A 903413-nucleotide genomic window follows, 5' to 3' on the forward strand; every position below is an offset into this window, starting at 1 on the left:
GCCCGAATTTTCCCATGTCAAAAGCTTTCGAAGACAGACATTAATGCACTTTCCAAATAACGAAGCACTACACGACCCCCCAAAATTAATCAACACGGACATAAATGGAATAACCTACACTTTCTACTTATCCTCCTCATCACAGTGCTTCTTCTGTCATGAAGATGGTCACATTAGGAAACATTGTCCCTATATTACCAACAGTTCATCAACAAACATCCCAGCCCAAAATAGCAAACCAGTTGAACAGAATAACAACGTACATGAAGAAAATCAAAGCATAGGAAAAAGTAAACCAAAAATTCTCTCCCCATCACGAACTTCGGAGGAAAGAAAATCCCGAACTGGAAAAGACAGCGCTCATGTCGCTCTTGAACATCAGCCAAGTATTGAGATCCAAGGCTCTGATAACGAAGTCTCACAGCACGAAAACACCGATCCTCCCAACAGAGATGACAAGGACGAACAAATTAAAAGTAATCCCCAGACCCAGCAATCAGAATCACCAACCCAGCCTCCCATAAATTTAAAACTTCACCCTATAGAAGAAACTACTCAAAATGGCCTTTCATCACCTGCAGCCAGCCAAGGAGGAACAGAGCTCACAGACGATGAGGAAACGGTATTTCCACATGACGACCTAGAAGAAGAGGAAGCTGAGGGCGAACTTCCCCACACTGAGGGTCCCCTACCCATGAAGCAGCTGTCATCCTTCATACAGAAAGTGCGAGGCTCTCCTCACAAACTAACTATAGCCATTAAATACACCACAAGAATCCCGGAACTAATATCTCAACTTCAGGACCTACACTCGAAACTGAAATGTAAAAAGAGCAGAGAAGAGGTCAACAGGAGTAAGCGAATCTACTACCTAATTAACGGGCTACAAACACAGTACCAGGATCAATATTAGATTAAACTTACAATCAAACTTTCATAAATCATAATGTCTATAAGCCTTTTCTCTCTCAATGCAAGAGGATGTGCCTCTGCTCTACGAAACAGAATAGTCCTTGACCAGGTACAAAAATATCATATAGACCTAATACTTCTGCAAGAAACAAACACCAACTCCTCAACCAATTTATCCAGAAGATGGGCAGAGTGGCCTTATGATTTACAGCACTCTGCAACCCAACAACATCATGGAGCAGGAGTTAGCTCAGGTGTACATCATAGATCTCCCTACAAACTAAAAATGATTGCTGAGATACCAGGATATGCCTTGTATGCTCACATAATAGCACCCAACCATTATACCCTGAATGTGTTCAACATCTATATAACACAACAGGATGTTCTGGCATTACAAATCCTGGATTTCATTCAAAACCATCTTTCCAGTATAGACCAAGAACAAATCATAATAGCTGGAGACTTTAATTGCACTCTTGACCAAGAAAAAGACAGACTTCAGTGTGGTGAACATCGTAGCCAATTAATAAACAAACTTCAAACACTGGTAAACGATAATGAACTCATCGACGTCTTTCGGCATCAACATCCTGATAAGAAATCCTACACATGGAGGTCAGCAATCACAGCGACAAATAGGCCACTCTACCAAGCACGACTGGACAGATACTATATTTCCAAACACACCTTGCCTCTAGTTAGAAACATCTCACACATCCCTTCCTACATTTCAGATCATTGCTTCGTCAAGCTGCAACTTTCATTATCTTGGGAAGCATCCAAATCAGGAAGTGCCTATTGGATCTTCAACAATACTCTCCTGAAAGATCCAGCTTATATAACAAACACTCAGGCTTTAATAACCAACCTCACTGACTCGAAAGTGGATACAGAACTAATGAAAACATTGTGGCCCCACTTAAAATCACGAATAAAATCCTTTACGCAGATCCACAGTCACAGATGAACAAAAATTCAACAAAGGAACATTAGAATCCGACAACTTGAAGAACAGCTCAAGTATCTCCCAGAAGAAAGCCCTGAACATCATTCTGCCTTCCAAGCCATGCAAAGACAGGCAGAATTATCGGCAAAAGGTGCCCTACTTATATCGCAGCATACACAAATAAATCTTTCAGAAGCCCCACAAAATATTTTTTCTCTTTGGAAAAAAATGCCAGGCAGTAAATTCCATCTCTGCTATCAGACTTCAAGATGACAGCATCACATAAGATCCTAGCAAAATCACCTCTGAAATCCTACAATACTACAAGAATGCATACAGCACTGCAGGAACATCCCATCATGCCATTCACGAAATACTGAAAGAAACAAAAAAAAAATCTCTGCAACAGATCGGAACCACTTAGAAAAGAAAATCACGCTAGATGAACTGAAAACCACATGCACATCCTTGCCAAAGAACAAATCTCCTGGCCTTGATGGTCTCACGTCAGAGTTTTTTCAAGTCTTCTGGAATCAACTCGGACCACTTCTCCTCAAAACACTACAAGAAGCCTATATCAATGGCCTCCCAAATCCGTCACGATACGTACGATATTTTATTTTTTTATTTTTTTATTATTATTTAACTTGTTAAAATAAACATTACACGATTGGTAACGAGGACTATTTACATATTGTATATATTATAAGTTTTTAAGTATATATATTTCAGAGAAAGAAACATTTTCCTTTCGGGTGTACAATAGTGAATGCAATAAATGAATTAAAAATTTACAGTTCAGTTTCAGTCTGAGTTATCTTTCAGATGAAGCACATTGTTGTCGTCAATCCAGAAGAGGGTACCAGTCGGATTCCACGCCTCTATGAATTTCGCGACAGTTCTTGTTTCTTTGAAGTACTCAAGTTCCAGTGAAAGCCTGCTTTTTAGTTTCCGACGGAGGATATACATGAGGGTTTGTGCCGTTTCAGTGATGGATGGGTGCTGGTTACTTCTTGTCTGTTTTAGGTAGAAGCTGTAGATGACGGCCTTAGCGCAGATGAAGAGGAAATTGCATGTTCTGTGTCTGCTTTCTTCTGTGTGGACTAAATTCCAGTAGTCTTCTTGGCTGTGTGCGTAGTTACAGGTGCTCGAGGCAGTATTCAGGGCATAGGTGATTATCATTTTGTTTGCGGGACAGGTCAGATATGTGTGTTCCAAGGTACCTGAAACGTCACAGAATAGACACAGATCCGTTTCTCTTAGCTGAAATTTGTAGAGCTTAGAAGGAGTTGGCAAGATGTTGTGCCATAGTCTCCACTGTATATCGGAATCTGGTTTGGCACATCTTGATTTATATGGCAGGTCCCACTGAAAACTGTGTGGTATATGCAGCCTTGTAGATGAGAGTGTTAAGGCTGAGAATAAGAAGGGCGAGGATGGGGACACTGACATGAGGACGTGGTATATTTTCTTGTAGTTGGAGGGAAGAATTGGAAGTGAGGCTTCAGATTGTACAAGATGAAATATTGGCCCCGAGCAGTTTCTAGGAGGAATACGGATTTCCTGAGGTGTAGCGATATCTGGATAGGCTTTTATAATGGAGGCTTGCAGCTGTTGATATTGCTTTTCAGTTTTTGGGTTCTTCATTGGTAGGCTTGTGAATGCTTTCCACTTTAGGGTGTGGGTTAGGAGGTCTCCTATGATTCTTATTACTGCCCAGTTCCATGTAGGGAAACGAAAAGCCTGGCCCGTTGTGAGACTTGTGATGTTTCTGTTCGCAAATAGTGGTTCTGTAAATACAGCTCATTCTGTTGATCCTGTGAGTGTGTGATGAAGTCCTGTGTTTTTCCATTGCTGTAGAGCGTCTTTGTAAAAAAGAGGTAGCTTAGGAGGAGATGGTGCAGGACTGGCCATTCGGAGGACTGTGGAAAGTGTAAGTCCTATGGTGGATGATTTCGTGATGTAATCGAAGGTGGTTACATAAGTGTGATTGCATTGAAGTGTCTTTAGGAGGAGGATTATCCTGAAAGATCTAATCTTGTTTTCAAGGGAAATCAGGCCTTGACCTCCCTTGCTGACTGGCTTGCAGAGTTGAGGGTATGTTGTCCAGTGAGTTTTGTTCCAGAGGAAACGTTTGATTTCCTTTTGAATGTGGTGGAGAAATTCTTCAGGAGGTGTGAGTACTTTGAGGGTATGCCATAAGATACTCGCAGCCATCTGGTTAAATATTAGTACTCTTCCTCTAAGTGAAGACATGGAACGAACGCTGTTCCATTTACCTAGCACCTGTTTAAAACGATTGTGCAGCTGTGTCCAGTTCAATGTGTTATATATTTTGGTGTTGCCAAGGTGTACACCTAAGTATCTTTGTCCTTCGCTTGACCAGGTACATTCGATCGGAGAGTGATTTCTAGACTTCCATCTGCCTGACCACAAGCCCGTGGTTTTGCAGAATTTAATTTGGCCCCTGAGGCTTGTGCATATAGTCTGTGTGCGTCTTCGGTTACTGTCATTTCTTCTTCATTTCGTACTATTGCAGTGACGTCATCGGCATATGCTGATAAGTTAATTTTTTGATGTGGCTCTATTATTCTGGTTCATTTGGAGATGATGGTGTCGTGTACTCTTGTTACGAAGGGTTCTATGGCTAGTGTGTATAATTGACCGGAGAGGGGACATCCTTGCTTGATCCCTCGAGAGTATGACAAAGTGCGAGTGAGCCTGTTGTTGATTTTTAAGCAGAAATGTGCATCTCTGTAAAGCAACTGCAGTGTTTCAATGATGAGAGGACCATACCCAAACGCCTTTAGAACTTCATAAACGTACTTGTGCTCTACCCTGTCGAAAGCCTTCTCCTGATCAAGGCTGACGAGAGCTAGGTCTTCATGTTAGCTGTTTGCGATGTGGATGAGATCTCTTATTAAATAGAGGTTATCATGTATTGATCTTCCTGGGACAGAGTATGTTTGATGTTGGCCAATAACTTCGGACAATGTTGGCTTTATTCGGTTTGCTATAACTTTGGAAATTATTTTGCAATCGGTATTAATTAGGGAGATTGGACGCCAGTTCCGGATATCCGTGTGGTCTCCCTTCTTTGGTATCAATCATGCTACTGAGGTCGTGACGGATTGTGGGAGGCCATTGATGTAGGCTTCTTGTAGTGTTTTGAGGAGAAGTGGTCTGAGTTGATTCCAGAAGACTTGAAAAAACTCTGACGTGAGACCATCAAGGCCAGGAGATTTGTTCTTTTGCAAAGATATGCATGCAGTTTTCAGTTCGTCTAGCGTGATTTTCTTTTCTAAGTGGTTCCGATCTGTTGCAGAGATTTTTTTTGTTTCTTTCAGTATTTCGTGAATGGCATGATGGGATGTTCCTGTAGTACTGTATGCATTCTTGTAGTATTGTAGGATTTCAGAGGTGATTTTGCTAGGATCTTCTGTGATGCTGTCATCTTGAAGTCTGATAGCAGAGATGGAATTTACTGCCTGGCATTTTTTTTCCAAAGAGAAAAAATATTTTGTTGGGGGCGTCTGAAAGATTTATTTGTGTATGCTGCGATCTAAGTAGGGCACCTTTCGCCGATAATTCTGCCTGTTCTTGCATGGCTTGGAAGGCAGAATGATGTTCAGGGCTTTCTTCTGGGAGATACTTAAGCTGTTCTTCAAGCTGTCGGAGTCTAATGTTCCTCTGTTGATTTTTCTGGTGACTGTAGATCTGCGTAAAGGATTTTATTCGTTATTTTAAGTGGGGTCACCATGTTTTCATTGGTTCTTTATCCACTTTCGAGTGGATACAGATTTGAATGCTTCCCAAGATAATGAAAGTTGCAGCTTGACGAAGCAATGATCTGAAATGTAGGAAGGGATGTGTGAGATGTTTCTAACTAGAGGCAGGGTGTGTTTGGAAATGTAGTATCTGTCCAGTCGTGCTTGGTAGAGTGGCCTATTTGTCGCTGTGATTGCTGACCTCCATGTGTAGGATTTCTTATCAGGATGTTGATGCCGAAAGACGTCGATGAGTTTATTATCGTTTACCAGTGTTTGAAGTTTGTTTATTAATTGGCTACGATGTTCACCACACTGAAGTCTGTCTTTTTCTTGGTCAAGAGTGCAATTAAAGTCTCCAGCTATTATGATATGTTCTTGGTCTATACTAGAAAGGTGGTTTTGAATGAGATCCAGGATACGTACGATATTTTTTTTTTTTTTTTTTTTTCCCTGTTTAATTTTATTTATTTAATTCTGATATACATTCATACATTTTGTTATACTTAATTTTGGCATTATTCTCTAGATTTATGGATCCTTTGCTAAATTATAATAAATATAAAAATTAAAAATAATCGTCTTTTGCTCCGATATGTTCAAAGACAAAAATACTTTATATATATATATATATATATATATATATATATATATAGATAGATAGATAGATAGATAGATAGATAGATATAGATATATATATATAGATATATATATATATATATATTATTTTTTTTTTATTGTAAACATAACAATCTTATATACAGGATTAACCGGTTTTTGGTTCTCTGCAGTCAGACAGAGAGGTTACATACTCTTGTTGAGGTATGTTACATCGAAGTCACTTATAAGGCTAATTATATATATATATATTTTTTTTTTTTTTTTTTTTTAAATAAATTAAAGCCATTAAGAGTTATTTTAACATGATAACATAAGATCTTGTTTTAACATAAGAACATAAATGTGGAAGAACATAGAAGTTACTATTGCACAATATTATCTATTAACATGAGAGTGCCAGCTGATTAACTTTCGCACTGTTAAGCACAACAATCCTTCTTTCTTCCCCCTTTCTTTTTTTTTGGGGGGGGGGGGTAAAGGTGTCACTTCTATGCTGGAAATTGGATTATAATGCAGTCGCCCTGCTCAGCCAGGAGTTGATTCCGTGGATTCCATTCTTGGTGGAAAAGATCTAAGGTGTTGTTTTGCCTATGGTAGTGATGTTCGTGTAGGATCCGACATCTCACCTTTTGTTGGAAGGCTGCAGTGAGTTGGTCAGTTGCCTCTCTCTGTGAAGTTGCTGTGCTGTCTGGTCTTGTATGTCTGAGGTAGAAGTTGTATATTACCGCTTTTGCGGTGATGAAAAGGTAATTGCAGAATGAATGGTTATTTGGCTCCACATGGACGAGATTGAAATATTCCTCTTCTGTATGAAGATTACCACAGGTAAGAGCTGCCATTTCCCGAGTCAAACTGATTAATTTAGTGTTGACTGGGCATTCCAAGTAGACATGCCGGACCGTTCCTAATTGGTAGCAGAAGAGGCAGTTATCTGAGACGTTTGAGTTAAATTTTCGTAATATAGTAGGAGTAGGTAATATATTATGCCACATTCTCCACTGAATATCTGCGTCAGGTTTGATGGCTCTTGTGCGATATGGTAGATCCCATTGAAATAGTGTTTGATCAGATGATGCAGGATTTTCCATCAAAGTGCTTTGGTTTGACTGTTGTGTTAGGGTGCTGTAGATCTTGATGGTGTTGCTGGGTGTAAGTTTCTCCCATGAGTTATTGGTTTTTATCAGAAAGATAGGCGCCAAAACTTCTGAGTTTGGAGGAGTAAGCCCCACTTCTGTTATGCTATCAGGCATAGCGGCTTGAAAAGCGGCCTTTACGGTGTCTATCTGCTCAGACTGATTCCCATATTCCAGGTTTTCGAGCGAATTTGGAAAGCGCCAGGTGAGGCTTGGAGAAAGAATGTCACCCAAGATCCTCACGTTTCGCCAGCTCCATGGAGGAAAGAAAAATTCTTTCTGAGTGAACGGGCTTCTTACCATCGTGTTGTGAAAGATGGGTTCCATGAGGATTTCAGGTAGGGATGCTGTCTTCACTGTGTGCTGGAGGTTTAGCTTCTTCCATCGTCGAAGGGCGTCTTTGTAGAAGTTTGTTAAACTTACAGGCACTTGAGCTGTTGTCATTCTTAAGGTGGTGGAGAGAGAGAGACCTCTAGTGGCAGAAGTGAAAATATACTCAGTGGTGCACTTGTGTGATATTTCCTGTTGTAGGGCATTTATGAGAAATCGAGCGCGGAACGTTGTTATCCTGTTGTCAATGGAGACCAACTTTTGTCCTCCATCTTTGAGAGAAGTACATAGCTGGGAGTAGGAAAGCCAGTTTGTTTTATTCCATATGAATCGATATATGGTTGACTTTATTTGTTTGATGAATTGAACTGGTGGCGTAAGGATCTTTAGTGTATGCCAAAGGACACTGGTGGCTATTTGGTTAACGATTATTGTTCTCCCTCTTGTGGAGGCAGAGGCTCGTATTGCTGCCCACTTTCCTAGAACTTGCTTGAAACGCTTGTTTAGTGTTTTCCAGTTCTTATCCACATAAGAGGGTGTGTTTCCTAGGTAAATCCCCAGGTATTTGTTTCCCTCTGTGGACCAGGTACCAGACATTGGGGAATCGGTTCGGTTTTTCCATTTGCCACACCACAGTCCTATGGTTTTATGTGTGTTTAGTTTTGCTCCTGAGGCTGCCTGATATTGTTGGTATGCCACTTGTATGTTATGAAAGTCCTCTTCTTTGCGGGCTATGATTGTAACATCATCAGCATATGCTGTCAGGGTTATGGTTTGGTAGGGAAGTTTAGGGCGTCATGCTTTGAGCAGCATGCTGAGTCTACACAGAAAGGGTTCGATGGCAATTGTGTAAAGAGGACCGGAGAGTGGACAGCCTTGTTTAATATCTCTGCTGTATGGTGCAGTTATGGTAAGCCTGTTGTTTATTTTCATGCAAAACTGTGCCTTGGCATACAACATTTTAATAGAGTGAATGATGCCTGAGCCAAAGCCAAATGCTTTCAAGCAGTTGAAGAGGTAAAGGTGTTCAACGCGGTCGAAAGCTTTTTCTTGATCTAGTGTTACAAGACCCATTGTTTCACTGGGTTTGTTTCACATTATGCTTATGAGATCCCTTATGAGATGTAAGTTTTCGTGGATAGATCTTCCAGGGATGGAATAGCTCTGATGCCTATTTATTATTTCGCTCAGAGCGGGTTTAAGTTTGTTGGCAATGGCTTTGGATATAATTTTGCAGTCGGTGTTTGTGATAGAGATGGGTCTCCAGTTTCCTAGTTTCGTCGCGTCTCCTTTCTTTGGAATGAGTTTAATAACTGATGTTGTTATATTGAGTGGAAAGCCATTGGTATTCGCTTCGACAAATACTCTGTAGAGGATAGGTCCAAGCTGTTCCCAGAAGGACTGATAAAATTCAGTGGTGAGCCCGTCTATGCCAGGAGATTTATCTTTAGGTAAGGAGGTGCAGGCAGTTTTCAGATCGTGTAACGTGATAGGGAGTTCTGTGTTACTCCTTGTTGTTGGTGAGAGTCTTTTCACATCGGAGAGAATTTTATTCGTGGCCTCCATAGATGTTGGGTTGGCTTGGTACAAATTTTTGTAGTACTGCAAGGTATATAAGAGGATTTCGTCATTATTTTCTATGATGTTTCCATTATCTGTTTTAATAGCAGATATAGTGGTGCACTCTTGTTGGCGTTTTTCTAGTGAAAAGAAATACTTTGTAGGGGCATCTGCGAAGTTAATATGTTTGCGTCGTGCTCTTATTAGTGCTCCTCTTGCAGAGTGCTCTAGGTGTGAGCGTATGGTGGCTTCTAGGGACTGGTATTCCTCAGATTCTGGATGATGCAATTGCTGTTGTTGTTGCAAATTTTTAAGGGCTGAATGCTTGTTCAAATTTCTTCGGTGACTATATTTTTGGGTGAATACCTTAACTTTGGATTTAAAAAGTGACCACCACTCGGAAATTGATTGTGAAGTAGGTATATCTCTGATGAGAGTTTCGATATAGATTTTAGAGGTTCTGAGATATTCTGTATCCTTTAGTAGGCTGTTGTTAAATATCCAGTATGCTCCTCCTTTGTATCTGGTGTGTCCAGGACAGCAAATGTTAAGAAGGATGGAATCATGGTCTGATGCATGAGATGGATGGTATGTGACTCTCCTGATGTAGGGTATTGTGTGCATCGATGTGTAGTATCTGTCGAGCCGTGCCTGGTATAAGACACTGGTAGGACCACCTTTGGCTCTCCAGGAGAACACTTTCTCATGTGGGTGCAAGTGTCTGAAGGTGTCAGTCAGCTCGAAGTCATTTATTACATCCTGGAGAAGCTGAACTAGTGAGCGTCGATGTTCTTGGCATTGCTGTCTGTCCATTGCAGGATCCAGAGTGCAGTTGAAATCCCCTGCCAGTATGATGTGGTCATTGACCTTGCTGAGGTGGTTTCACACAAACTCCAGTACCTGCACTGCAAGCTGGTCATTTTGTGGGATGTATATGTTAATGATATATATTTTCTTTCCTGTCTGAGTTGTAATGAGTGCATATATTGCACACCCAGGAAAGGTATCGATTATTTCTACTTTTAGAGCGCTGTTTTGGTGAATTCCAATGCTGATTCCCGATCCATGAAGTTGTATGGCAGGACAGTGGTGCATGGTATAAGGCCAGTTCTTCCAGTGTTGATATGAAGCTTTGCTATTGCAATGGAAGTTTGTTTCCTGCAGCATAACTATTTCTGGCCGTTGGGCAAGGATATGCTGCGGGACCAGCCTGTTTCGCAGTGGTGTGGCACATCCTCTAGCGTTTAGTGAGAGAAGGTTTATTGAGGTGCTCATTATTTTTATGGTTTAGTTTTATTTGGTGCGGTAATCCTCACTTCCTTTATGGATAGTTACGCTGCCGCTGGGATTCAAGCCCGTTTATCAGGTAGTATATCCTTTTCCTGAGATTGGTGGTTTTTCTCCCTCTTTTTCCTGCCAGAATAGTTCTTAACTCTTCCAGCTGGGTGATAAGACCACTGATGTCAGCGGTGTAGTCATAGGCTGTCAGCAGTTTTTGTGAAGAGCCTCGAACTTTTTTAAGAAAGCTCTGAAGCTGCTCACTTGTGAGTGGGCCTTCAGTGTGAGGAAGACTTGCATTTCCAGTTTCCTCTTCATCATCTGAGGACTCAAGAAGCTCGATCTCTTCATCCCCCTCTACAGGCTGCTGGGAGGGTTCCAGAGTGCTTGGAGGCAAAGGTTCCCTGCTGCAGCTGCGCTGGTTTGTCTTTGGCTTTTTTTCCGTTTTTGTTTCTTGCTCCTCTTCGTTATTTGTATCTTTATCAGAGTTAGTTAGTTGTCTGTGTTCCGTTTCCTTTTCTCTAGGATTGCTTTTAATCGATGTTGGTGGAGGTTCTTTCGAAAGTTGGGTTTCTTTAGTGCTACCACTTGATTTTGTCTCCTCGGTACTGGGCTGAGAGCTGTTTCCTTGAGATCTTTGTTGTTTGTTAGGGATGCTCTGTTTTTTGGGGTTGGCTGCTTGCTGCTTCTGATTCTCTGATTCGCTAGGGTTAGTAGTGTTGTTAACCGGTTTCTCATTTCTGGGTATATACGGGCATAACTTCCTTACATGGCCTTCTTCGTGGCAGTAAAAGCACTGAGCAGCAACAGTAATATAAAAGGTGTAGGGTACTCCATCTATTTCTGTGTTGATTATTTTGGGTATGGAGCCGATTGTATTGTCGCCAAAGTGCATTAGAGCCTGTCTTCTAAGCTCTTGATGTGAGCGAATTCAGGCCTAGTTGTAGAGGCGCGTAGCGTTCGGATTTTACCTGTCACTGCGCCGTATTTTGATAGTAATCCGCGAAGCATTTGATGGCTTATTTCCGGTGGAACATTTGACACTGTTACTTTTGTGGGAGCAATTGCGATTGGTGAGATATTCACGTGGCATGCTCCGATGTCTATTCCCTTTTCAATTAATGTCTCAGACCAAGATGCGTTGTTAAAGTACATTTGTACGGTTCCGGCAACTCTTGATATGTGAGTTATATTTTTGGGGGGAACATGTTGAGCTACTGCATCTAGATACTTTTCCAGTGGGGTATTTTCGATTGCGAAAATTACAATTCCGTTATCTCGGGAAAAGCGGTTGGCTGGGTGAACGTTTGTACGCGTTGTGGCAGTGGTATTAATTCGCGCTGAAGTATTAGCTACAATGTTAGCATAGGAGACAGAGAGTACTGACCTTTGTCCGTTGTTGTCCGGGGGGGCTGAGACTGATGTCTTTTTCTTCTCTGGCGATGTGGCTGGCGTCTTTTCCTTGATCGGAATTCTGCGACCTTTGACCGATTCCTGCTGAGCTCGGGCGTGGACCGGCTGCTGCTGGTGGTGATATGCTGTGGTTTATACTGGCCATTGCTTCGGGCGAATAAGGGGAAACGCAAGCTATCACAAATTCCCGGTACTCGAAGGCATACCGTTGTAACAATAAGCACACGAACAAAGAAGATTTTAAAATTTTAAAATTAATATAACTTTTCCTAGCTTCACAAATTTAGAAAACTAATTTTTTAACGCGATAGATTAGGTGCTTACGATTATGTAGATATAAATCTTGAAGTTGATTGACGCATTCGACCGCACAAAACACAACTTTAGGCAAGAGCGACCTTGGACACGTCTGCACACTTCAGCGACAAGACAGATAAAAAACTTTTTTAAGAAAGCTCTGAAGCTGCTCACTTGTGAGTGGGCCTTCTGTGTGAGGAAGACTTGCATTTCCAGTTTCCTCTTCATCATCTGAGGACTCAAGAAGCTCGATCTCTTCATCCCCCTCTACAGGCTGCTGGGAGGGTTCCAGAGTGCTTGGAGGCAAAGGTTCCCTGCTGCAGCTGCGCTGGTTTGTCTTTGGCTTTTTTTCCGTTTTTGTTTCTTGCTCCTCTTCGTTATTTGTATCTTTATCAGAGTTAGTTAGTTGTCTGTGTTCCGTTTCCTTTTCTCTAGGATTGCTTTTAATCGATGTTGGTGGAGGTTCTTTCGAAAGTTGGGTTTCTTTAGTGCTACCACTTGATTTTGTCTCCTCGGTACTGGGCTGAGAGCTGTTTCCTTGAGATCTTTGTTGTTTGTTAGGGATGCTCTGTTTTTTGGGGTTGGCTGCTTGCTGCTTCTGATTCTCTGATTCGCTAGGGTTAGTAGTGTTGTTAACCGGTTTCTCATTTCTGGGTATATACGGGCATAACTTCCTTACATGGCCTTCTTCGTGGCAGTAAAAGCACTGAGCAGCAACAGTAATATAAAAGGTGTAGGGTACTCCATCTATTTCTGTGTTGATTATTTTGGGTATGGAGCCGATTGTATTGTCGCCAAAGTGCATTAGAGCCTGTCTTCTAAAGCTCTTGATGTGAGCGAATTCAGGCCTAGTTGTAGAGGCGCGTAGCGTTCGGATTTTACCTGTCACTGCGCCGTATTTTGATAGTAATCCGCGAAGCATTTGATGGCTTATTTCCGGTGGAACATTTGACACTGTTACTTTTGTGGGAGCAATTGCGATTGGTGAGATATTCACGTGGCATGCTCCGATGTCTATTCCCTTTTCAATTAATGTCTCAGACCAAGATGCGTTGTTAAAGTACATTTGTACGGTTCCGGCAACTCTTGATATGTGAGTTATATTTTTGGGGGGAACATGTTGAGCTACTGCATCTAGATACTTTTCCAGTGGGGTATTTTCGATTGCGAAAATTACAATTCCGTTATCTCGGGAAAAGCGGTTGGCTGGGTGAACGTTTGTACGCGTTGTGGCAGTGGTATTAATTCGCGCTGAAGTATTAGCTACAATGTTAGCATAGGAGACAGAGAGTACTGACCTTTGTCCGTTGTTGTCCGGGGGGGCTGAGACTGATGTCTTTTTCTTCTCTGGCGATGTGGCTGGTGTCTTTTCCTTGATCGGAATTCTGCGACCTTTGACCGATTCCTGCTGAGCTCGGGCGTGGACCGGCTGCTGCTGGTGGTGATATGCTGTGGTTTATACTGGCCATTGCTTCGGGCGAATAAGGGGAAACGCAAGCTATCACAAATTCCCGGTACTCGAAGGCATACCGTTGTAACAATAAGCACAGGAACAAAGAAGATTTTAAAATTTTAAAATTAATATAACTTTTCCTAGCTTCACAAATTTAGAAAACTAATTTTTTAACGCGATAGATTAGGTGCTTACGATTATGTAGATATAAATCTTGAAGTTGATTGACGCATTCGACCGCACAAAACACAACTTTAGGCAAGAGCGACCTTGGACACGTCTGCACACTTCGTACGATAGATAGATAGATAGATAGATAGATTTTTTTTTTTATTTTTTTTTTTTTTATTTAACTTGTTAAAATAAACATTACACGATAGGCAACAATGACTATTTACATATTATAAGTATATACAGAGAAAGAAAAACATTTTCCTTTCGGGTGTACAATAGAGATATAAATGAATATTCAAAATTAACAGTTCAGTTTCATTCTGAGTTAACATTCAGATGGAGCACATTGTCGTCGTCAATCCAGAAGAGGGTACCAGTTGGATTCCACTCCTCTAGGAATTTCGCGACAGTTCTTGTTTCTTTGAAGTGCTCAAGTTCCAATAGAAGCCTGCTTTTTAGTTTCCGACGGAGGATGTGCATGAGGGTTTGTGCAGCTTCAGTGATCGATGGGTGCTGGTTACTTCTTGTCTGTTTTAGGTAAAAGCTGTAGATGACGGCCTTAGCGCAGATGAAGATGAAATTGCATGTTCTGTGTCTGTTTTCTTCTGTGTGGACTAAATTCCAGTAGTCTTCTTGGCTGTGTGTGTAGTTACAGGTGCTAGAGGCGGTATTCAGGGCATAGGTGATTATCACTTTGTTTGCAGGGCAGGTCAGATATGTGTGTTCCAGGGTGCCTGAAACGTCACAGAATGGACACAGATCCGTTTCTCTTAGCTTAAATTTGTAGAGCTTTGAAGGAGTTGGTAAGATGTTATGCCATAATCTCCACTGTATTTCGGAATCTGGTTTGGCACATTTTGATTTATATGGCAGATCCCACCGAAAACTGTGTGGTATATGCAGCCTTGTAGATGAGAGTGTTAAGGCTGAATATAAGAATGGTGAGGATGGGGACACTGACATGAGGAAGCGGTATATTTTCTTGTAGTTGGAGGGATGAATTGGAAGTGAGGCTTCAGATTGTACAAGATGAAATATTGTCCCCGACCAGTTTCTAGAAGGAATACGGATTTCCTGAGGTGTCCACCCCCCCCCCCCCCCACCCCCCCCCCCCCCCACCCCCCCCCCCCCCCACCCCCCCCCCCCCCCACCCCCCCCCCCCCCCACCCCCCCCCCCCCCCACCCCCCCCCCCCCCCACCCCCCCCCCCCCCCACCCCCCCCCCCCCCCACCCCCCCCCCCCCCCACCCCCCCCCCCCCCCACCCCCCCCCCCCCCCACCCCCCCCCCCCCCCACCCCCCCCCCCCCCCACCCCCCCCCCCCCCCACCCCCCCCCCCCCCCACCCCCCCCCCCCCCCACCCCCCCCCCCCCCCACCCCCCCCCCCCCCCACCCCCCCCCCCCCCCACCCCCCCCCCCCCCCACCCCCCCCCCCCCCCACCCCCCCCCCCCCCCACCCCCCCCCCCCCCCACCCCCCCCCCCCCCCACCCCCCCCCCCCCCCACCCCCCCCCCCCCCCACCCCCCCCCCCCCCCACCCCCCCCCCCCCCCACCCCCCCCCCCCCCCACCCCCCCCCCCCCCCAAATTTAAGTTTCAGTCCGCGCGGTTAGCCTCGTGGCTGTGGCTTCCCAACCCTATGCCTGGGGAAGGAGTGTCCTAAGTTCGATTTCCGTCGACGACGTGAGGAGCTCAAAGAACTTCCTCAGCCATAGCCAAGTTAGCCAGTCTTCGGCGTGTGGACGGGCAGGGTGTTTTTCGCCAGTTTATTTTGGGTTTTTCATCCCGCAAGCAGGCAAACCGGTCCCCTGAACACACAAGGATTACAGTCAGAAATACTGACTCGGCCTGATTCGTCAGTTATGCCGGTTCTGAGCCCGGATAAAATCTGAGATGGTTCCGTACCTCCCCCGTAAAGAAAGGGGGACTCACGGCTGTGTATCATCATACGATAATAATAATAATAATTTAAGTTTCAATTATGGTAGACGTGTTCATAAATCTCACCTAACTCCGACTGAACATTATATTGAGACTGAGAAACGCCTCATTAAGCCTTTCCGTCTGGCCCAGTTAAAAATATGGTCTGGATCTTCATTTGTGACATTGCTAATAGAGAGAGAAATGATAATCTGACATCAGGCTCCAGAGATTATGACCGTAAACGCAACATATCTTTGAATGCGACTCTGGCCTTTGCCATGTTGTTTTGCGCACATTTTAATTCGTCCAAACATGCAATCTTTAAAAGGAACAAGTCCATTTAACACGGTCTAATATAGAAAAATAACATTAGAAAGGATCAATGAAATGACCAGGATAATTCTTGCTTGGGACATGTAGATTGACAGAAAATTGCTTCTTAAAGTCTAGAAAAATTTAAAATCTGGCTTAGGTTCTACTCCAAGGAAAAATTACATTCTGCTGCCCACTTCTAAAAGGTGTATAAAATTTATAAATTCCCGGAAATATGACACAGACCTAAAAGAATTGAACAACAGAATTGTTTTATTAGTAAGTAAACGTTGTATAATGCACAATATCTTCGCTACTATGAAAAGAGATTCCGGTTGGAAAGTGGAAGTGCCCAACACGCTCCAACTTCCGCTTCGAATACTGGGAAAAAGTGACGTTTCCTACGTGCAGAGCAAAACACAATCGAGTTTTGTTTTTCTCCGCACACTGAAATTGCGATTTTCGTTTGATGTTCCATTCCATTCGTCCGGGGGTTGTTAATAGACCCCCCCCTGTGGGAGGTGAAACCGGTGTTGCGTGTCACTTGGCACTGCTCCAGAAGAAATTCCTCTGATTACGAGCCCAATTTTCCACGCTCGGCGTAGAAAACGAAGACTCGTCGATCATGTACAATCGCTACGGAAACGTTTATAAATTAAGCGACATTAAGAGTCGGTGACCTATAACCTTTTTGTATGTCGACAGTCTGCTTGTCGCAATGTTTTATATGTCTCAGTGCTCCTATGGGAGTTTTCAGAAGGAAAATCTTCTCCGGATGTAACATTTTATGCCTGACCTCGCTTCTGACTGCAGATGAAGGTGACATTTCGAATCCCAATGCGGAATTAGACGCCGCTATCTGATGAACGTAAACCTCATGAATCAGCTAAGAAAGTGACTGCAAACTTACAATGCGCAATACTTCTTTCAAGGTTAGAGTGTGAGGTTGTTTTTTAATGCCTTGAAGAGTTAATTCTGCTACAAGCCATATGAATATCAAAGAAACTACAAATGTCTTCAAATAGCACACGTGAGCCCCAACTGTTTTACTTATTTTGAGGTCTCATGAACTACCATGAAAAAGTTCCACATTTGTTTTTAGAGAAGTGTTGTTGTCGTCGGACTTGCACCAGAAAATTTATGTCTATTTAGGGTAGCAATAGCATGAAATATCAAGCCATTGCTGGCATGGCATGATATTTCCAGGACATGGAAATAAAATAGATGTAATTAAAATCAAATTACTTTCAATGCAGTTTTATGTTTGTGAGGGGAACACCCAGTGGAAAATCAACCACAAATCCACAGTTTGAGACAGACTAACCCATTAGCTACGGGTAGCTCGATAACGGGCGAAGTAGCACAGTTATAAGATATTCGTGGCTTATACTTGTAAACAAGTCAGTCTTTTTAGGCTGTTTTCTTTTTAATATTTGGAGAGGAATAAATGCGAAATTCTGCAGAGTGCCACCTTCCTTCTTCCCCTCTTGATCTTTTAAAAATAGCAGAGTTGGTGACTCCTGGTTCGGTTTCTTCTTCTAGCGATTGTATCGCCATTATTCATCCTCCATCTTTAGAACCTATTAAACTTAGGCAGCAGCAGACAATCTCATACCGATTTTAGTCAAACTCTTGTTAATTCATCTTAGTCGATCTTGAAATCGCTCTTCCTTTATGACAATTCGAATATCAATGGACATATCCAACTTTGAACTCAAAAGTGTAAAGTAGAATTATGATATCACGATACTGAAAGTATCTTTCAAGAGTTTATTCAACCCTAGCACTCAAACATTTAGAATCAAACTAATAGAACACAAGCAAGCACTCCTAATGGGTCGATTATTCTCCTTTTATTATTATTGAACATATGAAGTTCCACCATCCGCCAGCACTGGCACTGTTTTAAAGTATTGATTCTCCAAGGCGGCAGGAACCAACAGGCTCCTGCCGGTAGTTGGAAGCAGTGCTATCTGGTAGCGGTTGTTAAAATGGACGATTATTTTTTAAGTTTTAAACTGCAAATTAAATTTTTAAGTCTGCAGTAATTATTCGCATTCGGATTCTATGGAAATTCTATTTAGGCAATTCATTGGCGATTGCAATTAAAGATGGTATTTCTAGGGTCGACGAAAAGGACAGGCTATGCCTTTTACGAAGTCACGTGATTCATTGAGCCTTTGGACTCTCCACCAATTTCATCAGTCTATTACTTTGGACTGATAAAAATAATTTTACACAAGTTAAAGTACATACATTTTTGAAATTAAAAAGCAATTAGAAAACTTCCATTTAAAAATTCCTTGGCTAATATATTGGACACAAAGTTTTATAAATAACCATTTTATCTAAAAAATTGAAAAACGATTAATTAAATAACTGTTAATTTTTGTGCATTGGTTTTAATCAGTGGTTCTTAACCTTTTCAAAGTCACGGACACTTTTGATTATAAGAAAAATGCGGGGAACACTAACAGCATTACGGTCATAAAACTAACAATAAACATATGCATGGACTTGCCTTTTATAAAAATGGAACTTATTTTAATGCGATTCTTGAGCTTATCGGCTTTTGCAGGCTTCAGCAAAATCAGGTCTAATATGTGATATAGCTACCCTCATCTCTTTGCCTATATTAGTAAGTCTTTCACGCTTTTTAGTTTTTATACTGGTTAATATTGAGAACCCGAGCTCACACAAATATGATGTTGAAAACTGTAATAAAATTTTCAGTGCTCTTGTGGAGAGAGCTGGGTGTTCGACTTGGACAAAAATCCAAAATTCCTCAAGAGGTATTTCGAAGAATTTCATTTTTCGAGTACGATCCGTTGCTAATTAAAATTAAGGGGATAAAAATCCCTTGTTTTACAGCCAGTAAGCGAAACTCTAAGATCGAGAACTACGATCTATGAGTTTCACGCCGAAGAACTATCGGCGAATCCAATCGTAAGTGACCACTTAGAGTTTAGATCTTGAGTTTCGCTTATTGGCTGTTAAGCAACAAGGGGTTTTTATCCCCTTAATTTTAATTAAGGGGAAAAATTGCCGTTTGGCTTTTCATCTAAGGTAACTAATTGTTCTTCTTGTAACGAAAATTCACAATTGGGTGTATTAACTGTGCCAAATGCAGTCCTAATTGTGTGTATTTAAGAATGGAAAGTAACTTGAAATCTTTTCTTTGAATATTTTTATTGTTCTGTTATAACAGAAATAATTCCTTGGACAGTATTATTCAGAGCAGCCAATTACACTCAGAACTGTGACATGTGACATCTTTCACTGACGTAACACTAGTAACCAGTTCGCGGAACACCCGTTAAAACCACTGGTTTAAATCATTTCTTTTTGAGTTAGCAATTAATGTATTAAATAATAATGGCTATTATTCTAGAAGTTATAAATTACCACGAAAATAATTAGACTATAGCATGCTTTTTTTCGGTAATAAACTCTTTATTTTCCATCGCGGCTGCAGATATACGCTGTTAATGTATTATTTATAGATTTACACCCTTTCGTTGAGAATGACATCGAAAGAAAAAGAAATTCTAAATTGTTCATTTTTATGTATTTAAATAGAAGATGTGTTCTTTATAATGTTCTTAATGTTTTCTCGGGTTTTGTGCCGCTTTCATTCTGGATACCAATTTACTTCCATCTCTGTGATATTTAATATTTTAAAAAAGTGAAACCTCTTCTATATTTAGATTTCAAATAATAGCGAAGATGCTTGTCCAGCAAATACCGATGAATGATCTTGACTGCTACAGATGATAAAGCATTGCAATAATCTTGTTATTGCAGCACTACAAAAGTTGTTTTAACAAGAAACGAAGATCGGTGGCATCACATTTCGCAAAATGATCACTTTCTTTCCGATTTTGTACGCAAAACGATTCATTTTTAGAGAATAAATGCTGCTTTTTTAAATGGATCATAATATCCTCTCACTGCGACCAATTACTAATACCCACGAGTTTTGAAAGATACACAAGTCCATTATGATAGAACATTAGCTTCCATCCCTCAGAGAATCCACTGCTTTCAGATCTAAGCCATTCGGTATCGAGAAGTTTCTCTCCCAATGCGATTTTATTACTGGAATTCACATCACCGGAGTGTCGAAATACGACCCAAATAAATCTTCCCGACTCCGCACACGCACGACTACAGCTGTTTATGTACTGTTTGCGGCAGCTTCACGAGCTATAAAAATACCCAATCATCCCTTCTGGATTAAAACTCATCACTCGATGCAATTAGAACGCCATCGACCCCTCATTTCTCTCATCAGCAGTTGCGAAATGTTGCTATAATAGCGAAGGTTAGCGAACGGCTTATTACTCCTCAGATGGGCGAGGATCGCACAAACACGCACATAAAACAAACCAAAGGACCCTTTTACAACGCATTTTCATCCAGCCCACATCGTTCAAACAGGGATCCCCCCAGTTGCCATAATTCTTTGAATGGATTAAAATATTTAGACACGGAGACCGCAGTCTTAGACAACAGCGTAATATTTCACTAACTCATTCTTCACTCACCATTTGGGGAACACAATACGATACAAGCTTATGCATTCAACATGCGCAGGTTTGCACAATCCTTGCTCTTTCTGGAACTGAAAGGCCAGTCACTTATGTTTCAACATCACTAAAAACACACGTATACCGCAGTGATTAGTTTGTTTTAATACGTAAATATTTTATCGCAAGTATCTTGGGACATCATCAGTACAGTGTTTCAAACAATACTAGGAATAACATACAGTTAGGGCGCATGATTACAATGGAATCTCAATACGCGTGCAGTAACGTGTTATAGAAAAAAATTAAAATATAACTGAAAAAACAACAACATATAAATAGACTATTTTACCCAATTTTGTATGACAATTTCCCATACATTAGAAATAGTAAGAACGTCGTTGCGGTTTAAATTTGGTCTGTGTAGTAGGTCTTCAGCACTTTCTTTATATAGACGTTCGTGTTTATATAAAGATCTATGTAAAAGTTTCGACTTTTCCCAATGGATCCTATGGTTTGGGTTTCAACTCCATGTTGAGACAGACCAGATTTCTGCGGTTTGAAAAGACGAATGTGGTCTTGATGTTCCGAGATGCGTTTCTGAACAGACCTACCTGTCTGTCCAAAGTAAGACAATTTGCAGGAGCATGGGATCTCATAAACGCCAGGTAGCATCAGAGGTGAGAGATTGTCCTTAGGAGAAGGTAACAAGTTATAGATCTGGTTGATGGGCTGGTAAGTAGTGACAAAATTGTATTTCTTCATAATTTTTGAAAGACCTTCGGAGATGCCTTTGACATAAGGTATGGGACTCCTATGGGCTTCTTCTTGTCTAGGTTGATGTGTGGGGAAGTGACTGATGATTTTTGAGTTGTTTCAAGATTATATCCAGTTCAAGTTTCTACTCATGCGCGCCAATTGGACGAAAACCTTCGTTTACATTCATGAATCGTCCATACAATTTAGCTTTGCTTTCTAAAACTAATTAAAGAAATCAGTTTACAAAGACCTTCTTAGGCACTACTTAGGGAACCACCAAGCTGTTGAAATTCCTTTTGAAATAAATGGACATATCCGAACTTCAGAGTGAAACCTCTAGTGCAAAAACTGGAGAATAACTTAATCCGATCTAAGGTCCAAATATCAGTTATGGAGCGAAAAAAATGTAATTCCTTTAGCATATAGTTGTCCCCTGATTTTTGACCCACATATCTGGACCTTTTAGCGATAGATCTTGCATTCAGGTTAGAAGAGCACTGCCCTTTACATGATGTGCATTAGAATTTACCACCATGCCTCTCCCAACTCTTTGGCTCTATGGACAGCGGTGTTACGGCCTCGTGGGAAGGAATGATTCCACTGTATATAGTCAGAGAGAAGTGGGTTTCTGACTATTGTGTATCCAAATTCACATGGTAGTCTTCAGAACTGGCCCAATACTCATTCTGGATTAGCAACAATTTTAAGTGGTCGAAACTGCGGCTCAACACAACTTTAGACTCCATTTTCCGATGCAGCCAAAGATAAAAGGTTCTCGAACAGGCACACAGCCATAAATGTTCTTCTATTTAGGGTTTCAACTCGTCTTTGTTACTGAAAGGGCTTGTACCTTTTATGAAATCAATTGGAGGTGATGTCGGCCGCAGTGTCATATGACGGTCCCGTCTTATTACCTGATTGTTCTTGTTATTTTTAGCTGAGAAAACGTCCAGACAACACGATCTTCATTTTCTTCTGTTATGGATATTTGAGATACGCAAGCATTCCAAGAAGTGTCTTCTTTGAAAGTCCAATTTTTTCTCTTATGGTGTTTGTGGTACGATGACGGATTTCCTCAACGAAAGTGTTTTCAACTCAAAGGGAAGCGCGCATCCTGCAAATATTCGAGTATAAACACTCAACTTCCAGTATGCAGTTTTTAACAAATTGTCTAATAAAAACTTCTTAAGTGGCGAAACAATTGATAAGAGAGTTTCATTGACAGAAAAAGGGTTCAACATTATGATTACGTTCCACTTCACCAAACCATCAACGAAGATTCGTAATTGATGCCTATGAAATGTCTCAGTAATGCAACCAATCGTAAATGATCATAAAAAAAAGATCAGGGTACACGAAAAAACTTCACCATAACAACACATCCGCTCACTCATTTATTCTGATTTTTCCTAAGTTTTAACCCTAGACACTATTCCCTAGTGCAATATCAGCATATACTTTCAAACATACTCTCTCTTCTTCTTCGTCTTCTTCTTCTTCTTCTGCAGCTTTTCCCACTTAAGTAGGGTCGCTGTTTGTAGTGAGTCTCCTCCACAACCTCCTGTCTTGGACTGTAACCACATCCAAGTTCTTAATCCTCAAGTCCTCCTCCACCAGCTCTCTCCATCTCTTCTTTGGCCGCCCGCGCTTCCTCCTCCCCTGCACATCCATCTGCATGATCTTTCTTCCGACATACTCTTTCTCCCTCCTCATCACATGACCAACCATCTCAACCTTGTCTTCTGTATATTTTCCCCTAAGTTCGTAACTTTCACCGTCCCCCTTACATAATCATTTCTCAGAAGATCCTTTCTGGTCACACCGCACATCCACCTAAGCATTCTCATCTCCGCTACCTCCATCCTGCTGATGTTATATTTCCTCATGGCCACAGTTTCCATAGCATATGTCATAGCTGGTCTCACTACTGTCCTGTAGATTTTGTCTTTTAGATTAATCGGCACCCTCTTATTGCATAACACTCCAGCCATCTCTCTCTCCAGTTCCTACATCCTACTTGTATCCTGCATCCCACTTCCTTCTCAGCCTCATCATCCTCTTTCATTGTTGAACCTAAGTATCTAAAGTCACTGACCTTCCTGATGACATTTCCTTCCAGATCTGTCTCCTGGCTGCCATCTACTTTGCAGCACATATACTCGGTCTTACTTCTGCTCAGTCTCATACTTCTCTCTTCCAGTACTTTCCTCCAAATTTCCAGTTTAGCTGCCACTTCTTCTCTTGATTCTGCACACAGCACGATGTCATCTGTATACAACATTGTCCAAGGCGCGTCTTCTCTCACCTCCTCCATCACCACCTCCATCACAATATTAAACAGGAACGGACTTAATGCTGCCCCTTGATGCAAGTCAACTGCCACTGGAAAACTTTCTCTCTCCCAGATGGATGTTTGTTTCCAAACATGCTCTATATAAGTTCTTATCTCTTCCCTCCATTTACTCAGGAACAAAATATTTGTTCTTAATATAAGTAAAGAAAATGCGAACATTAGGCTTAAGTTTATCAACTGGTTTGAAGTTGTTTTCAACAGCCTAGTTTTTATAGCTTCAATTTACATGTTTTTTTAATTAGTATCCGGACATGTTTTTGTCCTAATACTAATTAAAGACTTCGTATTTGTAACTGAATTAGTATGAGGACAAACTTCTTTGTGTGACGATCCAGTCTGTTGCGTTGAAAGACAATCCAGTTTGTTACTAAATAAGAACTGTGTCCCTGTTCCAATCGTTTAAGCATGTAAACTGGAATTGAAAGAATCCATAATCGATATTTCGTTGCTATTGCATAATCTCAACAGAAATATTCCTGGAAGAAAAGAAGGTTTTCAATTCTTTTTAGGAAAACGAAAACAAAAATGCGGCTAATATTTGTTTACGAGAGAAGTAGATCGAGTTCGAATAGACAAAAAGCACTTGAAGTTGTTTGTGACGGAAAGAAGATTGTTTTTCTGAAAGCAGCAGCGTAAAAAGATTGCGTCAAACTTGCATCACACGATGCCGTAATGACGCTGAGGAGACGGAAAACTCGATCGTCTTGATCGTTACTCACTATCATTTTGCATCGTAGTTTAAAGTGGGAATTTCCATCAACCTTCTCACGGATACACGTAACTGTTACGCGAAAACTTAAGCGCTACTTCAGATGAGCTTTTTGTCTCCATCTTTCACGTAATCAAAAATGGGGGGAAGAGTAACAGTTGCTGAAATGACATCACAGCCAATGATGTCATCACAAAATAAGGAATTACTTAATATTTCTCTTTTATGAAGCGGGATTTATAATCAAGGCAAGAGCCGAAATATTCCACGAACTATGATTAAAGTTTCATCGATTTCAGTAACTCCCAAACTGAACTGAATTCCACGTTGTAAAATTTGACTTACCACCGTGTACAAAGAATACCTGTTACTAAAATTGTTTATTTGTAGACATCCGAGCAGCAGCCTAGTACGGAATGAGAGGGGAAAAAAAGAAAACTTCGTAATTTTAACATGAAATCTCGATGTTGTCACAATATCATTTCACAGCAGATGAGAGAGTTCGAGAATATCTAATCCGAAAGAATATTAAGAAATTTTGTGGACTATTTTAAAATGTCAATGGAGAGAGCGATGGAGCCATCTTGGTGAACAACTTGAGTTTAAAAAAGAAAAGAAAAGAAGCAAAAGTGAGCGATAGTTGCTGGCCATAGTGACATATTCTATCGGCGATGCTCTTGAGGAATAGTTGACTATCTTTACTCCACTACTGGTCATATCAGGAGGCTATCATCAAAACTACTTACGTTTGGTCTCAAAGAACAAAATGAACCATCTCTCTTTCGTCTTTCCAAACAAAAAAGAAAGGCGAATAAATTCTGTGTGCACAGTAATCAATGCATGTTCTCTATGTCAGCAGAAAAATTGCATCAATAAAGTTTATTTGTCTTCTTAGGGACAATTAAATAGCGACATGTACTGATGAGTTTAGTTTTAGTATGATATGCGCACCAAAGACGTTAAGCAGTGTTAGTGCGCAGCGACCGCTGAAGAATGTGGTTCCCGTGTAAGCAAGATTCATTATCTGGGATTCGTTAAAGGTTTTTTCTCACTCGCTTGGGCTCCACTAACTATTTTTAGTGGAGCCCAAGAAGTGAGAAAAGACGTTTAACGAATCCCAGATAATGAATCTTCTGCAATCTGCAATCCACCGCAACGGTCCTAAAAACAATTTACATTTTCTCATACACCTTCGCGGATACACCAGAAATGGCTTACAAATTCAATCTGTCGCTCGTAACATCTCTAGATTTGATCGGATGGCGTAATGCCGAGTAAAAGATGAAATTTTTCTACTATTTTGAGTCATTAGTGGAGATACCAAATGACTAAAATGTTACTTTTGTGCATATCAATGATATACACAATATATCATATATATTGTGTATATCAATTATATCTCAGTCTACTAGAGGCAGAGGCTAAACTTATTGGTCTGCAGATCAACATCCAATAGTCCAACGTATTCTCAATAGGTTGTGAAAACTTTATACTTCATATCAACAATAAACCCTTAGAAAGAGTAAAGAACTTTCAGTACCTTGGATCGTACATCAGCAATACAGAAAATTATATCAGAAAACGTAAACACCTGGCTCTAGTCTTCCATAACAAACTCTGTCCCATCTGGAAATCATCATTAGTATCATTAAAGACAAAATTAAGTTGAGAACCATACAAGACGATGGGTCCAGTAGACCCATCGTCTTGTATGGTTCTCAAACCTGGACAATAAACACCAAAAAAACTACAGATCTAATTAACTCCATTGAAACTCCATGTCTCAGACTGATCCTTGGATACACCTGGACGGACTGCGTCACTAACTCTGCTGTGCTAAATCTGGCTAAGCAAGAACCTCTTGTCAGTAGAGTCAAAAAACTACAACTCAAATGGCTTGGACATCAACAGAGACATCCTGAAGTCTCGCCTTTTTTGGAATCCCTCATCCTGTACAAACCAGAAGATGGCGAACGCAGTAGAGGAAGACCATGGAAGCAATTTTGGCAATACATATGTGAAACTATCAGTAGGCTGAACTGCAAAACTCCATCTAATATCTACCAGTTAGCTCAAGATAGAGAGATTTGGAAGACCATAATTTGCAATATTTCATTTTTAATTTAAATCTCTTCCCTTTTTCACATTACATCATATTGTGAATAAACTATGTAAATATCAATTATAATACCAATTATAAATCGAACTGCTAGATCAGAGCATTATTCTTAAATGGAGATTCACGCATTGGAAATTATTTTTCCAATGACAGAAATATAATTCAATCGTCAATCACTTGAGTTACCAATTCATGCCTAAATATAACAAAACTACTTCACTTTGTCTGTTTCAATAGTAAGGCAGGTGCTCAAACCATCTGTCTTGAAATAAAAATAAAAAGAGCTTTTCTTTGCATAAATATATCACAGATAGAATTGCCTCGGCATCCAAAATATCTGAAATTTCTCACTGGCATTACATGCATGAATATATTTCGTCAAAAAGTGCTTCATTTGATTAAGTTCCGAATACGTCTATATTTGGAGAGCCTGTCTTCTAGAAATTCCCTCTGCGTTGAATTTTTAGAGGTGTCTCAACTAACGAGATTCAATACAGAGCAATAAGATTAGTCCATTGATTACTGCGGCTTTAATGATTTCCTGTACTATTTTTAGTATCAAAAACGTATTGAAAAACTCAAGCACTCAGCCAGCATCTATGCGGTCTTTAAAGTTGTCGTAATAATTAATTTTTCTTATTCACCCCTGCTGACTCAGACCAATGGAACTAATTCCATCTTTTAGTGTCTTCCAGAAACAACCAGCATATATCCGGTGGTCCTCCTTTCATGTAGTTAGCAGGGGTACTCCGCAAAGAAGCAAGCATAAAGGCTCTCTGTGTTTTTCCTTTATAATAATAAAGAATTCTTTTAACAGTACCGCTAAATGTTCCAGTTCAGCTAAGGAGTGAATATCATAATTCGTTGAGGATCGAATCTTAAAGTCAAATAATTTCTGTATTTATCTTAAAGGCACTTAGTATTACAAAAACAAAGCCTCCAGCGTTTGGCTGGCGTATGCCTCCGTGTGAGTGTGTGTGCGTGCGCGTGCAATTTATGAATTATTTATGAAATAAATTGATTTTGAACTTTGGACGCATCCGCGTGGGTAGAATTATGCCTATGGCTAATTTAATAGCATCCGTTTGTAAAACAAGGCCGTAGGAGACCTCAGATAACCTGCGGGTAGTTGAATTCATAATACGAGAATTAACGTCAACAAGGACAAAAGAAATTTTTAAAAATGTTTTTTTTTTCTACATAAATTATTATTCCTTGTTCCACTGGCAAGAACGAACTCCGTTGCTATGGAAACGGTAGCGTTACAGTTTTATTGGGCTTGCTTATCGGTAACCATGGAAATGGCCTTCCCATCAATCTGCGATCATGTAGTAGCACTTTTTTTTCAAGCAACGAATTCCTTTAGCAACTAGTTTCACATTCCTACAGATGTCTTTTAGGATTTTTTTAAATTCTTTTGCGATAGCTGGCTGGATAAGCCAGCGTGCAGTAGATGTTGAACTGTTATAGAGGATACTGTGCGAAAGTTAAGCCAATCTCCCACTGGTGTGATCTTCCGTCCACTCCCGTTGAATTATTCAATCTGGCATTAATTCAAAGTAACGAATGACCTCACCAACATGACCATCTTTGGTCTCAAGACGGGTTAAATGGCGCGTAAATCATCTGTGAATCATGACTGACGAGGATGATGCCGCCTAAACTAGTCTCTGATGCAAATGGTTCAACTGGGATTCAAGTCTTGCAGGCGCCAGTCTGTTGGTCTTTATGGAGCTCTTCATTCTCCCCTCGTAGGCCTCGTTTCAATGAGTGCTGATTAAATTAAATTCCACACAGATGTAGTTTCTACCCACGTGAGCTCTCTTAAGATTTACAATGATGATGGAATATTAAGTAAGAGCATTTTAATCAGAATTTATTAAAAATTCTCTCATAAAGCAGCATGCGAAGAACATCTTCATTTTAGAAAACCTTTGGAAATCAATTTAGAATTTAAAATAATGATTGAAATTTGTTGTATAATGATTAGCCATTAATGGTGCTTGCTTCTTTATACAACAGTGGATTTCAAAAGTACTATTGACGCCCCAGTTCGACTGTGGTTAGCACACCCACCACTCTCCAACTAGCAAACTTCGGATTCGAATCTTGTCCTGTTCATGGATGTTTGTGCGTGGGAGACGAAGTCCATCATCCAGTATGAGACTGCCTCCCCGCTTACCGTAGGTCTGAAGTGGCTTGAAAAAAAAGTTGTATGTTTGGTCAGTATAGCAACATTCCCGGATATAAATCCTTATAAAAGATATAAATATAAATCCTTAGCCCACTCACAGTAGTAATATGCTATAAGTTCACAAAAACGTTTCGTGGGTGGAGTTACATAAAAAATCAAATTTTTTTGACAAGTGTAAGTTAATTGAAGAAGCACCCTACACTCAGGTAAGAAAGCATTTTTCACCAGACGTTATCCATGCCAGGAACGCCCATTACAGTATGGAAGAATGGGTCTCGTTGATTGGTTTACCTTAATCTGCAATTTGCATTCAAGTTGTTGACAAAGGCTTGTGATAAGCAGAGCATTAAGCGTTGTGGAAAGACTTACAGGATTGCTTGTGGGTGTAGAACAAACAGCGCATACATACTTTTATTCTCAAATGACATCCAGCTGTAATTTCCTGCAGAAACGTCTCTTTCCGTGTACTAATTTCGCCCTACAAAATCAAAATGACTTCAGCGGAAGCCTTGATTTCCTTCGTTAGCTGCAAACCTTATATGTTTATATGTTAGTCGCATATAAGTGCTTGTTCGTTGGTCGAATCAGTGCGTAGACAACTAAAACAAACACGTACCAGTTTTATGCATGCAGTGCGAAGGTTCTCTGTGAAAAATCGTAGGAAATGTTTTGACATCTTTCGCAGGATTCAAACCATCTTAAATTGAAAAGAATACCGCCTGTTAAACGTTACAGGAATGTCTGTGAACTCGGAAAAAAACTTTGTTCAACGAACCGCAGCATGACCACAGTTTGCGCACATTGTGTATGCACCGGATGGTCCATTCTGACAAGAGCAAGTGAGGTACGAAACTCGTCTTTGCCTGTTGTGAAGTTTTAATGTTGAATTCCCATTTGGTCGGGTTAATGAAGTCGATGCCTCATTTCATGCAGTGCTTAATGGAGAGAATTAAAATCGCTTTCTTAAATAGAGTAATCAACTGAAAGATGTGAAAGATGGACGAAAAGTGAAACTGAAAAAGAAACTAAATCCCACCGCTTTAGGTTAATGTTTCTTTGGACATAAAAAATCTTGTTCACTAATGTTCCAAGAGACGAAACAATCTGAATTTTAGAAGATATTTTCCCACCTGATACTATTAATCTTTTCAAAAATTGCCTAGAGAATCTTTCTTCAAATTCCAAGTCCCTCTTGAACAATCCGAAAGCCATGCCGTAGGTGCAGCAATTTCTCCACATACAGCGAACTTACACATGGAAAAGTTTGATGAACAATCAACGCTTAATAAATAATAAATGTTCGTTCCTTCGGACAGACGGGACGTTCTGGAGAAATCTGTCAAGAAGAACATGTCAGAAATTTGGAGAAAAACCACCAAGTCAATTGGCAAATCACCAAAATTCAATAACACCTAGTAGGCAAATTTAAAGAGATCAGTGAGATGGTCCGACCCAGTGGGATAAAAACGAAGGCCTAATTTTAGGTGATTTCTGGGCAGCATACATAGGAGGTGTGGATGAATTAGGCTATGAGAAAAAATGTTATAACCTGTAACAATGGACCACGCTCATGATGTCTCGTTCCTGCATCCAACCAACGTCTGTCGCGTGTTGAATGAATTTAAAAAAAAAAGGATTTGTTATTTAGAAATTCCCATGTTGATAGCTCTTTTTATTTGAATTTATTGTATCAATCTGAAGTTTCGTACGCAATATTGTTGTACGAAACTATTAATTGTTTTGTTAAATTATCTTACTTTATACATGGTGCTTTACTAGTACAGTATTAATTTCATGGGAATATATTATGCTTACGGAGAAGATACATTTACAGGGGAATACAGGAAACACCAATGAATTAATATTTTGGTATTATCATTAATATTACACTGACTCCTCCAGGGAATAAAGGATTCATTGATGAAGGACTTTTCCCAGATCACACAGTGCCTAAACACCTATTGTATCTTGCTTTTAAATCATTCGTTGAAAACGAATTCGCATCACTAAGCTGTAGCCCATCCCCACACTCACCATACGCATGGCCGCATCCTTACTCAGCTTCCAGGGATAAACCAACATGACTTTATTCTTGTTATTTTTGTGGTTGTTGTTTTTCAGAACGTATAGAACATATTCTAAACTATAATCTGACTATACCAGCAGCAGAAAACACGGTTTTTAAACTCCATTCGAGCCATTCAAAAGCATTTTGTCAAAATGCCTCTGCAATTCAAGTGGTCTACAAATCTGAGCTGAGATGGATAAAGAAAAGTGGTTAATGATCGTAGGAAGTAATTTTCATCAAAATTCGTACACTCAAAGGAAACGTTCTTGTGGAATTTCAAACAGAAGAATTTCGGTAAATTCCATCCATTAACTCTCTCTCTCTCTCTCTCTCTTGAACTAAACATGGCTGGTTTGTTTTCGTCATCTGATTTTGGTTGGTATTTGGTATTATGGAGATAAAATCTATCACCATGATGCCAGTGTACGCGTGGTTAGCCCAGTGGCAATGCGCTTCGTAACCATATGCCTGGTGAAGGAGTGTCCTAGGTTCGATTCCCGTCGTCCACGTGAGGAGCTGAAGGATCTTCTCAGTCATAGCCAAGTTAGCCGGTCTGGGGCGTGGACAGCAGGGTTTTTTCCACCTGTTTATCTGAGGTTTTTCATCCCACAAGCAGCAAACCTGACCAGTGAACCCACAGTATATAGCCATAGGATATAGTACGTCAAGGAAGGCAACGGGAAACCACCTTGCTCATAGTCACTTCCCTAGTATGGTAGCATGCAGCTACCCCCCACCAGCCGTAGGCTGAGGAAATAGGATAGGGTGAAGCCTGTGAATTATTCTCAATTAACTGCGTGTATTTCTTTGCCATTTTGCTATACTGTGGGATAGAAAAGACGTTTCCGTGAGCAAAAAAATATGAGCTTTTCAACTGGAACTCTTTCTAACCGAAGTATATTTTATGGATGCAATAAAGCAAAGCGAATTATAAACGGACAAATTTAATTTCTTATAAGATGGAGTTTAAGATAAGCAGGTACTCCTTCTGACTTATCCTCCCGACCCAAGCATCCCACATGTCTTCGGTAGGATTCAGGTCAGGGCATGTTGCTGTTCAGCATGGTTATCAGACATTGATATATTAATCACGTGCCAGGTAAATGTTTTACAGCAAAAAAGAAAGAGGATGTGAAAGATGGAATGTTTCTGATGACGATCTTGTCAAGAATATTTTGTTGATGGAAGTCCTGAGTCGTGGTGATCTCAGTGGAATGGATCCCTTAATGAAATATTTAGCAGAAATCTTTATTATATAGTCTCAATTTTATAATTGGATTAGAACATACAGTAAATGAAAACTACTCCTCTTTATCTTTCTATTTGAATTGTTTATACTGTATCGGATCCATCAGATTCAACTGCTTGGAAGTCCAAGTAAATCCTGCTTCTCTCTTGCTTTTGGGATTTACCGGCAGATGGCTTCTGTAAGATGCTCGTGAACAAGGAGCTGAAATGACTTTCTGAAAAACATCAAATACGAAGAACACTGCACATCTCTTTAGAGAAGTTTTAAAAAGGCTTTTCTTTTTTTAAATTGGATGCTTTTTGGGATTTTTGTTCATCAACCACAGGATTCGTATTGTTCCGAAACCAGTTTTCTGCAGACTCCGGTAGATAGACAAAAAAATTTCAGTTCTTGTATTACTTTCCTATCATGTATCCTTTAAGAGCAGGATATCGTGTGTAAATATAAACAAGCGATTTCGTTGACAAACCAGAATTGCTGAAGAGCCATATTGACCAATAAAATTTCAACACAATCAGTGCCCAACCAGATAAATAATTCATTTTTGCATTTCTCTCCGATTTCCTCCACTTGCTCTAACTAGCAGGAATTGGTTTTGTGTGTTATAACAGTCTGCGAGAATAATAATGTTTATATTGCATTTGAAGGTGTAAAATAAATCATTCTGCTTACAGAGCCCCTTGACATGCGGCCATCTATTTCAAATTTATAATAGAATAATTAGCCAAGACTGTAGGGAGTTAAAAAACTAAAGAGTATAACAAATTTTTATAAGCCTCCGAGGCAAAAAGACGTTCAAAATAATTTGATTGACAAAATATTCTCAATAATATGAAGTCGGAAGCCATCAACGCACGACTAAGTAAAATTAAGTGATTATCGATGAGGCAATTATGAGATCAGGCAGCTCCATCAGCACTCTCGATGGGGTCATTACCATAATTACTCTCGTGCTCAACGTAATCTATAGCGAAAATCAAAAATTATTTGAAGTGATCGATCCATTTGAAAACTCAACTCATGCAGAGGAAACTGTCTTCCTTGATGTATGCTCGAAACGTAATCATCGAAGAGAAATTTGATGTTTCGTTTTCTGTTTTTTAACCGGATTATGTTGCCTCGTTCTGTACAAGAAGTTTTTGCAGTCCTTAATTAAAATGCCAAAATTTGGCTAAATTGCTCCGATAATACGAAGTTATATAAATAGTTGTATGAAGTGGGAATCATAAATTAGTGCAAAAAATGCAATTACTTCAGTTACCTCCCGTTGAGGATCGCCTGCTAACCCAATCAATAACGAAAGCAGATAAGTGAGCGAGGAAGGAGATGATCTAAGCTAATATGAATCCAGACACCATGAAAGGTCATAAGTCACAGGTGGTTAACATTTGCAATCCGCTAAGTGGCAAACGCACAGACAACAGCAGATCATTTGTCTGAATTTTTTTCTCAAAACAAACACACTGGATGGTGTTTGTGCCGTTTTTCATGCCCTGTCGATGCAAGCCTGATTGGCTCTCCGTAACAAGCTAACCGAACAATCGTTCTCCTGGCGAGCGATAAGTGGATGTCACAAAAGAGGAAAAATGAAAAAAGAAAGTAAAACTGATTCGACCACCCACGCAGTAACTCTTTGGTTGTTAGGCAACGCTACGAGAGAAAGCAAATTAGCAAAAGTGTAATTGCATCATTTCTGTAGAATAAACCGTTGCTAGTAGCAACCCATCTTTGCAATTGCCTCGCGTGAAAAACGAGTAGGCTGCAAGGAGGTGGACGGAGATGGAGGCATTCGCAGTGATTCATTGAAAAGGCTTTTCTCTTGATGAGTAAAGGATTTTAAGGAAAGAGCTGCTTCCCACGGTTACTGAGCGAAGCATTCACAAACATCTAGTTTAAAAATAAAGTGCCAGAAATTCCGAGAAGCGAGGAGAAGTCATTCATATTTAATTATCAACAAAGCTTTTCATTAATGAAAAATCTGTGCATGCTCGCTGCAGAAATTCCTGGAAGCGATCATTTTTTATTAAACAAAAAAACATGTTTACAATTTCATCAGGTGTGTTAGCTCACAGACAAGAGCGCCCCCTCAACAAATTCCGAAAGAAAAAAAAATTAATTAATGACTTGAAATAAACTGCAAAACTAGATTTTTTTTTTGGCATTGGCAGAAAAGATAGACGTGAAAATTTAAAACAAACACACGTATTTAAAATATAAATAATAAAAATACTTAGATTTCTACACGCTGAAAGGTTTCACATGCTTTTAGACTGAAGCTAACACAATCTAACGAACACAAAGCCAATAATAACTAGGCTACGATAAGGCTCGCATTTTTATGAGTGATGAAAGCAGCAGCTTGCAGGTAAACAACTCGCTGCGAATGACCTACGATGTTTACTCCGAGCGGAGAATTCCTTTCTCCGAGATAAACACGATCAATCAAGATGCTGGCTAACAACACAGGCTAAGCTATTGGCACTTGGGATAACATCATCGGGTATTCGGCGTGCACGAGAAGCGGAGACTCTGCGTGGTCGACAGGATTTCATTGCGAGTGAAGTATATGGCGATTACAAAGCTGTGGCTGGTCGAGGTAGTAAGTAGCTTGCACAGACAATGATTTAAATAATAAGCAACAGAATGCGGTGATTGCCAAGGGAATGTTGATAGTGAAGACGCGCTTGGAGTCAACAGATTTTGATTATTATAAAATTTTGAATGAAACTGGTATTCGAAATGTTTCCAGGTATGCAATGCAGCGAATAGAATCAGATTGAGGGTGTTTTGTGACCCCTTTGAATAAATTAGTTCTATCCTGTCTTATTATTTACGTTCTCTGTTCTTACTTTTTGCTTGTCCAAAAATTTATATTTGTTTTTTGTATATTTCGTTAACTTTTGCAATAAAAGTAAACACGAGATAGAAAACTCTGTGTGTGTGTGTGTGTGTGAAATTTAGGCAACACAAATCACGAAGCTAAATTGGCAGTAACCATTGGACTACAAGAATCTAATATTCCTCTTCTGATAAATATTAAAATTTCTTGCCTGAGAGATATATTTTTCTATCGTCCTGAATCGGTACTCTGCTGTTTCAAGATAAGTAAAGTGCACCCAAGCCAGTTTCAATTATCACAGCACTGTATATGCATCCGGTAATGGACATGCGCAGCCCTGAAGTAAAAACCGTTCATTATTGTTGACAACGGAAGAACATTAATACAATCAGTTAAGGACCAACATTAAAAGCCTCCATGAAGCCATCAGCTGTGGAGTTATACCGACACACCTTCAATTAACGAATGGACTGCCACTGAAACTTTTGTTGAAGACAGACACGTGTACAACACAGCACTTGGCTTAGTAAAACATGATTTATTGTAAGAACCTCTCGAGAACTCTCTGGTGATCTTCGAGAGAATATTCGGAGCAAGCTATGCAAAGGCCTACTTCCTCCACCGATAATGGCATCTCGCTGTTGTGTACCGTGCATTTTGATGGCTTTCTAGGCGTGCTAGTCTCAGCATGTTTCATACAGTAAGTGCTTGGAAGATTTCAGAAATGGGAAAGTGTTGTCTGCATCCCTAAATGGCTCCGGTCTCCACACGGAAATGAAAAATTAATGCAAGAAAGTATAGAGCGAAAAGGAAGCAGTTCTAACTCGATTTTTATAAACTAGTTATCACTGTTTCGTGTCTGCATACGGAATTTTACGACTACTGGATGAAGAAACTTTTTGCAATGTCCAGAAGTTGGACGGAAAGATCTAATTTAAGAAATCTACAGACTTTTCTATCTGATAAGAAAGTCACTAGCGTTAAAGTTGGATGTGCCTAAAGAGGGAAAGAGGGTGCATACGACAACAAAACACAAAGTTGTTCTCATGTCTACCCTCAAAAACATCTCTAGAATAAGAATTGTCCTTAAGCAGGAATATACCTCATCCCCCTGAAAAGAACATCGTCTGCACTTGGCTATCAATGGTTTAATTTTAATTTGAAATCATCTTGAAAAATATCGAAAGGGAAAAAAAGTTATAACTGTGAAAGAACCAATCTTACACTCTTTATAAACAGGTAAGCTTATTATGCATGCGCGCATTTGCCTTTTCGTACGGTTCATTGAAGTCTCGGTAAGGTGCGTTTCACGACTATTGCCACGAACAGCGTTTAGCACTCCAAATATCTTTGGTGTTTACAAAGATTAGAAAGAGATCTCAGACCGCACGGATGGAGAAGTATTTTGTAAATGAAGATATAAACATGTGATTTCTTTCAAAACAATACAATCAAAATTAAATTTATGTTATTGTTCTTGGAACAGGAATTCAAGGAATTAATTTGATCTTAATAATCTCCAAAACACAAGTGTTAAACATGAATAGGTAAAGATTCGTTTTTCAGTTAGAAGAGACATATTTCTGTTGCACACTTATAAGAATAGGAGACGACGTTGCACTGCAGTAAATGTGTGGGTGAAGAGATCAATAATTACAGGGTTTTGGTGCATTGGTATAGGTGGATACACCGGCGAATACTCAGCTGAACAGCAGGCTAAACACGGATGCAAATGATGATGAGATGTATTTGAGTAAATCTTTTATGAAGATTTTCTTCATTTGAAATTAAAATGACAAATCCATATGAATAGTGGATTTTCGCATTTTTATTCTATGGGTGTGTGTGTGTAGTGCAAATTGAGTTCTTACTGTCTGATCAGATATATGCAGTGGCAGAAAGAAACTTGAAAAAAAAAATAGAAACTTACTTTGCAGAAAAATGCTAAAGGTTGTAATAATGAGGTGTTGGGAAAATTTAACTCAAAGCCTCCTTGAATAAGGCTCTGCTGGTATTGCACCCAAAATAACAATAATAGACAAAATCCAAGAAAGAAGACTGCGATGGTTTGGCCATGTGACCAGAATGGAAACAGAATCTAAAGCCCTGAATACAACTATGGAAGGTAAAAGATCCAAAGGACGGCCCAGAATTAGATGGATGGACAAAATAAACGAGGACCTGAAAACCAAATCCAACAAACGACACCAAACTGGACAGAATTGTTCGGACTCTCCTGGGACAGACAGAAGTGGAAAGAGTTTCTTCGGCCTCATCATCATCCACATAGATGATGGAAGAGAGAAAAAAAAGAAGAAGGTATTGCGCCAACACGAGTCTTTCCTGACTTCCATGAAGGACTCGTTGTTGGTGCAACAGCAGCAGATGGAAGAATTATGAAAATCACTCATTAACAAAACTTCTGGCAAGAGGAACTGTAGAAGAAACAAAATACTGCAGAATCGGATCACAGAGAACTCGTCTTTTATTTCAACAACTTACCAATATCTTCAGTTTAGGCTGATATCAACTCAAGCCGTTTGTGTAAATCAATTGTAACATTCCTGGATTTTCGTAACCCTATTAATAAACGGTTTTAGGCGGAAATGAGAAACATCAACCTCAGTGTCATCTGGAACGATGTGAGTGCACCATTGAAGTTATTTGGAAAGGGCATGTTATGGTCCGATTTACCAGCCTTGATAGCAAACATCTCTGTTTCGCCATGCACACTGTATTCATTAGAATCCTGTTATGGCATACATTTATTTAACTATATTCTTCCAGGATTAGATAACAGATCTTATGTATAATTGCAGGTTAATTTCTGTAATTATGCATACCCTTTGCTAAAAACCATTTTACAATAGCTTCTTTCTTAAAACCTTTGCGACTCTCTCTCTCTCTCTCTCTCTACGAAATAGTAAACGCGAAAAAATGTTAATTAAATGAAAGGGGAAAAGTGAATTTCTTAGTTTCTAAGAAACCCATTCCATTTAAATGTGTTTCACGTTAAATTATTGCAGTCTGGTCTGAGAATATGTAAAATCAAGGAAGGAATGTAATAGTGCACAGAAGGGAGCCACTTTAATGAATTTTAAAACATGAAAATCTGAACTAAATACTGTCAAGCAGAAAATTCATGTGAGAAACTTTAACTTCGATAACGAGGGCGAAGCAAGACATGAACACATCAATCTGCCTTAATTAAAATCGAAAATGGACGAACACAGATTAAAACAACTGAGGATTAGTTTTTAAAAGTACATACACAGAATGAAATGAAATAAAAAAAAATAATAATCAAGCCTTAAGATAAAACAATCTTGTTGCTAAAAGGAAAAAAATTTTCTATAATGAGAAACACTGCGATAGTTGACGCCATCTTTTTTTTTATCATGCTCTAAACGCCACCTCTAAATGAATAAAAACCCGTAGGGTGGAAAGAGCCTACTTATCCCATTTGTCCTCTGGAAAAGAAGATCCTCAATTCCCTGTGCCTAACCACGGAAAGGAACGAATACAGGAATACTTGCTTATCATTTTCCCAAACTATTTCGTGAAACTCAAGGAATTAAGATGTAAATGATGATAGCCTATCGTACGGACACTAGCACGTGACAGCAGAAGACTACTAGATATTTAAGTGACGACAAATTACTTCAGAAGAAACAAAACACAATATGGAAGTAGTAGAGCGTCAGTAACTACGGTGGTATCTACGTAGCTCTCGTCTTGGTTCAAATCCCTTGTAAGACGAGAAGGACCTTTATCAGTACTATTTAGATGGTAGTGAGTTTGCCGCTGTCTCATACGAGATAGTCGGGCGAGGAGCAAACACTCAGTTTACACAGAAGAGTTTATTATAATATTCAGGAATAAGCCAAACCTAAAACCTTACCTAAAATTATAGTAAGAAATGCAGATTTGGACAGTCGTAGGCGCTTACGGGTCTCCGTAAGTACCCACCTCACATTATTATTATTATATGAAGATGGACTTCACATTATTCGGCAAAAGATAAACGAAGAATTCTGATGAGTTTGCATAAGTTTCGAGTCTGACTATTTGCTTTGGAAGAACGATGACTTCGATGCATCAGTTAAGCCTGGAATATAAAAGGCAGGCGAGCTTAACTCCATGCATGCGGTAAGGTCGACCGCCTTTCATATTGAAATGAGGACTTCGTATTAAGTATTCTTTCATATTAAAATTCGTTCCAAAATGAAGAGTTTTGGTCTGCTTTTTGCATTGCAGAAAGGTCAAACGTTTTTGTATAATCACGCTATAATTAGAATCGAATCGGTTTTAATCAGAACAAGAAATGCCGCTGAATTGCGAAACATAACGAAAGCTTCCGATGAATTGAGGAAAATATTAAAAATTGCATTTACTATGAAAGAATAACGTTCTTGCATTCTATTAACGAAAGTCAGTACCTCACACTACACTCGGTTGCCAAAAGTATTGGAACACCCGATACTTTTGGGTGTGTTTGGAACAGAGAGAGAGAGAGAGAGAGGGGGGGGATATCTTTCTAGGAAGATAGGCCTCGTAATTAAAATAACATGAAATAATAATACATTGAAGAAGAAACAAGTTCATCAATAATTATAATCAAGAACGAATTCTCTCGAAAAACATAAAAGTAAATTAAGACGAGGAATACTAAAGACAAAAGTGTAGTTTTGTTGATTTAGAATTTAAAGAGCGAATAACTCATTCAACATTCTCTACTAGTGAATGTTCCAGAGTGTATGACACACGCCACTTCCTGGAAGAATTCGCAGAGTGGAAAGAAAAGGATAAATTACGTAGAAAAATATTTTTTCTTCAATTTACTTCTGCGAGTATAATTCGTATTAGGTAAAATGGACCCGACATGCTCAGAAATTTAAAATCAAACTGTAAATTGGATTTATTTCCACTATTCGTTTATGTAATCTGTTTTCCGGCAGCTCATTATAAAATTCCAAATAGGAAAAGTTACTGATGCATTTAGAGGCCAAATTCTCCGGAGATGCGCTGTACCGTCGGTTTCTATGGTAACAGAGTGCATCTGCTTTATACAGATTTCCACACATACACACACACACACAAACAAACACCGGTTTTCCTATTGATGATCATTCTTTAGTGTCGCTTTCCTCAAATTTATTTGCGTGTTTCTGCTGAACTATTAATTTCTGCTCATTCCCAGAAAACCGTCAGTGTCGAAACCTGTAGGTTTGCTTTCGTTCATTAGAATATCAAAATCTCTTCACAACGCGAGTGCAGCCTCTCCTTTATCGCCAACAGGTATTCTCAGAAGTAGCTTCTTTCCGAAGGTAACTGGTAATCCCACAGCTCGCTTTTGAAGAATGATGGGGATGTTGTTTAAATCCCTAGAGGAAGGACCGATTTCCAGAAATGATGTAGACCTGCATCGTGCAACGAATCGCACGAAAGTTGGCAGAAATGTTCACAGACCCGTCAATGGTCAAACATTACGAGGTCTTAAATGCATTTTATAAAACTCCACTGCTGATAACGAAATGCTGTAGCTCAGTGCCATCTAAAGCAGTTAGAGTTCTTGATTAAAAAAATTTCTCGGTGAGAGCACAAATGTCTTGGGATGGGATGCTATCAGTTAAACCTTTAAGAACTCGGATTTGTTCTCTTTCAGTTTCTTGTGCGATCGTCGGTGTCATTCCGCACTGCTGCAGTCAGTTTGGCACTGATTCAAAGCTGATCCTGCATCTTTTTTTCTTCTTTTTCTTTTGGCTTTTTTCTTTCGGTGTTTTGAGACAAACATATCGATGTGTCATTACCTGACCTCATTATCGGAGTTCTTAAGTACAAACGAGCCCACCGTAGAAGTGCAATTTATAGTCTCCGACATTAAATTGCCCAATAAAATAAGCTCATGGGTGTGTGTAGAACGCATGACCCCACGTCTGAAGCTCTTGATTAGTCCAGCGAAACCGGTTCATTTCTAGGGGAAACAGAAAATTCCAGTTGAACTGTGGGACACTAAAAGTCTCAACTCACCCCCTGTTTAAATTAGAATTCCCGACTTTCCTAAGAAGTATTTTGCATTTATTGTTCATTATGTTAAACAGTAGACAATAACGAAAACAGCAAAATTATTAGAACACTACAATCAGAAAGAGAAAAAATAAATAAAAACAATAAAGCGATGAAGATGTAAGATCGATCAGTTTCTGAAGAGAAATTGTGATCATTCTGCTATTCGACATGTTTCCATGACAACGACTGCATTTGCTCTATGATTATCTCTATACTTAAAAACGGTTATACGAGGCACAAGCAACAACCCATAAATGGACATCAGATATAAATTTTGAAGCAAAAAAATACCCTCTCTATACGACCCACGCTTCGAGGTTGAAACTTCTCCCTCCCACTCTGGTTTTTCTCGAAACAAATTAGGAAATCAAAGAGAAGATCTCTTCTCATAATATATGTATCATTCCCACGCATAAAAAGTAAAAGAGCCCTGAAGCCCTCTACTGCCTGGTTGAGTAATATTGCCATTAAGTTATTTCTGGCTTTAGTTGTTTTCCAATTACGGCAATGCATCTATTCTATAGTTATCTGGAGTAATTAATTTGTGAGGCCTTACTTGCCATTGGTGATACTTTTGTATGAAATGTGTCTCACTTATGAACAGCGATGTATATGAGAGGAAGACACCACTCAAAAAGATTTTCAACTTAATTCAAAAAAAAAAAATAAATAAATAAATAAAACTTATTCCACAAATGAAGGCTCAGCAGACGTTTATTGAAATGAAATAAACTGAAATAATCAAAGTTTAATTTTTATGAATGTAACGAGAATACATTATCGAAACATATTTCTAACAAAAAAAAAATCTACTTATAATTTTTATTTATAAGCTGCTCAGAAAAGTAGAGTCCTGATTTACGCTCATGCGTGGACCCGCACTTCACGTGCAGGCATTCGAAACAGAAAATCCTACGGAATACACCCTCTGTCCAAAAAGAAACCGAAACGTTTCGAAAATAGAAGAAATCAGTGGCGCCACCTGTTGTATCTTTTTGTTGTCGAAAGCAGCAACCTTCGTTAGTGTTGTGTCAACTGTTTATGACATTTGTTTCATTAGAAGCCGAGTTACAGTGCCAAGTTATAGTGACAGTGTGTTTTGACGAATGGTAGGTCGTCACGATATTCATGCCGTACGCGACGAATTCTCGCTGTCAATTACTTCAAAACGGTCAGATAAAACTCACCATTGGCCGTTTGGCCAGGCGGAATGAATACTTTGTGGATGATGTCCTTGGAATCGTAGAAACAAATCAGCATTGTCTTTACTTTTGACTTCTCCGAGCGACTTTTTTTCGGATGTCCCTCTTCTGGTGGTCTCCACTCAGCACTCTGCCTGAGTGGAGACTCACTCAAAACATCACGTTTCGTCACCAGTAACGATCGTTTCAAGGAAGTTTGAGTCCTTACGAGCAGTTTTAATAGGTCCTTGCAGTGTTCAATTTGATACATTTTTTGGTCGTCGGTCAACTTGTGGGGAACAAATCGCGAATTCAATTTACGAAGGGCCAAACTCTCAGTCAAAATGTTGTGCACACTTGATTCTGGAATCCCCAATTCATCTTCAATCAATCTCAAGGACGATTTCTGGTTTTCTTTGATGAAATAAAACACCTTTTGGATGTTAACTTCGCTCAGTTCAGTTTTTGGAGACGGTCCAGCTTTTCGTCGTCCTCAAGCGTCTCACGACCACTTTGAAATCGCTTGAACCACTCGTAAACTTGAGTACGGGATAAGCATTTGATGGGTTTGGTAAAACTTTTACCAAGTTTAACACAAAAGTCAATCGCAGCTTTCTGTTTGAAACTCATTTTCCGACCGTCCGTCAAAACACACTGTCACTCTTGGCACTATAACTCGGCTTCTAAGGAAACAAATGTCATAAACAATTGACACAACACTAATGAAGGTCGCCGCTTTCGACAACATGAAGATACAACAGGTGGCGCCACTAGTTTCTTCTATTTTCTAAAAGTTCGGTTTCTTTTTGGACAGAGGGTGAGGTCAGTCAATCCTTATTCCAGGAGTGTCCTATGTTTGTAGATGGGTGTGTTCACCGGGCCCGTTTGTCTGTTCTGAAGGACGAAAAACCCGAGTTTCCGGGTGAAAAAAAAAACCCTCCGCATGATACTGGTTAACTCACCTTTCATCGAAAGTGACCAGATAAAGGTTCCTCACGTCATGGACGGGAATCTGACCCAGTTCTTTCAGACAAAAGGGCTTCATCTATACCGACTGAGCTAAGGAGGCTCATAAAGTGGCGTCACTAGTTTCGTTTGCCATACTTCCAGTAATAATCAACTCTCGATGTAAACCATTTTGTTACAAGCAGCTTTGGGAGATTCGAGGACAGCAACGTTGCCATCTCTCACAATCCTATACTGCAAGTGCGTTATGCTCAAGCTGAGTCCTTCGTGATCTGAGTTGTGGCAAGCACGTTTTATTTATTTCGTTAACCTACAGATTGGGTAAGAAAAACCTTACATTTAAGAAATAACGACACTCACCTCATAACCTACATGCAGTTACGTCCTACCGATAAAAATTGTAACGTAGAATTGAACAAACATTCCAAACCGCGTGACTGCATTAAGAAGCGTATTCCGTTTTTAAAAAATGCTGCTCATTCTGGTGAGATACGTCACTGTTAAAACATGCCTGCAATAATTATGCGTACCTCGTGGAGTTAACATTCCGAAATCGATTGGGTACATTGATCATCAACAGGCCAAACAAACCTATATTAAGCAAGATCCACTGACCTCTTCTGACAGGAACATCTGTCCGGACTCCACAAACATCGATTTTAAGGAATGGAAGTTCCACGAACATCTCTCAAGATTCTGCTGAATTACTGAGTTATTATTGCATTTGTCTTCTCTGTTGACGGCGAGAATAATAAGGGTGTTTTAAGCACGTTTATGACTCTTACAATATTGTTTACGATAACACACACAATTAATGGCCTATGCAGACACAAAAAAGTAGAAGCTTAATTCGTAAGTGAGGCGATCTGGCAACTTCCATATGAAACAGTCAACATTGCTATAGTTCCAAGTGCATGATTCAATACTGTTTAAATATTTCTTAATGTTATTCTTTCCATTTTCTTTTTTCTTAATGTTATTCTTTCCATTTCAAAATAATTAACTTTTTTTTTTACATGTAAAAAAAAAAGTTAATTAATTTTAATTCGGATAAACAACACCCAGCAACATAACGAACATTATCCCCGCAGATTAGGGGGCGAACTACGTTTCGACATATCTTGTGTTTCAAAGGAATACGCTTTATTGAATATGTGCGCAGTTTGAAAGACTTAAAACCTTAATACCGTTTCTATGACAACCCTCAGATAGCGCTCTGGGAGAAAAAAAAAAGGTTGCACACTTCTAATACAACGTTCCATACGAAAATGAATAAAAGTAATCACACGAAAGCAAGCAAAATGCACTCCTCGTATACAGCACGCGATGACTTCCAACAAAATACGATTCTTTGAGAACTCAATTCCCCGAATTGAAATTGAATTGGCGACTTTTTTTTCGTCTAAACTAACACTTTCACAATCAAGAAAAAACGCTTATGGAGAATGAAATTATACTTCGCTGATGGTTTTTAAAGTATTCTCCGACTCGCGTGTTTGTACATTTAAACATTTCTGTAATTTGTAGACGAAAAAAAAAGCAGTTGATATTGTAAGAAAAATAGGAAATGGAAGAACAAAAAAAACAAAAGAGAAAAACAAAAGGGAAAAAGAAGGAAGAGAGAAGTGTACCAATTTATGATAAACCTTCTGTTTTGCACAAGGAGAGAAAGCGATGATAGGAAATGCAACTGAAATAAAAGTCGTAGCCGGAACTAATTCTCGTGCCCAATAAAACCACTTTTGTAGACAGACTTTGGTAGATGTCGGACATGTAGGACACGGTCTGCTGCTGTTCTTTCTTGCGGCAATAAGCAATAATGGGCTCCCCCCTATGATATACCACCCCGTAAAGTATCAATCAATTCCTTAAAGGACGCCCCGCAGTTGTTGTCATTGTGCAAATGTATTCGCCATCAAATTAGGGCTCTTTTGAAGGACTACAGAAATCAATAAACCAAAGAAAGACCCCCATTAAGATTTCACGACCTCCAGCTAAAAAAAAAGGTAAATTTATGTCCCAGTTTTAGAGTTGCAGAAAGAATCTGCGCTTACCGGGAATATAACAGAAAGACGAAAACATCAGTGTTTTAGCAATTTATTTATCTCTTATCCAAACACAAGTCGTCCATTAATAAATGATTGGTACAACATTATTTACAGCTATTTAGGATATATTACAAATGAGAACAGCTTAAATTTAGTAAGTAAATTATAAAGGAAATAACAAGTAAAATATAAAGGAAATGGTAAACTATATACGAGTTAACAATAAACAGAATCAAATGTTCCTCCAGTATCTTGCGTAACCAACTGCTCTTTCTGTGCAAGATGTAAGGTCCTCTTTGGTGCAAGGTGGCTGAAGAAGGGGACAAGAAAGAAGGTGTTCCATGACTGGGTTTCTCGCACTCACAGTTATCAGGTCCAGTGAGGAAGTTCCATTTGATGAGATTTTGTTTGCAACGTCCTATCGTTCGTAGTCTGTTAAGGCTTTTCCAGGTGTTCCAGTCCAGATGTAAGATGTTCGACTATTGGAATACTAGTATTGTTCTCAGGGTATGGTTCTAACCATTGGTGAAGCCTTGTCTCTGGAGGGTTTATTGTGGTTCAACAGCTGCTAGAAAGCTATTTCGAGATCTTTGGGGCACTGGAGTCTGGCCAAATAGTGGGTGGTACTCATTATTCATTTGACTGCTTCTTTCGTCAGCTGAGAATGCATATCCTGTTGAAGGGGGGGGGGGGAATACCGGCCAAAGTATGCAGGTCTCTTAATGATGCTGGATTCACCAAACGCAAGCGATCAGAGGTGCACAGCAGCTAGGTTCTCGTTCCCGCACCCTGTAAGAACTCATTAGGTTCTTACAGGGTACGGGTTCTAAAGCTGCTACCAGCCAAACGCAAGTGTTTTTACAATGATTCGAAGGAAGTGAGAACAGATACGGCCGATCCCCTAAGCCACTAGAAAATTCTCCCTAAATTTTGATTGTTGCACAGCATGAGCCACATAGTTTTAATTGTAGTTTCAGCCGTATGTGTTGACAGTTCTGAGAAAATAAATAAAATGAAAGGGAGTTGAGGTACGCAGAAGGAACGTAAGTGTGCTTATTTTGGTAATCACACTTGCGTTTAAATATTTCCACATTTTTTCTAATTCTTTTTCTCTCGAGTGCCACTTTGTCTTATAATTCGAACACAACCTTTTATGATTCTGTTTTGTTAAATAGTTTGATACTTCAGTTTTCGATTGGTTAAAAAATTCTATAAATTTGAAATATATTTTAATATTGAAATCAAATATTTCTATTTGAATCTCACAGATCATCTTCGATGAGTAGAAAATTCAAAAGATTGAATGACAAAAATGCATGTCAAAAGCTACTAGGATAGAAAGCGTTAGTGTAAAAAAAAATTGAAAAATATTTAAAAAGAAATATTTGATTTAATAAATTATTATCAAACTTCTTGTGTCTACTTGTATCAGATTTTGTTTTCTATTTTTACACAAGTTCAACTAAAAATTAAATTTTGTTGGTGTAGTTTCGTTAAAAGATTTTGAAGATAAAATGGATGTCTGACTTGTTTGATTGGAGGTGAACCCATTTTACAACACATTCAGCCCCTGTGGGAGAACGCCGAACATTTCTTATTTGAATTCAATAAGAAAGGGCAACGCTACCTCAGGTTTATACGTTGAACTAAAGTGATATTTAAGCATTTAAATAAATAAAACAATGAAAACGTTTGGTGATGCTGGTAAGAAACCTGGTCTATGATAGAGATTAACAAAATGCTTTCAAGTGACCAAAAGGCTCTTTTGTTATATTATTATTATTTGTGTTTTTTGTTATAGTGCTTGTATTATACCCTATCGTATGCAGTATCGTCATAAGAATAAAAATGTCGTAGATATTAGAATATTACGACATGATACAAAAGAACTGTAGGCAATGCTCCCCGTCCATACGATGTTTTCAGCGTGAAGAATTTAAAAGAACAGTTAGAAAATAGAACGTCTTGAAGATGATGCCACTACGTATTGCTAGTCGCCATCAAGTCACCCACAATGGTCCGTGTTCAAACATCCGCCGTACTGGCCAGCTCTTTGACTTCTCCATCAATGGAAATCCAAGGTTAGAAGTAATCAGATTTATAAAATCGAAGCAGCTGAAATATAAATCATGATGACAATATTTACCATTGTTAATTGCGACTGTTTACAAGTGACTTTGTCTATTTTGCGGAACGATAGACGGATTTTTTTCTGAAAGGCCTTCACCAACTTTATTTGAAACGAATAACTCTACTTCAGCTGAGAAATCCTAGGAAATGTACTTCATCGTGGAAGGATTCGAAGAGATATTTTAAAGTAAAGGAACACCTGGTGTCAGTAAACAGAGCATACACACTTGGGATTGATATCAAATGAGATTAATAACTTTATTGGTTGGTCGAATGGTTAACCTACCCGCTCTCGAACCAACTTGCTGCATGTTCGAAGCTCGACATGGGCACGTCGAGCTTCAGGACCACCGCTGTTTATTGGAAGCATAAAGTAGCTTAAAATTCCTTGTGTAGTCTCTAGAATATCCAGTTTCATATACGGCTGGATGTTAGACTATCAAAAGCCTTCAAGACATCTGCATAATCAGAGATACTCGCCCCAGAGATTCCTGAAACACTCCAGTGTCCTCGGGGACGATGACGTTTGTTGTAGTTTTGTTGAGTGTATATCAATCCTTGGATGATACGTACTCTGTGAAATCTCGCGTTATCCTATTGGAAGCGTCCATCCCTTCACGGCCTTCAAATGTTCAGTGGCCAATCACAAGGAGTTCATGGAAATAAGAGGAAATGAGAATTTTTCTCCATTGAAAGTGTTGGTGGTTCATTCGGCAATGACGCTGATGCTCTTTAGTTGGAAAGACGTCAGCTTGAATCCCTGATGCGAAGAGGACTTTTCAAACAAAGGCGAGTTTCATCTATAAGAGAGTTACCCACCTTTAGGTGAAAAAGTTTTTCTTCAAAGGAAAAGTCGGTTTTTTTTCATCCCTCAAGTCGCCTCATAGCCTTGCCTCTTTCTATCAGAATTCAAAACAACTGAACACAATTCTCACTCCACGCGACTTTGCTCCAGTCCTCTGATGTTCATCGCTGATGCTCTTTCCAATAACCATCTGCTGTTCTGTCGCGTTCCGAATTGTATCCGACGCATGCGCACTCAAATAAAACTGCATCGAAGCCCCTAGTTACGCCATGCGAATACGCAGTCAAACGTAGAACTCCGCCATCTTCAGTCGAACTCTATCAACCTGTTGCTATTTGGCTTGTTGTCACATCGATCAGCTGTCTCCGAACCAAGCTCGGCATTGCTGCACGTGGTCATCCCCGCAGAAGAGCAAAGGCTACGGAGATAGTCTAGAGGGCTAGTCTGGCTCCTACTATTATCCTCTATCCAACGTCACGACATTTGTCTGTTTATCACACACCCACACACACACACGCTTTTTTAGATTGTGTCCGAGAAACATCTACAGTCTATTTATAACTCGTTCTCGCACGTGTCGCTAGTTACAAGTGAATAATGCGTAGTATTGAAACAAGTTTAATGGAAACATAATTCCTATTTAACTTTGGTAAAGTCCACTGAACTTATTATAAAGAATTAAAAATAAAACAAAAAAAAAGTTAAACCGTGGAATTTATTTAGACGTCCCATCATTCAAGCGGAGGACTGTTCGTGTTGATACTAAATACGCAGCTATCACGTGCCATTTGTAGCTGCAAAGACTGTTCAACGAGTGCGGATCGCCTCGAATGTTGGTGGTGCTCTTGATGACCAATTACGGAACACTTCAGGGAAGCGGGGGAGGTCGAAAAAATTGAATAATATTCAATGTGGCATTCAAAGGGTTAAAGAACCACGGTATCTTATTTCGACCCCTTCATTCCTTCCTCCCGAATATTCACCTTCGGGCCAAACGGGGTCATTCTGGGGGGCTTTTCCTGCAGCGATTGGACGCTTGCTTTGCCAGCAACGAAATCTTATTTCGCCCATTTTCTGGCTCGCAGCGAGTCCACTACAAATCGATGACAACCTAATTTGCCGAACTCAACCCACCTGCGATTCTCAGAAAACGAAGCTTAAAACTTTCCTTCCTTTTTCGCTCTTCGTTTCTTTCATCTTTTCCCGCAGAAGAAACCTTCTGGCAAATAATTACCGAGCGCTTCGATTAGACTCCTCGTCGCTTCTGTGCAGCCTCTGCTCTCTGACATCAACTTTCCTGCCACGCAACAAGCGTGTATTCCATTTACGAGTTGCCATGGTGACACGTGCTTATCAAACTCTTGTTGTGTCCTCGCCTAATAGCAAACCTAAATTGCTTTTTTTTTTATATGTATAATATATAATGAAACACTTCTGTTATTAACTGTGCTGCCATCTATCGTATGGATGCGGAACTGTTATCGGGGGAAATATTTTAGTTAAGTCCTTGACCCATTTTGAGAAAGAAAAATATCAGATCTCTTAAGGAGGGGGAAAATTTAAAAGATTAATGATAAGTAAACACTTAACGAAATGGAAATAAAAAATATACGAATATAAATCCATGAAGTACTTTTATTAAAGATTTCATCGTTAGCTTTAGCTTTTTAAAATCAACTATTAGATCGCAGTAAACTTTTACTTTTTCTCTCGATGTATTTAGGTCAACTAATGACATGAAGAATGAGATGAATGTGGAAAGATAATCTGTGTCGGGAGAGATTTGTAAACAAAAAAACGACCTCTTTGTGTGGCAGTCGTAACTGTCCTTGACCTCAACGTAACAGAACTCATGGAATTTGATTTACCCTGTCGGGTTTAAAATAAGAGCAGCTGGGGATATTCATACTCAGAATAGCGTAGGATCTCAAACGAAAAAAAGCTTGGTAATTATTGTAACATTACGCTTTTCCTATTATTATTATTATTATTATTATTATTATTATTATTATTATTATTATTATTATTATTATTATTAAGTTATAGCTTTTCATGAAAGTGGTCTCACTATTCATAGTATTTTCTTTGATGAGCGGTTAATTGGTATATCCCAAAGTGTTTAACGTTACTAAAATATTTAAGCAAAAGAAGGCAAAGTGTAAGTTTAGAATTTACGGTTTGAATTAAAAATTTGTTCTAAATTATTATATTAAAAAATCAAAAGGGAAAAGTGCAGAAAGATGTTCCAGAAATTGGATGGAAACGAATAGAAATGCATGAGAGCTGACAAAGAACAGTTTGCTACACGAAGTGTAACAAGAGAGATGGAAAGAAAAGACAACTGGGGTTCAAGGGATGGCTAAGATTTTGGGGTGAAAGGAAATTACGATTTATAAACGCCCTGCAGGGTAAATCGACGGGTATACATTAGTCACAAACCTGAAAAAAAAAAAAGCTTCGTTGGAGATAATAAACCAATGTTTGAAACTTGGCTTAGTGATTGGGTTCTTCAGTTTGTGAGTGGAATTGCAATGTTCCAGAAGAGAATGATTAGCAATGAGAAGAGGTTATTTGTGCTCATAAGAAAGGACCTACGCGATAAAACCCCACGATTCATTAGATTCATACATCGAGAAGGAGCGTAAGACAGTGAGCGTTCCATCGTCTTGAGGAAAACTTCATATTGAAAGTCAAAGTGTTATTGGATATTGCGTTGTCCAGTCAATTGCCATCTCCATCTGAGGGGTTGACTGTTATGGATCTCTGCCTGACATTCATAATGTGCAGTAGAAAGGTAAGATGAGGGAGCTTTAATCTCTTCCATCTCGCACTTAGCATCTTATGTCTGTAGATATGTGTGTGTGTGTGTGTGTGTGTTCATGGAGCTAGTTTCTAGGATAACCCCCCCCCCCTCTCCGTATGTGACAGGCTAACTCACCTTACACTGAAGTCTTCTGAAAATGGCTCCTTGCGCCGTAGACATCCAACTGAGCTACGGAGACTCGGTACTGACGATACGGATCATTTATCAGTGAGTCAGGAAAAAGCAAAATACAAAAACCTTTTTATGAATTAATTCGTAATAGCTTCTTAAAGCAACAAGTACGAGAACCAACTAAGCTCTTGAATTTCATAAACACATCGGATGAATAAGAAAGAAAAAATCTCATCATCTACCTGGAGCCACGATGTGCAATTAAATCATTTATCCTTGATGGGGGAAGGGTTAAGATGGAAGAGGTGGTGATAAGAAAGCAACGAGATTTGAATTATCAGAAAATGATTGGGAGGATAGGGTTAGAATACCCCACAGCATAATTTAGGAGTTGTAATTGAATAGAAGGAACATTTACAATTAATGGGAGTTATTCGAATAATAAGAGATTATTCCTGGAAGTAAATTCTTTCGGATGAGTAGTCAACTTGTCAGAGAAATATCCATACGAACGTATGTTGGAAAGAATATCCTGAAAAATCATTTGATGTGAGTAATAATTATAAACAGCGTTTATTCACATCAAATTGTTAATTAAGAGATTGTAAAATCAATCTCTTAATTAATCTCTGTTTTGCGCTTAGCTATGAAAGCAAATATTAATTCTAAACGTCAATATAAATATAATGTTTTTAAAGTAAGCAATACAGCCTGAGCTGAGAGCGCCACAGATGTGACAGACTCCGCTAGGATATTTTGTAAATATTGGGCAGATGATAAGGATGAAGTCCAAGAAGATAATGAGATTCGCGTCATAATATGACAAATCGAAGACTAGCTGCAGCCTTCGTTGCTTTGAAAGACCTGGGTTCGAACCGTCTAATGTTCATAACAAGAGTGGCTACAATTATTCAAGTTACAATTAAGTAAACAAATGTGTCATCGTTATTATTATGAAGCTTTCATATTACTTGTATTTAATACTTTTATATCATTCAAAATAATGTTTACAACTCGACTTCAATTTATTTCGGTTTTAATTTTTTTTTCAGTTATATAATCTGGAAATTAAGTTTAAGGATTCTCGTTGGCATATTCTTTACGAAATCGAAATGTTCGCTTAAATCTCTTAAATTTAAATTCCACTCATAAACAAATAAAGGCTAGATAGTGAAAATAACGCACTGTACCAACCAACGCAGTAGTTGCAGGGTTAGAAGCAGGGGCGGCTCGTGCATAGGCACTGCGGAACTGCAGCACCTCCAATTTTTCTCTATCTATAAATGTATTCATTTATTTACATTTGCTTGTAATATTTAGTTTTATCATCGACGATCCTATACACTTCTCTTATTTTGTATAAAAAAAAATAAAACTCCATGTTGTAGCACTTAGGAGGGCGAAGGATGGTAGCAGCACAGTGTCATATTGCTACGCGCGCAAGCATATGCACGTCATAGTGAGATGCGAGCTATTAGCGTAATGCGGCACTGTCCGTAGCGCACATTACAATTAAAGGATTTAATTGCAATGTCCAAAAATTGTAAATCCATTCCTTTAATTACAATTAAAGGAATGGATTTTGAATTATACTAAACTATATAATTTTATCAATAATAAACAATATTTTTTCTTGTTTAATTTTTTTTTTAATTTTTACCATAATTTTGATATTTTATCCAAACACGTCTACACTGTCCTTACAGTGTGTATGCATATTTCGAAAGTTGCAGCACCCCACGATTTCAAGCCAAGCGTCGCCACTGGTTACAAGCAAATGTGATTGGAGATATTTGGATGTCTTCTTACGAAATAGAAATCGCTGTTGGAAGTTGCAAGAAGGACGAGACGTATCTAGACCTTAACTTTCTTAAATCACCAGATGATAATAGGATTTCATGTTTTTTTTTTTTTTTTTTTGTTGTTGAAAAATGGTTAATAACTGCAGACGTTTGCACTTGATTCTTTCAAGGGATAGGGATACGTATTTCAGTTCATCGTGAATTTAATTAGTGAACAAGTCAAAGAAGATGCGACTCTTTTAGTATTGAAATTTTACAGACTAACTATAATAATAATAATCGGTGGTATACTCATGGAATCTACGATCTCTTGAGACTGGCTTTCATAACCACATTTTTAGGACAGGTCTTGTGCCTAAAATACGGTTTCCCTCAAGCACAGTTTCCTTGAGGGAAACCTGCCACCTTCCGAACGAATCTGGATAACTTACCTACCCTCAGTTGAAAAGGCCTTAAAAAGGTTCTTCTGGTCCTAGACGAGATTTGAACCCAAGTTTCTTCCCCCTCAACAAAGGAGCTTTGTTTAAACCAAATGAGTGACAGTCGCACTAATAAATGAATTTATCATATTAAAAAAAGTTTGAAGGCCCATAACAATTTCGGAAATGGATATTCAATTCTCTGCACAAGAAGTGTTTTAATCTCCACTCAAGCTGGGGGTGGTGCAAGCAGTTAAACGACTGCGACAGAAGTTATTTATTTTAGGAAGTAATATTTTGTTACAGTGATTGGCTTAGTTAATACAACTGGTTACAATTGTTACATGTCTGTTGTTAAGGTCAACATTATGACCTCTGTGCACGTATTAACTCAGTTGGAATACCCGATTTGTGTTAAACGCTATTTAAAGGCAGAAATCGAAATAGCTTTGGACGCGCACTTTACCTATAATGAGACTCCGCTCTCTCACTGACAACACTAAATGGCGAAGCGCCTTTTCTCCTTTGTCATTAATCAAATCCTCTCTCGTATCTTCCACTGCGAGCAGTCAAATCTCCTTAGTGTCTGTGTCAGGTGCAATCGCGCTGCGAATCAGTCTGCTGCCGCTTTCCTCATTAAGTTATCGCAACTGCCTTCGGTTGGCCAAGTGCAGCTATCTGCCTCTTACATGTTGCCGGCCTGTTGAAACTGTGTTTTCGTGCTAAAGGTGTGGATTAAATATCGTCATATGAATTACGCATCGTATAAAGCGAACGCTAAGAGCAACAGTGCAATATTTAACACCATAATCAGCAATAATAGTGCTTGCTTTTCTCAAACATAGAAAATAGTAGAGTTGGATTTTCTTTCAACCACTTTAATGTTTGCATTTCTTTTCAATTCCTAAAAATTCATCTGAAACGTGATCAGTTTCAAATATCAGAGGCATACTCAACACAAGTTTCACGTCCGGCGGAACAAATAAAATGAAAGCATTGTTGCAATATGTTTATGAATAATATTAACTGTTAACCTCTTTGATGGATGGACTGAGTCCTTGACTCTTAATCCCTTTATCTGTACTAGCAGTTATGAGTGGGTGGTGAGGATGGGCTCTCGACCCTCTCCTTGTCAGCTTGTAATGTTGATTTCGGTCTTCGCTATTTAGAGTAATCTCCAGGACTGCAGTTGGCAGCTTCATGGATTACTTGGTTGGGATGGTTGTCGATAATCGTTAAAAACTGCCGGCGGTAGTGTTAGGAATGATCACATGTCTGGTCTCGTGGCATCGCGATGCAAATGATGGTTCTTCGTATACACCCTCTGTCCAAAAAGAAACCGAAACTATTGGCGCCACCTGTTGTATATTTTTGTTGACGAAAGCGACAACCTTCATTAGTGTTGTTTCAGTTGTTTATGACATTTGTTTCATTAGAAGCTGAGTTATAATGCCAAGAGTGACAGTGTGTTTTGACGAACGGTCAGAAAATGAGTTTCAAACAGAGATGCGATTGACTTTTGTATTAAACTTGGTAAAAGTTTCCCCGAAAGGCATCGAATACTTCAAAAAGCATACAGTGATGAATGCGTATCCCGAACTCAAGTTTAAGCGATTTCAAAGTGGTCGTGAAACGCTTGAGGGCGACGAAAAGCCCGGTCGTCCATAAACTGGACTGAGCAAAGTTAACATCCAAAAATTTCGTGATTTTATCAAAGAAAACCCGAAATCGTCCGTGAAATTAATTGAAGATGAATTGGGGATTCCAGAATCAACTATGCACAACATTTCGACCGAGAGTTTGGGCCTTCGTAAATTGAATTCGCGATTTCTTTCCCACAAGTTGACCAACGACCAAAAAATGTATCTAATTGAACACTTCAAGGATCTCATTAAAATCACTCGTAAGAACTCAAACTTCCTTGAAACGATCGTTACCGGTGAGGAAACGTGGTGCTTTGAGTATGAGCCCGAAACAGAGTGCTGAGTGGATACCACCAGAAGAGGGGCATCCGAAAAAAAAGTCGCTTGGACAAGTCAAAAGTAAAGACAATACTGATTTGGTTCTACGATTCCAAGAGCATTATCCACAAAGAATTCGTTCCGCCTGGCCAAACGGTCAATGGTGAGTTTTATCTCGAAGTTTTGAAGCGATTGATAGCGAAAATTCGTCGTTTACGGCATGAATATCGTGATGCAGGAAGCTAGTCACTTTTGCAAGATAATGCAACATCTCATCGTTCGAACATTGTGAGACAGTGTTTGAGTAAAATCCAAGTTTGCGTGTTGGATCACTCGCCGTATTTACCTGATTTAGCACCCTGTGACTTCTTTTTCTTCCTTAGACTTCATTTGCCGATGAAAGGAAAGCGAAACGACACCATTGAAAACGTTCAAGGCGGCAGTAACCACGACCCTCAACAGTATCCAAAAAATCGATATAAAAAACTCCTTTAACGAATTAACTGACTTTGCCAAACGCTGTATCGAAACTGAGGGAGAGTATATTGATTGAAATAAATGATTTGAATAATTATAATTGGCTGTGTTTTATTTTCTATCACACGTTCGGTTTCTTTTTGGACAGAGGGTGTACCAGCGAGGGTTGAGTACAGTTCTCTGGCAATTATTTTGTACTGCTTGTAGCTTCTTGCTATTTCTTTCAGTGGCATATCCCCAGGCTGGTGATGCGTTCATTAGGAGAGGTCTTATCATTGTTTTGAAGAGAAGGATCTTGGTGTTTATGTTTAGAGGACTATTCTTTTTAGAAGGGATAGAGTTGGACAGTAGCTTAGTTGGCTCTCGTGGAGATGACAGCTGTGTGCATCCTGAAGTGCCGGCCTTTATCCAGTTGTAAGTCTAAGCGGCGGAGGTTTGCCACGACATAAGTTTTCTGAACATGTGTACAGCTTCTATCGGGTTTGCACGTCATCTAGTGAAGGGAACTACGGCAATGATGGCGGTTTGCCACCTACCAAGCCACTTGTGGTCTGCATTTGTAGTCTCTTGGTGACTAGTTCCGGACAAAGTGACCTGCATATAATGATTGCATCATCAGCGCAGAGAGGCAGTCGGTAATGGTTGGGTCCATTTTAGGAAGATCTTCCATGTAGATGGAGAATAGCACAGGGAATAAAAGAGCCTTGGGAGAAAATTTGATGGATTCTTCTTTTTGTGGATCTGATTTCGCTTATTTCTGCCCTGAATCTGCTGCAGATTGGATTTGATGAATAGGGTGAGGGACGTTGGGAATTTTGCTTGGAGAAATTCAATATATTAGACTGGTGTAGTTTCAGATTTTGTCAAATGCTTAGCGACGTCCAAGAAGATCGCATTTGGAATACTTTCTCCATTTAAATTGGTGATTTGTTCAGCAATTCTGTAGATTTATTGCGTTGTAGAATTTTCTTTCCTGAATCGGAAACGCTTATCCGGGAGGATCTGGTTGTTTTCTGTTGCCTTTCGAAACCATGAGAGGATTGCGCGTTCAGCTACTTTGTCTCTGCCAGAGAGTAGGCTAATGAGACGATAGTTTTGTGGGAATCGCATTTTTTTCTGGCTTGGGAATTAGAAAAACGTCGGAAAGTTTTCAGTGCGAAGGAAAGTGCCGAATCGTAGTATTTATAAGATGCACCTTTTCTGGAGAAGAATGTTTCAGGTGATTTCGCGAAAGTTATGTCAAAATTATTCTTCTTATATCATTTTTCTTTCAATTTATGTTTCTAAAATACATATAATCAATGTCTTAATTTAATTGGAGTAAAAATGCCAATGATTTAATACAAGGGAGATTCATCTTTTGAAAATAGACAAAATAAGCCACAAGTATTGATGTCAATTTAGAGGAGTAACATGGAAAACGTTTTCCGGGAAAATAATACTTTATTATTATTATTTGAAGATCAGTGGCGATTTCAAATTGACTCTATCACTAGTCGGAGTACTCCTTTGAGCTTTTTTATTTCTTTTAAGATCGAGGGTATGATAGGACAAGTTATTATCCAGGAATTTGGTAAGCTCCAGATGGTTTGTATCTGTTTCAGGTACAAGGCGTATTCCTTCAACTGTATTTGTGGTCTTTGTGAAGGCGACTTTTTGGGTATTGATAGATATAGCTGGAGCCGTCCAGTGTTCATTTGCAAGGAAGACGATTGGAGGTTTTCTTCCTTTACGACTTGTGTTGGCGTCGATTTCCATTGTGTTGGAGATATCTCTGGAGAGAGAAATCCCCCCCCCCTCATCCCTTGTTCCTTAGAATTCATTATGATCTGCATCTTGCTCTTCAGGAGTGTCCGGGAGGGGATGGATTACTGGCGGGGGTGGGGATCTTGTGGAGTCGTCTAGATTCAAGGTGGATGAAAAAAACAGTTACCAGTTAGCGATTGATGCAGCAGATGAGTGGTTAGTGTAAGCCATCTTCTTTGGCATCAGCAGGAGGAAATTTTTCGTAAATTCTGACCATGCCGTACCAGCTGACGTCTAGGACTTTTCCGAGTCACATAAATCATTAAAAACTTGGTCGAAGTTCGTCCATCAGTGTTCTTTCAGTGGTTCCCAACCTTTTCCCACTTGTGCACCCCTTTTAAATCCATTTCTATAAATTGTGCCCCTTGTTTTTAAAATAGCCGTTTTTCAATACTGACACTTTTGTTCAGTGCCTATCTTAATGTAAATAGTGGAAATGAAGTAATGAGTTGGGAAACGAAAATTACTGCACTAAAAGTACAAACCACAGATTTAAATTTACAATATTCGTAACACAGAAATAAGTAGAGCTTCATGTTAAATATTGATAATGATGATCAAGTATTTAACAAACTTTTGATTTATTATTATTAATAATATGTATTTGTGTTATCTAAAAAGTCTGTAATAATTGGTATACAGATCACTAGCCGATTGAAACATTGCTGGTGAGATCGTTGAGCTTGCTTTGATGCACTTAGTTTCTTGAAATCAGGCTCAAAAGATGCAAGATAGTCTTGAATCCGGACTTGCATTAAGCTTGTTGGGTACTCATTTTTTATGAAGGTGTAAGAAAAAGCTCTCTCCATTAGTTCAGTATTAGCAAATGGCAAGAGGTATTTGAGTACCTTCTCAGTGAACTGTTCGTACTTTCCTCACTGACATCTACCCACAATGTAATAAGATGCTTTCTTTTTAAATCAGAATTTAAAGAAGAATCGGCTGAAAGTTCGATTAACTGCTCTTTTTCATTGATTGATAGTTTAGTTTCTTTGAAGAATTCTTCATTGAATGGATCTGCAATCCAATTGTTTTCTTTTCCACGTTGAGGGAAGTACTTATAAAAGGACACGTTGAGACATTCCAAATGACTTAAAATATTCTCTTTCACGTTTTGGGACAGGTTTAAGTTATTCATTAAAAAACTACTTGAAAAGAATCACAATTAAAGACAACGCACTTATACTTAGTCAATAACTGAACTGATCACACAGTCTGGCTACGGATGTATTTATATTTTTGGAGAAGTTCTAGAAACGTCGCAAATGGAAGTCAGTGGAAGGTTCGTTATCGCAAAGGTCGTTTCTTAGTAACACGCGATTGTTCTGAAAGGAGGATGGGTGACAAAAGTGACGCATGAACTGTGCGTGCGTAATGACTGGCAGAAGACTGGTTTGTCGGAGGGGTTCCTAGCCACGCCCTCGCCAATCAACGTTCGCTAATGTGAGCTAGTTTTGAAGTGTCCCCATTAGCGGTGATTCAAACTTAACATATATTGTTCCATTACTGACGTTTTGCATTTTGTTTACTTTACTTGTTTTTCCGCCTTTACTGATTATTTGTCGTGTACCCCTGAACTGCCCAGCACGTAACCTCTGGGGTATTCGTACCACCAGTTGGGAACCGATGTTCTAAGACAACGTTGATGCCATTCTGACACTCTGATCAATACAAACAAATTGACCTCTCTGTGAAATGCTCGTCACTCCGCATTATTCGTTGATGAAAACTCGTTCAGCGATTATGAGACACGAATTTAACAAACGCCAATATCTCAAAAAAAAAAAAAAAATCCTTCTTTAAGTTACTAAGATAACCATTTGTGAAAGGAATAATATTAACAACCTTAGGTACAATTTTTTTATATATTTATGTGTGGTTCCCACTCACGAAAGGCTATTGGTAAACCTATGGTACATATTGTATCGCTGTATCGCGGGTGGTTAAGAAATTTTTTGCGATTTTTATCAATTTAAAATATCTCTTTTGTTATTTATTCTGACCGGGGAGGTGGTCTCACATGGGGGATGAAATTCATCCCCCACCTAAACGCAATTACAAACATCCATGGCCTCGGCGGTATTCGAGTCCGCGACCTGTTGGTTGGAGAGCGGAAATATTAACCACTTGGCTAATATGGCCGGCAAGTAAATTTGCCGGCCAGATTGGCCAAGATTCTACTGTCAGATTTATGTTTTAAACTGGTGTTACACACACAAAAATTGACAATATACCCATCCTTAAAAATAATAATTTGTATTATTATTATTTATTTATTTTTTATTTTTGGCTAGACGGGTGAATCAAAAATGCTTTTCATATTCCCCGTTATCTGTAGAAGAAAATGTATGCATAGGGCTATAAGCTCTAATCATGGCAGGAGGGTAACAGCAATAGCCGAGCCTCAGTTAGAACTTCATTGGCTATGCATTGTCATCTATTACCCTCCCTGGGTACCCATTTTAGTCGCCTCGTACGACTTGCATGGGCTACAGTGGAGCTAATCTTATCCCAGCCACCACATGGTAAAAATGATAAGCTAAAGGCTCTAGTCATGGCTGGGTAACGGCAATAGCCGAGCCTCAGTTAAAACTTCATTGGCTACAGCAGTGTTTCCCAAATGGTGGGTCACGACCCTGCAGCGGGTCACGAAAGCTAAATGCTGGGTCGCGATAAAATTTCTAATGCCTTTTGCCACAACCTATAAGTGTGAAACAGACTTTTCAACACTGGTTTCTCTAAAAAATAAATAAAGAAACCGATTGAAAGTCGAACCGGATTTAAGAATAAAGTTATCAACTTTTCATCCGAACCTGAAGTCAACGAACAACAGCATCACACTACTCATTAATAAATTATTTCGCTTTAGTTTAATATCTTTATATTTTTGTAAGAGTAAATGCTCTTTCATTATAATAATAATAATAAATGACAACTCTATGAACGTTCAAATCTGTTTTCTTTTACTTATTGGCCATAAAAATTTTGTGGAGCACGAAGATGAAGTATTAAAATAACACGGAAAAAAAGTTTGGGAAACCTTGGGCTACAGCATTGCCATCCGTTACCGCTTTCCCTGAAAATGATAATCCTCAAAAGGACTGGCTTAAAGGGGCGAAGTAGAGGACAGTGTTGGGATAAGGTGTTATTGAGCTATTAAAGCTCTGACCATGGCAGGAGGGTAACAGCAATAGCCGAGCCTCAGTTAGAACTTCATTGGCTACAGAATTGTCATCCATTACCCTCCCTGGGTACCCATTTTAGTCGCCTCTTACGACATGCTTGGATTTGCATCGGCTATTCTTATCCCGGCCATTACACGGGAAAATGATAATAATAAACAATCTCAAATTTATATTTAAATTGTTGTATGTGCTATCAATGCCTCAAAAAGCAAAAGACTTCTATTTGAAGAGAACTTCATTAAAGAAAATGGATTCAGATATCGAAATCCAACAGGAGAAGAGTTTGAACTAAGCAAATCACTGGGAGTAAGAAATTCCTTCTTCAAGATAAAACCCAAAACAGCACAGACAGGATTTTCTCCAAATAACTCGACAACTGAAGCCGAGTACAAACTAGTTCAAAATGGGAAAACTACCCACGCATGAGAAATATCAGTAGCGTATTTTTCCTTGTATAAGACGATACTTTTTAACCGGTTGAGAAATCCGCGGTTGCCGTGGCGAAACTGCTGGTATCTTGTCTCAGCGAACAAACTTCTACCAATCACTAGCGTTTGCTAAATCTGTTTGTTGACGTCATGACGGCTGATTCTGAATAAAGCAATTAGAACTCTGAAATCATTCACACGTCTGCAGCTCGTTGGCGGGGTAAGTTGATGCATTAACAATATTTTGAGCCCATAAAAATGTCCGAAAATAAAAAACAACATGCCGAACTGAGAGTGATGCATCATTTCTTAGTATGTATTTTTAAAATATTACTAATTACTAAATATACTTTGAATCTTTTAAAAAAATATATCAAAAGTGTTCTGTTTTATGTTTAAAATATTGATTTCTGAATTTTGGCTTCGAAAAAGTAGGGTTCGTCTCATACATGGGGGCGTCTTATACACGGAAAAATACGGTAATTTTAACTTTAATATATATCACAGATTACTTAGAAGAATCAGTCACACCCTCACTCCTGAACAAAAACAGAAAAAATGGTTTCAGAAAAAATATGATCATAGTAATTCAGAATAATATTATGCCATAGAAAACTAATCGCATCAAGGAATAACAGATTACAACTGCAGAAATAGACACAACGAAAGCCTCATCTAATCACGTATTAACAAATATTCAAGATTTTTACTAGAAATACTGAAGAACTATTACGAAAAAAATTTAATGTTCAAAAGTAGGAATGTTTCACCAAGAAATAAAATTAAATATTCAGAATTGAACAAACTCGTAAAGAGAAAAATCAGAAAGGAGATGTGGAACTGCATTAATAAGGAATGCTTTGGAAGAATGAAAAAAAGAATCCACAAGCAACAGGAGAACTTTTAAAAATAATAAATAACTGTATTCTAAGTCGGCCACACCTATTATTGTTGTTATTATTATTATTATTGTTATTATTACGTTACACCTCCAGGGAGTTCAAAGACTCATCGAGAGAGGGCACCTACTCCACAACTCTCTGTGTCCACCACTCAATCCACCAACTACAGCGAACAGCATCATCTACACCAACGCCATCTACTGCCCACCACCACTAGTACTTTCACAGACAATCACAAACATCCATGCCCACGGTGGGATTGGAATCCGCAGCCACTTGGCTGGAGAGTGGATAACCTGACCACTCGGCCAACCAGGCAATTACTGGACAATGCAGAGTCAGTCATGTAAATCAGCAGAAATAAACGATGAATTATTAAGATTTGGGCTTGAACTGTTATCTAGTTTGGTGAAAAGTAACAAACTAACCGAAAATACAACCCACGTCAAGCAGCTGTTTAAACAGAAAGAATGGAAGTGACTTCCCAGTCAATTCTGAAAATACAAACAGCAACTAATCTACTGGACATGTAGTGAAATGAGGTGCATTGAATATCCTGCTCCATGTTATTATGACATTGAAAGAAAGATAATAGACTCCTCCACAGAAATAACGCTTAACTGTAGCCATCTTCAATGTAAACCCTTAGCTACAACTTATCCTTGTACGATAATCATTCAACTATGGCGAAAACGACCACACAGACTCAACAGCCCCAAATACAAAATAATTTAAAACTACAGCAATCCATTTTTTAAAAAATACAGTTATTGTATTTCTAATATTTTGGTGTGTGTGTCACTGGATCTTTTCTTCTGTATATTTGCATCCAAGAAAGCTCTGGAGAAGAGAACGCAACCAACTAGTCGTGCTAATTTTTAAAACAAATGCATAGTTCCTTAGTCACATTTTCTGTGTTTCCTTCTGTTTAGTTAGCCATAGAAAATTATTATACATGTCTCAGCCGAAAAATCCTCCATCAAGAATGTACACTGGAACTGTTCAAGATGGTTTGGAATTATTACAGCTTAGAAAGTAGAATATGCGATTTTATTTAACAGCAAGAATAGATATTAAGAAAATATGTACAAAATGGTGGACATTTTAGTAAGCAGGGAAAGAATATCTGGGGGAAAAACTTAAAAGAAAAATTCAACATCTTTTTCATAAAGTACACGTTAAGAGTGAAATGCTAATTGATTTTTTAATTACCATTAACATTACTGACAGGATGGGTGAAGCACTAGTGCTTTTCATATTCCCCTTTATCTGTGCTGAGAGTTGTTTGGGAATGGGAGGTTTGTGAGCAGTTAAGCTCGCCCTCTGAGGGCAGTTGTGTTAGCTATGATCGGTTGAGAGAATGCTAATTGATAATATGATATGATACGAATATGATGCAAATATATAGCATTTTTAAAGGTATATGATATTATTTTTATTATACTAAAACTTTTCAGAAATTCAAAATTAATATTTTTTTTTAAATAATATAAAAAGATCTGTAAAAATTGTGAGGCATTTTGTTTAATGTTGTTTCATTTCTGATCGTGCGAATTTCAAGTATGACTCGATGAATTTTAGAAGTTCAGTCTACATCTGTCCAACAATCAATATATCACAGTTCTGCAAATCATTCTTGACTGAGATTAACAAAAAATATATATCAATTAAAAATAAAGTAATTTCTATTCCTGGAAAATACCTATAATATTGTATACCGATTTTTCTTTCATCTTTTTTATTATTTATTATTATTTTTTATTTACTTTAGATAAATGTTGGAGAATGTATCATTCATCATATGAGAATTTTTCTCATATATTACACCTTTCTAGAAATCATAAGAAAAAACTATCCCCAAAATTTTTGAAAATTCAATTTGAAGAATCTATTTCCTAACTTTCTCTTTATTTTCTTCCCGCCAAGGATGTACACGTAGAAGCAGAAATATTTAAACAACTCCAACGTATTTTGATAACTGACAATTGACATTTATGTCTTTAGGGGTGAAGCAAGATGGGTTTCATATTCCCTGCTATCTGTTGTGGTTACAGAGAGGGTAAAATTTACGAGCAGTTTGGTAGCCCTGATTGGGCATGGAGATTATGCATCGCAACAGCAAGTTAAAATGACTTTTGATCTTTTATATTTGAATATGTCCGTTGCCTTGTATGCAGCTTGCTGAACCAAATCGTTGGGATGTGTGGACGTCTTTAGCAAGAACTTGGATGCTAATGATTGCAGGAAAAAGAAAATATAGGGAATATTTGTATCTCTATGAAGTTGATCGTTTCTAACATAGCATGGGACGTTCAGAATCATTCTCAAGCACTTGCTCTGCACTCGTTGTATCTTGATAATGTTAGTATTAGAGGTGTGGCTCCAGGCCGGAGAGGCTTAAGTGATTAAAGGACGAATCGTCATCTGGTATAGCTGCAATTTGATTCTGTTACTTAGCTTGCTATTTCTATTAATTAGCGAATAAAGCTGAGCAATGGCTTTAGATGCTTTTGCGCACGCAGATTTGATGTGTTGGTTGAAAGTTAGCTTTTTGTCGAGAATTACACCCAGGTAATTTGTTTCTGTCTGCCAGGGAATTTTAGTATTGAATAGTAATACATCTCCTGCAGGAGATATTGGCCTTTTCGAGAAAAGAATGACTGAGCTTTTTGGGGGGTTGACTTCCACTCTCCATTTGGAGAACCAACCCTCCAACTTTAGAAGATTTTCTTGAAGCCTTCTGGTAATGAAATGTGGTCGGAGAAATCTGGTTAGCATTGCTGTATCGTCCGCATACAGGGCCATGATGGAAGACATCGGATTGTGCGGGATGTCCGACATGTATATAGAAAACAGCAATGGAGCTAGTAGGGATCGCTGCAGCACTCCAGCTAAAATATGGCGTTGGGATGAGTTAGAACCATTGATTTTGACTTGTATTGATCTATTCTGAAGATATGAACGGATTAGATGAACCATTTGTAGTGGGATACCGGCTGAGATAAGTTTGTGTAGGGGTCCGAAATGCCAAATTTTGTCAAATGCTTTGGATAGGTCTAGAAAAACAGCTCCAGTGCACTGGCGCCAGTTATATCTCGTGGTGATGTATTCCACAATTCTTTGGATTTGCTGGATAGTACTATGGTGTTGCCGAAAACCGAACTGTTCTTTAGGGAGGATGTTTAGGTTATTTATTGTGGTTTGGAGACCTGAGAGGATGATCTTCACCGCAACCATACCCAGGTTCGAGATAAGACTGATTGGACGATAATTTTGCGGTAGGTGTGGATCTTTGTCTGCTTTATGTATTGGAATTACATCAGCCAGTTTCTAGGTGGAAGGAAAATACTGAAATCTTAAGATTGCATTTATTATAATGGTCAGGTGCACTGCAGCTTTTCGAAGCAGCAGCTTGATCACTCTGTTTGAAATGCCGTCTGGTCCAGGAGCTTTTTTGTTCTTTAAATTTTTATTAATACATATTTCATCAGGTGATGTGGGTGCAATGTGGTCAGTACTGGTATCATGAAGTTTGAGTGAGTGTCTGACCTGTCTGTGTATTTTGTATATGTGATTGAAGTCTAGATTTCCGTATGCAGGTTTGCACTGCTCTTCTAAATTTCTTGCCATGGCCTCCACCTTGTCCGCATCAGTGTGTACAAGGCCATGGTCAGAGAGTATTGGGGGAAGAGATTTGCTTTTGTTTTTGATATTTCTTAGTAATCCCCAGACAGAGTGATCAGTAGGTGAGATAGAGGCTAACGTTTCTTCCCATAGATGGTCTCTGTGAGCCTTGGCATCTCTCACAGCCCTAGTAAGTCTATTTAGATTTGTTTTATCTTGTGGCGCACGAGTGTTACGAAATCTTTTCCTGGCTCTGTTTTTTTCCCTGATCAAGTTCATAATGTCTTCAGACAAACGACCAGGCTTGTGGACAGATTTGTAAAAGGTGGCTACCGTTACGGTGGATTTAATTAGTTGGGAGAGGCTTGTAACTGCAGATTCTATGTCTTCTTTTGTACGCATGTGTGGAATAGGGCCAATACTATCCCTGAGCACTTCCGACAAGCTTTCCCACGATATATATGAGTGAGGGGGAGGATATAGGTAATCTTGTCTTCCAATCTGAAGTAGTATTGGGTTGTGATCAGATGACAACACTTTAATGATCTTAGGTTGTACTGAAGATTAATATCCCGCAGGATAGCTATATCCAGGATGTCCGCAGTTCCAAACGTACTAAGATGAGTTGGTTCGGTGGGGGCTGCCACAACAGCATTGTGTGATCCTGTGAAGTTGGAAAGGATACAACCATTCTTGTTGGTGGATCTGCAATTCCATGCAGGGTGCTTGGAGTTCAGATCCCCGGCTATGATGGTGGGTTCTCTGAGGCAGAAGATGGCATTTAGGTCAGAGTATGGTAGAGTTTTTAGGGGTGGGTTTTAAACCACCACGCCCGTGATCTCAAGATTAGTGGTTGGAGGGTTTTTCACAGAATTGTGCTTGATGTAATTTTTAATGAAGATGGCAGTGCCGCCACCTCTGTATACCAATCAGTCATTTCTGTATAGGTGGTAACCCCTTATTGTAGAGTTATCTGAGGATCTTAGGTGTGATTCACTGATTAATATAACATCTGGTCGATATCTGTTAGTGAAGTCTTGGAGCTCCAGAATTTTGTTTCTTATGCCATTTGCATTCCATGCAATGATCTGCAAAGAGGCTGGAATAAGTGTTTCTACTCCTCAATTAACGCTGTGAGGAAGACCTGTGTTTCACGGAGAAATCTTTTAGCGGAGGTTGCTGAAGGGTTGGACAAGCTGAATTCTTGTAGCATGTTGGCTAGAGAGGCTGTAATAACAGCTGTTAGGTTTGTAGGTGCTGATTTGTTTGTACGGGCCACGTCAGCATAACTTCTTGTTTGCTTTTGGCTTAGTCTATCTTTGAGGGTCTCTGACTGTGGACGCTGAGCCTCTGGCTGTGGTGCAGGGGCCTCTGGAGTTCTTGTACTAGAGGAAGAGGACTGATTGTCTTATTCCGTCTATTTTTTGAGTGCCGAAGCATTCCTTGTAGTTGGCAAGATGGGGGCTACGGCAGTTGGCACATTTAGCCGGGGTTAGTTTTGTCTTTGTGAAGAATATTGGTTGGGTGGCTGTCCCCGCATTTCAAATATTTAAATTCAGCTTTACATAATTTCTGGGCATGGCCAAATTGACACCTGTGGCACTGCCCAGAAGATGCTCTTTTTCGGAGTGGCTCTGGTGTAGCAATGAGCCCGTAGATTGTTTTTAAGTTGTAATTTTTTTTATACATGTTATGGATCTCTACGAGGACTAACGGCATGGGAGATGTGTTGGATCTATACATTCTGCTGACCTTAACTGGAGGTAGATCCTGTAAATTAAGATCAGCGACTATATCTTCTGTATCAATGTCTTCACAGACGCCACGGAGGACCACTTTTAAATTTTTCTCCGAGCTGAGCTGAAAGGTATGATATTGAATACCTCTATTGTGACATTTCTTTTGTTAGTCGCCTGTAGTCTATCACCGTTGTAGGATATATCTTTATTCGTTCATCCACATTTTTCGCCTTTACATAGCCAATGTGTAGGTTGGACATTGTTGATGTTAAAGCTTCCCATCTCTGCTTCGCTCTTAATATAATCGTGGGCACTTTTTCTTGGGGAGAAGCAGTGGAGTTCGATACTTGATCGTGTTGTTCCATTATATTGTCTTTGAGTGGTTCATCTGTTGTTCTCCGCGTTTTAAGTACGCGGACTTCTTGAAAATCAGAAGCATTGGGGTTTGCCGATTCTGACTGATCTTCCATAATCTCGGCGTCAACGTCTGTGACACTTGTCGGGGGAAACGTATCATAAGGTTTCACCTTTTCTGGCCAATTTTTGTTGAGTAGTTCGCCTAGTCTGAAATATTCCCGATATACTTCTTCAAACGTTGTCTCGTTTGGCTGCTGTTCCATGTTTGTCAATGTTGACCAAAAACAAAACGCGCTTACCGTGCAGTTGTAGCCTTACCGGCACTTCTGCGGACTCAGAACAGTTTTGGTAAGAGCGCTGATTCAAAATTGCATATTCTTCAAGACACATAATAAACGCAAACACATCTAAACGAGATTTCAATTTTGCTCGCCCATTGAGGGTAGTGAAGTTAGCTGTGTTCAGCTGAACTTAAGATAGACTTTGGTTTTTATATTTGTTAATTTCTGCTTCATTATATTCCGAGGCTTCCTTGATTAACGGATTTGGATGGTTACTTGTCTTGGTAAAGAACTTCTCAGCTAGATTTATGAGAAAGGAAGAGATATAAGGGATATTAACTTCTCTATGGATCTGGGTGTTTCTTATGTACCAGGGGGCATCCAGAATCATCCTCATGCACTTATTCTGTAATCTTTGAAGTTTTAAAATGTTTGAATTTACGGTGTGGCTCCACGCTGGGGATGCGTAAGTGATGACCGGTCGAATTACCATCTTGTAAATTGTTAATTTTGTTTGCGTGTCCAGTTTACTTTGTCTGTTGATCATAAGGTAGAGCTGTGCTAAGACTTTGGATGTCTTTGAGGTAATGTGACTAATATGTTTGCTGAATAGGAGTTTACTATCAAGAATCATTCCAAGATATTTAACTTCAGTCTGCCATGGAATCTTTACTCTCGTAAATAAATATCCTCCATGGTATGGATTTTCTTTCTAGTAAACAATATAGCTGAGCTTTTCTATGGGTTAACTTGGATCCTCCAGTCTGCCATCCACTTTTCTAAAGTGTGTATGCTAGTTTGTAGTCTTTTAGTTGCCAGTTTTGGGCTCAGTGATCTTGCGATCAGTGCAGTAGCATCTGCATATAATGCAGCGAATGTTGTTCTTGGGTTCAGAGGGATGTCCGCTACATCGATTGAGAACAGGAGAGGTGCCAGAAGAGATCCCTGAGGTACGCCTGCCGAGATCCTGCGTCTGGTCGAAACCGTTTCGCCGACCCTGACTTGCATATATCTGTCTTTCAGGTAAGAATGTATTATTTTTATTAACTTGACTGGAAAGTTAAATTTTATCAGTTTGTAGAAAAGGCCTTGATGTCATACTTTGTCAAACGCCTTCTCTGCGTCGATGAAGATGGCAGCTGTATTAAGTTTCCAGTTAAAACCTTTAGTAATGATTTCTACCAGCCGGTGCACTTGTTGAGCTGTACTATGGGGCTTACGGAAGCCGAACTGTTCATTAGGCAAAATTCTTAACTTATCTGTTTCTGCTTGAAATCTTGAGAGGATCACTTTCTCTGTCACCTTTCCGAGGCTGGACAATAGGCTTATGGGTCTGTAGCTTTCGGGAAGGTGAGGAGTTTTTCCTGGCTTCTTCAGTGGCATGATTGTGGCTGTTTTCCATGTAGTAGGGAAATGCTGGAAACTAAAGATAGCATTTGTAATGTTGACGAGATGGACTATGGACTTTCTTGGAAGTAGTTTTACTATTCTGTTAGTTATGCTATGCGGTCCTGGAGCTTTTTTACTGTTTAGATGGGAGATGATATTTATCATTTCTGCCGGATTTGTAGGAGTGATATGTTCGGAGTTAACAGTATTCTGTCTTAGGTTGTCCTAACATGAATGAATCTTGTACATAAAGTTGATAAGTAGATTTGTATAAGATGGATTCCAACGTATTTTGACAATTGACATTTATGACTTTAGGGGTGAAGCAAGATGCTTTTCATATTCCCCGCTATCTGTTGTGGTTACAGTGAAGGTAAAATTTATGAGCAGAATGCTCGCCCTGATTGGGCATGGAGATTATGCATCACTGAAGGAGGCCAATATAGCTTTGGGTCTTCTATATTTGAATATGTCCGTTGGATCGTATGCTGTAGCTTGTTGAACCAAATCGTTGGGATGTGTGGACGTCTTTAGGAAAAACTTGGTGGCTAAGGATCGTAGAAAAGAGAAAATATAAGGAATATTTGTGTCTCTGTGGAGTTGAATGTTTCTAACATACCACGGGGCGTTCAAAATCATTCTCAGGCACTTGTTCTGCACTCGCTGTATTGTGATGATGTTAGCATTAGAGGTGTGGCTCCAGGCCGGAGAGGCATAGGTGATTATAGGACGAATTGTCATCTGGTATAGTTGCAATTTGATTCTGTTGCTGAGCTTGCTATTTCTATTAATTAGCGGATAGATCTGTGCTATGGCTTTAGATGCCTTTGTGCATGCAGACTTGGTATGTTGATTGAAAGATAGCTTTTTGTCGAGAATCACACCCAGGTAATTTGTTTCTGATTGCCAGGGAATTTTAGTATTGAATAGTAACAAATCTCCTACAGGAGACATTGGCCTTTTTGAGAAAAGAACAGCTGAGCTTTTCTGGGGGTTGACTTCCAATCTCCACTTAGAGAACCAACCCTCCAGCTTTAGAATGTTTTCTTGAAGCTTTCTGGTAATGAAAAGGGGTCTGAGCGATCTGGTTAGTATTGCCGTATCGTCCGCATATAGGGCCAAAATGGAAATCATCGGATTGTGCGGAATGTCTGACATGTATATAGAGAACAGCAATGGAGCCAATAGAGATCCCTGCGGCACTCCAGCAGAGATGTGGCGCTGGGAGGATGTAGAACCGTTGATTTTTACTTGCATTGAACTGTTTTGAAGATATGAGTGGATTAAATGAACCATTTTAGGTGAGATGCCGGCTGAGATAAGCTTGTGCAGGAGTCCAAAATGCCAGATTTTGTCAAATGCTTTGGATAAGTCTAAGAAAACAGCGCCTGTGCACTGGTGCCAGTTGTAGCTGGTAGTGATGTATTCAACAATTCTGTGGATTTGCTGGGTAGTACTATGGTGTTGCCTAAAACCAAACTGTTCTTTTGGAAGGATGTTTAGGTTATTTACTGAGGTCTGAAGTCGTGAAAGGATGACCTTCTCTGCAACCTTACCCAGATTTGAGATGAGACTGATTGGACGATAATTTTGGTTAGGTGTGAGTCTTTGCCTGGCTTATGTATGGGAATTACGTCAGCCAGTTTCCAGGTGGAAGGAAAATAGTGAAATCTTAAAATTGCATTTATTATACTGGTCAGGTACACTACTGCCCTCCGGGGCAGAAGTTTAATCACACGATTAGTAATGCCATCTGGTCCAGGAGCTTTTTTGTTCTTTAAATTTTTAATACTGTCATATATCTCAGCAGGTGATGTTGATGCAATATGGTCAGTGCTGGTGATAGGAAGTTTGAGTGAGTGTCTGACCTTGCTGTGAATCTTATGTATGTGGACAAAGTCAAGGTTTCCATACGAAGGCCTGCATTGCTCTTCCAAGCTGTGCGCTATAACCTCTGCTTTGTCCACATCTGTGTGAGCAAGGCCCTGATCAGTTAATATTGGGGGAAGGGATCTGCCTTTGTTTTTGGTATTTTTCAGTAGTCCCCAGATAGAGTGATCACTAGGTGAAATGGAGGATAACTTTTCATCCCATACATAGTCTCGATGAGCTTTCAGTGCATCTCTTACTGCCCCATTTAGTCTGTTTAGATTTGTTTTATCTTGTGGTGCACACGTGTTACGGAATCTTTTTCGAGCTCTGTTTTTGTCTCTGATTAAGTTCATGATGTCTTCAGGCAAACGATCTGGTTTGTGGGCAGATTTGTAGGAGGAAGCTACCTTTATAGCAGAATTAATTTGTTGTGTGAGATTTGTAACTGCAGTTTCTACTTCTTCTTTTGTGCGTATGTGAGGAACAGGTCCAATATAATCCTTGAGTGCTGCTGACAGTCTTTCCCATACAATGTAGGAATGAGAAGGAGGACACAGAAATTCCTGATTTCCCAGCTGTAATAGAATTGGATTGTGATCGGATGATAGTTCATCCATAGTTATGATACTGTACTGAAGTTTAATATCCTGCAGGATAGCTATATCCAGGATGTCAGCAGTGCCGAACGTACTGAGATGAGTTGGTTCGGTGGGGCCTGCCACAACAGCGTTGCTTGATCCTAAGTAATTGAAAAGGATGCAACCATTCTTGTTTGTGATTGAGCAATTCCACGTAGGATGCTTGGAATTCAGATCCCCGGCAATAATGGTGGGCCCTCTAATGCCTAAGATGGCATTTAGATCAGAGTGAAGGAGAGATTTTTGGGGAGGGTTGTAAGCTGAGTAGATTTTCAGTTTGCCATTGGAGCTGGTGACTACTTCCACTCCTGTGATCTCAAGGTTAGTGGTTGAAGGGATGCTCACAGAGTGGTGCTTAATATAGTTTTTAATGAAGATGGCAGTGCCACCGCCTCTGTAGAGTAGTCTGTCATTTCTGTATAGGTGATAGCCCCTTATTGTAGGGTTGTCTGAGGGTCTTAGATGAGTTTCGCTGATTAGAATAACATCTGGCTGATACCTAGATGTGAAGGCACGGAGTTCCAGGATTTTGTTTTTGAGGCCATTTGCGTTCCAAGCAACTATTTGAAGAGATGCTGGAATGAGTTTGTTTCTATTCATTTATGAGAGCTGTGAGGATGACCTGTGTTTCACGAAGAAATCTTTTAGTGGAGGTTTCAGTAGGGTTTGATAGGCTGAAATTTTGTAGCATATTAGCTAGTGAGGCCGTGATAATAGCTGTTAGGTTTTTAGGTGCTCTTGGTTGATTTGGTTCTGGAATTGGCCTGATTGTACGGGTCACATCGGCATAACTTTTTGTTTGATTTTGGTTGGAGGTCTCCGACTGTGGCCGCTGAGTCTCCGGTTTTGATGTCTGGGCCGCTGGTGTTCTTGTACTGTAGGAGGAGGGCTGACTGATTGCCTCCATCCGTCTGTTCTTTGGGTGTTGAGTACATCCTTTATAATTTGCCGGATGAGGGCCACTGCAGTTGGCACATTTGGCCGAGGTGGTCCTTGGTTTAGTGCAAGTATTGGTTGGGTGGCTGTCTCCACATTTTAAACATCTATATTCTGCTCGGCATAGATTCTGGGCATGGCCAAACTTTTGGCACCTGTGGCACTGCCCAGAAGATGATCTTTTACGGAGTGGTTCCGGTGTGACGATGAGACCACAGACTGTTTTTAAGTTGTAGATATCCTTATATATTTTGTGAATCTCAACTAGGACTAATGGCATGGGAGTTTTGTCTGTTTTGTACATTCTGCTGACCTTGACTGGTGGCAGATCCTGAGAATTTTGGTCAGCAGCGATTTCTGCTGTGTCAATGTCTTCACAGACACCACGAAGGACTACTTTTAAATTTTTTTCCGAACTGAGCGCAAAGGTATGATACTGGATGCCTCTGTCGTCCAGTTCCTTGGTCAACCTTCTATAGTCTGTCACTGTTGCTGGCTGAATCTTTATGCCTTCATCTATGTTTTTGGCCTTAATGAAGCCAATATGCAGATTGGACATTGTGGATAGTAAAGCTGCCCACTTTTGTTTTTCTCTAAGGATGACCGGAGGCACCTTTTCTTTGGGAGAGGTAGCGGCGTCCGAACCCTGAGAATCCTGTTCCATTACAGTGTTGTCATTGTGGGGTTCTTCTGTTGTTCTTCGCTTTTTGCGAGCACGCACTTCTACAAAGTCTGAAGGAGTAGAAGGCGTCGACTCTAAATGATCTTCAGCGGCAGCGTCTGAGACACATTCGGGGGGAAACGTGTCATACAGTTTAACTTTTACCGGTCAATTATCACTCAGTAGCTTTCCCAGTCTGAGGAATTCCCTGTAAACTTCTTCGAATTTGGTCTCATTCAGAAGATTTGCCATTTCAATGTTGAGACACAGATGGAGAAAGAGTAGAGATCCCTCAGGTGCCCCGAGCAGGCAAAGACAATCCTGTGGACTTTTGAGGGTCCACTAGCAAATCCCGTAGACACTCTTAGGTGTCTACCAGCAATAAAATGTTACTCTATATTTATATATTTATATATCCCGTAGATCAAATCGATCTACCAGCATCAGTAGCAAATATTTCACTCTAGTGATCTTTAAATGCTTTTTCCAGTGATGAATCAGAGTAAAGAAATCGTTCCCAACGTATTTTAGTCCTTATAAGGACTGGCTTAAAGGGGCGAAGCAAGAATGCTTTTCATATTCCCCGTTATCTGTAGAGGACAGTGTAGGGATAAGGTGTTATTAAGCTATTAAAGCTCTGATCATGGCAGGAGGGTAACAGCAATAGCCGAGCCTCAGTTAGAACTTCATTGGCTACAGCATTGCCATCCATTACCCTCCAAGGGTATTGGATTGAATGAATCAATCACCGCATCTCACGGTCGATTGATTCCTTCAATCCCCAACGTATTTTCAATCATGGCATTTGCTTTTCAAGAAATTTTATATAAAATATAATTGGTGTACTAGGAAATTTTAATTAACCTAAGTAGTTTCAATAATTTCTTAAAAAGTTTTTATAAATTTAAAAGAATATTACAATTTACAATAAATTTTATTCCGAATTTTATTTATATCTGAATATAAATAAAAAAATAAGTACTGACAACACTCTCCATCTCTTAAGAGTAATAATCAGGTGTCAAATATTGAAGTAACAGACATCAATCAAAAAGTTTCATTTCCGCTTTCTTGTAGGCTGAATATACACACATTTCTTTTATAGATATTTCGTTTTGGGAATAGGCGCTTGTTCGTATTCTTACTTAATATTTTATCAGTTCAATTACTTTATTTTTCCTACTTTTTTCTATTTTGAAGTTTCTTTTTGTTATCAGTTCGATTTCGTTCATTTTTTCGCATCGTGTGTTAAGCATACATTTTCAATATAAGATTGCTTCGTATGTTATGTAACAGAAATCATATAAATACGTCCATTTTACTGGAAAAAGTTTTATTTATTTATCAATGTGTTCTGATCGTAAAAAATCGATTCCTTATTAAGAGCAGCGATATATAGATACTTTTATCCAGTTTTAATTTTTCGATGTTAGAAATACTGAAATTGATATAATTAGAACACTTAGAATATTTTCCTGTCGCTTGCAATCAATATTTTCAACTGTGCAGCATTTTTAATAAGATGAATTTTTTGTTGTTGTTGGATAAAACGATTAGCATTAAATAAACATGGAAAAACTCGAGGTGCAAAAAAAATGTCTTAAAAGGTAAATACTGCTCTATACAAAAAAAAAAAAAAAAATTAAAGATCAGCTACTTCTGAATGAAGACAAAACAAACCTATTAGATTTTTTTGTCCTTTCTCTTGTACAGATATAAAACCCCTCTGTGGCTAGAGTTAATTTTATTAAAATATGTCACCAGGATCTTTACTATTTGTTTTATTTTAAATTGTTGAAGATTTTTTTCTTTCTTTGCAAAAACATTCGAAATAATCTACAAATATATGCTGCAAACAACGACAACTAAACGCTCTAACTTGGGGATAATAAATGACACCGGTAGACAAAAATGCCATTTGTAAACACCTTTTCTCACATTCTCTAATTATTATTATTATTATTATTATTATTATTATTATTATTATTATTATTATTATTATTACTTATGTCGTTACAGTACAAAATGATAAAACTGATCTTTTTTGGACCAAAGAGACAATAACGACTTTATACACACTGCAATGTCAGAACACAAAATACTGACAGCAAAACATTTATGTCACTATGCAGCTTTGCTAAAACATTATTTCGATGCCAACTACAGGACAGTCAGAAACACATACCGTATAACAAGACCTCAGACAACTAATTATATCACATATAAATACAATAATCACTACGGAAAGGCCACGCGAAACTTCTACATCCCAGACATGATAAACAAATTACCTTTTGAATACAGAAACCTTACAAACTACAATAGCCTGAAAAGAGCTCTAAGGATATACTACGAACAAGAAACACGCACCCAAAATACCATACAAACTTAATGAAACACAATATATTAGTTAATAACGCGCGCGCGCGCGCGTGTGTGTGTGTGTGTGTGTGTGTGTGGTGTGTGTGTGTGGTGTGTGTGTGTGTGTGTGAATTTCTCAACCTACAACTGTAGTGGAAATCAGACCTATCAAACATCAGCCTACTTCCCAACACAGCAAACAAACCAATAAATAATAACTAACTTATGTCATCTTCAGATAAGCTTAATAATTATGCTTCGTAGATGAAAGCTGAGAAATTACATCTCAATTATGATCAACAATATATATATATATATATATATATATATATATATATATATATATATATATATATATATATATATATATATATATATATATATATATATATATATATATATATATGTGTGTGTGTGTGTGTGTGTGTGTGTGTGTGTGTGTGTGTGTTATGATTAAAGTGATAAATCCGGTTATTATTAATAATTACCGGTTAAAGTGAATAATTTACGAGAATTAATCACTTTTAACCGGTTGAAGTGAATAATTCCTAGAGGAGTCTGGTAAATGTAATAAAAATATGTTTATAGGTTTTCATTCTCAATAGAAATTATAACAGGTTAGGTAAGTTTATAATGAAAAAAGTAAGGAAAGTACTTCTTTTGCACTCAATGAAATCAGAAATCATTATAAACTAACCTAACCTAACCTGGATGTCGCATGTCAAACCAGAGTGTAGTTGTAGTTTGTCGTGGGCAGATTAATGGGGATGAAAGATAAACGTTGTTGAGGGCTGAGCTTAATGATTGAGGTTAGATAAATGGAATAACAAATAAAAGTTGTTGTGGGCAGATGAATGGGGATAATACATGAACGCCGTTGCTGTACCTCTTTCCTCATCAATGGAGAAAAACACTTATCAGTTGCTCTCTGATTTATCAATTATCCCCATTCATCTGCCCGCAATCATTAAGCTCGGCCCATAACAACGTTTATCTTTTATTCCCATTAATCTGCCCATGACAAACTACCACTACACTCTGGTTAGACATGCGACATCCACGTTAGTTTAGGTTAAACTAACGTGGATTAAACTAACTCAAACTGATAACCAATGAGATGAATGATCTCGCCATTTGCGGATGTCTGAAATATTTGGGATGGGAAAAAAAATAGCTTTACGTGGCGGAGGTGAAAGGGTAGTCGAGAGGTTGATGGTGGCCTTCCCTGCCAGGCTCCCCCAGCCTACACCCCCACCCTCCCTCTCCTCCAGAAGATGTCTACTCATCTAAGGGGAGATGAGCGAGCTCGCCGTTTTCGAATTTCTTTTAGTCATGTCACCTCCAACTGATGCTGATAATTTAGGAGCAAAAAAAAAAAGTTTTTTTTTTCTCCTAAATTAACAGCATAAGTTACAGGTGACACTATTTCTTTTTTCCATCCCAACAATTTCGGATATCCGCAAATGGTGAGATCGTTCATCTCGTTGGTTATCAGTTTGAGGTGACATCACTAAAAGATATCCTCAAATGGCGAGCTCGCTCATCTTCCTTTGGATGAATTTGAGCATGTTTATGGGGAATAAAATGTAACTCCAATCGCACTGAATTATAGTATTTTATTGCCTTTCTGTTTAATTAACAATATGATTCTAAGGAATCAGTAAGTGTTGAGTGGTTCCTCACAAATAGTCTATTTCATGATCAATAGAACTTACGCGATACTACCATCTGCCTCTCTTTTCGTCTTCATCGCGTGTTGCATTGGTTTTATGCTGCCAGGTTTTGAAATCTTTGGAAAATGTTAAGAGTGCAAACTAAATATTGTGAAATATTTTTAGGTAATTACAAGTTTCGAATTTTTTTTCTTTTAAATAATATTTCAGCAAAATAAAATATGCATTTTTAAAACTTAAATGAACAAAGATGTGTGTTGTTGTCGTTTTTTCCACAGTGAAATTTTTACTCAGTTATTCAGTTTAGAATTTGATATTTAAATCCATAACTTTATACCTTAATGCAATTCTGTTTAATTATTGTGAAAAAAAATCACTATTGTGAAATTAATGCTACCTATTGACATTGTTTGAGTTATCTGTAAACATTTCGTTCACATACTCAACCGACCTGTTAGAATTTGGTGGTTTTACAGAGAGACAGCAGATAATTTAACCCAAAATGTGACTTAAACTCTTAAACTTTGGTATACAAAAAAGGTTTGTACTCTCAAGATAACACAAATACAAATTTTACCTTTCCTCACACAAAGTAAGATAAGAATTTGGTTATTTTACAGAGACTGCAGATATTTTAACCCATCACGTTACCAAACTCTTACAAAAGCTTGGTGTAGAAAAGAAGGTACATTTTTCTTTTCTTTTCAATCATTTGTACATGACAGAAGTTTAAAAACATATGACTGGCAGTCGAAAGTTTTTTTTTTCAAAACTTGACAAAGCATACTATTCCATTAGGAGAACGAAAAATGAAAAAAAAAAGACAGATGTGATAGCTAATAATGTAATTGTGTCTTTTGAAACGAATAAAGTACAAATGAATTTTTTTTCTTGTGAAATTTCTGTTGGTGGTTTTATAGAGTGACAGCAGATAATTTAATGCAAAACGTTACTTAAACTTTTAAAGTTTGGTATAGAAGAAGGGTTTGTACTCTCCAAATAACACAAATAATAATTTTACCTTTCCCCACACAAATTAAGATAAGAATTTTACAGACAGACTGCAGATATTTTGTTCACATACTCGAAAATCCAACCTGTTAAAATTTAGTTATTTTACAGAGAGACATTAGATATTAAAAACAAACACATTACTAAAACTCTTAAAAAGATTGCTATAGAAAAAAAAGTATCGTAGAGTGCAGATAAGAAGTGAATCAACATGCATATATCAAATAATACTCGTCATTGGAAGAGAAAAATAAAAAATAAAAAAACATTAACGAACCTAATAGCCAGATCCGTTCTTCATTTAAATGATACCAAATGATGAAAACAATATTTGCATGAATTTCAAAACTTTGAAAAAGCTGATGAATTTCTTGTTTGCTGTGATCATAAATATTTATTTGAGGGTAAACATTTTTTTTTCTTTACAATTTTTCTTTCTTTCTGAGCTAATTTTCATTTGAAATAAGAATAAATAATTATTTATTTGTATTGGAAAGAATATCTAATATAATAATTGTGTTAAAATATATATATAAATATCCCTACTGTGATATAAATATCTGGCTGAGAGGACAACAGTCAATTGGGACTAACGGAAATGAGTTTTACATAGTTGAACTGTGTAAAAACCATAGCTCAACTTGTTTTGAAATGTCACATGGAGAAAAATCACGTGAACTACATGTAAGCTAGTGGCAAATTCTACACTATGAACATCAGCACAAATGGTAAATCAGAAGAATAATAATAAAGAAGACTGCCTTTTTCAGATTATTTAATTTCTGTATGTTAGATTCAGTAAGTACAATTTGTTAATAATATTAGAGGCAAATAAAAGGTAACATAGAAATTAACAAATTATATGTTACAGAGGTAATATTCATTTGAAATAATAAGAAATAACTATTTATTTGTTTGCTGGCAAAAGACGTTTCTAAAAGAAAAAGCTACGGCAGAACCTTGTTTGTCTCATATCCATTACTTAAAATTACTAATGCTAAAGAAAAAATAAATAAATAAAATAAATTTCAGTTACAGAAATAGGTTAAGAGCACAAGGAATCGAAGGTAAAATTAATAGTCATATTGGTTTTTTAAAAAAAATAAATGTAAGCATTAATTTACTACAGCAATTATTTCAAAAAGGAATGAAGAGTTCCAACCTAAACACACGATTTCTCATGTGTGAGAAATCACACGATTTCTACGTGCAACAAAATTGGCGACCGAATAACAGAGACATCTTTAAGATAAGACTTAATGAGAAATCTACAGTTGTGGAAAATAAATTCACATATATTTTATTTATTTATTAACTTGCTCAGTTTTTCTGTTAGAATATGTAGTTAAACTGAATTTTAAAAGTAAAATAGAAAAAATAACCAATCAATTTGAAAAAAAAAAATCATTTCACTTGTCAGAATTCCATACTCTATCAGCACACTGAATTCGCAACCGGAAATAACACTTACCCTAAACAAAACGGCGCACCAAGCTTGGGAAAACATAGAATGTGCAACTGTGGGAAGGAATTAATACAGGGAACCAATCGGATAGTAATCTAAATTAAGTAGTCAACTAGCTTTTCTGGTTATTTACAGAAATATCTTTCAACTGCTATGTTGTGTGTGTTTTTGTGCTGTGAATATATGTTAGCCCCAGTAACCTATAATAAAAAAGGCAACTGCATTTTCAGACTTGTGTTTGTGTTCTGTGCTGTTAGTATATGTTAAAAATCAACAATTTGGAATATTCAAAAAACCTAGATAGTACCAAGATGTTCTCATTCTGGAAAGAAATGTAAGTTATTTTTTTTTAACTTAAACATAACAATTGATAATTGTAATTTCAAAAATCACTGTTCGTATGTTTTGGTAAGCGTAATTCTAATACTGAATAGTTTTTTATTTCATAAGAATAATCATAGGGTACATATTAGATTATCAACATGGATACATTAGCAACTTTTCATGTCTAATCTGTGCGTGTGTGTGTGTGCATATAATTAAATTGTTCAGAAAAGCCACTGCTGCCATCACGACCCTACTCTAAGAATTCCCACCCTTTAACAGGAAAGAAATACCCCAAAATGTATTGGAAAATTAGTACAGCCATCTATAGACAACCAAAGACAAAACATAATGACAATGACGGATGTGTGTCACCCTGGGAAAATTTTAAGATATCTTATCTCAAAAACATCTCCCACAATTCCATAGGCAAACCAAAACACCATGTGATATCACAGAAAGACATATGTTCCCCAGAAAATTCCAAACACATAACGTTACGATTGCTTATCTCTAAATATCACCCACAATGCTTTTGGCGAACACAATACACCACATGATGACCCTGACAGAAGGGGGCCCAGTGAAATTCCAAACATTCCAAAATTCATCTTATCGCTATTCATCACCCATAATGCCATACGCAAACTATTTACTTATCTACAACTCATAACAATACACATCCGAGACACTGACGTCGCTTCCCCCCCACATTCACCCTACCTCTATTTTGTTCATAGTATCCCACCATCACGTCACGAATCCTTATCCACTAATATTCCATTCAAAATAATACGTCACTTATCTACATCCGAAAACAACGCACACCCATGTCACGATTACTTATCTTATCTTGATCTTGTCAGAAGTGTCCCACCAATCACGACACGAATCCTTATCCACTAATATATCTCCCGTTTCCATTCAAAACAAAAACGTCACTTATTTACAACTAACAAATTACGTCACTTATTTACAACTAACAAATAACTTATCTACATCTGATAATAACAAATAATCACGTCACGATTCCTTATCTTATCTTGATCTTGTTCAGAGTGACCATCATTCTACTGACACAGATTTCGTGCGAAGAATTCACATTAAAAATTATTTTTATTAAGATAGCGGCATATGATTTAAGAATATTTTTTATTTCCACCTGTATTTTCGTTATCTGTAACTTCAATGCTGATTTTTTGATTTTCAACAGGGATTTCTTAGTTCCTGCTGATAATTTGGAAATTTTGAATTTTCCATGTCTGCTTGATTGGACTTTCATTGCCATGATGATGGAATCTGTTTGAATAATAGTGAAATGTTTTTGTTCAAATTAAGTGGATATTGAATCCAACAATCTTTGCCATGATGACGGAATCTGTTTGAATAATGATAGTGAAATGTTTTTGTTCAAATTAAATGGATATCGAATTCAACAATATTTTATTCTAGATGTTGATAATGAAATTATTCCTGTACAACCCTCATCTAGAATAGGAAAGTAAAGCACTCCTTATAGTCCTTATATAAGGACTGGCTTAAAGGGGCGAAGCAAGAATGCTTTTCATCTTCCCCGTTATCTGTAGAGGAGAGTGTAGGGATAAGGTGTTATTGAGCTATTAAAGCTCTGATCATGGCCAGTTAGAACTTCATTGTCTACAGCATTACCATCCGTTACCCTCCAAGGATACTCGCTTCTACAATACCAAAAAAAAAAAAAAAAATTCCCCACTCCGTAAAGCACTGATAACTGATAACTGATGTGGCATGATGGATATCAGTCCCAAGGACTCCAATCCCTTTGTCTCTATGAAATAGTCTTGCATTAAAGATTAGCGAGCACTTGGCTCACCCTATTTAGAGCTGTATGGAGGCACCTGAACCGATAAGCAGAGCTGTTTTCGGGCGCTTATGTTTCCACCTGCCGTGTTCGTCATAGTTAGAAGACTCTCGAATGAGTTGATTTGGATGAACAGCTGCTTTGGCAAAATAAGCAGCAGCAGCACTGTTATGGAGGAACGTGGGAATATCTGGAATATCGGCATCACGGTGCAAAAGAGCATTTCTGACAAACCACGGAGCGTTAAAAATCATACGGAGGCACTTGTAGCTTGTTGATGTTGGTGGGGGAAGTGTGACCCCAGGCTGGAGATCAGTAAGTTAACGATGGTCTGATAATTGTTTTATAGATCCGTAGTTTGTTTTCAGTGCTAACTTGACTTCTTCTATTGAGGAGAGAATAGAGTTGTACAATTGCAGAGTTTGCTTTTTTGCATGCATAAACTATGTGGGAGTTAAAGTTTAAATGGTTATCAAGCTGAATGCCTAGATATTTGGTACTAGATCTCCATGGGATGGCTGTGTTAAAAAGTTTAACTTCTCCAGAGTGAGATGCTTGTCTTCTTGTGAAGAGAATGGCAGTGCTTTTATCGGCATTTACAGATATTCTCCATTTTCTGAACCAGTCCTCCAATTTTCTTGCTGCAGTTTGTAATAGCTGAGTAGCTATATTAGGCCTGAGAGATCTGCTAAGAATTGCCATATCATCCGCATAACTAGCTATAGTGGTTAGTGATGTGCTAGGAACATCAGAAACAAAGATGTTAAAAAGCAGCGGTGAGAGCAGCGAGCCTTGAGGGACACCAGCAGTGATTTTTTTCAGTGAGGATCGAATTCAGCGCAACTTGACCTGGATTTTACGGTCCTGTAGAAAGGAGTTAATAATTTTAATAAGGTAAAGAGGGATGTTGGCTGTAATTAATTTATAGATGAGACCTTTGTGCCACACCTTATCAAATGCTTTTGCAACATCTAAAAAGATAGCTCCTGTATGCTGTTTCCAGTTAAAGCCTGTAGTGATGAATTCAGTCAGTCTGTGAATTTGCTGTGTAGTGCTATGGCCGGTACGGAAACCAAATTGTTCATTTGGAATTATGTTATTTTTATTCACCTCCTCATTAAGTCGGTTGAGAATGACTCTTTCTGCGATTTTTCCTAAGCATGATAAAAGACTGATAGGTCTATAGCTCTGTGTCATTTGAGGTGCCTTACCAGGCTTGAGAATAAGGAATATATCAGCTTGTTTCCATCTTGAGGGGAAATAATTTAATCTCAGAATTGCATTAATAATGGCTACTAGATGCATGACAGCTTTGTGTGGGAGGGCTTTAATTGTTTTGTTGGTAATTTCATCTGGACCAGGGGCTTTTTTGTTTTTAAGCTTCCTAATGATTGAATAGACCTCTTTAGGTGAGGCGGGACAGATATTTTCACAGCTACATGGTTTTTGAAGGGCAGAACGTTCACGACGGTGTATCCCGTAAAGCACTCTTTCAAAGTATTGTTAAATCTAATTTTCATATGTAAAAAAGAAAATGGTGTACCGTCTCCAAAAGATAATTAATTTCTCTGCTAAAATTTGTTAAAGTGGAAATATTTGCAACGTTTGAGGAGTATTAGGTTTACTATAATGCTATATATATATAATAATATATTATTACAGTATTAAAAATATATAATAATGTAGTATTGCAGTATTAATCAAAATAAAAAATGTTTATCAAAATAAAAATTGTTTCGTGTTGCAAAGTGGGGACCTCAGTGGCATTTTATCATTCAGTTAAAATTAAAATAAAATACTTTTAAATGAAGCTAAAATGTATATTCTTTAATTCAAATTAAGTGGATATTGAATCCTACATTATTTCAAAGCCGAATAGAGAAATTGCAAGAGTTTCGTGGAGAATATAGAAACTATAAAAGTATTGGCGGATCCAAGAGTAAGCAAACCTTTCATCATCATCATCATCACCATCATGCGTATCAAGGATTTAGGCCTAGTATGGCCTGTTCCGGCCTTAGAAGTCATCGTTGAATCGTTTAAGAGGACGTCCTGGTTTTCTTTTTCCTAATGGCTTGTACTTTAAAGCTTGTTTTGGTAAAATCTTTCTGTTTTCATTCTTTGAACGTGTTCCATCCATTTATGCTTATATTTTTTAATTTTTTCTATTACTGGTTCTTGGTTTAATTCTTTCATAATTTCTTCGTTTCTTTTGTGATCAAACAGTGTATACTTTTCAGTTTTTCTCACAAACTTCATTTCTGCTGTTGTTAATCTTTGTTTGTCTTTTTGTTTTATTGTCCAGATTTCACTTCCATACATTAAGACCGGTAGGGCTAATGTATTGTATACTTTTAGCCTGGTTTGTTTTTGAACTAGGTTTGGTTTAAATATAGAGTTAATTACACCTGTTATTTTTAAATATTTTGCACTTTTTACGTTTATATCTTTTTCATTTTCATATGTGATCATACATCCTAGGTAGTTAAATGAATTCACCTGTTCTAAGATCTTGTTATCTATTACTATTTTAGTTCTTGCTGGATCTTGTCCTTTAAAGCCCATATGTTTTGATTTTTCCGTTGATATTATCATACCATAATCTTTGTCTATCTCATTTAGATCTAAAATGGCTTTCTGTAAGTTATCTTCAGAATTTGTAATTATTATTTGGTCGTCTGCAAAGAGGAGAGTGTTTAAGTTAACTGTAGGTGAAAATTTAAGTCCTTGATGTAAATTTTTATTCCATTTTATTATTATTTCATTAGTAAATATTAAAACGTGTTGCTGAGAGGAGACATCCCTGTCGGACCCCTTGGTTTATCTCTCTCGTATATGATAGCTTGTGATTTAATCTTATTTGTATTTGATTATTTTCATATATACTTGTGACAGCTTTTAGGATATTATTTGGTATTTATCTTTATTTTAATATGTTCAATAATATGTTTCTTTTAACTTTGTCAAATGCTTTTACAAAGTCAATAAATGAATTATGTGTGTTTCTAAATTGTATTCTCTTTTTTTCTCAATTATTAATTTTAGGCAAAAGGCCGGGTCTATACATAATCGTCCTTTTCTAAATCCATTCTGTACTTCTAAAATAAAGTTTTCGGAATATTTCGTTAGTTTGCTATTTAAAATTCCGCTATATATTTTGTAACAGGAATTCAGTATACTGATACCTCTATAGTTTTTAGGGTCATCTCTATTACCTTTTTTTAAAGATAGGAATCACAATTGCTTTTTTCCATTCTATTGGGGGGATACCAGTTGAATAAATTTTATTTAAAAATAATAAGTCTTTCTTTCTTTGAATCTTGTTCCTGCGTATTTATATAGTTCTGAATCTAGCTTATCTTCTCCAGGTGATTTTCCGTTTCTTGTTTCTTTCAGGCTGATTTCTAATTCTTCTTTAGTTATTTCCTTTTCATTTTCGTTAATTGTTTGCCAGTTGTCTTTTTTAAAATATTTGTCTGTCCATAATTCTGTGTAGTAATTTAGAAATTCTTCTAATTTCAATTCAGTGTTTAATTTTATGTTTTCTTTGGTATCTGCATTTAGGTGTTTCAAAATCTTATATACACTGGGTCTTATTTTATATAAATCATGTTCTAAATTAGAAACAAAATTATTCCATGATTCTCTATGTCTTTTTCTGACTTCTCTTTTAGCTATGGCTCTTATTCTTTTATATTCTATTTCATATTCTAATCTTTTACTGCTTAACCATTTTTGTGATAGGCTTTTTTTTTCTTTTTGATTATTTCTTTGATTGTATGATCCCAGATCTTCAGTTTTTTTCTTTTATTGAATTTTTTGGTCTTTTCTAAGCTTTCATTTGCTGCTGCATTTAGTATCGTTTTTATATTAAGCCATTCTATTTCTATTTCTTCATTTTGTTTTATTTTATCTAGATACTGGTTAATTCTTTGTTCACATAGCCATTGTACATTTGTGTCATTCAATAGTCTAGTTTTGTAAACAAATGTTTCAATTTTTCTTTCTGTTCTTGTTACTTGTAGCCATTTAGGTGGTAATCTTAATTTTATTTTAACAAGGAAGTGGTCACTGCTTATTTCATATCCTCTGTGAACTCTAACATGTAGTGAAAATTTTGATGTCTTTTCATTTAATATAAAATAATCCAATATTGATTTTCATCCTCTTGCTGCCCAAGTATATTTATGTATGTCTTTATGTTTATAGAAGGAATTCGTTATTTTTAGGTTATTATAAACCAAACCTTTCATGACAGGGGCAACTCGTAGTAAAGGTGGGGTAAGATCTGATCACTATTCTTAGTATTTCCTATAATGTAAAACACATCTCCTAGCGGACATATATGATGTTGTACAATATGGGACTTGGGGGTCACTACCCAGACCGGCTTCGACCTTCGTTGAGGTCTCGTCAGCGGGATCCAGACCCATATGTAAATACACAGTTTGTAGTGATGCAGATGGCAGATGTAGTGAACCTGTAGTATTTACAACCTGTAAATACACAAGTCATAGTGCTACAGAACTTATACTTTACCATACGAGTTGCGAAAAAAGGTGTCACATCACCAAAGGCACCAAGAATTACTGAAATAAGAGAGCTAAAAGGCTTCACTTCGGCCATGCACAATTATTCAAATTAAATGGATATTTGTAGTTTTGTAGAAGGCAACTTTTGTTGTTTCTCTCTTCGACTTTGAAATAATGTTGGATTCAATATCCACTTAATTTGAATAATTGTGCATCGCCGAAGTGAAGCCTTTTGGCTCTCTTATTTCAGAAATTTTCTTAGTTCTAATTACAATGCTCATATCACCTTTTTCCCCATTCGCTACTCTATTTCATAAAATATATTTCTTGACTTTATATCTTACTGTTGGGAAGAATTACGCAGAAATTCTATTTACGTGGATATACAGGTGGATTGGTGTGTACGTTCACTCTTCTCCTTCCTGGCCAACCCGCAAAAGAGATTTGAAGTCATTATGTAAAACTTTCATTTCGACACTCAGTTTTATAGAAAATGCTCAGAATTTAAGCAATAACTGTTCTCTTCTCCTTCTACGACGCACTGCATAATTTTTATGATAATCTTTTCTATCAACGCTTGTAATCAACAACATTTAGATGCATTGGCTGTTATATAATCCAAAAACACCGCTCTAATTCTAGACCCAAGTATGAAACTTTTCAATATCATTTCAGGTTTCAGGCTGGTGGTCTCACATAATCTGAATGAAATCTATTACGAAAGAAAATTTTCTATATTGTTATTACTGGGGAGAAAAAATTCGTTACTAGTCATCTGAAACTAGTAAGGATATGATGTGCTTATGCAAAGTGGTTGTCACCGGGTGATGAAGGTCATCTACCCATTAAAAGACTCGTCAGATATTTGGTCTCATCCAGAGTACGAATTCTTACTTCAATCTCCACACTTCGTTCCCCTTATTTTTTTTCTACGCAGCATATATTGTATAGATTGAAAACTTCTCTTGAAGATTGATTTTCTGCAGTCCAATTAGGTACAGCGAGGCCATCTGCCTAGCGACCTCCAAATCCACAGGTCCAATTCACTTTCTCTTTTTATTTTTCATTTCAACGACCAAGATGGAAGTGATGCTGAAGTTTTGCTGTAATCTATAAAACTCATTTATCCAACTATAGCACCCCCACAGATGCTAGACTCTTCGACATTTCTGCGCATGTCAAAGGAAGGAGAATCCATTCCGATTATAGGGTAATCAATCCGTATTGTGGGATGAGTGTTTATTATTACACGTCGGAAAATTAACTTCTCTTTTATGATCATTGTAATTTTTAAAGTGATAAAGCACGTGATTTCACGTGTTGGTGACTAATTCGTACATCGCCTTATTTCTTTCTCTCCTTCAACATGAATTGACTCTTCCTGACAGCCTGCCAACGACGGCTCTCGCTTCTGCGGTCGGACTATGTCACTGAGAATACTGCATAACCGTCTTCATTCCGTGAACATTCTTTATCGTTTTTCAATTAGTTCTTCCTTCAGATATCATACAGGTCATCTCTCAGGGTAACTGAAGAGCTTCTCACACTGTTTTCCTTTTTAAGGAACGAGATCTACAACTATTTAAGAACTCCTCAATTGTAAGAATACAGGCTCCTCAACAGCCTGTATTCTTACGCATACAGCACGCGGCATTCACGAGCTGTAGGTTTGCAGTATCTCTCATGTGCATGTGATTGCCTTAAAGCAAGTAATGTATTACGAAGGATAAACCTAGAACGAATAAATGGACCCTGTAATCAATACCTGTCTTCGTTCCCTTAAGGGAAGTAGAAATATCCCCTAAAACAGAGAGGAATGGTCTAGTAGGAGAAAAGGGCTATTTCCAGCAATTATCCATGCGAAATAAATTTCCTACCTCTTGTAAAAGTTCTCTTAGAAATATTTGGACAACAAGGTGCATCTGTCTCAGCTAAATTTTTTCTTTGTGTTGCTAAATTATAACAATTTATGAAATTTATGAAAATGTATGAAGTTAAGAAAGACGTATACTATGGATAAGAGGTTAGAATATTATCAGGCGATCAGTGGTTCTGTCACTGACTATTTGTTCACTTCGACATTTTTCTCAGAAGTATTCATATCTGATGTTTTTCCAGTAAAAGTAGATTTATTTTTTAGGGGATTCCTTAGGTAACTCCTGTTACCTAAGGTGATTTCTGTGTCTTCGTGCAGTTTCACTGTAAAGAATTTCTGCACATGCTTCTGGTGGATCAATCGGTTCCAGATTTTGGCATTGAATTACACTATTTCACTTTTATCACAATAATATCTGTTAGTCTATATTTAAATCTACACTTTCTATCTAAATGATGAGCGACTTGGTTCCTTTATAAGCTTTCACTAACAAATATTTTATTATCAATTCATTGACCCTCATAAACAGTTGGAGATGGTCGCTTTCTATTGTACACTCTCCTGCATTTGGACAACCAGCCCAAACGAATCATAACTATCTTAGGATCATTTTAGCTGTTAGTTTATTCTCCTTAAAGTAATTCATGGCGAGACATTCACACTTCTTCCTTCACTCACTCACTGTTATATAAAGACAATCTGCTCCTCATCCCCTTTCTAATTGCATTCCTACTCACTTTCAGAGACGGGCCCTCACTTGTTCCTCTCCTGTAGCGTGTCAGAAACATTTATCATTAATAACTATCTATCATTGTCCACTTATCATTTATTTCTCAGTATGCAACACACAATCTCTTAAGGTGTGCTGAGAATTAGAATCCCATATCATTCATCCTTCTCGACCTGTCTCGGTACCTTCTCCACTCCAATGTTTCCACATGTTCCAGAAACAGATTTCTTTGCGTAGAAATCTAGACGTGATTCTTCAGAAATGTATAGATTTTATCGATATATAATGCGCACTTTTTGCAAGTCCGGAGACTGCTCTGGCTACTAGTTTCTACTTAAATTGAGTTAAGGAAGCCGGAATGTGTGTAGGCCTGTCCTCGTTGCCATATACTCTTGCCAAAAGCAGCTACTACGACTGCTTTATTAAAATGTTCGACTACCAGATTTCTAGATGACATTTTACTTCCTACTGGATTACGTAACTTCCTTATGTAATCCAACAGGAAGTAAAATAACAGAAAAGAAAGAAATCTTACAATCTTCCCTTTTATTGGAAAGCGCTTTGTTGATCAGACTGAACATCTCTAGAAGGAAACTAAAGAAAGTCCAATCTTCGTTCCATAAACATGGTTGAATTCACACCGAAATGATTTTCACGCTCCAAACAAATCAAATTCTGTTTTCAGGAAATACATTTGATTTGTATCGGATATTGATTGACTGGTAGATGGCGCTGCTATAATAAAAGTAATACAGTGCGACCTCTCTCTCTCTGCAGAAAGTAATAAGCGTTAGATTAACGACTATTTCTTCGGCTGCGTTTCAGCTACAAGGTGTTTCTAAAAATAGTTTTTTCTTTCCAACCAGATCTGCGTGATCGCAATGTATCGAAGAGTAGCTGTTCGTTTGTAACACTGTCAAACTGCATGTGAATTCGTCGCAATGAGAAATCCATTTTCTCTTTTCTATGGCTGGTTTGAAATAATATTTTGATAAACAAAGAATTCGCTGCCAATATCAAAACTTTTTACGAAGGTGAAAGCACGAGAGATTTATGAAGAATCAACCTTCTTTCAAAAGTTTTGATGTTTTCGTAAAATTGCAGATCAGCTTATTAATGCTATTTTATTTTGTAATCTTGTATTTCGTTTGCTAATATTTGATGATAAAACGAAATCCAAATACCCATATTAATGCTTTTGTTATGTCAGAGTTTTAGCGTTTATTGAAGAATTGTTATTCGTCATCATCGTTGGAAAATTTATTTCCAAACGGTGCAAACGGGAAGAGATAATTCTAATCTATCCGTCTCAAACGTTCACCACTACAATAAACAAAAAACAAACTTGCTTATGAAAATAATTTCCGCGTATTACTCGACAAAATTTATCTAAAAACAAAATAAAATCCGCGCTGCAAGCAGAAAATTTTAAGAAGCAAGTTTTCATTTTCTTATACCCCAAGCGTCGAATCATTTGCATTTGAAAGGTCATCATGTCACTTACACACATTGTCATTCGCACGAACCTTAAAAATAATCGGAAACATTTCTCTTTAAAATGAATTTGAGGTCTAAGCTGAAGTCCTCGCTAATTATTTTATTCAGAATTCCTTGTTTATGCACGAGATTCCTGCATGCACAAATGTTTGCTATTCGGGCTTTTTTTCTGAAACGTCTCTGGATTACTGATTACCATACATGGATTCATGATTTATTTATGGGACAAAACGCTATTTTGGTTTACGAATATATTTGGCTAGATGGGTGAAGCAAGAATGCTTTTCATATTCCCCGTTGTCTATAGAAGAAAATGTATGGATAGGGTATTGAGCTATAAGCTCTGATCATGGCAGGAGGGTAACAGGTTCAAGTTTAATACCAATTTTCTGCCATTTATATATTTCTGCTTTTACTTTAAGCGTTATTACAGGGTGTTATTACAGGGATAGCAAAAAAATGTATCCACACTTTGAATGATCATAAAGTTGGTATTTATTATAATACAGTTAACTTTCACATTGTAAAGCACACTCCATAAATGTAGTTTTCATCCCTCAACGTCTGTATTCAAACTGATGACCTTTCTGGTTCAGGCACAGCTGATAACGTGCAGCAATGGAATTGCAAACACTGAGAATCATTTCGTCTTGTAGCTGGGCGCATTCTCTTCCGAATGCTGCTTTCAAGTCGTCGACTGTTGCCAGTTTTGAAGTGTAAACTTTATCCTTGATAAATCCCCATAAGAAGAAGTCCATTGGCGTGAGGTCTGGTGAACGCGCGGGTATTCTACAGAACCTCTTCTTCCAATCCATCTGTTGGGTAGAGTTCTCATCAAGATAGGCCCTCACATCTCGATGGTAGTGTGAGGGTGCCCTATCTTGTTTAAAATAAAAGTACTCATCCTCAAAGTCTTCTTCAATACGTGGCATGACGGCTTCATGCAGCAAGGTCAAGTAATTGGCACCACTTACAGTACCGTCGAAAAAGAATGGTCCAATTAATCCGTGTACTGATAAGCCGCACCATACCTTCACTCTTGGTAAATTTACATGATGTTCCTCCATCACATGCGGATTCTCAGGTGCCCATTAAGTGCAACTGTGCAGGTTAATTGACCCATTGAATTTAAATGTGGCCTCATCACTCCACACAATTCGTCTTGGAAATCGTGAGTCCTCTTCACATTCTTCCAAGTACCACTCACGAAACTGCACTCTCCTATCCGGATCATCTTCGTTGAGAGCGTGTACTCTTCTTGGAATGTAACATTTCCAATGACTGCGCTTCAACATGCGATGGACACTTGATTTGATACTCCTCTCTTACGAGACGCTTGTCGCACAGATTTTCTTGAACTTTGAAGATACGTTTCAATCAACCTTTCTTCCGTTGCGGGCCTCTTAGCTGTTCGTGGCCTTCCTGAACGATGCTTATGGACGTTGTGAACAGTTCTATCTTCTTCAAATTTATCTCTGTTTTGAGTGAGAGTAAGTCTCGTAGGTGGATCTCGTTGAAATTCTCTTCTAAACTGTCTTTGCACTTCCACTGCGTTTTCATACTTTCAGTAGCATTTTAGGATAAATTTTCTTTCCTCAAAGCTTAGTCTGGTTTCAGCCATTATTTGAAATCCGTTAAACCTGCAAAACAACGAAAATTAAGTGAGTTATCAGCTGTTAAAATGTGTATACATTTTTGAGACACCCTGTATATATATTAGAGTTTAAATTCACTTGATTGCTACGTTCTTAACTAAGTGTGATGTGTTAGCTTATATAAAAAAAATTAATAAGTATTAATAACTTAGTAATCTGTCAGAAATTATGAGTAAATTGTTATAAAAAAGTGACGACTAAATGTTTGGTAAACAGCTTGCAAATAGCACATCTAAAATGCACCATTTTATGGCTGCATTAACAATCTCACGTTGGCAAATAAGATTGCCAAACTACACGTTCATACTTTTCCAGTAGACAAATTTGTGCCAAATAATTCCCATTTCACTTGTCAAAAACAAATTACAGACAATTTTCATCTTCACCAACTAGAAATGAAAGCAGTCCTTTCGCTAGAGGAGTCGCAAAGCTTTCTTTCATCACCGGTTGGTACTGTTTCTTATCTTTCAAAGAAATAAACGAAGGAGGACTAGAATTTAGGGGTGTTATAAGGGGTTCCTCTTTCTTTTGCAGGCAAACTTCGTTCAACTCTGATCAAATCTAGAATATAATTATTTCTTACCCGATTGCGACAATTTATGATCGCATCCGTGCAGTCATAAGTGACTATTTTACAGTAACCAAAGAACTGTGCGATGCATCAACTGTTTAGGGTTAAAGGAGAAAAAGAAACTCGACAATTACAGCAAGATATCGGCATACCTGATTTCATTATTCGGGTGAATTAGTTCGGAATGTCCGAGGCAAAAGAAAACCGCTGGTTAATGCTCACGACAACATAAGCTTTGCTTGATTGCGTGGAAAGATACCAGCTATTGGGGGACGGGGGGGGCGGGGGTGATGTAAAAAAAGAAAGCCATTTACGGATATGGAAAAGAGTAATTAATTACTGAAGAACATCAGAATGCCATTTACACGAAACATCGCATTTCTCTTAAAATGATTCGCTTCGCTAACCGCGCTTAACCGATTTAACTGCTGTTCGCCGCTTGCTAATCAAATCGCCGACACGACAAACACGTCGTGGCCACCGAAAGCTGATTTGTAAAGTAACGAGTGCAGGTGTTTCGCAGATACGAGTTCGTGTGGTCGATACGACTCGCCATGCTGGCACATTACCAAGAAATCTGAATCGAACACTGTTCTTAAATAAAGCAATTTCAGCACATCATTTTGGGGAATTAAAAAGCTGTCCGCAGCGCCCCCTTGAAAATCTGCATTAATCAAGACGCAAACACCTCACTGCAAGAAAGATACTGAGATAAAAGCATCCACATTTTCTACGGAAAGTTAATCTCTACATTTATAGGCGTTTCGCTCTGGTTCTTCACCAATATATCCTGTTCTGTGTAGGTAGAAGAAGAAAGAGAAAGAAATAAAAATATGTATATCATACCATCAACAGGCACAAGTGATCCTGGACCGTCATGTGTAAAACAACATCAGAACATCTTTTTAGCAGGAGAAGATGAATGGGAGAAGTCTTCTCAGCCGCTGATTTGCGGACACAAGGTACTCGTTCTCCTTGGACAAAGAAATGGCACTCATATGAGAATAGGACCTTCTTCTACGTCTCAATAACAATATATATGTTAAAGATTCCAAGAAATTTTTATACTTGGTTTTATTCCTTTTCTCAAGTAAGCAAAACAAAGTTTTGCGCGTGAAATATATTCACGTCTGAACTACTTGTATATAGAGGCTGATGACTTCATATCACTTGCATTAAGGTATCCCATAATGCAAAGCACACCCCCTTTCAGGCGTGTATAATGCAATGCATTCTTGATACCTTTAACGTATATTACACCCAAGGTAAAAAACTTTCTACATCTTTCTCTCATCCAGAGATTTTTATTAAGAAGGTCAAGCTCCTTTTGTCTACTTGTATATGAGATATATATGACTTCTGCATACCTTAGTATCTCTCCCGGATCTAGCTCCCACTGAAGAGATCTCAGTAAAGGTTGAAACCTGACGAAAATTCGACTTGTTCGGATTAATTTGTTCGCTACTGCAGTAGTAGTGGAAAAGCTCTCAAATGCAGCCCATGTGTATATCACAGACGAGCGTTACCCAGCAACTTCTCGATCATTCAACAAATGATAACGTCAACCAGATGAACTCAGTGCTGGTCCTTATTATTCGAATCTCGGATCTTTCCAACCAAAGATCATTTATCTATCCAGACTGAGCTACCGAAGCTCAAGTGAAACGAACTCGTCTTCGTACGACACTAAATTCCTCAAGTGAATAAATATCTGGAAGTAACTGAAAGCAAAGACTGCATTAATGATAATGCTCTTACATGCAAATTAATTCGGTAAAATCTCCTTACGTTAGGAACGTTTAACAAGGGGTAAATACCACTTGACAATGTGAGACGACATGACCACCGCATACATTCGTTTTAGTTTTATGAACCAAATTAATTCTTGCTAATTAGCGTATTTCGTTTTGCTTAACTGAGATGCCACTTTCTGGCTGAAGTACTCGGATAATAAAATTTCTCATGAAGTATTAATTAACCTTAACATGAAAAGAGCCCTTTTTTTTTTCATGAATGTTGTCTGATTCATTTTTCATTGCAGTGGAATTTATTCGACTGTCTTAATTCCTGTTTTTATAGAAGCTTCCTTTCAAATGAATTAATTCACATACTGTACACAGTGGAAAATAAATATAAATTAAAAATCTAATTTCGGAATGAAAAGAAAGTCGTAAACTATGCCAGTAATGAAACTTTGGAACCACTTTATTATAAGACTTCTTATATTGTGCGTCGTTTATAGAGGAAAAGCTGCACAAATTAACTGAATCATTAAGTCAAAATTAAGACAAGCAAGAAAAGGAAAGTGATATCATTATCGTGGAAGGCAAAAATATTGCTGATAAAAAACAAAATATAACTGCCAAGAAGGTCCGACTTGAATTTGTTTTCCAGATAAAAGACAAAAGCGCTCCATAAATGAAATGTGTAAGCCTGTTGTTAATCATTAATGTCGACAATATGACGTCATCATCCGCTTGAATGTTTTTAATGCAGTATTGCAGCATACAGTTTCGTATATATTGATGAGCCCTCGGACAACACCATGGGAAAATCATGAAGAAATGATAATAATAATAATAATAATAATAATATTTTTGACAAAGTTTATTATCCTCTTCCAACATACAGATTATTTACAAATGTACAATTGAAGTATTTTTCTTCACTACAAATATTCAGTACATAATATTAATTGCATATCTTATTTAAATTGAAGTAATACTAACAACGTGTATATATATTTATTTTTCACCTACATATTTACAGTGATTCATTTAATGTGTTAAGAGAGAGAGAGAGATTTTTCATATAAACGACATTGGTTGTGGAATAATTTTATATAAATATACATAAGTATTTTCTGCATTTTGTCGTTTGCATTTATATTCCAATCTGCAGTTTATTTTAATTCACAAATTATATTTACACTTTTTTTGTGCGTGTGTGTGTGTGTGTAAGAGAGAGAGAGAGAGAGGAATTTTTTTTTGTAGACTTTGAAGGCTGTGACTTTCTCAAGAATATTTTGCCGTCTTTGATCCACAAAAGATGATACTTTTTTCTGTTTTTACTTTTCTTGCTTGGTACAAATGATTCTGATTGAAAGGTGTTAAATACTCAGATAGAAAGATTGGCGTATTGTCTTGCGATGCATTTAAATTCTTGACAACTGGATTTTTCAGTCTGCTGGCTTTTATGAGATTGTCTCTTGTCGGCTTGCTTGTCAGACGGACTATGACTGGTGAGGGTCGTCGTGGCAAGCGCTGTTTATTGTTCTTCCTGGAATCCGATTTATGGTCTGAATATCATTATGCTGTAGGGGGATGTCAATTGCATGGCTTAACTTTAAAACTACGTCTCTGAGATTTTCTGTGGTAATGGTAATAATAATAATAATAATAATATTAATAATAATAATAATAATAATGACAACACTGGCCAACAAAAAAAAAAAAAAATTTCTGCTGATTATGATCTGACACTTGTTTTTTTTTTACTAATTTGGGTGCGCTGATTTCAAATATCAAACCCATTTTTCTCTATCACGTCAGGTTTTTCCTCTATGCCATTTTCTTTTTGCTAATTTGTAAGTTTTTGTTTTTTGATAGTTTTAAGGAGGCAGTACTATTTAGAAGATCAAAAATTTTTTAATATTATTTTCTGAACGTATGTACTTTTAAAAATCTGTTCCTAACTTTTTATCAAGAAATTCGAAAAATTCCCGAAGATATAGCCTAAGAAGATATATTCAAAGCGGTGCGCAGATCAGAATCGGAGCGCTCACCGCTCTCGCTTGTTAGTAAACGAATAAATGCGTAAGCACCTGCAACGGTACGTACTGGCGCTTTGAATGCGAGAGAGGCCGATAACCGACCTAATACATTTAGGTGATGAAAAGTAGGCGATGAAAACTGCCTAAAACAAATCAATGCTATATGCGTCATAGCGGACAAAGAACGATCGAAATCAGTCAATCGTTAATCGATCGTGAAAGTATGATGAGCGCTTATAACGTTTCAATAAAGCCTATGGTGGTTTTTGTCTTGTTAATTGCATGTTAGTCGGTAGTGAAGAAAATACATCATGTCTACTACTCGAAAATGTGTCAATAGTGTAGATTCCTTCTGCTACATTTGTGGCAGCTTTACTCTTCCCGTCAAAGGACAAATATCATCACTGATTTCGTTAAGAAAGTGTACTTTGCATACTTTGTCGTAAAACTTGCAGATCAGGACAATTCATGGGCTCCAAATAAAGTGTGTAAGTCATGTGTAGAAAATTTACGATAGTGGAGCAAGGGAAAACGCCAAAAATTAGCTTTTGGCATTCCAATGATTTGGCGTGAACCGAAAAATCACGTAGATGATTGCCATTTTTGTTTAGTTCAGACTTCTGGTTATAATAAGAAGAATAAGAAAAAAATTGTGTATCCAAATCTCAACTCAGCAATTCGGCCAGTTGCTCATTCCAATGAAACAGCCGTGCCAATTTATAAAGGACTTCCTTTACTTGAGAACGAGCATGATCGGGATATGCCAGATGTTCTAATTTAGAATTTAAAATTTCTAAATTAACAATGAAAATTTAATTTCTAATTCTGGACCGTAACGTTTTACTTAAGCGGAATTGAATGACTTAGTAAGAGATTTGGGCCTATCAAAGGAATTGTTAGCTTCAAGATTAAATGAAAAAAACTTACTGGAGCAAGATACGAAGATAACTTTTTATCGTAGCAGGGAAAGTAATCTTGTACAATATTTTAAACACGAGTGTGGGTTTGTTTACTGTAACAATGTGTCAGGTTTACTAACTGAAATGAGTGTTGTACAATATCATCCAAATGAGTGGCGTTTATTTATCGACAGTTCAAGCAGAAGTCTCAAGTGTGTCTTACTACACAATGGGAATGTATATGGCTCAATTCCTATTGGCTATTCAGTCCACTTAAAGGAAACATATGAGGACATTAAAAAGGTTCTGAAGTTATTAAAATATACAGACCATAACTGGATCATCTGTGTGGATCTTAAAATGGTGAACTTTTTACTTGGCTTTCAAAGAGGATATACAAAGTTTCCATGTTTTCTATGCTTCTGGGATAGTCGAGCTAGAAACCAACACTGGAGTCAGAAACATTGGCCTCTTAGAATATCCTTAAATGTTGGAGAACAGAATGTTATAAATCAACCTTTAATCGACAAAGAAAAAATCATTTTTCCACCTCTACACATCAAACTAGGTCTTATGAAGCAGTATGTTAAAGCTTTAGATTTACAAGGTGACTGTTTCCAATACATGTGTGAAAAATTTCCACGACTTAGTTATGAAAAAATTAAAGCCGGTGTATTTGATGGACCGCAAATTAGAACTTTAATGAGAGAACCAAATTTCATCAACTCTATGAACGACATTGAGAAAGTGGCCTGGACTTCATTTTCAATGGTTGCGAATAATTTTCTTGGAAACAAAAAAGCGTGCAATTACAAAGATCTAGTGGAAACAATGATTGAAAATTTCCAGCGCCTAGGTTGCAACATGAGCATAAAACTTCATTTCCTATACAGTCATCTTGGTAGATTTCCCGAGAATTTAGGTGCTGTAAGCGTAATAAGGCGAAAGATTTCATCAAGACTTAAAAACTATGGAACATCGGTACCAAGGAAGATGGGATTCTCACATGATGGCCGACTACTGTTGACGTATTCAAAGGGATTGCCAAAACAGAACACACAGCAGAAATTGCTACAAACAAAATTTATTCCCTGAAACTCATGTGTAAGTAAAATTGTTATTTTTTTATAAAGATTCTTGTAATTTTTAATGAATATTGTTAAGTAGTTATGTATCTAATTATCGGCCTCTCTCGCATTCAAAGCGCCAGTACGTGCCGTTGCTGGTTCTTACGCATTTATTCGTTTACTAACAAGCGAGTGCGGTGAGCGCTCCGATTCTGATCTGCGCACCGCTTTGAATAATAGACTATATCTTCGGTAATTTTTAGAATTTCTTGATAAAAAGTTAGGAACAGATTTTTAAAGGTACATACTTTCAGAAAATAATATTAAAAAATCGATTTTTTGATCCTCTAAATAGTACTGCCTCCTTAAAACTATCAAAAACTTACAAATTAGCAAAAAGAAAATGCCATAGAGGAAAAACCTGACGTGATAGATAAAAATGGATTTGATATTTGAAATCAGCGCACCCAAATTAGTAAAAAACAAGTCTCATATAAAAGTCAGCAAAAATTGTGTTGGACTGTGTAATAATTGTTTACAGTGTATATTATTATAATACTAACAAAGATGATTATACACTTTTTTACATTTTCATAGTATATATACAATAACAATAGGTATAATTTCTGTATGCATCGCCCAGATCTATCTGCTAATTAATAGAAACAGCAAGCTAAACAACAGATTTAAATTGCAGCTATACCAGATGAATTCGTTCCATAATCACCCAGGCCTCTCCAGCCTGAAGCCACACCTCTAATACTAACATCCTCAAACTACAACGAGTATAAAACAAGTGCTTGAGAATGATTCTGAACGCCCCATGGTATGTTAGAAACAATCAGCTTCATCGGGATACAAACATTCCTTACATCTTCTCTTTCCTACAATATTTAGTAACTAAGTTCTTCCTAAAGGCGTCCATACACCCCAATGGTCTAGTTCAGCAAGTTGTATGCATACGAGGCAACGGACATATTCAAATATAAAAGACCAAAAGCCATTTTAACTTCCTGTAGCAATGCATAATCTCCATGCCCATTCAGGGCGAGCAAACTGCTCATAAATTCTACCCTCACTGTAGCCGTAACATATAGCGGGGAATATGAAAAGCATCTTGCTTCACTCCTAAAGACATAAATGTCAATTGTCAATTTCTGTATGTAATATTTTTTAATAATAATATTTTTATTATTATCATACAGGGTATTTACATATCTACAATTAAGACATCTTACGTTTTCTGCTCAGTACAAAATTCTGTACTAAGTTTAGAGTACCTTAATTTATTTTTTAATATTTTTTCTTTGAATATAAATACACATCATTCTTTTATATCAGTATAATCATTTATTATTATACACCGTATTTATACATTGCAATAATTTGCAGTATAGGGTTATGAGGATTAGTTGAATGAGATGGGCTAATCCATTACTTCGAAGCTAGGGTGTTAGCTTTCATGAAGAGAGTGGGATTAGCCTTCACTATATATGTTGTTTGGCACTGTATGTGGATGGAATGTAGGCGTTTGATGCTGATGATTTGTCATGTGTACATAAGTGTTAATGATATATTAACTTTGTTGGTATATTTTCCAGAGTTCGTGTTTTAATGTTCTGTAGTTATCTACGTGCTTTAGATTTCTTGGTAGGTTGTTGAGTAGCATGCGTATCAGATGTGTTCTCACAAAAGAGCGTATAGTTGTTGAAGGGTCTTGGGATATAAAGAGTTGTTGTGGGTCGTGTTATACGATATATATCACTGTTGTTACGATAGGTGTTGTTGAAGTAATTCCTCAGTAACATTATGTAGTGTTTCAGATTTTTAATGCTCAGGATTTTGTGTATCGCCAAAAGCGATTCGGATATTGGCAGTTGTGTATAAGGTGTCTAAATCACTGTTGACACAATTTTCGTATGTAATATTTCTAATTTTGTTAGGTTGTGTTTGATGTGTTTGCATAGACTGCTATTTCGTATCTGAGTAGGGATTCGCAGATACCGTGATATAGGAGTATTTTTAGTTAGATCAAATAATGTCGTTTACTTGGAAAAGTTTTGCTGCGATGATGCGGAGTTTGGTATGTAGGTATTCTATATGTTTTGTCCATTTAAGGTGACAATATATGTGAAGACCAAGGTAGTTTGCACGTGTTACAGGTTCGATTTCTAGACATTGGTAGCTATTTTTGTTGTTAATGCAGCGGTATGTGTGACAGTGTATCGATAGTGGTGCGGGCCGCATGATGCTCGAGTATGTGTATTAACATCTGTGTTTTGGTGCTGTTGATTAGAATTGCGTTTTGGTGGAAGTATGTTGTGATTTCGTTTAGGTCTTGTTGTGCTTTGGAAAGAGCCGTGTTTATGACTGTGTGGGTTGCTAGTAGAGCAGTGTCATCTGCGTCCTGAAATATTTGACTTCTTATGGATATGTTATGAACATCGTTCATGCTGAATAGAGTGGGTGATAATATGGCATCTTGAGGTACACCGTGTTTTACCTGTATATTTCGACTGTGACATGTACCTATTTTTGTTACTTGTGTTCTGTTTGAGAGATAGTTCTTGATGTGTTTGCATATGTATGCAGTGTTCCTCTTATACCTATGGAGTATAGTTTGGTGAGTAGTATGTCATGTTCAAGTGTATCAAATGCTTTGGATAAGTCAAGCAGTATAAGGACAGTGTACTCGTTTTTATCGAGGGCTTTGTTTATGGCATCGGCGATGTCTTCTAATAAAGTGATGGTGCTTTTTGTTTTCTGAAAGCCGTATTGGTTTTGTGAGATGATGTTGTACCTCTGTAAATACTTCTGCAGTCTGGTGTGTGTTATTTTTTCTAGATGTATAATAATAATAATAATAATATAATAAGTCGGCGCGGTTAGCCTAGTGGCTTAGCGCTTCGCAACCATATGCCTGGGGAAGGAGTGTCCTAGGTTCGATTCCCGTCGGTGACGTGAGGAGCTGAAGGATCTTCCTCAGCCATAGCCAAGTTAACCAGTCTTGGGCGTGGACAGCAGGGTTTTTTCCCCAGTTTATTCTGGGGGTTTTCATCCCGCAATGCAGGCAAACTGGCCTTGAGAACTCAACACTACAGGCCATAGGATACATCGGGGCATAAGGCTGTCCACCTTATCCTGTAAACGGAGTGAGGTCCGATGATCAATGGACCCTCGACACTGCAAGGTAAAAGAGGGTATAAGGAATAATAATAATAATACAGGTGGTACAAAAATTTTCCGATTAAACTAACAGAGGAATAGCGGAAGCAATTTTAGCAATCCCAAAAACGAAAAGCGACGTCCGTTTGTAAATAAGCGTTTATTTACAAATTTACAGCGCCACCTACACAAATACATGCCCCTAAAAAAACAGTCGTAATAAGGAAAACACAGTTCCAAATTTAAGAAGTTATCTTATATCAAAAATTTCATGAGCCTCTTTAATATTTTATAATTAATTGTTGAAAGAAACAGCAAAAATTATACTTTTTCTAGCGAAAACTCTAGTTTTTCATCCCGTAGAACAGGAAAACTGGTAAAATAATGCACAGACAGAATAGATTGGCTTCAAAATCTTAATTGTTCCGGCCGCATTTCCAAATAACAATAACATTCGAATTGTTTTAATGGTTTTGACCTTTTCAATTTTAAAGTAGGTGGCGCCACAGAATGCATGTGTCATATTTCCTAAACCTGCATGTGTCAAATTTCCTAGCACACGGAAACAAACGAAGTAATGACTTTTACCCTGTTTTCACTTTCTGCAATTAAAAAGCAGGATGCGTACAAGCAGCAAAAGTGCTACAATTGGGAAAAGTCAACATTCTGTGCTTTACAAACTGGCCAGTTTCTGTGAGAGAAACAAAGGTTTCAAGTTCGATCTTTCTCTTACAGAGAAGATAAAACTATTTTCGCTAATTAGAGATCTTCAATAATACCTGAAGATCATAATTAAGTTAATTCTTTTCTTACAATTCCCAAGAAAAAAGGCAATCAAATCTAGTGCAGAGTATACGAAATAATCAATAGTTGCTTTGAAAATATTCGCATGTCTTTTTCTAGGGTAAAATTGACACCTTTTGATATTTGTAGCACTCCAAAGTACTCTCTGACATGATAGCGGACAATCCTGGTATTTCATTTCCATTTTGTTTATTTGTTAGTTTTCTTTCATCTTTTTTCCTGACTATAATGCTGATTTATTTGTTACGTGGTGTGTTTTTGAAATGTAGAAAACATTTCTGAAACGTCATGGAAAATATAGTTGTTTGTGCGCATATGAGGAACACCTACTTGCGTTGTTTGGCGGTCGCATTTTAGCATCAGAAATTTTGTGTTATCAGAAGAGAGCTTTGCAGTAATTGGCGGTGTCTTTTTTTATTAAATAATCATCAATATATCTACCATTTATTAAAATAAGAAACACACTCTTGTTTCTTATGAAAAATGTTTATATATTATTTATAATTCATATAAATATATATTATATATTTATAATATATATTTATATGAATAAAAATATTCATCATAATTCATTTTACTCGGTGGGAGATATTATTAAAAAGTTTTAATGACTGATACTGAGAGATAAAGAGATGGCATGGTATATTTGAAAAGATACTACTAGTTTACTAGTTTCGTTGAATTGATCAACATCTTCAGGTATCACAATCAAAAAAGCATATAAAAATTACAGAGACTTAAAATTCTAATAAAAATACAAAAAGACAGCAGCGTGTTTGAAAACAAAATGCGAGCTTGAGTTCCAAACAAACGTATACTTCGCGCTGTCGTGAGTGCGTCAGAGAGATTGAAACTTAGGCTGTTATTGATATGAGAAGAATCTAGAAAAATTTCTCTAGATTCGGCAATATTTCTCTCGAGTTCATCATAGCACACATGAATGTTAGAAGTTTGAGTCCAGTTCACAATGGCGGCCTTCGTCTGAGTTAACTCAAAAGAGAACGTGATTAGAGAGAGCGCTAGCTCTAGTCCTGTTATAGGAGATATCGCTACGGTGTTCTTCCAAACGTAAAAGGATGGATTTAGCAGTCTGGCCATAGTATGGCTTGCCACAATCACACAAAATCTTGTACACCCCTGGAAACGGAGTGGGAAGATGTTTCTCTTTAGGTTTACTAAGTATTGAACGAAGTTTTGGGAGCGTAGTGAAGCAAGTTCGGAAGTAAACTTCTTGAGAATGTTTGCCAGTTTTGGTGAAAGAGAACTGATGTAAGGCAAAGAGATGAAGGCTCTGGGGGAAGAGGGATCTTCAGAAGTGGTTGAGTGACCGAGAGAAAGAAATTTGCCAATTTTCTTAGGAGAGAAACCATTATTAATAAAAGTTTTTTTAAGAAAAAGGAGTTCATTTTCAATTTCTGCTTCTTCTGTAAGTAAAGACTTGGCTCGGTGAGCTAAGGTGGAAATAATACCAAATTTTTGTTGAGGGTAGTGATGAGAAAGCATGAAAGTATCTATCAGTATGAGTAGATTTTCTAAAAATTGAGATTTTAATACTCTCCGTTTATTTGGAACTCAAGCTCGCATTTTGTTTTCAAACACGCTGCTGTCTTTTGTACTTGTTCTGTTAATGCAATTTTAAGTCTCTGTAATTCTTTATATATTTCTTTGATTGTGATACCTGAAGATGTTGATCAATTCAACGAAAGTAAACTAGCACTATCTTTTCAAATATACCATGTCATCTTTTTCTCTCGGTATCAGTCATTAAAACTTTTTCATATATATATATATACAGTATATATATATATATATATATATATATATATATATATATATATGCGAATATATTCTATCACAGCAACGAAATATTACTATAATGAACAAAATCATTGTAATAGTGAGGCAACAAGAATGCCTTGAAATGTTGTAATAATGTTGTGATCCAATTACCGAAAATAATAGTGTACTGATTTCCAGTGTTTTTCAGTCCAAGTGGTTGGCGTATCCGCTCTCCAACCAACAGGCAGCGGGTTCGAATCCCGCCGAGGGCATGAATGTTTGTGATTGTCTGTGGAAATACTAGTGGTGGACGGTAGATGGCGTTGGTGCAGTTGGTGGAATGAGTGGTGGAGACAGAGAGTTGTAGAGTGGGTGCCCTCCCTCAATGAAGGGACTCCAAATAATAATTATTATTATTATATTATAATACAGGTTAGATAGGGCTAAATGGCCTCGCCTACTCCCGTACGGGATTAAAAAGGCGTTAGCTGATTTTTTATTTATTTTTTATTTTTATAATACAGGTAACCCTCTTATAACACGATACTTATACAACGCAGTTTCGATAAAAACACGGTCTACAAAAGCAACCCTTTATCTATTCATGCATTTTTCACCGGAGAGGACTTAAAAATCAAATTTTATCTTCGTTAAATTTGTGTCTTCCCGTATCGCGAATGTAGTTATAAGTAGCGAATTTATATTAGGGGGAAATACCCTTTAGCACGCATGTACGCCAGTTGTTTACCGTATAAAGTATTTATTGTTGAAAATTGTCTTCGTATTCTGCCAGGAAAGCGCATTAAAAATCATAAGTGTGTTAATCTCAAGCCGAGCACTTTATTTTCTGGTGAGTTACATACATAATTAATATGTAATGCTCTTTTTTATGGAAAAAATTATTTATGGAAAAAAGTATTTAAAAAATTATGTAAAACTGCAACGAAAATGAATAACCAATATTGAAAAGAAAATTCATCTCTCTCGAAGGAAAAAAATTAAAATCATGGATCGGTTGAAAAATGGAGAGAAAGCAGGAGTTGTTGCAGGACTTTGAATTTAAATGAATCAACAATTCGAACACTCAAACAAAATTAACATAAAATCCGAGAAAGTGTTTATTGCTGGGTCAGTGGTGATTGCAAAGCGCGTTGCTCGATATTCTAATGTAAAAAAAAAAAAATGGAGAAATCTCTAATGATTTGGATAGAAGATTGCACTCAAAAGAAAATTCCTTTGGATGGAAATCTTATTAAACAAAAAGCTATCAAAGTTTATAAACATTTATAATGCAGACCAGGTGCTCGATGCGGATGAATCCGGGTTATATTGGGAAAAAATGCCAAAAGCACCTATATTTCGAAAAATGAAAGATCAGCTCCTGGATTCAAAGTTTCCAATGGCAGAATTACTCTACTGTTTTGTAGTAATGCACAAGGTGATTACATGAAAAAACCAATGTTTATTTACCGATCCTCAAATCCTCGTGCTACGAAAGATTGAAATATGCACTTTATTTTATTTTGCTTAAAACATTTATGCATGATGCGCAATGAAGTTTACGTACAATTTGTATTTTTTTATAAATTTATACTACCTATTTGTTTCATAGTATATGTTTTCTTGACTTACATGAATTACCTGAATTAAATAAAAAAATATTTTTGTTGGATATGTCATTGTTTATATATATATATATAAATATATATATATATATATATATATATATATATATATATATATATATATATATTAAATAAAAACTGATTTCGGAATATAATCCTACTTTTTCTATGTGATCTGAGTCTCGCATAAAGCGATTTATATAACGTGACATTTCAATGGAACCTACATCTGCGTTATATGAAGGTTACCTGCAATAATAATGATAATTATTATTAAGACGAGCTTCAATTGGTCCGCAGTAACCAACTCCTCTGTTTATACCTTTACCTCGATAGGCTCGCTTATGTCATTGAATATTTTTTCACTAGCTAACAGTTTAATCATAAGAATGGAGAAAACTATCTCGGGGTGAATTAATTTAGGAAAGCAGGGGTCCGGGTGTAGCTTGTATGTGTGTGTGTGTGTGTGTGGCGTGTATACACACACACACTCTCTCTCTCTCTTTCTCTCAAAATGTGCTAATTAGGTGTTTACTCTTTTGTTCAGAGCGTTACTTTACCGTCGAACTGTCGATAAGTTACATAAGTTGAAAATTCGCCCAAGTATTGATTGTTATTGTGACAGTTGGTGTTGTACTCCTATAAGCTTCCTAAAAACATTGATTCATTGCAGAAGACAGCAATTAGGTTGATGAAGGATCCGTTTCTATTCAATTCACTCTTTCATACAGATATTCAGATGACGCTGCTTGCATGCCCTGCAAATGTTTCTATGGTCTCTTTTTTTATCAGAATTAGAATTTCTAATTCGCTTCTCTGGTCTTCTCTAAATCTGCTACCGATTAAACTTTTTTCTCCACTTCATTCATTCCTTCTACGCGACATTTCCAAGAACACATATCCAAGAATCAATAGGCTGACTTTTGGTCTCCATAAATGCTTCATAACCCCCACCAGATGGTTGTAGCGCTTCCGTTACTGGTATGAGAAAAAAAAAAAAAAAATAAACGATCTCGTACATGTTCGATGCGCTCGCTAAACCGAATGGGACATTACGAAAACGTGAGGACACTTCCTTCAGACCTTAGATTTCAATCAAAACTGTTTTTGTTATTTATTGAACAAACTTTAGGGTTCGACGTTTCCAGACATAGCTACCAGCATCAGATTGTGTTGAGGTATGTTGTGGATCCCGTAGTTCACAAAATGTGCGCATTCCCTTGTTTATGTTAGTTGATGACACGTCTACTAATATAATTTATTACTCAGATTTGGTCGTTGTACTCCCTTCAAAAAGAAACAACTAAGGAATTATTTTAGGCTATTTTGTTGCGCATATTCAATAAAAGGGATTATCACTCTTTCAGTTATTAACAAAAACTTGGAGTTCCCAAAGTTTTTATCTTCCGACTCCATTACTTATAAGAAAAGTTTATTAACATTTATTTATTTATTAAAATATAAAATAGTTATAATATATAAGTAACAATCGGCTCTTAATAAAACAATTAGGTTAGTTTCGTAAAGAATTGTTACATGTTTGATTTAATGGGCCAGATGTCTCAAAATCGAAGCCTCACAATGTCCATAATGGTATTTTTAAATATTTCATTTTTTTTTTATTTTTTATACTTATTATTATCATATATAATCTAATTTCTCCAACTACGTAGTTCAAGGCATATATCAATCCCTCTTACAAGTCGATTGACCTCAAGATGAGGGGGGGGCGTTGGGAATTCCTTAAACGAACGATTCGGTTTCTTCGTGCGTTTTAATTAAAGACAAGTAATTTAAAATGAAAATAGATTATTTTAATTTTAATTTTTACAGTTTCCTTTAATTGTCAGTTATGTAGAACCACTGTATATATCTCAAAATAAATAAATAAATAAATAAAATAAAATAAAATAAAAAATAAAATCCCTCGATCGTTTTGATGCCAACGACGTTTTCGTGGCAGCTAACCACTTCTAAATAAATATTCGTATGCAACTTGTATTTACTTCGAAGCAGAGGTCTCTGTTTAATAATTTAATGCCTCTCGCAAAACATTTATTAAATATTTCTTAGTTCAGTTTATGGAGAGAGAGAGAGAGAGAATATGTGAGACTTTTCCTTCATTATTCGTAACCTTTTCAACATCAAGTTCGACTCTTTTTTTTTTTTTTTTTTGGCGATCTTAAACCAAACGAATATTCATTTCCGAATCGCGCGCACAGTGCTGCCACCTCATATTGGCAGCTATAAATAAATGGCGAGGATGTCACTTTCCTTATTGGTGTTCGTCACGTGACACTCGAAGAGGGGAGACGCGTGAGGCGTGATATTGGCAGTCATTGAGTGGTCTGTGTTTGTGTGTGCGTGCATCTTCCTTGACGACTCATTACCGATTCCGGGAGGTTCCGCTGCAATCCGCACTTTCCCTAGACAAGGACGCCGGCGTTCAACAGGTGAGCTCCGTTTCAATGACGATCTCTTGCTTTACAGTCGCTTCCGGAGACTGTGCGAATGTCCCCGACACATGGCGCTGTGTGGGTGTTTCCGCCGACGTCGCATGATCTTTCGAAATTAGCACGACTGAAAGAGAATGTTTAGAAGGGCGAAGAACTTTCCTCGGACCTAATCGGAGAGAAGAAATACCAAGAAACGCAGTTAGCCGAAAGATATTAAACAAAACTTTGAATGGTGTCATCTTTCGGAGCGATACCGTGTCGACAAACACTGTTATTACTGGCGTAGAGGAATCCGCTACTGGTGTAGGGAACAACCCAAGAAAACTTTAAGCCGAAGACTCGAACCAAGATGGCGCAGAGAGCAGAAGATAAGGTACCGATAGCTGAACACAGAAAAGAAGGGCTGAACGGGTTTGGCATAGCAGAAAGAAAGAATGACGAAGTCTTCACCGACAATGAAATCGACAAGAAGCAGTCGCGGGTGCACCTGCATCCGGTGATCCGGGCCATGTGCAGCACCTCCTCCACTGGAGAGGATGCCGTAGTCAGGGTTCCAGGCAGCCGTCTTCTCGCGATCATCTTGCGTCTTAGGGTGACTCAGATCGTGTCTGGAATTGTGATCATCCTTCTAGGGGCCGTAGCATGTTTGGAGCCCTCCACCAGGTTCACTCTGGTGTTAGGAATGCCGACAGGGGTGTTGATCGTTGCGATCGCGGTGATTCACATCCACGCTCATCGCAGGAGGTTTTTCATGAATGTCATGAATAATCCCGGTCAACCCACCAGCAGTCTCATTTGGGCCACTCCACTTCCCGAAAGCCGCATGGGAACTTTCCTGACCTTTCTTCCGACCTTGACGTGCAACTTGGCGTCGATGCCTCTTCTGGGACTTTCCTGTCTGGCCATGTTCAACCCGGAGACCAACAGCGTCATATTGGGAGCTTGCATTGCCACCTGTTCTGGCATTGTCATCATCACCGATGCTACTGTTTGGCTCATTCGCTGGCACTCGGCCAGAAAATCTTCAGAGCAAGAATGAGCATCAAATCACTCAACAATCTATTTATCCAGCGTAATCCAGACGAAGGTGGGTTGAATGATGTGCTATTATTATTATTATTTCTGTTGAAGTTCATTGTTCGTTCTTCGTTGAAGTTGATGAACACTGATGTCAACTGAACGCGATCTTTAATGGTTTCAAACATATTTCTTATTCTTCTTCAACCAATAGATTTGCCTTCGCCTGGAAGCCCATAATCAAAGAAAACAAAAGCTACTTCCTTTGTTCTTGGATTTTGAACTCTTCCTTTACGTTTCAGTTCTTGTTTAGCCTTTTGGTTTCTTGTGGTTATCTTCTTTACAATTTTGTTCTCAATTGAACTTCCAATATCGATATTCACTTTTAATTTTCTTACCAGTATCCATTCTTTGGCTGTTTGCGTATAACCACAAATAGGGATGTCTTCATTATTTATTTCATATAGACTGACTTCATTTTGTAATGCCTGGTCTTGCTACTGTTGAGTAGTTTGACTGATAACCGACTTATATATTTGAACTTGAGTTTCAGTAAATGTATTTTCCCTTTTTGAACATCTTTATTTCTACTTGTCTTTCTTTTCCTGCATTACGATCGGAATGTAATGTAAAGTCCACTTCTGTAATTTTATTTCGCGAACGTGTTCCCAACAAAATGCACGATGACGATCTCTCTAGAATCCATAGAATGTAAAATCATTAAATTCCAATTGCACCCAACAGGTTACGAAATTCCGATTCGATATTCAAGTACGATGGGAATGCAGAAATAACTGGGACAACCATAAACGTAAATAAGATAGTAAGCAACGTAAGTTGTTACTTTTTTCGAGTTTAGTATGTTTTTAACTGTTCATCGATTTTTCTTGTTATATAGAAAACAATCATATTAAATGGTACAGGAATAGATGAGCTATCCTCCATCATTTCTTTTTCCATTATAACTCGATCGTTACACAGAAAAAGGGGCGTTGAAAAGCAAGGCCTGTTTTGAATAAAATTGCGATAATGTTAAAGTTTAAGAATTAAATTTTATTCTATATACGAATATTAAAGGATATTGATTCCTCATTCTCACTGATTCTGGATCCAATTTTCCCAATATTTTTCCTAGTCTTCGGGAACATGTAAGGTCATTTGGGACTTTCTTTTAACAAGCCTTTGATTTCTTTTTCATTTTTTTTTTAATTCCTTACCATTGATAAAGTGTTGGCTACGGAGGCGGTAGTTGATCAGGGGACCAAATAAATAAGCTCACTTGGACCTCAGTTTGGACTATAAGCTAAATGTGCCCTGAAATTTTAGTCATTAATAATTGGTATAATTACTTCTTCATCTTATTTAAACGTTCCACATTTTAGTATAAAGTCAGCATTTTTAACATTTATTCATACATTTATTCTATCAAATATCGTTTCAGTTTACTAAATATTACCGATATGATTCTAATGTCATGCACATTCTGATGTCAAATAAAATTAATTAAATATTATGAAATTATAGAATTAAGATCTCATTTGCAGAAAGTTAAAGTCTTACACAAGGGCATCGACAAATTCGTGATATATTTAAGAAGCTAAATGTTTAAAATCATTGCGTATATTCAAATTAAGAATAGAACAAAAGAAACAGCATCTCTCAACATTTACGTTGATTCGAGTTTTGAGAAGTTCGAACTTCGGATGGATTGAGAGATCCAATTTCTTGGTCTCCTTGAAATCTATTCACTTTTTCTTGTGGTGTTGCCTTTATGTAAAAGCAATTGTTCGGACAAACTAGTCAGATGAATGTAGTGAGAAAGCTAAAATACAAATCAGTGCACATGACAAGACGCTGCATTCAAAGATGCTGATCGGTGGGCGGAATGAGACCCATTGTCCTGAGCCATTATCTCCCCTCATTTCCAAGTTAACTGACATGAATTCTGTATAGGATTTCCCAAATTCCAGCAACAATTTGAGAATTTAAAAATAACAATTCATCCAAATTAATCTAATGATTGTAACAGTTCTCCGTGTTTATTTATTTATTTTTTTTTTTGATTGATGAGCGGGTTATATGCGCTATTTCCAAAACCATGTTTCGATTGAGAACCTGGATCATCGTCTTTGCTACGAGTGCCTGCATTAAAGTGATGCATACCGAGGCAACTCGTGCCAAAGGTGATTCAAAGAACATGTGTAATTCGGTTGGGGAAGAAATCCACCTTAACCTCAAAAATAAAACCTTAAAGAAAACTTTTACTGCAGATTACTTTTTGTAAATTATAATGAAAAGTACGCGAAATTGGCAATTTGACAATTGACATTAATGGCTTTAGGGGAAGCAAGATGCTTTTCATATTCCTCGCTATCTGTTACGGCTACAATGAGGGTAAAATTTTATTAGCAGTTTGCTCGCCCTGAATGGGCATGGAGATTATGCATCGCTACAGGAAGTTAAATTGGCCAAACTGCTAATTTTATTAGCAGTTTGCTCGCCCTGAATGGGCATGGAGATTATGCATCGCTACAGGAAGTTAAATTGGCTTTTGTTCTTTTATATTTGAATATATCCGTTGCCGCGTAGGCTACAGCTTGCTGAACCAGATCGTTGAGGTATATGGACGCTTTTAGGAAAAAATTTGTTGCTAAAGATTCTAGGCAATCAGAATGTGTGAACTATGGGGTTAGCTCTGTTCTGCTAAGAGTTTCCTTGAGTCTTATGTTCGTGATAGTCGCGCTCACTGTAACTGGAAGCTTGTCTGATTAGTAGGTTGGGATGAAAGTGTGCCGTGTTGAATAACTTTCCGCATGGTCGTGAAGGAGGGAATGGATGTCTGAGGTTCCGGTTTCTCTGTGGATCTGCGTGTTTCTGACGAACCATGGGGTGTCCAGGATCATCCGCAGGCACTTGTTTTGTATCCTCTGTAGTTGTGATTACTGGTCGTATTACCATCTGATATAGTAGCAGCTTGTTGCGTGTATCCAATTTGCTGTTGCGGTTGATCAGGAGGTAGAGTTGAGCTATGGCTCTGGATATCTTTGTGCCTATGACCTTCATGTGGTTGTTGAAATTTAGTTTTTTTGTCTAGCTGAACTCCAAGGTATCTGGTTTCTGTCCGCTATGATATCTTTTGTTTTTCCGAGGAGTTGAATGTCATCTTGGATGAAGGCTTTGCATTTGGTGAATAGTATAGCTGAGCTTTTGTGTGTGGGGGGTTACTTGTATCTTCCAGTCCGAGAACCATTTTTCTAGCTTTGTGATGGTGTCCTGGAGACGACTGATAACCAGGTGTAGGCGGAGAGATCTTGTCATTATGACAGTGTCATCCGCGTATAGGACTGTGATGGTAGTCCTCGAGTTCTGTGGGATGTCGTCCACGTAGATTGTGAAAAGTAGGGGAGCCAGCAGGGATCTCTGTGGTACTCCTGCTAGGATTTTGCGCCTAGTTGAGATTGTGCCATTTATTTTTATCTGCATGGATCTGTCAGTGAAGTATGATTTTATTAGCTGGATGAGGTTGGTTGGTATGTTAGCCTGTATGCGTTTGTAGAGTAGGCCTTGATGCCATGCCTTGTCAAAGGCCTTGGCAACATCCAGAAAGACCGCAGCTGTGTGCAGGTTCCAGTTGTATCCCTGTGTGATGTGTTCCACTAGTCGGTGTATTTGTTGCACTGTGCTGTGTACACGGCGGAAGTTAAATTGTTCGTTTGGTATTATTCCTAATTTGTCTAATTTTTCTTGTAGTCTTGAGCGGATGATTTTTTTCAGTAATCTTTCCTAGGTTGGATAACAGGCTGATGGGATAGTAGCTTTGCGAGAGTTGTGAATAGTTTCCTGGCTTTTTTATTGGTATGATGTCGGCAGCTTTCCATGCAGTGGGGAAGTGTTGTATCCTTAGTATTGCATTGGTTATGTTGATCAGATGCACAATAGCCTTTCGAGGAAGCAGTTTGATGATTCTGTTTGTAATTCCATCTGGACCTGGAGCTTTTTTGTTGTTGTTGTTGTTGTTTAGATGTATTATGATGTTGGTTATTTCCATTGGAGTAGTGGGGGGGGGGTTATGCTCTCTGGATTGTCCGTGGTCAGTCTATAAGACAGTCCTTATAGTCCTTATAAGGACTGTCTTAAAGGGGCAAAGCAAGAATGCTTTTTATTCTTGCTTCGCCCGTTGTCTGTAGAGGACAGTGTAAGGATAAAGTGTTGTGGAGCTATAAAGCTCTGATCATGGCAAGAGGGAAATAGCAATAGCCGAGCCTCAGTTAGAACTTCATTGGCTACAGCATTATCATCTATTACCCTCCCTGGGTACCCATTTTAGTCGCCTCGTACGACATGCATGAGCTACATTGGTGCTATTCTTATCCCGGCAACCACACGGTCAGTCTTAAGTCCTTATAAGGACTGGCTTAAAGGGGAGAAGCAAGAATGCTTTTCATCTTCCCCGTTATCTGTAGAGAATAGTGTATGGATAAGGTGTTATTGAGATATTAAGGCTCTGATCATGGCAGGAAGGTAAGAGCAATAGCCGAGCCTCAGTTAAAACTTCATTGGCTACAGCATTGCTATCCATTACCCTCATTGACCGGTCAGTCTTAAGCATGATGCAAGACGTTGCTGACTATAACGGTGAAGCAAAATGCTTTTATAATCCCTGCTATCTGAAAAGGTTGCTGTGTGAGGAAAAGTTTATGAGCTAAGTGCTCTGCATGAGTGGGTACGAGTTAAAGAACTTCATTTGGAAGTAGGATGGCCTTGGGTCTCCTATATTTTGAGAAGTCTGTTTCATCATAATTTGCTGCTTGTTGCACTAATTCATTTGGATGTGAAGAGGATGCTGAGAAGAACTTTACTGCTGAAGACTGCAGGAAAGAATAGATGTAGGGGATATTTGTATCCCAGTGGAGTTATACATTTCTGATATACCATCGTGCGTTTAAGATCATGCGGAGACATTTGTTTTGCACTCTCTGTAGTTTGAGGATATTTGTACTTGAGGTGTGGCTCCAGGCTGGGGACGCATAAGTAATGATGAGTCGAATCATCAACTGATAAAGGAGCAGTTTTATTTTGGTATCCAGCTTGCTATTGATAAGAGGGTAAAGCTGTGCAATGAATCTTGATGCTTTTGTACATGAGGCTTTTATATGTGAACTGAAGGTTAGTTTTCTGTCCAGCAGTACACCCAGATATTTGGCTTCTGCTTTCCAGGGAATCTTGGTATTAAATAGGAAGATGTCATCTTTGAGAGATTTTGAGTTTTTAGTGAAGAGCATTCTGAGGGTTTACTTGCAATCTCCATTCCGAGAACCAGTGCTCTAATCTCTGCAGGTTTTCTTGCAGTTTCTTGGTGACAAGGTGCGTTTTAATAGATCTGGTTAGTATAGCTGTGTAGTCTGCGTATAGGGCAATAATGATGGATGACATTGGATTGTGCGGAATGTCCGCAATGTAAATCGTGAAAAGTATCGGTGCCAGTAGGAACCCTTGAGGAACTCCTGCCAAGATGCGTCGCTGGAAGATAATATATCATTTAGTTTGACTTGCATTCGTCTGTCACTAAGAGATGACTTTATCATTTGGACTAGATCTAATGGAATGCCAGCTAAAATCAACTTGTATAGTAGTCCAAAGTGCCATAATTTGTCGAACTCCTTTTCTAAGTCAAGAAAAACTGCTCCGGTGAATTGGTGCCAATTGTAATTTGTGATAATGAATTCGATTAGTCTATGAATTTGTTGTGTGGTACTGTGAAATTGGCGAAAACCAAACTGTTCTGAAGGAAGGATGTTTTAATTTTTTTTACTGAAAGTTGAATTCTGGAAAGGATAGCTTTTTCTGCTATTTTTCCCAAATTAGAAATCAGACTTATGGGACAATAACTTTGAGGATCCTTTGCCAGGCTTACATATAGGAACTACGTCTGCCAACCTCCATGCCGAGGGAAAGTACTTAAACCTGAACATGGCATTTATTATTGTTGTAAGATATACGATGGCCTTTCGGGGTAGCAGTTTAATAACTTTGTTGGATATGCCGTCAGGCCCTGGACCTTTTTTATTCTTTAAGTTCTTTATAATGTCATAAATTTCAGCTGGGGAAGTAGGTGTGAGTTGGCAGGTACAGGTATTAGGCTGTTTTAACACGTGTGTGACGTGGCGGTGGACTTTGTAAATTTGATTGACATTTAGATTATTGTATGAAGGGCTATACTGTTTTTGTAAATTTTTAGCTATACTTTCGGCTTTTTCTGCATCTGTGTAAACAATGTTCAGGTCAGATTTGAGAGGAGGAAGAGATTTGTTTTTGTTTTTGATGTTTCTCAGGAACTTCCAGACGGTTTAATCACCAGGTGATATGGAGGCTAATTTGTCTTTCCATAGTTTGTTTCTGTGGACTTTAAGTGCATCTCTCACTGCACTGTTCATTTTGTTGAGATATTTTTTGTCTTGGGGTGCTCTGGTGTTGTGGTATCTTTTTCTTACTTTATTTTTTTCCCTGATTAAGTTCATTATGCCATCTGGTAGTCGTTTATGCTTGAAAGCAATTGAATCTGAAGTGATAGATGCTATGGCTGTGTTGATTTGATCAGTAAGTTTATTGACTGCAGAATCAATTTCTGCAGTCAGTAAATTGAACAGTCAATAATTGGGGTGGGGGTCACCACAATTATCGCACTTAGCCGGGGGGGGTTTGGTTTGGATCAGGTATGTGTGGGGTGGGTGTCACCACATTTTAAACATCTGTATTGAGCTTTGCACAACTTCTGGGCATAACCAAATTTTTGGCATCTATGGCACTGCCCAGAAGAGGACCTCTTCCTAAGTGGCTCCGGTGAGACCTTAAGCCCACAGATTGTCTTCAAGTTATAAATATTTTTATAGATATTGTGTATTTCCACCAAAACCAGAGGCATAGGGGTCTTGTTTGATCTGTACATTATTCTGACCTTTATTGGAGGCAGATCTTGCATGTTGAGGTCAGCCGCTATTTCAGCTGTTTCAATGTCTTCAGATACTCCTCGGAGTACCACTTTTAAATTTTTCTCCGAAGTAAGTGTGAAGGTATGGTATTGTATACCTCTTACATCCAACTCCTTGGTTAAATTTCTATAGTCAGTCACTGTAGTGGGCTGAATTTTGATGCCCTGCTCTGTGCTCTTGGCAGTGGAGTAATGTATCTGCAGGTTGGCCATGGTGGTTCTTAGGGCTGTCCATCTCTGCTTTTCCCTAAGAATGACTGGAGGCACCTTTTCATTGGTGGAGGCAGAGGAATCTGTGTTGTTAACTCCGAGGCGAGAGTTTTGCGTTTTTTTTGCGTGCGTGCCTCTCTCCTTGATCTGAATGAGTAGAGTCCGAGATTTCTAGATTTAATTTTTCCTCCATTTGAGGTGCGTCATCATTTTGATCTTCATCAGTCTCGGGTAAAGAGTAAAAATTTAGGAAGCCAGGCCATTCAAGCTCGAACTTCTTAAGGAGTTTCTTTATGAAGCTGAAAGCCAGTCCTTTATCTAGAGAGTCTATAATGATGTCAGGGTCTATCATGTTTGATGGCCATTTGAGCTTAAACTTCTTTTGAAGTTTATTTACAAGAATAAGCGTTGGCTCTTCATCCAGAGAATCTGTGAGGGCGCCCAAATCTAACACATTCATCATTAACGATTTGTGTATAAACGCAAGTAAATCCTGCAAGTATATGGATCTAAAATAGATATACTAACAATGGCGATTCTAACGGCTCTTAGGCCTAACGAATCGCCCTCGTTGCAATTACAGTCCAGTTACCTTTGCTGCTGTTTTTAAATACAGTATAATCCGTAATTTAATAACTTTAATCATGTATCTGCTAGTTAATCTAGCTGCTACACTACAAAACCAAAGTTTCTCATATTTTATTAACACGTTCTGCCTAGAAGAAAATCCACAACCGTATAAAAGTAAACTTAACCAAGTGAACGAGCGGACAAGTCAAAACTCACTCTCAGTCTTAAGGCATAACGCATAACGGTACTGACTTGATGGGTGAAGCATAAACGCTTTTCATATTCTCCTCCATCTGAAAAGGAAAGTTCTTTGGGTAGAGAATTATTGAGCTTTAAGCTCGCCCTGAAAGGGCAGTGAGATTAACTGTGTTCAGCTGAGCATAGAATTGACTTGGGTCTCTTGTACTTGCAGAAATCTGCTTCATTATAGTCTGATGCTTGTTTGATCAGTGGGTTCGGATGATTAATTGTCTTATTGAAGAACTTTTCAGCTAGGTCATGAAGAAGAAGAGATGTGATGATGGGAAAGCTGACGTCTCTGTGAATGTGGGAGTTTCTATGAACCACCGAGCATCCAAACTCATTCTCAGACATTTGGTTTGTATTCTCTGCAGCTTTTGAATATTTATTTTAGAAGTATGACTCCAAGCAGGAGATGCATAAGTTATGACTGGGCGTATTACCATCTTGTATATGAGCAGTTTGTTCTGAGTATCGAATTTACTTTTTCTGTTGATCATGGGGTAGAGCTGCGCTATTGCTTTGGATGTCTTTGAACTTATGTGTTGTATATGGTTGGTGAAGTGTAGTTTTTTTATCCAGAATTACTCCAAGATATTTGACTGTATTCTGCCATGGGACTTTAACACCTAGTAAACGTATATCTTCCTTGATTTAAGGCTTTTTTCTAGTGAACAGAATGGCTAAGCTCTCCTGTGGATTGGTTTGAATTCTCCAGTCCATAAATAAACCATCTTTCCAGAGTGTGAATGCTGCTTTGAAGTCTCTTAATAGCTAGTTTGGGGCTGAGAGATCTTGCTAATAATGCAATGTCATCAGCATATAATGCAGTGATTGTTGAGCTTGGGTTTTGAGGGATATCAGCGATATAGATAGAAAACAGCAAGGGGACCAAGAGTGAGCCCTGCGGCACTCCAGCCAGAACCTTGCGTCTGGTTGATACAGTTTCATTTATTTTGACTTGCATGCATTTGCCTTTGAGGTATGAGTGAATTATTTTAACTAGATTAATAGGCATATTGAATATGATGAGTTCGTAGAGAAGACCTTGGTGCCACACCTTATCAAAAGCCTTTGCGGCATCTAAAAAGACTGCAGCTGTATGAAGGTTCCGGTTGAAGCCTTCGGAAATGTATTCGATCAGCCTGTGAATCTGCTGAACGGTGCAATGGTTTTTTCTAAATCCAAATTGCACATTTGGGATTATATCTAGTTTATCCGTTTATAATTGAAGTCTTGTGAGGATTACTTTTTCTGCGATCTTTTCACGGTTAGACAGATGACTGATAGGTCTATAGTTTTCGGGGAGTTGAGCGTTTTTTCCCATTTTTTTGATTGGTGTGACATCTGCTATTTTCCATATTAAAGGGAAATACTGGAGTCTGAGGATAGCATTAATTATGTTGACTCGATGTACAATTGCTTTTCTGGGGAGTAGTTTAATTATTTTGTTTGTAATTCCATCTGAGCCCGGAGCTTTATTGTTGTTCAGGTGGGTTATAATGTTTATAACTTCTGTTGGAGAAGTAGGTGTGAGAGGTTCTAGATCATCTTTTTGTTGTGTTATGGCCTGCCTAACTCGGCGGTGAATCTTGTAGATGAGATTGATGTTCAAAATTTCATATGAGGGGTTGCATTGACTTTCCAAGCTGTCAGTCAGAGCCTCCACCTTTTCCCCATCAGTGTGAGCTATACCATTCGAGGTTTGAATTGGAGGTAAAAGTTGTCTTTTGGTGCGGAAGGTTCTCAGAAACTTCCATATGGAGTTGTCCTCAGGGTTTAATTTTGTTAGCTTAGATTCCCATTCTTGGTTTCGATGCTTTTGGAGGGCTTCACGTACATATCTGTTTAATTGATTCAAGTTTGCTTTATCTTGAGGAGCTCTTGTGTTATGATACCTCTTTCTGGCCTTGTTTTTCAGTCTAATCAAATCCATAATCTCCTCGGGGATCCGTCCACTAGGGTGAAAGACTGTAGTTTGGGTAATTGACTTTATTGCATTTTTGATTTGACTGGTAAGGTTGTTTGCAGCCATTTCTATCTCCTCTTTAGTGTGAATAGTAGGGACTGGGCCATCAGTCTTAAGGACAGGACAGGACGCAGGACATATATGGCGCAGAGGGTGAAGCTTGACGCTTTTCATATTCCCTGTTGTCTGTTTCGGGAGCAGTGATGGGAGTGATTTGTGAGCTATTTTAGCTCGCCCTGAGTGGGCAGAAGTGGTTATTCGTCGTTGGGTGTTAGGATGGCTTTCGGTCTTTTATGTTTCCAGTAGTCATTACCGTCATAGTTTCCGGCTTGTTGTATCAGTTGGTTTGGATGGATAGATGTCTTCATAAAGAATTTTTCTGCTAAGGAGCGTAGTAGTGGAGAGATGTAGGGGATATTTATGTCCCGGTGGATCTGGGCGTTCCTGATGAACCACGGGGCGTCCAGAATCATTCGCAGGCATTTGTTCTGCAGTCTTTGTAGCTTGAGGATGTTTGTCTTGGAGGTATGGCTCCAGGCTGGGGAGGTGTATATGACTGTGGGACGGATCACTGTCTTGTATAGTAGTATTTTATTTGTTGAGCTTAGTTTGCTGTGTCTGTTGATCAAGGGGTATAGCTGGGCGATAACTTTTGAAGCTTTGGTGCATATACTCTGGATGTGGCTGTTGAAGCATAATCGCTTATCGAGAAGTATTCCTAGGTATTTTGCTTCAGTTTTCCAGGGAATTTTAGAGTTGAACAGGGTGATGTCTCCTTTGGGGGATGCTTGTCTTCTTGTGAAGAGTATCGTTGTACTTTTCTGGGGGTTAAATTGTAGTCGCCAGTCTTTAAACCATTTTACTAGATTCAGATGGTGTCTTGTAGTTTTTTGGTGACGAGAAGTGGTTGACGAGATCTGGCTAGAATAGCCGTGTCATCAGCATAAAGGGCGATGGTGGATGTGAGAGAATTTTGAGGGATGTCTGCCATATAGATGTTGAACAGGATCGGGGCTAGCAGTGATCCTTGAGGAACTCCAGCGAGGATTTTCCGTTGGGTTGAGACTGTTTCATTGATTTTGACATCATTCTTAAGTCCTTATATAAGGACTGGCTTAAAGGGGAGAAGCAAGAATGCTTTTCATCTTCCCCGTTATCTGTAGAGGAGAGTGTATGGATAAGGTGTTATTGAGCATTTAAAGCTCTGATCATGGCAGGAGGGTAACAGCAATAGCCAAGTCTCAATTAGAACTTCATTGGCTACAGCACTGTCATCATTACATTACCCTCCAAGGGTGTTGGATTGAATGTATCAATCACCCTCTCCCCACTTCTTCCTCAATTAAGTAATTTGCACTAAAAGGATAAGTAAACATTATATAATATTTTAATAAGATTCTAAATAAAAATAGCAATAATTTCTAAACACTTATTTTTATCTTCTTAACAATAAAAATATTTTTCCTAGCATTTAACATACAATAAAGTTTTTAAGATTAAAATAACTTGTTTTAAATATTATTCTTGTATAGTATGTTTCTTACTTGCACCTCATATATTATCACTGCAAGTACAGGTTCCATACGCTGGATAAATAGAATTTTATTCTACTCGAATTCTGAAATTATCATGCAGTAAGTTGTAGTCGTTTAAATTATTTGGCACCCTTCGAGTTTCTTGTAATTTATAAACCTTACTTAACCTTTTTTTGTCTTTTTAATGTAATTATACCGATGCTAACTTTACAAAGTAAAGTAAAGTGAAAGACTATTTCTTCAAATAAACTGCACATTTGCTAGAAATACTTTAATGCACGTCATCAATCGCACGTAATTCAGGACATGCTAAATAAGTGAACATCAAATTTTTTTTGTATGTTATTGCAATATTTAATTCATACTGCGCACCATAATTTCGCTTCAGCACAACTTTTAATAAATATTTCATTAATCTAATTTGATGTCTTTACTAATGTAAAGAATGATGTAAAACAGTGGATCTTCAGCCATTTTTTTCTTTCCCTTTTAATCATGGCCCGATTCTCATTTTTTTATTAAGGATTAAATGACGTTTTAGAATGCTGAAGGATAGGTGGCGCTATTATCGATTTTGGAAAAATTCTCAAAAAATTAAAGCAAATTAACATTTAATCCTTGTAACAGAATTAGGTAATTCATATGGATTACAAAACGCTACTTATATATATATATATATATATATATATATATATATATATTAAATGCCAATTCTTATGTTATTTTAATCTTCCAATACCATGCTTAAATTGAGAATATTAATCATCGCCTTTGGATTACTTTACTGCACTGAAGTAATGTATACCGAAGGCAACTCGTAGCAAAGGTGGATCAAGTTACAAGCGCAATTCACCATTTTTTTTTTTTAAACTTCATTCCGTTTTCCTAACGCAAACGCAATGCTACAGAAGTTTTAGAAGTACTGTGTGTGTGTGTGTGTGTGTGTGTGTGTGTGTGTGTGTGTGTGTGTGTGTGTGTGTGTGTGTGTGTGTGTGTGTGTGTGTGTGTGTGTGTGTGTGTGTGTGTGTGTGTGTGTGTGTGTGTGTGTGTGTGTGTGTGTGTGTGTGTGTGTGTGATCTTTTGTAGCAATGATAAACCTCATGGTCATGATAGATTGTAGTATCTGTTCTTGGCATTAAACACGATATAGCACGGCAAATGTGCACAAGAGTGGACTGCCGGCTGAAGATCCCCTGCTATGTATAGAGATTTATAATTGCATGATTTCTTTTCACTTTAACAGGTGCTTCTTGTTACAGAGATTCTCATTTTTCATTATAATTGTTCTTTGTGACTATCACATAATCTTCATATGGCATCAGCACCGAAATTTAAATAATCATTCAACTTTTAAGTGGTAAAATGAAAAGCTAGTAGAAATCTTTGTTATACGATGTTTTCTGGTCTGTCCAGATAATCAAATAAATCCTGACACAGCAAGTCGTCACCATATTTTAAATATTTTTAAACCAATATCATATCAAATATTTTGTATGAAGTATATTTATTGGTTTCAAGCATGTTGGCCAAATTTAAACTGTAAATAGTACATGCACATAATAATAATAATAATAATAAAACTTTTTGAATACTCACGTTGTAATTATTTCTGCCTGCATTTTACATCGAATCATGATTTGTGCGATGGATCAAAAGTCTTCCGAATCACCTATGAAATCAATTCTTTTTCCGAAGAACAAATGTTTTTATTTGTGGATTTTAAAAAAATTGCGCACACGCTTAATTACATATTACAATGGAATAAGTATGAAATTTTATTACATATACTCGTACTCGAATTTCAAATCAGTCTTAATATTCATGGAAAATATATATATTGTTTCTCACTTAATGGTGTGTATATATTTTATTATTATTTCTTTTTCAAATTTCAATTCAATTTTAATATTTGTAGCTGAAATGTGAATGCATCTCACGGTCGATCTTCAAGTTCAAGATCGACCGTGAGATGCATTCACATTTCAGCTACAAATATTAAAATTGAATTGAAATTTGAAAAAGAAATAATATGCATTTCAAATTACATATATAAATATTATCGAAATTTCTAGTAGGTTTATAAGAAAACTCATCGATTTTTATAAAGTTATTTAAAAAAATCAAATCTACAAGATATATTAGAAGAAAGAAATTCACTTCTTATAAAAATGTAGAGAAAATTTTAGATATAAATTATTCATGATTCCTGAGATGAGAATTCCTAACGCCACTGCCAATTTTCTTTAAGTCCTGTCAAATATCAGTTGCAGCATACACGAAAGCGTACGAGATTTACTGTTTCGGCCTTGACTAAGTTGCCGTACTCTGCGCAGGTGCGCTGTTTGTTTACTTCAGGTGGTTATGTTAATTCCATGCAGTGTTATGAGTAATCGCTCTCGCTTCACTGCATTTTAATTAAAGCGCCCATTCATCGGTGTAATAGGTCGCAATAGCCTTTCACAAACAAATCAGAAGTTTTCAGTTTTGCATATAAATAAAATGAGTAAATCTAATGCCTTTTAAGCCACGCAGCGGGCAAAGTTTCTTTAGACCAAACTAGCTTTTTGAAGAGCGGTGTGCAGCCAGTCTCCATCCTTCAAGCATTCATTGGTGGTGAGCCTAGATCATCTATGAATCAAAGCTTTTCAGAAAATAAAGTATTGCAGACAACTGCCGCCATCTCGTGGCCCTAAACTCTAAAATCATATTATTTTCTGTCATAGAATGAGTTCTATCGATGAGGGATTAAAAACCTGTTTTCCAAAGGGGAGAAACCCCACTTGCTCATGAAAAGATCGATTGACACACAAACTGATCGATGAAAGGCTTAGAAAGGAGTTCTCTGTTCGCCGACTAGAATCGAATCATTCTAATAATTATAACGATCATTCTTCGCAAGGCCTAGCACTATGGATTAAAACGCCATTTCCACAGGGCTAAACACGCACCTTCGCGTACAATATATATATTTATTTATGCTAATCATGCCCATGAAGGGCTGTAAACCTATAGTACTCTGGATGCACAGGATTAGCTGGACACAAAATTCCACGTCTGCAGAGTAAATGCGCAATCTGCTCGACAAGCTTATGAACTAGATCGATCCATTTGACCAACCATGGACATGACAGACAGCATGGGGACATCAGTTCGGCGTTCCTCTGTAGTTAATTTCTTCGATAGGTCACGTGGTCAGAGTGTTTCTTTCTCTTGGTATGAAAGATTACAACTGTGTGCTGATTTCTTGAAGGAATTTCTGCCCTATTAGTAGAATACATTCTTGGAACCGCCGCACTGAAAACTGCGCATTTCTTTGTGGACGGGAGTGAACATTTTATGTCAATAAAAGAAAAAATATAAGTTTGATAGACGCTTAGTTATACTATAAGTTAAAGATACCAAGAAATTATATACTCGATTATCTTGGTATCTTTAATTTATAGTATAACCAAGTGGAAAAACTTCTAACATCTGTCTCTAATCCAGAGAATAATAAGGTGTGACACCTTTTGGCTACTCGTATATAAAAGTATGACTTCTGCATTACTTCAACTTTAGTATCACTTCTGGGTCTGGCTCCCACTGATGAGACCTCAGTGAAGGTCGAAACCGGTTGGTGGTTTGATTCCCGAGGGAGTAGAGTTTTTGCTCCTTTAAGATTTTTGCTTTAGGGATCTTTTGGTCCCCAACAGGCCACCCCAACGGATCCAGGGATTTGGATCCGTTGGGGTGGCCTGTATTAGGGCTTCCTTGGCTGATGCTTTTCCTGGAATATGAGCGGTTCTGGTTGGGGGTAGGGGAGCTTGTCACTGAGCAGTCCCCGCTGAGTTAAATGATCACTCAGGTCGCTCATTGTTGGGTGATCTGAGTGATCGCACGAGTTTCTGGAGAGGTAAACCTGCACTTAAACAGGAACACCGGTCTGGGTAGTGACCCTTCCCATAATGCATAGCATTATACATGTCCGCAAGGAGATGTACTTTGCATTATGGGATACTAAGGCGAGTGATGTGAAATCTTAGCTTCCTTATACAAGTTGCAATAGTCCTGAAAATACTTCATCGCAAACTTTGTTTGCTTACACTTGAATAAAGGATTAAACCAAGAATATAATTTCTTGGTATCTTTAATTTAAATCTAAGTTTGTTCATGAATCTGCTAAGAGTTGGAAGATTTCGGTAGCATATGAAAAGCCACTTAAAATAGAGATTGCAGTTGTGAGAGTGTTGGGGGACATTTGGAAATGAACAAATAACAACTTCAACTTAAATAAATACCTTCAATTGCGAAATCATATTAAAAAGAAACGCACATACTAGAAAACAAGCTGCGAGGCCTGATGTAAACAATATTTCAATTTTTCTTAGGGTAGTTTTTTAGATCAGAAGGAAGTGACTGATCTTCCTACGCAATTCCCAAGACAGTGAAAGCAAAATAGCAGATTGGAGAAGAACATCAACAACGATATTCTTATTCGTCTAGAGAATCTCATTCTCATAGTATTCGAAGAGCCTCATAATCAATGTGAAATCTCTCTCTCTCTCTCTCTCTCTCTCTCTCACACACACACACACACAACACGCACAAGAATGATGTTTATTTATCTACAAAAAAATTCCGAGATCTTTTAGATCTCACGATTTCTCACATGTATTTGGAATTAGTAAAATATCTTGAAAAAATAAATAAAATAAAACATAACCCTCTCTGTCTCTCTCTCTCTCTCTCTCTCTCTCTCTCTCTCTCTCTCTCTCTCTCTCTCTCTCTCTCTCTCTCTCTCTCTCTCTCTCTCTCTTTCTCATGGTCGAGCGTTAGCTACTCATATCGAGTACCGAATGGTATAGGAATCTATGGATAACAAAGTAAAAAAATAAAAAAAAAAGCAAGAAGGGATAAAAAAAATTTGAAAGGATAGACTAAAATATTCGTTGCTGGTTGTGTTAGTTATGGCTCGTAATAGATAGATTAGGATAGATATAGTTTGGAAACCTTTATTTTTATTAACGACCTTTATTTGGAGACAGTATATGAATATGTCAAGCCATTATCCTCAACTGTATAATGTAATTATGGCACTAATAATGGACGATGTGCGTACTTGTGGACAGAGTTTTGTGCCTTTTATACTGAGGCGGTTCAAGTCAGTGTTGTTGTATGGGCAGGATTCAGGCGCATATATATATATATATATATATATATATATATATATATATATATATATATATATATTGATAGAATGTGTATATATATATATATATATATATATATATATATATATATATATATATATATATATATATATATATATATATATATATATATATAAAAATATATATAAATATATATATATATATATAAAGTATGTATATGTAGAAAGTTTTTTATATTGGGTGTATACTATGTTAAAGATACCAAGCAATTTTATAAGGTAGGTTTTTTTAATCCTTTTTCCCAAGTAAGAAAACAGACAAGTAAGTCAAGTTTGCGCCTTCACGTAGTGCAAGTCTGAGACAACTCGTGGTAAACTTGGAGTAAGCTCCGATCATTTCCCTTAGTATTTTCCCCCAATGCAAAGCACATCCCCTTGCAGAGATGTATGATGCTATGAATTAAAGGCAAGGGCCACTACCCAGACTGGTTTCGACCTTTATATAGGTGAAGCGGGCTCTAAAAATAAGACGATCCCGAAAGATCGCCCAACTCAGCGTTGTTCCACTCAGTGACGGGCTCACCCCGACACCGAGAAGAACTTCTCAGCATTGGCTCTACCCAGTGTCAGGCTCACCCACCACCAAGCAGAGCATAATCACAGCCGTGGCCCCACTCAGAGACAGTCAAAAACCTACCCACAAGCAGAACCTTTCAGAGCCAGATCCGCACCGGTTTCGACTTTTATTGAGGTCTCGTCATTGGGAGCCAGACCTAAAAATGCCAAGGTTGAAGTAATGCAGAAATTATAAATATTTTACCAAAACAAGTTGCCACAAGGTGCGTTGACCTTATTAAATAAAATTCTCAGGATGAGAGTAATATGTATGAAGTTTTTTACCTTGGGTATGTATTATATTAAAGATAGCAAGCAATTTTATAAGCTAGGTTTTAATCCTTTTTCCCAAGTAAGCAAACATTCACGTAAGTCAAGTTTGCGCCTGCAAGTAGTGCAAATCTGAGACAACTCGTGGTAAAAGTGGAGTAAGACCGATCACTTTCCTTGGTGTTTTCCCCTAATGCAAAGACTAAGGAAAGTGATCGGATCTTACGCCACCTTTACCACGAGTTGCCTCAAACTTGCACTACGTGCAGGCGCAAACTTGACTTACTTGTCTGTTTACTTAATTGGGAAAAAGGATTAAAACCTAGCTTATAAAATTAATTTTATAAGCTTGGTTATTTAATTCCTAATCCCAAGTAAGCAAATAGTTAAGTTTGCGCCTGTAACAGGCGCAAACTTATATGTTAAAGGATCCTCCTAGGCAGTGTACTACGGAAACTACTGATTTCAAAGGTAGCATCTCAATACCTTACATTAGTTCAGGACTATAGCCAATAAATTGGCTAAAGTCCTTAAAAAATACAACATCAGGACGTTTTTCGCTACGCTCCCTAAAGTCCGTTCTCTTATAAGCCATCTGAAGCCTTTTCATCACAACATGAAATATCCAGGTGTTTACAAGTTATGGTGCGACTGTAATATTCCTTATTTTGGACAGAGTAACAAATCTGTTGAACTGCGTATTGAGGAGCATAAGAGAGACATCTCCTATAAAAGATCACATGCATCTGCGCTATCCAGTCATGTTCTTTTCTCTAATAACCCTCATGACGATCTACAGAGTCACTCAGTTTGCTTGGATAATTCCGAAAACATTTTTCGCTGTAGTGATGAGTTTGAAAGAAAAATCGTGAAGTCCAGAGAAATCCTTCTTAATCCTGAACATTTGAACAGCAATTTGAGTTACAACATCCCTGATAGCCATGCTGCAGTTGTTCAATACTGGCGCTCACGAGAATCTGGAAGCAAGCATGCAACAAACAATAGCACGTTAGATAGAACGACTTGAAAAATACAACGTTTTTTTGTCAATCATGTATTGTATTTTTTGCCTGTAATTCTCAGTTTTTTGTAACTTCAATTTTTATTACTGTCTTCTACCTTTAGTGGATACCTGGAGAAGGCTGTAAAAGGCTGAAACTAGTTATATCATTTCCATTAAAACTTCATAATTTATCTGGTTTAAGTCATTAAATATTTATTCTCTAAAATGCATCATTACAACCGAGTAGAAGATCAAAAATGCACACACACACACACATATATATATTCAAGATCGATGGAAATCTCTGAAATCCTGAATATTGTATTTTTGTAACTATTATTGCATTAAAATAAAAATAACTACATTAGTTAGTGTTTTTTTTTATTTCATGAAATACAACTTTTCTATTTTCATTTTATTTTTAAATTTCGAAATAAAAACTGCAAAAGTTGACATAAGCAGGGATGGATTAACAAAAGCGTTTGATTTGGGTTAGAGAAAGCTTACAGCGGTTTCTGGTTGTGTTTGTTAAGAATTATGACCAAAACGATCCAAAAATATGCCCAATATGTTCTATCTAGTCACTGCATGTTCCTCAGCAGAAGGTTAGGTTTCCTATACTACCTAAATGATCGAATTTCTCAGTAGATGAGAGAACTTACTTGCCAAGCCTGACGTAAACAATGTTTCAATTTTTTTTTCTTTCTTTCTTTTTTTTTTTTTTTTTTTTTTTTTTGAAATGAAGCACTTAGCTTTGAAAAGGAAGTGCCTTGTCTTCCTACACAAAACCAGGCAGTGAAAGCAAAGGAACCATAAGGGAGACGTGCACGTATTCTCCCCCGCCGCCTTTTTTTTTTCATTTTCTTTCTTTCTTTCTTTGATCTTTGATTCCATCCACTTCTCTCATCCTTGCCTTTGTCGGCGCCTTTTCATCACAGACGATTTAAAAATATCGCTAAATTAATATGAAAAAATTCAGTTTTTTTATTTTTTTTGCATATCCTTGTAATATTTTAAAGGCATAATTACCTGAAGATAAAAAAATTCAGAAAACTTGCGCACGCAGAAATGTCACAATAACATAAGAAAATTCAGCAAAAAGTGAAGGATTTTTTTTTCATGCATACGATTTGTTCTTAGACACAAAATGGACCCAATATGCATTTGCCTGCTTGCAAAGCTAGGAAAGATATATTTAATTATTATGATGACAATACAGTACTTATCGATTTCAAAAATTCCAAAAATATCTTAAAATTCACTTTGTTATAACCATAAATAAATTTTAAAATTACAGTACTTAGATATAGTTCGCCCACCGATTTGAGGTCCCTCGACACTTCTGCGCATCTCAGAAAAAGAAGAATCCATTCCGATAATAGGGTAATCAGTTCGTATAGTGGGATGAGTTGTTTATTATTACCGGTCGGAAAATTAACTTCTCTTTTATGATTATTGTAGTTAACTATGTTGCTTGTATAACAGTTGGAAAATTTTACCTATAAAGCACGTGATTTCGCGTGTTGGCGACCAATTCGGACGTCCTTCATTTTTTTCTCCCCTTCAGCATGAATCGACTATTCTTGGAAAGACGCGAAGCAGGGACCTGGAAACGGTGGGCGAACTATAGCTTTCCTAATGGATTATATAAATAATTACACAAATCAGTCTCTAAGATTTTAGAATTGTTTTGTAACTGTTCTAACCACACTACTAAACACATTGTAGATTTATAACCTTCTAAGTGTCATTTGTACAAAATGTAAGCGACATCGCTAATTGAGAAAGCAACTATCAGGGCATTCGTTCCACTGAACTGAGGAGCATTGGCCACAGTGTGATCAGAAATCTGTAGCGATTTCTCATGATTGGCGCAAAAGTGTGTTACAGACCCAACGACACTCTGCAGTAAAATCTTTCTAGATGAGCCTCCAGATATGCAGAGATTCAAATCAGGACAAGTCTGAAAAATGTTCCTAGAATCCTTCTTTTGTTAATCGCGTGCTTTGAGTTATATCTTTAATACGCAACAGTTGTCCTATTGAAATCTGTTGCGAGAATTTTTTTTTCTTTTCTTGTGGACAAAGTTATTTTTCTAGCGGCAGAGTGATTTTGCATATTTTCTTCTGTGATTCACGTTTTCAAATACAAGCAACACCCTGAGATGTTTAAGTTCCATTAAAATGTAGTCTGTGTGTTCACGGGTCCGGTTTGCCTGCTTGCGGGATGAAAAACCCTAGATAAACGGGCGGAAAAAACCTGCTCTCCACGCCCAAGATCGGCTAACTTGCTATGGCTGAGGAAGATCCTTAAGCTCCTCACGTCGTCGACGAGAATCGAACCTGGGACCCTCCTTCCCCAGGCATATGGTTGGGAAGCGCACAACCACTACGCTAACCGCGCTGACGCTAGTAAGATCAACAAGCCTTTTATAGAAATAAATAATAAGACTATCCCCAGTTTGGAAGTATTTCTTCTCTGTAAGACATCATCAGTCAGCGATCACATAAATGCGAGCTAACAATGTACGAACAATGGTGATCACTTACACGTGATGAGAACGAAGTGCAAACAATTGATAGTTTGTGCTGGAATCGTCCTTGTTTGCAATTCATTATTTCTAAGTGCTACCAAGTAGTCGCTGGAGCAGCTGCGTTCAGAATTTTACGATCTGATCGATGGTTTTCACACGCCATGTACTTAAATTCTCGATTCCTGTTCAGTATTGAATAGTTTCGTACAACATTAGCCTTCATAGCGCAAATGGTATCGGTGATGTCCTTTAGATGGCAAGACCTGCGTTAGAATATCTTAATGATTATGTATGAGAAAGTTTCTTTTGAATTTATAAGTGGACCATAGTTCTTCATAAATATATACAATCGTCGACAAGTTTCGCCAACTTAAGTCTTAAATTTATTAAGCTTTTGTCTGGATTCTTCAGGACAAGAAATGGGCAGGCTAACGTTAAATGCAAAAAAGAATGAAGCAACAACAGTTAAATTAAAATTGAAATGACGCGTACCATCAAGAGCATGGAGCGTGGAGTCTTAGTCATTGTTTGTTGATCGCGTTTTATAGTTTTTCGCAAAGTTGAGTTCTTCTAAATATAGTGCATTTATTAAGCTTTTCCAAATGCCTTTTAGCATCATGCTTTGATTTCTGTTGAGATTGTCTCCTGTCCGAAGTACCACTGCAGCTTCTTTAAAGTTTCTACATCTGAAATCTTCTTCAATGTACGGCATGGAGCTGTTGTCCCAATCGATGGAGTGGTTCGAAATGAGAAATGATGGGCTAATCCCGAGGTATCTGTTTTGTTGTTGTTTTCCGGATCTAATCCCGAGGTATCTGTTTTCCGGATTTCTAGGCTTCGTGATGTTTGGCCTATGTAATTCAGTCCACAGAAACATGGGATGTTATATACACCTGCGTACTTGTAGAAAGCGATGCTTCCCGTAGGAGATCTTAACATGTGTCGTGTAGTTTCAATACTGTAGGTGTGAAGGCAACTCTGATAGACCTCATGATTTTTGCTATTTTTGTTGAAACTGAGCCGGCATAAGGTATGACAATGGACGACGTATACGGCGTGATTGGAGGTTGTCGCTGTGGGTTGTTTCTATTGAGAACCTTTTGGATTATATTTTTTGGGGAACCATTTCTGACTAGAGTTTGAGATATGAGAGAGAGTTCATCAAGCAGATCTTTTTCTTCTGTGATGATATTTGTTGCTCTATTTTAACAGTTATAATGAATAATCTTAATGATTATGATTAACAATCATAATACACAGACCTCATAGCTTTAGTTGTTTCATGCGTAACCACCCAACAACAACAACAGCATTGCGTAGCCTCAATATTCCTAAAGAATGCCTATCCGGAAGGTTCTGTTCTAAGTGAATCATAGATATAACTATCAAATCGTAGTGTGTCTTACTCTGCTCTTCAGCCAACAGACTTTGAGCTGCAGTATCAGTCAGGGCATCGATGTTTTGTGAATGCTTCAGATGGGAGATAAATTTCACTGCTGGTTTGAGACAAATTCCCTGCTTATTGGGGACCTGAAATGGATTGAAAAGATTTAAACTTGGTCTAGATCTAAAGCGAGTTTCCCGATTAGCTAACTCTCAGCCTATTAACCCAAGGGCATAATATTACCCGAGTACTACAGGCTCATAACCTTTCGTGGGAGCAATTCATGTAAGAAAGTTAATTTATTTGTAATGCTGTTTGTATGTTTCACATCTTCGCATATTACAAAAGAAAAAAAATCTAAGTTAAATATAAGAGTCATAGGAGTTATACAGCCATCGTTGTACTTTACTCATCAAAGAACTATTATAGTTGCGTAGGCTTCTACGGTATCATTTGCGAGACCGAACTTAATATTAATTTTGAATAATGTCTTATATAGACAGCATGAATTGAAATTTATCAAATATTATCTCAAAATCTTTAATCCTCAACCGATCTACGATATTTACGTAAAGGCTCCGATTTTTTCGCTGCAGCACTTTTACTATATAAATATTCAGTACGAACTATTTACACGAAAAGCCATTTTTGTTTTAATTTGATGTGACCTTTAGTGAAAAGGTGATTGCTGGGGGTTTGAGAATGCTGATAATTTTCAGATTTTTATGTTTACGATGGTGACAAGAATGCACAGAGTTTTCGGGTCCGTGTGAAGGAGCTCTTTGTGCATTTCTAATGTTGGTTCTGATAATCCTCTGTAATAGAGAGCTCCGATTTTGTGGTTACAATCTGTAACGTTGCACTTTCGTAGTGAGCTGCTCACGCGCATTTAAAAGGATTGAATGTTTGCTTCCTCTCCATCCTGAGGGCATTCTTATCCATAGTGGTTGACTTTTCGTGATGGTTGCGTCCAGTGATGATAATAGGCACTTCTAGACGCCATCGTTTAACTTATTAAATAACAATTTTTTTTTTTACACGGAGCGAACATTCTGCTGTCTAATGTTACTTACATGCACGGCAATCCTATTTTTAGACGCGCTAAAGGTTAATATTAACAACTGTTGCAAAATAGAATATAATACGAAAATAAAATATGCACAGAAATAGAATAGCACAAGCAAAAAAAAAAAAAAAGCACTTAACAAGAAAAAGACACTATTAACATCAAAGAGTATGTCTTCGAGACAAAGAAGCACTTTATTAAAAGCTTTGTCTGGAGTGTGGTCCTCTACAGATCAGAGATGGACTCTCCCAAAAGAATAGAGAGAGAAATCAAGGCTTCTAGCATTCGAGATGTGATGTTGGCGCGAATGCTGAAGATCGCATGGACAGAAAGAGTTACAAATGAAGAAACATTAAGAAAGGCAGAAGAAAAAAAAGATATATGCTACATACGTTAGAGAAAAAAGGAGAAATAACATGATAGGACATCTATTAAGACACTCAGACTGGACTACAAATTTGATTGGGAGGATGACAGACAGAAGAACTGGTAGAGGGAGACCAAGAACCCAATACATGAGTGATATCGAAAATGGACGACGCTACCAAACAGTGAAACTAACATCACAAAAATGAAGACCACTCTCAGCAGTCCCTTGCTACCCACCAATCAATAGATTGAGGAGATAAGAAGAAAACTGATGCAAATATATGAATCCAAGAAAATTCAAAAATAGAATGTGCCTCTCAGATTGACTGCATGCAGATGAATTTGCCTACATATATGCTATCAAAATTGCCCTACAGAATATAAAGAATGTGCAGAAGTAAAACAGACGTCTTCAACAAGAGACACACTGTCAGCCTGTATGTTGCGCAATGGTAGCTAAAGAAGAAAACTTCTCTCCTTTAGACACAATATAGTGTGCAAGAATTGTCCGCGTTAATATTTTAGTGGAAATGACAAATATTTAACAGGCAAAATAGATTGGTCGTTATCTCTAACCTAGAACGAGCTGTATGTGGAAAGTTTGAAGAAACAATTTTATTTCCAAATGAATTAAAATCCAGGAAATAGCGATGCTATGTTGATGGTAGTCTGGTCATCGGAGCACAGAACTCAGAGGAATTGTTTGACTTTCAAGACAAGAAAAACCCCACCAGAGAACAGTTAATATGCCTAAATTATACACAATACATCCGATCAAATCCCTGCACTCAATGTGGAACGCCACCTAATAATATAGTAAGTGCGATGTGCACGAAATCCAGATTAGGGATCTACCAAATTTAGGGTGGACCTGTTGATAACAAGCAGCTTGCATGAGCACATTAGCAAGCAGTCGTGATGAGATATAACAAGAAGCTGACTTGACTGCTCAGGAATAATAATGTTCCACTTCCTGCTTATTGTCATTTCTATTCGAAATTCGGCTCCAGGACTAGTTGCTGCATTGTAAGGTTAGCTTAATCGATCGCTAGCTAGTGTACGAGCATGCTGCTCTTTGAATACTGACATAGACACTGCTTGTGATAAACAAGGTCGCACTCTGTTGAGAATAAAGCCAACTGGTGTGAGTAAACAAGGCCATTCTTCGGATAGCAAATTACGTGACAAACAAATCAATATTGAATGGTCGTGGGTCATTTACGATGAAATTCATTTATATAAATTTATTTTAATATTGTTTAACTTTTAAAAAACCGAACAGAGAACACAAGCAATCGACAGAACTAGGACAATCTATAGGTAAGATTATCTGCCCAGTGACAGCATTATTAGGATTTTTGACGCCAATTATTTGGCCGTTGAAGATGAAAAATTTTAGTAACAAAACTAACTTATCATCTGCTTTCAATACTGATCGCTTTTAGAGCAGAATTAATTACTAAAACGAAACAAAGTAATGACAACTGGTTGGCATAACTTTTAGAAAAGCATTTACTACAATGAACACCTAATAAACTCTTCCATTCCTTGTAAAACTTCAAATGTCGCCTTTGTGCTTCGTGACAGCCTCCCTTTTCACCCGTAAGAGTTTCTTCACAAGTAAAATAACGAGCGACATTACATTTCCAGACAGTTCCTTAGAGCACTTCTTGATGTGACTCCACTTTGTTAGCGCGAATCTGTCGCTCGACTGAGAGCAGCGTCAAAGTTAAACCGAAAGAGAACATGCCCCGAAAGCAGAAATCAAAAAACAACAAAAAAGAAACAAGAACAATGTACATCTACCTTAAAAAATCCAATCTCACCCAGAACGCACAGCCACAAAGACAACAAACCATTTAGATGTTTTCATACTAAAAAAAGGAAAACATATTTTCCTACCAACCCTACTCAGAACACCTCACAGATCTTCCAGACGAGTTCCTTAATAGTTTCAACACAAGCTCCAGTTTATTACTTTCAGGCCTTCTAAGTTCTCAAAATCACCGCAGAGCGGCGTGCGGTGCCATGGTTATTATCATATGATAATGAACCAATCATATCGAACTATTGCTTTCCAATAATGCTCAGGTTCATTAACCTACCGATCCAACATAGCTATCTTGTCTGCATAAGATCGGAAATGTCCCAATGTTTTACCATCGCAATGTCTTGCGAATGCTTAACCCAATTAGCGCATTATTTTCGTGAAATATTTTGTATATTGTCGATAGTCAGTTGTAATATTTTTATACTTTTCTTTTCAACTTTTTCTGTAAATAATTGTTATTAATATATTTCATGTGCGTCTGGGATTTTCGATGTTTCAAAGCATATAATATGTATAGTGCTGCCAACTCTGTCATCAAATTCAATAAATGGTATAGTTCTCTTGACAGAAGACCTAGAAATAAACTTAAAGAAACTAGTTCAAGTGTACAGTCAAACCGGGTTGAATATAAACCCAAGAGATACAAAACGAATGATCCATGACAACAAATGTGTTTGTGTTAAAAGGACCAGGAAGAGAAGAGGGTTGGATTCATATGTTTATTGGAGACAGTTCGTGAAAAATCAAAGACAGACAAATGTGAGAATTAAAAAGAAGGATACAACTCATAGGTTGTGTGCCGCTTGAGAAAATAATATTCCAATTAGTCTGAAGAGGAAATCGTTTGTCCATTATGCCTTTTTTGTATTAGCATATTAACTCATGAAATTCGAGTAACCCAAAGAAGAATGAAGAGAAATGTGCTTGGCAGGACACTTACAGAGGATACTCTGAATAGAATTAGATCAGGAATCCAGAATATTATCCAATGCATTCAAAAAGGAGATGGGTAGGACATATTTCAAGACCTAGCAACTTAAAGATGACCTACATTATTAACAGATTGGAAACCTATGGATAGAGAGTTCTTATCTTATCTCATCATTTGGAGATGATGAGATAAGATGAGAGCAACTATTCTTAAAGCACAAGAGCTTTGAAAGAAGTTGTTCCACTGCATTTCTTTGCATAATGGACGAATCTGCGCATTCAAAGTCAAACCGCAAATCATATAAGAAACAGGAATGTAACTCCAAACTGTTGCTGAAGGTCTCCCGAGGTCTGCGTCTAACATACCAAATTTCATCTAAGTCAGCTGTAGATGCCCAGTGAACATAGAGAGAGAGAGAGAGAGAGAGAGAGAGAGAGAACCATATATATATATATATATATATTTACTTTAGCCATTAACTTTGAACTGAATATGCAGTGTCAGCACTACTACTGCTAAGAGATGCAGCATCTTCAACTGATAAATTAAGCTGAGAGAAAAGTTTTCCATTTGCTTGTGGTTGCACAAGCAAATGGAAAACTTTTTTGTTTATTTATTTTATTTTAATATACAGACAAAAAAATACTATTTGTAGTGGTGGGTGGTGGTGTTGTACATCAATGATAGTACTGTCGTAGGATCAAGCAGGGAATACAGTAAGTTGGGTGTAATGGAGTAGTGTATCCCACGATGAGTCCTTGAATTCCTTGGAGATGTCACATAATAATAATAATAATAATAATAATAATAATAATAATAATAATAATAATACAGGTCGAACTTACAGTCATTAAAAAATATTTCATTTCTCCATCATTTCAACGACGTAAGGCATGCTTTAGGCAAAATGATTTCTTGGAGGGATCTGTAGTTTTCAGGACTGTCGTCCTAACCGACGTTTAGTAGTGGCGCCAACTGACGTGACCCCTACACCAACATTTCACTAACGTTTCCCCTCATTTGCTACAGCATTCGATTTTGAGGGAGTGCAGAAAGTAAAACACACGTCTTTCACAAGAGACACACTAACAGCCTGTATGTTGCAGCGTTTTTTACCAATTTTTTTACCTTCGTACTAAAGAAAACTTCTCTTCTTTGGACACAATACAGTATGCAAGAATAGCTTCAATCGGTAGTCTGGCTTCATCTCAGTAGATAGTTTTTTCCTTTCCAATTTGCAGTTTCTTCTTCACATTATCCGTATCTGATCTGATCTGATTTTCCCTTTCGGTCGTTTCCGACCGTAGCTGACTTTGTAGGCATTTCTCACTCCTGGTGAGAATTTCAAAGGAATAGTTCACCATTTCTTTCCCCCTCCCCCTCCCAGTTTTTATCCGGACTCGGGAGCCGGCATGTGGCTGTGACGTATTCATGACTGTAATCCATGTGTGTTCACGGGGACGGTTTGCTTGTTCTGAGGGACGAAAACCCCTAGTTTCCGGGTGAAAAACCCACCTACCTCCGTATGAGAGCGGTTAACTCACCTTTTGTCCAAAGAGACCAGATAAAGACCTCACGTCACTGACGGGAATCGAACCCAGGTCTTCCCGACCAAAGGGCTTCGTCTATACTGACTGAGCTGCGGAGGCTCCATTATCTGTATCCCTTTTTTGTTCTTGAAGAAAAGCGATACCGTTAAAAGATGGCAATCTAAATTTTGTGCCAACATCTGGCAGTGAATATTCTTCTTTCTCGCGAAGAGCAAGCTCAACACTCCTTACACTTGGTGTTAATGACGACGTCGTACCCAAAGCGTATGCTCCATCTGAATCTGCAGCCTTTATGCTTTTGAATGATGCAACGATGTTTGTAGATGATGCAACATCAGAGGCATAATGCAGTCAACGGTTCTTATTGCATCATGGTAGTGATAATCATTGTCGTCAGATGTCATTTGTTTTCTTTTTTATGATCTACTCGATGGTTTTTAGCACTATATATAAGAAAAGCTGTTAGAAATGCCACGTGACGTTGTCATCTGTGTTGCACTTATAACATTTGTCCCAACATTTTGTGTTTTTTTTTTAAAGCAGGAGATTCTGTATACAAAGCCTACAAGATATTGTTAACTCGAGCTAGCAGATTCTCCCATTCTAGACGCGTCAGCAAACACTGCCTGAATTGGTATTCCCTTTAAATTAGCCCCTGGAAATGTCGCGCTAATTTCATTGTGAGAAACAAAAGGCGGGTGCAATGAATGGCTTCGTTGCATTGTTTTTATCTCGACGAGTAAAGATCGCTGTTGGTATCCGAAACGAAAGGTGGAATGACGCGAAGGCAAACATTCGGGCACTAACGAACTGAAGGTGCATTGAAGCGTGGGTTCGTCATCGGAAAGCTTCCTTTCCTGTACGACAGCGTCTGCTTTACTTCAAGGGAAAACAAAAAGCTCTTCTGACTGCCCGTAGAACGCTACAAGCTGCTAACAGGATGTTGTCATGTCGCGTTGTGTGTTTGCAAAGTGTTTCTGCTTATTTGCACGACAACAGAACTAAGAGATAATATTAGAAGTTCTGACGACTGCCCGGAAATCTGGTTCACGATGCCATGCATGCGATCTTGCATAATCAGAATTTAGTCCCCTGTTTCGATAAAAGTGAACTTCATCGGGTGTGCTTTCCTTGTCATGCAAATAGTTAATTTTCTGAATCCCCCTAAAGAATTGCTTTGAAATATTTCAAACTTTATATTAGTTTTCTTTTCCTTACGAGTGTGTTAAATGTGGATGCGTGTTTAAGAAATAAAGCCTGAAGTCTCAGCAAGAAACTGATTGGTTTCTTCCCGCATCGTTCGTTCCCACATTCTGTTCTGATGAGAGGAATTTTGTGTTTAATAAAATGCAAATTACTTAATGTGAAAAAAAAATCGATATTCTTTCACATGTATTTTCATCTGCTTACTTCACACAGTTTAACATTTTTATGAATCTCGTTGTGTTTGTGCGCTGAAGTAAGCAAACGTAAGTCAGGCTAATACCCGGATTAGTCAAGTGACGAATATTGGCCTCCTTATAAGATGATACCAAAATATCCAGAATTCTTATAGGCAGCAACTCTTTCTAAAGCCAATTTGTCAATTTAACATTGACCTTCGTTGCATGCGCAGATTTCTTCTTCTTCTTCTGCCATTTTCTCTGCCAGTTCATTGGATTGAATTTGTTAGAACGGATTCCAGCGCCAAAATGAGTCGTTTCATAACTGTTAAGATGTGAATGTGAGTTTTCGAAAAATGGAATGAGAAAATACAGTACACTAAAATTACTGGTGTGTATTTCTTTTATATTTCTGCCGTTTCCTTCAGAGCTCAATTCTTTCAACTGTACAAAAAAAAAAAAAAAAAGAAGTTACTCGTTCTGAACCGGTGTTTGGATTAGAAGAGCGAGACCAACGGTCAGGCCATGGAAAGAAAGAAAAGAAATTCCTGAGGTCCTCCCACTTAGTATCTTAGTAGTTCCAAAGGACATCAGGTTGGGAGTGGTTGGTGGAAGCGCGTAGACTTTCTGAGAATGAGAGGAGACATGCAAAAGATTATGATCTGAGTTATCAACAGGAGAGATGATTTAGACGGTCTGAAAGGAGAACTGGCTGAAAAGAAATTAAGTGTATGATGAGAGTGAAGCGTACAGGAATTCGGGTAGGCAAATATACAATTTGCATTAGCAACTGCTTATAGCACAAACTTCCTCATCTCGTCCCACTTTGTCAGTGGTGTCTGGGAACACACTTGGAGTTGGAGACGTTAAGATCACCTTGAAAGATGGCCTCACTATTTCGATTGTTTCGCGGAGAGAAAAGTAAAAAGGTCAGCGTGGTCCTATTAATATAGTCGTTGCAGTGAGTTACCATCAACATTAAAATAAACTAGAAATGAATTTCATTTCGGTATGAACATGTTTGTATCATTTGCAAAAAATGCAAACAAAATAAAGACGCCATCTCAGTGCTGCTTCAGAAATGGTATCTGATGAACGAAATTCGTTTAATCATAGAGTTCATCTCAAGTGTTGTGAGCCAAAAGGCTAAGGATTAAATAGTAACTCAAGAAATCAAATAAAATTAAACAACCTGAAGATTTATTCTAATAGGATTACGTTTTTGAACGCAGTCTCTTAGTTTGAGAAGTTTTGACTTTTGACTCTTAGTTTTGACTTGAACGCGTAAAAGTCAAAGAAAACGTAAAATGAATTGCAAAGCAACTTTTTCGGTAATTAAGAATTTCTGCTGTTTATTTACATCCGCCATGCAAAATACAAATCCTCTGCTGCTAACACTAACAAGTCTGTTATGAGCATCTCTGCGCCCTCTGGTGTGTGCATCAGAATTACGTAAACAGAGAAAACAAGGAACAATCGGCAGCTCCTTCAAGGACGTGGATTGCAGACTAATTAAAAAGGAAGGCGCGTGGCAAGACAGACTGACAAGCGGAAAGTTCAGACTGACTTGTGTCCTTTAAGTGTGTAAATATATCTACTCGCGCGCACACTCAGAAGGCCAAGCGTCGCTCTGAGGATCGTAAAAGAGAAGATATTGATTAGTGTTGAGGAGTGATAAGGGCTTCTGTTAACAGTTCCCATTGCCATCTGTTGAAAAAAAAAAGCCTTTGAAAGAAATATAAAACAAAAAGGAAGGGAAAGTACGGTTAAATCCTACCTAGAATTTTTAATTGAAGCCATTGATAACAGGTTTGCATCGATGATGTAACTGCCTCGGCTTGCTTAATCCCCTCTCATGATCGCAAACGAATTGCGAAGTCCTGCTGAGACTCTGTTTTACAGAAGTGATGAGACGCACCACACGGGAAAGAAAAAAAAAAAAAAATGAATGCTTCAAGGCAGCATTGTTGAACGCAGAATAAACCCAGATTTGATCGTCATTATAGCCTACGTGACAGATCATCTCTCTCTCTCTCTCTCTCTCTCTCTTTCTCTCTCTCTCTCGCACACACACCACTCAAATGAGAATAGAACTTTGGCATTTTCTTTTAAGCAGGTCAATAGAAACACAATTCGATTTTTTCTACAAAGATAAAACAGAATTTCACAAATGAAATTTGTTATATTACCCCATCTATACATTTTCTTCTACAGACAACGGGGAATATGAAAAGCATTCTTGCTTCACCCATCTAGCCAAAAAAAAAAAAAAAAAATTAACTTTATAGCAAAAGCTTTTGACAAGATACGCCATTTGGATTACTACATAAACTTATCTCAGCTGGCATGCTGTTGGAAATAGTACACCTAATTAAATAATATCTTCATGATAGAAACATGCAAGTCAAGATAAATGGGACGACTTGCCCAGCTCCGTATCTTGGCTGGAGTTCCACAAGGATCCTTACTGGCTCCGATTCTGTTCTCAATATGTACGTCAGATATTCCGCACAACCCAATGTCGTCCATCATGGCCCTCTATGCAAACGACACATCAATACTAGCCATATCAGATCTCTTCGGTCACATCTTGTTCCCAAAAAACTTGATTTCTAGAGCAATGGTTCTCCAAATGGAAATTACAGGTAAACCTCCAAAACAGGCCATGCTCTTCACTAGAAGATCGGAATCTCCTAAAGGGGACGTCTTCCTGTTTAATACCAAAATTCCTTGACAGACAAAATATCTCGGTGTAATGCTGGACAAAAGATTAACTTTTAATCATCATACCAAGACCTCGTGTGTAAAGGCATCTAAAGCCATTGCCCAGCTCTATCCCTTAATTAACAGGAACAGCAAGTTAAACATCAGAATTATAGTGCTTCTATACCAGCTGATGATTCTTACTATAATCATTTACGCCTCGCCAGCCTGGACCCATACCTCCAATACTGATATTCTCAAATTGCAGCGTGTGCAATGCAAATGTCTACGAATGATTCTAAACGCTCCATGGTTTGTCAGAGACTTTCAACTTCATCGAGACACAAATATCCCTTATATCTACTCTTTCCTAAACTCTCTAGCAACAAAGTTCTTCCTAAAGACGTCCACACACCCCAGTGAACTGTAAATTACGACGAAACGGTCTATTCTAACACAAAAGACCGAAGCCATATTAATTTCCAATAATGATGCATAATCTCCGTAGCCCTTCAGGGCGAGCAAATAGCTCATAAATTTTTTTCCCTCACTTTATCCCCATCAGATTGCGAGGAGTATAAAAAGCATTAGCTTTACCCTTGGTAATGATGGGTTTTAATATATTTACAGTCAAATATACAAAGAAACTCGTGAAAGTTGCGAAATTTCCCAAAGAGCTTATGAATATAACTTTCGGTATCGGATTTACCTTTGGTTTGCACTACTCAAAAGACAAGCTCAGTCCGCTCGTGTGTGCGCCTTTTATTGGTGCTTAAATTAGATCTCACTGGCCTTGCAGCTGTTTCGATTTGTTGGTGCTCGTCAGAGGCCACGCAAAAACCTGAAGAACAAAAACTCTCTGTTCAATACCACGGCAATCTTATGTCAGAAAGTTTTGCTGAATTTCGGGGTTATTTTGTGCTGTTTAACTTGATGAAAGGCTGCGTTAATATTTGTGAATTAATATGTATGAATGTGTACGTAAAATTTCTTAATTTCTTCAGAGGACTTTTTGAATTCCTTTTTCCCCTTTCGTGTCTAACTGGATTGAAACTGTATCTCGTATACTGAATTCCTTCGTATGTGTTTGTACGTGTGTCTATTAAATGCTGAAAGATCGACTTGAAATTCGTCATGGACGCGAGAAACTTTGGCTTTTATAAGAAAGGCTCAGACGGAAGTAGGATTTTTATCTTCGGAAAACTAAATCCGGAAATCCAAATCCCCGATCTCCACCTCTGCTCATCTCAGAAGTTGAATGCAGGATATTCCCGTGGAGTGCGAGACAATCGTCGATGCCAACTTCAATTTGGATTGAAGTCGGCATCGGTTCGGTATTTATTTACACGCACTCCTGATCGTAGATTTTGTGGAGCGGTCTTTCCCCTCTTTATTTAATTGCAAAAATCTAACTTTTTAGACAGTTCGGTACCGTAGCTGATCAAGCGATGGCATTGCACTCTACCGACGGCAACACGTGCATTTGCACGAGGCAACAAGTTTTGAGGGGTGGCAAAATTGGCCTAAAGTATACGAAAAATAAATAATGAAAAAGTCATTTATTCCTTCTCTGTTGAAACCAGACTTCGGGATGTCGTCGGTTAAACTTTTACATAACAAAACTTCGTTGTAATGAATATTTTTTAAAATTCACAATCGTTTAAAATAATGTAGCGTTATGTTGCGTTTAATATCGCACTGTCAATCTTTATATCATACGGCGTGACAATAGCAGAACGCCTTCAATCTTGCGTTTATTTCGGATTGCATTGTTGACCTTGACCTGAGTTAAATCTCATTTAACTAAAGAGACCAAACGATCATAAGGAGATAGTTGGTTAAGATTGAACCAGTTGAAGAAATAAAATCAAAATACATAACTACAGTTGAGTAGTGTTTGTTAACAATACTTTTTTTGATACAGTTATTAGGATTTGACTTTTAAAATAATTTTAACATTCCAATATGGCTGATAAAAGAAGAAAAAAAAAGGAGAAAAAAAAAACTATCAGGCGCATAAGCATGCGTAGTACAAGAGAAAATAAGCGAAAGGACCGAAACCAAAAATTCTGCGCTCGTGGCAAGTACTTCTAATTGCGATCCCAGTAATGGCGATATTAGTAGCAAATGATTTTAATTTCCCACGCAGATGCACTCTTTCAGAACAAAATTCCACCGTTAAAGGGTTAATTCTCTCTTTCTTTCTGTAAAGAAATATAGTTAATGATCATTTTTCATTAACTTATGAATTTTTATTAGCTAATGCTGCTATTCAGGATTAATGATCAGACAGGTTGAAGCCTAGCTTAACATGACTTTTAAGACGTCATTAAAATAACTTTTTTAGGGGCGGCAAAATTCCTAGGGCTGACACTGCTTGTACTTCCAATAAATCTTGCTTACCTATATTCAAGTGAACGTTCGAGGCATATGAAGACGGCATTCTCTCTCTCTCTCTCTCTCTCTCTCTCTCTCTTTCACACACAAGAAAGAAAGAACCTGAAAATCAGCCTGATTCTTAGAAACGCCTTCCTCATGAAGTTCAGAAACGCGTCTACTTTTGTGTTTTCAGAATGCAGAATTATCATCTAAGTAGAATATTCAGAAGAGGACGAGGATTTTATTTCTTTTGAACAATCACCCGCGATCAAGGAAGCTTCCTGATATTGAAATGAATAAGCTTCTGCTTTCTAATATATTATTTTCATGGATTTCCTTAAGTGCAGAAGCGCAATTTGCACGATTAAAAACAAACCGTATTATGGCAACATTATTTTCGTACTTGTGGATCGAGGGGTGTACAAATAAGTCACAAGAAGGAGGTTACTTTAACAGCGTTTCTCATTATTTCACTTCCGGGGTGCCAGAATTAGCTCTCGTAAGTGTATCCTCCCCTAGTCTCCAATAGAATTGTTTAGGTTACCATCTCCACGTGTCTGCACCTGTTTTTTTTTTTTTTTTCATAACTCAAATGAAATCTTTTACAACTACTTTTTATTATTCAGCATGTTTGGCTTTTATCCTGTTACTATCGTAACAGGTATTCTGTTCTAGTTCAATAAACAAACTTCGTTGTAACCTTTTCTGTAAACAGAAAACAATAATTTCTGTTTTGCATGGCTCTCTTTTGAGAGCCACTGATCTAATTTCAGTTAAAAATATTTACTCACTTGATGGCGCTGCGATATGCTTTCATTTTTCAGCTTGGAGTCTGACCTTTGTTTATCGTCTGCGTTTAGCAGAAAGCACAAAAAATATTTCCAAGTGAAACATTTTCAAGTTTGTAGCGAGTTAAGAATAAAGCAGGGAAGTATATCGAAAAATTATGCAAAGAGGGGATAATCAGTGGCGGTTCGTGGCTTGAACTCATGGGGGTGCTGCAACTTTCGAAATATGCATACACACTGTAAGTGCAGTGTATACGTGTTTGGATAAAATATCAAAATGATGGTAAAAATTAAAAAAAAATTAAACATGAAAAAATATTGTTTATTATCGATAAAATTATACAGTTTGGTATAATTTAAAATTACTTAAAAATAAAATCCATTATCATAACCGCAATAATGTTCTAAAATAAAAACTATAACAAATGTCATGTCGTTAATTGTAATGTCCAAATATTTAAAGAGATGGAGTAAACACGATAAGCACTACGAACCTCTACTACTGGCGCAAACTGCATATAAACAACGGTGGAACTGCGCAACGGACAGTGCCGCATTATGCCAATAGCTCGCATCTCACTATGACGTACATATGTTTGCGCGCGTAGCAATATGACACTGTGGTAAACACAGTGCTGCTAGCGCCCTCCTAAGTGTTATAAGATGGGTTCTTATTATTTTTTATACAAAATAAGAGAATGGTATAGGATTGTTGATGATAAAACTAAATATTACAAGCAAATTTAAATAAATTAATAAATATATTTATATATCGAGAAAAATTGGGGGTGCTGCATTACCGCAGTGCCTATGCACGAGCCGCCCCTGGGATAATATAGCGAGGTTTGGAGGAAAATTATCTAAATTTATGAAATGTATCAGAAAAAAAATTATGCGAAGAGAATACAACTACTTTGAGGGACAAATTTTGCAATATTATAAAAATTATTTGAAAATATTATGTAAATACAGGTTTTAGCGGTAGGAAAGGTGAAAATAGTTAGAAGAGAGGGAGGGAAATGACAGAAGATATCACTATATTAACTGGGACAGTATGTTGTTAAAACTGACGTATCTATGGGGTATTAAAAATATACGATCTGGCATTAATTAATTTTATTCATCTAAATCTCGCCTAGAATAGTGTTTAGATATTTGAAGGCATGAAAGTAGAACAAATTTCTATTGAATACAGGGGTAGGTACTATAAATATGCTACTTTCAACAGGCGAAAAAAAGCATCATAAAAACTGAGTTTTGACAATAAATATAGCTTACGAGTTTGATATACAAAAGAAAATCCGTTGACACGGATGCAAGTCATCAATTATTTGTTGATAAATGGATTTTAGATCTCTCTTTTTCTCGCGTTAAAAAAAAAAAAAAAGATATCGCGATGAGCTTAATTTAAAAATTCAAGGAGTGAAAGGTGCATTACTGGTTGACATGCCTTCGGCTATTACAACCTTTAAAGTAGAAATAAAATTGCTGCAGCAATGTGTGAATGAACAAAATCTCAACTCTTTATTTATTTATTTATTTATTTTCAAAATACCTTTAGAATCTTCAATCTTACAAGTCGATTTATTATCTCTAAAATTTCGTTAGCATCATTCCACATCTGAGAAGTGAAATTTCACCAAGGGTCGCTAATTTTCTCAAACTGTCAGTTAGAAATTGAGATTCCAAACGCTTTTGAACTACAAAAGAACGAAAAGAAAGAAAAAAAAAAAAAACTTCGTATTTATGCTTGAAAACTTCACTACCACCATCCAGATGTTCGAAAGAAAAAATAAACTGCAGAAAAAAGAAAGTAAATTCTGTTCCCAGCTTGCAAAAGAGCACAACACTTCGCTATGTTACATGTTTTTACATCGATAACAGCTTCTCTGTCAGTTAGTAAACTATTTCATGACAGATTTTTGTTAGCAACACAGAAGGAGAGTGGAGTAATCCACTTGGACCAGGGGTGGGTAACATTTAGGCATTGGAAGGCCGTTTATCACTTCGCCGATTCCTCATAAGCCCGCCTACTTCATGAATAATAAATTTTGCTAAAATTATAAATAATGTTAATGTTATTATCTTCGTATCTGTCATATTATATTATTATTTAATAATAATAATAATAATAAACAAATTAAATAAAAACCCTGCTTGTTCAGTTTTGTTACCAAACGACAATACATACGATAGCATCACAATCTAGCGACACAAGTGCAAAGCTAAACCGTCATTTTCGTATTAAGCTGACATGGAGCACTCGTAGTGGCCTCTAGTGAGAAATGAATATAATATGATACCATTGAACAAGGACGAAAACCCCAACCATAGCACAACGGATAGATCGACAAGTGGTTGATCTATTAACATTGTGTTTAAAAATGACGATTTTTTTTAAATATAATTACTTAAAATACACGCCATTTGATTTGAGAATGCATAATTCTTAAACGATGAAGATATATAATTAACAAAATATACGAAAAATCTTCACCGAACATCTCAAAAGGTCGCAGATTCCCAATCCTAACTTGGAGAATACTTTCTATGTTAATAAGATTGTTGTGTGTGTGTGTGTGTGTGTGTGTGTGTGTGTGTGTGTGTGTGTGTGTGTGTGTGTGTGTGTGTGTGTGTGTGTGTGTGTGTGTGTGTGTGTGTGTGTGTGTGTGTGTGTGTGTGTGTGTTTAAAAAGAATTGAATGATAGTAGTAGTATGGGTCCCACTAGTGACAAGATCAAGATCAAGATAAGATAAGGAATTGTGACGTGTTGGTTGATGACGTCATTGTGTGTGACGTCATGAGTATGGGATGTTTGGAATTTCCCTGTGGGCATATGTGTCAATGGCTTCAGTTCTTGTGTTTTGGTTCGCACATGGAATTATGGGTGATGGTAGAGATAAGGATTCGTGTTGTGATTGGTGGTGCACTAGTGACAAGATGAAGATCAAGATAAGATAAGGAATCGTGACATGAATGTTTGTTGTTATGAGATGTAGATAAGTGACGTCATTTGTTATTTGTAAATAAGTGACGTCATTTGTTATTTGTAAATAAGTGACGTTGTTATTTTGAATGGAAAGGATGATATTAGTGGTTAAGGATTCGTGTTGTGATTGGTGGTGCACTAGTGACAAGATGAAGATCAAGATAAGATAAGAATCGTGACGTGAATGTTTGTTGTTATGAGATGTAGATAAGTGACGTCATTTGTTATTTGTAAATAAGTGACGTCATTTGTTATTTGTAAATAAGTGACGTTGTTGTTTTGAATGGAAAGGATGATATATTAGTGTATAAGTAATCGTGTTGTCATTTGTGGACACTTCTGACAAGATCAAGATAAGATAAGGAATCGTGACGCGAATGTTTGTTGTTGTTATTGATTTTGGAATTTCGCTGGGGGGCTTGTCTGTCAGAAATATCACGTGATGTTTTTGGTTCGTTTATTGCCTTGTGGGTGATATTTAGAGATAAGAATCATGACTTTATGTTTGGAAATTCACAGTTTCGAGTCCCCCCCCCCCCCACCCCCCCCCCCCCCCACCCCCCCCCCCCCCCACCCCCCCCCCCCCCCACCCCCCCCCCCCCCCACCCCCCCCCCCCCCCACCCCCCCCCCCCCCCACCCCCCCCCCCCCCCACCCCCCCCCCCCCCCACCCCCCCCCCCCCCCACCCCCCCCCCCCCCCACCCCCCCCCCCCCCCACCCCCCCCCCCCCCCACCCCCCCCCCCCCCCACCCCCCCCCCCCCCCACCCCCCCCCCCCCCCACCCCCCCCCCCCCCCACCCCCCCCCCCCCCCACCCCCCCCCCCCCCCACCCCCCCCCCCCCCCACCCCCCCCCCCCCCCACCCCCCCCCCCCCCCACCCCCCCCCCCCCCCACCCCCCCCCCCCCCCACCCCCCCCCCCCCCCACCCCCCCCCCCCCCCACCCCCCCCCCCCCCCACCCCCCCCCCCCCCCACCCCCCCCCCCCCCCACCCCCCCCCCCCCCCACCCCCCCCCCCCCCCACCCCCAGCGTTCTTCATTTTGTGAAATATCAAGGTAAGACTTTGATTAGATGCAATTTAATTGCTATTGATTCCTTTAGCCTACGCTTGGTATTGCTGGCAGTCCTTTGCGGCTGCGGGATATTCTATAAAAAAATTTCTGCTGGCAGGTCTTTAGACCTGCGGGATTTTTACTAACGCTCATACACAGTTAAAACGATATGAGCGTACCTGACCTAGACGTATTCACTGATTTGCTCGATACTTACAGGGTGTTCGGGATAAATTTGACATATTTATAATTAATTATATTTTTCCGTAAGTTACATGTATTAACACACACTTCTCTTCATTTAAAAGTTTGGACCCTTCTTCATTCACATACAAGATGTCAGAAAGGATGGATAGCTGGAACCCACCTGAATCATGGAAGAGAATAACTTGTATCATGATGATTCGTGCCCGCCATCAAAATAAGGATATTACGACTGCTGCCCAATGCTCCCTGAATACAGTAAAAACAATCAGGCATGAACTAGAGACTTGCAATGGTGACTACGAGGATGTAGCAAGAAGAAAGATCCCTAGCAGACGATCTGATTGCGTTCGTACAGCAGAATTCCTCGCAAATCTGCAGGAACAGGTGTTGAAGAACCCTGGCATTGGAATTCGGGCTTTGTTCGTAGAGTTGCTAACTGTAGTCAAGCCCTGGATAACAAGGGTAGGCAATGGTAGGCCGTATGTATGGCAGCAGGATTTGGCCCTTTGCCACACCTCTGGGAAAAGTCAAAAATGGTTGTCTGAAAATTTCTACGACTTCACCAGTCCAAATGTTTGGCCTCCAAACTCCCCAGACCTTAACCCCATGGATTATTTTGTATGGGGAGCAGTTGAAAAAGACACCAATCGCACTTCCAGTAATACAAAAGCCCAGTTAATGGATAAAATTAAAACAGTTTTTGCGGCCCTTCCCAGGGAGACTGTAGCATCAGCTTGTTCGAGGTTCCGAAGCAGAATTGAAGCTGTGATCGATGCTAATGGTGGTTATTTTGAGTAAATCTTGTTGATAGTATTGTAATTAACTCTGCCTGTAATGTTTTTTTGTCAATTCATTAAATTTAATAGATACAAAGAAGATTTTCTTTTTCCTTACGAAACTGTCAAATTTATCCCGAACACCCTGTATTGTACTTATATGTATTGTCCTTGTACTTACTGATAAACTCCAAAAGAAGTTCAAGCTGACATGGCCTACTAGCATGATCGACCCTGACACCATTATCGAGGCACTCGATAAAAAGCTAGCACTCACTTTTATTATAAAACTTCTCAAAAAGTTTGAACGGGATTGGCCCGACTACTTAAACTTATATTCTTCACCTGAAGTCAACGTTGAGGAAAATGAAGACTCTCCTCAAATGGAGGAAAAACTCAATCTAGTTGTCTCTACCTCTAATCCTTCTGATCAAGGAGAAATTCACGCTCGTAAGAAGAGAAAAACTCTCGCTGCTGAGCCAACAAATGATGTTGGTATGGATGAGGACGTTCCCACTACAGATCCCTATGCCTCCCCCCATAAAAAGGTGCCATCGATTATACTAAGGAAAAAGCAGAGATGGACAACACTTAGAGCCATCATGGCTAACTTACAAATAAGTTATAGATCTGCTAAAAATGTAGACGAAGTCATAAAAATTCATCCCACCATGGTGGCTGATTATAGAAATCTTATAAAGGAACTGAACGCAAGAGGAACTCAATATCACACATTTTCACTTGCCTCTGAAAAAAATCTGAAAGTGGTCCTACAAGGATTCTCCGAGGATATTGACACGAATGAAAGTTACTGACCTTAACTTACATGATTTACCTCCCATAAAGGTCATTAGAATGTTTAGATCAAATAAGACACCTAAGCCTTTAGTCTTAGTTGAAATTCATAACATTTACAAAGACATCTATAATCTAAAATCAATCTGTGGACTCAAAATAACCCAATAACCATTGAGAAAGAAAACATCTTCTGGGCAGTGCCACAGATGCCAAAAATTTGGCTATGCCCAGAAGCTATGCAAAGCTCAGTTCAGATGCCGAAAATGTGGCGAGAATCACCCCACAAACACCTGCGCCAAGCCAAAATCCACCCCGGCTAAGTACTCTAATTGTGGGGGGGTCCTCACCCTGCTAATTATAGAGGGTGTATACATCACCCCAAAAATAGATGGAGCGATCCAAATCATCGGTCTACCTCGTCATCTAGTGCGAGAGTTCCTGAAGCTCAGGCTCCTCAGTCCTCCAAGAATGAGATCACGACAACAGGTGCTCGCCCATCATTAACTGAGCCCCTTAAGAATCTGAATCTTCAACATCAAGCGAGAACATATGCTGATGTGGTCTGCTCAAAACAAATAGTACAAACCCAGAACCTGGATAATTCACATTCGAATCTATCAGCTATTATCACCTCTTCTCTTGCAAACATGCTGCAGGATTTCAGCAACTCAAATCCATCACTAAGTGTTACAAAAATATTCTTACAGCAAACCCAATCCATATTATCTGCACTCTCTGATGCATAGGGAAAAAATCGCCACAAATTCTCTTAGGATTATTGCTTAGAATGCCAATGGTATCAAAAATAAACTGTCAGAAATCCAGGAATTCAATAATAGATACAACCCAGATATATTTCTAATCAATGAAACTTACCTGAGGCCTGCTGACACCCTAAACATCAGAGGGTATCAAATTTACAGAAACGAGAGACTTGGGTATAGAGGTGGAGGTACAGCTATCCTTATCAAAAACTATATCAGTCATCATTCAATAACCAACCCTACAACCACTAACCTCGAAATCACAGGAATTAATGTCCTCACAAACTCAATTGGAAACCTAAAAATTTTTTCCGCTTACAACCCTCCATTAAAGACATTATTAACCTCAGATCTGGATGCCATCCTTGGAGTAAAAGGACCGGTCGTCATCGCTGGAGACTTCAATGCAAAACATCACTGCTTGGAACAGTAAAACTACCAATAACAATGGTCGCATCCTTTCTAGCTACACAGGATCAAACTATGCTGTTGTGGCTGGACCTACCGAACCAACTCATCTCAGTACGTCTGGCACTGCTGACATCCTGGATATAGCTATCCTGCAAGACATTAAAGTACAGCACAGCCTTAAATCACTAAAAGAGCTGTCGTCGGATCACAACCCAATTCTACTGCAATTGGGAGAACAAGAATGCCTGTCTCCTCCCTCTCATTCAGGCATATCGTGGGAGAGACTGCCTAAAGCACTTAGGGATCAAATTGGACCCGTCCCTCACATATGCACACCAGAAGATGAAGAATCTGCAGTCACTAGCCTCATTCAACAGATTAAGTCCGCCATAGCAGTTCCCAAGCCTGGTCGTTTACCTGAGGATATTATGGACCTGATCAGAGAGAGAAGAACAGAGCTAGGAAGAGATTTCGTAACACTCGCACTCCTCAGCGCAAGACAGTGCTTAATAGACTGAATGGAGCAGTAAGAGATGCACTTAAAACTCACAGAAACTAAGTTTGGGATAAAAGGTTAGCCTCACCTATTGATCACTCTATCTGGGGGTTACTGAGAAACATCAAAAATGAAAACAGATCCCTCCCCCATAATCTCAAACCAGGGCCTAGTCCACACAGATACAGATAAGGCAGAAGCTATACTAAAAAATCTTGAGGAGCAGTGCAAACCTTCTTATAAGAACTTAAACTTCAATCACTTGTACAAAATCCACAGACAGGTCAGGCATGCATTAAATCTCCCAGATACCAGTGCTGACCATATTGCACCCGCATCACCTGTTGAATTATATGATATTATTAAAAAACTTAAGAACAATAAAGCTGCTGGACCAGACGGCATCTCAAACAGGGTGATCAAGCTGCTGCCTCGAAAAGCTGTAGTGCACCTGACCAGTATAATAAATGCAACCTTAAGACTTCACTATTATCCTTCCACCTGGAAACTGGCTGATGTAATTCCTATACATAAGCCAGGCAAAGATCCACACCTACCGCAAAATTATCGTCCAATCAGTCTCATCTCAAATCTGTGTAAGGTTGCCGAGAAGGTCATCCTCTCACGACTCCAAACCTCAGTAAATGACCTAGACATCCTCTCTAAAGAACAGTTTGGTTTTCGGCAACGCCATAGTACTACCCAGCAAATCCACAGAATTGTCCAATACATCACCATCAGTTACAACTGGCGCCAGTGCACAGCAGCTGTTTTCCTAGACCTATCCAAAGCATTTGACAAAATCTGGCATTTTGGACTCCTGCACAAACTGATCTCAGCCGGTACCTCACTAAAAATGGTTCATCTAATCCATTCATTTCTTCAGAATAAATCAATGCGAGTTAAAATCAGCGGTTCTACATCGTCCCAGCGCCATATCTTTGCTGGAGTGCCGCAAGGATCTCAACTGGCTCCATTGCTGTTTTCTGTATACATGTCAGACATCTCACACAATCCGATGACTTCCATTTTGGCCCTGTATGCGGACGATACGGCAATACTAACCAGATCTCTCACACCCCATTTCATTACCAGAAAGCTTCAGGAAAACCTTCTAAAGCTAGAGGGTTAGTTCTCCAAGTGGAGATTAGAAGTCAACCCCCTGAAAAGATCAGCCGTTCTTTTCTCAAAAAGGCCAATGTTTCCTGCAGGAGATGTGTTACTATTCAATACTAAAATTCCCTGGCAGACTGAAACAAATTACCTGGGTGTGATTCTCGAGAAAAAGCTATCTTTCAACCAACACATCAAGTCTTCGTGCGCAAAGGCATCTAAAGCCATAGCTCAGATCTATCCACTAATTAATAGAAATAGCAAGCTCAGTAACAGAATCAAATTGCAACTATACCAGATGACGATTCGTCCTATAATCACCTATGCCTCTCCAGCTTGGAGCCACACCTCTAATACTAACATTATCAAGATGCAACGAGTGCAGAACAAGTGCTTGATAATGATTCTGAACGCCCCGTAGTATGTTAGAAATAATCAACTCCATAGAGACACAAATATTCCCTATATTTTCTCTTTTCTACAATCCTTAGCATCCAAGTTTTTCCTAAAGACGTCCACACATCCCAACGATTTGGTTCAACAAGCTACAGCATACGAGGCAGCGGACATTTTCAAATATAGAACACCAAAAGCTATATTAGCCTCCTATAGCGATACATAATCTCCATGCCCATTCAGGGCGAGCAAACTGCTCGTAAATTTTATCCTCACTGTAACCACAACAGATTAGCTTCACCCCTAAAGACATAAATGTCAATTGTCAATTGTCAATCTTAGCATTCTTAGGTTTGCCTCCCACTGACGAGACCTCAATAAAGGTCGAAACCAGTCTGGGTAGTGACCCTTGCCTTTAATGCATAGCATCATACATCTTCGCAAGGGGATGTGCTTTGCATTAGGGAAAATACTAAGGAAAATGATCGGAACTTAATCCACCTTTGCTAGGAGTTGCCTCAGACTTGAACTATATTCAAGCGCAAACTTGACTTGTCTGTTTGCTTACTTGGGAAAAAGGATTGAAACCAAGTTTGTAAAATTGCTTGGTATCTTTAATGCATATATATATATATATATATATATATGTAATAAATTTTTTAACTTCGGGATATTGTATATTAGGATAACCAAGTAATTTTATAAACTTGGTTATTTTAACTCCTAATCCCAAGTATGCAAACAATTAAGTTTGCGCTTGAAACAAAGTTCAAGTCTAAAGATGGTACAACACCAGGGCAACGCATTGTAAAGGTGGGTAAAGCTCTGATCACTATTCTTAGTATTTTCCCATAATGTAAAGCACATCTCACTAGAAAAAATTTATTACATCTATATCTCCTCCAGAGATTTTTATTAAAAATTAAAACACCTTGTTGCGACTTCTATAGGTAAAGTTGATAAGGCTCCGTATTACTATAACTTTGGTATTTAGGGTCTAGCTACTCACTGAGGAGACCTCAAAAAAGGTTGAAACCGGTCTGGGTAGTGACCCCACCCATAATGCATTGCAGTAAACATATTCTAGTGAGATGTGCTTTGCATTATGTGAAAATACTAAGAATAGTGATCAGTGCTTTATCCACCTTTACAATGAGTTTCCCTGGTGTTGTAACATCTTTAAACTTGAACTTTGTTTCAGGCGCAAACTTAATTGTTTGCATACTTGGGATTAGGAGTTAAAATAACCAAGTTTATAAAATTACTTGGTTATCCTAATATATATATATATATATACTTTTCACTAAATGTTGAATGATTAAAAAGGATGTTGTGTCCCATTTTGTTAACAAAGGGGCATTCAATTCCTCTAATAAAGACATGAACGTGTGGATATCTTCCAACTCTCCTCACAGTACCAACATAGTATCGAATCTGTATGTATCTAACCTTCGTACTCACATTTCCTCTCTCTCTGCTGTGTGGCATCAACTGCACAGAACCTTCACCCTGTAGGCGCTGCACGATTATCCACAGTGTCACGGCAATATTGTTCTCATTTGTCTGGGCATTACGAAAAGGGCTTTTTAGTCGAAACTAGACGCTTCCTCGCACCAAAACAATAAAGAATGTTCTTTTAGCAGTTCTTCGTGCCCGAACATATCCATCGTATTTGATGAGGGTTGTCATGATTCGTTGCTCACTACCACAGTTTTCCAATAGTCTACTGTACAATTACGGCAGGCTCCACTTCATGAAAGTCGAAGCAGGACATTCTTTGGGCTTTAATTAGTGATCTGCATGCAATCATTCTTCCATGGAAACGGAATCCATCCATGCCGTGACGTATTGAGGAGTTCACACCAATTTCTCTACAGATGTGAACTCCTGAGTTGAGAGAATCAACTAATGAAAAGAAAGAACGAACAATCCTTCTCAGAATTCTTATGTCGGTTTTCATCAGTTTGAGTGATCACCTTATCTGTTTCTTTTCACGCCCATCTTTTCATTTTGAATGATTTGATGTTGGATGCCCTAATTTGGACGAATTGCAAAACTGATTGATGGCGAATGTATCTGCCAAATCAGACTGCTGCGTACCAAGTCCGATTTAGCGGTGCTGTGTAGTTATTTTGTATTCATTCTCTTGCCTCTACGCACTAGTGTGCCATCTGATTTGTCGCTGATACTCCGTATTATAAAAAATGAGTGTTCATATATATTTTGCAGAGCAGTGTGCATTTTACTATAAATGTGTGGTTTGAGTGTGTCTGTTATCGGATGTGCCATTAAGAAGATATTAATGCAGCTTAATAAATGCTTATTGAAGAACCCGTGATTTGATTCTTCCCCAAGTAAATGATCTGGTCCTAACCGATAACATTATTTAGTTTACAAACTGTTTTTATCTGCGCCAATCGTTTTTTTTTTTTTTTCTCTCGCTGCTGGCACAGATCGTCTCAAGGCTCGTGATAATCGCAACCTGAAACCACTCAATGATTCCGGCAGCGTCTTTCCAATTGGGAATCAACAAGCGTCTTCGCGTCTATGCCTTCAAAGGCTGCCTTTCCATTCTTCGCAAAGTAGCACAGGAAATTGCAGGACGCCGTTACTTCCGCTAAAATAATTACGGAAGAAAGCGGCACATGTTTACCGACGGATCTCCCTTAAGTCGGTTTAAAAAAGCCTTCTGGAGACGCGTCCCTGCGAGACGTGCAAGCAATAAGGAGATGCGAGGGTTGCCACATTCGGAGCTGCAAATCGGAAAAGGAGCTCGCGAGAGAGGAAACTCTGCATGCACAAGCACGGAATAAACGTCGCCAACGCGTTTGATTTTTAATACCCCGGCAGTTGCCGAAGAAGTCTACAAAGACGACAGAAATTTTCCGATTTGGTGGTGTTTGTCGCAAGCAGCGGCCACATCATTAAAGAAGTTGTGCTGCGTAGCATGTTGACGCGCTCGTGCAAACACATACGCACACACGAGTGAAGCTGCGAATTCCGTAAGAAATTTCAAGAAACTCTCATCGTAGTAAGGAAATTCAAAACAGTCGCTGCTTCTTTGTTATATGTTTATACACTTACGAAATTTTCCCTTCTAGCAAACAAAGAAAAGTAACGAAGCTCAGAGAAGTCTCACTGGCGAGCAGGGGAGGCTCGTGCGTAGGCACTGCGGAACTGCAGCACCCCCAATTTTTCTCGATATATAAATATATTTATTAATTTATTTATATTTGCTTGTAATATTTAATTTTATCGTCAACAATCCTATGCAACTCTCTTATTTTGTATAAAAATAATAAAAATCCATCTTGCAGCACTTAGGAGGGCGCTAGCAGCACTGCGTTTACCACAGTGTCATATTGCTACGCGCGCAAGCATACATAGTGAGATGCGAGCTATTAGCGTAATGGCACTGTCTATCGCGCAGTTCCACTAGTGTTTAAATGCAGTTTGTACCAGTAATGGTGTTCGTAGTGCTTATCGTGTTTACTCCGTCTCCTTTAAATATTTGGACATTACAATTTAAGGATTTAATTGTAATGTTCAAAAATTGTAAATCCATTCCTTTAATTACAATTAAAGGAATGGATTTTATTTTTAAGTAATTTTGAATTATACCAAACTGTATAATTTTATCGATTATAAACAATATTTTTTCATATTTAATTTTTTTTTAATTTTTACCATAATTTTGATATTTTATCCAAACACGTATACACTATACTATAGTGTGTATGCATATTTCGAAAGTTGCAGCACTCCAACGATTTCAAGCCACGAGCCGCCACTGTTGGTGAGCTTCAAGAGGATGCGACATGTCTCGATCTCCTTTAACAAAGTATCAGCAGAACAGGCGGAAATGTCCAGCATGCATCCACGCAAACGCACACATTAACAGCACTCTTAAGTGCGAATTGGATTCAGAGTTTAAGTGTTATATTTGTCATTGTGGATGCAAGTAAAATTAGCTTAATTAGCAGAAAGAAAGACATGAAAGACTCTTTCTCCACCTGTTCCAATAGAAGTGTGTAAAGAGCCTCCTTAGTTCAGGTCAGTACAGACGAAGCCCTATGGATGGAAAGACCTTGGTTCCAATTCTGTCTAGGATGCAAAGTAGGCTTTTTACTGGAGGTGAGTTAATCGGTCTCATACACAGGTGGCAGTGTATCCCCCGCCCCCAGAGACTCAGTTTTTTTTCATCCCGCAAACCGGCCATCAGATTTACAGACAAAGAATACTTATAGGCAAAGGACTAACCACCATCTTACCCTCGAATTACGAAATCGAGGGATACTTGGAGGGTCATAGAGCTTCAGTGCCTGTTAGAAATTATGATGATTAAAAAAATATAAATAATAATAATAGGCTTGCAGAAATTAACTTTTTTATATGGTTTCCACAGCTTGCAATATCAAAATGTTGATATTGCAAGCTGCTTATGCTGCTGCACCCATGAAAATTCAATGTTGCTGCTGTTATTGTCGTGCAAAGTTAATGGGATTAGCAGGTGGCAGTTTCGGTGACCTAACATTAACACAGTCGGCACTGGACTAATTGACAACTACCTCCAGTACAAATATTGTGCACGGTTTATTTATTCTCGCTTATAATATATAGTGATGTATGACGTCAATGTTGAGCTTATGTTTCAAATATCATGAAATCCGTCAAGAAGGGTGGTTTGTTTTTTATGAGTGTGGATAGATTTAGTTAGAATTATGGCCGATGCCTCTTAATTGCACGCTTACATTTTTATCGCCGGTTTATCTATTTTTGCGCGATGAAAAGACGGAGTTTTAGGGAGATAAAAATCCTTCTCACCGTATGAGACTGAATAACTCATCATCACTTAAAAAGCCCTGCGAATGGTTCCTGGCGTCCTGGACAGGATTCGAATTCTTGTCTTTCGAAGGAGGGTCAAATATACAAAAAGAGTCTGATGGTTGCTTACGCATTCGAAGTAATGCACCAAACAGACAGACTTATCCGCTGAAAGTACATAGCATCTTCAGAGATAACGACATTCATACATGAAACAAATTCTTACTCTCTTTCTCTGTCTTCTTCTCTTCAGTCCCCAAGACGAGTTGAGTCCCACATGGATAACAGCCTTCCACGGTTCTCTGTCCAAAGCAAGTTCTTTCACTTGCCACCAGCTGTGAAAATCCAATGCAGTTCTAAGGAACTTTATGCCATGTTAAACTTGGTCTTCCACTGGGTCTTGTACCCTTCCTGGTGCCCTCAAATACCAAGCGAGGAAGTCTGTCCGGTTTCATTTGTACAGTGTAACCAAACTAAGGCAGCTTTTTAACTGTGTTGAGAATTGCTGAGTTAGGGATATTCAAATCTCGCAGCATTTGTTCTGCGTTTGTAGATTATTACTACTTCCCTAAAAATTGCTGTTCAGTTTCATTAAACGTTTGCATCCATGGAAAAGTATGCGCACTTATTCCAGTATATATTCATCAATTTCAGCCAGTAGAAAAATATGCATCCCATGGTGATATTTTGTCAGGGTAATCAACGCCTGCGTTTAAGGCTCGTTTTCTTCATATCTTCTCCCGATTTTAGATTCCAAGAAAGTCTTTCAACCTCTGTATATACACTGAATTCAACCCTGGCCTTTCAAATAGTTCGGAGATACAATATGAAGCCTTTGAAGTGCAAATTTCTTCCCCATCGGTTGATCAAGTACTTGAGCAACACACTGATGAGAAGAGTCTGTTCGTTCACTTCAAAATCCGCTTCCATCGCCATCATCATCATGTGCTTTCTTATTCCAATTCAAAACAAATTTCCGTTTGTAATCAGCTATTCGCTCCATCCAGTTAATACACAATCCATCTTTTGTTTGCTTACCTTCCATCGGACTATTCGTTTATTGCTTCGTTTATGCATTTGTACCATCTTTGCGCTACCGAATGAAAACCCAATTAAAAGGTCTACAGATTTCTTGTTGTGTAAAACGATCTCATAAAACGATACGTGATTTCATGGGTAGAAGGATTTGCTGTCGGTTGAGAACACCAAATGCTTCAATTAATATTTTAAAAGCTGTCTGCATTCTAGACAGCTTTTACAAATACATTTATTTTAATTACTGTTTTTTTCTCGAAATTCTCTTTTTATATATGTGTAGTAAGAGTGCTGCTGATTACCTATTCCACATGGTTTCTCACTTCTGTCCTAGTGCATCAGACACAGCAACAACAGACACAACGATCAACCATCCATAAGTTGGGGAAGCAGCTGCTCGGCCATGACTACAAGGCGCTGTTGAATACGTTAGAATCATTAAACGTAAGTTTTAGAAAGGGGAAAAATTGGCAATAAACAGCTTATTGAGTTTTTTTCGTTGGTTAAATTTAGATTTAAGCAAAGCTGTTTAATCGGGCTCGGTCTCCACTCAGATACATGCTTTGAGATGCGTAGACTAGGAGAGACCTGGACATCGCTTCAATATTTTTTTAATTACTGAAGCATGGTCATTTTTTACAGAACACTCCATAAATATTTCAGGATTTTAATAACGAAACCAGCTAATCTAACAATGAATTATACTTTTTCTTTTTGTGCAGAGTGATCCCAAGCTCCGCACATCATAAAGCAAACTTTATGTTTTCAAAATTACTGACAAACTTTATAGAACTAAATGGCTAAACACAAAGTTTATAACCGTATCTTTACAAGGGCAAAAATAAATAACATTACTAAAGCAAATGTTCAAAATGGCCGCCACGTTCTTGAACGCAGGCACGTGATGTTTTTATCAAAATGGAAGCCACTCTTCCAAATGGAATTACTGACTGCTTCAGTGATGTTTGTCATCAAGAAAAACAGGCAAAATAACAATTCTTCTCCTGGAAAAGAACCGTTTTGCATTCCTCATAAACAAAATTATGCAATGTGCCCCCAATACCCGACATTTGAAGAATAGATTACCCGATAGTGGCCAATAGTTCTAGGGTGCCATCTATAGGCGAAACGAATAATTAGAATTGAAACACCGATGCCGCTCAGTAACGTTGATGTTTGCGACATTTGAATCACTCTGTAATTAATATAATATATAATATATTAATGATACTTCGTTTTCTAGTCTGCCCATGCGCACACTTCATGATCTTGGTATTGTCATAATAATAATCTCGTCTTTCTTTCATTGAGATATTTTATTCGTTGTTATGACAGTAATTTGAAGAAATTTTGCTGTGTCACTCTATAATTCATATCCTTTTGTGTATTAAACTTTTCCGATTTAAAGTACAGTAGATTGGCACCATAATTTTAGTAAAGATCCCCAAAATATCAGATTTCATCTAAATCTGTCTTTTATACCCACTAGATGAATAAACTACTGCATTGCACTGGAATCGTCTGCCAAAGTTCTTTCTTAGAACAGAAAGTACGCATGCGTTTCTGTGTCGCATTGGATGAAATTCAGTTTTTGAATTTCATCCAATTAGAATAGTCAAGAATTCTTTCAAACTGAAAGAATTCTGGACTATTCTAATGGCAGGAAAATAAAATAAATAATAATTAAAGCGCAACAACAGAAATGCGTCCTTTCCTCCTTAGACACAACGTTTCGCTCTTACCTAAAAGCTTTTTTTTTTTTTTTTACCTAAGAACGGTATTTTTTTCAACGATATTGTTGAAAGAATTACCTCCGTAATTCTTTCAACAATTTTCCATTTCTGTGTTTTCATTGTGTTGTTTAGCTTCAACTTTCTATCGCTTGGTGATCACTTCATTATGTTCTTGCCAGGTTCTTTTTCTAGTATCGCGCGTGTTCTGCTCTATTATTCATTCCTTCCCTTATCCAATCATCTCACTGAATACAGACGACATAATCTTCCTTTTTTTGGTTCTCTCTCTCTCTCTCTCTTTCTCTGCTTTAAAATTCCAGCCTTCAGTTATCGCATTTCCCCAGATAGATACTCGAGCAAATTCTCTCCGTTTATTTTAAGCTCCTCGATTTTCCTAGCACATGATTAAAATCCACTTTGCAAGAAACATCGGCAACAAAACTAACGAAAACAAATCCCTTTAACATTCTTACGAAACCATCAACACATTCTCAATTAAAATATGGCAGGCAGGCATTCGTTCTTTCGTGTACTATAATTGATTGAACTGTAAGTCAGCACGTTTTTTACGGAGTTTTATCACCAGGGATAGCGAGTGTAAGAAGTGAGAGCGTTTATGTGTGTGTGTGTGAGAGAGAGAGAGAGAGAGAGAGAGAGAGAACTACAATAATACAGAAAAACTTCTACGTAAACAATTCTACTACTTAAATGAATAGAATATTAAAAATAACATTTTTTAAAAATCTTTTTATCAAGAACTGATGTGTTTCTTCGGTGGTTGAAGCAACTGATCTTCCTTAGCTCTGAATAGGAAACTACATTCTTGACTCTCACGCAGAACATCTAGCGTACATTAGTATGTCGGCGCGTGGGTGGATTACATCATCCAATTCCTCCGCTCTGAAGACCAAATCATCTCTCGCTCCAAAGACTTTTCACGCTCACTAGGATTTAAACCACATCTTTTAGCTTGAAAATCAGAGACGCTTGTGGGTCATCAGCTAAAAGCGGATTTTAATTAATTAGGGAATTAATTTTTTCCTTTTTCTCACATCACATCTGATTTTTGTAGTGAAGTTATGGAAGGTGATTTGGAATTTTATCTGATTTTCTTCTTGATTCACATTCCATGCATTTAATGTAATTCAATTTTTACAGCCATCCCACAACCAGTTGCAAATATCGTGCAATCTCTCACGATGGATTCTTCCTATTTCTTATTCTTTCCGCTTTAAGCTTCATCTTCAGTCTTTCAGGAAGCCTGTTCATTATTTTGGTAGACCAAACCAAATGGTTATTTTGCTTTTGGTCACTTCAGACAGTTTTTGAGTCATCGTGTTGATTCCCTTCCGAATTTGTCTTTTTTGTGTCGCTGCGTTGATACGTTGTAGTGAGCATCTTCATAAAACTTTCCAATTTTGCTCTACTAAATTTATTTTCTTGACTATTTTTAATATCCTTTCATTCCACGTATTTCTAAATTGTATTTTTGATGTTTTATTCTTGTTTCATATGCATGTCACAATACTGGTCAGATTACTGATTTATATGTTCTGACTTTTCTTTTTTTTCTTTTTTTTCTTCGGTTAGATCTTTAGTTTTCCATATAGTTGAATTTAGACATCCGGATATTTTATTAGCCTTCAGAGATTATTGTTTTACTTCATCCTGTCATATATTTTCACTCTTCATTCACAGTTATTCTAAAACATTCATCACTTGTTCCAATATTTTCCCATTTAGTTCTAATCTGCATCTGATTTGATCTTTTGCAATTACCAGTTTTTCATTTCTCTGTTTTTTCCAGAAAAAGTTTTATAAATTTATTGATTCAACTTTGTCATTTAATCAATAATATAGTAACTCTTTTCGTTGAAACTGCTGCATATCTGCTAGAATGTGAAGAATAGATGTCGAGATAATCTTCGTTTCCTGCAACCACTAGTACGTCATCTGTGGTGATATCGCATGATGCAGATGATGCAGATGTAGTATTTCTTGATAAAAATTTAACAACTGAACTTAATTTTTTTATTCCATTAACGAAATTCTGTTTCTTAAATCCTGTTATTATTTTCTCCGTACTTACAATAAAAGAACATCATGGACTTAATTGCTTTGCTTAATCCCTTTGGCTTAATTTTTAGAAATCCATTTAGTAGTTTCGAAAAATTTAAATCAAACAGAAGAGCGCATTTATTTATTTATTTATTCGTTTGGGGTTTCCTTCCTTTTCTCCCCCGTCCCTACTGGGGTGAGTTCAGCCCCCTCCTGGGGGGTTAAATATTTATGGCTGTAAATCCGTGTGTTCACAGGGCCAGTTTGCCTGCTTGCGGGATGAAAAAAACCCCAGATAAACTGGGGGAAAACCCTGCTGTCCACACCCAAGACCGGCTAACTTGGCTATGGCTGAGGAAGATCCTTAAGCTCCTCACGTCGGCGACGGGAATCGAATCCAGGACACTCTTTCCCCAGGCATATAGTTGGGAAGCGCAAGCCACTAGGATAACAGCGCGGAATAACGCATTGATATAGGTATGATAACGAAAAGAGTTAGTATATGATTACATTAAATGACAAAGGTAAATCAATAAATTTTCAAAAAATTTTCTGGAAAAAAGCATGCATATCTCCTTCAGTAAATCACACGTATCATAAATGCTAAAGAAATTTGATTTATTAAATTAAAGAAAAAATATGAGTAATTACTAAAGATGGCGTCTCAAATATAACTTTTTGGCTACACTAACAATGGCTGAATTAAGTTACTAAGTTCGTTTTTTTCCCTAAATGCTTCCTAAAAGAATATCACTGACGTTTTTATAATGCTCGACGAGTGTTAAGACTTAAATATATAAATATGAAATATCTGCCAACAGCACAGTCCATCTCCGCCCCCTAGTGGCAAATTTAGTTTTTCATACGAGAATGTTATTGGTTAACTAAATTATAATTTTTTTATTATTATTAAAAGCAAAATAATGTAACTTACATATTAGACTATTAATGAAAAAAAAATTAAATGCACGTGAAATATTTGTGATAAATGTACATCGTTATACAATTAACCACTCAAATGTTAAAATACAAATAAACAATGCATGAATTAAAAGTTTAGATTTGATTTTAATTTAGATAATTAACAAGAATTTTTCCCTTTTAGATAATATTCAACTGGTCAACGTTCTTTTCCAGGAAGAGGACTCATCTAAAAATATACAGAGCCCCTGAAATATCATATCATCAAGTTTATAACTGAGAATATTTCTCTTTTACCAGGGGTGTTAACCCCGAAGGTATTGCTGTTCGGTTAATGTCTGTTTCCTTTCCAAATGAATGCTTTCCGTCTCTTTGTGAAGTTGCATCATCTGATCAATCCAATCTTCGGCAATTTTCAGCTGCCACCTGAAACATTAAGCAACCGATTAAACAAACGAGTTGTTATAATAATCAACAAATTAACATCTAACATGAAATATCATCTTATCTTAAGAATTTTCCATATTTATGTGATTATTCAATTTCAAACACCGTTTCAGAATTAATATTAAATTACTCTAATAAAAATTCATTATAAGTGGCAACCGATGAAGAGACGGACAAACAAGTGCTATCATCTCTTGTTACACTGTAACGTAATCTTAACAGGATACGCTGCAGTCTGAAATAATGTAGGTTCTACGCCGATTTTCTTGAGTTTGTGGGATGGAAAATCCGAATTTCCGGAGAAAAAGCCATTTTCCAGTGCCAGAGATCGATTAACTGGGGAACCGGTTGAAGATAAGCTTATAAAAAGTTACTCCAGTCGCTAACTAGACTTGAACTTACGTCTACCTTAGGACAACCTAGCGCACAGGATGCAAGCGCCACTTCCACTGAGCTACAAGTCTAATCCTCCGCAAATCAACTTCACAGTTTTTGGCAGAGGCCAGAGTTTGCACACGTCTTTCTCATTTACACACAATCAAACAAAACCTCTGTCATCCTTGGGATCTATCTTCAGGTGCAACTCACTTTTTTTCGATCATGTCTTATTAACGCAAAGCAGATTATGATCCCTTCTCCCACACACTGAATTCCATTAAATCGTATTATATTTGAGTAAAATAGTATTAGAATCCCTTCTCAGCATCTGATCTTGCTTCTGGATAACTTCAACCCCCAGTTTTTCCAGCACAAATATACAACAAGCATTAACTCCTTCCTTGGCATCATTCTGTGTTTTTTTCTTTCTTCCCAGGAGTTGCTGTTCTTTCAACTATGAATTCTGGAAAAATAGATGCAAATGTTCTCGTCATAGCGTGATGTGATCGCTTTGGGTTAATGCATCTGAGAGCTCACCGAAAATTCTTGATTCAACAGAAAAGAAGATAGGGGGATGACTGATCCATCTCATCGATTCAGTCCACTGTTTTTCACAATGCCTATCTGTCTATTGATATTGAATAATAACTGATTATTATTTCCTAAAGTCGAAAGATTTAGATCCCATATGATGATTAATCTGCTGAATGAACCAAGTGTATGCTCTGAATTGTGTAGCGTGGCTGAAACCATCACCAGCTGTTGCCAGATTAGGACTCGGGTGAACGAATGATCAAAGGACAACTCGAAGCGAACCATTTTTTTCCAAGAAGAATGCCTTAGGAACAACTGTTGGACACATGCTACATTATAGCACGAGCAGTGTCTGCAGTCTTATTAACAGTGAATGCTGAACAGAGAAAAAAAAATTAAGGCTCTCATTAATGCTATTAGTTTGAGAAAACGATGGAAAATTTGTCATTGGGTGGATATTCCAGGGTTTGAACACCTTCTAGGAAGCGAAAAGCATTTCTAAACCTTTTTAAACTGAAAGTGAGTTAGATAATCTCATGCTGTAGCAGCAGGGATTTTGTTTGTTTGTTTTTTGAGAATAAGATGTAAAACAACTCATTCTCAAAAAAACACGTGATATTCTCTAGGTACAGCACCGATATGGAAGACAAATGAGATGATGGAAGACTGGAGGTTTAATAGAAACACCGAATAATCTTTTTTACTGCTTCCATCTAGCACTGACCATGTCAAAAATGATCACGGAAACGTTTCTCGTAATGGAGCTTTCCAGAAATCTGGTAATAAATTTGATCCCTTTGCTCAATAAGACAAATAAGCCAAGGTTGTGTTGAATTTGCCCTCGTGAACTTTTATATATTCAATATTTTTTAAAAAAACATAGCTGAAGGCAACGTTTCTATTGAGTTGATGGTGACCAGTTGATTTTATCCAGAATCCTAAGTACTTTTTCAATCAAAGCATTTGTTACCTTCATGGATGTGACTGAATTCTACAGTCTAATTGATCGTAGACAGGTTTTGGTTGAATGATTCTTACATTCAAACATAATCACTTGAAAGTAATCTTTATCGACTTTGGCTTGAATGACTTCCCATCATTTTTATCATGATTTAAGTCTCTGACAACATGACATGAGTTTGTTGAACAGATCGAAAAGAAGTTTCCAGTCCAAATTCAGTTTAAAATTAAATCGAATTCTATAAAGCAACAGTAAATCCATCATTCAAAGGAGAATGGGTGAAGTCAAATCTTTTATTAAGATTTTTTATTATGGCAAAATTGTTAACATGCTCCATTGATATGACAACATGCTTGTAATTTTCTTGTAACATTCTTGCAATTACATTTAAAAATGCTCCGAGAATTTACATCACTTTTAAAAGAAGATGAATTATTTAATGTTTCCGCAAATTAGAATGTAGCACTCCATGATTTTCCATTTGCAGCTTGTTATTTAATTAGATTCGCTTTCTTTGAAAATGCAGCACAGCATTTTTTTCTAATAAAGATTTACTTAATGATATCTAAAGAGAACTTCATCAAAGAGGAAAGAAATATCTTCTAAAACCCATTAAGGAATTTTCTAAAAGCTAATTTCAATTTGCAGTGCCCTTCTGCAGTTTTTCTTTTTGACATTTTTTCTTAAGTGAAATGTAAATTATGCAACCGTTTATGAAAAGTTTTCTATAATAGCATTTTTCAAAAAGGAAAAAAGATGGATTTTTTTGAAAGAATAAAAAAATAATGTCCGCTTGTCTGAGTGAATTAGCAATGTACTTTTATGTGCCGAGGGTGGGTGCTAATTAAACATTGATTGCGCTGTTTCTCATTACGCGATATTCACAATCAGTGTAATAATTCTCTTCTAATATACATGCATACAGATATATTTGTTAAACAAATATACACAATAATTGTATATACGTCACGTATTTGTCATGACTGCACGCTGCTTTCCAAAATTAATCTCCTCTCTCCATCATAAGGAAGCTATGCTTCACGCTCAAAGAAGTAAACGACAGTTACAATAATCCTGTAGGTTAATAACAAGTCTTTGTCTTCGAATCGAGTTAAGCAAGCGAAGCACTAATTATTAACTCCAGATCGTGATCAGGTTTAAGCTCCGGACATGAAAATTCGGGGTAAGTGAAACGGTAAGCACGATTCTTAATGCATCAGCGATCGTGAAGGAAGCTTTCGATGTGAATAAGCCGAGCATTTCCTGGAACGTCAATCAAGCCCGATGACAAAAGGGAGTTCATGTTTTAAATATTGTTAATGATCCGATAATACTACACATCAGATCTTTTCGTTCACTTCCATCCATCCTGGAGATCCAATAAATGAACTTCGCAAATTTATGCCCCACTTTTTTTATTGCTTATATTCTGCACCTTTTTGACAACTCGTATAGCAGAGTATATAAGTTCTTTTCGCTATACCCTTTGGTATTAATTTGGTCTAGCTACTCACTGATGAAGCCTCAAAAAAGGCTGAAACCGGTCTGGGTAGTGACCTCCCACCATAATGTAATAACAGCATACATTTCCTAGGAAACGTGTTTTTACATTATGGAAAATACCACGAATAGCTATCAGAACTTTACCACCTTTGCTGCGAGTTGCCCGAGATTGTACTACGTACTAGGACTACTTGCATTAGCTCACGCTAGTAACCGCCGATACTTTTATAGTTTACTATATTCGGCATGAAACTCTCTGATTCCAATCCTTGAGTTTCTTATTCTGTTTTAAAACAATGTGGGATTAAATATCCCCTTAATTTAAATAATGCTTATATTCTATTCTTAAAAAAAATAGACTAAGTGGAAATAAAAAGTACAACTTTCAAGAAATTCTCAAGGTGGGTTTAAAAACGCTTTGTTCATTACAAGTAAAAATTAAAAAAAAAGAAGAAAAAAAAAAAGACATCCAGGATGTGTTGGTCTGTTGAAAAATGCATCGACTGAAACCAAGCACGATGAGTACTTTTTTCCTAAAATTGTTTTGTTTTTCTTTTTCTTCTACTAAAATTAAAGAAAGTATTTATTATGATAGCAAAAGAAAATACATAACATTAGGAAATGGCACACACTGATAAGAATAATGGAAATTGTTCTTTCAGTCTCCACTGGGAATCATGTTTAAATTTCTACCATCGTCACTTGTCGTCTTCTGTCATGGGATCTTCTGCAATTTTTCTTAATGATCCAGTATCTTCGTAGGTGACCGACCAGAGCGTCCATTTTGTTTGAGAAAATTTCTTTCAGATATTGTAACGAGTAGATTCTAAATAGTACCAGTTGAACACGGATGGATTCTGGAAGAAACAAACCAAAGATTGAAGAATAGTAACAATAATTTAGAAGTCAAGTGGAATGATTAATATTAAATAACAGATAAATTAACATACCATCCTGATCATTATTATTATTACAGTTTAATAATCGCATTAATTATTAATGGTAATAACTTCTTTTGTCTATTCCTGGTCTTCAAGGCCAATGACCAATGAATAAAGAAATCTGACTTATTTTATCTAATCCTTCGATCCTGGATTCGATGTAAGATTTATCGAACCCAGGCTTTCAAACAAGCACTGTCAATACCGACTTAATGACAGAGGTCTCTCATTTTGCCAAATGTAACTCAACAAATGTTTTGACGATTCTGAACCCCAAGAATCATTGCATTCCTTCCAAAATTAATTTTTTCTAGGAATTAAAATGGAATGGGACGGAACTATCTAGAGCCTGTTTGTTTGTTTGTTTTGCAAAACGACACAGTTTAACTGGCATAGTTATACTAGTTATAATTCATCAATTAAAAACAACCATGTTTTTTAAAAAAAGAGCTCGTAAACCTCCGTGTAAGTAATCACATAGCCAACATTTGAAAGCGTGTTATCCATTATTCATAAATTGAAATACTCATCTTCAGCCTCCATGCTATGTTGCCAATTTTTAGCAGTAGAGCATCAATCCCCCAAGACAGTCTCCAAATTAGGCGTCGCCTGTTTTCTCAAGAGAGAGACCCCGGAAAAAGCAAATATCGCAGTTTCCAAAACACGCCCATGTTAGAGACAAGAATTACTTCAAATCATGCTTAGACTGAGAGTTTTCGGATTGCTTTTTACATTCATCCTACCACATGTTTGATGTAATCAAACATGTTATTCAACGACTGCGACACACTCTGTGGTTAAGAGCCATGCATTTTCCTGATTCGAAGCAGTAAAAAAGGTGTCAGCAGGCAAATCATGGTACAAAACCAAATATTGTTATATCTGTTTCTATTCTCTTGACCAGGTCAAAATTGGAGGTTGGGAAGGCTTCCCAATCTCCAGCCTTTTAAGAAAAATATCGACAGGCTCCTTTTCTCTGTTTAACCCTGTGTACCCACGGTCCCTACGAGATTTTGGTTCTGTAAATTCATGTGGGAAAGATTTATTCAAAAGTTACCACCTCGATCGGATATTCTGAAGAATGTCAAACTTGGAAAGAAGCCGATTATAACTCTTTTGGTGATGAATGAAAAAATGAAAAAATGAATATTTGGTTATGCCTGTATTTACCTCCAGCATAACCAAATATCGTAGGCCCCTACAGTATAAAGGCCTGCATTGCTGACCCAACCCGATATTAAATTTACTCTTTTTAAAAACCGTAGTTCATCTTTGTAATGAAGTGTATTTGGTAATCTGGAAAACCATATGTGTGCTTTGATTATTATCTCATAATTACGAAAAAATTGTGATAAGAAACTTGATTTTTATTTTAATAGCCATAATCTTCAACATGTTTCCCCTTCATATTAAATTCTCATATCAGCAGGAAAATCGTTGTCCATTTACACACTGTCGCTTGCTAGTTTTTACTATAATCCTATAAGCGTTTGTCTTTCTGGACGATTAAAGTATCTTACTCTTTCAATATCGCAAGTTTGGGTCTACGAATTATAGCTGCGTGTATCTCCACCTATTTCATATTTCTTTAAACTGCTTGAACCACTCAAAAGAGACTCACTCCTGGGATGACTTGATCTTGACCACTTCGATTCAACATTTTAACTTGGCAAACTTCCTAAACATCACATAATCTCGTTAAGGAGAAAGTGTGATTATGTGACATTTGATATGGCTTATCAGAACAAAGTCTCTGACATCATAAGAAGAGTGAAACATCTGAAGTGACAACGGGCTGGGCACATTGCTCGAAGACAAGATCACCGATGGACAAAGGAAGTACTGGATTGGATTCCACAAGAAGAAAAACGACCACGACGGAGACCTAAATCACGGTGGATTGATGATAGCATCAGATTTTCAGGAGTGACATGGGAAAGGAGAGCGATGGACAGACAATTTTGGAGTAATCTTGGAAAGTCTTTCATCCAGCAACGGATCGATAATGGCTGATACTGATGATGATATGGTTTATCAATGAAATTTATTCTGTTTCTTTTAGAAATCGTAATGTAACATATTTTATTTACATTTGATAATGCACTGTTTTAACACGTTGACTGCCCTATGCAACAAGTGTGCCTCACACATACACTTTCCGCTAGCGCCATGTGATACATATCTGTTTCACATGTTAACTTGTCATTATTCACAGTGGCCTGTGAAGGTAGAAACAAAATTAGTATCGTGGCAGTTAACGTGTTAAGGAGATTAAGATATTATTTTTAGAATTCTGAAAACCTAACATGATAACCCTGCCTTTTCCTTGATGTAGTCTGACATGACTTAACTACGCTTCATATAAACTCACTTAACATTATGTTTTGGCGGTTAATCATAATCTGTTATAACTGTCAACGGATGTATTCTCTACCTGGTTTGTTTGTTTTTCGGGATTAAATCGAGTTATGATCCTTATATCTTTATTAGACAGGACAACTCCAACCAAAAAGCTCTTATAAAGTTTCCTGTCATCCTGGACTGGTACATGTAAGCAGAGGGCACTAATCGCTCCATTTTTCAGACTGACTATGAAGGCATTGCCATATTATAGTAATATGAAAGGTGTATTTAGGCAAAGCATTGTTAGGACAGAAATATCAATTAGTGCTTCGCATGCGCCGAAGGATATAAAAAAAAAAAAACAGCTACAGCTTTATGACAATAGCACAGAAGAACATGCATAATTTTCCCTACGCTATCAATTGAAACATTTGTATAGGCGCCAGTTGGTCGTGCAATGGAATTCGTGTTGAAGAATATATCCCTAACCGAAATCACCTACAATAAAGCATATACAAAGTAAACTTAATAACTCAACAAATCAAAATACACAGAATTTGACGCTTCGCAAAATTTTGCAACCTTATTATCAAGAATATATATGCACAACACATACACCATTATAATAACAACCAGAGGAGCGTGGTGTGATCACCCTATTATAGCCGTGTGAATTCTACATGTTCTGCGTTCTGTGTTGTGTACCTTTTGTAGAATCAGGGACTCGTTTCTTTTGAGTGTGTGAGTGGTGAACCAGAGGAAAATGATTCTGGACCAAGCCCTTCGCATATCTATCCTATCCGTCTCATCGGTCTAGGACGGGTTGAGTCCCCTCCTAATGAAGGGTTATTTGCGTATTAATGCAGCCGGTTCGCCACTCCTCTGCTGCATCCCCTAAGGGCGATATTCATGAGTGTAATCCGTGTGTGTGTGTTCACGGGGCAAGTTTGCCTACTTGCGGGATGAAAAGCCTAAGGTAAACCCTGCTGTCCACCCCCAAGACCGGCTAACTTGGCTATGGCTGAGGAAGATCCTGAAGCTCCTCATGTCGTCGAGTCGACGAGAATCGAGCCTAGGACACTCCTTCCCCAGACATATGGTTGCGAAGCACATAACCACTAGGCGAACCGCGCAGACCTTTCACATATACATATGTAATATTATTTATATACTGGATAGTCCCCATTCTTTCTTTCCTTTATCTTCTTTCATCCTTCTTCATTCCTTCAATCATGTTCGAATGCTTGGGAAGATACGTATTCGGAGACCAGGGTTCATCTTTCCTGTCTTACTAAACTTTGCTCTTCACTGCAGTGGAAATCCACTCTCTTCAATCTATTTGGATTGAAGAGAGTGGATTCTTGTCTAAGTGGGCTGGCCTTCTATGGTTGGCCCTTCTGACTGTAGAAGTCAGTAAGAAAAATGAACAACTCCTTAACTGATAGGAAATAAGTATAATGAAAGCGTACAGCAAAAGAAGAAAAGCGACATTTGAAAATCATAAATGGGACTGTCTCCGAGGTAATGACGGGATTTAAATCCTCACGAAATTTATTTTTGATCAGAAATTTCAGAAACCCACCGCCAAACCGCAACCCTTCAATGCTGTCAACAAGATAATGAAAACAAACGAATTACTCGATTTTGTTATTCTGATCAAATACAATATTACAAACAAATTTGCCAAGTTCTTTCTTAGAATAAGCGAAACGCCAGCGCAGAGGAAGGAAGGAAGGAAGGCACAGATGCATTTTATGAAACAATAAAGCAGACGCTAAATGACGATGCTACCAAACAGGAGAAAGTAACTCGCATCGGACAGCAATTGGAAAATATGGACAAAGGAATAAAATTAGATAAAGAATGATAGAAGCAGAAGACGATACATAATAAACAACTTCTTCAAAAAAGAAGAATCGCAAATGGATGAAGAGGCTCATTTGGAGAGTTTCGTGAAGTCGATTATCTACTAACAGAATATAAATTGTCCATGACTCGGGTTTAATAAAGTTTTAGAACAACTACAGACTACAGACTACATTGGAAAGTGATACCAACAAAAGGATACTGGTTAAAAATAAAAGTACTAAATCCGGAAGAAGAAAGGAAAACAAAGCAAGAAAATAAAACAAAGGAAAAGTTAAGAAAAAAGTCTGTTGATATCAACGAGGACTACTAAGAAATTACCAAATATTAACAGAAAGCCCAATGAACAATGGCAGACAGAGATAGACTGGTCTGACTAAAATCACAGAAAGAGAATTAAATAAAAAAGACTCCTCGATGAGTATAATAGCAATCTCTAAGCTATGCAAAACAATAAGAAAGAGAATTATATAAAACTTTGAAATTTAACAACAACAGAAATCTGGCTTACAACAGAAAACAAAATTGTCTCAAGGTCTGAGAGAAGGGGGTTTGAGTGGAGACAAAAAGACGAAAACAGGGCATTGTTAAAGACGAAGGACAATCCTTAAAACAATTGAAATTTTTCACGCTAAATTATATGATAACCTTTAAAATATACGTTTATTTGGAGAAGAAAGGAAACAAAGCAAGAAAAGAAAACAAAGAAAAGATAAGAAAAAAGTTCATGAAAAACTCTCCAAATGAGCCTCTTCATCCATTTGCGATTCCTATTTTTTGAAGAAGATTGTTTATTGTGTATTGTCTTCTGTTTCTATCAGAAAGACCTAGATTCGAATATCTCCTATTATGAGAACTTTCCAACCGAAGGTGAGTTTTGTACGGATGTAGAAGGGTTCAAGTCAATGGAAAATGACAAATTACTGACGAATTTCTGATGAGGTTCTTTTAGTCATCTCAGCAAAAGAACTATAAGCCAATAAATTGACTGACAAGCTGGGGACTATCAAGACACGAAAGAGCACCGTTTGGCATCACCGTGTGCTACTTGGGGTTGGAGCTTAGATCAAGGTAAAAGACATACCACAAGGCCATTTAAAGATCTAAGTGATAATGCATCGGTTGTATGGCATGAAATAATATCTGAAAATGGACAAAGAAATATCTAAATGGTTTACCTTAAAGAGGGAAAGAGAGTTGCAGAAAGTTGAAGGACGAGATTACAGAGATGGTTGAAACTGAATGGTAGGGAAGCACAAGATAAAGAAAAGTGGAAGAATTTGCCAGTCTGGTTGGCTGAATGGTTAGCATATTTGCTCTGCAATCAAAAACGGGGCGCGGTTCGGATCTTGCTCTCGTTCATGAATGTTTTGGGAATGTATTCAAGTAGTAGATGAGTTCAATCAGCCGGTGTAATATATATATATTAATAAAAATAGAAAGTGTTCCTTAGCCTATACATTTGTATACTAATGTACTGAATGTTTCCATCCTTTCGTGGGTGAGAATGGAAAGAAAAAAAAATGAGAAGACCATCCTTAACCTGTGGAGAGAAGATAAAAGGGCCTGATGATGAAGAAAGTGCTTCTAGAAGCAGAGAGAAAGCCACTGATGACGAAGAACATCACGTATATTATGAATTAATAAGTTATTAAAAGAAATTTATAAACTTCATTTATGCCTAAAAGATTCCATTTCGGATTGGATGTATTTGTCAATATAAATATTCCTAAAGTCATGACAGTTTAAACCAGCATCGCTTATACAAGAGAAAAAAACATATCGGCGTGGCACCCCCCCCCATCGAGGCCATTCAGTAAAAGCAAATTATTTCATAACCCCGAAGCATAGAGTAGCACTGAGAGATGAATAATTCCCTTGCAAAGCTTTTTATGTTTCTTCTGCTTATAAAATACAATCGAGTTTTCAGAAACAAATTTTCCTCTGATGATAAGGTGCGTGGCATCAATCAACTTAGCATCCCACGCATTGTTTTGCTAATCCCCTTTTATTTTATTTTTTTTTCTTCTATCTACGATCTGAAGATATGTCAAATTATGCACACTTGCGTGTAACATTCACAATCCGATAAAAAAAAAAGTCGTATTACACAAAGGTGTTGAGCAATAACGGTTGCTTTGGGAGCAACCTTCCCTTTATTTCCCTAGTGCATCGTTAGCTTCGCCCCAAAATTGCTAACGCCAACGGTTCCGAATATGGCATCCTTTAGAACAAGCAGCCCTTTTATTCTCTTCAGAAGCTGCTCTTAAGAGAATATTCTTGATCCTTAATTGAACTTTATGTTCTTCTGTTCTTTTTCTGCGGCACTGGAAGATGGTTGGGAAATCAATTAGACTAATGAGGGACAACGAAAGCCTTCTTGCAATCAGCACTTCATTAGTGTGCGTTATGTAGTCAATGAGAAGGAACTAAAGCGCTCCAGCAAGGGACCGAGGAAACCATGATAATGGGGCGACATCATCGGCATGTTTTAGTGCTTAAGAATATTTTAAGAAACTTCAAAATGTTACGTAATGTCTTTCTCAAATTTAAACTGACCTCTTCAGCAGCCAATGTCGTCTTCCGATTGGCTGCATGAAGGAAAGGTATATTGTCAGCTACACGGGCCTGTAGAGTCTAGATTGCTGTGAATAATGCTCTCTGGAAAGTAATTCAAGAATAAACATCCCACATCACTGGAATTAGTGGGTTGACAAGACAATTAATCATTAAGGAAAGAAAGTTGGAATGTTAGTGAGTTTTAATTGCTAAAGTTTGGAACTATTACAAGCTTCTCGCGGAGAACTACCAGAAATTTCATAGATTCTTTATAAACAAATAAACAAACCTATTTATCCTCTACTACGCACAGTGTAAACAAATAATCTACACAACAACGAAACTCAAATCAACAAAATTAAAATAGCAGATTGTGCAATGCACAAAACATTGAACCCACTACAAAAAATCGAATTCTGTTCATACAAATGCAAGAGACAACATAAACAGGATACGCGAATTTCACTCTTTTCATAAAATCTTATTCTAAATCGAAAATTGCTGAATATACTCAGATCAGTTTACCTACGGTGTTTTAAGATGTATAAATATATACAGAGGTTTCACAAAATATTGGAAGCACTGAGGTATTTAGGAATAAAATTTCTTTGTGTTGACTACATGAAAAACTTGTGGTGGAAGCATTTTGTTTGGTTTATTTCTCGCTTTGTTTAATTCTCATCCTATGGTACTGACTGTTAATTTGTGTTAAAAAATCAGAAAATGGGAGACGTTTCGGACTTTGAAAGAGAACAAATCGTTAGTGCATATTTATCTGAAGCATCAGTGACAAAACCTTCCACATTATTAGGTATATTGAGATCGACAGTTTCTAAAGTTATGTCGGCATACATAGATCGGGGCAAGACAGCATCAACGAAGAGAAACAGTAGGTGAAAATCAAAGACAGAAAGACATTGAGGACAGGTTCGAAAAATCACGGAACTACTGCAGCACAGGTAACAGCCAGCAGAACCGAATATTCATTTTGCTGAAGCTTCCACAAAACTGTCCGACGTGAGCTTCATAAATCCAACATTCAAAGTAGAGCCGAAATTTCTATATCTCTGATTAGAAATCAATGCTCAGATCTTAAACGATAATGTAACGGCCGTCAAACCTGGACATTAGAAAACTGGAAACGTGCGATATTTAGATGAGTCTATCTCCATGCTGTTTCCTACATCAGGAAGAGTTTACGTTTGGAGAACACCCAAGGAGAGACTACAATCGGAATGCTGCTTTCCAACAGTAAAGCATGAGAGCGGTTCTGTGATAATCTGGACATCAATATCGTGGTATTCTGTTGGATTCTTCATGGAAGAATTACTGCAAGTGATTATTTAGATATTTTGAAGAATAAGTCATAAAAAATGGTTATAAATTATATGCACGAATATTAATTTCAAAACGTAAATCATGTAGAAGATAAACTTTGCGAAGAACAAAATAGCTTCCGAAAAGGACGATCGTGCATTGACCCATCTTTTACATTAAAATTCTTCATGGAAAAATATGACAAATACAACATAGAAACGCACATAGCATGTGTAGACTACAAGAAAGCCTTTGACAGAGTCTTAAGGAACAACCTGTGGACCGTACTCAATAATGTAAACATTCCAAATCAGATGTGTGCTGCAATAACTAACATTGATCAAAAAAACCAAATAGCTGTAAGAATCGATGAAAAAGTTACAGACTGCTGCAAATCAATAAAAAGAGGGTTCGTGAAGGATGCCCAATGCCCCTACTCTTATTTAATATATATATAGATGAAATAGTAACGAAAAGTAAGAAAAATATAAAACCGGCATTTAAATTGAATCGTGCAACTATAATTAATATACTTTTGTTTGTAGATGACCAAATAATCTTCTTCTTGCTGTGATTATTTGATTATTAAACTCCAAAGATCAATGTACGCCTTAAACCAGCGTTTCCCAACGTTTTTCAGATCAGGCCCCTCCTCAACGCCTGAATGAATTTGATGCCCCGTCCCTTAGCATAATAGTCAGCCAAGTTCTGAAAAAGTATAATATAAATAGATACTTTGAATTTAAAAAAAAAAGAACATAGGCAAAACTGTTTTTAATTTGACTTTCTTCAATGAATATAAATTTTATATTCCACTTTGTGTATTATAAAACATAAATCGAACTGAACTCGGGAAAATAAAATCCAAGTTAATGCGATCCTTGAGCTTGATGTCTGCTGCAAAGAGTTTTTATTTGAGGTACTAATTTAGTCATTTTCAATCTCAAATCTCCATGGTTTGTGATATCCAGGTGATTTCTTTTTTTCAGTAGCAAGTCATTGACAGCACTAAAGCCACATTCAACTAAATATGACGACGGGAAGGGCGGCAGTATTTTTTTGCAAAACTAGTTGAATTTAGGTATTTCGTTTCTGTCTCGTCAGAAAGCCATTGCTCCTTTTATGTTGAATAAAGTTCTAATGGACTCACCAGTTTTCTTTTCTGAGAGTTCTTCTTGATACTGTATTTATGTTGACTGCTGTACTAGTGATGTCAGCTTTTTTTCTCGGAAAGTCAGGGTTGCAACATCGACAATTTATCGCCGACAATAGTGAATTTTTTGAGTATATCGGTGATGATGATGATGATGAATGCAACATCATTTTCTAATTGCCCCCAAATTATTCAAATTTCCACCCTTGGGGGGCGTACGCCCCACATTGGGAAACACTGCCTTAAACATAAGTGCAAAAAAATTTGGAATGCAAATATCAACAGACAAAACAAAAATCATGGCTTTTAGAGGACCATTTCCAGTCAGAAGTAAAACCATAATTGAAAATAAAATTTTAGAAAAATTAACTGCTTCAGATACCTTTGATGTGATGTATTATATGCAAACGAAGCTGACATTGGTGTCGAAATTTCAAATTTTCTAAAGATAACAGGAATGATCACTAATGTTTTCAAACCTAACCAAGTTCAAAAGCGTACAAGAATAACAGTTTATAAAGTTTTGGCAAGACCTTCTCGCTGTGTGGAAGTGCATTACGGACCATAAAAACTGCCGAAAAAAGAAGAATAAAAACTGGAGAAATTAAATTTCTGCGGAGAAGAGTAGGGTATAATCTCTAGGACAACAGACTCATCATTGGACAAAAATGACAAAGTATACGAATAATAAAAGAAGTGGTGGGGAGATTGAACATATCAAAGGAATGAACAGTTTAAGACTACCCAAACAAATACTCCGATACCACCCAGCTAGAGGAGATAGAAGTCCGGGACGATCAAGGAAAAGATTGAATGAGACCGGTCCCTGTATTATATCTATGAAAATACAACCGCACTTGAACAAATGCAAATATTATTGCACATCTCCAAATACTGTTCTGTAATTCATGTCATATACACTTACCACAAGATTTCGAAGTGTATTTCTTAAATATTCTAGTAAAAAATCAATAAAGAAAAATTATTATTATTATTATTGAGTGAATATTTTAGTCCTCGTAAATGAATATTCTCCGTGGCCTACTCGGAAAAAGACAATTTCAGACCAGGTGCTGTTTTGATCCAACGCTTAAACTGTGAGTTGAGGGCGAGCATTATGAAAAGTATTCCTTTGACGGGGCTATCACATTCATCCCTAATAATCAAGTACAGCAACAAAAGTTAAAGGACATTTTAATTGAGTAGTTCTATCTCGCTTTATGCATATACGAAAATGGCTTCCTTTGCTCGACAACAATGTTACGTTGTACTTCCATGTTTCCATGGTAACAATAATTTCTGGTTGCATACACCCGCTGGAAAAGTATCTCGCTTGTCAGCGATATTAGTGATTTTTGGACTGTAGAAGCGGTTGTTTACTTGACAGTCATTTACATGTTATAGAGCCACTTGTGAGGAACCTGGGACATTAATCATGTGATCATTCCGTATTCTTTGAAGGATAACGCGCAGATGATCGATGCGTGCAACGCCTAAAAAGTATGTTTACGATGTACTGATGTGGAAAAAAATTCGTCTGCTTTTCCAATTCATGTGGACATTAAAAAAAAAGGTAAAGTTGTTCCATTTCACTATTTTTCTAAAGCAAATTAGACTGTGTAATGTCATTAACTGTTTTGATAGGAAAGAATGCAGTTCTTGCCCTGTCATCAACATACTCATCAACATACTAAATCCAAAATGACAGTTTGCGATTTAAGGATTTTTTCTGGGATCCTAATAGTCTAATAGTTTACAACCTTATCAGTTTGCAACCATTGCATATTAATAAGCTAATCATTTTTATAGCAAGTCATTTCGATTAGTTTTATTCGAATCTTTTATTCTTGGAAAATGGAAATCGAATCAAACTATGTAATCACTTTCATTTATTCCACTGTTAATGATTATAACCTCCTTCCCATAATTTCATCAGCCCATCGCTATATACGAGGGTGGTCTGAAAGGTTCTCGGCTAACAATGAAAAAACGAATTTATAATATCAAACTTATTTTTATTTTTCAACATAATCTCCCTTAAGACTAATACATTTATTCCAGCGATGCTCCAGTGCCATTATCCCGTCCCTGTAGTGGTTCTCAGTAAGATCTGCAAAATACCCCTCTACAGCTGCAATCACCTTTTGATTCGAAGAAAAACGCTGACCAGCGAGGAAGAGTTTTAGTTTTGGAAGAGATAGAAGTCAGAGGGAGCGAAATCTGGGAAATAGGGTGGATGTTCCAACAATTCATAGTGCAGATCCCTTAATTTTCCCATTGTCAAAACACTTTTTTTTTGGTGGTGGGGGGGGGGGTGCATTGTCCTGATGAAAGATGATTTTTTTTCTTCTGCAAACCGGATCTTATGTGACGAATTCTTTAGTTTAATTTGGTTCACATATCGGAATAATATTCCCTGGTTATTGTTTTACCCTTTTCAAGATAACAAAAAATGCCTTTAGCATCCCAAAACACCGATGCCATGACCTTTCCTGCTGATGGAACCGACTTTGTCTTCTTTGGTGCTGAGCTTCTGTCCACTGTTTTGACTGCTGTTTGGATTCTGGTGTGTAATGGTGAATCCAAGTCTCATCCATAATAAATCGACACACAAAATCAGTTTTATTTTTGTTAAAATGCTCCAAGTACTGTTCAGAGATTTTCATGCGAGTGCGTTTTTGATCTGCTGTGAGCAAGCGTGGTGGCACCCATCTTGCGCAAAGCTTTTTCATTTGCAATTTTCATGAAAAATATATCCTACACGTTCTTTTGAAATGCCTAGTCTCAGCAGTTTCACTCCCTTTGACTCGCCGGTCATCCAATACCGTATCGTGCACTTGATGAATGATTTTGGTGTTGTTACACTTTTCGGACGTCCTTCACGTGGATCATCTTCAAGGCAGTACCGTCATGTTTAAACTCGGTAGCCCATTTCTTAATTGTTGAAAACGAAGGAGAAGAGTGTCCATAAACTTTTATGAACTTCAAATGAATTTCTTTTGCGTTAAACCTTCTTTTACAAAGAATTTTATAACCGCATGATACTCAATTGTATCCGTTACAAGGGATACAGAAAACCCTTTTGCTTCACACAGCTGTATAAAACAAACTGCTTGATAGAATGACTTGCAATTTCACATGGATGCTTACGATAGATGTACCAACGTAGAAAAAAAATCTTGCCGATATTATTGCCATCTATGGTCGAGGTTAAGAACTTTTCAGACCACCCTCGTATACGACGGACAAAAGTGGCAATTTGCATAATCGAGAAATTTAAAAATCGAGAAATTTAAAAATTCTTCTGGAGTTGAACTTACCCCCAGTGTTGTATATCCAACCTACAAAGTTCTCCTTCTAGCTCGAGAAGACATTCACTCCGGTAGGTTGCACAATCGTTGCTTCATCGAGGGATGTTCGTTTCCAACTAGAGTCGCCTATGCAAGATTGTCCTTTATAGCAGTGAAAAAAAAGTCTATGAGTTCAGTAATTAGAAAAATATCTAAGATAATCAAACTGAAGCAGAATTCAAAATACATAATTAGTTAAGAATAAAAGCCAAATTTGAAATCTAGACGTATAACATTTATTGGATATGTTCAAATTTATTATTATTATTATTATTGTTGTTGTTGTTATGTGCAGTTTAATATACACTTCTCAAAATAGCAAATAACTGATGCAAAAAATAACACAGACAACTAAATTATTATTTTCTGCGAAAGTGTAAATTTGTGCTAGTGTCTCCAGATGTCGCCTTCAGCATAGTACCTGTACATTTTATTCTTTTATAAGCTATTCGGAAAATACCTATCGTAAGCATTTTGAGAAGTTTTCTGTTGCAAATGATTTTATTGAGAAATTCATAAATTATGTAGAAACCTACATATAATTATGCAGAGTCATTCATAATGTTGGACACCATTTCATAAATTTATTACTGAAATATAAGACTTTGATTTGGCCACACATGGACTATTGTGCCCAGATTTGGTCACCTGGTTTTCATAAGGATGAAGAGATGTTGGAAAGGGTCCAAAGGCGACTGACTAAGGTAGTTTCTGACCTCTGAAATGTCGAGTATGAGGAAATATTGAGGAGATGCAATTTGCAGAGTCTGGTGGAGAGAAGGAAGAGGGGAGATATGATAGAGACTACAAGTTGGTAAGGGGTTGTTATAGGATCAATTCTGGAGAAGTTCTACAGAAAATAGTGGGAGATCGGGGGAGAACCAGAGGTCATCCCTGGAAACTGTATAAAGAAGGTGTGAGTAGGGGAGTGAGAGGCGGTTTTTTTTGTGCAGAGTTGTAAATGATTGGAATGCCTTGCCTGAGAGTGTGGTGTCTGCCGAGAGTCTGAATGTGTTCAAAGCATATCATGATCTGTGTGTGTAATAAAAGGACCTCCCAGATGAGTCTTTGACTCCATGAGGTATTGGGTAATAATAATAATAAATATTAAAAGTAACAAAACAGATAAAACCGTAAAAGTTTAGATCAAAGTAATTTTATAATAGCTAGTCTTAGTTGGTGCCGCAGTGCTAGTAATGTCTTAACATTAAACTAGTGCTATGTGTTACGAAATGGCTACCCAGATCGAGAAAGCAAAGGTCTGATCTCTGATTTTCTACGACAAGTTTAGCATAACAAAGATCCAACAGAGATGAAAAACATTGGCAATGGGTGCATGTCAGCCGTAAACCACAAATATTACAGCATACAGTGAATGAAGATTAACAGTAAAGCCGTGCAAGTTCATATAAGGCAACACATTACCAATGATGACAAGATGCAATGGATTTTTTTGCATATTTTTTTGCATGGATGGTCAGTTTCTGCAGTTTTTTTGCAGCTAAGTATTTTGCATTGTCGTTCTTTTGCGTTTTTATAGTGTTTGTATTGGGTGTCTTTAGTTGATTTCTTAATCTCTTCTAGAGACTATTTAAAGAACAGTCTCAATACGCTGTTTTCGTAGTCTTGAAGATGATACTGTTTAAGATGACGATATTTATTCAGATTATTAACATCTTTTCAGATGTTTTGTCGACTTTTTATATATTTCTGTAAAAATGGAGTGGAATGTTTTCCTATAAAGTTATTGGATCAAAAAAATTAGAGTAGCTTCTTCTAGTCCGTGCTTTTTTTTATGTAGACTCTTCTTTTACAATAGTTATTGAGTGTGCTGAATTTGAAGGGTTTTTGTGTGGAAAATAGTAGCTCTTAAGTACTGGTCGCAATTATGGTGGTTGTTGTTACTGATCATGGGTATGAGTTGGTGGGCACTCTCAAGTTTATATCATCGAAACATCATTTTGAGAGTTCCTAAATATTCCTTATTAGGCAACTTGTAAGCAAGTTAATATTATACTGACATAGTATATAACAAAGTAGATATTTATGGTTGAGGAGGCGAAGTCCAGCGTATTTATATTGAAATCTCCAATGAACCTTTGCTTGTTGCAATGAGTTTAAACGCCTCAGTCGAGATTTAGACATCGCGCTCTTACTGAACGAAGCCTCTCATGATTCTCTCCTCTCTGTTTTGTGGCGTCTACACCAGCCACAGTGACGAAAATTTTTGATATTATATGAATGCGATTCTGTATCAGTCATGAGAAGGCCTAAGTCACTCAAGGTGTTATAATATAATAACAATAACCATTTTACTGAATAAACGAAATATATAATGCAGTATTTAATAAAATGTCTATATACCCAATTTATATTCAGAATATTTCAGTATATATTTACATATTACACTGAATAATTCAATGCATAATACAATAAATTCACCTAATATAATATGATTTAAGTACTGAACCTCACCAGAGTGGCCTTATTTAGCGAATGAGTAAAACAAAAGGTATTGTAGTCGTATTTTATGCTTTCTGAATAAATTGATTTATGATAAAATTTGCTTGTTCATTGCTCTCTCTCTCTCTCTCTCTCTCTCTCTCTCTCTCTCACACACACACACACACACACACACACAGTGAGTTCTCTAATTTCGATGATTCAAATAAGAGTTCTTCTAACTGAATGGAAATTGCAAAAACTCTAACCGTCAAATGGTTTATTTGTTAAATACAAAATATATCAAAAGCGATATTTGTACAAACAACATCTAGCAAATACTGTTGGCTAAATTAATGGTACTAAAATTGCAGAACACAAATAACGTAAAGAATAGAGTAATCAGCAAATTAGTCGTTTCTAGAACTTTAAAGAGAAAAAAAAATGGTTGAATGAAAGCCATTAGTGAAGCCAATGTCAATATCGCGATCTTGTCGCTTTCTTCGGCATTTTTCTGAGAAAAGAAAGGGGGGGGGGGGTTCATTGCAGAAAGTGCAAATAAAATGTGATTTGCCGAAAGCGGGATCGTCGCAACCTGCATGGCGCATGAGAAATGCTTTTCCTCTTAAATGTCAGCTAAAAAAGTGATGACGGCAGCTGCACTCGGCATTTCTCTATAAAGAAACAAAACTCGCCACACTTCAACTTTCCAAAATGTTATTATCGGTTTTCATAGAGATTTGTACTCCAAATAGAGAGAAGAAAACGTTTTTCTCTTATCTGTTTATTCATTTCTGTTTCTCGCCTAAGAAAAATGTGAAAGATAATTTATGCTAAACTTCTAATCGTCTTTAATTAGAAAGAAAATTGGTGAATAATATAAATAATTCTGTCCCTTTAAATCTACAGGAAATGTATAATATGAATGAGAAGATAGCGAATGATTCGCCCTAATCTAGGCTGCTAATAGTAAGGAATTGAACTTTATCATGTACTGTAGAACCTCACCAGAGTGGCCATACTGGCCGAAGACGAAGATCTAAAAGTTATTAGTTCGCTTCCTTTTCTTGATGCAAAACGTACTCGTTCATTTGGAAAAACTAAAAATCTCCATCGACAGAAAACCTACACCTACCAACTTCACGCTCATCCTCGTCATTATCCATAGCGTTGAGGAAGAGATTGCCAGAGAATTAAATCTGCTTTTATCAATTTTAAACGAGAATGGTTATCGTAAACAGCCGATTTCTAAACTCTCGTTTAATCCTCCTGCACACCTTGCCGAAGACCGTAATCATGTGAAAGGTTATATCACCATTCCGTACATCAGCTCTATTTCTAACAAAATTGGCAAAATCAGCAAGAAATATAAAACTCGGACTTTATTCACTCCCTTAAAAAAGCTTCGATCAGCAAAACCTAAACATAACAATCTGAAATATCCTGGTGATTACCGTCTTTGGTGTGGCTGTAATTCCCCATATTATGGAAGAACAGAAAAATGAATCGAGCTTCGTATCGAAGATCATCTCAGAAATATGCTGATTGTCTGTGAAAATACTAGTGGAGATAGTGGACAGTAGATGGAATTAGTGTAGAATCAGGGGTCTCGAACTCAAACGCAGCAAAGGGCCAGTCAATTAGATGTATATCTGACGCGGGCCGTGTTCAATATTATTCTGTGAACCAAAACATAAACTAAAAAAAAAACTAAACTTAAATGGTGGTGTAACTGTTTACGTGTAAACAGTTACACCACCATTCAAATTTTTAATTTGTAACCATTTTTATTTTTGAATTTTAAAAATATAACAAGTTTAGAAAATATAAGTTCAATTACGTTTTATTCATACTTTAAGAAAATTATTTAAATATATAATTTTGACTTACAAAAATAAAGATTTTTATCTATGACTCCTTTTTTTTAATTTGAATTTGATCCAGAAACCTGTCATATTTTCCTCTGTACTAACATGTCAATATCTGCTTTTTCGTTTAGCTGCGCAATATGAAGTATTGCATTTAATCTAGAATATTTTATTCGTGAGCGGATCTTTGACTTATTAAGTTTCATAATTGAAAATAATTGCTCACATACATAGGTGCGTCCAAAGATTGACAACGTTTTTGGCACAATAAATTTTATATTTTGGATATTTACTGCCGAGGTATTTATAAAAGTTTAGTATGCCAACTTCGTTATATTTATTTTTTAATCCAGTATTGCACTGGAGTTCAATTACTTCCATTTGTAATTCTTCGTCAACATTTTCAATATTAATTAAAAAATGTGAACTGAATAATAATAATTCATTTTGAAACTGGTTGAAATCAGAAAATCTTTATTCAAATTTTCAATTCTTCAGTTTGAGGAATGTACTTTTCAGCATCATTATTATTTCGAGAAATCGATTTAAGTGTAGGAAAGTGTGCTAAATTATTCTTTGCCAACTGGGTTTGCCAAAGATAGTGTTTTGCCAGAAATGACTTAATTGAATCATACATGTGACATATCAACTGTTCACGTCCTTGCAGAGCAGTATTCAAAGTGTTTAAGTGGCTTGTTATGTCAACTAAACAGGCCAAGTCTTTGCACCAATCTTCATCATCGGTGAGCTGAGGAATCAATTTTCCTTTGGATGAAGTAAACATGTCAATTTCTTTTAAGAGTTCAAAAAATCTTTTTAAAACGACGCCACGACTAAGCCACCTAACCTCCGTATAATATAGCAAACTGCTGTATTGTGAATCCAATTCATCTAACAAAGCTTTCAATTGTGACAGAAGCATGGTACAAAGAAGAATTATAGTAATATTTTTACTTTTGTTAAAGCTGTAATAAAACATTTAGAAAATTGAATTTTTTTATGTTTTAATCCCCGCAGGATGTTAGAAACATTGATTTTTAGAAAAGAAACATTAAGGTCGCGGGTCGGATACGAAGCTTCGCGGGCCGTTTCCGGCCCGCGGGCGACCAGTTTGCGAACCCTGGTGTAGATGATGATGATGACAGTTGCAGTTCGCTGTAGCTGGTGGTGGAAACAGAGTTGTAAAGTAGCTGTCCCCGCTCGATGATCTTTGGACTCTCTGGAGGTGTCACGTAATAATAATAATAATAACACCTATGGTAGAACCTAGGCCACGGCCTTATCCAGTCGTGCTTAATTCTTCTGATTCCAATCACCATCGATCCACTATACACTCAGAAAACTGAGATAGATCTGAAATTACTTACAAATGCTATGATGAACTTCAAAAAAAGAAAAAAAAATCTTAGAATCAACAGAAATTGCACCAAATTCTGTTCGCCTTAATGTCAACCTCAGCCACAATCTTTTTGATTGTTACTCTGCTCTCTCGAGACAACGTTCTCTTGCATGAGAACCACAACGCAGATATCCTGCGAATTCATTCTAATATGAGCAATATATTTAATAATTTAGAACTTTGGTTCACATTAGTGTGGATTCACCAGCTTTTCGCTTAACATGTTATCATTCATATAATGGTAGACATAACTGCACAAAAATTCTGTTTACTATTAAAATAGTAACAGTAACAGTTTTTATAATATTAAACAGCATTAAAATTTTAACTGTAATTAAAAATATTATCATCTTAAGAAACTGTATGACCAATGTTGACGGTTAAAACAAGCCAATTTCAAGAATGAAAAAAAAAAAAACATTAAAATTTGATAGTAGGTTGCTATTTTACTAAGGTCATTCCACCGTGAAATATTGGAAGCCTATCCTCACGTTACTGACGAGAATCGAACCCCAGGTCTTTCCGACCAAAGGGTTTCGTCTATACTGATTGAGTTACGGAGGCTCATGTCGAGCCTACGTAGCTCAATCTTCTAAGCAACATCTTAGAAGTAGCTCCTTCTAAGAAATATCATGTCGATGTTTCTTAGAAGCGGATATTTTCTATAAAAGGTTCAAATTGTAGACGATAAAGTACTGAAGCAATACAGATGAATCTTATCTTGCGTAGAATGGATAGATGAAGAATATAAAGACAGAGCGGTGGCTCCAAAGGAAGATGCGACTTGATCAATAAGTTCAACAGAATGTTTGCTCCTAAAATCCAAGAAGACAGAGGCGATAGCATCAGAAGCTCCTTGGATCACGTGGGAAAGAGAGAGCACAGGTTCTTGTCTACTTAATTTCACCATTTGCTCTGCAATGGCGTAGTTGGCTTTGTACCAAAGACGTTCGCTTCAACTCTGTCTCTCATTATCCTGGTGGGAAAATAGAAACAAAGAGAGTAAATACAATAAAGAAACAATAGAGTAAATACATAAATGCCATTTCAACATTGACATTTTTGTTCACTTCTGAAATAACTTTCATACTGAGAAGAATGATCAACTTCGTCAGGTCAGAATATGTAATTTTTTAAAATTTTAATTTTATTTTATGCAGAACTTAATGGAGTATTTCCTTTCAGCTTGGTTTTCCTTCCGTAGAGAAATCAGAAGTTCATGAACTACTCAAAACTACACACGCACACACTGACTAACTAGTGGTCGGCCCATCTCCACCCTTATCGCAGATACATCACGCATAGCTGGCTTGAAACTATCAATGATTTTAACTGGCAGCCAGGAAGGAGGGTACAACAGAGACAACTGCCATCATCTTGTATATGAGTTTGAAATTAACGAAAAGGTACAACGCATACTCACTGAAAAGGAGAAAAAAAAAAGAAAGAAAGAAAACTAGACCTCGAAAACCAGACTTGTTGAAAATCCCTCTTTTTCCTCCAATGCATATTTTTATTGCTTTTTTTATTATTGAGTTAAAAGTTTATTTAATATTCGGTTTCATAATTTCTTATTTGCTTTTACTTCAGAGTGGTAAGTTTCCTTTTTTTAGATTTAATGTAGTGACGAAAATGGCGTTAAAAAGAAGAAATGAAAATTCTTTAATTTTTCTTAAAATTTCATTAATATTTAAATGCATGTTATTTAGAAATGGGGAGGAAGGAAAATCAAAAAACGAACACCAACTTCCCTGATAACCAATGCCCTCTAGTAGACAAATCATGAATCAACGACCTTTTAGCAGTAGCTGTGTTTTAAAATCTGGTTATCTGAGAATTCGCTACGCACTTGGAGTATGTATAAAAAGGGGTGGGAGAGAATAGCATACAATGGGGTATTTATTATGATCTTGTAATTTATCTGTACGCTTTTATTAATCAGATGATAATAGCACGTTAACTGTATAGGAAATACAATAAAGATTGCAAATATATCATAGCATACTTTGAACCATTAAAAAATGACATTTTTACTTTTGAAATATGTAAATATCAGTTGTATAATTTCCGATTTAAATGTTAAAAGGCAACTACATCAAGGCAAATGTCACTGCACATCCCTGCGACTCATGTTTATATGTAATCACTGCATGTTTCGTAATGTAAAGTTCTAGTGTTTAGACTTATACTTGATTCTCCAGCATCGTATACGTTTAAGGAAATTAACGTGTTTTTCACAAATAAAATTATTCTATATTTCGCCGAAGTCAAATCAGCATCATCAGGGATTAATACACTTGTATTAGACACGTGCACACTCTTCAGTAACCGGAGAGATTCAAGATTACCTAAAGTCCTGCAATTACGCCACATTGACTTCGGTTGAGTATTCGTGGTAGTTGAGCTGACTGTTTGCGGATGAGGGTTTCCCATGAGAGGGAGTCTGATACCTCCGGTTGGGACAGTTGTTAAGAGCTGCAGCTGCTTCGAGGAAAAGCCTCTCGAACTTGAATTTGTTTCGGCCGAGTAAGGTGGCTTTTTTTTTCTTTCCGATTAATCCTGAGCGGCCGTAGTAGTTGAATCGTACGTAATTCTGGTGCTCTGATATACGGCTGTTGGCTGTACTACCTGTATGTTCATAATAAGAAAGATTGCCACTGCAGGGTACCTGGTGAACTCAAAGTAAAAACAAAGGTCGTAGCTGTCTTTGGGGGAGGAGATAAGGGCTGCTAGCTTTCTGTGTAGTTTATAGGTGGTCACAAAAATGTGCTTTTTTAATATCTTTGCCACCTTTTCTGAGACGCCAGGAATACAGTAGATGGTGTTAGATTTGCTCTAATCTGTATTTGGGAGGGAGGGTAGGTGGTGTTGAAATTCGTTGCATTTGGTGGGAGGTGTAGCCGTTGGCCAAAAAAGTGTTTTTATGGGGTAAGTTCTATGTTGAAAGCACTGTTATCTGAGAAAATTAATTTTGCTTCGTGGACTAAGGTTTTATAATCCCAAATCGTATGACAAAAACACTATCCTTTAGTAACGATGACCCTAAATGCAATGCATCAGTACAACCGATGCATCCCATTTCCCACGCTCCCCCCCCCCGAGTCGACCTGCACAGTATGAATTCCGCATAAACAGAAATTCTGCAGAGATGCAGAAAAGAAAAGCCCCTGCAGTGCCAAGTAGTACAACTTTGTACAAGCTACCCCCAGCACATCCTACCCACTACCCGTCACTATTCTTGTGTTGACTCAACCACAAGAAAATGACCTGAGCATCACTTTTTAACCTTCACCTGACGCATGTTAATTAAGACACACACTAGTAGTAGTGTAGGCACTTCTGACAAGATCAAGATCAAGATAAGATAAGGAATCGTGAAGTGATTAGTTGAATCGTACCTAATTGTTGAGATGATGACGTCACTGTGTGCATGACGTCATGAGTTTGGAATGTTTGGAATTTCCCTAGGGGCATATGTGTCAATGGCTTCAGTTCTTGTGTTTTGTTCGCGTATGGAATTATGGTAGGAGATAAGGATCGAGATTCGCGTATGGAGATAAGGATTTGTGTCGTGATTGGTGGGACACTTCTGACAAGATTAAGATCAAGATAAGATAAGGGATCGTGTCGTGGGTGGGTGTTATTATCAGAAGTAGATAAGTGATGTCATTTGTTAGTTGTAAATAAGTGACATCATTTGTTAGTTGTAAATAAGTGACGTTATTGTTTTAAATGGAAAGGGGGATATATTAGTGTATAAGGCTTCGTATTGTGATTGGTGGGACCAGATCAAGATCAAGATAAGATAAGGTATTGTGACGTTTTGTGTTTGGAAATTTCTGGGGAACATGTCTCTGTGACATCACATGGTGTTTTGGTTTGCCTATGGAATTGTGGGCGATCTTTTTGAGATAAGATATCTTGGAATTTCCCAGGGTCACAAACATCCATCATTGTTGTCCAGTTTTGTGTTTTGTTGTCTATAGATGACTACTAATTTTCCAATACATTTTGGTGTATTTCTTTCCTGTTAAAGGGTGGGGATTCTTAGAGTAGAATCGTGATGGCGCAGAGATTAGGCTTTTCTGAATAATTTAATTATATGCTGGTGTCCCTCTCTCTCTCTCACACACACACACACACACACACACACACACACACACACACACACACACACACACACACACACACACACACACACACACATTAGACATGAAAAGTCACTAATGTATCCATGCTGATACTCGATGTACCCTATGATTATTCTTATGGAAAAAACTATTCGGCATTAGAATTTCGGTAACCAAAACATACGAGTAGCGATTATTGAAATTACAGTTATCAATTGTTATGTGTAAGTTAAAAAAAAATTAACTTACATTTCTTTCCAGAATGGGAACATCTTGACACTATCTGGGTTTTCTGAATATTCTGTTGATGTTTTCTGTTGATGTTTAACATATATTCACAGCACAGAACACAAACACAAGTCTGAAAATGCAGTTGCCTTTTTCATCATAGGTTACTGTGGCTAACATATATTCACAGCACAAAAACACGCAAAACATAGGAGTTGAAAGATATTTCTGTAAATAACCAGAAAGGCTAGTTGACTACTTAATTTAGATTAAAATCCGATTGGTTCTCTGTATTAATTCTTTCCCACAGTTGCTCATGCTATGTTTTCCCAAGCTTGGTGGGAAAGTCTATGCCTGTTTTCTTTAGGATAAGTGTTATTTCCGGTTTCGAATTCAGTGTGCTGTTCGAGTAGGAATTCTGACAAGTGAAATGATTTTTTTTTTCAAATTGATTGATTGGTTATTTCCTCTATTTTACTTTTAAAATTCTGTTTAACTACATATTCTAACAGAATAACTGAGCAAAATTAATAAATAAATAAAATGTATGTGAATTTATTTTCCAACACTGTAGATTTCTCTTTATCTTAAAGATATCTCTCTTATCCCATCGCCAATTTGTTGTACATAGGTGAGAAATCATGTGTTTAGGTTGGAACTCTTTGTTCCAGTGGGAAATTATTGCTGTAGTAAATGAATGCTTACATTTACTTTTTTTTAAAACCAATATGACTATTAATTTTACCTTCGATTCTTTGTGCTCTTAACCTATTTTTGTAATTGAAATTTATTTCTTTTTTTTCTTTAGCATTAGTAATTTTAAGTAATGGATATTAGACAAACAAGGTTTTCAACTGGCTGTAGCATTTTCTTTTAGAAACTTCTTTTGCCAGTACAACAAATAAATAGTTGTTTCTTATTATTTCAAATAAATATTAGCTCTGTAATATATACTTTGTTAATTTCTATGTTACCTTTTATTTGCCCTCTAATATTATTAACAAATTGTATTTACTGAATCTAACATACAGAAATTAAATAGAGTGAAAAAGACAGCATTTTTTTCTTCTTATTCTCCTGCTTTAACGTTTGAGCTGATGTTCATGGTGTATGATTTGCTACTGGTGCTTACGTGTAATTCATGCGATTTTTCTCCATGTAACATTTCAAAACAAGTTCAACTATGGTTTTTACACAGTTCAACTATGTAAAACTCATTTCTGTGAGTCCCAGTTGACTGTTGTCCTCTCATCCCGACATTTATTTCACAGTAAGGATATTTATATATAAATTTTAACACAATCATTATATTAGATATTCTTTCCAATACAGATAAATAATTATTTATTCTTATTTCAAATGAAAATTAGTTCAGAAAGAAAGAAAGAAATAAAGAAAAATTGTAAAAAAAATGTTTACCCTCAAATAAATATTTATGATCACAGCAAACAAGAAATTCATCAGCTTTTTCAAAGTTTTGAAATTCATGCACATATTGTTTTCATCATTTGGTAACTTTTAAATGAAGGATGGGTCTGGCTATTAAGTTCGTTAATGTTTTTTGATTTTTCTCTTCCAATGGCAAGTATTTTTTGATATATGCATGTTGATTCACTTGTTATCTGCATGCTACGATAACTTTTAATTTTTTTGTCACTTTTCATGCGAAATATTCTCAACTAAAATTCTGCCTATTAATTTAATACCCATTTCCTTTTTCTTACAAGAGTTGACACAGTTTCACTGAGTGGATTTTCAAAAAAAAAAGTCTCTGGTTCGTTTGTGGCATGAAATTTCACACAAGGGAATATATATATATATATATATATATTATGGTCTTACTTAAATTTGTATAACACATCAACGACACCCAATTTGTTCATTTAAATTTACAGATTTTATTTGAGTGAAATATTATTTACAAATTGTATTTACTGAATCTACCATAGAGAAAATAAATAAAGTGAAAAATACAATCTATATTTTTGTTCCTTAATCTTCTTATTGTTAAATTTGCACTATTGTTCATAGGTTCTTCCCAAGCTTGTGGAATTGCCATCATGTGGTTTTTGACAATGTGATATTTTTTGAAACCAATACATAGATTTCTGAGCATTATTAAAAGCACAGAATCTTTCGTTGTTTCCAAAAGCATTTAAAAGTACACGTTATATGTTTTCACGTTTTGGGCATCCAATTTCGTTTAAATCCAGAACAGGCCTCCCTATTATCCTCATTAATGTTTTTGATTTTGCTCTTCCTTTGGTGAGTAATATTTAATATTTGTATGTTGATTCTATCATCCAATTTCTTAGTTTGTCCAGAGATAGTGAACCAATTTCCCGCTTCAGCTGATGGTTATATTTTATTAACCAAGAATTCTGTTTTTTAACTCTTTCAGGTAATTCTTTCCAATTACAAGGTGATTTTGTCGATGCATATCTTACAATAATTCCATCAGAAATACAAATTTCTTTAGGAAATAAATTTGAAGTTTTATTCAAAAGACATTGTACATCAATTATAGCAATGATAATCGAAAATTCGTATTTTTCACCCACTGTCGATTTTGCATATTCGTTTTCCTTCATTCTTCTTCTTCATTTGTCACCACAAATAAATAGTTATTTATTATGATTACTATTATTATTTCACTGATTATTAGCTCTGATCTTATATTTTATGTTAACTTTCTGTTACAAAATTCTGAACAATTAGAACTTTTCGCAAAGAAACTTTCAAAGAATTTTGTGGCTCACCCATTATTTTTACATTACCAAACACAAAATTCCACAACACAAAACAGCAGCTGCAGTGGGTGAACGATTACCTTAAGTTCAAAGTCACTCAACTCCATAGTTTTTTCTTATAGTACTGTTTACACTTACTATGACCTACTCTGACTGTTCCTTCAAAAATGAACCTCTTGACTCGGTGACATGTTTTCGCATGCTTTTGGATATACTGTTGCTGTGTTAAAATGTGTTAAAAGGTGAAATTTGTATGTGTGTTATCTGGAGAGTACAAACATTTTTTCTATACCAAACTTTAAGAGTTTAAGTCATGTTTTTGGGTTAATTATCTGCTCTCTCTCTGTAAAACAATCAAATTGTAACAGTTTGGATTTTCGATTATGTGAACGAATTGTTTTCAGATAACTCAAACAATTATACAATTTCTAAAATAATCAATTACATGGATATATAGGTCATAATGGAATAAGAATCGTGTCAGAATTGAAAACCTACAGTGACGATGAGTATGCGAATGTCGTCACGTGGTAGATTATTTGGTCGTTTGGTGTGAAATCACCCCCCCCCCCCTGCTTACGGAAGGATGGAAATTCTTTGAGATTGTTGTAACTTCATTATCAGACATTTATTGTAATATGATAGTGCAGGAAATTGGGCTGGTGTCATAGTTTAATTTCTTATCCTCCCCTCTATTTTTTTATTTATATTTTTTTTTTGAAAGAAACAAATAAGCAATGACAAACCGAATGATTTTTATGTATATTTCTAAAATAATTCAACCAAGTCCTTCTTTTGTTCTTACTATTATTTGCTTATTTTCCTTAAAATAGGGGCAAGAATGTATGGAAATAATGTGATGATATCATGAATGTAATAATTGATCGAAACATTTTTTGACGAATTAATGTTATCCAAATAACATTTTGCCATAACAGTGCACCACTCATAAATTCTTTGTTCGAAAAACAATAATTCGTAATAATAGTGGGTCAAAATTACTCTTCCACATGATTGTGAAGCCTCGAACTATAGGGAATAAAAGCACAGTTGATCTCCTTTCTGTGGGTTTGCTTATAGTGCAGAGATTTGGCAAAATAGGGTGGGAGGGCTGTTGGTTGCGAAAGCAGATCAGACCATAAAACAGTTTGTGAAGGACCCCACAGTATGGTACTTGAGTTCACATGCAGTGAGTTGGACGGAAATAGGTCTGAACTCTCGCAGTGTGCATTTCAGGTTAAGTACACCAGACAGAGATACCCGAGGAGGTTTGTGGCGAGGAAATAGTATACCGGATATTATGAGGTGGAGAGGCAAGGAGAGCTATCTCGTTAATCCGTTAATATGGGAAACTTTTTTTTTACACAATGTAGATGTTTCCCCATTTGGGGATTAGTTTGGTTTAGGCACATAAAGATGTGCCTATTTAAGTCTGAGTAGTAAGGTAGGGACTTCTGACTAGATCAAGATAAGATAAGGAATCGTGACGTGATTGGTTTTTGAGATGATGACGTCATTGTGTGTATGATGTCATCATCTCAACATTGGTTGTTTGGTTGATTGGTTGTTGAGATGATGATAAACTAAACTAAGGGTCTCTGAATTTAGGCATTTGAAAGTGTCTTTATGTAGCCTGTTTCCATACACTGTGAGCATTTCTGCTATAAAAAAGGATGTTTTCATATTTGGTGGAAATACTAGCGAGATTCACTAGGTGGATCTCGCTAGTATTTATATATATATATATATATATATATAATTGAAGTTACAAAAAACTGAGAATTACAGGCAAAAAATGCAATACATAATTGACACAAAAACATTGTATTTTTCAAGTCATTCTATCTAACGTGCTATTGTTTGTTGTATGCGTGCTTGCAGGTTCTCGTGAGCGTCAGTATTGAACAACTGCAGCATGGCTATCAGGGATGTTGTAACTCAAATTGCTGTTCAAATGTTCAGGATTCAGAAGGATTTCTCTGGACTCCACGATTTTCCTTTCAAACTCATCACTACAGCGAAAAATGTTTTCGGATTTATTCCAGCAAACTGAGTGACTCTGTAGATCGTGATGAGGGTTATTAGAGAAAAGAACATGACTGGATAGCGCATGAATGTGATCTTTTATAGGAGATGTCTCTCTTATGCTCCTCAATACACAGTTCAACAGATTTGTTAGTCTGTCCAAAATAAGGAATATTGCAGTCGCACCATAACTTTTAAACACCTGTATATTTCAGGTGTCATGAAAAGGCTTCAGGTGGCTTATAAGAGAACGGACTTTAGGGAGTGTAGTGAAAAACGTCCTGATGTTGTATTTTTAACGGACTTTAGCCAATTTATTGGAGACTGAACTAATGTAAGGTATTGAGATGCTACCTTTAAAATCAGTAGTTTTCGTAGTACGCTGCCTAGGAGGATCCAGAAGAAATTTCTTACTTGTTTTTTCAGAATATCCATTTAAATCCGAAATTTTTTTAGAATATCCGAAAGTCATTTAAAATGTATTCTCTCTCTCTCTCTCTCTCTCTCTCTATATATATATATATATACGAAGTGAAACAGATTTGTCTGTCTGGCCAAAATAAGGTCGACCACAGTTGCACACAACTTTATAAACACCAGGAAAATGCAGATGGTTGTGTTTTGGTTTTGGTCGACTCAGAAAAGAACGAAGTTTTGGCAGCGTAGTATAGCAACTGTGGTCGACCTTATTTTGGCCAGACAGACAAATCTGTTTCACTTCGTCTTGAGGAACATAGAGGTGACATCTCCTACAGTAGAGCACGAACGAGCGCCCTTTCCAGTCATGTCCTTTTCTCGGCAAACTCTAACCTTGAAGAACAGTCACATCAAGTTGATTGGGAACGCACTACTTATTTATATATTTGCAAGGATGAATTCGAAAGAAGAATTATCGAATCAAAAGAAATAGTTCTGGACCCTTCACATTTAAACAATAATCTTAGCTACAATTTGCCTGATTCCCATAGCGCAGTAATCCAGTACTGGCGCTCAAAAATTAGCTGTCGCACACATTCTACTCATGCCAACGGTAGCACGCGGTCACCTATTCAAATATGACTGTTATTATTCTGCTTTTTATTAAGCTGTAAAGTTCAATTTTTACCGTGTTATTTTATATCTTATGTTTTTATTTCTCAGCTGAAGAAGTCGGAGCACCGATGAAACTAGTTGTGATGTATTAAAGGTTTTTGTTATACTTTCTCGGGTTCTAGTCAGTTAAATTTATATATATTTATATATATATATATATATTCTGCAGTAGTTGCTGCGCTTAAATACACTAAATCAAAAATTTAAATATATATTATATATATATATATATATATATATAACTCATGTATAAATGCTGTAAAAAAGCAACATTATTCAACCGCAGAAACAATAAATTACCAACTACACTAACTATTATTAACACATTATACAGAAGAAAAAAAAGAAAAATCTGTACGAATTTCATTGGTAAAAAAAAAGACTAAACCTGTTGTAAATATGTAATCATAATTTTAATAATAAAAATGGATTGAATAATTTTAATAAAAATATAATCAATATGTGTATCATATGTAATCAAATGTATATATGCAATGTATGTATCACATGTAATTTAAATATGTAATCATAGTCCGGGCGGTTAGCCTAGTGGCTATGCGCTTCGCAACCTCGCGTCGTCGATTCCCGTCGACGATGCGAGAAGCTTAAGGATCTTCCTCAGCCATAGCCAAGTTAGTCGGTCTTGGGCTAGGACAGCAGGGTTTTTTCCACCAATTTATCTGGGGTTTTTCATCCCGCAAGCAGGCAAACCGGTCCAGTGAACACACACGGATTACAGTCAGGAATACTGACCCAGCCATAGGTCTGATTCGTCAGCTATGCCGGTTTCGGAGCCGGGATAAAATTTGAGGAGACTGAGATGGTGCCGTAACTCCCCGTAAAGGGGCTCACGGCCGTGTATCATCATACGATTATTATTATTATTATGTAATCATAATTTTAATTTTAAAAAAATATTATTAAGATACAACTCCAAGGAGTCAGAGACTCATCGAGGGAGGCCCCATACTACACAGACCAACTATCATGCTTATTTTTGAATTCCTTCACACTGTTTGCAATCACAGCATCCACTGGCAATCCATTCCAATCACGCACCACCCTATGCAAAAAAAATCTTGCCCTCAACCCCTTTTTAGCGACATTCATTCGCTGCTTCCAAGGATGCCGTCTTGTCTTTTCGCCACCCTTCATAAACTGAAAACTTCCATCAGCTGAAATCCTGTATGACCCTTTCAGATGTTCATAAGTCTCAATCATATCTCCCCTTTTTCTCCTGTTTGCTAGTGTCTGCAGTCTACAAATGAACAGCAGTCGCAGCGTAACACTCCAAGGTTCCTAGCTTCATCAGTTTCTTCAAGCCTAATCTCAAAAATATAATACGACATTCGATATCTAATCGTGCCGAAGTGCATGACTTGACATTTACTGACATTGAACTGGTATCCATTTTCCCATGTGCACAATTCCAGCCTATTTAAATCATTCTGCGAGTACTGCATGTCAGCAGCATTCCTGATTACCCTAGCCTATCTTTGCATCATCAGCAAATAGCTGCATGTTGCTTGTGAAATCCTTCCCAATATCATCACTGTACAGATTTAATAACAGTAGGCCAACAACTGATCTTCGTGGTACACCTTACCTTAAATCTTGCAGACTCACATCCTCCGTATACCACTTTTTGATGTCTGTCAGTCAGCCATCCTCTTATCCACGATAATATTCTATAATCAAAACCAATATTCTCCAATATATGTAACGGTCTACCATGCTGTATTCTGTCAAAAGTCTTAGCAAAATCCGAAAGTATCATGGTGTATCCATTCCCATTGTCTAGTTCAATGGTAACATTGTTATAGAATGTGAGCAAGTTACTAAAACACGGCCTTCCTTCAGTAAACCCATGTTGTTCATTGCAAAGTAGAGATGCACTGTCAACTCATTTATGAGTGCGATCCCTAACAAATTTTCCAAAATCTTCACCACCACTCCGGAGATACTAATTGGTCAATAGCTGGATACATCGGTCTTTGCACCACCCCACTCCCCACTGCAGTGGAATTACCATACATTTTTTCCATTCCTGCGGAATCTTTCCTGTTATGAGACTCATATTAATCTGCTGAGTCAAAGGAATAGCCAGGTTAGCTGAACACTCTTTTAGCACACGTGATGATATCCCATCAGTCTCTATTGCTGAATTCTTATTCACTTTGTGCAACGGCTCTAATACCTCGTTTCTTCAGTGAGGAGGTAGCAGTGAGTTCAATGTCGCGAACACCAGGTTGATAGCTTTTAACAAAATGGGTCCTCATTAGATGAACAACCTCTTCTGCATCTGTAACTCTGAAGCCATCTGCATTTAGAAGAGTCATTCTTTCATATTCAGTCTTTCTTTTACTTGTAGCATATCGATAGAATTCTTGTGAGTTGTCTTTAGCACGTAGAGCCAGTTTCTTCTCATACTCAGACTTTGGTTTCCGTACAACAGATGTGACTATTCTAGTCAGCTGCTTATAACGTCCATAATGCACATCACAGTATTCCTTCCACATAATCCTTTTCTTACGAATCTCTTGCTTAATAAGATTCTTAAACTATTCTTCGAACTCACTTGGGACACATTCTGATATCGCATCATATAAGTGTTGTTTAAATGCTTCCCATGCATTGTCAATATTCTTCCCATCCATCAACCGATCCCATTCCATTGAACTAATTATACTCCTCAGTTGGTCATAATTTCCTGCTTTGTAGTTCAGCATGAAACCTTTTCTGAATGGGACATTCATAAACTTAGTATACTTCCGAAGTGACAACAGCAGAACTTCAAACATATATCACCCATATTGTCATATAGGTATATCACCCATATGCCATACATATGTCACCAAAATCTCACGGAGAGGTTTGACGAATCTCAAGTGATTGCACTTGATATCTCTAAAGCTTTTGACCTGGTCTGGCACAAAGGCTTACAAAGCAAACTGCCATCGTTTGGTCTGTCTCAGAACTTCTGTAGTTGGACTGCCAGCTTTCTGTCTGGACGCACACTACATGTGATGGTGGATAGTTCCTTATCCTCTCACCATTCAACTAATGCCAGGGATCCACAAGGTTCAGTACTCTCACCAGTCCTCTTCCTTCTGTATATCAATGACCTACTTGAGTTGACCTCCAACCAATACTTGAGTTGACCTCCAATACACAGTTTTGCAGATGACAGCACATTGCACTCCGCCCTTTCATTTGATAAACTGATTCTACACAATTTGCCTCGACCTGCAGACCGTCAACCACCACTGCCCTCAATTCTGATCTCCAAGCCATCCTCCAATGAGGTTCAGGTAAACTCATCAATTTCAGTGCGAATAAAACACAGTTCTGATTTATTTTTCACAAAAAAATAATAATTTTCTCCAATTATTACTTTTGACAAAACCCAAATTCCCACACAAGATGAGATTTCTCTTCTTGGAATTGCCCTGACATCAGGTCTCTCCTGACATAAACACATCACAATCATTGCATCCTCAGCTTCCAAAAAAACAAGGATTTCGTTTTTACTCAAGACGTATCTTCACCTCTGAACAACGCTGTTATGCAAATCACAAATCCGCCCAATTATTTGGAGTGTGACACCTGAAGCTTCCTCAAAATGCTTGAGTCAATACAAAGGAGAGCAATTAGATTTGTTAATGACCCATCTCTTACCAACTCACTCCTCCCATTAATGTGCATCTAAAATCATCTGAAATAGCATACAAAATTCCCCACTCTGTACTAAGCCCATTTGAACACGTACAGCTGCTGCCCAACATCCTTTCTCAGTACACCTTGAAATCCACAGAACAAGTTTCTTTTCCTCCTCCTTCATCCCTGCTACTGCGGTACTGTGGAAGAGTCTTCCCCCTAACTTGTTTTCCAACGAATATAATATTTTTTTTTTAAATCAGATGTACACAAGTTATTCCTTTACCAACCCATTACTTACATACAATACAAATGTACTACAGGGTGATCAACCAACCTCTCGCGTATGGGTTCAACATAAGAAAAAAATTAAATGCTTGTAATTTATTTGAATCTCATCTAAAAGACTGTAAATCTATAGTGATCAGTAATATGGTTCGATTAATTAACAGTTAGGTGATCCGCAATCCCTGTTCAAGAAATCATACATAGAGCTTCAACTTCAGGCATCTAATATGCGGTGAGGCGGTCTGGATCTAGTAATGAAAATCACCTACCAGTTTAAAGAAATTCAAAACACCCATGTAGTGGTGGGATTTAACCCCATGGCCTACTCAACTGCAGAGGCAATCCATTCAGTTTAGCTTAGGTGGTCGAATGGATAGCAAATTATTTTGGTTTTGTCTTTATAAATATTTCACGCTCTCTGGAAAACAAAAACAAAAATAAAAAAACTTTTTTGTAGATCTTCATAAAATGAATTTCTGTTTGCGCAAAACATATTCCAATATTCAAATCATAACGAGTGATGTAGTATTTACTTAATAAGTTCCATTCTGGGCTTTATAGGCTTCAAATCTGGGAGAAAAGAAGAAATAATTTTACTTTATTGAATTTCTGTATACCATTTCAGCTTTCTGTATTTTTTGCGAGAAAAATAAATTCACGATGGACTATCTTAATGTTTGTAGATTGAATTGCACAATTTTAAAGTCCACTAACGGATAAATATCTTCGAGGTTTATTACGAGTCTAATTCTTGGGAAGAAAGAGGAATTTATGGAGTCAAACATTAGTTCCTGGCTTTCTTTTTAAGATTACCCAAACTAAAGAAGGCTATGAATCACATTTGTTATTGCATGCGTGTTCTCTGGTCGGTGTGCATCTTATGCAAAGTGAACTGGCGGCTGTTCCCTTTGGAAATACGCTGCCGCCACTGTGTACGAGAGCGGCTATCATACATTTAGTTGAAAAAGCCTTAAAAATGTTCCTCTGGAACTCTTACTGGAATCGATCAAGATCTGAAATTATTAGGTTATCTCACTTAGTTTTAATATCCTAAAGATGGAAGACTGGAATTTGATATCTTAATGACATAAAAGGCATTTGGAATCCTTTTTCACAAGATTCACTATCTACATTTCTTGTTTCTCTCTACCAATTTCAGATTTAAACGAAATTGCGCCCCCATAACTAATTGGTGAACATGGACTTTGAATTTCCACAAGAAACTTTCAGCAAAGATAGTTGATGGACGTTGCCGTTTGAAAACACTCGATTTTGGCCAGCTAGTCTTCTTTTGCGACACGAAATCTCCTACATGAGATGATTTTAAGGCTTTCTTACTCCGTTTTTAAATGTTCATGCCAATTAAAGACAATTGTGAAGAAGAGAGTGTCATATCTGCACACCTTTCTTCTTAATTTCACATTCCGTTAGTGACACTATAATCTCTCTCTCTCTCTCTCTCTCTCTCTCTCTCTCTCTCTCTCTCTCTCTCTCTCTCTCTCTCTCTCTCTCTCTCTCTCTCTCTCTCTCTCTCTCTCTTCAATTTCTGCTTCAATTTCAATGGGAAATGAGTTACCAATACGAAGCTATAAGTATTTGCCTTCAAGAAAGAAAATTTTATGGAGGGAAACCCTTCCCTGCACCCGCGAAAGTGGAATTCTACCTGCGAACCCAAGCAACCGAGAGATTACGGAAGGAATTCGCTTTGTAGCCTGAAGTAGTTGAGCTTTAGATAACTCTGAAAAATCACTTGTGTAATGTTTTAAGATAAACTTTACCCGGAGAATTAAAACAGCCCACAGACATTTCAATAGGCCATAAGAGATACAGTTTTACATTATCTGAAGTGTATCAGAATACACAGCACTACTTACAAAGCATTTTATTGCTTTGTGCAATCCACTGGTTGTCCGAGGCGTTAATCTGCGCTTTCCAACCAAACAGCTGTAAGTTTGAATGATATTGTGGGTGTCTTCAGGTGTGCAGAACGTTTTCATAGTCCGGTATCATTATTATCCTTTTTAACGGACGTTTGAATTGGTTTAAAACACGCAATATATCTTCACTACAGATTAATCAGCATGCACCATCTTTCGTTCATAAGATTGTTAAAACAAACAAACAACAACAGAGATTTGTTTTCATTTTTATGTAAGCTTCGTATCGTAGCATTAAATCTAGAAATGTATACTTAAGGCTCAATTTAATTGTTCTCGTCATGCTTTTTAGATAGATACATATTTTTTATATTGTAAGCTTCATATTCTAGTACAAAATTTTGACAATCCTATGTGTAACCTAAGAGCAACAACTCGTCCAGATTACGATATGCATAAAGTTACAAAAAGTTGCGTAATGATTAAACCATTATATACACCTATATACATCCATATAATACACATATTGTATATTATTATAACATTATAAAATAATAAAATACCAAGAGACATGCTTCTATGTACAGAAAAATTTGCTAAACTTTATTTATGTTTTTTGGATCTTTGAATACAAATATGCAAACGGCAATCACTTATACAATGATCTTGAACAGAGCGCCCTCATTTCTGTAGGAAAATAAATACTCTTTCATTGGAGTTTGGTCAGTTCCATTTCTTATTGTGAACGGTAGTATGTTGAATATTTTTGACACTAAATAAGTATAATGTTTGTGTGTTGCTTCTTTATTTGCTTTTGGAACTATACATTTTAGGCCCTTATGTCTACTAAGGAAAGTATCTTGTTTGATATTTACATATTCGTTATCGTTTTTCATGAATAGCAGTACCCTATAAGAGTGTAAATATCTTAGGGGTAGTATTATTATTGTTGTTATTATTGTTATTTGACATCTCCAGGGAGTTTAAAGACTCATCGAGGGAGAGTGTGCCAACAGCATCGAACGATTGACCCCCTTCCAACTACTGTTTAGTATGGTGTATTTATTACAGATTGCAGTATCCTTACATTTGTTTCTAGTTTACATTTGAACTACTTTATTCTTAAAGAAACTAAAGGTTTAAGCGCAGTACGACAGATTCCTCCCAACTTAATGTACCATTGTTCTGAATCCAGTCAGAACATAATATTTTTAGCATATTTAAATTTAAGAATCTTTTTAGGTAGTAAAGTCTGTTTACCATAATCCTGACTTTATTTACGACATCGGTGATATGCGGTTCCCAGCTTAAATTCCTATCAATTTTTAATCCCAAGTAAGTTATTACACTGACTTTTTCTATTTTCTCGCAGTTGTAATTTGAATTTGTCCTGCAATTTTAATCATGCAAAAGTAACTGTGCAGCGAAGTTAATTTTACTTGTTGTATTTCGCAAATTAAAATTTCCATATTTAATGTTTGAGACATTTAGACGGAGTTTATTTGACTGGAACCAATTTGTACTTTTAAAAGATCAGCATTCACTGCGGTTGGCATTTGCTCGGCTGTGTCCGTAGAGAAAATTAGTACTGTATCATCTGCAAAAGCGTTTATTTTACTGTTTAGTTTAAGATTGCAGAAGTCATTGATATAAATACTAATTAAAACTTCTCCTAAGACAGATTCTTGTGGTACACCCCACTTCGTATCACTAAATAGTTTTCGCAAGAATTATATCTTCTCTCCACCTTTCCATCCTCTCCTCTGATGGTGTCTAAATTAAGAAGAAATACATCATTCAGTGGCCAAATTTTCTCAAAGAACTACGTAATAGCACCTAACAACATCAGATGAAGCGCAGTATTTTCGGAGTAAGTGGGAAAACGGCAATTCTTTGTGGTCCTATTAATGCATCGCTCAGATTTTGTAATACGCGAGCAGGCTGTGCTCTCCCGAGGCATGAGAGAGAAATTGAAAAATTTCTCTCTCATGCGAGATGAGAGAGAAATTGAAATCAATGAGATCAATGAGAGAGAAATTGAAAAATTGAAAAAAGACTTTGAAAAATTGGATTATTACAAACGATTAAAAGGTTGCCTAAGTATTAGCATTGGATATGTAGGAAAGGAAGGAAAGCTTATTTCTATTCTAATCTTCTGTTTAGAATAGAAACTGCTGTTTGGATTTTAATTCGAGTGCAGGAACAGCCAGGAGGTCATTACTCATCAGTATACCTGTTGTGCGCGCACATGGGACTGTGTATGTACTCAATAAACGGAGAGAAATTTAATAAGTTTAATAATAATTCTCTGCCAGGGTAACCGAAAATAAAAATTTTCGGTTACCCTGGCAATGATGATTATCTCCCCTAGAATAGAATTTGGCGTCACGAAATATAAATTCACACGATTTAAAATATTCCGATGTGAAAGTGCAGAAATAATTTATTCTTAATTTCATGAAATGTCCTCCTTCGATTCTTGTATGGTTTAGAATCGGATCACTTTTCCATTTCGCGCAAACTCCACAGCTCAGTAGATATTGACGATGCTGTATGGTTGGAATTCCGCGAAGAACTTTTAAGGGCTTTTAAGATGAAGCCGGCTTCACAATCAGGTGGAAGGATTTTACTGTCCAGCCAGTTCTGTAGTCCGCAAAATAGCCAAACGCCAGAGAAGACACACACACATTATTAATTATAACAGACATAATGATTGCTTATTTAGTCACCAAAAGCTAAATAGGATTAAAAGGTTGCCTAATCCCGATAAAGAAATAAAAGGCTTTAGATGATTTTTTGGCCATGATTCCAGAACAACATATCGCCTGTGCGCGCGTGTGTGCGTGTGTGTGCGTGCGTGCGTGCGTCGCTGAGAGAGAGAGAGAGAGAGATAATGCCACATGACCACTTGATTCATAGAACATACTCCCCTCCCAAAAGAAAAAAGCAGTTATAACGCGTTTGAGATTTTCGTCGGCCAAGAAAAAAAAGGACCCACACTCTTGAATGACAGAATTGTTCTAAATATTCCGAAACACTAATAAACTGGGAGTGGTAAATGTATAAGGATTTCAATGTGAGATGATCAAATTAGATCGCTATCCTCTAAGATATTTTTATTTGACAGCACTTCTTTTATGTCAACACAACACGCATCTTAGCTTTTTTTTATTTTCCATTAAAAATGGCTACATCTTGCGATATTTATACTTTGCGATATTTCGATATTTTACTCGAAAACCTTTTCAGGTGAATTTTGAATCTGGAAGACGTCACTGTGGACAAAAGGAAGTCAACGGAAAGACAAAGGGAGGGTTGATCCAGTTTGGACGGTGGTATAGAGCAAGAGCATTGACGTGTGGATTCAGACATTATTTTATTGATAGAACGCATCTTCTCAACTTTCCTTTTTTTTCTGTTCGATTTTAATCTTCAGCGTGAGAAATAATGATGTCATCGTAACTCGGTGCAAAATAGACTCGACAAAAAATTTATAATTCATCAGCGTTATCAGGGTTATTGTATATAGTGTTGAAATTCGAACAGTAAAAAAAAAAAAAAAAGATCAGTAAAGATGAAAGCACGTGGAATGAAATTTACGAAGACTGGAAACTAATAATAGAGAAAGTTAATAAAATATAAGTAAAACTGAATATATATCGTGTTAAAAGGATGCAATCGAAAAGTCTAACTGAGCTGTGTTCTATTGTACATTATAAACCATCATGAAAAAGAAGACGCGTCTTCCATTTGAAGAGATGGATGATGGCTTCTGAGGCCAGAACAAACACCATAATACGCCTAAATTATTAAAGTGAATGATGTCATAGTATCATCTTGTTATAAGTAATAATGATAATAATAAAATTTTCGTCCCAAACAGAGAGAATACTTCGGTTTGGTTGGTTGGTTTATAGTTTATTTGGCACAAAAACTAGAAAGATCATATTGTGCCATACTAAAGGTTACAACATTAGTATTTACAGAAAATTATAAACAATATGTCTGTACAAGAATCTAGATTCACAAAGTAGCATCTCTAGGTAAACAGAACTGTTGCAGTGGGCACAGCAACACACACGGTCAGAGGTTATTACAGTAGTGCAAAAATAGTTAACAGTATAAGTTAATACATAATATATGAAACACTAACCCAAGGAATGCAGTATCTACATAGATGTAAAATTATAATAGATGCCTTTGCAGCAGTACAAAAATAGGCAAAAAGGGATTATTATACAATATGCATGGATGAAAATTAAATTTAGCAATGCAGTAGAAACAGAATTTAGAATACATATAAACAGAATTACTAGAAGGTACACAAATAGGTCAAATGTCCTACAACACTACATGATTATTCGAAAAATAAAGTAGTAAATAAGATGCGTACACAAAATGTATGTTAAGTGATGCAGTATCTACATATAAACAAAATTAATTACTGCAGAGGTTTCAGCAGTACATAAATATATAACTATGGGTTGACATATGCATATACAAAACAAGTCAAGGAAAGCAGTGTCTACATCTAGTAAGATTACAACAAACATTATTATACTAATACTTAAAGAGTCAAAAGGAATTATTATACAGCATTGATGCATAAAATTTAAGTTAACATTACGGTATTTACATATTAACAAAATTACAGCAGGGTGATACAAATATACGCGATCGTGGTAACACATAATTGGTCAGATTTAACCTAATGAATAACATATATGTATAAAAGTTAAGTTAAGCACAAAAAAAGTATTTACATATAAACAAATTTATGGTCAAATGTATTTGTACAAATGAATTCTTTCTAAAAAATTAAAAACATCATGAAATTTGCCTGAGTCTGCTAGCATTTCCCTGAGTGTATATGCCTTGGTTAGATAGGTGAAAATTTCATTCCTCTCTCGTGTAAACTTTTGACAATCTACCAGAATATGATGAATAGTGAGATGTGTGCTGCATTTTTCATATATGGGAGGGTCATCAGTTCTCAGTAAATGAGAATACGTAAGGTGACTGTGACCTATGCGGAGCCTAGCAAGCACAACCTCCTCCGTTCTCTCTGTACGTTGACTAGAATGCCAGTGTTTAATTTCAGGTATAATGTTATATAATTTGTTTGTTGATACTTCTTGCCATGTTAACTCCCACTGAGCAATCAGCTTTGATCTTATAAGTTGTCTGTAGTCTGTATATGGAACTGTCAAACAGTATGTGGAGAAGGTATGGGCTGATTTAGCAGCTGCATCTGCAGCCTCATTTCCTTTGATTCCGATGTGGCTGGGAATCCAGCAGAACTGAACATCAAAATTAAGGATTTTCATTTTGTGAAGCAGGTGTAGCACTTCATAAAGTACTGGATGAGGATTATATATAGGAGAAGAGATAGCCTGTAAAGAGCTCAATGAGGGTGTATAAATTATACACTTTTGGTAGCAGTTTTCTTTTATATGCACAAGTGCAAGCTGAATGGCATGTAACTCTGCTGTATAATTACTGCAGTCTGGTGGGATCTGATTTGAGATAATAATGTCAGGAAACGCAGCAGCACAGCCAACAGAGGTGTTAGTTCTTGAACCATCAGTATAGATGGGTAAGAAATCAGCATGTGCTGCTCTGGGCGCATTAAACAATTGCAAGTAGATGGATGATGGGGTATAAGATTTCTGTAGTTGACAAAGTGAGAGGTTGCAGGATGGTGTGCAAACCTGCCATGAAGGAGTGCTGTTATGTTTAGTGTAGCTAATGTTGTCAACATTTATAGTAATAGCTTGCACAGGTTCTTTAATACGCATACCAGAAGGATGTATAGCAGTTTGATGTGTGTGATATTGAACTTCCCAATGCAGAGAGAAGATACTATTCCATGTAGGGTGATCTGGGAGAGATTTTATTTTTAGGACATAATTAAGTGACAACTGTTTCCGTCGAAGTGATAGAGCCGATTCATTTGCTTCTACATAGAGACTTGAAGTGGGTGAGGTGCGAAAGGCACCAGTAGCTATCCATATACCCTGATGATGGATGGAATCCAACCATCGTAGGTTACTCTGTCTTTCCGAACCATAGACTTGGGACCCATAATCCAGCATTGAACGTATAAGTGCACGATAAAGATGGAGCAATGAAGCTCGATCAGCACCCCACCCAGTAGAGGATAGAGTGCGAAGGAGGTTCAGAGTTTGCACTTTTCTCTTGGTTGACGAATGTGTGCTAGAAATGTGACTTTTCTGTCAAAGATGAGTCCCAAGAACTTGGTTTCTGTAGTTACTGGAATAACAGTAGGTCCCTCAGGATTTAGGTGATGAGTGCGTTTTCGACAGAAGTGTACACAGACACTTTTTTCTGTTGAAAAAGAGCCCACAGAGAGACATGATCAATTGCTTGCTGAAGTTGTCTTTCAATTACCCTCAGTAAATTGTGAAATCATAAACATATAGAGCATTGTCTACAGTGGGAGGAAGCTGTTCAATGATTGAGTTGATTTTAATAGCAAAAAGGGTTACACTTAGCCTTGGGGAAAACCTTGTTCTTGAAGATATGGTCGAGATAGCATACTTCCCACTCTGACTTGGAAAGTTCGCCTGGACAGAATATTTTTAATAAATATAGGGAGATGTCCTTGGAGTCCTAGGTTATAGAAGTCTTTTAATATGCCATATCTCCAACTTGTTTCATAAGCTTTTTCCATGTAAAAAAAAACCGAGACAAGGTGTTTCCGCTTCAGAAATGCATCTCTTATACAAGTTTCTAACCGAACTAAATGGTCTGAAGTTGATCAATGTCTACGGAAACCACATTGTGTATTGGAAAGAAGACTGTTGCTTTCTAAATACCAGAGAAGTCTGACATTAACCATTTTCTCTAGTATCTTACAAAGACAGCTGGTCAGAGCAATGGGTCGATAATTAGCTACTTGTGTTGGATCTTTTCCTGGTTTTGGGATAGCAATGACAATTGACTTATGCCAAGAATTTGGAAATTCTTCCTCTGCAAGTATTCTATTGTATAATAAGAGAAGAAGATTCATAGAAGATGATGGTAGATGTTTTATCTTTTCATAATCGATGTCATCAGGTCCTACTGCACTAGGGTGAGATTGTAGGAGAGCTCGTTTTAGTTCCTCCTTGACAAATGGCTGATTATATATCTGAAGAATGTTGGTAGAAAAATTAAGCCTTTGTTTCTCTTGCTGCTCTTTCAGTATTAAAAATTCCGGAGAATATGAAGCTGTTGCTGAAATTTTAGCAAACGTTTCTCCCAAAGTATCTGCAACAGCTTTGGGATCAGCAAGAACACTTCCGTTATAGTCTAAGGTGGACAAACAATGTGTACTATATCTGCCTTTCATTTTCCGGATTTTATCCCATACAATTTTTGGACTGGTCGTTTGATTAATTGATATAATAAATTGGATCCGTGATTGTTTATGAATCTGACGTCTTGCAAAACGTGCTTTGGCTCGAGCACTCTTGAAAGGTATTAAGTTTGATGTGGTGGGGTATGTACGAAATATGCTCCATGGTTTGTGTTGATCTTTTTTGGCTGCCTGACATTCTGGGTTCCACCAAGGATTTGGATAGACTGTAAATCGAGACGATGTTTTTGGGATGAAGGTTGTTGCTGCTTGGACAATGCATTCTGTTATATATTTTACAGCTTCGTTGATAGGTGTTTGACTGATGACATCATCATTAAATTTTGCAAGATGAGAGAAAGTATTCCAGTCAGCCTGATCCATTTTCCATATAGATATTCGTGTGGTGGAAAATGGTTCCTGTGAAGACATTGTACAAAGAACAGGAAGGTGATCACGTCCATATATGTTCTCTTCAACGTCCCACATGAGCAGTGGAAGAATGGAAGGGGAACATATTGTAAGATCAATTGCAGAATATGAGCGGGTAGGCATATAGAAGAAAGTATTGAGTTTATTATTTAGAAGGGAAAAGTTATTATTATCAAGAATTTTTTCAATGATTCGACCTCGTCTATTAGTATTGGAACTACCCCATAGAGTCTTGTGACCGTTAAAGTCACCCATCAAAAGTATGGGTTCAGGCAGTTGCGAGATAAGGTTATCAAGATCAATTTCATTTAACTCAGCATTTGGTGGTAAATAAATTGAACATACTGTAATAAGGAATCCCACAGAGAAGCGAATCGCTACTGCTTCCAGAGAAGTATTAAACTGGACCTGATGGAAAGGAGTATGACTGCCCACCAGGATAACTACTTCTCCATGAGCAGGACCATCACCAGTTCTATCCGTACGTACAACAGTGAAATTCCTAAAGGTACTGTTCTCATTGGGTCTTAAGTAAGTTTCCTGTAGACAGAAACAGAAAAGTTTGTGTTTCTGCAACAACATCTTTCTTGATATCGTCAATATTCTGGCGGATCCCACGACAGTTTCATTTAAAAATTTTCCTATTGTTTTGATTTTATTGACTTGTCTGGTTTTCGAGAGGTTGAGGGCTTACCTTTGTCAGATTTATATTTATCCACTGTTTTAGGGAAGTATGGACGGCCAGTGTCCATCTCTTCCTCTAGTAGAGTGTTCAGAACATCAAATGTGTTAGGGTCAGTTGGTATACTTAGTTTGCTTTCAGTGGGTATCGAGGTATCCATTTTTTCTGTGCGAGTGTCTGGTGGTTTATCTTTGAGTGAAGTCTCCACCATAATTTTTTGACAGATGAATTTTCATTGAATGGGACCATTTGTGAAGTTGTCTCTGGAGTAAGGAGAAATTTGATAATTTCATCATACCTGAACAAAAAATCAAACGTCGCTGTGGGTGTTTCTTAGATTTAAAAAATTTAATATTTAAGGAGAAGAAGGAGAACATGTTTCAATACTCTGTGTTTAATCACTCACAAAATATTTCTGTGAATAAATATTAACTGCATATTTTCAGAGAAACTAATCTTAATTCATTAAAAGGTCAATTGCATTAAATGTTCGATCGGTGCTGTTCTATGGGGAAATATCCAAAAACTATGAAAATATATATTCTGTTCCTATTTCAGTTTAATGTATGTTAGGTAACAGACATCAAACTATGTCTGCATCTATAATGAATGTAAAGCCATATACAGTTAAGTCATACCTGCTGTAGGATTCTTTTTGTCAGAGCTTTCTGTGTAAACAGCCTGATCAGCGCCCTCTTTATGCTGTTATGTATTATAGACTGAATGTCTCAATTCTCTGTGTGTGTGTGTGTGTGTGTGTGTGTGTGTGTGTGTGTGTGTGTGTGTGTGTGTGTGTGTGTGTGGTATGCAGAAGATGATCGTCCGTTTAATAGCATAAAGAGTTTTCATTTTTGAGATTAGCGTATGTGGTTATGTAAAAAAAGAAGCGTTGTGGGAGAGATTGGATTCCCCTTTCTGAGAGTGAGAACCTACATTGGCAAAAGCGTGTTTGTGTTAATCCCACCCACGACAGCCGAAAACCTATAGTACACATTTCTAATCTGTAGGAGGGCAGAGGGTTAATTATCCAGAAACAGAATCTAGAGACAAAATTTTTCCAAGCCACTTCATACCTCCACTAAGTAGAGTAGTGCCCTGATCTAAAAGACTTTCCTAGGTTACACAAATTTTTTTATGTCTAATACGTGTCGCATTGTTATGCCAGGAAGACCATGTCCTGGAGATTCAAGTTTCAAGTAAGAAAAACTCCTCTCCTCCAAAAATTTGAAGATAAGCTAAGAGAATTGTCTTTTGTTGTTGTTGTTGTTGTTGTTGTTCGGCGGATTTACATGAATCACTACCACTGACGATCAGTTTTTGCGGTATTTTTTCTTTCACATATATACTCTTTATCTGAAGTTCATCTTTAATTCTCCTAGTTATTTTACTCTATCTTTCTTATGTGTATTTAATTTATCTACACAATTATCTGTTGTGTAGATAATATTTAAATAAATAAATAAATAAATAAATATATATATATATATATATATATATATATATATATATGTGTGTCGATTCAGGGAGACAAAAAATCATACTCAGATTTAGTTTAAACATAGAACTTTATTTAAACCATTTCATTCCTTCAATAAGTGTGGAGGTGGTCTCACACTAAGCGATCAAAGTCATCTCCCACACAATGATGATTACAAACATCTGTGCTCTCGGTGGTTTTCGTAACATTCGCTGTATCTTCAATCTAATGTGAGGTGGTGGTGCTCCATCTTGCATGAATATGGCCGAGTCAAGGCATCTTCGCTGCTGAAGTTGCGAAACAACGAAGTTGCGCAGCATCTCTCGATACCTAATAGCAAACACGGTATACGTCACTGGTCCTGGTGGGCGAGGTTCTTCGAAAAAGTACGGACCGATAATAAACGATGAAGTGACACACCACACTGTGACTTTCAGTAGGAATAAAGGAGTCTGATCGAATACAGAGTATGTGGCAACTGTGTTAGTTAACACTACCGTTTAGATAACAAATGTGCCTCGTCACTCCATAAGATCTTCCATGCATCATCCACTATTCGAGCTAAGAACGTCGGAACAAACTGCAGTCAAGTTTCCTCATCACCATCAAGCAAAGTTTGAGTATGGGAGATTTGGAGGAGGAAAACCTCAGTATTTGACTATGTGGAAAATCCTGAGAAAGGATTTTCCACATAGTTAAGTATAGCATGTGCAGTTGCCTTGATATTACCCGAGCACTGCTGGACCCGTGTGCGTTATTCATTCCGTGTTCCACGATGGCAGCTGCAACTTCGTCAACTGTTGGGGAATAATCCGTTTGCGCCTTTGTCCTGGCCTCACTGTTAAAGATCCTCTATTTTCAAATCGTGTAATCATTTATCTAAGATTTGTTTTTGTAACTGGACCTTTTCTCCTATCCTTCAAACCCCGGAATTCTCGAAGCCCGGCATGAGCGTTACCGCACTATTGATAATAAAGCTTGACTAGCAACGCACGTTTCGGTAAGATGAGATCCACAGCACTTCAGTGTTATCAGAAATCGTTTCGGTCTTCCTTATATCCACCAACTCTTCAGTAGAAACAGTGAGATTATGCAAATATTCTAGAGCCAAATGTCCTCATATACCCTCCACAACATTTGCTATTTTTGTATCTCCTATATATATATATATATATATATATTTTTTTAGGCTACTCATCTATCCAACTGAGTCCTGATGGGTATACATTCTGATATTCCTACCTTCACCATCTCTCATGCAATGCTAACATCCTTCTCTTGAAGATATTTATGCCACTCTACTGCTTCAATCTGCTTTCTAAACATATTATAGTCATATGGCCTGTAGTTCCATATTAATATACCTCTTCTTACTTCTTAACATAAACTCCCACGTTTTGCAACCTCGCAACTCAAGACCGCATGATCACTCTCTCCATTGGAGCAATGTAGCACATTCGTCTTCATTTTCTAATGCACGTGTGCCGATCCATTGTGGCCATTGGAATACAACAGCAAGTCAGTGCACATTTTGTCCTAATTGGTATATATACGTTAGGTCACCATCGCACATCAGATTGCTTAAAATGCTTTAAGCATTTTAAGCAATCTAAGACGCCTGTCTTAGTACTTTAGACGCCTGTCTTAGTACTGCCATGCTTGCCCTTTTTTTTTCTTTTTTAAGAACGAACATTAGAATTATTTTACTGTTGTTGATAATACTGTTTATTAAGAAAATAGTAAACAAGCATCTTTGTCTAATTTTATCTCAGCGTTGTTTATGATATCTTTCTATGTGACGTTTTTAGAAGGAATTGTGCAATTAAGACTTTTGTTTAAGCCTATGACTGAAGTTGTTAAATAATGTATGACAGCTTCATTCATAGACTACATTTTAATAGAATATAATTACTATTATTATTATCACTTTACATTTCCAAAGAGGTCAAGGACTCATCGAGGAAAGGCTCTCTACTCCAATACAAAAACCTCATTGTCATTCCTACTTAATCCTCCAACTACACACAAATACTACATTCAGCACACAACACCATATTGCTCTCACCTCATTACTAGAGTAGTATTTTTGTCTGCAAATTGCGTGTGTTCGCGTAGCCTATTTCCCTGTATGTGGGATGAATTATCTGTTTCCTGGAGAAAAAATATACTATCCCCGTATTTCATTTTACACAAAGCAAAATCAAATCATTAAAGCAGCACCAAAATTTATCATAAACCTTCTAACGTCGGGAATTTTACTTCATATTCATATGCTTGTAAATATTTTTCGTCCACTATAGCATCACCAAAATTATGTTTCTGAAGCACGTTTTTCAAAATTAACAGTATTCAAAACTATTAATAAAAAGAAAAAAAAAAGAAAAAAAAGAAAAATCCGCTAACTCCTTTTATTCCCTTAAAGAGATATGCGATTTTAGCTCTTTCTAACTTTCTGGAGATTGAGTGAGCAGATCAACCTTCACCAGTACCTAGCCAGAGATAGCTGGCACAAGAATATCACTAATTTTAAGTTGCATCCACTGAAGAGACTGGCAAACAAGTGCTACCATCTCGTGGTCCGTAACCCTAACATGAGTGTACTGTATGAAAAAGTGTCGGTTATACAGTATATTTTATTGAATTTTCGGGAAGAACCACTAGAGTTTCGAGGAGAGAGAGGGGGGGGGGAAAGCAGCTTTTCAGTGCCAGAGATGAATTAACTCCGGAACCGGTCGAAAAAAGGCTTAGAAAAAGTTCCTCTTTTTGACGACTAAAATCGAACTTAAGTCATTCTTCGGATGACCTAGCACTACCACTCAGCTACACAGGCCTTAGAATTATTAGTTGATTATACAATATATTCAAGAGCCTGTGTACCACAGTGGAAGTGGTGTTTGAACTCCTCAGTGATAAACTTCCTGAAGAGAGAACAGGTTCGTTAGTTTGATTCTGGTCTCTGACTAGAGGAACTTTTTCTAAGCCGTTTTTCTACCGGTTCCTGGGTTAGTCGATATCTGGCACGGGCAAGCGGTTTTTCCTCCTGGTAACTTGCGTTAGCGGTTGGGAACCACAAAATGGCGGCACGTGTTAAGCCATCTCTTCTCTGCGGGCCGCTTAATTTTTCATAATTAAGCCAAATATTCCATTATCCAAAAGATATAAAAATTTCCATATGTTGACAATATTTATAAATTATGTATTAATACATTCTGGCAACAAAGTTGAAAACAACTTTAATTTGCAAAATCTCTTCAATAGCAAAACAATATTAATATTAACAAAATCAGACATTTATCAATGCAATAAATATCTTTGCAAAAATAAGTAACTAGGATTCAAAGCTGCCTGGATATGTTTTTCTGAATATAAATCAATGGATTTTAAATCTAGCTTTATCCAAAGCCGAAGGCAGAAACTATGTAAGTTTCGTACGAAATCTGACCAGAGAGCTTACGGGAATACACTCGCTGGCATTTACGAGTTGCCCTAGCGGGGACCTTGTAGGAGACACGATCGCTAGCCCAAGCGTCCATACATTCGACTTCTATTAGTCCATTTCGATAAAGTCCATTTCACTGGCCTGACAGCTGTTTCGAACTTGCTGATTCTTCCCAGAGATCAGCAAGTTTTTCCCAGACCACTCCCTACGAGTGACCGAAATATCGTCCAACTCAGTGACAGGCTCACCCTACCACTGAGCAGAACCGCTCATATTCCAGGGAAAAGCATCCACCGACAAGGCACCTACTGGATATGTCGGAAAACACACTCACAGGAGAATCAAAATACTTTCTCAAGGCAAAATTTTTAAGCCCCCTCAGCGGAGCCAGATTTCGAAGAAGCCTTAAGCGAGCAAAAACTCTCGTTCAGTACTAGGGAACTCGAAGTGTCGAAGAGATGTATTTTTCATAAGCAAACTCTTGGTCGGAGCGTAAAGCATTTACTGAAATAAAGAGCCAAAAGGCTTCATTTCTGCGATAGAAAAATTATATAAATCAAGTAGATATTAAATCCAGCATTATTTCAGATCGAAAGTCAGAAAATATGAAAGTTGAGTACGAAATTTGACCAGGGAGGTTAGTTTACGGGAATACACTCGCTGTCATTTACAAAAAAATCAGTGGAACCTTATCAAAATGGACCAATAGAAGGCGAGAATATGGACGCTTGGGCTAGCGATCATGTATCCTATAAGGTCCGTCTCTGGCAACTCATAAAGCCGACGAGTGTATTCCCGTAAGCTCTCTAGTCAGATTTCGTGCGAATCTTTCCTAGTTTCTGCATTCGGATTTCAAATAATGCTGGATTTAATATCCACTTGATTTATATGATTAAACATAAGGATATCAATCAACAAATTCAACCCCATAAAGAAATAGCTTTATTTGCAAAAACATTATCAATGCTTTGTGAAAATAGAAAATACAGTACTCTTAAAACAGCCTTCCAACAGACAGATAAAACTATAATTTTCAGAAATTATATAGTTCTATAACTATTATAATGAATCCTAGTACAATAACCGCTTTTGAAACTACATAAATTTGCCAATCTGCCAGTTAAAGAAAATAAAATACTAGTCCATGAACGAATCAAAATTGTTTCTCTGTGATACTGCTTATAAGAATAGTAGCACTCTCTCACGCAATATTACACCTCATTCTGTTCACATCTGAGAATAGCTATCTAATTGGCCTACACACTGCAATGAGATCAGGTTTATTTCATACTTTTTTTCTATTATCTAAATGATTTTTAAATGCAAAATGCATGCCATTTCATATTAAACATCAACTTTAGAATTATAAAATTCAAAGGATATTGAACAAAATTTAAATTTTTGTTTAGATTTAACATTTATTCTTCTGCTTTGAGCCTACTTCTAAATTTTCCTTTTGTAGCGATGGGTAGTACAATGAAAACGACTTTTTATTTTCGCTTCTTTCAATAAGTCTTTCATAAACCAAACTCAAAGGGCGGGAAGAAAACCCCACGACGATAGTTTGCTGAGAATGCCTCGCTAACAGATATTAACTTTCTTCTGAGAAAAATCTGTGAAATCGCATTCAGCATTGCATAATCATTACTGTACTCACTCATTTAACCCAGGGGTGGCCAGACGAATGCTTGATCACATCCCCCTAATTTCTTTGTTTTTGCTCTTCCAAATTCTCAGTAAACAATTCTCCAAACTCCTAAATCCAAACCCAATCAAATCTAGTCCATCAGGCATATAAGTACTTCATCCATCAAATTCATTCCATACATCTATACACTGCACAAAATTCGACCTGCACAATCTTCGTAAGGACTCATTAACAATCATGGCCCTTTTTCTCAACTCTGTTTTCTCAGACTGAAGTGGCAAACACAATCTTTAATTCCTAACTTTTTATTTCACTTATTTCCATAGCTCTTTAATATTCTCTCTCTCATTGCATATTTCTCCCTTTTCAAATCATTTGTTCCTGCCAAAACAACAAACACCCATTCTGTTCCGTCTTCAGGCTAACAGCTTCACTATCATTAACATCCTTCATCTTCAAACCCTGGAAACATGCTTTTTCACTTTCTCATTAAGGATACCTCATATAATTGAATCTCAATTAAAGTACTTTCTGCTTATTCACAGTTTCGCGCACGTTCATACTTTCCCTGTTCACTTTTCCTTCCATTCTCAGGCCTGTCATACCACACAACAATAGTTTCTCCAGTTTATCCCCGTTTTGTCCTATGAAGGATGCCACGTAAGTGCTATTTCACTCCTTGCTTTCACCTCATCATACACATTACTTTCAGACTTATTTCATTCTAACATTCGTATTTATCGCAATATCATTCACTACTTCCACATATTCCTGAACTTTTGCTATCTTTCCTTGCATCGATTTTATTCGTCACTTCCTGTACTCAAAAACGAAACATTTAGGACACACTCTAACACCACTCTTGCTTTCACATCATAACCACTTCAAACAGTTTTGGTAATGAATACATAGGACATGCACCACATTGAACAAAATCCTTCATGATATATTCAGTGGACAAGGAAATCTCGGCCACCATTTTCCTTGTACACTTCGGTGCCATGTGAAAACGCTTTCTAAACGATATTCCATGATAAATTTCTGAAACACACACACACACACACACACACACACACACACACACACACACACACACACACACACACACTAGTTTCTCCAGTCTATCCCCGTTTTACACTCAACTTTACATTATAATAATTAACCTGCTAACGGCTTTTATTTTCTTTTAAGGAGCACGCGAGGACTCTTTGTTAACTATATCTAGCTTTTGGAGACAGAGTGGGCAGTTCAATATCCACCGGTAGCCAATCAGCGATAGCCGGACCATGACTATCATTTATTATAAGTGGCAATCGACGAAGAGATGGGCAAATAAGTGCTGCCATTTCTCGGGTACCTAATTGTAACAGGATGTGTTACTGTTTGAAACAATATAAGTTCTACAGCCGATTTTGTGAGGTTAGGAGACGAAAAAACCGAGTTTCCAGGAGAAAAAAAAAAAAAAAAACCTTCTTGCCCCTGCCAGTGATTGGTTAATCTGGTACCAGTCAAAGAAAGGCTTAGAATACGTTCCTCCAGTCGTAGACTAACTTGAGCTTAAGTATATCTTCGGGCGGCCTAGAGCAGAGGATGCATGCGTCACTTCTACCTCAGCTTCACAGACTCAACTTTACAGTTTGAAATAAATAGGAAATAACAAAAAATCATTACTAAAGAAATAATTACAAAAATTACTAACATGCACTAAAATAAAAGACATCTGTAGAACACGTGCAACACTGCTACTACTATTCTGCCATGCTAGTACCAGTATCAATTATATTTATCAATGAATGCAATTATTGAATTAAAAACTGGTACTGGAAGATTATAATTCACCTATTCTTTATAAACTTTTAAAAAGCATTGAACACAGTAACTATAAAAAAATTAATAAAAATATTAAAAGATATTAAATTGATACAAAAAACCTCGGAATGTAAAATGGGAATATTCTGGAATCAGAAGGCACAAATTAAAATGAAATAATTTTTTTTTAAATTAAATAATAGATATTAATAAAGAGTTGGGCATCGATAAATTAGATCTCTTGCAGATTTTAATCTACGCAGTGAAATGATAATGAAAGAATATGAAGAAATTGAAATGGGATTAAAATAAATTTCAATAGAATTAACAATATTAGATTTGTTGATGGTCTGGATGGTGTTGTTAGCTAATTCAAAAATAGAATTACAAAATATGGTTTAAATATTAATCAAAAAGAGTCAGAATTAAGTATTCGTGTTAGATACAGCTAAAACCAAATATATGATGATAAGTAAAAAAAAACAGCAACAAATTTCAGAGTATCAAAAGAATCCATGCAAAATGATAAGGCTTATAATTAGGTTCATGTAATGATTACAGAAAATTGAAAAACAATCAGGTGAATGAAATAAAAAAACGTTTATTCTCGTGTAAACACGTTTACTCTCATATAGGGAGTAGTTGAGACCCTTTTAGCTCTATAAATTATGAAGACAGAATGGGCAGTTCAATCTCCACAAGTAGTTCATCAGAGATAACTGACCCAAAACTATCACTAATATTAGTGGCATCCCATGAAGTGAGGGCAAACAAGTGCCCTCTTCTCATGTTCTTGTTTATGGGAGGAAAAATACGAGATTCCGGGGAAAATATCCACTTCCCATTACCAGGGATCGAATAACTCGGGAAAAGGCCGAAGAAAAGCTTAGAAAACATTCCTCTAACCGGCAGATAATATTAATGTTAAGTCCTTCTTCGGGCGGCTTAGGGGCTGTAGATGCGCACGCCTCTTCCACTGAGCTACACAGGCCCATAAATAAAAGCAAGTATAGCTAAAACAAAGGAAACATTTCGGAATAAAAAAATTTAAAACAAAATCCTTGCATTTTAGTCCTGTTGAAGTGGAGTTTACGTCCATAGCACTAGGATGCCTGAAGAAATTCACTCTTGGTTTGAAATTGGTCATTAACTCTTCTTCTTCTTCTTCTTCTCTTCCGTCTAAGATGGGTTGAGTCTTCTCTTGAGCAGGATCTTCCAGTCTTCTCTATTCTTTGCTGTTCAAAAAAGTTCCTTATATGTTCTGCATTCAGAGATGTTCTTTATTAATTTCAGCCAGGTAATTCTTGGTCTTCCAGGTCTTCTTTTTTCAGTTGGAAAAGTATTGACTAGGACGTTGGGAAGTCTGTCTGCATCCATGCGTACAGTGTGTCCAAACCATCTCAGTTGTTGTTTTCTAATTTTTTCTATTATTGTCTTTTTATATAATAGTTCTTGTCTGACTGTGATGTTTGTTTTCTTTTCTATCCAACTTGTTCTATTTATTTTTCTTAAGCATTTCATTTCAAATGCCAGCAGTTTTTTCTCCGCTCTTTTTTTAACTGTCCACGCTTCTGCTCCATAGATGACTGTTGGTATAATTATTGCTTCATATACTGTAATTTGATTTTGGCTGGTTTAAATATCTTGTTTGTTTTCCAGATTTTCTGTAATTTTCCCATGGTGGTCCATCCTCTCTCGCTATTCTGTGTTTGATTGTTTTGAGTTCATCTATTGTTTCTGTTAGTTTTGATCCAAGGTATATGAAGTTGTCTACTTGTTTTATTTGTTCTCCGTTTAGGGTGGCTGAGATGGTAGTTCTGTTCCTCCCTATTTTCATCACTTTTGTCTTTTGTATATTTATTGTATGTCATATGTTTTACAGGTTTTTCGTTTAGCTTGTTGATCAACTTTTGTAGTTCATTTGGGTTCTTGCAAGAAGGACGAGATCATTTGCATATTTGATATTATTTATGTTTAAACCGTTGACATTGATTCCAGGCTCATTGTCTATTGCTTTCTTTACAACTTCTAGATATATGTTGAATAGGCATGGGGATAATGGGCATCCTTGCATTACTCCTTTTTGGATCTCTATGGGTTCTGTTGTGAGTGTGTCCTTTTTAATTATTGCATTTTTCTTAGAGTAATATTTTATCAGAAACTGTATTATATATTTATCTATTGCTTTTTCTAGTAGAATTTTGAGAAGGATTTCTCTGTTGATGTTATCGAAAGCTTGTTTAAAGTCCACAAAACAACAATATAGTTCTTTATGGTCTTCCCAGCTGAGCTCTGCTAGTTGGTGCAATGTGAAAATTTGGTCTATTGTTGAATAGTTTCCTCGGAAACCAGCTTGTTCTATGCCTATCATTTCTTCGTAGGTGTTTTTTAATCTATTTTGTATAATTCTCATGAATATTTTATAGGTGTGAGGGAGTAAATTGATTGGTCTGTAATTTCTGCAGTCTCTTTTGTCTCCTTTCTTGTATATTGGGATTATCTTTCCAGTTCTCCAGTCATCTGGGATCTCTCCTGTTTGTAGTATTTTATTGAATAGAGTTGTTAAATATTCTATTGATATGCTGCCTCCATATGACCACAGTTCAGTAGGGATAGTATCAATGCCTGGTGCTTTATTGTTTTTCATCTGTTTTATTGAGTATCTAACTTCTTTTTGTAAAATTTTTGGGTGATCATTATTTTCTTCTATTGTTGGCATTGTAGTTTTGTTTCCTTGGTGGAAGATAGTCTTAAAATGGTTTGACCAGATTTTTCTTATATATTCAATATTCCCGGTTTCAGTCATCTTGTTGTTTATCATTGTTACTGCTTTTGCTGAGAATTCCTTTGTAATTTCTCCTACAGTATCATGGACGACTTTTAGGTTGTTTTGTTGGTATGCTTCTTGGCATTTCTTAGCTTTTTCTTCTAACCATTTTTCTTTGGCTTTTTTGCATAGGTTATCAACTTTATTTTTTAGTGCTCTGTATTTTTCTCTATTCTCTTCATTGTTTTGTTGGTTTACAAGTATCTTGGCCTCTCTTTTCTCTTCTATGGTAGCTATGATTTCTTGGGTTATCCACTGTTTGTTTATTTTGGGTTTGGAACCTAGAGTGTCTTTTGCAATTGATAACACTGTTTCTTTACCTTATTCCCAGTATTTTCCGCTGTTCTGTAAGATGGAGGGTTTTAATTTCAAGCACATCTGTTCTAAAAATCGACTTCTGCTTGAGCTATCTTTTAGTTTTGATAGGTTGATGTTTTCTTCTTTTCTGATATTATTTTTCCTGTTGAATTTTATCTTCGCTTTGGCAGTTAATATTTCGTGGTCAGTGTCAAAATCAAAACTTCTTAATGTTCGTACATTATTTACTGATCTTTTCCATTGTTTGTTTATGATGATATAGTTCTTTATATAGTAATATAAAGAACTATGCAGTTCTTTATATTACCATCTGGGGATGTCCATGTATATTTATTATTAGGGCGTTGATAGAACAATGTGTTTGTAATCATTAGATCGTTTGCTTTACAGAAGTGGAGTAATTGTTCTCCTCTGTCGTTAAGCTCTCCGTATCCAAATTTCCCCTTCACGTCTTTTTTGTCTGCTGTGAACTGTCCTATTTTAGCATTAAAATCTCCCATCACTATCATGAGTTCTCTATTTTTGTGATTATCTATTTCCTGTTGTAGTTCTTCATAGAAATTTTCTATTTCTTCCTCTGAATGGTTACTGTCTGGTGCATATATTTGGATTATTTTAATTGTTTGACCTTTTTCTATTGCTTTAAGTTTGGCTGTTATTATTCTAGGAGACACTGGGTTTATTTCAATTACTGAGTGTGTAAGTTTCTTTTCAATTAGTAATGCAACTACTTTTCTGTATATGTTATCTTTTCTTCCTGAGAAGTACAGTCTTCCTTCTGGTAAATCCATGAATCCATCTCCGCACCAATGTGTCTCTGATAAACCTAAAATACTCCATTTCAGTATTTTAAATTTTCCTGGACTAATTGTAATTTTCCAGGTCGGTATAGTGATCTTATGTTGAGGGTGGCTACATGTTTCACATCCTTGGCTGACCACATTGCTGATTTCTCACCTACTCTATGTAGTCTTTGAATATGCGCGTCGGTTGTCCCGTACGCAGTAGCACTATCTCGGTTTGTAGACTTTCTCCTGCTCATGAAAGTTACTGGCATAATAATGTAGCCAGCTTACCATGCCTCTGCTACATCCTTTGGTCCACGGCTCTTTATTCTTTATTCAGAGCAACCCATTTGGGTTTCCCCCATCCGCCACCCGGGGGACGCACCTGGTAGGAGTGTGGTCTCCCCCAAGGGTCATTAACTGCAGAAACTTTTTCGAACTGTACTTAGAAAGAAATACGTGTAGCTCAGTAAAAGTAACGTTTGCATTCTGCAGCGCTAAGCTGCCCGAAGGTAACCTTATGGTTCAAGTCTAGTCGCCGACTGCAGAAACTTATTCTAAGCCTTTCTTCGACCCGTTCCCGAGTTACTCGATCTCTGGCACGGGCAACCAAGTTTTTTGTCCCGTAAACTCAAGAAAATCGACTGTCGAACCCACACCATTCTGAGACAAACATTATCTGTTAGGGACCACGATGTATCAGTCCACCTATATCTTGATCTTCCTCTGGGTCTTTTTACTGCCAACCTGGCAGAGAACACTTGTTTTGCTAATAATTTCTTTCCCCTTCTGTTTAAGTAACCATAAGATTAGCTTTGCTAACGCATTACTGGATACTGAGAATGTCAAGTTCATTCCTAATATCCTCGTTTTTTATATGATATTGCCGTTTATGCCATCTATTCATGCCCCTAATCTTTCTCAGGACGCTCATATCTGCAGTCTCTAGTCTTTGGTCAAGTGTTTTACTTCTGACCCAGCTCTCAGATCCATAAGTTAAAACTGGTTTGAGCACTGTCTTGTATATAGCTAATTTAGTGTTTTGACTAATTTCTCTCTTATTCCATATAAATTTATCCAATTGACTTCCTACCATACCAGCTTTGTTGATTATGTTGTCTATTTCCATATTTAATTTACCGTCTTCACGAAAATGAAAATGAAAGAGATATAAACCTAAAAATTGCAAAATATTTAAAAATAACAGCTATAATTAACCCTATATTTAAACCAAACCTAGTACAATAACAAACCAGATTAAAAGTATACAATACGAAATACATTAGCCCTACCAGTCAGTGGCGTATTTAGGTATAGGCCGTATAGACCCGGGCCTGGAACGGCAAATTTTGAAGGGCGGCGGAAATTTCCAGGCTGTCATTTTTGTAATATATGCCGCATCTGCTCACAAGTAGAGAAATATTTTTCTTTTCCTCATTGTAAATTTAGTCTGCAAGCATACTGGCATGTAATCAGATTCTGCATAACTATACGGACCGAGTCACCTGCACGAAAAGCTACTGCATTGCGGTAACTAGACACAAAGGCAATAGGGATCGAGGTCGGGAGAGATTGATGCTAATTAATTTTGTGTCGGTATTATTCTTACTAGCTGTAACAACTTTTCCTTCTTTATTATTTTGAATTCAAATTAAGATTGTTAATTGTTGTCCTTCCTTCAACTCCTTAGTTCACTATCCTGATATCTTTGTGCAGTTAAGATGTGCTAAATCTGAAATTATTTTTAGAGGGTTCAGTGCCCTTGTCATATATTGTCAGCAGAGTGGAGGTAATACTGGTTTATGGTTTTGCTTTTAAAGAGTTATAAATTGTGTAAATCATTCCGATACTTCCTGCGTGTTTTAAATTACTATTTAAATTACATGAGTGACGGTAGAAAGCGAATTGGTGGTAGTGAATATAAGAAGAAGAGAAAAGAAAAGGAAGCGAAAATTAACGAAGCAGTATCAAAGACAAGAAAATTGGACTGTTTTTTTTTTTTTTTGCGTCCGTATCTGCTGAATAGTAATTGTGATTTGTAAAAAGAACAAGACGTAGTTGAGGAGACGGAAATTGTTTCAAATGACGTGCCTACAACAAATCCTACCAATTTGGCAGCACAGGAGATAGTGAGTAATGACCCAGCTGAGTGGATTCTAAATGACGTAACACACGAGTTTATCGCAGTTAACGGGCTTTCACAAAATTTAGACAGTGATCTTTCAAAATCACACAGAGCTTATCCCGACAAAGTAAGACATGTTTCTAAGAAACTCATTGAGATGAATCTGATTAATGACAAAAAAATAATAAGAGCTTTTCTTGTTTACCCTCCTAGTACCGCAAAGATCCTCTGTGCACTTTGTTGCCTTTTTGGTGAAGGGGGAGCTGAGGATAGTCACTTTGTCAGTAGATTTAATGACTGGAAAAATGCAGAAGCACTAGTGAGTCATCAGAGAAAGCAACTAATCATATGAACTGTCTGATAGCTCTGAAACAAAGAGCAAATCTTGCAGGGAGAATTGACTTACAAATAACGCAGCAATTGGAAGAAGAAATTAAGTACTGGAAGGCGGTGTTAAAACGAGTAGTTACAGTTGTAAAAACATTGGACAGTAGAGGACTTGCTTTGAGGGGAAAGGATGACATTTTCGGTTCTGTGCATAATGGAAATGTAATGATGTGTCTAGAGTTAATTAGTGAAATTGATCTTTTTCTTGCTGAGCACATTGACAAAAGCGTGAAAAAAAGAGAAAGGTTAATTGGCGAGAAAGTAATCAAATTTATTGTGGGAGAACTTAAAATAGCTAAGTACTATTCTATAAGTGTTCACGCAACACCAGACTTGTCTCGTGTTGGTCAGGTGTCCTTCATTGTACGATATGTGAAAGAACATGGAACTCCTGTCGAGCGTTTCTTGCGTTTCATTCCTAACGTAAATCACAAATCTGAAGAGTTACAAGAGGCAGTTTTGACTTCACTAAACGAGCTTGGAATTGATGCAGCAAATAGCAGAGGGCAGGCATATGATAATGCTAGTAACATGTCATGCAGGTACACAGGACTGCAAGCAAGAATTCTTGAGATAAATCCATTGGCAGAATTCACACCTTGCGCTGGACATTCTCTGTATCTAATTGGTACTTGCGCTGCCGAATCCTCTCGGGAGCTTTCCGCAATTTTTGATGTCCTTCAGAAACTGAACATATTTTTCACATCTTCAACACACGGTGGAGTGTTCTAAGAAAACACTGGAAACTTCTGCAAAAGTAATCAAATGTCCTTTGCCTACTCGTTGGTCAGCTCGTGATGATGCCTATCGGAGTCTTCGTAAGGGATGAAAGGAAATAACTTCCACTTTGTCCAGAATTGAAAATGACACCACCCAAAAGAAAGTTACGCGATGAGAAGCAAGTGGGATTCTACGGCAACTTCCAGAGGCTAGGATCATGACCTGCCTATTGGGCGATATTCTGGGAAGAATAAATGCCACAAGCAAGAAATTACAAAGTGTAAACAGTAAACATTGATATAGTAACTGTGTGTGAACTTTACGGGTCACTCGAAGAATATTTCAAAAGCCTAGAGTTACTCTATGAATCCTATGAAGAACAGGGCAAGGAACGTAGTGGAGCTGACTTGAATTAGGAAGAGAAAAAGAGGAAAAAAAGCCCACCAGGTTTCTTGATGACTGCGCAGATGAAATTAACGAAAATGAAGACGAGTACAATCCATCAGTCGGTTTCAAAACTGATACTTATAATAACATTTTGCACAGTCTCTCATTCGAAATAAATCGAAGAAAAGTATCGTATGAAAACCTCTCGAAGGAGTTCCGGTTTCTCACAACAATGCATGTGATATGTGAAAAGGACGTCATAAAAGAGACAAAAAAACTTCTAGAACAGTTTTCGATTGATATTGAACCTAAACGAATTTCTACACTTCAGAGCGCACCTGAAATCAAGTGACCTAGAAATAAATACATTCTTACAACTTTTACAGAAAATTCGGCAGGAAGCTCTACAGTGTATATATCCCAATCTGGACACTGCTGTTGCGATTTTTCATAACAGCAGTGTCCCTCAAAAGGTTGAAGGACTAACATAGAACAACCATGACAGAAGAAAGGCTCAGCAACTTGGTAGTTCTACAAATTGAGAGCGATATTACAAGGGCACTGGACTACGGGACTACGAGGACGTGATAAATGCCTTCGCCGAGCGAGCGGCAAGACGTAGAATATTCTGGATATATATATATATATATATATATACAGGGTTAGCTGATTTTTTTTAAAGGGTGGTTCAAAAAAAATCAGCTAACCCTGTATGTATATATATATATATATATATACAGGGTTAGCTGATTTTTTTTTAAAGGGTGGTTCAAACTTCCATGTACAAACTTTGGAGAAGAGGTAGAGAACATCAAATTCAACCATATTCACAAAGGAAAGCATGATCGGAAACGTCACCCAAAAGTGATAGGTGGCACTGTTCGCCAGCGCTCCAGGTGAGCAATTAGGGCTTCCTGATTCAAGCTTTCGACCTCGTAAGAAGAACATGCTTCGTTTTACGAACGCTGATATGGCAGACATGCACCTCGTTTACGGGTTAGCTGACGGTAATGGACGAGCTTCTGTACGAATGTATCGCGAAAGGTACCCAAACAGATGTATACCGCATCAGCAAATGTTTGCGCATTTGCATCAGAATTTGTGTGGATCTGTCATTATGATCACTATGGTTCATTCAGGGATCGCAGGCTTCATAGTGGGTGGCCACGATCGACGCGAAATTCCGCCATGGAAGAGGAGGCGTTTCATGCAATGGACAATAATCCAGAGATAAGCACAGGTGCCGTTGCCTCTACTATAGGAGAATCTCGATCCAGTGTATTGCTCGTTTTGCACTCTGAGTCCTTACATCCATTTCATCTGCAACGGGTCTAATTATTGATGGCCGACGATTATCCTGGACTTGAGGAATTCGCGCTTTCTGCAAAAAAGTGCCGTAGACCCGGATTTTCCAACTTTTTTTTTTGTTTACAGATGAAGCTTAATTTACCAACGAAGGGGGTCTTCAATCACCACAATGCTCATGTGTGGGCCCACACATGAGAACCCACACGCTGTGCGATCACATGCTGCACAACAACGCTTCACCATTAATGTATGGGCAGGTATCATCGCTGACTGTTTAGTCGGCCCATACCTTTTACCACCCCGACTGGACTCCCAGAAGTATCGGACCTTTCTGGAAGAAGTTCTGCGGGATTTACTGAACAGTGTTCCAATAACTGTGCGTAGACAGATGTGGTTCCAAAATGACAGGGATTCAGCCGCCCATTTTGGCATTTCTGTGCGTCAGTATTTAGACAGGTCCTTTGGGACTCGATGGATTGGGGCGTGGTGGATCGTCGCATGACCCCCGCGCTCACCTGGTTTACTGAGCATTGATTTCTTTCTGTGGGGGATCCTTAAAGCCATGGTGTACGAAACGCCTGTTGCCTCTGACATGGACCTCGTGGCAAGAATCGCCATCGCCGCTGCCAGTATCCGGGAAACTCCAGGTATTTTCGAAAGTGTACGGCAATCAATGCAACGTCGGTGTCAGGCATGCATCACTGCTAATGGTGGTAACTTTGAGCACCTGATGTAAAACCATATTATGTATCCAACTACTATTGAATTATTCAGTTACGCATAATAAAGTGTTTTACACTACTTATTGCCTTGTGTTATTTCTGTATTTTATGTCCCTGCTAGTACATTCCGGTGGCGTTTCTGGTCATGCTTTCCTATGTGAATATGGTTGATTTTGATGTTATCTACCTCCCCTCAACGTTTGTACGTGGAAGTTTGAACCACCCTGTATATCACGGGCGAATATTCCGTGTGTGCTAGGTGTGCGGTGCTCATCCATGAAATATCAGTATCACTGATATTATATTTTTGCATTTTATTCCCGTTAAAGACTCACCTAATTGTTTACAGACTTCGCGCGCGATTCCTAAAATTGAACACAATATACTGTACTAATGCTTCATTGTCCTCTTCACAAGGATAATAAAGTATTAGTGCTTCATGAAGAAGGCGCTTTTCACCGCGTAAACATTGCATAACAGTTTCAGTAATAGCCCTGGTGTAAGCTCTAAATAGAAAGTACGCTTACTTGTCGCCATTTTGGATCTAGGGTCGCCCACAGTGCCATTCGTTCGAGCTCTTGATTTTTTCGACTTTATAGTGAAATGGGAGGTTGTTCTGCTCCAAATTGTATGTATGTATGTATGTATGTATGTATATATGTATCTACATATATATATGTAAACATAAATAAGTTATAAATTATCATTGACCTGCTTGCATTTTAACAGTTCATATTTAAATATAAGAAACCTCTTATGAACTGTTAAAATGCAAGCAGGTCAATGATAATTTATAATAATACTGTTATTCTATTATTCTGTTATTTATGATAATACTGTTATTCTATTACACAGATCCCCCTCATACTTGCCGCCATTTTGGAGCTATCTTGGCTCCTTCCCGAAAGTGTGGATAATTTTCATAATGATCGGATGTTATGTATACTGAGTCGCAGTAAACAATATAAAATTCTTGGAAAACGGAGCAAAATATACACAAACCAGAGAAATAAACATAACATGTGCAACAAATTTTATGAGATGATTTGCTGCTCCATCAAACGATATTTATTCCTGCAATACTTTCTCTCTCTCTCTCTCTCATAAGTTTTTATTTTTAATTATGCCATCGTAAATTCACTTATTCATGTTTATTATTTATAGGATCGTGCTATTCGCTCTACCCAGTAACTTATAGGACACACATATTAAAAATGATAATTATTCGTTTACCATTAATGAAAGTGTTTCTACTCACATTTATTCCTTCTTATTCTCAGATGTCTTATAAATGATGGTTCACATATTTTCATCTTTGAGTATTTCAAATATACCAACTAAATATAGCATTCTCCTTTATTGTTGTTTCCTAATCAATCCTAAAACAGATTGTTTCCCCACCCTACGCAAAAGTATTCAAAGTGTTATCCTGCAATTAATTGCACTGGACCAATTAAGAAGAGTGCTGATGCACTATGCCCTCTCAAAACTTTCATATATCTATAAAATGTAATCCCACCGTCATGGGCGTCAGCAGGGGTGGAAATGGGGCACTTCACCCCATTCCACCCCTGGATGGATTAAAAAATTCCACAAATTATAATCGTAAAATTGATTGAGATATGTAATCTTACACCCTCGACCCTGGGAACGCTTTGTCTGTCTTAAAATTTTATTATGGGTTGGCTTGTTGCGGGGTAGCCACAGAACACGTGTTTTATTACTGCAATAAAACACTTGATCCTGTTTTTGGTTCGTCTTTTTCTAATTTGTGAATAGTGACAGGATAATTTGCCCTCTGTCTAGTAAGTTTCAGAGTGAAGTGTAATTTGTAAATTTATAGTGAAACAAATTTAAACAAAAAAATACATTTTTAAAAGGTAAGTGTATGTAATTTAATATTATTTTACTTGTAGTTTTATGATTTTTTTGCTTTTAAACTGAAATAATTTAATTTAGGATTAATTAATTAGTTGATTTTTAATAAAATATGCTGGTCAATTTTTAATATATGAAATTATGCTAAAAACTATTAATTCTGAATACCTCCCCCCCCCCAAGAATTAAAGATCATTAAAATCGATGCAAAATGAAAATAATCTACAGGTAACCTCATATAACGCGGATGTTAGGTTCCACAAAAATGCCGCGTTATGCGAGTCTCAGATCACATACAAACAGTAGGGTTATGTTCCGAAATCGTTTTTTTTAATTATATAAAGAACAATGATATATCCAACAAAAAATAATTTTATATGATTCAGGTAATTCATGTAAGTTAAGAAAGCATATAAACTATGAAACAAAATACATACTATAAACATATAAAAATACAAATTGTACGTAAACTTTATTGCCCATAATGCATAAATGTTTTAGGCAAAATAAAATAAAGTGCATAATTTAATCGTAATCACTATCTTCAAAACGAACATTTCTTAGATGTTTTTGATTTACGAGTGGCCAGACGTTGTCATCATTTGAAATCTCTTGGACATCATTTGTATAATTCTCATTGCATACTTCAGCTGGTTTAGTTATCAAGAAGTCAGTAATGAGACCTTACTTACCACTATGCTGCAAATTTTTATTAAGTTCATAATATGGAGTAAAACAAATAACCAATTGTCTGGTGAATTTTCTGGAGCGCTCCATTGAGGGATCGTTATCCATAAAATAACTTCCTAACTTTCTTGCCAAGTCCAATCCTTCTGCGAATTTCTTTAAACTGAATTCTTTAACGGATTCATCACAATCAGAATCTTCGGCAGAACTTTCCCCACCATTTGGTTCGACGTCATCTATTAATTGTAAACGTTCCTCCTATAAGTCTATTTCCCCATCCATTAATTCACTAATTTCGTTTTCAACAATGTCGCAAAAAACCCTCTATGTGGCTATTACTATAAAAATTTTAATAACCCTTTATATGGTAAAAAACTGACGAACATGCGTGCTAGAGGATATTTCTCCTAATATGAATTCGCTACTTATAACTACATGCGCGATACAGGCAGACGCAAATTTAACGAAGATAAAATTTGATTTTTAAGTCACTCGGCGAAAAATATATAAAAACATAAAGGGTTACTGCAATTTGTAGACCACGTTGTATAAGTATCGCGTTATACGAGGGTTACCTGTAATTATAGTTTACATCGACAAATAATTACATAAAAAATGCTAAAAGACGCTTATTGATGTAATTATTTAAAAAAAAAAAAAAAAAAAAAATCAATAATTATAAAAATTTATTTATGTAAATTTTTGTCTCGAAGCCTGTGTAGCTCATTGGATGTGGCGTTTGGACACCATGGTGCTTGGCCGCACGAAAGAAGATTTGGTTTCGAGTCTAGTCGGCAACTAGAGGAAATTTTTCTAAGCCTTTTTTCGACCAGTTCCCGAGTTAGTCGATCTTTGGCACAGGCAAGTGGGTTTTTTCTTTCAGAAACTTGGGTTTTTTGTCCTGTAAACTCAAGAAAATCGACCGTAGAACTCACATTATTTCAGACATCAAATACGAGTGTTAGGGTTAGGGACCACGAGATGGCAGCAGATGTAGGGCCTTCTCTCTTCACTGCGTGTCGCTTAATTAGTGATAGCCTTGGGCAAGCTATCTCTGATTGGGTACCAGTGGAGATTGAACTGCCCACTCAGTCTCCAAAAGGTTAGATAGGGCTAAAATGGCCTCGCCTACTTCTTATACGGGAATAAAAAGGCGTTAGCTGATTTTTTTTGTCTTCAAGCTCCCCCCCCTTCCTGGAAAACATAACAGCACACCTAACCGAAATGATCACGCGATGCTACTGATATATACATTTACATATTATATTACAAATTTACGATATAAATAGGTTATGCATTTAAATCAACATGTTCATTAAATATGAGGGGCGGCACCTTCTACAGGCCTACGGGCGGGAATTACCTAAATATGCCACTACTATCAGTCCTATTGTATGGATGTGAAATCTGGACAGTAAAACAAAATGACAAACAAAGGTTAATAACAGCTGAAATGCAGTTTATGAGAAAAACTGAGAAGTATACTCTATTTGATCACAGAAGAAGCCAAGAAATTATGAAAGAATTAAACTAGGAATCAGTAAGAAAAAAAATTAAAAATATAAACACAAATGGATGGACCACGTTGAAAGAATGAAAACAGAAAGATTACCAAAACAAGCCTTAAATTACAAACCCTTATGAAAAAGAAAACCAGGACATCCTCTTAAGAGATTCAACGATGATTTCGAATGCCAGAACGGCCACCCTAGGCGTAAATCCTTAACAGGCATGATGATGATAAATTTGCCATCTTCACTAAAACTCGTGCCTAAGTAGCGAAAAATGTTTCACTTGTTCTATGGGTTCTCCATTCACAATAATGCAGTTGATATTTTGAATGCATCTGCCTATTTTCATTGTCTTTGTTGTTATTGCTGATTTTCATACAAAATTTATCACAACAATTATTCAATTTAGTAAGGGGATCTTGGAGCTTTACTAGTCAAACAACATCTCCAATTTTGAAATCAGGTTTAATACGGCTTTCCTTGGCTTCAAATGGATCATAATGTGAACCATATAGATAATGAATAACAGAGAGGATAATGTACATCCTTGTCTGACACCAGCTTTAACATAAAACCATCTTTCTTTACTTACTTCAATTCTAACTGCTGACTTACAACTCAAATAAAGACTAAGTATTGCTTGATATAATACCCTACTGATACCACACAACTGTAGCGTTTTGAATAACTTTTCTATTAGGAACTTGTGATATGCCTTTTTCAGGTTTACATGCAAAATTTCAGGTTTCAACTTAAATGCAAATCTTGGTTGTATTCCCACGATTTCTCAACTGTTTTTCATAAAGTATAAATGTGATCCTGACAGCCTCTATTTGGCCACAATCCAGCTTGTTTTTCACTAATCTCCCCTTCCACAATCCTTCTCAAAGGTTTTTCAAGAATTCTTGCATAAATCTTACCTGGAACACCCAGTAGGAAAAACTTCTGTAAATCTCACATTCAGTTTTATTTCTCTCTTTATATATGGGCACGATGAGAGCTCTACTCCAATCATCTGGAATTCGTTCCTTTGTCCAGGCCTTCTGAACTATGCAGTGCAGCCTTTTTGAAGACTTTTATACTGCCATACTTGAGCATTTCTGGTCGAATATCATCTACTAGTATTCTTGCTGCCTTTCCATATTTCAGGCAGCATGTGATGGCTTTTTTTACTTCAGTGTGGATATGTATTCCTGACTGTATGCCTGTTGAGTGTTTTTTTACTACTGTGCTGTTACTGCTTGTTTCATTAGCAATTTTTCGATATAATTACTCCATACATCAAGGATATATTTTCCTCCATTATTTATGTCACCTTCATCACCTCTGATTCATTTTACAGCACTCTTTATTTTATTTCTAGGCTTTTTCAACAGCCTCGAGAATATTTTGCCATCTTTTTGATATTTATTTTCTATGTTCTTGACAAAGTCTGCCAATCATGTGGAACCTTTGCTTAGTTAGTTTTACACAGTATTTAGCTTTCAGACATTTTCTTCTGTATTATTATTATTATTATTTGACACCTCCAGGGAGTCCTAAGACTCATCGAGGGAGGGCACCTACTTTACAACTCTCCGTCTCCACCACTCAACCTCAACCAAAAACTGCCTCATCTACACCAACGCCATCTACTATCCACCATCACCACTATTATTTTCACAGACAATCAAAAACATCCATGCCCACGGCGGGATTCGAATCCGCAGCCTTTTGGCTGAAGAGCGGATACGCTAACCACTCGGCCAACCAGGCTGGCTATATTTTCTGTAATCAGGTATTCTCTAACTGCACAAGCTGATTTATTCGCCAGGAACTTTCGATATTCTTGTTTTTCGTCACTGCCTCTTTAACTTCCTGCATTCACCATGGAGTTCTGATTTTTCTTCCTTGCAGACAACCTCACCACATGCCTCTCTGGCTCAGTCAATCAATGTTTTTTTCTGGGCTTGCCACTGAATCTCTTAGGTTTGGTTCATGTTCTCAAATTCTTTCATTTTTTCATGAATAATGTTTGTGTATTTTAGTCTAGAATTTACATCTGAGAGATGCTCACGTTTTATTCGCTTTAAAAGTTCTTACATGTTCTTCTTTTCAATATGAAATTCAATTTTATCCTGCTCAAGACTAAATGGTGATTACTTTCAATTTCAAATCCTCTGTATATTCTGGTGTCCTGCCCCAGTGAGAAAACTTCACTATAACAATAACATAGTCAATGAGTCTTTTCTCATTCCTTAGCTCTTCTCTCCATGTGAATTTATGCATATTTGGACCTCATGCATATATTTATGCATGAGGTCTTGTTTTAATAATAATAATATTTTTATGTTGGAACATTGTGTTAGTAAATAATGATAATAATAACAACACATTGAGGTGTAGATATAATAATGTACAGTACCCGTGATTATTTTTTCAAATCACAGACGTCGCTGTCAGATGTACTATTGTATGAACGGTAGCAATTTCGGAGTGTTGTAAGTAGTAATTAATGTTTGGGAATTTACGTGATTTTAAAAATATTTTCTTTCGTTCAGAAAGTTTTCACAATTATGCGGATTTATTATAAAAAATGACCAGTTGAAAAGTAACGCGTTTGTCGTGGATGCCCACAACTTTTGAGAAAGGGTTATCAAATGCGGTAATTTGAATAATATCGTCTTTAAATTTCCAGTTTCCATTGCAAATAATATATTCATTATTTTATCCATTTACTAAATATTAAAGATCCTGTAATGAATGCGTTTTATAAAAAGAAGTACGAAAATGGACATGGCAATCGCCCGATGGTTGTTAAAAAAAATGAAATAGACTGAATAACAGAAAATAATTAATAGAGGACACATGAGTAATAAATGAGAGATTTTGATAGTGACCATAGAATGTCAGAGCTAAAATCAAATTAAACAAAAAATAGGACAAACAAAAAGAACTGGTGTTAAAATAGATAATAAAATTATTAGAACACGGCACAGCACAAACTTTTTGAAAAGATTTTGACAGAAAAACTTATTTTAAACGAACAAGAGCATCCAATCATTACACAAAGAATGGAAATCATATCGTCAATAGAGAAATCTTATATGGAAATGGGAAAAACATGGCAAAACAGTAAAGTAAAATCTAATAGATTAATCAGAATACTAAAGACTTAAAAGAAGAATTGAGAAGGAAAAGAGATAAATGTACTAAGGAAGAAATAGTTTATTGAATTTAGAAAACTAGTGAGAAGAGAAATAAATAATGTTAGAAGCCATAATATCAATAAAGTAAAATAAATTACAGAAAAGAAATCATTGAAAGAAGCAAGAAAGGAAACTAATAAGGAAAAGAACTGGATTACATGTCTCAAAAATAAAAACGAGGATGAAAGAAATGAAATAATGAAAATATGTGAAGACTTTTATATCAAGATGTATGAAGATATCTATCTTGGACCCACTGAAAATGAAGAATTTGAATAAGTTGGGATTATACCAGAAATAATGGTGGAAGAAGTGGAGAAAGTAATTGCAGAAATGAAATTAAACAAAAGCCCAGGCAAAGATGGAATACTGGCTGAATGTATAAAGACAGGAGGAAGGAACTGAATTTGTTATTTAATGACATCATCAAACAAAGAAAAAAACGCAAAAAAACCAGCTTGGTCTTTTTTTAGACCAAGCTGGTTAAAAAAAAAAAATTGTACAATAGGCCATATTCATACTATAAACCAGTTAATAGAAAAAACTAATGAACACCAAACAGACCTTTATATGAGGTTTATCGATTACACAAAAGCTCTTGACTTCATGTTTCAAGATGAAATGATAGAAACATTGGAAAAAAAAAAAAAAAAACAGAACATAGAAAAGAAATATATTATATTTCCTTTTTTGATAAGGATCTGGGTGAAGAGTGCATTTATGGTAGAAGTGTACACAGACGCTTTTTCTGCTTTAAACTTGAACCCATGGAGAGAGATTATCAGCTACCCTCAGGTTACAAGACTGACAGTAAATTGTGAAATCATCAATGTATAAAGCACTGCCTACACTGAGAGGAAGCTGTTCTCAGTGATGGAGTTAACTTTGGCAATAAACTGTGCCACACTTAAGATCCCTTGGGGAACACCCTGCTGTTGATAATATGGCTGAGATATCGTACTTCCCACTCAGATTTTACCTTTCAGACTTTTAAGACTCAGCTAGATAAAGTTTTTAATAAATACAGGAAGTGCCCTTGAAGAACTAGGTTATATAGGTGTTTTAATATTCCACATCTCCATGCTGTTATAAGCTTTTTCCATGTCAAAGAACATTCAATTTCAGTGTTCATGTTTCAGGAATGTGTCTCGTGTACATGTTTCTAAATGGACCAAATGGTCCAAAGTTGAATGATGTCTACTAAAGCCACATTGTGTATTGGAGAGAGAGATCATACTTTCTAAATACCATACATACCAGAGAAGTGTGGCATTGACAATTTTTTTCCCAGTATCTTACAGACAGCTGGTCCGAGCAATAGAATGATAATTGTTTGTTGTTGGATCCTTTCCTGGTTTCAGGATGGCAGCGACAATTGACTTATGCCAAGAATTTGGAAATTTCATCTGTAAGTATTTTGTTGTATAGTAAGAGGAGGAGATCCATAGAAGATGTTTTATCATCTTATAATGGGCATTATCAGAACCTTCTTCACTGGGATGAGACAGTAAAAGAGCTCTTTTTAGGTCCTCCTGAACAAATGGCTGATTGTGTAGCACTAACTCATTGGTACAAAAAGCCCAGCTGCCCTTTTTTTTGTTGTTCTTTCAATATTAAAAGAAGCTGTTAAATTTTCTCCCAAAGTGTTTGCAAAAGCATTGGGATCAGCAACAACACATCTGTCTACTTTCATTTTCCAGATTTTATCCCATACAGTTTTTGCACTGGCTGGCTGATTAATCAGTGATGTAAATTGGATCCCAGATTATAGTCTACTTTTGCCTGAGCACATTTAAAAGCTATTAGTCATGGTAGGGTATATATCTATGAAATAAGCCCTATGCTCTGACTTGATCTCTTTTGGCTGCACTCTGTTCCACTAAGACTTTGGATAGAGTGAAAATCAAGATAATGTTTTTGGAATTGCAGCTGTTGCTGAATGGATACTACAGTCTGTTACATATTTCAGTGCTTCATTGATAGTTGTTGGGTTGACTGCTTCAACATTAACTTTTGCAAGATAGGAAACCATCCAGTCAGCCTGGTTCATTTTTCACGTGGGCATCCATTTAGAAGATGTTTCCTATGAAGACATAGTGCAAATAACAGGAAAATGATTGCTTATATAGATGTTCTGTTTGACAATGCATAATACGAGCAAGTAGGCATATGGAAGAAGGTAATGACTCAGTTATTAATAAGGGAGAGGTCGTGATTGTCAAGCATTCACCCAATGATATGATCTTGTTTATTCGTGTTGGCACTACCCCAAAGTGTTGTCTTAAAGTCATCCATGAGAAGTGTGGACTGAAGCAGTTGCAATATAAAATTATCAAGTTCCATCTCATTTAACTCGTAATCCAGTGGTAAATATAGTGAATAATACTGTGAAGGAATACTGTGTGTATAAAGGATATCAGTTATGAAAATTATAATTATTAGGCCAGAGGAATTACAACTAAAAACAACCAAAAAAAATTCATAATGCTGCAAGTTCATAATAAATAATAATAATAATGAGTTTGAAAGAATAACTCCACTTTGTGACAGATGCAGAAGAGATGCAGATTCAGCTAATGGGTCCCCATTTCTTTAAAAGCCACCAGCCTGATGTATTTAACATTTAGCTTGCTGGTACCTCTCCGCTAGATGAAGAACCTCGAGTGTATATGGAGGAGGTATTAAAGCTGTTATACAAACTAATATAGGAATTCAGGAATAGAGGCTGATGGGACATCAACTCAGCTAAAAAGACTGATTAGCTGAACTGGCTGTTCCTTTAACCAAACTATAATTTGAACCTCAGAACAGGGAAGATTCCATAAGAATAGAAAAGAATGTATGATAATCCCATTGCACCAGGGTGGTGCAAATACCAATGTGTCTAATTATCACTCTATCACTATCTCTGGAATGGTGGTTAAGATTTTAGAAAATTTAGTATGCATTTGCCTGTAGAAATCGTTTGACAGAGAATCTATACTTTGCAATAAATAACATGGGTTTACTAAGGGAAGGTCATGTTTCAGCAACTTGCTTGCATTTTATAAAGTTACTAATGAGTTAGAAGTGTGTGTGTGTGGGGGGGGGGGGGAGGTGAATGCACCATGATACTTTTAGACTTTGCAAAGACTTGACAGGAGGCAACATGGAACACTATTGCACACTCAAGATACCAAGTAATTTTATATAAACTTGGTTTTTAATCCTTTTTCCTGAGTATTGGATCGTCCTTCCTGTCTTTTGATCCGCCATCTTGCTTTAACGTTGTTCTTATTAAGGTTAATTAATTGTGTGTTTATTACTAATCCAAATATAGGGAAATTTCTATTATACTGCGCCACCTTATATTCAGATTAGTCTATGCAAAATAGTGTAATCAAATATTAATTAACTTTAGCAGTCTAATGTTTATATATAGGCCGAATTTTACATTAACATTTTAGGTTCCCGCTAGGTCCGATAATTTTATGAACGGTGCAGTGGAAAAGAATCAGGCTAACAACAAATTGAAATCAATAAAACAAAACATTTAATGCAAGGTTATATAATATATACATAAGCATACTTTGGATACAAGATAATGCAAAAATAACATTTTAACAATAGTATTCTTTATCTATTCCTTAGTCAGAAATTACATAGCTCAGTCAAGAGATAGCTATCATCTTAAGGGGGGAAGACTATTAACCTTCTAGCTTCAGCTAATTTCAGCATAAACACCACAGTTAACGTTAGGATTTAACAGAAGGAGATAATTTCTTATAACTTCACTCTAAAATGCTATAAAGTACAACTGTTCTTACCGGAATAAATCTTTGCACATATTATTCACTGAGGCACACTTAAAACTTTAGATAATTATCACACTGGAGCTAAACATTTCAAAAGGAATCTTCTTTAAATTAACTTAATCTTTAACTTCAGCATCACAAATGCAGACACACTTGCACTAGAAAATTCACTTATTCCTCATATACTACTTTACAATAGAATCAGCTTTCATTTATCTTCCTTGAAAGCTCTGGAATACAACATTAACTTCAGAATTCCATATCAATATTCTGAGATGCCAATTTACATCTTGATCCTTCGTAATCTGATTACAGCACTTAATTCTTTGTACTACAGCCTCTTACTTAACTCCTTGCTGCTAATAAATTATTTCCTGATCTCTATTGTACTCTTCTCAGTGCCATTACTGTGCTGAGTGCTCCAATTGTACTAGGTCCCCAGTTCCCTAGTTCTAGTGCTGACTCTGCTGACCCACTGCTCTTGTTTACTCTCGCCTTCCGTTTATATATTTTCACTCCGTTTTCCCACCAAAACTTGTTCTCACCGTCTAGCTCATATCAATTCCATCTCACATCCATAACTCACGCGCTTTCTATTTTTAACTCCATCTCCATGACAACAAGCAGTACATAAGCATAAGCAGTACATAACATTATATCTTTACATACAGAAACTAAATAAAAGGATATTTTTAAATTCAAATAATATATAATTAAATATGATGAATATAAATTCTTCTACTATTAATATAGGAATAAATAAAATAATCTGAACATTATTTTTATACAAGTCCTTTCCATTATTAATACATAATCTAGATTAATTAATTAAATAAAAAAAACTCGATGGTAATTATATGAATAATAGTTTATAATAAGAGATTTACATTAAATAATATCTACAAATGTAGCCTTTGACATGGTGGATTATGTTGGATTCGAAAAGGAGTATTAATAATTTTAATTTCTCTTCATTCAGAATCCAACAAAGGCTCACTCTTCCTTTGAAAAATTTTTCACACTAGACTCTTGAGTGGAGAAAATTGACTTCTTATCTCCCTTCCGAGATCTTAAAGTAGCACTTAGTTTGAACATGATTAAATTTCTCATCACAGTCTATGTATTTACCTCTTTGCATTTCTCCACTTGAGTTCTTATTGTTTTTATCATAGGGAGAATTTTGATTCCTACATTGGAGAATATGGAATTGTGTTATAAAATATTAGTGCACATAAGATGATCACTAACTGAGAAATATCACAAAGTGGTATATGAAAGATGAGTCTGCAAGATTTAAGGTGACCTCTGGTGTACTATAGGGATCAATTCTTGGTCTAGTGTTATTCAGTCTTTACATTAATGACTCGTGGACCAACAGGGCCATAAGGGGCAATCATCTTGATTGTAAGGGAAGCGGCACTCCCATGGACCCCTAGCTGGATCTATCCTCTCCTTCTTCTACTTTGAGTAAGATCCACTTACTTTAATCTTTCCTATAAGGCCTTATCAGCCAACTCTTCTTATTTTATGACCCCTATGCTATTAGAGTACTTGAGGGCCATGGGGTCTTTTCATTTCTGGCCTTACAACTATGCCCTATCTATAAACCTTACTATATTTCTTCTATAATCTACTCTATCCCCTTCAATACATCCTATTCCTCCTATGGGTTTAAATTCAGAAGAAGGCTAGTTCAGAAGCCTTAAGTTGGCAGCCCTACCACTGAACTATTCCATCGTCAGGCTAGTCCCCTGACATGGAGAACATAATCCTACTTGTAAGCTGACCGAAAAAGATAATCGGATTGAATCTATGGGAAACGACCCTGGAATGGAAAAGGTAAAACGAAAATGGAAACGACAAAATATAATACACATAGCAAACTGGAATGTAAGAGGAATAGCATATAAAGAAATAGAATTAGACCATTTATTAAATGAAAGAAATTTTAAAATAGCAGTAATCACTGAAACAAAAAATAAATTAAGAGGAACTATGAGAACTGAAAATTTTAATGTGATATACAGTGGAGTTGACAGAGACCAAAGAGCACAAGCAGGAGTCATGATTTGGATTCATAACTCCCTTTCAAAACAGTTAAAACATTATAAATTATGGAATGAAAGAATAATAGAAGTTAGAATAAAAATAGCTAGAGGCTATTTAACAATAATTGGTTTATATGCCAATATTGATAATATTGGCATATATAATATTGATTTTTATAATCAGCTACAAAACATATATAATAAAATAAATAAAAATGATTATATAATTTTAGCAGGAGACTTAAATACAAGAATTGGAAACACGAAAATTAATAACAATATAGGAATGCATGGAGAACACACTCTAAACAGAAATGGTAAAAAATTGATTGACTTTGTAGTTTATAATAACCTAAAAATAATGAATTCCTTCTATAAACATAAAGACATACATAAATAGACTTGGGCAGCAAGAGGATGGAAATCAATATTAGATTACTTCATATTAAATGAAAAGACATCAAAATTGTTACTAGATGTTAGAGTTCACAGAGGATATGAAATAAACAGTGACCACTTCCTTGTTAAAATAAAATTAAGATTACCACCTAAATGGCTACAAGTAACAAGAACAGAAAGAAAAATTGAAACATTTGTTTATAAAACTAGACTATTGAATGACACAAATGTGCAATGGCTATATGAACAAAGAATTAACCAATATCTAGATAAAATAAAACAAAATGAAGAAATGGAAATAGAATGGCTTAATATTAAAATGATACTAAATGCAGCAGCAAATGAAAGCTTAGGAAAGACCAAAAAATTCAATAAAAGAAAAAAACTGAAGATCTGGGATGATACAATCAAAGAAATAATCAAAAAGAAAAAACAAGCCCATCACAAATGGTTAAGCTGTAAAAGATTAGAAGATGAAATGGAATATAAAAGAATAAGAGCCATAGCTAAAAGAGAAGTCAGAAAAAGATATAGAGAATCATGGAATAAATTTGTTTCTAATTTAGAACATGATTTATATAAAATAAGACCCAATGTATATAAGATTTTGAAACACTTAAATGCAGATACCAAAGAAAACATAAAATTAAACACTGAATTGAAATTAGAAGAATTTCTGAATTACTACACAGAACTGTGGACTGACAAATATTTTAAAAAAGACAACTGGCAAACAATTAACGAAAATGAAAAGGAAATAACTGAAGAAGAATTAGAAATCAGCCTGAAAGAAACAAGAAACGGAAGATCACCTGGAGAAGATAAGCTAGGTTCAGAACTATATAAATACGCAGGAACAAGATTCAAACAAAGACTCTTATTATATTTAAATAAAATTTACTCAACTGGTATCCCCCCAATAGAATGGAAAAAAGCAATTGTGATTCCTATCTTTAAGAAAGGTAATAGAGATGACCCTAAAACTATAGAGGTATCAGTATACTAAATTCCTGTTACAAAATATTTGGCAGAATCTTAAATAACAAACTAATGAAATATTCCAAAAACTTTATTCTAGAAGTACAGAATGGATTTAGAAAAGGACGATCATGTATAGACCCAGCCTTTTGCCTAAAATTAATAATAGAGAAAAGAAGAGAATATAATTTAGAAACATATATTGCATTTATTGACTTTGAAAAAGCATTTGACAAAGTTAAAAGAAACATATTATTTAACATATTAAAAGAAAGACAAATACCAAATAATATCCTAATAGCTATCACAAGTATATATGAAAATAATCAAATACGAATAAGATTAAATCACGAGCTATCATATACAAGAGAGAGAAACCAAGGATGTCCCCTCTCAGCAACTCTTTTTAATATCTACTTAAATGAAATAATAATAAAATGGAGTAAAAATTTACATCAAGGAATTAAACTTTCACCTACAGTTAACTTAAATACTTCTCTTTACCGACGACCAAATAATAATTACAAATTCTGAAGATAACTTGCAGAAAGCTATTTTAAATCTAAATGAGATACCCGAAGATTATGATATGATAATATCAACGGAAAAATCAAAAACTATGGCCTTTAAAGGACAAGATCCAGCAAGAACTAAAGTAGTAATAGATAACAAGATCTTAGAACAGGTGAATTCATTTAACTACCTAGGATGTATGATCACACATGAAAATGAAAAAGATATAAATGTAAAAATTGCAAAAAATTTAAAAATAACAGGTGTAATTAACTCTATATTTAAACCAAACCTAGTTCAAAAACAAACCAGGCTAAAAGTATACAATACATTAGCCCTACCAGTCTTAATGTATGGAAGCGAAATCTGAAACAATAAAACAAAAAGACAAACAAAGATTAACAACAGCAGAAATGAAGTTTATGAGAAAAACTGCAAAGTATACCCTATTTGATCACAAAAGAAACGAAGATATTATGAAAGAATTAAACCAAGAACCAGTAATAGAAAAAATTAAAAAATATAAGCATAAATGGATAGAACACGCTCAAAGAATGAAAACAGAAAGATTTTACCAAAACAAGCTTTAAAGTACAAGCCATTAGGAAAAAGAAAACCAGGATGTCCTCTTAAACGATTCAACGATGACTTCTAAGGCTGGAACAGGCCATGCTAGGTCCTTGATACGTATGATGATGATGACATTAATGACTTTGGGAAAAATTTGCCAGATGACATACAGCTGTTTCCTGAAGATGCAGAGATAGGCAAAGTAATCAGTAATGCAGCTGATGTACAGTATTTGCAAAATGATTTGAACATTCTGGAATTGTGGACATCTGAAGGCTGCCGGTTAAATGTTAACAAATGTGACTTTATGCACTTGGGTATAATGAGATATCCAATGTCATACAATGGTATCCAAAAGCTAAGGACAAACTACATTTTTACATATATATATATATGAAAATATTTTTATGAATACAGTCAAATGTGGATATAAATTTATTGGCAGCATATCAGTAAATTATATTACACAAAAAATGTGTTCTAAATTTCATACAAACTAAATTGCAATATGTTTCTGGCAAAAGTTACAAATTTCCCAAGGTTAAGAAATTAAGCTACAGTGCTTATGGTAAACTCTGCAGAAAGACATTTCAGTATGGAATATGTCCACCCCAAACTTCGATGCAGATCTCACAACATCATACCATGCTTAGCACCAAGTGATTCAGGAGTTCTTGAGACAAACTGGCCCACTCCTCCTACAGAGCAAGGATAAGGTCTTGTTTGATGTTTTAACAGTCTTGTTTGTTTTCTGGAGGGGACTTTTGAGCAGCAGTGCATCTCCCTGTTGCATCCTAAACTTGTTCTGTGGGGTTCAGATCTAGGGAACTGCTAGTCACTTGATTCGATTAATATCTTCGATTTCTGGACATATCTTCATTGCTCATGTATGATCTAGTATGGCATTTTTATCCATAAAAATAAATTGTTCATCTACAGCACCATGGAACAATCAAACATGACATTGAAAAACTTCGTTGCAATATCATTCACCAGTCATTGTCCCTTTTTTCACCACTTGTAACTTGGTTCATCCATAAAGCATAATCCCCCCCACACACACCATGACCCATAAACAGTGTCTCTCTTCCTTTCAAGAACATTCTCACACTGGTAAGCAGTACCACTTTCACCATAGGTCAAATATCATCTAGAATCACAGGAAGATTAAAATGACTCTTCTGTAAAGACTACATTAAGCCATTGGTATCCTGTCCAATTTTTATGAATACAACACCACTGAAAACGTGCTCTGCCATGAGCTGTGAATAAAGGGATACACACTACAGGCCTTCGTACATATAGATTTACCTGTCACAAATGTCTTGCCATTTTGTCGAGATATTCATGTACCTGAATGGAGCCAACTTGCAAGTTTACATGCGATGGTGTGTCAGTTATGTTTTGCTGTTATAACCAAATGTCTGTCTTCATGCTCCATGACAGTGCAAAGGTGCCTCTTAGCAAATGTCTGGAACACATTCCATTGGTTTGAAATGCTGCCTAGGCCTGGATGATGATTCCCACATGAAATCATCAAATCATGTCTCCGAGACATTAAGACATCCAAGTTTGCAACTTTCTTTCCTCACGAAAACAGCTTCCTTCAAACACAATTCACTTAGTGCAGCCTTTTGTGTTTTATCCTGTCGAGTGCTACCACTTGACCCCTCCTCATGCAATTTGAAAATTTGAATGTGTATCCACTTTCTACTCAAAATCATCACTTATACAACTTGCGACAAGCTTATTTGTCTGAATTTGCAGTTGTGATCTTCAGAAATAATTTTCCTCCTTAGGTTTTGGACACAGTGCATTAATGGGATTATTATTATCAGCAGACCTCCATGAAGCCAAGAGACTCATCCCACTCTCACATGCACAGCTCATCTTACCTCGACTTAAATACATTCACTGTCTTTGCCCTCTCCACACTCTCAAGCAATGCATTCCAATCACCCGCCCCTCTCCATGCAAAAAACTTATGCCTCACATATACAGCTTCCAGGAATGGCATTTCATTCTCTTCCTGTCTCCAGATATTCTATGAAATGAATATCGGGATGAGATGATTGTGATGGTAGGAACGAATGACTTGAGTGGTAATATAAGTCGGGCAGCGAGAGATATGAGATTTTTGCTTGAGACTGTACGGAAGAAGACAGAGAGAGAGAGGGGGAAAATAGTGTGCATGTTGCCTAGGTATGATGATAATGATGAGCTGAGCAGAAGAGCGGTGATATTGAATGGCATAATAGCGAGAATGTGTGACAAGAGAGAGGACTGGTATATATGGATGTTGGAGTGCGTTTGAGGAAAGAGAGGAATTGTATGCGAGAGACCATTTACATTTGAATGAGGGCGGATGTAGGCATCTGGAGAGATTGCTGTTCTGAACGAGTCAGTGTGTCCCAGGGAGGATGATAGCAGGGGTGGCCTCTTGTGGGAATGGATACTTGAGAGAAGGGAGATGATGTCAGGTAACACTGAGCCCAGTGGAGTCTAGAAGGGATAATGCTGGGTATAGAAACAATGGCATTTATATGCTTTATACTAATGCCAGGAGTATCCGGAATAAGGGAGAGGAATTGGTGGTGCAGATAGCATCAGCCTGGCCAAAAATTATTGTGATTGCTGAGACGTGGTTGACAGAAGGGGATATGACAACAGGAATAGAAGTCGCTGGGTATAGCATTCTTCGTCAGGATAGGAGGGGAAAGTGTGGTGGTGGGGTACTTCTTATGATAAGTGATGACCTATGTCCTCTAAGAGTGGAGGCTTTGGAAGGAAGTGAGACAAATGATTTTGAGAGCGTATGGTGTGAGGTAGAGGTAGGCAAGACAGGATATTCAGTGAGGCATTGCTACAGACCCAGGAGCACAGAGGATGGGGACCAGGAGATGTTTAGACAGCTGTTTGGCAAGTGCAAGAAGAATGATTGTTATGGGAGATTTTAACTACAGTAGTATAAATTGGAGAGAGGAAGATGCATGTAGCAATAGGGGAATGGAATTTCTAGAATTCTTGAGGGTCAAATGTCTTAGGCAACATGTAACAGAGGGAACAAGAGGTTCAAGAGTTTTGGATTTGGTTATAGCATCAGAAGAGTTGATAATAACTGAGTTGACATCTCTCCCACCAGTTGGAGAAAGTGACCATATGGTTTTGACTTTTCCAAGTCAAAACCATATGGTCACTCTCTTTGGAATTGGAAGGCCGGGATATCATTAGTGCATGGGAAATTGTGAAAGAATATTTGATAGCAGCAATGGTAAGTTATATACCATGAGTGAAGCAGAGGACACGATTTGGAGTAAAGTGGATGACAAACAATATTAAACAGGAATTGCATGCGAAAAAGAGGCTATGGAAGAGATATAAGAAGAACAGGTGAAGAGAAGATGCATGAAGAATATAAGACACAGGCCAGAAGAGTGACTAGTGTGGTAAGGAAAGCGAAACTGGAATATGAGAGGAGATTGGCCCTAAGATCCAAAGAAAATCCTAGGGAATTTTTTAGCTATGTGGCCTGTAGGAGGAGAAATGACTGTGGAAGAATGATATTGTGGGATAAAAATGGGAATAGAGTGACTGATGCAGAGGACATAGTAGAATTGTTCAATGAACACTTTATTGGAGTATTTCATCCTAGAGGAGTTTTAATGCTAGAGGGATAGGGCTGGTTCAAGGTTTAGAGGTACAGGAGGAGAGTGTGTTTCAGATACTGAGTACTCTGGATGTCAGTAAAGCTGTGGGATTGGATGGTATTTCACCATGAGTTTTGAGAGAATGTGCTAGGGAACTGACAGTGCCTTTAACCTGGCTTTTCAATGAGAGTCTGGCTTCGGCAAAGGTGCCCAGGGAATGGAAGGAAGGCAAGATAGTGCCATTGCATAAGGGTGGTAATAGACTGGAAGTGTCTAATTATAGGCCAGTCTGTGTGTCATCAGTAGTTAAGATCTTGGAGAAAGTAGTGAGGGACCGTATACAGCATTGGGCAGATGAGGGTAATGTTATCTGTGAGAGTCAACATGGATTTGTGAAAGGGCACCCTTGTTTTAGCAATATGCTAGCCTTTTATAATAAAGTTACAAGAACTTTAGATGAGGGGAAAGGCATATACTGCAATTTTCTTAGACTTAGCGAAGGCATTTGACAGGGTGCCACATGATAAGCTGATATTTAAGTTGCAGCACATGGGTCTGGATGTCAGATGGTCAACTGGATTCAGGATTGGCTGCCTGATAGGTATCAGAGAGTTGTGTATGGTGGAGCAGTTTCAAGGAGGCACAGGGTTACAAGTTGGGTCCCACAGAGCTCAGTACTAGGACCTATATTGTTTAACCTTTATATCAATGACATTGCCAGTTGATTGCAATGGGATATTCAGTTGTTTGTGGATGATGCGAAGCTGGGAAGGATTATTAGTAATAGTGCAGATGTGGTAGCCCTGCAAGAGGATTTAAGTAAGCTAGATAGATGGGCAAATGAATGGGGGTTTCAGTTTAATGCAGCAAAATGTAAGGTCTTGAGGTTTGGGAAACATCGATGGGATGCTGCATCCTCTATGGGAGGAGTTATACTGGAGGAAGTAGGGGAGACAAGAGACCTGGGGTTGATGATTGATAGAAACCTGAAGTTTAGAGGACATATTGCAAAGGTGGTGAAGGTAACACAGAGGATTGCTGCAATTATGAGAAGGACACTGACCTGCAGAGATAAGAGGGTTATCATTCCGTTGTATAAGTCTCTGTCAGACCACACTTTGACTATTGTTCTCAGATTTGGTCCCCAGGATTTGAAGGGGATAAATTAACTGTGGAAAGGATACAAAGACGGATGATAAAGATGGTTTCAGGACTGCATGAGCATAGTTATGAGGATTGGCTAAGGGAATGTGGACTGCAGAGTGTGGATAGAAGAAGGAGAGGTGATATGATTGAGACTTTTAAACTGTTGAGAGGTGGTTACAGGATTGACACTGGGGAGTTCTTTCGCTTGGTTGAACAGCGGGAAGGAATGATGACAAGAGGCCATCCCTGGAAGTTACGAAAGGAAACTGTGAGCAAGAGGGTAAGGAGTCGTTTCTTTGCGTGGAGGGTGGTTGAACCGTGGAATGCATTGCCTGATGGAGTGATGGGAGTGAGAATGGTCATTGAGCTTAAAGAGTGGTATGATAGACTTTGTGTTTCTTAGGAAAGACCTCCCACGATGAGTCTTTTGGCTCCATGGAGGCCTGAATAATAATAATAATAAATACTAATCTGGTAATTACCTCATACCAACTTATACATCTTGATCGTGTCTTCCCTCTTCCTTCTATCCACTACGATCTGTAATTTGCATTCTCTCAATCTGTCCTCATATTCAACATTCCAAAATCCAGTAACCAACTAAGACATCTCTGAATCCTCTCCAACTATCATCCTTTTGAAAATCTGGTGACCAAATATGTGCACAGTAATCCATATGCGGCTTGATCAAAGCCTTGTACAATGGAATCAAAATGTCCTTACTTCTACATATCGGCGTTCTCTGCATCATTCTTCTAATCTGCTGTGTTGTCCTCACAATTTTAGCAAAATATCCACAAAATTTCGAGTCCCTATCCACCATCATCCCTAAATCTTTTATTCCTCTACCTCCTCTAAAATATCCCTACCAATCCTAAGGTATTTCCAAAATACCTTACACTTTGTAACATTAACCCCCCCCCCCAAAGAAACTAACTGCAACAGAACTTGAGCTAGTTTTCAATCACACCTGATCATGCCTTAAAAAAATTTGTTTGATGCTGATCCTGATAAGGAACGAAGCTTCAAAGTCCACAGAAATCTTGATAAAGCGACCACCAGCAATCGCAAATTGCATAACAAGATGAAAAAGTCTAGCACTATTCAAACATCTTTACTTAATTTTGTTTGTAAAAAAGTAGCCCAATCAAATGTTTAGACATTAAATAAAAATTGAAGCAATTGATTTTTATTAATTTTGATGATTTTATCCCGAAATAAATTTCTCACTGTAAATTACACTGTAATTTTTTTTTCAGATATACACTAACTGATGGATGAATTATAATTATTCGGACTGTTTATTGCATTCGCTTAGCTCGCAATAATTGATGGATTAATTAATCGCATTAAGCAAGGTTTTCCTGTACTTATTTGAAGGCTCTAGCTGGAGGGGGGGGGGTGCAAAAATTTGTGCCAATTTAAGACCCCCCCAAATAATGAGATGAGGCTCCCGGAGCACTCCAGCACCTTAGGCTCTGCCTGCCTCGGGAAAAGTGTAGTCCTGGATGTTGTAGCTTTGCAAGAGGACACAAACATAGACTGTCTGAAAAGCTACAACATCCAGGGCTACACTTTTCCCGAGGCAGTCAGAGCCTAAGGTGCTGGAGTGCTCTGGGAGCCTCATCTCATTATTTGAGGGGCCCTTAAATTGACACTAATTTTTTGCCCCCTCCAGATAGAGCCTTCAAATAAGTACGGGAAAACGTAATGAAGGTTTATTTTCTTGATCCTGAGAATTAGTAATAATATTTTTGGTTTACAGATCAAGTGTTGATCAATTTTATACTACCACAATTTGTTTTTTGATTAAGATGTCTAAAAATGGTAGCTGCTTTTCTCTTTCAAGTTCCAGAGTAAATTTAATAGAATGATGGAAGGAGTTGATCTTTTTGAAAAAATCATATAGGTCATCTTTGTTGTTGTTCTACACGATGAAGATATCATCCACATATCTGAACCAAATTTTAGGTTTGGTAATAATTTGGGGTAGGATTTTATTTTCTAAGTCTTCCATAAAGAGATCAGCACATGAAGGTGAGAGTGCGCTCCCCATCGCCAAGCCTGTTGGTAGATCTTTTTCCACAAAAAGTAGTTAAAAAATTTTATGGAAAAGCTAAAAAAACATCAACATATCGGATAATGATCTTCTAGCCAGCCTAGATGTCACCTCTCTCTTTACAAACATTCCTGTAGTGGAGGTCATTGACATCTTAAGTACCTTGTTCTCACAAGATATAACCTCATTGTTTGTCACTGCCTAAATTCTAACTACTTTTTGTGGACGATGTCCTCATCGTGTGGAACAACAACAAAAATGACCTATATGATTTTCTCAAAAAGATCAACCCCTTCCATCATTCCATTAAATTTACTCTGGAACTTGAAAGAGAAAAACAACTACCATTTTTAGACATTTTAATCAAAAAATAAATTGATGGCAGTATAAATCTATTGGTATACAGAAAACCAACCAATACAAGTCGCTACCTACATTTCAGCTCCTCTCACCGAATGATATAATCACGTAATCACAAGAAAGATATTTATTTAACCAAATATTTCGGTCTGGAAATAGCAGACCATTGTCAGTGGTATTACAAGAACAGTTTAAAAAATACAAGCTAGAATACTAACAATAGATCGTTAAAATTAGAACACGCCGCGTGATGTTATATCACTAAGTACGAAACTTAATATTTTGAAGACATGATTGAATATGCTATTAAAAAAAAAAAAATTAATTAATGAGTAATCTTGATTAGACTTTACCAGATTTTTGATATAGATATACAGTCATTACGATTCAGGTTGGGGCAATGGAGCAAGGCCTCCACGCTTTCCTTGAACAAATGTTCGAACCTATAACAGGATCTATGTAAGAGGCGAGTCCTGGACCAAAGGATGCTGTGGTCAGTTTCAATCCCGTGTTGAGCCAATCCAGACTTTTCAGATTTGTTGTGAAGAATGGATGATCGATGTTCTTGGATTTTTTTTTCAAGAGAACGTCCAGTTTGTCCAAAATAAGAGAGATCACAGCTGCACGGAATTTGATAAACTCCAGGAAGAGATAAAGTTGAGCGTTTGTCTTTAGGAGAAGGAAAATGAGAAGACAATTTGTTAATAGGTGAATAGTTGTTAAATCATATTTCTTAAAAATTCTTGCGATAGGTTCTGAAATACCGGATATATAAGGAATAGGCACTCGACGCATTGAAACTTTGTTGTTTTGTGGAGGATTATAAGAATTGAGAAGACGAGTACTTTTTTCAGAAAAGCCATTGAGTTTCATGTGTTGTTGGATAGTAGAAAGTCCTTTCTGTAGATAATCAAAAGTAGAACAATTAGTTTTGGCTCTTCTGATGAGGCATTTTATAATTACTGTTTTTTGACATGGATGATGGGCTGATTCTTTAAGAATATAACGACCTGTGAATGTTGGTTTCCTGTATACTGTAGTTGTAAGAATATTTGAAGGTGATCGGATGAGGAGAATGTCTAAAAAAAAGATAACTGGTTGTTTTCTTCTAATTCCTTAGTAAACTTTATGCAATGAAGCAAGGAATTAATACTGTTTAAAAAGGAAGGTAAAGCGTTTTTGCTGTGAGGCCAAATAGTAAATATGTCATCTATATATCTTACCCAAAAAGATGGTTGAGGGAAAATAGATACGAAGAGGACTTTTTCTAAATGTTCTAAATAAAAGTTGGCTAAAGCCGGAGAAAGAGGACTTCCCATGGCCGTTCCTTCTACTTGGCTATAAAATTTGTTTTGACATACGAAATATCCAAAAATGGATGCTTGTGTAGCTCAGTGGATGTGGCGTTTGCACACCACCACGCTTGGCCGCACGAAGGAAGGCTTGGTTTCGAGTCTAGTTGGCGACTAGAGGAAATTTTTCTAAGCCTTTTTTCGACCGGTTCCCGAGTTAGTCGATCTCTGCCACTGGCAAGCAGGTTTTTCCTCCCGGAAACTCGGGTTTTTCGTCCTGTAAACTCAAGAAAATCGACCGTAGAACCCACATTATTTCAGACATTAAATATATTGTGTTAGGGACCACGAGATGGCGGCACATTTGAGCCGTCTCTCTTCACTGCGTACCGCTTAATTAGTGATAGCCTTGGGCCATCTGTCTCTGATTGGGTACCAGTGGAGATTGAACTGCCCACTCAGTCTCCAAAAGTTAGATAGGGCTAAATGGCCTCGCCTACGTATACGGGAATAAAAAGGCGTTAGCTGATTTTTTTTTTTTTTGAATATCCAGAATGTATTACGAAATCGAATAGTTTTATAATATCTCGAGGAAAGATGCCAGCAAGTAATTTTAAAGTTTCCTTGAGAGGTACACTGGTATATAAAGATTCTATATCAAAACTAACCATAAGATCTGTAGGTTGTAATGAGACATTTTTTAATTTTTCTAAGAAATCTGAGGAGTTTTTTAAAAAAGAATTAGAGTTGCCAATGTAAGATTTCAATAATTTAGCTAGATATTTGGCTATATGGTAAGTAGGAGAATCAATACAATCTGCTATTGGACGAAGAGGATAGTCAATCTTATGGATATTTGGAGGGCCATAAAATCTAGGAGGTCTTGCAAAATGAGTTTTAAGTCTTTCAATTGTGTCTTTATCCAAACTGATGACTTCATCAAGGAGAGAATTTAATTTCTTTAGTTATCTGCTGGTTGGATTATAATCAATTTCTTGATATGTGGAGTGATCTCGAAGCAAAAGAGAAAGTTTTCTTCTGTAATTTGTCGAGTCCATAACTACTGTTGCTTTTCCCTTGTCAGCTTTAGTGATAATGAAGTGATTATTTTTTCTCAAGGACTGTAAAGATTTCATTTCAGAATTAGATATGTTGGAAGGAGGAAGTTTAGCCTTAAGTAGAGACGAAGCGACTTCTAGGCGAAGATTATTAGCTTTATCACTGGTTAGATGATTAAGATTCCTTTCAATATTAACTAGGAAATCTAGATATGGTATTTTATTTGGAACAATAGAAAAATCATCTCCTTTTGACAGGATGAGGGTTTCGCTTTTAGTCAAAGGACGTCCGGATATATTTACAATCCAATTATCTGGAGTTATGAATGGCTTTGATTGTCTAGACGAAAGAGCTTCATATTTACGGTTAAGATGTTGATAACCATTGTTGATAACAGCCATTCATAACTCCATATAATTGGATTGTAAATATATCCGGACGTCCTTTGACTAAAAGCAAAACACTCATCCTCTCAAAAGGACATGATTTTTCTATTGTTCCAAATAAAATACCATATCTAGATTTCCTAGTTAATATTGAAAGGAATCGTAATCATCTAACCAGTAATAAAACTAATGCTTTTCGCCTAGAAGTCGCTTCATCTCTACTTAAGGCTAAACTTCCTCCTTCCAACATATCTCCTTCTGAAATGAAATCTTTACAGTCCTTGAGAAAAAATAATCACTTCATTATCACTAAAGCTGACAAGGGAAAAGCAACAGTAGTTATGGACTCGGCAAATTACAGAAGAAATCTTTCTCTTTTGCTTCGAGATCGCTCCACATATCAAGAAATTGATTATAATCCAACCAACAAACAACTAAAGAAATTAAATTCTCTCCTTGATGAAGTCATCAGTTTGGATAAAGACACAATTGAAAGACTTAAAACTCATTTTGCAAGACCTCCTAGATTTTATGGCCTTCCAAAAATCCATAAGATTGACTATCCTCTTCGTCCAATAGTAGATTGTATTGATTCTCCTACTTACCGTATAGCCAAATATCTAGCTAAATTATTGAAATCTTACATTGGCAACTCTAATTCTTTTTTAAAAAACTCCTCAGATTTCTTAGAAAAATTAAAAAATGTCTCATTACAACCTACAGATCTTATGGTTAGTTTTGATATAGAATCTTTATATACCAGTGTACCTCTCAAGGAAACTTTAAAATTACTTGCTGGCATCTTTCCTCAAGATATTATAAAACTATTCGATTTCGTAATACATTCTGGATATTTCGTATGTCAAAACAAATTTTATAGCCAAGTAGAAGGAACGGCCATGGAAAGTTCTCTTTCTCCGGCTTTAGCCAACTTTTATTTAGAACATTTAGAAAAAGTCCTCTTCGCATCTATTTTCCCTCAACCATCTTTTTGGGTAAGATATATAGATGACATATTTACTATTTGGCCTCACAGCAAAAACACTTTACCTTCCTTTTTAAACAGTATTAATTCCTTGCATCATCGCATAAAGTTTACTATGGAATTAGAAGAAAACAACCAGTTATCTTTTTTAGTCATTCTCCTCATCCGATCACCTTCAAATATTCTTACAATTACAGTATACAGGAAACCAACATTCACAGGTCGTTATATTCTTAAAGAATCAGCCCATCATCCATGTCAAAAAACAGGAATTATAAAATGCCTCATCAGAAGAGCCAAAACTAATTGTTCTACTTTTGATTATCTATAGAAAGAACTTTCTACTATCCAACAACACATGAAACTCAATGGCTTTTCTGAAAAAAGTACTCAACGTCTTCTCAATTCTTATAATCCTCCACAAAACAACAAAGTTTCAATACGTCGAGTGCCTATTCCTTATATCTCCGGTATTTCAGAACCTATCGCAAGAATTTTAAAGAAATATGATTTAACAACTATTCACCTATTAACAAATTGTCTTCTCATTTTCCTTCTCCTAAAGACAAACGCTCAACTTTATCTCTTCCTGGAGTTTATCAAATTCCGTGCAGCTGTGATCTCTCTTATTTTGGACAAACTGGACGTTCTCTTGAAAAAAAAATCCAAGAACATCGATCATCCATTCTTCACAACAAATCTGAAAAGTCTGGATTGGCTCAACACGGGATTGAAACTGACTACAGCATCCTTTGGTCCAGGACTCGCCTCTTACATAGATCCTGTTATAGGTTCGAACGTTTGTTCAAGGAAAGCGTGGAGGCCTTGCTCCATCGCCCCAACCTGAATCGTAATGACTGTATATCTATATCAAAAATCTGGGAAAGTCTAATCAAGATTACTCATTAATTAATTTTTTTTTTTTTTTTTAATAGCAAATTCAATCATGTTTCGACTTCAAAATATTCCGTTTCATACTTAGTGATATAACATCACGCGACGTGTTCTAATTTTAACGATCTATTGTTAGTATTCTAGCTTGTATTTTTTAAACTGTTTTTGTAATACCACTGACAATGGTCTGCTATTTCCAGACCGAAATATTTGGTTAAATAAATATCTTTCTTGTGATTACGTGATTATATCATTCAGTCTTATGTCGCAAGTATCCTTGAAACAACAGCTCCTCTCACCACATCTCACATAAACTCAGCATTGTACACATGTTAAAGAAGAGAGCGATTCGCATCACAACAGACAACGAGATCCTTCAAGATGAGTTAACATTAATTTCCAACAATCTGTACTTGAACAGCTATCCAAGAAGACTAATCAATAAAGTCCTTTTCTCTGAACCACCGCAAAAAGAACAAGAAGATATTCAATTTATAAAAGCTATTGCAATTCCGTTTGTAAGTGGCATCTCCTATAAGCTCACCAGCCTCCTCAAACAACACAAAATAAGAGTAACATTTAAACCAACAGAATCTATTCGTAAACTACTAAGATCTCCAAAAGACAACCACCCTTTCTATAAATATGCTGGAGTTTATAATATTTCATGCTCGTGTGGCTCTAGTTACATTGGACGGATTTCGAGAAGCCTTGAAATCAGATAAGTTCTGTTGCAGTTAGTTTCTTAGTTGTAACATTTTCTTCTTGTTCACACTCTTTATCTTCTTCTTCATATGCACGCTATTCTTCTAGTTGTAAGAGATCATTCTTGCTTAACTCTTCTGAATGGGAATCGAGCAAGTTTTTCACATCTTCATTTTCCAGTTCATTAAATCCAAGTTCTTTTCAAATTATGCTGATTTCTTCAGTAATGTTAGATCTTGGATTTTTTATTCCTGACACCTCCAAGGAGTCCGAAGACTCATCGCGGGAGGACACCTACAACTGTCTCAACCACTACACCGAACTTTTACTACAAATCATCTCCATCAACACCATCTACCATCCACCTCTACCACAACTAGTATTTTTTTGTCTGTAAGTTGCGTGTGTTCTGAAGGGCCAATTTGTCTGTATGCGGGAGAAAAAACCCTGCTACCTCCGTATGAGATCGGCTAACTCACCTTCGAATGAAATCGTCCAGATAAAGATGCCTCCCATCGCAACGAGAATCAAACGTAGGCCTATTCCAATCGAAGGGCGCAATGTACCGTCGTTCTTCCAATTGCGCTATGGAGGCGCTTAATTTTGCACACAATAAACTAACATAGGCTTGATTTCAAAGTCGCCTTCAGCATTGCCTCCTAATAAAAGCATAAGACAATCTTTAGATACTTTGTATCCTATCTGAGATGCTTCAGGTTTTAGCTAGGAAAGACTTTGTTGATATACGCTTCCAAAAGAGACCAGTTTCGTTGGCACTGAATATTTGCCAATTGTCATAATCATCCTCCTGAATTATCCTTTGCAATTCTTCAGGAAACTTGGGTGCAGAATCTTTATCAGTACTAGCAGATTCTCCAGCCCAGCTCGATTTTTAAACAGTCACACCATCCTGAACTCACAGTAAATCTTTCATATTCTTTTCAAAATTTGGCCTCTTTCAATGATGTAAAAATATTGAAAGCTTTTGCCTGAATATTCCTTGTACTTGTAGCAGTAGGAGCTTTTCCTTGTTCTTTGTATTCTTTGCTCTTATTTAATATAATCCAAACTACAGACTTGCTGTATCCTAGGTCTCACACAATCGTTATATTACTAGCACCACTTTCATATCTCTTAATGACCTCCAGCTTTTCCTTTAACATAATTACTTTTCTTCTCTTTTTATTACTGCCACTTTCTTTAGCAGTCTTTCTCTTTCCATATCAGGGGTTGAATATGATAAAGCTTTATAAGTATCTAAATTAAAGCAAAATTAAGGAAAGTGATTGAGCAAGAGAACAGAGTTTGCACATGCGCTCGCGATGATAGCTTTGAGTCAACTGCCAAGTGTTGTTGGCCACCACTCGCGGCACCCACTGGCTGCTACATTGACAAGTGCCGCTGCTCGCTGCAGATTAGTGACAAAAATGTTAAAAAATCGCATTAACTGATTAATCACTCGCTTAAAGCGGGAAATAGTATTATTTCACTCAATCGCGCATATTGAATTTGTGTTAAGCAAGGTTTTCCTGTACAGCCCTGACAACATTACTCTACTTCTCATAACTCTCCCCAGCTTTTCATTAAATTCAATAAATCACAATTTAAACCCTTTCTAATGTCATTTACATACAAATTAAACAATAATGGCCCCAAAACAGAACTCCTGGGGTACATCACTAGCAAAGTTCCTCTTCTGGGATATCACTCCCTGATACACAATCTGCTAATACCTCTCAGAGAACCAGTCTCCAATCCAGTGAACTAATCTATTATCCATCCCAATCTGCTCCAATTTAACTACTAGTTTGTAAAGGCTTTCGATAGATTGCCACATGACAATCTAAATATATTATGTATGCATCCCCCTTGTCCAATGTATTCATCTCTTGTTATAATAAATAACAGATTGCTAAAACATGATCTTCCTTTAGCAAACCCATGCTGTCCATTAAAAAGAATTCCACTGCTCTTCGCTCAGTTCTGAATACTTGTCTTCGTTGGCTTCTCCAGCACCTTAACCACAACTTCAGACAAGTAGATTGGCCTATAGTTGGAAGCCTTAGTCTTATCACCTCCTTTATGAAGCAGAACAATTTTAACATCTTTCCACTCCTTTGAGACCTGGGCTAATTTAAGACTCATGTTAAAAATGTATGTTAAAGCTGTTAACTCCCTGGAACATTCTCTCAAGATGGCCTTGTCAGCATCAAGTTTACTCAATTCGTCATATACCTCCTGCTCATTGCTCACCATCACTGGTTCTTCCTCCATTCCCATTGCTCTCAAGCTCTGCATTGTGTTACAATCACAAGGATGGAATACTTTAATGAACTGCTCATTAAACACCTTTGCTGTATCCTCCTCACTGTTTATCATTCTCCCATTATCAGTGACCAACATCATCCTCCCATAATCATTCTTTCTTCTACTCACCACATTTCAAAAAAACTCCCTAGGATTGCTTTTAGCATCATTCACTCACTGCTAATCATACAGCACTTTTGCTACCCTTGTGAGTCACCTTCCTAGCTTGCTCTTTGTGCTCCTCATGTAACTGATTATCTCCACTCATCTTGTGCTGCCTCCACAATGCCTTTTTCTTTCCAAAAATTCTCACAAAAGTCCTGATTGCACACTTTGATACCTTTTTTTTTTATTGATACCTCTTCAGTTATCCATTTTACACCTACCTTATTTAATCTCCTGACCTTTGGAATACACTCAGTCATTGCCTCTGCCAGATACTTCCTGAGTAGAGACCAAGCAGCATTGATTTCCTTCCTGTGCAATTCCTCATTCCATGATATTACTGCAAGTTGCCTCCTGAGTTTGCCATAATCACCTGCCTTATAGTTCTACATATAGTTCTTTCTTACCAAAGTCCTGATATGACTGGCCACCACTCAAGTGGTTACTTCATGCTCACTTTCACTAACTGGAGGAAGATTTAACACTTCATTGACAACAATATCTTCTGATGATATAATCAAATCCAAAACCCTCTATCCACATGTGGCCTCTGTTCACTATTATGCTAGAAGAAATTAATCGATATAGGGATCGTGGAATTTTAGTAGATAATAGGAAGGAGAAGTTCATGGGCCATATTAGCAAAGATGGCAATTCAACTCAGATGATAATTGTAGTGCTGAAATAAGCCTTGACATATAAGGGAATTGTTATGCCTCTTTACAAGGTCTTGATATCACCTCACTTGGACAATTGTGCACAGGTCTGGTCTGGTTTCCTTGGTGATGCTGATGCAGTGGAGAGACAGTGTGTGTATATTAAAGGATGATTATCGAGATTATGGAATACAGATTATGAAGATAGATTGAGAATTTGTGACTTTTTTATATCTGATCCACACACGAGACCTATAGCACATTAGTGCCATATGTGGGCAAGAGGAATAGAAGAAAGGAGGAATCTGTTCACAATTTGCTTGACCAGCTGAGGGTTGTAATCTTTGAGGAAGACAGAGTGGGGGAGACTGTTCCCATGGACAGAAGTAGATGAGATGAAGGGAGGAGTCAGTGAAGTTGGTTCAGTGAGTTTCATGATGGACTGTAAAAGCATGTTAAGTGGCTCTTGTTTTAATGATTTTGGAGGAGAGTGGAGGAATAATAGTGGCCAATTCGGCAGAACACTGTCCAAATGTGATTGTTCCAGGAAAGATCAGAGAGGGGGTGCAGGTTGGTCTGAGTAGAGAAGTCTGATTGTGTGTGGATATCTCAGTATTACTGAATGTAGGGGGGGGGGAGAGATGCGAGCTCTTTCTTGTGAGAGATCAGACAGAAATGGGTTTTTGGTGGCATTGAAGTTTACAAGGTTGTCCTTGCCCTGCTGAGATATAGCTAAGAGATCTGAGTTCAGGTCCCTGGTTGTGGTAGATCTTGAGGATTCTAATATTTGAGCACTAACAGGTTTGTCAAATGAAAAGCAGGAATGGAGTATACTGTCATTGGCAAAGTTATTTAGGATTAGGGTAGGATTAAAAGTCTGTGAGAGCAGGTCATTTATATACAAGAGGAAGAGAGTGGGTGAAAGAACAGAACCCTGGAGTACTCCTGCATTGGTGGAAAAATCTGAGGAGAGTAAGCCATCCACCATGATACATAATGAGTGACCAGTGAGAAAGTTGGCAATCCAGTTGCAGAATGAGGAAGGCAGACCATAAGGATGGTAGTTTAAGTAGGTCCCTGTGCAAACCCGATCAAATGTCTTTGAAATGTCATGGGCAACCATGTGAGTTTCTCCAAATTTCTTCATGACATGCAGATAACAGCAAACAGGAGAAAGAAGGATGATATGATTGAGACTTACAAACTTCTGAAAGGGTTATATACAGGATTCAGTAGATGGAATTTCATCATATACTTTGAAGGGAGGACAAGGGAGAATTATATTTCACAATTTTTCCTAAGGACTACAACCTCCCATTCAAAAAAACACATCAGCAAATTCCTTTTGCATGTGTGTGTGTGTGTGGGGGGGGGTTGATATTTAAAAAGACTATATACATATAATGAGTTTCATCACATCTAATCTTTTCAGAGTCCAATGCAGAAATTAATAATTTCACTGTCATTTGTAGTTTTGTGGCTATTTAAATGTTGATTCCCTACCTAATATCTAAAATGTCTGAAAAATCAATCATTATAATGCCTGTTATTTGTAGTTTTACCAGTTATGTATAATTGAACCATAGAAAAGTGAAAAGTGAATATTTATGTCCTTTGTTTTCAGCTTTAACAATTATTTCAGAATCATATCTCAACCTTAGATCAGACAAGTCAAAAACTCGGTTATGCCAATTCTTACTATTTGCAGTTTTGCTGATTATTTGAACACCAGTCCTATTTCCTCCCACCCACACTTGAATTTGAACATACTGCAATTTCCATTACATCAGATGTAATGGAACTTGCAGTATGTGTGTTCATGTGCATACATATAGTTACATAAGTTTATATATATATATATATATATATATGTGTGTGTGTGTCATTTAAAGTATATTTACAATATATCAGATGAAGAAAGTTGATTGATTACAGATATAATTTTCATTCTTTTACTTCATGCTAGATGGCCAAGTTTCAGCATGAATTGCATTCAGCAGTTAAAAATCCACCTGAACCTTCCATAATAAAAGAATTAATACTCCAGAAATTGAACTTTCCTACAGTTTTTAAAGATATGTTACTTTCATGGGTTGGTGTTCCCAGAACTATTAGTGAGTGGGCTGAAAGTTGTGGTGATTTATCATTGAAGTTTCATATAGATCATATAAATCATGCTGGAGGTATGTAGACTTCATTGCTAATGTTCTTTTAGAATTAAGATGAAGTATGAAAGTGTTGTAAATGTAGATTCTTAGCTGAATTATGTTCTAGCATGATTGAGCATAATCTTTGCATCAAAAAACACTTAAAATGAGAAACTGATTCTCATTTTATGTAAACATCAAAAATAGTTTTAATACTAATAAATAATATGGCCAGGTTTCAGCATCAATTGCATTCAGCAGTTAAAAATCCACCTGAACCTTCTATAATAAAAGAATTAATACTCCAGAAAAAGAAAAAAAGTACAAGCCATTAAGAAAAAGAAAACCAGGATATCCTCTTAAATGATTCAACGATGACTTCTAAGGCCGGAACAGGCCACGCTAGGCCTAAATCCTTGATATGCATGATGATGAAATAATATCCTATAAGTAATCCTGTACTGAAAATAACAGTACATCATCAGTGTGTGGAAACAGTAAGCAAATCATAGAACAGGAATACAAGGTATATACCACAATCGGTTTACCTACATCATGACTTATTATTAACACCAAAAATAGTTTTGATGTTAATAAGTCATAATATGAATAATTAATATTAAAACTATTTTTGATGTTAATATTCATTTCTGGACCTGTGTAGCTCAGTAGAAATGGCGTTTGTACTCTACGGCGCTCGGCCGCACGACAAAAGAGACTTTGGTTCAAATCTAGTCAATGAGTAGAGGAACATTTTCTAAGCCTTTTCTTGACCGATTCCTGAGTTAGTCAATCTCTGGCACGGTCAAGCAGGTTTTTTCTCTCAGAAACTCAAGTTTTTTGTCCTTTAAACTCAAGAAAATTGACCGTCGAACTCACTATTTTCAGACATGAAAAATATTGTGTTAGGGATCACAAGATGGTGGCACTTGCTAGCCGCATTCTTCAGTGTATGCTGATTAATTAGTGATAGCCTTGGGCCAGCTATCTCTGAATGGCTACCAGTGGAGATTGATCTGCCCACTGTCTCCAAAAGTTAGGACTAAAACTACTCCCTATACGGGAACAAAAAAAAAAGGCATTAGCTGATATTAATTTCTTGCATGCAGCAACTGCTTTTACTTGTAAACTGATTGTTCTTTGATTCCACACACTGATGATGCTGTTATTTTCAGTATGAAATATTTGTACCTTCCTTAAAGTTTTTCAGTATTTTTATTATGTAATTTTGTTATTTTTTAATTATGCCACAGGTACAGTTAAAGATCATGCATAAATCAATATTAATTGGACTGCTGATTTATAGGTTCTTAGATTAATGCATAATCTAAATCTTCCAACTGTCATATAGGATTCCATTTTTTTTTTTTTTTACTTTCATTATACCTGTTTGTTTGTTTGGGTTTTTTTTGATCCAGTTAATGACTGTGTTAAAAAGTAGTCCAGACATGCAACCCTCTCTCACATTATTCTTATCTAAAACCATTCTGATGGTGGTGTTTGCTGTACAATAACTCAACTTGATGCATTTTTATTATTCTCACATATTTATCAGGAATTCCTTAGTTTATAATAATTATCCATAATGTCTACTGTCAAAAGCTTTGCAAAATCTACACATATAGGTATAAGGAGGTTCTAAATCGTATACTTTTGTTCATTAATATTCCTTCAAGTAAATATGTGATATACATTATTTCCACTTTCTTTTAAGGTTACATGGTGGTCAGCATTCATAGTGAAGAATTTATGGAGACAACACATGTTAGAATAACATTAAGCAAGTAACAGTCGACATTTCGACCTTTGTATTGAGGTCGTCATCATCAGGAAACCATACATATGTGCAAAATACAAGCTACATGATGCTGCACATACAAAAGTAAGATGAATCTAAATGTTTGTTAATTATTTATCCTAGCCTGACCCTGGTGGTGGTGGGGGGAAATGATGTTTCAGCATTTCACAAGCTTCTTTGAATTTTCTTTCAAACCAGGTTTTAGTGTGGTGCAGGGACTTAGTGCCTTTCCAATCAATTCTGTGGCATGTTTGGAGTGCATGGTCTGATAGGCCTGGTTTACCATAGTGGAGGTATTTAATGTGGTGTTTGTGTTCATCTTTTTCTGATTGAGGTGTGTCTGTAAGTTAGGTTACAGGTACATTGAATTTTGTAAACCCCTGTGTGGTCAAGGTATAGAAGAGGATCTTTGGAGGAGCTAAGTAAATTTCTTAATTTTGCGGGGGGGGGGGGGGTTGAAGGTTGTCTTAACATTGTATTTAAGTAATGTTCTATTTTTTTCAAAATGTCCCTAACGTAGGGTATGGCTATGACATTCTTGTAATCTTTTTTGCTTTTAATGGAATTTTTATAGAGGATTTTGTGAACTTTTTTTTTTTTTTTTTTTGCAGCCATTTGTTACAAATGTTTGGTTAATAATTTCAAATTCTTAGTTCAGAGCTCTTGTTCATTGGAGTAAATTGTTAGGGCTCTATGTTTGAGGGTGCTGATGAGTCCTAATTTTTGTGTTGTATGGTGGTATGAATTTTTATGTATGTATATGTAAGTTTGCAGTACTTAATGTTAATTAGAATAATTATGTCATACTAAAATAATTATTCTAGTATGGATTACCTCCACTCATTTGAAAAACAGCTGGCTCATGTCTTAATATCTTTTCTATTTCACTTTTATTCCTGTTTATCAAAATTTTACAAAAAAATGTTTATGAACACTAACAGTAGACTGATTCACCTCCAACTTTCACATTTAGTGAGTTTTTCCCCTTTGAAATTATGGTTATCATTGCATGGGTTTCTTTTCATTCTCCAATACATTATTAATAGTCACTTGCAATTTATCATCAGCAGTTTCTTTAGTTGTCTTAATCATTTCTATATTGCATTTCTACCACCTTTTATCTTCTGTATTATGTTTGTTGTTTCATTTTTAAATATTGGTTCTAACGTAACATTTAAATCTATACTTACTGGAGATTTCTCCATTACCGAACTTCTTATCATGTCAGTTACGTTATTTTATGAATTTAAAATCTCATCAAAGCTTCTCTCCTTTCAACAATCTTATTCTCTTCAGTTAGCAGCACACCATTTGTATCCCTTATAGCATCAGCTTGCTTCCTTTTAAATAAGACCATTTGCAGAAGAAAAATTAGGAAAAATATTTCAGAAGAACACGTAAGGTTTTGCACTCTATTCAAGGCCACGATATGAACAGATGCAATTTATAGACAAAAAATTACCATTGATGATGGACAGTAGATGGTGGATTAAGTAAGTAGTGAAGATGGTGAGTTGTGTGCAGGTAAAACTCTCCCTTGATGAGCCGTTGGACTCCTTGGAGGTGGGACATGATAGTAATAATAGTAACAGTAATAGTGTAATTATTGTAACTTATAGAAGTCACTGGACAAGAATGCTGTTATGAAATCATTTTCGAGATTGCTGTTGAAAAAAATCATTTTCATACTTCACATGGAAATCATGTTACATCGCCATTTTTTTTTATAATCTGTTATTTTTTCATAATCATTCACTGTACTTTATACTACATGTGTGATGATTCACTGTACTTAATTTTCATATTTACTAATAGGTCCAAGGTGGGAAGGAGATGCAAACTATATTACTACTACTGTGGCAGAGTTCTTAGATTGGTTGAATGGGGATAGAAGAAGAGAAGAAACATCAAATTCTTTACATCAGTATTCTTGTACAGAATATTGGTGTTATTCCAGTTATAATTATATGTCTGACACATTGATTGACAAACCTAAAATATTAAAGGTAAATGTAACAAACTACGGTTGGAATTTTTCTTATAATTATTAACTTCAATTATAATGTTGCAATGACTGTAGAACTGTAATAACATGATTTTAATATGAGAGATATTAACTGGAATAATGAAACAGCTAATTGTAGAATAGATAGTACATTATACAAAGAATTCATAACACCATTAGACATAAGAGAAAAGTTAGTCATGGGTCATTACTCACATATAATGGCTACATAATAATGATCCTTTGCCTTTAGAAAAGGGGAATTGAGACTAGAGAAAGGGGAAAAAATGGGGAGGGTTGTGACTCCTCACTCAGTGATTATCATATCATTGAGGGAGTCACTTCTCACTGCATACAGGAAGAGTGTATGGGGGGGACAGAAACTGGAACCCTTGCTCTAGTTACCAAATATGGCTGCAGCCACATCAGGCCTCCCATAAGCAAGATAGTAGTATTTCACTGGATGGTGAAAGACATCTACCAGCTACAGGTCTAGTCAGCATTTCCTCCAACTATGGAAGATATACATTTGTGGCATCACTACTCACCACTGTCCCATTTGAAGAAACAGGCTATACCACAGGTAGGTGAGACTTGACTGTGAAAAGCTGTATATTGTGCCATTAACAGCCATTTAGTAGCTCAGATTATTAATTTTATAATATAACTAGGGGGGGGGGAATGCCCCCTTGGCACCTATAGTGCCCAACACCCGTGTCCCAGACTGGTAGGCTGGTTCTCCTTGAATTTTGAAGACTCGAAAGGGGGGTATGCCCCTACAGCGCCCAACCCTCTGAGTTCTGGACTGGTAGGCTGGTTTTTGAATTCTGATGACTCGAAAGGGGGTTCCACCCACTGACGCCTAGTGTATCCCCTGAGTGTCGAGTCTTCAAAAGGGGAACTCTGCCCCCGGCACCTACACCTTCCAACCCCCCCCCCCCCAAGTTCTGGACTGGTAGGCCGGTTCTCCTTGAATTCTGATGACTTGAAAGGAGGGGGTTCTGTCCCCCTGGTGCCTACACCTTCCAACCCCACGAGTTCCGGACTGGTAGGCCGGTTCTCCTTGAATTCTGATGACTCGAATTTTGAAGACCTGACACTCAGGGTAGCCCTGAGTTTCAAAATGTTTCAAAAAACGTGACATAAAAAGCTTATCATTTTATATATATAGGGTAGATAATATAATTATTATAATTATATTCAGAATTGGATTGATATATAGGTTGAATGGAGTGGCTTTTGAATGAGTTACTGTTTGCTGGTAGTTATCTTATCCATTCTCCAACGAACAGTCTGCCACTTCCTTACTTATTAGAAGTGTTGAAAAAGTTCCAGGTTTGGTCTCTAGAACCATGGTTTTCAGATTATGTAAAATAATAAATATAACAATGTAAAAACTATTTATAAAATTTAACAAAAATAAATAAAATAGATCCTTGTCTCACCCATGGTACTAATGGACTATATATTTATTACCTTGGGTGGATGGGTGCAACATCCTGGCAGTTTGGGAAGTGCATGTCTGCAGAAAAGGTAGGATATTTTCTGGAAAGAACTTTGAAATTTAGAAATTAGCATAACAGACCTCGGCAGCTTTTTGTCAGAAATAGGTGAATACCAACCAAGAGAGACGAGTAGTGTGATCAAGGGCAAGAAAATACAAACAGAATGTGAATGAAAAAATAAAAGTAGGGAGTGTAGTGGGTTTGAAACATTGTGAAGTATTCAAAGATGTTGTTAATTGGGAGGATGAATGTCAGGCAAGAGTAGGTAACTTGCAGAGGGAGAGAGAGAGATGTGCTGAAAGAAGTACAATATATCAGGAATGAGTTGAGAAACATGAAAGATGAGATTAGGTGACTGGAAACAACGAATGAAAAAATAATCAGAGTAGGTGTGAGAGAGAGTCATGGGAAGGATGGAAGGGAAGAGAATAGAAGAACCAGTAAAAGAAGGAATGAGAGAAAGGTGAGAGTGCTGGAATCAGGGATGGAGAGGTGACAGGAGACAAGTGGGAACAAAGAAAGAAAGTGTTAGAGGAGAGAAAGAGAGAGGGATGCAGGTGAGCAAGGAAAGCAGAGTGGTAAGAGGTGTGATGTAAGGAGACTCGATGATTCATAGTGTACAAGATAGAATGCCAGAGGAGTGTTTTCCTGGAGGAATGATAGATAAATTGCATATGACTATACGAGGCAAAAAAAGGGTGGATGAGATGAGTGTGATGTCAGCACAAATGTCTTGAGAGGCAGTGTAAATTGGGTGGCAAGAAATCTGAAGTTCATGCTTGCAGTTGTATAGAAGAAGACTAAGAAGGGAAAGATAATGAGGGTGTTGTCCAGGTACGATAATGCAGAGCTGTGGAGAAGAGCATCAATAATGAATACTGTAATAGCCAGAATGTGTTGAAAGAGAGGCTTGGATTACGTGGATGCTTGGAGGGCATTTGAGGACAGAAAGGAACTATATGTGAGAGATGGCTTGCATTTGAATGAGGAAGGACGGCATCTGGAGAGAATGTTGTTCTCTGAACAATTCAGGTTGTCAATGCAGGGAAACTGGAATCATCAGGGTGGATGGTAGCAGGGGTGGCCTCTTGTGGGAATAGACATTTGGTAGAAGGGGAAATACATTGGGTAATGCTGAATCCATTGCAGTGGGGAGGATGATAAGCATAGAAACAGTGACAATGTCTTGATTCTTTATACTAATGCCAGGCATATCTGAAATAAAGGAGATGAATTGGTGACTGATAGCATCAGCCTGTCCAAAGATTATTAGGATCTCTGAATCATGGTTGACAGAAGATGATATACTGACAGGAATAGAAGTAGCAGGGTATAGCATTTTTTGACAGGATAGGAAAGGCAAACACGATGGTGGAGTACAGCTTATGATAGTTGACTTTTGTCCTCTCCGAGTGGAGGATTTGGAGGGCAATGGCACTAATGGTGTGAGGTAGATGTGGGTAGGATAGAATATTTAGTGCATTGTTGCTATAAGCCAGGGAGCATAGAGGATGAAGAGCATGAGATGTTTAGACAGTTAAAGAATGATTGTTATGCTAGATTTTAACTACAGTAGTATAAATTGGGGAGAGAAAACTGCATGTAGTAAGCGATCCATGTTATTTCAATTCTTTTTCCATGTTATTTCAATTCTTGAGAAACAAATGTCTTAGACAACATGAAGTTCAAGAGTTTTAGATTTGGTCATAGCATCAAAAGGAATCTCTGTCTCCAATTGGAAAGAGTGACCTTGTGATTTTGACTTGGAAGATGAATAGATATTGCAGGAGTATCAAAGAGAAAGGAATGAATGTGTGGAATTATAAGATAGGTGATTATAATAGTGTTAGATATCAGCTTGTAGTGGTTCCATGGATGGAGGAATTGGAAGGGCGAGATATCATCAGTGCTTGGGAACTTGTGAAGGAATATTTATTAGCAACAATAGCCAATTAGTATTCAGGAATGTGTTAACAGAACTAATCTAAGATAGTATGATCACTTAGCAGCTACCAGCCATAATATGTTTTCATGTTACCAAATTATGGAGATGAATCATATGATAGAATTGAAATAACATGGATAAAGCCATCAATTAGTGAATTACCAGAAATGCAAAATCTAATTTCTCATTTCTGGTAACAAAATTGAATGGGGATGTCAGTACATGCTGCAGGGGTGGTTGTGGAATGAAGAGGGATACTGCAACTTATGTATACTAATGTCAGTAGTCAGTAATAAGAGGGACGAGTTTTTGGCATTGTTGGTGCAACCTTGCCAAAAGTTCGAGGCATTAGTGCAGTATAGTTTATATTGGATGATGTGAAGATGTGAGAAAATACTATACCTTCACATTCTCCTGCGAAAAACATGAGAGTATAGTAAAGTATTTTCAAGGGAGTTAGGATAGGATTTGCTGATGACAGCAGATAAATTACAAAAATGATAGGAAGTTACCAGGAAGACAGATGTGGAAGGTGATGTATTTGAGGCAATCTTGTGTGAGATAGAGATCAGCAAGACCAAATAGATTGTTGACTGCTTCTATAGGCAGTGGAGGGGGGGGGGCAATACAAGGGAAGATGTGGATGGTATACATTGACAAATTGGCAAGAGTGTTGGCTAAGTTATTATTATGAGGATTTTCAGCTATGGAGGGAGGAGTGCACATGATTGGAAGGGAAAAAGATCATAATGGTTGAAAAGAAATGGAATTTATTTGAGTGCTAAGAGATAATTACTTAAAACAGCATTTGATGGAGGGAACTTGGGGAGAGGGATTATGTGGTCTTGACTAGGGAAATGTAGCATTTTCAGCTGAAGAATTGGGTATATGTGAAACTGCAGGCAGGTGATTATGAGAAGCTGAGGAAACAGTTTAAGCCATGCTGGCATAAGAATCTGCAAAAAGAGAATGTTACCAGAGTATGGGATGGGATATCTGAAGGAAAGCAATGTCAGATTGTGTACCCAAGGTCAGGTGGATAAATCATGTAAGAGTTAATAGATGAATGGTCTTATTATTATGAGGTTTTTCAGCTATGGGGGAAGGGGTGCTTAAGGGTCAAAGCTGTATAACTGAGAGGAGACCTCCACATAGCCTTTAAAGGAATGTGGAGAACCGACCAGGGCTTCTGACCTAATGTCCAATCCTCACCTTCTCGTGGTGCACCCTGTTGGGTATTTACTTTGATACTGAACGAACAAGGATGGGCTGGCAATTTGGAATTTAGCCGACCAAATTGTATTCTTATTGGTTAAACCAAAATAAAAAATGATGGTACAACACGACAAAATTTCATGCCGGCTGGGGCGTCGCCCAGTTAAACAAGGCCCCCTTTGTTTTTGCCAGAGAACCAGGGCGAACAGCGAAAAGTCAGCTACTGGAACAAATCTGAAAACAAACCCCAACTCAACATCACCAGAGTTAAAGATCGGTACTATCAACGTAAGAAGCCTGAATGGCAAAGAAATGGAGCTAGCTGAGGAATTAGATAAGTACCACATCGACATAATAGGGGTGACTGAAACAAAAAAGACCAAAACTGGTGAGATCTTTCTAAACAATAAATACAAAATGTTATATTCAGGCAATGACAATCAAGGAAAAGAAGGAGTAGCCATAGTATTCAACACAAAATACGAGGCTAATCTTCTTGATTGGCAGTCAGTCTCAAGTATGAGAATGGGGAACTGGACAATGAGACTTATTTGTGCCTATGGTCCCACAGAAGGTTCTACTAAGGTAGAAGTGGAGGAATTTTTTGATGCTATAGAAAAAGCAACTGACACAATGAAAAAGGAAAAGTTGGTCCTTGTTGGGGATCTAAATAGCAGAGTAGGAAATGATTGTGAGACATACAAAAATATTTTGGGAAAATTTCGAGAAAAGAGCAAAGCTAATAATAATGGCAAATATCTGTTGGATTTCTGCTCAGGACATGGACTGGTTATTACTAACACCATGTTCCAACATAAAAATGTGCACAAATTCACATGGAGAGAAGAGGCAAGGAATAAGAAAAGTCTCATTGACTATGTTATTGTTGATAGTGATGTTTTCTCCCTGATGCAGGACACCAGACTGTACAGAGGATTTGAAATTGGAAGTGATCACTATTTAGTCTTGAGCAGGATAAAATTGAATTTCATATTGAAAAGAATGACATGTAAGAAAGTTTTAAAGCGAATAAAAGTTGAGCAGCTTTCAGATGTGAACTGTAGACTAAAATACAGAAAGATTATTGAAAAGAAAATGAAAGAGTTTGAGAACAGGAATCAAACCTTGGAGATTCATTGGCAAACTCTGAAGAAAACATTGATTGATTCTGCCAGAGAGGCATGTGGTGAGGTTGTGTGCAAGGATAAAAAAATCAGAACTCCCTGATGGACACAGGAAGTTAAAGAGGTAGTGAAGGAAAAGAAGAAAGCATATCAAACGTTCCTGGCAAATAAGTCAGCTTGTGCTCTTAGAGAATACAGAGACAAATGGAAGAAAGCTAAACAGTGTGTAAAACTAGCTAAACAAAAGTCATGGGAGGACTTTGGCAAGAATATAGAAAATAAATATCAAGAAGGTGGCAAAATATTCTGATATTTCCATGCCACCATTCAAGCAGAATTAGCATTCATAATTTCCCCCACCACCACCACTATTCTTCTAAACTTACAGGAACATGAGCAGCATCAACTCAACATCTTTTTTTATTTTTATTTTTTTTTTTTTACAGTTGAACTGCAGATTCACTAAAGGTATTCTGAAGTTGAGGTAGAGATGGAATAAAAGAGAGCTGGGAACAGTATTAGGTTTTTATTCCATCTCTACCTCAATTCTGAGGAACAGCCTCAGAATTGAGGTAGAGAGACCTCTAGTATGTATGTGAAAGTGATATAAAAACATTTCCTCTCATAATCTAATTTTGCTTACTCACCAAGTGTCTTGCCTGTGCCTTGACCTGCTTGTGAGCTTGCTCGGTATCACCTTTCTCCTTATATATACTCAGCATCATTTTCTTTTTATGCAGCTGATGCTTAATAAGACCATCATCATCAAATTCCTGCTATGTACCCTCAAGGGGTGTCCAGGATATGACAGTACTACATGAAAAAATTACATCATTACTAACTTCCTATCTACAATTTTCCTCCAAATTAGTCTGTTACTTATCAAGACTCCAACATTATTAGATCTTATATTTCTATCGTCTAAGGCACTTTGTACCGTATCAATCCACCTATATCTTGGTCTTCCTCTGGGTCATTTTCATGCCAACCTGGCAGAGAACACTTGTTTTGCTAATCTTTCCTCTCCCATTCTATTTAAGTGACCATACCACCTGAGATTAGCTCTGCTAATGCATTCCTGAATGCTGATAATGTCAAGTTCTTTCCTAATATCCTCATTTTTAATATGATATTGCCATTGATGCCATCTGTTCACACCTCTAATCTTTCTCAGGACCTCATATCTGCAGTCTCTAGTCTTTGGTCAAGTGTTTTACTTCTGACCCAGCTCTCAGATCCATAAGTTAAAACTGGTTTGAACACTGTCTTGTATACAGCTAATTTAGTGTTCCGACTAATTTCTCTCTTATTCCATATGAATTTATTCACTTGACTTCCCACCATACCAGCTTTGCTGATTCTGTTGTCTATTTCTATATTTAATTTACCATCTTCAGTAAAAATCGTGCCAAGTAGCTGATTTGTTTTACTTGTTCCACAGGTTCTCCATTCACAACACAGTTGACATTTTCAATGATTCTGCCTATTTTCATTGGCTTTGTCTTTTTATTGCTGACCTTCATACCATATCTATTACAACAGCTATTCAATTTAGTCAGAGAATCTTGCAGACTTGTAGCGGATTTAATTAGAAGTATAACATCATGCGCATAAAGCAAAGAGCTGACATTAACATCTCCAATTTTGATATCAGGTTTAATACCACTTTCCTTCATAATGTGATCCATATAGATAATGAATAACAGAGGGGATAATGTACATCCTTGTCTCACACCAGATTTAACATTAAACCATCTTCCTGTACTTCCTTCAATTCTAACTGCTGACTTACAACTCAAATAAAGACTAAGTATTGCTTGATATAATGCCCCATTGACACCATATAACTGCAGCGTATTGAATAGCTTCTCTCTTGGCACCTTGTCATATGCCTTTTCCAAATCGACAAAACTTAAATACAGATCTTTGTTATATTCCCATGCTTTCTCGACTACTTGTCGTAAAGTGAAGATCTGATCCTGACAGCCTCTATTTGGCCTGAATCCAGCTTGTTCTTCACCAAGCTTTTCTTCCACAATTCTTCTCAACCATTTCTCAAGTATACTTGCATAGATCTTGCCAGGAACACTCAGTAGGGAAATACCTCTGTAATTCTCGTAGTCAGTTTTATTTTCCTTTTTATATATGGTTACTATTAGAGCTCTACTCCAATCATCTGGAATTCGTCCCTCTGTCCAGGCTTTCTGAACTATGAGTGCAGCCACTGTAAGACTCTTATACCACCATACTTCAGCATTTCTGGTCGAATATCATCTACTCCTGCTGCCTTTCCACATTTCAAGCCTTTGATGGCTTTTTCTACTTCAAGTATGGATATGTATTCCTGACTTCATGCCTGGTCAGTGTTTTTTATCAGTGTGCTGTCATCACTGCTTGTTTCATTTAGCAGTTTTTCAAAGTAATTACTCCATACTTCAAGGATATCTTTTTCTCCTGTTTTCATGTCAACTTTATCATCTCTAATTCCTTTTACAGCACTCTTTCCTCCATTCCTAAGTTTCTTCAACAACCTCCAGAATATTTTGCCACTTTCTTGATATTTATTTTGTATATTCTTGCCAAAGTCCTCCCATGACTTTTGTTTAGCTAGTTTTACACACTGTTTAGCTTTCTTACAGTTGTCTCTGTATTCTGTAAGAGTAAAAGTTGACTTATTTGGCAGGAACTCTTGATATGCTTTCTTCTTTTCCTTCACTGCCTCTTTAACTTCCTGTGTCCACCAGGGAGTTCTGATTTTTTTTATCCTTGCACACAACCTCACCACATGCTTCTCTGGCAGAATCAATTAATGTTTTCTTCAGAGTTTGCCACTGAATCTCCAAGGTTTGATTCCTGTTCTCAAACCCTTTCATTTTCTTTTCAATAATCTTTCTGTATTTTAGTCTACAGTTCACATCTGAGAGCTGCTCAACTTTTATTTGCTTTAAAACTTTCTTACATGTTATTCTTTTCAATATGAAATTCAATTTTATCCTGCTCAAGACTAAATAGTGATCACTTCCAATTTCAAATCCTCTGTGCACTCTGGTGTCCTGCACCAGGGAGAAAAACTCACTATCAACAATAACATAGTCAATGAGACTTTTCTTATTCCTTGCCTCTCTCTCCATGTGAATTTGTGCACATTTTTATGTTGGAACACGGTGTTAGTAATAACCAGTCCATGTCCCGAGCAGAAATCCAACAGATATTTGCCATTATTATTAGCTTTGCTCTTTTCTCCAAATTTTCCCAAAATATTTTTGTATGTCTCACAATCATTTCCTACTCTGCTATTTAGATCCCCAACAAGGACTAACTTTTCCTTTTTCATTGTGTCAGTTGCTTTTTCTAGAGCGTCAAAAAATTCCTCCACTTCTACCTTAGTAGAACCTTCTGTGGGACCATAGGCACAAATAAGTCTCATTGTCCAGTTCCCCATTCTCATATTTGCCCACATTACTGTACTTGAGACCGACTGCCATTCAAGAAGATTAGCCTCGTATTTTGTGTTGAATATTATGGCTACTCCTTCTTTTCCTTGATTGTCATTGCCTGAATATAACATTTTGTATTTATTGCTCAGAAAGATCTCACCAGTTTTGGTCTTTTTTGTTTCAGTCACCCCTATTATGTCGATCTGGTACTTATCTAATTCCTCAGCTAGCTCCATTTCTTTGCCATTCAGGCTTCTTACGTTGATAGTACCGATCTTTAAATCTGCTGATGTTGAGTTGGGGTTTGTTTTCAGATTTGTTCCAGTAGCTGACTTTTCGCTGTTCGCCCTGGTTCCCTGGCGAAAACAACAGGGGCCTTGTTTAACCGGGCAACGCCCCAGCCAGCATGAAATTTTGTCATGTTGTACGATCATTTTTTTATTTTGATTTAACCAATAAGAATACAATTTGGTCGGCTAAATCCCAGATTGCCAGCCCATCCTCGTTCATTCAGTATCAAAGTAAATACCCAACAGGGTGCACCACGAGAAGGTGAGGATTGGACATTAGGTCAGAAGCCCTGGTCGGTTCTTCACATTCCTTTAAAGGCTATGTGGAGGTCTCCTCTCAGTTATACAGCTTTAACCCTTAAGCACCCTGAGAGTAAATCAAGTGAGGATTAAATGGATGAATATCACTATTAAGCTGGAGGTGTCAAAAAATGAAAATACTGTGGAGGCAATACAAGAAGAATGATGACCAGCAGGCACATGAAAACGGTACAAAACACAGGCTAGAAGGGTAACCAGTGTCATAAGAAATTCAAAAGTAGAGTATGAAAGAAAATTTGCATTGCAGGCCAAAGATAATGCCTAACAATTCTTTTGATATGCTGCAAGTAAAAGAATGTTTATGGACAAGAAAAAAAGCACTGCCCAAGCAAAACTTTCATGGTTTCTACATTTGGCTTTGAAATAATGCTGGATTTTAATATCCACTTTACTTACATAATCTTCAATAGTAGTTGATATATAATTTTGAGTTGCGGAGGTCATGTTCTTATTCAACAGTTCTTGGAAATATCTCTTCATCTGTTTTTACTTTTTCTTTGTCCATCTGGGCATATATCCAGCATAGGCTTATAGTCTCCTTTAATTTGTACTATAAGCATGTTTAAGATAGCTCTTGTTCTTCATTTCTTGTTCTATGGTGCATTTCATTAAGAGCTTGTCTTTTTTACCTTATATTTTCTTCTTTAATCTTAGTTGGTTTTGCAGTAAATTCTTTGTATGCTTTATTTCTTTTTATTACTGCTTGAGCACATTCATCATCAAACCAGTCCTTCTTTTCCTTTCTTATTTTCATATCCCAGAATTTCTTCTACAGTAATCAGAATCCATTGTTTAATGTACTACTAGCTTCTTTTTATATCCTGTTCTATAGTTCTATTTTTGGCCTTTATTTTATCTTTAATTTTGTTCTGGAAGTTAGTTTTAACTTCAATTTCTTTAAGTTAAATATTAGTGCTCCTTCTCTTCTTTCTTTTTTCATCACTGGGATTCTGCACCTATATTTAATTTTGAATAGATAATGATCTGAATTGCAGCATGTTCCTCTGATCTTACATCCATAATATTTGATGCTGATCTTATATCTATAAACACCTGATCAGTTTGATTAAATACTGTATCATCTGGGGATATCCATGTCCTTTTATGGTTATCTTTATGAGAAAAGCATGTAGAGGATATAACCATATTTTTATTTATAGAAAAATCTATCAGTTTTTCTCCATTATCATTAGTGTATAATGTAAACTGTGTTTTCTAATTATTCCTAGAAATATTTTCCTGTCCAAGCTTGGCATTGAAATCTCCAATAATCATTTTTATGTTGGTAGATGGTGTGAAATCATACATCTCCGTTTTGCAGAAGAAATCCCATTTTTCCACATATTCCTTTTCTTTTGTTGGTACATAAGCATTTATAATTCATAAATTAAAAAAATTTTTTCTGATTGTTATTGCACATAATCTTTCATGTCTCTGTCTACTATAAATGCTACTCCAAATTCACGTTTCCTTGATTCTTTCAAAAGAAAATGTATATGTTCCAAAATTTTTGATTTCTGTTACAGTCCATCTTGTTTCTTGTACTGCCACTAATTTTAATTTGTTTCAATGAATTTCTGATATGAGTGCTTTAAGTGCTCTTGTCTTATACAATGTACTCATATTCCAACCCAAAATCATAATTCAGTATTCATTTCTTGAGTCGTACCCATTTGGTCTGTCCAATTGGAGGCTTTTTCTTTCCAGGTTCCTTAACAAGTAGTAGTTTTCTGGGAATAGGTTATCAACCTATTGTCCAATCCCCAACCTGGAGGACCTAATTTCTGTATTTGAACCTCTTAGAAATAGGGTGGCTCAGTTATATTCTGGGACACTGGAGTTACATGGTCCATGACTCCTTATTCAGTATATTTGGAGCAGCCCTGGCAGGAACAAGTTCCTTTTAGGTCTAAAGAAAGGTCTAAACAAGAGAAGAGATTATTTTAAAAAAAAGTTACTTTGTTTGTAACATGATATGAAATATGAATTTATTTTTTTTTTTATTTTGTTATTATTATCTTAAAATTTCATTAAAATAGAAGTACAGACAGTTCTTACTTTACTAGTTCTTTTTTTTTTTTCTCAAATATCAAGCATCATCAAAAAATTGAAATTATTATTATTATACAGCCATCTCCATAGAGGAAGAAGATTCATCATGGGGGAATCCATTATTTACACAATACCTGTCATATCTCTCCTTAAATGCATTCACTGATGAAGCATCCACAACCACCTCTGGCAACCCATTCACCACCCTCCAAGCAAAAAATGTACTCCTTAATACCCTTTCTAACCACACTCTTGCACAACTTCCATTGGTGATCTCTTGTTCTCTCCCTTCTTGCCATGTACAGAAACAAAAAAGTCTTCAGTGTCAATTCTATAAAATCCCTTTAATATACCTTAAATACTTCTATTGTGTCTCCTCTTTTTTGCCTTCAGCTAGTTTTTGAAGCTGTGAATCTATTCTCATAAGGAGCATTCCACAGACAGACCTACTACAATCTTTGTTATTTGCCTTTGGATCCTCTCCACAACTTCTTCATCCCCATGCAGTCCAAATGTAGCCTTATTAAATCCTTATATAAGGAACAATAACTTCTCTACCTCTACTCGTTTTCTTCAACAGCCATGTAATGTGATGCAATATGACTTCTAAACTTCAGCTCCCTGTCCACCAGCATATCCTACGTCCCTGGCCTCATCAGTTCTTGTAGTTCAGTTCCATTAATGTAGTACACAGCTTCTGATCTCTTTTCCCATAGTGCATCACCTTATGCTTGGCCGCATTAAACTGGCAACCATTTACCTTTTCTCATACTGCTAGTCTGTTGAAGTCTTCTCAAGATCTCTGCATCACCTTCATTTACAGCTGCTCTTCCAAGTTTAGCATCATCAGCAAACAACTGAATATTTCCTGTCAAATAATTTCCTTCATTGATATACAAATTAAATAACAGAGTACCATGTACTATGTTATTTAATGTGGCACACCACTACCCACCTCTTGGACTCAACTCCTCAATAAACCAATCTTTTTTTATCTGTCCATCAGCCACCCTCTAATCCAGATCATCAAATTCATATCATCCCCCATTTGCTCTGATTTATGCAATGGAATTCTATGTGGAATCTTGTATAATACTTTTGTGAAGTCTTGCAATATCAAGCCATTTCCCTTATCCCATTCCATTGTCAGTTGATTATAAAAAGTAAGCAGATCACTGGGGCAAGACCTACCCTTCAGAAAACCACGTTGTCTATTATAGAGTATCATATTACTATCCACCCAGTCCTGAATTCTGTCTTTTGTTAATTTCTTCACATTAATTTGCTACTTCTGTCTGGAGTCTGGCACTTTTTTTGGTAAGATGACAATGGAGTTTCCACTCCATTGTCACCTTACCAGTCTTCTTCTTATTGTGCTATCTACTATCGAAGGTCAGCGACCATCTTGGCAAACAAACTGCACTCTTGTGCTAATCTGAGCAGTTGTGCACTGCTCTTTCCTGTCCATGTCTTGATGTTGTCAAACCATGATATTCTTTTTCTTCCTCTAGTTCCTTTGCCATCAATTCTTCCTCTCAAAACAGTTTGTAGAAGTTGGTATTTGCTGTTTCTCATGATGTGGTCAAGATATGATGTTTTTCGTTTCTTGATTATTTGTACAAGATGTTTAGCTTTGCCACCTTACCAGTAATGAAGCTTAAATTAAACAGCTTGTTCAGAGGAGATGATAATTCCCTTGCATATTTTCATAATACATGGGCCGATATGCCATCTAATTCCATGGCTATTGAGGCATTACAATATTTTAAGCACCTCCATTTCTTCAACCTCTATTCTCCTATCAGGCAGTCAATGTACCACTAGATGGTACACTGCAAAATGTTCACTCTGTAATTCAACTATTTTGTTTGGTTCTGCTACCTACCCAGCATCAGAACTTTCTAAGGTCATCCTTCCAGAATCATTTCTCATTTTACTTGTCACATAGCAAAGAAAAGAACTCTTGGGTTTCTTTTGGCCTCATCAGCTAGCTTTCTCTCATAATTAGCCTTGCTTACCATACCAGTCATCCTTCTTGCCTGCACCTTATACTGCTCATGAGCATACTGATCACTTTCTTTATAATCCTCTGCAATGTTTTCTTTTGTGCATCTCCCACTTAATGAAGCTATTCATCCATCTATCTAACTCCTACCTGATTTAATCTTCTAACCCTAGGTATAAGTTCAGATACTGCTTTCTTTAAATATCCCTTCACTACCTCTCATGCACCACTAACATCTCCCCTACTCTAAATTCTTATCCCATGGCTCTGCTGAAAGCTGATTCCTCAGCTTGTCATAATTACTTGCTTTGTAATTCCATGTATATCTCTTCTTAATAGAAAATTCTACATATCTGACAATCTCCCAGGTCAAAACTACATGATCATTTTCTCCAAGCAGATGTAGCCTAGCTAGATTGGTTAGTGTTAAGTTCTCTGATGCAGTGATCAGATCCAGCACTCTTGAACCTTGTGTCTCCTCTGTTACATGTTGCCTCAGGTAATTATCTCTCAGTAGGTGTATATATTTCATTTCATTCCTTGCCTGTGACCCTTCTTCATCCCCATGATTGAAACTCCCATAATAATTACTTGGCCTGTATGCATTGCTAATTTGTGAGTGCATGTTGTATACATTCTCCCTTATACCCCTTTGATTATAGCAGCAACCAGTTACATATTTAGTCTTATGGTCATAGGAATAAATGCAAGGAATTCCTCTACTATCATTTGCAAAACCCACATCTTAAGGGTCAAAGCTGTATAACTGAGAGGAGACCTCCACATAGCCTTTAAAGGAATGCGGAGAACCGACCAGGGCTTCTGACCTAATGTCCAATCCTCACCTTCTCGTGGTGCACCCTGTTGGGTATCTACTTTGATACTGAACGAACGAGGATGGGCTGGCAATTTGGGATTTAGCCGACCAAATTGTATTCTTATTGGTTAAACCAAAATAAAAAATGATGGTACAACATGACAAAATTTCATGCCGGCTGGGGCGTCGCCCGGTTAAACAAGGCCCCCGTTGTTTTCGCCAGGGAACCAGGGCGAACAGCGAAAAGTCAGCTACTGGAACAAATCTGAAAACAAACCCCAACTCAACATCACCAGAGTTAAAGATCGGTACTATCAACGTAAGAAGCCTGAATGGCAAAGAAATGGAGCTAGCTGAGGAATTAGATAAGTACCAGATCGACATAATAGGGGTGACTGAAACAAAAAAGACCAAAACTGGTGAGATCTTTCTGAGCAATAAATACAAAATGTTATATTCAGGCAATGACAATCAAGGAAAAGAAGGAGTAGCCATAGTATTCAACACAAAATACGAGGCTAATCTTCTTGAATGGCAGGCAGTCTCAAGTAGAGTAATGTGGGCAAATATGAGAATGGGGAACTGGACAATGAGACTTATTTGTGCCTATGGTCCCACAGAAGGTTCTACTAAGGTAGAAGTGGAGGAATTTTTTGAGGCTTTAGAAAAAGCAACTGACACAATGAAAAAGGAAAAGTTGGTCCTTGTTGGGGATCTAAATAGTAGAGTAGGAAATGATTGTGAGACATACAAAAATATTTTGGGAAAATTTGGAGAAAAGAGCAAAGCTAATAATAATGGCAAATATCTGTTGGATTTCTGCTCAGGACATGGACTGGTTATTACTAACACCATGTTCCAACATAAAAATGTGCACAAATTCACATGGAGAGAAGAGGCTAGGAATAAGAAAAGTCTCATTGACTATGTTATTGTTGATAGTGATGTTTTCTCCCTGGTGCAGGACACCAGAGTGTACAGAGGATTTGAAATTGGAAGTGATCACTATTTAGTCTTGAGCAGGATAAAATTGAATTTCATATTGAAAAGAATAACATGTAAGAAAGTTTTAAAGCGAATAAAAGTTGAGCAGCTCTCAGATGTGAACTGTAGACTAAAATACAGAAATATTATTGAAAAGAAAATGAAAGAGTTTGAGAACAGGAATCAAACCTTGGAGATTCAGTGGCAAACTCTGAAGGAAACATTGATTGATTCTGCCAGAGAGGCATGTGGTGAGGTTGTGTGCAAGGATAAAAAAAATCAGAACTCCCTGGTGGACACAGGAAGTTAAAGAGGCAGTGAAGGAAAAGAAGAAAGCATATCAAAAGTTCCTGGCAAATAAGTCAGCTTTTACTCTTACAGAATACAGAGACAAATGTAAGAAAGCTAAACAGTGTGTAAAACTAGCTAAACAAAAGTCATGGGAGGACTTTGGCAAGAATATAGAAAATAAATATCAAGAAGGTGGCAAAATATTCTGGAGGTTGTTGAAGAAGCTTAGGAATGGAGGAAAGAGTGCTGTAAAAGGAATTAGAGATGATAAAGGTGAAATGAAAACAGGAGAAAAAGATATCCTTGAAGTATGGAGTAATTACTTTGAAAAACTGCTAAATGAAACAAGCAGTGATGACAGCACAGTGATAAAAAACACTGACCAGGCATGCAGTCAGGAATACATATCCATACTCGAAGTAGAAAAAGCCATCAAAGGTTTGAAATGTGGAAAGGCAGCAGGAGTAGATGATATTCGACCAGAAATGCTGAAGTATGGTGGTATAAGAGTCTTGCAGTGGCTGCACTGCATAGTTCAGAAAGCCTGGACAGAGGGACGAATTCCCGATGATTGGAGTAGATCTCTCATAGTACCCATATATAAAAAGGGAAATAAAACTGAATGTGAGAATTACAGAGGTATTTCCCTACTGAGTGTTCCTGGCAAGATCTATGCAAGTATACTTGAGAAACGGTTGAGAGGAATTGTGGAAGAAAAGCTTGGTGAAGAACAAGCTGGATTCAGGCCAAATAGAGGCTGTCAGGATCAGATCTTCACTTTACGACAAATAGTCGAGAAAGCATGGGAATATAACAAAGATCTGTATTTAAGTTTTGTCGATTTGGAAAAGGCATATGACAAGGTGCCAAGAGAGAAGCTATTCAATACACTGCAGTTATATGGTGTCGATGGGGCATTATATCAAGCAATACTTAGTCTTTATTTGAGTTGTGAGTCAGCAGTTAGAATTGAAGGAAGTACAGGAAGATGGTTTAATGTTAAATCTGGTGTGAGACAAGGATGTACGTTATCCCCTCTGTTATTCATTATATATATGGATCACATTATGAAGGAATGTGGCATTAAACCTGATATCAAAATTGGAGATGTTAATGTCAGCTCTTTGCTTTATGCGGATGATGTTATACTTCTAAATAAATCCGCTACAAGTCTGCAAGATTCTCTGACTAAATTGAATAGCTGTTGTAATAGATATGGTATGAAGGTCAGCAATAAAAAGACAAAGACAATGAAAATAGGCAGAATCATTGAAAATGTCAACTGTGTTGTGAATGGAGAACCGGTGGAACAAGTAAAACATTTCAGCTACTTAGGCACAATTTTTACTGAAGATGGTAAACTAAATATAGAAATAGACAACAGAATCAGCAAAGCTGGTATGGTGGGAAGTCAATTGAATAAATTCATATGGAATAAGAAAGAAATTAGTCGGAACACTAAATTAGCTGTATACAAGACTGTGTTCAAACCAATTTTAACTTATGGATCTGAAAGCTGGGTCAGAAGTAAAACACTTGACCAAAGACTAGAGACCGCAGATATGAGAGTCCTGAGAAAGATTAGAGGCGTGAACAGATGGCATCAATGGCAATATCATATTAAAAATGAGGATATTAGGAAAGAACTTGACATTGTCAGCATCCAGGAATGCGTTAGCAGAGCTAATCTCAGATGGTATGGTCACTTAAATAGAATGGGAGAGGAAAGATTAGCAAAACAAGTGTTCTCTGCCAGGTTGGCAGGAAAATGACCCAGAGGAAGACCAAGATATAGGTGGATTGATACGGTACAAAGTGCCTTAGACGATAGAAATATAAGATCTGATAATGTTGGAGTCTTGACAAGTAACAGACTGATTTGGAGGAAAATTGTGGATAGGAAGTTAGTAATGATGTAATTTTTTCATGTAGTACTGTCATATCCTGTACACCCCTTGAGGGTACATGGCAGGAATTTGATGATGATGATGACATCTTGTTCCTTCTGTCCTCTCTGAAGATACTATACTCCTTGCATTTATTCTTATGATTATATCATTCTCATTCAACATGTCTCACTAATGCATGTAACTTTTGGCCAAGTTGTGCTAACCAATGCCCAAAACTCCTCGACCTTATTTTGAATACTTCTGCATTAGTATACATAAGCTACAATATCCCTTCATCCTACACCTCCTTCTTACACTTTGTATTACTTAGCCCACTAAAGTTAATCTGGAGTGCTGCATTTTGCATCATGTGATCAGTCTCCCACTTTCTAACCTCTAGATTGCCTGGACCCACATTCACCTGCATCCCCCCTGAAATATTTCAGTTTCCCTGACTTTGTACTTCAAAGCTTTCACCGAACAACACTCTCTCTCAAGACTACTGACACCAAATCCATTTAGATGAAAGTCATCCACCTTTTATAAAGCCTTCTTTCCATCAGACTCACTCCACAAACTCCACACCCATTCCTCCTATATAATCTGCATGCACTCTCATTCATGATCATAGCTCTCTGTCTCAACTCACCTCTATCATACCGTGGCAACATACACCTTTTACTTCCTCATTCTTCTTTTTCTCATGCACTTGCAACTCTTTCATGTCTTCTCGCATACCATACTTGGCACCTGCTCTGTACTAGCCAAAATAAACATATTTCACCTTAACTCTCTGCATCCTTACAGCATAACTGACATCCTTTATCTTAGCTCCAGAAAAACATGATTTCGTCACACTCTCCTCTAGGAATCCTTGTATCAATGAATCACCATTATCATCTTGTTATTCTCTTCATTTTCCACCATGTGATTTGTACAGTCAGTCAGTCATACCTCTTCAACACTAAGTATGCCAATCTCATTATCATTCATTTTGTCTTTCATTTCACTGCTATCACTCTTCTTGCTCTTTTCACACTTCTGGCATTCGCTCTCAAAACACTTTCAACAAACACGTTCTCTAGTTTCATTCTCCTTCCAGAAATCTCTCATTCTGCAAAGGCCGTACATTTCACACATTCTGGAGTGAATGTAATCACACATATTAAAATCGCCCACCATTGTTTTATACATCAACATTATGTTACACAAAGTAAACAAATATTAATCCTTTAAAAATCAGAAAATTAAACGCATTACCCTTATAGTTAATCACACGAACACTCATAAATATAATGATGAAAAAAAAATCTTAATTCATGCTAAAGATTTCCAAAAGAACTTATCTTTTGGTACCAAATTTCACCATTTGCACTATTTATTAAATAGGAAAAATGGGCTATTATACCTCCTTACACCAAATTAATGACTAAATGAAAAAAGACATTTTATGATCATCCAAAAAAATTATAAATTATCCCATGACATCAGTGCAAAACTGACTAAATACAAAACAGTTATAACCTCTGATATGCTTGTTTTGATAGGTTAAAATATACAGTTGACTCTCACTATAGCAAATACCATGACAAATGCACCCACTATAACAAACTTCCAAATGTCTCAACCAAAATCTCCTCGGTTACAATGCTATTCTAAAAGAAATATATTATAACAGATTATCCACTGTAACAAACTATTGTTAGAGTCCATACAAGTTTGCAAAGTTTTGTTTCAATCCTTAATTCAAATCTTAATCCCATAAACAGAACACACAATCAGTTATCTCTAATTAATTCTCCCATGGATGCAAAGTACCTAAATCAGAAGTAAGGTATATATTTATCTTATTTAAACAGCTAGGCAGTAGACTGGAGTTCCTTTGGGTTTCCAGGACGAAGTGGACTTGATAGCACTCTGTGGATAGGAAGTAAAGGTGCGTGTACCCCTTGCCATCAGGACAGTTATGGATGCAATTTGGTTGCTCAATTATCTGGAAGGTTTGTAGTATTTAAATTCATTATGTATATGATTAATTGGATAAATTTACAAATATCCCCATTTCACTAACCACCATCACATTCTTCTATCATTTGAAATCCTATCCATTGAGTTTTTTAATAATTCTGGTAATTAACCTATGTTATTAGCAGACTTTTTAGGTATCAAATTTGCATAGTGGTTAGCATATCTGTTCTCCAAACAAGAAGCTATGGGGTTCAAATCCCACTATGGTCATGGATAAATGTTTGAGATCATCGTCTTTAGGTGGAAGATGAATTTCATCACCTGGTGTGAGACCACTGTCCCACTTATTGGAGGCCTGAAGTGGCTTGAAAAAGTTCCATGTTTTGTTTCTAGAATAGGGTTTCAAGACTATGTAACAAAGAAGTAAAAAATACAAAATATATATAATTAATAAAATTGAAAAAAATAAAAATCCTTATTTTTAAGTTTCAACATTTTGTGGGTGGGACCCACATAATAAAAAAAAAAACTCATAAACTACTTTTTGTTTATTATACATACAGGCTATGTTTCAGATTGAGGCTTCTGATATCATAGCTATTTTTTTTTTATGTGACCATATTTAAATGGCCAAACCTGATACTTATAATGATTGGTGACAAGCAATGTTCCCTCCAAGCTATACATGCACACATAAAATTTTTGCTTTCAAAATTTCTAATTTGCAGTCACTAATTTTGTCAGGTGGTGCTTAAGGGTCAAAGGGGCTTAAGGGGGGTGCTTAAGGGTCAAAGCTGTATAACTGAGAGGAGACCTCCACATAGCCTTTAAAGGAATGTGGAGAACCGACCAGGGCTTCTGATCTAATGTCCAATCCTCGCCTTCTCGTGGTGCACCCTGTTGGGTATCTACTTGGATACTGAACGAACGAGGATGGTCTGGCAATTTGGGATTTAGCCGACCAAATTGTATTCTTATTGGTTAAACCAAAATAAAAAATGATGGTACAACATGACAAAAATTCATGCCGACTGGGGCGTCGCCCGGTTAAACAAGGGCCCCTGTTGTTTTCATAAAAGTCAGCTACTGGAACAAATCTGAAAACAAACCCCAAATCAAAATCACCAGAGTTAAAGATCGGTACTATCAACGTAAGAAGCCTGAATGGCAAAGAAATGGAGCTAGCTGAGGAATTAGATAAGTACCAGATCGACATAATAGGGGTAACTGAAACAAAAAAGACAAAAACTAGTGAGATCTTTCTGAGCAATAAATACAAAATGTTATATTCAGACAATGACAATCAAGGAAAAGAAGGAGTAGCCATAGTATTCAACACAAAATATGAGGCTAATCTTCTTGAATGGTAGTCAGTCTCAAGTACAGTAATGTGGGCAAATATGAGAATGAGGAACTGGACAATGAGACTTATTTGTGCCTATGGTCCCACAGAAGGTTCTACTAAGGTAGAAGTGGAGGAATTTTTTGATGCTTTAGAAAAAGCAACTGACACAATGAAAAAGGAAAAGTTGGTCCTTGTTGGGGATCTGAATAGCAGAGTAGGAAATGATTGTGAGACGTACAAAAATATTTTGGGAAAATTTAGAGAAAAGAGCAAAGCTAATAATAATGGCAAATATCTGTTGGATTTCTGCTCAGGACATGGACAGGTTATTACTAACACCATGTTCCAACATAAAAATGTGCACAAATTCACATGGAGAGAAGAGGCTAGGAATAAGAAAAGTCTCATTCACTTGATAGTGATGTTTTCTCTCTATTGCAGGTCACCAGAGTGTACAGAGGATTTGAAATTGGAAGTGATCACTATTTAGTCTTGAGCAGGATAGAATTGAATTTCATATTGAAAAAAATAACATGTAAGAAAGTTTTAAAGCGAATAAAAGTTGAGCAGCTCTCAGATGTGAACTGTAGACTAAAATACACAAAGATTATTGAAGAAAAAATGAAAGAGTTTGAGAACAGGAATCAAACCTTGGAGATTCAGTGGCAAACTGTAAAGAAAACATTGATTCTGCCAGAGAAGCATGTGGTGAAGTTGTGTGCAAGGATAAAAAAATCAGAACTCCGTGGTGGACACAGGAAGTTAAAGAGGCAGTGAAGGAAAAGAAGAAAGCATATCAAAAGTTCCTGTCAAATAAGTCAGCTTGTGCTCTTAGAGAATTACTATTATTATTACTATTACTATTATTACGGGCAACTCCAGGGAGTCATTAGACTCATCGAGGGAGGCCCCAAATCATATTCATCACAACTATTTGACATTCATACAGTATCTATCATACCTCGCCTTAAACTCATTCACTATCACAGCATCCACCACAGACTCAGGGAGCGCATTCCACTCATTCACTACTCTGAAAGTAAAGAACCCAGCTCTAACACCTTTACTAACCACACTTTTGCCCAGTTTCCATGGATGTCCCCTAGTCCTCCCACAACCAGCCCTGTTCTCAAAAATATCTTCTGAATTAATTTTATAGAAACCCTTCAGTAATTTGAATGTCTCAATCATATCTCCCCTCCTCCGCCTATCAACCAATTTTTGCAACCCACAAATCCTCAACCTGTTCTCATACGGTTCATTCCACAGACCTGCTATCATCTTGGTCACTCGCCTCTGGATCCTCTCCACCTTCTCCCCATCAAGAAGAAACCTAGGTGACCAGATGCCGTCACTGTGTTATAATACGTGAGCAAGTTACTGAGGCATGACCTACCCTTCACAAAACCATGCTGTCCCCGATACAGTATCCCATTTTCTTCTATCCAATCTTGTATTTTCCTCTTGACTATTTTCTCTAAGACCTTGACAATGATTCCTGATATGCTAATCGGTCGGTAATTTACAACAGCAGTCCTGGAACCACCTTTATGCAGTGGAACTATTTTCCCCTCTTTCCACCCGCTCGGGACTAACCCAGACCCGAGACTCAAATTAAACAAAATGGTCAAGGGTACTGACAATTCTTTAGCTGCTTCTCGTACAACACGAGCTGGTATACCATCCAATCCCACAGATGTATTGACATTGAGGTTATGCAATAGACTACTCACCTCCACTTTATTAACCACAATTCCCATATAATCTACTGGTTTATTCATTTCTGCAATGTCACCACCTGGATGATATACTTTTGCAAAGTGCTCACTCAGTAACTCAACTATCTCAACTGATTCAGTTACCTCCCTACCATCGGCATTCTTTAAAATCAATCTGCCATGTACATTTTTCCTTTTACTTGCTACATATCTAAAAAACTGTTTAGGATTCTCTTTAGCCTGCATGGCCAATGTTCTTTCATAATCCTTTTTTGCTTTTCTTACCACACTCGTCACCCTTCTGGCCTGCGCTTTATACCGTTCATGTGCCTGCCGGTCACCCTTCTCCTTAAATTCCCTCCATAGTTGTTTCTTTTTTTGCAACTCAAGCTTAATGGTGTTATTCATCCATTTAACCCCTACTTGATTTATTATTCGGACTCTAGGTATACAGTCAGCCATTGCTTCATGCAAGCACTTCTTAACTACCTCCCATGCACTATCAACTTCTAGTCCTTGCAGTTGTACATACAATGGCACTGAACCAATCAAACTCCTAAGCTTGTCATACTTTCCAGCCCGATAATTCCACATGTACCCTGTCTTAATTGAAAATTCTACACCTTTAGCCACCTCCCAAGTTGAGACCCTATGATCACTCTCACTGATTGGTGGCAATGTGGTCATATTTGTTACAGCCAAATCCTCAGATGTAATTACTAGGTCAAGCACTCTCCATTACATGCTGTCGCAGATAGTTATCCCTTAATAACCGCATAAAATCCAGTTCCTTCCTCCCGTGTGTCCTCTCCTCACTCCAATCAATGCGACCATAGTTGAAATCTCCCATAATAATCACCCTCCTTCCACCCATTTCTTCTATTTGCTTGTGCATACTGTCACCACCATCTTTTCCATCACCTGGTCTATAGCAGCACCCAATTGTATATTTAGTTCTGCTATCCACAATCTCACACCAAATGGCCTCAAATGTGCTCTTTTCTCTATCCTGCAATTCAACTTCTATTCTCCTTGGCTGGAGTTCATCAGCTATCATCAACGATACTCCTCCCCCCGTTTTATTCTCTCTGTCATTCCTGAACACACTATACCCATCACATTCAATCCCACTAGTTATATCATCTACAGTCAGCCATGTTTCACTAATACCTATAACCTGTGGTCTGGAAGTGCCAACCATGGCCAAAAACTCTTCCTTCTTGTTCCTAATACTCCTAGTATTAGTGTACATGAATTTAAGACCCCCATTAGCCCCAACCCTACCTTGATGCCTTATATTAACTATCCCACTCAGATTTGTTGTCCTTATTTGCTCTGGCATATTATATTCATTCTTACATTCAACTGCCTCCATAAGGACTGTATCTCTACTCCCCTCCCCTAACAAATCTAGTTTCCCTGAATTTGCACATCCACTACATTCAGCAATACTTTCTCAAGTCTTCTTACACCGTAACCATTCAAATGCAAGCCATCCATCTTATATAGATCCTTTCGCCCATCAAACTCACTCCACACATCCACAAATTCCACACCACTCGTCATACATAACCCACGCATAAAGTCATTTGCAATTATAGCCCTCCTTTTAAACATTTCACTGTCATACCGTGGCAAAAGACTAATCATTCTAACTCTCTCACTCTTTTCTTTTGCTACCTCAAACAATTCATTCAGGTCTTCTATCATTTCCATTTTATCTCCTTTCAAATCATTCGTACCTGCCACAACAATAATTTCTTTCACCCTTTCCTTTTGCTCTCTAATAGACGCAGTTACGTCCTTTATAGTCGCACCAGGTTGGTACGATTTTGTCAAATCCTCTACTAACACACCTCGTACTAACGAGTCTCCATACAGCACTCTATCCTTCATTTTGTTCATGTTCACATTCATACGTCTATTTTTCCTGTCATACCTTTTATTATTGGTTGGTTGGTTCATTCAGTCTACTTTTGTTCATGCACTCTAGCTGCCGTTTTGCTCTTTCTATCGCACTATTCAACAACGCGATCTCACTCAATGCATCTAACTCATCTTTTTTGTTCTCTGAGAAACCATTTATACTATCATTCACACTTTCTACATTCACACTCTCACAATTTTCATGTACAACCTTGCTGTTTCTTGTCATATCCCTATTTCCTTCATTCTGAAGGTTGACAAAAATATCACACTCACGATCCGAAATACACTTCAATTCCTCATTCTCCCTACATTTTCTACACACATTCAATCCTTTATTATCATCTAACCACACTCAGACCGCACTCCGCAAAGCGTACATTTCACAGCTAGTACACTGACTCATTTCTTTTATGCTACCGTTCTTTGATAACGATGGCAAACCTTCATTACTGGCCGCCATTTTCCTTCGCACAGGTGCCATACTTATCTGTAACGTGTTTTGTCAAATTATACGTTATAACACACCAAAATAGACGCACTAAAATACGCAAGGCAAACAAAACAAAACAGAATATAGAGACAAATGCATGAATGCCAAACACTGTGTAAAACTAGCTAAACAAGAGTCATGGGAAGACTTTGGCAAGAATATAGAAAATAAATATCAAGAAGGTGGTAAAATATTCTGGAGGTTGTTGAAGAAGCTTAGGAATGGAGGAAAGAGTGCTGTAAAAGAAGTTAGAGATGATAAAGGTGACATGAAAATGGGAGAAAAAGATATCCTTGAAGTATGGAGTAATTACTTTGAAAAACTGCTAAATGAAACAAGCAGTGATGACAGCACAGTGGTAAAATACACTGACCAGGCATGCAGTCAGGAATACATATCCATACTTGAAGTAGAAAAAGCCATCAAAGGCTTGAAATGCTGAAAGGCAGCAGAAGTAGATGATATTCGACCAGAAATGCTGAAGTATGGTGGTATGAGAGTCTTCCAGTGGCTGCACTGCATAGTTCAGAAAGCCTGGACAGAGTGACGAATTCCCAATGATTGGAGTAGAGCTCTCATAGTACCCATATATAAAAAGGGAAATAAAATTGAATGTGAGAATTACAGAGGTATTTCCCTACTGAGTGTTCCTGGTGAGATCTATGCAAGTATGCTTGAGAAACGGTTGAAAAGAATTGTGGAAGAAAAGCTTGGTGAAGAACAACTGGATTCAGGCCAAATAGAGGCTGTCAGGATCAGATCTTCACTTTACGACAAATAGTCGAGAAAGCATGGGAATATAACAAAGATCTGTATTTAAGTTTTGTCGATTTGGAAAAGGCATATGACAAGGTGCAAAGAGAGAAGCTATTCAATACACTGCAATTATATGGTGTCAATGGGTCATTATATCAAGCAATACTTAGTCTTTATTTGAGTTGTAAGTCAGCAGTTGGAAATGAAGGAAGTACAGGAAGATGGTTTAATGTTAAATCTGGTGTGAGACAAGGATGTACATTATCCCCTCTGTTATTCATTATCTATATGGATCACATTATGAAGGAAAGTGGTATTAAACATGATATCAAAATTGGAGATGTTAATGTCAGCTCTTTGCTTTATGCAGATGATGTTATACTTCTAAATAAATCCGCTACAAGTCTGCAAGATTCTCTGACTAAATTGAATAGCTGTTGTAATAGATAGGGTATGACGGTCAGCAATAAAAAGACAAAGCCAATGAAAATAGGCAGAATCATTGAAAATGTCAACTGTGTTGTGAATGGAGAACCTGTGGAACAAGTAAAACATTTCAGCTACTTAGGCATGATTTTTAGTGAAGATGGTAAATTCAATATAGAAATAGACAACAGAATCAGCAAAGCTGGTATTTTGGGAAGTCAATTGAATAAATTCATATGGAATAAAAGAGAAATTAGTCAGAACACTAAATTAATTAGCTGTATACAAGACAGTGTTCAAACCAATTTTAACTTATGGATCTGAGAGCTGGGTCAGAAGTAAAACACTTGACCAAAGACTAGAGACCGCAGATATGAGAATCCTGAGAAAGATTAGAGGCGTGAACAGATGGCATCAATGGCAATATCATATTAAAAACGAGGATATTAGGAAAGAACTTGACATTGTCAGCATCCAGGAATGCGTTAGCCAAGCTAATCTCAGGTGGTATGGTCACTTAAACAGAATGGGCAAAGAAAGATTAGCAAAACAAGTGTTCTCGGCCAGGTTGGCAGGAAAACATCCCAGAGGAAGACAAAGATATAGGTGGATTGATACGGTACAAAGTGCCTTAGATGATGATAGAAATATAAGATCTGATAATGTTGGAGCCTTGACAAGTAACAGACTGATTTGGAGGAAAATTGTAGATAGGAAGTTAGTAATGATGTAATTTTTTTTTCATGTAGTACTATCATATCCTGTACACCCCTTGAGGGTACATGGCAGGAATTTGATGATGATGATGATAATAATTTTGTCATTTATTTTATTTAGTAATTTCTCCAGTCTCCACCAAGTATTACATTAACCCATTCCAACTTAATACACTCTAGACAGGCTTATACGTTGGTTAAAAATCACATCCTCAACACTTTCTCAGCCAATGGCTACCCCCCCCCCCCAAAAAAAAAATCCAAAAAATATTAAAACCTACAAACCACAGCCCCCCTCCTCCCCCTCCACAAAAAAGATTACTCTAAATCCATCACCATTCCCTACATCCGAGGCACCTCAGAAAAAATTACCAAAATTCTAAAAAAACATGACCTCACCTCCTGTTACAGGCCTTACAGAAAATTGGCATCCTTTATCCGCTCTACCAAAGACCAACCACTTCCCCTAGACCTACCTGGTGTATACCAGGTCCCTTGCAGTTGTAAACTGTCGTACTTTGGCCAAACAGGCAGGACAGTGAATATCAGAATTTCTGAACACAAGGACTACATCCGGTTTTACAAGTATAGCCATTCTAGTCTTGCAGACCATGCTCTGAATACTCGCCACAGAATACGGTGGAAGAAAGCAACCATAATACACCGGAGCAAATATAAATTCGAAAGATTATTTATGGAATCAGCCTCTGCCCTAAGAAACTCTCCAAACCTCAACAAATTTGGTTGTATGCGACTGCCCCAAATTTGGAAGGCATACATCAGCAGACCTTCAGCCCAACGGCCAAGAACGCCTACTTAGCCTGCCAGAGGGCACCATCAGGACTTCTAGGAGAATGATAGCTTCAAATCTTCATTCTCAGTTACTGTATTGTTATTGCCTGTGTGCACCTGCCTTTTTGTAAGTTCCTTTAGAAAATGGCAATGTGACATTGCCGAAATATCGGAAATATCTATTAAAGTATAATTTAATTTATATTCGGATCTATGTTGTTTCAATTCCCTAAGTTATTTAGAAAATAAATTAATACACTCTAATTAGTTACTTTTTTTACTCTGTTATTCATTATCTATATGGATCACATTATGAAGGAAAGTGGTATTAAACATGATATCAAAATTGGAGATGTTAATGTCAGCTCTTTGCTTTATGCAGATGATGTTATACTTCTAAATAAATCCGCTACAAGTCTGCAAGATTCTCTGACTAAATTCAATAGTTGTTGTAATAGATATGGTATGAAGGTCAGCAATAAAAAGACAAAGACAATGAAAATAGGCAGAATCATCGAAAATGTTAACTGTGTTGTGAATGGAGAACCTGTGGAACAAGTAAAACATTTCAGCTATTTAGGCACGATTTTTACTGAAGATGGTAAATTAAATATAGAAATAGACAACAGAATCAGCAAAGCTGGTATGGTGGGAAGTCTATTGATTAAATTCATATGGAATAAGAGAGAAATTAGTCGGAACACTAAATTAGCTGTATACAAGACCGTGTTCAAACCAGTTTTAACTTATGGATCTGAGAGCTGGGTCAGAAGTAAAACACTTGACCAAAGACTAGAGACCACAGATATGAGAGTCCTGAGAAAGATTATAGGCGTGAATGGATGGCATCAATGGCAGTATCATATTAAAAACGAGGATATTAGGAAAGAACTTGACATTGTCAGCATTCAGGAATGCGTTAGCAGTGCTAATCTCAGGTGGTATGGTTACTTAAACCGAATGGGCGAAGAAAGATTAGCAAAACAAGTGTTCTCTGCCAGGTTGGCAGCAAAACGACCCAGAGGAAGACCAAGATATAGGTGGATTGATAAGGTACAAAGTGCTTTAGACGATAGAAATATAAGATCTGATAATGTTGGAGTGTTGACAAGTAACAGACTGATTTGGAGGAAAATTGTAGATAGGAAATTAATAGTGATGTAATTTTTTTCATGTGGTACAGTCATATCCTGTACACCCCTTGAGGGTACATGGCAGGAATTTGATGATGGTGATGATGAATTAGTTACTTTGACTTGTGCTGTGTCGGTAAACTGACACTGACATCAGCAAGTTGCAGAGGTATATTTGTTTAGATTGTCTGCTGTCTAGTCAGTTCAGTCACTTGAATTCATGCAAATTGTGATGTTTTGTAACTATGCAGATTTAAGCAAATTAATTTAGGAGTTGCTGTTTGTGAGCACAGGCTGCATAAAGAAAAATATTTTCCATATGCACATTGGGCTGGCAAAAATTAAAAGGAATATTGGTGACAAATGAATGTTTTTCATTTGGAAGTGTAAAATAAATAAAGAAAGAAGTTAAATATTACAATGGAGTATAATACTTAATATAATAATAATATTTGGTTTCCAGATCAAGTGTTGATCAATTTTTATTAAACTGAACCAACTAGTTTCGCCACACTTTAACTGTTGGCATCTTCAGGGTACTTATAAGTTTAAACAATCTCACAATTATGCGTAACTGCAAAACTGACAAAAATTAACTGTAAAAAACTGACTAGAATAATTACAAATAGAATAGTATTGAAAGTGAGTGAAACACGTATCACATGTACAAGGTTAGCTAGCTATTTCTAAGGAACTTTCTGTAGTTTGTATTAAAGTTCATTTCTTCTGTTTTTAAAGTTCTGATTAGGGTTTTCCATATCTCTGGGAGTATTAGTCCTTTATTTCTGTTAAGGTTAAAGTGTGGCAAAACTAGTTGGTTCAGTTTAATAAAAATTGATCAACACTTGATCTGGAAACCAAATATTATTATTATACTAATTTATGATCAAGAAAATACCTTCATGAGGAGTATAGCACTTATTTTATATTATATTTTTTATCTGCTTTTCTGGTAGGCTGGGTTCAAATCCTGTGATGACATGGACATTTATGGATTGTCTTTAGTGAGAGATAATTTCATCACCTGGGGTGAGACCACAGTCCCATTTATTGGAGATCTGAAGTGGCTTGATAAATTTTATTTTGGTCTCCAGATTGGAATTTCCAGATTATGTAAGAAAAATAAAAGAATATTCTAAAAATTATAAAATTAAAAAATAAAAATTATTAAAATCTACAGTACTAATTCACTATAGGTTTACAAACTTTTTATTGAATGGGAATCACATAAATAAATAAAAATAAAAAAAAAGCCAATTTATTACTGAAATCACCAGGGGAATGATAAATCACTTGAAATACTAAAAACTTTCATTTTCTGGTGGTACCTATTAGGGGTTGTACTACCAAAGATTTCATGATTAATTTCTGATCAGCTCTTATGTTGTGATCTTTGCAATCCTAACTGCATCTATTCCACCTATAACTTGTTCTTCCTCTAAGAACTTTACATACTGTTTTTTTTTAAATATTTATTCTGTTAATTTATCATTTTCCATTTTGTTTTGAGCTCTGCTTACACATTTCTTGAGTATTAATAATGTCAGGTTCTTTTCTGAAGATATCAGAAAAAAAGTCGCTTTTGGAGACTTTTTTTCATGGGATCAAGGCAACTTTGAGGTTGTACTCTATTTTTAATACACTAGTTATTTATTGGTGATGTCATCAATGAATAACTAGTAAAAGTGAAGTGACAGCACTCTTGTTGCAATGTTTCAGATGCACTTATTGTTTTTTGTAGAATGTTTGTTAATAGTTTTCAGATTGTAGCCATTCATTACGAGAACATCTCTTAGATAAACCATTTATTGTTGTCACTAGATATAGTGCATGTTTTGTCTTTTGGCTTTTTGATACAGTTTCAGAATAGTATCATAGAGTGATGGTGAGACGTAGTAAATCTACCAGTGTTGTTGTTATTATTTTTTTACTGCATGCGGAGAAAATTTGTTTTGTTCAACGATTGTGGCATTAATTTCTGCACTAATGTGGATTGTTGGGTTCAGGGTGACCACTCAGCAAAAATATTTCGTACTAACTTATGCAGGAAAAAGGTGCTAGATCTCAACAAAAAGTACTAAATTTTTATTTACTTTCATTGCATTCACTCTATTTAGGGCATTTTACGGTATTATTACCTTATTATCATAGATGAACTCGATGTAAAACTGCTGAATTAACACATGTATAACAAATATGAAAATAAAAAAAAAAGTCAAAACGCACTTCACTGTAGTCATCTATGAGTCCAAGAGCTGCAGTTGTCAGTCATCATAATAGAAGTATCAATTGTAACTCTAGCACTTCACATGTGTATTAATTTACCATATAATTTTTACTCTCATTTTAGTGTTTAAAATAATGCAACATTAAATTTTCAGTTATTAGAGCCTGTGTAGCTCAGTGGATGTGGTGTTTGCATACTACAGCGCTTGGCCGCACGAAGGAAGACTTGGTTTCGAGTCTAGTCGGCGACTAGAGGAAATTTTTCTAAGCCTTTTTTCGACTGGTTCCCGAGTTAGTCGATCTTTGGCAGGCAAGCAGGTTTTTCCTCACGGAAACTCGGGTTTTTCGTCCTGTAAACTCAAGAAAATCGACCGTAGAACCCACATTATTTCAGACATTAAATATATTGTGTTAGGGTTAGGGACCACGAGATGGCGGCACATTTGAGCCGTCTCTCTTCACTGTGTACCGCATAATTAGTGATAGCTTTGGGCCATCTATCTCTGATTGCTACCAGTGGAAATTGAACTGTCCACTCAATCTCCAAAAGTTAGATAGGGCTAAAATGGCCTCGCCTACTCCCCGTATACGGGAATAAAAAGGCGTTAGCTAATTTTTTTATTTTTTTTTGATTAAATTTTCAGTTATTTATTATGCTATTTACATATATACAGGGATTCCCACCCACAAAAAAAACACCGGAAGTATTTATTCATTATTTTTATCAGATTTTTCTAAATTAATTAACTCTTCAGAAATAGTAAAATCTGTGGCTGACGTATATTTTAATTTTTCTTTTGTCAAAAGGAGTCCATTCATCAAAGGGTTTTTTTTTTGAGATTTCATTGCGTGGTGAATCTATAGCCAACGCATTTTTTTTATAAGATAGTTACATTTAGTGCATCCACTGTATTTTCTTAACAATTTCACTATCAGGAGCAATTGTTTTCAGTAGAGTTGGAAGAGTATCCATAAGCCACAAAAGCAAATTGTGTAAAGCATCCATGGGCATTCCATTGGTTTGTGACTCCTGAGTGCAAAATTTTTGTGCCCCCCCCCCTCCATCAAAAATTAAAGGATGCCGAAATACAATGACACGTTATGAATCATTTTATTATACTGCACATTAAGAGGAATGTATATTAAAATAAAGAAAAAACACAAATTCTAAAAAAAAAGTTATTTTTATATAAGAAACAAACATACTCCTGTAATGTAACATGGAACACGACAAGAAAAGAAGAAGAGACTCTCAGAATAACTCAGCATGCAATGGAACGTAGGATTTGTAACATCAACAAAATGGAACATGTTAGAATCACGGAACTAAGAGATCAGGCATAAAAGATATGGTAACTGCAGTATATGAAAGCAGGATGAGAAAGGTAGGTCACATCGCCAGACTCAGGAATAACAGAGGGACACATAGAATATTCAACTGGCAACAAGAATAAAGAGAAAACCAGGAAGACCACCTACAAGATGAGAAGATCCACTAGTGAAAGCTATGGGGATAACATGGAAGAGAGAGAGGCTCAAGATCGCGATCGTTGGAGGCATCTTTGTGACCTGCACTCATGGAGAAATCCTGAGTGAAACACAAGTCCATCAAGAAGAAAACTTAAAAAATTCCTCTAGAATGTTTGTTTACTGTGCTGAGAGCGGTGGTTAAAGTAAGTTGTGTTGAAGCTCGTACCATTTATTTAACTACCCAGCGATTCAGCCCCTCATTGAAATCTCTCATATTCAAAGGTGACAAATATGCACAAACAGTTCAGTGTATTATTTATTCCCTATTTTTTTATGAACGTGTTCGATTATATTGCCCCTAAATTGTGCCGCCAAGGTTCTTTGCACCCCTGTATGGAAGGGACCTGTCTGCATCATATGCACATAATCTTAATTCTGCCTCTTTAATTTATTTTTCCGACTGATATTTGGAACTGTATTTAAACAACATTATACCTGGTGAGCTTCTTTTAGATTCTACATTCTGCTAGTGTTTGCATAACGAATCAATAGACATTTGCTACCATTAATGCTTATATCACAAAATTTACAATAAGCAGTGTGTTCTTTACTTTTACCTGAATAAATCCAGGATTTAAGAAAAGGATCCTCCAACATTCTTCTTTGCATTTTTGCTTATATGATTTTTTTCATCTTTTTAGATGAACCTTGTAAACCTGAATTTGAATCATAACTAGCATCACTTTCTCTTTTTATCTGAATTATCTGTGTGAGAAGTGGTTTCTTGTGAGTGGGAAGGGCTGGCATTGATATCTTCACTTTCAATAGCTCGTTTATGTACTTTACTGACTCATGCACTACACATTTTCTCCTGAGATTTAGAATCAAATTTAAATTTAGGACGTTTTGCTTGTCACTTGTCCATGTTTAAAAGTAAAATCTAAATAATAATCTTTTGATGAAGAATTAAAGAAGTTTTTGTTAATAAAATTGATAAAAACACTGGACTTTTGATAACACGAGAAGTGTTTGAACTTTGAACAGCGAAGAATATATTTTCATTGGCTAATGCCAGTCGTATTGCCTGAGTTCGGGATTATGTGGCGGGGGGGGGGGGGAAAGACTAGTAACAGTGAGAGGGGTAGTAAAAAAAGAGAAATCATATTCTTGTGTCACTATTAAATGTGACATATGGGGAGGTGGGAGAAGAGAAAAATATTCAACTCATATGTCAAACTCTCATGTTGTTATTATTATTCGGAAGGGAAAAAGTACTAGATCTGTTGGTGAATGTACTAGAACACTAAAAATTTATAAAACATACTAGATCTAGTACAAAAGTACTAGATGTGGTCACCCTGGTTGGGTTTAAACTATTCAAGAAGTTGCTGAAGTATTGTTAAAGAGATCTTAGCCAGACAAGGAAAACAATCATTCAATGTCCATTTGATTTTCTTCCAGGAAAGAATCAGAAGATTCTTTCCAAAACTGGATGTGAATGTATCCTGATCATGGTGCCATTTCTGGCATCATGATCTAGGAGTTGATATTCTATATAGTGCATGATTTGTTGATTTCTAGTGTGTGGTTTGTCAGATAAAGGAGCAGTGTAGTTTACTGTCATCAACTGTGAAGCACAAACTCCTATTCTGTGTCTCATTTTTATTCTCTGTATTTTAATGGTATCTGTGTTGCAACCTGGTCAGCTTATTCATAAGACAGGCAACAAATCTCCCATCATATTAGTATCCCATTTCACTTTGCTGGAGAAAACTACTAACACTCAACCTTTGGACTATGAAGTCTCAACAAATAAATGATAACCAGTATGGATTCTGCCACTGTCAATCAACAGAGGACCTTCTTTCTTATGCTACCTGTCTTTGGACAAATGGCATGCAATATTTTGGAAAATATCTCAAATAAGACTCAACTTAGAATATTAACTTCAATCCAGTTTTTTTTTTCCTCTCTTTCTCAAAAAAAAAAAGAAAGAAAAGAAATCCTTTATTCCAATCTTGCTCATTACTCTAATCTCAAATCTCTTAGTATAAACATTTAAAATATCGCCTGCTCCTCAAGATCCAAATAATTAGGTTTTCTCTATTACTCAGTGTTACTTTCTTTTAAACAGCTGTTAAATCTGTGCAAATCACAAATCCATCTAACCATTGAATACTATTGAATAATATAATATACAACATTTTGGATGGACCCTAAGTGGTTAAAAATACTTGACTTCTTAAAGAAAGCAGTTAGGTTTAAAAATGACAAATCTCTCATTTCACACCATTCTCTTTCACACATGTTATTGATGCTCATTTTCCACTGCTTGCATTTTCTACAAATATTTCATGGTTATAATTCATTAGAGTTGGCATTGATAATTTTCCCACAATCAAAACTTCTTTACAGTTCAGTCCAAACTCACAAAACTAATTTTCTTGCTTTTCATTTATTCATTCTTTCTATGGCCATTTCCTGATAGTCCTTCCTCTTATGTATTTTGTAAAGAGTAAATGCTTCAGTCCAGTTTTAACAAGAATTTTTTTCATTCTCATCAACTTTATGTCAATCAATAGGCTGTCAAAAGTAAGACTAGATAAAAGCAATTCTTTATTAAAAAGAAGACAGGATTAAGGTTTACTAGCATTGAAATTAAAATGGTTAAATAGAACCTCATTGAAGAATGGTTTGGAAATCAAATGATGTTCTAGGGGTTGATATTCTGTATAGTGCATGGTTTGTTGATTTGTCAGATAAAGGAACAGTGTAGTTTACTATCATCAGTAAAATTGTGAATTGGATTTGTAGTCATCTGGTTGATGGTTGCTGTTGTATAGCATCAAGAGAGTAGTTGAAAGAGTAGTCTTGTGGAATCTCAGCATTAGTTGCAGAAATTTGAGGATAAGATACATTCACCATCACAAGTAATGGATGACCAGGGAGAAAGCTGCACATTCCAGTTGCAGAAGACAGACCACATGATGAGAACTTACTTAATAGGCTCTTGTGCCAAACCCAATTAAATGCCTTATAGCTATCAAAAAACTGCTTGAATTTCAACTTTCCATGGTAGTTTTGCAGGTAGATGGGGGGGGGGGGGGACAAAATCAAAATCTCCTGTTGATCAACGGTGTTGGCATCCATACTAATGGTGATTTATTAGGTGTGGGTAAGGAGCATAAAGTTGACTGTTAGTTTTTAAAGAATTCGAAGAAAAATTGAATGGTAATTTGAAGGGTAATTTCCAAGCTATAAGAGAAGATATTTTAGATGAGGAGAAAAAAAAGAAAGGAACATAAAACAGTTGGCAACCCTGGGATATAGACTTCTTTTAGGACATTCAGAGAAATGCGATCTCGACCAAAAAACTTTTTAGTATCCAGTTTAGAAAAGATTCTTGTGATCTTGCAAAAAATCATTGAAGACATTGAATGTTAGAATTATAGAAGGATATTTACCAAGATTGTAAATGCAAGAAAGTCGAGTAAGGGAAGCTTTCAAGGAAATTAAGAAAGCATATCAAAAGTTTCTGGCTAGTAAGTCAGCTTGTGCCCTGAGAGAATACAGAAAAAATGTAAGAATGCAAAGGGCACATAGAAAATTCATTGCAGAGTGTGGGAAAATTGAAATAATAATGTAACAATACACACAATACTGAACGAACGAGAATGGGGTGGCAATTTGGAATTTAGCCGATCAAACTGTATTCTTATTGGCTTAAACCAGAATAAAAAATGATGGTAAAACATGCCAGAATTTCATGCCGGCTGGGGCATCACCCTGTTAAATAAGGCCCCTGTTGTTTTTGCCAGGGAACCAGGTCAAACAGCAATAAGTCAGATACTAGAACAAATCCTAAAACTTACCCCAACTGAACATCGCCAGAATTCAAGATCGGTACTATCAACATAAGAAGCCTGAATGGCAAAGAAATGGAGTTTGCTGAGGAACTGGATAAGTACCAGATCAACATAATAGGGTGAATGAAACAAAAAAAAGGCAAAAACTAGTGAGATCTTTTTGAGCAATAAATACAAAATTTATATTCAGGCAATGACAATCGAGGAAAAGGAGGAGTAGCCATAGTATTCAATACGAGGCTAATCTTCTTGAATGGCAGGCAGTCTCAAGTAGAGTGATGTAGGCAAATATCAGAATGGGGAGCTGCACAATGAGACTTATTTGTGCCTATGGCACAAATAAGTCTCGTGCATCTCCCCATTCTGATATTTGAGGCTTTTTTTTGAATTTTTTGAGGCTTTAGAGAAAGCAACTGACACAATGAAAAAAGAAAAGTGGGTCCTTGTGGAGGATCTAACAGGAATCAAACCTTGGAGATTCGGTGGCAAGCCCTGAAGAAAACACTGATTGATTCAGCCAGAGAGGCATGCGGTGAGGTTGTCTGCAAGGATAGGAAAATCAGAATTCCATGGTGGACACAGGAAGTTAAAGAGGCAGTGATGGAAAAGAAGAAAGCATATCAAATATTCCTGGCAAATAAGTGAGATTGTGCTCTTAGAGAATACAGAGACAAATGTACGAGAGCTAAACACACTGAGTAAAATTAGCTAAACAAAAGTCTTCAGAATACTTTGACAAGAACATAGAAAATAAATACCAGAAAGGTGGCAAGGTATTCTTAAGGTTGTTGAAGAAGCTTTGAAATGGAGGAAAAAATGCTGCAAATAGAATTAGAGATAATAAAGGTGACATGAAAACTGGTGAAAAAGATATCCTTGATGTATGGAGTAATGACTTCAAAAAATTGCTAAATGAAACAAGCAGTGATAAGCCAGTGGTAAAAAACACGCAACAGGCAAATAGAGAGATACATAACCATACTTCAAGTAGAAAAAGCCATCAAAGGCATGAAATGTGGAAAGACAGCAGGAGTAGATGATATTCCACCAGAAATGTTCGAGTATGGTTGTAAAGTTTAGAAGGCGTGGACAGAGGGACGAATTCCAGATGATTGGAGTAGAGCTCTCATAGTATCCATGTATAAAAAGGGATATAAAATTGATTGTGAGAATTACAGAGGTATCTCTCTACTGAGTGTTCCTGGTAAGATGTATGCAAGTATACTTGAGAAACGGTTGAGAAGGATTGTGGAAGAAAATCTTGGTGAAGAACAAGCTGGATTTAGGCCAAATAGAAGTTGTCAGGATCAGATTTTCACTTTATGACAAATAGTTCAGAAGTCATGGGAATATAACAAAGATTTGTATTTAAATTTTGTAGATCTGGAAAAGGCATATGACAAGGTGCCAAAAGAAAATCTATTCAAAACGCTACATTTATATGGTGTCAATGGGGCATTATATCAAGCAATACTTAGTCTTTATTTGAGTTGTAAGTTCAGCAGTTAGAATTGAAGGAAGTACAGGAAGATGATTTAATGTAAAATCTGGTGTCAAACAAGGATGTACATTATCCCCTCTGTTATTCATTATTTATATGGATCACATTATGAAGTGGTATTTCAATCTCAACTCTTTGATTTATGTGGACGATGTTATACTTCTGAATAAATCTGCTGCAAGATTCCCTGACTAAATTGAATAAAACTGTTGTAATAGGTATGGTATAAAGATCAGACAAATGCATTGAAAATGGGCAGAATCATTAAAAATATCAACTGCATTGTGAATGGAGAATCTATAGAACAGGTAAAATATTTCAGCTACTTAGGCACAATTTTTAGTGAAGATGGTAAATTAAATATGAAAATAGACAACAGAATAAAGCTGGTATGGTAGGATGTCAACTGAATAAATTTAATGGAATAACAGAGAAATTAGTCAAAACTGTTAAATTAGCTATATACAAGACAGTGTTCAAACCAATTTTAACTTATGAATCTGAGAACTGGGTCAGAAGTAAAACACTCGACCAAAGACTAGAGACTGCAGATATGAGAAAGATTAGGGGCATGAACAGATGGCATCAATGGCAATATCATATTAAAAAAGAATATTAGGAAAGAACTTGACATTGTCAGCATTCAGGAATGTGTTAACAGAGCTAATCTCAGGTGGTATGGCCACTTATGCAGAACGGGAAAGGAAAGTTAAGCAAAACAAATGTTCTCTGCCAGGTTGGCAGGAAAAAGATCCGGAGGAAGACCAAGATCTAGGTGGATTGATACAGTAAAAAGTGCCTTAGAAGATAAAAATATAGCATCTGATAATGTTGGAGTCTTGAGAGGTAACAGACTGATTTGGAGGAAATTTTTAGAAAGGAAGTTAGTAATGTAAATTTTTCATGTAGTACTATCATATCCTATTCATCTCTTGAGGGTACATGGCAGGAATTTGATGATGAGAATTTTCCAGTGATAAATTGTGCAGATATGGAAGCAAAGCACTGTGTAAAACATGCTAAAAAGAGTTCATGCAAAGACTATGGTAAGACCATAGAAAGTAAATATCAGAAAGGAGACAAAATATTCTGGAAACTGTCAAAAAAACTTAGAAACTGTAAAAAAAATGAGAGATAAATGTGACATCTAAACTAAAAATAAAGATAATCTGAATGTCCTGAGTAATTGCTTCGAAAGATTGCTAAATGAAACAAATGAGGGCACAGTGATAGAAAACACTCAACAGGAATGTATATCACTCCCTGAAGTAGAAAGAGTCATCAAAAACCTGAAATCTGGGAAGGCACCTGGAGTAGATGGTATTATCATCATTATTATTAATACATGACACCTCCAGGGTGTCCAAAGACTCATTGAGGGAGGGCACCTACTCTAACTCTGTCTCCATCACTCAAATCCACCAGCTACAACGAACCGCAACTACACCAACACTACTAGTATTTTCATAGACAATCACAAACATCCATGCCCACAGCAGGATTTGAACCCGCAGCCTTTTGGCTGGAGAGCAGATACACTAACCACTTGGTCGATCAGATTGGAAAATCTGGAGGTGCCTGGCATCGATCCCTGTACCTCTCCCATGCTAAGCACATGCTCTACCATCTGAGCTAGGTTCCCTTATTCAACCAGAAATGTTAAAATATGGAGGTATAAAAGTTTTACAGCAGCTATTCTGCATAATTCAGAAGGTCTGGTCAGAGGGTTGAATTTAGGATGATTAGAGTAGAACTCTCATATTACCTATCTTTAAAAAGGGAAATAAAACTGAATGTGAAAACTACAGAAGAATTTCCCTACTGATTGTTCCTGGTAAGATTAATGGAAGTATTCTTGAGAAACAGATAAGAAATATTGTAGGAGGTAAAGTAGCAAAAGATCAAGGTGGATTCATGCCAATCAGAGGTTGTCAGGATCAATAGTTGAATATAACAGGGATCTGTATTTAAGTTTTGTAGATCTGGAAAAGATGTGACAAGAAAAGACTGTTTAAAATGCTATATTATATGGTGTAAATGGGACATTATACCAAGAGTATTTGGTCTGTATGTGAGTTGTAAGTCAGTAGTTGGAATTGAAGGAGGTACAGGAGGATGGTTTGATGTTAAATCAGTTGTGAGACAAGGATGCACATTATCTCTGCTGTTATTCTTCATCAATATGGATAACATTGTGAAAGAATGTGGTATTTAACCTGATATCAAAATTGAATATGCTAATCTCAGCTCTTTACTTTATACAGATGATGTTATACTTCTAAAGAAATTTAGTACGTCTGTAGGATTCCTTGGCTATAATAAATTTGATATGAAGGTTGCAGTAAAAAGACCAAAACTATGAAAATAGACAGGAACATTGAAAACTTCGGGTGCATTCTCAGTGGAGAACCAATAGAACAATTGAAGTATTTAGAAACAATTGTTAGTGAAGATGGCAAATTAAATATGGAAATAGACAACTGAATTAGCAAAGTGGGTTTGGTAGAAAGTCAACAAATTTATATGGAATGAAGAGAACTTAGTCAAAACACAAAACTAGCTATATACCAGACAGCGTACAAACTAATTTTAACTTATGGTTCTGAGAGCTTGGTCAGAAATTAAAACACTTGATCAAAGACCAGAGACAGTGAGAGAGTTCTGAGAAATATTAGAAGAGTAAGCAGATCGCATCAGCATCATATCACAGGTATATCAAGTGTTGCTTGGGTTAGATGTTAATAAGGCTGTGGAAATGGATGACATATCACCACGTATTTTTACTGAATGTGCAAAAAAGATAGCCATGTCCTTGATCTGTTTATTTAATGAAAGTCTTGCAGCGGGGAAGGTTTCTGGGGTGGAAAATAAGGCAAAATAATACCTCTCCATAAGGTCTATAATTGGAAACTTCTATGAAAGAAGTTTCCAATTATAGACTAGTCTATTTTCACCGACAATCACAAACATACATTCCCACTGCAGGATTCGAACCTGCACCATTTTGGCTGGAGAGCAGATACGCTAACCACTTAGTCAACCAGGCTGACAGTTATCATATCCTGTACACCCCTTGAGGGTATATATCTGGAATTTAATGATGATGATGATGACTAGTCTGTATATCTGCATTTGTCAGAGTGTTGGAGAAATTGATTAGGAATAGAATACAGGATTAGCTTAATGGACATAAGATTTTTATGATGGTCAGCATTGTGAAGGGCAGTTCTTGTTTTAGCAATCTACTTGCATTTTATGATGGTGATGATTGCATTGGATAAGGGAGATTTGTATACAATGATTTTCTTGGACTTTGCAAAGGCATCTGATAGATTATCACATGACAGAATGAATAAAAATTGGTTAGATGGATTTGAAGATTGGAATTCTGAAAGATACCAGCAAGTTGTGAATGATGGAACAATGTCTCAGAAAAGGAAGGTGACCAGTGGCATGCCTGAGGGTTCTGTTCTTGGGCCCCTTACTGTTTAACTTATTTGGCAGTGATATTTCATGTGGATTAATTGGGGATCTTCAAATTTTTGCTGATGGTTATGATGCAAAGTTTAGGTAGAATTATATTTATATAATTAGCTAGAATTATGTGGATGTTAATTCTCTATAGGAAAATTTAAATAGACTTTTAGCTTGGACAGATGAGTGAGATTGTAATTTTAATATTAATAAATGAAAGGCATTACTCTTTAGGATAGAGATATAAGGCTATGTATTGTATTGTATTGGCAGAGCTGTACTTCGTGAAGTGGATGAAAGTCCGGATCTTGGGACAGTGATAGAAGAAAGTTTCGAGGGCACATTGCAGGTGTTGTGAAGACTGCACATGGTAGTGCTGTTGTGATAAAAAGTACATTACATATAGGGATAAGGAAGTAGTGGTGCTTCTGTATAAGGCATGGGTCTGACCGCACTTGGACTATTGTGCTCAAATTTGGTTGCCTAGTTTTCATTGTGATATGGAAGCACTAGAGAGGGTCCAAAGACAAATGACAAAACTGGGACTGGAGTGTTGGTTATGCAGAGTAGTTGAGGAAATGCAGATTACAGAGTTTGTATGTCTTTGCCAGGATTGTAAATGACATCAAAGTTCATTTATGAAAGACATGTTACTGTGAGTAGGCTTCTCATGATGAATCTATTGACTCCAAAGAGGTTACTGAAATAATAATGAAGATATTAGGAAAGAACTTGACATTGTTAGCCTTCAAGAATGTGTTAGCAGAGCCAATCTCAGGTAATATGGTCACTTAATCAGAATTGGGGAGGAAAGGTTAGCAAAACAAGTGTTCTTTTCTAGGATCGCAGGAAAATTACCCAGAGGTAGATTAATACAGGGAAAAGTGCTTTAGAAGTCTTGATCGACTCCAATATTCTTATATATTAATTTGGAGGAAAGTAACTTTTTGTGTAGTACTATCATGATATCCTGTGCACCCCATGAGGGTACATTCAGAAATTTGATGATGTAAATGAAAGAATTGTAGAAAGAGTAAGATGCCAGGGTTTTTCTATGTCTAATTGCTTGTATGAGGACCACATTAAAAATCATAATTTATTTAATGAAGTTTTGTGAGTCAACAGACTTGCATAATGAGAAGATTAAAGATGTTACACAAAATATTTAAAAACTAGAGAATGTAAACACAACACATTGGGAGTTGAAAGAATATAACAGATTTTAAAAAATTAATTAAACTAAATCTGTACATGAAGGAAATGAGAACTAGAAATTTCTATTTCTAGTGGAAGAAAAACGAGGAGACTCTAATATAGAAACTGACTTGGTATATCAAAGCAAACATATGTACAAATGTCGCCTTCGAGATGAAGAATATGAAACACAGATAATTAGTGATTGAAAAAGTAGTAATCTGTGTTTTTGTTAGGAAAAGTAACATGGTAATTTTGTAAATTACAGACAGAAATGAGCATTGTTTAGGTTGGGACAAAGGCAACATTCAACTCTTGCTTTAGCAAACAATATGAACCACAGAATAGTTTTCTCTAATGAATTGATTTAGCATAGCATTGTGCCCTTAGGACTTTGGTCAAGAAGTCTTGGTAGTTTATTGTATTTGCTAAAGTGAGAGTTCCTCATATTTGTGAAGCTTATCTGGAAGGTATTTGGAAGTAGTTTTGGCTTCTCCATTCAATCTGTTTCTCTTTGACTTTTTTTTTTATTTTTATGTTTTTTATTGTTGGTCGTGTGTTGAATGTTGTCTTTACTAAGCTATATTATTGCAGAATTCACCCGACTTCTCTGAAAATCATGGCCTCAGAAGTGCCTTCTTATCCCACCAGGCAGAAAAAAAGGTAACAGGATTATTTGCTTCTTACCACGCTATCTAGCAACTGGTCTTTTCCTTGTCTAATCTAATTTGGAAAACATCACTCATATTGCATGTTGGAAGAAATGGAGAAAACTAGCCATGATTATAATATCTGGTATATTGCCTTCAGAGGTTTTAGGTGAATCTCATCCATGAAATGGAAATCTATAGTATATCAGCAATATATGTGTACATTTCCTATAGGAAGCATGAGAGTTAGATTATCTGGAAACCTGCTTTAGGGACTGAACATGGAATTTTTTAAGGATAGTGGAGACTCGTAATCGGCAAAATTCATTCTCCACCTGAAGATATTCACACACATTCATGCATCAGTCAGATTCAAACCCACAACTTGTTGTTGGAAAAGAGCTACACATCAGAAGATGATGATGTTATGATAATTTTGAATAATGAATTAAATAAAATTAATTTTGGAATAAATATTTTTACTTTAATTTAAAAAAGGAGGAGGAGAAGCAATTATAATTACATTTATCACTTGATCCTCTGTAGGGGGAATGTTTCACGGCAGTTGCTTCAGAAAGGTGATGGCAGCTTCAAGTCTACCTTTTTTGAGTTCAGAATTGTGGCTACTTTAAGCTGTATTACTTCACCACATTATAACTTCCAGAAGTATTGCTAGGAATATTAGAAATATGTTTGTTGTGATTACATTTTTAATTGTAAAAGTTAAGATGTTAATTTTAGATAAAGAAATGCATATTTCTATGACTTGATTTTTGGGTAAAATCTTTTTTTGATGAAGACTTTCCATTCTGTGGCCTTACATGTTTAATAGAAGGTCTTACTACTACACAACAGAATGTAGTAGTAGTAGTAAGGGAATGGAAATTTCTGAAATTCTTGAGGTACAAATGCCTCGGGCAGCATGTAGTAGAAGAAACAGTTTTGGATTTGGTCCTAGCATCAGATGATCTGATTATAACTGAAATATCATTCCTTCTCCCAGTTGTAGAGAGTGACCACATATCTGGTCTTGAATTGGGGAATGAGTAGACGTGGAAGTGGTGAGAAGGAACGAATTTATGTAGAATTATAAGGCAAGTGATTATTATAATCTTAGAAATCAGCTTAGGGCATAGTGGAAGATTTGAAACAGCGAGATATCACGGGAACTAGTGAAGAAATATTTATTAACTGTAACGGCAAGTGAAAAAGAGCAAGATTTGGTGTAGCATGGATGACTTATGACAGGAATTTGAAGATGAAAAGGTGATTATGGAAAAAGTGTGAGAAGAAGGGTGGAGAGCATTTGCAAGAGGAATATAAGACTCTGGCTGGGAAAGTGATTAGTATGGAAAGGAAAGCAAAACTTGAATATGAGAAGAAGATTAGACTAGCCCTGAGAGCTAAGGAAAATCTAAAGGAATTCTCTATGTTTCATTATATTCTTTCGCAGATCATAATTACTATCACACCTTGCTTTGAATGCATTCAATTGGAGCATTCACCACCCACCCACCCACTCTGCCAGTGTCACTTATTCACCACCTGACAATCAAAAATCTTCTTTTCACTTCCTTACTCACATGACCTTTGTACAATATTCTAGGGATGACCTCTCATTCTTGCATTGCCCATTATCCTATGCAGTAATTCCCTTGTATCTGTCTGCTAGACTCCTCTCACCAACTTATACATCTCAATCTGTCTTCATATTCCAGAGTCCTGAGAACAGTCTGCACTCTCTCCAGTGTTTCCTTATTGCCAATATAGCTCGGTGACCAGATCTCTGCATAGAAGTTCAAATGAGGCCTAACTAGTGTCAGTGTTCTTCACATCATAGTGGCAGTTTTCTGGATAATGCTTGGAACTTTTGTAATGTGTCCCTTAAATTCCATTTCTCAATTTATGAAGATCTCCAGATCCCTTGCTTCCTCCATCTTCTGAAGCCAGGTTCCCCCAATACAATAAACCTTTTCCATCATCTCTAGCCAAAGTGCTTAACTTTACACTAAGCAACATTAAAAATCGCTTCCCATTCTTCAGTCTAAAGCACCACCAATCTGTTCAAATCCTCTTGTTACAACATCATATCTAAACGTACTGATCACACAACTGACACTGCTCTTTCTAATTTATCATCATCAGCAAACAGTTGAATATTTCCTCTTACACCCTGAACTATATCATTGATATATAAATTAAATAACAGTTGTTCCAGAACAGAATCCTGGGTATCCCACACACAGCTTATTGGCTCCTATCAGTAAACCAGCCCTGTTACCAAGCTATCAAATGCTTTAGCATAATCCAGATAAAACACTGTATAAGCATTTCCTCTGTCCAATACACCCTATTATAAAATGTAACCAAGTCGCTGAATCATGACCTTCTCTTAACAAATCCATGCTGCGCTTGAATATGTCCATTCTCATAATCCCAGTTTGTCTTCTGTCTCTAATCAGCCTCTATAATACCTTCACTACAACACTTGATAAGCACATTGACTCGTATTCTGACTTAGATTTTCCCTTATGCCACTATTTTAGCTTCTTTCCACTCTTCTGTAACACTGTTCTTGTCGCTGGACTTCTGTTAAACAGCCATGTCAAGGGAACTTCTAGCTCTTTCATACTTTCCCGTAATATACATGGTGATATCCCATCCAGTCACACAGCCTTATTAACATTAAGGTTACTTAATATTCTAAACACTTCCTATTCTTGAACTTGACTTGAAAATATTCATTTTAGACAAATTATGGAGACTACGACCATGCTAGAAATAATTACTTTAATTTCCCGACATTTTGATCTTCATATTAAGATCATCATCTGGAGTACACACACACATATATATATATATCAGAGTTCATTACTCGGTTAATAATGTTATGAATATTAATATGGCTTAAATGACTATAACACTGAGATTAAAAAAGAATAAGGTTTAATCGTGAGACACTACTAGTTTCGTTGAAAAAATCAACTTCCTCAGGTGTCCGATGCAGAGAATTATATAAAAAATAACAGAAACATTGTAAAATAACAACAGATCTAATGTAAATTCGTCCTATTGTGCAATTCCCTTGTAGGGTCACTATTTAGTGACCCTACAAGGGAATTGCACAATAGGACCAAATTTGCTAAAAATCACCTTAGAGTTACCAAGAAACATCTGTCTTTCCCTCAGATCTATTCATCCGCTAATCCCACGATTATGCGGTCTCCCAAAGATCCATAAAGTGCACCCCCCCCCAACCAATTGTTGAAGATATCAACTCGCCTACTTACAACTTGTCTAAATATCTCGCATCCTTCTTGAAAAACCTAACAGGAAAATCCTTGCAGGCGTAGACTTCTGGCTAATTGGTTCAAAAGATATATTTCGGTGATTACACCACATTTTTTTATTATTCAGTTATATAAAACACTGAAATAATAGTTCCCGACAAGTTTCGTAAATCGTAGGATTTACATCTTCAGGGGGTAAATAGTATAACTTAAAGTTTAAACAAGAGAATTAATAAATACAAATCATAACCGTCTGGCTATTCAAAAAACTCAAATAACAGAATGCAGATACATAACGTTATTGACGTTGAACAATACTGGACGATGTCACGTGTTCTTGTTCTCGTTCATACAGTCCGAGCTCAGATTGAGGTAGATTTTTTATTAGAACTGACCACACTTGATGGAGAATTAAACCTTGATTTTTATTGCATTGGGTTGGGTTTTTTAGCATTAATATGCTAAATTTTCTTATATAACTGTTGTTTTCTATGTATGACATCGTAATTTTATGCCAGAGTACATCGTGTCCAGTGGAAGTGGTATGGAAAGTAAGACCCATTTTTTGTTCTCTTTTGTATTGTACGTCTTGTTGGTGTTCACACATGCATATTTCTCCAGATCTTCCTGTCTGTCCTATGTAGCAAATCCCGCAAGAGCAATGGATTTTGTAGACTCCTGGTTTTTTAAGAGGATGATGAGGTGGTTTTGATGGATGTAGGAATCTTGAGATTTTTTCTATAGGAAGGAAGGCTACTTTTATGTTGTGTTTGTTCATTGATTTGGCAAGCTTATCTCTAACATTTTTGATACAAGGAAGCGAGATTGCGTTTTTGTAATCCTGTTTTATTGTGTTGTTAGCTGGAGGCATTTTAAGGATTCTCTTGATGGTTTTTGTTTCCTATCCATTCTGTTGGAGGATTTGTGTTAAGTATTTCCATACGACTTCCACTGGACATGATGTACTCTGGCATAAAACGACGATGTTTTATTAAAACATTGTCGTTTTCATAAAAATCGTTTTTTATGAAAATATCGTTGTTTTCATGTTCTTATGAAAACAACAGTTATATCAGAAAATTTAAAGAAGCTGCTAATATGCTAAAAAAACCCAACCCAATGCAATAAAAATCAAGGTTTAATTCTCCATCAAGTGTGGGCAGCTCTAATAAAAATTCTACCTCAATCTGAGCTCGGACTGTATAAACGAGAACAAGAACATGTGACATTGTCCAGTATTGTTTAATGTCAATAATGTTATATATCTGCATTCTGTTGTTTGAATTTTATGAATAGCCAGACGGTTATGATTTGTATTTATTAATTCTCTTGTTTAAACTTTAAGTTATACTATTTACCCCCTGAAGATGTAAATCCTACGATTTACGAAACTTGTCGGGAACTATTATTTCAGTGTTTTATATAATTGAATAATAAAAAAATGTGGAGTAATCACCGAAATATATCTTTTGAGGAAAATCTTTTTCTTATATAAAAAATTCAGCTGACTTCATATCTAAAATCAAAGACTTCAGACTTAACAAATCAGATTTCATGGCTAGTTTCTCTCTTCACGAATTCCTACCCAAGAAGTCCTCAATCTTCTCAAGAGCAAATTATCCAAAAAATTATTTTCCTTACTTTCTCACTGTGTAAATTCAGGATACTTCAAATTTGAGGACAAGATCTTTAAACAGAACTCAGGATTAGCTATGGGTAGTCTGCTCTCACCGGTTCTTTCTAATATATTTTTTGAAGACTTCAAAGAAAAGGCGATTAATTCCTCAACACTTAAACCCAAAATCTGGTACTGTTTTATAGATGATGTTTTCCTCATTTGAGAGCATGGTTTAAACAACTTCAATACTTTTCTTGATCATCTTAACAACTTTCATCAGAAAATTAAATTCACCTATGCATTAGAATCCAACCACTGTCTTGCTTTTTTGGACTTAAAACTTACAAGATGCTCTGAAAAAATCAAAATCTCAATTTTTAGAAATCCCACACACACAGACAGATACCTTCATGCTTCCTCCCATCACTACTCTCCACAGAAATTTGGTATCTTTCAACCCTGGCACATCGAGCCAGAGCTTTATTAACAGATGAAACGGAGATTAAAAATGAACTTAATTTACTAAAAATGACCTTTCTTAACAATGGCTTCACTCTTAAGAACATTGAAAAATTTATCTCTCACTGTCGTTTACCTACTACTGAAGATTCTTCTTCCCTAAGAGCATATATATCTTTGCCATACATCAGCTCCCTCTCTCCCAAACTGGCAAAAATTCTTAAGTTCAACATTAAAACTTATTTCACTATGTTGCCTAAACTTCGCTCCATACTTAGCGGACCTAAAGTAAAACATCTCCCTCTTTAGTATCCAGCAGTTTACAAGATCATTTGTGCATGTGGCAAACCATACTATGGTCAGACTGCTGAATCTGTGCTTTTACGTATTGAAAAACACAAAAGAGACATATCCTACAATAGGACCTGAGCCAGCTCTCTCAGGCCACATCCTTTTCTCTATAAACTCCAACGAAGGCCGCCAACATTTCATAGACTGGTCTCAAACATCCAGCACACATACCTGTTATGATGAACTCGAGAGAAGGATACTTGAATCTAAAGAAATATCTCTCGATTCAACCCATATGAATAACAGCCTCAGCTACAATTTATCTGATGCGCACATCTCTACTGTCCAATATTGGCGCACTCGCAATAGCTCACGCATGTAGCTTACTTCAGTTGGAATTTCAGTACGTATTCTTGTTTAAACTGTACTTCAGTTTTTTTTACGTTAGATATGTTGTTGTTAATTTACAATGTTTCTGTTATTTTTTATATAATTCTCTGTATTGGACACCTGAGGAAGTTGATTTTTTCAATGAAACTAGTAGTGTCTCACAATTAAACCTTATTCTTTTTTAATTTCATTGTTATAGTCATTTAAACCATATTAATATTCATAACATTATTAACCGAGTAAATATGAACTCCGATATTTGTGTGTGTGTGTGTGTGTGTGTGTGTGTGTGTGTGTGTGTGTGTGTGTGTGTGTGTGTGTGTGTGTGTACTCCAGATGATTACCTTAATATGAGGATCAAAACGTCAAGAAATTAAAGTAATTATTTTTAGCACGGTTGTAGTCTCCATCATTTGTCTAAAATGAACTTTTTCAAGGACTATTTCCTTCAGTCAGTTCACTGTGTGGTCTATTACATTTATCATATGTTGGACTCAAATCAGAATATTTAGAAGTACAGTGGTGAACATTTTACTTTTGAGCTACAGCTGACTCACTTATTTCATTTTGATGCTGTAGAAAGTAAAAGCATGCAATGACTACTTTGCCAATTACCCAACTAGTAGATGCAAGTAGAATGTATTGTTGCCCTTTGAAACGTGGAGTTACATCATATCCCTGTTAATGAAGTGAACTATTATATAGCTTAAAATAGTTAGTGATACTGTTTTAAATATATGCAAAATGATTAGGATAAATTGAAATGGCTTTTATATTGCATTATATATACAATCGCTACATATTTGAATGTGAACATGTGTTAATTCTGTGTACACACATCTTTCTCTTTTGCATGAATTCTTATTGGCGGGGGGGGGGGGGTTGCTTTGTTAATTGCAACACTTCCAGGTATGCATTCTTGAATAGCAGCATATCCTTTAAAGGTATGCTGCTATTCAAGAGTTTAAAGTTAGTTATGTTTCATCTTTTGATTAAAGGTTCCAGTTTTTAAGATTAGATAAATTTGGCATAAAATTTTATTATACCATATTAAAAAAAAAAAGGTAGTGATTCTTTCAAACTTTTCATATAGAGATGAAATGCAGTGTATTTTATCATTATAATCACTGCAAGAAAATAATTCATATACTTAAAATCACATATCTGAATTATATTTAGTATGATCAGAGGCCAGTTCCATTTACAGGAAGCAGTGGATTTTATTTCCCCCAGAGGATACAAATGGTCTTTATCCCACAAGAATTCCATATGAAGAGTCAAGTGTTTTTAGTTCTGTGAATGTTTTGAATCCAAATACTGTCTCCCATCCAAAATTTCAGGTAATGTTTGCCTTAGTATTACTTATGTAAGTGAATTGTATTTAATTAAGAAAAGGTTAGAGTGAGTATTACCTCAGAGCTATTCTTGAGTGTAAATTGTATCATCACTTGCGAATGAATGATTGTCTTCCAAAATATCTTGAAGATAGCAGTGTAACTTTTTTAGTATATGAATATTGATGCAATCATGACAGACACAAAATACAACAGCCTAATGAGGCTGTTGTATTTATCAATTACTGTATTAATAATTCGTTTTATATGGTACTCTTTAGGAAAGATAGAAAATGAATACAAAGTAAATGTTTAATAAATACTTATTCCTACATTATATAGCCTTTAAAGGAATGTGGAGAACCGACCAGGGTTTCTGACCTAATGTCCAATTCTCACCTTCTTGTGGTGCACCCTGTTGGGTATCTAATTGATACTGAACGAATGAGGATGGGCTGGCAATTTGGGATTTAGCCGACCAAATTGTATTCTTATTGGTTAAACCAAAATAAAAAATGATGGTACAACATGACAAAATTTCATGCCGGCTGGGGTGTCGCCCGGTTAAACAAGGCCCCCGTTGTTTTCGCCAGGGAACCAGGGCGAACAGCGAAAAGTCAGCTACTTGAACAAATCTGAAAACAAACCCCAATTCAACATCACCAGAGTTAAAGATCAGTACTATCAACATAAGAAGCCTGAAAGGCAAAGAAATGGAGCTAGTTGAGGAATTAGATAAGTACCAGATCGACATAATAGGGGTGACTGAAACAAAAAAGACCAAAACTGGTGAGATCTTTCTGAGCAATAAATACAAAATGTTATATTCAGGCAATGACAATCAAGGAAAAGAAGGAGTATCCATAGTATTCAACACACAATATGAGGCTAATCTTCTTGAATGGTAGTCAGTCTCAAGTACAGTAATGTGGGCAAATATGAGAATGGGGAACTGGACAATGAGACTTATTTGTGCCTATGGTCCCACAGAAGGTTCTACTAAGGTAGAAGTGGAGGAATATTTTGAAGCTTTAGAAAAAGCAACTGACACAATGAAAAAGGAAAAGTTGGTCCTTGTTGGAGATCTAAATAGCGGAGTAGGAAATGATTGTGAGACATACAAAAATATTTTGGGAAAATTTGGAGAAAAGAGCAAAGCTAATAATAATGGCAAATATCTGTTGGATTTCTGCTCAGGACATGGACAGGTTATTACTAACACCATGTTCCAACATAAAAATGTGCACAAAATTCACATGGAGAGAAGAGGCAAGAAATAAGAAAAATCTCATTGACTATGTTATTGTTGATAGTGATGTTTTCTCTCTATTGCAGGTCACCAGAGTGTAAAGAGGATTTGAAATTGGAAGTGATCACTATTTAGCCTTGAGCCGGATAAAATTGAATTTCATATTGAAAAGAATAACTTGTAAGAAAGTTTTAAAGCGAATAAAAGTTGAGCAGCTCTCAGATGTGAACTGTAGACTAAAATACACAAAGATTATTGAAGAAAAAATAAAAGAGTTTGAGAACAGGAACTTGGAGATTCAGTGTCAAACCTTAAAGAAAGTCCTGATTGATTCAGCTAGAGAGGCATGTGGTGAAGTTGTCTGCAAGGATAGAAAAATTAGAACTCCGTGGTGGACACAGGAAATTAAAGAGGCAGTGAAGGAAAACAAGAAAACATATCAAAAGTTCCTGGCAAATAAGTCAACTTGCGCTCTTAGAGAAGATAGAGACAAATGCAAGAATGCCAAACACTGTGTAAAACTAGCTAAACAAAAGTCATGGGAGGACTTTGGCAAGAATATAGAAAATAAATATCAAGAAGGTGGCAAAATATTCTGGAGGTTGAAGAAGCTTAGGAATGGAGGAAAGAGTGCTGTAAAAGGAGTTAGAGATGATAAAGGTGAGATGAAAACGGGAGAAAAAGATATCCTTGAAGTATGGAGTAATTACTTTGAAAAAATACTAAATGAAACAAGCAGTGATGACAGCACAGTGGTAAAAAAACACTAACCAGGCATGCAGTCTGGAATACATATCCATACTTGAAGTAGAAAAATCCATCAAAGACTTGAAATGTGGAAAGTCAGCAGAAATAGATGATAATCGACCAGAAATGCTGAAGTGTGGTGGTATAAGAGTCTTACAGTGACTGCACTGCATAGTTCAGAAAGCCTGGACAGAGGGACGAATTCCCGATGATTGGAGTAGAGCTCTCATAGTACCCATATATAAAAAGGGAAATAAAACTGAATATGAGAATTACAGAGGTATTTCCCTACTGAGTGTTCCTGGCAAGATCTATGCAAGTATACTTGAGAAACGGTTGAGAAGAATTGTGGAAGAAAAGCTGGGTGAAGAACAAGCTGGATTCGTGCCAAATAGAGGCTGACAGGTTCAGATCTTCACTTTACAACAAATAGTCGAGAAAGCCTGGGAATATAACAAAGATCTGTATTTAAGTTTTATCGATTTGGAAAAGGTATATGACAAGGTGCCAAGAGAGAAGCTATTCAATACGCTACAGTTATATGGTGTCAATGGGGCATTATATCAAGCAATACTTTGTCTTTATTTTAGTTGTAAATCAGCAGTTAGAATTGAAAGAAGTACAGTAAGATGGTTTAATGTTAAATCTGGTGTGAGACAAGGATGTGCATTATCCCCTCTGTTATTCATTATCTATATGGATCACATTATGAAGGAAAGTGGTATTAAACATGATATCAAAATTGGAGATGTTGATGTCAGCTCTTTGCTTTATGCGGATGATGTTATAGTTCTAAATAAATCTGTTACAAGTCTGCAAGATTCTCTGACTAAATTGAATAACTGCTGTAATAGATATGGTATGAAGGTCAGCAATAAAAAGACAAAGACAATGAAAATAGGCAGAATCATTGAAAATGTCAACTGTGTTGTGAATGGATGTGGAACAAGTAAAACATTTCAGCTACTTAGGCACAATTTTTAGTGAAGATGGTAAATTAAATATAGAAATAGACAACAGAATCAGCAAAGCTGGTATGATGGGAAGTCAATTGAATAAATTCATATGGAATAAGAGAGAAATTAGTCGGACCACTAAATTAGCTGTATACAAGACAGTGTTCAAACCAGTTTTATCTTATGGATCTGAGAGCTGGCTCAGAAGTAAAACACTTGACCAAAGACTAGAGACTGCAGATATGAGAGTCCTGAGAAAGATTATAGGTGTGAGCAGATGGCATCAATGACAATATTATATTAAAAACGAGGATATTAGGAAAGCACTTGACATTGTTAGCATCCAGGAATGCATTAGCACAGCTAATCTCAGGTAGTATGGTCACTTAAACAGAATGGGCGAATAAAGATTAGCAAAACAAGTGTTCTCTACCAAATTACATCATTACTACCCAGAGCAAAATGACCCAGAGGAAGACCAAGATATAGGTGGATTGATACGATACAAAGTGCCTTAGATGATAAAAATATAAGATCTGATAATGTTGGAGTCTTGACAAGTAACAGACTGATTTGGAGGAAAATTGTAGATAGGAAGTTAGTAATGATGTAATTTTTTTCATGTAATACTATCATATCCTGTACACCCTTTGAGGGTACATGACAGGAATTTGATGATGGTGATGATGATGATGATGACATTATTTACTGCAATTTTTTTATCCAAAGAAGTTATAAAGAGTTGTTTGAACAGTTTTAGTTTTTTTTCTTATCAGCATAAATTCTACTATAACAAGCAAAATGACTCTCCATACCTCGGCAAACAAGCGATGTAACATAAAGAAAAAATACTGTAAATATAAAACATGATGGTACAAATTAAGTTAATATTGAATCCAACATTATTTCAAAGCTGAATATAGAAACTACAGGAGTTTTGTGCTGAATATATAAACTAAAAGTTTCGGCAGATGCAAGCATAAGCAACCTTATGGGCAACTCATAGTAAAGGTGTCCAAAATACCAAGAATGCCAAAAAAAAATGATAATCTTTTTCTGTTCAAGAAATTACTTTTCACTTGCAACTACTAACAGTTTATGATTTCATATCTATCTACCATTAGGTACTGTTCTCACATTTGGAATGGTGCACCAAAAAATTCAGTAAAAATTCTTGACGCTATCAAAAATGGTTGGTTCACTTGGTTGATAATTCTTCTCTCGCAGACTTATTCCATTCATAGTATTGTAGATAATATCATCATCATTATCATACTTTTCATGGATTTAGGCCTACATTTGCTTGTTCCGAACTCGGAAGTCATCATTGAATCACTTTAGAGAATGTCCTGATTTTCTTTTTCCTAATGGTATGTAATTTAATACTTGTTTTGGTAAACTTTTTGTTTTCATTCTTTCAATGTGTTCCATCCATTTATGTTTATATTTCTTTATTTTTTCTATTACTGATTCCTGGTTTAGTTCTTTCATGATTTCTTTTCTTCATTTCTTTTGTGATCAAATAGAGTATACTTCACAGTTTTTCTCACAAACTTTTTTTCAGCTGTTATTAAGCTTCATCTTTTTGTTTTAGTTGTCCAAATTTCACTTCCATACAATAGGACTGGTAAGGCTAATGTATTATATTATTATTATTATCTGAGACTCCAGGAAGTCAAGGATTCAAAGGGAGGCTGTAAATTACCTAACCCAGCTATCATACCTTCCCTTAAAATCATTTACACTAGATCCAGTCACTACCCCTAAGGACAAATTATTCCACTCACTCACTCACTGCTCTTTGGAAGAAAAACCTAGTTTCTTATCCCTCTTTCTTGACTGAGAACAACCTTATTTACACTAGATGCAGTCACTACCTCTAAGGGCAAATCATTACACTCACTCGCTGCTCTCTGGGAGAAAAACCTAGCTCTTACCCCTTTCTTGACTGAGAACAACCTTAACTTCCAGGGATGCCCCCAGATTCTTTCCCCACCTTCCATATAACGAAAAATTTCATCATTTGAAATGCTATAACACCCATTCAAAAGTTTATCCACAATACTTACTTTTAATCTAGTTTGTTTTTGAACTAGATTAGGTTTAAATGCAGAGTTAATTACACCTGTTATTTTTAAATATTTTGCAATTTTTAGGTTTATATCTTTTCCATTTTCATATGTAATCACACATCCTAGGTAGTTAAATGAATTCATCTGTTCTACAATCTTAACTATTATTATTTTAATTCCTATTAGATCTTTTCCTTTAAATAAGTCATCTTTGATTTTTCTGTTGATATTATCATTCCATAATCTATGATTATTTCATTTAAATTTACGTTCTGTAAGTATTGTGTATAATATGCTTCTGCTTATGTCTTTTCTGCAGCTACCTTCCATTGGTAGAGTTTCACTAACCTCAAATTTATCATTTCTCCACTTTCTATTAAAACATCAGCTACCCAACATCCATTTATGGTCCAACTACTAATCCTCTGAGCCTCCTATCCTCCTCTTTCCTTGTGTTTACCTTTATTATTATTATTATTACAGGGCCATTTCCATGAAGTCCAAGATTCATCATGTGAAGCCCACACTAACGATTATTGACACAATACTTATCATACTATCATTTAATATTAAGAGTTGGAGAACAGGAAACGATCCTTGGAGATTCAGTGGCAAATCCTGAAGAAAACATTGATTGATTCAGCCCAAGAGGCACGTCGTGAGGTTGTCTGCAAGGATAGAAAAATCAGAACCCCATGGCAGACACTTGAAGATAAAAAAAAAAAAAAAGAGGCAGTAAAGGAAAAGAAGAAAACATATCGAAAGTTCCTGGCAAATAAGTCATCTTGTGCTCTTAAGAGGATACAGAGACAAATGTAAGAAAGCTAAACAAAAGTCATGGGAAGACTTTGGTAAGAACATAGAAAATAAATATCAAGAAGGTGGCAAAATATTCTAGAGGCTGTTGAAAAAGCTCAGAAATAGTGGAAAGAGTGCTGTAAAAGGAATTAGAGATGATAAAGGTGATATGAAAACTGATGAAAAAAGATATCCTTGATGTATAGAGTAATTACTTTGTAAAATTGCTAAATGAAACAATCAGTGATAGCACAGTGGTAAAAAAAACACTCAGCAGGCATGCAGTCAGAAATACATATCCATATATGTATAATAGTTGAAGTAGAAAAAGCCATCAAAGGCCTAAAATGTGGAAAGGCAGCAGGAGTAGATGATATTCAACCAGAAATGCTCAATTATGGAGGTATAAAAGTCTTACAGTGGCTGCACTGCATAGTTCAGAAGGCCTGGACAGAGGGACAAATTCCAGATGATTGGAGTAGAACTCTCATAGTACCCACATAGAAAAAGGCAAATAAAACTGAATGTGAAAATTACAGAGGCATTTCATTACAGAGTGTTCCTGGTAAGTTATATGCAAGTATACTTGAGAAACGGTTGAGAAGGATTGTAGAAGAGAAGCTTGGTGAAGAACAAGCTGGATTCAGGTCAAAATAGAGGCTGTCAGGATCAAATTTTCATTTTATGACAGAGTTGAGAAATCATGAGAATATAACAAATATCTGTATTTAAGTTTCGTAGATCTGGAAAAGGCATATGACAAGGTGCCAAGAGAGAAGCTATTCAATATGCTACAGTTATATGGTGTCAGTGGGGCATTATATCAAGCAATACTTTGTCTTTATTTGAGTTGTAAGTCAGTAGTTAGAATTGAAGGAAGTACAGGAAGATGGTTTAATGTTAAATCTGTTGTCTGACAACTATATTCATTATCTATATGGATCACATTATGAAGGAAAATGGTATTAAACCTGATATCAAAATTGGAGGTGTTAATCTCAGCTCTTTGCTTTATGCAGATGATATTAAACTTCTAAATAAATCTGCTACAAGTCTGCATGATTCCCTGACTAAATTGAATAACTGTTATAATAGATATGGTATGAAGGTCAGCATTAAAATGACAAAGACAATGAAAATAGGCAGAAACATATCAACTGCATTTTGAATGGAAAACTTATAGAACAAGTAAAACGTTTCGGCTACTTAGGCATGATTTTTATTGAAAATAGTAAATTATATATGGAAATAGACAACAGAATCAATAAAGCTGGTATGGTAGGCACTCAACTGAATACATTTATATGAAATGAGATAGAAATTAATCAGAACACTAAATTAGCCATATATAAGACAGTGTTCAAGTCAATTTTAACTTATGGATCTGAGAACTGGGTTAGAAATAAGACACTTGACCAAAGACTAGAAACTGCAGATATGAGAATCCTGAGAAAGATTAGAGGTGTGAACAGATGGCATCAATGGCAGTATCATATTAAAAATGATGATATTAGAAAAGAACTCAACATTGTCAGTATCCAGGAATGTGTTAGCAGAACTAATCTCAGTTGGTATTGTCACTTAAATAGAATGGGAGAGGAAAGATTAGCATAACAAGTGTTCTCTGCCAGGTTGGTAGGAAAATGACTCAGAGGAGGATCAAGACATAAGTGGATTGATATGGTAAAAAGTGCTTTAGAAGACAGAAATATAAGATCTGATAATGTTGGAGTCTTGACGGTTAACAGATTGATTTAGAGGAAAATTGTAGAAAGAAAATTAGTGGTGATATAAGTTTTTCATGTAGTACTCCTTGAGGGTACCTGTCAGGAATTTAATGATAATGCTTATCATACCTTTCCTTAAATGTGTTTGCCAACAAAGTAATCGTGATCACCTCTGTCAACCTATTCCACTCATTTACCTCTCCAAGCAAAAAAAATTCATATCTTTCTTGTGCTCTTGCTAACCACATTTTTATGCTGTCTGGTTAGGGCATTGTCATTTGTCTTCTCTTGTACCGCTTCCATGCTCTGTACTTTATCTTTGGCTGTTCTCATTCATTGTGAATCTCTCTCTCTCTCTCTCTCTAAGCTTCTCGACTAATGCAGAAGTACTTCAGGCCTCAGCTCTGTCACTGCATACATTCTTCTATACATGAGTTGCCACTAATCCTATCCACAACTTTGCCGATGATAGTATATTGATACTCATTCTTACTCATTTAACAAGCCATGCAAGTGCTTCATTTCCCAAGCTTCAAGATTGCCTGCAAACAGTGCTTTAAATGTAATCATCTGTCAATGAGACAAGGATAACTTAATCGCCTTCAATACCACAATTCAGTTTTTTTTCACAAATAAGATTTCACCTCATCTATCCCTGTCTTTAGCAATACAAAAATCACCAGACAGGATCAGTTCTCACTACTTTGTTTGACATTTTCCTACAGTCCCTCCTAGCATAAACTCATCATATCAATATCCTTCTTAGCCTCTCAAAAACTAGGCATTCTTTCCAGCTCAGAATGCTTCTTTTCACTCATCCAGCTGCTAATTCGGTAGAAATCCCAAATGTACCATTTATTAAAATACTTTCACATGTTTGGGATAGTGCACTTAATTTCCCTCCTCCTTTCTAAAAATTCTTGATGCTATCAGAAGAGTAATTTGACCGAGAGATTATATCCATCCTGTAATGGCGCACTTCTTCCACTATCTCACAATGGAGCTCTTTCAGAGCTGCATCTTTTCTACAGGTATATCCATGGACACTGTGCCAGCAAACTGGGAACCATTACAACTTTGCATTTCATTTTGCATTCTATCCAACCATCACATCAAGTCCTACATCTCCTTTCCCTCTTTTATGCCTTCCTTCATGCTTACACAGTGATCAGAATACATCTTACAAATTATGGAAACAACTAACATGTTAGAGTAAAACTTCAGTTTAATATAAACCAATATAATCACTCGACATTTCAACCTTCACATTAAGGTCATTGTCTAGAATATACACATATGAGTATCTACAAAGAAACAAGCTGCACCCCAGATGATGACCTTAACGTGAAGATCAAAATGTCGAGTGGTTTTTTTGGTTTATATAAAACTGAAGTTTTACTCTAATATAGTAGTTGTTTCCATAATTTCTAAGATGTTTCTCTCTTTTATCCTTTGTCCTCTGAACATGTGGAAAGAATGGGTGAAGTGAGAATGTGGAAAACATTACTATTACTATTATTACGGGCAACTCCAGGGAGTCATTGGACTCATCGAGGGAGGCCCCAAATCATATTCATCACAACTATTTGACATTCATACAGTATCTATCATACCTCGCCTTAAACTCATTCACTGTCACAGCATCCACCACAGACTCAGGGAGCGCATTCCACTCATTCACTACTCTAAAAGTAAAGAACCCAGATCTAACACCTTTACTAACCACACTTTTGCCCAGTTTCCATGGATGTCCCCTAGTCCTCCAACCAGCCCTGTTCTCAAAAATATCTTCTGAATTAATTTTATAGAAACCCTTCAGTAATTTGAATGTCTCAATCATATCTCCCCTCCTCCGCCTATCAACCAATTTTTGCAACCCACAAATCCTCAACCTGTTCTCATACGGTTCATTCCACAGACCTGCTATCATCTTGGTCACTCGCCTCTGGATCCTCTCCACCTTCTCCCCATCAAGAAGAAACCTAGGTGACCAAATCTGAGCACAGTAGTCTAGATGGGGTCTTATCAAGGCTCGATACAGAGGAACAATAACCTGCTTGTCATCGTATTCTTCAGCAACCAAGTGATTTGATGAGCTGTTTTGGTCACTTTTGCAATGTGTCCCCTAAATTTCAATTCCTTATCTACCAACACTCCTAAATCTCGTGCCTCATCAATTTCCTGGAGCACGGTTCCACCAATGCAGTAAACTGCTGCCAATCTTTTCACCCCAAAATGCATAACCTTACATTTTGCCACATTAAACTGACATCCATTCTCCTTAGCCCAGACCTCCAATCTATCCAAATCATCCTGCAAAATTTTGACGTCATCTGCATTCACTATTGCCCTACCCAACTTCGCATCATCCGCAAACAAATGAATTGTTCCTCTCAGATCATTTCCTATATCATTTATGAACAAATTAAACAGCAGTGGTCCAAGAACAGATCCTTGTGGCACACCACTAGTCACAGGCCGTCTTGTGGACTCTACTCCCGAGTAAACCACTCTCTGATATCTCTCCGTCAACCACCCTCCTATCCATCTCACCAACCCTATGTCCATTCCCATATGCTGCAATTTACTGATTAGAATTCCATGTGGAATCCTGTCAAAGGCCTTGGCAAGGTCCAGTAGAATCACCGTAAACCCATTACCCTTATCCAGTTCAGCCGTCAATGTGTTATAATACGTGAGCAAGTTACTGAGGCATGACCTACCCTTCACAAAACCATGCTGTCCCCGATACAGTATCCCATTTTCTTCTATCCAATCTTGTATTTTCCTCTTGACTAAACATGTTCATGATAAGGCCTGAGGAAAGCAACCTGGCAGAAGAAGACCACAACAATGGCAAGAGGATAACATCCAGAAAGATGTAACTGAGATGGGAATCCTGAATTGGACTAGAAAAACTCAGAACAGAAAAAAAGTGGACAGATTGTACCAAAGAGTCTTAGAGATTCAATAACCCAGAAGATTTATATCTCCATATTTACAGATGCATTAGCTTTGCATTGTTTCATGAACAGATTGCCACTACTTGTAAACTTATCTGTCGTTAATACCATCTTTAGGTCTTTCCACTCTGAACTGTTTTCAATGCAGAATTGTGGGATATTCTCTTTGTTATATCTGGAAAATCTGCCTGTACGGAATTTCAAAAAAGTAAGGATAAACATATCAAAAAATCGTGACAACCTTTGTAGGTCTGTTTCTCAATCACATAGTCAGCCTCTTCATGTTGTTGTTAATAGTGTCATCAAAAATGACTCTCCATCAGTGTCCTTAGCCTTGGCAACAACTTTGCAGTAGCGTCTCATGAAGTTCTATCTTTAGACATCATGCTGCATATAGAACACAGTATCTGCCACTTACTATTGTCAATAACATCAGGTTTGACATAGCTGACATCCTTTGGCAAGTGTTACTGCCTAAAAGAAATCTCTCCTACAGCCAGTTACATATTCTCCACAAATTATGCAAAGACAATGCAAAGCATAATAATCACTAGAGTCAACAACGGGAAGCACTACTGTGGTCATCAGTGATAGTGGTTATAATCGGAAAATAAATGTGTTACTCAGAGACAATGCTACTTATAAATCTCTGGATTATAATCCTGCCAATTCTCAGAAATAAACACTAAAAGAGCTTCTAAAAAGGTCACTTCTTGGCCTCCTGAAATAGTTTAAAAAAAAAAAATCGAACCATTTAGCCCCCCCCCCCCCCTGCAAGGTATACAGATTACCTCAAATTCATAAATCTAATCACCTTCCATTCCATAGTGGATGCTACTGACTTCCCCTCTTTTAAGTTAGCCAAACAATTATCTTTAATTCCACTTCATCTTATATTAAAAATTCCACTCAGTTGAAATCTTTAATTCAAAATTTAGTTCTCAAAGCTCACCATGATATCATGGTGAGCTTTGATGTCAGCTCTTTGTTTACCAGTATTCCCTTTCTGACACTTTCGTCTTTACTGAAAAATGTTTTTCCTCATAATATCGTTGATCTTTTCAATTTTACCATCCATGCTGGCTACTTCTCTTGGAAAGATACCACATATAAACAGAAGGTACAGCTATGCTCTTCCCTCTTTCCCCCTTGGCCAAGTTCTTTTTAGAACATTTTGAAACTGTCATTCTCTAACCTTCTGTCTGGCTAAGATATATAGATATGGTCTCTGTTTGGCCACATCACTCAGACACTCGGCCATCTAGACTTAATGGCTCAGACACATTAGACTCCCTCCTCCACCTCAATAGCCAGCACACCAGAATCCAGTTCACTATAGAAAAAGAAAATAATAATAGCCTGCCTTTTCTAGGTACTCTAATCACACGTTTTCCCAATGGCCCCCTTTCTTTCTCAGTTTACAGAAAACCCGCCCACACAGTAGATACATGCATAAACTTTTCCATCTCTCCCCCACTCAACAAAATGGTGTTATCAAAATCCTTGTCAACAGCACCTCCAACCTCTGTTCCACCCAGATTTCCCTTTCAGCTGAATTTTCCTTTCTTTGCCAGACCTTCCTGTCCAATGGTTACAATGCTAAAAATGGTTAACAAATTAGTTTTTCCTCCCTTCTCTTCACATCCCTCTCTACTATCAAAAACTACAATATTACTAACTGGTAATTAATTTACGGAATTGACAACGCATATAAAGTATATTAATTAAAGATAACTTTAATGAATCACTTCTATATTTCGGCAATGTCACATTGCCATCTTCTGGAACATAAAGATATGGTATGTGCACTAAGGAACTAACAAAGCAAATGAGGAAGAAAGTAATACGAAAGATTATTATTATTATTATTATTATTATTATTATTATTATTATTACGGGTATCTCCATGGAGTCAGTAGACTCATCGCGGGAGACCCAAGCTAGCAAAACAATATCTGTCATATCTCTTCTTGAATTCATTTACAGATGAAGAGCTCACAACAAAGTCAGGCAATGAATTCCACTCATTCACCACCCTCCAGGCAAAAAACCTTGTTCTGACACCTTTGTTAACCACACTCTTCTTTAATTTCCAGAGATGACCTCTTGTTCTTCCATCACTATCACACAGCTGAAACATTTCCCCTGCATCAATCCTATAAAAACCTTTTAGTAATTTGAATGTTTCTATCATATCCCCTCTTCTTCGCCTATCAACCAATCTCTGCAATCCACAAGCTCTCAATCTATCAATGTAGGGAGCATTTTTTATATCACTCACCAACTTGGTCACTCTTCTCTGAACCCTCTCCACAGCCTCCTCATCTCCAAGGAATCCAGGTGACCAGACCTGAGCACAGTAATCCAAATGTGGAAGTATCAATGCTTTATAAAGGGGAATAATAACCTCTTTATCTCTGGATGTCAGTGTGTTCCTCAACAACCAAGTAATCCTATGTGCAATCTTGGACACCTTAGCAATGTGTCCTCTGAACTTCATCTCCTTATCTACCAATACCCCTAAGTCCCTAGCCTCATCAATCTCTTGGAGTACCTTTCCATCGATGTAGTACACAGCTGGTAATCTTTTAATCCCAAAATGCAAGACTTTACACTTTTCCACATTGAACTGACATCCATTTTCTTTTGCCCATTTTACCAGCTTATTTAAATCCTCCTGCAAACTTTCAACATCAGCTTGATTTTTTATTGCACTACACAACTTTGCATCATCAGCAAACAACTGAATATCTCCCTTTAAGCCGTTTCCTATATCATTTATATACAAATTAAACAACATTGGCCCAAGCACAGAGCCCTGAGGCACACCACTGGTCACCTGCCTCATTCTGGACTCAGCTCCTCCATACACCACCTTATGGTATCTCTCCCTGAGCCATTCTCCTATCCATATCACCAATTTAATATCCATTCCCATCTGCTCCAATTTGCGTAACAGTGTTCTATGGGGTATCCTGTCAAAAGCCTTAGCAAAATCCAGAAGTACCACTGTGTAGCCAGTTCCTTTGTCCAACTCTGATGTTATTCTATTATGGATAGTTAATAGATTGCTAAGGCAGGATCTACCTTTAACAAAACCATGTTGGCCTCTATAGAGTATCATATCCTGATCCACCCATTCTTGAATTTTGTCTTTAACCAACTTTTCCAATACTTTTACCACTACTCCTGAGATGGTGATTGGTCTGTAATTCAATACTGCAGTTTTAGAGCCACCCTTATGCAAAGGAACCACTTTGCCTAACTTCCACTCCCTAGGGACCATACCAGAGTTCAAACTTAAATTAAATATCCAGGTAAGAGGGGTTGACAATTCATTTGCACATTCACGCAACACCCGAGCTGATATTCCATCTAAGCCTACCGCAGTGTTTGCATTTAAGTTTCGCAATATATTTAATACCTCTGATTCTTTAGCTTCAATTCTCACATTAGGTATTGCTATAGGTATAGAGATATCCTCACTTGGGTGATAGACTTTTGAGAAGTGATCACTCAGTAACTCGACTATTACATCTGATTTTGTCACCTCAATACCATCAGCACCCACTAAGGTTATCCTTCCGAAGTCATTCTTCCTCTTACTTGCCACATAGCGGAAGAACTCTTTGGGATTACCCTTGATCTCTTTGGCTAAGGTCTTCTCATAATCTGATTTAGCTTTTCTTACTATGCTGGTAACCTTCCTAGCTTGAGCCTTGTACTGCTCATGGGTGTCCTGATCACCCTTCTCCTTGTAAATTCTCCATAACATTTTCTTTTTTTGTAGTTCAAGCTTGATACTACTGCTCATCCATCTAATGCCTGCCTTGTTTGACCTCCTGACCATGGGGACACAATCTGATATTGCTTTCCTCAGATACCCGCTGATTTTATCCCAAGCACTGCTAACATCTTTCCCTTGCAATATGTTCTGCCATGGGATGGCTGCAAGCTCACTCCGAAGCTTGTTATAATTGCCTATTCAAAGAATCTTCAGCAGCTCTAAAAAACGTTCCTAACCTCAACAAATTTGGGTGCATGAAACTGCCCCAAATATGGGAGACTTTCATTATGAGAACTTCAGCCCAACTGCCAAGACTACCAAATTAGCCCGCAAGAGGGCACCATTAGGACTTTAGGAACAAAATTAGTTTCTTACTTTCTTCCTCATTTGCTTTGTTAGTTCCTTAGTGCACATACCATATCTTTATGTTCCAGAAGATGGCAATGTGACATTGCCGAAATATAGAAGTGATTCATTAAAGTTATCTTTAATTAATATACTTTATATGCGTTGTCAATTCCGTAAATTAATTACCAGTTATGTCTAACCAACGTATAAGTCTTACTACTAGAATCATGATCATCCATGGAGATGCAATCGCACGAAAGGCCCGTCAATACGGCAAATTGAGGTTGAAGATATCGAGGCAAATAAATCGTCTGATGTTCCTAAAACGCTGCCGGGATAACAAAGTGATCCCCAACTGTGTCAAATTGAAGCACCGTTTTACTTCCGAGAAAGCTCTACGCATTTATAACCGCACTACCTTCGCCCTGTTAAGAGAACAAATTACCGTGACGTGCGTTCTCCTTGCCGACGAAAACAAAACCTTACGGGCACTAGAGGAAGAGCTTTCTAACACACTCGGCCTTGATCTATGGTCTATACTTCATGACATCTCATGCACATCGACAAGAAAGGAATTCGAAAAAATATGTAGTCGGCACGTGAAAAAATACGAAAACCTGACAAAGACTTCTACTTCTGTACCCCAGCCACCGCTTAACACAGTAGTCAACCTCTCGTCGGCAGTTTTAAAGCCTGAAGCACTCACCGCACTTTCACGTGGTCACAATTTCGCCCTAGCTCCTAAAAGGATACCTGCTGAAGAAATCATGATCCAAATAGAGCGTAGAATTCGCAACCTGCCTAACCATATCGCCAACAACGTGAGACTGGATGTAGTCGGTGTTCTCACTAAAGCCAAACCTCCAAAATCCAACTTATCAAAAAACGAATATACAGCCCTACAAGAATTAAAAAACAACAAAAAAATAGTAATCACCAAAGCTGATAAGGGAAGCGCCACTGTGGTACTCAATCAAAAAGACTACAAAGGTAAGCTAAATTCTTTAATACGAGACCGTACTACTTACCTCCCCATTGAATATAATCCGACCAGCTCTCAGATTAGAACTATCCACAAACTCCTTAAGAAAGTTACTTCTTGGCCTGTGGAAGTCACCAACAAACTTAAACCTTATAACTCTAGACCCCGCCACCCCCCAATTATATGGACTCCCAAAAATACATAAACAAAATGTGCCATTGCGTCCCATAGTGGATGGCATTGATTCCCCCACATATAAATTAGCCAAACATTTAGCCAAAACGCTCACACACTACACTGGCAACACACCATCACACATAAAAAACTCGGCCCACTTTAAAGCCAGTATAGAAAACCTCACACTCCAACACACTGACATAATGGTCAGTTTTGACGTCTCCTCCCTATTCACTAATGTCCCACTCAAAGAAACCCTTGAGCTCATCCAAGCCAAGTTTCCTCCCGATATCTCAGCCCTATTTCAGTTCACAATGAACTCAGGCTATTTCGCTTGGCAAGGAAAGTTCTACAAACAGATAGAGGGAACAGCCATGGTTTCACTTTCCCCACCCTTGGCCAATTTCTTTATGGAGACATTTGAAGAGAAAGCCTTAAACTCCGCCCCACAAAAACCCACTATTTGGCTTCGTTATGTGGATGATGTGTTTGCTATTTGGCCACATGGCTCAGACACACTCCACTCCTTCCTAACACACTTAAACAACCAACATCCCAGAGTCCAGTTCACCTTAGAAAAAGAGGAAAACAACACCCTCCCCTTCCTAGACACTTTAATCACCCGCCAGCTTGATGGATCTTTGGTTTTCTCTGTTTACAGAAAACCCACCCACACTGGCAGATACATTCACAAGCAATCCCCCCCCCCTCACAACAATATGGGGTGATAAAAACACTATATAACAGGGCAAAATTAATCTGCTCAGATGACAAGGCCCTGACTATGGAACTAAACCACATCCTCAACACTTTCTTAGCCAATGGCTATAACCCCAAAAAAATCCAAAAAATACTAAAACCCGTAAACCACAACCCCCCTCCCCCCTCCACAATAAAGACTACACCAAGTCTATCACTATCCCCTACATCCAGGGCACCTCTGAAAAAATAACTAATATCCTCAAAAAATATGACCTTACTTCCTGTTACAGACCATATAAAAAGTTGGCATCCCTTATCCGCTCTACCAAAGACCAACCACTTCCCCTAGACCTACCTGGTGTATACCAGGTCCCTTGCAGCTGCAAATTGTCCTACTTTGGCCAAATAGGCAGAACAACAAATATCAGGATTTCAGAACACCAAGACTACACCCGGTTTCACCAGTACAGCCGCTCTGGGCTGGCAGACCATTGCTTAGATACCCATCATAAAATTCGTTGGAAGAAAACAAAAATAATCCATCGCAGCAACTTTAAATACGAAAGATTATTCAAAGAATCTTCAGCAGCTCTAAAAAACGTTCCTAACCTCAACAAATTTGGGTGCATGAAACTGCCCCAAATATGGGAGACTTTCATTATGAGAACTTCAGCCCAACTGCCAAGACTACCAAATTAGCCTGCAAGAGGGCACCATTAGGACTTTAGGAACAAAATTAGTTTCTTACTTTCTTCCTCATTTGCTTTGTTAGTTCCTTAGTGCACATACCATATCTTTATGTTCCAGAAGATGGCAATGTGACATTGCCGAAATATAGAAGTGATTCATTAAAGTTATCTTTAATTAATATACTTTATATGCGTTGTCAATTCCGTAAATTAATTACCAGTTATGTCTAACCAACGTATAAGTCTTACTACTACAATATTACTATTGCAATTACTACTCCCTATATTCAGGGTTCCTCACAAAAAAAATAGCCAGAACTCTAAAAAAATATAATCTCTATACTGCTTTCAAACCTCATCTGATGCTGGCTGCCCTTATCCATTCTCTTAAGAATCCTTACTCTCTATTTCAGGTGTTTACAAAGTTTCTTATTCTTGCACATTATCTTATTTTAGTCAAACTGGGAGATATGCCTAGAAGAGCACAAGAAATACATAAATACATCTGCTGCTACAGTTATTCTGGTCTAGCTGGTCATATTTTGGATTCATTGCACAGAATCAAATGGGGAAAAAAAAAAAAAAGTTCTATGCTTTACCTCAACAAATATAAACTTGAAAGAACCTTTCTTAGAATCAGTAGCAGATTTGGTAAACCAGCCTGATCTTATGAATACAGTTGTGTCAAACTTCCCAAGATTTGCAAAACTTTAATTGTCAGGCCACCTGCCAACAGTACCCAAAGAAAGTGCCTCTCATATGTGACTTCAGGCTTTTAGCTGATTTTTTTTTTACACTTATTGTTTTGAGTGTTTTTATTTGTGCTTTTACAGTTTTGAGATTGTATCCCTGATGATGTCTCTGTGACAGAGATGAAAATATAGGATCTAGTAAACTTATATTTTATTGTTCCTCTGCTGTATTCATTCCATTAAACCTAATAATGGGCAGAAAGCATTGTGATCAAGAAGACTTGTTTGTGGTGTGTGTTTCTTATGCAGATATGTTAGAAACGAATAAGTTAAATCATTTCAGAGAGTAGATGCTAAAGAGATGTTGCAATACATGAGAGGATAGGAGAGAACAAGGACCATCCCTGGAAGTTGTGTAAGTATAGTTAGCAGTGTGCAAGGTCTAGATTTTTTTTTTTTTTGCTTGGAGAGTAGTTAATAAGTTTATAGGCTGCCAGAGGCACTCATGAGTGCTTTGTCAGTGAACAACTTTAGGGAGAAATATGATAGGTATTGTCAGAAATGGTTAGTGTGGAACCACAGATTCATTGCTTTCATGAAACCTTACCCTTGGTCCTTTCCTGAGAGCTCATAGAGCCAATTAACGTCTTTGTGTCACTAAATGAAGGAGACTTTTTGTCCTCAAATTCACTATAAACAAACCTTGCACTACTTTGGAGTTGGTTACTTTTGCATAATAAATAGCTGTTTGAGACTGAGATATTCAAACTTTTGTTTGAAATATGATAACTGAAATCCACCAGATATGGGTAATTTCATTTGTCATAAATGAAGTAACTAACGTTTAAAAGTGTAATGAGATAGTAAAGGTTGGATTCTATTAATGAAGGATGAGATTATGTACCTGAATGAGAACACGATTTTCTTGGCATTGATTCCATGTGGTTTTAACATCATATGCAGAAATATGCATTTGACAACATAGCATCCCTCAGATTGGATAGTGTAAGGAAATAGAGGTCTGAACTTTGCTCAGTCTGTCATCTTGTAAATGCTGAATTGGGGGGGGGGACTTAGCAATTGAGCAGTTTAGTGAAGTGAACTAAAGCTGCTGTGTTCTTTCATTACTCCTACTACACAATGTTTAGTTCTGTCATGTTGCATGATTTTATTGTGAGTATCAATGCAAGACTGAAGAGAAGCTGGAGGTGAGTGTTAGTCCAAGCAGAGAGATCTAATCCTGTCTGGTTTGTGTATTACTGAGGATAAGGGTAGACGATCTGAGATTCCTTTTGTGAGAGACTCGTTGGTGGATGGTATGGAGATCAGTGATTAAGGCACTGGTTGAAGATCATCTTGAAGCTTGGAATGTCTAAGCACTGTTAAATGAGTAGGCTGAATTATCCAATTATAGCTAGCTATCCAATTACAGTGGTATGATAGGTAGACCACAGGATGAAAATTTCCATGGTAGGCCCCAATGCCAGATGTAACAAATGCTCTGGAAGTGTCAAGAACAATAACACAATACTCTGAACCTTTCATGGAATAGAAGTTTATGGGATTTATAAATAAGCCAAGACTAATTTAAGGTAAGGATTAATATAAGCAGGGAATACAAATCATATCTGCTTTGTCTTGATTTAAGATCTTATAATCTCGCACTCAATATATCTAACTGGCACAGTCGTAAAACAAATTAATTTGTTAGACTATAGAGCATGGGAAATAAGATATAGTAGAAATAGATAGATGGCAGCAACTGATAGTTAAGACAGTCGACCATTCACAAATATTAGGAAAAGAAATTAAAGACAAAGCAGGGTAAAATAAAATACAGAATGTTTTTATAACAATGCTGTAAGTAAAAGAATGAAAGAATCACTATGCAATACAGATGGTATATGGGTGACAGATATAAGAGAATGTTTGTTTTATACAACATTGAGCTTAATGTTGTAAACACTAGGCTAAACATCCTTAGTACCTCCTCCTCATACACCTGAGTGTTTTCATCCGGTGTGTAGGTATATGAGGAGGAGATACTAGGACTGTTGAGCAAACTGAATAAGAATTCAACAGTAGTGATTGATGGTATATCAGCATGGATGCCAAAAGAATATTCAGCTGAACTGGCTATTCATTTTTTAATCAAGCTATATAATTTGAGTCTCAAACTGGGAATATTCCACAGGGGAATGGTAAGAATGTTATGGTAATCCCATATGATTTTGGAAAAGTTGGTTAGGGCTTGCATACAGAAATGAGTTGACTCAGAATCTATACTTTGCAATGAACAGCACAGGTTTACTAAGGTAAGTCATGTATGAGCAAATTGCTCACATTCTGTCATAAAGTTACTATTGAGTTAAATAAGGGGAATGGATTACACCATAATACTTTTGGACTTTGCTAAAGATTTTGACAGAAGACAGCATGGAATACTGTTGCATAAATTGGAGAATATGTGATTGGATTATAAAATATTAGCATTAATAAGAGGATGGCTGAATGACAGATATTAAAAAAGTAGTATATGAAGAATGTGAGTCTTCAAGATTTAATGTAACCAGCGGTATGCCAGAAGAATTAGACCTTGGTCCATTTTTATTCATTCTATACAGTGACAATGGAAAGGATTTCATAAGAGATGTACAGCTATTTGCTGATGATGCAAAGGTGGGCAGAATAATCAGCTGATATGTAGTATTTGTAGTATTATAAGATATAGTATTGTATTTAAAGAAATTATAGTATTTGCAGAGAGTAGTATTCTGCAAATACTACTATCCTAAAGTAGTATTTGCAGAATGATTTGAATAGGTTGGAATTGTGTTAATGTGAAAATGACTGTCAGTTCAATGTTAGTAAATGTAAAGTCATGTGCTTTGGTGTGATGAGATATCCAATATCACATTATATTGGACTATTGTGCATAAATCTGGCTTCCCTGATGATGCTCGTACAGTGGAGAATGTTAAAAATGATATCAGGATTGTGGAATGCAGATTACGAAGACAGATTGAGAATTTGTGGAGTGCAGCCACTAACAAACAGGAGAAAGAGAGGGTGATATGATAGAGACTTACAAACACCTGAAAGGGTCATACAGGGTATCAGTAGATGGATTTTTTTATTTTAAGGAATTCTGAGGAAAGGACGAGAGAGTATTCTTGGAAGTTGAGAATAAATGCAATTAAGTAGGGGTTAGAACTAGATTTTTCTGTCATAGATTAGTGTGTGATTGGAATGCATTGCCATTAGAGGTGGTGAATGCAGGTAGTGTGTATGAATTGAAGAATAGATATGACAGCTGGTGTGAGTAATATATGACCTCCCTTGATGAGTCCCTGATGGTCTCTCTTAATAATAATAATAATAATAATAATAATAATATTCATTTAAATAAAAACAAGTTACTTCACTGCAATTCTATAGTTGCTTTGTCCTTCTACATCCTGGGCATGTAGAAGGACAAAGGTCTCAGGTTTCTGAACGCATGCTCTTTTATTCTTATTACCTTTGTATCACTGATCCAGTTGTTAATTAAAATCAAATCATACTGCTACCTACTCTTTTAGTGTTACCACAGTCATATCACATTCAAAATTAGTTTAAATTTTACTTCTGACCCACTCTTCATATGAAAGTACCTTATAAATTATGATGCTTAGTTTTTCCTAAAGTATTTTTTATGTTGATGACCTGCATTATAATATTGCAGCATAGTTGATAGGTTCTTTATATTTCTAATATTTCTTCTTCTTCCTTTCCAGGCATATAGGCCAAGTGGCCTGTTCCAGACTCAATTCCATCTTTTTAAGGGTCTTCCTCTGCATCGAGTACCTTTTGGGTGGTAATTTAGATTTTGTTTAGGTATTCTGCTTCTATTCATTCTTAGTATGTGTTCTTTTCATTTTTCTCTATAGCAAATAACTGTTTCATTTAGGGAGGTTGTAATTCCAAGTTTTTTTCTGATTTCGCTGCTTTTCATTTTGTCCATTATTGTGACTCCTTCAGTTCTGCGCAGAAATTTCATTTCGGATGATTCAATTCTTCTTTCATCCGCTTTTTTTATTGTCCATATCTCACTGCCATAAAGTAAGGTTGGTTTAGCTACTGTATTGTAGATTCTTATTCGTGGGTGTTTTCAATATTTAATATTTAAATATATCTAATATTTAAATACTGTAAAATGGCTGCTATGTGTATATATACACATAACCATGCACAAAGTCATTTATTATTAATAATAATTTGTATATTTATTCCTTTGTAGAACTGTCATCCCTATGTAACTATTTTAGAACCAGGTGAAGTGCTATTTGTGCCAAAACATTGGTGGCACTATGTAGAATGTCTTGAGCCTGCTGTTAGTATCAATACCTGGATTGAACTGGTAGGATTTTACTTATAATATTTTATTATGATCTGAAATCATTTAGGTTGGGAAGCTTAAGAGTAATATTAACATGTTTATCAGCGACATTAGTGGAAACTCATTGTAATTAATTGGCTCTGAACTTTCTTTGGAATTTGAAACTGAATGAGCCCTTTTTTTTAAATATAAAGAAATTGTTTGCCTTTAAAATCAAACCTATACTGTCTTATTTACATTATAAGCTAAATTAGAAATCTGAATTCAGCATTTTTTAAAAATTTTTCAGCAGTTTTTAAATGACCAAAATGCTCTTTCTAACTGAAAAATTTAGCTTTTGTAGTGTTGTATCATTAAAAAACACTACTGATAATGTATACTACAAATGAAAATTTACTGTAATTCCCCTAGCAGTATAAATAGCATATAATTATGTAGATGATTAAACTGACTGAAGATAAAATTTTATTATGCAAAATACAAATGAAATCAATAAATTCTATTCAATTAAAAATTAAGGAAAATATAAATATTTTAAAATAAGAAAATTTATATTTAAAAGTGTATAACTCTCTTTGAGCATTAATTGAAAATAATTGAGTAGTATACATCATATATGGCAAACTCAAGTAATAAAAGAACAGTTTATTATAGTGGAAGGAACTTCCTTTAGAATAGCATTGATGCCATGAGGATTTGGCTGGAACATTTTGGTACTTTGTTATAGCTAATTCACTGTAACAGCATTTGCAATAGTGAGTTGATTGTAATCTTAAAAAGCAGGTTGAAAAAGCCAAAAGCACTCTGCAGATTTTACTGATATTATATTACATGCAAAAAAAAAAGCATCCTGAAATAAATTCTAAAATACACTGATCAGAAAAGAGAGAGCAGACATGGATGAACAGCTTCTGTATTTGTGTTCTGCTTGTTCAATAATTAGTTTGATTACTTTTGTCCTGTTATATCATCAGGGAATCTTAGAAAATTGCAGAAGCTAAACTTACAACAATGATGTTCTTGCAATATTTAAAGCATGGTGCAAGGAATCAAGGAATGCATGGAAATAACTTTGATGCATGCAGTTGATGTTCTTAGCAGCAGAAGCAAGTAACAGTTACTAAAGTGCAGGTTAATTACAGTATGAGGTTTTCAGAAACTTAATGTAACTAAAATTCAACCATTGCAGAAATCCAGAGCTGTGAAATCTTTATTGTCCTCATCACATGCCAACATAAAACTATGATAGAAAGTCCAGAATATGCTTGGTCTTGGAAATAACAGCTTGCAGTCATTAACTGCCTAGGAGTTATATTCTGACAATTGTGGAGGGCACTGTGTATAAACTGTACAGGAAGAATTAAGTATATTAGTAGGAGACTGACTTTAATTAGTTAAGTAATAAAGGATAAATATGTTCCCAAGTTTGTTAGCCACCAGAATAACACACCAATACAAAACTATAGACAGAACTTTCTTTTGCTATTCTGCTATTAAATAGTTCATAGAAACACATTACGCTGTTAATCTTCTTCTTCTTCCTAACATGATGTTAGGCCAGGTGGCCTGTTCTGGTCTCATGCCATCTCTTTCTTGGTCTTCTGATTCTTCTTTTTCCACTTATTTTATATTTGTATAATATTTTCGGTAGTCTGCTGTTATCCATTCGATTTAAATGTTGTATCCATTTTTGTTTATACTGTCTTATATAGTAATTAATTGGTTTTATATTCAGGGATTGTAAAATTTCTTCATTTGTTTTATGGTCGCACTTGGATTTTTCTGAGAAATTTCATTTCTGCTGTTTGAATTTGATTTTCATCTTTCCTTTTTATGGTCCATGTTTCACTTCCGTATAGTAGTTGGTTTTGACACGACATTATATAGTCTGATTCTAGTGTGCTTTTGTACTAAGGGTGGGTTAAATATATTATTTATTATGCCATTTATTTTGACAAAGTTTGATATTTTAGTGTCTGTCTTTTTCTTCTTCATATGATAAATCACATCCCAAGTATTTGAAAGTATTTACTTGTTCTAATATATTATTATCTGTCATGCTGTTAATAAAAATACAAAATGGTATATTTTAAAGAGGTTGCCAAAAACAATATTAAAATTTCCAACAGTGTATAAAACTTTACTGTTATGTGATTCTCACTCATGAAAGGTTTCGTAAACTTTTTGTACATTAGTATTGTGAGTAGGCTAAGGAATAAATACTCTGGAAACATGTCTTAAACATGAAACTTCTTCAGACCACTTCAGGCTTCCAGTAAGCAAGTATGGTAGTGCTCTCACGCAAGACCATTCAGGTCATCTTCCATCCAGAGTTATTCACAATATTTTTATTTTATTTTGTTTATATGAACCCCCCCCACACACACACACCTACTGAAAGGCTTGTATAAACCTATAGCATATTTGTACCATGGGTGGATTAAGGATTTTTTCCCTATTTTTATTGATTTTATATATATATATATATATATATATATATATATATCTTTTCTATCTTTAATTTTTTACCAGATCCAGAAACCCCACTCCAGAGGCCAAACATGGAACTTTTTCAAGCTACTTCAGGCCTCCATGTAAGTGGGGGGCGGTAGTCTCACTGAGCAAACATCCATGCCCACCATGGGATTCTAACCAAGGTTGGAGAATGGATATGCTAACCACTCAGTCAACCAAGCAAGCTTTGTGCTGACTTGGTTGACTAAGGTTAGGACTTATTTACAAAAACTTTTTACAAATATATATATATATATATATATATATAATGTTTTATATAATATATAAATTTATAAATTATATAAATGCTTTATATAATATATAATGCACTAAGCACAATAAATCACAGTTTGGATATATTTCATGGATGAATACTACTTAGAGAAAAGAAAGACTATTTTAAAAAAAAATACAAAGCACATGAGACAATAGAATAAAGAAAACCGCAGTGCTTTTAGGAATAATGTCACCCAAAGAATTAAGGAGACCAAACAATTACTGTGATGCCAAATTCAAATCATTTAATAAAAATTCAAGAATTTTTTGTAAATGTGAATCCCACGTATGAAAGATTGTAAACTTATAGTATATTAGTATTGGTGCTATGAGTAGGCTAAGGATTAGATAATCTGGAAATCCTGTGCCTGAGACCAAACATGGAACTTTTTCAAGCCACTTCATTCCCTATCTAAGGATAAATGGATGAATATTAAAGTTATATAGTCAGTTCTCACCATAATAAACTAAATCCTAACTAATCCCCATAGGCACTATGCTATTCTAAGGAAATTTGTTATAACAAACTATTTCTCTGGTTTTCTTGATGGTTGACTGTAGTTAGTATTTATCCTGCAGCTTGGAAATGACCCCATATCTAACCCATTCCTAGGAAATGAGACTGATCTTTTCCACAAATTATCAGTTGATGGAAAAGATTTGCCTCATTTTTCACTATTGTTATCTCATCAGAGGACATCGTTTATACTATCCTGTATAAGTGATGTACAGATATATCTGTACATCACAAGCATACAGATATATCTGTATGCTTGTGATTGCATGTTACAAGTGATTCCGACACTGCTCGTTTGGGCAGTGTCGCTCACAGATAAATTGTATGCATGCATGCATTATTTTTGTGAGATACAAAACTTTTATTATTGGTGTTTGTTCGTGGTGAGGGTGAAATATTTTTAATAAAGCAATTTTTTCTTATTAAATAACTTAAGGAATTTACAACATACAAAGGATATAAATTAAATTAAACTTTAATCTATATTTCCAATATTTCAGCAACGTCACGTTACCATCTTCACAGGAACTTAAAATAAAGACACGTGCATGCAGACACTACACACAGTAAATGAGGACAAAGCAGGAAGCTATTGTTTCTCCTAAAAGTCCTGATGGTGTCCCCTAGCAGGCTATGTAGGTATTCTTGGCCGTTGGGCTGAAGGTCTTCTGATGTAAGTCTCCCAAATTTGGGGCAGTCTCATGCAACCAGATTTGTTGAGGTATGGCATGTTTCTTAGGGCTGAGGCTGATTCCACGAATAGCCTTTCAAATTTGAATTTACAACGGTGTATTACCGTGGCTTTCTTCCACCGTATTCTGTGGCATGCATCCAGACCTTGCTCTGCAAGAACAGAGTGGCTGTACTGGTGAAATCAGATCTAGTCCTTGTGTTCTGAAATTCTGATAATCGCTGTCCTGCCTGTTTGGCCGAAGTAGGACAGCTTACAGCTGCAAGGGACTGGTATACACCAGGTAAGTCTAGGGGAAGTGGTTGGTCTCTAGTGGAGCGGATAAGGGATGCCAATTTTCTATATGGTCTGTAACACGAGGTCAAGTCATGTTTTTTTTAGGATTTTGTAATTTGGTAATTTTTTCCCGAGGTGCCTCGAATGTAGGCAATGGTAATGGATTTAGATCAGCGATTTTTAAAACGGTGTACCTCGAGAGATCTTCAGGTGTACCGCAAGATTTGTGAAAACAAATTAATTGAAAGAAATAATGTCATAATTTGCGCATTTATTTATTAGTGTCTGGTCATCCCTCTTCTTGTGTGTGTAAATCAATCAAAATTATGCCTATTTTATGCCAGATCATCAAAAAAATTAAACGAGTATATTTTTAGTGTGCGCAGAATTTTAATAATTAGTCTAGGTGTGCTGTATTATGGAAAAAGTTGAAAATCACTGATTTAGGGTAATCCTTGTTGTGGGGGGGGTTACTGGTTTCAATATTTTTTGGATTTTTCTTCTGGGGGTAGCCATTGGCTGAGAAAGTGTTGAGGATGTGGTTTAGTTCTGTGATTAGGGCATTGTCATTTGAACAGATAAGTTTAACCCTATTGTGTAGTGTCTTAATAACTCCATATTGTTGTGAGGGGAAAGGGGGGGAATTGTTGGTGAATGTATCTGCCTGTATGGGTGGGTTTCTATAAACTGAAAAAACCAAGGTTCCATCAGGCTGGCAGGTGACTAGTGTGTCTAAGAAAGGGAGACTGTTGTTTTTCTCTTTTTCCAGGGTGAACTTGATTCTGGTGTGTTAGGAAGGAGAGGAGTGTATCAGAGCCATGTAGCCAAATAGTGAACACATCATCAACATAGCAAAGTCATATGGTTGATTTTTGTGTGGCAGAGTTTAAGGCTTTCTCTTCAAAAGTCTCCATAAAGAAGTTGGCCAAGAGTGGGGAGAGTGGTAAACCCATGGCTGTCCCCTCCATTTGTTTGTAGAATTTTCTTTGGCATAAGAAATAGCCGAGTTCATTGTGAACTGAAATAGGGCTGAGATATCAGGAGGAAATTTAGCTTGGATTAGCTCTAAGGTTTCTTTGAGTGGGACATTTGTGAATAAGGAGGAGACATCAAAACTGACCATTATGTCAGTATGTTGGAGTGTAAGGTTTTCTATGCTGGCTTTGAAGTGGGCTGAGTTTTTTATATGTGATGGTGTGTTGCCAGTATAATGTGTGAGTGCTTTGGCCAAATGTTTAGCTAATTTGTATGTGGGGGAATCAATGCCATACTATGGGACGTAATGGCACATTTTCTTTATGTATTTTTGGGAGTCCATATATACGGGGGGAGGGGGGTATGGAGTTAAACGGTTTTAATTTGTTAGTGACCTTCTTAAGGAGCCTGCGGAGTTTTCTAATTTGTAAGTTGGTGGAATTATATTCAATTGGGAGGTAAGTAGCCCGATCTAATAATAGAGCATTAAGCTTACCTGTATAATCCGTTTGGTTAAGTACTACTGTGGCGTTACCTTTATCCGCTTTGGTGATTATTATTTCTTTGTTTTTCTTCAATTCCTGCAGAGATTTATATTCCTTATTGGATATGTTGGTTTTTTTGATGGTCCTGCATGCGCGTGTCTTTATTTTAAGTTCCTGTGAAGATGGCAACATGACATTGCTGAAATATTGGAAATATAGATTAAAGTTTAATTTAGTTAATATCCTTTGTACGTTGTAAATTCCTTAAGTTATTTAATAATCATGTATAACCAATGTCTAAGCCTTTCTACGAGAAAAGTAGTTTTTTAATACGTTAGTTTATTCATTTATTAATAAATTGGTTACTGATTAAGAAAAAAGATTTTTTATTTTTATTTTGTATGTGCAGCACTGCCACTTAAAATTTTTACCAGCCTCCACTAGTTGTTATATAACTGTTGATCCTCATAAACATCTCATAAGCTGAAGGCAAAGTTTGCATTTCCAAAATAGAACCCTAAACTGTAATATTTTGTCTATTTCATGGTATTTTAAATATTATCATTGATTTTTTATAGATATATATTAAAATAACTGTAATGTGATATTCCTGTGTATAGGAAGATGACAATGAGAGTAGACTTCAGGAATCCATAGTTCGAACATTAATAACAGCATTCATACCAACCTTTCAACCTGATGATGAAGACTGGCTAAATCCTGCAGAGGTATGTAATGATATTGTGTTATATCTTGTAATAAGTACATTATGATAAATAAAATATAACGTTTATTATAAAACTGATTCTAGTAAAATTTATTCTAGTAAAATTCTTATCATTGCATAATTTCAGCAAAATATATAAATATGTCAAGTGCTATGTTATGTTAGCTCGTTTGGATTTTTGACACTCCCACATTTTATGATTGATATCCCAAAGTATATACTTTCGTCTTTTTTAAAATAAAATTATTACTATGCAGTAACATTAGGTAAATTCATAAATTGCAAGTCAACAATACACAGGGACAATATTGATAGAAGTACTAACTGATTTTGCAATATATAATAACCTCTTTACATTAATTATAATTTCCTAATATATCCATAAGGATGTGTAGGCTACTATGTTATTACAATTTTTGGTAAATTAATGTCATTTGCCTGGTCTCTATATAATGTAAATAACTACTGATGCATTTCATATATCATCAATCTTTACATCTGAAGCAAACAAATCGGTCATCTTGCTTTGATGAAAGTATTTGTCATTTAATCATGCTCTAAAAATAAAATCTTTGCCTGACTGACCATCCTACTGTTTTTTTCCTGGGAGGTTCAAAACAGCAACAGATTCTCAACCCCTTCTTTGATATACTCATTAATGGAATTAACAACAAACTCTCAGCTCTCATTACTCTAGACCATCGGTTCCCAAAGTGGGCGGTACTGCCCCACCCCCAGTGGGCACTGAAGCCTTCTGGGGGGGGGGGGGGGGGCTATAGTGGGATCAGGAGCATTTGGGGGCGTTCAGGTAGTCTAGGGGTCGGTGGCTCTTTATAGAAGAAATTAATAATATATATTTAAAAATTAATTATTTTCGTGATTTTGTGATTAGATAATAATTTAAAATGTAATATATTTAATGGTGTTTTAATTATTACAATAAAATTCTTACTAATGCAATGCAAACTCTTAATTGTATTCCACATTTTCATATTCAAACCATTGTATGAAACTGTGCATAATGTTATTCGAGCATACATTTTACAATCTTTACATATGGGCTACATTTCACCAAAATCAGTATAGCAATAACTGTGTTCAAGATGAAGCACATATTGGCCACTTCTTTTTAAAAATTTAACAGTATAAGCATTACTGTATCATTAATTGCTATTTACGTCAAAAATATCAAACGGCTTGAACAAGGAAAACTGTTATAATGGGGGCGTTACAAAATTTATGTCTTGCAAAGTGGGCGGTGGCCTGAAAAAGTTTGTCAACCTATGCTCTAGACCATTGGTTCTCAAACTGGGTGCCACAAGGATGCTGCGAAATTTTGAATCATTTATTTGAAAAAAGCAAAATATTCAATTGCCACAAATAACTAAATCAAAAACAAAAAAAAATTATATATTTTGATTTTAATGGATGAAGCGTATATAAAAATTATCATTTTTTGTATCGCTCTTATATTATATCTTGGGATTTCATTAGATCACCGCGTTTCGTAGTAACTAGATATGTGACGGCACATAAATACTGGGGAAAATGAACTAATGAATGGTTAGTTGTCCTGCTGTCTGTTTTAGTATTTCTCTGTTTAGTGTGACAAGTATTACACATGATCATTTCCCCTAAACAAAAATCATGAGTCTTTTGTCATCGGTGAGAATAAAAGAAGTATGATATTAAAGTCATTAAATTCAGTGAGTAGAGGTTTTTCTTATTGTTATATATTCCAACTATAACGAGAGACATCGTAAACAAATGTTTTTCCTTTTTCCATCCGGAAAAAAAATTATTTACTTGAAATAAATTTTAAAATAAAATATTAAAGTTACATATGCCCTTCAAAATCATGAATAATTTTTTTCCTTAAAAAAAGAAGAAATGAAGATTCTGATGATCAAGAAATGTCTACTTTTAGCAAAGCTAACAAACCAATTTGCACTAAAAAATTATCTAAAACTGATACTTGCATTAATGAAGATTTGACTATTTTTAGTGTTCAGCAACAAAAAAGCACTAATGAAACAACAGAAAGAATAAGTTCATGTAAAAAGGGAACAATGAAAAAGAATGTAAAAACTCGTTTATATCAAGAGCTATCTAAAAATGGGATTTATGTGGTGTGGTGATAAATTAATTCCCAGACCTAAGTGTATTTTGTGTGGTTTGGTTCTATCAAATGAGACTATGGTTCCTAGCAGATTATTGCGAAATTTCTCCACAAAACATGACAACTTGTCGAATAAAAATCCTGAATATTTCAAAGAGTTAATATGATTACAAGAAAAATAAAGTGAAAGTTTTGTAAGAAAGTTTACAATTTCTGACTGAGTTCAAGAAGCGAGTTATTTAGTCGCCGAAATAATTGCGAAGGAAATGAAGACTCATACTATCGGCGAAACCTTGATTCGTCCGGCCTGTTCAGCAATTGTGAGAACAATTTTTGGTACTGAGGCAGAAGAAGAAATAAAGAAGATTCCATTATCAAATGATACTATGAGTAGACATATTAATGATCTGTCAGTCGATATTAAAAAGTCAGTTATAACAAAAATAATCAAATCAAAATTTTTCAGTTTGCAGTTAGATGAATCAATTGATATCAGTGATAAAGTACACTTACTTGTTTTTACTCGATTCATTGAAGATGATAAAATTATCGAAGAATTTCTATGCTGCAAGTAATTCGAAAAAACTACGACGGGAAAAGATGTTTTTGATATAATGAATACATATTTTAATACAAATGGTCTATCTTGGAAAACTTGTGTGGGTATATGTACAGGTGGTGTACCCTCTATGGTTGGAATTACAAAAGGATTTGTTTCCTTTGCTAGAAAAGAAAATGAGAACATTATAACGACTCATTGCTTCATTCATCATGAATCATTGGTGGCAAAGACAGTAGGCTTGGAATTAAAAAGTGTATTAGAAGAAATCATTCAGATGGTTAATTATATCAAGGCCAGACCATTAAAATCTAGAATATTTGCAGGACTATGTGAAGAGATGCAATCTCATTACAAGAATCTTCTTCACACCGAAGTAAGATGGCTTTCAAAAGGTCGCGTATTGGATCGTTTTTTTGAACTTAAAGAAGAAATATTAATGTTTTTCCAAAATGAAGACAAACCAGAATTCTATAAATTATTACAAGATGATTTTTGGTGTTCCGAACTAGCCTATTTAACAGACATATTCGATCATCTGAACAAGCTGAACTCCAACATGCAAGGAAGAAATGAGAATATTTTGGCATCCACAGATAAAATTAAAGCTTTTAAAAGATAAAATAAAAATGTGGAAGATAAAATTAAGCACCAACAATGTAGAAATTTTCCTTAAAATTGCCTCCAAATAATGTAAGAACACTGATCTGCAAAAGCTCATTTACAGTCATTTAACATCGTTAGAAGAAAAAATTGACCATTATTTTCCAGACATTTCAGTCAATTTATACGATTGGATTCGAAATCCATTCGTAGAGTCAATAGAGTCAACGAGTTAGTTAAGTCTTATAGAAGCCAAAGAATTAATTGATATAAGTAACGATTGTACATTGAGATTGAGGCATTCAGAAATGTGTCTGAATTCATTTTGGATAACAACTATGAAGGAGTACCCCAATATAGGATTCAAAGCACTTAACATCTTATTGCAATTTTCTACATCTTATTTGTGTGAACTGGGTTTTTCTGCACTCGTAAATGTTAAAACAAAGAAGAGAGAAAGACTAAAGGCCCCTGAACATGAGATGAGAATATGTCTCTCAAAAACAAGGCCTAATATCAAAGAAATATGCAAACAACACCAGGCACATATTTCACATTAAGTTCATATTTTATTATCTGAATCTTTATAATAGCTTTTGTTTTGTATGTTTTTTGGGTTGTTTGAAAAAATTTTTAAAAGTTTGTTAATATCAGGTTTAACTTTCATTAAAAACGTGTAAATCGCCACGCTCAGTTATATGCAATCGGTTCCTTTTCTTAGATAGTAAATTCACTACTGCACTAAACCCACGCTCAAGCAAATAAAAGATGGAAATATAATTAAAAATTTCTGCGCTATTTCCCATAATCCAGGGTACAGTGTCGGTATTGATATTTGAAACCCAAACTCTTATTATCCAGTTTTGAATTTTATTTTTAGTTCTTCATTTGTTGTGAGTTCTATGAGTTCCACTTTTAAATTTGATGATCCTGCTGTGCTTACATGTGAGAAAGGATCTAGAACCCAATTTGGTATATTCATGTTTAGAATATCCTTGAATCGCTCATTGAAATCAGCATGGAGAATCTCCAAGTGTTGGCAGTATGTAAGTAAATCTTCCTTTTTGAGAGACACTGCTGATAAATTTGAAAAGTGGCTATGTTCCCCTCAGCCCATATTCCGCTTGAACAGAAGAAGTTTCCCTACAAAAGCGGCAATAACGTTTTTTGTTTTAATTCAATTCCATTCATCACCTTGTAGTTGTAGATTGACTTCATTAAATATTTTATAGAGGTCTGTCAAATAAGCGATGTCATTTTTGGATGTAATCAGGTTGGCCCGCAATCCATTGTCTCTGTTTTCTGGGAACTCTAGTACTGAATCAAACAAATTGTAAAATCGATTCAGACAAATACCTTTTGAAAGCCAGCGAACTTCTGTGTGAAGCAGCAAATGATTGAAATCTTCATCGTTTTCACTACAAAGTTGGCTAAACAATCTGTCACTCTATGAATTGCTTCTAATCTTGTTGACTACTCTAATAACTCTAATGGAGCGACGTGTGCAGGCGTTCACTTAAATTTTTCGCAACCAAATGTTGACGATGAAGAACACAATGTTTAGCAAGTACATTTGGTACTGCTTGTTTCAAATGCGCTATGAAACCCTTGTGGCACCCTGTCATTGCTGGAGCACCATCAGTAGCAGCAGACAAAATATTACAAATAGGAATGTCTTTCTCTTGAAAAAACTTATTCATGATATTAAACATAGATTCTCCCTTTGTATCCGCTACCAAGTTTATAGCAAATAATAATTCTTGACAAACTTTTTCTTCTTTTATGAATCATACGTATGATAAGAGTAGTGGTTCATTATTTGGAAGATTCATTGAGCTGAATGGAAAATTGGCACAATGATTTTTCAACATCTTCAGCCATTTCATCGATTCTTCTTTGCACTGAATTATTGCTCCAAGGAATTTTCCTGATGATATCTGATGCTGGCTTATGAAGCACAGTGTTTATTACTTCTTTTTAATCTTTTTTAAGAATTAATCTTTTAAGATTAATTCCTCACCAATTGTGTGTGATTTTCCTGCTTTTGCGATTAATAATGAAATATTATAAGAAGCTTGTAATCCGTCATTATCTTGTTTAGTGGACAACATAAAAAGTTTTGATATTGTTAGACGTTTAAGATATTTTTCTTCTAGTACTTGAAAATAGGACAAATCTTTATCCTTTTTGTCAGCATGCATTTTAGTCAAATGCTCTTGTAGCCTAGAAGGCTTCATTGCTTCATTTGAAAACACTTTTTGGCAAATCAAGCACATGGGTAATAATTGGTTCGTAGGAGACTGAATAAAACCATATTTCAAATACTCAATACTGTACTGTCGACATTTCTTCTTATATTCAGACATAATGAAGCAATAAAATTTGCAAAAATATTCACAAAATAAAAGATTTAATTTATGCTTTGTATGACTCCACTTATCTATCACACTTTCGACTGATGATTGTTGGCAAAGCACACAAAAAATAACGAAACTTATTCCTAAACCGCTGGTATTTATAGATTTGAAATCTAGCCCGAATCGACTTGCATGCATTGACTTGTTTGCGATACCATTGTACTCGTGCTTTGAACAAGTCACTGCAAGCACCCATATTCCTGTCAAAACATGCTGAATTGAATGAATTACCTACGTAGTAGTTGACCGACATACTACTAGTTAAGACTTGTCTGCTGCATGGATAGGCTAAAGCCTGTATGGCACGATCAATTTTTACAATAGCAATAAATGAATAAATTTTTTAAGTAAATAAAAAATAGAAATTAAAATATCTTGTATGATACGTTCAATTTTTTATTTTGCACGCAAGCGCATTTTGTTCATCCGACCACAACATTGTCCGAATAATTATAAATAATAATTAATAAATAAAATAATTACACAAGATATAAACAACAAACCTACAAAACATAATCACAGAAAACAGTATAATAAGTTTTCGAATAATATTTCAATAAGAGAGATATTTTAAATAAAATTTCTCTCTTATTCCATATGAATTTATTCATTTGACTTCCTATCATACCAGCGTTGTTGATTCTGGTAAATTAAAGTAAATTGAAGGCGGTAAATTAAATATTTCCATATTTAATTTACCACCTTCACTAAAAATCGTGCATAAGTAGCTAAAATGTTTTATGTGTTCCACAGGTTTCCCATTCACAATACAGTTGATATTTTCAAGTATTCTACCTATTTTCATTGTCTTTGTCTTTTTATTGCTGACCTTCATACCATATCTATTACAACAGTCATTCGATTTAGTAAGGGAATCTTGCAAACTTGCAGCAGATTTATTTAGAAGTATAACATCGTCCGCATAAAGTTGGCGATGTTAACATACATTAACATCTGTAATTCTGATATCATGTTTAATACCACTTTCCTTCATAATGTGATCCATATAGATAATGAATAACAGAGAGGATAATGTACATCCTTGTCTCACACCAGATTTAACATTAAACCATCTTTCTGTACTTCCTTCAATTCTATCTGCTGACTTGCAACTCAAATAAAGACTAACTATTGCTTGATATAATGCCCCATTGACACCATATAACTGTAGCGTATTGAATAGCTTCTCTCTTGGCACCTTGTCATATACCTTTTCCAGATCGACAAAACTTAAATACAGATCTTTGTTATGTTCCCATGCTCTCCTCAACTATTTGTCATAAAGTGAAGATCTGATTCTGACAGCCTCTATTTGGCGTGAATCCAGCTTGTTCTTCACCAAACTTTTCTTCCACAATTCTTCTCAACCGTTTCTCAAGTATACTGGCATAGATCTTGCCAGGAACACTCAGTAGGGAAATACCGTTGTAATTCTCACATTCAGTTTTATTTCCCTTTTTATATATGGGAACTATGAGATCTTTACTCCAATCATCGGGAATTCGTCCCTCTGTCCACGCCTTCTGAACCATGCAGTGCAGCCACTGTAAGACTTTTATACACACTTTAGCATTTCTGGTCGAATATCATCTATTCCTGCTGCCTTTCCACATTTCAAGCCTTTGATGGCTTTTTCTACTTCAGGTATGGATATGTATTCCTGACTGTATGCCTATTGAGTATTTTTTACTACTGTGCTATAACTGCTTGTTTCATTTAGCAATTTTTCGAAGTAATTACTCTATACTTCAAGGATATCTTTTTCTCCCGTTTTCATGTCACCTTTATCATCTCTAACTCCTTTTACAGCACTCTTTCCTCCATTCCTAAGCTTCTTCAACAACCTCCAGAATATTTTGCCATCTTCTTGATATTTATTTTCTATATTCTTGCCAAAGTCCTCCCATGACTTTTGTTTAGCTAGTTTTACACAGTGTTTAGCATTCTTGCATTTGTTTCTGTATTCTCTAAGAGTGCAAGTTGACTTATTTGCCAGGAACTTTTGATATGCTTTCTTGATTTCCTTCACTGCCTCTTTAACTTCCTGTGTCCACCACGGAGTTCTAATTTTTCTATCTTTGCAGACAACTTCACCACATGCCTCTCTAGCTGAATCAATCAGGTCTTTCTTTAAGGTTTGCCACTGAATCTCCAAGGTTTGATTCCTGTTCTCAAACTCTTTCATTTTTTCTTCAATAATCTTTGTGTATTTTAGTCTACAGTTCACATCTGAGAGCTGCTCAACTTTTATTCACTTTAAAACTTTCTTACATGTTATTCTTTTCAATATGAAATTCAATCTTATCCTGCTCAAGACTAAATAGTAATCACTTCCAATTTCAAATCCTCTTTACACTCTGGTGTCTTGCAATAGAGAGAAAACATCACTATCAACAATAACATAGTCAATGAGATTTTTCTTATTTCTTGCCTCTTCTCTCCATGTGAATTTGTGCACATTTTGATGTAGGAACATGGTGTTAGTAATAACCAGTCCATGTCCTGAGCAGAAATCCAACAGATATTTGCCATTATAGCTTTGCTCTTTTCTCCAAATTTTCACAAAATATTTTTGTATGTCTCACAATCATTTCCTACTCTATTTAGATCCCCAACAAGGACCAACTTTTCGTTTTTCATTGTGTCAGTTGCTTTTTCTAAAGCATCAAAAAATTCCTCCACTTCTACCTTAGTAGAACCTTCTGTGGGACCATAGGCACAAATAAGTCTCATTGTCCAGTTCTGTTGTGTCTTGAATAATCAAAAATTGGGACAAAAGATTAATTCTATTCAGGAAGAACTATCTTTAATTGTAGGCAGAGAATGTTTTGCTTTGGCAAGGAAATAAAAATGTACATTATAACTTTAAGCAAAACTGAAGAAATGTTTAGCATAAGAAATGTGAGACTCTGTTTGTACAGAGTCAAATAGAGGAATTTATATAAGATTGTAATTTAATTAAAGTATTCCATTCTATGTATTGTATGAAAGCAAGTTGAGTGTAAGCTAAAGTGCAAGGGTTACACTTTAGCTGTCCAGTATAACTTATGGCCTAAGGGAAAGAGAAATTATAAGGAAAGCGAAGCGAGAACGCATTCTTGGAAGAACACCACGTGCACGTGGATGAGTGCTGTGTGGTAAAAAACATAGCTAAGCGCGAGAAAAAAGGGGAAGAATATAAATCCAACTCCCTCCCCCCCCACACACACAGGGCTTTTTGGTTCCCGTTTCCTGCGCTCGTGGACGTTAGCTCGCGCTCTCCGCCAACGTGCAGATTCCGGGTCAGCCGTGGAAGTCGTGAGAGGCCTATCGATGTTTGCGAGGCAAGGCTGGCTATCTCTTCATAATAGAGTAGCTAAGCCATATCGAGTGACCGGTAATCCAGATGTGTGCCTGCGGTACTAGAGAAAGTTCAGAGCGGCACATCGCCTTATTGACTCGAGGAACCAGGCCGTGCTGTTATCATAAGTGATCCGGAGAATCGCAAACAAGGCTGATGATAGAACAGAAAGTCATTCCATGGGACGGTAACATAGAATGTTAAAGTATCTGATTTCCAATTAAAGATTTGAGTGAACTCTGTAGGTTAATTTGTGTATGGACATGCTGTAGAGAACTTTAGAGATTATCCCAATTTGGCAGTGACCTGTCACTGTTTTGAAAAATGTCTCCATAGAAGGGATCTGTGTGTGAGACAACTGAGACATATTGTGAGATATGAGTAGTGATCAGAGAGTGATTGAAGAGAATGTTAAATTAAGCCTGAAGTTTGTATGTTTATAGAAAATTCTGTGGATCTAGTAATTATGCATGTATTCTTGTGTTAGTAATGATATTAGAATTTTACTAGGAAAGTGATTATCTTAACCATGTACTTTAATTTTCTCATGTATATCTTTTAAAACTAAATAAATATGTTTTATATCATTCGCCTGAATGTAGCCTGTGTTATGAATTCAAATAACTACTCATAAAATTATTATCGAACTTAGCGGGAGGGATATATGAACATAGTTTGATTCTCCAGACCATGACTGCATGCAAAGACAAAGTGAATTGAGATTAGTTGAATTAGTGTTAGAAAGTTCATCACTGTGTAATACTCTGAGAGAGCCACCTTGGATAAGAGTCTCATCTATCCTATGTATTGGCTGGTGCAGCAAAATATAAATTCATCAATATTTAACAGGTGGACTGTCTCAGAGGTTATATTTTAAGGCCTTGTCCCATACAAAGACAAAGCCTTTATGAATGAAAGAATTACACGTGACTAAACTTAAGAGCGGCCTGAATTTTAGTTTGTTTAAGGATAGAAGGGTGATAGCTGATTTGCTAGATTTATTGGAAAACTATTACAGAAGCTAGAAGGGAAATAACTGAGTATGAGTGAGTAGTGAAACATACAAATATATATAGATAGTAAAGGCAATAAAAAGATATAACAGTTTCCCATTCTCATATTTGCCCACATTACTCTACTTGAGACTGCCTACCATTCAAGAAGATTTGCCTCTTATTTTGTGTTGAATACTATGGCTACTCCTTTTCCTCGATTGTCATTGCCTGAATATAACATTTTGTATTTATTGCTCAGAAAGATCTCACCAGTTTTTGTCTTTTTTGTTTCAGTCACTCCTATTATGTCAATCTGCTACTTATCTAATTCCTCAGCTAGCTCCATTTCTTTGCCATTCAGGCTTCTTATGTTGATAGTACCAATCTTTAACTCTGGTGATGTTGAGTTGGGGTATGCTTTCAGATTTGTTCCAGTAGCTGACTTTTCGCTGCTTGCCCTTGTTCCCTGGCGAAAACAACGGGGGCCTTTGTGTAACCAGGCGATGCCCCAGCCAGCATGAAATTTTGTATATTGGTTTAAAGCAATATGAATACAATTTGGTCGGCTAAATCCCCAATTGTCAGCCCATCCTCGTTCGTTAAGTATTCAGGTAGATACCCAACAGGGTGCACCACGAGAAGGTGAGGATTGGACATTAGGTCAGAAACCCTGGTTGGTTCTCTGCATTTCTTTAAAGGCTATGTGGAGGTCTCCTCTCAGTTATACAGCTTTGACCCTTAAGCACTCTGGTTAGCAGATACACGAAATTTTATTTACTTATCTTGTGTGTGCACAAGATAAGTAAATAAATAAAAAGGTTACATCTGTAACCTTTTGCATGATGCAGCAGGTTCTTAGTTGGCTTTGCAATATTAAAATTTAAACTGGTAAACTAACTAGTTGGTCTTCTAAATCACTTCAATTCTATCTGGATCTTGGTCCCAGTTATTTTTTTCTGATACATTGGATACCTGTTTATGCTAACCATTCCTGTCCTTGATCTGTTTTAAGTGATGAAACCACCTAACATTAGCTCTGCTTATACATTCAGTGATGAACAGTTAGCTTGCATAAGTTGTCAGTCACAGGAGGAGAGGAGAAAAATTATATAATAGTGTGCAAAAATCCGCCTTCCAATCGGTAGAATGAATGATGAAATAAAGAGAGAGAGAGAAAGAGACCCTGCTGGAATAAGTTGATATGTTTTAAAATGGTGAAATATAAAAATACAGTATTTCTTCCTTCAGTTAAAATAATTTTTAGTGATTGTAATTGTCCAGTAATCAAGCACAAGGCATTTCATAATAACTTAGAATTTGCATTTCAGGAATAAAATGTACAAATCAAATGCCACCAAATTCTATACTGATAAAAATAAGGGAGCTTCAATCTGTTACTTTAGAAAATAGCAGTGTGAAATTAAGCAAACATATAGAATCCAGCATAAATTAATGATGAAGGTAAAATATTCTGTAGACAGGATTGATTCACTTTCTTCTATGGCTAGACAGTAAATCAATTTAAATGGCAGGCGTGACTGGATAGGTTTAATTTAGATTGAAAGAAGTCATGCTTGTTAAGAACTTAAAAAGAAAATTACGAGCATTCTAATAAAGATAACTGTTCCTGGCAGGATCTATGCAAGTATACTTGAGAAACTATTGAGAAGAATTGTGGAAGAAAAGCTTGGTGAAGAACAAGCTGAATTCAGGCCAAATAGAGGCTGTCAGGATCAGATCTTCACTTTACGACAAACAGTTGAGAAAGCATGAAAATATAACAAAGATCTGTATTTAAGTTTTGTCGATTTGGAAAAGGCATATGACAAGGTGCCAAGAGAGAAGCTATTCAATACGCTACAGTTATATTGGTGTCAATGGGGCAAGCAATATATCAAGCAATACTTAGTCTTTATTTGAGTTGTAAGTCAGCAGTTAGAATTGAAGGAAGTACAAGAAGATGGTTTAGTGTTAAATCTGGTGTGAGACAAGGATATACATTATCCCCTCTGTTATTCATTATCTATATGGATCATATTATGAAGGAAAGTGGTATTAAACATGATATCAAAATTGGAGATGTTAATGTCAGCTCTTTGCTTTATGCAGATGATGTTATACTTCTAAATAAATCCATTACAAGTCTGCAAGATTCTCTGACTAAATTGAATAACTGTTATAATAGATATGGTATGAAGGTCAGCAATAAAAAGACAAAGACAATGAAAATAGGCAGAATCATTGAAAATGTCAACTGTGTTGTGAATGGAAAGGTGTAAAACATTTCAGCTACTTAGGCACGATTTTTACTGAAAATGGTAAATTAAATATAGAAATAGACAACAGAATCAGCAAAGCTGGTATGGTGGGAAGTGAATTGAATAAATTCATATGGAATAAAAGAGAAATTACTCGGAACACTAAATTAGCTGTATACAAGACAGTGTTCAAACCAGTTTTAACTTATGGATCTGAGAGCTGGGTCAGAAGTAAAACACTTGACCAAGACTAGAGACCGCAGATATGAGAGTCCTGAGAAAGATTATAGGTGTGAACAGATGGCATCAATGGCAATATCATATTAAAAACGAGGATATTAGGAAAGAACTAGACATTGTCAGCATCCAGGAATGCATTAGTAGAGCTAATCTCAGGTGGTATGGTCACTTAAACAGAATGGGCGAAGAAAGATTAGCAAAACAAGTGTTCTCTGAGAGGTTGGCAGCAAAATGACCCAGAGGAAGACCAAGATATAGATGGATTGATATGGTACAAAGTGCCTTAGACGATAGAAATATATGATCTAATAATGTTGGAGTCTTGACAAGTAACAGACTGATTTGGAGGAAAATTGTAGATAGGAAGTTAGTAATGATGTAAATTTTTTTTCATGTAGTACTGTCATATCTTGTACATCCCTTGAGGGTACATGGCAGGAATTTGATGATGATGTGACAAAATTTAAAGATGAAAAAGAAAGAGTTAAAAAAACGGGAAAAAAAATGAGTGACAAAGTTTTACAATCTAACAATGAGATTATATTACATGGGAAAGAAAATTTCACTGTGAACACTTTTAATGTCATTTTTGATAAGCTAATTTTGGAAAAATCAAAAAGCTATTTCAACATATTATTAGATATATTTGACATTTTTTTTGAAGAAAGATATAGATCAAGACAAGTACATGCAGAGGCATGGCTAGAGAGGAGAAGGGGGCGATCCGACCCGGGCGGCACTTTGAACCTTTTTTGGACTTTCCCAATTAATTCTAAAATATAGTCTCGAAAACTCATTTCCAAATATTGTAATACTACTGCGAATTTGCCTCACAATTGCTGCTAGTGTTGCTAATTGTGAGAGGAGTTTTTCTAAATAAAATAGATTAAGAATTACCTACATTACTATGAAATAGACTTTGCCAATGTCATCAATGATTTTGCTAACAGAAAAGCAAGAAAAATAACATTTTAGAATGTTGAAATTAAAGTTTTACTTCAGAAATAAACATAGTGTTTTAATTTATTTCCCTGTATGTCATTTTGACTTTTTGAAATATTTTTGCTGTGTATTGAGAGGGTCGGCAAGTTCAGGGATTGCCTGCCCCGGGCAGCAAAAGCTCTAACTACACCACTGAGTACAAAACTAGCATTAATAAAATTTTACAAACTTATGGGACTGATATTGATCCAGAAAAATTTACTGATGAAGTTAAGCAATTTTTAATAATGATAAAAGAAGAAAATTCTTCAATTAAAAATATGTACAAATTTATAAACGATGGGTTAAGGTCTACTTTTCCGAACGTAGAAACAATTTATAAAATATTTTTGACGATTCCTATTTCAATTACAAGAGCTGAATGCTCATTTTCAATGTTGAAATGAATAAAAAATTATTTAAGAAGCAACTTGCACCAAAATAAAACAATTGACCTGTCGTTATTATGCATTGAATCAGATGTAATGGACTCGATTAATTATGATGACATTATAGATATATTTGCTAAAACCAAAGCCAAAAAAAAGAAAACTTTTAGTTATTAATATTATTATTTAAATTTGAACTGATTTATTTTTATACTTTTTTAAAATGCAAATATATATATATATATGCCAATATTGTATTGTGTTATTAAAATGAGTTATTATGGAAATGTTGACTTTTATTTTCAATAAACTAAAAAAAGCTTATTTTTGAAGCCTCATAATGATGTTGCGCCCTGGGCCTCCAAAAGTATATAAATGCGGCCCTGATTTCAGACATTCGAAATATTGTGATAGAGTTACGGACCACGAGATGTTGGCACTTGTTTATCCATCTTTTTACTGTATGGGCTGCTTAAATTAGTGATGGCCTTGGACTAGCTATCTCTGATTAGCTACCAGTGGAGATTGAACTGCCCATTCAATCTCCAAAAGTTAGATAGGGCTAAAATGGCCTTGCCTACTACCTATATAGGAATAAAAGGCATTAATTGGATTTTTTTTATTTTTTTTTTAAGAAGCAGTGGTCTCACACAGGCCAATGAAATTCATCTCTCAACTAAAAAGTATAATTAAATATGTCTCTAGTTTCCTTAATGCATCTATCTTTCATTTTTCTGAAGTAGACATGATCAAACAATAGTTATACATTAATGGAGAAGTTCTAAATGCATTTCCAATAAAAAAAAACTTTACTGCAGATTCCATATTGTTCTTTGGAACACATACAAAGACTTGATACATTATGCTGTCAGGGTGCACCACGTAAAGGTGAGGATTGGACGTTAGGTCAGAAGCCCCAGCCAGTTCCTTACATTCTTCCTTAAAGGTGATGTGGTGGTCTCCTCCCAGATATTTGGCTTTGACTCATAAGTAACAGAATAAAGCTGAACATGAGAATTACAGAAGAATTTCTTTACTAAGTGTTCCAGGTAAGATTTATGCAAGCATTCTTGAAAAGAAGCTGAGAAAAATTGAAAGAGAAACTTGGAGAAGAACAAGCTAGGTTCAAGCCAAATAGAGGTTGTCAAGATCAGTTTTTCACTTTTTGACAGATAGTTGAGAAATCATAGGGATGTGACAAAAAATCTGTATTTAAGTTTTGTAGATCTGGAAAACGCATAGAACAAAGTGCCTAGAGAAAAAACATTGAGCTACCAGTGGAGATTGATTTATCTGTAGTGTTTCAAAACACTACAGTTATATGGGGTAAATGGAACTTTATAGAAAGCAATACATCTAAGTTGTAAGTCAGCAGTTAAAATTGTGAAGGAAATACAGGAAGATGGTTTGATGTAAAATCAGGGGTAAGACAACGATGCTCATTATCTCCACTCTTACTCATCATCTATACAGATCATATTATTAAAGAAAGTGCATTAAAACCTGATATTAGAATTGGGGATATCAAACTTATCTCTTTGTGTTATGCAGATGATGTTGTACTCCTAAAAACATCCAGTGAAAATGTCTCCAGAATTCTCTAACTAAATTGAATAATAACTGTAACAAATTTGGTATGAAAATTATCAATAAAAAGACCAAAACTATGAAAATAGGCAGGAGCATAGAAAAATTCAGGTGCATTCTCAATGGAGAACCTATAGAACAAGTAAAATATTTCAGCTATTTAGGTACAATTTTATGGAGATGTCAAATTAAATTTGGAAATAGACAACAGAATAAGCAAAGCTGGTATGGTGGGAAGCCAGGTGAATAAATTTATATAGAATAAGATAGAAATTAGCCAAAACATGAAGCTGGCAGTATATAAGGCAGTGTTCAAACCAGTTTTAAGTTATGGATCTGAGAGTTGAGTTAGAAATAAAGCACCTGAGAGTTCTGAGAAAAATTAGGGGGGTGAACAGATAGCAGCAATGGCAGAATCATATTAAAAATGAAGATATTAGAAAGAAACTTGACACTATTAACATTCAAGAATGTGTGAACATAGCTAATCTTAGGTGATATGGCTACATAAACAGAATGAGATAGAGGAAAAGTTAGCAAAGCAGGTGTTTAATGCTAAGATGGCAGGAAGTTAGAAGAATGAAATATTAGATACGACAGTATTGGAGTGTTGGCAAGTAATAGACTAATTTGAAGGAAAATTTTTAATAGTAGATAATAATATATGTTAATTTAATCGGTAGTACTGTCATAGTAATCTGAACACCTGTTGAGGGTGCATATCAGTAAATTTCTGATGACCTACCCTAGCTGGACTGAAATCATCCGATATCACTAGCAGTACTTCACATTTCCCCCTTCACACACACACACTCTTCCTATCTTGTCTGTTCATAAAATTATTCTATTATTTACACTCAGTACCATTTGGTATATCTGCTTCTGAGAAGTATGAGTTGCAAATGCCTATAACTTTAGTTTACACCAGATTCACCAAGGCAAACTACTTGTCCTGATATGCCTAGCCTTTGTGTACGCACTTCTATGGTCTCATGACCCAGCTGAACAACCTTTTAGGTTGTTCATGTGCTTCACTTATACAGACTTACGCAGTCATTCTTTCATCATAATCACCCCCTTAATTATGTACAGTAATATTGTTACCACAGTTACATATCTTGGTCACTCATGCATGGATTCTCACCAATCTTCCCATCATGATCTACTTTTCCTTATTCCATATTAGATGTTATACCAATAAATTTCACCAGATTTCTGATACCAAACACATTCACATGCAAGCTATCCTTATTTAAATCTATTCTTCCCTCTGACTTGCTCCACACATCCAAAAACTTGCAAGTATTCCTTCTACACAAGCCTGCACGTGAATTCATTTGCCATCATAGCCCTTCTTTTTAATTCAGCACTATTATATCTTGATAATGAGATGAAAATTTTCACTCTTCAATCTTTCTTCATCCATCAGTCCTTTCATGCCATCTCTCATACTGCATTTATCACTATTCAAATTGTGTGTTCCTTCAAGAACTACAAAACTTTTTTTTTCTCCTTAAAATCTTGAAGTGTAACACAGTCATCAATAGCCTGTTTTATGCAGTAGTCACTATACCAAATATCATCCTTCTTTTTATACCCTCCTTTATTTATGTGATTATCATTACTCGATAATGATATTTATTGTCTCTCCTTTTGCTGTTTAACATTCTTGTCTTTCTTATGCCTCTGTGAATGCTTCATTTGTTTCAGTACTGCATGTGTTTGTTCAGTGGCAAAAGTCTTCATTTTCTCAATTTCACTATTTAGGTTGGTTTCCTTTTTTTTTTGCCATTTTACAACACTAGTTTTATACTGCAAGAAATGTATTATGAAATACACCAAATATCATAAAAGCACAAAAATGAGCAGTAATATACTACAAAACTGTCTTTTCTCCCCTGAAGAAACAACATAATAAAAAAACAGATCAAAATTTTACGAGCACTAGTCAAATTCTTGCATAATAATAGCCTAGAACCCCAAATATCATGTTTCCAATATGAAAAGTAAACTACATTAGTCACTTTGTTTTCAAATTTTGTTACCTGTTTAAAAAAATTTGCATATTCTACATTCTACAATTCAGTGCTACTATAGGTTTTGAAATTGAATTAGTTTGTCAAGCTTATGGAGCATGGACTATGCATATCTTGCCACTTTACTGATTTTTTTCACTAAATTGAGCTACATTTGGTTGTGTAGGATGTAAATTTCATACTGAGTTTACCGAGGACTATTAGGAACATTTATAAATCTGGATTGGCCACATATTCTAGCTTCGGTATCAGCAGAAAGCAAGTGATGCTGTTTTATTATTATTGTTGTTGTATGTTAATTTTCTTATTTCAGGACAAAAAGGAGCATTTCGAGTACTATAAATAGTATAGTTCTGGTTAACTGTAATCTATGTTTACATTGTATAAAAATAAATTAATTAAATAAATAAATTCTGTAGCTTAAATATTTTACAAAAGTGGTTGGGATTTAAGAGGTGAGTAGGTGACTTTGTGGGCATTCCCCACAAAGTGTTCCTGCTGAGATTTTTACAGGGTAGTTCACCATTGCTTCACCCCTCCACCCCAATTGTATCTGGGCTCTGGACCGGCATATGGCTGGGACATATTCATGACTGTAATCTATGTGTGTTCACAGTGTCAGTTTGCCTGTTCTGGAGGACAAAAATTTTTTCACCTAAAACCAAGTTTTCAGTTGAAAAAATCCCCTATCTTCTGTATGAGGCCGGCTAACTCACCTTTTGTTGAAAAAGGCCAGATAAAGGTTCCTCACGTTACTGACGGGAATCAAACCCAGGTCTTTTCAACCAAAGAGCTTCGTCTATACTGACTGAGCTACAGAGGCTCCATAGCAATTCAACAGAATGAATTTGAGGCTAACAATCCTGGCACAATATGGAAAAAGTATTTGAATACAAAAATATTGAAAAGATATAAGACAAAGAAATTAAGAATTAATTTAGTAGTATTTATAATTATTTCATACAAGAATTAGAGCCTTCATATTTTACAGTTAAGTGACTTCCACAGAATAAATTTATTTGAATGCCAAAAAATAAAAACTTAGTCACATACAAGGATTTTTTTTTCCAATAAGAATTTAGCACAGTTTGGCAGTACCGTTTGGAATGGCTACCTCGTTTGAATATAAATGACTCTAAAATGCAGTCCTGGTGCTCTAAAGGAAACAGAATATGAGGAAGAAAATAAAGGAATTAAATACAAACCATTCAAAAATGGGTTGAATCAACAGTTATTTGATAAAGGTTTAGAGAAGCAAAATCAAGTATTAAAAAAAAAAAAAGAAAGGATGGATATGCAAATAAAAGTATTAATCAGCCAATAGGTAAATCATTGACTTGACAATATTTATTTAAGAATGAATAAAATAAAAATAAATTCTCTGTGTCTAAAATTTTATTCCCAGAATGGTAGGTCTCTGGCATAACTTTGGGAAATCGGCTGGCAGTTGGTGTTCACCTTCATCATTCACCAGAAGATTGGTGCTTTCTCTACTGATGAGACAGGAGTGCTTGAGAATGTGTGTATTTAAGTTGTTTAATACCCCCCCCCAGCTCACTCAATGTTATTCTGTATTCTGAGTAAAGTACATTACACATTCTTTCTCCACCAGATTACATTATTGCTTTTTTGCATATCTGGGAGTCAACTGCAAAATTCATATACTTATATCAATAATGTTAGAGCTACATACAAATGAAAGTAAACCATGAAATCCTGTGTTGTAAGTATTTTGCAGTTACAAGGGAACCTTCAGCATTTCTCGTGTAGAAACCTTACTTTAAATTTTGCTCAATCATACAGTATATCAGGTAATAATACTGTTATGTAATCTTTTTTCAATTTTAATTGCAAGTAAAAAAAATAAAATGTCAATATTTTATGTTAATTACATATGCCCTTTTATTATATTAAATTACCTCTTTTGTTTTATATTTTTTTTATTTCTAGTTAAAGGGAAAAATTTTTGTAGCATTAACTTCCTAAAATATGAACAGTTTCTTGTTTGCTTCTGGTTAGGTAAGCAGTTACTTGTGGATGTGGGACTAGCATTTGTGAGTGAGCTTCAAATTGTGCCCAGAGAAATGCATACTCCCTACCCACCTCCCATCAGATACTTTCATTTGGCAGTTAATATTTTACTTGCATTCCTTACTTTGACATGCTCCATAATTGAACAAAATTTGAGAGAAAGTTTCTGCTTTGATGATATTGAAGATTTCCTGGTTAGCTTAAAAATTAAAACTTTGTTTCTTAGAGAATTGAAGATGCAAATTCCTTGACTACTCTTCCTTGAATTTTTTAATAAAAAAATACACACACACACACACACATATATATATATATATATATATATATGTGTGTGTGTGTGTGTGTGTATTTTTTTATTAAAAAATTCAAGGAAGAGTAGTCAAGGAATTTGCATCTTCAATTCTCTAAGAAACAAACTTAATTTTGTTTCTTAGTTTTAAAGTGTGTGTGTGTGTGAGAGAGAGAGAGAGAGATAATTATTTTTAAATATATATAATTATTTAAATAGCTGTGGAAAGCAGTAGTGCATGATCATGGCATGCTCAAAATAAAAGAAAGGTGTTAGTTTTTATATAATATAATTTGTGCAAAAATTAAGTTTACTTATTTACTTTCAGGAGTTAGTTTCTCCAGCTGAAACATTAAATTACATTTCTGCCATCCTTAATAAACTACCATCAAGTTTTGCAGAGCTCTCCTCTAATGTGGAAGATGCTACAGAAGATTTGTCAAAGCCATCCACTTCAGAACATAGAAATTATAATGATATGATTATTGATAAAAGTAGCAGTGTTCCCATAGTCAAAAGGCCAAAGTTGTGTCATTGCAAAATTAAGAGTGAAAGAAATTGTTTTGTAAAAGATTCATATTGGATGAATCCAGTTAAGAATTTCACTTACACAGAATTTGAAGACACTTTTATAAATACAACTGAGAAAAAATCTTTGTTTAGATCCCACAGTAGTTCAACAAAGGATCTTTTGAATTGTTTTCTACATCCTGATGTTGTGGCAGTTATATCCCAGAAACTAAAAGAAAACTATGTAATACATGAAATTTGAAATAGTTTAATTTTATTCATATTGTCAATATGAATAAATTTGCAAGTCATAATCTGTGTATAGAGAGGAAACTTCTGTCCCTTGTTATCACAGCCATTTTCACATTTTCGTGCAGATCTAATGTATAATTTTACAAGTGAATGACTTTTTCTTCCCACTACAAAAAGAATGTGAAACATGTTTCATCAATCCTGATTTTAATAATTGCATGTAAGTGCTGTGGGATTAATGTTGCTTTTGAAAACCTAGTGTTATTTTTAACTTACAGCAAGTTGCTCAGTAATTTATTTAAATTCCACATACCATATACAAAATGATGGAGTAAAACTAATTTGATTAGTTTTCACTCCAGTATTACTGTATATACAGTAGTTTTAAAAGAAAAGGTTTCCTTATGATTAATACTTTTATATATGTGTGTGTGTGTGTGTGTGTAAGTTTTGTGCAAAATACAGGTTTTTGGAATGTTGAGAAGTCTGTCATTTTTTTTTTTTTTTTAATAATTAAATGGTACAGAAAACCCTTGTTTATTGGGCTTCACTAACTAAAAATTCTGGGTATTTGAGATGTGTAATCTATTTGGTAAATATTCCAATTGTGGTTTCATCCCAAAAACAAAGCAATTAACTGTTTAGGATAAAAATATGATTTTTCCTCAAGCACTATAACTAATCCAAGTTCCTGAAATTAAGATGACTCTGATTTCATAAAATGTAGTCCACCATTCTATAGCTGTAATCACAAGACTGTCCCCCAGATTATCATACTTTTATCTTTTTATTAATGTTTTTTATTAAAAAAAATAAACTCCTAACATAATTAAAAGGTTAAAAGCCACACAGTGTAATAAACTGAAAGCACTAAAGGAAAAACTATAAAAATACAGAAAACAACCTAGCAATCATGCATTCTTTCTTCAAATTTTACATTACCTTGTGTTCACAACACACATACAGGGTGTGTCCCATGTCCCCAAGGCTCAGATGAATTCACATTAGAGTTCTTTCAAGTTTTCTTTGATCATCTTGAACTACTCTTCCTTGAATTCTGCAAGAAAATTAAACGAGTTTCGAGGATCCATCACAACTTCAGTAACCAGTCTCATTCCTAAGAAGGGAGACCACACAATCTTTGAAATGCCATACAATCTCACTAAATAACACTGACTGTAAGATCTTTTCCAAAGCAACAACTGAAGCCTACACTGCCTGATGTTATTGAGCACTCTTAAACTTGATACCAGGAAGACATGAGAGTCTACACTTTAACCTCATCAGCATTGCAAACACCAGAAACAAAAACTTGGCACTAATCAGCCTTTATCAAGAAGAGGCATTTGACAAGATAGTTTAAATACATTTTTGATATCTTGAGGGCATTTGGATACATACCGCTAATAATTCAAACATCCCAGTGGCTATATACAGGGCAGTACTTTTCTGCCTAAAAATTAACAACCGTTTCACCTGCACATTACCTTACTCCAGAGGAATAAAGCAAGGATATTTGCATCCTATATGTGCTAGCCATTGAGCAGAACTTGAAAAATTTGCATAACGCTGCTTTCCAAATGAACCCACACACAAGTCTTGTATTTGAAGATTAGTGCATATGCTGATTACGACACAATCATCATAGGCAATGAGGAGGAAATGAAAGTGATCAACATGACATTTAGACTATATGCACAAACCTCTGGTGAAAAATTAAACTAGTCAAGTGAATGACAAAACTGCTTAGGTATTCATCTAGGTAAAAGCCATTTCTTTAACACCTATAACTTGGTATAGCTGTACAGCCATTTCAAACAGGTACTAGGCAAATGGAACAACATATGAGCAGCTCCTTCACTTACAGCAGCATCATAATTATGACATGAAAAGTACTGACTCTCCCCCCCCCCTGCTAAAGGACTTTCTTTTATGATTATTTGTATATTTTTATGTGTATATATATGACTGCAGTGTCACCTCACACTATTTTATTCTTTTATACATCTTTTATGCATTTTATTGTCTTGTACATCCTTTTTGTTTGTGGTGACATATGCATGTATTCTTCTTAGCCAAATGCAAAATAAAGAAAGAAATAAGGACTTTCTTCATCAGATTGAAAAGACAATCACGTTTTGTCTGAAATTAAAACAGCTGAACAACCTTCAATAATGGTTGCCATTCAATAATGATTACTTTATAACTTTTCTCTTGAAGACACTACAGACCTACCAGTGCTGTATTATTATTACATGACACTCCAGCGAGTCCAAGGGCTCATTGGGACTCAGACTATAAAATAACTGTTGCACATATCTTGAAAGAATCTAACTCACAGTAGCACTTATGCCGAGCTTAAAATATGATTGTCATCTCAAACACTCGGTATATATCAGTGATGGCAATGACAATCATATTTTAGGCTCGGCATGTCAAAAATTATGAAAATGCCAAATTTGACACGCTACTTGCATTCACCCCGTCCCCCTCCCAACAAAAGAGAGAGAATTATTTACATCAGTGGTTCCCAAACTGTTCACCCTGGGGTGCTGCAAAATATTCCAATATTTTCACTGAAATGACACTTAGCCCACATGATTTTAGAATCAGACCATTGATGTGTTGATGCAATGGATAGGAAGGACATCTAATGGACACTGTACACGTTTCATTCCAAAATTTGAGACGATGTGCAGCGAACAACAGGCTCACCTGTCCCACTAATTAAGATTTATTTATTCAATGATTTTGATTGTTCAGAATAGCTACTTATTTAATACTTTTTATGTAAATTGTTTGTGAATTTGAAAAATGTGTTTCATTTATTTTTTTAACTTAGCCAACCTAATTGCACACTGCAATTGTTGGATAGGCCTGTGTTCTGACTTTGGACACCATGGAAAAATCCTGATACACTAAGGATGCCATGAACCAAAAAAGTTTGGGAACCACTGCTTTACATATTTGTTGAAATGTCAAATAATTAGAAAAATGAAATAAGAGTAAAACAAATTCAGACATGTAAAATAATTATTAAAAATCAGTTATTTAAAATAGAACAGAGAAAACGATATGCATAGGGATAATTGGGCTTAAAATAGTGCACTAAAAATTACCCTACTTTTAATAATTTTGAAGTGAACTGGAAAAAAATAATTTATTTATATATATGGAACCCATTGCATTTGATTCGATTAACATCAATTAATGACTTTTTTTTTGCTGAGTCTTAATGGATAAGTCTGAAATTGGACTTAGGTAGTACTTTGTGCATTTCAAGCCCAAACAAGCAGGACTAACTTCATCTGTCAGTCAGTTTCTTTTGTCTGTTTTAATGTTGTTTAATGCCAAGAATAAGGTTTTGGAAGAGTATCAAGAAGAAAATTTTGTGAATAAAGCCATTGATAGATTTTTAAGGGTGCTAAAAGTTTCCAGTATTTGGTTCCAAGCATTCAAAATTTCTGTCACTCTTCAATCTGCAGCCCGGTTTCTTTCCAGATCCTCAAATTGAGACCTCAGGTCGACAAGCATTTGAGTCCAGATGCTGGCCTGGAACTCTGCTAAGAATAGTCTGTCAGGTAGCATGACTTGGAAATAATACCTTTTTTTTTGTCACTTCATTGTTATTTAATTCTTGTAAATAGTTGGATAGCTTTTTCGAATTATTGCACCAATAACTCTTGGGAAGACTTTGGTGTGGTTAAGCCATAGGTGGCCAACTTCAAATACCAGACCTCAATATATCGTAATTTTTTCCAGTTCTTTGTTGTTATCACTGGATATACAGCGATATCAATAATCGAAACCAGTTTTGTTCAACAATTGGGATGACAGCTCTGTTATGTTCCAGTTATTATTATAAACAATAAAATGCAGCTTTGCTTGCAAGCATTTCTCAAACAGTTCACAAACAACTTTATTCAGCACTTTGCAAACTCTGTCCAAAAACTGCAGGAAATATTCTCTCTTCACATGAAGAAATATTCTCCACTAGGGCCAAGGGCCACGAGCATCCCAGTCAATGTGGTTCCATACAGTAACAAAAAAAAACTCACTTGCAATTCAAAAACTTTATCCTAACAAAGGATCAGAAATAAATGGAATCAGACAAAAATCACTCACCTCAACTATGTCCCGTTATACTAAACCTCTTAAATAAAATCTTCGAAATGGGGGCTCATACTTGAAACACTAAAGACTGCATTAATCACTCCCATACATGAACATGGAAAAAGAAACATTGGTAATTACAGACCTATCACCTCATTGTAATCAGCCTAATCATGGAGTACATTATGCATTGCAAACTACGTACATTAAAAAATACGAAATTATCCCTAAAAAAAGATATGGCTTTAAAAAAAATAAAAGAAAAGCAACACTCCTGGAAGATTTCACAGACCTAATCAATGCAGAATAGTATTAGTCATTTTTATTGCCCTAACAAAAGCGTTTGACACACTAACATATAAAACCTTGTTGAATAAACTAACATTCATAATCAGAGGTCTACTATAGGATCAGTGCACAACAAAGAGGTACTGGTAACCTGTGGAGTACCACAAGAAGCTGTTCTATCTCCCATTCTATTCAATATATACACATGATATTAGCCATCTTGTAAAAAGTAAAATCTTCCAATGTGCCGGTGACACGACCATAGCATCCATTCACAACACAAATAAGCAATACGATATCAAATCACTAACTGAAAATGGCATATATATATATATGCCATTTTATTTATATATATATATATATATATAAACCATGAAAAAACAAAGCTAATGATATTCAAAATCCCCAGGCACTGTCCATAGAAATTAAATATCTTCTCACTATCTGACATCCAACCTCCTGTATACAAAGCACTGATCCTAAAACAACAACCATCACAGGCAAAAACAACATGTTATCTCAGACCACTTTGATGCTGATCAAAGTTGGAATAGACATACAAATTATCTACACAACAAACTCAGGATAATAGTATGCAAACTATATCGATTAAAAGACATTGCTCTGACACAAAAAAACTAATCTATAAGGCAGGGATCTTCAATCTTTCAGACAGTGTGGGCCACATTAAAAATTTCAATGAAGCTGCAGACCACTAAGCTATACTACTGTGGTGTTTAGAAATGTAAGATGCTTTCCAGATTCACAAGCAACACTGTGCATTTGATAATTTACATAAAATCCTATAAAAATAAAGTGTTAAGAGCATAGGTAGGAGTTGGGTTAATGATAAGTAAATACAATCAATACTTGAAAAAATATAATTTAATGAAGAAAACATTCATTTTTTGCAATGTCAAAGGCCAACTTGGCAATGTTTTTCCTTGACTAACTTATCAATGTTGGAAGTCGCTTTTCGCAGACTATTTTCGAGATGTTGATCTGTAATCTGAGTTCTTGTCTTGGATTTCATGTGCTTCATTCTGGAGAAGAAAACTGCTCGTATGCCCCACCCAACTTTGCATACTTTGAAAATGTGCTTCCTAACAAAGCGCACATCTTCAAAGTATGCCGGAGAAAATTAGGGAATGCATCCTCAGAAATATAGTATTTGTAAATGTAAGCAAGGGCACACAGAATAATTTTTCTCTCAAACAAGAGTTGTTTTGGAGTTCAAGCAGGCTCCCTTTGTATACTGAGTGACATTTCGGCAGCATTGACACTGAATGGCATAGAAAATAAATCTAAAGAAGACTGTTGGTTATGAAAATCACTAAATCTCTCTTCGAACTCGCATCACAACATGGATAATTTTGTAGCGTATTCATCAAGAGACAAACAGTTGGGCTCAGTGAGGAGCTGAAAATCAGTTTGTCTTTTTTTTGCAAGTTATGTCTCCCAAAGTTTGAGCTTGGCCACAAAAGCTTTGATATGATCAAACAGTGTACTCCAGTTGATCTTTGGATTGTAGTTGCGTATTTAGATCATTCATCTGAAACGAGATGTTGGTCACAAAGGCAAAGTCTGTCATCCACTTTGGATCGTTAAATTCTGCAATTGGATTCCCCTTGGTTTGCACGAACTGCTGTATTTCGCTCCTTAAGTCGAAGAATCTTTTAAGAACCTTCCCTCTACTCAACCAACGCACATCACTATATATATATATATAAACCACATCGCCGTGATCTGCTTCGCGCTCTTTGAATTGACGATGATTCAGTCCTCTTGCCCTAATAATGTTGACGACAGTCACAATAACTTTCATGACATTCTCAAATCCAATAGTTTTCGTGCACAAATTCTCCTGGCTGGTTAAACAGTAGTAATGGATGAACTCTTTTACTTCTAGTTCCGGCTCTTTCCGTAGCAGTGCAACAAACCCTTTGTTCTTTTCCACCATAGCAGGGACACCATCATTTACCACACCCTCGAGGTTGGTTAAGCTGAGGTCGAAATGCTGGAGCGTTTTCTTGGCGGCTTCAAGAATATCAGTGCCTTTCGTCTTTCACTTCATAGGTACAAGTGCTAGCAGTTCTGCCACATTGAATTGCTGATCAGTGCCACAGACAAAGATAGCCAGTTGTGATGTATCATTTACATCTGTGCTCTCATCTAAAGCAAGTGAATATGACATAAATTCGGACCACCGTTTTTTTAAAGTAACTTCATTGACAAGATCTTCGACATGTAGTGCTACAGTTACCCCAGACAAACTCAGTTTTCTAAATACAGTACTTCATTATATTTGGGAAATCATTCGGGAAATAAGATTTGTCACAATTTGGTTAATTTCTTTCCTAATCATTGATTCTCCATACATAATTTTCTCCTTGACTTGTTTTTCTTGTTTGTTTATTCGGTCACCAAGGTATTTATTATTCCTTTGGATCACCTGCTTCTTTCACTTTTCATCACTTCTAATATCTTCTGTAATTTTTTTAGTTTTGCTCTTTGTCATATGAAGGATAACATTTAAGTGCGCTATTTCTTTATTAATATGCATTTCGTTCTCCTCTATATCATCAGCCCCAAGATCAACATTAATATCATTGTTTTCCATCTTACCACTGTCCTCACCTAACAGGCACTAGCTTTTGAAAAATTTAATACATACTCTTTCTCTCCCTCTCTCTAGTTTCAATGTCCTACTTATTCCTTAATTTTCTCGATGAACACATTTCACACAAACTGCACTGAAGAAAATCTCGCAAATTCAAATTGCTGGACAACGTGGTCTAGCCGCCATTGTTCATCGCGGTGGTGCCATGCCGACAATATCACATCAGAAATATTATAAAGATAATAAATGCTTGAGAAACACGAAAATCCTCACTAATACACTATCATACAATAATTTTGGAAGGAAAAAATACGATAAAACTAATAAAAAAAATCACTAGTTTTACACGAAAGCTAAATTACATGCCCATTGACAACATAATTGGAAAGAATAATACTAAATATCTGGATAGACTATAAAAGTTTATAAAATTCACACCGTAGTATACTATATGATTGTTTCCTTAAGCATCTAATAAGTAGCTTACAAAATGTTTAGCTTTAGTATGTTTGACTATATTTTTTTCATCATCATCAAATTCCTGATGTATATCCTCAAGGATATGACAGTACTACATGAAAAATTTACACCATTGTTATTACTATTATTATTATTATTATGGGAAACTCCAGGGAGTCCTTAGACTCATCGCGGGAGGCTCTAAACATCATGTCCACACAACTATTCGACATTCTCACAGTATCTATCATACCTTGTTTAACTCACTCACTGTCATAGCACCCACAACAGACTCTGGCAACTTATTCCACTCATTCACCACTCTAAAAGTAAAGGACCAAACTCTAACACCCTTGCTAACCACACACTTGCCCAGCTTCCATAGATGTGCCCTAGTTCTCCCACCACCAATCCTAATCTCAAAATTATCTTCTGAATTAATCCTATAGAAACCCTTCAGCAATTTGAATGTCTCAATCATATCTCCCCTTTTCCAATAATCAACCAATTTCTGCAACCCACAAATCTTCAACCTGTTCTCATTAGGTTCATTCCATAGACCTGCTATCATTTTGGTCACGTGCCTCTGGATCCTCTCCACCTCCTCCCCATCAGAAGAAACCTAGGACCAAATGGGTACAGAGGAACAATAACTAACTTGTCTCTGCTCGTCAAAGTATTTTTCAGCAACCAAGTGATTTGATGAGCTGATTTAGCCACTTTTGCAATGTGCCCCCTTAACTTCATCTCCCTATCCACCAACACTGCCAAGTTTCTGGCCTCATCAATCTCCTGGAGTTCAGTTCCACCAATGTGGTATACTGCTGCTAATCTTTTTGACCCAAAATTCATAACCTTACATTTTGTCAAATTAAATTGACATCCAGTCTCCTTAGCCCAGAAAACCAATCTATCCAAATATTACTATAATTATTATTACTATTATTACGGGCAACTCCAGGGAGTCATTAGACTCATCGAGGGAGGCCCCAAATCATATTCATCACAACTATTCGACATTCAGACCGTACCTATCATACCTCGCCTTAAACTCATTCACTGTCACAGCATCCACCACAGACTCAAGGAGCGCATTCCACTCATTCACCACTCTAAAAGTAAAGAACCCAGTTCTAACACCTTTACTAACCACACTTTTGCCCAGTTTCCATGGATGTCCCCTAGTCCCCCCACAACCAGCCCTGTTCTCAAAAATATCTTCTGAATTAATTTTATAGAAACCCTTCAGTAATTTGATTGTCTCAATCATATCTCCCTTCCTCCGCCTATCAACCAATTTTTGCAACCCACAAATCCTCAACTTGTTCTCATAAGGTTCATTCCACAGACCTATCATCTTGGTCACTCGCCTCTGGATCCTCTCCACCTCCTCCCCATCAAGAAGAAACCTAGGTGACCAAATTTGGGCACAGTAGTCGAGATGGGGCCTTATCAAGGCTCGATACAGAGGAAGAATAACCTGCTTGTAAAAGTATTCTTCAGCAACCAAGTGATTTGATGAGCTGATTTGGCCACTTTTGCAATGTGTCCCCTAAATTTCAATTCCTTATCCACCAACACTCCTATATCTCGTGCCTCATCAATTTCCTGGAGCACAGTCCCACCAATGCAGTAAACTGCCGCCAATCTTTTCACCCCAAAATGCATAACCTTACATTTTGCCACATTAAATTGACATTCATTCACCTTAGCACAGACCTCCAATCTATCCAAATCATCCCGCAAAATTTTGACGTCATCTGCATTCACTATTGCCCTACCCAACTTCGCATCATCCGCAAACAAATGAACTGTTCCTCTCGGATCCTTTCCTATATCATTAATGAACAAATTAAACAGCAGTTGTCCAAAAACAGATCCTTGTGGCACGCCACTAGTCACAGTTCCGCTGCATAGAGTCCATAAGACAGCCTAGTCACAGGCCGTCTTGTGGACTCTACTCCTGAGTAAACTACTCTCTGATATCTCTCCGTCAACCACCCTCCTATCCATCTCACCAACCCTATGTCCATCCCCATATGCTGCAATTTACTGATTAGAATTCCATGTGGTATCCTGTCAAAGCAAGGTCCAGTAGAATAAATATAAACCCATTACCCTTATCCAGTTCAGCCGTCACTGTGTTATAATACGTGAGCAAGTTACTGAGGCATGACCTAACTTTCACAAAACCATGCTGTCCCCGATACAGTATCCCATTTTCTTCTATCCAATCTTGTATTTTCCTCTTGACTATTTTCTCTAAGACCTTGATAATGATTCTTGTTATGCTGATTGGCCGGTAATTTTCAACAGCAGCCTTGGAACCACCTTTGTGCAGCGGAACTATTTTCCCCTCTTTCCACCCCCTTGGGACTGACCCAGACCCGAGACTCAAATTAAACGAAATGGTCAAGGGCATTGACAATTCTTTAGCCGCTTCACGTACGACACGAGCTGGTATACCATCCAATCCCACAGATGTATTGACATTGAGGTTCTGTAATAGACTAGTTACCTCTACTTCATTCATCACAATTCCAGTATAAGCTGTTGGTTCTTCCATTCCTGCAAAGTCACCACCTCGATGATATACTCTTGCAAAGTGCTCGCTCAGTAATTCCACAATATCGACTGATTCGGTTACCTCCCTACCCTCAGCATTTTTTAAGATCATTCTACCATGAGCATTTTTCCTTTTACTTGCAACATATTGAAAAAACTGTTTGGGATTCTCTTTAGCCTGCGTGGCCAATTTCCTTTCATAATCTGCTTTTGCTTTTCTTACCACCCTTGTTACCATCCTGGCCTGAGCTTTATACTGTTCTTGCGCCTGATGGTCACCTTTCTCCTTAAATTCCCTCCACAACTGTTTCTTTTTTTTTTTTTTTTTTTGCAGTTCAAGCTTAATGGTGTTATTCATCCATTTAACGCCTACTTGTTTTACTATTCGGATCCTTGGTATACAATCTGCCATAACCTCCACTTAATGCTCCTTGATCACTTCCCATGCTCTATCGACATCCAGCTCTTGCTGTTTTACATGCCATTGAACCAAGCAATCTCCTAAGCTTGTCATACTTGCCAGCACCGTAATTCCACACATTCCCTGTCTTAATCGAAAATTCTACACCTTTAGCCACCTCCCAGGTCAAGACCTTATGATCACTCTCAGCAATAGGTGGCAACATGGACATATTCATTACAGTCAAATTCTCAGATGCTATTACCAGGTCAAGCACTCTCAAACCCCTAGTAATTTCAATTACATTGTGTCTCAGGTAGTTATTCGTTAATAATTGAATAAAATCCAGTTCCTTCCTCAAACCCCTAGTAATTTCAATTACATTGTGTCTCAGGTAGTTATTCGTTAATAATTGAATAAAATCCAGTTCCTTCCAATCAACATTACCATAGTTGAAATCCCCCATAATAATTACCCTCCTTCCACTCATTTCATCAATTTGTTTATGCATACTATCTCCACCATCTATTCCATCACCTGGTCTGTAGCAGCACCCAACTGTATATTTTGTTCTGCCAGTCTCAATCTCACACCAAATAGCTTCAAATGAGCTCTTTTCACTATCCTGCAATACAACTTCAATTCTCCTTAGCTGCAGTTCATCAGCTATGATCAATAACACTGCTCCCCCCCATTTTATTCTCTCTGTCCCTCCTAAACAGACTATAACCTACTCATTCTATTCCACTAACTATATCATCTTCCGTCAGCTATGTTTCACTAATGCCAATAACCTGTGGCCAGGAAGAGCCAACCAAGACCAAAAATTCTTCCTTCTTGTTCCTAATACTCCTGGTATTAGTACACATGAAATGCAGCGGATCATTACTAATTTCCTGTCTACAGTTTTCCTCCAAACCATTCTGTTACCTGTCAAGACACCAATATTATCAGGTCTTATATTTCTGTCATCTAAGGCACTCTTTATTGCATCAATCCATCTATATCTTGGTCTTCCTCTGGCTCTTTTTCCTGACAACCTGGTAGAGAACACTTGTTCTGCTAATCTTTCTTTTCCCATTATGCTAAAGTGACCATGGCACCTGAGATTAGCTCTGTTAATGCATTTCTGGATGCTGACAATATAAAGTTCTTTCTAATATCCTCGTTTTTAATATGATATTGTCATTGAGGTCATGTCCGTGCGGTTAGCCTAGTGGCCTTACACTTCGCAATCATATGCCTAGGGAAGGAGTGTCCCAGGTTCGATTCCCATCGAAGACGTGAGGAACTTGAGGATCTTCTTCAGGCATAGTCAAGTTAGCCAGTCTTGGGTAGTAGGTTTTTTCCGCTAGTTTATCTGGCATTTTTTATCCCTCAAACAGGCAAACCAACCCCCTGAACATCTACTTCTACAGCCAAAAATATATCTCCCCCAGGGCAGATTAGAACACAGGTCGGTTGGGAGTGGTACTAACAAGAAATCGCATCTAAGTAACATGCGGAACCTGCATAGGAAGCGGGAATAACGCGTAGTGAAAGAAGATTGTCATTTCGGCCATCTGTTCATGCCCCTAATGTTTGTCAGCACTCTCATATCTCAGTCTCTGGTCTTTGGTCAAGTGTTTTACTTCTAACCCGGCATCTCAGATGCATAAGTTAAAATTGGTTTGAACACTGTCTTGTATACAGCTAATTTAGTGTGTTCGCTAATTTCTGTCTTATTCCATATAAATGTATTCAGTTGACGTCCTACCATACCAAGTTTGTTGATTCTGTTGTCTATTTCCATACTTAATTTACTATCTTCGCTAAAAATCGTGCCTAAGTAGCTGAAATATTTTGCTTGTTTTATAGGTACTCATTCACAATGTTGTTGATATTTTAAATGTTTCTATCTATTTCGAAGAAGACCGAGAAGAAGGTGGATGGTTAAATGGAACAAATTCCAAGAGTGAGATGCATGGGAGAGGCAGAGAACAGGGTGATTTAGAAAATCATAGGGGAGATCTTCATCGAGCAGTGCATAGGACAGAACCAAAAGGTTGAAGAAGAAGAAGAATTTAATGTACAATAAAAGTTAACACTAAACTCGCAATTATTTCAGTCTCTATACTTCTACAGCAAAATATGTTTGGAATTATGCATATTCTTCTTACTTTAACAATTCTCTCTTACACAACGTGTCTAAGGTAATAATTTAGCTATCACTTAGTCATACACAGAGCCAACTTACACATACTAAATAATAGACAGGCTTAGCTAATAAAGAATATTAAGCATATTAAAATTTCACCTTACATTAATTCTATCCTGTCTCCACAACTAAGCAAGTCAATTCAACAATTGGTTAAATGCCTTCAGTCCTCATACAATATTAACATAGAAACTTTAGAGTAATCTCTGTCACAATTTTCGCCTCTAGTAAAATACAATATATATTAGATCTTACTTTGTATATAGTCGTCTGGTTCAAAACAGTAGATTCTTGAAATCACTATCCTCCGTTAGTTTCCTATCGTGGCTACACACACGGATACCTTTTTCCGAGATCGATGAGGTCACTACAATTTTCTTAGATCGTCAGGAAACTCGGTGGCAGTAAATCCAGAACTGACTGTCTTCAAAACTCATATGAGTTATCTCATACTTCTGGCATCTGTTGGCTGGAACGTAGATCACCGTCCTTGAGTCGGCGCGACATTCTCGAACCTGGATAAGATCTCTCTTTCTATGTAGCCATCTACCAGAAGATGACTGACCTCTACCACGACCTACGAAAATCCGACGAGACCAACGAACCATGGCAAGAACCGCCATCAGACGATGAATACCTAAACCTCCTGTAAATTTGACTCCCTTTGACCTCGATGTTTCTCCCCTTTATATCGCTCCATCGACCTTTGGTCTTGCAACGATTTTATTCCCTTGGGTGTTTCATGGGTTCCACACGGCACCATTTTCGGTCGCTGCGTTCAGGCGGGGAAACCTACACATACCTGAACTTCGCGATAGTGATTGCCTTAGGTCATATTTAATCCATCTGAGATATATCTTGGTTTTAACAAGATATATTAAGCGCCACCGTAGCGCAATTGGAAGAACGACGGTACATTGCGCCCTTCGATTGGAATTGGCCTAAGTTCGATTCTCGTCGCGACGGGAGGAATCTTTATCTGGTCGATTTCAATCGATGGTGAGTTAGCCGATCTCATACGGAGGTAGCAGGGTTTTTTCTCCCGGAAACTCGGGTTTTTCATCCCGCATACATACAAATCGGCCCTTCAGAACACACGCAATTTACAGACAAAAATTACTAGTTGTGGTGGTGTTGGAGGTGGGCGGTAGATGGCGTTGATTCGTAGTAGAGGTAAGGTGTAGAGACAGTTGAAGATGTCCTCCCGCGATGAGTCTTCGGACTCCTTGGAGGTATCAGGAATAATAATAATAATAATAATAATAATAATAATATCTTTTGTTACAATTTCATTTTAACTTAACTTTCTTTGATCTTTGTTATTATACAATAATTTGGCGGTTACATGATTTAACAGTTCACTCTAAAATACTTACATATTACATAAACACTCAAGAAAAGGTTAACTAACTACAAGTATTTAGTATGGATCTTTCATTCTCCAGTGAAATCTGTATATAAGGAATTTTGTACAAACATCATTCTATACAAGATTCTATACTGAATATATCTTACCAGCAACACTTAGTAATGAAATACCTCTGTAATTCTCACATTCACTTTTATTTCCCTTTTTATGTATGGGTACTATGAGAGCTCTACTTCAATCATCGGGAATTCGTCCCTCTGTCCAAGCCTTCTTAACTATTCAGTGCAACCACTGTGCAACTTTTATAACTTCATAATTGAGCATTTCTCGTCGAATATTATTATTATTTAAATTAAGGGGATAAAAATCCCTTATTATTTTACAGCCAGTATGCGAAACTCTAAGATCGAAAACTACGATCTACGAGTTTCATGCCGAAGAACTATCGGCGAATCCAAGCGTAAGTGACCACTTGGTAGTACAAAACCAAGGCAACTCGAAGCAAAGGTGGAACAAGCTCCCTCACTATCATTGATTTTTTCTTATAATGTGAAAACACAGCTCCTAGGAGATGTAATACTGTTTTATATTATGAGGAGAGGTCACTACCCAGACCGGTTTCAACATTTTTTGAGTTCTCATCAGTGAGTAGGTAGACCTGGATGAGATGATATCAAAGTTTAAGTGAAAAGAACTTACATACCTTCACTAAACGGATGCCAGAGTGGTGTGCTCATATATATATATATATATATATATATATATATATATGTGTGTGTGTGTGTGTGTGTGTGTGTGTGTGTGTGTGTGTGTGTGTGTGTGTGTGTTGTTAAGAATACCAAGCAATTTTTAAACCTGGTTTTACTCCATTTTCCAAGTAAACAAACAGACAAATAAGTCATAAGTCAAGTTTGCGCCAGCAAGTGATGCAAGTCTAGCTGATCCTACAGGTAGTGCAAGACCAAGGCAACTCGTGGTAAAGGTGGCATGAGCTCTGATCACTAATCTTTATATTTACCCTTAATGCCAAAACACATCTCCAAGAAGGAGATGCATATATATGTGAGCATACCATCTGGCATTCGTGGCAAGACTCTGGCAGCTTATTCCACTCATTCACCACTGTCCAAGTAAAAAAAAAAAAAACCACTTTAACAGCCTTACTAACCACAGTTTTGCCCAGCTTCCATGTATGGCCCCTAGTCCTCCCACCACCAGTCCTATTCTCAAAAATATCTTCTGAATTAATCTTATAGAAACCCTTCAGTAATTTGAAAGTCTCAATCATATCACCCCTTTTCTGCCTATCAAACAATTTTTGCAAACCACAAATCTTCAACCTGTCTCATAAGGTTCATTCCACAGACCTGCTATCATCTTGGTCACTCGTCTCGGGATCCACTTCACCTCCTCCATATCAAGAAGAAACCCAAATATCTGGGCACAATAGTCTAGATGGGGTCTAATCAAGGCTAGACACAGAGAAACAATAACCTGTTTGTCTCTGCTTGTTAAAGTATTTTTCAGCAACCAAGTGATTAGATATCTTGTACTCCTGCTGCATTTCCAAATCAGGCTTTTGGTGGCTTTTTCTACTTTAAGCATGGAGTATTCCTGACTGCATACCTGGTCACTGTTTTTTACCACTGTGCTGTCATCACTGCTTGTTTCATTTGGCAATTTTTCGAAGTAATTCCTCCATACTTCAAGGATATCTTTTCCTCCTCTTTTCATGTCACCCCTTTCTAATCTATAATTCCTTTTACAGCGCTCTTTCCTCCATTTCTGAGCTTCTTCAACAACCTTTAATATATCTTACCACCTTCTTAATATTTATTTTCTACGTTCTTACCAAAGTCCTCCCATGACTTTTGTTTAGCCTGTTTTACGCAGTGTTTAGCTTTCTTACATTTGTCTCTGTATTCTCTAAGAGCTCAAGCTGACTTATTTGCCAACAGCTTTTCATATACTTTCTTCTTTTCCTTTACTGCCTCTTTAACTTCCTGTGTCCACCATGGAGTTCTGATTTTTCTATCCTTGCGCACAACCTCACCAAATGCCTCCCTGGATGAATCAATCAATGTTTTCTTCAGCACTTGCTTGTGAATCTCCAAGGTTTGGTTCCTGTTCTCAAACTCTTTCATTTTTTCTTCAACAATCTTTGTGTATTTCCTGGCGAAAACAATGGGAGACCTTGTTTAACCAGGCAATGCCCCAGCCGGTATGAAAATCAGTCATGTTGTACCACCATTTTTTATTTTGGTTTAAGCCAATTAGAAAACAATTTGGTCGGCTAAATCCCAAATTGCCAGGCCCTTCTCGTCTGTTCAGTATCCAGGTAGATATATAATAGGGTGCACCACGAGAAGATGAGGATTGAACATTTGGTCAGAAGCCCTGGTCGGTTCTCTGCATTCTTTTGAAGGCTATGTGGAGATCTCCTCTCTCTGTTATACAACTCTGACCCTTAAGCCACCCCTATATATGTTTTTTATTATTATTAAAATATAATATTTTTTTATTATTAAAATATAATAATGACATATTTATCTGTCAATGGGAAATGACGTCTTTCTTATTTGGTAAACTAAACACCATTTGTAAAAATATCTTGTTGCCGTGATACGGCGCCTACCGCAATATGGTTAAACGACCGTCCTTATTAAGCAGGGCCGTGAGGCAAGCTGCCTCTATGCTACACCGTTTCGACAGTAGTGCATGGTTATATACCTGCCGAAGGAGTGCGAAAATATGCTTTGGTTCGGACCTTTTAAGTACGACTGGGGTGGGAAAAGAGAAAATTCTAGAAGTCTAAATAGATTTCGTATCTAATTATAAGAATAGACTAGGTGCTAAGTTATTATGTATACGCAAATGTCAGGCATTAGAAACAAATAGGTTAAGTTGCTTTCGTTGCTTTCTTAAATACGATGTGGCCTAAGATTGTTGGCATTAGTGAAACCTGACTGTCCCAATCAGATGTTGTAACGGGGATCGAGAGTAATGGGTATGCTATTTTTAGAATTGACAGACGAGATAGGAGAGGATGATGAGTATTACTAATGATATCAGATGATTTAAGTCCAACTAGGGTAGAAACACAAGAAAACAATGATGGTAACAATCTCTCATGTAGCGGTGAGTTTGAAGTCTATCTGGTGTGAAGTGGAGGATAACGGAATGAAATATATGGTGGGTTATTACTCGGATGAAGAAATGCATCACCAATTTACACTTATGGGTACCACCCGAGTTATCATTATGGGTAACTTCAATTTTCCAAACATTGATTGGGTAAAAGAAAAGTTTCATGATAAGAAAGACGAGAAATTTATCGAATTGTTATGAGGCAACTTTCTCAAGCAGCATGTGTAAGAAGGAACTAACTCGAGGCGAAAGAGTGTTGGGTTTGCTCATAAAGTCAGAAAGATTCTCTTTTAAGAATATGCCTATTTTACCACCAATCGGTGACAATGATCAGAGGTGGTTGTGGATGCTTCATCAGTAAATGCGTTTAAGGAGAGGTAGGACAAGTATTGTGTTAATGGATAGATTAGCTCTTGTTCCATTCAATGTTGTGGTGAGTGTGGAAGAAATGGAATGCCAGAACTGAGCTGTCTTCTCTGTTGTTATATTGTTGTATATTTGTGTGTTCATTCTAACCCAAATGAAGCCACCAGCTGAAGTGGCGAAATTAATAGGTTTTATTAAATAATTATTGCGACCTATAACCTGAGTGTTAGTTATTTTTTTATTACAATATGCAGTAAATTTAACAAAGAATCTGTCGCTTTTTGATCTTTTGAAAGAGATCAAAAAAAAAAAAAGACGCAGAAAAAAAAAGTCCTTGTTATATTCATTTAATCAAAAACAACTACTTGTTTCGATCTTTATTTCGACAGCATTATCAAGGTGAATTTGTACAGCAACTAGAAAACAAAATGTAGAAATAAGTGTGCTTATGGGAAAGAATAAAGAAATGCATATTTATATATTTTACGTGTATTCTACCTCTTATTTGTTTATTAAAACCGAGTCTCCTCACTAAAGATTGATGAACTCTTTCGTCAGTGACAAGAATTGAATCTGTAAGTTCTTTCTACACATACCTAGCGTTATATTAAATACTTTTACGGTTCAAGCAGTAGCTTCTTTACAGCTCTTAAATTTCAATGAATTTCCAGTAAACGCCCATCACAAAGCAAGTGCGGTTTATCGTTTCCTTCAGCGTACAATGCGCTCTTCAAGGACTTTCAGGGAAAACTTTAAAAGGCAATGCCGGGGGAGGTCATAGCTCGTCAATAACAAACGTAACTAGAATTCACCTTTCTTTTGTAGAGCAATGGTTATGCTTCTTATTCTCTTAAACTATTATTAATGATATTACAGCAAATAAATTATCAGCCATCACAGAGGCATAGCTAGGGGAGGACGGAGGGAGCAGTCCGCCCGTTTTGGCACTTTGAATCTTTTTGAATTTTTGCAGTCAATTCTAAAATACAGTCTCGAGAACTCAGTTCCAAATATTGTAATAATACCACTGCGAATTTTCCTCACAATTGCTGTAAGTGTTGCTAGTTGTGAGAGGAGTTTTTCTAAATAAAATTGATTAAGAATTACCCACATTACTATGAAATAGACTTCACCAATGTCATCGACTATTTTGCTAATAGAAAGGCAAGAAAAATAATATTTTAGAATGTTGAAATTAAAGTTTTATTTCAAAAACAAACACACTATTTTAATTTATTTCCCTATACCTCGTTTTGACTTTTTGTAGTATTTTTGGTGTGTATTGAGAGGGACGGCAAAAGCTCTAGCTCACTGAGCCATCAATAACTACTGAAATATAGTGGCAAAAATGACCCCTCCCTCTCTGGTTTCAGAGTTAATTTTGTTTACCGTCACTTTTAAAACACGTCATTTCTATATTTATAATTTTATGCAGTGTGCATTACTAAACATCTTTACTACAAAACAGGGAAAAACTTGTTGTAACACTTTTGTATGCCGGCGTGTTATATTCCGGTTCATCAAGGCCAATTTCTGCTCCTGGGTGAATACACGTGCAATAGAGAACACAAGTAAACAGAGTGGCATATACATGTGAACATGAATGGTTTTATTAATAATAACAACCTTTTTTCAGTAAAATATTGGTTAACTCATAGAAATTCCGTGTTTTCTTTTTATATTTTTTAAGTTCATTTAGCAGGAAATATTTCTAGAACCTGTAACAACTAGGCCGGAAGGCACGTCGAATGCAGCATCCCGATTTTAATGAAGCACCAACCTGTTTTGTTATTTTTTTCATCTATCTGTGTGTGTCCGATGACTGGGATTAGGCTTAGGATCACTGACTACGAGTCACGTACCCTACTTACCTAGAGTAGTAGTGTAGATAGTGCCAACAAGGCGTCAGTGTTATGTTGTGATCTTATTTTAATATGTTGCAGCAAATATTTTTCAGTTTAGATTATTGCTTTGTTATGTTTTGCCAGCATGGGATTTGAAGAAGAGAAAGTTTATCATCTTCTGCGTGCCAAAATCAGTCGCTTGAAATTTTGTTATTGTTTAGAAAGGTAAGCGAAGTTGTTCCAGAAGAACGTTTGATAAGAATCAAAGTTTACTGTATAGTATAACGTTATAATTGGAAGGAATCCAAATAACAACATGGGAAAGAACAAAGATAAATAATAGGTTTTACAATGCTGCCAAGCTAATGACATTGATGTCACTTTAAATCTTCTGACATTAGCGCTTACTGAGAACCTAAGTTCAGGTGCAAATATAGTTTTTAATAATAGTTCGCGTAATACAAAACGTTGTACCCCCACATGATTATTATAGACACCCTTATGAAAATATTGTATATTAAATGTTTTTGTATTAATTAATATCCATCTGAACTGAGTCAACATATATATCAGGAAGTTTTTTTCACCTAGAATCGAATGACGTGAATCCCAAGTATAAAACCTCTAGCGTATTGAACGGCAAGAGGTAGACAGCAAGACGTGTTTAGTTTTTTTTCTCTTGCATGCTAAGAAGTTTTTTTTTTTAATTTGAAAACGTATGTGTTTTTATATATAAACACATATGTTTTTATTGTGACAGTAATATAAAAATTCAGATTGGAGATTTTTTTTCAACATTATGAGAGATTGGAAATGCACTCGGTTTCTTATAATAACAGGTCTTCTCTAGGTAGTTTACATGAATAAAAAAAAAAAAAATGTGGCTTACTGAAAAAAATGAAATTGATATAACCTTAGTAAGTATCCCTTAGTAATGTGTAATTTCAATGCATTTTTATTTTAATTATTTTATTTTCAGAAATGAAAATATCAATTGACATTGTCTTTGTATGAATTAGTACAGTTTCATAAGATGTGCCATTAATACCTTAGTGTGTTATCTAACCTATCAAATAAGTAAATGAATTGATTACTGAAGCAGTTAGCAGTACGAGTTGTATTGCAATTTCAATTTTAATGTTGTTGTGTGTATGAATTTATTCAAGCCCTAGTTTCTGACAGTTTCTTATGCAGTTGTATTGTTTTATTTAGCATCAGTGTAGAATATTTTCCTGTTAAAGCTTTCATTATTAAGTTAATTTATATGCTGTATTTCTCAAATGTTTGTAGAAAGCATGGTATATTTATGTAATGTAGCAGTTTTCTTAAATTGTTGTTTTTAGGATTAAGCATGTCAGAAATCTGATATTGCTCACTTAATTTATTCTTCTCGTAACCTTTTTTTAATCACTCGCACCTGATTGACCTTAAGGCCTATAGCAACTAAATGTAATGTGTAGGCTTGGGTCAGAAGCAAAGTAATCTGTATATTCTTCTTGAAGAGCTGGTGATTGTTGTTCTTAGAGAATATCTCACAGGCAAGGCTGTTTCATTTACCAGAGAACTGAGATAAATGATATATAGATGACTGGGAGTAGTAGTCTCATCGAGTCAGCAATTCAGTTGATAGTTGTGTTGCTGTAGGTTTAGCAAAAATGGGGTGGGGGAAGAGGAATGATGGGTTCTGCCTCTTAACAGTGTCCATGGAAATATCTAAAAAGAATGTGGAAACTGTCTGAGATGAAGTTGGCTGAACAGCAGAGGCTGTGAGAGGATCATAAATCAACCAACCCTTTTTCTTCTCAACAGAATCAAGCATTTTTAGAGAGGTTTTAGGGTATAACCCCAAATCTGAGAGCAGTATTCCAAGGTTGGGTGAATTTGGGAATTGTAGGTGGTCAGTAAAGGATATCTGCTATGGATCTTGATTAGCAGAATTCGTATTGGTGGCCACTGATTAGTTGACATTTCCCCAGGTGTTGAAGAAGTTGACTGTTGACTTTGATTACTTTAGATCATACTAATGTGAGAGCAGTAGGTCAATAGTTTAATGACAGATTACTTTTTTTATGGAATTGGTTGTATATGGACTTGCTTCCATTTTATAGGGTTGATGATAGATGAGTATAATATAGTGATAAAGAACATATTATAGTTCAGGAGCATAGTTGGGATTCCATGAAGTCCAGAAGCCTTTGTTATTTACGTTGTTCATGATTCTTCTGATGTCTTTCTGGCAAAAGGTCACAGAAGGCATGTAATGCAATGTGCCAGGTAAAGGAGAAAGTGATTTACCTTGGTCAGTAAAGGAGATGAATGAGAAGAATTGAATGCCAAGGGATCAGAATTATCTTTGGGTGATGTCGCAATACTATTATTTGGGTGAGGAGGTGGAAACACAGATGAACAAAAGTTGCAACTAGCAGCTTTTGTAAGAGACCAGAAGGCATTACTGCCATTGGCACATGCTGTGACTTTTTGCATTTGGTGTTTTCAAAGTCATGCTTAGTCCTGTTAATGATGATTTTTTGTATGATATTGCTGGCTTCAGTTTAGGTTGTGCATGAAGCTGCAGTTCTTGTTTCATGCCATCTCAATAAACTATTTTCTCTTCTTGGCCTGGCCTTTCATGGATATAGGGTGGGAATTTTGAACAAAGTGAGGAATGAAAGGTGTCATTTCGACATGGATAATTTCTGTAAAGAAATCACGAGTATCTGGATCTGAAGAATGAAGATAGTAATCTGACCTTGGAAAGGAGGAGTAAAAAGTCAGAGATCTTCCCATTGTTGTAGTTCCATACTACACAGGTTGTGAATGCTGAGAGGAGGATGTCACACTAGAGATGAAACTTGGATGAGATTATGATCTAAATTACTAAGAGGAGTGGTCACTCCAACAGTATACCTAGAACTGGTTAAGTAAAGATCCTGAGTGTTGGGTGAGTGGAGAAAATTGAGGAATTCTGGTTGGAAGATGAGTGCTTTAGGTTATTGTTTACAGCAAATACATCTACTTCTCTTTCAGCTTAATCAGTGGAATTAGAAAAAGGGAACCAGTTGTGGGCATTAAAGTAATTAAGAAGATTACTTTCTTTTAGGCTTGCACGGTGATCCGAATGCATTTTTGGAAATTATGGAGACAACTACCGTGTTTGAATAAAAACTTTAGTTTACTATTACTAAATCCTCCACATTAATCTGATAAGAGGATTTCCAGAGGGATATTTTTATCATGTCTCTTTTCAATTCAAGACTGCAAATTGCATTCCTCAGTTTGTCTTAATATCCCACATTCCATTAAGAAGATTACTTTGTTGTTAGGAAATACAAATTGCAGGATTTTTGTTCTATATATTAGACATATGAATGATCCTTAAGGATGGTATTAGATAATTTATTTATATCAGTTTAAATTTAAATGCCAGAATAAAGGGATTTAAATGCCCAGAATAGGAAACAGGAAATACTGTGGCACACATGTGAATTTATAGTTATGGAAAGACCAAATCTCCCTATTTCTATGTAAGAAATAGGGAGATTTGGTGAATATACATGTAATCAAAATGGACACAACTGGGAGATTTTGTCGTTTATAATAATATGAGAATAATGAACTCAGTATTTGAACATAAAGAAATACATAAATATACATGGTCAGCCAGAGGATGCAAGTCAGTTATTGATTACATTATCACAAATTTAAAATTAGCCAAGTTAATCATAGATAAGAGATATCGAGACTTTGAATTGAACTCTGATCATTATATGATATTGGAAAAAACTAGATTTAAACCAAAATGGCTATAATAAATAGTGGAAAATTAACCATCAACTGAGTTACAAAATTTCTTCATTACAAGATCCCCATACTAGGCAACAACATCAGAAATGCACTGATTTAAAAACTGAAACCATTCATGAATCAAATGACATTATTGCCTGAAACCTCCAGGAAGTTGAGGATTCATCAACTCTTAAGGCTAACTATTCCACTCACTCACTGCTCTGGGAGAGAAAAACCTAGCCCTTACCCCTTTCTTGACTGCAAACAAACTTAACTTTCAAAGATGTCCCTATGTTCTATCCCTATGTTAATTATAATGAAAATTTTCATCAGACGATATCCTATAACACACATTCAGAAGTTTATAGATCTCTTTCATATCAGTTCTCTTTCTCCTGTTAGCCAGAGTCTGTAATCCACATACTTGCAATCCCTCCTCATACCATAAACTGGATATCATCATCATCATCATCAAATTCCTGCCATGTACCCTCAGGGGGTGTACAGCATTTTGTATTTATTGCTCAGAAAGATCTCACCAGTTTTGGTCTTTTTTGTTTCAGTCACCCCTATTATGTCGATCTGGTACTTATGTAATTCCTCAGCTAGCTCCATTTCTTTGCCATTCAGGCTTCTTACATTGATAGTACCGATCTTTAACTCTGGTGATGTTGAGTTGGGGTTTATTTTCAGATTTGTTCCAGTAGCTGACTTTTCGCTGTTCGCCCTGGTTCCCTGGCGAAAACAACGGGGGCCTTGTTTAACCGGGCGACGCCCCAGCCGGCATGAAATTTTGTCATGTTGTACCATCATTCTATATTTTGGTTTAACCAATAAGAATACAATTTGGTCGGCTAAATCCCAAATTGCCAGCCCATCCTCGTCCGTTCAGTATCCAAGTAGATACCCAACAGGGCACACCACGAGAAGGCGAGGATTGGACATTAGGTCAGAAGCCCTGGTCGGTTCTCCGCATTCCTTTAAAGGCCATGTGGAGGTCTCCTCTCAGTTATACAGCTTTGACCCTTAAGCACCCCTTAAGTTTATAGATCTCTTTCATATCAGTTCTCTTTCTCCTGTTAGCCAGAGTCTGTAATCCACATACTTGCAATCCCTCCTCATACCATAAACTGGATATAATCTTGATTAACGTGAGTGGGGAACTAAAGGAATCCTGCAGTTTCTATATACTGATGTCAGAAGAATCAAGAACAAGACGGAGGAGTTTCTGGCATTGGTTAGTGCTACCTTGCCAAAAGTTATAATCATTAGTGAGACTTGGTTAATAGCAGTTAAACTAGATTTAAATCAAAATGGCTATAATAAATAGTGGAAAATTAACCATCAACTGAGTTACAAAATTTCTTCATTACAAGATTACCCCTTTCTTGACTGCAAACAAACTTAACTTTGAAAGATGTCCTTGTGTTCTATCCCTATGTTAATTGTAATGAAAATTTTCATCAGACGATATCCTATAACACACATTCAGAAGTTCATAGATCTCTTTCATATCAGTTCTCTTTCTCCTGTTAGCCAGAGTCTGTAATCCACATACTTGCAATCTCTCCTCATACCATAAACTGGATATAATCTTGATTAACATGAGTGGGGAACTAAAGGAATCCTGCAGTTTCTATATACTAATGTCAGAAGAATCAAGAACAAGAGGGAGGAGTTTCTGGCATTGGTTAGTGCTACCTTGCTAAAAGTTATAGTCATTAGTGAGACTTGGTTAACAGCAGATGATGTAGTTACAGGGATTGAATGTGAAGGGTTTAGTATTTTCAGGGAAGATAGAGAAGATAGGATGGAGAGAGGGGTCCTGATCCTGACAAAAGCACCAACAGAAAACTTAGGAATAAAGAGTAAATGGAATAAAAAAAAATTTAAAAAAAGGTCAATTTAACTGAAACAAAGAAAGAGAAAAGATAATAAAAACAAAAACAAGGATTTACCAAAAATGGCTAAATTCCAAGACTACGCAGAGATTATGAGAAGAATCTGATTTTGCCTTCCTTGCCATGCTGGTCACCTTTCTTGCCTGAGTCTTGTACTGTTGATAAGTTTGCTGGTGTCACTTATCTCCCTCCAGAGCATTTTTTTTTCTGTAGTTCATGCTTAATTATATTACTCATCCATCTAACTCCTACCTGATTAACCGTCCTTAACTTAGGTACACAATTTAATATTGCTTCTTCTAGATGATCCTTAACTATCTCCCATGCACTTCTAACATTGTTCCTTTGCAGTGTTTTATGCCATGACACAAATCTAAGCTTCCTCCTAAGCTTGTCATAATCACCTGCTTTGTAGTTTCTTAAATACCCCTTCTTGACAGAATATTCCTCATGTTTTACAATCACCCAAGTCAAAACCGCATTGTCACTTTCACCAGTTGGAGGTAATGTTGTCACCTTATGGATAGCTCTTCTGATCCTATGACCAAGTCCAGTACTCTCCCATCCCTAGTCTCCTCCATCATATGCTGCCTCAAGTAATTATCTCTTTACCAGGCATATAGATTCTATTTTGTTCTTGCCATGTGATCTTTCTTCTTTCCAGTCTGTAATAATCACTTGGCCTGTATTCATTGTACTAATTTACCGACACATGTCTTCCAGATCACATGTATAACCACCTAGCCTGTAGCAACTACCAGCTGTATATTTTGTCTTATTGGCTTGGATCTCATACCACAGTGCTTCAAGTGAAAAGCCACCCTCTCTCACCTGTCTCCTATTATTTTTGAGTGCATTTTATCTGCAATCATCATCATCAGTACTCCTCCTCCACCTATCATCTCTGACCTTCCTGAAAATACTAAACCTTTAACATTCTATCCCTGTAATTACATCTGCTGTTAGCCAAGGCTCACTAATGGCTATAACTTTTGCTGTGGTTGCACTTAACCAATGCCAGAACTCCTCCCTCTTGTTCTTGATACTTCTGAGAACAAGAGGGAGGCTGGTATACAGAAACTGTAGCATCCCTTTAACCATCCAACTGGCCAAGACGTATATATACGTCCAGGTTACCATGGATGCGAAGTGCATATTAAAATTGTAATACCATTGATATTACATTGAAATATATGATGGATGTGAAGTGTAGATGACCGATGTATTTTATCCATATTGACGGTGACGTGGTTAGGTCCCCACCCACTGTTACTTCCTGAATTTACTATCGTATTCAATATTTTTGCTTGAGAGACTAGATTTCACACTTGGTCATTCTTACACTCGCTTGCCTAATTGGTGTCTTCACTCAAACTCTCCTGCTTCCACCTTGATTGCTTAAGTTTTTCTAAATTTGCACTTCAGCATACTGTGTAAACAAAGCTCTCTAGACACCTAACACTAAAACTATCTAGTTGCAGTCCATCAGCATTATGCAAATCCTTTCTGTCAGTCACAGACCACAGATGTTACATCATTCCTTCTGCACAACTCATGTATTGATTTATTTGCTACCAACACCTTCCTCCTCATTTCACCTCTAACATTGCTTGGCAGGAGACTTAAAATCTTCACTTTCTTGCTCTTCAGTTTTGCTTCTTTTAACAACTCCTTTTTATTCTCCCTCATGGAATACTTCTCACCTCTCAAATCATTTGTACCAATCATCTCAGTCAGTTTTTTCACCTTACCTTTTTTGCATCTGAATAGCATGACTAACATTTCCCTGGTGAATTTTTCACCAGGGAAACATCATTTTGTTACACTTTCATTAATACTCTTCTGATTATTGAGTTTCTGCAGATCATTTTCTCCTGAACTTGTTTTCCTCGTTTGTTCATTTGTTTTTTATTATTACTTCGGGCTACCTGCTAGTTCCTCTCCTCAGCTCTGGTAATCTCTTGTTGCTTCTGCAATTTTAGTCACTCTTTGTCTTGGGAAATATAATATTCAAGCATGCTGTTTCTTCATTATGTCCATTTCATTCTCTTTTATTTCCACAGCTGCACGTTTGACATGAATTCTGATATTTACCATCCTACTGCCAATACTTTCCATTCTTGTTCTAACATTTGCTCCATTCTTGTCATCTAATAGACATTCACTTTTGAAACATTTAATACACGCTCTCTCTCGTTTCACTTTCTTTCCACATCTCTTTTAATTTAATCATGCATACAGTGTAGTATGTGTGATGAATACATTTCACACGCATACTGCACTGCATAAATTCACAACTTCAAATCGCCTGACAGTGTGGTCTTGCCGCCATTGTTCTACCACGCATTGGCACCATATTTAAACAAACAAACAAACAAAAAAAAAAATACAAGGTTTACTTACCAACTAAATATCAGTCAATCACACACCCATTGAAAACAAAAACTACAATAAGTTAACCTAATATTATCAACTAAAATATGAAAACAAATTACTTATCCTTCAGGAGCACTACTAACCATGCAACACATGATAGATACACTATTATTTCCATGTGATCAAATTGTATTAACTACATCAAAAGATGATCTAAAGAAATGAGAAAAATCACATGCAACTTCAAAACAATATAATATGAAAATATCAAAAGTAAAGGAAACAGTAATGGCTTTTCTTAGGAGAAAGCTTAATAAGAAGTAAAATTATTATTATTATTTACAGCATCTCCGTGGAATCTGGAGGCTCGTCGTGGGAAACCCAAATCAACCATCATTCACACAAATCTTATCATACCCCTCCTCAAATCCATTCACCGCCAGGGAACTGGCAACCAATTCTAGTGATTCATTCCATTCACTCACCACTCTCCACACAAAAAAATCTGGTCTGCACACCCCTACTAACCACGTTTATACACAATTTCCATGGATGGCTCCTAGTTCTGAATATTTGTCGTATATGAAAAATTTCAGTTGCATCAATTTTATAAAACTCCTTTAATATCCTAAAAGTTTCTATCATGTCCCCCTCTTTTCCACTTATCAACTAAACTTTATAACCTACAAACCTTCAACCCATCTTTGTAGAGAGCATTTCACAGACCTGTCACCATCATGGTCTTCTTTGAATCCCCTCTACCACCTCCTGGTCCCCAAAGAAATCTAGGTGACCTAATCTGTGTGCAATAGTCAAGATGTGGCCGAATCATAGCCTTATAAAGAGAGAGAGAGAGATAGTGCATCCCTCTCTTTACTTGTTATTGTGTTTTTCAACATCCAGATAATCCTTTGAGCTATTTTACCAACTTTTGCAATATGCCCTCTGAACTTTAATTCTTTGTCCACCACTATCCCCAAGTCCTTAGCCTCATCAATTTACATAAGCTGGGTACTAATTCAGTAATAGGGACAGATAAAGTGTATCTACTAAAGGAATTATCAGTCCAATGGGCTAGGCCTTTGATTGGCTAACTTGGCTATGGCTGAGGAAGATCCTTGAGCCCCCTCACATCGTGTAACTCGAGTCTTAGCTCAGGGCAGATATCACAAGAATGGAAATAAAGTAAGATAGTTCTGCTTTCCAAGGCAAGACTGATGCAAAAACTAATATCTAATTACTGATCTATCTGATCTGAGTGCTAATGAAGATTTTAGAAGAGTTGGTAAGAATTCACATACAGAAATGGTTTGACAGACAAGCTATACTCTGTAAGGAACAGCATGGGTTTCCTAAAGGGAAGGCATGTTTTAGTGTTTTTGTATATATTTTATAAGTGTTACAACTGAGTTGGATAAAGTGAATGGATCACTATCATACTGTTGAATTTTGTTAAGTCATTTGATAGCATACCATGAATGGCCCTTGCATAACTTTGCCAGCCTGGTTGGCCGAGTGGTTAGCCTATCTGCTCTCTGACCAACAGGCTGTGGGTTTGAATACCAGCATTGCCATGGGAGTTTGATTGTCTTTAGGCGGGATATGAATTTCATTGCCTCTTTGTGAGAACTGTTTATTGGAGAGTGGTTTATCTGAGGTGGCTTGAAAAAAAAAAAGAGAAAGAAAAGAAAAAAAAATTAATAAAAATAGACAAAATAAAATTTTTAACCTGCTCATGGAATTGAATGTATTATAGGTTCACAAACAACCTTTTGTGAGTGGGAGCCAGAAATGACAACAACAAAAAAGAATATAAGTTTGGAATATTAGGATAAGAGGGACGGCCTACACTTGAATGTGTTTGGCATCAGGAGTATTGAGAAATTATTAATATGTGTGAAAATAAATATAAAAATAAATTAATATGTAATTATTAATTTATGTGAGATATTCATATCTCGCATAAATTTGTGAGAATTTATGTTTAAATGACAATGAGTGACAATGTTAGGTAACTGTGTTAATGATAGGAATGGTTATGAAGAGAGAATGATTCTGTGTTTGTCCAGTTCAGATCTATCAAGCATGTATAACTATGTCTGTATAAGAAAGGAACTAGATAAATAAATTCCGTGTGATGATACAGCGTTCCCCCTTGTTACGGGAGTTCATTTACCATCTAGTCCCCCCCCCCCCAAATTTTATCCGGGAACCGGCATAGGCTGATGAATCAGACCTATGGCTGGGTCAGTAATCTTGACTGTAATCCGTGTGTGTCCTCAGACTGGTTTGCCTGCTTGCAAGATGAAAAACACCAGATAAACTGGTGGAAAAAACCCTGCTGTCCATGCTCAAGACTGGCTAACTTGGCTATGGCTGAGGAAGATCCTTGAGCCCCTCACGTCGTTGACGGGAATCAAACCTAGGACACTCCTTTCCCCAGGCATATGGTTGCGAAACACAAAGCCACTAGGCTAACTGAGCAGACAGGAACTAGATGAGAACAGAGATCTGTCGAACTGTTTTATGCAGACCACAGACAAGCATATGCAAAAGAGCATGCAGGTAATTTATTATGTCTGTGCACAAATATTAGGAGTATCAGAAACAAGAAGTAGAGTTTGTTGTCTTGGTTAATATATTGGGACCTAATGTCGTAGGCATTATTGAGACTTGGCTATCAGAAACAGATGTACTAACTGATAACAAGTGTAAAAGGGTTCAGTATTTTTAGGTAGGATAGACAGGGTAGGAGAGGAGGGGTGTGCTGCTAATGATATCAAATGTCTTGAATCCAATTTGAGACCTATGACTGCAATACTAATAACAATTTTTCATGGTACATGAGTTTGAAGCCATCTAGTGTGAGGTGGAGTCTGACAAGATTAAATACGCAGTTGGGTGTTGTTACAGACCTGGTGGATCGGTTGCTGGTGACAAAGAAATGCATCAACAAATAAATATGATGGGTGTGAAACAAGTAATCATAATGGGGGATTTAATTATCCAAACATTGATTGGGTAGCTACGAAATTGCATGAAAAAAATGAAACTGAATTTATTGAGCTGTTGCAAGACAACTTCCTCGAGCAGCATGTGTCAGAAGGAACTCGAGGTGAAAGAGTGTTAAATCCGATTATAGTGTCAAAGGGAGTTTCATTTAAAGACATAACTATTCTACCTCTTGTTTTGACAGTGATCATACAGTACTAGCTTCAGAAGTGGCTAATTATTACCTCAGGTGGTAATAATTTCCTGCTGAACTACAAAGCAGGAAATTATTACCACCTGAGAGGTATGCTGGGTTCTGTGCCATGGTATCAGTTATTGGATGGGAAGGCTATTGACAGTGCATGAGAAGTGTTTAAAAAAATACTTAAATGATGTGATATCAGAATGTGTCCCTACAGTTTGAAGAATAAATAGAATAGGACTGAAATGGATGTCTGATCTATTTAAGCAAGAGATTCATAAGAAAAAGATTATGTGAAAGGAATATTGCATGCATAAGGATGATTACATGTGTCAGTTACAATAACTATAAGCAGCATGCTAGAAGAGTTACAACTGTTGTATGGAAAGCTTAGTCTGAGTATGAAAAGAAACTGGCTCTGCAAGTTAAAGACAACCCAAAAGAATTCTATCATTGTGCTACAAGTAAAAGAAAGAATGAATTTGAAGGAACAACTGTACTGAATGCAGATGATATGCAGGTCACTGATGCAGAAGTGATTGTTTAACTAATGAGCTAAAATTTCGCTTAATTTCATTTTGCTGAAAGTTATCAACTTGGTATATACAACATTGAACTCACTGCTACCCTTTCACTGTATGAGGAAACTCATGTGGATGAGGAGAGGAAGTACTAGAGCTGTTGCACAAACTGAACAAGAATTCTGCAATAGGAACTTAATGGTGTGTAGCACTAATGCTAAAAGCGTGTTCAGCTGAACTGGCTATTCCCTTGACCAGGCTATATAATTTAAGTCTCAGAACAGGGAAGATTCTGCAGGAGTGGAAAGAATGCATGGTAATACCATTGCACAAGGGTGGTGCAAAGACAGATGTATCCAACTATCGACCAATCAGTATCTCAGGAGTGGTGGTGAAGATTTTGGATAAGTTGGTTAGGGCTCGCATTCAGAAATGGGTTGACAGAGAATCTCTACTTTGCAATGAACAGCATGAGTTTACTAAGGGAAGGTCATGTTTTAGCATACATTGTATAATAATGTTACCATTGAAATAGACAAGGGGGGAATGGATAAACCATGATAAGTTTGGATTTTGCTAAGACGTTTGACAGAATACAGCATGGAATACTGTTGCATAAATTGGAGAATATGGGATTGAATTATGAATTATTGGCATGGATTACAGGATGGCTGACTGACAGATATCAAAAAATCATATATTGGAGAGTGTCAATCTGCAAGAAACCAGTGGTGTTCCTCAAAGATCAGTTCTTTGTCCATTGTTATTCAATCTGTACATTAATGACATGACATACAGCTATTTATACAACTATTGATGCAGAGATAGATAGGGTGATTAGGAGTGCTACTGATATTCAGTACTTGCAGAATAGTTTGAATAGGCTGGAATTGTGGGCATGTGAAAATGGCTGAATTTCAATGTTAATAAATGTTAAGTCATGCAAGTTGGTGGATTAGATATTCAGTGTTGTGTTATATTGGTGGGATTATGCTTGAAGAAACTGATGGGGCTAGGGATCTAGGAATTTTAGTATACAAGAAGTTGAAGTTCAAGGGTCATATAGTAAAAATTGTAAATGTTAACTCAGAGAATAATGGCAATGCTGACAAGAACCTTGATATGTAAAGATAGTCATTTTGCCTCTTTACAAGGCCTTGATAACGCTTCACTTGGACTAATGCACGCAGGTCTGGTCTCCTGGTTTCTGTGGCTTCTGATACAATGGAGAGAGTGCAAAGGAGTGTCAAAAATGATATCAAGATTGTGGAATACTGATTATGAAGACAGATTGAGAATTTGTAGGCCGCAGCACTGGCAAACAGGAGAAAGAAGGGCGATATGATTGAGACTTGCAAACTTCTGAAAGGGTTATAGAATTTCAGTAGATGGAATTTTTCATATTATGGAAGGTGGGGAAACAATGCGAGGGCATTCATGGAGGTTGAGAATGAATGCTATCAAGAATTTTTCATTTTTAGAGTGGTGCATGATTGGAATGGATTGGCGTTGGATTTGTGTGCAAGTAGCACGAATGAATTCAAGAACAGATATGACAGTTGATGTGAATAGTATGGCCATCCTCGATGAGTTCCTGACATCCAGGAGGTCTCTCTTAATAATAATATAAGCTCTTTACTTTGACATGTGGATGGTTGATAGGCAGATATCAAAAGTAGATACAGAGGGTTGTGAACTTGCCAGATTTAAGGTGATCAACGGTGTACCCCACGGATCAGTCCTTGGACCGTTGTTGTTGTTCAATTTATATAGGGATGTTAGGGAGAAAAAAGTCCAACCCCTTTCAAAATTACTTCCAAGAAAATCCTGAAGCGAGTGATCAAGATCGTGGCAGGTCCATGGGATGCTCATATATGAGCATATGTTGAAGAATTGTGAGTTACAGAAATTGGGTTATAAGTGGAAAATCATCATCATCATCAATTTCCTGCCATGTACCCTCAAGGGGTGTACAGGATATGATAGTACTACATGAAAAATATACATAATTACTAACTTTCTATCTACAATTTTCTTCCAAATCAGTCTGTTACTTGTCAAGACTCCAACATTATCAGATCTTATATTTCTATCATCTAAGGCACTTTGTACCGCATCAATCCACCTAGATCTTGGTCTTCTTATGGGTTGTTTTCCTGCAAACCTGGCAGAGAACACTTGTTTTGCTAATCTTCCCCCTCCCATTCTGTTTAAGTGACCATACCACCTGAAATTAGCTCTGCTAATGCATTTCTGGATGCTGGCAATATCAAGTTCTTTCCTAATATCCTCGTTTTTAATATGATATTGCCATTGATGCCATCTGTTCACACCTATAATCTTTCTCAGTACTCTCATATCTGCGGTCTCTAGTCTTTGGTCAAGTGTTTTACTTCTGACCCAGCTCCCAGATCCATAAGTTAAAATTGGTTTGAACACTGTCTTGTATACAGCTAATTTAGTGTTCCAAGTAATTTCTCTCTTAAATTTATTAAATTTAAATTGTTAAATTTTTCTTTGTGCATGTCTCAACTTAGATATGGAATACAACAAATATAGATTCTCTCCAATATTCTTCAGTTGTATGCAAACTTTTTGTTCTTGATATTAAAAAAAAAAATTATGCCATAGATTTGATCACATTCAGGCTATTAAATGAAATTTAGTAACACATTTTGGACATCCTCAGATGGATTTCAGTAAGTTTCCAGCATTTTTCAGACATGAAGGATAAAGAAGGACATTTTTGCAAGAGGTGCAAATAGTCAAACTATCCTGTAAACCTCTCTTTATTTGTACACCACATCAATCCAGATTTATTTTTAACATGCTCCATATATCTATGTACTCTCTCTCTTTCTCTCTCTCATTAGTCATAAAAGCAGTATGTAAAATATTTATGATATATGTAAGCATTGATCTTTTTATTTATAGCATACAAAACAAAAGGAGCCCATATGCTGCTCTCTTTCAAAAATTCTCTTAGAGAGTATGGGGTGTAGAGTTAATCAATCCTATCCCAGTAAGGATGAATGTGAAAAAATATTATCTGCTATCCAAAAGGACTTTGACTTAAGAAGAAAAGAACAAGAAAGACTAAGGTAAGATCTTTGTTATCATTCTATTAAGTTTAGCTGAGTTATGTGTTTATATTATTATTATTTAATGCCTCCAGGGAGTCCAAGGACTCATCAAGGGAGGGCACCTGCTCTATAACTCTGTCTCCACCATTCAATCACCAACTGACTGCAACTACACGGACGCCATCTACCGCCGACCACCACTGGTATTTCCACAGACAATCAGAAACATCCATGCCCATGGCAGGATTTGAATCCATCTCCTATTGACTGGATAGCATATACGCTAACCACTCGGCCAACCAGGCTGACGTTGATATGTTGATGACATATATGTGATAAATGTTGATAACATATACGTTATATATTAGTTAGTGCACATAACTAGTTAGCATTTTGTTCAGTTTTGATATCAGTAATTTCTTACAATGTAACATGTGCAAAAATGTACTCACTGATGAATGTGATATAACAGTTTTACAGTGGCTGCACTGCATAATTCAGAATGCTTGTCATAAAGTTGAATTCTGAACACTTGGAGTAGAGCTGTTATCATATATCTGTAAAATAAAAAAAAAAATTCAATGAGAGAATTAAGAGGAATTTATCATCATCAAATTCTTGATATGTACAGGATATTACGATTATACTGTGCAATAAGTTTATGTCATTATTAACTTCTCATGAACAATTTGCCTCCAAATTAATCTGTTATCTATCATTTCTTCTGCAAACTGGCTTTTCTCACGAATTTTTTCATCTAGTCTGGTTAAAGATCATCATCAAATTCCTACCATGTACCCTCGAGGGGTGTACAGGATATGATAGTACTACATGAAAAATTTACATCATTACTAACTTCCTATCTACAATTTTCCTCCAGATCAGTCTGTTACTTGTCAAGACTCCAATATTATCAGATCTTATATTTCTGTCGTCTAAGGCACTTTGTACCGTATCAACCCACCTATATCTTGGTCTTCCTCTGGGTCGTTTTCCTGCCAACCTGATAGAGAACACTTGTTTTGCCAATCTTTCCTCGCCCATTCTGTTTAAATGACCATACCACCTGAGATTAGCTCTGCTAACACATTCTTGGATGCTGATAATGTCAAGTTCTTTCGTAATATCTTCATTTTTAATATGATATTGCCATTGATGCCATCTGTTCAATCTTCTAATCTTTCTCAGGATTCATATCTGCAATCTCTAGTATTTGGTCAAGTGTTTTACTTCTGACCCAGCTCTCAGATCCATAAGTTAAAACTGTTGAAGGTTTTTTTTTTTTTTTCCCACTTGGTTAGACTATAATAAATTTAGTTTAATCCTTTATCCAAGTGTGAGCAAAAAAAACTTTGTGCCTGAAATTATCTTCAGGACTGGGGTAAGGTGGTACAACACCAGGAAACTCGTTGCAAAGGTAGAGCAAGCCAACATCACTCCTATCTATCCCACTGAAGAGACCTCAGTAAAGGTCAAAACTAGTCTGGATAGTGGCCCTTCCCTTAATGCATAACATTATACATATCCACAAGGATATCCACATATCCTATAATTCAAAACACATCTTGTGGATTTGACACATCTCGTTTTGCATTATGGGAGATACTGTGATAGGAGTGATGTTAGCTTGCTCCACCTTTGCAAAGAGTTGCCTGGTGTTGTACCACCTTACCCCAGTCCTGAAGATACTTTCAGGCACAAACTTTGTTTGCTCACACTTCGATAAAGGTTTAAACTAAATTTATTCAAAAGTTAAAACTGGTTTGAACACTATCTTGTATGCAGCTAATTTAGTGTTCCGACTAATTTCTCTCTTATTCCATATGAATTTATTCAATTGCCTTCCTACTATACCAGCTTTATTGATTCTGTTGTCTATTTACATATTTAATTTGCCATCTTCACTAAAAATCGTGCCTAAGTAGGTGAAATGTTTTACCTATTCTACAGGTTCTCCGTTCACAATGCAGTTGACATTTTCAACAATTCTGCCTAATTTCATTGTTTTTGTTTTATTGCTGACCTTCATACCATATCTATTACATCAGTTATTCAATTTAGTCAAGGAATCTTGCAGACTCGTAGCGGATTTATTGATAAGTATAATATCGTCTGCATAAAGCAAACAGCGACATTAACATCTCCAATTTTGATATCATGTTTAATACCACTTTCCTTCATAATGTGATCCATATAGATAATGAATGACAGAGAGGATAATGTACATCCTTGTCTCACACCACATTTAACATTAAACCATCTTCCTGTACTTCCTTCAATTCTTACTGGTGACTTACAACTCAAATAAAGACTAAGTATTGCTTGATATAATGCCCCATTGACACCATATAACTGTAGCGTATTGAATAGCTTCTCCCTTGGCACCTTATGTGCCTTTTCCAGATCTACAAAACTCAAATATAGATCTTTGTTATATTCCCATGATTTCTCTACTATTTGTCGTAAAGTGAAGATCTGATCCTGACAGCCTTTATTTGGCCTGAATCCAGGTTGTTTTTCACCAAGCTTTTCTTCTACAATTCTTCTCAACCGTTTCTCAAGTATACTTGCATACATCTTACCAGGAACACTCAGTAAGGAAATACCTCTGTAATTCTCACATTCAGTTTTATTTCCCTTTTTATATATGGGTACTATTGAGAGCTCTACTCCAATTATTGGGAATTCGTCCCTCTGTCCAGGCATTCTGAACTATGCAGTGCAGCCACTGTAATACTTTTATAGCACCATATTTCAGCATTTCTGATCGAATATCATCTATTCCTGCTGCTCCACATTTTAAGCCTTTGGTGGCTTTTTCTACTTCAAGTATGGATATGTATTCTGGACTCTATGCCTGTTGAGTGTTTTTTACTACTGTGCTATCACTGCTTGTTTCATTTAGCAATTTCTTGAAGTCATTACTCCATACTTCAAGGATATCTTTTTCTCCCGTTTTCATGTCACCTTTATCATCTCTAACTCCTTTTACAGTACTCTTTCTTCCATTTCTAAGCTTCTTCAACAACCTCCAGAATATCATGCACCTTCTTGATATTTATTTTCTATGTTCTTGCCAAAGTGTTCCAATGAGTTTTGTTTATCTAGTTTTACACAGTGTTTAGCTTTCTTACATTTGTGTCTGTATTCTCTAAGAGCACAAGCTGACTTATTTGCCAGGAACTTTTGATATGCTTTCTTCTTTTTCTTCATTGCCTGTTTTACTTTCTGTGTCCACCATGGAGTTCTGATTTTTCTATCATTGCAGATAACCTCACCACATGCCTCTCTGACTGAATCAATCAAGGTTTTCTTAAAGGCTTGCCACTGAATCTCTAAAGTTTGGTTCCTGTTCTCAAACTCTTTCATTTTTTCTTCAATAATATTTGTCTATTTTAGTCTACAGTTCACATCTGAGAGCTGCTCAACTTTTGTTCACTTTAAAACTTTCTTACATTTTATTCTTTTCAATATGAAATTCAAGTTTATCCCGGTCAAGACTAAATAGCGATCACTTCCAATTTCAAATCCTCTGTACACTCTAGTGTTCTGCACCAGTGGGAAAACATCACTATCAACAATAACATAGTCAATGAGACTTTTCTTATTCCTTGCTTCTTCTCTCCATATGCACATTTTTATGTTGGAACATGGTGTTAGTAATAACCAGTCCATGTCCTGAGCAGAAATTCAACAGATATTTGCCATTATTATTAGCTTTGCTCTTTTCTCCAAATTTTCCCAAAATATTTTTGTATGTCTCACAATCATTTCCTTCTCTGCTATTTAGATCCTCAACAAGGACCAACTTTTCATTTTTCATTGTGTCAGATGCTTTCTCTAAATCCTCAAAAAATTCCTCCACTTTTACCTTAGTAGAACCTTCTGTGGTTCTACTAAGGTAGAAGTGGAAGCACAAATAAGTCTCATTGTCCAGTTTCCCATTTTGATATTTGCCGACATCACTCTACTTGAGACTGCCTGCCATTCAAGAAGATTAACCTCATACTTAGTGTTGAATACAATGGCCACTCCTTTTCCTTGATTGTCATTGCCTGAATATAACATTTTCAGGCAATGACAATCAATTTATTGCTCAGAGTGAGATCTCTCTCAGCAATAAAATATATTTATTGCTGAGAGAGATCTCACCAGTTTTTGTCTTTTTTGTTTGTCACCCCTATTATGTCGATCTGGTACTTATTTAATTTCTCAGCTAGCTCCATTTCTTTGCCATTCAGGCTTCTTATGTTGGTAGAACAGATCTTTAACTCTGGTGATATTGAGTTGGGGTGTTTTTTCAGATTTGTTCCAGTAGCTGACTTTTCGCTGTTCACCCTGGTTCCCTGGTGAAAACAGCCGGGACCTTGTTTAACCGGGTGATGCCCCAGCTGTCATGAAATTTTATCATGTTGTACCATCATTTTGTAATTTGGTTTAAGCCAATAAGAATTACAATTTGGCGGCTAAATCCCAAATTGCCAGCCCATCCTGATTCGTTTAGTATCCAGGTAGATACCCAACAGGGTGCACCATGAGAAGGTGAGGATTGGACATTAGATCAGAAGCCATGGTCAGTTCTCCTCATTCCTTTAAATGCTATGTGGAGGTCTCCTCTCAGTTATACAGCTTTGACCTTTAAGCACTACTGGTTAAAAGGTTGGAATAATATTCCCAAGTTATGATTTTACCCTTTTCAAGATAATTAATAAACAAAATGCCTTTAACATCCCAAAACACCAATGCTATGACCTTTCCTACTGATTGAACTGACTTTGTCTGCTTTGGTGCAGAACAACTGGCTTCTATCCACTGTTTTGACTGCTGTTTGGATTCTGGTGTGTGATGGTGAATCAAAGTCTCATTCATACTAATAAATCGATGCACAAAATCAGTTTTATTCTTGTTAAAACGCTTCAAGCACTGTTCAGAGATTTTCATGCGACTTCCGTTTTGATCTGCTGTCAGCGAGTGTGGCACCTATCTTGCGAATGCTTTTTCCAATTGCAATTCTTCATGATATATCCGACATGTTCTTTTGAAATGCCTATAGTCTCAGCAATTTCACGCACTTTGACTCGCTGGTCATCCAATACCATATTGTGCACTTGATCACTGATTTCTGTTGTTGCTACACTTTTTGGACGTCCTTCACATGGATCATCTTCAAAGCTGATACGGCCATGTTTAAACTCAGCAGTCCATTTCATAATTGTCAAAAATGAAGGAGAAGATTGCCCATAAACGTTTATGAACTTCGAATGAATTTCTTTTGCCATTAAACCTTCTTTTACAAAGAATTTTATAACTGCATGATACTCAATTTTATCCATTTCAAAGGGACACAGACAGCACTTTTGCTTCAGACAGCCGTATATAACAAGCTACGTGATAGAATGACTTGCAATTTCACCTGGATACTTATGACAGATGTACCAACTTGGAAAAAAAAATCTTGCCAATAGTGTTACAATCTGTGGTCGAGGCTGAAAACTTTTCAGACCACCCTCATATTCTGTTCTTCTAAAGCATTTCTTGGTGCATGTGGCTTTTACCTCCTGGCAAAAAAAAACACTTGGTTTGCTTTTGCTAACTTTAATTCTTCCATTCTTTTTAAGTGACCATCTGAGATTAGTTCTGCTAACACATTCCTGAATTCTAACATTGTAAAATTCCTTTCTGACATCCTTATTTTTAATATTATTCTGTCATTGATGCCATGTGTTCACTTTCCTGATTTTTCTCAGGAACTCAACTCTCATATCTGTGGTCTCTAATTAATACTTTTATTTTCTAAATGCTGCTCAGATCCATAAGTTAGAATTAGTTTGAACAGTATCTTGTATGTTTTGAACAATGTCTCGTTTAGAGTTTTGATTCATTTCTCCCTTATTCTATATACATTTATTCAGTTAACTTCCTATCACTGGATTTTATTAATTATGTTGTCTATTCTGTATTTCAAAGAAATGAAGAGCCTATTCACAAAACTGGCATCAGAAATGACTAGATGGTGCATAACAGATCTGTAAAAGACATAACAAGGTACCAAGAGAAAAGCTGTTTAAAATGCTATACAATATGCATTCTACATATGAGTTGGAAGCTAGAAGTAAAGAAGGTACAGAAAAACTGTCTGGTGCTAAATCAGATGTGAGACATGGTGCACATTATTTCCACTGTTATCCATCATCTGCATGGATCACATTATTAAGGAAAGTGGCATCAAGCCTAATATCAAAATTAGAGATATTCAACTTGGCTCTTTACTTTATGCAGATGATGTTATACTGTCAAAATATATCTAGTAAAAGTCTGCAGGATTCCCCAATTAAGCTGAATAATAAGCTAACACCTTTTTATTCCCTTATAGGGAGTAGGTGAAGTTTTTTTAACTTTATCTAGCTTTTGGGGATTGAGTGGGCAGTTCAATCTCCACCTGTAGCCAATCAGAGATAGTGGCCCATGTCTATCACTAATTATAGGCAGCCACTGAGAAGAGACCGATAAAAGTGCTGCCATCTCTTGGTACCTAACCCTAATAGGATATGTTACTGTCTGAAATAATTAGTGTCCTACAGTCGATTTTCTTGAGTTTATGGGATGAAAAACCCGAGTTTCTGGAAGAAAAAAACGCTTGCTCGTTCGAGTCTAGTCACCAACTAGACTCGAACTATAAGTTCATCTTTGTGCAGCTTAGCAAGTGCCACTTCCACTGAGCTACACAGGCCTAAGTTGAATAATTGTTGTATTTATTTATTTATTTAGCATATGGCTCACACACGAAAAGTTACATTACATTAATCCTTAATATATATGGACATAGTAATAGACATATGTACAATAATAAGACATAATACAGTCATAAAAGAGACGCTCAAGAATCAAGAATAGGCTACAACTGAATGTCTAGGTTGATTATCCAGTCAACTGTACTTGGTGTAGCATGGATGAAGTCTGACAGGTTTCCACTGTATGCACATAGGACACATTCTGCTGTAATGTGATTAATTGTCTGGCGGGGTGATCCACAGTCGCACCTGGGTGAGGCAATCATGCCCCATTTGTAAAGGTGGTCTGCACATCTGCCATGGTTGGTGCAGATTTGGTTAAGGGCAGACCAAGTTTTCTGAGGTAGGTCAAAACCTGAAGGTATCTGTGTTGGGTCCACTAATTCATGGAAGATTCCTGTTGAAGTGTTACACCAGGACTCTTTCCACTTCTCCTTCATGTTGAAGCTTGTCTCTGCAAGATTTATTGCTGTTAAGATTGGAGGGTGCCTTGACTTTAGCCTGTTTATTTCTAGGGGTGGGATGTCTTCATGGATTGGAAGATTTTGGATTTCCATGATTTTGCTGTATTCATGTAGAAGAAAGTTGGATGTGTGGAGGCGAGATGTTGCTTGGCACTGGAAGCCAGTAGGTTGGGGTTGATTTTATAGTTCCAGAAATAAGGTGCATAGTGGTGTTAAGCTGAGCATCAACCAAATACACATGGGCACTGTTCAGCCATACGGGTGAGCACTATTCAGCTGTAGAGTAAACAAGGCCAAGAGCAGTGCAGCGAAGCGTTGTTGCTGAGGCACCCCAAGTTGTTCCACATAGTTTTTGCAGTATATTGTTTCTTGTTTTTAGCTTGGATGCTATGTTAATGAGATGTGGTTTAAAAGATAGTGTTCTATCTAGAGTGACGCCCAGATATTTCGGGAATCTGTTGTATTGTTGTAATAAATTTGGTATTACAAAGTTTATTCAACAGCTCTGAAGGAGGTACTGAAGGAAAAACACTGGTAGGAAATTGAGCAGAGGCAAGTTGCTTTTGCAGGACAATGTACACTCATGAAATCCAACAGACAATACACAACTTGGGCTTTCAATGTCTGCCTCATCGACCCTATTTACCGGACTTGGATCCATCTGACTATTTTCTATCCCCAAATTTAAAGAAACACTTGAAAGGAACAAAATTTACCACAGATGATGATGATGATGATGTCATATCTACAGCTGAGGATTGGTTTGTGCAACAAGGGAAAGGCTTTTTTCTCAGAAAATTGCAAATGATAATGACTTGTTATGAACTTGTAACAAGTTCATAACACTTTGTGGAGAATATGTAAAAAAATGTGTAAGTTAAATGATTCTACCTCAATTCCTTCATTATGATCATCACAACTTTTCAACACACTCTTGTATTATGATGTGTGTGTAAGAAAACAAAGTATTTCATATAATCGTGCTTCATTTTTTTTTATGCTAGATATTAGTGTTCTGTAGTATTTGTTGTATATTTCTTCATTTGTGTTCTTGTTACTTGTTTTTGTTCCTACTGCTTTCTGAAAATGTCATTTGTAAGTACAGAAAGTTTTGGAAGGAAGATAGAGTTCTGCCCTTGATTTTTCTCAGTGGATGCATTGCAAGAATTGTTTTATATATGCATCGAAAAATGTGAAAGATTTGTGGACTGTTAGAGTGAATGAAAAGAAGGAAAGTATTGATGTATGTGAAAAATTTATTTATTTATTCTTATGGAAAAAGGAATACACAGTAGCTACAGATCAAGGTCCAGTCTAGAAAGCCAATCCATGGCCTCATCTGTCACCTTGTGGATGTCCCAGAGACCACCACTATGAAATTGGTGCCATGGGCAGTCATTCACAAAATTGAGTGATCGCCTGGGCCACAGGAGAACAATCACAATAATTGTGGTCTAACAGCACCACCCATTTATGTAGTAGGTAGCCACATCTGCCCTGGTTAATTTTGATCCTATTGATAGATGACCAAATGTTCCTAAGGAGAGCAAAACCAGACTGCAGGGGACAGGGATCTTCAACCAGGAAGTCATTTGTTGGAAGATTATTGGACCAGTGTTCTCTCCACATGTCAGGTGCTGATGGTAAGGCAGCTGAAGAGAGTTCGTCCATGGACTAGAAAGGGTTTCTTGATTTTATGTGAAGATGAGGTGGATTTATGAAAGTCTGGTGCAGGGGCAGAAGCAGGTTGTTCATTACTTTATGAAATTCTTTAATCAAGGTTTCTCTTCTTGGTGAAGCAATGTTAGATAGGACAGGCAACCAGGTGAGCGGTGTTGTTTCTCAGTGCCTCACTAATTGTGCACATGATAGAGTTGGGTGTCTGTAATGTTATTGTGCGTACTTCTTTCCCAGACGGGGGAACAGTATTCTGCTGCAGAGAATCTGAGGGCTAGTGCATACGACCCTAGGACGTCTGCACCACAACCACAAGTTGTTCCAGCAAGCCTTGAAATGTATTATTTCTCGTTTTAATTTTGTTGGAAGGTTTGTGATGTGCCTTTTATAACTTAGGCTTCTGTCCAGGTATGTGAAGAATGTAACTGATATATTAAGACATTTCAAAATGAGAACTAGTATCACACTCAGTAGGAACAGAAATCAGATGGAAATGTTAGTGATGGTAACAAGGGAACAAAGTGGAAGAGTTCAGGAAAGAATTGATGAAGAGGCAAAGTGAAATGAAGCATCTGTAGATGAGAATAAACATAGAGATTGGCTGATATGAATGAGGAAGAAGAGATTCGGATTATGAAGAAAGGAAAATCTTATAGCATCGAATAATATACTTTCTTGGTGGAACATCAAAACAAATAACTGATGTTTTATTATTATTACGTGACACCTCCAGGGAGTCCAGAGACTCATCAAGGGAGGGCACCTACTCTATAACTGTCTCCACCTCTCGATCCACCAACTACAGTGAGCCACATCATCTACACCAGTGGTCACCAAAGTGGTCGATGTCGATCTCCAGAAGTCAATAGAAAAATATAAGACATCATTGTACATGTAATATTTAATTTGGTTAACTTAGATTACCCCCATCCTGAATGACAATGCAATTAAGAGTGAATTGTGGGAACAGTGACATGAATAGGACCTGTAAGATGGAGCAAAGTCATGAAAATAGTTACAGAGGCCAATCAAGTAGGCCAAAATGACATATTTACCAATAAACGGATGTCGGTGGTTCCGGCGTGGCAGGAGCGAGATTGCAATATGTGTGGTTACTCATTTACTTATACTTACACGTATTCGATCCCAATCTCATTTTTGTTCATCGACATACAAGTGAGCGTTAATGTTCTAAAATTCATCAACATACATATTATAATTCAATCGTTATTCATTCATGAACTAAACTTCTCTGTGTTGAAGAGTTGAGCAGGGCTGGTAGTTTTGTACATCCTATAGAAATACGTGAGTAGGTATATTATTTAGACATTACTTTTGCTTACTGACTTCAATTTTAATTATTTTGTTACAACCCCAGTAACTACAATGGCAGCTTCAGATTCTAAAAAAGAAATGCAGACAATATTTGTTAGAATATTTGAAGCCTGGGTTTATTACTTCATTAAGAAGCGAAACAAGGCCTATATGTCTTCTTTGTGAAAAAACTTTTAGTAACGATGCAATGAAAGATCATCTTCAAAGACTCCATCCCGATAAGAAAGATAAAGATCTTGACGTTTTTAAAGAACTGAAAGAGAAATACACACATCGACCAACTATAAAATCATTTATGAAAGCACCTGCTGAAGCTGACAATGAACAAGGATTAACAGCCTCCTACAATATTTCTTTTAATATAGCAAAAAAAGGAAAACCATATGCAATTGCAGAGGACATTGTTATACCCACAATCAAAGAAGTTATTGAAACCATAATGAAAAAAGATTCTGGCCCTGTTTTAAAATGCTTACCAATGAGTGCGAATACCGTGAAAAGACGTATTGGTGAAATGGCTGAAGATGTAGAAAAAAAATGTAGTATCAGAACTCAAAAATAGTAAGTTCTCCATCCAACTTGATGAATCTACATTCGATAGTTCTTCTATTCTTATGGCTTATGTAAGATATTATAGTAAAACCAAACATCAAATTATATGAATTTTTATTTGCAAAATATCTTGAAAGTGTTGGAACGGGGTTGACAATTTTTCAGCGATTGGAGGAATATTTAAATAAGTACGATATTCGATTTACTAATATAACAGCAGTAGCCCCAGATGGCGCACTGCAATGGTGGGCCGTTATCGAGGTTTTGCTGCCTTTCTGGAAGAAAAAGTTCAAAGTTGTATGTACTATTCATTGTGTGTTGCACCGAAACCATTTGGTGGCAAAAACTCTCAGTGATGAACTTCATGATATTCTAAGACTGTGTATTAAATCTATTAATCAAATTAGAGCTCATCTCTTAAATCACGATTGTTTGCCAAACTTTGTGAAAAAAATGATGAAGTATCAAACCAAATACTCTTGCATACTGAAGTAAGATGGTTGTCTAGAGGTGCAAGTCTACAAAGATTTGTTGAGTTGTTCGACTCAACCCTAGAATTTCTTACAGATGTTAATTTGTTTTTGAGTGATGAACTGAGGGGGTGCTTAAGGGTCAAAGCTGTATAACTGAGAGGAGACCTCCACATAGCCTTTAAAGGAATGCGGAGAACCGACCAGGGCTTCTGACCTAATGTCCAATCCTCACCTTCTCGTGGTGCACCCTGTTGGGTATCTACTTTGATACTGAACGAACGAGGATGGGCTGGCAATTTGGGATTTAGCCGACCAAATTGTATTCTTATTGGTTAAACCAAAATAAAAAATGATGGTACAACATGACAAAATTTCATGCCGGCTGGGGCGTCGCCCGGTTAAACAAGGCCCCCGTTGTTTTCGCCAGGGAACCAGGGCGAACAGCGAAAAGTCAGCTACTGGAACAAATCTGAAAACAAACCCCAACTCAACATCACCAGAGTTAAAGATCGGTACTATCAACGTAAGAAGCCTGAATGGCAAAGAAATGGAGCTAGCTGAGGAATTAGATAAGTACCAGATCGACATAATAGGGATGACTGAAACAAAAAAGACCAAAACTGGTGAGATCTTTCTGAGCAATAAATACAAAATGTTATATTCAGGCAATTACACTCAAGGAAAAGGAGTAGCCATAGTATTCAACACAAAACACGAGGCTAATCTTCTTGAATGGCAGTCAGTCTCAAGTAGAGTAATGTGGGCAAATATGAGAATGGGGAACTGGACAATGAGACTTATTTGTGCCTATGGTCCCACAGAAGGTTCTACTAAGGTAGAAGTGGAGGAATTTTTTGAGGCTTTAGAAAAAGCAACTGACACAATGAAAAAGGAAAAGTTGATCCTTGTTGGGGATCTAAATAGTAGAGTAGGAAATGATTGTGAGACATACAAAAATATTTTGTGAAAATTTGGAGAAAAGAGCAAAGCTAATAATAATGGCAAATATCTGTTGGATTTCTGCTCAGGACATGGACTGATTATTACTAACACCATGTTCCAACATAAAAATGTGCACAAATTCACATGGAGAGAAGAGGCTAGGAATAAGAAAAGTCTCATTGACTATGTTATTGTTGATAGTGATGTTTTCTCCCTGGTGCAGGACACCAGAGTGTACAGAGGATTTGAAATTGGAAGTGATCACTATTTAGTCTTGAGCAGGATAAAATTGAATTTCATATTGAAAAGAATAACATGTAAGAAAGTTTTAAAGCGAATAAAAGTTGAGCAGCTCTCAGATGTAAACTGTAGACTAAAATACAGAAATATTATTGAAAAGAAAATGAAAGAGTTTGAGAACAGGAATCAAACCTTGGAGATTCAATGGCAAACTCTGAAGGAAACATTGATTGATTCTGCCAGAGAGGCATGTGGTGAGGTTGTGTGCAAAGATAAAAAAAAAAAAATCAGAACTCCCTGGTGGACACAGGTAGTTAAAGAGGCAGTGAAGGAAAAGAAGAAAGCATATCAAAAGTTCCTGGCAAATAAGTCAGCTTTTACTCTTACAGAATACAGAGACAAATGTAAGAAAGCTAAACAGTGTATAAAACTAGCTAAACAAAAGTCATGGGAGGACTTTGGCAAGAATATAGAAAATAAATATCAAGAAGGTGGCAAAATATTCTGGAGGTTGTTGAAGAAGCTTAGGAATGGAAGAAAGAGTGCTGTAAAAGGAATTAGAGATGATAAAGGTGAAATGAAAACAGGAGAAAAAGATATCCTTGAAGTATGGAGTAATTACTTTGAAAAACTGCTAAATGAAACAAGCAGTGATGAGAACACAGTGATAAAAAACACTGACCAGGCATGCAGTCAGGAATACATATCCATACTTGAAGTAGAAAAAGCCATCAAAGGCTTGAAATGTGGAAAGGCAGCAGGAGTAGATGATATTCGACCAGAAATGCTGAAGTATGGTGGTATAAGAGTCTTACAGAGGCTGCACTGCATAGTTCAGAAAGCCTGGACAGAGGGACGAATTCCCGATGATTGGAGTAGAGCTCTCATAGTACCCATATATAAAAAGGGAAATAAAACTGAATGTGAGAATTACAGAGGTATTTCCCTACTGAGTGTTCCTGGCAAGATCTATGCAAGTATACTTGAGAAACGGTTGAGAAGAATTGTGGAAGAAAAGCTTGGTGAAGAACAAGCTGGATTCAGGCCAAATAGAGGCTGTCAGGATCAGATCTTCACTTTACGACAAATAGTCGAGAAAGCATGGGAATATAACAAAGATCTGTATTTAAGTTTTGTCGATTTGGAAAAGGCATATGACAAGGTGCCAAGAGAGAAGCTATTCAATACGCTGCAGTTATATGGTGTCAATGGGGCATTATATCAAGCAATACTTAGTCTTTATTTGAGTTGTGATTCGGCAGTTAGAATTGAAGGAAGTACAGGAAGATGGTTTAATGTTAAATCTGGTGTGAGGCAAGGATGTACATTATCCCCTCTGTTATTCATTATCTATATGGATCACATTATGAAGGAATGTGGTATTAAACCTGATATCAAAATTGGAGATGTTAACGTCAGCTCTTTGCTTTATGCGGATGATGTTATACTTCTAAATAAATCCGCTACAAGTCTGCAAGATTCTCTGACTAAATTGAATAGCCGTTGTAATAGATATGGTATGAAGGTCAGCAATAAAAAGACAAAGACAATGAAAATAGGCAGAATCATTGAAAATGTCAACTGTGTTGTGAATGGAGAACCTGTGGAACAAGTAAAACATTTCAGCTACTTAGGCACAATTTTTACTGAAGATGGTAAACTAAATATAGAAATAGACAACAGAATCAGCAAAGCTGGTATGATGGGAAGTCAATTGAATAAATTCATATGGAATAAGAAAGAAATTAGTCGGAACACTAAATTAGCTGTATACAAGACTGTGTTCAAACCAATTTTAACTTATGGATCTGAGAGCTGGGTCAGAAGTAAAACACTTGACCAAAGACTAGAGACCGCAGATATGAGAGTCCTGAGAAAGATTAGAGGCGTGAACAGATGGCATCAATGGCAGTATCATATTAAAAATGAGGATATTAGGAAAGAACTTGACATTGTCAGCATCCAGGAATGGGTTAGCAGAGCTAATCTCAGATGGTATGGTCACTTAAATAGAATGGGAGAGGAAAGATTAGCAAAACAAGTGTTCTCTGCCAGGTTGGCAGGAAAACGACCCAGAGGAAGACCAAGATATAGGTGGATTGATACGGTACAAAGTGCCTTAGACGATAGAAATATAAGATCTGATAATGTTGGAGTCTTGACAAGTAACAGACTGATTTGGAGGAAAATTGTAGATAGGAAGTTAGTAATGGTAATTTTTTCATGTAGTACTGTCATATCCTGTACACCCCTTGAGGGTACATGGCAGGAATTTGATGATGATGATGAACTGAAGAGAAATAAGAATCATATTTTCTACTTGGCGGACTTATTTTCAAAATTTAATGACGTACAAGCTCGAATAATTCTTTTTCAATCTTATTCAAGCTCGGATGATTCTTTTAGGCTTCCAAGCTAAATTAGCCTTATTTAAATCATCGTTGTTATGAAAAGATTTTCAGTACTTTTCGAATCTACGGCAATCGGAAGTAAAAGATGAAGACTTAGAAATATACACAAAACATCTTCAAAATTTGAGAATGATTTTATATTGCGCTTTGCAGATTTTGAAAACATGCACATTCCAGATTGGGTTATCACGCCGTTTTCTGCAGATATTGAAAATATCGAATGTTACTTACAAGATGAACTTATTGAATTATCAGTTGATCTTGAAGCTAAGATTCTTTTTAAAAATAGGACTTTAAGTTACTTTTGGACGAATATAAATGTAGAAAAATATCCAAAATTTTCCGAAGTGGTACTCCCCTTTTTGCTTGCATTTCCAAGCTCGTACATGGTTGAAGCTGGTTTCAGCCATGTTAATTCCATTTTAACAAAACAAAGAAATAAGCTAGATATAGAATTCTGTGGCGATTTAAGGCTGAAACTTACTAATTTTGAACCCAACATTGCTAATCTTGTCAAGAGTCACGAAGCACACCCTTCACATTGACAACGTTAGTAAATTGTATACCAAGTTAATAAAAGTCTTATTTTCATATATATAAGGAAGATTGTATTATCGTTATTTTGTTATCTAAATTAAATTTTATATTTTATATATTATTTATTCCTCCTATCAAATATGTAATGTTAAGAAGGACGTCAAAAACAAACACGTATCCCTTTGACGTTAAGCCAATATAATAATATATACTATTATTTAAATTAAGGGGATATTAAATTCCACATTATTTCAAAGCTGAATAAGAAACTCAAAGATCGGAATCAAAGGGTTTCATGTCGAATATAGTAAACTATAAAAGTTTCGGCGGATTGTAGCGTAAGCTAAAGCATGTAGTTCAACACTAGGGCAACTCTTTGCAGAGGTGGGTTAAAGTTCTGATCACTATTCTTAGTATTACCCATAATGTAAAACACATCTCCTAGGAGATGTATGATGTTATACATTATGGTGGAAGGTCACTACCCAGACCAGTTTCAACCTTTATTGAGGTCTCATCAGTGAGTAGGTAGACCAGGTAATACTGACGTTATAGCAAAAAGAACTTATGTACTTTGCTATACGAGTTGTCCAAAAGGTGCACCCATAAATTACTTAAATAAAGGAGCCAATAGGCTTACAATCCGGATTACTCTACAATCCACCAAAACTTTTATAGTTTACTATATTTAGCATGAAACTCTTTGATTCCAATCTTTGAGTTTCTTATTTGGCTTTGAAATAATGTGGGATTTAATATCCCCTTAATTTAAACAATGTTACATCACTGAAGTGAAGCCTATTGGCTCCTTTATTTAAGTAATTTATGGGTGCACCTTTTTGACAACTCGTATAGCAAAGTACAAAAGTTCTTTTCGCTATACGCTATCGCTTACCTGGTCTACCTACTCACTGATGAGACCTCAATAAAGGTTGAAACCGGTCTGGGTAGTGAACTTCCACCATAATGTATAACATCATACATCTCCTAGGAGATGTGTTTTACATTATGGGTAATACTAAGAATAGTGATCAGAACTTTACCCACCTTTGCAACAAGTTGCCCTAGTGCTGAACTACGTGCTTTAGCTTACGCTACAATCCACCGAAACTTTTATAGTTTACTATATTCGGCATGAAACTCTTTGATTCCGATCTTTGGGTTTCTTATTCAGTTTTGAAATAATGTGGGATTTAATATCCCCTTAATTTAAATAATGTTACATTGCCGAAGTGGAGCCTATTGGCTCCTTTATTTAAGTAATATATACTATATTATACATTCAATAAACACTGTAACTATAAAACAAACAATCTAAAAACTCAAAGCGTCTTTTTTTGTTTGCCCTATTATAATTATGTAATAGTAAAATAGAGGGGGTCGATAAAAAGTCAAGAAACTCTTGAAGGGGTCGATGGGCAAAGAAGTTTGGTGACCCCTGATCTACACCAATGCCATCTACTGCCCATCACAAATGTCCATGGTGGGATTTGAACCTGTAGCCTTTTGAGTGGAGAGTGGATATGCTAACCAATCAACCAACCATGCTTGCACAAAAGAAAAGTGCAGGCATCAGAATTAGTGGTAGTTGACTTAGATTGTGTAAAAAAGAATGTTTATAGGGATTGGAGAAAGTTGTAATGGGAAGTAAAGGGTAATAATGTTGTTTGGAAAGTTGTTAGCATGTTGCCCAGATATGATAATAGTGAGTTGTGAAGGAGAGTAGATATAATGGATAGCAAGATGGCTGAGTTGTGTGAAGTAAAGGAAAGTTAGTTTGTGAATCTGTGAAGTGAAATTGAACATCTAAAATCGAGTTGTTTAAGGTTGGATTGCATTTGAATGGGTTTGGTGTTGTATGTTGAGAGAAGCTGTTGTTTACTGAGAAGGCACAAAATAGAATAAAGAAGTTATTGCTAAATGATCAAAGGATGATTGTGGAGCAGGATTGCACATCCAAATAGGTTGTAGGGCAGGAGGAAAATGAATACAAGGTTGAAGATGTGACTGTGACAGGACAAGGTGATGGAATTCATAAAAGTGTGGATGAGACAGGTATGAATGTCAATCAGAGTCAGGATCACAGAAACAGGAATGATCAGACCAAATATAGAGGTGTGGTATAGCGGCTAGAGTAGGGAATGTTAGTGGAATGCCTCTCAAAGATGGTAATTGTTACGTTTCTATACAAATGTAAGGAGTATTAGAAATAAGGAAGCTGAGTTTGTTGCATTGATTGAGTTAGACTGCCCAAAGATAATTGGTGTAATTTAAACTTGGTTGTCTGAGGATGTACTGTCAGGAATAGAAATGGAAGGATATACAATTTTCCAGAAAGATAGGAAGGTGAAAAGAAGAGGAGTACTGTTAATTAATGCAGAGGAATTGTGTCCACAAAAAGTGGAAGTTGAAAATGGTAGTACATGTGAAATTGAATCTGTTCGAAGTTGAAATGAATAGACTAGTATACCTAATAGGATGTTGTTATAGGCCAGGGAATGTCAAGAATACTGATTGTGAAATGTTTAGCCAAATTGGGAGGAGGAGGAAGTATGGGAACAGGGAGAGTGAGTTTATTGAATTCCTGAGGGATAAATATCTTTAAAGCAGCATGTGACAGAAGCAACTAGAGATTTTGCTTGATTTAATGGCATCTTCACAAGATGTGGTTGTTAATGAGGCATTAATACTGCCACCAGTTGGTGAGAGTGATCATGAGGTAGTTTGGAAAGGGGTAAAAGAAAAGATTATTAGCAAAAAAAGATATATGCGGAATTATAAGTCAACTAGCATCAACGCATTGGATAGTTGAGCTGTGCAGTAAAGATGTTGACAGTGCATGAGAATTCATAAGGCAGCATTGGACACAAGCAGTATATAATTTATATCTGTTTGTGTTATAGTTTAATATTAATAAGTGTAATGTGACACATTTTGGAGTGCAGAGATATGAGTCAGTGTACTGTATTGATGGAATTATGCTGCAGGGTGGATGAGAGTCAGAATTGGCAGTAGGTTGAAGTTAAGAGGGCATATTGTTAGTGTTGCAAAACTTCACATCGCACTATTACTATGATAAGGAGGTGGATGTAGCATGGAGTAAAGCATTGATCAGACTGCACTTGAACTACCGTTCTGAGATTTGGTCACCTTATTTTCATTGTAATGTGGAAATTTGAGAGGGTCCACAGATGAGTGACTAAGACAATATCAGGACTCTGGAATGTTGACTGTGGAGAGAGTTTAAAGGAATGTGGATTACAGAGTTTGGTGGATAGAAGAAAAAAGGTGATATGATAGAGATGTTTAAGTAGTGAAGGGATTTTGTTGGATTAATACAGAGGGTATTATAAAAAGAGTAGAAGGTGATAGGGGAAGCACTAGAAGCCATTCCTGGAAAGTGTGTAAGAGCAGTAAAGAGAGGTGAGGAGTAGATTTCTTTTATGTAGGTGAATAGAATACATTATTGGAATATGCTATTAATACAGGTGTGTTAAACAAATTCAGTATGATAAATATGTTGTCATTGAATGACCCCCCATGATGAATCTTCTGACTCCTTGGAAGCTGATGATGATGATAATTAAATGCAGTGCATGTTCTTTAGAAGTTTGTATTATTATAATTATAGTGGATATGTAGAGCAACCCATAATGTAGCATATATCATTATTGAATTAGAAACACAGAGGTTTTTAAGAATCTTGTGCCTCTATCCAGTCAATTAATTAATGTAAACTGCAATTCGAGACTTTGCCTCACTTAATAAAAGTTGAAATATTATTTAATTTCAGCTAATTTTAGTTTAAGCATACCGGTTTTGACATTTCATTTCTTTCTCCTTAATATTTTTTTCCTTCAAATTCTTTGCATTTTTTTTTACAGTTGCTTGTATTATACTTCCCAAAGTTATGGGTTCTTTTATTTTATTCTTTTTATTATTTTTTTTTTTATTGTGTACCGTCTTCTTCTTCAGTACACAGAAGCTAAAAGAACCCATCTGAAATCTAAAAGAATATCTGTTGATATTCTGCTGTAGAGGATAACTGTGTTATTATAATTATAGTGGATATGTTGTGAACAGCTCTGTATATTTAAGAAAGAGAATAATTGTTATGTGCCTTCCCACTGATCACTTTCATTGAAGATGAATTCTTTAATTGCTTTCGGGAAGTTTTTTCCACCTCTGTGTTATCTGTTATGATCTTTCCATTGCTTCTACTTAAGTTTGCGTAACTTAATAATACTATTTAGAATTTTTACGAACTTTAAGTTAAATTACAAAAACTTGATTATTCTATGTTTTAAAATAAATTTTTAGTATGCAGTACCAATACATAAATTTAATTAATTTCTCTTTGTCTTTGAAAAAGTTTAAAGAATTGTAAATATTTCTCAAGATTGTGGTAAATTATTCAGAAGTGGAATAAACATGGAAAATTAGTTGCAGTGTTTTTTTTTCCTCAATTTAAAAATCAATTTTCCATCATTTCCTTGAGGGACATATGTAAAATTGATTATTTTAACAATTGTAATATCAAGTATGGAAATAATATATGCAGTAAAAATATTTACTATTACTCTGCCCTTTGATCTTATTTAATTATTCTTTGTTGCATTGTATAAATGAAAAAAGTGATAAGGGAAAACTCTTTAAATTCATTAGTAATGCTCCAATTGATTTCTGACTACATGGCATTAACATGCACTTATATCACAGTTGGGAACTTCCTGAAATATTTTTGAAGCAGTGTGATGCCCTCTTGCTCTTCAAATAATAACAACATTGTCCCTACAAAGTGTGAAAAATTATTTCCTGCATCATTTTGAACATCATTTACTTTTCTTTTGTTATAGGACATAAGCTAACAACAGAAATATTAATAATAGATTAATAATCTTGAAGTACAGGAGTGCTGTTTTCCATTACAATCATGTTGCACAGTTTTTATAATGAATTGGAAAGTTTGTTGAAAATGCATTAAAAATGTAATAATTATTTAGGAAGTAGAACTAGTAGACCTTAGTATTCTAGCTACAAGCCAAGCATTATTTGTTCCGAAGGTATTGAAGTATATTAACATGAAATATTCATTGAAACAAGTGCTCAAAAAAATGTCATTTTTTTTAAAATATAATTCTTTGCTATTGGTATTAAGATATCACTTTATTTTGTTTTCTGCTCAGTAAAATAGAAGAAGAACTTAATGAAGCTACTTCACAACAGAATGTACTTGCAAAAAGAAAAGAATTCAATGAAAAATTCTGCATCCGTTGTTGCTCTACATTTAACTTGCTGTTTAATAAGAGATACCAGTGTTGTGATTGCCATTTCTTTGTTTGTCGTAATTGTGCAGCATGGGAAAGTCATGAAAAAGTATGGCTTTGCAGGGTGTGTGAACAACAAAGGTAAGTTATAAATCATCTGTCATACTCATTTCTATATGGGGAAAAGAAAATTATTTTTAATTTAGTTGTTACCCTTCCTCAGGGTAGGATTTAAGTTTTTGAAGCATAATGGCACCATTTTCTAATTTGTATCTTTTCCTGTTTACAACAATTATATTATTTAGATAATATTCCATGAAATATATTGTTTTAGCTTTATATATTTGGAACAATTTTGCTTATAAAAATATACAAAATAAGTGGGAACTGAAACTGTTAGGGAGAATGCAAGTAAGCATGCGAGACAGATCCTTTGAAGGTGAATGAGGAAATGTGAAGTTGTGAAAGACCATAGAATGATGTTCTTCTTAGGTCTCAAATCCAAATGAGCTGCCCGTTAAAATATTCAAGGGTACTCACTGGTAAGATGATATTGTAATGAATTCCAGAAGTATCGGGAAAAATTCTTGGTATTAGTTAGCTTGAATTGGCAAAAAATTATAAGCATTAGTGAGATTTGTTTAACAGAACAGAGGATGATTATGTTTTCAGGAAAGACAGAACTAGATCAGATGAGAAGTTTTGTTAATGACAAATTGCAAACAGCAAAAATAGAGGTTCAGCAGAAAGGTAGAGTTGAAGGAAGCAGTATGTTTGAAACTGTTTGGAGTAAAATAATAGCCAATAGGACAAAATATATACATGGGTTGCTGCTATAAACTAAAAGGGGATATGGATGACGTACATTGTAAATTAGTTCAGTAGGTACAAGGAGAGTAATGATTATGAAAACTTCAAGTAAGGGGACACAGATTTCAAGGATAAAAGAGCACAATAAGGCATGCAATTTATGCAGCTTTTGGGAGATAATTACTGGTAACCCTCGTATAACGCGGATGTTAAGTTCCATAGAAATGCCGTGTTGTGTTGTATAAATCACGTTATGCGAGACTCAGATCACATAGAAAAAGTAGGGTTAGGTTCCAAAATCATTTTTTTCTTTTTTAAATTATATAAACAACAATGACATATCCAACAAAAAATATTTTTATTTAATTCAAGTAATTCATGTTAGTTAAGAAAACATATAAACTATGAAACAAATACGTTGAATAAACTTATAAAAATTACAAATTGTACCTAAACTTCATTGCACATAATGCATAAATGTTTTAGGCAAAATAAAATAAAATGCATATTTAATCATCATCTTCAGAACTAACATTTCGATCGTTGTATAATTCTCATTGCATACTTTGGTGGCTGGTTTAGTTATCAGGAAGTCAGTAATAAGACCTTGCTTACCACTATGCTGCAGTTTTTTATTAAGTTCATAATATGGAGCTAAACAAATATTCACTTGTCTCGTGAATTTTCCGGCGCACTCCATTCAGGGATTATTATCCGTAAAATAGCTTCCTAACTTTCTCGCCAAGTCCAATCCTTCTGCTAATTTCTTTAAACTGAATTCTTTAACTTTTTCACAATTAAAATCTTCAGCAGAACTTTACCCGCCATTTGGTTCGACGTCATTATTAATTGTACCTCCTCATTTAAATCTGTTTCCCCATCAATTAATTCACTAATTTCATTTTCAACCATATCGCAAAAACCCTTAAGTGGCCATTACTATAAAAATAAATTTTCTATATAAAAAATGCATTACATATTAATTATGTAACTCACCAGAAAATAAAGTGCTCAGCTTGAGATTAACACACTTATGATTTTTAATGCACTTTCCTGGCAGAAAACGAAGACGGTTTTCAACAATAAACACTTTATATGATAAACAATTAACGTACATGTGTGCTAAAGGGTATTTCCTCTAATATAAATTCGCCAGTTATAACTACATGCCTGATACCGGCTGACGCAAATTTAACGAAGATAAAATTTGATTTTTAAGTCATACGGTGAAAAATATATGAAAAGATAAAGGGTTACTACAATTTGTAGACTGCGTTATATCGAAACTGCATCACGAGGGTTACCTGTACCTGAAACATCATGTGATAAAGATACCAGGGATTGAGAGTATTGGATCTGGTGATAGCATCACAGAATTTGTCCATAACCAAGGTAAACATCTGGGCAGTGACTTGTGGAATTTTCAGTTAAGGGTATATGTGGAACTGCAAAACTGGTGATTGTGATAAACTAAGGAGGCAGCTTGGAATAAGAAAACAAGAAACTGCAAAGGAAGGATATTACTAATGCATGGGAAATAGTCAAGGGGTATTTAAAAGAAGCCGTTATCAGATTGCATATCTAAGTTTAGTTGGATAAATCAGATGAGAGTTAAAATGGATGAGTAGCATAAAACAGGATCTGCAAAAAAAAAAAAAAAAAATTATGTTGAAGATACATAATGAGAAAGGTGATCGGGAGGTTTATGAGCAATACAAAACACATGGCAAGAAGGGAACTAGCACAGTTCCCTTCTTGCCAAATCAGATTATGAGAGAAAATTAGCCAAGCAGGCTAAGGGAAGTCCTAAAGAGTTCTTTTGATACATGGTAACAAAAGGAAGATTGATTATGGAAGGATAACAGAATTCTGATGATAAGGAGATAGCACAAGAAATAATCAAATTACTGAGTGATCAGTTTCAAGTATAGTCATCTGGATTGAGATAATGCAATGACCAGTGGAATGGGGATCAAGATGAGAATAGAGGTAGATGAACTTGAAGGTGTTTCAGATATTAAGAAATCTTAGTGTGAATCTAGTCACTGGGTTGGAAGAAATATCAGCCTCTTGTTACGAGAAAGTGCAAGAGAAATGGCAGCACCTTTACCCAGACTCTCAGCAGTAGAATGCTATGGAATAGAAAAAGGATAAAACAGTTCTGTTATCCAAAGGAGATGCTATGGCTGAGGTTTCAAATTATATACCAATTAATATCTCAGGAGTGGTGGTTAAGATATTGGAAAAGTTTGTTAAAGACAGACTTTAGGAATGAGTGGAATATGATTCTCAATGAGGGTAGCATGTCTTTGTGAAGGGCAAGGTTGTCTTTTAGTCATTTATTCACCTTTCATAATCAAATTGATTTGAATAAGGGAAATCACCATGATAATGATATTGCTGGATTGATATTGCTGATTGATTGATAATAATGATATTGCTGCAAAAGCATCAGACATGATACTGCCTAGCATGCGGTATTATGTAAGTTAGAGCAAATGGGGTTGGGCATGAAGTAGGAAACATTAATAATGGATTTAAAAGATTGGCATATGGTGGATGGAATCAAAGAAGGCAGATGATCAGTGGTGGGCCAGAGGGGCCCTGTACTGGGGCCACTCGTTCATTGCATAAACATCAGAAGAACAGAAATAAATAAATTATTGAGCTTACTAATATTTTTCTGGATTTCTATCCAGCATCTGGTTAAAAATCCATTAAAATAGAGATCTTATCAGTTATAACTGGTAAGTAGAGGTTAAAGATACCAAGCAATTTTATAAACTTGGTTTTAATCCTTTTTCCCAAGTAAGCAAACAGACAAGTAAGTCGAATTTGCGCCTGAAGTATTTTCAGGTCTGAGGCAACTCCTGTTAAAGGTGGAGTAAGTTCTGATCACTTTCCCCTTAGTATCTCCCCTAACAAAGCGCATATCATTCCAGAGATGTATGATGCTATGCATTAAGGGAAGGGCCACTACCCAGACCGGTTTCGACCTTTATTGAGGTCTCGTCAGTGGGAGCCAGACCCAGAGATCCCAAGGTGGAAGTAATGCAGAGTTTATAAATTTTACCTATATAAGTTGCCACAAGGTGCTTTGACCTTATTAAATAAAAATCTCAGGATGAGAGAAAGATGTAGAAAGTTTTTTACCTTGGTTAGTAGTATATGTTAAAGATACCAAGCAAATTTATAAACATGGTTTTAATCCTTTTTCCCAAGTAAGTCAAGTTTGCACCTGAAGTATTTTCAGGTTTGAGGCAACTCGTGATGCAACTGGTATGATGCATAGTATCGTACATCTCTGCAAGGAGATTGTGCTTTGCATTATGGGAGATACTAAGGGAAAGTGATCAGAGCTTACTTCACCTTTACCACAAGTTGCCACGTTGATTTTTAGTGTTAGTAATACATAAAACATCTACAGTGCTTTCTATCATATAAGACAATATTGATGTAGGTGCTGTAAATGTATTTTCTCTTATGCATTTCTTAATACGATTTTCTTTTCTCTAGCTTACTTTATTGTAAGAATATGGTATATAATACATATAACATACAATGTCACATATTGTATGTTATATCGACATAATCGACTGTATGTTATTTAGTAAGGCTTCCAATCAACAGTAGGTTGACGGATCGGTGCCCCTAACCTTTGCATTGTTCAAGGGTCAACTGTAATTTGAATTGTTTCTGCAGCTATCTAATTGAGTGCTTTGTATTTTAAGACAGTTGTAATTTGTTGTTCTGAAGATGATAGTTAGATATTTAGTGAAATATTAGTAATCTTGATAAATTATTTATTTTGTTCTTGTGGTGACGTTTATCCTATGGTGGTCTATTCTGTGGTAGTGTTTATGAATAACCAGCAACACTTCAGTGTATCATTACATATTCCGATTCTAAATATAATTATTATATGCAAAGCATATAAATTAGGTAAGTAGAAACTAAAATTCATGTTACATAGGCTTCTTGCTTCCTTAAAAGATTATGGATCACTAATACCATTCCCAGCTGTTTAAAATTCAAACAGAAGTTTCATTCTGCTTAAATCAAATATATGTATGATATATGCTATCATGTTTAGGCATTAATTCATGAACAGATTGGCAATACCTGTGTTGAGTTTTCAGAGTAAGCAGCATTATCTGTTTGTTATTACAAGAAATACTGAATCCAAAATTGTGATCGATTCCAGTACCATCTCTGAAACCACAGCAACTAAAGAGTTTGAAAAGTCAGAAGCCATCACATGAAAAAAATTTGAGGCCATCCAGCAACAACAAAACATCATGTTTTGCTGCTGGAGAGCCTTCAGATTTTTTCATGTGATGGCCACAACTATAGTGCTATAGTAAATTTCTTGCAGCAGAAAGAAATTCACCGTATCACTATAGTAAATTTCTATTGAAGAACTTTATTTCCCGATAATGAATCAAATTTCCATAGCATTATATCTATGGGACTGTGGTTGGAATTTTTCAGTAGTTTGTTACAGTGAGAATTGACTGTATAGAAATGTTTTGGTAAAATTTGGAGAAAAGGACAAAGCTAATAATAATGGTAATACCTGATTGATATCTGCTAGGACATTCTGATAATGTTTTCAGAGTAATCCAAGATCGAGGCAGTGTAGTGGATTTGAAAGTAGCATTACCAATGTTGAGTAGGATAAGATTGATCATCCTGATAAAAAAAATAAAATAAAATAAAACTGTATTAAAGTTCCTAAAAAAAAAAAAAAAAAAAAAAAAAAAAAAAAAAATCTAACCAAGTCATATAACTCATTTGTGAGCTGTAGACCTCTCACATATATTACTTGGTGGGGGAATGAAATTTGAAAACAAAACAAAAAAAAGGGTGATATGAGTGGCACAATCTGAAGCAGAAAACTGATTCATCTGGAGAAGCATATGGCAAAGGAGAGACACCTTGTCTGTAAGGTGTTTTTGTAAACACCTGGCATCATTGACTAAACAAATAGAATACCTGCTCTCCAACTAACAGGCTATGGATTTGAATCACATCTTGGATAGATCTTTGTATATGTCTTTAGGTGATAAATGAATATCATTGCCCAGTGCAAAATCATTACTACTCCCTCTTATTGGCAGTGTGAAGCTCCATGTTTGGTCTTACCTCATCTTCCCATATATGCTAGGGTGAGTGGCTTCTCATGGCCAGTTACCTTGGTTTATTATAAACCTGATTCTGCTTTATGATAGCACTGTTAATCCTATCTGCATTGCCACCTGTTTATTAGACACATGTATTCACCAGAATATAATAATTTTATTACTGCAAATATTTCAACAAGAAACTAACGCCATCATCAGTGTATCAGCATGATCACAAGGTGAAACTGGAACAAAGAATGTTAATCCTATTTACAGAGCTGAGCCAGGTGCTAGATGCCACCTAGTGGGTGGTTACAATAAAATTACAGCTCAGAATAAAAGTCCAAATTAAAAAATTAAGTGATTTAAAATAAAATTTAATTTAATTAGATAATGAAATGACATAGTATTATATTAAATTTAAAAAGTTAAAACAAAACTAAAATTTCTCGTAGACAGGCTTATGCGTTGGTGATGCATTACTAAATCACTTAAGGAATTGAACAACGTAGATACAAATAGATATCGGAAATATTTATTACACTGTAATAAATATTTTCAATATTTCGGCAATGTCACGTTGCCATTTTCAAAAGGAACTTACAAAAAAAGGCACGTGCACATAGGCAGTACAACACAGTAACTGAGAATGAAGAGATGAAGCTATTGTTCTCCTAAAAGTCCTGATGGTGCCCTCTAGCGGGCTAAGTAGGTGTTCTTGGCTGTTGGGCTGAAGGTCTGCTGATGTAAGCCTCCCAAATTTGGGGCAATTGCATACAACCAAACTTGTTGAGGTTTGGAGAGTTTCTTAGGGCTGAGATGATTCCATAAACAGTCTTTCGAATTTGTGTTTGCTACAATGTATTATTGTAGCTTTCTTCCACCGTATTCTGTGGCGTGTATCCAGAGTATGGTCTGCAAGACCAGAATGGCTGTACTTGTGAAAACGGATGTAGTCCTTGTGTTCAGAAATTCTGATATTCGCTGTCCTGCCTGTTTGGCCAAAGTAAGACAGTTTACAGCTGCAAGGGACCTGGTATACACCAAGTAGGTCTAGGGGAAGTGGTTGGTCTTTGGTGGAGTGGATAAGGGATGCCAATTTTCTGTAAGGCCTGTAACAGGAGGTCAGGTCATGTTTTTTTAAGATTTTGGTAATTTTTTCCGAGGTGCCTCGGATGTAGGGAATGGTGATGTATTTAGAGTAATCCTTGTGGGGGAGGCTGTGGTTTGTAGGTTTTAATATTTTTTGGATTTTTTTGGGGGGGGGGGTAGCCATTGGCTGAGAAAGTGTTGAGGATGTGATATAGTTCAGTGTTTAGGGCCATGTCGTTAGAACAGATTAGTTTAGCCCTGTTGTATAGTGTTTTCACCAGTCCATATTGTTGTGAGGGGGGGGTGGCATTGTTGGTGAATAAAACTAAAATTTTTTTTAATTAATTAGAAGGAGTGGAGGAGGAAACACACTGTTGTTTGCCATTTATGAGGACGATCCCAAATCATGGCATTAGGGAGACAGTCATTCCAATTTAAATTTGGATGGTAAGTGCCTCGGCTCTCTCTTTAAATAACTGCTCAAACCTAAATTCGCACCAATGTTTATTTATTTATTCTTATGACAAAAGGAATACAGAACAGCTGCAGGTCAATGTCCAGTCTGGAAACCCAATCCAAGGCCTCACCTCATCCGTCACCTTGTGTATGTCCTGTAGGCTACCACCACGAAATTGTCACCTTGGGCAGTTGTTCACAATATGAGTAATCGTCTGAGCCACGAGAGAACAATCACAATAATTGTGGTCTAACAGCGCCACCCATTTATGTAGTAGGTAGCCACATCTGCCCTGGTTAATTTTGATCCTGTTGATAGATGACCAAATCTTCCTAGGAAGAGCAAAACCAGGCTGCGGAGCACAGGGATCTTCTACCAGGAAGCCATTTGTTGGCAGATTGTTGGACTGGTATTCTCTCCACATGTCAGATGTTGATGGCAGGGCAGCTGAAGAGAGTTTGTTCATGGACCAGAAAGGCTTTCTAGATTTTAGGCGAAGACCAGGTGGATTTATGAGCGTCTGGTGCAGGGGCAGGAGTGGGTTGCTCATTGCTTTATTAAATTCTTTAATCAAGGCTTGGCTTTTCCATATGTCCTATCTACCATTGCTCCACAATGTTAGATAGGACAGGCAGCCAGGAGAGAGAGAGAGAGAGGTGCTTCTCACTGTCCCACTAATTGTATGCATGGTAGAGTTTAGCTGGGTGTCTATAATGTTAATGTGTGCACTTCTTTCCCAGACAGGGGCATAATATTCTGCTGCAGAGAATGTGAGAGCTAGTGCAGATGACCTTAGGACTTCTGTACCACAACCCCAGGTTGTTCCAGTAAGCCTTGAAATGATATTGTTTCTCGTTTTAATTTTGTTGGACAGGTTGGTGATGTGCCCTTTATTGGTTAGGCTTCTGTCCAGGCTCACTCCATGATATTTTGGGTGAGGTTCTATCATTTTTCCACAGAAAGAAAGATTGAGATGTCGATTCACCTCTGCATTGTTCAGGTGAAATACTGTGAACAGTTTTTGTTGGATTTGGCTTTGCTTGAAGTATTCTTCCAGGATGTTCAGGTCTGTGTTCAAAGTTGATTCCAGATTGGCAAAGGAGGTGGATTGATGTAGGATTGCTAGGTCATCAGCGTACATATACTTGCTTGAGCTGGTATGTGGTAAGTCATACACGTAGATGTTAAAGAGTAAAGGGGATAACACAGAGCCCTGTGAGAGACCGTTGTGAAGAAAACTGGGCCTTCTCCTTTTTCTGCCAATATGGACCTGGATCTTTCTGTTGGAGAGATTGGATTCAACAGCTGGAAATTCTTTTGCACCTTATAATATTTCCTAGCTTTAGGAGGAGGCCCCTGATCCAGACTGTGTCATAAGCTGATGTTCAGTGAAAGTGGCTCCAGATTTAAGTTTCTTCTGGAAGCCTGCTTCAGTCTGTGTTGTCAGGGCCAGAACCTGGTCACAGCAATTTCTTCCTGGCCTGAAGCCAGCTTGTTCAATCAGGAGTGCTCTTTTGATGAGTGGTGAAATTCTTTTAAGAAGAATTCTTTCAAAGAGGGAGCAAAGCAAGGAGATAGGTAGTAGATTTTTGAAATCATTTGGATCTTTCACTGGTTTGGGCACAGCAATTATTTTGTCTTTCTGCCACAGATTTGGTAGTTTTCCAATCATAATTTTTGAGAAAAGGGCGTCCAATCCAGCCATGTTTGGCCTTGTTGACTGAGATGTTTTAGAAACTCAGGAAGGATGCCATCCACTTCTCTGAAGCCTTGCCATTCTTGGTGAGTTTTAAAGGCTACCTGTTCCTCTTCCCGAGATACTGGGTGTCCAAGTTCAGGAAGGTTGGGGCCTGTCTTCAGGATTTGTCTGATGGAAGATTGCACAGTAATTTTCATGATAGAGCTGGGGCATATCTTTGGAGGTTTTCAATAAATGATCAGTCATTTGATCAGGAGTTATCTCTGTTGTTTTGTGTGTTGTTGGTTCTGACCCACCTAATTTTCTCAAAATCAACCAGCTTTCCGGCTAGCTGTGGTAAAATAGAGTTCATGGATGGTTGAGATCCATCTGTCCTTTCTGTTTTTATTTAGCATTGCTTTGAGCTGCTTAGCAACAGTTGGGTCTTCGCTCTCTTCATATTTGCTAAAAGTTCCTCAGTTTCTCTACTCCAGCATGGGATATGTTTTCTGTAGCCTATAGGAATAGAAGCTTTGGCTGTAGTTTTGATTAGTTTAACAAATCTTGGATAACAGTTAGGGGTGGGATTGCTCTAATGGTTTGCTCGATTTGTTTCCCAAATGCATTTCAGTTGGACCTGCGAAGGTTCCATCTAGCAATTGGTGTTCCTCTGATGACTGGGATTGATGTGCCTGTCTCTGTTAGTGTAGGACAATGCTGACTATTAGGGTATCTGTTGAGGATGATTCTGGTTGTTGGCAGAGGGTGGTCTTCATAGTCTTTAGAGACTATGGACAGATCTGGCTCTGTTCCATCTGGCTGAATGGAGAGGGCCTTCCTGCTTGGCATCGTAAATCAAATACTGGTTATATGTATCCATCCAGTTAACTAGATTATTACCATCCCGGTTGTTAGAGGAACAGCCCCACATGGCGTGATGAGAGTTGAAGTCATCAACATAGATAGCAGGGTGAGGTGGTGGCCAGTCCATCTGATCAGGCCAGGATTCTGATGGTGGTGTGTAGACATTGTAGATAGTGGTATTTTGAACTTTAATACCTATGGAATATTCTGCATCAGGTACACATTGAGTTATATACCTGAGGCCAGGTCATGCGTGGCATGGCAGTTATAAGACCTGAGAATTAGGCCTGAGATCTTTAGTCTATTGGGGGCTGTGTCAGGCACATAGGTTTCCTGGAGAGCCAAGACGTCAATTACTTCGCCTTTGGCTATTTTGCCGATGACTTTGGCTTTTGATTTAGATAGTCCTATGTTTAAGGAACATCTTCGCCTTTGGCTATTTTGCCGATGACTTTGGCTTTTGATTTAGATAGTCCTATGTTTAAGGAACATATCTTGAGAGAGTGTTGTTTAAGGGACTGTAACTTATTTTTCGAAGCTTGCCCTCCACCCAAACAAACAAATTGATCCTTGGTATTCCAGGTAATTATCGAGCCGGCATGAAGCTTTTTAAGTTTTGTATTTATCATAGTTGGTGTAAGTGGTCCAGGAAGCTTGGTACCTTTTGACGCCTTGTTTGAGACATTAGCTTAATGTTACCTGTGATTCATCTCTGGGGCTTCTTTTGTCTGAAGCACGAGCAATGTACCACAGGCAGGGGGCCACGGGAAGGCTGTCTCAACCCCCCCCCCCCATGCACCAATGTAAAATTGAATATTGGACCATAGGATATCATGGTTAGTGTCCACTCCATGCTGAAGAAGGCTATATTTTCAGGTTTATTGCTGTTAATATAAGATTGGTGTTCTTCTAGTTTTTTTTTCAACAGAACATCATGTTTATTACGAGTGAAGGCACTCACACTGAACTTGATAAACACCTTGGGGGCGGGGAGAAGTTTACATACTCTATATCATATTGATCATATTAATGGTACTAGTTTAGAGGAAATTTATGAGGCTAGGGATCTGGGGAAGGGGGAAAGTGATGGTGGATAGAGATTTGAAATTCAGAAGACATATTGCAAGAGTTTGCAAATAGCTTAGAGGATTCCTTGGATGTTGAAGAACAAGAACACATTGACAAGTAGAAGATAGGGAGACTATTATCCCCCTTTATAAAGCTATGATCTATCCACATGTTGATAGATTGACTAGTGTGCACAGATTGGTCACCTGCATTTCTAGGGGACTGGAAGGTAGTGGAGAGGATTCAGAGATGAGTGCATAAGCAGGTAACAGGTCTGTGGAATGTTCCATTTGAAGATAGATTGAGGGTGTGTTGGTTGCAGAGTTTAACTGACAGGCAGAGGAGAGGGAGATATGATAAAAACTTAAGCTACTATTTTTCAATACATTGGGAGTAGGAGAAACACAAGGGTCACACTTGGAAGTTGCCTATGGTTAGTAAGGGTGAGTATGGATAGTATGGATCTCCCACAATGAGTGTTTTAACTCCATGGAGCATCCATATAAATAATAATAACAACTTGAATGGAACTTTTGATTAATAGGGAATTGAAATTCAGATATCATTGAGATTTACTAGTTTCCCAACTAGTAAATCTCAACTGATTGTAGGTTTAATTATACAGTTATATACCCATTGCAATACCACTACTACCACCTTATTTATTTTCATCATGAATTGGTTTAAAAAAAATTATTCCACTTGTTTTCTTCAGATTGTCTAACACTTAGCTCATCCAAATTAAAGTCTCTGAAAAGGAGAGTTAGACAAAATATACAACGTTCATTGTTTAGATTTGAAAATGTGTCTTCATAAACAGCTTGTGGAAGCATTAAATTTGGTTTAGTGAACAAATAAAGATAATTACATTTAGGGATTAAATTTAGAATTAGTTGTTATAACTGGAGGGTTAATTGTTAATTAGATTAATCAATAAATAATTATAAATGTGTAATGATTATATATGATAGAAAAAGGGACAGTGTTAAAGAGCAACAAAAAATGGTAAAAAAGTTTTGAAAAATTGAACGAGCGATCTGATGAATAACAATCAGTGGTAAGAAAAACAAAAGCTACAAATGTAGCAAAATTTTAAAAAAAGAGTGCAGTTAAAGGTAAGGTGGTGAGTAGCGTTGATGCAAACAAGCATGACTGGAAATAAAATTGAGAGAGTGAATGAGATCAAAAAATGTGATGCAAGATTTGAAAGCTGAGTTGGATGAGATGAGGCAAGAGATGAAAAGGATGTGGAGCGAAATTAATAGAATTCAAGATATGTATGGAGTGAACATGATGAAAATGAATAATTTTGGTATGAAAGAAGTAACAAAAGACCGACCCACAAATGCCATTCTATGGGGATTTGATTATTAGAGCTGTGGTAAATTATAAGATGCCCAAGGTTTGTTTTCCTGAGGAGCATGAGTATAGAGAATGAGAGAACAAGTGTGTGCAAGACATACAGGGAAATGGGAGGCTCAGGGTGAACAGGGGAACACAGTGTGAGAAAGGTTGATGCTCCAAGAGGATGTGATTGCATGCATAAACAAAAAGTGAAGTGGATGACCTGGGATCAAGGGAAAACAGTTGAATTTGAAGAAGGTTCTAAGATGAATAAGGAGAAAAAGAAATGGCTCAAGTTAAGTATGGAGAAGTCACATCTAATAAGTCTTTTTTATATGGTAAAACCTGTGAGGTATCTATAACTATAGAATAACACATATGCCACAATAAATAACTTTTTTTTTATTATGTAAATATTTCATCTCATGTATCATAAGACATCATTAGTACAACTAACGAACAGCAGTAGGAATTGAATTCAAAAAACAGTAGTGCACATGCTTAAATTGGAATTCCTCTACATATAGTCATGTGTTCATATAGTCATACGAATATTCTGTTCTTACATCTAATAAATAGTATCTGTGAAACTTGTATGTAGATCAAGGAATGAACTGTTTGTATACAAATGCTAGAAGTGTAAGAAACAAGGCAAATGAAAAGATTGCATTAATTGAGTCTGTTCATCCAAAAATGATTGGAATAAGTGAGACATGGTTAGATGAGGATGACAACCTCACAGGAATAGTGATAGAATGGTATGAAGTATTTCGTGAAGATAGAAAGGATAAAAAGGGAAGTGGTGTGCTATTGGTGATAGAGAAAGAGTTATGACCATACAAGGTGGAGATGCAAGAGGGAAATGGTGCCAGAGGTTTTGAGGCAGTATGGTGTGAGGTAGAGATGAATAGAATGAAATACTTAGTCGGATGTTGTTATTGGTAACGTGGATGGTAGCGACTACGAAATGTATAATCAAAGAAAAGGATGATCATTATGGGAGATTTAATTATGGCAATATAGACTGGTATGATGAGATAGCAAGCAACTGGAAGTAAAGAAAATGAGTTTCTTGAGTTTTTGAGAGACAACTACTTCAGGCAGTATGTAAAAGAAGGCACATGAGAAATTGAGGGTTTTGGATTTGATCATCTCATCAGAGGATAGTGAGGTGTCAAATCACCTCCAGTTGGTGATCATGAAGTGATTACCTGGGTGGTTGTGAGTACTTCTATGAGGAAAGGGTATGAAATAAGAAATATATAATAGATAAGAAAGATAAAAAAAGAAAGAATTAAAAATAGATAATAAAAATAAATTGAAAAAAAAAATAAATATAAGATAAATAAAAAAAAAAAAAAAAAAGGAATGTAAATGAGGACAAAGGAGAAGATAAGCTATGAGTGTGAATACTGGTGATTGTTTATTCACCTGCTGTTCTTTGTTTGCCACTGACTTAGTTGTTTTTGGGCTGTGGGATTGGTTTTCATCTGGATCTTCCAGTTTTCCTCCTCAGAAACACAAAACTGACTTTGAGCAGATTTAGGAGTTAATGTAAAGGAATTTAACTAATTTGAGTTTTACCATTCCCACTGTAGATGGATTATCTGCCAGATGGCTGGTAATAATATTTCAACCCACTGGCAATAAGTCTCTAATTTTTTTATACCTTTCCATCATATAAAAATTAGAAATGGAACATAAAAACTTTGTAACATTGTTTCTGTTTTGAACAAAAATAAGAAAGAAAAAAAGTTGGTAGCAATAGTGGTATTTTCACACACAAAAGAGTTGAAAGTTGGAAAGAAGCTTACAATAGTAAATTTGTTTGATAAATAAGTTTGAATTTTTAAGAAATGCTTTCTTTATATATATTGTTCATTTCAGAGTATAGGATTGAAAAGGTTTATACTCAAATTCATTACCTTTCTTTTAATATTATTTAGGGTTTAAAATTTTTTAATCGATTAAAATGTTTTATAAAAAAAGTAATCTTGTTAATTTATAAAGATAATTTCTCATTGTTTGGTATGTAACCTATATAATAAGTATTTCATTGATTGCTGATTTTTTTAGCATATAATAGGACATTACCACATATATAAAAATAACCGAGAAGAAACGCTTCAATTTTTATGAAAAATGAAAATAAAAATTATTCATTCTAAATTTTAATAAAAATTTTGTTTTTTAATTATTAATATTTAATATTAATATTTTAATATTATTAATGTATGAGGAGAGAGAAACTGTAAGCAGATATTACATAATGGATGTACTCTGAAATTATAATCTAAAAAGTTTATTTTTATATGTTAGGATGGATTTGCAAAATTCATAGTTTTACTGAGATGGCATGAATTTTTAGATTCTAGGTAACTGTGTTATCTGGAGTGGCAGAGTACGTGTAAGTTGGGAGGGAATAAAGCATCTGTGCATTCCAGATGATAACATGTAGCTGTGACATCTGCTGTCAAGATACAGTTACTTAAATAATCACTTTTCCTTTAACCAGTTTTGCTCGTGCTAAAATAAATGAATTAAATTACCTAGATTAGAGTTATTTAGGCAGTAAATGTTAGTTTAGATCAAAGCTATGAGGTTTAGATTGCTGTGTAAAAGCTAAGATAGCTTATTATTTTTATATTAAATATAACCTCTGCACACTTCCATTTTTCTGAGAATTTGTAATCATACACAAGTTAGTTTCATTATAATTGAGGTCACTGACATTGATAGAATGTTGCTATTGCCATTACTCAAAAAAAAAAAAAAAAGTGTAACATTTACAACATAACAAAAGAAAAGTGTAACATTTTTAGACTTAATAAAGTATTAAGAGTGTTATTTTATTTTTATTTTTTTCAATGATTTAGAAAAGAATAATTTTAATTTTCTATAAATGATTTATTTTCGAATATTTTTAAGTAATACCCCATTACTTATTACATATAAGTAATTTATGTAATTTATTATGTATTAATGCTTTTTGGTCTCTTCCACTTTTTAACCATCTCTTTAAAGGTTTTCCTTTCTTTCTTTTTCTTTACAGTTTATATTTTAGTTTTTTGATTGCCTGTTAGGTGACATCTTCTATTTACATGTTAAATCCATTTGTTTCTATAATTATCTGTTATTTGTAAGATTTGTTCTTGTTGTAGCTTGTATAAAATTTCTGTATTTCTTTTTTTTCCCTTTAATCTATCCTGCTGTTTTTCTCAAAGATTTCATTTCTGCTAATGTTATTCTTTGTTTATTTCTTTCTTTTCATTGTTCATGTTTCACTTTGATATAAGAAGTTTAGCTAAAAACGAATATTCTTTTATTTTGTTTTTTGATGGGAGGGGATTAGAATTCTCCATTTGATTGAAAGGAATGAGTAATAAACAGTTCAGGAAAACATTGGCATTTCATTAGAAATAGACTAAATATAGCAAATTAAAGATCTCTATTGTTGTCGACATGGGTTTGTTAAAGGGAGATCATGTTTTACTAACTTATGCTTAGATTTTGCAAAATCTTTTGATAGAACGACAAGCTGTTAAATAAATTGAAATGGTAGGATTGGATAACAGACTTCTGAGTTGGATTGGTGACTGGCTGTCAGATAGGTATCAGAAAGTTGTATGTGGAGGTGCAGTATGGTGAAAGAGGAAGGTCACTAGTGGTATGCACTTTTGGGACCATTGTTTTTCAATTTGTATATTAATGATATTGGGATGAGTTTAACTAGTGATATGCATCTGTTTGCAGACGATGCAAAATTGGGGAGAGCAATGCAGAGTCAAGCAGATGTTAGTCTTATAGGAGGACTTGAATAGATTGCATGAATGGGCAGGTAAATTGAACTGTCATTTCAGTGTTGTAAAGTGTAAGGCTTTGAAATTTTGTAAGCAGCGATGAGATGCAAAGTATACACTTGGTGAGATAAACTAATGGAGGTAGAAGAGATGAGAAATCTGGGAGCAGTGGTGGACAACAACCTGAAATTCAGGGAACACTTGCACAAGTTGTGAAGACATCACATTGGATAATAGCATTAATGAAGAGGATACCGATGTTCAGAAATAAAGACGTTTTGATGTCATTGTATAAGGCCTTGATCAGGCTTCATATGGATTATTGTGCACAGATTTGGTCACTGGGTTTTCATGGTAGTGATGAGGATATGTTAGAAAGGGTTCAGAGAAGATTCACAAAGGGATGGTCAGTCGTCTTTGGAATGTTGAGTATGAGGACAGATTGAGAGAAATGTAAATTGCAAAGCCTTATGGATAGGAGGATATGAATGAGACACATGTTAGTCAGGTTGTTATCAGGGTACATGGCAGGAATTTGATGATGATGAGTTTTTCACGGAATGGGTGATGGGGATAAAACAAGACGCTATCTCTGGAAAATGTATAAGGAGGGTGTGAGCAGAGAAGTGAGGAGCAGGTTCTTTACATGGAGAGAGTGATTGGCGAGTAGAATGCATTGCCCGAGCGTGTTGTGAATGTAGACACATTGAATCAGTTCAAGGCATGGTTGGATGAGTTTTGTGTGTGATAGTGTGCACCTCTCATGATGAGTTCTGACTTCAGGGAGGTCAGATGTTAATAATAAACTACCATTTTGTTTACAATTTGTTGTGATTAACTCTTTCTCCCTTCTTCGGCAATCTTCTAATTTCCATTTTCTTTTGTTTACTTGTGAGAAAGCCAACATTCCAAAAATGTATTTACTACTTTATTTTGTTTTTTGCCCAAATTGATGAAGCCACCCTAAAGCTCAGTGATTATATTTTATTTTAATAGTAACACAAAAAAAGCATTCACTTGGCCCCAATAGCAGTGCTTTTCCTCAACACATAAGCAGTCCTTCCAGTTAAGTCCTTCAAATTACTGAAGAATTGCTTTCCCAGCATAATCAGATAAACAATACATTACTTGAAGAAGTTTAGCTAAAAGCATTGAATAATCTAAACTTTCTATTTTCTTGTATTCAATAATTATTAAAAATATCATTCTGCCAATATTGTTTTGTAAATGTATTCAATTTTGTCTTCAATTTGTTTTTTCAATTAAATTTAATTAAAAATAATTAAAATAATTTAATCGTTTTTGGTTTAGTAGCTAAAAATTGTATTCTTATTGGTTCTCTCTCTCACTGAAGGCCACACTTGTTTTTATCAAAAACTAAAACAAAAGTGCCTTAGTATCCTATAATTCAAAGCACACTTCCTTTCAGACTTGTATAAGGCTTTTCATTATGGTCAAAACTGGTCTGGGTATCACTACCCAGACAACTTTTGACCTTTATTGAGGTCAGCAGGTTCCAAACCCAGAAGAGATTCCAAAGTTGAATTAATTAATACTTCCCATATATAAGTAATAAAAAAAGTGTATGACCTTATTATTATTTTCCCATAAAAAGTACTTGCCAAGAAATTTTTTTATTTAATCCTTTATCTAAGTGTAAGCTGCACATGAAGTATCTTCACAACTAAGCTACTTGTATATACAGAGGCCTATGATTTCAGTGTGTGCATTATGATTTACAAAAATCATACACCAAAAGAAATAGGTTGGAATCTGTTCTCAACACAAACAGATTTTGGTGCGTTGCACAGAATGTAAGTACAGGAATACCTTGTATAGCGCGGTTAATTGGTTCCAAGAAGTGTCCGCGCTATGCAAAACCGTGTTGTTCGAGGTCTATTTATAAAGGTTTTCAATTTAATTTGTTTATTACAAAAATTTTGGATAATAAAAATGTTTAAAAATGAAAAAAATTGTTATTTTTATTAACTAAATAACAAATAAAATCCTTTTAAACTGATATAAAAGTTGTAGAAATCAAAACAAACATTGCTTCAATTTTAGCATACAGTAATTTACTTTTTACTAAAGTAGTCTTTTAGTGTTCGTTGAACCATCCTTGTCTTCTTTGTCTCTTCAAGTACTAGATCTCTGTAGCATTTGATGGCATTATTGAGACTTTGTCTCACTTTGATGCTTCTTTCCAAATTCGGGTCGGCATTTATGAGAAAGTCAGATGCTTTGTCGATTTTTCTCACAAAAGTTGAAAGGTCAGCAAAGGGAAATTCTTCAACCATGACATCAGTGGGGTCATCTTCGTCTTCTTCTGCTTCATAGTCTCGTTGTTGTTCCAACTCCAAAAGGGTTTCATCATCCAGATCATTTGAATGAGAATCAATACATTCGTTCTTTGAACAATGCGGCAAGATATTATGCCATACGACTCTCATATTGCTTTGAGTCACCTCTTGCCAAGATTCATAAATATTTTGAATGGCATCTTTTATGCTAAATTTCTTTCAAAATTCACTCAAAGTTCAAGAATCTTCTTCTGCTGCAGCTTTAATAGCTTGAGCAAAAGTTCTTCTTAAATAGTAAGCCTTGAAAGTGGATATAACGCCTTGATCCATCGGCTGCAGAATTGATGTTGCGTTTGGAGGGAAAAAATGAATCTTGACATTTTCATCCAAGTCAGTCAATAGAGTTGGGTGGCCTGGCACATTGTCTAATAAAAGCAAAATTTTGAAAGGAATATCATTCTTTTTACAATAGCTGATTCAGGGCAAAAACAAGTTTTAAACCAGACTTCGAAAATTGAACGAGTCACCCACGCTTTTTTATTCGAACGCCAACGAACAGGTAAATTGTTCTTTGTAAAGCCCTTAAGAGCTCTTGGGTTTTCTGCTCTGTACACTAACAGTGGCTTCAATTTTAAATCACCTGATGCATTACCTCCTAGTAAAAGTGTCAATCGGTCTTTTGACACTTTATACCCAGCTTGTGTTTTTTCCTTCTCTGCTAGAAATGTGCGCGATGGCATTCTTTTCCAGAACAAGCCACACTCGTCAGCGTTAAAAATTTGATTATCTGTGTAGCCGTCCTTCTCAATAAGCTCCTTCAATTCATTGGGAAACAATTCTGCAGTTTTACTGTCAGCAGTTGCACTTTCACCTTGGATTCTTATGTTATGGAGTCACATACGCTTTTCGAAATTGTAGAACCACCCGCGACTTGCTATAAACGTTTCACTGGTTGTACCTCCTTCATTTTCGCTTTCATTTTCATCTATTTTGTCATATAGGCATTACTTTTATCTGGATTATCATTTGACTCAAAGGAATCTTTTTCTGATTACAATCTTCATTCCAAATCATTAGAAGGCATTCCATATTTTCAATTGTAGAAGAAAGATTTCTCGTGATCACTTTTGACATATAAGAAGCGGTGCTCATTCCATGTTGTTTAATCTTTTCTTTGCTCGGAATAATTGTTTGTACAGATGACTCATTCATTGAATTCTCGTGCTATTTTAGCAAACGAAGCGCCCTCGTGACATTTTATAATTTCAAGTTTCTTCTCTAATGTCAACCACTTGTGTTTTTTTGTTACTCCAACAGTGTCTTCTTTGTTTTGTCTCTTTTCACTCATACTTAAATAATAAAAAAATATTAAATACTAATATTAACGTAAATAATGAAATACCACAGGGAAAGAACGTGTCTACGTGAGAGCCAATCGAATAACTACTGCATAAACGTGGCTCTCGACTGTCACTTGTGGTGCCCGGGAGTCGCCAGTCAGTGTTGACAATGTTAGTGTAATAATGATAAGTGTAATAATAAAAACTGCATTAGCCCAAAACCCGCGTTGTTCAAAACCACACTATACAAGGTATTCCTGTACCTATTATTACTGTTTCTTTCTCTGACTTCATGGTTTGAAAGATTTTAATGAAATTTGGGAGCTGAGATCCTCACTGAAATTTATCAAGCTATTTTATGTTATAAATTTTGGATAAAAAAATTTAAAGGCAAAATTAACCATTTCACAAATTAATTTTTCCATGGTTATTAAATTCTAAGAATTTGGAAGTTACAAATAATATTCAACAGTTTTCAAATTTTAATTAATGTTTGGTACTCTTTTTACAGACTTTATTATATGCAGTCTTGTGAATGGTTCTACAGCTATGTTAGGAAGAAATTTAAGCATTTTGGTAGTGCTAAAATTCTAGAATCACTTTGCAGTAAGAAAAAAGAAGGTTAGTTTGTATTTTCTCCCCTAATTAAATACAATTACATATTAAAATCTGTTAATACTAAAAAAATGTTATTGCTCTTATAATAAATTTAGTTTAATCTTTTATCCAAGTGTAAGCATACAAAGTTTGTGCCTGAAGTATCTTCAGGACTGAGGCAACTCATGGTAAAGGTGGACCAAGCTCTCATCACTCCTTGTCTTAATATCTCCCATAATGCAAAGCACATCTCGTTGTGGACATTTCTAATGCTATTAAGGGAAGGGCCACTACCCAGACACCGGTTTTGACCTTTATTGAGGTCTTGTCAGTGGGAGCCAGACCCAGAAGTGGTAATACTAAGGCAGAAGCAATGGAGAAGTCATATTTACCTATACAAGTTGCCAAAAGGTGGACCACCTTATTATTAATTTACTCTGAATTTAGAGAAAGATGTTGGAAGTTTTTTTTTCCTTTAGTGGATTTTTTTTTTTTTAACTATAGTGTCATTATTAATGTTGGTGTCTTCCATAATTATGCTGTTAGAAAGGCTTATGAACATAATTGCTAAACAGAGAATGCCCAATCTCCAGTATATATATGGCCTTGGACAGACAGTGTTCTCTAGGCACAATTATTATTATTACAGGCAACTCCAAGGAGTCTTTAGACTCATCGAAGGAGGCCCTAAACATCATGTCAAGAACAACTATTCAACATCCACACAGTATCTATCATTCTTTGCTTTGAACTCATTCACTGTCACAGCATCCAGCACAGACTCTGAGAGCGCATTCCACTCATTCACCACTCTAAAAGTAAAGAACCCAGCTCTAACACCTTTACTAACCACACTTGCCCAGTTTCCATGGATGTCCCCTAGTCCTCCCACAACCAGCCCTGTTCTCAAAAATATCTTCTGAATTAATCCTATAGAAACCCTTCAGCAATTTGAATGTCTCAATCATATCTCCCTTTTTCCGCCAATCAATCAATTTCTGCAACCCACAAATCTTCGACCTGTTCTCATAAGGTTCATTCCATAGACCTGCTATCATTTTGGTCACTCGCCGCTGGATCCTCTCCACCTCCTCCCCATCAAGAAGAAACCTAGGACCAAATATGGGCACAGTAGTCGAGATGAGGTCTTATCAAGGCTGGGTACAGAAGAACAATAACTTGCTTGTCTCTGCTCGTCAAAGTATTTTTCAGTAACCAAGTGATTTGATGAGCTGATTTAGCCACTTTTGCAATTTGCCACCTAAACTTCAACTCCCTATCCACCAACACTCCCAAATCTCTAACCTCATCAATCTCCTGGAGTACAGTTCCACCAATGTGATATACTGCTGCTAATCTTTTTACCCCAAAATGCATAACCTTACACTTTGCCACATTAAATTGGCATTTATTCTCCTTAGCCTAGTCTTCCTTTCTATACAAATCATCCTGCAAAATTTTGACATCATGTGCATTCACTATTGCTCTACCCAACTTTACATCATCAGCAAACAAATGAATAGTTCCTCTCAGATCCTTTCCTATATGAATAATGAACAAATTAAATAGTAGTGATCCAAGAACAGAACCCTGCGGCACACCACTAGTCACAGGTCGTCTTTTGGACTCTACTCCTGAATAAACTACTCTCTGATATCTCTCTATCAACCACCCTCCTATCCATCTCACCAACATATGCTGCAGTTTACTGATTAGAATTCCATGTGGTATCCTGTCAAAGGCCTTAGCAAGGTCCAGCAATAACACTGTAAACCCATTACCTTTATCTAGTTCAGCTGTCACTGTGTTATAAAACGTGAGCAAGTTACTGAGTCATGATCTACCCTTCACAAAACCATGCTATCCCCCATACAGTATCCCATTTTCTTCTATCCATTCCTGTATTTTTCTCTTGACTACTTTCTCCAAAACCTTGACAACGACTCCTGATATGCTGATCGGTCGGTAATTTGCAACAGCAGTCTTGGAACCTCCTTTATGCAATGGAACAATCTGGAAGAGGAAGTGACAGTAAAATTATTCACCAGCTGATATGAGTTATTATTCAAAATATAAGAGTTATTACTCTTATATTTTGAATGTGTATAGTTCCCCTCCCCCACTCAAAGCAGTTATTTAGTTTTGATACTCTGTAGAAGGTAAACTTATTAGGAAAAAAGAGGATGCAACATACTGTATTACTTTAATCTCTTTATGCATGTACATAGTTCATTTGCTTGATACTTCTGTATATTTATTTATATGGTGCAGATAATCACTTTAGACCTATAAGCATAGAGCTGACAAAGTGCCATATGAAGACTTGTGAACTACAAAATTCAAGAAATTTTTTTAGCTGTTATTATGATTATATTTTTTATGTGGATATCAACTAATGTTTGTCTAATGATAATCTTAATGAATGGAAAGATATTTTTGGATTATGCAATGTGGTGACATCCTTCACGGGCATACTCAACTCACTGCAATTAACTAGAGAGCTAATACCTCTCCCATTAGAGGGTACAATATTAAAGTAGTTCTACAAACTGGCAGCTGGATAGTAGATGGCATTGAATCTGATGGTAACATATCAAGGATGCTTCTAATCAGCTGGTGAATAATTTTACTGTCACTTCCGCTTCCAGATTGTGCCTAGAGATCACTGTCTGTCCAAGGCCATATATATAGACTGGAGATTGGGCATTCTCTGTTTAGCAGTTATGTTCATAAGTCTTTCTAACAGCACAATTATGGAAGACACCAACATTAATATTGATACTACAGTTCAAAAAAAAAAAACTTCTAGAAAAATTAACAAAAATCAAAAAATACCACAAATTCAATTAACAGTAATCTTTAAAAACAACATGATTCCACAGAAAACTTTTTTCCATATTTGCTTCACCAACATCTTTCCTTGATACAAGCACTAATGACATGCATCCATACTTGATGCATATCATTAGTGCTGTTATTTCTCACTAAACCTCAGTGATGTTGGCATCCTCAACAACTACTGTTCACCTTAATTATTTAACCTACATGCCTCATGATTACTTATGCAAGGACAGTTCATGCATTTGTCACATATATCTCATTCCATACCAGAGATGAAAAATCTTAAATCCCCTCTTTATGGTCTACTTTTTGATGGTCCAAGAATTCATATCACTTTGTTCTCATTTGCTGTTGACAGAGTTAATGGAGGACGAGGTACTCTTGGGAATAGAATATGATGCTTGAAAAGATAAGAGGAGCTGGAGTATCACTGATGATTTCAGAAAGAGTTGTGTGGAACTTGAAGAAAGCAGTAGTGATAATGGCTTTGAGGTCATTTGATGTGAGGTTGAGATTTCCTGCCTGTGGCAACACCCTACTTATCTCAACCTCACATAAGTAGAGTGTTGCTACAGGCAGGAAATGTAGAGAAAGATAATTCTGAAATGTTTAGACAAGCTGCTTGAGTGATAGGAGGGTGATGATAATGGATGATTTTAACTTTGAAAGCCTGTACTTGAAGCAGAAAATAACAAATGTAAGGAGATTTAATTCCTTCAGCTATTTAGGGATAACTACCTTATGCAGCATGTGGTTGAAGCAATGTGTGGGATATGCGTTGGATTTAATATCATTTCATACAGTGATGATAGAAGATGTCATCATTCTACCAATTTGGGAGAGCTATGTGGTTTTGATGTGAAGAGTGGCTAGCCAGGCATAACCTTCATGAACAAAAGAGATGTGTGAAATTGCAGAGCAGGAGCTATGATAAATTAAGGAAAGAGATTGGTGATGTGCAGTGTTTTGATCAGTTGAAGAGGAGAGAAATCAGCAGTGCCTGGAACTTGGTGTAAAATCAGTTATGGCAGTGTCAGACTGCATTCTAAGGTTAGGAGGATAAATAAAGTAAGGGTGAAATTGATGCATCATGAAATTATGGAGGAGCTTGCAAGAAAGAGGATGTTGTGGAGGAAATATAAAGAACAGGATACCCCCCCCCATCCACACGAGCAGTACAAGGACAGGGTTGGAAGGTGACAGATGTAGCAAAGAAGGAAATTTCACACATGAAAAGTGATTGAAGCAGTAAGTGAAACCTTAGAGAATTCTTCAGTTATGTTGCTACTATAAAAAAAGGATGAATGTAAAAGACTGACTTTAGTTGTTGGACATGAAACATAGGTCACATTTGTGAAGATGTGGAAATGTTCATTGAGTGATTCATGTGGAATGGTTAGGAGTAGTATTGAACAATAACAGGAAAGAGAAAAGACTGACAGTTCAAGCATGGGGAGTATTTGGAATTTTAAATAACCTGGATGTTAATAAGGTTGCAGGACTGGATATATAGTATATATATATATATATATCCAGTTAGTGACAGCTGGAAGTCATTGACTTGATTGTTCAATAGTAGTCTGGCAACAGGAACAATCCCAGAAAAATAGAAAGTTGGATGAAGAATTTTTGAACAAGTTGGAAAAAGTTCCATTATAAAGCAAGAAGAATAAAGAATTTTAGCTGTTATAAAGGTAACTGAAATAATAGTTATGGAAGAAATTAAAAGGAAAATTTGAACTTGATAAATGTAGTTTCTCATATAGAAGGAGAAATGTTTATCACATATTAAAAGTTCCATGAGAATAGTAAGATTTGATGGCTATTTTGAAGAATAGATATTGCAATTGATTTTTAAGTGTTCAGTCATTTTGGACTGAACTTGGAAATCCTTTGTACAAGAAAAGAAATAAAGCTGTGAATCTTGAAGTTAAAATAACCTTTCTAGAAAGGAGGAATGCTAGACAATGTTAAAAATTGAGGATTTTATTGTCCATTCCTGAACTTTTCATATCTCTTACCACGAGTAGGAAATTAACAGTTATTTTCAAGATGTAATCGAAAAGTGATTTTTAGAATAGGAAACTCTTTCCGTTAAAGAGACAAAGAAACTGTTTCGTTCAACTGTTATTTGAAGCGCAGCTAAGTTAGGAAGAAAGATGTTCTTTTTGGCTAACATATTTTGAGCCTAGATAAGATGTTTATTTATTTTTTTCAATTTTAAGATGAGTTACTGCAGTTAAAGTTTAGAATATAGTATACTTTTTTTTAAAATTTATCTTAGCATTATTATAATTTTTCTTTTTGTATATAGAGGTGAGAAGACTTAAGATTGAATTTTTAAGAATATAAACGATGGAGTCATCTTGGCAAAATACATAAAGGATCTTACTTCTGTACTCAGACTTCAGTATAGAAATCTGGTGTCACTGGCAGCCTATTTTTACACTGCTAGTGGTATTAAGGCACAATTGATGACAAGAATTTAATATTTAAAACTAAACTTACTACACATAGTAGTCAAACTTTCTGCAAGAAGGGTGCTTAAGGGTCAAAGCTATATAACTGAGAGGAGACCTCCACATAGCCTTTAAAGGAATGCGGAGAGCCGACCAGGGTTTCTGACCTAATGTCCAATCCTCACCTTCTTGTGGTGCACCGTGTTAGGTATCTACCTGGATACTGAACGAATGAGGATGGGCTAGCAATTTCGGATTTAGTCAACCAAATTTTATTCTTATTGGTTAAACCAAAATAAAAAATGATGGTACAACATGACAGAATTTCATGCTGGCTGGGGTCTCACCCGGTTAAACAAGGCCCATTTGTTTTTGCCAGGAAACCGGAACAAACAGCGAAAAGTCAACTACTGAAACAAATCCTAAAACCCACCCCAACTCAACATCACCAGAGTTCAGGATCAGTACTATCACCATAAATAAGAAGCATGAATGGTAAAGAAATGGAGCTAGCTGAGAAATTGGATAACTACCAGATCAGCATAATAGAGGTGACAGAAACAAAAAAGGCAAAAACTGGTGAGATCTTTCTGAGCAATAAATACAAAATGTTATATTCAGGCAATGACAATCAAGGAAAAAGGAGTAGCCATAGTATTCAACACTAAATACGAGGCTAATATTCTTGAATGGCAGGCATTTTCAAGTAGAGTGATGTGGGCAAATATGAGAATGGGGAACTGGAAAATGAGACTTATTTGTGCCTATGGTCCCACAGAAGGTTCTACTAAGGAAGAAGTGGAGGAATTTTTTGAGCCATTGGAGAAAGCAACTGACACAATGAAAAAGGAAAAGTTGATCCTTGTTGGGGATCTAAATAGCAGAGTAGGAAATGATTGTCAGACACAAATATTTTGGGAAAATTTGGAGAAAAGAGCAAAGCTAATAACAATGACAAATACCTGTTGGATTTCTGCTCAGGACATGGACTGGTTATTACTAACACAATGTTTCAACATAAAAATGTGCACAAATTCACATGAACAGAAGAGGCATGGAACAAGAAAGTCTCATTGATTACTTGACAGCGATGTTTTCTCCCTGGTGCAGGACACCAGAGTGTACAGAGGATATGAAATTAGAAGTGATCACCATTTAGACTTGAGCAGGATAAAATTGAACATCATATTCAGAACAGGAACCAATCCTTGGAGATTCAGCGGCAAGCCCTGAAGAAAACACTGATTGATTCAGGCAGAGAGGCATGTTGTGAGGTTGTCTGTAAGGACAGAAAAATCAGAACTCCCTGGTGGAGACAGGAAGTTAAAGAGGCAGTGAAAGAAAAGAAGAAAGCATATAAAAACTTCCTGCCGAATAAGTCAACTTAGTCTTTTAGAGAATACAGAGAAAAATGTAAGAGAGCTGAACACTGTGTAAAACTAGCTAAATAAAAGTCATGGGAGGACTTTGCTAAGAACATAGAAAATAAATATCAAGAAGGTGGCAAGATATTCTGGAGGTTGTTGAAGAAGCTCAGAAATGGAGGAAAAATTGCTGTAAAAGGAAGTAGAGGTGATAAAGGTGACATGAAAACAGGAAAAAAAGATATCCTTGAAGTATGGAGTAATTATTTCTAAAAATTGCTAAATGAAACAAGCAGTATTAACAGCACAGTGGTAAAAAAAACACGGCCCATTCATGCAGTCAGGAATACATATCAATTCTTGAAGTAGAAAAAGCCATCAAAAGCCTGAAATGTGGAAAGGCAGCAGGAGTAGATGATATTCGATCAGAAATGCTCAAGTATGGAGGTATAAAAGTCGTACAGTGGTTGCACTGCATAGTTCAGAAGGCCTGGAAAGAGGGATGAATTCTAGATGATTGGAGCAGAGCTCTCATAGTACCCATATATAAAAAGGGAAATAAAACTAAATGTTAGAATTACAGAGGTATTTCTCTATTGAGTGTTCCTGGTAAGATATATGCAAGTATACTTGAGAAATGGTTGAGCAGGATTATGGAAGAGAAGCTTGGTAAAGAATAAGCTGGATTCAAGCCAAATAGAGGCTGTCAGGATCAGATTTTGATTTCTCAACTAACGACAGATAGTTGAGAAATCATGGGATTATAACAAAGATCTGTATTTAATTTCTGTAGATCTGGAAAAGCCATATGACAAGGTACCAAGAGTGAAGCTATTCAATATGCTACAGTTATATGGTGTCAATGGGGCATTATATCAAGCAATACTTAGTCTTTATTTGAGTTGTAAGTCACCAGTTAGAATTGAAGGAAGTACGCAAGATGGGTTAATGTTAAATCTGGTGTCAGACAAGGATATGGATCACATTATGAAGGAAAGTGGTATATTATACCTGATATCAAAATTTGAGATGTTAATCTCAGCTCTTTACTTTATGTGGATGATGTTATACTTCTAAATAAATCTGCTACAAGTCTGCAAGATTCCCTGGCCAAATTGAATAACTGTTGTAATAGATATGGTATGAAGGTGAGCATTAAAAATACAGAGACAATGAAAATAAGCAGAAACACTGAGAATATTAACTACATTGTGAATGGAGAACCTATAGAAAAACATTTCAGCTACTTAGGCACAATTTTTAGTGAAGATGGTAAATTAAATATGGAAATAGACAACAGAATCAACAAAGCTGGTATGGTAGGAAGTCAGTTGAAGAAATTTATATGGAATAAGATTGAAATTAGCCAAAACAATAAATTGGCTCTATTCAAGCTAATTTTAACTTATGTATCTGAGAGCTGGGTCAGAATTAAAACACTTGACTAAAGACTAGAGACTGCAGATATGAGAGTCCTGAGCAAGATTAGGTTCATGAACAGATGGCATCAATGGCAATGTCATTTTAAAAATGAGGATATTAGGAAAGAACTTGACATTGTCATCATTCAGGAATGTGTTAGCAAGCTAATCTCAGGTGGTATATGGTCATTTAAATAGAATGGGAGAGGAAAGATCGAGCCTGAGGAAAGATATGTGACTAGTATATCCGGGAACGGGAGCGCGTTCTGATTTTCAAATTCTCTCCTTCGTGGTTTACCGCAAACCAACACATACTGGCCAATATATATGCGCTAACTCATATCACTACCCATCGCAAAAATTTGGAGTCATTAACACCCTTAAAAACAGAGCTATAACAATTTGCTCTAATCAACAAGCTTTTACAAGAATTAAAGATTATTAGCAACACATTTATAAATAATGGCTATAACAAAAATACTATTAATAAAGTTCTTCATAAAACTTTATCAAAAAAAGAATGTACTAAAACCATACCATCCTATACATTAAAGGGTTATCAGAAAAAAATCAATAGAATCCTACACCATTATAATCTCAATGCCACTTTTAAACTACCTATTAACTTAAAAAACATATTCAACTCCAGTTAGGATCCTCTCCTCCCATTGGCACATCCTGGTGTTTATTGCTTCTACTGCACCTGTAACTTGCTTTATATTGGTGAAACTGTATGTACGTAAAAAAAAAGAACACAAAAGACGCATTAAATATAACAATTTTGGTGAAGCAGGCATCTCTGATCGTGCTGTCACCCTACACCAAATTGATTGGAAAAGTATCTGCTCTCTACATCATACAAAAACCTGGTGTGAAAGAAAATTTAAAGAAGCCTGTGAAATTTTTATTAACCACTCTAATGTCATCAATAATTGTGTCATGAAAATTCCAAGAATTTGGATGGCACATATTCAGTCTACTTAGTATCTAGCATACTTTAGGACTTTAAGCAATTTTCAGCTTTTATTGGAAACTATTCCACACCATTTGGTTGAAAATTGATATGTATAATCACATAGTTTTTATACAGGGTGTTCGGGATAAATTTGACAGTTTCGTAAGGAAAAAGAAAATCTTCTTTGTATCTATTAAATTTAATGAATTGACAAAAAAACATTACAGGCAGAGTTAATTACAATACTATCAACAAGATTTACTCAAAATAACCACCATTAGCATCGATCACAGCTTCAATTCTGCTTCGGAACCTCGAACAAGCTGATGCTACAGTCTCCCTGGGAAGGGCCGCAAAAACTGTTTTAATTTTATCCATTAACTGGGCTTTTGTATTACTGGAAGTGCGATTGGTGTCTTTTTCAACTGCGCCCCATACAAAATAATCCATGGGGTTAAGGTCTGGGGAGTTTGGAGGCCAAACATTTGGACTGGTGAAGTCGTAGAAATTTTCAGACAACCATTTTTGACTTTTCCCAGAGGTGTGGCAAGGGGCCGAATCCTGCTGCCATACATACGGCCTACCATTGGCTACCCTTGTTATCCAGGGCTTGACTACAGTTAGCAACTCCACGAACAAAGCCCGAATTCCAATGCCAGGGTTCTTCAACACCTGTTCCTGCAGATTTGCGAGGAATTCTGCTGTACGAACGCAATCAGATCGTCTGCTAGGGATCTTTCTTCTTGCTACATCCTCGTAGTCACCATTGCAAGTCTCTAGTTCATGCCTGATTGTTTTTACTGTATTCAGGGAGCATTGGGCAGCAGTCGTAATATCCTTATTTTGATGGCGGGCACGAATCATCATGATACAAGTTATTCTCTTCCATGATTCAGGTGGGTTCCAGCTATTCATCCTTTCTGACATCTTGTATGTGAATGAAGAAGGGTCCAAACTTTTAAATGAAGAGAAGTGTGTGTTAATACATGTAACTTACGGAAAAATATAATTAATTATAAATATGTCAAATTTATCCCGAACACCCTGTATATATATAAACATGTTGCTCTCCAGCCCAATTTAATTTTGTAACCTAATAGATAATAATAATAGGACTCTGGCTTTGATGTAGTAAAGTTTTTTTTTTTTTTTTTTTCACCAGAGGCAGGCCGATAATTGTTGCAACAGTTGGTTAGTAACTTTAGCAAACCATGTAGATTGTAATGCAGCTTGTTTCTCTTGTTTCTTCATATCAAGGTCATCATCTGAAACATGTGTGCGTGCTTCAGATGAACTTGATATGAAGGTCGAAATGTCGAGTATTCATTTTGGTTTATATTAAACTAAAGTTTTGCTCTTAACACGGTAGTTGCTCCATAATTTTCCATAATGTATTCTGATCACCATGTAAGCATGAAAGAAAGGAAACCACTCTCCCCACTTTTTTATTTTTTTTTTCAAAACCAAGCCCTCATAAATTCACACAAGATGACATGTAATTATATGTACTGGATGACATATAATCCACTCCTTAACAGAGTAATTTAGTGTGTCATCCATAATACCAGTAAATTATTATGGTAATGGTCAATATATTCAATACGGTAAATTCATAACAGTAAATTATTCAATATTCAGCTAACAGATTCAATTACTTTCATGCCTATTCTTTCCCTGAGATGTGTCATATGCAAAGGATTTGTATCTTATTAATGTAGAGTATAATTACCTGCACCTTTAGAAATTTAAAATACAAATTCCATTGCAGAATTTCTCTTAATTATCAGTGAATTATATAACCAGAAAGCAAAAAGTTTTCTTCCTTCTAATATAATTTTGATTTCTCTAGAAAGTAAATATAAAATGTTCGTAGAACTCTCTAGTTTCTTAGAGCTTTTGTTCCAATTTGCTATCTATCTGAGAAATAGCAGGTTGGAAGTACAAGATGATTTGTTCTATTCTTCCCCATGGGCAAGTAACAAATGTACCACATAAATGGAGTAAAAGAGCACCAGGAAAGATTAAAAACGCTACTTCATTCTTTCAGCATTTCACTTGTCACTGAGACATCTTCGGAAGTAGAGTATGAAAACACACACACACACACACACACACACACACACACACACACACACACAAAGGCCACAAAGAAATTACTGAAACACTATTCCTTTAAGATCCCAGTTTACATCCAAGGCCCCTCCAACAGGTGATCACAGAGGATGTCCCAAGTTAAACCTCGAGTCTTTTGTTTACATGTTTCAATATTTTGGGAAGTTTTATGCATCTATATTTATTTAGATTAGGATGATTTCTAAGAGCAGTAGTAGATTCTAAAACAGCTTTTCACTTCTAAATCGACTGTGATAGCAAGCTGTTTTTTTTTTCCTCTTTGATTCATAATTTGTTCATAATTCTTAGTTGCAACATCGATAAGTAATAAAAATGATGTCTTTCGAGTGTTATTAACAGAATAAGTGTATATATTTGCATAAAAAAATTTAGATTTGAGGATTTAAAATTGTACTTTATATATTTTTGTAGCTGACAGTGAAAATGATTCTGGTTATGGTCCTCCAGTAGATAACAAGTCACCTAAAATACTTTTATCATTGTTTAATTCAAAGTTTTATCCAGAAGATCCTGAATATGCAGCTTCTGTACCAGGTAAGTTGTCAGTTAATTTTTATAATTTTTACAAAACACCTGAAATCTAGAGGTCTGAATCTCCTTATGTTGAAAAATCTAAAGAGAAATTGACTGCAAGATAAAAACCCACTATTGGTCACCTGAAATACCATATCATGATTTTCTGCTTACATTCATACGTACCATAATCCCTCAGTTACATGGTAACATTGTGAAATTAATTTCCTAGTCAGGTAATTAAAGGCACAAATTTGTAATTCCTGTAGATAAGCTTATACGTTGGTTATACATGGCTTTTAATTTTTCAGGAAATGACAACATATACTAGAATATTAATTATAAAATCTTTAATTAATTACCTTCCTATATTTTTGCAATGTTACATTACCATCATCAGGGATCACAAAAACAATGATATGCACATGCAGGCACTAACACTGAGCAAATGAGGCCGAATAAAGGCAACAGAAGTTGTGCCTGGAGTCCTAAACGGTGTCCATTGGGTTATCTTGGCCATTGGGCTGAAGATCTTAAAATGAATTAAAAGTCTTAAAATGATTGAAGAGGTTTTTCATAAAATGATAAGATGGAGGGAGAACAAGAGATCATCTATGGAAGTTGTATCAGGAGAATGCAGCTGACTGAAAGGCATTGACGAGAGTGTGGTGTCTGCAGAGAATTTCAGTGTATTTATGGCATGGCAGAATGAGCTGTGCATATGATAAAGGAATATCCAGTGATGAGTCTGACTCCATGTGAGCCTTGAGATAATAATAATAGATGGGGCATTATATTAAGCGATACTTAGTCTATATTTGAGTTGGAAGTCAGCTGTTATAATTGAAAAAGTTGCAGGAAGATAGTTTGATGGTGAGACAAGGGTGCACATTATTTCCACTCTGAGCATTTCATAAAGGTTGAGAAGATGCAATTTGCAGAGTCTGTTGTGTAGGGGAAGAGCAGTGATATGATAGAAACATATACAAGTTGGTTAGGAATTGTTATAGAATTAAGATTGAAGAGGTTTGTCATAAAATGATGAGATGTTAATTATCATTATTAATTTCATCTATATGGATCACATTATGAAGGAACATGGATGTTTTCAACTCTTTACTTTATGCAGATGATATTATACTTCTAAATAAATCCATTACTATTCTGCAAGATTCCCTGACTAAATTGAATAATTGTTGTGATAAATTTGGTATGAAAATCAGCGATAAAAAGAAAAAGACAGTGAAAATGGGCAAGAAACATTGAATAACATCAACTGCATGCTGAATGGTGAGGCTATAGAACAAAAAATATTTTTGCTATTTAGGCACAATTTTAGTAAAGATGCAATTTAAATGTGGAAATAGATAACAGAATTAGCAAAGCTGATATGGTAGGAAGTGAACTGGATAAACCGTATATGGAATAAGAGAGAAATTAGTAAAAACACTAAACTAGCTGTATACGCAACAGTGTTCAAACCAAATTTAACTTATGGATCTGGATTAGAAATAAAATATTTAATCAAAGACTGGAGACCACAGATATGAGAATTCTGAGAAAGATTACTGGAAGTGAAGAGATAGTATCAATATTAGTATCATATTAAAAATGGGAATATTAGGAAAGGACTGGACATTGTTAGCATTCAGCAATGTGTTAGCCTTGCTAATCTCAGGTGGTATGGTCACTTAAATTGAATGGGAGAGGAATGATTTACAAAACAGGTATTCTTTGTCAAGATGCCAGAAAAAAGAGCCACAAAGATCTAGGTGCATTGATACAGTAAACAGTGCCTTAGAAGACTGAATATAAGATCTGGTAATATGGGAGTCTTGGCAGATAACAGATTAATTTGTAGGAAAACTGTCGATCAGAAATTAGTAATGATTTAACTTTTTCATATAGCACTGTATGATAGTATACAGTGCTATATGAAAATCATTATGATATCATTATATCAGGAATTTGATGATGACATTCTATTTCTGCCTTATGCTTCATTTTTAGGTATATTAATAGGTGCAGAACTGGCTGCCATCATTTCTCAGCTTTTTGTAATGAATGAGACTTCTGGTCAATAGCCATTCACTGCCCAGCTTAAAACATACAGAGCAAACTTCTTCACCTTCTCCCTCATTCTGTCTACCATTTTCAGTCTTCTCACAGTTGTTTCCTAAAGACTGCAACTTCCACTTGTTCAAAAAAATCATTACCTTCAGATATTCCAGAATCTCCAGATGAGATTTTTTCCCTTCCTTGGAATAAATATTATAAATATATTGTCTTGCTTGACATAAATTTGTCACATGCAAGGATTATAAAAACTTAATTTTTCTGGGACAATTTTTAACCAATTGCTTACTCACCTCATACAAATCCTACACTGTGTCATTATTAGATTTACATTATTATTACATTTGCATAATACATTGATGCTTCGCAATTCGATACTAATCCATCGCCGAACTAATGTCGAATTGCAGGACAGTATTTCCCATATAAGTCTTTGGAAAATAGATTAATTCGTTGTCGGACCTCATCCCAACAATGGGATGGGGGTCCGTGTTCCGTGTATTTCTCTCCTGAGTGGGAGAGAAATACACCATATTATTTACTTTACTTTATGTATTTTACTATTGTATAACACACTAAATTACAAAATACACTATTGTATATTGTAATTTAGTGTGCACTATTGTATACACAATACATACACTCTATTGAGCCTTAAATGTTGGAAGGAAATCTTCTTTGCTTGAACAGGGATGAAGAACTGATCAAGGGTGGACTGTCGCTCCCTCTTTTTCAAGATGGTTTTGAAGCGATGCATGACAGGGTTGTTGAACAAGTCTGTCATTCTACTCACATCAGCAGTGTTGGGGGTGCCATTCCAAACAAACAGACTGCACCTTCTCCAAATGGAATAAAACTTATTTAATGGCAGCTGTTTTCATCGGCCCTTTTTCCCTGCCATATTCTTCAGGTGAAATGCCTCTCTCTTCCCTTTGTTTGCTGTTCGCTGAGTGCTCTGAGTTCTTCCACAGTCATTTCGTCATTGTGATCCCCCACAAGCTCTTCTACATCAGCCTCATCAACCTCATCAACATCAAAAACATTAATAAATAATAATAATAATAATAATAAAGTTTTTTAAAACATGCAGTCACTTCTTAATCCATGGGTTGGATCAGTGACGTTGTGTTTGGAGGCAAGAATTGGACTTTGATGAAGTCAAAGTCAATTTTAAGAATGTCCTCTAAGTCTTGCGGCATTGTCAAGGAACAACAGAAGCATTTTCAAAGGCAAATTGTTGTCAGTGAGGAACTTCATGCTTGGGGCAAACGCCTCAAAAATCCAATCTTTGAAAACTTGCTGGTCTACCCAGGCTTTTGCATTGGATTTCCACATCACTAGCAGTTTGGGCTTAATGATTTTCTTCCCAAAGCACCAAGGATTTTCTGAGTGGTAGACCAGAAGTGGCCTTAGTTTAAAGTCTCCACTTGCATTTGCTGCCAATAACAAGGTAAGCCTATCTTTCATAGGCTAATGGTCCTGGGAGCTTCACTTCTTCTTGCATGATGTAAGTTCGATTTGGCAAGCGCTTCCAAAATAACCCAGTTTCATCCCTGTTAAAATTTGCTGTAGCAGGTTGCCTTCCTCCCTGATTAAATCTTTAAATTTTTTCACAAACTTTTCTGTAGCCTCTTCATCTGCACTAGCAGCTTCCCCCGTCTGAGAACACTATGGATGCCACAGATTCCAAGGTAGAACTTCCTGTTCTAACCTTGAAATCTGTGAAACCAGCCCCAACTTGGTTTGAATTCCTCAGTTTGATCTGAGATACATCCTGGAGTTTTCTTCTGCAATTCTTCAAAAATTAACCTAGCCTTCTCACAGATTATTGCCTGAGTTACTGGATCTCCCTTCATCTGTCTTTCTCTAATCCAGGTGATAAGCAGCTTTTCCATCCCTTCATTGATTGAAGATCTATTATTGTCAGAAATCTTCATTGCACCAGCAGGCATCCTAGCACTCATAATCTTCTCTCTCTGTTGCCAAAAAGTTGCCACAGTTGACCTAGGAACACCATACTCTTGAGCTACATCTGTAATTGTTCTACCTTTCTGCACTTTATATACAATTTCTTTTTTCTTCTTTATGCTCAATCAAGTGTGCTTCTTTCATGAATTATTCCTCTGTTAACTTCTCTTTGGATTCATTCTTAAATTTCACTCAAAAAATAATAACTGCAGATGCACAAAATTTTTACTTTCTGAAAAATTCAGAATTTAAAATTAGCACAAACAACATGAGTAAACACCAGTGCATTCCAACAAAAAATTACAAATAACAAATAACATCGCACAATTCCATGCACTTGCATGTGCCAACTCGTGAAATTCAATTGTCAAATTGCGAATCACCACTGCATATATATAATATTACATTGTTCTCATATTTGGATCATTAATTATATGTGATATCGTTATAATTTTGAACTTTGTTAGAAGAAAATACAAGATTCTCTCTCATCAATTCACATAGAGATTCTGCAGTTTTCATCTTTTATAGATATTTTCAGTCATCATGTTTCAGAATTAGCATTATACTCATAAGAAAGATGAAAAACGAATTCAAACAGCAGAAATGAAATTTCTCAGAAAAATAGCTGGTTATACCAAGTGGGACCATAAAACAAATGAAGAAATTTTACAATCCCTGAATATAAAACCAATTAATTACTACATAAGACAGTATAAGCAAAACTGGATAGAACATTTAAATCGACTGGACAACAGCAGACTACTAAAAATATTATGCAGATATAAAATAAGTGGAAAAAAAAGAATCGGAAGACCAAGAAAGAGATGGCATGAGACTGGAACAGGCCACCTGGCCTAAGATCCATGTTAGGAAGAAGAATTCCCGAATGTTTCTCTGAATCCATTAAGAGAAACAGGCACTTAAGTTCAAGACTGAATTCGGATCACTGCTACACTCGATTCTTAGTACAGTGAAGGATCAAAAAAAAACTTTGTTGTGAAATGTTTGCTATAGTGAATTTCCTTTACAAATATCATTGATGTAGTATATTATCATTGCAAGGAAGTTTGATAACTAGAGTTGATTGCATAGGTTGAAATGTTTGTGATCACAGTAAAAATATGGATTAATACTGTAGCTGTAATAATAGAAGTAAAAGAATTTCAGTTGAAAACATTTTATCTTAAAATAATTCATTTACCCATGAAGCATTGAAAAGCTGTAGGTCATTATGGTGGATAGAGTAGATTTAAGTAAACCAGGTATCCTCTTCAGATACTAATTATAATCTTTTCTTGCATTTTTGACTTCTAATAAAGGTTATATAATAAATAATTTGCATTATGTAATTCAGAGATAATTGGCCTAAGCTGGCAATTGAGCATTCTAATTTTTTTAAATCTTAATTCTTTTGCCTATTTCAGAATCCCAGCAGGACGATATAACACAAACTGAAGTACGACAGCATATTGAATCAATAGTGGAAAGTGTATTAAATGAACCTGTAGATGGTGCCCGCATAGACAGGCCTTACTTTCATCCTCAGTGTAAGTAACTTCTTCTGTTAATCAATTTGACCTTTTATTATTTTTGATGGTGCTCTCTAGACTGCATTAGGAATATATAACTCATAATTCATTTTAATTTATGTATTTTATGTTACTCTCACCCAAAAGATTATATGTGAAACTATAGTACATTTGGTACCATGGGTGGATGTTTTTTCCCCATATTATTAACCTTATTATTATTTTGTTATTTTATTATTATTTGCATTTTTATTTTTTATATAGTACAGAAAACCCTATTCTTAGAGACCAAACATGGAACTTTTGCAAGCCACTTCAAGCCTCAAGTAAATGAAGCAGTGATCTGACACCAGGCAGTGATATTCATCTCCTACCTAAACACAATTGCAAACATCCATGCCTATGGTGGGATTCGAACTTGTGACTTGTTCGTTGGAGAGCAGGTACGTTAACCACTTGGTCAACCAGGCCACCAGATTGATTCCATTTCTATCATAAAGTCTTTAGTTAATGGACTATTATATGTGTTAACATAAATGATCCTCAGTACTTTTATTATTTGTGACATAGAGAGAGAGAGAGAGGTCAACTGGGTGTGATTTTCCCAAGAATAGTACCAAGTTCTTTGAATATTTTTCTTAGAGAGATAAGGAACCTAATTTTTTTTTAAAAATCAAACATTACTAAATTTTATAAGATGAAGTAATAGAAATTTGCTGCTGATGAAGTTTGCCAAAATGTCAGTGATAATTCATCACTTTGTGTAATAATATTTTGGCAGGCAGCTGTATGTAGGTGAGGAGGATTTCAATTCTTTTTTGTCATACAAAAATCAGTTCATACAAAACTCTTATATGAACTGATTATTATTTTTTTCTAATATTATCAGCTGTAAGCAGCAAGATACACTATGGGAAGGCAGTATGGTATACTAAGTTGAAGTGCCATTTCATTTTCTGCATTCCTTATATACACATACCTACCACTGAATTCATCATCAAATTCTTGATATGTACCCTCAAGGATGTATAGAACATGATAGGACTACATGAAAAATTTACATCATTACTAACTTCCTATCTACAGTTTTCCTCCAAATCAGTCTGTTAAATGTCAAGACTCCAATATTATCAGGTCTTATATTTCTGTCTTCTAATGCACTTTTTACTGTATCAATCCACTTAGATTTTGGTCTTCCTCTGAGTCTTTTTCCTACCAACCTGGCAGAGAATACTTGTTTTGTTAATCTTTCCTCTCCCGTTCTGCATAAGTGCCATACCACCTGAGATTAGCTCTGTTAACACATTCCAGGATGCTGACAATGTCAAGTTCTTTTCTAATATCCTAGTTTTTAATATGATATTGCCATTGATGACATCTGTTTGTGCCCCTAATCTTTTCAAGACTCTCATATCTGCTGTCTCTAGTCTTTGGTCAAGTGTTTTACTTCTGACCCAGCTCTCAGATCCTTAAGTTAAAACTGGTTTGAACACCGTCTTTTATACAGCTAATTTAGTGTTCCGACTAATTTCTCTCTTATTCCATATGAATTTATTCAATTGACTTCCTACTATACCATCTTTATTGATTCTGTTGTCTATTTCCATATTTAATTTACCATGTTCACTAAAAATTATGCCTAAGTAGGTGAAATGTTTTACTTGTTCCACAGGTTCTCCGTTCACAAATGCAGTTGACATTTTCAACAATTCTGCCTAATTTCATTGTCTTTGTCTTTTTAATGCTGACCTTCATACCATGTCTATTACAACAGTTATTCAATTTAGTCAGGGAATCTTGCAGACTTGTAGGGGATTTATTTAGAAGTATAACATCGTCCACATAAAGCAAAGAGCTGAGATTAACACCTCCAATTTTGATATCATATTTAATACCACTTTCCTTCATAATGTGATCCATATAGATCATAGGTTCCCAAAGTGGGCAGCACCCCCCCCCTAGTGTGGGCACTGAAGCCTTCTGGGGGGGGGGGGGCTATAGTGGGATCAGAAGCATTTGGGGGTGTTCAGGCTTTCTAGGGGTCGGTGGCTCTTTATAGAAGAAATTAATAATATATATTTAAAAATTAATTATTTTCGTAATTTTGCGATTAGATAATCATTTAAAATTTAAATATTGCATTTTAATTCATCTTATGCCCGTCTTACACAATCATTTTTTTTTATCAATTTTCTATTTCAATTATTTAATCATTTGAAAATTTACCATGTCAGATAGAAATAGATGTCAATTTTCTATGTCAATGAGAAAATAGAGCATGTATATATGTGTGTATAATAGGTTATGTTTACAGTAGCAAATATATTCGTTATATTTCATTTCAAAATATATATAAAATATATAAAACCACTTTTATATATTATACTGTTTTCTGTGGTTATGTTTTGTACGTTTGTTGTTTATATCTTGTGTAATTATTTTATTTATTAATTATTATTTATAATTATTTGGACAAAACATGGAAAACTGTTATAATGGGGGTGTTACAAAATTTATGTCTTGCAAAGTGGGCGGTGACCCGAAAAAAGTTTGTGAACCTATGATATAGATGATGAATAACAGAAAGGATAATCTACATCCTTGTCTCACACCAGATTTAATATCAAACCATTTTCTTGTACTTCCTTCAATTCTAACTGGTGACTTACAACTCAAATAAAGACTAAGTATTGCTTGATATAATGCCCCATTAACACCATATAACTGTAATGTTTGGAATAGCTTCTCTCTTGGCACCTTGTCATATGCTTTTTCCATATCTCATCTCATCTTGCTTTTACCCTTTTTACATTGCGGAGTCGAGGGTTTATTAATCATTAGACCTCAAACCGTTCACAGGATAAGGTGGTCATCCTTAAGCCCTGGTGTATCCTATGTCCTGTAGTGTTGAGTTCTTAAGGCCGGTTTGCCTGCTTTGCAGGATGAAAAACCCCAGAATAAACTGGGGTTTTTAAACTGGGGGAAAAATCTTACTGTCCATGCCCAAGACCGGCTACCTTAGTTATGGCTGAGGAAGATCCTTCAGCTCCTCACGTCACCGACAGGAATCGAACCTAGGACACTCCTTATCCAGGCATATGGTTGCGAAGCACACAGCCACTTGCTGTGCTAACCGCGCAGACCTTTTCCAGATCTACAAAATTTAAATACAGATCTTTGTTATATTCCCATGATTTCTCAACTATCTGTTATAAAGTGAAAATCTGATCCTGACAGCCTCTATTTGGCCTGAATCCAGCTTGTTCTTCACCAACCTTCTCTTCCACAATCCTTCTCAACTGTTTCTCCAGTATATTTGCATATATCTTACCAGGAACACTCAGTAGAGAAATACCTCTGTAATTCTCACATTCAGTTTTATTTCCTATTTTATATATGGGTACTATGAGAGCTCTATTCCAATAATCGGGAATTTGTGCCTTCTGAACTATGCAGTGCACCCACTGTATGATGTTTATACCTCCATGCTTGAGCATTTCTGGTCAAATATCTACTCCTGCTGCCTTTCCACATTTCAGGCTTTTGATGGCTTTTTCTACTTCAAGAATTGATATGTATTCCTGACTGCATGCCTGGTTAGTGTTTTTTATCACTGTGCTGTAATCACTGCTTGTTTCATTTAGTAGTTTTTCAAAGTAATTACTCCATACTTCAAGGATATCTTTTTCTTCTGTTTTCATGTCACCTTTATCATCTCTAACTCCTTTTACAACACGCTTTCCTCCATTCCTAAGCTTCTTCAACAACCTCTAGAATATTTTGCCACCTTCTTGATATTTATTTTCTATATTCTTGCCAAAGTCCTCCCACGACTTTTGTTTAGCCAGTTTTACACAGTGTTTAGCTCGCATACATTTTTTTCTGTATTCTCTAAGAGCACAAGCTGACTTATTTGCTAGGAACTTTTGATATGCTTTCTTCTTTTCCTTCACTGCCTCTTTAACTTCCTGTGTCCACCATGGAGTTCTGATTTTTCTATCCTTGCACACAACCTCACCACATGCCTCTCTGGCTGAATCAATCAGTGTTTTCTTCAGGGCTTGCCACTGAATCTCCAAGGTTTGTTTCTTGCTCTCAAACTCTTTGATTTTTTCTTGAGTAATATTTGTGTATTTTAGCCTACAGTTCACATCTGAGAGCTGCCACTGAATTAGAAACCTTTATACAGATGTATTTAAATATCATGTCATGTATGCGGCACATATTCAAAAAACTTGGTCATATGTATTACCATGTGTTCTAGCAACTATTTAAGAATGCTGCTGGTTAGTAATCATCAATGTTGATTACAATGGAAAAAAAACAAAGGATTATTTGGAGTTTGATAAAGAGTGTACTGTTGGTGCCTGTCTGGCTGGAGCCACAATTTTGAAAATAGCAGAACTGACTGGTTTCTCCAAAAGTGAGATATCCTCGGTGTTTAATTAGTGGAAAAATCACTCGCATTGCTGAGGGGTGTAACTGTTGTCCTAAGACAACCTGTCAGTAATGAGATTTCTGTCATCTGAGAAGACATACAGACAAACAGAACTTTCTTTGTGCAGCAATTGAGTGAAGTCTGTTCTTGACACATATCTCACCAAACTATGCATGGAAAATTGAAGAGGATTGGTATTAACAATTGCATGCCTATATGGAATCCACTGATTTCTGCGAAGAACTGGAAATTTCATTTACCTTGGTGTCAAGAACACTGGAGGACTGGAAAAAAGTCATGATCAGACCAGTCATAGTACACCTTGTTCTGTATCAGTGGTAGGAAGAGAGTTTCAGGAGCCCCATGAAGCAATGCAACCAGCTTTCCTTGTAAACACAGGGTTCTGGAGTTGGTGTCATGGTGTGGGGGTGTTAGGGACCCATTATTTTTGATTTAGGATCCTGAATTATCTATAGTCCTGTTTATAGTTCCTCTTAGAGAGGAAGGTGCCATGGGTTGAATATGTGTCTTCCATATGTTTGGGATTTTTAGACCATCATTATTGTTCAGATTGGGGTGGTCACAGGCTTCCTTAAATTTGTGTTCATACCATGTTTTGGTGTGATGTAGACAACTAGTGATTTTCCAGTCAATTCTATGTAATCTGTTCAGGGCATGATCAGAAAGGCCAGCTTCACACATAATCATTATATTTAATGTGTCGTTTATGTTCTTTTTGTCTGATAGGAATTGTGCTCTGCTCCAGTGAACATGCACTGAAAGACGAATTTAAAGTTATCAGCAATACTTTTCAAAAAAAATGGTTGCAGCCAAAACACTTAACAAAATTCTTTATAAGACCTCAAAAAAAAAAAAAACAGACAAACCAGACTACAATAAAACTATAACCATTCCTTACATTAAAGGGACATCAGATAAAATAAACAGAATACTACAAAAATACAACCTCAAAGCCACCTTCAAAATCTCCTGCAAAATTAAAAAGCTTACTCAACGCATCCGAAGACCCCACTCCCTCTGCTGGCCCACCCTAGAGTATACCGTATTTACTGCACCTGTAACATACTATATATAGGGGAAACAGGACACACAATTCCTATCAGACAAAAAGAACATAAACGACACATTAAATATAATAATTATGGTGAAGCTGGGCCTTTCTGATCATGCCCTGAACACCTTACATAGAATTGACTGGAAAAGCACTAGTTGTCTACATCACACCAAAACATGGTATCAACACAAATTTAACGAAGCCTGTGAGATTATTATCAACTACCCCAATCTGAACAATAATGATGGTCTAAAAATCCCAAACAAATGGAAGGCACATATTCGACCCATGGAACCTTTCTCTCTAAGAGGAATTATAAACAGGACTATAGGTAATCCAGCATCCTAAATCAAAGATAACAATTGTAATGCAAAAAACAGGGCATAATTGTTACTGAAAGAAAACTATCTATAAGAAAGAATGTTTATTCATGTTATCATAATTAGAATTTAGATCGATGTAGTTTCTAAATAATTAAATTTTTTTTTTTTTTTTTTTTTTCACTAGAGATCATGCCAGTAGAATAACCGGTGATCTAATCATTGTTTCTCTAGCTTACTGTATATAATGTAACTCAGCTCGTCCTGTATATTTGTATATGCTCCAATTCAATATCACAATTTTGATATGAAGATCAAAATGGCGGGAAATTAAAAGAGTTTTTTATAACATGGTTGTAAAGTCCATAATTTCTAAAATGAATGCTGATCACCGTGCAACACCAAAAGAAAGGAATATCTCTCTTCATCTTTGTATCATCTTCAAACAGTTGAATATCCCTTCATGATCTTCAAAATACTGATGTCACCTGGTTGGCCAGGTAGTTAGCATATCTGCTCTTCATTAAATGGGCTGCTGGTTCGAATCCCACTGTTGGCATGGATATTTGTGATTGCCTTTAGGTGAGAGATGAATTTCATTGCCCAGTGTTGAGATTAGGTAAAAAATAATTAAATACAAGAAAATTATAAAAATTAATAAAAATAGAATTAACAAAATCTTTAGCCAACCCCATGTTCTAATGAACTAGGTTTATAACCTTTTTTTGTGAGTAGGAGTTATATTAAAAAAAAAATAAAAAAATAACAAACTTGCTTTCTTAAATTCTCCTTCATTGCTACTCCCTCCCACACACAACTCTTTGATATGTTTGATATATTTCCACTTATTTCGTTGGAATAATGTTAAAGTACCATAAAACAGCATCAAAATTTTGCAAGAGCAATATAGCAGCAACAGAGTGGAATGCTAATGAAATTATTAACAAGGCGGCTTTCTCCAGTGAATAGAATCATGCCATTCTGAAATGGCATGATTCTATTCACATCAACTATGAATTTACTTTGGAAAGATCTAGACTAAAGCAAATCATTAAACAGAAGATGATAGAATTAGAAAAAGTTGAAAGTAATTAAAGAGGCATTGGCATGACAAGATGGTATCCAGCAAAAGGAGAAACAAAAGAGCATTGGATCAGGAAAGATGTCACATCAAGATAAGGTAGGTAAAATCGATTATAAAAAGAAGGATATCATATGGTATGGAGATTTAATTATAAAACATGCAATTGATGACTGCTTGATTACTTTGAGTTTTTCAAGAGCTCATTCATTCATTTCGTATGGTGATTCAATGGCCGTGAGCCCCTTTTACAGGGAGGTACAGCACCACCTCAATCCCCTCTATTTTTATCTGGGCTTGGGACTGGCATAGCTGACAATTCAGACCTATGGCTGGAGGGATTGTCTTAAGTATTCCTGACTGTACCCGTGTGTGTTCATGGTGCCGATTTGCTTGCCTGCTGGATGAAAACCCCAAGATAAACTGGAGGGAAAAACCCTGCTGTCCACTTCCAGGACTGGCTAATTTGGCTATGGCTGTGGAAGATCCTTAAGCTCCTTACATCGTCAATGGGAATTGAACCTAGGACACTTTCCCCAGGCATATGGTTGCGAAGCACATAGCCACTAGGCTAACTACACAGACATTTCAAGAGCTAAAATGATGGGATGGTTGGATGAGGGTTATATTCTGACTGAAATAGAGAAAGAAGGCTATAATATATTTCATGAAGATAGAAAGGATAAAAAGTGAATTAGAGTGCTACTGATGATAGAAAAAGAGTTATGTCCATGTAAGGAAGAAATAGTAGCAGAGGTTTTGAGGCAGTATGGTGTGAGGTAGAGGTGAATTGAATGAAATACTTAGTTGGATGTGACTTTAGAACTGGTAATGTGGAGGATAGTGACCATGAAATGTATAAGCAAATAGGAAAAGGGTGATCACTATAAGTGATTTTAATTACAATATAGATTATGATGATAAGATAGCAAAGAAAAAGAAGTAAAGAAAATGAATTTCTTTAGTTTTTGAGGGATAGCTACTTTAGATAGTATGCCACAGAGAGCACATGAGGTGTTGGATTTGATCATCTCATTAAAAGATGTTATTATAAATGAGATGTCAAATCTCCCTCCAGTTGTTGAGAGTGACCATGAAATGATTACCTTGGAGGCTGCCAGCAATATTCTTCTGTGAGATTCAAGAATAAGTATGATAGCTGGTGTGTGTGTGTGTAGTATGTGGCCTCCCTCAGTGTGTCTCTGACTCCCTGGAGGGCTCTCGTAATAATAATAATTATGAGAAGTCGAGGAGGAGAGGAAAGAAGATCAATGCAGCTTGGGTAATATTCAAGAACTATCTGTTAGAAACAATGTGTAAATGCATTCCAAGGGTCAGAAGGTTAAATAAGGTAGGTAGTGAAATGGATGAAAGAAGAGATTAAGCATGCAGTATAGGGAAAGAAGACATTATGGAGGCAAAATAAGATGAGTGGTAAATAATCAGTTCCATATGGAGTACAAAGAACAGACAGACAAGGAGGGTGACTAAGTTGGTAAAAATAGCAAAAGTGCAGTATGAGCAGCAGTTAGTTAATGAAGCCAAAAAAAATCCCAGAGAGTTCTTTCTGATACCATCAAAAAAAAAAAAAAAAAGGAATGATTATGGAAGGATGACTGATTGGAAAATGATATAAGAGCAACTGCTGTGGAGGATATAGTTGATATATATTGAATGAGCAGTTCATAAAGTTTTTTCATTCTCGTAAATGAAAGACCTTTATGATGCCTTTATATATCACCACTTATTTTCAAGGAATGTGCCAGAGAGATGACATATGCCTTGACACATTTGTTTAATATGAGTCTTACATTGGGTCAAGTTCTAAGTGAGTAAAAGGAAGACAAGATTGTACCTTTCTTAAAAGGAAGTAACAGAACTCAAGCCTCAAATTATAGGCCAACCTATGTATAAAGTGTAGTGGTTAAAGTGATGGAGAGGCTGTCGAGAACCATATTCAGAATTGGGTTGATAATTCGTATTATCTTTCATGGACAGTATGGATTTGCTAAAGAGAGGCTAGGTTTTTTGTAATCTAATTTTAGTAATGTACTAGGTTTTTAGTACAATAAGATGACAGCTGCATTGGACGAGGGAGATGGATACACAGTGGTATACTTAGATTTTGCAAAGGTTTTTGCTAGATTACCACCTGATGGCTTGATAGCCAAACTAAAACAGATGAGGTTGGATGTTAGACTAGTGCATTGCATTGTGGATTGGCTATTGGATAGGTATCAGCAGGGTGTGTAGGGGAGGGGGAGCAGTATCTCAGAAGAAAGTCACTACTAGTATTAGTGGTTCTGTTTTAGGGCCATTGCTTTACTGTGTTTGTTAATGATATTTTGGGAAGACTTGAATGTTGATATTCAGTTGTTTGCAGACAATGCAAAGTTGGGACAAATTGTGAGGAGTAGAGCAGATCTTGTATACTTACGAGAAGACTTTGATATGCTGAGTGACTGGGCATGGGAGTAGACATGCCAGTTCAATATTGTGAAATGTAAGTTTTTAGAATTTTGAAAAAGAAGAAAAGATATAGAATTTACTCTTGGTGCTGGGATATATTGCTGGAGGTGGAGGAAATAAAAGATATTCGGTTGATGGTGGATAATAATCTAAAATTTAGAGGACACATTGCCAAAATTATGAGGACAACACAATGCATTCTGGCAATGATGTGAAAGACACTGACTTTTAGAAGTAAGGAGATTCTGGTTCCATTATATAAGGCCTTGATTCACATATGGACTGCTATGTACAGATTTGGTCACCAGGTTTTCGCAAGGATTAAGAGATAATAGGAAGAGTTCAGATTGATTGACTGAGGTAGTTTTTTGATCTCCAGAAAGTTGAATATGAAGAAAATTTGAGAAGATTCAATTTGCAAATTCTTGTGGATAGGACATGGGTGATATGATAGAGATGTACAAATTGGTTAGGGGTTGTTATAGAATTAATGTTGTTGTTGAATTGGTTTTTCATAAAATGGTGGGAGATAACAAGTCATCCCTGGAGGTTGAATAAGGGAGTGAGAAGCAGGTTTTTTCCAATGAGAATTGTGAATAATTGGAATGCATTGCCTGAGAGCTTGGGGTGGTCAGAGAATTTGAATGTGTTTAAGGCACAGTATGATGAGCTGTGTGTATGACAAAGGATCTCCTAGGTAAGTCTTTGATTCCATGGTGTCTTAGGCTAATAATAATATAATAAAAATAAAAAAATTATGATTTTTTTAAATTGACACTTATTAACATTTGTCCAAAAATCAGTCAGTTCATGTCATACTGTGGAGCTTAGGAGTTTGATTGGTTCAGTGCCATGGCATGTACAACTGCAAGGACTAGAAGTTAATAGTGCACGGGGGTAGTTAAGAAGTGCTTGCATGAAGCAATGGCTGACTGTATACCTAGAGTCCGAATAATAAATCAAGTAGGGGTTAAATGGATGAATAACACCATTAAGCTTGAGTTGCAAAAAAAGAAACAACTATGGAGGGAATTTAAGGAGAAGGGTGACCGGAAGGCACATGAACGGTATAAAGCGCAGGCCAGAAGGGTGACGAGTGTGGTAAGAAAAGCAAAAAAGGATTACGAAAGAACATTGGCCATGCAGGCTAAAGAGAATCCTAAACAGTTTTTTAGATATGTAGCAAGTAAAAGGAAAAATGTACATGGCAGATTGATTTTAAAGAATGCCGATGGTAGGGAGGTAACTGAATCAGTTGAAATAGTTGAGTTACTGAGTGAGCACTTTGCAAAAGTATATCATCCAGGTGGTGACATTGCAGAAACGAATAAACCAGTAGATTATACAGGAATTGTGGTTAATGAAGTGGAGGTGAGTAGTCTATTGCATAACCTCAATGTCAATACATCTGTGGGATTGGATGGTATACGAGCTCGTGTTGTACGAGAAGCAGCTAAAGAATTGTCAGTACCCTTGACCATTTTGTTTAATTTGAGTCTCGGGTCTGGGTTAGTCCCGAGCGGGTGGAAAGAGGGGAAAATAGTTCCACTGCATAAAGGTGGTTCCAAGACTGCTGTTGTAAATTACCAACCGATTAGCATATCAGGAATCATTGTCAAGGTCTTAGAGAAAATAGTCAAGAGGAAAATACAAGATTGGATAGAAGAAAATGGGATACTGTATCGGGGACAGCATGGTTTTGTGAAGGGTAGGTCATGCCTCAGTAACTTGCTCACGTATTATAACACAGTGACGGCTGAACTGGATAAGGGTAATGGGTTTACGGTGATTCTGCTGGACCTTGCCAAGGCCTTTGACAGGATTCCACATGGAATTCTAATCAGTAAATTGCAGCATATGGGAATGGACATGGGGTTGGTGAGATGGATAGGAGGGTGGTTGACGGAGAGATATCAGAGAGTGGTTTACTCGGGAGTGGAGTCCACAAGACGGCCTGTGACTAGTGGTGTGCCACAAGGATCTGTTCTTGGACCACTGCTGTTTAATTTGTTCATAAATGATATAGGAAATGATCTGAGAGGAACAGTTCATTTGTTTGCGGATGATGCGAAGTTGGGTAGGGCAATAGTGAATGTAGATGACGTCAAAATTTTGCAGGATGATTTGGATAGATTGGAGGTCTGGGCTAAGGAGAATGGATGTCAGTTTAATGTGGCAAAATGTAAGTTTATGCACTTTGGGGTGAAAAGATTGGCGGCAGTTTACTGCATTGGTGGAACCCTGCTCCAGGAAATTGATGAGGCACGAGATTTAGGAGTGTTGGTAGATAAGGAATTGAAATTTAGGGGACACATTGCAAAAGTGACCAAAACAGCTCATCAAATCACTTGGTTGCTGAGGAATACGTTGACAAGCAAAGACAAGCAGGTTATTGTTCCTCTGTATCGAGCCTTGATAAGACCCCATCTAGACTACTGTGCTCAGATTTGGTCACCTAGGTTTCTTCTTGATGGGGAGGAGGTGGAGAGGATCCAGAGGCGAGTGACCAAGATGATAGGAGGTCTGTGGAATGAACCGTATAACAGGTTGAGGATTTGTGGGTTGCAAAAATTGGTTGATAGGCAGAGGAGGGGAGATATGATTGAGACATTCAAATTACTGAAGGGTTTCTATAAAATTAATTCAGAAGATATTTTTGAGAACAGGGCTGGTTGTGGGAGGACTAGGGGACATCCATGGAAACTGGGCAAAAGTGTGGTTAGTAAAGGTGTTAGAGCTGGGTTCTTTACTTTTAGAGTAGTGAATGAGTGGAATGCGCTCCCTGAGTCTGTAGTGGATGCTGTGACAGTGAATGAGTTTAAGGCGAGGTATGATAGATACTGTATGAATGTCAAATAGTTGTGATGAATATGATTTGGGGCCTCCCTCGATGAGTCTAATGACTCCCTGGAGTTGCCCGTAATAATAGTAATTCTGCACCCGATATGTCCCTTAGCACTTGCCCTAACTTAGCATCATCAGCAGATAATTGCATATTGCTTCTATATCATCTCCAGTATCATTAATATATAAGTTAAGCAACCATGATTGAAGTTCATATTCCTCTGGTATATTACTAATTGCATTACTTTGCACAGACTTAACACCTCTCATACATCACCTTTTGATACCTATCAGGTCAGCCACTTCTCTATCCATGTCACAAGTCTGTTTTGCACATGAATGCAAAACAGACTTTTGTCTTATCCACTTCTGTTATCGCATTATTATAGATCATGGGACAGATAACTAAAGTGATATTTATCTTTAACAAAACCATCCTGCCCTTTGTACAGGAGCTCACTTTTGAACATAGTTCTTTACAAGCCCTTCAAATACAGTTAGTCCTTGACTTATCAGGAGTGGGACTCTTTAAAAGTTTATACATTATGTCTGATTTGGTCTACAAACTTTTCTTTATTGTATAAATTTCTCTGTAGTAAGTAGGCTCATCTTTCATCATTCTGTCTACCTTTGTTAAATCTCCATATTGGAGTCCCCTTTCCTCAACTGCTGAATTGCCAAATTAAAGAGGAAAATTCCCCCTGCCAATTCTTTCACTGTAAACATTGCAACTTTCTATGCTTATAGCTCTGTAAGATGTTCATTTGTGAATTCATCTTCATTATCAACCTCTGCCTCCAAATTTTCAGATAGCAGCACTATCTTGTCATTAATCTATTGGCATTGTCATCTCACTCCATGCTGAACCCTCATGTCTTGATTTAAGAAATGTCTTTGCTCAGAAGACAATAATTACACCCTGATCCATATGTTGTAGGAGCAAAAGTATTCAGTAAACATGTCAGTGGGATAGTTTTCATAAGTACTAGTGGTTATAAATCGCATTTGAAATGGAATGACTGTACTTTGATGACCACACTAGAGTTAATTATTGGTCTATAATTCATTGAAAAGTACTGGTGTAACTTCATTGTTTTTCTATATTTCTATTGTAATACTCCAATCACTTCCTCAATAAACTTATTTAATTTCCATCTAAATGTCAAAATTTTTATCTTACTTCAAAACTCCAATCAAGTTCTTATCCGCTTCGCTCCTTCTATGATTTTTCGTAGCCTATCCTAGAATTAGAATTGTGTGCAAAACTCTCAAACAAAGAGAATGCCTCAAGCTAGAGCCAATTTCTCCCTGATTGAAAATCTGATATCAAATCCTTTTTAGAACTAAGAGAATTTATTTGTTTAGCTGCACCATCTTAGTTCCTATACAAGATAGAATTTCTTGTCAGAGATATGATTCACAGATTATCACGATTTCCAAAACTATCAGAATTACTCAAACCCTTACTAATTTACTCTTAACTGCAGTCATAACTGTCTTAAACTCCCGCGCTTCTTATGTACAGGTTCTATAATTAAAGCAGATGGTGCATTGACTTCAATGATCAGACATGTATTTTGGGTTAAAAGACAAAGAAATTTATTCATACTAAATACGATACATGTTAAACAAAACTTAAACTAGTTGAAAGGTCCTCAAAATTAAATAAGCTAAACTAACACACATAATAAGGTTCACAATGGGTATTTCTCATCAGATGATATATAACAAAATTTCAACCTGCCCATATCCCAATTACTTAATACAAATAAGTAGATTTAGTCTCACTTCCTCCTTAATTAACTTCAATACAGTACATCGACCAAAAATTAACAATAATGCTTGAAACTTTACACTTCTAATACTAAAGATCCTTGTTAGAGATATATGTATCAAAGTCCTGACTTCTTCCTTAACAAGTCCAATTTACAAATTTTATACACAATTGCTCACCCTGGCTTCAAGATATACAATAAGACACAAACTCTACTTTACCGTCCTGAAGAATTCAATTAGATGATACTTCTCAATCTGTTCCTTTTCTTCCAATCGCTTCCTTGTCCTTCGATTCTTTGTTCCTTGTCTTGGCCAGTCGATTATTCTTCGGACACATGCTTCTTTCTAACCTTATGCTCAGGAACCCATCAGGCGGAAATGTGCGTTTGGGACTTCTCGAAACTTGGCGTTCACTGTTCGTCTCGTCGCATGAAATGCTATGCTTGGACAAGCCCGCTACTTAGCGACATCGTCGCTGCCGAACGGCACTTATTCGTTCCAGTCATTTCGAAGCAACTACTCACAGAAAACTGCGAACAGCCAACACTCCAAACCTGAACAAGTTGAAAAATAACCACCAAAAAGAAGCTTCGAACTAGGTTTGCTAAAACTTTTATAGGATCCGCGTCTGTTCTCCCTATTATGTCATTGATTTTGCACATCGCACCTTCTCTTCTCATTGCATCTTTGCGAGGTTAGTTTACACGTGCCTTCGGTTCATATCGCAATCGCCTATGGTCATGTTATTAATCGGATTACGATTGTTTATGCTAAACTTCGACCTTCTTGTTGCAAGTCGCCTTTCCGACATCTTATTTTCTTGTCGTTATTTAAGGACCATTTACAAAATTATACAAAAAATTTACATGAAAGGACTATTATTACTATATGTACAAAGATTCAACTATTATCTATTTACAAGTCATTTTTTTTTCCAGGAAGATGTTGCATCTCAATTAAATTCCAAATGAAACCCTGAAAGACGATTTAAGTGTTCATTCCAGATTTAACACTGGGTTCACCCTTGTCTAATGGAAATCTTGCTCTCCTCCCACTCATTAGAAATCATACATGTGAGACATGAAGTTTGAAAACAAATCAGAGACATTGATCTCTTGCACTCATCTTCAGGTGTAATGGAATGAAAACAGCACAATGAAATAACTAAATACAGGTTTAATATTTCCATGTCTACATCCCAGAGACATCATCTGGGATACGATATAGAATACACACAAAAGCACAAATTCAGGATGTTTGACCAGAAGTCGTAACAGGGACACCCCTCTATGGGTTCTGGTAGCTAGCATTGACTATTGGACAGGAGGTCTAAAAATTACTGATTTCCAAATCTTGGGAAGTTTCATTCTACAATATTTCTTTATATTTTTGCCTCCATAGCTCAGTCAGTATAGATGAAGCCCTTTGGTCAGAAAGACCTAGGTTCAATTCATGTTTGTGATGTGAGGAACCTTTATCTGGTCTCTTTTGATGAAAGGTGAGTTAGCCAGTTTCATATGGCGGTAGGTGGTTTTTTCACCCGAAAACTTGGGTTTTTCATCCCCCAGAGCAGGCAAACTGGCCCATGAACACACACGGATTACAGTCAGAAATAGTAAGACCCAGCCATAGGCCTGATTCGTCAGCGATGCTTGCCCTAAGTCCGGATAAAATGAGGGAGGATTGAGATGGTGCCATACCTCCCCATAAAAGGGGCTCACAGTTGTTGTATCATCATATAAAATAAATAAATCTTTATATTTGGTTTGTTTTTAAATCTACTGGTGATTCAAAAAAAAAAAAAAGAAGTCATTTGTATTTGCAGTGGTGAAGAGCAGCAGTTTTTCTCCCATTTAATTCTGTGCAAGGGGGAGAGGAAGGTCTAAAACATGGTTATCTAGATTTGACTGACCATAGTTATGGTAGTAGATGCATATCTTGTATAAAGGTTTTTCTTGCATTGTAGACATGCTTTGAATCCAGGTTTTTTCTAGTCAAAAGGCATTATCAGTATAGACTGAGATATTGAGGCACTTAACTTTTTTTATTTTTACCTTTATTTTTATTTTTTTTTATTAATTTACAGTTTTGGCTTTTTTGAGGAATATTTTTGGAGGCATATAAAGTTTTATGTCAGTCCTGGTTGTAAATCTATTTCAATTTAGTGCAGTGGAGGGAAGAAGCTAAGGGTATGATAATTCAGTAAACTTGTCTGGAAATTAATAATGGTACTTTATTTTTTGCTACTTCAAGCCTCCATTAAGCAGGGCAGTGATCTCACACTGGGCAATAAAAAATTATATACCACCTAAAGACTTTTTCAAACTTATGCACTGCAGTGAGATTTGAATCCATTGCCTGTTGGTTTGAAAAATGAAGATGCTAATCAGGCTAGCAAATGCAAGAATCATCACATCAAAAACTGAAACTACTTTCAATTTTTAGTTGCTTTGCAGATTTTTTTAGTATTGTAATAAAAATATTAAATAAAATGTTACATTTCTTTCAACAGTGATTTTTATTAGCATTCTTAAAAAATGGAATTCAATATTACTTTTCATTATTGCTTATACAATAACTTCACTCTTGTAGATGATCATCTATATAATACTTATCATAATAGATTGGCTGAAGCCGTATGTTTATTATCTCATGCCTTAAAAGTAGCCTTACAAAGTAAGTTTCATTTATGATGTTTTATTGTATTTTAAAATTCAATTCATAAGTTTTTGCTTTACCTAAATTAAATTTGATTACTTAAGTATAAAGAGCTAATAAGCTTCATTTCGGCAATGAAAACATTACTTAAATTAAGGGGATATTAAATCCCACATAGTTTTAAAACCGAATAAGAAACTCAAAGATTGGAATCAGAGAGTTTCTTGCCGAATATAGTAAACTATAAAGTATCGGCGACACTAGCATTAGCCAATGCAAGCAAAGGTGGGGAAGTTCATATCGCTATTCTTAGGTATTTTCCATAATGTAAAAACACATTTCCTAGGAAATGTATGCTGTTATTACATTATGGAGGGAGGTCACTACCCAGACCGGTTTCAGCCTTTATTGAGGCTTCATCAGTGAGTAGCTAGACCTAATACCAAAGTGTATAGCGAAAAGAACTTATGTACTCTGCAAACGAGTTTTCCAAACAGGTGCAACCGTTAAGTTACTTAAGTATAGAGCTAATAAGCTTCATTTCGGCAATGAAAACATTACTTAAATTAAGGGGATATTTTTAAAACATAGTTTTAAAACCGAATAAGAAACTCAAAGATTGGAATCAGAGAGTTTCTTGCCGAATATAGTAAACTATAAAGTATCGGCGACACTAGCGTTAGCCAATGCAAGTGATCCTAGTACGTAGTACAATACCAGGGCAGCTCGTTGCAAAGGTGGGGAAGTTCAGATTGCTATTCTTAGGTATTTTCCATAATGTAAAAACACATTTCCTAGGAAATGTATGCTGTTATTACATTATGGAGGGAGGTCACTGCCCAGACCGGTTTCAGCCTTTTTTGAGGCTTCATCATGCCCTGGTATTGTACTACGTACTAGGATCACTTGCATTGGCTAACACTAGTGTCACCAATACTTTATAGTTTACTATATTCGGCAAGAAACTCTCTGATTCCAATCTTTGAGTTTCTTATTCGGTTTTAAAACTATGTGGGATTTAATATCCCCTTAATTTAAGTAAATTTGATTAAATATTTCAGCTACTTAGGCATGGTTTTAGTGAAGATGGTAAATGAAATATGGAAATAAACAACAGAATCGACAAAGCTGGTATGGTAGGATATCAACTGAATAAATTTATATGGAATAAGAGAGAAATTACCCAAAACTCTAAATTATCTGTACAAGACGGTGTTTAAACCAATTTTAACTTATGGATCTGAGAGCTGGGTTAGAAGTAAAACACTTGACCAAAGACTGGAGACTGCAGATATGAGAGTCCTGAAAAAGATTAGGGGCATGAACAGATGACATCAATGGCAATATCATATTAATAACAAGGATATTAAGAAAGAACTTGATACTGTCAGCATCCAGGAATGCATTAGCAGAGCTAATCTCAGGTGGTATAGTCACTTAAGCAGAATGGGAGAGGTAAGATTAGCAAAACAAGTGTTCTCTGTCAGGTTGGCAGGAAAAAGAACCAGAGGAAGACCAAGATATAGGTGGATTGATACAGTAAAAAGTGCATTAGAAGACAGAAATATAAGTCCTGATAATATTGGAGTCTTGACATTTAACAGACTGATTTGGAGGAAAATTATAGATCGGAAGTTTGTAATGATGTAAAGTTTTCATGTAGTACTATCATATTCTGTACACGCCTTGAGGATATATATCAGGAATTTGATGATGACATTTCTAAAGTGGTTATGTCATCACATTAGATAATAACACTGGTGAAGAGAACACCAATTTATAGGAAAAAGGAAGTTATTCAATGTACAAGGCTACTACTGTGCTCACATGCTTATTTGGTTTAAGAGGGGAGGAATTACAGCCAAAGCAACTAAGTTTGTGAAGTCAGTGTATTGTGTGTGTTCTTCTGGCTGGTTTGCCTATTTAGTGGAATGAAAAATGAGAGTTTTCAGGAGAAGCTGAAGGGAAAAAAACCTGTTACCTTCAAATGAGACTTGCTTATTCACCCCTGGTTTCAGAAGAGATGATAAGACAGTTAAAAGATCCACCAGCAGATAACCACAATAACAAGTAATATGGAATTTGAATTGTGCATATGAGAACGGAGTGAGGTCTTTAAACATTCATTGTTAGGTAGAGGAGAGGAAATATGATAGGAACATTAAGTTGGCAAGGGAATCGTACATATAGACATAAATGAGATTGAACATCTTTTCACAGGTGGGGAGCTCAGAATCAGTGCTGGAAATTTATAAGAGTGTGGTTAGAAAGAATGCCTGTAATGATTATGAAGTTACCATATATTAAATATATATATATGCACATAGTGAAGTTAAATAATTGGTTTACTCAGGACTGAGGATAGTCCTGATGGATGGTAAGTACTTATACTTACCGTCCGTTTTAACTACACAAAGTACACCGTACAATTATTTCTATCAAGAGTCAGCATATGTGTTTGTTCTAACTCTCATTTCAGTTAGAGAATGCTAAACCTTGAATTCCCCCCCCCCCCCCATGTGTGATCTACTCTAGTTCAAAATTTACTTACCAAACTTCTCTGAATTCATTTGGTGTGTCTCTTATTCTCGAGACTCTGATAATCACTTTGATGTCCTTGATGGTTGTCTGTAAAGAGCTTGAATTCTGTAATCAAAATACCCAAACAGTGATATCATCATCCTTGGAGACTTGGATGTCCATAATTAAAACAAGTTGTTTCCCTTTTGTGCTTTCATTGAACAACCTAATGAGGATCATCTAATATTCTGTTGCTATTAGCAACAACCTAACACAGTCATTGCTAACTGTAGCTGAATACTAGACTATCCTCAATATTCTTGATCTTGATATGCTCTCCTTCCAAATACACTGTAATATCACTTTTTCATTTGGTAATTCAGCCTTAACTTAATTCAAGTTTCTTTTACTACAGAACATCCTTCAACATCCTTCACCCAGGTTCTCAGTCTCATTTCCTCTGACATTGCAAAAGTGCCAAATGGGATGACTTTTATGACTGACTGACTTCTGTTACTTCTTACTCTGGTCTGATAAGTGCCTCCATTCTCCTGATCCAAACACTTGCTCAGACCAAATAATTGAAATAATTCTTAAAGGAATGTAGACCTTCATTCCCAAAATTCCCAACCACTGTTCATGCCTTGGTTCTCAAGTAAGCATGCTAAGGCATTCCCAGAAAAATTTCAGCATATCACATTTGGCTCTAAAACAAATCTCCAGTATAATCTCACTTACCCTACATTGTAACTTGTGCAAGTGTAAAAAACCTTCACTAAATCCAAATCTGATTTTGAATGGCAAATGAAGAAAACTCACTTCCTGTTCAACAGAATCATTTGTTGAGCATGATGCTGCATGGTTCATTAAAGGAAAAATCAGTAATGAGTAATCTGCTTACTTTTTATGAAGATATCATGAGAGATATAAAACAAGTTAATGGTAGGATGCAATTTTACTTGGATTTTAAGCCTTTGATAGTGTACCAAACAGATATTGATCATCTAGTGTGATTGCTAGCAAATTGGTTGGCTAATTGATGACTGGAAGTGGCATTTAGAGAAGAATCTTCAAACAACCTATTTGCTATTGTTTACGCAAGGTTTGGTATTATGACATTTGCTTAATATATTCATAAATGATCTAGATTCAAATATTTTGTAAATGTTTCTCTTTGCAGATGGTATAAAATTAGGCAGATTAGTCATTTGTTTCATTTGTTTAGATAACCTTAGTTCCTAGTAGGAAGATCTTAAAATATCAAAAGATAGGATGCAGGGAAGTAGAGTTTAAAATTTAATTTAAATATAAATAGTTCTGATTAGAAGAAGATATGACGTCTAGTTTAACTGACGAGGTTTTTAATTTTAGTGGTGGGAGAACTAGGGGACACCCATGGAAGCTGGGCAAGAGCGTGGTTAGCAGGGGTGTTAGAGCTGGGTTCTTTACTTTTAGAGTGGTAAATGAGTGGAATAAGCTGCCAGAGTCTGTTGTGGGTGCTATGACAGTGAGCGAGTTCAAGGCAAGGTATGATAGATACTGTGAGAATGTTGAACAGCTGTGTGAACATGATGTTTAGGGCCTCCCTCGATGAGTCTAAGGACTCCTGGAGTAGCCAGTGGTAATAATAATAATAATAATAATAATAATATCGAATGGATATAAGTTGAATGGACAAGCTTTAGAAAAATTGATGAATACAAGCAGTTGGGTATTTCGGTTAATAGGAGAATTTAAGTTCAGAAATAATATTGAAAAGATAACAATAAAGCCAAGCAGATTAGGAGATTAATTAAATGAAACTTTTCTTGTAGAAGTAAAGAACTAATGATATTATTACTTCCATTTTCTCTCAAGTGTTTAAAATAAGGCCAATATTGGATTATGACGTCTAGTTTAACTGACGAGGTTTTTAATGGCTGTCATGAAAATCAATGCTATTCAGAGAAAATAGGTTAAGTGTGTTGTGAGATTGTGCTATGATATGAGGGGTGGTCCGAAAAGTTCTCTGCCTAGCAATGAAAAAAACAATTTATAGTTTCAAAATTATTTTTTCAACATAATCTCCCTTAAAACTAATACATTCATGCCAGCAATGCTCCAGCGCCATTATTCCATCCCTGTCATGGTTCTCAGTAAGATCTGTAAAATACCCCTCTAGCTGCAATCACCTCTTGATTTGAAGAAAAACACTGACCAGCAAGGAAGAGTTTGAGTTTTGGGAAGAGATAGAAGTCAGAGGGAGCCAAATCTGGGGAATAGAGTGGATGTTCCAACAATTCATAGTGTTTGGCAATGAGAAAATTAAGATCCCTTAATTTTCTCATTGCCAAAACACCTTTGTGGGCAAGTGCATTGTCCTGATGAAAGATGATTTTTTTCTTCTGCAAACCAGGTCTTTTCTCACAAATTTTTTCATCTAGTCTGGTTAAAAGATTGGAATAATATCCCCCGGTTATTATTTTATCCTTTTCAAGATAATTAATAAACAAAATGCCTTTAGCATCCCAAAATACCGATGCCATGACCTTTCCTGTTGATAGAACCGACTTTTTCTTCTTTGGCTGAACAACCAGTTCAGTTCACTGTTTTGACTGCTGTTTGGATTCTGGTGTGTAATGGTGAATCCAAGTCTCATCCATAGTAATAAATCTATGCACAAAATCAGTTTTATTCTTGTTAAAATCCTCCAAGCATTGTTCAGAAATTTTCATGTGAGTGCGTTTTTGATCTGCTGTGAGCAAGCGCACCACCCAACTTGTGCAAGCTTTTTCATTTGCAATTCTTCATGCAAAATATATCTTACATGTTCTTTTGAAATGCCTATAGTCTCAGCAAGTTCATTCATTTTGACTTGCCGGTCATCCAATACCATATCATGCACCTGATCAATGATTTCTGGTGTTGTTACACTTTTTGGACGTCCTTCACGTGGATCATCTTCAAGGCTGGTACGGCCATGTTTAAACTTGGCAGTCCATTTCTTAATTGTCGGAAATGAAGGGGAAGAGTGACCATAAACTTTTATGAACTTCAAATGAATTTCTTTTGCCGTTAAACCTTCTTTTACAAAGAATTTTATAACCACACGATACTCAATTTTATCCATTTCAAGGGATACACTTTTGCTTCAGACAGCTGTATAAAACAAACTACTTGATAAGAATGACTTGGAATTTCACATGGATGCTTATGACAGATGTACCTACTTTGAAAAAAAAATCGTGCCAAAAGTGTTGCCATCTATGGTCGAGGCCGAGAACTTTTCAGACCACCCTCGTAATTATGAGAATTGGTTAGTTAGTTAAAATCTTATGAATTTATCTATGAGAGGGTGAATTTAATTGAAGTCTATAAGTTAATTCAAAGCATATATATAAGAAATAGTAGAAGTCCGCTGCATTTGGCTGAAAAGATCTACTAGATGACATAATAAAACAATAGTAAAGAAAGAGAGTAGAACAAATAAGCAAAGTTCCTTTTTTTTACTGTTTGAGTATAGAAAATATATGGAATGGTCTATTATTGGTTTTAACAGTAGTGAATTTATGTAACTTTAAGACAGAATTAATTGCTATGATTGGAGGATAGGTGAATTAAATTTTATGTATAATGGTTTTACATAAATGTTATGAGGGGCACTTAAGGGTTACAGCTGAAGAACTGGGAGAAGACCTTCACATACCTTTTGAAGGAATGGAGACCTGATCAAGGCTTCTGACCTAATGTCCAATCCTCACCTTCTTATGTTGCATCCTGTAGATATCTGTCCAGATACTGAATGAATGAGGATGAGCCTAGTAGTTTAGGATTTAGCTGAATAAATTGTATTCTTATGGGTTTAAACAATAATACAAAATTATAGTACAACATGACAAAATTTAATGCTGGCTAAGGTGTTTGTCTTGTTAAACAAGAATCCCTGTTTTATTTTTTTATCAGGGAACTAGGATGAACAGTGAAAGTCATCTACTAGAACAGATCACATCTCAACATCAGGAGAGTTCAAGATTGGCACCATTAATATAAGAGACATCAGTGGAAAAGAAATGGCGCTAGCAGAAGAATTGAATAAGTTCCTGATTGACATAATAGTAGTGACATAATCAAATATTCAGACAATAACAATCAGAGAAAAGGAGTGGTATAGAATTCAGTACAAAATATGAGCATAATCTTCTTAAATGGCAGGCAGCATCAAGTACAGTGATGTGTGTAAATATCAGAATGGGGAACTAGACAATGAGACTTATTTTTGACTATGGTTCTAATAAGGAAGAAGAAGAGGAATTTTTTGAGACATTAGAGAAAGCATCTGAAGCAGTGTAAAAGGAAAAGTTGGCTCTTCTTGGAGAACTAAACAGTAGAGTAGGAAATGATTATCAGACATATAAGAAATATTTTTTTTAAAATTTAGAGAAAAAAGCAAACCTAAAAATATTAAGAAAAACCTGTTGGATTTCTGTTCAGGATATAGATTAGTTATTGCGAAAACCATCTTCCAACATAAAAATGTGCATAAATTCACATGGAAGATATACAAAAAATAAAACAAAGTCTCATTGACTTTGTTATTGTTGGTAGCAATGTTTTCCCACTGGATGCTTGGGACACACAAGTATACAGAGGATTAAATTGGAATTGATTACTATTTAATTTTGAGCAGGATAAAATTGAATTTCAAAAGAAGGATGTCTAATAAAGTTTTAAAATGAATCAAAGTTGAGCCTGTAAACTAAAATACACAAAAAAACACTATTCGGGAAAAAAAATGCAAAAGTTCGAAAACAAGAACCACATCTTGGAGGTTCAGTGGTAAATGCTGAAGAAAACATTGATTAGGTCTGCAAGAATAGAAAATTCAGAACTTAGTGGAGGACTCAGAAAGCTTTTCCCTTTACTGAGGCAGTGAAGGGAAAGAAAAAAACATATTGGTGAAGGGTCCTGCCAAGAAAGTCAACTTTGCTCTTGAAGAATACAGAGAAAAATGTAAGAAAGTGAGGCATAATGTAAAAACTAGCTAAACAAAATAGTGATGCCAAAATGGCAAGAAAAAGACTTGGAGAAAACTGAGATCTAGGTGGATTGATTTTTTTTGTGTGCTTTATATATGGTTAATAACAGTTCTTCCTGTTCTGTCGTCAGAGTATGATTTCCTGCCATTTTCTTCTTCTAAGGAGTGCCTTAGATCACCAAAATATTAAATATGACAACTGTTAATAGGTTGGTAGTAATGTAAAATGAATCGTAATACCATCATATGGTAGCCTGTATGCTCCTTAAGAATACATATTAGAAAATTGATGAAAAATTAATGATGAGGAAATGAGTTCTTTTCTTGGTCTCCCATTATTATATATAATAATTATTATAATAATAATAATATATTTATATTATTATTAGCCAGCCATTGGCCGAGTGGTTAGCATATCTGCTCTCCAGCCAAAAGGCTGTGGGTTCGAACCCCGCCGTGGGCATGGATGTTTGTGAATTTCTGTGGAAATACTAATTGTGGTGGTGGTGGGCAGTAGATGGCATTGGTGCAGTTGCAGTTAGTTGTAGTTGATGGATTGAGTGGTAGAGACAGAGAGTTGTAGAGTAAGCCCACCCTCGATAAGTCTTTGGGCTCCCTGGAGGTGGAAAGTAATAATGATTATTATTATTAAGAGAGACCTCCAGAGAGTCAGGGACTCATCGAGGGAGGCCCCATACTACACACACCAGCTATCATACTTATTCTTGAATTCATTCACACTACTTGCACTCACAGCATCCAATGGCAATCCATTCCAATCACGCACCACCCTCTGAGAGAAAAATCTAGCCCTCACACCCTTTTGCCGGCCTTCATTCTCAGATTCCAAGGATGTCCTCTCGTTGTTTCCCCACCCTCCATCAATTGAAATCCTGTATGACCCTTTCAGAAGTTTGTAAGTCTCAATCGTATCACCTCTCTTTCTCCTGTTTGTTAGTGTCTGCAGTCTACAAATTCTCAATCTGTCTTCATAACCAGTATTCCACAATCCTGATGTCATTTTTAACACTTTCCTTTGTACTCTCTCCAATATATCAGAATCTCAATGGAAACCAGGAGATCAGACCTGCACACAATAGACCAAATGAGGTCTTATCAAGGCCTCGTAAAGAGGCAAAATAACATCCTTATATTTACATGTGAACGTTCTTTTCGGCATTGCAATTATCTTTTGAGTTGTATTTGCAATTTTTGCCACATGGCCCCTAAACTTCAACTTCCTATCTACTAACACTCCGAGATCACTAGCCTCATCAGTTTCTTCTAGCCTAATCCCACCAATATAATATGACATTGGTTATTTAATCATGCTGAAGTGAATGACTACATTTACTGACATTGAATTGACACCCATTTTCCTATGCCCACAATTCCAGGGTATTCAAATCATTCTGCAGAGACTGCATATCAGCAGCATTCCTGATTTCCCTACCTATCTTTGCATCATCAGCAAATAACTGTATGTCGTTTGTCAAATCCTTCTCAATATCATTTATGTATAGATTGAATAACAGTGGTCAAGCCTTGATCTTTGGTATACCATTTGTTACCTTAAACCTTACAAACTCAGATCCCCCATATGCCACTTTTTGATATATCTGTCAGTCAGCCATCTTCTTATCCATGCTAATATTGTATAACACCAACCCATTTTCTCTAATTTATGCAGCAGTCTGCCATGCTGTATTCTGTCTAAAGCCTTAGCAAAATCCAAAAGTATCATGGTGTATCCATTCCCCTTGTCTAGTTCAATGGTAACATTTTTGTAGAATGTGAGCAAGTTGCTAAAATGACCTTCCCTTAGTAAACCCATGTTGTTCATTGCAAAGTAGAGATTCACTGTCAACCCATTTCTGAATGCGGACCCTAACCAATTTTTCCAAAGTCTTCACTACCACTCCTCAGATACTAATTGGTCCATAGTTGGATACATTGGTCCCTGCACCACCCTTGTGCAATGGAATCACCATACATTCCTTCCATTCCTGCAGAATCTTCCCTGTTCTGAGATTCATGTTAAACATCAAAGGAATGGCCAGTTCAGCTGAACACTCCTTTAGCACACTTGCTGATATTCCATCAGTCCCTATTGCTGAATTCTTATTCAGTTTCTGCAATCAGAGGCAGTGCTAGGGTCTTTGCCGCCCGCATGCAATGTCTATCTAAGCACCCCTGTAACGATCCAGGCGTGCGTGGTTCTTTTATGATAATAAAAATTTTAATTATTTGAAATTTCTTAAATAAATTTTGACAGAACAGCCACACGTTAGTTCGCTAAATGTAACAAACCGGAGTGTTGACTAGGCAGGATTATCATTAAAAACCCGAATATTCAAAAAATTCTCAAAAGTTAAAGCAAATTTTGATAAATCCACTTCACTTTAAGCGTTGAATATTATGATACAGGGATTATAGCCTTCTCACCCACCCGAATCGCTAACAAAATTAAAATGAATTTTAATTAAAGTTAAAATTTATTTGAACTAAAAAAAAAGTTTAAAAAATTCTTGCATTTTACTAAATTCTTAGTAAGTTGTAAAAATTTTTTAATAATTTTTATAAGTGGAACTATCTTTTAGGAAAATAAAAGAAACTCAAGATAGATGAGAAAATAAGAAAAGAATTCAGAAATAATAATTAGAACATTTTATTAATATTAATATAAGTATTCAAAAAATAAAATCTTTACAGAATAAGAGAAAATAAATTAAATTACATAAATATACTTGAAATTTTTTTCTTAAAATTTTAGGGTTCTTGATTTCATATTCACCAAATTAGAAATAACGGTCTTAATGTCTAATTCCACACATACATCATTTTGAATAGCTATTAACGCCAAACTAACAAGCCTTTTTTATGACCTACTTGTTCTTAAGTAGGTTTTAATCAATTTCAACTTGGAAAAGGAACGTTCACCGCTCGCTACACTAACAGGTAAGGTTAATAGTATTCTTAAAGCAATTGAAAAGTTAGGGAAAGATAAATTATTGAACACAATAAAATTAAGAATATTGAAAGAGTTTTGAATATTTAAATTATCCTTTCGAAAAATATCCTGGAAAGCACATAACTCGTCAAATAGTTCTATTGCATTTATGTTTTTATTGTCGCCATCCATCAAGAGAATCTCTAAATCGTCACAATTTTTTCATAAATCTTCGTTATTAATTTGTAGTAATCTATACAATAAATTGAAATTATCATAATATGTTTTTAGTTCAAAACGTTCTATTAACGAACAAAACGTTCTATTGCAACGTCTAGAAGTGTATAAAACACATTCACTCTAAATTTATCTTCTGGCGATTGTGCCATTTCGTCATGATGCTCATAGTTAAATTGTCGTGTCTTCTTTCGTCGTCGAACTTCTGTACCAGTTTTAAATTCTTGTTCTCCATCCACCTCTTCACTCAGTTCTTTTGCCGTTTTTAGAACTTCTTTAAAATTTGTATCTGATCGATACTCTTGTAAGAATATTTTTAAGTTTTTGATAGATTCTGAAGCAAGTGTAATGTTCATATTTTTATCTTGAAGCATTTTACTCACAGGCTTTATTCTGTTAAGTAAATCATACCAAGTTATAAGAGAATAAATAAATTTGTAGTCCTTCATTTTAGCACATAATGTTTGTGCTTCATGCTGAGTTTCTTTATTAAAATTTTGATTATTTAAAATTTCAAAAAGTGCATTGTAAATTTCTCCTAACTGATATCGTAGAGGGCGGATTGCATTAATTTTACTTTCCGATTGCGTTTCTAATGGCTGTTTCAATGTTAAATTTTTTACGAACTTTAAAAGGATTGCCCAACGTTTGTGAGAGAATGAAAAGAAGTTATATATTTCTTGAATAATTGCAAAGAAACTAATTATCTGCATTCACTTTGGCTGCATCGTTAATGACTAAATTTAGAGTATGAGCAGCACATGGCGCACAAAAAAACTAGAGGATTTTTGTTTAAAAGCAAATTTTGGAGCCCATATTTTTTCCCTTTTGCCCCATTGTCATACCCTTGCCCTCACATGTCTTCAATGGGAATATTCCATTTTTCCAGTTGTTCCACTATTGTTGCACATAAACCACGTCCTGTGGAATCTGATATATCTGCAAAACCTAAAATGATTTCCCTGATCTTGACAATTCCATTGTCACAGGAAACAAAGCAAATAATAATGGTCATTTGTTCTGTTTTACTTGCATCAGGTGTGCAGTTTAAAATTATGGAATAATATTTAAATTTTCGAATTGATAATAAAATTGTATCCCTGATTGCATTACTTAAAGTTTCCAATATTTCATTTTGACTGTCTTTACTCAAATAGTGTGCTCTATTGTTTCCTTGTAGGGCCCTTTCAACATGATTTTCCATAACAGGATCAAACTTCGCAAACAGTTCGACTAATTTTAAAAAATTGCCGTTATTCATATAATTTATCAGATGATCTGCAAAAAGCTAAATTTTGGCTACCAAGGAATTTTATAATTTCAATCAAGCATTCTAAAACACTCGTCCAATGTTTCTTTTCCATTTCATACATGCGTTGAGTCTGGCAATCAATAATAATTTTGTTTTTTAAATTTTTATCAAGTTCCTTCCATTTTAAGAAATTTTTCATGTGAGCTAAACTAGTCTCATGTCTCTGCAAGTTGTACTTACATTTCTCCATTCGTTATAAACCTTCTACAAGACTACTTGATTCAGTAGATGTGAAAAGTTTGCAACAAAAGCAAAAAACAGAATTTAAAGTTTCGGAATAAATGAGCCATGTTCTTGGCATGTGCTCCCCGTTTTCCATTTTTCTATTATAATACGTGTCGCCAAATTTACGACCATATGTATCTCTGGGATATATTATATTTTTCTTTTGAACAGGCCCCATTTCAATTAAAACAACTCATAATTTTTCATCAATATTTCCTCATTCACCTGGATCTTCTAAATTTACAGAGACTAACAATGTGTTAGTTTCGTGGTCAACTACAACTAAATCTTCTCCTAACTGTTTTTCACTTAAATCCTGCATCTTGTTATCATGTTCAACAGTTGGAATAGTACTTCCATTCAAACTGGATGATGTGCACGGTTCGTCAACTCAGATTTCTGATGTATTGAGTTGGTTACAATCTGCATCAGAATATTTTAATATTGTAACAAATTTATTAAGAGCCTCTGTTTGTTTCTTAATATCTGCTTCTTTCGCAGCATGACGCTTACAATTTTGTGCACCAGATAACTTTTTTTAATTTTTGATTCCATTTCTATTTTATACCCACAAGAAATTATTACACACCACGACACAGAGACGAAACAATAGTCTGCACTGTGCTACTGTCAGTAGCCTATCGAGATGCGTACTGTTATAAATCTACTGTTGCTATCCTGTCATTACTGCGACATTGTAAAATTTTATTATTATTTTCACTTTGTATACTTGTAATTTCTATTAATTACTTGTGATGTCTTTTTTCTTTACTTTATACTTTATTCTCCGTTATTCTAATGCAGCTGTGTGTGCTTTCTCTCTCTCAGAATCTCTCTTGTTTATATTATTACGTGCTATGTTTACAAGAAAGTCAAATAACATTTATTTACATTACTATGAAATGTACACAATTTAAATATTTATTTAAAATATTTAAATTTGTGTTAAATTTATTTAAATTTAATTCGTGTTAAATTTATTTAAATTTTTAAATATTTAAATATTTAAAAATTTATTTACAATAACATCTAAAACAAACTATACACAGACAAACAAAGTTTATTTTTACAATATTCACATGGGACTTAACCTAAATAAACAATTGAATGTAATGTGTTTTGGAATATTTAAGCTACAATCGAGTTTTTACAGTACCATATAACTGGTTACGTAGCAACAAATGTTTTGTACGAAAATTCGTTTCTGCGCATAAAAACTGTTTACCGTTTCACTTTAGATTTTGGAGGCAAGGATTTAGCCTGCTCTTGCTGCAAAATTGTAAACAGCCGGCAACATACAATTTTTTAAAAACTTTTATTCGGTATATCCGGCCTTATTTATTTTCATATTGATCATTCTAAGAATTTTTGTTTTTATGATAAAAATTTTGTTTCTTAAAAATGAACTTATGACCCATTCCCCGTGTCCCCTTCGTAGCAGCGCCCGCATGCCCGCTTCCACCAGCCGTGTTTGCAATAGCTCTAAAACCTCGGCCTCACACACACCTGCGTTTCTTCATCTAGTGAAGAGGTAACAGTGAGCTCAGTGTTGTGTTACCCAGGTTGATGGCTTTTAATGAAATGGGCATTCATTAACTGAACAACTTCTTCTGCATCTGTAACCCTCATGCCATCTGTTAGAAGAGTTATTCTTTCATATTCATTCTTTTTTTCTTTTACTTACATCATATCACTAGAATTCTTGTGTCTTTATCACGCAGAGCCAGTTTCTTTTCATACTCAGACTTTGCTTTCCATACAACAGTTGACTATTCTAGCCTGCTGCTTATAATACTGTTTTCATAACGTCATCGTTATGAAAACAGTATTCCTTCCACATTGTCCTTTTCTTACAAATCTCTTGCTTAATAAGATTACACATCCATTTGACTCCTTCTCTATTTATTCTTCAAACTCTCTGGACACAGTCTGATATCACATCATTTAAGTATTGTTTAAATGCTTCCCATGCACTGTCGATATTTTTGTCGATTATTCATTGCATTTGTACTTTTTCATGTCTTTTTGTATGCTTTATATATGGTTAATAACAGTTCTTTCTGTTCTGTCATCAGAGTATGATTTCGTGATCTTTTCTTGTTTGTTTCCTGATTTCTCTATATTTTTTATTCCACAATATTTTTTTTCTACTTCTGCTTTCAGTAATTTCTTTTATGTCTCCTGAATTGTTTTTTTTTATTAACACCAGATCTCCATTTAGTCAATGTTGTGGCTGTGGAAGCAAACAATGTTACATATAAAGCTCATCAAACCATTCTTTAAACTCATTCAATCTATCTTCATTCACCACAGTGTCAGGCAACACATTCCACTCAACGACCACTGTCCATGCAAAGAATCTGCTCATATGCCCCCACTCACACCTTCCTTATACAGCTTCCAGGTATATTCCCTTGTTCTCCCTCCCTCACCTATTCTACGAAAAATTACTTCCACAATAACCATAGAGCCTCTGTAGCTCAGTCGGTATAGATGAAGCTCTTTGGTCGGAAAGACCTGGGTTCTTTTCCCATTCATGACGTGAGGAACTTTTATCTGGTCCCTTTTGACTAAAGGTGAGTTAACTGATCTCATATGGAGGTAGAGGGAGTTTTTTTATCCAGAAACTCGAGTTTTTTGTCCCTCAGAATAGGCAAGCCAGTCCCATGAACATACACCGATCTACAGTCATAAAATACATAATTAATCCCACATTAGGAGGGCTCAACCTGTCCCAAGGGATGGAGGAGGAAGGATGGGGGAACCCCCATATGAAATAAATAAATAAATAAATCCACATTAATCTGGTAACAACCCTTTACTGACTTAATGCTTAATCATATTCCCTCTCTTCCTCCTATTAACAAGGCTTTGCATGCATTCTATTAATCTCTCCTTATATCTAACATCCCAAAGACCTTAGTCAGTCTTCTCTCGACCATTTCTAATATATCCTCATCACCACCATAAAAACCAGAAGACCAAATCTGTTCACAATAATCCATATGAGGCCTGATCAAAACCTTATACAATGAACTAAAACCTCTTGATTTCTGTAAGTTAAGGTCCTCTACATCATTGCCATAATCTTCACAACTTGTGCATGGTGACCTCTGAACTTCAAATCTTTGTCCACCACCACTCCAAGGTCTCCTATCTCATTAACTGCCTCTAAAATTTTTTCTCTGCCAAGTGTATACTTTGCATCAAATTGTTGCCTACCAAATTTCAGAAGTTTACACTTTGCATCATTGAATTGACAATTCCATACTGTTGTCCACTCATGCAATCTGTTCAAGTCCTCCTGTAGGGTCACAACATTTGCTTGATTCCACATCACTCCCCCCCCCCCAGTTTTGCATCATCTGCTAACAGTGGTATATCACCAGTTAAACCTATCCCAATGTCATTAATGTACACATTAAATAACAATGGTCCTAAAATAGTAACTTTCCTCTTTCGAGATAGTTCCTCCCCTCTCCTTCCCATAGACAACTTGCTGATACCTATCTGATAACCAGTCACCTATCCTACTTGGTAGTCTGTTATCCATTCCTCATTTGCTTCAGTTAGCGACTAACTTGTGGTGTGACAATCTATCAAAAGCCTTTGCAAATTTAAGTATACCACTGTATATGCATCTCCCTTGTTTGATATTTGTCATCTCGTTATGCAGTAGTATATAAGCAGGTTAGTAAAACATACCTATGCTGACAAGCACAAAGAGATAGAACACAAAAAGTGGGTTGATGACGGTGGTTTTTTTTGTGCTTGTCAGCATAGGTATATGAATCTCCAAGGTTTGGTTCCTGTTCTGAAACTCTTTTTTTACCTTGAATAATTTTTGTGTATTTTAGTCTACAGTTCACATCTGAGAGCTGCTCAACTTTTATTCGCTTTAAAACTTTCTTACATGTTGTCCTTTTCAATATGACATTCAATTTTATCCTGCTCAAGACTAAATAGTGATCACTTCCGATTTCAAATCTGTACGCTCTGGTGTCCTACACTATCAACCATAACATAGTCAATGAGACTTTTCTTATTCCTTAGCTCTTCTCTCCATGTGAATTTGTGCACATTTTTATGTTGGAACATTGTGTTAGTAATAACCAGTCAATGTCCTAAGCAGAAATCCAATAGTTATTTGCCATTATTATTAGCTTTGCTCTTTTCTCCAAATTTCTTATGTGTTCTATCTCTTACCCACCTCTCCAATACCACAACTCCAGATATTCAGATCAGCCTATAACTTGTTACCTTAACCTTAATCACTGCCTTTTTGAAGTGGAACAACTTTCCCTGTCCTCACCTCCTTTAGAACCTGTGCTGTTGCAAGACTCAGGTTTAAACAAATAGGTCAAGGCTGATGCTGACTCCTTGGAACATTCCCTTAAGATACATAGTAATATATGTCATCAAGTCCTATTGCTTTATTGACATCTAGCTTACTGAACTCATATACCTCTTGCCTGCTCACCATGTTTCTCATTTCATTTTCTACACTTCGCTTCTGATTTTCACTGAGGATGAAACATCCTGAACAAAGGATGAACAAATCCTGAAACACACCCCAACTCAACATCACCAGAGTTCAAGATCAGTACTATTAACATAAATAAGAAGCATGAATGGCAAAGAAATGGAGCTAGCTGAGAAATTGAATAACTACCAGATCAACATAATAGGGGTGACAGAAACAAAAAAGGCAAAAACTGGTGAGATCTTTCTGAGCAATAAATACAAAATGTTATATTCAGGCAATGACAATCATGGAAAAGGAGTAGCCATAGTATTCAACACTAAATACGAGGCCAGTCTTCTTGAATGGCAGGCATTTTCAAGTAGAGTGATGTGGGCAAATTGAGAATGGGCAACTGGACAATGAGACTTATTTGTGTCTATCATCCCACAGAAGGTTCTACTAAGATAGAAATGGAGGAATTTTTTGAGGCTTTAGAGAAAGCAACTGACACAATGAAAAAGGAAAAGTTAGTTAAGTATAAAGAGCTAATAAGCTTCATTTCGGCAATGAAAACATTACTTAAATTAAGGGGATATTAAATCCCACATAGTTTTCAAACCGAATAAGAAACTCAAAGAAGGAATCAGAGAGTTTCTTGCCGAATATAGTAAAACTATAAAGTATCGGCGACACTAGCGTTAGCCAATGCAAGTGACCCTAGTACGTAGTACAATACCGGACGACTCGTTGCAAAGGTGGAGGAAGTTCAGATCGCTTTTCTTAGGTATTTTCCTAAAGGAAAAAGCCATCAAAATCCTGAAATGTGGAAGTCAGCTGGAGTCGATGATATTTGACAAGAAAAGCTCAAGTATGGAGGTATAAAAGTCTTAAAGTGGCTGATTCTGCACTACATAGTTTAGAAGGCCTGGACACAGGGATGAATTCCAGATGATTGGAGTGGAGCTCTCATAGTATCCATATATAAAAAGAAAAATAAAACTGAATATGAGAATTAGAGGTATTTCTCTACTTAGTATTCCTGGTAAGATTTATGCAAGAGTATACTTCAGAAATGGTTGAGAAGGGATCGTCAAAGGGAAGCTTGGTGAAGAACAAGCTGCATTCAGGCCAAATAGAGGCTGTCAGGATCAGATCTTCACTTGACGACAAACAGTTGAGAAATCATGGGAGTATAACAAAGATCTGTATTTAAGTTTTGTCGATCAGGAAAAGGCATATGACAAGATGCCAAGAGAGAAGCTGTTCAATACTCTACAGTTATATGATGTCAATGGGACATTATATCAAGCAATACTTAGTCTTTATGTAAGTTGTAAGTCAGTAGTTAGAATTGAAGGAAGTACAGGAAGATGGTTTAATGTTAAATCTGGTGTTAAACAAGGATGTACATTATCCCCTCTGTTATTCATTATCTATATGGATCACATTATGAAGGAAAGTGGTATTAAACATGATATCAAAAATGGAGGTGTTAATATCAGCTCTTTGCTTTATACAGACGATGTTATATTTCTTAATAAATCAGCTACAAGTCTGCAAGCTTCCCTGACTAAATTGAATAACTGTCATAATAGATATGGTATGAAGCTCAGCAGTAAACAGACAAAGACAATGAAAATAGGCAGATTCGTTGAAAATGTCAACTGAAGATGGTAAATTAAATATGGAAATAGACAACAGAATCAATAAAGCTGGTAAAGTAGGAAGCCAATTGAATAAATTCATATGGAATAAGAGAGAAATTAGTCGGAACACTAAATTAGCTGTATACAAGATAGTGTTCAAATCAGTTTTAACTTATGGATCTGAGAGCTGAGTCAGAAGTAAAACACTTGACCCAAAGACTAGAGACCAGATATGAGAATCCCGAGAAAGATTAGAGGCATTAACAGATTGCATGAATGGCAATATCATATTAAAAACGAAGATATTAGGAAAGAACTTGACATTGTCAGCATCCAGGAATGCGTTAGTATAGCTAATCTCAGGGGTATGGTCACTTAAACAGAATGGGCGAGGAAAGATTAGTAAAAAAAAAGTGTTCTCTGCCAGGTTAGCAGGAAAATGACCCAGAGGAAGGCCAAGGTATAGGTGGATTGATACGGTGCTGTTGGATTCTGAATATATAGAGATTTAAGTAATTTTCATTTGATTCAGAATCCAACATGATCTTCCATCACAAAGGCTAGACTTGTAAATATTATTTAATGTAAACAACTTATTTTACAATTTAATATTCATATAACTACTTTAATTTTGTGTAATATTAATTAATTAATCAAAGATATATGTATTAATAATGAAAATACTGTATTAAATATTATTAAGCTATTTTATCCATTGCTATATTAATATTATAAGAACTTGTATTTGATAATTTAACTGCGCATTAATTGAAATGTAAATATTCCTTATTTATTCCTATTTGTAGAAGTTTAGCGTTATGCAATACCTCAATTTTATTATATTTTGTTTGGTTGTCATGGAGATGTATGTAAGTGAGCGAGCACGTTTTGGAACACCACGTGAGGAGAAGGTTTATTGAAATGAGTTTTAGTTCACGAGAACAATTTAGGCGGGAAGAACACTGAAAATAAGAATAATAAGGAAACAGAGAGAGAGAGAGGATTAACATTAGGTTGGAATCGGAGCATTCGGGAATCACAGTGCGATAATAGCGAGTCGGCAAGTCACTCAAGCAGCTAATAAAGTCTACTAGTCGAGAGGCGGTTAGCTAATAAGTTGTAGAATAACAATTATAGCTACGTAAGACAGCTGAGTGACTACTAAATAGACTAGCAATACTTGAATTGAGATATAATTTCAGGGCCGACCTTTCAAGGACACACAACCTTGAAGCAAAGCACGAAGTTACTAAAGAATAGTAGAGCTGTAAAGTTGAAGTATACCGATAGCTGTGTTTAGAATTGTAGTGTCTAAGAATTAATTGAATGCTGGAAGAGTGAACAACTGTGCATATAAAACCTAAAGTTAAGGAATTATTGGGTTGCCCTATTTCATGAGTGATCAGTAGTACTTTATGCAACAACGTTTGTTTATGTGTATTGTGACCAACGATTAATTCAGTTATTGCTTAGAAGATTTATTTAATGAGTGTCGTTTACTGTTTAAAGTGTTTACAGTTATAAAAAGTGTATAAGTAGATGAAGATAGAAGATTATCGGTAAGATTATTCCAACCGTTAATATTTCTATACAGAGAAGCGTGTGAGTTTCATCCTGGAATTTCCTGATATCAACAGTAACTATTGAGGTAGTTAGCTAAAGTGTATATTTAAAAGTGTTTGTTTGTGAAGAGGTATTACTGCAATTTTTGTCGTATTTAGAACTTAAGGAACTGTGAGAAGACTGTATTAGAGATAACAGATTTACCATTGTCTGAGTTTGTATGACAGTATTATCAGAAAGGCTGAAGTGTTTATAATAACTTATTTAGTATTTTGATCTTAAGTGTATAATTTGTGATTATAAAATTAAATATTTGTTTTTGTTAATCTAAAGTTGTGTTTTGCCTGAATCTCTTTTACTGCACCATTCATAAAATATTCGAACCAAAGCGGGAGAGATAAATAAGTTAAATATACTCGGCCAGTATATATGATAACAACATATAAAGGAAGGGTAGTTGGGAGTTGGTTTATCTTCAATTCTTGAACTAATTCAGATATAAAGTGGCACAGTCTTTAAATATAAATTTTCTTTATATTTGAATTAGAAATCAACTTACAACTTATCAATTAGTTAAGAACATCGTAATAGTAATCATGTTGGATCCAAAGTATAGATTAAGAAGAAGTAGGATCCAACAGTACAAAGTGCCTTAGATGATAGAAATATAAGATCTGATAATGTTGGAGTCTTGACAAGTAATAGACTGATTTGGAGGAAAATTGTAAATAGAAAGTTAGTAATGATGTAAATTTTTCATGTAGTACTATCATATCCTGTACACCCCTTGAGTGTACATGGGAGGAATTTGATGATGATGATGGAATGACTTGCAGTTTCACATGGATGCTTATGACAGATGTACCAACTTAGAAAAAAAATCTTGCTGATAGTGTTCCCATTTATGGTCGATGCCGAGAAGATTTCAGATCACCCTCGTACTTGTATTATTAGCTTTGATCTTTTCTCTAAATTTGTCTTGAGGTTCAGTTTGGATAATGAGTGATCACTGTACAAAATTGCAATTATGTAATACTTTTCTTGATTCTGATCATCTCTTACTTATCTCTGAAGAGTTAAAATTGTCCATATTAAAATACAACACTCCTAATGTTAATGTTTATATTTCAGATCATTAAGGTTTCGTAAATTCACTATTATGGAAATTGTCACATGAAATGTTGGTATTTATTTCATAACTGAAAATGTTTTCAGCATACTTTTGTAAAGAAAACAATTTTTGAACAGGATTACTGATTTTTGAATTATACTGAATGAATCAGTATGATATTTTAGGATAAAGAGTATTTACTGATGCTACCTGGTTTTTATAAAGAAAAGTAAATAAACTATATTTATAAAGCATAAATCCATGAAGTCTCTTTATTTCAGATAAACCTCCAGATGGAGATATAATTCCAACCACAGCACATGCGACTTTGAAAAGCTTAATCTTAAAATTAATAACTGATTCTTCAGGAATGCCAGAATTTCAGGTACTGTGACTTATATTTAACTGTTAAATGTTATTTTAGATGTAATTTGAATGGCTGCTTAAGCTTCTTACTTTGTAAATTATCAGAATAGCTTTCATCAAACCATGTTTCTGTTCTTCTATAGCAAATGCAAAATCATGGTTATTGAGGTGAGGGAATCCTAGCCATTTACATTATTCATTTTGACCTTAATTTTTTTTTTAATAAGTTCAGCATGTGCCTCTGCACTCAGAAGTATTATACACTACTTAATCTGATGCAATGATGATTAACAATGAGTTTTACTGTTGAAGGACTCATCTAGAAATATGCAGCTAGTCAATGAATGTCCATTGGTTGAACTATGTTGAGACATTTAGTCATCTTATTCCTGATAAACGAGCTTATCTCTGTGTATGATTGATTATGAAGCTTTACTTAAAACTAGTGATATACCCAATGTATAAGATAGGTCTGACCCACTAATTACGTCTACTTCTTTCTAAGACTATTTTACCACAAGTTGGTGACAGTGATCGTGCCGTACTGTGACCTGGGAAGTGGCCAGCTATGTGTGTGTTCCAATCAGAACAGGTTATATGCTGAATACAAATCATCTGAAAATCATGACAAATTCAGGTTAATACTATCTTTTATCTGAATGTGTCCCGAGCTTTCAAAAAAGAAATAGAATGGTAGTGAAATGGATGTGCAGTCTCATTAAACAAGAGATCCACAAGAAGATGTGGAAGGAATATTTTGAAAATAAGAGTGAGGAGTTATGAAATATGTAAAGCTCAGACCAGAAAAGTTATGTATTGTACAGAAAGCTGAGTTGCAGTATGAAAAGAAATTGTCAATATTGTGTTGTTGCAAGTAAAAGAAAGAATGAATTTAGAAGAATAACTTTAAGGTGGTTCAAATTATGAGTGCTAACATCACAAATGTCTGTCAACCTGGTGTACTTAAAATAGTGTATAGTGCAACTACTACATCGAATGAAGAGATAGAGCTGCATGAGGGGGAAGGTTTTAGAACTGTTGCATAATCTGGATAAACATTTGGCAATTGGGATAGATGGGATAACATAGGATTGGATATCAGCATGTGTGCTAAAAGAATGTTCTGCTGAATTGGCTAGGTTTTTAAAGATTAAAAACTATTGGGCTGTAATTAAATTAAAATATAACTGATAAATTTATTTTATACAGTTAAGGATAACAATTTCCCAAACTTCTGGGATAGTGAGACAGTCATTATGGTTAAGATTGGGTCTGTGACATAAGGCTTCAGCACTTTCTTTATATAAGCATTCATGCTTATATATATATGGATCGATGTAGTAGCTTGGTGTGTTGCCATTGGATCCTGCGGTTGGCGTTTTCAACTCAATGTTGTGCGATACCAGATATGTAAGGTTTGATAAGACAGATATGGTCTTGATGTTCAGAGATGCGTTTATTTACAGATCTTCCTGTTTGCCCATAGTAAGACGAGTTAGAAGAACATGACACTTCGTATACAACAGGTAGCATCAGTGGTGAGAGTTTGTCCTTTGGAGAAGGTAACAAATTGTGAATTTGGTTGAATGATTTATTTAGCAGTGAGTTTGTATTTCTTCATAATTTTTGACAAATGTTCAGAGATGCCTTTGATAGATGGTATAGGAGTCCTATGGGCTTCTTCTTGTCTGGGTTGATGTTGTAGGAGAGTGACTAATAATTTTTTGATATGTTATTGGATTATATCCATTTAGTAAGGCTGTATCTTTAATAATTTTCAATCCTTGTTTTAAAGATTATTCAGAGGAACAAAATTTGTGTGCTCTGAATACTAAAGATTTTATGATGCCATATTTTTGAGATGGATGGTGAGCTCTAATGTTTCGTGGATGGAATGACCCGAAAAGTAGATTTTCGATAGACAGAAGTGGAAATGGAATCATCTTGTTTTTACATTGGATGTGTCCATCGAGGAACTAAATACCTTGTGATGATTCTTTTTCTAGTATAAATTTGATGCGAGGATGTAGGTTGTTGATATTATTTAGAAATGAGCCAAGTTCTTGTTTCCATGTGACTCCAGACTGTAAAAACGTCATCAACATATCATAGCCAAATTGTTGGTTTTGGTTTGAGAGTGAAAATTCTATCTTCTAGGTGTAATAAATTTAGTTTAATCCTTTATCCAAGTGTGAGCAAACAAAGTTTGCGCCTGAAAGTATCTTCAGGACTGGGTTAAGGTGATACAACACCAGGGCAACTCGTTGCAAAGGTGGAGCAAGCTACCAACACATAAACTTTCAACATCTTTCTCTAAATCCAGAGTAATTTATTAAAAAAGGGTGGCACACCAATTGGCAATTCCTATAGGTGGAGATGACCTGCTAATGCTTCTGCCTGATATCTCGACTTGGGCCTGGCTCCCACTGAAGAGACCTCAATAAAGGTCGAAACCGGTCTGGGTAGTGGCCCTTCCCTTAATGCATAACATTAGACATATCCGCAAGGAGATGTGTTTTGCATTATAGGAGATACTAAGATAGAAGTGTTGGTAGCTTGCTCCACCTTTGCAATGAGTTGCCCTGGTGTTGTATCACCTTAACCCAGTCCTGAAGATACTTTCAGGCGCAAACTTTGTTTGCTCACACTTGGATAAAGGATTAAACTAAATTTATTATACTCTAACCAAGTGGAAAATAAACTTTCAATATCTTCTAGGTGATCAAGAAAAAAGTAGCCTAGGAAATTGTTATCCTCAAAAAATATAAATTTATATTTTAATTTAATTACAGCCTAATAGTTTTTAATACTTAAACGCTACTGTATACACCCTGTCCTGTCCTGTCAGGTGTCTTCTCCTTCCAGGAGATTGACTACCATGTGTCTCCACCATGTCCTATTCTGCGCCTCTCTGCTGCATTCCTCATATGAGAGATAGGTCCAGTCTTTGTCTTTCTTTCTTCTCTTTCTCTCAACAGTTCCTTGAAGTAGGCAGTTATGTCTCAGAATATGTCCAAAATAGCTGACTTTTCTCTTTTTAATTTCTTTCATCAGGCTCCTGTTTATGCCTACCATCTCTAGTATCACTTCATTTGTCTTTCCATTATATCCTCATAATTCTCCGCAGCATCCACATTTCAAAGGCCTCCAGTTTTTTCACACTCAGATTGGAGAGTGTCCATGTCTCTACTCTGTATAATAATATAGAAGATATGTAGCTTTTAGAGATTCTTAGTCTTTTCAGATTTAATTCTCTAGATGTCAGTGGATTTTTCATACTGTTGAAAGTTGACCTTGCAATTTCAATCCTTTTTCTAATTTCATCTTCTGTCCTGCCATTCTCTATGATCAAGTGTCTGAGGTATGTGTATGTTTGCACCTGTTCTAATTTATTTCCTTTTATGTTGATGCATATTTTTGGTATTTCCTTTTCTCTTGAAATTATCATGATATTTTTGTCTTTTTAAAGTTGAAACTGAGGCCATACTGTTCGCTGTATTTGAGAGTTTCGTCTATAAGAGTTTTGAGGTCATATTTGTTTTCAGCTAGAAGAACCATGTCACCTGCATATCTTAGGTTATTAATATTTCTGTCCCCTACAGTGATTCCTTTGAGGTTACTAATTTTATTAAATATTTTTTCTGTGTACAGGTTAAAGAGAATCGGAGAAAAGACAGCCTTGTCTCACACCTTTCTGAACTGGGACTTCTTCTGAGGTCTCTCTATTTATTCTCAAAGATGCAGTCTGTTCCCAGTAAAGATTAGTTATTAGACTAATATCTTTTCCATCCATGCCTATTTTTGAAAGGATTTCAATTAATTGTTCATATTGAAAATTGTCGAATACCTTTTTGTAATCTATGAAGCAGAGGTACACTTTTTTTGTTTTTCTAGATATCTTTCTATGATAATTTGACATTGAAAATACCTTCCCTTGTACCTACATTTTCCTCGAAGCCACTTTGTGTATCGTTTATTTCTATGTTTATTTTTCTTTTATTTCTTTCAAGAATAACGTATAGAAGGATTTTGATACTTGACTGATGAAGCTAATCATCCTGAACTCTTCACATCTTGTAGCTTTTGTTTCTTTGGGAATTGGAACAAAAATTGAGTGATTAATATCTCATTATGATCATCAAATTCCTGCCATACACCCTCAAGGGGTGTACATTATACGATAGTACTACATGAAAAAAATTACATCATTACTAACTTCCTATCTACAATTTTCCTCCAGATCAGTCTGTTACTTGTCCAGACTCCAACATCATCAGATCTTATATTTCTATTGTCTAAGGCACTTTGTATCGTATCAATCCACCTATCTCTTGGTCTTCCTCTGGGTCGTTTTGCTGCCAACCTGGCAGAGAACATTTGTTTTGGTAATCTTTCTTCGCCCATTCTTTATAAGTGACCATACCATCTGAGATTAGATCTGCTAATGCATTCCTGGATGCTGACAATGTCAAGTTCTTTCCTAATATTCTCATTTTTAATATGATATTGCCATTGATGCCATCTGTTCATGCCTCTAATCTTTCTCAAGACTCTCATATCTGCGGTCTCTAGTCTTTGGTCAAGTTTTACTTCTGACCCAGCTCTCAGATCCATAAGTTAAAACTGGTTTGAACACTGTCTTGTATACAGCTAATTTAGTGTTCCGACTAATTTCTCTGTTATTCCATGTGAATTTATTCATTTGATTTCCCACCATACCAGCTTTGCTGATTCTATTGTCTATTTCTATATTTAATTTACCATCTTCACTAAAAATTGTGCCTAAGTAGCTGAAATGTTTTACTTGTTCCACAGGTTCTCCATTCACAACACAGTTGTCATTTTCAATGATTCTGCTTATGTTCATTATCTTTGTCTTTTTATTGCTGACCTTCATGCTATATCTATTACAACAGTTAGTCGAGTTAGTCAGAGAATCTTGCAGACCTGTAGCGGTTTTATTTAGAAGTATAACATAATCCACATAAAGCAAAGAGCTGACATTAATATCTCCAATTTTGATATCATGTTTAATACCACTTTCCTTGATAATGTGATTCATATACATAATGAATAACAGAGGGGATAATGTACATCCTTCTCTCACAACAGATTTAACATTAAACCGTCTTCCAGTACTTCCTTCAAATCTAACTGCTGACTTACAACTCAAATAAAGACTAAGTATTGCTTGATATAATGCCCCATTGACACCATATAACTCTAGAGTATTGAATAGCTTCTCTCTTGGCACCTTGTTTCATATGCCTTTTCCAAATCGACAAAACTTAAATACAGATCTTTGTTATATTCCCATGCTTTCTCGACTATTTGTTGTAAAGTGAAGATCTGATCCTGACAGCCTCTATTTGGCCTTGGCCTGAATCCAGCTTGTTCTTCACCGAGCTTTTCTTCCACAATTCTTCTCAACGATTTCTCAAGTATACTTGCATAGATCTTGCCAGAAACACTCAGTAGGAAAATACCTCAGTAATTCTCATATTTGGTTTTATTTCCCTTTTTATAAATGGGTACTGTGAGAGCTCTACTCCAATCATCAGGAATTCATCCCTCTGTCCAGGCTTTCTGAACTATGCAGTGCAGCCACTGTAAGACTCTTATACCACCATACTTCAGCATTTCTGGTCGAATATCATCTACTCCTGCTGCCTTTTCAATTTTCAAGCCTTTGATGGCTTTTTCTACTTCAAGTATGGATATGTATTCCTGACTGCATGCCTGGTCAGTTTTTTTTTACCACCATGCTGTCATCACTGCTTGTTTCATTTAGCAGTTTTTCAAAGTAATTACTCTATACTTCAAGGATATCTTTTTCATGTCACCTTTATCATCTCTAATTCCTTTTACAGCTTTCTTTCCTCCATTCCTAAGCTTCTTCGACAACCTCCAGAATATTTTGCCAGCTTCTTGATATTTATTTTCTATATTCTTGCCAAAGTCCTCTCATGACTTTTGTTTAGCTAGTTTTACACAGTGTTTAGCATTCTTGCATTTGTCTCTATCTTCTCTAAGAGCGCAAGTTGACTTATTTGCCAGGAACTTTTGATATGCTTTCTTGTTTTCCTTCACTGCCTCTTTAATTTCCTGTGTCCACCACGGAGTTCTAATTTTTCTATCCTTGCAGACAACTTTACCACATGCCTATCTAGCTGAATCAATCAGGGCTTTCTTCAAGGCTTGCCACTGAATCTCCATGGTTTGATTCCTGTTCTCAAACTCTTTCATTTTTTCTTCAATAATCTTTGTGTATTTTAGTCTACAGTTCACATCTGAGAGCTGCTCAAGTTTTATTCACTTTAAAACTTTCTTACATGTTATGCTTTTCAATATGAAAGTCAATTTTATCCTGCTCAAGACTAAATAGTGATCACTTCCGATTTCAAATCCTCTGTATACTCTGGTGTCCTACACCAGGGAGAAAATATCACTATCAAGAATAATATAGTCAATGAGACTTTTCTTATTCCTTGCCTCTTCTCTCCATGTGAATTTGTGCACATTTTTATGTTGGAACATGGTGTTAGTAATAACCAGTTCATGTCCTGAGCAGAAATTCAACAGATATTTGCCATTATTATTAGCTTTTCTCATCATCATCAAATTCCTGCCATGTACCCTCAAGGGGTGTACATGACAGTACTACATGAAAAAATTACATCATTACTAACTTCCTATCTACAATTTTCCTCCAAATCAGTCTGTTACTTGTCAAGACTCCAACATTATCAGATCTTATATTTCTATCGTCTAAGGAACTTTGTACCATATCAATCCACCTATATCTTGGTCTTCCTCTGGGTCGTTTTCCTGCCAACCTGGCAGAGAACACTTGTTTTGCTAATCTTTCCTCTCCCATTCTATTTAAGTGACCATACCATCTGAGATTAGCTCTGCTAACGCATTCCTGGATGCTGACAATGTCAAGTTCTTTCCTAATATCCTCATTTTTAATATGATATTGCCATTGATGCCATCTGTTCACGCCTCTAATCTTTCTCAGGACTGTCATATCTGCGGTCTCTAGTCTTTGGTCAAGTAACTTTTCTCTTCTCTCCAAATTTTCCCAAAATATTTTTGTATGTCTCACAATCATTTCCTACTCTGCTATTTAGATCCCCAACAGGGACCAAATTTTCCTTTTTCATTGTGTCAGTTGCTTTTTCTAAAGCCTCAAAAAATTCCTCCACTTCTACCTTAGCAGAACCTTCTGTGGGGCCATAGGCACAAATAAGTCTCATTGTCCAGTTCCCCATTCTCATATTTGCCCAAATCACTCTACTTGACACTGCCTGCCATTCAAGAAGATTAGTCTCGTATTTTGTGTTGAATACTATGGCTACTCCTTCTTTTCCTTGATTGTCATTGCCTGAATATAACATTTTGTATTTATTGCTCAGAAAGATCTCACCAGTTTTTATCTTTTTTGTTTCAGTCACTCCTATTATGTCGATCTGGTACTTATTTAATTCCTCAGCTAGCTCCATTTCTTTGCTATTCAGGCTTCTTATGTTGATAGTACCAATCTTTAACTCTGGTGATGTTGAGTTGGGGTTTGTTTTTAGATTTGTTCCAGTAGCTGTCTTTTCATTGTTCGCCTTGGTTTCCTGGCGAAAATAACAGGGGCACTTTTTTAACCGGGCAACGCCCCAGCCAGCATGAAATTTTGCCATGTTGTACCATCATTTTTTATTTTGGTTTAATCAATAAGAATACAATTTGGAATTCAATTTGGTTGGCTAAATCCGAAATTGTCAGCCCATCCTCGTTCTTTCGGTATCCAAATAGATACCCAATAGGGTGCACCACGACAAGGTGAGGATTGGACATTAGGTCAGAAGTCCTGGTCGGTTCTTCGCATTCCTTTAAAGGCTATGCGGAGGTCTCCTCTCAGTTATACAGCTTTGACCGTTATCCAATCTCGTATATTTTATTGCATAATTTTGTTAGAAATCTCAGTCCTTCTTCATTGAGAGCCTTCAACCGTTCTGCCAAGATATTATCTATTCCTGCAGCTTTATGTGGTTTTTTAGTTTTCTGATGGTATTTTCATCTTCACAGAGTAAAATGGGTGGTCCTTCTAAATCAGTCCGTTCAGGAATATTATTTCTTTGTTGCTCGTATAATTTCCTTGTATATTCAGTCCATCTTTCCATGATTTCTTTTTTATCCATTAGAATATGGTCTCTTGAGTCTCTAATGACACTTGCATGATTTACTGTATTTGTCCTGCTTGTCATTTCTCTGATCTTTTCATACATTTCTCTGCTTCTGTTTCTATCAAGGTTTTCTATATTTATACAGTTATTCCTAATCCATTCCTCTTTGGCTTTCCTGCATTCTTTTTTTTTATTTCTTTATTCGTGCTTTTATGTTCAGGTTTGTTCTTTAATTTTTTTCTTTGTTCCATCAACTTTAGTATTTTTTCATTTATCCAAGGTTCATTCCTTTTCCTTTTTAATTGTGGGAGTGTATTTTTTGCTGCTTCGTTGATGCTATTCTTGAATGTTTGCCAGTTCATGTTAATTTCATCAATTGGTGTTCTATTTTCTGTGTGAGTTGTGGTGTCGAACTTGTTAAGGAATTTTGTGAATTCTTTTATAAAGTAGTCTTTTACTTCTTGGTTGTTAAGAGAAGTCTGAATTATAAGTTTCTCTTATGAATGATTGGCTTGATATCTTAAGTTTTATTTTGATTTTTGCAATCATTGGGTTGTGGTCCGATCCTATGTCTGCTTTTGTTTGTGTTATTGCATTTTGGAATCTTTTGCTTATTATTATATAGTCAGTTTGGTTTCTATAGATGTCCCAAGGGTTTTTCCATTTTATATAGTCTTCTGGGAGGATGTTTAAACTGTGTGTTGGCAATTATTAGGTCATTGGTTTCACAGAATTTAATCTTTCACCGCTTTCATTTCTGATTCCAAGCTCTTGATTTCCCATGCAAAATGAGATTTTTTCTGAGCCAACTTTTGGATTTAGGTCACCCATCATTATAATAATATCATCTGACTTAGCACTAGAGATTGCAGTTTCTAAAATAACAACTACAAGATGTTATATTCAGCCAATAATGATCAAGCAAGGAAGGCATAGCTATGGTATCACGAAACATACAGATAATTTTTTGAATGTAATCAGTATCAAGCAAAATGATGCAATGCAACACGTATCAAAATGGGGACTTAGACAATGACTTATTTGTAGAACCAGACAGGGTTCTATTGAGGAAGAAGTGAAGGAATTGTTTGAGTCACTAGAGAAAGCAGCTTACAAAGAAAAAGTTGGTATTTGTTGGATTAGCAGAGTAAGAAATTAATACTAAACACATAGGAATATTTTGGGAAAATCATGTGATAAAAACAAAGCTGATAATGGCAAGTACCTGCAGAATTTCTTTTCATGATATGGACTAATATATCATATTACAGTAGAAAAATCCATAAAGTGCATAGAAAGAAGATACAAGGAATAAGAATAGTCTCATCAACTGTTATTATTGATAGCGATAAATATTTATGTCAAGACACAAGATTATATGGGGGATTTGAAATAGGAATGCATCTTCATTGAGCAATGAAGATGCATTCCTATGCATCTTCATTGCTCAATGAAGCAATGAAGGTGGATTCTAAAAGGTGGACTCTAAAAGCTTATTGGCAGTCATAGAAAAGAAGAAAGTGTATCAAAAGTTCTTAGCAATCAAGTCACCATGTCTCAGAGAGAACACAGAGAAAAATTTGAGTAAGAAAACAAAGCAGTGTATAAAATTTGCTAAACAAACGTCATTGGAAACCTTCATAAAAGTAAATATCAAAAACTGGCAAAATACTCTGCTGGCTATTGAAAAAAAAGCTGAGAAATGAAGTTAAGAGTACTGTGAAAGGAATGAGAGATGATAAAGGAGACATGAAAACTGAAGGTAACCTAGATGTTTAAAGTAATTTGAAAGATCGTTAAATGCAACAAGTGATAGAACAGTGGTAGAAAACATTCAAGAGAAATGCAATCAGGAGTATCAATACTTTAGATAGAAAAAGCCATAAGAGACTGCAAATGCAAGAAGATAGCTAGAGAGGATATTTGATGAGAAATACTCAAATATCATTATTATTATTACTATTATTATTACATGATACATCCAGAGAGTCCAAAGCCTCATCGAAGGAGGGCATCTACTCTACAACTCTCCATCTCCACCATCTACAACGAACCGCAACTACTTTCATCATCTACACCAATGCCATCTACCACCGACCACCACTAGTATTCTCACAGACAATCACAAACATCCATGCCCAACGACGGGATTTGAATCCTCAGCCTTTTGTCTGGAGAGCAGATATGCTAACCACTCGGCCAACCAGGCTGGCTAAATATGGAGGTATAAAACTTTTAGTGGCTACAATGCATAATTCTGAAGACCCAGTCAGAAAATTGAATTCCAAATGATTAGAGTAGAGCTTTCCAAATGATTAGAGTATCTGTAACCTAATTATGGACATATTATACAGACATTTAAGTTGTAAGAATTTTTCTACTGAGTATACTGGGTAACGTTTATGCAAGCATACTTGAGCAGATGCTTAAAAAATTGTGAAAGAAAAACTTGTTGAAGAACAAGCAGGATTCAGGTCATGGGAATTGTCTGGATGAGATTTTCATTTTAAGACAAATAGCTGAGAAATTAGTGAATATAGTGAGGATGTGTATATAAGTTCTGTAGGTCTCTAAAAAAAAAAATGCTTATAATAATGCAACACTAATGAAAAGCTTTTCAAAACATTTGCTTATATCAGTTAAGCAGAATGTATATAATGTAAAGTCAATAGTTAGAATTGAATAAGGTCCAGGAAGATGTAAAATCAAGTATAAACAGGAATGTACACTATCTCCACTGTTAATGATTATCTATATGACTCACATTATGAAGGAAAGTGGCATTAAATGTAATATCAGAATTGGAGATGTTAATCTCAGCTGTTTACTTTATGTAGATAATGTATACTCTTAAATAAATCCAGTTTCTACTGTCTTCAGACTTGCTTAACTTTACAGAATAACTGTTATAATAAAATGGGTCTGAGAATTAGTAATGAAAAGACAGACTATAGGTAGAACATTATTATCATCTACATCCAGGGACCTACACATAAGTAAAACATTTTGCCTATATCGGCACAATTTTTAGTAAAGATGATATATTAAATATGGAAGTAGACAACATAATAAACACATCTGGTATGGTAGTGAGTCACCTGAATAAGTTTATATGGTAGAAAAGAGAAATTAGTCAGAAACATTAAACTAGCTATATTCTCTCTTGGGATTCAATTAGACAGAATTAACTTTGAAAAGCATTTGATAGCATAAACAGAAGTAATTTTGAAAGTAATAAAATATGGCATTCTAAAGAAAATAAGTAGTATAGTAAAAGCAAAGCAATGTATGACAATTCTAAAATCAAGATAATATGTACTGGGAATTTTAACTTGAGATAAAAACAAGAGGTGTAAGGCAAAGGTGCTCTTCCCTATAGGCTTCTTAATAGTAATAGGCTGGGTGATAAGGAATACAATAGATGAAAGCATTAATATTATTATTATTAAGAAAGACCTTCAAGGAGTCAGGAACTCATCGAGGGAGGCCATACTATTTGCACCAGCTGTCATACCTGTTTTTAAATTCGTTCATGCTACTGCACGCAAAACATCCAATGATAGTCCATCCCAATCACGCACCACTTGATGAGGGGAAAATCTAGCTACCCCCCCCTTCTTGACAGAATTCATTCTCAACTTCCAAGGATGCCGTTGCATCCTTTTCCCTAATCTCCATAAAATGAGAAATTCCATGTATTGAAATTCTGTATAACCTTCAGAAGTATGTAAGTCTCAGTTATATCACCTCTCTGTTTCCTGTTTGCTAGTGTCTGCAGCCTACAAATTCTCAGTCTGTCTTCATAATCAGTATTCCACAATCTTAATATCATTTTTGACACTCTTCTTTGCACTCTCTCTCTCTCTCCACTGTATCAGAATCACCATGGAAACCAGGAGACCAGACCTGTGTGTAACACTCCAAGTGAGGTCTTATCAAGACCTTGTAAAGAGGCAAAATGACTTTATCTTTACATATCAAGGTTCTTTTGAGCATTGCCATTATTCTTTAAGTTACGTTTATAATTTTTGCCCTTGAACTTCAACTTCCTGTATACTAACCCTCCAAGATCCTTAGCCTCATTTTCTTCAAGCATAATCCCACCAATTTAATACAACATTGGACATCTAATCACACCAAAGTACATGCCCTTACATTTATTAACATTGAATAAACAGCATTTTCATGTGCCTACCATTCTAGCTTGTTTAAATCATTCTGCAAGTATTGCATATCAGCCATATTCCTGATTATGCTATCTGTTTATGCACCATCAGCAAGTAGCTGTTGCCTGTCGAATCCTTCCCAATGTCATTGATATACAAATTGAATACCAGTGGACCAAATACTGATCCGTGTGGTACACCACTGCTTGCTTTAAATCTTGCAGACTCACCCCCCCATTTGCCACTTTTTGATATCTGTCAATCAATCCACACTAATATTTTATAATCCAAACCCATGATCTCTGATTTAGGCAACAGTCTTTCACTGTATTCTGTGAAAAGTGTATCCATTCCCCTTGTCTAGCTCAGTGGTAACGTTTTTGTAGAATGTGAGCAAGTTGCTAAAATGACCTTCCCTTAGTAAACCCATGTTGTTCATTGCAAAGTAGAGATTCACTGTCAACCCATTTCTGAATGCGGACCCTAACCAATTTTTCCAAACTCTTCACCACCACTCCTGAGATACTGATTGGTTGATAGTTGGACACACTTGTCTTTGCACCATCCTTGTGTAATGGGATTATGATACATTCTTTCCACTCCTGCAGAATGTTGAATTTTCCCTGTTTTGATACTCAAATTGTATAGCCTGATTAAAGGCAATAGCCAGTTAAGGTGAACACTCTTTTAGTATTCACCTGAATGGGATATCACCATGGGTGATATCCCATTAGTCCCTGTTGCTGAATTCTTATTCAGTTTGTGCATCAGCTCTAGTACTTCCTCCTCATACACATACGTTTCTTCACAGTGAAGAGGCAGCGATGGACAACTTAGTGATGTGCAATGGGGATGGACAAATAAATTAAATGATCTAGATTTTGCTGATGACATATGTTAGCCAGCTCAAAAGCACCAATGTATGCAAAGAAAAATAGGTAATTAAAACCTGGAAGCCTCAAATTGAGGCTTAAAAATAATCCCTCCCATAAATAAAATAGAATAAAAAAATAATAAAAATTAACCTCAAACAAAATCTAACACTCAAATTTATGGAAGAACCACCAGAACAGGTAGATATTGTTTGTCTGGGATCAGTGGTGAGCATGGAAGGAGGAACAGAAGACATAAAAAAATAGGATACAAAAAAAGCACAAATTGCCTTCAATACAGTGACAAACATGGATAAGTAAAGAAATAAATCTCAAGATAAAAATAACTCTTCGATACAAATATAAAGACTATTCTGCTATTTGGATCTGAAATTAGGAGACTAACCAATAGGAATGTAAATAAACTGCAGATTTACATAAATAGATATCTTCCTAAGATAATGGGAATACACTATCCAAATGAAATTTTAAAAAAAAAGATATTTTGTGATAAAAGAAATCAATCTGACGACAAAACAGAAATAATAAAAAGAAGATGAAAGTGGATGGACCACACAATCAGAAACCCAGATAACCATGAAATGGAACCCATAGAAAAGCAGGTGGGGATGCTTCAAGATAACCTAAAGGTGAGAAATCAAAGTGCTCAGAAAATCCTGGAATAAAGTTAAGAAAGAAGCAATGAACATATTCCAACGGAAAGCTATAATTGAGGCCTGTGTTCCACAGGGAGTGAATTCCTATTCACTAACTGAATAAGTATGTCTTCTTATAATATAGCTGCTTTAGCCATTTGACTAAGTTTTCAGTGGTTCAAAAATTAGTTGATGATTGCAGCCACAGATATGAGAGCTCTTAGAAAAATTAAGGAATTTGGCATCAGTGACAGAATCATATTTAAAATGAGAATATTAGGAAGGAATTTTATTTTATATTATTGAAATTCGGCAATGTGTAAGCAGAGCTAATCTAAGGTGGTATTGGTCATTTAAACAGAATGGGAGAGGAAAGGTTAGCAAAACAGGTGTTTGATCCTAAGATGGCAGGAAAAGACCAACAAGAAGACAAAGGTTTAGATGTAAATCATAGATGCCAAGAAATTATATTCTTGGTTTCATCCTTTATCCAATTGTAAGCAAACAAAGTTTGCACATGAAGTAACTTCACAACTAGGCTATTTGTGTATAAAGGCTAATGGCTTCACATCAATTGCCTTAGTATCCCATATTGCAGTGCACATATCCTTACGGACATGTATAATGCTATGCATTATGGGAAGTGCCACTATCCAGACTAGTTTTGACCTTTATTGAGGTCTCATCAGTGGGAGACAGACCCAGTAGTGATACCAAGGTTGAAGTAATGCACAAGACACATTTTCATATACAAGTAGTCAAAAAAGCCAGACTCGGGAGTGATATCTTGGTATCACTTCTGGGTCTGGCTCATTAGCCTCTATATACAAGTAGCCCAGTCATGAAGTTACTTCACATGCAAACTTTTTTTGCTTACACTTGGATAAAGGATGAAACCAAAAATATAATTTCTTGACATCTTTAATTTATAGTATAACCAAGTGAAAAAACTTTTACCAAAAGGTTTAGATGGACTGATGCAGTTAGAAGTGCCTCGTTAGACTGAAATATAAGATCTGACATATTCATGCTAGATTGCAGACTAATTTGGAGGTAATATGCTGACTTGGAGTCAGGTAAACTTTTAATGTAAAACTATCAGTTCTTTATGCCCCTTCTGGATAAATGTCAGGAATTTGATGATGACAATAATTAATCTCCAGTCTCTCTCTCTGTGTGTGCGTGTGTGAGGTGGGAGAATCTTTAAGGATAAAACTTTATGCCTTTGGTGGTGAAGTTAAGTCATTATCACTTTATATATCTCCTCCCTACCCCCCTTGCATCTCTCTGAAGATTTTATGTGCTAAAATTTCAGTTTATTTGCTAGTTTTGGTGTGTGTGTTTTCTGATAATTATGGGTTATCTTTCAGTATGATGGTTTTCATGAACACAGGATTTTGTCTCCTCGGGGGAGGTGAGAGGGTGGTGGGCAGAGAGATTGTTTTTGGTAAAGTGATGAATATTTTGGGACCAGTTTGAAAGTAGTTATCCAAGTTGTAATTCAAATCGCAACACTTTGGTTCTGTGCATACTCTAAGTTATATATAACTGAAATATACTTGAACAGGTTGGCTGAGTCGTTAGTGTATCTGCTCTCCAGTAAAGAAGCTGCAGGTTCAAATCCTGCTGGGGGGGGGCATGGGTATTTGTGATTGTCCTACTAACTCTGCACCTCTGTGCGCAGTCTAAAGAATGACAGTATATTGCATCTTTCAATTAGAAAAGGCCCGAGTTTGCTTCTCCTCCTTAGAGAGGAATCTTTATATTGGTTTTTTTTTTTCATTTGAAGGTGAGTTAGCCACTCTCATACGGAGGTAGCAGTGTTTATTCTCGCAGAAACTGGTTTATCATCCTGCATATAGGCAAATTGACCATCAGAATACATGCAATTTACATACAAAAAATACTGTCGTTGGTGATAGGTGGTTGATGGTAGTCGTGTATAGTAGGAGAATTAAGTAGTTGGAAATGCGCTTAGATGTGTGTGGAGTAAGGTGCCCTCCCACGATGAATCCTTTGACTCCTTGAAGGCACGTAATAATAATATGACTAATGTATACATTAATAATTTAATATGTATCACTCTTATCTGTTTTTCAAGTAATTATCTCTAATATTTATTCTTCAAATCCTATGCTTCAGCTTTCTAGCATGTTTATAAATGATTTCACTCTGATAGGAACTTGATACAGACGATGAACATCAGCAAATTTCTAGTCCACGCTCCACATTAGTTGATGAAGAGAATGAACTCTTTCCTCCTTATGAAGATTTGCTTGCTTCTGCAGTAATTAATAAGGTATCGTTGATAATATTTGAAGGAAAATATTGTGTATGTTTATACATATGTTTGAGGTACTATCTATGTAAATGAGTGAATGTTATCAAATGTTATACTGTATTGTGAAAGATAATTTTTTTATTATTACTTTTAAGTTTGACTACTTATTTTTGTTCTTAGGCCTGTGTGATGTGAGATTAAGTGAACGGCGATATATTTTTTTACTACAAGTACAGCAGAAAGTCTTTTGATAAAAATAAACGAATAATACATTTGAAATCAGATCTTTCTTTCTGCTGTATTTAGGGTCAAAAAATATACAGATGTTCACTTAATCTCATATTATACAGGCCTAAGAACAAAAATAAGTAGTCAGACTTAAAAATAAAAAGATTATTTTTATTCTTAGTCAAACAGAACAGTTCTAATGTGAAATGTTTTATATATATATATATATTTGTTGCTGTTCTTGTTGTTTTGTTCCATCTTGTTGTTTTTGACTGCTGGTGATTCTATGAACATATGCTCTCCATTCAGATCTGTCCCTGGCTATATCTTTCAGAATTTCCGGTTGCTTCTTTAACTCCATCCACCCATCTAATTCTTAGTCTTCCTCTTCTCCTGCTTCCATCAACTTTAGTAAGCATCATCATCTTCTCCAGACTGTCATTTGCTCTCATAATATACCCTAAGTATGACAATTTTTGCTTGATGATCATAGCTTCGAGAGAGCAATATGGCTTTATTCTGTCTATCACTGATTTATTGGTTTGCTTTGCATTCCATGGTATTCTTAGTGTCTCCAAACCCATAATTCGAATGCATCTATCTTCCTTCTTTCACTCTTTCTCTGGGTCCAATTTTCACATCCATACAGTACCAGAGGAAATACCATTGCTTTTTATTGATTCTGATTTTTATTGCTAGGCTAATATCTTTTTCTTTAAAGATCTTGCTTAAAGTTGTCATTGCTTTCCTTCTGAGTAATAATCTTCTTCTAACTTCTTCAGTACAATACCCACCTTTATCGATTCAGGATCCTAGTAGCACAAAATTGTTCATTACTTCCATTTTCTCCCCATCTACTTCAAAATCATGTTAAGTTTAAGGTCATATTTAGAACTTTCTTCTTTAAATTTCATAATCAGTTCCTCCAAATGTTCTTTGCATTCTGCTAGCAAGGTGGTATCATCTTCATACCTGGAATTATTAACATATCTTCTACCAATTTTCATTCCATCTGAAGAGTCCTCCAGCCCTGCCATTCTTAAAATGTAAGAGTGTGGTCTGAAAAGATCTTGGCCTCAACCATAGATAGCTACACTATCGACAAGATTTTTTTTTTTTTTTAAGTTGGTACATCTGTCATAAGCATCCATGTGAAATTGCAAGTCATTCTGTCAAGTGGTTTATTTTATAGAGCTGTCTTGAAGCAAAAGTGTTGTCTGTATCCCTTGAAATGGATAAAATTGAGTATCATGCGGTTATAAAATTCTTTATAAAAGAGTGTTTAATGCCAAAAGAAATTCATTCGAAGTTCATAAAAGTTTATGGGCACTCTTCTCAGTTTTTGACAATTAAGAATGGGCTGCCGAGTATAAACATGGCCGTACCAGCCTTGAAGATGATCCACGTGAAAGACGTCCAAAAAGTGTAACAACACTAGAAATCATTGATCAAGTGCACAATATGGTATCGGATGACTGGCGAGCCAAAATACGTGAAATTGCTGAGACTGTAGGCATTTCAAAAGAACATGTAGGATATTTTGCATGAAGAATTGCAAATAAAAAAGCTTTGCGCAAGATGGTGCCGAGCTTGCTCATAGCAGATCAAAAATGCACTCGCATGAAAATCTTTGAACAGTGCTTGGAGAGTTTTAACAAGAATAAAACTGACTTTGATTCAAAACCAGTTTTATTGTGCATATCATCCATAGTAATAAATCGATTGTGCATCGATTTATTACTATGGATGAGACTTGGATTCACCATTACGTACCAGAATTCAAACAGCAGTCAAAACAGTGGACAGAAGCCAGTTGCTCACCACCGAAGCAGACAAAGTCAGTTGCATCAGTAGGAAAGGTCATGGCATTGGTGTTTTGGGATGCTAAAGGCATTTTGTTTATTAATTATAAAAGGGTAAAACAATAACCAGGGAATATTATTCCAATCTTTTAACCAGACTAGACAAAAAATTTGTGAGAAAAGACCCAGTTTGCAGAAGAAAAAAATCATCTTTCATCAGGACAATGCGTCTGCCCACAAAGGTGTTTTCGCAATGGGAAAATTAAGGAATCTGCACTATGAATTGCTGGAACATCCACCCCAGATTTGACTCCCTCTGACTTCTGTCAATTCTCAAAACTCAAACTCTTCCTCGCTGGTCAGCGCTTTTCTTCGAATCAAGAGGTGATTGCAGCTGTAGAGGGGTATTTTGTAGATCTTACTGAGAACCACTACAGGGACGGAATAATGGCGCTAGAACATTGCTGGAATAAATGTATTAGTCTTAAAGGAGATTATGTTGAAAAATAAAAATAATTTTGAAATTATAAATTCATTTTTTCATTGTTAGGCCAAGAACTTTTCAGACCACCCTCATATTTGCTATACAAGTTAAACAGGTATGGAGATAAAATATGTCGCACTCCTTTATCTATCGTGTTTTTTTTTTTTTTTTTTACACAATTACAAAATAAATAACACAGTTTTGAAAACAAAAGGAATTCTATTTTTACTTTATTTGATTTATTTTATCACCTTTCAAATGGCATTTATTTTTAAATTTTCTGTGAGTTCCTTTTTAACTCACAGAATACCCTTTTTTAAAAAGGGTGTTTCCATTTTAATTATCATTTCCTAGAACTGTACATATGTACTTAAACTTGAATTTTGGGGAACCCCTGCTGATGTTTTAAACGTCAGGGATTACTCAAGGCTACAGAATGTAGAGAAATGTGGTGATTAAAAAAAAAAAAAATTCAGTTCTTGTAATTACTATTCCAAAGTTAAGTTCATTCATTACAGGAGGCCCACTACCTATACAAAGCTGCTTGGAAGGAGTTAAGCTGTTTGTTAAACAATCATTTCTTATTTACATTTAGAAATGTTTACACATCTTGCATTTTCTTCATGCAATAGTTATACACATATGTATTAATTTTTGAAGTTTTGTATGCGTAATATCAAATTAGTAAAATTAATTGATTATTTTCAGATATTTTCATAACATCATCATCATTAAATTCCTGCCATGTACCCTCAAGGGGTGTACAGGATATGATAGTACTTCATGAAAAATTTACATCATTACTAACTTCCTATCTACAATTTTCCTCCAAATCAGTCTGTTACTTGTCAAGACTCCAACATTACCAGATCTTATATTTTTGTCATCAAAGGCACTTTGTACCGTATCAATCCACCTATATCTTGGTCTTCCTCTGGGTTGTTTTCCTGCCAACTTGGCAGAGAACACTTGTTTTGCTAATCTTTCCTCACTCATTCTGTTTAAGTGAACATACCACCTAAGATTAGCTCTTCTAACGCATTCCTGGATGCTGACAATGTCAAGTTCTTTCCTAATATTCTCGTTTTTAATATGATATTGCCATTGATGTCATCTGTTCATGCCTGTAATCTTTATCATGACTCTCATATCTGCAGTCTCTAGTCTTTGGTCAAGTGTTTTACTTCTGACCCAGCTCTCAGATCCATAAGTTAAAACTGGTTTGAATGCTGTCTTGTATACAGCTAATTTAGTGTTCTGACTAATTTCTCTCTTATTCCATATGAATTTATTCAATTGACTTCCTACCAGCTTTGTTGATTCTGTTGTCTATTTCCATATTTAATTTACCATCTTCACGAAAAATCGTGCCTAAGTAGCTGAAATGTTTTACTTGTTCCACAGGTTCTCCATTCACAACACAGTTGACATTTTCAATGATTTTGCCTATTTTCATTGTCTATGTCTTTTTATTGCTGACCTTCATACCATATCTATTACAACAGTTATTCAATTTAGTCAGAGAATCTTGCAGATTTGTAGCGGATTTATTTAGAAGTATAACATAATCCGCATAAAGCAAAGAGCTGACATTAACATTTCCAATTTTGATATCCTATTTAATACCACTTTCCTTCATAATGTGATCCATATAGATAATGAATAACAGAGGGAAAATCTTTTATTGGGATTATATTGATCAAGTGTATATAATAAACAACTAAGTTATACCAACTAGTTTCACCAACTAAGTCTGTTGGCATCTTCAGGGTACATAACTGATGTAAGGCACTAAAAAGTAAAAAACTGTTACAAACTAAAATCAACCGATTCCAGTTATATTAAACAAAGAACAGAGTGCGTACAATACATTCATAGAGCGTGGATGATCTCACTTGTTGTTATTTAGGAATGTTCTATAGTTCGTACTATAATTCAGTTCTGGCGAGTTGAAGGATCTGATAAGAGTCTTCCAGATCACGAGCAAGATTAGTCCTTGGTTCCTGTTAAGGTTTTGTGTATAGCAGGCAACTGTTGTGGCCTTAAAAATTCGGGAGCGGAAGTCCCCTCCATGTAAGGAATTGTGCTTCTATCCCACTCTGTGGTATGGTTCGTTCATTTTTTAACATGAATAACAGAGGGTATAATGTACATCCTTGTCTCACACCAGATTTAACATTAAACCATCTTCCTTTACTTCCTTCAATTCTAACTGCTGACTTACAACTCAAATAAAGACTAAGTATTGTTTGATATAATGCCCCATTGACACCATATAACTGTAGCGTATTGAATACTTCACTCTTGTCACCTTGTCATATGCCTTTTCCAAATCGACAAAACTTAAATACAGATCTTTGTTATATTCTCATGATTTCTCCACTATTTGTCTTAAAGTGAAGATCTGATCCTGACAGCCTCTATTTCACCTAAATCCAGCTTGTTCTTCACCAAGCTTTTCTTCTACAATTCTTCTTAACCATTTCTCAAGTATACTTGCATATATCTTACCAGGAATACTCAATAGGGATATACCTCTGTAATTCTCACATTCAGTTTTATTTCCCTTTCTATATATGGGTACTATGAGAGCTCTACTCCAATCATCTGGAATCCGTCTCTCTGTCCAGGCATTCTGAACTATGCAGTGTAGCCACTGTAAGACTCTTATACCACCATACTTAAGCATTTCTGGTCGAATACCATCTACTCCTGCTGCCTTTCCACATTTCAAGCCTTTGATGGCTTTTTCTACTTCAAGTATGGATATGTATTGCTGACTGCATGCCTGGTCAGTGTTTTTTATCATTGTGCTGTCATCACTGCTTCTTTCATTTAGCAAATTTTCAAAGTAATTACTCCATACTTCAATTATTATTATTATTGTTCCGGGAAACTCCAAGGAGTCAACAGACTCATCGAGGGAGGCCCTAACATTATGTCAAGAACAACTATTCAACATTCACACAGTATCTATCATACCTTGCCTTGAACTCATTCATGGTCGTAGCACCCACAAGAGACTCTGGAAGCTTATTCCACTCATTCACCACTCTCCAAGTAAAAAACCTAGCTCTAACACCCTTGTCAACCACACTCTTGCCCAGCTTCCATGCATGCCCCATAGTCCTCCCACCACCAGTCATATTTTCAAAAATATCTTCTGGATCAATCTTATAAAGACCCTTCAGTAATTTGAATGTCTCAATCATATCACCCCTCCTTCACCTATCGTCCAATTTCTTCAACCCACAAATCTTCAACCTATTCTCATAAGGTTCAATCCACAGACCTGCTATCATCTTGGTCTCGTCTCTGGATCCTCTCCACCTCCTCCCCATCACGAAGAAACCCTGGTGCCCATAACTGGGTACAGAAGACCAGATGGGGTCTTATCAAAGCTCGATAAAGAGGAACAATAACTTGTTCGTCTCTGCATGTTAAAGTATTTTTCAGAAGCCAAGTGATTTGGTGAGCTGTTTTAGTCACTTTTGCAATGTGCCCCCTAAACTTCAACTCCCTATCCACCCACACTCCTAAATCCCAGGCCTCATCACTCTCCTAGAGTACTGTTCCACCAATGCGACATACTGCTGCTATTCTTTTCATCCCAAAGTGCATAACCTTACACTTTGCCACATTAAATTGACATCCATTTTTCCTAGCCCAGTCCTCCAAACTATCCAAATCATCCTGTAAAATTTTGACATCCTGTGCACTTACAATTGCTCTACCCAACTTTGCATCATCAGCAAACAAGTGAACACTTACTTTCAAATTCTTTCCAATATCTTTGGTGAACAAATTGAAAAGCAGTGGTCCAAGAACAGAGCCCTGCATCAATCCACTAGTCACAAGACGTCTTTTAGATTCCACTCCTGAATAAACCACTCTCTGGTATCTCTCCTTCAACCACCCTCCTATCCATCTCACCAACCTTATATCTATCCCCATCTGCTCCAGTTTACTGATTAGGGTTCCATGTGGTATCCTATCAAAAGCCTTGGCAAGGTCCAGTAGTATCACTGTAAACCCATTACACTTTTCCAGATCAGCCGTCACTGTGTTATAATACGTCAGCAAGTTACTGAGGCATGATCTACCCCTTCACAAAACCATGTTGTCCCCCATACAATATCCCATTTTCATCTATCCAATCCTGTATTCTTTTCTTGACTAATTTCTCTAAGACCTTGACAATGATTCCTGATATGCTAATCGGTCGGTAATTTACAACAGCAGTCTTGGAACCACCTTTATGCAGCGGAACTATTTTCCCCTCTTTCCACCCGCTCGGGACTAACCCAGACCCAAGACTCAAATTAAACAAAATGGTCAAGGGTACTGACAATTCTTTAGCTGCTTCTCGTACAACACGAGCTGGTATACTATCCAATCCCACAGATGTATTGACATTGAGGTTATGCAATAGGCCACTCACCTCCACTTCATTCACCACAATTCCCGTACATTGCCTACGCAAATCCCCTACCGTTGGCATTCTTTAAAATCATTCTGCCATGTACATTTTTCCTTTTACTTGCTACATATCTAAAAAAACTGTTTAGGACACAGTATCACACAGTATCTATCATACCTTGCCTTGAACTCATTCACGGTCGTAGCACCCACAACAGATTCAAGGATATCTTTTTCTCCCATTTTCATTTCACCTTTATCATCTCTAACTCTTTTTACAGCACTTGTTTCCTCCATTCCTAAGCTTCAACAACCTCCAGAATATTTTGCCCCCTTCTTGGTATATATTTTATATGTTCTTGCCAAAGTCCTCCCATGGCTTTTGTTTAGCTAGTTTTACACAGTGTTTAGCTTTCTTGCATAAGAGCACAAGCTGACTATTTGCCAGGAATTTTTGATATGCTTTCTTCTTTTCCTTCACTGCCTCTTTAACTTCCTGTGTCCACCATGGAGTTCTAATTTTTCTATTCTTGCAGACAACTTCACCTCGTGCCTCTGTAGTTGAATCAATCAGGGTATTCTTCAAGGCTTGCCACTGAATCTCCAAGGTTTGGTTCCTGTTCTCAAATCTTTCATTTTTCCTTCAATAATCTTTATGTATTTTAGTCTACAGTTCACATCTGAGAGCTGTTCAACTTTTATTCACTTTAAAACTTTCTTACATGTCATTCTTTTCAATATGAAATTCAATTTTATCCTGCTCAAGACTAAATAGTGATCACTTCCGATTTCATATCCTCTGTACACCCTGGTGTCCTGCACCAGGGAGAAAACATCACTATCAACAATAACATAGTCAATGAGACTTTTGTTATTCCTTGCCTCTTCTCTCCATGTGAATTTGTGCACATTTTTATGTTGGAACATGGTGTTATTAATAACCAGTCCATGTCCTAAGCAGAAATCCAAGAAATATTTGCCATTATTATTAACTTTGCTCTTTTCTCCAAATTTTCTCAAAATATTTTTGTATGTCTCACAGTCATTTCCTACTCTGCTATTTAGATCCCCAACAAGGACCAACTTTTCCTTTTTCATTGTGTCAGTTGCTTTTTCTAAAGCCTCAAAAAATTTCTCCACTTCTTCTTTAGTAGAACCTTCTGTGGGACCATAGGCACAATTAAGTCTCATTGTCCAGTTCCCCATTCTGCTATCTGCCCACATTACTCTACTAGAGACTGACTGCCATTCAATAAGATTAGCCTCGTATTTTGTGTTGAATACTATGGCTACTCCTTCTTTTCCTTGATTGTCATTGCCTGAATATAACATTTTGTATTTATTGCTCAGAAAGATCTCACCAGTTTTTATCTTTTTTGTTTCAGTCACTCCTATTATGTCGATCTGGTACTTATCTATTTCCTCAGCTAGCTCCATTTCTTTGCCATTCTTGCTTCGTATGTTGATAGTACCGATCTTTAACTCTGGTGAGGTTGTGTTGGGGTGTGTTTTCAGATTTGTTCCAGTAGTAAACTTTTTGCTGTTCGCCCTGGTTCCCTGGCGAAAACAACGGGGGCCTTGTTTAACCTGGCGACGTCCCAGCCAGCATGAAATTTTGTCTGTTGTACCATCATTTTGTATATTGGTTTAAGCCGATAAGAATACAATTTGGTCGGCTAAATCCCAAATTGCCAGCCCATCCTCGTTCGTTCAGTATCCAGGTAGATACCCAACAGCGTGCACCACGAGAAGGTGAGGATTAGATATTAAGTCAGAAGTCCTGGTCAGTTCTCCGCATTCCTTTAAAGGCTATGTGGAGGTCTCCTCTCAGTTATACAGCTTTGACCCTTAAGCAACCCATTTTCTTAACATTACCCCATTAATCAAAATGTGAGATAATTCAGTTAGAAGAAGAAAAGGAAAGCTATTTCTTTAGAAACTAAGATCCAAATTTTAGATCGTTTAGTAGCTGGGAAAGGTTCAACATTCTTAGGGAAATGTTTTGGATTGAAGAAAGCTACCATGAGAACAATTAAAAAAATGAAGAGGCCATTAGAAAATCTGTTCTTCATGGAACAAAATTAAGTGCCAAGTCATTATTGTATACGAGAGACATTATAAAACTGAAGATGGAAAAGGCCCTAGTAATGTGGACAGAAGATTGCTCACAAAAAGGAATACCTTTAGACAGAAATGTCATCAAACAGAAAGCATTACAGTTGTACAAACAGGTTCAGGAAAAGGAGCCAATAACATCAAACAGCAATTGTGATTTTTCTGCAATCGCTGGTTGGCTTACAAAATTTCTCAAAAGATATGCACTTTATAATGTGGGAGAAGTCGCATCTGCAGATGAGCCGGCAGCTTGGCAATTTCTATCAAAACTGTCCAAAATTATTGAAAATAATGGCTACACTCCTGATCAAGTTTGGAATGCAAATGAGACTGGCCTTTTTTGGAAAAAAATGCTAAGTAGAACTTATATAGTGAAATCACAAAACAGTGTTGGTGACTCTAAAGCAGCTAAGGATCATGTGACTATTATTTTCTGCAGTGCTTCATGAGATCGTATATTAAAACCATTACTCATTAATTGATCCCTAAGGACGCGGGCAATGAAAGGTTTGGATTTTAACACATTACCAGTGTACTGGAAGACAAACAAAAAAAAAGTTGGGTTACGAAAGAAATTTTTAATGAATGGTTCCATCAATGTTTCGTTCCAAAAGTCAAACGCTATTTGATGGGAAAAAATCTGGACTTTAAAGTTTTATTAATTATAGACAGTGTGCCAGACAGCACCTCTGGAAGGACATGACTCTTTGCCATGCAGTACGGTCTTGGTAAAGGAGAGGCTAAATCTCTGTATTAGAGATGTATTGTGCATATCTTTACCCTGGAATAATTCCCAGTAAGGAAATTATCCCTTACACCCATATATATATATATATACAGGGTGTTCAGGATAAATTTGACATATTTATAATTAATTATATTTTTCCGTAAGTTACATGTATTAACACACACTTCTCTTCATTTAAAAGTTTGGACCCTTCTTCATTCATATACAAGATGTCAGAAAGGATGGATAGCTGGAACCCACCTGAATCATGGAAGAGAATAACTTGTATCATGATGATTCGTGCCCGCCATCAAAATAAGGATATTACGACTGCTGCCCAATGCTCCCTGAATACAGTAAAAACAATCAGGCATGAACTAGAGACTTGCAATGGTGACTACGAGGATGTAGCAAGAAGAAAGATCCCTAGCAGACGATCTGATTGCGTTCGTACAGCAGAATTCCTCGCAAATCTGCAGGAACAGGTGTTGAAGAACCCTGGCATTGGAATTCGGGCTTTGTTCGTGGAGTTGCTAACTGTAGTCAAGCCCTGGATAACAAGGGTAGCCAATGGTAGGCCGTATGTATGGCAGCAGGATTCGGCCCCTTGCCACACCTCTGGGAAAAGTCAAAAATGGTTGTCTGAAAATTTCTACGACTTCACCAGTCCAAATGTTTGGCCTCCAAACTCCCCAGACCTTAACCCCATGGATTATTTTGTATGGGGCGCAGTTGAAAAAGACACCAATCGCACTTCCAGTAATACAAAAGCCCAGTTAATGGATAAAATTAAAACAGTTTTTGCGGCCCTTCCCAGGGAGACTGTAGCATCAGCTTGTTCGAGGTTCCGAAGCAGAATTGAAGCTGTGATCGATGCTAATGGTGGTTATTTTGAGTAAATCTTGTTGATAGTATTGTAATTAACTCTGCCTGTAATGTTTTTTTGTCAATTCATTAAATTTAATAGATACAAAGAAGATTTTCTTTTTCCTTACGAAACTGTCAAATTTATCCCGAACACCCTGTGTATATATATATATATATATATATATATAAATAATAGTGGTGTCCAAAATCTATGGATGAGCACTATTTCTGAAGATTACAACCCAAATTCAGATAAATCAGCTTGTGGCAATTTTCATAACAGATGATTTTGAGTAGAAAGTAGATACACATTCAAATTCTCAAATTGCACACAAAGGGATGATGTGGTAGCCACTCAACGCTGCACTAAGCAAATTGTGTTTGAAGGAAGCTCTTTTTGTGAAGGAATAAAGTTGCAAACTTGGATGTGTTGTAATGTCTCAAAGACATAATCTAGATGATTTCACAAGGGAAGAATTATTGGAAAGCTCAAAAAAGGCTGCCAAATTACTGATATTGCCAGCGAGTTTAGAATCTCACATAGTGTTGTATCCAGGCTCTGGGCACCATTTCAGACCAATAGTGTGTTCCAGGCATTTGCTAAGCAGTCGCCCTCACTCTACCATGGTGCATGGGGACAGATTTTTTGGTCAGCAAAACGTGATCGACGTAACAAGGCAGTCAGCTTATGATTTGGCTTTATTCAAGCCCAGGTAAGCAGATATCTCAACAAACTGTGGCAAGCTGTATGTCACAAGTATGCTATAGGCCTGTAGTCTGTGTCCATTTATCCACAACTCATCGAAGAGCATGTTTTCAGTTGTGTTATATTCATGAAAATTGGATAAGACACCAGTGGATTATGTACTATCCATTGGTGTCTTGAGATTTAGAGATGTCATTTTAGTCTTTCCTTTGATTCTAGATAACACTATATATGACTAAAAATGCTTGTAAGCAGAACCACATGAAAGTGGTTCTGCTTACCATTGCGAGAATGTTTTTGAAAGGGATAGATATGGTAGTGCTGGGGTCATGGTGTGGGCAGGCATTATGCTTAATAGACACGCTGAGCTACAAGTGCTGATAAAAGGAACTATGACGGGTGAACAATATTACAATAAAGTTCTTTAATATCATGTTCAATTGTTCTGTGATGCTGTAGGCAAAGAATTAATTTTTATGTATGACATTGCCACACCACATGGTACGTGAGCAGTGGAGATACTTTTCGAGACCAAGGATATTAATTGTACCATCATTCTATATTTTGGAACAAATCTGAAAATAAACCCCAACTCAACATCACCAGAGTTAAAGATCAGTACTATCAATGTAAGAAGCCTGAATGGCAAAGAAATGGAGCTAGCTGAGGAATTAGATAAGTACCAGATCGACATAATAGGGGTGACTGAAACAAAAAAGACCAAAACTGGTGAGATCTTTCTGAGCAATAAATACAAAATGTTATATACAGGCAATGATAATCAAGGAAAAGAAGGAGTAGCCATAGTATTCAACACAAAATACGAGGCTAATCTTCTTGAATGGCAGTCAGTCTCTAGTAGAGTAATGTGGGCAAATATGAGAATGGGGAACTGGACAATGAGACTTATTTGTGCCTATGGTCCCACAGAAGGTTCTACTAAGGTAGAAGTGGAGGAATTTTTTGAGGCTTTAGAAAAAGCAACTGACACAATGAAAAAGGAAAAGTTGGTCCTTGTTGGGGATCTAAATAGCAGAGTAGGAAATGATTGTGAGACATACAAAAATATTTTGGGAAAATTTGGAGAAAAGAGCAAAGCTAATAATAATGGCAAATATCTGTTGGATTTCTGCTCAGGACATGGACTGGTTATTACTAACACCATGTTCCAGCATAAAAATGTGCACAAATTCACATAGAGAGAAGAGGCTGGGAATAAGAAAAGTCTCATTGACTATGTTATTGTTGATAGTGATGTTTTCTCCCAGACACCAGAGTATACAGAGGATTTGAAATTGGAAGTGATCACTATTTAGTCTTGACCAGGATAAAATTGAATTCATATTGAAAAGAATGACATGTAAGAAAGTTTTAAAGCAAATAAAAGTTGACTCTCAGATGTGAACTGTAGGCTAAAATACACAAAGATTATTGAAGAAAAAAGGAAAGAGTTTGAGAACAGGAATCAAACCTTGGAGATTCATTGGCAAACTCTGAAGAAAACATTGATTGATTCTGCCAGAGAGGCATGTGGTGAGGTTTTCTGCAAGGATAAAAAAAAATATGAACTCCCTGGTGGACACAGGAAGTTAAAGAGGCAGTGAAGGAAAAGAAGAAAGCATATCAAAAGTTCCTGTCAAATAAGTCAGCTTGTGCTCTTAGAGAATATAGAGACAAATGCAAGAATGCTAAACACTGTGTAAAACTAGCTAAACAAAAGTCATGGGAAGACTTTGGTAAGAATATAGAAAATAAATATCAAGATGGTGGCAAAATATTCTGGAGGTTGTTGAAGAAGCTTAAGAATGGAGGAAAGAGTGCTGTAAAAGGAATTAGAGATGAAAAAGGTGACATGAAAACGGGAGAAAAAGATATCCTTGAAGTATGGAGTAATTACTTTGAAAAACTGCTAAATGAAACAAGCAGTGATGACAGCACAGTGGTAAAAAACACTGGCCAGGCATGCAGTCAGGAATACATATCCATACTAGAAGTAGAAAAAGCCATCAAAGGCTTGAAATGTGTAAAGGCACAGTAGTAGATGATATTCGACCAGAAATGCTGAAGTATGGTGGTATAAGAGTCTTACAGTGGCTGCACTGCATAGTTCAGAAAGCCTGGACAGAGGGACGAATTCCCGATGATTGGAGTAGAGCTCTCATAGTACCCATATATAAAAAGGGAAATAAAACTGCATGTGAGAATTACAGAGGTATTTTCCTATTGAGTGTTCCTGGCAAGATCTATGCAAGTATACTTGAGAAACGGTTGAGAAGAATTGTGGAAAAAAAGCTTGGTGAAGAACAAGCTGGATTCAGGCCAAATAGAGGCTGTCAGGATCATATCTTCACTTTACGACAATAGTCGAGAAAGCATGGGAATATAACAAAGATCTGTATTTAAGTTTTGTCGATCTAGAAAAGGCATATGACAAGGTCCCAAGAGAGAAGCTATTCAATACGCTGCAGTTATATGGTGTCAAGGGGCAAGCAATATATCAAGCAATACTTAGTCTTTATTTGAGTTGTAAGTCAGCAGTTAGAATTGAAGGAAGTACAGGAAGATGGTTTAATGTTAAATCTGGTGTGAGACAAGGATGTACATTATCCCCTCTGTTATTCATTATCTATATGGATCACATTATGAAGGAAAGTGGTATTAAACATGATATCAAAATTGGAGATATTAATGTCAGCTCTTTGCTTTATGCAGATGATGTTATACTTCTAAATAAATCTGCTACAAGTCTGCAAGATTCTCTGACTAAATTGAATAGCTGTTGTAATAGATGTGGTATGACGGTCAGCAATAAAAAGACAAAGACAATGAAAATAGGCAGAATCATTGAAAATGTCAACTGTGTTGTGAATGGAAAACCTGTGGAACAAGTAAAACATTTCAGCTATTTAGGCACGATTTTTACTGAAGATGGTAAATTAAATATAGAAATAGACAACAGAATCAGCAAAGCTGGTATGGTGGGAAGTCAATTGAATAAATTCATATGGAATAAGAGAGAAATTAGTCAGAACACTAAATTAGCTGTATACAAGACAGTGTTCAAACCAGTTTTAACTTATGGATCTGAGAGCTGGGTCAGAAGTAAAACACTTGACCAAAGACTAGAGACGGCAGATATGAGAGTCCTGAGAAAGATTAGAGGCATGAACAGATGGCATCAATGGCAATATCATATAAAAAAGAGGATATTAAGAAAGAACTTGACACTGTCAGCATCCAGGAATGCGTTAGCAGAGCTAATCTCAGGTGGTATGGTCACTTAAATAGAATGGGAGAGGAAAGATTAGCAAAACAAGTGTTCTCTGCCAGGTTGGCAGGAAAACGACCCAGAGGAAGCCCAAGATATAGGTGGATTGATACGGTACAAAGTGCCTTAGATGATAGAAATATAAGATCTAATAATGTTGGAGTCTTGACAAGTAACAGACTGATTTGGAGGAAAATTGTAGATAGGAAGTTAGTAATGATGTAATTTTTTCATGTAGTACTGTCATATCCTGTACACCCCTTGAGGGTACACGGCAGGAATTTGATGATGATGATGTCACATATTCTAACTGATGACCTGCAGGTGAGCGCCTATTGTCGTTCTACTGGACACTTCTAACATTTCAACTTATGAGCCCAAAGGCTGATAAAATCAAAGGCATTTCTCCAATGGTATGTAAACAACAGACACAGAGATACCCTTTTCACAGATGACAAGATTTTCACCATTGAAGAGTTGCTTAACCACCAAAATGATTAGGTATATGCCCCAGATGGTCGCACAGCATGTGCCATAGAACCCAGGATTCAGAGAGGTCATCATATCAGTGATGGTTTGGTTGGGATGACGTATCAAAGGGGCGAGTATCTAAGTAGGATTTCTCTGAGAAAGCAATTAAAACCTCTGTCAAAGTGTATCGAGACACTTTGCTGGAACCTGTTGTATGGCCTGGTCCCTGAACAACACCTTATTTCACAGTAGGTAGTGAACCTTCCAACAGGACTCTGCCCCTGTATAAAAGGGAAGGACCACACAACAGTGATTGGAGGCAAATGTGCCTGACCACATATCACCAGCTTGATTGGCCATCTGGAAGTCCCGATCTGAATCCATTGGACTTAAAATTGTGGTTGGAGTTTGAGAGAGTAGCCTGCAAAAAACATCGCAGCCTGAAGGTGGATTTGGGGTGAGCAATGGAAGCATTTTCATTTGATGTTGTGCATGCCGCCATTGATATGTGGTCTTACAGATTTTGGGCATGAGTGAAGACAAAATGGGCACATTTAGAACATTGATTGTTAATATGTGCACGCTATACATGTGGTTTGCATGTGCTGAAATAATAAAGCTGTAAATAATTTATGTTAGATTAAAGGTTTACGTGCTGTTCAAATCATAACAGTATTTATGGTTATCCTTGGTGTGTGTATGTATCCCCCCCCCCCCACACACAAAAGGCAGAAGTTTATAACAAATAGATGCAGTAGGTGGGCATGGTCAGGAGTACCGTATTTTCCGGTGTAAGACACACCCAAGAAATTTAATACAATTTTCTGTAAAAAACCTAAATTTTAAAGTATGATTTAAAAACTTTGACTGCATGTGTACGAATCATTTTTGTTGAAATGGCAATGCCATTTTGCCGATTTTCTTGCACCCATTTCAAAACTTCGCAATTTTTCCACGTTCTGCGCGCTTTTCATTACGCAAATTGTACAAAATCTCCTTCTGACCACGCCAAGTTCTAATCATTTTTTCTGTAGGCAGAGGTCCAAAATGTCTTTTAGCTTCCCTATTCGCGTGTTCTTCCACATATTTTACAACCTGCAATTTGTAACTTGAAGTATATGAATGTCGCCTGTTTTTTTCCATCACTAAAATCTATGGAGAAATATCAATTGAACACAAAATATCTCAACATGTCAACTCAATACTGATAAACATCGGTAACTGATTACTCGGATAAGATATTATGAAACTTGAATAGGGACTCTCCGTTCTTAGCCAATTACGTGCTAGAAGTCGTGAAGGTCACGCATCAATTTGATTGCACCATTAACCACCTACAAAGATCTTGGAACATAAAAGGTAGTGCATATGACTTTGAAAAGAGGAAACAATCTTTACCTTCATTATATAAGACGCACCCCATTTGTAAGTTTGTAAGGTAAAAAGTGCGTCTTATACACCAGAAAATATGGTAATTTGTTGATATTCTTCTTGAACTATTGAAGCGTGATTATTCTTTGAAAATGCTTCATGCAGGTAGGCTGTCTCACAAAATTGTGTTGGAAGGAATGAAAGATGACTAGGAGTAGTATGTTTGATGAGTATGCGGTTTGGCTGTAAAAGAATATTGAGCATTTGCAGCATGAGTTCCTGTAGATCTTCAGAAATGGGAGACATAATTGATGCTAATTCTATTGAACAATGACAATGGAAATATCTGTAGAAGAGACCCAATGCAGAAACTGATCTTCTCTGAGAAAGTGGCTGAACAGAGTTTGTAAAAGAAGTGTCATTTATCAACTGGACTTTGCTTTTTAGAACAGCATCAAGAATGTTGAAAGTTTATTTTTCACTTGGTTAGAGTATAATAAAATTAGTTTAATCCTTTATCCAAGTGTGAGCAAACAAAGTTTGCACCTGAAAGTATCTTCAGGACTGGGGTAAGGTGGTACAACACCAGGGCAACTCGTTGCAAAGGTGGAGCAAGCTAACAACACTCCTATCTCAGTATCTCCTATAATGCAAAAGGAGATGTGTTAAATCCATAAGGAGATGTGTTTTGCATTATAGGAGATACTGAGATAGGAGTTTTGGTAGCTTGCTCCACCTTTGCAATGAGTTGTCCTGGTGTTGTACCACCTTACCCCTGTCCTGAAGATACTTTCAGGCGCAAACTTTGTTTGCTCACACTTGGATAAAGGATTAAACTAATTTTATTATACTCTAACCAAATGAAAAATAAACTTTCAACATCTTTCTCTAAATCCAGAGTAATTTATTAAAAAAGGGTGGCACACCATTTGGCAACTCCTATAGGTAGAGATGACCTTCTAATGCTTCTGCCTGGTATCTCCACTTGGGCCTTGCTCTCACTGAAGAGACCTCAATAAAGGTCGAATCTAGTCTGGGTAGTGGCCCTTCCCTTAATGCATAACATTAGACATATCTGCAAGGTGATGTGTTTTGCATTATAGGAGATACTGAGGTAGGAGTGTTGGTAGCTTGCTCCACCTTTGCAACGCGTTGCCCTGGTGTTGTACCACCTTACCCCAGTCCTGATACTTTCAGGCGCAAACTTTGTTTGCTCACACTTGGATAAAGGATTAAACTAATTTTATTAAGCATCAAGAATGTTTAGGGATATCTTACATGTACCACCCCATACACGAGAACAATGTTCCAATGTTGGTTGGATTTGTTATTTATACAGAGTAAGTAACTTTTTGTGTTGCTCCTACCTCCGAAAAGTTATTAGCAAACCTATAGTACATTTTGTACTGTGGGTCAAGTAATGATTTTTACCTGTTTTATTAAATTGATTTTTATATATTTTCTATGTATTTTTAATTTATTTTTTACCTAGTCTGGAAACTCTGCTCTAGAGACCAAACATGGAATTTTTTCAAACCACTTCATATCTCCAATAAGCAGAGTGGTTGTCTCATTCTGGGTGATGAAATTCATCTCCCATCTAAAACTGTTCAGCAAAGAAGTATCACATTGAGTGGAAAAGGATGCCAAGTTTTTTGACATTGTGCCAGGAAAGGTTTGGAATAAGAAGTAAGAGTCAATCTCAGAAGAGAGATTTGGTCTTGACTATTGGGCTGAGCATTATCAAATGTAAATAGAGAGAATCTAAAGTCTCTAATGGGAAAACAAATAAAACTATGTTTAGGAAACACTGAAATTGACTAGATTGCTTTCACCTTAATCAAGGATACTGTGGAGATTAGTGTTCAGAGCACTTATTATAGATGATCTTGAAGCTTAAGATATTTGAGCACTGCAAAGCTTATCATATGAGCAGGACGAGAGGAATGTGCTGTCTTTGAACTGAACTAAAATTTGAAGTCAATGAGAGGAGGTCATTTATATAATTCAGGAAGAGGGTGGGTGAAATGACAAAGCCGTGAAGGACACCGGCATCAATAGGAAAGTTTGAGGCAAGAACACCATCCACCATTACATGTCTGTATCGATCAGAGAGAAAACTGGCAACCCAATTACACAAGGATATAGGCAGTCCAATTAATATAACTTGTTCAGAAATCCTCGATGCTATCAAAAGTCTTGGAGATGTCAAGAGCAGTGGCACAAGTTTCTCCAAATGTTTCCATGAAAAAGAAAGGTCCAGAAGTGCATGATGTTGGCCAGGAGATCTTTTATGGATCTAGATTGGCAAAATCTATGTAATTAGATAGTAGTTCTCAAGGTGTTGAAGAAGTTAACTGTTGATAACCTTCTCCATTACTTTATACGAAACTATTCTAAGTGCAGTAGGTCAGTAGCTTGGGAACTAGTAAACATTTATCTCCTTTTTTTTTGGGAACTAGTTTTATGTGAGTTTTCTTCCATGTTAAAGGATGGATGCCAGCTGAGTACAGTTTAGTGACTAGAGGATAGAGAGAGCAAGAGGATTACATCTCTTGAGCACAATGGATATAATTCCATCAGGACCAGCTACTTTTGTGGTATCCAAGCTATTCAATATTCTTTTGATGTCTTTACTCTATTTTTGACAAATCTTTTTACTGGATTTTAAAATTTTGACTTTTTAAATAATTTACATGATTTACATTCAAGATACAAATTATCTTCCATGACAGACTTCTATCAAAAATGAATGGAGTAAAAAAATATTACAACTTCATCATTCCTCCATTCTACCAGTTGAGTTTTATATTTAATTTGTTTATCTACTAGGTAGTTTTAAAGGGTTTTTGAACTTTCCTGCTTTCCCTTGAAGAGCTAAGATAATTTAAACTACTAGGAATGGTGGAGGTGACTCAATGTCTAAAACCTAGTATAAGCCCTGTTCATTTCTTGCACCAACCAGTTTCATGTTATGCTAGAGTAAAGCTAGAATGTGTGTACTGGAGCTTTTTAAATCTCAGATAATGTAGTTTTATAACTTATTCTTAGTGCTTAGAGTTTTAGCATAATCACACCTGGACATAAGCATGATATTGACCAAAACACCTTATTTAAAGAATTTAACATGAATGACTTCATGTGATGTATCTTAAGAAGAGTAAGAAGTTCGTGGTTGGAGAATGAAGGCAATGAAAGAAAATACTTACTAGAAGTGGCAGAAGCAAGTTAATGGTGTTGTAAATGATGCTGGCAAAAAAGTATAATAGTGCAAGTGTATGACAGCATGAATGTAAGAATGAAAATATAAGAATGAATGAGTGAAGCAGTGGGTGGTGAGGTAGAAATAGTAAAAAAAAAAAAAAAAAGAAAGTGCTTATGTTGAATTTGATACCAGACATTTCAGTTCAAGCAGAGGGAAAATGCTGTGATTGGTATATCAGAGAAGAAGAGTGGGGAACATTGTGAGGGAGGACATATGTGAGAAAATAAAAACATGCTAGAGGGAGAACAAGATGATAGTCAGTTGCTATTATAGCAAACATCGTTATAGTGAATTCACCAACTATTACAAACTGCCAAAAATCTCTGGCCAACTCAACATGGCTTCAGCATTATTCTAAGGAAACTTTACTATAGCACACTTTCCATTATAACAAAACTATTCTAGTATAATACAGTGGTTTTATGATGAGGATGCATGTACTTAATGAGAGAGAAAGAGTTATAAAATCGTGCTTTCTAAGAATAAAGGCCTAAACCTGATGCTGATTACAGTGCAATGAAAGAGTTGATAATTTTGGTGGGTATACATGATTTATTTCAAAATTTTCCCAACTTTTGACCTGGGAAATATCCTTCTCAAAGCTAGAGAAGGATAGAGTGTCAGGTCATATGGATGTCTCATTTCAGAATGGTATATGTTGAATAGTGGGGACAAAGAATTATGAACAGACTTAGGAGATATGAAGTATTACCATAACACTCGGAGTTAAATGCATGAGTAATATCATTAAGCAAGAGTTCACAACAGAAAATGATGTTGAGTGACTTTCAGTAAAAGAAGAACAAACATTGCAGCAGTGTGAAGTACATGTTTGAAGAGTGACAAGTATATTTAGGAAAGCAAAATAGATTATAAGAGTTGGTTATCTGAGCAAGAAGCTAAAGGAAATCCTTGAGAATTCTGCTACTTTATAAACATTAAACAATCCCTTTGAATTAGGCTGAGTCAGATGACTAGAATAAGGGGGTTCTACAGTTAGGGAGGGATCTAAGGCAAAATTAAAGCCGACAGAGATCAAAAGCAGAATTGCTGATTACACTTGCTGTTCAGTTACTATAGAATCACCCATGTACCACAATAAGAAAATTAAATTTATTATGCAGATACATCATCTTACATATTGTAAAACATCATCAATTGAATCATTTGAATATTATTATTATTATTCAGACAGACCTCTAGGAAGTCAGGGATTCATTGAGGTAGGCACATACTACACGTACCAGCTATCATACTTATTTTTGAATTCATTCACACTGCTTGCACACAACATCCACTGGCAATCCATTCCAATCACACACCATTCTATGAGAGAAAAATTTAGATTTCATCCCTTTCTTAACAGCATTCATTCTCGTCTTCCAAGGATGCATTCTTGTTCCTTTCCCCGCCCTCCATAAAATGAAAAATTCCATCAACTGAAATCCTGTATGATTCTTTCAGAAGTTTCTAAGTCTCAATCGCATCACCCCTCTTTTTCCTGTTTGCAAGTGTCTGCAGTGTACAAATTATCAAATCTGTCCATAATCAGTATTCCATTATTCTGTATCATTTTTGATACTCTCTTTTGCACTCCCTCCACTGTATCAGAATCACCATGTAAATCAGGAGACCAGACCTGCAAATAGTAATTCAAGGACATGTGACATTGGATACTGCATCATACCAAAGTGCATGATTTTACATTTAATAACAATGAAGTAACATTTAACAATGCAAAAAGTAACTCATGGAACAGGCAGTTTGTTATTTTGTTTAAGAGTTTATTCTGAGGGGTATACAGGCAGAAATATTCCATCTATTCCAGACAGTAATATATTTATACTTACAAGTGATTATTATCATTTATTATATATTTGGTTTAATCCTTTATCCAAGTGTAAGCAAACAAAGTTTGCACCTGAAGTAATTTCAGGATTGGGGCAAATTCATGGTGCATGTTAGGTACCACAAATTTCTGATCACTTGCCTTGGTATCCCATAATGCAAAGCATATCTCCTTCCGGACGTGTATATTGCTACATTAAGGGAAGGGGCACTATCCAGATCAGTTTCGACCTTTATTATAAATTCAAGTAAAGGTCAAACTTCAAAAACTCAGCATTGTTCCCTTCAGTAACAGGCTTACCCTGCCACTGAGAAGAACTCTCAGCATTGGCTCTACCCTGTGGCAGGCTCACCCCCACAGTACATGTTAAACACATGTACTGTGTTCTAATAAGCTTTTGGCATGTTAATGTAGTGATATATTAGCATAGTAATACATTTTGTTTAAAAATATTTGTATTTAATATATACATTCAATACAGCAAGCGTGTAGTTTTCCATTTAAATCTTAACAAAACTTTACTAAAGCTCTCTAGTGATCACATGAATTACGGTATATTGTAATTCATGCAATATAAATTCATAATAGTATAAATGTAGCAATTTTACCAATAGTCTTGTGCTGGAAGACATCGTTCATAAATTATAGTAAAGAAAATACCCACGATGATTGTTCTCCTTATATTATAAGTAAGAAGAATGTGAGAAGTGGTCGGTAGTAAGTGTAAAATTTGTGGTGGTTTTATACAGCAAGCAAGCATAGCACAAAATGAACATTTTGGAAAGAAAGTTAGGGGAGTTTTCAGTACATGTACTGAACATAAAATTCTTCCACTCTCACATAGAATTAAATGGAAGATGCTGGCATGTACAGTAATCATATTTGCTTACTGCTGAAAATATATGACTTAATAGGCTGATAAGTAACTTGATTCTTCATACCCTTAGATGATACTTACATAAGGTTATTGGATCACATGTAATTCACACCATCCCAGCAACTTACAAGGATGGTCTGAAAAGTTCTTGGCTTAACAATGAAAAAACAAATTTATAATTTCAAAATTATTTTTATTTTTCAACATAATCTCCCTTAAGACTAATACATTTATTCTAGCGATGCTCCAGTGCCATTATCCTGTCTCTGTAGTGGTTCTCAGTAAGATATGCAAAATATCCCTCTACAGCTACAACCACCTCTTGATTCTAAGAAGAACGCTGACCAGCGATGAAGAGTTTTAGTTTTGGTAAGAGAAGTCAGAGGGAGCCAATTCTGGGGAATAGGGTGGATGTTCCAACAATTCATAGTGCAGATTCCTTAATTTTCCTATTGCCAAAACACCTTTGTAGGCAGGTGCATTGTCCTGATGAAAGATAATTTTTTTCTTCTGCAAACCAGGCTTTTTCTCACAGATTTTTTCACCTAGTCTAGTTAAAGGATTGGAATAATATTCCCTTATTCCCTGGTTATTGTTTTACCCTTTTCAAGATAATTAATAAACAAAATGCCTTTAGCATCCCAAAACACCAATGCCATGACCTTTCCTACTGATGGAACTGATTTTTGTCTGCATTGGTGCTGAACAACTGACTTCACACCACTGTTTTGACTGCTGTTTGGATTCTGGTGTGTAATGGTAAATCCAAGTCTCATCCATAGTAATAAATCGATGCACAAAATCAGTTTTATTCTTGTTAAAACTCTCCAAGCACTGTTCAGAGATTTTCATATGAGTGCGTTTTTGATCTGCTCTGAGCAACAAGCTCGGTACCAATCTTGCGCAAAATTTTTTCATTTGCAATTTTCATGCAAAATGTATGCTACATGTTCTTTTGAAATGCCTATAGTCTCAGCAATTTTATGCACTTTGACTCGCTGGTCATCCAATACTATATTGTGCACTTGATCAATGATTTTTGGTGTCCTTACACTTTTTGGACATCTCCTTCACATGGATCATCTTCAAGGCTGGTACGGCCACGTTTAAACTTGGCAGTCCATTTCTTAATTGTCGGAAATGAAGGGGAAGAGTGACCATAAACTTTTATGAACTTCAAATGAATTTCTTTTGCCGTTAAACCTTCTTTTACAAAGAATTTTATAACCACACGATACTCAATTTTATCCATTTCAAGGGAAATACAGACAACACCTTTGCTTCAGACAGTTGTATAAAAAAAAAAAAAAAAAAAAAAACTTTACAGAATGACTTGCAATTTCACATGGATACTTATGACAGATGTACCAACTTAGAAAAAATAAAAAATAAAAAATCGTGCCAATAGCGTCACCATCTATGTTCGAGGCCAAGAACCTTTCAGACCGCCCTCATATTGGAGAAACACATATATTACCATAACTGTAATAATTATTAGTAATTCATTTGCTTCTAATTAAATAAAAATGCAAAGATTATTCTTGTTTAATCCTTCATCCAAGTTTAAGCACACAAATTTTGCATATGAAGTTTCTTCACGACTAGGCTACTTGTATATAAGAGCTAATGACTTCACATTAATTGTCTCAGTATCCCATAATGCAAATCACATATCCTTTCGGTTGTGTATAATACTATGCATTATGGGAATGGCTGCTACCCAGACCAGTTTTGACCTTTATTGAGGTCTCAACATTGGGAGCCAGACCCACAAACACCTTCTTTCCTCGCCCTGTGCAGATTTTGTTATAATCAAAAACCTGTCATGATATGCACTGCATCAACCTATATGCAAACAGTAAGTGTGAGAAACCTCCCACTGAGAGATTATGATCAATCCAAGAGGTTTCTTCTATTGACTTGAAATGAATGTGTTAAAGAAGCCTGTGAAATTTTAATGAACCACTGTAATGTCATCAATAACGATGACTAAAAATCTCAAGAATATGGATTATCACTCCACATAACTATTTACTCAGAACTCTAGGAAATAATTTCAGATGGGGAGAATTTCAACTCTTATTTCAGATATTGATTCAGCTGCTACTAATGCTATTTTTGAAATAATTAAGTAATTGGGATTTCTAGGCATATAAATGGCAGGACTCTAAGCTTTCGTGTAGTATATTTTTCACCAAAGATCAAGCTAGCAGTGTTAAAAGCTGACCAAATTATTGATATGGCATACTTTGTGAATTCTAATGTAGCTTGTTTCTATAATGTGTGTACCCCAGATAATGACTTTAATATATATTACACTTTACAGCCGCATTATGTGGTGGTTGTCTCCATAATTTACCACAATGAAAGATAAGATTAAAAACATACTACACATTATGTATGTAATGTCCTTTCTATATTTGTGTTGTCTTAAATTCCTCACTTCAGTTATTCTTAATTCTGCAGGTTATGGAAAGAGTTCAGCAAAAATATAAGCCAGACAAAAATAATGCTGAAAAGTCTGTAACCTCTTCTGATTATCAGCCATCTGAAGCATTCAAAGGTTAGTTGTTATTCTGAAATGATTTCACAATAGTTAAATTAATGTTCTTTACAACTATGATTGTTAATTTTCATTTATCTTTTGCAGATAAGTACATTGATGTTGGTGTTCAATCTGATATAAATGATGATGGTAGTGAAAGGGAAGAAATCTCCACTGATGAGAAACTTCCATTCTCTTTTGACAGGGATTCTCAATCTCCAGTGGAATATGTGGTAAATATTTAATTTACATTAAAAATTAAATTTTGAAAATTTTCCAAGATTAAGGAAAGAACAATATGCAAAATAACATTTTCTCTAGCTTAAGGTTTATTTTATGCGAATCCCATTCCTGTGAAAGGCTGATCTATTATACATTAGGTACTCTGCATTGGGTATAGGTTCAATATTCCAGAGAGCTGCTCTGATCAAACATGGAACTTTTCAAGCCACTAGCCCTCCAAGTAAGCAGAGTAATAGTTTCACATTAGGTGAAATTCATCTTTCATTCAGAGGCAAAAGTTCTGTAATGAAGGATGCTGAAGTCGACTGGCGCCTTAATGTTATTATTATTCGTATCAAGAACATGAAGCTAATGTCTCCAACCTGGATATTGTAAAAATAATAATAATTAAAATTCTGAATATTTTTATGTATTGTTTATGTTAGTATGTTTATTAGTTTTGTTTTCATAACACGCATTGTCGGCACTTGCGATGTGCCCGTTATGGAAATTGTTTTGTTAAAAGTGATATGTAAAGCAGTTATGTACTTATCAGATTTTGAATAATTGTGTTACTTTAAACAAATTTTATTGTAATTTAAAATTATCAAAAGTTGTGTTTTATGAGGACATTCTCTTATCGCTAACAGAGACAAAGTGTCAGCTATTATACAGTACTTAGTTTCTCGCTTGCCACGGAGTGCGCATGCTCGCCGAGAAGTTTGATGAGTGATTGACAGCCGACAAGAAAGCGTCCGGTATCTGAGTAACAGTAAACAAGAGAGCGTTCGGAAGGAATTTAAAACACAGGCCAGCAGACATTTAGGTTCGGAAGGAATTTAAAACACAGGCCAGCAGACATTTAGGTTCGGAAGGAACTTAAGTTTTTTTTTTAAGTGACAGTCGGAAGAAAATTAATAGTATATTCCGAAAAAGGAATCGTGGAACTATTAAGTTTCAAAGTGGAATAAGTATTGATAAAAAAAAAAGGAAAATATTGTTATATGCGTTTTAAACGGAATATTGGAGGAATCACTGATTGAAAGATTTATAGTAGATTCCGAAAAGTGAATCATAGAACTGTAAGTTTTTTTAATTGGAAGAGTAAGACTGTCAATAAGCATTTAGTGAATGAAAGAAGAATTTGCTATTTACATTCTAAAGGAATCTTTGAGAAAACTCTGATTAGGAAGTTTCATCTGTATTAAGGATGCCAGATCTGACTAATTATTTCTACTGAAGAAAAGAGACAGAATTAAGTCAGGAAGAATTAATGTGTGTTACATAAGTGATGAGAAAGGATCCTGTAAAAAATGAAGAATAGAGTCATATATCTGTTGTTTATTATTTTAACGGTATAATAGAACACAGAAACTAAGTAAATAATTAATTTATTGACTTGATGCTGATATTTCGCTGGTATTATAACCAGCATCTTCAGAGCACAAAAACACTGTTTGTCACAATACGCGAGACTAAAACAACATGGTGTACTTAATCAAAATCGTAGCAGCAACACAAAGACTAGAGTCCTGATTTTGGCGCCCTCTATCTGAAAAAAAAAAAAAAAAAACATGCTATCATATATTACTAGAGTCCTAGAAAAGTGCTAGTTTTTTCTTAATATGACTGTCTCCCAGATCTTCGGCAAGTTAATACAGCCATATTTGTTGAGATTTGGAGTGTGTTTTAGGGCTTCTGTCGCCTCTAAGAACAATCTCTCTGATTTATATGGGTTTCTGTGTAGTACTTTTGTGTTTTTCCAGTTGATCCTGTGTGCAGGGGTATCCAGAGCATGGTCTGCTAGGCCCGACTTCCCATAATGATATTTCCGGACGTATCGTTTATGTTCGCTGATGCGGATATTTACAGTTCTTCCTGTTTGACCGTAGTAGGCTTGATTGCATGAGCAGGGTACTTGGTAGACTCCTGGATGTGATAAAGGAGGAATGCTGTCCTTGGGTGAGCGGATGAGGGTGGCTAATTTGCTACATGGTCTGAATGTGGTGCGTAGTTTATGTTTATTGAGGATTCTTGAGATCTTTTCGGATGTGCCTTTAATGTAGGGGATGGTGACTGTTTTGTTGTAGTTCTCTGTGGTAGATGGTGGGAGGGGTTTCTTAGGAGTGTTTAGTATTTTGTTTATTTTTTGTGGATTGTAGCCGTTGGCCAAGAAGGTGTGGCGTAAGTGAGTCAGTTCAGCAGTCAGAGCCTTGTCATTTGAACAGATTGCTCTCGCTCTATGGGTTAGCGTTTTTAATATGCCATATTGTTGAGAAGGATGATGGTGTGATTGTTTGTGTAAGTATCTGCCTGTATGTGTGGGTTTTCTGAAAACTGAAAATGATAAGGAACCATCTGAGAGACGTGTGATGAGTGTATCCAGGAAGGGCAGACAGTTGTTGGCTTCCAGTTCCATAGTAAAGTGGATTTTTGGATGTTGGCTATTTAAATGTGCTAAGAATGTTTTCAATGTCTCAGGGCCATGTGGCCAAATAGCAAGCACATCATCAACATAGCGTAGCCAGAGTGTTGGTTTGAGAGTGGCTGTATTGATTGCTTGTTTTTCCAGGTGTTCTATGTAAAAGTTGGCTAGGGGGGGAGAAAGGGGGGAGCCCATGGCTGTCCCATCAATTTGTTTGTATATTTTCCCTTTCCATGTGAAATATCCTGCATGTATTGTGAATTTGAATAGTTCAAATATATCAGGGGGGAAGTGTGACTTCAGTAGATTGAGGGGTTTCTATTAGTGGTACATTTGTGAATAGTGAAGTGATGTCAAAGCTTACTATTAAGTCTGAGCTTTTTAGGGTGAGGTGTTGTAAGATGCTTTTTAGGTGTGCTGAATTTTTGATAAAGGAGGGAGAATTGTTAGTGAGAGTGGCTAGTAGCTTTGCTAAATGTCTAGCCAGTTTGTATGTGGGACTATTTATACTGTCCACTATTGGGCGTAGGGATGTGCCTGGTTTGTGAATTTTTGGTCACCAAAAATTCACAAACATCCAAAAATCCACTTTACTATGGAACTGTAAGCCAACAACTGTCTGCCCTTCCTGGATACACTCATCACACGTCTCCCAGATGGTTCCTTATCATTTTCAGTTTTCAGAAAACCCACACATACAGGCAGATACTTACACAAACAATCACACCATCATCCTTCTCAACAATATGGCATATTAAAAACGCTAACCCATAGAGCGAGAGCAATCTGTTCAAATGACAAGGCTCTGACTGCTGAACTGACTCACTTACGCCACACCTTCTTGGCCAACGGCTACAATCCACAAAAAATAAACAAAATACTAAACACTCCTAAGAAACCCCTCCCACCATCTACCACAGAGAACTACAACAAAACAGTCACCATCCTCTACATTAAAGGCACATCCGAAAAGATCTCAAGAATCCTCAATAAACATAAACTACGCACCACATTCAGACCATGTAGCAAATTAGCCACCCTCATCCGCTCACCCAAGGACAGCATTCCTCCTTTATCACATCCAGGAGTCTACCAAGTACCCTGCTCATGCAATCAAGCCTACTACGGTCAAACAGGAAGAACTGTGAATATCCGCATCAGCGAACATAAACGATACGTCCGGAAATATCATTATGGGAAGTCGGGCCTAGCAGACCATGCTCTGGATACACCTGCACACAGGATCAACTGGAAAAACACAAAAGTACTACACAGAAACCCATATAAATCAGAGAGATTGTTCTTAGAGGCGACAGAAGCCCTAAAACACACTCCAAATCTCAACAAATATGGCTGTATTAACTTGCCGAAGATCTGGGAGACAGTCATATTAAGAAAAAACTAGCACTTTTCTAGGACTCTAGTAATATATGATAGCGTTTTTTTTTTTTTTTTTTTCCAGATAGAGGGCGCCAAAATCAGGACTCTAGTCTTTGTGTTGCTACTACAATTTTGGTTAAGTACACCATGTTGTTTTAGTCTCGCGTATTGTGACAAACAGTGTTTTTGTGCTCTGAAGATGCTGGTTATAATACCAGCGAAATATCAGCATCAAGTCAATAAATTAATTATTTACTTAGTTTCTGTGTTCTATTATACTGTTAAAATAATAAACAACATGTTCGACGAACACATAAGTCTGTCCACACGTTTAGAGTCATATATCTATTGAAAAGGGCCTTGACAGAGAAAGAAACTGGCTATGAACATTTTGTGATTGTGCAAACAAAGTGTTTAGTCTAGTCTTAAGTGTAAGTTTATTTTAAAAAGGCCTTGGATCCAATTAACTTGTAGTTAGTTATGTAAAGTTGTTTGAAGTGTATATATATTGTTTTTGTTTTATTAAATGTGTTTATTTTGTATTTTGGTCTTGAGTCAGTGATTATTTGGATTCTGAAAGAAAGAGTTAAGATCATTGCACCAATTGGAGTGAACCCTTGTGCATATAATAACATATAGGTATAATAACATATAGGTACACTCAGAATAAAAAAAAAAATAATTGTTAGAAACAGTCATTCTCTATGGTAGGATTTAAAATTATTAAGATAATAAGTATGAATATCACCTCAATATAAAAATCCACCAACTAATGTCTCCAACCTGGATATCCAATCAGCTTTACAAAGGTCTATTAATAAGTGGAATAGAATAACCGATCTCCAGAAGGTGAGAGCAATGTTGGTTGTTTAAGTTGGCAAGGATAGATCTGTTTATTAGGGGGGGGGGGAATCAGCGTCTTTAGAGACCATGCATAGGTCAGGAGTATGTCTTTTTCAATCTGGTAGAGTGAAAACTTCCTTGTTGTTTGGTATCAAAGACCAGATGAAGGTTGTGGATATCCATCCAGTTGGTCAATCAATCTCTGTTAAGGTCTGCAGACTGGTAGCCCCATATGGAGTGTGAGAGTTGAAATCTCCTGCATAAATGACTGGATGTATGTGTGTGTGTGGGGGGGGGGGGGGGCAACATCTGGTTTGGCAATGACTGTAATGGAGACCTGTAGACGTAGATTTTAAGATTGTTCACCTTTATTCCAGTGGCATATTCCAGGTTGGGTAATAGCTGAGTCGAGTTAAGCAGGCCTGGGCACATGCAAGTGGGCAAACCATGACTGGGATGGAACCTCTGGGCCACTAAATCAGGGATCTTAAATTTATTTCAGGCAGTGTCAGGCACATGGGTCTCTTGAAGTAACAGGACGTTGATGTTCTTATTCTGGGATGTATTTTCAATAATTTAGACTTCTTCAGGGAGCAAATCTTGATGTTTGGGTGGTGTGGAGACTGTAGCACACTTTTCGTGGTCTTGAACTCCTTCCAAGCAAGTAGCATGACCCGTGCTGTTCTAGGCGACAGTCAAGCCGGCATGTAGTGAGACAGTACATGTACAATGTACAAACTGTGTTTTAATACTTTGCCCAAACTGGCATTTTAAATAAAGATTTAAACAATAATATATCTTCTCTCTCAATATAATTTAGACATGATTTTTTAGTCCTTATTAATGTGTAGGCTTGTGCTTACTAGTGCATTGTATTCAAGAAAAATGAATGGGAAGTCTAAATGGTTGTTCAGGAAAAAGAAGGTTTCCTCTCTGTTGTCTTAAGCATCATTTAATCAGAAGATACAATGATCCTCCATATATGCTTATCCCTAATTTTAATGAAAATGTTCGGGTGAAATAATTTTTGCAATATACCATATTTTACTCAAATACTTAAAAAACTAACAAATAGTGGCAGTATTGTTTCCTCCTTCCCTTCCTGTTTTGTCAGATTTGAAGTAAACATGTTATCCATGTTTCAACCAATTGTTGTTTATTGATTTTTATTATTGAAGGTTTCCTCCTTTAACCAAGGCTCACTATATCTTCAGAAGTGCTAAGTGATACTTGGACAAAGTGTGTCATGAATTAACCACAGTATTTATATATTTTAAGGGGTGCTTAAGGGTCAAAGCTGTATAACTGAGAGGAGACCTCCACATGGCCTTTAAAGGAATGTGGAGAACCGACAGGGCTTCTGACCTAATGTCCAATCCTCACCTTCTCGTGGTGCACCCTGTTGGGTATCTACTTGGATACTGAACAAACGAGGATGGGCTGGCAATTTGGGATTTAGCCGACCAAATTGTATTCTTATTGGTTAAACCAAAATAAAAAAATGATGGTACAACATGAAAAATTTCATGCCGCTGGGGCGTCGCTCATTTAAGCAAGGCCCCCCATTGTTTTCGCAAAAGAACCAGGGCAAAAAGTAAGCTACTGGAACAAATCTGAAAACAAACCCCAACTCAACATCACCAGAGTTAAAGATCAGTACTATCAACGTAAGAAGCCTGAAAGGCAAAGAAATGGAGCTAGCTGAGGAATTAGATAAGTACCAGATCGACATAATAGGGGTGACTGAAACAAAAAAAGACCAAAACTGGTGAGATCTTTCTGAGCAATAAATACAAAATGTTATATTCAGGCAATGACAATCAAGGAAAAGAAGGAGTAGCCATAGTATTCAACACAAAATACGAGGCTAATCTTCTTGAATGGCAGTCAGTCTCAAGTAGAGTAATGTGGGCAAATATGAGAATGGGGAACTGGACAATTAGACTTATTTGTGCCTATGGTCCCACAGAAGGTTCTACTAAAGTAGATGTGGAAAAATATTTTGAGGATATAGAAAAAGAAACTGACACAATGAAAAATGAAAAGTTGATCCTTGTTGGGGATTTAAATAGCAGAGTAGGAAATGATTGTGAGACATACAAAAATATTTTAGGAAAAATTGGAGAAAAGAGCAAAGCTAATAATAACGGCAAATATCTGTTGGATTTCTGCTCAGGACATGGACTGGTTATTACTAACACCATGTTCCAACATAAAAATGTGCACAAATTCACATGGAGAGAAGAGGCTAGGAATAAGAAAAGTCTCATCATCATCATCATCAAATTCCTGCCATGTACCCTCAAGGGGTGTACAGGATATGACAGTACTACATGAAAAAATTACATCATTACTAACTTCCTATCTACAATTTTCCTCCAAATCAGTCTGTTACTTGTCAAGACTCCAACATTATCAGATCTTATATTTCTATCGTCTAAGGCACTTTGTACCGTATCAATCCACCTATATCTTGGTCTTCCTCTGGGTCGTTTTCTTGCCAACCTGGCAGAGAACACTTGTTTTGCTAATCTTTCCTCTCCCATTCTATTTAAGTGACCATACCATCTGAGATTAGCTCTGCTAACGCATTCCTGGATGCTGACAATGTCAAGTTCTTTCCTAATATCCTCATTTTTAATATGATATTGCCATTGATGCCATCTGTTCACGCCTCCAATCTTTCTCAGGACTCTCATATCTGCGGTCTCTAGTCTTTGGTCAAGTGTTTTACTTCTGACCCAGCTCTCAGATCCATAAGTTAAAATTGGTTTGAACACAGTCTTGTATACAGCTAATTTAGTGTTCCGACTAATTTCTTTCTTATTCCATATGAATTTATTCAATTGACTTCCCACGATACCAGCTTTGCTGATTCTGTTGTCTATTTCTATATTTAGTTTACCATCTTCAGTAAAAATTGTGCCTAAGTAGCTGAAATGTTTTACTTGTTCCACAGGTTCTCCATTCACAACACAGTTGACATTTTCAATGATTCTGCCTATTTTCATTGTCTTTGTCTTTTTATTGCTGACCTTCATACCATATCTATTACAACAGCTATTCAATTTAATCAGAGAATCTTGCAGACTTGTAGCGGATTTATTTAGAAGTATAACATCATCCGCATAAAGCAAAGAGCTGACATTAACATCTCCAATTTTGATATCAGGTTTAATACCACATTCCTTCATAATGTGATCCATATAGATAATGAATAACAGAGGGGATAATGTGCATCCTTGTCTCACACCAGATTTAACATTAAACCATCTTCCTGTACTTCCTTCAATTCTAACTGCTGACTCACAACTCAAATAAAGACTAAGTATTGCTTGATATAATACCCCATTGACACCATATAACTGCAGCGTATTGAATAGCTTCTCTCTTGGCACCTTGTCATATGCCTTTTCCAAATCGACAAAACTTAAATACAGATCTTTGTTATATTCCCATGCTTTCTCGACTATTTGTCGTAAAGTGAAGATCTGATCCTGACAGCCTCTATTTGGCCTGAATCCAGCTTGTTCTTCACCAAGCTTTTCTTCCACAATTCTTCTCAACCGTTTCTCAAGTATACTTGCATAGATCTTGCCAGGAACACTCAGTAGGGAAATACCTCTCTAATTCTCACATTCAGTTTTATTTCCCTTTTTATATATGGGTACTATGAGAGCTCTACTCCAATCATCGGGAATTCGTCCCTCTGTCCAGGCTTTCTGAACTATGCAGTGCAGCCACTGTAAGACTCTTATACCACCATACTTCAGCATTTCTGGTCGAATATCATCTACTCCTGCTGCCTTTCCACATTTCAAGCCTTTGATGGCTTTTTCTACTTCAAGTATGGATATGTATGTCGGACTGCATGCCTGGTCAGTGTTTTTTACCACTGTGCTGTCATCACTGCTTGTTTCATTTAGCAGTTTTTCAAAGTAATTACTCCATACTTCAAGGATATCTTTTTCTCCCGTTTTCATTTCACCTTTATCATCTCTAATTCCTTTTACAGCACTCTTTCCTCCATTCCTAAGCTTCTTCAACAACCTCCAGAATATTTTGCCACCTTCTTGATATTTATTTTCTATATTCTTGCCAAAGTCCTCCCATGACTTTTGTTTAGCTAGTTTTACACACTGTTTAGCTTTCTTACATTTGTCTCTGTATTCTGTAAGAGTAAAAGCTGACTTATTTGCCAGGAACTTTTGATATGCTTTCTTCTTTTCCTTCACTGCCTCTTTAACTTCCTGTGTCCACCAGGGAGTTCTGATTTTTTTATCTTTGCACACAACCTCACCACATGCCTCTCTGGCAGAATCAATCAATGTTTCCTTCAGAGTTTGCCATTGAATCTCCAAGGTTTGATTCCTGTTCTCAAACTCTTTCATTTTCTTTTCAATAATATTTCTGTATTTTAGTCTACAGTTCACATCTGAGAGCTGCTCAACTTTTATTCGCTTTAAAACTTTTTTACATGTTATTCTTTTCAATATGAAATTCAATTTTATCCTGCTCAAGACTAAATAGTGATCACTTCCAATTTCAAATCCTCTGTACACTCTGGTGTCCTGCACCAGGGAGAAAACATCACTATCAACAATAACATAGTCAATGAGACTTTTCTTATTCCTAGCCTCTTCTCTCCATGTGAATTTGTGCACATTTTTATGTTGGAACATGGTGTTAGTAATAACCAGTCCATGTCCTGAGCAGAAATCCAACAGATATTTGCCATTATTATTAGCTTTGCTCTTTTCTCCAAATTTTCCCAAAATATTTTTGTATGCCTCACAATCATTTCCTACTCTACTATTTAGATCCCCAACAAGGACCAACTTTTCCTTTTTCATTGTGTCAGTTGCTTTTTCTAAAGCCTCAAAAAATTCCTCTACTTCTACCTTAGTAGAACCTTCTGTGGGACCATAGGCACAAATAAGTCTCATTGTCCAGTTCCCCATTCTCATATTTGCCCACATTACTCTACTTGAGACTGACTGCCATTCAAGAAGATTAGCCTCGTATTTTGTGTTGAATACTATGGCTACTCCTTCTTTTCCTTGATTGTTATTGCCTGAATATAACATTTTGTATTTATTGCTCAGAAAAATCTCACCAGTTTTGGTCTTTTTTGTTTCAGTCACCCCTATTATGTCGAATCTGGTACTTATCTAATTCCTCAGCTAGCTCCATTTCTTTGCCATTCAGGCTTCTTACGTTGAATAGTACCGATCTTTAACTCTGATGATATTGAGTTGGGGTTTGTTTTCAGATTTGTTCCAGTAGCTGACTTTTCGCTGTTTGCCCTGGTTCCCTGGCGAAAACAACGGGGGGCCTTGTTTAACCGGGCGACGCCCCAGCCGGCATGAAATTTTGTCATGTTGTACCATCATTCTATATTTTGGTTTAACCAATAAGAATACAATTTGGTCTGGCTTAAATCCCAAATTGCCAGCCCATCCTCGTTCGTTCAGTATCAAAGTAGATACGCCAACAGGGTGCACCACGAGAAGGTGAGGATTGGACATTAGGTCAGAAGCCCTGGTCGGTTCTCCGCATTCCTTTAAAGGCTATGTGGAGGTCTCCTCTCAGTTATACAGCTTTGACCCTTAAGCACCCCGAAAAGTCTCATTGGCTATGTTATTGTTGATAGTGATGTTTTCTCCCTGGTGCAGGACACCAGAGTGTACAGAGGATTTGAAATTGGAAGCGATCACTATTTAGTCTTGAGCAGGATAAAATTGAATTTCATATTGAAAAGAATAACATGTAAGAAAGTTTTAAAGCGAATAAAAGTTGAGCAGCTCTCAGATGTGAACTGTAGACTAAAATACACAAAGATTATTGAAGAAAAAATGAAAGAGTTTGAGAACAGGAATCAAACCTTGGAGATTCATTGGCAAACTCTGAAGAAAACATTGATTGATTCTGCCAGAAAGGCATGTGGTGAGGTTGTCTGCAAGGATAAAAAAAAAATCAGAACTCCCTGGTGGACACAGGAAGTTAAAGAGGCAGTGAAGGAAAAGAAGAAAGCATATCAAAAGTTCCTGTCAAATAAGTCAGCTTGTGCTCTTAGAGAATATAGAGACAAATGCAAGAATGCTAAACACTGTGTAAAACTAGCTAAACAAAAGTCATGGGAGGACTTTGGCAAGAATATAGAAAAATAAAATATCAAGAAGGTGGCAAAATATTCTGGAGGTTGTTGAAGAAGCTTAGGGAATGGAGGAAAGACTGCTGTAAAAGGAGTTAGAGATGATAAAGGTGACATGAAAACGGGAGAAAAAGATATCCTTGAAGTATGGGAATAATTACTTTGGAAAAACTGCTAAATGAAACAAGCAGTGATGACAAGCACAGTGGTAAAAAACACTGACCAGGCATGCAGTCAGGAATACATATCCATACTAGAAGTAGAAAAAGCCATCAAAGGCTTGAAATGTGTAAAGGCACAGGAGTAGATGATATTCGACCAGAAATGCTGAAGTAGGGTGGTACAAGAGTCTTACAGTGGCTGCACTGCATAGTTCAGAAAGCCTGGACAGAGGGTACGAATTCCCGATGATTGGAGTAGAGCTCTCATAGTACCCATATATAAAAAGGGAAATAAAACTGAATGTGAGAATTACAGAGGTATTTCCCTACCGAGTTTTCCTGGCAAGATCATATGCAAGTATACTTGAGAAACGGTTGAGACCCCCCCCCCCCCACCCCCCCCCCCCCCCACCCCCCCCCCCCCCCACCCCCCCCCCCCCCCACCCCCCCCCCCCCCCACCCCCCCCCCCCCCCACCCCCCCCCCCCCCCACCCCCCCCCCCCCCCACCCCCCCCCCCCCCCACCCCCCCCCCCCCCCACCCCCCCCCCCCCCCACCCCCCCCCCCCCCCACCCCCCCCCCCCCCCACCCCCCCCCCCCCCCACCCCCCCCCCCCCCCACCCCCCCCCCCCCCCACCCCCCCCCCCCCCCACCCCCCCCCCCCCCCACCCCCCCCCCCCCCCACCCCCCCCCCCCCCCACCCCCCCCCCCCCCCACCCCCCCCCCCCCCCACCCCCCCCCCCCCCCACCCCCCCCCCCCCCCACCCCCCCCCCCCCCCACCCCCCCCCCCCCCCACCCCCCCCCCCCCCCACCCCCCCCCCCCCCCACCCCCCCCCCCCCCCACCCCCCCCCCCCCCCACCCCCCCCCCCCCCCACCCACCTGTACTTCCTTCAATTCTAACTGCTGACTCACAACTCAAATAAAGACTAAGTATTGCTTGATATAATACCCCATTGACACCATATAACTGCAGCGTATTGAATAGCTTCTCTCTTGGCACCTTGTCATATGCCTTTTCCAAATCGACAAAACTTAAATACAGATCTTTGTTATATTCCCATGCTTTCTCGACTATTTGTCGTAAAGTGAAGATCTGATCCTGACAGCCTCTATTTGGCCTGAATCCAGCTTGTTCTTCACCAAGCTTTTCTTCCACAATTCTTCTCAACCGTTTCTCAAGTATACTTGCATAGATCTTGCCAGGAACACTCAGTAGGGAAATACCTCTCTAATTCTCACATTCAGTTTTATTTCCCTTTTTATATATGGGTACTATGAGAGCTCTACTCCAATCATCGGGAATTCGTCCCTCTGTCCAGGCTTTCTGAACTATGCAGTGCAGCCACTGTAAGACTCTTATACCACCATACTTCAGCATTTCTGGTCGAATATCATCTACTCCTGCTGCCTTTCCACATTTCAAGCCTTTGATGGCTTTTTCTACTTCAAGTATGGATATGTATGTCGGACTGCATGCCTGGTCAGTGTTTTTTACCACTGTGCTGTCATCACTGCTTGTTTCATTTAGCAGTTTTTCAAGTAATTACTCCATACTTCAAGGATATCTTTTTCTCCTGTTTTCATTTCACCTTTATCATCTCTAATTCCTTTTACAGCACTCTTTCCTCCATTCCTAAGCTTCTTCAACAACCTCCAGAATATTTTGCCACCTTCTTGATATTTATTTTCTATATTCTTGCCAAAGTCCTCCCATGACTTTTGTTTAGCTAGTTTTACACACTGTTTAGCTTTCTTACATTTGTCTCTGTATTCTGTAAGAGTAAAAGCTGACTTATTTGCCAGGAACTTTTGATATGCTTTCTTCTTTTCCTTCACTGCCTCTTTAACTTCCTGTGTCCACCAGGGAGTTCTGATTTTTTTATCTTTGCACACAACCTCACCACATGCCTCTCTGGCAGAATCAATCAATGTTTCCTTCAGAGTTTGCCATTGAATCTCCAAGGTTTGATTCCTGTTCTCAAACTCTTTCATTTTCTTTTCAATAATATTTCTGTATTTTAGTCTACAGTTCACATCTGAGAGCTGCTCAACTTTTATTCGCTTTAAAACTTTTTTACATGTTATTCTTTTCAATATGAAATTCAATTTTATCCTGCTCAAGACTAAATAGTGATCACTTCCAATTTCAAATCCTCTGTACACTCTGGTGTCCTGCACCAGGGAGAAAACATCACTATCAACAATAACATAGTCAATGAGACTTTTCTTATTCCTAGCCTCTTCTCTCCATGTGAATTTGTGCACATTTTTATGTTGGAACATGGTGTTAGTAATAACCAGTCCATGTCCTGAGCAGAAATCCAACAGATATTTGCCATTATTATTAGCTTTGCTCTTTTCTCCAAATTTTCCCAAAATATTTTTGTATGCCTCACAATCATTTCCTACTCTACTATTTAGATCCCCAACAAGGACCAACTTTTCCTTTTTCATTGTGTCAGTTGCTTTTTCTAAAGCCTCAAAAAATTCCTCTACTTCTACCTTAGTAGAACCTTCTGTGGGACCATAGGCACAAATAAGTCTCATTGTCCAGTTCCCCATTCTCATATTTGCCCACATTACTCTACTTGAGACTGACTGCCATTCAAGAAGATTAGCCTCGTATTTTGTGTTGAATACTATGGCTACTCCTTCTTTTCCTTGATTGTTATTGCCTGAATATAACATTTTGTATTTATTGCTCAGAAAAATCTCACCAGTTTTGGTCTTTTTTGTTTCAGTCACCCCTATTATGTCGATCTGGTACTTATCTAATTCCTCAGCTAGCTCCATTTCTTTGCCATTCAGGCTTCTTACGTTGATAGTACCGATCTTTAACTCTGATGATATTGAGTTGGGGTTTGTTTTCAGATTTGTTCCAGTAGCTGACTTTTCGCTGTTTGCCCTGGTTCCCTGGCGAAAACAACGGGGGCCTTGTTTAACCGGGCGACGCCCCAGCCGGCATGAAATTTTGTCATGTTGTACCATCATTCTATATTTTGGTTTAACCAATAAGAATACAATTTGGTCGGCTAAATCCCAAATTGCCAGCCCATCCTCGTTCGTTCAGTATCAAAGTAGATACCCAACAGGGTGCACCACGAGAAGGTGAGGATTGGACATTAGGTCAGAAGCCCTGGTCGGTTCTCCGCATTCCTTTAAAGGCTATGTGGAGGTCTCATCTCAGTTATACAGCTTTGACCCTTAAGCACCCCGAAAAGTCTCATTGGCTATGTTATTGTTGATAGTGATGTTTTCTCCCTGGTGCAGGACACCAGAGTGTACAGAGGATTTGAAATTGGAAGCGATCACTATTTAGTCTTGAGCAGGATAAAATTGAATTTCATATTGAAAAGAATAACATGTAAGAAAGTTTTAAAGCGAATAAAAGTTGAGCAGCTCTCAGATGTGAACTGTAGACTAAAATACACAAAGATTATTGAAGAAAAAATGAAAGAGTTTGAGAACAGGAATCAAACCTTGGAGATTCATTGGCAAACTCTGAAGAAAACATTGATTGATTCTGCCAGAAAGGCATGTGGTGAGGTTGTCTGCAAGGATAAAAAAAAAATCAGAACTCCCTGGTTGACACAGGAAGTTAAAGAGGCAGTGAAGGAAAAGAAGAAAGCATATCAAAAGTTCCTGTCAAATAAGTCAGCTTGTGCTCTTAGAGAATATAGAGACAAATGCAAGAATGCTAAACACTGTGTAAAACTAGCTAAACAAAAGTCATGGGAGGACTTTGGCAAGAATATAGAAAATAAATATCAAGTAGGTGGCAAAATATTCTGGAGGTTGTTGAAGAAGCTTAGGAATGGAGGAAAGACTGCTGTAAAAGGAGTTAGAGATGATAAAGGTGACATGAAAACGGGAGAAAAAGATATCCTTGAAGTATGGAATAATTACTTTGAAAAACTGCTAAATGAAACAAGCAGTGATGACAGCACAGTGGTAAAAAACACTGACCAGGCATGCAGTCAGGAATACATATCCATACTAGAAGTAGAAAAAGCCATCAAAGGCTTGAAATGTGTAAAGGCACAGGAGTAGATGATATTCGACCAGAAATGCTGAAGTAGGGTGGTACAAGAGTCTTACAGTGGCTGCACTGCATAGTTCAGAAAGCCTGGACAGAGGGACGAATTCCCGATGATTGGAGTAGAGCTCTCATAGTACCCATATATAAAAAGGGAAATAAAACTGAATGTGAGAATTACAGAGGTATTTCCCTACCGAGTTTTCCTGGCAAGATCTATGCAAGTATACTTGAGAAACGGTTGAGAAAAATTGTGAAAGAAAAGCTTGGCGAAGAACAAGCTGGATTCAGGCCAAATAGAGGCTGTCAGTATCAGATCTTCACTTTACGACAAATAGTCGAGAAAGCATGGGAACATAACAAAGATCTCTATTTAAGTTTTGTCGATTTGGAAAAGGCATATGACAAGGTGCCAAAAGAGAAGCTATTCAATACACTGCAGTTATATGGTGTCATTGGGGCATTATATCAAGCAATACTTAGTCTTTATTCGAGTAGTAAGTCAGCAGTTAGAATTGAAGGAAGTACAGGAAGATGATTTAATGTTAAATCTGGTGTGAGACAAGGATGTACATTATCCCCTCTGTTATTCATTATCTCTATGGATCACATTATGAAGGAAAGCGGTATTAAACATGATATCAAAATTGCAGATGTTAATGCCAGCTCTTTGCTTTATGCGGATGATGTTATACTTCTAAATATATCCGCTACAAGTCTGCAAGATTCTCTGACTAAATTGAATAACTGTTGTAAGAGATATGGTATGACGGTCAGCAATAAAAAGACAAAGACAATGAAAATAGGCAGAATCATTGAAAATGTCAACTGTGTTGCTAATGGAGAACCTTTGGAACAAGTAAAACATTTCAGCTACTTAGGCACGATTTTTACTGAAGATGGCAATTTAAATATAGAAATAGACAACAGAATCGGCAAAGCTGGTATGGTAGGAAGTCAATTGAATAAATTCATATGGAATTAGAGAGAAATTAGTCGGAACACTAAATTAGCTCTATACAGGATAATGTTCAAACCAGTTTTAACTTATTGATCTGAGAGCTGGGTCAGAAGTAAAACGCTTGACTAAAGACTAGAGACCACAGATATGAGAGTCCTGAGAAAGATTATAGGTATGAACAGATGGCATCAATGGCAATATCATATTAAAAACGAGGATATTAGGAAAGAACTTGACATTGTCAGCATCCAGGAATGAGTTAGCAGAGCTAATCTCAGGTGGTATGGTCACTTAAACAGAATGGGCGAGGAAAGATTAGCAAAACAAGTGTTCTCTGCCTGGTTGGCAGCAAAACGACCCAGAGGAAGACCAAGATATAGGTGGATTGATACAGTACAAAGTGCCTTAGACGATAGAAATATAAGATCTGATAATGTTGGAGTCTTGACAAGTAACAGACTGATTTGGAGGAAAATTGTAGATAGGAGGTTAGTAATGATGTAATTTTTTTTCATGTAGTACTATCATATCCTGTACACCCCTTGAGGGTACATGGCAATAATCTGATGATGATGATATAACTTCCACTTTTTTTTCCCCCAAATTAAAGTTAAAAAATTCTAGCACGAGATATATGTGGGATTTTTTGGAAACTAATTGTTTTTTTCAGTAAAAAACAAAATTGATGTTTATATTTAAATTCTCTGTATTCCTTATAATTTATAATTATTTTTATTATTTATAAAATGATGCATCATCATCAAATTCCTGACATGTACCTTCAAGGGGTGTACAGGATATGATAGTACTACATGAAAAATTTACATCATTACTAACTTCCTATCTTCAATTTTCCTCCAAATCTGTCCATTACTTGTCAAGACTCCAACATTATCACATCTTATAATTTCTATCATCTAAGGCACTTTGTACCGTATCAATTCATATCTTTGTCTTTTTCTGGGTCGTTTTCCTGCCAACCTGGCAGTGAACGTTATTGATGCAATCAGCAACTCACCTTCATCACATGATATATTCGAATTTTTTTAAAGACAATCTTTCTGTAATTAAATGAAAACATGAACAGTATAAAGCGCAGGCCAGAAGGGTAACGAGTGTGGTAAGAAAAGCAAAAAAGAATTACCAAAGAACATTGGCCATGCAGGCTAAAGAGAATCCTAAACAGTTTTTTAGATATGTAGCAAGTAAAAGGAAAAATGTACATGGCAGAATGATTTTAAAGAATGCTGATGGTAGGGAGGTAACTGAATCAGTTGATATAGTTGAGTTACTGAGTGAGCAATTTGCAAGTATATATCATCCAGGTGGTGACATTGCAGAAATCAATAAACCAATAGATTATATGGGAATTGTGGTGAATGAAGTGGAGGTGAGTAGTCTATTGCATAACCTCAATGTCAATACATGCGTGGGATTGGATGGTATACCAGCTCGTGTTGTACAAGAAGCGGCTAAAGAATTGTCAGTACCTTTGACCATTTTGTTTAATTTGAGTCTCGGGTCTGGGTTAGTCCTGAGGGGGTGGAAAGAAGGGAAAATAGTTCCACTGCATAAAAGTGGTTCCAAGACTGCTATTGTAAATTACCGACCGATTAGCATATCAGGAATCATTGTCAAGGTCTTAGAGAAATTAGTCAAGAAAAGAATGCAGGATTGGATAGATGAAAATGGGATATTATATGGGGGAAAACGTGGTTTTGTGAAGGGTAGATCATGCCTCAGTAACTTGCTCACGTATTATAACACAGTGACCGCTGAACTGGATAGGGGAAATGGGTTTACAGTGATACTACTGGACCTTGCCAAGGCCTTTGACAGGATACCACATGGAACCCTAATCAGTAAACTGGAGCAGATGGGGATAGATATAATGTTGGTGAGATGGATTTGGAGGGTGGTTGAAGGAGAGATACCAGAGAGTGGTTTATTCAGAAGTGGAGTCTAAAAGACGGCTTGTGACTAGTGGTGTGCCGCAGGGGCTCTGTTCTTGGACCACTGATTTTCAATTTGTTCATCAATGATATAGGAAAGGATTTGAGAGGAAGTGTTCACTTGTTTGCTGATGATGCAAATTGGGTAGAGCAATTGTGAGTGCACAGGATGTCAGAATTTTACAGGATGATTTGGATAGTTTGGAGGACTGGGCTAGGAAAAATGGATGTCAATTTAATGTGGCAAAGTGTAAGGTTATGCAATTTGGGATGAAAAGAATAGCACAGTATGTCGCATTTGTGGAACTGTACTCCAGGAGATTGATGAGGCCAGGGATTTGGGAGTGTTGGTGGATAGGGTATTGAAGTTTAGGGGGTACATTGCAGAAGTGACTAAATCAGCTCATCAAATCACTTGGCTTCTGAAAAATTCTTTAACATGCAGAGACAAACAAGTTGTTGTTCCTCTGTATCGAGCCTTGATAAGACCCCATCTGGACTACTGTGCCCAGTTATGGGCACCAGGGTTTCTTCGTGATGGGGAGGAGGTGGAGAGGATCCAGAGACGAGTGACCAAGATGATTGCAGGTCTGTGGAATGAACCTTATGCGAATAGGTTGGAGGTTTGTGGGTTGCAGAGATTGGATGATAGGCGAAGGAGGGGTGATATGATTGAGACATTCAAATTACTGAAGGGTTTCTATAAGATTGATCCAGAAGATATTTTTGAAAATATGACTGGTGGTGGGAGGACTAGGGGCCATGCATGGAAGCTGGGCAAGAGTGTGGTTGACAAGGGTGTTAGAGCTATGTTTTTTACTTGGAGAGTGGTGAATGAGTGGAATAAGCTTCCAGAGTCTGTTGTGGGTGCTACGACCGTGAATGAGTTCAAGGCAAGGTATGATAGATACTGTGTCAATGTTGAATAGTTGTTCTTGACATGATGTTAGGGCCTTCCTCAATGAGTCTGTCGCCTCCTTGGAGTTGCCCGGAACAATAATAATAATAATAACAATAATAATAAATTGATTATTTCTGATGAAATCATGTCCCAAACTCTCAAATGCCAGTTGCACAACAGTTCTAACGAAGGTCTCTTAATCCACCCCGTGCAATCCAAGATGGAGTAGAAGTCAATGCTTGCACTCCCACATGCCCTCTACTGATTGCTTCCATCCCTATGCATATGAATGGTGCGGTATTAACAAAATATCACTCGACTCACTAACAAAGGGAAGCCGACAATTGTTGAGTTGAAATGTTGATTCTCTTCAACTGAATTCCAAAATATCTGAAACTGCAATAACTTTCACTGTCAATTTCTTAAAGTTGTAAAATTTTTTCGTGTGTAAACTATATACGAAACTTTTTAATTTCTTTTTTTGAAAAGTAAAATCAGGGGTGCGAGATATGTGCAAGGGCGAGTTATATTCGAGTAAATATAGTGTTTTAGATAGCTCAGTAGTATATCTGTATAATTATTTGCAATATCAAATCTGAAATAGTTAAGATATTTAAATAATCATGTAAGCTTTATTTAAAATCTGATTTTCTCAGAGTAAATCCATTTACCTCTTTGGACTTTTTTATACAACCAATTTTTGTGAAAATATTTTATTACAATAGTATTAGTTCAGATATCATCAAAGTTTTCCATATCACTGATTTTGTAATTTGAGTTTTTTTGTAGCAGTGTGGGTAATTTTTATATATATTTTGATTTTAATAGCAAGTTGAAGAAATTGAAGAAGTAACAAGAGAAGAATATACAGATTCTGATGAAGAACATAGCAGTAAACGAATCTCTAGTGAAAATACAAATATGGATGATGCTTCATTATTACTCACTTCAGACAGAATAAAAACTTATTGTGATAATTTGCCAGATTTGAATTTATTTGATGACTGGAAGTTGAGATTAAACCAGAAAGTTCCATTTCCAGAACTCGGTTTAGACATTATTGAAGTACCTGAGGATAATGGTAATGAAACAAGAGATTCAACTGTCTGTGTGACTTCAGTATCAAGCTGGGAAGACAATTGGTTGTTCAGGAAAAGAAGGCTTCCTCTCTACAGTAGCCTAAAGTATCAGTTAATTGGAAGCTACAATGATCCTCCGTATATGCTCATCCCTAATTCTAATGAAAATGTTCAGGTGAAAATTGGTTCTAGGTATGTTAATGGTTATGTGTTACATTGATTTAGGTATGTTAATATAGATTAAAAAAAAATGAAGTAACTTTTTTCTGTATGAATTTTTTTAGTAATGTATTATCAAAATATAACAATTCTTTGGACCTGGATGCATTTTATAAAAAAAAAGAGGGTGAGAAAGCAATAACTTCTCAAAGTACTTAAAGGACTTTTATGCAAATTCATATATAACAATTAAATTGTGCTTTCCATTAAAAGAAAAAATATATTATCCACTGGATTGTAAATACTTTTTGGTATTAGGAGATAATAGTAGATAATAATGTCTCAATCATGGTAGAGTAATGAAGAAATTAATGTGAACTAAACATGCCTAATTCAACTAGTCAGAATTATTAGGTATATAGAGCAGTGTTTTCTACTTGCTGGGCTATATGATACTGACCTTGCTATGTGCTTGTGTTACTACCTGGCTGGATTGTAAACTTAGTGTGTGCTGAGTGGTGTAGAAACAGATTCATCTTCTGATAATAATATGAGGGTAACTTAATAAAATAGCAGATATTGAGATGTAGCCATTTTAGATTTCTGGAAGTTTAAATGATAGTGCTGACCCCCCCCCCCCTTTTTTTTTTTTTTGGTCTTCCTCTGGGTCGTTTTGCTGCCATCCTGGCAGAGAACACTTATTTTGCGAATCTTTCTTCGCCCATTCCGTTTAAGTGACCATACCACCTGAGATTAGCTCTGCTAACGCATTCGTGGATATTGACAATGTCAAGTTCTTTCCTAATATCCTCGTATTTAATATGATATTGCCATTGATGCCATCTGTTCACGCCTATAATCTTTCTCAGGACTCATATCTGCGGTCTATAGTCTTTGGTCAAGTGTTTTACTTCTAACCCAGCTCTCAGATCCATAAGTTAAAATTGGTTTAAACACTTCTTGTGCAGATAATTTAGAGTTTTGGGTAATTTCTCCCTTATTCCATATAAATTTATTCAGTTGACGTCCTACCATACCAGCTTTGTTGATTCTGTTGTCTATTTCCATATTTAACTTACTATCTTCGCTAAAAACGGTGCCTAAGTAGCTGAATGTTTTGCTTGTTCTATAAGTTCTCCATTCTCAATGCAGTTGTTATTTTCAATGTTTCTACCCATTTTCATTGTCTTTATCTTTTTAATACTGACCTTCATACCATCTCTCTTACAACAGTTATTCAATTTAGTAAGGGAATCTTGCAGACTTGTAGCTGATTTATTTAGAAGTATAACATCATCCGCATAAAGCAAAGAGCTGAGATTAACATCTCCAATTTTGATATCAGATTTAATACCACTTTCCTTCATAATGTGATCCATATAGTTAATGACTAAGAAAGGGGATAATGTTCATCCTTGTCTCACACCAGGTTTAACATTAAACCACTGCTGACTTACAACTCAAATAAAGACTAAGTATTGCTTGATATAATGCCCTATTAATACCATATAACTGTAGTGTTTGGAATAGCTTCTTTCTTGGCACCTTGTCATATGCCTTTTCCAGATCTACAAAACTTGAATACAGATCTTTGTTATATTCCCATGATTTCTCAACTATCTGTCATAAAGTGAAAATCTGATTATGACAGCCTCTATTTGTCCTGAATCCAGCTTGTTCTTCACCAAGCTTTTCTTCCACAATTCTTCTCTACCATTTCTTAAGTATTCTTACATATATCTTACCAGGAACATTCAGTAATGAAATGCCTTTGTAATTCTCCTATTCAGTTTGGGTACTATGAGAGCTATACTCCAAACATCGGGAATTCGTCCCTCTGTTCAGGCCTTCTGAACTGTGCAGTGTAGCCACTGTATGACTTTTATACCTCCATACTTGAGCATTTCTGGTCAAATATGATCTATTCCTGCTGCCTTTCCACATTTCACGCTTTTGATGGCTTTTTCTACTTCAAGTATGGATATATATTCCTGATGGCATGTCTTTTGAGTGCTTTTTATTACTGTGCTGTTATCACTGCTTGTTTCATTTAGCAATTTTTTGAAGTAATTGCAAAATACATCAAGGATATCTTTTTCATCAGTTTTTGTCACCTTTATCATCTCTAAATTCCTTTTACAGCACTCTTTCCTCTATTTCTGAGCTTTTTCAGCACCTTCTTGATATTTATTTTGTATGTTCTTATCAAAGTCTTCCCATAATTTTTGTTTAGCTAGTTTTATACAGTGTTTGCTTTCTTACATTTGTCTCTGTATTCTCTAAGAGCACAAGCTGACTTATTTGCCAGGAACTTTTGATATGCTTTCTTTTTTTTCTTTCACCGCTTCTTTAACTTCCTGTGTCCACCATGGAGTTTGATTTTTCTCTCCTTGCACACAACCTCACCACATGCCTCTCTGGCCGAATCAATCAGTATTTTCTTCAGGGCTTGCCACTGAATCTCCCAGATTTTGTTCCTGCTCTGAAACTCTTTCATTTTTTCATGAATAATATTTGTATATTTTGATCTACAGTTCACATCGGAGAGCTACTCAACTTTTATTCACTTTTATGCTGCTCAAGATTAAATGATCAATTACAATTTCAAATCCTCTGTACACTCTAGTGTTCTGCACCAGTGGGAGAACATCACTATCAACTATATCGCAGTCAATGAGACTTTTCTTATTCCTTGCCTCTTCTCTCCATGTAAATTTGTGGACATTTTTATGTTGGAACATCGTGTTAGCAATAACCAGTCCATGTCCTGAGCAGAAATCCAACATGTATTTTCCATTATTATTAACTTTGATCAGGGGCTCACATTGGTGAGTATGGGCATGGCAAAACTGAGGTACCCAAGCTAGGCCTAATCTTACTTCATACAATATACACTTGTTATGTCATATCTGGAGACTGGTCTTCTACTGTTCTTTCCCTCTACTCTCTCATACTTCTTATTCCCCCCGCCCCAGTTCTATTAGAGCAACTCGACTGCGAGTGGATGACTTTTTCCTCTCAAACTGTAGCTTCCACTATCTACTAAAAAAGTGGCTGAATTCAGGTCAAGGAGTGGTGGTTGACATGACGAAAACTTAACCATTGAAACTGAATGAACTCTAACCAACCTAATGATACATGCCAGCTCGACCATCGCCCGGTCAAACACGGGTTGTGCCCACTTTTAGGGAACCAAGATAGTGAAGGCAAAAAATATGCTAGTGGAACAAAACATCACCTAATAGACAGGAAAGGCATAACAAGCATAGGAACATGGAATGTAAGAACTCTTCACCAGGAAGAAGCATTGGAAATACTACTGCAGAAATTAGACAACTACTGATGGGAAGTGATTGGACTCTGCAAAACCAGATGGACTGAAAAAGGAGAATTTCACCATGGACAGTACGAAATCTTAACTTCAGGCAGGGAGGACAACAAACACCAAGAAGGAGTAGAACTTGTATTAAAACCAAAGGCTCAAAACTCTCTATTGTCCTACAATCCTATCTCACCTAGGATAATTAAAATAAGATTTAAAACATCAATTGGATCACTAACTATTATTCAAGTATATTCACCAACTTTGACATCTTCAGAAGAAGACATTGAGGAGTTCTATATAGATTTGCAAAAAAGCAATACAGCAGACATCAAGTCAAGATCTCCTAATTGTAATGTGGGAATTAAACGCAAAAGTAGGCAAGCACTGGGATACCTGGCCAAGAGTAATCGGAAAGTTCGGGTATGGAGAATGCAATGAATGTGGCGAATGACTGCTAAACTTCTGCTCAAATAATAGACTAACAATAACCAGCACTCTCTTTAAACATCCAAAACCCCAAAGAAAATGGACATGGATATCACCAGACAGACAAACCAAGAATATGATAGACTGTATTATTGTAAACCAAAGATGGAAATCAAGTATCCTAAACCGCAGATCCTTCTTTGCAGATTGTGGATCAGACCATAAGCTAGTATTAGCAAACCTAAGAATAAAGTTAAAATCTGGAAGTACTTTTAGAGTCAAAAGGAGACTGAATGTAAAAAAACTACAAGACAACAATATTCTAAGAAAATATCAACTAGAACTAGATAAAAACCTGAAGGAACTTCCAAAACAGAATATAAACATCGAAGAACATTGGTGCATATTAAAGGAAATAATATTAAATTCGGCAGAAAAAACAATAGGTTACACAGAAAGAGAAAGTAAAAAGGATTGGATCTCAAATGAAGTAAAAAAGTTAAGTGATCAAAGGAAAAGCATGAAACTAAAACAGAACTATAACTGAAATGAATATAATAGATTAACCAGAGAAATTAGAAAACTAGTTAAAAGAGACAAGAATAATTGGTTAGAAAAAAATGCAAAATGGCAGAAAAGCTATCAAAAGAAAATAACCTTCATGGATTATATAAACAAATAGACCAAATTAGTAAGACACAGACAACAAAAATTATAATGATCAAAACAAAGAGGGACAACTCACTGAATGTAAAACAAAAAGAATGGCCAGATGGGAAAAATACTTCAAAGATTTATATAATAAAAACAGCTCCCAGGATATTACGATTCCAGCCACTGAAATGGAAGAGGAAACAAATATCTTTACCAAAGAAATAATAACACACAGCATAGAAAAACTCAAAACTAGGAAAGCACCTGGCATTGATCAAATACATGCAGAATTCTTAAAAGCAGGAAAGGAACAACTTTTGGAATTAAAAACATTATTTGAAAGGATCTATAGAAATGAAGCAGTGCCTACTGATTGGACTAAATCAGTCATAACTAAATACAAAAAAGGAGATAAAACAGAATGCAATAATTACAGAGGCATTAGCCTTCTCAGTATTCCAAGTAAGGTTTTTATGAAAGTACTCCAAAAACAAATTAAGCCATATATAGAACTGCCGCTAGGAGAAGAACAAGCCGGTTTCAGACCAGTGCGAAGCACAATTGATCAACTATTCACCTTAAGACTAATAGAAAAGATACTAGAGTACAACCAAAGTTGCTACATAAATTTCATAGACTTGTCAGGCATTTGATTCAATCCGTAGAAGAGAACTATTGAAGCATTTGGAATTCCCAACAAAACCATAAGAATAATAAAGAATCTATATGAGAAATCTGAAAGTGCAGTATGAATGGAGGACACCTTAACCAACTGGTTCCACACAGAGAGTGGAGTAAGAGAGGGATGCAATCCATCATTAGACCTGTTCAATCTACTAGAAGAAGCAACCAATAAGGCCTTAAACAATGAAGACTCTGGGATCAAAACATATAGGGAAAATGTGACAAATTTAAAATTTGCAGATGACATTGCATTACTTGCAAGCACAGAAGAAAATCTACAGTGAATTTCTGATAAAATAAAGAAGTGTATAAAATCTGGATTAAACATAAATATAGATTATGCAAATAGGAAAAAGAAGCACCAATATGAAAATTGAAATTGATAGTAAGAATCTAGAGCAGGTAGAAAACTTCACCTACCTTGGAGGAGTTATTGAGTATAATGGTGAAATTATAAAAGATATAAACAGACGAATCAGTCAAGCATCCCAAACTTTGGATGACTTAATAAAATATGGAAGTCAAGAGACATCAAACAAGTAACAAAATTAAGAATCTATGAAACAATGGTCCTCCCAATACTCCTCTATGGAAGTGAATGCTGGAATCTCAAAAAGGCTGAAGAAAAAAAATTATTAGTTACTGAAATGGGTTGGCTAAGAAGATTACTTGGAATATCTCTGCTGGATCAACTAAGAAATTACTAAAACAAGAAATAACAATAATAGACAAAATCCAAGAAAGAAGACTGCAATGGTTTGGCCATGTGATCAGAATGGGAACAGAAAGACTACCATCTAAAGCCCTAAATACGACGATGGAAGGTAAAAGATCCAAAGGACGGCCCAGAATTAGATGGATAGACAAAATAAAAGAGGACCTGAAAACCAAATCACAACAAGCGACACCAAACTGGACAGAATTGTTTGGACTCTCCTGGGACAGACAGAAGTGGAAACAGTTCATTCGGCCTCATCATCATCCACATAGATGATGGAAGAGAGAAGATTAGCTTTGCTCTTTTCTCTAAATTTTCCCAATTTATTTTTGTATGTCTGACAATCATTTCCTACTCTGCTATTTATATCCCCAACAAGAACCAACTTTTCCTTTTTCATTTTTAGTTGCTTTTTCTAAAGCCTCAAAAAATTCCTCCACTTCTACCTTAGTAGAATCTTCTGTGGTGCCATTAGGCACAAATAAGTCTCATCGTCCAATTCCCCATTCTGATATTTGCCCACATCACTCTACTTGAAAATGCCTGCCATTCAAGAAGATTAGCCTCACATTTTATGTTCAATACTATAGCTACACCTTCTTTTCCCAGATTGTCATTGCCTGAATATAACATTTTGTATTTATTGCTCAGAAAAATCTTGCCAGATTTTGTCTTTTTTGTTTCAGTCACTCCTATTATGTCGATCTGGTACTTATCCAATTTCTCAGCTAGCTCCATTTCTTTGCCATTCAGGCTTCTTATGTTGATAGTACTGATCTTGAACTCTGATGATGGGTTGGGGTGTGTTTTATGATTTGGATTTGTTCCAGTAGCTGACTTTTCAGTTTCCCTGGTGAAAACAAGTGGCCTTGTTTAACTGGGTGACATCCCAGCCTGCATGAAAGTCTGTCATGTTGTACCATCATTTCATATTTTGGTTTGAGCCAATAAGAATACAATTTGGTCAGCTAAATCCTAAATTTCCAGCCCATCCTGATTTGTTCAGTATTCAGGTGGATACCTAACAAGGTACCACGAGAAGGTTAAGATTGGACATTAGGTCAGAAACCTTGGTCTGTTCTCTGCATTCCTTTAAAGGCAATGTGCAGGTCTCCTCTCAGTTATACAGCTTTGACCCTTAAGCACCTTATTCATTCCAGTGTATGCATTGAAAAAATTAAAGAATATGTGGAATGATATTGAAACTGGGGAGAAAGTATGTATTATTAAGTGTTTTAAAGTGTCAGACGTTAACAAATGCCAATGATAAGATGGAAAATGATGTTAATAATGTGAAATAGAGGAGAACAAAATGGATATTGATAAAGAAATAAAGTGCTTAAATGTTGTTCTTCATAGGATAAAGCACAAAATTAAAAAACTGCAGAAGGGGAAAGAGTGAAGCAAGGCTGAAAAAAGAAAGAAGCAGGTGATACAAAGGAATAATAAAGACCAACTGAACAAACAAGAAAAATAAGTTAAGGAGAAAATTATGTATGGAGACAAATTCAGGGAAACTTATGCAATTAGGACAGAAGCAAGTGAGTTCGTGTGACGGCACCCATGAAACGTGTGAATGTGAGAATGACAAGTGAAGAATCTAGTCTCACAGGATAAATATTGAATAGGGTAGTCAATTCAGAAAGTAAAGGTTGAGGGGGGGGAATAAAGGGATGCTGCAGTTTCTATATACTAATGCCAGAAGTATCAGGAACAAAAGGGAGTTTTTGGCATTGATACAACCTTGCCAAAAGTTATAGGCATTAGCTAGACTTGGCTGACAGCAAATGATGTTATTATTATTTGACACCTCCAGGGAGTTACAGGGATTGAATGTTAAGGGTTTAGTATTTTCAGGGAAGATTGCAAAGATGATAGGATGGGGGGGGGAGTACTGCTGATGATAGCAGATGAATTGCAACCAAAAAGAATAGCAGACAGGTGGGAAGGCGACTGTTCATTTGAAATAATCTGGTGTGAGATTAAGGCCAGTAAGACGGCATATACAGTTGGTTGTCGCTCTAGGCCTGGGAGTTCCACAGATGATCTGGAATACATGCATTGCCAAATTAGTACAATGAGCACAGGTTGAATGATTATTATGGGGGACTTCAACTATGTAGATATAGACCGGAAGTAAGAAAGATCACATGACAGAAAGGAAATAGAATATATACATCTGCTGAGAAATAATTACTTATAACAGCATGTGATGAAGGAAACTAGGGGGGTAGGAGAATACTGACTTGCTCATAGGATCAAAAGAGCTATCCATAACTAAGGTGACAACATTGCCTCCAATTGGTGAAAGTGACCATGCGGTCTTGACTTGGGAGATTGTAAAGTAAAATATGAGGAATATTTTATGAAGAAGGGGTATTTGTGGAACTACAAGGCAGATGATTATGACATGCTTAAGAAAAAGGTCATATTTGTACTATGGCATGAAACACTGTAGGGTGAGGATGTTAGTGGCACTTAAGATATAGTTGAGGATGTCTAGAGGAAGGGAAGCAGTATTAAATTTTATGCCTAGGGTAAGTAGGGTTAATTGGGTAGAAGTTAGATAAATGAGTAATATGATAAGTACAATCTGCTGAAGAAGAAAATGCTGTAGATGGTATATAAAGAGAAAGATGACCAGCAAACTCATGAACAGTATAAAGATCAGGCAAGAAAGGCAATCAGCATGGCAAGGAAGGCAAAATCAGATTATGAGAAGAATCTAGGCAAGCAAGCCAAAGGAAATCCCAAAGAGTTCTTTCGTTACGTGCAAGTCAGAAGAATAATGACTATGGAAGATTAACCTTAATGAGTGGTGATGGTCACGAGGAGACAGAAGTGGATAAAATAGTTGAGTTACTGAGTGACTTCACTAGGAAGTGTATATCTTCCTAGTTGAGGTTACTGCTTTAACCTATGTGACAGACACTAATGTGGGAACAGAAGTGGATGAATTGGAGGTTCTAAGGATATTATTGAATCTGGATGTAAATACTACTGTGGGATTAGATGGGATATCAACTAAGGTTTTGTGAGAATGTGCAAGGGAGCTAGCAATACCTTTTGACTAAGTTACAAACCTTACAGAAAATTGGCATCCCTTATCCACTCCACTAAAGACCAACCACTTCCCCTAGACCTACCTAGTGTTTACCAGGTCCCTTGCAGTTGTAAACTGTCTTACTTTGGCCAAACAGGCAGGACAGCGAATATCAGAATTTCGGAACACAAGGACTACATCCGTTTTCACAAATAGTCATTCTGGGCTTGCGGACCATGCTCTGGATACATGCCACAGAATACGGTGGAAGAAAGCTACAGTGATACACCGTAGCAAATACAAATTTGGTTGTATGCGACTGCCCCAAATTTGGGAGGCCTACATCAGCAGACCTTCAGCCCAACGGCCAAGAACACCTACTTAGCCCACTAGAGGGCACCATCAGGACTGTTAGGAGAACAATAGCTTCATCTCTTCATTCCCAGTTTCTGTGTTGTAGTGCCTGTGTGCACATAACTTTTTTTGTAAGTTCCTTTAGAAGATGGCAACGTGATGTTGATGAAATATTGGAAAATATTTATTAAAGTTTAATTTAATTTATATCCTTAACTACGTTGTTCAGTTCCTTAAGTGTTTTTAATAATGCATAACCAACGTGTAAGCCTGTCTATGAGAACCTTTTGACTAAGTTGTTTAATTTAAGTCTCAACTCTGGTATAGTTCCATGGGAGTTGAAAGAGGGCAAAATTATTCCTTTGCATAAGGGAGGTTCTAAGACTGCATTAACAAATTATTGATCAATCAGCATCTCAGGCATGGTGGTAAAAGTATTAGAAAAATTGGTAAAAAAAAAGAGAATTCAAGAATTGGTAGATAAAAATGATACTGTATGAGGGTCAACTTGGCTTTGCGAATGGTTGATCATGCCTTAGTAATTTACTAACTTTTTATAATAGAGTTACAGCTGAGTTGGATAAAGGAAATAGCTACATGATGATTTTGCTGGATTTTGCAAAGGCATTTGACAGAATACCACATGGAACACTGTTACACAAATTAGAACAAATTGGATGGATATGACACTGGTTAAGTGGATAAAAGGATGGCTGCTGGACAGATATCAAAAGTGGTACATGGTGGGGCAGAATCATGTATGGGCAAAAGTTAATGGGTGTCAGTTTAATGTCAAGAAATTAAAAGTTATACATTTTGGGATAAATAGATAACAAGCTGTATATCACATTGATGGTACTGTACTCGAGGAAATAGATGAAGCTAGAGATTTAGTGGAGGTGGTAGACAAAGAGTTAAAGTTTTGAGGCCATATTGCTAAGGTTGCCCATAAGATTACTTGGCTAGTGAAGAACACATTAACCAGTAGAGATAAGTAAGTTGTAATTCCTGTTTATAAGGGCTTGATACACCCACATCTGGATTACTGTGCTCAAGTTTGGTCTCTTGGGTTTCTTGAGGATGAGAAGGCAGTGGAGAGGATTCAGAGGCGAGTGACCAAGTTGGTGAGTGGCTTGTGGAATGTTCCCCGTGTTGATAGATTGAAGGTGTGTGTGGATTGCAAAAGTTGGTTGATAGGAGAAAAAGAGGGGATATGATAGAAACATTTATGTTGCTTAAAGGATTTTATAGGATAGATACAGGGGAAATGTTTCAGCACTTGAGTAGAGGGACCAGGACAAGGGGTCATCCCTGGAAGAAAGGCCTGGTCAGTAGGGGTGTGAGGACCCGATTTTTTGCTTGGAGAGTGGTGAATGATTGGAATAGATTGCCAGAGTCAGTTCTGAGTGCTTTTTCTGTTAATGGGTCCAAGGAGAGGTATGATAAATTGTGTGGATAAATTGGGTCTCCCACAAGGAGTCCATATAATAATATTATTAATTAGTGCATGGGAAGTGGTCAAGGATTGTTTGAGTGAGCAGTATCATAGTGCATATCCAGGATCAGGAGGATAAACTGACTTGTGATTAAGTGGATGACTAGTAATATAAAACAGAAGCTGGAAAAATTAGAAAGCATTGTAGAATGAATATAAACAAAAAGATGGTCAGCATGTTCATGAGCAATGTTTATCATAAGCAAGAAAGGTATCTAGTATGGTAAGGAAGGCTAAATCAGATTTTGAGAGAAAATTATCTAAGCAGGCCAAAGTAAATCCAAAAGAGCTCTTTTTGCTATGTTGCAAGTAAGAGAAAGAATGATTAATGAAAGATAACTTGACTCAGTGCTGATGGTAGGAAAGTGACAGAAGCAGAAGAAATAGTTCAGTAACTAAGTGATCACTTTGCTGCAAGTGTATATTATCCAGTTGGTGACTTTGCAGTTACTGAGGTAACAGACTAATATGATTATCGAGATAGGTGAACTGGAGGTACTCTGTATATTGAAAAATATCAATGTGAATTGATATCAGAATGTGCAAGTGAACTAGCAGTGTCTCTGACGAACTTGTTTAATCTAAGTCTCAGTTCTAGCAGTGTTCCAAGGGAGTGTTTACTTTGCAAGTTTACTTTGGATTTACTTTGAAAGAGGGTAAGATGGTTCCATTACATAAAGGTGGCTCCAAGACATAAGTAGCAAATTACAGATCAATTAGTATCTCTTGAGTGGTTGTTAAAGTATTGGAAAAGTTGGCTAAAAGTAAAATTCAAGAATAGATGGATTGGAATATGATACTCGGTAGGGGACAAATGGCTGTGTAAGAGGTAAGTCCTGCATCAGTACTTTATTCAGATTTTATAATAAGGTGACAGCAGAATTTGATAAAGGAAATGGCTACACCATGATACTGCTGGACTCTGCAAAGCATTTGTCAGAATACTGCATGGAAAACAACTGCATAAGTTGGAGTAAATGGAATTAGATAGAAGACTGGTGCCATAAATGGGGGAGAGGGAATTGATACAATAAGTTATCAATTGATACAAAATTGATAACTTAAGTTTCTATAAGATTGATACAAAAGAAGTTTTTAGTACATGGGGAGTAGGGGGAAAACAAAAGGTTGTACCTGGAAGTTGCCTAAAAGTGTGGTCAGAAAGGTGTGCAGACTAGGTTCTTTACTTGGAGAGTAGTGAATGAGTGGAAAGGATTGCCAGAGGTGGTTGTGAACACCCCAACAGTCAATAGGTTTCAGGAATGTGTGATAGGTATTGCATTATTGAATAGCATGGGTCTCCTGCAATTAGTCTTTTAACTCCATGGAGTACCCACATATAATAATAATAATTAAAATCTCCAATAAAAAGACTGTGATAATAAGCAGCAACTGAGAAAGCTTCATCTGCATTCTCAGTGGAGAATCTATAGAACAAGTAATATATTTCAGCTATTGGGTACTATGGGGGAGAGGGAATTGATACAATAAGTTATCAATTGATACAAAATTGATAACTTAAGTTTCTATAAGATTGATACAAAAGAAGTTTTTAGTACATGGGGAGTAGGGGGAAAACAAAAGGTTGTACCTGGAAGTTGCCTAAAAGTGTGGTCAGAAAGGTGTGCAGACTAGGTTCTTTACTTGGAGAGTAGTGAATGAGTGGAAAGGATTGCCAGAGGTGGTTGTGAACACCCCAACAGTCAATAGGTTTCAGGAATGTGTGATAGGTATTGCATTATTGAATAGCATGGGTCTCCTGCAATTAGTCTTTTAACTCCATGGAGTACCCACATATAATAATAATAATTAAAATCTCCAATAAAAAGACTGTGATAATAAGCAGCAACTGAGAAAGCTTCATCTGCATTCTCAGTGGAGAATCTATAGAACAAGTAATATATTTCAGCTATTGGGTACAGTTTTTAGTAAAGATAGCAAATTAAATTTAGAAATACAGAACAGAATCAACAAAGCTACTATGTTGGTAAGCCAGTAGAATAATTTATATGGAATAGGAGAGAAAATTGCAAAAGACCACACTAACAAGAGTAAATAAGATAGTATTTCAACTGGTTTTAAGTTATGGATTTGAAAGTTGAGTTAGAAATAAAGCACTTGATCAAAGATTAAAGTTCACAGATATGAGAGTCATGAGAAAAATTATGTGCCTGGATAATGGCAGAAACATATTAAAAATGAAGACATCAGGAAGTCACTTGGCATTGTTTACATTCAATAATTTGTAGGCAAGTTAATCTAATGTGGTATGGTCACTTAAATGGAATAGGACAAGAAAGATTAGCAAGATGTGTTTGATGCTGTGATGGCAAAAAAAGGCCTCAAGGAAAACCAAGATCTAGGTGGATTGATTCAGTGAGCAGTGCCTTAGAAGAACGAAATGCTAGATTTACTCCAATATTGTTGCATCTAACATTTCATTCTAAATAATGCCAAAACAGGCTTTCCAACAAAAACTGAAGAAAGGAGAATAAGCATCAAGACGATGAGAACACATGCTAGCAGTGAAATTTAGGGATGTTTGGGAAGATGTTTACATTCTGTTCACTAAACATACTGATGAGGTGGTGGAGACTGATGTGAGAGGTCAACACCAGAAGACAAAACCAGCTGCTGTTGCTGACTACAATAAATTCAAAGTTTGAGTGGATCGTAGTGATCAGTTGTTGTCATATTACTCCTTACATCGCCGTCAATTGAAATGGTAGAAGAAACTGTTTATCCATATCCTGGATCTCACAATAGTGAACTCATATATATTGTATAACAAAACCCACAGGAATATCTGACTATAACAATATGTTGAAGCAGTAGTTGAAGGTCTTGTGATATCAGCTGGACTAGACACTTATGCTGATCAACCTGCAGCTCCTCAGGAAAGTGGGCATCTTATCGAAAGAAATCATTTTCCATATGTGATTCTCATCACTTTAGGAAGTGAGGGAAGAAGAGGACAGAGGAAATGCAAAATGTTGTTGCATCTAACATTTCATTCTAAATAATGCCAAAACAGGCTTTCCAACAAAAACTGAAGAAAGGAGAGTAAGCATCAAGACGATGAGAACACATGCTAGCAGTGAAATTTAGGGATGTTTGGGAAGATGTTTACATTCTGTCCACTAAACATACTGATGAGGTGGTGGAGACTGATGTGAGAGGTCAACACCAGAAGACAAAACCAGCTGCTGTTGCTGACTACAATAAATTCAAAGTTTGAGTGGATCATAGTGATCAGTTGTTGTCATATTACTCCTTACATCGCCGTCAATTGAAATGGTAGAAGAAACTGTTTATCCATATCCTGGATCTCACAATAGTGAACTCATATATATTGTATAACAAAACCCACAGGAATATCTGACTACAACAATATGTTGAAGCAGTAGTTGAAGGTCTTGTGATATCAGCTGGACTAGACACTTATGCTGATCAACCTGCAGCTCCTCAGGAAAGTGGGCATCTTATCGAAAGAAATCATTTTCCATATGTGATTCTCATCACTTTAGGAAGTGAGGGAAGAAGAGGACAGAGGAAATGCAAAATGTGTGCAGAAAAAGTAAAACAAGCATTCTTTCCTGGAGGACAGGAAAGAAAGTACACAACTGTGTACTTCAAGCAGTGTGATGTCCCACTTTGTCTAGGAGTGTGTTTTGACGATTTTCACACTAAGGAAAGATACTGGCACATGCACTGATGTATAAAACAGTCCATATTTCATTATTTTATTACATATTTCTAGTAATACTAAAAGGTAACTGAATATTACCCAAAATGTATGTATAATGTTATGTAATATGCCTTGCATTTCAAAAACTGAATGGTCTAAATTCAGTAATTTACCACTCGACTTTTGTGGCCAATAGAGGATAATTATAGTGACTACACCCCTATATAAAATGATATTTTCATCATAATAATAACACACATAAATTTTATTTATAATTATCATTATTTATATAACATCTAAGCAATATTTTGACTGAATTTGATGAATTTTGAACATCAAAGAAGTAAACATAAATAGAAACTAATGAAAAATTAACTTTTTATTTTTTTCAAAAACCATGATTTCTTGCAACCTATTTCTGGAGCCCATACCACATGTATAACTAAAATTTTTGTTCCAGTTAATTGTCAAAGATGCTAACTAAAAGACAAAAAAATAATTATTTGGATATTCTATAGAAATACTGCACAGCAATTTTTTAAATAGAACTAAAAATGGTCAGGACACAGGGTTCTTTAAGTCCCATAGGTCTAGGATTCAAAGTGTTAAAATCATTCTGCCATATGCATTCTTTCTTTTACTTACAGCATATTGTTTTGAGATTCTCTTTAGCCTGCATTGCTAACTTCCTTTCTTACTCTGCTTTAGCCTCTCTTACCACACTAGTTACTCTTCTGGCCTATGTCTTGTACTGTTCATATGTCTGCTGGTCACCTTTCTCCTTAAATTCTCTCCAGCTCAATGGAAATATTCATCCATTTAACTATCACTTGATTTACATTTCTGACTCTAGTTATGCAGTCTGTCATTACCTCCCTCAGTCTGCACGGTTAGCCTAGTGGCTTTGCGCTTCACAACCATATGGCTGGGAAAGGAGTTTCCTAGGTTCGATTCCCGTCGACATGAAGAGCTCAAGGATCTTCCTCAGCCATAGCCAAATTAGCCAGTCTTGGGTGTGGACAGCAGGTTTTTTCCTGCCAGTTTATCTGGTGTTTTTCATCCCACAAGCAGGCAAACCGGTCCGAGGACACACATGGATTACAGTCAGGAATACTGACCCAGCCATAGGTCTGATTCGTCAGCCTATGCCGGTTCTGGAGCCCGGATAAAATTTGGGGGGACTAGATGGTTCCGTAAAAAGGGAGAATGCTGTGTCATCACACGTAATTTATTTATTTACCTCCCTCAAACACTCCTTGACCACACTCCATGCACTCCATCACCCTTGGAATTTTACATGCCATGGCACTGATCCAAGCAATTTCCTAAGCTTGTCATACTTACTAGCCCTGTAATTTCATATATACCCCCCATCTTAACTGAAAATTCCACACATTTAGCCACCACTCAGGTCAAAACCATGTGATCACACTTGCACATGTTGATGGCAACATGTTCATATTCATTATAGATAAATTCTCAGATGCAATTACTAGATCAAGCACTCTCGAACCCCTAGTATATTTGATGACATGTTTTGTCATTAGTAACTGCATAAATTTCATTTCCTTCCTTCCTTCCATTGTCCTTTCCCTTTTCTAATCTATGTTCCCATAGTTGAAATCACCCATAATAATTACCTGTCCTCCATGCATTGAGTCTATTTTCTAATGCATACATACATACATACATACATACTTTCTCCATCATCTTTTCCATTCCCTGGTCTATAGTAGCATCCAACTGTATATTCTGTTCTACTGGCCTCCATCTCACACCAGATAGCCTCGAATGTGCTGTTTTCATTGGCCTGTAGTTGAACTTCTCTCTTTGGTTGCAGTTCATCAGCTATCATTCATGACACTCCCCCCCCCATTATTTTCTCTCTGTCCTCCCTGAACACACTATACCCTTCACATTCTATCCCACTAACTATATCATTTTCTGTTAGTCATGTCTCACTAATGCCAGTAACTTTTGGCTGGGATGAGCCCCCAATACCAAAAATTCCCTTGCTTGTTCTGAATGCTCCTGGCATTAGGATATATAAAGTGCAAAAGCCCTTTAGGCCCACTTCTATCCTAATGCTTTATACTAATTATCCCATTCTGGTTTGTTACCAGTGGTACTAACTTATGCATATTATACACATTCATACACTCAACTGCCTCGCTGATGTCTGCATATCCACTCAACAGCTTGCCCCTGTTGGATCGTAACTTCTTCTCAATCACATTTTATCGTCTTACAATTCTCTCTCTTTAGTATTTAACTAGTTGTAGGCTGATATATCAATTGAATATGAAGAAAATTTATATTATGCTGCACCACTCCTTATTCTGAATTGCAAGAGCAATTTAGATAAATCAACCTTCAACTGTATTAGGTTATCATAAGCTGATTTTAGGCCGAGGTTTTTATTCTTACTACATAGGGTTCCCACTAAGATTCATATTATTTTAATGAGTGGTGTAATGAAACAATCAGGCAAATACAAGATTCAAATTAAACAAAATTATTTAATGCATTTTACGTAAATTACATCATAACATAGTATTCCAACAGGAACATTATAATTAAACGAATATAAAGCTCTCATTAAGATTCTAGTATACTACTCAGCTGAGCTTAAACTTTATAATTAAAGATTATATTTAACAGATCTTATTCTTCTTATTACAGAGAATTTCTATCATGACCTTTCTCTCATCAAGATTACATCTCAACACATTTAAATATCAAATCATTTCAAGATATTCAGAAAGAATACAACTCGTGAACCATCAGACATTTATTTGTAATTCTCTAAGCTCAGTTAATCAAAATTAGTTCTTGTAAGTTCGAGATTCCTAAATTACAACAAATATGCTTCTCAATATTCTCATTCAGTCAATGAACACTTAATTCAATAAAATAGCACTTGTCACTTGAAGAGGGAAAAGTCTTAGCACATCACACATTAAATCTTGACTCACTGAATGCAACAACTAGGAACAATTTACTTTCGGTGGAATTAATTTTCGTTACTTCCCACTAAGTATAGTATAGGTAATCTTTTCAGAATATAGCTTCATCACATCTTGAGGAGATCGACTAACAATTTTTTAAGTCCTCAAGGACTTAAAAAATTGTTATTCGAAGTAAAAGTCATCAATGACTTTTACTTTGTAGTAACACAAACTTAAAAGAATCTTCCATTTCCGCATATCTACATAAGCAATCACATCATTATCCAGTCCAACATTATGGCATTTTAAAAACACACATACAAAGCCAGAGCCATTTGTTCTAATGATACAGATCTGACTGCAGAACTCAAATATCTACACCATACGTTCTTGGCCAATGCTACAATTCCTACAAAATAGATAAAATACTACGTAGTCCTATTACTCCTCTCTCCCCTAATACACAGGAACACAACATTACCATTTCTATTTCCTGTCAGAGGCACATAAGAAAATTAGCCAAATTACTGATGAAACATGGCCTTTGCACCACATTCAAACCTCATGTTAAATTAGCAATTCTGTTCCGCTCACCTAAGGATAAACCTCTAGCACAACCTGGAGGGTATGAATATTGAATTTTCAGTTGACTGGGGCGCTAGTGAACTTGATGGTCATGTTAAGTTATGCTAAAAAACATGTTTTTAAATTAAAGCATAGTGTGGCTTTTTGTCTCAAATTGTGCTTCGGTTGGATGCAAATGTCCTTCAGTGGTGTTATTATTGTTTGAAACTCTGTTGTATATATTGTGTTTTCACTGCTGTTTGTTTCACTACTTCAGCGTCTAAAGATGGTGTCCAACAAGAGATGTACATCAGCCGCTTGGAGGACTTCTATACGAAAGTCTGGCTCTGCATTGGATTTTTCACAATGGATGTGTTGCGGAAACTGCTATATGTATGCACCGAAGAATGTGAAGGATCTGTGGAACTATGGCTAAATGAGAAGAATGAAACATCGACGTATATGAGAAGTGTCGGGATAGGCTGAAACGATTAGAAATGGAAGTAGACGTCGGCACCATAGCGGAAGAACTTTGGCAGGAGTTCGTGAAAATGAAAAACGACCTTCATTTTCTGCAAGAGGAATTGGAAGTGCTCAATAAGGAGGTTCTGAAAATTAAAACTGAGTTAAATGTGTTGAATAGAGAAATTAGGACTATGGAGATTACTTTAGCTGAAGTAACTAGAACAGGAAGTATGGTAGAGTCTTTGATGATCGATGAAGTAATAAATAATATTTGGAGTGATTGGGCGTCAACAGAATGAAAGCACAAGAGGTCTAGAAGAAATGAGATGTCGTGTGAGGGAGTAAGTAAAAGAGCATTGAGTAATGAAACTGGGAGAGTCATGCTGAATAGTGCAGAAAATGAGGCTGTGAGGGACATTTGTTTGGACTTGAATGAAGGAATAAATTGCAGAGTAGAGTGGATGAAAATCAGCATGGGACCACTGAAATTAGTGATGGTACAAGAATTAAAGGGAATCTGCAATTTTTGTATACTAATGCAAGAAGCATTCGAAATAAGAAGGATGCATTTTTGGCATTAGTCAGTGCAATCTCACCAAAAATTGTAAGCATTAGTGAAACTTGGCTGTCAGCAGAAGATGTGGTCACTGGAACTGATTGTAATGGGCACAGTATTTTCAGGGAGGATAGAAAAGATAGAATGGGGGGAGGAGTACTGTTGATGATAGCTGATGAGTTGCATCCAAAGAAAGTAGTATATCAAGATGATAGACATGTGAGTGATAGTTCATTTGAGGCAGTCTGGTGTGAAATAGTGACCAACAACCAAATATACAGTTTGGTTGCTGCTATAGGCCAAGGGGTACAGGGGATGATATTGAATTCATGCATCAACAAATTAGTGCAATGAGTGCAGAGTTAGTGATTATTATGGGGGATTTTAATTATGATGATATCAGTTGGAAGGAGGAAATATCATGTGGCAAAAAGGAAATGGAATTCATACATCTTCTACAAGATAATTACTTGAAACAGCACATAACTGAAGGGACACATGGTGTGAGAGTGTTGGACCTGGTCATTGGTTCAGAGGATATATGCATAAGTAAGGTGTCCTCGTTACCTCCAATTGGTGAGAGCAATCATGTGGTATTGACTTGGGAGGTTGCAAAATTTGTGGATTTCTCTCTTAAGAAGGGATATATACGGAACTACAGGTTAGGCAATTATAACAAGCTTTGGAGTGAGCTTGCAGCAGTCCCATGGCAGAACATATTGCAGGGGAAAGATGTTAGCAGTGCATGGGATAAAATCGGCGGGTATCTGAGGAAGGCAATATCAGATTGTGTTCCCGTGGTCAGGAAGACAAACAAGGTAGGGGTTAGATGGATGAGTAGTAGTAGTAGTATCATGCTTGATCTGCAAAAAAAGAAAATGTTATGGAGAATTTACAATGAAAAAGGTGATCAGTACACCCATGAGCAGTACAAGGCTGAAGCTAGGAAGGTTACCAGCATAGTAAGAAAAGCTAAATCAGATTATGAGAAGACCTTAGCCAAGGAGATCAAGGGTAATCCCAAAGAGTTCTTCCACTATATGGCAAGTAAAAGGAAGAATGACTTTGAAGGATAACTTTAGTGGGTGCTGATGGTATTGAGGTGACAAATTCAGGTATAAAGTAGAGTTACTGAGTGATCACTTTTCAAAAGTCTCTCACCCAAGTGAGGATATCTTTGTACCTGTAGCAATAACTAATGAAAATTGAAGTTAAGAAATCAGAGGTACTTATTAGTATATTGCAAAATTTAAATGCAAACACTGCTGTAAGTTTAGATGGAATATCAGCTCGGGTGTTGCATGAATGTGCAAAGGATTTGTCAACGCCTCTTACTTGGTTATTTAACAAGTTTGAACTCAGGTATGATCCCTAGGGAGTGGAAGGAAGGCAAAGTAGTTCCTTTTGCATAAAGGTGGCTCTAAAACTGCAGTAGTTAATTACAGACCAATCACCATCTCGAGAGTGGTGGTAAAAGTATTGGAAAAGTTGGTTGAAGACAAAATTCAAGAATGGGTGGATCAGAATATGATACTCTATAAGGGCCAACATGGTTTTGTTAAAGGTCGATCCTGCCATAGCAATTTATTAACTTTTTATAATAGAGTGACATTTGAATTGGACAAGGGGAATGGCTACACAGTGATATGTCTGGATTTCGCAAAGGCTTTTGACAGGATACCCCATGGAATACTGTTGTGCAAATTAGAACAAATGGGAATGGATACTAAACTGATGTTATGGATAAGAGAATGGCTTATGGAGAGATACCAGAAGGTGGTGTATGGAGGAGCAGAGTCCAAGATGAGGAGGTGACCAGTGGTGTGCCTCAGGGCTCTGTGCTTGGGCCATTGTTGTTTAATTTGTACATAAATGATATAGGAAATATTCAGTTGTTTGCTGATAATGCAAAGTTGGGTAGCACAATAAAAAATCAAGCTAATGTTGAGAGTTTGCAGGATGATTTAAATAAGCTGGCAAAATGGGCAAAAGGTAATGGTTGTCACTTCAATGTGGAAAAGTGTAAAGTTATGCATTTTGGGATTAAAAGTAATTTAATCCTAGCCTCATCAATCCAAGAGATTGATGTGGCTAGGGACTTAAGATGTTGGTGGATAGGGAGATGAAGTTCAGGGGACACATTAAGGTGTCCAAGATTGCACGTAGGATTACTTGGTTATTGAGGAACACACTAACATCCAGAGATAGAGGTTATTATTCCCCTTTATAAAGCGTTGATACTTCCACATTTGGATTACTGTGCTCAGGTCTGGTCACCTGGATTCCTTGGAGATGAGGAGGTTGTGGAGAGGGGTTCAGAGGAGAGTGACTTAAGTTGGTGAGTGATGTAAAAAATGCTCCCTACATTGATAGATTGAGAGCTTGTGGATTGCAGAGGTTGGTTGATAGGCAGAGAAGAGGGAATATGATAGAAAATTTTAAATTACTAAAAGGTTTTTATAAGATTGATGCAGGGGAAATGTTTCAGCTGTGTGATAGTGAAGGAAGAACAAGAGGACATCCCTGAAAATTAAGGAAAAAGTGTGATTAACAAGGGTGTCAGAATGAGGTTTTTTGCCTGGAGGGTGGTGAATGAGTGGAATACATTGCCTGACTCAGTTGTGAGTTCTTCTTCTGTAAACAAATTCAAGAAGAGATATGATAGATATTGTTTTGATAGTTTGGGTCTCTGGCGATGAGTCTACTGATGCCATGGAGATACTTGTAATAATAATAATGAAGTTCCCTGTGACTGTGACTTGACCTACTATTGGCAAACTGGAAGATCAGTTAACATTGCCTGAAAGAACATAAAAAATACATTTGCTACTATTATTATGGCAAGTCAGGACTGGCAGACCATGCTTTGGACACCCTCTTCACACGGGATTAGATGGAAGAAAACTAATTTGCTATTTAGAAGTCGTTACAGATCCGAAAGATTATTTTTTGAGTTAGCACTATGAAGAATTCTCCTAACCTGAACATATATGGTTGCATTAATTTGCCATAAATTTGGAAACTTATCTTAAGAGCAACTCCCACATAGCTGTAATTTTTTTTCTTTTTTTACATTAGACGGTGCCAAAATAGGACTTTAGATCTTTTGTCCATCACAATTGTATTGTTTCACTTACTCACTGTTCGGGTATACAAGCTGTGTTGTGCTCTGATGATGTTGATTTGAAATTCAGCAAAATATAAGCAGTTAATAAAACATCCTTTGATAAAATGGTTTGTTTGGTGTTATTAATACCATTAAAAATAAGTCATGAATTATGTGTAGGCCATATGGGATATAGAATTTTCCAAAACAATAGGAAGATCAAGAAAGGAGAGGAAATATTGTTAATGGTAGCAGAGGAATTATGTCCTTCAAGAGTGGAAGTGGAAAATAATTGTATGTCTGAAGATTTTGAAGCTATTTGGTGTGAAGTTGAGATTAATAGAATAGCACATCTAATAGGATGCTGTTATAGGCCAGGGAATGTGAAGAGTACTGATTGTGAAATGTTTCGACAATTACTTGGGCAAGTAAAGAAAGATGATCCTAATTGGAGATTTTAATTATAGGAATATGGATTGGAAAGAAGAGATAGTGTATCAAGGAGAGTGAATTTATTGAGTTTTTACTGGCTAACTATCTAAAGCAACATGTGATGGAAGAAACACAAGATTTATCAGTGTTACATGTGGTGATATCCTCACAGGATGTGGTTGTGAATGAGGTATCAACACTACCACTTGTTGGTGAAGTGATCATGAGGTATTGGTTTGAAAGATAGTCAAACAGGAGAAAGTTATCAAAAAGGTCTGTGTGGAACTATAAGGTGGGTAATTATGAGAAACTCTGTAGTCAACTAGCATCAATACATTGGGTTGATGAATTGTGTACAAAAGATGTTGACAGTGCTTGGGAAATGATAAGGCAGTATCTAACATAAGCAATGCATAACTGCTACCAAGAGTTAAGGGAATAAATAGAGTAGGAGTGAGATGGATGAAAAGTAAAATCAGTCAAGCAGTGTTGCAAAAGAAGTTATGGAGGAAGTAGAAGACAATTTGCAGTGAACAGATGCATTGGTGCTGTTCACTGCAAACACTGTTCAATTGGCATTGGAACAGCTGATTGACACTGGTGGATAGTATGGTAGCAGAGTAACATTGCAAATGATATAATGGAATTATTTAATGAACACTTCATCAGTGTATATTATAGGTGAATGGTGTGAATGATGCTGTGCAACATGTAGAATGGAGGCAAGGATTAGGAGAATTAAAGGTGAATGAATGAGAGGTGTATCAATTGTTGCTTGGATTAGATATTTATAAGGCTGTGGGAATGGGACATATCACCATGTATTTTTAAAGGATGTGTAAAAGATTTAGTCATGCCCTTGACCTGGTTATTTAACATGTTCTCTACCACGCTCTTCGGGCATAATTTGTTACCCCATGCCAAGCACTTTCACTTTTACAAGGTCAGTACGAGTTATCTCATAGCTGGCTTATCAGACAGAATTTTGTTTCATATGCCAACTACAAGTAATCTCGTATCACCCCCCCCCCCCACACACACACCTATGTCTTACTTGCGCTGACAACTGTGTAACTTGAGTTTAGAGTCAGTGACATTCAGCATTCACTGCAGTAAGATTTATTGCATCTAGTCTTACAATTATTTAAAATTATCTAAATAAAAACCTTCAATTATGCCATGGCCAGTAAAAGAAAGCTTACTGATGAAGAATTAGAAGCTTACACTAATATGAACAATGATGAATGGAATGAATTATTTGGTTCCGATTCCGAGGATGATTATAATCCTACAGACGACTTTAGCGATGACTCAGATGATGATATATTATTATTATTTGTCACCTCCAGGGAGTCCAAAGACTCGTCGATGGAGGGCATCTACTCTACAACTCTGCTTCCACCACTCACAATCCACCAATTGACCGCAACTACGCCAACGCCATTTACCGCTGGCCTCCAGCACTATTTTTTTCCACAGACATTCACAAATGTCCATGCCCACGGTGGGATTCAAACACACAACTTCTTGACTGGAGAGTGTACACGCTAACCACTCGGCTATCCAGGCTGGCACATATCATATATAAATATATGCATGTGTTGAAAAAACTTCAAAAAATTGTTTTATTTGCATTAATAAATACACAGTTTATGCAACAAAACCTCTTATAATATACTATACTTATGCTGAAATTATTTTCCTTCTACCAAGCCCCCAGACGTGCTCTCTTTATTCACAAGCCAAGGGTCCAAATTAACGTGCTTATACTACCGGTTAACTCGTACTTGGCATTGGAGGTCAGTAATTGACATAAGAGTATATTCATAGTTGGCTTGTGAAGCTCATATACCAACTACAAGTATACTCGTAATTGGCAGTGAACGTGTTAATGAAAGTCTTGCAGTGGGGAAGGTTCTTAAGGAGTAGAAAGAGGACAAAATAATGCCTCTCCACAAGCATGGTTTGACAAAAGAAGGTTCCATTTATAGAACAGTCTATATATCTGCAATTGTGATCCAAATGTTAGAAAAATTGATTAGAAATAGAATACAGGATTGGATTGATGGATATAAGATTCTCTATGATAGTCAGCATGGATTTGTGAAGGGCAGGTCTTGTTTTAGCATTCTTATGTTTTATGATGAGGTGAGAATGTGTTTTGAATAGGGGAGATTCGTATACAGTGATATTTTTGGACTTTGCAAAGGCATTTGTTAGATTACCACATGACAGATTGGTCTATAAGCTGCAGAAGATGGAATTAGATAACAGATTGGCTAGATGGATTGAATATTGGCTTCCTGAAAGATACCAGAAAGTTGTATGTGATGGAGTATTGTCTCAGAAGAGGAAGGTGACCAGTTACATTACTCAGAGTTTTGTTCTTGAGCCCCTACTGTTTAACTAATTTGTTAATGATATTTCATGTGGATTGACTGGAGATCTTCCAATGTTTGCTGCTGTTTCAAAGTTACGTAGAATTATCAGAAATAGTACTGATGTTAATTCTCTACAGGAAGATTTGAATAGACTTTTAGCTTGGACAAATGAATGGGGTTACACTTTTAATATTAATAAATGCAAGGTGTTACACTTTCAGATCCAGAGATACAAGGCTACGTACTGTATTGGTGGAGCTGTGCTTTAGGAAGTGAATGAGATTTGGGATTTTGGAGTGATAGTAGACAGTGGGCTGAAGTTCCGAGAATACATAGCAAGTGTTGCAAAGACTACAAATCATATTGCTGCTATGATAAAAAGTACATTGACATGTAGGAGGTGATAGTGCCTTTGTAAACGGGAAGGGGCGGTCTCTACTATTTCTATCTGTTTTTGTATTTATCCTTTTATATAATTTGTATGCCCCTTTTATATCTTGATTTATATATTTTCCTTATGTCTCTGTCTTATCTCTTCAATATCTGTGCGTCCACTCTATATATATATTTTTAATGCAATAACTATTATGTACTTCTAACTATACTTCCTTATCACCCTTTGGTATCTCTTTAAGCTATACTGCCTTCCGCACTTGTCTTCTTATTCTTTGAACACCAGGAATTTTATTTGAAAAGCTGTGCCACTGATGTCCGTTTTCTAGTAGGAAGTGTTAAGTGCGTCCGGTAGTTTTCCCATTACATTCAAATTATCCCTGATTAATTAATATCTGCAGTCGTGATCTACTATCTATCCTTTACTATCCTTTCTCCTGGGTTCCCGCTAATAGGCTCCAATATTTTTTTCGGAACAGTGCATCAAAGAATTAAATATCAGGCAACACTCTATTAACATTTAAACAACACATTTACTTACCATAAAACAATTTACACTATTATTGCAATAAAGAAAAATTTGCTTAGTTCAGCTCTACATAAAACAATTAGCTTAAAATGCCCTTTCAGTTCATGAAAATTATGTCACATAAATAACCACTCTCTTCCAAATACAAGTTACTACCCTAAGCAATGGTACCTATTAATAAAGTGTTACTTCTTAACTGTTATGCACATAAAAAATATCGTTACACACAAAAACTCTTTACTTCCGATACGAAGATAATTTTATAGGCAAAATGCACCATTGACAAACAGTTACTCTCTGACTTTTACACATATAAATTTCTATTAATTATTAAACATCTAATTTTCAACCATTAACTCTGCTGAATTTCATCAGCCTCAACACTTAACAGTCCACTAATAAAGTTCTCCCATAATTCAAGAAAATTGAACAAACGGATCAACTCACTTTATGACTGCTACCCACTGTGTACTTGGCTTCGAACTGGAGTCCTGACCCTTTTCTCCCTGCTTATGTCGGCGCTAGACTTGTTGATGACTTTCTGAGACGGTGTCCTCCCGGTGCACGGGCACAGATTCTCGGCTTGAGGAGTATTTGCATGCGCGTTGAACGTAACGGAGCAATTCTTTCCCGCTCGAAAATTCCTTCTCCTCGGACAAGAGCTCCCGGCGAAGAGTTGTCATCAGGTCTATGCATTGCATGGCAGATCAGCTCCTATCATCTTTTCTTTCAGGCCTCTGGCATGATTCCTGCTGAAGTCATGTCCTCGATGTCTTACATCTGACGGACAACCGCTGGCAACTTCTCGATAACGACCTCTGGACAACCGATGAGGAACTCCTGGAACCGATACTCGATCTTCCGGTCAACACCTTTTATTCACCTTCTTTCGTATCCCTGCACAAAGATATGGGACCCCGAACATTTCGGTGCGGTCCCTTGTTCTTCCACTGATGCTGACCCTTTGTTCTTCTTGTGTACTCCTTTAATCCTATTTGTTTCGGGCAGCGGACATTTGTCTGAAGTTTGTCGGTCCGTTTAACACTGACCTTCAGTATGTACAGGTGGACTTCACAAACAAATTTTATGTCCTTATGAGAAGCTAACATGTATGGTTTTCTGGTGGCAAGGTATTGCTTTAGTACAACACATTCTAGAATTTTCGTTCTAGTGCAGCAAGTACAGACAATTCCCATAGGGATTATTTACGTTAACAAACCATTTTAAATTTACATAGACATACAGGTTATTTTTATAACATCTTTACAGGGCTTGACTTCTGTAAAAAAAATTTATGTAAGGCTTGCTGGCATTATTAAGCTACATCAAATTTTTACACCTTTATGTATAATGATAAGGAAGTGGTAGTGCTTCTATACAAAATGAAATCTAGTGGCCACCTAGTTTTCATTTTGATGTGGAAACACTAAAGAATGTTTGAGGGAATGTGGATTGCAGAGGTTGGTGGATAGGAGGAAAAGTGGAGATATGATAGAGACCTTTAAGTTAGTTAAGGGATTTTATCAGATTAATACAGAAGGAATTATTAAAGGAGTTGATGTTAAGATGGGAAGAATGAGAGGCCATTCCTCATAGTTGTATAGATGTGGTGAAGAAAGGTGCAAGAAGTAACTTTCTGCTTGGAGAGTTTGTGAGTAGAATGCATTGCCAGAATGATTTGTGAATGCAGGTAGTGTAAATAAATTCAAAGCTCATAGACATGTTGATTGGGCCTCCCACATTGAGTCTATTGACTCCATGGAGGTTACCATAATAAATAATAATATGTTTTCTGGTTACAAGTTACTTCCAGTACTTAATCAAATGCTTTTAGATGCTCACTGTCACTTTATTATAAAACATGAGTAAATTGCTAAGGCAGGTCTTTCACAAAGTCGCACGATTTCCCATTAGTATCATATTACTATCCACACATTCCTGAATTCTGTCTTTATACAACTTCATTATTTCATTATTCATTATTCTTTTCAGTTCATTAATTTGGTACTTCTGTCTTGAAGTATCCTTTATGTAACAAAGCTATCTTGGTCTCTTTCCACTCCCTCAGGATTTTGCCAGAGCTGAGACTTAAACAGCTTTGTCAGATGCAGTTTGGTTCTCTTTTACATTTTCATAATAGATAAGCTGATATATCATCCAATCACATTGGTGTCTCATAATGTGTTCAGTCTTTCCATCTCTATTCTCACATCAGATATCACATAGGCAGCTGTGATATCTCTTCTTGGATGATGAATCCTTGTAGAGTGATCACTCACCTACTCAGCTATTTCTTCTGCTTCTGTGACTTTTCTAACATTTATTAAAGTTAACCTTGCATAACCATTTTTCTGTTATGTGCTACATATAGAAAGAACTCTATTAGATTTCCTTGCTTACTCTCCTAAATTCCTGTCATCTAATTTTGTCTTATTATTATGATAGTCATCTTTCTTGCCTGCTCTTTGTATTGTCAATGAGTATGCTGATTACTTTTTTCTTTATACTCCTTCCACAGTGTTTTTACATCTTCTGCTAATAATGCAAATTCATTGCTAATGATTCAGATCATTCCATTGGTAAAGAAGTTTCATTGTGCTTTCACTACATAATACAAAATGCATGAATTACAGAAAGTGCTTGAATTACTCATAAAAATAAGAAAATTAGCAGCAGTAATTAGCAATATCATTAATCATCTTCTAAAACTCTGCCATCTGTATGCAGTGTACTGGCTGTTATGACTACTCTAAAAATCACCAGATTATTATAGATATCATAAAATATTGTAATTTCTTCTCCTCCCCTCCCCAAACTTTCCATAAAGGGCTGGGAACCTAAAGGGCAAAGGATTTTTTTTTCCACTTTGTAATTTAATAAATTTATTTATTTACATAGAAGATCCTGTTCTAGAGACCAAACACAAAATTATTTCAAATGGCTTCAGGTCTACAATATTAGTTTTTTCTAATAACTAATATGCCTGGTAGCACTATATGCATGTATGCTACTTTTCATATCATGTAAATTAAGTATTTCTAAATAATTTTTTGTTAATGCTATACCAAGTTAGATGTATAAGCAAATGAAATAACTTTCATGAAACTAATTTTTATTTTTCTTAGGGAATTAGATGATATATCTGAACTTTCAGAAAATCATTCCGTTGGTTCTCTGGAATTCTCTTCTACTGAATCTGACAATGAAAATTATCATACACCATCTGCTCAGGATATTATTAAAAATATCACTCATGCTAGTCTTCAAGAAAATAATATTAAAAATATGTTATCAGTCAGCACAGAAGAGCAGAAAGACTCAAACTATTTTCTGTCTGGTAGACCAGTTACTCTAAGTCCCCAGCCTGTGCCAAAACCAAGGACTCTTCCACCCAAGCCTTCCATGGTATTGCCTGTTCCCAAATTCAAGGATCAGAACTTCAGAAGTAAATCGTGCCGGGATCCATATTTTATTTCTTATCCAAATGATCTTTCTATCCATGCTGGTAAAATAGCCCATTTTCTCTGTGAAGTAGGAGGAACAAGACCCATAGGTAAATTACAACTTGTTATATTTGAATTCTAGACACTAACTTTTATTTATTGAAAATTCTAAAATGTTTAGATATTCCCTGAAATACAAACAGATTAGTTTAAGAATTTTTTAATGCCATTTAGAATGTGAGTGCATGTGTGCAGATTTTAGAATTACTCTTTCTTTTAAACCATGCAAAGGTTAAGAAAAGCTGAAATGCTTAGCTTTGACATTTCTGAAGCATTCGATTTCTTGGTTTGCCAGCTTCCTCTCTGGGCATTCACTGTGTACCTTGGTAGATGAATTCTCAAAATTCCCTATTAGTACTGGAGTACCCCCAGAGCTCTGTGTTTTCACCTTTTATTATTGATGATAATATTGCATTAGAATTGTGCATCATTATTTAACTGCAGCGCGACATGTTTGTAGCCTTTCACTACACTTCCTGTCGTTTAATGTCTATGTTGTTAAATATCTATGATATAAATCTGAGATTTATATCATAGACACACCTATAGTCTAATGCCAAACAGCTGATATCTGTATGTATCCCCATAACCAGTTTTCATTTCCTGATCGCTGTTAATTGATGGACTGTTTTTTTGCAGTCCGCAACTCAAGCACACCTAATCATTGTCACCATGATGGTGAAAAACATCACATCAAAATTCAGGAAAGTCTATTGAATGTGTACAGCAGCTTCTTTGTGCTGGTACTTTTGTTATCTCTCTCTCTCACACAGACAGTGATGATGACATATATCCATTTTCCCTTTATGTGTTAGGCTCACTGGCCTGTCACAGCCAGATAACTTAGTTTCTCAGAAATTGACTTAATGATGTTGTGACCTATTCTTCTTATTCTATTCTATTAACTTTCTTATACTTTATATCCTACCGGCTGCGCCATTTATGTTGTGTCCCATTTTACAATTTTTTTTCTATCTAGTAGTTTCCTCTTATCTATGTTCTTCTATTATCTACGCATGAGATATCACGAAAAATTTTGCTAATACTTAAGTTATTTCTCCCCTTAGTACCCCTAATATTTGTATTTATACTGCGCCTTTTGGGATATTTAGTTTAAGATATTATATACAAAAACAAGGAGAAGGAACTCAAATATGTCTGAAAGTGTAACTATGTTGCAGTCGTGACACTTATCTCGTTTCTTAACATTAATTTCCCACGTGATTAGGTTCGTATTTTTCAAGTGGTGCATTGGACAGCAATTTCAGACAACTCTTTTATCATTGAACAAAGGTTTATTAAATTCCTTAACATGGTACAATTCAATTTTTATGATTACTCAATTTAATGCTAAACTAAATACTTACCAACTAACATTAGCTTATTACAAGTAATTAGGCCATGATCCTATAATGAGTATTACGATCATCGGCATAACAATTCAACACATAAATTCACTTGACATGGACAAATAAGATTAATTCACACTATTTAACAATTTTAACTTAAGTAGATTAACTAAACCATTTACTGCACTAACACATAACTATGACATTTTAACTTTCCAATACATTACAATAGACATGCAAAATTCTCAGGACACTTAATTTTTCACATAACATTAACACTAGCCAGCTTACTTTTAATACATTCTGTCAGATACTAAAGTCCTAGTATAAATTTTCCTTGGTCACTTCAACAGTTCCGTATTAGAATAATGATACTTATCACAGACAAATTTTAGTTAACATTAGATATATTTTACAGTACCTTTCTTTCTAGGTGTTTTCATATGGGCCTTTACCTTCTTCTGATTGAACTATCTTGATATAACCTCACCGATAATCTGCTTCTCCTACGTTCCTTACTGGAACAAAGAGCCCACAAAGATTGTGGGCTCTTTGTTCCAGTGGAACCGCCCTCACTACTGAGTTTAATCACATACACAGAACTTTTCTCTCCAATGGCTACAGCGAATGCAGTATCAAAAAAATAATCAATTCCTCCCCCATTCCCCATCCCTCTCGTCAACAAGATTTTAAAAATGCCATCACCATACCCTACATCCGTGGCACTTTGGAAAAAATAGCCAAGATACTAAAAAAGTATAACTTACACACAGCATATAAGCCCTACCGCAAACTTGCTACCCTTATCCGGTCTACGAAAGATCAGCTCCCTCCTCTCTCTCTCTGCCTGGAGTTTACAAAGTACCCTGTCCCTGTAAGCTTGCATACTTTGGACAGACAGGCAGATCAGCATCCATCCGCCTGGAGGAACACAAGTCATACATCTTTAAACACAACTATGGCCATTCAGGCTTGGCTGACCATGTGTTGGACACCACCCACAGAGTATCATGGAAGAAAACCACCATGCTCCACCACAGCAAATTCAAGAAAGAGAGACTTTTCTTAGAAGCAGCAGCAGCAGCTCTCAGAAACCAACCAAATCTAAATAAATATGATTGCATTAAGCTTCCGAAGATTTGGGAAACATTCATCACCAGAGGTCCCACCTTACATTCCAGGCCACCTACGACCGCCCTTAGAGGGTGCTCCACCTAGATAGGACTTTAGTGTCACCCACGTGGTTGGGCTTAGTATTGTAAGTTTTTGTGTGCATGTTACATTAATTGTTTTTGTAATCCCGTAGATGTCCTAGTGACTAGAACGAAATATAGGAAGTATTAAATTCTATTTTAATTCTTTTTGAGTGTTGTAAAAAATCCATTAAACTTCCCACATAAGTATATGATATAATTTTAGACTACTCATCTGTAAAAGGTACTTTAGAAAGGGGATAACATTATTTCTGCTAACCATTCTTTTATTTTCAGGTGTTGCCTGGTTTCAAGGCTGCCATCAATTGCAAAATGGAGAAAGATATTACATCCATACCTCCCAGGGAAAAAAATTCAGTTTGGAAATATACAGTACCATAGTTAAAGATTCAGGAACGTATTCATGTGTAGTATTCAATAAGTCAGGAGAACAGTGGAGTGATTTTGAATTAAAAGTGAAAGGTAAATATCTGTATTATGCTTTACAATTTCCACTTTGTTATACTATAAATTAAGGATACTGAGAAATTATATACTTGGTTTAATCCTTTATCCAAGTGTAAGCAAGCAAGTTTGCTCCTGAGCTATTTTCAGGACTGGGGGCAACTCGTGGAAAAGGTGGTATGACTTCGTACCACCTTTTGTGATGTGGTCTCCACGGTCTCCACTACTTGTGATGTGGGATGACAATGTCATCCCACATCACAAGTAGTGGAGACCGAGGATATTAATCAAATTGAGTGGCCAGCATGCTCCCTAGATCTTATCTCCATAGAACACATTTCACACACCTCAAGGGTTCACTTCAGTAAGTATGGGAGTGACAAACCCGAGTTTCCTGATGCTGAACCATGTTTATTTCCTGGTGCTGGACCATGTTTCATGTAATATACATCTGTTATACTTTCTGTAGACTGGTCCCTCCCCTTTCTTTCTTCTTGCTCCCCCTCTCCAATGCAATTAGAGTATTCGAGGGCTAGGGTGTGAATCTTTCCTGTTTTGCTATTTCATTTTATTTAGTGGGAGTCTGATTCACCTAATAAGTAGAAGTCTCAACCCACCTGGCCAACATGGGATGAATTGGGGAACAAAACTTCCTGGATATGTAGAAAGGGACTTTGCAATCCTACCACTTTTTTTTTTTCTTGCAGTGACTTCACTCCAAAATGCTGATATGGTTGTGCCTTATAATACATCTCATGCTGCATTTGGTTGTTATGCAGAATAATCAGGGATTTGGCAGAGGCTCCTGTTCGAGAAGTATATTACAGTCTGTCTCCAACAAAAGTCAGTGATATTGTGAATGAGGAAAGCAGAAGGTATAGGATTAATCTTAGAGGGACAATTTTACATAGGCATATGGAATGTTCGGGGTTTATAGATGAGTAGTCTTGATATTGTCTGTCAAGCGATGGAGAGAGATAAAATTATCATCCTGGTCACTGCAGAGACCAGGGATGATAATTTTATAATTTGAAGTGACCTTTGCCATTCCATGCAAAGGTCACTTCAAAAGACAGGATGGTAAGTTAGTTGTTTATTCAGGAGGTGACTCAAAGCATCATGGGGTAGCTCTGAAACTGAAGACATTTCGGGCAAGAACTCTTCTTGGTTATTATCCTGTTAATGACAGGATACTTTGCATTAGACAAGGCTCATCCTACCAATATGTCGCTCGTGGTAGTTAATATCCCCCCCACCCATACACACAGATATTCCTGATGAAGAGATGTGGAATTTTATGAAAACTTACAGATTGTTTTGAGCTGCCTACCAAGGATCAAGATGTACTTTACATCTTAGGGGATTTTAATGCAAAGTGAGAAAGAGTATGAGAGTTAGACCTGAGTGTAGCATGTTTGGTCTAGGTGAACATAACACCCATGGTGAAAGACCATTGGAATTGTCCATGCTAACAGATTAGTTATTACCAATATCTACTTTGAGAAACACCCATGCCGAACCTATTCTTGGACATCTAACATTGATAGGTCAAGGGACTACATTGATTACATCTTGGCTGTCCAACAATGGAAGACAAGCATCTCTGATGTGCATACTTGTCCTGCAGAACTGTGGTACAGACCATCACTAGTAAGTGATGGTCTGTACTACAGTCTGCACCCAAGAATTTGAAATCATTAACAAAACATTTGTAAAATATGGCTACAAAAAAAAAAAAAAAAAAAAGTTCACAAAATCCTCCATAAAAAAAATGCCATTAAAAGCAAAAAAAAAAAAAAGATTACAAGAATGCCATAACCATACCCTACATTAGGGACAGTTCAACAAAAATAGATAGAACACTACTTAAATACAATATCAAGAGAACTTTCAAACCCCCAGCAAAATTGAGAAATTTACTTAGCTCCTCCAAAGATCCTCTTTCATACCTTGCCCACCGAGGGGTTTACAAAATTCAATGTACCTGTAACCTTACTTAAATAGGGAAAACAGGACGCACATCCCAATCAGAAAAGATGAACACGGACACCACATTAAACATGTACAGATATGTACAACATACAAGCCACTTGTATGTTGTACATATCTATGTTTTCCTAATGATGACCTTAATACAGAGGTCAAAATGTCAATTGTTACTTGCTTAATTACCACATGGACAAAACTGGTGTTACTGAGACAAAGAAAACTTACTAAATAATAAGTATAGGATGTTATTTTCAGGAAGAAGTGGAGGAATTCTTTGAGTTATTAAAAACAGCAGCTGACATAAAGAAAATGGAAAAAGTGGTCCTTGTTGGAGACCTGAACAGCAGAGTAGGAAATGAATCCCACCAGCCATATAGGAGCATTTTGGGAAAATTCAGAGAAAAGGGCAAAGCTAATAATAATGGTATTTACTGCACCTCAGAAGTTAATACTTCTCCAGCTTGGGACAGGGCTAGTCATTACTAACACCATGTTTCAACATAATGATATGCACACACTCACATGGAGAGAAGACACGAGAAATAAGAAAAGCCTCATTCACTATGTTATTGTTGATAACATAGATATCTTGTTGTAAATTGATATCTTTATGCTCATTCAGGATACAGGAGTGTAAAGAGGATTTGAAATTGGAAGTGACCATTACTTAGTATACTAAGCAGGATAAAAATGGATATCACATTGAAAAGAACAGTGTTTAAGAAAGTTTTAAAAATAATTTAAATTGAGCCGCTTTTACAAGTAAATGATCGACTCGACTGTACAAACATTATTGAAGAAAAAATGAAACAAATTGTAAGCGAGAAGCGTAAGTCTCAGTGGCAAACTCTAAAGAAAGCACTAAGGAGGTATGTGGTGAAGTTGTTTGCAAGGATAGAAAAATAAGTACACCATGCTGGACACAATAAGTTAAAGAAGCAGTTCTGGAAAAGAAGAAAGCATACCAGAAGTTCCTGGTAAATAAGTCAGAAGATGCCCTAAAAGAATACAGAGAAAAATGTAAGAGAGCTAAGCTGTTTGTAAAAGTAGCTAAACAAAAGTCATAAGACTTTGGTAAGAATATAGGAAAGAAATATCAGAAAGGTGGCAAAATGTTCTGGAGGCTGTTGAAGAAGCTTAGAAATGGAGGAAAGAGTACTGTAAAAAGAAACAAAGATGATAAAAGTGACATGAAAAACTGAAGATAAGGATATCCTAAATGTCTGGAGTAATTACTTTGAAAGACTGTTAAACAAATTAAGCAGTGACAGAACCATACTAGAAAATTTTCAGGAGGAATGCAAAGAGGAATACATATCAAAAAACTATCAAAAACTTGAAATTTAGAAAGACAGCTGGAGTAAATGATATTTGACCAGAAATGCTTAAGTATGGAGGTACAAAAGTTTTCCAGTGGCTGTACTGTATAATTCAGAGGGCCTGGTCAGAAAATCGAATTCCCAATTAGAGCTATCATAGTACCCATATATAAAAAGGGAAATAAAACTGAATGTGAGAATTATTATAGAGAAATTCTCTGCTAAGTGTTCCAAGTAAGATTTATGCAAGAATACTTGAAAAGAAGTTGAGAAAGATTGTGGAAGAGAAACTTGAAGAGGAACAAGCTAGGTTCAGGCTAAATAGAGGTTGTCAAGATCAGATTTTCACTTTAAGACAAATAGTTGAGAAATCATGGGAATATGACAAGGATCTGTACTTAAGTTTTGTAGATCTGGAAAAAGCATGCAACAAGGTGCCCAGAGAAAAGCTTTTCAAAATGCTACAATTATATGGGGTGAATGGATCATTATACAGAGCAATACATAGTCTATATTTAAGTTGTCAGTCAACAGTTAGTATTGAAGGAAATACAGTGAAGATGGTTTGATGTAAAATTAGGGGAAAAGCAAGGACGTATATTATATCCAGTCTTATTTATTATCATCTATGGATCACATTATGAAAGAAAGTGGTATCAAGCCTGATATTAGAATTGGAGAAGTCGAACTTAGCTCTTTGCTTTATGCAGATCCTATCTGCATACTCCTAAACACATTTATAGCAAGTCTCTAGGATTCATTAACTAAATTGAAAATCAGCAATAAAAAGGCCAAAACTATGAAAATAGGCAGGGACATAGAAAACTTCAGCTGCATTCTGAAAGGAGATCCTTTAGAACAAGTAAAATATTTCAGCTATTTAGACACAGTTTTTAGTGAAGATGGTAGGTTAAATCTGAAATAACAACAAAATAACCAAAGCTAGTTTGGTGAGTAGCCCACTGAATAAATTTATATGGAATAAGAGAGAGAGAGATAATCAGATTAATGATATAGAATCAGATTAGAAATTCAGATTATGAATTAAACAAAATAAGCCAAAAATATAATTTAAAATTTTCACAAAAGAAAACAAAAATTATTGCATTTAAAGGTTTGGATCATGTTAGATCAAAAATAGTTATAGAAAAAATAATAATAAAACAGATGACACAGTTTAATTATTTAGGCTGCATAATAACATATCTAAAAGAAAAAGATATAGATGAAGAAATAAATTTCAGAAAATCTGAGGAACAATTAAAAAGACACCGAATAAAAATAAAAAAAAAAAAAAGATGAGATACTCAGCTAAAATTTTATATAAAGTAATGGCCACTCCTGCTCTGTTAATGCAGTTCAGAAACATGGATGGTTGAAAAGAAAGATGAAAGTAGAATACAAGCTGCAGAGATGAGATTTTTAAGAACAATTAAAGGATGCACAAAATTGGACCATATAATAAATAAAGACATCAGAAAAGAACTGGATATTTATAACATAAATGAAAAGATCAAGGAATATAGAGAAATGGATGAGCATCTATCTAGGATGAAAAGATATTGGCTACCAATAGAGGTGGATAGATATAGGCCAAAGGAAGAGAGAAAAAGAGGAAAACCAGCAACAAGATGGAAAGACCAGTGAAGCAAGAATAGGCAAATGACTAATCCTTGAAGGAAAGAAGGATCTGAGAGTTGGGTTAGAAATAAAGCATTTGATCAAAGACTAGAGACCACGCATATGAGGGTTCTGAGAAAAATCAGGGGAATGAACCAGTGATGTCAATGGAAGAATCATATTAAAAATGAAGATATTAGAAAGGAACTCGACATAATTAGCATTCAAGAATGTGTCCGCAGAGCTAATCTAAGGTGATATGGCCACTTAAATAGAATGGTGAAGAAAGGTTAGCAACACAGGTGTTTGATGCCAATATGGCAGGAAAGAGAACCAGAGGAAGACCAAGATTCAGGTGGATTGATTATTATTAAGAGAGACCTCCAAGGAGTCAGGGACTCATTAAGAGAAGCCACATGCTACATGCACCAGCTGTCATACTTATTCTTGAATTCACTCACACTGCTTGCACTCACAACATCCAATGGCAATCTATTCCAATCACACACCACACTATGAGAGAAAAATCTAGCCCCCCCCCTTTCTTAGCGGCATTCATTCTCAGCTTCCAAGAATGCCTGCTGTCCTTTCCCCACCTTCAATAAATTGAAAAATTCCATCAATTGAAATCCTGTATGACCCATTCAGAAGTTTGTAAGTCTTTTATCATTTATCATGATTATTCCATAATCGTGATATCATTTTTAACACTCGCTTTTGCACTTTCTCCGGTATATCAGAATCACAATGGAAACCATGAGAGCAGATCTGCACACAATAGTCCAAGTGAGGTCTTATGAAGGCCTTATAAAGAGACAAAATGACATCCTTATTTTTACATGCAAATATTCATTTCAGCATTGCAATTATCTTTTCAGTTGTACTTGCAATCTTTGTTGCATGGACCCTGAACTTTAACTTCCTATCTACTAACACTCCAAGATCCCTAGACTTATCAGATTCTTCAAGCATAATCCCACCAATAAAATATGGCATTGGATATCTAATCATGCCAAAGTGCATGACTTTACATTTACTGACATTAAAGTGACATCCATTTTCCCATGCCCACAATTCCAGCCTATTCAAATCATTCTGCAAGTACTGCATATCAGCAGCATTCCTGATTACCCTACCTATCTTTGCATCATTAGCAAATACCTGTATATCGCTTGTCAAATCCTTCCCAAAAGTGGTGATCCTTGTGGAACACCACTGGTTACCTTAAATCTTACAGACTCCATCCCCCATATACCACTTTTTCATATCTGTCAGTCAGCCACACTATCATCATCATCATCATCGAATTCCTGACATGTACCCTCAAGGGGTGTACAGGATATGATAGTACTACATGAAAAATTTACATCATTACTAACTTCTTATCTACAATTTTCCTCCAAATCAGTCTGTTATTTGTCAAGACTCCAACATTATCAGATCTTACATTTCTATCTTCTAAGGTACTTTGTACCGTATCAATCCACCTATATCTTGGTCTTCCTCTGGGTTGTTTTCCTGCCAACCTGGCAGAGAACACTTGTTTCGCTAATCTTTCCTCGCCCATTCTGTTCAAGTGACCATACCACCTGAGATTAGCTCTGCTAACACATTCCTGGATGCTGACAATGTCAGGTTCTTTCCTAATATCCTCGTTTTTACTATGATATTGCCATTGATGCCATCTTTTCATGCCCCTAATCTTTCTCAAGACTCTATCTGTGGTCTCTAGTCTTTAGTCAAGTGTTTTACTTCTGACCCAGCTCTCAGATCCATAAGTTAAAACTGGTTTGAACACTGTCTTGTATACAGCTAATTTAGTGTTCTGACTAATGTCTCTCTTATTCCATATGAATTTATTCAATTAACTTCCTACCAGCTTTGATTCTGTTGTCTATTTCCATATTTAATTTACCATCTTCACGAAAAATCGTGCCTAAGTAGCTGAAATGTTTTACTTGTTCCACAGGTTCTCCATTCACAACACAGTTGACATTTTCAATGATTCTGCCTATTTTCATTGTCTTTGTCTTTTTATTGCTGACCTTCATACCATATCTATTACAACAGCTATTCAATTTAGTCAGAGAATCTTGCAGACTTGTGGATTTATTTAGAGGTATTACATCGTCTGCATAAAGCAAAGAGCTGAATTATTATTGATAATGTGATCCATATAGATAATGTACATCCTTGTCTCACACCAGATTTAACATTAAACCATCTTCCTGTACTTTAATTCTAACTGCTGAATTGCAACTCAAATAAAGACTAAGTATTGCTTGATATAATGCCCCATTGACACTGTAGCATATTGAATAGCTTGGCACCTTGTCATATGCCTTTTCCAGATCGACAAAACTTAAATACAGATCTTTGTTATATTCCCATGCTTTCTCAACTATTTGTCAAAAAATGAAGATCTGATCCTGACAGCCTCAGTTTCACCTAAATCCAGCTTGTCTTCGCCAAGCTTTTATTCCACAATTCTTCTCAATCGTTTCTCAAGCATACTGCCATAAATCTTGCCCGGAACACTCAGTTGGGATATACCTCTGTAATTCTCACATTCAGTTTTATTTCCCTTCTTATATATGGGTACTATGATAGCTCTGTTCCAATCATCAGGAATTTGTCCCTCTGTCTAGGCCTTCTGAACTATGCAGTGCAGCCACTGTAAGACTTTTATACCACCATACTTCAGCATTTCTGGTCGAATATCATCTACTCCTGCTGCCTTTCCACATTTCAAGCCTTTGATGACTTTTTCTACTTCAAGTATGGATATGTATTCCTGACTGTATGTTTCTTGAGTGTTTTTTTACCACTGTGCTATCACTGCTTGTTTCATTTAGCAATTTTTCACAGTAATTACTCCATACTTCAAGGATATCTTTTTCTCCCGTTTTCATGTTAACTTTATCATCTCTGACTCCTTTTATAGCACTCTTTCCTCCATTTCTAAGCATCTTCAACAACCTCCAAAATATCTTGCCACCTTTTCGATATTGATTTTCTATATTCTTGCCAAAGTCCTCTCATGACTTTTGTTTAACTAGTTTTACACAGTGTTTAGCATTCTTGCATTTGTCTCTGTATTCTCTAAGAGCACAAGCTGTCTTATTTGCCAGGACAGTCAACCACACTAATATTCTATAATTCAAACCAGTGTTCTCCAATTTATGCAACAGTCTACCATGCTGTATTCTGGCAAAAGCCTTAACAAAATACAAAAGTATCATGATGTATCCATTCCCCTTGTCTAGTTCAATAGTAACATTTTTGTAGAATGTGAGCAAGTTGCTAAAACGTGACCTTCCTTTAGTAAGTCCATGTTGCTCATTGCAAAGTACAGATTCACTGTTAACCCATTTCCGAATGTGAACCCTAAATAATTTTCCCCAAATCTTTACCAGCACTCCTGAAATACTAATTGGTCGATAGTTTAATACATCAGTCTTTGCACCACCCTTATGCAATGGAATCATACATTCTTTCCGTTACTGAGGAATCTTTCCTGTTCTGAGACTCATATTAAACAGCCTGGTCAAAGAGTAGCCAGTGTTGAACAGTCTTTTAGCACACATGCTGATATTTGATCAATACCTATTGCTGAATTCTTATTCAGTTTGTACAACAGCTCCAATACCTTGTCATCATACAACTGAATTTCTTCATCCAGTGAAGAGGTAGCAGTGAGCTCAATATCACATACACCAGGTTTATAGCTTTTAACAAAATGGGCACTAATTAGTTGAAAAACCTGTCCTGCATCTGTAACCCACTCCATCTGCATTTAGAAGAGTTATTTTTTCATATTCATTCTTTCTTTTACTTGCAGCATATCGATGGAATTCTTGTGGGTTGTCTTTAGCACGCAGATCCAGTTTCTTTTCATACTCAGAGTTTGCTTTCTGTACAACTGTGACTATTCTAGCCTACTGCTTACAATTGTCATAATGTGTGGAGTGAGTTTTAGGGAAGATTGGATTTGTATGAGAGGGACGGCCTCCACCTAAATGGGTTTGGTATCAGGAGTCTAGAAAAACTAATAACTGGTATGAGATTTAACACTGAGAGTCAGGGAAACTAAATTATAAATGGAGGAATGGTGAGAATGTGATTGTAAAAGCGACAATGTTATATCACTGTGTTAATGATGGGAATGGGCTTTGTCATGGAAATGTTGACAAGGGGAAAATGTGTGCAAAGATGTCTACATGTATAAGGCACTAGAGAAGAATAGCGATCTGTAAGTTGTGCAACCGTGTCATGCAAACTGCAGACAAGAGTATACAAAAGAACATGCAGGTAAATTATTGTCTGTACACGAATGATAGAAGTATCAGAAACAGAGAGGCAGAGTTTGTTGCCTTAGTCAATATGTTGGGACCTCAGATTGTAGGCATTTATGAGACCTGGCTATCAGATTCAGACATACTAACTGATATCAAGTGTAAAGGGTACACTATTTTAAGAAGGATAGAGAGGAGGTGATTTTTATAATGGAAAAAAGAAGAAAATGGAAAAATAAAGACATCCCAGAGGAGAAAATAAAATATAGGACCTTGAATGATAATTAAGAAGAGAAGCAGAAAGAAGTAGAGAAAATTGTTTTGAAAAACAATGTGATGAAATGGAGAATTATGATAGAGAGGGAAGATATGATCTTTTATACAAAAAAGCAGGAAATATGAATCAAAAGAGAAAGGGAATTCGAGCTAGAGGTATAGAAAATGAGAATGGAGAAATTATAACTGAAGAAAATGAAATCCTAGGGAGATGGAAAGAATACATTCAAGATCTATACGACAAAGAAAATAGACCAAATGAGCTGCCTTTAGAAGATATGAAGAAGGTAAATGAAAATGATTTAGGCCCAGAGATCTTGAAGACAGAAGTGGAGATGGCCATTAGAAAACTAAGATACGTAAAGGCAGAAGGAATAGATGGAATACCTGCAGAATTCCTGAAACAACTTCAAAAGAAAGGAATTTAAGACTTAACTAAACTGATAAATTTAATTTATAACGAAGGAGAATTACCAAAAAAGAATTTAGGACCTTAATATTTATACCTATATCAAAGAAAAGTAATGCAATGAAATGCAAGGAGTTTAGAATAATAAGCCTAATTTACCATACATCAAAAATACTTATGAGAATCCTAACAAGGAGAATTGCATCTAAGGTGGAGCAATTTCTTGAAGATCAGTTTGGTTTCAGGAAGTGCAAGAGAACAAGCGATGCGACTGTTAAGAATAATAAGTGAAAGAAGTTTGGAAGTGAATAAAGAAGTTAATATCTGTTATATAGATTTTGAAAAAGCTTTTGATTTTGTAAAATGGAATAAGATGATGGAACTAATGGAAAAGATTGGTATAAATTGGAAAGATAGAAGACTAATTATGTCAATATAGTAAGAGATATGTATATGATACAACAGAACCAGGTACCATTGGAAGAGGAGTAAGACAAGGCTGTTCATTGTCACCAATTTTGTTCAATATGTATTCCAAAGCATTGTTTAAAAGAACACTAGAGAAAGCAGAAGAAGGGAAAAAAGATAGGAGGTAGACATATTTGCAATACGATACGCAGTTGACAAGGAATTATTATCAAACACTGAGGAAGGATTACAAGATCTGCTGAACAGATTATTGGAATCCTGCATCAACTATGGAATGTAAATTAACATAAACAAAACAAAAGCAATGCAAATAACAAGGAATGAGACAAATATGGATATAAAAATAAAGGGAGAAAAATTGAATCAAGTAAGAACATTTAAATATTTATAGCAGTGATGGAAGATGTGCAAGTGACATAAAAGCAAGAATAGCAATGGGAAGAGATGACTTTAATAGAAAATGGAATTTATTCAGAAGTAAAATGAATAGAAATTTAAAGAACAGACTAATAAAATGTTGTGTGGGTGGAGTGTTTTCTTATATGCAGCTGAAGTCTGGACATTGAGGAAAAAAGAAATTACAATTTTGGAAAGCTTTGAGATATCGATTTGGAGAAGATGGGAAAAAAATAAAATGGACTGATAAAATAAATAATGAAGAGGTCTTAAAAAGGAAGAAGAAAGGAATCTGTTAAAAAAGAAGTAAAGGAAATTGGATTGGATATATTCTGAGAGGAAATGGAATAATCTGAGATGTCACTGAAGGAAAAAGACCTAGAGAAAGAGTGAGGAAAACAATGCTGAATGGAGACAGATACACAACCTTGAAAAAGAAGGCTCAGAACATAAGAAAGAGGAAGGAAAATTTTTGCTACTAAAAGAACCTGCTCAATTGCATAATACTTAAGAAGGAGAGGGGGGGGGCATGCTGCTAATGATATCAGATGACTTGAATCTAGTTAGAGTTCAGACCTATGATTGTAGTAGTACTACTAACAGTATTTCATGTGGCAGTAAGTTTGAATCCATCTCACACCAGATGGCTTTATACCAGATTTATATAGTGGAGTGTTGTTACAGACCTGGTGGTTTAGTTGCTATGATGAAGAAATGCATCAACAAATAGACAAGATGAGTACAAAAAGAGTAATCATAATGGGAGACTTTAATTATCCAAATATTCATTGTGTAGCAGTAGAATCTCATGAGAAGAATGAAAATGCATTTATTGAGATCTTGTAGGACAACTTTCTCAAGCAGCACATGTGACAGAAGCAACTCGAGGTCAAAGAGTGTTAGATTTGATTAGTGTCAGAGGGCATTTCAGATAAAGATGCAATTATTCTGCCTCCGGTTGGTGACAGTGATCATGAGGTACTCACTTGGGAAGTGACTAAGTTTATGAATATTCCATTCAGAAAATGTTACATATTGAACTACAAAGCAGGAAATTATGACCAGCTGAGGAGTATACTGATTTCAGTGGAATGGGATTGGTTGATGGATGGGAAGAATATCGACAGTGCATGGGAAGCGTCTAAACAATACTTAAATGATGCGATATCTGGGTATGTCCCAAGAGTTCTAAGAATAAATAGGGTAGGAGTCAAATGGATGTGTAATCTTATTAAGCAAGAAATTCGTAAGAAAAGAATGATGTGGAAGAAATACCGTGACATATGGATGATATGCATTATGAAAATTGTAAGCAGTAGGCTAGAATAGTGACAACTGTTGTACGGAAAGCAAAGTCTGAGTATGAAAAGAAATTGGCTCTGCATGCTAAAGACAACTCACAAGAATTCTATCGACATGCTGCAAGTAAAAAAGAATGAATATGAAAAAATAACTCTTCTAAATACAGATGGAGTGAGGGTTACAGATGCAGGACAGGCTGTTCAACTAATTGGTGCCCAGTTTGTTAAAAGCTATAAACCAGGTGTATGCGACATTAAGCTCACTGCTACCTCTTCACTGGATGAAGAAATTCAGTTGTATGATGACAAGGTATCGGAGCTGTTGTACAAACTGAATAAGAATTCAGCAATAGGTACTGATCGAACATCAGCATGTGTGTATTGATCCAAAATCTCGCGACTATTCCTTCTACTGGGCTTATGCATGGAATCGTTTGCCATCGTAACCCTTCTTCTTATTCAGTTTGTACAACAGCTCCAATAACTTGTCATCATACAACTGAATTTCTTCATCCAGTGAAGAGGTGACTAATTTCACTTTCTCATACTGAACTTATCACTAGTTAAGTCTTTAGTATCTACTACAATTACGATTTTGTTTACTTTTATTTTCCGTTTTTGAATTGCTTCCTTTATATTCTTAATTTTTGCTATAGGAAAACTTGAAGTTATAACTCGCTCATCAGTAGCATGTTTTGTTATACAGTCATCATACTGCATAACTTCTTTCTTTTTTACTAAAATGTCACTTACCTGATTTCCTTTATTTCCTGACTTACCTGCTTCCGTGCTTTGTTGTTTCTTATTTTGCTGCTTAATTTTCATTTTCTCCCTATGCTCATTTAAATGCCTAATGACTTTTTGTAATTCCTACTCATTTCTCTGATGATCTGCTTTAATTTTGCCATTTTGGAGGTTAATTCATTTTCATTAACCTCTTCCACAACTCTAGTAAACTTGGCAAGGCTAGCCATCTTGTTTCGGTGCTCTTTTTAGCTTTACTTTTCTTGTGCACTTTTGGTGCCATTTTCAACTTATACTTATTGGTAAAATATCTTAATGAAAAATATGTTATAAAATACTAAATACACTAAAAAGACTAAAATCTACACTAACGTATTTACTATAAAATACTAATTTTCTAAGAAAAAAAACACAATAAAACAAGACAAAAATCACCAATTTTACAGGAGCACTAAATTCATCAGCCTATTTAGTCTATTATAAGTGCCTTGAAGCATGAAATGCTAGATATGAGAATATTGGAGTGCATACAAATAATAATAATTATTATTATCTGACACCTCCAAGGATGTGCTTAAGGGTCAAAGCTGTATAACATAGAGGAGACTTCCACATAACGGAATTTAAAGAAATGCGTAGAACTGACCAAGGCTTCTGACCTAATGTCCAATCCTCATCTTCTCGTGGTGCACGCTGTTGGGTATCTACCTGGATACTGAATGAACGAGGATGGGCTGGCAATTTGGGATTTAGCCGACCAAATTGTATTCTTATCGGCTTAAACCAATATACAAAATGATGGTACAACAGACAAAATTTCATGCTGGCTGGGGCGAACAGCGAAAAGTCAGCTATTGGAACAAATCTGAAAGCACACCCCAACTCAACATCATTGGAGTTAAAGATCAGTACTATCAACATAAGAAGCCTGAATGACAAAGAAATGGAGCTAGCTAAGGAATTAGATAAGTACCAGATCGACATAATTATTATTATTATTATTACGGGCAACTCCAGAGAGTCATTAGACTCATCGAGGAGGCCCCAAATCATATTCATTACAACTATTCGACATTCATACAGTATCTATCATACCTCGCCTTAAACTCATTCACTGTCACAGACTCTGAGAGTGCATTCCACTCATTCACCACGCTAATAGTAAAGAACCTAGGCTCTAACACCTTTACTAACCATACTAAAATCCAATTCCTTTCTCCCATGTGCCCTCTCCTCTTTCCAGTCAATGTCACCATAATTAAAATCACCCATAATAATTACCCTCCTTCCACTCATTTCTTCTATTTGCCTATACTACCCCCACCATCTATTCCATCACCTGGTCTATAGCAGCACCCAATTGTATATTTTGTTCTGCTAGATTCTATCTCACACCAAACAGCCTCAAATGTGCTCTTTTCTCTATCCTGCAGTTCAACTTCTATACTCCTTGGCTGCAACTCATCAGCTATCATCAGTAACACTCCTCCCCCCTTTTTATTCACCCTGTCACTCCTGAACATGCTATACCCGTTGCATTCAATCCCACTAGCTTTATCATCTTCTGGTAGTCATGTTTCACTAATACCAACAACCTGTGGCCTGGAAGTGCCAACCAAGGCCAAAAACTCTTCCTTCTTGTTCCTAATACTCCTGGCATTAGTGTACATGAATTGCAGAAGCCCATTTGTCCCATCCCTAGTTTGATGCCTTATACTAACTATCCCATTCTGATTTGTTGTCCTTCGTACTCGTTTGGGCATAATATACTCATTCATACACTCAACTGCCTCCCTAAAGTCTGCATATCTACCCCCCCCCTCTCTTAATAAATCTAGTTTCCCTGAGTCTGTACATCCACATCATTCATCTACACTTTTTCAAGCTTCCTTACACCAACTCCATTCAAATGTATCCCATCCATCTTATATAAGTCCTTTCGCCCATCGAACTCATTCCACACATCCACAAATTCCACACCACTCCCCATGTACAACCCATGCATAAAGTCATTGGCAATTATGGCCCTCCTTCTAAAACACTTCGCTGTCATACTGCGGTAAAATACTCACCATCCTAACTCTATCACTCTTCTCTTTTGCTACCTCAAGTAATTCCCTCACATCCTCTATCATTTCCATTTTGTCCTCTTTCAAATCATTCATTGCTGCCACGATTATCATCTCTTTCACCCTCTGTTTTAGCAGTCGAATAGATTCGCTGACGTCCTTTATGTTCGCACCCTGCTGGTACGACTTCATCAAACTCTCAACTATCACACCTCTTAATAGCAAATCCCCATACAGCACTCACTCCTTCATTTTATTGACATTTACAAACATTCTATTATTTGTCGTCACAGACTTTCGCCGGTTATTATTCGGTACGTTCAGCACACATTTTTCCATATGCTCCAGTTGCCTTTTTGCTCTGTGCATTGCTCCATTCAAACGCACAATTTCACTACTCGCATTTATCACACCATTTTCATTATCATTTTAATTTTCATAATAGGAGTGACTGAAACAAAACAGACAAAAACTGATGGGATCTTTCTATGCAATAAATAAAAAATTATATTCAGGCAATGACAATCAAGGAAAAGAAGGAGTAGCCATAGTATTCAACACTAAATACGAGGCTAATCTTCTTGAATGGCAGTCAGTCTCAAGTAGAGTGATGTGGTCAAATATCGGAATGGAGAATTGGACAATGAGATTTATTTGTTCCTATGGTCTCAAGAAGGTTCTACTAAGGTAGAAGTGGAGGAATTTTTTGAGGCTCTAGAGAAAGCTACTGACACAATGAAAAAGGAAAAGTTGATCCTTGTTGGGGATCTAAATAGCAGAGTAGGAAGTGATTGTCAGACATGCAAAAATGTTTTGGGAAAATTTGGAGAAAAGAGCAAAGCTAATAATAATGGCAAATACCTGTTGGATTTCTGCTCAGGACAAGGACTGGTTATTACTAACACCATGTTCCAACATAAAAATGTGCACAAATTCACATGGAGAGAAGAGGCAAGGAATAAGAAAAGTCTCATTGACTATATTATTGTTGATAGTGATGTTTTCTCCCTGGTGCAGGACACCAGAGTGTACAGAGGATTTGAAATTGGAAGTGATCACTATTTAGTCTTGAGCAGGATAAAATTGAATTTCATATTGAAAAGAATAACATGTAAGAAAGTTTTAAAGCGAATAAAAGTTGAGCAGCTCTCAGATGTGAACTGTAGACTAAAATACACAAATATTATTCAACAAAAAAAAAAAAGAAACTCAAAGATCGGAATCAGAGAGTTTCTTGCCGAATATAGTAAACTATAAAGTATCAGTGACCACTAGCGTGAGCTAATGCAAGTGACCCTAGTACGTAGGTAGTATAAAACCGGAGAACTGGCAGCAAAGACGGTAAAGTTCTGATAGCTATTCTTAGGTATTTTCCATAATGTAATAACACATTTCCTAGGAAATGTATGCTGTTATTACATTATGGTGGGAGGTCACTATCCAGACCGGTTTCAGCCTTTTTTGAGGCTTCATCAGTGAGTAGCTAGACCAAATTAATCTGCTATACGAGTTTCCAAACAGGTGCAACCATTAAGTTACTTAAATATAAAGAACTAATAAGCTTAATTTCGGCGATATAAACATTATTTAAATTAAGGGGATATTAAATCCCACGTTAAAAACCGAATAAGAAATTGGCAAGAAACTCTCTGATTCCAATGTTTGAATTGTTTATATCGCTGAAATGAAGCTTATTAGCTCTTTATATTTAAGTAACTTAATGGTTGCACCTGTTTGGAAACTCGTATAGCAGAGTATATAAGTTCTTTTTGCTATTCACTTTGGTATTAATTTGGTCTAGCTATTCACTGATGAAGCCTCAAAAAAGGCTGAAACTGGTCTGGGTAGTGACCTCCCACCATAATGTAATAACAGCATACATTTCCTAGGAAATGTGTTTTTACATTATGGAAAATACCTAAGAATAGCTATCAGAACTTTACCATCTTTGCTGCGAGTTCTCCAGTATTGTACTACGTACTAGGGTCACTTGCATTAGTTCACACTAGTGGTCGCCGATACTTTATAGTTTACTATATTTGGCAAGAAACTCTCTGATTCCAATCTTTGAGTTTCTTATTCGGTTTTAAAACAATGTGGGATTTAATATCCCCTTAATTTAAATAATGTTTATATTGCCGAAATGAAGCTTATTAGTTCTTTATATTTAAGTAAAAAAAAAAAGAGTTTCAGAACAGGAACCAAACCTTGGAGATTCACTGGCAAGTGCTGAACAAAACATTGATTGATTCAGCTAGGGAAGCATGTGGTGAAGTTGTGTGGAAGGATAGAAAAATCAGAACTCCATGGTGGGCACAGGAAGTTAAAGAGGCAGTGAAAGAAAGCATATCAAAAGTTCCTGGCAAATAAGTCAGCTTGTGCTCTTGGAGAATACAGAGACAAATGCAAGAAAGTTAAACCACTGTGTAAAACTTTCTAAACAAAAGTCATGGGAGGACTTTGGCAAAAACATAGAAAATAAATATCAAGATGGTGGTAAGATATTCTGCAGGTTGTTGAAGAAGCTTAGAAATAGTGGAAAGAGTGCTGTAAAAGGAGTTAGAGATGATAAAGGTGAGATGAAAACTAGAGAAAAAGATATCCTTGAAGCATGGAGTAATTATTCGAAAAATTGCTAAATGAAACAAGCAGTGATAGCACAGGGGGAATACATATCCATACATATCAGGAATACATATCTATACTTGAATTAGAAAAAGCTATCAAAGGCTTGAATTGTGGAAAGGCAGCAGGAGTAGATGATATTTGACCAGAAATGCTGAAGTATGGTGGTATAACGTCTTACAGTGGCTGCCTTCAGTAGGACTGGACAGAGGGACGAAATCCTGATGATTGGAGTAGAGCTCTAATAGTACCTATATATAAGAAGGGAAATAAAACTGAATGTGAGAATCACAGAGGTATATCCCTACTGAGTGTTCCAGGCAAGATTTATGTCTGTATACTTGAGAAACGATTGAGAAGAATTTTGGAAGAAAAGCTGGGAAATTGTTGAAAAAGCACGGAAATATAACAAAGATCTATATTTAAGTTTTGTCGATCTGGAAAAGGCATATGACAAGGTGCCAATAGAGAAGCTATTCAATATGCTATAGTGTTCATTGGGGCATGATATCAAGCAATACTTAGTCTTTATTTGAATTGTAAGTCAGCAGTTAGAATTGTAGGAAGTACAGGAAGATGGTTTAATGTTAAATCTGGTGTGAGACAACGATGTACATTATCCCCTCTGTTATTCATTATCTATTTGGATTACATTATCAAGGAAAGTGGTATTAAACATGATATCAGAATTGGAGATGTTAATGTCAGCTCTTTGCTTTATGCTGACGATGTTATACTTCTAAAATCCACTACAAGTTTGCAAGATTCCCTGACTAAATAGAATAACTGTTGTAATAGATATGGTATGAAGATCAGCAATAAAAAGTTAAAGATATTGAAAAAAGGTAGAATCGTTGAAAATGTCAACTGTGTGCAGTGGCAGATTTAGGCATTAAGGATTTCTTAATTCGGAAGCTGAGGCGTTTGCGATTTTTGGGGCCCTTTAAATTATTAAGTTACAAACAATTCATTTTAATTTTTTTTAAAAATATTTTATGTATAATTGCAGAATGCATGCACATATATACATAATAATAATTATTTCATAACAGAAATTATAAAATGTTTTGTATAGATATGAATATGAAAATAGGTAGGTAACTTTAATTGTATATTACATATTAAAAGAACAATTCGATAATACTATAATCACATTCAGGTACAGTGTATTTTGTACATAAGTATTTTATGAAATTATACTGGCACTTTTCTATTTTTGCAGCAGAAAAGTTGTTCATTAATAAATCAAATTCTAATTCTTGTAATACAGAATTTTCAATAAACATCAGTGACAAATTTGATAGTCGATCTTGCCCAATGAATTTCTAAAATAATTCTTAACACGTTTAAGGACGGAAAAAGATCTTTCTGCAGAAGCATTACAAATAGGCATTGTTAAAAAAAAATTTTAGTATCGTTTCTACATTTGGAAAAGTTGATTGCAATCCGTTAATCATTGTTTTGTACATTTGAAATGGACATGTGATTTTTTTCTTCTTTTATGTATTTTAAGAAATGATGTATTTCGTCATTGAAATAGCTAATTTCAATATCATTCTTATATACATTTCCAATTTAGAAATGCAATCGTTTATGTCATCTTTACTCATGTCATGATCAAAAAATAATTAAAAATGACTGAACACACTAGAATACATATTAATTTTGGTGGAAATTTCAGTACTCAATCTATCACAAATCGTATTATGAGTTTCTACGATGAAGAATTTGCGACCTGTTAGAATTGTCTCATTTGATTTATTTGATGCTGTATTTAATTCATCAAAATGTCTTTTTTGTTTCTTTATCCAGTTTATTTCATAATTTGTTTCATCAGTTAATAGATTTACTTATCGTTCTGTGGTTTCAAAATCATTTCGTACATCCATTATAAAATTATGCAAAGATTTTAAAAGTTTTACACATTCCAACAATGTGTTTGAACTTCTTGAAGCAAAAGACTTGTGTTATTTATTTTTTGCAGTAATCTATCCCATAATACTATTAATACTGCAATTTCGTATTTATCGAAATATTTTGACAATGTTTTGGCTGGTTTTTCAAGTTCATTTTCGCCTATTTTAATAAGAACAGTTTTAATATGTTTATAATTTAATCGCAAAGCAGGCATCGCATCAGCTCGTAATGACCATCTTGTGTTGCTGATTCTTTTAATATGTTTGAAATTTGTATCAGCAAAACTGTCTGTAAGTAAATTCCATCATTGCGTATATTTAGAAAAAAATATTCTTATTATTTTATTATTATTATTATTGTTCCGGGAAACTCCAAGGAGTCGACAGACTCATCGAGGGAGGCCCTAACATCACGTCAAGAACAACTATTCAACATTCACACAGTATCTATCATACCTTGCCTTGAACTCATTCACGGTCGTAGCACCCACAACAGACTCTGGAAGCTTATTCCACTCATTTACCACTCTCCAAGTAAAGAACCTAGCTCTAACACCCTTGTCAACCACGCTCTTGCCCAGCTTCCATGCATGGCCCCTAGTCCTCCCACCACCAGTCATATTATCAAAAATATCTTCTGGATCAATCTTATAAAAACCCTTCAGTAATTTGAATATCTCAATCATATCACCCCTCCTTCGCCTATCGTCCAATTTCTGCAACCCACAAATCTTCAACCTATTCTCATAAGGTTCATTCCACAGACCTGCTATCATCTTGGTCACTCGTCTCTGGACCCTCTCCACTTCCTCCCCATCACGAAGAAACCCTGGTGCCCATAGCTGGGCACAGAAGTCCAGATGGGGTCTTATCAAGGCTCGATACAGAGGAACAACAACTTGTTTGTCTCTGCATGTTAAAGTATTTTTCAGAACCCAAGTGATTTGGTGAGCTGTTTTAGTTACTTTTGCAATGTGCCTACTAAACTTCAACTCCCTATCCACCAACACTCCCAAATCCCTGGCCTCATCAATCTCCTGGAGTATGATTCCACCAATGCGATATACTGCTGCTATTCTTTTCACCCCAAAGTGCAAAACCTTACACTTTGCCACATTAAATTGACATCCATTTTTCCTAGCCCAGTCCTCCAAACTATCCAAATCATCCTGTAAAATTTTGACATCTTGTGCACTCACAATTGCTCTACCGAACTTTGCATCATCAGCAAACAAGTGAACACTTCCTCTCACATCCTTTCCAATATCATTGATGAACAAATTGAAAAGCAGTGGTCCAAGAACAGAGCCCTGTGGCACTCCACTAGTCCCAAGACGTCTTTTAGACTCCACTCCTGAATAAACCACTCTCTGGTATCTCTCCTTCAACCATCCTCCTATCCATCTCACCAAACCTATATCCATCCCCATCTGCTCCAGCTTACTGATTACGGATCCATGTGGTATGCTATCAAAGGCCTTGGCAAGGTCCAGTAGTATCACTGTAAACCCATTACCCCTATCCAGTTCAGCCGTCACTGTGTTATAAAACGTGAGCAAGTTACTGAGGCATGATCTACCTTTCACAAAACCATGTTGTACCCCATACAATATCCCATTTTCATCTATCCAATCCTGTATTCTTTTCTTGACTAATTTCTCCAAGACCTTGACAATGATTCCTGATATACTAATCGGTCGGTAATTTACAACAGCAGCCTTGGAACCACCTTTATGCAGTGGAACTATTTTCCCCTCTTTCCACCCACTCGGGACTAACCCAGACCTGAGACTCAAATTAAACAATATGGTCAAGGGTACTGACAATTCTTTAGCTGCTTCTCGTACGACACGAGCTGGTATACCATCCAATCCCACAGATGAATTGACATTGAGGTTATGCAATAGACTACTCACCTCCACTTCATTAACCACAATTCCCGTATAATCTACTGGTTTATTCGTTTCTGCAATGTCACCACCTGGATGATATACTTTTGCAAAGTGCTCACTCAGTAACTCAACTATCTCAACTGATTCAGTTACCTCCCTACCATCGGCATTCTTTAAAATCAATCTGCCATGTACATTTTTCCTTTTACTTGCTACATATCTAAAAAACTGTTTATGATTCTCTTTAGCTTGCATGGCCAATGTTCTTTCGTAATCCTTTTTTGCTTTTCTTACCACACTCGTCACCCTTCTGGCCTGCGCTTTATACCGTTCATGTGCCTGCCGGTTACCCTTCTTAAATTCCCTCCATAGTTGTTTCTTTTTTTGCAACTCAAGCTTAATGGTGTTATTCATCCATTTAACCCCTACTTGATTTATTATTTGGACTCTAGGTATACAGTCAGCCATTGCTTCATGCAAGCACTTCGTAACTACCTCCCATGCACTATCAACTTCTAGTCCTTGCAGTTGTACATGCCATGGCACTGAACCAATCAAACTCCTAAGCTTGTCATACTTTCCAGGCCGATAATTCCACATGTACCCTGTCTTAATTGAAAATTCTACACCTTTAGCCACCTCCCAAGTTAAGACCCTATGATCACTCTTAAAGATTGCTCTTGTCACGACGAGAATCGAACTCAGTTCTTTTCAGTCGAAGATCGCATTATTCCATCGTTCTTCCAGTGGTGCTACGGAGCCGCCATATATATATATATATATATATATATATATATATATATATATATGTTCTGTTCGAAATCAAAATAATAAAAAGCCTTTGAACAAGCTTCTGCAGCAGAGTTTCCAATAATGTTAAGTGTGTGTGAGTGAAACATGGAACAAGTTCCACTCATGAGCAATTTTTATATATCTAAAGATAGAGCATTTAACTTGTTTTTAACAATTTAAATCCTTGCATAACGTATATTTAATTGCAGAAAACCAAAAAACTGTTCCAGCACATCGCCTTTACTATTTACATATCTCAATATAAAAGTTAACTGGTCTATATGGCTCAAATTGGGTGTGGAATCGACGATCAACGAATAATACAGAGCTTGTTCAAAATTAATTTTACTTTACTTCAGTCCCCATTAAAGCAATAAATTCATCACATATCGAATGAGATAAGTAATTAACCTTCCTGCTTTAGATATTATCATATCTTGTTAAATGATTTTTAATAAACTCATCAAACTGTGATAAATATTCTATACAAGTTATAAAATTTCCTCTTTTGTTAACACCACCAACACTTTCATCTTCTCTGTGCCCCTGAAATCCTAAACCCAAACTTGCTAACAACTTGACTGTGACTACAATTATTTTTAAAACATCTCACCAATATTTTTTGTTCAATATTAATCTGATTAATCAAATGAGAATCAATATGTCCAGTTATTGACAATCTTTTTTTTTTTAAATCAACATTGAGGGAATATGTTCTTTAGAGCATTCATGTTCTTTCAATGCACGTTTTAGATTTTTCAATCATTGTATGCTGTACTAAATTTAGTAATGAAACGTGCAAAAAGTTTGCAAACATAGCAGTAAATCATTTTGCTACTTTCTGAAAAAATAAGCCATTCTCAATATTCTTTTGTGCCATTTGCTTTTTCACAGTAAAAATGAACACTTGAAATATTTCTATAGTATGTCTGATTTCTGTCATTATATTCAACTTTAAAAGATGTTATGTCTCTGATATTGCACGGTTTATTATTTCTAAAGTAATTTACCATTTTCTCTGATATTTTGCACGGCCATAAAGCGACATCGTTTGGAAAATTATCAGAGTCTGGTTGTTTATGTTGATCTGCATCAGCACCTCGTTCATTTTCCTCTGTGTCTTGCACATCTCGTTCAAGTTCAGTAGCATTGTTGGTTGTTTCGTCATATTTGGCACCTTCTTCTTTGCAAAATTTTTTTCATTTCGTTCAGCATTTTCTATTATGTTTTCATTTTTTAGGCTATCTTCTTTTTCGTCTCGTTCATCACGTGTTGGTCGACGATCTTTATTGCTCTGAAATTTAGATGAAGATGAAGTCAAAAAAACCTCCAAGGAGTTTTTTGAGAGACCAATAATTTTTCTTTTTCTTTTCGTCGTTTTCTTTTTTCTGACTCAGACATATACGTTCATTTCATGGCTAAAATATTAAAATGCATATATATTCAAAACTATTATTTTATAATTACAATTACAACAACTGAACTACAATAAAGGATACTGAAAGTTACAAGAATTTCATTGGTTCCGTAACTGTTTATACCACCTTTATTTGAAGTGGTCGATTTGGAAAACAAAAATGAAAATAGAATTTATTTTATTATATAGTTACAATTAAAACAACAGTACAGACAGTAGTTCCAAAAATTAAGACAAAATTGAAACAAAATGGAATATTAGTTTTTCAAATTTTTACTAAAAAAATATATATAGTGAGGGCCAGGGGGCCCGAGGTGGCCGCCTCCTCTACCTGTGCCTAAATCCGCCACTGACTGTGTGTTGAATGGAGAACCTGTGGAACAAGTAAAACATTTCAGCTACTTAGGCACGATTTTTAGTCAAGATGGTAAATTAAATATGGAAATAGACAACAGAATCAGCAAAGTGGGTTATGGTAGGAAGTCAATTGAATAAATTCATATGGAATAAGAGAGAAATTAGTCGGAACACTAAATTAGCTGTATACAAGACAGTGTTCAAACCAGTTTTAACTTATGGATCCGAGAGCTGGGTCAGAAGTAAAACACTTGACCAAAGACTAGAGACCGCAGATATGAGAGTCCTGAGAAAGATTATAGGTGTGAATATTAGGAAAGAACTTGACATTGTCAGCATCCAGGAATGCATTAGCAGAGCTAATCTCAGGTGATATGGTCACTTAAACAGCATGGGCGAGGAAAGATTAGCAAAACAAGTGTTCTCTGCCAGGTTGGCAGGAAAACGACTGAGAGGAAGTCCAAGATATAGGCGGATTGATACGGTACAACGTGCCTTAGACAATAGAAATATAAGATCTTATAATATTGGAGTGTTGACAAGTAACAAGCTGATCTGGAGGAAAATTGTAGATAGGAAGTTAGTAAAGATGTAAATTTTTCATGTAGTAGTATCATATCCTGTACACCCCTTGAGGGTACATGTCAGGAATTTGATGATGATGATGATGACACCTTCAAGGGAGTCCAGGGACTCATCAAGGGAGGGCACCTGTTCTACAACTCTGTCTCCACTATTCAATCACCAACTGACCGCAACTACAGCAACGCTGATACTAGTGGTGATCTACCGCCGATCACCACTGGTATTTTCACGGACAATCACAAACATCCATGCCCATGCCGGGATTCGAACTCTCAGTCTTTTGGTTGGAGAGCGGATACGTTATCTACTCAGCCAACCAGGCCGGCTGGATTCAGATGTAAAAAGAATAGTGATAGATTCGTTTGGAAGAAAATTGTGAATAGGAGATTAATGATAATGTAAACTTAATCATGTAGTGCTGTCATAGTAACCTGAACTCCCCTTGGTGAGAGTAAATATCAGGAATAGGAGATTAATGATAATGTAAACTTAATCATGTAGTGCTGTCATAGTAACCTGAACTCCCCTTGGTGGGAGTAAATATCAGGAAATTGATGATGATGATATATTGTATGTGTGCGTGTGTAAATTTTAATTGTCAGTTGCAAGATTCGTCAAAAATATCCATTACATCATATATAATGAGGACAATAATCAGCATAATGATGTTAGTGAAAGTGATGATCTTCAACTTTCAAGCTTTTCTTCACACATAAAATAATATAAAATGCATATGCACACTCTTGATATACAGTATATTATACATGCAAAAAGACGTATTTTCTGTATTGTCTTTTGAGAGTTCAAAGAAATGGGAGAAAATTAAGGAGAGTGAATTTAAAAATTATGGATGCAGTATTTCTTTTTACAGATGTAAATAGAAATACTGCCAGATGGGAATCATGTTTTTCTTTGTGTTTTGCTTGGAAATGAATTAGCATTTCTAAGCAAAAATAAATTCTCTTTGTGTAGTCAAACATAGCAAATTGTTTTGTAAACGTAATATAGAAAATAGCATTTAATTGCATAACGATTATTTACCTAAGCTAAGCTGAATTTTGCACTTTAATGCATTTTGTAACAGTTAATTAATATGTTCATGTCAGTACGATTATGGCAATCAGTACTCTCTGCCATCCTAACCAACTGGTAGTGCGAGAGAAAACCCCTCGTCTCTCGGCAGTTGTGCATTTACATATTGGTTAATCAACCATGTATTGTAACAGTTCTCCATTTGTAACCAAATCTGTGTATGAGGGGATCAAATAAATGTGTTTGTTTTAGGATATATTAGAAAATTATAATTATGCAGAATTCTTTATTTGGTTGATATATTTGAATTACTAAAAGTTGTAAACATATGAACAATCATTAATGAGCCATGTGAGAATGTGAAATATAATGGAGAGAAGGAACAGCTGTGAATAGAAATACTTTCATTACTGGCAAATGATTTATTGATAATTAACATTTTTGATATTATGTGTGTCCTATAAGTTGCTGGTGGAGCGAATAACACGTGATCCTATAAACTTTAGACATAATGATAGCATAATTAAAAAAAAAAAAAAAAAAAAAAAAAAAACATGAGAAGAGTGAAAGAGATTTGTTTGCAAAATAAAAATAACTAACCAATCATAAACAACAGCTGTATACATTTGATAATATATACAGCTGTTGTTTGATAGTATACATAGTATACAATCAAAAATGATAGTATACATAGCTCATTAAATAAATATATGGAGGGGCTAATCCAGTGATCTAATAATGTTGATATCAGATGCATATTAATGCATCTAAATGTGACAGAAATGCTTGTGGGTTGATGGAGCGGCAAATCATCTTGTAAAATTTGTTGTGCTTGTTATGCGTGTATATATATTTCTGTTTTATTCATATTTTACTTTGTTTACTGAGAATTTTCTTTTATTCACTGATCGGTATACAGATTTTACATAGTAATATTATTATGTAATGGATAAATAATTCTGATCATCAATATCAAAAATATCTACCCTTCTGTTGTGTCCCAATTTACGATCATTATCCTATCTAGTGAAATTCTGCTTATTTATGTTCAACTATTATCTATGCACGAGATATCACCCAAAATTACAAATATTTAAGTTATTTCTCCCCTTAGTGTCCCTAATATTTATATTATACTGCACCTTTTGGGACATTTAGTTTGAGATATTAAATACAAAAACAAGGTGCAATTACTAAAATATGTCTGAATATGAAACAATATTGCAGTCGTGACACTTTATCTCATTTTTAACACATTATTTTCCCACGTGATTAGGTTCGTACGTTTTTCAAGTGGTGCATTGGGCAGCAATTTCAGACAACTGTTTTATCAATGAACAAAGGTTTTTATTAAACTCATTAGCTTGGTACAATTCAATTTCTAATATAATTCAATTCAATACTAAGAAAATATTTACAAAATAACATTAGCTTATCACAAATAATTTGGCTATGATCTTATATGGGTATTGCGATCATGCCGCCATGACAAATTCAACACATCCAATCATATGTATAATTCTAGATCTAATTAACACCTTACTTAACCCTATAATGCTATATGCTGTAGCACATGGGCATATATGATCAATTCACTCTATCTAACCTTAGTTAACCCTATATTACTTGGAATATACGCTATACGCTGTAGCACATGGACATATATGATCAATTCACTCTATCTAACTATCCAAAACTATGTAGATTAAATTATCCCTTCACTGTACTAACACATAACGTTGACATTTAAAACTTTCCTATAAGTTACAATACATATGCATAAATTTCAGGACACATAATTACTTATATAATATTAATATTAACAAGTATATTTTCATTATAATCAGTCATGTACTAAAGTCCTAGTATAAATTTCCTTAGTCTCTTCAACAGTTCAGTAATAGAATAATGATAACAATTACAGACGATTTTCAATTAACATGAGATTTTTACAGTACCTTTTTCTCTTGAGTTTTCTATATTGGCCTCTACCTTTATCCGATTGTACTATCCTGGTACGATCTCTCCTATAATCTGTCACTCCTAAGTTCTTTTGGCAATAAACTGTGCTTATGGGATCTTAACCTTTCGTACTTGAATTAAGGACACTTTTAGAATCATCTATACAATGGCTGCGAAACTCACCACATGGACACAGACTTTTTTACAGATTTCCTTTTTTCGTAGTTGTCACTAGATTATGAAACACATAGATAATACCTTCTTTCCTTTTACTAAATGGCATTCCTCGTTTCTTACCGTAGGAAATACGGAATCGAAATCCAGCTCACTTATGTTTCCTTGTTGTGATGACGGAGATTAACTCCAATCCCGCCACTCAGGAAAACCACATGAAACCTATACGAAGGAGCTCGTGAAGAAACTATCTGGGGGAAAGCCTTGTGTGTGTGTGGGGGGGTCTAATCCTTTTACACCTTGACCCCTAATGGCACCCACTTTAATTTCTCTTCTCCGCCTCTTACTTGATTCGATTTCACCGACCAATTAGGGTGGCGTTTTTCTGCCAAACATCCTTTGGTTGGCGAGCCCGTGATGATGTCTCAAATCCAGGAATTGACCCTGAGCGATAGTCTATTGTTTTTCTTTTGCTAGCCTCTAAATTAATCCCCCTTCCAAATTTTTAAGAATTTATTTAATATTTTAATCTCTAGCCTCTCGCATACAATTTCTTATTACTAATATTTTCTGTTTTACTTAGCTAATTGTTTTATATCACAACTGTAATTCTTTTATTATTTAGTTCTTCAAACACATTTTTTTTGTTATATATTTTACTTGGATGCAAGAATATTTTTCTTTCTTCTAAATAATTCATCAATTAGCTTTTATACAGGGGTTTTATTTTATTTTCTCTTCATGTTACACCATGATAACTGGGAATTCTACATTCTTAAGGTATCAAGGTGTAACACTTCCAATATATGCTAAGTTCATTAGATGACTTTTTTGTCAGTTGCTCTTCTGTGTTATCAGTGTCATCTTGCATATGCTAGTATTTTGTAAAGAAATTCAATAAAAATAACAATGAATCATAGAAGGATTATTTTTTATTGAATTGCTACTTCCTACAGAGTGGAATAAACGTAGTCCCATAGCATGAAAAACATTTTATCTCCAACAGACACTATATGAGTACTGCAGAAGCAAGATAAACAAGTAGTTTTATTGTAACACTAAATACAGTCCAGAGACATTTATAGTCTATCTACTATATTTAGCAACAATTAGTGTAATTAGAGACAAGGAATGACACTTCAAAATGAGAAACACTCCTTTCCCACAGACACTATGCTGCATTCAAGCAAAACAGATTTATTGTAGCACTAACTAAACACATTTGTCCTAAAATCCCCTTTCAAATTTTAAGATATAGGCAACACATGTAACAGATGTTTATAATGCAGTTGTTGGATACAGAAAGTACACAATTTACGTATAGCAAATAAAGATGCATGTATGTGTGTGTGTGAAGACATTTTACAAAGCGTCCCCTTTTTGGACGTGTATAATGCTATGCATAAGTGGAAGGGCCACTACCCAGACCGGTTTCAACCTTTATTGAGGTCTCATCAGTGGGAGCCAGACCTGGGAGAGATACCAAGGTTGAAGTAATGCAGAAGTCATATATGGATCTCATATACAAGTAGCCACAAGGTGCTAGAGTCTGGCTCCAACTGATAAGACCTCAGTAAAAGTTGAAACCAGTCTGGGTAGTGCCCCTTCCCTTTATTCATAGCATTGTACCCATCTGAAAGGGGATGTGCTTTGCGTGATGAGATATATACTAAGGCAAGTGATATGAAGTCATTAACCTCTATATGCAAGTAGCCCAGTTGTGAAGTTACCTCACATGCAAACTTTGTTTGCTTATACTTGGATAAAGGATTAAACTAAGAATATAATTTCTTGGCACCTTTAATTTATAGTATATTTATATGCTTCCTTGGAAATGGGATTAAATCCAAGTATATAATTTCTTGGTATCGTTAACATATAATAAATCCAAGATAAAAAGCTTTCTACACACACACACACACTCATATTGTTTTTTGTTTTTTTCTTTACAAAAATTGTGTGCTTTCTGTATTCGATGACTGCATTATAAACAGCTCTTATACATATATTTCTGAAACTGAAAATGTGAAAGAGGATGTTAGAACAAATGTCTTTAGTCAGCTGCTATGTTAAGTGCTTCAATAAATCTGTTTTGCTTGCATGCATGCAACTTGGTCTTTTGGAGGGGGGTGTTTTTCCATTATGAGTGTCATTCCACTTGTCTCTAATTATGCTAATTGTTGCTAAATATTGTACATAGACTGTAAATGTCGCATACATACATACATACATAGCTCATGGCAGAAACATGATGATGTTATAAAGGAGAATCATGATGTCATTATATATTAACAGAATTGAAGAATTTAAAATATTTTATGTTAAAACTTCGAAGGAAAACACAGATCTAATCCAAGAAGTTGGAAAATTAAAATAAGAGTTAAAAGTAAAAGTCTTAATATGTTATAATAAGGAAAAGAAATAGATAAAGGGTGTCCCAAAATTCACGCAAGATTTAAATTTAGTGCCATTTGTGTGGTAAAGTGTTGCCAACGAAAAAAAAATGACAGCTGGCAGTTCAGGGTTATTAAAAATGGCACGCTACACGAAAGAACAACGCATTTTCATTGTTGAGCAATATTTTAAAAATAATGAAGGTTTGGCAGCTACAGTTCGCAATTTTTGTACAAAATATGGTCAGAATAGTGATTTAACTTCAACTGTGAAAAGATTAATTAAAAAATTCAAGGAAACTGGATCAATTAGTGATGTTATACACTCTGGCCGTCGTTCAACAGAAAACATCGAAGCAGTTCGTGAGAGTGTTGCTGAGAGTCCAGGAACATCAATTCGGCACCGTGGTCTTGAATTGGGCATTTTAAGAAGCTCTCTACAGCGTATTCTCACGAAAGATTTGCATCTTTATGCTTACAAAGTTCAATTGACTCAAGAACTGAAGCCTACTCACCACACAGTGAAGAGAGTTCGTTGAATGGATTATGGAACAACAACAAGTGGATGCTTATTTTTCAAACAAAATCATCTTCAGCGATGAGGCTCATTTTCATCTTGATGGCTTCGTTAATCGACAAAATTGCTGCATTTGGGATTCAGAAAATCCACGAGTACTTGTTAAGAAACAAATGCATCCACAACGTGTCACTGTTTGGTGCGGATTTTAGACTGGAGGCATCATCGGTCCATTCTTCTTCGAAAATGCAGCTGGTAAGGCAATAATAACAGTTAATGGTGCTCGCTATCGCGACATGATAATCCAGTTTTTTGTGCCTAAATTGCAAGATATGGATGTGGACGACATATAGTTTCAACAAGACAGTGCCACATGCCATACAGCCCAAGAAACAATTGAATTACTGCATGAGTCATTTCCTGGTTATGTAATTTCCTGTTTTGGTGATCAGAATTGGCCACCCAGATCATATGACTTAACGCCATTGGACTTTTTTCTTTGGGGTTTTTTGAAGTCTAAGGGTTATGCCAACAAGCCCACTACCACCCACACCTTGAAGGAGATAATTGAGCGCTGTATCAACGAAATTCAGCCACATTTATTCAAAACAGTCATGGAAAATTTTGACAAAAGAGTGCGTATGTGCCAGCAAAGCCGTGGAGGCCATTTACCCAATATGCTATTCCATGCATAACCTTATACTGTATACTTTATGAATCAATAAGAAATTACAATTTTTAATTAAAAACCTGTGTTTTCTATCAAAATTACTTCTTGCGTGAATTTTGGGATACCCTGTATATCATTATAAATTCAGATCTAAGTTCATAATCCAGGTCACAGCTTCAGGAGCTGCTTGTAAAAAGTCATTCCAGTCATTCTGATAAGCATGGAAGATGCATTCTGTTACAATATGTTGCATAGTCTGTTATGGAGCACCACAGTCACATTCTGGAGATGTTTGTCTGTTCCATTTATAGAGAGTATCTCCACATAGGCCATGATTTGTCCAAATTCTATTTAGTACCGTCCATGTTTTGCGAGGTAGATCTGATCCTGTGATGATTGTGATCACCTTTAAAGATGTTATGCAAATGTTCTTTCGTATTTTCCTTCCATGTTTCTTCCCACTTTGATAAAGGATTAAAATTATTTAGCACTAGTTCTTCTGCTGCTCGTGGTGACAGATGGCGAGATTTCAATCTATTGACGTTAAGAGTTGGGAGATCCTGATGAATAGGTAAGTTCGGATTACCAGCAATTTTTGGGAATTCATGGACTAAAGAATTTAATCTACATAGTTCTGTATGAATAATGCCTGCTAAAAGAGGTAACCAATATGTTGGGGTTGATCTAATAGAGCGTGTAATTAATCTTAAGGTATTGTTCAATTGAGAATTGATAATCCTTGTGTGAGGGCTATTTAGCCACACAGGAGCACAATATTCAGCACTTGAGAATACCAAAGCAAGGGCTGTTGTCCGAGGAGTAGAGGCTCTAGAACCCCAGGTAGTGCCACAGAGATTAATAATATCCCACAGGATATTATTACATGTCCTTAGTTTATATGCTAAGTTTGAAAGATGTTGCTGGAACGTGAGAGAACGGTCAAGTGTGACTCCCAAGTACTTAGGGAATGTATTATATGAAAGTATAGTGTTCAATTCAGTTTTTAGTTTCACATTTGCCAAGAAGGTATTGGTCTACAACAAAATACCAGCATATGTAAGACATCTATTATTGATAAGACAGAAGAGCCACTGACAAAAAAAAAAAAAAAAAAAAAAAAAAGGAAGAAAAAAAGCAACGAATGTAAGATTCATGAAAATGTGCATAATTCAAATAATAATGATCGGATATTGTGTATCCTCTTAATGCATAAAATATATGCTAATCTTCAATAAACAAAAGAAAATTTTTAAAAAATGAAGCAGAACAGAAATGAATAAACATAACAAGCACAACAAATTTTATAAGATGATTTGCTGCTTCATCAACCCACATATATTCTTGCCATGCCTAAATGAATCACCAGATCAACATTATTAGTTCATTGAATTAGTCTCTCCCTCTAGTTATTTATGGAACTACCCAATGTATACAGTGGCTGTTTATTTTTTAGTTAGTTATTTATATTTTGTTAAAAGAGCTCTTTCCGTCTTCTCATAAGTTTTTTTTTTCAGTGATTTAACTTCATCAACTTTGGTTTCTTTCATTTCTTTACTTTTTTTTTTTATGCCATCATAAATTCACTTATTCATATCTAGAATTTATAGGATCATATGGTATTTTCTGCACCCAGTAATTTAATTTAATTTCGTATGATGATGCAACGGCCGTGAGTCCCTTTTACGGGAGGAGGTACAGCACCATCTTAGTTCCCCCCCCCCCCCAATTTTATCTGGGCCCAGAACCAGCATAGCTAACGAATCAGGCTTATGGCTGGGTCAGTATTCCTGACTGTAATCTGTGTGTGTTCGTGTAATTTATACGGGTGTCCACCTCGTAATTTATAGAATACACACATGCTATCACAAATGTTAATTATTAATATTCATTTACCAGTAATTATTATTATAAGGCCACCTCAATGGAGTCCAAAGTCTCATCATAGGATACCTAATCTATCCACACAATCTACCATACCTTCCCTTGAACCCATTAACAGACAAAGTATTCACAACTGACTCTGGCAATCCATTTCACTCATTGACAACTCTCCAGTTCTCACACCTTTATCAAACATCCAGGAATGACCTCTTGTTCTGCTCTCTCTAGCCAAGTGCTGAAACATTTCCCCTGCATCTATCCTATAAAATCATTAAATGTTTCTATCACATCCCATTCTTTTCTCCTATCAACCAACTTCTTCAATCCACGCACCTTCAAACTATCCTCATAGGGAACAGTTCACATGCCACTCACCATCACTGGAGGGTAGGAGGATATTGGACCTGATCCTATGATCAGGTCCAATATTCTCCTACCCCCTAGTTTCCTCCATCATGTGCTGCTATAAGTAATTATCTCTCAGTAGGTGTATATATTCTGTTTCCTTTCTACCATGAGATCTTTCTTCCTTCCAGTCTGTATCTCCATAGTTGAAGTCCCCCATAATAATCACTCAACCTGTACTCATTGTACTAATTTGGTGATGTATGTCTTCCAGATCATCTGTGGAACTCCCTGGCCTATAGCAACGACCAACTGTGTATTTTGTCTTACTGTCCTTAATCTCGCACCAGATTATTTCAAATGAAGAGCCACCCTTCTGCCTGTCTCCTATTCTTTTTGGTTGCAATTCACTTGTTATCAATAATAGTACCCCCCCATCCTATCATCTTTGCTATCTTCCCTGAAAATACTAAACTCTTTGCATTCAATTCCTGTAACTACATAATCTGCTGTTAGCCAAGTCTCACTAATGCCTATAACTTTTGGCAAGGTTGCACAAATCCAGTGTCAAAAACTCCTACCTCTTGTCCCTCTTGATACTTCTGGCATTAGTGTATAGAAACTGCAACATCCCTTTAGTCCACCACTCACCTTTTCTTTCTGAATTGACTTCCATATTCAATATTTTTTGCTTAAGAGACTTGATTCCTCACTTGGTCATTCTCACACTCACTCATTTCATGGGTGCCTTCACACAAACTTACTTGCTTCCAAACTAATTGCTTAAGTTTCCCTGAATTTGCACTTCAGCATGCTTTGTGAACAAAGCTCTCTCCAGGCATCTAACACCAAAACTATTCAGATGCATTCCATCAGCATAGTATAAATCCTTCTTTTCATCAAACAGAGATCACAGATCCACAAATTCTACATCATTCCTTTTGCACAATCTATGTATAGACTCATTGGCTATGAATGCTCTCCTCCTCAATACTCCTCTATCATAGCGTGATAGGAGACTTACAATCTTCACCTTCTCGCTCTTCAGTTTTGCCTCTTCTAGCAACTCCTTTACATCCTCCCTGATAGAATACTTCTCGCCTCTCAAATCATTTCCTATGACTGACGACTTTGCATCAGAATGCCTGACTAATATTGTGAATTTTTGCACCCAGTAAACACAATTTTGTCATTCTTTCATTAAGTACTTCTCTGAATCATTGTCTCCTTACATAATTTTCTCCTTAACTTGTTTTTCTTGTTTGTTCGGTCGGTCTTTATTATTCCTTCGGATCACCTGTTTCTTTCTTTTTTCAGCCCTGCTTAACTCTTTCCACTTTTGCAGTTTTTCAATTTTGCACTTTGTCCTATGAAGGATAAAATTTAAGTGCACTAGTTCTTTATTAAAATCCGTTTCATTCTCCTCTAGTTCCACAGTTGTACGTTCAACATTGATAACATCATTTTCCATCTTGGTATTTCTTGCATTCTCATTACTATACAAAATTAATAACGGAAAAAACTCACGTACAAAGATTATTTAATAGTTTTTTCCGTTATTAATTTTGTATCGATATGTCTACTCACGGTGTACCTCTTTTAAAACTTGTTCTCGTTACCTAGCAGACACTCACTTTTAAAACACTTAATACATACTCTCACCGGTTTCAATTTCCTTCCACATATTCTTTAATTTTCTCGACGAATACGTTTCACCTACATTGCGCTGAATAATATCCTGCAAATTCAAATCGTCTGAAAAAGTGGTCTTTGCTGCCATTGTTCAGCGCGTTAGTGCCATGACAACAATATCACAATAAAAATGTTATAAAGATACTAAATACTCTAAAAAAAAACAAAACACAAGAACCTACACTAATACTGTAATTTTCTTAGCAAAAAAACAAAATAAAACTTACTAATTTTACATCAACCACTCACAGTATAGCCTTGAACCAAGTTCCAAAAAAGTAGAGGCAACAGGTATCAATCCCAGCACATCTTGCATGCTAAGCGAGTGCTCCGGCCCCTTGTGATAGCAAAAAGACTTAATGGGCTTGTCCGGGATTTGAACCACCTGGAACCTCCTGCACCCCAAGCAAGAATCATACCCCTAGACCATTAAGCGAGTTTAATGACAGTAATGGAAAAAAGTAATTAAAGTGTGAAAGTATTTCAACTTGCATACTTGTTCTCTCCTTTACATTTTCCATTCTCACATGAATTACTATTGATGATTCATATATTTACACCTTTGAATAATTCATATATACTAACCAAATATAGCATTGATTGACTGATCTCATCCATCCCTTTAGGATGGGTAGAGTCCCCTAATGAATGGCTCACAATGAATTTTTAATGTGGCCGGTTCCTCACTCCTTGCTGCAGGGGATACAGCAAGGAACACTGCTGCTTTGGGCGATGAAAAAATTGAATTTTTTCAAGGTGAAAAAACTCCTACCTCTGTATGAGACTGGCTAACTCGCTTTTCATCGAAAGGTGAGTTAGCCGGTCTAGACCAGATAAAGTTGTTGGAAGTTTTTTCACTTGGTTATAGTATAAATTAAAGATACCAAGAAATTAAATACTTGTTTTAATTCCTTTATCCAAGTGTAACAAACAAAGTTTGCACCTGAAGTATTTTCAGAATTGGGGCAACTCGTATAAAGAAGCTGATGACTTCACATCATTTGCCTTAGTATCCCATAATGGAAAGCAGGTATGTATAATGCTATGCATTATGGAAGGGTCAGTACCCAGACTGGTTTCGACCTTTATTGAGGTCTCTTCAGTGGGAGCCAGACCCAGAGGTGATATTAAGGTTGAAGTAATGCAAAAGTTATATTTTCATATACATTTTGCCAAAAGGCAAGTAATGTGAAGTCATCAGCTTCTTTTTACAAGTTGCCCCAGTCCTGAAAATACTTCAGGTGCAAACTTTGTTTGCTTGCACTTGGACAAAGGATTAAACCAAGTATATAATTTCTTGGTATCTTTAATTTATAGTATAACCAACTTTTGGCAACCTGTATATCAAATTATGACTTCTGCATTATTTCAATCTTAATATCACCTCTTCGTCTGACTCCCACTGAAGAGACCTGTAAGGATATGTACTTTGCATTATGGGACACTAAAGCAAGTGATGTGAAGTCATCAGCTTCTTTATACAAATTGCCCGAGTACTGAAAATACTTTAGGGCACAAACTTTGTTTGCTTACACTTGGATAAAGGATTAAACCAAGTATATAATTTCTTGGTATCTTTAATTTATTGACCAGATAAATGTTCCTCACATCACTGATGGATTCGAACTCAGGTCTTTCCGACCAAAGGGCTTTGTCTATGCCAACTGAACTACAGAGGCTCTGAATATAGCATTCTTCATGTTTTCTAATATATACTAAAACAAACACATTGCCCTCCACCCTCTGCACAGATTTAGTTAAATTAAAGAACCGTTATGATACGTAGCATATCTGCAGAAATGGAAGCACGAAATTGCCATGGAGGAGCAGTGTTTTCTCTCATCTCATTAGATAGGGTAACCACGAGAGAGTTATGATTGCCCCGACATGAATATCTTAATATATTTTTCTTAATTTTCACTTACACAATGATTACATTAAACATAATATTCATGCTGCTTTCAAGCATTCACTAGCTATCGAGCGCTAGCACTATGTCCATAGAAATTGCATCTATGGTAGAGAGCTGCTATAACTGGGAGATTCTTTGTCTACTTTAGAAAATGATGAAAGATATGAAATATGCAAAAAAACTTTGATTTTTTTAAAGTTACATAAGGACTCTGCTATTTTATTATTATTATTATTATTATTATTGTTCTGGGAAACTCCAAGGAGTCGACAGACTCATCGAGGGAGGCCCTAACATCATGTCTGGAACAACTATTCAACATTCACACAGTATCTATCATATCGTGCCTTGAACTCATTCATGGTCATAGCACCCACAACTGACTCTGGAAGCTTATTCCACTCATTCACCACTCTCCAAGTAAAAAACCTAGCTCTAACACCCTTGTCAACCACACTCTTGCCCAGCTTCCATGCATAGCCCCTAGTCCTCCCACCACCAGTCATATTTTCAAAAATATCTTCTGGATCAATCTTATAAAAACCCTTCAGTAATTTGAATGTCTCAATCATATCACCCCTCCTTCGCCTATCGTCCAATTTCTGCAACCCACAAATCTTCAACTTATTCGCATAAGGTTCATTCCACAGTCCTGCTATCATCTTGGTCACTCGTCTCTGGACCCTCTCCACTTCCTCCCCATCACGAAGAAACCCTGGTGCCCATAACTGGGCACAGAAGTCCAGATGGGGTCTTATCAAGGCTCGATACAGAGGAACAACAACTTATTTGTCTCTGCATGTTAAAGTATTTTTCATAAGCCAAGTGATTTGATGAGCTGTTTTAGTCACTTTTGCAATGTGCCCCCCAAACTTCAACTCCCTATCCACCAGCACTCCCAAATCCCTGGCCTCATCAATCTCCTGGAGTATGGTTCCACCAATGCGATATACTGCTGCTGTTCTTTTCACCCCAAAGTGCATAACCTTACACTTTGCCACATTAAACTGACATCCATTTTTCCTAGCCCAGTCCTCCAAACTATCCAGATCATCCTGTAAAATTTTGACATCCTGTGCACTCACAATTGCTCTACCCAACTTTGCATCATCAGCAAACAAGGGAACACTTCCTCTCAAATCCTTTCCAATATCATTGATGAACAAATTGAAATGCAGTGGTCCAAGAACAGAGCCCAGCGGCACTCCACTAGTCACAAGGCATCTTTTTGACTCCACTCCTGAATAAACCACTCTCTGGTATCTCTCCTTCAACCACCCTCCTATCCATCTTACCAACCCTATATCTATACCCATCTGCTCCAGTTTACTGATTAGGGTTCCATGTGGTATCCTATCAAAGGCCTTGGCAAGGTCCAGTAGTATCACTGTAAACCCATTACCCCTATCCAGTTTAGCCGTCACTGTGTTATAAAACATGAGCAAGTTACTGAGGCATGATCTACCCTTCACAAAACCATGTTCTCCCCCATACATTATCCCATTTTCATCTATCCAATCCTGTATTCTTTTCTTGACTAATTTCTCTAAGACCTTGACAATGATTCCTGATATGCTAATCGGTCGGTAATTTACAACAGCAGTCTTCGAACCACCTTTATGCAGTGGAACTATTTTCCCCTCCTTCCAACCGCTTGGGACTAACCCGGACCCGAGACTCAATTTAAACAAAATGGTCAAGGGTACTGACAATTCTTTAGCTGCTTCTCGTACAACACGAGCTGGTATACCATCCAATCCCACAGATGTATTGACATTGAACTTATGCAATAGACTACTCACCTCCACTTCATTCACCACAATTCCTGTATAATCTACTGGTTTATTCGTTTCTGCAATGTCACCACCTGGATGATATATTCTTGCAAAGTGCTCACTCAGTAACTCAGCTATCTCAACTGATTCAGTTACCTCCCTACCATCGGCATTCTTTAAAATCATTCTGCCATGTACATTTTTCCTTTTACTTGCTACATATCTAAAAAACTGTTTAGGATTCTCTTTAGCCTGCATGGCCAATTTTCTTTCGTAATCCTTTTTTGCTTTTCTTACCACACTCGTCACCCTTCTGGCCTGCGCTTTATACCGTTCATGTGCCTGCCGGTCACCCTTCTCCTTAAATTCCCTCCATAGTTGTTTCTTTTTTTGCAACTCAAGCTTAATGGTGTTATTCATCCATTTAACCCCTACTTGATTTATTATTCGTACTCCAGGTATACAGTCAGCCATTGCTTCATGCAAGCACTTCCTAACCACCTCCCATGCGCTATCAACTTCTAGTCCTTGCAGTTGTACATGCCATGGCACTGAGCCAATCAAACTCCTAAGTTTGATTGGCTCAGTGCTATACTTGTTATACTTTCCCACCTTGTTATACTTTCCCACCCGATAATTCCACATGTACCCTGTCTTAATTGAAAATTCTACACCTTTAGCCACCTCCCAAGTCAAGACCCTATGATCACTCTCACCGATTGGGCAATGTGGTCATATTTGTTACAGCCAAATCCTCAGATTTAATTACTAGGTCAAGCACTCTCTGACCCCTAGTATTTTCCATTACATGCTGTCGCAGATAGTTATCCCTTAATAACCGCATAAAATCCAATTCCTTCCTCCCGTGTGTCCTCTCCTCACTCCAGTCAATGCAACCATAGTTGAAATCTCCCATAATAATCACCCTCCTTCCACTCATTTCTTCTATTTGCTTGTACATACTGTCACCACCATCTTTTCCATTACCTGGTCTATAGCAGCACCCAATTGTATATTTAGTTCTGCTAGCCACAATCTCACACCAAATGGCCTCAAATGTGCTCTTTTCTCTATCCTGCAATTCAACTTCTATTCTCCTTGGCTGGAGCTCATCAGCTATCATCAACAATACTCCTCCCCCCATTTTATTCTCTCTGTCATTCCTGAACACACTATACCCATCACATTCAATCCCACTAGCTATATCATCTACAGTCAGCCATGTTTCACTAATACCAATAACCTGTGGTCTGGAAGTGCCAACCATGGCCAAAAACTCTTCCTTCTTGTTCCTAATACTCCTAGTATTAGTGTACATGAATTTAAGACCCCCATTAGCCCCAACCCTACCTTGATGCCTTTTATTAACTATCCCACTCTGGTTTGTTGTCCTTATTTGCTCTAGCATATTATATTCATTCTTACATTCAACTGCCTCCCTAAGGACTGTATATCTACTCCCTTCCCCCTTAACAAATCTAGTTTCCCTGAATTTGCACATCCACTACATTCAGCAACACTCTCTCAAGTCTTCTTACTCCATAACCATTCAAATGCAGGCCATCCATCTTATATAGATCCTTTCGCCCATCAAACTCACTCCACACATCCACAAATTCCACACCACTCGTCATACATAGCCCACGCATAAAGTCATTCGCAGTTATGGCCCTCCTTTTAAACATTTCACTGTCATACCGTGGCAAAAGACTAATCATTCTAACTCTCTCACTCTTTTCTTTTGCTACCTCAAACAATTCATTCAGGTCTTCTATCATTTCCATTTTATCTCCTTTCAAATCATTCGTACCTGCCACAACAATCATTTCTTTCACCCTTTCCTTTTGCTCTCTAATAGACTCAGTTACATCCTTTATGGTCGCACCAGGTTGGTACGATTTTGTCAAATCCTCTACTAACACACCTCGTACTAACGAGTCTCCATACAGCACTCTATCGTTGATTTTGTTCATGTTCACATTCATATGCTTATTTTTCCTGTCATACCTTTTATTACTGGTTGGTTCATTCAGTCGACTTTTGTTCATGCACTCTAGCTGCTGTTTTACCCTTTCTATCACACCATTCAACAGCGCGATCTCACTCAATGCATCTATCTCATCTTTTTTATTATCTGAGAAACCATTAATACTATCATTCACACTTTCTACATTCACACTCTCATAAATCTCATGTACAACCTTGCCTTTTCTTGTCATATCTCTATTTTCTTCATTCTGAAGTTTGACAGAATTATCACACTCACGATCCAAAATACATTTCAATTCCTCATTCTCCCTACATTTTCTACACACATTCAGTCCTTTATTATCATCTATCCACACTCCGACTGCACTTCGCAAAGTGTACATTTCACAGCTAGTACACTGACTCATTTCTTTTATACTACCGTTCTTCGATAAGGATGGCGAACCATCATTACTGGCCGCCATTTTCCTTCGTACAGGTGCCATAATTATTGCAACTTGTTTTATCAAATAATAATTTATAACACACCAAAAACACACAAATAGACGCACTAAAATACGCAAGGCAAACAGTACCATGCAATATTAAGTAATTTTATCAACGATAACTGAAAATACTTATCTTATCAGGAGCTTGCACGAACACTACACACTACAATATAACCTCGAACCCACTCTGGAGACTAAATCGGGAGACTACATTTATTTTCTTACTAGAAGTGTTTTGATTGTACGAGTTTGTTATGGTGAAATTAGAAGTTAATTTAAAACTTACTGCTTATCATTTTTCTACTTTGTAGACAATGTATTATTGTTTTGATGGACTTTCTTATAGTTCCTGTAAAGTACGAGGGAGATGTCCAGAAAGTAAATTCCAGTGGGCTGTCAGAGAAACAAAAATATACTTACAAAAAAAAAAAAAACTTTATTGGAAATTAAAGTAGACATCTTACACTACTTTTCTACATTATTTCTGCCATTGTTCAGACACTTATCATAATGGGGCACCAAGAGTTGTATACCTTCGTCGTAGAAGGTTGCCGCCTGTGATGCAAACCACTCATTGACTGATTCTTTCACCTTGTCATTGTCTTGAAGCTGCCGGCCACTAAGGAAGGATTTCAGATGTTTGAACAAGTGAAAGTTGCTTGGCACGAGGTCAGAACTATATGGGGGATGGTGGAATTGTTCTCAACCGAAGGTGGTGAGAAGTTGTTGTGTTACGCTGGCCGTGTGTGGACGTGCATTAGACCTTAGTCCAAATCATCAGTTACTAATGATGGTCACCCGCTCTGTTCATCATTGTGCACACCTGGCCTTCCTTCATTAAAAAGTCCTACCCATCGATTTTACATGCAGCAGGCGATTCCGTTTTCTTAGACATTATAAACACACAACAAGAAGCGTACGCACTGCGAGAATGTCTGAAAATGGCACCAACACCTTGCCAACGAATCAACAAACTCAGCACGTGCACATCGTTGCGATCACAGCACTGCAGTGGAAATGTTTAAAAACGGAACTTACTTTTTGGACATCCCTTGTATTTGCATTTTTGTGTTTTTTCTTTTATAAATTTTCATTTATAAAAAAAAATGTATCTGAAAGATATGAAAAATTTATTTATTCTATAAATAAACTCGAGGAGAATGCTTGTGTGGCAAAAGAAGTGGTGTGTAAAGAGGACTTAGGTTTCAGATACATTTTTTTGAAATAATTAATAGTATATAAGTGTGTGTTCATGAGTAAGAGTTGCTATAAAGGTTGTGGGCTTGTGGTGTTATTAGTATGTGGGATATTTTGTTTAAATTTATTTACAAATTCATTGATATTAGAGCTTAACATAGTAACTGGCAAAGGAAAGATGGCAATGGCTTTGTCCATGCTGGAATTTAACTTCTACTTCTGTCGTTTCTTGAAATGCAAGGTTTGCTATATGTACTTGTTTGATTGTATTGCTAAATTGTAGATATTTAAGGCCGATGGAGGGAGGATGTGTGTGCGAAGTGCGAGCTGAATGAAAACTTAATGAATGCAAATATGTTGATGACAGAAAGTGTTAGCAGCGAGAATGCCACGAGGAGAATGAGTGCTAATCTGATAGAGAAGGACAGCGAAAAAATGTTAAAAAAGTTTTGAAAAAGAGAACGAGTGATCTGAAAAACTTGATTGATGATAAAAAAAGACAAAAGTGATGCAAATGTGGTGGAAGGCAACAAAATTGAGAGAATGAATGAAAGTGGAAGTGTGACGCAAGGTTCGAAAGCTTGAAAAATTGAAAGAATGAATGACAGCGAAAATGTGATGCAAGAGATGAAATGGATGAGGAATGAAGTTAAGAAAATTCCAGAGAGTGAAAATGATGAAAACGAATAATATTGGTATAAAAGTAGGTAACGAAAGACCCACGAGTGGCGTTACATGGCGATTCAATTATTAAAGATGTGCTGGATGAGAGGATGTACAAGGTATGTTTCACTCGAGGTAGAATGAGTAGAGTGATTGAGGCATTGGATAAAAGGAGTAAGCGAGCAAGAGAGAGAGAGTAGTAGATACAAATGACTTGACTGCAAACAAAGAACATGTCAGATTGGATATTAGGAGGTTGCATAGACGTATAAAAGAGAATAGTGTGATAGGAAAGGTAGTAAGCATGTTGCCTAGGTATGACCGTGGTGAGATGAGGCAGAGTGCAAGGATTATGAATGATATTATTATTATCTAAGATCTCCATGGAGTCAAGGACTCATCGAGGGAGGCTGTAAATTACCCAACCCAGCTATCATACCTTCCCTTAAATGCATTTACATTAGATGCAATGCACTCACTACCCCAAAGGGCAAATTATTCCACTCACTCACTGCTCTCTGAGAGAAAAACCTAGCTCTTATCCCTTTCTTGACTGAGAACAACCTTAACTTCCATGGATGCCCCCGTGTTCTCTCCCCAACTTCCATATAATGAAAAATTTCATCATTTGAAATGCATAACATTCAAAAGTTTATAGACCTCTATCATATCACCCCCCTCTTTCTCCTGTTAACTAGAGTCTGTAATCCACATACTTGCAATCTGTCCTCATAATCTAAATCCCATAATCCAGATATAATCTTTGTAACTCTTCTTTGCACCCTTTCCACATCTTCTTTATCCTCTTGGAACCCGGGAGACCAAATCTGTACACAGTAATCCAAGTGTGGTCTTATCAAAGCCTTATAAAGAGGCAAAATTACTTCCTTATCCTTACATGTCAAGGTTCGCTTCAGCATAGAAATCCTCTGAGTTATATTTGCAACTTTTGCTATGTGACCTTTGAACTTTAAATTCTTATCGACCAATACACCAAGATCCCTTGCCTCTTCAGTTTCTTGTAGCATAACCCCGCTAATATAATATGCCACTGGATCTCTAATCATGCCAAAGTGCATAATTTTACACTTACTAACATTAAACTAACAGCCATTTTCGTTAGCTAACGTGATATGTTAGCGGAAATATCTGAGATTATATATGGTTATAAATGCGATTTGTTAACGTGTGGAATGAGTTTGAAGGACAAAGTGAACTGTATAAGAGTGATGGACTGCATTTGAGTGGCTTTGGTGTGAGTGCTCGGAGAGACTGCTTCTGGAAAGTAGAGAAATGAGTACAGAGAATGAATCTGATGAAGTGGGAAGTAATGTGGAAGTGCAGAAGAGTAGGACAGGAAAGATTGAAGAGGTGAGCAGCATGAGTACAGAGAATGAGAGAATGGGTCTGCAGGACGGACAAGGAAACAGTGAGACTCAGGGTGGACAGGGGAACACAGTGTGAGAAAGGTTGATGCTCCAAAAGGATGTGAATGCATATGTAGACAGGAAAGGATGGGGATGACCTGGAATCAAGAGGAAGCAGTTGGATTTGAAGAGGGTTCTAAAATGACTAAGGAGAAATGCTAGAAGTTTAAGAAACAAAGCAGATGAAAAGGTTTTATTAATTGAATCTGTTCACCCAAAAATTGATGGAATAAGTGAGACATAGCCAGATGAGATGACATCCTGAGAGGAATAGAGATGGAAGGGTATGATCTGGGGAGGGGGGTGCTTAAGGGTCAAAGCTGTATAACTGAGAGGAGACTTCCACATAGCGGAATTTAAAGGAATGTGTAGAACTGACCAGGGCTTCTGACCTAATGTCCAATCCTCATCTTCTCGTGGTGCACGCTGTTGGGTATCTACCTGGATACTAAACGAACGAGGATGGGCTGGCAATTTGGGATTTAGCCGACCAAATTGTATTCTTATCGGCTTAAACCAATATACAAAATGATGGTACAACAGACAAAATTTCATGCTGGCTGGGACGTTGCCCGGTTAAACAAGGCCCCCGTTGTTTTCGCCAGGGAACCAGGGCGAACGGCGAAAAGTCAGCTACTGGAACAAATCTGAAAACAAATCCCAACTCAACATCACCAGAGTTAAAGATCGATACTATCAACATAAGAAGCCTAAAGGGCAAAGAAATGGAGCTAGCTGAGGAATTAGATAAGTACCAGATCAACAATGACATAATAGGGGTGACTGAAACAAAAAAGACCAAAACTGATAAGATATTTCTGAGCAATAAATACAAAATGTTACATTCAGGCAATGACAATCAAGGAAAAGAAGGAGTAGCCATAGTATTCAACACAAAATACGAGGCTAATTTTCTTGAATGGCAGTCAGTCTCGAGTAGAGTAATATTTGCAAATATGAGAATGGGGAACTGGACAATGAGACTTATTTGTGCCTATGGTACAGAAGGTTCTACTAAGGTAGAAGTGGGGGAATTTTTTGAGGCTTTAGAGAAAGCAACTGACACAATGAAAAATGAAAAGTTAGTCCTTGTTAGGGATCTAAATAGCAGAGTAGGAAATGCTTGTGAGACATGCAAAAATATTTTGGGAAAATTTGGAGAAAAGAGCAAAGCTAATAATAATGGCAAATATCTGTTGGATTTCTGCTCAGGACATGGACTGGTTATTACTAACACCATGTTCCAACATAAAAATGTGCACAAATTCACATGGAGAGAAGAGGCAAGGAATAAGAAAAGTCTCATTGGCTATGTTATTGTTGATAGTGATGTTTTCTCCCTGGTGCAGGACACCAGAGTGTACAGAGGATTTGAAATTGGAAGTGATCACTATTTAGTCTTGAGCAGGATAAAATCGAATTTCATATTGAAAAGAATAACATGTAAGAAAGTTTTAAAGCGAATAAAAGTTAAACAGCTCTCAGATGTGAACTGTAGACTAGAATACACAAAGATTATTGAGGATAAAATGGAAGAGTTTGTGAACAGGAATCAAACCTTGGAGATTCAGTGTCAATCTCTGAAGAAAACATTGATTGATTCTACCAGAGAGGCATGAGGTGAGGTTGTCTGTAAGGATAAAAAAAAATCAAGACTCCCTGGTGGACACAGGAAGTTAAAGAGGCAGTGAAGGAAAAGAAGAAAGCATATCAAAAGTTCCTGTCAAATAAGTCAGCTTGTGCTCTTAGAGAATATAGAGACAAATGCAAGAATGCTAAACACTGTGTAAAACTAGCTAAACAAAAGTCATGGGAGGACTTTGGTAAGAATATAGAAAAGAAATATCAAGATGGTGGCAAAATATTCTGGAGGTTGTTGAAGAAGCTTAGGAATGGAGGAAAGAGTGCTGTAAAAGGAATTAGAGATGATAATGGTGACATGAAAACGGGAGAAAAAGATATCCTTGAACTATGGAGTAATTACTTTGAAAAACTGCTAAATGAAACAAGCACTGATGACAGCACAGTGGTAAAAAATACTGACCAGGCATGCAGTCAGGAATATATATCCATACTTGAAGTAGAAAAAGCCATCAAAGGTTTGAAATGTGGAAAGGCAGCAGAAGTAGATGATATTTGACCAGAAATGCTGACGTATGGTGGTATAAAAGTCTTACAGTGGCTGCACTGCATAATTCAGAAAGCCTGGACAGAGGGACGAATTCCCGATGATTGGAGTAGAGCTCTCATAGTACCCATATATAAAAATGGAAATAAAACTGCATGCGAGAATTACAGAGGTATTTCCCTACTGAGTGTTCCTGGCAAGATCTATTCAAGTATACTTGAGAAACGGTTGAGAAGAATTGTAGAAGAAAAGCTTGGTGAAGAACAAGCTGGATTCAGGCCAAATAGAGGGCTGTCAGGATCAGATCTTCACTTTACAACAAATAGTCGAGAAAGCATGGGAATATAATAAAGATCTGTATTTAAGTTTTGTCGATTTGGAAAAGGTGCCAAGAGCGAAACTATTCAATACGCTGCAGTTATATGGTGTCAATGTGGCATTATATCAAGCAATACTTAGTCTTTATTTGAGTTGTAAGTCAGCAGTTAGAATTGACGGAAGTACAGGAAGATGGTTTAATGTTAAATCTGGTGTGAGACAAGGATGTGCATTATCCACTCTGTTATTCATTATCTCTATGGATCACATTATGAAGGAAAGCGGTATTAAACATGATATCAAAATTGCAGATGTTAATGCCAGCTCTTTGCTTTATGCGGATGATGTTATACTTCTAAATATATCCGCTACAAGTCTGCAAGATTCTCTGACTAAATTGAATAACTGTTGTAAGAGATATGGTATGACGGTCAGCAATAAAAAGACAAAGACAATGAAAATAGGCAGAATCATTGAAAATGTCAACTGTGTTGTGAATGGAGAACCTGTGGAACAAGTAAAACATTTCAGCTATTTAGGCACGATTTTTACTGAATATGGTAAATTAAATATAGAAATATACAACAGAATCAGCAAAGCTGGTATGGTAGGAAGTCAATTTTTATATAAGAATAAATTCATATGGAATAAGAGAGAAATTACTCAGAACACTAAATTAGCTTTATACAAGACAGTGTATACTGAGAAAGATTAGAGGTGTGAACAGATGGCATCAATGGCAATATCAAATTAAAAACGAGGATATCAGGAAAGAACTTGACATTGTCAGCATCCAGGAATGCGTTAGCAGAGCTAATCTCAGGTGGTATGGTTACTTAAACAGAATGGGCGAAGAAAGATTAGCAAGACAAGTGTTCTCTGCCAGGTTGGCAGCAAAACGACCCACAGGAAGACCAAGATATAGGTGGATTGATACAGTAAAAAATGCCTTAGACGATAGAAATATAAGATCTGATAATGTTGGAGTCTTGACAAGTAACAGACTGATTTGGAGGAAAATTGTAGATATTAAATTAATAATGATGTAATTTTTTTCATGTAGTACTATCATATCCTGTACACCCCTTGAGGGTACATGTCAGGAATTTGATGATTATGATGGTTATGATCTGTTTTGTGAGGATAGAAAAGGGTAAAAAGGGAGGAGGAGTGCAATTGATGATAGAGAAAGTTATGTCCATACAAAGTAGAGATGCAAGAGTGGAAATAGTGCCAATGGCTTTGAGGCAGTATGGTGTGAAATAGAGGTGAATAAAATGAAATACATGATTGGATGTTGTTATAAACCTAGTAATGTGGATGGTAGTGACTATGAAAAGTACAATCAAATTAGTCAAGCAAATAAGAAAAGTGTGATCATTATTGGGTGATTTTAATTATGGCAGTATAGATTGGGAAGATGAGTAACAACTGGAAGTAAAGAAAATGAGTTTCTCGAGTTTTTGAGGGACAACTACCTCACACAGTATGTAACAGAGGGCACACGAGGTTTGAAGGTCTTGGATTTGATCATCTCATCAGAGGATGTAATTATAAATGAGGTGTCAGAGTTGGTGAGAGTGACTATGAAGTGATTACCTGGGTGGTTGCCTGCAGTTTGGAGACCTCTTGAGGAAAGGGTATATGTGGAACTACAAGGCTAGTGATTATGAGGAACTCAGGAGACAGCTTGGGGATATTTAAGAACTATCTAGTAGAAGTAATGTCTAAATGTATTCCAGTGGTCAGAAGGTTAAATAGGTAGGTGTGAAATGGATGGATGAATGAAGCGATTAACCAATTCCATGACGATTACAAAGACCAGACAAGGAGGGTGACTTGGTTGGTCAGGGTAGCAAAAGTGCAGTATGAGCAGCAGTTAGCTAACGAAGCTAAAAAGAATCCTTGGGGGTTCTTTCGATATGTAACCAGCAAAAAAATAAAAGATGATTATCGAAGGATGACATTGGATAAAATGGAGGACAGCTGTTGCAGAAGATATAGTGGAGATACTTGATGAGCAGTCCATAAAGTTCATTCTTGTGAATGTGACTTCATGGAGAGATTGATAGCAATTGATGATAGGCAGGAGAGACTGACTGTAAGTGAGTAAGAGGTGTATAGAGAGTTGAGCAAATTTGATGTTAATAAGGCTGTGGGACTTGATAATATATTATCACGTATTCTGAAGGAATGTGTCAGGGAGTTGACATCTGCCTTGACATATTTTTTTAATGAGTCTTGCACTGGGTCAAGTTCCTAAGGAGGAGGAGGGCAAGATTGTACCTCTTCATAAGGGAAGTGATAGAACTCAAACATGAAATTATAGGCCAACCTGTGTGTGTCAGGTGTTGTGGTTAAGTTGTTAGAGAAGATTGTGAGAACTAGAATCCAGAATTGGGTTGACAACAATGGTAATTATCTTTGATGGAGACAGCATGGATTTGCTAAAGGTAGGTCATATTTTAGTAATCTATTTACTTATTACAATAAGGTGACGGCTTCCTTGGACAAATTAGAGGAATACACAGTAATATACTTAGATTTCACAAAAGCTTTTGATAGATTACAGCATGATAAGTTGATAGTCAAACTAGAGTGAATGGGGTTGGATATTAGATTAGCATTGGATCGGAGACTGGCTATCTGATAGATAAGTTGTGTATAGGGGAACAATATCCTGGAAAAGGAAAGTCACTAGTGGTGCACCTCAGGGGTCTGTTTTATGGCCATTACTGTTTAACTTATATGTTAATAGTATTGGCATAGATTTATATGGAGATATTCAGTTGTTTGCAGATGGTGCAAAGTTGGGGTGAACTATGAAGAGTAGAGAACATATTGTGACCTTACAAGAAGACTTGAATAAATTGAGTGATTGGACATGGGAATGGGGATGTGAGTTCAGTGTTGCAAAATGTAAGATTTAAAAATTTGGGAAACAAAGATGGGATGTAGAATTTATGCTGAGTGGGGATATATTGTCGGAGGTAGACGAAATAAGAGATTTTGGGTTGATAGTGGATAAGGATCTGAAATTTATGGGATACATTGCCAAAATTGTGAAGACAACACAAAGACGTTTGGGAATGATGCGGTGGACACTGATTTGTAGAAGTAGAGAGATTCTTGTTCTATTGTATAAAGCTTTGATTAGGCTATGCATAGACTACTGTGCCCAGATTTGGTCACCTGGTTTTTAAAAGGACAATGAGATGTTGGAAAGGGGTCCAGAGGTGACTAACTAAGGTAGTTTCTGAACTCTGGAATGTCGAATATGAGGAAAGATTGAAAAGATACAATTTACAGAATCTAGTGGATAGGAGGAAGAGAGGAGATATGATGGAGACTTACAAGTTAGTAAGAGGTTGTTATAGTGTAAAAATAATCATATTAAAAATTCTGAATATTTTTACGTATTAATTATGCTTGTTAGTTTTTGTTTTCATACATGCAGTGTCTGCACTTGTGATGTGTTCGTTATGAAAATGTTATGTTAGAAGTAATATGTAAAGAAGTAAAAATATTGAAGTACTTACTAAATTGATTATTTGTGTTACTTAAAAGAAAGTTTGTTGTGGTTTAAAAATGTTGAATTTTGTGTTTTGTGAAAGACTTTCTCTTAGCGCTAATGGATACAGCGAGTCAGCCATTTTATTGCAGTGCATAGTTTCTGACTTTTGTGAAGTGCGCATGCTCCCGGAGAGAACTTGATGTGTGATTGACAGCTGACAAGGAAAGCGTTGCGTATCCAAGTTACAGTTGTAAACAAGAGAGCGTTCGGAAGTTTTTTAGAACACTGGCCGAGATATATTCAAGTTGGGAGGAACTTGATTTTTTTGTGCGGCAGTCAGAAGGAAATTTCATAATGTATTCCGAAAAGGGAATAGTGAAAATAATAGGTTTCAAGCAGGAATAAGTAAAGAATAAAAAGGAAATCTTGAAACTGTAAGTTTTGGCCGGTAAATATTCAAGTTAGAAGGAACTTGATATTTGTTTTTGTGTGTGGCAGTCGGAAGATATTTTATAGTGTATTCCGAAAAAGGAATAGTGGAAATATTAGGTTTCAAGGAGAAATAAGTAATGAATAAAAGGAAATCTTGAAACTGTAAGTTTTTATGGTGGAATAAGTTAAGACTGTCAATTTAGTATTGTGAATGAAAGGAGAACTTGTTGCTTACATTCTAAAGTGAATGTTTTTCTTAGAGAAAATAATGAAGTTTTATAAGTATTAAGAATGCCTGAAAGTGAAAGTTTAGAAAATATATTGATTAAGAAGATTTTTAGGTATTAAAGGTGCCTGATCTGATGAGTATTACTACTAAAAGGAAAACAGGATATAGTCAAGAAGACTTTATGTGTGTTATATTGATTGACGAAAAGGATCCTGAAAATGAAGTACAGAGCCTTGTAACTTCTGGAAAAGAGCCTTAACAGAAAGAGAAAAAGACTATGAACATTTTTTTGTGATTGTGAAAGAAAAAGTGTTTAGTCTTAAGAGTAAGTTTATATTTTTAAATAAGGCCTTGGATCCATATAATCTGTAGTTATAGTTATGTATTATTACTAGAAGTGTATATATATTGTTTTAGTTTTATTAAATGTGTTTATTTTGTACTTGGTATTGAGTCAATGATTAGTTGGATTCTGAAAGAGTGAGTTAAAGTCATTGCACCAATTGGAGTGAACTCTTTGTGCAAATATAATAACATATAGGGACACTCGGAGTCAAAAATAAAAATAATTGTTAGTAAAAGAAATTTATATAATATTTCATCTCATAAGTATATACAGGGTGTTCGGGATAAATTTGACAGTTTCGTAAGGAAAAAGAAAATCTTCTTTGTATCTATTAAATTTAATGAATTGACAAAAAAACATTACAGGCAGAGTTAATTACAATACTATCAACAAGATTTACTCAAAATAACCACCATTAGCATCGATCACAGCTTCAATTCTGCTTCGGAACCTCGAACAAGCTGATGCTACAGTCTCCCTGGGAAGGGCCGCAAAAACTGTTTTAATTTTATCCATTAACTGGGCTTTTGTATTACTGGAAGTGCGATTGGCGTCTTTTTCAACTGCGCCCCATACAAAATAATCCATGGGGTTAAGGTCTGGGGAGTTTGGAGGCCAAACATTTGGACTGGTGAAGTCGTAGAAATTTTCAGACAACCATTTTTGACTTTTCCCAGAGGTGTGGCAAGGGGCCGAATCCTGCTGCCATACATACGGCCTACCATTAGCTACCCTTGTTATCCAGGGCTTGACTACAGTTAGCAACTCCACGAACAAAGCCCGAATTCCAATGCCAGGGTTCTTCAACACCTGTTCCTGCAGATTTGCGAGGAATTCTGCTGTACGAACGCAATCAGATCGTCTGCTAGGGATCTTTCTTCTTGCTACATCCTCGTAGTCACCATTGCAAGTCTCTAGTTCATGCCTGATTGTTTTTACTGTATTCAGGGAGCATTGGGCAGCAGTCATAATATCCTTATTTTGATGGCGGGCATGAATCATCATGATACAAGTTATTCTCTTCCATGATTCAGGTGGGTTCCAGCTATCCATCCTTTCTGACATCTTGTATATGAACGAAGAAGGGTCCAAACTTTTAAATGAAGAGAAGTGTGTGTTAATACATGTAACTTACGGAAAAATATAATTAATTATAAATATGTCAAATTTATCCCGAACACCCTGTAGAGAGAATAATAATATACATAAAGAGGGAAGTATATATAAAAATACATATATAAATAACAATGGCACAGCCTACAGGATAATTGATTATGATAACTAACAATAGGATCAGTGTTGGAGAGGTTCTACTGAAAACAGTGGGAGATCAGAGAGGAACCAGAGGTCACCCCTGGAAACTGAGAGGATGTGAGCAGGGGAGTGAGAAGCAGGTTTTTTGCATGCAGAGTTATGACTGATTGGAATGCCTTGCCTGAGGGTGTGGTGTCTGCAGAGAATTTGAGTGTGTTTAAGGCATGGTATGATGAGCTGTGTGTATGATCAAAGGTCCTAGATGAGCTTTTGACTCCATGTGGCTTGGGATAATAATAATAAATTTATTACTACACCATTGCATAAACAAATTGCTATATATATATATGTTTGGAAGCTATTCATATTCCCAATGCTATGGCAACTCTCAGCCTATATGCTGGAAGGTTTGTTCCAGTAATTCCATGTAACACATAAACATATACTACTGTGAAAAATTTACTGTGCAATTAAGCATTATGATCTGTACTTTGTGTTCAGTTACTCATTCAGGTTCTGCTTATGAAGGTTTAGATGTATTTAGTTCATTCATTCTGAGATTTGCTTCATAAACAATCAAGCATTGTATATAATATCTTTAATTAAATTTTTTCCTAGTCTACTTTAACATGAAAGGAATCCTCTCAAACTTCTCAAGGCATATTATAAAATTCAAAGAAATTTAATATGAATTCTATGCAGAGATCTGGTGTTTTTTTGAAATAAGTTTCCTTCTTACACAGAGCTGTGTTCTTAGAATAGGATTAGATTTTTATTTAGGATTAATGAATATATTTCATTCATGGTTATATTTCATTTTATCCCTTCAGCAACATCGAGGGCAACTGCAAAACCAGAGTTTGTTGTTCCTCTAAGAATATTAGAATTGATCCCAGGAGAATTAGCTAGGATGACATGCACTGTGAAAGGATATCCTGAACCCAGGTTATTTTTTTTCCATAAAGGAGAATGTTTGTCTGGTGATGCAAAATATACTGTTGGTATGTTTATATTTCATTATATACTAAAAATTTCAAGACTTAGCTGGGCTACAAGACTTTTTTTTTATAGATATCTTAATTATTTTGTTAAGATCAGAAAGCCAAAAATATAAATATTTTTCAAAATTAATTAATTAGATATTATTAGTTATAGATTTGAATCTTAATTCACTCTAGATGATATGTATTGGATCCTAATAATTTTCCATGGGAAAAAAAAAATACACACATTCATGTTCATAGAAACCACATCACCTGCTGTAACCATGTTTTTTTGGTAATTAAATTTGAATGCTTATTTGAAAAGAGGATAATAAACACAAGAATTGTCACAAATAATGAAGTTAATATAACATTTTTATTTTTGATTATTATTTGGTTCTTTTTAGTACAAGATATAATTTGGAAATGACAACAAATTTGCAAATATTTCAAAATGGCGTGGACAGTGATGTTTTCACTGGAAATACAAAACAAATACCGGTTTCGGAATTTTGTTCAACTACACAGTTTTACTAACATTCAAAGCTAAATATTCACTTTTTGCTGTTTAGCACTTTGTGGGCCTCCTCTTGCTTTTATTACAGCTCGGTATTGGTAGGCATTAACAAAATCAATTTCCTATTGGATGCAACTATCAATTTATGGTTCCATACCATTCTTGGAGTGAATGGCTTCTTGAAGCTCCTGAAGTGTGTTTGGCTTCTTGTATTTCAATCTCCATTTGGTACCACAAATTCTCAATGGAGTTGACATCTGGACTATTTCCTGGCCATGGTAGTTACAGAATCAAGTGTTCATTGAGCCACTTATTAACCAGCAACAAAAACTAAAGCTTTGTTAAGTACTAAACTCAATTTGTATGGTACATTTTAAGGATATAATAGCATTACTTATACTTTTTGTCCTATGACAAAGTGCAGAGTCATCCTGAAAGATGCAGTTCATCATAGCAGTAAAGTGGTCTCTGATAGTAAGCAGCAATTATTCTTAAATTTTCTGGTACACTTTTCACTAAACCTTTTGTGAAATGCAAGCGACCAACACTATGATACAACACGTGACCTCAGATCATCTGACTCGCTGAGAATTTGACTGTTGACACTAGACAGTCATCATTGAATTTTCCTCCGATAATCTTCGAACTATCTGTCTGTCATCAGTGCCCTGCAGGTTGATCTTTTTTGTGTCAGAAAAAAAATTACTCTTTTCCATTGATCAGGGGTTCATTTGTCATGCTCTTTGTATTAAAGTAACCAAGCCAAACTCTTTTTTTTTTGTTAACAAGGGCTTCTTTTTAGGGTACTTGGCTACAACTCCTGTTTGTTCTTCCCAGTCCTGATTCAGTTTTCTAGATGACTCATGACAATTTTTGAGACAGAGTCACTTTAGAACTCAATCTTGGCATGTTGTAGACAGTGGCTTTCTTCCTGCCTCCTTCTTCCTTTTAGTTTATCCAGTTTCCTTCACTTTCAGCAGCAGCATCTGTACCGCAGTAGATTGACTACAGGACAGGACACCCTTTTAGCTATTTCATGAGAAGAATAGCTTTCATTAGGAAAATGCAAAAACTAGCTCTTTCTGTCTGTTTATAGCATACAAAATTCTGACATGATAGCAATAACTATTACATTATACAGAAATCTGCGGGAATGATAAATGATGCACATATCTAATGATAAACCAAACAATTTCAATTATTGAAAACTAAATTTACACAAGGTGATACAGTTTCTATGAATGTGTGTGTGTGTATGTGTGTAGAGAGAGAGCTTTTACTCTGAATGCAGTGCATTAAGTGGCAAGTATATCATGAAATATATCACTATGAAAGAATATTGAAAATATTCAGATTTTCTGTTTAGGATCAATGCTGGAGTAACTAAATTGTTCCAACATATTGCATTTGTTATTTAACTATCTTTGGTTGCACTCTGGTTAGCATCATATGAGTATGACTGAAGATTGCTTTTCTGTTGCTCATTAGTTAGCAGTTATTTTTGGCTTACCATATCATTTCTTTTTATATACCCTTAGGTGTTCTGGATATTATGATAGTGCTACATAATTAAATTTAAAAAATTTACCAGCTTGAGGAAATTGTTCTTAAAGGGAGATTAATTCAGTACTTGGTAGTGGGCTACTAGGATTACTGCCCCCCTGGATCACAGAGAAGGAAACTTAATGCAACATCTTTGATCCTTGCAGGAAAATCCATTAGCCAGTTGATCCTGTAGGACTGCATGTATCCAAAGCAGGGGATCGAACTAATGATAGCACAATACTAAGATTTTCCCTTACCAGATGTTCACAGGTTGCATCGCATAGCTGCAAGGTATTGGATTATTGTAGTAGTGGTCTTAGAGGGAAGATAAAAAGAGTTAGAATTAAACAGAGAATGTAGTGGGAAAAATAAGAAAGGACCAGTATCATAATGTGCAAGTTGATTTCTGATGTCTAAAGTTAACAATGTAGGTTTACAAGTAGAGTACGAAATGGGGAAAATGAACACGGAACACCTAAAGCAGATGGTTGCCTTCTTGAAAAATATTTGTCTAAGAATGCAAACAAATAAGAAATCAAAAAGTACACATCATATTAAGATGATAGTAATGATCAGAAATTGGACAGTCTCAAAATAAACTGTCAGTAATGAGTGGGGGACACAGATTTGGAGGAGTAATTGTCACAGGCATGGAGGGAGATGGAATTTGTACAGTCGCTAAGAGAAGACAACATATAATGGAGAGGACATGAGGTTCAAGAGTGCTGGATCTGATCATTACAGAAAACTTAACACTTAACCAATCTAGCTATGCTGTCTCCACTTGGAGAAGGTGATCATGTAGTCTTGACTTGGGAAATAGCCAGACATGTAGAATTTTCTATTAAGGAGGGATATATGTGGAATTACAAAGCAAGTAATTATATCAAGCTGAGAAGTCGCCTTTCAGCAGAACCATGAAATAAGAGTTTGGAGGGGTAGACATGTTTTGGTGTATGGGTAGGTCTTGCCTTCAAGAGGTGTTTGAAGAAACTAGTATCTGAATATATACACCCTCTGTCCAAAAAGAAACCAAACTTTTCGAAAATAGAAGAAACTAGTGGTGCCACCTGTTGTATCTTTTTTTTTGTCGAAAGGGGCAACCTTCATTAGTATTGTGTCAACTATTTATGACATTTGTTTCATTAGAAGCCGAGTTATAGTTCCAAGAGTAACAGTGTGTTTTGACGAACGATCAGAAAATGAGTTTCAAACGGAGAACTGCAATTGATTTTTGTGTTAAACTTGGTAAACGTTTTACCAAAATGCATCAAATGCTTCCAAAAGCATACGGTGATGAATGCTTATCCCGTACTCGAGTTTACGAGTGGTTTAAGCGATTTCAAAGTGGTCGTGAGACGCTTGAAGACGATGAAAAGCCGGGCTGTCCAAAAACTGGACTGAGCAAAGTTAACATCCAAAAGGTGCTGATTTTATCAAAGAAAACCCGAAATCTTCCATGAGATTGATTGAAGATGAATTGGGGGATTCCAAAATCAATGGTGCACAACATTTTGACCGAGATTTTTAAAGTCAACAATGTAGACCTACTTTGTTGGCTTTAGACATCAGAAATCAAAATAGCCTTCGTAAATTGAATTCGCGATTTGTTCTCCACAGGTTGAGCGACGACCAAAAAATGTATCGAATTGAACACTGCAAAGACATCGTTAAAACTGCTCATAAGGATTCAAACTTCCTTGAAGCAATTGTTGCTGGTGACGAAACTTGGTGTTTTGAGTATGAGTCCAAAACAGGGTGCTGAGTGGAGACCATCAGAAGATTGTCATCAGAAAAAAAGCTTAGAGAAATCAAAAGTAAAGACAATGCTGATTTATTTCTACGATTTCAAGTGCACTATCCACAAAGAATTTGTTCCGCCTGGCCAAATGGTCAATGGTGAGTTTTATCTCAGAGTTTTGAAGCACTTGATGGCGAGAATTCTTGCTTACAGCATGAATATCGTGATGACTGACTGTTCGCCAAAACACACTGTCACTCTTGGCATTAGAAGCTGAGTTATAGTGCCAAGTGTGTTTTGTCACTCTTGGCACTATAACTCAGCTTCTTGGCATTAGAAGCTGAGTTATAGTGCCAAGAGTGACAAAACACACTGTCACTCTTGGCACTATAACTCTGCTTCTAATGAAACAAATGTCATAAACAGTTGACACAACACTAATGAAGGTTGCTGCTTTCGACAACAAAAAGATAAAACAGGTGGCACCACTAGTTTCTTCTATTTTCAAAAAGTTCAGTTTCTTTTTGAACAGAGGGTGTCAGAAGGACACAAGTAGGAGTTAGTTGGATGAATAGCTTCATTAAGCAGGAATTGCACACAAAGAAAAGGTTGTGGAGGGGTTATAAAGAAAAAGATATAAGCATGAGCAGTATAAGATACATGCAAGAAGGGTGACTGGTATGGAAAGGAAGGCCAAAGCTAATTATGAGAGAAAGCTAGCTGACAAGGCCAAAAGAAACTAAGGAGTTCTTTTGCTGTGGCAAGTAATAGGAGGAATGACTATGGAAGGATGACTTTAAAAAGTGCCTATGGTGGGGAGGTAACAGAACTAAACTAAATAGTTAAATTACTGAGTGGGTATTTTGCTGGAGTGTACTATCTGGGTGATGATATTGCAATGTCAGATTTGACATTGACAGATAGGAGAATAGAGGTTGAAGAAATGGAGGTGCTTAAAATATTTCCAAACCTCAATACAAATGCAGCCATGGGATTAGATAGCATATCAGCCCATGTATTACAAGATTGTGCAAGGGAATTATCAGCTCCACTGACCAAGCTGTTTAATTTAAACTTCAGTACTTGAAGGTGCCCATGGAGTGGAAAGAGGACAAAATAGTTCAACTTCATAAAGGAGACTTGAAAAGAGACGTAGTAAATTTTAGGTCAGTTCACATCTCAGGAGTGGTGGTTAAGGTATTGGAGAAATTGGTGAAAGACAGAATTCAGGACTGGGTGGATAGGAATATGATACTTTCTAAGAGACAACATGGTTTTCTGATGGGTGGGTCTTGCCTTAGTGATTTGCTTACTTTTTATAATCAAGTGGGTTGAATAAGGTAAATGGCTGCTCAGTGATATTGCTGGACTTTGCAAATGCATTTGATAAGATTCCACATAGAACTCTATTGCATAAATGGGAGCAAATGGGGATTGATATAATCTGGTGATTTGGATTAGAGGATGGCTGATGGATAAATATCAAAGAGTGCTTTGTGGAAGAGATGAGTCCAGGAAAAGGCAATTGACCAGTGATGTACTACAGGACTCAGTACTTGGTCCTCTATTGTTTAATTTATATATCAATGATATAGGAAATGATTTGACAACAGATATTCTGTTGTTTACTGATGATGCTAAACTGGCAACAGCAATAGTAAATGAATGTGATGCAGGAAGATTTAAATAGGCTAGCAGTATGGCTGCCAGTTGAATGCAGCCAAGTGTAAGATTAGAAGCTGCATACTATATTGATAGAACTGACCTCCAGGGACTTGAGTGTGATTGTGGACAGGGAGTTGAAGGTTAGAGAGTATATTGTAAATATAATGAAAACAGTTGAATGCAGCCAAGTGTAAGATTAGAAGCTGCATACTATATTGATAGAACTGACCTCCAGGGACTTGAGTGTGATTGTGGACAGGGAGTTGAAGGTTAGAGAGTATATTGCAAATGTAATGAAAACAGCACATCAGATTACATGGTTGTTGAAAAATACACTAACAAGCAGAGGCATAGAGGCTATTGTTTCTCTATATAAGTCATTAATAAGGCTGCATCTGGACTACTGTGCACAGATCTGTACTCCCATATTTCGTGGTGATGAAGTTGTGGAGAGAATCCATAGGTAGGTTTTCAAAGATTGTGGCAGGTCTGTGGAATGCTTCTTATGAGAATAGATTGATGGTCTGTAGGCTTCACAAATTAGCTGATAGACAAAAAAGAGGAGACATGATAGAAGCATTTAAGTTATTAAATGGGTTTTATAGGATTGTGACACTGAAGACTTTTTTTAACTGAGAGGAGACCTCCATTTTTGCCTTTTAAGGAATGTGGAGAGTTGACTGGGGCTTCTGACCTAATGTCCAATCCTCATCCTCTTCTGGGGCACCATGTTAAGTATCTATCTGGCCACCGAATGAATGAGGATGGGCTTGAAATTTGGAATTTAGCTGACCAAATTGTATTCTTATTTGCTTAAACCGCAATGTAAAATGATGGTACAACATGACAGAATTTCATGCCGGCCGGGGCATCACCCAGTTAAAAGTTGACATTGTTTCATCAGGGAAACCAGGACTAAGAACAAAAATTAGCTACCAGAACAAATTCCAGAACATGTCACAACTCAACATCAACACAGTTCAAGATTGGTACTATCAACATAAGAAACATCAATGAAAAAGAAATGGAATTAATAGAATTGGATAAGTACCAGATCAACATAATAGAAGTGGCTGAAATTATTATTATTATTAAGAGAGACCTCCAGGGAGTCAGGGACTCATCGAGAGGGGGGGGGGGGCACATACTACATACACCAACTATCATACTTATTCTTGAATTCATTCACATTGCTCGCACATACCACATCCAGTGCCAATCTATTCCAACCACACACACCACCCTATGAGAGAAATATGATTTTGTATTTGTTGCTAAGAAAGATCTCATCTGTTTTTTCTTCTTTATTTCTCTTCGTTTCATATTTGGTAGTTTTTTAACACTAAATATGAGGATAATCTTCTTGAATGACAGATAAGTAGAGTTACGTGGACAAATATCAGAATGGGGAACTGGACAATGAGACTTATTTGTGCCTATGGTTCCACATATGGTTCTTCCAAGGAAGAAATAGGGGAATATTTTGAGGCATTAGAGAGGGCAGCTGGCTCAATGAAAAAGCAAAAGTTGCCCCTTGTTTGAGATCTAAGTAGCAGAGTAAGAAATGATTATCAGATATATAGAAATGTTTTGGGAAAATTTGCAGAAAAGAGCAAAACTAATAATAATGCTAAATGCTTGCTGGATTTCTGTTTAGGACATGGATTAGTTGTTACTGACACCATGTTCGAACATTGAAATGTGCACAAATTCACATGGAAAGAGGATGCAAGAAATAAACAGTCTCATTAACTATGTTATAGTTCGTAGCAATGTTTTCCCACTGGTTCAGGACACAAGCGTATACAGAGGATTTGAAATAGGAAGTGATCACCATTTAGTTTTGAGCAGGATAAAATTCAATTTCATATTGAAAAGAAGAATGTGTAAGAAAGTTTTTACAACAAATCAAGGTATCAGAGATGAACTGCAGACTTAAAAACATCAATGAAGAAAGAATTTGAAAACAAGAACCAAACCTTGAAGATTCATTGGCAAATCCTGAAGAAAACATTGATTAATTTAGCGAGAGGCATGTAGTAAGGTTGTCTGTAAGGATAGAAAAATCACAACTTCATGGACTCAGGAATATAAAAAAGAAAAAAAGAAATCATATTTTTTCGTATACTCATGCTGGAATAAAAAGTTTACTCATTCAAACTTCTCGTATGCATATATATAGAAGCCATGGTGTTTGCGAATGGGTGATGCAATAAAAAAAATGGCTTATCTGAGAGCCGGAAACGAAACTCGATCTTTTCATTCACAGCCTACATTAAAGTCCAGTGATTTGCAAATCCATTGCAAATCATCGACAAGGCTAAGACTGAATTTGAGAAAGCTAAACGTAGAAAATTTGCCACTTGTACTAATGGCAGCCAAGCCTTCTGGTCCATCACAAAAGATGTTGGAGTGCAAGTTGTGTCTGCCTGTGCTTTATTATTGTTACCATTATTACATGACACTTCCAGGGAATCCATAGACTCATCGAGGGAGGGCACCTACTCCACAACTCTGTCTCCACCAATGCCATCTACCACTGACTACCACTAGTATTTTCACAGACAATCACAAGCATCCATGCCCACGGCGGAATTCGAACCCGCATCCATTTGGCTGGAGAGTAGATATGCTAACCAGTTTATCATCCAAATTTGAAAGAAATTATTTGATTTTAAATACTTGCTAAAGAAAAAGCAGATCTTGTGAAGTCATTCTTCTCATGCAACTCAAGAATAGAGGACCTAGCAAATGACCTTATTTTGCTGGACTATTGCATCGCATGCCTCCTGTGACTTCTGCAGAAAGACATCAGAAGAATCGTGAAAAACCAGGATATCAAAAAACGCTTCTGGTCCTGATTGGGATCCCCTTCAATTGTGCTGAAGAAATGTCCTGAATTAACACTTGTTCTTTATGATTTACACACTATTCCCAGATGGAAGCAAGCCCATGTACACTAATTCTTCCCCCGTCACCCGCAAAAAAAAAAAAGGAAAAAATATTTACTTACACATTACCAACCAGTTGCTCACCTCAGTATTATCTAGACCAGTGATGGCGAACCTATGACACGCGTGTCAGCACTGACACACCTGAAGGTTTCCGGTGACACACCTTGGATGTTGAAAAATATTGGTATTCTGATGAATACCAATATTTTCAGTAATTTCAGTTTATTAAATTAATTGTATAATATGAATTCATATTATACAATTAATAAATAGCCTAATATAATATGTATAAGTCACCATCTATGATTAAGTAGTGAAATTTATAATGCATGTATGCAAGTGGCACATCAACAACATCAATATTTAAAAAAAGATGTTTGACACACCTGGGTAAAAAGGTTTGCCATCACTGATCTAGACTATGTAGAATATCTTCAATAAAGTCATCTTCTTCAACACCTGGAGAACTGTCAGCAAACCAGTGGCCACATACACATTACCGTCATAGAAGATCTCATAAGCACAAGCCGTGGAAAGGTTTAGAGAAACCTGGACTGTTATTGTTGTTCACATTTTTAAGGCATTCGATACGGTTTGATATCGAAGACGGATTTTACAGCAAATTGCTATCTTGTGGCCCTGCGTTCCTCAATTTGTAAATGGATTACAAAGGATTATCTTTGTAATGGATTGTCTCTTCCTCATATCCATAAATAACTGAACAAAGTTTGTGGTAAGTGAAGCAGGTTTTCTTGATAACAGCCCTCTCTGCTCATCCTACTCATGTGATAAACTTTGTACTGCTCAAGCTTCAAGGTCAACTACAACAAGTGCTTTGAATACTGATCTCCTCACCATTCTGCAATGAGGCAATAACAGCCTAATCACGTTCACTGCTTCTAATTCATACTTTGCCTCCCCCCCTCTTGCAAAAAGACCTTATTTCTCCTCTACTACCTTTCACAATGCACAACTTAACAACCACAGCAGATCTTCATAGACTCATTCTTATTCCTAGCATTTCCTCATAAGCACATCACTTCTAGAGGTTACTCATTTCCCAGAAAACAGAGTATCCTCTTTTGCTCAAGATGTTACTTTTTCTTTCCAGTTACTCGCTCTTTGAAAATCCACCCAATCAAGGGGAAATGCTTTCACATTTGAGGAGATGCACGTCCATATCTCAGAAAATACTTGATCCAGTTAAGCGCAAAGTCATTCAGTTGATGAATGACTTTTCTCTCGAAGGTCTGATAGATTGTCAGTTTCCGCAATGTCCCTTCTGCAGATATTTCCATGTGGGTTCTTCAGCTGAACTACCATCCGTTGTGTCTCCCATTTCTGGTAAATCTGCTGCAACAGCTGCCCAGCATCTTTTTTTTGCAGATGAACTCCTGACTCATCTACTCCATTTGTGTTTTGTTCCATCCACTTCAGTTCTGTAGAACTGCCTTCCCTACGAAATATTTCCCAAAGAACACACCCTCCATTTCTTTAAGAAGAATATCAACAGATTACTTTGCTTCTGACTACAGAGTACACACATGGCATTTATTTGCTACAGGTCTTGTGTCCACTTGTATTATTATTATTATTATTTAGCATATGATGATACAATGCCTGTGTGTCCTCTTTTTTACTGGGATGTACGACACCATCTCCACTCCCCATTTTATCTGGACTCTGGACCGTCATATAACTAATGAATCAGGCCTATGGCTGGGCCTTAAACCGGCCCAGTGTGTATTCACAGGACCATTTTAAGGCCCACTTGGAATCTCAGGTTTTTCATCCCCAGTTCTGTGGACGAAATACCTGAGATTCCAAGTGAAAAAATCCCCTTACCTTCGTTTGAGACCGGCTAACTTACCTTTCATCGAAAGAGACCAGATAAAGATTCCGCACATCATGGACAGGAATCGAACGTAGTGTTGCCAAATGAAAATGACTAAAAACAGCTAAATCTTAAAAGCTAAAAAGGAGTTAAAAATAAAAATTTGAAACTAAAATTTTAAAAGTAGTAGCTGATACTTTTAAGCTACTTACTGTATTCAAGTTGAAGTGATACTTGCATATAAGTGGCTAAATACATCTTCCATGTGGTCTTCAGCGCTTAATTAACCCATGTTTACACTTAGATTTATAGCTTTATTATACGTGGCCATAATTCCAGTATTACTCAGTGTAGTTGCTGGTAAACGATAGTCAGTACAGCACTTGTTGTTACACCTGAGGCCATACTTGATTGACAAAATAGCTGTCAGCATTGACAATTCCATCTTGTTTCTTAATTTAGTTTTATATACATTCATGGAACTAAAAATTCGTTCAATTTTCGCATTAGAATTTGACAGTATTAATAAATTTATTGCACACTGAGCAATTTTTTTAAATGGATTCATTCAGATGCATCTTTATATTCTCGTACTTCAGTCCAGAATAGCTCGGTTTTTTCTATATTTGTCCATTTATTTAAGTGGATAATATTGTGCTGGTATTCAGCAGCAGCAACATCATTTTCTGTTTTCAGCATTATTTCTAAGATGGGAGTAGCAGGTTATATGACTGAAATGTTTTAGGGTATTGTCAACCGAAAAATAAGACATCATTCTTAAAATATTCAAGTTTTCAGGCAACCTTGCTTAAGCTGTTTAAAGAGACCAAGAAGAAACTGTTTTGCTCTACTTCTAAGATTTCGCTCATCATTTTGCATTATTTTCTTTTGTATCATCAACTCTGAAATTTTTCTTTCAAATCTGTAACCAAGATTTGGATTGGGATCCAAATAGTCATCAGTCACTAGAGCGTCGACTGTGGATGATGGTAGCACTAATATATTAGCAATAGAATGAATAAAACGAGAAAGGTCTTCAAATAATCTCATCTTATCCGCACTGTTAGATTCAAAAATTTTGTTAACTTGCTGAACTTGAATTAGAACAGGATGCAAAAATAAGAGGTACAACAGATTCCTTTCATCTTTGTATATCTCACACAAAATTTGATCTTTGTAACATTTCTCAGTCACACTCTTGACTTCGAAGTGAGTTTTAATTCAAACCACTGGCTGAGAATTCTGTCTACTGCAGATTCAATGGAGAGCCACATTGTTGCACAATTGCTAACAATTTTCAGAGGTGCATCATTTTCGTTGATAGTTTGATAGAGCTTTTTGTACGCTGCTTGTCTTGAAGAAGAATGTGAAAACCACTTATACGTTTCAGAAACTTGTGCAGAATATCTCCCAAGAAAATTAGAAAATTTTCTTGGGAGAGATTCTGCACAATTGTGAGACATTGCCAGTTGTAATGAATGGCATACACATCTAATTAAAATTAAAGAGGGAATATATGCCTTCAGTTGTTCATAAATGCCATTATTGACACCAACCATAGCACTGGTGTTGTCTGTACCAATTGCAATGAGATTTTTAATGTCCAGTTTCTTAGTCAAGAGCTCTTTTTTCAGTGCAACCACTAGCATCACACTTTTCTAGAACCACCATGCTCAGAAATGTATGCATAATTTTGTTGAATTTCTTGCTATAATAAATGATGGCCATTCCTAAAATCTTATTCACTGTGATATCATTTGATTTGTCTATTAGCAAGCTGAAATTTTCATCTCCAATGTCTACAATCAGATCTTAATCAAAATGCTCACTTAGAATATTCTTTACAATTGCAGAGCACTTAGTACAGTGCATGTTTACCTTTGGCATACTTGGACTGTTTGGGATGATACTTTTGCAAAGATCTACTAGATGATCGCAACTGTTGAATGATGAGTGACAACAAAGAAATAATGCTAACCTATTAAATTTGCAGTCTCAGACTTTTTCACAAGCATATTTGTAATAGGAACAGCCTTATATGGAACTGCAGCAAGATGTTTCTTAGTTTCGCTATGCTTTACAAGCTGACAATATTTAGCAGCTATATTACATCTGCAAAACTTACAGTGGCCTTTTGTAGCGTCACCAGGAACTTCACACAACTATTTACTAAACATTCTATTTGCAACCACTCCCTCCTAAATTTTTGCTTGTAAGCTTTAGTTTTTTCTTTGCTCATTTTTGAAGAAGGGTATACAACTCTTTACTGCACTGAATTACGATCAGTCTTTGAAAACTTCCCACTTGCTATCGTAACTACCAACCAGAAAACACTGTGCAAAGACTAACTTGTAGAGGTGCTATCAACTTTAATGCAACAAAATGGCAGACTGCTGGGTCACGTGACTGACTGGTGTCATCATGCATTTGAAACGTGTACGATGCTCACACCAAACATACAATACAATTCCTTATCAAATGCGAACATCTGGAAAATGTTTAAAACAATTTCTTTAACAATAAGTTATAAAAACAACTAATAAAAAAAAAAGAGCTGAAACTAGTTATGAAGGAGCTAGATTTGGAGCTAGGTGCTAGATTAAAATTTTTGGAGTTAGGGAAGAAAAAAAAAGAGCTAAATCTAGCTCCAAAAGAGCTAAATTGGCAACACTGATCGAACGCAGGTCTTTTTGACCAATGAGCTTCGTCTATACTGACTAAGCTATGGTTGTTTCTACTTTTGTTTTGTTCTTAGGGATTTTTGAGTATAAAATGTATAGTAGACAGAAGAGATAGGGAAAGAAGGAAGGTGTTAATAATAATATCTGATTACTTGAGTCCAGTTAGGGTAGAAATGCATTAAAGCAACATTAGTCATGGCATAGCAACAACAACAACTAATGAAAGCCGTAACACTAATACATGATGTGGTGTTGTTACGAGCCTTCCTGGTTCACTTGCTGGGGACGCTGAAATGCATCCCGAAATTATACTGGTGGGCCGGAAATGAGTAATTATGGGTAAGAAAGGTTGGAATATCAGAAAAAGCTCTCTAAGAATGAAGAGCAGATCCCATTTCTTAGGATCTGCTCAAAAAGGAAATTTTCTTAATTTGCACACAGTGCGAACATTCCCTTCCTCAAGTATGGTGCTGCGCATTCATATGTCTTACAAAGCTGACCTTTTATTGTTCATCTAGATCAGTGCTTCCCTGACTTCTGGAAGTCAGGGCCCCCTTCGGAAAAATTTAAATATTTCACGGACCCCCTCAAAAAAATATTGTAATATAGACACATATTATTATAATCTTTATTGTATTTATATTCAGTACAAAACATAATATCTGTTATATTATTCTATAGACTGGTCCCTCCTCTTTTTTCTTTGCTTCTTTCTCCTCTCCTTGCTCCTTCCCCCCCTGATGCTATTAGAGTATTCGAGGGCTTGGGGTGAGCCTTTCCTATCTTGCTAAGTCATTTCGTCTTATGCAGCCAACGAAGGAGGCAAGCTAGCCTCAATAGGTGCCGGTACCAAGCCTGAATAAATGCGAGGGTTGATGTCAGGAAGGGCATTCGGTCGGAAAATTTCAGTGCCAACTCAAATTATGATTATGAGTCGAAGAGAAAATGATATAAGGTCTAGGGAGTACCCGTTAAGCGACGCGCAGCCACATCGCCCTACAGCTGCGAGAAGTGAACGAGGGCTACTGCATCAAGGGCGCGTGCGGTTAAAGAAGCGAGCCCAGCAGGTGGAGAGGATGTTGCAAGTAGGAACACTGAATGTTGGAAGCATGACTGGAAGGGGAAGAGAGGTGGCAGACAGGAAGAGGAAGTTGGACATTTTATGTGTGCAGGAGACAAGGTGGAAAGGGGAAAAGGCAAAGGAACTGGGAGATGGATATAAATTGTTCTACTCTGGAGCGAATAATGAGGGAAGAAATGGTGTAGGAATTGTGGTGTGTGGCAGAATGAAGGGTGAAGTACTGGACGTGGGTAGAAGGAACGACAGGATCATGCGAATGAAATTGGGTCTTGGAAAAGAGCTGGTGGTCGTATTATGTGTATATGCCCCACAAGTTGGTTGTACAGCAGAGGAAAAAGATAAGTTCTGGAACATGTTAGATAAAGAAATGAGGGAATTGGAAGAAAATGAGATGGTGATTGTCGGAGGAGACTTGAACTGGCACATAGGAAGACAGAATAGAGACTGTGAAAGGGTGCATAGTGGCCACGGAGTGGGAATGATGAACCAGGAAGGAGAGAGGGTTGTGGACTTTGCAGTAGCGTTTGATCTGGCAGTTGTGAACTCGTTTTTCTTCAAGAGGGAAGAACATTTGATAACATTTAGAAGTGGTAACAACAGCTCACAAATTGACTACATTTTGACTAGAAGAAACATCTTAAAGTTGTGACAAATTGTAAAGTAATTCCAACAGATCAAGTAGCACAACAACACCGACTGCTGTGCGCAGACTTTAAAATAAGATCGAAGATAAGAACTTCTGGTTACAATGGGATGAAGACAATTAAGTGGTTTCGCTTAAAAGAGGAGAGTGTGAGGAATCGTTTTAGGGAGAGAGTGTTAGAGAGGATTTCGGATGGACTGGAAAGTGTACAAGATTGGTGGACACATAATTCAAAAGTAATCCTGAGCTGTGCAATCGAGGTGCTTGGAGAGACATCTGGAAAGATTAGCGAGCAGAAGGAGGGTTGGTGGTGGAATAATGATGTACAAGTGGCAGTGACAGCTAAGAGGAAGGCAAAGCAGAAGTGGGATGAGTCAAGAGTGGAAGAGGACAGAGAGGTACAAAGGGAGAAATAAAGAAGCCAAGAGAGTTGTGGCACAGGCGAAGGCCATGGCATATCAAGATCTGTATGATCAATTAGAAACAAAGGAAGGACAGGGGAAAATTTACCAACTAGCAAAATGTAGAAATAAAGCAGCAAAGGACATCTTACATGTGAGGCAGATCAAAGATGCTGAAGGAAGAGTATTATGGAGGGATGTGGACATAAGAAACAGATGGAAAATATACTTTGAGGGACTTTTGAATGAGGAAAATGCAAGGACTCACAGAGGAAATGGGCATCCTTCTGAGAGGATGGTGCAGAACATCAGTAGAATGGAAGTGACGGAGGCCATGAAGAGGATGAGGAATGGAAAATCGGTGGGCCCTGACAGAATTCCAGTGGAGGCAAGGAAGGTACTGGTGGAAGAGGGAATTGACCTGCTGTGGGACCTGTTCATGAAAGTTTGCCAACAGGAAAATATACCCGAGGAATGGAGGGAGAGTACTCTTGTTCCCATCTACATTGGAAAGGGGATGCACAAGAGTGTAAAAATTACAGAGGAATAAAGTTGATGTCCCACACAATGAAGATCCTAGAAAGGGTTCTTGATGGTAGATTGAGGGAGGAGGTGAAGATTGCAAAGGAACAATTTGGCTTCATGCCTGGTAGATCAACAACTGATGCTATCTTTGGGTTACGACAGATGATGGAAAAATATCGAGAGAAACAAAGGTAGCTACATCTGGTATTTATTGATCTGGAGAAAGCATACGATAGAGTGCCAAGGCAAGAAGTCTGGAGGTGTCTGAGGGAGAAATATGTCAGGTTGGTGCGGGAAATGTACAGAAATGTGAAGACAAGTGTTCGGACCTGTTTGGGACAGACAGAAAGTTTTCAAGTAACAGTTGGCTTGCATCAAGGGTCAGCATCAAGTCCATTTCTGTTTAATATTGTGATGGAGGTGGTAACAGAGGAGGTGAGAGAAGATGCGCCTTGGACAATGTTGTATGCAGATGACATCTTGCTGTGTGTAGATTCAAGAGAAGAAGCGGGAACTAAACTGGAAAGATGGAGAAGAGTACTGGAAGAGAGAGGTATGAGACTGAGCAGAAGTAAGACAGAGTATATGTGTTGCACAGTGGGCGGTGGCAGCCAGGAGACAGATCTGGAGCTGGAAGGAAATGTCATCAGGAAAGAGGAACTTTAGATACTTAGGTTCAACAGTGGAAGAAGATGGAGGAGCTGAAAAGGAAGTGGAATGCAGGATACAAGTGGATTGGAGGAACTGGAGGGAGATGGCTGGAGTGTTATGCGATAAGAGGGTGCCGATCAATCTGAAAGGCAAAATCTATAGGACAGTAGTGAGGCCAGCTATGACATATGCTATAGAAACTGTGGCCCTGAGGAAAAATAACATCAGCAGGATGGAAGTAGCAGAGATGAGAATGCTTAGGTGGATGTGCGGTGTGACCAGAAAGGATCGTCTGAGAAATGACTATGTCAGGGGAACAGTGAATTACGAACTTAGGTGCGAAAATACAGCAGGCAAGGTGGAGATGGTTTGGTCATGTGATGAGGAGGGAGGACGAATATGTGGGAAGAAGGGTCATGCAGATGGATGTGCAAGGAAGGCAGAAGCGTGGGCGGCCAAAGAAGTGATGGAGGGAGCTGGTAGAAGAGGACTTGAAGATGAAGAACTTGGATGTGGTGACAGCCCAAGACAGGAAGGTGTGGAGGAGACTCATTACAAAAAGTGACCCCACCTAAGTGGGAGAAGCTGCAGAAGAAGATATTCAGTACAAAACATACACAGCTAATATTGCAAAAATCAAATGTAAATATTACATTTTAGCATCTTACATACACATTTGACATGGCACATTATCTCATATTTTTATAGAGATAGATATATTGTTATTGTACATTTGCAGTACAAGCACATAAAACATAAAACGATTAGTAATAAAGAAAGAATTAAGAACATAAAAGAAGTTTAATAACAATTGAATGTGATGGATGTGTTTCAATACTGCTACAGCAATATCAGGTGAAATATTTGAAACTGCAATTCTTAGATTTCTGCTTTGAAATGAAACTTATATGTATAAGCATATATTTACTAATATTCATTAAGCGTTGAAATATGCAGGAAGCAAAATTTGTGAACCAGCACCAAAGTGTGATTTTTTCCATTAATATATAAAAAATAACAAAAAAGAAATAATAAAAATTAAATGCATTTATTTTAAGATTAAAAAAAAGCTACTTATTCTTAAAAGATTTTAAATTTCTTTTCATTATTTCACGGCCACCCTTAACAAAACATACGCGCCCCAAGAGTGCTGCGGTCCACAGTTCGGGAAGCGCTGATCTAGATGACCACATTACTCCTTATGGGACTCGTTGTTATGGTCATTAGCCAAATTGCTGACATGTAGTAAACATTTTAGCACTTGCAGAAAATTTCATCAAAAACATGCAATAAAAAATTTATAACGATACAAAATAAATAACGGAAAAAACTCGCGTAGAAAGATTATTTAATAGTATAATTTTCGCCTGTGTGTCAGAGGCATCTTAGTACATTAAGCTCAAAATAAAACACTAACTGACAATTCCAAAAAGCTCCACCTAAGTAGCTGGTGTAAGATAACTAAAAAGGTAAATAACTTTCCTAAAAAAAAAAAAAATTAATACAATAAAAAGTTAGGAAAGATTAGCTGATTTGTAAAGTACTATCTCCCATAAAGGGGATAGTATTTTACAAACTCTTCAAGCACAGAGGAAATAACGCACATTACTATCCCTTATGTACAAGGCATCAGTGAATGTATAGCAAAAGTTTTAAAACCACTGAATATTTTTGTTGTCTTTCGACCATTTAGAAAAATCTCCACCTTTCTCACTTCTCCTAAGGACAAGCTTCCACATCTTAATCATCCCGGTGTCTACCAGATTCCGTGCTCTTGTGGATTATCTTATTTCGGACAAACGGGAAGATCTGCCTCTATTCGGCTAGAAGAACATCAATCTTATATTGAATACTTTAAACCTGAAAAGTCTGGACTTTCTGAACATGCCATCTTTACTAGACACAGAGTTCATTGGAGAAAGACAAGAGTTCTTCACAAAAGTCAGTTTCTCATGGAATGCCTTTATAAAGAAACATGTGAAACTCTACTTCATTCTCCTAACTTAAACAGATTTGACGGCTTACGTTTATCCCCTTTATGGGAGATAGTACTTTACAAATCAGCTAATCTTTCCTAACTTTTTATTGTATTAATTTTTTTTTTTTTTAGGAAAGTTATTGACTTTTTTAGTTATCTTACACCAGCTACTTAGGTGGCGCTTTTTGGAATTGTCAGTTAGTGTTTAATTTTGAGCTTAATGTACTGAAGATGCCTGTGACACACAGGCAAAAATTATACTATTAAATAATCTTTCTACGTGAGTTTTTTCCGTTATTTATTTTGTATTGATATGTCTACTCACAGTATACCTCTTTTAAAACTTAAAAAATTTATAAGTTAATATGCACGAAACCAAATGGCTGTCATACATCAAGGTCTGTCATCTGCCTCATCAGAGAGTGATCAAAGGTGGTATCCGTTGTGCATAACTTTGTGAACAACAGATACCCTGTTTTTCATCAACATTAAAGCCACACAAACAGATCAAAGAACATATATTCTCTCCTTTCACCAGATGTCTTCTCTCTACTCTTTTAGATTTTTTAATTGTATTATGACACAGTGATCACGATGTCCATACAGACATTCGCCACCATCTTGTGAAATCAGCATATTACTATTTGTTGTAGTGTACTATTTGCTTCGAAAACTGCATGTGTTATGCAGACCGGTGTGCCTGTTTTGTGGTTTTGCCACTCCATATGGGATTGGTAACTCACTTCAAGCTGTATTAAACTTTTTTCGTATCCTCAACTCAAGTCTTTCCAGCGTAAGCGCTTCGTCTTTGCCAACTCAGCTACGGAGATGCTATGTCCTAACATAGGTAGAAGCACACGTGCTAATACATCAATTTGAGAACTAAATTGAGAACAAACGAGAAGATTAAATGAAATAAATAACAGGTTAACTTTGGGAAAGACGTTACTTCAAGCAAAAACTTTGAAGTTACGTATGTGATGGATCCCTCTGAATAATGACAAGGAAGATCCAACACAGAAACCTTTTTTGAAAATATTAGTTGATGTTGTACAAACTGTACCTTGCAGTTCTGCTGTTTTAATAAGAGATCAGGTTTTTATAATTAAAAAAAGCCATGAAAAGAAGAGTGAATAGTGAAGTATGTGGTTTATCCCAAAATAAATTCGGTTTTTATTGGAATATAACTTTTATGCTGTGTAATCTTATTACAATCATCGAGTTTCAGTGAGGTACTACATGGCAATGATTTGTCCATAGGAGACTCGACCCGTTGTCTGACGGATCATAAAGAAGTAGCGTATTAATCTACGTGTTTGTTCTCTTTGCATTTATTATGTAAACGCATGTGTGAAATATTTTCTATAGAAATATTCGTTTCAGTCTTTCTTCATGACGTATTGCAGTTGTAGCAAGTCAATTAAGCACTCTAATTGCTCGAAAACGAATCCTTAATTGATATTGGCTATGAAACAATTAATAGCATTGTCTGATGATTATATTCATAATGTATTTTTCGCTACTCTTAATATTATTAATAACAATAACTAATATTTTTGGAAGTAAAACTATTAAAGTAAGAAGCAAGAATATCAACTACAGTAATTCTGGTCACTTCAATATGGTTTTAGATGTGTCTTTCGGGTATTCTGATTTATTACCAACCGGTGAAGTTTTGACTGGTTGCAAAAAATAATAATTTATGACACTTTATTCATAATCTGGAGAGACCAAACATGGAAACATTTCTTACTCATTTCAGGCTTCTAATAAACAGAGTGATGGTCTCGTACGGATCGCATTCAATGAACTCAATCTTCCAGCTAAATACAATCACAAGGATTCAAGAGAGATTTGAACTTGCAGCCTGTTGGATACTGGTATGCCACCTATTCGGTCAACCAGGTCGGCAGTATAAGGAATAAACATATAAAGCATATAACAATATATATAAAGTGTTAAAGACCAAAAAATTCAATAAAAGAAAAAACTGAAGATCCTGGATGATACAATGAAAGAAATAATCAAAAAGAAAAAAGAAGCCTATCACAAATGGTTAAGCAGTAAAAGATTAGAAGATGAAATAGAATATAAAAGAATAAGAGCCATAGCCTTGCAGGGGACCCTGTAACCCCTAGAGAGCGCATCCCCTGGGTGGCGGATAGGGGAGCCCACCATGTGTGTGTGTGTGTACATGCGTGTGTGTGTGTGTGTGTGTGTGTATATACATATATATGGTGGTGTGCTCCGAATATACTGAATAAGGACTCGTGGACCAACAGGGCCATAAGGGGCCATCATCTTGATTGTAAGGGAAGCGGCACTCCCATGGACCCCTAGCTGGATCTGTCCTCTCCTTCTTCTACTTTGAGGAAGATCCACTTACTTTAATCTTTCCTATAAGGCCTTATCAGCCAACTCATCTTATTTTATGACACTTATGCTATTAGAGTACTTGAGGGCCATGGGGTCTTTTCATTTCTGGCCTTACAACTATGCCCTCTCTATAAACTTTACTATATTTCTTCTATAATCTACTCTTTCCCCTTCAATATACCCTATTCCTCCTATGGGTTTAAATTCGGAAGAAGGCTAGTTTAGAAGCCTTAAGGTAGCAGCCCTACCACTGAACTATTCCATCGTCAGGCTAGTCTCCTGACATGGAGAACATAATCCTGCTTGTAAGCTGACAGAAAAAGATAATCGGATTGAATCTATGGGAAACGACCCTGGAATGGAAAAGGTAATACGAAAATGGAAACGACAAAATATAATACACATAGCAAACTGGAATGTAAGAGGAATAGCATATAAAGAAATAGAATTAGACCAGTTATTAAATGAAAGAAATTTTAAAATAGCAGTAATCACTGAAACAAAAAAGAAATTAAAAGGAACTCTGAGAACTGAAAATTTTAATGTGATATACAGTGGAGTTGACAGAGACCAAAGAGCACACGCAGGAGTCATGATTTGGATTCATAACTTCCTTTCAAAACAGTTAAAACATTATAAATTATGGAATGAAAGAATAATAGAAGCTAGAATAAAAATAGATAGAGGCTATTTAACAATAACTGGTTTATATGCCCCAGAAGAAGGAAGAGAACAGGATAATATTGATTCTTATAATCAGCTGCAAAACATATATAATAAAATAAATAAAAATGATTACATAATTTTAGCAGAAGACTTAAATGCAAGAATTGGAAACACGAAAATTAATAACAATATAGGAATACATGGAGAACACACTCTAAACAGAAATGGTAAAAAATTGATTGACTTTGTAGTTTATAATAACCTAAAAATAATGAATTCTTTCTATAAACATAAAGACATACATAAATATACTTGGGCAGCAAGAGGATGGAAATCAATATTAGATTACTTCATATTAAATGAAAAGACATCAAAATTTTCACTAGATGTTAGAGTTCACAGAGGATGTGAAATAAGCAGTGACCACTTCCTTGTTAAAATAAAATTAAGATTACCACCTAAATGGCTACAAGTAACAAGAACAGAAAGAAAAATTGAAACATTTGTTTATAAAACTAGACTATTGAATGACTCAAATGTACAATGGCTATATGAACAAAGAATTAACCAATATCTAGATAAAATAAAACAAAATGAAGAAATAGAATGGCTTAATATAAAAACGATACTAAATGCAGCAGCAAATAAAAGCTTAGGAGAGACAAAAAAATTCAATTAAAGAAAAAAGACTGAAGATCTAGGATGATACAATCAAAGAAATAATCAAAAAGAAAAAAGAAGCCTATCACAAATGGTTAAGCAGTAAAAGATTAGAAGATGAAATAGCATATAAAAGAATAAGAGCCATAGCTAAAAGAGAAGTCAGAAAAAGACATAGAGAATCATGGAATAAATTTGTTTCTAATTTAGAACATGATTTATATGAAATAAGACCCAATGTATATAAGATTTTGAAACACTTAAAACAGTTCTGTGTAGTAATTTCTAAATTACTACACAGAACTGTGGACAGACAAATATTTTAAAAAAGACAACTGGCAAACAATTAACGAAAATGAAAAGGAAATAACTGAAGAAGAATTAGAAAAGAAACAAGAAACGGAAAATCACCTGGAGAAGATAAGCTAGGTTCAGAACTATATAAATACACAAGAACAAAATTCAAAGAAAGACTGTTATTATTTTTAAATAAAATTGACTCAACTGGTATCCCCCCAATAGAATGGAAAGAAGTAATTGCGATTCCTATCTTTAAGAAAGATAATAGAGATGACCCTTAAAACTATAGAGGTATCAGTATACTAAATTCCTGTTACAAAATATATAGCAGAATCTTAAATAACAAACTAATGAAATATTCTGAAAACTTTATTCTAGAATTACAGAATGGATTTAGAAAAGGACGATCATGTATAGACCCAGCCTTTTGCCTAAAATTAATAATAGAGAAAAGAAGAGAATATAATTTAGAAACACGTATTGCATTTATTGACTTTGAAAAAGCATTTGACAAAGTTAAAAGAAACATATTATTTAACATATTAAAAGAAAGACAAATACCAAATAATATCCTAAAAGCTATTGTAAGTATATATGAAAATAATCAAATACAAACAAGATTAAATCACGAGCTATCATATACAAGAGAGATAAAAACCAAGGGATCCGACAGGGATGTCCCCTCTCAGCAACTCTTTTAATATCTACTTAAATGAAATAATAATAAAATGGAGTAAAAATTTACATCAAGGAATTAAACTTTCACCTACAGTTAACTTAAACACTCTCCTCTTTGCCGACGACCAAATAATAATTACAAATTCTGAAGATAACTTACAGAAAGCTATTTTAAATCTAAATGAGATATCCAAAGATTATGGTATGATAATATCAACAGAAAAATCAAAAACTATGGCCTTTAAAGGACAAGATCCAGCAAGAACTAAAATAGTAATAGATAACAAGATCTTAGAACAGGTGAATTCATTTAACTACCTAGGATGTATGATCACATATGAAAATGAAAAAGATATAAACGTAAAAATTGCAAAATATTTAAAAATAACAGGTGTAATTAACTGTATATTTAAACCAAACCTAGTTCAAAAACAAACCAGGCTAAAAGTAAACAATACGTTAGCCCTACCGGTCTTAATGTATGGAAGCAAAATCTGGACAATAAAACAAAAAGACAAAGATTAACAACAGCAGAAATGAACTTTATGAGAAAAACTGCAAAGTATACCCTATTTGATCACAAAAGAAACGAAGATATTATGAAAGAATTAAACCAAGAACCAGTAATAGAAAAAATTAAAATATGTAAACATAAATGGATGGAACACGTGCAAAGAATGAAAACAGAAAGATTACCAAAACAAGTCTTAAAGTACAAGCCATTAGGAAAAAGAAAACTAGGACGTCCTCTTAAACGATTCAATCATGACGTCTAAGGCCGGAACAGGCCATGCTAGGCCTAAATTGATGATGATGATAAAGTGTCTCCATTGCGCAATTGGAAGAACGATGATATCATGCACCCTTCGATTAGAAAAAGCCTAAGTTTGATTCTCATCGTGATGGGAGGAATCTTTATATGGACTTTTTCAATTGAAGGTGAGTTAGCTGATCTCATATGGAGGTAGCAGGGTTTACCGGAAACTCTGGTTTTTCATCCCACATACAGACAAATTGGCCCTTCAGAACACACGATGATATTATAGACAAAAAAAAGTACTAGTTGTGGGGGGCAGTGAATGGCATTGGTGTGGGTGATTGGTAGTAGAGGTTTGGTGTGTAGTGGTAAAGGCGGAGAGCTGTACAGTGGTTGTCCTCCTGCAATGAATCTACTGACTCCTTGGAGGTGTCATGAATAATAATATAACAAACATATATAACACTAACAAAAGATAGACAAATCATCTTATTTTAACATACAATAAAATATATCTAATAGAGATGGATTCATACTTTTCTTTAGTCTGTTATTAATACTTTTATTACTGTTATTAAGACTTTATTTTATTACTTGGCTGACTGGGGACAACGATTTGAACATGTCATCGGAGGGAATATATTAATCTAAAATACATTTGTGCATAAAAATTGTCTATCTTTTAATATCATTAAATCAGCCTTTATATCTTTTTCTGGGATCTCAATCACTGTTTCATGTATTTCAATAGTATTTATTTAATTACTTTTTATTTTGCACTCAATATTTCAACAGTAAAGAAAATTTAACTGTAAAAAAACGTATATTATAAAAAGAATCGCTAGGATTCAATTAAGTGATGGTGGAATTGACAAATAAATTCGTCATTACATAAACATTTTTGTTGTTGTACGTAATTTTAGTTTTTTGTATTGTTGCTCTCATTGTAATAAAAACTGCTTTATGTTTTCTGTTATTGCTTTTCCTTCAAATGAAGTAGTTCATGTTAGAAAAAAAGTTCCATTTTTATTACGAGCTCTTCTCTGAAGTTCTTTCCCAAATTCCAAAATGATCTGCTTAAAGTAGGTCTGTTACTCAAGCACTTGGAGGGAGATTTTTAATATGTTATGATCAAAAACAAGTTTTGATGTAAAGAAATTCTTTATCCTTTAGCACAACATCTTTTCAGCTCATTATTTTAAGAAATTTTCGAGACTTTTAATTTGTATACCAAGTATGTAAACAATATTTATCCCTCCCCAGTATTATTTACAGTTTAATTATTGCCACTTAAGATAATTGAACTAAAAAGTATCAACTGTGTTAAGCATTTATAATAAAAAGGATTTTTTTCTGCATTTATTAAGTAATAGTGGATTTGTCAAAATAACTTGACCAATAAATATATGCAATAATTAATTGTTCTTTATTCTTCTGAATATTTATTTCTTATAATCGGATGCCAGCCCTTTGAGAAGCTCTCTTTCCCTTCTGCGTTTCCCAAAGTCTTCTGGTCTTCAAGTGCAATGTTAAGTTTCTTCCTTTTTCTCTACGTTCAGCTTATCTGTAGCACTAATGCTGGCAATCCTTAAAGTATTGTTTTTTAAAAAAATGATGGCAACTATCCCTGTGTGTGCTTGCAGATTGTTCATGGTTGTTTTAGATTGACCGAGTTGGCTGTTAAAGGTTGGATATTAGCAAGCTGATATTCTGCATGGAAAACTTCGCCTTGGAAATCAGCAAGAAAGAAATGAAATCCAATCTATTTGTAATACGCAAGGAGAAGTAAAACTGGGATATAGTTAACTGAGAAAGTTACTGAACATAGATACCTGCAGGACTTATTTCACTTAGCCATTAACTTAAAATCCACATGCATTTAGTAGATTGTAAACCTCTCTCTCAGGTTCATATTAGGACAGCTTCCCATCATATTCCACTGAAAACAGTATCCTTTTTCTAGAATTAGTTTCCATAGCAACTAAGATTATAAACAATGCTGCAATTTCGTGGCGATTGTGTAGTAAGTTTCATGCACTTCATCGCATTCAAAATGCTGAAAAGAACAGATACTACACTTTTCACTTGTCATCTAACATTAGTGTGTAGTATCTGTTCTTATCAGCTTAATATCTGATTCGATATTTAAACTGATTTCTGAAAGGCAAATGTATATATAACCAATTCTTGTGCGTTTCAGATTTTTTTTTAATTAAATTTTTTTTTTTTTTTTTTTTTCTTCCAGAAAGGGAAAAAAGTCAGAACAGTTATACAAAAATCGAATTGATTTTTTTTTCTCTGATTGTCGAGTCATTGGCTCCATAGCCATGTGTGCTTCTGCGTAGTAATTTCAAATGCCATCCACACGGGATGACAGCGAAGTTTATTCTGCAGAGATGTGTCAGGCATATATATAAGCTAGTAAGCCTTATAGTTTAATTCTGTTAATTATAGATTTGTTTGCTTCATTGATTATGGTATGGGAACATTCAAGAATGTGTGAACAGAGTTAATCTAAAGTGGTTTGGCCACTTAAATAGAATGAGCGAAGAAAGGTTAGCAGAAGAAGTGTTTGTTGCGGAGATGACAGGAAAAAAGACCCAGAGGAAGGCCAAGATCTGTTCGCCTTCCTCTGGTGGATTGATTCAGTCAGAAGTGCCTTAAAAGAATGAAATAATTGAGAGTTTAACGAAGTCGTACCAGCTGGGTGCAAACATAAAGGACGTCAGCGAATCTATTTGACTGCAAAAACAGAGGGTAAAAGAGATGATAATCGTGGCAGAAATGAATGATTTGAAAGAGGACAAAATGGAAATGATAGAGGATGTGAGGGAGTTGTTTGAAGTAGCAAAAGAGAAGAGTGAGAGAGTTAGGATGGTGAGTATTTTACCGCGGTATGACAGCGAAGTGTTTAGAAGGAGGGCCATAATTGCCAATGACTTTATGTGTGAGTTATGCATGGAGAGTGGTGTGGAATGAGTTCGATGGGTGAAAGGACTTATATAAGATGGATGGGTTATATTTGAATGGAGTTGGTGTATGGAGACTTGAAAGAGCGTTGATGAATGATGTGGAAGTGGATGTACGGACTCAGGGAAACTAGATTTATTAAGGGGGGATAGATATGCAGACTTTAGGGGGGCAGTTAAGTGTATGAATGAGTTTATTATGCCCGAGCGAGTACGACGGATAATAAATCAGAATGGGATAGTTAGTATAAGGCATCAAAGTAGGGATGGGACAAATGGGCTTCTGCGATTCATGTACACTAATGCCAGGAGTATTAGGAACAAGAAGGAAGAGTTTTTGGCCATGGTTGGCACTTCCAGGCCACAGGTTGTCGGTATTAGTGAAACATGGCTGACAGAAGATGATAAAGCTAGTGGGATTGAATGCGACGGGTATAGCATGTTCAGGAGTGACAGGGTGAATAAAAAGGGGGGGAGGAGTGTTATTGATGATAGCTGATGAGCTTCAGCCAAGGAGTATAGAAGTTGAACTGCAGGGTCGGGAAAAAAGCACATTTGAGGCTGTTTGGTGTGAGATAGAATCTAGCAGAACAAAATATACAATTGGGTGCTGCTATAGACCAGGTGATGGAGTGGATGGTGGGGATAGTATGCATAAGCAAATAGAAGATATGAGTGGAAGGAGGGTAATTATTATGGGTGATTTCAATTATGGTAACATTGACTAGAAAGAGGAGAGGGCACATGGGAGGAAGGAATTGGATTTTATGCGGTTATTAAGGGACAACTGTCTACGGCAACATGTATTGGAAAATACCAGGGGGCAGAGAGTGCTGGAACTAGTAATTTCAACTGAGAATGTGGCTGTAATGAACATGACCATGTTGCCACCAATTGGTGAGAGTGACCATAAGGTCATGATTTGGGAGATGGCTAAAGGAGTCGAATTTACAATTAAGACAGGGTACATGTGGAATTACCGGGCTGGTAAGTATGACAAGCTTAGGTGTGTGCTTGGCTCAATGCCATGGCATGTAAAACTGCAAGGGCTGGATGTTGATAGTACATGGGAGGTGGTTAAGAACTGTTTGCAGGAGGTAATGGTTGACTGTATACCAAGAGTCCGAATAATAAATCAAGTAGGGGTTAAATGGATGAATAACACTATTAAGCTTGAGCTGCAAAAAAAGGAACAATTGTGGAGGGAATTTAGGAGAAGGGTGACCATCAATCGCAGGAACAGTATAAAGCTCAGGCCAGGATGGTAACAAGGGTGGTAAGAAAAGCAAAAGCAGATTACGAAAGAAAATTGGCCACGCAGGCTAAAGAGAATCCCAAACAGTTTTTTCAATATGTTGCAAGTAAAAGGAAAAATGCTCATGGTAGAATGATCTTAAAAAATGCTGAGGGTAGGGAGGTAACCGAATCAGTTGAAATTGTGGAATTACTGAGCAAGCACTTTGCAAGAGTATATCATCCAGGTGGTGACTTTGCAGGAATGGAAGAACCAACAGCTTATACTGGAATTGTGATGAATGAAGTAGAGGTAACTAGTCTATTACAGAACCTCAATGTCAATACATCTGTGGGATTGGATGGTATACCAGCTCGTGTCGTACGTGAAGCGGCCAAAGAATTGTCAGTGCCCTTGACAATTTTGTTTAATTTGAGCCTCAGGACTGGGTCAGTCCCAAGGGGATGGAAAGAGGAAAAAATAATTCCACTGCACAAAGGTGGTTCCAAGGCTGCTGTTGAAAATTACCGGCCAATCAGCATAACAGGAATCATTATCAAGGTCTTAGAGAAAATAGTCAAGAGGAAAATACAAGATTGGATAGAAGAAAATGGGATACTGTATCCGGGGACAGCATGGTTTTGTGAAGGGTAGGTCATGCCTCAGTAACTTGCTCACGTATTATAACACAGTGACGGCTGAACTGGATAAGGGTAATTGGGTTTACAGTGATTTTACTGGACCTTGCTAAGGCCTTTGACAGGATACCACATGGAATTCTAATCAGTAAATTGCAGCATATGGGAATGGACATAGGGTTGGTGAGATGGATAGGAGGGTAGTTGACGGAGAGATATTATAGAGTGGTTTACTCAGGAGTAGAGTCCACAAGACGGCCTGTGACTAGTGGTGTGCCATAAGGATCTGTTCTTGGACCACTGCTGTTTAATTTGTTCATAAATGATATAGGAAAGGATCTGAGAGGAACAGTTCATTTGTTTGTGGATGATGCGAAGTTGGGTAGGGCAATAGTGAATGCAGATGACGTCAAAATTTTGCAGGATGATTTGGATAGATTGGAGGTCTGGGCTAAGGAGAATGGATGTCAATTTAATGTGGCAAAATGTAAGGTTATGCATTTTCGGGTGAAAAGATTGGCGGCAGTTTACTGCATTGGTGGAACCGTGCTGCAGGAAATTGATGAGGCATGAGATTTAGAGTGTTGGTGGATTAGGAATTGAAATTTAGGGGACACATTGCAAAAGTGGCCAAATCAGCTCATCAAATCACTTGGTTGCTGAAGAATACGTTGACAAGCAGGTTATTGTTCCTCTGTATCGAGCCTTGATAAGACCCCATCTCGACTACTGTGCTCAGATTTGGTCACCTTGGTTTCTTCTTGATGGGGAGGAGGTGGAGAGGATCCAGAGGCGAGTGACCAAGATGATAGCAGGTCTGTGGAATGAACCTTATGAGAACAGGTTGAGGATTTGTGGGTTGCAAAAATTGGTTGATATGCAGAGGAGGGGAGATATGATTGAGACATTCAAATTACTGAAGGGTTTCTATAAAATTAATTCAGAAGATATTTTTGAGAACAGGGCTGGTTGTGGGAGGACTAGGGGACATCCATGGAAACTGAGCAAAAGTGTGGTTAGTAAAGGTGTTAGAGCTGGGTTCTTTACTTTTAGAGTGGTGAATGAGTGGAATGCGCTCCCTGAGTCTGTGGTGGATGCTGTGACAGTGAATGAGTTTAAGGGGAGGTATTATAGATACTGTATGAATGTCGAATAGTTATGATGAATATGATTTGGGGCCTCCCTCGATGAGTCTAATGACTCCCTGGAGTTGCCCGTAATAATAGTAATAATAATAATAGTAATAAATGCAACAATATTGGAGTGCTGACAGGTAATAGGCTAATTTAGAGAAAAATTGTTGATAGGGGATTAATAATAATGCAAACTTATTCGTGTAATACTGTTATAATATTCTGAACACCACTTGGGGGTAACCGATGATGATGATGAATTATTTGAGTTGTTCCATGCGACTTGATCAGAGATGCATGTTTTTAATCTAAGAAGACCGTCTTAAACTTGCTCATTGTGTTCTGTTTAAAATCAGCCATGGAAATTAGTTTATTTACTACTGAAATCAAGAGCCAAAAGACTTCACTTTGGTGATGCAAAATTATTCAAATTAAGTGGATATTGAATCCAACATTATTTGTATGCTGAATAGAGAAACTACAAGAGTTTCGTGCCGAATATAAAAACCATAAATGTTTCGGCAGATCCAAGCGTAAGCAAACCTTTCTATTCGGCATTGAAATAATGTTGGATTTAATATCCACTTAATTTGAATAATTTTGCATCAATGAAGTAAAGCCTTTTGGCTCTTTATTTCAGTAATTCTTGGTGCCTTTTGTGATGTGACACCTTTTTTTAGCAACTCATATTGTCAAGTATAAGTTCTCCATCACTTCAACCTAAATATTTTACATGTTACATCTGGGTCTGGCTCCCACTGACGAGACCTCAACAAAGGTCGAAATCGGTTGAAAGCTTGGGTGATGAATGGTAATGCCGTAGCCCATGAAGTTTTAACTAATGCTTGGCTGTTGCTGTCACCCAGGTACTGGGTGGTGGTGGGGGGGGTAATCAATGGCAATGCTATCGGATGAGATATGAGAAAATGAGTGGCTCTGCTCGGTGGTGGGGTGAGCCTGCCAAGGTGTAGAGCCAATTGGTTGTGAGAGTTTTTCTCAGTGCCAGGGTGAGCCTGTTACTGAGGGGAATAACGCCGAGTTTTTGGAGTCTGACCTGTACTTGAACATTCAAAAAAAGGTCGAAACCGGTCTGGGTAGTGACCCCCTTCCCATAATGTATGACATCATACATGCCCACTAGGAGATATTATGGGAAATACTAAGGATAGTGATCAGTGCTTACCCCACCTTTACTACGAGTTGCCCCTGTGATGAAAAGTTTGCTTACACTTGGATCTGCCGAAACTTTTATAGTTTCTATATTTGGCACGAAACACTTGTAGTTTCTCTATTCAGCTTGGAAATAATGTTGGATTCAATATCCACTAAATTTGAATAGTTTATTTACTGTTTATATAACCTAATTTTGTATCATTTTATCGACCTGAAACCAGAATTGAAACTACTTGAAATTTAGTGAAATCTCTATTTCATTAAAATCTGCCATATGAAGTACAGTAGTCTTTTTGGCGTGTGAGTGCACAAACCAGGAATCGAACTCTAATGAAATTGCCAATTTTTTTTTTTTTTTATTATTATTATCTTTTTATTTTTTATTTTTTTAGGATATCATCGGTGCTACACTGCAATATACAAAGAAATGCCGTTTTTAAAATATCAGTAGTTAACATAATAAACACTGCAACCCCCCCCCCCCCGCCCCAAATAGGGTGCCTTTTAACGAGATTACCATTAATGTATTTCTGAATTTTGGGATTAAATGGATGAACAAAACAGCAAAACGAAGTACGGCCTGATATCCATTCTTACAACAATTTACTCTTCATTTCTTTAACTTATTAAATGTGGGGGAGTCGATGTTTTTTTTTTTTTTTTAATTTCATGTGCGTTTCTATACAAATCTGTAACCACTTTTTATACTACGAGTGCAAATTCAAGTAAATTTTGAATTTTAAATTCAACAAAATTTTGAAGCATGATGGTATTGGAACAATATGAACAAAAAAAAAAAAAAAGAAAGAAATGCTTCTTTAAACAGTGCAAATAAATAAACAGCAAAACAAGATTTGAGTGTTCTATACATTTCAGTTTGTCCATGTGCCCTACACGGACAACAACTGAAAGAACTGAAACCATAGAACACACACACTCAGAAACCAAAACATTGTGACCCCTGTGTCTGGACAATTCATCGCGGGAAAATTGATCGCTGACAAATCATCGCGGAGGAAAATTCATTGCAAGGAAAAATTAAATTGCGGAGACAATTCATCACTGGAAATTTAATCGTGGGAAAATTAATCGCACGAAAATTCATCGCGGATTTATGTGAAGATAAAAATTTTTTTTTTTTTTTAATTTACGTATAAAGTTATTTGTATTCTTTCTTGCTACAGGCATCTGTAGATGGAATATTAATTGTTACAGATCTGTGACAGGATGGTGAGGGAGAAAGAGCACCATATTTAAGAATATTTAGGGAGAATAGTTATATCCAACTAACTGCTGATTGTTGTCAGATTTCTTACAACAGTCAGCAGTTGTAATAATCAAGACTTATTGTTAGGGGATAAAAGAATACCGTAAATGATGTTATACATGAAAAGATAACATGAAATCTATTAGTGAAAATTAAAATTTTTGAATTGTTATCCGCTAACACACGTTAAAACAAGTTTTGTGCACCTAGAAGGCATGAATGTCATGATGTTCTGTTTTTATTTTATTAGATAGAGATGCCTCTCTATCGATATTAAATATCGATAGAGAGGCATCTCTCTATCGATATTTGTAGTTCTGAAAAGGACTGTTTTGATGATCATGAAAAGCAGCACTCTTTTTATTTCTTACTATTCAAAATTGAGCAGTATGGGGGGAAACAATGAAACAAAAAAAGTGACTGCACAGCCACAAAGTTTTCAAAATAAAAAATTATGGGCAACTCCTCTTAAGTAATTGAGTTTCACGATTTTCATAATCACTAAGATGAGCTGAAGTCTTTTTGCAGTATCTCGATAGAGTTTCTTACCAGGAGGAGGTTGGGTGCCAGCTATATATTGCTTCTATTTTTCCCTCATTGAAATGTTGTTCATCCTTCAAAGTTTTTAAAAACTTCCATATCGTCGGATGAGAAGCACCAGTTAGTTCGCTGAACGCACGATGCCACCATTCGCATGAGTTGTTTGCTTTTTGAAAAAAGCTAAACAAATAAACTTTTGTTTAGCTTTTGTCAGCTAAACAAAAGTTTCCTGGGAAGACTTTGGTAAGAACATAGAAAATAAATATCAAGAAAGTGCAGAATATTCTGGAGGATGTTGAAAAAAGCTTAGAAATGGAGAAAAAGTATTGTAAAAGGAATCAGAGATGATAAAGGTGAAATGATTAGCGACTGATGCAGCCATTGTAAAACTTTTATACCTCCATATTCTAGATGTCTGGAATAATTGCTTTGACAGACTGCTAAATGAAACAGGCACTGATGGCAGAAAACTCCCAACAGAAATGCACTTAGGAATGCATATTCACGCTTGAAGTAGAAAAAGCCATCAAAAGCCTGAAATGTGGAGAGGCAGTTGGAGTAGAGGAAATTCAGTAGACGAGATATAAATTTTATAGTGGCTGCATTGCATAATTCAGAAGGATTAGAACACAGTTCTCATAGTACCAATCTTTGAAAAGGGAAGTAACACTGGATGGGGTGCTTAAGGGTCAAAGCTGTATAACTGAGAGGAGACCTCCACATAGCCTTTAAAGGAATGCAGAGAACTGACCAGGGCTTCTGACCTAATGTCCAATCCTCACCTTGTCGTGGTGCACCATGTTGGGTATCTACTTTGATACTGAACAAACGAGGATGGGCTGGCAATTTGGGATTTAGCCGACCAAATTGTATTCTTATTGGTTAAACCAAAATAAAAAATGATGGTACAACATTACAAAATTTCATGCCGGCTGGGGCGTCGCCCGGTTAAACAAGGCCCCCGTTGTTTTCGCCAGGGAACCAGGGCGAACAGAGAAAAGTCAGCTACTGGAACAAATATGAAAACAAACCCCAACTCAACATCACCAGATCGTTAAAGATCGGAACTATCAACGTAAGAAGCCTGAATGGTAAAGAAATGGAGCTAGCTGAGGAATTAGATAAGTACCAGATCGACATAATAGGGGTGACTGAAACAAAAAAGACTAAAACTGGCGAGATTTTTCTGAGCAATAAATATTCCTTGATTGTCATTGCCTGAATAAATGTTATATTCAGGCAATGACAATCAAGGAAAAGAAGGAGTAGCCATAGTATTCAACACAAAATACGAGGCTAATCTTCTTGAATGGCAGTCAGTCTCAAGTAGAGTAATGTGGGCAAATATGAGAATGGGGAACTGGACAATGAGACTTATTTGTGCCTATGGTCCCACAGAAGGTTCTACTAAGGTAGAAGTGGAGGAATTTTTTGAGGCTTTAGTAAAAGCAACTGACACAATGAAAAAGGAAAAGTTGATCCTTGTTGGGGATCTAAATAGCAGAGTAGGAAATGATTGTGAGACATACAAAAATATTTTAGGAAAATTTGGAGAAAAGAGCAAAGCTAATAATAATGGCAAATATCTGTTGGATTTCTGCTCAGGACACGGACTGGTTATTACTAACACCATGTTCCAACATAAAAATGTGCACAAATTCACATGGAGAGAAGAGGCTAGGAATAAGAAAAGTCTCATTGACTATGTTATTGTTGATAGTGATGTTTTCTCCCTGGTGCAGGACACCAGAGTGTACTGAGGATTTGAAATTGGAAGTGATCACTATTTAGTCTTGAGCAGAATAAAATTGAATTTCATATTGAAAAGAATAACATGTAAGAAAGTTTTAAAGTGAATAAAAGTTGAGCAGCTCTCAGATGTGAACTGTAGACTAAAATACAAAAAGATTATTGAAAAGAAAATGAAAGAGTTTGAGAACAGGAATCAAACCTTGGAGATTCAGTGGCAAACTCTGAAGAAAACATTGATTGATTCTGCCAGAGAGGCATGTTGTGAGGTTGTGTGCAAGGATAAAAAAATCCGAACTCCCTGGTGGACACAGGAAGTTAAAGAGGCAGTGAAGGAAAAGAAGAAAGCATATCAGAAGTTCCTGGCAAATAAGTCAGCTTTTACTCTTACAGAATACAGAGACAAATGTAAGAACGCTAAACAGTGTGTAAAACTAGCTAAACAAAAGTCATGGGAGGACTTTGGCAAGAATATAGAAAATAAATATCAAGAAGGTGGCAAAATATTCTGGAGGTTGTTGAAGCTTAGGAATGGAGGAAAGCATGCTGTAAAAGGAGTTAGAGATGATAAAGGTGACAATAAAACAGGAGAAAAAGATATCCTTGAAGTATGGTGTAATTACTTTGAAAAACTGCTAAATGAAACAAGCAGTGATGACAGCACAGTGATAAAAAAACACTGACCAGGCATGTAGTCAGGAATACATATCCATACTTGAAGTAGAAAAAACCATCAAATGCTTGAAATGTGGAAAGGCAGCAGGAGTAGATGATATTCGACCAGAAATGCTGAAGTATGGTGGTATAAAAGTCTTACAGTGGCTGCACTGCATAGTTCAGAAAGCCTGGACAAAGGGACGAATTCCCGATGATTGGAGTAGAGCTCTCATAGTAACTATATATAAAAAGGGAGATAAAACTGAATGTGAGAATTACAGAGGTATTTCCCTACTGAGTGTTCCTGGCAAGATCTATGCAAGTATACTTGAGAAACGGTTGAGAAGAATTGTGGAAGAAAAGCTTGGTGAAGAACAAGCTGGATTCAGGCCAAATAGACGCTGTCAGGATCAGATCTTCACTTTATGACAAATAGTCGAGAAAGCATGGGAATACAACAAAGATCTGTATTTAAGTTTTGTTGATTTGGAAAAGGCATATGACAACGTGCCAAGAGAGAAGCTATTCAGTACGCTGCAGTTATATAGTGTCAATGGGGCATTATATCAAGCAATACTTAGTCTTTATATGGGTTGTAAGTCAGCAGTTAGAATTGATGGAAGTGCAGGAAGATGGTTTAATGTTAAATCTGGTGTGAGACAAGGATGTACATTATCCCCTCTGTTATTCATTATCTATATGGATCACATTATGAAGGAATGTGGTATTTAACCAGATTTCAAAATTGGAGATGTTAATGCCAGCTCTTTGCTTTATGCGGATGATGTTATACTTCTAAATAAATCCGCTACAAGTCTGCAAGATTCTCTGATTAAATTGAATAGCTGTTGTAATAGATATGGTATGACGGTCAGCAATAAAAAGACAAAGACAATGAAAATAGGCCGAATCATTGAAAATGTCAACTGTGTTGTGAATGGAGAACCTGTGGAACAAGTAAAACAAATCAGCTACTTGGCACGATTTTTACTGAAGATGGTAAATTAAATATAGAAATAGACAACAGAATCAGCAAAGCTGGTATGGTGGGAAGTCAATTGAATAAATTCATATGGAATAGGAAAGAAATTAGTTGGAACACTAAATTAGCTGTATATAAGACAGTGTTCAAACCAGTTTTAACTTATGGATCTGAGAGCTGGGTCAGAAGTAAAACACTTGACCAACGACTAGAGACTGCAGATATGAGAGTCCTGAGAAAGATTAGAGGCGTGAACAGATGGCTTCAATGGCAATATCATATTAAAAACGAGGATATTAGGAAAGAACTTGACATTGTCAACATCCATGAATGCTTTAGCAGAGCTAATCTGAGGTGGTATGGTCACTTAAATAGAATGGAAGAGGAAAGATTAGCAAAACAAGTGTTCTCTGGCAGGTTGGCAGGAAAACGACCCAGAGGAAGACCAAGATATAGGTGGATTGATACGGTACACAGTGCCTTAAACGATAGAAATATAAGATCTGATAATGTTGGAGTCTTGACAAGTAACAGACTGAATTGGAGGAAAATTGTAGATAGGAAGTTAGTAATGATGTAATTTTTTCATGTAGTACTGTCATATCCTGTACACCCCTTGAGGGTACATGGCAGGAATTTGATGATGATGAGTAACACTGGTTATGAGAATTACAGCGGTATTTCCTTACAGAACGTTGATGGTAAAATTTATACTAGTATACGTTAGAAATAGCCAAGAAAAAGTGTGAAAGGGGGAGCTTAGTGAAGAAAAAGTGGTTTCAGACCAAATAGAGGTTGTTAGATTCAGATTTTCGCTCTAAGACAAACAGTTCAGAAATCATGGGAATAACAAGGATTTCTATTTAAGTTTTGTTCTCTTCAGTTATATGATATAAATGGGACATTATATCAAGCAATACATAGTCTGTATTTTTAATTGGCCATCTTCAAAAACTGTTGAAAGTTTCAACATTTCATCATCATCAAATTCCTGACATGTATCATCAAGGGGTGTGCAGGATATGATAGCACTACATGAAAAACTTATATCATCATCATCACTAACTTCCTATCTACAAATTTCCTTCAAATCAATCTTTTACCTGTCAAGACTCCAACAGATCTTATATTTCTGTCTTCTAAGGTACTTTTTACTATATCAATCCACCTATATCTTGGTATTTCTCTGAGTCTTTTTCCTGCCAACTTGCCAAAAAACACTTGTTTTGCTAATCTTCCCTCGCCCATTCTGTTTAAGTGACCATGCCACCTGAAATTAGCTTTGCTAACACATTCCTGGATGCTAACAATGTCAAGTTCTTTCCTAATATCCATATTTTTAATATGATATTGCCATTGATACCATCTGTTCATGATCCTAATCTTTCTGAGAACCCTCATATCTGCAGTCTCTAGTCTTTAGTCAAGTGTTTTATTTCAAATCCAGCTCTCAGATTCATAAGTTAAAATTGGCTTGAACACTGTGTTGTATACAGCTAATTTAGTGTTTTGGCTAATTTCTCTCTTATTTCATATAAATTTATTCAGTTGACTTTCTACAATGCTAGCTTTGTTGATTCTGTTGTCTATTTCCATATTTAACCTTACCTCTTCTTCTTCTTCTACTACCTGTTAGGCCTACTTTGCCTGTTAATATAACTTAGAAGGGCCTATCTTAAGCCCTTCTAAGTTATATTTGCCCTGAGGATAAGGTGACTAGCCCTATGCCTCCCGGTATATTTTATGGCTCATATTCATAAGTTAAAATTGGCTTGAACACTGTGTTGTATACAGCTAATTTAGTGTTTTGGCTAATTTCTCTCTTATTTCATATAAATTTATTCAGTTGACTTCCGACAATGCTAGCTTTGTTGATTCTGTTGTCTATTTCCATATTTAACCTTACCTCTTCTTCTTCTTCTACTACCTGTTAGGCCTACTTTGCCTGTTACAGGGCTATCTTAAGCCCTTCTAAGTTATATTTGTCCTGAGGATAAGGTGACTAGCTCTATGCCTCTCGGTATATTTTATGGCTGTAGCTGCATGTGTTCATGGGACAGGTTTGCCTGCTTGCGTGAGGAAAAACCACAGATAAACTGATGGGAAAAAACCTGCTCTCCACATCCGAGACCAGCTAACTTGGCTATGTCTGAGAAAGATCCTTAAGCTCCTCACCTTGGCGACGGGAATGAAACCCAGGACACTCATTTCCCAAGCATATGGTTGCGAAGCTCATAGCCACTAGGCTAACTTACCATTTTCAATAAAAATAAAAATTGTGCCTAAGTAGCTGAAATGTTTTACTTGTTCTATAGGTTCTCACTGAAATATCACAATGCAGTTGATATTTTCAGTGCTTCTGCCTATTTTCATTGTCTTTGCCTTATTATTGCTGACCTTCATACCATATTTATTACAACAGTTATTAATTTAGTCAGGGAATCTTGAAGACTTGTACTGGATTTATTTAGTAGTAGTATAACATCAGAAAGAGCTGGGATTAACATTTATAATTTTGATATCAAGTTTAATACCACTTTTCATAATGTGATTCATATAGATAATGAATAACTGAGGAGATAATGTGCATCCTTGTCTGACACCAGATTTATCATTAAACCAGCTTCCTGTACTTCTTTCAGTTCTAACTGCTGACTTATAACTCAAATAAAGACTAAGTATCGCTTGATATAATGCCCCATTGACCATACAACTGTAGCATTTTGAATAGCTTTATGACACATTGCCTTTTCCAGATCTACAAAACTTAAATTCAGATCTTTGTTATATTCCCATGATTTCTCAACTATTTGTCATGAAGTGAAAATCTGACCTTGACAGCCTCTATTTGTCCTGAATCCAACTTGTTCTTCACGAAGCTTCCCTTCCACAATCCATCTCAACTGTTTCTCAAGTATACTTGCATTAATCTTACCATGAACACTCAGTAGGGAAATACCTCTGTAATTCTCACATTCAATTTTTTTTCCCTTTTTGTAAATAGGTACTGTGAGAGCTCTACACCAATCATCTGGAATTCGTCCCCCTGTCCAGGCTTTCTGAACTATGCAGTGCAGCCACTGTAAGATTTTGATACCTCCATACTTGAGCATTTCTGTTTGAATATCATCTACTCCAGCTGCCTTTCCACATTTCAAGCTTTTGATGGCTTTTTCTACTTCAATTATGGATATGTATTCCTGATTGCATGTCAGTTGAGTGTTTTCTACCACACCACTGCTTGTTTCATTTAGTAATTTTTCAAAGTAATTACTACATTCATCAAGAATATCTTTTTCTCCAGTTTTCATGTCACCTTTATCATCTCTGATTCCTTTTACAGCACTATTTTCTTCATTTCTGAGTTTTTTCAACAATCTCCAGAATATCTTACCACCTTCTTGATATTTATTTTCTATGTTCTTATTATTACCAAAGTCTTCCCATGACTTTTGTTTAGCTAGCGTTACACAGTGTTTAGCTTTCTTACATTTGTCTCTGTATTCTCTAAGAGCACAAGCTAACTTGTTTGCCTGGAACGTTTGATATGCTTTCTTCTTTTCCTTCACTGTCTCTTTATCTTCCTGTGTTCACCGTGGAGTTCTGATTTTTCTGTCCTTACAGACGACCTCACCACATGCCTGTCTGGCTGTATCAATCAGTGTTTTCTTTAGGGCTTGCCACTGAATCTCCAATGTTTGGTTCGGTTCTCAAACTCTTTCATTTTTTTCTTGAATAATGTTTGTGTATTTTATCTACAGATCACATCTGAAAGCTGCTCAACTTTTATTTGCTTTAAAACTTTCTTACATGTTCTTCTTTTCAATATGATATTCAGTTTTATCTATTCAACATTTCATTAGTTTACAAATATTTAGGGTCAGTTGTTGTTTTCAGTAAACCTAATTACATTCATAATTAGGTTTATTGGAATGTTACAGCACAGAAAATTAATTTAACACAATTTTAATCATTCCTGTATTTTGTATGTGTCACAGAGACATCATTAATATTAAAATTCTTATAATACATGCAAAACAATAGGTGAATAAGACTAGAATCCCGAAGTCATTTGGAAGGCATCCTGTTTTCCATCTTCTATGGATGCTATTGGACAAGGATGCCTAAGTAATGTTTCTCAAGTTTTGAGAAGTTTAACACAACCATATTTATTTAGATTAGGTTAATTTGCATTTTACTGTAGGCATCATAGTTTTTTCCATCTGATTTGGTGCAAGGTATCCAAAGCATGGTTTGCTATTCCTGACTGACCATAGTCGTGGCAGTGGATGATGTCAGATCTCCCAGTCTGACCATTATACGATTATGGTCAATTCTTAACGCTGTTAAAAAAAAGTAACAATTCTGTTGGTTTGGTCACATTATGCAAATAGAACCAGACAGACTTTCTCACCTGGTATTTGAGGGTACTATGGAGGGAACAAGACCCAGGGGAAGACCAAGATTAACATGGCATAAAGCCCTTAGAACTGCATTGGACTTTCAAAGCTATTGGCATATGAAAAAACTGCTTTGGACAGAAACAGTGGAAGGCTCTTATCCATGAAGCACTCAACCCATTTTGAGAACAGAAGAGAAGAACAAGAGTATTATTTTGTTAATCTTTTTGGCATTGTAGCCATTAGACATGAAGGTCTGGCAAACTATTCACAAAAGGTGTATTCAGCTGAAATGGAAGCTTGGATGGACAGAGATTGGAAGCTCTGTTGACAATGGTTTTGATAACACCATATTGTTGAGAGGGAGAATGATGGGAGAGTTTGTGTATGTATGTATGTATGTATCTGTGTAGATAGGTTTCCTGTAAATTGAGAAAGAAAGAGTGCCATTGGGATGCCTTTTCTAGATACCCAAATCACATCTTCCAGTTGGTTTTACCATCAACATTCCTTTTCTATGTGCAAAAGGAAATGTTGGAAAGAACTCTGAGACTTATTCTCCAAACTGACCTTCATGCTCCTTTCCATGTGGTTCAGAAATGAATTCCTTCCTAGGTGTGCAGAAAGATAAATAAACCTCCACTTCCTCATTCTGTGTTTATGCAGTCTTTGTTGTTATGAGTATACAGGTTGTTCACCTCAGATTTGTCTAGGAAAAACACCAAGATTATCTTCTACTTCATGAATCCGATGAGTTTGGTTTGGCCAGTCATTGGAATTCATTGGAATAAAACCACAGTTTTACATAAAAGTTTTTTTTTTTTGAAAGACTACGTAAAGAATGTTGTGAAGCCCATATCCATGGAGATGGGCTTTACAATCTTAACAAGAATGGCTGCCTCTTTTCCAGTTTTGATAAGTCATCTAAGTAATATTCCTCATATTTAAAGTTTATTTTTTTGGATTCTAATAATTTTAGATAAAATTATCCACCTCCAGTTAATATCATATTTTGTCACATGCACATATTTAAATTTCAAGTATTATTCTAATTTGTTTATCTTGTTTGCATTCATAATGGCTACAAAATATAGCCAAATATTTATGTGTGTTACATTATTACTATAACTCTTTACTATTGTTTCTTAAATGCTCACATTTAATTATCTCACTAGTTTATCAGATTCTCTCTCTCATTATGCAAAAATGAAGTTGAAATTATATTAAAATTGTTTAATGTAAAATCACAGGCATGTTTATTTAGTAACTAAGATAAATTAAGTGTATTAAATGCCAGGGATTCTATTTTGTCTTATGCAATTTAATAATTTTGGCATCTGAATAATAAGTTGTACATTCAGTAAATAAATCTGTTAATTTTTTTGAAAGACATAAATGAATATTTTTCAAATGTGATGTTCATTCCTCTGTAAATGTATTTATTATCTTTTTTCCTCCCATCTAATTAGGTAATATAGGTTATGGAGAATGGATGTTAGAAGTTAGTCAAATAGGAATTGAAGATCTAGGCCAATATCAAGTATTTGCATGTAATGAATTTGGAAAGGCTACTTCTTCTGTTATTTTAACACTAGGTATAATTTTTTTCACTCATTTTTTTAAATTAATGTTTCGTAATGAGTATAGTGATGTACAGCAGGCACACTGGCCGAGGCCACCCTTGGTCTGGGCATTCCCTGTATGGAAGTTGTTATGCAAGTCTCTTGCCTCACCTCTTGCTTTGAGTTTCCTGCATCAATCCATACTATGAAAAATAGCCATACAAATATTAGCATCACTTCAGATGTAAAAAAAAAAAAAAAAAAAAATGCCCATAAAACTAAAAAAAAATTTTAAAATATATAAACAAAAATCATAAAAATAATAAATAAAAAAACCCTCGAAAATAATAAAATTTCTTCTAATGAAAAACATTTGCATATTTGCATATCAACAATATCAGTATTATCTGCACATATTGATATACATCCCCACCGCTTACAGACATCAAAACTTAAACATCCGTTTCTAACTGAACCCCAATTGGCATCCTCCATGGCTACAGCCCACCTCAACTATCCCATCTACATTCTGCATAATGCATTTTTTACAAAAAAAAAAAAAAAAGTAAGTAGAGAAATCTTGAACTATCTTGGCTCGGTTTTTCCTTACATCCTTTAAAGTTTTAATTTTTTGTTGGAAGTTTTTTCACTTGGTTATACTATGAATTAAAGACACCAAGAAATTATATACTTGGTTTAATCCTTTATTCAAGTGTAAGCAAGTTTGTGCCTGAAGTATTTTCAGGACTGGGGCAAGTCGTATAAGGAAGCTAAGACTTCACTAAGGCAAGTGATACGAAGTCTTAGTTTCCTTATACGAGTTACCCCAGTCCTGAAAATACTTCGGGCACAAACTTTGTTTGCTTACACTTGAATAAAGGATTAAACCAAGTACACGAATACCTCGATTATCGCGGTTATTGTTGCCACGAAAAATACCGCAATAATCGAATCCGTGATAATCGGGATAAATAATGTGTGTAAAATGGGTGATCATTGCCAAGGATTTTTCAAATCTATTAATTAAATTTTATATATGAAGTAAAAAAGAAATCTGTTAAACGTGTTAAATAAAAAATGAAGGTTCATTTAGAAAAATAAGATTATTCTTTAATCTTTATTTATATATAAGGAGTACACACAGTGATGGAATTTTTTCTTTCTTTTTTCTTCGTATAAAACTTGGTAGCAACAGATGGAATATTCAATTTCCTGACGAACTTTCATTGATCGCTTTAGATTAGGATCGCCATTCAAGATTTTTTTTTCTTTAAAATTTTCAGCAATTCTAAACATTTCATCCATTTCTTTGAGGGTAAATTCCTTCGGTGCCACGTCAATTTGTCCGTCATCATCGATTTGGGCATCGTAAGCACGTTCTCTTTCTCTCTCGAGGTTAATTAGGTCTTCATCATTCAGCTCCTTATCATGTGACTGAAGCAGGTCCTGAACATCACCTTTTTTCAATTTCTTTTAGTCCTAGATCGAAGCCAAGCTTAGTTATGTCATTGATAACATGGATTTCTTCATTTTCAAATCCTTTAAAATCGTTTTCACAATGAGGAATAATCTTTTGCCACGCCACTCTCAGGTTGCTAGACGTTACTTCACTCCATGCTTCCTTGACATTCTCAATGCAATTTTTGATATTGAATGCCTTCCAGAATTCTGTCAAAGTCATAGCTTCATCTCCTATAGTCTTTTCTATTGTGAAGAAGTTCTTTGTAGGTAATATGCCTTAAAGGATGCGATTACACCGTGATCCATTGGCTGGATGATGGAAGTGGTATTAGGTGGTAAATAAATAACTTTTACATTTTTGCACAATTCATTCAGTGCTGTTGGATGACTAGGTGCATTATCTAATATCAACAAGATTTTAAAATCAAAATTTAATGACTTGCAGTACCTTTCAGCTTCAGGACAAAAGCAATTTTTAAACCAATCCTCAAAAATAGCTCTTACCATCCAAGCTTTTGTATTGAATCTTCAATGAACAGGGAGAAAATTTTTATCTAGACTTCTAAGTGGGCAAGGATTTTGTGAACAATAAATAAAGAGAGGTTTCATCTTGTAATCTCTAGAAGCATTGCCATATAGTAAAAGTGTTACACGCTCCTTCGAAACCTTGTAGCCAGGCTGTGATTTTTCATTTTTTGCTAATAATGTTTTAGTGGGCATTTTTTTCCATAATAAGCCTGTTTCATCAGCAATAAATATCTGATCATCTGTATAATTTCCTTCTTCAATGATCTGTTGTAATTCACCAGGAAAACTAGCTGCTGCTTTTTCATCTGCAATTGCAATTCCCCCTTGTACACGAACACTGTGAATGCTCGATCGCTTTTTGAACCGATCAAACCACCCTGAACTTGCAGAAAAAGTTTCTTCCACTACTGACGCTGAATCATTTTCGCTTTCTAATTGTTTTCTTTTTAAAGTTTCAAACAAATTCAATGCTTTTGTTTTTATAGTCATTTGACTAAGAGGAATTTTCTTTTGGTTACAATCTTCTATCCACACTGACAATAGCGTTTCCATTTCAATCATAAGATGGCTTCTATTACTCGTAGTTTGGGACCCAGACGAGGTCGATGTACTTTGTCCTAGTTGCTTATAGTTTGCAGCATGGTCTAAAATATGGTGAACAGTTGATTCATTTAGACTGTACTCTCCTGCAATTTTGGTTTCGTTATGCCTGCTTCATACTTATTTATCATATTCAACTTATCCTCTAAGCTGATCACTCTATGTTTCTTCTTGATAGCTGTAGACTTAATATCATCCTTGTTTCTTTTAGCATTCATTGTAGGGGTAAATAAGAAGAGAAATAAATATCCACATGTACTTCAAGCAAAGGAGGACAGTTACTGATGAGTGGTGAGCAGGCACCGTCTACATCGTCTAATTCGAATTTGGAGCACAATAATTGGAATTTTGATATCAAATTATAAACCGCAATAAATCGAGAATCGCGATAATCTAGGTATTCCTGTATATAATTTCTTGGTATCTTTAATTAATTTTAATTTTTTGCCTTTAACTCCCCCCCCCCCTAATTCCAGCAACCATGGTGCCCTTTTTGAAGAGCAGTTGCTAAAAACTGATTTCATTCATACATTCTTTCTAATTACTCAAATTCAAAGATTGTTTTCTTGGAAGGCTCAAATGTCCATAACACAAACTGTCCCCCTTTCCTAACTTCACAGATCAAGTTGGAATGGAGCTGAATTATTTACCATTAATCATGATCTATCACAAATAGTTAACCTACCATCCAGAATACCAGACAGTTCTCATCATTCTTCCAACACTCTCTGTGGACCTCTTATTAACCAGATCTTTTAAATACACTGTGGATGTTTTCTCTCCTCTTGGCAGCTGACCACAATCTTATCCAAGTCTCCTTTCCTACAGATCATTCTCCTGGGGACCAATCTCAGCCTCTTACCCTATGACACTACAGTGGCACCAGCTTGGATGACTTTTGGTATTTTTATACATCTTTCGCAGAGTTAGATTATTGTTTTTGCTTTCCTGATCGAAACATCTGCACTGAACAAATAACTGAAATAATCCTCTCTGGAATGGGGCCTTCATTCCCCACCCCACTGCAAACCTCTTACTCTTATCCAAGCTTTGGTTCTTTAACAAAATTTGCCTGTGTAGTCGATGATGAAAATGCAACATATGTTCATTGTCTTAAATCCAAAACTCTGCTTACAACATAGCCTGAAATATGTGTAAAAAAGTTATCAACAATTTTAAAGCAGACTTTATTATAAGAATCAAGTACAGTAAGTTTGCCTCCTACTCAACTGGCAGTTGAGCCTTCTAGTCTCTCACTGAAGCTGTTGAACATAACTTCTGCCCTTCCTTGTTTCCATCTCTCTCTCTTTCTCATCCTAATGGTATCATGGTAACCTCACCTGAGGATGAAACAGAACTCTTGGCATCAATCTTTTTTGTTTGTTTGTTTAGATGACCAAGGCAAATCACCTCCTGCACTATCACAAACTTCCCTCCTGTGATCTTTTGCCAGAAGGACGTAAAAAAAAAAAAAAATGACAGATTTTCTTTTCATACATGAAATTCCACTGCCTATAAAGATCAATATCTTGAAACTAAAGATATCCAACAGCTGCTTTGGCCAGCATGATCACCAGGCTAAAATCCGATTGAACATGTTTGGGATGCCCTTAGGCTTTGCATTGCATGCCAACTGTCACTTCTTTAGTCACTTGGTGAGCTAAAGTCTGCTGTGGTAGAAGAATGGGATTTGTTGCCAAAGAATCTTATACACTTCCTTATCTCAAACATGGTCCACCTCGGTCATGCTTGTTTAGCCACTAGAAAGGATCATACACCATATTGATGTTAGGGGACCATATTTTCGAGCATATTATTATTATTAAGAAAAATGTCCAGGAGGTCATCAAGGAAGGCGACTCATCATCAAGGAAGGTTACCTTAAAACATTTTACCTTAAATGTTTTAAGGTAACCACTGATGTACCACAAAATATACAAAGGTGATAATTACATAAACATTAACGAGCAGACATGCATGCTTTAGGAACCTGTTGGGATTACTGAAGCCCAGTTTTGAGTCAGATGTACTCATGAGAATTGAGTGTAAAGAATACATATACAGTATTTTTAGGAAGGACAGAAGAGATAGGGAGGGTGTACCTCTAAAGATACTGGATGATTCAAGCCCAGTTTAGGATAGAAGCTCATGAAAGCAATGATAATAATCCAGGCATCAGTAGTTTAAGGATATCTAGTATGAAGCAGAAGCTAACAGGTTGAAATATGTGTTGGGATGTTATACGGACATGGTCAGTCAGTTGCTGGGGATGAGTAAATGTATTGCCAAATTGTCAGATAAACAAGTAATCATGACGTGTTCACTTAAATTACTAAACCCTGTGCAGCAGAAAAAACACATGACAAGAAGAAAGAGGTATGTAGCAAACTGTTAAAAAGCATCTTTTTCAAGCAGCATGTGAGAGAAGGAACTCTAGGATAAAAGAGTGTTTGATTTGATCACAGTCAAAAGGGTCTCACAGTTGAGGATGCGAATGTTTTGCCAGTAACCAGTTGGTGATAGTAATTATGTGGCACTCACCTGGGAAGTAGCTAAATATATTGATGTTACAATTAGGAAAGGTTACAATGCAGAACTAGAAAGCTTGAAATTAAGATAAATTCAAAAGAAAACTATGTGTGACTCAACAGCATCAGTTACTGATTAGGATGGATATGAGAAATGCATGGAAATCTTTCAAAAGCTCCTTGCAGGATGCAGTATCTGAATGTGCCTCTAGAGTCAGAGTTTAGAAGAACAAATAGAATGGAAGTGAAATAGATGCACCACCTTATTAAGCAAGAGATCCACGAGATGATGTAGAAAGAATATCGTCAGAATAAGAAGAATTATGAAATACATAAAGCATAAGCCAGAAAAGTTACAAGTATTGTAGAGAAAACAAAATCAGATTATGAAAAAAATTAACTCTGCATGTTTACTGAATGCAGCATGGTATCTTATGTCAGAAGCAGATTCACCTGTTCAAATATAAGATTGGTTTATAAAATATTAGCATGGAAAAAAAAAAAAAAAAAAAGGCTGACTGACAGATATCAAAATGGTATGTGGTGGATGTGAGTCTGCAAAATTAAAGATAACCAGTAGTGTACCACAGGGAACAGTCCTTGGTCCATTGTTTGATACTGGGAAGGATCTGGAAGGTGATATACTGTTGTTTGCTGATGGCAGAACAATCAGAAATGCAGCTGATGTGCAGTAGTTACAGAATGATTTTAATGCTGGGATGGTGAGCGTGCGATAATGGCTGTTAGTAAGCATACAGTTATGCACTTTGGTGTAATAAGAAACTGATCAGGCTAGGGATCTTGGAGTTTTAGTAGATAGGAAATGGAAGATCAGGGACCATATAGAAAAGATTGCAAACACAATGCAGAGGATAATTACAATACATTAACAAACCTTAACATGTAAGGATAAGGAAGTTATTTTGCCTCTTAACAAAGCACCATGATACAACTTCACTTGACTACTATGCACAGGTCTGGTTTCCATGGTGATACTGATACAGTGGACAGAGTGCACAGGATAGTATTAAAAATGACATCAATATTGTGGAATACAGATTATGTAGATAGATTGAGAATTTGTAGACTGCAGACACTAGAAAACAGGAGAAAGAGGGGTGATATGATGGAGACTTATAAACTTCTAAAAGAGTTATACAGGATTTCAGTATATGGAATTTTTCATTTTATGGAGAGGTGAGACGGGACAAGAGGGATATCCATGGAATTGAGAATGAATGCAGTCAAGAAGGGGATGCGAGTTAGATTAGATTTTTCTAACCTAACTCTCATCTAATTATAAGAAGGAGTGAGATCTAGATTTTTCTCTCGTAGAGTGATGCATGATTGGAATAGATTGCTGCTGAATGTTGTGTGTGTGCAAGCAGTATGAATGAATTCAAGAACAAGTATGATAGCTGGTGCATGTAGTATATGGCTTTCCTCGATAAATCTGACTCCCTGGAGATCTCTCTTAATAATAATAATAATGTCCTTGCACTTACAGTCTTCACTCTTCCTTCCCAGTAGTTGTACTCTGTTGCCTAGTACAAGAATAGTACTATAACAATTGAAAATGGTTATGGTACTATTCCTCAAGTAACAATTTTAAGCATAATTATGTGTAGATTTCAGTCTTGACAGTTTATTAGTGATTTTATTTCTTGATTATATATACAGAAAGCAGTAAAAAGAAAAATGATTCTTCTGGCAAGCAGATTGTTTCATGTGAAGAACGTACAAGAAATAAAAATGAAGAAGAAAAGCAAGAATTTGAGGTAACTTGTGAAATCAAGAATGAATTAATAAAGTCCTGTTACCTGCATCAAGATTATGATGCTTTCTCTAAATTAGTTACCAATATTTGCATATTTAGTTGTACTAGTTTCCAAATGCCATTCAATTAATATGATAACTATACATGTTCTTTGCAGTGGCTAATATTTTGATATGATTGTGCTTATCCCTCAAGTACTAGATGATGTAATATATAATATTACATCATTTAATATTTGGTTTAATATGATGTTTCTTTACTACTTAAGATCAATAACTTTCTTCCAAATTGGTTTGTTATTTATTAAGTGTCAGATAAAATATCTTGGTCTTTTACCTGTTGTTTTTGCTTCTTCAAGCAGTTCCAATCTTTCCTCTCCCATTCTCTTGGTAATCAAACCATCTTAAATTTTCTTGACTTATTCCTTCTTGTATTATTAATAACATCAGGTTCTTTACCAATATCTTCATTTTTAATATTGTTCTCCAAATGTTATCTAATTGTCCTCAGTACTTACATATGTGGATATGGGCATGTAGAAAACAAGTGAAGATCTTGTTGCTTCACAAGAAGAGAATGATGAAGTTTTGCAGATGATGGATAAAAATGTATATGATAAAGAACATACTTCTTCTTCAGCTATCTGAACCTCTAAGGTTCTTTGCTGCATGTACCAACTTCTTCCATTCCTTTCTGTCTTGACCTCTTGCATTTCAGTCCTTGATTCCCATCTCAGCTAGTATCAGGCTGTATCTTGAATGCTTGTTTGGCCATTTTCTCTTCACCCATTCTTTCAGCATGTCCAAACCAAGTGGATAAAAAGCCAAACGGCTATTTTTATCCACTTAATTTAATGTCCAAACCATCTCAATCTTCATGCTCTAATCTCATAAACTAGAAGTGGGATCTATAGAGTTCATAGTTTTTAATAATGATTTATCCGTTCACATTTTATTATCTCTTACAGGTTCATAAACTTTTCTAGATTTTGTTTTCAAAGATCTCTAATGCTTTTACATCTTGGTCTCTTATGCTCCAGGTTTCTGTTCCATATAAAACAATAGGTCTAATGATTATCTTGTATATTCCTGATTTAATTCTGCTTGATAGAATTTTGGATAATAATCAAGGGTGATGCAAAGACTGATGTATCCAACTATCGACCAATCAGTATCTCAGGAGTGGTGGTGGTGAAGATTTTGGAAAGGTTGGTTAGAGCTTGCATTAAGAAATAGGTTGAAAGAGAATCTCTATGTTGCAATGAACAGCATAGGTTTGCTAATGCAAGGTTTTGTTTTTGCAACTTGCTCACATTTATAGAATGTGAGCAAGTTGCAAAAACATAACCTTCCATTAGACAAGGGGAGTGGATACACCATGATACTTTTGGATCTTGCTAAGGCTTTAAACAGAATATAGTGTGGAATACTGTTGCATAAATTGGAGAATATAGGATTGGATTATAAATTATTGGCATGGATAAGAGGATGGCTGACTTACAGATATCAAAAAAGTGGTATATGGGGGGGGGGGAATTCTACAAGATTCAAGGTAACTAGTGGTGTGCCTCAGGGATCAGTCCTTGGTCCATTGTTATTTAATCTGTACATTAATGACATTATGAAGGATTTGACATGTGACATACAGCTATTTGCTGATGATGGTGCAAAGATAGGTTGGGTAATCAGGAGTGCTGCCGACGTGTGGTACTTGCAGAATGATTTGAATAGGCTGGAATTGTGGGCATGTGAAAATGGCTGTCATTTCAATGTTAATAAATGTGAAGTCATGCATTTTGGTGTTATTAGATATACGATGCCGTATTGTAATAATCTCGCTTCGATTTCAATTTTGTCTTAAAACATAAAATGCCATGAAATGTTGATGGCTCCCATTTCTGACATTCTACTATATCTTATTTGTTGCTACTCTGTAGTCTAAAAAAATATTTGTTTTTCGACTGTGCCAGTTTGACTACGTATCGAGTGTAATTTTGTATTTCTAAGATTCTAAGCTGAAGACAAAGCAGATACTATTCTTATTTCCCCGCTAACTTGCTAAGTAATCTTCTTTACTTTAAATCAGTTGTGGCTTAAACTTAATCCAAGATAGATACTCAACTTCATTACTCAGTCATTTGCATATTTGAGGATAGTGCATTAACAAAGTCAGTCAAATGTGTTGTTTATAAACCATTTAATCATCATCCTCAAATTCCTGATATATATCCTCACTTTATCACTAATATCAGAGTATATATCACTAATATTCACAAAAGGATCTGATAATACTACATGAAAAATTTACATCATTACTAACTTCCTATCAATAATTTTTCTCCAAATCAGACTGTTACCTGTCAAGACTCCAACGTTATCAGATATTATATCTTGGTCTTCTTCTGGGTCTTTCTTCCTGCCAACCTGGCAGAGAACACTTGTTTGGCTAATCTTTCTTCTCCCATTCTGTTTAAGTGACCATACCACCTGAGATTAGCTCTGCTAACACATTCATGTATGCTGACAATGTTGTGTTCTTTGCTAATATCCTCTATTTTAATATGATATTGCCAATGATGCCATCTGTTCATGCCCCTAATCTTTCTCGGGACGCATTTGCTAAACTGTATGAATATTTCCAAGTGTGAACTCTATAACAACCCAGAAAAGGTGCTGTATAAAATACATGAACTTGACCTCTATGATCTGGTGTAATAATACCATGGGGAAAAAAAAAAAAAAAAAAAAAAAAAAAAAACTAATGGCACAGACTGTAAAATGGATAATGCAAGAAACGGTAGCCAAATATAAGATTTCAAAATCCAGAAAGAAACTCAAACAACCAATATAAAAGGAGAATTAGTAAAGTGTGCTTAAAACATAGAAATTTATAATATAAATAGCTAAAAAACAAGTGTTTTACTTCTGACCCAGCTCTCAGATCCATAAGTTAAAATTGGCTTGAACACTCTCTTGTATACAGCTAATTTAGTGTTTTGGGTAATTTCTCTCTTATTCCATATAAATTTATTCAGTTGACTGCCTACCATACCAACTTTGTTGATTCTGTTGTTTATTTCCATATTTAATTTACCATCTTCACTAAAAATCGTACCTAAGTAGCTCAAATGTTTTACTTGTTTTATAGGTTCTCATTCACAATGCAGTTGATATTTTCAATGTTTCTGCCTATTTTCATTGTCTTTGTCTTTTTAATGCTGACATTCATACCATACCTACTTCTTCTTCTTCTTCTACAGCTTCTCCCACCGAAGTGGGGTCACTGTTTGTTATGAGTCTCCTCCACACCTTCCTGTCTTGGGCTGTCACCACATCCAAGTTCTTCATCTTCAAGTCCTCTTCTACCAGCTCCCTCCATCTCTTCTTTGGCCGCCCACGCTTCCGCCTTCCTTGCACATCCATCTGCATGATCCTTCTTCCCACATATTCGTCCTCCCTCCTCATCGCATGACCACACCATCTCAACCTTGCCTCCTGTATTTTCACTCCTAAGTTCGTAACTTTCACTGTTCCCCTGACATAGTCATTTCTCTGACGATCCTTTCTGGTCACACCGCACATCCACCAGCATTCTCATCTCTGCTACTTCCATCCTGCTGATGTTATTTTTCCTCAGGGCCACAGTTTCTATAGCATATGTCATAGCTGGCCTCACTACTGTCCTATAAATTTTGCCTTTCAGATTAATCGGCACCCTCTTATCACATAACACTCCAGCCATCTCCCTCCAGTTCCTCCAACCCGCTTGTATCCTGCATCGCACTTCCTTCTCAGCTCCTCCATCTTCTTCCACTGTTGAACCTAAGTATCTAAAGTCTCTCACCTTCCTGATGACATTTCCTTCCAGCTCCAGATCTGTCTCCTGGCCACCGCCCACTGCGCAACACATATACTCTGTCTTACTTCTGCTCAGTCTCATACCTCTCTCTTCAAGTACTTTTCTCCATCTTTCCAGTTTAGTTTCCACTTCTTCTCTTGAATCTACACACAGCAAGATGTCATCTGCATACAACATTGTCCAAGGTGCATCTTCTCTCACCTCCTCTGTTACCACCTCCATCACAATATTAAACAGAAACAGACTTAATGCTGACCCTTGATGCAAGCCAACTGTTACTTGAAAACTTTTTGTCTGTCCCAAACAGGTCCGAACACTTGTCTTCACATTTCTGTACATTTCCTGCACCAACCTGACATATTTCTCCAGCACCTTCTTCTCCCTCAGACTTCTTGCCTTGGCACTCTATCGTATGCTTTCTCCAGATCAATAAATACCGGATGTAGCTCCCTTTGTTTCTCTAGATATTTTTCCATCATCTGTCGTATCCCAAAGATAGCATCAGTTGTTGATCTACCAGGCATGAAGCCAAATTGTTCCTTTGCAATCTTCACCTCCTCCCTCAATCTACCATCAAGAACCCTTTCTAGGATCTTCATTGTGTGGGACATCAACTTTATTCCTCTGTAATATTTACAGTCTTGTGCATCCCCTTTACCCTTGTAGATGGGAACAAGAGTACTCTCCCTCCATTCCTCAGGTATATTTTCCTGTTGGCAAACTTTCATGAACAGGTCCCACAGCAGGTCAATTCCCTCTTCCCCCAGTGCCTTCCATGCCTCCACTGGAATTCTGTTGGGGCCCACCGCTTTTAAATTCCTCATCCTCTTCATGGCCTCCGTCACTTCCATTCTACTGATGTTCTGCACCATCCCCTCAGAAGGCTGCCCATCTCCTCTGTGAGTCCTTGCATTTTCCTCATTCAAAAGTCCCTCAAAGTATATTTTCCATCTGTTTCTTATGTCCACATCCCTCCATAATACTCTTCCTTCAGCATCTTTGATCTGCCTCACATGTAAGATGTCCTTGGCTGCTTTATTTCTACATTTCGCTAGTTGGTAAATTTTCCTCTGTCCTTCCTTTGTTTCTAATTGATCATACAGATCTTGATATGCCATGGCCTTTGCCTGTGCCACAACTCTCTTGGCTTCTTGCTTTCTCTCTTTGTACACCTCTCTGTCCTCTTCCACTCTTGACTCATCCCACTTCTGCTTTGCCTCCCTCTTAGCTGTCACTGCCACTTGTACATCATTATTCCACCACCAACCCTCCTTCTGCTCTCTAATCTTTCCAGATGTCTCCCCAAGCACCTCGATTGCACAGCTCAGGATTACTTTTGAATTATGTTTCCACCAATCTTGTACACTTTCCAGTCCATCTGAAATCCTCTCTGACACTCTCTCCCTAAAACGATTCCTCACACTCTCCTCTTTTAAGCGAAACCACTTAATTGTCTTCATCCCATGGCAACCAGAAGTTCTTATCTTCGATCTTATTTTAAAGTCTGTGCACAGCAGTCGGTGTTGTTGTGCTACTTGATCTGTTGGAATTACTTTACAATTTGTCACAACCTTAAGATGTTTTCTTCTAGTCAAAATGTAGTCAATTTGTGAGCTGTTGTTACCACTTCTAAATGTTATCAAATGTTCTTCCCTCTTGAAGAAAAACGAGTTCACAATTGCCAGATCAAACGCTACTGCAAAGTCCACAACCCTCTCTCCTTCCTGGTTCATCATTCCCACTCCGTGGCCACTATGCACCCTTTCACAGTCTCTATTCTGTCTTCCTATGTGCCAGTTCAAGTCTCCTCCGACAATCACCATCTCATTTTCTTCCAATTCCCTCATTTCTTTATCTAACATGTTCCAGAACTTATCTTTTTCCTCTGCTGTACAACCAACTTGCGGGGCATATACACATAATACGACCACCTGCTCTTCTCCAACACCCAATTTCGTTCGCATGATCCTGTCGTTCCTTCTACCCACGTCCAGTACTTCACCCTTCATTCTGCCACACACCACAATTCCTGTGGTGTGTGGCAGAATGAAGGGTGAAGTGGCTGTGGCTGTGGCTTACATCTGTGGCTGTGCGTCGCTTAAGGGGTACGCCCTAGCCCTTATATCATTTTCTCTTCAACTCATAATCATAGTTTGAGTTGGCACTGAAGTTTTCCGACCGGATGCCCTTCCTGACATCAACCCTCGCATTTATCCGGGCTTTGGACCGGCACCTATTGAGGCTAGCTTGCCTCCTTCCGTGGCTGCATAAGACGAAATGACTTAGCAAGATAGGAAAGTCTCACCCCTAGCCCTCGAATACTCTAATAGCATCAGGGGGAAGGAGCAAGGAGAGGAGAAAGAAGAGGAGGGACCAGTCTACAGAATAATATAACAGATATATATTACATGAAGTATGGCTTGGTCCAGCATCAGGTACCTCGGGTTTGCCATGCCTGTACTCACTAAAATGAGCCCTTGAAGAAACCATACCTACTACAACAGTTATTCAATTTAGTCAGAGAATCTTGCAGACTTGTAGCAGATTTATTTAGAAGTATAACATTATCTGCAAGAATCAAAGAGCTGACATTAACATCTCCAATATTGATATCAGGTTTAATACCACCTTCCTTCATAATGGATCCATGCAGATAATGAATAACAGAGGGGATAATGTACATCCTTGTGTGACACCAGATTTAGCATTAACAACCTTGCTATACTTCAATTCTAACTGCTGACTTACAGCTCAAATAAAGACAATGTATTGCTTGATATAATGCCACATTGACACCATATAACTGTTTTGAATAGCTTCTCAAATGGCAACTTGACATATTCCTTTTTCAGACCTACAAAACTTAAATACAGATCTTAGTTATATTCCCATGATTTCTCAACTATCTGTCGTAAAGTGAAAATCTGATCCTGACAACCTCTATTTTGCCTGAATCCAGCTTGTCCTTCACTAAGCTTTTCTTCCACAATTCTTCTCAACCTTTTCTCAAGTATGCTTGCATATATCTTACCAGGAGCACTCAGTAGAGAAATATCTCTGTAATTCTCACATTCAGTGTTATTTCCCTTTTTATAAATTGGTACTTAGGAGGTCTACTCCAGTCATCTGGAATTCTTCCCTCTGTCTAGACCTTCTGAACTATGCAGGGCAGCCACTGCAAGATTTTATACCTCCATGCTTGAACATTTCTGGTCGAATATCATCTACCTCTGCTGCCTTTCCACATTTGAGACTTTTGATGGCTTTTTCTACTTCAAGTATGGATGTGTATTCCTGACTGCATGCCTGGTCATTGTTTTTTTACCACTGTACTGTCATCACTGATTGTTTCATTTATCAATTTTTCAAAGTAATTATTCCTTACTTGAAGGATATCTTTTTCTCATGTTTTCATGTCACCTTTATCATCTCTAATTCCTTTTACAGCACTCTTTCCTCCTGAGCTTCTTCTACAACTCCAGAATATCTTGCCACCTTCTTGATATTTATTTTCTATGTTCTTAAAAGTCCTCCCATGACTTTTGTGTAACTAGTTTTACACAGAGTTTAGCTTTCTTACATTTGTCTACGAGCACAAGCTGACTTATTTGCCAGGAACTTTTGATATGCTTTCTTCTTTTCCTTCACTATCTCTTTAACTTCCTATGTCCCCCATGGTGTTCTGATTTTTCTATCCTTACTGACAACCTCACCACATGTGTGTCTGGCTGAATCAATCAGTGTTTTCTTCAGGACATGCGACTGAATCTCCAAGGTTTGGATCCTGTTCTCAAACTCTCATTTTTTCTTCAATCATGCTTGTGTGTTTTAGTTTACAGTTCACATCTGAGAGCTGCTGAACTTTTATTCACTTTAAAACTTTCTTACATGTTCACTTTTATCCTGCTCAAAACTTGATGGTGATCACTTCCAATTTCAAATCCTCTGTACACTCTGGTGTCCTGCACCAGGGAGAAAACATCACTATCAACAATAATATGGTCAATGAGACTTTTCTTATTTCTTGCCTCTTCTCTCCATGTGAATTTGTGTACATTTTTATGTTGGAACATGGTGTTAGTAATAACCAGTCCATATCCTGAGCAGAAATCCAACAGGTATTTGCCATTATTATTAGCTTTGCTCTTTTCTCCAAATTTTCCCAAAATATTTTTTGGTGTCTAACAATCATTTCCTACTATGCCATTTAAATCCCCAACAAGGACTAACTTTTCCTTTTTCATTGTGTCAGTTGCTTTCTCTAAAAGCCTCAAAAAATTCCTCCACTGCTATCTTAGTAGAACCTTCTGTGGGATGATAGACACAAATAAGTCTCATTGTCCAGTTGCCCATTCTCATATTTGCCCATATCACTCTACTTGAAACTACCTGCCATTCAAGAAGACTGGCCTCGTATTTAGTATTGAATACTATGGCTACTCCTTTTCCATGATTGTCGTTGCCTGAATATAACATTTTGTATTTCTTACTCAGAAAAATCTCGCCAGTTTTTGCCTTTTTTTTGTTTCAGTCATCCCTATTATGTAAATCTGGTACTTATCCAATTCTTAGCTAGCTCTATTTCTTGAATCAATCTTGAACTCTGGTGGTAAGCCATTTAATTTATTTAAGAATTCTTATTATACAGCTCAATCTGCATTAGCATATTTACACAATTTAAACTGCTCTTAAAACCTAAATACAATTTAATACATCCTACTAGTCACTCTTATACAAATTGAATGGAAAGCACACCTTGAATGAACTTAACTCAACATTAACATATGCCACTTCATACAGTATTCTTCTTACTCTTATAATATTACACATATTTTTATCTTAATTATTGTGAATTAGACAATTATTACCTGTCTAGGTACTTACAGTGTGTTGCATTCTTTACAATACTCTCATTCAGCATAGTGCATTACACAAAGCTTTTGTCCTCTTCCTTTTTGCTGACTTGCTTTTGATATCGCACCAAACTTCTTTGTCTAAGTCGTTCAGTAATTCTGCATCCTCTCGAACTCTTAATTCAGTGATGTGGCGGCAATGCCTGTACAATGAGTGGCTCCTATGTCGGTGATTGACAGCAGACGTCTCATGGCAATGAACCTAATGAAGGAACTGGACTAGAAGAACCTCAGGCCTTAAGTCATTTCTTTCAATGACTGGACTTCATGCAACATCAGACCCAGGTAAGAGAAGGCAGAACTCGAAGACGAAATCCTTCCCAACAATAGTTTTTAACAGCCCAGACTTTGCATGTACACAAATGTGCGCATCTCTCGAAACTTTCATATATCGTCATGGATTGACATCTGGATAATGTGATGATGACTGTACACTTCCTGCATCTTTCAAAATTGCCATATATGGACATGTATATACATTGATACACAGTGACGTTATATTTCATTCATCACAACAGTTTAACAGTCTTGTGATAAAGTTATTATTATTATTATTATACAGGTATCTCCATGTAGTCAGAAGACTCATTGTGGGAGACCCAAACTATCAAAACAAGATATGTCACACCCCTTCTTTAATTCATTATCAGATGAAGTACTCACAACTGAATCAGGCAATGCATTCCATTCATTCACCATTCTCCAAGCAAAAAATCTAGTTCTCACACCCTTGATAACCACACTCTTCCTTAATTTTCAGGGATGACATTTTGTTCTTCCATCACTATCACACAGCTGAAATATTTCCCCTGCATCAATCTTATAAAAACTTTTTATTAATTTGAATGTTTCTATCATATCCCCTTTTCTCCGCCTATCAACCAACCTCTGTAGGGAGGTTGGTTGATAGGCGGAGAAGAGGGGATATGATATATCCCCTCTTCTCCCTCCATCAATGTAGGGAGCATTTTTTACACCCCTCACCAACTTAGTCACTCTTCTCTGAAACCTCTCCACAACTTCCTCATCTCCCAGAATCCAGGTGACCAGACTTGAGCACAGTAATCCAGATTTGGAAGTATCAGTGCCTTATAAAGAGGAATAATAACCTCTTTATCTCTGGATGTTAGTGTGTTCTTCAATAACCAAGCAATCCTATGTACTATCTTTGACACCTTAGCAATATGCCTTTTGAATTTCAATTCCCTATCCACCAACCCAATACACCCTAGCCGTATCAGTCTCCTGGAGTATTATTCCATCAATGTGGTGCAGCTGGTAATCTTCATCATCATCAAATTCCAGCAATGTACACTCAAGGGATGTACAGGATATGATAGTACTACATGAAAAATTTACATCATTACTAACTTCCTATCTACAATTTTCCTAAAAATCATTCTGTTACTTGTCAAGAATACAACATTACCAGATCTTATATTTCTATCGTCTAAGGCACTTTGTACCATATCAATCCATCTATATATTGGTCTTCGTCTGGGTCGTTTTTCCTGCCAACTTGGCAGAGAACAATTGTTTTGCTAATCTTTCCTCACCAATTCTGTTTAAGTGACCATACCACCTGACATAAGCTCTGCTAACGCATTCCTGGATGTTGACAATATCAAGTTCTTTCCTAATATTCTCATTTTTAATATGATATTGCCATTGATGCCATCTGTTCATGCCCCTAATCTTTCTCAGGACTCTCATATCTGTGGTCTCCAGTCTTTGTTCAAGTGTTTTACTTCTGACCCAGCTCTCAGATCCATAAGTTAAAACTGGTTTGAACACTGTCTTGTATTCAGCTAATTTAGTGTTCGATTAATTTCTCTCTTATTCCATATGAATTTATACAGTTGACTTCCTACCATACCAGCTTTGTTGATTCTGTTGGCTATTTCCATATTTAATTTACCATCTTCACTAAAAATCGTGCCTAAGTAGCTGAAACGTTTTACTTGTTCCACAGGTTTCCATTCATAACACAGTTGACATTTTCAATGATTCTGCCTATTTTTATTACTGACCTTCATACCATATCTATTACAACAGCTATTCAATTTAGTCAGAGAATCTTGCAGACTTTTAGCGGATTTACAGGGTGTTCGGGATAAATTTGACAGTTTCGTAAGGAAAAAGAAAATCTTCTTTGTATCTATTAAATTTAATGAATTGACAAAAAACATTACAGGCAGAGTTAATTACAATACTATCAACAAGATTTACTCAAAATAACCACCATTAGCATCGATCACAGCTTCAATCCTGCTTCGGAACCTCGAACAAGCTGATGCTACAGTCTCCCTGGGAAGGGCCGCAAAAACTGTTTTAATTTTATCCATTAACTGGGCTTTTGTATTACTGGAAGTGCGATTGGTGTCTTTTTCAACTGCGCCCCATACAAAATAATCCATGGGGTTAAGGTCTGGGGAGTTTGGAGGCCAAACATTTGGACTGGTGAAGTCGTAGAAATTTTCAGACAACCATTTTTGACTTTTCCCAGAGGTGTGGCAAGGGGCCGAATCCTGCTGCCATACATACGGCCTACCATTGGCTACCCTTGTTATCCAGGGCTTGACTACAGTGTTTAGCAACTCCACGTAGCCATCTGAAGTCAACCTGAGGCCCTCTTGGAAAAAATGCGGAGGCATCACATTGCCTTCAGAGGATACACATCCGAAAACCATCACAGTTTGGGGAAATTTAGTCTGCATTACACGAGGAATGTCCTTTGTACTGTATGCAAGCCATCTGTTATTCTGCGTGTTGTGTTTTTGATCCTGGCAAAAGTTTTTCTCATCGGAAAAGAACCAGATTGTTTGTGGTTCCGCAGGATGTTTCACTTTGCTTAGAAGTTTCTTCGCGTTTATCAAACGTTTTTCACGGGCCTTTTCTGTAAGCAGCTGACCTTTGCGGCGCTTGTATGAGTAGTAGCGGAGGTCTTCATTGAGTGCAAGCTTCATAGTAGAGGCTGCAACATTCATTTCACGTGACAAAGCCCGAATTCCAATGCCAGGGATCTTCAACACCTGTTCCTGCAGATTTGCGAGGAATTCTGCTGTACGAACGCAATCAGATCGTCTGCTAGGGATCTTTCTTCTTGCTACATCCTCGTAGTCACCATTGCAAGTCTCTAGTTCATGCCTGATTGTTTTTACTGTATTCAGGGAGCATTGGGCAGCAGTCGAAATATCCTTATTTTGATGGCCGGCACGAATCATCATGATACAAGTTATTCTCTTCCATGATTCAGGTGGGTTCCAGCTATCCATCCTTTCTGACATCTTGTATATGAATGAAGAAGGGTCCAACCTTTTAAATGAAGAGAAGTGTGTGTTAATACATGTAACTTACGGAAAAATATAATTAATTATAAATATGTCAAATTTATCCCGAACACCCTGTATTTGGAAGTATAACATCGTCCGCATAAAACAAAGCTGGCATTAACATCTCCAATTTTGATATCATGTTTAATACCACTTTCCTTCATAATGTGATCCATAGAGATAATGAATAACAGAGGTGATAATGTACATCCTTGTCTCACAACAGATTTAACATTAAACCATCTTCCTGTACTTCCTTCAATTCTAACTGCTGACTTACAACTCAAATAAAGACTAAGTATTGCTTGATATAATTCCCTATTGACACCATATAACTGTAGTGTATTGAATAGCTTCTCTCTTGGCACCTTGTCATATGCCTTTTCCAGATTGACAAAACTTGAATACGTATCTTTGTTATATTCCCATGCTTTCTCCACTATTTGTTGTAAAGTGAAGACCTGATCCTGACAGCCTCTATTTGACCTGAATCCAGCTTGTACTTCGCCTAGCTTTTCTTCCACAATTCTTCTCAACCGTTTCTCAAGTATACTTGCATATATCTTACCAGGAGCACTCAATAGGGATATACCTCTGTAATTCTCACATTCAGTTTTATTTCCCTTTTTATATATAGGTACTATGAGAGCTGTACTCCAATCATTGGGAATTCATCCCTATATCCAGGCATTCTGAACTATGCAGTGCAGCCACTGTAAGACTTTTATACCACCATACTTCAGCATTTCTGGTCGAATATCATCTACTCCTGCTGCCTTTCCACATTTCAAGCCTTTGATGGCTTTTTCTACTTCAAGTATGGATATGTATTCCAGACTGCATGCCTGGTTCAGTGTTTTTCATCACTGTGCTGTCATCACTGCTTGTTTCATTTAGCAACTTTTCAAAGTAATACTCCATACTGCAAGAATATCTTTTTCTCCCTAATAATAAATTTAGTTTAATCCTTTATCCAAGTGTGTGCAAACAAAGTTTGTGCCTGAAAGCAAATCTGAAAACAAATCCCAACTCAACATCACCAGAGTTAAAGATCGGTACTATCAACATAAGAAGCCTGAGTGGCAAAGAAATGGAGCTAGCTGAGGAATTAGATAAGCACCAGATCGACATAATAGGGGTGACTGAAACAAAAAAGACAAAAACTAGTGAGATCTTTCTGAGCAATAAATATAAAATGTTATATTCAGGCAATGACATTCAAGGAAAAGAAGGAGGAGCCATAGTACTCAACACAAAATATAAGGCTAATCTTCTTGAATGGCAGGCAGTGTCAAGTAGAGTGATTTGGGCAAATATCGGAATGGGGAACTGGATAATGAGACTTATTTGTGCCTATGGTCCCACAGAAGGTTCTACTAAGGTAGAAGTGGAGGAATATTTTGAGGCTCTAGAGAAAGCTACTGACACAATGAAAAAGGAAAAGTTGGTCCTTGTTGGGGATCACTATTTAGTCTTGAGCTGGATAAAATTGAATTTCATAATGAAAAGAATGACATGTAAGAAAGTTTTAAAGCAAATAAAAGTTGAGTAGCTCACAGATGTGAACTGTAGACTAAAATACACAAAGATTATTGAAGGAAAAATGAAAGAGTTTGAGAATAGGAACCGAACCTTGAAGAAAACCCTGATTGATTCAGCTAGAGAGGCATGTGGTGAAGTTGTCTGCAAGGATAGAAAAATTAGAACTCTGTGGTGGACACAGGAAGTTAAAGAAGCAGTGAAGGAAAAGAAGAAAGCATATCAAAAGTTCCTGACAAATAAGTCAGCTTGTTCTCTTAGAGAATACAGAGACAAATGTAAGAAAGTTGAACAGTGTGTAAAACTAGCTAAACAAAAGACATGGGAGGACTTTAGCAAGAACATAGAAAATAAATATCAAGAAGGTGGCAAAATATTATTGAGGTTGTTGAAGAAGCTTAGGAATGGAGGAAAGAGTGCTGTAAAAGGAGTTAGAGATGATAAAGGTGAAATGAAAACGGGAGAAAAGATGTTGAAAGTTTATTTTTCACTTGGTCAGACTATAATAAATTTAGTTTAATCCTTTATCCAATTGTGTGCAAACAAAGCTTGCACCTGAACGTATCTTCAGGACTGAGGTAAAGTGATACAACACCGGGTGACTCCTTGCAATGGTGGAGCAAGCTACCAATACTTCTATCTCAGTATCTCCCATAATGCAAAACACATCTCCTTGCAGATATGTATAATGTTATGCATTCAGGGAAGGGCCATACCCAGACTAGTTTCGACCTTTATTGAGGTCTCTTCAGTGGGAGCCAGGCTTTATATATATGCTTTCAACAATCTTTCAATAAAACTAAACTTTCAACATCTTTCTCTAAATCCAGAGTAATTTAATAAAAAGGTGGCACACCGTTTGGCAGCTCCTATAGTTATATTCCCATGCTTTCTCCACTATTTTTTGTAAAGTGAAGATCTGATCCTGACAGCCTCTATTTGACCTGAATCCAGCTTGTTCTTCACCAAGCTTTTCTTCCACGATTCTTCTCAACTGTCTCTCAAGTATACTTGCATATATCAAATTATATGCAAATTTCTCAAGTATACTTGCATATGACAAGGTCATCTCCTGTAGGAGGAGATGACCTTGCTAATACTTTTGCCTTGGTATCTCCACTTGGGCCTGGCTCCCACTGAAGAGACCTCAGTAAAGGTCGAAACTAGTCTGGATAGTGGCCCTTTCTTTAATGCATAACATTATACATATCTGCAAGGAGATGTGTTTTTCATTATAGGAGATACTGAGATAGTGTTGGTAGCTTGCTCCACCTTTGCAAGTAGTCGCCCGGTGTTGTACCACTTTACCCCAGTCCTGAAGATACGTTCAGGTGCAAACTTTGTTTGCACACAATTGGATAAAGGATTAAACTAAATTTATTATAGTCTGATCAAGTGAAAAATAAACTTTCAACATCTTTTCTCCCGTTTTCATTTCACGTTTATCATCTCTAACTCCTTTTACAGCACTCTTTCCTCCATTCCTAAGCTTCTTCAACAACCTCAATAATATTTTGCCACCTTCTTGATATTTATTTTCTATGTTCTTGCTAAAGTCCTCCCATGTCTTTTGTTTAGCTAGTTTTACACACTGTTCAACTTTCTTACATTTGTCTCTGTATTCTCTAAGAGAACAAGCTGACTTATTTGTCAGGAACTTTTGATATGCTTTCTTCTTTTCCTTCACTGCTTCTTTAACTTCCTGTGTCCACCACAGAGTTCTAATTTTTCTATCCTTGCAGACAACTTCACCACATGCCTCTCTAGCTGAATCAATCAGGGGTTTCTTCAAGGTTCGGTTCCTATTCTCAAACTCTTTCATTTTTCCTTCAATAATCTTTGTGTATTTTAGTCTACAGTTCACATCTGAGAGCTACTCAACTTTTATTTGCTTTAAAACTTTCTTACATGTCATTCTTTTCATTATGAAATTCAATTTTATCCAGCTCAAGACTAAATAGTGATCACTTCCAATTTCAAATCCTCTGTACACTCTGGTGTCCTGCACCAGGGAGAAAACATCACTATCAACAATAACATAGTCAATGAAACTTTTCGTATTCCTTGCCTCTTCTCTCCATGTGAATTTGTGCTTATTTTTATGTTGGAACATGGTGTTAGTAATAACCAATCCGTGTCCTGAGCAGAAATCCAACAGGTATTTGCCATTATTATTAGCTTTGCTCTTTTCTCCAAATTTTCCCAAAACATTTTTGTATGTCTGACAATCACTTCCTACGCTGCTATTAAATCCCCAACAAGGACCAACTTTTCCTTTTTCATTGTGTCAGTAGCTTTCTCTAGAGCCTCAAAAAATTCCTCCACTTCTACCTTAGTAGAACCTTCTGTGGGACCATAGGCACAAATATGTCTCATTGTCCAGTTCCCCATTCCGATATTTGCCCAAATCACTCTACTTGACACTGCCTGCCATTCAAGAAGATTAGCCTCATATTTTGTGTTGAATACTATGGCGCCTCCTTCTTTTCCTTGATTGTCATTGCCTGAATATAACATTTTATATTTATTGCTCAGAAAGATCTCACTAGTTTTTGTCTTTTTTGTTTCAGTCACCCCTATTATGTCGATCTGGTACTTATCTAATTCCTCAGCTAGCTCCATTTCTTTGCCATTCAGTCTTCTTATGTTGATAGTACCGATCTTTAACTCTGGTGATGTTGAGTTGGGATTTGTTTTCAGATTTGTTCCAGTAGCTGACTTTTCGCCGTTCGCCCTGTTTCCCTGGCGAAAAGAACAGGGGCCTTGTTTAACCGGGTGACGCCCCAGCCGGCATGAAATTTTGTAATCTTGTACCATCATTTTGTATTTTGGTTTAACCAATAAGAATACAATTTGGTCGGCTAAATCCCAAATTGCCAGCCCATCCTCGTTCGTTCAGTATCCAGGTAGATACCCAACAGGGTGCACCATGAGAAAGTGAGGTTTGGACATTAGGTCAGGAGCCCTGGTCGGTTCTCCACATTCCTTTAAAGGCTATGTGGAGGTCTCCTCTCAGTTATAGAGCTTTGATCCTTAAGCAAGTATTCTTTTAATTCCAAAATGCATGACTTTACACTTTTCCACATTGAACTGACATCTATTATCTTTTGCCCATTTTGCCAGCTTATTTAAATCATCATATACAAAAAGGATTTATTTTAAGAATACAAACAATTACAAATACAAAGTATTATATTGGTAGGGTTATGCTTGAAGAAACTGATCACTCTAGTGAACTTGGAGTTCTAGTAGTCATATGGCAAAAATTGTAAATAGAACTCATAGAATAATGGCAATTCTCTAACGAACCTTGACATGTAAAGATAAGGAAGTCATTTTGCCTCTTTACAAGTTCTTGATTAGATCTCACTTGGACCGTTGCATTTGCATGCAGGTCTAATTTCTGTTGTAATTCTGATACAGTGAATAGAGTGCAAAGGAGTGTGACAGAAATTATAACAGGATTGTGGAATACCGATTATGAAGACAGATTGAAATTTGTTGGCTGCGAACAAGAGAAAGGAGGTAATGTCATTGTAACTCACATACTTCTGAAAGGGTTATAGAATTTCAGTAGTTGAAATTTTTCATTTTATGGAGGGATTGGAAGGATGTGAGGACATCCATGGAAGTTGAGAATGAGTGTTGTCAAGAAGGGGGGGGGGGCTAGATTTTTCTCTCGTAAAGTAGTGTGTGATTGGAATGGATTGCTGTTGAATGTTGTGTGTGTGTAAGAAGCATCAATGAATTCAAGAGGTATGACAGCTGATGTGAAAGTGTGGCCTCCCTCGATGAGCTGCTGCCTCCCTGGAGGTCTCTATTAATAATAAAGTATGTAGTGAATGAAATCTATTGAAGGCATGTATTCTAGCTTTTATTTATGTACTAATTTTATTACTCTAGTAATCAGTGTTTCAACATATTTGAAGGATGCAGTACTTTTAAATTTCAGATTATCTGTAGTAAACTGGTCATTTTCCCCTTTGATTGTGATTTCTGCATGCATTTAAATATTCAGTTTTATCCTGGTTGATTTGTAATCGTAGTTTTTCAGCTGCATTTTTGAGTTTTCTAAATGTTCTAATGTCTTCATAGCATTTTCTTTGACAAGGCATATATCTACATATCTTAATATTACTGTTCTGTTTATGTATCTTGTACAATTTCTTGAATACATCTTTCTAATGCTAAATTAAAATAGATGTGTGAAAGGGCATCTCCTTACTTCAATCTTGTTTTAATATCAAAAGGTTCAGATCTAATTCCATTATCTAATACCATGTTTCTGTTGTCAGTGGTGCAAATTTTGATTAAACATATTATCTTATGAGGTATTCCTAGTTCATCTGATATTCCCCAAAGGCCTTCTCTATGAATGCTATCATATACTTTTGCAAAGTGTACAAATAAAATATGGAACTGCAGATTATATTCCCATTTTTTTCGTAGTATCTAAGCATAAATATTTGGTCAACTATTGATCTGTTTCTTCGGAATCCTGCTTGATAGTCACCAATATTTTCTTCAGCATAAAGTAAGATTCATTTTAGTATAATATTGGATAAAATTTTGTAGCCTGTTTGACAGTAGCAATATTCCCCTGTACTTTTCACATTCTTGTTTGTTTCTCTTTTTTATATACTGGAATGATTACTGATTCTTTCTATTCTGTGGGTATCTCTTCTTTTTCCCACATTAAATTTACCAGCTTATGTGTATGATTAGTTAATTCAGCTACTATTCCATTAGTACCTGGTGCCCTGTTGTTTTTGAGTTGCTTTATACTTCTTTCATCTATTTCAGCTAGAAAAGGTTTAAATATCTCTTGGTTACAAATATAATAAGTATTCTGCTTGAAATACTCAGCAGGTTCATCACAATTTAGGAATTTGTTAAAGTACCCTCTCCACCTGTTTGCTATTTCATATCTAGTGGCTAGTATTTGTCCATTTTTGATTAAAGTTATTTTCATATGTGGGCCACTTTTTTTGTTTTTAATTTCAGGAAAAAATTTTCTAGGATTATTTACTGTAAAGTATTTCTGGATTTCTTCTACCTGTTCATGTAAAAATTTTCTTTTCTGTTGTCTTATTGTTTGATTGGCTTCCTTGCTACTCTCTTTGTATTTCTGAGTTGCATAATTAAAAGCTGGGTTATTAAGCCAATTGCTTCTATCTTTTTTCTTTACTGCCAGTTCACATTCTTCATTGAACCATTTTTAGCACTGTATTTTACTTTGAATTCCAATTGAGTTTTCTGCTGCTACTTTTATGCTATCCTTGATATGATTCCAGATGTTTTCAATATTTTCATTCCCTTCTGGTTGCATATTTTTCAAATTCTGTTTTAATCCACACTCATATTTTCCTCTCCTTTTTCTGCTTTATCTACTTTGTTAATATTGCATCTCAGTTGATTTGCATGTGCTGAAAAATATTTACTGTTCATTTTATCCTTAAAAAGAGACCAATTAGAAAATAGTCACTATGGCACTCAGATATTCTTCCTCATGAATGTAGTGCTGCTTATTATTAAATTTCTGGATGGAGCCAAATTTCAAAACGATTATATCCTGTCCGGAAATTTTGTTTTTCCCTAGGATTAATTCCAGTTTTTCCATAGAATTCATCTTTTATTCCCTCTTCTGTAGGTGCATGTGCATTAATAAAGGTTATCTTGAACCATTTTGCTTGTACTCTTAGCTTGCTTATTCTTTCAAAAGCTTTAGATTTAATCAGTGATGAGCACAATTTTTTCCTAATAAAGAACATACAGAAAATAAAAATAGTATAAGCTTAATGTGGACCATATTGTAAGATATGAGTCGTCAAAAAGTGTTATTGGAAGAATAGAGGGAATGGGGGAAGGATGACAGTGACATAAATGGTTCAAAACCATAAAAGATGACAATGGATATTAACAAGGATTTTTTATTACTCATTAACTTGAAACTTATACCAACTAGATTTTCTGATATACACACACAAAAAAACTAGTGGTTTCTTGGGTTTGTAATTATTGTGAAAAAAGATATAAAAATAGATAACAAAATAAATAACAGCACAGTTGTATAAGAAATTAATATATTATATAAAAATTAATATATAAAATTAAATAAAATAACTAAAATAAATTCATCCTGAACAGATCAGGTAAAGACTGAAGATGATTGTTGGCAAAGTTAAAATCTGAGACATTAAAAGATTTAATGATAGATTTCCAGATGTCATTTAATATAAGTACTTGGTTTCTGTTGAGAAATCTGTGTGAATGGATAACTGCAACAGATTCTTTTAGGAGTCTGGAGTTAAAATTTTCTTCTAAATACAGCCTGATAGAAATATTCCAGTCTGCTGTATGTTCAGTAGTTAAGGTATGGTGGGCCAAATGAGATTTTTTTTTTTTTTTTTTTTTTTTTTTTAATGCTCAACATCTCCAACATGTTCTTTGTTTTTCACCTCAAATCCATGGCTTGTCTATCCTGTGTAGGACAGACTGCATGAACATAGTATTCTATAGATTTCGTTTGTAAAGGGGGGGGGGCAGTCTCTGTATTAGACATTCCGATTATGGAGAGAGGGATGGTTTGAAAATAAAATCCTGTCAACTTTTTTTTTTTTTTTTTGAATAAACATTAAAATTAAATAAATGTTCTATCTCAAGATGATAATTTTGTAAAATTGAACTCATTCAATTCCTGAGGGTGTCAATGATATGTAGATTTTGAGAAGGTTGGTGAAGGGACAAAGCATGAAGATACATCCTGTGTCAGTAGGACTACAATATATCTCCAGAATGATCCCATTTTCAGGTTTCTTTGTGATCAGGACATCTAGGAATGGGAATTTACCATCCTTATGGGATTTTCATGATAAAATTAATTCTAGGTTTAAATGAATTGAGAGAATGAAGAAATAGCTGTAAACTTGGGATGTCATGTTTCCGAATAATGAAGGCATCAACATTTCTCCACTGGCTTGAGGCATCCAATTATAGGCCAGTTTATTTTATTTCTATATATCATTTAGATTATGCAAACCATAGCACTAACACATGCTATGTTTAAATTCTTTTACCTGCAGATAGTAAAAAAAATAAGATGCAAAGAGAGTGAATGAAATATTGAGACTTGCCTTTGCCATGGCTTGAACTTGTTGGGACTTTGAAAATTGGATTGTCAAGAAGTGTCAGTGAGAGGAAATAAATGGTCTGTTAGCGAATTGTATTTATTCATAATGACTTTGAGTTTAACTAGGCACAGTTAGCTATCATATTCTTACTGTATTTTCATACTATTTACCATTTTCATGGTTACCATTTTGGTCACTGGATTCTCCAACATTATACTCTAGAAATCCAGGAAACCAAATTTCTGCAGAGTAGTCTAGACATGGCCATAGCAGGTCTTATATAGGTGGATAATAACTTTCTTATCTGAACTTTTCCACAGGTTCTTCAACATCCAAGTGATCTTTTGAGCTATTTTGTTCACTTTTGCAATAAGCGCCCTAAATTTCATGTCGCTGTCTAGTACCAATTATTCCTCAATCCCTTGCCAATCCTTGTCAAATTTCCTGCAGTTCCTTTCCATCCTGTGGCTGTTGTGCACAATCTCTATATCATCTAAATTATTATTTTCTTTCTTAGTTTTTCATAATCTGTCCACAATTTGATATGTTCTTCCTGTTTCATTAATCACAAATTAAACAGCAGCAGCTCCAGTGTGAAGCCTGCAGCACTCCTCTGGTCAGTTACTTATTCCACATTCAACTTCTTCATATATTACTCTTTGATGTCTCTCAACCACTCTCTATCCATGTCACTAACTTCATATCCATTTCCATTAGCTCCAATTATATCATAGTTATACAGTAATTACTAAAAAAATAAAGAACCAGAATGCTTCAGTTCAGCAATGCAAAATTATATAAGCAAAGTAGATATTAGATCCAGCATTATTTCAAAGCTGAATATAGAAACTCTCTGGTCATCTTACCTTACAAAACTTTCATAGTTTCTACATTCAGTTTGGAAATAATGCTGGATCTAATATCCATTTTGCTTATATAATTTTGCATTGCCAAACTGAAGCCTTTTGGCTCTTTATTTTTAGTAATTACTTTTACTCACCAACTGAGAGTTCGCTTACAAAAAATTTATTTTTCTGACATTTCAAGGAACTTGAGATGTCAGAAAAATATTATTGTACTGTACGAGAGTTTTTGCTGTTTTAAGATTTCTGCTTTTGAGTATCTGGGATTGGTGCAATGTTTTTGGAGTATTGGGGCTGTGTTAATGAATGCTTTTCCCTGGAATTTGAGTGATTCTGCTCAGTGGTAGGGTGAGCCTGTCACTGAGTGGAACAACCGGTGAGTTAAATGATCCTTTGGTCATTCGTTTAGAGTGGTCTGGAGGATTGCCTAATTTTTAGAGAGGCCTTTCCTTGTATACAGTGCCTGGTCTCTGAAGAGAACTAATAGTTCAAAACAGCTGTCAGGCCAGTGAAACTTTATCAAAATTGGCTAATAAAAGGTGAATATATAGATGCTCGACACCAAGGCAACTCGTGAATGCCAGGGGAGTATATTCCCATAAGCTCTCTGGTCAACTTACCTTACGAAACTTTTATAGTTTCTACATTCAGCTTTGAAATAATGCTTGATCTAATATCCACTTTGCTTATATAATAATTATACAATATCCTTTATGCAGTTCAGCTGTTACCTTATTACAGAAAATGGGTTAACAAAGTAGGTTTACAAAGTCACCTTGCCTCCTATAGATGTAGAGCCTTCATAGTTTAGTCTGTTTTGATGATGCCCTTTAGTTGGAAAGACCTGGGTTTGAATCCCATCTAGGATGCAAAGAACCTTTATCACAGCTTTTCAACTGAAGGTGAATTTAGCCAATCTCATACAGAAGTGGCAGAGGTTTTCATCTCAAAAGGTCAGGTTTTTCATCTTGCATAGTTGGCAAACTGGCTATTTGAACTCATACATTAACAGACATAATACAAACATATCATTCAGGTGTGAGATTTTGAACTTGCCAGTATAACAGACAAAATTAAAAGTGCCAGGAAATTACATTCTTGTTTAATCTTTTATTCAAGGGTAAGCAAACAAAGTTTCACGTGAAGGACTAGGCTACTTATATATAGAATCTAATGACTTCACACTAATTGCCTTGGTATTCCATAATGCAAAGTGAGCATGTGCGTGCATGCAAGTGCATGCATACTTTCAGGTGTATATAATCTACATTATGAGAAGGACCAGTACCCAGACTGGTTTCAACATTTATTGAGGTCTCATCAGTGGGAGCCAGACCCAGAAGAGATACCAAAGTTGAAGTAATGCAGAAGTCATATATTTCCCATATACAAGTAGTGAAAAGGTGTCGCACCTTATTATTAATATACTCTGGATTAGAGCTAGCTGTGGAAAGTTCACTTGGTTTTAAATTTCACTACTTGTATATGTGAAATATATGACTTCTGCATTCCTTCAACTATGTATCTCTTCTGAATTTGGCTCCCACTGATGAGACCTCAATAAAGGTCAAACCTGGCCTGGGTAATGGTCCTTCCCATACTGTATAGCATTATATCACCTGAAATAATGTGCTTTGCATCATGGGATACTGAAATAATTAGTTTCTCTATACAAGTAGCCTGGTCATGAAAATACTTTATGTGCAAACTTTGCTTATACTTGGATAAAGGATTAAACAAGAATATTATTTCTTGTCATCTTTCAACGATATGGCAGACTGATGTGAGAATTGAAGTAGATGAATTGGAGGTGCTTAGCATATTGAAAAATATCAATGTTTTGTATCAAATATTGGCCCATGTGGTATGAGATTGTTCAGGAGAACTGCTAGTGCCATTCATAAAGTTGTTTAATCTAAATCTCAGCTCTGTAAATGTTTCAAGGATGTAGAAAGAGAAGGTAAGACATATAAAGATGACTCCAAGACAGAAGTAAGAAATTTCAGATCATTTGGTATCTACTTCAGGAGTGGTAGTTACTACATCAGAAAAAAAAGGTAGAATTCAGGAATGGGTGAATAGGAATACAACACTCTATGATGAGTAACACAGTTTTGTAAAACTAAGTCATGCCTTACTAATTTACTCATATTTTATAAGTGACATCAGAATTAGATAAGGGAAATGGCTACACCATGCTTCTGCATGGTGTAGCCATTTCCATTAGCTTCTGCAAAATCATATGACTGAATACTGCATGGATAACTATTCTGTAAATTGGAGCAAATTGCAAGGGATATAAATTTAGCTGGTGGCCAGAAAGTGGCAGGTGAGGGAGGTTGACAGTCAACCAGTCAACCCCCCCCCTCCTCTGAAAATTTCAGACTAGCTAGTATGTGGAGTGTATAGTACATATATACTGCTACTGTACGTGGTGAAGTGGAATCTAGGAAAATGAGTGCAATAAGTGGAGTGCCTCAGAGCTTTGTATTAGGGCCACAGCTGTTTAATATGTATAATAATGATGATTTAATTTAAATGATTTAAATGGTTTATTCATCATAAATTAACTCTCAATAGGTATGAATGTATCCCTAACATATCCCTTCATTTCAATATCTTATTTATACCAAATTGAAACCTGTCTGCTTCACATCGTAGTATTTTATTATGCACCCACTGAGAGTTCACTTAGAATGAATTTAACTTTCTGACATAGCATGCTATGATATTGAAGATTTTTGCCCTCTTAAGGTTTGTCCTCTTCTGGTTGTACAGCTGTCAGGCCAGAGAAACTTATCTAAGCACTAACAAAAGGCAAATGTATGGGCTTCTTGACAGAGTCAGTGTCTTAAGTAGTGCAAAGCAAGACAACTCTGATTCCAAACATGGTGTATTCTCATGAACTCTGGTAAATTTTGAAATTTAAGTTTCTTTCCGTATAAATCGATACATACAAAATATGGATGAATACATAATATTCTTCATTTTGATATCTTATCCCAAATCGAAGCCTTTCAGCTCTATACTAGTATTTCACGTATAGAAATACTAGTATAGTATTTCTATACGTGAAAGCTTTTTAAGTTTTTTTTCAATCTGAGATGCAATATTATTACAAGAGATACCACTGATTAATTTTCTTTACAGAAAGCTACTACCATCAAGATTTACATAAACACTTCTACATTATATCTTCTACACTGCTTGAAGATACATATCAGAAATTTGTGTATGTCACTCAATGCAAGGCTGTCAGCTTTTTAAGTTTTTTTTTCAATCTGAGATGCACTATTATTACAAGAGATACCACTGATTAATTTTATTATTATTATTACTTTATTCATTTATTTTGTACCACTTGTTTGAATATTGTAGTCTTTAATGGAATAGTCTGCCTTCTTTAACCAGATTATGCATTATAAGTATGCTACTTGTACATTTACTTTAATTATAAATTAAAGATACCAAGAAATTATATACTTGGTTTAATCCTTTTTCCAAGTGTAAGCAAACAAAGTTTGCACCTGTAGTATTTTCAGGACAGGTGCAACTCGTGGTTAAGGTGTTATGACTTCACATCACTTGCCTTAGTGTCCCATAATGCAAAGCACTTCTCCTTACAGACATGTATAATATAATACTATACATTATGGGAAGGGTCACTACCCAGACTGGTTTCAACCTTTATTGAGGTCTCTTCAGTGGGAGCCAGACCCAGAGGTGATACTAAGGTCGAAGTAATGCAGAAGTCATATTTTCTTATAAGAGTTTCTGAAAGGTATCACACCTTAGTATTAAATTACTGTGGATTAGAGAAAAGTTGTTGGAAGTTTTTTCACTTGGCTATGCTATAAATTAAAGATACCAAGAAATTATATAATTGGTTTAACCTGGACAATGAGACTTATTTGTGCCTATGGTCCCACAGAAGGTTCTACTAAGGTAGAAGTGGAGGAATTTTTTGAGGCTTTAGAAAAAGCAACTGACACAATGAAAAAGGAAAAGTTGGTCCTTGTTGGGGATCTAAATAGTAGAGTAGGAAATGATTGTGAGACATACAAAAATATTTTGGGAAAATTTGGAGAAAAGAGTAAAGCTAATAATAATGGCAAATATCTGTTGGATTTCTGCTCAGGACATGGACTGGTTATTACTAACACCATGTTCCAACATAAAAATGTGCACAAATTCACATGGAGAGAAGAGGCTAGGAATAATAAAAGTCTCATTGACTATGTTATTGTTGATAGTGATGTTTTCTCCCTGGTGCAGGACACCAGAGTGTACAGAGGATTTGAAATTGGAAGTGATCACTATTTAGTCTTGAGCAGGATAAAATTGAATTTCATATTGAAAAGAATAACATGTAAGAAAGTTTTAAAGCGAATAAAAGTTGAGCAGCTCTCAGATGTGAACTGTAGACTAAAATACAGAAATATTATTGAAAAGAAAATGAAAGAGTTTGAGAACAGGAATCAAACCTTCGAGACTCAGTGGCAAACTCTGAAGGAAACATTGATTGATTCTGCCAGAGAGGCATGTGGTGAGGTTGTGTGCAAGGATAAAAAAATCAGAACTCCCTGGTGGACACAGGAAGTTAAAGAGGCAGTGAAGGAAAAGAAGAAAGCATATCAAAAGTTCCTGGCAAATAAGTCAGCTTTTACTCTTACAGAATACAGAGACAAATGTAACAAAGCTAAACAGTGTGTAAAACTAGCTAAACAAAAGTCATGGGAGGACTTTGGCAAGAATATAGAAAATAAATATCAAGAAGGTGGCAAAATATTCTGGAGATTGTTGAAGAAGCTTAAGAATGGAGGAAAGAGTGCTGTAAAAGGAGTTAGAGATGATAAAGGTGAAATGAAAACAGAAGAAAAAGATATCCTTGAAGTATGGAGTAATTACTTTGAAAAACTGCTAAATGAAACAAGCAGTGCTGACAGCACAGTGATAAAAAACACTGACCAGGCATGCAGTCAGGAATACAAATCCATACTTGAAGTAGAAAAAGCCATTAAAGGCTTGAAATGTGGAAAGGCAGCAGGAGTAGATGATATTCGACCAGAAATGCTGAAGTATGGTGGTATAAGAGTCTTACAGTGGCTGCACTGCATAGTTCAGCAAGCCTGGACAGAGGGACAAATTCCCGATGATTGGAGTAGAGCTCTCATAGTACCCATATATAAAAAGGGAAATAAAACTGAATGTGAGAATTAAATTACAGAGGTATTTCCCTACTGAGTGTTCCTGGCAAGATCTATGCAAGTATACTTGAGAAACGGTTGAGAAGAATTGTGGAAGAAAAGCTTGGTGAAGAACAAGCTGGATTCAGGCCAAATAGAGGCTGTCAGGATCAGATCTTCACTTTACGATAAATAGTCGAGAAAGCATGGGAATATAACAAAGATCTGTATTTAAGTTTTGTCGATTTGGAAAAGGCATATGACAAGGTGCCAAGAGAGAAGCTATTCAATACGCTGCAGTTATATGGTGTCAATGGGGCATTATATCAAGCAATACTTAGTCTTTATTTGAGTTGTGAGTCAGCAGTTAGAATTGAAGGAAGTACAGGAAGATGGTTTAATGTTAAATCTGGTGTGAGACAAGGATGTACATTATCCCCTCTGTTATTCATTATCTATATGAATCACATTATGAAGGAATGTGGTATTAAACCTGATATCAAAATTGGAGATGTTAATGTCAGCTCTTTGCTTTATGCGGATGATGTTATACTTCTAAATAAATCCGCTACAAGTCTGCAAGATTCTCTGACTAAATTGAATAGCTGTTTTAATAGATATGGTATGAAGGTCAGCAATAAAAAGACAAAGACAATGAAAATAGGCAGAATCATTGAAAATGTCAACTGTGTTGTGAATGGAGAACCTGTGGAACAGGTAAAACATTTCAGCTACTTAGGCACAATTTTTAATGAAGATGGTAAACTAAATATAGAAATAGACAACAGAATCAGCAAAGCTGGTATCGTGGGAAGTCAATTGAATAAATTCATATGGAATAAGAAAGAAATTAGTCGGAACACTAAATTAGCTGTATACAAGACAGTGTTCAAACCAGTTTTAACTTATGGATCTGAGTGCTGGGTCAGAAGTAAAACACTTGACCAAAGACTAGAGACCGCAGATATGAGAGTCCTGAGAAAGATTATAGGTGTGAACAGATGGCATCAATGGCAATATCATATTAAAAATGAGGATATTAGGAAAGAAAAAAGAACTTGACATTGTCAGCATCCAGGAGTGCGTTAGCAGAGCTAATCTCAGATGGTATGGTCACTTAAATAGAATGGGCGAGGAAAGATTAGCAAAACAAGTGTTCTCTTCCAGGTTGGCAGGAAAACGACCCAGAGGAAGACCAAGATATAGGTGGATTGATACGGTACAAGGTGCCTTAGACGATAGAAATATAAGATCTGATAATGTTGGAGTCTTGACAAGTAACAGACTGATTTGGAGGAAAATTGTAGATAGGAAGTTAGTAATGATGTAATTTTTTCATGTAGTACTGTCATATCCTGTACACCCCTTGAGGGTACATGGCAGGAATTTGATGATGATGATGATGATCCTTTTTCCAAGTGTAAGCAAACAAAGTTTGTGCCTGAAGTATTTTCAGGACTTGGACAACTCATGATAAAGGTGGTATGACTTCACATCACTTGCCTTAGTATCTCATAATGCAAAGCACATCTCCTTACGGACATGTATAATACTATGCATTATGGGATAGGTCACTACCCAGACTGGTTTCAACCTTTATTGAGGTCTCTTCAGTGGGTGCCAGACCCACAGGTGATACTAAAGGTGATAGCCAAGTGAAAAAAAACTTCCAATAACTTTTCTCTAATCCAGAATAATTTAATAAGGTGTGACACCTTTTGGCAACTCGTATAAGAAAATATGACTTATGCATTACTTCAACCTTAGTATCACCTCCGGATCTGACTCCCACTTGAAGAGACCTCAATAAAGATCGAAACCAGTCTGGATAGTGACCTTTCCATAATGCATAGCATTATACATGCCTGTAAGGAGATGTGCTTTGCATTATGGGATAGTAAGGCAGGTGATGTGAAGTCATAAGACTTTACCAATGAGTTGCCCCAATCCTGAAAATACTTCAGACACAAACTTTGTTTGCTTACACTTGGAAAAAGGATTAAACCAAGTATATAATTTCTTGGTATCTTTAATTTACAGCATAGCCAAGTAATAAAAACTTCCAATTACTTTAATTATAATTACTTTAGTAATGTATTAAACATGTTCTAAGTACTGGTGTATACATTTAATGATCAAGTTTTTCTATTTCACAGGACAAAAACCTTTCAAATGATACAACTCAAAGTGATCTTGTTAAAGAGCAGGTGCAGCAGCTATTAATAGAAAATAATGAAAATGAACTACCTCTATTGGAAAACAGTGACAATGACTTTCTAGTGGGAAATGGTGAACCGGTATTTAGAAATAATCTTAATGAACCACCAAAACCAGGTGTGTATAGACACTTAACAGGAAGCATAAAACAAGTTTTTATTTCTTTGGGAAGTTTTCAGTATTGATACCACACTATGATGTAAATAAAGAGTTTAATTTAAAAAAAATAAAAAAAAATTAAAACCCGACAAGTTTCATAAGTCATAAGACTTACATATCATCAGGGTACCAGTACAAAAACGTTTTACACAATAAAAGACTATAAACAATTAATTACTCAAACATGTAGAAAGGCTTATGTGTTCGTCGTACATGTTGTTTTATTTTTGACGGTATATATCAGAACACAAAATTATAAGTAAATAATAATTTATTGACTTATTGCTGATTTTTCGCTGGTGTTATAACCAGCATCTTCAGAGCACAAAAACACAGTTTGTCACAATACGCGAGACTACAACATCATCATCATCAAATTCCTGCCATGTACCCTCAAGGGGTATACAGGATATGATAGAACCACACGAAAAATTTACATCATTACTAACTTCCTATCTATAATTTTCCTCCAAATCAGTCTGTTACTTGTCAAGACTCCAATATTATCATTATCAGATCTTATATTTCTATCGTCTAAGGCACTTTGTACAGTATCAATCCACCTATATCTTTGTCTTCCTCTGGGTCGTTTTCCTGCCAACTTGGCAGACAACACTTGTTTTGCTAATCGTTCCTCGCCCATTCTGTTTAAGTGACCATACCACCTGAGATTAGCTCTGCTAATGCATTCCTGGATGCTGACAATGTCAAGTTCTTTCCTAATATCCTCATTTTTAATATGATATTGCCATTGATGCCATCTGTTCATGCCGCCAATCTTTCTGAGGACTCTCATATTTGCTGTCTCTAGTTTTTGGTCAAGTGTTTTACTTCTGACCCAGCTCTCAGATCCATAAGTTAAAACTGGTTTGAACACTGTCTTGTACATCTAATTTAGTGTTCCGACTAATTTCTCTCTTATTCCATATGAATTTATTCAATTGACTTCCTACCATACCAGCTTTGTTGATTCTGTTGGCTATTTCCATATTTAATTTACCATCTTCACTAAAAATTGTGCCTGAGTAGCTGAAATGTTTTACTTGTTCCACCAGGTTCTCCATTCACAACACAGTTGACATTTTCAATGATTCTGCCTACTTTCATTGTCTTCGTCTTTTTATTGCTGACCTTCATACCATATCTATTACAACAGTTATTCAATTTAGTCAGAGAATCTTCAGACTTTTAGCGGATTTATTTAGAAGTGTAACATCATCTGCATAAAGCAAAGAGCTGGCATTAACATCTCCAATTTTGATATCATGTTTAATACCACTTTCCTTCATAATGTGATCCATATAGATAATGAATAACAGAGGTGATAATGTACATCCTTGTCTCACACCAGATTTAATATTAAACCATCTTCCTGTACTTCCTTCATTATTAACTGCTGACTTACAACTCAAATAAAGACTAAGTATTGCTTGATATAATGCCCCATTGACACCATATAATTGTAGCTTATTGAATAGCTTCTCTCTCTCTCTCTTGGCACCTTGTCATATGCCTTTTCCAAATCGACAAAACTTAAATACAGATCTTTGTTATATTCCCATGATTTCTCCACTATTTGTCATAAAGTACATATCTGATCCTGACAGCCTCTATTTGACCTGAATCTAGCTTGTACTTCACCAAACATTTCTTCCGCAATTCTTCTCAACCGTTTCTCAAGTATAGTTGCATATATCTTACCAGGAACACTCAATAGGGATATACCTCTGTAATTCTCACATTCAGTTTTATTTCCCTTTTTATATATAGGTACTATGAGAGCTGTACTCCAATCATTGGGAATTTGTCCCTCTGTCCAGGCATTCTGAACTATGCAGTGCAGCCACTGTAAGACTTTTATACCTCCACATGAATATCATCTACTCCTGCTGCCTTTCCACATTTCAAGCCTTTGATGGCTTTTTCTACTTCAAGTATGGATATGTATTCCTGACTGCATGGGTCAGTGTTTTTTATCACTGTGCTGTCATCACTGCTTGTTTCATTTAGCAAATTTTCAAAGTAATTACTTCATACTTCAAGGATATCTTTTTCTCCCGTTTTCATTTCACCTTTTTCATCTCTGACTCCTTTTACTGCACTCTTTCCTCCATTCCTAAGCTTCTTCAACAACCTCCAGAATATTTTGCTACCTTCTTGATATTTATTTTCTATGTTCTTGCCAAAGTCCTCCCATGACTTTTGTTTAGTAGTTTTACACACTGTTTAGCTTTCTTATATTTGTCTCTGTATTCTCTACGAGCCCAAGTTGACTTATTTGCCAGGAACTTTTGATATGCTTTCTCCTTTTCCTTCACTGCCTCTTTGACTTCCTGTGTCCACCATGGAATTCTAATTTTTCTATCCTTGCAGACAACTTCCTCACATCCCTCTCTAGCTGAATCAATCAGGGTATTCTTCAAGGCTTGCCATTAAATCTCCAATGTTTGGTTCCTCAAACTCTTTCATTTTTCCTTCAATAATCTTTGTGTATTTTGGTCTACAGTTCACATCTGAGAGCTGCTTAACTTTTATTCACTTTAAAACTTTCTTACGTGTTATTCTTTTCAATATGAAATTCAATATTTTCCTGCTCAAGACTAAATAGTGATCACTTCCAATTTCAAATCCTCTGTACACTCTGGTGTCCTGCACCAGGGAGAAAACATCACTATCAACAATAATATAGTCAGTGAGACTTTTCTTATTCCTTGCCTCTTCTCTCCATATGAATTTGTGCACATTTTTATGTTGGAACATAGTGTTAGTAATAACCAGTCCATGTCCTGAGCAGAAATCTAACAGGTATTTGCCATTATTATTAGCTTTGCTCTTTTCTCCAAATTTTCCCAAAACATTTTTGTATGTCTGACAATCACTTCATACTCTGCTATTTAGATCCCCAACAAGGACCAACTTTTTCTTTTTCATTGTGTCAGTAGCTTTCTCTAGAGGCTCAAAAACATAAGTTAAGACATAAGTCTCATTGTCCAGTTCCCCATTCTGATATTTGTCCAAATCACTCTACATGACACTGCCTGCCATTCAAGAAGATGAGCCTCGTATTTTGTATTGAATACTATGGCTACTCCTTCTTTTCCTTGATTGTTATTGCCTGAATATAACATTTTGTATTTGTATTTTGTATTGTGAGACTACAGCAACATGGTGTAATCAACGGGTTAGTTTAACAAAATTGTAGCAGCAACACAAAGACTAAAGTCCTAATTAGGCACCCTCTATCTGAAAAAAAAAAAAAATTGCAGTTACTACACAAAGACAAAAGTCCTAAAAAAACAGAGAAAAAAAATCCGGTACTAGTTATGTCTTAAGATGACTGTCTCCCAGATCTTAGGCAAATATATACAGCCATATTTGTTGAGATTTGGAGTATGTTTCAAAGCTTCTGTTGCTTCTAAGAACAATCTCTCCAACTTGTAAGAGTTTATGTGCAGTACTTTTGTTTTCTTCCAGTATCATATATTATATATTTTCTTCTGCATCAGTGAACATAAAAGATACATCCGACACTATCATTATTGCATGTCCGGCCTAGCAGACCATGCTTTGGATCCCCCCCTGCACCCAGAATCAACTAGAAGAAAAAAGTACTGCACATAAACTCTTACGTCAAAGAGAGAGATTGTCCTTAGAAGCAACAGAAGCTTTGAAACATACTCCAAATCTCAACAACTATGACTGTATAAAGTTGCCGAAGATCTGGGAGACAGTCATCTTAAGACATAACTAGTACTGGCTTTTTCTCTCTGTTTTTTAGGATTTTAGTCTTTGTGTAGTAACTGAATTTTTTTTTTTTTCCTTCAGATGGAGGGCACTTAATTAGGACTTTAGTTGCTGCTACAATTTTGTTAAACTAATCTGTTGATTACACCATGTTGTTGTAGTCTCGTGTATTGTGACAAACTGTGTTTTTGTGCTCTAAAGATGGTGGTTATAACCAGCAAAATATCAGCAATAAGTCAATAAATTATTATTTACTTATAATTTTGTGTTCTGATATATACCATCAAAAATAAAACAATATGTGTGACAAACACATAAGCCTTTCTGCACCTTTGAGTAATTAATTGTTTATGGTCTTTTGTTGTGTAAAACTTTTTTGTACCAGTACCCTGATGATGTAAGTCTTATGACTTATGAAACTTGTTGGGTTTTAATTGCTTTTTTTTTTTTGTTAGTTTTGGGATTTTTTTTTCTCTTAGTTAGTAGGTGAATATACAAAATTATTTCTTGAGTGAAAGATGACACCAAATTTTTTGACTATGTGGAGAACCATGAATGTGATCTTCATATCTTTGTGCATGTATGCCAGGAAAAGCTGTAGGTAAATAACTCCAGAAAATATCAGATCTTTTTTGGCAATCTAGGTTTTATCACAGGTTAAAAAGTGAATGTATCCTTTTTTTTCTGAGAAGAAATAAAGAGTGTGTTTTGATAACATAGGAGTAATTAGATTTTTCTTACTTCACTGAATAATTGACTGTACATTGATGTTTAAGGCATTGACTGAGATCATGGAATAGGATGTTTAAGCATTGCAAGGTTTGTCAGGTTGAGTAGGCAGAGTACAGTACATTCATCAGCAAGGCTATGGATAGTATTCAAGTTAATGAGAGGGGTAGAACAGAACCCTGGATTTCCTGCTTTGGAAAAATCTAAAGGGAGAAATCCATCTATTTTAATATATATGAATTGACACTGGTTATCCAGTTGTAAAAAAAAAAAAAGGATAATAGGCAATCCATAATTTGGGCAGGTGTAGACAAATCACAGACAAAAGGTATAAAACTAGTTATAGACCTAAAAGTGAACTGTTATGTTTATTTTACAAATACAAGAAGCAGAAGTAAGGGAGATTATTACACTTGTTAATTCCCAAAAAAAATTGTTCGATGAGAATGATATCCTGGCTGGAACAGAAATGGAGAAGTATGTTTTTTTGTATATAGAAAGGACTAGAAGGGATGGAGAGCTGTTAATGACAACAGGGGAGTTTTCTCCACTGAACAAGGTGAAGTGCAAGGGGGTGGGGGTTTTTTTTCATGGTTACACAATGGTCGGCATTCATTGGGTAGAAATTATGAAGACAAATTCCTGTGCCCATGTTTCTTCTTCTTTAGCTGCTCCCATTTGTATGTGGGGTCGCTGTTTCTGATGGGTCTTCTCCACTGGTTTTGATTGTAGACTGCATCTTTGTTCAGGTTTTTCTCCTTCAGATTTTCCCCTACATTATCTTTCCACCTGTTTTTTGGTCTACTTCTTCCTTGTATTTCCCATCATTATCATGATACTTCGTCCATTATATTTTTCATTCATCTCATTACATGTTCATACCATCTTAATCGCACTTCTTGTATTTTGTTTGTAATTGCAGACACTTTTACGCTACCTCTGATGTGTTCATTCCTTACTTGATCTTTCCTTGTTGCTCCACACAGCCATCGAAGCATCCTCATTTCTGTAGCACTAATTTTGCTTTCACTGGGCTTCTTCATAGTCAGTGTCTCCATTCCATATAACATTGTAGTTTCTTTCCAATTCTTCCATCCTGCCTGAATTCTGTTATTGACTTCTCTTTCCACTTCACCTTTACTATCCACTACTGAACCCAGATATTTGAATTTATTTACTTTCTGATGACCTCTCCATTCAGCACTACATTCTTCAGTGTCAACATTTTGACCACATACACACACACACCAGATATTCAGTTTTTCTTCTAGTAACTCTCAGTCCTCTTTCTTCTTATACTCTGTTCCATCTTATCAGCTTTTGTTCCACTTCCCGTCTTGTTTCTGTGCACAGTACAATATCGTCTGCATATAACATACTCCAAGGTGCGCTCTCTCTCTCTCTCTCTCTCTCTCTCTCTCTCTGTGACTTGCTTTGTCAAAGGATCTATTACTAGATTAAAGAGAAAAGGACTGAGTGCTGATCCCTGATGTAAACCAACTGTTATCTTAAAACTCTGTTATTCCCAAACAGCTCCTAACTGTTGCTTGCACATTTTTGTACATTTCCTGTATCAGTCTGACATATTTTTCTGGTACTTTCTTTTTTCTTAGACTCCTCCATATCTCTTTTCTAGGCACTGTGTCAATATGCCTTCTCTAGATTTATAAAAACGACATGTAGTGGCCTTTATCCTTCCATATATTTTTCTATCATCTGCCTCAGAATAAATACCTCTTTGCCCATGTTTCATCTGGCAAAATTATTTCTATCTACAAAAAAAAGGTACAACCATGAGCTCATCCCCCCCCCCATACATGCATGCACGCGCGCACACACACACACACACACACACAGTAAACTCTTATATAAGAAGGCTTTGAGTTATGAGCTCTAGATTCAGAATGTCTAAAACAAAAGTTTGGCCCAGATACATTGACGATATATTTACACTTTGGTCCATTGCAGCCAAACTTTACATTACTAAGCCACCTGAACAAACAACATAAACAGATCCAATTTACCATTAAAAATGAAAACACTTTCTTTTCTGGACACTAGTCACATCTTCCCTTAGGCTGCCTTTTCATCACTGTCTGCAGTAAACCTATGCATACAGGCCAATACATAAACTCATACCATCATCCAGCAAAAAAAAAAAAAAAACTAGAGATCATTAGAACTCTCAAAAATAGATCGTAGCAATTTCCTGTGATGAACAGGATCTGAAAAATAAGTATCAAATTATAAGCAAAGCATTTGTAAAGAATGGATACAACAGAAAAACAATCGACATAATCCTCCACGTGAATGCTACCAAAGATAAAAAGATTACAATAATGTTCAGGGAAATATCTGAAAAATAGAACTGCAAAAATACAGTATTAAAGCAACATTCAAACCACCACAAAATTAAAAAGCCTACGCAGCTCTTCTGTGTAGCTAAGTGGATGGGCATTTGCACGCCATGGCGCTTGACTGCACGAAGGAAGACTTTGTTTCAAATCTAGTCGTCGATTAGAGGAAATTTTTCTAAGCTTTTTTTTTCGACCGGTTCCCAAGTTAGTTGGTCTCTGGCACGGGCAAGCGGGTTTTTTCTCCTGGAAACTTGGGTTTTTCATCCCGGAAACTCGAGAAAATCGATCGTAGAACCCACATTATTTTAGACATTAAATATATTGTGTTAGGGTTGGGGACCACAAGATGGCAGCACTTGTTGAGCCATCTCGCTTCACTGCTTGCCACTTAATTAGTGATATCCTTGGGCTAGCTCTATCTGATTGTCTGCCAGTGGAGATTGAATTTCCCACTCAGTCTTCAAAAGTTAGATAGGGCTAAATGGCCTTGCCTACTCCCTATAAGGGAATAAAAAGGCATTAGCTGATTTTTGATTTTGATTTTGGCTCAGCTCTTCTAATTCACCCTACATAAGGGAAACAGTATGTATAATTCTATTAAGAAAAGATCTCAAATGATACATGCAATCCCTTCATTATGGAAAATCAGGGCTTTTGATTTTCCATAATGTTGTAGGTTGTAGCTTACTAAAGTAAATTGTGATGGAGCTTGTCTAATATAAAGGAATTCATGCATATACATGAATTCCTTTATATCAGGAATTCATGTATATGCATGAATTCCTAATATAAAGGTTGAAATGTTGATTATTTTTTATCTTAGCTTTAAGTAAAGTAATTGCTCTAATAAGCGAGTTTGCCTCCATAATTTCTATACAATGAAGGAGGAAATAATGGCAGCATGATGTTAAGGTGGAGATTGACAGGTGGTGATATTTAATCAGATGTTGCTGAAGGCAAGGGAATGTGGAGGGTGGTGATAAAGGAAACTTGGGTTAGTGAATAAGAGAGAGATAATTGTTATGGGTGGTTATAAATATGGTAATACAAATTGGAATGAAGAGATAGAATCTGGATATAAGGAAAATTAATTTTTTGGGTTCTTAAAAGACAACTATCTTAGGCAGTATGTGAAGTAGGATACTCGAGAATCGAGTCTTAGATCTGATCATTTCATTAGAGGATGTGTTTGTCAGGGTGCTTAAGAGTCGAAGCTATATAACTGAGAGGAGACCTCCACATAGCCTTTAAAGGAATGCGGAGAACCGACCAGGGCTTCTGACCTAATGTCTAGTCCTCACCTTGTCATGGTGCACCCTGTTAGGTGCACCATGAGAAGCTGACGACTGGACATGAGTTCAGTAACCAGGTGCACCACCTGGATACTGAACGAACAAGGAAGGATGGGCTAGCAATTTAGCTGACCAAATTGTACTCTTATTGGCTTAAACCAAAATATAGAATGATGATACAACTTGACAGAATTTCATGTCACCTGGTTAAACAAGGCCCGCATTGTTTTCACCAGACTGAGATAAAGTGGTGCAACCTACCTTACCTAAGGTGGTTGCCTAGGTATGCACTGCCTTACCTCAGTCCTTAAGATATTTTCAGGTGCAAACTTTGTTTGTTTACACTTGGATAAAGGATTAAGCTAAATTCATTATGATTGAAGAAAAAATGAAAAAGTTTGAGAACAGCAACCAAACCTTGGAGATTCGGTGGCAAGCCCTGGAGAAAACACTGATTGATTCAGCCAGATAGGCATGTGTGAGGTTGTCTGTAAGGATAGAAAAATCAGAAGTCCATGGTGGACACAGGAAATTAAAAAAGCAGTGAAAGAAAAGAAGAAAGCATATCAAAAGTTCCTGACAAATAAGTCAGCTTGTGCTCATAGAGAATACAGAGACAAATGTAAGAAAGCTAAACATTGTGTAAAACTAGCTAAAAAAAAGTTGTGGGAGGACTTTGTTGATATTTATTTTCTATGTTCTTACCATAGTGATGACAGTATAGTGGTAAAAAACATTGAACAGTCATGCAGTCAGGAATACATATCCATATTTGAAGTAGAAAAAGCCATCAAAAGCCTGAAATGTGGAAAGGCAGTGATGTAGATGATATTCGACCAGAAATGCTCAAGTGTGGAGGTATAAAAGTTGTACAGTGGCTGCACTGCATAGTTCAAAAGGACTGGACAGAGGGAGAGATGAATTCCAGATGATTGGAGTAGAGCTCTCATAGTACCCATATATAAAAAGGGAAATAAAACTGAATGTAAGAATTACAGAGCCATTTCATTAGTGAGTGTTCCTGGTAAGATATATGCAAGTATACTTGAGAAACGGTTGAAAAGGATTGTGGAAGAGAAGCGTGGTGAAGAATAAGCTGGATTCAGGCCAAATAGAGGTTGTCAGGATCAGATTTTCACTTTACGACAGATAGTTGAGAAATCATGGGAATATAACAAAGATCTGTATTCAAGTTTTGTAGATCTGGAAAAGGCATATGACATGGTGCCAAGAGAGTAGCTCTTTGAAACTCTACAGTTATATGGTGTCAATGGGATGTCATATCAAGCAATACTTAGTCTTTATTTGAGTTGTAAGTCAGCAGTTGGAATTGAAGGAAGTATAGGAAGTTGATTTAATGTAAAATCTGGTGTCAGACAAGAATGTACGTTATCCCCTATGTTATTCATTATCTAAACGGATCACATTGTGAAGAAAGTGATATTAAACCTAATATCAAAATTGGAGATGTTAATCTCAGCTCTTTGCTTTCTGCAGATGATGTTATACTTCTAAATAAATCCAGTAGAAGTCTGCAAGATTCCCTGACTAAATTGAATAACTGTTGTAATAGATATGGTATGAAGGTCAGCATTAAAAAAACAGACAATGAAAATAGGCAGAAACATTGAAAATATCAACTGCATTGTGAATGGAGAAACTACAGAACATGTAAAATATTTCAGCTACTTAAGCACGATTTTTAGTGATGACAGTAAATTAAATATGGAAATAGACAACAGAATCGCTAAAGCCGGTATGGTAAGTCAACTGAATAAATTTATATGAAATGAGAGAGAAATTTGCCAAAACACTAATAAATTAGTTCTGTACAAGGCAGTATTCAAGCCAGTTTTAACCTATGGATCTGAAAGCTGGGTCAGAAGTAAAACATTTGACCAAAGACTAGAGACTGCAGATATGAGAGTCCTGAGAAAGATTAGGGTCCTGAATAGATGGCAATATCATATTAAAAACGAGGTTATTAGGAAAGAATTTGACATTGTCGGCATCCAGAAATGCGTTAGCGGAACTAATCTCAGGTGGTATGGTCACTTAAACAGAATCGGAGAGGAAAGATTAGCAAAACAAGTGTTCTCTGCCAGGTTGTCAGGAAAATGACCCAGAGTAAGACCCAAGACAGGTGGATTGATATGGTAAAAAGTTCCTTAGAAGATAGAAATATAAGATCTGATAATGTTGCAGTCTTGACAGGTAACAGACTGATTTGGAGGAAAATTGTTGATAGGAAGTTAGTAATGATGTAATTGCTCATTTAGTTCTGTCATATCCTGTACATCCCTTCAGGGTATATATCAGGAATTTGATGATGATGTTGTGTTTGTGAATGGAGTGTCACAATTTCCTCCATTTGATGGATGTGATCATGAGGTGATCACCTGAGTGGTGGCCAGCCATATGAAGACTAATGTGAGAAAAGGATATATGTGGAACTATATGAGTCCAGTAATTAAGACAAGTTTAGAAGACAGCTTGTAGCTGTAGCATGGAATTATGGGTTATATGGGATGGAGATAAATGCTGCTTAGGCACTGACCCATAGCAGTTTAACAACATCGATGTGTGCGAATATATTCTGAAAAGGCTGAATAATAATTTATGTGTCAAATGGATGAATGAAGGGATTAATCATGACATGTGGAAGAAGGCACTGTGGAGGACAAGATGAATAATGATGAGTCAGTTGCATGAGTATAAAGAGCAAGAGAGGAAGGTGATACTCATTTGGTAATAATGACAGAGACTTGGTATGAGCAGAAGTTAACCAACTGGACTAAGAAAAATCGTAGAGTTTTTTTGTTTAATATGTCGCAAGTAGAAGAAAGAACGATTATGGTAAGGTGATGTTAATAAATGAAAATGTAATATTGATAAGTGCTGCTTAGGACAAAATCAAGGTATTTAGTGAGCAGTTCATTGGGTATTTCATCCTTATTAGCATATCATGATCAGCTCAAATGTAGAGGAAATGGGTGAGGTTAGAGTGCTGGTGAGCAAGCAAGAGGTATAAGGAATTAAGCAAACTTATTGTCAGTAATGAATAGGACTTGATGCCATATCACTGTGTCGTAAGAGAAATGTTCCAGAGAGTTAATAGCAGTCTTGGTGTGCCTACTTAACAAGTCTTAAAACAACACACATCTTAAAGAAGTTGAAAGAGGGTAAAATTGTTCTACTTCACAAAGGTGGCATTAAGGCAGAGGCTACAAATTATAGGTCTATCTGTTATGGTAAAGGTGTGGAGACGTTGTTGAGAGCTAGGATATAGAAGCAGGTTGAAAATAGCAGTATTCTCTGTGATGGTCAGCCTGAATTTGTTAAAGGAAGGTTATGTTTTACCAATTTACTCATGCACTACAACTAGATGATGAATGCACTGAACAAGGAAGATAAATATACAGTGGTATATTTAGATTTTGCAACTTTTGATACATTACCACATGATAAGTTGGTAACTTTTTTTTTTTTAATGTTGAGCCCAAACACGAGAGGTTGGTTGATCAACCTATAGTACATTAGTACTGTGTATGAGTGGTGGGTTGGAAGAGAAGGTACTTATTCACATTTGATTTGAATGACTATATTGTATTCATTGGGGAATGCAACAAGGGGGAGACTGTTCCACAGCACAGCAGTTGCAGGGATGAAGGAGGAGGAGTAGAAGAAACTTGTTCTCTGGGTTTCAAGGTGCACTGTGAAGGGATGTTGAGCAACAGCAGCTGCACATTTTCCAGTGATTACTACTGAGTAGGAGAAGTATTGATGCTATTTCAGATGAACATTTTCCATTGAAATATTTGGAGAATACACATAGTGCGGAGACCGATTGTCTGTATGAAAGTGTGTGTGTGTTGGAAAGGGGGTGAGTTAGTAAAAGATGGATCATTAATAATTCTGATCGCTCTCCACTGTATTGAGTCGAGCATTTTGAGGGAGCTTTTGGGGGCCCCATACGTGAGAGCATTACTCAATGGTTGGGTGGATTTGTATAGGGTTAACAGCTGTTCAGGGGTGAAGTAACATCTTGAGCGAAAGAGAAATCCTAGTTTTTTAGAGGCTGAGGATGCAATGGCTGTTATGTGTTTATGCCAGGAGACGCTTTAACAACCATCTTATATATTATTTTCCAATATTTTCTATTTATTTGATATCTACCCTATAAAATGGAACCAAGCCTATATTTAACCTAGAATACTATGTGAGAAGAATACTACTCACATAGTATTCTTCTGGATGGCATCAAGACCTGCATCATTTTCTTGTATCCATGAGAAAATAATGTGAATCTGTGAGGGGGTTGTTAGTTAACTGAATTACCTTCTTTTGGATGGCATCAAATCTTCCTAAAAAGTGGAAGGTGACTTTGGTGCTGTTCAGAAGAAGGCAATCCAATTAACTGACACCCATTCCATTCACAAAGTTAATCATTTTCTTCAAGCATTCTGTTTCAGCCTTATGCCTATTCCACAGGTAATACAATCTACTGATGGTCACAATTGTTCTTGCATTTTCTTCTAAGGCTGAATTGCAAAAGAACATGAGCAGATGCTGGTCAACATTCATTTACTGTCTGGATGCTGTCTTTCCCAAAGACTAAAACCCTTTAGTAATTCAAGCATGTCTCATGGGATTTGGAACTAACATCAATGGAAAAAATCTCAATCATTAATGTTTTGCAGATGATAGAAGAGAAAGATGGACAAAAAGATTTATAGATTAGCATAACTAAAACAAAACTGCTGAGATATGCAATGGCAGTGGGAGTGGCTGTGTATGCAACAATGTGTACACAGCCACTCCAGGGGGATGCCGGCAATGTGTGCGACACACACAGGCGCCAAAGATTTCAGGCGAAGAGGAAATATGTAAAAAAGAATATTATTCATTAATTATATCAAAATAAATTACATTTTTGTTTAAATTTTAATTATATTTTATAGATTTGTCTTAAACAAATTATTTATGATCACTTATTTGTTATTATTCCTTAAGATCTTATTTTATTCTGATCCTAGTTCTAACAAGTAGTTTAGCGTAAACAAGTAAAAACTTGATCTTACGTGGGTTTACTGTTTACAGGATGACGCGCGTTTGAATTTGTTTAATCTTGTTCACACTCGCATTTGCTCTAAACATATTTAAGAAAATCTTCTGAAGTTTTTAACTTTATTCTATATTCTGCTGTTATCAGCAGAATATAGGCAACATCTTGCAATGTACCTGAATCGTCATGAGAAAAATTTAAATCATTTGAACAATTAAAATGGACAGAATTAATTACATCCTTAAAAAATAAAACTTGTATTGATCATTTGCAACAAACAGTTTTAGATATTGAAAGGAAACGTTGGTATGAAGTTATAAAAAGAATAATTTTTGTAGTACAGTTTTTAGGCAAACAAAATCTAGCTCTTTGTGGTAAAAGTAATAAACTTTACGATCACAACAATGGCAATTTTTTAAAATTCATTAAGATGTTAGAAAAGTTTGATCCTTCTATATTGGAACACACATGACGTGTAGCTAATATGATCCTGACTTTAAAAATATGCCCTCCTATTTAGGAGATAAAATTCAAAATCAAATACTCACTTTATTGGCATTGAATATTAAAAATAACATTTTTATGAAGTGTTTTTTTTTTATTGGGGGGAGGGGTATAGGGGTGCCAACTAACGTTTTGCACATAGGTGGCAGACACTACTGGTGCACCCCTGAGCCACTCCCATACAAGAGTAATTTGGCATTATAACAGTGACAAGTGGGACAGCCTCCACAACTTCTACCTCATTCCCATGGTTAGACTATTGCTTCCGACCTTCCAACCCAAATACATGCACCTTTGGTTATAAGTTAGGTGCATGTATTTGGGTTGGAAGGTCGGAAGCCACTCACTAGCATGTAAATATACATTCCCCACAGTACTCTGACCTGCCATTCCCTAATTAAACCCTGGTTTTCCAAAATATGCGCCAAGGCTGTACAAATGAAAAACCAGACATACTATTACTGGCTCAAATCAAGAACTCCATCCTCCTTTAAAGCTTATACCCAAGCCTAAAATAAATGCAAAAAAAAACAATCAATGCTTCCAAAACAGAGTTCGAAATTGCAAAAAGCAGGAAACCAGCAGCCTGTCCAAATGTCAGCTGAACCTTTTAGTCTCTCGCCAAAGCAATTGGTCGTAACTTCTGCTCGACACTGTTTCCACCCCTATCATATCCAGATGGCCCCATTGCATCATCACCTCCAGGCCACCTGGCCTCACACTTTGCTTCCAATGCATGCATAATTGAGAACGGCAAATGTCTCCCCCAACCATTCCAGATGCCCAACATACAATGCCCACTATATTCTTTTGCCAAAAAGAGATCAGTAAAATACTGTCCAAATTAGATACAAAAAAGTCTTCTGGCCCTGATGGCATTCCTCCAATTTCCCTGAAGGTTTGTGCACCAGAACTGACTCCTGTCCTATGTTGCATATATACACTGTCTTACTCCAATCGTATCTATTCCACAGCCTGCAAATTGGCCTATATTCAACCCATTCCCAAGAAGGATGATAAGTCACTGCCATCCAACTACTGCCCCATCTCGCTCACCTCAGTCCTGTCCAAAGTAATGGAAAAAAAATCATCAATTCCCAACTCCACACTACCTTGAAGCTACCCATCTAATAAACGACTGCCAGTATGGATTCCGTCACTGCCGATCAACAGGAGATCTGCTCGCATATGTCACCCACCTTTAGACAAATGCCATGGAGAAGTTTGATGAATCTCAAGCAGTTGCACTTGATATCTCCAAGACATTTGACCAGGTCTGGCACAAGGGCTTACTAAGCAAGCTGCCATTGTTTGGTCTATCTCAAGACCTCTGTAGTTTGATTGCCAACTTTTTTGTCCGGATGCACACGTGTGGTGGTGGATGGTTCCTTATCCTCTCACCATTGAACTAATGCCAGGGTTCTACAAGGTTCTGTCCTCTCACCAACCCTCTTACTATATATCAATGACCTACTTCAGCTTGCTTCCAACCCAATACACAATTTTGCAGACGACAGCACATTGCCCTCCTCCCTTTCTTATGATGAACGCCACACAACTCACCTCAACCTACAGAACATCAACCACCATGGCTCTCAATTCTGATCTCCAAGCCATCCTCCAATGGGATTCAGATAACCTAGTCAATTTCAATGCTAATAAGACCCAGCACTGTCTTCTTCTTCTTCATGTAGCTTCCTCGGTGAAAGGGTGCAGCACCATGTCCTTCCAGTTCTGTCTGTGGCTTTTCTTTTTGTTTCTGCATAGTCATGTGATCCTGTCCATGATCTTATATCTTCAAGCCATGTCCTTCATTTTTTGTCTCTTGATCCTTTTCCCATAATTTTTCCTTCTAAAACTGTTAGTATCCTCTGTCCTGTTGAACCTCTCAGTACATGTCCCACCAATCTCATCTTTCTCTGGATCATTTCCTGTAATAAAGATCTCTGTGTTCTCATTCTCTGTAGGACATCTGTATTTGTCACATGTTCTGTCCATGCCATTCTGTCAAAGGCTCTATCTATTGTCTTACTCTCTTTGGAAGTTTATTTTGCACTTGGTTAGACTATAATAAATTTAGTTTAATCCTTTATCCAAGTGTAAGCAAACAAAGTTTGCGCCTGAAAATATCTTCAGGACCGAGGTAAGGTTGTACATCTCTTTGCAACTCGTAGCAAAGTGGACCAAGCTCTCATCACTCCTTGTCTCAGTATCTCCCATAATGCAAAGCACATCTCCACTCTGGGTCTGCCTCCCATTGACGAGACCTCAATAAAGGTCGAAACCGGTCTGGGTAGTGGCCCTTCCTGTAATGCATAGCAGTATATATGTCCGCAAGAAGATGTGCTTTACATTATGGGAGATACTGAGACAAGGAGTGATGAGAGCTTGGTCCACCTTTGTTACGAGTTGCCAAGGTATGTACCACCTTACCTCAGTCCTGAAGATATTTTCAGACTCAAACTTTGTTTGCTTACACTTGGATAAAGGATTAAACTAAATTTATTATAGTCTAACCAAGTGCAAAATAAACTTCCAACATCTTTCTCTAAATCCAGAGTAATTTAATAATAAGGTGGTACACCAGTTGGCAACTCGTATAGGTAAATATGACCTCTTCATAGCTTCTGCCTTAGTATCACCTTTTTGGGTCTGCCTCCCACTGACGAGACCTCAATAAAGATCGAAACTGGTCTGGGTAGTGGCCCTTAATGCATAACAGTATACATGTCTGCAAGGAGATGTGCTTTGCATTATGGGAGATGCTGCAAAGTAAGGTGGTACAAGGGATATACCACCTTACCTCATCCTGACGATATTTTCAGGCACAAACTTTGTTTGCTTACACTTGGATAAAGGATTGGAAACGAAATTTATTATAGTCTAACCAAGTGCAAAATAAACATCCAACGAGAAGAGGGTAAGACAACAGATAGAGGTCTTTGAAATGTGTTGCTATAGGAGAACTCTGAAAATCTCATGGACAGAACCTGTGACTAATACAGATGTCCTACAGAGAACGAGAACACAGGGATCTTTATTACAGGAAATGATCCAGAGAAAGATGAAATTGGTGGGACAGATTCACTTTATTTTCTCATGGACACAAGAAAATGATGTAGGTCTTGATGCCATCCAGAAGAATACTATGTGAGTAGTATTCTAAAATTAGGCAGATTTGTAATTTAGATTATGTTAGCAGTTGTATCTTCAGCAGAAAGGGATATCTAATTTTTTGAAAGCAGATGAGATTGCGGATGTGAATGTGATCTTCTCAGGTCTGAGTGTTATCAGAGAAGGTAAGGGAAAGAGAAGTGAGATTTCTTGTGAGAAATATGATAGGATGTCTTTGGTAGCATTGAAATTCATAAGGTTATCCTCACCTCACCTTATTGAAAATTGAAGAATGGCATGGAGATATGAATTTAAGGTACTGGTTATTGAAATTCTTAACTTTGATATTTGAACACCACAAGATTTGTTAAATGAAGAAGAGAAATGGAATACTCTTGGAAAACTGTTATAGATTTGGTGTGAGAAAGGGCCATTTATGTGGAAGAGGAAGAGAAAGGCCTCAAGTAGGCCATTTTTTTCCTCTTGTACATAAATGGCAGGAAAATCTAGTCATTCCTACAAGTTGTCTACCATGACTTCTAGGAATGACCACAGAGGATATTGACAGTCCAGTTGCATTGAGTGAGTGAGACCATAAGATGGTAATTTGGTAAGTGGGCCTTTTGTGTGAGTTCATTAGTATGGATGTGGATGTTTATGAATGCCTGTGTCTATATGTACAGTATATATTTTTATCTTGTTCCCACCCAAGAGAGTTTTATTTATAAACCTATAGTACATTTGTATTGTGATTAGGCTAAGGATTTTTTTTTCTATTCTTATTGTTTTTTTTTTTTTGTATTTTATATTTATTTTTACACAGTTTGGAAACCCTGCTCTAGAAACCAAGCATGGAACTCCAATAAGCATGGTAGTAGTGTCATATTTTATGACAAAATTCATCTCCTACGTAAATATATTTAGATTGTAGTTGGATTTCATAATTCATCCAATATGTGACCACTGCCCCACTTATTAGATGCTGGAAGTGGCTTGAAAAGTGTAGGTTTCTGGGTTAACTTATTCCAGCCACAGTATTAATACTAATGTACTATAGGTTTACAACCTTTTGGTTGTTGGAATTCACATAACTAAAAATATGAAGATAAGTTTTTCAAACCTTTTCATGACTTCTATACAGAGGACACAAGGAGATCCACTGTGAATTAAGAATTGACAAATCAGGTGGTCAAGAATTTAGTTGTGAATGACATTGTCAATAATTTTTTGAAAGAACTGAAGTGAGAGCAGTAGAATTAGTTTAATGGCCAACTTTTATTACCTTTTTTTGAATAGGCTAAATATTGGCTTGGTTCCATTTTATAGGGTAGATGTCAAATAAATAGAAAATATTGGAAAATAAGATGTAAGACGGTTGTTAATTCTGTGGTAGAACTTTTGAACACCATTAAGAGGATCCATCAAGCCCAGAAAAATTGTTAGTGTTCAAAACTCTTCAGGATTTGAGCTGTATCAACTGCAGGAACACTTTACTTCTCTGTTAGCCACTGTATAAGTTGGAAAAATGATAACCAAGTAAGCAAGAAACAAGAGGTTGAAACATCATCCACTTCAGGTTTCATCAGCATTTGGAAATGAAGGTCATCTACCAACTTGAAAGAAAATATTCCTTGCAGTGAAAATGCTCGCTGATTTCCTCCAAACGTCTTTCACTTTTGGTAGAAATGGACCACGTCACGAAAATGCAGAGGTAATAACTGACCAGGAGAGACTATATATTGTACTTTATACACAGCCACACACACACACTGCCCATTCCAATATATAAAGCCAACTATATCATCATCATTATCCAGGGATGGCCTCTGATTCTTCTGCTCTCACCTTTTTCTCTTTTGATAATTCTCTCTTCATTAATCCAATAAAATCCCCTCCCCAACTTAAACGTCTATTATATCATCTCTTTACCTCTTATCCACTAAACCGTAATTTACATTTCGTTAACCTCTATCCATAGCCAGTATTCCAGAGTCCTGAAATTACCTTAGTTGCTCACCTCTAGACCTTCTCCAACTTTTCCATATCACAAGGAAAACTAGCTAACTAAACCTGAGCACAATAGTTTGGGTGTGGTCTAACCAGTGCTTTATACAGTGGCACAACTACCTCCTTATTCCTAAATGTCAGTATATTCATTATGGCAGCAATACAATGCACAGTTTCTATAACACTTCCAATGGGCCCTCTAAACATCAAGATTAGTGGATTATTTAATGATAATGTGACAAAATTGTGTTTCCCAGGTGCAGAAATTCATGATATTAGTTACACCATCTGGATGCATAAAGGTAAGTTGAAGGAAATGATTGTCTTGGTTGACACAAATGATTTGAGAGGTGAGAAGTAGTCTATCAGGGAGGATGTAAAGAAGTTGTTAGGAGAGGCTAAACTGAACAGTAAGAAACTAAAGGTGAAGATTGTAAGTCTCCTACCATGCTATGATAGATGCAAACTGAGGAGGAGGCCATTGGTAGCTAATTCGTCTATATGTAGATTGTGTAGAAGGAATGAAGTAGGATTATGGAAAGAAGGATTTGTACAATGCTGATGGACTGCATCTAAATGAATTTGGTGTAATTTGGTGTTAGGTGTCTAGAGAGAAAGAGCTTTCTTCACCGAGCATGCTGCACAAATTAATAAATGAAAAAACTTATGCAATTAGGGTGGAAGCAAATGAGTTTGTGTGAAATCACTCATAGGTGAGCGAGTGTGAGAATGACCAAGTCTGGAATCTAGTCTCTGAAGCAAAATATTGAATTGGGTAGTCAATTCAGGAAGTAAATGTGGGTGGGGTCTAAAGGGATGATGTAGTCTCTATATACTAATGCCAGAAGTATCAGGAACAAGATGGAGGAGTTTTTGGCATTAGTTAGTGCAATCTCATCAAAAGTTATAGGCTTTAGTAAGACTTGGCTAACAGCAGATGATGTAGTTACAGTGATAGAATGTGATGGATTTAATATTTTCAGAGAAGATAGGAAAGGGAGGGGGGGATGAGTACTGCTGATGATAGCAGATGAATGGCAGCCAAAAATAATAGCAGCTAAGCAGGAGGGGGAGGCTGTTCTTTTGAAGCAGTTTAGTGTGAGATTAAGACCATTAAAACAAAATATACAGTTGGTTGTTGCTAATAGGGCAGGGAGTTCCACAGATGATCTGGAAGTCATGCATTGCCAAATTAGTACAATGAGTACAGGTCGAGTGATTATTATGGGGGACTTCAACTACACAGATATAGACAAGAAGGAAGAAAGATCACATGGCAGAAAGGAAATAAAATTTATACACTTGCTGAGGGATAATTACTTAAGGCAGTATGTGACGGAGGGGACTAAGGTTGGAGAGTATTGGACCTGGTCATAGGATCAGAAGAGTTATCCATAACCAAGGTGACAACATTGCCTCTGATTGGTGAAAGTGACCATGCAGTGACTTGGGAGGTTGTAACATATGAGGAATATTCTATCAAGTAGGGATATATATATGGAACCACAAGGCAGGTAATTATGACATGCTTACGAAGAAACTTAACTCTGTGTCATGGCAGAGCATAAAACACTGCAGGGTAAGAATGTTAGTAGTGCATGGGATATAGTTAAGGGGCATCTAGAGGGAGCGGTATTAAATTGTATGCCTAGGATAAGGAGGGTTAATTGGGTTGAAGTTAGATGGACGAGTAACATCATTAAGCACGATCTGCTGAAGAAGAAAATGCTGTGGAGGGTATATAAAGAGAAAGGTGTCTAGCAAACTCGTGAACGGTATAAACCTCATGCAAGGAAGTCAAAATCAGATTATGAGAAGAATCTAGCCGAGCAAGCCAAAGGAAATCCCAAAGAATTCTTTCATTATGTGCTAAGTAAGAGGAAAAACAACTATGGAAAATTAACCTTAATGAGTGATGATGGTCACGAGGAGACAGAAGCAGATAAAATAGTTGAATTACTGAGTGACTTCTTTGCAAGTGTATATCTTCCTAGTGAGGTTACTGCTTTAACTTATGTGAAAGACACTAATGTGGGAACAGAAGTGGGTGAATTGGAGGTTCCAAGGATATTATTGAATCTGAATGTAAATACAACTGTGGGATTAGATGGGATATCAACTAAGGTTTTGCAAGAATGCAAGGGAGCTAGCAATACCTTTTGACTAAGTTTGTTTAATTGAAGTCTCAACTCTGGTATAGTTCCATGGGGGTGGAAAGAGGGCAAAATTATTCCTTTGCATAAGGGAGGTTCTAAGACTGCATTAACAAATTATTGATCAATCAGCATCTCAGGCATGGAGGTAAAAGTACTAGAAAAATTGGTGAAAAAGAGAATTCAAGAATGGGTAGATAAAAATATGATATTGTATGAGGGTCAACATGGCTTTGTAGAGGGCCAGTTATGCCTTAGTAATTAACTTTTTATAATAGTGTAACAGCTGAGTTGGATAAAGGAAATGGTTACACAATGATTTTGCTGGATATTGCAAAGGCATGTGAGAGAATACCACATGAACTCTGTTATGCAAATTAGAACAAATGGGGATGAATATAACATTGCTTTGGATAAGAGGGTGGCTGTCCTACAGATATCAAAAAATGGTATATGGAAGAGTAAGATCGAGGCGAAAACCATCAACTAGTGTTGTGTCGCAAGGTTCACTGCTGGGACCTTTGCTGTTTATTTTGTATATAAATGTTATAGGAATGAAAGGAAATACTCAGTTGTTTGCTGATGATGTGAAATTAGGTAGAGTGATAGTTAATCAATGTGATATGGAGATCTTGCAGAACGATTTAAATATATGCTGTCAGTATGGGCAAAAGATAATGGGTGTCAGCTTAATGTAGAGAAATGTAAAGTTATGCATTTTGGAACAAATAACTTAGATTACTAGCCATGTCTCACATTGATGGATCAGTACTCTAGGAAAGAGATGATGCTAGAGATTTAGGGGTAGTGGTAAACAGAGAGTTAAAGTTTATAGGATATATTGCTAAGGTAGCCCATAAGATTACTTAGCCATTGAAGAACACATTAACAAGTAGAGATAAGAAAGTTGTTATTCCTCTTTATAAGTCCTTGATATGCCCACATCTGAATTACTGTTCTCAAATCTGGTCCCCTGGGTTTCTTGGGGGATGAGGAAGTGGTGGAGAGGATTCAGAGGTGAGTGGCTGTGTAATGTTCCTTATGAGAATAAATTGATGGTGTGTGAATTGCAGAAGTTGGTTGATAGAAGAAAAAGAGAGAATATAATAGAAACATTTAAATTGTTTAAAGGTTTTATAGGATTGATGCGAGGGAAATCTTTCAATACTAGAGGAACCAAAACAAGGCATCATACCTAGAAGTCGAATAAAAGTGTGGTTAGTAGGGGTGTGAGGACTAGAATTTTTGCTTGGAGAGTTGTGAATGAGTGTAATGGGTTGCTAGAGTCAGTTGTAAGTGCTTTGTCTGTTAATGAGTTCAAGGAGAGGTATCATAGATTGGGTCTCCCGTGATGTCTTCGGATTCCATTTAGGTGCCCGTATAATAATAAACTTCAGCATATGCTGAACATCACTCCCAGATCCTGAATCTCATCCACTTCCTGAAGCACAGTTCCATCAATATAGTACACAGCCTTGTGTGTCTGCATTCCAAAATGCAACACGTTGCATTTAATTCAAGTATAACCCCTCTCATTTGTCCAAGCTAGAAGTCTGTTCAGATTTTCCTGAAGGGAATTAACATCAGTAGTGCCACTTATAATTCCCTCCAGCATCATTAACAGCAAACAAGCTTTAGATCCCCTATCAATCTACATGAAATATCATTAACAAATGAACAGGAGATGCCCAAGAACAGAACTCTGTGGAAGACCACTGGTTATCTTCCTTTTTTGAGACATTTCCCCATTATGTACAACTTGGTATCGTTCAGAGAGCCAATCTCCAATCCTTCTAATCAACATGCTATCCATTCTCATTATCTGTATGAAACAAGTAAGTAGATACTAGGAAGGAAGATATTCTTTGCACTGATGTTCACTGATTCGTAACTTATTTTAATAGTATTACTACACCAAACAAAACTAAATTATAAAAGGTGTTTATTAACTGGCTTATATTTTGCTGGATTTCAAACCATCCCCCTCAAAGCAAAACAACATGTTACAGTTTATGTGACAACGAGTAAGTGAAACATTCATTCAAATTGTAATGGAGAAAAAATTTAAAATCCTAATTTGGTGCCCTCTAATGTTTTATAAGAAGCATCACAGTCATATAGAAGTCTATTTTAAGATGACTATCTCCCAAATTTTTAGTGGATTAATGTAGCCATACTTGTTGAAGTTAGGAGAATGCTTCATAGAGCCATTTCTGACTCTAAAAATGGGACTTCTACCTGTGATGATTTCTGTATAGCACATTGGTTTTCTTCCATCTAATCCTATGTGAAGTGGGGGGGGGGGCTGTCCAAAGCATCATCTGCCAGTCCTGACATGCCATAGTGATGGTTGCAAATGTATTTATGTTCTCCTAAGTGGGTATTAATGGATCTTCATGTCTGTCTATAGTAGGCTAAGTCACAGGGAATTTCACACACTCCAGGATATGCTAGAGGATGGGGGTTTATCCTTGGATGGAGCTTATCCTTAGGATCTTAAACTCAACTCCTCTGCAAATGTGATACTTTTTATTCATTGGAGAGTGCCAAATTAGGACTTCAAATCTCTTTTTCATTACAAATTGAATATTTAACTTATTGTTGTGCATAAACTGTAACACGTTGTTTTGCTCTGAGGATGCTGGTTTGAAATCCAACAAAATATGTCAGTTAAAAGGAATCCTTTTATACTTTAGTTTTGCTTGGTGTTGTAATACCATTAAATAAGTTATGAATGACGTCCAACACGTAAGCGTGTCAACCGGAAATGTTCACTGACTTACTCCAGATCTTCCTTCCTTCAGGGTAGAAATGGACTGCACCACAAAAATGCAGGGATAGCAGTTAGCCAGTAGATGTTATATACTACCAGCTTACTCTCTGGTTACTAATTTCATGTGATGATAGTGGATGGATTTTTTCCTTAAATATTTAACTAATGCTGGTATATGGAATGATATTCTTTCACCTGCTCTTTTATATCAGTGACCTCCTGTTGTTTGCTAAATCAATCTGCTGTTTTGCTGATGAAACTACATACAACATAAGCATTTTTTGTTATCAATGAGACCTTAAAGTTTTCTTGTCATAATTATCCATAGCAGTAATTAAAAACTTTCTCTTGCATTATTTAAATATGGAGCAAAAATTATATTATGCATTTTCAGGTTTGTTTATAAAAAATATAATTATTGGTGGATTTTTATAAATATTAAGATGGTCTTAAAAATATGAATGTGATAAAAATATTATTTTCATCACTTTCAATGTTTTAAGTATTGTTACATAAATTTTCCAAAAAATGTTTTTTTTCCCCCCTTTCAGGAACAATTGCTGAACGTGAACATAAAAAATGGTTGAATGCCATTCCACTTTCTAATAATCCTTATAGTGCAGATAGCATAGCCAAAAGATTAGGAAGAAAAGTAGATATGATAACGAGAGAAAGATATTTGGAATTAGAACCAAAGTTGTTAGAAGAAAAAGAGCCTCTAGATAATATTCTTTTAGTTTCTGATATCAGCAATAAAGTAGATTGTGGATTAAAAAGTATAGATCCAAATAGATACAAAAGGGATTATTATATTAATGCCAGTAATTCTCCCAAAATTAGAAGAAGGTGGTCAGATTCAGAAATGCTTGCCTCTTCTGTAGAATCATCTCTAAATTTTGCAGAGGATTTAGAACCTGAAGAAGCTTTAAATTCACTGGAAGAAAAGGTAAACTTAGTAATGTAACTAAGTTTCTAGGTTTATATCTTATTAGCAGTCTTTAGAACCTAATATTTATTGTTTTATTATTTCACTAGTGATGGCAATCACATTTTTGCATTTCCAAGTGCAGAAGTAATAGTAGTGTTAAATATTCTTAATCAACAACTGCTCTAATAGAAACTGTCAAATCAAGCAGATGTGAGCTCTGTTTCTTTCTATCGTTAATTGTTATTTCTTCATAAACATTGTTCCAGCTCAAGTTTCTTTTTTGTAAATTTTATCTGGTCTCTCCACCTTTTCTGTCATCTTCCTTTTGACCTCCCCCCCCCCTCACTTTTCGTTCAATTCTTCTTGGTATTCTAAGTTCACTCTCATGTCCAAACTATTTCAAATGAGGGAAGGAGTTCAGAAGCATTTCTTCAACACTTTCTAGTCTCAAAACATTTCTAATATCCATATCCTATCAAATGGTGTGAAGGTGACAGATGAAGAAGTTGTTCAACTAAGTGAGTGTCCATTTTGCTAAAAGCTATCAACTTGGTATATGCAACATTGAGCTCACTGCTACCTCTTCACTGGTGAAGGAACTTGGGTGTATCAGTAAGAGGTATTAGAGCTGTTGTGTAAACTGAATAAGAATTCTGCAATAGAGTCTGATGGGATATCAGCATGGATGCTAAAAGAGTGCTCAGTTGAATTGCCCATTTCTTTGACCAGGCTATATAATTTGAATCTTGGAACAGGGAAGATTCCACAAGAGTGGAAAGAATGTATGGTAATTCCATTGCATAAAGGTGGTGTAAGGACTGATATATCTAACCTATTAGTATCTCTGGAGTGGTGGTGAAGATTTTGGAAAAGTTGCTTAGGCCTCATATTCAGAAATAGGTTGACAGTGAATCTCTACTCTGCAACGAACAGCACGGGTTTATTAAGGAAAGGTCATGTTTTTGCAACTTCCTCACATTCTGTAATAATGTTACCATTGAGTTAGACAAGGGGAATGGATACCATGAAACTTTCACATTTTGCTAAGGCTTTTGACAGAATACAGCATGGAAAACTGTTGCATAAATTGGAAAATATGGAACTGGATTATAAATTATAAAGTATTGGCATGGATAAGAGAATGGCTGGGCTGAGAGATATCAAAAATTTGTATGTGGGGGGAGAGGATGAATCTGCAATATTCAAGGTAACCAGTTGTGTGCAACAAGGATCAATCCTTGATTCATTGTTATTCAGTCTGTACATTCATGACATTAGGAAGGATTTGGCATGCGACATACAGTTATTTGCTGATGGTTCAAAGATATATGAGATAATCAGGAGTGCAGCATATATACAGTATTTGTAGAATGATTTGAATAGGCCGGAATTGTGGGCATGGAAAAATGGATGCAAGTTTAATGTCAGTAAATGAAAGTCGTGCAATCTTGTATGATTTGATATCCAATGTTATATTATACTGAGTGTTCCTGGCAAGATCTATGCAAGCATACTTGAGAAACGGTTGAAAAGAATTGTGGAAGAAAAGCTTGGTGAAGAACAAGCTGGATTCAGGCCAAATAGAGGCTGTCAGGATTAGATCTTCACTTTACGACAAATAGTTGAGAAAGCATGGGAATATAACAGAGATCTGTATTTGAGTTTTGTCGATCTGGAAAAGGCATACGACAAGGTGCCAAGAGAGAAGCTATTCAATACGCTACAGTTATATGGTGTCAATGGGGCATTATATCAAGCAATACTTAGTCTTTATTTGAGTAGTGAGTCAGCAGTTAGAATTGAAGGAAGTACAGGAAGATGGTTTAATGTTAAATCTGGTGTGAGACAAGGATGTACATTATCCCCTCTATTACTCATTATCTATATGGATCACATTATGAAGGAAAGTGGTATTAAACATGATGTCAGAATTGGAGATGTTAATGTCAGCTCTTTGCTTTACGGACGATGTTATACTTCTAAATAAATCCGCTACAAGTTTGCAAGGGTCCCTGACTAAATTGAATAACTGTTGTAATAGACATGGTATGAAGGTCAGCATTAAAAAGACAAAGACAATGAAAATAGGCAGAATTGTTGAAAATGTCAACTGCATTTGTGAACGGAGAACCTGTGGAACAAGTAAAACATTTCACCTACTAAGGCACGATTTTTAGTGAACACGGTAAATTAAATATGGAAATAGACAACAGAATCAACAAAGCTGGTATGGTAGGAAGTCAATTGAATAAATTCATATGGAATAAGAGAGAAATTAGTCGGAACACTAAATTAGTTGTATACAAGACAGTGTTCAAACCAGTTTTAACTTATGGATCTGGTAGCTGGGTCAGAAGTAAAACACTTGACCAAAAACTAGAGACAGAAAATATGAGAGTCCTCAGAAAGATTAGCCTCATGAACAGATGGCATCAATGGCAATATCATATTAAAAAGGAGGATATTAGGAAAGAACTTGACCTTGTCGGCATCCAGGAATGCATTAGCAGAGCTAATCCCAGTGATATGGTCACTTAAACAGAATGGGCGAGGAAAGATTAGCAAAATGAATGTTCTTTGCCAGGTTGGCAGGAAAACGACCCAGTGGAAGACCAAGATATAGGTGGATTGATATGGTACAATGTGCCTTAGACGATAGAAATATAAGATCTGATAATGATAATATTGGAGTCTTGACAAGTAACAGACTGATTTGGAGGAAAATTGTAGATAGGAAGTTAGTAATGATGTAAATTTTTCGTGTGGCACTATCATATCCTGTACACCCCTTGAGGGTACATGTCAGGAATTTGATGATGATGATGTTGTATTATATTGGTGTGATTATTCTAGAAGAAACTGGTCAGGCTAGGGATCTTGGAGTATTAGTAGATAGGAAGTTGAAATTCAGTGGCCCTGTAGCAAAGATTGCAAATGCATCTCAAAATATAATTTCATTGCTGAAATGAACTTTGATATGTAAAGATAAGGCTGTTATTTTGCCACTTTACAAGGCCTTGATAAGACCTCACTTGGACTAATGTGTGTAGATTTGATTTCTGTTGTGATTCTGATACAGTGTACAGAGTGCAAAGCAGAGTCTTAAAATATCACAATTGTAGAATACAGATCATGAAGAGTGATTGAAAATTTGTAGAGTGCAGACACTAGCAAACAGGAGAAAAAGTCAGTTTGATTTTTTGGTGGAAAGAATTTATTTTTTTAAGGAACTCATGTAAGGCTCTTTCTGTGTCTTTCCAAATAATGAAGACATCGTCTACGTATCTGCACCAGACTAATGGCTTCGGATTTATTTTGGAGAGGATGTCAGCTTCTTGTTTTTCCATGAACAGATCTGCGCAAGGAGGATCGTCGACTGTAGAAATTCTCCAACATATCTACTAGCTAAATACCTAGTCAGTCTTTTGAAAGATAATATAAAGAAATCGGACTCTTTTATAAAGAACTCTAAGCATTTCATAGAAAAATTAACAAGGTATTAACATCTGAAATACAGACATACTTGCAAGCCTAGATGTAGTGTCATTATTCATAAATGTACTAGTTGAAAAAGTTATCAAGATCATAGAAAATTTCTATCCACATGAGATTGCTCAGCTTTACCGCCATTGTCTCAAATCAAACTATTTTAAAGTAAATAACATAATGTATGAACAACGTGATGGCTTAGCCATGGGCAGTTCGTTGTCACCTCCTTGCTCGGATCTCATGGAAAAACTAGAAGTTGACTCTAGTTTCCTCTCCAAAATAAATCCGAAGCCATTAGTCTGGTGGAGATAGAGCAACAAACATTATCTCAAAAGAAAAAGATCTCCTTGATGAACTCTCTCTCATATCTCAAACTCTTGTTAGCAATGGTTACCCAAAATATATAATCCAAAAGATTCTCCATAGAAACAATCCACAGCAACAACCTCTGGTCACTCAGTATACGTCGTCCATTGTCATACTTTATGCTGGCTCAATTTCAACAAAAAAAAAGTAAAACTCATGAGGTCTTTCAACATCGGGGTTGCCCTCAAACCTGTTCAAATTACACGACACATCAAGAAGCCTAGAAATCCGGGGGGGGGGGGGAGAACATATAGGGGATGCCAACAACAGAACAGGTACCTCAGGATTATCCCATCGTTTCTCAGTTTCGAACCATGCCTTACATTGAAGAAGATTTCAGATGTAGAAACTTTAAAGAAGCTGCAGTGGTACTCTGGACAGGAGATAATCTAAACAGAAATCAAGGCATGATACTGAAAGACATTTGGTAAAGCTTAATAAATTCACTAAGCTTAGCAGAATTTAATTTTGCAGAAAACTATAAAACACAATCAACAAACAATGACTAAGACTCCATGCTCTTGATGTTATGCATCATTTTCAGTTTTAATTAATTTAACTGTTGTTACTCCATTCTTTTTTACCAGTAAATGTTAGTGTACCTATTTTCTTGTCCTGAAGAAGCCAGACAGAATTAGCCTGGCGAAATGTCTCGACAACTGTATATTTATGAATAATTATGGTCTACTAATAAATCCAAAAGGAAAATTTTGGATTTATTAGTATATACTTATGATATACTAATATCTTATACTTATGATTGAGACATATAAGCTGTTAAGAAGGATTTACAGGATTGACACTGGGAAAATTTTTAATATAGTAGAACAAGAATTGTTAAGGACTAGATTTGTTAAGGGGGGAAGTAGATATACAGTCCTTAGGGAGGCAGTTGAATGTAAGAATGAATATAATATGCTAGAGCAAATAAGGACAACAAACCAAAGTGGGATAGTTAATAGACATCAAGGTAGGGTTGGGGCTAATGGGGGTCTTAAATTCATGTACACTAATACTAGGAGTATTAGGAACAAGAAGGAAGAGTTTTTGGCCATGGTTGGCACTTCCAGACCACAGGTTATTGGTATTACTGAAACATGGCTGACTGTAGATGAGATAGCTAGTGGGATTGAATGTGATGGGTATAGTGTGCTCAGGAATGACAGAGAGAATAAAATGGGGAGAGGAGTATTGTTGATGATAGCTGATGAGCTACAGCCAAGGAGAACAGAAGTTGAATTGCAGGATAGAAAAAAGAGCACATTTGAGGCCATTTGGTGTGAGATTGTGGCTAGCAGAATTAAATATACAATTGGGTGCTGCTATAGACCAGGTGATGGAAAAGATGGTGGTGACAGTATGCACAAGCAAATAGAAGAAATGAGTGGAAGGAGGGTAATTATTATGGGAGATTTCAACTATGGTCGCATTGATTGGAGTGAGGAGAGGACACACGGGAAGAAGGAAATGGATTTTATGCGGTTATTAAGGGATAACTATCTGCGACAGCATGTAATGGAAAATACTAGGGGTCAGAGAGTGCTTGACCTAGTAATTACATCTGAGGATTTGGCTGTAACAAATATGACCACATTGCCCAATCGGTGAGAGTGATCATAGGGTCTTGACTTGGGAGGTGGCTAAAGGTGTAGAATTTTCAATTAAGACAGGGTACATGTGGAATTATCGGGCTGGAAAGTATGACAAGCTTAGGAGTTTGATTGGCTCAGTGCCATAGCATGTACAACTGCAAGGACTAGAAGTTGATAGTGCATGGGAGGTAGTTAAGAAGTGCTTGCATGAAGCAACGTATACCTAGACTGTATACCTAGAGTCAGACTGTATAGGCTGACTGTATACCTAGAGTCAGAATAATAAATCAAGTAGGGGTTAAATGGATGAATAACACCATTAAGATTGAGCTGCAAAAAAAGAAACAACTATGGAGGGAATTTAAGGAGAAAGGTGACTGGCAGGCACATGAACTGTATAAAGCGCAGGCCAGAAGGATGACGAGTGTGGTAAGAAAAGCAAAAAAGGATTACAAAAGAACATTGGCCATGCAAGCTAAAGAGAATCCTAAACAGTTTTTTAGATATGTAGCAAGTAAAAGGAAAAATGTACATGGCAGAATGATTTTAAAGAATGCCGATGGTAGGGAAGTAACTGAATCAGTTGAGATAGTTGAGTTACTGAGTGAGCACTTTGCAAGAATATATCATCCAGGTGGTGACATTGCAGAAACGAATAAACCAGTAGATTATACGGGAATTGTGGTGAATGAAGAGGAGGTGAGTAGTCTATTGCATAACCTCAATGTTAATACATCTGTGGGATTGGATGGTATACCAGCTCGTGTAGTACGAGAAGCAGCTAAAGAATTGTCAGTACCCTTGACCATTTTGTTTAATTTGAGTCTCGGGTCTGGGCTAGTCCCAAGCGGGTGGAAGGAAGGGAAAATAGTTCCACTGCATAAAGGTGGTTCGAAGACTGCTGTTGTAAATTACCGACCGATTAGCATATCAGGAATCATTGTCAAGGTCTTAGAAAAATTAGTCAAGAAAAGAATACAGGATTGGATAGATGAAAATGGGATATTGTATGGGGGACAACATGGTTTTGTGAAGGGTAGATCATGCCTCAGTAACTTGCTCACGTTTTATAACACAGTGACGGCTGAACTGGATAGGGGTAGTGGGTTTACAGTGATACTACTGGACCTTGCCAAGGCCTTTGATAGCATACCACATGGATCCGTAATCAGTAAGCTGGAGCAGATGGGGATGGATATAGGTTTGGTGAGATGGATAGGAGGATGGTTGAAGGAGAGATACCAGAGAGTGGTTTATTCAGGAGTGGAGTCAAAAAGACATCTTGTGGCTAGTGGAGTGCCGCTGGGCTCTGTTCTTGGACCACTGCTTTTCAATTTGTTCATCAATGATATTGGAAAGGATTTGAGAGCAAGTGTTCACTTGTTTGCTGATGATGCAAAGTTGGGTAGAGCAATTGTGAGTGCACAGGATGTCAAAATTTTACAGGATGATTTGGATAGTTTGGAGGACTGGCTAGGAAAAATGGATGTCAGTTTAATGTGGCAAAGTGTAAGGTTATGCACTTTGGGGTGAAAAGAATAGCAGCAGTATATCTTATTGGTTGAACCGTACTCCAGGAGATTGATGAGGCCAGGGATTTGGGAGTGCTGGTGGATAGGGAGTTGAAGTTTAGAGGGCACATTGCAAAAGTGACTAAAACAGCTCACCAAATCACTTGGGTTCTGAAAAATACTTTAACATGCAGAGACAAACAAGTTGTTGTTCCTCTGTATCGAGCCTTGATAAGACCCCATCTGGACTACTGTGCCCAGTTATGGGCACCAGGGTTTCTTCGTGATGGGGAGGAAGTGGAGAGGTCCAGAGACGAGTGACCAAGATGATAGCAGGTCCGTGGAATGAACCTTATGAGAATAGGTTGAAGATTTGTGGGTTGCAGAAATTGGACGATAGGTGAAGGAGGGGTGATATGATTGAGACATTCAAATTACTGAAGGGTTTTTATAAGATTGATCCACAAGATATTTTTGAAAATATGACTGGTGGTGGGAGGACTAGGGGCCATGCATGGAAGCTGGGCAAGAGCGTGGTTGACAATGGTGTTAGAGCTAGGTTTTTTACTTGGAGAGTGGTGAATGAGTGGAATAAGCTTCCAGAGTCTGTTGTGGGTGCTACGACCATGAATGAGTTCAAGGCAAGATATGATATATACTGTGTGAATGTTGAATGGTTGTTCCAGACATGATGTTAGGGCCTCCCTCGATGAATCTGTCAACTCCTTGGAGTTTCCCGGAACAATAATAATAATAAGAAAAGAAGCCATCCCTTGAACTGTTTAGAAGAGGTGGTGAGTGGGAGGTAAGAAGTGCCTTTTTTTACATGTTGGATGGTTGGATCAAGGGATTTGTTACATTGTAATAGATGCTCTATATTTGTATTGTATAGTTTTCTCTATATATTTGCCTGTTTATATTATTACTACTTTATTTTGTTGTCTCCTTAGTGGCTCATTCTTTCGTACAACCATCTATTCTACCTTTTGCACTATTTGTCGTATGCCTATGAGCACTGGAAAATTTATTTGTTAGACTGCACCATTAGTAATCTTTTCTTGGCATAAGACTTAGTAATGCGGCCAGTAGATCTCTCTCTCACTCTCTAGCATAAATTCCTTCAATCAAAATAGCATAAACAGTTGTGGTTCATAAGTATTTAAATTACGCTTCTAATATCTTATCTGTTTTCTGCTCTCAGGTCTGTGTTTATTTAGGAACAGTGCATTGTAAGCAAAAGATCAGGCAGCACTTTGTTGACATATAAATAAAACACATTTATTTACATTAATACAAAAGTACATCAAACAACAGGGAGGTTACTTTCTCAACCTATCTGAAAAACTATAGCATTAAAACTTCCCTTTTCAACTCTAAGCAAATTTTACAGCATAAATACTCATTTACTTTTCCGCTAATTGTATCAAAACTCTAATCTATTCATAAAGAAGTTAACATGCTAAATCAAGTTATTACACAAGAGTATTCCACTCATTAACAAGCAGAAACCTTCTCGTATACACTGCTATTTCAGTCCATCTAAATTATTTCTCCTAGATTACATAAAAGAATTACAGGACATGTAAAAAGGAATAACTCACATAGGATCTGTTATCTGTGTCACGCACTCATTCAAGGGTCGGCACTAGAGTTCCTAGACTTTGCTTCACTGGCATCTGTCAGGATGGTGGTGGGCTTTGGAATGCAAATTTTCGGCACTCAATAGCTTGGGGAAGAGGTTTCAGCATACGGAGCACAGGCGATCCAGGTGGCGGTGCAAGTTTTCCGGCGCTTGAAGTTTGCTCTGCGGTTACTGGTTTGGTGATCTCCCGCTGCAATGACATCCGATCTAAAGTGCCTCCAGTATATTCATCAGCGATCCTCTCTTCATTCCTTGACCTCTGGTGGGACCGTGTTGTATAGTTGTGTCCTCTAATTCCAACTGTCGATATCTGATGTTCTTTCTGGCGCCCTTTTATTTCACCTTCTCCAGAACCTTGCACGAAGGGTTGAGACCCCCAGAGAATTCAGCGCGACTCCTTGATCTTCTGTTTAGGCCGACCCGTTCTTTCTTCTCCTGGTCTACTGCAAAAATCCGATTAGTCGGACACTGGAACTTCGCGTGATTTGCGTTGACCCCTTTTAATAACGATCTTGACGGTTGGCATATACAGAGCATGTAAACAAAGGTTTTCAAAACATTTAGTTAAAACAAAGATATATAGTTTCCAGTGATACAGCATTTTCATTTGTTACTAACTCTAACCATTGCTTGTTTACTACATTTTGGGGCAGGTTAAATTTTCCATAGGATTATATACTTCCATTATACAAGGATATTTTTACATTACAAACTTTTGAGATGTGACCTCTGTAAAAGTCGATGTAAAGTGCTTGTAAAATTCCAAGCTACATTGAATTTTACAACATGACAGGAAAATGTGCAGGCAGTGAATAGGTTTAAGGAGTGGTGTGAAAGATTTTTCTTTTCCTGTTGTTTAAGATGGGCCTCTCATGGTAAGCCTTGTGACCCCTTGGAGGTCCCAAATAATAATAATAGTAGTAGTGTAGTAGTAAATAGATGCTTCACTCATAAGAGAAAGAAATAATATCATTATTTCTTTCTCTTAGTTAGGCAGGCCACTGGCTCCCAGCTTCTCACTAAGGTTTTTGATGGATGTCAATAAAATCAAGTGCATATTCAGAGAAGGATAACTAAGTAGAGAGATTGTATCATAATGCTATAAGACTCATTAATTACTGTAATCTGATGATCTTATGGCAGCTAATGAGAAAGAATAATTAAAGTTTATTAGATAACTGTAGGACATGCATAAGATACATAGCACGATACATTTTGGAAAATTATGGAGAACAACTACCTTGTTTGAGTAAAACTTTAGTTTAATAAAACCAAAATCAACACTCGAAGTTTCGACCTTCATATCAAGGTCATCTTCTGGAGCATATACACTATATACAGAGAAACAAACTGCACTACAATCTACATGGTTTGCTAACGTTACTGAAACCATTACAACAATTTTTGGCCTGACCTGTAGTGAAAAAAAAAATAACTAAATAAACCTTTACTACATCAACTTTACTATTATTATTATCTATTGGTTACAAAATTACATTGGGCTGGAGAGCAACATGTTTATATATATATATATATGTTAAAAACATGATTATATATATAAATTTCAACCAGTTGGTATGGAATAGTTTCCAATACTAGCTGAAGGTTGCTTCAAGTCCTAAAGTATGCTAGATACTAAATATTAAGTAGGCTGAATATGTGCCATCCAGATTCTTGGAATTTTTATGCCACCATTATTGTTGATATTCGGGTGGTTAATCAGAATTCAGCAGGCTTCTTTAAATTTTCTTTCATACCAGGTTTTTGTATGGTGTAAAGAGCGGGTGCTTTTCCAATCAATTTGGTGTAAGGTGCTGAGAGCGTGATCTGAGAGGCCTGCTTCACCAAAATTGTTATATTTAATGTGTCTTTTGTGTTCTTTTTTACATATAGTTCTTTTTGTACGTCCAATTTCACCAATATAAGGTAAGTTACAGGTGCACTAGATGCAATAAACCTAAGCCTAAAAGAAAGGATACATAGCATGAGTTTACCATTTCACTTAACCAGGCTCTGTCAGAGAGCATAAGAAGAAGATAGTGAAGAAGAGTGGTAGAACAACAATTTTTACTCTTACTCTAAAAAGAATATGTGGAATGACATTTGTCGGTTATAGAAATGGTAAATATATGTAACTTAAAGACAGAATTAGATAGTTGTAATGGCTGAAGGCTAAATTGATACACATTTATACAATCAAATTAAATAATTATTTAATTTGATTGTCTAAATGTGTATGACAAAGCACTCGCATGCTATACTGGCAACACACCATCACACATAAAAAACTCAGCCCACTTCAAAGCCAGCATAGAAACCTTACACTCCAACATACTGACATACTGATAATGGTCAGCTTTGACGTCTCCTCCTTATTCACAAATGTCCCACTCAAGAAAACTTTAGAGTTAATCCAAGCTAAATTTTCTCCTGATATCTTAGCCCTATTTCATTCACAATGAACTCAGGCTATTTCGTTTGGCACGGAAAATTCTACAAACAAATAGAGGAGACAGCTATGAGTTCAGAACTCTCCCCACCCTTGGCCAATTTTATTGATGTAATTCTTTATGGAGACCTTTGAAGAAAAAGCCTTAGCCTCTGCCTTACAAAAACCAACCATATGGCTTCGCTACGTTGATGTGTTCGCCATTTGGCCACATGGCTCTGATACATTGCTCTCCTTCTTAACACACTTAAACAACCAACACCCCAGAATCAAGTTCACTCTGGAAAAGGAGGAAAACAACAGCCTCCCTTTCCTAGACACACTAGTCACCCGCCAGCCTGATGGTACCTCGGTTTTCTCAGTTTATAGAATACCCACCCACCCATACAGGAAGGTACATTCATCAACAATCCCATCACCCCTCCATCACAACAATATGGAGTGGTTGAAAACACTATACAACAAGGCTAAACTAATCTGTTCTAACGACAAGGCACTGAACTAAATCATATCCTCAACACTTTTTCAGCCAATGACTACCCCCCCCAAAAAAAAAAAAAAATCCAAAAAATATTGAAACCAACAAACCCCCCCCCCCCCTTCTCAACAAGGATTACTCTAAATCCATCACCATTCCCTACATCCGAGGCACCTCGGAAAAAATTACCAAAATTTTAAAAATCATGACTTGACCTCCTGTTACAGACCATAAAGAAAACTGGGATCCCTTATTATCTCCACTAAAGACCAAACACTTCTCCTAGACCTACCTGGTGCATACCAGGTCCCTTGCAGCTGTAAACTGTCTTACTTTGGCTAAACAGGCAGGACAGCGAATATCAGAATTTCAACACAAGGACTACATCCGGTTTCACAAGTACAGCCACTCTGGTCTTGCAGACCATTCTCTGGATACATGCCACAGAATACGGTGGAAGAAAGCTACAGTAATACACCGTAGCAAATACAAATTCGAAAGCCTATTCATGGAGTCAGCCTCAGCCCTAAGAAACTCTCCAAACCTCAACAAATTTGGTTGTATATGATTGCCTCAAATTTGGGTGGCTTACATCAGCTGACCTTCAGCCCAACAGCCAAGAACACCTACTTAGCCCCCACTAGGGAGCACCATCAGGACTTTTAGGAGAACAATAGCTTCATCATTTCCTTCTCAGTTACTGTGTTGTAGTGCCTACGTGCACGTGCCTTTTTTGCAAGTTTCTTTTGAAGATGGCAACATGGCGTTGCCGAAATATCAGAAATATTTATTAAAGTGTAATTTAATTTATATTCTTATCTGAGTTGTCAATTCCTTAAGTGATTTAGTAATGCATAACCAACATATAAGCTTGTCTACGAGAATTGCATAACCTTATATTTTGACCACATTGCCAATTTATTTTAATTATTCTGCAAGATAATCACATCATCTTTATCAGCTATTGCTGTTTCAAGTTTTATATCATCAGTGAAAACTGAATATTTGGATGTAAATCATTCTCTATATTATTAATGTACAAATTAAAGAGTAGTATCCTAGTACAGAGCCTTGAGGCACTCCATCACCCTCATCTCCTACATTCCACCCTACCATATACCACTATCTGGTGTCGGCCACCCTCCTATCCATGTCAGCGTCTTATCTATTCCCATTTGCTCCACTTTTTGTAATAGTTTTTCCATGTATTCTGTCAAATACCTTTGCAAAGTCTGAAAGTATCATGGTGTTTTTTATCCGACACATGAGAGGTACATGAACCTATAGCACATCAGTCCTGTGTATGAGGTGCAGATAAGGATTGTGAAAGAAGAAATTTATTGAAATTTTACTTAAACAGCTGGAAGTCAAAGTTATGAAACACGTTATGAGAAAGACTGTTCCAGAGGACTAAGGTAAATGCAATAAATGAGGAAGAGAAGAAGCAAGTTCAATGCATTTGCAGTTCTTGTTTTATCCGGCCCAACCCCAAGTGGAGGAATGGTGTTTGCCAATTGACCGGAGTAGTGACTATGGAAGTACCTGTAGAAATAAATAGAACTGAAACTTTGCGTCCATGAGACAGAAGTTGAAGTGAGCCTGTGAGGGATGGGTCATTATGGTGTTATTTTATCCTACACATTAGAATATAAAAACCTATAGCACATCAGTACTGTGTATGAGGTGCAGATAAGGAGTGAGAAGAAGAAATCTCTTGAAATTTTTCTTAAACAGTTCTTCAGGTTGAATTTGTGAAATACATTATAAGTTGAATTACTCTCCTCTGAACAGCATCACGAATTTTTAAGGCGGTTTTAGGTTCACCACTCCAATCTGTGAACAGTATTTTGAGATTGGCAAATTTGAGATTTATATAGGATTAGCAGTTGGGAGGGCGTAAAATAGTTTCTTGAACAGAAAAGAATGCCTAGATTGTTAATCTGAGGTAGCTATTGATGTGATGTGTTTGTGCCTAGAGAGGCTGGAGGTAAATATCAGTCCAAGAAGAGATAGCTCATCCTGTCTGGTAATGTGTGTATTACTGAGGATAAGGGAAGATGAGTTGAGATCCGTTTTGTGAGAGAAAAGGCAGGAATGTGTTGGAGGATGGTGTGGAGATCACTGTTTAAGGCACTAGTCAGATGATTTTGATGTAGATGATGTCTAGGATACTACATGGTTTGTAAAAGGAGTAGGATAAATTGTAGTGATTGAGAAATAGAATGAAGCCCTGAGAAACTCCTACATTGGTGGCAGAGTTCCTATAACCATTTTCCTTTATCAAATTCTGCTGTCATTATTAGAAAATGTATGTAAATTACTAACGTAGAGCCTACCTTTTACAAAGCCATGCTGCTCACGATAGAGGGCAGCATTGTATTCCTATCCATCCACTGCTAGATTTTACCTTTAACTAATTTTTCCAGTACTTTGACTACCACTCTTGAGATATTAATGATCTGTAATTTGTTACTTCTGTCTTGGAGCCATCTTGATGTAATGGAACTGCCTTAACCTCTTTCCACTCCTTTGGAACCTTGCCAGAGCCGAGACTTATATTGAACAACTTCATCAGATACAGTGCTCTGATGATGACCCTTGTACATTTGTATAGCACACGGGCCAGCATTCCATCTAGTCCCACTGCTGTGAGTACAGCAGTGGGACTAGATGGAGTTTTCTACATGCTGTTCACCTCCAGTTTGTCTACCTCAACTCTCACAACACTAACTCAGCTATTTCTTCTGCTTCTGCCTTCAGCATTGATTAAAATTATCTTCCTTTCATTCTTATTTCCAATCATTGTGATTTCCTAAATAGCAAAAGAAAAAAAAAACTCCTTTGCATTTGCTTCAGCCTGCTTAGCTAATTTCTCTCATAATTTGATTTGGCCTTTCTTACCATTCTGACCACCCTTCTTGTTTGCATTTTGTACTGTTCATGAATATATGTTCATCCATATATAAATCTCCAGGTTTATTATCCTAATTGTGGGTATGCATTCTGATACTGCTTCATTCAAAACAGTTCCTGAATGCTTCACATGCACTTTTAATATTCTTTCCTTGTGGCCTCTTGAACCATGTCACTGCTTCAAGCTTCAACTTTATAATACATTATGGAAAATTATGGAGACGACTATCGTGTTAGAGCAAAACTTTAGTTTAATATAAACCAAAATGAACACTCAACTTTTCGACCTTCATATCAAGATCATCATTTGGAGCATACACATATATACAGAGAAACAAGCTGCACTACAATCTACATGGTTTGCTAAAGTTACTGACCAACCGTTACAACAGTTATTGGTCTGACCTCTGGTGAAAAAAAAACCTTTACTACACTAAAGACATGTGACCAGTGTATCCATTGGATACACTGGTCACACATCTTCCTTCAGGCAGTCTACACTGGGCACACATCTTCCTTCAGGCAAACCGACACATAATGGCCAGTATATACATGCTAACTCATATCACCACCCATCGCAAAAATTTGGAGTCGTTAACACCCTTAAAAAGAGAGCTGTAACAATTTGCTCTAATCAACAAGCTCTTAAACAAGAATTGAAGATTATTAGCAACACATTTATAAATAATGGCTATAACAAAAATACTATTAATAAAGTTCTTCATAAAACTTCATCAAAAAAGAATATAGATTACAGTAAAATCATAGCCATTCCATACATTAAAGGGTTATCAGAAAAAATCAATGGAATCCTACACCATTATAATCTCAATGCCACTTTCAAACCACCTATAAAATTAAACATATGCAACTCCTCTAAGGATTCTCTCCCATTGGTACATCCTGGAGTTTGTTGCATCTACTGCACCCCTGTAACTTACCTTTATATTGGTGAAACTGGAATTACAATCCCTATACGTAAAAAAAAAAAAAAAAAAAAAAAAAAAAAAAAAGTGAAGCAGGCCTCTCAGATCAAGCTCTCAACACCCTACACCAAATTGATTGGAAAAGTACCTGCTCTTTACATCATACAAAAACCTGTTATGAAAAAAAATTTAAAGAAACCAGTGAAAGTCTGATTAACCACCCTAATCTCAACAATAATGATGGCATAAGAACTCCAAGAATTTGGATGGCACATATTCAGCCTACTTAGTATCTAGCATACTGTAGGACTTTAAGCAATTTTCAGCTTTTATTGGAAACTATCCCATACCAATTGGTTTGAAAGTTATATATGTATAATTGCAGTTTTTTTTATATTTTTTTAAATATTTTATTTATTTATATATATATATACATACATAAACACGTTGCTCTCCAGCACAATTTAATTTGGTAACCTAACAGATAATAATAATAGGACTCTAGCTTTGATGTAGTAAAGAGGTTTTTTTTTTTTCCACCAGAGGCCAGGCCAATAATTGTTGTAATGGTTGGTCAGTAACTTGAGCAAACCATGTAATTGTAGTGCAGCTTGTTTCTCTGTATATATGTGTATGCTCCAGATGATGACCTTGATATGAAGGTCGAAATGTCGAGTGTTCATTTTGGTTTATATTAAACTAAAGTTTTGCTCTAACACGGTAGTTGTCTCCATAATTTTCCATAATGTATTCTGATCACCATGTAAGCATGAAAGAAAGGATTCAAGTTTGTAATAATTACAAGCTTTATGGTTCAGCATAACCCCTTTCTTGACAAAAGAAGACTGCATGGTTACTTTCCTCAATTGGAGGCACAGCAGTCTACTTGGTTATGAATACCATCTTCTGATGGTATTACCAGATCCAGCACTCTGAAACCCTGTTTCCCTCACCCACCCCATGACATGTTATTTCAGGTAATTATCCTTTAGCAAATGTATAAATTCTACTTCCATCTTGGCTTGTGCTCTTTCTTCCCTCCAATCTATGTCCCCCATAGTTTAAGTCCCCTATAACAATTATCCAGTCATTGTGCTAATCTTCTGATGAATTGCATCCCTAATTTTCCGTGAATACTTTAGTCTAAAGCAGCACCCAATGATATATTTTGTCCTATTGTCCTCTGTCTTGCACCAGATGTGTCAAATGAATGATATCCCTTAAACCTAAAATCCTTCTAGACATTTATGTTGGTTGAATTCTTTAGCCTATCATCAGCAATTCCCCGCCTTCTGTCTTCTCTGAAAAACGAATACCCTTCGCATGCTATTGACCAATGCCAATAACAATATCATTTTCTGTCAACCAGATCTCACTGATGCCTATAATTTTTGTCTAAGTCAATCTGACCAATGCCTGAAACTCCTCTCGTTTATTACTAATACTTTTGGCATATTCATGTACATACGTTCCAAATGATACCGCATTATTATTATTATTTTCATAACCTCCATAGAGTCAACTGATTCCTTGTGGGAGACCCACTCAACCAGTAACATGTCTATCATTAATGAGCTTTGAAGTTATTTACATTACCTGCATTCACACTGCACCCTCGCCATCAATTCCACTCACTAACAACTCTCCATGTAAAAAAATCTACTCCTCACACCCTTCTTCACCACATCTTTATACAACTTCCATGGATGGCTTCTCGTTCTTACCATCCACTCTTTTTATAATTCCTTCTGTATTATTCTAATAGAATCCCTTAACTAACTTGAAGGTCTCTATCATATCTCCTCTTTTCCTCCTGTTCACTAACTTTTGTAATCCACACTCTCTTAAATGCTTTTCATAACAACAGTCCAGAGTCCTGATATCACTTTGGTTATTCATCTTTGGACCATCTCCAATGTTTCCACATCACAATGAAAACTAGGTGGCCAAATCTGAGCACATTAATCCATATGTGGTCTGACCAATGCCTTATATAGAGGCACCAACCACCATGTTTTTATCCCTACATGTCAATGAACTGTTTATCATAACAGCAATACAATGTGCAGTGTTTACAACACTTGAAATGTGTCCTTGGAATTCAGTATACTGTCTACCATCAATTCAAGATCCTGAATCTCATCTGTTTCCTGAAATGCAGGTCCACCAATTGAGTACGTAGCCTTATATCTCTGTATCCCAATGTAAACACCTTGCATTTATTAATATTAAAACTGCAACCTCACTCATTTATCCAAGCCAAAAGTCCATTCAAATATTCTGTAGAGAATTAACATCAGCACTACTACTGATAATGCTACCTAACTTTGCATCATTGGCAAACATTTGAAGATCCTCAGTCAATCCACATGAAATATCATGAAGAAATAAGTTAAACAGTAGGGGCCGAAGAATAGAACTGAGGCATGCCACTGGTCATCTTCCTTTTCTGAAACACTAATCCATCATACACAACTTGCTGGTATCTTTCAGAAAGCCAATCTTCAATCCATCTAACCAATTTGTCATGTGATAATCTATCAAATGCCTTTGCCAAGTCCAAAAAAAATCACTATATATGAATCTCCCTTACCCAACACATTCATCACCTTATCATAATACATAAGCAGATTGCTAAAACAAGACCTGCTCTTCACAAATTCATGCTGATCATCATAGAGAATCTTATGTCCATCAACCCAATTTTGTATTCTATTTCTAACCAATTTTTTCAACACTTGGATCACAACTGCAGATATACAGACTGTTCTATAATTGTAACCTTCTTTTGTCAAACCATGCTTGTAGGGGAGGTATTATTTTGTCCTCTTTCCACTAATTAGGAACCTTTCATTAAATAACCAGGTCAAGGGCATGACTAACTCTTACACATTCTTTAAAAATACATGGTCATCCATTCCCACAGCCTTATTAATAACTAATCCAAGCAACACTTGATACATCTCTCATTCGTTCTAATCCTTGTCTCCCTTCTACATGATGCACATCATCATTCACACCAGTATAATATAATATATACACTGATGAAGTGTTCATTAAATAATTCCATTATATCATTTGCTATGTTACTCTGCTACCATACTATACACCAGTGTCAACCAGCAATAATTATTTTTCCTTTTGCTTGCTACATAGCAGAAAAATTCCATTGTATTAGGTTTGACCTGACTGGCCAATCTCCTCTCATATTCTACTTTTTCTTTTTTTTTTTTTTTTAACTATGTTTGCCACTTTTCTGGCCTGCAGTTTATATTCTTGATGAGTCTGTTCACTGCAACTGTCTTCTACTTCCTCCATAACTTCTTTTGCAACACTGCTTGATTTATTTCACTTTTCATCCATCTCACTCCTACTCTATTTATTCCCTTAACTCTTGGTATGCAGTTATTATGCATTGCTCATGTTAGAACTGCCTTATTATTTCCCAAGCACTCAACATCTTTTGTACACAATTCATCAACCCATTGTATTTATGCTGGTTAACTACAGAGTTTCTCATAATTACCCACCTTATAGTTCCACACATAGGCCTTCTTGATAACTTTTTCCTGTTTGACTACCTTTCAAACCAATACCTCATGATCACTTCACCAACAGGTGTAGTGTTGATATCTCATTCACAACCACATCCTGTGAAGATATCACCAAATCTAACACTGATCAACCGTGTGTTGATCTTACATCACATGCTTCTTTAGATAGTTAGCCAACAAAAACTCAACAAATTCACTCTCCTTGTTACCACTATCTCTTCTTTCCATTCCACATTCCTATATAATTAAAATCTTCCATTAGGATCATATTCCTTTACTTGCCCAACTAATTTGTCTAACCATTTCACAATCAGTATCCTCCACATACCCTCCCTATAACAGCATACTATTAGATATACTATTTTATTGATCTCAAGTTCATACCAAAAAACTTCAAAATCTTCACACATACTACTGTTTTTCCACTTCGACTCTTGAAGGACACAATTTCTCTGCTACCATTAATAATACTTCCCTTTTTCTTCATCTTCCTGTCATTTTGGAAAATTCTGTATCGTACCATTTCAAGTCCTAACATATCATTCTCAGTCAACCAAGTTTCACTTAATGCCAGTTATCTTTAGACATACTAATTCAATCAATTCTACAAACTCAGCTCCTGTATTTCTGATACTCCATACATTAATATACAAGCATAACAATTTTCCACTCCTTGAGGCCATCCCATCAACTCTTGACTCTCTCTGCTATAGTACATTCCTCTCTTCATATCCTCGTTTCCCTGATTCTGACTCTGAGTTTCGTTCATATTCTTATCATCCTCACCTTTTTGTGCTGCATCACTTTTCCCTACTATAATCACTTCTTCACCTTTCTATGTATCCTCTTCGTGTCCACCCACAATCTGCTTCTCAATCTCTCTCTGATAAAGTTAGTACCATTAGTGGTACTAATTTCATATGAATCCTGTATATACTCTTGGTAAACAACAATCACTCTAAATAACCAACACCAAACCCATTCAAATGCATTCCATCAGCTTTGAACCATTCTAATTTCCCTTCAAATTCATTCCATACATTCACAAAATGAACACTCTCTGCCACACAGTTCAGCCATCTTGTCATTCAGTATCATTGTTCTCCTACTCACTTCACTGCTGTCACATCTGGGCAATAAACTAACACTTTTCCAGTGACACTATTATCCTTCACTTCCTGCAACAAATTCAAATCCCTTTCCACTACCACTACCAATTCGGATGCCTGTTCCTTCTATGCAGAGCATCTGACATTTGTTTTATTGTACCACCTGTAAAACATGTTTTGTGTACCTTATTTTTTTTACCACACCTTTAATCATTGAGTCCCCCATCTAAAGCAACCATGTCATCTTTAGATACTTGCTTCTTCTTATTAACCTGCTTGTCATTTACATCAGTTATTCTCTTTAAACATTCAGTTTCTTCCTCCATGCATTTAACCTGAGTTCATTTTCATTAACTCTTTCCTAAGCTCTTCCACGTCACTTCTATTATTACTGTCGCAAGCACTTCCATCCATTTTCTGAATATTCCTGGTAATACTATTCTCATTTTTGGATAGTCTTAACTTTTTCATCTCACTTCTCACATACTGTAATACGTTTCTTTTTATCGTTCAATCTAACACTCCATAAATCTTTAACATTTTTGGATGCATACATAAAACAATTGTTGCATCTTATCCACTATGAAAAGTGCAAGGAAAAACTTAGTTTCTGAGTTCACACCTTCTGTGCTGCTGGCATACACTTCTTTACTGCCACTGCTGCCCATTGTATTAAATTAAAGATGATAATAATAATTAAAATTGGGGTGGGAGTAAATTATGGCTTGCCCTTTATGAAGATGAGACTCTCCCAAATCTTGGCAATAGAGAAACAGTCATTCTGATTTAAATTTGATGGTCACCAGTTAGTTTCTGATCAAAATATTTACAGCTATAAATATTAATATTAATAAATACAGGAATACCTTGTATAGCGGGTTAATTGGTTCCAAAAAGCAGCCACGCTATGCAAAACCACATTGTTCGAGGTCTAGTTATAAAGGTTTTCAATTTAATTTGTTTATTACAAAAATTTAGGATAATAAAAATGTTTAAAAATGAAAAAAAATTGTTATTTTTATTAACTAAATAACAAATAAAATCCTTTTAAACTGACATAAAAGTTGTAGAAAACAAAACAAATATTGCTTAAATTTTAGCATACAGTAATTTACTTTTTACTGAAGTAGTCTTTTAGTGTTCGTTGAATCATCCTTGTCTTCTTTGTCTCTTCAAGTACTAGATCTCTGTAGCATTTGATGGCATTATTAAGACTTTGTCTCACTTTGATGCTTCTTTCCAAATTCGGGTCGGCATTTATGAGAAAGTCGGAAGCTTCATCGATTTTTCTCACAAAAGTTGAAAGGTCAGCAAAGGAAAATTCTTCAACCATGACATCAGTTTGGTCATCTTCGTCTTCTTCTGCTTCATAGGCTCGTTGTTGTTCCAACTCCAAAAGGGTTTCATCATCCAGATCATTTGAATGAGAATCAATACATTCATTTACATTGTTACAATCTAAACTTGTAAAACCAAGATCTTTGCCCATCTGCACAATTTCTGTTGAGATTTCCTCTTTCTATGTTGCAAAGGTAACAAAGCCCTTTGAACAGTGCGGAAAGATATTATGCCATACGGTTCTCATGTTGCTTTGAGTCACCTCTTGCCAAGTTCATAAATATTTTGAATGGCATCTTTTATGTTAAATTTCTTCCTTTCACTCAAAGTCCAAGAATCTTCTTCTGCTGCAGCTTTAATAGCTTGAGCAAAAGTTCGTCTTAAATAGTAATCCTTGAAAGTGGAGATAATGCCTTGATCATTCGGCTGCAGAATTGATGTTGTGTTTGGAGGGAAAAAATGAATCTTGACATTTTCATCTAAGTCAGTCAATGGAGTTGGATGGCCTGGCACATTGTCTAATAAAAGTAAAATTTTGAAAGGAATATCATTCTTTTTACAATAGCTTTTAACTTTAGGGCAAAAACAAGTTTTAAACCAGTCTTCGAAAATTGGACGAGTCACCCACGCTTTCTGTAATAATAATATTTGGTTTACAGATCAAGTGTTGATCAATTTTATTAAACTGTTACAATCTGGGAGTATTAGGCCTTGATTTCTGTTAAGGTTGACGGTAGAACGGGCGACTGTGGCTGCTTCTTTGAAAATTCTTGAATGATAATCTTCCTCTATGTAAGGAGAACAGCTTTTGTCCCACTCAATGACATGGTTAGTTGTAGAGAAATGAGACGATAGGCCAGAAATATCCTGTCTGTTGTTTTTGGCATAGCCAATGTGTTTCTTTTGCCTGATTTCGAAGCTTCTCGAAGTCTGTCCGATGTAACTAGAGCCACAAGCGCATAGAATATTATAAACTCCAGCATATTTATAGAAAGGATGTTGTCTTTTGGAGATCTTAGTAGAAATCAAGGCCTAATACTCCCAGAGATATGGAAAACCCTAATCAGAACTTTAAAAATGGAAGAAATGAACTTTAATACAAACTACAGAAAGTTCCTTAGCAACAGCTAGCTAACCTTGTACATGCAATACATGTTTCGCTCACATTCGATACTATTCTATTTGTAATTATTCTAGTCAGTTTTGCAATTATGCATAATTGTGAGATTGTTTAAACTTATAAGTGCCCCAAAGATGCCAACAGTTAAAGTGTGGCAAAACTAGTTGGTTCAGTTTAATAAAATTGATCAACACTTGATCTGTAAACCAAATATTATTATTATACTAATTTATGATCAAGAAAATACCTTCATGATGATGTAAATTGTTCTTTGTAAAGCCCTTAAGAGCTCTTTGGTATTCCGCTCTGTACACTAACAGTGGCTTCAATTTTAAATCACCCGATGAATAACTTTATACCCAGCTTGTGTTTCTTCCTTCTCTGCTAGAAATGTGCACGATGACATTCTTTTCCAGAACAAGCCAGTCTCGTCAGCGTTAAAAATTTGATAATCTGTAGCCTTCCTTCTCAATAAGCTCCTTCAATTCATTGGGAAATAATTCTGCAGTTTTAGTGTCAGCACTTGTGCTTTCACCTTGGATTCTTACGTTATGGAGTCCCATACGCTTTTTGAAATTGTAGAACCACCCGCGACTTGCTATAAATGTTTCACTGGTTGTTACCTCCTTCATTTTTGCTTTCATTTTCTTTTATTTTGTCATATGGACTTGTTGCTTTTGCCTGAATTATCATTTGACTCAAAGGAATCTTTTTCTGATTACAATCTTCAATCCAGATCATTAGAAGGTGTTCCATATTTTCCATTGTAGAAGATCGATTTCTCGTGATCACTTTTGACATATAAGAAGCAGTGCTCATACCATATTGTTTAATCTTTTCTTTGCTCTGAATAATTGTTTGTACAGATGACTCATTCATTGAATTCTCACGTGCTATTTTAGCAAACAAAGCGCCATTCTCTTGACATTTTATAATTTCAAGTTTCTTCTCTAATGTCAACCACTTGCGTTTTTTTGTTACTCCAACAGTGTCTTCTTTGTTTTGTCTCTTTTCACTCATACTTAAATAATGAAAAAATATTAAATACTAATATTAATGTAAATAATAAAATGCCACGGGGAAAGAACGTGTCTACATGAGGGTCAGTCGAATAACTACTGCATAACGTGGCTCTCGACTGTCACTTGCGGCACCTGGGAGTCGCCGGTCAGTGTTGACAATGTTTGTGTAATAATGATAAGTGTTAATTAAATTAAGAGGATATTAGATCCCACATTGTTTTAAAACTGAATAAGAAACTCAAGGATTGGAATCAGAGAGTTTCATGCTGAATATTGTATAAAAAACTATAAAAGTATCGGCGAATACTAGCATGAGCTGAATGGAAGTCCCACAACGTAGTACAAACACAGGCAACTCGTTGCAATGTGTTTTTACATTATGGAAAATGCCAAGATTGCGATCAGAACTTCCCCCACCTTTGCAATGAGTTGCCCATGTTTGTACTACATTCTGGGACTGCTTGCATTCAGCTCACGTAGTATTCGTCGATACTTTTATAGTTTTTTATACTATATTCGACATGAAACTCTCTGATTCCAATCCTTGCATTTCTTATTCAGTTTTAAAACAATGTGGGATCTAATATCCCCTTAATTTAATTAATGTTTATATCGGCGAAATGAAGCCTGTTGGCTCTTTATATTTATGATAAGTGTAATAATAAAAACCGCATTAGACCAAAACCCACGTTGTTCAAAACTGCGCTATACAAGGTATTCCTGTATTAATATTAATTACTTCACTTTCCACACATGACTTTCATTTCTTGCACACAAAACATTATTTTCTCTCTCTTTCCCCCCCCTCCACTTTTGCACACACTACATCATACAGAATCCTAATGCTGAATTCTGAAAACAAGAAAGATTGGCTGTATTTTCCTCGTCCACATGAGTGTCATGAAAAGTGCATTTTGAATGATTCATATTAAACTTCATAAACAAGTGCACATGCGCACACAACCTACGAAGTCTAAAGTTAGTAAAATACTATCAATAATAAAAAGACTTGCCTATAAACCACCATTACTACTATGTGCTATGCTATGTGTATCCATTTATATCTTGGTAGTAATATAAATTTGGTAATTTGTGGATTTCATGCAATTGCCACTCTTGAATTTGTTTTCTAGTGGAAGACTGAAAATAATAATTGGGAAGTAATTATTAAAATAAAAAAAAAAATAATCTATTTTCCCCCGAAATAAATATTTTTAAGTATTGTTTTGGAACATCTAAAAGGCACTTTTTGATACTATACTCGAAAGTGCCATAAATTCATTAGTGGCATGTCATCAAGTCGTTATGGAGAATGAATATCCTTTCTTAACAATTATTTATCCCTACGCATGCAGTTAAAGTAGTAATAGTTAATTTTTATACTAGCTAACCCACTAAATAATGGTGCACATTTCAGGTGTACATCAGTGCAGGGAAAGTTTTCACTCTGGCAGATCATGTACGAAGACTAGAACGTGAAGTGCAATCTATGACATCCGATACCAGTGAGGATGGTATGTCATGCTTAGAAAATCAGGTTGCTGAAACTGTAGCCTGTGTCATTAGTAACAATTCACAGGTAAGAAATTATTGATGTGTCACATTAACACCTGTTCATTTATTTTGAAACAGTCATAAATGGCATCATAAATGATAAAATACTAGACATTACTAGTATCCATCAGCAAATGTGTAATAAATGTTTTAATATATACATATGATTTCATTGGAATTTCAGTTATGCGAATGCAGAATTCATTTTGCAAGTGATTACACAATATTTGGATGACTTTTTTTTTCATCTAGTTTATGAAAAAATTACAAAGAATAGATAAAGGTATTCATTTCTTATTACATTTGACAAGAAATTATATTGTAAGATAAATTAAAAAAAAAACTCTTTTCTTTTGCTTTCCAAATTATTCTTTGATGTATGTCGATATAGACTGTTAGTCTTTTTATTATTCTCATATCTGGAAGATCAGGCACAGATCTTCCAGATATTCACAGTAAAGCAGCTACAGTAGACGATTGTTGTATCGAATCTCTATGGACCAGATACTTAGTTTGTTATAATGCAATGTTCACTATATTGAGTTTAGGGTATTACTAACCCCCACAGTCCATTCTCATGAAACAAAAGAAATTACAGGAAACAGAATAAAGAAAATTGCAGAAAACAAAACACATTTCTAGAGATAAAAGAAAACATGGAAAATAACAAAAGAAATTGTCAAAAATCGTTGCAGAGAAAATTGCAGGGAAACAACAAAGAAACTGCTAAAAATTTGTTTAATCATGAAAAATAGAACAAAAGAAATCACAGAAAACAGAATTAAGGAAATGGCAGGAAATCACACATCGATGATAAAACACAAAGGGTTGGCACATACCATACATAAAGTTCATAAAAGAACAATATAAAGTACAAATGAAAATAATGAATTACTAACAAAAGAACCCGGCATGGTTGACTGAGTGGTTAGTGTATCCGCTCTCCAGCCAAAAGGCTGCAGGTTCAAATCCCACTGTGGACATGGATGTTTGTGATTGTCTGTGGAAATACTATTGGTGTGGCGGGTGGTAAATGCCGTTGGCGTAGTTGCGGTTAGTTGTAGTTGGTGGATTGAGTGGTGGAGACAGATGTGGAGTAGGTGTTCCTCCCTCAATGAGTCTTTGGACTCCCTGGAGGTGTCACATAATAATAATAATATTAAAATATAAAAATGATCAGAATTAGCGTTTAAATTTTGAAATGTGATATTAGCTTAATTTAATGTCATTTACCTGAAACCATCATAATAAATTAAATATGTGCAGTCTCTTCCATTGAAAACTTAGCATTCAGCCAGTTTGGTCACCCAGTTACAAAGAGGAAGGTAACAGACGTGATAAACATTAGTCTGCAATTTAGGCATCCAGTGTTAGTTAGCCTGTAATGTTCTAAGAGAACATTATCAGCTTATGACAAGTGTACATCATCATCATATCTCTGTGCAATCAGAAAGTGATACTGTGCTCTTAGAACTGCATATTAAAGAAATAATCCACAATACAGTAATCCCTCGAATACTGCGTCATTTTTTTTTTTTTTTGATACTTAAATTCGATTAGTGTGCCTCTAAAATTCGATTAGTGCACCTATATACATCTTAAAAATAAATTTTACAGATTTTAAAAATTTTCTATCTATACATTTTTATGTCTAACTATTTTAAAAAATCACTCACCAGAACGAAATAATTTAGTTACCGATTTAAAACATTTTACAAAGTTATTTTTAATGGCATACTACACTACTTCTATGAACACTATGTTCCAAATTTTTACCGCCAAAATTTATGTCGTCTGCTATAGTACACCCAGATTCGAGACCCTTCATCATTTCCGAGCATGTCACAAAAAGGAGAATCCACTCTGATAATAGGGTAATCAGTCTGTCTTCTGGGATGAGTTGTTTATTATTACACATCGGAAAATTAACTTCTCTTTTATGATTATTGTAGTTTTTAAAGTGGTAAATATTTTTTGCTTATACAGGGTGTTCGGGATAAATTTGACAGTTTCGTAAGGAAAAAGAAAATCTTCTTTGTATCTATTAAATTTAATGAATTGACAAAAAAACATTACAGGCAGAGTTAATTACAATACTATCAACAAGATTTACTCAAAATAACCACCATTAGCATCGATCACAGCTTCAATTCTGCTTCGGAACCTCGAACAAGCTGATGCTACAGTCTCCCTGGGAAGGGCCGCAAAAACTGTTTTAATTTTATCCATTAACTGGGCTTTTGTATTACTGGAAGTGCGATTGGTGTCTTTTTCAACTGCGCCCCATACAAAATAATCCATGGGGTTAAGGTCTGGGGAGTTTGGAGGCCAAACATTTGGACTGGTGAAGTCGTAGAAATTTTCAGACAACCATTTTTGACTTTTCCCAGAGGTGTGGCAAGGGGCCGAATCCTGCTGCCATACATACGGCCTACCATTGGCTACCCTTGTTATCCAGGGCTTGACTACAGTTAGCAACTCCACGAACAAAGCCCGAATTCCAATGCCAGGGTTCTTCAACACCTGTTCCTGCAGATTTGCGAGGAATTCTGCTGTACGAACGCAATCAGATCGTCTGCTAGGGATCTTTCTTCTTGCTACATCCTCGTAGTCACCATTGCAAGTCTCTAGTTCATGCCTGATTGTTTTTACTGTATTCAGGGAGCATTGGGCAGCAGTCGTAATATCCTTATTTTGATGGCGGGCACGAATCATCATGATACAAGTTATTCTCTTCCATGATTCAGGTGGGTTCCAGCTATCCATCCTTTCTGACATCTTGTATATGAATGAAGAAGGGTCCAAACTTTTAAATGAAGAGAAGTGTGTGTTAATACATGTAACTTACGGAAAAATATAATTAATTATAAATATGTCAAATTTATCCCGAACACCCTGTATAACAGTTGGGAAATTTTATCTATAAAGCACATGATTTCGCGTGTTGGCAACCAATTCGTACGTCCTTCATTTCTTTCTCCCCTTCAGCAATAACGTCCAAGAGTTAATTAAATCTCATTCTGAAGAATTGAGTGATTCCGACCTGCTAAATTTAGATGCACAGCGGGAAGATCCCGGAGAATATGAAAACAGTTTACCCACTGATAGTCAGCCAAAAGAGATTTCACAGAAACAATTTGAAAATATTTTTCATACAATCGAAGTTTTTAAGCAGCAATGCTTAGAGGCTGAACCTGGTGGAGAGAGAAGCAGTAAAATTTGCAGAAAAGTAGAAGAGGCAATAGGGAAATTCCGTCGGTTGTATGAAAAAAAAAAGAAACAAAATGCCTGCCAAACTACGTTACCTCAATTCTTTGTTAAGAAGTAGAATAATAAAATTTATATTCTAAATATGTTTTATTGTCTTTCAGCTTCGTGATTTTCCTTTAACCTAGGCCCTGAGACCTACCTTAATTCTTTTATAAAAAAATTAAGGTTCAAAAAAGAAATTTGAGGAACGAATTATACTTTTTCCCATAGATTATTATATTCGATTAGTGTGTTTTCGATTAATGCTCCTGTTTTAAAGAACGCATTAGGTGCACTAATTGAGGGATTGCTGTATATAATATTTCTTTTATTCAAAGTAAAGTTATGAATTGGATAACAGCTCATTTTGTGTTCGAAATATTCTTTATGAAAAAAAAAAAAAAGCATGAGAGCAAGGGAGAGAGGAGGGCAAGAGAGGAAATTGGAGAAAGTCAAATGAGAGTGAAAGCAAAGGATGGAAAGTAGAGAGAGAAAGAGAGAAAGAAATGGGAAGCAAAAGAGTCAGGGATGCCAGTGAGAGAGGAATGAATGAATCTGTTTGATAATTCAATGTGTACAGGTTTGAGTGCCAGAGGAGTGCTTGCCAGGTAGATTGATAGAGAGTGTGGCATTGACAACAAGGACAATAGTAATTGTTGAGGTGGTGTGAATTGTGTAGCAAGAGATTGGAGATTGATGCTATGGATAGTGCAGCAGAAATATTGACGATAGAAGAGAGATATACACAACAGATGGATTACATTTGAATATAGAAGGATGCAGGCATTTGGATAGACTTGTTTTCTGTGTCATGGCAAGGAAACTAGAATTTTTGGATGTGTGGAATGAGTTTGATGGTAAGAAAGATTTGTATAAGAAGTACAGCTTGCACTTGAATGAATTTGGCATCAAAAGCCTGGAGAAATTATTAATTGGCTTGAGATCTCATGCAATGAGTTAGGGAAAAAGGATTACCACGGGAGGAATGGTGTGTGTGTGTATGTGTGAGAGAGAGTTCAGCTGTGATATGCAAATATGACAATGATATGAATGCCATTTAACATGGTCCTTTTTCATCTACACTTCTATGAATGAAATTGAGAAAGTTGCCCAATAGGACCAAGCAGAGACTTCAGATTAAGTGTATGAAAAAAAAATCAGGAGGTAACTTATGTCTGTACACAAATGCAAAACACAGACATCAGAAACAAAGGGGTAGAATTCATTGCCTTGGCGAATATGTTTTGGCTTAAGATTATTGGAATTACGAGTATGTGCTGAGAATTTGTGATAATCACCATTAAGTAATTCAGGTAGAGCCATGTAAAATTTGCACATTGTTCTACATATTCCTCATGTGTTATTCACTTCTGTAACGTATAAGTATGTAATTTGTAAGACGTTCTTTCTTGTGGTTATGTCAGTTGTTTTAATGTAATTTTTGTTCTAGGTGTTTATCAGACTTTTCATTCCCCCCTCCCTGCACCATGTAGATCATCATCAAATTCCTGACGTGTACAGGATGTTATGATCATACCACATGGAGAACTTACATCATTACTAACATCCTGTCAACATTTTCCTCCAAATCAATCTGTTATCTATCGTGACTCCAACGTTATCAGATCTCTATTTCTATCTTCTAAGGCACTTTTTACTGCACTCCACCTATATCTTGGTTGTCCTCTGGGTCTTTTTCCTGCCAACCTGGAAGAGAACACTTATTTTACTAATCTTTCCTCTCCCATTCTGTTTTAGTGACCAAACTACCTGGGATTTGGTCATGCTCCTAATCTTTCTCAGGACTCATGTCTATGATCTATAGTTTTTGGTCAAGTGTTTTATTTCTAACCCAACTCTCAGATCCATAAGTTAAAATTGGTTTGAACACTGTCTTGCATATAGCTAATTTAGTGTTTTGACTAATTTCTCTCTTATTCCATATAAATTTGTACAGTTGACTTCCTATCATACCAGCTTTGTTGATTCTGTTGTCTATTACCATATTATATTTATCATCTTCGCTAAAATTATGCCTAAAGTGGCAAAATGTTTTACTTGTCCTAAGGTTTTTAATTAACAATGCAGTTGATATTTTCAATGTTTCTGCCTATTTTCTTTATTTTGTTATTGCTGATTTTCATTACCAAATTTATTACAACAGTTATTCAGTTTAGTGGGATAATCTTGCAGACTTGTATTGGATTTCTTTAAAAGTATAACATCATTCGCATAAAGTAAAGAGCTGAGATTAACATCTCCAATTTTGATATCAGGTTTAATACCACTTTCCTTCATAACGTGATCCATATAGATAATGAATACCAGATGGGAATAATGTACATCCTTCTCTGACACCAGATTTAATATCAAACCATCTTCCTGTATTTCAATTCTAACTGCTGATTTACAACTGAAATAAAGACTAAGTATTGCTTGATATAATGCCCCATTGACACCACATAATCTTTAGAGATTTCAATATCTTCTTTTCACACATTGTCATATGCCTTTTGCAGGTCTACAAAACCTAAATACAGATCTTTGTTATATTCCCATGATTTCTCAACTATCTCTCATAAAGTGAAGATCTGATCCTGACAGCCTCTATTTGGTCTGAATCCAGTTTGTTCTTCACCAAGCTTTCCATCCACAATCCTTCTCAACCGTTTCCCAAGTATACTTGAATAAATTTTACCAGGAACACTCAATAGGGAAATATCTGTAATTCTCGCATTCAGTTTTTATTTCCCCTTTTATATATGGGTACAATGAGAGCTCTACTTCAATCATCTGGAATCTGTTCCTCTGTCCAGGCCTTCTAAACTATGCTGTGCAGCCACTGCAAGGCCTCTATACTTGAGCATTTCTGGTCAAATATCGTCTACTCCTGCTGCCTTTCTGCATTTCATGCTTTTGATGACTTTTTCTACTCCAAGATATGTATATGATTGCATGCCTGATGAGTGTTTATTACAAATGTGCTGTCACCGCTTTGTTTCATTTAGCAATTTTTTGAAGTTATTACACCATACATCAATGATTACTTTTTCTCCAGTTTTCATGTCACCTTTATTATTTCTAATTCCTTTTACAGCACTCTTTCCTCCATTTCTCAGCTTTTTCAACAGCCTACAGAATATTTTGCCATCTTTCTGATATTTATGTATGTTCTTGCCAAAATCTTCCCATAACTTTTGCTTAGCTAGTTTTACAGTTTTTAGCTTTCTAACATTTGTCTCTGAATTCTCTAAGAGCTCAAGCTGACTTATTCACCAGGAACTTTCGATATGCTTTCTTCTTTTCTTTCACTGCCTCTCTAACTTTCTGTATCCACCATGGAGTTCTGATATTTTCTATTCTTGTCGACAACCTCACCACGTGCCTCTCCCTCCATGTGGGGTGTTTGTGGTGGAAGCAATGCTACTGGCCCTTTTCATTCTTTCTCTTTTTTTTTTCCTGCTTTTCCTGACTCTTTTTCATTATCCTTTTTACCAGACCACCATAAATGGGGTCTAACGCCCCACCGTGTTTGCCGTGGACATCCAGAAAGGGGCATCCTGGTAGTCTTGCACTACTTTGGCCCATGCTTCAGCAAGATGGGCAGTCCCGGATGGCCCATCTAGGATCAATCTGCTAGTGGGCTTGCCTGCAAGGGTCAACGGTGTTGCAGTAAATCTCTCATCCCATGCTCCAGGATCGGGATCCTAGACCTGCTGCAGTGTTGGTATAATATCCAGGGTAGCTCTGGTGTTCCACTTCTGAGTGCAGTCATTGCTTGCCAGTCAGTGGGCATCCATGTGTGGTTCCTTAGTGTGTGTGTGGAGCTCTTGCGCCAAACCAAAAACTCCTTGAGCATGAATTTAATCATTCATGCTACAGGTGAAAAACCAATAGGGAAAATGTCACCCTTCTTTATTCAAAAGGGTTTCGAAGGACTGTCAGGACCTCCCAAAACTGTTAAGGAATTGCTTTCTTGTGTTGTCCCTGTGGAAACATTGTGCCAGCAACATTCCAAGAAACTACTGAGAGCAACGAACGATGGGTGGAATACAAATCACAGTAACACCTCATAAAACACTCAATTCCTGTAGAGGAGTGATATCAGAATGGGATCTCTTTGATATTCCTGATAATGAGATATGTTCAGAACTCGAAGATCAAGGAGTGAGAATTCGCCATTCCTACGTATCAGGGAAGGCAGCCTGATTTCAACTAAGAACATCATCCTTACTTTTGATACACTTAAACCTCAATATCTGTAAAAGCAGGGTATCTCAGCTGTCCTGTTAAAATGTACATCCTTAACCCACTTAGATGCTTTAAATATCAGCGATATGGACATGCCCAAACTGCCTGTTGTGGTTCTACTAGCTTTGTCCAATGTGGTACTGTCAGGAAGATCATCCAGCTTACTTTCGTGCATGTCAGAAGATGAAAAAGAAATACATAAAATGAAAACAGATCAAAACATAACATATCAGGATGCAAAAAGAAAGCTAGCCACCATCACACCTACTCTGAGATCCTCTTATGCTGAGAAGGTAACAATTAAGAAAGTGCCAGCACTCAAACTTGTGTCTGTTCCACCATCTGATAATTTCACCATACCTGCACCTAACGATTGTTAGTGCTTCTCTGTTGAGTGCATAAATCACATGACCTATGGCCTTACTCCAGAGACAACTCCAAAAATAGTCCTGCTCAATGAAAACCCACTTGTCAAAAAAATTATGGCAAAGATATCACTCAAAGATAAACCACCAGACACTCCCACAGATAAAATAAATACTTTGGTACCCACTGAAAGTATTCTAACACATCAGACATATTGTATACTCTACCAGAGGAACAGATGGACACGGTCCATCCATACTTCCCCAAAACAATTGATATATATAAATCTGACAAAGGTAAAAGTCCTCAACCTCCCGAAAACCAGACAGGTGTATAAAACTAAAACAATAGGAAAATTTTTACAATGGAACTGTCATGGATTTTGCCAGAATATCAATGATATCAAGATTTTATTATTATTATGTAACACCTCCAGGGAGTCCAAAGATTCATTGAGGGAGGGCACCTACTCTACAACTCTCCACCAACTACAACTACGCCAGCACCACCAACACTAGCGTTTCCACAGACAATCACAAACATCCATGGCCACAGTGGGAATCGAACCTACAACCTTTTGGCTGGAGAGCAAATAAGCTAACCACTCAGCCAACCAGGCCAGCGTTGCGAAAACACAAACCGTTTCTGTCTACAGGAAACTTACTTAAGACCCAGTGAGGACCCTATCTTTAGGAATTTCACTGTTGTACACATGGACAGAACTGGAGGTGGTCCTGCTCATGGAGGAGTAGCTATCCTAGTGGGCAATCATATTCCTTTCCATTATAATGCTGCTTTGGAAGCTGTAGTGATTCGCTTCTCAGTGGGATTTCTTATTACAGTATGTTCAATTCATTTACCACCTGAGTTGCTGAGTTAAATGAAATTGATCTTGATAACTTTATCTTGCAACTGCCTGAACCCATACTTTTAATGGTCACAATACTCTGTGGAGTAGCGTTAACACTAATAGACGAGGTCAAATCATTGAAAGAATCCTTAATAATAATAACCTTTCCCTAAATAATAATAAACTTGATATTTATTTCCACATGCCAACCCTTCAAAATCAAGCAGTTGATCTTACATTTTGCTCCTCTTCCATTCTTCCACTGCTCACGTGGGATGTTGAAGAAAACATGTATGGAAGCGATCACTTTCCTGTTCTTACAATGTCTTCACAGAAACCATGTTCACCCACACGGATGCCTTTATGGAAAATGAACAAGGCTGACTGGAATATTTTTTCTCATCTTGCAAAATTTAATACTGATACCAGGAGTCAAATCAATGAAGCAGTGAAGTATAAAATAGAGTGCATTGTCCAGGCAGCAACAGCCTCCATCCCGAGAACATTTACCTTTGTTTCCGCTCTGTCCAAACCCTTGGTGGAACCCAGAATGTCAGAGAGCCAAAAAAAGATCAACACAGAGCATGGGGTATATTCCGTAGATACCCCACCACACATCAAACTTTATAGCTTTCAGATGTGCTCAAGCCAAAGCACGTTATGCGAGACATCAGAGTCAAAAACAATCGTGGATCCAATTTACTACATCAGTTAATCATCGCCAGTCCAAAAATTGTATGGGATAAAAGGCAGATAAAGAAGACATTGTTTGTCTACCTTAGACCATAATGAAAGCATTATTGCTGATCCCAAACTATTGCAGACACTTTGGGAGAAAATTTTGCTCGAATCTCAGCAACAGCTTCATATCATTCTGAATTTTTAATACTGAAAGAGCAGCAAGAGAAACAAAGTCTAGATTTTTCTACCAATATTCTTGACCCATATAATCAGCTATTTGTTAAGGAGGAACTAAAAAGAGCTCTCCACCTCACCCTAGTATAGTAGGGGCCTGATAACATCCATTACGAAATGATAAAATATCTACCATCGTCTTCTGTGGGTTTCCTTCTCTTATTATACAATAGAATAGTTGAAGAGGAAGAGTTTCCAAATTCTTGGTATAAGTCAATTGTCATTGCTATCCCAAAACCAGGAAAAGATCCAACACAAGCAAATAATTACTGCCCATTGCTCTGACCAGCTGTCTTTGTGAGATACTAGAGAAAATGGTTAATGCCAGATTTCTCTGGTATTTAGAAAGCAACAATCTTCTCTCCAATACACAATGTGTGTTCCTTAGACATCGTTCAACTTTAGAACATTTGGTTCGTTTAGGAACTTGTATAAAAGATGCATTTCTGAATTAAGAACACCTTGTTTCAGTTTTTTTTTTGACATGAAAAAAGCTTATGACACACCCTGGAGATATAGCATATTAAAAGACCTCTATAACCTGGGTCTCAAAGGACATCTTCCTATATTTATTAAAAAGGTTCTGTCTAGGCGATCTTTCCAAGTCAAAGTGGGAAGTATGCTATCTCGAAATTGAGTTAAAATTAACTCAATTTCGAGTTAATTTTAACTCAGTGATTGAGTTAAAATTAACTCAATCACTGAACAGCTTCTTCCTGCTGTAGGAGTGATATCAGAACATGTAGACAATGCTCTACATGTTGACTGACTGACTTTCTCATTATTTCCAATGTTCAGTTGACAAAAATACAAGAAAATAATCACATGCAATTTCTTTTTAAAAAACACACAAAGAAAGTATATTATAATTCACTTCATTATAAAATCTCCACTCACTGAAAAAGAAAATACTACATGTTTTCTTATTATTATTCTTATTATAATTATCTGGCATTTTCTTAGTACAAAGAAGAAATCACTGCATATTTGGAAAAGACATTTATTGCTAGTTTAGATAGATGGCATTTTTGAAGTAGCTATACTTTTACTACTTTTTATACTAAAATGTATCCCAAGTGATTTATGTTTGTAATAATTGTCTTGTGAACAGTTTTGAAAATAAATTATTTCAGACATCAGCAGGATGAATAGGTGGGTCCTCTTTTCCCCTCTCCTCCCAAAAATAAAAAATAAAAAGCTATTTTTTAAATTCAAATATTTCTTTCTTTCTTAAATAACTGCATCAAATAATTTATCAGTTTTCAATAATAAATGTGAAATTGTGATTATTATAAATTGAGCAATTATTTTGACATAAAAATTATCTCAGACTGCAAAAAAATATCGGTATTTCTATTGAGAATATAATTCAAAACAAGACATTATTTTTATTAAGCACTACTGCTTGAGGCTCCTTAGTGTGACTTCTGAAGAAGTGGACTTTATTTCTTGGCAGCATTGAGAGTAATCTAAGCTTTTAGCCTTTACCTCCAGCTGAAAAGATTGTCTAGTATTTCTAAGACAAACGTTATTTCCTGAGAATATTATTATTATACAAACACCTCCTAGAGTCAAGGCTCATCGAGGGAGGCAATAGTAAGATGCATTCTAACAGAGATAATGTTTATCATACCTCATCTTAAATTGGTTCAATGTTTGCACACTCACCATCTCATTTGGCAATAAATTCCACTCACTAACCACTCTCCATGCCAAACAGTCATGCTGCACTCTCTTACGCACCACACTTTTATACAACTTCAAGAATGACCTTTTGCCCCTATTCCCCCCCCCTTCCCCCCTTCAATCCTTTGAAAAATATCCTCAGTGTCTGTTTGATAAGCACCCCCTTAATAATTGTCTAGTGTTTCTAAGACAAGTTATTTCCAGCAGTTGTAAAAGTTGTCATATTTGGAATTTTTTAAGGAAAAAAAACTAACACTACTGAACTTTCTTTTTTGTTGCATACACATAAATGGTTTTTATATGGAAAATATAGCACAGAATTTCTAAAACTTAGGACAGTGTCAACAGACAGCTGAACAAATGATTGTAAGTTGCAAAGAAATAATCTGGAATTAGAAGTATCTGCTTCTGTGGATACAGCAATATTATTGGCTTACTGCTTTTGTCAAATGTTAAAATGAAGTAATAGATATTGAATACTGTCTGTGAAAACTTTCAAACCAGTAGAAAATTAGATAGAGTAGTTATTTATAATTTGGTTCCAAGAGTAGTTCCTTTTTGAAATAAACAATCTATTGAACAAAAATTTTGGTAAGACATTAAAAATAAATACTTAAAGAAATGTATTAATTTTTCTTTGATTTGTAAATCCTTAGGTTAAATTTTGAATCTACTTACCTCAGTGTGAATTCGCTATGTTTTGCAATCAACAATTCGATTATTTACAAACAATGCCTAAATGTCACTTCCTAATGGAGTTTAAGCTAGTATATGTGCGCGCCTCACATCCTAACTGGTGAATGCGTGCTGCATTTAAAAAAAAAAAAGAGAAAAAAGTTGGTAGTGTAAGTGGGGCCCCTGTAATGTAACGCTTGTCTAGTGCTTCTGCCAGCTCTATACTACACACAGCGAAAAACAATTTGCAGGTTTTGCTAGATTTTATTAACAGTCGCAGTATATATTATAATAATTACAATATATTTAATGCATATCCACATTTAATAAATGCTAATATTCAATTTTTTTTTTTCTTCATTCAATTCGGTGCCGCTTGAAGAAGGCACCCCAAAGTGACGCATCACCTGCTTACCGTGTTAAGCAGGCCCTGGCTGCTGAATAGCTATCAAAACGTGGTCTGTGGTGGGTGTGAATCTATCAGACTTAAGGATGCCAGTGGTGTTCCCCAGTTCTTGGACTATTGTTATTCAATCTATATATATATATATATATATATATATATATATATATATATATCATCATCATCATCATCATCAAATTCCTGCCATGTACCCTCAAGGGGTGTACAGGATATGACAGTACTACATGAAAAAATTACATCATTACTAACTTCCTATCTACAATTTTCCTCCAAATCAGTCTGTTACTTGTCAAGACTCCAACATTATCAGATCTTATATTTCTATCGTCAAATGCACTTTGTACCGTATCAATCCACATATATCTTGGTCTTCTTCTGGGTCGTTTTCCTGCCAACCTGGCAGAGAACACTTGTTTTGCTAATCTTTCCTCTCCCATTCTATTTAAGTGACCATACCATCTGAGATTAGCTCTGCTAACGCATTCCTGGATGCTGACAATGTCAAGTTCTTTCCTAATATCCTCATTTTTAATATGATATTGCCATTGATGCCATCTGTTCGCGCTTCTAATCTTTCTCAGGACTCTCATATCTGCGGTCTCTAGTCTTTGGTCAAGTGTTTTACTTCTGACCCAGCTCTCAGATCCATAAGTTAAAATTGGTTTGAACACAGTCTTGTATACAGCTAATTTAGTGTTCCGACTAATTTCTTTCTTATTCCATATGAATTTATTCAATTGACTTCCCACGATACCAGCTTTGCTGATTCTGTTGTCTATTTCTATATTTAGTTTACCATCTTCAGTAAAAATTGTGCCTAAGTAGCTGAAATGTTTTACTTGTTCCACAGGTTCTCCATTCACAACACAGTTGACATTTTCAATGATTCTGCCTATTTTCATTGTCTTTGTCTTTTTATTGCTGACCTTCATACCATATCTATTACAACAGCTATTCAATTTAGTCAGAGAATCTTGCAGACTTGTAGCGGATTTATTTAGAAGTATAACATCATCCGCATAAAGCAAAGAGCTGACATTAACATCTCCAATTTTGATATCAGGTTTAATACCACATTCCTTCATAATGTGATCCATATAGATAATGAATAACAGAGGGGATAATGTGCATCCTTGTCTCACACCAGATTTAACATTAAACCATCTTCCTGTACTTCTTTCAATTCTAACTGCTGACTCACAACTCAAATAAAGACTAAGTATTGCTTGATATAATGCCCCATTGACACCATATAACTGCAGCGTATTGAATAGCTTCTCTCTTGGCACCTTGTCATATGCCTTTTCCAAATCGACAAAACTTAAATACAGATCTTTGTTATATTCCCATGCTTTCTCGACTATTTGTCGTAAAGTGAAGATCTGATCCTGACAGCCTCTATTTGGCCTGAATCCAGCTTGTTCTTCACCAAGCTTTTCTTCCACAATTCTTCTCAACCGTTTCTCAAGTATACTTGCATAGATCTTGCCAGGAACACTCAGTAGGGAAATACCTCTGTAATTCTCACATTCAGTTTTATTTCCCTTTTTATATATGGGTACTATGAGAGCTCTACTCCAATCATCGGGAATTCGTCCCTCTGTCCAGGCTTTCTGAACTATGCAGTGCAGCCACTGTAAGACTCTTATACCACCATACTTCAGCATTTCTGGTTGAATATCATCTACTCCTGCTGCCTTTCCACATTTCAAGCCTTTGATGGCTTTTTCTACTTCAAGTATGGATATGTATTCCTGACTGCATGCCTGGTCAGTGTTTTTTATCACTGTGCTGTCATCACTGCTTGTTTCATTTAGCAGTTTTTCAAAGTAATTACTCCATACTTCAAGGATATCTTTTTCTCCTGTTTTCATTTCACCTTTATCATCTCTAATTTCTTTTACAGCACTCTTTCCTCCATTCCTAAGCTTCTTCAACAACCTCCAGAATATTTTGCCACCTTCTTGATATTTATTTTCTATATTCTTGCCAAAGTCCTCCCATGACTTTTGTTTAGCTAGTTTTACACACTGTTTAGCTTTCTTACATTTGTCTCTGTATTCTGTAAGAGTAAAAGCTGACTTATTTGCCAGGAACTTTTGATATGCTTTCTTCTTTTCCTTCACTGCCTCTTTAACTTCCTGTGTCCACCAGGGAGTTCTGATTTTTTTATCTTTGCACACAACCTCACCACATGCCTCTCTGGCAGAATCAATCAATGTTTCCTTCAGAGTTTGCCACTGAATCTCCAAGGTTTGATTCCTGTTCTCAAACTCTTTCATTTTCTTTTCAATAATCTTTCTGTATTTTAGTCTACAGTTTACATCTGAGAGCTGCTCAACTTTTATTCGCTTTAAAACTTTCTTACGTGTTATTTTTTTCAATATGAAATTCAATTTTATCCTGCTCAAGACTAAATAGTGATCACTTCCAATTTCAAATCCTCTGTACACTCTGGTGTCCTGCACCAGGGAGAAAACATCACTATCAACAATAACATAGTCAATGAGACTTTTCTTATTCCTAGCCTCTTCTCTCCATGTGAATTTGTGCACATTTTTATGTTGGAACATGGTGTTATATATATATATATATATTTTTTTTTTTTCATTCAATTGCACCCCTTGAAGAAGGCACCCCAAAGCGACGCATCAACTGCTTATCATGTTAAGCCGGTCCTGGCTTCTGTATAGGTATCAGAACGTTGTCTGTGGTGGGTGTGAGTTTATCAGATTTAAGGATGCCAGTGGTGTTCCCCAGTCCTTGGACTCTTGTTATTCAATTTATATATTAATGACATTAGGAAAGATCAAACAGAAAATGCTGAATTGTTTGCTGATGATGCAAAGATAGTCAGGGCAATCAGGGATGCTATTCATATCTAGAAATTACAGAAAGATTTGAATAAACTGGAAATTTGTGCACGTGATAATGGCTCAGTTTAATGTTAGTAAGTGTAAAGTTATGTACTTTGTAATGGTGAGATTTCCAATTATGTTACAAGAAATTGATGAAGTCAGGGAGGGATCTTGGAGCTATGGTGGATATGAAACTGTTCAAAGGAGGTTCATTCTGTGTTCATTTAAGAAAGGAGGTGAGCTAGATTTTTCTCTCACAGCGATTAGGTGGAACAGTTTGCCTGAAGTATTGAGTTCATCCAGTATGGATGAGTTTAAGAGAAGGTATGTCATCACTAAGATGCACTTAATGATATAGTTTTAAGATAATGATATAATTTACCTTAATTATGATATAAAATGTGTGAGAGATCAGAAAACTAAGAGAGAGGCTAAAGAAGCACAAATAAAACAGAATCTAAATATTACTGGATTTATTGAAGTATCACCATATTTTCTAAGTTTGCTTTGCAGTTTTATATATATTATTTTGTTTGTTTTCATTGTATAAACATAAAGATAATGATTTATGAGATCTGATATGGATTAATAGATGACTTAAAGGTAAAAATCCTAAAAGAATCCTTAGAATAAAAAAATCACTATAAACAGAAAAAATTACCATTGAAAGAATGTAAAAATATTGAGACCTTTTAGTTGCAAATTTATACAGGAAATGCAAGCCTTTGGTGATTATCAGAGCAAGAGGTGTGGTGTCTACTTATACTTATAGTTTATCTGTTCTGCTCACTAAAGCTGTTCTGAGTACCTGAATTGTTTAACTTTCCTGTACATCTATTTATTCACATGTATTTCATTAACTTTTATCATTGTTTGGCTGTTTTAAAACAGTGCTTAATTAGGGATTTAGTGAGGTGTCTGTAATCCCATCTAGGATACCAGTAAGAGAAGGTCATCTCTGCTAAAAGTTTGAGATAGGTGATTTTTTTTCTGCAGAAAGTTTGTGTTTCTCTTCCTGCAAAAAAAGGAAGGATGAAGTAGACAGTCATAATTACTTTACTGATATGCAAAATAGGCCCCACTCATGTTGCAAACTTTGGCTCCCAATTAACTTTTTTTCATATATCTATATCACAAAATATTGTCAAATTGCTGAGGCTTCATACACATAAACAAATAGTTTTCAAATCACTCAATTTCAATTTAAAAAATAAAAAAAAAATGCAAAGCACATATTTGGTGGCTATTAGTAATTATATATCTTCCACCTAACTAACCTCTGACAGTTGCTATGTATATCCTGTTTTGAAGAAACTTTCAAGTGCCAGAAACTCCCAGGTAGTTTAATCTATAATTATTTCAAAACTTTTAAGTCGATATGCAAAATATCCTCACTGTTACTGTTGTCTAAGATCAAATCTCTTATCACATGCCAAATATCCTGGTTTTATAGATGAAGTTAATTATATAAAAATCCCTTTTGTTGATTAACTATAGTATTTTGCATGATATATTTTTATAATAAAAGAAACTTTTCTGTAACGAAATACACTATATATATATATAAATTAAAAATCATGTAAGTTTGGTCTCGAACTTTTTCTTTCTTTCTTTTTTTTTTCTTCTTATGAACAAATAATTGGATATTTTTAGATATCATGGGTTGAAAAGGAAGTAGAGAAAGTTAAACAAGCTTTCCAAGCAAAACGTCGAAAGAGTAAACAAGATGTGGCTACCTCAGAAGATGAAGACTGTCCTTCTCTTCCTTCAGTGAAAAACTTGGCAATGAAATTTACCACACTTTCACCAGAATCTTCAGACAATTCCAAGGTATTATGTTAGGTTATTTTCAATATCATGTTTTTCATTTTATTTATGTATAATGTGTTATTGATATGTTTGCATAACTGATTTTTTTTAAAGCAGATCAACTGTAATAACAATTTAGAATTGTAGTTAAGTGAGGAGTGATATAATTGCAGATTACAGATTTTTAGATTTCTTGATTAAATTATTTGTTTATATATGTATAATCCCTCAATTTGTCCATGATGTCTAGTTTCACCATCCCCTAGTATTATGCATACACTGCTTGAAAAGAAGTCAATGGACATAATTGTGTGATGATCAAACAGCCATAGCGCTCACTTTAATATAATTTGGGACCACTTGAGGCATACTTTCTACAAGTATACAATAGCAATCATTGAGAATTTTGGACTATGCTTCCTGTAAGAATGTAATGAGGTTTTCTGGACTGCTGTGGGGCAGACATCCCTCGACCTCATCCAACATTCCAGTTCATCCCAGAGATGTTCAGTAGGGTTGAGATCAGGGCTCTGTGGAAGCCAGTAAAATATGGTGACATTCATGTCCACAAACCATGCACTAAAGCAGCAGCCTTATAACGTGGTGCATTGTCACACTGCCACCACTGAATTTCATAGTTGGGGTTATGCACTCTGGTAAGAGACGTTCACCAGGCATCTGCCACACCCACACAAGTCCATTAGAAGACGTAGGATTATTTATTTTCTATGTTCTTATGAAAGTCTTCCCATGACTTTTGTTTAGCTAGTTTTACAGTGTTTAGCTTTCTTACATTTGTCTCCATGTTCTCTAAGAGCACAAGCTGGCTTATTTGCCAGGAATTTTTTATATGCTTTATACTTTTCCTTCACTGCCATTTTAACTTCCTGAGTAAATTGGAGTTCTGATTTTTCTATCTTTTCAGACAATCTCACCACATGCCTCTGGCTGAATTAATTAATGTTTCCTTCATGATTTGCCACAGAATCTCCAAGGTTTGGTTCTTCTTTTCACTCTTTCATATTTTCTTGAATAATGTTGGTGAGTCTACAGTTCACCTTTGAAAGCTGCTCCACTTTGATTCTTTTCCAAACTTTCTTAAACAGTCTTTTTCAGTATGAAATTCAATTTTATCCTGCTGAACACCAAATGATTGATTGCTTCCTATTTAAAATCCTTTGTATACTCTTGTGTCCTGAACCACTGGGAAAACATCACTATCAACAATAACAGTCAATGAGACTTTCGTTATTTCTTATATTACTCTCATACATGAGAGGCAGAAGGGCTTATAGTAAATAAATATCTGCTTCTGACCCCCAGCCTTGTGTGGACAGAGGTCAAAAGCAAAGTAATATGTTGATATTCTTCTTAAACTGCTAGATGTGGTAATCATTTGGAAATGCTTCACATGGGAGACTGTTCCTCAGAATTAAAGTGGATAGGATGAAAGATACTGGGACTAACAGATTCATTGAGTATACAGTTGACTGTTAAATGATGTTGGAAGTTTATTCACTTGGTTAGACTATAATAAATTTAGTTTAATCCTTTATCCAAGTGTAAACAAACAAAGTTTGCACCTGAAAATATCTTCAGAACTAAGGTAAGATGGTACATCCCTTGGCAACTAGTAGCAAAGGTGGACCAAGTTCTCATCACTCCTTGTCTCAGTATCTCCCATAATGCAAAGCACATCTCCTTGCGGACATGTATACTGCTATGCATTAAGGGAAGTGCCACTACCCAGACTGATTTCGACCTTTATTGAGGTCTCGTCAGTGGGAGGCAGACCCAGAGTGCATATGTGCTTTGCATTACAAGAGATACTGAGACAAGAAGTGATGAGAGCTTGGTCCACCTTTGCTATAAGTTGCCAAGGGATGTACCACCTTACCTCAGTCCTAAAGATATTTGGTGCAAACTTTGTTTGCTTACACTTGCCTACCTTATTTAATAATAAGGTAGTACACCGGTTGGCAACTCGTATAGGTAAATATGACCTCTCGATAGCTTCTGCCTTAATATCACCACTCTAGGTCTGCCTCCGACGAGCTTTATTGACAAGATCTGGGTAGTGGCCCTTCCCTTAATGCATAGCAGTATACATGTCTGCAAGGAGTGATGAGAGCTTGGTCCACCTTTGCTACAAGTTGCCAAGGGATGTACCACCTTATCTCAGTTCTGAAGATATTTTCAGGCGCACACTTTATTTTCTCTTACACTTGGATAAAGGAGTAAACTAAATTTATTATATTACTGTTAAATGATGTTTAGCATCAATTGCTTGCGTTCCTGTAGATCTGGCAGAAATGGGAGGCATAATGAATACTAGTTCTGCTGAACAGTGGTCATTGAAATATTTATAAAAGAAACACAATTCAAAACGGATCTGATACGAGAAAGTGACCGAGTAGAATCTGTGAGATATGTGTTATTAATCAATTAAACTGTCCTTTTTTAGAACAGCATCAAGAATTTTTATGAAAGTTTTAGGTACACTGTCCCAAACATGAAAACAGTATTCCAAGGTTGGCCATTCTGTCTTAGCAGAAAAGGATACCAAGTTTTTTGGAAGCTGATGATGCTATAGAAGTGATATGATTATGCCAGGAATGAAGGTTTGGAGTAAGAGTCAGTCCAAGATCTGAGTTTTTTTTTTGCAAGAAAACAAAACTGTATTTTGGAAGCATGCAAGTTGACTAAGTTGTTTTCACCACAATCAAAGATACTGTGGAGATCGTTGTTCAGGGCACTTATTACAGATAATCCTGAAGATTGAGGCGTTTGAGCACTGCAAGATATGTCATATGAGTGGAGAGTGCTATGAAATGTGAATTTATGCACATTTTTATGTTGAAACATGCTGACAGTAATAACTAGTCCAGGAACCTACTATCATGAGCTTTTCTCCAAATTTTCCAAAAACATTTGCTGTTTAGATTTCCAATAAGGACCAATGTTTCCTTTTTTCATTGTGTCAGCTGCCTTCTCTCATGCATTGAAAAATTCCCCTGCTTCTTCCTTAGTAGAACCTTCTGTGGAACTGTACAAATAAGTCTCCTTGTTCTGCATTCTGATATTTGTCCACATCACTCTACTTAATATAGCCAGCGGTTCTAGAAGATTATCCTTAATATTTAGTGTTTAATGTTATAGCTACTTCTTTTCTCTAATGGTTATTGCCTGAATATAATATCCTCTTGCATTTGTTGCTTTTCAAGAGATCACCACATCATCATCATCAAATTCCTGCCATGTACCCTCAAGGGGTTGTACAAGATATGATAGTACTACATGAAAAAAATTGCATCATTACTAACTTCCTATCTACAATTTTCCTCCAAATCAGTCTGTTAGTTGTCAAGACTCCAACATTATCAGATCTTATATTTCTATCATCTAAGGCACTTTGTACCGTATCAATCCACCTATATCTTGGTCTTCCTCTGGGTTGTTTTCCTGCCAACTTGGCAGAGAACAATTGTTTTGCTAATCTTTCCTCGCCCATTCTGTTTAAGTGACCATACCACCTCAGATTAGCTCTGCTAACGCATTTCTGGATGTTGACAATGTCAAGTTCTTTCCTAATATTATCGTTTTTAATATGATATTGCCATTGATGCCATCTGTTCACGCCTATAATCTTTCTCAGGACTCTCATATCTGCGGTCTCTAGTCTTTGGTCAAGTGTTTTACTTCTGACCCAGCTCTCAGATCCATAAGTAAAAACTGGTTTGAACACTGTCCTGTATACAGCTAATTTAGTGTTCCGACTAATTTCTCTCTTATTCCATATGAATTTATTCAATTGACTTTCTACCATACCAGCTTTGCTGATTCTGTTGTCTATTTCTATATTTAATTTACCATCTTCAGTAAAAATCATGCCTAAGTAGCTGAAATGTTTCACTTGTTCCACAGGTTCTCCATTCACAACACAGTTGACATTTTCAATGATTCTGCCTATTTTCATTGTCTTTGTCTTTTTATTGCTGACCTTCATACCATATCTATTACAACAGTTATTCAATTTAGTCAAAGAATCTTGCAGACTTGTAGCGGATTTATTTAGAAGTATAACATCATCCACATAAAGCAAAGAGCTGACATTAATATCTCCAATTTTGATATCATGTTTAATACCACTTTCCTTCATGATAGATAATGAATAACAGAGGTGCTAATGTACATCCTTGTCTCACACCAAATTTAACATTGAACCATCTTCCTGTACTTCCTTCAATTCTAACTGCTGACTTACAACTCAAACAAACTAAGTATTGCTTGATATAATGCCCCATTGACACAATATAACTGCAGCGTATTGAATAGCTTCTCTCTTGGCACCTTGTCATATGCCTTTTCCAAATCGACAAAACTTAAATACAGATCTTTGTTATATTTCCATGCTTTCTTGACTATTTGTCGTAAAGTGAAGATCTGATCCTGACAGCCTCTATTTGGCCTGAATCCAGCTTGTTCTTCACCAAGCTTTTCTTCCACAATTCTTCTCAACCGTTTCTCAAGTATACTTGCATAGATCTTGCCAGGAACACTCAGTTGAGTGTTCCTGGCAAGATCTATGGAAATACTTCTGAGTAGGGAAATACTTCTGTAATTCTGACATGCAGTTTTATTTCCGTTTTTATATATGGGTACTATGAGAGCTCTACTCCAATCATCGGGAATTCGTCCCTCTGTCCAGGCTTTCTGAACTGTGCAGTGCAGCCACCGTAAGACTCACATACCATCATACTTCAGCATTTCTAGTCGAATATCATCTACCCCTGTTGCTTTTCCACATTTCAAGCCGTTGATGGCTTTTTCTACTTCAAGTATGGATATGTATTCCTGACTGCATGCCTGGTCAGTGTTTTTTACCACTGTGCTGTCATCACTGCTTGTTTCATTTAGCAGTTTTTCAAAGTAATTACTCCATACTCCAAGGATATCTTTTTCTCCCGTTTTCATGTCACCTTTATCATCTCTAACTCCTTTTACAGCACTCTTTCCTCCATTCCTAAGCTTCTTCAACAAACTCAGAATGTTATGAGAATATTTTGCCACCTTCTTGATATTTATTTTCTATATTCTTACCAAAGTCCTCCCATGACTTTTGTTTACTAGTTTTACACAGTGTTTAGCATTCTTACATTTGTCTCTGTATTTTCTAAGAGCACAAGCTGACTTATTTGCCAGGAACTTTTGATATGCTTTCTTCTTTTCCTTCACTGCCTCTTTAACTTCTTGTGTCCACCATGGAATTCTAATTTTTCTATCCTTGCAGACAACTTCACCACATGCCTCTCTAGCTGAATCAATCAGGGCTTTCTTCAAGGCTTGCCACTGAATCTCCAAGGTGTGATTCCTGTTTTCAAACTCTTTCATTTTTTCTTCAATAATCTTTGTGTATTTTAGTCTACACTTCACATCTGAGAGCTGCTCATCTTTTATTTGCTTTAAAACTTTCTTACATGTTATTCTTTTCAATATGAAATTCAATTTTATCTTGCTCAAGACTTAAATAGTGATCACTTCCAATTTCAAATCCTCTGTACACTCTGGTTTCCTGCACCAAGGAGAAAACATCATTATCAACAATAACATAGTCAATGAGACTTTTCTTATTCCTAGCCTCTTCTCTCCATGTGAATTTGTGCACATTTTTATGTTGGAACGTGGTGTTAGTAATAACCAGTCCATGTCCTGAGCAGAAATCCAACAGGTATTTGCCATTATTATTAGCTTTGCTCTTTTCTCCAAATTTTCCCAAAATATTTTTGTATGTCTCACAATCATTTCCTACTCTGCTATTTAGATCCCCAACAAGTACCAACTTTTCCTTTTTCATTGTGTCAGTTGCTTTTTCTAAAGCCTCAAAAAATTCCTCCACTTCTACCTTAGTAGAACCTTCTGTGGGACCATAGGCACAAATAAATCTCATTGTCCAGTTCCCCATTCTCATATTTGCCCACATTACTCTACTTGAGACTGACTGCCATTCAAGAAGCTTAGCCTCGTATTTTGTGTTGATATTGAGATCACCTGTGTTTGTCTTCTTTGTTTCAGTAATGTCTATTATGTTGATTTGGTACTTATCCAATTCTTCTGCTAGTTCCATTTCTTTTCTATTGATACCTGTTATGTTCAGGGTGCCAATCTTGAATTGCTAATGTTGAGTTGGGATATATGTGGAGATTTGTTTCAACTGCTGACTTTTCATTGTTCAACATGGTTCATCCATGAAAATGGAGGGGCCTTGTTTAATCGGGTTACTCCTCAGCCAGCAGAAAATTCGGTCATGTTTTAACTGTCATTTTGCATTATGGTTTAAGTCAATAAGAAGACAGTTCATCTAAATCCTAGATTGTCAGCCTATCCTAGTTTATTCAATATCCATGTAAATAGCTAACGGTACACCACTGGAAGGTGAGGATTGAATATTAGGTTAGAAACCCTAGTTGGTTCTCTGTATTCCTTAAAAGGCTATCTAGAGTTATCCAGATAGCTATCCTACCCTCCCTTAGTTATTCAGCTTTGACCCTTAAGCATTTCCTGAATATTAATATTTGAAATATAAATATTTTTTCAAACCATATTTTTGAAAGTTATCTAATCTATGACAGCAGTTGTTCACCTACCTAGAGTTTTGTTAGCCTATGCACCCATTTTATTGTAAACAGCAGGTGTTGAGATACAGTGTTTAACAAAAAAAAAAAAAAAAACGAAAAAGTAAAATATATGTTATAAAAAAGTTGAGTTAGTTATTCACATCCATCAAAAATTTAGGAGAATCTATCAGGCTGAAGCACCTGAAGGTAAATATTTCATCATTAACATCATTGGTCATCAGAGGACTAGATAATCTAGAAATCTTGCTCTTGAGGCAAACACAGAATACTGAAGGACAGCCTAAGTTATCCTTTATAAATGGAGTTTGAGGAGAGGGTGAATCTGAGAAACTAGAAGGAGAATCTTTTTTTTAGATTTTCTTGTCGATATGATGAATGTACTGGCTTACCCTGGTCATATGCTATGTCAGGTTCCAGACTTCCTCACCCCCTCTTTTCTTTTGTGTGTGTGTAATGTTTAATGACATTTTTAAGCTGTCATACACATTCATAAATGACATAAATAATGTATTTATTTAAGTCATATGTGCAAACAAAAAATTTAGATTAATTTCTGCAACAAAAAAGTTATTCTGAATAGCTTGGCTCTTAAGGGAACATGCCAACCAGTTTGGTTATCAATCTATACCATTAAAAGTTTTTCCATTTGAGTCATAAGATTGTCATGTTTACAGATAACTCTAGTATTAACTAGTGTGGTAAGTTTAGCCTGTAGCCTCTCAGCTATTGATACATCATCATCACTAAATTTAATCATTTTAATCTTAGCATGTAATGCTAAGATTTCTATCATCTAAGGCACTTTGTACCATATCAATCCACCTATATCTTGGTCTTCCTCTGGGTCATTTTCCTGACAACCTACAGAGAACACTTGTTTTGCTAATCTTTCCTGGCCCATTCTGTTTAAGTGACCATACCACCTGAGATTAGCTCTGCTAACGCGTTCCTGGATGCTGACAATGTCGAGTTCTTTCTTAATATCCTCTTTTTTATGTGATATTGCCATTGATGCCATCTGTTCATGCCTCTAATCTTTCTCAGGACTCTCATATCTGCCGTCTCTAGTCTTTGGTCAAGTGTTTTACTTCTGACCCAGCTCTCAGATCCATAAGTTAAAACTGGTTTGAACACTGTCTTGTATACAGCTAATTTAGTGTTCCAACTAATTTCTCTCTTATTCCATATGAATTTATTCAATTGACTTTCTACCATACCAGCTTTGCTGATTCTGTTGTCTATTTCCATATTTAATTTACCATCTTCACTAAAAATCATGCTTAAGTAGCTGAAATGTTTTACTTGTTCCACAGGTTCTCCATTCATAACGCAGTTGACATTTTCAATGATTCTACCTATTTTTATTGTCTTTGTCTTTTTATTGCCACCCGGGGCAGAACTTTTTTGCCATTTAAGAAATCTTGCCATACTGTCTATGACAATAAAACTATATTGTTGTTCACTTCACCCCCTTTTATTATTCGTCATTTTGCCACTACAAATTTAGCTGCAGAATGACGAATAATAAAAGAGGGGCAAAGTGAACAACAATATAGTTTTATTGCTTCTGCCTTTGAACATTCTAACGCTGTTTGTTGGTTTTTTCAAGTCTCCATTTTATTTCAATAATTTTTACTTATTCAATTTTAATTTGTTTTGCTTTGATAATTAAAAATATGTATTTATTTAATTAAATCTGCCTGTGGACCACCTGTCCCATCGTCACGGACCACAGGTTGAAAAACGCTGTTTTAAGCCAGTAAGAATATATTTTGGTCGGCTAAATCCCAACTTGCTAGACCATCCTTGTTCGTTCAGTATCCAGGTAGATACCCAACAGGGTGCACCACGAGAAGGTGAGGATTGGATATTAGGTCAGAAGCCCTGGTCGGTTCTCCGCATTCCTTTAAAGGTTATGTGGAGGTTTCCTCTCAGTTATAAAACTTTGACCCTTAAGCACCCCAGGTAATATGTTGTTTGTTTTAATGTTCTTTAAAGTGTGGATTTAAATTTTATAATCAAAGATGAAAATGTAAAATTCTCATAGAATCTATTACATTATATATTATATATAGAATATATTAATGGAATGGAAGAATTATCTTGAAAATCTCTTTAATGGCAACAAACTTGATGTCAGTATTAGCATAGAAATCAAAATGAAGATAATCTAGGACCTCGAATAATGCAAGTAGAATTTCATAAAGTGCTATCCTAAATGAGTAAGGGGAAAAGAACAGGTGTAGACAATATTCCTACAGAACTACTACAAAATCTAGGTGATGAGACAAAAACCTTACACTATCAATTAATAACCCAATCGATGATAAAGGAGTTTATGAAATCAGCTATAATACCAAAAAAGAATAATGCTAATAAATGCAGCCAATTTAGAATAATAGCTTTAATCCCACATGTTAGCAAAATTCTGCTAAAAATTATTCAAAATAGAATTTATTCAAAACTAGATTGTCTATTAGATGAAGACCAATTTGGATTCAGAAAGAATAAAGGAACAAGTGAGGCAATACTCTGTTTAAGAACAATAATAGAGAGAGAAGATTATACCTTAGTCAAAATACTTACATTTGCTTCCTTGATTTAGAGAAAGTATTTGATAAAGTAAACCAGCAAATACTCCCAAATTGTCTGACTAATATCGGCATAGATTTGAGGGATAGGAAAATAATTTATCAAATTTACAAAAATCAAAATGGACGGATTAAAATCATTGATAACGAGAAAATAATAAATTTCAGGAGTGGAGTAAGACAAGGATGTATACTTTCACCACTTTTATTTAATTTATATATTGAAAATGCCATTCAGGAAACTAAAGATAAAATAAAAAGCAGCATAAAGATAAATGGTGAGCAAGTTATGTGTATGAGATTTGCTGATGACATAGATTTTGTAGCAGAAAACAGAAGAAAGTTAAAAACAATACTAGAATTACTAAATAAGTTCAAAAAAATAAAATGAAAATCAACACAGGTAAGACTACAATCCTTGTTATAGGCAAAACCCCTATCAATATAGAATTTATAGACATCATTGGGAAACAAAAAAAAAATAAGTAAAAAGCTTTAAATACTTAGGAAGTTTAATAACAGAAGATGGCAGAACAAGAGAAGACATAGAATTAACAATACAAAAGCCCAATTCTCTAAGATGAAAAGCATTTTAACAGGAAACCTCAACTTACAATTGAAAAAATAATAATAAAGAAAGAAATTGATGTGGAGCATCACATTGTATGGATGTGAAACCTGGATTCTAGGCAGAGAAGACGTAAGAAGATTGGAGGCTTTTGAAATGTGGTGCTGGTGCCACATGAACAAAATAAAATGGAGAGAAAAAAAAAAATCAAACAAACAAGTCCTGAGAGAGAAAGAAACAAAACAAGAAGTCTAATTAGATCATTCAAAATTAGAAGTGATAGATGGTATGGACATATACTTCGGCATGATGGACTGGGTTAAAAGAATAACTGAAAGCAAAATAGAGGGGAAAAGAAGAAGAGGCAGACCAAGGAAAAGCTTTGTTGACCAACTCAAAGAAAGCATAGGTTTGAGGAGTTACCAGGAGATTAAGAAGAAAGCGAATGACTTAGTGGAATGGAGAAAATTGCTGCTGAGCTACCAGTCCCAAGACTAATGCAACTATTAAGCTTCTGCTCTGTTAAATATTTTAGATACTTCAGAATGCAGAATGTTAAGTTAGATTAAAGGCCTGACAAAATACCAGCTTAGTATTTAAAAAAAAAAAAAAAAAAAAGAAGAAATTAATGTGTGAGAAATAAATGAAATAGTCATAAAGATATTATATATAATATAAGCAGGATTTGAAAAATATTGTGTTAGTTCACCATTCAGGCAAATATCTTGCTAGTGAGATCTTTGCTTCAGTGTATTTTGCCATAGTTTCCTAACATATCATAAATACTCATTTAAATCCAGATCTGGTCAATTTATAAGCTTTTAATAATGTTATGGCTAATTTTTACATTAACTACCAGTGCTGAAGCAGATGCATTAAATACTAGTGTGTTTATCAGTCTGTGGGAGAAAAAAAAACATACATTGCATCAGAGATGTATAACAGGAAGACCCAGGAGGAGATGGGGTAGAAGACATTTTAAACACTCGAAAACATTACAGGCAAACAATTGCCTATTATGGGAAACCAAGAAAAAGATTGTATTAGAGATATGTGACCATCTATTATTATTATTTTATTAATGATACTATTTTTGCTACATTTTTCTCTTTTAGCACTTATGTCCTGAATAATTTTTATTGGGGAAAAAAAAAACTAATAATTTTTCTTCTCTGCCATTATAAAAGAGAAAACTTCAACATCATAAAAACTCAATAAAATAAAACCTTTAACTCTATGCGTATAACTACATTAGTCCATTTCTGAATTCTAATTGATCCTGAAACATTGTCAGATGGATAGCCAATGTTGTCAATATGATATGCCAGCAACTTAAAAGAAGAAAAGAAAAGGAAAAAAAAAAAAACATTTAGGTTAGAATCAATACACATAGAAATATTTGGAAAATAAATACTTTTTTCTCAATTTTTAATGTCTGCTATCAGTGGTCAAATTCTGCATATGCCATCACTGGGCAAAAAATAAGCTAATTGCTTCTTTTTTAGTACCGAACAGCACTTAGCTGTCCGGTAAAAAATATGTACTGGACAGCTAAATACTGTCCGGTACATATTTTGGGTTGCTGTGTCATGATTGGTTGATTACCTTGTGGTACAACTATATTCTCTATAATGCATTGTTTCCTGAACTTTTTGAGACTGCAGAACAGTATGTAAAAATGTCTTTTTTTTGCTGAACCCCTATGAAAATTTTCATAAAATTATCATAAAGGAATTACGACAAAAAACCATTGTAAAGAACCCTCTCCTCATACCCTCCTACAATTTCCAGGATTGGGCTCTTGTTCTACTCTTCTCTCCCACCATCATCAAATTCCTGCCATGTACCCTCAAGGTGTGTACAGGATATGATAGTACTACATGAAAAATTTACATCATTACTAACTTCCTATCTACAATTTTCCTCCAAATATTGGAGTCTCGACAAGTCTGTTACTTGTCAAGACTCCAATATTATCATTATCAGATCTTATATTTCTATCATCTAAGGCACTTTGTACTGTATCAATCCACCTATATCTTGGTCTTCCTCTGGGTCATTTTCCTGCCAACCTGGCAGAGAACACTTGTTTTGCTAATCTTACATCGCCCATTCTGTTTAAGTGACCATACCACCTGAGATTAGCTCTGCTAACGCATTCCTGAATGTTGACAATGTCAAGTTCTTTCCTAATATCTTCGTTTTTAATATGATATTGCCATTGATGCCATCAGTTCACCCCTCTAATCTTTCTCAGTACTCTCATATCTGCGGTCTCTAGTCTTTAGTCAAGTGTTTTACTTCTGACCCAGCTCTCAGATCCAGTTAAAACTGGTTTGAATACTGTCTTGTATACAGCTAATTTAGTGTTTCGACTAATTTCTTTCTTATTCCATATGAATTTATTCAATTGACTTCCCCCCATACCATCTTTGCTGATTCTGTTGTCTATTTCTATATTTAATTTACCAACTTCAGTAAAATTAGTGCCTAAGTAGCTGAAATGTTTTACTTGTTCCACAGGTTCTCCATTCACAACAGAGTTGACATTTTCAATGATTCTGACTATTTTCATTGTCTTTTTATTGCTGACCTTCATACCATATCTATTACAACAGCTATTCAATTTAGTCAGAGAATCTTGCAGACTTGTAGCGGATTTATTTAGAAGTATAACATCATCTGCATAAAGCAAAGAGCTGACATTAACATCTCCAATTTTGATATCATGTTTAATACCACTTTCCTTCATAATGTGATCCATATAGATAATGAATAACAGAGGTGCTAATGTACATCCTTGTCTCACACCAAATTTAACATTAAACCATCTTCCTGTACTTCCTTCAATTCTAACTGCTGACTTACAACTCAAATAAAGACTAAGTATTGCTTGATATAATACCCCTTTGACACCATGTAACTGTAGCGTATTGAATAGCTTCTCTCTTGGCACCTTGTCATATGCTTTTCCAAATCGACAAAACTTAAATACAGATCTCTATTATATTCCCATGCTTTCTCGACTATTTGTCATAAAGTGAGGATCATCTGATCCTGACAGCCTCTATTTGGCCTGAATCCAGCTTGTTCTTCACCAAGCTTTTCTTCCACAATTCTTCTCAACCGTTTCTCAAGTATACTTGCATAGATCTTGCCAGGAACACTCAGTAGGGAAATACCTCTGTAATTCTCACATTCAGTTTTATTTCCCTTATTATATATGGGTACTATGAGAGCTCTACTCCAATCATCGGGAATTTGTCCCTCTGTTCAGGCTTTCTGAACTATGCAGTGCAGGCATTGTAAGATTCTTATACCACCATACTTCAGCATTTCTGGTCGAGTATCATCTACTCCTGTGACCTTTCCACATTTCAGGCCTTTGATGGCTTTTTCTACTTCAAGTATGGATATGTATTCCTGACTGCATGCATGGTTAGTGTTTTTTACCACTGTGCTGTCATCACTGCTTGTTTCATTTAGCAGTTTTTCAAAGTAATTACTCCATACTTCAAGGATATCTTTTTCTCCCATTTTTATGTCACCTTTATCATTTCTAACTCCTTTTACAACACTCTTTCCCCCATTCCTAAGCTTCTGCAACAACCTCCAGAATATTTCCACCTTCTTGATATTTATTTTCTATATTCTTGTCAAAGTCCTCCCATGACTTTTGTTTAGCTAGTTTTACACAGTGTTTAGCATTCTTGCATTTGTCTCTGTATTCTCTAAGAGCACAAGCCAGGAACTTTTGATATGCTTTCTTCTTTTCCATCACTGCCTGTTTAACTTCCTGTGTCCACCATGGAGTTCTAATTTTTTTATTCTTGCAGACAACCTCACCACATGCCTCTCTGGCCGAATCAATCAATGTTTTCTTCAGAGTTTGCCACTGAATCTCCAAGGTTTGATTCCTGTTCTCGAACTCTTTCATTTTTTCTTCAATGATCTTTTTGTATTTTAGTCTACACTTCACATCTGAGAGCTGCTCTAACTTTTATTCGCTTTAAAACTTTCTTACATGTTATTATTTTCAATATGAAATTCAATTTTATCATGCTCAAGACTAAATAGTGATCACTTCCAATTTCAAATCCTCTGTACACGTTGGTGTCCTGCACCAGGGAGAAAACATCACTATCAACAATAATATAGTCATTGAGACTTTTCTTATTCCTTGCCTCTTCTCTCCATGTGAATTTGTGCACATTTTTATGTTGGAACATGGTGTTAGTAATAACCAGTCCGTGTCCTGAGCAAAAATCCACGAAATATTTGTCATTATTATTAGCTTTGCTCTTTTCTCCAATTTTTCCCAAAATATTTTGTATGTCTCACAATCATTTCCTACTCTGCTATTTAGATCCCCAACAAGTACCAACTTTTCCTTTTTCATTGTGTCAGTTACTATTTCTAAAGCCTCAAAAAATTCCTCCACTTCTACCCTTAGTTAGAACCGTCTGTGGGACCATAGGCACAAATAAGTCTCATTGTACAATTCCTCATTCTGATATTTGCTCACAATACTCTACTTGAGACTGACTGCCATTCAAGAAGTTTAGCCTTGAATTTTGTGTTGAATACTATGGCTACTCCTTCTTTTCCTTGATTGTTATTGCCTGAATATAACATTTTGTATCTCTCCCATACTATGAAAAATCTTTTCCATGTCAACCTGATAATATCCCCTGACTAACTTATCTGTCTCAATCCTGTCCTCCCTCTTCTTCCTATTCATGAGGCTTTGCAATTTATGTTCTCTCAATCTGTCCTCATACCCTGCATTCCAAAGACCACTTACCATCAATCTTCTGTGGACTTTTCTAACATATCTTCATCACCAAGGAAAACCTGATGACCAAATCTGTGCATAATAATCCATATGAAACCTCATCATAACTTCTTTTCTACATCATCATTGCCATTATCTGATGCGATGTCTTCACAACTTGTGCAATGTAGTCCTGGAATTTCAGGTCCTTGTCCACTACCACTTCCAGATTACCCATCTCCTCAACCTCCTTTAAAGTTTCCTCACCAAACTTGCCTGACTTGCCATAATAATAGTAGTGAGTGTATTTTTTTTTTTATTTATGTTTATTATTTTTTAACTAAATATTTTAAGGAAATTACAACGTCACTAAGATATACATTAAAATAAAATATACTTCAATATGTACTTCAATATTTACTTCAATATTTCGGCAACATCACGTTGCCATTTTCAAGAAACTTAGTACAAGACACGTGCACGCAGGCACAACAAACAGTAAATGAGGAAGAAGCTGGAAGCTATTATTTCTCATAAAGTCCTGATGGTGCCCTCTAGCAGGCTACTTACTTGTTAGATCTGGCTACTTACCTCCCTAAAGGGAGGTAAGTAGCCTGATCTAACAATAAGGCTTTCAGCTTACCTGTGTAATCCTTTCAGTTTACCTGTGTAAACCAAAAGGATTACACAGATAAGCTGAAAGCCTTATTATTAGATTGGGCTACTTATCTCCCTATCGAATACAATCCCACCAACTCACAAATTAGAAAACTCCACAGGCTCCTTAAGAAGGTCACTTCTTGGCCTGTGGAAATCACTAACAAATTAAAACCATTTAACTTCATACCCCCCCCCTCCGTATTTATGGACTCCCAAAAAATACATAAAGAAAATGTGCCTTTACGTCCCATAGTGGATGGCATTGATTCCCCCGCATACAAACTAGCTAAACATTTGGCCAAAGCTCTCTCACGCTATACTGGCAACACACCGTCATACATAAAGAAGTCAGCCCATTTCAAAGCCAGCATAGAAAACCTTACACTCAAACACACTGACATAATGGTCAATTTTGATGTCTCCTCCTTATTCACAAATGTCCCACTCAAAAGAATCCTTAGCGCTAATCCAAGCTAAATTTCCTCCTGATATCACAGTCCTTTTTCAGTTCACAATGAACTCAGGCTATTTTGTTTGGCAAGGAAAATTCTACAAACAAATAGAGGGGACAACCGTGGGTTCTCCACTCTCCCCACCCTTGGCCAACTTTTATATGGAGACTTTTGTAGAGAAAGCCTTAAACTCTGCCCCACAAAAACCAACCATTTGGCTTCGCTGTGTATGATGTGCTCACTATTTGGCCACATGGCTCCAATGCACTCACTCCTTCCTAACACATATAAACAACCAACACCCCAGAATCAAATTCACCCTGGAAGAAGAAAAAAACAACTGCCTTCCTTTCTTAGACACATTAGTCAACCGCCAGCCTGATGGAACCTTGGTTTTCTCAGTCTATAGAAAACCCACCCATACAGGCAGATACATTCACCAACAATCCCACCACCGCTCCTTACAACAATATGGAGTCATTAAGACACTACACAACAGTGCTAAACTTATCTGTTCAAATGACAATGCCCTAACCACAGAACTAAACCACATTCTCAACACTTTCTCAACCAATGGCTACCCCCCCCAAAAAAAAAAATCCAAAAAATATTGAAACTAGTAAACCACAACCCCTCCCCCTCCCCCCCTCACAACAAGGATTACTCTAAATCCATCACCATACCCTATATCCGAGGCACCTCGGAAAAAATTACAAAAATCCTAAATAAGCATGACCTAACTTCTCGTTACAGACCATATAAAAAATTGGCATCCCTTATCCGCTCTACTAAAGACTAGCTTTCCCCCCCCCCCTAGACCCACCTGGTGTATACCAGGTCCCTTGCAGCTATAAGCTGTCCTACTTTGGCCAAACAGGCAGGACAGCCAATATCAGAATTTCAGAACACAAGGACTACATCCGGTTTCACCAGTACAGCCACTCTGGTCTTGCTGACCATGCACTAGATACCTGCCATAGAATACGGTGGAAGAAAGCCACGATAGTACACCATAGTAAATACAAGTATGAAAGGCTTTTTATGGAATCAGCTTCAGCCCTAAGAATCAATCCGAACCTCAACAAATTTGGCTGCATGAGACTTCCTCAAATTTGGGAAACCTGCATCAGAAGACCTTCAGCCCAGTCACCCAAGAATACCAACATTGCCTGCTAGAGGGCACCATCAGAACTTTAGGAGAAATAATAGCTTCCTGCTTCTTCCTTATTTACTGTTTGTTGTGCCTGTGTGCATGTGTCTTGTACTTAAGTTTCTTGAAAATGGCAATGTGACATTGCCAAAATACTGAAGTATATTAAATTTTATTTTAATGTATATCTTAGTGAAGTTGTAATTTCCTTAAAATACTTAGTTAAAAATGCATAACCAACATCTTAGCCTTTCCGCATGAAATATGTTTATTATTGTATATATTTTATTTTATTTAAAAAAAAAAAAAAAAAAAAATCGCTACTATTATTATGGCAAGTCAGGACTGGCAGACCATGCTTTGGACACCCCGTCACACAGGATTAGATGGAAGAAAACAAATGTGCTATTTAGAAGTCATTACAGATCTGAAAGATTCTTTTTTGAGTCAGCCATGGCTTTGAAGAATTCTCCTAACCTGAACATATATAGCTGCATTAATTTGCCAAAAATTGTTATCTTACGATCAACTCCCACATAGCTGAATTTTTTTTTCTTTTTCAACATTAGAGGGTGCCAAAATAGGACTTTAGATCTTTTTTTTTGTCCATTACAATTATGTTGTTTCATTTACTGTCACGTATACAAGCTGTGCTGTGCTCTGATGATGCTAATTTGAAATTCAGCAAAATATAAGCAGTTAATAAAATATCTCTATTTAATAGTTAATAAAGTGTTCTCTGCCAGGTTGGCAGGAAAATGACCCACAGGAAGACCCAGATATAGGTGGATTGATATGGTACAAAGTGCCTTAGACAATAGAAATATGAGATCTGATAATGTTAGTCTTGACAAGTAACAGGCTGATTTGGAGGAAAATTGTAGATAGGAAGTTAGTATTGATGTGAATTTTTCATTTAGGAATATCATATCCTGTACACCCCTTGAGGGTACATGGCAGGAATTTGATGATGAATAAAATATCTTTTGATAAAATTGTTTAGTGTTGTTAGCACCATTAAAAATAAGTCATGAATAACTGTCAACATCTAAGCTTATCTGTTAGATATGCTCAACGCTTGCTTGTCCTCCTTTAAATGCTGCCTGTGATGGTTATCTTTAAAAAACTCAAATTCATTTTCCTTATTCTCAGATGTTGTTTCTTCATTCCAATCTCTACTTCCATAATTAAAATCACCCATAATAATCACCCTTCCTTTATTTACTAACCCAAGTTGTTTATACATTTTTTCATTACCATCTTCAACATTCCCTAACCTGTAGCAGCATCCAACTAAATATGTCTTCCTGTCCACCTCCAGTTTGCACTGCACCACCTCATAACCATTGCTACTATTTCCCCCTTTTATGTCTACCTTATGTGGACATAATTCCCCTACTATCATCAGCAGCTACCTTCTTATCTTTTTTATCGTCAAGAAAAACACTGTACCTTTCTATTTCTGTCAGGATATCATCTTCATTCAGCCATGTTTCACTTATTCCAGTGATTTTAGGACAAATAAACTCAATCAGTGAAACGATTTCATCTCCTTTATTTCTGATACTTCTGGCATCTGTAAATAAACACAGCAGTTCACTTTTAAGTCTATAACCAGTCCTACCCAAGCCACTTGTTGGTTCTGATTTCCCCACCACATCTGCCCTTGACCAATCACATTTACTGCTACTTACACTTATATTTGCTCAGTCTCAACTTCTCCACCTGATCTATTCCATTTCTATGCTGATCATCCCTATGCCATATCTCACCATACACTCTGGCTCTCCCCTTTTCCCTATTCCTCTTGCATTCCTATTTTCCCTTCATCTCTCACACTACTACTACTGTTTCCAGTATCACCGAATTCCTGCTTTTGTCTCTTCAATACAACTCTCCTCATCTTTCACTTCATCTCTTACTTTTGATTTCTTGCTTGCATCACACACCTCACTTCCATCTAACAACAGTTTCTCCAGTTCACTCACTCCAAACCCATTGAAATTCAGTCAGTAATATCTGTATGGAATTACTGGAATGGAATGGAACATAAGAATGGAATTATTCTTCCCTCAAATAAATGCCATATATTCACAAACTGCATTCTCTTCTCCTCATATAGCTCCACTAGCATACCATTAGTGATTCTGGCTCTCTCTTTCTCACACACACAACTCATCATTGTCATACCTTGGCAACACGCTGACAACCTTTCCCACTATACTGTTATCTTTCACTCTCCTCAATAACCTCCTGATATTCGTCCCTTACATTCTCCTTATATCCAGTTGTCATTTGTCTCCACAATTGCCACTAATTTACTTGCTCGTTTCCTCCTTATGTCCAAAGCATAAATTATCTTGCTCATTCTCCTTCCTGGATAGCAGACCTTATGGACTCTGATTATTTGATCAGAAATGTACAAATATGGAGCTATAAAAGTTTTACAGTGGTTCCACAGCATAATTCAGAAGACCTGGTCAGAGGGTCGAATTCCAGATGATTGGAGTTGGGCACTCATGTTACCCATATATAAACAAAAGGAATAAAACCGAATGTTAGAATAATTACAGTGGAATTTCCTTACTAAAGAACAAACTGGATTCAGGCCAAATAGAAGTTGTTGGGATCAGAGTTTCACTTTAAGGCAAATAGTTGAGAAATCATAGAAATATAACATGGATCTGTATTTAAGTTTTGCATATCTGGAATAGGCATGTAACAAAGGTACCAAGAGGAAAACTGTTCAAACACTCCAGTTATATGGTATAAATGGGGCATTATATCAAGTAATACATAATCTCTATTTGAGTTGTAAATCAAAGTTGTTAGAATTAAAGGAGGTACAGGAAGATGGCTTGATGTTAAGTCGGGTGTGCGAAAAGGACGTACATTATCTCCACTGTTATTCATTATCTATATGGGTCACTTTGTGAAGGAAAGCAGTATTAAACCTTATCAAGATTTGGAGACATTGATCTCAGCACTTTTCTTTATGCATAGGATGTTATACTTCTAAATGAATCCAGTACAAATCTGCAGGATTCTGTTGTGATAAATTTGGTATGAAAATTGGCACTAAAAAGACAAAGATAATGAAAATAGGCAGAAACATTGAAAACATCAACTGTATCCTGATTGTAGAACCTATAGTACAAGTAAAAGATTTCAGCTACTTGAGCATAATTTTTAGTGAAGATGACAAATTAAGTTTAGAAAGAGACAGTAGAATTAGCAAAGCTGGTATAGTCAACTGAATAAAATTGATATGGAATAAGAGAGAAATTAGTCAAAACGCTAAACTTGCTTTATACAAGATGGTGTTTAAACCACTTTTAACTTATAGATCTGAGAGCTAGGTTAGAAATAAAATACTTGATCAAAGACTGGAGCCAGCAGATATGAGAGGCATGCAAAAGATTAAGAGACTGAATAGATAGCATCAATGGCAGTATCATATTAAAAGTAAGGATATTAGGAAAGAACATAATGTTGTTAGCATTCAAGTATGTGTTAGCAGAGCTAATTTCACGTGGTATGACCACTTAAATAGAATGAGAGACGAAAGATTAGCAAAACAAGTGATCTTTTCCAGGATGTCAGGAAAAAGACCCAGAAGGAGATCTAGATTTAGATGAATTGATACAATAAAAAGTGCCTTAGAAGAGAGAAATATAAGATCTAATAATGTTGGAGTCTTGACAGATAGCAGGTTAATTATGTTGAAAATTGTTGATCAGAAGTTAGTAATGGTGTAACTTTTTCATGTAGTACTATCAAATATCCTGTACACCCTTTGAGGATAACTGAATTAAATTGTCATGAGGTGTGACAATTTAATTCCCAGAATGCACATGTAAAAAAAAAAACCTACATTTGGAACTATATATTAGTGGCTACTGATGCCTTCAAAGTATCCCCTTGTGCATTTATGCACCTGGTTTAGAATGGAATACTCTTGAGTGAGTTTCTTCTTCCTTTTAGCGCAGTCTTTAATTTTGGAAGCAGCTAGAAATCACAGGGAGCTAAGTCGGGTGAATATGCAGGATGACCTAATTCAATAATTGATTTTTTGGCCAGAAACTCTCTCACGATGAGCGCACTATGTCTTGCCGCATTGTTGTGATTTCTTTCAAAATCTTTTGCATACCCAATTCTTCAGTTAAAATTACCCTGACTGTTTCTTGATTCATTTGCAATTCATTAACCATTAATCGCACACTTAATCGCCTTTCAGACCATACCAAATTTCGTACTCTGTTCACATTTGCATCCATCATTTTTGTTTTTGGCTTCCCACTTCTGGGATCATCGTTCACATCTCGCCCTCCTTTGAATCGCTTATGCCACTCAAAGACACTTGACTTTTTTAGAGCATCCATGCTGTATTGCCACTTTCAACAGCTCCAACATTTCAGTAGCAGTTTTGCCGATTTTCACTTCAAAATCTGATAATAATAAATTTAGTTTAATCCTTTATCCAAGTGTGTGCAAACAAAGTTTGTGCCTGAAAGTATCTTCAGGACTGGGGTAAAGTGGTACAACACAGGGCAACTCCTTGCAAAGGTGGAGCAAGCTACCAACACTCCTATCTCAGTATCTCCCATAATGCAAAACACATCTCCTTGTGGATATGTATAATGTTATGCATTAAGGGAAGGGCCACTACCCAGACTAGTTTCGACCTTTATTGAGATCTCTTCAGTGGGAGCCAGGACCAAATTGGAGATACCAAGGCAGAAGCATTAGCAAGTGGTCATCGCCTCCTATTGGGGTTGTACCACTTTACCCCAGTCCTGAAGATACTTTCAGGCACAAACTTTGTTTACACACACTTGGATACAGGATTAAACTAAATTTATTATAGTCTGACCAAGTGAAAAATAAACTTTCAACATCTTTCTCTAAATCCAGAGTAATTTAATAAAAAGGTGGCACACCGTTTGGCAGCTCCTATAAGAGGAGATGACCATTTGCTAATGCTTCTGCCTTGGTATCTCCAATTTGGGCCTGGCTCCCACTGAAGAGATCTCAATAAAGGTCGAAACTAGTCTGGGTAGTGGCCCTTCCCTTAATGCATAACATTATACATATCCACAAGCAGATGTGTTTTGCATTATGGGAGATACTGAGATAGGAGTGTTGGCACCTTTGCAAGGAGTTGCCCTGTGTTGTACCACTTTACCCCAGTCCTGAAGATACTTTCAGGCACAAACTTTGTTTGCACACACTTGGATAAAGGATTAAACTAAATTTATTATAGTCTGACCAAGCAAAAAAAAAAACTTTCATCATCAAAATCTGATGTTAGCATGCCCCTCCAAATTTCAATCACACATTTTTTTGACAATGTTTACTTGCAAATCTCTATTGTTTTTGCAATGGCTAGATAGCAAATGGCTCTATCAGCTGGAGTTTACTCATGTGACTCCAACCAAATCACCTCATGGGTGACACAATGCAGCCATTCCGGGAATGAAATTGTCACACCTCGTACATCAGGAATTTGATAACGATGAGCAATGGTTCCAGATTATCTAACCAAGAGTCCATTGATGATACTGGACTAAAGTACTTTAGGTTAAAGTAATTCTTTGGTGGTATTTAAAAAGTAAAATGAGATTTGAACTCGAGAATTATTTTTGGAAAGCAGAAAGGGAGCCTTAAGTTACCAAACAGTCCTAGAACCTGAAAAGATGTTACAGTTTATGCACTAAGTTAAACCCTCATTTTCTTACCCGCATGTCAATGTTGGAAGTTTTTTCCCACTTGGTTAGACTATAATAAATTTAGTTTAATCCTTTATCATAGTGTAAGCAAACAAAGTTTGCACCTGAAGTATCTTCAGAACTAAGGCAACTCATGGTAAAGGTGGACCAAGCTCTCATCACTCCTTGTCTCAGTATCTCCCATAATGCAAAGCACATCTCCTTGCAGACATGTATAATGCTATGCATTAAGGGAAGGGCCACTACCCAGACCGGTTTCAACCTTTATTGAGTCTCGTCAGTGGGAGCCAGACCCAGAGGTGGTGATACCAGTGTGGAAGCAATGGAGAAGTCATATTTACCTGTACAAGTTGCCAAAAGGTGTCTCACCTTATTATTAAATTACTCTGGATTTAGAGAAAGGTGTTGCAAGTTTTTTTCTTTACCACGAGTTGCCTCAGTCCTGAAGATACTTCAGGCACAAACTTTGTTTGCTTACACTTGGATAAAGGATTAAACTAAATTTATTATATTGCATGTCAATATAATAAATGCTTCGGTTATTAATTTCTTAGAAGTTGTAGTATAATCCGTATTCAACCCAGTTACCATACTTAAGAAGTAATTGGTTGATCCTTATATGGAGAATATCCTGAAAGTCTTCAGATCTACTCACTCAACCCATTTGCCTTGACCCATCTGCAGTTTATTTTATTTATTTTATTCCCCCCCCTTCTATCTGGATCAGGTTGCCAGTATTCTAGCTCCTAATTTAGGCGACCTCAAACATGAATCTAGACCTTCTCTCTCTTAGATTACTCCTAACAATATAACCCAACTCCAACTTAGTGTAGATCCATTTTACACCCTAGTATTCGTGTATGATTTCACTGTGTTCTGGGGTTTGTTTGTCTGTTAGATGAAAAACCCCTCTTGGAGGCAATATCCAAGAGAGGTTTTTGAATTGAATCTAAGTGCTTCCCAACATGAATGTATTTTACATCATCCATGCTACACTATGAAGACTCTGCTCATATGTATAACTCTTCTATATTCACAGGAGAATAATTTACATCTGTGATATTATATGTGTGCTTGTGTTATAAGTATCTGGAGTGATCCTATGAAATCTAGACTTCCATATTTGCATTTATGATGTCATAATTAAAAGAAAAAAACACTTATGAATAGATGGAAAGGGATTTGTTTGCAAAATATAAATCACTAACCAGTAAGAAAAGTGATGTATACATTGTTAGCTCAGTAAATAATTACATGAAGGGGCTTATCCTGTGATCTAATAATTCTGAACAGGTGATTCGTGTGGGTAGGACACACACATACATCCGTATGTGTTGACGGAGAGAAGTAAATCATCTTGTACAACTTATTGTGCTTGTTATGTGTATTTCTTTTTCTGATAATTCTTTTATTACGATGGTACGGGCACCTGGTCAGAATGCCAGAAGAGAGGCTCCCCCAGCAGGCCCTCTTTGCCAAGCCAGAGGGCGGGAGGCCAAGGGCTCGCTGGATAGATTATATCCAAAACTTTGGGTGGACATGTCTGGGAGTCCCACCAGAACACCTGAGCTTGGTGGCGGAGGATCGTGACCATTGGAAGTCTCCCTCTTGCAGCTTCTGCGCCCATAACCCAATTATTTCCATCCTTGAAGATGGATGGAATTCTTTTATTTACTAATGATCAGTGTTTTTTTTTTTTTTTTTTTTTTTTTAACATTGTAGTATAATATATACAAAATAATTTTGTTCTTAAATTAAATTCCTGGAATTCATTTGTGTACCTGGAGTTTCACAGTCTCCTGAGTTGTAGATAAGCACTGATCTGCATATCTGTTAATTTCTCTTACTATAAATTCCATTAGGTCATCAGTTAGAAACACAGAATACACTGCAGATGGATTTTTCTGTGTGAAGTGATAAAAGAGCTCATCTTCTCTACTGTTCTCCTGAACCAATACTGCCACGTTACTTACCAGATTCCATTTGTCCAAAACTGAAAATTCAAAAACTTTGTGAAATATCTACATCATCAGATGATGAACTGCTCTGTAAATATGATATCTGATTGAAATCTCATCTGAATTATTCACTACATCTTTGAAAATTCAAACTTCATCAGATGTTTTTTTTTTCTTTGACAGAGGCTCAGGAAACACATCACTAGAACATGTGGATTTACCACTTATGTTTCTAGTTTGTTGGGTTTCATTCAGTTGCATTTTTATAAAATATAGAAGGATTCATTTGCAGTTTGGAATAGATAAATTTTTACTCCCTACTTATCCAAAGACTGGAAGTAGCTCCCTATATAGTGAACAACATGCTCTCCCCAACAACCACTATACTGCAGATGCAAGAAAAGCAAATAGTTTTATTGTATCACTGAATAAGGTACAGAGACATTTGCAGTCTGTGTATTACGTTTGTCAACAAATAGTGCAGTTAGAGACAACTGGGATAAAAACAGCACTACCTAATGAAACACATCCCTTCCCACAGAAACTATGATGCATAGACTCAAGCAAAACCATTTGTTATACCACCAAACACAATATCTAACTAAAAGCAATTGTCTAATATTTGTCCAAACTTTCAATTACATTAAATAAGTGTTTGTTCAATGCCATTTGAAAATTTCAATGTTTTTAAGACAGATCACAAATGCTAACTTCAAATAAAATTCTACCAAAAGAGTTGCAACTAACATGCCATATGAACTTTGTGTCATTGGACCCCACCTAACAAGCAGCACATAAACGGTAATGAGAAGTCTTATGGATACGATAAACATGCCAAACAAAAAACCTGCCAACACGAATGTGTTAATAGCCTCCGTTGTTATACCATTCAGTCTGTTACTTTCTCATTCTTTTGGGTTTTCGGTGCAGTTTCAAATTCTTGCAAAATTGTTACACATGGTGGGAAGTTCTTTCTGGATTATTATTTCTAGCCAGATTAGAAACATATTGCACTGGCACATCCACTAGTAAAGAACTTAATCAGCAACTACTAGAACTAACTAATAACACAGAAAGCTGCAAAAAATTCAATTCCCAGAGGTCTCAGGGAAAAATAGTTTGGTTCCATTTTGGAAAGATCACAATATCAGTGCTATGATCACTGAAAGAGATATTATCAACGAACAGTTAAAACAAAATAATACAGAAGACAACAGAAAGAAGTTAATAGAATTAACTCAAAACTTAGAAGATGAAATTTCTAACTGCAAACAAAAAAAGTGTGAAGAATTCTGCAATAGACTAGACCCAAGAAAAGACTCACAACACTGGAACATCATCAGATTATTAAAGAACGCAACACTTCCGGATACTGATCAACCTTCAAACACAGTCTCCTCAGGAACCAATACAGCAGCAATAAACGCAGATGTCAAATTTGCTAGCCAAATTACTCTAATGCAAGCAGGCTGCAATACAACAAAGAAGACAAAAAGTGCAGGAAAATTGCAAAACAACCTAATACAATCCAGAACCTATCACTCTAAAGACATCTTTACTCAGGACCTCACAATGACAGAATTAGAAATAGCAATTAGTCAAATTGACCCTGACAAATCGCCCGGAATTGGTCTTATCTTTGAACATATGATTAAAAATAGAGGCGTTAAATATCTCCTTCTGGAGATATTTAACACCTCTTGGAATGCAGGTAAACTACTAAAATTCTGGAAAACATCAGTCATTATACCCTTACTAAAACCTAACAAAAACCCTAGTGACTGTAACAGTTACAGACCAATAGCTTTGACTAGCATGCTGTGTAAACTAAACAAAAGAATAATACATACCAGACTTATGAATTGGCTCTTAGAAAATAACAAGATCAGCTTCTACCAAACTCCATACAGGTCACAACACAGTACAGAAGATCAATTGTTTTATTTATGATTGCGTCTGGAGACAAAAGTTAATAAAAAATTGCATACAAGGCTGGAATAAAAGGGAATGCATTAATTTAGATTTCAGATTTCATGAAAGGAAGAAAAATGAAAGTAAAAGTTAATGGGATTTATTCCAACATGCATCAAACTTGGGCTGGAGTTCCACAAGGTTCTGTTTTAAGCCCACTCCTATTTCTCATCTATATGAACAATATCCATCCTCACATAATAAATGACACAAAAATAGCATGCTATGCAGATGATATAGCAATCTGGCTCACAAGCAGTAATCCTCAACAATCTGAAAAAGGCCTAAACAATTCAATAAAAGGCTTAGAAAGATAGGCAAAGGACCAGAAAAAACAAAACTGAGCATCTTCTCCACTGATAGAATGAATACACAATTACAATCCTCAAATCAAAATATATAATACCTAAATAGAAAAAACAGTCTCCAAAATACTTAGGCCTAACCCTAGTTAGGCCTAAGTATTTTGACCTGAGATTTACAACTCATTAGAAATATATCTAATAAAGCTCTTAAAAAGCTTAATATCATCAAAAGGCTTTGTGGAACAAAGTGGGGTGCAAAACCGAAGACACCCAAAACTATATATGACACTCATACGACCTACTATGGAATATGCCTCATCAATCTGGGCTCCAGCTTGTACTAGCTCAAAAGAAATACTTGACAGAGTACAATCAAGAGCAGCAAAAATTATTGTAGGTGCAGTCTCATCCATAAATAATTTAAAAGCTCAAATAAGTGTGGGCTTCACATACTAGAAGACAGAAGAAAACTCTTTACAGTTAAATTCACTAACAGAATCAGGAGCCACCAACAGGATCACATCTCACTCAGGACTCTCGATGCCTGGACAAGAAAATCTGGACTAAAGAGATCATCTACGTTACAATATGATCAAGAAATTAGAAAACAAATTGACTTAAAGCACCTATCCATTGAAATAAGCAAAGAGCCATTCTTTTCCACTATTCTGTAGAAGAAATAATCACAACTCCAGGAGTTGAACTAACACCTGTCCATATTTATTCTTGTCTAGCAATTGCTGTTGCTCTACAGAAAATTGACAATAACCCTAGAGAAAAGCTCTACTCCACCAAAGTTCTACAGATTGCCAAAGCAGTTCTAAAGATCCACAGTCTTATCTAGAAGCTCTTCAATGGACTCTACAACAACATTTCTAGCCAAGCATCTGTAGTGAAGTTCATTGATGAATTATTCAACAGTTTTTCAAAATAGTTCTTTCACACTAAGAGTTCATTTTTGTCTTCAGGTACTTTCTGGTTTTAACTTTTATTCTTAGTCTTTTGGGCTTCCTTTCTTTGGTATGTAATGAGTTAGCTACGTGGTACATTTGTCTGATTTTATATTTTGACATAGTTCCAAACTCTGACAGATAAAACTATATCCAGCCTTACTCAGCCTGGATATAGTTTTCCTTGTTTCAAGAAGGCTATATATTTCATCATATAATTTTTTTAGTGAAGTATATAGATTGTGTATCCTCTAATTGTATTGCTCTTAACGTTATGTTTCTTCATCAATTCTTCAGGCCATTTCCTTTGAGAAGATGAAGAATTGCAGCTACTTCATAAATGGATTGTACAATATAAGTGAAACTGGGATTGTCTCCACTGAGCCTTTCATTTGTTTATTCTATAGTGCTTCTTTATACTGAGTTTGTATGGTGATAAGAGTTAGGTCATTCCAGTGATGTTTGTTATTTTTGTTTTAGGTTTCAGAGTAGTAAAATGAATTTTATATGTGTACTTACTTGTTCTATGATCAGAATTTAGTTCTACACTATTGTAAACTCTGCAATTTTGAGCTGATCTTATCCACTCTCCATTAATTATTATATTGATCATTTTGTGATCTTGTTCCATTTGGATGTTCCCAAGTCCATTTTCTTCCAGGCAGATATTGTGCTCTGTAGATTGACAAGGTTCTGAATGTTGCATACTTCAGCTAGAAGATATCCATTTTCATTTGTTGGATTGTGATGTATTCCATTCAAAATATGTTCTCCATCTTGGATGTAGACTGTATCAAGATTTCCCAACTCCCTCCATTGCAAAGTTTGTGTAATTTTCAATATTTCAAGAGAATACAAACGCTGTAAGTGGATATAATGAGCAGGTATCTCCAGAGTTGATGTTTTGAGTGCCTATCTTTGCCTGCTTTAGCTTGAAAGCTTTCACTTTTCTTTGAGAAAGGTGAAAGCCTACCTTTCATAATTTCATTTGCTTTTGGAATCATCAAAAAATCCATCCAGAATCCCCCCCCAGAAAAAAAACTGAAAATAGACAACAGAATAAGCAATGCTGCTATGGTGGATACTCGCAGTATCAATGACAGTGTTCAAACCAGTTTTAATTTATAGATCTGAGAGTTAGGTTAGAAATAAAACAGTTGATCAAAGAGATCAACTACCACAGATTTGAGAGTTCTGAGAAAAATTAAGGGAGATGGCATCATTAGCAGTATCATATTTAAAATGAAGATATTAGAAGGAACTTAAGATTATTAGCATTCAGGAATACATGAGCAGAGCTAATCAAGGTGGTATGGTCACCTGAATAGAATGGGAGAAGAAAGAGTGGCAGAATAGTGTTTGATGCCAAGATAGCAGAGAAAAAAAAATCCAGAGGAAGACCATGATCTAGGCAGATTAATGTGGCTCGAAGTGACAATTTGACCTCAGAAGACAATATGAACGTGCCAACTAACGATGGACTAATTTGGCAGAAAAACAATTGACAGGAGATTAGATACCACTGTACATGATTCTCAGAGTAATCATGTACAGTGGTATCTCGCTAATCTGAACTAATAAAAACCGTGCTCGTTCGGATTAGCGAATTTTCCCCCAAGAGACAACAATGACGCGCATTTAAGACAATAATAATCGGATTCTAATGGTATATCAATTTAATTCTGTAAATAAATGAAGTAACTGATAGAAAAAAAGCTACTGTATTACAATGTAAAACTTAAAAAAAAATACAAATTTATTTTAGTAAAAATTTAGTTTGTATGTACCTGTATTGTCGAGGATTCTGATATAATAAAATTGCACAGTTCAGTACATAACTTAATTTGCGTAAAAATATCACTTTCTTGTACAGAACGCAAAAAAAGTTTTTTTATTTCCTTGTAAAAAAGGTCACTGATTTTCTTTTGCTTCTTGGAAGCTAAACTTTTTTTCGAATGCTTCTTCTCGGAGCTGCATTAGCAATAAAATTTTGTGGAATGGCGTATCATTCTGCTTAGCCCATTCTATACACATATTCAAACTCTCAGCTGCCTCATCATGTTTTACTTTTTTTCCTTCGAGTTCTTTATCGTCATCATTGTCTTCTAATTCATTCTGTAGCATCATATTTATAATTTCAGCACCTGATTTGATTTCGAATTCACTTTCAGTTCTACCCCATTCCGTAATATCTGTTTGTGAAATTTCAACATCTGGATTTATATTTTTAACCAAATTATGCACATTTAGATTTCCTCTTTTTGTATATCACCTAAATTCTAGAAGGCCGCAGTTTTTTCCATGACGCTTGAATTGCTTCAAGTTCGACAGCTTCCCAAGGAAACGTGAACACACGATAAATCAAAATAGGCCTGCAGTATAACCATATAATCAACAGTATGAAAAAATAATGTACAGTAATAATAATAAAATAAATAATAATTATTAATTAAAAATAATAGTATATAAAATAATAATGCGTAATAAATAAAACTTTTTTTCTTTCAAACCGCAGTTCGGATTACTGGAGGGTTCGGACAAAAGAGGTTTGGATTAGCGAGATACCACTGTAGTTTTGTCATAGTATCCTGTAATAAAGTTTTACTGCTGGGTTAGAAAATACATTATACTTGACAAGAAATTATTTTCTTGTTTTAATACTAAACTGCATAAATAAACAAAATTTGCACATGAAATATCCTCACAACTAGTCTACTTGTATGTAGAAGCTGTTACTTCATATCAGTTGTCTCAGTATCCCATAATGCAATGATCAATGCAATGCAATTAATACAATGATCCTTCCCATATGGGAAGGATCGCTACCCAGACCAGTTTCATCGTTACTAAGGTTTCATTAGTGGGAATGAAACTCAGAAACATATTTCTCTCCCAGACTTTGTTTGGGAGTGCTCAGGTAAGGATGGATTAAAACAAGAATTCAATTTCTTGTCAAGTATGATATTCTTTGTAAGCCAGTAGTAAAACTTTCTACATCTACCTGATCTGAAGTTTTTTTAATAAGGTGCTATGCCATTTTACTATTTGTATATAACATGTATGATTTCTGCATTGATTTAACTGTGGTATCTTACTGGTTTGGCTCCCACTGATTAGTTCTCAGTAAAGGTCAAAACCAGTCTGGTTAGTGACCTTTTCCATAATTGTTTTTCATTATGGGATACTGAAGCAATTGATAAACTCTGTCAACAACCTTTGTATACAAGTACACTAGTCTTCAAGATACTTCACATGCAAGTATCTTGAAAATCCTTTCACTTTAATCCTTTACACTCAGGTAAAGGATTAAAGGGAATATAATTTCTTGTCAAGTATAATGTACATAGTATATTTTTCTCAGAGTATCCATTTATACCGACAGGTATAAATATGGACTATCACCACTATCCCCCCCCCCACACACACAGAAATTTGGCATCATCTCTACTCCTGCCCATCAAGTGATCCCTGTTATTAGATGAACTAAAACACCAGAGTAACATTTCTTACAACAGAATTCAGGCCAGTGCCTTGTCAAGCCATATATTATTTTCTGCAAACACGAATGTTTAAACCCTCAAACATCAAATAGACTGGAATTTTTAACAACCAACATTCACAAATGTTACAACGAACTTGAGAGACGACTGTAATCGAAAGAAATAGTTCTTGACGCTCCCCACATGAATAGCAACATAAGTTGCAGTTTGCGAGACTCACATAATTCTGCCATTCAATACTGGCGCATATGCAAATTCACATGCACGCATGTATGTGACGTTTCAACTAGAACTCAGTCTCCAAGTTAAACTTTTATTACAGTTGATTGTCATGTTCTGTTATATTGGAAATGCAATGCTTTTATGGTCTTTCCATTTTACATATTTTTATGCTATGACACATGACAAAGTCGGCTTTCCGACAAAACTAGTCGTGTTCTATTAAAGTTCTGATTTTAAATCCTCATCATTTAATCATTAAAATTTAACAAATATGATAACAAACCAAGTAAACCAGCATTCTAATAGTAATAATTATTATTACATAACACCTCCGGGGAGTCCAAAGACTCATCGAGGGAGGACACCTACTCTACAACTCTGTCTCCACCAACACCATCTACCATCCACAACCACCACTAGTATTTTCACAGACAATCACAAACATCCATGCCCATGGTGGAATTCGAGCCCATGGGCATGGATGTTTGTGGTTAGTGGTTAGTGTATCCACTCTCCAGCCCATGGGCACAGCCCTTTGGCTGGAGAGTGGATACACTAACCACTCTGCCAGCCAGGCTAGCTATATGTAGTGGAACTGTCATTTGTACCATTTGGGTTAAACGGTATTTCAAAATTAGGTTTAATAATTTCATAATAATAATATATATATATATATATATATATATATGAAACGTACTATTAACTCGGGGTTGGGATATGTTCATTTTTCTAAATTAACTGACTTAAACCCGAGAATTATAACACAATGACATTTATTTGAAGAAAAAAAAACGCAACATGTTTCGTCAAGAATGACTTCTTCAGGCGATAAGAACATAGAAAAGATAATAAAAGACACTTAAATTAACATTGACACACTCCAAAGCTATACAATTACAAAGCCATAATATTCGACTGTAAATTACAGTTATTATGAGCTTGAACTACAGTCCGAGTTAATGTTCTATTGTTGTGCACCTGTGCGTGTGTGGAATCACGCGATCTCCAGTATCTAATAATAGAGTTGAAAGAGTCAGCCAAATTATAAATTGGACATTGACTTCAAACCTACACATCTGCCATGATGAAATAGAGCGCCGCATTGTCGAGTCAAGGGAAATCACCTTAGACCCTTTGCATTTGAATAATAATCTTAGCTATAATTTGGCTGACTCTTTCAACTCTATTATTAGATACTGGAGATCGCATGATTCCACACACGCACAGGTGCACAACAATAGAACATTAACTCGGACTGTAGTTCAAGCTCATAATAACTGTAATTTACAGTCGAATATTATGGCTTTGTAATTGTATAGCTTTGGAGTGTGTCACTGTTAATTTAAGTGTCTTTTATTATCTTTTCTATGTTCTTATCGCCTGAAGAAGTCATTCTTGACGAAACATGTTGCGTTTTTTTTTCAAATAAATGTCATTGTGTTATAATTCTCGGGTTTAAGTTAGTTAATTTAGAAAAATGAATATATATATATATATATATATATATATATATATTGTGTTTGTCTTCGGACATTCTGTTTATTTTTTCTGGTCATTCATTTTACTATCTTTTTTCACTCAAGGTTTGTAATTTGCCAATGCTGCTAAGAAATAGTTCTTAACTTTCTTTTGTGCACTACTGAACTCTCTCCTGAAATTTTTTTAAAAATTTTTCCATCTGCTATGATGCCACAAAGTGGTTTCGAAGTATTATAATGGCCTACCTTATAATTCCACATAAATTCCTTCTTACTTCAACTTATCTATTCATCCTCCTAGTGAGGACTACATGATCACCTTCACATCTCTCAACTTTTACCTTCCATTGTTGTATACATGGCTTTAGTTGGTAACCTTTGTGTCCATTCTGGTCACATGACCAACCATTGCAGTCTTCTCTCTTGGATTTTGGTTATTATTGTTATTTCTTGTTTTAGTCATTTAGTCATGTCTTTGTTGCTTAGTCTATCCAGCAGAGATAGTACAAGTAATCTTCTTAACAACACATTTCAGTAATTAATAAGTTTTTTCTCTTCAGCTTTTTTGAGATTACAGCATTCACTTCCATAGAGAAGTATTGAGAGGACCATTGTCTCTTAGAATCTTATTTTCGTTACTTGATTGATGTCACTTGACTAATTGACTTCCATATTTTATTTAGTCATCCAAAAGTTTGGGATGCTTGACTGATTCGTCTGTTCATCTCCGAGGTAGATGAACTTTCCTACCTGCTCTAGATTCTTACTATCAGTTTCAGTTTGGTATTTCTTTTTCCTACTTGCATAAATTTTGTTTTGTCTATACAGCAATGCCTCGCATAGTCCAGGTAATCGAGGAACTAAATACATACAAAAAATTATAATTGGTTCCAAAAAAAATATTCTCCGTTTTTCAATAAATAAAACAAGATTAATAAATTCAAATGTCTTTATCAAATATAATTAAACAAAAAATACATGTTTTTCGTAATTCATTTTTTATTCTCTAAAAATTGCTATATCGATGTCTACACATTTTTCTTCTTTGGTTTTTTCTCTTCATACATTTCTTTGTAGCAACGAATTGCATTGTTTATCGTTCAGCGGGAATTATAAGGCTACGTTCAATATTGGGATCAACTTCCATAATATGCTCTGACAAGGTTTCAACCATTCCAATAATTTTTGATAATTGTTCAGCTGTTAATTCTCGTGCAGGTACTTCAACACAGTCATCATCTAAGTTGTCCTCCTGCTCTTCATAAGCTCGTTGCTCATCCATGTTAATAAGTGTTTCATTATCCAGTTCATTAGTGTTCGATTCAATGCTCTTAATTACGTTGACTGAATCTAACTCTGAATGAAACCAAGTTGCTGTCCAATTTCCACTATGTTATTAGTTACTTCAGCAAAATTAGTTTCAAAACCAATGAAATCGTTTGCGCAGTGTGGTATGATATGTTTCCATACTGATCTCATATTGCTTGCCGTTAATTCGTGCCATGCTTCGCCTATATTTTCGATAATGTTTCTGATGTTGTAGTCCAAAATCTATTCCAAAATTCCATTAAAGTAGGCACATTTTCTCCTGTCATAGCTTTTATGGCTTGCAAAAAAGTGCAGTACAAATAATAGGCCTTAAATGTCGCAATGACACCGTGATCCATTGGTTGGATCACCGACATCGTATTTGGTGGAAGAAAAGTTATTTGTACATTTTCATTTAAATCACAAAGACCAGTCGGATGACTGGAGGTATTATCTAAAATCAATAAAATTTTAAAATCTAATCCTTTTTCTCTGCAATAACGTTCTGTTATAGGGCAAAAATAGTTGGTGAACCAATCTTCAAATAAAACTCTTGTGAACCATGCTTTCTTATATGAATGCCACAACACTGGGAGATTATTTTTTGATACATTTTTAAGAGCTCTAGGATTTTCTGCACAGTACACAAGCATCGGTTTTAATTTGAAATCCCCTGCTGCATTTCCACCTAATAACAGTGTGAGACAGTCTTTTGAAATTTTATATCCAGGGCATGACTTTTCATTGGCTGCTATAAAAGTGCATGACGGCAACTTTTTCCAGAATAATCCTGTTTCATCAACATTAAATATTTGTTCATCTTTGTAGCCACCTTTTTGTATGATTTCACTCAATTTCTTCTGATATCTTAAAGCAGTCTCTTTATCTGCACTGGAAGATTCGCCAACAATATGAACATTGTGAATACCAGTTCATTGCTTAAAATGAAAAAACCACCCTCGACTTGCCGTAAAATTTTCACTAGTTCCCTCACCTTCATTTTCTATATCATCAATAGTCTTCAAGTCATTGTAAAGACTTAATGCTTTGGCTTGAATTTCCATTTGACTAAGCGGAACTAGCTTTTGAGTTAAGTCTTCGATCCATATGGATAATAGCTGCTCCATATTTACCATTCGAGTGCTTCTGGTTTAAGTCACTATTTTTCATAAATAAGAAGCCGTACCCATACCTTATGATTTGTATTGATCTTTTTTTTGATAAGTTTTCGAACTGATGACTCGTCCATTCCTTTTTCACGGCCTATTTTAGCAAAGGATGCACCTTCTTCATGAGGTTGATTATATCGAGCTTTTGTTCTAAAGTGAGCCGTTTACATTTCTTGGTGACAGAATCACTTTCATGTTTTCTTTTTGCACTCATTATGTAGTTTTTTTAAATGGGATTAAAATTTAATTATCAAACTTTACTGTAGATTTGTGCATCGAAAACTGATAGACATAGAAGTTAATTCAACATTTTTTACAAAGTTTACAACAAAGTTTACAAACGTCCACTGCTTACTCGTACTATACATAGCATATACATTAAGATGTTGAACATAATGCTGCATTTACATTCTCGCCGAGTCTAGGTACATACATATACAACGGGGAACCCCCGAAAAAATTGAAATATCGTATTGCATAACTTTAAAACTGCACAAAAAGAGACTTGACTGTATAAAGGAAAAATCCGAACATTTATGTGTTAAAAAAATAATTTTGTGTACTATTTTTTTATGATTTAAAACTGATCGGTCAAGTGGAGGACTATCCTCCTTTATTTTATCAGAAATTCATTGTAGATCTTCCAGCTTGCAAGTAATGCAATGTCGTCGGCAAATTTTTAATTTGTTATATTTTTCTCATGTATTTTGATTCTGGAGTCGTCTTTGTTTAAGGCTTTACTGGTTGCTTCTTCCAGTGACTGAACAGGTCTGGTGACAGATTGTATCCCTGTTTTGCTCCATTCTATATGGAACCAGTTTGTTAAGGTATCCTCCACTCGTACTGCACTTTTCAGCTTTCTCGTATAAATTCTTTAATATTCTTATAGTTTTGTTTGGAATTCCAAATTCTTTCATAATTTCCCATAGTTCTCTTCTACAGATTAAATCAAATGCCTGATGAAAGTCTTTGAATTTATATAGCAACTTTGGTTGTTCTCTAGCATCTTTTCTATTAGCTGTCTTAAGGTGAATAATTGATCAGATTTGCTTCATCCTAGTCTGAAACCTGCTTGTTCTTCTCTTAATGCTAGTTCTATATAAGCTTAATTTGTTTTTCGAGTACTTTCACAAAGACCTTACTTGGAAAACTGAGGAGGCTAATGCCTGTAATTATTGCATTCTGTTTTATCTCCTTTTTTGTATATAGGAGTTATAACTGATTTGGTCCAATCAATAGGTATTGCTTCATTTTTGTAGATCCTTTCAAATAATGTTTTTAATGGTTCCAAAGGCTGTTCCTTTCCTGCTTTTGAGAATTCTGCGTGTATTTGATTAATACCAAGTGCTTTCTTAGTTTTAAGTTTATCTATGCTGAGTGCTATTATTTCTTTGGTAATGATATTTGTTTCCTCTTCTATTTCAGTGGTGGAAATAATAATATCCTGAGAGTGGTTTTTTATTATATAAGTCTCTAAAGTATTCTTCCCATCTGGCTATTCCTTTTGTTTTACTTTCAGTTAGTTGTACCTCTGTGTTTTTGATCATTATAATATTTGTTGTCCGTGTCTTACTAATTTGATCTATTTGTTTATATAATCCATGGAGGTTATTTGTTTTTGATAGAAGTGAATAACCTCCATTCTCTGCTAATTTGCATTTTTCTTTTAACCAGTTATTCTTCTCTCTTTTAACTAGTTTTGTAATTTATCTGGTTAATCTATATTCTTTCTGTTATAGTTCTGCTTTAATTTCATGCTTTTTCCTTTGGTTGCTTAACCTTTTTAATTCATTCAAGATCCAACCCTTTTTACTTTCTGTGTAACCTATTTTATTTTCTGCCGATTTTAATATTATTTCCTTTAATTTGCACCATTGTTCTTCGATGTTTATATTCTGTTTTGGTAGTTCTTCAGGTTTTTATCTAGTTCTGGTTGATATTGTCTTAGAATATTATTGTCTTGTAGTTTATTTACATTCAGTCTGCTTTTGACTCTTAAAGTGCTTTCAGATTTTAACATTATTCTTTGGTTTGCTAGTACTAGCTTATGGTCTGATCCACAGTCTGCAGCAAAGGATCTGCAATTTAGGATATTTGATTTCCATCTTTGGTTTACAATAATATAGTCAATCATATTCTTGGTTTGTCTAGTGGTGATATCCATGTCCATTTTCTTTGGAGTTTTGATTGTTTAAAGAAAGTGTTGGTTATTGTTAATCTATTATTTGAGCAGAAGTTTAGCAGTCTTTTGCCACATTGATTACTTTCTCCATATCCTAACTGTCCGATTACTCTTGGCAAGGTTTTGACTTGATGTCTGCTGTATTTTTTTTTATTTTTTTTTTCAGATAATTCCTCAATGTCTTCTTCTGATGAGATGTTGAAGTTGATGAGTATACTTGAATAATAGTTAGTGATCCAATTGATGTTGTAATCTTGCTTTAATTATCTTGGGTAAGATAGGTGAGATTCTAAATGCTACTCCCTCTTGGTGTTTGTTGTCCTCCCTTCCTGAAGCTAAAATTTTGTAATATCCATGGTAAAATTCTCCTTTTCCAGTCCATCTGGTTTCGAAGAGTAATCACTTCCCATCTGTGATTGTCTAATTCATTCAGTAGTATTTCCAATGCTCCTGCCTGGTGAAGAGTTCTTATGTTCCGTGTTCTTATGCTTATGTTTTTCCTGTCTACTAGGTGATGTTTTGTTCCAACGACAAATTTTTCACCTTCACTATCTTGGTTCCCTTGTAAAATTCGATGTATTTTTACAAGCGGTTACATCAACTTTTACAGAGGTCACATTTCAAAAGTTTGTGTTGTAAAAATAACCTTTGGGAAATTAACCTGCTCAAATGTAGTAAACAAAGAATGTCCAATGCATTTTTGAAAATTATGGAGACAACTACTGTGTTTGAATAAAAACTTTAGTTTAATATAACTAAAATTTTAATTATATTAAACTAAAGTTTTTATTCAAACTTGGTAGTTGTATTCATAATTTTCAAAAATGCATTCAGATCACTGTGTAAGCCTAAAAGAAAGAATGTCCAAATTTAGTAACAACAAAAGTAAATGCTGTGTCACTGGAAACTGTATGTTATTGCTATAACTAAGTGCATGGGAAACCTTTGTTTACAGCTCTGTGTATGCCCACCTTCAAGGTCATCATTAAAAGGGTCAGCATGGTTCAAACAAGGTTCCGCTGGCTGACAAATCGGATTTTAAAAATGCACTAGGTGAAGAAAGAAATGGTCGGTTTTAGTAAGAGATCAAGGAGTCACACTGAATTCTTCGGGGGGGGTCTCAACTCTTCATACAAGGTTCCCGGAGAAGGAGAAATAAAAGGGCGTAGATGAGAACATCGATATCGGCAGTCGAAAATAGAGGACACGACCATACAGCTAGGGCACGCCAGAAGTCGGAGAGAGAGAGGGACGCCGGTCCACCTGAGGCTGTTTAGATCTAGGATGTTGCTGTGGAAGTTGCTGAAAGCTATTACCCAAGGAGCGGACTTCAGCGCCCGGAGAAGAATGCACTGCCATTTGAACGAGACTGCATAAGCTCTGCACATTGGATTCCCTCGTCTGAACCCATGAGTCCTGGAAATAAGCATTCCAAAACTCATGCCAACACCTTGATGAGACGCTGGTGAAGCAAGACACTGTAGGAAGAAATATAAGGCCTGAGACAGAAGAAATGTTTGAGAACTCTAGAGCAGAACCTTGAGCGAGTGCATGACACAGATGACAGAGCCTATGTGAGTTTGTTCCATTTTATATGTTTTATATGTTCTATATTTCTTTTATGTAATCTAGGAGAAATAATTTAGATGGACTGATAAGATATAAGGTACTAGGAATAAGCAATGTCTATAAGGAAGTTTTTTTTTTTTGGCTTGTTAGTAATTGGGATACACTTTGGTATAGCAAATTAACTTTTTGAATAGATTAGAAATTTTATTCAATAAGCAGAGAAGTAATTGAATATTTATGCTGCATAATTTGTTTGGAATTGCAAAGGGAAGTTTTTAACGCTAAAAGTTTAACAGATAGGTAGAGAGAGTATCCTCTCTATCGTTTAATTGATGTACTTTTGTATTAGTGAAAATAAATGTCTTGTTTTATATCAACAGTGCCACCTGATCTTTTGAATTACAATGCACCTGTTTCTAAATAACTCAGACCTGAGAGCGAGATACAAATAAGGTATTAGAAGCGAAATTTAAGTGCATGTGGACCACGACTGTTTATGCTATTTTATTTGAAGGAATTTATGCTAGAGATCTGCCAGCCATATTACTGAGTCTTATGCAGAGAAAGAGGAATACTGGTAGCTCAGTCTAAACGAACAAATTTTCCAGTACTCTTAGGCATATGACAGGGAGTGCGGAAGATGGAATTAATTTTGTGCAAAAGAGTAAATCACTGAGGAGACATAAGATAGAATAAGAAACTAGCAAAGATAGAGAAAAAATAAGATATTATAAAGGCACAGTAGATTAAAGTTTACAATAACTAGTAACTATAAAGAAAACTGTAAGTAAACATAATAAAGTAATAATATAATAAACGGCAACATTAACCATCGTTTACAAAGGTGCAAGCAACATAATAATGTAGAAGAAATAATTTAAAGAGGCAAAAATATAGAGAAACATTTACAATAGGCAAAAAGAGCCACCATTTACACCCTAATACTGGGTACGACCCTTGTTTGACTGGATAACATTTGAGCCAGTATGTATCTTTAGGTTGGTTTGAGTTCATTCAGTTTCATTGGTTAAGTTTCGTCAAGTCCCCCACAACTCCCTGACCTGAATTCAGCTGCTCCTATCATGGAGTACAGACATTGTTTGCAGCCGATTCACTGAATGCAGTCGCTGCTTGAGATCACCATATCTGCTACCCTCATTTAGTTTAGCCTGTGGGTTGACACATGTTACTGGAATGTGGCTGCTACCAGTTTATAGTACCTTCTTAGAACCATAAGTATGGCTCTGGAGACAATAATGACATCTCAGCCATGATCAGATCGTCTGATGCTGTGACCTATAAAACTTTTCATCCTCATGTTCTCTCTACATGCTGCCCAAGGTATTTGTCCTTCAAGAATTCGAGATATTCACTTAGATTATTATTGTATGCTGTTTTCTCTGCCCACTTGATATTTCTATAGTTAGTCACTCATTTTGCACTTGCCAAACTAATTTGCTTAAACCTTTCCCACTGTCATCTCCTGTATTCCTAAGCTTGTAGCAACTTCTCACTAAATATCTTGTCTTTCCACTGTATCTCACGTACTCTCTCAAAGCCATCAGTGCCATTTACTTCATTTACCCCCCCATTTCCTTTCCTGATGAAACATGCTATACATTTTGATTTATTTCAGCAATATTTCTCAAGAATTACAACTTACAGTTCCTGAAATGAAATGCTAAGTCTCTTCTCTCTCTCCCAGCTCAGGTGTGGCTGCAAACCCAATACTACAATAGTGCCACATGTGCTCCAGCTAGTTAGGAAGAAAAGAAAGAAGAAACCTACTACTGATGGCCTTGGTCATGAATCCCAGAATGCTTTTAGCATTGCTGAATAAATAGCATAAATAGGTGATTTTCGTTTTTACAGTTTGTGTAAACAGAAGTACACCGATTAAAGTACTGAATATCGTATCATAATATGTATCACAACTTGAACATTTACTGTCACAAGTATTGCAGTTTGCTAATGAGGTAGCAAGTGGCTGGGATCTCTGCATTAGTACCTTGGCATTTGAATTCCACTTTGGGGATAGAAAGTTATGAAAAATCTCTATAGATAATTGAAATGAAGGATATTATCATGTAATTAAAATATATATATGCAGTAGTGAGCTATGGAAATTCTAACAAAAGGCTTTGATCGTCGAGCAAAAAAAAAAGAAAAAACTTAGCCCTTATAATACTTAGCCTAACTTAGCCCTTATAATACTTATATTGCGATTTTGTAGAGCTTCTGATAGATATGATAATTCCTAAGTTTTAAAAGAGGTATACTGTGAGTAGACATATCGATACAAAATTAATAACGGGAAAACTCGCGTACAAAGATTGTTTAATAGTATAATTTTCGCCCGCGTGTCACAGGCATCTTCAGTACATTTCAATTAAACAATAACTGACAATTCCAAAAAGCACCATCTAAGTAGCTGGTGTAAGATAACTAAAAAGGTCAATAAATCTCCTAAAAAAAAAAAAATGATGATAATAATAATAATAAAATGTATACAATAAAAAATTAGGAAAGATTAGCTGATTTATAAAGTACTATCTCCCATACATTTTTTTAAAGGAAATTTATTGGCCTTTTTAGTTATCTTGCACCAGCTACTTAGGTGGCGCTTTTTGGAATTGTCAGTTATTGTTTAATTTGAGATTGAAATGTACTGAAGATGCTTGTGACGTGGGCGAAAATTATACTATTAAATAATCTTTGTACGTGAGTTTTCCGTTATTAATTTTGTATCGATGATAATTCCTGTAGAATATCAGTCATTAATGCTAGATCTTTTAAAAATTCAAAATTGAGAAGTCGGTTTAAAAAAAACTCTTATATTTATCGTTCGATGCAAAATGCTTGCATAAAGCTGGGTAATTCTTCCACAAAGCAAGAGCCGTAAACTGCAAGCTGCCCATCGTGGTCCAAACACACAACCGATCTTTAAAATTTCGATACCAAGGTCTTTTGCAATCGTATTTAATTCTTGTTGATTATTTGGTGATTGATGATAAAAAGCATATAATTTATCCATAAATATTTCAAAATGATTTATTTCTTTAATGTTTTTTATCAAATCGTCTAATGCTAAGTGTAAACGATAAGCGCAATGCCAAATCACAACATTGAGAAATTTTTGTAGAAGTTTGATTGCAACACCTGATTTGTTTCCTAACATTACACTAGCTCCATCAGAACAAAATGCAATGAAATGATTTTTATATAGTTATCAGAAAATCCATATGAATTTAAAGTAGCAATTATAGTAGCATGTATACATTCCATGGTGGTATTTTCTAGTTCTACAAGATTATGAAACAAGAAGAACAAGGGACTCGCAAATTTGAGAAAAATTTAACAAAGGGCTCATGCGAGCCCCTTATAGCTCACCAGGTAGAAAATTTTTTACCTTGGATATACTATACTTTAAAGATACCAAGCAATTTTATAAACTTGGTTTTAATCCTTTTTCCCAAGTAAGCAAACATGCAGGTAAGTCAAGTTTGTGCCTGAAGTATTTTCAGGTCTAAGGCAACTCGTGGTAAAGGTGGAGTATAATCACTTTTTCTTAGTATCTCCCATAATGCAAAGCACATCTCCTTGCAGACATGTATAATGCTATGCATTAAGGGGAAGGCCAGTACCCAAACTGGGTGGTGGCCCTTCCCCTTTTGGTTTCAGTAAAGGATGAAACTTTTATTGAAACTCAATAAAGGTTTCAATCTTTATTGAGGTCTCATCAGTGGGAGCCAGACCCTGAGATGCCAAGGTTGAAGTAATGCAGAACTTATAAATTTTACCTATACAAGTTGCCACAAGGTGCTTTGACCTTATTAAATAAAAATCTCAGGATGAGAGAAAGATAAAAGCACCTTGCATTTCTAAATGCAACTGTGTCCAAGTTTATAAAATTGCTTGGTATCTTTAACATATATATATATAACTCTTGGTGAGTGCATAATCAAATACTCAAGTACAAACAAAAGACCTGATAGATGGATCCATAATATCCTCTATTTCTATATATATATATATATATATATATATATATATATATATATATATATATATATATATATAGAAAGAAACTTAAAAGATTTGAAATTTAACAGAGAGCTTGAGAATATTTTATGAGTTGCCTAGGTTGCACTACTTAAAAGATACAGACTCTGACCATATACTCACCTTTTATTAGTACTTAGATTAAGTTTCACTGGCCTGACAGCTGTTCTCATCACAGATCAGGTGAAAACTCTGTTCCATCCTATGTCAGAAAGTGACATTCATCATAAGAACTCTTGGTAAGTACAGACAAAAGACCTCATAGATGGATCCACAATATCCTCTATTCCAATATCTTACTTATGCAGAATTGAGGCTTTCAGCTCTGGAGATGATTATCATTTTCTTCATATAGCATGACATCACAATCCTGTCTACTGCAGCTCTTGAAGTGGTATAAAAAATTAAGCAAATGTTCTAGAGTGCATATGCTATCTAGAGCAATTTGTAGTTACTCTACAAATGTGCTACATTCCAATATTTTTAATTATGGAAGTGGTATTAAAAAAAAAAAATAACAGTAAACACAGACCAAATATTTACTTTCTTCTTTTTCTTCTGGCTTTTTCCTTGGCAATTTATTTTTAAAAATTAAAACTGATATAATTTTTTTTAAAAAGAAAAAAAAGTCATTACACAACATTATCTTTGATTTAATAATAAAAATTGTGTGTTTTGCTCCAGGAATGTCATTCAGGAAATTCTCTGTTGCATATGGAGAACATCACAGATCATGCTAGTAATGCTATGAGGAAAGCTGCACCACGTAATAATGTAAAGGTCAGTAATTAACCATGTGTTCCCTGTTTGACTTGTGATCCAATAAAATATTATTTTAATTAATTAGTTTGAACTTTAAAAAAAATGATTTAATACAATGATTTCTAAACTGTAATACTTAAAAAGAGAATTCAAGAGTTCTAATGTTGGTTCTATAGTTCAGATGTATTATTTTTTACATACTGTATATACACTTCATGGTAAGAAGTCAAAACACTTCCATAGGCAAGGCGGCATCGTGCCATGTAACAAGTCACATGTTTATAGCCAGTATACATTGGAGGAATATGATGCTTCCAAGCTGATACAACTGTGTCCGGATGAAATGGCTGCAAGAGGGGAACTGACGAAATTTGAAAGAGATGCTGTGATAACATGCCATGTTGCAGGCCTATCTCTTTGACAAATTGGGCCATCCCTGTTCAATGATCAGTGATACTATACTGAGATTAGAAGCGCAACGAGTCAACTGCAAGTGCTACTCGACTGGATAACCCACCGCACTCACCAAACATGACCATAGGATGCTATGAAGGATAGTATGCTGCCATTCTTTGGCCAATATGTTGAATGCGGAGTTCTGGGCATCAACGAGGACATGAATCTGCACAAAACATTCAGAACCAAGGCTCACATCACGGGTTTCCATGATAGCACTGAAATATGCAAGCTCCACAATACCTGAACCAACATGCAGCACCATCTTCAGTGGTGCAAAGAGTGTGTGTACAGTAGGATGTAGAAACTTGAAAAGCTTGTTATGGAGCGACAAATCATGTTACACCCTCTGCCAAGCAGATAGATATTTTGGGTGTGGCAAGTGCCGGTGAACGTTACCAGAGTGTGCAACCCCAACTATGAAATTTGGAGATGGCAGTATGACGGTATGATCCTGTTTTTCCAGGTTTGACCTTGGACTTCTGTTTATGCTACCATGAACATTGAACTCTGAGAGGTATCTGAACAGCGCAATGCTTCCTACTGTGTGGCATTTCTACAGAACTGACCATTGTCTCTTTCAGCAAGAAATGCAATGTGCTGTAAATGTGGTTTGTAGATATGAACGTCATCACCCTAGACTGGCAGCCACAGAGCCCTGATTTCAATCAGATTGAACATCTGTGGGATGAAGAGGAGCATCGGGTGAGGTTAAGGGACATCCACCCTACAGTAGTCCAGGACTTTATTACATGCCTACAGGAAGAATGGTCCAAAATTCCCATTGATCGCTATTGTACAAAAGTAGGTCCTACACCTAATTAAGGTGGGTGGCATGGCTGCCCACAGGGAGGCTGTCTCGATCAGTGAATTCAAACAGTGAATTCAAACATGGCTCTGTTTGCAAAAATTATAACAACTGGAGAACTACCAAAACTATGGTGGGAAGCCAAAATCATTGCTGTGCTCAAACCTGGTAAAGTTTGAAAGAATTTCACTACTCATTGAAAGCGCACTCTCGATTGGACAAGCTGGCTTCAGCCTTGGAAGTTGCTCTGATTGGTCTTGGCCCTGACAACACAGATTGAAGCAGGCTTCCAGAAGAAACTTAAATCCAAAGTCACTTTCATTGACCTAACCTCCTCCTGAAACTAGGCAGTATTATAAGATGCAAAAAAGCTTTTCAAATCCATTCTCTCCAACAGAAAGATCCAGGTCCATATTAGTGGAAAAAAGAGCCGGCCCAGATTCCTCCACAATGGTCTCCCACAGGACTCTATGTGTTAGCCCCTATACTTTTCCACAGCTACCTGTCCAACATACCACATGCTAGCTCAAGCAAATACATGTGCACCGATAACCTAGTGATCTTACACCAGTCTACCTCCAGGCCTAAACATACTAGAATAGTACTTCAAGCAGTGGTACTTGAAACCAAAGCCTGTGTTCATGTGAAACAAAAACTGTGTTCACAGCATTACACTTAAACAATGCTGAGCCACACCAACACCTCAACCTCTCTTTCTGCGGCAAGATGGTAGAACATGAACTTCACCCAAAATACCTTGGAGTGAACCTGGACAGAAGCCTAACCTATAAAAGGTACATCACCAACCTGTCCAACAAAATTAAAATAAGAAATAATATCTGAAGGCTTCCTGGAACAACCTGGGGTTGTGGAACAGAAGTCTTAAGATTGTCTGCACTAGCCCCCGCATTCTCTGCAGCAGAATACTATGCCCCCCCCCCCCATCTGGTAAAGCAGTGTGCATACTCACATCATAGATACCCAACTAAACTCTACCATCCACACAATTAGTGAGACACTGGGAAGCGCTCCTCTCCCCTGCTGTCTATCCTATCCAACATTTCTCCACCAAACATACAGAGAAGACAAGCCTAGATTAAAGAATAAAAAATCAGAAACCCTTTCTAGTCCATGGGCGAACTCTCTTCAGCTGCCTTAAAAATTAACTTCTGGCATGTGGAAAGAACACTGGTCAAACAATCTCCCAACAAATAGCTTCCTGGTTGAAGATCTTTGTGCTCTGCGGCCTGGTTTTGCTCTTCCTAAGAAGTTTTGGTCATCTGTCAATAGGATCAGAACTTTACTTTTGAGAGAAACTTATAACATGAAATTGAGAATTATCGACACGTTAGCACAAGAAAAGTATATTTAATATACTGCCAGATATTTATGAAAATAACAAACTATCATCAGTGGCTAGACAGAAAACAGTTTTATGGTCTACCAAAAATCCACAAGATAGACATTTCTCTCTGTCCTATTGTAGACTGTATTGATTCACCTACATACCGCATAGCCAAATTTTTAGCGAACTTACTGAAATCATGTATAGGCAAATCTCACTCATTTTTAAAAACTCTTCAGATTTCTTAAACAAATTAAAAAATGTCTCCTTACAACCTACTGATCTTATGGTGAGCTTCGATGTAGAATCTCTATTTACAAATGTAACTAACTCTCGAACAGACTTTACAACTACTTAGTGACGTCTTCCCACAAGATATCGTAAAATTATTCGGATTCATAATGCACTCCGGATATTTCTTGTATATTTCTTGTATCAAAACAAATTCTACAACCGAGTAGAAGGAACTGCCATGGGAAGTTTGCTTTACCCTTCTAGCTAACTTTTATTTGGAGCATTTAGAAGACATCCTTTTTTCATCTATATACCCTCAACCTTCATTTTGGGTTAGTGTTAAATCTGGAATGAAAGGCTTAATTTGTCCGTAAGCATTTAATTCAGGATTTAACTGGGATGCCAAGTTTCCCAAAAGAAATACTTGTAAATAGGTAAAAATCGATGTAGTATTTTATAAATGGTCCTGTAAATAACAGACAAGAAACAAGATATTGTAACAGGAAAGTCAGAGCAAAGTGCAGACTTGTATAATCAGATTATAAACATGACCCCAGGCAGTAAATATACTAGGTCCGAGGCATGCGGGAGATGCCCATGTGGAGACGCAATGGAGAGGAGAAAGTACGGTGTGCAAAAGACTTGGGTGGTATCTGCAATCAATGACGTAGTAGGGAGAGCAGACGCAGAGAAATATAAAAGGCTTGGTGGCGCAAGCTCTCTCTCTCGTGGCTTAGAAGTCGTTCGGGTGAAAGAAGGATGGTCAAGCAGCGATAATATGGTTAAATAGCGGCCGAGTCTAAGCATTGTCATCGATGCAACGAGACAACCAGCGAACACCAAAATTTCATGCAGCTCCAGTCGTACCTTTCCGTTAGAGGAATTTCAAGAATGAGGCAAAGAAATGATTCGTGACCAAAATCACTGGAAGATTGAGACAGGGAACAACAGATCCCAGAACGAGGTAACCACCCGAATTAAGCCTGCAAGAAGATCAGATGAGAAGCGTCTCCTGAAAGATTGAACTAGTCGGTAATGTAGAGTTTTCATGTCCATTGTATTATATTTTAAGGCCAGGGTGAGTGAAAGTGTTAAATATCTTGTGATCAGACTTGTTGATAGAATTCAGGACTCTAATACCTAATCCTCTAGCAGAGAACTTTGTAGCTTTAGAAGTATATTGTTTTAAGCATTATCATTAGATTAATTTGATGTGTTATATCTTAATATTTGAGGAGAGAGTAAAACATGAGCATGATTAAGATAGCTTTGCTTTGCTAATGTCCCTTAATGCAAAATGCTGATTGTATTACAGATCTTGTCTGTTAGTGTAGCATTACTTATAGAGACTTTACATTTAAATTAGTTTTGATTAATATGCACCATTACATAGAATGAATAAACTTTCATGTTTTCTTTACCCAAAATACGTGTCTGATCTTTCAAGCCAATGCACCACTTTCTATAAATAGAACCTGTATAAGTTAAGGCGTGGGAGCTGGTTACGACTGCAATATAAAAATAAGTATCGTAAGGGTTTGTTTGTATTAGATTGCCAAATCATGTAATGGTCTGTGGGCTGACTCTCTGTCAATATTAATTCTATTGTATAGGAATTAAGATGGCACAGCTAAACAAATAAATTTTCTTAATTCCGAAAAGGAGTTGACTTCAGATTTTCAGCAAGGGAGAATTTGGCTCCACCTTGGGGCAATCTCTTTGTCTGAAAGATTTGCACACGAGTTCGATTAAGAGTGAGGCCAACAGAAAGGTTGAGAACTTTGATAGATAGCTGTAACTAAGGGATTGAGAAGTAAGGGAAGAACAAAGCTGAAATAACCCAACGTGCAAACAGAATTTAGAATAAATAAATTAAGAGAAGAACAGAAGAACACACAATTAAGGAAATATTACATTAGATATATAGACAACATTTTTGCAGTGTGGCCTCACAACAGAGATTCCCTATACCCTCCTTTTTAGCTAAAATCAATACTCTATACCCTCGTATCAAATTCACCATGGAAATTGAAAAACACAACAAATTATTCTTTTCAGACATCCTTCTCATCCACCCATCATCATGTAATTTAACAACATCAGCCTACAGAAAACCCACTTTTACTGGACGTTACATTCTCAAACAATCTGCTCATCATTCTTCTCAAAAGAAAGGAATTATCAATTATTTAATTCAACGAGCTAGAACTAATTGTTCAACTTCCCATCATTTATTAAAAGAACTTTCTACTATCAAACAATACATGAAATTAAATGGCTTCTCTGAAAGGATATTACCACCTGCTTATGAACAATTTCTTGTAAGCACACATGCAATTCAGAGTTATGCTTTCTTAACAATTACAAAACAGTGCTTACTTACATTTTCCTTGGATATAGAGTCCAAATAAAATTACAACAAACTCCTACAAGCCTAACGAAAATAACAAAGAATCAATATGTCGAGTTCCAATCCCATATGTTCCAGAATTTGAGAACCAATTTCAGGAATTTTAAAGAAATATTCTAAAATATACGCATCATCATCATCAAATTCCTGATATATACCATCAAGGGATGTGCCAGAATATTGAAAGTACTACATGAAAAATTTACATCATTACCAACTTCCTATCTACAATTTTCCTCCAAATCAGTCTGCTAAATGTCAAGACTAATATTATGAGGTCTTATATGTCTGTCTTCTAAGGCACTTTTTACTGTGTCAATCCATCTATATCTTGATCTTCCTCTGGGTCTTTTTCCTGCCAACCTGGCAGAGAACACTTGTTTTGCTAATCTTTCCTCTCCCATTCTGCTTAAGTGACCAACTACCTTAGATTAGCTCTTCTAATGCATTCCTAGATGCTGACATTATCAAGTTCTTTCGTAATACTGTATACTCGTTTTTAATATGATATTGGGAGCTTGTGGTAAGGCAATACACAAGATTTTGGTCTCCAGAAAGCGTAATATAGTTTATCTGGTATAAAGTCATTGCTAAAAAGAAGTATTATTCGCTCCTGCTCATTGTCGCTTTGATATATTCGAAGTGAGAAAAAGGCGGATCAACATTTTTGAGTTGACGTCTCTCCCACCAGTTGGAGAGAGTGACCATATGGTTTTGACTTGGAAAATGAATAGACATGCAGGAGTATCAAAGAGATGGGAACGTATGTGGAATTATCAGGCAGGTGATTATAATAGTCTAAGATGTCAACTCGGGGAAGTTTCATGGAGGGAGGAATTGGAAGGCTGGGATATCATTAGTGTGTGGGAAATTATGAAAGAATATTTGTTATCAGCAATGGTAAGTTGTATACCACGAGTGAAGAAGAGGACGCAATTTGGAGTAAAGTGGATGACAAACAATATTAAACAGGAATTGCATGCGAAAAAGAGGCTATAGAAGAGATATAAGGAGACAGGTGAAGAGATGCATGAGGAATATAAGACACAGGCCAGAAGAGTGACTGGTGTGGTAAGGAAAGCGAAACTGGAATATGAGAGGAGATTGACCCTAAGATACAAAGAAAATCCTAGGGAATTTTTTAGCTATGTGGCCAGTAGGAGGAGAAATGACTGTGGAAGAATGTTGTGGGATAAAAAATGGGAATAGAGTGACTGATGCAGAGGACATAGTGGAATTGTTCAATGAACAATTCCACTATGTCTGGAGGTACAGGAGGAGAGTGTGTTTCAGATACTGAGTACTCTGGATGTCAGTAAAGCTGTGGGACTGGATGGTAGATTTTGAAAGAATGTGCTAGGGAATTGACAGTGCCTTTAACGTGGCTTTTCAATGAAATTTTGGCAAAGGCGCCCAGGGAATGGAAAGAAGGTAAGATAGTGCCATTGCATAAGGGTGGTAACAGACTGGAAGTGTCTAATTATAGGCCAGTCTGTGTGTCATCAGTAGTTGTTAAGATCTTGGAGAAAGTAGTGAGGGACCATATACAGCATTGGGCAGATGAGGGTAATGTTATCTGTGAGAATCAACATGGATTTGTGAAAGGACGCTCTTGTTTTAGCAATATGCTAGCCTTTTATAATAAAGTTACAAGAACATTAGATGAGGGAAAGGCATATACTGCAATTTTCTTAGACTTGGCGAAGGCATTTGACAGGGTGCCACATGATAAGCTGATATTTAAGTTGCAGCACCTGGGTCTGGATGTCAGATTGGTCAACTGGATTCAGGATTGGCTGTCTGATAGGTATCTGAGAGTTGTATATGGTGGAGCAGTTTCCAGGAGGCAGAGGGTTACAAGTGGGGTCCCACAGGGCTCAGTACTAGGACCTATATTGTTTAACCTTTATATCAATGACATAGCCAGTGGATTGCAGGGGGATATTCAGTTGTTTGCAGATGATGCGAAACTGGGAAGGATTATTAGTAATAGTGCAGATGTGGTAGCCCTGCAAGAGGATTTAAATAAGCTAGATAGATGGGCAAATGAATGGGGGTGTCAGTTTAATGCAGCAAAATGTAAGGTCTTGAGGTTTGGGAAACCGATGGGATGCTGCATACTCAATGGGAGGAGTTATACTGGAGAAGTAGGGGAGACAAGAGATCTGGGGTTGATGATTAATAGGTGGTGAAGGTAACACAGAGGATTGCTGCTATTATGAGAAGTACACTGACCTGCAGAGATAAGAGGGTTATCATTCTGTTGTATAAGTCTCTGATCAGACCACACTTGGACTGTTGTTCTCAGATTTGGTTCCCAGGATTTGAAGGGGATAAATTAACTGTGGAAAGGATACAAAGACGGATGACAAAGATGGTTTCAGGACTGTCCAAGGATAGTTATGAGGATCGACTGAGAGAATGTGGACTGCAGAGTTTGGTGGATAGAAGAAGGAGAGGTGATATGATTGAGACTTTTAAACTGTTGAGAGGTGGTTACAGGGTTGACACTGGGGAGTTCTTTTGTTTGGTTGAACAGTGGGAAGGAGTGATGACAAGAGGCCATCCCTGGAAGTTACAAAAGGAAACTGTGAGCAAGAGGGTAAGGAGTGGTTTCTTTGTGTGGAGGGTGGTTGAGCCGTGGAATGCATTGCCTGATGGAGTGGTGGGAGCGAGAACGGTCAGTGAGTTTAAAGAGTGGTATGATAGACTTTGTGTTTCTCAGGGGAGGACCTCCCCTCGAAGGGTCTTTTGACTCCTTGAAGGCCTGAATAATAATAATAATAATTGCCATTGATTCCATCTGTTCATGCCCCTAATCTTTCTCGGGACTCTCATATCTGCAGTCTCTAGTCTCTGGTCTAGTGTTTTACATCTAACCCAGCTCTCAGATCCATAAGTTAAAATTGCTTTAAACACTGTCTTGGATACAGCTAATTTAGTTGTTCTCTCTAATTTCTCTCTTATTCCATATGAATTTATTCAATTGACTTCCTGCCATACCAGCTTTCTTGATTCTGTTGTCTATTTCTGTATTTAATTTACCATCTTCACTAAAAATCGTGCCTAAGTAGCTGAAATGTTTTACTTATTCTGTAAGTTCTCCATTCACAATGCAGTTGATATTTTCATTGTTTATGCTTGTTTTCATTGTCTTTGTCTTTTTAATGCTGACTTTCATACCGTATCTATTACAACAGTTATTCAATTTAGTCAGGGAATCTTGAAGACTTGTAGCAGATTTATTTTGAAGTATAACATCATCTGCATAAAGCAAAGAACTGACATTAACATCTCCAGTTTTGATATCAGGTTTAGTATCACTTTCCTTCATAATGTGATCCATATAGATAATGAATAACATCGGGGATAACGTACATTCTTGTCTGACACCAGATTTTACATTAAACCATCTTCCTGTACTTCCTTCAATTCTAACTGCTGACTTACAACTCGAATAAAGACTAAATATTGCTTGATATAATCCCCCATATAACTGTATCGTTTCAAATAGATTCTCTCTTGGCAACTTGTCATATGCCTTTTCCAGATCTACAAAACTTAAATACAGATCCTTGTTATATTCCCATGATTTCTCAACTATCTGTCGTAAAGTGAAAATGTGATCCTGACAGCCTCTGTTTGGCCTGAATCCAGCTTGTTCTTCACCAAGCTTCTCTTCCACAATTCTTTTCAACTTTTCTCAAGTATACTTGTATATATCTTACCATGAACACTCACTGATGAAATGGCTCTGTAATTCTCACATTCAGTTTTATTTCCCTTTTTTTATATGGGTACTATGAGAGCTCTACTCCAATCGTCTGAAATTCGTTCCTCCCTCTGTCCAGTCCTTTTGAGCTATGCAGTGGCAACCACTGTACGACTTTTATACCTCCACACTTGAGCATTTCTGGTCGAATATCATCTACTCCTGCTGCCTTTCCACATTTCAGGCTGTAAAATATACTTATGCTTAATTATTTATTTCATGCTATCTGTTTAGTTTTTAATTTGACTGCAACTGATTTCTTTCCCCCCCCCCACCACCCTTAAACAGACCTACGGTTATCAGCCTGTTTAATATGCGCAGTTCACCAACTTTCACACAAATCAATTAGAAAAATTTGTTTTATTTACAACTGCATTATCTAATTGAATTAATATAGTTTGAAAGTTAAGGTGAGGTAAACAGGAATCATTAACTGTATACAGATTTTTCCTTATGCAAGTCGTGACTGCTCAAAATTGATTTTGCGTGCAGGTTTGCTATTTTTTTTTTGGAGATAGTGCACTGGCTAAAGAACAGGCCAGGTAGTTACAAAACATACAGGGAATGCAGTTTATACAAAACAACTCACAGTGCACTCAATGCTAAGTTAACTCGTTAGACATAAACATGTAATTGTCCCCTGTGTCATAACCATGCACATATTTCTGCACTGCATATACAATTTAACATAAAATCCTCCCTCAAAGACTGTAACCTAATTATTGCCTAGCTGCATACATTTCCTTAATAGCATTGTTCCCTTTCTTACAACTAAGCATACATTCGTTATCTAAACAAACAAGTTAACATATAATCTTCCCACAAAGACTATGACTTCATTACCGTCTGCTTATAAACAATTTCTTGTAAGCACACACATGCAATTCAGAGTTACACTTTCGTAACAATTACAAAACAGTGCTTACTTACATTTTCCTTGGATATAGAGTCCAAATAAAATTGCGACAAACTTCATTGAGATTGTAGCGTCTTCTTCTTGTTTGATTTTTTTTTTGCTGCTTGGACTACGCTGGTGGTCTGTTATAGAAATTTTCTTTGTCAAAAACTTGATATGGAACTTGCCAAAATTACCCCGAGGCTTGCAGGTAACTGCGTTACCTGCAAGCCTCGGGTAATTTTGGGGGCAACAGGAGAAAGGCCTTGGCGATGAAAAGAAAAAAAAAACCAAGCCAAGAGCCACAATATCCTTTTATACAGTATCTAGCTCTTTGTTCTTCTCTATGATGTGCTTTTCAGGATTAGCCTTTAGCATAATGATGTCATTGTTGCCCCTTCCATTAACATCACTTGACCTTGCAACCTATGGTTGACATTTTGTCATCGCCAATCTGGCTTAATCCCTACTTATAGATTTACATACAAGTTAATGTATATGCACTTTTACAGCATAAATGATAACATCACATCTACTTATATTCCTATTAATAAAATATCCACTTATTTCCCTCTCGTCTAAAGATAAACGCTTAACTATGTCTCTTCCTGGTGTATACCAAGTTCCATGTGACTGCCATCTTTCTTACTTTGAACAAACCAGACGCACTATAGAAAAAAGAATACAAGAACATCAATCTTATATTTTTCACAAGAAATCTGATATGTCTGGATTGGTGCAACACGGAATAGAGAAAAACCACAACATTCTCTGGTCCAAAACTCGCCTTCTACACAGATGTCAGCATGAATTCAAATGCCTATTCAAAGAGAGTGCTGAGGCCTTGCTTCACCACCCTAACCTGAATTGTAATGACTGCCTATCTATGTCAAAAATATGGGAAGTTTGATCCGAATAACATATTTTTTGTTATTATTCTTTAATGAAGACCTTCTAGATAATACATCTGTCTAATGATATATTTAGTATGATTTTATATATTAAGTTTTTTGTATGACATTGTAAACGTATATGTGTAAATATTCTGCACTCTTATGGTTACCTTTCTTCAGTGAAATGATATCGTGATTAATGATATAATATCACATGGCTCGTTCTAATTCTGATGATAGTTTGTTATTTTCTAACTGAAATATCTGGCAGTATATTAAATGTACTTTTCTTGTGCTAATGTGTAGATAATTCTTAGAATCAGAACTAACCACGACAGATGTGGCTACCTACTACACAAATGTAAACTGTCAGACCACCCTTATTGTGACTGTTCCCCCATAACCCAGACGATCGCTCATATTGCAAACAACTACACAAGGCACCGATTTTGTGGTAACCTCCAAGACATCATTGAGGCCCTTGATTGGCTTTTTGGACTAGGCCCTATCCTATAGCTGCATTGTATTATTTTTTGCCATAAGAATAAATAAAAATAAAATGAAAAGCAATTTTTTGGCTGGTCCCAGCCAAGTGATCACTTCCTGGTCACTTTCACCAACTAGAAGAAGCTGTAACACCTCATTTAAAATAGTATCTTCTGATGTGATAATCAAATCCAAGATTCTCTTCATCCCCATGTGGTCTGTTACATACTGCCTAAGATATGCAACTGGAGCTTCCTCCAGTTGGTGAAAGTGACCATGAAGTGATCCCTTGGGTAGGGGCCAGCCAAAAATTACTTTTATTTTTATTTATTTATTCTTATGGTGAAAAAGAATACAGTGCAGCTATAGGTTAATGTCTAGTCCAGAAAGTCCATCCAGGGTGGCATTAAACTCAAGAAATTCATTCTGTTTTGATTCCTGATGCTGTCTCTTCATTCCAGTCTATGTAACATAATTGAAATTGCCCATAACGATTACCCTTTTCTAGCTATAGGTGCAGCTAGAGGTTAATGTCTAGTTCAGAAAGTCCATCCAGGGTGGCATTAAACTCAAGAAATTCATTCTGTTTTGATTCCTGATGCTGTCTCTTCATTCCAGTCTGTGCAACATAATTGAAATTGCCCATAACAATTACCCTTTTCTTATTAGTCAGACCAGTTTATTTAAATATTTCATCATGTTTACCTCCACTTCATACCATACTGCTTCGAAACCACTATCAGTATCCTGTGGAATATCCTATTCCACAGGATACTGACATACTGTGAATTTACCTCAGTGAAACTATTTGACTTTGTTATGTACTCTGGATATTTTATTTGTCAGAATCAAGTTGAAGGAACTGCAATGGCAAGTCCACTCTCACCCACACTTACTAACTTTTATTTAGAACATTTAGAAGGCATCCTTTTCCATAAATTCCATCCATAAAATATGAACAAATTGCTAACATATGACCTTCCTTTAGTAAACCCATGCTGCTCCTTGTAGAGTGTAGCTTGTTTGTCTACCCATTTCTATATTCGAGTTCTTACTAGCTTCTTATAATCTTCACTACCACACCAGAGATGCTGATAGGTTGGTAGTTAGACACATCAGTTTTTGCACCACCCTTGTACAATGGAACTATCATACATTCCTTCCATTCCTGGGGTATCATTCCTGAGCTGAGACTCAAGTTATACAAACATGTGAAAGATAGCCTATTTTCATGCACATCTAACTCTTCATCCACTGTAGCAGTAACACTATGCACAGTGTTTCATAAACCTAGTTTTTATATCTTAGCAAACTGAGCACTCATTAACTGAACAGTCTCTAGTGTTAGCTTCTAACACTAGAGTACCAGCTGCATTCAGTAAAGTTATTCTTTCACATTTGTTCTTTCTTTTGCTTGTGTCATAACAAAATTCTTTTAGATTACCTTTAGCCTGCATAGCCTTTTTTTTTTTTTTTTTTTTCATACTACCATTTAGCACAATTTTCTTCAATACCTGTTACTTTTCTGGCCCGCGCTTTATATATTTCACAACCCCTCTCACTCTTATTCTCATGATATTCTTTCCACATCACCTTCTTGTGGATCTCTTGTTTAATAAGGTTGCACATCCATTTCACTCCCAACCTATTTATTCTTTGTAAACTAGGAATACATTCAGATATTATCTCATTTAAGCAATTTTCCAACAATTTCCATGAATTGCTGACATTTTTCCCATTTAGCAACTGATACCATGATTTTTTTTTTCTATTTTTATAAATTGTATATATTATTTTGTGTTTTTTAAATTTATTGTTTACTATTATTATTATTTATGTCTGGAAACCCTGCTCTAGACCAAACATGGAAATTTTTCAAGCTATTTCAAAATACCATGGTAGAATTCAAACCTGCATTCTCTTGGTTGGAGAGTAGGTACTCTAACCACTTGGCCAAGCAGTGACAGAACAAAAATAATGTGATATCTGACTTAAGTATTGTGATATATAATGTACTATCATAGTATATATCACAACACTTGAGGTAGAATAGGGCATCCAAAACTTTAAATGTGGGAAACAGCTATTTTCCACATTTAAATTCATCATCAATTTCTCATCATCATCATCAAATTCCTGCCATGTACCCTCAAGGGGTGTACAGAATATGATAGTACTACATGAAAAAAATTACATCATTATTAATTTCCTATCTACAATTTTCCTCCAAATCAGTCTGTTACTTGTCAACACTCCAACATTATCAGATCTTATATTTCTATCGTCTAAAGCACTTTGTACCGTATCAATCCACCTATATCTTGATCTTCCTCTGGGTCGTTTTCCTGCCAACCTGGCAGAGAACACTTGTTTTGCTAATCTTTCCTCGCCCATTCTGTTTAAGTGACCATACCACCTGAGATTAGCTCTGCTAATGCATTCCTGGATGCTGATAATGTCAAGTTCTTTCCTAATATCCTCGTTTTAATATGATACTGCAATTGATGCCATCTGTTCACACCTATAATCTTTCTCAGGACTCTCATATCTGCAGTCTCAAGTCTTTGGTCAAGTGTTTTACTTCTGACCCAGCTCTCAGATCCATAAGTTAAAACTGGTTTGAACACTGTCTTGTATACAGCTAATTTAGTGTTCCGACTAATTTCTCTCTTATTCCATATGAATTTATTCAATTGACTTCCCACTATACCAGCTTTGCTGATTCTGTTGTCTATTTCTATATTTAATTTACCATCTTCAGTAAAAATCGTGCCTAAATAGCTGAAATGTTTTACTTGTTCCACAGGTTCTCCATTCACAACACAGTTCACATTTTCAATGATTCTGCCTATTTTCATTGTCTTTGTCTTTTTATTGCTGACCTTCATACCATATCTATTACAAGAGCTATTCAATTTAGTAAAAAGTAAAAAACTGTTACAAACTATAATCAACCGATTCCAATTATATTAAACAAAGAACGGAGTGCGTACATTACATTCATAGAGCGTGGATGGTATCACTTGTTATTTAGGAACGTTCTATAGTTGGCACTATAATTCAGTTCTGGCAAGTTGAAGGATCTGATAAGGATCTTCCAGATCACGGGCAAGATTAGTCCTTGGTTCCTGTTAAGGTTTTGTATACAGCGGGCAACTGTTGTGGCCTCCTTAAAAATCTGGGAGCAGAAGTCCTCCTTCATGTAAGGAATTGTGCTTCTATCCCGCTCTATGGTATGGTTCGTTCTTGAGAAATGAAAAGCTAACCCCAATTTTTCTTCTCTGTTATTATTGACGTCACCTATGTGTTCTTTTTGCGTAATTTCAAGGCTCCTTGAAGTTTGGCCGATGTAATTCAAGCCGCACGAGCATGGTATGTTATAAACTCCAGCATATTTGGAGAAAGGATGGCTATCTTTTGGAGATCTTAAGAATTGTCTAATCATTTCTGTGGGTTTAAAGGCTACTCTTATTTTGTGTGGTCTAAGGTGTCTAGCAATCTTATTGCTCAAAACAGAAAGTAACGCCTTCTATGCTAAGTACTTATGATTCAAAAGGCTAGATAACGGAGTGGTTAACAAAAAACACTATGAAAAATACACTACAGTTTAGTTCACTATTAAGTTTGCAGTACAATACAGCTTTTACTGTTGATTCAGCCATTATTGAGAATATCCTTTCAACAGGTGAAGATGTGCCAGGCAGGCTGAAAATCATCATCATCATCATCATCAAATTCCTGCCATGTACCCTCAAGGGGTGTACAGGATATGACAGTACTACATGAAAAAATTACATCATTACTAACTTCCTATCTACAATTTTCCTCCAAATCAGTCTGTTACTTGTCAAGACTCCAACATTATCAGATCTTATATTTCTATCGTCTAAGGCACTTTGTACCGTATCAATCCACCTATATCTTGGTCTTCCTCTGGGTCATTTTCCTGCCAACCTGGCAGAGAACACTTGTTTTGCTAATCTTTCCTCTCCTATTCTATTTAAGTGACCATACCATCTGAGATTAGCTCTGCTAACGCATTCCTGGATGTTGACAATGTCAAGTTCTTTCCTAATATTATCGTTTTTAATATGATATTGCCATTGATGCCATCTGTTCACGCCTATAATCTTTCTCAGGACTCTCATATCTGCAGTCTCTAGTCTTTGGTCAAGTGTTTTACTTCTGACCCAGCTCTCAGATTCATAAGTAAAAACTGGTTTGAACACTGTCCTGTATACAGCTAATTTAGTGTTCCGACTAATTTCTTTCTTATTCCATATGAATTTATTCAATTGACTTCCCACGATACCAGCTTTGCAGATTCTGTTGTCTATTTCTATATTTAGTTTACCATCTTCAGTAAAAATTGTGCCTAAGTAGCTGAAATGTTTTACTTGTTCCACAGGTTCTCCATTCACAACACAGTTAACATTTTCAATGATTCTGCCTATTTTCATTGTCTTTGTCTTTTTATTGCTGACCTTCATACCATATCTATTACAACAGCTATTCAATTTAGTCAGAGAATCTTGCAGACTTGTAGCGGATTTATTTAGAAGTATAACATCATCCGCATAAAGCAAAGAGCTGACATTAACATCTCCAATTTTGATATCAGGTTTAATACCACATTCCTTCATAATGTGATCCATATAGATAATGAATAACAGAGGGGATAATGTACATCCTTGTCTCACACCAGATTTAACATTAAACCATCTTCCTGTACTTCCTTCAATTCTAACTGCTGACTCACAACTCAAATAAAGACTAAGTATTGCTTGATATAATGCCCCATTGACACCATATAACTGCAGCGTATTGAATAGCTTGTCTTTTGGCACCTTGTCATATGCCTTTTCCAGATCGACAAAACTTAAGTACAGATCTTTGTTATATTCCCATGCTTTCTCGACTATTTGTCGTAAAGTGAAGATCTGATCCTGACAGCCTCTATTTGGCCAGAATCCAGCTTGTTCTTCACCAAGCTTTTCTTCCACAATTCTTCTCAACCATTTCTCAAGTATACTTGCATAGATCTTGCCAGGAACACTAAGTAGGGAAATACCTCTGTAATTCTCACATGCAGTTTTATTTCCCTTTTTATATATGGGTACTTGAGAGCTCTACTCCAATCATCGGGAATTCGTCCCTCTGTCCAGGCTTTCTGAACTATGTAGTGCAGCCACTGTAAGACTCTTATACCACCATACTTCAGCATTTCTGGTCGAATATCATCTACTCCTGCTGCCTTTCCACATTTCAAGCCTTTGATGGCTTTTTCTACTTCAAGTATGGATATGTATTCCTGACTGCATGCCTGGTCAGTGTTTTTTACCACTGTGCTGTTATCACTGCATGTTTCACTTAGCAGTTTTTCAAAGTAATTACTCCATACTTCAAGGATATCTTTTTCTCCCGTTTTCATGTCACCTTTATCATCTCTAATTCCTTTTATAGCACTCTTTCCTCCATTCTTAAGCTTCTTCAACAACCTCCAGAATATTTTGCCACCTTCTTGATATTTATTTTCTGTATTCTTGTCAAAGTCCTCCCATGACTTTTGTTTAGCTAGTTTTACAGAGTGTTTAGCATTCTTGCATTTGTCTCTATATTCTCTAAGAGCACAAGCTGACTTATTTGACAGGAACTTTTGGTATGCTTTCTTCTTTTCCTTCACTGCCTCTTTAACCTCCTGTGTCCACCAAGGAGTTCTGATTTTTTTATCCTTACAAACAACCTCACCACATGCCTCTCTGGCAGAATCGATCAATGTTTTCTTCAGAGTTTGCCACTGAATCTCCAAGGTTTGATTTCTGTTCTCAAACTCTTTCATTTTTCCTTCAATAATCTTTGTGTATTTTAGTCTACAGCTCACATCTGAGAGCTGCTCAACTTTTATTCGCTTTAAAACTTTCTTACATGTTATTCTTTTCAATATGAAATTCAATTTTATCCTGCTCAAGACTAAATAGTGATCACTTCCAATTTCAAATCCTCTGTACACTCTGGTGTCCTGCACCAGGGAGAAAACAGCACTATCAACAATAACATAGTCAATGAGACTTTTCTTATTCCTAGCCTCTTCTCTCCATGTGAATTTGTGCACATTTTTATGTTGGAACATGGTGTTAGTAATAACCAGTCCATGTCCTGAGCAGAAATCCAATAGGTATTTGCCATTATTATTAGCTTTGCTCTTTTCTCCAAATTTTCCCAAAATATTTTTGTATGTCTCACAATCATTTCCTACTCTGCTATTTAGATCCCCAACAAGGACCAACTTTTCATTTTTCATTGTGTCAGTTGCTTTTTCTAAAGCCTCAAAAAATTCCTCCACTTCTACCTTAGTAGAACCTTCTGTGGGACCATAGGCACAAATAAGTCTCATTGTCCAGTTCCCCATTCTCATATTTGCCCACATTACTCTACTTGAGACTGACTGCCATTCAAGAAGATTAGCCTCGTATTTTGTGTTGAATACTATGGCTACTCCTTCTTTTCCTTGATTGTCATTGCCTGAATATAACATTTTGTATTTATTGCTCAGAAAGATCTCACCAGTTTTGATCTTTTTTGTTTCAGTCACCCCTATTATGTCGATCTGGTACTTATCTAATTCCTCAGCTAGCTCCATTTCTTTGCCATTCAGGCTTCTTACGTTGATTGTACCGATCTTTAACTCTGGTGATGTTGAGTTGGGGTTTATTTTCAGATTTGTTTCAGTAGCTGACTTTTCGCTGTTCGCCCTGGTTCCCTGGCGAAAACAACGGGGGCCTTGTTTAACCAGGTGACTCCCCAGCCGGCATGAAATTTTGTCATGTTGTACCATCATTCTATATTTTGGTTTAACCAATAAGAATACAATTTGGTCGGCTAAATCCCAAATTGCCAGCCCATCCTCGTCCGTTCAGTATCCAAGTAGATACCCAACAGGGTGCACCATGAGAAGGTGAGGATTGGACATTAAGTCCGAAGCCCTGGTCGGTTCTCCGCATTCCTTTAAAGGCTATGTGGAGGTCTCCTCTCAGTTATACAGCTTTGACCCTTAAGCACCCCTCATCATCAATTTCTTTATTTATATATACACACACACACACACACACACACACACACACACACACACACCCTCAAGGAGTATTACACAGGATACTATGACAGTACTACACATTACATTGACATTATTATTAATCTCCTGATATTTTGACAAGAAATGTTAAGAGGGTGATATAAAACTTTTACGGTGAGTGCATAATTCAGAAGACCCGTTCAGAAGATTGAATTCCAAATGGTTGGAATATAGTACTCATTTATAAAAAGGAAAATAAATCATAAGCTGAGAAGTATATATGAATATAGCTACTAAATATTGCAGAAGATAAACTTAGAGGGGAAAGGAGAAACCTGAGTTTCATTCCACGTAAAAATTGTTAGGAGTAGATTTTTATTTTAAAACAAATATTTAAGAAATCATGATGAATATAACAGGGTTCTATATTTAAGTTTTGTACATCTGGAAAAGGCATGTGATAAGCACTAACAGACTTCACAACATGACAGTTATATAGTATAAATCATCATCATCAATTTCCTTATATATATATATATATATATACACACATCCTTAAGGAGTATTACACAAGAGTATTACATTAGTACTGTCAAAATACTATAACAGTACTACACAGTTACATTGACATTATTTACCTCCTGTTGGCAATTTTCCTTCAAATTAGCTGTCATTTGTCAGCTGTCCAGTATTGTCAGATCCTATATTTCTGCCCTTTTTGGCATTCTGATATTATCATTCCACTAGATCTTGGTTTTCCTCTGAGTCATTTTTGCTAGGTATGTGTTTTGATTAATTTCTCTCTTATTCCAAATAAGAAGAAAGAAGGAATCTCTCAACTTTTTTAACAGCTGAATGTTGTATTCTTTATGGAAGGCAAAGTGAGAGAGGCTGTTTCAAAAAACAGATACAGATGGAATGAAAGAGAAGGCAAAGAAATTGATTCAGTATGTTTGGACCTAGGTTGTAAATGGGTAGCAGCAGCTCTTGTTCTTATGGTTTTGTAGGAAATTGGAAGAATGATAGTGGCCATTTCAGCAGAGCACCATCCATGAAAGTATCTGTAGAACAGGCATAAGGTGGAGATTGAATATCTGAGAGAGAGAGAGTGAAGTGGGTATGTGTGAGAGAGGGATCATTCATTAGTTGGATTGTCCTCTTCTAGATAGAATCGAGCAAGCTTAGATTTTGGTGCTCCATCCCAAATATGGGAGCAGTGTTCCATGGCTGGTGAATTTGGGTTTTGTATAGAGTTAGTAGCTAGGAGGGTGTGAAGTAGTGTCTTATGAGAAAAAGTCACCAAGTTTTTTGGCTGCTTCAGAAGCTTTAGCTGAAATGTGGTTGTGCTAGGAAAGATGGGAGGTGCAGGTCAGTCCAAGAAGAGCAATCTGATTGCGTTTGTTTATCTCAGTATTACTGAAGGTAAGGGGGAGAGAGGCTAGTTCTTTCTTGCGAGAGATCAGACAGGACTGAGTTTTGGTGGCATTGAAGTTGACAAGGTTGTCCTTGTCCCACTGGGATATAGCTAGGAGATCTGAGTACTTGTCATGGTAGATCTTGAGGATTCTAATACTTGAGCACAGCAAAGTATATGAAATGAAAAGGAGGAATTGAGTGTACTGTCATTGGCAAAGCTATGGATAGGATTAGAAATCTGTGAGAGCAGGTCATTTATATACAAGAGGAACGGAGTTGGTGAAAGAACAGAACCCTGGGTTACTCCTGCATTGGTGGGGAATCTGAGGAGTATAAACCATCCACCATGACACGTAGCGAGCGACCAAGGAGAAAGTTTGCAATCCAGTTGCAGACTGAGGAAGGCAGCCCATAGGATGGCAATTTGTTCAGTAGGTCCCTGTGCCAAACCTGATCAGACACCTTTGAAATATTGAGAGCAACCTCATCAGGTTTCTCCAAATTACTCTATTTTGGATTACCCTATTCTGGATAACATTGAGCAATCTTAGAAAGGATTTTGGTGGACCCTCCCAAATGTGTGAACAATATTTCATGGTTGGATGGATTTTGGATTCATATAGAGTTAGCAGCTGAAGAAGTAGCACTCTTGAGCAGAAAGGTACAGAGTTTTTGCAGCTACAGAAGCTCTGGCTGAGATGTGTTTGTGCCAGGATGGGTTGGATTTATAGGTCAGTCCAAGAAGAGGAATCTGATCATGTTTAGATATTTAGCTATTATCCAAAGTTAGGGGAAGGGACATGAAATATTTCTTGTGAGAGTTTAGACAAATTGGGTTTGGTAGCACTGAAGTCTACATGATTGCCTTTACACCAGTGAAATATCAAAATTCAGGACATTAGTCATGGTGGATCTTAAGAATTCTGACAATTGGACACTCTGAGATTTGCCAAATGAATAGGAGAAATGGAGTATTATTTGTACCTTATTAGAATCTTCTTTGGGACAATAGGCACAAATAATACTCCATTTCTCCTTTTCATGGAGAGGAATTTTTTGAGGCTTTAGAGAAGGCAACTGACACAATGAAAAAAGTATTGTATATTGGAGTGTATTATCATTCCGTTCCTCCTTTTCAATCCTCAGATGGAACCATCCACTATGATGCAGTGAGTGGCCAGTAAGAAAAAGGTGGCTATCCAGTTGCAGAGAGTATAAGGCAGATCTTTTTCACTGGTCACTCACTGCGTCATGGTGGATGATTCCCTTTTGTCAGATTTCCTCTGTAATGGGTGGCTACCAAAGAGGTGGCTATCCAGTTGCAGAGAGTGGAAGGCAAATCATAGAATGGTAGTTTTTTAAGTAGGCTCCATGTCAAACCTGATCAAATGCTTTTGATGTGTCAAGAATGACCACATTAAATTTCTTTGAATTTTTCCCATGGATTGAGAGTGGCAGAATCCATGTTGCTGGTCACTAATTAGTTGGTGGGTCTCCAAGTAATGCAGATGTTAGTTTTCAGTGAACTTTTCTATAGTTTTTGAAAGAATAGAAGTGAGAAAGCAGTTGGCCAGTAGTTTACTCATATTTAGACTTATGTGCTGGTCATTTCCACTCATAATAAAATTTAATTTAAATTAAATATAGGTGGTATGGTCACCTAAATAGAACGGGAGTGGAAAGATTAGCAAAACAAGTGTTCTCTGCCAGGTTGGCAGGAAAAAGACTCAGAGGAAGACCAAGGTATAAGTAGACTGATACAGTAAAAAGTGCCTTATGAGAATGAGATAGAAATATAAGATCTGATAATCTGAGTCTTGACAGGTAACAGATTGATTTGGAGGAAAACTGTTAATAGATGTTAATAATGATGTAAGTTTTTCATGTAGTACTATCGTATCCTGTACACCCCTTGAGGGTACGTGTCAGGAATTTGATGATGATGAATATAGCAAAGATAAATAATTAATTTTTCTGTCCTAGTTTAATTGTTCTAATATTTCATCTCTATCAAAGAGACATCTTCAAGAATTCAATATTAAAATTGTAATAACACATACAACAATAAGTGGAAGAAATTAGACTATTTTAAGCTTTAAGTCTGAGACAGTGGCCTGTATGGGTAGTGTGGGGGTAGCCTTAGGTTTGGGGTGGGAGGCCTAAGAATTAATTTTGCCAATCTTGGGAAATTTAACATAGCCACATTTATTTAGATTATGCTTTTTTAAAAAGAATCTGCTGCTGATTCTAAAAAGCATCTTTTAAGTTTGTATTTTCCATGATGAAAATCTTGTGCAGGATTAGATTATTCTCTCTGATCCTATGCAAGCTATCCAAGGCATGGTCAGCTAGACCTGATTGAGCATTGTTGTAATGGAAGATCTTCCAGTTTGACCATAATATAATAAGATGCAAGAACAAGGAACCTTGTAAACATCTAGAACAGAAAAGGGAGAAATTGGATCCTTAGGGAGCAGAGAAGGAAAGCCAGCTCCAGTATGATGCTTGAAAGCAGTGCAGAGATTTTCTTTCTTTCAAGTTCTAGCTATTCTTTCTTAGTTGTCCCAAATATAGAGAATAGTAATAGCATTACTGTAATCTGCATCCCTCTCAATATACAGATTATAGTTGAGAGAGATATATGTAATGCCATTACTGTAATCTGTACATCGAGAGGGATGCAAGAAGGTGAGAGAGAAAGCTAATTCGTTGATCTTTTTGGCATCATGACCATTGAACAAAAGGGTCTGACAAATAAAGGAGAGGTCGGCTGTAAAGTAAACCTGGGTAAAACAGAGGGTTGGAAGCTCTGTTGTTTTCTACAGGAAATTAGAGATGATAAAGGTGAATGAAAACTGGAGAAAAAGATGTCATTGATGTATGGTATAATAACTTCAAAAAATTTGTTAAATGAAACAAGCAACGACAGCACAGTGGTAAAAAAAACATTCAACAGGCACACAATCAGGAATATATATCCATACTTGAAGTAGCAAAAGCCATAAAAAGCCTGAAATGTGGAAAGACAGTGGGAGTAGATGATATTCGACCAGAAATGCTCAAGTATGGAGGTCCTGCAATGGGTGCACTGCATAGTTTAGAAGGCCTGTATAGATGGACAAATTCCAGATTATTGGATTAGCATTCTCATAGTATCCATATATAAAAAGGGAAATACGAGGGTTCTCTGAAAAGTTCTCGGCCTAACAATGAAAAAATGAATTTATAATTTCAAAATCATTTTTATTTTTAAACATGAAGAAAACATTGATTGATGATGATTGATTCAGCCAAAGAGACATTATGACTAATACATTTATTCCAGCGATACTCCAGCACCATTATTCCGTCCCTGTAGTAGTTCTCAGTAAGATCTGCAAAATACCCCTCTACAGCTGCAATCACCTCTTGATTCGAAGAAAAATGCTGACCAGTGAAAAAGAGTTTTAGTTTGGAAAGAGATAGAAGTCAGAGAGAGCCAAATCTGGGGAATATGGTGGATGTTCCAACAATTCATAGTGCAGATCCCTTAATTTTCCCATTGCCAAAACATCTTTGTGGGTAGGTGCATTGTCCTGATGAATGATGATTTTTTCTTCTGCAAACCGGGTCTTTTCTCACAAATTTTTTCATCTAAGCTGGTTAAAAGATAGGAATAATATTCTCTGATTATTGTTTTACCCTTCAGCATCCCAAAGCACTAATGCCATGACCTTTTCTGCTGATGGAATCAACTTTGTTTCTTTGGTGCTGAACAACCAACTTCTGTCCTCTGTTTTCACTGCTATTTAGATTCTGGTGTATAATGGTGAAATCCAAGTCTCATCCATAATAAATCAATGCACAAAATCAGTTTTATTCTTGTTAAAACACTCCAAGCACTGTTCAGAAATTTCATGTGAGTGCATATTTGATCTGTTGTGAGCAAACGTGGGCACCCATCTTGCAGAAAGCTTTTTCATTTGCAGTTCTTCATGAAAAATTTATCCTACACGTTCTTTTGAAATGCCTATAGTCTCGGCAATTTCATGAACTTTGACTCCACCGGTCATCCAATGCTATTGTGCACTTGATCAATGATTTCTGGTGGTCCTTCACGTGGATCATCTTCAAGACTGGTACAGCCATGTTTAAACTCGGCAGCCCATTTCTTAATTGTCGAAGGAGAAGAGAGCCCATAAATTTTTATGAACTTTGAATGAATTTCTTTTGGCATTAAACACTCTTTTACAAAGAATTTTATAACCGCATGATACTCAATTTTATCCGTTTCAAGGGATACAGACAATACTTTTGCTTCAGACAGCTGTATAAAACAAGCTATTTGATAGAATGACTTGCAGTTTCACATGGATGCTTATGACAGATGTACCAACTTAGAAAAAAAAAATCTTGCCAATAGTATTGCCATCTATGATCGAGGCAGAGAACTTTTCAGATCACCCTTGTAAAACTGAATGTGAGCATTACAGAGGTATTTCCTTACTGAATGTTCTGGTAAGATTTATGCAAGTATTCTTGAGAAACGGTTGAGAAGAATTGTGGAAGGGAAACTTGGTGAGGAACAAGCTGGATTCAGGCCATGTAGAGGCCATCAGGATCAGATTTTTACTTTACAACAAATAGTTGAGAAATCTTGGGAATATAACAAGTCGAGCATGGAGAGATCACATTGCACGAGTGGTATCAGTGGAACTAGCTGTAGATCTAGAAATGAGCTGTTGTGTTTGTATACAAATGCTAGAAGTATAAGAAACAAGGCAGATGAAATGTTTGCACTAATTGCGTCTGTTCACCCAAAGATTGTTGGAATAAGTGAGACATATTTGGAAGAGGACGACATCCTGACAGGAATAGAGATGGAAGGATATGATGTGTTTCGTGAGGATAGAAGGGGTAAAAAGGAAGGGGAGTGCTATTGATGATAGAGAATGAGTTATGTCCATACAAAGTAGAGATACAAGAGGGAAATAGTGCCAGTGGGTTTGAGGCAGTATGGTGTGAGATAGAGATGAATGGAATCAAATACTTGGTTGGATGTTGTTATATACCAGGTAATGTGGATGGTGGTGATAATGAAATGTATGATCAAATTAGCCAAGCAAATAAGAAAAGGGTGATCATTATGGGCAATTTTAATTATGGCAATATAGACTGGAATGATGAGATAGCAACTGGAAATAAAGAAAATGAGTTTCTTGAGTTTTTGAGGGATAACTACCTCAGACAGTATGTAACAGAGGGCACATGATGATTGAGGGTCTTGGATTTGGTCATCTCATCAGAAAATGTAATTATAAATGAGGTGTCAAATCGTCCACCAATTGGTGAGAGTGACCATGAGGTGATTACCTGGGTGGTTGCCAGCAGTGTGAGCCCTTTGTTAGATACCTCTGTGAGAAAATGGTATATGTGAAACTGCAAGGGTGGGGGGGGCGGTGATTATGAAGAGCTCAGGAGACAGCTTGCGGGTGTAGCATGGAATGAGGAGTTAGCTGGAAAAGAGATCAACGCAGCTTGGGAGATTTTCAAAAACTATCTAGTAGATGCAATATCTAAATGTATTCCAAGAGTGAGAAGGTTAAATAAGGTAGGTGTGAGATGGATGAATAAAGAGATTAAACATGCGATACAGAGAAAAAGGACATTATGGGGGCAGCATAAGAGAAGTGGAAATAACCAATTCCATGAGGTTTACAAAGACCAGGCAAGGCGGGTGACTTGGTCTTGAACAGCAGTTAGCTAACGAAGCCAAAAAGAATCCTAAGGCATTATTTCAATTTGTAGCCAGCAAAAGAAAGAATGATTATGGAAGGATGACATTGATTGGAGAAAATGGTATAATTCAACTGTTGCGGAATGTGTGGTGGAGATACTTAATGAGCAGTTCATAAAGGTCTTTCAATCTTGTGAATGTGACTTCATGGAGAGATTGAGAGCTGTTGATTATGGGGAAGAGAGACTGACTGTAAGTGAGCAAGAGGTGTATGGGGAGTTGAGCAAACTAGGTGTTAATAAGGCTATGGGACTTGATAATATATCACCACGTATTCTGAAGGAATGTGCCAGGGAGTTGACACCTGCCTTGACATATTTTTTTAATATTAGTCTAGCACTCGGTCAAATTCCTAAGGAGGGCAAGATTGTGCCGCTTCATAAAGGAGGTGATAAAACTCGAGCATCAAGCTATAGGCCTATCTGTGTGTGTTGTGGTTAAGTTGCTGAAGAAGACTTGAGAACTAGGATCCAGAATTGGGTTTGGAACAATGGTATTATCTTTGATGGACACATGGATTTGCTGAAGGGAGGTCATGTTTTAGTAATCTACTTACTTATTACAATAAAGTGACTGCTTCCTTGGACAGAGGAGAAGGATACACAGTAATATACTTGGATTTTGCAAAGTTTTTGATAGATTACCTCATGATAAGTTACAGTCAAAGTAGAGCAGATGGGGTTGGATGTTAGATTAGTGCATTGGATTTGAGACTGGCTATCTGATAGGTATCAACAAGTTGTGTATGGGGGAGCGATATTTAGAAAAAGGAAAGTCACTAGTGGAGTGCCTCAGGGGGTCTGTTTTAGGGCCATTACTATTTAACTTGTATATTAATGATATTTGCGAAGATTTGGATGGAGATATTCAGTTGTTTGCAGATGATGCAAAGTTGGGACGAACCATGAAGAGTAGGGAAGATGTGGCCTTACAAGAAGACTTGAATAAATTGAGTGATTGGGCACGGAAATGGGGATGTGAGTTCAATGTTGCAAAATGTACGTTTTTAAAATTTGGAAAACAAAGATGGGATGCAGAATTTATGCTTGGTGAGGATATATTGTTGGAGGTGGAAGAAATAAGAGATCTGGGGGGGGGATAGTGGATAACGTTTAATTTTCTTGACCAAAAAGCTCTGGAAAGACTTTTATTGGGATTATATTGATCAAGTGTATATAATAAACAACTAAGTTATACCAACTAGTTTCACCAACTAAGTCTGTTGGCATCTTTAGGGTACATAACTGATGTAAGGCACTAAAAAGTAAAAAACTGTTACAAACTATAATCAACCGATTCCAATTATATTAAACAAAGAACGGAGTGCGTACATTACATTCATAGAGCGTGGATGGTATCACTTGTTATTTAGGAACGTTCTATAGTTGGCACTATAATTCAGTTCTGGCAAGTTGAAGGATCTGATAAGGATCTTCCAGATCACGGGCAAGATTAGTCCTTGGTTCCTGTTAAGGTTTTGTATACAGCGGGCAACTGTTGTGGCCTCCTTAAAAATCCGGGAGCAGAAGTCCTCCTTCATGTAAGGAATTGTGCTTCTATCCCGCTCTATGGTATGGTTCATTCTTGAGAAATGAAAAGCTAACCCCAATTTTTCTTCTCTGTTATTATTGACGTCACCTATGTGTTCTTTTTGCGTAATTTCAAGGCTCCTTGAAGTTTGGCCGATGTAATTCAAGCCGCACGAGCATGGTATGTTATAAACTCCAGCATATTTGGAGAAAGGATGGCTATCTTTTGGAGATCTTAAGAATTGTCTAATCATTTCTGTGGTTTTAAAGGCTACTCTTATTTTGTGTGGTCTAAGGTGTCTAGCAATCTTATTGCTCAAAACAGAAAGTAACGCCTTCTATGCTAAGTACTTATGATTCAAAAGGCTAGATAACGGAGTGGTTAACAAAAAACACTATGAAAAATACACTACAGTTTAGTTCACTATTAAGTTTGCAGTACAATACAGCTTTTACTGTTGATTCAGCCATTATTGAGAATATCCTTTCAACAGGTGAAGATGTGCCTGGCTGGCTGAAAATCATCATCATCATCATCATCAAATTCCTGCCATGTACCCTCAAGGGGTGTACAGGATATGACAGTACTACATGAAAAAATTACATCATTACTAACTTCCTATCTACAATTTTCCTCCAAATCAGTCTGTTACTTGTCAAGACTCCAACATTATCAGATCTTATATTTCTATCGTCTAAGGCACTTTGTACCGTATCAATCCACCTATATCTTGGTCTTCCTCTGGGTAGTTTTCCTGCCAACCTGGCAGAGAACACTTGTTTTGCTAATCTTTCCTCTCCTATTCTATTTAAGTGACCATACCATCTGAGATTAGCTCTGCTAACGCATTCCTGGATGTTGACAATGTCAAGTTCTTTCCTAATATTATCGTTTTTAATATGATATTGCCATTGATGCCATCTGTTCACGCCTATAATCTTTCTCAGGACTCTCATATCTGCGGTCTCTAGTCTTTGGTCAAGTGTTTTACTTCTGACCCAGCTCTCAGATCCATAAGTAAAAACTGGTTTGAACACTGTCCTGTATACAGCTAATTTAGTGTTCCGACTAATTTCTTTCTTATTCCATATGAATTTATTCAATTGACTTCCCACGATACCAGCTTTGCTGATTCTGTTGTCTATTTCTATATTTAGTTTACCATCTTCAGTAAAAATTGTGCCTAAGTAGCTGAAATGTTTTACTTGTTCCACAGGTTCTCCATTCACAACACAGTTAACATTTTCAATGATTCTGCCTATTTTCATTGTCTTTGTCTTTTTATTGCTGACCTTCATACCATATCTATTACAACAGCTATTCAATTTAGTCAGAGAATCTTGCAGACTTGTAGCGGATTTATTTAGAAGTATAACATCATCCGCATAAAGCAAAGAGCTGACATTAACATCTCCAATTTTGATATCAGGTTTAATACCACTTTCCTTCATAATGTGATCCATATAGATAATGAATAACAGAGGGGATAATGTACATCCTTGTCTCACACCAGATTTAACATTAAACCATCTTCCTGTACTTCCTTCAATTCTAACTGCTGACTCACAACTCAAATAAAGACTAAGTATTGCTTGATATAATGCCCCATTGACACCATATAACTGCAGCGTATTGAATAGCTTCTCTTTTGGCACCTTGTCATATGCCTTTTCCAAATCGACAAAACTTAAGTACAGATCTTTATTATATTCCCATGCTTTCTCGACTATTTGTCGTAAAGTGAAGATCTGATCCTGACAGCCTCTATTTGGCCTGAATCCAGCTTGTTCTTCACCAAGCTTTTCTTCCACAATTCTTCTCAAGTATACTTGCATAGATCTTGCCAGGAACACTCAGTAGGGAAATACCTCTGTAATTCTCACATTCAGTTTTATTTCCCATTTTATATATGGGTACTATGAGAGCTCTACTCCAATCATTGGGAATTCGTCCCTCTGTCCAGGCTTTCTGAACTATGCAGTCCAGCCACTGTAAGACTCTTATACCACCATACTTCAGCACTGTTATGCAAATTGGAGCAGATGGGAATGGATATTAAATTGGTGATATGGATAGGAGAATTGCTCAGGGAGAGATACCATAAGGTGGTGTATGGAGGAGCCGAGTCCAGAATGAGGCAGGTGACCAGTGGTGTGCCTCAGGGCTCTGTGCTTGGGCCAATGTTGTTTAATTTGTATATAAATGATATAGGAAACGGCTTAAAGGGACATATTCAGTTGTTTGCTGATGATGCAAAGTTGTGTAGTGCAATAAAAAATCAAGCTGATGTTGAAAGTTTGCAGGAGGATTTAAATAAGCTGGTAAAATGGGCAAAAGAAAATGGATGTCAGTTCAATGTGGAAAAGTGTAAAGTCTTGCATTTTGGGATTAAAAGATTACCAGCTGTGTACTACATAGATGGAAAGGTACTCCAAGAGATTGATGAGGCTAGGGACTTAGGGGTATTGGTAGATAAGGAGATGAAGTTCAGAGGACACATTGCTAAGGTGTCCAAGATTGCACATAGGATTACTTGGTTGTTGAGGAACACACTAACATCCAGAGATAAAGAGGTTATTATACCCCTTTATAAAGCATTGATACTTCCACATTTGGATTACTGTGCTCAGGTCTGGTCACCTGGATTCCTTGGAGATGAGGAGGCTGTGGAGAGGGTTCAGAGAAGAGTGACCAAGTTGGTGAGTGATATAAAAAATGCTCCCTACATTGATAGATTGAGAGCTTGTGGATTGCAGAGATTGGTTGATAGGCGAAGAAGAGGGGATATGATAGAAACATTCAAATTACTAAAAGGTTTTTATAGGATTGATGCAGGGGAAATGTTTCAGCTGTGTGATAGTCATGGAAGAACAAGAGGTCATCTCTGGAAATTAAAGAAGAGTGTGGTTAACAAAGGTGTCAGAACAAGGTTTTTGCCTGGAGGGTGGTGAATGAGTGGAATTCATTGCCTGACTTTGTTGTGAGCTCTTCATCTGTAAATGAATTCAAGAAGAGATATGACAGATATTGTTTTGCTAGTTTGGGTCTCCCACGATGAGTCTACTGACTCCATGGAGATACCCATAATAATAATAATAATAATAATAATAATAATTTCTGGTCGAATATCATCTACTCCTGCTGCCTTTCCACATTTCAAGCCTTTGATGGCTTTTTCTACTTCAAGTATGGATATGTATTCCTGACTGCATGCCTGGTCAGTGTTTTTTATCACTTAGCTGTCATCACTGCTTGTTTCATTTAGCAGTTTTTCAAAGTAATTACTCCATACTTCAAGGATATCTTTTTCTCCTGTTTTCATTTCACCTTTATCATCTCTAATTCCTTTTACAGCACTCTTTCCTCCATTCCTAAGCTTCTTCAACAACCTCCAGAATATTTTGCCACCTTCTTGATATTTATTTTCTATATTCTTGCCAAAGTCCTCCCATGACTTTTGTTTAGCTAGTTTTACACACCGTTTAGCTTTCTTACATTTGTCTCTGTATTCTGTAAGAGTAAAAGCTGACTTATTTGCCAGGAACTTTTGATATGCTTTCTTCTTTTCCTTCACTGCCTCTTTAACTTTTTAATATAACATTTTATATTTATTGCTCAGAAAGATCTCACTAGTTTTTGTCTTTTTTGTTTCAGTCACCCCTATTATGTCGATCTGGTACTTATCTAATTCCTCAGCTAGCTCCATTTCTTTGCCATTCAGTCTTCTTATGTTGATAGTACCGATCTTTAACTCTGGTGATGTTGAGTTGGGGTTTGTTTTCAGATTTGTTCCAGTAGCTGACTTTTCGCTGTTCGCCCTGGTTCCCTGGCGAAAACAACGGGGGCCTTGTTTAACCGGGCGATGCCCCAGCCGGCATGAAATTTTGTCATGTTGTACCATCATTTTTTATTTTGGTTTAACCAATAAGAATACAATTTATTAGGCTAAATCCCAAATTGCCCAGGCTGAAAATGTATTCTATAATTTGGACAAGATTGGGCAATGAAATGTTCTTTTCTTTGAAATGACTGAATAGTTGTATCCATTTTTCTTCGCAACTTGTAATTTCAAAATGTCATAGTTTGCCGACCAAAATGCTTTTGCAATCACCACTTCACCAAACAATTCATCCATGTTTATTGCATTATTTGCAAGAGTTTCATTAATTTTTTTCACCTGAAGATTCAATTTCCGACCAAGTTAATTCATTGTTGTTTATCCAAGTAAAAGATTCTGCTCCAACCAAACTGTTTTCCCAAAGCTCAATGTAAGAAAGACATCGGTCATAAAATTTTGTAAACTGTTGTAGTATTGTATTAATATTAATACTTCCATTATTTTCCAGTATTCCGAAAAGCTTTTTTGCTTCTTGAGGTATAAATTTATCATCACGCCTTTCCTCGAGATTTGTTTTTAATTTTCTAAGTTCAATGACAATATCTGATGCACTCGCTTTTGTACTTTCCATAATCAAGATAGATTTGTTAAACAATTTGAGTTGCCTGTGCACAAACTACAAATACATTTCACCACAATCATTATCAAAGAACTGTTTTATCATCACCGGACAGTGTTCTTGTTAAATAAAATATGATTTTAGTCCCTCATAGATTTAAAGCATTCAGTCAATAGCTGGAAGTAGCAAAAGAAAACGAGTGTTGCCATGTTGAAGAACCTTTTTATACTCTACATCAACAAATTCACAGAATGCTTTTAGTTGAGTGACTCGAACCGTATAAATGTGAAAATATTTATAAATTTTGACTACTAAAGCTTCTGTTTCAATAGGTAGAACATCAACTGCAGTTTGAAGACAGATGTGAACGATGTGAGCACTGCAACCAATGCCCACAATATTTCTTCCTAGTTCCTTCTTCAATCGACTGTAAATATTGTTTTCTCCTCTCCGTTTTACACCCCCAAAATTGGTATTGCAGTTATCTCCACAAAATCCAATAATTTGTTTTGTTATATTATGAGTTTTCATAACTGACATTAAATGGTTTGTCAGTATTTCAGCAGTTTCACCGGGGATTGAAAGTTTAACTCTTACTCCACAATCTGGTGCAAAATACCACACAACACATGGCACAGTTTTAATTTCTTTCCTGTTGGAAGAATCAGTGGATATCGTCACAAAATTTGTTTTGTTTAAATCTTCACAAAGTTGCTGAAACAACAGTGGCTCAATCACTTTAACAATGACAGCTTCACATTTTGTTCTACCCAGTCTAAACTTTGTTTCAAAAAGCTTTGATATCAATTTAGATGAACAGTGCAGACTTAAAGCTGAGATTGTGAATAGCAACGTGAAATGCAAAAGTTGCTTCTTTAGCAGCTATTAAAAATTCTTTCTCACTTGGATCGGCACCTTTAAAATATGACAGTATCTTTGAGGAAGTTCCTGCCGCTGCTAGACTAGCCTTATGTTTCACACATGTCGAGTGATTTTTTTATGTCCGAACGCCCACCATGAACCACAGAAAATTCTGAAGAGCACTGTTCACATTTCACTTTGTCAATATGACCACAAACTTTTTTCAAAAACAGATAATCCTTTTTTAATTCATCCGTAAACACACAGCTTCTTTTTGGCATTTTGGGGTTAAATTAATTTAATGAAGTAAAAAAATCGCAAACAACATGCTGAAAAGAAACACCGACTCGCAATCTAAACTCGACTAAGATTGCACATGCTCAACAATGACTTGCGACGCAACGTACAGGCCAGAGTCAAAGTGGAGTATTCGTGTTGCTTAATTGCCATTTTCCGAGGCTGTACTTTTTGTAATGCTTGTATATTCTGCACTTTTAAATTTTTACCAAATAACTGGGACAAAATGACAAACTGGCCGGGACCATACCTTCAAACCGGGGCGTATGTTAAGCCTATACATTATCCCCCTTCTGTTATTCATTATCTATATGGATCACATTATGAAGGAAAGCAGTAACCTGATATCAAAATTTGGGATGTTAATCTCAGCTCTTTACTTTATGCAGATGATGTTATACTTTTAAATAAATCCAGTACAATAGACTAAATTGAATGACTATTGTAATAAATTTGGTATGAAAATCAGCAATAACAAGACAAAGACAGTGAAAATATCCAGAAACGTTGAAAATATCAACTGCATCATGAATGGAGAACCTATAGAACAAGTAAAACATTTCAGCTATTTAGGCACAGTTTTAAGTGAAGATGGTAAATTAAATATGGAAGTAGACAACAGAATCAAGACAGTTAGTATGGTGATAAGTTAATTGAATAAAAATATATGGATTAAGAGCGAAATTAGTCAAATCACTAAATTAGTTGTATACAAGACAGTGTTCAAATCAATTTTAACTTATGGATCTGAGAGCTGGGTTTGAAATAAAACACTTGACCGAAGACTAGAGACCACAGATATAAAAGTCCTGAGAAAGATAAGGGACATGATTGTATCAATGGCAGTATCATATTGTTGTGTTGGAAAAAGGGCCGACTCACTATTCGTAAGCCATTTTGTTTCTGACCCAACACAGAGACAATGAAGACCCTAAGGATAAGGACATGCTTATGCTTCCAAGGACAGGACTAAGGGAGTATTGTATATATATATTCACTCAAAGGCATATCAACTTGACTGAGATTATTAATACTGAGTAAGCTAAGGAAATCTGTGTTTAAAAGTAATATTATTTCTGTAAAATAAGCAAAGGAAAACTGTATTTCAGGACCAGAATTGTTGTTATTTAATGTGCTTAAGAGATCTATGTTTTAGAACCTTGTTAGATTCAGAGTTAAGGTGACCAATCGGCCGTAGCAAAGAATATGACATAGTTAACAAGAGAGAGGGCGCTCGGAAGGCAAATATAATGCGCCGTGCGAGACTCAAATGCTCTCTTGTTTTCTGTTCCTGTTCCCATCCAATCCCGGATAGCTGAGGAAGCTCGTCGCCGACGAGAATTCCAGTGAAGAGCAGTTGGTGAACCATGCCAATGTATAGTCAGTGAAGGGCAACCTTCAATGAAAGTGTACGTAAGTCACAGAGGCCATAGAAACACGTGGCTGAGAAATAAGGAAGTCTTGCCATATTGGAAGTAAAAGCAGGGGAAGTCACGGGAACCCCAAGAACAAAGACAAGATGGTAATGTACAACCTTTTCATACATATTATAGAGTTGTAAACCTAAAAAGGAATAGGAGCTAAGGATTTGAGGAGCTCCACACGTTAACTTACCCATAGTGCTTTAATGACTGTTTGGACTAATTGTCTATGTCAAGTAAGCTTGTGCCGAGAACCTGATCTTTGAACTGTTTGTCAGGAAGAAGCTATTTGCTGTATTGTTAGATATTAGCCTGAATTTTACTTAAATTGTGGGGGGTAGAGATTTTACAGAATTAGAATTTGTTTTCCATGTTAAAATATAAGTTAGAATGAGTTTGATATGCCATGTATAAAGTTTGTCTAATTGTGCTTAGAAAGTGAGCATTGAGTAACCCTGTAAAGATAAGCTGAGTCTGAGTTTCATAATATGACAGAGATATAGGATTTGTATTACTTAAGCATAGAGATTGTAATTTTGGATATCTTAATCTAAAGGGGGGGGGGAGTTCAGACTCTCAATTTAATTCAAGGAAGGTAACTTAGCATTGAAATTGTTACTTAAAGTGTATCCATATTAGTGGTTTAATAAATGTATTCTTTTATATCAAAGATCATGAGTTCTGATTTTCTGAGACTGAATTACCACTTATAAAACTTTCGGACCTGTGTGAGTGAAGGGGGGAAGCAATTCATGTAAGAAAGAAAGGGGGGAACCACGACTGCACATCACGTGATCCCTAATAAATTAATGTTATTTGTTTGAGTATCAGAATTTAGTTGCCAGCTTGCGTAGTCATTCAAAAAATATAAATTTGTTGGCAATAAAATAACTGATATGCATGAGAGATAAGTAAATAATAGAAAATAGTAAAAGATAAGAATAAAAGTAAAAGACGCATATACGGTGACATAACAATATTAAAAACAAGGATGTTAGGAGAGAACTTGACATTGTTAGCATCCAGGAATGTGCTAGTAGAGCTACTCTCAGGTGGTATGGTCACTTAAACAGAATGGAAGAGGAAAGATTAGCAAAACAAGTGTTGTCTGCCAGGTGGGCAGGAAAAAGAACCAGAGGAAGATCAAGATATACAGGGTGTTCGGGATAAATTTGACAGTTTCGTAAGGAAAAAGAAAATCTTCTTTGTATCTATTAAATTTAATGAATTGACAAAAAAATATTACAGGCAGAGTTAATTACAATACTATCAACAAGATTTACTCAAAATAACCACCATTAGCATCGATCACAGCTTCAATTCTGCTTCGGAACCTCGAACAAGCTGATGCTACAGTCTCCCTGGGAAGGGCCGCAAAAACTGTTTTAATTTTATCCATTAACTGGGCTTTTGTATTACTGGAAGTGCGATTGGTGTCTTTTTCAACTGCGCCCCATACAAAATAATCCATGGGGTTAAGGTCTGGGGAGTTTGGAGGCCAAACATTTGGACTGGTGAAGTCGTAGAAATTTTCAGACAACCATTTTTGACTTTTCCCAGAGGTGTGGCAAGGGGACGAATCCTGCTGCCATACATACGGCCTACCATTGGCTACCCTTGTTATCCAGGGCTTGACTACAGTTAGCAACTCCACGAACAAAGCCCGAATTCCAATGCCAGGGTTCTTCAACACCTGTTCCTGCAGATTTGCGAGGAATTCTGCTGTACGAACGCAATCAGATCGTCTGCTAGGGATCTTTCTTCTTGCTACATCCTCGTAGTCACCATTGCAAGTCTCTAGTTCATGCCTGATTGTTTTTACTGTATTCAGGGAGCATTGGGCAGCAGTCGTAATATCCTTATTTTGATGGCGGGCACGAATCATCATGATACAAGTTATTCTCTTCCATGATTCAGGTGGGTTCCAGCTATCCATCCTTTCTGACATCTTGTATATGAATGAAGAAGGGTCCAAACTTTTAAATGAAGAGAAGTGTGTGTTAATACATGTAACTTACGGAAAAATATAATTAATTATTAATATGTCAAATTTATCCCGAACACCCTGTATGTGGATTGATACAGTAAAAAGTGCATTCGAAGACAGAAATATAAAATGTGATAATGTTAGTCTTGATAGATAATAGATTGATTTGGAGGAAAATTGTTAATAGGAGTTAGTAATGAAATTTCTCACGTAGTACTATCATGTACTCCCCTAGATAGTACATGTCAGTAATTTGATGATAATGATGTAGAAGTATAGAAATGTCTACGTGAATTGGGCATGACTCTGTTAACAGATGCCTTTAACAGAATCATTTAAACTGGAAAATGTTGGAGGAATGGAGAGAGTATACTGGTTCCATTATATCAAAACAAAGGTGACATCCAATCCTGTAGTAAGTAGCTACAGAGGAATTAAACTCATGAGTCACACTATGAAGATATGGGAAAAGGTAATTGAGAAGAGATTGCAAGACTAGGTGTCAATTAGTGAAGAGCAGTTTGGGTTTATGTCCAGCTGGGGAATAACTGTCGCCATCTTTGCTCTATGACAGCGCTTAGAAAGGTGCTTGGAGAATAAGACAGGACTTTTTCTAGTTTTCATTTATTTGGAAAAGGTCTGTGATAGAGTCCCAAGAAAAGAGATATGGAGAAGCATGAGAAAGAAAATTATCCCAGAAAAGTATGCACATCTTATGCAATGTAGCAAAATGAAAGTGAGATGTGAAATACGAACCACTGAGGGCTTTTTTCAAAGGTCAGCTTTGAGCCGCTTATTTCTCGTGCTCCTGAATGTGCTGATAGTGATAGGAAGAACTGACTCACCCTGGATGATGATGTTTGCTGATGGAGTAGGTTGCTCAAAGTCTGAGCAGGATGCAGAAGAAAGACTTGAACAGTTTAGGAAAGCTTTGGAACATAGTGGCCTGAGGATTAGTAGAAATAAGACATTTGAGATCTTTAATAAAACTTGTTGAATCATCTTAATCTTAAGTACTATGTTAGCAGCAGTATATCTTGTAATTGAAGCAGCAAGGAGTATACATGACAGGGCACAGACTGTCACAAGTGTATAGGTTCACATACCTAGAATCTTGAGTCCAAAATGATAGATACATGGATTCAGAACTTAATAGGAGGATCCAATCAGGGTGGTTAAACTGGAAGAAGATTTCAGGCATCTTTTGTATCAGACAAGTTAAAAGGAAAGATCTGCAAAATAGTAGTAAGACCAGCACTGATGTATAGCAGTGAGACCTGGTAGATGACAAGAGATGAGGGAAGAGAATGGGTGTAGCTGAAACTTGCTGAGACTTGCTTAGAATGCTGAGACTTGCAAGTAGTACAACAAGATTAGACCAAAATCAAAAACTCGCTGATTTGGGGGACATTGAAGATAACCCAAGTGTCTGTAAAGATTAGGGAATCAAGGCTGAGGTAGTTTGACCATGTTATGCAACATGACAAAAGCAGTGTGGAAAGGACAGTGCCAGAGATGAAGCCACCAGGCAGAATAAGTAAGGGAAGACCTAAACATCAGCTATCTAGACAGCTTGAGAGGGACCTTCAAGACTTTGGGCTAGAGGAGCCTTGGACAGAACTGGATGGAGGAAGTTGATCAGCTGCAACGACCCCATTTGAGTGGGAATGAAGCTGAAGAAGACTAAAGTAGCTGTGTACAAGATGATGTTCAAACCAGTTTTAACTTGGATCCATTAGCTGAGTTAGAAATAAAACAGTTGATCAAAGACTGGAGACCACAGATATGAGAGTTCTGAGAAAAATTAGGGGTAAACAGATGGCATAAATGGCAGAATTATATTAAAAATGAAGGTATTCAAATTTCCTTGTTGAAGTTTCTTGTACAAAATCTACATGAAACTTAAATTTAAATAACTAATTTACTAACTAAATTTATTATTTACATACTGATGTTTTGCTAGCTCAAGTTTGTATTATTCAAGGCACTCACAAGATGCTCACACAGTGAGTACCGAGAATGCAAAACAGTGATCTTCATTGATTACTGCTGATATGAGGATAGAGTTCACCAGAATGTTTTGGTGGATTACACCATTAGCTCTTTTGCAGTGAACTGGGTTCTGTAGCTGCTTCCAGGAACAGAGTATTCATTTCAGACAAATTATTGAGACTACAACCATGTTAGAAATAATTATTTTAATTTCCCAATGTTTCAAACTTCATATTAAGCTTGAAACATCGGGAAGTTAAAATAATTATTTCTAACATGGTTATAGTCTCCATAATTTGTCTGAAATGAATTCTGATCACCATGTAACACTAAAGAAAAGGAATAGAATATGTGATTTGAGCTGGTATGCTTTTTATTAGCCTAATTTTTTTTTCCCCAACCTTTGAAATGGTTGCTATTTCAGGCTTGTTGTGCTAGTCCACTTTATGGACTAGCACATATAACCATGTCATATATACTTTTTACCAATGTAGTCCATCCTCTCTCTCTCTCTCTCCAAAATACTAGGTATTTTCCAGTTGACAGAGGATACTGTGGACATCTGTGAAGGAGAGACAAATAAGGGATCCGGATGATTCCTTATTTTGTCTCAGGAAAGTGGAAACTTGTTCAGAGGTTTTTAGACTGTTCTAATTTGTGTAAGTGAGCCCAGTCTTCTTACCTTTGATGTAAGGTGAGGATATGGTGTATGTATAGTGTTGTTGGAAAGGAGTGGGGGCTCTTTTTAAGGAATTTAGTCCAACCAGACATGAAGAGTGCCACTATGACTCTTCTTGCAGTTATTTCATTCAGTCTTAGCTGAGTGTGTCTCAAAAATGCCAGTTTTTTTTTAGGCTAAATTAATTATTCACAGCATGTGAATAATTAATTTAGTTAGTAAATTATTCATTTACAATCCAGTTTCAGAAACTTCAACATGAATTAATTAAACAGAATGGAAAAGGAAAGATTGGTAAAACAAGTGTTTGATGCCAGAAAGGGAGGGGAAAAAACGGAGAAAGACCAAGATGAATTGATAAAGAAGACCAAAATATGTAAAATATAGTATCCCTTATAGATAAGACTAATCTAGGGGGAAAACTGTCTCTAGGAAGTTAGTAGTATGAACTTTTCATGTAATTACTATCATTATATCTGCTACATCTCCTTGATGGTACATATCAGGAATTTGATTATGGCGATAAGTGTAGTCTTCTTCTTCTTCTTCCACTCTGCCTTATCCCATGTTAAACGGGGTCAGCGCACCAATCTTTAACCTTCCTCTTCCAAGTTCTCCGGTCCAGAGCATCCTTCAGACTCCATCCTTTCTCCCTAAGATCCTCTGTCATCTTATCCCTCCGCCTGAGCTTGGGCCTGCCTCTTTTCCTCCTTCCCTCCAACTCCATATACTCCACTCATTTACCAACGTACTCCTCACTCTTCCTCTCAACATGTCCAAACCACCTCAGCCTACTTTCTTGTATCTTCTTGCCATTTGGTCCCACCTTAACTGTCCCTCTGATGTAGTCATTCCTTATCCTGTCCTTCTTTGTCACACCACTCATCCATCTCAACATCCGCATCTCTGCTACCTCCATCTTCCTTTCCTGTGCCTTGGTTATAGGCCACGTCTCTGCACCATGGAGCATCGCCGGCCTCACCACCATCTTATAGAGCTTTCCTTTCCTTTCCTCTTACAACTCACTCTCTTGTCACACAGGACCCTGCTCATCTTCCTCCAATTCATCCAACCACATGTTATTCAGTGCTGTATTTCCTCATCCAGGTCACCATTCCTCTCGACAACCGACCCAAGGTACTTGAATTTCTTCCCTGAAATTAGCCTTGCACCCTGGAGTCGTATGACGATATCCTCATCACTCCCCATTGACATATATTCAGTCTTCACCTGGTTAATTCTCATTCCGCTCTCCTCCAATGCCTTTCTCCACTCTTCCAGGGTATTTTCAAGCTTCTCTCGGGATGATTCGCATAGAACAATGTCATCGGCAAACAGCATGCTCCATGGTGTCTCTTTCTTGACATCCTCCACTAGTACATCCATGACCAGGTCAAAGAGGTAGGGGCTCAGAGCTGACCCTTGGTGTAGCCCTACGACAATAGGGAACCCTTCTGTCATGCCGACACTAGACCTGACCTGAGTTTCTGTTCCCTCATACATCTCCGACACCCCCTTCTTCCTCATACACCTCCATACCTCCTGCCTGACCACTCTGTCATATGCCTTTTCCAGGTCTATAAACACCATGTGCAGATCCACTTGCATCTCTCTATATTTCTCCATCAATTGCCTTAGCGCAAATATTGCATCCGTTGTCCCTCTTCCTGGCATAAATCCAAACTGCTCCTCACCAATTTTTGTTTCCTGCCATAACCTTGCTTCAATTACTCTTTCCCATATTTTTAATGTGTGTGACATCAGCTTGATTCCTCTATAGTTGCCACAGTCTTGAACATCTCCTCTTGCTTTGTAGATTGGGACTAGAATACTTTTCCTCCATTCCTCTGGTATCTTTTCCTGTTGGGCTATTTTACACATCAGATCCCATAACATATCCATGCCCTCACTGCCCAAACTTTTCCACACTTCCCCAGGTATCTGGTCTGCTCCCACAGCCTTTCCATTCTTCATTTTTCTCAGTACCCAAACCACCTCCTCTCTACTTATGTCTTGCACCGGTCTCTCATTTACCTCTCCATCCTTGCACCTCTCTCTTGGATTCTCCTCATTTAGTAGTTTTCGGAAATATTCTTTCCATCTTCCTCTGATTTTGCCCTCGTCTTGTAATACTACTCCTTAGGCATTCTTTATCTGCTTGACTGATGTTATGTCTTTCGAGGCCTTATCTCTGGCTTTCGCTATTCTCAACAACTGAGCTTCGCCACTGTTTCTCTCCAGTTCTTCATAAACCTCATCAACTGCCCTCGCTTTCGCCCTTGCCACAGCTTTCTTTGCATTTTTCTTTGCTAATCTATATACCTCCTTGTTGGCTCTAGTTCCAGTCATGTCCCATTTTTTCTTTGCTTCTTTCTTTTCCTTGATCTCCAACTGCACCTCCTCATTCCACCACCATGCCTCCTTATCCTCAGGTGGTCCCTTTCCTGATGTTACACCAAGCATCTCTTCTCCAATTTTTCTAATATTACAACTATTAACGTCCCACCATTCTTCCACATCCTCTGGTAACTTCATTTCTTTCAATACCTCTTCTTTAAACTTATTCCTTGGTCCTTCCTCTTCCAATTTCCACCACTTTATTCTCCTCTGTACCCACCACTTCCGTCTATTCTTCTTTTCCCCTTTTATATCATAGTCTACCACAACCAACCTGTGCTGTGCTGCTACACTTTCTCCATTAATCACTTTACAGTTTTTCACCTCCTTCAGATGTTTCCTACGGTACATAATATAGTCAATCTGACTCATTCTATCCCCGCTCTTATAGGTTATCAGATGCCCAACTCTCTTCTTGAACCACGTGTTAGCTATAGCCAGATCGAAGGCCACAGCATATTCTATGATTTTTTTACCTTCTTCATTTCTTTCACCACTACTCCAACCTCCATGTACCCTTTCTTCACCACTTCGTCGCCTTCCTACATGCCCATTCAGATCTGCTCCGACGATCACTCTCTCACCATCAGGGATTCCCATTACTACTTGGTCAAGTTCTCTCCAGAATGTCTCTTTCTCCTCATCATCACAACCTACTTGCGGGGCATAGCCACACTTCCTCCCATCTCAAGCTTAATGCTCATAATCCGATCATTCTTCTGGCACACCTCATAGACTCCACTCTTTAGCTCCTTATCGATGATAATTCCAACTTTGTTTCTTCCCTTCTCATTCACACTGCTTTAAAACAGTTTATATCCCTCCGCCAGCTCCTTTACTTTATTGCCTTTCCACCTTGTCTCCTGCACGCACAAGATCTTCAGCTTCCTTCTTCTCATCATGTCCACTATCTCCCTACTCTTCCCATTCATCGTACCCACATTCAGTAACCCGATTCTTACTTTACACACACTCTCTTTCTGTTGGACTCACTTCTCTAGCTGAACCCGTCCTTGGTTCAGTAGCCCTAGCCCACTTCTCACAGTCCTCGGGCGACAGAACTGTGCGTCGCCTACGGGGGGACGCCCTAGCCGTGATCCTTTCTCTGTTATCTAACATTTCATCCTGAGTTTTGGCATGGTTTTTTTACGGCCGGATGCCCTTCCTGACGCTAACCCTCCTCATTTATCCGGGCTTGGGACCAGCACTGAAAATTTTAATACAGTTGCAATTTTAATTTTAATTCTTAATGCAATACCTGATTTCTGAGAGGTGATTCATCTTGAAAATTGGTACTTTGTAGATTAATAAATTTATTAATTAAAAAAAATTATCAAAAGCTGTTGGTTAAAATAGTCATTAATATTTGGGTGTTTAAATGTGCTAAACATTGATTCTTGCAGGTACATAGTTTGACAGCTCGTAGTCTATCAAAAGAATTTAGAGAGCATGCTCAGAAAAATCTTCCACGACCAATGAACCGAACTGTAGCAATTTTAAAAGAAGAAAATTTTCCTTCAGTTAATAAATCTATTTCTGGTGAACAGGATTCTGTCACATATCAATCACCTTTTCCTAGTGCATCATTTGATGGATCCATAGATCCTGGCCATGGTTATACCTCAGATGAAAGCACAACTAGTACCAGTTCTCTTCCACGTGTGAGATCTAAAAAACACATTTCTCGAGCCATTCTTCAGAGAGCCTCATATTGGGAAAGAAGAGCAGAGCAAGGTCTTTTGTCTGATGCCTCAGTAACTGATGATTTTCCTAGTATTGACACTGTGGCAGAATTTTAAAAAATCGCAAACTTAAGTCTCTAACTATTTTGTTTTGGTTCAGCAATTAAAAGTGCTTTAAAAAAAATTATTTGGTTTAGATATATACTTAATTGTAGAATTTTAATATTATTTGGTAAGGTGGCTAGCTGATCAGCAGTTAAAATGTAAATAGACAGAATGATTTATATAAATATTGTTTATGTTAGGTGTTATTAAGCTAAAAGTATTGTTTTGAATGTTAACATTTTAGATAATCGTTATATATATATGTTTTTTTTTTTTTTAAATGTTCATAATTAAAAGTGATATATATTATTGAAAAGTTGTGTTTAACCACACATAGTTGAATTTCTTAACTTAAATATTTATTACATCGAATGATCACATAAAAATAATAATAGGAAAGTCATTTGGTTCTGGCCAGATTGAATATCATAAGCAGCTAAGCTGAATTTTATTGCCTTATATGAAACATTTTATTCATGGTTATAGTTACATAAGAAGTTGAATAGAAGTTGGATGCCTGTTATTGTTGTTGTTATTATTATTATTATTATTACTTAAAAGTATCACACTATGTGAAGTAACTTGTGAATATCATAACTTTCCATTCTTAATTCCTGATTGGGCATGCATGTGCAACTCAGTATATTAAAATTTTATTTCATATGTTCAGACAATTAATATTGACTTTTTGAAGTTTGTGGACTCATAACTATAATCTTTAATTAAATAATAGAATCTAAATATCATTAACTCTGAGTTCAGAAATCATTACAAAATTATAAATGCAATACCTGATCTATTGGATACAAAATGTCAGTTACTTAAGATGTTGAATCAAGACAAAAATATAGGCTTCTTGACTTGATTCAACAAGAATTGGTATTATTATTTTAAAAACATCAGTTAAATTTACATATTTAATTACTGCTGTCTATATAATGTAGGATATCTTTCAGAGTAAACATCACTGCATCATAATTTTATTATCCACTTACTGATGATTAATTGTGAATTATATGACAGTATCCATTCTGAAGGACTAGAGATTTAAAACAAATCCTGAAAACTGTCCCCATGAAGAACATTTATATCAGTATAGAAACTTATAGAATAACGTCAAATATTTTCTCTCTCTCTCCCTCTCTCTTGCTCATTAAGTTTAATTCTATCATTAATTTTTTCCCACAGTATAACTATTCGTATTTTTGCTGTTCTGTAGAGTGATAGAGATAACTTTTGCTAATGATAGGTAATATTTTCATTCCTGGGAACAGTCACCAAATAATTTAGAAATTTTATTCGATTACTTATATATTAATGCAGAATTTCAGATTTCTACATTTTATGTTTAAATTGGTTTGTTCCAATGAGTTTCTCATAACTCTAACATAAGGTAAATAATAAAGCAGATTCAAAATACATTATGTTGTTTCTCTGTATATAGTAACAAACTATGCATATTTTGAAAACGAACTCTCAAATTGTAGCAGTTTTTTTTTTTGCTTGTTTTTATGCTTTACCAGAGTATAAGCAAGTAAGAAGCATCCTCATGCAAACTTACTTATATGAAATTACTTGCATATATAGAAGCTGTTGACTTCATATAAGATTGCCTCATTATCCCAGAATGCACAGCACATCTCCTTTTGGATGTATATATTGCCATGCAATATGGAAAAAGTCACTCAGAGCAGTTTCTACCTTGATTCAGGTCTCATCAGTAGGTTCTAGGCCTAAGGAAATACTGATAGGATAAGTATATGCAGATCATGACCAGCATGTGTCTCAATATGCCTTAAATTAACATTTTATAGTTCTTATAATTATCTAGTCCTTCAGATGTATACATTGGTAAAATATCCTTGTGGAAAAATGACTTACTGAGTGGTATTTTTTTCTTGACTATTATGTATATAAACTATTACACTTTTTTTATAATGTTAGTCAAGTTGCTTTTTATTTTGTCGTCCTACATGTTTCGCCAATTTTTCTATCGGCATCTTCAGGAAATATAAATTAGTAAGCTATATGAAGGTAACAGACTAGGTTACTGATCGTTCTAATTCATACAAAAATTAGTATTGGGCGAGACAATGCGTGTGTCTCGGGAACGTGATTTATTTGTTATGACTCATGATGTAGGTGTCATTGAAGTTCATTTCTTCGATGTTTAATTATCTGATATGACAATTACATCATGAGTCATAACAAATAAATCATGTTCCCGAGACACACGCATTGTCTTGCACAATACTAATTTTTGTATGAATTAGAACCATCAGTTATAACCTAGTCTGTTACCTTCATATAGCGTACTAATTTGTATTCCCTGAAGATGCCGATAGAAAAATTGGCGAAACATGTAGGACAATAAAATAAAAAGCAACTTGACTAACATTATAAAAAAAGTGCAATAGTTTATGACTTACTGATTGTTTACTAAATGTTTATGTTCATGTAAACTTGTATGGTATTATTTTAAGGAAAAATAAATGCTCGGTTTGATAATGCTAAAGTTAATTTCTGTTATGTTGTTTATCTGGTATATTAATGAAAAGATTATTCAAAAATTATGGTGACTTCTAATAATTATACATTTATTTATATTGAAGATATTTATGGATTATACATTGCTGCAACATATTGTGAAGATACTATAGATATATAGTTTTATGGTATAGGTGAACATTAAAAAAAATGTTTTTCCTAACCAGTTCATTTCAATATTTACAGACTTTCTATACTCTGCAATATATACAACACTACTTTTCAGCTATTTAATTTGATAAAACAAGTAAATGTAAGGGGTTGGTGAGTACTAATGATCTTTTATATAATATATATAGTTAGTTATTTACTTAATATAAAACATTCTTTTCTTAATGTACATTTTTTGATATTTATGCATTTTTTGTCGGATATATTCTTAATGACCTGTCGTTCTAACTTTGCATTTCTCAGCCCATGTAATATACTGCCACTAATCTCTTATATTTGAGAATGCAATTTGTTGATCTGTGTAAACTGTATATAGCAATAAATGAAAATAAGGCATTGTGTTATAAAAATTTTGAAGGGTTGAGATATTAAAATTAAATTGCATGCGGTTTATGTAGGGTTGGCCAGAAGTTGTAAACAATACAGAAATATCTTGAAGCTTGTGAGCTTAAAATAAAAAAAAAAAAATTCTCCAATTGCTGCAGACATTGATAATGACTGCATGCATTTAAACATGAATATTTTAGTTTATTATTAATTTATTGATATCATTAATTACTCTTACAGTTTCAGGCATTTATTTTTGTATGATATTGCTGTAGTACACTCAGGGCCGGTCTGAGAGTATTTCATGCCCTTAGGCAAAGAAAATTTACGTGCCCAGTATACATTGTCTCTATATATATACTTTGTCATACTCACACAAGCACATGTACACCTACACATGGGGAAGCATCCCTAGACGATTGCTAGGTTCATCATCATCACGAACCATGGGCTCACTGCCTGTTGATGCCCGATGCCTGCTTCACTATCTTCTTCCACCTTTCTTTGTCCAGTGCACAGTGTCACAGTTTTTGTACACCCATTCCACACCAGTCTTTTATATCGTGTATCCATTCTGTGTATGGTCTACCGCTTTTGTTTAAATCATCCAAAATACCAAACATAAATGTCTTTATCTTCTGGTCCTCACTCATTCTACAGATGTGTCCAAATAATTGCAACTTCTGTTTTATACTCTTCTGCATTAGATTTTGTTTTAGTTGTATCTTCTGATAGAGCTCTTCATTGGTGATTTTCTGTGCCCATCCTATTCTTAGAATCTTCCTGTAACAAGTTATTTCAAATGCCAAAATTATTTTTCTTGATTCCTTATTTATTACCCACGTTTCAGATCTATACAGTACACCGCTGAAGATGCATGTTTCCAGTACTCTTAGTTTTGTTTGCAGGCTGATCACTTTACTTTTCCAGATGTTATCCATGACCTTCAGATTTGTTCTTCCCTTTACAATCCTGATCTTTATTTCTTTTTTACAGTCCAAGTCATATGTCAGTTTACTTCCTAAATATATGAATTGTTCTACATTTTCTATATCAGTTCCATCCACTTGTATCGTTTGTTTCATGTTCTTCTCACCAAATACCATTGTCTTTGTTTCATCCAAGTTCATAACAAGTCCAAATATCTTCCCTTTCTCATTTAACAGTTTCAGTGTTTTTTGTAGTTCTCTTTTGTCTTCTTCAATAATAACAATGTCATCTGCATATCTCAGATTGCTAACTCTCATTCCATGCACAGATATTCCTTTGGCATCTTCCTTCAGTTTGTCCATTGTTCTTTCTAAATGTGCGATGAAAATGCTTGGTGATATTGGGTCTCCCTTTCTAGTACTTCTGCTTGTTTTAAACCATTTCCCCAAATCATCACCTATTCTAACTGCTGCAACTGCATGCTGATAAACATCTTTTAATATAGCTATTAGTTTTTTATCAATTCCATAGGATTCCAGAACTGCTAATGTCACTTTCTGGTCAATACTGTCAAATGCTTTTTGAAAATCAACAAAGCAAGTATATATATTTTTGTTTTTTCTCCTAGCTTTCTCTGTTATTAACCTCATTGTCAAAATCGGTTGAATTGTAGTTTTATCCTTCCTAAATCCTGCTTGCTCGTCTGCAAGGTATACTTCCAATTGTGTTCTAGGTTGTGCCTAGGTTTGCCTAATGATAAAGCCAGCCCTGAGTACACTTATGATTAATTAAAAGACATCTACCATATTCTTAAGTTTTTCTCGTAAATGGTTGCTAACAATCTTATATGTAGATGTAAATATTTATGCCATTGATGGTGTGCACATTTGTTTGTTAGCTAGAACTGGTTTATTAATTTTAATTATTTGAAGTTGTCATATATTACCAGTGATTTTTCCACTTTACAGTAGAAAATACAGTGGAGGGATAAATATTAAAATTTTCTTCATCATGAGAAAATTTAACTGTAATTACATAACAGATGTGATGCCTTCTGTCTTGTTTTAATCTTCTGGCATTCCCTCTGTTTGAAACTACATAATTCATGTTAAATGCATATTATGGTTAAATATGACTTATTTAACATTTTATCTTTATATAAGAATAATGTTGGAAAAAACCTTTCGGGCTTCCAGTTTACTATAGTTATTTCAGTTAAGATGTTAAAAGCACTCAGGTATAAAGACTTCCTTTTGCACTTTTGAATATTTATCTTTTTTCTTTTTGTTTAATACCTCATATATTAATAGAGCGATATTCTAAACTAAAATATTTTGATTTATTTAGTCATTTGCTAAATTGCATATATTACATAACCGGCATATTTGCATTTGTTTTAAATAACTCCATTCTGTTGTTTTAAATGATAGTAATTTTTTATGTTAAGCAACATGTTAAACTGTGGGAAGTTTTCAGCATTGAGACCACATTATGATGTAAATAAAGAGTTTAATAAAAGTAAGCAATTAAAACCTGACAAGTTTCATAAGTCGTAAGACTTACGAAATCATCGGGTGATAGTACAGGAAAGATTTGCACAACAAAAGCCTATTAATAATTAATTACACATATTAGATGTTTTGATAAACCAGAAGACAAATGGTAAATTTGTTACTGATAAACCACAGAAACTTATGTTTGCAACAAGTTCAACTTTCAATATTAAGTAAACTGATATTTCTGAACGCATCATTGCATGCAGAATCATTTTATATAGCAAAAAAAAGGGTATATTTACTAGAATATGACTGCTTCACTATTCTTCTTCTGCAGCTTTTCCCTCACTTAAGTATGGTTGCTGTTTGTGCTGAGTCTTCTCCACAACTTCCTGTCTTGGGCTGTAGCCACATCCAAGTTCTTCATCCTCAAGTCCTCCTCCACCATCTCCCTCCATCTCTTCTTTGGCCGTCCGCACTTCCTCTTCCCCTGCACATCCATCTGCATGACCTTTCTTCCCACATACTCTTCCTCTCTCCTCATCACATGACCAAACCATTTCAACCTTGCCTCCTGTATCTTTGCTCCTAATTGCGTAACTTTCACCGTTCCCCCTACATAGTCATTTCTCAGATGATCCTTTCTGGTCACACCGCACCTCCACCTAAGCATTCTCATCTCCGCTACCTCCATCCTGCTGATGTTATTTTTCCTCAGGGCCACAGTTTCCAAAGCATACGTCACAGTTGGTCTCACTACTGTCCTGTAAATTTTGCCTTTTAGATTGATCTGCACCCTCTTATCACATAGCACTACAGCCATCTCTCTCTCTCTCTCTCTCCAGTTCCTCCATCCTGCTTGTATCCTGCATTCCACTTCCTTCTCAGCCTCACCATCCTCTTTCATTGTTGAACCTAAGTATCTAAAGTCGCTGACCTTCGATGACATTTCCTTCCAGCTCCAGATCTGTCTCCTGGCTGCCATCCCCTTTGCAACACATATACTCGGTCTTACTTCTGCTCAGTCTCATACCTCTCTCTTCCAGTACTCTCCTCCACCTTTCCAGTTTGGCTGCCACTTCTTCTCTTGATTCTGCACACAGCACGATGTCATCTGAATACAACATAGTCCAAGGCACATCTTCTCTCACTTCCTCTATCATAATATTAAACAGGAACGGACTTAATGCAGACCCTTGATGCAAGCTAACTGTCACTGGAAAACTTTCTGTCACTCCCAGACAGGTCCGAACACTTGTCTTCACATTTCTGTATATCTCCTGCACCAACCTGGCATATTTCTCCAGTACCTTCTTCTCCCTCAGACACCTCCAGACTTCCTGCCTTGGCACTCTATCATACGCTTTCTCCAGATCAATAAATACCAGATGTAACTCCCATTGCTTCTCCCGAAACTTTTCCATCATCTGTCGTACCCCAAAGATAGCATCTGTGACCAATCGACCAGGCATGAAACCAAATTGCTCCTTTGCAATCTCCACCTCCTTCGTCAGTCTTCCATGAAGAACCCTTTCTAGGATTTTCGTGGTGTGGGACATCAACTTTATTCCTCTGTAATTCTTACAGTCTTGTGCATCCCCTTTACCCTTGTAGATGGGGACAAGAGTACTTTTCCTCCATTTATCGGGTATCTTTTCCTGTTGGCAAACTTTCATGAACAAGTCCCACAGCAGGTCAATTCCCTTTTGCCCCAGAGCGTTCCATGCCTCCACAGGAATCCTGTCTGGGCTCACCGATTGTTTCATTATATCCTCACTAATAGCAAGTATGAGATTTTCTGTTAACCAAATAATGAAATTTTACATTAAAAACTGTTATTCTCTAGTATAATCAGTGACTGGATACCCATTGATTAATACTAGAGAATAACAAATGTTATATTAACATGAAAAAATCATCATTGATTTAATTCATAAAGGATTTTACATGCTATTAAATATATAATGATGTTAGCAATAATGTAAAATGAGTTGAGTGTTTCATCTTGTGTTATTAAAAAGAAATTTCTCATAATTTATTTTTATATATGGTATATATCTGAAGAATTTTTGCAGTCAGTAGAAGATTCTAGAATTGTTTGTCATTATGTTCCATCAGTTGCATTAGATTATCACAGCATCCTGTTCATCGCTTAAAAGTACATATCAGAAAGTTATAACTGTAATGTTTTACGAAATAATTTTAATTCATAAATTAGAAGAAAATATTTTTTAATTATCTTTATTCTCCACTGATGAATTGTCTTAATAGAAATGTTTACTACTTCATGTGGAAATATATCCAGACTGTTTGGGTTTATGTTCTTAAGACAAACTGAAATTTTACAAATCGAAAGACAGTTTTCCATACAAAATTGTTCAGATATTAAAAATGGTACTCATACACACTGCTACAATTTCCAAGAAATAATGTTATTTTAAGAAATTGTAAATTAATCATTTGCTTTTTCAGTTACAAAATAAAATAATGAATTGAAATAAATGGGGAGTAAAAACATTACTTTTCAACATAAAAGAACAAATTGTGTGATACGTGTAACCAATATGCTCAGACTTTGATTCTGTGGGATTTGAAGTTGAGTTATCATCCAAATTTTTTTTAGCTTCAAATAAGTGCTGAAGAGCTCTTTTTGTAATGTACACTGTGTAACTGATGTGATGCTCTCCTGTGCTACTTTTTAACTTCTTTTTCTGTCCAGATTATCATTCATAAAAATCTGAGTACTTTCATCAGTTAAACCCAGGACTCTGGAAATTCATTTTAAAGTGTGTTGTATAGAAATTTCTTCTACCAAACTGCACTGCTATATTAGCTGTTTCTAAATCCAGTTGCATTAACTCTTCATTACTTATTTCCTCATTATGTGAGGCAAACAGTTCATCTGTCACTGTTTCTTTCTTTGAAATAAGATATTCCAACTGTATTTTGCTGTTTCTTGGCGAACTGTGGGCATTTCATTAGTTCCTAAAATGGCACTGTCACTGTCTCTTTTATGCACACATTCTGGTCACATTTTTTATGTTATTCCTCATTTTGAATATTTTCTTTTCCATCAGTAATATTCAGAAACTGTTTTAATGTGTGTTGGAGGTAATAACTTTTAAAAGTTGAAATTCCTCCCTGATTCATTGGCTGGATTGATAATATATTGGAAGGCAAAAACACAAGCACTACGTTTTCCAATAAAATTAATATCTTAATTTCTCAGTTCCCATACATTTCAGGAATAGCTTGAGTCAAAATCTAGTCCTTTCAATAACTGCTGTAATCCAGACTTTTTGTTTGTTTGTTTGCTCTTTCCAATGGACAGGAAGTCAATCCTTTGAATAATCATTCCTTCTCGGATTTTCTGAGTGGTATTCAAGAAGTCGTTTAAATTGAAAATCTTCCTCTATATTATTGCCTAACAAGAAAGTTTATCTTTGCTAGCTATAAATCCTGATCCAAATTTCTTCGTTCTGGCTGTATAAGTTTGCTCCAAATTAATTATTTTCAGCACTTCAGAGAAGGGAATAGCTAGTGTAAATATTCTATACAGATTTTCATCTCCTTATCAGTAATACCACAATTTGCACTATTTAGCACCAAGTTAACATCACATGTTAACTTGGTGCTAAAATCGTCAAATAAGCTTTTTTCTTCATTTGTATTCAGATAGATAGCAAAGATTCCATTTTATTTATCAGAGAACTTTTCACACAGGTCATCTTAATATTTAAAACACACTGCAGACTTAGCAGCTTGAATTATTTCATTTTCATCATGATTTTGGGATTCTACCCTTAACCAATTTTTTCACTGCTTTTTATCACCATTAATGAGATGCTGATTGGTCTATAATTTGGGGAGAAAATTCTGCTTGAATTAAAACAAAGGTGTCTTTAAGTGGGACATTTGCGAATTGTGAAATGTCACATCCTGGCCAGCAGAGTTGACCAGCAAACTAAAACCCTACAATTTCAGAACTCTTCCTCCTCCCCCCCCTCCCCTTTTGGGTTTAGATTTTGTTCCCTTTTTAAATATTCTTATTGTAATATTCATATGAATCCCCAACGATTTCTCTAACTTTGAAGTGAATAGCTTTTTTTTTCTTCTCATATCTTTTGTGTGTTCCACTTAAAGTGAAAAAATGAGTCCCACAAAAGTCTGTCTCCTTTATAGACAGATTTTTTTATTTACAGAATATTTATCATTCTTCTAGTATAAATTATTTTATTTATTTTTGATAGTGTTATCTTAGTATGCAATCATTAGAAAATTTCCAATCTAAGTGTGAATAGTCTCAAAATGACATCTCACTCAGCATATGATAGAGAATTAATAAATGATCCTAGAAAATCAGCTTGTCTAGTTTTCTCTGTCTAAAGAATAATCAGTATCCATAAGGACAGTTGATTTTGTGTACAGTGTGTGATAATCATTATTGTTGATTATCACACACTGTACACTTATGTACAACTTATTGTTGTCGTTTTTGTATCAGATACTAGATGCATGATTATGTGCACATAGTTTGGGTATATAGATGCTGATTGGGTTGATGAACAGAGTTTGAGTATATTCAGGTTTTATCAGTTCCTATTAAGAACAATAATGTGCTGATACATAATGAGTGGAAGACAAAAATAATTCTGTGACAATAATTTTGACATACTGATCCCATTATATGATATATTTATCTCACTTTTAACAGCACTTCTCATTGTAGGTCGCTGCAGGGAGTTTGAGTTTAGATCAGTTTCATGTTTTATTTGTATAAAAATATTTACTGTTCATATAAATGAGCAAAGAGAAACTGTAACTTGTAGATTTATGAAATTCAGCCAATTGATGTTGCCTGGTGGAGGTTAATTACACCCCTCTCCAGTTGGGTAAAACGAGGGGGTTAATTTCCATAAAAACTGGCTGGCTGAAATTACATGTGAAATTTTGATAGCCAGTATAAATTTGAGAACCACTGCCTTATACTACTGCTATATTCAAATATCATACTTGCTCTCTGTGACATTCATAGTACTGTTGGGAAGTGAATTTTTGAAGAAAAATTTACTTAGAAATCAATACTTTTAATATTTACAGTGTTGATTTTAACATTGGCTTATTAATGCAATATATTTTGTTAATTTATATATTAAAAAAAGTTTAATCAGAGAGGATTTGTCATTGTATAATCATCGGTAGTTAGATCATATGATAAACGTAACATCCAGTTTTTGATGATACTGTATTTCAGAGTATTGATTATAGTTTAAATATCAGACTGGACTTAGTATTTCACAACACAGTAACATTCATCATTTGTAACCTTTCTCCTCAATATGCTACATATACTCTCACACATAAATGACTGCCATTTTGATCGATAGATCTTTCTCGTTGTTGCCCAAATTCAGATAAATGTTATAGAATAGTGTGAAGAAACTCAAGTGGATGCTCTCACTGTCTCTGAAGCATTGAGTAGGGTTTGGCATAAGGGCATCTTATGCAACTGCCAGCTTTTTTTCTTATATCACACCACATGCAATAGATCTTTACTCTTAAATGTTGCAACTAATGCTGGTATATATCAGCAGTCTATTCTTTCCCTGCCCTCATCTTATTTAGATAAAAGTACATAATTCTCACAAAACGTTTAGAATATTTACCTTCACAACACTGATATCTAAATCACTCTTCAGTAGAGATCTCATAACTTTGGTATTCAATCTTAGCAAAATTCGAGCCTCTTTTTTTTTCTCATTTAAAAAAAAAAAAAAAAGAAAGAAAATAAAGAAACCTTTTGATATTACCATAATCCTTAGACAAGATGAGATATCCCCTCTTGGGTTAGTATGAATCTCCAGTCTTTTTTGGCAAAAACTATGTAGAAATCTGTGTGAAAATGTAGAACTGATGAATTAGTTAAATTATTAGATTATACTACTGGATAAGAAATATTCTTGTTTTATCCAAACATACATGATAACTAGGCTACCCATATTGGGACTGTTGACTTCAAACTGCCTGAGTATCTCATAATGCACAGTCAGATGTGTGTTCACATGCAAACTTTGTTTGCCCACACTTGGGTTAAAGGATTAAAACAAGAATATAATTTCATGTCTAATGTAATTTACTTCATAACCTAATGAACAAAACTTACTATGACTATACCCAGTGTTTGAATTAGTTCTCATTTCAAATGTTCGATATCATAAAGAACCCAACCTAGCTTTGATTTTCATTCTGAATACAGTTCTGTAAATTTTCTTTTATACAGTAGACAATTCTGAATTTAATTTTTCATTATTTGATTCATTTTGATATTTTTTAATTATGTTTTATTGTATGAATTAATGATTTCTAGAAGTCATTCTGCAGAAATTAATCTTGTGTTTTGCATATACTCACTCTACCTCTCTCTTTCTCACTGCAGTAGTAGAAAACACTTTTGTCCTGAGTTTAGCTGTGAACATAATGAATTCCTTTTTATTTCATTTTCTTTTAAATTAAATATGTACTGTCATATATTATCAAGTTGACAAGCATTACTAGAAACTTAGTGATTTTCCAAAATGAAACAACTGCACTATAATATGTTTACTTTACCGATAACTTCAACGAAAAGAAAGTTATAGTTAGCTTAAACCTAAGATATTCTTTTGCTAAAAAGAACACCTTATGTTTATGGTTTATTTAGCAAAACATTACATTTATATTTCATACAAAATTATGAAATTGATGGGTTGTATTCTATAACACATTCTTGAAATTGGTTCAATCATTAATCCAAGTTATTCTTTTGCATGTTTTCAAGTAAACTATTGACACGATAACCATGACTATACAATGAAATAACATGTATTTAATTGGTCAATGAAAGTGATTTAGTTTTCATATTTTGCCTTTATCACAGTTCTGTATTCATGGAACACGGTTAACAGAGTATTTTGATGTGCTTGCCTGTTTATTCATTTGTACCCCTTAAATGAATTACCTAATTATGTTTTATAATTATGTTTGTTGTATAGCAAAAAATGTTCGATGTAAGTATAAATAAAGTTTAAAAATCTGACACCAAAATGAAACCCTAATAACAATAACTAACAAAACTTCATGTAATAAATTCATATAATAATAAAAAAAGTTGCTCTACATTGTAATGTGAAAATTTTAATGTAATTTCTCGATGTCATGCCAGCCTTATCCCACTGTTATAAGTAAATGAAAAATATATATTTGAAGGAAGGAGGAACTAATTTCTGTTATATGACAGGAATGTTTTTCCATCATCAAAATGATATAGTTGCCATAATATAAGCTGTTTGTATTATTATAATACTGATCAGAAATAGTTTTATAGTATTAAAAATCAAATTAAATGGAAGAGTAAATATGTACATTTTTCACCTATAAAAATTCCTGTTGGTGTTAGTTTCAATAATAAAATGCTGTTTAGTTCATGCTTAGCTATTTTTGATGAAATTTTAGAATGCTTATGGTAATACATTACAAAAAAAAAAAAAAGTCAGTTAAAAATTTTGTAATGCTGTACCACATTTCATTATTTAACCTGTATGAGGAAACTTATTACTGAAAATATTATGAACTTCTACTAAAGATTTTATTTCCTCTGTGGTTCATTCACTTTTCAGTTTTTCATTCCTGGTATTTCTCATCAGTATTATCATCTTATTTCTGTGTGATAGCCTAGAGTCATCTCAAATCAGTATTATATTTTTCTATAGTTATTTTGTATTGAAAAGCTTTCTGCTTTTTCAGATGCATTCCATGTTTTACAAAGGGTTGTGGTGATAAATGTTTCATTTCTAACATTATTTTTTGACTTGTATAATATGATGTATAAAAATGTAGTTTTGTGTGAAAAAACTATATTGTTAATAAAGAAATTGTTTTTTAGATGTCTTTTTCTTAATATTTAAATAATGCATTTTGCTAACATGCATGTTTATGAAATTATATATTGGTAATTATTTTATTGTTTATTATATTCAGCTGTTATCATTTTACCTTACTAAAAATTTTGAGTGGAATTTTAAGTGTTATAAATTTCAGAAGTGTGCCTTTATAGCACAGTTGGAATAATATATGGCAGTCACTCAATTATCTGCACAGCAGGAAATCAGTTTGCTAGTCAAGTGGTGCTATACCAGAAGTTGTTTGACACACCAGCCCATTCAAGGGTCTGTTAATTGAAGAATTTACAGTGAATTTACTTATTTGAAAGGAGTTTGAATCTTTAAGATGTGAAATCAGAAGGGTGTTTTCAGCTGATAGTGAGCTAGATGATTTCATATTCAGGTAACTAGGAATTTGTCTCTGATCCCCATAATAGAATGGGAATAAGGCTCTAAGAGCCTTATCCCCATTCTCTTATGGAGAGAGAGAGAGAATGGGAAGCCATTATTCAAAAAATATAGTATGTCTAATGTGCATGTCTCTATTAAACAACTAATAAAAATAATAGTAGTAATAGTATCAGACCTCTTTCAAAGACTCATTACAAGAGATCTCCATTGCTCTACTCAAAGTTCATCAAACTGTGCCTTAAACTTATTCAACATTTCCACACTCTTGAACAATATAGTCCATTCTCCATGCAAAGAACTTTCTCCTCACACACCCTCCTTATTTAGTTTTCATCGATGATGTATTGTTCCACCCTGTCTCTCCATTCTATTCAAAATCTCCTCCACATTAACTTGGTAACAACCCCTTACCAACTTATATGTTTCAATCATATCTGCATCCTTTACCGTTCATGAAGCTCTGGAAATGGCACTCCCTAAATCTGCCCTTATATATCCCATATTCCACAGACTGGAAATAATCAGTCTTCTCTGGACCCTTTCCAGTATATCCCCATGAAAACCAGATTACCAGATCTATTATGTCATAATCTACACACAATCCACTGTCTCCACTAACTGAATCCACCAACTACATGCAAATCCAATGTGTTTCATTTTAGACACGGTTGTAAAGTCCATAATTTCTAAAATGAATGCTGATCACCATGTAACACTAAAAGAAAGGCAATGTGTTTCACACAATAAACCATATGAGGCTTAATTACAGCCTTATACAATGAAACATAGCCTGCATGTCAGGTTCTCCTCATCATTGCCATAAACCAATGTAATGATTTTGCAACTTGAGCAATGTGACCACTAAAATTCAGGTCCCTATCCACCATTCCCAGATCTTTCATCTCCTCCACCACCTTAAAAATTTCTCTGCCTTTTTTTTTTTTTACTTTACATCCCATCCTTGCCGCCAAATTCAAAACTTTGACATACTGAACTGTAGCTCCTCCTCCTCACAATAAATTTTGTTTAATCCTTTATCCAAGTGTGAGCAAACAAAGTTTGCATCTGAAAACATATATTCAGGACTGAGGTAAGGTAGTACGACACCGGGAGTGATGTTAGCTTAGCCCACCTTTGCTCCGAGTTACCCGGTGTTGTACTACCTTACCTCAGTTCTAAAGATATTTTCAGGCGCAAACTGTTTGCTCACACTTAGATAAAGGATTAAACAAAATTTATTGTAGTCTAACCAAGTGAAAAATAAACTTTCAACATCTTTCTCTAAATCCAGAGTAATGTAATAATAAGGTGGCACACTTTTTGGCAACTCCTATAGGTAGAGATAACCTCTCCATTGCTTCTGCCTTGGTATCTCCACTCTGGGCCTGGCTCAGAGTGGAGATACCAAGTGTGGGTATCTCCTATCTTCACACAGGTAGTGGCCCTTAATGCATAACATTATACATATCCACAAGGCGATGTGTTTTGCATTATAGGAGGTACTGAGATAGGAGTGATGTTAGCTTGGTCCACCTTTGCTCTGAGTTGCCTGGTGTTGTACTACCTTACCTCAGTCCTGAAGATATTTTCAGGTGCAAATTTTGTTTGCTCACACTTGGATAAAGGATTGAACAAAATTTATTATAGTCTAACCAAGTGAAAAATAAACTTTCAACAGCCCTTCTCAGGTTGTTCCAATCATCATGTAAAGTCACAATTATTATTATTAAGAGAGTCCTTCAGTGGGTCAAGGACTCGTCGAGGGAGGCGACATACTACACAAATTATTGTGATAGGATAACATTGTTTAAAAATCAATAGAGAGCAATTTGGTAAAGGCTGGCAAGTTTTTGTGGTAGTTTGTTTTTTTATAAGTGTGTAATATAGGGTGTTGTTTTGGGAGGGAAAACAGTTATATGCTTATACTGGGTATTTACAGCATGGCATCAGTGTGTAATAAATTAGGGTAATTTCTTGTAAAAAATTAGAGGAATTGATTAGTTTAAATTCTTCAGAAAGAGTGAAAAATTTCTAGAAAGAAAGAGTGAGTGCCAGATATGTGAGATTTTCATCCTGCATACAGACAAATTGGCCCTTCAGAACACACACAATTTACAGACAAAAAATACTAGTGGTGATGGAGGTGGGCGGTTGATGGAGATGATTCGTAGTAGAGGTTCAGTGTAGTGGTTAAGACGGTTGTAGGTGTCCTCCTGCGATGAGTCTTCGGACTCCTTGGAGGTGTCTGGAATAATAATAATAATAATAAAAGTGTAGTAGTGGAAAATGTTGGCCAAGAGTGAGAAATATGTCAGTGAGATTCTTGATGAAAGTAGGAGAATGATATGGTCATAAGCGAAATTGCTTTCTTTCAAGGAGTTTTTCTCTGGAACAAACTGAGTTTGACTGATTAGAGAAATGTGAATGTTACAGTCAAGGAAACACAGAGAGAGAAAGAAAGAAAGGTGTGTGATAGAAAGGAATGTATGACAAAGTGAAAAAAAAGAGTAAATAGATTTTTTATGGTAACTGTATAAAATAAATGCTTAAGAAGAGCATGATAAAATCATGTTTCCCAAGTGTAAAGAGTAGAGCTGTCAGGATGCAAAGATGAGAGAAAACATCAAATTCCTGCCATGTACCCTCAAGGGGTGTACAGGATATGATAGTACTACATGAAAAAAATTACATCATTATTAATTTCCTATCTACAATTTTCCTCCAAATCAGTCTGTTACTTGTCAAGACTCCAACATTATCAGATCTTATATTTCTATTGTCTAAAGCACTTTGTACCGTATCAATCCACCTATATCTTGGTCTTCCTCTGGGTCGTTTTAGTGCCAACCTGGCAGAGAACACTTGTTTTGCTAATCTTTCTGGGAAAGGCCACTATCCAGAGCAGTTTTGACCTTTATTGAGATCTCATCAGTGGGAGCCAGACCCAGAAATGATACGAAGGTTGAAGTAATTTATAGTATAACCAAGTGTTGGAAGTTTATTTTGCACCTGGTTAGACTATAATAAATTTAGTTTAATCTTTTATCCAAGTGTAAGCAAACAAAGTTTGCACCTGAAAATATCTTCAGGACTGAGGTAAGGTGGTACGTCCCTTGGCAACTCGTAGCAAAGGTGGACAAAGCTCGAATCACTCCTTTTCTCAGTATCTCCCATAATGCAAAGCACATCTCCTTGCAGACATGTATGCTGCTATGCATTAAGGGTAAGGGAAGGGTCACTACCCAGACCGGTTTCGACCTTTATTGAGGTCTTGTCAGTGGGAGGCAGACCCAGAGTAGTGACACTAAGGCAGAAGCAATGGAGAGGTCATATTTACCTATACGAGTTGCCACCAGTGTACCACCTTATTATTAAATTACTCTGGATTTAGAGAAAGATGTTGGAACTTTATTTTGCACTTGGTTAGACTATAATAAAGTTAGTTTAATCCTTTATCCAAGTGTAAGCAAACAAAGTTTGCTCCTGAAAACATCTTCAGGACCGAGGCAAGGTGGCAACATCCCTCGGCAACTCGCAGCAAAGGTGCACCAAGCTCCAATCACCAACCGTCCCAGCATCTCCTATAATGCATAGCACATCTCCTTCCCTTAATGCAGAGCAGTATACATGTCCACAAGGAGATGAGCTTTGAATTATGGAAGACACTGAGACAAGGAGTGACCAGAGCTTGGCCCACCTCTGCCACGAGTTGCCAAGGGATGCACCACCCTACCTCAGTCCTGAAGACATTTTCAGGCACAAAATTTGTAGAGGAAGTTTTTTTTTTTTTTTGCACTGTAGTCAGTCGTTCTGATCTTGTATTTTAATCTTGTAATGTCTGGTATGTTGTAAACGTAGATGCAATTCAACACCTTGTGGAATCTATGCCAAACCGCATATGTGCTGTAATTCGTGCTAAAGGAGGTCCCAGGCAGTATCAAGTAAAAGTTTCTAATTCAGTGGCTGGTATGCGTATTTCAGCATGCAGATGACGGCACTAAATACAGTCCGTACTGACCTTCAGTAAGCAACGGAACAAGTACATGAAGATATAAATCAACAGTTCTATTAAGGTCAGTAGAGGAAAGACATGTATGAATAAAATCCCTGACAAATCACATCTACTAAAAAAAGTCGATATTGGTCATGAAACAGACAACAGCAATGTGTATGTGGGGGGGGGGGGGGTTCCTCATATAACGCGGATGTACAGTAGCAAAGTCCGCGCAGTTAGCCTAGTGGCTTTGCCCTTCGCAACCATATGCCTGGGGAAGGAGTGTCCTAGGTTCGATTCCCGTCCACGACGTGAGGAGCTTAAGGATCTTCCTCAGCCATAGCCAAGTTAGCCGGTCTTGGGCGTGGGCAGCAGGGTTTTTTCCGCCAGTTTATCTGGGGTTTTTCATCCTGCAAGCAGGCAAACCGGCCCCGTGAACACACAGGTTACAGTCATAAATACTTACGGCAAGGAAGGCAACGGGAAACCACCTTGCTCATAATCATCTCTCCCTAGAATGGTAGCATATAGCTACCCTCCCGCGGCGGTATGGCAGATGGGAACCAGAAGAAGACAGTAGCAAAACATCTCTATCTTCATGTAGATTACCATATGAAGTTGACTAGCCATATAAACTCTCTTCAAAAGAAATTAAGAACTGCTGTATTGGAACTGTTCTAAATTACAGACACAGCATCACCCATTATCAAAATCCTGATATATATACGAATCTTTGTGTGAGGCAATAATACGTTATAATCAATACAAAGTAAAAACTTCGTAACCTGAGAAAAAGATAGAGGGAACAAATTGTGTGAACGGGAGCTCTTACAAATGTAAAAACTCTTCACAGCCACATATTACATGGTAATGCTACGACACTACTACTAAATAAATAAATTTAAAAAAAAAAAGGAATCGGCTTCATATTTACTCAACACACAAGACACATTTCTATTTGCTATAATAATATCTAGTATATACAATACTTTTTATGTTACACTTCAAGTGAACTAGCGAACCACTTACAGACACTTAAAGAATACCCTGTGGACCCTTTACATAAATTACAATTAGATAAGATAGCCTGAAATGTCATACGATTTCTTCTTCAACCTTTTGGTTCTGTCCACTGCTGGACGAAGGTCTCCCCCCATGGTTTTCCAGATCATTTGGTTTTCTGCCTCTCCCATCCATCTCACTCCTGCAATTTGTTCCAGTTCATTCCTCCACCTTCTTCTCAGTCTTCCTCTTTGTCTTGCTCCATCCATTGCTCTCCACTCTGTTGTTTTTCTAGTCCCTCTCCCGTCACTGCATCTGGCATATGACCAGCCCATCTCCACTTAGCCTGCTTAATGTGTTTTACAATATCCGTGAGATCTTATTCAGATATTTGTCTTCCTATCTCTTAATGTTATTTTTAGCATACTTCTTTCCATGCGATGTTGTGTTCTCAGTTTTTTGTTTAGGGCTTCTGTTAAAGTCCATGTTTCCCTCCATATGTTAGGACAGGAAGTATGCACTGTTCGAAAGCTTTCCTTTTTAGACTCATAGGCAGGGCCAGCGGAAGCGGGCAAGCGTGCGCCGCTACGAAGGGGACGCTGCCGCCGGGGCACCGTTCATAAGTTCATTTTTAAGAAACAAAATTTTTATCATGAAAAAAAATTCTTAGAATGATCAATATTAAAATAAGGCCAGATACACCGAATAAAAATTTTAAAAAATTGTATATTGCCGCCTCTTTGATCAGCCGGCTGTTTACAATTTTGGCAGCGAGAGCAGGCTAAATGCTTGCCTGCAGAATGTTGTGTCTACTGCAGTCTATCTAACGTGAAATGGTGAGCGGTTTTTATATGCAGAAATGAATTTTGGTACAAAACATTTGTTGTTAGTTAACCAGTCATATGGTACGCATCTCCGTAGGCTACTGACAGTAGCGCAGTGCGGACTATTATTTCGTCTCTGTGTCGTGTTGTGTAATAATTTCTTGTGGGTATAAAATAGGATTGGAATCAAAAATTAAAAAAAGTTATCCGGTGCACAAAATCGTAAGCGTCATGCTGCAAAAGAAGCAGATGTTAATAAACAAACTGGGGCTCTTAATAAATTTGTTAAAATATTAAAATATTCTGATGCAGGTTGTAACCAACTCGATACATCAGAAATCAGAGTTGAAGAACCGTGCATATCATCCAGTTTGCATGAAAGTACTATTGCAACTATGGAACAAGATAACAAGACGCATGATTTAAGTGAAAAACAGTTAGGAGAAGATTAAGTTGTAGTTGACCACGAAACTAACACATTGTTAGTCTATGTAAATTTAGAGGATCCAGGTGAATGGGGAAATATTGATGAAAAATTACGAATTGTTTTAATTGAAATGGGGCCTGTTCAAAAGAAAAATATAATATATCCCAGAGATACATATGGTCGTAAATTTGGCGACACGTATTATAATAGAAAAATGGAAAAAGGTGAGCTCGTGCCAAGAACATGGCTCATTTATTCCGAAAATTTAAGTTCTGTTTTTTGCTTTTGTTGCAAACCTTTCGCACCTACCGAATCAAGTAGTCTTGTAGAGGGTTAAACGAATGGAGAAATGTAAGTACAACTTTGCATAGACATGAGACTAGTTTAACTCGCATGAAAAAATTCTTAAAATAGAAGGAAGTTGATAAAAATTTAAAAAACAAAACTACTATTGATTGCCAGACTCAACGGAGAAGAAACATTGGAGTGTTTCAGAACGCTTCATTGAAATTTTAAAATTCCTTGGTAGCCAAAACTTGGCTTTTCGCGGATCATCTGATAAATTATATGAAAGGAATAACGGCAATTTTTTAAAATTAGTCGAACTGTTTGCGAAGTTTAATCCCGTTATGGAAAATCATGTTGAAAGGGCCCTACAACGAAAACATAGAATACATTATTTGAGTAAAGACAGTCAAAATTAAATATTGGAAACTTTAAGTAACGCAATCAGGGATACAATTTTATTATCAATTCAAAAATCTAAATATTATTCCATAATTTTAGACTGCACACTTGATTCAAGTAAAACAGAACAAATGACCATTATTACTCGCTTTGTTTCCTGTGACAATGGAATTGTCAAGATCAGGGAAAACATTTTAGGTTTTGCAGATATATCAGATTCCACAGGACAATAATGGAACAACTGGAAAAATGGAACATTCCCATGGAAGACATGCGAGGTCAAGGGTAAATATGAAAGGGAAAAAATATGGGCTCCAAAATTTGCTTTTAAACAAAACTCCTCGAGCTTTTTAGGTGCCATGTGCTGCTCATACTCTAAATTTAATCATTAAGGATGCAGCCAAAGTGAATGCAGATACAATTAGTTTCTTTGCAATTATTCAAGAAATATGCAATTTCTTTTCATTCTCTTGGGCAATCCTTTTAAAGTTCGTAAAAAAATTAACATTGAAACAGCCATCAGAAACGCGATGGGAATCCGCCCTCTACGATATCAGTTAGGAGAAATTTACGATGCACTTTTTGAAATTTTAAATAATGAAAATTTTAATAAAGAAACTCGGCATGAAGCACAAACATTATGTGCTAAAATAAAGGACTACAAATTTATTTGCTCTCTTATAACTGGGCATGATTTACTTAACAGAATAAACCCTGTGAGTAAAATGCTTCAAGACAAAAATATGAACATTACACTTGCTTTAGAATCTATAGAAAACTTAAAAATATTCTTACAAGAGTATCGATCGGATACAAATTTCATCTAAAACGGCAAAAGAACTAAGTAAAGAAGTGGACAGAGAACAAGAATTTAAAACTGGTACGGAAGTCTGACGAAGAAAGAAGACACGACAATTTGACTACGACCATCATGACGAAACGCCACATTCGCCAGAAGATAAATTTAGAGTGAATGTGTTTTATGCACTTCTAGACGTTGCAATGTGTTCATTAGTAGAACGTTTTGAACAACTAAAAACATATTATGATAATTCCAATTTCTTGTATAGATTACTACAAATTAATAACGAAAATTTACGAAAAAATTGTGACGATTTAGAGGTGCTCTTGAAGGACGGTGACAATAAAGACGTAAATGCAATAGAACTATATGACAAGTTATGTGCTTTCCGGGATATTTTTCGGAAGGATAATTTAGATATTCAAAACTCTTTCGATATTCTTAATTTTATTGCGTCCAATAATTTATCTTTCCCTAACTTTTCAATTGCTTTAAGAATATTATTAACCTTATCTGTTAGTGTAGCGAGCGGTGAACGTTCCTTTTCCAAGTTGAAATTGATTAAAACCTACTTCAGAACAAGTATGTCATAAAAAAAAGCTTGTTAGTTTGGCATTAATAGCTATTAAAAATGATATATGTGCGGAATTAGACGTTAAAGACCATTATTTCTAATTTTGTTAATATGAAATCAAAAACCCTAAAATTTTAATTTAAAAAAATTTCAAGTATATTTATGTAATTTAATTTTTTTTCTGTTATTCTGTAAAGATGTTATTTTTTGAATACTTATATTAAATGTTCTAATTATTTCTGAATTCTTTTCTTATTTTCTCATCTATCTTGAGTTTCTTTTGTTTTCCTAAAAGATAGTTAAACTTATAAAAATTATTAAAATTTTTTACAAGTTACTAAGAATTTAGTAACTTGTAAAATGCAAGAATTTTTTAAACTTTAGTTCAAATAAATTTTAACTTTAATTAAAATTCATTTTAATTTTGTTAGCGATTCGGATCGGTGAGAAGGCTATAATCCCTGTATCATTATATTCAACGATTAAAGTGAAATGGCTTTATCAAAATTTGCTTTAACTTTTGAGAATTTTTTGAATATTCGGTTTTTTAACGATTATCCTGCCTAGTCAACACTCCCGGTTCGTTACATCTAGTGAAGCAATGTGTGGCTGTTCTGTCAAAATTTATTTAAGAATTTTCAAATAATTTAAATTTTTATTACCGTAAAAGAACCACACACGCCCGGATAGTTACAGGGACGCTTAGATAGACATTGCATGCGGGCGACAAAGACCCTAGTGCCGGCTCTGCTCATAGAGATATCCCTTCTGAATATGTTTCTCATTTTCCCATAAGCCATCCATCCAAGGTGAATTCTTCGTTCAATCTCTTTTCTTGGGCACTCCTCAAAGTATAACATTGCCCCAAATATACATATGAAATAACTTGTTCTATCATGGTTTTCGACTTTCATAGTTCTATGGTTAATATATTTATTCATCATTATTTTTGTTTTTTCTCTCTTTATTTTTAATCCAATTACTCTGGAGGCTTCATTTAGCTGATTTAGCCTTTATTTCAGATCTTCAAGATTATCTGTTATTAGGACAACATCATCTGTAAATTTCAGATAATGCAGCCTTTCTCCATTTATGTTTATTCCTTTTGATTCCCAATCAAGGCTTCTAAAGACCTCCTCTAGTGAAGCTGTAAATAATATGGGAGATATGGTGTCACCTTGTCAGATTCCCTTTTGGATTGGGAACTTTCACTGTTTTTATATAAGTTAATTACTGAAGTTGCATTATTGTAAATATGTTTTAGTGTTTCAATATATGGTTTCTCAGTTCCCTGGGTTTCAAGTGCTTTTAGTGTTGCAGATGTTTTAACTTAATCAAATGCTTTTTCATAGTCTATATACTGTAGGCCAGACATAAGGGTTTATTGTATTCAATGATTTTTCAGTGAGCTGTTTTAATGTGTGAATATGGTCCAAAGTATTGTAATTCTTTCTAAATTCATACGATTAAATGATAATAAATTATCATTAATTTCTACTGTTTTAATTTCTCATGACTTGGAGAAAGCCTTTGATTATATTGACTGGAACAAAATTTTTCACCTCCTAAAAACAATGAAGATATCCAATTGGAGAGGTAGAAGGCTCATATTTAATCTCTACAAGCACCAAAAAGCCCTAATAGAAACAGACAGCAATAAAACAAAAAATGAAATAGCAAAAATACAGGTGTGAGACAGAGGAACTCTCTTTCACCCATTTTGTTTAATCTCTACATTGATCATGCAATAAATAAATTGAAAGAATTAATAGAAACAGGAATTAAGATAAATGGAATTGATATTAACTGGTTACGGTTCACAGATGATATAGCAATTATAGCTGATAACGAAGACAAACTGAAAGCCACCCTGACAAAGATGGAAGAAATTTTCATGCAGCACAGCCTAAAAATTAATTATATAAGAAAACAAAACTATTAATTACAAATAAAGCAAATCCAATGAAAATAAACCTGGAAATAATAACCGAATACAACAGGTATCCTCTTTTAAATATCTTGAAATCTTATCACAGAAGATCGAAGAAACCAATCATATATTAAAGCATGAATAATCTTTGGGGTGCTTAAGGGCAAAAGCTATATAACTGAGAGGAGACCTCCAAATAACCTTGAAAGGAATGCAGAGAACCGATCAGGGCTTCTGACCTAATGTCCAATCCTCACCTCGTGGTGTACCCTGTTGGGTATCTACCTGGATACTGAACGAACGAAGATGGACTGGCAATTTAGTTGACTAAATTGTATTCTTATTGCCTTAAACCAAAATAAAAAAATTATGGTACAACATGACAGAATTTCATGAAAGCTAGGGCATCGCCCGGTTAAACAAGGCCCTCGTTTTCGCCAGGAAACCAGGGCAAACAGTGAAAAGTTAGCTACTGGAACAAATCCTAAAATACACCCCAACTCAACATCACAAGAGTTCAAGATCGGTACTATACTATAAACAAAAGAAGCCTGGATGGCAAAGAAATGTAGCTAGCTGAGAAATTGAATAAGTATCACATCGAATAAAAGTTGAGCAGCTCTCAGATGTGAACTGCAGACTAAAATACACAAACATGATTGAAGAAAAAATGAAGCGTTTCAGAACAGGAACCAAACTTTGGAGATTCAGTGGCAAGCCCTGATTGATTCAGCTGGAGAGGCATGTGGTGTGGTTGTCTGCAAGGATAGAAAAATTAGCACTCCATGGTGGACACAGGAAGTTAAAGAGGCAGTGAAAGAAAATAAGAAAGCATATCAAAAGTTCTTGGCAAATAGGTCAGCATCTGCTCTTAGAGAATGCAGACACAAATGTAAGAAAGCTAAAGACTGTGTAAAACTAGCTAAACAAAAGTCATTGGAGGACTTTGGTAAGAACATAGAAAATAAATATCAGGAAGGTGCAAGATATTCTTGAAGAATATCTTGCCACCTTCTTGGCAAGTTGTTGAAGAAGCTCAGAAATGGAGGAAAGTGTGCTGTAAAAGGAATTAGAGATGACATGAAAACTGAAGAAAAGGATATCCTTGATGAGTGGAGTAATTACTTTGAAAAATTATTAAATTAAACAAGCCATGATGATAGCCCAGTGGTATAAAATACTCAACTGACATGCAATCAGGAATACATATCCATAATTGAAGAAGAAAAAGCCACCAAAAGCCTGAAATGTAGAAAGGCAGCAGGAGTAGATGATATTCGACAAAAAATACTGAAGTATGGAGGTATAAAAGTTGTACAGTGGCTCACTTCATAGTTCAGAAGGCCTGGACAGAGGGACGAATTCCAGATGATTGGTGTAGAGCTCTCATAATATCCATATATATATATCTATCTATATATATATATATATATATATATATATATATATATATATATATATCAAAATCAAAAATCAACTTATGCCTTTTTATTCCCTAATAGGGAGTAGGCGAGGCCTTTATACCCTATCTAGCTTTTTGGAAACTGAGTGGGCAGTTCAATCTCCACCGGTAGCAAATCAGAGATAGCTGGCCCATGTCTATCACTAATTATAGCAGCCACCGATGAAGAGGCTGTAAAACAAGTGCTGCCATCTCTTGGTACCTAACCCTAACAAGATATGTCACTGTCTGAAATAATGTGGGTACTACGGTCGATTT

At 36.4% G+C, this 903413-nt stretch overlaps 3 protein-coding genes across 4 annotated transcripts; 2 read left to right on the forward strand and 1 right to left on the reverse strand.

The window, feature by feature from the left end:
• Nucleotides 1-91414: 91414 nt before the first annotated feature.
• On the reverse strand, nt 91415-91924 carry LOC150109715 (uncharacterized). The gene has a single exon (XM_090403060.1). It carries the CDS (start codon nt 91922-91924, stop codon nt 91415-91417), a length of 510 nt encoding a protein of 169 aa, XP_090259186.1.
• A 144896-nt stretch (nt 91925-236820) lies between these two features.
• HSPBAP1 (HSPB1 associated protein 1) lies at nt 236821-369792 on the forward strand. 2 transcript variants are annotated; one of them, XM_090409835.1, is made up of 8 exons: nt 236821-236959; nt 263433-263649; nt 267227-267417; nt 287155-287291; nt 318201-318333; nt 340496-340615; nt 346949-347056; nt 367228-369792. In XM_090409835.1, exons 1-8 carry the CDS (start codon nt 236924-236926, stop codon nt 367669-367671), a joined length of 1386 nt encoding a protein of 461 aa, XP_090265961.1. In that variant the 5' UTR covers nt 236821-236923; the 3' UTR covers nt 367672-369792. The 2 variants fall into 2 exon arrangements, with proteins under 2 accessions (XP_090265961.1, XP_090265970.1); XM_090409844.1 differs by lacking the exon at nt 340496-340615.
• Nucleotides 369793-387042: 17250 nt separating this feature from the next.
• LOC150109717 (uncharacterized) lies at nt 387043-877846 on the forward strand. Its single transcript, XM_090403072.1, has 23 exons — nt 387043-387254; nt 401741-401907; nt 422498-422719; nt 442966-443075; nt 454636-454758; nt 460209-460331; nt 476909-476992; nt 498299-498402; nt 514434-514553; nt 539451-539547; nt 539635-539762; nt 559394-559836; nt 588690-589117; nt 591907-592092; nt 645674-645844; nt 687691-687816; nt 694581-694678; nt 723655-723832; nt 748164-748558; nt 773467-773628; nt 790531-790707; nt 834604-834699; nt 877269-877846. Exons 2-23 carry the CDS (start codon nt 401798-401800, stop codon nt 877662-877664), a joined length of 4077 nt encoding a protein of 1358 aa, XP_090259198.1. The 5' UTR covers nt 387043-387254; nt 401741-401797; the 3' UTR covers nt 877665-877846.
• Nucleotides 877847-903413: the final 25567 nt, after the last annotated feature.

The sequence above is a fragment of the Typopeltis vanoorti genome, chromosome 2 (assembly GCF_054136105.1).
Source record: "Typopeltis vanoorti isolate ZY-2024b chromosome 2, IOZ_Tvanoo_1.0, whole genome shotgun sequence".
Taxonomy (NCBI): Eukaryota; Metazoa; Arthropoda; class Arachnida; order Uropygi; family Thelyphonidae; genus Typopeltis; species Typopeltis vanoorti.

Bases quoted from the DNA above. Each gene is read 5' to 3' on its own strand.
- LOC150109715 (XM_090403060.1), bottom strand. From the start codon at position 91,924: ATGGAGGAACATCATGTAAATTTACCAAGAGTGAAGGTATGGTGCGGC.
- HSPBAP1 (XM_090409835.1), top strand. From the start codon at position 236,924: ATGCCCACAACTTTTGAGAAAGGGTTATCAAATGCG. The intron at 236,960-263,432 runs GTAATTTGAATA...ACTTCATGCTAG, and splicing joins AGAAAGGGTTATCAAATGCG to ATGGCCAAGTTTCAGCATGA. The intron at 318,334-340,495 runs GTAATGTTTGCC...ATTCCTTTGTAG, and splicing joins TCTCCCATCCAAAATTTCAG to AACTGTCATCCCTATGTAAC.
- LOC150109717 (XM_090403072.1), top strand. From the start codon at position 401,798: ATGGGGTGTAGAGTTAATCAATCCTATCCCAGTAAGGATGAATGTGAA. The intron at 539,548-539,634 runs GTTAGTTGTTAT...TATCTTTTGCAG, and splicing joins GCCATCTGAAGCATTCAAAG to ATAAGTACATTGATGTTGGT. The intron at 694,679-723,654 runs GTAACTTGTGAA...TCTATTTCACAG, and splicing joins AAGAAAAGCAAGAATTTGAG to GACAAAAACCTTTCAAATGA.